General features: G+C 42.8%; 1 protein-coding gene and 1 long non-coding RNA gene across 3 annotated transcripts; both read left to right on the top strand.

The window, feature by feature from the left end:
- The first annotated feature begins 188,201 nt into the window (after nucleotides 1-188,201).
- Nucleotides 188,202-189,725, top strand: LOC146062529 (uncharacterized). The gene is made up of 4 exons (XR_014471373.1): nucleotides 188,202-188,279; nucleotides 188,921-188,975; nucleotides 189,067-189,157; nucleotides 189,582-189,725. It is a non-coding gene; the product is annotated as an uncharacterized LOC146062529 (long non-coding RNA).
- A 301,717-nt stretch (nucleotides 189,726-491,442) lies between these two features.
- CRIM1 (cysteine rich transmembrane BMP regulator 1) lies at nucleotides 491,443-1,131,888 on the top strand. 2 transcript variants are annotated; one of them, XM_083176102.1, is made up of 17 exons: nucleotides 491,443-492,482; nucleotides 584,745-584,918; nucleotides 798,650-798,892; nucleotides 811,909-812,029; nucleotides 829,845-829,966; nucleotides 901,230-901,412; nucleotides 908,321-908,518; nucleotides 994,821-994,949; nucleotides 1,013,692-1,013,848; nucleotides 1,033,118-1,033,239; nucleotides 1,041,022-1,041,231; nucleotides 1,049,731-1,049,946; nucleotides 1,078,543-1,078,764; nucleotides 1,120,143-1,120,337; nucleotides 1,123,300-1,123,419; nucleotides 1,124,515-1,124,722; nucleotides 1,127,300-1,127,461. In XM_083176102.1, exons 1-17 carry the CDS (start codon nucleotides 492,170-492,172, stop codon nucleotides 1,127,310-1,127,312), a joined length of 2,946 nt encoding a protein of 981 aa, XP_083032228.1. In that variant the 5' UTR covers nucleotides 491,443-492,169; the 3' UTR covers nucleotides 1,127,313-1,127,461. The 2 variants fall into 2 exon arrangements, with proteins under 2 accessions (XP_083032228.1, XP_083032227.1); XM_083176101.1 differs by having other exon boundaries at nucleotides 491,445-492,482; nucleotides 1,124,515-1,124,702; nucleotides 1,127,300-1,131,888.
- The last annotated feature ends 21,545 nt before the right edge of the window (nucleotides 1,131,889-1,153,433 follow it).

Below are 1,153,433 nucleotides of genomic sequence, written 5' to 3'. Positions count from 1 at the left end.
GTCCACCTAGCAAATGATGACGTGGGGTTTTGAGCAATAAACTGCTGGGCATATAAATTAGTTTGGTCCACCATTAAATTTATAAAATCATCAGAGAAAAATAATTTGAAAAAGTCAATTTCTCTGAGACCTGTGGAATCAAATTGGATTCCTGGCATGGCCAAAAACTCAGGAACCTGGGGCTCAAAATTGTCTGGTGGTGGGGTCCATACTAGATCAATTATTGGGGGGGGAATCTCAGCTGATCTACGGGGGCGTCTTTGAGGGGGTCCCTCATCACCAGAGGAGGAAGAGGAGCTTAAGACGAATCCTTCAAATTCCCCGCTTGCATCACTGCCTGTGTCAGAGTCAGAGGCAAGCATGGCATATGCCTCCTCCACTGAATACATTCTCCTGGATGACTGGGAGGACATTTGGGAGGACATTTGGGAGGACATTTGGGATGCCATTTTTATTTTTGTGTTACTGGTAGTGAAATGTTTCAACACGTGTATAGTGTAGGGGGGGGTACAAACTTTATTTCAATCCGGGGGGTATGTAGTGTGTATGTGGTGCAGAAAAAAAAAAATACTTTATACCAATAAAAAAAAAAAAAATGAAGGGGTTAAAAATAAAAAATTGAAGGGGTTAAAAAAAAAAAAAAAAGGTCCTGCGCCAAAAATTGAGCACAGATGTTGGTCAGTAACGTCTGTCACTGAACAGCGCTCAAAGGCAACAGGAATCTGATCAAAAAAAAAAAAAAAATTGATCAACCCTGTGCCGAAAAAGCTGATCAGTGATGTACGTCACTGATCGGCGCACAGTGGCCACAGGACACCCACAAAATCAGTGTGTGTAAAAAAAAAATTAAAAAAAGACCCCACAGCACTCACAAAAAAAAAAAAAAGGTGATCAGTGATGCGACACTGATTACCAGTGAGGGACAGCAGGTGCACAACCTTTGGTGCAACTGACAGTGCAACTGGCAGCAACTGACAGGTATATATATAAAAAAAAAACCTCTGCGCCCCCAAAAAGTTGCTGATCAGCACAGATATACTGATCAGCACAAAAGGGGGGGTAGCAGACACAAAATATACACTCTCTATCACTCTCTGTCACTATCTCTCTATCTCTCACTATCTATCACTATCTATCACTCTATGACACTGCAGCAGCAGCACTGACAGTTATATATATAAAATAAAACCCCTGCACCCCCAAAAAGGGGGGGGTAGCAGACACAAAATATACACTCTCTATCACTCTCTGTCACTATCTCTCTCTATCTCTCTATCTCTCACTATCTATCACTATCTATCACTCTATGACACTGCAGCAGCAGCACTGACAGTTATATATATAAAATAAAACCCCTGCACCCCCAAAAAGGGGGGGGTAGCAGACACAAATCTCTCTATCTCTCTACCTCTCACTATCTATCACTATCTATCACTATCTATCACTGTATGACACTGCAGCAGCAGCACTGACAGTTATATATATATAGAAAACCCCTGCACCCCCAAAAAGGGGGGGTAGCAGACACAAAATATAGCTCTCTCTGTCACTATCTCTCTATCTCTCTCTATCTCTCTCTATCTCTCTCTCTATCTCTCTATCTCTCTATCACACTGCAGCAGCAGCAGGAAGTCTCAGGAAGTCAGATCCAGGAAGCGTCCAGCACGCTACAAGCAGTGATAAGGTGATCAGGTAAGGTATTTGCAAGGATCAGGTAAGTATTAGCAAGGATCAGGTCGGTATTCACGGCAGGCAGGCACGGTGACCGTTCTGCACGCTATTCCAGACCGGAATGGCGTCTGCAGCGCAGTCACCGTCAGTTTAAATGTCGCGCCTTGGCTGTGATTGGTCCGTGGGTCCCACGGACCAATCACAGCCTTGGGGGCAGGTGGGGTGAGGGTGGGGTGAGGTGTCATCGTCACCGATGACCCCCTCATGCCCCCTGACGCCCGGCGGTGATTGACACCTGTGTTACCGAGCGTCCGATTCGCTGGTAACACAGGAAAACGCTGTGAATGGCTGTTCACACTGAACAGCCAATCACAGCGATCGCCGACGGGGGGGCGACATCGCAGCCCCCCCTGGGCATGCAGGGACATGTCTGCTGTCAGGGACAGCAGACATCGTCCCTCTGTCACTGCGTCTCGAGACGCAGTGACAGTTTAAACTCATGACGTACATTTATGCCATGTGTCGGGAAGTACCTCCCGGCCATGACGTAAATGTACGTCAAATGTCGGGAAGGGGTTAACCAAGATATTGTAAGAGATTGATCCTCCTGCATATAGAATAAATCTCGAGTCAATCAGGTCCAATTTGTTGAGTCAATCAGGTCCAATTTGTTGAACAATAAGTTGAAGGGGGGCCTTAAGGCTGATCCCCGATAAGTGTATAGGTATGCAGGCAGGAGGAATTCAGGAGCATTTTTCCATAAAAGGCTTAATACATTGCTGCCATAGGAATGAAATTTCCAGATAGAGAGGTCACATCTTATGAGCAGTTTAATATTTAAATTGCCAACCTCCCAATCCTATAGAAGACTATACACAGCTGATAAAAGTGAAACTCAAACTCAATGTAATATTTTATAAAATGCAAGTCCTATCACAAAAAAATCCTGTTTTCAAAATTCTATAGACCCCCTGGCACTGTTGCGGGCACTATTATAGACACTGAGTTTAAATTACTTCGAATGTAAACTGAGTACATTGAAAAGTTGTCAATTCAGCTGAATTCAAAAGCTGACCTAGCCATGTATTCACATGTCTGAAAGCAACCTGAGTGCTTAAAATTCAATTCACATAAATTATAGTTTAAAAGTGTGAATTTTTGGGCTTCATTGAATAGCATATTTAAAAACATTGCCTTTCACTATTGTATAAAATTCCTAATAATAGATACATTTACAAATGAATTGTATGTGTTTTTACTTTTTACATATTAAAAATGTCATCACTGAGTACAAAGGTAGTTGGCACACGTAAAACCTGATTACATATGTATAATGAAGACAGTAGTTCTTCACAGCCATATATTTGTTATTAAACAATGAATGTTTAGTGATAATGTAAAACACAAACTAAGGTGCTTAAAGAAGATCAGTATTTAAAAAAATATGAATATACAGTTGGTGGTATCCACAAGTCTTGGGGAAAGAGCAATTTGTAGAGAAAGACTGCACATATATGCCATGGACATGTGGATAATTAAGGATTAGTTACAATGAAATAATTATGCCATTAAAAGTTTGGTAAAGCATACATAATAATTCCCGAATGAATAAACTAAAACAAATAAAAAGACAGATGGGTGTAAAGCAGTGAATCTGCTATAAAGTTCTGCAGTTGTGGTTGGAGTTAGGTATTGTTAGATCAGTCCATACTAAAAACATAAGTCATTGTGAAAAAATATAAAAATGTATTCACTTAAACTCTCAGTTTTTAATAAACCGTGCCGGTATCAGTGGCGTAACTATAAATTTTGCTCCCCCTGCTAAAAAGTTTGCCCCACCATGGCATTTCATATTTCATATACTGTATATACATACAGAAACCCGGCAAAATTGTTGTTTAATCCAACATGTTTCGAGCTATACTGCTCGTCATCCATCATCAGGGAGGCTGTATAGCTTGAAACATGTTGGATTAAACAACAATTTTTCCAACTAAGACTCCTGAGTGCCACTTTCTCCATCAATATATGCAGCTAATTATCAGTTAGATGAGGCACCGGAGCAACTATTAAGGTGCCCATACACATTACAGGAGTGCTTGTACAATGAAATATGGCATAGCATTGCATGCCAGCAAATTGTACAAGCACCCTGATGGTTGCTTACAATGTAAAATGCACCCCCATTGTCAACGCCACCCCCACTATCAACGGCAACCCGAAGCGTGGTGAGCGCAGTGAGCCCGTGAGGGGCGTCGGTACACATCCTCTGACCTTTTCATACCCCCACTATCCACGTTGGCGTGGTTTTGACTTCAGATAGTGTGGCGAGCGCAGCGAGCCACCGAACCCGAAGCGTGGCGAGGGGACACGGAATACGAGCTCAAAGTGTGGTGAGTGCCACACTATCTAAAGTCAACTCCACACCGACGTGGATAGTGAGGGTATGAAAAGGTCGGAGGACGCGTACCGCCATCCCTCGCGGGCTCGCTGCGCTCGCCACGCTTCGAGTTGGCGGTGATAGTGGGGGTGGCGTTGCCAATGGGGGTGCATTTAACATTGAAAGCACCCATTAGGGTGCTTGTACAATTAAAAATCAAATCGCATCGCATGCATCGCATGCCGCTACATTGCATGCGATGCGATTGTATAAGATGTACTAGGATCAAAATCGTGGGCGCCGTGCTAGGAAACAAGTACCGAGATTTGTGCTAAGCAATTTTGCTAAGCAAAAAAAAAGGCTATGTAGTGGTTCAGAATGAGAGAGCTCGATCAATATCTCTCATTTTGCACACACAAAGAGATTTGCAGTCACTTGCTAAGCAATTTGCCTAGATTTTGACTGCATGCACTGACTTAGGGCCTTATTCTGATCGGAGCGGCCAAACGTGCGTACGTTCGCCATTACCGCACGCTAGCCGTACGCGGCCGTTGAGGTTAAGTCCACCCACAAATCAGCCGCTTACGTACGGGCAGAAATACCGTAGAAGGGGAGTGGTGTACAAATGAGCGTACGGCAACGTACGCGGCCGGCCCAGCCCTTACACTCCGACAACTGGCGTACAACTGAGCGTACGGCGCCGTCTACGGCCGTCTCTCCTCCGTCTCCCCACCGACTTCTTGTGGAGATCTGAGCGTACGCCAGTTTGCACGGACGGGTCCCTATTGTTTTCAATGGAAAACTCAGCTTATGTCACCGCTCGTGAGAGTGAGCGTACGTCCGTGCACGCTGGCATACCCTTCACATATATGGACCTGCAAATCTTGCCTCTCAACTACTAATCTGACAATTGATTAATTAATCTATTTGTTATTCAATTATTGTTTTCTATTAACTCAATTGTCTACCTTAATAAAGACCTAATAAATCTACATTTGAACCCACATTACATGTATATTTGTGATGTTCTAATGTGGCATTTTAATCACTATCTATGTGTCCCCATATTGCTGTTACTTTTAAATCAAGTTATGTTGGTGTTTCTGTATATGTACTAAATTATGTACGTAATTACTTTGTCCAAAATGTGTAACATGTATACCTACCCTGATGTTATGTGTGATGTTTTAATCGAACAACATTAAACATTCATGCATTTTCACTATGTGTTATTTTACTCAAAAACACACACATTCACACATCAATCATTACCCCTCACCTCAAATTACAAGTATAACTTACAGTACACATCTGTATGTACCTACCCTTACACGCCCTCTAACATATTTATTATTAAAAACACAGGCAATTTCGAACAGTAATCCAACTTTTATTTTATAACAAAAAAAAAAGGGGGGGGGATAAATAAAAAATTAAAGGCGGGCCGCCAGAAGCCCAAAAAGGAGCTGGAGGTAGATGAGGGTGAGCATTATTTCCCGCATTATTGCGGCCACCTCCTGCTGCTGTTCAGTGTCTGTAATGAAGGGATAAAACAAAAAATTAATATACACAAATGTTTGTTGTATTTGTACATAATAAAAAGTTCAGAGTTATGTGTGAAGGCCACATACATTTAGAAACTACATTGAAGATGGGTCTGCTGTAAACACAGTACTAAAATAAAATATGTTAACACACACATACTGTACATAGTAAATAACATTAATTCAATTACTCCTTCATCAATGAATGTATGCTGTATCCCAATTGGTACTTTGGTTTTGGTGGACTCTCCTCTAACCTCACAATTAGCCTGTGCTATTTAACCCCTTCCTGACAGAGCTAGTTTTTGCGTTCCTGACAGAGCCATTTTTTTCAAATCTGACATGTCTCACTTAAGTGGGGATAACTTTTTTTTGCTTTTACTTATCCCAGTGATTTTGAGATTGTTTTTTCGTGACACATTGTACTTCAAATTAGTGGTAAATTTGGGTCGATACAGTCTGTGTTTTTTTGTGAAAAATACCAAAATGTCGTGAAAAAATGGAAAATTTAGCGATTTGCAAAATGTTAAATTTTCTGCTTGTGAGACAAATAATCATACCACTCAAAATAGTTAATAACTAACATAGACCATATGTCTACTTTATATTTCCATCATTATTTCAACTTCCTTTTAATTTTTTTGGACACTAGGAGGCTTACAATATGAATAGCAAATTCTCAAATTTTCAAGAAAATTTCAAACACTGATTTTTTTAGGGACCAGTTCAGTTCTGATGTGACTTTGAGGGACTTGTATGTGAGACACCCCCATAAATGATGCCATTTCAAAAACTGCACCCCTCACAGTATTCAAAACAGCATTTTGGAAGTTTGTTAACCCTTTAGGTGTTTCACAGGAATTAAAACAAAGTGTAGGTGAAATTTCAAAATTTCATTTTTTTTTCGGATTTTCAATTTTAATACATTTTTCTAAGGAACACAGTAGATTTTACTAGAGAAATGTGACTAAAAATTGATTCCCCCAATTCTTTGGTTTTCATAAATATCCTATATGTGGCCCTAGTGTGCACGGTGACCAAACCACCGGCTTCATAATAGAAGGAGCACCTACTTGATTTTGGAGCCTCCTTTTTATGAGATTATTTTTTAGGCACCATGTAGGTTTCTAGGCACCATAAGATGCTAAAAGTTAGGAACCCCCCCACAAGTGACCCCATTTTGCAAACTACACCCCTCAGGGAATTCATCTAGGGGTATAGTGTACATTTCAAACCCCCAGGGGTTTCACCAATTGTGGTACAACTGGGCAGTGAAAATGAAAAAAAATAATTTTTCATTTTCACAGCTCAGTTGTATCAAAATTGGTGAAACCCCGGGGGGTTTGAAATGTACTCTATACCCCTAGATGAATTCCCTGAGGGGTGTAGTTTGCAAAATGGGGTCACTTGTGGGGGGGTTCCACTGTATGGGTGTTTCGGGGGTCATTCAACCAGAATCTGTGCTGCAAAATCCAAAAATCACTCCTTCCCTTCTGAGTCCTGCCATGCACCCAACTGGTATTTTTTGGTCACATGTGAGGCATTGCCGTACCCGGGAGAAATTGGGGCACAGATTTTGGGGTGCTTTGTCTCCTTCATTCCTTGTGAAAATGAAAAATTTTGAGCCAGATCTGCATTTTTGTGTAAAAAAAATTATTTTTTTACACAAAAATGCAGTTCTGGCTCAAAATTTTTAATTTTCACAAGGAATGAAGGAGACAAAGCACCCCAAAATCTGTGCCCCAATTTCTCCCGGGTACGGCAATGCCTCACATGTGACCAAAAAATACCAGTTGGGTGCATGGCAGGACTCAGAAGGGAAGGAGTGATTTTTGGTGGTGGAATGAATGGCGGGTGCTATGTCGCATTAGCAAGACCCCCGAAGCACCAATACAGTGGAACCCCCCCACAAGTGACCCCATTTTGGTCACCAGCTTTGGGAGGGGGGCTGGCGCTGCGGCTGGCGGGGGGGTGGGAGGGGTGCTGGCGCTGCGGCAGCCGGGTGGGTGGGAGGGAGGGGGGCTGCCGGGTGGGAGGGGGGGGGGGGCTGGCGATCGTAGGTGATCGGTGCGGTATACGCACACACACACACACACACACACACACACACACACACACATATATATATATATATGTGTGTATATATATATATATATATACATATATATACATATATATACACACACATATATATATATATATGTGTGTGTATATATATATATATATATACACATTTGCACATTTTTTTTTATTTTATTTTATTTTTTAACTTTTCCAGCAGCAGCATGATGCTGCTGCTGCTGCTGCTGCGGGGGGGAGGGGGGAGGAGGGGAGCGCAGCGTGCGCTCCGGACGTAGCGGTGGAGCCGCTGGAGCTGCTGCTGCTGCCGGGTGAGTGCCCGGCGGGTGGGAGGGGGGTGCTGCCGCTCGGTGGTGATCGGTGCTGCACCGATCACCACCGATCCCTGTGTTACCGAGCGGCTTAGCCGCCGGTAACACAGGAAACGCTGTGAATGGCTGTTCAGATTTGAACAGCCAATCACAGCGATCGCCGACCGGGGGGGGCACCCCTGCCCCCCCTGGGCGACGAGGGGGGATGTCTGCTGTCAGGGACAGCAGACATCACCTAACTGTCACTGCGTCTCTAGACGCAGTGACAGTTTGAAGTCATGACGTACATGTACGTCAAATGTCGGGAAGTACTTCCCGACCATGAAGTACATGTACGTCAAATGTCGGGAAGGGGTTAAGGGTTATGACATTGTTGTGGCTTAAGCACTCCTTACTATTTTAAATTTAGTACATTGCTGTACAAATTATAGGCCTACAGCTATGTTTGTAAAGCATGCATCCGCATGGCCTCACACACTATTACCAAAACAATCTCTACATTTAAGTTGCACCAGTGGCAGATTAAGCCTTTGGGGGGCCCGGGGTACTTTAGAGCGGGGGGCCCCCTTGCACTTGTCATTACTGGCCGCCCACTGCATGGGCGAATATTATACTGTCAAAACATAGAGTAAAGGCAGAATAAACTTGGTCAATGGTTACCTGCAGGGGATATATATATATATATATATATATATATATATATATATATATATATATAGACAGGGGGTTGGCGGCACTCGGAATAATAATAGACCCCATATATATATATATATATATACACACACCACATGAAAAGCCTGTGTTTGTCCCTCTGCCCCTTACTCTGGAGGAGACCTCACAGTCCTAGTGCTGCCTCTGATTAAAAACCCTCCTATGACTAAGCTGCTGCTGCTGTTCTCCATGGACCTGAGAAGCATGTAATGAGCTCCACCAATCAGAGCTCAGCACAAACTTCTCAGCCTCTGTCCTCTGGTGCAAAGTGTCATGGGACTTAGTCAACTCCCAGAAATGCACTGCACACTTGTGCAATCAGTGTGCCTTGGCTCCCGATGCTCAGCACCATAAATCATTGTCACATTGGCAGATAGGTGAAGCTGCAGCACTACCCCACCCATGCACAAAACATTTAGCTAAAAAAAACATAACTTAAACATGTTATTTGTAAAAAATACATGACAACCACAGGGGGCCCCTAGCTAGAGGGGGGCCCAGGGGCACTGACCCCTTGCGCCTCCATTATAATCCGGCCCTGTGTTGCACATCATGCTGGGAACTGGAGTTACCCAACATCTGGAGCCACATAACTACCACACCACTAATGTCGGATATCTCATTGGATGTACTGTTATGTCAATTATTCAAGGGGTGAGGCATGGCCACACTCAAAAAAACCACCAAGGGGAGCCTTGTTCCTGGAGAAGGACAGGACACACCTCATGGTCGGCCTGCAGTGATATGTTGCAACTAATGTTGATGTTGGATACACATATGTGGTTGTTGTGATTGTTTATGTGTAGAAATGTGTAGGTCAACATTAGACACATTATTTACTTACGGCTACTTGAGCCATCCTGGTTGCCGTTGGTTGGCTGTGCAGTGGTTGTGGGGGTCAGGAGCAAGGTGGATGGTCCTGTAGTTTGGCCCGAGGTAGTGGGTGTGAGTGGGGAGTGGAGAGGTTTGGGGGTGGGTGGTGGAGAGGTGTAGGGGGGTTGGAAATGGGGTGGGGAGGGGGGGGGTGGGGGTGGGGGTTGTGGAGGGGGGGGGGTTGTGGAGGGGGGGGGGGGTTGTGGAGGGGGAAGGGGATGGGGAAATTGTGTGGGTCCAAACTGCACCCTGGGTCTCCTTTTCTTCCTCCTCCTCTTCTTCCTCCTCCTCTTCTTCTTCCTCCTCCTCTTCCTCCTCCTCCTCTTCCTCCTCCTCTTTCTTCTCCTCCTCCTCCTCCTCCTCTTCCTCCTCCTCCTCTTCCTCTTCCTCTTCTTCCTCCTCCTCTTCCTCCTCCTCCTCGGCTGCCTGGTCCCGGGCTGCCTGCTCCCGGGCTTCAATGCGTGCCCTTGCCCGTGCTGAAATGTTCATGTTGATGGCATAGAAATCGAAGATTGGGTTTCATAAAAAAGGGGGAAAGAAAAATTCACATTAGTCATGCTCATAACCTTCAAAATTATCATTGCTGTGAAATTTCAGACATTTATCATGCAAACTATTTGATATCCTACACCCAAAAACTGATCAACTACTTAAACCCCCCCTATACACCCATATACACCCATATACCCCCCATATACACCCATATACACCCATATACCCCCATATACACCCATATACCCCCATATACACCCATATACACCCATATACACCCATATACCCCCATATACCCCCATATACACCCATATACACCCATATACACCCATATACACCCATATACCCCCCATATACACCCATATACCCCCATATACCCCCATATACACCCATATACACCCATATACACCCATATACACCCATATACCCCCATATACACCCATATACCCCCATATACACCCATATACACCCATATACCCCCATATACACCCATATACACCCATATACACCCATATACCCCCCATATACACCCCCATACTCAGGAACATATTTATAAAAAGTACACAAAACATTGCTAAAAAACGCTGACATACTAGTAATCAAAACTTACATCGGGCAATATGGCGGCGAAGGCTGCTGAGTAAAACCGGCTTCTGCGGACGCCGGTCGTAGAGAAGATGAGGCGGCGGGCAGCAGTATACGCCCGCCGCTTGTCGGCATTACTGACATAAGGGCCCCTGGGCCCCAGGTGACGGTCCATCACTTCCACCAGGGCCAAAAGCTCTGACGTGGAAAAGGGCCTAGCTCTTGGACAAGTCATATTGGCAATGGCGCAGTTATTAATTGCAGGTACATATATCACTTTTGGTGCTTGCTGATTGGTCGAAAAAATTGTTTGTTTGGTATTAACTTTATTAATCCCTCTTACATTAACAAACTGGATGCGAATAGAAACTTACGCGGACCGTTCCGATATACACACACCACAACCAACAGCATGCATTCAATGAACAGAGAAGTACTGTATTTACAGTGTGCGGAAAATAATACACGCAACCCTCTACTTATAACTACGCTGCTTAAAGGGGGCACGATACACCGATATGCATGGAGAGGAGTACTGTATATACAGTAGGCGGAAAATAATACACGCAACCCTCTACTTATAACTACGCTGCCTAAAGGGCCACAATGCAACATGTTGCTGTATGACAATTGCATAGACATTACATATGCAAGGCAAGCATTATAACGTGATGTTTTGAAATGTGACTCACAAAGCATACACGAACTCCAACAGATACCAGCTGACAACACTCATCATTGGAATGACAGGTGCACACATTTCACGATGTAGCCCACATTGCTCCACAACCTGTGTATATACATATACGGGTGATTGATCAGGTGCATTGAGACCTGCGTAATTTAAGCGGCAATTATCGGCGGGAAATATCGGCGTAAATTTGCATCTACATTGCGGGAAAAAATATACGCCCCCTTGTTCATGGCGGGAGATTAACATATAAATATTCAGTCAGATGCAGCCCACAATTGCTGCAAACATGTCTGATTTTGACGATTCAGCAGCAGAGGACGCTCTGCAGAGAGCACAAGCAGAATCCCTGCTTGAAGCATTACAGAAGAGGGAAGAGGAGCGGAGAAGGAGGGCCCAAGAGAGGAGTCGCCTGCAAGATCAAGCGGGCCCCTCAGTAACAGGCCCTGGTGAACCTCCACCAGCTCCACAAGGGCCAAGCAACCAGCCAGAACAAGAGGTTGCATCTCTCCAAACAGGTGTGACCCAGCAGGTGCATGGTGAGAGAACTGGGGCCACCAGAAAACGTGCTGCAACATCTAGGGTGATGACTGAGCAGGATACCACCACCAGAAGGAGAAACCCTGCATTTGTAGAGGCCGAAATGCGAATTCTAGTGCCCAGGGCACGCGAATGGATTGAATTGGCAACCAGGAAGCCGGGTGCCAGTGCAAGGAGAAACCTTTGGGACAAGATCACAGAGGAAGTGAACCAGGTGGCACCAGTGGTCAGAACTTGGGACGCGGTGAAGAAAAGGTTAGTGTGTTTGTCAGGTCAATTTTTCAGCAGTCTCCAGCAGGAACTGAGGCCCTTATTCTAGTTCACTCTTTCTGCCCAAATATTTCTTAGATGGACAAAACCATGTGCACTGCAGGTGAGGTAGGTGTTACTTGTGCAGAGATAATCAGATTTGGGTGGGGTTTTACACCTGCCTCACCTGCAGTGCACATGGTTTTGTCCATCAAAGAAATATTTGGCCACACATGGCAAAAAAACATAAGATCACCCACACTAGGAAATGTCACGTAGCTAGGGGTACCACCTAGTCCCTTTAATTCCGGACACATATTAATTACACAGGTTCTGTGGCTGGCTGACTTCAAGACTCCACTTCACCTAATTTTAAACTGCCACAGAACCTGTGTAAGTAACATGTGTCCGGAATTAAAGGGACTAGGTGGTAACCCTACACGTAGCACAGTGGTGCACATATCTCATGGTGATATTTGTATTTTTAAACTTGTAGGTTGTCTGACTTCAAAAGTGCCCTGAAGAGGAAGATGACTGACCGGTACAACCACAGCATGTCCACCGGGAGCGGTCCTATGCCTGACCATTTGGAGTATACCCCCCTGGAGCTGGACTCCTGTGACGTCATCGATGTGGGGGAGATCAGGGGGATCTCCAATATGGACAGTGAGCTCCCGGCGGAGGTCTTTGCTGCTGCTTTTGATGGTAAGTCACAGTAATGCATTGTATTTAGAAAGATATTTTTTATTGCGTATGTGATGGTGACATTGTTTTCAATTCTTATCCTAGCAGAAGCAGAAAGTCAGGATGTACCGGCAGCATCTTCCTCTGCAGAGCCACAGGTGGAGCAGGTGGTCCAGCCTCCAGCAAGACGTCGCCCCCAGCCCCAGCCACAGGAGACATTGAGTGAGAGCCTGTTGGTGACGCTGGACAGGATCGAGCAGCAAGGGGTGGATGCTGCGATCCGTCAGCAGCAGGTGGCGGATTTTCTGGCGGAGTGGAAGGCCACAAACCAGCTGCAGGTTGAGGCGTTGAACCGCATTAATGAAACTCTGGCGGCTGGCATGCTAAGCATTGGCCAACACCTCAGCCGCCAGAATGAACTTATTGCGGAGCAGCTGTCCACCGCCAGGTCCCTAAGGGACAATCCCCCATCTGCTGCCCCACCCCAAGCTGCTCCCCAACCTTCCACCTCGGCTGACCCTCTTGTGTCGACTAGGGGAAGACGCCGAAAGCCAGCTGACCCAAAGGCCCCTGTCCCCAAGGCCCCATCTAAAAGGGGCAAAAAAGGGCCCAAATGAGACCTGGTTCACTTCCTCTGTGGTTGGAGGCCAAAGGTTTAAATTGCACTGGACATCCGCTTCCTGAGTTGCCCATCGATCCATTTGCGTGCCATGGGCATGAAAGTTCGTATTTTGACCTCTACAAATGCAGGATATTTTTTTTTGGTGGTGTGTATCTTGCTTAGTATTCACCCTGGTTGTTGCAGTACGTATTCTGGTGACCCCATTTCTTTCACCATTGCATTTGCAGGGTAACACATGTTTGGAGATATGCAACCTCTTGTTCTGGCTGTTTTATTATTTGTGTGTCTATTTTATTTGTTTATTTGATTTCTCACATTAAAGTGTCAAGCTGTGATGCTGAACAGCAAATAAATTTATTTTACAAATTAAAACAAAATTGTGGTATGTGTAATTTCTTGTGTGAAACAAATACTAGATTTATGTGTACTTACTGACCAGGGTATTTTTGAACATTTGTTGAAGTGTGGTGGAAGTTTCCCATGTGTAACCCTCTCCATGGCCATTCCCATGTTCCTATCCAACTTTTCCCTGCTAATTAGTTTGTGTCAGCACATGTGCAGAGCAACTTAATAGGTGAGAAAGCAGTTTGTGTGCAGGTGAGGTAGCTCCTACAGTAGTAGGTAAAAGCAGGTCCAGAACAATGCTTTCCTCATGGAGTGGGTGAGGCAGACAAACAAGGGTGAAAAGGTAAATTTCTGTAGGAATGCATATGTGTCCTCCCTAAAAAAAGATGTGTGAATGGGCCAAACATGATAAATTAGCTTGTGAACAAACATGCATAACTTTTTAAATATATATGATTTGACAGTGTCATAATCAGATGTAGGAATCCTTTGTTAGAGAGATGAGAGTGCAATAATGTGATTGGTGGCATCTTACATCCAGAGTGTAGTCAAATCCAAATCATAGCAGATGAGATAGTGGTACAGGTCATTATTTTGGGTACTATACAAAGATTGTGTGGAAAATAGTGGTCATGGGCTTCAAACATTGCTGAAACATCCTTTGTAGGTGTTAGATGTGGTTTATGTTATTGTATCCTAAATACAAAACCTATGTTAGTATTAGAGTGAACACGTTGACACATGTCGACTTGTGTAGATTGAGTGTGCTACTGCGTAAAGTCTATGAAAGCAGGTAGTGAATGTGTCTGTTTAGCAAATACCTACCTTAGCGTATAAAAAGATTCTTACCTTAAATTAAACAAACCTTTAAATGTGGAGAAGTATAGAAACATAAGCTTAAAATGTGTTTGCGTGCTGCATGTGTGGCTTGCAGGCAGTGAAATCATGGTTTGTAGTTAATAGACTGCAGCATTGCTTATTACATTCAGGTGTATGTGTTTGAGTAGTAATCAGCGTTAATTAGCCAACTCAGGCGCACGCTGGCATGCGGTATCTGTAGGGGTGGTTTTAGCTGGCGGTTGGCGGCCGCCTGTTTGGTGTCCGAAACGAACGGTGCCTTAGTCGATCGTGCGGTAGTAGCACCGCTCATTTCTGGTGCACACCCCCGTGTACGCCCATATTTACGCCCATTTTCCCTCATTATTTCGGCCGCTCCCATCAACACGCCCCTATGCCGCCCCATTACCCGTACGCTCGCGTACAGGTTTTTTCGCACGTTGAGACACCGGCCGTAAGCGTTGTGGAGTGTTCGCGCCGGCGCATTAGCGTATCTGCACATGCGCAGATCGTAAAAAACCCCGGAACGTACGCGTACGGCCCGGACGCTCCGATCAGAATAAGGCCCTTAGTTAGCAGGAGATAATTAATCACTCGGGGCATACACACAGATAGATCTGTGCTTACTTTCTAAGCAATCTAGTCAGATTGCTTAGAAAAGAGCACAAAATGGCTCAGTGTGTAAGCCCCTTAACTATATCAAATCCATAACACAGAGTCAGGGAACATAGATAACGTGCTTTTAATTTGCAAAATACATACATGTTGCCTTACTTTAATTTTACAAAGAAATATGGCTAATTATCACAATTCCTGAAATACAAATTCAGAATGAATAGTTGCATTTGCTGATCAATAGAAACATACAAATCTAATATAACAGTTGGAATTACTTACTGTATTTTCTGGAAAACTAAGTATAACACTGTTTCTGTCTTAGCTACAGTATATTCTCTTATGTTTTCAAATATTACATGCATTAGCTTAATTGGAAAATTACAGCAGTATATGAAATTCTCAGGGCTTAAATATTTGGTACATCTCTGTTTAGAAAAAGAGAGCTGTCACTTCATATTCTCACATTTGTGTCAACATTCACTCTGTAGCATCTGCCAGATGCGTCGCTACACTACCTTGTGATGTGGGCACTGCTAACTCCTTCAATTTAGGGTGTTGAAACAGATGCGAAGTTAAATAGTGTAATTTCCTTCTTTGCCCCAAGAGATCACAACAGAGTGTGCTTACCTCGGGTGACTTTCATTTTAATGTAATTTTCTTGACATTGTGTGATATTGCAATTTCTGCAGGACTCTAAAGCCGATTCTCTCGTATTAAAGACGGATTCTTTTGAAATGACAAAACTGTAAATATGGCAGATTTTATTTCTTTGATTATATCTATAGTATGATATGTGTGATTATATTGTTCTTTTTTTTATTTCTCTAGAAATTCAAATGTGGCAATTGAAGGAGCGTGGAAGATAAAAAAATAATCATTAATGTTATATTTTGCTAGTGTTAGTATTTGATCTTGGTTGTCTTTTTTTGCACACTCGACTAATATACCCCTTTTACACCCAAATCCCGGATCCGACCCGGCATTTGGAACCCGGATCCAAGCAAGGTCGGATCTGGGATTTGCACCATTTATATTGTGGTGCCTACCGGGGCCAGGACCGCCAATCACCCCGCCAGGACCACCGATCATTGTGCTGGGGGCAAGCCCAGCACCAAGGTAAGCTGCTGGGCTGCCCCAGCCCCTGTGCAGAGTACAGCAGACAGCAGTAGAGGCTGTGTATTCCCCCATCCAACCTGCGGACGCTGTGGTCCAGAGGTTGGGCTTCCCCCATTGATGTAAACGGGAGCCGTCCGGATGACCCGGCGTACCCGTTTACACTGTCCTCTACCCAGGTCCTGCCTGTGTTCTACCCTGGTCAGGACCTGGGTAGAAGTCCCATGTAATGGGACAAGGGTTAACCCCTTTTACACCACCACTGACCCGGGTCCATAAGGGAAAACCCAGAGTTTTGGCGGCGATGTAAAAGGGGTATTGTAGCATTTCCCTCTCATTTGTTACATTGTCATATAAGAACCCAGTTATTCCTGATGATTACTTAGGGCAAGATGTACTAAGCCTTGAAAAGTGATAAAATGAGAGTAATAAACCACCAATCAATCAGCTCCTACCTGTCATTTTTCAAATATATAATGTTAGAAGCTGATTGACTGGTAGTTTATCACTCTCCATTTTATCATTTTTGAAGCTTAGTACATGTGTCCCTTTATGAGAGGTGGAGAAAAATGATATGGAGATTTGATAGGCCTCTTAATATGTTCTACAAGCACCAATATAACCTGTTGTTTATAACTTCCAGAATGTATTGAAACCGTAGTCCCACAGTCATCTTGTATTTTTGTTTGACCCAACCAGTGGCGGATTCAGGGGGGGGGCACCCGGGCACGTGCCCCCCCTGTCATTTATTTTGTAGCTGAGGACCAGGGCTTTCCAACGAGTCCAGCCCCGTGTCTCTAGCCCCCCGGGAACCGGAGATATCGCCTGGCAAACCTGTAACATTTTTTCCCTATAGGATAATATGGGACACGTCAATTCCGACCCCCACCCGGTTCCGACGGCTGCCAGTTCCCGCCCTGGCATCACAGAAGCTTGTGGTTGATTTCATTCATTAAAAAATGGGGGGTGTTGTGTGAAATAGAGTGGCCCTAGAGGAGGCACCTATGTACACACTTCCTGGCGCTCGGCAATTCCAGCAATTTTAGTTTAGATAGATCAAAAAATGGTGCATAAGGAAATCCTACAGCTGCAGCATACACTCCTGTGAGCCCGTCAGGCGCACAGAAAGAGAAGAAATGGATGGGGGGGTAGGAGTGAGTTGCGCTGCTGATTATAAATAATTATACACTAGGTGACTGTATAAAGATGAATGCAGGACACACTGTAGCCTTTTTTATATATAAATCTTTATCTAGAAAAAACACATAAATTTACAACAAACATATACAGTAATAAATATAAAATATAACATATGAGTGTAATAAGAGTTGGGATCCCAAAACAGCTAATTTGGCTTGGATATCTTCACAGCAAGATATAATTATGGGCTCAGCAAATGAGATATGGCTTGGAGCTGACGGTATTCTGCAGGTAATGGTTGCAGCAAGAAATATATTATATAAATAAGTCCGGTTTTATGTAGGACTGGCCAGTCAAGTATACATACGTTATTAGGCAGTCAAATATATTGTATGCTCACCATAGTAGTAGTAGTTGGTAGGTGCTTAATGCAGGCGGTCCCGATTGATGGAACTAGGGAACCCCTCAGGTGGAAATGACTACTCCTCTCGGCAGCACGCCGGTAAAGCAACCCCGCAGTGTGGGGTGCAAACACCGTTCAATCTGCGGTGGTAAGGAGTGATTTTAGAGGGTGATGCGCCGTCCTGCAGTTGACCCTGGTCTCCTCTGTACGATGTAGTTAGGCTGTGCGCAGCTGATGGCCGGCAGCTCAGGATGGAGATGAGCCGCACTTCAGCTGGGGGAGCACAGTCGGCGGTCAGCCCAGGGGAGGAGGGTGGAAGAATGCACGCTCCAATGAAGCCGGAGGTACGGAGCTTGGAGCAGTTTGAAGCGGCTAAGTGCCGTTGATGTATGCACAGGATTTGTGCTGCTGGCTGGGAACACGCGAGGCGGCTAATTGCCGGTGATTTTGTACGGCTAGCGCTGTCTCCGTGAAGCTCTGCTGCGGTGTAGCTGGTTGGATCACCTTCTCAGGTACAGGGTAGTAACGTGTCAACGCGTTTCGTCCCCTGTTGTATGCTGGGAACTTTTTCAAGACGAATAGCTGTGTTCTGAGGGTGTACTACATTTATAGGTGTGTAATTGCTTCAGGTGTTAATTAATCAATTAGTCACTTCGTTCAGTTTACATACAATTTTGCTCTATAGCACTGAGGCATACAGACTATCATTTAGAGTGCATGCAGTGTGTCCAACAGAATTATATAAAAACATCTAAAATATATAGAGGCATGTAAGCATATAAAAAGAGGGAAAGATCTTACATATTAAGAAATGAGAAGAAAAAGGAAACTCTATTTCAGAGAAATATACAGACATCCAAATCGCTGGGCCTTCAATATGATACCAGGCTGGTCCAAATCGGTCAATCATTTCCAGAGATATTGCGTGTAAACCAATTTTTTTATTTTTGAAATGTAATTTCATGGCTGTTTATGTTCTTTGAGGGCAGATTACTCTGGAACCAAATGTTCCAGTTTCACTGGACCAAAATCATTCAAAGCCCACTCAAAAGTTCTTCAATATAATACTTGTCTCATGTAAATGGGTCAGTTGGTTCCGAAGATATAGCCGGTTAAATGAGATAACTGGTTAAAGGGGGGAGGGGTGGTTTTCTCTACCCCTCACACCAGAAAATGCAGGGACTAGGATGGTGTAAAAGGGGCCAACCTGGGAATGCATTTTCTGGTGTGAAATGGGTATTATTTTAAATAGCCAGGACCTGCAGTGCTCTGATAACAGCCAGGCTCTGCCACTGTCAGTGGCTATCACTTCTGCCTGGCGGCGGCTGTCCCCTATTTACCACGAGCATGTATTCCCCCTTGGCAATGAGCATGTAATCCCACATGGCAACGAGCATGGAACCTCTGGCAATGAGCATAGAACCATTGGCAATGAGCATGTTGAGAAGCAGCACTTATGTAGCATAATTTTTAATAGGCATTATGGTGTTTGGCATAACACATAATGGACATAATCGCGTGTAACTTAATGTGTAATGGACATTATGGTGTAAATGTTTAATGCGAGCCTTTGGTGGTCAATGTCCCTGTTTATGAAGTGTATTGTGAATTTTGGCTTAATCTGTATGGCATTATGTGAATTCTGGCTCAATCCATGTGGCATTATGTGAATTTTGGCTCAATCCATGTGGCATTATGTGAATTTTGACACAATCCATGTGGCATTATGTGAATTTTGGCTCAATCCGTGTGGCATTATGTGAATTTTGGCTCAATCCATGTGGCATTATGTGAATTTTGGCTCAATCCGTATGGCATTTTATGCATTTGGCTCAATCCGTGTGGCATTATGTGAATTTTGACACAATCCATTTGGCATTATGTGAATTTTGGCTCAATTCTGTGTGTGTGTTATTATGTAAATTTTGGCTCAATCTATGTGGCATTATGTGAATTTTGACACAATCCATTTGGCATTATGTGAATTTTGGCTCAATTCTGTGTGTGTTATTATGTAAATTTGGGCTCAATCTATGTGGCATTATGTGAATTTTGACACAATCCATGTGGCATTATTTGAATTTTGGCTCATTCCATTTGGCATCATGTGTAAGGGGCAAGTATAATGGGGTCTAGTATTTTGTTGCATAATGTGTAGAAGTTGTATATGGTGTTGACACGCACGCTGTTGAGGGGCCACACACCCTTTTCCGGAGCGCGCCTTTGGCGCGCGCACAACTACATCCTTCACTTTTGTCGCCATGGTGGGCCTGCGTACTTTAAATGCCAGGGCCTATTTTTAATTCCATTCCCACCCTCTCCTGCCGCTCTCTTAGCATGTACACTGGCACCACTAACACCGCCCCTCCCCCACCCAAACCCTTTTTTATCATGGTGCCCCCCCTGTCATTTTATCCTGGATCCGCCCCTGGACCCAACCACATTTAAAACCAATTTGTCTGAAATAACGCAAATTCCCCTGCAATTTGCATATCATTTGTTTAATGATCAATAGTGGTAATCCTTTCTAAGTCCACCAATAACTACCATGTAGTCAATAATGCTGTTCAGTTACGAGATACACTTGCAGAACATATTGCTGTAGTCCAGTATATACCATATAGTAATGTTTGTTGCACATTTTGTGCATATACAAATGAAGGTTGTGATATGTATGACCACATGGAAAGTGTAACACTTGTGTAATATATTCAATTGAACATGTTTTTCAACTTCCTTGCAGTCTCAAGTCAGAACGTAAGTTGCCACTTCAACCATACAATCTTTTCTATAAGATACATTATACACTGAAGAGCCAAAAGCCTTGGGATAGCAGTAGGAAAATATAATTGTAATAATTCCATAATTTGGAACATCTTAAAATCGCCAGATCTGCATCAAGTGTAATCTGACATGTCATAAATTAGTTTTAGAACCTGCTAATCTGCTCAAGGCAATGTGAATTATTGGAACTTCTATGGGGTAGTCATGCCCGGTGGATAGAAACATAGAAACATAGAATTTGACGGTAGATAAGAACCACTTGCTCCATCTAGTTTGCCCCTTTTTTGATTGGATATTATATTTACAAAGTTGTGTGGACATGCAACATTCCTCGATCAACAGTGTCACATATGATTACTATCCACCATGGACAGTGCAGTGGCCAACCATGGGTGTTTAATGATCGTAACCAGTGGCATCTGGCTAGAATTGCCCATGGAAATAATTGGCATTGGCTCCAATCACTTCAACATTCAATGCAGAAGCTACTAGATACTTATCCAACAGGCTAACGCGAGGTTCTTGAGTTTAAGAAGACACACCAGAGTATACTTGTTAAAATTACAAAAATGTACCCAATGCCTCACCTGGGCTTGTGACATTGGTAATTGGGCCCTGGATGATCGGCAACATGTGGCATAGTCCAATTAGTCACAGTTCCAGATGTTTCAGTCTTCTGGAAGTGTTCAGGTGTGGCAGAGACCTCATGGGGCCATATACAGTATCCCAGTTTTCAACAAGGCACTGTGCAGTCTGGTGGCGGTTCTACAAAAGGATGTGTTTACGCGGCATGGGTTGGGTCCACCTGAACATGTCATTCACTGGTAAGCAATATGTTGCTGTGCTTGATAACCATTTGCAGCCCATCAAGGACTTCATATACCTACAGAATGATGGAAAATACCAACAGAATAATGCACTATGTCATTGGCCCAAGTTGTTTAGAATGGGTTCCTGAAACAATATGGAGAGTTCCCACAAACCTAGTTGAGCAAAGAGCTGATCCAATCTCTTGGCGCAAAAGTCAAGCATGCTTCAGAAATGTATTGCAGGATGAAGGCAGTGTACGGAGAGCATCGTCTCCTATGGTTCACCATATACCAGTGGTGTCAGCCCTATGAGGTGGGACACAAAAGCATCAAGAACACTGCTGCAAGAAGTCACAGTACTGTACGGCCACCTTTTGACTCAGTTATGTGGTAAGAGATAAGATTTTCTTCTGTTTGTCCACATATATGATATAGCACTGGTTTTGCATATTTCATTGACAATAAATAATTCAAATTGGTCCTGGACTTCCAACCCAGGGTACTACTGCAAGTGTCCTGAGGCACCTCAGGAAGCCACGGCACACAGATTGGGAACCACTGCCTTATACAGCAGTTACAAGGTCTGCCCCCCCTCACACACACACACACCAAAAAAAGTTACCCTTTAGAGAAAAACACGTTCTGCATTACTAGAGCTCTTCACACACCTGATTGATGGGTGCTGAATAATAGCTGTTGTAAAAAGATATTATAACATCTATGTTATAACATAAATATGGCATTCTGTACAAAAGCTGTCATTCACCAATTTGTCTGCTAGTTCCTGGGCTGCAGGAGGTTCGCTTCTTCTGTCCTGTTGCCAAGTTTTAAGTTAAAAATAAAAGTTCCTCAGCAACATAGAGTACTCCCTCCATTGGTTGTTACATCAACAATGAGGCCAGTGGCAGATCTTGTGGGTGGTGAGCCCAGGTAGTTTGGATCCCCCTCCTCCACCCCAACCTAAGTTCACACTATGCAACAATGCAGTGGGTTACAGGGGGAGGCAGAGATGGCAGGGAAATATAAACAGTGGGTGACAGGAAGAGGGTGACAGGGGCAGCAGTGGACCCCTCAGTCATCGGGGCTCTGGTGCACTGCACCTGCACTGCAATGGTAGCTCCGACTCTGAATGAGGCTGAAATGGACTATTAGTTCTAAGGCATTTCTTGGTGGACCATATCCTTATAGGGATTTCAGCAGTTTAGAGATGTTTGCATTGTAGCAGGAGGTGCCCACAATGTTGGTTTCCCTGCTATAGTGCCACAGACATGGCTGGCATAGATATGTGCTGGTATCCACCGACCCCCTTATGCCTAAAACATTTTCAATAAAAGATTTGACGATACCAGCCCAGGTATCCAAACTAGAGCTGTTATTATTTTGAGATGAGGGGTCATTATTTTTCCTATTTATTTGAACACACATTTCTCAGACATATGCATATCACAGTGTATGCAGTGTAGCAAATATCTTAAAATACCTGCAGCTCTGCACGTTGCATGCTGTAGGCAATGTATACCTAATCTTTGTCATGTTTTTGTCGAACACTGCATAAACCCTAGAATGATGCAGCCTTGTAAAGATGCAGCTTATTTGTGCAGAGACCTGCCATGCAACATTCATGCATATGGCATGTGAGGCAAATCATTTGCCGTTGTAAAAAGAATATCGTTTCAGTTTAATATGAAAGTAGTTTTATGGATTTTATATCTATTGGCACTCACTGTGGAAATGGGAAGACAGATGGCACATAAGAAACCAGTTTATCGCGCAAGCTGATTTTTGACCTAGACCAATTGAGAACACATCTGGAGCAAAATAATCTCTTTGAGCTTTGGGTGTTTCTGCTTCACTCCTTTGCAATACACTGAACATCAAAATAGTAGCAACAACGATTTAGTAAATTGTGCTTGCAAACTTATAATTATGACTATTAAACTGTTTCATATAGAAATTCATACCTGTCAATCGTGGTTGTACTAGAACAGTTTCCATATGCATTTATACAGCATGTAAACTCTTTCTGGTGTTTATGGTACATACTAGGGGCAGCAACGCCATTGTAATACATACAGCACACATGATAATTACACTGGAAATTCTAAATATATCTTCGTAACATTTGGGATTAGCTGAATGCATTATCATTACTTTGCAATGCAGCTAGAATTTAATGTTTCTCTTCACATTCCTTCATTAACCCCATGGAGTATTTGATGATGGGACAGCAGGAATGGTTCCACCACAGGGAATTTTATTTTAGGACTCTTAGCTGTGGCAGCCAGGTCACCCAAAGAGGAGACATTTTATCTTGTGTGATTAGTTGGTATGAATATCAGCATCCATGGTAACTTTGCAGCAGGGAAGACTCAGATTGTGTTTGTCACTTCTGCACATTAGGGCCAAGCATGATCACAAAGTGTTTAAATATGCAACAAAACAACTCCACACATGCAGTATGAATTTCTTATGTAACTGCAATTCTATAATATAAAACAATGAAGAAAAATAACTCAAATAATGAAAGAGCCACTATGGGGGTATTTGATCACAACAGAAAGAGAATGTTTTCTATAAACCATTCTTGTAAATTGAATGCACATGTTGCACACATTTTTCCATTATAACACCAACTGCAACATTTTGGTTGAAGGAAAAAATGACACAAAAGTTCTATTTTATAGTTACAGTAGGAGTAGCTTAAGCTAAAAATGCAAATGTACACCTGGATACATATTGCATTGACAGAACTCAATTAAATTTAATAGCAAATCAAGCTAGGGTTCCTGGTTGTGAATCACATTCAAATCAAGGCCCTTATTCTGGTTCACTCACAAAGGCAAATTCCTTCACAAATGGATAAAACCATGTGCACTGCAGGTGGGGCAGATGTAACTTGTGCAGAGAGAATTAGATTTGGGTGAGTTATTTTGTTTCTGTGCAGAGAAAATACTGACTGCTTTATTTTTACACTGCAATATAGATCTTTAGATCTCACTTTGAAGTAAAACCCCACCCAAATCTAATTCTCTCTGCACATGTTATATCTGCTCCCCCTGCAGTGCACATGGTTTTGTCCATTTGAGAAGGAATTTGCCTTTGTGACTGAACCAGAATAAGGGCCAGGGCCGGACTGGCCATCTGGCACTTCTGACAAATGCCAGAAGGGTCGATGGCCATGTGGGACGATTTTGTGCATCCATGTGTTCAGGCTTTACTACTTTACTTACAGCACCAGCGCGTTCTGAGCGCCGGGAGGCCACGTCATTAGCTTATTGACATAGCATCGTCATGTAGCAGCATCCTAACGTCATCACGCGATGGACGCACATTCCATTCTGAGCAGCGTGTTTAAGGGAGCTGTGGGGCTGGTGGCTGGCCACGTGATGTGGGAGGAAGAAGGTGAATGGCAAGCAGTGGCGGGAGGCCCGATGGCGTCATCTACATGTGGAGGAGCAGGAGGCCCAGCACCACCTGTGCCGGGGAGAATGGGAGGTCCTGTGGCGCTGTCTATACACAGTGGAGCCCCTGTGCATGGGAGAACAGGAGGCCCAGCAATGTGAATAGGGAATGAGAAGACCCGGCAGAAGCTGCGGTTAGTGGGAGAAGGGATAGATGTCATTTTGGTTTCAATTTTGATCTCTTTCTGGTGATCATAACATCAAGGCACCAGACTGCTCTATGACATCATTAGCACCTACAAGGTTGTTATAATGTCCCTGCAGGTACATAGCTCTTACTGTACAGAAGATGCAGAGATGGTAAATTAGGATGGAAGTACAGCCTGGCTCTCCCTCTCTCCTCCCAGCCACTCCCTCCCTTGTTATCTCTCTTTATCTCTTCCACATTCCCCCTTCCTCTCCTTTGTTCCCCTGCACTCTCCTCTTTTCCTCGTGCTCAACCACCCCCTCCCTTTCTTTATCCCCTCCTTCCCTTTCTTTACTTCCTCCTTTCTCCCCTGCATTCCCTCCAGTGTCGGACTGGTGCATTAAGGGCCCTCCAGGGAAATGTAGCTGCAGGGGCCCACGGAAGGGGTGTTGTCATCAATGTTAGGGGCATGACCATCCCAAAAAGGACACATTATATTATGCATCTGATTTTCTCAGAAACAGGACTGTGCTGAATTTAGCTTAATAAATTTTACCTTTGACCTCTTTCGTTTATTAATGATAACTAGTTGCAGCATTTGTAGAACAATAATAATCTGTCATCTTCACTGTAATAAATATAATCATGTTCTCTTTAGTCTAATACTAATATCAACCTGTATCCACGTTACTCTAAATATAATATATACCCTCTGTGGGGGATACGGTCATTAGGTCAACACCAACTAGGTCGACACTGTAGGAAAGGTGGGCGTTATGTGGTAGGAAAGACGGGCAAGTGGGCGTGATGTGGTAGAGAAGATGGGCAGGTGGGCTAGATGCGGTAGGGAAGACGGGCAGGTGGACATGATACAGTAGGGAAGACGGGCAAGTCTCTGTTCAGTGAAATTGAGCTGCTGCTCTCCTCCGTGACCCCAACTGACATCATCCAGGAAGCTTACCACCGGATCAGTCAGTGAGTACAGTGCAGCCTGGTGTCTGATAAAGTTAATGGCGTTTGGGATGCAGGCCACGCCCCCACATAAAAGAGGGCGTGGCTAAGAATCGGCTGGGGCTACCGGTGGTTTCCCCAGATCCCCGGTGGCCCAGTCCGAGCCTAGCTCTCTCCATTCTTTTACTCCCTCTTGAGCTCCCCCTCCATCTTGTGTAAAACGTTTCCCATATGCTTTACTGTTATTAGACTCTCTCTCTCACCTAGAGCTTTTGAGACTGTTGAACACTTTATACTTTGTCTTATTTTTTCCCAGTGTTTCTCTACCTCTGATGTAGCAAAGAGAGATAATTCAGTGACGTCACAAGCAAGTAGGCCTGTCTGGCCACAGCAGGTGGGTCTGTGTGCTCAAAATGCCAGGGCTGATTTTTGGTCCCAACCCTGGCCCTGACTACATCCTTAAACCAGAACAGGCATATTTATGTAATTTTAATCTCAGAAGATTTTTCGCCAATGTCTGTTTATAAATGTCTTTTTTTCACATTCTAATCCCACTGCTCTTATGCCTTGAACTGTTCTTTTTGTATACCAATGATTTGTGTGTCTACATCTATACGTTGTGCTCATGTGACTAATACTGTTCTTGCAGTTCTAGTGTACATACCTGTTTGTCTCTGGAATGGTATTGGTATCTTTTTTGGAATACCATATTTCCTTTTATAAATTACATCAAATGTTAGAATTCACATCTACTGTAGGAAAATATTAAAATTGTGGGAGATTTCGTAAAACCCCATGTTATACCATATTGTGCGCCTCCTCATGTTCTGGGTCAATACAAGAGGAAACACATTGATTGTTTTTGCTTCCACCTATGTGGGATGCGAGCAACAATGAGTGGATTCCTTCACAAGTTTTACAATAGCAGACGAAGTCTAATAGATCCTCGAAGAGTCTAATCTCCCAAATCGGCTAAAATGTAATAGGAGCTGATTTTAAAGTCTGGGAAAAAGTCGGACTAAGTTAGACTTTATACTGTCACACTTTTTCTCAGAATTCGGCCAATGTAATGATGTGTGTCTTTAACACTTCAAATGTGTGGCGTTTGTATATACTCCTCGTGCTTGCGTGGGTTTTCTTCAGGTACTCCGGTTTCCTCCCACAATCCAAAAATATACTGTTAAGTTACTTGGCTCCCAGCAGAAATTAACCCTAGAATGTCTGTGTGTACATGTACATGTGGTAGGGAATATAGATTGTAAGCTCCAGTGAGGCAGGGACTGATGTGAATGTTCACATTTTCTCTGTAAAGTGCTGCAAAATATGTGAACGCTATAAAAGAAACTGTTAATAAATAAATAAATGCAGATTGGCTCTGACTTCTCCTGGTATTTTAGAGCAGGAAGCATCCAACTTTCTTATTATAGTATAACAGTACATAACCTTTTTTTCAGAGATCAAATTATAACTTTGATTTTTAAGGTTAGAAATCAATTTAAAAATGTCTTTTTTGTTACATATTTCCCACATTTGTGTACTTGTAAGTGATTTTTTACATTGCCCAATAAAACTCACCCAAAAAAACAGCTTTTATTTTGCCCGACTTTATCGAGCTGTTTTGTGTAACTCAGCTCCCATCGGCCAAGTTGTATGTTTAACATGGACAAAACATTGGGCCTCTCTTATTCAGACTAATTGATAACATTTTAAAGCTTTATAATGAATAATAGGTACATTGTTTTGTTACAGTATATTACCATCAATAATTACAAATATTTTATTAAAATGGTGACTTATACACCATTTTAAAATGGTAATTGCTTTAGCTTTAATTTAGTTTTGTGCATGTTGTGGCTACTACTTGGCATCATGATACAAAGGATGCCTTGGTGAATTGTAATGTTGTTTTTAAAACTCTTTATCTTCTGAGATTCCATAAGTGCTACGTTTCCTGCATTTCCTCTCTCAAACCTCTCACAGGCCTGGTTACTGAAATTACAGCAAAAAAATTAGGCTTATTTGCAAATGGTAATACATACGTTTTGTGCATATTTTTTTTCCTTTTAAATATGGTATAGCATTCATGTAAATATTAGCCCTCTAAAATTCACTATTGTAAACCTCAGTAGTGAACACCCATTAGCGATAAGTAAACCACTTTGCATAGTGGAATGTAGAACATTCCAACCCAGTATTTAGGATGAGATGATTTTTCCCATCTCCTTCCAATATAAACAGTGTTTTGTGTGAATCAAAATAGATATCATTCATTAAATATGTGATGAAAAACATACTTTGGAAACAGTAGAATGAAATCGCCCCAAAGAAATAGTTTCCTTTCTTCACAGATCTGTCTGGGACGGATCAGAGCACAACAAAAGGTTTCTTTTTTTTTTTGGGGGGGGGGGGGTTGGGGGGGTGTTCTTCTAGAGACGCCACACAGTGTGATGGAGATGTACTATACTTTTCATATCATACTTGTTTTGTAATTGACACTTGGTTAAGATATTCAATGACATTATACCACAGGGAAAGTGCATGTTAAGAGATTTCCAAAGCACTCCAGATGCCTATAAGAGTCTTTCAGCATACTTCTTGTTATGTGTAATTGCATTTTAAAAATCAGCTGAAAGCAATAATGTTGGAACATTTTGCTTTGCCTAATGTTTTACTTAACGCATAGTGCTTTATTTATTTATTTGCTTCCATACCCATCACATAATCTCACATATTAAATATATAATAAAAGAGAAAAGTGTTTGTACAGTACTTACATGCTGTATCTTGAAATTGAAATTGCTGTTATTTAAGTATAATTTTTTAAAAGTCCCAGATGTATCAAACAATTTTTCCTTTCACAAATGTCTGTTTGTTTTCCAGGTAGTGTTCTTTTACTTGCTCACTCTGGGGAAAAAATACATTTATATACTATATAAACTGTATATTATTCATTAATCATAGTGATAAGAGAAACTATACCTTGATGCTGGAGAACATGCAGGGGAACATCAGCATCAGCCGCAGCAGCAGTACACAGAACCAGGAAGTAACTTGAGCTACCTGGATCATGTGACCCGCAATCAGAACAGGGAAGGCACCTGGAGTCCTCTATTCTGTGTGACACAGGGAATGGCTTGTGAGACAGAGACATCTCGCCAGGGACTGCAGAGTGCGCCAACAGCTGATCTGCGGCGCAGATTACACCAGTGTTCCAGTAAGGGGCTCATGCGAGCAGCATGAGAACTGGGGTTCCTGACACTGTGGCTATGCTGCCTGTCCATAAGGCTTCTCAGAAGCAGTGGCGCAGAGAGATGACACCCGAAAGTAACTATCAGTGCCCAGGCTTTTTGGAGGAACCCAGAAGGGGCCCGGGTCCATGATCCCTCTCCTTCCCTCTAACCTGTTAGCCAGTCGCAGTCACTCTCCCAATATCTAACTAAACTGCAATGAATTAACTGGGATGTACTTTATTTACACTAAAATAGTCCCTGTGTGCGGCGCCGGCATTTTTAGCGGATATTTTGAGGATCTCTCACAGCAATGTTGGCACTCAAAGGGTTAACCAGTGCAGTGATTTTATTGAAGATAAAGCAAAAACACACTGGTAGATGGGACAGAGCTTGGGTGGAGTGAGCTGTCACACAGCCTACAGTCAGTGGGATACAGGAACAGTGGGGCAGATGTATTAAGCTTTAACAAGAGATAAATCCAAGGGTGATAAGGAGAGATAAACGTCCAGCCAATCACCTGCTAACTGCCATGTTACAGCCTGTGTTTGAAAAAAGTCAGTTAGTAGGTGATTGGCTGGACGTTTATCTCTCCTTATCAGCTTTGCATTTATCTCTTGTTAAGGCTTAATACATCTGCCCCTGTATCTGAAACAGCAAAGTGGAAGATCACTATTTTCCACTATGGAACGCTCATACACTCATAAGACAACTCCACAGATGCTTTGTAGCAGCATCGGCCACCATCTTGGGAGAATGAATGAAGCTTCCCCAAAGGAGCAACATCCTGAAGTCTGCATAGTAGCCCTATTTTCAACAGAAAGGAGATGGAAATGTAAGGATGTTTTAAAGATTAATGGGCATAGTTATTACTTATACTGTACCTAATAATTATAAAATGTTTTACCTACAAAGTGTTGTATTAAACAACACCCATGGGAACATAGGCTAAGGATCAATTCACTTCTTCTTCTGGAGCATGTGTGGTTTGTTTACCAGCATGTTCGTGTGGAGAGTTCTGGAGAGGGATGTAATGGGGGATACTTCTCTGGTAAATTTTTCCATAAGTAGCACATAGGCTACAACAGCTAATGCTGTATGTTATTAGGGGGATGCTTTGGGGACAAAAATGACGTATTAAAAAATGGGAGACCACAGCAGATATCGCCAATATCTACTGCAATCCCCATAAATATGTACAGAAAAATGAAAGTGTTGTTACTGGAAAACATTAATGGAGCAGTCAGCCATAATATAAATGATGGGGGTAATGTGGGCTTAAGATAAGAGAAAAATGTGTTGCTAAATTTAGCAGCTTGCTTTTGCTGTATGTACTGTAGTGCATTCATTGTTAATCTATGCAGCAGGCTAGACATATTGGGTGACATTTAATAGAATACGATTTTTAGTAACATTTTGAAATTCGCATTTTTTCCTCCAAAACCGATTATTTAATGGGATGCGAGAATGAGCCCAAAAAGTGCGGTGAAGTGCGAAGAGATGCGATGTGATGCGATTTCCATTGCTGGTCATGTGCAATTTTCTGGCCAACCGAAATGCGAATTACAACACTGCCTCTGCATGCAAAGTAATCCCCTAACTTATTGGCCCACCTAAGTCCCTTACAATATGCATCACACCCCCTATATAAAGGGGCACAGGCGCCATTTTGACCTTTGAATAGTAGTAAGGAGCATGGAGAGGAGGAATGTCTGGGAGAGGAGTGGCAGTGAGCGCAGGTGGCAGAGGGAGCAGTGGGCCAGTCACAGACAGCAGCAGTGCTAGAGGAGCCAGGGGGAGAGGCAGCAGAGGCACACTAAGAACCAGCATGGCCACATCAAGGCCTGGGCCAGGCCAGACCCCAGAAGAGCAGGCACAGCAGGAGGAGGTGGAGGACCCTCTTGCCTCCCCATCTCATGCACTCACACAGGACCTGTTCAGCACACAGTCCGAGGAGGAGCTGCACTAGGCCCACATGTCTGAGGTTGACTGGCCTGAGGTGGAGGAAGATGGAGGTGAGGAGGAGTCTGCCCTGGAGGAGGAGGGGGACATGGCCGCAGAGGAGGTGGAGGAGGAGGCAGAAAGTGGGCGCACCCAAAGTGGCCGTAAGGTGCATTTTTTCTACGAGGAAAATGCGGCCCTTGTCCGCGCTATAGTCCCTGTATTTGACAGCCGGTACTTGTATACTATCACGGCTCCCACGATGGGCATCGTACAGGGAAAAATCGCATGTGATCGCATGCGATGCCATTTTTCACAAAAATCATGGACATGTGTTCAAACCATGTAAAATGCACCCCAAATGGCATTTCACACTGTATCACCCCCACTATCAACGCCAACCCGAAGCGTGGCAAGCGCAGCGAGCCCGCGAGGGGCGGCGGTACGCGTCCTACGACCTTTTCATACCCCCACTATCCACGTCAGCGTGGAGTTGAGAATAGAAAGTGATTTTTGTGAAAAATGGCATCGCATGCGATCGCATGCTATTTTTTCACAAATGCATTAAAAACCCGGTAAAATCGATGGCATGCGATGGGAGCCATGATAGTATACAAGTACCTGACAGCCTGCTGGGGAAGCATCACAACAGGACCCCTGTGCAGCGGAAAAGGGCCATTTGGGACTCTATCACTGACGCAGTCGATGCTGTTAGCACCCACAGAAGAAGCGTAACAAATGTTAAGAAAATTAACCATTTCTGCACTTGACCAAAGTTGCTTTTGTGTCAATTCACCCATCAGGGCCTGGTCTGCATCACTGGCGAGTTTTAGTCACTTTTGAAATGTGAATTCCATTTGCGCATTCCATTAAATAAGCGATTTGTATACTTTTCTATGGGAAAACATCTGGATGCGATAAAAATGCAAATTTAAACCGGCAAGTGAGAAAGTGTGAGTTATCGTAAAAAAAATTGCAAATTACGGGACTTAGTGCACCCTATTAATTAAGCAATTTTGGCAAAAAGTGTGAAAACACCATTTTGTTGCCTAAAAATCGCAAAAAATCAACAAGAGCATCCTGTTAAATGTCACCATACTTGCCTACCTGACCCTCTCCATACAGGAGAAAATGCTCTGTTCCTGGACTTCCCTGGTAATGTATGATTGCCATCACCTGTGGTGAAACACCTTTACCTAGCTCCCCACAGGTGATGACAATCATACATTACCAGATAAATCCACCCATTGTATTGATTACTTTTTACCTGGTTGGCAGATCCTAAAATTGACCTATGTAATAAGCTCTCGCTACCAGCAAGGTTTTTTTTTATTATAATTTTTGTAAGGTGATGTAAAGTATGACTTTTAAGTTGCCACTTTGGGAATTATAATATCTAGACCTGGGGTAGCCAACTCCAGTCCTTGAGAGCTACAGTACCAATAGTTACTGTTTTCCAGATCTCCTCACAGAATCACAAGTGAAGTAATTATCTCCACCTGTGGATCTTTTAAAATGTGTTAGTGAGTAATAATTGCAACTTTGCAGCAGCTAGGTTGTCTGGAAATTGTGAACTATTGGTATCTCTCGAGGAGTTGGCTACCACTGATCTAGACTCAACCTATAAGCCAGTGGTTCTCACACGCGGTCCTAAAGGCACCCGAACAGCCCAGGTGTTGAGGCTATTCCAGCATTTGCACATATGGTATAATCAAACTGACTGCGGTACTAATTAAGTCTCCTGTACCCACATGGATATATAGTACTTATAAGCTGGACTGTTGGGGTGCCTTGTTGACTGCATTTGAGAACTAATGCTATAAGCAAAGGAGCAAAAACTAAATAAAATTATAATGTTGATAACAAAATATTTTATATGATATAGCTCAGATTTTTAGAGTGCAGACATTGCAGGGAAATACTGTCTGAAATCAACATATCTGGACAGAAATGAGTAATTGACATAAAATACTAAACAAAGTAAAATATAGAAACCTACAGGCATCCTGTACTAAATATTAATTACTTTATCACAAAAGAGCGCTTCGCAATTTAGCTATACATCGGTATTAATATTACAGTATGTAATTATATCCATTTACTCTACGATGGTAACAAGCACTGTCCATTGCTTAGTGATATTTTCCATGATGTGTGCAACAAAACGAATGCAAGTTTATTAGCAGCTCTCTGGATACATACTAATCAATCACTGAGTGAATAAACAGATGCAAAGGCTAAACAGATGGTGTTTTTTCACCCAACTGCACCGTCGTAAGGCGGTTTCCCTTCAGATTAAATACAAATAGCCTGACCTTCCATCATGTGGTTTAAAATACACAATCATAAACATTTTAACCTATTACTGCTTACTATATTTCTTCTAAGTTATAATAAGGATGAGGACGTTCAATGGTACTAACAAGGGAGATGTTCTCAGACTTCCTACAAATCACATAGGTGTAGCTTTGCCCTCTAATACATTTTCAGTTTAAGGGGTGTTTTTTTTTAGAACATGAGTCTTTGGAGATTTAACTGTCTATCTTTGCATGGACTAATGCTTCTTGCTGGCGTTTGGCATCCCTCCTGATGTGCTGCTGCCTTAGCAGCTGATAAAAGTCCACAATAGCAAAATGGCTAGGGAGGTGAACTGAGTGACACAATTCAGTGGCCCTGAACAGCGCAGGCCAGCCTGTCACAATAGCCACTAGAAAAGCTAACATTGCGCCTGTCAACATATCAGATTCTGAACGTCTGTTTTCTGTTTGGTTTTATCAAGTTGTCTCCATATTTTATTATGTGCAGATTAGAGCTCAGTCAATGAAATTATGTAAATTGGTGGCAAATAAAATAGGGAAAGAAATGCTAAGGTGATATCTTTAATGACTAACAACAGTGGATATCATTAAAAGATAACATGATTTTCATTGGTTCTTTGACTGTAAGGTTATGGCTAAATCTGTTATTGGGTGCTGTGGATCCCTTGTGGGTGCCAATTCCGGGGCATTTTTTCAATCCTGGAATTCGGGATTGAAAAGTGCCCAATTCCAGGATTCCCGAGATCCCAAGATTGGCTTCCCTAATAAAAAAAAAAACCCACCCTGGCCTCCCCGCATATTAACTTACGTGGGTGGTGTGGCCAGGAGGGTGGGCGGTGAAGCCGGGAGCCGGGCAGGCGAAGCCGGTGAACTGGCAGTGAAGCAAGGAGCCAGTGGGCGGGCGCTCAGTGAAGATGGGTGCCAGATGGGTGGTGTCGGAAGCCGGGCAATGCAGTCAAGGTGAGAGGGCGGGCAGCATGCCCAGGATGGGGCTGTGCAGCTGTGTGGCCTGCGCAGCGTGACCTGTGATCTTGTCACGCTGCGCAGGGCCGTACTGCTGGGACAGGAGAAGCCAAGCAGCATCCCGAAATCCCGGGATTGAAATCCCGGCATTTTAGGGGCCAAATATGCTGCCCTCAGGATTTTGTATCACGTATTACTGTTTGTGGAGCATCTTTAACTAATACATTAATCCATGCCTTTTGAGTGTGGAGTAAGTGAGGCTATTGGAGGATTCCATTGCTAAATAAATCTACCTATATAGTTTCATATGAATTGTACTTTGACCCCATTGTACTTTGAGAAGCAGATAAGACGTACCTCTCATGTACTGTAGATTAAATTCATTTATACCACTTTATTTTGAGTTATAAAGATCTAAAAGATATTAGCCATGAAGCATAATTTTTGAACCAACATAAAACTAGGTGAAGGTTTTATGTTGATAATGTTAATTAAAATGCAAATATTATACATGTAGACATTTACTTATATAGACATTTACACAATGCATATTTTAAATCACATTTTTTTTCATTAATGTAAACAATTGGCATAAAACATTACCTTAAACAACAAAATAAAAAATTAAAGTACAAGAAGAAAAATTAAAGACCCATAATAACTGAATTAGGTGCAGCGCAGGGCCGGATTAAGGCTAGTGGAGGCCCCGGGCAACAAATGTTTGGGGACCAACACCATTAAAAAAAATTGTTGATATTTGAAAAAAAAAAAAAAAAGATATTTTTGCTGCCTGTTCCTTAGGGCCCCCACAGACTGTTTTTAAGAGAATGCTCCAATTTATAAAGCAGTCTATGGGGGCTCCTGGTGTGTGGGGGCCTGGGGGGAATTGCCCCTGTCGCCCTTTGGATTATCCGGTCCTGGTTCAGTGGCATTATTATCATTACCAAGTGATCTCTATAAAAAATGTATAAATAGCTTCCATGGAAACTATTTGAAAGTTTCTGCAAAATACAACATTAAACTAAGGAAAGCTACAATAGGAGAGTTGAATACTTATTAGCATCATAATATCATCTACAAACCTACTTCACAATTACTTATAGAGAGAAATGCACAACATCTGTGACACTGTCCAGCATATCACTCTGGCCAACTGACTATGTAGTTATATTCTGGTTATTTTTACCGCATGCTTTATCTTTAATTATCATTGGTATATGCAAATCAGGATGCAATTATTATGAATAGGCAGTTTTTAGATGGAAACTCCAAGGCCGTTCATAAGCTTTCCATACAAACCTTGGCCAGAGAGAGTTAATTACATATTGCTGGACTGGACTATCCATAAGCCTTCATATGCTGGGTACACCTTATACGATACACTCCACAAGTGATATCATTTACGATATAGGCAGAGCTCCCAGGAAGTTGATACAGTAGTGCATACAAACTGAACGATATTGCTAACGATATCATTCAGTGACATCACCTGGTCCACAAGGAGGTGGGAGTCCGGCTGTGCTGCTGGGTCCCTCCCCTGGCACCAACTTATATCTCTCGCTGCCTGGCCAGAGGAAGGGGAGCGGGGGAGGGAGGAAGGCAGGAGACTGGTGTTGCGGCTGGGAGCACTGTCTTGTGATCGGCTCCTATCTCCCGTTGCCTTGCCAGAGGCCCAAACAAAGTGCCAGATGTAATAAGCCTTGAAAAGTGATAACATGGAGAGTGATAAAAAAAGCTATTCAGCTCGTGCCTGACATCTTTCAAACCCAGCCTATGACATGGCAGGTAGGAGCTGATTGGCTGGCTGTTTATCACTCTCCATTTTATCACTTTTTAAGCTTAGTACATCTCGCCCAGAGTCCTCCCTAAGGGCCAGATTCTATAAGCTTCAAAAGTGATAAAATGGAGAGTGATAAACAGCCAGCCAATCATCTCCTACCTGCCATGCCACAGACTGTGTTTGAAAAATGTCAGGCAGGAGCTGATTGGCTGGCTGTTTATCACTCTCAATTTTATCACTTTTAAAGCTTATAGAATCTGGCCCTAAGTTCACTGTCGCAGCACTTTATGCCTGACAAGCAGTAGCACCTCATGCTGTGGCTATGTGATAGCAGTAGCAACTTTACCCTGTCTTTTGCAGAGTATAGAGAACTCCCCAGTCAGTGTGTCCTGTAGACAAATTACCCCCCTTCCCCTAAATGTAATCTCCAATGCTTGCAGCCAAATGTTCCCCCTACCTCCTGCCATAGGTGCCGTTTTATGTTTTTGCTGGTGGGTGCCCAAGCCAAAAATATAGAGGAGTGGCTTCATGGGGAAGGGGTGTGGCCACAAAATAATACCAATTTATATTACGGAGCACAGTTGTCTCCAATATTCAAATTACGGCAACAGAGTTCCACATACACAAATGCCCCCACAGTGCAGGTACATAAATGCCCCCACAGTGCAGGTACTCCGCGGACAGAATACACTCTTCCCGGCATACTGTTTCCCAGGTGGAGGGTCCGGCAATGTGGGTACTGCAGCCGCAAATTAGCAAGTTAATATGGCGGCCCAGCAGAGGGACTCAGCCCCGTGGGTGCTCATCAATTTCCGTGGGTGCTCGGGCCCATGAGCACCCACAGAATCGCCACCTATGCCTCCTGCCCACTCCACAACCCGAACCTCCTCCCTAACCGTCCGAAGGGGCCCCAGAGCATTGCTTTGCCCGGTGGCCTGCACTTCTGTTCTGGTACATAGAATTATGCTGAGAACAGTTTGAACTCAGGATTCTCATTTACATGGTTTATATATTTTGACCATTGTGTCCCTGTTGATCAAAGCAGTGAAATGTGAAAGTACGTGCTTAGTACCAATTTGTATTCTGCCCACTAGTCTCAGAAGTAACATGTACAATTTATTAGCACCATGTCCACACATTTACAATAGCATAACTTAGAATTTTAACTAACATCTTCATGCTGCACTTCAATTGGATACAAAGGGGTTTTCCTTTTATGGCATCTTTATTCGAACCTAATGTATCCTTTAAAATTAAATATACTGGCAGATGTTCCAGCATATCAGCTGATAACTCTATTGGTCTCTGATTTAAACACACTACTTTGCATTATGTCAAGAGCCGGCCTGACTGTGCAGGCAGTACGTCACTGCATAATCTCATTTTAGAATAGATAATATCTCATAGCTAAATGTAATTTAAATCCAAATTGAATTCTCTATAAAAGCAATTGTAGCCAATTGAACTAATCCTTCACTATCTGGCCAAGCTAGTGTTATCAGTATCAAAATGAATTTATAGCAGTGTGCTGCTACTTAAGTATGTTCATGCAGCAAGTGGGATAAAATGAGACTTGTAAAGGAAAATTATACGCATAAGCGTACTTAGAAAGGACAATGCATTTACTTATAGGAAACAATAAATAGGTGCTGCAAGCTAATCAGGATCATTTTTGTTCTTTGTGATTTAAAATCCCGTAAGCGATTCAGATGGATGACCTGCACTTGTGAAGAGTTACTGGTGTTTCCTGCTGAGGAGACGAATATTACAGGAGTTCTGGTCCTGTGGATACTGGGGATGCAGGTGTTTCCATGGATACATAGAGGGATGTTGTAATTTTTGTGAATAACATAGTGGAAATTCCTTACAAATTCCATTTGTAGATCTTGTTGCTGAATGGAATTGTTTTAAATTGTTCTTATAGGAAAATCTTGTTCTATGTGGGACTGCTATAGAAATCTAGTTTTAGGGGATTTGGACATCTTTTTGTAGAACAGTATATCCACCTAAATGTGACACAGTGTATATACAGTATAGTATGAATCTTATTCTATGCTGATGAATTGCTCTCTTAGGCTCATGCAGAGTTAATCTGCTCATTTGCATACATGTCTTGTGTCAGTGGTTCCCAAACTCTGTCCTCAAGGCAACCCAACAGTCCAGGTTTTAAGGATATCCATTCTTGAGCACAGATGACTTAATTAGTGCGTCATTCAATTTGATTTAATCAGCTATGCTTAATCATGATGATATCTTTGGCTTGATTCAGACCTGATGGTAAGGCTGCAATTTTTGCTGATGGACAAAACCATGCTGCACTGCAGGTGGGGCAGATGTAACATGTGCAGGGAGAGTAAAGGCCCCCATACATTAGGCCAACTTGTCCTAAGGACAAGTCGGATTTATCACATGTAACCCAGGGAGATGCAGGAAGTGGTGTGGAGCAGTATGGCAGGCGATGATCAGCGGGACGGGCAAGCCGGGCAGCGGTGGGTGTTAGAATATTTTTAAATAAGTGTCAAATGAGGATAAGTGTATGGGGGCCTTTAGATTTGGGTGAGTTATTTTGTTTTTGTCCAGTATAGCTCATAATAGATAGAATCTGATTGTTGCTATGGGCAGCATCCTATATTCAATAGAACTCCCATCTTAGTAGATTTACCTCATTGTTGGGTCACATTTGTCTGCACACAAACTGCATAAGCGGTAATTCATCAGGCTGTACCAGTTTAAATCTGTACCGGTAGAAATTTAGAGTTTAATACGGAACCAGAAATTGAAGACAAGGGGCCAGATTCTCTAAGCTTCAAAAGTGATAAAATGGAGAGTGATAAACAGCCAGCCAATCAGCTCCTGTCTGACATTTTTCAAACACAGTCTGGGACATGGCAGGTAGGAGCTGATTGGCTGGCTGTTTATCACTCTCCATTTTATCACTTTTGAAGTTTACAGAATCTAGCCCACTGTGTTAATATTTATATACAATATACTGTAAATGTTTTAATCTAACACAATATTGACTTCCAGGTTTCAATGGTTAGTTATACTATTAACTCTCACATCATTTTGTTTTACTTCTATGCATCATGAAAACTATTTTAGTAAAATGTAAATATAAATGGCAAGGATTCCTTTTTAATTCATGAAAAAAATGCATACAGCCAAAGATACTGCACAGATTACCATGCATTTAGTTGTGACAATTGTTTTAATCTAAATCTAGTGGTACAGTAAGAAATTGCTGCTTAATTACATATTTTGTATCTACAATACCTTTCATTAACATTATGGGGGGTATGCAATGTGCCGCCGCTATTTCCGATGTGGGAAATAGCGGCAGCTCCCTATTCAATGCTGTCATTAACGACAGCATTGATGTGGGATCACGGCAGAACGGGCCCGACTTCAGAAGCTGTCGGGCCCCTTCTGCCGATAACGGCCGTGGATTGTTGTTATCCGGGCCGCAGATCAACAATCCACGGATGTTTTCACAGCCACGCCCCCTTTGCGCCATTGAATTCCATCTGTCGGTATGCGGTCGATCTGACTGCAAACGGGCCAGGATCACGGCTGTCGGCGGGGATCGACAGCCGTGATCCCAGATTGCATGCCCCCCTATATTGGTATTTAGGTACTTGTTTCCTAGCACGGCCACAACGATCATGATCGTGGTCATCGGGTGTAAAATCGTGGGCATCGCGGCCATCGCATGCACTAAAAAATCGGGTGCGATGGGCCAGACGCGATGCCCGCGATTTCCCCATAGAGAACAATGTTAAATGCCTCAATTTACCCGCGATGACCACGATTTCCCATAGGAAACAATGTGAAATGGCTCAATTTAACCAAATTATCATAGGAACAATGGTAAATGGCCCAAAAACACCCCTGAACATTGAAATGTCCCCCCAAAAGTAGTTTACTCCACCCCGCGATCAACGTGAACCCGAAGCGTGGCGAGCGCAGCGAGCCCGCGAGGGGCGGCGGTACGCGTCCTCCGACCTTTTCATACCCCCACTATCCACGTCGGCGTGGAGTTGAGAATAGAATAGTGTGGTGAGCGCAGCGCGCCACCGAGCCTGAAGCGTGGCGAGCGGACGCGGATACCTGTGAAGCCCGCGAAGGGACGCGTTTACCTGTGAAGGTATCCGCGTGCGCTCGCCACGCTTCGGGCTCGGTGGCTCGCTGCGCTCGCCACACTATTCTATTCTCAACTCCACACCGACGTGGATAGTGGGGGTATGAAAAGGTCGGAGGACGCGTACCGCCGCCCCTCGCGGGCTCGCTGCGCTCGCCACGCTTCGGGTTCACGTTGATCGCGGGGTGGCGTGAAATACTTTTGGGGGGACATGTCAATGTTCAGGGGTGTTTTTTGGGGTTTCTGGCCCATTTACCATTGTTCCCTATGATGATTTGGGTAAATTGACCCATTAAACATTGTTTCCTATGGGAAAACGCGGTCATCGCGGGTAAATTGAGGCATTTAACATTGTTCCCTGTGGGGAAATCGCGGCCATCGCGTGTGGACCATTTAAGCATTTTTTGCCGCATACGACCCGACCGACGCGATTTTCACTGTTTTCAATGCATTTCAATGGAAAAATCAGGGGCATCGCGTCGGTCGCGTCGCAGGCCACTAAAAATTACACCCGATGGCCGCGATTGTGGCCGTGCTAGGAAACAAGTACCACTTGTTAGATGTTATTGCATTTTCCACATAACTGTACAATATTTGCAATATTGCTTACAGTGATAGCTCTGGTTTACACATCAATATTCAGTTACAGAGCTTCGTCATTTTGGTTACCTGCAGAGTTTGCAATATATTGTGGTGAAAAAATATATATGGAGCCGCTTGGTATTGACTGCATGAGGAAGATGTTATGGTAGGTCAGCCGTCTTTGCCTAGACTAGATCACTTTAGTAATCCTGAACAGAGATGTGGGTTGTGCAGATAAAATGGGGAAAAATCAACAATGTACAAAATGCACCAAAGGTGAAATGTTGCACGGATGAAGAGATCCAAGAGGAAATAGAATAGTTTGTAATGTATTATAGAAAGTTAAAGCTAACATTGTAGTTTGAAAGGATAATTTACATTACTGTGTTCTACACAATAAATATTGTACTCTAAGCACCCTCTAATGCATTATGTTCCAGTGCTGGCAGCTGATCCAATTGCTTGTTCTCCTGCTTTTCTTGGCCTGCATGTCTCCTCATGGATCAGAATTAAAAAGTGACCATTGGCTTTTTACAGTTGGTTCTTTTGTACTGAAATGGCTTTTCTGTAAAGTAAAGGGAAGCAGATGACAAGAAATACAGGCAAGTCAATTAATGAGATAATGAGAGAGGAGAACATAAGCAATAATGAAGTAGAAGAAAGACTTAGGGGCAGATTTATTAAGCTTGGAGAAGAGATAAACTGGAGATAAAGCGGAGAAAAGGTAAAAGGAGATAAAGCACCAGCCAATCAGCTGTGTTTGAAAAAGACAGTTGGGAGATTATTGGCCGGTGATTTATCTCCTTTTACCTTTTCTCCGCTGCTTTATCTCCAGTTTTTCTCTTCTCCAAGCTTAATATCTGCCCCTATATGGAAGCAAATATAGGGTAGAAAGGGAATAATGCATGGTGGAGTTATCCTTATGGATAGACGCAAGTGGCATAAAAGCAGCAAGGTTTGGAGTTGGGGCAGCAAAAGACACAGGCTGACAGAACTGTTGCCCGACAAGTGACAAGCCCTGTGCCCCCAGCTGCTGCCTGAACTTGTCTGAAGAACCTTCTTGACTTCAGGCACTGGGTGGTAATGAAGGGATGTTATGGCCACATACAGAGGTCATCTGCAGGAGTCACATCATGAAGATATCAAGCACGTAAATGTGGAATCTTTGGGGGAGGACAGCATAATCTGTGAGGGAGGGGGTTGCAGTGTGATGATGATCTGTAAATGCCCTGGGTACAGGCAGTGTGTTTGAGCGGGGGGGGGGGGGCTGTGTTGAGGGGGAGGGCAGTGCTGTATGAATGGGGTCAATGTGATCTGTAAAAGAGGGTCGATGTGAAATGAAATCTGTGAGAAGTCACAAACTGAGTGTGATCTGTGAGGGGGCCTTTGTGATTTGTGAGGGGGGATAGTGTGGAGACAGTGCGATCCATGAGGTGGCTGTCCAAGAGGGCAATTTGATCTGTGAGGAGGGGCTGTGTGCAGGGGTAGTATGATTTGTGAGATGGGGCAGTGTGCTCTGTGAGGGGGACACAGTACAATTTGTGAGGTGCTCCTACTGATATGTGGGTGGGTATGGTGTGCGAAGGAGGGCAATGTGACCTGTAAGGGGGTCCTGTGTTATCTGTGAGTCTGGGCAGTGTGTTCTGTTAATGGGGGGGCATCATGATCTGTGAGGGGAAGCTTTATCAGTGGGGCATGCTGATCTGTAGGGGCAGTGTAATCTTTGAGGGGAAGTTTAAGGGAGGGTGTCTTTGAATGTAGTGTAGCACATTACATACCCCTTTTACTCATCATGCAACACAATAGTAGGCCCCTTATACTTGCCCCTTACATTAGTAATTCCACACACCAGCTCCCCCTTAGTAATGCCACACACCTGCCCCATTAGTAATGCCACACATGCCCCTCACATTTCCACACACCAGCTCCCTCTTAATTATTTCACACACCTGCCCCTCGTTGGCGCTGCGGCTTTAGTGACATGCACGGGACGGGCGGCTCGGCTGTAGGTGTGTCTGATGGTGGCTGTGTGTATGAGCTGCATAGTTCTGGTGCCTGCTATGCACAGGCTGAGCGTCGTCTACACAGGAGCCATTCGCAGACTGCATTTGTGGCCCACGGGCCACCTGTTGCCCACCCCTGGTTTAGGAGCAGGCACTGCAGACTGAGGTCCCAGGACACAGCCCAGTAGCCCTGAATCTCCCAGAGTTATGAAAATGGAGGTGTGTGTTGTGAGGACACACCTTTACCTGTGAGTCCATGCACACACTAGCAATACACTCCACCTTTTCAAACTGCACATGCTATGGATATTCCTGCACAGGGTTGTCACACCAGGTTGTGACAACCTACTACATCAAATTGGGGGATCCCTCTTTTCATTTTATGCCAGGATGGGGGAGATAACCATAACAATCTACAGACTTATTAATGCGTTCTGTAGTATACTGTAGAGTGGATTTGTGTGGTGACCATAAACAATACCTACACATAATATTTGAAAGATGGTGCTCCCCCCTATGAATTACATGTGCCCTCAAGTTTTTAGGTGCCTGGTTGGGGAAGATGGTGCCCTCTCCCAACAGTCTGTTCTACTATGTGATGACCAGATAACTGCTAATGGACACATCATTTGAAAGTGGGATCTTTCTTCTGTCAAATAAGTCTGCCCCTAAATGTATGGAATCCAAGTTAGAGGAGATATTTCTCCATTTCTTGACTATATAATTATTTCTGCAGTGCCGGGCTGTACTCTTTTAATCAAACATGATCATGATCACAGGAGAATAACATTTAAGAAGTGGCAACATTTGAAAGAGAGGACCTCTTTAAACCAATATGCCCTTGAGCAGTGATGCCAAGAGAGGGGGAGTAATAATTATACGGGCCCTGGACTGATGAATTGGCCCAGTGGGGCCCCCATTACCTGGAAGCTGCCTCATCTTATCTCAACCCAACACATGTTGCTGTGTGCTGTGGCCAGTGAGCCACATAAAGTACTACTTTTCTGTATTTTATTCTAAGGGAACATGACCACGCCTCCTATGATTACACCACACCCCCCAAGAAAAGTACCTGGGCTGGGTCAAGCTCTCTAATTTCCCTGCTTTTGAGCATGTGTTTCAGGACAGTGGAGATAGAGTACGTTTGATGCTATCTCTAGAGATGGACGCCGGGGCCAAAGATTTGGATTTGCATTAATTGCCGGGATTTGGATTGGATTTGGCTTTGTCAAGCAGTGGTGAAAGGCTTTGGATTTTTTTTTTTTAAATGGTCAAAAAACGGCCAAATTACGTAATTTTTGCGTTTTTTGTCCCTAGAGCAGTGGTTCCCAAACTGTGTGCCGTGGCTCCCTGTGTGTACAAACAGAAGCAAATCATGCCTTTTAACACATAACTGAACCTAAAAAGCACATATAAACACAATCTACTTACTTTTATATATTTTTTTGTTGGCCTGGGGGTGCCATAGAAAAATTCTGATACTCTGGGATGCCGTGATTCTAAAAAGATTGGGAACCCCTCAGAGGCGTAACTACTTTTTTTGTGCCCCCCCCCGCTGGACATTTCGGGCGCCCCCCCCCCCCGAAATATTAACCCCCTCCTTACCCGTCCCCATTGCCGCCGGCGCTTCTGCGTCTAACCCGACACACAGATCTGTGTCGGGTGACGGGTGGTCCCCGGCTCCGGCTGCAGTGCTAATATAATAACAGACACTCGGAAAATGGCTGCCCCCATACAGCATTATGGGGGCAGTCATTTTCCGAGTGTCTCTTATTATATTAGCACTGCAGCCGGAGCCGGGGACCGCCCGTCACCCGACACAGATCTGCGTGTCGGGTTAGAGGCAGCGCCGCCGGCGGCAATGGGGTAAGGAGGGGGAGGGCAGGAGTCGGGAGCCGGGACCAGGTGGTAACTATAGTCCCGCATACCCCCCAGGCGCCCACACCTGCCTAGCGCCTCTCCGCCACCGCGGGGGCTGCGGGACTATAGTTACGCCACTGGAACCCCTGCCCTAGAGTAATATTAACCTCAATAACATAAATTTCCAGCCCTTTCCAGACAATTTTGACCACTTTACAGCTGCCAATGTTTTTTTCATTCAATTTTGGCCAAGATCTGCAACAAGTTGGCTGGTTATTAATATTATATACTAGGTGACAGAGCCTCAACACAAACAGATGTAAGTTTGTTAGATATCAATGACTCTCAACAGTGTGATTAATGAATGGTGATGCACATCATATAAGATTTAAAAAAAAAAGATGTGCAAGGTGGAATTGTCTCTGGGCCCATCGAACACAAACCAGTCATTTCAGTCAGAGGGACTGCCAAACCTGTGACTGAAATGACAGGTTTGGGGCCTACCCCCACAAAAAGCTACAGATTGACTAATGTCATCATTAGCCATAGTAATCTCCCTCTCGTCAGTGTGTACATCCTTGGAGTCATCATCATCACGCAATATCAGTTCATCACTGCTGGAATCCTCCATGAGCAGTGTCCGTGTTTTGCGATGGCATTGGTGGGAAAGGTCTTCCTCGTGAAATTTGTAGTTCAATTTTATGAACATCATTTTTTTTGACATTTTGAGGAACTAGCCTCTGACGCCACTCTCTCATAAGGTTCCCAGCAGTGCTAAAGACTCTCTGGAGTACACACTGGAGGGTGGACAGCTTAATTAATACAAAGCCAGCCTGTACAAGGCCTCCATATTGCCTTTTTTCATTCCAGTAAATGAAAGGACTCTGACATGCCTACAATTAGGCTGTCCTGAAAATAGTCCTCCACTAACCTTTGCATGGTGACCATATCTGATGAAGTAGTCATGCTAGAGGTGTCACTAATACTGGGCAATTCACTTAGACCCGACCATATGTCAAAAAAAGTTTTTTTTGGGACTGCTTTTCAACCCCACTAGATCTTTTGGGAAAATGCAGTTTTTCACGGGCAGATTCTTGCGAAATTGAAGGAGGAGACCTCACTTCAGCTGCCAACTTGCATGTATTAAGATCTGTGTCAGTTGGAAAGAAAGACACAGCATAGGACTTGAACCTTGGATCAAGCACGGTTGCCAAAATGTAGTGTTCCGCTCTCAACATATTGTCAACCTGTATATCATGTCGAAGAGAAAAAAGGACTTGATCTACAAGTCCAGCATATTTTGCACATGGACCTTGTTTGATCTCCTTCAGTTTCGCAAGTTGATTCTCCAAAAGCCTAATTAAGGGAACCACCGGGCTCAAACTAGCAGTCTCGGCACTCACTTCACAGGTGACTACTTCAAAGGGTTTCAGCACCTTGCACAGCACAGAAATTATTTTCCAATGTGCTGGGCTAAGGTACATTCCCCTTCTCTCCCAAAGTCATGGCTTGTTGTATAGCTGCGAATGGCTTTCTGCTGTTCTTCCATTCGCTGAAGCATATACAGGGTGGAGTTCCACCTTGTTGGCACCTCTTGCTTCAGCAGATGGAAGGGCAGATTAAATTCCTCTTGCAGCTGCTGCAATCTACTGCACGCTGTTGTTTAATGATGGAAATACCCCAACATTTTTCTTGCACACCCTTGTTGTTCCTTAAAAATGCCTGAACCACTAGGTCTATTGTGTGAGCAAAACAGGGGATTTGTTGGAATTCACCCAGCTGTAATGCTTTCACGATATTACTGGAATTATCCAAAATTTTTAAATCCTGAGGAGAGTCCAAGTGGGGTAAGCCATGTCGCTATGCATCGGTGATACATAGAGTAGCATGCATATGAATGAGCTGGTGATGCTTGCTAGATCCTACTGCTGCTGCTGCTGCTGGAGGGGATTCAAACACCCTGTGGGCTGTCACAGTAATGTAATCCTTGGTCTGTCCACTGCCGTTTGTCCACATATCCGTGGTTAAGTGGACACTGGCTCCAATCCCACTTTTCAAGCTATGGATTACTTTGGACTTCATGTCCTGGTACAGCTCAGGAATAACTTTCTGGATTAAATGGAACTGAGATGTAATCTGGTACCGGGGACACGCAGCCTCCATTAATTGTGTGAAACCCACAGAATTGATGGCAGATATTGGACGCGCATCCAATACTAGCATGGCAGTCATGGCTTCAGTGATTCGCTGTGCCACTGGGTGAGAACTGACATACTTGTTTTTCCTCTCCAAGCACTGCTGAACAGTCAGTAGTATAATGGGTTTTCTTGGGCCACTTCTGAGTTGAAGAACTACCCCCAGCATCAGTAACAGAAGACCTCGTGATCAAGGATTCTTCTGCAGAATCCTGGAAAGGGCAGGATTCTTCTAGCACAACAGTATTATCAGAAGAACCATCCCTAGTCATTACTGAGGATACTGAGGTTAAGGGTGAGGGTGTTAGTGCCAGTGGAGATCACAAGTGGTGGGGTCCACTAGAAGGGACACATGGGATGCTGGACTGCTTTTTGATGTTAATTTTTCAGCACCAATTTTGGAACCCTCCCTATACTTCCCATAAGCTTGCTGCAGATGATGCAATAGGGTAGATGTTCTGAGATGCTTAATGTCCTTAGCTCAGCTTATTTTATTTCCACAAAGACTACACATGGCTTGGCAAATGTTTTTTGAATTAGTGTGAAAATAATTCCACACATAAGATGTGCATTTGTTGGTCATATGACCAGGAATGACAATGGCAGTCTTATAATGAACAACAGATGCTTTCACTTGTGCCTCACTTATACACACACACCATCCTCATCCTCAATATCAGATTCCTCAGTAGTGCCATCGTCTGCTACACAAGTCACCCCCTCATCCTTTTGCTGTTACTTGACGGGAGTGGAAAGCGGCTTCTCTGAGAGATTTGGCTCACACGTAGGACTCAAGGACACACTTGGACTCCCCTCAGTGCTCTGTGACATTTCTGTTCCTAGACTCACAGTTTGTTTTTCAGACTTATTGGTTTGGGCTGTTTTCTCACTTAGGAAAGTGGAATGACAAGGTCTTTCATTGTCAGACACATGAGATGCCTCACTGACAGCTGCAGATTCCCAAGTCTGACTCAGAAATAGAGGGCAAGGTCCGGAGTCTTTCCTTGCCACTGCGTTATGTGAATGGCATTCTGGCAATTTTAAGTCTTTCAGCAACTGGAGGAACGAACTTTCTTTATATTCCTATCGGAGTTATATATTTTTTTAAACACTTTTATTTTTTAAACTCTCCTTGCCCGGTTTCAGCATCAGCAATGGCATTAGTAGATAACATTAAATCGTCACCATGAATGATGGCAGCAGCTGGAGCGGGAGTATTTGGTCCTTTAAACTGTTTGTTATCCATTTTTAAATTAAATTTAAACAAGAGCAAAATAGATTTTTTTATTTCTTATTTTGGAGGTAAGGCCATGTCCAACACTGCATGGAGGCCGAACAATCACACAAGGAACTTCTGACAGTATAGTATATGGTGTATTGGGGTGCAGTACACACAAACAATAAAGAAGAACAAAATTGTTCTTTTTTTTTTTAAGGTGCAGCTTGTATAACACTGCGTGGAGGCAGAACAATCACACAGGGAACTTCTGACAGTATAGTATATGGTGTATTGTGGTGCAGTACACACAAACATTAAAGAAAAGTAATTTGTTTTTACTAAGGCACAGCTTTTATAAAACTGTGTGAAGGCAGAACAATCACAGAAGGAACTTCTGACAGTATCAGTATGGTGTATTGGGGTGCAATGCAGCACACCACACACCACAAACAATGAAAAAACATATGAAAAGCTGACTGACAGCCTGCCTGTGTACTGTACCCCACTACACTGACTGACAGCCTCTGCCCTCTGCGCACCTACACACTGATGCAGCCTGCCCACTGACTGATGTGATGAATCTTACTGTCACTGACACAACCCAGGACAAAACCCTGCACATAACCCTGCACAAACCCCCCTGCTTCACAAACCCCCTCTGCTGCACAAACCCCTCTGCACAGCACAAACCCCTCTGAGTCTGCACAAAGTAAAACCCTCTGCACAACAAACCTCTCTGCACAGCTGAACCGTTATCTCTACCATTTCATAGCTATTAAAATCAGGGCTGCTGAGAGGAGACTTTCAGCAGCCGTTCAGGGGGCGAGGCTTGACCGTGACATCATTAAGCCCCACCCCAGGATGTAAAATAGCCTAATTCACGGATCTCCGTGGAGGGGGCGTGGCTAAAATGACGCGATTGTGACATTTTAGCTCCACCCCCTCCTCTGAGACCCGCGGATTGCAGCATTTAAATGCCGCGATCGGGGAACGCAGTGGGGGTCCCCCTGAATCCAGGAGGGTTGCCCACCTTTCCGGGGAGGGGGGGGGGATTTTTGGGAGACTCCCGGCCATTCCGGGAGGGTAGGCAACCCTGATTAAAATGTCAGCAGTATTTTGCCCAGAAGAGCATGATGACATCATCACATTTATGGCATAATGATGTCAACCAAGCCAAGCAACAGTATCTATAAGAAAACGGAGTTTAAGGCAAATTTCCCTCCATCAATGAATGGGATACAGTCACTAGGTCAACCCTATTAAGGTTGACATACTTTAGGTCGACACCTGAAATAAGGTCCAAAGGTCGGCACAAGCATATTAGGTCAACAATTGGAAGGTTGACAGTCAAAAGGTTTACATGAGTATTTTACGCTTTTTTCGAGCCAACATCTACCGACAGGCAGTATTTCATACCGTACCATCTTCTATGGTATGGTGGGAAAATATAATAGTGCCTGAAGCATACTGAACACAGAAAGCCATGCGAGGGGACGTGGTACACTTAAATTGGTGTCCACATTTGGGACAAAAAAGTGAAATACTCATACCCCAATGAACACTTTTAATATTTGGGACAAGTCCCACTTACTCTTAACTGTAAAGGTGATCAGCTGACATTGTAAAATTTTCAAAACAAGCATGGTTACTGTCAGTGTATTTATGAGAAGGTATAATGTAAATAGAACGCAGCATGAACTGGACTTTGCAATTGTCTGATAATATATTACAAGCAGAGTAGATTTATGCATGTGGGTTTGTTCTGCATATGACAACCTGAGAGTAAAATAGTTTATAAAATGAAATTTGTTTTTGTATTACAGTACCTATACATCATTACTCTGGGCAATATTTGATCTAATTTCTCTCCCAAACTTTTAAACTATTTGTACATTGTACAACATGTCTGAAAGAAAACACTAAGACTAATTCTGAGTCAAACACAGTAAAGTTCATCATTGTGCCTTTTACTACAGTTACTCTGCAACTTCAGATGCACAACCAAAGTCCATGCTATAGTAGATGCAGTATCTCCACCAGACACGTCCATGACACAACAATAAGACCATGCATCTTCATTCATTGCATCACAGGCACCACCCAAGAATGCCCAACTACTGTACATTTTTGGACTAATAAACAGGCATTGGAGAAACTCACACTGTTGTCAATGTTGTTGTAGACAGAGGGGGCAAAAGGGACCCCACCAGAGGGTTTGGACCTTACTGTACCCGATAGTTTGTGGCCCTCTGTCTGGGTTCTAAGTTATGGAGGCTTGTATGCACTGGAGGAGACACTGGGATATGCTGGATGGCTTGAAAACACTGGGATGGCAGACTGTAGTTGAGCTGGTCAACAGGGACATGCAATGAAGAACAGAAAGACAAGTACTAGGAATTGCACAGGAACCAATAAATGAGCATGGAAACAGGAATCCTGGAAGTCCAGTGATATTGCTGCATAAGTCCACTCCAGTGACACTGATTTTAAAGTCCATAGGTACTGCTAAATAAGCGCAGTAATACTGCTGTTAAAGTCCAGTGATATTGCTGCATATATCCAGTCCAATGGCACTGACGTTAAAGTCCATTGGTACTGCTGCACAAGTCCAGTAATACTGCAGTTAAAGTCTAGTTATACTGCCATATAAGTCCAGTCCAGTGATATTGCTGCATAAATCCAGTCCAGTGGCACCGACTGATTGCTGCATAAATCCAGACCATTTGTACTGCTACATACTGTAAGTCCAGTAATACTGTCGTTAAAGTCCAGTGATACTGCTGCACAAGCCTAGTCAAGTGATACTGCCTTAAAATATTAAGGAGAACCAAAATTTGGAGGATTAACTAGTGAAAGAACAAGAACTATTTCCTCCTAGTGCTGAAGCGGCTGTCACTAGTCATGATAACATAGAACATGAAATGCCATCAATGTCGTCTGCCAAGGCCGATTCCCAATGTCATCGTAGAGGGCATGTAAAATTCAGTAACTTGAAGAAAAAATATATACAGTATGCAAATCATTTGAGGATAAACTTAAGCTTGCCAATTTTACATTTACGACACGGAGTGGCAAGGAACGGCTAAGGCTCTGGCCTTTGTTCATCATCAATAGTGGTTCAGCTTCACACAATGATCTAAGACCTCCTCCCCCACTAGAAAATTTAAGAGAGTTAAGCTGTCATCAAAAACACAGGAAACAACTGTACCTTCTAAAGACATTGTATCACAAATCCCCAAGGAGACTCCAAGGGTTTTGGTGGTTGCGATGCTTGACCTTCCCATCACTGTACAGGAAGAGGTTGCTCCTTCCACTATTTGCATCATGCCCTCTGCATATGCTGAAAGGATCACCCACAGTCCAGTTTGTGATTCAGAGATTGAAGGTGTCAATGTTGTACACCAGGAGGAGGATATTGATGTAGCTGAGGAGCAAGTTTGACAAGGAGGATGCTGCTGATGGTGATGTGGTTTGGTTAAATGAGGCACTGGGTGAGACAGTTGTTGTCCGTGGGATGCAAAAGGCCGTCACCATGCCTGGGCAGAAGACCAAAAAATTCACCTTTTTGGTCTGGAATTCTTTTTATCCAGATCCTGTCTCATCATATGTAGCTTATGTAAAGCTGTAATAAGCAGGGGTGAGGCCGTTGGCCACCTAAGGACATCCTCGCTTATGTGTCACCTAAAGTTTATTCAAAAGTCACTGTTTAGTTCAGATTCAGTGGCTAGGGTTGTAAGCAGTCCAGGGACACCTAAATCCGTTGAAGCTGTTCAATAACCTGAAAACCACACAAGCAAGTCACTGCTCATCAATTTCCTCCAGGTTGGAGGTAGTCCTGCAGGCCATGTCACCAGCATGACTGACTCCTCTTCTATCCAGGATTCCTCCGGAGGATCCTGCAGCTCTATACCTACTGCTGCCACTGCTGCTGTTGCTGCTGGGAGTTGTAATCCTATGGCCAAGTGGATAATTGTGGCCTTGACAGCTATGTCGGTGTTAGATGTGCGCCTGGTATTTGCCATCAGTGAAGTGGGATTTAGACAATTGATGGAGGTATTGGGGAGCATTTACTAAGATATGTATTCTACTTCACATGTGATGTTGCTATGGGCAACCAATCAGAATCTACTTCTTATTTATTTAGCACCCTCTAGAAGATAGTAGACAGGATCTGATTGTTGCCCAACATCACATGTGAAGTAGAATACACATCTTGGTAAATTTTCCCCATTGTGTCCCCAGTACCAAATCCCATCTAGAGTCACTAGGCAGGCGATACCAGGATGTCCAGAGACATCTGAAAAAGTGTCCTCAGTGCCCTGAAAAATGTGGTTGTACCCACTGTCCACTTAACCATGGACATGTGGACAAGTGGTACAGGACAAACCAAGGACTATTTGAATGTGACAGCCCACTGGGTAGACACATCACCTTCTGCAGCAACAGCAGTGGCATCTCCAAATGCCAGCTCCTTCCAAGGCAGGCTATGCTGTGTATTATGGATTTCAGTAGGAGGCACGCCAACAACCTCTTAAAGAAACTTAGGGAAATCATTGTGCAGTGGCTTACCCCATTTAGACTCTCCTGGGGATTTGTGTTAACGGACAACGCCAGTAACATTGTGCTAGCATTACATATGGGCAATTTCCAACATGTGCCATGTTTTGCCCACACAATAAATTTGGGGGTGCAGCATTTTCTTAAAAGTGACAAGGGCAGCAGGAGATGCTTGAGGTGGCCCTCAAAAATGCATGTCTACTGTCACTGCATATGATGCTGTCAACATTAAAAAATGGTGGAGGATTACTTTGGTGGGAGCATCCAAGTAGACATGTCAGGCAGTCCGTACCTGTACTGGCAGGAAAAAAGACAGTTTGGAGGTCCCTGTACAAATGCTCTATTTTACCTGAGTTGTCCCTCCTGTAGTGTGTACTTTGGAGAGTTTTTGTGCAGCCAAGAGCTTGGTCAGCGAACGGCTTAGGAGGTTGCTTCCATCAAATGTGGAGAAAATGGCGATCATCAATTCTTTAATGAAGACCAGCAATTAGCTCCAAAGACTGAAGAGGGACCTGTATGGTGGATTGCAGCAGGGATGAATTGATAATCTGTGAGGATGATGAGGATATACATACTGAAGGGGGTAAGGAATACTGAAGGAGTATGAAGATGATGACAACATCTTGCCTCTGTAGAGCCAGTTTGTACAAGGAGAGATGATTTGCTTCTTTTTTTGTGGTGGCCCAGACAAACCAATCATTTCAGCAACAGTCGTGTGGCCCCCCCTGTGTCCTATTTCTGCAACGTAAGAGTGGGTGGGAGGGCCCAAGGACAGTTCCATCTTGCACCTCTTTTTTTGGCATTATGTGCTCTTTGGTGTCTAGTTTTTTAAACTGCTATCCTGCCTGCTGCTGCAGTTCCACTCCTAGATTGCCAATTGTTTGCGCCACCCACTTGTGTCGCTTAGCATAGTCATCCAGCTACCTCGGTGCAACCTTTTGGTCTAAAAACAACATTGTGAGCTGTGAGGTATTCAGGATACACTGAAAATGAGTGGAAATCAATGTTATTGAAGTTAATAATAGCATAGGATCCCCCCCCCCCCCCCAAAAAAAAAATAATAATAATTCTGCAATTTTAGTGATTTTTTTTTTTTTTTTTTTAACTACAGATCCAAAACACAAAACCCAGAAGTTTAAAGATATGGGGGTGACTAGCGCTCTGGCTTTAAACTGAAAAAAGGAGTAATGTTGTGTGTATGAGGCTGGGTTTATATTGTAACAATGACGATGTAACCAGTGGATGTGATAAAATAAAATTATTTTATTAGCTGATACACATGGGTGTATAAACACCATATGGGGTGTGGGTGGAGGGGGGGATGGGGGATATGAACAAGGCAAGTGGGGCTCTCTGCAGGGGTGCAGGAGGGCAGGTAGTGGCTATGGTAGCCTGAGTCCGGATAGTAGGGATAAGGAAACAGAGCACACCCTGCTTCACCTCCTGAGGTGAACGCAGTCCGTGTGTTCTGGGGGGAATGAAGCTTGAAGGATAAGTGCTGCTAGCGATAACGCTGTGCTGGTCCTGGATGTAAACAGAGTCTTTCACAGTAGGTCAGTGTAAGTTGCCAGGTGTCGCTCGGGGTAAGAGCGTCCTCTGTGGGATCCCTGGCGGTGCACCTAACACTTACCTGGTGCCCGCTGGAGTCTTCAGTACGTCCGTCCCACGCCGCTTCTCTGTAGCCGGACTGTGTCCTGCTGGTGTCTGCACAGCCGTGCAGTCTACACTACCTGCCCTCCTGCACCCCTGCAGAGAGCCCCACTTGCCTTGTTCATATCCCCCATCCCCCCCTCCACCCACACCCCATATAGTGTTTATACACCCATGTGTATCAGCTAATAGAATAATTTTATTTTATCACATCCACTGGTTACATCGTCATTGTTACAATATAAACCCAGCCTCATACACACAACATTACTCCTTTTTTCAGTTTAAAGCCAGAGCGATAGTCACCCCCATATCTTTAAAGTTTAACCCAGGTTTGGACAAACCAGACTTAGCAGCCGGCAACCCAGGCAGAGCGCCCATCTCCCTCCCTCTCTCTCTTGACAAAACCCAGAAGGGTGGTGTTTTGGGACAGATCCAGATCAAAAACACAGCCGGAAATACAGACCCGAAAACACTAAAATTGGCCAGTACACATCCTTATTTTTGGTGCACCTTGCCCTATCAATGTAGAACAGATAGGTTCTGGCAATTTTGTGACTGAAGGTAGACTTTTTAATGGAATAAAATGAGTGACCATGGAGATTCAGTCTATCACTAATCAGATTGTATTGGAACCTTGGCATGCAGATTTGTAATGAAGTCCATGGTGTCCAAGGATGATCAGGCATCAGTAGTGGATGTAGGACACCCATGGGAGAGTGAGGTGGAATCTTGTGCTGAGCATAGAAAGGACAAGCTGCCAGAAAGTCCTCGACATCTCGATTTGTAGTCAGCCACCATTAATCACTAAGAATTAGATCCAATCACTCACTTGTATACAAATACATACCTCCCAGATTTTGGAAATTGAACTTTGAGAAAGCATCAAATAAGGGTATAGGTGACATGTATTAAACATTTAGGGGGAAATTTACTAAAGGAAATTTGTAAAAAAAAAAATAGGTGTATTTGTATCCAGAAATACATTTATTTTTGACATTTACTATCCCGAAAATACGGCAATTCGTATACGTATTGATAGCACATCAATACGAATACGAATTGCCGTATTTTCGGGATAGTAAATGTCAAAAATAAGTGTATTTCTGGATACAAATACACCTATTTTTTACAAATTTCCTTTAGTAAATTTCCCCCTTAGTGAGCAAAAGTAGGGAAGTGGCCCATGACAACAAATCAGCTTCCAGCTAACATTTATTTAGCATAGTCTAGAAAATAACAGAAGCTCATTAGTTGTTTTAGACAATTTCTTCACTTTGGCCTTCATTCTGGTCATCATTAGTTTTCTGCTTTGTGAGCCTTATAACACCGCCCGCTGGTTGTGGGAATTCCCATCCCCCGCTACACGCTGAATGTGCCCGCAACACTGCGAATGGATGTTTAGTGTTCAGACCCAAAATCATTTGATGGTCGCCGACCATCAAATGATTTTTCTAGTGCTCACAGAAAAATCTTTGCTGATTTAGATCAGTGGCTTCCAGCTCCGAGAACTGGGCATGCAGCTGACATCCGGTGATGTCAGCTGCCTGCCCCTGGATGCCAGGTAACCGCCCACGTTCACAGCCTTTTTGTGGGCACGCGAATTGCAGGACGTTCGCATGTGAACTCCCCTTACCCACATCCTCCTAGATGCCTTAAACTACCCACATTGAAGCCCTGCACATGCGCATAAGTGAATATGCACATGCGCAGAGGTTCAACATTGAACTCCCCTTGCAAATGTTCAAAAACCAGAATAAGGGCCATTATCTCTTTGGAAGGTTTGATACCTTTCCCGGTAGTCACATAAAATTGTAGTATGTTGCATTATGCTTGGACAAGGCACATACCATGGGGGTGTGCATATTGCCTCTGAAGTGCTAGATTAGCGCCAGCCCTTCTGGTTTAAATTTTTGGAAATGGAGCATGATTATAAATAAATAAGAATAACATCTCTGGTGAGTGACAATAAACCTTTGGTAGAAATGTTTGCTTACATGCACCTAATTATCTTAATTATTACAAGTTATATGCTTGCTAAACACATACTGTATACATTGGATAGTAAACTCTTTACCACCTCTTATTGTTCAAGATGAATAATTTTTAAAAAGATTGAAAAATTTCTTAATTAGCAATTAACCCAATGACCTAAATATCCAACCACAATCCTTAGAAGCCAAATACTGAAGCAAAATGCCTAAAATGTAAAAATAAGAAAACCACTAAAACAAATACTAATTAGCCTTGTAAAGAAAGCGTTTAAAAGTGTTAACAGCAAACTAACACCAGAGAGAAATGCAATTCTTTGTTAATCAAGGAAGACAAAAACACAAAGGCAAAACAATCCGTGGATCAATAAATAGATTGTTTACATCTGTCAAGTGTTACAACAGCTTATCATGAAGAAAAAAATTATAGATTGTCTATAATGAATAACTAATAAATATATCCTATACTACAGTATGTCAATCATGAGTCTAAAAAAAAGTTTAAAATTCAAAAATGTTCCTATCAGTTACATTGTGAATTATAATCCATATTGTTTAACAAAAACAATTTGATTTACAGTCACATGCATAATAATTAATGGTACTTATGTAATATCTGGGCGCTCGATTTTTTCATCGCATCGAAAGCAATATAGTGGCATACAATTCATGCAATGCGATTTTTCATTGTAAAGACCCGAGACCCCAAGTACGCATGGAGTTGATATCATATAGGGCCTTATTCTGATCGGTGCGGACTTTTCCGCATTCTTTCGGATGGCGTTTTTTAGCCGTCTGCGCATGCGTGGAGAACGCTACGCGCATGTGCCACGCATGGTCTCCGTACTTGTTCTCACTAATCCCGTACAGAACTGTGCACCGCATACATTCGGGCAATAGGGGTGTGTTATGGGCGTCATGCGGAATGACACAGGGGCGTAGTTTCAAAGTGGGCTAAACTGGGCGGAAACATGGGCGGACACGGGGGAGTACACATATATTGGTAGGCGTGCATTCGGACAGCACGTCGAATGCACGCGAACAAAAAGGGAAGAAATGTGCGGTGTCCAAAAGGTTACTTTTGCTTTGCGGACACCACTCGGTCATGCGCTAGGCAATCGGAACGCCTAATCAGGACGGACGCACCTCAACCAATGTCACCTGAACCCAATACAATCACATACTTTACCCATGACTTGTTAATTACACACTTCTCACTGCTACAATTGGAAGCATTGCAGCTTAAAGGGAACATTACATGCTGCACTTGTCACACACTTTTACACTGCAAATAATGCACACAACTTAATAATATTAATACTAATACACATGCCACTTCTGCATGTCTAAATTAATACAGACATTTGTGGGGCCAAAATGTGGGTCAGTATAGATGAGCATTTAATTGATTGATTGAAATTGCTAACAATCCCTTTTTCAGGAGGTTGCCTAATAGCCTAAGTGGGTCATGTGATCGCTGTGTGTACTCAGTACAAAAGTGTTGGATTGTGCGTAAATACTCCGCATCCGGGCGTACGGACAGCTTTCCGTACGTTCTCACGCGGTAAGACCGTGCTTGTGCGGGAAGACCGTGCAAGAATCTGTACGTTTCCCCCGCACGCGCACGGTTTGTATGTCGTCCGTACACACGCCCTGTTCTTACAGAGTGAGTCCGTCCGAATGCGGAGGACACGTGGGCGTTTCTACGGACGATGCCCGCACGCTGCCGCACAGCGATGCGTGCGGCCCGCACCGTAAGAATTCGGGAATATCCGGACCGATCAGAATAAGGCCCATAGTGTGGCGAGCACAGCGAGCCACCGAGCCCGAAGTGTGGCGAGCGGAGGCAGAATACATGTAAAGTAATCAGCGTCCCCTCGCAGGGCTTGCTGCGCTCGCCATGCTTCGGGCTCGGTAGCTCGCTGCGCTCGCCACACTATATTAAGTCAACTCCATGCATAGTTGGATAGTGGGGGTATGAAATCACCCATGGTTGACTATACAATTAAAAATCGAGTCTTTACACTGAAAAATCGCATCGCATCGCATGCCTTAAGTAGTGGCATGCAATGAAAAAATCGGGCTCCCAGATAATACATAAGTACCTAATTAACCGTACATCAGGTACAACCATAGGTTTAAATAAAGCCCATCACAAGACAAGAATATGGTCTATTAAGCAGGGGTTAAAGTAAGAGGGAATTGGGGGGGGGGGGGGGACTGAGTTCCACCACTTCTAATGGTGATGTGGACATTCTGATCTCCACATCGGTCCTTAGGGTTGCCACCTCACTCATCATTGATTTCTGGAGATCCCCCCTTGTCCTAATGTGCACGGCGAAGGCGCACACACTCCCGGGGAAGTGGGTGGGGCCTCCTAAAGTGGGCATGGTTTATTTAGGGAAAGTGGGTGTGGCCTCTGTAAACTTTGGTTTGAAACAGCAGCGTAACTATAGCACCGCAGCCCCCGCCACCACTGGGAGCGCTGTGCATGTGGGGGCGCCGGGGGCTGCGGTGCTATAGTTACACCCCCCCAATCCCCCGCAGACTTACCTATCTCGCTGGTCCCGGCGGCTCCGTTCTTCTGCTGAGGACCACCACAAAATGGCCGCCCCCATATAGCACACTGTTCTCTGAAACTGTCTGCTGTATGGGGGCAGCCATTTTGTGGTGGTCCTCAGCAGAAGAACGGAGCTGCCGGGACCAGCGCGATAGGTAAGGCTGCGGGGGATTGTGGGGGGTTTGCATGGGCGGTGGGGCGGCGGGGGGAGGGGGTGCTTGGCGGGGCGGCAGCGGCGGGGGGAGGGGGTGCTTGGCGGGGCGGCGGCAGCGGGGGGCGCCCAAAACTTAGCTATGCCACTCGTTTGAAATTAGAAGACTGTTTTCACATTCACCCTGAGTGCCGCTGATTCATTTAACACCATATATATGCACACATTATACATGTATAATATACATAAATACTGTATATATACAGTCCGTATAGGAGCAGCACAACCACGACAGGAACAAGTTAGGGTGCCTTCCACAAACCTCTACGAGGTTCCCAATAGAACAGACCATACGGCGGCACTCCTCCAAATAAAGATTCTTCAAGCAGTAATAGACATCAACGTTTCAAACTTTTAATATGCAGTTCTACTTCCCGAATCCTGAAGAAGAACTGCATATTAAAAGTTCGAAGCGTTGATGTCTATTACTGCTTGAAGAATCTTTATTTGGAGGAGTGCCGTCGTATGGTCTGTTATTTATATATATATATATATATATATATTATACATGTATATGTATATTATACATGTATATTATTCATATATATACATATCACCCATGATCTGTATATACATGTCATCCATATCACCCTTGTGTGGTCACATTACCTGGTAATATTACATTGGTGGCCAGGCTGGCACAGTGTGGCTGGGCAGGGCAGCTGGAAGGTGGCAGTGGTGGCAGGTCGGGCAGGAGGAGTGTCGGGCAGGAGATCGGGCAGCTGGAGGGTGGCAGCAGGTCAGGTAGGAGGAGTTTCGAGCAGGAGGTCGTGCTGCCGGATGTAAGCACCGGTGGGTGTGTCTGACAGTGGCACGCACAGAGGGGGGGAGTGCGGACTTGGAGAGGCTGTGGCGGGCTGGAGGAGCCTGGAGTCATTTCTAGACACCGGGATTCCGGGAGACTGGAAAAGCCTCTGGGAAATCTGGCAGAGGTCGCAACCCTATTGGCCCTGCACAGTAATTCTCACAAGAAAGCATTCTAGTTTGCAGGGGGATACCTCAAACCCTACCACTGGCCCTCTGACTGCCTAATCGGGCAATTTGGCTTTGTCAAACAGCGGTAAAAGGCTTTGGATTTGGATTATTTTTCAAAAATGGTCAAAAACGCCCAATTTTTGTCCTAGAGTAATATTAACCTCAATAATATTAATTGCCAGTCCTTCCCAGACAATTTTGACCACTTTACAGCTCACAATGTTGTTTTAATTTAATTTAGGCCAAGGTCTGCAGCAAGCTGGCTGGTTATTAACACACGGAACTTCTGACAGTAGCAGTATGGTGTATTGGTGTGCAGTACACACAAACAATGAATAAAGAAGAGAAAAATTAATTTGGATTTTTTAACTTTAATTATTTTTAATGCGCAGCTTGTGTAATGCTTCGTGGACGCAGAACAGTCAAACACGGAACTTGTGGTGTATACTATTGGGGTGCAGTATACAGCAAAAAAAAATAAAGAACAGCAAAATTTATTTTTATATTGTATTTTTTTATGGACGGGCCTTGGATAACACTGCGTGGACCGTGGAGGCAGAACAATCACAAACGGAACTACTTCTGCTTCTGACAGTAGTATATGGATGGTGTATTGGATTGCAGTGTAGCACACCACAGTGACCATACACCACAATGAAAAAAAAATTAACAATGAAAAGCTGACTGACAGACTGCCTGTGTACCCCACTGCCTGCCTAACACATGACCAGTACAATTACTACAATGTAATTAAGTATATTATATATATAATATAAAAGCTGACTGATAGCCTGCCTGTGTACTACTGTACCCCACTACACTAACTGATAGCCTGACTAACACATGACCAGTACAATTACTACAATATATTTAAGTATATTTATATATTAATATATAACCCAGCACACAAACCCCTCTAGTAATTAGGTGGCATAGAGAAATGAGTTCCCCCACCTCTGCATGATCACTTTAAGCCCTGCTTATAAGTATAGTCTACGTATTTTACTAAAGCTCTAGAAACTAACTAAAAAGCATAAGTTCAGTACAAAATGTTCCACAATATCTTAGCAACCAGGTTTTTTACCAAGTGCCACAGTAGGAGATTGTAGCACTATTAAATAAAAAAATAAATCATGCTGTATTTTAAGAATAAACTTTAAAATGCAGTATGGGTCTATAAACCATTGGCAAGAATGTATGCTATCGTTTTTTATATCTGTGAATTTTCAATATATAATAAAAGGGATTGTAATTTATTATTGCCAATTTTGCGCCTGCACTCTTGTTTTAAATATAAACATGTATTTCAATATATTTGTTTTTATTCTTATTACTTTGCTTTAGAACTAGAGATTTCAGTTGACATTCTATATTCACTACAATGCAATTCTACAGACAGCAGTGACTACAGGTCGAGTATCCCGTATCCGAGTATCCGTTATCCGAATTATTCCGAAATACGGACATTCCAGAAAGTGAAAAAAAAAAAATTTTTTGCTAAAAACTCACTGGGGACATTTGTAACAGCATCACTGGGGACATGATATGTAACTGGCACTATATATGTGCAAGACAATGATTGCTTGGCATTCAAATTCAGTGCTGAGATAGTACACACATTTTGTTTCACGTTTTGAAACCTTGTTTTTTGAACAATTAAAATATATTTGTGTGTATTTTATGTGGTAATAAAATATATTTGTGTGTATATTATGTGTTTATACAGCATACATGCAAGATACTTCAAAATACATCATTGAAATATTAAAATATTCCGAAATACGGAATAATCCGTTATCCAAAATTCTCCTGGTCCCGAGCATTTTGGATACGGGATACTCTACTGTAAAGTTTTAACTTTGCAGATAAATAATGTAGTTGAAAAAAACAGATATCTCGGGATACATTTACTAAGGTTTTTTTTAAATGAAAAGAGGGAATGTTGCTCATAGCAATCAATCAGATTGTATCTTATTTGTGTATGCAATATTTGACGGCAGATAAGAACCATTCGCCCCATCTAGTCTGCCCCTTTTTTTTACCCTTCAGGTAAACTCAACCCTTTTTAATCCTTATTTCTTTGTAAGGATATTCATATGCCTATCCCAAGCATGTTTAAATTGTTCTACTGTCTTAGCCTCTACCACCTCTGATGGGAGGCTATTCCACTTATCCACCACCCTTTATGTGAAGTAATTATTTCTAACATTTCCCCTGAACCTACCTCCCTCCAGTTTCAATGCATGTCCTCGTGTTTTATTACTTTTCCTTTGAAGAAAATTTCCCTCCTCCTCAACATATTATGTACTGTATCTGGAAGGGTAATGAAATGGATTTGAAATTGTTTTGTCAACATCTCAATTCCAATGATTTAAATATAAGATTAACCTTTGAAGTGAGTCCAGAATCGGTTTATTTTCTAGATTTAACTGTTTATGTTGAAAATGGCTTATTAAAAGCAAAGAACTTTGTTAAGAAAACTACCTGCAATTATTTTATTGGCGCTGACAGCAACCATCACCGCAGTTGGCTGAAGAGTGTGCCGTGTAGTCAGTTCCAGTGAATTAGCAGGAACTGTACAGACCTGGACGTACAGTATATGAAAATCAAGCCATACAATTAGAAAAACTATTTCTCAGTAAGGGATACAAAAAAACAATGATTGAGAAGCGAAAAACAAAGGGAGACATCTTCTGGTAAATAGAGAAGGTGTATAAATAACTGACAAATAAAAATCTGATGTAACTGATGTAATGTTCATTACAAAATATACCAGCCAGCATAAACAACTGGAACAAATGATTAAAAAACATTGGAGTGTTCTTACCAATGGCCCATTACTTGTGAAATACATTAAAACCAACCCTACAGTGAGTTTGTATACAGAAGGGCGCAAAATGTTAAGGACACTATAGTGCAATAAACATACCATAATTAATAGTGCAATAAACATACCATCACCTCTAAACCGCATAAAATCTAAAGGATTTTTTTAGGAGATGCAGACTATTTACACCAGGGGTCTTCAACCTTTAAGACAGCGTGGGCCACCTAAAAAAATCCAGTGAAGCCCGAGGGCCACTAAACTCTACTGCGGTATTTTGGACAGCCCCATAGAATCACAGCTCTCCTATAACGTCAGCACAGTCCTTCATAGATAGTTGGCACAGCCGCCCATACTCAGCACATAAGCCCCCCACACACACATACCCCAATAGTCATCAGCAGCCAATTAGGGTTCCAGTGCAAACAGTAAAATATGTGCCCCATCCCCATATATAATTTGATATTGAATAAATTGCACGCGCCATAGGCGCGCTCCCAAAAGGGGTGTGGCCTAATTATAAGGGGCGTGGTCTAATTATAAGCAGTGTAATCTTGCAGGAAAACAATTACCTGACACCTCTTTTGCAACCAGACATTGGTTACCGCAGGAATGGTCATTGTCCTCACACGCTTAAGTTGACTGAAGGCTGCACAGTGACATATAAACATGAAGGCCCACACAGTGAACTAGTATGCCTCACAGATCAAACCCAAACAATGAAAGGCTACTTAAATCAATATACACTGTTACACTGTTTATCCGTAATGCCCATTACACATTGTGCATCACACCATAGTGTCCATTAGACATTTTGCCACACACCGTAATACCTGTTGTACATTGTCATACACCGTAATGCCCATTACACATTATGCCACACACCATGATGCCCATTACACATTAATCCACACAAAATTATGCCCATTGCACATTATGCCCCACACTGATGCCCATTATGCAACAGACCATAATGCCAGCAGTACTCCTGCTTATACATATGATGCTCCAGCAGTGCCCCTCACCCAATGCCCCAGCAGTGCCCCCACACAATACCCCAGAAGTGCCCCTCACACACAATGCCCCAGCGGTGCCCCTCACACACAATATCCTCAGTAATGCCCCACACACAATGCCCCCAGTAATGGCTGCAGCTTTGCCAGGTCCCCTGCTCCTGCCAGCTGTACCTCCTCATCCTGCAGCTTTGCCGGGTCACCTGCTTCCACCATCCATGCCTCTTCCTGCAGTTTTGCCGGGTCCCCTCCGCCAGCTGTGCCTCCTCCTCCTGCAGTTCCGGCGCCGGGTCCCCTCCTCCCACCAGCTGCGTCTCCTCCTCCCGCTGCTTCGCCGGGTCCCAACTCCTCAGCTCCCACCAGACGCGCCGCCTCCTCCTCCCTCAGCCGCGCTGGATCCACTCCTCTGCCCTGCCTGCAGCCAATGAAAATCGGGTAGGCGGCACCCGGGGTGACTCCATTACGCTGCCTCCCTCGGCAGCGTTTTCTTTTACTTAAAAAAAAAATTCCTGTGCATGGACAGGGGGCCACTGAGATCAGCTCCGCGGGCCACTCGTGGCCCGCGGGCCATGGGTTGAAGACCCCTGATTTACACTTTAAAAACATTGTCTCCATTCGGTCTCAATATGGACTTTTAGTTGTAGTGTTTTTTATGAGTTTTTTAGTAAAACGATATTTTCAGTTTTTTAATATAAAAGTGTGTGTCTAGTCTAGTAAGATTTATATAGATGCTTGGTTAGGTTATGTATGTGTGCATGAATTAATTCCATGCATATATATATATATATATATATATACATATAAACATAAAAAAAGTTTTTAAACTCTTTGTGAAACATCATATGTATTATGTTCAACTAATTAACTGCGGTAACACCCTCATGCATTCTGATTTCTAATACATATTATATTTTTTGCATGTAAAACTCTGAGATAAGGACATCGATCTGCGGTTCACCCAAAGTGGAAGAACAACTTCCGGGAACTGCGTACACTCTGTGGGTTTCAAAGATATTGACACACAGTGATGGTGGAGAACATCCAGGAAGTGCCCGCTGAACAGAACCTCATGCGTTCCACAGACAGACACCTGAAGCACATGTCACTACCGCTTCCACTGCACAATCAGGAAGTGGACACAGCGGGACAGGATCTCGTCTCTCTGGCACAAATCTTGTTTGCGCTGTAAAAAACACGGCTCCCGGAATTTCGGATTGAAAGGACACAGTGTGTGTATATGTACATTGTCTTTTCAATCTGTATGTTTTCTTCACTTTTATCTTTTTATATTCTGATTGTTTATGTATGTAAGCCTTATATGCATTAATGAATGAATGCATATGTGATGTTTATGCACATCGATCCAGAACAATCCGGTTCTGTTTTTCTATGTACACCTAATAGGATTTGTTTAGTGGAGAAGGTATAAATACCTGTTCCAAAGCTATTCCTCCACAACTTGAAAAAGGACCATTACAGGTCCGAAATGCATTGGTGCTGTGGAGCAGTTTTCCAGTATCTTGGATCCCTCTTTCTTTGTCCCTTTTTTTCCACACTTGGGACACTCACTTTCCTCTAGACCCGGGTGAGTGGAGGTTGGAAGAGAGGAGTGGTGAAGCGATACTTGGACAACTTTTTATCTTTTATTTTTTCATTGTATTTTACTGCTGAATGGACTCTGGAATAAAACCTTGTATTATCACTTGGAAACAAGTCTGGAGTGGCGTCCAATCTTTGAGGTCTTGAGTACTCAGAAGGAAAAAGATACCTTTGTGTGAACATAGGGCACTGCCAGAAGGTGAGCATACATTCCATGGGAATGGGGACGTTTGGTGTTTATTAAAGATACCTTTATGGGCTCATAGGGACTGTTATACAGGTCAGTAAACAGAAATAGCACGTTCATGGTCGATCATATACTGGATTGCCTGACTTACCTGCTATTCTTATTTGCTTATTTTCTATATCAGCCTTTACCCTTGGAACAACATCTGACCAAGGAAGGTGGGGTTGGTATCCCAGGGGGGTACACGTTGCAGCAGCCAGGTTTGTCGCGGTTATACCTTTATAAATCTTTTTTTTTTGTATACTGTAGTTCTTTTGTATGTACTTATTATTATATAGGTTATTAAATTCTATATTAATTACTCTGAAATCATGATTATTATGTATATTGTTGTATTTTTATAAATAGGAGAGTGAATTAGATGGGAAATGAAATGGGGCTGCTTTGATGACTGGAGCATGTTAATAGTTCAGGACCCGAGAGCAAACCCTGTGACTCTGATTAAGTCAAATCGAAAACTAATTATTACAATCTCAAAATGAATATTATTTGCATATGAATTATTAAACACTGTTGTCACAGGAGATAGTGTCCTGCTGGAAAGGATTAGACCAATAAACATCAAATGATGGGTAATAACTAATAATAAATGAAGGCTCTCTATCTAAGTTAGCTTGACTTAATCACAAACATATGGATACCTAAGAAGCTTAAAATTCACAATATATATAAAACTAGCATCAAACAGAGCCTCAAGAGCATTAATAAAAAAGACCATTTTAATTTAAAAAGTACATCAACTATAGGAAATAATGTACAGTATGTATCAATGAATATCCTGATTCAGACCTGCTTGCTAGGCTGCGTAAATTCACTGCCTAGCTATTAGGTAAATGCTGCCCCACTGAACGCACACCCACGGGTATACGAATCCCCATGCACATTTGCCTGCACAGAGGAGAAATCATTGAATAAATGCCGTCCTACTAAACGCCCCCCCAACTTAATCGCCACGACATGATGTGAGCAGAGGTGTACGCTTACACATCCTCTCGCATGCATCCGCACAGAGGAGAAATCATTCGATAGTTACTCCCCATCGAATCATTTCTCCTTGTAGATAAATTAAGCTTGGATTTACTTTTATCTTTCCCATTCTTGTGCAAATTCTAGGCGGGCGCTGATATCACGTGAGGTCATCCTCCCGCTCCAAGCAGGCAGGGACACGCCTGCATTCTCAGGTGTCCACCCAGCTTTTCCATGGGCGCGTCCACTGTTTGTGTAGACACGCCCATGAAACGCTGGTCGGACCCCAGCTACCGCTCCCTGCCTGTCAATCATTTTTTGAACGCCCCGGCAAGTGTAAAACTCTCCAAAGGCGTTCGCTCCGCGATTTGCACATGCGCAGGAGAAACTATGCGCATGTGCGGACCCCCACCATCGGGGATGAAGCCAAATTCGGACCTGCGCGAACAAATTTGAATCAGCCCCAAAGTATTTTCTTTGTTTAGATCGGCTGCTGTCAATGAGAAATGCATTCTTGCCATCTTGAGAATAGTTAAGAAATCTTATTTAATTAAATGAAAGCTGTGATCGCAGGATTTGTAAAAACACCGGAGTCATGTTGTGTTATTTCATGTTCAGTGTTAAGTGGATTTGTCACAAGCGCAGTTTCAAGCGTGATTAAAAACAATCAACAATTAGGCTTCTTATTGATTTATTGTTGAATATCTGACAATATATGGGAAAATACATATAGTTGTTAAACCATAACAGAATACCCCCTTTCTCCTGGTGTACCGAAACACACAAGAGTGGTGACAATGGATTTGCTGGGAATTTTGTTCTGGGAACGGAGCAGCAATGATTATTGTCCTGTCATATCTCAATTCAATGTTCTCCATATCCAACCCCTGGTACACGTTTGTGTCCCACTCTGCTTACAATATAATATAATAAGCATGTCAGCATCCCGGTACAAAGTTTCTATACCATTTTTATGGAGACCAAACATCTAGTCTAATACTCAACTGATACACAAATATAGAGTCAATATCAATCAATAATAACATAATAACAATAACCTTACAAAATATTGTTAAGCATTGTTAGATCTGGAGTTCCAAAACAATAACATTTACACCTAAACACGTGTAATGAATTGCCCAGCGTACAATATATCTATAAATGTCCCCATTGTAAGATCTGCAACTTTATCAGTAATGAACCTTCTTCATGTTAAATTCTGTGAATTACACAGTAAGTCTATAAGCTTTATGGAAGCACATAATAAAGATCTAGGATTATTAAAGTTTGTGAGAATAAGAATGTGCCCAGAGGGCATAGCACATTTAATATTCCATACAAAAGCGACTTTGCAAAAAAACATTATATACACTGGGTATTATGTAAAACTGAGGCTTTAAAATTTTCCCATTTGATCAGTAATTTTTATGTTCTATAATATATATATATATATATATATATATATATATATATATAGAGGGGGGTTGGCGGCACTCGGAAATAAAGTGCAGACCACACGGGTATTACCAACGTTTCTGTGCCAATCTGGCACTTTTATCAAGGTGCAGGAACAACATATGGATGAAACATAAACACTTAAATACCCTACATGATCCTCCGTGCCGCCCGCAGCATCCTCCCGAGACGGCGTCTGATGATGACGTCACGCGCCGGGTGTCGCGTCGGGACGCACGGAGAGACCGCATGTGCGTCTGGTTGCCTAGGTGACGCGGCAACAATGCCGGCACCGTAGCAAACATCTGAAAGAAAAAAGAAAGAACAAAGAACATTAATAAACTACATACAAAATCACCAAAAAAACCACGATACTAACATAATGCAAGTTATACTGACAAGAAATTGCAAATATAAACGCCATGACTGCACCTGTGTTATTATATATTATGCATCTAAAACCGGGTACTTAGTTCCTTGGACCCGGACTGCCCTACTAACCACTATTGAGGGCATGAACCCTTGTGGGTTTGAATGCTAAAGTGCACAGTAGCTAATGGATAATGTATACCAACATGCAGATATTAAAATGTTTAAATATTTACTTCATATCACTAATGGTGCACAGTGCTAAATGTTGAAACCAAATTGATCAAAAGGATTTTTTATTTAATTACACTAGGCAAATTGAACATTAGAGGAAACATGACAGTCCCAGCTGGAGTAACCTCAATGATCTGTCACCCCCTCTTCTCAAGGGGGGTACATGATCAATTACTCTATACCTGAGTGAGGAAAGATTGTGTCTTGCCTCGGCAAAATGCCGGGCTACAGGTTGCTCATGATGTCCGGACTGAATGGCTGCCTAGGGTGCAACACTAGATTTGTTATATACCTCATCAGTTGCCCCTGCGGGAAACACTACGTAGGGAAGACGGACATCCCCTTCTGCAAAGTATGGAAGTCCATATTTAACAAGTGCTCGTTTTACCTCATGGTGGCAGTTATAGAGGAGGTCAAGCGAGAACTTGAGGTCATTCGGGGGAAATTGGCCACATTTGAAAGCCTGCATAAGGCGACACTGTCCAACAATCAGGCTTGTAATTGGATAGAGAAATTGGCCACGCAGATGGACAAATATAGAAAAGATCTCCAAGCCTTTAAGAAAAATAAACGGGACAAAGTAAACCAGGACTATGATAAACACCAGGTATACCCCTGGTTGACTGGGGGGGAGCCCCCTCGTAGGGCTTTTAAAAAACGGTTTGGCAAATGTTATACCAAGCCAGGCCTGAATTCAGAGTCCTCCCGCGATGATCAGTCCTCTGCAAGCGATGGAGACCGTAGTATTTCATACACTGGTCTGCCCCCTTTAGGGGCCCGCCCGAGGTCCACCCCAGATCCCGGTGTAGGAGGTACACACGGAGGGGGGGCCAGAACAAAAGATTGCGGTCAAAAGACCAGGTTCCAGCCACCAAGTCTACCCAGGCACTAATATTCAACTTGTCATCCCGAGTAATTTCAGAAACCGAGGCAACCATGCTGTCTAAGGGCCTTAATTTCGTGCCAACAACTAGGCCCGACCCTTTCAACATCAAAGTAGAGCAGTTCAAACTGCAAAGACATCTCAAGTTGAAAGAATATTTTCAAGATAAGGATCCAGCACCACCTAACAGCACGTTACCCAAATCAATTAAGAAAGCTTCAAAGTTCGACCCACAGTCGGCCAATCCGGCCATAAAGACCTTTTCCAGAATGATTGAACAAGACACGTCCAAATTGATCAAGGACTTTAAACCCACGTATTCCAATTTCTCCAAGCCTGAGTGGGCAGCCCTCAAAAGTTTAAGTGAGGACGCTTCCATCACTATAAGGGCAGCGGACAAGGGTGGGGGCATTGTTTTATCAGATTACGTGTCTGAGGTGAACCAACAATTACAGGACACCTCCACCTACTTACCCCTACCTAAAGATCCGACCAACGGCTATAAAATGGAATTAGACGGGATTTTAGAACAGGCTGTGCACAATGGTCTTATAGATATATCCATCAGGGATAGCCTCACGGTGGGGTGCCCAATCGTGCCGGTCCTGTACTCCATCCCGAAAGTCCATAAAAACCCTTTGAAACCCCCGGGGAGACCCATCATCTCTGCCCGGGGGTCTCTGTATCAGATAATTTCACGGTATTTGGATGTTTATCTACAGCCGTGTGTACAGGGTGATTCTTATTACCTTAAAGACACCAGTACCCTGCTTAAAAAACGTATTGATTTACATGATGTTCCAGCAGATTGTGTCATGTGTACCATCGACGTCACAAGCCTGTATACGTGCATACCGCATGCTGCAGGCTTGGACGCAGTCAGGGCTTTCATAACTGACAACCCACTGTACACAGGGCCAGAAATCAATTTTTTCCTTAAATTGTTAGAAATGACATTGACCCGCAATTATTTTACATTCAACGGGAAGTTTTTCTTACAGCAACGGGGGTGTGCAATGGGGTCCTCAGTGGCCCCATCGTTTGCAAACGCCTATATGTTTGTTGTAGAAAGGGCATTGTTTACTGATAACCCCATAACCAGGGGGTCGTTATTATTGTACACACGGTACATTGACGACCTCCTGGTATTCTGGTCGGGGAACATCAGTATATTACATGGCCTTATCAATGTACACAACACCACTAGCTCCCCCATCAAGTTTACTTATGTATCAGACAACTCTTCCATTCACTATCTGGACGTTAAAATCCAGATTTCTAATGGGATGATTGAGACACTTCTGTATAGTAAGCCAACAGACAGGAACAACATCTTACTTAACTCCAGCTTCCACCCAGTCCCACTTAAAAAGGGCCTCCCATTCTCCCAGATGCTCCGGGCTCAGAGGATTACAAGCAATCTGGTAGAATTGGAAAAATCCCTCTCAGACATGATTACCCAATTCAGTGAAAGGGGATATGATATGCCATCTTTGATTGACGCCAAGAATAGAGTACTGAGACTATCCAGGGAAGAGTCCCTGATCCCACGGGCCTCAGCAAAAAAAGTTGACCAAAAAGTAATTTTGTCAACACATTCCATCCAGAAAGCTCCAATATTGGCAAAATCGCTAAAAAACATTGGCCAATTGTAGCCACTGACCCCTCTCTACCGTCACTAAATAACAAGTCCTTGATGCACTCCTACACAAGAGGGAGGAGCCTCAGGGACCATTTGGTAAAAAATGATGTCACTATACCACTGGAGAAAAATGTCCCATTTTGGGGAAATCCCAAAAAGGGGTGTGTTAAGTGCACCGGCTGCACAACATGCAGCTACATGGTGCCTGGTGAATTTTTCTTCCACCCTTATTCAGGGAAGAAATTCTACATACGGCACTGCCTAGGGTGCAACACTAGATTTATTATATACCTCATCAGTTGCCCCTGCGGGAAACACTACGTAGGGAAGACGGACAGGCCCTTCAAAGAAAGGGCTGCAGCTCACCGGTCTGCTATTAAAGCAGCCATTCAGTCCGGACATCATGAGCAACCGGTAGCCCGGCATTTTGCAGAGGCAAGACACAATCTTTCCTCACTCAGGTATAGAGTAATTGATCATGTACCCCCCTTGAGAAGAGGGGGTGACAGATCATTGAGGTTACTCCAGCTCAAATGTCGCTGGATTTTTACATTGGAGACCCACAGTCCCAGAGGTCTTAATGAACATCTGGGACTGTCATGTTTCCTCTAATGTTCAATTTGCCTAGTGTAATTAAATAAAAAATCCTTTTGATCAATTTGGTTTCAACATTTAGCACTGTGCACCATTAGTGATATGAAGTAAATATTTAAACATTTTAATATCTGCATGTTGGTATACATTATCCATTAGCTACTGTGCACTTTAGCATTCAAACCCACGAGGGTTCATGCCCTCAATAGTGGTTAGTAGGGCAGTCCGGGTCCAAGGAACTAAGTACCCGGTTTTAGGTGCATAATATATAATAACACAGGTGCAGTCATGGCGTTTATATTTGCAATTTCTTGTCAGTATAACTTGCATTATGTTAGTATCGTGGGTTTTTTGGTGATTTTGTATGTAGTTTATTAATGTTCTTTGTTCTTTCTTTTTTCTTTCAGATGTTTGCTACGGTGCCGGCAATGTTGCTGCGTCACCTAGGCAACCAGACGCACATGCGGTCTCTCCGTGCGTCCCGACGCGGCACCCGGCGCGTGACGTCATCATCAGACGCCGTCTCGGGAGGACGCTGCGGGCGGCACGGAGGATCAGGTAGGGTATTTAAGTGTTTATGTTTCATCCATATGTTGTTCCTGCACCTTGATAAAAGTGCCCTGTCTTGATAAAGGGCTACCCGCCCAAAACGTTGATTTACACTATTTAGTGTCATCTCAGTTATTTATTGGTAAACTGCCGCCGCGCAGTTTTTGACAATCTCGGAGTGCCTTCACCATTTTCAGTATTATACCTTCCCTTGGGATTGAAGGTCACCTGAATCTTTGCAGATATACTGCTAGAGTGCCGGGATCATTTCCATGTGTATATATATATATATATATATATATATATATATATATATATATATATATATATATATATATATATATTTCTTCTTAAAAGCTTTATTGAATTTTTCTAATCTTATGTAATGAAATGTCAGTTTATTAATATTACATTATTAATTATATATTCAAATTTAATTATAATCATTTTCTTCTAATTAACTACATTGTGCGGCTAACATTGTGGAATGGACACATTCGATTGCTAATCTAGAAGATATCTTGTGTATGTTAGCAAGCATATAAAAGGACTACATATAAAAATAAATGAAATGCTGTTCCTCAAAGACTTTTTATAAATCATTATTCACATTCATAAATAACATTAACATAAAACGATATCACATTATTGAAACTATATTGTAGTCTGAAGCTGCCACGACAACAGTAAAATAAATGATCTCTTTGCAATTCAATTAATGGGTTAATGATGTTGATATAATTAGCATGGAAAAGTTTGGCTGTTAGTAAATAGTTACAAAATCCTAAAACAAATGGCAATCTCTTAGAACTTGTAACTAGGGTGGTCAATCCTGGGATCGGGATCGGCGGGATCCTGGGATTTGGCACTAAAAACACCAGGATTTGGCCCTAAAAACACTGGGATTTGAATCCTGTGATTGAACCTTCCAATCCTGAGATTCCGGGATTAGCCTGCGCATGCACAAATCTAATGCCGGACAGCGTCTGAGCATCTACTCAGACACTACTACTGACCCCGGCCATGCGCAGTGTGACAGGATGTCAGAGGTCATGCTACGCAGCCTGCCTGATGATCACCCCAAGGCCTTCCTCTAATCAATATCACACCGCCTCTGGCCCGGTTCCAGACAGCCGCATGCCTGTGTTGTCTCCCCTGCAGCACATCGCCTCCAGATGGTTAGTCCCATAGAGGGCAGCTGAAAAGTCAGAAACCCTGTATTATTATTACTATTATATTTGCACTAATAGGATTTAATTTTATAAAATTTTAGACATTTATTAATGTTCTTTATTCTTTATCAGTTTGTTTGGTACTTGTTTCCTAGCACGGCGCCCACGATTTTCATCTTATGCCATCGTTTTGATCGCATCACATCGCATGCGACCTGATCGCTCGCCACACTATATAAAATCAACTCCACGCCGACGTGGACAGTGGGGGTATGAAAAGGTCGGAGGGCGTGTACCGCCGGCCCTCGCAGTATCGCTGCGCGCTATCGCTGTGCTTGCCAAGCTTCAGGTTGGCGTTGATAGTGGGGGTGGTGTTAACAATGGGGGTGCATTTAACAAAGTAATTACCCATCAGGGTGCCTGTACAATTAAAAATCACATCGCATTGCATGCCATTGTAATAGCATGCGATGCAACGCAATATTAAAATTGTACAGTTCGGGTCTTAGGACCTGAAAATCTGCACCCATCGAATCCCATCGCATACCTTAATTAGTATGCTAGGAAACAAGTACCGTTTGTTTACCTTTATATCTAATAAATTAATTTAACATAATGAATTATATAATAAAAGGAAGTGTCAGACACACAACCCATAAAACTGTACTACGCATGCAATTATCTAGTGAATAGAGAAATGCTAATTACAGATGGAAACATTTGCCCATGAAATGCATCTACAGTAATAAACAATCACAATTGTATTTGTCTTTCAGGTTACTAATTGAAAGAATTTATATTCCAACAAACAAATATAAAAACTGTATATTCCAACAAATTAAGCATTTTAAGATAGAGCAAAAGACAAGGGTTCATCAGTAATTCAAAGCAATTGCCAACATATGTACTGTATAGTATTTGAGGTTGTAGTGTAAATCTAACTTTTGGTGCCATTAGTTCCAAATGTTTTTTTTCCAAAACTTGAAATGTATACTGTGATATAGCCAGGGTACGAGATACCTTTAAACACACAGCAGCCAGGAAAACAGCACACCAGTCCAGAGTTTCAGCAGAAATCTAGCAGTGGTTAGTTTTATTTGTGCAAACATAAACAAAACATAAAAAAAAAATCCTGGCCCACCTGGGCACTAACTAAACATAAGTTTCCCTCACTCAAAGTGATAGGGACTACTTCCTCTACCACAAACATAGACAAATGCACATTTACTTACAGCCAGTAAGTCACAGGGTCTCACACAGGCTTGCTGCCAGATTCCCTGGGTAGTGAGACACTGAGTTTTCAGCAGGGCCGGTGCTAGGGTGTTCCGTGCCCTCCTGCAAACTTTAAATTCACGCCCTCTCATACTTCACAAAGGGACAGAGCATTGCAACACAATAGTACCCCATTCCAAATGAAACCACACGGTAGCATAATCTTATTCACATTACACAGCACCAGTGCTGTAACTAGCCATTATTTTGCCCTTTGGCAATTGGTGACTGCCCCACCACTACAGTGAAAACTGGTAGAGTGCTCACCTAAGGCGCGCTGCAAAAATTTAGAGCGTGGCTTTATGGGGAAGGGGCGTGGCCATATAAAATGACCAATAACACTGTAGTGCCCATAACACATAATGCCACACACGGTAATGCCTATTACACATTATTCCACCCACAGTAATTCCCATTAAATACGCCCACAGTTACATACAGTTACACATACATTATTGCTGATCTATGTGGGCTGCCTGCTAAATATGTTTTGTAATTATTAATTATTTCATGCTTAGATCAGTCTAACTGGGTTCTACAGTGCAATGTTGGAGCTAGACCCCAGGAAGTCTATGGCAGTGTGACATACTCTATTCTATATCCCCAGGCAACCCCATCCATGGCTGGAGCAGTCCCTACCTGAGACACTGGCGGCCAGCTGGCAGTCACTGCAGCCCAGGGTCTCCTACCTCTTAGGTCTGACCTCCAGTACCTGCTGATCCTTCCTAAGTCTCACCCTCGACCCCCCACAGCTCCCCTTCCCCCCTGTCTGCCCAGCTTCTCCTTCCTGAGTGAGTGCAGAGTCCAAATTCCCGGAAGCGCAGCCTGTTCACTCGTCACCCCCTGCGCGCGATGCAGTGTGTGCTCAGTCCCGTGTACACCACCTCCCTGCACAGAGTGGCAGTCACTGCAGCTCGGCGCCTCCCTGCACTGCAGGAGCTGCTGAGTGGCTAGCGATGGCCCTGGTTCTCAGACAGCATAAATCAGCCTCTGAATGTGTAAGCCTAATTAGCTTGTTCTCAGGCTGCTATCCTAAAGACCTGAACTGAGCCTTGTGGATGGTGAGCAAGTTCGGGTTCCTCTCTTCAACCATCCAACCCCAGGACCCTAATCCAGCTTTTACCGAAAGCCAACAATATACAGTAATCAAGGGATATAAAAAGATGCACCAGCACTGGCTGCATAATGGATACAAAGAGTAAAACAGTTTCTTCTATAAATGATATTTAATTATACAATAAACAATATGTAAATTATTACATATGGAATTCCATAATAAAAAATGAGAATAAAAAATTATTAAAGGTTCATTTTTGACACATTACCACTGGAAACATGTACATATGGTGGACTTAGATTTGATTGACCAGGTAGCCGACATTGTCCCAATAATAGGTGATGAATTTGGGTTGCAAATTCCACAATTAGCATAAAAGGTTGGTAGGTAAACCTGGATGAACTTGCAGTTCAGCAGACACCTAGGATAAGAATAAAGTCCTATGTACTAAGCCTTAAAAAGAGATAAACTGGTGAGAAATAAAGTGCCAGCCAATCAGCTTCTAACCGTCACTTTCCAACCACAGTCTGTAACATGGCAGTTAGGAGCTGATTGGCTAGTACTTTATCATTCTCCACTTTATCACTGTTTTTCAGTTGACCGCAGACCTGCATATACTGTCTATGTATTACAGTGCTACATAGACAGATCTCACCAGTCATTCCATGTGTTTGAGAAAGGGAAGGGGGCCCTGCCTATTTTGTCAGTCCCAGGCCCCACAATTTCTGATGGCAGCCCTGACAGTAATTCAACTATCAGAATCAGTTTATTGCCAGGTGTATCAGTACAAGATGCATAATACACAGGAATTTGTTTCCGATAACTACCGCTCACTGTGACAATACATTACATTACATTAGACCATACAATAAGACAATATGCAACATGCCAGACATGACATAGGGAAGGAACATGAGCTTGACTATGCGATCAGGGATGGGTGAGGGCCAGGCCCGGACTGGCCATCTGGCACTTCGGCCTTCTGGCCGATTTTGTGCAGAAAGTTCTTAGAACTTAGGGGTTCTTTGAACTTTCTGCAGCTGCGCCGTGCCCCCCACCCCCCCAGCTGCCCCCCCCCCCGGTCATCATGCGGTGCCGCCCATCATTATGATGCACTGCAGCCATCCTGACGCCTGAGCCCGCTGCAGTGGTGGGGGGAACCGGCACCAACGGGGTCACAGAGCCAGCAGCAGTGAAATGTAGCGAGCAGCCAGCCGCTGGAGAGAGCACACTGTGCTCCAATAAGCAAGCACTAGGGTCTTATCCCCTTTCAATGTATTTGACAAGTGTCTACATTAAAAGTGTATTTTCAATGCTATATGTATGTATGTATGTGTGTATATGTGTGTATATGTGTGTGTGTGTATATATGTGCGTGTGTGTGTGTATGTATATATATGTGTGTGTGTGTGTGTGTGTGTGTGTATGCATACATGCGTGTGTGTTTATGTGTATATATATATATATATATATGTGTGTGTGTGTGTGTGTGTGTGTGTGTGTGTGTGTGTGTGTGTGATGGGCATTACGGTGTGTGCCATACTGTGTAATGAGCATTACGGTGTCTGTTATAAATAATATGTAATGGGCAATACAGTGTGCATCAATGTGTAATGGGCATTACGGTGTGTTACATAATGTGTAATGCCTCCTTTTTACTGATGCCACGCCTCCTTTCTGGGAGGCCACGCCGCTCAAGAGTCCCGTCTGCTTTAGGTGGGCCTGTGCGCTGAAAATGCCAGGGCCGATTTCTGGTCCCAGTCCTGCCCTGGGGAGGGCTAAGCTAGTGAAGAACTGACTAGGATGGCCGTCTGGGTGAAAAAAACTGTTTCTGTGTGTAGTCCTCCTCGCAGACCTTAAGCTGTACCATCTGCCAGATGGTAGCCTCTGGAACAGGTCATGTGCAGGGTGGGACTTGTCCTCAATGATACTGCCTGTGTGTTTCAGGACCCTGACATGATAGATGTCCTTAACTGCAGGGAGGTTTGTGCCTATGATTTTCTCCGCTGCTTCCACAATGCGTTGTAATCTATATCTGTCTTGAGCTGAGGCCGAGCTCACGACAGAGGCAACAACTAAAGGCATCACATGACAGAGGCAACAATTAAAGACATCTCCCATGAATTGGCGATGAATAATGAATACAATAATACCCCTTTCACATTGCACCTAATTACCGGGTTCATGCTGGTTCATTACAGCTAACCGGTAGCAACACGGCAATACGAACTGGGTAAAAAGAAGGGTTCTTGCCAGTTCATTGCTGTGTCGCTGTGCAGTTTGAACGGGTTAATCAGGTAGAGCGACCCGTTCCCATTCACACTATGATGCTCCACTGCTGAAATGCAGGGTCGTACCAGGACTGAACCGTTTCAAAGTCCCGGTGCAACCATGCATTTGCGGTCTGAAAGCGGTATCAGGGTACCAAGAGCCTAGTCAAAACACACCTTAAAAAATAGTAATCACAATTTATTTTCTAGTTTCTTAAACAAGATTCTTTTGAAAAAGAAAAACTATAAAGCATTGCAATACAGAGCTTTATTTACAGTAAAAATGCTCAAAGTGAAAATTTCCCAGACCTGTACATACATAACTTTGCAAAGTTTTCATATATATTCACAATATAGCGATGTTAGCTGGTAGCAAAACAAGATCAAAATGATCTTTATGTCAATACCTGAACGATCTGGAGTATTCAGGGCTCGCCTTTTACTCTGGTATTTTTCCACAACAGATGCATTATTGCTTATGCTGCAAGTTAAACTTCGTTGTACACAATTAACATATATTGTTCTGATGCAAAACAGTACATTTTTAAATCATTTTTATGTTGCAAACACATTTGTAGCACTTTTATTTCAGAAGCATTAAGCAGATGTCTCCCGTGAGAATAGCAAGAAGCTCAATAATAACTTACTTTTATATTGCACTGTCATCGTATGTTTTGCTTTACATATTAGAATATTAAATTTGCAGTAAACCGTACCCTGAAGAGCATACAGTTGGCGTCATGCTAAACAATACCAAATGTCCTTGCAAACAATTATTATGCAATTCTTATTTACAACTATATATTGTAAAAGAAAATGATTTGGTTTTATGCTAAGTTTTTGCCAAGTGCAGCAAATTAGGTGACGACTATCACCCACATGAGGAAGCTCACACTCTTATGACTCATGGTCCTCTTTGGCACAGTTATTAGAGAAAGGGCGTTTTAGGTTGGAAAAATATTATGTTGCTTTGAGAACACATAAATTCTGCTCACAATTTAAAGTACTGTAGAGGGACAAAATACACAAAGGTCTGCAAATGACCAGCTGCTTTCACCTTCACTGACTAAAGGAGTTATTTGCCTGTGGTCACAAAACATTGTTACGTTCCTGCTATAATTTGTGCAGTTTTTTCATGAGAAAAAGACTGGAGAAGTAAAAACCCCTGTGGTGTGGCATTAAGAGTTCTGGTCTTTATACGTAACAGGTTCCACAAGCCATTGCATTTTTTGTAATTGATTTCTTGATAATAATTAGCGCCAGCATATTCTGTTACGCTTTACAATTGGCCACCAAACAGTAATAAAATAAACCTGGAAGTATCAGTGGCGGCTCTAGAGGTGGGGCTGCAGAGCAGTCCAAAATTCAAATAGGGGAGCCACGCTAACCGCTACCTTTAAGGCTACCAAACATCACAGACTGGGACCAAGTGGCATTTAGTGGGGCTCCCCTGTTTGAATTTTGGGCTGTGCTGCAGCCCCACCTCTGGAGCAGGCTTGCCTACCCTCCCGGAATAACTGAGAGGCTCCAGTGATTGGCTGGCTGTTTATCACTCTCCAATTTATCACTTTTGAAGCTTGATACATCTGTGACTTATGGTTAGGCTGTTGGTGGGGTAAGGCTAGGGTTAAGCTCTGGTGTAAAAGCCTGGTATGCCGTACAGACGTCCGCCTCTATCCTCCTCTCGTAACTAAGGCATTTCAATCCCTCTCTCTATTCTTTTTCAAGGTATTGTAATGTTTGTTTCATCTCGATCCACTTGAAATCTCCCTGTTAACAATCACCACGCACAGCTGGTACTAGACACACAAATATTACAAGTCCCATAGTCCTTAGCTATGTGCGGATGCATGATAATGTCCTTCTATTCAATACTGTAGGTCACAGGGTTTACTCTTCATCCTCCTTTACATCCTTGGGTTGTCATGGATACCGGGAGTAAATATATTCCTACATATATGATATTTCTACATTAATAATTTCACAGTATAATATTTTATTTTACATATAACTTATACTGTGAAATTATTATTGTAGAAATATTATATGTGGAGGTGAGTGGGTTAATAACAGGGAGATTTTAAGTAAATCAGGAAGAAGCAGATGTTAAATTACCTTGAAAAATAATTATAAAAGCGTTGGTTATGGGGGGAGGATAGAGGCGGACAGCTGTACAGCATACCCGCCTTTTCCATCAGAGCAGGAGGAAACAGAGATCCAGGGACACTGTCTTTCATACTCTCTCAGCTAAACTGCCTTGTCAGTTCTTAACTTAACGGTACGTGCAAGATAGCCGCTCCTTCAACCCACCCCCAGAGGTTGTGTTTATTGGATATTAACTGTATTACATGTATTTTGTTGTTGTGTATATGCCGTATTAAAACGGTGCTATAATAAGAACCCATTTTCTATTGCATAAGTGTGTGGTATATGGTCCCGATGTCGGGATCCCGACTGGCCGGACTCAGACAGCGAGACAAGCGCAACAAAGCCCCTTGCGGGCAAGGTGATTCACTACGCTCGCCACCTATTCTATTCTCCCTCTATGGGGGTCGTGGACCACCACAAGGGAGAATAGCCAGTGGCTGTCAGGACCCCGAGTGTCAGGGTTTTGACTGTCGGGATCCCAACTTTGGTGTAATGACTGTCAGGATCCCGACTGTCGGGAAACTGTCCGGCACCCCTTGCATAACACCTGTATGAAATCCATGAGGAGGAAAGAGGAGTGGAAACTGGATACAAACTTTTTGTGCATATATTGATGTAGTCCATAGAAGTCGGGACTTGCACATTCTTGGTTGCATTGGCACCTGCCAGATCCACTGTGCAGGTGCTGGTACTTGGGACTGGTAGCATCAGCCCCCCTACAAAAAGTAAGTATGAGCTGCCGCTGGGTCTAGCAATTGCTCCCTGGAGAAAAGCCTGGGCCAATTATGCCCATACACCCTATTGAAAGTTTGGTTGAGTTTCCACTCCTCCTTCTAGATCACAAGTGGTCGGACGCAAACGGGTAATTTCAACCATTTCTTATACAGTACATCCATAGGATCCAAGCTATTCTATGATGGCATTGTGGAGATTCCAGCACAGATAGAGGACACTTAATCTGCAGAGAAGTTTGCAAACTCATTGTAATAAAATATAATAATAACATCTCATTTGTCAAATCCTGGAGATACTTTAAATAAGTATTTCCTTTACATATTTCATTATCTTGTTTTTCATATTACATATGTTTATATGTAGGAATAGGAGAAGTATACCAAGAGGATTTGTCTACATAATGGGGGAAATTTACTAAGAATACGAATACGAAATTTCGTATTCGTATTCTTAATACGAATGAATACGACTGCACACAGCTGTTTCAGCCGTATGCAAATTCGTGTTCCGGAGGGGAAATTACAAAGCAGTCAAATACGACTGCTTTGTAACCCTCCGATGGCGTAACCATTTGTGTTAGCGGCCGTATATACGGCCGCTAATACGAGATCATACAGGCAGTCTGCACGGATCAGTCAGTGCAGGCTGCAATGTGTAAAAAGAAATGGTAAAATAAATAAATTTAGTTAAAAAATGACATGGGGTCCCCACCCACAGTTGAAACCAGCACCAGGCTGAAAGAGTCGGAGCTGGTAATAAAAAATCAGGAAACCCGGCAAATAGGGGTTCCCTGATTTTGTCTAATACTGTGGAACTATGAGTCCCAGCAAGCCTCCCCCCACAAGCTGGGACTTAGAGAACCACAAATCCCAGCATGTGGGGCATTAATGGGCCCGCTGGCACTTGTAGTTCTTTATTGGGGGGGTCCCCACTCCCCCAGGACCCCTGGCCAGGCTGACTGGTCAGTAGGGTGATGTTTTGGCTGCGGGACCTTATATAATAAGTGTCCCCCCGCTGTTACATTACCCTGCTGGCCGGTATGCCCTGGGGCTGGCTCTTAAAATACGGGGGACCCCTAGTCATTTTGTCACACGTATTTTGGGAACCAGCCCCGGGCCGGGTTTTTTTTAATATTTTTTACACACAGAAGCCTGCACGGATCTGATCTCTGATCTGCACGGATCTGAGTAAATCAGGAATCACCATTCTTTTAAATGGTGATTCCTGTAGTATTCTTTCGATGGTGTAGTCATTCGTATTTGTAAATACATATACGAATGTCCCATCAATACGAATACGAACATTCGTATTTTTGACATAGTAAATGCCAAAAATACGAATACGCCAAAAAGATTTGTGTTTTCCTATGAAAATACAAAAAAAAATTTTACGAATTCATCTTAGTCAATTTCCCCCAATGTGTTAAAAATAAAACTAGCAAACTGCTTCGCCAATGAACATAAAACTGACAATGCCTTCTATGTCGTTGATTTTCCAATTGAAATGTGTTCTTTGTGTCATCTGACAGTAGCTATTGCAGAACCGACTATCAACAAACTAATAGCATATTCATCTGATGCTGCCAGCTGTTGAAAACAGGGCAGCGAGTTGAAGATCAATTGATACTCCAGAGGTGAATCACCATGGTAAAAGTACTAGACAAGCAAATGGAACAAAGTAACATTTCAAATAAAATGTCATAAAACATTATTTTGTGTCTCTGAAGCATTACGGCAACGAAAGCTCAATAATATGGATGTGATTGGCTAGAAAGATGTATGTTTGGTGCAAGCTGCCTTGAAATTAATTAGGATTTGCAAGAGCTGAAAAGGCAAATTCCTTATAATTAACATGTATTTATACTAATGTAGGGAAATTCAATTTCGGCCAGTTAAGTTAATCATTGGTGTAAAACCCTGAAGCAAAAATCTTTGTGAGGTTTGATAAACTCATTAGTTCTGGAAAATATTGAAGTCACAGACATTTTTAAATGATCTATTTTTTTTAAATGTTGCCTACTGTACTTTCCTTTTTTTGTGGCTTTAGTAAAACCATTGCGAATGAGTATATATATATATATGAATAGCAATTGAAATAATAATTGCTTTTTATATGGCTTATTTGATCCAAACCATATTCTGATGTGCTTTCAATTGTAGTCAAGAAAAACATATTCAGTCAGCTGCTCAGATAACGGAAGCCAGGCAAATATTTGGTCTATTTAATTTATCTTCTTATTTCAGTATTCATGTAGCATACTTCTACATTTTGGATTGCTCTGTAATTTGTTGATTATGATTTATTATGCTAAAATTAGAAAAAAATCTGTTTGTTGACATACATTTTACATTGGCTTTCTTAAAGTTGTACAACTTTAATCGAGCTGTAATATATTTTGATTAGCATTCATTAGTAGCTCAATATTATGTCGTTATGGAAAAAATAAAAAGGTTGCCCACAGCAACCAATCAACATATATAATTTTATAAAATGCCCTTGATAAATGCTTCTTAGTCGATTGAAGGGAATAAAATAGCCATATTGCAGTTATAAATCTTGTTGCAAGGGATAGAATTTGTTGCGAATGATAAATGGTGCTCCAGCAAATCAGATCCTAACTATGATGTATTCAGCACTTGTCATTGGTTTAAAAAAATAACAGCTGGGAGCTGATTGGCTGGTTCACCATTTTATATGCAATTCGTTGACAAATGGGCCCCTTTTGTTTCTACAGGCTTTGGATTTGGAGTCATGTATAACAGAAAAAATAGATATGTACTGTACATTATTTAATATACTGTAAAGCAGTACTGTTATACCCGTTTTCCACCAAAATCCTGGGTCATAACCAGGATTTTTGGCCCATGATTTTGATGGGTTTCCACTGACATGTCCCTGTTTCCACTGCCTTGTTTCCCAGGTTGATATCGTTTCCACTGAAACAGAAAACCCAGGAAAGCAGGGCAGAGGACAAGCACTAGTGTACAGGTGGTCATCAGTAGATGTGCACCGGCGTGATTATTTATGCCTGTTTGCAAAATGTTTATTAGGCAGGCGCCTAGGGCATGACCGCTGCCTGGGTAGGAGCAAAGCTGATGAATACTCTTTGCTGGCTAGACCCCTGTATCTGTGCTCCTCCACTCTTGCACTTTGTGCACATGACATGTGGGGAGCAGGGAGACTGGGGCGGATACAACACGTTTTGCCATGATAGGAGTGCTGTCAAATATGTAATAGTTTTTTGTGTAATAAAATAATAAAATTAAATAAGAGTGGAAACGCAAATAAAACAAATTGTACATATTTGACACCAGCGATCCTATCACATAAATTCTAATTGTCAGAGCTGCTTTACCCATACAGAGCATGGTACAAAAATATTCTTTATATGTTATGCCATGCAGAAGTAGATTCAGTGCTAACTCATTAAATTGTACTGTATATAGCTGCCTGTGGTTTGTGAAGAGCCCAGCCGCTGATGTCCTGACTGCTGGGGCAGTGGGGAGTAGGGTAGCTGGCTGCTGATGTTCTAACCACTGGGGATGGGGGTTGTGGGAGCATGGCCACTAATGCCCTGACTATTGGAGGTGAGTGTAGGAGCCCAGCCAATAATGTCCTGACCGCTGGGAGGAGGGGTTGTGGGAACCCGGCCGGCTAATGTCCCCATCTGAGGGGGCAGTGGGGGTTTCTTGGGAGCCAAGGAATGTCCTTGGGGGGGGGGGGGTAATATGTGCAGAAGAGGGAACAGGCTATTAACCTGATGAGGGGATGCAGGACCCAGCTTATGTCCTGTCTGGACCAGGCAGGGGGATGTGGTAGCCCACTTACATCCTCATCTGGATGGAGGGGGTAGTTTGTAAGAATGCTAATGTTCAGGGGGGAGGATGTCCTGTCCCAATCTGGGGAGTGGGAGCCCAATAACGTCCTCATTTTCCAAGGGAGGTGGTTAATGTCCATGGGAGGAAGGGGTTTCTGAAGACAGCTAGCCCTCTGTCCTGATAAGTGGAGGGGGGGGGGCACTCATAAATGTCCTGATCTGGGGGGGCTGGTAAATTCCTGAAGGCTGAGGGGGTGTGGGAATGTCGACTCATAAGCAAGACATAAATTGGTGGTCTAAATATTCCTCTGTTCATGGGTGCTTTTGCTGTACCTGTGCATGTTTGGCACTGTTATTGTGGTAAATGAGCCATGCATATTAGAAAAGGGAGCATACATGAGAAGGGACACATTTTCATGTATATTATTAGTAAATAGTGGGTTTGCGTTTGATACATTACAGTTAGATTATTCCTAGGACATTGGATCCGTTTCCATACTCTTTGACACTGTCTACAGCAGCTGCAGAGATATCTGCAACAACTCTCACACTTGTCAGAAGTCTCAAAACCAAAATGAAACATCACCATCTACATCACAATATGAATTTTTTACAAATATTTATTTGTTCAGTAGGCAAGCACAAGTACGCACTTTTGAAGCATATTTAATCAGTAATAAGCTTTAAGAAATTGGATTAGTTCATCACCCCCAAAAAATTAGCATTTTAATCTCTTTACTACTTTATTTAATGTTGCAATGCAAAATGTCAAGTTAATTTTTATTGTTTAGTTGCACTGGTTTGCAATAATCGATGGTCTCTGTTTCAGGCTCCATTAAGGTTCCAATCATACAGCTTTGCAGCAGAGCCAAACAAACTTTATACTGTTTATAAACCTCTGGAGAATGAGAGTATATCTTCCATCCTAAGTGAATAATGTGTGTAATTGGAATTCAGACTTCTTTTTATCATTGAAAACTTTAGCGATACTTTGCAGCTAATATAAGAAGGACTAGGCCTGAATTAAGAGAATGTTAGGTGCTGTATTCATTTACCTCATGGATGGGGGGGCTGGGGGGGTGCACGTGGGTGGGGGCAGCCCAGCAGCTTACATTGGTGCTGGGCCTGCAGGGTGATCGGCGGTCCTGGCACTTGGAGATGATGCCATCTCCAAGCTCTGCCCCGTTTACACTTTGCGCTGTGGTAGACAGAGCCTCTCAGGGATCCCTTCGCCCTGTCCCTGAATTCTCAAGCCTCTTTGACACCCAGTAACTCCCCCCACAGAATGGTGAGTACCCGAGGATCGCTGTACCCACCAACCCCTCTTGTGTGTGTGTGACCCACCCACTTCCTTTTTATGTGACCTTCTGTACACTACTAACTGTGTATGTTTGTGTGTGACCCTCTTTACCCCAACTCATCCCTGGTGTTTTACCCCCCTGGACCCCCTTTACCTGTGTGACAGCTTGTCACCTGCTATCCCCTTCCTCTGTGACCCCATCTACCCCAACTTCCCTGGTGTCTGATCCCCTCTTACCCCCCTCCTCTATGTGTGTGACTCCCTAGGGTATGACCCCTGTACCCCTACCCCAATGTCTGTGGCACCCTCTACCCCCATTATGTGTGTAACATATGGTACACCCCTACATCGGTGTTTGTTTGTATATGACACTACCCCAGTATTTTTGCGGCACCTTTTATCTGCATATTTCCCATGTCTGTGTGTGGCATAATATGTAACAAGCATTACGGTGTTTGGCATTTTATGTAATGGGCATTACAGCATTTGGTATAATGTGTAATGGACATTATGGTGTTTGGTATAAAATGTGTAATGACATTATGGCGTGTGGCATAATATGTAATGAGCATTATGGTGTGTGGCATTATGTGTAATGGTCATTACAGTGTTTGGTATAATGTGTAATGATCATTACAATGTTTGGTATAATGTGTAATGGGCATTATGGTGTTTGGTATAATGCGTAATGGGTATTACGGAGTGTGGCATAATATGTAATGGGCATTACAGAGCATGATATAATGTATAATGGCCATTATGGTGTCAATTTTTGCCGCGCGCCTTCAGCACACACTGTCCCTGTTTCTAGTGTGTGTATGTGGGGGAAATGACTCATTCATTGATGCCCAGTAGGTGGTGATAGACATGCCCCTCCAATGGTGCCCCCTCCTATTCAAATGGGCTGTGCACACCTATGCCGCTAGCCAATAGGCGCTTGCGATGTAGCAGCTAATCAGAAGCAGCATTGGCTGCTGGACTGCGAGTGCCTATTGGCTAGCGGTCCAGCGAGAGACTTGAGCTTTGGTTCAGCCAGGGAGCTGGGAGTGGGATAGCTGGGCAGGTGGGGGAGCGGGCTGCATTCCCCCTTGGCAATGAGCAATTTAAGTCCCCCTTGGCAACAAGCAATTTAAGTCCCCCTTGGCAACAAGCAATTTAAGTCCCTCTTGGCAACGAGCATGAAGCCCCTTAACACGGAGCATGTAGGTAAGTGGCACTTATGTGTCAAATGTGTAATGGGCATTATGATTTGTTATATAGTATGTAATGGGCACTACGGTTTGTTATATAGCATGTAAAGGGCATCATGTGTGGCCTTATGTGTAATTGGCATTACGGCATGTGACTATGTGTAATGGGTATTACAATGTTCGCTAAAATGTGCAATGGGCATTACTGTGTGGTATAATGTTAGGCCGTGCCCCCTTTTTGCTGCTCAAGAGCCCTGCCTACTACAAATGGGGGAGGGGTGCGAAACATGCCCTTGCTCCGGGGCACCATGGCACCTAGCTACACCACTGGGTATAATTTGCACAGTACTGGTCACAGATCTTTTCATTCACCTTGAACATTCACCTTGAACATTTTCAGCCTAATGGTGCCCATAGACGGTCCGTTCCCGGACCGTCCGTTCTGTACTATGAGATGCGCGCTGCCGCGCATCTCATCGTACGGTACAAAAAGTATGTGCTGCACATACTTTTTGTACTAGGTACACATCGGATCGGATCACAGTGCATGCACACTGCATGCACTAGGGATCCGATCCGATGTGTGCTAATTAAGTCCAAAACGGATCCGTTAAACGGACCGTGTATGGGCTACTTAAGACCCATGTGACCCTCCAGTATTTTTTCACACAAAGTGTGTCCTGTACTGAGTACCGAACATCATAGGCATCAAGATATATAGTCAGTGGCACCGAGGGGGGAAGGGATAACTATCTGGGCCAAGGTTCTATGGAGGGGCCTAGTGGGTGGTTATGCACATCTTAATACCTTTAAGAGAGTGTACAACTGTATATACTATTGTATTGTGGTTTAACGCACAAAACTGGTTTTATCAGCAAAGGGGAGATATAACAGCATGTAAAGAAATGTACAGTATGACTATTTACAACAGATACTTATAGCAATCTAGATAGACTTACAGCAAAGAGATACTTATACTAACAGCCGATAGATGACATATATGAGAATTGCAACCAACAAATATACACCCCCTCCAAGTCATCAATGGCCCATAGGCTGGCTTACATGAAGGTGCCCATACACCCCTTTGGATGTGAGTAAGGGTATGCCAATATATGAGCTTTACCATTCAAGATTCCCTGAGAGTACTTCTTAAAAACTACTGAAAAGGGTCTTTCGAAAGTAACCTCTTTGTGATCATACTATATACTGTTGATGTGAGTAAAGGTATGCCCCTCTGAACCAGTTTGCTGTCTACATAGAAATAAAGAGGATTTTCTTTCACAACATCCTCAATATATTGGTGCTAGTGAGATGCGCCCTCCTCCCCACAGCACAGAGAAAACTCAAAAGAAATGTCACGGACCCACCGGTCGCCTGCTCCGATACGTCAATCTGAGCAGCTCCGGCCGTGACTGGGGTTCACTTAGGACACTCGGGTCCTTTCCTTGAGGTACACTGCCACCAGCCAAAACCTGATTTTAGCGCTTGAAACTACGCAAGGGGCGGCTTGGCTCGCACCTGACCGCACAATACAATATACAAATGGTAACACGCTGGAGCGTTCTCTTCTGAGGCTAATGAGTCTTAAGAACACAGAACCAGAACTGAGAATATGTATTATTTATTCCTAGAAATACTACAGAGCTTTAGAAAATAGTTACAAGATTTTACAATGATTTTAAAAGTACACACGAGTTTTAAATGCAATTTCAGAAATAAAATAAAAGGAAAAAATGACAGAACCTATCTTACACTTAAATACAGATCCTGACGTGGGGGGGTTCTCCACAAGAAATCTCTCGTCCCTTACAGCCTGCTTGCTAGACCCCCAGGTAGTGACACTGACTATAGGGAGAAGGGTCTTAGTTATACCTTGCAGACTCCCTCATCCCTCCCACCCTTGGGATTTTTAACCATTCCCTTGCTGAGCCTAGTGAAAGTCCCTAGATATAGGATCTTTCCCATAAAGAATTTGTCCCTGCTTTGAAGTAGATTTTATACATTCCTTAAGTGATAAGAGGTAATTTAGTGTGGAGGGCCAGAGCACCTTTTGGCCTGTTGGCTGGACACTATTGCTCTCCCCCCCAATCTGGTTTATGAGGGGTCTCAGATCTTATCTTACATCCTAACTCCAGAGGAGTCCACAGATGGCTACACTCCCTGGGTCACCAATAGTCCACACACATAATACATGACATGTTCTGATCTCCCACATAATAATCACAGGCGGCATGAATTTACCAAACATACCAGACATACATTGATTGCACAGATAATCATAACAGGAGGCATACGTTAATTTGATCGATCACCTGATCTGATCGTTACACCTCCCCCTTTTAAAATGGCGCACAGAGGCGGTGACCCACGTCACCGTCTCATCAGTGCGCTATTAACTACATCACCTGGACGGGCAGCAGCGGTCTCTGTGCTGAGACAGACTGCCACTGATTCTGCGGGATCTGTACTAACACTTCCCTATACTTGACGTCTGTCATGGCACCGCCTGACGCCATAGCCGTGGCTAGGGTGGGCAATGGGCATAGTCCCTGTCCCTCTCGCAGGAGATTGCAAACTAAAAGCACACAGGTGTCCTCGAACCCATAGTCTGTGAGCACACTGATATAGTGGGAGCTGTGCCCTTCCCGGCTGGTATTGACACAGCCCACCACAGCTGTGCGTCGGACTCCTGGACACGGATTCTCCCCTGCAGCTTGCAGTTTGGCCTTACTCACTGAGATCAGTACCAGACCATTCCGCCACACCCCAAACGCCCATCCCCCTGGGACTCGTAACTCAGCACGTCTAACTATACCACAGGTGTGGGGCATTCTCCCAGCACTATATACAGACTTAAACATGTCTTCCCAGCACCTCTCCTGAGCTGACTGACCCCCCCTCCCCTTCACTGGGGGGAAGGTCCACTCACTCAACACCTCACACCTCATCCTTTTGTGAGGAGATTCGCTCTCTGTGTCTGTGTGTGTGAATTGTGAAGGGGGGCACGTTTCTGCAAGGGGGAATACCAGCAGGTCATTGTCCCCTGTCTTGGGAACATCCAAGCTCAGCCTTTCTGAGGTTAATGGAGCTGAGTTTACCTGTGCTTCGCGGGCCCTCCCACCCTTCTGGTTGCACACAGCAGCCTCCCTACTAGCCACTGGCTCTATTCCTGAAACAACCCTCTCACTGTACCCAGGGGTATCTTTCCCACTTCCCAGGTATGGGGCAGCCTGTGCAGGGTTGATTCTCAGTTCTGCGTGGAAAGCCAAGCTTTCCATGGCAGTCCAGGACACCTTCCTGAGCCTGACCTTCCCTCCCAGACCCGCAGGTTCTGTGGCTGGGGTGGTGCCACTGAGGTTCTCAGGAGAGGCATCCGTTATCCAGTGATGCTGGAAAAATGCACTCTCTGGAGGGTTCTCAGTGTCTGGAGGTAACCCCTGCTGTGTTCCTGTATCTGTGTTTGTGTGGCTACAGTAAGGAGGGGGGTTTGGGGGGAAAGCTGCAGTAAGGGACACTCTCTCCCTATCTGACAGGTCTACAGTGCACACAGGACCCACCGGGTCACTTATTATACCTGGTACCACATTTCCCACAGTAGCGCAAGACATCACATTATCAACAGTAACATCAATATCATAACCTGGGGAGACATCCTGCAATACCCGCAAATTAGCCTGTGCATCTTCCACAACACATGGGGCCCATCCTGCTGGCTTACAATTGCACCGTGGCAAAAACGCTATATCTGGATCCCATTGTCTCTGAGCAGGAATGGGGTTATCTGAGCATGTTGTCACCAGTAACTTATTGGCAGGTACATGAGCTGCCTGCAACCAACTCAGATCTGTCCCATTTGTGCAGTTAGCGTCCCCTGGCACCATGTCACAACCAGACATCACTGGAGGAACAGGGTTAACGTCTAGCACAGCAACCTTAATGACATCACCAGCAGCACTCCTACCACTGATGAGTGAGGGTGTCTCATTCCCAACTAGATTAGGGCATTCATTTAACCCCACAAACTGGCAAGGATTACCCACTATACCTGTCTCTAACTCACCCTCCACCTCCACCGAAGGTACGGCACTATCACAGATCATCCCAGGGGCTTCACACAAAATAACAACATTGCAATGTTCAGCATGGTTACATACTACCTGAGATGCATCATATGGTTCAGAAGGGTTAGCGACATTGACAGATATGTGTGGAGTTAATAAAAGTCCCACATCAGTAGTCCCACACATACTTGTGTGCATACCGTCAAAAAGTCCCATTCCTAGTTCCGACATAGTCTCTTCCCTGCATACTTTCACTATGCAGTCAGCCTCTCCCGGCAACAAATCTGGAGCAACGGGTGGGAACATGCTGCTCGCACCTTCCAGCAGTTTAAACTGGGCCTTGTGATGTGAGGTCTCTGGAACAGGTTCCACACCGATTGTAGCAGGCCGGGGTACCATGTCCATGAGGTAAACCCCGGTAGGCTGTGTCGTTGGTTCCATAGCTGGTGATAGAAGCTGTTCCAGGTGATTCCTTTCAGCATCTGCCCAGCGGCACTGCTCTTTCCACCATGGAGTATCGAGCTTTTTACAATCATAAGCATATTGCTGCGCTATTTCAAAACAGTCCGTCAGGTCTCTCAGCAGCAACCAAGGAGTATCATCGGGACCCCAGGTTAGAAACTCGCCGCGATACATGCCGAAAACATTGCGCTCATCATTTCGTGCATGGGTGAGCCGCTTGATCATCTCCCAGCGGGAATTGTTGGGGCAGGAGATACCTTGCAGCTGACATTCTGTAGTGAGTTCCTCTGGGCTCATAAGCCTAAACGGATAATCATCACCATATGGGTCAGAATACTCACTGGGCTCTTCTGGTGCTGTAGGGGATTTGTACTCTGCAGTCTCCCTGACTGCCACACATCCTACAGTCTCCCTGGTGCTAGCAGAGATGTCAGCTCTCTGAGCATCGGTTGTAGTGTCCAGGGCCAGCTCATTACTCACAACCAAGCTGACACTCACTTGGCTTCCTCTGTCTGCTTCCGAGACAGGGAACTGTGCATGACGCGGTCCGGTGAAATTCGCGTCAGCGGTGATTTGGGACCTCTGTCCCTTGTTAGGCTCCCCATGATTGATAACAGAGTCCACATCATGATCCAACACATTATTTACTTCCGCAGACAGTAAAAGTTCAGTACGAAGCCCATCTCCTGCTAACTCAGTAGCCACGGCAGATAAAGTCTCACGTAAAGGTTCGCCATCATGATGCTCTGTATCATTCTCCACTGGTTCACCAACAGCGATCAGGCCTCTGAGCCTCCCCAGTTCCAACTGGTACTCACACTCGGCCTGACGCTCTGCAGCCTCACGGACAGCTTTGCGCTCCTCAGCCTCTCGTCTGGCTTTGCACTCCGCAGCCTCTCTGTCCACAGTGGCTTTGCGCTCCACAGCCTCTCTGTCGACAATGGCTTGGCAGAACTGCACCAGCTGCAAAGCGAATACGGGGTTCACATTCTTCATTTGTCTGCTAGCAGCTAGAAGGTCGCTCTGCAGTGTAGACTTGCTGGGTCCAGCAGAAGGGTTTAACCCTGGCGCGGCATCGTTTGTACTGTCCAGTGCTGACTGAGCCCCTGGGGTAGGAGTGTCCATGGACTGGTTTCCTCCAGCAGCTAGAGTCCGATCGGCATCCACGAGTGCCCGAATCAAACGTTTTCTACTCTGGCCAGACCAAGGGATATTCCTCTGCACACACACGACCGCCAGGTCATCTCTCCTCATCTGCTGGTAATCAGCCATCCTGAGTCTCACACTTGTCAAATAAAATGATAGGAAAGAAAAACAAGAGAAGGGAGGGAACAGAAATTGCATCCACTGTGTGACTTTTAAAACTATAGTAAAGCTCTGAGTTCTGATTCTGGTGATGTGGGTGTTTCTCACAAAATTCTACCCACACTCACTTAAGTTCTTAAAGAGAAAAATAAATTCTCCACCCCACCGCTTGCCGCCAAATGTCACGGACCCACCGGTCGCCTGCTCCGATACGTCAATCTGAGCAGCTCCGGCCGTGACTGGGGTTCACTTAGGACACTCGGGTCCTTTCCTTGAGGTACACTGCCACCAGCCAAAACCTGATTTTAGCGCTTGAAACTGCGCAAGGGGCGGCTTGGCTCGCACCTGACCGCACAATACAATATACAAATGGTAACACGCTGGAGCGTTCTCTTCTGAGGCTAATGAGTCTTAAGAACACAGAACCAGAACTGAGAATATGTATTATTTATTCCTAGAAATACTACAGAGCTTTAGAAAATAGTTACAAGATTTTACAATGATTTTAAAAGTACACACGAGTTTTAAATGCAATTTCAGAAATAAAATAAAAGGAAAAAATGACAGAACCTATCTTACACTTAAATACAGATCCTGACGTGGGGGGGTTCTCCACAAGAAATCTCTCGTCGCTTACAGCCTGCTTGCTAGACCCCCAGGTAGTGACACTGACTATAGGGAGAAGGGTCTTAGTTATACCTTGCAGACTCCCTCATCCCTCCCACCCTTGGGATTTTTAACCATTCCCTTGCTGAGCCTAGTGAAAGTCCCTAGATATAGGATCTTTCCCATAAAGAATTTGTCCCTGCTTTGAAGTAGATTTTATACATTCCTTAAGTGATAAGAGGTAATTTAGTGTGGAGGGCCAGAGCACCTTTTGGCCTGTTGGCTGGACACTATTGCTCTCCCCCCCAATCTGGTTTATGAGGGGTCTCAGATCTTATCTTACATCCTAACTCCAGAGGAGTCCACAGATGGCTACACTCCCTGGGTCACCAATAGTCCACACACATAATACATGACATGTTCTGATCTCCCACATAATAATCACAGGCGGCATGAATTTACCAAACATACCAGACATACAATGATTGCACAGATAATCATAACAGGAGGCATACGTTAATTTGATCGATCACCTGATCTGATCGTTACAAGAAAGAAAAGACTTTATTGAATTTACTTCACTTTAAATTTTAAACTGTATTACACATTGCATGTTTTTTCTTTTTCTTATGATCACCTTGGAATTTCCATGAAAAAATGGATCATGCATTCTGAGAAATCCTCTCCTTTCTCTGAAAAGAAATGATGAACTCACTGTTTGTTTGTTTGTTTGTTTGTTTGTTTGTTTGTTTGTTTGTTTGTTGGAACACATAGAAGGAAAGTATCTTCTTGTGATTTCTTCTAGTGCACATCGATTTGGTTTTTCTTTTTCACCATTTTTAATATAAATTTAGGGCTGTGGACTGTTTCTGGAACTCACAACCACTTCTCCATTCATCTTTGAGGACTACTGGTGTGAGTCCTGTCTAGTTCCAGAGACCATCCACAGCTGCTTCAGCGCAAACTTTCAGTGGCACACACTTTTTGTTTTACGGTACAATTATTGTATTCGTTATGGACTAGATTGCATCGCATGTGATGCGATTTGCATGCAATGCGATCTAGTTCAAAAAGTATGTGCAGCACATACTTTTTGAGCTGTGTGACGGGCTGTGCACGGGAGCGCACATCTCATCGCACACAGCAATTGTACTGTGTATGGGCACCTTGAGAATGAGTGCTTTGTCTAATATGCAATTTCAGGGTCCCACCTGCAATTCAGTTGTATTGCTACATCTATATTTGTACATATTTGTACATCACTTCCGCCGATGTCCGGGTAGGGGCTGACGTCACATCCTGCTTCTGGAGTTGCCATATTGCCCGGTGAACGCTACCCCTTCCTGCAGGCAGCTGCGCAGTGTCACTGTCCCATCTCGCCAGACAATTGTGGAGGCTGAAATAAACGTGATAAAGTGTGAACTATGTTGTTTAAGGTGCTGTGAGGCACAGTGTGATATTTAAGAATGTGCAGGTCCCATTTAATGATTTTCATGGAAATGAATACCATTCTTTCAGTAGTGAGACGGCTCTATTTTAATGCACTCTTTAATGCACACTTTAAGACACAAGTTTTACAGCCAATATATTATATCCCTACAATAGTAGATGTTTTTAACACTCTCCATTTTTATTACACCTTCTGCACATTCTTAAATATCACACTGTGCCCCACAGCACCTTAAACAACATAGTTCGACCTTTTTCACGTTTCTTTCAGCCTCCACAATTCCCCTCAGTGCACAGCTTGTCTGGCAAGAGGTCCAGTGGGACAGTGATACTGCGCAGCTGCAGAAGGGGTAGCATCCACCCGGCACTATGGAAACTACAGAAGCAGGATGTGACGTTCGCCCCTACCCAGACATTGGCGGTAGTGAGCCTGAACCACGGAGGAGACACTGTTTTTGGAAGCCTCCGAGTGCCATTGCCTGCTTTCTACTCTTATATATACAATATATATATATTTAAAGTATAGAATGCAGTTCTGTGTGTCTTTATGGCTATTCCCAGTGATAATATATAGTATATCGTAATGCACATGCTCAGCAAAATATATGCAAATAGTACTGTAGTACGCCACGCAAAGCACATGCATACGTAAATTGCATATGAGTGCAATTGCTGAAAAAGGCCATAATGTTATTTACTTTTTTTAAATACTATTTTGAACTTGACATGGGTCACGCGAAAAGGCGGTATGACCTAATTTAAAGGAGGCATAACCTTGCTGTGCTCTCCATCCCATCAGATGGGGCTTGATGTAGCGCCAGCTCTTCATCTGTGGCCTAATGCAGCACTTGACTCCTGTCATTGGAGAAGAGCCAGCGCTTTGGTGACACCCAGCTTGTGATATCAGTAAATACTTATACATATTCCTCTGGTTGCTGTCAACACTATTTTGGGCACTCAATTTTTGCATAATACTCATACTGTGAATTGGTTAATATGACAATGACCAGCTGATGCATCTCTAAATTCTTTGTAATCATGATAATAGTCATGTAATCATCACAATAGTGCTGCTGTAGTAATGCAAAGTCATATACCATTTCATAGTCAATAGACATTTTGCATGTGTGACTAGTTTAATTAATATTTTAATGGTCCCTGCAACTTTATTACAGTGAATTACAGTAACCGGATAAGTAGTGAAATGCATACACATTGTGCACTACCTCAGTGAAGCCACACCTGTTGCTTTCTGGGAGCGTCTGATTCTATTCTCTGCAGAAGTAAAGCTACTGTAGGTGAAGCACATACTTTAAATTCACTCAGCTGAGTTTCAGACTACTGAATGGCCTTTATCTGGATCTTCCCACCAGGGCTGCCATCATAAATCATTGCTCAGGACTGAAGTGCTGATAGTCCCCTTGATGGTGCCTTTGTTGGTCCATTCACCCAATGTATAGGTGTGTAGGAAAACTAACCACATTTTGCTAGGTACAGTGTGGGATATAATGTATTTCAGAGTTTGGAGAGTGATAAAGATGTAACTAATTGACTCAAACTGAGGAGATTTAGCAAAGCTTGGAGTGCGATAAAGTTAAGAGCAATAAACTAATGAACAATCAACTTCTAACAGCATTTTACTGGTTGTGTTTGTAAAATGACAGCTGGAAGCTAATTTGTTGTTACTTTATCTCTTTACACTTTATCGCTTTGCAAGTTTTGATTCATATGCCCCAGTACACTGAGTTGGATGAGTGCTGGCCTGGATTAAAAATGTTGCGTATGGAACTGCAACCCCAGGTCCCCTGCCAAAGTAAGCCTACAGGATCCGTAGTGTTGCTGTTACAGCCTGCCAGCTGAGCAGCCATCTAGCCAAGGTCGTGCCCACTGGCTATAGAGTGAAGCCCACAGACTCACACTACAGCATAATTGCCAACTCTCCTTTATTTTCAGGTAGATGCTGCGGGAGGTTTAGGTGCTGCAGGGGGGATAAAGGCTGCACTAGGGCTTGGTTAGGCTGTGGGGGTGGAGTCAGACTGTGGGAGAGTAAGGTGTAGATAGTGGGGAGTGGGAGGGAAAGATGTTGGGATGCTGCTGTATGTACCACAAAAATGGATAATCCGGCACAGTGCTGGAACTGCGGGTCACCATGTATACGCGTCAACATGTATACAGGGGAGCACTAGTGTCAGGCTGCGGAAGGGAGGTTAGGTTAAAGCAATATGGGGGAGTTAGGGTTAGGCTGGGGAGGAAAGGTTAAAGTTAGGCTGTGGGAAGAATGTGTTAGTGTTAGGCACTTAGAAGGGGGGTTTAGGTGGTGGGATGCTAGGATTATGGTTAGGCACTATCATGGAGGGTTAGGGTCAGACTCTGGGGGTTCGTGTTAGGTTGTGGGGAGGGTTAGGGGACAGGTAAGTATACTTACCTGATGCGAGCATCCCAACCGACAGTCATCCTTATGTATAACCTCAGTAAGAGTCCAGCAATTATTGCCAAATCCAATAAGGAACATTACATTTTGCATTTTGAGTCAGTACTGCATTTGTTATTAAATAAGCCCTTTCCTTTTTATTTAATTGCTATTGTATGATTCTTCCCTATGCTGATGTAACAAAATGAATTGAATGCACCAGATGGAAACTTTGTTTTATGGTAGTACTGTTAGCATTTACAAGGATTATATATCTCTGTATTTTATTGCAGTTTTAAGGCATGTTTTGCAGCGTAATTAAATGAATATAGAAAACATATTTGTGTGCATGTGCTTTTTTCCTTTTTGTGTGATGTTTTTTGCAACATAATAACTATGTTCTGGTGAAACCTCCCGTTCAATGGAATTCCAAGTTGCAAACAAGGACAGGGAAGCAAGTACCATAAGAAATCAGCCTATTTAGTCTGGCCAGGGCTTGACAAAGATTTTATAACTATCGCAGAGAATGGTTTAATCTCACTGTTTTGATCTCTGAAAATGAATTGCATTCTAACTTAATTCAACATTTGCCGGAACTCAGTTTTGCCCCGTTCCGGACCACTTTAACTGCTGAAATGGGCACCTCATCTTCCTTGTTACGGCCACTAAATCTGCTTGAATGACGCAGACACTGTCGTTGGCTCACCTTGAAAATGTGGCCTCCACATGACATTTTCAAAAAAAGCAGCCCTTCACCCTTGTGGCGGCTCACAATAGACCACAGCATGTGAATTATGCTGCGGTTTACTGGGTATTGCTTCCACAGTTTTGCACAGATCATAAAACATCAGAGTTGTGCATAAGATTGCGTTTATGTACATCTATAAATCAGGCCTTGTGTGTCATGCTGTTTTTTACATTGCTAAATGGTTACAGATATCTGTGATTTATGTCTCATTAAGAACAGACCCCGAATGTGGGTGGTTAAAGCAGGTTTATGCATTTTAGATACATTCCCACCAATATTCAGGATTGATGGATGAGCTAACAGACTCCTATTCTCTTGCTATTTTATTGTAATGCATCACCAACCATGTACCTGTATGCCAAAGTGACAAGAGCCCAGCCTTGTTGTCCAGTGGTGGAACTTGTGGGTGGTGGACCCATGTGCAAAATATAATCCCCCCCTCCTCCTCTTCCTCCACCCCAACCCAAGTTCACAATATGCAACACAGCAGTGGGTGACAGGGAGAGACAGTGGGTGACAGGGAGAGGCAGAGGGTGACAGGAAGAGGGTGACAGGGCCAGCAGTGGGCCCCTTAGTCCTCACTGCACCTTCTGCGCCAGTGGTAGATCTGACTCTGTTTTGTCTCTCATGTCAGGATACTGAGGAAGCGGGACCTCTGCGAAACAGCTGTCTATCCTATTCTACAACCAGCTTACACCTTCAGCTATTGGGGAGATACCAGACTCCTCTATCACCTGTTATCAGGCCACAGGATGGATCCGGGGATCTTTTCTGGGCAGACTGACACCTTTTCAGGCAGCAAACAGCAGCACTTTGGGCGGTGGTAAGGCCCCTGTTAAGGGGCTGATTATAACAATAAGTATTTGTGAATACGACCCATATTTCCTGCTTTTTTTGTGCCTTATGCTGGGTATCAGAGAGCCACTGTGATAAATATATTTGAAAAGATCCAGGTGACTCTAGGATATTTTTCCAGCATTCTTCCCAGTGAAGGATAGATCCTATATATCAGAATTCGTGAATAATTTCTGGCTATTGGAATTATAGGTTGTGCATCAAACAGTTACTGGTGAAATGGATATCACACATTTGGTGATGTACTGATTGATAGTACCTATGTATTCTATTTAGAGAGACCTTTTTCTGTACAACCTTCAACGATAATTCCATCCTTATGTAAAAATTATTATATGGTAATTTTGTCCAGAGAGAGAGTATTAACAGTTTTTGTACAGAAATTATTGCGGTACATATCATATGAATTTAAGAGGGTAGAAATTTGATATTCCTACCTAACTGTGATTACTCCCAAAACCGTATATTTACTGACATAGTGCATTTGTATAGCAATATCTTTTTTCAGTCTGTTGCTCCATTTCTTTACCTAATATATCTATCTAGCCTATAATTTTCAAGTCGCACAGAAAGGTAGAGTACACCGCTCATCGCCCACCAATACTGAAAAGCATGTGGGAGAAAGCAGCGTGTACAGACACCTTATATGGCAACTAACTTTTTCTTCAAAACTACACACTTTCTGGGTTAAAATCTCACTGATTGGGGTAGATTTCCCTGCAAGGGCTTTGCCAACCAGGGAGTCACCCACTCTAACACTGAGAGTCTGAACACCCCAACTTTTTTCAAACCCGAATCTGCAACTGTAGCTCGGATAGACCCGCTCAATTGTAAGGTCTGGTTGAGCCAGGCCGGATAGAGCAATCAGCAGCAGTCACCGTTGCAACAAACAAACTGCAGGGGTGTACTGACACAAATTTCCTCTTCTTTCTCTACCTTATATATTTGCACTTACAATTGACTGTACCAACTGGCACTCTCTCAGGCGTATTCCCTGGCTTATCACACCAGAGTGACCTGATAACCATTTATCATATTATGGTGTAATGTAAGAAAAATTAAAAAATATTCACGGTCCACTCCATATAGATTGTGGCACCTCAATTGTGTGAGATTGGCAGCGATTACAGAGAATTCTCCCTAAATAGGTGAGCCCTTACCTTAATATAAACCAATCCACAATTAATATAGAACTCAAAAGCAGAGTATCTAGAGCATTTGTATGTTTTATGTGTGTCTGTACAGTTATGTCCTAAAACAATTTTAAATGAATTTATGATTAAACGTTAAGTTTTAATTCAAAGCGTGCCCCCCAAAAAAGAGAGTACTTTTTTCTTCCCTTCGAATAACCTTTAGATAGCTCTACAACAAATCAAAACAGTTCAGTTATTAAGCCATCTAATCCCATAACAAATTGCAAATAAAAATAAACTTTCAGCACCATTTCTTATTTACATTCATTAATGTTTAAGGCAAAAGTTAAGATAATCTTTCAAAGTATTGTCACATGGCAGGTTTGTGCTTTAATTGCTAAATATTTATGACAAAGAGAAATGGAAGGTTATGCAGTACAACATAAACTGAGTGTACTTTTCAATGGTTAATTGCTTATAATAGAACATTCTGCATAGCTAAACACCTTTCTCTGTTCTAAAAAACAGATTTACCCTGAACATTCACCATCTGAGTCCAGGACTGAGAGGAAACATAAATCAGAGGAACACATTTTTGATGTCTCCTGTTCATCCTTTCCTCTGGCTGTCATCCAATCAAAACATTGCATTCCAGCAAAGTTTACACTAAGTAAATTAACCATCATAAGAATAATAATTTGATTTAATATTTGAAATTTTACATGGAGCCAAATAAAAATAACGAAGGTTCAAAAATGTGTCCTTGAAAACAGCTTGTAACCATCTTATTATGGCCTTGTCCTAGAGTAATATTTCTGTACAAAGCCATTAATGTATATCTAAAGGTGCCCATACACGGTGCGATGAACTCCTTGGTTTTAGTACTAGATTGCATTATAACTACAGTATTACAAACAGTATACATTGTGCTACAGACCCGTGCTCTTTGTACTAAATACGATGCAATCTTGTACTAAAAGCACGGGCAGCACAGACTTTATGTGATGTGGGATGGGATGTGCACGGGAGCGGGCATCTCATCGCACTCCCCTGTCACACCATGTTTGGGCACCTTAACAATTACTTTAAATTTTATTTTTATTTTAAGTTAACGGTTTTACACAAGAAATTGTTGTCCTAATAGCGTTATCCAATTAGCCTTGATGCTTTTTTAGCTCGAAAAAACAGGCTGTTAGCAGGTTATATGTTCAATTGTCATTACCAGGCCAATTAGGGCCTGTTTTATTTGGGGAATGGGTCTTATTTTTGGGCATTAACCCATTTTATCCAGGAAAACTTCCCGGACACACCTGTTATCATGGATCCATGGGCTGTTTATTGGGGATTATGCTTTGGTTCCTGAGGTGATAAGTGACAGGTTATTGGGGTTAATTGGCTAGCCCCAAGCAAATCCATTAAGCAGCCCATACACGGTCCGTTTAACGGATCCGTTTGGGACTTAAATAGTACACATCGGATCGGATCGCATCGCTAGTGCATGCAGTGTGCATGCACTGCGATCCGATCAGATGTGTACCTAGTACAAAAAGTATGTGCAGCACATACTTTTTGTACCGTACTATGTGATGCGCGGGAGCGCGCATCGCATAGTACAGAACGGAGCCGTACACAACGGACCGTGTATGGGCTCCATTAGTCATATAAAATAAAAAAGTGAATATTAGTTAAGTTAAAAAAGTTAAAAGTTAAGTTACCTGTATTATTATCATGTACCAGCAGCAGCAAGGCTCTAGTGCTAAACTGAAGTGTGATGTCAGAAAGCAGCTGATGAGATGGACAGTATTATGAATAATTACAAAATTCAATAGTGTGGCCCAATAAACAGATGGATGAATGGAGAACACTCAATATATTCATGCACAGATGTGATAGACTCCAATAAATCGGGTGTCTATTAGCACTAGTGTTGTGACATATTGCCTTATACTTTCTGTCAATGTATGTATTGTTACACCAAGATACACAGATGTTCTGTGCCAGATATTTTGACCAGGAGAATAACGAATGTGAAGTGATACGAATGTGGATGTGGTTGCTATGGAACACACTTCATGCCAGCTGGATCCTTTCATCTCTAATATGGAAGACGAAATGTAAAAACTGCCTGTGAAGGATCCTCTAATACTAATATGTCTGTGTGTATCTGAGTGCTGTGCTTGTTTTTTATTATATTTGATATTATGGGTGTGAGGCATTTTCACATTGAGAGTGGCCAAATGGAGAGAGGTAAAGTAACAAGCAACCAGCTCCTGTCATTTCTCAAACACAGCATGTCATTTGACAGAGCTGATTGGCTGGTGCTTTATCTCTCCCCACATGATCATTCTCTAAGCATTTATGCATCCCAATGGCTTTTGTCCATTAAAGACTTATATACACTATACTGTAAACACCCCAATATTCCCGTTGATGAACCAATTAACCCCAGTTCCAAACGTAGTTTTTACACATATCCAGTGGATAGGTTCAAAATCACCAGTCACACTAATATACTTGCCAACTTTAAGATCTCCCTCCGGTTAAGTTACTGGGGAGAGGTGTGTCACGCTTTTAGAAGCACCAGCTGCAGAGTAACGTAGGCTGGGTGCTTTAACGTATTGGAGTTGCATCCATGACAGAATGGAGTGAAACAAGTAATATAAAATGAAATTGATTTAATAAAGGTATTGCAAGACAATGATACTGATGGCATAAAATATATATGGCAGATATGAAAATATAAAGTCAATAGTCCAATATATTATTGCAGAAGATGATGATGCTTGGTCTTGAAAGAATATTGCAATATTGTTTGAAGATTTGTAGGAACAATAAAGAATCGGATTGGAAGAATGAAGGATTGGTTGAAGATTGGATTAATGTATTGAAGATTAGATGACTGGATTGAGGATTGGATAATTGGATTGAGAATTGGATGATTAGATTGAGGATTGGATGATTGGTTTGAGGATTGGATGTTTGGATTGAGAATTGGATGATTGGATGGAGGATTGGATGATTGGATTGAGAATTGGATGATTGGATGGAGGATTGGATTGAGAATTGGATGATTGGATGGAGGATTGGATGATTGGTTTGAGAATTGGATGATTGGATGGAGGATTGGATGATTGGATTGAGAATTGAATGATTGGATGATTGGATTGAGAATTGGATGATTGAGTAGAAGCTTGGATGAGCGAATGAAGATTGGAGGTAAATGGATGAAGAAATAAATGAAGAAAACTTGTCCTTGCTGAGTATGGTCGTGGCTGCAGACAGAGGTGACTGTGGAAGTAACCGTCGGGAATGGAAGCAAGGAGAGACCCCTTGGAAGGGCTAACCTTGCTGGATCCTCTTTGGTGGTAGGGAGTCCTTCGCACTTGGAGCAGTAAACGACCAGCAGGAAATCTTCAGAGGGAACGCTCAGGTTTGTAGCGGATAACTACAGAGCCAGGCTGCTCCAGTGTGCTGAGGGATCGACATCATTGTGCTGACTGCCAGTCTAACCCGGCCAGTCAGTACTTAACAGGTGAACTGTGCAGCAATAGGTCAGGCAATCTGACAGGGGAGGCGGAGCCGCACAGGAGAGGCTGAGGTAACCAACAAGATGGCGCCCGCCAGTGAGGGCGACAGATTTCAGCCGGCCTGGATGTTCGCAGCTGCGCAACGCCGGCATTCAGTCAGAGAGCTAACCAGGCACAAACACACATGGCAGCACGCCACTCATACCCTGCATAGGAGCGGAGCACATAGCACCAGTGTCACCATGTGATGACAATGCGGCCACATGTACCCCACCGGAGCCAGGAGCACAAGCAGAGGTGAGCGCCATGGTTCTATAAGTGCAGCTAGAGAGCCTAGGGCTAAGTGCAGCACAGAAGTTTTGGTTAAACGCCATGGTGGATGTGACAAGGTGTAGTTGGTCATTGTGGGAAGTGGGGCACTGGCACTTCTGGTCATTAGGCTGTTGTGGCAAGGATGGTCTGACTCTTAAGGTGCCCATACATGGTACAATTATTGTATACAATATCGCATCTCATCGCATTGCATAGGTTTTGCAATGCAATGAGATGAGATCTAGTACAAAAAGTATGTGGAGCACATAGTTTTTGAGCTGTGCGATGAGATGTGTGTGACGGGAGCGTGCATCTCATCGCACATAACAGTTGTACTGTGTATGGGCATCTTAAGATGATTGCATAATTGCAGCTGAGTATGGCCCATTTTACTTCTAAAGTGGGTATTATAAGGGAGTGTGACCTGTTTTCCTGAGAGTCCATGCGATACCCTAAAAATTTGGGAGCCCCTGAATGTTCAACAAGAGTGGTCTAGACCTATGTTTCTGTATGCCTCTACTTTTTGTTATACAGTATTCTCTAGTCTTTGTTGTTTCTTTAACATTTATATATATATGTGGCTTAGTATAATAAATGTACTTTTAGCATACAGTATGTTACCTACTGATTTCTGACAATGCAAATATCACAACCCACTCCCTGGGCCAGATGTCATGTGGTGCAAGTACGGCGGCAATGCGGGATGTCAGCTGAACTCTAAGGCTTTTTATAGGGGCAGTCATTTATTGCCACTTTAAAAAACCCTCCCAGTATGGACGGCATCCCGCTGGCCCGCCAGACTCGCTCTGCAAAACATCTGGCTCCAAGTCTTATAGACATCTTCTAAATGTGTTGTCATTTGCTTTCTTAAATTCATATATGTCTCAAAAGATATCTTTACAAGTAATATGGTTATTGCTAACTTGCTAACATTCTTTTTTCTTGGTAACATTTTCCATTTGATCTTTGTACTGAATCTATTCAATCTATTCAGATTTTTTTTTTAAATCTAGAGTGTTTATATATCTCGGAAGAGTGTTATACATCCCCTAACACAAAGATCCTTGACTGAGTCACAATAGAGAATGCTCACAACATGATAGGATAAGGCCTCATTAGCTCAGCTTTCTCTCTTCTCTGTATGAACATGAGGTGGCACTTGTAACTCGTGGATTTATAACTAGAGCTAACTTTGAACAATAGAATCAATTACTTTAAAATACATACAACGTCTTCCTGCCATTTTACATGCTTTCCCTCTTATATCATCATAGCTCAAATAGTTCATCTGGAATTTAACTGCTAAACTTTTGATCCAGTAATCCACTTAAAATATGCTGAACTAATCATAGCATTCACATGAGTCCCATTCTTCCTCTGTGGTTGACTCCTATGAACTATTAGTACTTTTCGAAAATTCAAGTATTATCTTGATGCGTGCATGTGCAATAATTAGAAATGCTGATTTTGTTAATCACCATCGCTATGCTCTCCTCTGATGTGTATCTAAGGACTTGCCTGAGTGTTAGTCACGTAACTCTATTAACTAAGTTGTTCCAGATTAATAAGCCTTTTGGGACTCAATGACTTTCTCTTTAAAGTGCTTGTTTTTGCTTTAGATTTGAAATATCATAATTGAATGTTTAATTTTTCTTAGTTTAGGATGATATTCTCCTTATTGGTGAAAGTGGATAATGTAAAGAAGTTAAGGACACACTCACTCTGTCCATAGTGAGATAAGGATTTAAAATTCATACTGTACCCTGACTATGGCTATTGATTTATTATTTATTATCAGTTATTTATATAGCGCACACATAGTCTGCAGCGTTTTACAGAGAATATTTGAACATTTACATCCATCCATGCCCCGGTGGAGCTTACAATCTATATTCCCTACCACATGTACATACACAAACATTCATTGAAGGGTTAATATTCTGTTGGGAGACAGTTAACCTACCAGTATATTTTTTGGATTGTGGGATGGAACCGGAGGAAACCCTTGCAAGCAGAGGAAGGAAGAATATACAAACTCCGCACAGTTAGGGCCATGGTGGGAATTGAAACCATGACCTCGGTGCTATGAGGCAGTAATGTTGACCATTACAATGGATGTGCTGCTATGATTGCAATAACCCATCTGAACCAATCTGAGTTAGCATATATATTTTGAAACCTAAATCTGGCCATTTACTTACTTACTTATTGCAATTTCAACACTTTTCACATAATTCCGACAGATCGGAACAAGAAATCAGGTAAAAAGTGGCCAAATTGCATGTGTTTGACATGCTATTTCGATGTGCGCATGTGATCAGAGACGGAGACCTCGGACTCGGACAGCCTCCTGGCAGCGGGGAATGGGAACGTATATTATATATCGTGTGCAAAAGGTCTGCATACGATATATCATATGTGATCCCAGGCAGTTCATGGGTTATCGCATTTGGCTTTAGATTCCTTTTGGAAAATTTATCAAATCTTGTAAATGCGTATAGCAACCAAACAGCTTCTGTATACCATTTATTAAGTCCATCTAAAATGATAGGTAGAAGCTGATTGGTTACTATGGGCAACCTCTACACATGTCAACTTCTCCACTCTAGAAGGTTTGATATATCTTCTTAAATTTAAAGTATCCAATAATGTTACAATTTTACTAGCTACTGTAGCTAGATTACATTCGCACATGTATTGTTGATTTTGTAAGTTAAAATGTTCATGATACTGTTCAGATAATGCTGGAGCTATCTGATTAGTTTAGCCATCAGTTATATGTTTCTAACAGTGGGGTAAATGTATGAAGCTTGGAGAAGGGGTATCTATCCCCATAAAGAACATTGAATTTCAGCTGCTGTTGTGCCATTTACAGCAGAAACCTGATCACACTAAGGGGTAGATTTATGAAGTAGTGATAAGGGAAGAGAAGTGGCCCATGGCAACCAATCAGCTGCTCTGTATAATTTATATTATGCAAATTACTGAAGGTATTTCTGTGCTGATTGGTTGCCATGGGCCACTACTCCTCCCTTATCACTGCTCATACATCTGCCCTTAAGCACCTCAATGTTTTAGCCAGTGCTGACAACTGATGTTGGTACAATATCAGTTGTATGATTGTTCTACTTGCTCTGGCCTGATGGGAAATTAGAATGGAAAATAGAACATCACACACATGCGATGTCTTGTTGTTACCATAGTTATTGAACCACCCTTGTATATTTGATTCTGACCTCCATACTTAAGGCCCAATCAAAAAGATAATCTAACTTTTTACAAGTACTGATGTAATTTAAATAGTATTTATATATTAACAGTTATTTACATAGTGCACACATATTCTGCATCACTTTACAGAGAATATATAAGTCCCTGCCCCAGTGGCGCTCACAATCTATATTCCATAACACATGTACATGCGCACACCTACCAGTATATTTTTGGATTGTGGGGGGAAAAAGGAGTACCCGAAGGAAACCCACGCAAGCACGGGAGAGTGTACAAACTCTGCACAGTTAGGGTCATGGTGGGAATTGAACACATGACCTCAGCACTGTGAGGCATTAATGCTAACCATTTCACCGTCTGTGCTTCCCATATGTTTCCTTTCATATACAAACTCTAGTTTTACTAATATGGCTTTGACTATTAAATTGACTGTAAATGTGTTTGGTCCTGATTTTAGATTTACCTATTTTTTTGTACAAGTAATCCTTAAAAATCAAGTAGACGAAAGTTAAATGTAAGTCGTTACAATTTGTAATTAACAGAATGAAGGAACCACACTGATTTTCCCAGCATGACCCACTAGATCTGTATAAATTGCCTTAATATTTTGCTTCTATAGCTATGTTACAAATTACACTCAGGTGAAATATTTGTGGAATGAGCTAAACAGCTGCAAACAGCACTATTCAAGGATGATGAGTGACATTTTCAATACAAAAAAAAAAAAAAATTATCATATCATTTCTGTCAGCAGCAATGGTTGATAGAATCCAGCGGTGGAAATCAAATCATTGGCCTTCCTGCATATGCAAACACTTTTATTTTCTAAATAACATATGACTACTTTCAGCCACTATCTGCAATGCAATTACAGTAAGACCTCATCTAATCTTCCAGCTCTGAATTCCAGTGTATGGTATGTATCACGTCTAGCAAAGAGATAAAAATATGCAGAAATAAAGCTTGCACTATCAGCCACAGAATGCAAAGGGGGCAAGCCCGATTCAGTGTCACATGTTGTGGTACATTTATTTCATTGTTCATTCTAAATATTGTATGTTCTCATTACAGTACAAAAGGACCCACATACACTGCATTACACTTAAGCCAGTATTCATTGCTCTGAATTCACTGCTTTTTTTAGCGAATCGGGCTGTTTTCAGGCCCTGCGGTGAATCTTTTCACTGAAAATCTGGTTCACCCTATTCAACGATCACTGTTCTCCGTTTCATGCTCGCTGCAATTCGCTGGTGTATTTCAATGGGGTTTTGACTCCAATTCGCTGAGAGTTTATTCAATGCTAGGATGGAGAACTGCTTTCACTGTGATTTTCGCCGTGTTTCACTGTTTTGCATTCTACGTGCAGTATTCAATGCACATGAACGAAATGTGCAGCGAATCCTGTTTAGGATTCGCTGCACATTTGCAGGGTTCCAGAGAGCTGGAGCATTCGCTGCCAGCCCTCCGTGTCACCCTATTCAACTCGTCAGGGGCAGCGAGCCCCTGGTGGCGAATCCACAGGGAGCTAGGAGACGGCGGCAGGCAGGGAGATGGAAGTCTCCCTGCCTGCGCCTGACACTGAGGAGGGCTGCCAGGACACTGGCAGAGCCCCCCCAGAGATGGCAGGGGGCTGGGATAATCAGCCGCTGCACTCTGGTCCCGATCGTGCATATGTAATGATCGGGACCAGAGTGCAGTGAATAAATGAATATTATTGAGCTGCTCTGAAAGTGCAATGTGCTGTGCAAGTCTCCAACTTGCAAAGTACATTGCACTTTCAAACGCACGTCCTGATGAAAAGAACAGATGGGTCTTGAAACGTAGACGACTTTGTTTGCTTTTCTCTATGTGCACCATCAAAAATCTTTGAAACTCAAGTCGTGAGAGTGCCGCCTTCTTCCAGGGAACCCTGCCAAAGGGCCCAGGATATCTGCCTGTACTTGTTCTATTTGGAAGGCACCTTGATGCATCGCACTATAGATTTGGGAAAAAATGCATTCTTTAAATAATATATATATTTTTTAATGGGAACCCAGTCAAAGAATAGCTGCAAAACACTGTGGAAGTCTAGAATAACTGTTATATATTTAAAACTATTTAACTACAAAGAATGTCCATTTTAGGCGTATTGTAGCAGTATTACTTACATTGGGGCAGATGTGTTAAGTCTGGTGAAGAGATAAAGTGGAAAAAAAGTGAAGATAAATTGGAAGGAGATAATGCACCAACCAATCAGTTGTATTTGAAAATGACAGTTGGGAGTTTATTGGCTGGTGCATTATCTCCTTCCACTTTATCTCTTCACCAGGCTTAATACATCTGCCACAGTGTTCCTAAACTGAGCACTTTTAAAGCCTTTTTTCTCACTGGTTGCTGGTTTGAATCTTCAAAACGCACGCGGACTTGAATAAGGTCCAAAATGTATCTAAATTTGTCTAATTACCATTTATTAATATTACTCAGTATTTTATCAATTGGGATGTTACACTGTTAAGTTTAATTATGCAACACTTAAAACCTTGTTTTCCCCATTTAAGAATAGGCAGGATTTAAAGTCTTTCAACTGCTTTTTGTTACAGTGATTTATGGTCTTTAGTTTTCATACTAATAGTTTAAAAAAAATTGCAGAATGCTGCCAAGTTTATTAACAATCTAAAAGGGGTGATTTACAAGCACAGGTGCAAACGCACGGTAACCCCTGGCAACCAACCAAACACCTTACTATCATTTCGCAAACTTGCATTACACAGATCAAAGCTAATGGCTGATCACTTCCTATGAATTACTGGCTGCACATTCATGATTTTGTACTCTTCTTAATTAAAGTCACAAAATCATATATTACACAACTTCTAATACTTAGCCCTTATCTCTTGAATATATGCAGCTTTACTATTCCAATTCAGTCACAAATAATGTATTACAGGAACTGTTCCTATCTGATCTAAGTACGCAAGTAAGTGGCCAGGCTCTTCTGCTCTCATTAAAAGGTAAGTGGATATCTATTGCTTAAATTGCTACAACATCACGCTTACTCAGGCAATGAATGATTTGCTGATATGTTTTGACTATAGAAAAGAAAAAAAAAAAAACATAAATTGAAAATACTGATAAAAATGATCTTTAAGTTACTGAAGCCTAAATGAATATATAAAATAATGACATTATATAAATAGTATGAATAAATATGTATTTACAATCATGATGGCCTATTTTTGATTCTACAGTATTATTAACCTCAATCAAATTCATTTCCTCTGATTTCCAGTGAATTTTGACGACCTCACAGCCCAGAACAATATTGTTTTCATCCAGAGAGGGTGGCAGTTTAATAAACTATGAAGAATTGTTCCAAATAGGGCATAATGCAAAGGAAGGAGGTGCAAGATGGAATTGCCCGTGGTGATGTTGTATATGTTATACAGGTCATGCACAGTTTAACTAACTAATCATTTAATCGACCACACTTGTGGCTAAAATAATTGGTTTGTTTGGGCCCCCACAAAACAATCTGCCAATGGGCAGTGGACATTGCTTTCAACGATCTCTCCACAAAATGGCTCTGTGTAGGCAAGATGTCGTCATCATCATCTGATTCCTCACCCACATCCTCTTATTCATACAATATTAATTTGTCCTGGTTGGAATCCACCATCACTGACGCCTCACTACTTTTTGGAATTAATTGCATGCAAAGTTCTTCCTCATAAAATTTTAAATTAATATTGATAAACATAATCTTTTCCACATTTTGGGGAAGTAACATCTTACGGTGATCACTGATAAGGGTTTTGGCTGCACTGAAAATTCTTTCTGAGTAAACACTGGAGGGTGGGCGTCTTAAGTAAAGGAAAGCCAGTTTGTGCAATGACCTCCAAATTGTCTTATTTTTCCTGCCAGTAGTTAAATGGACTGTCTGACATCGGATGCAATTAAGGTGATTGTATAACAAGGATGGGCGCTTCCTTATTGATTGGCCTCTGCAACTTAGGGAGGGGTAAGAATAAGGGAAAGAGGAGAGTAGATGAGAAATGAAAGGGGAAACTTTCCTATTTTATTTCCTTTGTGTGGATGTTGGTCTCTCTTCTTATGTGTAGTTATCCTGTTTCTCTTATTCTCCAGTCCACGATGTATATAAAACAAATGAAAAAAAAGCAATGGGTGGGTCTGTTTTCCTCTGAGGGAATAAGTTAAGTACATCTCACTGTAGGCGTACCTAACTTACATATGAGCAAGTTTTTAAACACATATAGCAGTTTCTTTTTAAAGAATCAGGGGATGGGTGTCATATCTGTACTCACGGTGATATGAACAGGATTCCTCACATAAAGGTATCTTTTCCACCGATGTAAGTGTAAAAACAGTATTTTATTATATTTAACTAGGTGATTAATCGTGCCCTATGGGCGCTCTTCACACCGGCGTAAGGGGCTGCGCCCCCTTAATGTGTGAACTTTTGTATTGTGAGAAATATGATTAGAATTGTATGAAAGATGGCCTGTATTGCAACTTGAGTTATAGGTGAGATGTGTTAAATAGAGAGCATATGATTTGGAAGGGGGTGTGTATTGTTTTGTTTAATTAAAAAGCGGTTACAGAGTAAGATGTACATTGATAGTGTGGAGGGTACAGTGACATTTGTGGGTGTGGGGGTGTGTGCGTGTTGTTTAGGTATGTGTGCAATAGTATAGTAGGGTGTTTTTGAGTCAGCGACTACCCATTGGCGGAGGTCACTACACAGGAAAACAGGAGGCTGGGAAGTGATAGGGGTGTGTGGGTATAAGGGGGACTAAAGAGGTGGGTGGGGGACACTATGCAGCTTCTCCCAGTGGGTGAGGGTCCAGCGTGGCAGCACAGGAGTACAGGAAGGTGGCCCTGAGTCAGTGTCTCCTCTTACTGGGTGGGAGTTAGGGTGCATGAGAGCAGGAGGCTGGACGGTAAAGCATGATAGGGGAATGTGGGCAACACAAGGTGAGCGGGTCCCCACTGGCGAAGTTACGGGGCAGGAGAACAGGAGGCAGAGCAGTGATACGGTTGTGTGGGCACGAGGGGTAGTAAAGGTTTTAGGCTGTTGCAGAGTAGGGATGGCCATTGGTGCAGAAGCCATCAATGGTTGGCATTGATAGTGATTTTGCACCCTGCCATCGATAGTAGTAAAATATTACTTGGATAACCATCGATTGTTGTAGCTATCGATGGTCATCCATTATATCTGACTGAATAGGCCGTGGGTCAATCAGAACTCGGTGGGGCCCCATGAATCGCAGGAGGGGGGGTGCGGGGGGGGTGTCCTGAATCGCGGGAGGGGGGGAACGTTATACACACAAAGGATGACTGACAGATCTGGCTAAATATATAAGAAATAGCAAAAAATCACATAGGACAATGAAAAGTAATACAAAAAAGGGGGGAAAAAAGTCAGAGATAGGTGGTGTCCCGGGTGGTCTAGAAAGCACAGGTCTTGGAAAGAAAGGGGGGTGTGAAACCACACTTTTACCTAGTAATATGCAACAGGTAAAGGTAAAAATACATTTATTAAAAATAAACTTATAAAATATACCACATATATAAATATATGAAAAAACTGGTACTAAGTGCTGAATGATGAAAAGTGGAGCCGTGATAGTCACCCAATTTTCTCAGAGATTAGAGTCTCAGTGTCCGTTCCTATGGATGCTTCCTGGTAATGTCCAAATGGAGTTAGAGCTGTTGCATATTACTAGGTAAAAGCGCGGTTTCACACCCCCCTTTCTTTCCATATTTTTTGTTTGGGCTTAACACCCTTACTTACGAAACCGCTGCTCTAGCATAGTTACCCATTTATAGGCGCCCTCACGGGACACTCTGTGCCCCACCCTCTTTTCTTACACCACAGGTCTTACCTTCTTCTCTTTCTTTAGTTCTCCAGAAAAGAGTGTGACACACTTCTAATGCCAACATGTTTCGGGACTGCCTGTCCCCTTTTTCAAGGTGACACCTTGAGTGCTATGGCACTCTTACAGACGTGACATAGCCTTAATAAAACATGTCAAAGGTCTTTTTCTATATTACATTGTGTACAATTAAGGGACATACAGCACGATCGCTCAGCGCACATCGCGCCCACAATGCACACCATGATACTGTGAGTGATCACGCTGAGCATAGCTTTGACTATTTTTAATAGACAAAGTCCCATGTTCTAGCAAGAAAGCCAGCACAAGCACTGGCTTTGCATGTGAGTGATTGCAATGTGCAGGACCGTGCATCACCGTCGCCTGGGGCTAAACACATGGACCGATCAGTGCTCCACTGCTAAGGGATCTAATCACATCGCTTACATATGGTGCTGAAATCGTCACGTGTGTATGGCCCTTTAGAGGGTATCCTTCCCTTGTCAAGTCAAGCAGTGGTTAGTGAATATTCACAGGAGATGAGCGCCTAAGCTATATAACATAAAACATACACTTAGCCTATGTGGCACATGTAATAGCCTCTAAGCTTGCCAGAGGGGCTGGATGCCCATTGAACCTGGACTTCTCTTAAAAATGCCAATCAATGACAAGGCATGGCACTGCTTTAAGTGTGGTCTGTATGTCAGCACTGATATGCAAACCAGACCTGTGCTAGAAACATCACAGCAGGCAGCGACAACCCAGACACGGAAGAGGAACTGCATGGGTTTTCAAAGATGGCAGGTGCTAGAATGAACACTATGTATATAAATATATACTTTGTATGATCAAGCACTCTTACAATAGCACAGAAATGAAGCACCCAGTGCCCTCTTGGTGGTAATTACTCAAGTAATAGAAGTAAGTGACACTCCAAAGGTTTAAGTTTACTATGTATAAACATTTTAGAGTTGAATCTTTCGGCAAGATATTTTATCCAAACAAAATATTAAACTACAAAACGTTGATATTAACTACTGCAGCGGCTAGCAGTTTATTGGATTGTATACAAATCTTTTGAGTTCCGCCTACTTCTATTTTTGTATATTTTTGGAAATCCACCTATACCCCTATGAATCCTACATTTGCTTCCTACCTCCTCTCCTCCCAGCTGCACCTATCAATCTATATGACATAATAACTGTGTGTCATATGTGAATAAGGGACACTACTGTGTGTCATAACATGTAAAGCTGATCTACTGTGTATTGTAATGTGAATAAGGGACACTGCTATGTGGTTTAATATGAATCAGGCATTACGTGCAGTGTAATATGAATAAGATGTGTGGCATAATTTGAATTTGGGGGTACTTTCGTGTTACCACACCCCACCCATTTTTGCCGTGCACTGTCCCTGTATTAAGTGTAGTAGGAGGTAGGCGCAAATCTATAGTTTGCAGGTAGGTGCCGAACACCCTTACACTGGCCCTGGATTATAATTTTCAGAATCAGAACCTTGCTTTCACTATAGTGCATGCATTTACATGCAGCTATCACTCGAGATTTCACCTCCTCCATTCACCTTATATGAACTTGTTCTATAATTATGAATGATTGTCTTTTCTATGACAAGTTGTACTGCTTGTCCATTCATTCTGTGAACTTTAGTGGTGCTTTCAAATAAACAATAAAAAAGATGGTTATCCCTTCAGAATGCCATAATTGTACACTCTCATCTGTCAAGTTTGTTGGAAATAAATCATTGAAAGTACTGTTTCTGTACACTACTGACACCATTAAATAAATATATAGCATTTTAAACAAAACCTACAGTATTGTTGTAGTTCTTCTGTGTTCGTGCCAAGAGTTCAAAAGCTGCTCTTGCTAAGAGATGAGGAGTTACCGCAGAAAGAACCACGAATGCTGAGTAAGCACTGAGTGAGCATAAACCCCTGATGGTTCCCCAGGTTACGCTGGAAGGTCAGCTGATATGTTAATAGGATGGGCACAAGGCCTATCAGAGCTGTGGGAGGAGTATAGACAGGGAAGAAAAGGAACATACTCACAGGAAGTTCTTCCTCTGTCTGAAAAAGCTGCTGCAGGATCAGGCAAGGCTGCTCTGCAGCAATCAAAATTCCGTTTGTCTTTAAAACGTTTTCTTCTCATCTATAATACTGCTCTGTCTCTTCTTTCCCCTCTTAATAGATCTGTCCCTCTTTTCCACCTGTCCCTCTCTGTCAACTGCATTATGGCCTACAGGCCGCGCTGAGCTACCCGCCCGCCCGCCTTGCTGAGGCGGGGGCGGATTGGGAGGCTGCGGGGCCTAGCGGCGCGGTCCCTGGTGGTTCCAGTGGGGACCGGAGGGGATCGCGGCGGGGTCCTGCGGCTCCTGTGCCGCCCGCGCGTCATGGCGCGATGGTCGCGGCGCCGGCTGATGACGCGGCCGGGCGCCGGACCTCGCGTAGTGCTTGCGGAGGCCGCGGCGCGCGCGGCGGTGCTCGCGGCAGCCAAGGGGGGTCGGGCAGGGGTAGCGCCCGTGCAGCAAACACCCGTGCGAGAGGGCTAGGCCCCCGCACGCCGGGCAATACCGCCAGGCCTGGATCGCGGCCTTCTGCCCGGTCCAGCGCCAGCGGCGCTCAGTTACAGGCCCCACAGATCACCCCCACGCAGGCTCAGGGCACAGTTAGGCGCCCGCACAGTACTCGCCCCTCATCCATCCCCATCCTGGCCTCTAGAGTGCCACAGAGGGGTCTCCCTCCAAGGGCCCCCTCTCCCACCGTTAGTAGACCGGGTAGGGGCCGTGGGCGAGCCAGGGGAGGAGGTCAGGGGCCGAATAGGGCCCAGATGGTCCAGCAGCCTCCGCTGACACCCCTAGGGGCCTGAGCATACTGCTGTGCAAAATCTTCTGCTGGGATCTGGGTAGGGTTTCCTCAGCAGCCATGTTATTCAGCTCTCATGCAGTACATAGGTGGCAGTACATAATGGCTACACAGGGGGCAATGCTGAGCTCAGACATGGTCTAGACTCTGTGGACCTACATTGTACTGTTGACTCATGAGTCATGTAAATAGTTCAGTAGTGCAGTTAGTTCCCTTCCTACAGCTCCCAAAACTAATCCCTGACTCATACAGCCATAGCGAGACTGTACAGTGCCTCTGGGCTGCCATGTGGGAACCGCCGTGCTCAGGCACACGTAGGGTGTGTATGGAGCTGAACTATAGTAGGCACTGCCATGCTGCCTTCCTATTAGGTCACGAGCTACACTCCCAATCATGTTTAGGATGTTATATACGGTAGCTCTGTTTACTCCACAGGACAAAGAGGGATATGTATGAACCTCCATGAGACATAAAGTGGAGCAGTTTCCCCTGGCAACCGATCGGCTTAGTTCACATTTGGGCTGTGGAAGATAAATGTCAGAAACTGACGGGATATTTTGCAAACTCTTTACTTTATCTCTCGCTAAAGTCAGTTACATTGGGGGAAAGGGACAGGTTAAATACTGTATTTTAAAAGCAAAATAGTGACAGTATTTTACTCTGAATTTGGGTATTTTAATGGCATATTATGGAATTGAAAATAATAACCAAAATGGGATAAGTTTGGTAGAGCTAAACAAAGAATAGGTCCCTATAGTGCGCTTTCGCACTGCCTAAACGCTTTACAAAGCTGTATTTAAGGCGGTATTCAAGCCAGGTCTGAGCCTTGACATTGCAGTAGATGGCCGCTTTGAATGCCATTTGAATACTATTCACATCAATCAACCCGTTTGATCCCCTCAACACGTTTCAAGGCAGTAGGTAGGGGACGGGTCTGTAGTCTGATGTTTGTTTTGCTAAATCCCGTCTCGAGCCATTCTCACTGCCTAACAGATGGCCCTAAAACGTGTAGGACCGTTTTGGAATATCGGGGATCTTTCACCGGTAAATCAGCTGGCACTTTCTGCTTGCCTTAAACGTGTTTAAATTGTGAAACAACGGCAATATACCGTTCAGTGCAGTGTGAAGGGGGTATAAGGGTGCTGTATATTTTACTCCTTCTAAAATAGGTTTAATAAATCAGATTATTTCCCATCTGATCATCCTAACAAGAATATTACTCCTCCAATGCGCTAATATTAGAAATCCCTGCTCTGCGCGTAATTAGTTAGTCTGGTTCATCTAGTTATAATCACGCCTCTCAGTCTCTGATGGAATAATGAGACGGACAGACTGCCGTATGTAGGCTCGAGTGGAGGTCGTCCAATATAAGCCCAAGCACCTGGGTCTACATTAAATACTGGGAAGGTTATTGACTCAAGTGGGACCCTCACTTGAGTATAGGCCGGGACGGGCATTTTTCAACATAAAATGTTATCGAGATGTGAGCTTATACTCGAGTATATAGATATATGGTAGTCTTCTGAGCTAATTGTTGGGCGAACTAGATCATAATAAAATAGTCACGAAAATTAACTAGATTTCCCATCACTAAGGGGTAGGCCGCGGCAATGGCGCCAGGACCTCCTGGCAGCCTGGGGGGTGGGCAGAGTAGTGCCTATGGCGCATCGACCCCGGGGCGCGGCAGGGCCGCTTGGATGATGCCACTGCCCAGTCCCCGCCATTGGGGAGGTGCGGCATCTTGGCGCCATGGTTAACGCCATGAGGCAGGCCTCAAACCCCTTAAGGGGCACCACCATATTATATAATGGGGCCGTTAGAGGTAAGGGGCGGTGTACTCCTGCCACGAGCGCGGCACGCCCCTCTGGCGTTCCCGGCATTACAGATGGTGTAATGGTTAGCATCACTGCCTCACAGCACTGATGGCATTGGTTTGGTTCCCACCATGGCTCCAGCTGTGAGATGTTTGTATATTCTCCCTTTAGACCGGCCTGCGGGGTGACGAGTGACAGGGAGGTATGGCTGGTAGTGCAGGCTACTGGGGACGGCCACCCCTCCTATTGTGGGACCCCAATCACTCCTGTCCATCCCCGGGGACATGCCTCCTGCAGGACCGGCCAGGCGACGATGGCTGAGGAGGACCAGGCTGCGGAGGACCCCTCTGGTGGTTGTTCCCGGAACTCGGCCATCGGGACCCCTGGCATGTCCACAGAGGTGAGCCTCATGTCGGAGGCAGGCACTTCAGATGCTTGGACTGGATGGAGGAGCTAGTTATGAGGGCTATGCCCGGGACACTGGGGTGCTATCAGGAAGGATGGCACAAGGGGGAACAGTTTAGGCTGTCTGCCCCTCATGCAGGTAAGACACCTGGTGCGGCTAGGGTGGCCGTTGTATGGAGTTGGTACTCCTTGTGGCGTTGTTGCCTCAGTACGCCGGATGCTGGCAGGGGTGCCTTTCTTTTGTCTCGGCTTGGTAGGGCGGACCCGTCCCGGTCCTTTCTGGTGCCCAGGGCGTTGCGTGGATGGCTGCGCGCCTCGCCGGCACTCCCAGACTGCGGGCGACCAATTGAATTGCCGTTGCTCCCAGCCTTGCTGGGTGCCCTGAGGGACATTTTGCGGGCCTGACTATGAGGTCCTGTTCCGAATGGCGTATACAGCGGCGTATCATGGTGCCTTCAGGTTTGGGAGCTGGTGGCGCCGTCAATAGCGAATACCCTCACCATTGACCGTGGATGACCTGGTGGTCCATGTAGATTCGGTGCTATGTCACCTGCGCCGTTCCAAGACTAGCCTGGCTGGAAGGGGGCGGTGGCTGTCTTTGCTCCCATGTGCGGTGGAAGGGGTGTGCCCCGTGGCGTTGGTTACGGCCTTCGCGCAGGTGCACCCAGACCTACCTGGTGCATGGCTGATGCATGATGAGGGGTCACCGCTCACCGAGTATCAGTTTTGCCACGGATTGGGACGGGCGCTGGAGGCCACGGGTCTCGGTCCAGAGGAATTTGGGTCGCATTCCTTTCGGATTGGGGCTGCTACCTCGGCGGCTGCGGAGGGCTGCTCCGATTCAGAGATTCAGTCCCTGGGTCGATGGCGCTCGGCAGCATTCCGAGGTACATTCGGCCAGCCTTATCTGTCACTTTCACCATGGTCGACTGGACGCATAAGCGCTCGTCAACTTCCAGTGGGGGCCTTGAGGTGTGTTTTCACATCCGTCTGGGGGCACAATTCGGCTATAATCACAATCTGGCATGGCGTACTTGTTAGTTTACCCCAGACGGTGTGTTTTGTGCCTCAAGAGCTGGTCGGCCACGGTTTTTCTCATTCCTCTCTCTAACAAGTGTGGTGAATGCTTGGTATGCAAGATTGTCGACAGCCTTCTAACCTCTTATAAATATTTCAGGTCGACAGGACGTTAAGTCCATTTGGATGATTGGACATTCTTTTGTCTATTGGGTAGCATCTGATGTACGCGTGTTTAGTCGAGCTGGGGAGGTTAGGTGGCTGGGTGAGAGAGGTATGCTGTGGAAAGGGCTGCAGGCTGGGCTGATTCGAGCCCTGAGAGATTTTGGGGTCCCGAGGGTCATTATTTTCCACCTGGGTGGTAATGACTTAGGGCGGACGACTGCTCTCGAGCTACGCTCAGTGATTGTGCGGGACCCCTATTTATTTCTTTGTATTTGCCTGCATGTAAGTTGGTGTGGTCCTCCATTACATCAAGGATAGTGTGGAGAAATGCGGTATCCTGCCCCCGCCTGGAGCGTCACGGAAGACGGTGAACGCTGCAGTGAGAAGTATCTGCTGACCAATGGCGGGGGTGTTATTCGCCATGACGCCATCAGCTTTCAGCGGAGTGCGCTGTATAGGAGCGATGGCGTTCATCTGAGCCCGGAGGGCGTGGCTCTGTTTTTGGGCGATGTTTTTAGTTGGTTAGATACACAGTGCTGAGCGTTTTTCCTACTTGGTGGCGGTGCTGCGGCTTAGGGCCTAGCTTTGGCGGTAAAGAACGGTCATCCTTGTAAGATCTTCATGTGTGTGTGTAGATAGTGGGGTGTCGCTCTCTCCTGACATCGATGGTCATCGGCCATGCTCCCGCCCGGGGTGGTGGTCACCACTAGCACGAGTGGATGACCGGGGAGAGCGATCACCAGCGATGGTGTGTATGGTAACATCTTTAACCCCACTTTCCTATAATGACCGTTCTTTGGTGCCGCCACCATTATATATATATAGTTAGTTTAATTGTCAAAATAAATTGACATTCATTTTGAAACGCCAGCACTTGTGTCTGTGTCTTTTTTATTATATAAGTTAGTGTTAAGGTTTAGGTTAATTTTATGGTGAGATGGAAAGGTGTGGACCTGGGGATACCTGATGGGGAGTTTAAGAACCACGAATGCTGAGTAAGCACTGAGTGAGCATAAACCCCTGATGGTTCCCCAGGTTACGCTGGAAGGTCAGCTGATATGTTAATAGGATGGGCACAAGGCCTATCAGAGCTGTGGGAGGAGTATAGACAGGGAAGAAAAGGAACATACTCACAGGAAGTTCTTCCTCTGTCTGAAAAAGCCCCGCCCACCCTTCCCTATTTCTTTTCTCTTCGGCGGCGGTAAAGAACGGTCATCCTTGTAAGATCTTCATGTGTGTGTGTAGATAGTGGGGTGTCGCTCTCTCCTGACATCGATGGTCATCGGCCATGCTCCCGCCCGGGGTGGTGGTCACCACTAGCACGAGTGGATGACCGGGGAGAGCGATCACCAGCGATGGTGTGTATGGTAACATCTTTAACCCCACTTTCCTATAATGACCGTTCTTTGGTGCCGCCACCATTATATATATATAGTTAGTTTAATTGTCAAAATAAATTGACATTCATTTTGAAACGCCAGCACTTGTGTCTGTGTCTTTTTTATTATATAAGTTAGTGTTAAGGTTTAGGTTAATTTTATGGTGAGATGGAAAGGTGTGGACCTGGGGATACCTGATGGGGAGTTTATCAGAGCTTCTCATTTCAGCAGGACTAGTTTCCTACAGTACTTGTTTATTTCATCACTGCTAGATGGATTTGTGTTCCAAAAGCTCACAATACCAGTACAGCTGCAGTATCCTTTTCATTTTTTTTTATATTTTAGTTGATGACTTTGTAGCACCCCACAGGGTTGCTAATAAGCAGTTGAATTGCACCAGCCTCTTCAGATCTGCGATTCAAGCATTGCCTTCCAACATCCTGGATTAAAGACCCTAACCGGGCCGTGACGTTCACAACTTCTCTTAACCCATTGAGTGCCAACATCTCTGTGAGACATGTTCAAAATGTCTGCTAAAAATGCCAGCGTCGCTCACATTTGTTATATAAATTCAAATAAAAAATGTGTTAAAAAAATGATTATATTTCCTATATAAGGTAAACATTATGATGGATAAAAATCTTTGCTTGCCAATTTTCACCTCTATTTTGACAAATTAATTTGGCATTCAAAGGGTTAATAGCTAATATTTTCAGTTTGCATTTATACCACTTTTTCCTCTTGTGGCATTTTATATAATATTATTATTAGTAGGACAAACTGAAGAATGTCAGAGAACAGGGTGCAGAAATTGTGAATAATGACTGTCCTGAATGCACAATTATATAAAACTGTGATAATTATTAAATGTTAGCAAAGGAACAATTCTCAAAATTAATCAATCCATTCATTGGCTACTAGTGGCATATTTATCACAAAATATTTGCTGGATATCACAAAGAATAGGGGTGTTTAGGATTTATGATAATTGGCGCACTAAGCTGCCCAATGCAAAATTTTGGCAAGAATACAGACTTTGTTGAATACAATTTAAAAATCTGTAAGCTTCAGATGCTTGATCTGAGAAGTACCGTAAATAAATGAATGCAGTACAATATGTTCCCTTTTCCACCTGCTGTTACCTCACGCTAAGTATCTAAGGTCTTCTCATGCCTGAGTTTCAAGTTAATTGGATTTTCAATTCCACCCCAATAATTTCACAATATTCTTATTAACCCCTTCCCGCCGCAGCCTGTTTTTGCCTTCCTGACAGAGCCCTTTTTTTCAAATCTGACAGGTATCACTTAAGTGGGGATAACTTTTTTTTGCTTTTACTTATCCCAGTGATTTTGAGATTGTTTTCTCGTGACACATTGTACTTCAAGTTAGTGGTAAATTTGGGTCGATACAGTCTGTGTTTTTTTGTGAAAAATACCAAAATGTCGTAAAAAAATGGAAAATTTAGCAATTTTCAAAATGTTAAATTTTCTGCTTGTGAGACAAATAATCATACCACTCAAAATAGTTAATAACTAATATTTATTTGAAGAAGAGAAGAATGTCACTGGAGTGGTGCACTGAGAGAGAAAAAACAATCACACTTAAAAAGTAACTTTTAATAGGAGTAGCTGATAAAATGTTGCGAAATATAGACTAAAAATGAAACATGTAGGACACGGACAGTGTAGTTAAAAGGATACTAGATCCTCACACAGTGATCCCCTCTGATCAACCGTCCTCTATGTTTATTAATGAAATGGGTGCGATTTGTCAAATAATACACAGGTGTGTTAATTAGTCCTGTTAGAGTCCCACAGATACAGTATATATCAGGGAATTAAATATTTTATCCCATATACAGTGGTGACAGGACAGGTACTAATCAGGCAAGTGCTTCACGTAAGTTAAGTCAGGGAATACAGCTCGGAGCCAGTAGTAGAAGGCAACGTGCATGTGTTCCTCTGACGCCGGCTGGGTTCAACTGCGGCAGCCCGGTCCAAATGCCGGCTACCGAGTCAGCGCTGGAGTCCCCGGCTGTTTGAGATAGAACCCGCCGCCGCTGCTTGCCGTACAGGGGTGTCAGGAGCGAGCCGGAGTGTCAGGTAATGACGCTACCGGTCAGACACTGCCCTGTTAGGAGCTGCGGTGAGTGGCGCCACAACACCGCTTCTCATGCTCTACGGACTCACTGAAAAGTGACGCCCGTTCAAAGGTTCGCACCGATTAAGCTAAACATATACAATATACATTTCAAGAGGGGAAGGGAGACAGGGGGGTTTACACTGCGGATGCAGTCGGTCTGCGTACGCTTCGCAGTTAAGCTTCGTAGGACCAACCTGACACTGGTACGGAAGCCCATTTATACCAAATAGTTCATGCATATTCATGAGGGCATGTCTGGGGGCGTGTGATGGTTTAGGAACGTAATGAGTTCTTGGTATAGAGTTGCGCTACATCGCATCTATATAAAGTAGGTATACTCTAAGATAATATATGGAGTGAGACAGATATATGGTTGTTGGTAATATGTAAGGAGTTATTGCACAATCGAACTTGATCTCCTGTGAGATCGCAAAATGTGGGCACACATGGGTCCCCTTGTATAGTCAGACGTTAGTTCCTGTCACTTTGTAGTTTGAATTATGTGGGCACTGTCACTTGTCTGGTCTACAAAAAATCCATATACATGTAAAGGGTATATAAACTTTGTCTGTGTTGGAGGAGCGGCTGTGGTATCTATCGTGCGGCTTTGAATTGTTCCCTTCCTTGTACGGCTTTGAATTGTTCCCTTCACACAATATCGCATGGTGTGTGCGGGATACAAGTCATCTGAGATAATCGCATACTTATTATAGATGCTTTTTGTTATGCTGCCATTTCGTATGTATTCTACTGATATTTAATCAGTGCTGGAATGTTGGCATTTTATGGTGGGGTTACACCTAAGGCGGAGAGTCCATCAGGGAATAAATTTTGTTCATGTGTGGTACATGATACGATAGGTGAGGGTGTCAATGATTGTATTCTATGTGTGTACCCCCTTAGTTGACACTGTGCCGTGTTGATGATTAGTTACGATATTGGATCTGACTCAAATGTCCATATCTTCCGATTGGCATTTTGTAGGCGTATGGAAATTGAGAGCGCTGGTAACCTGTGACTTAAGTATGACTCTGAGGTATGAAAAAATGCCAAATGGCGCATACGTGCACAGTGGTTTTACTCCTGGAATGATGTACGGGGTAAGGTAAATGGGTTGTCATATATTGCACACAATGCCGTTCTGATACTGTTTGAGTTGATCTCCTGTGAGATCGTGTCGTGTGGACGCAAATGGGTCCTACTCGTGTTCTGGTTCTTGTCATTTTATAGTTTGAATTAATGACAATACTGGGGTTGCCAGGTGCGACAAGCGGTCATGTTAATGTCAGGAATATACGTGCATCATCTCTAGGAGAAACGGCAGATATGATACGCAATAGGTGTGGTTTTGAGTGTCCCCTTCTTGCTCTAATTAATACTGTATGCGAGATGTGGGTCGAATGGAATGAATTTTCGTTGCTGATAGAGGCCTATATTGAGAAAACTCCACACGGACTCCGCTGATATTTATTAAACGATAAAGGAGTATTAATAGGTGCAGGTGGGATAAGGGATTCTATCAGGAAGGGTTGGTATTGCTGCTCACATGAGGCCGTAATTCTGATATTATGTGGAAAGTACAATCTAATAATTTTTCATATTCCTAATAGGTGCTGATTCATGAGACGGGTGCTCTTCAGTGCCAGCCACCGAGGAACCAGTGGAAGGTAAGTCCAATAGGGTTATATGATAGTGTATCCTTTTACAGGATGTGGTGATTAATTCATATTAAATGTTCGTACATAAGAGAGTAAAGATGTGATAAGGTGTCCTACATTGTGAATACAGGTAGGGTGGAAATGTGATGTATTACGTGAATACATTGGTGATGAGTAAAGAGTTGAATTAGTTGGCATAGTGTTCATGAGGTCAACAGCATAAAATATGTGTCTGTCGATGCAGCTGGTGAAATAGGGGGGGGTTTAGACACAGTTGTCTACCGGTCGTGATGCGGGTTCCAAGACAAAGTGGATATATGTGTGAAAAATAATAACACAGTGCTATGAGGTGATTCAAAAAACACAAAAACAAGTGAGGGGGAAGGAGGTGGTTTGTCAGGGATGAGACTAATAGTAAAAAATATATAGATGGTACCACTCTGATGTAAGTGCTCCAGACTCATGGTGCAGAAAGGAGACAAAGTCACAATCGGTATGAATGGAATGTTAGATGACAGAAGAAATGTTTATAAGAAAACGGTATAATTATTTTCTTCATTAAGGCCTCCTGGTGACACAGTGCCCATCAAGAAGATTAATCGGGTTTCTTGTTTGAGGAGTTCCTGATCCCAGTCTCCCCTCCTTATTCCCATCTCAACCCTCTTCATTCCAAAAACTTTTAAACCTGATGGATTGCCTGCATGATGCTTAAGGAAATGCCTGGCTACGGGTGTGAGGGCCTTAAATTTTTCCCGGTCCCTGGCTGCATTCCTAATGCTGAGGTGGTGTTCGGCAAACCGTTTTTTGAGGGGTCTTCGAGTTTTACCAATGTAGTGTTTGCCGCAGGGGCATTCTAGATTATAAATAACCCCTGCGGTTTCACAGTTGATATATTGGTTGATTTTCCACATTTTTTTGTATTTGTCAGTATAACTTTGCATAGGGATCATGTGAGGGCACATTTTGCATGTCCCGCATTTGTATGAGCCTTTTCTTATTATTTTGGTTCTGGTATCCTTGTCCAGATGGCTGTGGACCAGGATGTCCCTAAGATTGTTGCTCCTTCTCCAACTGATTTCAGTTCTGTCTCCTAAGATTTCCTCTAAATCTGAATCTGTTTTAAGAACATGTAAATGTTTGTTGAGTGCCTCTTGCACTCCCCGCCACTCCTGGCAGAAGGTGCCAATGAATCTCACTTTTTCGGGCTGGTCCGTATTTTTGGTTTTGGGAGCAAGCAGAGACTCTCTTTCGTATTTGCATACTTCTTTTCTGGCCCTCCGTATGGACCTTTTACTGTACCCACGGTGCCTTAGCCTGGTGTCAAGTTGGTCGGCTCTTTTGTCATATGTAGTGGGTTTGGAGCAGTTACGTTTGGTCCTTAGAAATTCCCCTTTGGGGAGACCCTTAATAACCGGTGGGAAGTGAGCACTGTTGTTATGCAAAAGTGAATTGGTTGCTGTTTTTTTGCGAAAGACATCAGTAGATATTGACCCATTTGTTTCAATGGTGATGCGAAGATCTAGGTATTCGACTTCTTTCTGACTAGTATGGAACGTGAGTCTGAGATTCAAGTTATTATGGTTTAACTTAGTGATGAATTCATTAAACAGACTGATGTCCCCTTCCCATACTATCAGCAGGTCATCGATATACCTGAGCCATAGTAAAATATGCTCAGTATATCTCTCATGATGGTCGGTGAAAACGTGCTCGCGTTCCCACCACCCCAGGTACAGGTTCGCATACGTGGGGGCACAAGTGCTCCCCATCGCAGTCCCCTGTACCTGGAGGTAGAACTTGTCCTCGCACACAAAATAATTTTTAGTCAAGACAAACCTCAGTAATTGGATAATGAACTCATTCAAAGGTGTAATAAGGTCCATACTCATGAAGTATTTGGAAGCCTGTATACCATAAGTGTGTATAATACTGGTATACAGGCTCTCTACGTCGCAGGTGATTAACCAGGATTCAGAGTTTAAGGTGATATCCTGTATTTTATTTAATACGTCCATGGTGTCGCGTACGTAGGATGGTAGTGTGGGGACGAATTTCCTGAGGTATTGGTCCACAAATTGTGAGGCCTTCTCTGTGAGACCTCCCATCCCGGACACAATTGGTCTGCCCGGGGGGTTTTCCTCACATTTGTGGACCTTCGGTAGAAGGTATAGTGTGGGGATCTTGACTTCTTTTACAGTAAGGAAATCACGTTGGGTTTTGGTGATGACACCATCCTTATATGCTGACTCTAACATCCTCTGATATCCCTCCAGATAATCATTGGTAGGATTAAAATAGAGTTGCTTATAGCAAGAGGTGTCCCCCAGTTGGCGTGCCAGTTCTTTGCGATATTTATCGGCAGCCCAGAGTACCACATTGCCCCCCTTATCCGAGGGTTTGATGATGGTGTCTTTCCACCCCCGGATTTCCCTGAGGGCATGTCTCTCTTGTACATTGAGGTTGTCCTGAGGGTTATGTGATTTTTTGTGGATTTCAATTTTATCCAGTTCCCTACTGACCAACTCCACATATACTTTTACTTGGGGGCATAAAGAGAAGTCAGGTGAGAATGTAGATTTCTTTTTTAGTTTGGTATTGGGGATGTCTGGATTCATTATTAGTGGGTCCGTGGTGTTTACTGGTTCGTTGTCTTCATAGAGTTCACCCAAAATTTCCAATGCACTCAGATCTTGGGTATTAAAGAATTGATCAATGCATGGTTGGGAGAGTTCTCTGTCTGACATATCATTAACCATTGTGTCTCTAGCGGTGTTGTCCTGCCTTTTCTTAAAGAATTTTTTCAGGAGGAGTTTCCTCCCATACAGGTTGAGATCTTTTTCAAATTCGAATCGATCTAGGGATTTGGAGGGGGAGAAGCTGAGACCCTTGTTCAATAGGGAAATTTGAACATCATTAAGGATATGGTCAGTGAGATTAATGATTTTAAGGGTGTCATCGGGGACTATCTCCTGTGTCTCCTGACATCCTGGCGGTCCTCCCGCCAATCCCTGGGTCCTCTTTTTGGTTTTCTTTTTTCCCCTCCTCGTCCTCCTAAATCCCGCCCCAGATTTTCCCTTAGGTCTCTGGGGCTGACCCCTAAAAAATCACGTCTAGTTCTAGTGTTAGGGTTTTGATCTGATTCATAATCGGACGAATCCACATCCGAGGTGGTATATCCCCCATTGCCACTGTGTGTGGGTGCTTTCCTATTGTTAGGGTTCCACCTGTATACCTTGTTGGTCTGGAAATCGTTTTGGTCCCTCAATAATTTGCTCTTTTTTCTACTGACAGTTTCTTTCTCTATATTGTCAAGGTCTAGTTTGATTTTCTGATATGTTTTCTGGAACTTGTCCAGAGATTCAAAGTTCTTCAGTTTTTCACTGAGTACAGTGATCTCTTGTGCATGTTTATTAAGCATGATTTCGTCATGTTTCACCAGTATGTTAATAAGGCTGAGAGAGCAGGTGGTCAGTGTTCTCTCCCACTCGATTTTAAGTGTCTCATGGGCCAATTCAAAGGATGGAAATACTTTGGGTCTTAGACCCCTGGGAGTTATTTGTTGTTTGATATACGTCTCAAACGTAGCTTTGTTCCAGAAAGTGCGTGTCTGCTTAGCCAGAGCTGTTTTTAGGGCATATATATCATTTATCCAGTCTTCCTGGGTAGTGTTAATTTGTGATATATCCCTCTCAAGCATTGTTTCTAGGCTTTTTCTGAAGTTAATTTGCCTATTGTTGAGCTCCTGGCTCAAGCTGAAGGTTGGCACTGCAGGAGTGGTATCGGGGAGTAAAGACATGTTTATTGACAGATCGTCAGGTGGCTATTCGTTAAAATGTCAGGTTTTAATTATTTTTAATACAGGTAAGATATAAACACACTTAGTGCCGTGCTGACCGGCGAGAGGGTGATTTTATTCACCATAAATTTGGAACAAAAAGAGAAAAGGGTTTTGCGCCAGTCGCACAAGATAAATGTTTTAAGGAATTTGAGTATGGACCCCTATTATACAAGAGAGATTTTTACTAGAGAAACATTTCCAAATAGTAATAAGTATATGCGGGGGTGCTACCACAGGACATAGATAGGGACAATATTTATTTGAAGAAGAGAAGAATGTCACTGGAGTGGTGCACTGAGAGAGAAAAAACAATCACACTTAAAAAGTAACTTTTAATAGGAGTAGCTGATAAAATGTTGCGAAATATAGACTAAAAATGAAACATGTAGGACACGGACAGTGTAGTTAAAAGGATACTAGATCCTCACACAGTGATCCCCTCTGATCAACCGTCCTCTATGTTTATTAATGAAATGGGTGCGATTTGTCAAATAATACACAGGTGTGTTAATTAGTCCTGTTAGAGTCCCACAGATACAGTATATATCAGGGAATTAAATATTTTATCCCATATACAGTGGTGACAGGACAGGTACTAATCAGGCAAGTGCTTCACGTAAGTTAAGTCAGGGAATACAGCTCGGAGCCAGTAGTAGAAGGCAACGTGCATGTGTTCCTCTGACGCCGGCTGGGTTCAACTGCGGCAGCCCGGTCCAAATGCCGGCTACCGAGTCAGCGCTGGAGTCCCCGGCTGTTTGAGATAGAACCCGCCGCCGCTGCTTGCCGTACAGGGGTGTCAGGAGCGAGCCGGAGTGTCAGGTAATGACGCTACCGGTCAGACACTGCCCTGTTAGGAGCTGCGGTGAGTGGCGCCACAACACCGCTTCTCATGCTCTACGGACTCACTGAAAAGTGACGCCCGTTCAAAGGTTCGCACCGATTAAGCTAAACATATACAATATACATTTCAAGAGGGGAAGGGAGACAGGGGGGTTTACACTGCGGATGCAGTCGGTCTGCGTACGCTTCGCAGTTAAGCTTCGTAGGACCAACCTGACACTGGTACGGAAGCCCATTTATACCAAATAGTTCATGCATATTCATGAGGGCATGTCTGGGGGCGTGTGATGGTTTAGGAACGTAATGAGTTCTTGGTATAGAGTTGCGCTACATCGCATCTATATAAAGTAGGTATACTCTAAGATAATATATGGAGTGAGACAGATATATGGTTGTTGGTAATATGTAAGGAGTTATTGCACAATCGAACTTGATCTCCTGTGAGATCGCAAAATGTGGGCACACATGGGTCCCCTTGTATAGTCAGACGTTAGTTCCTGTCACTTTGTAGTTTGAATTATGTGGGCACTGTCACTTGTCTGGTCTACAAAAAATCCATATACATGTAAAGGGTATATAAACTTTGTCTGTGTTGGAGGAGCGGCTGTGGTATCTATCGTGCGGCTTTGAATTGTTCCCTTCCTTGTACGGCTTTGAATTGTTCCCTTCACACAATATCGCATGGTGTGTGCGGGATACAAGTCATCTGAGATAATCGCATACTTATTATAGATGCTTTTTGTTATGCTGCCATTTCGTATGTATTCTACTGATATTTAATCAGTGCTGGAATGTTGGCATTTTATGGTGGGGTTACACCTAAGGCGGAGAGTCCATCAGGGAATAAATTTTGTTCATGTGTGGTACATGATACGATAGGTGAGGGTGTCAATGATTGTATTCTATGTGTGTACCCCCTTAGTTGACACTGTGCCGTGTTGATGATTAGTTACGATATTGGATCTGACTCAAATGTCCATATCTTCCGATTGGCATTTTGTAGGCGTATGGAAATTGAGAGCGCTGGTAACCTGTGACTTAAGTATGACTCTGAGGTATGAAAAAATGCCAAATGGCGCATACGTGCACAGTGGTTTTACTCCTGGAATGATGTACGGGGTAAGGTAAATGGGTTGTCATATATTGCACACAATGCCGTTCTGATACTGTTTGAGTTGATCTCCTGTGAGATCGTGTCGTGTGGACGCAAATGGGTCCTACTCGTGTTCTGGTTCTTGTCATTTTATAGTTTGAATTAATGACAATACTGGGGTTGCCAGGTGCGACAAGCGGTCATGTTAATGTCAGGAATATACGTGCATCATCTCTAGGAGAAACGGCAGATATGATACGCAATAGGTGTGGTTTTGAGTGTCCCCTTCTTGCTCTAATTAATACTGTATGCGAGATGTGGGTCGAATGGAATGAATTTTCGTTGCTGATAGAGGCCTATATTGAGAAAACTCCACACGGACTCCGCTGATATTTATTAAACGATAAAGGAGTATTAATAGGTGCAGGTGGGATAAGGGATTCTATCAGGAAGGGTTGGTATTGCTGCTCACATGAGGCCGTAATTCTGATATTATGTGGAAAGTACAATCTAATAATTTTTCATATTCCTAATAGGTGCTGATTCATGAGACGGGTGCTCTTCAGTGCCAGCCACCGAGGAACCAGTGGAAGGTAAGTCCAATAGGGTTATATGATAGTGTATCCTTTTACAGGATGTGGTGATTAATTCATATTAAATGTTCGTACATAAGAGAGTAAAGATGTGATAAGGTGTCCTACATTGTGAATACAGGTAGGGTGGAAATGTGATGTATTACGTGAATACATTGGTGATGAGTAAAGAGTTGAATTAGTTGGCATAGTGTTCATGAGGTCAACAGCATAAAATATGTGTCTGTCGATGCAGCTGGTGAAATAGGGGGGGGTTTAGACACAGTTGTCTACCGGTCGTGATGCGGGTTCCAAGACAAAGTGGATATATGTGTGAAAAATAATAACACAGTGCTATGAGGTGATTCAAAAAACACAAAAACAAGTGAGGGGGAAGGAGGTGGTTTGTCAGGGATGAGACTAATAGTAAAAAATATATAGATGGTACCACTCTGATGTAAGTGCTCCAGACTCATGGTGCAGAAAGGAGACAAAGTCACAATCGGTATGAATGGAATGTTAGATGACAGAAGAAATGTTTATAAGAAAACGGTATAATTATTTTCTTCATTAAGGCCTCCTGGTGACACAGTGCCCATCAAGAAGATTAATCGGGTTTCTTGTTTGAGGAGTTCCTGATCCCAGTCTCCCCTCCTTATTCCCATCTCAACCCTCTTCATTCCAAAAACTTTTAAACCTGATGGATTGCCTGCATGATGCTTAAGGAAATGCCTGGCTACGGGTGTGAGGGCCTTAAATTTTTCCCGGTCCCTGGCTGCATTCCTAATGCTGAGGTGGTGTTCGGCAAACCGTTTTTTGAGGGGTCTTCGAGTTTTACCAATGTAGTGTTTGCCGCAGGGGCATTCTAGATTATAAATAACCCCTGCGGTTTCACAGTTGATATATTGGTTGATTTTCCACATTTTTTTGTATTTGTCAGTATAACTTTGCATAGGGATCATGTGAGGGCACATTTTGCATGTCCCGCATTTGTATGAGCCTTTTCTTATTATTTTGGTTCTGGTATCCTTGTCCAGATGGCTGTGGACCAGGATGTCCCTAAGATTGTTGCTCCTTCTCCAACTGATTTCAGTTCTGTCTCCTAAGATTTCCTCTAAATCTGAATCTGTTTTAAGAACATGTAAATGTTTGTTGAGTGCCTCTTGCACTCCCCGCCACTCCTGGCAGAAGGTGCCAATGAATCTCACTTTTTCGGGCTGGTCCGTATTTTTGGTTTTGGGAGCAAGCAGAGACTCTCTTTCGTATTTGCATACTTCTTTTCTGGCCCTCCGTATGGACCTTTTACTGTACCCACGGTGCCTTAGCCTGGTGTCAAGTTGGTCGGCTCTTTTGTCATATGTAGTGGGTTTGGAGCAGTTACGTTTGGTCCTTAGAAATTCCCCTTTGGGGAGACCCTTAATAACCGGTGGGAAGTGAGCACTGTTGTTATGCAAAAGTGAATTGGTTGCTGTTTTTTTGCGAAAGACATCAGTAGATATTGACCCATTTGTTTCAATGGTGATGCGAAGATCTAGGTATTCGACTTCTTTCTGACTAGTATGGAACGTGAGTCTGAGATTCAAGTTATTATGGTTTAACTTAGTGATGAATTCATTAAACAGACTGATGTCCCCTTCCCATACTATCAGCAGGTCATCGATATACCTGAGCCATAGTAAAATATGCTCAGTATATCTCTCATGATGGTCGGTGAAAACGTGCTCGCGTTCCCACCACCCCAGGTACAGGTTCGCATACGTGGGGGCACAAGTGCTCCCCATCGCAGTCCCCTGTACCTGGAGGTAGAACTTGTCCTCGCACACAAAATAATTTTTAGTCAAGACAAACCTCAGTAATTGGATAATGAACTCATTCAAAGGTGTAATAAGGTCCATACTCATGAAGTATTTGGAATACCATAAGTGTGTATAATACTGGTATACAGGCTCTCTACGTCGCAGGTGATTAACCAGGATTCAGAGTTTAAGGTGATATCCTGTATTTTATTTAATACGTCCATGGTGTCGCGTACGTAGGATGGTAGTGTGGGGACGAATTTCCTGAGGTATTGGTCCACAAATTGTGAGGCCTTCTCTGTGAGACCTCCCATCCCGGACACAATTGGTCTGCCCGGGGGGTTTTCCTCACATTTGTGGACCTTCGGTAGAAGGTATAGTGTGGGGATCTTGACTTCTTTTACAGTAAGGAAATCACGTTGGGTTTTGGTGATGACACCATCCTTATATGCTGACTCTAACATCCTCTGATATCCCTCCAGATAATCATTGGTAGGATTAAAATAGAGTTGCTTATAGCAAGAGGTGTCCCCCAGTTGGCGTGCCAGTTCTTTGCGATATTTATCGGCAGCCCAGAGTACCACATTGCCCCCCTTATCCGAGGGTTTGATGATGGTGTCTTTCCACCCCCGGATTTCCCTGAGGGCATGTCTCTCTTGTACATTGAGGTTGTCCTGAGGGTTATGTGATTTTTTGTGGATTTCAATTTTATCCAGTTCCCTACTGACCAACTCCACATATACTTTTACTTGGGGGCATAAAGAGAAGTCAGGTGAGAATGTAGATTTCTTTTTTAGTTTGGTATTGGGGATGTCTGGATTCATTATTAGTGGGTCCGTGGTGTTTACTGGTTCGTTGTCTTCATAGAGTTCACCCAAAATTTCCAATGCACTCAGATCTTGGGTATTAAAGAATTGATCAATGCATGGTTGGGAGAGTTCTCTGTCTGACATATCATTAACCATTGTGTCTCTAGCGGTGTTGTCCTGCCTTTTCTTAAAGAATTTTTTCAGGAGGAGTTTCCTCCCATACAGGTTGAGATCTTTTTCAAATTCGAATCGATCTAGGGATTTGGAGGGGGAGAAGCTGAGACCCTTGTTCAATAGGGAAATTTGAACATCATTAAGGATATGGTCAGTGAGATTAATGATTTTAAGGGTGTCATCGGGGACTATCTCCTGTGTCTCCTGACATCCTGGCGGTCCTCCCGCCAATCCCTGGGTCCTCTTTTTGGTTTTCTTTTTTCCCCTCCTCGTCCTCCTAAATCCCGCCCCAGATTTTCCCTTAGGTCTCTGGGGCTGACCCCTAAAAAATCACGTCTAGTTCTAGTGTTAGGGTTTTGATCTGATTCATAATCGGACGAATCCACATCCGAGGTGGTATATCCCCCATTGCCACTGTGTGTGGGTGCTTTCCTATTGTTAGGGTTCCACCTGTATACCTTGTTGGTCTGGAAATCGTTTTGGTCCCTCAATAATTTGCTCTTTTTTCTACTGACAGTTTCTTTCTCTATATTGTCAAGGTCTAGTTTGATTTTCTGATATGTTTTCTGGAACTTGTCCAGAGATTCAAAGTTCTTCAGTTTTTCACTGAGTACAGTGATCTCTTGTGCATGTTTATTAAGCATGATTTCGTCATGTTTCACCAGTATGTTAATAAGGCTGAGAGAGCAGGTGGTCAGTGTTCTCTCCCACTCGATTTTAAGTGTCTCATGGGCCAATTCAAAGGATGGAAATACTTTGGGTCTTAGACCCCTGGGAGTTATTTGTTGTTTGATATACGTCTCAAACGTAGCTTTGTTCCAGAAAGTGCGTGTCTGCTTAGCCAGAGCTGTTTTTAGGGCATATATATCATTTATCCAGTCTTCCTGGGTAGTGTTAATTTGTGATATATCCCTCTCAAGCATTGTTTCTAGGCTTTTTCTGAAGTTAATTTGCCTATTGTTGAGCTCCTGGCTCAAGCTGAAGGTTGGCACTGCAGGAGTGGTATCGGGGAGTAAAGACATGTTTATTGACAGATCGTCAGGTGGCTATCCGTTAAAATGTCAGGTTTTAATTATTTTTAATACAGGTAAGATATAAACACACTTAGTGCCGTGCTGACCGGCGAGAGGGTGATTTTATTCACCATAAATTTGGAACAAAAAGAGAAAAGGGTTTTGCGCCAGTCGCACAAGATAAATGTTTTAAGGAATTTGAGTATGGACCCCTATTATACAAGAGAGATTTTTACTAGAGAAACATTTCCAAATAGTAATAAGTATATGCGGGGGTGCTACCACAGGACATAGATAGGGACAATATTTATTTGAAGAAGAGAAGAATGTCACTGGAGTGGTGCACTGAGAGAGAAAAAACAATCACACTTAAAAAGTAACTTTTAATAGGAGTAGCTGATAAAATGTTGCGAAATATAGACTAAAAATGAAACATGTAGGACACGGACAGTGTAGTTAAAAGGATACTAGATCCTCACACAGTGATCCCCTCTGATCAACCGTCCTCTATGTTTATTAATGAAATGGGTGCGATTTGTCAAATAATACACAGGTGTGTTAATTAGTCCTGTTAGAGTCCCACAGATACAGTATATATCAGGGAATTAAATATTTTATCCCATATACAGTGGTGACAGGACAGGTACTAATCAGGCAAGTGCTTCACGTAAGTTAAGTCAGGGAATACAGCTCGGAGCCAGTAGTAGAAGGCAACGTGCATGTGTTCCTCTGACGCCGGCTGGGTTCAACTGCGGCAGCCCGGTCCAAATGCCGGCTACCGAGTCAGCGCTGGAGTCCCCGGCTGTTTGAGATAGAACCCGCCGCCGCTGCTTGCCGTACAGGGGTGTCAGGAGCGAGCCGGAGTGTCAGGTAATGACGCTACCGGTCAGACACTGCCCTGTTAGGAGCTGCGGTGAGTGGCGCCACAACACCGCTTCTCATGCTCTACGGACTCACTGAAAAGTGACGCCCGTTCAAAGGTTCGCACCGATTAAGCTAAACATATACAATATACATTTCAAGAGGGGAAGGGAGACAGGGGGGTTTACACTGCGGATGCAGTCGGTCTGCGTACGCTTCGCAGTTAAGCTTCGTAGGACCAACCTGACACTGGTACGGAAGCCCATTTATACCAAATAGTTCATGCATATTCATGAGGGCATGTCTGGGGGCGTGTGATGGTTTAGGAACGTAATGAGTTCTTGGTATAGAGTTGCGCTACATCGCATCTATATAAAGTAGGTATACTCTAAGATAATATATGGAGTGAGACAGATATATGGTTGTTGGTAATATGTAAGGAGTTATTGCACAATCGAACTTGATCTCCTGTGAGATCGCAAAATGTGGGCACACATGGGTCCCCTTGTATAGTCAGACGTTAGTTCCTGTCACTTTGTAGTTTGAATTATGTGGGCACTGTCACTTGTCTGGTCTACAAAAAATCCATATACATGTAAAGGGTATATAAACTTTGTCTGTGTTGGAGGAGCGGCTGTGGTATCTATCGTGCGGCTTTGAATTGTTCCCTTCCTTGTACGGCTTTGAATTGTTCCCTTCACACAATATCTTAGGGACATCCTGGTCCACAGCCATCTGGACAAGGATACCAGAACCAAAATAATAAGAAAAGGCTCATACAAATGCGGGACATGCAAAATGTGCCCTCACATGATCCCTATGCAAAGTTATACTGACAAATACAAAAAAATGTGGAAAATCAACCAATATATCAACTGTGAAACCGCAGGGGTTATTTATAATCTAGAATGCCCCTGCGGCAAACACTACATTGGTAAAACTCGAAGACCCCTCAAAAAACGGTTTGCCGAACACCACCTCAGCATTAGGAATGCAGCCAGGGACCGGGAAAAATTTAAGGCCCTCACACCCGTAGCCAGGCATTTCCTTAAGCATCATGCAGGCAATCCATCAGGTTTAAAAGTTTTTGGAATGAAGAGGGTTGAGATGGGAATAAGGAGGGGAGACTGGGATCAGGAACTCCTCAAACAAGAAACCCGATTAATCTTCTTGATGGGCACTGTGTCACCAGGAGGCCTTAATGAAGAAAATAATTATACCGTTTTCTTATAAACATTTCTTCTGTCATCTAACATTCCATTCATACCGATTGTGACTTTGTCTCCTTTCTGCACCATGAGTCTGGAGCACTTACATCAGAGTGGTACCATCTATATATTTTTTACTATTAGTCTCATCCCTGACAAACCACCTCCTTCCCCCTCACTTGTTTTTGTGTTTTTTGAATCACCTCATAGCACTGTGTTATTATTTTTCACACATATATCCACTTTGTCTTGGAACCCGCATCACGACCGGTAGACAACTGTGTCTAAACCCCCCCCTATTTCACCAGCTGCATCGACAGACACATATTTTATGCTGTTGACCTCATGAACACTATGCCAACTAATTCAACTCTTTACTCATCACCAATGTATTCACGTAATACATCACATTTCCACCCTACCTGTATTCACAATGTAGGACACCTTATCACATCTTTACTCTCTTATGTACGAACATTTAATATGAATTAATCACCACATCCTGTAAAAGGATACACTATCATATAACCCTATTGGACTTACCTTCCACTGGTTCCTCGGTGGCTGGCACTGAAGAGCACCCGTCTCATGAATCAGCACCTATTAGGAATATGAAAAATTATTATATTGTACTTTCCACATAATATCAGAATTACGGCCTCATGTGAGCAGCAATACCAACCCTTCCTGATAGAATCCCTTATCCCACCTGCACCTATTAATACTCCTTTATCGTTTAATAAATATCAGCGGAGTCCGTGTGGAGTTTTCTCAATATAGGCCTCTATCAGCAACGAAAATTCATTCCATTCGACCCACATCTCGCATACAGTATTAATTAGAGCAAGAAGGGGACACTCAAAACCACACCTATTGCGTATCATATCTGCCGTTTCTCCTAGAGATGATGCACGTATATTCCTGACATTAACATGACCGCTTGTCGCACCTGGCAACCCCAGTATTGTCATTAATTCAAACTATAAAATGACAAGAACCAGAACACGAGTAGGACCCATTTGCGTCCACACGACACGATCTCACAGGAGATCAACTCAAACAGTATCAGAACGGCATTGTGTGCAATATATGACAACCCATTTACCTTACCCCGTACATCATTCCAGGAGTAAAACCACTGTGCACGTATGCGCCATTTGGCATTTTTTCATACCTCAGAGTCATACTTAAGTCACAGGTTACCAGCGCTCTCAATTTCCATACGCCTACAAAATGCCAATCGGAAGATATGGACATTTGAGTCAGATCCAATATCGTAACTAATCATCAACACGGCACAGTGTCAACTAAGGGGGTACACACATAGAATACAATCATTGACACCCTCACCTATCGTATCATGTACCACACATGAACAAAATTTATTCCCTGATGGACTCTCCGCCTTAGGTGTAACCCCACCATAAAATGCCAACATTCCAGCACTGATTAAATATCAGTAGAATACATACGAAATGGCAGCATAACAAAAAGCATCTATAATAAGTATGCGATTATCTCAGATGACTTGTATCCCGCACACACCATGCGATATTGTGTGAAGGGAACAATTCAAAGCCGTACAAGGAAGGGAACAATTCAAAGCCGCACGATAGATACCACAGCCGCTCCTCCAACACAGACAAAGTTTATATACCCTTTACATGTATATGGATTTTTTGTAGACCAGACAAGTGACAGTGCCCACATAATTCAAACTACAAAGTGACAGGAACTAACGTCTGACTATACAAGGGGACCCATGTGTGCCCACATTTTGCGATCTCACAGGAGATCAAGTTCGATTGTGCAATAACTCCTTACATATTACCAACAACCATATATCTGTCTCACTCCATATATTATCTTAGAGTATACCTACTTTATATAGATGCGATGTAGCGCAACTCTATACCAAGAACTCATTACGTTCCTAAACCATCACACGCCCCCAGACATGCCCTCATGAATATGCATGAACTATTTGGTATAAATGGGCTTCCGTACCAGTGTCAGGTTGGTCCTACGAAGCTTAACTGCGAAGCGTACGCAGACCGACTGCATCCGCAGTGTAAACCCCCCTGTCTCCCTTCCCCTCTTGAAATGTATATTGTATATGTTTAGCTTAATCGGTGCGAACCTTTGAACGGGCGTCACTTTTCAGTGAGTCCGTAGAGCATGAGAAGCGGTGTTGTGGCGCCACTCACCGCAGCTCCTAACAGGGCAGTGTCTGACCGGTAGCGTCATTACCTGACACTCCGGCTCGCTCCTGACACCCCTGTACGGCAAGCAGCGGCGGCGGGTTCTATCTCAAACAGCCGGGGACTCCAGCGCTGACTCGGTAGCCGGCATTTGGACCGGGCTGCCGCAGTTGAACCCAGCCGGCGTCAGAGGAACACATGCACGTTGCCTTCTACTACTGGCTCCGAGCTGTATTCCCTGACTTAACTTACGTGAAGCACTTGCCTGATTAGTACCTGTCCTGTCACCACTGTATATGGGATAAAATATTTAATTCCCTGATATATACTGTATCTGTGGGACTCTAACAGGACTAATTAACACACCTGTGTATTATTTGACAAATCGCACCCATTTCATTAATAAACATAGAGGACGGTTGATCAGAGGGGATCACTGTGTGAGGATCTAGTATCCTTTTAACTACACTGTCCGTGTCCTACATGTTTCATTTTTAGTCTATATTTCGCAACATTTTATCAGCTACTCCTATTAAAAGTTACTTTTTAAGTGTGATTGTTTTTTCTCTCTCAGTGCACCACTCCAGTGACATTCTTCTCTTCTTCAAATAAATATTGTCCCTATCTATGTCCTGTGGTAGCACCCCCGCATATACTTATTACTATTTGGAAATGTTTCTCTAGTAAAAATCTCTCTTGTATAATAGGGGTCCATACTCAAATTCCTTAAAACATTTATCTTGTGCGACTGGCGCAAAACCCTTTTCTCTTTTTGTTCCAAATTTATGGTGAATAAAATCACCCTCTCGCCGGTCAGCACGGCACTAAGTGTGTTTATATCTTACCTGTATTAAAAATAATTAAAACCTGACATTTTAACGGATAGCCACCTGACGATCTGTCAATAAACATGTCTTTACTCCCCGATACCACTCCTGCAGTGCCAACCTTCAGCTTGAGCAAGGAGCTCAACAATAGGCAAATTAACTTCAGAAAAAGCCTAGAAACAATGCTTGAGAGGGATATATCACAAATTAACACTACCCAGGAAGACTGGATAAATGATATATATGCCCTAAAAACAGCTCTGGCTAAGCAGACACGCACTTTCTGGAACAAAGCTACGTTTGAGACGTATATCAAACAACAAATAACTCCCAGGGGTCTAAGACCCAAAGTATTTCCATCCTTTGAATTGGCCCATGAGACACTTAAAATCGAGTGGGAGAGAACACTGACCACCTGCTCTCTCAGCCTTATTAACATACTGGTGAAACATGACGAAATCATGCTTAATAAACATGCACAAGAGATCACTGTACTCAGTGAAAAACTGAAGAACTTTGAATCTCTGGACAAGTTCCAGAAAACATATCAGAAAATCAAACTAGACCTTGACAATATAGAGAAAGAAACTGTCAGTAGAAAAAAGAGCAAATTATTGAGGGACCAAAACGATTTCCAGACCAACAAGGTATACAGGTGGAACCCTAACAATAGGAAAGCACCCACACACAGTGGCAATGGGGGATATACCACCTCGGATGTGGATTCGTCCGATTATGAATCAGATCAAAACCCTAACACTAGAACTAGACGTGATTTTTTAGGGGTCAGCCCCAGAGACCTAAGGGAAAATCTGGGGCGGGATTTAGGAGGACAAGGAGGGGAAAAAAGAAAACCAAAAAGAGGACCCAGGGATTGGCGGGAGGACCGCCAGGATGTCAGGAGACACAGGAGATAGTCCCCGATGACACCCTTAAAATCATTAATCTCACTGACCATATCCTTAATGATGTTCAAATTTCCCTATTGAACAAGGGTCTCAGCTTCTCCCCCTCCAAATCCCTAGATCGATTCGAATTTGAAAAAGATCTCAACCTGTATGGGAGGAAACTCCTCCTGAAAAAATTCTTTAAGAAAAGGCAGGACAACACCGCTAGAGACACAATGGTTAATGATATGTCAGACAGAGAACTCTCCCAACCATGCATTGATCAATTCTTTAATACCCAAGATCTGAGTGCATTGGAAATTTTGGGTGAACTCTATGAAGACAACGAACCAGTAAACACCACGGACCCACTAATAATGAATCCAGACATCCCCAATACCAAACTAAAAAAGAAATCTACATTCTCACCTGACTTCTCTTTATGCCCCCAAGTAAAAGTATATGTGGAGTTGGTCAGTAGGGAACTGGATAAAATTGAAATCCACAAAAAATCACATAACCCTCAGGACAACCTCAATGTACAAGAGAGACATGCCCTCAGGGAAATCCGGGGGTGGAAAGACACCATCATCAAACCCTCGGATAAGGGGGGCAATGTGGTACTCTGGGCTGCCGATAAATATCGCAAAGAACTGGCACGCCAACTGGGGGACACCTCTTGCTATAAGCAACTCTATTTTAATCCTACCAATGATTATCTGGAGGGATATCAGAGGATGTTAGAGTCAGCATATAAGGATGGTGTCATCACCAAAACCCAACGTGATTTCCTTACTGTAAAAGAAGTCAAGATCCCCACACTATACCTTCTACCGAAGGTCCACAAATGTGAGGAAAACCCCCCGGGCAGACCAATTGTGTCCGGGATGGGAGGTCTCACAGAGAAGGCCTCACAATTTGTGGACCAATACCTCAGGAAATTCGTCCCCACACTACCATCCTACGTACGCGACACCATGGACGTATTAAATAAAATACAGGATATCACCTTAAACTCTGAATCCTGGTTAATCACCTGCGACGTAGAGAGCCTGTATACCAGTATTATACACACTTATGGTATACAGGCTTCCAAATACTTCATGAGTATGGACCTTATTACACCTTTGAATGAGTTCATTATCCAATTACTGAGGTTTGTCTTGACTAAAAATTATTTTGTGTGCGAGGACAAGTTCTACCTCCAGGTACAGGGGACTGCGATGGGGAGCACTTGTGCCCCCACGTATGCGAACCTGTACCTGGGGTGGTGGGAACGCGAGCACGTTTTCACCGACCATCATGAGAGATATACTGAGCATATTTTACTATGGCTCAGGTATATCGATGACCTGCTGATAGTATGGGAAGGGGACATCAGTCTGTTTAATGAATTCATCACTAAGTTAAACCATAATAACTTGAATCTCAGACTCACGTTCCATACTAGTCAGAAAGAAGTCGAATACCTAGATCTTCGCATCACCATTGAAACAAATGGGTCAATATCTACTGATGTCTTTCGCAAAAAAACAGCAACCAATTCACTTTTGCATAACAACAGTGCTCACTTCCCACCGGTTATTAAGGGTCTCCCCAAAGGGGAATTTCTAAGGACCAAACGTAACTGCTCCAAACCCACTACATATGACAAAAGAGCCGACCAACTTGACACCAGGCTAAGGCACCGTGGGTACAGTAAAAGGTCCATACGGAGGGCCAGAAAAGAAGTATGCAAATACGAAAGAGAGTCTCTGCTTGCTCCCAAAACCAAAAATACGGACCAGCCCGAAAAAGTGAGATTCATTGGCACCTTCTGCCAGGAGTGGCGGGGAGTGCAAGAGGCACTCAACAAACATTTACATGTTCTTAAAACAGATTCAGATTTAGAGGAAATCTTAGGAGACAGAACTGAAATCAGTTGGAGAAGGAGCAACAATCTTAGGGACATCCTGGTCCACAGCCATCTGGACAAGGATACCAGAACCAAAATAATAAGAAAAGGCTCATACAAATGCGGGACATGCAAAATGTGCCCTCACATGATCCCTATGCAAAGTTATACTGACAAATACAAAAAAATGTGGAAAATCAACCAATATATCAACTGTGAAACCGCAGGGGTTATTTATAATCTAGAATGCCCCTGCGGCAAACACTACATTGGTAAAACTCGAAGACCCCTCAAAAAATGGTTTGCCGAACACCACCTCAGCATTAGGAATGCAGCCAGGGACCGGGAAAAATTTAAGGCCCTCACACCCGTAGCCAGGCATTTCCTTAAGCATCATGCAGGCAATCCATCAGGTTTAAAAGTTTTTGGAATGAAGAGGGTTGAGATGGGAATAAGGAGGGGAGACTGGGATCAGGAACTCCTCAAACAAGAAACCCGATTAATCTTCTTGATGGGCACTGTGTCACCAGGAGGCCTTAATGAAGAAAATAATTATACCGTTTTCTTATAAACATTTCTTCTGTCATCTAACATTCCATTCATACCGATTGTGACTTTGTCTCCTTTCTGCACCATGAGTCTGGAGCACTTACATCAGAGTGGTACCATCTATATATTTTTTACTATTAGTCTCATCCCTGACAAACCACCTCCTTCCCCCTCACTTGTTTTTGTGTTTTTTGAATCACCTCATAGCACTGTGTTATTATTTTTCACACATATATCCACTTTGTCTTGGAACCCGCATCACGACCGGTAGACAACTGTGTCTAAACCCCCCCCTATTTCACCAGCTGCATCGACAGACACATATTTTATGCTGTTGACCTCATGAACACTATGCCAACTAATTCAACTCTTTACTCATCACCAATGTATTCACGTAATACATCACATTTCCACCCTACCTGTATTCACAATGTAGGACACCTTATCACATCTTTACTCTCTTATGTACGAACATTTAATATGAATTAATCACCACATCCTGTAAAAGGATACACTATCATATAACCCTATTGGACTTACCTTCCACTGGTTCCTCGGTGGCTGGCACTGAAGAGCACCCGTCTCATGAATCAGCACCTATTAGGAATATGAAAAATTATTAGATTGTACTTTCCACATAATATCAGAATTACGGCCTCATGTGAGCAGCAATACCAACCCTTCCTGATAGAATCCCTTATCCCACCTGCACCTATTAATACTCCTTTATCGTTTAATAAATATCAGCGGAGTCCGTGTGGAGTTTTCTCAATATAGGCCTCTATCAGCAACGAAAATTCATTCCATTCGACCCACATCTCGCATACAGTATTAATTAGAGCAAGAAGGGGACACTCAAAACCACACCTATTGCGTATCATATCTGCCGTTTCTCCTAGAGATGATGCACGTATATTCCTGACATTAACATGACCGCTTGTCGCACCTGGCAACCCCAGTATTGTCATTAATTCAAACTATAAAATGACAAGAACCAGAACACGAGTAGGACCCATTTGCGTCCACACGACACGATCTCACAGGAGATCAACTCAAACAGTATCAGAACGGCATTGTGTGCAATATATGACAACCCATTTACCTTACCCCGTACATCATTCCAGGAGTAAAACCACTGTGCACGTATGCGCCATTTGGCATTTTTTCATACCTCAGAGTCATACTTAAGTCACAGGTTACCAGCGCTCTCAATTTCCATACGCCTACAAAATGCCAATCGGAAGATATGGACATTTGAGTCAGATCCAATATCGTAACTAATCATCAACACGGCACAGTGTCAACTAAGGGGGTACACACATAGAATACAATCATTGACACCCTCACCTATCGTATCATGTACCACACATGAACAAAATTTATTCCCTGATGGACTCTCCGCCTTAGGTGTAACCCCACCATAAAATGCCAACATTCCAGCACTGATTAAATATCAGTAGAATACATATGAAATGGCAGCATAACAAAAAGCATCTATAATAAGTATGCGATTATCTCAGATGACTTGTATCCCGCACACACCATGCGATATTGTGTGAAGGGAACAATTCAAAGCCGTACAAGGAAGGGAACAATTCAAAGCCGCACGATAGATACCACAGCCGCTCCTCCAACACAGACAAAGTTTATATACCCTTTACATGTATATGGATTTTTTGTAGACCAGACAAGTGACAGTGCCCACATAATTCAAACTACAAAGTGACAGGAACTAACGTCTGACTATACAAGGGGACCCATGTGTGCCCACATTTTGCGATCTCACAGGAGATCAAGTTCGATTGTGCAATAACTCCTTACATATTACCAACAACCATATATCTGTCTCACTCCATATATTATCTTAGAGTATACCTACTTTATATAGATGCGATGTAGCGCAACTCTATACCAAGAACTCATTACGTTCCTAAACCATCACACGCCCCCAGACATGCCCTCATGAATATGCATGAACTATTTGGTATAAATGGGCTTCCGTACCAGTGTCAGGTTGGTCCTACGAAGCTTAACTGCGAAGCGTACGCAGACCGACTGCATCCGCAGTGTAAACCCCCCTGTCTCCCTTCCCCTCTTGAAATGTATATTGTATATGTTTAGCTTAATCGGTGCGAACCTTTGAACGGGCGTCACTTTTCAGTGAGTCCGTAGAGCATGAGAAGCGGTGTTGTGGCGCCACTCACCGCAGCTCCTAACAGGGCAGTGTCTGACCGGTAGCGTCATTACCTGACACTCCGGCTCGCTCCTGACACCCCTGTACAGCAAGCAGCGGCGGCGGGTTCTATCTCAAACAGCCGGGGACTCCAGCGCTGACTCGGTAGCCGGCATTTGGACCGGGCTGCCGCAGTTGAACCCAGCCGGCGTCAGAGGAACACATGCACGTTGCCTTCTACTACTGGCTCCGAGCTGTATTCCCTGACTTAACTTACGTGAAGCACTTGCCTGATTAGTACCTGTCCTGTCACCACTGTATATGGGATAAAATATTTAATTCCCTGATATATACTGTATCTGTGGGACTCTAACAGGACTAATTAACACACCTGTGTATTATTTGACAAATCGCACCCATTTCATTAATAAACATAGAGGACGGTTGATCAGAGGGGATCACTGTGTGAGGATCTAGTATCCTTTTAACTACACTGTCCGTGTCCTACATGTTTCATTTTTAGTCTATATTTCGCAACATTTTATCAGCTACTCCTATTAAAAGTTACTTTTTAAGTGTGATTGTTTTTTCTCTCTCAGTGCACCACTCCAGTGACATTCTTCTCTTCTTCAAATAAATATTGTCCCTATCTATGTCCTGTGGTAGCACCCCCGCATATACTTATTACTATTTGGAAATGTTTCTCTAGTAAAAATCTCTCTTGTATAATAGGGGTCCATACTCAAATTCCTTAAAACATTTATCTTGTGCGACTGGCGCAAAACCCTTTTCTCTTTTTGTTCCAAATTTATGGTGAATAAAATCACCCTCTCGCCGGTCAGCACGGCACTAAGTGTGTTTATATCTTACCTGTATTAAAAATAATTAAAACCTGACATTTTAACGGATAGCCACCTGACGATCTGTCAATAAACATGTCTTTACTCCCCGATACCACTCCTGCAGTGCCAACCTTCAGCTTGAGCCAGGAGCTCAACAATAGGCAAATTAACTTCAGAAAAAGCCTAGAAACAATGCTTGAGAGGGATATATCACAAATTAACACTACCCAGGAAGACTGGATAAATGATATATATGCCCTAAAAACAGCTCTGGCTAAGCAGACACGCACTTTCTGGAACAAAGCTACGTTTGAGACGTATATCAAACAACAAATAACTCCCAGGGGTCTAAGACCCAAAGTATTTCCATCCTTTGAATTGGCCCATGAGACACTTAAAATCGAGTGGGAGAGAACACTGACCACCTGCTCTCTCAGCCTTATTAACATACTGGTGAAACATGACGAAATCATGCTTAATAAACATGCACAAGAGATCACTGTACTCAGTGAAAAACTGAAGAACTTTGAATCTCTGGACAAGTTCCAGAAAACATATCAGAAAATCAAACTAGACCTTGACAATATAGAGAAAGAAACTGTCAGTAGAAAAAAGAGCAAATTATTGAGGGACCAAAACGATTTCCAGACCAACAAGGTATACAGGTGGAACCCTAACAATAGGAAAGCACCCACACACAGTGGCAATGGGGGATATACCACCTCGGATGTGGATTCGTCCGATTATGAATCAGATCAAAACCCTAACACTAGAACTAGACGTGATTTTTTAGGGGTCAGCCCCAGAGACCTAAGGGAAAATCTGGGGCGGGATTTAGGAGGACGAGGAGGGGAAAAAAGAAAACCAAAAAGAGGACCCAGGGATTGGCGGGAGGACCGCCAGGATGTCAGGAGACACAGGAGATAGTCCCCGATGACACCCTTAAAATCATTAATCTCACTGACCATATCCTTAATGATGTTCAAATTTCCCTATTGAACAAGGGTCTCAGCTTCTCCCCCTCCAAATCCCTAGATCGATTCGAATTTGAAAAAGATCTCAACCTGTATGGGAGGAAACTCCTCCTGAAAAAAATTCTTTAAGAAAAGGCAGGACAACACCGCTAGAGACACAATGGTTAATGATATGTCAGACAGAGAACTCTCCCAACCATGCATTGATCAATTCTTTAATACCCAAGATCTGAGTGCATTGGAAATTTTGGGTGAACTCTATGAAGACAACGAACCAGTAAACACCACGGACCCACTAATAATGAATCCAGACATCCCCAATACCAAACTAAAAAAGAAATCTACATTCTCACCTGACTTCTCTTTATGCCCCCAAGTAAAAGTATATGTGGAGTTGGTCAGTAGGGAACTGGATAAAATTGAAATCCACAAAAAATCACATAACCCTCAGGACAACCTCAATGTACAAGAGAGACATGCCCTCAGGGAAATCCGGGGGTGGAAAGACACCATCATCAAACCCTCGGATAAGGGGGGCAATGTGGTACTCTGGGCTGCCGATAAATATCGCAAAGAACTGGCACGCCAACTGGGGAACACCTCTTGCTATAAGCAACTCTATTTTAATCCTACCAATGATTATCTGGAGGGATATCAGAGGATGTTAGAGTCAGCATATAAGGATGGTGTCATCACCAAAACCCAACGTGATTTCCTTACTGTAAAAGAAGTCAAGATCCCCACACTATACCTTCTACCGAAGGTCCACAAATGTGAGGAAAACCCCCCGGGCAGACCAATTGTGTCCGGGATGGGAGGTCTCACAGAGAAGGCCTCACAATTTGTGGACCAATACCTCAGGAAATTCGTCCCCACACTACCATCCTACGTACGCGACACCATGGACGTATTAAATAAAATACAGGATATCACCTTAAACTCTGAATCCTGGTTAATCACCTGCGACGTAGAGAGCCTGTATACCAGTATTATACACACTTATGGTATACAGGCTTCCAAATACTTCATGAGTATGGACCTTATTACACCTTTGAATGAGTTCATTATCCAATTACTGAGGTTTGTCTTGACTAAAAATTATTTTGTGTGCGAGGACAAGTTCTACCTCCAGGTACAGGGGACTGCGATGGGGAGCACTTGTGCCCCCACGTATGCGAACCTGTACCTGGGGTGGTGGGAACGCGAGCACGTTTTCACCGACCATCATGAGAGATATACTGAGCATATTTTACTATGGCTCAGGTATATCGATGACCTGCTGATAGTATGGGAAGGGGACATCAGTCTGTTTAATGAATTCATCACTAAGTTAAACCATAATAACTTGAATCTCAGACTCACGTTCCATACTAGTCAGAAAGAAGTCGAATACCTAGATCTTCGCATCACCATTGAAACAAATGGGTCAATATCTACTGATGTCTTTCGCAAAAAAACAGCAACCAATTCACTTTTGCATAACAACAGTGCTCACTTCCCACCGGTTATTAAGGGTCTCCCCAAAGGGGAATTTCTAAGGACCAAACGTAACTGCTCCAAACCCACTACATATGACAAAAGAGCCGACCAACTTGACACCAGGCTAAGGCACCGTGGGTACAGTAAAAGGTCCATACGGAGGGCCAGAAAAGAAGTATGCAAATACGAAAGAGAGTCTCTGCTTGCTCCCAAAACCAAAAATACGGACCAGCCCGAAAAAGTGAGATTCATTGGCACCTTCTGCCAGGAGTGGCGGGGAGTGCAAGAGGCACTCAACAAACATTTACATGTTCTTAAAACAGATTCAGATTTAGAGGAAATCTTAGGAGACAGAACTGAAATCAGTTGGAGAAGGAGCAACAATCTTAGGGACATTCTGGTCCACAGCCATCTGGACAAGGATACCAGAACCAAAATAATAAGAAAAGGCTCATACAAATGCGGGACATGCAAAATGTGCCCTCACATGATCCCTATGCAAAGTTATACTGACAAATACAAAAAAATGTGGAAAATCAACCAATATATCAACTGTGAAACCGCAGGGGTTATTTATAATCTAGAATGCCCCTGCGGCAAACACTACATTGGTAAAACTCGAAGACCCCTCAAAAAACGGTTTGCCGAACACCACCTCAGCATTAGGAATGCAGCCAGGGACCGGGAAAAATTTAAGGCCCTCACACCCGTAGCCAGGCATTTCCTTAAGCATCATGCAGGCAATCCATCAGGTTTAAAAGTTTTTGGAATGAAGAGGGTTGAGATGGGAATAAGGAGGGGAGACTGGGATCAGGAACTCCTCAAACAAGAAACCCATCTTCTTGATGGGCACTGTGTCACCAGGAGGCCTTAATGAAGAAAATAATTATACCGTTTTCTTATAAACATTTCTTCTGTCATCTAACATTCCATTCATACCGATTGTGACTTTGTCTCCTTTCTGCACCATGAGTCTGGAGCACTTACATCAGAGTGGTACCATCTATATATTTTTTACTATTAGTCTCATCCCTGACAAACCACCTCCTTCCCCCTCACTTGTTTTTGTGTTTTTTGAATCACCTCATAGCACTGTGTTATTATTTTTCACACATATATCCACTTTGTCTTGGAACCCGCATCACGACCGGTAGACAACTGTGTCTAAACCCCCCCCTATTTCACCAGCTGCATCGACAGACACATATTTTATGCTGTTGACCTCATGAACACTATGCCAACTAATTCAACTCTTTACTCATCACCAATGTATTCACGTAATACATCACATTTCCACCCTACCTGTATTCACAATGTAGGACACCTTATCACATCTTTACTCTCTTATGTACGAACATTTAATATGAATTAATCACCACATCCTGTAAAAGGATACACTATCATATAACCCTATTGGACTTACCTTCCACTGGTTCCTCGGTGGCTGGCACTGAAGAGCACCCGTCTCATGAATCAGCACCTATTAGGAATATGAAAAATTATTAGATTGTACTTTCCACATAATATCAGAATTACGGCCTCATGTGAGCAGCAATACCAACCCTTCCTGATAGAATCCCTTATCCCACCTGCACCTATTAATACTCCTTTATCGTTTAATAAATATCAGCGGAGTCCGTGTGGAGTTTTCTCAATATAGGCCTCTATCAGCAACGAAAATTCATTCCATTCGACCCACATCTCGCATACAGTATTAATTAGAGCAAGAAGGGGACACTCAAAACCGGGGAGTAAAGACATGTTTCGGGGAGTAAAGACATGTTTATTGACAGATCGTCAGGTGGCTATCCGTTAAAATGTCAGGTTTTAATTATTTTTAATACAGGTAAGATATAAACACACTTAGTGCCGTGCTGACCGGCGAGAGGGTGATTTTATTCACCATAAATTTGGAACAAAAAGAGAAAAGGGTTTTGCGCCAGTCGCACAAGATAAATGTTTTAAGGAATTTGAGTATGGACCCCTATTATACAAGAGAGATTTTTACTAGAGAAACATTTCCAAATAGTAATAAGTATATGCGGGGGTGCTACCACAGGACATAGATAGGGACAATATTTATTTGAAGAAGAGAAGAATGTCACTGGAGTGGTGCACTGAGAGAGAAAAAACAATCACACTTAATTACTAACATAGACCATATGTCTACTTTATGTTTCCATCATTATTTCAACATCCTTTTCATTTTTTTGGACACTAGGAGGCTTAAAATATGAATAGCAAATTCTAAAATTTTCAAAAAAATTTCAAACACTGAATTTTTTAGGGACCAGTTCAGTTCTGATGTGACTTTGAGGGACTTGTATGTGAGACACCCCCATAAATGATGCCATTTCAAAAACTGCACCCCTCACAGTATTCAAAACAGCATTTTGGAAGTTTGTTAACCCTTTAGGTGTTTCACAGGAATTAAAACAAAGTGTAGGTGAAATTTCAAAATTTCATTTTTTTTGCAGATTTTCAATTTTAATACATTTTTCTAAGGAACACAGTAGATTTTACTAGAGAAATGTGACTAAAAATTGATTCCCCCAATTCTTTTGTTTTCATAAATATCCTATATGTGGCCCTAGTGTGCACGTTGACCAAACCACAGGCTTCATAATAGAAGGAGCACCTACTTGATTTTGGAGCCTCCTTTTTATGAGATTATTTTTTAGGCACCATGTAGGTTTCTAGGCACCATAAGATGCTAAAAGTTAGGAACCCCCCCACAAGTGACCCCATTTTGCAAACTACACCCCTCAGGGAATTCATCTAGGGGTATAGTGTACATTTCAAACCCCCAGGGGTTTCACCAATTGTGGTACAACTGGACAGTGAAAATGAAAAATTAATTTTTTTACACAAAAATGCAGTTCTGGCTCCAAATTTTTCATTTTCACAAGGAATGAAGGAGACAAAGCACACCAAAATCTGTGCCCCAATTTCTCCCGAGTACGGCAATGCCTCCCATGTGACCAAAAAATACCATTTGGGTGCATGGCAGGACTCAGAAGGGAAGGAGTGATTTTTGGATTTTGCAGCTCAGATTCTGGTGGAATGTTGGTGGGTGCTATGTCGCATTAGCAAGACCCCCGAAGCACCAATACAGTGGAACCCCCCCACAAGTGACCCCATTTTGCAAACTACACCCCTCAGGGAATTCATCTAGGGGTATAGTGTACATTTCAAACCCCCAGGGGTTTCACCAATTGTGGTACAACTGGGCAGTGAAAATGAAAAATTAATTTTTTTACACAAAAATGCATTTCTGGCTCCAAATTTTTCATTTTCACAAGGAATGAAGGAGACAAAGCACCCCAAAATCTGTGCCCCAATTTCTCCCGAGTACGGCAATGCCTCACATGTGACCAAAAAATACCATTTGGGTGCATGGCAGGACTCAGAAGGGAAGGAGTGATTTTTGGATTTTGCAGCTCAGATTCTGGTGGAATGTTGGTGGGTGCTATGTCGCATTAGCAAGACCCCCGAAGCACCAATACAGTGGAACCCCCCCACAAGTGACCCCATTTTGCAAACTACACCCCTTAGGGAATTCATCTAGGGGTATAGTGTACATTTCAAACCCGGGGAAAAAAGAAATGTTATTCACTAGGAATAGTCAGGCGCCTTGCAATGAGCTGGTTCTCCGAGTAGAGCAGCTGCTTGATTGTGGGGGTAGTCACTCCCCACTCGAGAATGCAAAGGGACGGAAAGACTCACACTAGGTGAGTCAAGCAGCGCTCAAATCAATGAAATGATACCAGAAATTTAAAAAGGTATAACAATTTTTTACTGTTTCTTTAAAAACACATGTAAATACAATACATAAATAAAATCAATTTATAATGACATAATGGATAAAGGGGGGGAATAAAAGTAAATTGGAATGAATGTGAAAAATGCAAATGAATTTAAACAAAAGTCCCGCCTCAATGGACACAAAAGAGTATACTGTGTCGACACTTTTGAAGAAACAATGGGTAAGTGCACGTTACCAACAATGAGTAGTAGATCCCTTGAATGAGGGTGGTACTGGGGGTCCTCTCGATGTTTGCGGAGATGTTAGATGCCGCTGGAGGTTACCGCTTGATGTTAGCAAGACCTTTTTATAGTTGGGGTGAGAGACTGGTGTGTTTGTCTCAATCACCAAGGTTGTCTGGGGCGATTCCACCCAGATAGTATTTCAAATAGTGGGATAAGAAAGAGGCTTCCGTGCCGGGTAGCAGTCCACGCTGGTGTAGATGTTGTTAACCAGGGGTTTGACATGCACGGTGTCCGCCAAATAATAAGTGCCAATTGGAGTGAGCAACAGAAGTGATGTCCAGGTCTGTCAAAGTGTCACAGTGGTGTCCAGAGGTGGGGGGCAATCACCTAACGCGTTTCACTGCGTCCTGCAGCTTTATCAAAGGTGTGGGGGCTGTGAACCTAAACCAGGTATATATACCTTACTTAGGCCCTTATTCTGATCGGTGCGGACTTTTCCGCATTCTTTCGGATGGCGTTTTTTAGCCGTCTGCGCATGCGTGGAGAACGCGACGCGCATGTGCCACGCATGGTCTCCGTACTTGTTCTCACTAATCCCGTACAGAACTGTGCACCGCATACATTCGGCCAATAGGGGTGTGTTATGGGCTTCATGCGGAATGACACAGGGGCGTAGTTTCAAAGTGGGCTAAACTGGGCGGAAACATGGGCGGACACGGGGGAGTACACATATATTGGTAGGCGTGCATTCGGACAGCACGCCGAATGCACGCGAACAAAAAGGGAAGAAATGTGCGGTGTCCAAAAGGTTACTTTTGCTTTGCGGACACCACTCGGTCATGCGCTAGGCAATCGGAACGCCTAATCAGGACGGACGCACCTCAACCAATGTCACCTGAACCCAATACAATCACATACTTTACCCATGACTTGTTAATTACACGCTTCTCACTGCTACAATTGGAAGCATTGCAGCTTAAAGGGAACATTACATGCTGCACTTGTCACACACTTTAACACTGCAAATAATGCACACAACTTAATAATATTAATACTAATACACATGCCACTTCTGCATGTCTAAATTAATACAGACATTTGTGGGTCCAAAATAACATTTATTAAACAAACTTTGGCAATAATTGAAAATACATAACAAAACAAATGGTACCATACCAGGACAAAAATTACATAATAAAGAATAAATAGCCACAGCAGAATCATTGGGAACACATCAGGTGGCTTCACAACAAAAGTACAGCACCAACACTTCAAGTACAGCACACTGAAACAGGGCAACAGAGGAACCAAACATGACATTTTAACCGCGGGCAAAAGTGGTGACCCTGGGCACGGATTTGGACACAGGATGCTGACACACACAGCTCAATGGAAGATTTGGGAAGACATAACGGAGGAGATTAATGGGGACACAAGTTCATTTGCGAGCACGTTTGCCCCTGGCAGGCTCCTTGCCACGTGCAGCAGCTCTTCTGCCTCGTCCACGGCCAGAGTCAGATGGTGGCTCATGTGGAGCACGTGCTGGTGAGGGGGTGGATCTTCTTCCCCCTCTGGCAGCAGGGAGTGATGAGGTTGGTAATGCACCCGAAGCGGGTGACATTAGGGCCCTATTGCTGTTAACTAGCTCCACCATAAGTTCATTATGGCGGAGGAGGAGGTCGTTTTGCCGCAGGGCTTGATCAGCCAGCACCTGCAGGCTACCAGCAATACTCTGCTGGCTGGTGGTCAAACCCTGCAGCACCTCCTCGGCCCTACGCACCCGCTCGAATGCTGACTCTCCCTGCTGCACAATACTATCCAGCACACGGCCCCACATGGACAATTCAGCCGCAGACAATCTTGGCAGCTGCTGCACGGGCCTGCTACTGGGGCCAGGTGGCACAGACTCCACAACCTCCTCAAGAGAATCTTGACCAAGCGGTGGCGATGCTGTTGAACAAGAAAATTCAAATTACCACACATTCCATGCAACATTTAAAACATCTACTTATGGCCTGGCAAATAATTACCTTCAAGAGTAGAAGCCATCACTTCCGCTGGGGACTCGCTGTCTATAGTGCTCACCCCCCGGACCTCCTCCACTGCTATACAGCACTGGGCCATCTCTTCCAGGGGGGTGAGCTCCAGCTTGCCAGGCATGGGGCCAGCCCCAGAGGTCTGGCTGTGTTGCCACCGCTCGGTCAATTTCTTCTTGAGGTTGCCTTTGAAGTCGTGCCACCTGCAATCAAAGTGTACATATTAATACATGTAACTCCTCATGTTTGCTGTAGCACCCATTGCAATATGAAACATAATACAACATGTGCCTACTGACACCAAACGTACTATATTCTTTTTTCAAACCAATCCTTAGAAGATACAAAAACAGTCACCCTCCAATAACTATCAATTCAATGTCATGGCCTACATGTCTGTGCGTCCAAGCAACGTGAACACCCATTGGCCAACTCCATCTAATATTGAATGTAAACATTACTGGACTTGTCCTACTCAAATTTTACACACATGTACTTGCCTCTTCTTAACGTGCTCCGTCTGACGAACTTGTGGAGCCACTGCATTAATCTCCGCCGTTATCTCCTCCCAGATCTTCCATCTCCTTGTGTGTGTCAACTTCACCGCAGGACACTCAATTAAATCTCGTACCCGGGTCACCAGGATGTCAAGCTCCCGCGGTTCAAATGCCATGTTTCGTGTTGTTGGTTCCCGTGTTGCCCCACTGCGGCCACGGGCACGGGCACTGCCACGGCCACGGGCACCGGTTGCTGTACCTGAAGTGCTGGGCTGGCTACTCTGTTCGGAAGCCACCTGCTGGGTTCCCAATGATTCTGCTGAGGATGGCCCAGCTGCTGATTGGCCTGATGTTGATGGGCCAGCTCGGTCCTCTGGGTTGAGGGGTACATATGTGGTGTTGGCCTCCATGCGGGACAACAGATTCTGCACCACCTGCTCTTCCTCAGAGTCTGAGCCTGGCATGTTTGCAACAAGTGTTTGCCTTTCTAGGACCACTTTAAATACTATTTCTGTAATTGGCGTTAATCAGCTGCAAGCTGCGTTCCGTACGGCCGCGTTCCGTACCCCAGCGTCAACCGTGCGGCGCATACGGCCCGCCCCTTGGTGTGGCGAAATATTTCCAGAAAACCTGGCAAACTCAGTAAGTGTGATTTATTTGCTAAATGCAGATTCCAACACCAATGACCAAATACAACTGAGGTCAGACATGACATGTATATTTGAATGTACTTCTGTACTGTGCACTTGTTTGCTATGTAGTACAACTGACACTACCCATTCCATATGTCAATCCAGTCCACCACTTAGCCACAAGTAATCAGTGCTACCATCCAAATCACATGTGAAAGCACTCCACATTCAGGTTAGATGCTAGCTACTTTTCATTCCACCTCTGTAATATGGCCCAGTAGAAGGTAAGTGTACACATGGCTGCATGGGCTCATTTTGGGAAAAGGTCTGCCTTCATTATACATTAGCTGTTTGGTACCTTGTTGAGTTAGGTGTAAGTGTCTAGAGATGCACACTATTTCACCTGTTGCTTATACCCATGTTTGTGGAATGTTAGAGATTAGGTATAATATGTTTCCATCTTATTTTACACTGTTTAGGATGGGTGTGCGATGCAATGGGTTAGCCGTCTGTTCGGGCGCATACACGCTGTTAGTGTAAAAATGAACAATAAAGTTAATACCAAATATCACTCTGATCAACCAATGACAGCACATGATTGTTTGATGTGTGCCATTGCTTAGATGGCGGCTTATGGCAGAGCAGCACCCTTCTCTGCAGCCGAGCTGAAGACACTGGTCTCCGTTATGGAGACCAGGCTGGGTCGTGCGGGCCCATTCATCACCAATAGGCAGAAACGCTCTGCCTATGCGGTGGCCCGCCGGCGGATCTACGCCCGCACCCAAGTGCGGCGGACCATCGCACAGCTTGAGCGGCGGTGGTCCGACCTCTGGCGCAGGGAGCCAGAGAGGCTTCAAAGCATAAGGGCCAGCATTGCTCGATGTGAGTATTTCAACAGTAAATGTGGATTTGTACATGATTGCTTACCTGACATTATTTAATCCACTAAGGTCAGCAGCCTGATCATGAGTTAAACATGCCATACAATATATGAGTGCTACTTCCTGATTGACACCCTGTAATGGTCATAAAATATGTTATTGGGGAGGATTAATGCTTGTGATGCTTACAATGGCCCAAATGTCACAGCATACCTGCCATGTTACAGGCTGTGTTTTGTAAAGGCCACTGAGGAGCTGTTTGCATGTACAAGTATCAGTACCTCTAACCTTTGCATTTATAGGTTGATAAGGCTTATTACAAATTACCACTAATTGGCACTTTTTTCATTTTTCCCAAACACAGCACGTGCACGAGCAAGGCAGGCCCGGGAGGAGGCAGAGGCAGGCCTGGCACAGGAGGAGGCAGAGGCAGGCCTGGCACAGGAGGAGGCAGAGGCAGGCCTGGCACAGGAGGAGGCGGAGCCAGCGATGGCCGAGGAGGAAGAGATTGAGGAAGGGGTGGAGGAGGCTGAGTGGCCAGTGGAGGCAGAGGTGGCAGCCGAGGAGGAGGTCGTGGCGGCCGAGGAGGCCCAGGAAGAGGGGGAGGATGAGGAGGCCTGTGTGGTTGACCAGGCGGCCGAAAGTGGTATGTATACATAAAGATTCGTTCTTCCTTTTGTCATCCACTATTTGATATGTAGCACTGTTGATTCAAATGTGTTTGAAAATACTATGAAGCCAAACAACAAATTGGGTAGCAACAGACACACTTTGGGGTTAGATAGGGTGGCCAAACCATTCCTTTCATCCTGAACACATATTAATGACACAGGTTGTGCGGATGGCTTTCAGGTCGAATTGAAGTGCCACTGAACCTGTGTAGTTAATCTGTATCCAGGAAGAAAGTGATGAGTTGCTCATGTAAGGGTTACATGTCCCTGCTGGTTGCATACAATCTGTAGGCTCATATAGGTGAGTAGAGTTTACTGGCGAATGATCTTTGTTAACTAGATTCAGTATGGCATAAATGGAGTATGGCCAGGCGTGGCTTAGACTGGAGTAACAAGTGGTGAGTGCCCCTGGGCCCTCCTCTAGCTAACCACCCCCTGCGGTCTGCATGTATGTTTTTCACCATAATTGTGTGTTGATTTGGTCTTAGTAATGCTTTTGACCATGGGAGTGGGTTAGTGCTGCAGCTTCCCCTAACTGGCATTCTGACAATGATTTCTGGAGCAGACCATCAGCAGGCAAGCCATGCTTGATTGCACAAATGTACTGAGCATTCCTGAGAGTTGTGTAACTCCCCTGCCAGGCTCCATCATATAACAGACACTGAACTTTGTTTGCCGAATTGTGATTGGTGCAGCGCGTGGCATGCTTCTCAGAGCTTAGTCATGGGTGGGTTTGGATGGAGAAGGAGCAGTATGACTGTGAGGTGTTCTACAGAGTAAAGGGTAGAGGGCCAAAATCAGGCTTTCCATGTAGTATGTATGCATGTATGTATAGGTGTATGTCTCATATATATAGGTAGATATGTGTGTATATATATATATAGTTATATATATATATATATATATATATATACACACACACCTCGCAGAATGCATGTTTAAAATGTAGCTTTGACTATGTTAAATGTATGCATGAATATCATTAGTCATTTTTCATTTTTAATTTCCTCCACAGATGAGCCTGCCCAAGCAGAGGAGGGTCGCCGTGGGGCCCTCCTTAGACTCCGAGGCCTGATGAGGGAAATGTTGGTCCTAATGGACGAAATCATTGAGGGGGAAATTTAAAGTTATTTTTTTTTACGTTCTTTATGAATAAATTGTTATTTAAAGTTGAAAGTTGTCAGTGTTTTTTTCTAACATGCTAAAGTATATGTGTAAGTTGTTTAAAATAAGCAAAATGTACATAGTGTATCTAGATGTATGTTTGGGTCACATGCTGTAAGGGTTAATGTGTGTCATGAATGTAGTAGGAATGTGGGTCAGTATAGATGAGCATTTAATTGATTGCAATTGCTAACAATCCCTTTTTCAGGAGGTTGCCTAATAGCCTAAGTGGGTCATGTGATCGCTGTGTGTACTCAGTACAAAATTGTGTTGGATTGTGCGTAAATACTCCGCATCGGGGCGTACGGACAGCTTTCCGTACGTTCTCACGCGGTAAGACCGTGCTTGTGCGGGAAGACCGTGCAAGAATCTGTACGTTTTCCCCGCACACGCACGGTTTGTATGTCGTCCGTACACACGCCCTGTTCTTAAAGAGTGACTCCGTCCAAATGCGGAGGACACGTGGGCGTTTCTACGGACGATGCCCGCACGCTGCCGCACAGCGTTGCGTGCGGCCCGCACCGTAACAATTCGGGAATATCCGCACCGATCAGAATAAGGGCCTTAATGAGGAAATCATTACACCTGTGAGGTTCAATTAACAATTCTAATTTGGATAATATGCATTTTATAGGTATATTAATAGGGAGGCAGACATATATCATGACCATAGAGGTATTGGGTAAATACAAAACCAGAATTTGGCAATAAATACATGTAAATTTTATTATTACGAAAATTAAGTAAAATAATATATATATAAAAAATTGTTAGCCACATTGCGACAAGTTCTCTTTCTTGTCCCACTGTATCAAAATACTAGACACACCAAAGGGCTTTCCTTTCCTCATATGATTTTGTGATTATATTTATGTATATTTCTTATTTGTACCCATATATAGTATAAATTTCATTTATAACATACTGTCTCTTTAAGACCTCGTAACACTCATGTTGTCACTTTTGAAACTTCTATATAGGTTTCTCTGACTAAATAATAAAAAGCTAAAAAAGATTTATATATCTTTTGTTATTACAAATATGTACTGTAATTGATGCCCGTTTATCTGACTCTCTATCTATATATGTTTCATTTGGGTCTCCCACTAAACTCTGAGATAACTCTGGAGTATTGCGATCACGTGACTCTTTGGAACGCATTATGCGCTCCATTTGCCTACACAATGATTGGTCACGTGACCACATATACACCAGTCTTAACAGCAGGAATGTGTTATCTATACCACGAACTGTGTCCATGTATTTGTCCCCTTAGCTTCTATGATTGGTTAGCCAATTGCATTTCATCTCTGACATCAGATCCCATTTCCGACACGGAAGTGGAAGTATCCTTTGGAGCGCATATGCGTTCCAACTAATAACTAACTCAATTGGCGCTAAACCCTGCTTTCACTTCCGGGGTGGACACGGAAGTGCTTCTATCTAGCCTCCGTCTGGAACGCATATGCGCTCCACATACGTACAGTAGGTGCCTGTTGTGGATATATGCTTATACCTTTGACAATCTTCCCTTTAACAGATCGTTATTCGCTACCCAGGCACCTCCGCTATTAGGAGTAAGAATAAGTCTGGGTTCATTTGATATAAGGGTGTAAGGATATGTTTACCCACACATCCTAATTCCGATCACGTGACTTATCTCCGGTCACGTGACCGCAACAAAAAATCGTAATAATAAAATTTACATGTATTTATTGCCAAATTCTGGTTTTGTATTTACCCAATACCTCTATGGTCATGATATATGTCTGCCTCCCTATTAATATACCTATAAAATGCATATTATCCGAATTAGAATTGTTAATTGAACCTCACAGGTGTAATGATTTCCTCATTAAGTAAGGTATATATACCTGGTTTAGGTTCACAGCCCCCACACCTTTGATAAAGCTGCAGGACGCAGTGAAACGCGTTAGGTGATTGCCCCCCACCTTTGGACACCACTGTGACACTTTGACAGACCTGGACATCACTTCTGTTGCTCACTCCAATTGGCACTTATTATTTGGCGGACACCGTGCATGTCAAACCCCTGGTTAACAACATCTACACCAGCGTGGACTGCTACCCGGCACGGAAGCCTCTTTCTTATCCCACTATTTGAAATACTATCTGGGTGGAATCGCCCCAGACAACCTTGGTGATTGAGACAAACACTCCAGTCTCTCACCCCAACTATAAAAAGGTCTGGCTAACATCAAGCGGTAACCTCCAGCGGCATCTAACATCTCCGCAAACATCGAGAGGACCCCCAGTACCACCCTCATTCAAGGGATCTACTACTCATTGTTGGTAACGTGCACTTACCCATTGTTTCTTCAAAAGTGTCGACACAGTATACTCTTTTGTGTCCATTGAGGTGGGACTTTTGTTTAAATTCATTTGCATTTTTCACATTCATTCCAATTTACTTTTATTCCCCCCCTTTATCCATTATGTCATTATAAATTGATTTTATTTATGTATTGTATTTACATGTGTTTTTAAAGAAACAGTAAAAAATTGTTATACCTTTTTAAATTTCTGGTATCATTTCATTGATTTGTGCGCTGCTTGACTCACCTAGTGTGAGTCTTTCCGTCCCTTTGCATTCTCGAGTGGGGAGTGACTACCCCCACAATCAAGCAGCTGCTCTACTCGGAGAACCAGCTCATTGCAAGGCGCCTGACTATTCCTAGTGAATAACATTTCTTTTTTCCCCTTTTTTGAGAGTCCGTCAGGCCGCCAGCATGAGCTGCTTCTCTAATTTCAATGAAAGACAAAATAGGAGGCAGACATATATCTCCAAATAGGATCAACCCCAGGAGTCTATAATTGGTAAAAATGATGAAGAGTGTATCACTCTCTTTGAGAAATTGGAGGATTTGTTAAGAGACGAAACTAAACAATGGCTCGACAGCACCAATTTACAAAAATATGCCGACAGAAAGATGCTACCTCGTGGCCTACGCCTACACAAACCCTCCATTTTCCAAGAGAACTCTGATTTTCAAACCAAGTGGGACACTATTCTTGACAATTGTTAGTTTTTGTTAATGAATCTGGTGATTGACTATAGAAACAAAAAAGTTAAAGAATTGGAGACAGAAATAGAGAACATCAAAATTAAATTAGAACCATTTAACCAAACGAGAGAATTTAAAGATAAAGATACGAGAGTCATAGAGAGACTAATTAAGTTTGAAGAAGAGGTCATTGACAATAAATGTAAAAAGTTTCAGAGGGATCTAATGGACTATCAATCCAATAACATCAGGAGCTACAGGCTCAAGCATAGAAATCAATCAAGAACCAATAGTTACCCTAATAATAGAAACAGATATAACGATAATAGAAGAACATCTGAAAAAATGGGTGATATCAAAGTGTATGATTCACCCCAACATAGGGGTAAATACCTTAACAAACCCCAAAATACTCCTTCTGACAATAGAAGCACTTATAACAAAAAGACTTACCAAGGATATACCCCTAATAATGAGTATACTAATCAATCATCAGGAGCCAGGCCCAAAGATTCTATAAATAGATTTAAAAAAACACCTCATTCTGATCATTTTTTAGGCCCCCGCCAATACAGAGAAATGGGGAGACATCTAGGAGGGGGCACACCAAAGAAAAGAAGACATTCAAGCATAGAGGAGTTAGAGGAGGAAAGAGGGTCCAACGCAAGAAATTAGTATAAAAAAAACCCATTACTAATGTATTTAATATTTCATCCAGACAATTGAGTGAAGCTGAGTCAAAACTTTTACAAAAAGGACTAAAATTCTCCCCTTCCGCAGATGCCAATATTTTCACATTGTTTATTGAACTCAATCGCTATATCCGTACCTTATGCAGGCAGAGATATTTTTTTTCTCAGAAAACAAAAAAAGATCATGATCCAGGAGCTCCAATCCTATTGGATAGTGGAGATCAAACTTCTTTGGACATATTGGCAGAACTGTGGACTGAGAGTAACAATTCCCCCCAAAAAATCTTCGATATAGACAAGTCTAAATTAAAAAACAAGTCCGACTTTTATCCGATAAAAGCTAAAGGAACAAGCATCGAGTCTTTTTATAAGACCACACTCGATGACTTTAAACATCTTTGCTCTTCCGATGGGCGAAAATCCAGATACAAATATCGAGATAATCTTACCAAATGGGAGAAGAAGGCCCTTGTTGGCCTCACTGGAGACACCTCCATTGTCTTCAGGGAGGCCGACAAGGGAGGAGGCATCGTCATACAGGATCGGGCCTGTTACGTGGATGAGGCACTCCGCCAATTGTCCAATTTGTCCTTCTATACCAAACTAACTGCAAATCCGACACAACCATATATCTTAGAGCTGAAGACACTCCTTGAATCAGCCACCCTGGATAATGTCATCACCAAAGACGAATATTACTTTTTATTTAACCCACACCCATTGGTACCCATTTTCTATCACCTTCCCAAAATTCATAAACACCTCACTTCCCCACCTGGTCGTCCTATTATTTCTGGTGTCCAATCACTTACCTCTAACCTTTCACAATTTGTTGATTCCCATTTACAGTCACGTGTTACCACCCTCAGATCACACATCCGAGACTCAACCCACTTTTTAAATCTAATAAAAAATATTGTCTGGAAGGAGACCTACTACTTCCTAACCCTTGACGTGGAAAGCCTTTATTCAAATATACCACACGAACTAGGCATTAAAACCATTTCTAAACGATTAAAAGAGGATGGTGATCTGACGGTGGAACTACAGCACTTTATCACTAACTCCATTTCATTTATCCTCAAACACAAATATTTTCTTTTCCAGGACACTTTTTATTTACAGGTGATGGGGACGGCCATGGGGACCAGGTTCGCTCCAAGTTATGCCAACCTCTACATGGGGGAGGTGGAGGACCAACTTATTTGGGGGTCCTCCTTTGGGGCGAACCTGGTCCTCTATGGCCGTTATATAGACGATTTATTTTTTATTTGGGATGGGGATGTCACGTCTATCACTTCTTTTGTTGCTCACTTAAATTCTAATTCTTTCAATCTTAAATTTACTCACGATTATCACCTTCACACTATAAATTTCCTTAATCTCACTTTGAGGAGTGTTGACGGCTCTATCCATACCAGCAACTACCAAAAATCAGTAAATACAAATTCCTACTTGAATTTTAAGAGTGCCCACTACCCCCCTTGGGTAAAAAATATCCCAAAGGGACAAATGTTACGACTCAGGCGTAATTGTTCTGACTTAAAAACCTTTGACAATCAAGCTCAAGATCTTATTACCGCATTCCAACATTGCGGATATCCTGATCAATTGGTTGAGAATGCATATAAAAAGAGTAGAGAGAGAGATAGGGAGGCTCTCCTATGTGGTAGACGCCCCACAGATCCCCCCTCAGTTAGAGAGAGTCGTATCGCTTTCATCTCTACCTTCAATAGAGACTATTAAGATATACAAAAAATTATAAGAAAAAAACACTTAATATTAAAACAAGACCCCCTATTATTAGAGATTCTTCCTCCCCAGCCCTCGTTTATTTACAAAAAAAAACAAATCATTGAAAAACTTATTAGCTCCAAGCTGTTTAAAATGTCCAAAGACACCATTGCAAATATCTTCTTCACCATTGGACTGGCTTCCCACAAAACCGTTGGGTTGCTACAAATGTTGTGGCAACCAATGCATTACCTGTGATTTTATCTCTAACAAATTAAATATAATTAATACACCCACTGAAAAAATCAAAATAAAAGGATTCATTAACTGTAATACTACTTTCGTTATTTACCTCCTCACTTGCACCTGTAACTTAAAATATGTGGGGAGGACCACCCGGCCCCTAAGAACCAGGTTCCTTGAACATCGCCGCAATATTATTAAAGGGTCCCTACTCCACAGTGTTTCAAGGCATTTTGCCGAACACCATGACAACAACCCCAAACAGTTGAAATTAACAGGACTAGAACATGTGCCACCCACCAAAAGGGGGGGTGACAGATTTCGCACCCTCTGCAAACAAGAAATATTTTGGACTTTCAAAATGGATTGTCTTTTTCCTAGGGGTCTAAACGAGGCAATGGAACTAAACATTGTCTTGTGATTTCCCTGCCCTCCTTTTCCCTCCTCTTCTGTTCTCTTCTAGCTTTTTTCTTTGAAAAAGTATTGATTTAGTCAGGTTTAGGTTTTCTATGCCTCATTTGAACAGTATATATCATCTATATTTAAATTGACACTAAGAAAAATTAAGTAAAATAATATATATATAAAAAATTGTTAGCCACATTGCGACAAGTTCTCTTTCTTGTCCCACTGTATCAAAATACTAGACACACCAAAGGGCTTTCCTTTCCTCATATGATTTTGTGATTATATTTATGTATATTTTTTATTTGTACCCATATATAGTATAAATTTCATTTATAACATACTGTCTCTTTAAGACCTCGTAACACTCATGTTGTCACTTTTGAAACTTCTATATAGGTTTCTCTGACTAAATAATAAAAAGCTAAAAAAGATTTATATGTCTTTTGTTATTACAAATATGTACTGTAATTGATGCCCGTTTATCTGACTCTCTATCTATATATGTTTCATTTGGGTCTCCCACTAAACTCTGAGATAACTCTGGAGTATTGCGATCACGTGACCCTTTGGAACGCATTATGCGCTCCATTTGCCTACACAATGATTGGTCACGTGACCACATATACACCAGTCTTAACAGCAGGAATGTGTTATCTATACCACGAACTGTGTCCATGTATTTGTCCCCTTAGCTTCTATGATTGGTTAGCCAATTGCATTTCATCTCTGACATCAGATCCCATTTCCGACACGGAAGTGGAAGTATCCTTTGGAGCGCATATGCGTTCCAACTAATAACTAACTCAATTGGCGCTAAACCCTGCTTTCACTTCCGGGGTGGACACGGAAGTGCTTCTATCTAGCCTCCGTCTGGAACGCATATGCGCTCCACATACGTAGGTGCCTGTTGTGGATATATGCTTATACCTTTGACAATCTTCCCTTTAACAGATCGTTATTCGCTACCCAGGCACCTCCGCTATTAGGAGTAAGAATAAGTCTGGGTTCATTTGATATAAGGGTGTAAGGATATGTTTACCCACACATCCTAATTCCGATCACGTGACTTATCTCCGGTCACGTGACCGCAACAAAAAATCGTAATAATAAAATTTACATGTATTTATTGCCAAATTCTGGTTTTGTATTTACCCAATACCTCTATGGTCATGATATATGTCTGCCTCCCTATTAATATACCTATAAAATGCATATTATCCGAATTAGAATTGTTAATTGAACCTCACAGGTGTAATGATTTCCTCATTAAGTAAGGTATATATACCTGGTTTAGGTTCACAGCCCCCACACCTTTGATAAAGCTGCAGGACGCAGTGAAACGCGTTAGGTGATTGCCCCCCACCTCTGGACACCACTGTGACACTTTGACAGACCTGGACATCACTTCTGTTGCTCACTCCAATTGGCACTTATTATTTGGCGGACACCGTGCATGTCAAACCCCTGGTTAACAACATCTACACCAGCGTGGACTGCTACCCGGCACGGAAGCCTCTTTCTTATCCCACTATTTGAAATACTATCTGGGTGGAATCGCCCCAGACAACCTTGGTGATTGAGACAAACACTCCAGTCTCTCACCCCAACTATAAAAAGGTCTGGCTAACATCAAGCGGTAACCTCCAGCGGCATCTAACATCTCCGCAAACATCGAGAGGACCCCCAGTACCACCCTCATTCAAGGGATCTACTACTCATTGTTGGTAACGTGCACTTACCCATTGTTTCTTCAAAAGTGTCGACACAGTATACTCTTTTGTGTCCATTGAGGTGGGACTTTTGTTTAAATTCATTTGCATTTTTCACATTCATTCCAATTTACTTTTATTCCCCCCCTTTATCCATTATGTCATTATAAATTGATTTTATTTATGTATTGTATTTACATGTGTTTTTAAAGAAACAGTAAAAAATTGTTATACCTTTTTAAATTTCTGGTATCATTTCATTGATTTGTGCGCTGCTTGACTCACCTAGTGTGAGTCTTTCCGTCCCTTTACATTTCAAACCCCCAGGGGTTTCACCAATTTTGATACAACTGGGCTGTGCAAATTAAAAATTACATTTTTTACACAAAAATGCAGATTCTGGTGGAATGTTGGTGGGTGCTATGTCGCATTAGCAAGACCCCCGAAGCACCAATACAGTGGAACCCCCCCACAAGTGACCCCATTTTGCAAACTACACCCCTCAGGGAATTCATCTAGGGGTATAGCGTACATTTCAAACCCCCAGGGGTTTCACCAATTTTGATACAACTGGGCTGTGCAAATGAAAAATTACATTTTTTACACAAAAATGCAGTTCTGGCTCCAAATTTGTCATTTTCACAAGGAATGAAGGAGACAAAGCACCCCAAAATCTGTGCCCCAATTTCTCCCGAGTACGGCAATGCCTCACATCTGACCAAAAAATACCATTTGGGTGCATGGCAGGACTCAGAAGGGAAGGAGTGATTTTTGGATTTTGCAGCTCAGATTCTGGTGGAATGTTGGTGGGTGCTATGTCGCATTAGCAAGAACCCCGAAGCACCAATACAGTGGAACCCCCCCACAAGTGACCCCATTTTGCAAACTACACCCCTCAGGGAATTCATCTAGGGGTATAGTGTACATTTCAAACCCCCAGGGGTTTCACCAATTTTGATACAACTGGGCTGTGCAAATGAAAAATTACATTTTTTACACAAAAATGCAGTTCTGGCTCCAAATTTTTCATTTTCACAAGGAATGAAGGAGACAAAGCACCCCAAAATCTGTGCCCCAATTTCTCCCGAGTACGGCAATGCCTCACATGTGACCAAAAAATACCATTTGGGTGCATGGCAGGACTCAGAAGGGAAGGAGTGATTTTTGGATTTTGCAGCTCAGATTCTGGTAGAATGTTGGTGGGTGCTATGTCGCATTAGCAAGACCCCCGAAGCACCAATACAGTGGAACCCCCCCACAAGTGACCCCATTTTGCAAACTACACCCCTCAGGGAATTCATCTAGGGGTATAGTGTACATTTCAAACCCCCAGGGGTTTCACCAATTTTGATACAACTGGGCTGTGCAAATGAAAAATTACATTTTTTACACAAAAATGCAGTTCTGGCTCAAAATTTTTCATTTTCACAAGGAATGAAGGAGACAAAGCACCCCAAAATCTGTGCCCCAATTTCTCCCGAGTACGACAATGCCTCATGTGTGACCAAAAAATGGCAGGACTCAGAAGGGAAGGAGTGATATTTGGATTTTGCAGCACAGATTCTGGTGGAATGTTGGTGGGTGCTATGTCGCATTAGCAAGACCCCCGAAGCACCAATACAGTGGAACCCCCCCACAAGTGACCCCATTTTGCAAACTACACCCCTCAGGGAATTCATCTAGGGGTATAGTGTACATTTCAAATCCCCAGGGGTTTCACCAATTTTGATACAACTGGGCTGTGCAAATGAAAAATTACATTTTTTACACAAAAATGCAGTTCTGGCTCCAAATTTTTCATTTTCACAAGGAATGAAGGAGACAAAGCACCCCAAAATCTGTGCCCCAATTTCTCCCGAGTATGGCAATGCCTCATATGTGACCAAAAAATACCAGTTGGGTGCATGGCAGGACTCAGAAGGGAAGGAGTGATTTTTGGATTTTGCAGCTCAGATTCTGGTGGAATGAATGGTGGGTGCTATGTGGCATTAGCAAGACCCCCGAAGCACGGTGAAATGATGAACCTAATAATCCATAGATGTGTGGTATATTTTAAAACACTCCTTTATACATAGGCCGGGTTTGTCGGGGCAAGTTTCACAGTGGAAAATAGTATCCTTTCTTATTCCCTTTTTATAGCAAACTTTGCACCTTTTTTGTGTCCTGCCCTTTCTTGCAGTGGAGGGGATTTCGTTAGAAAAATGCTGCCCTGGTACAATACGGGGGCCAGTACTAGAAGTACTGGGGCCCTCTGCCTGCTGGTTCCCAAATATTAGGCCCTTTATGACTTCCTTTTGAAAGTGCATAAATGTCCCCCTCTGGCTGGTAGAATGGAATAGCACGTAAGCGTTATACAGTGCCATCTGGATGATATACACGGCCAGCTTCTTGTACCAGATTTTTGTTTTCCGCAGGGGACTGTACGGCTTCAGTACCTGATCTGAAAGATCCACTCCGCCCATGTACTTATTGTAATCTAGGATACAATTAGGTTTTGAGGTGTGGGTACTGGTACCTCGTACAGGGATGGAGGTGGTACTGTCTCCATGAATTGTTGTCAGTATAAGGACATCCCTCTTGTCCTTATATTTGACCAACAACATATTTTCGGTGGATTGTGCCCTGCTTTCACCCCTTCTCAGTACTTGGGCAATGTGCGTTTTTGGGAGGCCTCTTTGGTTCTTGCGCACAGTACCGCAAGCTGCTGTACCTCTTGAACCAAGGGCCTTAAACAGGGGGATGCTAGTGTAAAAGTTATCCACATAGAGGTGATAACCTTTATCCAGGAAGGGGTGCACTAAATCCCAGACAATTTTTCCACTAACACCTACGAGGGAGGGGGGGCATTCTGGCGGTTCAATTCTTGAATCCTTCCCTTCATATACCCTAAACCTGTGGGTGTACCCTGAGGTGCTTTCACACAGTTTATACATTTTTATGCCATACCTTGCCCTCTTACTAGGAAGGTACTGGCGGAATTTAACCCTTCCTTTAAAATGTATAAGGGACTCGTCGATACAAATAAATTTTTCAGGGATGTACATCTCTGCAAATTTGGCACTGAAATGATCAATGACCGGCCTGACTTTGAATAGCCGGTCAAAGGTGGGATCATCTCTGGGTGGGCACTGTGCATTATCGGTGTAATGTAAAAATTTAAGGATTATCTCAAAACGAGTCCGAGTCATGGCCATACGGTAAAGTGGGGTGCTGTACAGAACATCTGTACTCCAATATTGCCTAATTTCTGGCTTTTTTACTATGCCCATATGTAACACCAGACCCCAAAACATCATCATCTCTACTGCATCTACAGGGGTCCACCTAGCAAATGATGACGTGGGGTTTTGAGCAATAAACTGCTGGGCATATAAATTACTTTGGTCCACCATTAAATTTATAAAATCATCAGAGAAAAATAATTTGAAAAAGTCAATTTCTCTGAGACCTGTTGAATCAAATTGGATTCCTGGGATGGCCAAAAACTCAGGAACCTGGGGCTCAAAATTGTCTGGTGGTGGGGTCCATACGGGATCAATCATTTGGGGGGGGTCTCAGCTGCTCTACGGGGGCGTCTTTGAGGGGGTCCCTCATTACTAGAGGAGGAAGAGGAGCTTAAGACGAATCCTTCAAATTCCCCGCTTGCATCACTGGCTGTGTCAGAGTCAGAGGCAAGCATGGTATATGCCTCCTCCGCTGAATACATTCTTCTGGATGACTGGGATGACATTTGGGATGACATTTGGGATGCCATTTTTATTTTTGTGTTTCTGTAAGTGTAATGTTTCAACACGTGTATAGTGTTGGGGGGGTACAAACTTTATTTCAACACGGGGGGTATGTAGTGTGTAGTGTGTATGTAGTGCAGAAAAAAAAATACTTTATACAGGAATTTGATCCCAATAAAAAAAAAAAAAATTGAAGGGGTAAAAAAAAAAAAAAAAAAAAGGTCCTGCGCCAAAAATTGAGCACAGATGTTGGTCAGTAACGTCCGTCACTGAACAGCGCTCAAAGGCAACAGGTGTAAAAACAATAAAAAAAAAAAATATCACAGCACTCTCCAAAAAAAAAAACAATTTAAAAAAACTGCAGAAAAAAAATGATATCAACCCTGTGCCAAAAATGCTGTTCAGTGATGTATGTCACTGATCAGCGGCCACAGGACACCCACAAAAGCACCCACAAAAGCAACGTGGGTGTAAAAACAAAACCCCACTGCAATCCCCCCCCAAAAAAAAAACTGCAGATCAGTGATGCAGTGATGCGACACTGAATAGCAGTGAGGGGCAGCAGGCAGACAACTGTGGGTGCAACCTGACAGGGTATATATATAAAAAAAACCTGGACCCCCAAAAAGTTGCTGATCAGTTAATTAATTTAAACTGATCAGCACAAAAGGGGGGGCAGCAGTCAGTTGCACAGGCAGCACAACCTTTGGTGCAACTGACAGGTATATATATAAAAAAATAAATAAAAAAAAGTTGATGATCAGCACAGATATACTGATCAGCACAAAAGGGGTGCAGCAGACACAAAATATAGCACTCTCTATCACTCTCTATCACTCTCTATCACTCTCTGTCACTATCTCTCACGATCTGTGACTCTATGACACTGCAGCAGCAGGACACAGGAAGTCACAAGATCCAGGAAGCATCCAACTGCTGGCAGCACGCTACCAGCGGTGATCAGCGGTGATCAGGTAAGTATCAGGCAAGGTTCAGGTATGTATATCACGACAGAGTGGCCGGTGACCGCTCTGCACGCAATTCCAGACCGGAATGGCGTCTGCAGCGCAGTCACCGTTAGTTTAAATGGCGCGCCTTGGCTGTGATTGGTCCGTCGGTCCGACGGACTAATCACAGCCTTGGGGGCAGGTGGGGTGAGGTGTCGTCGTCACCGATGACCCCCTCATGCCCCCTCACACCCGGCGGTGATTGACACCTGTGTTACCGAGCGTCTGATTCGCCGGTAACACAGAAAAAACGCTGCGAATGGCTGTTCACATTGAACAGCCAATCACAGCGATCGCCGACGGGGAGGCGGCATCGCCGCCCCCCCCTGGGCATGCAGGGACATGTCTGCTGTCAGGGACAGCAGACATCGTCCCTCTGTCACTGCGTCTCGAGACGCAGTGGCACTTTGAAGTCATGACGTATATATACGTCATGTGTCGGGAAGTACATCCCGGCCATGACGTATATATACGTCAAATGTCGGGAAGGGGTTAAGTGGAGGTTGGTGTACAAAGAATCACACTTTAATGTGTGGTACCTCTTCTATAATGATTTATTTGTAAAGAATCTGGGGTTGGGTGAAGATTATAGATGTCAGGTTAATTAAAAACAGGCAAAGCATACCCCACCCACGGTATCAAACCGTGTCGCTAAGCCTGTAAAGGTATAATATGTTCTCTGCATACCATACTCACTCTTGCAATCACCTACAGGGGAACATAGGTACCAGGATTAGGAACCTACAGTATACCAACAGTTCATGTTTTGCAGGCATCCTGTGGATCTATAGTAGGAATTAATGCTGCATGTTTGAAAATGTGACAGTTAGTGATGACTACAGCTGTGCACCAGCTAGATGATTTAAAAAACGTGGACTGTTGGTAGATCTCGAGGACCAGTTTGGCCAACTCTGCTCTAGATGTATAAGTACTTCCTTATGTACATTTAATCTTGATATTTTATAACTACTAAAATAGCATATTTTTAAATTTAGGACTTTATTTTCTATTTTATTCTTTTGTCTATTTCTCATATTCTCATTTCCTGTATTTTGTTTAGAACCAAATATTTTCCTGAATTTCTGAGCAGGCCAAACTACTGTAAATGAATATTAAGCAATTTATATAAAAACCCAGATATATTTGGGCATTTATCCAAGCTCAGACTCTTGAGAGTTTACATTTAGCCACTGTTACATCAATCCATTTACAGCAAACCTGTTACTGAAGCTCTCCTGAAAGCTGAGCAACATATTGTTCAATATTATATTACCACAATTATGTCAACGATATTAAAATGATTCACATTCCAAAATGCTGGAAAAAAAACCAATTCCAATTTCAAATGTTTTTGTACCAATCTTTGTATTATAATTAGAGATGTGCGGCTCAATTTTGCCAAAAAACAAACACACAAGAATTTGGCATATCTGGGTATTTGTGAGCACACGTTTGGGTTTTCAAGGCAGACTTGGATCTGAAAATAATGCATTGGATCTTGCATGTTTTTGGATTTGATAGAAGTCTCTCCCTCATGGTTCGGGCATCATTTCCCATAGGGTGCCGGAGAGAATGTGGGGAAGGCTGCTGTGCATTAGTGTCTGTGCTTAATGGGTGTCGGCTACTGTGTCACACTAAGTGTCATCAGTGATCTAGGGCTGTGGGCTAAGTGCCATCATGAACATCAGCAGCAAATTAGGTTTGTAGGCTGCGGCACCGTCTGTGACTGTCAGAATGTCAGTGTCATCAGTGAACACTTAATAGCAGTGTAAAGAAAATAAATAAAACAAGTGTGTCGCTCAGGTACTGTATAACACTACTTATTGCAGTGTTAAAAAAAAATGAAAGTGTATTGTACAGACACTGTTAAAACATAACATTCAGTAGGTGCCACCGGTACTAGTAGCACTGGGAATCACAGTGTTAAAAATAAAATAAACCGTGTGTGTGTTGTTCAGACATAACTTCCAGTAGGTGCCACCATTACAATCATAGATTGTGATTTTATTTTATTCTAAATTAATCAATATATTAATCAATACATTCATTAATTTAAATCCGTTTCAATAATCCTTGGCTATAAACATTGTACTCTTTTATGGCCTTTTATTTTCTCGGAGTCTGCAAAACATATTTTTGTAATTTTAAAATGTATTTAATTTTCTAAATTAATTTATTACATGAATCCTTTTTTTAATCATTTAATCAAGTTTAATCAATTATTCAATCAAATTAATCAATGCTTCACCTGCCTTCCACTACATGGTCCATCTCCATTTCATTGTACTGCCATGGGCCTCTTCTTTTTGGCGCACCAACATCCCCTCTGTCGCTGTTCCTTTCCCCACATTGCCGATCCTCCCCTTCGCCGTACCACCCCGTCACTGCTCGGAGAGGATCAGGGCCATGTGAATCTAAACCACTTAATCTTGACTGAGCTAATACCTCATGTATCAAACTTTGAAAAATAAATAAACAAAAAAAACAACGTGGGGTCCCCCCCACAGCCTTAACCAGCACCAGGGCCGGTAATAAAAAATCAGGAAACCCGGCAAATAGTGGTTCCCCGATTTTTTAAAACCAGCCTTAGGCTCCAGGTCCAGGGCTGGTTCCCAAAATACGGGGGACAAAATGACTAGGGGTCCCCTGTATTTTGAGAACCAGCCCCAGGCCAAACCAGCCAGCAGGGTAATGTCACAGCCAGAGGACACTTTTCAGATAAGGTCCCACCACCAAAACATTAACCCTACTGACCAGTCAGCCTGGCCAGGGGCCCTGGGGGAGTGGGGACCCCCCCCCCCAATAAAGGCCCCCCCCCTCCAGGACTTACCTGACCAGGCTGAAGCCTGGTTCTGTCCCCGGTGGCCCTGGAGCGGTGGCCACCGGGCTGATTGAGTGTAAAAAGATAGAATAAACTATTGTTTAATACTGTAGAACTATGAGTCCCAGCAAGCCTCCCCCCGCAAGCTGGGATTTGGAGAACCACAAGTCCCAGCATGTGGGGCATTAAAGGGCCCGCTGGCACTTGTAGTTCCACAGTAGTAAAAATAGTCAAATAAACACACCTACACACAATAAAAATAAAACTTTAATACATCCAAAGCCCACACATACTGATACTTACCTATCTTGAGCCCGTAGGTAGGTCCCTGGGTCTTGGTCCGGTGTCCTGGTCCGGGTCCATGTCGGCTTCCGGGTCCATGTTGGCGTCCGGGTCCATGACGGCGACGTTCGTGTCGGCGTCTGGCTGTTATTACAGCCATGTAAATCTATAAGTGTGAATAAGGCTGCTGTAATTATTCCAAAAATAATTGGCTTTTTTTGCATTTGTTTGCCAATGGACTATTGACCATTTTTTCACAATAAATTTTTGTGTGAACACTTAGTACTTGGGCAAAGCTCAGACCTTTGTGTCACCATGGTAATAATTGCGGAATAAATGCTTACATATCTGCCTGAGGCAAGTGAAACAGAATCCCTGATAAGTGCCAGGATCGGGGCTAACAAAATAGCTCTAGGCAACTCAATTAGCCATGGTGAACTATCGTGTCTGATTGCCTTGTCATAAAAAAAAAATATGTTTAAAATTCACATTGTTAAATTGCCAAAGCTTTTGTTGTGAAACATTTTGCTAGACACCACCAACATTAATTTGGTGAAAACACTATTACTTATTTAATGAACTTTTGACATCAGTATTTTCATTTTTTACGTGAGGAGGTGTGGGGGGGGCTTTCTTTTTAAACTGATTTGTGCCAGGGACAGAATGGGCAGCTATTTCCTGCCTTAACTAAAAGATAACAGCTTCAGCTTCCATTTGTGTTGGTAATCCCAGTTGTATTGTTCTGCTGCTTGGAGAGGAAATGCCCACGAAAGAAAAGCAAATGATCTTATATTGTTTAATAAATAGCTCCAGAGAATGGCATTTCCGAATTGGCTTCAAAAAGCATTCCACCGTGATAATGATGAAGGCACCAAGTTATAGTTTAGAAGCATCTTTCTGTTTAAATGAGCTAATCAAATTTCCAGAGTAAAATGTGTTTTCAGCAATTATTTTAACCCCTTCACGACATTTGACGTATATATACGTCATGGCCGGGAAGTACTTCCCGACCGTTGACGTATATATACGTCATGGCTTCAAACTGTCACTGCGTCTAGAGACGCAGTGACAGTTAGGTGATGTCTGCTGTCCCTGACAGCAGACATCCCCCCTCGCCGCCCGGGGGGGGCAGGGATGCCCCCACCGGTCGGCGATCGCTGTGATTGGCTGTTCAAATGTGAACAGCCAATCACAGCTATTTCTGTGTTACCGGCGGCTAAGCCGCTCGGTAACACAGGGATCGGCGGTGATCGGTGCTGGCACCAATCACCACCGATCCGCAGCTCTCCCTCCCACCCGCCCGGCAGCCGCTCTCCCTCCCTCCCACCCGCCCGGCAGCTGCGCTCCCTCCGGCAGCCGCTCCCCCTCCCTCGCTCCCTGTCACTGTCATCAAGAAGCAGCCGCCCCCCCCCCCTCCCACCCGGCAGCCCCCCCTCCCTCCCACCCGGTAGCCGAAGCGCCAGCACCCCTCCCACCCCCCACCAGTCGCAGCGCCAGCCCCCCTCCCCCACCATTCATTCCACCACCAAATATCACTCCTTCCCTTCTGAGTCCTGCCATGCACCCAACTGGTATTTTTTGGTCACATATGAGGCATTGCCGTACTCGGGAGAAATTGGGGCACAGATTTTGGGGTGCTTTGTCTCCTTCATTCCTTGTGAAAATGAAAACTTTTGAGCCAGATCTGCATTTTTGTGTAAAAAAATTTAATTTTTTACACAAAAATGCAGTACTGGCTCAAAATCTTTCATTTTCACAAGGAATGAAGGAGACAAAGCACCCCAAAATCTGTGCCCCAATTTCTCCCGAGTACGGCAATGCCTCATATGTGACCAAAAAATACCAGTTGGGTGCATGGCAGGACTCAGAAGGGAAGGAGTGATTTTTGGTGGTGGAATGAATGGTGGGTGCTATGTCGCATTAGCAAGACCCCTGAAGCACCCATACAGTGGAACCCCCCCACAAGTGACCCCATTTTGCAAACTACACCCTTTAGGGAATTCATCAAGGGGTATAGTGTACATTTCAAACCCCCAGGGGTTTCACCAATTTTGATACAACTGAGCTGTGAAAATGAAAAATTAAATTTTTACATTTTCACAGCCCAGTTGTATCAAAATTGGTGAAACCCCTGGGGGTTTGAAATGTACACTATACCCCTAGATGAATTCCCTGAGGGGTGTAGTTTGCAAAATGGGGTCACTTGTGGGGGGGTTCCACTGTATTGGTAATGCAACATAGCACCCACCATTCATTCCACCAAAATCTGTGCTCCAAAATCCAAAAATCACTCCTTCCCTTCTGAGTCCTGCCATGCGCCCAACTGGTATTTTTTGGTCACATGTGAGGCATTGCCGTACTCGGGAGAAATTGGGGCACAGACTTTGGGGTGCTTTGTCTCCTTCATTCCTTGTGAAAATGAAAAATTTTGAGCCAGAACTGCATTTTTGTGTAAAAAAATGTAATTTTTCATTTTCACTGCCCAGTTGTATCAAAATTGATGAAACCCCTGTGGGTTTGAAATGTACACTATACCCCTAGATGAATTCCCTGAGGGGTGTACTTTGCAAAATGGGGTGACTTGTGGGGGGGTTCCACTGTATTGGTGCAACATAGCACCCACCATTCATTCCACCAAAATCTGTGCTGCAAAATCCAAAAAACACTCCTTCCCTTCTGAGTCCTGACATGCACCCAACTGGTATTTTTTGGTCACATGTGAGGCATTGCCGTACTCGGGAGAAATTGGGGCACAGATTTTGGGGTGCTTTGTCTCCTTCATTCCTTGTGAAAATGAAAAATGTTGAGCCAGAACTGCATGTTTGTGTAAAAAAATGTAATTTTCCATTTTCACATCCCAGTTGTACCAAAATTGGTGAAACCCCTGGGGGTTTGAAATGTACACTATACCCCTAGATGAATTCCCTGAGGGGTGTAGTTTGCAAAATGGGGTCACTTGTGGGGGGGTTCCACTGTATTGGTGCTTTGGGAGTCTTGCTAATGCAACATAGCACCCACCATTCATTCCACCAAAATCTGTGCTGCAAAATCCAAAAATCACTCCTTCCCTTCTGAGTCCTGCCATGCGCCCAACTGGTATTTTTTGGTCACATGTGAGGCATTGCCGTACTCGGGAGAAATTGGGGCACAGACTTTGGGGTGCTTTGTCTCCTTCATTCCTTGTGAAAATGAAAAATTTTGAGCCAGAACTGCATTTTTGTGTAAAAAAATGTAATTTTTCATTTTCACTGCCCAGTTGTATCAAAATTGGTGAAACCCCTGGGGGTTTGAAATGTACACTATACCCCTAGATGAATTCCCTGAGGGGTGTACTTTGCAAAATGGGGTGACTTGTGGGGGGGTTCCACTGTATTGGTGCAACATAGCACCCACCATTCATTCCACCAAAATCTGTGCTGCAAAATCCAAAAAACACTCCTTCCCTTCTGAGTCCTGCCATCAGGGCCGTTTCTAGACAATTTAGCTCCCAGGGCGAAGAAATAAAAATGCGCCCCCCCCCCCCCCCAATACATAGCATGGTATTATAGTAATTTCGCGCGCCGAAGGCGCGCGCCGAAATAGGGGGTGTGGCTTGATATTAAAAGGGGTGTGGCTTAATGTAAGGCGTGGTCTAGCAGGAAAACAATTACCTTATATCACACTTTTGCAACCTGCAAGACCAGACATTGGTTGCTGCAGGAATTGTTATTGTCCTCCCGCACTTAAGTTGGCTGGCTGAAGGCCACACAATGACCTAGTACGCCTCACAATGACCGGCTACTTAAATCATTATACACTATTTATCTGTGATGCCAATTACACATTACGCCGTACACTGTGATGACGATTACATATTACGCCGCACACCGTGATGACAATTACACATTACACCGCACACCAAGATGCCCATTAGACCACACACTGTGATGGCAATTACACAATACTCCCCACATCGTAATGCCCATTACACATTATGCCCCATGTGCCGCTGCCGCACAACCGATGCTGTTTACTAATATGCCCCCACAGTGCCAGATATGCCCCCACAGCGCCACAAATATATACCCCACAGTGCCACATATATGCCCCCACAGTGCCACACATATGCCCCCACAGTGACACAAATATATGCCCCCACAGTGACACAAATATATGCCCCCACAGTCCCACAAATATATGCCCCCACAGTGCCACACATATGCCCCCAGTGCCACAAATATATGCCCCCACAGTGCCACAATTATGCCCCACAGTGCCACACATATGCCCCACAGTGCCACACATATGCCCCACAGTGCCACAGATATATGCCCCCAGTGCCACAGATATATGCCCCCAGTGCCACAGATATATGCCCCCAGTGCCACAGATATATGCCCCCCAGTGCCACAGATATATGCCCCCCAGTGTCACAAACATATGCCCCCAGTGCCACAGATATATGCCCCCAGTGCCACAGATATATGCCCCCAGTGCCACAGATATATGCCCCCAGTGCCACAGATATATGCCCCCCAGTGCCACAGATATATGCCCCCCAGTGTCACAAACATATGCCCCCAGTGCCACAGATATATGCCCCCAGTGCCACAGATATATGCCCCCAGTGCCACAGATATATGCCCCCCAGTGCCACAGATATATGCCCCACAGTGTCACAAACATATGCCCCCAGTGCCACAGATATATGCCCCCAGTGCCACAGATATATGCCCCCAGTGCCACAGATATATGCCCCCCAGTGCCACAGATATATGCCCCCCAGTGTCACAAACATATGCCCCCAGTAACAAACTTACTTGGAGAGGGGAGGGGAGCGCATCGTGCTTCTCTCCTATCCCGCGCCCGAGCTCCTATTGGCTGACAGCGGCAGCCCAGTGACGTGGGCGAGGGGACGGAGAAACGCACGATGCGTTCCCCTCCCCTCTCCAGCGTGGAGTCGGGCGGCCGGGGAGACAGCGGCAGCGGCTGCGGCTGCGGCTGCGGGCGGGGGGGTTAGACTGCCGGGCGCCCTGGCTGTTTCAGAGGCGGACAAGCCGTGCGGCGCCCCGGGCTGCTGCACGGCTTGTCCGCCTCTAGAAACGGCCCTGCCTGCCATGCACCCAACTGGTATTTTTTGGTCACATGTGAGGCATTGCCGTACTCGGGAGAAATTGGGGCACAGATTTTGGGGTGCTTTGTCTCCTTCATTCCTTGTGAAAATGAAAAATTTTGAGCCAGAACTGCATGTTTGTGTAAAAAAATGTAATTTTCCATTTTCACATCCCAGTTGTACCAAAATTGGTGAAACCCCTGGGGGTTTGAAATGTACACTATACACCTAGATGAATTCCCTGAGGGGTGTAGATTGCAAAATGGGGTGACTTGTGGGGGAGGTTCCTAACTTTTAGCACTTATGGTGCCTAGAAACCTACATGGTGCCTAAAAAAAAATCTCATAAAAAGGAGGCTCCAAAATCAAGTAGGTGCTCCTTCTATTATGAAGCCTGTGGTTTGGTCAACGTGCACACTAGGGCCACATATAGGATATTTTTGAAAACAAAAGAATTGGGGGAATCAATTTTTAGTCACATTTCTCTAGTAAAATCTACTGTATTCGTTAGAAAAATGTATTAAAATTGAAACTCTGCAAAAAAAAAGAAATTTTGAAATTTCACCTACACTTTGTTTTAATTCCTGTGAAACACCTAAAGGGTTAACAAACTTCCAAAATGCTGTTTTGAATACTGTGAGGGGTGCAGTTTTTGAAATGGCATCATTTATGGGGGTGTCTCACATACAAGTCCCTCAAAGTCACATCAGAACTGAACTGGTCCCTAAAAAAATCAGTGTTTGAAATTTTCTTGAAAATTTGAGAATTTGCTATTCATATTGTAAGCCTCCTAGTGTCCAAAAAAATTAAAAGGAAGTTGAAATAATGATGGAAACATAAAGTAGACATATGGTCTATGTTAGTTATTAACTATTTTGAGTGGTATGATTATTTGTCTCACAAGCAGAAAATTTAACATTTTGCATATTGCTAAATTTTCCATTTTTTCACGATATTTTGGTATTTTTCACAAAAAAACACAGACTGTATCGACCCAAATTTACCACTAACTTGAAGTACAATGTGTCACGAGAAAACAATCTCAAAATCACTAGGATAAGTAAAAGCAAAAAAAAGTTATCCCCACTTAAGTGAGACATGTCAGATTTGAAAAAAAGGGCTCTGTCATGAAGGCACAAACTGGCTCTGTCATGAAGGGGTTAAATGTCTTCAATGAGAATAATGTATTTGTTCCATAAAATTTGAAGGTTGTGATATATATTGGACATATTTATACTTAACTAAAATTCAATCCAGACCTATATGATTAAACTGTAGTATTTCCTGAATATTATTAGTAACATACTGTGGGGTGGATTTATCAATGTGTGGCAAATGGTCATTATGGGCTCAGGAATTTTTCGCCGCTTTTGCGCAGCGAAGCGTACCTGTTTCATGCCCTTATTTATTAATATGTGTGCCCACGTTATGGGAGTGCGTTATCACTGACCTGTGGTGATACGCCTCCTCCCATAACGAAGGGTGATTCTCCGTCCGGCGGTGTCTTCTGCGCATGCGCTGGGAACGTTGTTCTCGCGTTGTTTAGCCTGCATAGGCGGGAGGATGCAGTAGTGGGCGCAGTGAGCGGACGGCTCTCTGTTGCCATTAGGTGAAGTGTTTTTTTTTTTAGGTGTAATCCTGTCTGGCTGGCCGCTGCAATGTGCAGTGATAATAGTGACTGGGGGGTGGATTTATCAATGTTACAAAAAAAGGTTACCAAAGCATATAATACACTAATAAGCTTCTGAAATAGTAAATAATCCCTTTATTAAGTTAATCTTGTTGGAGGCTTACAGTTTATACACACACAATGGATATATGATTCAAGTTGTGTGGTAAATCAAATTTGTTACGGTAGGAAAAAAACATGAAGCATTAACTATCAAACTACCTCACATCCCTGCGTGATGGCCCGCCCCCTGCACTGTGTGGAGCATACACTGCCCACCAATTATTTTTCTAAAAGCAGTAATATATACATGACTGACACAGGCCAGCCATGTATATATTACTGTCACCACTGCCTGCCAATGATAATTATAAGGCAGTAATATATACATGGATGGCACAGGCCAGTCATGTATATATTACTGTCACCACTGCCTGCCAATGATAATTATAAGGCAGTAATATATACATGGATGGCACAGGCCAGTCATGTATATATTACTGTCACCACTGCCCACCAATGATATACAGTATATGGCAGTAATATATACATGGATGGCACATGCCAGTCATGTATATATTACTGTCACCACTGCCCACCAATGATAATTATAAGGCATTAATATATGCATGGATGGCACAGGCCAGCCATGTATATATTACTGTCACCACTGCCCACCAACGATAAATATAAGGCAGTAATATATGCATGGATGGCACATGCCAGTCATGTATATATTACTGTCACCACTGCCCACCAATGATAATTATAAGGCAGTAATATATGCATGGATGGCACATGTCAGTCATGTATATATTACTGTCACCACTGGCCGCCAACAATAATTATAAGGCAGTAATATATACATGGATGGCACAGGCCAGTCATGTATATATTACTGTCACCACTGCCCGCCAACGATAAATATAAGGCAGTAATATATGCATGGATGGCACATGCCAGTCATGTATATATTACTGTCACCACTGCCCACCAACGATAAATATAAGGCAGTAATATATGCATGGATGGCACATGCCAGTCATGTATATATTACTGTCACCACTGCCTGCCAATGATAATTATAAGGCAGTAATATATACATGGATGGCACAGGCCAGTCATGTATATATTACTGTCACCACTGGCCGCCAACGATATTTCTAAGGCAGTAATATATACATGGATGGCACATGCCAGTCATGTATATATTACTGTCACCACTGCCCACCAACGAGAATTATAAGGCAGTAATATATGCATGGATGGCACATGCCAGCCATGTATATATTACTGTCACCACTGCCCACCAACGATAAATATAAGGCAGTAATATATGCATGGATGGCACATGCCAGCCATGTATATATTACTGTCACCACTGCCCGCCAACGAGAATTATAAGGCAGTAATATATACATGGATGGCACATGTCAGTCATGTATATATTACTGTCACCTCTGCCCACCAACGATAAATATAAGGCAGTATTATATGCATGGATGACACATGCCAGCCATGTATATATTACTGTCACCACTGCCCACCAACGAGAATTATAAGGCAGTAATATATACATGGATGGCACATGTCAGTCATGTATATATTACTGTCACCACTGCCCACCAACGATAAATATAAGGCATTAATATATGCATGGATGGCACATGCCAGTCATGTATATATTACTGTCACCACTGCCCACCAACGAGAATTATAAGGCAGTAATATATACATGGATGGCACATGTCAGTCATGTATATATTACTGTCACCACTGCCCACCAACGATAAATATAAGGCAGTAATATATGCATGGATGGCACATGTCAGTCATGTATATATTACTGTCACCACTGCCCGCCAACGATAAATATAAGGCAGTAATATATGCATGGATGGCACATGCCAGTCATGTATATATTACTGTCACCACTGCCCACCAATGATAATTATAAGGCAGTAATATATGCATGGATGGCACAGGCCAGTCATGTATATATTACTGTCACCACTGCCCACCAACGATAAATATAAGGCAGTAATATATGCATGGATGGCACATGCCAGTCATGTATATATTACTGTCACCACTGCCTGCCAATGATAATTATAAGGCAGTAATATATACATGGATGGCACAGGCCAGTCATGTATATATTACTGTCACCACTGGCCGCCAACGATATTTCTAAGGCAGTAATATATACATGGATGGCACATGCCAGCCATGTATATATTACTGTCACCACTGCCCACCAATGATATACAGTATATGGCAGTAATATATACATGGATGGCACATGCCAGTCATGTATATATTACTGTCACCACTGCCCACCAATGATAATTATAAGGCAGAAATATATGCATGGATGGCACAGGCCAGCCATGTATATATTACTGTCACCACTGCCCACCAACGATAAATATAAGGCAGTAATATATGCATGGATGGCACATGCCAGTCATGTATATATTACTGTCACCACTGCCCACCAACGAGAATTATAAGGCAGTAATATATACATGGATGGCACATGTCAGTCATGTATATATTACTGTCACCACTGCCCACCAACGATAAATATAAGGCAGTAATATATGCATGGATGGCACATGCCAGTCATGTATATATTACTGTCACCACTGCCTGCCAATGATAATTATAAGGCAGTAATATATACATGGATGGCACAGGCCAGTCATGTATATATTACTGTCACCACTGGCCGCCAACGATATTTCTAAGGCAGTAATATATACATGGATGGCACATGCCAGCCATGTATATATTACTGTCACCACTGCCCACCAATGATATACAGTATATGGCAGTAATATATACATGGATGGCACATGCCAGTCATGTATATATTACTGTCACCACTGCCCACCAATGATAATTATAAGGCAGAAATATATGCATGGATGGCACAGGCCAGCCATGTATATATTACTGTCACCACTGCCCACCAACGATAAATATAAGGCAGTAATATATGCATGGATGGCACATGCCAGTCATGTATATATTACTGTCACCACTGCCCACCAATGATAATTATAAGGCAGTAATATATGCATGGATGGCACAGGCCAGTCATGTATATATTACTGTCACCACTGCCCACCAACGATAAATATAAGGCAGTAATATATGCATGGATGGCACATGTCAGTCATGTATATATTACTGTCACCACTGCCCACCAACGATAAATATAAGGCAGTAATATATGCATGGATGGCACATGCCAGTCATGTATATATTACTGTCACCACTGCCTGTCAATGATAATTATAAGGCAGTAATATATACATGGATGGCACAGGCCAGTCATGTATATATTACTGTCACCACTGGCCGCCAACGATATTTCTAAGGCAGTAATATATACATGGATGGCACATGCCAGCCATGTATATATTACTGTCACCACTGCCCACCAATGATATACAGTATATGGCAGTAATATATACATGGATGGCACATGCCAGTCATGTATATATTACTGTCACCACTGCCCACCAATGATAATTATAAGGCAGAAATATATGCATGGATGGCACAGGCCAGCCATGTATATATTACTGTCACCACTGCCCACCAACGATAAATATAAGGCAGTAATATATGCATGGATGGCACATGCCAGTCATGTATATATTACTGTCACCACTGCCTGCCAATGATAATTATAAGGCAGTAATATATACATGGATGGCACAGGCCAGTCATGTATATATTACTGTCACCACTGGCCGCCAACGATATTTCTAAGGCAGTAATATATACATGGATGGCACATGCCAGCCATGTATATATTACTGTCACCACTGCCCACCAACGATATACAGTATATGGCAGTAATATATACATGGATGGCACATGCCAGTCATGTATATATTACTGTCACCACTGCCCACCAATGATAATTATAAGGCAGAAATATATGCATGGATGGCACAGGCCAGCCATGTATATATTACTGTCACCACTGCCCACCAACGATAAATATAAGGCAGTAATATATGCATGGATGGCACATGCCAGTCATGTATATATTACTGTCACCACTGCCCACCAACGATAAATATAAGGCAGTAATATATGCATGGATGGCACATGTCAGTCATGTATATATTACTGTCACCACTGCCCACCAACGATAAATATAAGGCAGTAATATATGCATGGATGGCACATGCCAGTCATGTATATATTACTGTCACCACTGCCCACCAACGATAAATATAAGGCAGTAATATATGCATGGATGGCACATGCCAGTCATGTATATATTACTGTCACCACTGCCCACCAACGATAAATATAAGGCAGTAATATATGCATGGATGGCACAGGCCAGTCATGTATATATTACTGTCACCACTGCCCGCCAACGATAATTATAAGGCAGTAATATATACATGGATGGCACAGGCCAGTCATGTATATATTACTGTCACCACTGGCCGCCAACGATAATTCTAAGGCAGTAATACAGATGGGGCCATTCTTCCCCTTGCCGCCAGCTTGCCATATTGCTGTAGCTGGCGGGAGATGGCAACGGTGGGACGAGTGTCTCGTTGCTGAGAATGTGGCACGCGAGTGTCTCCTGCGTGCACGCCCCACTCTGGCAGGCAACGTTGGATGGCACATTGGGAGCTGCTCCAATGCAGCGGCCCCATCTGTATATACATTGCTGGCACAGGCCACTGCCCACCAATGTATATTTTTATGGCAGCAATGTATACATTGCCAGCAATGTATACATTGCAGCCGCCACTGCCACCAATATACATTGTGTTTTGGTGGTAACGTATACATTGCTGCCGCAGGCGAATGTATTTCTCCCTATGTACAAGGCTGCAAATAATCGTTGCCATGCACATGGGCGGGATTTTGCCTGACCGAGGAGGCGTTTACCTGATCGCGGGGCTTTGAAAATATGCAGCCCAGCGATCAGTTCTGAATCAGGCCTCAAGAACAGGAATGCACAGAATAATATGGCAGCTGTTCCCACCCTTGGAATTCAAACCCACCCATTATGTAAATAACCTTATACTGAAAGATTTTTAGCAAAGTCTTTCGCCTCCTGAAAATCTGTTGGTCTTTGGGGAAAAGAGCTCAGTGTGTACGAATTACTTTGGTGAAAAATAAATCTATCAGAGATTTTGGCAAAGTCTTTTGAAATGAAAGTCTACAAGTGTGTATGGGCCTTTACTGTATGTTGTTCATAGAAAATAGCAAAAAAACTGTACACACAGTGCAACATAGAACATACTACATTGTTGCTTCGAATAAGCATCAGAACAAAGACGCTGGAGCCAGTGCAACTGCAAATTAATGTTTGAATCACGTCTGCATTTGACAAACCAGCCCCCATCCCCTCCCTCAAATATAAACTACTGTACCTGTCACTCAGTATCTGTGTCCGCTGTAAGTCACTGCACATGTGCAGTGTGACTGACATAGCATTTTAAATAAATAAACTGTGCAAATGTCTGCATCCACAACTGAATCAGGCCCTTTGTAAGGTGCTGTGATTCTGCTTGCTGCATAATAATGAATCAAATGATAGATTGTAAGCTTGCGAGCAGGGCCGTCATACCTTTGACTGACTGTAAATACCCAGTTTGTTGTATCACTGTCTCCTATTGTTAAGCACAAGTGAATATGCTGCACTATAGAAGAAACTATTAATAAATAAATAAATATGAAGGGAGTTCACCACTATGTCACTACTAATGACTATCATATTATACTGTTCACTCTAGCATGCACTATCTATTAAAAACCCATGCAGTTCCTCTTCCATGCCTGGAGTGTCGCTGTCTGCTGTAGTGCTTCTAGCACAGTGTGGTCTGTATATCAGCACTGATATGCAAACCAGACCTGTGCGACAGTGACTCACTAAAAGCACAAGTTGCAGTGAGGCAGGGCTGGGGCTGTCGTGTGTGCTGCTGCTGAATGGCTGGCCAGACTGTCTTTCACTGTCAGCTACCACCCACAGCAGCAGCAGCAGCAGCACACAGCCACACACACATATGAAAGCCCAGCCAGCAGTGATACTGTCTTGTTTGTTAATTGCTTTTTTTTTATCAGTCTCTTAATTTTTTAATGAATATAAATCAAGGAGAGAGTGAGGTGACTGCAAAGCATTGAAAGCAGCACACATTGACACACAAAAGAAAAAACATTGGAATATTGAGAAAAACATCGGGGGGAGAAATCTAGCGATGTTGATGAAACATTGGATCCTCAACATTGCAGGGTTAAACATCGAACATCGGAACCATAAATCCGATGTTTCCGATGAAACATCATATGATTACCCATCCCTATTTGTGAATACAAATGCTACTTTCTGCCCCTTCATTTGAGTGCTGGTCGATTTCTTGCTCTGTCTGCTCAGTAGATTGGGTGAGTGTGTGAACTAGATATAGATATATAGATATACGGTTCTGGATGAGCGTCACTCCGGACTTGGTTAAAGTATTTTCCAAAAAAGTAAACAGCACACATGGTTCCTGCAACGTTTCAACTATATAATTGAGTTTTGTCATAAATCTCAAGTAAATAGTTGAAACATTGCAGAAACCATGTGTGCTGTTTCTTTAATTTGAGAAATATCCAAGTCCGGAGTGACGCTGATCCCGAACCGTGTATGCTAGCGCGTTTAAGATTGTGCTAAAATCAGAGGGCACGCGGCTGTACGCTATTTGGACTTTGTAAGTGCCGATCCTTTCACTACTATATAGATAGATAGAGATATCTTTATCTAACTCGATATCTATTATTTTATATAGATATATATCTGTGTGTGTGTGTGTGCATTTATAGGTAAAATAACATTACTCACCAAATACTGAATGTGTCCATTAAGCTGTTTTTTTTTTTTAACATGTACTTTCTTTTTCCCAGGACTAGGGCAACGACTCATTACAAACCATTCGTTTCGAACTAAGTTTCTGGCGTGTATGCAGAATCACACGGTGATGTGAGTATTATTAACTGTGTTAATGTTCCTACTGTTGTTGATGTGACGGCGATGGAATAGGCCCGTCACTTGGTAGCCCTAGCGGGACCGACTACAACTGCTACAGCTACATCTCTGGAACTGCTGCTTCCTCATAGGGAAAACACCACCCTTCACGAAGACGGACGCATGATACAGGCGTACAATACTACAGTAGTCGATGGCGTCCGCCTAGTGCTTTCAGGCGGCAAAACCCTTCCTGTTTCCATGCTGTACATTCTCTTGTAGTCGTGATCTTCCTTGGCTCACAATACTTTCGTGATGGTGTAATCTCCAGGGTACAAACACAAAAGTTGTGGTTATAATCCTTATGGGCACAGGTTGTCTTACAAAACTATATCATGGGGTCAGGATAACGATGTTGGGTTGAAATTTTTTATGTTGGGATCCACGTTAAGGGAGTGCAATATCCCCTACTTACATTGAAAAGCTGCCTCCATTATCGTTTGCTATGCTCCCTTCTGCCTGTGGTGTAAGCACATTAACACATACGGGCGGGGGGATTGTTTAAGATAGGCATTTTGTGTACTAAATGCAGATGTGCTGTAGCAATGAATTTTTGCGCTGCTGCCTGCCTAATTCAACACCTATCATATTGACAGGCAGCGGGCGCAGTAGAAACCCACCACCTGCTCTTCGTCCTCCTCTGTGCTCCATGTAAGTAAACAGTCAGGCTGTCATCATCAATACCTCTTCTGTGTCCTCCTTAGCTTCCTGATCTAACCAGTATGTTACGTGGTGTACACAGTGTCCACAGGTGGAGCCATATGCAGCATTAAGTAGGAGCGCAAGTGCAGCCAGCAACATAACAGAGACCCACAGGAGCAGAGGCCGGACAGGCATGTTCTTCTGAAGATAATCTTTTTGAGCGTGTTCCTTTCATTTTGGTGGTCTGTGTGTGTGGTTGGGTAAACAAATATTAAGTTTTAGAGAGGGGTTGGTGGTGGTGATTATCCCTTTAAATTTGGGAGGGGGGAGGGATAGTGTCACATTAAGGTTTGGGGGGTGGGCCAGAGTGTCTCATTAAGGTATGAGGAGGGAGTAAGCAGGTGAGAATAGCACAATAAGGTTTGGAAAGGGAGCATGTCACATTAAGGTTTGATTGGTGGGGTAGAAAGAGTCCAAAAAATTTTTTTTGCTTGTGGTTTGAATACAAATAAATTTTTGTGGATAGGTGGCAGGGTGTGTGACAGTAATGGCGTCATGTAAGGGAGTCTCATAGGATTGTGTAATTTCATGTAATATTATCTCTTGCAATTTCAGCAAGTGGCTGTCAATCAAGGAGACGCATCTATTAATATACACCAGAAGAAGAAAGCTGGTCTGCTAGGTGACTGACGTCATAAGCTACTAACACTCCGTCGACATCATTTTCAAAGACAGCACTCTACTAACGTCTTCCACACTAAACTGGTCAGTTAATTATACAATGTCTCTCATGCCATGTAATCTGTTTGCTTGGTTTGTTGTAAGACATGCTCCAAATGCGAAAATTGCTTAATGCAGCATTGAAACATCGTACCATTAGTAGTTATTATTTGAACTGAAATATACCATTAGCTATGACAAACCTCACATTGTGCTTATTAGTAAATGTAAGGTTACAAATTTGTTAAAGATACTTTAAGTACCACTGCGAAACGCAACCTGCTGAAGGAGGTGGAAACGTTAGTGCAGCTCACCGTTCATAAATCGGACATTAGGCATGCACTCTGCACAATATATCGTAGCAGCCAAAACACTAATTCCACCACATTGTTGGTGGTCTGTGCTGGTGACATATGTTATGGTTAAGCACTATCCCTAAGTACAACACACGGGGAAAATACATAATCCCTTGAACATTTTTTTTGAAAGTAGCATTGCATGTCTGGATTGTAAATTTGTATTTTAAAAAATGTTTTGGTCATAAACATAAATTAACATCTGAAATTTCGTCTACTAAATTTGTGATATATGCTTGTTTTTTTGATTACAAATTAATTTGCAAATACAGTCATAATGGAGGAAATGAACGAAGTTTTTCCGGAACAAATTGAACAAGAAACCACTTCCCAGGAGATATGTTCCATAAATTCAAACAACAAGGAGCGGAAAAGATCAAAGAAATTCACCCATGAGGAAAATGAAACTTTGATTGACAAAGTAATATTAAATTACGACAAATTATTTGGAAGGCCAGGTGGTATGCATTATTCTTTTGAAAGCAAAGTGGAGCTATGGAATAACATTGCTAAAGATGTCAGTGCCCTTGGGGTCTGCCGAAGAAACAGTACCGTGTGCAGAAAGAGGTTTAGCGACTGCAAAAGTGGTGTTAAAAAAAAAATGTCGGATCAAAATAAATACCAAAGTGCCACGGGTGGAGGTCCTAGTAAAAATTTTGAATACAATTCCTGGGAAGCGAAATTAACCACCATAATTACACCAACAAGTGTTTTAGGAGTTCAAGGAGGATTGGATACAGGCAAAAATATAGAGATAACAGGTGATTTATATAAATGTTTACGGGTTGAGAAAACAATCTGTATTCTTTTTTTTCATTATATTTTTTTTAGAAATTGTTGTAATTAAGTTTGAATTAAAATTCTATGCTTTCAAGTACTGAAATTAGTGCGTAACACGTTTGTGACTAAGGGGTAGATTTAAGAGCTGCCAAACAGGGGAATCTGCGCTATCCCCGTGCGCTATAGCAGGGGATAGCGCTACCCCTGATCTATCACATCCGCCGGGCGTTTACTCTAACGCCGGCGGTGTGGGGCAGGAAGCATAGCGCAGTGGCGATATTTTGCAATGCTCCCCTGCGACCTGCCAGATTTATGAACGTTCAGCATCGCTGACCGTTCGCCGCCTGCAGCTGTCGACTTTGACAGCTGCAGGCGCCGATGCCCTATACCTAACAGCAGGGACTACACTGCCCCTGCTGTTGGCGCTGAGCTGCGCTGGGATCTCGCGAGACTAGCGCGATCCCGCCCATGCTCATTGAGCAGGCCGGGGGGGAAGGAGACGGCGCATCAGTATTAACTGATGCGCTGTCTCCAGGAGGGACATCGCCAGAGGGGGGAGTTAGCGCTCCCCCGCTCCGGTGCTAAGATCTTAATAGATCTTGTCGGTGTCCCCTCCTGCTTTGCCTCGCTATTGGGGCAAAGCAGGAACTGTTATAGCGGTGCAATAGGCGCCGCTATAATAAATCTACCTGTAAATGTAGAAGATTTAGATTGAAATTGGTTCTACTGTACATCAACTACATCCTATGTGATTACTACTTTGTTTAGATTTTTTGAGATTTTGTCTCTGAAAGTGACTAATCTGACTATTTCAATATTAATGGCATAGCTAATCCAGTTGTACAAATTTATTTAGAAATTTTTTAAAAAGAAAAAAATGTCTCACAGAACAGGTCTATCACTAATCAAATACTTTTTGCTTAAAAAGGTGTATAAAATCTTCTAGGAAGACCCCTTCTCAGTTAGCATGACCGTGAACATGCAGCCGGGATTCAAACATCTGGCTGCAGAGGGACAAGAAGGGGGCATGGACGTGAGTGACGTCAGGGAATGGGCGAGCTGCAGATGGCAGCTCATCATCTCCCGGCTCATTCTGCCGGGAATAATTGTTCAATGTTGACGGGGAGGACAGTATTGAATAGGGCCCATCGGCCATCTCCACTACGGGAGTTGCTCAATGGCAATTGCTTATCCCCCTAAGATAGAAAATATACAGAGTTACAATAGAATATCCATAAATTTGGTGGCATAATTTAAATCCTTAAATGATGTGATTGATGTACAGAATCCAAGCAAATTTAAAATGTTTTATCTTAAATGTTAAATATTATGTATTATTTAAATTCAATTGTGGTTTTAAAGTAAGTGTTTTTTGGGGGGGAGTATGAATTCATTGCAAGGTGTGATAGTTTTTTATCACAATCTTCTCTACTTTTTCACAAAGAACAAATGAAGATGTCCACAGATAATCGAAACAAGAAAAATGGAAAGAAACCAAAAGAGAACAGCACAGTTGGTAAATATCTTTTTAAAACCATTGTATAGATTTAGAATTATGATTTTTCACTCATATCAGTATATCTTCCATTTCAGCGCATGTTCAAAATAGTACCATGGAAGCCTCTACATCGAGAACAAATTGTCCCGAGATAGGTAAGTTCGACCTTAGCGATGACTAAAACTCGACGGGTTATGTTCAATTTTATTAACCTTTTAATTATTATATATATATATATATATCTATATATATAGATATATATATATATATATATATATGTATGTATGTGTATATATATATATATATATATATATATATATAAATATTCTCACCTTTTTTGGAATTTTTACATACATATTTACATCTCACATTTGACCTTAAAAATCCTAGCTTTGACATGCCCTATGCCTTGTGCTATGTCTTTAGGTTTTTCTATAAGTAATTGTAAATATTGAGACACAATTGAAATATTGATTTTGGTTTCAATCCAGAATGAAGATATTTTCAATACATAGCTGTTATTGGATTGAATTAAAAATATAGTTATACGCGAGCCCACAAAGACACCTTTGTAGGATAAAACATTGGAAGCTTAATGATTCCATGGAAGTTAATGAAAACTTATCTAACAACGTCAATCATGCGAATGAGTAACATTCTCCCTGTATAATTTTGATTTATTTAAAATCGTTTAACATCGTAATCTGGAATTGTAAAGTTCATAAAACAAATGCATATGTATATTTAAGGGGTTTTCCAATGTTCAGGGCATAGCAAGCAAGCTTGATCGGCCACCGTGACCCAGTTCCTTTCTCGGTCGGCTCGGCCGAGAACACGCAGGCGGGCTTCAATGTCCCGGTTGCAGTGGGACCAGAAGGGACCGAGGCCGCTAGTTGCAGCCGGGAAGTGTCAGACTGCAGCCCACATTACGTCACTTCATGGCTGTTCTTGTCAAAACGATCACAACAGCTAGAGAAGCCAGGCTCAATCTACAGGGAAACCCTGTTTAAAGCTGTTGGAGAAGACACCATCGAATAAGGCCCGTCGAGAAACTCCCCTACGGGAGATGTTCAACAGCAATTGCACACCCCCCTTAATTGCTAAAGTACATTCTGTTTTCCAAACATCATTATAAATTTTATATATTAAATTTTCACTAATAAATTTCAATTATATTGTTTTTAAGTCATTCAAATTTTATTTTTCACCATAATTTTAGTAAATCTTTAACTTGGTGTTGGTTTTATATAATTCTAACAGTGCAAAGTTCATCTCATCAAGATTATGAACATCAAGATGAAAATTCTGAAAGAGAATACACAGAACTAAGCAATGTTTTCAGTCTTGATGAAAGTATAGTTTCTGAAATTTTAAATTCATCTGTTAGTAGTCAAGAATATTATAGTGGGCAAAATAGAGATGCTTCTTGCATTTCTGTGAACACATCCGTTGAAAACAGTCGTGAACCGAATCTCTTTACAACGGCAGACGTAGCTGACACAAACCCTTTGCTTGATCGGTTTTGCAGAGTGTATGAAAAATCCATTGTGGATTTTGAGGACTTCTTAAAGGTACATTTTTCAAATTTAAATGATCGTATGGATAATGTCAATCATACATTTGCACAATTACTGCACAATATTAATACCACATGTTCAGAAATGAACAATAACTTAACAAGCATTGCAGCAAGTCTGAAGGAATTAGTTGTTGTAAAAAAACAACACATAAATCCACTAGCCTCACAAAGTTCTAATTCACTTCCCGAAAACATTGCTCGGCTTTCTGTACATTCACGAAAACATTGTCAAAAAAAGAAAAACCGAGCACATGTTCCAACAGAAAGTAATTGTACTCCGATCATTCCCCCTAAAAAAAAATCAAAAAACAAATTCAGAAGATTCTACATTTAAAATTCTAGCTTTGAAGCCATAGTCCTTATTGGTGCAACTTTGGCCTGGATGATAACTAAATGTTTGTCTATGTGGCTCTAAACTGTACGTAAAGTACTACCATGTTCTCTGTGCTTGGATCTCCTGAAGTGTCGTACACTCAAGTCCTGTAGACCGTGGAGACATGTAAAAGATGTACCTGACGTGTTTGTATTTTTATTTAAGTAGTTTGAACTGCTTGTGCACAGTCCTCAGTCTACACCTTTTTAGCTGATGTCTGCAATCTCAAACTGAATCCAATTAAGGAGTTGTGTCGATACTCTCCGCTTATTCTAAATGAGAACAAGGGGGTATGCAATGTCAATCGTTCGCCCGCAGCCATCTCCCGACAGGAGACAGCATCGAACAGGGTTTGTACGCAGAACGAGCCCGACATCACAAGCTGTCGGGCTCGTTCTGGCGAGAAAAGACGGAAATAGGTGAGCTCCCGGCCGGAGCCCGTCTATTTCCGTCACCAACTCGCTACCACGCCCCCTTCACGCCACTTGGCGGCATGGACTTTGAATCCCGACTGCTGAGCTCCAGGCGAGCTGAACGAGAATGAGACAGGGGCACGGTTGTCGCGCTAGCTCGACAGCCATGCCCCTGACATTGAATACCCCCCATATAATTTAAATATATTGAACTTGTTAACTAGTGAATGATTGTTCGATTTAAATGTAAGGGTTTCATTGATAGAAATATTGTCTAATGTATTTGTATTAGAAATATGGTTGCAGGCGGATAGTGTTTGGCCGTAAATAACAAGTTGCATTACATATTTTAATATTGAGGTAAACGAAACAAATAGAAGATTAACCTTTCAAATGATATATAAATTCATTTCATGCATAAGTGTATTTTAAAGAAGTTTTAAACATGTTTCTGTTGTGAGTACTTTTCTAGGTTGGTAAGATCTACAGGTCGTAAATTTTATTCGAGATTGTAATATATACGATTTATATGACCTAGAGGTTTATTGAGGCACTAAAATCTAAGTAATACAACATGAGCACATATTGATTTTAATTGATTGGTATCAAAATATCATCTTATTGTTAAAAATGTTACAAATGTACATGTGTAAATGTCTTACCTATGCTGACTATTTCATAAAAAGTAATGATACTTGTGTATTATCTGTGCCGCAGTTGTTAAATAAACCGCATTGGAAATCAGATATGAATGCCGGACGGTTTGGGGCCAATTTTCTTCCGATATATATCTGTTTCTAGGATGATTTTTAATGATGTTCAGCCGGATTGCATGCTAATCCTTCCTTGCACATTCTCAACATTCAAATCAGGCTGTTTATCCACGAATTCAAAACTAACAAATTTATCCGGAAGCGTGGCGATCGCAGCGTGCCCACAATGGTCTCCATTACGCGTCCTCTCGACCTGTTTAGACACCCCCTATCCACGTCGGCGTAGAGTTGATTTCATAAAGTACTGCAAGAATATCAAGTCACCAAACCCTAAGCGTGGCAAGCATCCGCAAAAATGGTCCAAAAAGTATGGTGATCGTAGTGAGACATGCGAAAGTACGCGGAATGCACGTCAAGTATTCCGTGTCCCCTCGCGGTGATCGCTATGCTCGCCACGTCTTAAGATCATTTTCGGGCCCCTCGCGGGGCTTGCCTCACTTCAGCCATGTTGCCTCACTGCGCTTGTCATACTTTATAAAAACAACACAAAGCCGATGTGGAGAGGGGGGGTAGGAATAGGTTGGGAAGACGAGTAAAGCCGGCCATTGTGTGAGCGCTGTGCATGCCACGCTTCAGGCTGACTTGAATAGTGGGGATGTTTAAGGATGGAATAACATGCAATAAGGATGAAAATCAATAAAAATAGGCAAAAAAACGGCCTCCACATTAAATCTGATTTTGGTTTGCGACTTTGTGGTATTGAAATACTGTTATATTTAAAAATAAATAGAATTTGAAATCAAGACGTGAGTTTTTTAATTATTTGCACTGAAAATAAAAATCTGCAATTGCAGATTTGAAAAAATAACATTTTTTAGAAATAAAACAGGTTAGCTAACAATTCAGCATATTGAAAGAAGAACAAATTGCATAATTCATGAAAAATAACTTAACACCACATTATCCCGCACTCGTTGAGACGAAACTGGTAAGTTTGCAACACACTCCACCAATCCCTCTTGCTCAGGATAATTTAAATCACATATTGGAGTGTGAACTTTCAAGCGTGTACAAATATTATTAAGGACACAGCAGGTCAGAAATATCATACAAACTTTGTCCGCACTGTACAGAAGCGTGCCACCTGATTTGTCAAGACAACGGAACCGACTTTTTAGTATCCCAAAGGTCCTTTCAATGACTGCTCGAGTTGATATGTGGGATCTGTTGTATAACTTCTCTGGGTTTGTTCTCGGTTTAGAAATTGGAGTTAACAGCCACGATTTCGCAGGGTATCCTGCATCTCCTGCAGAATATAATAGACCACAGTATAAATAATGCAAACATCTAATTTAATTTTTTTGACATAAACATTTAAAAATTAGGCTAGTTTAAGTTAACCACACATTGCTGGGTCAAATTTTTATCCAACATTATTCACAAAACACCATTCGTTTCACATATGCATTGTAACCAATTATTACATTTTTAATAAATTATAACACTTTTCAAATTTTGCACCAAAACATATAAATTATTTCTCAAGTTTATTTCCATGGAGGCATCACAAGCTTTAATTACGAATGAAATATGGCAGTGTAAAAGATCTTCTTCTGCAACTCTTGTCCATTTGAACATTGATTTTCAACCCTTCAATTATGCCAGTTTGACAACAGCATTACTTCAATAATGGGCAATATCTGCTTTCGACAAGCTCTATGCAATGTGGATGTCTAGTGAACAGCTCGCACACAGCGCTCAAAAATGCCTAATAATCTTTTATTATTGCAACATATAATAATGATATAATATCAATCTAGTTTAGTTTTTTTTGAAATGCAAGGTGAAACAAATTTAGTATACAAACCTAATAGCCAGCCACCACTTATCTTCAAACTTTCAAAATCATCATAAACTGATGAATTGCGTAGGATAAACGAGTCATGCGTAGATCCCGGATATGCAGCACACACATTCATGATGAGTCCTTTCGAATCTGTTATTACTTGCATGTTCATAGAGTAAAAATTTTTCCTGTTTCGGCATTCTTCCTCCATTGCTTGTGATGGTCTAAAAGGGATATGTGTACAATCGATAGTACCTAGCACATTCGGAAATGATGCAATTCGATAAAAATCCTCTTTAACAATTTTCCAATCCAGAACAGTTTTGGGCCAGTATAGAAATAAACTAATATGTTGTAGTATAGAGTACAAAACCTGTGGTAAAAAGCGTGAAAAAGTAGGCTGGGAAAAACCGTTTACAATGCCCACAGTACATTGAAAAGATCCCTTAGCTAAAAAATTCAAAGTTGCTAATAACTTTGTCATGGCTGGTATAGGATGCGACCTTCTGGTTTTTGGCTCCAAAGTATCCTTAATTAATGAGTGAAGATGTATAATTGCTGAGGCAGGCAATCTAAATCTTTTTATAATTTGTTTATCAGATAAACCGCACAAACTTTGCCTTACAGAAAAAATCCTGGCTCTTCGAAAACGTATTCTACGTTGCCTTCTATTTCTAAGTCTTTTTCTTGGATTTTTTTCCTTTGTGGATGACATGTCATGTACAACATAAAACCAGAACAAACCGGTGAAGAAAAACATTTTTAGAAATGATTTCCAATCACTTTTGAGGCAATTAATCTGTAGATTAATTAAAAGCAAAGTATTAATAAAAATGGCACAGCTATGAATTATAGTTCCCTAATTAACATCATTAACATTGCACACACAACAAATGTTCCACAAAAAGACAAACAGGGAAACGCATGTAGTTTCAGTGTCTATCCCCAACCCAGTTTTATTGATAGTCAAAACCAAGCAACATGTTTACAACGGAATAATATAACGACTTTGAACTGTCAAGGTTTCTGTAACTAGCAATGGTTGAACGCAAGTGTCCCGTATCATATACAGGAGAGTACTCTTAAGAGCTAATTTACTTCATTAGAGTGCCCATGTTAGCATTGCAACTTCATAGTCAACATGAGTGCTTTCGTGAATTCCACATAACTGCAGCTATACCAGTCGATACAGTGTGAGTGGTTTCAACATAAGGTGAGCAGCATGTGTGTGTAATTGTGTTGTCTGTTTCTCCTGATGACGAGGGGAGTTCCTTGAAACAATGAGAAAATGAAGACTTCTTAACAGAAGTCTTGTCAGTGCGCTGCTTGAAAAGCCACATGCTGGAGAACCTAACTGCTGTCTATAATCGAGCAAGGGTACAGATATTGAATTCAGAGGCGGGTTTAGATCATTCCTGCATCTGTGTGTATGTCTATATATATATATATATATATATATATATATATATATATATATATATATATATATATATATAGAAAAGAATGGAGAAGGTGCGCCTCATGGTGCATTAAACGAGATATAGTTTAATTGAAACAATACATTCTCCTGGATAGAATAAGTCCAAAAGACTAGTACCATATAAAATAGCACTGTGGACTGGTTATCACACGGCATGTACAAATAGCCACAACAAAACTGCTCACGGTATCCTCGGGGGGGAATGGTCGGATCTATCCACAGATGTCGCAGCCAAACTGGCTTGCTTGTACGGCTGACAGAGGACGTCACTCGTTCCCCCCCGAGGATACCGTGAGCAGTTTTGCTGTGGCTATTTGTACATGCCGTGTGATAACCAGTCCACAGTGCTATTTTATATGGTACTAGTCTTTTGGACTTATTCTATCCAGGAGAATGTATTGTTTCAATTAAACTATATCTCGTTTAATGCACCATGAGGCGCACCTTCTCCATTCTTTTGCCCATCTTTCCCCCTCTGGATTCCAGAGATTGTTTCTGAGAGAAAGGTTGATGCACCACTGTATTAAGTGGATGGTGTCTGGACTTTTGGTAAGAGATCATTAGTGGACTCTCTTACTGGTCTAAGCGGAATTTTATATTCTTTCTACATATAAATATATATATTTATTTATTTATAGTGCCTTATATAGCGCATCAGATTCCGTTGCACTTTACAATAGTAAACATTGATGAAACAAACTGGGTAACAACAGACATACTTGGAGGTAGGAGGGCCCTGCTGCAAGCTTACAATATATATATATATATATATATATATATATATATATATATATATATAAATATACCATTCGCCTCCAACCAAGCAGCGGCACTCTTCAGGATTTAGTAAAAAGTCAAGCCTGTATTGTTAAATTAGCAACCGACGTTACGGGGCCACAAAACCCCTTTTTCAAAGTGTCCACCAGTTGTGTTTTCACAATACGTGCTTGACCTTCTTATAAAATCAAGTAGAGTACCGCTGCTTGCTTGGACCCGTTTGCAACTCCATTGTTCCATGTGGCACCCAGGTTGTTGGCCCCATGTAAGGACAGTGTCGAAATGAACATTTGCTATCGATATATATATATATATACATTTTCCCTCCGTGGGTGTCCACGACACCCATGGAGGGAGAATAAATGAGTGCGCCGTGCATCGGTCCCGCTGCATGACGAGGGCAGCGAGCCCGCAAGGGGGGGTGATCCACGTGCCGCCCTTGTCGGCATTTCAGCTGTTGGGATTCAGTACTGAATACAGCGCTGAGATGGAGTATTCCAGTGCTGAGATGGAGTGTACATGCTCGAAGATGTGGTGTATGACCATTCACCATACTGAGAAACACAGACCCAAATTCTAAATGATTCTGTGACATCATTAGCTCTGTGTAGTTAAAGGGAGAACATTTTAGATAACAGATTCCATTTAAATACAATCAGTTTCACACTTACGGAGCCGTTGATGTCAGGAGCAATAAGATGGAGCTCCTAAGGTTCATGAATTCAGCAGCTACGGCCAGATCTGTCTTCATACCTCGGATCCGGCCTCCTGGAGAAAAAAATGTCTCTTATTCCCCCTGCAACTAAAGTACAGAAAGGAGCGAGGTATAAATGTCTCAGCAATTATATGTATTCATTAGCAAGTGATGGGATCATTATCTCCGTTGCCCCAGAGAAGGTTGAAGGGCCTCCAGGTTAATGCAATATTCCTTTTAATACCCCTTTTACACCAACGAAAAACCCAGGTCGGACCCAGGTCAGTGTTGGTGTAAATGGGACCAATCCAGGTCCATTGACACTGGTCTCCTACCCAGGTCCTGACCAGGGTTGAACACTGGTCGGACCTGGGTCGTGAGTGGTGTAAATGGTCCCAACCCAGGTCGGGACATCTGGTTAGTGCTAAAAGGATACAAGAAGCATGGGACGCCTTTCAGTAAGTCAGTACCATGCGTTCCACAGTGCATTGCCATACCTCCCAACTATCACGATTACAGTGGGACAGTCCCGATTTTCGGGTCCTGTCCCGCTGTCCCACCCACGACAGGCATTGTCCCGCTGCGGGGGGTGGCAGTTGGGAGACCCCCCAATCTAGAAGAATACACACTGTGGGCATGCGCACAGCGTTTATTCTCGTATGAAAATGAGGTTGCGGCTAATTAGAATAAGCTGCACCCTCATTTGCATACGCCCCGTCCCCTTAGTTGGGAGGTATGCATTGCAGCAGCATAAGACAGCAACCCGTGCGGACAGTGCACACAGGCTGCTACCTGGCACTCCACAGGTGGACCTGCCACAAACCTATCTGGCACTAGGAGGCAGCGCTGTCAGGCAGTAGTGGGACCAAGAGCTTAAAGGAGGAGGGTGCATAATGTGCCTCCCACTCGAGTGACTCCATTTTGTAAGGGAAATATACTCTACCTACAGAAATAATTTATGTTTGTTTTGGGGGGCTAGGGAGATGGGTATGGATTGTATGGTCGACCTAAAGATTGTCGACAGTCATAAGGTCGACATACTACAAGGTCGACAGGTGTCTAGCTCGACATGGGATAAGATCGACAGGTCATTTGGTCGACATGGTCGAGGTCGACAGTCAAAAGGTCAACATGGGGTTTTTCACTGTTTTTTTTTTTCCCGTATGTGGACATAGTTTTACGTGTCCATGCACTCGGCACACTATTTTATTCTCCCACAATGCCCCAGTGCAGTGATGGCTAACCTTGACACTCCAGCTGTTGTTGAACTACACATCCCCGCATGCCCTGCATCAGTTTTAGCATGGCCAAATAGTAAAACTGTAGCAGTGCATGCTGGGATGTGTAGTTCAATAACAGCTGGAGTGTCAAGGTTAGCCATCAGTGCCCTAGTGGATATTAGGGCATGAAATACCGCCTATCGGCTCATTAAACAATGAGAAATCCAATGCCGACCTAATGCTTGTGTCGACCTACTGACTTGTTGACCTTGTCCCATGTGGACCTTGCAGTATGTCGACCTAGTGGTGAGGACCTAATGACTGTCGACCATCTTTAGGTCGACCAACTGAATGCTGCTGCAGGGGCAGAGGACTGGGGGGATCACATGGGTGATGCTGCACTTTTATACCGCTACAGTATGTGCGCTTCATCACTGAATATAACTTTTTGACAAAATATTTTGATAAAAATAACTACCAAAATTTTTCAATGCTAACTTTTCATGTCTTTTAATTTTTAATTAAATCATTGAGGGAAGGTTGCCTGGCAGTTTTACAGTCCTAAAATTGACATTTTAATATCATCCATAGGGAAAACCAGGGCTGACCCAGGTTCAGTGTAATTGGTGCAGACCCAGGTGCGACCCAGGTTGAAGTGCTGTGTAAATGGGGTATGAAGCAGGGTCCAACCCTGGAAACTTCCGTGTTCAAAGACCGGGGTCGGACCAGGGTTTTTGTTGTAAAAGGGTTATAAGAGGCCTTTCATGAGCTCTGCCGGAGCAATCACCAGAGTTCACAGAGACATTTGTGTGCAAATGAGGCTGCAAGTGGCTGGTACCCCACAGACATGGAAGCATCAGATTCAGATAGATTCTTCCAGTCCCTGAACTCTCCAAATTACTGCGATGATGAAAATGAAGTCACTTTACTGAAAAAGAATGGGTGGTGCACTTGTGTCCATCAGTGGACCCCGGGACCACCTTACTGCACCTGCAAATGTCTAAATTGCACCATGTCTGTGCTGGGCATAGATAAGCCGCATTGGAACGTTACTCAGATCTGCAAGATGAATCCCTAGCAGCGACACACTGTACGCCCAGCCAGAGCCAAGCACTGCACGCCCAGCCAGGTGCACTCTCCGGAAGATGGCTGCGGCACGAGACCTGGCACTTCTAATCTCGCGCCGCCTGCAGTCAGCGTCACACCACCACTGCTGGTCCTGATTGGTTGCCCGGATCGCAAGCTCCTATTGAATCCTTCTCACACAGCTGCTTCTCCCTCACGGCGCGGATCACGGACAGTGTATAGTCCAGTTTAGAACACCACCCGTCCAGACACCGGGCATAATTACCGGACTGTCTTGATTAAACCCAGACGGGTGGTAAACCTACACCAGCAGCAGGTGGCGATGCCCTATACCTTACAGCTGGGACCACGCTGTCTCTGCTGCTGGCGCAGAGCTGCGCTGGGATCTCGCGAAACTCGCAAGATCCCGCGCATGGCCAGTCAGCGGGCCCTTAGCAGAGGGAGACGGCACATCAGAATTAACTGATGCGCAGTGTCCAAGAGGGGACATCAGCGGAGGGGGTAGTTTGCTCTCCCCCGCTCCGGCGGCAAGATCTCGATAGTTCTTGTCAGTGTCCTCTCCTGCTTCGCCTCCCTAATGAGGCCCAAGCAAGAACTATTATAGTGGTGCCATAGACGCCGCTATAATAAATCCACCCCACACTCATTTGCCGCGTAATGTGCAGTGGTTTGGCCCAGGAGGCATAGCGCAGGGGCTATAATTAGAACTGCTCCCCTGCCTCCAGCCAGATTTATGAAAGGTCAGCTTTGCTACCTCAGCAGGGACAGCACTCTACATACTGCTGCCTCTGAGGTGCGAGGAAGAGGACAGCACATCATTGTAAACTGATGTGCTGTCACATGGGGGGGGACCTCACCGGAGAGGGGATTTTGCACTGCACTTCCTCAGCGTCAAGATCTCATTAGATCTAGGAGGTATCCCCTCCTACTTCGCCTCATTAATGAGGCATAATGGGAACTGTGGGGTAGATTTATTGAGTGGAGATAAGGGGCATATGCGCTATCCCCATGCGCTAAAGCAGAGGATAGCGCTTCCCCTTATCTATGACACCCGCTGAGCGGGTGTCTAGCATGCGGCGGTGTGGGGCAGGAGGCATAGCGCAGATACGATATTTCGTAGTGCTCGCCTGCCTCCTGCCTAATTTAAGAACGGTCAGCATCGCTGACCGTTCCGCCGCCTGCAGCTGTCGACTTCGCCAGCTGCAGGCGGCGATGCACTATACCGAATAGCAGGGACAGCGCTGTCCCTGCTGCTGGAGCTGAGCTGCGCTGGTATCTAACGAGACTAGCGAGATCCCGCGCATGCGCAGTGAGCCGGCCGGGGGGGAAGGAGACGGCGCATCAGTATTAACTGATGCGCTGTCTCCAGGAGGGACATCGCCGGAGGGTGGAGTTAGCGCTCCCCCACTCCGGCGGAAAGATCTTAATAGATCTTGTCGGTGTCCCCTCCTGCTTCGCCTCGCTAATGAGGCGAAGCAGGAACTGTTATAGCGGCGTCAGAGGCGCCGCTATAATAAATCTACCCGTTATTCCAGCGCTCTGAACATCACTACAATAAAACCAAGCCCCAGTTCCACATATTTTTCGACATCTGAATTTATGTATACATAAATATATATATATAAATATATATATATACATACACCTACATATGTATGTATGTATGTATGTATGTGTATATATATATATATAATATATTTTACTTCACAATTACAAATAAATACATACAAATATATATTTGAAAAAAAAATATATATACACACACACATTTATCTATACATTTAGATTAAGTTCCAAATTACAAAAAACTACTAAAAGCCCAGACACAAACTAAAACACAATAATACTTTAATGAAAACATTTCATTTAATCAAATTTATGCAATAAGAAAGTCCAACAAGAACAGCATTAAAAATAAGAAGACACGCACCACAGACACAAGTTCAGACAGGAAACAGTCCCTGCCGTCCGGACTGTGCATTAATAAAGTTTGTTGCATTGAAGTGAAAAAAAAAAAAAACCCTAACAGCGCCGGATAAAACTGGCGAAGTCTGGAGGGCGCAGACTGCATCGCCGAAGCCTTAAAGAAGTTTCTTACATAAGGTAAGGCATAAGCGCCCTGTACAGAAAAATGTACATGCGCTATGCCTGCGCCCCCGCACCGCCGCCGCTAATCCACCCGTCAAACGGGTGTCATAAATAATGGGAAGCGCTATCCCCTGCTATAGCGCAGGAGAATAGCGCACATACCCCTCAGCGCACCGTAATAAATCCACCCCTGTATAACAATTCATTTAGTAATCAGGTAATCAGTTTGCATATCTGGCAGTGTACTTTGCAGAAACCCATGCATTAGTAAAAGAAAAACAACACAGATGTTTGATTGTACATCTCTATAATCCTGCTAATGACAAAAGTTGAATAAACTAAAATGTTGATCACAGCTGTGGCGTCCCACGCTTGGTTTCTTGTCCATTTAAATCCCGTGAGTGCCTCTAATCTCCCTACATATAATTGAACACAGCACAGTGTTCCATGGTAAGCACCAAGGCCAGTTGTACACAGGAGGGTTTAAGTGACAACTTCCCCACAACTATTATATATATATATATTATAAGGGCACGGTAGTGCCCTTATATTAAGGCTGAATCCAACGAACGGATTTTTCCCATAGGGAACTTTTCGGATGGGGGCATGGTGTTTGAGGGACTGCACCTCAAAAGTGACTGGGCGTACTGAGCTGAAATTTGGCATGTACGCGTAGAATCGTCAACCGGTGCTGCATGCCAAATTTCAGGGCGAAATATTAAAAAATGACCAATTGGGAGCGATCTAAACTTCCAACTGTCAGTTTTTTTCTGACACTCCAGAAATGACACTTTGTCACCCATGTTAGTCTATGAGGGGTTTTTTGGGAAGGCATAACTCGGGGTAGGGGAACAATTGAGACTTGGGGTTTGTTTTATTAGGTAGATATTGTCCCAGTGGAGTGCCTTTTGGGGTTGAGGATTTTCAGATAGGTACAGTTTTTTTATAATTTAGTGAAACGTCCCCCATTATAAAGATAGGAGCTCCAACTTGTTGCGCATGCGCAAATGCCACCACCAGGGGGAGTACTCAGAGAGGCTTCACTTGCGTCTACCAAGATGGCCGACTGTAAAGCAATACGAACTGCAGTCAGGTCTAGCAAGTATTTTACCTGAAAATGGGTACATTTTAGAATGGCCAGGTCCCCTGGTTTCCTGGGACACACTCTACCAGCTAGCGCTACTGCACAAGCCCGGCTACCCCGCCATCCATAGTACCACACGCCGCACAATCTCTCCATGGGGGGGGGGGGGGGGGGGGGCGGGGGGGCGTGGCCTCACGAGGACTTGGCATGCGGCGAGTGTCCGCAGTAGTAGATCTCTCTATGTACGCTCTCCTGGTCCTGTCACCCTGCGGCAGTCAGTGTGCTTTCAGCTGCAGGGTGACAGGGCAGCAGGGAGAGCGTACATACAGAGGTCTACTTCACAGTGGGGGGCGGCGACCAGGGGGCGTGGCCATGAGAGGACTGGGCGTGCAGCTACAGTCCATACAATACTGTTCACTGGGGGCTTCCGGAGGCAGCAGAATGTGCAACTATATGTGCACAGTAATGGATCTTTGTATGTATGCTCTCCCTGTCCTGTCATCCTGCAGCAGAGAGTGGCAGACAGTGTGCTTTCAGCTGCAGGGTGACAGGACAGTGAGAGCGTACATACAGAGGTCTACTTCTGCACCCTGCCTGTGCGAGCAGGGGGTGTGGCGATGAGAGGACTGGGCGTGCAGCTACAGTACATACTGTTCACTGGGGGCTTCCAGAGGCAGCAGAATGTGCTACTATAATATGTCCGCACTAGCAGATCTCTCTATGTACGCACTCCCTGTCCTGTCATCCTGCAGCAGAGAGCGGCAGACAGTTTGCTTTCAGCTGCAGGGTGACAGGGCAGCAGGGAGAGCGTACATACAGAGGTCTACTTCACAGTGGGGGGCGGCGACCAGGGGGCGTGGCCATGAGAGGACTGGGCGTGCAGCTACAGTCCATACAATACTGTTCACTGGGGGCTTCCGGAGGCAGCAGAATGTGCAACTATATGTGCACAGTAATGGATCTTTGTATGTATGCTCTCCCTGTCCTGTCATCCTGCAGCAGAGAGTGGCAGACAGTGTGCTTTCAGCTGCAGGGTGACAGGACAGTGAGAGCGTACATACAGAGGTCTACTTCTGCACCCTGCCTGTGCGAGCAGGGGGTGTGGCGATGAGAGGACTGGGCGTGCAGCTACAGTACATACTGTTCACTGGGGGCTTCCAGAGGCAGCAGAATGTGCTACTATAATATGTCCGCACTAGCAGATCTCTCTATGTACGCACTCCCTGTCCTGTCATCCTGCAGCAGAGAGCGGCAGACAGTGTGCTTTCAGCTGCAGGGTGACAGGACAGTGAGAGCGTACATACAGAGATCTACTTCACAGTGTGTGGGCGGGCAGGGGGCATGGCCACGAGATGACTGGCATGCAGCTGCTTTATACACTGGGGGCTTCTGGAGCAGCAGCAGCAGCAGCTGCTGGCTGACTGTCTTATTTAATACTATATGTCTGCAGTAGTTGATCTCTGTATGTTCCCTCTGCCTGTCCTGTCACCCTGCAGCAGAGAGCGGCAGTGTGCTTTCAGCTGCAGCCTGCAGGGTGTCAGGACAGGTAGAGAGTACATATAGAGCTCTACTTCAGAGTAGGAATGTCTGCAGTAGTGGATCTTTGTATGTATGCACTCCCTGTCCTCTCACCCTGCAGCAGTGTGCTTTTAGCTGCAGGGTATCAGGACAGGGAGAGTGTACATACTGAGGTCTACTTCACAGGGGGGGGCATCGATAGTGTAGAGATATTCAATGGATGACCATCGATGTTTTTAAATATCGATGGTCATCCATTTTCTTTGTTTGATTGGTCTGTGGGCCAATCAAAATGTGGGGGCGAGGCTTCGCGGGTGCCGGGGGCGAAGCTATGCTTCGTGTTCCGGCACCTTGGGGAACATGCCAAATCAAAACTACCGTATTTGTTTAAACTTGACATCGAAGGTGGGAAAACATGTGGTTCTCCCCCATCGATGGCAAAACTATTCAACATCGGCCATAAACCATCAATGATTTCTAATCATCCATGGTCGATGGCAATCCCTAGTACCTACATACACTGGGGGCTTCTAGAGGCAGCAGCGGCTGATGGCTGGTTTATTAATACTAGATTATACTGCAAGTGTCCGCAGTAGTGGATCTCTGTATGTACGCACTCCCTGTCCTATCACCCTGCAGCAGACAGGGTGCTTTCAGCTTCAGGGTGACAGGACAGGAAGAGCATACATTCAGAGATCTACTTCACAGTGCAGACACTCACAGTATATTATACAGAGATCTCACCCGCGGCAACCACCCCCCACCCCTCACCCCCTTCTTACCTGTGGGGCAACCCCCCCCCCCCTGTGGCCTGTGGCAACTGTCCCCCCTACTCACCTGCGCCCCCCCTCCCCCATTCAATCGTGGCTCCACCCCCTGTCTCCCACCCCACACTGAGCTCTGGTGCTGACCCTTGTCCCCCCTCCCATTCCAAACTGGGCTCTGGTGCAGGGCCGCCTTCAGGGGGTTGCTATGGGGATAACTGTCCCGGTACTGGCAAAGAGGGTAGGGCCCGGGCCGCTCTATCCCTGCAGCACCCCCCTTCACAAACAGCTAACGTCTGGCCGCCAGTCCCCTCAATAGTGGTGGGCCACTGATCAGCCGCAGCCCACCACACAGAGACAGCCTACTTCCATCCATCATTAGTGACAGCCGCCCCGGCCTGCTTTCTGACAGTGATGAGGCCAGTGCAAGGTGCTCCCTCCTCCCCTCTGCCACACCTCATACCAAATTAGTTAATTTGATGAGGCGAAGCAGGAAAGGACATTGACAAGATGTATTAACATCTTGTCTGCCGAAGCAGGGAAGCGCAAACTCTCCCCTCCTGCGATGTTCCCTTAAGGAGACAGCGCATCAGTGTGTCTCCTTCCCCCCAGCTGACTGGACTGGGCATGCATGGGATATCGCTACTCACGCAAGATCTCCAGTGCAGCCCAGAGCCAGCAGCAGGGACACCGCTGTCCCTGCTGTGGAGATAGGGCTTCACCAGACTGCTGCTGGTGAAGCAGATAGCATCAGCGGGTGCCCTGCATATCGGCCTGCTATCATTTAGATAGCAGCGCTGATATGGACAGGGGCGCATAGTGTCCCTTTCATTCATAGATGGGGAGAAGGGGTATCAGTGCACATAACGTGTGCTGATACCCCTTCTCCCCCATAATGAAACTTCAGACACTCCATTTTATCACTTTTTGAAGTTTGATACATCTGGACCTGAACTGTTTTTCTTTTAACTTAGGGACCCATTTATCATGTAACGCATTTATAATGCGATCTGGGTGGAATGTTACTGCCCAGGATTGCATTGTAAAATGCGATAGTAGTGCTGGGATGTATCCCACAAGTGCAGGGACAGGGCTCTGAAAGGAACCTGTCCCTGCAATGTGCTGATCCAGAAGCCGGGGTCTGCGCATGTGCGGTTAGCGCTGACCCCCAGCTGACACCGCTGATTGCACTGCCCCGGCAGCAGTGCGATCAGTAGCCCATAGGCAACAATGGTCTATCGCCATCTCAGAATGACAATAGCCCAGGGATGCAAAGCACTGCTGCCCAATGTTGATACATGGGGGATGCAGGAGGGATCGGAGATTGGAGTATTGTTTAATAAATGCGGCCCTTAGTCTCTCGATCTCTCATCTCCTTTTTCTGTTAGTCCCTATATTTTCCAGTTCACCTCTCTGTGAGCTCCCCTAATATCTTCTCTTCTTTAGCCCCCTCTGTCTGAATCTTTTTTTTTTCCTCATTCTAATCACCTCTGTCTCAGCCACCTTTCCCTGAGTCCCTATTTTCTTGAACTGTGTCTCCACCTTTCCTCAACCCGTCTTTGTTAGTCCCTATATTTTTCACAGTGTCTCTAAATCTCATAGCTTATTTTCTCGTAATCACTATTTCATACCTCCCAACTTGTAGGGAGACCAAGGAGGGACACAGTGAGGCGCGGCTAAAATTTTGGGGACTTGGCCTAATTAAAGGGGGTGTGGCCTATACTTGCAGCTCTCCTGTGAGGCCACGCCCCGTTTTGACGCTATAGGGGCATGACCCAGAGGCTATGTGAGCCTCTAGCCATACCCCCAGCCCCCTGGCAGCTCAGCAGCCGATAGGGGGAATCCCAAAAGCCCCCCCCCCCTTCGCCGCAGGACACTGCTGGCCGCGAGAGGGATGCGGGAATGTCCCCAAAAACCGGGACATTCCCGCGGTAATCGGGACTGTTCGGAGGTATGCTATTTTTTTCTACTGTGTTTCTCAGCCAACTTTCGCCTTATTTTTCTTCAGTGTGTCCACCTGTCCCTCAGCCCCCACTCTTTCAGTCCCTATTTCTTGCTGTCTTAACCTCTCCCTCAGTTCCCCCACTCTCTCTTAATCTCTATTTTCCCCTCAGTGTCTACACCTCATCCCTCTTTATCCATGAGTCCCTATTTGTCTCAGTATCTCAACCTCTCCCTCACCCCCCTCTCTCACTCCCTATTTTTTTCCTCTGTCCCTTCACCACTCATTCAGACCCACCTCTTTCTGTGTCTAAATCCCTCTTTTTCCATCAGTGTCTCCACCACTCCCTCAGTCCTCTTTATCTAAAGCACTATTTTTCAGTGTCTCCAGGTCTTCCTTAGCCATCCTCTTTCAGTGTCTTCACTTCTTTTTGAGTCCCTTTTTTTCTCAGTGTCTCTTCCTCTCCCTCACCCCTTGGTCTGCGTCCATATTTCCCCCTATGTCTCCTTACTCTTCCTGAATCCCTCTTTGTCCCTCAGTGTCCATCTCTCCTTCTAAGCCCTCTCTATCTCTCTATGTCCCTATTTTTTTCCTCCGTGTTTCTAGCTTTGTCTTAGCCCCCTCTCTCTAAGCCAAATTTTTCCTACAGTGTCTCTACCTTTCCCCCAGCCATCTCTTTCTCTCTCAGAATTGCAGTTTTCCCCTCAGTATCTCCACCTCTCCCTGAGCTCTATGTCTGAGTCCATATTTTTCTTTAGTGTCTCCACCTCTCTTTTATCAGTTTGTTTCAGTCCCTATTTTCCCCTGTTTCCACCTCTCCTTCAGCCTCCCCCCTCTCTCTTTCTCTCTCAATCCCTGTTTGTCCTTCAGTGTCCATCTCTCTTTCTGTCCCCATTTTTTTGTGTCTCCACCTTTGTCCATAGCCCGCTCTCTCTAAAGCTAGGATGATGAATCAGCCTTTTGGTCAATCTGCAGACCTTACCAATCGCCCACTTAATGTGTCGTGCCTGCATATGTCCTGCCAGCACAAATGCTCTCCCTGCATATTTATTAATAAAATTTCTTATATAGCGCACACGTATTCATCAGTCCCTTCCCCAGTGGAGTTTACAATCTATGTTTAATGCATACATTGCTCTCCAACGCTATTCCTCATCCCTAACTGCAAATAATACTCTTTTACTATACCTCTTATGCTGCACCCCTTTCTTGCAGATTGCTTTCCTACACTATTCCTCACCTTGTTACCCCTCCCAGCACACACTGCTTTCTTACTCTCAGCCTCACTCTGCAACCCATCCCATCCCACACTGCTCTCCTTTACTACTACTCACCCTACACCACCTCCCTGCACATACTGCTCTCCTGCTTTACCCCTCACTTTGCAACCCTTCCAGGCACCCACTGCTGTCCAAGATCACCCTTTACCCCCACCCAGCACACATTTGAACTACACTATCCCTTCCCCTGCACACCCTGCTCGCACACACTGCTCTAGTGCATTATCCTTCACCCTGTACACTCTCCTCCCCTTTACCCTAAACCCCCTGCTTGCACGCACTGCCCTTCTAAACTACCCCTCAACCTGCATCCTCTCCCCTCACACACTGCTCCCCATACACTACACCTCACCCAGCACCCGACCCACACACACGCACTGCTCTACAACAATAATCTGCACCTCCTCCTCCCAACAATTACTCCCCCTCCCACCACACACTGCTCTCATTTACTACTCCTCACCCTACACACCTCCCTGTACATACTGCTCTCCTAATCTACCCTTCACTCTGCAACCCCCTAGCTGCACCCACTGCTCTCCTGGGACTCCTAGACTACCCTTAACCATCAACCAGTGCAAATTGCTCTTCTACACTACCACCCACTCTGCATTTCCCTCCCCTCACACCTTGCTTTTCTACACCACTCCTCACCCTGTAACCAATATCCACACAGATACTGCTTTCCTACACTACTTTGCTACACCTCCTCAAAGGCCATCTTGAATTTCACTGGGGGATTTTAAACATGGCACCATAAGCAAGTAGATCACAGCTCATGTTGCCATTTTTAAAATGAGCTATGCATTCTATCCTACACTACCCCATACCCTACACCCCTTCACTGCTCTCTTATACTACCCCTCACCTTGTACCCCCTCCTCTTATACACTGCTCTGCTACACTACCCTTCAACTTGCATCCTCCTTCCGTATATTGCTTTCCTATACTTCCCCTCACCTTGCACCTCCACACCCACACTGCTATCCTATGCTACCCCTTACCCTGCACACACTGGTCTCCAACACTACCTCCCACCATCCCCACCACCTTTTCCCGCAACATGAGGTTTTCTGTTTCATGAGGGGACAGCCCACTCATTGGCTGAGAGTGGAAGGCATAGCTAATTTTAAAAATGGCAACATAAGCTGTGATTGACTTGCTTATGGTGTCATGTTTAAAATCACCCAGTGAAATTCAAGATGGCCATGGGAAGCTAACAGCAGCTCATCATGTCATCATCTTTCCTCCTTGGGCTGGATTAAATTAGCCTGTGCAAGGCAGGGATAGGCTGTCCGACAGTGGAGGAGGAGGTGAGAAGACAACCTGAAGAAAGTAGACAGCGAGGAAGTCCTGGACGGCTGGTTGCTATGCACAACAGCTTAAAGCCCCCCCCCCCCCCCCCAAGGTGAAGATGCGGAGGAACTCATGGATGGGCAGTGGCCATGCTTAATAACTGCAACCCTCAAGGTGAAGATAGAGGAAGAGGGTGCCACAAGCCTTGGGTAGGGGGCAGCCCCTTAGGTGAAGATCACATCAGATGCCACCAGCTGTCTATAAGCATATAAGAGCTTATAGACAGCTGCTTCCCAAGTGAAGGTGTAGTATAATACATTTTTACAATATTCTGAGTCGTGTCTTTATTTTAATATTGTTTTTACAGGCAAAACTCGTGCCAGCAGGACCTTTATGTCTGGACATGCTTGCACTTGTGGATCTGCAAGTGCCAGCATGCCGGGGCTGGCCTTCATTAACCTGTATGCTACCTGTAAATGTACCATGAACTCTGCACCCACTGGCACCAGTGGAGTAGGGTAAAGCTCTGGTGGGGTGAACCTATTTCCTTTTTTTGGGCCCTACTCTCCAAGGAAATCTAGCCCTAGGCTTACCAGTTTTGCGGTTGGTTAATGTGATGGTGGAGACCCCACACAGAGTGTCCCCCTGCTATGGTATTACCCCTCTGGCTGGTTCAGCCGGGTGCTGTTTTTTGGAAAACAGGAGCAATCCAACACTGCCCCCTCCTAATTTCCTTAACCAAATCAGGTAGAGAAGTCTGGGGCTCATTTAGGAATGCATGCTGGGCTGGAAGGGCATGTTCATTGAATCTTGATGGGGCATGGTGTTTGAGGGGCTACACCTCAAAAGTGATTGAACCTACTGAGCAGAAATTTGGAATATAATTGTCACCCAGTACTGCATGCCAAATTTCAGGGCAAAACATTTAAAAAGGAGTAATTGGGAGTAATCTAAAATTTCAACTGTAACCAGCTGCTGCCACCTCTCCCCTTCCTGCATAAGCCACCACTGGAATTCTTTCTTCCTCTCAGCACCATGCACACTGGAGGTTCCTCCAGCTTCAGTCAAAGGCTGCTGCCGCATCGCACCCCATCTCCATCAGCCAGTGCTGGATTTCTCACCTCCTCTCCCAGCACCATGCACACTGGTGGCCTCCCCCCCTCCCTGCATCCGCTGCAGAGGCAGCAAAGTATTTTGACTAAAGTTATAAGTAGAAACAATTCTGCTTGGTAAATAAAAAATATTTAAGCATTTTGCACAGAACAGTGATACGAACATTTTCATTAAACATTTAGAAAATAAAATCTTTATTCTTACAGTGAATTATTTACATTTCTGAATTAAATAATAAATTAAAAAAAGCAATGAAATTCCATAGACAAAAAACCTTACGGTTTCACATGTCCCATTAAGGCTTCTTACACATGATCTGGCATTTCTGAAACCTGTTGTAACTCTTCCACTCAAACGCCAAAAAGCAATGAAATTACGATCATTAAGGCTGACGCCTTAATGGACGTGTTCCTTGCGCAATACAGATATGGTACGCCATCACAGCCTGTGGGTAAGTGCAGATTCAGCACTCTCACAGAGTGAGATTGCTGTCACTCACACAATGGTGGAGCTGCTAATTCACAGATTTGTGTGCTCATTGGAATACACACATGCAGTCTATGCAACTGAAGGTCTGAGCAGTTATGTGGCGCACTCATCCTAATAAGTACCTGCAATCATCTAAAACTGTCTAGCCCACTGAGTTACTATAGTGTTCATTCTAGCACCCGCCATCTTTGAAAACCCATGCAGTTCCGCTTCCCTGCCTGGGGTGTAGCTGTCTGCTGTAGTGCTTCTAGTGTGATCTGTATATCAGCACTGCAAACCAGACCTGTGCTAGAAACACTACAGCAGATAGCAACACCCCAGACAGGGTAGAGGAACCGAGTGCTAGAATAAACACTATTACTAGAACTATCCCACTGAGGGTCCAAGATCTTTCACACTCACTACATATATCCATTTCATTTAGTATTCACATACAGTTACCAGAAACATCTTTCATAATTGCAAAAACTAGAATACTCCCAACTACTATGCATCTACACTTTCTTCTCCTATACGCCTTCAGGCTGCTCTGTCTTCCCCGATACCTACTGCTGTGTGTGTTCCCTCATCTGCAACAATGTGTCTTTTCCCATCTGCCCTGCCCTGTCTTTCCACACAGATGCCACTGTTTCCTTCTATCTGTGTCACTGGCTTCCCCTCTATTAGTGATACTCTGTCTCCCCCTCCATCCAGGCTGCTCTGCCTGCCTCATCCATGACAGTGTCCTTCCATCTGTACTGCTGTCTCCCCTCTCCATCTGTACTGCACTGTTTTCCCTTTATCCCCTTTGCTCCAAACCCCCTCCCCCATCAGTGCTCTTTCCTCCAACTGCTCCTCTGTTTCCCACCCAATCGCATCACTCTGTCTTACCTTCCCCACTCTGTGCCACTCTTTTCCACCCATCTGCTTTGTTAGTCCCCCATCAGTGCTGCTTAGCCTTCCTACCATCTACGCATTTCTATTCCTCCCCATCCGCACCACACTGCCTCCTACCCAATCAACACCACTTTTACCCTATCCTCTGGGCTATGTTTACTGCTCAGACCTTCAGTTGCATAGACTGCATGTGTGTATTCCAATGAGCACACAAATCTGTGAATTAGCAGCTCCACCATTGTGTGAGTGACAGCAATCTCACTCTGTGAGAGTGCTGAATCTGCACTTACCCACAGGCTGTGATGGCGTACCATATCTGTATTGCGCAAGGAACACGTCCATTAAGGCGTCAGCCTTAATGATCGTAATTTCATTGCTTTTTGGCGTTTGAGTGGAAGAGTTACAACAGGTTTCAGAAATGCCAGATCATGTGTAAGAAGCCTTAATGGGACATGTGAAACCGTAAGGTTTTTTGTCTATGGAATATATATATATATATATATATATATATATATATATATATATATATATATATATACATATATATATATATACATACATACATACTGTATACTGTATATACATATATATATATATATATACATATACAAAAAAGACTTCAATGTACAAAAACAATTTGAAAAAAAATGTTATGTGGGATTTTTTTTTAATTGTTTTTGTACATTGAAGTCTTTTTTCTGGAGATAATAAAGGGCCTCATTTTGGTTCATTCTTTCTGACAAAATCCTTCTTAGATGGGCAAAACCATGTGCACTGCAGGGGGGGGCAGATGTAACATGTGCAGAGAGAATTAGATTTGGGTGAGTAATTTTGTTTCTGTGCAGGGAAAATACTGACTGCTTTAATTTTACACTGCAATATAGATCTCACTTTGAAGTAAAACCCCACCCAAATCTAATTCTCTCTGCACATGTTACATCTGCCCCACCTGCAGTGCACATGGTTTTGCCCATCTAAGAAGGATTTTGTCAGAAAGAATGAACCAAAATAAGGCCCAAAATTTGAACTTTCTTCTATGAAAGAGATATTCTGTCTGTTTGCGGGAGAGCAGAGGAAGAATGGCAAAGAGGAGGACATTTATAAATATTTATAAAGGTCTGGTTCACTTTAAAATCCAAAAAATTCAGCGCTGTAAGAAATCCAGAAAATCTTTTAAATTTTTTCCCATTTTTTTAGAAGCTTACAGTTGAACTTCTTTGTCTGGATCAACAGCAGCAGGATTAAAATCCTAGGCGTTTAAGATTATTATTTTATCAGTCTGTGGTGCATATAGATTTTGCCTGTATGTGCTAAAGATCTGAGCCTGCAATGTTGATGCGTGGCCCTATAGCTATGGCGTGTATAAAGGAGCGATTTGTGTTCAATTTCTAAGGGAATTTGCATGGCAGCTGGTTATCGATGCATTGTGCATGCATACGGTTCGCAGTATGAATGCACAAGGCCATCCTGCTACTATTTCTATACGCACACCAAGGTGATTGCAAGGTGATTGGCAGGAAGTAGATGTCTGGGGGTGGAAAATGTCTGTTTAGTGGAAGTGTTAAGAAACATGCTAGGCGTGCCATAAAAAAAAGAATGCTTTTAGGGCATGTGTGGGGGTGTGTGACATTAGCAACAGGCCGAATATGCATGTATTCAATGCAGCCACCAAGAAAGTCCTGTGCTACGCGGTGCCCAGGGTAAAAATCTTTAGATTTTTAGCGAGTCTGTTACAGTGGGTTTGGAACATATTCGCCCAGATGGGTATGGATGTGTAGCCAATTACATCTATTCGCACAGCCAGAGCCGCCCCTAGCCAATTTGATGCCCTAGGCAAAATTTTGTCTGGAGCCCCCTAGCACTGCTTCTAGATCCACCTCTGATTCAACACCCTTCTCCCAGCAAAGGCAGGATTAGGAAGGGTTAAGCACTTAGAGGGGGGGTTAGGGATAGGCTGTGGGGTGGGAGCAGTGCCAGAATAAGGGGGAGCCTGGAGGGTAACTTCCCTGGGGCCCTACTCTTTAAGGGAGCCTACCAGCAAAAGCTTCTGCACAGGAATTATGTATTTAGGCTCCACCAACAGCAGGACTTAAAGTGGTTATGGAAAGGTGGTGGAACTCACTTTTCCTGCCAGCGACCCCCTCCCCCCCCCCCCCCCCCCCCCCCCGGGCTGGTGCTAGTGTGTTCAGTGCCCCCTACAAATTATAAATGGTGCCCTACTGCCAAACTGTTATAAAGGAATAGTGCACGCTGAAGGTGCATGCCAAATAAAAAGGGTGGAGTATCACAAGAAATTAGTGTAGTTACACAGTAGTACCCCCAGTTCAAATTATTATGCTAGAGTAGAACAATCCTATTCGCATTTCACAAGTAGTGACCCATACTTACATTACACAGCAAGTAGTGACCCTTATTCAAATTACACAGCACGTAGTGATCCATATTAACATTACACAGCATGTTGTATTGTTCCCATATGGTGTATTTTGCAGGGCGCCGCACGCTGACCATTTTTTTCTTATTAACATGCCCTGCCCCTTTTAGAAGTAGTTCTCTGCACCCCCTTGTGTTCTTGTGATGACCTCTACCGTGCTGATCATCAGAGGAGGTCAGCGCTGAGCAGCCTGTCAGCACGGCGGAGGGCGGCTGGATGAGCTCACACGCTGCTAAACTCAGAGCAGTGTGTAAGCTCTTCCAGCCACATTCCGCCCCCCGCTGTGCTGATAGGCCTCTTACCTCCTCTGAAGGGAGCGTCTGTCAGCTGTTCCAGCTGCATCCTGCCCCCAACCGTGCTGATATGCCACTTACCTCTACTGAGAGTAGTTCTGTCTCAGTACATTGTAGCCTGAAAGGGGGATGCGTGAGCATCAGAGGCAAGCATGCAAAAAGCAGCCCAATCTGTTTTTAAGTGTTTTAACCAGGAGAACTACTGTATATTTCAAGACTAGCTGCCAAATGTAATAGCCTCACACTAATAAATCTAACATACACATTTCCCCTACCGACAACTCCTGCACAGAGATACCTCACACATCCTCCTCCCCAACCCCCTAACATCAGTGACAACAACTTCACAGCAACCACCCCCCCAACACACACACTTCTCTCACATGTACATATCCTCAAAAAACACTCACACTGGCTTCTCTATCTCCAATCACAAACTGGAGCACTGCACCTGGGATGTGATAATGCTGGGCCTGGACCAGATGCTGAAGCTGGAGGCAGTGGCACGATAACACTGACAGTTGTCAGTGTTATCGGCTGGTGGTCACAGGACAGACAGTGTGTGGGTCAGTGTTAGCACTGAGCTGCCCGTGGGGGGGGGGGGTGCGCTGCAGTTGGCCGGATGGAAGTATAGTACAGTAGCTGTGCCTGTGGCTGCAGTGTCAGGGCAGCGGGCGGCCGTGGCAAGTACGCCCACGCAGAGTAAAGTATGTAAATGTCACAGCCTTCAAAACGCTGTCGCCCAGCAAAGCTGCCGCCCCTAGGCATAGGCTGCCGCCCTAAGCAATTGCCTAATATGCCTATGCCTAGGGCCGGCCCTGCGCACAGCGAGCACATTGATTCATAAGGTGGGATTTCACTCTATAGTGGTGGCATCTTTACTGAACGCTCGCCTTGTGAATTAGCGCCCATGTGATCAGGCCTGAATCAGGCCCTATATCCTGCATTGTATACAACCTGCTCTATACCCCGCACTGTATCCATTCTGAGTTGTACGCAGACCGCACTGTATTCAACTCGCACTATGTGCCTGTTTCAAACCTTCTCGCTGGGCTGCATGTGTTCCGATGAGCGCACCCAGCATTTCTATATGCGTGCCCACTGTTTTCATGGGCACATCCATAAAACGCCGGGGGTCCACCCCAGAACGCCCCCTGCCGGTCAGTCAGGCAGCAAGCTCCTTGGCAACAGTGATATTTTCCAAAGGAGTTCGTAGCCAGGACCTGCACGCGCGCATTATAGACAATACGCATGCTCAGATCCTCACCATTGGAAGAAGGGATGAATTTGAACTGCTGCCAGCAGGTCTATAGCCCCTTCTTCCACATTGTGTCCAACCTGCTCTAAATCCTGCACTGTATTCAGCCCACTGTATCCAACCCTCATGGTATCCCGCACTGTATTCTGCAAGGCATCCCGCACTCTATCCAACCCGCACTGTATCCCAAACTATATCAAATCTGCACTGTGTTCAACCATCATAATATCCCGCAATGTACCCAACCATTATTGTATCCCATAATGTATAAATCCCATACTGTATCCAAGCTGCTCTGTATCCCACACTGTATCCAAACTGCACTGTTTCCAAGCTGCTTTGTATCCTGAATTGTTTGTAACCAACCCACACTATTTCCAAACCACACTACAGTATATCCCACACTGTGTTTGATGTGCACTGTATCTGACCTGCACTGTACCCGACCCACACTATGGAGGTTATTCTGATCGGAGCGGCCAAACGTGCGTACGTCCGCTATTAACGTACGCTATCCGTACGCGGCCGTTGGGGTTAAGTCCACCCACAAATCAGCCGCATACGAACGGCCAGAAACAACGTCGAAGGGGAGTGGCGTACAATTGAGCGTACGCCAACGTACACGGACGGACCAGCCCTTACACTCCGACAACTTGCGTACAATTGAGCGTACACCACCGTTTACGGACGTCTCTCGTCCGTCTTCCCACCGACTTCTTGCGGCTATCTGAGCGTACGCCAGCTTGCACGGACGGGTCCCTATTGTTTTCAATAGAAAACTCAGCTTATGTCACCGCTCGTGAGAGTGAGCGTACGTCCGTGTACGCTGGCATACCCTTTACATATATGGACCTGCAAATCTTGCCTTTCAACTATAATTATGAAAATTAATTAAGTGATTGAATTAATTAATGTGCAAAATAGTGGGCATGGGCTTAAAACATTGCTGAAACATCCTTTGTAGGTGTTAGATGTGGTTTATGTTATTGTATCATAAATACAAAACCTATGTTTGTATTAGAGTGAACACGTTGACACATGTCGACTTGTGTAGATTGAGTGTGCTACTGTGTAAAGTCTATGAAAGCACGTAGTGAATGTGTATAACTGTTTAACAAATACCTACCTTAGCATATATAAGCAGGTCTTAAAAAGATTCTTACCTTAAATTAAACAAACCTTTAAATGTAGAGAAGTATAGAAAGATAAGCTTCCAATGTGTTTGAGTGCTGTGTGTGGCTTGCAGGTAGTGAAATCATGGTTTGGACTTAATAGACTGCAGCATTGGTTATTACATTCAGGTGTATGTGTTTGAATAGTAATCAGCGTAAATTAGCAAACCCAGGCGCACGCAGGCATGCGGTATCTGTAGGGGTGGTCTGAGCTGGCGGTTGGCGGCCGCCTGTTTTGTATCCGAAATGAACGGTGCTTTAGGCGATCGTGCGGTAGTAGCACCGCTCATTTTTGGTGCACACCCCCGTGTACACCCATATTTACGCCCATTTTCCCTCATTATTTCGGCCGCTCCCCTCAACACGCCCCTATGCCGCCCCCAATGCCCGTACACTCGCGTACAGGTTTTTTCGCACGGAGAGACCCGTCCGTAAGCGTTGTGGAGTGTTCGCGCCTGCGCATTAGCGAATGTACGCATGCGCAGATCATGAAAAACCCCGGAACGTACGCGTACGGCCCGGCCGCACCAACCAGAATAAGGCCCTAGATCCCAAACTGTATCAAACCCACACTGTATCCGAGTTGCATTGTAACCCTGTATGTTTGCTGCTTCAGTATGGTGTAACCCAGTGTGTGGGCTAGTGCAATGTGGTGGGTAACCCTAATATAGGCCTACATAAGTAATACGGTTTTAAATATATATATATATATATATATAGCATTCTATTTCTTGTTTATTGTTGTAACTGGTATAAGTATATATACTTATGTATGTGGTATTGGAAACTGTATAGTTATATAGTTATGTTGTCTTTATATACATTAATGAGGCAATTATAGTATAACACTGTGCTTTATATAAATGTAACATTGGTGGCAGTGGAAAATTCCAGAGCCTCTCATGCATCAGCTGTCTACCAAACAGCTGATCACGTGAAAGGCAGTTGAAAAAGGCAGTTGTAGGTACTGTAAAGGTGCCCATACACTAGTAAGATTTATCTTCAGATCTGGCTGGTTGGAACAAAAACATGTTATGGATGAGTAACAGTTTGTCAGTTTTCCAGCATTTCCAAGCAAATGGTCAACTGTCATTTGTTCTCATCTATAGCCAGGTTTTTGATCCAACCAGACAGATCTGAAGATAAATCTGCGTGTGTATGGCCACCTTAGGAGTGCAGGAGATGGGAAGGATAGGAGCTGCCATAGCTTTCTGTCATGGAGAGTGCTGAGTGCTGCTGTGTCATTCTACACTAAAAGAGTGAGCGCTGCTGTGCCACTGAAGCCGCTGACAGGCTAGACAGGCTGAGCACTGCTGTTCCTTTGAAAATACTGTTGCTGACTGGAGAGCTGCTCCACCCGCTGAAGAGCTACTGCAGGAAGCAGTGAGAGGAGGGAGCTGGCCGCTGACATCGCTGTTTGGCTACCTGATGTTGAAGCCTCCTCCTAAGCTCGGCCTAATGATGTAGGTGCCGGCACTGGCTGATCAATGGGGAAGCCGCGCTGGGCAGCAGAGGAAGTCGCTGGTGCAGTGACTGAAAGCGGCAAGAAAGAAAGGGAGCTGCTGGAGCTGATTATAAGGGAAATTGCTAGTACCGTTGATGGAAGATAAGCTTTGCCCCGCCCACCAACTCCACTAAAGCCTCTGCTTGAATATAAGAAAAGCCAGACAGAAAGTGCCTATCTGGAATAGTTATACACATATAGAGAACGACAGGGACAGGGAGTCTACAAGAAAGATAGCTACAGGAGTGGTGAGACAAAACCATTGTATTGTTATACACCTATACATTTCTGGAGAGCCACTGAGAGCTACTATATTAACTATAGGGCTGGGGAAGCAGCCAAATTACATGCAGGTATAAGAAGTAGCTGTCATGCTGGATAGTTACTTGGAACTCAGCCAAACTTTTTTTTTTTTATAATATTTTTATTGAAAAGTTTTTCAATAATACAAGCATATACAATTAAGAACAAGTGTATATATCAATTGGTTATATAGAAACACAGAGAAATCACATTTCCATTCTCAATAGGTCTATCCAACAAATCTATACTAGTTAAAATGAATAAATGAGTCGGAGCTCTACAGATCCAAACTTATAATAACATGTAGAAGTGTATTGAGGAAGGGGTCAACATTCTCAATTTTTACTTTCCAGGTATTCTCTTCTCCTACCATGGATATCTATCTGAGGATCTCATCAATTATAATGTGTTTAGTTCCCTGTGGATGGAACTCAGCCAAACTTTAATGGTTTGCTACTTTGTGGCAAAAGCTACTCAGACTGTTCATCTGATACATTTCAACCTTTCTGCGGGAGATAGTTTGTTCCTGTTACGATCCGCCTCCAGCGGATCGGTGGAATGTGCTGTTCACATTTTCTGTGTGGAGTTTGTTTGTTTTTTTTCACTGGATTCTGCTCCCTGGATTTCTCAGCTTCTGTTGTGTTTACTCTCTGGTGGACTCCAGTGGTCAGCCTGTGCCATTGCAGCTCACTCAATAATGTGTCAGTTAGGCACAGGTGTGTCATGCTAGCTTGGAGTGCACTGCTGCGCTAATTACCAGAAGCCTTGATAAAGGATCTGGACCTGTGTAGCCGGGCCAGTTATACTGTCTCTTCAGCCCTGAGTCAGCCATGTGCAAGCCTGTGGTTCAAAGCTCCCAGCCAGAGTCTTGTGTTCTACTTGTGCTGTTCCAGCTTTGTGGACCCTGCTTAGCAATCCCTTGGTGTTTCTGGTTCCGGAGTCCTCCAGAGTCTCGCAGTGTTGGTTCCTGCATCCTGCCCTGCTGCAGCTAAGTGTCCATTGGACTTTTGCCTTGTATTCCTCCTGTCTCCTGGTTTCCCTAATACTAGCCTGGGTGTCTGCATTATGGGGCTTGTCCCCCCGCAGTGCAGGATAGTACAGTTGAGGTTTATTATTATTGCATACCATCTTCTGAGCACTGTTGCCATTGTTTATTATTGTTTATTCACACCATCGTCTGAGCATTGTTGCCATTGTGTATATATACACCACCGTCACGCATTGTTGCGTCCAGCCATAGGTTACCTTGTCTCATCACCTGTGGGAGCATTCCCAATCTCCCTGTGTAGTCACCCCCTTGGGGGTCCGGGGGCCCCTTGCCTCGTGTGGGCATTAGGTAGCTGGTACCCCTGCTCTCTCCTGGCCTTGGTGGGCGCGTTGTCACTCTTAAGACCAGGTGGCATCGGGGTTGGAGCTAGACTAACTGGCTCCTTCGAACGCGGCTATTATTGGCGAAGTCTAGTTCTGCAAGCGCCCGCCAACTATAGTCTGAGGCAACGGAGTTACACCGCAATGCACATCACACAATATGTGACACACCGCAATTCCCATCACACATTATGTGACACACCGCAATGCCCATCACACATTATGCGACACTCCGCATACCCATTACACATTATGTGACACACCACAATGCCCAGCGGTATTTTGATTGTGCCGCTCTCCTGAAGCAAATCGCAGCTCACAGACCGGCAGCCAATAAAGAGCGACTGCCGATTTGCGAGCAGTGATTAGTTCATAGGCAGTCCTAGGGAGCGGCAGTAGCAGCGGTCTGGTCTCATGCAGCTCCGGAAATTTGTATCTGGGTCCACGCGGAGCTGGTTTCCTCCCCCTGTCATTAGTGGGGAGAATTAGGTAGGTAGGATGGCAGTGGCGACCGCAGTGGGTGCAGGCCGCGGGGAGGGTATCATCGGCAGTTCCTCCCTAGCAGCCTCTCTTCCGGACTTACGGGCCCACCCGGTACGGCGCGGTCCCCTCCCGGCTCCTTACTCTCCCCTTCCACTTCATACAGGTGGCAGAGGTTCCCTTGTGAGGGTGCAGGGAAGTGCTTGCTGTCTGCTGGGCCACATAGCAGCTGCACCCTCCATAGTTCCACCACTGGAGCAGGGGAAGGAGAAGAGGGGTGGGTAAAGGATGAGCAAGGGGGGAAGTAAAGGATGAGAATGGGGGAGTAGAGGAAGCGAGGGGGTGGGAAAAGAGGACGAAAGGGGGAGAGAGTAGAGGATGCCATGATGGGGATAGAGGAAGAGAGGTGGGGGAGGGGATTGAAAGCTTGTGACAGCTATCACTTTGTCCCATCTAATCCATCCCACCTCTCGCAAGTACATGGGGGACTGTGTATCTGCGTGTACCTCTAAGGTTCAAGCGGGCAGCGCAGGCAAGGGCTCCCATTCACAAGCACTCACCATGCCTCCTTCTCTCCAGTGCAGTGTTTCACCTTCCATTCCCCGGCGTGGTGTCTATAGTTCTTCCCGATCGCAGCTTCTCCCTCACCACGCAGCAGTTCTGGTGTCACGTGTCCGCGCCTGGTCTTCCTCTCCCCGGCGCGCCCTTCCTGCTTCATCTCCTGCAGTTTCTCCCACACCACGCCGCAGACTCCTGCTGTCAATCACTGCACACTGCCGGCTCTTTCTCTCTCTGGCACGACCTTTTCTGTTCCATCCCTCTCACGGCGCCTACTACTCTCCACGAGTGGTGCCGCTCACCGCGCTGGGTGTTCCTGTCTTTCGGCACAGTGTCTCCTCCACTGCTCACTGGAGCTGCAGGCATGTTGAATGCGCAGCTGGGGGAGAAATAATCAAAAGGGTGTAGGGGATTGCCTTGTGGCCCCCCAAGCTGCCATGCCCCATAGCAATTGCACCCCCTGCACCCTCCATCGTTACGCCACTGGACAAGGACAAAGACCAGATCATTTCTGGAACAAACTGCTTTGTTTATTTCAGTAAAAGGGAGATATGGGCCCCAACACGCGCCAAGAAGATAGGTTATAAAAGACTCTAAATTATACTTATACTTAAGGTATTTTACTTAATGTGTTTTACTAATACAATTGGCCAGTTAATATAAAAGTGTAAAACTTGTAATATCTATTTTTTGTATTGCATGCACTATATATTGTATAGGATATAATATTGTGAATAGTAATGTGTAATGTTTTGGACTATATTGTCATGATTTACTGTAGTTTATGTGTACATGTAGATTAAACATTATACTTACCGTGTTATAGGTGGGCTGTGTGATTCCTTAGGTTGGGCCGATCCTCCTATATAGGATAAAATAAAAAGAGATAAGTAGGGTTAGAACATATAGGTGACAATTATCCAATCTACCATTTAAAACTTAGTACAAGTATTAGATATTATTGTTTCCCAAGTACACTGATTGGATAAAATCAACTCAACTTGGGTGGAGGCACTTTTAGTGTAACCATTACTTAAACAAAGAGATGTGAGATTACAGGTGTTAGCCTGTGTGTGCTGTTGCAGTGTGGTGTGACCTTATGTAAAGCTGCAGTTGAATGTGTATAAGTGGCACTGTGTGGTGTGAATAACGGACACAGATATGTGGGGTAATGTGAATTACTACTAATGTGGCCACACCCATTCCCCATGGAGCCATGCTCCTAAATTTTGTTAGATGCACCTTCGGCACGCATTGTCTCTTTTTTGTGTGTGTGGGAGAGGCACAGATACCCTTTCTGGCACAGGGCACCAAAATGACTGACACACAAATGCAACAACACAGACAGCCACCGGGTGGGAGAGAGGGGGTTGGAGGTGTGAGAGGTGGGTAGACACACACAGGGTAGGCCACAGCCACTGGGTGGGGAGATCAGGGGGTGCACAGAGGTGAGCCATAGTTGCTGTGTGTGGAGGGGGGACACAGGAGGTACGCCCCACCCACCATATGGTTGAGTGAGTGAGTGTGTGTGTGTGTGTGTGTGTGTGTGTGTCTGACTGTGTGTGAAGGGGGGTTAGAGTGTTAGACACACAGGGTAAGCAACAGCTGCCAGTTGGGAGAAGACACTGGTGGTAAGCAAGTTTTCTGACAGGTCAGGCCAGGCCCCAGTCAAATGGAGGGGGCATGGCCACTGGGTGAGGGTGGGGCATCTGGGAGGGGAAATGGCCATGCCCGTGAAAAAAATAAACGAGTGAAAGAGAGAGGACAGGCTGCCACTGCAGCTGTCTCACTCCCCAGCTCATCACATGGCACTGAGCAGCATGTGCTGAGCTGGGGAGAGAGGCTGTGCTGTGGTGGCAGCCTGTCATCTCTCTCCCCACTGCGTGACTTCTTGCAATGGGGGAGCCCATGTCCAGGTGAAAATGACCCGCTCCCCCACCACCACCACCCTCAACACCACTGGGGGTAAGCCAGAGTTGCTGGTTGGGAGAGTGAATTTAAAAGGGAAAAAAAGACAATACAATAGCTTACTGTGGGTAGCAGTTGCAGGTGTACAGCTGCATGCACTCCTATCAGTAAAAGCACCCCTCTGTCCAAGGCAGCAGCAGTGTTGCTACACAGCTCCTCTTTGTCTTTTGGAGGGAGCTTATCTTGGCATGATGATGACTGAGTGTACAGTGGAAAGGAAGGGGAAGAGGGGTATGTGAACTGCAAGTGTGCTGTCTGCACCCAACAGCCAGCCAGCCAGTGCTCAGCACATGCTAGGCATTTGCGTTCTGCTAAGCCCTGCCCCCTCACAGACCCCCTTCTCTTTCTAGATGGCAGGCACAGGGATCCTGACTTGCAGGGGCTCTTCTCCCCCATGGGGGTCCACGATCCCTATAGAGGGAGAACCTGTGACGAGCTCATCGAGCCACCGAGCCCTCAAGCGGGGCCCTAGTGCTGCATAACTCTACTGGCCTAAAGGGCACATATGGCACCCTGCCCCCACTGTTGTCTGTAATATCCACACATTTATAGAAAATGGTACTAGAATTTATAAAGCAGTATTATTAGGCAAAGCATTTGCAGTCATTTGATTACTTCATTTTATTTCTTGTGTTATTCAAAGAAACAGTACAGAATTACAACATACATTATTTAAACCATGTCATTTTTCATTTGTCTGCTTTACCATGCGCCTAATTAATTAAGATGATCATGCATTGCAGACTGTGCAGTTCATTTTCCAATAGGGTAAATCCATAGGCTGTCTTTTCCCAAGTCAGTCTCCCATATTAGTTTGCAGAAATGACAGTATTACACATTAGCAGCATATTTTCTAACGACAGTTAAACCATAAGTAATATGATCAAATGAGTTAGGATTTCTTTTTATTTCAAATATTTATATTGGCAAAGCTTTTAAAAGCATATCCATCAATATGTTTTCTAAATGTCAAGCAGGGCTCAAATAACTCTCAGAGGTATTTAGAACAGTCTATTATCCCTGTAAAATGTAACTTTTTTCTGTTTATGACACAACATAATGGATGTAAGAAAATGAGTCACTTTACATAATCCAAGTTTTGTTAAATAAAGTTTCCCAAGGTCAATGTCATTAGCCTTGACTGTACATTTTTGTGCAATATATACAGTATGGCTGTGTATATGAATACCATTTCAGACAAATGTCAGTACAGGCACATAGAATAAGCTGTGCTCTACTTTACAGTTTGAGTCTCGGGAGATCAGCTACCAATGCCTAAAAAAATAAAGTAATGTAAACAATCCACAATCATATCAATAACAATCTAAAATGATAATGTTATGGATAACTCAATGTGTTATAGCCCCATACACACGGGGCAATTTCAGCCATAATTGCCAGGAATATGATCGCTGAGCGATCATATCCCCGTGTTTATGGGGAGACGGGTGCGGGGTGCACGCATCTCTGTTCGCTGGTGAAAATGGGACACTAAGCAATATGATCTGTTCAACACAGATGAGGGTAATCAGGAGCAGAGCATTGTGTTCCTCCTTGAGAGGGTCATGTTAAGAGGTATGTGACTGACAGGTAGAACTTCCAATAGGAAGTCTCTGCCAATTGCAGTGAGCCAGTGATATCTGACAAATTGCATCTGGCTTCACTAATGCTGAGAGGGGTGGAAGAAGTTACTGGAAGGCTGCAGTCGTGCAGCCAATAGATAATATACGCTACTGTTATAATCACCAGGGACTTAAAGCATACCTGCCAACTGTCCCATTTACAGTGGGACAGTCCCGCTAATTAGAGGCTGTCCCACTGTCCCTCCCATGGGTTGCAATGTCCTGCAGGTGGCGGGAGTGGGGCAGTTGGGGGGAGCCGGAGATATTGGCAGAGCAGCCGGTGAGCGCTGAAGCGGTGTTGTGTGCAAGCCCACGGCATCTCTTCCATGCAGGGAGGGAGGAAGTGCAAGGAGGGAACAGGGGGATGTCTAGCTGTTAAGAAAGCACTCCCAGAATGCAAAAACCAGGGGGCTGCGGTACCAGGTCACGCCCACCCATCAGGTAGCTATTCCCCCTTTACAGGACGATCAAACGCACAGCAGGTTCCTATTTGAAACTAAGAAAAGTTGAGAGGCATGTTTGAAGAAACAGAAAGAACATGTATCAAGTGTTCTGCCACTAAGGGACAGTTTATAAAATCACTGTTCATGCTCATACTGCACAAAGGGGGTTATTCTGGTTGATTCGCAAGGCTGCGAATTTGCAGCCTTGCAAATCCACCAAACTCCGCCCAGCGAATGAACATCTCCCCGCCCCCCCTTGCAGCGCGGGTTCGCCCGCACAGGCTGCGAATGGATGTTTAGCATAAACATCCATTCGTATGCCTGCGGGTAACCTCCCACATCTTTCGATGGTCGACGACCATCGATAGATGTGGAAGTTACATACATACGGTATATACAGTAAGTGACTTTTAAGTCACTGACATATGTCTGCCCACCCCCCGCTCCTGCGTCATGGCCTCATTACCATGAAAACACCCAGTGTTCTCATGGGAACGCCCATGAAACACTGGGCGTTCTCATATGGTAATGAGTCAGCCCAGCGCCCCCCGCCCTTCTCCACTCTCCACATGCCGACATGGGTGCGTATGTCTGCACATGCATAGAAACCCACCTGTGCATGTACAGACGGGCAACATTGGTACTGCATGCGAATGCACGCAGGACTGAATAAACTGGAATAACCCCCAAAGTTTCAAGAAGAGTCCTTATGATGGAAAGTCAGCCTCCTCCAATGCAGGGTTTCCCTCTATTTACAGATTATGCATCAACCATAGGTGTGCGCGGAACATTTTATTAGGGGGTGCACTGTCAAAACAGTGTGCCTAGCACCACCTACTGGGCACGTCTAACACTGCCATTGGGTCTGTCAAACACCGCCAATCAGGTGTGCACTCACTACAATATAAAATGTCTCTCAACCACACCATTATATCCTGCCTATTATTCTGTGTAACAGTATGTGAAAATAAAGTCAAAATCATGTCTGGATGACACAGATATGTAGTGATATGACAATGGTGTAATACAATTAATAATGCATAGCACACATAATTGATTGATGGGCGCTTATTTTAATGGAATACAGGTCTAAAAAGCAAAAGTCTTTGGTAAAAGGTATTGCTGGTATTACTAGCAGCAATAAATGTGGGGTGGGGGCACAGCATTAGGAGGTGCCTGTGTACCCTTAACACTCAATGGCCCTTATTCAGAATCGTGCGGTACGGCCCGCGTGCGGCCGTACCGCCGATGTTTTTAGTCTGCACATGCGCAGAGGTCAATCTGCGCATGTGCAGCCCAATTCGCCGCAGACGTAGTTCGTCCGCCGCAAAGGGGGCGTATAGGGGCGTGAGGGGCTTCATACCCTCATTTCCCTATGCATACGCCCCGCGTTTCATGGGCGTTCCCATGCAAACGCGGGGCGTATGCATGCTAATGAGGGTATGACGCCAGTGATGGGGGCGGAAAGCTGACGTCGCCGGATGTCAGCTCTCAGCCCCCATACAAGCTATCACACGGACGATTGTCCGTGTGGTCTCAGCTTGCGGGACCTGGTGGGGCGTGCGGCCCTGCCTTCGATGGTCGCCGACCATCGAATGCAGGGGGCAGCTCCCACCATGGTGGAGGCGTACGCCCCACCATTTTCTTGCGGATCGCCCCACCATTTTCTTGCGGATCGCCAGCCGTGGCGATCCGTATAGTAGGCGGGGATTGGTTGGTGCGGCCGGAGCCCCGTATGCGGCTCTGGCCGCACCGACCAGAATAAGGGCCAATGTGAGCACGCCTATGGCTTCAACACATACAAATAAATTAGATTCACAGCATCTCCAAATACATTGGAAAAAGGGTACTTGTTTCCTAGCACAGCGCCACCGATTTTAATTGTATGAAATCGGGTCGCAAAAATCCAGTCCATCGCATGCAACCAAATCGCATGCAATGCGATCGACCAGACCGTCCCGATTTTTTACATTGGAACCAATGTAAAATGGTCCCTGGGACCCGATTTTACATTGGCCCCAATGTTAAATGCCCCCCAGATCCCATTTTTCATTGTATGCCCCCCATTTGTTAACGCCACGATCAACGTCAACCCGAAGCGTGGCGGACGCAGCGAGCCCGCGAGGGGCAGTGGTACGCGTACTCCGACCTTTTCATACCCCCAGTATCCACGTCGACGTGGAGTTGATTTTATATAGTGTGGTGAGCGCAGCGAACCACTGAGCTCGAAGCATCGTGCCCCACGAGGGGACGCGCATTACTTCAGACATATTGCACGTCCCCTCGGGGGGCTTGCTGCGCTCGCCACGCTTTGGGCTCGGTGGCTCGCTGCGCTCGCCACACTATATACAATCAACTCCACACCGACGTGGATAGTGGGGGTATGAAAAGGTCGGAGGACGCGTACCGCTGCCCCTCGCAGGCTCGCTGCGTTCACCGCGCTTCGGGTTGGCGCTCATCGTGGGGTGGCGTTAACAATGGGGGGCATTTGACATACAAATTACCCATCTGGGTGGCTATACAATCAAAAATCGGTATGGGGGGCCATTTAACATTGGTTCCTTTGGTAAACATTGGTAAAACCGGGTCCATCGCATTGTTCGCATCGCATGCCATTATAATGGCATGTGATGGACACGATTTTAAATGGACATTTAACATTACATACAATGTTAAATTGGGTCGGTCGCATCGCATGCCATTATAATGGCATGCGATGGACCCGATTTTTGCATTGTCGGGAAAGCTGTTGAAAAGCCCGAAATCGGGTCAGACGGGTCCCATCGCATACCTTAAGGTAAGGTATGCGATGGGACCCGACGGCCGCCCTGCTAGGAAACAAGTACCGGAAAAAGCAATATGCCATCACATTTATCTGTGGATCAAAAAAACTAAAAGGTGAATAAAAATAGATGAATAACCAAATTTAAAAAAAAGAATGAAAACCACAGGTAAAGTGGCCATGTACCATAACATGCATGGAGCCTGGATTCGCACATAGGTACCAGGCAGCAGTGTTGAGAAAATCCTATTGAGGCTATCAGCAGCAGCAGAATGATACAAATACGGCTAGCTTGCCATGAACTCAGACTCAGGGGTGTGGATCGTATTGTCGACCCGACTTAAGTCAACAGTCATTAGGTCAACACCGCTGTCGACAGGCAGCAAAGTCGACAGGGTTCTAGGTCGACATGGGTGAAGGTCGATAGGTATCCCAGACTTAGTTGTTAGGCTTAGGAAATTGTGGTAGATCAGTCCTGTCAGGACAAACAGCAGGAACAGGATGTGATCCACAGCTTTTGTTACACTGAATGTACAGTAGCCGAGTGTGGTATGGGACTCCGACAGTCCGGATCCCGACAGTCATTATTCTGACGTCAGGATCCCGACTGCCCAGAGTCAGACAGCATGGCGAGCGCAAAAAAGCCCCTTACGGGCACGGTGACTCGCTACGCGAGCCACCTATTCTATTCTCCCTCTATGGGGGTCGTGGACCCCCACGAGGGAAAATAGCGGGTGGCCGTCAGGCACCCGGCTGTCTGCGTTTTGACAGTCGGGATCCGACGTCGGGTAAATGACTGTCGGGAACCCGACTGTCGGGAACCCGTCTGGCACCCCTGTAGCCATAGGAGTGAAATTAATGACCCGCACACACTGGGTGATGTAACTTGCCACAGGGACTTGGAGGCATGCCAATATCAGCAAATACATACACCCTTTCTGAAGCCTTGTTATTTTTACAGAGTTTTGTTCTGGATGCAAACCTTGAGGACTAATTAAATAATTAGAAGTATCCAATTAGCTTAGACAGTATTATGTATGTTCCGAAATCTGGACTCTTTCATTGTGTGTGACCCCCCCCTATGTTTTAACAGCAGTACCACTGGACTTAACAGCAGTACCACTGGACTTAACAGCAGTACCACTGGACTTAACAGCAGTACCACTGGACTTAACGGCGGCACTAGACAGCACAGCACCACTGCATGGACTTATACAGCAGCACAGGACACCAGCACAGGACACTAGCACCGGCAGCAGACAGCACAGTACCACAGGACTGGACTGCACTGGACTGCACAGGACACCACCGCTGCGAGAAAAAGAGAGACACTGAGCCACAACCTCCCTCAACCCTCTCCAATGCTGGAGTGAAGATGGCGGTGGATAGCAGGGGACTTATAGAGTTCGGCTCTCACAGGAATCTGATGCCAGCATGATGACATTTTGCCTCATTCTACTATCTGATCTTGGCGGGAAACACCTAATGGCGCCCGGATCGCACTTCAGATCTTTGCTGTTCGTTAGTGTCTGGAGTTCAGAAATCGGGACACGTTCATCTCTAGTTAAAGAGGATTTTTGATAGAATCATTTGTATAGCATATACAAAGATTAAATTCTAAAAATCTGAACATCACTACTAACTATGACATCAAACGTACTGTATGCAGTCCTTAAGGTGCCCACAGATGCATCAATTATTTAATGCGTTTTGTACTTTTTAAGCACAAATTGCATCTTATGTACAATTATTGGATGGTGTTTATGGGCTTGTGCGATGCGATGCGCGTTCCCGGGAGCCCGATATTGTATGTCTAAAAAAGTACATGCTGCACGTACTTTTTAGACTACATCTGAAATTTAACATTACAAACATGGGTTCATACAATCACATCGCATGCATCCAAGTGCACATTGCATCGCAAGCTGGAAGAAAAATTGTATAGAACCATTGTACAGACAAAAACGCATAGCACAGTACAATTGTAGCGTCTGTGGGCACCTTTATACATTTACAAAGATCATAGGCCTAAAATCCAGTATTGCTAGGGCTCCATTTAGTCTTGGAACATCTCAGTATGTGTCCGTTTGAATGTGAGATGTGCATGTATTTTTACAGCTGTGAAGCGGAAGCCTGTCTTACGATGATGTGTTAAAAGATGATGAGAAAGGTTTCTCCCACACTGGGGACCGTGCAACCTACATGTGTGAATGTAGGACTATGAATTTTTCAGAGCATCGTAATAGTAAGATCCTTAGTAAAGCCATATGGGAACTAGTGGTTTTTATTTTATTCAGAGATAAATAAATACATTTATTTGAATTTAAACAGCATATATAATATTACAATTATTATGTATAGTAACTATGTTTGACTGTTTAAAAAGTTTATTTTAAATAATTTTCTATTCACTGATGCAGATAACTTAAAGTAATACTTGAATATACACTTATATGACACTGGGATGAAGCACATCAAAGCTTACTAATCAAGTTTATTGTTCGTTTCAGGGATAAATGAAGAGTTTAACAAAAAAATTCAAAACATGACAATGTATCCTGCTTATTAATAGGGAGCTACGGGAAATACACATTTTCTATCATTAAAAACTGTTAAACACAATTATTAATTTAACACAGTTCTTTCCACTCCATTCTTACCCAATAGGAAGGCTAGGAGGTGCATGCCCCAGGTGTGATACCCATGCATTTATGCAGGGGAGGGAATGGCGTGAAGCCAAATTACTGCCTGATGAAAATCATAGCTCCAGCCCTGCGTTAATCATAGATGACTTAGTTAATGTCATAGTAAAGCTTTGTACACACTGCGGCGTTTTCAGCACATATTGCTGGCAGTATGGTCATTGAGTGACCATATTGCTAGTGATTTTATCTGCTGTGGGAGATAAATCGCTGGGAGCGCACTCCTGTGGCCAGCCCTTCATGGTCGCTGTACACCAGCGACCAGCGATTTCTAGTCAACATGAGGTAAGGTGCGTACACAGGGGCATTTATCGCTGGCAATATGGTCGCTGAGCAACCATATTGGCAGCGATTGGAGTGTGCCCCGGCAATAAATCGCCGGGTGCGCGCTACCGTTTTTTAAGCCCCTTATGATCGCTGGTCCTGTGACCAGCTGATTCCCTCTGCAACTCCCCTGGCAGAGGTTCCCTTTCATCAGTGACCATCTCTGGTCGCTGATGAAAAGGAGACACTGAGCAATATTTTGCTAAGCAATATATCGCCCCGTGTGTACACAGCTGTAGAGACAAAATAGCTTGCAATTTTCAGCCAAAATCGCTGGTCGCTAATGAAAACAGTACAATGAGCAATATATTGCTGAGAGATATTGCCAGTACACAGCAATATATTGCTGAGCGATTTTAAGATAAAATTGCTCAGTGACCAAATCATACCGTGTTTACACAGCTTTAGTATTAATGTACCATCTGTGTCCAACCAAATAGCCTCAAAATCTGAACTGTAAATGTGCGTACACACAGGCAAAATTTGCTGGCAATATGGTTGCTGAGCGTCCATATTGCCAGTGATTAGAGTGTGCACTGGCGATAAATCGCCAGTCAGCCCCGTTTTCAGCCCCCAGTCTCCCAGCCCCCAGTCTCAGCGCCGCTGAGCACTATGTCAGCCGCCCTGCCCCCGGCAACCCCGTGTGCAGTTACAGTCCCGTCACGGACTGTAACACAAAAGCGGGGGGGGGAGGAGGAGGAGGCCCAGCCGAGCAGAGGGAGCCGGGCAGCGCTGATGCTAGCTGATTTCAGTGCTAAGCAGTGGCAATCCAGAGAATTTTCCAGATTTGCCAGTCTGGCCACTGAAGCATAGCCCGGAAGATTCTCGAGATTACCACTGAAGGAGTTAACAACACAGCCAAAGTGATTTGTCAGTGTAGTCTATACACTTACCAGCCACGGTTAAGTTAGGAGTTGAATGGCTGGTACATTACCAGACACTTTATCACTTCATCAGGCTTAATACATCTTCCCCAGGGTCATAAATTTTATGTGGCCCTCATCTTTCTAGGTTGTTGCTTGTCAAAAGAGAACATTGCTAGCTTAGATTGGCATTGTTACTTTCTCTTAGAGCCGATTTAAGCTTAGCCATTACCCCTGCATCAGCAACCAGCTATGGAATCACAGGTAGATCTGTTACAGTCCCACAGTTAGTCAGCTGACTGCATGAGCACTGGCACAAAAATGCATACAGAATATACATTGACACAAAAATACCTACAAATGCTAAATGTTCACAAATGTGGACATTTCAGAATCAGAATCAACTTTATTGGCCATGTATGCTTGCGCACACTAGGAATTTTTTGCGGATTACAGTGCAGCATCAACCAGGGAGGGAGGGGGTGGGGGGGGGGACATTACATACATTGCATTAAGACATTACATATGTCGAACACATACCTGTTGTGCTTCACAGGGCCTAGGCAGCCATCAGCGGCAAGAGCCAGGTAGGTAACAATACAAATAGAGACAGTAGTTTTCACACAGGGAGCACATACCTGCTGAGCTGCACAGCGCCTAGGCAGCCATCAGCGGCGCCAGTGGTCATTGCAGCAGCCAGGTAGGTAGCGGCATAAGCGGGGACAGTACAGTTATCACACGGGAGACACAGGGTTACTTATGGCTGAGTGCACAGTTCCTAGGCAGCCATTTGCGGCGCCATCTTCCTGTACGGAGGGCCACCGTGGGGGTCAGGGCAGGTTGCAGGGGGGGGGAGAGTCAATGAGGCCAGGAGAGTGTCTCTGCCGCTGAGCTGGTGCCTGCAGGGGGGGGGGGGGGAATCCTGTCCACGGTCGGGAGGGGTGATCCTGCTGGCCTCTGGGTGTCATGCCGGGGCCCCCATGGTCAATGTGCCCCCTGACCTGGCCAGATGATAGCTGGTGTGAAGCAGGTCCTGCCCTTCCCCCACCTGCATTGTTATGGCATTTCCCCAAATGCAGTGTGCAGGGTGATCGTCTGATGGTGCTGCCAGGGGGGGAGGCCACAGTGCTGCCTGATGGTGCTGCCGGGGGGGCCCGCAGTGCTGCCCGATGGTGTTGCCGTGGGGCCCGCAGTGCTGCCCGATGGTGCTGCGGGGGGAGCACAGCGCCGTCCACCTGCGCCAAGGACACAGCGCTCGCTTCCTCACCGTCTCCTCCCTCAGATCGCCTCCTCCGCTCTACTCCCTCCGACCGCCTCCTCTGCCCACCGCCGCCGCTTCCATCGCCACGCTGCTCCTTAGGCCGGGGATGGTGGAGCTCCATGGATGGGAGATCGGAGCTCCACGTGATGCGACCATCCCCTGCCCCACCGGAAGACATTTACTATTTACATTGAATTGAAAAGACAGAAAACACATAAACATATCTAGAGTTCATACCTATTCTTTACTACACAAAATTGTAATTATATTATTTTAAAAAAACTACTACTGCAAATTGCACATAAATTATACAATAGATTTGACATTTTTAGGACAATGTCTGATTTAGTTCTAAATATACTGTATACTGAAATGTTAAAAAGTTTTGTGTAAATTAAAGTGTATTTGCAGGTATGTGCCAATATTACTAAATAGGTTAATCCTAACCCTAATACTAACTACAGCCTGACCCTAATTATATTTTAACCCTACCCTTAACCTTAACTGCAGGTTAACCCTAATTGTAGCTAATTGTATGTGTCAAAATTCATTCTGTTGAAGGCAATGACATGTTCAACATTGACATTATGCATGTCGACTAATTATCTGTTGACACTCTAAACATGTTGACATTTTGAATGTAAACTTTCAGAAAATCTGGTGTGGATATTTTGATTGGCAGCATACTTAATGACAACATATTGATTGGGACTCATCCAGTAGAGGTTTTGCTGATAGTTTATTGGCAACCCCCTTCTCATTGCTAAGCCGGGTGTGATCCCTGGTTCGACCCAAATCCTATACGGGTCCAGCACTATCACCCATTATACAGAGAGCAACTCAAGTTTAACCCTTCTTATAACCTGGGTCCAATTGCCGGGTTGGTGGAACCAAGTTATAAACTTTGGTGCTTTTACACCGCCCCTCAACCCGGGTCCATAGGTCAGCAACCCGACAATTACCCGGGTCCTAGGTGCGGAATGAAAGTGGTATAACTATCACAGAAGAAATGCCTAAAAGTCTATGCACTTTTCTATGTCGACCCAGAGACCGCAGTCCTAATTGATGTGACAAGAAAATCACACTTTTATAAATAATCCATCCTGGACTAAAACTAAATTAAATATAATGCCAAGAAATTTTCGAAATTTTTGTTATATTTGTGTCTTACATCCAATTCCCATTTATTTATTTATTTATTTGCAGTTTCTTATATAGCGCAGCAGATTCCGTTGCGCTTTACAATAGTAGACAGTGATAAAACAAACTGGGTAACAGACAGTCTTGGTGGTTAGAGGGCCCTGCTGCAAGCTTACAATCTATTAGGTATATAGGAGGGAAACACAAGGACAGGCATCAGTAATAGCATAGCAGTCCCACCAAGTTACAAGTCCAGAAGGGAAGCTATATAATACATAAGTGCCTCAGAGGGTTATGCGTGTAGAACTTATATATGATAGGCTTGCCTGAAGAGGTGAGTTTTCAGGGAACGCTTGAAAGTTTGGAGGCTTCCCATGCATCTAAGTTTATGAAAGCAAGAAAGTGTTTTGAAAAAATCCACAGACCAATAAATCTGATTGATGAACTTACAATAAGTTAGGGAAAAATTGTGGCTATTTTAATTTGTGAATTTGAAAAGATATGAAATGGGCACAAAATAGATTGTGTGCCAGGTTACTATTCTACTCTTGAATTTATGAGATTACAGAAGTCCATGTGGCAGCTGTTGTTGAACTACACATCCCAGCATGCCCTGCATCAGTTTTACTATTTGGCTATGCTAAAACTGATGCATGGCATGCTGGGATGTGTAGTTCAATTTTTTTTTTTTTTAGGGTGCTATAAATTTAAACATGCCCATCCAAGCAATTTTCAATTTTTATCTCTGCCCTTGACTCCTTCAGCTGAACTAGGTTATTGTCCATTATTTAAAGTGATGTTCTTGGCTGACCTTTGTTTCACATTTTGATTCGAAGCTCATAATTGCCTTTTTTTCCCAGCAGAAATCAGGTGTATTTTCTTAGAGACCGCGATTGGAATACAATAAACAGCACCTTAGAGGATAAAACCACCGCTTTGAACCCAATAAATTGTTCTTAATACAGAAAGGAGATAAATTTCATTTTTTAGTTTATCAAGTCTGTCTGTGGAATCCTGAAGAGATAAAAAAAAATCATAAAATTATTCACAAAAAAACACCCTAAATGAAAAAAATAGAAACCAAGCCAGATCTTTGGATTTTCCAGGTTCTTACAAGAGTTATTGCAACTATAAATTATTAATGTTTGGTAAGATGTTGTACAGTACTCTGGAGCAAATTAAATGTTTAGGAAAAAAAGGGCAAAATGTTTATCACATCCTTGTAGAGCAAAGAAAAATTTCCAATTATAGAATAAAATAAACATACATTTAACTGATACAGTAGTGGCATATCTGTAATGGGTGTGCTGTGAGTGCATGGGGCCCTCACAGCATGTATGTATGTATGTATGTATGTATATGTATATATATATATATATATATATATATATATATATATATATATATATATATATATATATACAGTATAAACACATAATGTCTGTAATAGCCACATGTGACGACAATTAAGATCAGCCACCTGCAATGTAATGATGATATATGTGATCACATACATAGAACTATTATGACAGCCACATGTGACGGCATGCAATATCAGTTACTTGAAATAAAGGGACTGATGTATGTGATCACATTTATATAATTATTGTGATAGCCGCATGTGACGGCAATTGAGGGCTGACAGCACCTTAGCTCTAACAATAAATCTGAAGCTCCATTGAACTAATAAATAATAAAAGCATAATTATATTCAATGCAACATTGGGTAATTAACAACTGATGAGTCATATCTATTAATAAAGACACCACATCTCCTCACATGTGAGCTAAACATTGTGAATAGGAATTCAAGATGTAATGTCGTCACTGCCCAAAAACCATTCCCACTGATTGTGCTAATCTTCCTTAAATAAATGATTTTTGCCTGTAATAGGAAATACGTTTTCCAGGGATCCGTTTGTTGGTTTAACACCATATACTTTTAGGAAGGAGAATACACGAGCAAAGTAGACTGAACTAGTCACTGCTGGCAGTTTTAAACACATATTAGTTATTAGATGACACCTGATTAGAAGTTGGAGGACACACTAGGTTCAATTGGACGCTGGTGCAAATCCCCCTCTTTTTTCAAGTGCCGTTATCGATATCGGATCTCTATAGAGACACCAAATTTTTTATTAATTTTAAAGAATATATTAGATCGACATACCGCTCATCTTGTGTACCCCTGAGGAAGTCTCTTCAGAGACGAAATGTGTCAGGTTTTGTCCTTGCGGTTATCCACCAATTGAATTCGAATCAAAAGGATGTCTTTTCATTCTTAATAAATGTTATCAAATTGTATACCATTGTATCATTATTCACCTAAACTAATTACTTGAAGGTGGTGGTACTTGTATTAGCGTCCTCTACGCTCCTATTTCTGGTTTACATATTAGTTATAATTTTTTTTAAAAAACACGGTTGCAAAATAGTATCCATTTCATTCTTTACACAACATCATTAGTAAACAGTGTCTCAACATCCTGAAGTAAAAATCTACAGACATAGTATAATAATACAGGGCCGCCACAGCGATGCTATCGCATATGTATTAACATATGCACCTAGCATCACAAAGCAGTGATGGAGTCCGACCGCGATACCTGTGATGTGGTCTGTAGCCAGAAGGACATCTGGATGTGACATACTGCTATGGAGAGGAGGAGTTTGATGGAGGACAGGGAGGGGGTAGGTGATCTGCAGTCTGCGGCGGGTGGCAAAGGTGGTGATACCCTGCCCTGCAAAGACACAGCTGCCGGGTATTAGTACATTTGAAAATGCGGTAAAACCCCCGAAAAGGTGGTTACCGCATTTTTCCCTTAGTATATCCCGCCCATAGGGGTTTTCACTGTGGCAACTATCTGATTGTAGGGCAGCAGCAATCAAGTCTGAATCAGGCCCAGTGTCACTTGTAATTCTTCAGTGTCAAAGTAACACTGCTAGCATTAAGTTTAGTTCTCATATCTACGGTAATTTTCAAAAACAGTATTTACAAACAGTTTTAGATTTAAGGATGTAGCTTTTTTATATTTCAAAATAATAATGTTCTATGTAGAGCACTTTCTACTAACCAGTCAAAGAACATTACATTTGCAGTTAAATATACATAATAAACCAGAAAATAGAGCTAAGCATTTGGGTTGTAATTTTTATAAACTAAAGGGACATTAAATAAAATCTTAAGTAAACAGGTTAGTATTGAGTATGTTTTTGACAGTTTCCATAGTGGAAGTCTGTGCAAGGAAGTGAGTTCTATAGCGTCTGGCTACCAAGTTAAAGACTTGAACCCCAAATTGAATTGCTATTTCTTCTGTTGCGATAGTCTACAAATGTTAATACAGGTCGGGTCTCTCTTATCCATGTATTCCAAAAACTGAAATATTCCGAAAACCGTGTTTTTTCTGACTATTTCGTCTTGGGTTTTTTTTGTCCCCCCGAACCCTTTTTTATACTTGCCTTATGCCCCAATGTCCATGGCGGCCTCCAGGATCCTCTTCAGTGGCATCTCCGGTCCCAGGGGTGCATTGCACGAGTGTGGGACCGTGCCAGTGATGTCACTGGAATGACCGCTCACTTACGCAATTCACCCCTGGGACCAGAGATGCAGCTGAAGAGGATCCTGATGGCAGCTGTGGAGGCTGGGGGACATCCTGGATGTCGGGGGACCATCGGGGCACAATCAGGAGACCAGGTAACTATGGAGGAAAAAATATTCCAAAAACCGAAAAGGTCCCTTATCTAAAATGCCTGTGGCCCCGAGCAGTTCGGATAAGGGATACTCAACCTGTACTGGGCTTTGAATAAGATTTTACAGCATTTATATTAGCTTTAAAAAATTGAACATGTCAGTGGCTATGTGGCCTAAATCCCACCAAAGGAAAACATGGCTCTGGGGGATGGTGTAAATTAAAACAGGCACTAGCTGTAGGAAATGCTGTTTAACCAGCAGATCCATTCACTGATTTGTGAATTCATTGATAACATTATCAAATTCAATGAAACTACCACTGAAAGTATTTTGAATATCACTCATTTCTACTGTGGATTTCATTTGAGGAAAAACAATACTATAATATTGTTTTTGAATCAGAAAAAATATATATTTTTGTTATTGCTATCATCTCGAAATTAAATGTATGGAAAATACTGTAAATTGTATAAATATAAATGATAAAAACTTTTTTTATGAACCTAAAATAACATTTAAACTGTATTAACCCTTTAAGTGCCAAGTGAATTTGGCAAAATAGGTGTGACAATTGCCAAGCAAACATTTTTATTAATCATAATGACCTGTAATGTTCACCTTATATAAGAAAACTTTTACACAACATTTTTTATTTTAATGAATATAACACATTTGAGCGCCGCTGACAAATTTAATTGACATTTTGCACATATTTCACAGAGTTGTTGGCACTAAAACGGTAATAATAAAATAAATGTAATAAAGCTTCTTAAAATTAAAAGAGGTGATGTTGCCAATAGCAACCAATTAAATTCTGTCTATCATTTTGTAGGATGCAATAGAGAAATGATAGACAGATTTGAATTGGTTGTTATGGGCAACTTCATCTGATTTTATTTGTAGAGCTTTAGTATATTTTCCCCTCTGATTCAAAGATAATCCACTTGTTGCCTACACCAGTGGTTCCCAAACTGTGTACCCTGGCTCCCTAAGGTACCTCAGGACACTTGCAGAGGTGTCCCATGGTGGTGGTCCAGGACCAATTCAAATATTTTATGGTTATTTATTTATGGGCAAAACCCATGAAAAAATTCTGATACTCTAGGGTGCCATGATTCAAAAAAGATTGTGAACCCCTGGCCTACCCTTTTAGTGAAATAATTTCTCCTCAATCTTCCCACCTCCCTCCAGTTTCAGTACATGTCAAAGTATTGGGGGTCAGACATCTATGGCCTAATTCCCCATTTGGCTGATCCAATCCACCAGTTGGAGTACACTGACTCATCGATCGTGATAATTATTTGTTTGGAACCATGGAACCAGCTAATCAATGTGTTGAATTCCTCAATTCCCTGACCAAGACAGGGAATTTCCCCTATACCTGCCTGGTAAAGTACTTATTAAGGTAGAAGTAAATTCCATTCGGAATGGAAATTACTTCTGGTGTTATTTTTTTTTTTAATTTTAGTGCTCTCATTTATACGTACATTAGATGTTGATACAATATTTGACTTCATTGTTTTCAAATGTTTCTGAAATAAATCCAGAATCAATACAACATTTACTGCAATTACTAGAGAGCCAGGAGGCTCAGCATAGATTTGTTTGAATCAGAAAACAGTAGATATTCAAATAGCACCATGCACTAACCATTACACTACAGGAGGGAAGACAGAGCAATGACGATTTTATAATCCCTAGAAAACACTTATACAACCATTTTGCATCAATACATTTTCTGTTTTGGAATAAACCATATGCATGCTCGCTAGTAAATATTCCATTTCCTAGTTGAATTAAGAGTAGCATGCAAAGGAGTTTTTGGAGGATATGTTCTGTATATCATTCTGTATGTGCTATTTCCCTGAAGCTGTTGATAAAAGGATTTCTGGTATAATTTAGCCAGGTGATATATTGCACCAATTAATAACGAGAGCTGAAATTTAATTTGCCAGAAAAAGCACTTACATTTTCTGTCATATTTTCGCTGGGTTGTTAGGCAAAAAAATACTAATTTTTCAGATGACTAATCCCTATTGCTTTTCAGATGTGTTATGTGTAAAGCATTAAATCTTATTTTTACTAAAAGGAATATAACTCCCTCAATAAAAAATAGATCAGATGTATTAGGATGTTTGCCAGTGGTGTGCTCACTTTATTTGCTTTTATCACACATTGTTAATTAATTTTGTTCATTTTAAAATGTATGATATATATAAAATATACAGTGAAATGCACACAACAATTCCTTTGACACTCAACTCACTTCCTAGCAAATGTGCCTAAAAAAGTACACTTAAGAGTATATTCAATTAGAGTTGAATCCATTACGACAGGCATTTGTCAGAATGGATCCGACTCATTGCAAACAAATCCGTCTGTCGGATTTGGCTGCTGCTGCAGTTCGGCCGACAGCATTGGGAGGCGAGAGGATAGGAGGTGGGAGGACAGCGGATGGGAGGACGGCACCGGATGGACTGCTGCTGCTCATCCGGCCCGGTGATGGGACCTGGTGAGTGACGAGAGGATGGTACCGGGAGGTAGGAGAATGGCAGACAGGAGGCAGGAGGATGGCGCTGGGTGAGCTGCTGCTGATGCTCACCCGGCGCCATCCTCCCTGCCTCATCTCCTCAATCCAACTTTTTTTAAAGTCAGATTGAGATTGTTAGAAATGGGCCGAAACCTGTCAAATTTGTCCATGTTTCAGACAGAAGCACACAGATTTGCCAGTTATTCCTCCAATCCATGTGGCATTCTGACCTAAAAAGTATTTTAAGGGGTATTTGGCCTACATCTAGGGAACGTATCTGCATGGGCCAATATGTTCATTAGATAGAATAATGTTTAGTGGCATTGTGATGAACTTTTTAAAAAAAGTAAGATGGGCAGGGGATTTTTATCTTTGACTTTATAGATGCTGAAGTTTATCTTATGGTTACTTAGCAGCAGGGGCTGGCTGGCAACTTTTAGCCTAGGGGACAAGTCCAGAGCACTGGCCCATACCCCCCATCTTTCTGGAAGACCGAATGCGCTGGCCGCGGCTTCCAGAACACGGCCACGGCTACAGGAAAATGGCCGCCGGCCTCCTGCACCAGCGGCCATTTTCCTGTAGCCGCGGCCGTGTTCTGGAAGCCGCGGCCAGAGCAGGAGGGCTGCCTGGAGGAGGTGGATGGTGATCTAGCGTGGCCCGCAGCCAGTGACTGGCTAAGCGGCCCGGGGGGCACATGGCACCCTGCCCCCCGGCCCAGCCCGCCCCTGCTTAGCAGTTTAGATTCATTGCAAGCAGCATTTTCTAGTTTGACCAGCTTTTTCTGCGGTGGGTAGATAAAGCAGTATAAACTCAAAATAAGGGGGTGGGGTGTTAGTATCAATGCTCCTGCATGTTGTTCATGGATGACCACCCAGCCAGAGACTGCAGGAAATCCAGAACGGTTTGCATATCAATGTTCTAGTCTATTAAATATACAATAAATAAATAAAAAAATCATACTTTCACTGTGAATATAACCAGATGCTAACTTTTCAAACTTACACTGTAGCAAAAGAAGATATGTATTGTATGTAGTAAAAATATTACTTGCCAAACACACACACAAAATGAAAAGATCCATGGAATAGGGGCACATAAATCCACATCTAAAGTCCCATACAGTAAACAACTAGGGCCTGCGCCAGTATAGTTAACTATATCGCCGGTGCCTCTGGTTAACTAGTGCGTTCACAATGAACTATCACTTTGTGAATTTAAGCAAATTTTGTTAAGCACATCTGTATTATTATTTATTTATTTATTTATTTATTAACAGTTTCTTATATAGCACAGCATATTCTGTTGTGCTTTACAATTGGAAACAACAGTGATTAAACAAACTGGGTAGAAACAAACTGACATAGAGGTAGGCGGGCCCTGCTTGCAAGTTTACAATCTATAGGGATAATAGGAGGGATACATAAGGATGGAATTCCATAGCATGGCAGTCCCACCAGATTACAAAACAGTCCTGATGGGATGCAATTGAATAAGAATGCTACCGGAGGTTGTGTGGGGGTTCCCGAATATGATAAAATTGCCTGAAGAGGTGAGTTTTCAGGGAACGCTTGAAAGTTTGCAGGCTAAAGGAGAGTCTTAATGTGCATGGAAGGGCATTCCATAGGGTGGGTGCAGCCCGACAAAAATCCTGCAAGTGTAAGTGGGAGCGAGTAATGAGTGTGGATAAGAGACGCAGATCTTCTGCAGCGCAGAGAGGTCGGGTGGGGATATATTGTGAGATAAGCGAAGATATATAAGTCGGTGTAGTCAGAGTAATGGCTTTGTATGTCAGTAGAAGTATTTTATATTGAATGCAGAAATATACAAGCAATCAATGGACGGACTGAAAGAGTGGATTAGCAGACGATGAACGTCTAGCCAGGAAGATCAGCCTCACAGCTGCATTCAAAATGGATTGTAGTGGTGAGAGTCTTTTCTTAAGAAAATCGTTAAGGAGGCTATTGCAATAATCAATGCGTGATATAATGAGTACATGGACTTGAGTTTTTGCAGTGTCTTGTGTAAGGTACGGACAAATTTTGGATATGTTTTTAAGATGCATGTAACATGATTTAGAGACAGATTGAATGTGAGGAATGAAGGACAGTTCAGAGTCGAGGATGACCCCTAGGCAGCGAGCTTGTGGAGTAGGATTAATTGTTGTGTTCTCAACAGTGATAGAGATATCATTAGAAGGCTCAATGAAGTTCACTAAGTAATTGATTGATCAGAGACCTAATGCACAAATATAAATGTAAACTCCAAGTAAGCCAAGATTGATAATATGCTAAACTATTTCTTGAGCGTAGTCAGTATCAATTCAAGTGGGTTGGAATAAATACTGACAGTATAAAATACATTTTGACATTGAAAACAATCATTATCAATTAACAAATTTATTGTAGTTACTCTATATACTGTAGAACACATGTCTTATACAGTATTCCAAACTATTTGGCACGATTTTGGCATGATTCACATTTATTTTCTTAGACCACAAAATAAAAAATGATCTACAGTATTCAGGAATTCTTATCACTGACCAATAAAATATTAAATAATGGGAAAGTTATTAATTCAAAAACTTTCCCATACTTAATGAAAATATTTAACTGGTACCGAGAATTTTAACATACTGCCCTTCTTAATTCAATACTGGCATTGAAGAATTCAGTCAAAAACACATATAAATAGTAAATTAAATTGAATAAAATTCAATAATGACTGGTCAATAATAATGCTGAACACTTTGGCACATAAGAAACACATACTGTATAGAAAACAATTGGTTATTCTAAAATACTATACAATTTCTGATCTCCTAGAAAGGTGAATGCTTTAGAAACAGATTAGTCCTCCTTTATAGTGCAAGGAATGTGAAGTATTGTTCATAACCCATTGATATTGTTTGGCAAATATTGAATTTAACTGATGATGACAGACTCTCCCTTATAATGAATAGGCAAATTATGATATTGTATAGTGAGTTCAGAACAGACCTCCCTTTGGAATAGATCCAGTTCTCCCACACATTGCTGTTGATTAAGCCGCTGTATGCCTGGGGGGCTGTGTGCAGTGAAGTGGCCAGTTCCTTGCAGCCAGCACTAACAGCAACACTTACGGTTTGTGCTGACAAGCTGAGAGGCATTCTGCTTTGTGGCAGCAGGTATTAAGTATCTCCTTAATTTTGTCTAAAATAGTGCATTAGATAACCAAACGAATATAGGGGAACTGTTATCATGCAGTTTAGGAACTGCTGGTATCAAAACTGATTGCCGATGATTATGCGAAAATAGCTCTCGGGATTACATACCCCCACCCACCCTAAATCTGAATAATTATTCTAAAGAAAAATATGGCACAACTTAATCTGGAAACAGGCATTCATCGCAAATGTATCTGTTTTGTTGGGCATCTGCTGAAGATGCCAACAAGAGACCTATATCTACACAAAGTTATAAACTTACAAGACAGATATATGGCTATCCATGTGACAACAAGTGTGCACTTTATGGGAAGATGAAAAAATAAATCTTGCATGAAATCCCACATATGTGTCACAAATCATGCTCAAAACCACCCCCATCATTCGATGGTCGTTGACCAAGGAATAATGACGAAGGTGCACGCATATCTAAGTGACTCTCAGGTCACTTAGATATGCGTGCACCCTCTGGAGGAAGTGGGCAGGCAGCTGACATCTGGTGCTGTCAGCTGCCCTTCCCCCCAACTTGCGGCACCGGGCGATTTGCATGGGAGCGCCCAGTGTTCTCATGGGAATGCTCATGAAATGCTGGGCATTCCCATGGGGTGATTGCATGGCCCACCACGGCACGTCCCCCCATGCCCCCCGCCTGCAATCCTGGGTGCTTGTGCCCAGTGAACACATTGTTCACAGTTGCCGCACGCACCCTGCATCTGCACATGCGCAGAAATGAGTCTGTGCATGTGCAGACGCACACCATCGGCCCCCTTGGAAAGGGGTCAGAACGAACAGACCTGAATAAGGTCCATAAAGTAGAAGAAGAGTCTCCAGTATGATTAGACCAATATGTAACTTTATGACTGAATTCTAGACGGTATGTTGCCCTAAATTTTAGGCCTAAAGCTATAAATTATACCAAAACAATCATTACATAAACATAATACAGTAATGCATAGTAGATAAAGAGTTTTGCACTGGGATGCTTCTCTGGTTCATGCGCAAAAATGTAATAATGAAGTGTAACTTGGAGAACTTCTGAAGGAAAATGAATCTGAAGTATGCAAGAGATCTACAGTAGTATGAACAGCTTAATAGAGCAAAAGCCGCATTGCTGTGGCCCAAACAATCTCCAAACCTTCATCTGTGTGGGATTACTTGAAATGTGTTGCTTATCATGTACCCATTATTGTAATTGAACTTTAGCAATATTAAAATCTAGTTACCAGACAGAAAAACATATCAGTAATGTGAGCCCCAATGGCTGTACATGCCTCAATGGAGCAAGACTTGAATAGCTTCATCGGGTGCCATATAGTGGTGTCCGGCACACGTAACACTTGCATAAAGGTGACAAATGGAGCATTTTATTCTCTAGATTGAATACATAAAGAACATAGGGGCAGATTTAATAAGCCTGATGAAGTGATAAAATGGCCAGTACTTTATCTCCAGCCAAGCAGCTCCTAACTGTCAATTTACAGGCTGGATTTGAAAAAAACTTTTCCACCGGTCACCACTCATCACAAGCGCTGGTCTAGCCCTGGACTTTCTTGGTGTCTGCGATGAATACAGGCAAATGCGGCCTGGAGCTTATGTCACACACCTTCCCCCAATACGGTTGGACATGTCTGCATTTTCCCTGACAATCCCAATGTTTCTTATGGCATGCCTAGAATTATTCTTAACATACCCACTTAATGGCTGGTTGCCACCTCCAGATGCCTACTTCCTGTCAATCAACTTGCAAATGGCTAGCGGAGTAAAAAGTACTGTAGAAAGATTACCTTGGCTAGCATGCGTCACACATACACATTGTGGTCTACACATATGCACAGTTTGAATTCACACAGCATCGACCAGGTCTGAATTACCCCCATAATGTCTACATGTACAAACCCGCAGAGTTAAGGTGGACATACATCTACAGATCGATTGTCAGATTGGGCCGGTTGGAACAAAAACCTGGTAATATCTGAATGACAGCTTTTGACAGTTTTCCAGCATTTCAAAGCAAATGGTCAACTGTAATTTGCTCTCATCCATTACCAGTATTTTGTTCCAACCAGCCCAATCTGACAATAGATCTGTAGATTGTGTATTTTGTATTTATCTGTTATACATATTCCTAAACATAGCAATTTATAGTTAATAATTTATGACAATAAAATGTTAACTACAGCATGTCAAGCATTTAAATATATTGCTATAGCTTACAGGGCATGAAAATGATTATATAAGCAGTACCATCATTTTGATTACACCAAAGGTCTTTGGTATCAGAATTAATGCAATAATGAATTTACGAACAATGCTCTTACATTAATTACACCGGCAATGCCTTATAGAGATTGTAATATTACTGTTCACCTCTGCTTCATACTACAGGTTTTGAAGCTCATGTCTGGAACAATAATCTACTGTATGCCCCCAGAACTGAAAAACATAAAAAATTGTATTCAAATGGTATGCTTTGATTTTGCTTTTGTAATATAACTTTTGTTAATTCAGCAATGCCGTAATATTTCAAAAAGTAACATTTACATATTCAAGTACAAAAGTGAAAAGTACATTAAATTATGTATTAGGAGTTTAATATAACTCTGTAATTTTTATGATCACAGTATCATACAAATCCATTTTCTTAAATAAAGTCGTACTTGGGATTTTTTAACCAAAACAATGTTTTTAAACATTTTCCTACTGAGATAATGGGCTCTAGATAAAGACTGGAAAACTGACTTGAAGTGAATGTTCCCCACATAAGTATTTTGAATGTTGAATGTATAACTGGAATAAGGGACTGTGTATAAAGATGCACTGACACTGGTAGCCATGGTGTCTATGTACGCCTCCAATATAGGCAGGTGCAATGTCCAATGGCCAAGCTGATGCTTTTACTGGTGGAATTGCAGCAGAGCCAGTGAACAGCTCAATAGAACATTCATCGGCAACGTCCCTACCAGGTTGCACCAAAAGATGCAGTAACTACTGCAACTGTGCTGGACTCACCCATTGAGTTCAACATACAGTATTAGCACACCAAAAAAGAACTACACCTAGGTTACTTTTCATGATTAATCCCCTAAGAGTGGAAGATTTACTAAGCAATATTTTGTTTATACATGTAGCAAATCTATACAAATTGCATGCTGTTATCAAAGAATAAAATCACCATTGTAACCCATATTTTCCCCTGTTTTCAACCAGTAACACAGACTAACTGGTCAGGAACAGTGAATGACATATTTACATATTTAATCTTTTTGCATGGGATAGCTCTCTAGAGGAATATTTGCTAGATGATCCCCTCTGAAGGAGTGAAATACTGAAGCTGTCTTTTTTGTTGACTTGTTAGTCCTTTGTTTGTAATTCTTGCAGTTTGGTGTCTTTATACTTCAAATTGAGTTGGTTACAGGAGACTGGAGTGGTCAAATGATACATGTGACATGTGTAGGGATTTTGGCAGGATACCTTGTAGATCCCTTCAAATCCTATCTATTATTTGTTCTGTAAGGACCTTATGACTTGTCCTTTAGTTAGTTTTCAGAAATGGTGTGTGTCATGTGTTGGAAGAGGGCTATGAAGAGAAAAGAAGTGGTGGCAGCCAGGGTGGAGCATGAAGAAGTAGGCCAGTTAATGGTAGATTACAGTAGGTGCAGGTCGGTGGTTAGAGGGGCTCATGGCAATAGTTAGACAGCCAAATCTATGTCTGTTTTTACTAATTTACTAAAATATAATTATGTAAAGAGTTGTTTTTGTGAAGTCGGGCAGCAGTGAGCCTTAAGTGTTTAGGCATAAGTTTTGTAATGCTAGCAGAGCATTCAGTCATTGACGCACACTGTGACACTCTGTAAAAAGAGATATGCTTACTGTATATTAAAAGGAGTCATTCAAAAACCATTGCCCTTTTCTGCATGTCCAGGACCTGAGGAATATCTTGCCAGTGGTATTTTTAGAAGGCTTCAATGTGATAGGCCTCCAGCACAACAAAGCCTGGGTTTTAGGGTGTATTTTGAAAACAAATATATTGTAATGTAATATAATATATAATATAATATATAATATAATATAGATAAATGTATGGAAAGCAAACGGGCTGACAACTGTGTATAAGGAAAATGGTTTTACTTCCTACTGATTTCCTACATTAATACTATATTATTTCCACACGATTCAATCATCTTCCAGTTATGGATATCACGGCAACCTGCTACATAACCGGCATAGAATTCATATATATTAGAACATGTTGTTGCACTGTCAGGACTGTATCTGCCCGCAGTACCTCTGTGCTGCTATGCCACTTGGACATTTGTTAGATATTGGAATCTGACTATACTGAAAAGGCTGGAACAGTATATTCTGTCAAATTACATTTCTGCAGACAATCAAGTGCCATTGCTATTAAGCGCAATGTGTGTGTGTGTGTGTGGGGGGGGGGGGGGGGGGGGGGTTGGAAAGCCTATGGTTTGCTCCGCAGTTTCACATCCCATGTGAAACCTGCTGCAAAGTCTTATGGAGATATTGTTCATGTTTTACAAGTGCATTTGTCCCCTAAACCTCTCCTGATTGCAGAACGATTCAGATTTCATAAACAGAACCAAGGGGAGGGGGAGTCAAAGGTTGCATACTGTATGTGGCAGAATTAAAAAGACTGTCAGAGCACTGCCAGTTTACGTGTGGTGAGGTAAATGGCTGAGGAGTACCTGGCAAGTACCAGAGCCAGCTTCGCACACAATATATGAGTCCACGGGTACATGCCGGCATTGTACACATGTGCAGCAGTATATACTGCTGGAGATTCTATGAGTTTTGATAAGAGATGTGCAGAATAGGTAGCTAGGTGAGGCACTGCCTCACCTGCCATAGACTTTTTACTCCAGAGATTTGACAATAAAAATTAGAATTTATTTTATATATACTTTGTATTTTTTCACACTTTCTAAACTCAAAACTCTGGCGTATAGGTTAGTGTGACAGGAAAGGCTCTGTCTCACCTGCCTCACCCCACTGCACACCAGTGATTTGGAGATGGCCTGAATGATGAACTGAGAGACCGTCTGGTTTGCACGTGCAGTACTGTATTAAGGCATACATTTGTTTTTGAAGACCACAAGGTGGACTCAGCCAGCAACAATGATTTGGGCAGTTTGGAACTGTTGACAGTGAAAGGAAATGTAATGCAAGCTTTTTGAGTCACTCAACAAATCAATGGCCACCCTATTAAAATGGAACTGTACACAGGATTAGGAGTCTCCATCTTTGATCAGCAGCCATTTAAAACTGCTAAATTGAACAAAACTTTGGTGCTGCTTAAAACATACACTGGTAAGAAAATCTTTCCATGTGTGGTGTTGCCCGTACTTGTGCAGTATAATGGCCAGCAGGAGAATCTGGACTTATGCATTGTTCACAAAGGCGGCCATACAAATGGAACAGTATGGCTGTGCGGGGATTTTAAGGTCACCATAAATCCAGTTTTGCAAATGGATCATTACCCCTTAGCAAATATGATATCTTTGCGAATTTGGCAGGATAGAGGTTTAGCAAGATTTTCCTAGCTGATGTGTATCTACAAATGAATATAGAGGACGACTTAAAGGTGTTCTTCACCATTAACACAAACAAAGAACTTTACAGGTACAATTGGTTGATTTTTTTGCATTGCCACTGCCCCTGCCCTTTGGGACTGAGTTATGGACAAAGTCTTAGAAGGGGCTACTGGTACCTAGTGGTATCTGATGCAGGACACCTTCAAAAACCTTAAGCTGGTGTTGCAGTGGCTTGAACAATATGGGCCTAGAGTCAAGAGAGACCAGTGTTAGTTTTTCATGGTCTCACAAACTGTGAGCAAACTATTTAGCAAGTGGACTACTATTTATTTATTCATTATTTATTAACAGTTTCTTATATAGCGCAGCATATTCCATTGCGCTTTACAATAGGACTACACAAATGTCAAGAAAATGTGGAAGTGTCAAGAACCTGGGTATTCCATCTTACTTGGTTTGTGATGTTGACCTGTTTTCTTCATCTTTGCCCTGCTTTGCTCCATGCTGCCAACCAGTCCTGTATAGCTCTGAGCATTGCTGACTGATTGTAGCACTTGTGTGAGTTCTGCCTGCAGCAAGAGATCTCCAGCAGTAACCCTTTAGTACCTTGTTCCTGGTTTTCCATTTGGTTAGTTCTGCCTGAAGTCTTCTATATGCGTGTCATAGGTTATGGATTACCCTCCATACTGATAGCCAATCCTTGTAACACAGGAGGGATAAATATCCTACATTCAGGACCAGTGGTTGCTTTTAGCAACTTTGCATCAAGATGCCTGTTGTTGGTCACTCCTGCCTTTCACTCCTTACCTGGTTCCTGTGTGCTGCCAGTGTGTGTTAATCACCTGCCGCTGCATGGCTTCTAAGCCGCATCTGCAATACCTATCCCTGCCTGACCTCCAAGCTGCATCCAGTATCCTGCTACTGTCCATCTCATATATGCTCACCAGACACTTGTCTGGTTATCCAATCACTCACCAGACGCTATTCACCTCCCAGCCCCTCAACAGATGCTACCCTGGCCACTTACCGCCTCCCAGTCACTCGTGCATTCACTAACCTGCCAAAGTCGCCATTAGCAAATGATCATATTCCAGAATCCATCTGCTACTGGTGAGTCACCTGCAAATCTCCACCAGCCACTATCACTGTATCATCTGTCATTTTGTTACAATCACAGCTCAGTTGCCATCTGGACTCATTCATACTCTGCCATTTAGTCTCCAAAGCCTACTCATTTCCTGCTACCTTCCTGTCATAGTGTGCCAGTTATTTAAGTACCCTGCCAAGTTGGCAGTTATTACTTTTGTTTTGTCACCTTGTGTTTACTGCCAAGTTGGCTATATCCTGAGTTCAATAAAGTAATTTTCGTTATCTTCGGATTCTATACCTTATTTATTATTTCGATCAGTAATACTCAGGCATCCCTGGATACTGCCCTATTGTTACATCCGCTATCAGCATATCTCTACAGGACCACTCACTATTCTCCACTGCTCACCATGGTCATAACTGGGTCTGAAAAACCCACAGGTGTGACAGGAAGCTGTGATAAAGGCTCCCCCGCCAAAAGACGTGCCCAGCATCACTCCTTCTTGGGGTTCAATTACTATTACCACAGAGTTTTGCCAAACTTAGCAACAGTTCAGTATCCATTAAATCAGGTGCTCCAGCAGGATCAGAAATGGCTATGGTCTACAGAATGTGAACATGCTTATACAAAGGACTTGATATCATCAGACCCAGTGTTATCCCTCTACAAACGCAAGCTTCCTGTTAGAGTGGCCTATGATGCCTCATCTTACGGCATTGGAGCTGTCATGTCACATATTATGCCAGATGGACAGGAGCATACAATAGCTTTTGCATCTCTGGCATGACCTGGCTATGAAGACCATGAGTAATCCTGACTCCACTCCACCTGTCTACCAGAGTTTACCAGTCATAAATGGGGAACCTGATCAGTGGTCGTGTTTGGTGCAGCAAAGCCCATATCTTGCTTGGAGGGGTCACTGTTAAACACCATAAGCCTGGTAAGATTCCGCACCCCTGCATCAGGTCCAGTCAATCCCCAGCCTGGTATTCGCTATTCTGAGCCTAAGACCGTGATACCTGATCATTGTGACTTGCCTTCATTTAAAGATGCAATGATGATGCTGCTGTGGTCCCCTCCCTGATCCCTTACAAGATATGGGCCAGCCATCGGCAAAATGCTTCATTACAGCCAGGGAAGACGTAACATGGGCTAGCTGTGACAAATGCAGAAGCGGCGGGTGCACTGCCGCTCACTGCAAAAGTTAGCGGTTACCAGCAGATCCCGCAGGCCCCTGCTCCTCTGTGCCCCCATGATGTCTAACACCTGAAGGCTAATGACTCCAATGAGTTACGTCACTGCCTACATGCAAATATGACTTATTTCACTTACAGTTGCAATAGAAAGATAATAAAAAATTAAAAGTTTCACAAATGGCACAATTAATTTTAAGCCACCAATAGGAGACCAGAAGCAAATTGCAGATGCTACAGTTCATTTTAAATGTAAACACCTTTAATATAGAAAACCTGACCAAATATAATTTAATTCTAGCAATGTTCAATAAACATTAACAGTAAACTCTTTGTAGCGTTAATAAAATAATTTGGTGTACAAGATGTGATAGTTGATTAAAGAGTATATCTTTTTACCGATATTTAGAAATAGAATTTTTCATCACTCTTCAAACATAAATTAATCTGTCTTTGCTTAAGGCCATAAATTATAGAGAAAAAAAACACTTTTGCAAACTTTTAATTAGCTGTACTCTGCTCTGATGCTCACGTAGAAGTCATAAATTCTAATATTACAATTATTAAAAGTATCAAATTAAGGCTTTGCATAATTTGGGGGAGCAAACAGGGATGGATTTACTGTTCCTGCTTCTCTGGACACAGCAAAAAAATATGTCCTTAATATGAACTCTGTTTTAAATCAAGCAAGTATTTTCTAGCACAGCGGTAGGGGCAGTCATTTATACAGGGCATGTGATTGTCCCTTACGCAGTCTTGGGAAACCATGCCTATAAATGAGGGGGGGCCACAGACTTCAGTAGAATAACATCAGGACAATATGCATCCTGGCCAGAATTATCAATGGATGGAACTGGAAAAGTTTAAAAAGATCAAATAACCAAGATTGTGAAGATCCACGAGATCACATCATGACAATTTATACAAAACAGATGAGTATGAATCCCTAGGCACTCCTAATGGAGATAGCAAATAACCTCTATTCACTACTAAACGTAGCATACTGTATAATATAACAGAAGAAAAAAATGTATAGGTACACAAGTTGGGCCAACAATTTCTCACAACATAATACAATGTTCAAGTGGTCCGTTTTTCAGATGATGTGTACCAGAGATCATCACAGTTCTTCCAATTTCATAGGAGGACTATACATGGAAAACACATAAAAAAAAAGAGTCAATCAGATATAACTTGATGGTACAAGTACTATATAGAAATAGGTCAGATTTAATCCACACCCTGAACAGTGTAATGTGTAGATAGGGAGCAGAAAGCTGCAATACACCACACAAGATGCCCACAGAATTACTATACTGCACAAATGCTTATATGTGTTTACATGTATGCTGTTATGCTGTCTGTGCCATGCATGTAAAATAATCTTTAGATAATGGGAGGCATAAAAAGTAAGAAAATGCTTGCAAGGTTGTACATCATGGGGGAATCTGCTGACAGTCGGGATTCCTATGATCAGTAGTCCGACATCGGAATCTTGAATGCCAGTACTCTGCTGAGGGGACGAGCGCATCGAAGATCCCACTATCCCCACAAGGAAGAATAGACCCTGTCAGTCGGGCATTTAACAATCAGAGTTCCAATGTCGGTCTACTGCTTGCCGGAATCCTGACTGTCGGGAGGCCATCTGCAATCCTGACTGTCAGGAGACCATCCGGCACTCATGCAGAAGCGTCCCTTGCAATACTGTGACCCAGCACACAGCAGCATGTGCTGGGCTGAGTAGAAGAGATGCAACAGACCAGGGACCCTGCTGGGACCTACCATCAGGCCCAGGTAATTTGTACCATTGTGCCAATGTCTGTGGTGTGGACCCCCAGTACCAGGAACCTACTGGATATGCACTGCGCACCCTGCACCCATTATAGATATGCAAATAGCTATGTTGTTCATTACTTTATCTGTTGGATGATAATGTACTGTATAATGTTGACTTGTTTTTTCTGGGATACTAGCCCCATTGTTTTCTTTGTTTAATTACCAAACAGCATCATCACTTTTTACTTTTTATTTCCCTTCTCACTTATACCCCTTTCGCACTGCACAAACAACCCAGGTCTGACCAATTGCCTGGCCTGTTGCCAGGTCAAGTCGGGTCTCTGTGCTGTGTGAAAGGCCATTTGAAAAAATGCAGGTCCAGCAACCCAGCATTCTGACCCATGTTAAAAGAAGGGTTAATCCTGGGTTGGACCCTGGTTGCTGGGCAGTGTAAACAAGTAACCCAAAAAAAGAGAAAATATGTGTGGTGCGCAAATCAACAGCAGCTGGCACTGGGCGGTCAAGCCCTAAAAGGTACAGTGGTAAAAACAATAGAGTAGTGCCTGCGCTGGCTATTCCAAATAATTGTACCAGACGTTTCTCAAAAAATTATAAACAATTTATTTATACATATAAAACAATTTTAAAAATCACACTTTGCATGCATATGCCCGGACAAATAGTCTGGGGACTTGGATTTCCTTATATCACTGATGTAGTGGTTATAAACAATATGCTGTTGAAGAATTTGCTTTTATGGTGCTGACATAATGATTTTTATATTACCATCCTGGTCGGTCTGGGTGATGTTAAATGGTCCAGACAATGGATCACAGTCCAGAGTATGTCCTGTTTATGCAGGGACTCCACAAAACTCCACTTATTGTAGTGCGTCCTTTCGGGGAGCTGGAAGGATTAGGGATCAGGCAGATATCCCAAAGATGGAACTCCAGATTTCTCCAACAGGGACGTCTATACGTGGAGTGGGCTGTGTACCGTGGTTTTCAGGTGAATCTTGGACCAGTATTGTGGATGGATCCCAATTAGGGAGGATGGAATGGTGTCAGTCGCCAAATCTCAGCAGCACAAGTGAGGATATTTGGAAAAGCTCAACGCGTTTCCCCGGATAAGACCTCCGGCTTCTTCAGGAGTGACACCATTCCATCCTCCCTAATTGGGATCCATCCACAATACTGGTCCAAGATTCACCTGAAAACCACGGTACACAGCCCACTCCACGTATAGACGTCCCTGTTGGAGAAATCTGGAGTTCCATCTTTGGGATATCTGTCTGATCCCTAATCCTTCCAGCTCCCCGAAAGGACGCACTACAATAAGTGGAGTTTTGTGGAGTCCCTGCATAAACAGGACATACTCTGGACTGTGATCCATTGTCTGGACCATTTAACATCACCCAGACCGACCAGGATGGTAATATAAAAATCATTATGTCAGCACCATAAAAGCAAATTCTTCAACAGCATATTGTTTATAACCACTACATCAGTGATATAAGGAAATCCCAGTCCCCAGACTAGTTGTCCGGGCATATGCATGCAAAGTGTGATTTTTAAAATTGTTTTATATGTATAAATAAATTGTTTATAATTTTTTGAGAAACGTCTGGTACAATTATTTGGAATAGCCAGCGCAGGCACTACTCTATTGTTTTAAACAAGTAACCCAGGTTGAGCCAGCCAGGTCCAGTTCACACTATAGGGAGAAGGCAGAATCAGCTCCAAGCGCTGCCTCCTCCCCCACCTCCTGATGATGCACCACCGCTCTGCACTGCCCACTTTTTGACTTCAGCAACCCAGCCTATGTGGACCTGTATCCAAATCCCAGGTGCAATCCGGCATTTGCGATGTGAAAGGGGTATTACTGTAAGTGCCAAGACGGGAATATTTTTCAGCAGGTAGTGGAGCCTGTAAGAGCAGGTGGGAGATTATAACATAGTATGCCTACTGTTCTGATATATGGGACTTCCCTGAGCAGTTCCTGCTGTGTGTCCTGTTCCCAGTTTAATTCAAGATTAGCCTCATAAATATTTGCATGTGCATCATTAATTTGTCTGTAGCTCCCACTCCCACGAAGGATGTCAGGGATGATAAACTGCAGGTGATGATTAAACCTTATGATAACACGCCTGCCCGCTCACAGTTTAGTACACATTAAAATCTATTGCATCTAAATTAACAAAAGGTTTTCAGTGTATCACACACAAATGCTAGACTGTGAACAAGTTCCATTATTGGCAATATCTGCATTTCGCAAACAGCTTTGTGCTGCATTGTCAACAGAGACCTATGAAAAACTCATATCGACCTTTTCACATACTGACCTTTTTCATATGTCAACCTTTTGTCTGTCAATCAAGTTGTTGACCTATTGACTGTCAACCCAGACACTATCGACTTAATGATCTACACCCTTTAAATGTAATTAGTCTGTAACACAGTGCAGAGAAATGAGCATTATAATGGCATCATTTGCCACCTTTGACATCAAAGTAACTTGATACTAAGTAATATTAGTATTTACAGTATTCTGTAAATATATACGACATGACCAAATTGCAATATGGTACCTAGTTTGGTACAAAATGTCTATTTCTATCAAACCCATCTAAGTGGTGGGTGGGGAGAGTCGCCGCATTTCTCTCTTGGGCCCTTATTCTGATTGACGCGGACTTTACCGCATACTTTCGGATCGCGTGTTTACGGCGTCTGCGCATGCGTGGAGAACGCAACGCGCATGTGCCACGCCTTGACTCGGTACCAGTTCGGCCAGATCCCGTCCAGAACTGTTCACCGCTATCATTCGGGAAATAGGGGCGTATTATGGGCGTCATGCGGAATGACACATGGGCGTAGTTTCAAAGTGGGCAAAACGGGGCGGAAACATGGGCGGACACGGGGGAGTACACTTATGTTGGGGGGCGTACATTCGGAAACCACTCCGAATGCACGCGATCAAAAAGGGCAGAAATGTGCGGTGTCCACAAGTGTACTATTGCTTTGCGGACACCACTCGTTCATGCGGTAGGCGAACGTACGCCTAATGACTACAACCATTAACACCTGAACCCAATAGAATCTACTCCTTTACTCATTACTCACTAATAGGCCGCTTGTCAGTGCTTTAATTGAAACCATTGCTGCTTCAAGGAAACCTTACTAGTCCCCCACATATGCTGTACTTGTCAGACACTTTCAAACTGCTAACAATGGACATGACAGAATATTAATACTAGCAATACACATGTGTATTTGACATGTACTCATGAAACCACACATTTTGGGTAAAGTAAACACATTTATTTATATTCATGTCACAGTCAATGCCAGTGTGATGCAATGACCATAAAATAATACATACAAACAATAAACAACATGGCAGGAATGCAGCAAAATAAATAATAATACAAAACAAATATAATTGCACACAGATGGACTCCAGCACCTCCTATGTGCCACTGCACATGCAGCCAGTGGGAAATGAGGAGGCTGCTGGCCCTTCTACAGCAGGGCAAGCTGCACCTGACCATTCAACAGCAGGGCACCCTACACCTGGCCCTTCTGCAGCAGGCCAACCTGCAGCTGGCTCATATGCACCATCAGCAGAATCATTTGGAACACAACCGGGGACTTCACAAGATAGTACCATGGCCATCACTTCAAGTACAGCTGACAGTAATGGCAGGCAAAAGAGGGCAACAGGGGAACCACAAAGGACATATGAAGCAAGGGCTCAGCTGGTTACCCTCAGCACGTGATTGGACACAAGAAGCTGACACACACAGCACAATGGAAGATTTGGGAACACATAACGGCGGAGATTAATGCAGCCACAAGTTCATTTCCGACCACGTTTGGCCTTGGTAGGCTCCTTGGCCTGTGCAGCAGCTCTTCGGGGACGGCCAGATGCTGGGGCAGGTGGAGCAGATGATGTGGAGGGGTTGGCTGGTCTACCCCTCCTGCCAGCAGGGAGTGTTGCCGCTGGTAATGCACCAGAAACGGATGCCATTAGGACCCTGTTGCTGGTAACCAGCTCCACCATAAGCTCATTATGGTGGAGGAGGAGATCATTTTGGCGGGTGGCTTGCTCGGCCAGCACCTGAGCACTTGCAGCCATGGCCTGCATGCTCGCAGCCATGGACTGCTGGGTGCTGACCAAGCTCGCCAGGATCTCCTCGGTCCTACGCACCCGTTCTGATGCCAAGTCTCCCTGCTGGTTGATGTCCCCAAGCACCTCGGCCAAGGCGGCCAAATCGGCTTGGGCCGATGCCTGCTGCTGCACAGGCCTACCTCTGGGGCCAGGTGGCACGGACTCCTCCACCTCCTGAACAGAGTCGTCACCAAGCGGTGGGGTGTCTGTGGGAAAAGATAAACACAATTAGGAGACATTCTACGATAATTACTTGCACAAGTTTATGGCATGACCAATATTTACCTTCCAGAAAAGACGCAAACACTTCAGCTGGGGCCTCGCTATCCATCGTGCTCACCCCCCTGATCTCCTCAACTGATATACAGCTCTCGGCCATCACCTCCAGGGGGGTGAGCTCTAGCCCTGATGGCATGGGGCCGGCCCCAGATCTCTGGCTGTGTTCCCACCGCTTGGTCATCTTCCTCTTCAGGTTGGTTTTGAAGTCCTGCCACCTGCAATGTAAGTTGACATATTAATACATGTCACTCCCAATGTTAGCTGTTGCAGCCATTGCTCTGTGCTACATATTACAACATGTGATTAATGTCCCATATATAATATTACATGCAACTATGATATCAACCGTTACAATACACATTCACAATCACCCTACTCTAACTCTCAACGAAATAACATGGCAATAATGTATGTGTATCGTAACAACCTCACGGCCCATTTGCTAAATGCATCTAAGCATCAATTCAATCATTACTTGGCTATTACTGGCCACATGTATCACAAAACAACTTGCCTCTTCTTCACATGGTCCGTCTCACGAACTTGTGGCGCTACTTCATTAATCTCTGCCGTTATCTGTTCCCAAATCTTCCATCTGCGTGTGTGTGTCAGCTTCTCGGATGGACACTCTATCCAATCACGTGCTCGGGGAACCAGGATGGCCAGCTCCTGTGCTTCATATGCCTTATTTTTTTTGGGTGGTTCCGCTGTTGCACTGGCTCGCCCCTTGCCACGTCCCTGGCCACGCCCCCTGGCACCAGTCGCTGCACTTGAAGTGCTGGCCATGGTACTACCTTGTGAAGTCCCCTGTTGTGTTCCAAACAATTCTGCTGATGGTGGATATGAGCCAGCTGCAGGTTGGCCTGCTGCAGAAGGGCCCGGTGTAGGTTGCCCTGCTGTAGAATGGTCAGGTGCAGGTTCCCCTGCTGTAGAAGGGGCAGCAGCCTCCTCATTACCCACTGCCCGCATGTGCAGTGGCACATAGGTGGTGCTGGAGTCCATCTGGTCAAATAGTTGCTGCAGCACTGGGTCCACCTCTGGTTGGGATCCAGACATGTTAGCAACAACATTGTCACCTTCTAATACACCTTTATATACTGTTTGTGTAATCTGTTTGGCGGACATCAGCGGCAGCTGCGTTCCGTGCGTGAGCGTACGTCGCTGTTTTTTCGCGCCGCATACGGTGGCGGAAATTCCATTGTGTAAAACCTGGCGAAAGTTCTACATGAAATACTGGTCACCAATGCTAACATTGCATAGAATCTTCTGATACACCTGTGACTATTGCACAATACACATGCTATTTGCTAGCATGACATGACATTTCATTCATGACTACTGTGGTATTGTGGCGTTTTAGTGCAAGCTAAAAGTAGCCCAATCCCTTAGAGAATCCAGCCCACAAGTCATGCAATACTCATCTCTACTGTTATAGACCACACATGTGAGAGCCCTATAAATAGTGACTTCCTGCTAGAATCATTTGTCTCCAGATCTGGACTTGTCAGGGTCTAAGGTAAGCTCTTCCATGCTCCTTGTAGATATGATATCCATTAACAATGTAAGTGTATGAATGTATGCACCATTGCCTCACTGACTACAGATTGTTGGGCCAGCAAAGTGCGTGTATCATTATTGCAACATGTCACATGTTCACTATTTCACTCACAGGTCTTAAACATGTGTGGGTTCATCTATTGCAGGACAACATGTCCCAGCAATAGATGAAATGTCTCATAGTACATGATGTCGGCAAAAAATGCTGACACCTTTATATGTGTGTTTTGGACGGTGTGTATTGAGTTCATATTATTGTGTCATCATTAGAGAGTCAAATGGATCTGCGGGATTTCACGGGGCGGCCATCTATTGTACGTATTGAAGGCTACAAATCTATTTGTAGTGGGATATGGCCATTATGTGCATAGGTGCATCAGTATTTATGTTCATTTCTTTATAGGTTGCAGAAGCTATTATGCGCTACATGGAGAGGAGGCTAAGGGCACTTGCGGCTCTCCCCACTCGTCGCCCAAGGAGGCCAGGACGTGCTAGAATCTATCGCACACGGGTGACTCTGTTTGCTATGCCCGATGATGAGGTACTTACTAGGTACCGGTTACCGCCACATGTAATTCTGGATCTGCTCACCTTAATTCAGAGCGATCTGGACCCTCTACACGCGATCACGACAGCAATTCCGCCTCACACACAGCTGCTGGCGGTGTTGCATTTCTGCGCCTCAGGATCATTCCAACAAGTAGTGGCAGTACTTGCTGGAATATCTCAGCCGGCCTTCTGCCGAATCCTGAGGCGTGTGACGTCGGCCATGTTCAGGCGCAAGGGGCACTTCATGGCCATGACATTTGCCACCGAGACCCTGCGCAGAAGCCAGCAGGCCTTCCATCAAATTGCTGGCTTCCCTAATGTGATAGGGGCTGTGGATGGCACCCATGTACCATTTGTGCCTCCATCTCGAAGTGAGAAGATATATAGGAACCGCAAATTGTTCCACTCACTGAACGTGATGGTGGTATGTGGCCCATCCATGGAGATTCTCGCCTTCAACTCGAAGTTTCCCGGAAGTGCCCATGACTCTCATGTCATCCGACAAACCGGGATATGGCAAAGACTCCAAGAGCTGGAAGGCCGTGATGCGTGGGTTCTGGGTGACTCCGGTTACCCATGTACGCCCTGGCTACTTACGCCGTACAGCTACCCAGCACCGGGCCCACAGGAGGCATTCAATCGGGCGCATGTTGCCACCAGGCAAGTGGTGGAGCGCTCAATTGGCCTTTTAAAAGGTCGATTTAGAGTGCTCCACCGCACTGGTGGTGACTTACAATATGCGCCTGAAATGGTGTCGAGGATCGTGGGCCTGTGTATATTTTTCCACAACATTGCTGTGCGGCGTGAGATACCCTTTGATGAGTGGGAGGTACCATCTGAGCCGCAAGATCCGCCCATGCGCCCATCCCGCGCCCCCGAATGCCGGAGGGGATACCAGCTGCGGGACTCTGTGGCGCAAAGATACTTCAGGTACATGTTATCGAGTTGACAGAACACACCAATTATTGTACAAATCACCCCTTCAAATAAGTACAGTGTGTTAGTTGTCAGTGTTACAACACGAAAATTAGCCAGCCTGCCCTCCTAATGGCAAAGAAATAGGAGATATTTATCATATGTGCTTAGTTTTGGGGGAAGTTAAATATTGGTGCTAATTATTATACCTTGTTAAAGGGATCTTATGTGTTTGTTATATCTTCATTATTGTAGTTGATACTATCCCTGATGACTGGTGAGTACATTGATTTATTCTGTAATGTGTTTGGGATTTTTTCATGTGTTGATGTCTGATTTGTTTGCAGATATATATATATATATATATATATATATATATCTATATATATGATATTAGAATTTATTCACATGTTTCAACATTTCAAGGAGCAGGCAGCCAGGCAGCCAGGCAGGCAGGCAGGCAGGCAGGCAGGGCTGTTGTATAATGCTGGTCTCAGGATACCTGCAAGTGTGTGTATGTGTCTTTTACACATAAATGTACGCATACACATAGATGCATAGAGTAAATAATGCTAAGTACAGCTATGCGTTGCTAAGCTATAGCACGCGTTGCTTGGCGGAGCGAGGCGTCATTGGATTTGCTAAGTGCATACACACTGTGTTTTATATATATCAGATTTGTTCATTGCCATACATCAACACTACTGTTTTGAAGGCAAGCGAATTTGTCACCATTTGTGTTGGCGCAGAGACGCTGTTCATGTAAAGATGAACAATAAAGTTATTAACACAAATAACTGTGATCAACCAATGCCACCACCTGATTGGTTGATAGATGCCATTGTCAACATGGCGGAGACACGAAGGGCAGAACCCTTCACACATGCGGAGCTGAGGGTTCTTGTCTCCGTCATGGAGACAAGGCTGGGCCGTGCAGGGCCCTTTATCACAAACCGGCATAAGCGGAGGGCCTATGCTGCGGCAGGGCGCCGAATTTACGCCCGCACTCGGGTGCGGAGGTCCCTCGGGCAGCTGGAGAGGCGGTGGTCGGACCTCCGCAGGCGCCAGCCCCAGCTGCTCCAGCAACTCAGGGGCGAAATTGCTGATTGTGAGTATTTTAGCTATGAAATTTCGCACTTACAACATAGCATATATAAACAATAAAATGTGTCTCATGATAAGTGGGTGTCCATGGGTTTAAAAGTCCATAGACTGTTATGTGTGCTTCTTCCTGGTTAACATGCAGTCATGTGGCTTTTATATGTAATGCCATAGCATTGAGGATTCTGATGCATACAATGTGCCAGATCTAATATGTGTTACACATTGAGAAATGCCTGGGTTGTAATGTGTGAACAAATTACTACCAATCACATAATAATTTAAATGTCACAATTTGGAATCCATTAACAGTAAGGAGCTACTTTCCTGCATCGTTTGCCATCATTATCACCCTTCCATGTATGTCTTGTTATGGATTAATACATGTGCCCCAATGACCCCACATTGACCATGATGTTTTTTTCTACCACACAGCACGAGCCCAAGCACGACAGGCCCGTGAAGAGGCGGAGGCAGCCCTGGGACAGGAGGAGGCCCAAGACCCGGAGGAGGAGGTGGCGGCAAGGGTGGAGGAGGAGGAAGTGGAGGAGGAGGAGATGGTGGTGGAGGAGGAGGAGGTGCGTGAGGAGGTGGTGGAGGAGGATGTGGTTGCGGAGTTGGTTGCGGAGGAGGAGGTGTTGGTGGCGGAGGAGGAGGTGGAGGAGGAGGTGGTGGTGGTGGAGGAGGAGGAGGAGGAGGAGGAGGAGGAGGTGGAGGAGGAGTTGGAGGAGGAGGTTGTTGTGGCAGAGGAGCTGGCGGAGGAGGGGGCTGAGGAGGCCACGGTTGCCCCGGAGGAGTCGGATGACGATGGGGAGGAGGCGTGCCAGGCCCCGGAGTACCAGCAGATCGGTATGTTAACATAATGCATCATTCATGAAGTAGTTGTACTGGTATTTGTTATGTAGCACTGGTGATAAAAAATTTTTGTCCCATACTATTCATATAGACCCCAAAGTGGGTAGCTACAGATACAGGTACGGGTTAGATGGGGTGTCCAAGGCATCCCTTTCATCCAGGACACCTCTGAATTACACAGGTTTGTGGGATGGCTTGGAGCTCCATTTTGACTGCCACATAACCGTTGTAGTTAAACAGGATCCTGGAGTAAAGGGATGAGTGGATCATTTGTGGATTAAATTCACCTGCTGCAAGCGTTGATTATGACCCATCAAATAGTGGAATCTATATTGTTGGTGAATGTTATTTATAAACTATAGGATGTATGCTATAAATGGAGTATGGCCCGGCCTACCTTGGAATGGAGTCAGAAGTTGCCAGTGTCCCAGGAGCCTCCTCTACCTAAACACCCCCTGTAGTTCTGATTGTTTTTTTTGCCCTCACAGAATTGTAGGTTGGTTTAGACAGAATTATGATTTTGAGGATGTGTACTGTGCATTCCTGACATTTGCATAACTCCCATGCCACGAACCATCACTGAACTTAGACTGAGCAGATTGTGACAAGTTCTTATTGACGGAGGCCATGACCTGCTTGTCATTGGTTAGTCATGGGTGGGTTGTGACTGAGAAGAAACAATATGACTGTTATGTCTTCTGCAGAGTAAAGGGTATAGGCCAAAAAAGACAGTATGTAGTCAATAAGTTAGCATGTATGTATATATGTATGTGTCATATCTATTTATCTATGTGTGTCTCTATCTCTCTACATCATGGGTCCTCAAACTGCGGCCCTCCAGATGTTGTGAAACTACAAATCCAGGCATGCCTTGCCACAGTTTTAACACTTCCTTATAGCAAAACTGTGGCAATGCATGCTGGGATTTGTAGTTTCACAACATCTGGAGGGCCGCAGTTTGAGGACCCATGCTCTACATAGATATATATATATTCCATAGACAAAAAACCTTACGGTTTCACATGTCCCATTAAGGCTTCTTACACATGATCTGGCATTTCTGAAACCTGTTGTAACTCTTCCACTCAAACGCCAAAAAGCAATGAAATTACGATCATTAAGGCTGACGCCTTAATGGACGTGTTCCTTGCGCAATACAGATATGGTACGCCATCACAGCCTGTGGGTAAGTGCAGATTCAGCACTCTCACAGAGTGAGATTGCTGTCACTCACACAATGGTGGAGCTGCTAATTCACAGATTTGTGTGCTCATTGGAATACACACATGCAGTCTATGCAACTGAAGGTCTGAGCAGTAAACATAGCCCAGAGGATAGGGTAAAAGTGGTGTTGATTGGGTAGGAGGCAGTGTGGTGCGGATGGGGAGGAATAGAAATGCGTAGATGGTAGGAAGGCTAAGCAGCACTGATGGGGGACTAACAAAGCAGATGGGTGGAAAAGAGTGGCACAGAGTGGGGAAGGTAAGACAGAGTGATGCGATTGGGTGGGAAACAGAGGAGCAGTTGGAGGAAAGAGCACTGATGGGGGAGGGGGTTTGGAGCAAAGGGGATAAAGGGAAAACAGTGCAGTACAGATGGAGAGGGGAGACAGCAGTACAGATGGAAGGACACTGTCATGGATGAGGCAGGCAGAGCAGCCTGGATGGAGGGGGAGACAGAGTATCACTAATAGAGGGGAAGCCAGTGACACAGATAGAAGGAAACAGTGGCATCTGTGTGGAAAGACAGGGCAGGGCAGATGGGAAAAGACACATTGTTGCAGATGAGGGAACACACACAGCAGTAGGTATCGGGGAAGACAGAGCAGCCTGAAGGCGTATAGGAGAAGAAAGTGTAGATGCATAGTAGTTGGGAGTATTCTAGTTTTTGCAATTATGAAAGATGTTTCTGGTAACTGTATGTGAATACTAAATGAAATGGATATATGTAGTGAGTGTGAAAGATCTTGGACCCTCAGTGGGATAGTTCTAGTAATAGTGTTTATTCTAGCACTCGGTTCCTCTACCCTGTCTGGGGTGTTGCTATCTGCTGTAGTGTTTCTAGCACAGGTCTGGTTTGCAGTGCTGATATACAGATCACACTAGAAGCACTACAGCAGACAGCTACACCCCAGGCAGGGAAGCGGAACTGCATGGGTTTTCAAAGATGGCGGGTGCTAGAATGAACACTATAGTAACTCAGTGGGCTAGACAGTTTTAGATGATTGCAGGTACTTATTAGGATGAGTGCGCCACATAACTGCTCAGACCTTCAGTTGCATAGACTGCATGTGTGTATTCCAATGAGCACACAAATCTGTGAATTAGCAGCTCCACCATTGTGTGAGTGACAGCAATCTCACTCTGTGAGAGTGCTGAATCTGCACTTACCCACAGGCTGTGATGGCGTACCATATCTGTATTGCGCAAGGAACACGTCCATTAAGGCGTCAGCCTTAATGATCGTAATTTCATTGCTTTTTGGCGTTTGAGTGGAAGAGTTACAACAGGTTTCAGAAATGCCAGATCATGTGTAAGAAGCCTTAATGGGACATGTGAAACCGTAAGGTTTTTTGTCTATGGAATTTCATTGCTTTTTTTAATTTATTATTTAATTCAGAAATGTAAATAATTCACTGTAAGAATAAAGATTTTATTTTCTAAATGTTTAATGAAAATGTTCGTATCACTGTTCTGTGCAAAATGCTTAAATATTTTTTATTTACCAAGCAGAATTGTTTCTACTTATAACTTTAGTCAAAATACTTTGCTGCCTCTGCAGCGGATGCAGGGAGGGGGGGAGGCCACCAGTGTGCATGGTGCTGGGAGAGGAGGTGAGAAATCCAGCACTGGCTGATGGAGATGGGGTGCGATGCGGCAGCAGCCTTTGACTGAAGCTGGAGGAACCTCCAGTGTGCATGGTGCTGAGAGGAAGAAAGAATTCCAGTGGTGGCTTATGCAGGAAGGGGAGAGGTGGCAGCAGCTGGTTACAGTTGAAATTTTAGATTACTCCCAATTACTCCTTTTTAAATGTTTTGCCCTGAAATTTGGCATGCAGTACTGGGTGACAATTATATTCCAAATTTCTGCTCAGTAGGTTCAATCACTTTTGAGGTGTAGCCCCTCAAACACCATGCCCCATCAAGATTCAATGAACATGCCCTTCCAGCCCAGCATGCATTCCTAAATGAGCCCCAGACTTCTCTACCTGATTTGGTTAAGGAAATTAGGAGGGGGCAGTGTTGGATTGCTCCTGTTTTCCAAAAAACAGCACCCGGCTGAACCAGCCAGAGGGGTAATACCATAGCAGGGGGACACTCTGTGTGGGGTCTCCACCATCACATTAACCAACCGCAAAACTGGTAAGCCTAGGGCTAGATTTCCTTGGAGAGTAGGGCCCAAAAAAAGGAAATAGGTTCACCCCACCAGAGCTTTACCCTACTCCACTGGTGCCAGTGGGTGCAGAGTTCATGGTACATTTACAGGTAGCATACAGGTTAATGAAGGCCAGCCCCGGCATGCTGGCACTTGCAGATCCACAAGTGCAAGCATGTCCAGACATAAAGGTCCTGCTGGCACGAGTTTTGCCTGTAAAAACAATATTAAAATAAAGACACGACTCAGAATATTGTAAAAATGTATTATACTACACCTTCACTTGGGAAGCAGCTGTCTATAAGCTCTTATATGCTTATAGACAGCTGGTGGCATCTGATGTGATCTTCACCTAAGGGGCTGCCCCCTACCCAAGGCTTGTGGCACCCTCTTCCTCTATCTTCACCTTGAGGGTTGCAGTTATTAAGCATGGCCACTGCCCATCCATGAGTTCCTCCGCATCTTCACCTTGGGGGGGGGGGGGGGGGCTTTAAGCTGTTGTGCATAGCAACCAGCCGTCCAGGACTTCCTCGCTGTCTACTTTCTTCAGGTTGTCTTCTCACCTCCTCCTCCACTGTCGGACAGCCTATCCCTGCCTTGCACAGGCTAATTTAATCCAGCCCAAGGAGGAAAGATGATGACATGATGAGCTGCTGTTAGCTTCCCATGGCCATCTTGAATTTCACTGGGTGATTTTAAACATGACACCATAAGCAAGTCAATCACAGCTTATGTTGCCATTTTTAAAATTAGCTATGCCTTCCACTCTCAGCCAATGAGTGGGCTGTCCCCTCATGAAACAGAAAACCTCATGTTGCGGGAAAAGGTGGTGGGGATGGTGGGAGGTAGTGTTGGAGACCAGTGTGTGCAGGGTAAGGGGTAGCATAGGATAGCAGTGTGGGTGTGGAGGTGCAAGGTGAGGGGAAGTATAGGAAAGCAATATACGGAAGGAGGATGCAAGTTGAAGGGTAGTGTAGCAGAGCAGTGTATAAGAGGAGGGGGTACAAGGTGAGGGGTAGTATAAGAGAGCAGTGAAGGGGTGTAGGGTATGGGGTAGTGTAGGATAGAATGCATAGCTCATTTTAAAAATGGCAACATGAGCTGTGATCTACTTGCTTATGGTGCCATGTTTAAAATCCCCCAGTGAAATTCAAGATGGCCTTTGAGGAGGTGTAGCAAAGTAGTGTAGGAAAGCAGTATCTGTGTGGATATTGGTTACAGGGTGAGGAGTGGTGTAGAAAAGCAAGGTGTGAGGGGAGGGAAATGCAGAGTGGGTGGTAGTGTAGAAGAGCAATTTGCACTGGTTGATGGTTAAGGGTAGTCTAGGAGTCCCAGGAGAGCAGTGGGTGCAGCTAGGGGGTTGCAGAGTGAAGGGTAGATTAGGAGAGCAGTATGTACAGGGAGGTGTGTAGGGTGAGGAGTAGTAAATGAGAGCAGTGTGTGGTGGGAGGGGGAGTAATTGTTGGGAGGAGGAGGTGCAGATTATTGTTGTAGAGCAGTGCGTGTGTGTGGGTCGGGTGCTGGGTGAGGTGTAGTGTATGGGGAGCAGTGTGTGAGGGGAGAGGATGCAGGTTGAGGGGTAGTTTAGAAGGGCAGTGCGTGCAAGCAGGGGGTTTAGGGTAAAGGGGAGGAGAGTGTACAGGGTGAAGGATAATGCACTAGAGCAGTGTGTGCGAGCAGGGTGTGCAGGGGAAGGGATAGTGTAGTTCAAATGTGTGCTGGGTGGGGGTAAAGGGTGATCTTGGACAGCAGTGGGTGCCTGGAAGGGTTGCAAAGTGAGGGGTAAAGCAGGAGAGCAGTATGTGCAGGGAGGTGGTGTAGGGTGAGTAGTAGTAAAGGAGAGCAGTGTGGGATGGGATGGGTTGCAGAGTGAGGCTGAGAGTAAGAAAGCAGTGTGTGCTGGGAGGGGTAACAAGGTGAGGAATAGTGTAGGAAAGCAATCTGCAAGAAAGGGGTGCAGCATAAGAGGTATAGTAAAAGAGTATTATTTGCAGTTAGGGATGAGGAATAGCGTTGGAGAGCAATGTATGCATTAAACATAGATTGTAAACTCCACTGGGGAAGGGACTGATGAATACGTGTGCGCTATATAAGAAATTTTATTAATAAATATGCAGGGAGAGCATTTGTGCTGGCAGGACATATGCAGGCACGACACATTAAGTGGGCGATTGGTAAGGTCTGCAGATTGACCAAAAGGCTGATTCATCATCCTAGCTTTAGAGAGAGCGGGCTATGGACAAAGGTGGAGACACAAAAAAATGGGGACAGAAAGAGAGATGGACACTGAAGGACAAACAGGGATTGAGAGAGAAAGAGAGAGGGGGGAGGCTGAAGGAGAGGTGGAAACAGGGGAAAATAGGGACTGAAACAAACTGATAAAAGAGAGGTGGAGACACTAAAGAAAAATATGGACTCAGACATAGAGCTCAGGGAGAGGTGGAGATACTGAGGGGAAAACTGCAATTCTGAGAGAGAAAGAGATGGCTGGGGGAAAGGTAGAGACACTGTAGGAAAAATTTGGCTTAGAGAGAGGGGGCTAAGACAAAGCTAGAAACACGGAGGAAAAAAATAGGGACATAGAGAGATAGAGAGGGCTTAGAAGGAGAGATGGACACTGAGGGACAAAGAGGGATTCAGGAAGAGTAAGGAGACATAGGGGGAAATATGGACGCAGACCAAGGGGTGAGGGAGAGGAAGAGACACTGAGAAAAAAAGGGACTCAAAAAGAAGTGAAGACACTGAAAGAGGATGGCTAAGGAAGACCTGGAGACACTGAAAAATAGTGCTTTAGATAAAGAGGACTGAGGGAGTGGTGGAGACACTGATGGAAAAAGAGGGATTTAGACACAGAAAGAGGTGGGTCTGAATGAGTGGTGAAGGGACAGAGGAAAAAAATAGGGAGTGAGAGAGGGGGGTGAGGGAGAGGTTGAGATACTGAGACAAATAGGGACTCATGGATAAAGAGGGATGAGGTGTAGACACTGAGGGGAAAATAGAGATTAAGAGAGAGTGGGGGAACTGAGGGAGAGGTTAAGACAGCAAGAAATAGGGACTGAAAGAGTGGGGGCTGAGGGACAGGTGGACACACTGAAGAAAAATAAGGCGAAAGTTGGCTGAGAAACACAGTAGAAAAAAATAGCATACCTCCGAACAGTCCCGATTACCGCGGGAATGTCCCGGTTTTTGGGGACATTCCCGCATCCCTCTCGCGGCCAGCAGTGTCCTGCGGCGAAGGGGGGGGGGGCTTTTGGGATTCCCCCTATCGGCTGCTGAGCTGCCAGGGGGCTGGGGGTATGGCTAGAGGCTCACATAGCCTCTGGGTCATGCCCCTATAGCGTCAAAACGGGGCGTGGCCTCACAGGAGAGCTGCAAGTATAGGCCACACCCCCTTTAATTAGGCCAAGTCCCCAAAATTTTAGCCGCGCCTCACTGTGTCCCTCCTTGGTCTCCCTACAAGTTGGGAGGTATGAAATAGTGATTACGAGAAAATAAGCTATGAGATTTAGAGACACTGTGAAAAATATAGGGACTAACAAAGACGGGTTGAGGAAAGGTGGAGACACAGTTCAAGAAAATAGGGACTCAGGGAAAGGTGGCTGAGACAGAGGTGATTAGAATGAGGAAAAAAAAAAGATTCAGACAGAGGGGGCTAAAGAAGAGAAGATATTAGGGGAGCTCACAGAGAGGTGAACTGGAAAATATAGGGACTAACAGAAAAAGGAGATGAGAGATCGAGAGACTAAGGGCCGCATTTATTAAACAATACTCCAATCTCCGATCCCTCCTGCATCCCCCATGTATCAACATTGGGCAGCAGTGCTTTGCATCCCTGGGCTATTGTCATTCTGAGATGGCGATAGACCATTGTTGCCTATGGGCTACTGATCGCACTGCTGCCGGGGCAGTGCAATCAGCGGTGTCAGCTGGGGGTCAGCGCTAACCGCACATGCGCAGACCCCGGCTTCTGGATCAGCACATTGCAGGGACAGGTTCCTTTCAGAGCCCTGTCCCTGCACTTGTGGGATACATCCCAGCACTACTATCGCATTTTACAATGCAATCCTGGGCAGTAACATTCCACCCAGATCGCATTATAAATGCGTTACATGATAAATGGGTCCCTAAGTTAAAAGAAAAACAGTTCAGGTCCAGATGTATCAAACTTCAAAAAGTGATAAAATGGAGTGTCTGAAGTTTCATTATGGGGGAGAAGGGGTATCAGCACACGTTATGTGCACTGATACCCCTTCTCCCCATCTATGAATGAAAGGGACACTATGCGCCCCTGTCCATATCAGCGCTGCTATCTAAATGATAGCAGGCCGATATGCAGGGCACCCGCTGATGCTATCTGCTTCACCAGCAGCAGTCTGGTGAAGCCCTATCTCCACAGCAGGGACAGCGGTGTCCCTGCTGCTGGCTCTGGGCTGCACTGGAGATCTTGCGTGAGTAGCGATATCCCATGCATGCCCAGTCCAGTCAGCTGGGGGGAAGGAGACACACTGATGCGCTGTCTCCTTAAGGGAACATCGCAGGAGGGGAGAGTTTGCGCTTCCCTGCTTCGGCAGACAAGATGTTAATACATCTTGTCAATGTCCTTTCCTGCTTCGCCTCATCAAATTAACTAATTTGGTATGAGGTGTGGCAGAGGGGAGGAGGGAGCACCTTGCACTGGCCTCATCACTGTCAGAAAGCAGGCCGGGGCGGCTGTCACTAATGATGGATGGAAGTAGGCTGTCTCTGTGTGGTGGGCTGCGGCTGATCAGTGGCCCACCACTATTGAGGGGACTGGCGGCCAGACGTTAGCTGTTTGTGAAGGGGGGTGCTGCAGGGATAGAGCGGCCCGGGCCCTACCCTCTTTGCCAGTACCGGGACAGTTATCCCCATAGCAACCCCCTGAAGGCGGCCCTGCACCAGAGCCCAGTTTGGAATGGGAGGGGGGACAAGGGTCAGCACCAGAGCTCAGTGTGGGGTGGGAGACAGGGGGTGGAGCCACGATTGAATGGGGGAGGGGGGGCGCAGGTGAGTAGGGGGGACAGTTGCCACAGGCCACAGGGGGGGGGGGGTTGCCCCACAGGTAAGAAGGGGGTGAGGGGTGGGGGGTGGTTGCCGCGGGTGAGATCTCTGTATAATATACTGTGAGTGTCTGCACTGTGAAGTAGATCTCTGAATGTATGCTCTTCCTGTCCTGTCACCCTGAAGCTGAAAGCACCCTGTCTGCTGCAGGGTGATAGGACAGGGAGTGCGTACATACAGAGATCCACTACTGCGGACACTTGCAGTATAATCTAGTATTAATAAACCAGCCATCAGCCGCTGCTGCCTCTAGAAGCCCCCAGTGTATGTAGGTACTAGGGATTGCCATCGACCATGGATGATTAGAAATCATTGATGGTTTATGGCCGATGTTGAATAGTTTTGCCATCGATGGGGGAGAACCACATGTTTTCCCACCTTCGATGTCAAGTTTAAACAAATACGGTAGTTTTGATTTGGCATGTTCCCCAAGGTGCCGGAACACGAAGCATAGCTTCGCCCCCGGCACCCGCGAAGCCTCGCCCCCACATTTTGATTGGCCCACAGACCAATCAAACAAAGAAAATGGATGACCATCGATATTTAAAAACATCGATGGTCATCCATTGAATATCTCTACACTATCGATGCCCCCCCCTGTGAAGTAGACCTCAGTATGTACACTCTCCCTGTCCTGATACCCTGCAGCTAAAAGCACACTGCTGCAGGGTGAGAGGACAGGGAGTGCATACATACAAAGATCCACTACTGCAGACATTCCTACTCTGAAGTAGAGCTCTATATGTACTCTCTACCTGTCCTGACACCCTGCAGGCTGCAGCTGAAAGCACACTGCCGCTCTCTGCTGCAGGGTGACAGGACAGGCAGAGGGAACATACAGAGATCAACTACTGCAGACATATAGTATTAAATAAGACAGTCAGCCAGCAGCTGCTGCTGCTGCTGCTCCAGAAGCCCCCAGTGTATAAAGCAGCTGCATGCCAGTCATCTCGTGGCCATGCCCCCTGCCCGCCCACACACTGTGAAGTAGATCTCTGTATGTACGCTCTCACTGTCCTGTCACCCTGCAGCTGAAAGCACACTGTCTGCCGCTCTCTGCTGCAGGATGACAGGACAGGGAGTGCGTACATAGAGAGATCTGCTAGTGCGGACATATTATAGTAGCACATTCTGCTGCCTCTGGAAGCCCCCAGTGAACAGTATGTACTGTAGCTGCACGCCCAGTCCTCTCATCGCCACACCCCCTGCTCGCACAGGCAGGGTGCAGAAGTAGACCTCTGTATGTACGCTCTCACTGTCCTGTCACCCTGCAGCTGAAAGCACACTGTCTGCCACTCTCTGCTGCAGGATGACAGGACAGGGAGAGCATACATACAAAGATCCATTACTGTGCACATATAGTTGCACATTCTGCTGCCTCCGGAAGCCCCCAGTGAACAGTATTGTATGGACTGTAGCTGCACGCCCAGTCCTCTCATGGCCACGCCCCCTGGTCGCCGCCCCCCACTGTGAAGTAGACCTCTGTATGTACGCTCTCCCTGCTGCCCTGTCACCCTGCAGCTGAAAGCAAACTGTCTGCCGCTCTCTGCTGCAGGATGACAGGACAGGGAGTGCGTACATAGAGAGATCTGCTAGTGCGGACATATTATAGTAGCACATTCTGCTGCCTCTGGAAGCCCCCAGTGAACAGTATGTACTGTAGCTGCACGCCCAGTCCTCTCATCGCCACACCCCCTGCTCGCACAGGCAGGGTGCAGAAGTAGACCTCTGTATGTACGCTCTCACTGTCCTGTCACCCTGCAGCTGAAAGCACACTGTCTGCCACTCTCTGCTGCAGGATGACAGGACAGGGAGAGCATACATACAAAGATCCATTACTGTGCACATATAGTTGCACATTCTGCTGCCTCCGGAAGCCCCCAGTGAACAGTATTGTATGGACTGTAGCTGCACGCCCAGTCCTCTCATGGCCACGCCCCCTGGTCGCCGCCCCCCACTGTGAAGTAGACCTCTGTATGTACGCTCTCCCTGCTGCCCTGTCACCCTGCAGCTGAAAGCACACTGACTGCCGCAGGGTGACAGGACCAGGAGAGCGTACATAGAGAGATCTACTACTGCGGACACTCGCCGCATGCCAAGTCCTCGTGAGGCCACGCCCCCCCGCCCCCCCCCCCCCCCCCATGGAGAGATTGTGCGGCGTGTGGTACTATGGATGGCGGGGTAGCCGGGCTTGTGCAGTAGCGCTAGCTGGTAGAGTGTGTCCCAGGAAACCAGGGGACCTGGCCATTCTAAAATGTACCCATTTTCAGGTAAAATACTTGCTAGACCTGACTGCAGTTCGTATTGCTTTACAGTCGGCCATCTTGGTAGACGCAAGTGAAGCCTCTCTGAGTACTCCCCCTGGTGGTGGCATTTGCGCATGCGCAACAAGTTGGAGCTCCTATCTTTATAATGGGGGACGTTTCACTAAATTATAAAAAAACTGTACCTATCTGAAAATCCTCAACCCCAAAAGGCACTCCACTGGGACAATATCTACCTAATAAAACAAACCCCAAGTCTCAATTGTTCCCCTACCCCGAGTTATGCCTTCCCAAAAAACCCCTCATAGACTAACATGGGTGACAAAGTGTCATTTCTGGAGTGTCAGAAAAAAACTGACAGTTGGAAGTTTAGATCGCTCCCAATTGGTCATTTTTTAATATTTCGCCCTGAAATTTGGCATGCAGCACCGGTTGACGATTCTACGCGTACATGCCAAATTTCAGCTCAGTACGCCCAGTCACTTTTGAGGTGCAGTCCCTCAAACACCATGCCCCCATCCGAAAAGTTCCCTATGGGAAAAATCCGTTCGTTGGATTCAGCCTTAATATAAGGGCACTACCGTGCCCTTATAATATATATATACACACATGTCACCTAGCATTTGTGCAATTTATGTCGCAGTATGTGAAATGTATGCAAGAATAACATGACTAATTTTTGCCCCTTTGACATGCCCACAGATGACACCACACCGGCAGATGAGGGGGTGCGTGGGGCCCTCCTGCGAGTGGAGCACCATCTGCGGCTCCTTCAAGCAGACCTGCAGGACCTCAAAGACCTGCTTATTTAATTTATAATTTTATATTTTTTTATTTCTGTTAATTGTCTGTTTAAATAAATTCTTTATGCAAGTTCACAGTTGTTGGTTTTATTTGCACTTTAAATAGTATATGTGTAGATTGGTTATAATCTTTTACACAGGGTGTAATACAAACCATTGCACTTACATTGCTGTAAGGGTTAATGTGTGCAATGCATGTGTTAGGCATGCTTGTAAGGATATATTGGAATCTAATTGATTCCAATTCCAAATAAGCAGTTTTTTATGAGGATAGGTAATTGAATAAGTGGGTCATGTGATGTATAGCAGAAGATACTTCATAGTGGGTTGTTTGGCGTAAATACTCCGCTTACGTGCGGTAGCACCGCTTGGCTCCCGTTCGGATGCGGTATTCCCGAGCATACTCTGTAATACTCTGTAATACCGTGCCGAATCGGAGTGTTTCTCCCGCACACGCATGCTTTGTATGTCGTCCGTAAACACGCCCTGTTCTTAAAGAGTGAGTCCGTCCGAATGCGGAGGACACGTGGGCGTTTCTACGGACGATGGCCGCACGCGGCAAAACACCGTGGCGTGCGGACCGCACCGTAAGAATGCGGGAATATCCGCACCGATCAGAATAAGGGCCTTGGTCAGGCTGCAACAATGTCTATTGACGGGCCTGATTGATCAGTGTCAGAACTACCAGATGTGCGGGAGGTGCAGTGCACTGGAGCCCACAGAACTCAAGGGGCCCTGTGCCGGTATTAGTGGTACTAATAATAGGTTCAAATGATGGCTGGGGGCCCTCCCCTCTCAGTTGTGGACAGCGGACAGTTAGCAACTTACATCCCATCCCTGCTGTGCACGTCTCTTGATCTTAGGAGGGGGCAAACAGGCAGTGCCCCCCTCTCCAGTTGGTTCTGGCACTTTTTACGCTGCAGTTGGCTGCAGGCCATAATAGGAGGCTGTCCTGTCGGTCCAGGCCCTCCTCTTCATCTTTTAATGCTCATGCCCGAGCAGGACGGGATTTAGGGCCTTATTCTGGTTGGAGCGGCCGGTCCGTACGCGTACGTCCCAGTGTTTTTCATGATCTGCGCATGTGCAGATACGCTAATGCGCCGGCGCGAACACTCCACAACGCTTACGGCCGGGTCTCAACGTGCGAAAAAACCTGTACGCGAGTGTACGGGTAATGGGGGCGGCATAGGGGCGTGTTGATGGGAGCGGCCGAAATAATGAGGGAAAATGGGCGTAAATATGGGCGTACACGGGGGTGTGCACCAAAAATGAGCGGTGCTACTACCGCACGATCGACTAAGGCACCGTTCATTTCGGACACAAAACAGGCGGCTGCCAGCCGCCATCTCAAACCACCCCTACAGATACCGCATGCCAGCGTGCGCCTGAGTTTGCTAATTAACGCTGATTACTACTCAAACACATACACCTGAATGTAATAAGCAATGCTGCAGTCTATTAAGTCCAAAGCATGATTTCACTACCTGCAAGCCACACACACAGCACGCAAACACATTGGAAGCTTCTCTTTCTATACTTCTCCACATTTAAAGGTTTGTTTAATTTAAGGTAAGAATCTTTTTATACGCTAAGGTAGGTATTTGCTAAACAGACACATTCACTACGTGCTTTCATAGACTTTACGCAGTAGCACACTCAATCTACACAAGTCGACATGTGTCAACGTGTTCACTGTAATACTAACATAGGTTTTGTATTTAGGATACAATAACATAAACCACATCTAACACCTACAAAGGATGTTTCAGCAATGTTTGAAGCCCATGCCCACTATTTTGCACATTAATTAATTCAATCAATTAATTAATTTTCATAATTATAGTTGAAAGGCAAGATTTGCAGGTCCATATATGTGAAGGGTATGCCAGCGTGCACGGACGTACGCTCACTCTCACGAGCGGTGACATAAGCTGAGTTTTCCATTGAAAACAATAGGGACCCGTCCGTGCAAGCTGGCGTACGCTCAGATCTCCGCAAGAAGTCGGTGGGAAGACGGACGAAAGACGTCCGTAAACGGCGCCGTACGCTCAGTTGTACGCCAGTTGTCGGAGTGCAGGGCTGGGCCGTCCGCGTACGTTGCCGTACGCTCATTTGTACGCCACTCCCCTTCTACGGTATTTCTGCCCGTACGTAAGCGGCTGATTTGTGGGTGGACCTAACCCTAACGGCCGCGTACGGCTAGCGTACGTTAATAGCGAACGTACGCACGTTTGGCCGCTCCGATCAGAATAACCTCCTTAGTGACTGCTCTGACAGATAAACACAAAGAAGGAAAGACAGAGAACCCTACTCCTGACAGAGCCAAGGCAAGGACCATGCTGCCACCAGTGCTGAGGCCAAGACCCTACTCCCGCCAGAGTCAAAGATGGGACAATGCTACTACCGGTACTAAGGCTAAGACCCTACTTTTGCCATTGCTGAGGATAGGGGGACCCACTACTGCCCTAGGTACATTGCCTCCCTCTGTGATCATTCTCTCTCTATCCCTTTCTCAACTTCTATGCTCCATCTCTCTCTCTCTTTTTGGAGATGACTTTAGCAAATGGAGAGGAGAAGATGATTTCCAATGAGAAGAGGATTTCCAGTGTTGGGCAGTGGTAGCACAAGCTGAAATTCAGATATGTCAAAGTACATAATATCAGCTCTAAGGACTGCTGGGGAAAGCAGGGCTAATTTACCATCTAGATTGAGAGATAAACTCAATATGTATTTTAGAAGGCCATATACCTTCACTCAAAAAGAGCAAAGGATGTGGCAGTTCCAACAAAATATGTACAATTGTGCCTTCCTGATGGCATAGGCACCAACAGAATTAAAAGCAAGTAGGCCAAATTCTTTCTATTTAGCAGAGATTAAGTTTATGTCCATGTAAGAGTTTTATATGCATTTCAGTGTGGATAGTATAAGAATACATTGAAAAAGAGGTGAGATTGATAGTTTCCCATTGTTTGGGTGTAAACTTGAGTTGGAGATCCTTTTCCCATTGCAGATATTTAGGATCCACATTTACAGTCCAGTTCATGTGTTTCTAATAAAATTACAGATGTTTAATCCTGTTTACAGCATATACAGCAATGGCATATGGAATGGCCTTCTGTTTACTGTTCATTGAGAAGCTATCTGAATTGGTCCCTGATTCAGATTATCTGTCATTTGATTCACTGTTGCCCGGGGGCAAACAAGTCTGTCCTTTCTCTGTGTCTCACAGCATCCAGTAACCATTTACTACCACAGGCCTTGCACTCAGATTCAGTTTTATTTGCTGGTTCACTCTGTGTACAATAGAACAACTGCCATGTTTGTGCAACTCCCCAATGCAGCAGTTTTGCTAATGCTCACACCACTGCTGAAAGTGCCAACAATTCCATGTTTAAGGTCCATCAGATTACTAAATTCACACATTACTTCATGAGTGATATACATTCTTAGCCTCTGCAGATCTTTTCCATTCTTATGCAGATTAAGGAGGCGTTCTGTGTCAGAATTATCTGGGGAATAGCTACATGGCATAGAAGTGCCTGGTGGTCATAATAATTTGGCAACTTGGTGTGTACAGTACCTTTTCTTCACTTTAGCTCCCATAAATAAATGTATGCAATAGCTTCATTCATTTGCAGACTAACTTAGATATATAGCAAACTCATTATTTGGATTATATGTCAACACACATTAAGTTGACAGGCAATAGGCCAACCTAGTAACCATTAGGTCGACAGGTAAAAGGTTGACTGGATCTGTGGTCAAGGAACATTTGAAAAAAAAAATGTAGCTTATTTTCCTCCTCTACCACCTTGATGGACCATGATTGGGAAGGGTAACCTATGCTGAGCACAGTGGTGGTGGACCTTAGGCACTTTGCCCAAAGTGGTGCACTTATTGACACGTTACAGTGTAAACAACAATTGTAAAATAAAATGTTGTGTCAACCATATTTATGTCAGCCTTTTTGGCTTGTCAACCTTTTTTAGCTGTCATTTGTTTACATGTCGACCTAACTACACATTTAGACTGGGGCTGGTTCATGTGAGAATCTGCAGTGGACTGTGAGAAGAAAGCCGCCACCCAGACAGAAAGGAAAAACGCCTGTCAGGTTTCCACCCCCAAAATGCAGATTTCGTTTCAGTCAAAGTCCGGCCACATTGTTTTTTACAACACATGCGTATTTACTGTTGCTATTCACCCTCACGCATGTGCGATGCGAACGGTATGCATGCACAGTCGCTTGATAATTACTAGATTTGCAAGTTCTCTAATTACCAGTCATGTCTGAATCAGGCTATATGTCAGCATAATAGATGGTGACATATTGTTCAGGCTCCTGACAGTTTCCGAAGTCGGAGAACATCAGAAACCCGACTGTTGGTCAGTCATCTGGCACCCAGTCTTGGTGATGGTTTGGGAGGTAAGTATGTAGAGTGAAATGTCTGCCTTTAATCATGTCCATTATGAATAAAAGGCTCAAAGATGGTTTATTATCTCTGCTAAATAATCAAACTCGATTCGCTTGTAAAATGCACCGTACTGTTTTGATATTTTTTAATCTTTGTTCTACAGAAAATTGAGTTGAGAAGTTAAAGGTGTTTTATAACTGTAACAATGCATTATAATTACTACTTAAAATGTTTTGAAGGCATACTGCATAGATAATTAATAAAAAAAATACTGTTAAATCTATAAAATTCTGATAAAGATTTATTCACTGAAACAGTGGCAGCCAAAAAAAATGCATTCAATTTTATTCCAGGTTTTGCCTTAGCTGTGCAGAGCTGAACAATTTTATAGGTGCACGTATTCCAAGAGTACATGCAAAATTCCCAGAAGACGTGGTCTCTGAGACAGTGTTTATTCCTCATAATAAAATGCAAAGGCTAATTTAAATGACACCAGTGAATGTCTTGTAGCCAGATGTGGGTTATATGACTGAAACATCTGTTACACTTGACTATGACTTGTATAAACATTGAGACATTGAGAGAATCAGTTAAGGGAATCTATATTCTTATCGACCACTGTAATAAGCAGGTCAGTTTAATTGCTAAAAAGCAGTTGGCAGTTTAGTGCCTGTTGTAACTATGTATTAATAGGAGTAAAGGTGTTCTCCATTTTTTTGCAAAGGCAAGTTATGTCAGGCTTTATGTTAAAGTGTAGGCTAATGAGAAAAAAGAAGACAAATACATCATGAATTGTATTCATATTTTAAAACTGGGATGTACATACAGTATACTGTGTGTATGTATATATATATATATATATATATATATACACACACAACAGGGACGGTCCCAACCGGGAAACAGATAGCAGGAGACAACAGATGGCACTCTGAAGAATTTGCAATACTGCACGGCGACAGTGGAGTAAATAATGACAATGTTTCGGGTGTGTGGCCCTTTATCAAGAGCATCATGTCTTGATAAAGGGCCACACGCCCGAAACGTTGATGCACTAGACCTGTGTCTTGTTTAAACTTTATTTACTCTACCGTGCAGTATTGCAAAATCTTCAGAGTGCCATCTGTTGTCTCCTGCTATATATATATATATATATATATCCCTGACGAAGTCTGAACCTGTGATGAAATGCGTTGGGCGTGGCTTCTTGTGATCCTGACGTTGTGACGTCCCCTTAGTCCATGTCGATTTGGAGGAGAAGATCCGAGTAAGCAGCTGCTGGGCTGGTTCCTGCCGGTGACTGATCACCGCGTACGGCTGTACCATCGGTGCCTTCCTGCAGTGCTGCCCGACTCCTCTATGGCAAGCTATGCTATTCATACCCCAATGTATGTCAGTATTATATAAGTAAAGTTGTGTTTATTATATTACTGATTGGTGCTCTTCCTTTTATTCTTTTCTACAAGCATACTACTGAGGATTCGTGGTTGATCCTACAAGTGGAGCGGCACACATTGTGGGACTTTTTGGACATTGTTACATGCAAGGACTTTTTTGACTGAGTGCGCTGGGTATACTATTTCTTGCATATATATATATATATATATATATATATATATATATATATAGTCCAAGAATAATGGCACTCCGGAGGCAGTTTCCAGCATATAAAAAGTTTGGGTACTTGTGTACTAGCACGGCGCTCACGATAATTAGTCGCCTGATTTTTTTATCGTATTGCATGCCATACACCCGATGGCATGCGATGGATGCGATTTTGACCCATATACGGTATTAAATTGTATAAGCACCCTAATGGGTGCTTACAATGCTTAAATGCACCCCCATGCCACCCCCCAAGTATAAACGTGAACCCGAAGCGTGGAGAGTGCAGCGAGGGGCGGCGGTACGCATCCTACGACCTTTTCATACCCCCACTATCCACGTCGGCATGGAGTTGATGTTATAAAGTGTGGGGAGCGCAGCGAGCCACAGAGCCCGAAGCGTGGCGAGTGCAGCGAGCCCTGCGCGGGGCCGCGGATACCTGTGAAGCCCACGAGGGGACGCGGATACCTGTGAAGGTATCCGCGTTCGCTCGCCAGACTGTATGTATGACTGTGTCTGGGCATCGGGGCTTGCTGATTACTTTTGATAGGAGTGCCGGCTGATTTGGATTGGTATATATATATATATATATATATATATATATTTATTTAAAGAAGAGAATACAAGTGCGCCACTTTCTCGTTATGAAAGATATAAAAAATTTAAAACTGTTTTTATTTGAATATCAGTACATAAACATTTATTCCTTTTCCAAAGGTTTTTACATATAAATCCAACAAATGATTCACCACCGCCGTCTTACTGATGAAACTCTACTTACAGATGCATTTGATCACTTGAGATCAACTCCGTTATTCATAAAAAATTTCATCAGTGGGAAGGCGATATATAATTGCCCTGAGAACACGAGATTGTTTTTCGGATCACCGGCCATATCCATCCGCTGGTTTTCTTTCCATCTTGGGTCCTTAATCCATGAAATGCTAGTAATATACTGATGCCTTTATACCCCTGAAGAAGTCCCGTAAGGGACGAAACGCGTAGGGTAATTTCAGGAAAATTGGCTCTAAACGAGATCAAGCACAGGACCATTTGTTATGAAAACCTTGTATATGACACTATCAGTTTTTATTGTTGTATGAATTAAATTGTATATACTTTTTATGCTAATGTGAAATTATTCTTGGTGAAACTCCTATCAGCGCACTTCTATACCCCCTTTTCTTCATATATATATATATATATATATTTAAAGAAGAGAATAGAAGTGCGCCACTTTCTCGTTATGAAAGATATGAAAAATTTAAAACTGTTTTTATTTGAATATCAGTACATAAGCATTTCTTCCTTTTACAAAGGTTTTTACATATAAATCCAACAAATGATTCAACACCAGAATGGACTTCTCAAAGACCCAATGGGATTCTCACAGATAAAAACCTATGCATTTCGTCCAATAGGACTTCTTCAGGGGTGATCTGGCTCCAGTCTTGTTTATGAAGATGAGATTATGCTCTTTAAAACAGTTGTAAAAAACTAACAAAACCAGGTTATGAAATAAATCCTCTATCTCACAGAAGAAATGCGCTCCAAAATAACCCAAATCCGACGGGTATCAATTTAAAACAGGGGTTTAGCAGCTCTTTAAACAGGTATGGCTTCCCAACTTGTACTTATTGGTACATTCCATAAGTTTGGAAGTATTCCTATCACCTTTTTTTAAACTGATATAATGTATGTATATATGTTTTTTAAATAAGGAAATAACAATACCTTTCTTTTTTGTCATACCTTATTTTTATAAAATATGATTTACAAATATTGTTAGAGCAAGGACAGTTTTAGTACGACTGTTGGCCAGTTTTAGTAGTAGCACCACTGTGTCTTTGTATTCAACGGCTGTGCTAAAATATGCTAGTACATCAAGAGGTATCTTGTGTAAATAGAGTCCTCGTGCTGGCATTTGTTTGGCCGAACATCCAGCATCTGCGTGAACATCAGTCTGCACTGCCTTCTCTGCACGTTACATCTGCCCCCATGCAGTGCACATGGTTTTGTCCATTAGATATAAAATTATTTTGTAAGTGAACTAGAATCAGGCCTAAAATGTCTGGGAAGTAGATGGTTAGGTGCTAGGTGGCATCTCTAGGAGGGTGCCTTGAGTGTCACAATTCAAGGGAGTAACACAAAAATCATTGTTTATCCTTAGATACCAAATTATGGCTGCTGCTCTGTAAAATTAGTACACTGCAAGGACAGTCTCTGCCAGCAACCCGGCATCTTCAGGAGCATTGGGCAGACTCCCAAAGTGATGAAAACAGGGGAGTGCCGCAAGGCAGTGCCCTCTCCCCTGCAAGGCCACAGACCCTTTTTGAACAAATGGTGACACCAAACCAATTGGCTCCACTGCTTCTGCCAAAACAAATGTGTGGTACAGTATAAAAAAAAAAGTAAGATAAAGACGCATAAGGGAAGCATTTGTTTATAGTACTTCTCAAATAGGGGATACAACAAAACTAGAATATCTTGAGAGGGGACCGATGAAGAGTAAAAACTGGAAATTTAAATTGTAAAAATGACGTATTGTCAGATTTTAGTTGCAACATATTTCAAAACATTTTTTCCACTTTCGTTGATTTTCATCAACATTATTTTGACATTGGAGAAGTTCTTCATAGCAGTACATAACAGGCTCAGCGATGGCAAACACAACTAAAAGTATTAACAAATACATTGATAAATGATACTTTTTAATTTCACGGGTGCTGCACTTTGAGAACCTGAGCATCACATCTGGCACGAAGAATAAGGTGTGCAGGAACCTGCATTTTATCCTCCACCGCTCACTGTTTTTACATTTTTATAATTTTAAGTCAAACCAGGGGTGCAAATTAGTTATTGGACAAAGTATGTTACATAACAAATGTTCCAAAGGAATTTCTTATTTACATACCAAAAGATATGATCCCACAAATAATGAGCAGCTTTATTTTGTCACTGCTGTTTAACGTTGAGCAAAAACTAATCATTCTCTCAACTTTAAGTCTATTTGCACATTTAAAACTTGTCACCACTGCAGTGTAAAATGGTTTTGCAAGGCGTAAAATTCCACAACTTTAGCTGGATTTACTTCTAACCCTTAATGACATATGTTGTTTCCATACTCATTTAGTGGATAGTATCCAGGCAGGTGGTTGACAGTAACAGTAAACAATTGGAAATCCATAATATAGACGCTATTAACATGTTCACAATAGTCCCATGAATTGTCCACATCCCGAAAATACCAATGATTAGCGTCATGCAGCACAGGGGGAATTAGGTTTAGGATACTGGACAAATCAGAGCTAGGCTGCAGGGGGTTTGAGTGGGGGGCTGGAGTTAGGTACTAGGAGAAGAAGTAGGAATTCGGGATAGTTAACATACTTACCAAAGGGCAAAGTCAATGGTCTGTGCCAATACTGCATGGCATCCATGTAGATTCTGAGCGTGTCGACATTCTGTATGCCATATCAACATGTGCATGTGCAACTGATACATGTCGATCAAATGTACAGTACCACACATGTAGTGGGTAATCAAAGCCCTAAAATGAAAGGCTAGCACAGTTTATGTAACCGAAAGCAGGAACCATTACTCCATTGTCACCTGTGTAACAGAGAGACAGGATTTCCCAGCAGTACTCCACTTTAAATCTTTTAAAAAAAGAATAGAATGAGTTATTGGCATATCTTTAATGTACAGTATGCAGAGTATGCAATGCACAATGAGTGAAGGGGAGCAGACATCGCACACATGACGCCAATTGCAATTACATACCCTGATGCTGGTGGCTCCATTATTCCAGTGGTATCTTCAGAAATATGACACTAATGCTGGCCATATAACACAATGACAAACTTCCAATCCGGATCGTGTCAACATTTCCCCGGAAGTTTCCCAGACACACGATAGATCTTATTTGTGTAAAGTCACGTAAATTCTATCGTAAGATCTGCAACTTCCAGCATACTGGTCTTTAGTTAGCAGCATCGTCAGATCTTATGTGCAGCGGTCACAACCCACAGGACCGCGCATCGTACCAAAAATTTCATGATGTGCACAAAAATAAAAATAAGGCATTGCACGACCCATTTAATTCATTAAATGGGTCATGGGCCTGAAATCATTCTGATGTATGGTCAGCTTAACACTATATTTCTTACGATATCATTGGAAATACATATGTAGAACCCGTTTTGTGTAAGTACGTGTATTTTAATACAGTGGACATCAAACAGAATGGTTCAGACTTAAAAAAACAAAGCTTTTCTAATTGTGGTTTAAATCATTAAACAAATGTCAAAAAAGCAATGACAACTCATGTTTTAATACTTAAAACATGGGTTTAATCCAAAGACAAGGTTTTGGGTTATCTTGCAGGACTTCCTATTTGCAATTATTAGTCTCTTAGCTGGTGGAATTTAGTGTGGGAACTCCATAGTAAATCATTTTTAATTGTTAACAATAAAAAAAGTTAGTATTTTATTATATATAAATTGGAGTTTTTGCTAAGCAATTTGTTTTAAACTGACCTTTGGACTGCCCGTGTTCAAAGCTGAATATTTTTAATATTACAATGCACTTAAAAATTGTTTATTTTATACTTTTGTCTTCAAATAATTCATAGTTCATTCACATTTAGCAAGGAAAAATATAAAACAATCTAGATTTTTAGGTAACACATACAGTATTTAACAGTATTTTTAGTTATGGTTAATTCTCCCTGTGCCTAATAATCATAATTAATAGCCTCTTGCCATCAGCAAACCAAACTTTCCAGCCAAGACCAACCAATATCCCATATCTCTTACTTCTCCTTCATGTGTGTGTCAATTGACTATATTTGCTTGACGACATGGGGTTGGTGGGGTGGTGGACAAAGGCGTATGCAGCCCATTTCCTTATGGGGATGCACCATTGGAGCACCATTAGATGACTTATATATGTATTTGGGCTACAGAATAAATCATTCCCATCCACTAGAGGGGAATCAACTATTTCTCTCCTTGATAAAGACCCTAGCAAGTGTTAAAATACATTGGAGCCTGAACACATGCACATCCAGAAAGTGAGGACTTTGTTTTCCAGACCTGGGCAGCGCTTTATTGGAAGTACCAGAATCCGGAACTGTGAATTCCTCTATAAAATGCTATTGGGGAACTGTTATCCATCTCAGTTATCTACCTGCTCTGGTAACTTGCCCCTCCTTTTCTGGACCATTTGTTTTTATCTGTAAATTATCATACTTACCTGTATGTTTTTGTTTTACTTGTGTCCATATTAAATAGTGTTACACTATGTTTGGTATATTTCCTATTAGCTATTGAGACCAGAATGTCTCATGAGAATTACAGAGCCACTAGGCACCCATCAGTTTGTTCAGAGGCGGAGAAGAGGAGTTCCCCATCCCCTGTTAGGGATCTATGGTACCCCTTCCATTTGAGCGCTGGTGAAGGGAACACTTCCAGGTGTATCTTAAAACATTCTCTACATTTGCAAGTTCACAATATGCCATTCAGCAGTGGGTGGCAACAGTGATCACCTTAGTCCTCAAGGGCCCCGGTGCAATGCTCCTTCTACACCAATGGTACAGTAGTTCCGGCTCTGATCTGAGCTAACCACTGCTGCAAAAAGAGTATTCTGTCTGCTGAAGGCTAGTGATCTGTCACAGGACCCAAACACAACAGATCCACTGCATGAACATCTGGAACACTTTGACACCGCTAGTATAAATGTTATATTTCTTTTATTTTTCTGCATGTAGATTTCATATTTCTTTGTTTGTTGTTATTTCTCTGTTACCTATGTAACAGGTAAGCCGCGTCCCCAGCCCGGCACACGGAGCGGCTCAGCTGACATGACAGCTTACGCCTACGTCAGCGGCCTGGTGAGAGCAGGCAGGAGACGGGGCGGAAGGAGGAAAGGTTAGCGTGCAGCACATGAACGGAGATGGAGGGAGGCGGCAGCTGCTGAGAATAAGGTATTTAACTTGCGTTTGTTCACTGTATTTCACTTGTTTGTTTTGGCTTGAGAAAGGTTGCCCGAAACGTTGCCTCTTTTGCAGAATAAACCTTGTATGGTTTGAACACTCATACCGTCTCTGAGTGCCGCCTATTCGGACACATATTTATAGGCTAAACAGGCTTTTGGGAAGGCACCTGGGCATCAGACTACACCACAGCAACCTCCAGTGCCGGCTCCCTCGGATCGTATATATATATATATATATATATATATATATATATATATATATATATATATATATATATATATATATATATATATATATATATATATATATATATATATATATATACAAGACAGAAGTACCCAAAAATCCGCGCCTAATTAAGAGTAGCAGCAACTCTGAGAGTCCCCCGTTAGCTGAGACCCAGAACAGATAGAAATACAAGATAGGAACAGAGTGCGCTCAGAAGGTGCAAGTACACAACTCTTTACACAATATAAAAATTTAATAAAAGCCAACAACACGGCTCGTGAAAAGAATACAGTGATAATACAATCATATATTGGAATCAATCTTGACAGAATGTGTGGTAATTCAATATAACAGCAGGCCCAACGCGTTTCGTCACCCACGTGACTTCCTCAGGGGCAATCGATGACTTGATTAACAAGGCTGTAATTGTTCTAAAAATAACAATATAGTGTATCAGAAACAACACACACAGAGAAAGATACATATATCTCATTTTAGCTGGAGAGAAGTTAAAAAGGAGGAGGAGGACAAATGGAGAAGAAAAGAATTGAAAACCAATATAGCAATACTGCCTAAAAAAATAAATAAAACATAAATATACTTCATTATCACTGCCATATTATATTAACATCATGGGGAATATATCCCCCTTATTCTTAAAAAATTCCACATAATTCATTCATAGGGTCAATTTAAATATTCTAATTACACCCAATTAAAAAAGAGAGTACTACATCAAAGTATAAAATTGACATCTGAACAGAATCGAATATCACTTACACCCAGAACAATAAAAAACAATACCTTATTGCCGTATCTCAAATTGATTGTATACAGATAATTAAAGTGGGTAATGATCTAAATGAAGAAATGCATACAGTCGAAAAATTAGAATTAATTCTCCTTCTTGACTATTGTAACCTTCACCAGCACCATATATATGTGGGTCAAGTGTCAAATGAAAGAAATAACACTTACAATATACCAAAAAGACAGAGCTCTTGTCAATAATTGTGGTACACTTTTCCAATATCTCACTCAATTATGGATGCCAGCAGCACAATTCATTCAAAAATCCACTTAAAAAGGCAAAGTATGAATGTCCAGTCAGAAGTAAATACATACATAAATACAATATAAGGCAATGACTATGGGCAGGAGCTTTCTAACATAAACCATTCCAAAAGAAAATACTCACATATAGCAGGGTCACCGGAAACATGCTACACTGTATCCAACTGCCGAATGACAGCTTGTACTAACAGGCAGCTTTATATAGGACTTAGCTAATTGCGTCACTTCCTGTCTAAGAAAAAAGAGGGGGAAGCCCAAAACGGGGACATAGTCACCTTCTAAGTTATAAAAAATTATAGTGGGCTGTGCACATGTCTATCTATAACGTCCTTAGAGAAGATAATGTCCAGACACCTCTTTTTACCCTAGGAACGAGCGGAAGAACCGCCGTGCGTTCCATACGGGCGCCATCTTGCCTAGGTGGAACGCATAAGCGTCTCCTAGGCACTATTGTTAGACGTCATGAGGAACTAGCTTGTCGGACGCACGGCGCTGACGCCGTGCGTTCCATATCTGCGCCATCTTCTCCCTAGGTGGGACGCATATGCGTCGCCTAGGTGCTCCTGTAAATCATCACTATATACTCTATCAGAGTCGGCCGGGCGACGATAAACATCATGCGTTCCACCTAGACTCCATTTTTAATCATGGTGACACGCATAAGAGAAAAAATAGCTGGCTTTTAATTAATTAACCTTATAACATAATTTACTAATATTTTATGTTATACACCCACGTTTGTACTAGCTCTTTTAAGTTTTATTTGAGACAAGTATGATTGATACCTCAGAGACTTGATAAAATAATCAGAAGGTGAACCCAATATTATAGTTCATCTCCTACAGTCTGATAGAATAACAATGCTAATACAAATTAATACTAAATAATATAAATTAAAAAGAAAAAACCATATTTAATTTTATTATATTAATATACAAAAACTAATGTGCTCCTTGACTATCCCATATCAGGGGATCTGAGTGTGCATCTATCAAAAGTGAAATATTAAAAATTGAATTTATATGCCTTGAAACATTATATCAGGCATTTTCCTCCTATAAAAAAGGACTGTGTTTATTATCAGTGAATGTGATATACTAATTAGATTAAATATCAGTGCCTTGAAATAATACATCAGGCACGGTACTACAATGAAAAGGGGACTGTGTTTGTTATTGATAGTGCATATAAACTTAAGATGGACCTCTATGAGTCCATTAAATAATATAATCAGAATTGGAGTACCCTATAGTATATTTTAACACCCATAAATTATAACGTGTGTGAAACAATTAATTGTCTAACTTTCAATTATTATATTATATATAAAAAAATAATAGAAAAAATATGAAAAAAATGGTGACCTAATGCTGATACTCTAATTTATATATCGTACCATTACATATATCCCAATAAATCTAAACGTTTTTTTAGAGCTGAAATAAATAAATAGAAAAGCTATGAAAAAATATAAAAATAAGGGAGGGGAAAAAAAAAAAAAAAAAAAAAAAAACTTTCTAAAAAAAGAATCTCTTACAAATATAAATTACTCCTGCCCATATATCACCGTCCTATTTCCATCGAAATAGTTACAGCCCAGTTACATATTTATAACATTGTATTCATGTATACATGAATGAAAAAAAAGGGGGGGGGGGGGTTTTGGACAGAGAGACATCGAAGAAAAGAGAGTAAAGAACTATAGGAAGGCCACTATATCTACGCCCTCGTTGAGTCCCTTAGGGGTTAACGAATTTAGAGAATAAATCCAGAAGCTCTCTTTTCTGATTAACTCTCGGCCCCTGTCTCCACCTCTGGGATTTAATGGGACATGTTCTAAAACAGTAAATTTAAAATTCTCTTTTGAAACCAAAGAATTGTGTTTCTCCAGGTAATGCCTGGGTAAGCTGTGTACTTTGACTTTGTTCCTGATGTTGCGCATATGTTCTTGTATTCTCAACTTGACCTGTCTTATGGTCTTCCCGACATACGTTAAATTGCAGCTACAGGTAATTTTGTAAACAACATGGTCAGAGTTGCAAGTTACCGCATCTTTGATTTTATACTCCCTGCCGTTTTCCATAGTGTGGTGAAAGGGGGCTTTCTCCAGAAACGGGCAACAAATACATGTTATAATTTATGGGTGTTAAAATATACTATAGGGTACTCCAATTCTGATTATATTATTTAATGGACTCATAGAGGTCCATCTTAAGTTTATATGCACTATCAATAACAAACACAGTCCCCTTTTCATTGTAGTACCGTGCCTGATGTATTATTTCAAGGCACTGATATTTAATCTAATTAGTATATCACATTCACTGATAATAAACACAGTCCTTTTTTATAGGAGGAAAATGCCTGATATAATGTTTCAAGGCATATAAATTCAATTTTTAATATTTCACTTTTGATAGATGCACACTCAGATCCCCTGATATGGGATAGTCAAGGAGCACATTAGTTTTTGTATATTAATATAATAAAATTAAATATGGTTTTTTCTTTTTAATTTATATTATTTAGTATTAATTTGTATTAGCATTGTTATTCTATCAGACTGTAGGAGATGAACTATAATATTGGGTTCACCTTCTGATTATTTTATCAAGTCTCTGAGGTATCAATCATACTTGTCTCAAATAAAACTTAAAAGAGCTAGTACAAACGTGGGTGTATAACATAAAATATTAGTAAATTATGTTATAAGGTTAATTAATTAAAAGCCAGCTATTTTTTCTCTTATGCGTGTCACCATGATTAAAAATGGAGTCTAGGTGGAACGCATGATGTTTATCGTCGCCCGGCCGACTCTGATAGAGTATATAGTGATGATTTACAGGAGCACCTAGGCGACGCATATGCGTCCCACCTAGGGAGAAGATGGCGCAGATATGGAACGCACGGCGTCAGCGCCGTGCGTCCGACAAGCTAGTTCCTCATGACGTCTAACAATAGTGCCTAGGAGACGCTTATGCGTTCCACCTAGGCAAGATGGCGCCCGTATGGAACGCACGGCGGTTCTTCCGCTCGTTCCTAGGGTAAAAAGAGGTGTCTGGACATTATCTTCTCTAAGGATGTTATAGATAGACATGTGCACAGCCCACTATAATTTTTTATAACTTAGAAGGTGACTATGTCCCCGTTTTGGGCTTCCCCCTCTTTTTTCTTAGACAGGAAGTGACGCAATTAGCTAAGTCCTATATAAAGCTGCCTGTTAGTACAAGCTGTCATTCGGCAGTTGGATACAGTGTAGCATGTTTCCGGTGACCCTGCTATATGTGAGTATTTTCTTTTGGAATGGTTTATGTTAGAAAGCTCCTGCCCATAGTCATTGCCTTATATTGTATTTATGTATGTATTTACTTCTGACTGGACATTCATACTTTGCCTTTTTAAGTGGATTTTTGAATGAATTGTGCTGCTGGCATCCATAATTGAGTGAGATATTGGAAAAGTGTACCACAATTATTGACAAGAGCTCTGTCTTTTTGGTATATTGTAAGTGTTATTTCTTTCATTTGACACTTGACCCACATATATATGGTGCTGGTGAAGGTTACAATAGTCAAGAAGGAGAATTAATTCTAATTTTTCGACTGTATGCATTTCTTCATTTAGATCATTACCCACTTTAATTATCTGTATACAATCAATTTGAGATACGGCAATAAGGTATTGTTTTTTATTGTTCTGGGTGTAAGTGATATTCGATTCTGTTCAGATGTCAATTTTATACTTTGATGTAGTACTCTCTTTTTTAATTGGGTGTAATTAGAATATTTAAATTGACCCTATGAATGAATTATGTGGAATTTTTTAAGAATAAGGGGGATATATTCCCCATGATGTTAATATAATATGGCAGTGATAATGAAGTATATTTATGTTTTATTTATTTTTTTAGGCAGTATTGCTATATTGGTTTTCAATTCTTTTCTTCTCCATTTGTCCTCCTCCTCCTTTTTAACTTCTCTCCAGCTAAAATGAGATATATGTATCTTTCTCTGTGTGTGTTGTTTCTGATACACTATATTGTTATTTTTAGAACAATTACAGCCTTGTTAATCAAGTCATCGATTGCCCCTGAGGAAGTCACGTGGGTGACGAAACGCGTTGGGCCTGCTGTTATATTGAATTACCACACATTCTGTCAAGATTGATTCCAATATATGATTGTATTATCACTGTATTCTTTTCACGAGCCGTGTTGTTGGCTTTTATTAAATTTTTATATTGTGTAAAGAGTTGTGTACTTGCACCTTCTGAGCGCACTCTGTTCCTATCTTGTATATATATATATATATATTAACCATTTCCCTAGATGATTAGTGAAAGGTGTGTTGGTAACTGCTCACATATAAAAGCATAGTGTGCTGTGAGCCTTAGATCAGATAGCAAAAACTTGAACAGAGTTTGATGGAGGGAAAGTAACTCTTCTTTCTTACTTTCCCTCCATCAAACTCTGTTCAAGTTTTTTACAATATCTTATATGAATTGGATTTTTACATATCTAATATGAATTTGATATTTATTTAATATATTTTATATATATAAATTTCCACATATATCATTATTTTTTAATAGATCTATGTACTTTAAAGACTATTCTATGGATGTAAATTGTCAATATTTGTTAATGTATGTAATGTCAATGTTTATATCAATTTATTTTATTTCATAGATCAAAAAAAACCCTGATGAAGTTCCTAACCGGAACGAAACGCGTTGGATATTGATCAAAATAAAAGGAGAATCATTCCAGAAAATTGGAAGCTACAAGCGTTTTTTCTTCATTTATTTTAATTCATAGTTTTAAGAATGGACATTACATATTATATTTAGGGCGCTGAGGACACTACTGTTGGTTGTAAAAATTTGTTGGTTCCTGCTGGTAGGGAATCTAAGTTTCTAACTAGCGACCACAAGGATTTAGAAGCGCAATTTTAGAGATATTGTGTGTGTGTATATATATATATATATATATATATATATATATATATATATATATATAAAGTTCGAATTGAAGAGGCACTCGTCAGACTTCATAAGATGCAATCAAAAGATTTTTATTCCTACATGTTTCGGGACAGATACTCCCGTCGTCAGGGAACTTCTTTTGATTGCATCTTATGAAGTCTGACGAGTGCCTCTTCAATTTGAACTTTATTTGGGAGTCTGACATCCAAAGTAGGCACCGGAGCATTTCACTATATGACCCAGACGAGTGCCGGATCTACCGTCTGTTATATATATATATATATATATATATATATATATATATATATATATATATATAGATGAGGGAATGAAGCGGCACTCTTGAGTCTTGTTGAAAAACGTGAGAAAATCTTTATTAATCCGACATGTTTCGGGGGGTAACCCTCCCGTCGTCAGGGATATACAGACAATGAACAAGCAAGTGGATTTATGCAAGACATCAGGAACATCATAGCCAATCAAGTGAAACAAATAATTAGAGAGACACTCCCATCACACCTGTGGTCTAGGTTCCCCACGGAAACCAAGACCAATCAGGAAAATGACCTGGAGTGACATCGATAGTACATACGTGAAAAACACCATTTTTTAGATGAATATACTTTAAGAAAATAAGATAAATAACAAATTAAATAATGCGTGCAGTAAATGCTATACTAAAGAATTTTTTAATCAAAAGAAATAAATAAAAAAAGAAAGCCATAAAATTACATGCAAAGACGCTGTAACGATGTAATGGGTTACTGCACTGGATTTCAAATATACTGAAACAATATTGTTAGAAAATGAAACTTCAGGTAAAGGCAATAAAAACCATGATAGGATAGAAATGGAAAAATCAACCAAATACTAAACGGCCCATGTTTTAAATGCTGTATAATGAAACTGTCTAAAGTGTGACTAAAGATACATAATATGGACCAAGGCTGCATGGTCATATCAGAGGAAGCAATGTAACCCCAGTTGCTCGTTTAAGCCGCGAGGCGACATAGCCTCCAATTTCATGATCCATCTGCTTTCCAGTCTAAGTAACATTTGACTCCTATTACCGCCCCTCCGGGGTTCTGGTATATGATCAATGATTTTGGTGCGGAGACTAGCTACTGAATGACCTGCCGACAAAAAATGTCGGGGTACAGGTTGGTCGCTAGCTCCTGTGGTTAGGGCTGATCGTATTGCCAGCCTGTGATTGGCCATACGTTCCCTAAATGTGGTTTCAGTTTTCCCTACATATATTAGTCCGCAAGGACAATATATAAGGTACACAATGAACTTAGATAAACAATTTAATACATGCTTAATGGGGTATTTCTTTCCGCTGTAGGGATGCAGGAAAGAATTTCCCGTTAGCATTGAGCTACACGTAGTGCAGCCAACGCACCTATAACAACCATTAGTTTTTGTCAGAAAATGCATCGGGGGTTTGGGTTTTAAAAAATCAGTGATGTCTGTTTTCACTACAAAATCCCGCAGGTTTTTGCCCCGCGAATATGCTGGCATTAAACGTGTGTTGTGTAAAGCAGACAAATCACAATCAGAATTAACCACCGGCCACATGTTCTTAACATATTTAGTAATAGTGTTACTGCTCTCCGAAAATTTATTAATCCAGGGGATGATTTTATCATTCCCTGCATTAATTGTGGCCCCCTTGAGGCACTCCTCCCTCGTAATTGCCAGAACTTTTGCTTTAATGGCTAATAGGTCAGTGAGGTGGTAACCCCTGGCAACGAAACAATCCACCATGTTGTCAAGGGTTTTTATAGTGTCATCCGGATCACTCACAATCCTCCTTACTCGGAGCATTTGTGAGAATGGTAACCCCCGGCGTAATGGCAACGGATGACAACTATCATGCATGAGAAAAGAATTACGGTCTGTCTCTTTAATATGTAAGCCAGTGGATATTTTGCCCTGGCACAGGTTAATTTGAACATCCAAATAGCTTAAAGAGACATGACTGGTAATACATGTAAATTTCACAGGGTGATCAATAGAATTATGGCCATTGAGGACCCCCAGAAGCGTCTCTTCCTCCCCTGACCATATAAACAGCAGGTCATCGATATAACGCACGTACATGGATAAAAATCCACTCTGATGTAGGGGTGCGAAGAGATCCTTCTCAAGGGCCCACATGAAGGCATTGGCATACGATGGGGCCACTGAGGACCCCATCGCACACCCGAGGAGTTGGAGGTAGTAAACCCCGTTAAAAAAGAAATAGTTTTTGGTCAATACTAAATTCAATAAAGACAAGAACAATGACACATCAGGGCCATTGTAAAGAGGGTTGTCAGTGATGAGAAGCTGCACAGCCTGCATCCCCTTGTCATGTGGGATGCAGGTGTACAGGCTTACTACATCAGCTGTACAAAGCATTAACCCTCCATCTGCCACAGGAAAGCTTTTTAACCGTTTTAACAAGTCATTGGTGTCTTGCAGGTAAGCTGGTGTAGCCTGCACGCATGGATTAAGGAGGCAGTCAAGGTACACAGAGATCGGCTGATATAAAGATCCCCTGGCAGATATGATAGGTCTGCCAGGGGGATCAACCAATCTCTTGTGTACCTTGGGCAAGGTGTAAAACAAAGGTACCTTAGGGAAAGGAACAATTAAGGCTTTTAGAATAGATTCTGGTAACTGGCCGTCATGGAAAGCTTTTTGTAATAATGTATCCAATTCGAGTTTAAATGAATTAGTCGGATCTTTATCCAACCTGGCATATACCTCAGAGTCATCAAGTTGTCGTTGACACTCTGCTGCATATGCCAGGGTGGTCTGGACCACAATGGCACCCCCCTTATCAGCCATCCTTATTATAATATCACTACGTTCACTTAAAGCTTTGAGGGCCTTACGCTCACTCATAGATAAATTGCTATGTTTTCTATTTTTAGAAGACACACAGATATTAGGGGCTCCAAGTAGAATGCGTGAAAAGGCTTTAATAGAGTGGGAATTAGTGGGGGGATCAAAAGTGGATTTCTGGGCTATTTTACGTAAAGGTACAGGCACAATATCATTAGCAAGTCCCACATTATTCAAACGGCCAAAGTAGTCTTTTAAACGCAAAGATCTTGTGAAGCGAAAACAGTCAATTTGCCATTGTATAGAGTCATGGAAATTAGTGGGAATGAAAGTCAAACCTTTAGACAGGACTGAAGTCTCAATTGCGGTCAGGGGGGAGTCCGTAAGGTTGATAACCAAATCTTCTATTTGGGTTTTCTTGCGCTGGACCGACCTCTCCCTTTCGTTTTGCTTTCCCCTCCTTGTGCGGCGGATACACCCTTCAGAGTCACCAGCCGCCGTGGACGCCCGCCTAAAGGGACGGCAGCGTCATTGGAATAAGCCTGTGAGGAATCAACGTCGCTCATGGAGGTACTTGAATCGTTGGGTTTTTGACGGGGGGGACGACCCTGTCGATTTCTCTGGGTCTGTGGTCTCGGTACTCTTGAAAATTGTGGATTCAGCCACGCATAAACATATCTGGTATCATAGAACGTATGGCCAATCACAGGCTGGCAATACGATCAGCCCTAACCACAGGAGCTAGCGACCAACCTGTACCCCGACATTTTTTGTCGGCAGGTCATTCAGTAGCTAGTCTCCGCACCAAAATCATTGATCATATACCAGAACCCCGGAGGGGCGGTAATAGGAGTCAAATGTTACTTAGACTGGAAAGCAGATGGATCATGAAATTGGAGGCTATGTCGCCTCGCGGCTTAAACGAGCAACTGGGGTTACATTGCTTCCTCTGATATGACCATGCAGCCTTGGTCCATATTATGTATCTTTAGTCACACTTTAGACAGTTTCATTATACAGCATTTAAAACATGGGCCGTTTAGTATTTGGTTGATTTTTCCATTTCTATCCTATCATGGTTTTTATTGCCTTTACCTGAAGTTTCATTTTCTAACAATATTGTTTCAGTATATTTGAAATCCAGTGCAGTAACCCATTACATCGTTACAGCGTCTTTGCATGTAATTTTATGGCTTTCTTTTTTTATTTATTTCTTTTGATTAAAAAATTCTTTAGTATAGCATTTACTGCACGCATTATTTAATTTGTTATTTATCTTATTTTCTTAAAGTATATTCATCTAAAAAATGGTGTTTTTCACGTATGTACTATCGATGTCACTCCAGGTCATTTTCCTGATTGGTCTTGGTTTCCGTGGGGAACCTAGACCACAGGTGTGATGGGAGTGTCTCTCTAATTATTTGTTTCACTTGATTGGCTATGATGTTCCTGATGTCTTGCATAAATCCACTTGCTTGTTCATTGTCTGTATATCCCTGACGACGGGAGGGTTACCCCCCGAAACATGTCGGATTAATAAAGATTTTCTCACGTTTTTCAACAAGACTCAAGAGTGCCGCTTCATTCCCTCATCTATATGGGAATCACCGCTTCCAAGGAGGGCACCGGAGCAATTCACCCTATACACCCAGTGAGTGCCGGATCTTATTCCGAATATATATATATATATATATATATATATATATATATATATATACATAGGGGGAAATTTACTAAGAATGTGAATATGACATTTTGTAAAATTATTGTATATTGCTGTGGAACTATAAGTAGTCCCAGCAAGCCTCCCCTGCAAGCAGGGACTTGGAGAACCACAAGTCCCAGCATGCGGGGCATTAAAGGGCCCGCTTAAACTTGTAGTTCCACAGCAATAGAAATAGTAAAATAAACACACTGACACCAGAATAATAAAACTTTATTACATACAGAGCCCTTTCATACTGTAGGTAGGTCTCCGTCCATCTGTCCAGTGGTCCTGAAGAAATCCATGGGGTACCTGTGGAAGGAAATTACAGATGGAGCCACTGCCCTCTATCTCTATAATAGGATTAAGTGAGTAATTGGATTACTCTGCTAATGTATTGCAGCTGAGAACAATAGGATAGCCATGGCAAGCCATCCTGAGCCATGGCCTAAGGAAGATAGATGAGATGGGCTCCTACTGTATACTCACGGGGATCCTCCGGCGTAAATTGGACCACTAGGTTCCATGTAGCATCCACGGGTCTTGGCAAAACAAAAAAACCGAGCCACCGGAGTGAGGAGAAGCCGCACGATGACTTTGTTTACAGCGAATGCTACTATTGGCCACCTAGCAGCACCTAGCGGCCAATCAGGAGTCGCTAGGCCACTAGGCAGCTAATAGCAGCATTCAGGAGGAGGAGCCGCAGGATGTAAACACATCCCTGGCTTCTCCTCAGTTCGGTGGCTCGGGTTTACTGTGTGTTTTTTTTTCCAAGTCCCGGGATGCTACTTTGGAACAAAAAGGTTGTGATCTACACTGAGGACCTGGTGAGTATGGTTTCCTTCCCCAGGCACCCAAAGGATTTCTTCAGGACGAGCGGACGGTGTGTCAGTGTGGTTTTTTAACTATTGGTTCTGATGGGGAACTAAGAGTCCCAGCAAGCCCATTAATAGGCCACATGCTGGGACTTGTGGTTCTCCAAGTCCCAGTATGCAGTTCAGGCTTGCTGGGACTCATAGTTCTACAGCAAAACCCAACGGTTTAAATCTAGGTAGGTAAGTAGGTAAATTCTGGAGGGGGGGACCCCTTCATTGGGGGGGGGTCCCCACTCCCCCAGGACCCCTGCCCAAGTTGACCTGTCAGGTGGTTAATGCTTTGGCCACGGGGACTTGTATAAAAAGTCTCCCCCCGGCTGTGACTTTACCCTGCTGGCTGGTTGGGACTGGTGCTGCTTCTTAAAATGCAGGGGAACCCTACTCGTTTTGTCCCCCGTATTTTGGGAACCAGGACTGGCCCTTGGGCCTGGTGCTAGTTTTATAAAATAAGGGGAACCCTATTCAATTTTTTCCCCAGATTTTTTAAAACCAGGACTGCCTCTTTGAGCCTGGGGCCTGGGGCTGGTTACAGTTAATTTTTAAAATTATTTATTTTTCTATTTTCTGCCAAATACGCCTGGATGAATGGTGATTCTTATTCGGATTCGTAAGTATAAATACGAATGTGCCATCAATACGAATACAAATTGGTGTATTTTTGGCATAGTTAATGGCAAAAATACGAATACCTCTAAAAAAAATTGTATGTACTCATACAAATTGATTTCTGAGGCATATTTGCCTTAGTAAATTTCCCCCATAGACTATTAACATTTAAAATAACAGTGTTACCAAGATCCCTATGTCATGACAACTTCAGCCATTAAAAACATTTAAAAAAAAAAACGGTACTCTTTACCTAGAAGGGCGCCCGTCGCGGGCATCGCGGGTACATTTATGTGTGGCCGCGACGCGACCGACGCGATGCCCGCGATTTCCCATTGAAACCCATGTTAAACATTGAAATCGTGTCAGTCGCGTCGCGGCCGGCCATAAATGTACCCGCGATGCCCGCGACGCGATGCTCACGATTTCCCATAGGAATCAATGTTAAAAGGCGCGATGGACCCGATTTTACTGTTAAATAGCTCAATTGACCCGATTTGGCCATAGAAATCAATGTTAAATGGGCCACAGAGCCCATTAACCCTTAAATGTCCCCCCCAATTTTTAACGCCACCCCACGATCCACGCGAACCCGTAGCGTGGCGAGCGCAGCGAGCCCGCGAGGGGCGGCGGTACGCGTCCTCCGACCTTTTCATGCCCTACTATCCACTAGGGCGTGGAGTGAGAATATAATAGTGTGGCGAGCGCAGCGAGCCACCGAGCCCGAAGCGTGGCGAGCGCAGCGAGCCCCGCGAGGGGACGCGGATACCTTCACAGTTATACGCGTCCCCTCGCGGGCTTCACAGGTGTCCGTGGCGACGCCGACACCTGTGAAGCCCGCGAGGGGACGCGTCTACCTGTGAAGGTATCCGCGTCCCCTCGCGGGGCTCGCTGCGCTCGCCACGCTTCGGGCTCGGTGGCTCGCTGCGCTCGCCACACTATTATATTCTCACTCCACGCCCTAGTGGATAGTAGGGCATGAAAAGGTCGGAGGACGCGTACCGCCGCCCCTCGCGGGCTCGCGGCGCTCGCCACGCTTCGGGTTCGCGTGGATCGTGGGGTGGCGTTAAAAATTGGGGGGGACATTTAAGGGTTAATTGTGCTTATTTGGGCTCTGTGGCCCATTTAACATTGATTCCTAGGGCCAAATCGGGTCCATTGAGGCATTTAACATTGAAATCGCGGTCAATCAGCCTTTTTAACATTGTTCCCTATGGGAAAATCGCGGTCATCGCGGTCATCGCGGCCATCCCGATTTACCCGCGATGCCCGCGATGACCGCGATTTTTACCCCCGACGACCGCGATTTCAATCGCTGGCGCCCTTCTAGGTAAAGAGTACCAAAAAAACATTACATAACATCTTCATTCACCTCCTCAATTGTTCTAGATGCACAAAATCTTCCATAAAACACACCACTTAACAGAATAGACCTGTGGGGGTGTTTCATGTCATGTCCTCTTGTAATGCTGAGAGGAGATTATCTCCAGTGCCAACTTTATTAACTACCAGGATGATTTTCAGTTGTGCTGGATTGTTACCTGAAATGCCAATGTTTTATGAAGCATATTGTTAAATAATGTGAGACTGCTGCAGTTTAGTTAATAATAGTTAATTTAACAGCTAGCAGATGTACTATTAAGAGCACTATTGGATTTGCCCAATACAGATTTCTATCACATAAATTTACGTTAAAATTTCAATTCAATTACATTTTTTAGTAGTTATGAATTCTTGCCAGCTGCAATTATGCTTAAACTACATTTTCTGTTAGCCTTACACCAAACTTGCTGAGCCCTTCCACTGAGAGTCCCAGAGGGGCAGCCATGTCTGCTGTTTATACAGTAGCTCCATTTCCATTCTTCTATGGGGTTGAGGGGGGGGGGGGGTACATATTCATGTCCCCATCCTCTGCTATTCTAAGATGTGATTCATAGCTTTTTCCATCAAGTACTGGGAAGATCATAGCCATATAGGGCAGGATGCAGTAAAGTGGAGATGCAGTAGAAACCCAGTTGTCAGGGGTTATACCATACCTCCCAACTTTTGATCTGAAGAAATAGGGACACGTGCCCGAAAAGGGGACGGGGCGTATGCAAATGAGGGCGCGGCTTATGCTAATTAGCCGTGACCTCATTTTCATACGAGAATAGACGCTGTGTGCATGCGCACAGCGTCTATTCTACTAGATTGGGGGTCTCCCAACTGCCACCCCCCGCAGCGGGACAATGCCTGCCGCGGGTGGGACAGCGGGACAGGACCCGAAAATCGGGACTGTCCCTCTAAAATCGTGACAGTTGGGAGGTATGGTTATACTGCATTTCCATATGCACTTAAGCCCCTACGCTGGGGTACCGCTACGGGAAGTATCACCAGAAAAAGCTGGTGATACCCTATAGAAGCCTCTGGGCTTCTCTCCGCAGTGCTGTCTCAGACCCAGAAGTCCAGCGCCGAAGCTACATTGTTATTATCATCAGTCTTATTATCATAGGAGCTGTCCTTTGCGTTAATAATCGCATGTTAGTGCAAAATGCGATTATTAGGAATGTGGTAGTTAGCGATGTTCAGCAAAGTGGGGCAGCAGATATTAGACGTGTTTTGCATCATCATGTTGCTATTCGAAATGTGCGGCGCCCAATTTTTCCGGATTTGGTTTCGGATCTGTATTTATTTTTTTTATCATAAAAACAGCTAAAATCGCCGAATTTATTCCTACACAGGGCCGGTGCAAGGGTTCTCGGCACCCTAGGCAAATCTTCTGCAAACACCCCCCCCCCCCCCCCCCAATACCCAGCCCCTAGAAGAAACAATAAAAACCTGCAACAAACAGTGATTAGAAATCAATAAAAAAGCAAAAAAATTGTAAAAATGTATTCATGATACACCTTTACTGTAAGACCAATAATTTTTGTCACCTGACTTCTGCCTAGATAGAAGACTTGATTATATTGCTTGTAACCCAGAACTCTGCATGGACCATGGCCAATGTTATTTGCTATCTGTTCTGACCTTACACTGGACTCTTTGTGATGGCAGGATGCATGGACCATATTATTGATTATTTGTGGATGGTAAGTGGTGTGTTCAGTTCTTTATCTGGCCATACATCACACTGCGTTACACAATGTTCAAACACTCAGTGCCACGCACAGCATGCACCCACTGTCACACACACACACACACAGTTACACATAGAAGTCACCCACTGCTACCCACACACTGCACTCACTGCGGGTCCCGGCATTGTTTCCCGACATCTCTCCCCATGTCTGACCTGCATGTAAACTGTCGGGCGGCAGGGGAATCTGAGTGCGACTCCGCTCCTCCGTCTGTGCGCCTCCCTGTGTCTGTCAGCCGCAGAGCCGTCACTGCAACAATGGGGGGGATGTCGCGCAGCCAGGTCATAGTGCTGTTGCCGTTGTTGACGTGGGGAGAGGATGGGAAGTATCGTTATACCCTGTCCCACTTCCAGCGCTGCTTCCTTCCGGATCTCTGTCTCTGGTTATGCCACTGGCTGATGCTGCTATTAAGTGGCCGCTGCTCCGTGCCTGGTGCTCCTATTTGCAGTGAGCAGTGCTTTGCAGAGGAGCCGCCGGGCACTCGGAAGCAGCAGCAGGATGAAAAGAGTAAATGGTGGCGGGGGTGGCGAGTGATGCGGGCAATGGCCGCTGGTCACTCTACGGGGTGGGGGGGGATTTGAGAGTTGCTGCAGTTTACCTCTATCTCATCCAGGGGGGTCGGGGGGAGACTACTGATCCTAACTTCCGCCCTCTAGTGGCCGGCGCCCTAGGCAGAAGCCTAACTCTGCCTAGTGGTGGCGCCAGGCCTGTTCCTACAGTATTATTAACCTCAATTACATTAATTTCCACTCATTTCCAGTTATTTGGATCACCTCACAACTCACAACAATAATGTTTTCATCCAGAGAGGGAGGCAGTTTAATAAACTATGAAGCAATTCTTCAAACAGCGCATAATGCAAAGAAAGGAAGTGCAAGAGCATTCCAAAATGGGGTACGACTAGTAGTCACAGTACCGAGTACCACAGTCTCAGTTCAAAGATGGGGTACAGACAGCAGTGATACTACAGAAGTGACAGTGTACAGTTACAGTATGCACACAGTGGGGTTATTCTGATTAACTCAGAAAGGCACAATCACTCTATAATGGACAAAACCATATGTACTGCAGGTGGGGCTGATGTAACATGTGCATAGAGAGTTACATTTGGGTGGGGGGTGTACTTCAAACTGATATCTATATTGCAGTGTAAAAATAAAGCAGCCAGTATTTACCCTGCACAGAAACAACAAAACACCCAAATCTAACTCTCTCTGCACATGTTACATCAGCCCCACCTGCAGTGCACAGGGTTTTGTCCATTTGAGAGTGATTGTGCCTTTCTGAGTGAATCAGAATATCCCCCTAAATGCCTGCCAGCAGTGAGAGGGGACTATGACACAGTGGGGTTAAATCAAATGGCCAGCAGTGACAGTAGTACTATGCACACTGTAGGTTTATGGCCAGCAGTCACTGTAAATGTACATGTAGTTTATTCATTTATAAAAAATGCCCCCCTTTCTAAAAAAAACAACAACAACAGTGCGTGTTATAATTAGAAAACAATATAATAATCTGCAGAGTGCGCCAATTGTAGAATACAAAGTATGAAAAATCATTCTCAGCTCTGCCACCATTCCAGTGCTCTGCCTCTCCTGTCCCACCTACAGGCTGCACTCTCAGTCCCTGGGGCTTCTGAGCTGTAGGATACTTACAGGTACAGCCGCCAGACTTCAGACAGACTCACAGGAGCCAATAAGCAGGACTCTGAATCTGTGAGGAACCTCTTGTAAGAAAGTGCAGCATGGGAGGAGGTGATGGGACTCTGTGAGTAGGGTTGCCACCTCACTCATCTTGGATTCCTGGACTTTTCCCTCCCCCTCATTAATGCGCGCTCCCGGAGAAGTGGGTGTGGTCTAATAAAAGGGCGTGGCCCCTGTAATAGCTAAAAACAACCAATTTTTGCCCATTACATCTACATATATATATAAATATATGCACACACACCCACACACACCCACATATATATATATACTAATATATATATACACATATATATATATATATATATATATATATATATATATATATATATATATATATATATATATACGTGCTGGCTGTTAAAAAATCTACCTAAGGCTGGCTTGCTGGGCTGGCTGGCTTGCCGGTTGGCTGGCTGGGCTGGCTGGCTTGCGGATTGGCTGGCTGGGCTGGCTTGCGGGCTGGCTGGCTTGCGGGCTGGCTGGCTGGCTGGGCTGGCTTGCAGCAGGCAACAGTGTGACACCAGCGGTGAGTGGGGGCGGGGGGCGGATTGCGGCGGGTGGCGGGCCTGCAGACAGGCTCGAGAGATGATGATGACATCAACATCTCGCGCGCAACTGTCTGTACGTGGCGGGCGGCGGAGAGCATGGAGGCTTTTTCAAACACCCAAATTCCGGGAGAATCCCACAAAATGGCCGCCCCCATACAGCAGACAGTTTCAGAGAACTGTGTGCTATATGGGGGCGGCCATTTTGTGATGGTCCTCAGCAGAAGAACGGAGCCGCCGGGACCAGCGAAATAGGTAAGCCTGCGGGGGATTGGGGAGAGGTGTAACTATAGCACCGCAGCCCCCGGCGCCCCCATATGCACAGCGCCCCCCGCGGTGGCGGGGGCTGCGGTGCTATAGTTACGCCAGTGCGCCCCGCATGTAATGTCCCAATGTATTGTATGTAATGTCAACCCCCCCCCCCCCTTCATCCCTGCTTGATGCTGCACTGAAATCCACAATAAAATCCTAGTGTGCGCAAGCACACATGGCCAATAAAGTTGATTCTATTCTATTCTTTCACATGTGTTGTATCGCATGTGCTCCATTTCTACTGGGTATGACAATACCATGACAAATTCTGGATCTGATCCAATGTGCATGGGACCACGCTTTGGAATAGATTGGAATTAGATGTAAAAGACATATGATTTGACACTTTTCACATGATGTTTCAACACGATGCATCTTAAGCACTTGTACACTGAGGGAAGGGTGCAAGTATACATGTGCTCGGGGGACTTTCCGGATGTAAGGATTTGGGATTGTGCCTTGAAAAGACAATAATTGGCATTTAAAAAAGGTACTTGTTTCCTAGCAAGGCACCCCCGATTTTGATCGCAGTGCATCTTATGCAATCGCATCATGCAATATAGCGGCATGGGATGCGATTTTTAATTTTACAAGCACCCTAATGGGTGCTTACAATGTTAAATGCACCCCCATTGTCAACACCACCCCCACTATCAACGCCAACCCAAATCGTGGCGAGCGTAGCGAGCCCGCGAGGAGCGGTGGTACGTGTTCTCTGACCTTTTCATATCCCCACTATCCACGTCGGCGTGGAGTTGATTTTAGATAGTGGGCGAGCGCAGCGAGCCACCGTGCATGAAGTGTGGCGAGAGAACTGAGCCCCGCAAGGGGACTTGGATTACTTCACATGTATTCCGCGACCCCTCGCGGGGCTGGCTGCGCTCGCCACGCTTCGGGCTCGTATTCCGCATCCCCTCGCGGGGATCGCTGCGCTCACCACGCTTCGGGCTCGGTGCGAACCCGAACACTATCTAAGATCAACTCCATGCCGACGTAGATAGTGGGGTTATGAAAAGGTCGGAGGACGCGTCCCGCCGACCGTTGGCATTGATAGTGGGGGTGTTGTTGACAATGGGGGTGCATTTTACATTGTAAGCACCCATCAGGGTGCTTGTACAATTAAAAATCGCATCGCATGCCATTTGGTGGCATGCGATGCTATGCAATATTTCATTGTACAAGCACTCCTGTTAATTTAACGTGAATATCGCATAGCATGCATCACATACCACTAAATACGGTATGCGGTGGGCACTGTGCTAGGAAACAAGTACCAAAAAAAAAAGTATTTGAATGTTTTTATCTGTATTACATTGATCTGTGCAGTTGGACAGCTATAAATATAAACACCTCTCCCATTCCTTACTCTTGGCTGCGCTTCTTCTGTCACTCATGATCTCCAGCATACATCATATAATTAACTCTCCTTCCTCCTTGATTTACTGAATGTTCTTTAGATGGGAGGAATGACAGGAAACATAAAGAGTGATTGATAAAGGTGAGAGGGTCAATGGAAGAAAGACTCCTCAGACCACCATCTAGCAAATGCCTCAAGCCAAAAAACACAGCAATATGTGCAGAATTAATGTCAGTTGTGGGTTTGTCACTCTTTTTTACCTGTTATTTATGGATAAATCTACATATAGAGGACTGAATATCTCTAAGATGCTTTTTGTAAAGTGCCATCATTTGCTCCTATTTAACCAGATGATGGAGGGCATCAAATATGATACCCCACACGGCCAAGAAGCCTTGCCGTGCGCAGAAGTTTACAATGGTCAGGATGGCCACAGCCCGGCAGCCATCCTTTCCAGTGGTGATATCCAGTTGCAACCGGGCAGCCAGGCCGTGACTGTTCTATATACCTTTGAAAAACAGCAGCGTGGCCAGAATTTTGATCTGTAAACTAAAGCTGGCCATACATCTACTGATCGATTGTCATATCTGGCTGGTTGGAAGAAAATCCTGGTAATATCAGAATGACAGATTTTGTCAGTTTTCCAGCATTTCAAAGCAAATGGTCAACTGTCATTTGCTCTCATCCATTACCAGGTTTTTGTTCCAACCAGCCAGATCGGACAATAAATCTGTAGATGTATGGATAGCTTTAGATTCTGAGGATAATTTTTATTAAATTGAAAGCAACTCTCTAATTCAGGCTACTTTAATTTTCCAAAAATCTAACAATATAAAAAAAAAACTATTTATTCATGTAGACATTATGGGATACATTTTCTAAGATGGGAGTTCTATTAAAGATGGGATTCTACCCATAGCAACCAATAAACTAATGCAGCTGGAGGTGGCTAAGGTCAAAAGATGCCCACTGCTGGCTTTGCAGATCTGAGTGCTGCATCCAGATACACACTGATCACCGGTATGACGATTGGTCGCTTTATCAGCCATCTGAGTGAGCCCAAGGTTACGCCCAATGACTGTCTTGGCTCTGACTGTTATGCCTCTGTACAAATCATTGGTTAGACCGCACCTCGAATATGCAGTGCAGTTCTGGGCTCCGCACTAATCATAGAATTAGAAAAAATTCAAAGAAAAGCAACAAAGCTAATTAGGGGAATGGAGAATTTAAGCTATGAGGAAAGATTAAACAATTTGGGACTATTTACACTAGAGAAGAGACGTTTAAGGGGGGACATGCTCAAAATGTATAAATACATTAGGGGCCAATATAAGGACCTGTGAAACACCTTTTTTTTCTGCTAGACAGGAATCTAGGACAATAGGGCACAAGTTTAGATTAGAAGAAAAAAGATTTTGTTCATCTAGAAGGAAAATTTCTTTACAGTCAGAACAGTCAAACTTTGGAACTCTCTTCCTGAAGAAGTGGTGTCGGCAGACACTATACTGTAAATACATTTAAAATAAGGTTGGATAAATATTTATTGGTTAAAAATATCCACGGGTATGAATAAGTAACATAATCTGTCTTTAAAATATCGGAACATACTATACAACAAGGGATAAACTATTATAAACATAGGTTGAACTAGATGGACGCAAGTCTTTATTCAGCCTCACCTACTATGTAACTATGTAACTATGTATAGTCTGGGCAGGAAATTTGCACATGTTCATTGGAAAATGCAGACACTGGCCTCACTACCCCCCAAAAAATACGTGGCAGCACCTGATCTGCACATGCACCTGTGCTTACGCATTACACTAACCTTGGGGATGTATGTAAACAATTGATTTGCAAACATCTATGAATCAGAACCTAAATCCAAATCAGGATTATCCTTAAGCAATATAATGCAGCCTCAAGTTGTGTTTGTCAATGCCAGCCTAGTCACATGGAGTTATGTAAAAATGAAAAGAGGTAATGTTGCCCATAGTAACAGATTCTGTCTATCATTTCACTATTGTATCCTAGAGCATGATAAACTCTGATTATATAGGCAACATCACCTCTTTTCCTTTTTAAATAAATATTTGTTTACTAAATGTACCCCTAAGGGTCTGATTCAGATGTGGGTCCATTAGCAGTATGACTGCCAAGGCTGGACTGGCCATCTGGCACTTCTGGCAAATGCCAGAGGGGCCAATGGCCAGGTGGGTCAGTTGGGAATATAGAGAGCTAGGATGGCGTCATGCAATGCAGCCTTCTAGCTCTCTCTGGGGACGATTTAGGATCGCTCAGTGCAATATGAATTCAGCCTCAGCCCTGATGGTCGTGGTTTTCGCATGTGCAATACCCAGCACCGAATGGTTTCGGCAAATCATTTACAGCGTTTTTTGGGCCAATTTAGACTAACTTTTATTTCCAAAGGGGAGAGAAATCATTTAATAGTCGACGACCATCAAATGATTTCTCTCCTCTTCGGCTACATGCGAGGGGATGTGTTTGCGTACCGTGGGGTGGGTGTTCGCCTGGGCGGCGTTTATGGGCTTGCTAAGCAAATAACTGCTGCTTAGCAAGCCTTGCTGAATCAGGCCCTCTGTGTCCACTTTCCCACCTGAGTTGCATGTATTGAAGCAAGATGCGGGCATACTGCAAGGCCATTCCCCCCGACTCAAAGCATCTCCCGTTATCAGTGGCTGCTGTACCCCCTTCAGTATGTGTGGCACATCCACTATATAGTGCACGCCACAAACACTAAACGCCAGAGCCGAAAAGCAGCCCCAGTTCCTTCCCTGGAGGCAGCTTCTCTTTGTTGACACAGTCGGGCAGCATAGCATTCCTCCATTGAAACCTATGGGGGATGTAGCTGTCAGCAGAAAGCAGGGATCACAAAAGGTTTCTGAGATAACTGATGGGTGTCCCTGGGTATAATATAGTATAAAAGTGTGCCGAGTATAGCAAGCAGATGTGGTACACTTATACGGGGTCCATGTCGACATTGGCACCCAAAAAATTGAAAAACTCATGTAGATCATTGCCATGTCAACCTAATATTTTTGTCGACCTAATGACCACGTCGACCTAATGACCATGTTGAACAATTACATGTGTCGACCTAGTGACTGTTGACCTACAGTGGTCAACTTAATGACTGTGGACTTAAGTGCTGTTGTCCCTATGACCCATACCCAGCTAGAGCTTGAACTACTAGCAACCAACTATGGCAGAGAGAACGCATGGTAAATGAGATCCCTACTGTATTTTTACACTGGTACTTATGTTTTATGCTTATTTGTACTTATTGGGTGTTGACGTTGTCTTTAGGAATTATTTGTGTTCTTTTTAACATCTATCTGTTACTCAAATTCAATTACTACTTCTTGACTTTGCCAGCATGGTGATAGATGCATCTTGTGAAAGACATTCTTTGCAGAAGTCCTAAGTGATATGCCTTGTACTCACGGAGCGAGTCAGTGTAATTTTTTTTTCGATTTGGACTATATAGTACAAATCGAATGAGAAGTAACGCCGAATCGCACAGTGTTAGCTGCATTTGATACAGATTCATCCCGAGGCACGGCCCTGCAGCATCAAGATCGAAAGCGAAATAAACTAGGCAGTAGAGTCTATTTCTGCTTCCATCTGCTGGATCGAAAGCAGTGCCATTCTGCTCAATGCAGCATCCCCCTCTCCCTCCCCCTAAGCGCCATCCCCCCACTGTCCCTCAGTCCCTCCTGGCCAATGCCAGCAACCCACCAGGTCCCAGTGGCTGTCAATATCAAATCGCTATCGGGTCGGCCTGTGTGTGCACCCCTTTACTTTGTTTCCAGCTACAGTGTAAATAATTGATAGTGACATTGACAGGTAAATTGTGTGATTTCTACTTTGTGGCTCTTATACAAACAGTGGAAGTAAAGGTAGAGGAAATAAGAGAAATAGATCATCATAAAGGAAACACCATTCACTGCTCTTGACAACACTTGTTAGTCCTGTCAGACTAATACCTTACATGCAAGTGGACAAAAAAAGAGTAAGCACAAAGACATATACAATATGAAGAGTCTGATATGATAATGTAGGAACTGAAAAAAAAAAACATGTATAAATAATATTGTTCCATATGAAAACGGATAGATTTAGGTGTTTTCATCAGAGCAATGGTACTGGTGAATGAATAAGCCAATAACAGTAGTTCCCGAGGTAAGAAGTATACATTGGAAAACAAACAGTGGGGCAAATGAAGAGGAATATAGGAGATAGGAAATACTAGGTTTAAATAGGTAGGAAGTGAGCCAAGAAAACCAGAACTATGATGGTAGTGATTCCCAGTTCCTCAGTGCATCTGGTCTTATCACCAGGTTCATATCAGGCAAATTAAGTCTTCCCACATAAGTCTACTCCAGGATCTGGCAAGCTAACGGAGCCTGCAGATCTGACATACTGTAGGTCCTTCCCCCTGTTGTTGTCTCCGTCAACCTCTTGGAAACTGGATTTCTTAGATGGGTTCCACTTTTGGAATGGCTGAAATGCTTGCTCATTCACTTTAGGCCTCATCCTGGAGCAGCTCTTCTACTCTAGGCCAGCTTTCCTACATCCCAACCCCTTTAATCTGCTGCCCACTGATGTCTGCTTCCAGATTCCTGGTGCCACCTTTGGACACCCCTTCTAGAACACCCAAAATTGCTGCCCACCAGAACATTGATGTCCATGAAACCTAGCTTGCAGGACATCAAAGGCCCTTAGCTCACCTCAATCGGTAACCTCCCCAGTCCTTGTTCTGCAAGACCTGGGACTCCATCTTCTGATCTTCTCCAGACTCTAATATGCTGGGTCATACACATTATTCGCCAACATTCTTGCCTCTAGTGGAGAAAATCAGCAGTTTTTTCCCAGTCCTAAGCAATGAATACCTTTTAAAGAAATTGGACAGTTTGGTGTGCAATGGTGGGGGTTTAGATAATAGCAACCTATAGGACTGGCGCTGAGTTTTACATACAACTGTTTGCAGAACATATTTTGTATGTTTTCATGCTATGCATGGCAGTGGCGTAAGTTCATCCCAGTTACCCAGAGGCAAGATACATGTTGGTGCCCCCCTCCCCATGCCTGCTTTAAATCTGAATTACTGTTAAGATTACACATACATTATTCAACACTCCATAATGCCTATGTCACATTATGCCACACACATTTTAATACCCATTACATATTATGCCATACTGTAATGCCCATTACCCATATGGCACACACCATCATGCCCATTACCATATGGCACACCATAATGCCCATCAACCATATGGCACACACTGTAATGCCCATTACCCATGTAGCATGCAGCAGAGGGTGTGATGGCAGTCTCAGAGGTTGAGGGTAATAGGGTAAGAGGGCACGCACACATGGTTAGGTGGCAGGCAACCAGTGTGAGGCTAAGGGGGCAGCCATGTGGAGGGTGAGGTGGCAGGCACACAGGTTGAGGTGGTGGGCACATGGGGTGGGGGGCAGACACACATTGTGAAGGTAAGGGGGCACCCAAGGGATAATGTGGCAGGTACACTGGGTAAGAGTAAGAAGGCAGGCATACAGGGTGAGGTGGTAGGCACATGGGGGTGAGGGTAAGGGAGTGAGCACACATTCTGAGGGTAAGGGGGCAGGCAGAGAGGCTAAGGTGGCAGGCACACAGGGTGATGGGGCATGAACATCGGGGTGAAGGTAAAGGGGCAGCAGAGGGGTGAGGTGGCAGCACATAGGATGAGGGGGCAGGCATACAGCGATGAGGTTAAAGGGGCAGCAGAGGGTGTGAGGTGGCAGTACACAGGGGTGAGTGTAAGTGGGCAGCAGAGGGGTGAGGTGGCAGTGCACAGGGGTGAGTGTAAATGGGCAGCAGAGGGGTGAGGTGGCAGCACATAGGGGTGAGTAAGTGGGTAGCAGAGGGGTGAGATGGTAGCACACAGGGGTCAGTTTGGAGGAGAGAAAGTTCATGAGAGAGGTTACCTTTTGAAAGGTGTGGGAAACCAGTATTTCCAAGTGGAAAAAAAATCCAACCTCAGGGGGCATGGACAACGAACGTGAGGCCATGCCCCCATTCCTGACAGCAGCTGAAGGAGATGCCTGGTCTCTCCACTATACTGGTCTGGAAGCTGTTGAACATTCATCTCATGAATACGGCTGTTTTAGCCGTATGCAAATTCATATTCCGGAGGGGAATTTACAAAACAGTCAAATTCGTATCCATTCATATTGTTTTGTATTAGCGGCTGTATATACGGCCGCTAATACGAATTCCTATAGGCAGTCTGCACGGATCAGTCAGATCCATGCAGGCTGCAGTGTGTAAACAGAAATAAAAAAATAATAATAATAATCCCCCACGGCCGTAACCAGCACCAGGCTGAAGAGACGGGGCTGGTATTAAAAAATCATGAAACCAACCAGATAGGGCTTCGCGAATTTTTAAAACCAGCCCCAGGCTCCAGGGCCGGGGCTGGTTCCCAAAATACGGGGGACAAAATGACTAGGGGTCCCCTGTATTTTAAGAACCAGTCCCAGGCCCAACCAGCCAGCAGGGTAATGCCACAGCCGGGGGGAGATTTTTTATACAGGTACCCCCGGCCAAAGCATTAACCCTACCGACCAGTCAGCCTGGCCAAGGCTCCTGGCCCCAGACCCCGGACCCTGTACTCTGGGGCCCCAGACCCTGCAGCCCTGGAGCCCCGGACCCTGCAGCCCTGGAGCCCCGGACCCAGGACCCCGGACCCAGGGACCTACCTATGGGCTCAAGAAAGGTAAGTATCAGTATGTATGTGTAATGTATGTATTTAAGTGTCAGGGTGTTTATTTTACTATTTATTTTACTGTGAAACTACAAGTGCCAGCAGGCCCTTTAATGCCCCGCATGCTGGGACTTGTGGTTCTCCAAGGCCTTGGGGAGACCCCATGCCGTTTTTTTTTAGTTATTTATTTTTTCAATTTTTTACACACTGAAGACTGCACGGATCTGACTGATCCATGCAGGCTGAAGCCAAATATGCCAGGAAAATGAAGTGTATTTTCGTGGCGTATTTGGCCGGCAATTAGTGGGCATATCCGTTCTTTTGAATGGTGATTCCTGTCATATTCATTCAATGGCGTATCCATTCATATTTGTAAATACAAATACGAATGTGCCATTAATTCAAATACAAATAATCAATTCGAATGCCAAAAATACGAATGCGCCCCAAAAAAATTGTATTTTACTATGAAAATACGAATTTATTTTTTTTACGAATTTAGCTTAGTCAATTTCCCCCGATGTGTTGATTTATTAGTCTATATAAAACACACAATAAAATTGTACATAGAATAATACAGCGCCATACTGTTTAATAATATAAAAATAATATCAAATGTATGGGTATAGTGTTAAAATCATTTATCCATGAAAGTATACTGCAATGCTAGAATCCTGTAATTGCACATACAGTGACTGTACGTGTCCGTGTCACTAATCGGGAAAGTATGTAATGTGTTATTTTTCTTTATCAAATAAAATTCCTTTTGAGTTATAAAAAAGGAGATTAAAACCATATGAGCTATAATAAAATGTAAAAAAAAAAATTCTATAAGTCCTGTTCTATGTTTAAGAACCTACTCCCTCCATGTGGCAGACATATGCTGCCGTGAAAAACATACACTGTAAACCAACCTCAAAGGTAGAAACACAAACATATCCGTTTAAACATAGAACACTATTAGGGCCTGGTTCAGCAAAACTGCAACTGCAAAACTGGAAAGGTCACCCAGCATCTAAAGTAACTACCCACAATGCAATCAAAATATAATTGAAATCACATTAATGCAATTGCATTGCAGTTATAAGGACGGGGGTCGATATTTTCACTTTGTGCATTTTTGCACATGTGCATTCGCTGGGTCCGCGCGTACACGGAGAACAAATTGCACGCACGCAGCCTTGCGAATGGAGGGGGGGCAGCGGGTCGACCCATTACCATATGGAAATTGAGTTATGTCAATATGGGTGAGATGTACTATAACGAAAATGCAGTCAAAAATCTGTAATAATTAATAACAGTGCCACTTCCACTCACTTCTGAATAAAGCTGCTGGTTCAAAAAAGTCACAGCTGCTAGGCATGCAGACCTCATAATACAACCACTCAAAGGGCAAAAATGAAGTGCTCTCATTTACAGAAAGGAAAATATTTAGCATTGTAGAAAAAAATAGCAGGGATGATATATTTAGCAGAATCCTCTTATGGCCAGCAATATGTGGGTTGAACTATGAGATCCAAAATAAAGGTTTAAGCAGTTGACAATAAGAATCAATCCCAAGCTCTTGACTTTAAGATGTTGTTTTTTTTTTTTAAATGGAGAGGAGACTATGAAAACAAGAACATTCAAGATTTTAGTAAGCAGGATCTGTTAGGTCTAAGTAAAGAACATTAATAAGCACTTTTTAAAATTAGACTAGATAGGATGCTTGGATATGTTTTATATTTTTAATTTGGAGAGAAAATGTTGTGTTTTAAGGAATACTCAATTCCATTAGGACTTATGGTTTGCATTTCTGCTGTTTAGAGCTGGATCTCATATATAGAATAAGACTAGGGGCAAGATGTAATAGGGTGCATCTCTTCCCAGAGACTGAGGGAAATCCCAGTGACTGATGTCCCCTCAACCAATAAGGGTTGAACACCAGAGGAGTTACCCACCTGATTGGATGTAGCCATCTTAATGGAGAAACATTTGGCACTATGAGGAGGACAATGCTGTTCATTGTGTTTACATCAGGATGGTTGATAAAAAGAAATATTAAAGGCTTTTTCTTTAAGGAGTGTATAAAGCTATGCGAGAATACATACAGAAAAATCCAATGATATGTTTTTGTATTTACAAAAACTGTGGCCAAATAGTTTCCCACCAGCTATCAGATTACATAGACCGCACAGCACACGCCTTTCAGTTGGAATCTGGTGTTTTATATTTTGGTAAACAAGTTGGAGACAAACACATTCTCAAGACAATTATATCACTCATGTACTAATTGAAAGTTGGTGCTTCCTGCAGCCCATATGTTGCATGGCTCCCATATGTTGCCAGCTTACAGCAATGATTAAAAAAATAGTTTGGGGCATAAAAATAATGGATAGTTTAACAAACCGTGTCAATGACACACACCCTGTTTTTGGTGGGAGTTAATGTCTAGTAATAACTTCATTCACTTATTTATTTTAGTTTGTTAGCTCTGTAATGTTTGTGTATGGAAGTTACAGTTGTCTATACTCTGTCACACTCTTTTTCTATAATAATCAACCTGCAAAGAGATTAGCGACAAGTTGCACATCAGGAAATTCAGCAAATGACGATACCGAAAAAGTATATTGGTTCATAATTATGTTATGGTAGCACAGTGGATAACACAGTGGATAACATTGCTTTGTTCCATGAGCTTAATTACTGCCAGGGACCTTGAGGTTTGGATGTACTCCATGTTTATTTTTCTTTTTTGCTAAGATGAGAGTTCAATTGAAGATGGGCTGTTGTCTATAGCAACCAATTAGATTCTACATCTTATTTATTTTGCACCTTTTATAAGATAATATATAGAATATGATTGGTTGCCCATAGCAACATCCCATCTTTAATTGAACTCCCATCTTAGGAACTAAGGGCCTGATTCAGATCTGTTCGGTACTGCGTACATTCGCATGCAGTACCAATGTTGTGCGTCTGCGCAGGCGGGTATCTGCACATGTGCAGGCATATGGTGCGTGCACCCACAGCGACCTTTCGGGGCGCCGGGTGCACGCACCCATGCCGGCATGGGGTGGGGCGGAGATGGGCGGGGGGTGCCACGCTGCACCATTACCATATGGGAACGCCCAGCATTCCATGGGCGGTCCCTTGAGAACGGTGGGCGTTCTCATGGAAATAAGCCAGTGACGCGGGTGTGGGGGCGGGTGGCTGACATCACCGGATGTCAGCTGCCCGGCCGTATCCACGTATCCACGCCAGCTTGCACGCATATATACGCAACTGAAAAGTCACTTATATATGCGTGCACGCTAAACATCATTCGATGGTCGGTGACCATCGAAAGATGTGGGCGGTTAGCCGAGCCATGCGAATGGGTGTTTATGCAAAACATCCATTCGCAGCTGTTCGGGCGAAGCCGCACTTTGAGGGGGCGGCAGGGGGGCGGTCATTCGCCGGGCGGGGTTTGCTGGACTCGCAAGGCTGCGAATTCGCAGCCTTGCGAATCAACCTGAATAACCCCCTAAATCTCATGTGTTTATGAAGATTTACCCCATAGCATAAAATATACTGTAATGTTAATTAGTGATTAACAAAATGAATGTTTATCTATATAAAAGGGAGTTGAGATGCAAGCTTTATTGGAAGACAGACTGGTATCTATGCTTAAATGTTCTTTATAAAGTGCTGCGTAAAATAAAGCTAATAATACTATAGCTATCTGATAAATATAGCAATCTCAGTTAGAAGGGATCAGTGTACCCTTGGTATCACTGCAGCTGCCCGCACTGGATCCTAGGGTGCACGCTACTCGGCATTGCCAGGTGCTCCGTGTGGGCCTGATTTGCGAAGCATACATCGGTACCACTAGTCGTACAGACGCTCTCCATGTGTTAACCTCTAATAATAATTTATGTGATATACCAGTGCTTTTCAGGACTCGAATGTGAAATGTGTGTGTGTCTGTCTAACTAGCCACCCAACTGAGCACCCGGCAATGCTGACCGTTGCCAAGTAACATGCACCCTAGGATCCAGTGCGGGCAGCTGCAGTGATACCAATGGTACCCTTCTAACTGAGATTCCGATACCCTGCACGCTATTTCTGTATAAACCATTGATGCAACAACACTGTATATGCACTATGGCATCAGCACTGAAATTGCTTTAGTAGACACTGGCAGAACAGCAGTGCAATTTATTGTTGTTAGGCGCCGTACCTGGCGTCGCCGCCATCCAGGTCCCTCGGCAGCATCCGCGCTGCTAGGACGGCGGCCATCTTCCGACGCACGTCGTCAGGAGGCTTCGGGGATGTTGCTAGGCAACACCGCGAACTTCCGCTCCGGCCGCTCCTGCACGGGGAAGACTTTGCAGAGCGTACAAGGAAGTGATGTCACCACAGGGGGCGGCTATTTCAAATATAAGCCGGCGTCTTTCTCTCACTGACGCCGGTTATAGCGTTCTGTCAGCTATTGCTTTAGTTCGTGTTCCTGGTTCTGGTCCCTGTCGGAAGTCCCCTTGCTGTTCTCCACCTGCCTTGCCTTGCCTGCTTTGTCCTGCAGTGTTTGGAGTTCTGTCGGTGTGCCCAGCTGTCACTCAGCATTCGCAGAAGTCTGCCGAGGCTTGTCTGGGTCTCTGTCATCTTACCCGATAAGTCAGGGGTTACCCTGTGCTTCTTCTCCTGCTGTTTGGCATCATTTCTTATTGGGCTTATCAGTCAGCATTATTACCATTTCTGTATATAACATCTCACAAGCATTGTTGCCATTTCTGTTTATAACATCTCACAAGCATTGTTGCCATTTTGTGTCTCCTATTGAGCAGTACTGCTCCCCTGGGGTTTCTGGGAGTTCCCCGGTTCTGGGGTCTAGTTAGGCTTTCCCCTTGCTCTCTACTGGCCTCGGCGGATGTGTTGTATTTTCCTAAGACCTGCCTGTAGCGGATTGGGGCGGACCTAATTCGCCCTTCAGCCGAGACGGGCCCAGGTGAAGCCTAGCACCGCACACATCCGTCAAACCCAGCCAGAAGCAACGGAGTTAGGTTGCCGGGGATACTCCCAGAATCCTTACAATTGTGATTTAACCTTGAACTGTTGTCATACTAATATATATTGCACAGTCTTGAAGTATCAGCACTAAAATTGTCATATTAACACTTGCCGACAAACAGTATAGTTCATGCAATCCAGCTCCTGTTAATACATTTGATATAGCTGAGAAGGGCATTAGACCCTTCAATTGTGGGAATCCGCAACGGTCCATAATAAAGGACTACTGGTCCCTTACCACTAAGATCATAGGATTGTGCACTTTTATTCCAATACTTAGCACTCCTAACCTCCTGCAATTATACCATTGTATAATGTAAATACATTACTATTATTAAACAGCGCCTGCAGTTAAGCAGCACAGATTGTCACCATCCATACCTGTGTCAATATCGTATTCCTGCTGAACTATACCTACTGTACACTCTAACGGCTCACGATAGCGGATCACAATAATGGGCCATTGATCCCCTATTATTGAAATTCTGGAATTACATATGCTCCTGTAAACGTCTAGCACAGGGGTGTCCAAACTTTTTGTGACGAGGGCCAGATTTGGTAAAGTGTAAATGTGTGGGGGCCCACCATTCTTCCTGACATTCTTTAAATCATTAATCACATCTGAATAGTCCCCCAGTCTGCCCCATTCACTCTATGTCCCCCAGCCTGCCCCCATTCACTGTATGTCCCCCAGCCTGCCCCTCCCTCACTGTATGTCCCCCATTCACTGTATTCCCTACTCTGCACCCATTCACTCTGTCCCCCAGCCTGCCCCCTTCTCTTAATGTCAATCAGTGCCTCCATTCATTGTATGTCCCCAAGCCTGACCCTCCTTCACTGTATGACTCCCATTCACTATGTAACCCACTCTGCCCCCATTCACTGTATGTCCCCCAGCCTGCCCCTGCTCCCCCTTCTCTGAATGGCCATCACTGCCTCCATTCACTGTATGTCCCCCAGCCTGACCCTCCCTTCTCTGTATGTTTCCCAGCCCCTTGTGTGAGCCAGAGGAAGGAAAGGCAAAGCAGGCACTGCAAGGACAGGAGATGCTTGGGCTCCCACTGCTGCCCTCCTCTGCTCTGCATTTTACGGGAGCAGGCTTCCCCCTAGCTGCCCCCCTCCCCAAACACTGCTGTCACTGTGATTGTGGAGTACGGTGATATATGATTGCAGCAGCAGGGGTAGGAAGCCAAACACATCTGACTGTGGCGGCCGGCACCTCCTCACTGCAGCAGACAGCAAGGTAAAGGCGCGCTTGCCGGGCCACACCTTTAGTGCCCTGTGCTGTGCTTCCCACATCTGATGCTCTGCCCTCTTCCAGCTGGAGGCTGCGGGCCGCTTGAAATGACAGCACGGGCCGCATTTGGCCCCTGGGCCTGACTTTGGACATGCCTGGTCTAGCATCATCTTAAGCTTTAACCACACTAGACCAACTTGTATTGAATAAAATCGTTACTTTGTTGCGGCTGAGTTAGACTTCAATAAAAACTTTGAGACACAATACTATGTTATTACACTATTGAGATCTGTACACATACCAAAATCTCTGATCAGAAAAATAAATTGTACCCTTCTCACACACACAATCTTCACGGACATATTGTCTGAGTATATACCTCTTTCCCCATACACGAAATTGGTTGCATAGTCATTTGCTCTGAGGGTATTAAATAAGCGGACTCACTCTGATTAATTTAATCAATTTATTTAGAAGGACTGACACACATGGAGACTCCGTATGTGCAATTTTAACTTGCACTATATCTTCTTTGTATATGTTTCATGTTTTATGTAGTTTGTCGTATTTCGCAATTTTAACTCATTTCAATTAAAAGGTATATTGGTACTTGTTTCCTAGCATGGCCACACTGATTTGCATCGTGGTGGTCGTGTCGGAAAAATTGCGTCGGTCGCATCGCATGCGACCAAATGGCATGCGATGCGACCGACGCGATCGAACCGATTTTTACATTCAATGAAATGTGAATAGGGTCCCTGGGACCATATTTTACATTGGATTCAATGTAAAATATTCTCCAGACCCCCAATTTTACCCTCTCAACGCAGCCACCCCACGATTGACGGCAACCCGAAGCGTGGTATGAAAAGGTCGGAGGACGCGCACCGCCGCCCCTCGCGGGCTCGCTGCACTCGCCACGCTTTGGGTTGGCTTCAATCGTGGGGTGACGACGGGGCCATATACAATGTGAAATGGGTCATATTGGCCCATTTCACATTGTTTCCTATGTGAGATGGACTTAATCAAGTCCATCTCATCTTGTGCCATTATAATGTAATAATATTTTAACATTGAAGCCTATGGCAAAATCACGGGCATCGCGTCGGTCGCGTTGGGGGCAATGTTAATGGCCGCGACCGACGCGATGCCCCCGATTTTGCCTTTGACGGTAAAATGAACCTGATTTCAAAGGAAATCGGGTCCATAGCGGGCATTGTGTACCTTAACTTTAAGGTACACGATGCCCGCGATTGTGGCCGTTCTAGGAAACAAGTACCGGTATATTTTATTTTATTGAATCAATTTTCTCTCATGTTGCACCTTATTGTGACAAACCAAACCCTGTCCTTTTTTTTTTAGGCTCAGAGCCTTCCAGCTGCCAGTCATGTAATTCCTGGGCTTTGCTGGGCCCATTCACTTTAATCCTGTCGAGTATATCCTTTTTCAGGCTACGGTAGGAGCGTGCCTCAGCCACAGTCATATCCACTTATTAAACAGGAAGCCTGTCAGACCATTCCTCCGCAGGCCATCCCATCCGTGTGGCTGTGCGCTGAAAGGTACACAGAAATGCCTCTATATCATCAGCAGGGGTGAGCTTAAGTAGCCTTCCCCGCTCTGGCTCTAAGAATAAAACGGTCCTTTTGTATGTCTTTTTTATTCTTAGTATAGCTTATTGTGCATTGTTTTAATTTCACTGCGTTAACATGTTATCATTTTCACTTTAGTTTTCACACTGTATTCCGCTGTCTGGACACAGAGACGCTAATGGGAATTACACACACCCACCGGAGGCATGGCTTTCATTACCCACCCCCCGGAAGTCCTTGGTACTGGACACCAGCTGCTGTTTGCATGCTGTCCATAACATGTAAGTCTCTATGTTGTTGAGGTAAGATATTGTTTTTACTTTTCTTGTACATTTATTTACAATGTATCGACCATCGACCTGATGAAAAGGTCAGATAGGCCTTTAAAAACGTTGTCGCCCTGTAAACTGCTGATACAGTATGCACTATTCAGAATATAAAGAAATTATTGAAAGACCAATGAGTGTCGCCTTTCTATCATCCAAGGGGCTGTGTGCTACTACATGGGAGTCTCTGTATACTATTCTGGAGGAAGGCATCCCGGCACTTAATTCAATATCGTCCAGAGTACCGAACAACAAACGCGCTAATATATATATTATATATACAATACACACATGCACACACACATTCAGAATGTTATATTGTATTATATACATTGTGTCAGCCCTGCAGCATGTCTGACTGTGTGTTCATGACAACCTGGTGGGACGGTCACTACTGATCATTGATACCACTGCTGGGTGGGCAAATTCAAATGCCCATCCAGCCTCGAGGTCTGGCCTGACATATCGAGCAGCCATTCGGTAAGTGTGTATGCTTACTAGAATCAGCCACATGGTCAGCACAATATGCAGCCAGAAGCTTTATTATGGTCAGAACCCAACTTTAGAGTTGTTATTCATACTTTGCATCTACATTACTGTAATACAGGGGTTCTCAAACTCGGTCCTCAGGACCCCACACAGTTCACGTTTTCCAGGTCACCTAGCAGGTGCACAGGTGCATTCATTACTCACTGACACATTTTAAAAGAGACACCGGTGGAGCTAATTATTTCACTTGTGATTCTGTGAGTAGACCTGCAAAACATGCACTGTGTGGGGTCCTGAGCAGAGCTGAATTTCCCATTAGGCACGTGAGGCACGTGCCTAGGGGCGGCACAAGTTTGGGGGCGGCAATTGGATGCCTGTGATGGTACTGTCAGCCCAAAATGTACCAATAACTGCAAAATATCCACTGCACTGTACTATATTCCATCTCAAATAGAGTGTAAATGGATAGGACATGCAGATGTTGCCCCTGTAAACTGTCCTACTTAGTAACTATGTATTCATAATAAAAGAACATGTCACAGTTATTGGCTTTTTTTTATAAGTCCGTTATATCGGCTATTATCAAATGAGGAATTATAAGTAATCAATAAAAATAATATACTTAGACAGGGGGTGGGGGGCGGCATTATTGTTGTGCCTAGGGGCACCGTCATCCCTAAATCCGCCCCTGGTCCTGAGGACCGAGTTTGAGAACCTGTGCTGTAATAAATGCTTACAGTGTATGCAATACTTATACAAGCAAGTTGTTAGCATGTCTATCTAGAATTATTTGTATCACGTTTTCAATCTTGTTTATTGTTAGGAGAAGGGGACCCCTGCCGGACCCTAACTCCGTTGCCTCAGACAGGAGTCGGCAGCTGTGTGCAGAGCTAGGCTTCGCCTGGGCCCGTCTCGGCTGGGGAGCGAGTTAGGCCCGCTCCGCTCCGCTACAGGCAGGTCTTAAGGGTGGACAACACCTGCTGCCGAGGCCAGGAGAGCGCAAGGGGATAACCTAACTAACCCTGAGATGGCAAGGGACTCTAATCCCACTGAGAGCAATGGCTCAACTACGGGCGTAACAATACGCAAAGGTGTACCATAAATCCAAAGCAAGTGTAACAATACACAGAGGTGTCTCAGTATAACCAAAAGCACAGTAAAGGAGGTTTGGGGGAATACCCCACTTATCTGTGCGCAGCAGGACAGGTCAGCTGGAACCAAGGAAGGACAGGAGACTGCACACCGACACCGGAATGGCTGGATACTGGATACAGACACTGGGAACAATCTGGAAGCTGCACATGGACACAAGGATGGGCTGGATACTGGATGCGGACTCAGGAACAATCTGGAAGCTGCACATGGACACAAGGATGGGCTGGATACTGGATGCGGACTCAGGAACAAGCTGGAAGCTGCACACGGACACACAGATGGGCTAGATACTGGATGCGGACACTAGGAACAAACTGGAAGCTGCACATGGACACGAGGATAGGCTGGATACTGGACACGGACTCAGGAACAGGATGGGAGCACAGGAACACTTCTAGCAAAGACTGAAGCTATAGCCGGCAGGAAGTAATAGATGAGGAAGGTTTATATAGTGAACACCAGGAAGTGATCAACACACATAGCCTGCAGGTGAACATAGCAAGCCAGCAGTTGATGAGAACACCTGAGCCCTAATCACACACCCACACAGACAGAGTGAGCTGCAATGGCCCAGGCTGACCACCGGAGGTCACCAACGAGCAAATACCAACACAGACAGGAAAATACACAGGGAGCCAACACACAGGGGAATGCGTGAATCTGCGCATAACACCGATCCGCTGGAGGCGGATCGTAACAGTATCCCCCCCTAAAAAAGGTGGACTCCGGACACCTTAGTAGGATACGACAAAGACAGAACAGAGCTAATGTCTCCGACGAGACTTCTTCTTCTTCTTTGGTAAATTGGTACAGGAAGCCGTCCCTGGTTTACAATAGGCTTCTTCGAAGACCACAGGGCCTTTATATACCGGATAACCATCAATCTCCGAATCAGAATCAGATACAGACTCAAGCCTAGACCTCAGTACTCTAGAAGCTAACATTTCAGGGGTATATCTGTTAGACGGAGTCAAGAAAGCACACCCCGCGGTAATAGCTAAGGGCTGGGCTTTCCACGCTGAATGACATGAGTTGTTCACGGGGGTAACATCACCAACGATCTCACTTGAGGTTGTGGCTATAGGGACCCCCCTTGAGGATATGGCCTTATGAGCAGATCTTTTGGCTGAATCTCCCAAATCCGAAGAAGGTTCTGCCGGCCAGGAGGTCGGCCCAGAGACATCTGAATCAACCTTATTGGGGCCAAATCTTTCTAATACAGCATCCTTAAATGCTGAGAAGTTCTTTAACAAGGGATCCTCAGACTGAACCAATTTGGACGCCCATCTGAAAGGCACACCTCTGAAGGAATATATTAGATATAACACCAAATTGTCAGGAGTGATGCCTAAAAACGGTCTGGACTCCATGATGATGACATAATGTTCTAATAATGCAACAAATTGGGCTAAGTCCCCATCAACGACTATAGAGGTAGAAATATTATCCAAGACATCAGACATTTCACTCTCTGTTACCTGACTGGACTGCATATCTGGGACTATGGCCTGTGGGGCTGAGACTTTAAAGTCTGATGGTCCTTCTCGTGTGGCATCACTAAGATGAGTCTCTGGCTGAATACAGTGATGCATTTCTGACTGGGCAGCACAATGGTGAATCTCCGGCTGAGCAGCACTAGGGTGAAACTCTGGCTGCGCAACACTGTGAAGTGCTTCTAAGTGAGCAGCACGATAATGAGTCTCTGGCTGATCCGCACCATGGAGAAACTCTGGCTGTGCAGTGCTACGAAATACTTCGGAATGAGCGGCACGATAGTGAGACTCTGGCTGAACAGCACAAGGTAGACCAACAGCTGTTCTCTCGAAGCCACCGGCAAGGCTGGAACTTAGCTGAGAAGCAGGACAATCAGGATTCCTCTGAGAGATGGGGCAGACAGAGTCCCCTTCTGGGGCAACAGAACAGACAAAGTCCCCTTCTGGGGCAACAGGACAGACAGAGTCCTCTTCTGGGGCGACAAGACAGACAGAGTCCCCTTCTGGGGCGACAGGACAGACAGAGTCCCCTTTTGGGGCGACAAGACAGACAGAGTCCCCTTTTGGGGCGACAAGACAGACAGAGTCCCCTATTGGGGCGACACAGGCTTGAACCCCCTCTGGGGCGACACAGGCTTGAACCCCCTCTGGGGCGACACAGGCTTGAACCCCCTCTGGGGCGACACAGGCTTGAACCCCCTCTGGGGCGACACAGGCTTGAACCCCCTCTGGGGCGACACAGGCTTGAACCCCCTCTGGGGCGACACAGGCTTGAACCCCCTCTGGGGCGACACAGGCTTGAACCCCCTCTGGGGCGACACAGGCTTGTACCCCCTCTGGGGCGACACAGGCTTGAACCCCCTCTGGGGCGACACAGGCTTGAACCCCCTCTGGGGCGACACAGGCTTGAACCCCCTCTGGGGCGACACAGGCTTGAACCCCCTCTGGGGCGACACAGGCTTGAACCCCCTCTGGGGCGACACAGGCTTGAACCCCCTCTGGGGCGACACAGGCTTGAACCCCTTCTGGGGCGACACAGGCTTGAACCCCTTCTGGGGCGACACAGGCTTGAACCCCTTCTGGGGCGACACAGGCTTGAACCCCCTCTGGGGCGACACAGGCTTGAACCCCTTCTGGGGCGACACAGGCTTGAACCCCTTCTGGGGCGACACAGGCTTGAACCCCTTCTGGGGCGACACAGGCTTGAACCCCCTCTGGGGCGACACAGGCCTGAACCCCCTCTGGGGCGACACAGGCCTGAACCCCCTCTGGGGCGACACAGGCTTGAACCCCTTCTGGGGCAACACCAACTTGAACCCCTTCTGGGGCAACACCAACTTGAACCCCTTCTGGGGCAACACCAACTTGAACCCCTTCTGGGGCTGCGGCCTCCGGGCCCCCACTCGGGGCTGCGGCCTCCGGGCCCCCACTCGGGGCTGCGGCCTCCGGGCCCCCACTCGGGGCTGCGGCCTCCGGGCCCCCACTCGGGGCTGCGGCCTCCGGGCCCCCACTCGGGGCTGCGGCCTCCGGGCCCCCACTCGGGGCTGCGGCCTCCGGGCCCCCGGCATCTGACCGGCTCGGCGGGCCCCCGGCATCTGACCGGCTCGGCGGGCCCCCGGCATCTGACCGGCTCGGCGGGCCCCCGGCATCTGACCGGCTCGGCGGGCCCCCGGCATCTGACCGGCTCGGCGGGCCCCCGGCATCTGACCGGCTCGGCGGGCCCCCGGCATCTGACCGGCTCGGCGGGCCCCCGGCATCTGGTTCGCTCGGCGGGCCCCCGGCATCTGACTGGTACGGCGGGCCCCCGGCATCAGACTCGCTCGGCGGGCCCCCGGCATCGGACCGGCACGGCGGGCCTCCGGCAACAGACCGGCACTGCGGGCCCCCGGCATCAGGCTCGCTCGGCGGGCCCCCGGCATCAGACCGGCACTGCGGGCCCCCGGCATCAGGCTCGCTCGGCGGGCCCCCGGCATCAGACTGGCACGGCGGGCCCCCGGCACATGACTCAACCACCTGGGCTTTCCCTTCAAGGGTTTGCAACTCTGACTCCCTGGTCATTAAAACATCAGCACTGGGACCAGTAGAAAAAGGCAGAGTGCTTTTACTGGGAGACTCGGCAGAGAGCTCCTCTGCCACAGTGGAGACAGGCTTAGATCTGACAACCTGCTCAGACCTGGCCAGAGGAGATACCCTGTCGGCACCACCGGAATTACGCAAGCCACACGTCTGCAAGAAGTGGCCAGAATCTCCACAGTATAAGCATAGATTAAGGTTTCTACGCCGCTGACGCTCCTCTAACGGAAGCTTCGGCCGTAGATAACTTCTATGCTTTACCTGACCCTCTGGGTCTGAGGACTTGCTGCCTAATACTTCCGTAGGCAGGGCCTCATTAGGGGTTGAACGAACCCCAGTGACCTCTGGGAGGACCAGAAAAATATCAGTGATGAGTCTTTGCAGCTGCAGAAGAGACTGCTGCAAAATCTCCCACTGTCCAGGTTTTACGGCATTGAATGCCAAATTTAGAGCCGCTAATGATTCTTGCATGGCCTGCATGATATGGTCATGCAAGTTTATACACCAGCAAGAAAAAACTGACACAAGAATAAACTGACACAAGAATAAACTGACACAAGAATAAACTGACACAAGAATAAACTGACACAAGAATAAACTGACACGGGCAAAAAAAACTGACACGGGCAAAAAACTGACACGGGCAAAAAACTGACACGGGCAAAAAACTGACACGAGCAAAAAACTGACACGAGCAAAAAACTGACACAGGCAAAAAACTGACACGGCTGGAAATCTCTGGACTGAGAGGGCAGAACCCAGCTCCAGAGTGCTGTATGGCCGGCTATAATGTTAGGAGAAGGGGACCCCTGCCGGACCCTAACTCCGTTGCCTCAGACAGGAGTCGGCAGCTGTGTGCAGAGCTAGGCTTCGCCTGGGCCCGTCTCGGCTGGGGAGCGAGTTAGGCCCGCTCCGCTCCGCTACAGGCAGGTCTTAAGGGTGGACAACACCTGCTGCCGAGGCCAGGAGAGCGCAAGGGGATAACCTAACTAACCCTGAGATGGCAAGGGACTCTAATCCCACTGAGAGCAATGGCTCAACTACGGGCGTAACAATACGCAAAGGTGTACCATAAATCCAAAGCAAGTGTAACAATACACAGAGGTGTCTCAGTATAACCAAAAGCACAGTAAAGGAGGTTTGGGGGAATACCCCACTTATCTGTGCGCAGCAGGACAGGTCAGCTGGAACCAAGGAAGGACAGGAGACTGCACACCGACACCGGAATGGCTGGATACTGGATACAGACACTGGGAACAATCTGGAAGCTGCACATGGACACAAGGATGGGCTGGATACTGGATGCGGACTCAGGAACAAGCTGGAAGCTGCACACGGACACACAGATGGGCTAGATACTGGATGCGGACACTTGGAACAAACTGGAAGCTGCACATGGACACACAGATGGGCTAGATACTGGATGCGGACACTAGGAACAAACTGGAAGCTGCACATGGACACGAGGATAGGCTGGATACTGGACACGGACTCAGGAACAGGATGGGAGCACAGGAACACTTCTAGCAAAGACTGAAGCTATAGCCGGCAGGAAGTAATAGATGAGGAAGGTTTATATAGTGAACACCAGGAAGTGATCAACACACATAGCCTGCAGGTGAGCATAGCAAGCCAGCAGTTGATGAGAACACCTGAGCCCTAATCACACACCCACACAGACAGAGTGAGCTGCAATGGCCCAGGCTGACCACCGGAGGTCACCAACGAGCAAATACCAACACAGACAGGAAAATACACAGGGAGCCAACACACAGGGGAATGCGTGAATCTGCGCATAACACCGATCCGCTGGAGGCGGATCGTAACATTTATCATTTCTATTATAATTATTTTTATTATTATTAGAGAACTCTAATAGACGCATTCCAGGCCATAGGTGCCTCCCACTCACTCAGAAGCTTGGCATATGGGAGGTGGGGATAGCATCCTCAGCTCCTGAGAGTAGGAGTGTGATCACTGTAACATCATAGCAAAGTGCTTTCACTTCCAAAGTAAGAAGGAATGGAGGAACAGCAGCTGAGTACTTTATATGTTAGAGGTTCTGACTGATTTTCTTTCATGTCAGCAGCCATCACCAGGGGTGCAGAGAGGGGGGGAAGCAGGTACAGTTTACCCAGGCCCGGGCCTGTCAGGGGGGCCCTGATCTGGACACACTGTTTTTTTTACGTTTGGTGGCGAGTGCACCGGGTCTGAGTGGGCCAGAGTCAGCTGTTCAGCGGCGGCATTGGGAGTGCAGATGTAGGCCGGCGTGGGCCAGCAGCATCACAGAGGTCCTTCTGAGCGTCATTCCGCTGTACGACTCCAGGTCCTGCTGAGAGCCAGTCACGTGACTTGGGAGTTTACCACGGCTCGGCGACAGGAGGATACTTAGGGTAGGTAGTTCCTGGGTGTCGGGAGGAACTGGGTCAGAGAGATGCCACCTCCCGTGAGATTACCACCCACTCCGCAGAATCCAGCCCACCCTGCTCCCCACATTCCCATTCCAGCTGCCACCAGCAGCAGCAGGTGCCAGTGCCATGTCTCCAGCCCAGCAGTCCGAGACCTGGTTCACCACCCATGCCCAGGTCACTGTGTTCCAAGGTGGAAGGTGGGTGGCTGGTTGCTCCATGTCTGCTGCCTCCCTGCATGCTGCTGGGGCTTCCAACTCTGGAAGTCAGCATGTAAACCCTGACATAGCATGTACTGTAACCCCAATGACAACGAGCATGTTAACCCCTGGCAAAGCATGTAACCCATGGCAAAAATTGTAAAGGTGCCTATACACGTTACAATTATTGTATACAATATTGTATACAATATCATATCTCATCGCATCTCGGTTTTGTGATGAGATGAGATGAGATCTAGTACAAAAAGTATGTGCAGCACATAGATCTCATCTCATCGCAAAACCGAGATGCAATGAGATGCAATATTGTATACAATATTGTATACAATAATTGTAACGTGTATGGGCACCTTTAATCCATGGCAATGAGCATGTTAACCCCTGGTAGCGCATGTAACTCTTGGCAGAGCAGGTTAATCCCATGGCAATGAACATATTCACCACCTAATATGCACTGAGCATTGTGGTGTGTGGAATAACATGTAATGGGCATTATGGCATGTGGTAAAATATGTAATAGGTATTACGGTGTATGGCATAATGTGTACTGCCCACTACGGTGTGTGGCATAACGTGTAAATGATCATTATGGCATGTGGTATCATATGTAATGGGTGTGTGACATGTGTAATAGGCAATACAGTGTAAATTTTTGTCCCTGTATCCACCTTGGAAGCAGTGGCGTAACAATGGGTCCACAGTGTGTGTGGGGAGCTCTGTCGGTGGGGGCCCAAGGAAGTTGTACTGGGGCCCTGGCCATCACACAATACAGATGCGTTACAAACACTAGAGGACTTATGTCACTATTTCAGTGTTTTGGGCACCCTCTTACCATTGGCACCAAACACTGTTTTTGCTAACTTGTAATTACATATCCAGCAGTTTATTATCAATATGAGTTACACTGATAGCAGCTGCAGTATGCCCTGTGGTGGCACAAGTCCAAATTTTCTACAATCCCTAAATGTAAGTCAATGTCCTTGCCAGAAACAACCACTACTTTTTAGTATTTAAGAAGTGTGTAGAAGTAAATATTAGAGAGCAGTTCAGTTCTTTAGAAATCCAACCCATATGGTATTGTGGTTCCAGTGCAAGTCCCACTTGGTTCAGATCCTTCCACTGTTCAGAATTTCTATTTTGGATTGCAAAAAAATGCATCATTTAAGTGTAAAAACACTTAAATGATGCATTTTTTTTTGCATCTATTTCTATTTCCAAGAAATCCAAATTCCAAGATTTAGATTTTAAATCCGAATTCCAACCCAAAACAGTTGAAGGTGGTTTTGCAAAGCCAGAATACGATGATGAAATTAAAACCAAACTCAAAACTCCTCCCACATCTTTAACAACTATATCATAAGTCATGCATTCGTAACTTATATAAGACAATGATATACTATCTACTGACCTTCAAATCATCGTTAGCAAAACAGTAACGAAGGTCATATTCATTTGAGGGAAACTGAATCCCAATGACTGAGCTAATAATTAACGAGGTGCATATATGTCTGAATTTATGCTACACACAATTTATATCAAGTAATATTTTTAATAAAATATAAAAAGTGTATATACCAAAATACAATAAACACAATAAAAAGACAGAGCCGTGTCTCTCATCCACTGCTCTGCCGTCAGCGGTGCTTCCACAGTCTGTGTCCGTGTGATGAAATGATAAGATTTGAAGGTTTCCATGCCTCTAACAATGTAGACCAGTGATGGAGCGCATAAGTGGAGGTGATGGTGGACTTCAAAGATATCCTTGTCCCCAGGGGTGCCGGATCCCCTAACACGTTTCGCTCTGGTATGAGCTCTTTCAAATTTATTTGAGGGACCTAATATGACAACTCTCTACTGATACTCAGGGGCAAATTTATTAAAGCTTCTCAAAGTATAAAGTGGGGTTGTTATACATAGCAACCAAGCACATTATAGCATTAATTTCTCTATATCATTATATAAAATGACAGCCAGAATCTAACTGTTTGCTATAGGCAACGTCCCCACTTCAGTTGCCTAGTTTCAGTTAGAGGCTTTCGTACAATAACATTAGCCCTCAGTGTCAAGAGCTATTGTTTTTACCTTTAAATCTTAATTACTTACAACTGCTTAGGGGGTGTACACACGGGGCAATGTACTTTCTATTCAATCCCCAATAAATTGGGATCGAGTCACATAGCACTGGGTAGACATTTGATTTATACTATATAGTACAGATCTGTACTAGAAAAATAGACTGTGTAGGCAAGACTTTATATGCGTTCGATTTCCATTTGATTTTTCTTATATAATGTCAACACTGGAGGAATCTGTGTTCTCAGCTGTGACCTTGGTGGGCTCTGGATACTAGAAACGAAGGAGCTATGTGACTGGAGTACTGGTAACCGCAGGATTCGGTCTGGTAACTGAGGGAGTTATCTGGCCTGGGAGTACTGAAGGCCTGGGAGCCCCTGGGTGTGGTGGCCTGGCAGCCAGTAGGTGAGGCGGCCTTAGGAAGCTGAATGATGTGCAGCAACTGAAGATGACTGTAACACAAGGGAGCAGTTGTTGAGCAGGTCACAGCCCGCTGCCCTGGTCCTCTGTGTTCAGCTGTCTTGTGGGTTGATATGGGGATACAGGATACACAGAGGAATGTATACTGGAGGTCTTGAGAGAGGATAATCGATGGTGAAGTTTACTAGTCAGGGTCAGGGAAGTTTACTAGTCAGGGAACCGATATTGATAGGTGATTTGAGTAATGGTGTTACTGTAGGTGTCGATCTGGAACCAAGGTAGGTATTAGGCCTGGACGCCCTAGAGGACTAGAGGTGAGCACTAGAGGTGCAGCCTGGGAGCCAGTAGGCAATGCGGCCTGGGAGCCAGTAGGAGATTCAGCCTGGGAGCTGAGTGATGTTTGACTATTGGTCTGGGAACCAATGTATTTCTCAATCTGGGGGCCGGAAGCGATGTTTGTACTTTGGCCTGGGTACTTTCGCCGGGTACCACATTCTTAATAATTGCATAAGTTCTAACATATGGGATAATTAACACAAGGGACAGCTCTTGCGATGCACCTTCGGCACTGAACTTTCGGTTCTGAGACCCGAGTGTCCATCTGCGTATGTGCAGAGTGCCAGGTCCGGCCATGGGGCATGCTGGGAGGGTTCCGTGATGGATCCCTCACACAACACTGCGGTAAGATGCCCATAGGCTTCTGCTGGGAATTGCCATCTTTTGCTGGCGATTACCTCCGCAGCGCTGACACTGGGGAAGGTGGTTAGAGCATACAGAAATGCAGTAAAAACACAGATAATGGGTTTATACCACATTTCTGGTTTAGATCATCCCACCCTATATCCTGATAAGTTTGGATATTCTTTTTATATTAATATTGACATCAGTGTATCATACCTCCCAACATGACCCATTCCACTGGGGAAACAAAGCTCTGTTCCTGGACTTCCTTCTTAATGTATGATTTCCATCACCTGTTTTGAACAGGTTATGTGATAAGAAAGGTGTTTCACCACATGTGGCAGCAATCATAAATAAAGAGGGAAGTCCAGGAACAGAGCATTGTGTCCCTCTTGGAATGGGTCATGTTGGGAGGTTATTGTATATTACAATGTGTACAGCTGGTTTATTACAAATCTTGTCGCAAGCTGTTTTGTTAATATGCTGCACTTATGGCTGCACATAAGAATTGTGTGGTCAATAACCTATTTTGGTGGGCAAACGAGCATGAAAAACACTTTGTTTAAAATCTAACCATATCATTGAAGCTTTGAAAAAATAGGGATGTAGAAGAAGTAATAAATACAGGACATGTGTTACAACCCTGTTAAAAAATGAAGAGCTAATATCTAGGGAACTACTATAAGGAGCAAAGGGTTGAATGGAAAATTGGGAGTTCCCCGTTTCTATTTGGAGAGGTGACAACTATTGTGTTGAAATCTTAGGAAACCAAAATATTTTTTTTTTCATGCAAGTCATGCCAAGGGGCTTGTCCTGACTTCCATAGGAGAAATAAAAAACTTACACTAAGCATTAGTTAACTGTGCAACATCTGTTCTCCCTCTAACATGCATACTTGTTTTCTTACTAGGGTTTGATGTTTCTTCAGATGGCAAATCAGTTAACAATGGAGAACAAATAACTAAAACATGCATTTAAAGGGGCTGTCATAGCCATATACAGGTCTAGAGATTTATTCATTTCTATTTTAAAAGTAAATGCAGTAGTATGTAGAGATGTGAAGGCTCTGATTTACTCTGATTTCAAAAGCAGGCTCTTATTGGCTATCAACTGTCAACAACTGTCATGTGATTTGGGATAGCCAATAAGATCCTGCTTTGAAATCAGAGTAAATCAGAACCTGCACATCTCTAGTTGTATGAAGGGCTGGACTACTTCCTTAATGCAGTAACTAGCCAGAGAACAGGCTCAAGGGGTGAAAGGTGCCTGCTGCCATAAACAAAGTAAAAACAAATGTACAGTATATTTATAATGTATTCTTGAGCATCTGTGGTATCACTGAAGTAATCCCAGTTTCCCACATCTTTAGCACCATGCTTCTATTGCTTTGTAATGTAAAGTGTTTTTTTTTTTCACTAGCACGGCCATCTTAACAACATAACTATAACACCATATAACACAGGTAACAGAAACCTAATATTGAAGACTTTTATTTAAAAAAAACACCCCCGGCAATAAAGGGGTCATATATACTTTGGTAGTATGTGTCATAAAGGGATAAATTTACTAAAGCTCCTAAAAGTGAAAAGTGGGGATGTTGCCTATAGTAACCAATGAGATTCTAACGACCCCCTCTGTTGTCTGACCATGCAGAGAAATCTGCCTATATCATATTTAATGGGGTCCCGATGACATCACTAAACAATATAGTTAATGTAATCGCTCAGTGTGTACGCCCTATTTCGTTCAACCGAGATTTCCAACAATATTGTTAGCAATATAGAGGCAGATTCGGCATTGCCGCTGTTACCGCACAGTGGTGTGCCATGCATGCGCAAGCTGCACATGAACAGACTCTTTCTTCTTCTTCTTCTCTCTGTCCCACAAATACAGACATACCTATTAGTAGACCCATAAGTGTAGGAGCCACATGAGATGAAACCAAATCCTCTGTTCTGCCACTGCGTACTGGGCCTAATTCAGCATGGCAGGGAATTTGCAGTGGGCTGAGAGCAGAAAGCCGCCACCCGGACACAAGGAAAATAGCGATTCATTTGCAAATCCAGTTGCATAAACCAAACCATCACAAATTTTCTCCATCTGCGCCAGTCTATGGACTCCACTAGTCTGCTCAATAATCAGGCTGGAAGTGGTCATCGCTTGCATCAGAAACCCACCCCAAAAATGCCTTGACACACCTGTGTTTTCACAAACACACCCAGAAAACACCATGTTTCCACCCCTAAATGCCAACTTCCTGTAAATCAAATTGTGACTACCCCCATTACATCTAAGCGTACTGCTATTTTGGGGTCTTTGGTCCCACGCTTGTGTGATGTGAATACTGTACATGCGCAGTCAGTCAGTAATAGCTCAATTTGCAAACAGCATTAGCAATCCATGCTAAAGTTAGGCCCACTATCCTACAGTATATAAAGCTCCCACTGCACCTAAGCTGCATCACAGTGGCACACCACAACACACCCTATATACTCCTGGCTGCAAAGAGCATAACGGCATTCTGTACCTGCTGTTGTACAGTTATCCATGTGTTATTTTGCTACCTGGTTAATAAACCAATCCCCCAACTAGTCATGTGCTGTGTGGACTAGCCTCCATTTGCACACCTCTGCCATTTACCACTGCTATGTCTGCAAATATGCAGTCCCATGCATTCTTTAAGGGCAGTATATGTGGTGCAGGACACATGACAAGCGGGGTGTAGAGGATGACAAGGGGGTGAGCCAGATAATAGGGAGCTGTGCAGACAAGATGGAAGGGCCAGAGAACTTGGGGTAGGCACAGGGGCGGATTGGGATAGAAATCCGACCTGGGAAACGGGGGGGGGGGGGCTGACACTACAGCCCGGGGGGAGGGGTTGCTGATGATACAGCCTGGGGGGGGGGGTGCGGATGCTAGTCACCAGGCACCATCGCGCTTCCGTCGCCATTCCACAGCGACCAGCGGCCGCAGCTGGTCACAAAGTGCAGCATAGCCCAAAACAAATATGGCCGCCGCATATGTGCATATAATATATGCATATATGCGGCGCCCATATTTGTTTTGGACAATGCTGTCGTTTGTGACCAGGCTGCAGCCGCTTGGTTCCGCCAGCCCTGGAACCAAGTTAGGCGGCCCAGCCGGAGGGATATCTGGTCCGGCCCACCGGGAAATGGCCTGGTTTCCCGGTGGGCCAATCTGCCTCTGGGTAGGCACCACTGTCTTAAATGGCCCACTGTAAGCGTAATTCAGTCTTTTTTCCGAGGGTTACATTAACACTGAAAAACAACATTATTCTTATACTATGACTTTGTGCATGAAACAATACATAAATGCTATAACCTTAACTTAAAAAAAAGACACAGAGACTTTATTTCAATAAACTCTAAACTTAAATATCTGAAAAATAAAGGTATTAAATAATAGTGGCAAAGAAAGAATGGCTAAACTCCTACCCCAATCTACAGAACTACATCATTCAAACCAAAGAAGCTAACCCAATAAAATGGTATCCACTCAACCTTCTACCTTGACTACATGCCCGTCTGGGTGGTGTCGCTGCCCCCGTTTAGGTGGTTCAGCAGATATACACAGTCAACGAAGGTGAGCACACCAAACCACAATGAATTAATCAATAAACATCTCTAATTGACCTATAACAGGCAACCTTCCGTTCTTTCCCGTCCAAGCAGATAATGCCGAAATACCCCATCCAACAAATAGGGAGGGTGGGTGATCAGAAAAAGGAAAAAGAGTCTGACTCCACCCCCAGCTATTCCTTATGAACAAAAACTACCCTTTCCATCTTTGTATCCCTATTGGATAATATTTGATGATGCTCACAAGGCCATCTCCAGCCTTAGATGTTTAACCCTCTCCATTCCTATTCAGTCATTATGCTTCTCAGACCATAAAAAGAATTTATTCAAGTTGATGTGTATCCTTCATGTACGTCTACCTACAGCAATTGCAGACCTTCAATATGTACTAAGCCTTGGAAAGCTATAAAGTGGACAGGGATAAAGTAACAGCCAATCAGCTCCATGACAGAGGTTGTGCTTGAAAATTACAATAGTTGGTTGATGGTACTTTGGGCCTGATATGGTTCACTTGAAAAAGCAAATTCTCTCTCTAATAGGCAAACCCATTAGATTTGGTTGGAGTTTGTACTTCAAACTGATATCGTTATTGCAGTATAAAAATAAAGCAGCCAGTATTTACTCTGCACAGAAGCAAAATAGTACCCAAATCTAACTCTCTCTGCATGTTACACCTGCATTGCACATGGTTTTGTCCATGTCCAGCGTCTATTCCTGCAGCCTGATGGGCTGGGGACATCTCCAGCAGCCAGTGGCATAACTAGATACATGTGGGTCCCATATCAAAATGTTGTAAGGGCCCCTATTCATCAACTAATGCTGACAAATGTATATAGCGCATGATACTTTGACAGGCAAAATGGGACCCTCTCAGCTCTGGGCCTCATAGCAGTTGCACCCATAGGTGCCGATTTATGTTTTTGCTGGTGGGTACTCAGGCCAAAAATATAGAGGCGTGGCTTCATGGGGAAGGGGTGTGGCCACAAAATAATACCAATTTATATTATGGAGCACAGTTGTCTCCAATATTCGAATTACGACAACAGAGTTCCACATACATTAATACCCCCACAGTGCAGGTACATAAATTTCCCCCACAGTGCAGATATTCCGCGGACAGAATACACTCTTCCTGGCATACTGTTTCCCAGGTGGCGGGTCCGGCGATGTGGGTGATGCAGCTGCAATTAGCAAGATAATATGGCGGCCCAGCAGCAGGACTGGCGGCCCAGCATCGGGACTCGACCCCATGGGTGCTCATCAATTTCTGTGGGTGCTCGGGCCCTTCAGCACCCACAGAATCGGCACCTATGGTTGCACCCCCTATACCTATGGTAGTTACACCCTTGCCAGCAGCTCCCACAGCCGCTAGCCATTCCCCCATAGCTGCGAAAACAGGGCGTGGCCTCATAGTAATAGGACATGCCCCCTTGCCACATCCCCACATTTCTGACACGCAAAGCGTCCCTCTTCCCAGTTCAATGTTGGCTGGTATGCTGTTGTTTTGAGTACCATTGTACAAAACTTGTGTATATTCATTGACATATGGCATAACAATATGGGCCTAATTCAGAGTTGATCACACAACTAATTTGTTCTCAAAATGGGCAAAACCTTTGGCCTAATACAGACATGTTAGCCAAGCTGTTTCTTTTTTTTTCGCAAATGGAAAAAACCATGAGCACTCGCCAAAATCTAACTCTCTCTGCACAAGGCAAATGTAACTTGTGCAGAGAGAGTTAGATTTTGGTGAGTTATTTTGTTTCACTGCAATTGAGATTTCAGACTGAACACAACCCACCCTAATTGCTCTGTGCATGTTATATTTGCCCCACGTGCAGTGCACATGCTTTGCCCATTTTGAGACCAAATTTGTCCTATGATCAAGTCTGAATTAGGCCCTATGTTTCTTTTATTAACTGATAAAAAATGAAGCCCAGTTATACCAATTCTAGGTTAGCTTATTTATGGATCTGCAATAAATTTTAATGATTTATACAGTGCAGCAAATTTCAGTTGATCTATAGGGTAATGAGATTTTTTTGCTGACCTGTGCATTGTCCTGATCTATGGTAGATCCTGTAGATAATTTGCGTATATCTAATTGTGATTCATGAATAAAGTTGTTTTTAAGGTTCCACACAGAAAGTACATTGTATTAATTATATAATAGAATTTAAATATATTTAAAAAAAATATATGGAAAGAAACACTTGTCTAATTTGTTATCACATTCCCTTGACATGAATATCACTCAGGTTAAAAAAACCTCAACAACGGCAGGTTATATAACACTTCAATATTAGTGTGCAGAGAGAGTAGTACAGCACTAACATGCAATCAATGGTACTAAGCATAATGATAATCACACTTTTACTCATATTGTACATGGTATCAGGTGGATGGAAGTATTAATTTAATTTACTGTATTATTTACTGTATACAAAATATAAATAGTTTTGCTGTAAACACTAATAATAATAAAAATAAAGATATCCTGTAAATCTGTGTGTATTTCGAAAATAAAAACATGGTGATTTTGTTTCTCTAAGTTTGATCAAAACTTTTAAAATGGCAGCCCATCATCAAGGGACCCCTAATTCTCTGCAAGTCCCTACACTAGTATATAGGCCCAACACACCATTACATTGCAGTTACAGTACATGCACTCCCCTATCAGGTATAGAGGGTAATCAACAAAATGGCTCCTCTGATAAAACGTAATTCCCTAACCAAGATGGCCACCATCTTGCCACTATGTATGAGCTCCTGAGACATGTGACTTTACCAAATGTAGGGGGGGGCACCTGATCACGTGCCCCCTGTCATTTCTAACATATCCCCCCCCCCACACCCCCCGGAGACCGCCTGGCATGTAGGAGTTGCTCGCGGCTATGGATATTTTAAAAATGACGCTGCCACCTGCCGGGTCCGGCAGCCAATCAGGAGTCACCACTGCCGCTCCTAAGACCCGGCCACTGCCGCTCCTAAGACCCGGCAGGTTGCAGCTTGAGATTTCAAATAGCTGGGACATGCAGCGCTGTGAATACAGACAGGCAGCCCCCAGCTCTCTGCATGGCTGTCAGTGCTTACAGTTCATCCCGGCTGCGGCTGTCCCCTCGCTACGAGGATCATATATTCCCCTTGGCAATGAGCATTTATTCCCACATAGCAATGACCATGTAACCCCCCATGGCATCAAGCATGTATTCCCTCATGGCAATGAGCATGTAATCCGACATGGAAACAAGCATAGTACCCCCGGCAATAAGCATGTAATCCCACATGGCAATGACCATGTAACCCCCATGGCAACAAGCATGTATTCCCTTTGGCAATGAGCATGTTATCCCACATGGCAATGAGCATGTAATCGCACATGGAAACGAGCATGTAATCCCACATGGCCATGAGCATAGAACCCCTGGCAACGAACATGTAATCCCACATGGCAATTAGCATGGAACCCTGGGAACGAGCATGTAGGTAAGCAGCACTTATGTAGCATAATTTTTAATATGCATTACGGTGTTTGGCATAATACGTAATGGATATTAGGGTGTGTGGCTTAACATGTAATGGGCATTATGGTGTAAATGTCCCTGTTTATGGAATTTATTGTGAATGTTGGCTTAATATCTGTGTAGCATTATGTGAATTGTGGCTCAATTCATGTGGCATTGTGAATTTTGGCTCAATCCGCGTGGCATTATGTGAATTTTGGCTCAATCCGTGTGGCATTATGTGAATATTGGTACATTCCGTTCGGCATCATGTGTAAGGAGCAAGTATAATGGGATCTACTATTTTGTTGCATAATGTGTAGAAGTGATATATGGTGTGATACACTATACTGAAGGACATGCCCCCTTTTTAATGGCCACACCCCCTTCTCCGGAGCGCGGCCAACTACATCCTTCACTTTTGACGCCAAGGTACTTGTACTTTAAATGCCAGGGCCTATTTAAAATCCCATTCCTGTCCTCTCTCTGCTCTCCTCCTCTCCCTCCTCCCCTTCCCCCTCTCCTATCATGGTGTCCCTACTGTCATTTTCTCCTGAATCCACCCCTGGCTGTTTGGTAACCCTTCATCACTACCATAATGGTCTTGTGGCCCTGGGCCTGTTCACTTTTGTTATTGTGCGATTGAAGGTAAACTTGGGAAAAGACAAGATGGGGAGGGGGTCGCACAGGAAATCAACAGAGTTTGAAGTCCAGCTAGTAGTCTGAGGAACAGCGTCCATGAACCATGCAGAGAAATGATGTGAAGGAGTTGCTAGAGGGTTTTTAGTTTCAGAAGCACCTTCATATGAAAGTTCAAGCATCCAACATTTTATCCAAGAGAATCATGGATATATTTTTCATATTGATTGCTGTGACCTAAAAGTCAGCATGGAATGATCATGAAGTACAATGCTGTTAAGAATTATAACTGCAGGGGAGTTATGTATGATCTTTAAATTGCCCTCATTGACAGAGTTTTACTATACATTTATACTATACATTTATTTCTTAAGACTTTTGCAGTGTAATTGGATAACATTAAAAATGATGCATTTTTCCATCTTTAAGACGAACTATACAGGAGATCAAACACTGTGCTTCTAATGTGAGCTGTGCGACGTTTTCATTTCTATATTGTAAAGTTAATTACAAGAAGGGATACTTCATCCAGACATCTGCTTCAGTGAGCTGCATGGGCAAACTAAGGTATGCAAAAGCATGTATTTAACTCCAATGTCACAGTAACCCACTATCACACACAAAATCTTCAATTAGACAGAACGCTACTTTCTATATTAAAATGAGACTCAGAGGAATACAATATCAATTCTATGGTTTTGTGCCCATGAGCTGTAATGCATAAGGATGTAATGCATTTTAAATGACTAATTTAGCTTGCAATTTGCCGTAGCTTTTGACACTAGAATATTTTCACAATTTAGAGCAGTGCATGCATTTGCTGGCTCCCACCACTGCGCACCAGTTCTCAGCAGAGCTGTTTCCGAAATGATCGTTGTAAATCCAGATCCAGAATGAAAATTACAGAGAGATAACAAACAGTAATCTGTTATACGCGGGTAATAATGTAGAAACAAAATAATTTAACTACATTATCAAGATTTTGTTAATTGTTACCAGTCTAGGCGTGAATGCAATCATAAAGTTGTTTCTGAAGTAGTTCTCGTCATAAGAGTTTATTGTCAACAAGTAGAGTAACAATTATACAGTATTTTAATGTGAGTTAATTTATGGCCTTAAAAATATAAAGTATAAAGAAATGTACACCCTCATCTCCCTTTATATTACGTACTGTAGTTTCTAAGGGCATACGGGGGGGTCATTCAGACATGCTCGGTGTGGGCTGAGTTCGCTACCCCAGACGATTGTTTGGGCTTTGGGCATGCCCATGTGGGACTATATGTCTGCAAACCCCTGGAATGAATGACTTAAGATGAGTTTTATACTGGCCATGGTATTCGCTCTAGGATGGGTGGCCGGGGGGGGGGGGGGGGGGAGGGGTGCAGGAGACCTCTGGGTGTGCCCACAAAAATGATGGGTGTACCCCTGTGAACGCAGATGTGTCCATGCGTGCTTGGGGTAGCTGAGGTCACATGGCTATAGAGAAGGTTAGTGCCAGTGGTACTGAAGACAAAAATCTTGGCTGGGGCACTCTTTATGTTATATAATTGTTATTAAGATATCATTTTTATCCCTGTTGCCAGGATGCTGAATGTTGAGTAACCGGGAGTGTTTCATCAGCTTGGGGAAGGGGGTTAGGTTTAGACAAAAGCCTAAACTTAAGGGAACTTAGGCTGCATAGGGGAGGGGGGTGAGCAATCTGTGCATCCCTTTCAGCTCCTCAGTGCATGCCGTTGGTGGGACCGATCCTCCAGTTACTTGTCGGCTTGGAGCAGTATTTTTGGCTCCATACCAAGTGGACACTGCTGCACAGCCATGACTTAAGGTGCCCATACACGGTACAATTGCCGTATGCAATGAGATGCGCACTCCCACGCACATCCTATCGCACAGCTCAAAAATATATGAACTAGATCACATCGAATTGCATGCAAATCGCATCACATGTGATGTGATCTAGTCCGTAATGAATACAATAATTGTACCGTCTATGGGCACCTTAATTCATGGCCATTGCATGGCATGGCCTAGAGCAGGGGTGGGGAACCTCAGGCCCTGGGGCCGTATGCAGCCCCCGTAGCTGATGTGAGTGGCCCTCCCACCCTTTGCCAGGAGTCAAGTACAGGGGAATTCTCGCAAGAAGTTGGTAGTTCTTGCGAGATTCCTCTTAATTAACAGCAGCCGGAGACTGTCAGTCCTATTCAGTGGCAGCCGCCAGAGCGTGAAATGGCTGCAGCAGGACAATTTGTAAGAGAAATTTTTATATATGGCCCCCGAAGGATTTTTCCACATACAAACGGCCCTTGGCACAAAAAAGGTTCCTCACCCCTGGCCTAGAGCATACTGTGATCTGCCCATCGCATTCATGTTGGCACAGGTCCCAAATGCATTCCAGGCTGCCTGGAATTTGTGCCAAGCCTACTAGGACCCTAGGTGTCCAGCCTTTGCCAGAGACCACTGAGGCTGCATTATCAGCTGATGCCATGTCTGCAGGTTTAGCAGAACTAGGGGCCCTTCCAGGTCCTTCGTCCACAAATCATGTGATACTGTACGTTGAACACTGCAGCCATGCTTGTTCATATGGCCAGCGTGCCATAGCTTTCCATCTCAGCACGAGAATGGGATTCGCTTGCGTATGATGGGATGTCCTGGAATAGGTGCACAAAGCAGAACTTGAACACATGGTGAAGTTATGCTGACTTGATCAGGTGGAACCAGGACCATCTTAACAGCAGTGTGGGCCCCTGGGCAAAGCAATGCACTGGGGCCCTTACCCATTCTCCCCTTCTAGGGGTGGGGAGTGCTATCAGCAGCAACTTTGATGTCCCACGGGTGGCAGGGGTTGCTCTATCTTCCATTCAACATGTAGGACCTGGAGCAGTAACTTCTGCTAATTACTCCTTTACTGCACAGGTGGTCGGAGGGAGAACACTAAGGTGTGGAAGGGGGCACTGAGCTGAATGAATGCTCCCTTGTAAATGACTTCCAGGGAGGTAGGGGGTGTTTTATACACAGGGGAGGGTTGGATAATGGAGTGGGCTTAATATTCGTCATTTTCCGGTGGAAGTGCAGCTTGTTTGACTGCAGATATGCCATTATATGGAAATAGATTTCTTAGCCTTCAATAGTATAAAAACCTAGATTCCCAACATTTAGGAGGTGCTGGGAACTTGGGGATCAGAGATCAGGAGCCAGAGCAATCCATTGACAAAAATATAAAACTGTACACCAGACGTTTGGAGCTGGAGCAGGGACCAGCTGCTGGAAGGCTCATATCTCTCGTTCTGGAGATGATAGAGACAAGCCGCTAGTGTCGACAGAAAGGGGAGAGTCCCAGCTTTTGGAAAATACTCTCATAAAAACTCTAATTCAGAGAAAACCTGAGAAATTTGACTGAGAATTGCAATTAACAGGTCGGATGTGGACTGCTGCTTTGAAGTTGGATATCTCCAGTTCCCCAGGGCCGATTTTCAAAATTCTGGTATCCCTGGAAAAAGGCCCTTATACACCTGAGGCCACTGGGCAAGTGCCCTTTAAGCCCATACGAAAAGATGGCCCTGGGTGGAACCACACTGGATACTTACAGTGGAGTTCGTACAATGGTAGGAATCATGCACCTGGATTGTGTGGAACTGAACTGGGTACACACAGCAGAGCTTGAATGCAGGCTGAATTTGTGCAGGCCAGGCCAGATAGAATCAGTATTGATACATATAACAGAGCAGAAGGCCAAGGTTGAAATGCACTGCATAAACATTGTAGACTAATAATATGAGGCAGATATGCAAATGTAGATTAATAGCTAAGGGGTCTATTTACTAACCTTTGGATGGCGCTAAAGTGAATGGAGATAAAGTGCCATCCAATCAGCTTCCGACTGCCATGTCACAAGCTGTGTTTGAAATATGACAGTTAGAAGCTGGTTGGTTGATACTTTATCTCCATGCACTTAATCTCCACCCAAGACTTCATAAACAGACCTCCATATAGAGTGTTTATGTCCTAGACAATTTACAACGGCATCTAGTAGCAGGAAGCCAGGATCCAAAAGCAGGAAACAGGCAGAAAAGGTGGTAACCTGGGGGCACAGCCACAGTGGTTGACGTGATAATCTGGCACAGGAAGGCTAGTGAATAAGAGTGAAGGGTCAGATTGAGCCCTGATCGCACGTCTGTGATATCGCAGGGCTTCCAATTATTGATACATTGCATATGCATACTGTCCACAGTACGCATGCTCAAGGCCATCCTACAATTAAAGCCTTCCATTTTTCTATACGCATGCCGTTTGCAAGGTGAGTGACAGAAACAGGCGTCTGGGGGTGGTAACCAGGGCCAGCGCTACCCGCTCAGCAGAGGATGCAGAGCAGGGAGGCGCCTGGCTGGAGAGGCGCCGCTGTCCCTGCTCAGCATCACCTGCCGCTGTGTGTTTAGTAGATCGTGCTGGCTGCTGCTGCTGCTACTCCTGCCACAGCATAGGACAGGCAGAGCAGAGGCAGTTAGGAGAGCCCTCCCAGGCACCCCTGAAGGCTGAACAGCACCGAACAGCGTGTTCCTAAAAGGGGCGGAGCTACATTGATTAAAGGGGCAGGGCTTAACAGCATAAATGGATGGAGTTACATCTGAGAAGATTTGATGTATTCCCAGGATGAGCATACTTACTGTAGGTAAGTGGAGGCAGAATAAGTGAGTGATTAGTGTGTGTGTGTGGCCATTATGTATGGTAGCAGCATACTGGGGGCATTATAGGTGTAAGAGCAGCACTGTGTTCCATGTGTAAATGGTGCTGTTACTGGAGGCATTATGGGTATAAGGACAGCTGGTACTGTGGGGCATTATGTGTGGAAGCAGTGCTGCTACTGGGTGCATTATGTATGTAAGCGCTGCTGTTACTGCAGGCATTATGTGTAAGCAATGCTGCTACAGGGGGCATTATACTGTACGTGTACAGAGCCAGCAGAACGCAGTAAGAATGGCGGGGAGATGCCAAGTCAGAGAAGCGTTCCCTTCTGCCGGCTATCCCTCTTTGGTTCCCCAGCCATCTGACGCCTGATGTTTAAATGAAACAAATAAACCAGAAGCTGGGATAAGCAGGCAGGGAGCTGCAACTTAGGGGCTCAGAGTCTCTGTCCACACTGAAAATGGCTGCCACCATAGAGGAGACAGACGCTATAGGTCTTTCTGCACCTCAAGAGTCTGTCAGTGCACCCATCGGTACCCAGAAGTGCGGTTTCCAAAAGCACTGGCACGATGAGCGCCTGCATCCCATCACAATGAGCATGTTATCCCACCTGGACAAGGAGTATGTAACTCCCCTGGGCAACTAGCATGTAACTAACTATGGCAACGAGCACGTAATCCCTGTGACAATGAACATGTAATCCCAGTGGCAATGAGCATGTAACCCCCAGTAAGGAGCCAGAAGGAGCCAGAAACCCCCTGACAAAGAGCATGTAACCTCTGGCTTTGAGCATGTATCTCCTGGAAACAAGCATGTATCTCCTGGCAACAAGCATGTAACTCCTGGCAACAAGCATGTAACTCCTGGCAATGTAGCTAAGTGCATTTATGGAATTGGCCTTATGGTGTGTGGCATAATGTGTATTGGGCAATATGGTGTGTGGTATAATATGTAGTGGACATTATGGTGTGTGGCATAGTGTGTAATAGGCATTACAGTGTTTGTAATCTTGGCGCATTGTGTCTAAGGGGCTCTTCATTTTGCAGTGTGTCTAAGAAGCTCTAGCTTGTGCAATACGTATAAGTGGCATTACTATGTGGTAATGTGAAAAACAGCAACTACTGTTTGGTGTAATGTAGATTGGTACTATTATGTGGCCATGCCCCTTCCCCATAAAGCCTTATCCTACATTTTTGCAGTGCGCCTTCGCCGCACACTGTCCCCGTTTTTAGTGTGTGTGTGGGCACCAATTGCTTTTTGGTTCAGAGGACCAAAATGTTTTGTTACAGCACTGCTGCTACTGGGCACATTATGTATATAAAAATTACTACTGCTACCTGCATTATACACCTTTTTTATGGGAGGTGCTATTTTATAGTTTGCAGGGGGGGGCGCCGAACACCCTAGCACTGGCCCTGGTGGTAACCGGCCGTTTAATGGGTGTTCCAAGAAAAACACTAGGGAGCAATGTTTTGGTAATGCGCATTTCTGTGCATGTGCATACACTGGGTGCGAACGGGCGGGGGACGTGGGGTGGCGGCGATGGGATGCGTCCATAAGAGAGTCCAGCATTTCATGGGTGTTCCCATGAAAATGCTGGGCGTTCCCATGGAAATCAGGCAGTGATGTCACCGGATGTCAGCTGCCCACAATGTTCCCGTACAGGGAACATGCAAAACTAAGAGACCTGAGAGTGTCTTCAGTTTTGCGCGCTCGTTTGACGACCACTGAATTATTTGGTCCCCGGACCCAAGGTTGCTAATGGATGGCTGAACGAGGGGGCCCTCGTTCAGCCCTCAATGCAGGCGGCCCTCGGGGCCCTCAATGCAGGCGGCATTGCGAGCGGCGGGTGGCATTAAAACCACATGCAGCGCTGTGACATTCCCAGCACTGTGGGCCTTATTTTGGTTCATTCTTTCTGACAAAATCCTTCTTAGATGGACAAAACCATGTGCACTGCAGGGGGGGGCAGATGTAACATGTGCAGAGAGAATTAGATTTGGGTGAGTAATTTTGTTTCTGTGCAGGAAAAATACTGACTGCTTTATTTTTACACTGCAATATAGATCTCACTTTGAAGTAAAACCCCACCCAAATCTAATTCTCTCTGCACATGTTACATCTGCCCCACCTGCAGTGCACATGGTTTTGCCCATCTAAGAAGGATTTTGTCAGAAAGAATGAACCAAAATAAGGCCCTGTGTGAGGACTAGAATAACTTCCCTGGTGTGCCTAAAAAAACACTAGGATTGCAAGGGAAATGCTAGGAATACATGAACATTTTTGGGGAGGTTGTGTGATGCCAACTTCAGGATGGATATGACTTTTTCCATTGCACCGCTGAGTAAATCCAGCAAAGAGTAATTCCAGTGATGGACAGTGTTAAAATCAGTTCACAGTGAGCCTATTACAATGGATTTTGGACATATTCACATGGCTGCAAATGGATATGCGGGATGGCATCTTAACTGAGCGACGGCAGCTGCAAATTCACGGCCATGCAATCAGGTCTGAATCGGCCCCTAAAATAGGGAGCACAGATGCTGCCCACAGCTTCTGCATCAGCTGTTTACCACAGACTGCAGGGTTACAGACCAGAGTGTGCTTAAGAATTAGAGCAGAGAGTGACACCTAGAAGCAGGGAGGAGAAACTGCAGGGATTGTGACACCGTGAATGGACTCTTAACCCAGCGCTGGAAAAATCATTGAATTTAAAAAAGTTTTTAGTTATTAAAAATTTCACCAATCTGCTGCAAGAGTTGAACACCATAAGCTTTTGCTTACAAAATTACAAATTCAGCAAAGACTCAACTGCGCTGCTTTAAATTCTATCTGCTGTATCAAATGAATACCATTTAAAAAGTTCCAATTAAATCACAATTTATGCAATAGATAGGTTCAACCTTATATGTTAAAATTGAAAATTCAGAGCAACAGTGTTTAAATCCTGGTATCATTAGTTTATCCTAGTAATAGCACTTACTGTAATTGAAGCAGGTGAGTACACAGAGTAAGTAATTGTGAAGCTTATTATTTCAGTAAAATAAGCAAGAATGCTTAGTTGTTAAAAATGAGCACATGTTCTAATTAAAGCACTTAAACAGTCATGGTTAGTACTGGGACTCCTTCCGAGACGCGATAGTTTCCTTTGCTGGCGTCTAGTGTGAGGAATGGACGCATGATGCGTGATGACGATTTCCGCCAGTATCCTGAACTCCTGGCGGACAATAAACATACACAGTGACGCATTTCCGTTGCGGCACCTTCCGTTTCTGGCGGGAAACGGACTTAATCAAATAGGGTATATAAAGCCCATTAAGGGAGCAATACTTCTGATGAAGGTCTTTCATGACCGAAAGCACTTAAGCAATTAGTCATTTTTCATGGACCAAAGAGGACTCTGACTGCGGAGGGGATTTCTAACAAGGAGTGACTGTAGGTGAAAGTTTCCGGGACTGGAACCAACTCACTGCCTTTGCGACAGAATAGGATACCCTCACAACATGTTGGACACCTCAGAGGACCCTTTAACAATTATTTGCTTTTTATGTTTTTATTCTATGTGAGTGCATTTATGGAATAATTTTTTATTAAAATTTCAAACAGTATTGCACTATGTCCTTGTACTTTTGAGCTCTTTTTAGTGCCCTCATATTTGCTGAGCCTGTAAAGGGAAGAAAATCAAGGCTATGCAATCTTGGGTGGATTGATATGCTTTATTATACTGAGGAAATATGAGTGGAATATTGAAAATAAAGAAACTAATGGTGTACAGATAATATTGCACTATTATCTTTCTCTTTGGAGTTATTTTCAGAAATTAAAAAGAACCGACATAACTTGGAGATAACTTACTATATGTTCTAAGGAAAGTTTACTAATAATTTTTATCTGGTTATTGGTGAAAGACAACTACTGGTGGCACTTTTGGAATAACACTATTCTTTTGCATGCTTGCTGGGACTCCTTCCTGTTTAGCTGCTAGTAGGTTATTCCACAGGGACCACAATTGTCACATTAATCATAACAAAAGACAAAGCACAAAATGTTCTGGGGCCAAACGTAAAATCGGGTTCCGAGTTTATAGCTCGGGTCAAGTTTGCACCTTCCTGCACATTTGAAGGTGCATGTTTGTCCGACAACTCAGAAAATGTATTAGCCAGCAATTTTTGGAGTCCAAGGCTTTTACATTACATGAGTCCATGTGAGTTTTTTGCGTACATAGACTCACACCTTGTACTGGGAGTTTAATCACAAGGTGTGAGTTGTACAGAAGCATGCACAGATCAGCGAGATCCTGAATGCTTCTTTTGTTAAAACAAAAATTAAAAGAATAACGTGTGGCCCCCCACCTCCCCAAAGCATAATCAACCCTAGGCTCCGTCAGCTGTTCCTGGTACAAAAAAATCCAAGGGAAAAATGTGTGAGGTCCACTTGTACTTTAGGAACTAGCACCGGGGTCTTGGACTGGTCCTGATTCTAAAAATACAGGGGAAAAACGACATAGGGGTCCCCTGTAATGCTTTACTAGTTGAGAGGTAATGCCAGAGCCAGGGGAACACTTAACCGGGTCCTGCGGCTTGAGCAATACAGACCCTAATATGTCAGCCCAAGACAGAGTTCCTTGGGGGAGTGGACACCTAACATCTGGGCTGAAGCCCAGGGCTATCCCCGGCACCCTTGAGCTGTTGGTGCAAATTTGATAGCATATAAGTTTAGCTTTTGTAAAATGATATTTATTTTGCAGGGGGATTACAGGTCCAAGAAAGAATCCCCACAGACACTCAAGTACCTGCCCACTGGTTCCAATGGTCCATCTGTAAATAAAAAGTAAAAAAAATAAAAATTAAGAAATACCCTTGTATATTCACTCTCTATCCAAGAGATAGAGAGGAAGCCACTGGCATCAACAAAAGGCAGACAAATGCATAACATTTTTAATAAAATGTTATATCAAGCATGCACTACGTACAGTCTGGACCTTATTACATACTAGTAACACCTGTAAAGTTAAGGGGACTCTGGAGAAGGCTGTAAAATGTGTACCAGCACCAGCAGCTGGGAGAGGCCTACAGAGCAAAGGCTGCAAACTTTGGTCAGCATTAGCAGCTGGAAGACATTTACAGCAGAAATGCTACATCAACTGCAGCAATAACTTGAGGTACTGTTTATAATTATTTATCTGGCCAGACTGATTGGAATTAATACCATCTGATAGGTGTGTGTGAGCATTAACACCATTAGATAGGTGTCTATATGAACAGTAGGCCATTTTGAATTAAGAAATACATAATCTAAGCACTAGAACCGTCTTTGGTTGAATCACAGTATGTACCGAACACTAAGCCACTGCACTGTGTAACACCGATGATGGGCTATGAGTGGTAAAACTAATAATAATTAAAGGGGATACAGGAAATAATTTTTATATTAGTAAATATCTGATCAAGTGCTTGTATATATTTTTTTACTAGTGCATTTTAAGAGGTATGTAAGGAAAGTAATGGATTAAAAGACGTGGTGGAATATTTATCAAATAGTATTTTTTAGGGGAGATATAGAAAATGGCAAACGTTGCCATCCATTGCTGGTGATTTTGCCCTATAAGCCATTTGGTTTATTATTACATTTTACCTCCCAACTGTCCCAATTACAGCAGGACAGTCCTGCTATTTGAAGACTCTCTCCTGCATGTGACAATGTCCTGGGGGCGGGGGGGGGGCAGGAGATTACTGCTATGGTGATCATTGAAGAGATGCCATGATCCTTCAGGGAGGGGGCCAGGGGCTGCTAAGTCACTAGGAGAGCGCTGGGCACACCCCAGAAAATGATAAAAAGGTACTTGTGTAGTTTCACGGTGCCAGCATGGCGCCGTGCGTCTGAGTCCCCTTGTGGGGCTCGCTTCGCTCGCCCACGCTGCGGGCTCGGTGGCTTGCTACGCTCGCCACGCTATCTAAGATCAACTCCATGCCAACGTGGATAGTGAGGGTATGAACTATGGTCTCTTTTTGCAAAACTTGGTTACATGTTTAAAACAGGTCTGCTCGTCTAGATACAAGTGGGTCTTTGTCATGGCCTATCATGGCCTATCATGGGGCGTTCAAGGTTGGTGAGCTGGTGGCTGCTTCTAGGTCCACCGCCTTGCCGATGCTGGCCTCCAATATTACCATTCACTTTGATGGCGTATGGTGCAGAGTGGTGTTGGGTTTTGAAAGGATGCATTCTGTGTTTGGGTCTATCTCCAGATAACTATGGCACTCATTTGTTCCTTATTGGGGCTGCTACAGCTGCCTCTTTGGTTTGGTGGTCCATGCATGACATCGGGGCACTGGGTAGGTGGAGGTCTGATGCATATAAACGATACATCAGACTTTCATTCCCCGGCATGCCCCCTTGAGGCATTTTTAGCCGCTGACCACTTATCAGGGGCCTTGAGGAATTGTTGCTTTAACTTCAGTTTAATACGGCTATTGCTGGCTGGAGGTTTTTGAGTTTTTGTCAAACTGGGGACCTCCCACTCCATCAGGTTAGGCAATTTCTCAGTTTATCTCCTTACTTACATTATATGAATAATGTTTTTTGGTCAGAGGGGGCTCCGGTGAGTGTATTTTAGGGATAGTTTGAATCAGGCAGCAGCTGCATTCGGTTATCCTCTTTTTTTGATTGTTCACCTAAGGGGAAATTACTTGACTGCTAGGTCTTCACTGGATTTGAGGTGTGCTATATGCAAGCAGTTGCTTCAATTGATGCAGGATTGGCCAATTTGTGTGATTTTCTGGTCGGATATAGTGCAACGGGAATCCTGGCGGAATGCGATCAGGCTCGGGGCAATCAACCTGGTTCGCAAAAGAGTTAACTCTATGGTGGGCAGGGGTTCTGGCAGCTTTGTCATTCACCATGGTGCGATTTTCTATCGAGACTGGCGGTTGTATAGGGAGGATGGTGTGCACCTGTCAGATGCCGGTTTGGCTGTTTTTCTGGGGGCTATCCTGTGACGGTTGCGATTCCATTGTCTTCTTGTGTAGAGTGGTTTAGCGTGACTGTTAAGTTTCTGGGCATTTTAGTAGACAGTTTAGTTTGTTTAGATGTTGGCAGTGCTGGTTCTGGGAGAACCTGGCAGTTGGCCTGGTTCAGAATGGGCAGTTAATATCAGTTTGGTCTAGTGAATTTTTCCTGAGGGACAGCTCCTTTGAAGAAAGTGGTTATAGTTTTTAGTGCTAGTTTTACCTCTAGGGACATCACCAGACCAGGTGGGTCCTTAATTACGCTTTGGATGAGCTGTCCCTTAAGTTGAGTAAGTAGGACGATTGGTCCAAACTGTGGATTTATAGTTATCCCCATAAGTGCAGGACAAAGAGTTTGGTACTTACGAGTTGCTGATTGAAGTGGGGATGGAGGCAGTACGCCCATCCTGATGCTGAGGGGCAGGAGGCCCTGAAGATATTTTTATTTTTAATTTATTTTTATTTCTTTTTCTATTTTTCATCGATAAGTCTTTTGTTTTTTCACAGTTCTATAATTTCATGCAACTGTTCTTCTCCGCGCCACCATTAGATTAAGGAGGGAAATTTTTAATTCAATTCAGTTTCAAATAGGCCTTCCGCACAGAATAAATAAGCTGACCCCTTTCACTGCAATTACAGTTGTCTGTGTCGTTATTTTAGTGCTAAGAGGATATGAAAGGTGCATGGATGCTATCTGACACAGAGAGTTTATGAATTCATGATAAAAATTCACCATTTTCTGCATATGAAAAGGTGCCACTATCACTTAGTTTGTAAACACTTGTGTTATTTGCAAGTAGGTAGTGGTAGAGCTGGTGTGTGTTATCATATTTTACAGCTAACCATTGGTGGGATAGTAATAAATCCATACAAAGGTTTCTTGTCTAGGTGGTTTCTCAAAGAAATGATCCCTTTATGGAAAACCTAATTGTGGGCACATAAAGATGTACAGGTACTTCCATTTTGATTAGCATTCTGATTTAATAACTAAACCATAGTCATTTAACATGGGGCCACATAAACAACAACCACAAACTTATATCTATATTTGGAAAAAGCACCCACATCACATTAATTGTGACCTCATAATGGGTCTATTTCACCACGCTAATTAGAAAATTTGCAGTCCGACCAATTATGGAACAAATGCATCAGCACAGCATTCACAATGCACATGCTCATATGCATATTGTGAATAAATACCTGTAATCATAGCAGTCGCAGTTTTATTGACAGGAAGCCAGTGTTTAGGGCCAGAAACACCGTATTTTCTGGGTGTGTTTCTGACTTCAGCAATGGCACTTCCAGCTTGTTTTTTTAGCAGATTAGTGGAAGCCTTAGACTTACTGAGATGGAAAATAGTATTCAATGTTTTGTTTTTTGCAAATGGATCTGCAAATGCATCAGTATTTGCGATGTCTAGCATTACCTATAGGGTGTGTCTAGAATGACCTACTCTATATTTGCCCACCTTAATTGACTCCTCTCCTGGAAGAGCCCAGAGAAGAGACTCTGCAGCTTTTCTGAAAGTGGGGGTGGGGCATGCTGTGATTAGGCCCTGCCTACATTCGTGCTAATGCTGAGATTTGTGGCTCTTCAGGGAGGGGGTGAAACTTAATGATGCATTTTTGCTTCAATTTAGCCCCTCCCCAAAGAGCTGCAAATGCCTGTATTTGACTGGCAGGGGGAGGGGTACGGGGGCTGATGTTGGGGCCCTGTTAAGTGTAGGAGGCTTGCCCAGCCTTACGGGGGCCAGGAGGGGAACTCGATTTTCGGGACCCTCCCGGCCATTCTGGGATGGTAGGTAAGTATGATCTATTGGGCATATCTGGGCATGTCTAAATGTTGACTGGTATATATATATCGGTGAGCCTCATGGTGACTACAGTCATACACTTGACAGAGCAGATGACTAGTCATGGCAAGCAGTTTGGGCTGGTTCAAGTGGTCAACTGTTTCAACAGCTGCAAAATAAATGATAAAAATTAAAATTAAAAATTAAAATTATGAAAATTATGCTTCTGAGCTCCTGCAAGAGGACACCAATTCAAAGTCCCTGAATGAGGATGATCACCTAGATTTAATGTAGTCGGATTATTTCCAAGATGAAACAGAGGACAAATTAAAGTTCCTGCTGGAGTCAGAGGATGACATAGAATTCCAAGAGGAGTCAGAGAATAGTTATATGGAGGAGGAAGTTCAGCTTCTCATTATATGGTGCAAAGAAGAAAACACTCATTATTTTGAACTGTCACAAAATAAAGATATGCATGTATTTGTACAGACTTGGTGGTAAATTTAACAAATAGTATTTTTTTTAGAAAAGCCCAAACAAATGTTCCTTATCTGGGTGGTTTCTCAAATAAATGATCCCTTGATGGAAGACCTAATAGTGGGCATATACTGTAAAGATGTTCTTAAATTTTATTTACCTTTCGGTATCTATCTTAAATGGTACCAAAACAAAAGATGAATGTAGCTGTGCTGTGAATAAAGCTGGCCTGGTTTGTTAGGCTGCACACATATTGGCCTATTGTATTTAAGTAAGGTCCATCAAGTTGATGTTGGCGCTACTGTGCTAGGAACTGAGAAATTAAGAATACCATAATCGACTTTTGTTGCTGAACATTTGGCCTACTGGTTTGTAAATGAGTCCATTACTTTGATACAATACCAATCAGCAAAGAGAATAAGGAATTCCAAAACAATTTAGAAGTATATTATCAAATGTATGTTCTTGTCACTGTAACGCTATGGCAGTTTCTCTCCTGAAAATGAAAGTTTATTTTATGTTGCATTCACTTCAAAATTGAATAGATACTTTAAAAAATCCTAAGTAACTGGAGTAATAAAATGACAATTCACACTACAACCTGTATATAACAATCATAGAATAATATTATTAATAAATAAAATATTAAGATATCTGCAAAAAAATGAATTGAATATCATGTTATTAACTTCAAAAGAGATGTACAGGGGAATAATGCTCAATGATAGTTTTTTTTATAGCCCACTGTGGACAGCACTGTCTAAATTTGTCTTAAAGATTTTTGAAAATGTTAATTTTTTCACAATTTTACATCATTTCAAAAATAAACATTTCCCTGTATAATTTGAAATTGGCAGTTTGCATTTGCTGATCATGTTTGAGGAGTGATACAGGAGCAAATTACAATTGAATCACTATTTTTAAAAACATTATTTAAATAATATGTTTAAGTATAAAAAAAAAACATATTTAATTTTTTTTTTATGTTTTTGAATAAAACTTTAAACGCTAGCTTGTTTCCACTTCTCAATTTTCTACATTCAAAATAAAAAAGTAAAAAGTATTATATTTAGGTACAAACTTTGAATAACCATGTGCAAATGACCTCTATTATACCCCTTTCCCACTGCAGCTCTTAAACGGTAAATTGCAGTTTTTCCCCCACAATTTACCATTTAAGGCTGCAGTGGGAAAGTGCCAGAGTTGAAATACCGGTTAAAGTTAACCGGTATTTCAACCCGTTTAAAAAGCAGCGTCCTACACGTTTAAATACCGTTTTTAAGGCAGTGGGAATGCCTCTTAAACGGTATTTAAAATACCACACTACTTCCCCCTCCCCTGGTACCTGCCCTGTGCCCACCCTCCCCTGATACTTACCTGCGTGGGGGATCCGTACAGCGGGGTTCACGCACTTCTGGGGAGGCATCGGGTCTGGCATGGGCACAGTACTTCGGGTCCCTCAGGATGCTGGGCAGTGGGGACGCTCCGGGGTCCATCCCACATGGGCACTGTGCTGTGGATGCTGGTGGTGCAGCAGGGTCATTTCGGGGTCCATACGGCGTCGGGGCAGTCCCTGCAGCTGATGGGAACTAATAGTTCCCACTATGCGCATATCTAATGAGTGCTGTGCATATCAATGTGCCGCTAATTACATATGTGCATATGTAATGAGCGGCTCATTGATATGCACGGCGCTCAGTAGACATGCGCATAGTGGGAACTTTTAGTTCCCATCAGCTGCAGGGACTGCCCCGACGCCGTATGGACCCCGAATGGACCCCGAAATGACCCTGCTGCACCACCAGCATCCACAGCACAGTGCCCATGTGGGATGGACCCCGAAGCGTCCCCACTGCCCAGCATCCAGAGGGACCCCAAGTACTGTGCCCAAGCCAGACCCGATGCCTCCCCAGAAGTGCGTGAACCCCGCTGTACAGATCCCCCACGCAGGTAAGTATCAGGGGAGGGTGGGCACAGGGCAGGTACCAGGGGAGGGGGGTATATTACTGGTTAATTACCGTTTTGTAGCTTTCACAAGGGGTTCAATGTGAAAGGTACAAAAACGGTAATTAACCAGTAATATACCGTTTACTACATGCAGTGTGAAAGGGGTTAAACCTGCTTTGACCCGTTTAAAGAACCGTTTAAAAAAATGGGTCAAAGCAGGTTTGGCAGTGGGAAAACAGCATTACATAAAATAGGCCCAAATGTGGACAAACATTTCTAGATTTCCAGAAATTAGCCTCATTTATTTTATAGGCCACAAATTAATGTGGTGTCCTTAAGTAATTACTTCAGACGTATTACGCGTCCCCTCGCGGGGCTCTCTGCGCTCCCAACGCTTCGGGCTCGGTGGCTCGCTGCGCTCACCACACTATATAAGATCAACTCCACGCCGACGTGGATAGTGGGGGTATGAAAAGGTTGGAGGACGCGTACCAACGCCCCTCACGGGCTCGCTGCGCTTGCCACGCTCCGGGTTGATGTTGATCGTGGCGTTGCATTAACAATGGGGGGCATTTCACATAATTAATCACGAGGGTGGGTTTACAATTAAAAATCGGGTCTGGGGGGCATTTAACATTGGGTCCAATGTAAAATCGGGTCTCAGGGATCATTTTTACATTGGGTCCAATGTAAAAATTGGGTCGGTCGCGTCGCATCGCATGCCATTATAATGGCATGCGATGCGAACGATTTTCAAAGTGCGTTAAAAACCGTCTTTAAAGCCCGAAAATCGGGTCGGTCGGGTCCCATCGCATACCTTAAGTTAAGGTATGCGATGGGACCCGACGGGCGCCGTGCTAGGAAACAAGTACCAATAATAATAATAATAATAATAAAGTGCTGCGGAATATGTGTGCGCATATAAATAATTGGTAATAAATAAATAAAAGTGTTAACATTTGCTGTGATATTTCCTAGTACTATAGCAAGGCATTTGTACTCTCATATACAGTATACATTTTTCTAGTCTACACAATGCTGACAATGTGTCAAATTTATAATAAAGCTGTAAGCACTAAAGGGCAATTAAATCTTAACTATATTTGAAAGCGGTAATTCCTGTCTTTATTCTTTTTCTTCTTTTTTTTTTTCGTTTTGATGAAAAACAATTTATTACCATAGTTACTTTTTGGCACCTTTCCCCTTTTATGCCTCTCTGAAGCCCTGAACACTTCACTAACTTGTTCAGACTTTGCTGAATATGAGCCAACAGAAAGAGCACAGGCACTCTTCGGGATAATACATCTGAAGTTACAGCATGAAGCCACTCTCTAGCCTCACTCCAAGATCTTACATTCTTTTACAAATGAACAAACATTGCTATGAGCCAAAAAATCATGCAAGACTTTGGGGTATACACATGGGTGCAGCTCCTCTTAGTCTTTTTTTTATTTTTTTCCAATGTCATTTTGGTTTGTTTTGTTCTTTTGTGAATGATAAAATACAGAAACAAGGTACTATTCATATCGGGCCACATCCTATATAAATCAGTTAAACGATGAAATAGTTTGTTTACTTGCATTTGGCTTGGTACACTGCAAATAGCTGCCAACTATTCCCGATATGCCTGTCTAGGGCACTGCATGTGACTAGAGATGTTCCTTTGCAGCAGGGAGATGTCCCAGGGGATTGTAATCAAACATTGGCAGCTATGCTTTGTGCAAAGTTCCAAAGAACAATGATAGTAATAGTGTATATTAGGCAAGGGTGGCAGTAAGACTATCAGATATTTGAAAAAGTTCTTAAAAGACAAAAATGTTTAAACAAGCACAAAAATGTCCTTGTAATTTATTATTCATTATTATATTCACTTATAAGCTCATAAAATGTTATTCACCATTATGTTATTATGAATGGTAAAAAGTAATGAAGGGAAGGCATCTAATAGGCAAAAGCCTGCCTGGATTCCACATGTAAATGGTGAGGGGGGGGGGGGGGATCTTGAAATGCACACCCTAATTACACACATGTGTCATGAAGTGCTATCATTGCTGGCAATTGTAGTACTACAAACAAATACACTACACAATATTTAGCTCTGCCAGCTAATATTGAGCAATAATCGAGGTTCTTGGTATATTTATTGCCCAAGAAATATTAACCCACCAATCAGCATGGTGACCTTGTATATCAGGGTTGCCGACTCCCCCGGAATGTCCGTGAGACTCCCGGAATCCTGAACATCTCACGGACTCCGGGGAGAGGACCCTTTTCTCCCGGAGCTGCCTCTTTGCCTGCGCGATGCGTACTGCGCATGCGCAAGATAACGGCGATGACACCGCGTTGGAAGCATCATCGCGCCGGCGGCATCATCGCGATTACGCTGCCAGACAGACACAGAACAGAGACAGAGAACTGCGTGTCTAATAGGCGGGGCAAGTATTCACTCTCCTCTGTATGTTCCGTGTCGCTGCCTATATGACAGTCCTCTGCTTACTCTCCCGGCACTGTCCATACTACAGTACACTACTCCTTCCTTGCCCTCCCCTCTGCCTGCTCTCCTGGCACTATTCCCACTACTCCTTCCCTGCCCTCTCCCCTGACTCATCTCTGCTCTCCTAGCACTGTCCCCACTACTCCTCCCCTGACCCCTCCCCTGACTCCTCTCTGCCTGGCCTGCAGACAGCTGTACATAGACAATAGGGCACCATACCTCTGTCTGTAAAGATGTAAAGAAGCAGCTGAAGGAATGGGCCTGCAGAGAGCGGTGGCTGATGGGCCATGGAACTTTCTGTTTTTTTCTCTTGCATCAAGGCCGCTAAGCACTACATATAGAACTGTTATTAAACTTTTCACAGTAAATATTATTCTGAGCAACTGATGTAGCAGCAGCCATCTTTCTGGAGACCTAAATGTGTACAATAACATGCAATTGTCTACATCAAAATGACTTCTTAACTGAAGACACTTTTTGCATGTATTTAACCACTGTCAGTGCCATTCTCTGGTCATGTTAATAACATGTCATTTTAGAAATAGCATTGCCCCCTGGCAAATTGCGTCACCCCCATGTGCTCGCCAGAGGTAGCCTGACTGCCGTTAGGTACTGAGATGAGATCCTCAGATCTGGCAGATGCATATATATATATATACTCAAGCAAGGAAGGGTGTCACTCCGGGACTTGTTGCGTAGCGAAAGATATTTATTAGGGCGTTATGTCAACGCGTTTCGAGAATAACTCGTCATCAGGACATTAACACATACAATAAAAACAATACATTAAATACATACCAGCGTGTGGGTGTTCCCCCTCCGTCGGCGGTCCTCCGTTCCGGTCATCGCCCTGGCTTCCGGGTTGTAGCCCGGAAGTGACGCTACTCCGGCGGTGGAACGCAAACCGGCAGCCGGGGGGACACTGTGTGAAAAACAAGGGCAACTTTATTAGTACAAGACAATGTAATATAACGCTTAACTTAAGATAGTCATAAACATTGTCAACGTGAGTGTATAAATATTAAATTTGATATAACTACCAAAACAGGTACAGAATCGTGTGATAACCTAAATTAAAGTGATCAGTTGATTTTATGGTCGTGGTTGTGCGATAATATTATAAAGGAATAATGGATATAAGGGCTTTCATACCCCTGTGTATGTTCTCACGACTCAAAAGGGAACTGAGAAAATGTGTAAATATAAGAATAAATCTCCCCAATAGTGGTGATATGTATACTAGGTAAACAAATGAAAAAATATGAAATTTAAAATTTTATGTATGCCATATGGGGCACTTGATGGTCATGGTACCCCATGGCTACATGAAAATGTAAAATAGGGCTAAGTTCATCTTTACCCCAGCTAGCTGGGGGAAGGGAAAACTCAGATAAACAATCTAATTTTCAAAAACACATATATATATATATAAGAAAAATTTTTTACAAAACTATAAGTAAATCACATGAGCCAATTGGCAAAAGGACATGAAAAAATGTGCAGAAAAATTTGAAAACGCAGATATCACGGCAGCAAACAGCCTGTGTTAGAGATGGACCTAGTCACTCAATCATAAAAAGCAACTATAATTGATGGCTTCATTTAAACCCATCGGATTGATGGTTTGCAATTTGAATATCCATTCACATTCGCGTCTCAATAATAGTTTATCCCTATCCCCTTCTCTCACTAGGGGTGGGATATGGTCTATCATGTGGTATTTGAGACCAGCCAAGCTATGGCGTGCCTGGGCAAAGTGCCTGGCCACCGCCTGTTCACTGTTACCTGACACTAGGGCGGCTTTTATGGCCGTCCTGTGTTGGGCCATCCTCTCTTTAAATTGTCTAGCCGTCTTGCCCACGTAGTTTAACCCACATGGGCAAGATAGCAAATAGACAACATAGCGTGAGCTACATGTGAGCGGGAATTTAATTTTGAAAATGGTGCCATCACGCTATGTTGTCTATTTGCTATCTTGCCCATGTGGGTTAAACTACGTGGGCAAGACGGCTAGACAATTTAAAGAGAGGATGGCCCAACACAGGACGGCCATAAAAGCCGCCCTAGTGTCAGGTAACAGTGAACAGGCGGTGGCCAGGCACTTTGCCCAGGCACGCCATAGCTTGGCTGGTCTCAAATACCACATGATAGACCATATCCCACCCCTAGTGAGAGGAGGGGATAGGGATAAACTATTATTGAGACGCGAATGTGAATGGATATTCAAATTGCAAACCATCAATCCGATGGGTTTAAATGAAGCCATCAATTATAGTTGCTTTTTATGATTGAGTGACTAGGTCCATCTCTAACACAGGCTGCTTGCTGCCGTGATATCTGCGTTTTCAAATTTTTCTGCACATTTTTTCATGTCCTTTTGCCAATTGGCTCATGTGATTTACTTATAGTTTTGTAAAAAATGTTTCTTATATATATATATGTGTTTTTGAAAATTAGATTGTTTATCTGAGTTTTCCCTTCCCCCAGCTAGCTGGGGTAAAGATGAACTTAGCCCTATTTTACATTTTCATGTAGCCATGGGGTACCATGACCATCAAGTGCCCCATATGGCATACATAAAATTTTAAATTTCATATTTTTTCATTTGTTTACCTAGTATACATATCACCACTATTGGGGAGATTTATTCTTATATTTACACATTTTCTCAGTTCCCTTTTGAGTCGTGAGAACATACACAGGGGTATGAAAGCCCTTATATCCATTATTCCTTTATAATATTATCGGACAACCACGACCATAAAATCAACTGATCACTTTAATTTAGGTTATCACACGATTCTGTACCTGTTTTGGTAGTTATATCAAATTTAATATTTATACACTCACGTTGACAATGTTTATGACTATCTTAAGTTAAGCGTTATATTACATTGTCTTGTACTAATAAAGTTGCCCTTGTTTTTCACACAGTGTCCCCCCGGCTGCCGGTTTGCGTTCCACCGCCGGAGTAGCGTCACTTCCGGGCTACAACCCGGAAGCCAGGGCGATGACCGGAACGGAGGACCGCCGACGGAGGGGGAACACCCACACGCTGGTATGTATTTAATGTATTGTTTTTATTGTATGTGTTAATGTCCTGATGACGAGTTATTCTCGAAACACGTTGACATAACGCCCTAATAAATATCTTTCGCTACGCAACAAGTCCCGGAGTGACACCCTTCCTTGCTTGAGTATATTTGTGAGCCCCTTGGCTCTCTGAGTGGGCACCCGGGCAGGATTATTAAGGCCATTTTTCCTGGTGGCAGAGGAGTGCCGGGCAACAACACAGCTATATATATATATATATATATATATATATATATATATAAATAGTCCAATAACGGAGGCACACAGGAGGTAAATAGCAAAAACGTGTATTCAGCAAATGATCAAGCGCTTTCGGGGCTCTCCCCCTTCCTCAGGATCACAGCCCTTAACAGTGCAACCAAGTGAACACTTGGTTGCACTGTTAAGGGCTGTGATCCTGAGGAAGGGGGAGAGCCCCGAAAGCGCTTGATCATTTGCTGAATACACGTTTTTGCTATTTACCTCCTGTGTGCCTCCGTTATTGGACTATTTGTATTTATTTACTGGAGTGCACCTAAACTATCGAGGAATTGACTGGGAGTGACGGCATATAGAAGACTTGTATATATATATATATATATATATATATATATATATATATATATATATATATATATATATATATATATACAGAGACTCCCAAATTTGGGAAAACAGCACTCACCAGACTTAGTAGATATGGTCACGGGGATTCCAATCCCAAAAGAAATTTATTCAGTCAAGGTAGAATACTTGCCGACGTTTCGGTCCCTTAGGACCATTCTCAAGGCAGTACAGCTTGTGCAGAGGTAACATCCAAAGTGGCAACAGTGTAACAGGGGCCACAAAAAGTGGACCAAATACACCGGTCCAATTTAAAGCCATGGAATCTGCCACCAGCAACGAAAGAAATAAGTGGGCATTTATCACCAATTTTAATGCCCAACATAAGAAAATTGAAGGTGTGATAAAAAAAACATTGGCACCTGTTAAAGAAAGATCCAGTGGTGGGAAAAGATCTACCCAAGAATCCAGCCTTCATCTATAGGAAGGCCCCTAACCTAGGTGATAAGCTGACCCGCAGTTTACACCCGGCTAATAATTTACGGAGGGGCATCAGAACCAGGGGTTTCCACAGGTGCGGGTCATGTAAGGCCTGTATAAACATTAAAGGAGACAAAAAAGTGGAAACTCTCACCATAAATGGAAGGGAACATAAAATCCAGGAATTTATTACATGTAATGTTAAAAATATTGTTTATGCCATTGGGTGTACCTGCAATTTGTATTATATAGGCAGGACATCACGTCCTTTTAAAGTACGCATGGGCGAACATATTAGGAATATCCAAAAAGGAGTGGAAACCCATTCCTTGTCCCAGCATTTTAAAACCCATCATGCCTGTTCCATTAATCATATTAATTTATTTATGGGCATCAAATATATTGAGGGTAATTCCCGCAGGCGTGATCTCAGCACTCAGCTTGCAAAAGCTGAGGTGCAAATGATTTATGATTTTAACACTCTTAAACCCAATGGCATAAATGCGGATTTTGAACTCAAATGGTTTTTATGATATGTACTTTTAAATATTTATTTTATCTGTCATTTATATATTGTCTTCTCTCTCATTACATACGTGATTGATTATGGACTTTTGAATGGACACAAACTGTCATCCATATGACAATATGTCACATAACAGGACTCCCATAGAGTCACATGATCGGACTCCAGCACAGAAGCAAACAGCACCCATCAAGATATAAAGACCGGAATTATGAGGAACGGGCAGTACACCCGGAAGTGGCTTCATGTACACCCAAGCTGTTAACCTCCGTCCGTACCGGAAATGACGCGAATCGTACTACCAGAAGTGACGTTGCGGCTGACCGCGGACCCGGAAGTCCGGCAATCGGCGTGTAGCCGCGGCGTAATGAGACTTGATTGGGGACATTTACAATAAATATTGGAATCTGTAGGCACCCAAATTACACCTTGAAAAAGGACCCAGGCGGATCCGAAACGCGTCGGTGAGAGCTGCTGTGTGCGGACCTTGGAAGGCACTTACCTGCAGGCCTGGAGACTGTATGAGACCCGGGACCCGGCACCTGTTAAAGAAAGATCCAGTGGTGGGAAAAGATCTGCCCAAGAATCCAGCCTTCATCTATAGGAAGGCCCCTAACCTAGGTGATAAGCTGACCCGCAGTTTACACCCGGCTAATATTTACGGAGGGGCATCAGAACCAGGGGTTTCCACAGGTGCGGGTCATGTAAGGCCTGTATAAACATTAAAGGAGACAAAAAAGTGGAAACTCTCACCATAAATGGAAGGGAACATAAAATCCAGGAATTTATTACATGTAATGTTAAAAATATTGTTTATGCCATTGGGTGTACCTGCAATTTGTATTATATAGGCAGGACATCACGTCCTTTTAAAGTACGCATGGGCGAACATATTAGGAATATCCAAAAAGGAGTGGAAACCCATTCCTTGTCCCAGCATTTTAAAACCCATCATGCCTGTTCCATTAATCATATTAATTTATTTATGGGCATCAAATATATTGAGGGTAATTCCAGCAGGCGTGATCTCAGCACTCAGCTTGCAAAAGCTGAGATGCAAATGATTTATGATTTTAACACTCTTAAACCCAATGGCATAAATGCGGATTTTGAACTCAAATGGTTTTTATGATATGTACTTTTAAATATTTATTTTATCTGTCATTTATATATTGTCTTCTCTCTCATTACATACGTGATTGATTATGGACTTTTGAATGGACACAAACTGTCATCCATATGACAATATGTCACATAACAGGACTCCCATAGAGTCACATGATCGGACTCCAGCACAGAAGCAAACAGCACCCATCAAGATATAAAGACCGGAATTATGAGGAACGGGCAGTACACCCGGAAGTGGCTTCATGTACACCCAAGCTGTTAACCTCCGTCCGTACCGGAAATGACGCGAATCGTACTACCAGAAGTGACGTTGCGGCTGACCGCGGACCCGGAAGTCCGGCAATCGGCGTGTAGCCGCGGCGTAATGAGACTTGATTGGGGACATTTACAATAAATATTGGAATCTGTAGGCACCCAAATTACACCTTGAAAAAGGACCCAGGCGGATCCGAAACGCGTCGGTGAGAGCGGCTGTGTGCGGACCTTGGAAGGCACTTACCTGCAGGCCTGGAGACTGTATGAGACCCGGGACCCATACTGGTTATACCTATGCCTGTTTGAACTGTATTTGCAACACAGTTCAATTACATCTGGTAATTACCCCTTTCAAAGCTGCTGCACAGAGTCACTTTATTTGTGTGCCATTTTATATGTGTCTTGATGTTTTTATTCATTTCTGATGTTTTTACTTGTTGATCCTTATTAAATACAATCTATGCGATGATATTGTATGCAATTGTCTTACATGTGGAAATTGCCCTGACGATGATATAAGGATCCAAGGATACATTGGTTTATGTCAGAAGCTTTTGTGGACCCATACCATAGGGAAGTATAATTATTCCCTCATATAATCTAGCGCTGGTAGAAGGGTTTATATCTCTCTTTTTTTGCACATGTTGGTCTTTCTGGGATACTGAAGAAAATCCCATTTGATATTCACCCTTTCTAGCTGCTTAGAGGTTGCGCACTGTGGTACTCACTATCTATTGTGATCATTGTTACATACAATAAGTGAAAAATGATTTAAAAAAAAAAGTATATTAGTAGAAAATATTGCTAAATAAGTGTTATGGTGTGCCACCCAAAGGCAACCCAGCCACTCCAACCCAAGGGCTAGCCGCACCCAAAATTTATCCCTAAAACTAGAAAATTGTACCAGGGCATATGTATTTGTATCTGAGTTTGCAGGCGATGCTGGATGCTGGACAATCTTGTACCTTTTTATAAAGTGGCAATCATTTCTGTAATGTTTTCTTTTCATTTTTTGGGGGTCAAAAAATCAGTTTTTTTATTCTATGATGGGTCATACTATTTTTAGTTAAAAACATGCAGCACATAAATTTACTTGTAATTTTGAAAAAATTTTTACATGACGTAAGCAGGGGGCGGGGAGCCGCTTATTAATATTCACCGCGCTTGTTCCCACTCTTTACAAATGCATGGAGCAGGACCAGCGCAGCGCTCCCCGCACCTCCCTGCCTGCTCTGTCCCCTCTCTGCCACAGAAGACTCCCCGCCAGCCCCCCCTCCTCCCTTCCATCCCCCCTGCTCTATGTGCAGCACTGGAAGGGAGGCTGCCAGCCTTCCGCCGTCCACCATTCGCCGGAGAGGATGATTTTCGCAGGCAGGGGCAGTGAGCCCCTGATCAGTTGAATAGGGTGGAAGAGGGGCTGGCAGAGAAACGGGGACCCCAGCGAATTATGGCGAGTGCATGGTGAAACCAAAATGCTTGCCGTAGCATTGAATAGACACCTATGTCTGGAGCACTTTGGCTTCTCAAATTTAGCCTTACAACAAAATGTCTTTAATTTTTGCCTCTACTTACATTTTCCTGCTGTACCAATGGGAATCTGTTCTAGACAAGGCTTGGCCAAGTGCAGAAACTAGGGCAGCACAAATTGTGCTCCATATCATCTTTCATGCTCAGTGCTCTTTTCCCGCTTGTTTCAGTTTAACCCAATTAAAAAGAAGTGGATGGCGAATGAAATAAATAATAGCCTGGGACTAAATACTGAACTACTATTATCATCATGAGTTTGTGGTATTCCAGCAGTAGTCAAGAACCTGGTGAGAAACTTCCTAGCAGATGTCCATGCAAATAATAATATTACAGCTTGTTTGCATCACATGTATAGAGCCTGCAGTAATTAGTGATCTCTCATTTGCAAACCTTCAAATTATGTTATAATTAATTGTAGCTTATTCTTTATGGTTTCATAACATGTGTAAAGTAAAATAACAAAATGTGTGAGCATTAATTACCAACAAAATGCAAATGTGACTCCTAATAACCAGACATTTGTTAACACTGCCCTACATTGTATGAGACAAAGACAAAGTCAATTGCTGATTGGTTGCTAAGGGCATTTGCACCTTCACACTTCATTAGGGAACAATTAACTCAGCCATAGAACTACATACTGTGTACAGCTGACACGCAAACAGTAAATTCTCACATTTTACAGCTAAATAATATCTTGCACAAATCACAACAACCGATTCAGGAATAATTGCATTTGGTTCTTTTTCCTATAACAGTATATTGTTTAAACATTATATTTTATAATGACTGTATATGAAATTACCCCATCTGCAAAATACTGCATAACACAACTGATCCCAACATTTCCTAGATATCAACCATTCCAAGAGAGGCCTTTGTTTTTCACGACCTCAAATGGAGTTTTGAAAAATGTTACAATCATTAAACATTAAACAATGTAAAAATACATGAATATAATACTGGATTATGTTTCCGTCCTTCCCCAGATGTGGCTATTGGAGAAGGATGAAGCTAATCTCTCCCAATAGTGTAGAGTTTTACGCTTTGATTTAAATAAAATACAAAAGATGAACAACACTTGGATTGGTGTTAGCAATAATGACCAAGGTCTCAATCTCTTGAGATTTGTTGGGGTTAGAATGAAGCAAATAACCAGTGACAAGGTTTTGGTCTCGACAGAGTAACAAAAAAGCCTTCACAGCTGAACTGCTTAAAACTGGGTCAGTGCTTTGGTCCCAGCTGGGACAATTTCAAGAGCCAGTTGGACTGTAGCGTTAACCCAATATTAAACACTTTAATGAATGGAAGTGCCTGCAATACTTCAGTTTTATGTTTTTTGGCAACCATGATTTGCTTTAACTTTTGATGTTTTCACTCTCAACTAATTTTCCAAAAAGCAAAAACAAAGAAACACTTATTTATATATATGCTAAATGAATACACGTTTTAAATAATGTGGCAAATGCAACCCTAGCGTTCCTGATGTTTGCAAAATCCTTATTCTGTGAAAAGGGATAATGACACCCGGGACAAGGGTTATGTAAGGTCTGCTTGGGTGGAATAAACAGTATCATCTTTAAAGTGCTCATCTTTGTTGTTGGTTATTTCAGCTATTTAATTAGCATTAGCAAAGTTACATAGCACAGGAGACACCTGCTTGCAGTCGCATCAGCGAAAGGTCAGCATGATATAAATAAATAGGATTTAACCTTGTTAATTGCTATATTTGTGCACGGAAAATGGAACATCTCAGCAGTCAGCATTAGAGCAGCATGACAAAGACTGTTAGTACATGTCACATGGGCAGAGGGTCAAAATGGTTCTAATAATGTAATAATACAAATTAGTCCCATTTTTGTTAGTAACAACCAATGCATCAGAAAAAACACAGTGAAAGCCTGGAAACAAGAGACATGAGCTGATATTCAACAACAAATAAATGTCCTTGCCATTGTGTTTTAGATTAAGTTTTACATTATATGTATTTTGTTTTGAGTACACTGAGTGACTGTTGACTAAAAGGTACATACACACTGAGGGTTTTTGCCCAGAATGTATGCACAGCAGTGATGGCGAAAACTGCTGGGCTGAAAACTGCTCAGTGCATACACACTAAGCGATTTTCGCCCATCCAAGTGATTTTCGCCGGGGTGAACGGCTTTCCATAGCTGGTAATAACAGCAGATGAGTGGTGGCCAGTGTTGATGCAGGAGCACCAGCACTCACCACTCATCGCCAGGCCATAAACACAGGGTGGCTTTTGAGCTAAAAGCAGCTTAAACGGTAAAAGTGAGCTGCTTTCAGCTCAAAATCGCCAAGGAAATATGGGTTTTAACTGCTCAACCGACTGCGATGGGACTATAAAGTTTGAGCTAGTGACTAAACTGCAGAAAAGAGCGTTATTGATACTACAGATGTTACCAGCCATATCACTGCCGCTGGCGGGCCATCTGCTATGAAGTGGTGGGTGATGCGCCAGTAACCATGGATGCATGAGTCCTTAAGCGCCCATACACATGTATTTATTTGCCTTACAAGGGGAGCTACATGTTTATTAGTCTGGGGCACCTGGATTATTTAATCAAGCCCTGGTTCCACGTTACAGTGTCCACTTCAGACACTCAATTAGAAAACAGAGCTTCATAATTTTTTATCCAACTTCTATTTATATGACACTAGCTTCGCTACAGGATAAGGATGGTAAAGGACATCCCATGCTTCGTTACGGGATGAGGATGGTAAATTAGAATAGTTGTTCTTTCATTTACATTGGAATGCAGCACATTATGCATCTCCTGATATACTCTGTGCTGCTGGGAGACCCTGCTACTGCCACTATATAACTCTAAGGGGCAGATTTATTAAGCTTGGAGAAAAATAAACTGGAGATAAAGCGGAGAAAAGGTAAAAGGAGATAAAGCACAGCCAATCAGCTCCCAACTGTCTTTTTCAAACACAGCTGATTGGCTGGTGCTTTATCTCCTTTTACCTTTTCTCAGCTTTATCTCCAGTTTATCTCTTCTCCAAGCTTAATAAATCTGCCCCTAAGTGTGTAGGTGTGTGCTATCTTCATTCCCCTCCTCACATCATGTCACTGTCCCTGTCACATTCAGCCCTGTCATGACTGACATATCAAGCATGTCCTGATATAGGGAGTTATTCTGATTTGCACATGTGCAGACACAGGGTGCGAGTGGGCACGGTGAACAGCATGTTTGCCATCCCACTCGCACCTAGCAGTGTGGGTGTCGGGGCGTGGAGTGTTCACATGAAAACATTGGGTGTTCCCAGATATCCAGTGATGACGCGGGTGGGGGGTGGTGAGTTAACGTCAGCAGATCTCAGCTGCGCGCCTGCTTCCTGCACAGTTCACATGCAGATCAGGGACACCATAGAGGTGTCTCTGATCTGCATGCATTGGAGAAATCATTCGATGGTCACTGAACATTGAATGATTTCTCCACCAAATCCAAAGCTGCAGGTAGATGATTATGCAAATAAGGGATCTGTGGGTGGGGGTGGCCGGCACTGAGGGTGGCGGACAGCATTTGGTCCACATGCACTCTGAAAAATTCACAGCAGTGCATGTGGAGCAGAATAAGGTCCATAGTATGTGCTGCTGCCCCACCCCTAGGGGTGCTAGAGGTCTGTTACCCCCACAGTATTTGTTCACAGATTGTAATTGATATGTGTACCAAGTTTGGTGTAAATTGCTCCAGTCATTCCAGATTTATGCTGTCTACTGAAATACTCTGTGCTGCCACCTCAGCCCTGGGGTGTCTTTCCCCCACAGTGTTTGTTCCCAGATAGGAAGTCATATGTGTACCAACTTTGTTTTAAATTGCTCCAGCCATTGCAGAGTTATGCTGTCTGCTGAGACACTTTGTGCTGCTGCCTCACCCCTAGGGGTGCTAGGGGTGTGTTACCCCCACATTGTTTGTTCACAACTTGTAAGTCATATGTGTATCAAGTTTTGTGTAAATTGCTCCAGCCATTCTGGAGTTATGTTGTCTGCTGAAATAATCTGTGCTGCTGTCCCACCCCCTAGTGGTGCTACGGGTGTGTTACCCCCACAGTGATTGTTCCCAGATTATAAGTAATATACAGTATGTAACAAGTTCGGTGTAATTGCTGCAGTCATTCCGGAGTTACAGTATGCTGGAACATTTTATATATAGATAGATAGATAGATAGATAGATAGATAGATAGATAGATAGATAGATAGATAGATAGATAGATAGATAGATAGATAAGCGTACAGCAAAAATTGTGTTTTTTTAATTAATAAAAAATGAACAGTAATTAGTTTTGATTTGGATTTTTTTTGGTTACCTTGGCTGTGTTTAATACGCTTGTATGTATTATGTACGTATGTATGTACAATATTCCCTTGTAAACTGTGGATTTGTATAGTAAGATAGAAATTTTCACTTTTTGATATTATATTTCACAGTATTTAAAATATGCCTTTGTGTATGCTTGGAAAGTTTCTCATTTGTAATGAGTAAAGTGTTGTTTATTTGTATATTTCAACTTTAGTGTGTTTTATTAGTCACAATTTATGGCCTTATAATGTGAATATCAATATATTATACAACATTTTCAACCCTTTTGTTAACTCACAAATGTGTTTTTCTATTACATATTTACAGCACAGAAAACAATCTATGGAGTTCAGGCCTAGTCCATCTACAGCCATGTAAATTTATACCAAAAAAACTCATGTCGATTTTTTCATGTGTCAACCTTTTCATGTACTGTATGTTGTCCTTTTGGGGTCAACCTAGACTTTTTGATGTCAAACCTGCTAAACCACGCCCTTCTTAAGCAAGTTACTCTAACAAGGCCAAATACAACTCACATAGCTGTATCAAAGTAAAGTATGTTACTGCATATGCGATTATTAACACCAAGGCGAAGGCCGGTGATGTGCTGCGGGTCCCCCCTCTCTCCCTGCACCCTCACACGGCTGTGTGAGGGCTCCTTTTCCTTCTCCCTGCACCCGGAAGCGGTGCAGGGAGGAGGAGATCACTGGTCCGGGCAGCACAGCAGGAGGCTGCCCGGACACAGGTGAGGGAGGGCATCGCAGATCGGCGGGGGGCGTGCGGGGTGGCAGGGGACGGAAGGGAAGCCCATAGGCTTCCATGGGGTTACGGTATCTAGAACTGGAGTAACCCCCCCACAGTGAAGCCCCGGTGGTGGGGCTTTGCTGCATATGGAAATGCGGTAAAAAACCCCGAAAACTGGGTTTTTACTGCATTTTTGTGTTTGGTGAATCTCGCCCCTAGAGTTTATGGAGTCTTATGTTAAGAAATTGGCAAAATATCAATATCAATAATACCCAAATTGAATGTGCTTGTTGTACACAGATTGGACCTTATTCAGGTTCTTTCGCATGGCTGCATGAGTTTGCACGGGACCGATGTTTTTGCTGTTCAGAAACTGTTCACTGGGTGCACGCACGGAGGGCAGGGGTCGGTCCATTAGCATATGGGAACGCTGGACATTCTCATGCTTATGGGCCAATGGTGCAGGGAGTGGCCAGCTGACACCACCAGATGTCAGCTGCCCACCAACTTCTCTCAGAATGTGCACGCAGATCTAAGGTTGCTTTGAGCAACCTTAGATCTGCGTGCACGTTCCACATCATTCGATGGTCAGCAAATTATGTGGGTGTTCCCCTGCAGACTGCGAATGGATGTTTATGTAAAACATCCATTGGCAGCCAGTGCGAATGTATGCTCCTTGCAAATGGTGGGCCGGCATACCACCAATTAACAAGGTGGGGATTGGTTGATACGAATTAGCATCCGAGTGAATCAACCAGAATAATCTCCATAGTATAAAAGTGTGTGAAATAATGTCATGAGAACAACATAGGCAAAATAAGATATGTGTTGTCTGTACAGATATTAGTCTTGGTGCAACAAAACAAAAGTAACAAGCATAAGAGATGCTCACAATCCATCATGTAGAATACGCAAACAAGAAGCAAAAAAAAACAAGATACAACTGAACCCTTTGAGTGCCATCATCTCTGTGAGAGATGCACAAAATATCCGCTAAAAATGTCAACCTCTCTGTAAGAGATGTGCAAAAAATTAGTGTGAACATCTCTGTGAGCGATGTGAAAAATATCTGCTAAAAATGCCAGCTTTGCTCACATTTGCTATATAAATTCAAATAAAAAATGTTGTGTAAAAAAAAAACTTATATTTCCTACATAAGGTAACCATTACAGGCCATGATGATGAATAAAAATGTTTGCTTGCCAATTTTCACATCAATTTTGTCAAATTCACATGGCACTCAAAGGGGTAAGCATAAGCAAAGTAACAATAGAAAACACATTAAAAAAATCTTGAATAGTTCTTTACACAAAATCATATATATTAATATGCTTTTTAAATACTTCACAGTAGTGTAAAATATCTATCATTTCAACACTACATTACCACTACATTTCTAGTTTACAAAATTTATCGCACACCAACTCATTACCATGCCAGAATTAATAGCATCCCAGTATGCTCATATAAAAGTAAAGATGTTTTCCAAGTGTCATACTTCACTTGATAAATGGAAACTCATAATGACTGCATAATAATGATACATTGTGACCATGTAGACATATTATTTTTAATATGAAGTATCGTGCAATAAAGAATTTGCAGTACATGGATATTTTTAATTGACTGGCAGGAATATATGGAGTATAAAGCCATAATACATGTAGATATATAGGCAGACACAGCAAACTCCGAAATCCTAGGGCTCTGACATTATTAGAAATGTTCATGGTGAGATCTAAGAATGAAGTACTGTGCTAAGTCAGTACAAGTGCCACTGCAGGCTTACAAAAAGGTTAATGACAACATTATCATTGCAGATACAAAGAGTGGATGTAGAGAAAGCGACCTTTGTGTCGACTTCTAAGTAGTTAAGTGCTCTTCATACACTGACATGGATATTGAAATGTCAAACTACCAGAGTTTAAAACCCATGCATGACCATCGGCTTAGGTTATCGCAGAGTGTTTTTAAAACTGAAAGTGAAAAAATGTTTGCCCCTTTCTCCCTATTCAGAATCAGGTTGGATCTTCTGCTGTGGAGGGGTTAAGCAAATTAAAATGTGCCCCTTTCCTTTACCTACAGTAGCTGATTAATCAAATGTGCTGGCAAGGTCTAGGTAGGGTGGGCAACCTTCCTACTACACCTGAATTGTGGTTATCAGATTACTAAAAAATATTCTGCAGTGTCTTCATAATATAATAGCTGTTTTGCCCGATGTTGCCTGTGGGGTTGTGTTTTTTATTGTATTCTCTCTCTTTGCCTCCATTTTTTTTCTTTCTCTCACCCACTCTCTCACTTGTGGGTCTGTGTCGACGCGAGATCGATTCTGCTCATCTGCAGAATGGGTCTTGAGATATCACTAAGAGCTGTGGTGGTGACTGGCAGTGTTCTTTAAAATAGGGGGTGTTGCCTTCAATTTTGTGGGCCTGCTAGGACCAGGTCCTGTGTTGTTGGACACAGACTTTGTGGACCCGGCATTCTAGATTCTACAGCCAGTCCGAATATGCTTCACCTTATGCAGACTGACAAAGGTCTGCTACCATGACGAGTCAAGACTGTGATCCAGTGGCAAACGCAGGATTTTCATGGCGGGCTTTCCGAATGTGTATGTGTACATATATATATATATATATATGTGAATGATCCGGCGTGATGACAAGCAGCGGCACTCAACAGGGTTTAGTAAATTAACCAAATCTTTTAGTGAATAAACCCACGTTTCGGGACTACAAACCACCCCTTTTTTCAAGGTGTACAAACTAAAAAAAAAAAAAAAGCGGTGGTTTGTAGCCCCGAAACGTTGGTTTCTTCACTAAAAGATTTTGTTAATTTACTAAACCCAGATGAGTGCCGCTGTTTGTCATCATGCGGGATCCTGCATTAATTTCCCAGAAGGCACCCAGGCATACACTCCCCTGTGTGGACGAGTGCCGGGCTCTACAGCAACCTCTCTCTCTCGCTCTCTCTCTCTCTCTATCTATCTATCTATATATAGTACTGGATTCCTTATGTGCCGACAGAACAGCTTCAATAAGGCATGCGGCACTCGGTGAATGTTTAAATCAGATGAATTTTATTTCAATTTGCCATATGCCAACTTTTCGAGGCTCTAAGCCTCTTTATCAGGCTTAGAGACTCCAAATATTGGCATATGGCAAATTGAAATACAATTCACCTGATTTAAACATTCACCGTTGGAGTGCCGCCTGCCTTATTGGAGCTGTTCAGTCGGCACATAAGGAATCCAGTACAGTATTACCTTGAAGGAAGGCACCACGGAATTTCCTCACTTCAGCAGCAGTGCCAAACTACGGCACTCAAAGACAGCTTTCAATAAGAAATGACACAATACACTGTTGTCTATCAACGTTTCAAATCTATATTTAGCTTTTTCATCCTGATGCCGCCAGCAAAAACAGTCTATGTATTTCCTTGCAAGCAAGGTAAGGAAGGCACCGGGCGCAGCTGCTATCTATCTGCAAGGGAGTGCCGTTACCCGATTCTTATATATATTTATATAGATCACCCCTGATGAAGTCCGCTGTGTGACAAAACTAGTTGGGCGTGCCAGTATTGACGTATTGCCATTGTGGGTCCATCTGTTTCCAGCGTGCAGCATCTGATTGTCCAGTGCGGTGGCTCTGATCTACCTGGCGTGGACACCATATCCAGTCCACCCTGAGTATCCTGCCGTCTACCTGCGCTGATGTGATGTTATACCAACTGCTGGCAAGCTGAATATTTTTAACCTCAATGTACGTGAGCTTATATTACTTAGTAAATTTGTTACTTTTTACATACTCGATTTTTCCTTTCTCTTCTTCTGCAAATGTATGTCTGGTGAGGATCTTGGAGGAAAAGCTGCACACATCGTTGGAAATATATTTGGACCTTTATACTTATCGTTAAAGGACATTACGCCTGGTATCCCTTGTTTTTTTGTATATATATATATATATACTGAAAGGAATACCTTACTCCACAGTACGAGTGCGCACCCTGAAGCCACTAAACGTGGATTACCATTTTCTCAGTTTCTGCGAGCGCACAGAATCTGTGACAACATCGCAGAAGCTGAAATAGAGATAAATCTCATGATGAAGAAATTTGTATGTAGAGGATAAGATTGGAATGCGCTACTGCAAGCGAAATCCAAGGCACTGTCCATCCCCAGGCAGCAAACCTTGATACCTAAACCCAAGGTAGTGGTTGAGGATAGGATACCCCTGGTTCAAACATATAATCGCTCCTCAATAGCGATTACCCAAACTGATAAAAATTTATGGCCTATGGTTACTAGAGATCCAGATCTGAAAGGCTTTGCCAGATGCTCACTTCTGCCCAGCTATAGACGCGAGAGGAATTTGAAGGACAAATTGGTACGGAACTACATCTCCTCCTTCAATCCTAGTGTCCCCGCTAACTTTCTATCTAGAAAACCAGGGTGCTATAAATGTATTAACTGCACCCCATGCAGTTATTTAGAAACGGGGCATGACTTCCAACATCCCCATACGAGGGAGAGAATCCCCATCAGACATATCCTGACGTACAGTACCACCCACGTTATCTATTTCATTCGGTGTCCCTGTGGCCTGCTATATGTGGGTAAAACCAAAAGGACGTTCAAAGAACGTATGGCAGGCCACAGGGCTCACATACGTCAAGCTCTATTAGGAAATATTGTCCCATTGGAACAACCAGTTTCGAGACATTTTAGAGAACACAAACATGGTCTTGCGACCTTTCGCTACAAAATTATTGACCATATCCCCAAAGACATACGTGGGGGTAATAGGGATAAAAAGTTACTCCAAAGGGAGTCCATGTGGATCCATAAACTTAATACTGTTTCTCCGGCTGGCCTCAATGAAGCCTGCAGCTACCGCTGCTTTCTTTAATGTTCTCCATGTAGATCCACCCGCTGACAGGAGCTTTACTGTTTTGCCTGATGTACTACAGGATTAATTATCCCTCATTACTGTATTCTTTTGCTGATATGGTGTTGCTTTTTATGTCTTTCTTCACGTCACTTTTATATATACATTTCTTTTGTTGTTACAGGGTTGCCTAGCAACCTGCCTGCAAAATCTGAACGCACCGGCGGGTGCGCGTCGCCGGCTGGTGACGTCACCGGACTCGACAGCCCTCTGCACACGGTGTGGTGAAGGTATTTAGGTAAGTGCTTGTTTTATTTGTATGAGCTTGAAAAAGGTCAATAAATCGACCGAAACGTTGCTACTGTATTATTGGCGTCCAGCCTATTTTTGTTTGAAAAGCTTTGAGTGCCAGCCATCCCCCGCTGCTATATTGCTGTGTTTGGGATTGTCTCACCTTATAAAAGCCATGTTACTTGGCAGTTGAGCATTAACCCAGAGAAAAAACACATGTTCATTTTAGCTATGATGTGTAAGCAGGTGCCAGGTTCCCAAGAAAACCAGTTAGTGTAGGACTTGCAGTGAAATGGGGTCCCTTGGCGATGGGCTGCAAGCTTAAATGCATTGATCAATTCATGAACTAAAACCCCATTATTTATTTATTGATTATTTGAATGTTAAGGTGAGTTAGTTTGTTGTAGTGAGTGCTGGGCCCCCTGTGTTTTTATATATATATATATATATATATATATATATATATATATATATATATATATATATATACACACACACACACAGTATACATCAGTATACATAGGTACACATACACTATACATGCATTCAGTATAGATAGTATAGTAGATACATACAAACACACATTATGCATGCACACTGCAGATAGATACACACATACAGTATACCAGTACACATGAGCACATCGTACATGCATATACACAGATTACATGCTCACAGCATGCATACATACACACACACTATACATGAATATAGCAGATACAGCATACATGCATGTACACAGATTACTGACTGTCAGTCTGCCATATGCAGACAATAAGAGGCACAAACAGCCAGCCCCACCTTCCCTCTCCCCTCCACTGTGTGGAACCAAAGGTATGTCCCAGCACCTTTGTGAACCACTGTTACATTAACATTAATGGCTGGCTGCCCCTGCCCCCACTCACTTTGCAGACAGACAGCGCAGCTCACTGCTCAGTCCTCTCTCCTCTCAGGCTGTAACCGGATGACATCAGGCAGTCTGAGAGGAGCTGCTCCCCCTGCCTGCCAGCGGCTGCAACTTCACATTACAGGAGCCGCAGCAGCAGGGAAGGAGCCGGAATGACACTGCCGATCAGCAGCGGACCCCGGGAACGGTGGACCTTTAAACATGGGGAACATCGGTGGCCAGGGGGGTTTCTAGATACTCGGAACCCCCCCCCCCCCTTGCGTGCGCACCTGTGAACCACTGAGCACGATGGTGATCCAATGCTGTGTCCTCGGGCATAGCACCCAGATCTCGCAGATGCATGCAAGAGGAATCTATCTCCTATGTTAGAGAATTGCCCAGCTGCTTCCCTTCCATACAAGTTGGAATAAGGCCCTCATTAGTCTATATCAACTTGATGTCTCTCTCTCTCTCATTCAGGGGCAGATTTATTAAGCTCGGTGAAGTGATAAAGGGGCAGATGTACTAACCCCCCCTTAGCGCTTCTCAAATAACGGGTCCCGCTTCTCCTGCATAACGAGGAGAAGCAGGCACCCGTTATTTGCTAATGTATTAACCCCCCCCCCCCCCCTCAAGCCGATAAGGAGAGCCGTTATGCCCAGCGTTAACGGCTCTCCTTATCGGCTCCCCCGGCTTCTTGCGCATGCTCAGTGCGCTTCCCCCCCCCCCCCCCCCTGTCCGACTCTAATGGACATGCGCGAGATCTCTCAAAAACCGCGAGATCTCCTGCGCAGCCCGAGCCAGAAGCAGGGCTAGCACAGTGGGGGATAGGACAACGCTAGCCCTGAGCTGGCGAAGCGGCCGGGGAGAATTAACGCCTTAAAGGCTGTTAATACATCGCCCCGGCCATTAATCCCTGGGGGGGGATTGCAGGGGACAGCCCCGCCGAGCATAACTCGGCGGGCTGTCACTAGCGCACGTTAGGTGCGCTAGTAATACATTAGCATAAACGTAATCCCCCAGTTCACCAGCGTTAAGTGCATTTTTGCACTTAACGCTGCTTCGTACATCTGCCCCAAAGTGTCTGGATTTTAACACCGGCCAATCAGCTCCTAACTGTGAAGTTACAGGCTTGGTTTGCAAAATGACAGGTACAGTACATTGGCCGGTGATAAAAACCAGACACTTTATCACTTCACCAAGCTTAATAAATCTACCCCTCAGTTTCTCTATAGATACTCTGGGGCTGATTCTGAGATGGATGTTCCTTTAGCTGTAAATAATTTAATTATTTTCTCAAAATGGCATTAGTCCCACTTAAAAAAAATGTATTGGTAAATCACCAGTGTCAGAGATCTCAAATAGTGTGGTGGCCAATGCAGGTTATTCAAGTGGTGCAGTTTTTTACCCTGTGGTTTTAAGCTGCATTGCTTTTCCTGAGTTTAGTCAACAGCTGTTAGCCCAGATATCAGTTAAAGGATTTAAACATCCACTGGCTCTACACTTCTGCACAATAAGTGGTCCTCAAAAGAGAACAAAACAGTATTGCATCACCTTTTGAAATAAAGGTTCAATTTATTCATAAATTGGCCGGTGCTAAAGTACGAGGCACTTTATCACTTTTCCTCCCTTATCACTGCTTCATACATCTACGCTAGATCCACAGGTCACAACAATACAGTAGGCTGGTACAAGTAAGTCCTAGCAGTCAGTCCATAAGAGGAGCCAATATCACCAGCTTCATTCGTTTTAGCCACTGCACAGAACTGAATTCCCCTCTAAGATTGCTAAATGCTGTATGTGAAATTTACATCATATATACAGTGTGTGTATGTATGTATATATATATATATATATATATATATATATTATGATTAATCACATTCAGCAGCTGCACGCTCTGCTAGAGGCAAAGACTATTGAACGTCATTCATTATTATTTGCTTTTTAAAGAATATTTTGTTGTGTCACTGGATAGATGGAGAAAGCTGACTTATTCATGCCATTTAACAAAACCTAAACAGAGAGAGGAGAAAATTAATTCAATTGCAATAGTGAAGTTTGGAGCAGTGTGAAGCTGCAATGCCTAAGATGACATTTTGTCAGCAATGGATGGGTTTAGTTATGTTTAATTACCTGAAGTCAAAAAACTCAATGGAGCTGCTTTAAATGTCATTGCTTGGTCTGTATATCAAATCAAAATTATTCTGTGTCAGTGGAAACACTCTTGACAGTTTTGGATGCAAAGATATAAAAATGATTAATAATCGTAGAAAAAAACTTGAACTTGACTGCTCAGAAAGCTCAGTGGTGCGCCTGCAGTTCCATTGGTTTTGTGTCAGGGAGTCAGGTGCATAGTTTACAATTAAGGTGTCTGTGTCCGACAAAACCCAATCTTGCCGTGTTTATAAATATGCTGAAAGTAATTACTGATAACAATTGAAATTAATGATAAACAAGAAATGAAAGGCTACTCATGCAGTTTTGGTTATTAATATTGACTTTACATCTACTTCAATAAAATCTTATGCATACATGCTTGTACTCTTGCTATAAAATGGAACAGTCATATTGCTCAGACCATAAAGTTGTATAAAACCAAAAATAAAATTGTATTTTATGGACAATATATTGTACACTGAAGTTTTGTTGCTCTAAATAGGTTTGTGCTTTCTACAGATTGTGATGAAAATAAATGGAAAACAATTTCTTGGTTAATATTGGTCAATATAATCTCATTACTTAAGGTCCGTACACACTGGTTGATTTTGCCCAGCGTGTATAGACAGCGATGATGTGAAAATTGCTGGCCGGATAATCACTCAGTGCCTACACAATGGGCAATTTTCTCCCTACCCAGCAATTTTCACAGGGGGTAGACGACTTTCCATAGCAGGACACTATGGAAAGCGGTCCACGCGGTACCAGCAGATAAGCAGTGGTGGCCGGCGATGATGCGGGAGCATGCATCAGCGCTCACAGCTCATCGATGTGCCTTACACAGCTCAAATGACAAAACATTCAGCTCGAAATCGCCCAGTGTGTGTGTGTGGGCCTTTCGAGCTCTCTGTGGTTTATTTACTAAAATGTGAGTTCCATCCAAGATAGGATGTTGCTCATAGTAACCAATCAGAATTTATTTACCACCTTCTAGAAGGCAATAGATAGAATTGGATTAGTTGCCCATAACAACATCCCAACTTCAATAGAATTCCCATTTTAGTTAATAAACCCCTCTGTGTAGTACATTAATGCAGTTAACAATGGACCCACGTTATGCCATTACAGCTGCTGTTAACTGTGAGAGGGTTTGCTTTGTACTCTTCTTTCTGTTAGGTCAGGGGTAGCAAGTGAAATTAGTATCTTATTATTTATTATTATTATTTATTATTATTATTTTTTTTATTTTATCTGCTCAAGCTGACATGGGAGCTGGGATCAGTTAGACCTACCCAGAGGTGGATTAGCACACAGGCAATGTCTAGGTAGACAGTCAATAGGTTGACACCAAAATGTTGACATGCACAAGGTCAAAGTTGATAAAAGATCAACATTTACCAGATCGACATTGACAAAGATTGACTCAAGCAAAAGGTCAATGTGGTAGGTAAAGGTAGGCACATGGAAATTCATGTGTCGACCATTGCCATGTTGATCACCTGTTTGTGTCAACATGTATGTCAATGCCAACCTAGTGCATGTCAACCTTCTGGTGTTGACCTATTGACTGTCAATGGTAATGTATTTGGAAACCATTACCATCGATATAAAAATACTTTTATGTAGAATAGCCTGTGTTGGTAACTTATTAATTACCAGAAATAACATTTTACTTAATTAAAAATAAAGGCATTGAGACTTGCATGGAAAGGATAAATAAAAGGTGTCCGTTTCTGTGTTTTTATTGAGTACCAATACAGCAGGAATCGGGAACCTTTGGCCCTCCAGCTGTTGCTGAACTACACATCTCATCATGCACTGCTACAGTTTTGCTATTTGGCCATGCTAAAACTGTAGCAAAGCATTCTGGGATGTGTAGTTCAACAACAGTTGGAGGGCCGAAGGTTCCCTATCCCTTCAATACAGGAATAAATAAGAAATGTATAGCAATGACAGTGGTGCAATATCAACATACTGTATACAAAAACACACACAAAAAAATCAGATAGGACAACATAAAGCACAAAGGAAAGTAGGAAGGGATAAGGGGGTACTAAAAAGACCTGATAATGCAAATAATCATCACATCATTTATACTCCAACCAATAGAACCATGTCGACTGAAAACTCTAAAACCATGTAAACTGAAAGGTGACCAGAAGCCAATAGTGATATGTCCTCCATCTCCATATATACATTAGTTCTCCAAAATCATTCCCTGATCAGTGGAGAGATAGATAATGGTCCTGCAGTAGACAGGGATGATTGTTTTTGCTGCATTAAGATGTTTCAGTAGTGATCATCTGTCTAATGTCTGATTGAGTGTGTTTGAAACATTGCCATCTGTTGGCAGTGAGTGAAACTACATATCTTTCTCTCTCACACATGCTTAAACACAGAAGCAATCACAAGGTAGAAAACTAGCTTTCGAACAATTGAAATACTGTATTTAAAATCTGTTCAAGCATTATGGCCTAGCAAAGAGGGAGACACTGTGAAAACAGGAAATAATTCCAGGACACTCCCACCAAACATGGAAAGGAAAGCTAGGAGAGATAACAAACTCCTAACAAATATATAAAAACCAGGGAACATTTTTCTTTAATATAGTAGGGCAGTGTTTTTCAACCACTAGTGTGCCTTGAGCTGTTCTCAAGTGTGCCCCCAGATCTAGAAACCAGTTTACAGCCACCACCAGTTCAACTGCTGTTTACTGGTCTCTTCTTTTCATGTAAAGGGACAATGTATTTTATTTTTGTTACCTGTAGGGATCAGTGTGATTGTTTTTTTTATATGGGGGATAATAGGTTTGTTTGTTTGTTTTCTCCTGTGGGGGACCATGTGTTTTGCCATGTGGGGATCTCATGATGTGCCTTGGCAATTTTAAAATCTTATTTAGTGTTCCGCAAGGTAAACCGTTTGAAAATCACTGCAGTAGGGCATCTTTATTCCATGTATACACATTTATATTGCATTTCAAAAACAGAAATCACATTGGGAACTTGCAAATGTGTACTGGAAGACCCTCGGTTAGTTCGCCTCACTAAAATCAAGATAACATTCTTTCTGCCACTGGAGAACAAAGAAGAGAATACTCACATGATGGTATTCGATCAACAATGTATAAATCAGAGAGATCCAGTGTGCCATTGCAGTCTTGGATGCACCCATGATTCAAAGGGAGATAAAGCTGTTCTTAGGGGCACTTGGCACCAGGTCCACAACTACCAAGCAGACAGGTTCAATATGGCCTGCAGGACTTTGAATGGATAACAAGTCCCAACAGCCACCAGGTAACTGACAGAAAGGGGGCCCTCCCAGTTTCTATCCCATGCTTTCTTCGGCTGCACAGAACATCCAGGAGAGAAATGCAAACTGTGCATCAGTGAGTTTCAAGGGAAGATTATAGAAGAAGCATCAGAGATATTTCAGAGACTCCTCCAACAGTCCAGTGTAGGACATAAAGTCAGATGAGATCTTTGGAGGAGATAACAGAAAGCCAATAAGAAATCAATAAATAATTTCTCGATTTGTGGCTATTGTTTGCCCACCCCATTCTGAGTCCAGATTAAGAGTAAAATCCAGGACAGATAAGCACCATAATTTTAATTTAAAAGGTCAGGTAGTTGAAGACCTCCCTGATCCTTTTGATAAACTTATTGGCCAAGGAAGGGCTTCCATGCACAATATAAAATAAACAGGGATAAAGGGGGCCATCTGGATTTCAAAGGAGCCAGATTAATTAGATTAATCCAAACCTGAGTTAATGTACAATGTTTAAAAGAAAGTATACAAAGAGACACACTCAAATGTTTCAGAAACTTAGGGCCTTATTCTAGTTCACTCTTTCTGACAAAATCCTTCTTAGATGGACAAAACCATGTGCACTGCGGGTGAGGCAGATCTTACTTGTGCAGAGAGAATTAGATTTGGGTTGGGTTTTACTTCAAAGTGAGATCTATATTGCAGTGTAAAAATAAAGCAGCCAGTATTTACCCTGCACAGAAACAAAATAACTCACCCAAATCTAATTCTCTCTGTACATTTTACATCTGCCCCCCTGCAGTGCACATGGTTTTGTCCATCAACTGCGGTTAACCTGCTCGGTAGGCAAAAAATATATTCAGCCTAGCAAGCAGGCCCGAATTGGGCCCTATGATTATGCATTTTATGAGCTCAACGTTTTTTACAAGATATTGAGAATGAATGATATATACATGTTATATCCTAAATTGTGTTCCAGCTGTGGGGTAGCTTTCTGTTCTGTTTGTTTCATTATGAAAGTTCCTATTACTGTAAAACTGTTGGTGTTACAACAATACAGTGTGTGATGAGAAAGAAATAAACAGATTAATGATTTTAATTATGTCTGTGGCACAAAACTGCCGGTCATATTATATTCATAAGATTCTTTAATAAATATACGCTCCCTGTCCTGAAACACATAATAATACACGGCTGTTTACAGTTTAATATGTATTTTATAATATACATTTGTTACATGGTGAATACTAAGCACTCATTGAAATGAACATTTACTATTTGGCCTTGTTAAAGATTTTGGTTGGAGGAGCTAAGTATTTTGTGTCTGGAGTAAGAAAGACTCTGTGGTTGTCAGGGTTATTTTAAAAGTCATACTGATTAAATATTTCTGCATGCATTGATTAATGGGTCTACTATTATCCAGACATTTTGAATAGGAAAGCTATATGCTACTAAATATCACATCAGAAAACCTGTTTTTCATAAAGGTCTGACATTTTTAAAAAGAATCACCTGTATTGATTTGGCAGAGTAGAACAAAATGTCCTTTGGTAACCCATCGGACGTGTTAAAATAGAAGGAAAAATGTATCTTAGGCTACCTGTATTTTACGGTACTGTACAGGATACAGCAGAACGAGAGATATTTTCTGACTAAGGAGCCGATTTATCACAATTCTCATCTCAGACTTGGATGAGGGTCGGGATGTAATAACGAGAAAATACGGTAAAAACCCTGTTTCGGGAATTTATCACATTTTCCATATGTGCTAAGCCCCGTCCACCAGGTTTTCGATACGAAGGGTAAAAGTTGCCTATAAAATCCACATTACCAGCTGCAAGGAAAAATGACAAATTTCATTACAAAACAGAAAAACTATTATTTTCCGGAAAAGTGACTTTATGTCTTGTTTTCAGATGCGAACTTGGTATGATGAACAGAACTATTTATCAATAATATTTAATGAAAATAATTGATTAGACTTAAAGGGGTGGTATTAAGGTGTAAAGCCCAGTGGTGTCGCTTAGGGAGTGTGGGCCACTCCTACGATGAAGGTTGGCCCTTAAGGCCATGCCCTTTATTATGAGGCCACACCCTTTTTGTCAGGAAACACAAACCATATTGGGTGTCACATGGCATAGGGGCACCCTTGGTCAAGTTTGTCAAGTAAACCCAGTTACAGTAGGTGTAATTTAATTGGCAATAAGTTTAATGATCATTAATCTACACAACTTAATTACTTCTATAATAACTGGGGCAGTATTTAAAGCCTTTGACAATCTTTTTTACTAGCCACCCACTTATAGAGCCTTACTGTAAAATTCCTTTACTAAACTTAAGCACCACCACACTGAAGAAAGAAGGACACTACAAATGGGAATGTCATGTTAGTCAGACTGCGGCAGGGGCGTAACTACCATAGGTGCAGGGGGTGCAGCTGCTATGGGGCCCAGAGCTGAGAGGGGCCCACTTTGACTGTCAAAGTATCATGTTCTATATACATTTTTCAGCATTAGTTGATAAATAGGGGCCCTTACAAACTTTTGCTATGGGGCCCACATGTATCTAGTTACGACACTGGACTGCGGATACATATAGGAGGTCATTCTGATTGACTCACAAAGCTGCAAAAGTCACGGCTTTTCGAGTCAAGTAAATGCCGCCCGCATGAACAAACGACCGCCTGCCGCACTCACATTTTACTCGCGCACATGGGAATGAATGCTTTATATAAACATCCATTCGCAGCTTGCGTGCGGGTATGAAATCATTCAATGGTCGCTGGCCATCAAATGATTTCTAAGGTGCTCGCAAATCTAAGACTCTCAGACTTGCAGCTACCTTGCACAGGTCGAGGACGGTCAGCTGCCAACCGGGTCATCAGCGAATTACCATGGGAACGTCCAGCGTTTTCATGGGAACACCCATGAAATGCTGGCCGTTCCTATGGGCACAACCGATGCCCGCCGCACATGTGCATGTGCAGTCTCTAAACATCCCTCCCCTGTGTGTTTGAATTAGAATGACCTCCATAGTCAGTGTGGCTCCTGATTGGACTGGAGCCACTGCCATCCCAACAGTTTCTTTCCACACCCAGTACAGGAGCTATAATCAGTCAATGAGGTGCAGTGTTTACTCCACATGTGCACTGAATACCTATGAAAAAAGGTTTTCCGTATAACATTGCAAAGCAGCTGATGAGTACAGGTTATTGTGACTGTTCATGGGGGATACTGTAAGTCCATAAAGGGCATTATATAGTGAGAGCAAGCTCCAATTGGCTAGCAGCCAGCATTGAGTCTCCATCCATAGTTATCTGCCCCACAAATTCTTGTGGCAGCCCTGTTCTTCTTTCATATACCAAAGGATCCACTGATTTCTTTTGTATTTAATGTAAACTCCTGCTGTAAGGTACGGTAGACAAATGAAATAACAATTACATTGATATACTGTATATCTATAAAAAGGATTTCTTTTAACGTCTTCATTTAAACATTTTCTCATTAGAAACAATGATACAATATGCAAACAGATCAGATCAGTATGGTATCAGTATGGTAGGAAATAAATAAGCACTTACTTACACCGGTTATAGAATAAGCCGGCACTCGGTCCCTGAAGATTCAGCATAATCCTGCTCCAATATATATGCAAGGGTTGGTTATTGATCTGAAATACATTACTGTTTCCAGGGCATGACATACATAATAGCAGCTTGTAGGGATACACAACATCAGGCACCTGACCTTCTCTCATCCACTATTTCATCGATACACAAATAGTTCAAAGCCTCGCCAGTCCTGTCACATATCGCAATTAATAACTATTACATATGCAATATATCCCTTCTGATAAGCTATAGCTGGCCATACACTTATCCAGAGGTGTAGCTAGGTGCCATGGTGCCCGGAGCAATGGTATGTTTCAGTGCCCTCTCCCCTGTACTGAATCAGGGGGGGGTGGCCAACATGTGGGTGCATGTTACATTTGAAAATAACATTTTTTTAAATGATATATACCGTATGACATTTAATATCAAACCAAACACGTATTACCTTCACACTAACAAAACTAACATAAACATTTCCACTACTGGCAACTCCTTCATACTCCTTCACATAGACACCTCACATATCCTCCTCCCCTCCCTCTGACACTAGTGACAAGTAAACAGCCCGCATTAGTTCTACCCCACACACTGACAGCGCACATACAAATCCCCTCCTCCACACTGGCCTCACCATGGTCTCAGCAGACAGCAGGCTCAGCTGACAAGCATCACATGTTCCATGGGCAGAAGTATGCTGCCAGGTCATTGCTCTCTCCTCTGGGGCTCAGTCTAGGAGGAAGCAATGCTACAGAGTTCTCATTTCCGGCAGCTGTTCTCAGAATGCCAAGCACCACCTGAAGCATTCTGGGACACTGGATATACTGTGTACTGCAGTGCTATTGTGCACTGCACACAGGGCCAGCGCTACCCACTCAGCAGCTCCTGCAAAGCAGGGAGGCGCCATGCTGAAAAGGCGCTGTATCCCTCACAGCTCTGCTAAAGCTGCCTCATCCCTCACTGTCACTTCCTCCTGCATGCCGCCCACAGCGCCTGTCTGACAGCGGGCGGGCGGCAGTATAAAGAGCTTCTCCCTGCACTGCGAATGCACACAGCCTGCACACTGCCCGCAGTGCCTGTCTATCAGCGGGCGGCAGTATGGAGAGGCTGAGCAGCTCCCTGCACCGCGCACACACTATCCTCATCATGCGACCTGCCCCCTCTTCCTCACAGACACTTGCGCTGAGGCATGTAACGCTGTCTGTGAATGCCTGGATGACATGTCATGTCCGGATCCGCCCCCTACCCATTGCTCCCTGCGCCTGTCAGCTGTCAATCAAATAACAAATAGGCAGCAGTGCCGCCCTTCCTTCCCTCTTCTCAGTGTGCTGTGCAGTGCCACTGCCAGTCCTCAGCACTCCGCCCCCTCTATCTCCTCCTCCTCTCTTCTTCCATCTACTCCTTAACTCCCCTCCTTTCCATCTCATTCACGAGAGGCGTGTAATGGCGTCCTCAGCGTCCTTTTTATATTAATTTAGACACTTTTTAAATAATGGGCTGGGTTATGTGAGTAAAGGTGGCCATGCACGCTGCAATAGCAGCGTGCGATATGATGTGCGCTTCTATGGGCATTGCATCGCACAGTACAAAAAGTATGTGCTGCACATACCTTTTGTACTGCTTTCGGATCGGATTGCACACACACATTGCATGCATGCCATGTGATGCGATGTAGCCCATAATGTATGCGATTCTCTCAGCGTGTATGGGCACCTTTAGTGCCTGCAACATTTTGCGAACACAGCACTGAGATGGTCTATGCATACATGTACATGCACCCGAGATCCTCAAAAGGATCGCATGTTGCATACGCTCCTAAAATCGGGCTGCAGCTTGTTGCAATGGCAATGTGAATGGGCGCAAAATTTATGGTTTGCAGGAGGGCACCGGACACCCTAGCACCGGCCCTGACTGCACAGTATAGCTGGAGGCAAACAGGAGCCACCGGTGGCAAGTCTCAATTGCTGGAGACGCACTGCTGTGCGGAGCACCCTGCTGCCTTCTGGCTTGCGAACTCTAGAGCCACTCTACCTACGCCTTTGCACTTATCCAAGGTATGACATGCAGCCTTGCATGCAATATCTCGGCAACTGCCCACTGGGGATCCACTGGGCTTTCCGGCAGCTGTACCACATACCATATACGATAGATATGTCGTATACGTATGCCATCCTTTAGCATATGATGTATCATATGCAACCCCCAGCAAGTGCTGCCTGCTTCTCTCGGATCCAATAAATCTTATCGCAGGTTTTAAGGATATCCATGCATGAGCACAGATGGTTAAATTAAAATAACTGAAGCTTTAGTTTATACTTGCCTACCTTTTACTTTTTTTCTCTGGAAGATGGTGATGGAGAGGAAATGCAGGTAGATGGTGAAGGGGGCGGGAAACAAGAGAAGTGGTGTGCTCCCTAGGGTGCACAGACAGGCGCTACCACGGGTTCCTCGCTATAAGCTGCCACTTAGCAACGGGGTTGTCAGCCCCAATAAACCAAGGAAAAAAAGGAGAAAATAAAAGTGGCCCTGGTTTGATGAAAAGTATCACAAATATTTAATAACAATTAAAAATCATACAGTACAAATGCACAGCAATACGAGAAGAAAAATAAAAAATAGGTAAATAAATAAAATATATATTGAATCTGGACCGGAGGCTGAATGATGGAACAGATAATGAAATCGATCCCAATGGATCAGGGTTATAGCAGTGAATGGAATGAATCAACGTGCCCAATGGGCTGATAGTTACCACACTCAGTCACAGTTGGTCCAATCCCAGGTGCAAGGTTGTAAACGTGTCCTTAAGTAAGGTGAAGGGGGCGGGGCCAGGTTAGTCACATCATTAGGCCCCGCCCCATTGGAAAATACCAAATTAAATTGGGACAGGGACAAAATTACATGTTTAAATATGGATGCATTTCATGGGATTTTTACAATGTTTAAAGGAAAAGACAACTCTCTTCCTAATACTAAATCCAATTTTTGTTTTCTTTGAGAGTGAGCAGTTGATGAGCAAAGACTATTATCATGCAGATGCTCTCTATACACAACACATTTAAGGTAGTGAGGGCAATGGGAAGGTAAGAGTAGGCTTACTGGACCCCTTTTGAGATTCCCTCCGGGGTATCTGTATTCTGACTGCCGGCATCCCTATCCTCATCTGTATCTATCCCATTAATCAAATAAATCATATAAATAGATTATCAAATTGTCACTATGGGCCACATTATGATGACACCCGCCGATGGGTGACCCCAAAGTGCCAAATCCCCTCCTCAGTGAACGGGTGATGCACTGTAAGATTATGTGCAGCACCCAGCTCCTAAGCAGGAGTTCGCACTGCACACAACCGCTGGTTCCAGCTGTGGGGCCACACTCCCTACACATGATGCCTCGTCCCATTTGGCGTGCACTATATACTGTATGTACTCTGACTGGGTGTCACCGCATGTAGGGATGCCGCTGTCTCGGTAATTAGGTTTACAAAAATACCAAACTAATAGTGGCCACAGCAGTAATTGCTATTCATACTTTGGTTTTTGGTTTCTGCTAATTATATATTATGATTTATTAAGCAATGAAGAAGTAAATTCACTTTTGCACTTCATGGTTATTGGCAGTCATAGCTTTTGTATTAAAATAAAATGAATGTTCCCTTCATACCTACTACATTGGACAGAAACAACTGGTGGTGTTCACCATGACCATGGGTGGCACTGGATGCTCAAATGAGTAAGCTAGACATGGAAAAGGCCCCTTTTTTTTCAAAAGTTGCCAAGTTTACGTAAGAGCATTATAAAGTGTAGGAAGTTATTATAAGCCTTAAATTGGGATTTCCCACGGAAAGCATTATTTTGTCTGGCTGCTACATTTCTGTAACGCAAGATGTATCTGGAAAGGTACGAAGGGTTAGAGCAACTGTAAGTCAGAATGTACTGACTGAGTAAACAGATTACAGTTTAATATTTAATATTGTTGCATACCAGGTAAAGCCACTAGGGGCTATTGGCTTAAGGAAAAAAAGAAGATATTTTTCAGCTTGTTTTATTTCTCTACGCTTCAGCAACCTTTCCAAAAGACTTCTGTTTACCGCTCACACAAACACAGAATGCAGTCTGTTTTAACTTTATTCTAGTGTACGGTTCTCCAGATGATGTGGCTGGAGCCTTGGGTACTAAAGCATGATTATTAATAGAAAATGAAAAATCGCAACCTATGTATTATCCCCGGATACAGTACAATACTAACAATGGGTCTTATTGACCATTATTAATATGCAATAGAATGCTTTCTATTTTCCCACAACAGCAAACTTAAAAAAACACACAAACATATACAAACAAAATGCTAACTATCTAAAGGCATTGATAGACGTTAGGGTATTATCCCATAGGAAACAATGGTCATTATGTATGTGATCAGAATATCAAACTGTTTGTTCTATCAAGGATAGCAATGTTCTTTTCTGATGGATCTATATAGTTCTCAGCGTGTTTGTGTGAAAAGGACACAGTTTAATAGTGCTGTAACATGGCCATTGTGTTTAGGAATGAAAAAAGAAGCATCAGGATTGCATGACAAGTCAGCGGCCTGCTGGGTGGGTCAAAAGAGCTCAATCCAAGGACATTCCTATTAAGCGTAAGAAATGCAACATCGCCAGTCATTTCCAACAAATTGCAAATTAGATGAATAAAACATATTGGGGCAGATGTATTAAGTCTGGTAAAGAGATAAAGGAGAAGGTGATAACGCACCAGCAAATCTGTATTTGAAATATGACAGTTGGGAGTTGATTGGCTGGTGTGTTATCTCCTTCCACTTTATCTCCAGTTTATCTCTTCTTCAGGCTTAATACATCTGCCCCACTGTTCCATATTGAATCTATCTATAACGGCCATTTCAGTGGTAACATTGGCCCTGATTGAAGATCACTCAGAACAGGGCAAATTCGGCCCCCTTCCCTTGTTTAGGTGTCTGCCCATGCGTAAGCGTCTATTTTCACATGTGCAGATCCCATCAACGAACAGTGTTGGAAGGGGGGCAGACGGTGACAGCGCTGCACCATGGTAACGCACAGCATTTTATGGGCATTGCAATGAAAATGCTGGGCGTTCCTATGGGTACGTGGATGGGCCTATGCCTGCTGGGGAAGGGGGGCTGAGGTCAGAAGACCAAAGCTGCCCACCCCGTCTTCATCGTTGTGCTCATAAATAAAAGTTACTTTAATTTGCAAAGGCAGACGAAATTAATAGATGGTCGACGACCATCGAATGATTTCTCCTGCTGGGAGGCATGTGAGGGGATGTGTTCTTGTACATATCTCCTCACACGGTAGCGAGGGAATTTGGCGACGGTGAGGGGCAAGCGTTCGGCTGGCCGGCAGGTGGCATCACGGGCACTTGCAGGGGCGTAACTTAAAATTTTGCGCCCCCAAGCCAAAAAAATCACTGGTGACCCCACCCCGCCCCCCCCCCCCGATCACACCCCCGGCCACGGCACACGGCCGCCATGGTCCCTGGTCACAGGGCTCCTTCTCCAAGATCCGGCTACAGGCCACTGTGGCGGCTCCATGTCTGGCCCCATCTAGACGGACGCCCGTTGCAGGTGAGCCTAGAGGTCGGTGCTCAGCACTAGAGCGGGCTGTTTGCGTCTCCCTGGCAACGGGTCAGGCGTCTTCTCGAGTAGTGACAGCGAGGTCCTCCGGGAGGGAAGGGTTTCACCCCTGCTTCCTGCTTCTAGCACTGCTGCCTGTCAGTGTGAGAAGTGCAGAGGCGGCCAGCAGCAAGATCAACAAGGTCCCTCTCTGCACCTTGCTGACCTTGCTACCGGCCGCCTCTGCATCTCTCACACTGACCGCCTGTACTGCATCCTGAACCCGGCGCCCTCCGCAGCACTTGCTCCTCCAAGCAGTGGCGGGGGCTGCTGCACGGTGGCTATGCCACTGGGCACTTGGTAAGCTGCGATATAGTGTGGTATATAGCAATAAGGTTATGGTCGATAGTCAAAAGGTCGACATCAAATGGTTGATATGCATTAAGATAACAGGTACAAAAGATCATCAGATACAAAAACTCATGATTTATGAAGGTCGCCAGGAGTTACATTTTCAGGTACAAAAGGTCAATGGGGTCAAACTGTTAACATAACAATGGTCTGCACAGACACACATGTTTTTGGGCCACATCTCATATAGTTTATGTTGTATGACCACATGTATGGAAAAAATAAATTGGGTTGACCATTGTTCTGTCAACCTTCTAAACCTTTCGAACTTTTGTACCTGTTGACCTTAAGCACTGTTGACCTTTCATCTTTCGACCTTTTGTTCCTGTCTACAGAATTTGATTGGTTGCTATGGGCAACATCACCCCTTTTAGAGCCTTTAGTAAATTTAACCATATGACTGAAAACTACAGCAGGACAGGCAAGGGTGAGACCAGGAGAAAGATATACAGTATATTTTAAGGGAAGGAAAGGAAACAGGGCACATAGGGCCTTATTCTAGTTCACTCTTTCTGACAAAATCCTTCTTAGATGGACAAAACCATGTGCACTGCAGGGGGGCAGATGTAACTTGTGCAGAGAGAATTAGATTTGGGTGGGGTTTTACTTCAAATTGAGATCTATATTGCAGTGTAAAAATAAAGCAGCCAGTATTTACCCTGCACATAAACAAAATAACTCACCCAAATCTAATTCTCTCTGCTCATTTTACATCTGCCCCCATTCAGTGCACATGGTTTTGTCCATCTAAGAAGGATTTTGTCAGAAAGAATGAACTAGAATAAGGCCCATACTGTAGATTCCTTTGCCTGATTAACAAAAATCTGATCAATAACAGAAAAGTATACTAGTTTAAATAAGACAATGGGAATAGGTTCTGACTGAAACTGCAGATAGTTATACACAGACAATAAATGTGAGAATATTGTAAAATTAAGATTTGGTTATAAAGACACAAAAACATAAAAGCAAGGATGAAAGCATACTTACCTACACTTCTGGAATGGCCAGGAGGGTCCAGAAAATCAGGTCCGCCTCCTGGCCCCCCAGGAAGATAGGAAGGTCCCCCGGAATCGTATCATCATGGCACCACCCCACTGTGAAATGCCTGCGGGGGTGTGGTCGAGAAAATGAGATCGAAATGTTCACATCCCCAAACACAGTTCATTAGTTTAGTCCCTAGTTTAGTCCCTCCTCCCGTCCACCTCTTTCTTGGCATGGCCATCGGCCCCGCCCCCTTCTTCTTCTAGCTGGCTGTGCTCTGCAGGAATGGACAGCGCTGAAGTAGGCAACCCTCTATAAAGTAAAGTAACAAGCTGGGACCAATGTCACAATATGCTACAGCAATATCCAGCAGATTACAAGAAGGTAAGTGCTGTCTGCACTTACCTTCAATAACAGACAATGTGATCTCAACATAGAGCAGTATACAAAGTATATACTGTATTGTTTGATCCAATAATCAAGGGATAGGTGGTGGAGAGCAGAGGTCCCTAGAGCTCAGAACAGTGGTTTACGAAAGAAGTAGCAAGAATTGCAAAAGCAAAAAAGATGGCTTTGGGAAATAAAAGCAGACACAAAAATATTAAGATAAAAAGAGATGAATCTTGTTATGGTGCCCATACATGGCGGGTTTTTGCCTTGTGATGTAGAGCAAATCACATAGCAAAATACAAAAAATTACATTATGTATATATAAATCAATGGGGCCAGATGTGATACATCCAAGGATACTAAAAGAGCTTAAAAGGGAGCTGGCAAAACCATTAACAGAATTATCCATCCAGTCACTAGCTACTGGAGTATTCTTAGAGGGCTGGAAAATAGTGAATGTAATCCCACTGCACAAAAGTGGAAGCAAGGAAGAGGTAAGCATGGGTTTAATGGGGCGAGATCATGTCAAACAAATCTTATTGACTTTTTTGACTGGGTGACTAAAGTAATAGTTCAAGGGGGACTGTAGATGTACAGTAACTTATCTAGACTTTAGTATGGCTTTTGACATTGGTCCACACTGCAGAATGTTAAATAAACTTGAAAGCTTGGAATTGAATTCTAAAATGGTTGAATGGATAAGATCTTAGTTGCAGGACAGAAACAGAGAGTTGCAGTAAATGGAGTGCAAGTCACAGGAGGGACAGTTTACCAGTGGAGCACACCATGGATCTGTACTTGCACCAATGCTTTTTAATATCTTTATTGGTGCCATTGCAAATGGAATTGAGGGAAAAATACCTTTTTGCAGATGACATAAAAGGTATGCAACAGGGTAGACACATCAAGAGGGGTAAAACAAATGACTGATAATCTATGTAGAGTAATGGTCAAGAACATGGCAACTACAGTTTAATGCCAAAAAATGCAAAATCATGCACTTTGGTCTCACAAATCCAAAGACTAAATATAGTATAAATAATATAATGGAATCTATTGAGGAGGAAAGGGATCTAGGTGTCCCTATTTCAGGGGACTTTAAGGCAGGTAGGCAATGTAACAAAGCAATGAAGAATGCAAGTCAGATGCTTGGTTGCATAGGTAGAAATATCAGCATTAGATATAAAGAAGTAATAATGCCACTGTAGAGGTCTTGGTACGACCTCATCTAGAGTACTATGTTCAGTTCTGGAGGCCATATTTCCAGAAGGATATAAATACATTAGAGACGGTACTTGTGAGTTATCCGGGCTGCCGATTTCTAAATCGGGTCGGATCGGGCACATCGCATCGCATCGCATGCGACCATCGGATGCGATGCGATGCGATGCGATGACCCGATTTTTCCATAGGAATCAATGTTAAAATGGACTGAGTCCATTTTAACATGGAATTCAATGGGAAAAAGGGGTCCTTTTCATACCCCTACTATCCAAGTGGGCATAGAGTTGGATATTAACCTGTGGCGAGCGTAGCGAGCCACCGAGCCCGAAGCGTGGTGAGCGTAGCGAGCCCCGCGAGGGGACACAGAATACCGTCCCCTCGCGGGGCTCGCTTCGCTCGTCACGCTTCGGGCTCGGTGGCTCGCTACGCTCGCCACAGGTTTATATCCAACTCCATGCCCACTTGGATAGTAGGGGTATGAAAAGGACCCCTTTTTCCCATTGAATTCCATGTTAAAATGGACTCAGTCCATTTTAACATTGATTCCTATGGAAAAATCGGGTCATCGCATCCGATGATCGCATGCGATGCGATGCGATGCGAAATCGCATTGCATCGCATCTGATTGTATGCCTTAACTTAAGGCATACAATCAAAAAATCGGCAGCCCAGATAACTCACAAGTACCTTAGAGACTGTACAAAGAAGGGCAACTAAAATGGTGCATGGCCTAAATCACAAAACTTACATCGAAAAACTAAAATATATTAAAATATATTAATATGTATAGTTTAAATCAGAGAAGGGAAAGGAGGGACATGATAGAAACTTTCAAATATATCAAGGGTTTTAACAAGGTACAGGTGGGAGACATTCTTCACAGGAAGAGGAGCAACAGAACACGAGACTATGCAATGAAACTAGAAGGAAGAAGATTCAGGGGAAATTTGAGAAAAATTACTTGACAGAAAGGGTAGTGGATAAGTGGAATAGCCTCCCATCAGAGGTGGTAGAGACAAATAGAGTAGAGCAATTTCAACATGCTTGGGATAGGTATATTGATATCCTTACAAAGAAATAAGGATCAAATATGGTTTGAGGTAACATGTTTAAAAAGGAGGCAGACTATAAGATGGGCCAAGTGGTTCTTATCTGCCGTCAAATGCTATATGCAGCACTTACTTTTTGTATGAGATCGCATCACCTTTTTTTAGGTATATAAGTAAAAGGAGAAAAAAAGAATAATAAGGTTAGAGAGTGAGTGTCTTGTTGAGGGAGACAATGTCTATCTTAATAATAATTTTTGCTTAGTATTCACTTCTGAAAAAGAGGGTAAGGGGCCATAGTTAAGTTGCAGGGATATTCAGAAAAAATAAATAAGTACATTTACAGAGGAGAAGGCCCTAGCAGAACTATCAAAACTCAAAAAGGATAAATAAATGGGGCCAAATAGGATATATCCAAGGGATACTAAAGGAGCTGAAAGGGGTGCTGGTAGCACCATTAACAGAATTATTGAACAAATCACTATTTACAGGAGTAATTCCAGAGGACTGGAAAAGAGTAAATGTTGTACCACTGCACAAAAGTCGAATCAAGGAAGATGCAAGAGCAGAATTCAACATATATATATATATATATATATATATATATATATGTGAGAGAAGTAAACAGATTTGCTCCTCCTGTTGCATGCAGCCTCTTTTATCCATGCAGGATCACACCAGGATCCAATCAAGGTACTAATGGGAAGAAAAGCACATGGAGGGAACACCAGTGGGTAAAAATATAGATGTTTAAATCAAACAACACGAACATATGCTCACCTACATGGGGGATTAAAATCTACAGCTTGCCAGCAAAACACAATATTGTCGCCTCACTGGACTTCTCAGCCTGACTTCAAGTGATCTTTTCTCCTGTTCCTGATATTACGGTAAACTGCAAATGCCACTCAGCTAGATGAGAGTCCCAACATGCAGACGTTCCAGCATCTGGGTGCAGGATCTGTATGGGGGTGAGAGCATCTCACTTGGGAGTCCGTCTGTGGTGCTTGCAGTGAATGGCTGGTAGTAACACATATCAATGTTCTGAGATGCATGTTTGTGATCAGTGGTTGGAGGGTATGCTGATCCTTGTAGTGACATTTTGAAAGTTATCATGTATCATATGGCCACCAGAGCAGATATGTCTTGCTGTGGCTGGTAGCTTACAATATGTTTACAAATACTTGTCATCATTATTATGTAGGATAACATTTTTATTTGCTGGTCCTTTTGCAGAGTGTATGCAAGAAATGTAGCTTTTCAAGGTGGTCTACAGTATGAATATCATGCATTTTGACAGTAATAAGTTGCAAAGCAAGCTACAGCAAACTGATAATGCTGCAGATTAGTAAATAGCATTTTTTCCTACTTACCCCTAATATACATATATAGTCCTTTTAGGGGCATTGTTGCCAAGGATTTTTATCATCATAAATCTGGTACAAAAAAAATGGAAATAAAAATATCAAGAGAGAAAATAAGTACTGAAGGCTGGAGAACTTGTGAAAGTGAAGGATTTAACATTTTCTCCTATTTGTCGAAGCATGAAAGTCAGACTGAGGAATAACTGTTATCAACAAAAGAGAGTGAACTTGACATTAATAAAGTGATTGAGAATGTAACTGTTATTGATGATGATGATGATGACAACGACGATAAGGGTGGTAGTGGTGGTAGATGTCCAAGTAGTATGATAATGTGTACTTCTGGCACAGACTCTACACTAATTTTAGAACCACAGTCAAGTTATGTACCTAAAGCTGATGTCACTAAGGTTTGTTCCACATCAACCCCAAAGATGGCATCTCATGTTGAAGTAGATATCAACAAGAAGCTATTCAATTTGGATATAGACATTTTTCAACTGGGTTTCTCAGTACCTGAATAAGACAACGCGGTACTTGTGTACTATCGCGGCGCCCAACGCATCGCAGACCATATCGCATGCGATGCGATGCGACGCGATATCGGCCGATGTTGTACAATGGCATACAATTTTAAAATTGTATGCCATTGTATATGGCATACAATGCCATACAATTCGATGGGATGCGATTATAAATTGTATAAGCACCCTAATGGGTGCTTACAATGCTTAAATGCACCCCCACGCCACCCCCCCAGTATAAACGTGAACCCAAAGCGTGGCGAGCGCAGCGAGCCCGCGAGGGGCGGCGGTACGCGTCCTACGACCTTTTCATACCCCCACTATCCACGTCTGGGTGGAGTTAATTTTATAAAGTGTGGTGAGCGCAGCGAGACACCGAGCCCGAAGCGTGGCTTCACAGGTATCCGCGTCCCCTCGCGGGGCTCGCTGTGCTCGCCAAGCTTCGGGAGCGGTGGCTCGCTACGCTCGCCACACTTTATAAAATCAACTCCACGCCGACGTGGATAGTGGGGGTATGAAAAGGTAGTAGGATGCGTACCGCGAGGGGCAGCAGGCTTGCTGCGCTCGCCACGCTTCGGGTTCACGTTTATACTGGGGGGTGGCGTGGGGGTGCATTTAAGCTTTGCAAGCACCCATTAGGGTGCTTAAAAGCACACATTAGGGTGCTTATACAATTTAATATCGTATATGCGTTATAATCGCATCGCATGCCATCGGGTGTATGGCATGCGATGCGATTAAAAAATCGGGCGACTAATTATCGGGGCGCCGTGCTAGTACACAAGTACCGACAACGCCATTCAGCGAGGACCAGAACCATACCCAACTGTTTTCCTGCCTGATAAAGATGACATTCAATTTACTACTTATAGTATATACTACATTTTTGTTTACAAAATAAAGAAACAGTTGCTGCTGATTGGTTAGTTTGGAGCAATACTATCAAAGTTTTGTTTTACTTGCTTTTTATTCGGCAAGCTCCCAGATACACATTGTTCAGTTTTGACAACAGAAGTCAGTTGTAAAGGTTAGAACAAACTCTTCCACAAAATAATTGACCATGAAAGTAGTAATAATCACAGAACATGTTATGTAGAGAGGAGAAATTTGGAAAATAATCTTACTAAAAATAACACAGTTGATAGTTTACTATGGCATAAAAAAACTTTATGATTCAAAGCTCTGGAAAGCCGTATTACAAAGATTTCTTGATGTCATTCTGTTCATTGCAACTTAATCAGACATCCCCAAAAAAAAAATTTTAAGGAATTTTTGAAGTTTAGAAGTTGTAAGCTTTGCATAGTGGAGGTATGAACTATCCATGTTGGCATGGCGTTAACTTCGTTTATTTTACTTAGTTTGTGGGGAGCGTAACCCGGAAGTAGCGCGGCGCCATGCTGGCGCCGTGAAAGTAATGAAGTACCGATTGTATTAATCAATCTTTTTGTGATGAGCTAATACACCATAAAGCCATTGTTCATTCAAATTTAGGGGAGGATTCTCTTTCAACTATCAAACTCATAAACCAACTGAAGCTTGACAAACTTGATCACCTGTTTCCAAATATTGTCATTGTTTTAAGGTTTTTCTGCACCATACCTGGAAGAGTGGCTCAAGCTGTATGCTCTGTCAGCTGTATTTTATGTATAAAAGATGTTTTAAGATCAACAATATAGTAACATAGGGCCTTATTCTGGTCGGTGCGTACTTTCGCGCACTCTTTCGGATGGCGTTTTTTAGCCGTCTGCGCATGCGTGGGCAACGCTATGCGCATGTGCCACGCATGGTCTCCGTACTTGTTCTCACTAATACCGTACAGAAATGTGCACCGCAATCACTCGGGAAATATGGGCGTCTTATGGGCGTCATTCGGAACTACACAGGGGCGTAGTTTCAAAGTGGGCTAAACTGGGCATAAACATGGGCGTACACGAGGGAGTGCACTAATTATGGTAGGCGTGCATTCGGACAGCACACCGAATGCACGCAAACCAAAAGGCTCGAAATATGCGGTGTCCATAAGCAAGTATTTCTTTGCGGACACCACTCGGTCATGCGCTAGGCAATCGAAACACTACGGGCGCACCTCAACCAATGTCAGCTGAACACAATACAATCCACTCCTTTACTCATTACTCATTTATTACACGCTTCTCATTGCTTCAATTGGAACCATTGCAGCTTAAATGGACCATTACTAAACACACAAATATATGCTGCAGTTTTGACACACATTTACACTGCAACCAATGGACAGAACTTACTATCACTATTATAAATAGACATGTCACTTCTACATTTACCAATTAAACCACACATTTGGGGATCAAAATATAAATTTATTACAATAACTTCAAAAAGAAAATGGAAAGCATGTTATTTGACACATGCAACAAATTAAAAGGTACCATGGCAGGAATGTACAAAAATAAAACAAAATAAAAAAATGTATTTTTGACATACATAGCCACAGCAGAATCATTAGGAACACATCAGGTGGCTTCACAACAAAAGTATAGCACCAACACTTCAGGTACAGCAGACAGTAATGGTAGCCAAAAGAGGACAACAGGGGAACCAAACAAGACATTCGAACCGAGGGCAAATGTGGGTACCCTCTGCACGGGATTGGACACAGGAAGCTGACACACACAGCTAAATGAAAGATTTGGTAAGACATAAGGGTGGAGATTAATGCGGACACAAGTTCATTTGCGGGCACGTTTGGCCCTGGTAGGCTCCTTGCCACGTGCAGCAGCGCTTCGGCCACGGCCACGTTGGGATGGTGGCCCAGGTGGAGCAGATGCTGGTAAAGGGGGGGATGGTGTTCCCCCTCTGCCAGCAGGGAGTGCTGGTGGTGGAAATGCACCAGAAACGGATGACAATAGGGCCCTATTGCTGGAAACTAGCTCCACCATAAGTTCATTATGGTGGAGGAGGAGGTCATTTTGGCGCAGGGCTTGATCTGCCAGCACCTGCAGGCTTGCAGCTATTGACTGCTGGGTGCCAGCCATGGCCTGCTGGGCCTCAGCAATAGCCTGCAGACTCCCAGCTATTGCCTGCTGGGTGCTGACCAAACCCTGCATGACCTCCTCGGTCCTACGCTTATGCGGCGGCCCACAGGCGCATATTCGCTCGCACGCACCCAGGTGCGGAGGACCATCGCTCAGCTGGAGCGGCGATGGTCAGATCTGAGGCGGCGACAGCCGGATTTGCTCCAGCAAATCAGGGCCAGCATTGCATGATGTGAGTGTTTACACATTAAATGGCCAATTGTACATTATTGCTTACATGACCTTTTTTAAGCCAATAAGGTAACCTGGCTGAACATGAGTTAAACATGGCATACACTATATGTGTGCTACTTCCTGTTTGACATCCTGTAATGTGGATATAATATGTAATTGTGTAGGATTATTGTATGTGATGCTTACAATGGGCCAAATGTCACATCAGAACTGGCATGTTACAGGCTGTGTTTGATGAAAGCCAGTAAGGAGCTGATTGGCTGGACATTTATCTCTACTTATCACCTTTGCATTGATTGCTTGTTAAGGCGTAATACATCTGTCCAAATGTCCCCTAATTGGCACTAATGTTTTTTTTCTCCAAACCAGCACGGGATCTAGCACGCCAGGCAAGGGAGGAGGCAGAGGCGGCCCAGGCACAGGAGGAGGGCACTGCCGAGATGGCCGAGGAGGTGGTGCCACAGGAAGAGGAGCTAGTGGAGGAGGAGGTGGTGCCACAGGAGGAGGAGCTGGTGGAGGAGGAGCTGGTGGCACAGGAAGAGGAGCTGGTGGAGGAGGAGGTGGTGGCACAGGAAGAGGAGGAGGTGGTGCCAGCTGAAGAGAAGGTAGTGCCAGCTGAGGAGGGCCAGGAAGAAGAGGAGGATGAGGAGGCCTGTGAGGTGGTGCAGGCGGACGAAAGTGGTATGTATACATAAAGAATAATTATTCCTTTTGTCATCTACTATTTGCTATGTAGCACTGGTGATTCAATTGTGTTTTAAAATACTATAAAGTCATAAAACAAACTGGGTAGCAACAGACACACTTAGGGGTTAGATAGGGTGGCCAAACCATCCCTTTCATCCTGGACACATATTAATGACACAGGTTGTGGGGATGGCTTTCAGGTCGATTTTAAGTGCCACTGAACCAGTGTAGTTAATCTGTATCCTGGAAGAAAGGGATGACGTGCTCATCTAAGGGTTACATGTCCCTGCTGCAATCGTACAATCTGTAGCCTCATATAGGTGAATTGAGTTTACAGTTGATTGATATTTCTAAACTAGATTAAGTATGGCATAAATGGAGTATGGACAGGCGTGGCTTAGAATGGAGTCACAAGTGGTCAGTGCCCCTGGGCCCTCCTCTAGCTAACCACCCCCTGCGGTCTGCATGTATTGTTGCCACCATAATTGTGTGTTGATTTTGTCTTAATAATGATTTTGTGCATGGGAGTGGGTTAGTGCTGCAGCTTCACCTACCTGGCATTATGACAATGATTTATGGAGCAGACCATCAGCAGGCAAGCCATGCTTGATTGCACAAATGTGCTGTGCATTCCTGAGAGTTGACTAAGTCCCATGGCACGTTGCATCATAGAACAGACACTGAGCGCTTTTTGATGAGTTGCTATTGGTGGAGCTCATGACATGCTTCTCAGAGCTTAGTCATGGGTGGGTTTGGATTCAGAAGGAGCACTATGACTGTGAGGTGTTCTACAGAGTAAAGGGTAGAGGGAAAAAAACAGGCTTTCCATCTAGTATGTATGCATGTATGTATAGATGTATGTGTCATATATATAGTTATATATGTCTCTATATACATATATATATATATATATATATATATATATATATATATATATATACACACCTGTCACCTTGCATTTATTTAAATTATGTATGACTATGTTAAATGTATGCATGAATATCATTACTAATTGTACCCTTTTTAACATGCCCACAGATGAGCCAACCCAAGCAGATGAGGGTGTCCGTGGGGCCCTCCTGAGATTGAGGGCCCACATCCAGCTGGTCGTGGCAGATCTCCAGGACCTGACCGACCTGTTAATGTGAAAAAAAATATTTTTTTTCATTTCATTATTTTATTCATTACAATAATTTTGTTAAATTAAGAATAAATAGTTGTAAACAGTTAGAAGTTGTCTGTGTGTTTTTTTGACATTAAACAGTATATGTGTAAATTGTTTAGAATATTTTTAATTAGCAAAAGGTACATACTGTATATAGATGTATGTTATGTTCACATGATGTAAGGGTTAATGTGTGTAATGAATGTAGTAGTAATGTGTTTAAGTATGTATTAGGATTTAATTGATTCCAATAGGAAACAAGCACTTTTTAATGAGGTTGCCTAATTGCATAAGTGGATCATGTGATCGATTTCTGTGGTCAGATAATAGTGTTGAATTGTGCGTAAATACACCGCATCGGTGCGTACGGCCAGGTTCCCATCCGTTCTGACGCGGTAAGACCGTGCTTACGCTGTAAGACCGTGCAGAATATGTGTGTGGCCACCGCACACGCAAGGTTTGGATGTCGTCCGTAAACACGCCCTGGTCTTCCAGTGTGAGTCGGTCTGTATGCGGAGGTCCGGTGGGCGTTTCTTTGGACGATGTCCGCACAGCGTGGCGTGCGTCCCGCTCCGAAAGATTTCGGGAATGTACGCACCGACCAGAATAACCTCCATAGTAACAGTAATTAAGGCTGAAAAAAGATGTTAGTCCATCGAGTTCAACCTCTGACTTGTAACTACTGACTTGAGTAAGTCATATCTATAGGATTCCCTTAGTGGCCTTATGCATCCAGTTTTGATTTAAATTCATTAAAAGGAGTTGCTGTAATCACCCCCACTGGCAATGAGTTCCAGAATTTTACTGCTCTAATGGTGAAGAATCCTCTTCTTAATTCAGTATGGAATTTATTTTCCTCAAGCTTCAGTACATGACCGCGTGTCCTAAGTATAGGCCTGTTAGTGAACAAATCATCTTCCAGTTCCATATGATTCCCAATTCTGTATGTGAACATACTAATCAAATCACCTCTCAACCACAGTTCCTCTCAACCACAGTTTCTCCAGTGGAAACATATTCAGCCTGGTTAACCTACCTTTGTATTCTAGTGATTCAAGACCTCTTACTATCTTATTCGCCCTTCTATGTACCTGTTCCAATTCATTTATGTCCTTTTTAAGGTGCGGTGCCCAGAACAGAACACAATATTCCAAGTGTGGTCTCATCAATGCCTTGTAAAGAGGTACTATCACATTGGCATCCCTTGAATCCATACCCCTTTTAAGGCAAGCCAGTGTCCGGTTTGCTTTTGCTGCTGCACTTGAGCAGTGTGCACAATTACCCAATTTTTCATCTATGATGACCCCCCGAGTCAAAATATCCTATAATAACTCCATTTAGCCTATAAGTAGCTTGTTCATTTTTGTTACCATAATGAATCACTTTACATTTTTCAATGTTAAACTGCATTTTCCACCTTTCTGCCCACCCTTCTATTTAAGTCATTTTTAGTGTTTCCACATCCTCTCTTGAGTTAATTTCCTTACTCAATTTCTTGTCATCCGCAAATATAGCAATTTTACTCACTATGTCACTTTCAATATCATTAATAAATATATTAAACAAGGTGGGTCCCAATATTGAACCTTGTGGGACTCCACTTTGGAACTTACCCCAACTGGAATGTATGCCATTTACCATCACTCTTTCCCTGATTGTGCAACCAGTTTTTAATCCAATTACAAATTTTATTCTCCTAACCCTAAATTACCTAGTTTCATTAATAACCTTTTATGAGGCACTGTGTCAAAAGCTTTAGCGAAATCAAGCAGTATTACATCAACAGATTTCCTTAAGTCCAGCCCCCTACTGACTTCCTCATAGAAGCTATTTAAATTAGTCTGACATGATCTATTTTTGACGAACCCATGCTGAGCCGTACTTATCACTTTCCCCTGTTCTAAGAAATTTTGGATACTATCTCTTATTATTCCTTCTAATATATATTTTCCCCACAATGGATGTAAGGCTGACCGGTCTATAATTTTTAGGGTTAGTTTTGCTACCTTTCTTTTATATTGGTACTATGTTAGCTATGCACCAGTCCCTTGGTACCGTCCCTGAGTCTATTGATTCCCCGAATATCAGATATAATGGTAGTGCTATGACAGAACTCAATTCTTTTAGTATCCTAGGGAATATTTTGTCCCGGCCAGGAGATTTGTTACTATTTAGGTTCTGTGATTCAAAAATCGGTTTAATTAATTTATGCTTGCTATTATTAGAAGCTAACTTGGCAAGAAATTTAGATTTTTTTTCAAGTGTCATCAAGTCTGAAAGCTCAGACATCTTAAATGTGACACAGTAATTTAGAGCTGGGGAAATTCCAGACACTTACATTTTTGTCGTTATCTGCATTGTGCTATAGTATGAGTCGGAGGTAGTGAAAATGTAAAGATTATTGAAGGTTCATGGCGCTAGAGTTTTGTATGTTATAGTTAATTCTCATTACACATGGCATTTTGGAGGTTTATTTCATTTTGACATATTAAGATAAGCATAAGATGAATTCAAGTTTGCTGAACTGCTGCAACTATTCATTTGCTTGGCTTCTCTTTCACTGCAACCCTTGTCAGAAATTTTCTGTTACTGTATTAACATTGTATTCTTTTCTGGAAAAATGTGTTGCGAATTAGAACTGTATTAGAGCAGCAACCAAAAACAATATTTGTCTATGCAAAAAAGACCAGCCCCCCTAAAAATTACAGTCCATTATAAAAAGAAAAGGCAAAAGATTGAATTGTTCTTATGTTGTACAGTATATTAAAAAGGACATGCACAGTTTAACAAACCAAGCACTTCAGCCACAAGGACTGCTACTTTTGTGGCTGAAGTGTTTGGTTTGTTTGAGGCCCCACAATTGTTTTGGGAGGGACCACATCTGGTAATTAATGAGGAGGTTTATGATGGTGGTATTGGTATTGGAGATTGCACGTGCTTATCTAAACTGATGGTAGCTGGGCTTATTTTTATATTTTTACACTGCAAGTAAGTAAATGGTTGCATGTACTGAACATTATATTTAAATACAGTGATTGAACAACATGCATTTTTTTAATATATAAATATATATATATATATATATATATATATATATATATATATATATATAAATAAAGGGTGAACCCCGGCACTCCGGATGCTGATCAGCTTGCCCTGTGCCTTCCTCCGTTAGCGGACCCACCAGGGAGGGTGGGTGGCAATAGATACAAGGTAAAGATGGCGGCACTCGGGACTTGATGAAATGAATTAACACGTAGACATGTTCAGTTCAGAACTGAACATGTCTGCGTGTTAATTCATTTCATCAAGTCCCGAGTGCCGCCATCTTTACCTTGTATATATATATATATATATATATATATATATATATTTATAATGATGATTTCCCTAAGGGCCGTTTCACACGATCTGGCTCCTGCGTGGCGGCGAAACCCCGCACGGCCAAGAAGCCGTGCTGCACACAGAAGTGAATAATGGACATGATTGTGTCCATTCACACAGGACAGCCACAACCCGGCCGCCCGGTTTCAGCCCGCTGTCACCACTGAAAGGGACGACTGCCAGGCTGTGGCCATCCCCACCATTCCAAACTTCTGTGTGCAGCATGGCTTCCTGCCCGTGAGGGGTTTCACTGCCCAGCAAGAGCGTGTGAAAGGAGCCTAAGAGTGATGCAATCACAGTGCTGTAACCCCCAGCTTTCACTGGTGACACTGCCACAGATACATACAGTACTGCAGTACACAGCCCTAATCCATTGATAACAGAGAGTGTGACACACTAGCCTATAGCAAATAAGAACAGTCACTAACACACTGGAGCACACCCCACACCCTTTTCCTCTGGTGTTTTGTATGAAATGATATCCGAACCATGAGGGAGGGACTTTATATCTCAAACAAGAGCTCCAGCACCTGGAAGATGAAGTTTTGCCTTGTGTTTGGATCTGAGTCTAGTAGGAAATACCAAGCTTAACCTCAAAAGTACTTGCAACAAAGAAGTTCAGGGTTTTTTGTTTCCTTAATACCTGAACCACAAATTTATAATGTAAATAACAACTAATGAGGATGAATATCATTGTAGAGCAAAACAGAAAAGTAGAAAAAAATAATTAGTAAAGTAAGGTGTAAAGTATGATCATACACAATGGGCCTTATATAGATGTGTACAGAGATTATCATCTTTGCACAGACGAACTGTGCACGTGCTGTACTATTCTGCGATGGAGGACGCATTATGGCATCCAACTTCCAGTGATGCTGTTTGCTCATGAAGAAGGGGAAGTGTTGGCCTCCTTTTGCCAAAACAGAGGTAAGTCAGAGGACAGAGATTTCCTGGTCTGTTTGAATCTTCTGCGACGGCCAGCATGTGAGACCCTGTGGGAAACCATCCTGTAAGTCAGTGGTTCACAAACTTTTTGAATCACGGCACCCTAGAGTATCAGAATTTTTTTCAGGGCACCCCTAGAAAGAGTCATAATAAATTAAGTAAAACAATTTATATGTCACCCTGAGGTTCAGTTATGTGAGGAGGGATAGCACTTGCTTCTGTTTGTCCACATATTTAACAACTGGAAACCATGTGCACTGTTTTTTTCTCTAGTTTTTATTGGTCCAGGACCACAACCCATGGCAACCCCTTCAAGTGTCTCAAGGCATCCCAGGGTGTCTAGACACATAGTTTGGGAACTACTCTTGTAGGCAGTGGCTCCTTGTACCTTTTGGGGGAGGGGGCTACCTCTGGCCGCAGACACCCCTCCTTGTCGCCACCGCCTCTCCTCCCGGTCTACGCAGAGTTCCCGACACCTGTGCTATAATGACAAGTGCCGGGACTGGCGCATGCACAGTACAAAAATCTGTACTCTGCATGTGGCCAGCTTCTATGGGCTGCTTCGGCAACAGCCCATAGAAGGGAATCATGGTCCCAGCACCTGTATAATACAAATGACAGACACTAGGACTGCAGAATGCAAGACAAAATAGTTCAAGTCGTCCGCGCCCCAGAACTGCAGCACTGTAGACACCGAGGGATTACCGGTCCCAAAAAGTACAATCCAAATACACAGAATGGTGAGTACACTCGCGCTGTTCTGATTGTGCACTGATCTGTCTGTCCCAGATGGCCCTCTGTTCGCGTCACTCCAATAGTGTAACAGAGTGGAGACAAGACAGAAATGGTCAGTGTCACTTCAAGATATGTGATGAAAAGGGGGAAATCCCCTTACAACTGACCTTTCTGCCGTGCCCTATAGGCATATAAAGGTATCTTTAAATCGAAGCAATTTCAGCCTTATATTTCAACTGGATCAGAGCTCACCTTAAGTCAGTGCCCTATGGTCATCAAAAGGTTTCTTTCAGTCATCCAGAAATAAGTAGATCTCCCAATCAGATGGTAATCAGGGATGGTATGAAAAAAATCATTTTATTCAGGTCACAGAAATTCATATCACAGAAGTAAAAATCGATAAAAAATCCATAAAAAGCACACATAAAAAACCATGCACTCCTGGGGTCCAAAAAGGCAAACAAGTCCTTTCCAACTTCCACTCACCCGGGTTAGAGTAGAAAGTGGGTGTCTATCAGATGGTGAAAAAAGAGACACTGGATCCCCAAGGAGTCTGGATTCAATTCCTCCTACCAACGCGTTTCAAGCCTCTACTTGGGCTCTTTTTCAAGGTATGGAGGAAGTGAAGACAGGACAGGTATATATACCTGTACTAATTAAACTAAAATGGGTAATGCATAAAACCTGTGGTGGATCACACTTAATTTATCCTCACTAATACAAAACGACAGTGCTGTTTCTAACACAAAATAATGTACCCATTCACAGCATGTAGCGGGTAATACATACAGTAAGGTGTAGCAGAAATCATATCATGTTTAACATTCCATAAATAAACAGTCATCCAAGTGCTGGATCACCCAGAATATATGGACATGACTGTTTATGGAATGACTGAACAGCGCGAGCAGACACTAGGACTGGCACGTGCGCAGTACCGATGTAGGTAATGCGCATGTGCACTCATGGAATTTGCTCGGCAGCCCACAGAAAGGCATTCGGTAGGGAGGGAACACCTCCCAATGGGACTGCCTTGGTGACTGGCACATCGGACTTCCAATAGGAGTCACTGCCAATCACAGTGAAGCCAGTGCAGTCTCACAGGCTGCATTTGGCTTCACTACAGTGGCGGATTTTACCTCGGGGGGGGGGGGGATGCAGCCCTGCAGCCCATAGGTAGAAACCGCCACTGGTTGAAGGCAATAAAACTAAAGTAGGTGCCTGTTTTTTGTTTACCATAATGTATTGCCAATCAATTACCAGCTAACCTAGATTTATCAAAAACTTGTACACATGGGTTCATTTTGTAATCATCATTATGCAGTAGATTAAATATATCATTAAAGCCACAAGAAACTTTAATAGATTTACACTGTTGCCTAGGCTTAATACTTCTGGATGTGTCTTTCACCCCAAAAGCTGGCCATTCTTTATACAAGTTCTGTAGCCGCAATCCTATGTCTTCATAAGGAAGGTACATTAAAATATGTTATTTTTGATGGTACGGCGATGAATATTTAATGAGTGTCTTGATTTTCCCTTTTTTCCGTACCAAACAGCTTCTGCGCTGAGAAAACAAAATAAGGATGATACTGTGTCTGATGCTGTTGGATGAAACTTTTATAATTGAAAGACATTACTCTTCAATGACCATAACTTTTTATTAGACCCTAGAAAATGTAGAGTTGTAAAGAAATATATATTTTATTCCACAGACACAGTTTGAGGTTAAGAGTAAACGGTAAATTGTGTAGTTACAGATCAATATAGAAAAATGCATAAAGAAACCGTCATCTTTTGAATCAGCCAGAGCTGTTTGCAGTGAGTAATATTTCTTCTCTGGAAGTCTAGATAAAGGAGGTTAGATTTAGCAATATAGAACACAGCAAGATCTCCTATAGTGGTGCGTTGTAGCACAGGAAGAACTGACTGCAATGTATATCATGGATATCAGGCCGCATATTTCAAGCAGAGAGGATGCAGTTATGGCTATACACTGGTGCATGTAGAGTCGGTTTAACATAAAGCTGGCACTGTTTGTCTAGAACATTTTAAAAAAATATACACAATTATTACAATTTATAACATGCAGTATGTTAAGCTTACTGGTGACCTTTATTATATCTGTAATGAAATTCATTAATAAAAAGCTACCCCATTGAAAACACACAACTAAGAAACATTGATTTATCAGTTAATAGTATATGTTAGCGGATCTAACAAAGTTACTAACAGTCGGAGACATAAACCGTAGTGTGGTTTATTGGGCATTAGTATGTTTGTAGACCAATACTCATAGTTACTGTACATACATTTTGCATCAGGATCAGAGCTTCAGCAAAACATACAGAGCACCAGCCCGTGATGTTTATGAGTGGCGATGTGTATACAAGAAGTAGCGACATGGCTTGGTGGCAGCTATACTTAGGATAGTGCATGGTCTATTAGAGCTAAGTTTCCCACTGTGATGCTCTAACACAGAGAATAAAATGGTGCCGCGCATCAGCAAAAGACCAATCAGTGACAATCTTGGTAAAGGACTAAAGCCTTACTAAAGGAGAACTATGGAGACTTGTGCACAGATAGTATAATAAAACTGATTGCGGTACAAATGAAGTCACCTGTGCCTAACAGTGGCATCTCTAGGGTTGGTGTCAACCGGTGCAGATGCCTCCGGCGTGCCGAAAGAAATTGGGCAATGGCCTATAACAAGGGGGCATGGCCGGCTCCATGATTGTATTGTGTACCTGCAGATTGTGTAAGCGCTCCTATTCCAATCTTACAGTATTATAGCAATGCTGTATATTATAATACAGCATAATTGATTGATCAGTTTAGCTTAGTTCTGCATTTTTGCAGACTACTTCAATCATTAAACAATGCCAATTACACATTATGCTGCACGCCGTGATGCCAATTACACAATAAGCCGCACACCATGATGCCAATTACACCGCACACCATGATGTCCATTACGCCACACACCATGATGCCAATTACACAATACGCCACACACCTTGATGCCCATTACACCCCACACAGTGATGCCAATTACACAATACACAGCACACCATGATGCCAATTACACATTACACCTAACACCATGATGCCCATTACACATATGCCCCCACAGTGCCAGACATGGATATGCCCCACAGTGCCAGATATGCCCCCACAGTGCCAGACATACACCCCCACAGTGCCATGTATGCCCCCCACAGTGCAGACAAAGACAGACTCACAGACCAACAAAATAGATGCACGGTGCATTAGTCCAGCGTCCGGCTCCACACAGAAGCAGGCTCAGCTGATTAAGACTCCACTCAGGTCAGGTCACTCGAACAGGAGGTGGAGGACTCGGAGAAGAACTTGAAAACTGACTGTCTGCACAGTCCGTACCATAAAATGGCGCCAGATTGAATACCCGGCCACCAAGATGATTCCCCCATACCCACCCCTCCTCAGTGAGTGACAGAGCAAGCCTCAGCCTGCACGCTAAAGTCGGGTCCCTCCTCCGTTCCCTGGGGTGGCCAATCCCTACAGCAGGAGGGGGAGGCACCTGCTCCAGACACTGCCAGGCCAGCCCAGCCTCTCTGCACAGTGTGCACATCATCCATGCCAGTCCCCGCCGCCCTGCCCTGCTCTGTGCGCCGCTTGCTGCCTGGCAGTCAGTCATTCTCACTGACAGCCAGGGAGCCCGGCAGCGTCCTCAGTTGCACTGTCAGCCAGTCAGTGCACTGCCCATTTAAAAAGCGGGGGACGAGCCGTGCGGCACCCTTAGCAAAACGGCCCTGAACGCGGCGGCTGTGGTGGCTGATTTTGGTGTCACCCCAGAAACTGGTGACACCAGGTGCAGGCCGCAACATCCCGCACCCGCCTAGTGACGCCACTGGTGCCTAAGCATGTATATCCGTAACTACTTGAGTGCCAATCTGTTTGGGAACCACTACTTCAACGAAAAAATAAACTTTTTTTCAGCTTTCAGTTGAAAAACTCCCCATATTTCACAGTTTGTATCCTATTCCTAACATTATCTATGTACAAATCAATTCACCATAGTATGTTACCAATCTTGCCAAAATAAGAACTTACCGCCCACACATAAAAAAACATTGCTAGGCAGCCTGATCACATCATTATAACCATAGTTAAATAAATGTACTGTAGATAAGGCAGAATAGAATTTAGTAAGTTCTATACACATTATTGCATACATGACTGATAAATGCTACTTATGTTTGCCATAAGGGCATGGAATAAATGAGTAGACTATTCTAGGCAGAGTACAGGGAGAATATGTTTAGGTAATTGCAGACTGACAAAGTAACAAATATAAGCCAGGTTGTAGCCATATTAGTTGTGGGTACCTCAGTGCATGTGAAATGATGGTCACCAAGCACAAGATGTCCAATTTCAATTCCTATTGGCTGATTAAGGCTTCAGCTGCATTTGATTGGCTGATTGCAGATTCAGGTGCTTTCTTGCATTACGTATGCCTATAATATCTGATTTTGTGCGCGTATATTAGCTTTCCTCTTTTTTATGTGATGTGAGAATTGCATCAATAAAGGAATTGAAATGTGAAATAAGAAAATAATTTCTTCATACTGTAGTACTCATTCAGTCAAAAACATGATGTTTGGTGGGATGTGTCATTGTCAGACACTGAGGAAGCTGATTACAGCACTGAACAAAACAGCCTCTGTCTAGTCACACCTGTTCTCATACAGCAAACCTGAAATCAACCTCGCTTGAAGTTTAAAACACTTTTGTTGAAGTAAACAATGTATTCTCTAATTCTCTTTTTCTATTGTTTCCACAATCTTGGAGGACAGGGACTAGGCCCATACACACTAGAAGTTTTTCCGGTACTACTTTCCTAGCACGGCGCCCACGATCTAGATTGTATGTTTGGGGCTGATATCTCAAGCATCTCATGCATCTTATCTGTTTGTGCGGCATAAGATGCATGAGATGATGCAATCGACGCGATCGATGAGATTTTTACATTGGAATCAATGTAAAAAGCCCCCAAAACCCCAATTTTAATTGCTAACCCCCCCTCATGGGTGAAATCCCCCCCCCCCCCATTGTTAACGCCACCCCACTATTGACGCCAACCCGAAGCGTGGTGAGCGCAGCGAGCCCGCGAGGGGCGGCGGTACGTGTCCTCCGACCTTTTCATACCCCCACTATCCACGTCGGCGTGGAGTTGATTTTATATAGTGTGGCGAGCGCAACGAGCCACCGAGCCCGAAGCGTGGTGAGTGCAGCGTGCCCCGCGAGGGGATGCGGAATACATGTAAAGTAGTCCGCGTCCCATCGCCACGCTTCGCAGCGCTGTCAGAACAAGCAGGTCGGGTGAGCATGATGGGGGGCAGGGGGAAGCAGCATGGGGAGAGAGCAGAGGGATCAGAGGCCAGGTCAGCAGCTGTTCATCTTTTAGCTATCGCTCGGCGCATACACACTGAGCGATGATGGTTAAAAAATTAACCACGATCATCAGGAATGCTGGTTTTACCAGCAGATTAACCACTTTCCTAGCAATGATGCGTGGAGCTAGTCGGGAATCGCTGGTCCATATACTCTAAACAAGTGTGTATGGGCCTTAAGGAATATTTATGACATTACCAAAATGCTTGTATTTTCCTACCACAGTTCAAAAACATACATGTAAAATGAAGTATAGTGTGTATGTTTGTACATGTGGGAAGGAATATGTACTGTATGTAAGCTTCAGTTTGTAATATGAATGACTAAATATCCTCTGCAAAGCATTATATAATATGTCATATAAATATTACATAAATAAATTTTCCTTTTTCTGCTCTACAGCTGTGAACAAATCATGTTGTCTGTATTATTTAATGCTGCCATATTACTTACACCAAAAAAGTGAGCAAACATTACACCAAAGTGATTTTTTTTATCACATTGAAAACAATGTGCCCATGTAAGCCAGGACTGACATTCCAAGAATTCCTATGATAGATTAGTTATTAACCACATGACTGGCGAATATTTTCTACAAACCAGGAAATGATGATTTTTTTTCTCTCAATCTATACCACATCTCTTGGCAAATGAATAATCTATTTTGTATTTCAGTATCACCTATCGCAGACTGCTATATAAACTTGCAAGTGTGGGATTGGATTAGAAAACAATTAAATGGATAAGAACCTGGTTGCAGGATAGGAAACAGACCGTTGTAGTAAATGGAGTGCATTCTATGGAGGGACATGTTACCAGTGAAGTACCCCAGGGATCTGTACTTGGACCAGTGCTCTTTAATATCTTTGTTAGTGACATTGCAAATGGTATTGAATGGAAAGTGTGCCTTTTTGCAGATGACACAAAGATATGCAACAGAGTACACACCAGGAGGGGTAAATCAAATGACTGATGATCTAGGTAAACTTGAGAATTGGTCAAGAGCATGGCAACGACAGTTTAATGCTAAAAAATGCAAAATTATGCACTTGGGACTAAAAAAAACCAAAGGCTCAATATAGTATTAATGGTACTATAATGGAATCTATTAAGGAGGAAAGAGATCTAGGAGTCACTATTTCAAGTGACTTAAAGGCAGGAAAGCAATGTAGCAAAGCAATGAGGAAGGCTAGTCAGATACTTGGTTGCATAGGGAGAGGAATCAGTAGCAGAAAAATAATAATAATGCCACTTTATAGGTCATTGGTACGGCCTCATCTGGAATACTGGGGCAGATGTATCATTAAGCTTGTTACGTTTGTGAAATAACGAGTCCCGCTTCTCCTGCATAACGAGGAGAAGCGGGCACTCGTTATGGGGAGAAAGGAGATATTCGCTAGGAATAATCAAGCGCTATGACAATGAGCTGGTTCTATAATGTAAGCTGCTGCCTGGGTGTGGGGGTAGTCACTCCCCACTGATTGAAAAGAAAAAGGTACTTGCACAAGGCAAGTGAGGCAGCGCTTATTTCAATGAATAAACCAAAATGGTGTATAAAGGTATAAATTTTACTGTTTAAAATAGCATATAAATACAATACACATTTACAAGTAAAAAACAATGAATAACATAACTCAATAAAAATGAAAGGTGGGGAAGTAAAAGTAAATTGGAATTAATAATGGCAATAATAAAAAATAGGGTATCCCGCCTCAGTGGACATGCGTGTAGTGGGTAAATAGTATATTTTTGATCACTGAATTGTGGAGGGCAGGTAAGTGCACTTTACCGGCTTAGAGTTGTGGATCCTTTTTGAAGAAAGAAGGGGTAGCTGGAGAGTCCTCACAATTTGTGCAGCCGTGGAATATGCCGCTGGAGGAGTCAGAAGTCGCAGGTGGAATCAGTCCTCTAGTTGAGGTGTGAGACAGATGGTGAATGTCTCAAACACCGGAGGGATGTAGTTATAGCGATTTGACCTGTAATTACCAGCAATGAATTGAGATGTGGCTTCCGTGTCCAAGTTGGAGACCTCGCTTGGTATAGATGTTGTTAACCAGCTGTATCTTGGAGCACGGTGTCCGCCTTTGAGTGGAATCCAATACTGGGATGTAAATGAGTGTCCACAAATTGGTGAGAGTGAGACTGGGAAGTGCTGCTGCTGCTGCTGCTGTGCGAACCCTCCGCGATCCTCCTAGTCTCCTGTCTACGGTCACGTGCGCACACAGGCTGGCAGCGCTAGATCTCGTAGAGTGCAATTGACTTCCGGGTTTCCTTCTCGCGAGAACAAGTCGGCTGTGTGTGCGACTGTTATGGGGAGATGTATTAACATCCCCCAAGCCGATAAGGAGAGCCGTTATGCCCAGCGTTAACGGCTCTCCTTATCAGCTCCCTCGCCACCCCGCACATGTGCACTCCCCGTCGCCCCCCCTGCCCGGCTTACTGGGCATGCGCGAGATCTCGCAAAAAACGCGAGATTGCCAGCGCAGCCCAAGCCAGACGCAGGGCTAGCGTTGTCCCCATAGTGGGGGATAGGACAACGCTAGCCCTGAGCTGGCGAAACGGCCGGGGCGAATTAACGCCTTGAAGGCTGTTAATACATCGCCCCGGCCGTTAATCCCTGGGGGGGATTGCAGGGACAGCCCCGCCGAGCGTAACTCGGCGGGCTGTCACTAGCGCACGTTAGGTGCGCTAGTAATACATTAGGGACAGACGTAATCCCCCCCAGTTAACCAGCGTTAAGTGCATTTTTGCACTTAACGCTGGTTAATACATCTGCCCCACTGTGTCCAGTTCTGGAGGCCATATCTTCAGAAGGATATAACTACATTAGAGACTGTACAAAGAAGGGCAACTAAAATGGTGCATGGCCTACATCACTAAACTTACCTGGAAAGACTAAAAGATCTTAACATGTATAGTTTGGAGCAGAGAAGGGAAAGGGGGGACATGATAGAAACTTTCAAATATATCAAGGGTTTTAACATAGTACAGGAGGCCATATCTTCAGAAGGATATAACTACATTAGAGACTGTACAAAGAAGGGCAACTAAAATGGTGCATGGCCTACATCACTAAACTTACCTGGAAAGACTAAAAGATCTTAACATGTATAGTTTGGAGCAGAGAAGGGAAAGGGGGGACATGATAGAAACTTTCAAATATATCAAGGGTTTTAACATAGTACAGGAGGGAAATTTTCTTCAAATAAAAAGAAATAGAACTTGAGAACATGCACTGAAACTGGTGGGAGATAGGTTCAGGGGAAATGTTAAAAAATGACTTCACAGAAAGGGTAGTGGATAAGTGGAATAGCTTCCCATCAGAGGTGGTAGAGGCTAAGACAGTAGAACAATTGAAACATGCTTGGGATAGGCATATGAATATCCTTACAAAGGAATAAGGATCAAAAAGGGTTGAGATTACCTGAAGGATAAAAAGGGGCAGACTAGATGGGAGAAATGGTTCTTATCTGCTGTCAAATTCTATGTTTCTATGTATGTTTCTGTGGATGATAGTACTCAAATCTACCTATCCTCCGCAGACTTGTCACCATCTGTATCGGTCCAGGTCACTAAATGCTATTTGCTAGATACATTTCTATAATCTTTCTTAATCTGTAACCTCTCTCTCTCTCTCTGTATCTTTTCTTCTCTTTTCAAGCATGCACTTATTAGTCCCATTCTAAAAATAACACAATTTTGATCCAAACTTTCTAACTACCGTCCTATCTCTCAGCTCCCATGCCTCTCCCAGCTACCTGAAAGACTTGCCTACACTCGCCTCACACACTTTCTTAGCTCCTACAATTTATTGGACCCACTTCAGTCAGGCTTTCACTCTCAACACTCCACAGAGACAGCACTGACTAAAGTAGTCAATGATCTGGCCACTGCTAAATCTAAAGGCCATTTCTCAGTTCTTATTCTTCTAGATCTCTCAGCTGTCTTTGACACTGTCAACTACTCTGTTCTCATACACTACAATCCCTACATCTTCAGAGCACATGCCTTTCTTGGTTCTCTTCCTACCTATCTAATCGCTCTTTCAGTGTTCGCTCCTCTGATTCTACCTCCTCCTCACTACCTCTGTCCGTTGGAGTACCACAAGGCTCAGTCTTGTATGCTGATGATACTTAAATCTATCTATCCTCCCCGGAATTGTCACCATCAGTATTGCTCTGTGTCTCTGAATGTCTTTCTGCCTTTTCATCTTGGATGTCATCTCACCACCTCAAACTCAACATTTCCAAAACAGAATTAATTAAATTCCCACCAGCCATGAGTAGTTACTAACCTGATATCTCTATCACTGTTGAGAACACAACTACTCCACAAGCTCACTGCCTAGGGGTCATCCTCGACTCTGAACTGTCCTTCATTCCTCACATTCAATCTGTCTCTAAATCATGTTACATGCATCTGAAAAACATATCCAAAATTCATCCGTACCTTACACAAGACACTGCAAAAACTCTAATCCATGCACTCATATCACGCATTGACTATTGCAATAGCCTCCTTACCGGTCTTCCTAAGAAAAGACTCTCACCGCTACAATCCATTTTGAACGCAGATGCGAGGCTGATCTTCCTGGATAGATGTTCATCATCTGCTGATGCGCTCTGTCAGTCCCACCATTGGTTGCCTGTATATTACTGCATTCAATATAAAATACTTCTACTTACTACTACACTTCGCTTATCTCAAAATATATCCCCACCCAACCTCTCCACTCTGCACAAGATCTGCGTCTCTCATCCACACCCATTACTCTCTCCCACTTACATTTGCAGGATTTTTGTCGGGCAGTACCCACCTTATGGAATGCCCTTCCACCCACACTAAGACTCTCCTCTAGCCCCCAAACTTCCAAGCGTTCCCTAAAAACTCACCTCTTCAGACAAGCTTATCATATTCAGGACCCCCACACAACCTCCAGTAGCATTTATATCTAATTACATCCCATCAGGACTGTCTTGTAATCTGATTAAACTGTCATGCTATGGAATTCTATACTTATGTATCCCTCCTATTATCCCTATAGATTGTAAGCTTGCGAGCAGGGCCCTCCTACCTCCATGCCGATTTGTATCTACCCAGTTTGTTTAATCACTGTTGTTTTCAATTGTAAAGCACAACAGAATATGCTGCGCTATATATGAAACTGTAAATAAATAAATACATTCTATCGTTTAATCTTGGATGTAATTTCTCCAACTTAATATTTCCAAAACAGAATGAACTATGTTTCCACTGGCCAATCATGATATTTCTATCACTGTTGAGAACCTGACAATCAATCCTTCCCCACTAGCTTGCTGCCTAGATGTCACCATTGACTCTGACCTGTCCTTTGTTCTCCACATTCAATCTGTATAAAAACCATTTTACATTACATCTAAAACGAATTTCTTAAATATGACATTTTACACAAGACACTGCAAAAACTCTAATCCATCCTCGCATTCTATCTAGAGATGAGCGGGTCCGGATCTCTGGGATCCGGCAGATCCGAATATGGTGATCCGAGTCAGGATCCGAGACGGCTCGGGAGTTCCCGCATGAATTTCGGACCGAACACGAGGCAAACGTCATCATCACGCTGTCGGATTCTCCCGGGATCTAGATTCTATATAAGACGCACACACGCCCCGCCATCTTTACTCCATTATAGGAGAGGGAAGAGGGTGGTTGGGATCTGTGCTCTGTGCTCCGTGCTCTGTGCTCTGTGTAAACTAGGTGCTGCAGTGCTCACACGCAGGGGCTGCAGTGCTGCTGACTGTACACGCAGTGTTCATAATACAAGGGGCTGTGTCCAGTGTGTCTGGGGCTGGGGCTGTGTCCAGTGTACAGGGGCTGTGTACAGGAGCTGTGTCCAGTGTACAGGGGCTGTGTCCAGTGTCCAGGGTCTGTGTCCAGTGTCCAGGGGCTGTGTCCACTGTCCAGGGGCTGTGTCCAGTGTCCAGGGGCTGTGTCCAGTGTCCAGGGGCTGTGTCCATTGTCCAGGGGCTGTGTCCATTGTCCAGGGGCTGTGTCCATTGTCCAGGGACTGTGTCCAGGGTGACGGGCTGTATCCAGTGTCCAGTGTAATGGGCTGTGTCCAGTGTGACGGCATATATCTAGTGTCCAGTGTGACGGACTATATCCAGTGTCCAGTGTGACGGACTATATCCAGTGTCCAGTGTGACGGACTATATGAAGTGATCAAAATTGACTAGAAATGAGTGGAAATTAATGTTGTTGAGCTTAATAATACTTTAGGGGCAAAAACAGGCCCAAAATCTGTTATCTTAGCAATTTTTAGCATTTTTCCCCAAAAAAAATCCAGATCCAAAACCAAAACCCGCAAGGGTGGTTTTGACAAAACCAATCCAGATCCAAAACACGAAGGGAGATCCAGATCCAAAACCAAAACCCGAAAAAGTGCCCGCCACTCATCTCTAATTCTATCGCATTGTGATTGCCTCTTCATTGGTCTTTCCTAAAACAAACTCTCAACATTACAATATAACAAGAGAAAGAGAGTGCTTATGATGTAAAATACACAGAATAATTTAAATTGTGTGTGTGTGTGTGTGTGTGTGTGTGTGTGTGTGTGTGTGTGTATATATATATATATATATATATATATATATGTATGTGTATATATATATATATATATATATGTATGTGTATGTATATATATATATATATATATATATATATATATATAGGCAGGGCTATTTTTCTGCAGGCTCCAGCAGGAACTGTGGCCCTTATTCTAGTTCACTCTTTCTGACAAAATATTTCTTAGATGGACAAAACAATGTGCACTTCCGGATGCGTGCGTCACGCTGACGTCCGTCCGGCAGCGGGGCAGTCACCATGGTTACCTTCTGGGCGCTACGTTCTGGCATCCTGTTGTCATGGATACTCACCACGCCTGCCACTGACGGATTGGGTGTTCCTGAAACGGACATAAACAAACTTAGATCACATAAACGAAAAGATCAAAAATGTGCAATCGAACAGTGCAATTTAATACAGCTCCTTTCCGTGTATAGTGGGGACAAGGACGATGGCTGAAGCGTGATAACGCTTTGCCGGGTGGCTGTATACGTGAAGCAAGTCAGACTTGCTAACAGGTAATGATATACTGGAAGTGCTGAAAAAATGGTTGGGGTGAAAGATTTGTAAAAGGATGTAGAAAATTTAAATAAAATTTAAAAAACAGCTAGCTGGAGAATGGCCTGGCGTATTCCCTAAGATCTCCAAGTACGGGAGATCTGTCATGCAGCAAAAATTGGATGAGGGGAACTCGGTTGGGGATGTCTGGTGCCCCTGGCACTTTGCTGGACTGTGGCTGCCCCGGGGCTGGATTATGCGGTATCCAGGGTGAGGCACTGGTACCCTAAGGTAAGAGGACTGCTGTGAGGATGGGCATGTCCCGGGGTTGTGTCTGGGGAGGTAGGGGGAAGAAGGGTCCAAGGGGAGTGGTTTGGAAGGAAGGGGAGGGGAAGGAGGGGGGGAATGGGGACTGGAGTGTGGGGAGGGGGGGACTGGCACTGTTGGGGAACGGCTGGGTTTGCTGTGGGGCCCTGTGAAACCTGGGTGGGGTACCAGGGGAGGACATGGGGGGGCGAGGCCTGTATGCTGGCCTGGGTAAGTGATGACGGATGTAATACTGGGTGGGATGCCGTGGAGGACGTGGGGGGAGCGAGGCCTGTGTGCTGGCCTGGGTGAGTGATGGGGGGGTTGGACTAGGTGGTGGCAGTGCATGAATGTGGGAGTGAGAACATGTGTTGGACATGAATCCCAAAAGCGAAGTCTTTTAAACGTCTATCTCATGGTTCTTGTAACAGTTTCTATCTCATAAGTTTGTTTATGTCCGTTTCAGGAACACCCAATCCGTCAGTGGCAGGCGTGGTGAGTATCCATGACGACAGGACGCCAGAACGTAGTGCCCAGAAGGTAACCATGGTGACTGCCCTGCTGCCGGACGGACGTCAGCGTGACGCACGCATCCGGAAGTGACGCACGGGGAGACCCGGAAGCGCCCTCCGGAGTCAGCGGGCGGAAGCAAGACGCTGGGACACCTGAACTGGGGTAAGTAGTGATTGTATTCCTATTTAAACCCACTGTATTCACTTGTTTTGTACACACCTTGAAAAAGAGGCAGAGAAGCCTCACAACGTCGGTTCTTTTGTGACACCCCCACTAAAGTTTTTTGGATTCAAATCCGTGAGTGCCGCCCATCTTTCTACGCTTATATATATATATATATATATATATATATACATATACCAAATTTATTTAAAAGGCAGCTAAAAAAGCCATCCAATAGAAACAAGTAGGTTTATACACATTCTATTCACCTGACCAATTAATTTCTACCAAGTTCATCTATGCAATAAATGTTAACACAGGTATATACTCCTCAGTCCTTAATGGTAGGACCTCTATCCATTAATATTTATATCCTTCAAACTGTATAGTGGACAATCAAGGAGAATTTCAGTTTAAAGCCTCCTTGTAGATAGAATAAATGAGTGTGGTATATGGTCCCGACAGTCATTAGGCCGTACTCAGACAGTGGGGCAAGCGCAACAAAGCCCCTTGCGGGCTCGCTGCACTCGCCAGGCTGCGGGCACAGTGGCTCGCTATGCTCGCCCCCTATTCTATTCTCCCTCTATGGGGGTCATGGACCCCCACGAGGGAGAATAGCCGGTGGCCGTCGGGACCCCGAGTGTTGGGGTTTTGACTGTCGGGATCCCGAATAAATATATCCAAGTTTTAAGTATTAGATGATAACTGAGCCACCAACGTAAAGAGTCTCTTATACGCTCCACAATATTATAGTGTCACAAAGTAGTGGAGGCCACTATCTCATCTATATTGTGCTCTGCTATAGTGTATCTTCTTTAAACCGGCTATGCCGTTTGCACGGCATCGCATCAGCCAGTTATTGAAGCTGGTTATTGAAGTTGTGTTCAGGGGACGCTCACCGATGCCAGGATGAACTCCAGTGGGCTGATATGATACCGTGGCCGTGAGCTGATGTAATTTATTTATTTATTAACAGTTTCTGGTACTTGTTTCCTAGCACGGCCACAATCGTAAGTAATCGTGTCCCTTAATTAAGGGACACGATTACCCCGATGGACCCGATTTCTTTTGAAATCAGGTCCATTTTGCCGGCTAGGAAACAAAAATCGGGGGCATCGCGTCGGTCGGGACCATTAACATTGGTCCCGACGCGACCGACGCGATGCCCCCGATATTTGCATTGACTTCAATGTTAAAAAAAATTTTAACATTGAAATCTTGTCGGGAAGTTAAAATATCGGGGGCATCGCGTCGGTCGGGACCATTAACATTGGTCCCGACGCGATGCGACGCGATGCACCCGATTTTTACATAGGATTCAATGTTAAAAAAAAATTTAACATTGAAATGGTGTAAAAATGTCAAAAAATGTGAAATGGGTCAATATGACCCATTTCACATTATAAATGTCCCCGTCGTCGCCCCACGATACACGCCAACCCGAAGCGTGGCGAGCGCAGCGAGCCCGCGAGGGGCGGCGGTACGCGTCCTCCGACCTTTTCATGCCCTACTATCCACTAGGGCGTGGAGTGAGAATAGAATAGTGTGGCGAGCGCAGCGAGCCACCGAGCCCGAAGCGTGGCGAGCGCAGCGAGCCCCGCGAGGGGACGCGGATACCTTCACAGGTAAACGCGTCCCTTCGCGGGCTTCACAGGTGTCCGTGGCGACGCGGACACCTGTGAAGCCCGCGAAGGGACGCGATTACCTGTGAAGGTATCCGCGTCCCCTCGCGGGGCTCGCTGCGCTCGCCACGCTTCGGGCTCGGTGGCTCGCTGCGCTCGCCACACTATTCTATTCTCACTCCACGCCCTAGTGGATAGTAGGGCATGAAAAGGTCGGAGGACGCGTACCGCCGCCCCTCGCGGGCTCGCTGCGCTCGCCACGCTTCGGGTTGCCGTCTATCGTGGGGCGCTGTGTACGCGCTTCCATTTGGGGGGGTTTGGAATTTTTTTCATTCAATCCAATGTAAAATTGGGTCCCAGGGACCCAATTTACATTGGATTTAATGAAAAAATCGGGTCAAAAATCGGTCGGTCGCGTCGTTCGCATCGCATGCGACCAAATCGCATGCGATGCGATCGACCCGATTTTTTTCAGCACGACCACCCCGATCTTAATCGGTGTGGCCGTGCTAGGAAACAAGTACCCAGTTTCTTATATAGCGCATACTATTTGAACATTCACATCAGTCCTTGCCCCAGTGGAGCTTACAATCTATATTCCCTACCACACATACACATACACAGACATTCTAGGGTTAATTTTTGTTGGGAGCCAATCAGCCTACCAGTATATTTTTGTATTGTGGGAGGGAATAGGAGTACCCAGCGGAAACCTACACAAGTACGGGGAGAATATACAAACTCCACACAGTAATGCCAATATATGGTGCTGTGGCTGGCCGAAACCGGACCCCCAGCCGTACCGATGATTGACGGCTATGCCTTCGGTCCATTCCCCCACCCAAACAAAGCTGCGGGAAGGCAAGTCTGATTTACCAGCAATCAGGCTCCAGTGTCTTTCACAGGTCAAATGGCAGGCTTCGCAGTGTAAGGTGCAATGATAGATGAGTCCACTCTGTGATGGGTCAGGTAAATAGTATATGCGTTTCTCCGCATATGGCAAAAAGGCGGTTTCCTCAGAAGGAAATCTGTATCAAAACCATTTTACATACATCTAAAAAACATTTCTTAAATATGACATTTTACACACTTCCGGTTCCAGCTCCATGCTGTGAGGGCACACACACCAGAGCTCTGCAGACCGGCACCGCTAAACACCTTCTCTAGGCTATAAAAAGCCTCTAAACAGACTGCAGAAAACCCCTGCTGTGCCCTGCTCTCCGATGGATCATTTCATGTCACCGCCGGCTTCACAGGCTTTGCCCGCTCCCCACCAGGAGAAACGTAGCATGCCAGGCAATATGACGCCGGACGCCAACAGTGATGCAGCTTCACCCACTTCCAAAAAGGCAGCCTCTATCACCAAAGACATCTCTGGAATACAGGTACTGCACCCCACTGATGCCCCGGTCACGTATTCTGAAGTTGTTGAGGCAATCCAAGCCACCATGACCCCCCTTCTCCAACAGGCAGTGGTTGACATCTCACTGCAAATACAAGCACTGACTAAGAGAGTCACACAGACGGAAAATGCACTGGGCGCTGTTACCCATGACATTGAGGGGCTGAAACAATCAGTTAAAAGTTTAACTACTGATAATGATCAAGTCTGGACCAAGTTAGACGATGTGGAAAATAGATCCAGGAGGAATAACCTCCGTATTGTGAGGCTACCTTAAGCATGCAGCTTTGGCACACTTTGTAAAAATCACCTTACCCTCACTGCTGGGGATAACACAGGAATGCATTGATTTAGTGATAGAGAGGGTGCATAGAGTGGGATCAACCCCCTCCCCCACAAAACCAAGACCTAGAGTCACACTTTTAAAAAAAACTCAACTTGCTCCACAAACAAGCTATCTGGGCAGCATCACGGAAAGTTAAGTATCTAATGTGGGAAAACCACAAGCTTTACATATTTCAGAACTACTCAGTGGAGTTGACCAGGGCCCGCAAGGCTTTTTCGACCATTTGCTTCCAATTGATCACTGAGGGCCAAAATTTCAGCTTATTATACCTAGCCCACCTCTGCATTTATGACGGTACATCCCACAAAGACTTTATGTCAGCGAAGGACGCCCAGGCCTATCTTCGTGAGAGATCCCAAAATGACAATCAAAATATCAGTGACCAAGCCGCTACACATGCTACCCCCTGAAGTCTTCCTCCCATTCAACGCCTTTCCTGCCAGACTTTGATGTGTCACTCATTTAATGTTCAAGACATTGTTTAAATAAGACTGGTTAGTTAGATACCTCCAGTACAGCCCTTCCATGATTTATTGATTGCTCTTCGGTGACCTGACTCTTCTTGGATATTTCAGACTCTACATTTGGCCTATCACATACTTATATAGATGGGTCATGACCTCCCCGCAAGCGGATGATCTGAACACTATTTCATACTTATCCCCCAGTCTGGCTTCTATATTCGTAAACATGCAAGCATGGGGATTGCTGGTTGAGCAGACTCTGTTACTAGACCCTCCATTATGGTTTCTGGATTAATCACCCACATAATTTAATCCAGCATAATTTGACTATGTTTAATACAGAAGTAGGAGTTCAATATACCATGCTATACTGTATATACTGTTGTTTAGGTTAATGCTTATTGATCTCCTTAACTCTTTAGTAGAGCTTGTTCTTCGTTTATGTTCAATGTTGTCTGTGTCTACCCCGTCAGTCTCTACCCACCCCAGATGCCTTCCCACCCCTCCCCCCTCCTCTTCTCTATTTCTTTTTTGACCAGTTCGCCCATGATCAGAAAATAGACCACCTTGAGCTATGCCATCCTTGATAATTGGTTTGTGGAACGTCGGGGGCATCAACTCTCCCATGAAAAGACCAAAGGTACTCACGTATCTCAAAAAACAAGGTATACACATTGCATGTCTGCAAGAAACACATTAAGTCCCTTCTGAGATGCTCAAATTAAATACACTTGGTTGGCAGGTCGCGGGATCCAGTCTCTTCACATCTAAAGCAAGAGGAGTGTTAACACTTATCCAAAAAAACATAACACATGAAATCTCCAATGTGGTTACTGACGCGAGGGGCAGGTATCTTGTACTCACACTTAAATTAGGCACACACACTGACACCATATGTAATGTGTATGTTCCCACTACATATAACCCAAAAAAAATTCAACACCTCATAGCTAAACTCAGTCCTAAAATCTCGTAACCCCTAATAGTGGCAGGTGATCTCAATTTAGTGTCATCGCTCACTCTAGACAAATCTAGGATTCCTCCCTCTTCCATCTCTCTCCCAAATTTAGGCGTCCCATTATTCGCTGAAAAACTCCAACTAATTAATACTTGGAGGGCTCTGCATCCTGTGGATAAAGAGTTCACGTGCTTATCAGCAGCACACGCCACTATGTCCAGGGTAGACTACATATTAGCCTCCCATTCACTTTTCCCTTCTATTACAGACTCCCAAATTACCCCAATTATCCTTTCATATCATGCATTGATCTCTATTTCAATAGACTCCCCATTTACTCCCCCAGGAAAGAAGATGTGGAGATTCCGTGCTTAACCTTTCCAAAACAGAGGATTTCCAACAATAACTGAAGGCCACTTGGACAGATTACTATATGAACAGTGCTAGCCACCTAGACTCTGAACCTGTCCTCTTTTGGATGACATCCAAGTCAGTGCTGAGAGGTTCTATTATCTCTTATGTCTCTAACTTGAAACGCAAACATGTGGCTAAATATCTGGAACTGCAGACGTCCCTGACTTCAGCCTTTCAGCAATATAAATCTTCTCCTACAGATACTCATAAACAATTATATACTCTGGCCAAAACTAATTTCGATAATGATTTACAATCCTTAGGAGACAGACACTTATTCTCAATAAATTACAGGTACCACAAATTTGGGAATAAGAACGGAAAACCCTTAACAAATCTCCTACAAGGTACTAGATCCCCGGCAATTGTCCAACCTCTTAAAGATCCCTCTGGAACTCTTCACACTTCCAACTCAGACATAGCGGAAATTCTCCGCAACTTCTACACTTAGCTGTACTCTGCCTCCCCCTGCTTCCTCCCCACCTCTTCCAGACCTTCCTTCAGATTTCTGGGAAACCCTGCCGTGCCCACAAATCTCCCAAGCCAATGCCCAGACCCTCCTTTCTCCTGTAAGTCTAGAAGAAGTCGAATCTGCGATAAAGCATTTCAAAATTGATAAAGCCACAGGACCTGACGGCTTCAGTGGCGACTTTTACAAGATACTCTCCACCGTCCTAGTCCCAGTTCTGAATTCTATTATTTAATCTACTTCCCCTCCAAATCATTTTAACACTGCTACACTTAAGGTTCTCCCTGAATGGACCTGATCTCTCATTTCCAAGGAAAGAGTTGCGATATAAGTTTCCCACATGGAAAAAAAAATTTCCCCCTTAATCTCTTTCTCCAAAGAAACCTCCAATCAATCCATGCAAAATAGGTTGAAAAGTTTGGGTTTAAACAAGGATAGAGATGGTATTGTAGTAGAAATCCATTCATGGAGAATAGGTTTTTTTGCAGCAGCATTTATAGCTGTTAATAAGCGTTTGCATCCCCTCGTAACCCTAGCTCCCGCAGGGATAATTCCAAAAATTGCCCAAGCAGCATTAAAAGGCAGGTAATTGACTAAGTGGGTTTCAGCATAACATTTATTTTGAAGCCAAAAACCCCTGACCACCGGGCATGACCATAAACAGTGATATAAATCTGCAGAGTCCTCACCGCATATATAGCATACATGTGACGTAGATCTTCCCAACAGAAAGCTTCGGTGGGTTGATAGGTAAGTTCTATACAGAACATTAAGGAACATCTCTCTATACATAGACGAGGTGATCAACCCACAGGAGACATTATAAGCCCGTTAAAGGTCTTGAGCAGTTAAATCAGGGAAATCTTGAATCCAATGAATCAGTCCACTATTGGCAGACTCATGATTCAAGTTAGTTCTAGAGCAATTATAATAGTATGAAATAGCTCTTTTGGTGATTGGTGACTTTGCCAGTAATGAGTCAATCTTTTTCTGAGAAGGAGTTGATTACCGTGAGAATATAATGTTTTGCTTGCAGGAAGGCCAGAGGGAAACCCGATATGGAGGCATATTTTTCTTGAGCCTGCTCAAATGTCAAAGGTGTGTTTCTATTTTTATCTACCAGACACCCTATATGTGTAATGCCAGCAGCACGCCAGATATTAAATGGGTATCTGGCGTTACCATGCTGAAAGTTTGGGTTGTTAAGAAATGGTAAAAATAAAGTTTTGTATGGGTTTACGCCTACTTGTTTTCTAGCAATGTGCCAAATTTTTCTGGTGTTCCATAACAGTGGATTATTTTTTAGATGATCTAGAATTTCGCAATCCTGTGAGTGAAGAAAGGAAATCAAGTCCCCACTATCAAGGAATCCTCGTTCTAATGAAGTGTTGGTGTAAGTTTCGCTATTTTGGATCCAATCCAACAAATATCGGAACATCGAAGCTCTGTTGTATAGTTGCACGTTTGGAAGTCCCAGCCCTCCTTTCATCTTAATCTGTTGCAATTTAAGCAGGCTGATTTTATATCTTTTTTTCTTCCAAATAAATTGTCTGAAACACTTATTGATGTTTTGCAAATCTTTTGTTGTGATAAATAAAGGGAGGGCCTGGATTAAATACATAAGCCTAGGAAAAGATACCATTTTGATTAAAGCTGTCCTACCCAAATAGGATAAGGGCAGGTTTTTCCAATCCTCTAGATCATCTGTAATCTTTTTTATCGCAGGTGTATAATTTAATCAATAAAGATTTATTAAACGGCGTGGAATGTGTACCCCCAAGTATAGAAAATGTTCTCTCGCCCAGGTTATATTTAGGTTTGTTAAAACATGGGGGAATGTATGTCTAGGACCAAGATAGAATGCTGTTGATTTGGTTTTGTTGACTGTAAATCCTGATATTTCTGCAAATTGAAATAATAGTTTGAATATATGAGGGAGAGACTCTACAGGATTTGGAATAATCTTTGGTACTTGTGTATTTTGGCGGCGCCCCCGATGTCCGTCGTACGACGGACACATCGCATCGCATCGCATGCCATGCACCCGATGCGATGCGATTTTTACCCCTTATACGACCAAAAATCGTATAAGCACCCAAATGGGTGCTTACAATGTTAAATGCACCCCCACGCCACCCCCCCCACTATAAACGTGAACCCGAAGCGTGGCGAGCGCAGCGAGCCCACGAGGGGCGGCGGTACGCGTCCTACGACCTTTTCATACCTCCACTATCCACGTCGGCGTGGAGTTGAGAATAGAATAGTGTGGCGAGCGCAGCGAGCCACCGAGCCCGAAGCGTGGCGAGCGGACGCGGATACCTTCACAGGTAAACGCGTCCCTTCGCGGGCTTCACAGGTATCCGCGTCCCCTCGCCACGCTTCGGGCTCGGTGGCTCGCTGCGCTCGCCATACTATTCTATTCTCAACTCCACGCCAACGTGGATAGTGGGGGTATGAAAAGGTCGTAGGACGCGTACCGCCGCCCCTCGCGGGCTCGCTGCGCTCGCCACGCTTCGGGTTCATGTTTATAGTGGGGGGGTGGCGTGGGGGTGCATTTAACATTGTAAGCACCCATTAGGGTGCTTAACATTGTATAAGCACCCATTACGGTGCTTATACAATGTTTAATCGCATCGCATCGTATGGAATCGTAGGCCATGTACAATGGCATACAATTTCAAAATTGTATGTCATCGTGCACTATCGTACGATATCGCGTCGCATCGCATACCTTCGTATACGTTATGGTATGCGATGCGATGGGCGCCGCCAAAATACACAAGTACCTTATCTTTTTATACAATGGACACACTACCTGCCTTCACTTCAATCTCCAAATATTCTCAGGGAACACTATGAATCAATGAAAACCCTGGCATCTGCATACATGCAAGAGACACACTACTGCACCATTCATATGTCTTACATTTCGCCAGCCAGATGCGCACATTTTTCCAATTCCAACACAGGATATTGCCCCAAATGTAATGTGTCCTCGGCCTCGTATTTCCATTGTTTTTGGGAGTGTAGCTACATTAAAAAATTCTGGAACAAATTCATCTACTATATTAATCGCACATTTGGGTTGAGGGTGGTCCTGGATCCCATTGCCTGCCTCTTTGCCAACTTTACTCATTGGAATTTAGGTCGCATCCCTTCAGTATTTCTTTCTGTACTGATGGTGCTGATGACTGTTGCAAAAAAAAATCATACTCACACATTGCTTGTCAAGATCCTCGCCGACTGTCATGGAAGTACAATCCAAACTACTTCAACTAATGTACTTCGACAGAAAAAACAGCAACCGATCACAACAATAAAGGTATGACCTCCTTCTACAAAAAGTGGGGCCTTTTCATCAACAGTCTTGACCCTGACGTTCAATCACAAATCCACAATATCTTTTCACATAAAAAATGGCGGCTCACTCATACACACACCAATCCTAGATGCACATAGGGAAATGGAATATGTTAGCACCTACAGATATTTAGATGAAGAACTTCTCTTCATAAAGCATCTTAGTTCACTCTGGTCACCCCCCCCCCTTCCTCCTACCCCCTTTGCACTCTTCTTTTTCATTTCCCACTCCATTGTTATTTCAGCCCACTATGTTTTCCCCTTTTGTCTGTTTGTCGGCATGTCTGTGTCTTAATAACTGTTCTTTAATATATGCCAATTAGAATGTTTATTGTGCGATCTGCAATCATTGCAAGATTAGACTACAGTTTCTTCAAGAATGTCTTTACAATGGTTCTGTTCATTATGTCATGACGAGCTATATTACATACACTTTAAAAGGTCAAAGCAGTTTATAACTTGTGTTGTAAAATATAAGCTGAATCCCAGTAGAAATACAGCTACTGCAATCTAAAGGAAGTAATTGACATACACCCCTCATCTACAAATGGGTACATAACTGTCTGTCTTTCACATCAAAAGCTCTTAAAATCTAGCATATATGTTGAGGGGAACTGCCTCATGACAAAGTTTCACTTTAATTTAGAAGGGACCCAGGTTCCCCTACATTTGTTTGGTATAAAATTTAATATTATGTGATATATAATGCTTCGGGTTAATAGTTTGTTGTAAGAAATGTACACTTTATTCTGATACTATTCTTTATCGAAAAATAAAAAAAGAATTTGCAAGAAAAAAAATATAACATTTTACACAAGACACTGCAAAGACTCAAATCCATCCTCTCATTCTATCGCACTGTGATTGCCTCTTCATTGGACTTTCCAAAAACAAACTCTCAACATTACAATCCATCATAAAAGCAGCTGTAAGGGTTAATCCTCCTTCATAAACATTAATCGTTTGCACATCCTCTCAGTCCCCCCATTGGTTAGCAGTATTCTATCATATTTAATACTTTTACTTACGCACAGGGCTATTAAACAAACTACACCAACGTACATATCTTCACTTATTTTCGAATATCTCCCAGCCCGACCTTTCCGCAATGCATTTTTAATCCATACTCATTACTTGCTCCCACTTACAACTGAAGGACTTCCTTCCGGCTGCACCCATTCTGTGGAATGCCCTTACTTGCGAAATAATACTCTCCTTTGGTCTCCAATACAGTCCACCAAGAATCTTTGTACTCTGGCTGGACCAGTATGCAATATAGCACCTATCCTTGTGTATCAATGCCTAGTTTCCTATAGATTTTAAGCTTACAAGAAGGGTCTTCCTACCTATACCTACCTCTACGTCTGTCTGTTGTTAGTCAGTTTTTTTCTGTCATTGCTGTTTCCAAATGTAAAGCATAATGGAATATGATGTGCTATATAAGAAACTGTTAATAAATAAACAATAAATGAATGAATTAGTATAAGAACAGTTATTTTTATTTAAGATGTGCATGGACCCCCGTGTTTGATTTTGGATCTTCATTAAAGGCATATTTTGAATTTTGGTTTTGCAGAAACCTCCCAAGTGTTTTGAAATATTGGCACAAGGTAGTGTCAGAAAAGAAAAGTGGTGCAAGATGGAATTGTTCTTGGATCCACCTACCCAGTTTATTTGGATGTTAAAAAGGAAATGCACAGTTTAACAAACTAAATACATAAGTAATGAGGACTGCCACTTTTGTGGCTGAAGTGCTTGGTTTCTTTTGGGCCCACATAAACCAATTTTTTGGAAGAATTACTTCCAATCACTAATATGGAGGTGGATAATGAGGATGTTAATTACATTATATTATTGTAAAAAAAATGTCATGAACTCCATCAAATTACATAACATGTAGGAGGTGCCTAGATAGGCAACACCTCTACGTCTACTAACTTTGGCCTCACAAATGGAGTTGATGTCTTTGATGAAATAGCATAATTGGGATTATGCGCAGGCATCACACTCACATTATTTTTATCACAGGAAGAACTGCAGCAACTGGTGGTTCAGTTACACAAATCAACACCCTCATCCTTCTCATTAGTGTCAGAAACTGCTAGTACACATTTAAACCCCTCATCCTGTTCCACTTACATTTAAGCATCCTCAGATTCTATTATGTCCTCATCACAATCTTTACTTGACAGATAGGTCAGCTCAGCCAATGGAGTGGATGCACACAGTCTTAACAGATAGGTCAGTTCAAATACTGTAGTGGATGCACACAGTGGACACAGATAAGTCAACTGATCAGCATGCAGTAAGCACAGACAGTCACAGCACAGAGCTTTCTCTGCAGTATGCTGTAAAATGGCACCAAATCACAACTGCAGGCACGTATTTAGAACCCAAAACCCCTGAGAATATGGGCCTTATTCTAGTTCACTCTTAGAGACAAATTCCTTCTCAGATGGACAAAACCATGTGCACTGCAGGTGGGGCAGATGTAACAGGTGCAGATAGAATTAGATTTGGGTGAGTTATTTTTTTTCTGTGCAGGGAAAATACTGACTGCTTTATTTTTACACTGCAATATACAGTAGATCTCACTTTAAAGAAAACGGTTTTGCCCATCTAAGAAGGACTTTGCCAGAAAGAGTGAACTAGAATAAGGCCCATGATGCTGGGATAAAGATGGTTTGCCACAATTTGGAATTTCAAGCAAGGTGGGAAAACCTGAACTGTTGCTCAGAATTACTCGGATCCCTAAATTTAACTCAGTAAAATTTCTTAACATGACATCTGTGATAAGCAGAATAATCTAAAAAATGTAATAAAAGCTATAAAAGATCACATGACCAGGGTATGGCCAAAAATACTGATCACCATACAAATGAAATACTGGAAGAAGTTTCAGGCAGCTCTCTCACCCCACATCCCATGCAGCATCACATTTTCAACCACTGCTTATATTGAGGGTCACCCCACACACACACACACACACACAAACACACACACGCACCTCCCTATGATGTACTAACCTGGCTACTGGCTCTCAGAAGAAGCAGGCACACTAAGATGGGATGTTGCTATGGGCAAATAATCCGATTTTACTTCTTATTTAGCACTTTCTAGAAGATAATAGATAGAATTTGATTGGTTTCCATCATCAATAGAACGCCCATCTTAGTAAATAAACCCCAAAGTTGGCAACTCTGAACTGGAGTGACACTAATTTCTTACACCTGCTCTATATGGATCTCTTTCCAAGTATAGCAAACTCAGCCTCTCTCAATGGCAGAACTCTGGGAGGCAATGGAGTCATCTGCCGCCGGGCTCCTGCTCTAAAGGGGGCACCTCTCCTCCACTGTGAGTTTGAATCAGTTAATTGAAAGCCGTTGATATCACTTCTGTGGCTGACTCCTCCTCCTAGCAGGACCATAGATGTCACACTCTCATTATTCTAAACATAATATCCATAGCATACATACATGCATACATATATTTATATAAGATGGTGTGTGTGTTGGGGGGGCACCAATATGTATCTTGCCTTCGGGCAACTGGGACTTACGCCACTGGCCTCTCTATATACATACTGTAACTCAATCCCTTGCTAAATACATATTTTAATAGAGGAATGTAGCTTCAATTACACGTGATACCTCCCTTCACAGCTCGACACACTGTCAGCCTCCACGGATCCTCTGCAGTCCACAGCACTGCCACACTGTGCAGTTACATGATGTAAGCCATGATAGAAAGGACAGTGTTACTCACAAAGAAAACAAAGGCAAGGTTACATGTCTGACTAACAATAAAGCCAGAATGACCTACAAATAAATGGCACACAATCATTGGGTTGTTGTAATGTATGTGCTGCTTTAACAATGCCTAGTGAAGACTTGATCAATATAGCTCCATAGTTACCCTATACTCTGCTGCTGATGGTCTTTTTCGCTGTTACTGTAGATGTAATCTGCACAAAATAAATGAATAAAGAAACATGCACTCTCTAAGGGCAGTATTCAATGAGAAAATTCTCCGTGCATGGAGAGCGTTTTATGCACTCTCCATGTTTTTGCGGAGATTCTCCATGTTTGGAGATTCTCCGTCACGGCACTTTATCCACTATTCAATGTGGCTGATGCTCGCCGCCACTCGCGGCGAGTCTTAACCCCTGCAGCGGACGAGCGTCCGCGGTAGGGAGCTTTCAGGGAGCCGGGGGACGGAAGCAGCCAGAGAGATTAAAGTCTCCCTGGCTGCTCCAGAGGAGGGACCCAGTATTCACTGTACCCGATCGTGCATATTAACGATCGGGTGCAGTGAATATATGAATATCTAATGAGCGGCTCGAGCGCTCCGGCCCCCTGCTGGCTGCACTGTGTAAAAAAAAAAAAAAAAATATTAAAAAAATATTTTTAAAAAAAATTAAATATATATTCATGTGCTATAAGCACATGAATAAAAATAACATGCCCCTTCACAGAAAAAAAACCTGATTTTTTGACACCAAAATTAAAAAAAAAAACCTTTTAGTTTAAAAGTTCACATTCCAGCTCCCCATCAAAAGATGGAGAATTGCTACACGGAGAGACACGGAGAAAATCACTTAGAAAGACGGAGAATATTTCACATTGAATAGGGTTGCTCGCTTTTGGAGAGCAAAATGCTCCGTCCAAGGCGAAAAAAGCAAAAATTCTCCATAAAACACGGAGAATTTTCTCATTGAACACTGCCCTAAGAGTAGAGGTCTTTTTTAGGTTGTAAGAATGCAAAATGACTGCATATTCTGTGCTCAGCGCTATCGCATATTCCGTCGAATTCTAATGTTTGTAACAGAAAGCTAGACGACATGTATTTGCTGCTTATTGTTTGAACTGCAGATTTCAAAAGTTAAAAATAATCTAATTCATTTGGGAAAACTTTTATTAACAATTTGTGTGTACTGTTTTTTTTTTTCTATGTTGGCACATAGAGAAAGCGCCAGCATGCAATGTCAGCCAAGGCACCTATAGTGCACATGTGAAGGAAACATGAGTCACACACCCAAAAAAAAATTATATTTGACTTTTATTTACTTTTTATTACTGTCTTAAGCAATCCAATGGGATAGGTCCTTGTCAGTACATATCTGCATCCAATAGTACTGAGCATAGCAAGAATAATGCAGCTTATCTGTATGGGAGTCACAGGACTGCATGGGGTCTCTGGGATTTCTCAGAATGCAGCAGTTTTTAAACATTTCTTTTATAGACCCCACTTCCCTACGAATTCAAGCCTTGTGCTACCAGACCTATGGTAACATTATGACCCAACCCGATTGTACCCTACTGTTGTGCCCATAGCCCTGGCCAGTGAGGGCTGGCACTGGTTAGTGAAAAATAATGGGAACCCCAAGCTTTTTGTTCCTCCGGCCTAGACTAGTTATTGTTTGAGGGGAAAACCCCATCTAAATTTTTTATAATAGTTTATTTTCACAATTCTTTATGAATAGACACTGCAGATTTGGGACAGTATAGCGACTTGAGACTGATGGGCATTACCTATGATTTTCAAATTAGTAAAAACCTCTTTCAGCTTAGTAAATACTGTATTTTGAACACCGAAATTGTTGGTCCATTGGTTTAAATATTATGCCACAACCTGTCTCATTTTGCTACTGTTACCCCTGGACCCACAGTATTCCAGATCTTCCCGGCCTCTGTGGGAAGAGAGGCTGCTGCAGCTGGCAATAAGCGAGAGGTAAGGGTGGTGAATCTGAGCGATCACTGATCCCCTCCAGTCAGCCTGGTTAGGATTAGCCAATAGTGGGATAAACATCAATAAGCCAAATCAATTGTACTATTGGTAGTCAGAAGGGCTGTTGTATGTGTGGTAACAGCATGCAAAGACCAAAATTGATTTAATGTGTATCCAGCTTTGGAGAGGACATGCCAAGAAAAGGCCCCCTTTATAAAGGTGGTGACATATCCATAGAAAGAAACCAAGTACCCAAATTTATCCATGATCCTGCTCCATCATGTTTTTGATGGAGGAGGGGGGGCACTCAGACAGTAGAGACCACCGGGAATTTCCCCTGTGCACCTGTGGGCCTGTCTATGCATCCAACTAGAGATTGGTACTTACACCTTCTTATGGTTGGACATATACAGTAAAGTTGGACAAGGGTACGAGCAATATTGACCAATTACAATAAGTGCTTGTTCATGTAAATACAAATTAAAGCAAAGCCACAAATACTCCATTGTGAGTTGCTGAGGATTAGTGGAAATTTATGCTGAAATGCTGATGGTCAACATGAGCTCTCTGCTTCTGATTAGCTCATTCACCTAAGTAGCAAACAGATGAACAGTATTCATTGATCTTGTATATATTATTTTAAATTGGTTATTTTGCTTGTATAAGGAATACTGTATTACAAATGTTCTTTAAGATTTTAGAATATAAGTTATTTTTAAAATATACAGTTTACAACTTATTTTCTGAAAAATACGTTTCCCTTTAATAAAAAGTTCCTCGAATGTGAAATTCCCATTATCTAGGCAGACAAGGATTTACGTAGATCTGCATCTATGTTGGTGCATGTTGTCCTTTGTTCCTCTACACAAAGACTGTACATTTATTGTCTTGCAACCTGTCAATTGAAAGCTTTGGGTGATATCATTTTATATTGTTCATCTCATTTTTGGCGAAGCTGGTAATTAGCTGCCATCCACAGTGATTAGAGCCTGCAGAAGTGTGAAATGATCTTTCTGCTCTTGTCTTACTCTGAAGTAAGTAATAGTTCATATTTTCTTAAGATAAATAGTAGGCTTTCAAGATCAAATCATATACTTGATGTGTATTTTTTACATTCAAAATATCTTTAGAAGGCTTTTGTAGCTTTGCTGATGTCACCTCTAATAGCTCCATTCTGTTCTCTGCAGTAACTGTGTATTTTTATACTGATTAAGTTTTTATTACATTTTTAAAAATCAGTGAAGTACTTAAAGTAAAAACAGACACAAGGGCAGTTATGTAATACCCCTTTCACATCGCATCCCAATCCCAGGTCCGACCCGGCACCTATCCGTGTCCAGCGCTTGCACATTAAACCTGGGTCACCCATTATACAGAGGGTGGCCAAGGTTTAACCCTTCATATAACCCAGGTCGACCCGGGTTATAAGCTTTGATGCTTTCACACCGCACCTAGAACTGGGTTGAAACTTCACCAACCTGGCAATTACTCGGATCCAAGGTGCTGTGTGAAGGGGGTATAAGAGGTATATACTATGTGGAACCTAGTACTGAGAAAAATGACAGCCCCATTCCCTACTAACAGGTTCATAACCACCCCACCATCTTTAATTTAACCATTTAAACATAATTGGAAAAAACAGGAATTCTTTAGTTACATTTTTTTGCCAAAAACAACAAACCTAAGTAATAATTGAATTTCTTTGTCTCCAGAAGTGCGGTGTCTCTATTATCCCAGCAAGTCCAGCTCTGTACCTCCTGCTCTGTTTCATATGCTGGTACCCTAGCCAGCCATGACATGACAATTACCTTCCTCTCTCTTAGGGGTTTATTTACTAAGATTGGCGTTCTATTGAAGATAAGATGTTGCTATGAGCAACCAATCAGATTTTATCTATTATCTTCTAGAAGGTGCTAAATAAATAAGAAGCAGATTCTGATTGGTTGCCCCTAGCAACATCCCATCTTCAATAGTACGCCCATCTTAGTAAATAAACTCCATAGAGGCATGGAACATAATCCAGACATTATGCAAGCCAGGTCGCAAAATCAAATGTTGCATGGTGGAATTCGCAGCTTTGCAGGTCATCTTAACGCTGCCTGCCCCATGCATGAACGCCCGCCACCCGCATGCAGATTCAACCCACACACACATAAACATCCATTTGCAGCTTGCAGGGCAGAAATCATTCGGTCATTGTCCATTGACGGATAACAACCATCAATGGTTAACCACCAATGGTAGATTATTTTGCACTATGATGGAGATCCAATGGTTCTCTGCCATCAATGGCACAAAGGCCCCCCAATAGGATTTGTATTATTCTCATTTGCGCCAGTCTAACCCCACACCCTGATGTGACCCGTGAAGCCCTCTCCAGCCTCTGTTTGGCTCACTGCCCGAGGAGTGATAGAGCAGAGATGACCATCAGTGGGTGAAACCTTAGATGATTCCAATGTCAATGGTTTCATAACATTGAGGGTAACAAAGATCGCTCCCCAATTACAGGGTGCATGAGGGCAGGGATATTGAAGAGGAATTTACAGTGAAGCTAAGGGTAGGGACACTGATGGGTAGCTACAAGACCCTGGAACGCAAGAGGAGTGTCCCGTCCGGTTGTGTCTTGTCTGGGTGCTCCCTGTGATAGCTTTCAACAGGGACATGGGGAAGGGGAAATTACAGACACCTGTGTGGTCTGGATTGTTCCGGTTTTTATTACACCCCGGACCATGCAGGGAGGCTGTATTCTCCCCCTTGTCCTCTCCCTGGTGACAGGTGTCAGCGCAGCCCCACCTAACAGGAAACCCAGGCAATGCACACACCCCCCCCCCCGGACCAGATCCTACAAGCTCCAGAATTACATATATTAATGAATGAAGCCTGTCCGGTCCAGTGTCCCAAGATCCTGTCCGGTCCGGTTTTTACCGATACCCTACAGCAAGCATGTCCAAACTATGGCCCTCCAGCTGTTGGAAACCTACATGTCCCATCATGCCTCGCTATAGTTTTGCTATTAGGGAATACAAAAACTATATCGAGGCATGCTGGGATGTGTAGCTTCACAACAGCTGGAGGGCCACAGTTTGGACATGCCTGACATACAGGGAGGGTGAGGGTAAGGATGCTGAAGAGGAATTAAAGGGAGTGTGAGGGTAGTAAGCTGAAGGGGCAGTTACCTCTCCCTTCTCACTTCATCTCCCCTGCAGCATCAGATTTAATTTATAGTTGTTGTGAATGACTAGCTGGCTGGGTCTTCCTGGTGAGGTACAATATAATTTTAGCCTGTGTGTCCTAAGAGAAGCATTTGTGATCCTAATGTTCATCAATGGCAGGCACAGGAGGAGAAAGATCAGGCTGGTGCATGCTACATGATTTAATATCATTGATTGTGTACATACAATGGCTGAAAAGGTTACCATTAGAAGAGCAGGCCGGGCACAGGAGCTAGAAGGCAGACTAGCAGCCATGATTCTCCCGGTCAGTGACTGTATTGCTGTATGATCAGGGCCGGTGTAAGGCTTCTCAGCACCCAAGGCAAAACTTCACACACACACTGCCACCAATACCAACCCCTTAAGGCATACTTGCCTAACATTTCAAAATGGCAGGGAGGCACCCAAAAAGTGGGTGGTCCACCCAGCACCTCGGAAAAGGGAGCAAGTCCCCTGGAGGCCCCCCTTTGCCATCCACAATAGAGTACAAGGAGGAGGGGGCAGCAAAGTAGGGAAGTATGCCTCAAGGGAATGTATGGAGTTGAAGTTCCACAGCAGCCACTTGCATTAAGTACAACAAAGATCCTCATAGACATCCTTGATTTTTTGCTTTGCAAACTTGGTGGCGCCCCCTCAGATCCTGGTGCCCTAGGCAGCTGCCTAAAGCTGCCTAATGGTAGAGCCGGCCCTGTGTATGATCAGACATTAATCGTGCATTATATACACAATCCTCCCCTGAAGCTAGAAGCCTACAGACCCCTATCCTCCCTTACAGACAATAGCCCTGGGACCCACAATCAGGGCTAGATTTCGGGGGACCCGACAACAGGTCCCTTGGTAGTGGTACCACCGGGTACTAGACGTTCGATTGGAATGCCTACCGGAAACTCCGGCCCTGCCACCAATGGTACTATCAATGGTGACCATTCCTATCCATTCCTACTTTGTTTCTATCAAGTCAGGAAGTGTGATGTGCACAGGAATAAGGAATAAGTATAAGTAAAAAGTTATAAACAAAAATCTATTAATGTTGCAAGTTGATCACATAAAGACATTTGTAATATATATATATATATATATATATATATACATATGTAGTTGAATTATTGTACTCAATTGTTCTTAATGCCAGTCAATGCCAATTTTATTCCCTTTCTAAGCTTTCATTACGCGCTCCAATCAAGTAACCATCAATTCATCAGCAGAAACGGTGTGCTGCTAACTGTATTTTATTTACTCTCATTCTAAATTGCAGCTTGCCGAGAATTTCCATTCTCTGAATACGCCTCTTTCATACACGAATACAAAAAATATTTTTATTATATTTTTGGCATTTATTCCTTCAAAGGTCTCTGCATGATACATTTTGGCACTCCTATGTATTGTACTTTCTATAGCATTCAAAAAAGAACCTTGACAGCTTTCACTTTTTATCTTTTGTTCTGACTGAGCACTGTATATATAAAATATATATATAAGAATTATACTTTTTTTCCATTTTACACTGTTTTCAAGGTCGGTAAAAGTACTGGGGAATAAATGTGCATTTTTTTGTAGCATTGTGTAAGCCAGAACTTCCTGATGTAAATTACCAAGCTATAAAAATGAAGCAACTCGCACAATGACTACAAAAGACAGAAATAGCAGCAGGGATCCTGTATAATAGTCAAGGTGGACTTGTATGTTAGTCATGTGATGTACATGCTAACATTTCTCTGCCAGACTTCGCAGGGAGAATTGTAACTACATCTTCCTATTGTTTTGCTGCAGACACAAGCTAAAAATAAGAAGTCTTGCGCCATGCTGTGTTAGCAAAATGTCATTTCTTTTATTTATTTACTTGTTGAGAATACTGCTCACCTTCATAACTGCTTGATTTTAATTGATATTATCACCAGTTGAATTTTACTAGGAATGCTAATCCCTGGATCTGAATCATCGGGATCGCACTTCAGACGTTGGCCGGAAAACAAGCTGTGTGGCTGTGCAGCATGATGTTAGATGTCATGCTCATGCGGCTCAGCCACATACCTACCTGCCCCTGCACGACATCTGCCGGTCCACGCCTGCCTTTTGGGTCAGGACCATGGCAGCCTGACACTATGCACCAGGTTGCTACTGTCAGGTTCCACTGTTGAGCAGCAGTCATGCAGGGACAGATTGGGGCAGGCCGGTTGGGGAAGGTTATTGTATCTGCTTGGTGTGCTGGGCAGCAGCATCAGCATCAGCAACAGAACATGCCGGGCGGCTATTGTCTGTCTCTTCTCCCGGCTGTGACACTTGCAGCCTTGAGAAGTTGAGATAGCGCCTGTGCTGTGCCTCTGTCTGTGCTGCCCGCCGGTCCCTGAACACCCTGTCTGCCCTATCCCCTGTCAGTAGGCCAATCCTTGGATCCTGGGTATCCCGGGATTGACAGTTTTTCAATCCTGGGTTAGAAAAAATTGGGCTGGGATTGAAAAAATTGGCCCAAGATTGGCCACCCAAAATTATACTTCTTTCAGACATAAAATCATGGCCCGGGACAATGAGTACGCATTGAAGCCAGGGCTACTCTTTTCATGGATTTCCCATGGTCAGGATGCCGGCAGTCAAAATACGGACTCCAGTAGCCTGGAGGATAAAATCCCAACGTGGTTCAGGTAAGTGTACTTGCCCTCCCCTTGCCAACCTAAACCTCTCCCTCGTGCCCTGCAACCTAACTATAACCCTCCTTTCTAAGTGCCTACAACTCCCTCCTCATAGACTAATCCTAAACTTTCCCTCACTCCCCTCTGCCTAATCATAAGTCCTTCCCACTAGTGCATAAACCTGCAGTAACCCTCCCATTCCCCAGCCACACGCTAGCGCTACCAGCATACTTAATGTTTGGTATACTGGCAGTTAAGATTCTGGAGCTGGCCTCCTAATCAATGTTGGGATTTAAACGCCAGTCTCCTGCATTGTTATACTGCTAAACACATCTCTTTTTCACACATGGGTGACAAGCCAGGTTATTTCCAGGTCGACACCATTCACACCACTGCTCTCAACAGTTTACATGGTCACATACATGTAAAATTTTATAAAATAATGCACTTCTCCTAAAAGGCGTTAACCACTAGGACCGCACAGTAGGGTATGGCCATCGACCATTGATGATTCAAAATTATCGATGGGTTATGACCAATGTAGAATAGGTTTGCCAGATGGTTTCCCTCCATTAATGTCTAAGCATTTTCTTAGCCAAGGGACTACAACACGGAGCATAGCTCCACTCCTGACACCCATAAAGCCCTGCCCCCAGGTTCTAATTGGCCCATGGGCCAGTTAGTCAGATAAAAGGGATGGCCATTGATAGTTAAATCCATCAATGGTCATAGATTATAAAGTATACTATCATTGATGGTCATTTGCACTATGGGCATCAATGGCAAGTGCATTGATGGCCATCCCTACCCGACAGTTTGTTGCATTAGAAAGGTTTCATTTCTACAAAGCTCTCTACAATCATCTTCAGCACTGCTTGTTCTGTAGTAGGATAGATCCAACATAACAGCTAGAGTTATGAGCTATTTATACTCTTTAAGAGACAGTCCATAGTGAACAGAACAATCACCATATGCTCTTTTGTTCTCTTATCCATTTTCTCTCAGGCATGCTTCCAAGTTACTGTGACCAGACTTCAGTTGCATTAGATCATGCCCTGTCTGACCTCTTTATATCAGAAGAGTTGAGAGGTTGAGAGTAGGCAGTAGCATCTCTCTCACCATACCAGCACATAGTGCTCACTGGTTGCGCTGAGCATGGGAGAGAGGCAATGGCTGACCTGTCGGCACCTCTGGTTCTTTGGGAAATTCTTTGGGTGTACCTGATAAATTGCCACAGATTAAACAATGCCTAAAGCTACTTGAATTCATTCATCTCTTCCTTCATTTTATTTTCCTCACTCAGAGATCACCATGGCCACAGAAAAGTAGTTTGTACCTGGAACTACCTATCTCCTCACCTCTGCAGCAACCTGTTAGAAACATAGGGTCTGATTCAAAGATGGAGGCAGCTCACATCACTGTTGCATCCAAAAAGAGGCTCCTCCGGCACCACAGATGTGAGGCCTACATCCTAAAACATAGAATCGGATCATGTGCCAAACCATCAGCCATCTGAATAACCCTGAGGTTACTCAGATTAGCCCTTTTAGCTTTGTAACCAAGGCCAGGAAGTCTGTCTTGGAAAACGCAGACTCTTTGAGTGGAACCATCGGTTTAAAGATATAAAGAAATGAGAAGGAAAGAAAAGGTTCATTGGAACCTTTAGCAACAAATGGCAGGCAGTAAATAACATTCTACAAAAACACTGGCCAGTTCTTCAAACTGACACAGATCTGAAAGAAATTCTCCCTGAAAAAGTACAGATAAGCTGAAGACGCTCCAACAATATTAAAGACATCTTAGTCCAAAGCCATCTGCCTGACCTACATAAATCCTCCATTGTAAAGAAGGGCTCTTACTGCTGCCGACAATGCAAGGCATGCTCCTATATGGTGTCCAAATCACATTTCATTGATAAATACAATAACAAGTGGAACATCAATGACTACATAGACTGCACCACAGAAGGAGTAGTCTATCATTTAACCTGTCCATGTAACAAAATCTACATTGGAAAAACGAAGAGAAAACTTAAAGTGAGAATCTTAGAACATGTAGGGAGCATTAGGAAAGCAATACAAGATAAAAGAGACTTCAAAAATCTGACTCCCATAGCTTCCCATTTTCTCTCATGTCATAATGGAAATCCCAAAGGATTGCAAGCTTTTGGAATGAGACATATTCATTTGGGCATTAGAGGCGGTGATGTAGATAAGAAACTCTTACAGTTTGAGACAAAGATGATATTCATGATGGATAGCATGTACCCAAAAGGACTCAATGAATACAACAGTTACGTACACTTCCTCTGATATCATAAAAGTCTTTCCCTAGATCAAGGCAACTAATTTACCATAAACAGCGAAACATACTGTACAAATTTAATGAAAACACGCCCCTACTAATAAATTCTCCCAAAAAATCCTTTTTTTTTTGAGACATATACCTCTTAATTTCACCAATCACAATACAAAGATCAGCCCACAATTTTCGTATCCCGGTATAATAAGTTAAAACACACAATTTCTCACCTTTTTTAAGTTGCTAATTCCTGTCACAAGCATGTATTTTTCACCAATACTCAATATCATATCATCACACCATTTAAGAATACCACTGAATCTTCTTAACAGCAAAAATTCCCTTTATGCATCACAAATAAATCTTTATAATCACCAGTGGATATAAACCAATATCCCTGACTTTTTCACATTCTGCACACCCCTAAACAAAACACACAAGACACAAATATATTATTATAATATACTATCACAAATTAACTATGTCTAAAAATCCTGGATAATCTCTAATTTTAACTCCTATATAAATATAACAACGTGAAAACACATCTCACTCTGCTGATTAATTAACTAATCATAACAACTGAGACAAATAATGTCATTGCCTGTCTCGAAAATACAGCAAGAATAAACCATACAGAATCTGCAATTCCGTATTCCATCATTGCATTATGGAATATACACACCTTGTGAGCCCACAATTTCCTATAGGAACCCCAGCATCAGCATACCTTAAAACTACATCTCCTAGTCGGAGACAGGCTTCAAAAAACATGTGACGTCTCAATAATGGACATGATTGGTGCACTTCAGTTTAAAATCCCTCACAAGGGAGCAATCGGGTTCGCCTTGATAAAACTGTTACCCGTGAAACGCGCATCAGAATTGTAATTTTAATATCTTTTCAAATTACCTCTGTGCGCCAACAAAAAAGACACTTTTTTCTTTCCTTCCCATTTCGTACTATACAGTGTCTCTGGCTGCACCCCCTCCGAGATCCATATATTATATTGTCTCAATTGGGGCCATATCGGGTGCCCTAGCACCAGCCTGTGCAGATTTCTCCCCCTCCCTCTCTCCCTTGATCAAAACATCTAAATATAAAGCCAAGAGTCATCTACAAAAAGACACCTGAGTTCCCTCTAAGATCTCTTTGAAAAGAGAAAACACACAAATCAAGTTGGTAAGTATACCACAATATAAAAGTACACAAATTCCCAAAATTTATTCTTTGTGAAATAAAAGCCAGCAACTACAGTATGTGAATTTCTAGGGGCGCATAACTCTTAATTTACATATATTTCACAGTAGGGTGTACACGTTCATTATATTGTATGTAGGTCAAATTCCTCCCCCACAAATTCAAAACTGAGCGACAAAACCGTTTTGTGAATTGTTCTATAATGACTATATTTTCTACCATATCACTATTCGTACAGAATTGCACACATACTAGCTCTGCCAATTATCGAATGACCGCACATGTGTACGGCCCACAGTACACATGCACAAGCCATCTGTATAAAAGGACCCTGTGATGGCTAGCCATTGCAGGCTGCCTGTAGGGCTACTGACACCCTGCGGCCTAAAATGCAGGCATTTCCCGGTGATTGGAAAGGAGAGCTGCTGACATCATCAGCGGCCTCCTTCTCCAACGGTCATCGCAGCGATGAGTAAGTTTAGACTTACTGCGAGCAGGGGTAAAATAACTCGATGATTGACTGTGAAAGTGTTTTAGGGGTGGGGGGCTTGCAGTCTGTGCAGCAGCGAGGCAGCGTTTACCTGATCGCTGGGCTCTGAAATACCACAGCCCAGCAATCAGGTCTGAAACAGGGTCTTTATGTAGGATAAGAATATTGGAAAGCCCCATCTCAAATATAGGATGTCCACAATTATTTTTATTTTGTAACTTTTTTTATTGAAAATTTTCACATTATGCAAAACAGGGGGGGGGGCAGAAAGGAAAAAGGGGGAGGGCCAATGGTCACCGCAGCAGCAACACAGTCACATAACAGCATGAGATGGCATAAAACAGCTTAGACCCAAATACAGAGTACAATTCATAAACATAGAGGAGGCAAAGAGATAGCGAGTGAGGCCTAGGGGTCTGGGGAGGAGTCGTTCATACTTTGGTTTATAAGATCAGCACCCTCACCAACCTCAACGAACACTCTCCAGGGGTTCCAACGGGCTGATGAAGTCAGTGTAGAAGGGTGGTTGGGGGAACAGTCTGTCTCCATTAAGTGAATTTTACGCACCATTTTGAGATACCAAGGAGGTGCTGCTTGTGTGAGAGCAGCACGGGCCGCAATGCAGATATAGCCTAGGATGTAGTGTAGGTGGGAGGGAACTGAGTTAGGGAAACAATTTAGGAGGGCATTAGGGGCGAAGGCAAGAGCGATAGGGATAGGACTTTGTTTATAAGGTCGAAAATTGCTTTACAAAATGAAGTGATATTAGGGCAGGACCAAAAGACATGGTAAATATGGCGGACCTCACCGCGGAGGCGCCAGCATAATTTTTAACAGGAGGGCCATATCGTATGTAGTTTGTCAGGTGTGACGCACAACCTACAGTATGTAGCAATTTAATATGCATCTCAGAATGGTTTGAGCACCTGGACATTGTATATGAGGAGGCAAAGATTTTCTTCCACTCGGGCTCTTGCAACACTTGTCCGAGATCTGCTTCCCATCGGGATTGAGCCTTGGATTTAGGGAAAGGGATTAGGTCTATAAAGATTTTATACCAAAAAGAGATCTCCCCCTGTATATTTCTCCAAGAAGCCTATTGACTATACTCGCCAAGCTGGGTGTCAGTACAACAGAGTCGATGGATAGGCTATTCCATCAGTGGTTAATTTGATAATATTGTAGTCTATCAGCGTCGGGGAGAGAAAAGTGTTGCTGGAACTCTGGGAAAGAGCTGAGGACAGGGCCATTGAATAAGTCGCCAAGTGAGTTAATTCCCCTTTTGATCCATTTAGTCAGATTGAAATTGGGAATGATACAAGCCACAGTATGTAGGGAAATGAAGGGCAGGTTGTGAAATTTGTCGGTGAGAGTGTGGGTCAATCTATTCCAAATGGCCAGGGAAGCATGGGTAGATGGGAGTAGATTTAAGGTTTTAGGGCGTAGGTTAGGAGGTAGCCAAAATAGGTCCTGCAAAGGAAATTTAGGGCAGGCCAACTCCTCCAGTCCCATCCAAACACCAGCATCAATTCGGACGAAGAAAGGTTTAGTTGAGCCAGGAGAGCTGCCTCCTGGTATAGTGACAGGTTGGGCAGGTTTAGGCCACCATGTATCTTAGGTAAACACAATTTGGTACGAGCCAACCTAGGGGGCCGGGATGCCCATCATATGACATCATAATAAAGTTAGCTTTGTCAAAATACCTTTTTGGAAAGGTGTAGGGGATTGTACGGAAGAGAAACAGTCAGGTTTTCGCTCTCAACACTCCACTGAGACAGCACTGACTAAAGTGGTGAATGATCTGGTAACTGCTAAGTCTAAAGGCCATTACTCACTGCTTATTCTTCTAGATCTTTCTGCTGCATTTGACACTGTGGATCACACTCTCCTTTTACAAACACTACACGCCCTAGGTCTTAATGATACAGCCATTTTCTGGTTCACATCTTACCTATCTGATCGCTCTTTCACTGTTCGCTTCTCTGACTCTACTTCCTCTTCACTACCTCTGTCAGTCGGAGTTCCGCAAGGTTCAGTCTTAGGTCCTCTGCTTTTCTCAATCTATACCTCCTCACTTGGCAAACTAATGAGCTCTTTCGGATTTCAGAATCACTTATATGCAGATGATACTCAAATCTATCTATCAACCCCAGAGTTGTCACCAGTGGTTTTGGGCCGAGTCTGAATGTCTCTCTGCCATCTCATTTTGGATGTCTTCTCGCCAACTCAAACTCAATATTTCCAAAACAGAATTACTTATATTCCCACCAACTAAGAACAGTTACCATCCTGATATCTCCATCACTGTTGACAACTCTACAATCTACCCTACCCCACAAGCTCGTTGCTTAGGGGTCATCCTCGACTCTGACTTATCCTTTCTTCCCCACATTCAATCTGTCTCCAAATCATGTTACATGCATCTAAAAACATGTCCAAAATACGACCGTATCTCACACAAGACACTACTAAATCTCTTATCCATGCACTCATTATATCCCGCATTGATTATTGCAATAGTCTCCTAATTGGTCTTCCCAAGAACAGACTCTCACCACTACAATCCATTTTAAATGCTGCTGCTAGGCTAATCTTCCTTGCAAGACGCTCATCGTCTGCTGATCCGCTCTGCCAGTCCCTCCATTGGTTACCTGTGTTTTACCGTATTCAATATAAATTACTTCTACTCGCATATAAAGCTATTAACCATACTGCACCAGCATATATCTCTGAACTTATCCCAAAATATCTCCCATCTCGACCACTCCGCTCTGCACAAGATCTGCGTCTCTCTTCTGCACGGCTCACTAGCTCCCATTCACTATTACAGGACTTTCATCGGGCTGCTCCCATCCTATGGAATGCCCTTCCACGCACAATAAGACTCTCCACTATTGCAAAAAGAAGGGTTGACTACTGCGCTGTGGGTGGGTGGTAAGGGGGGGGGGGTAGGTTGCTGCTGGGTGTCTGGGGTATAACTACACAAATAATCAAAAGAATATACAATGGTTAGAGTGAATAGGCACTCCTGTGCATACCTTTACCACACAATAATACCAATGAAAACTTCAGACAGTCTGTGTATATAATAAATATAGTGCTTTTATTGCGGAATAAAAACAGGTAAATGAATTACATAGGTGGGTCAGAAAAAATTAATTAAAATATGGACATCCTGACGAAGCCCGCTTGACGGGTGAAACGCGTTGATCTCCAGAGATCTCCTGGACCGCTGCCTTACTTCATTGCAGCCGCGGGAGAAGGACGAGTCTGCCGGCAGACACCACTCTATCTCTTAAAGGGATACACACGGTAATTTCCATCTATACCTGTTAAAGGATAACAGATTGCGGGCAATAGTGTGGAACACTTCCACTAACCCCAGCCTACCTTTGTGCTCATTCAAGACCTCAGAACTTTTGGCAAAAAGACTTTTCTGCCCATCCACATTCGGGACTTTATTTATGTTATATGTCTGTTTGTCATTGTACTTAGAATGTATACCGGTATTAGATCACCCCTTTTTTCCCCCCCATATTTAAATTAATTTTTTCTGACCCACCTATGTAATTCATTTACCTGTTTTTATTCCGCAATAAAAGCACTATATTTATTATATACACAGACTGTCTGAAGTTTTCATTGGTATTATTGTGTGGTAAAGGTATGCGCAGGAGTGCCTATTCACTCTAACCATTGTAAAGACTCTCCACTAGCCTCCAAACCTTTAAGCATTCCCTGAAAACTCACCTCTTCAGGCAAGCCTATCATATTTAAGTTCTACACGCATAACCCTCTGAGGCACTTATGCATTATATAGCTTCCCTTCTGGACCTGTAACTTGGTGGGACTGCTATGCTATTACTGGTGCCTGTCCTTGTGTTTCCTTCCTATATCCCTATAGATTGTAAGCTTGCAGCAGGGCCCTCCTACCTCCAAGTCTGTCTGTTGTTACCCAGTTTGTTTTATCACTGTCTACTATTGTAAAGCGCAACGGAATCTGCTGCGCTATATAAGAAACTGTAAATAAATAAATAAATAAACATAAGTTTGGGAAGTAGTGACATCTTGAAGGCGGCTATCCCGTCCAGCCAGGATATATCGTAATTGAGCCAGGATTTGGATAATGATGAGATCGAGTTAAGGATTTGTATCTGCAACCTGGGAATGCAGTGAGAATGACAGAGGGTTTTTAAATAATATGGCCTCCCCATTCCTTTTAAAGGGAACATTAGCGAAATAGCCAGTAGGATACTGGTGGTCTTTGAGTACAGGGGGGCAAAGGGATGAGAAGTGGGTCTCCTGAAGTGAGACAATATCTGTTTTCTGTTTAGCAAAATAACTCAACGCTAACCTCCGTTTATTGGGGAAGTTCAATCCTTTGACATTAACCCCTTCAGTGGCAATCCCGAGAAGTGCCCAGTCTGGCAAGCCCGGAAAATTCTCGGGATTGCCACTGTTTGGAGTCCGGCAGCGCTGCTGAGTTCACTCTGATCTCAGGCAGCGTCGCACTGCCCGGCTCCCTCCCCTCTGCGGCGTCGCCTCCTCCTCCCTACTCCTCCCCCCTCCCCTCCGGGTTTTCAACAGAAGTCCCCGGCGCCGGCTGCCGGGGACAGCGTTGCGGTACGGGGGGCGCAGGTCCGGGCAGCCGCTGATTGACAGTTCAGCGGCGTTGCCCGGACCCAGGAGGGTAGTGGTGGTTTTTTTTAAAGGGAGCGCTCCCCATAAAAATCTCGCCCAGTGGGGAGCGCTCCCCAAAAAAAAACCCACCACTGAAGGGGTTAAGGGACAGTAACTGAATCAAGGGGAAGGTGTCCATAATTAGTATTATTATAATCATCAATTTGCAAGGCACAACAGTTCTCTGTATCACAACACACTGGAGTAAACGGGGTCATACTACCCTGTAAATATAGACTTGAAATTAAAGATAAGTTAGGGCCTTGCTCATAAGGGAACTGATGATTTAATTAAGAATGCACAGTTGAAGTCTTATAAGCAGGATTAAGAGTTGGTTACTAGAGATGAGATGAAGCTCAGGGGTGAGGAGAATCTTAAAAGTTGGTAATGAAGCCACATTAAGATAAGACATGATATGGTCCTGTCCTGGTCTTTGTGGTTTTTTTTTTTACTTCACATCAACGCACAGCAACTCAGGATATTTGGCCGTGTGAAAGCACACAGTGGAAATAAGCTGGGTCATGCAGCATTTCAACCCGGGTATCAAGCAGGGTTAAACATGAGCAAGAAGAGCCGGTGCTTGATTTAATCTCCATATTTATTCAATCTCCATATGTCGGCTAATGACCCCTCAGTGGTGACATCACCAACCCGGTAAATTGCCAGTTTGAAAGAAGTCTGGGCCCGGACACCCTCGGGATGAACCTGTACAAAAAAAAAACGGTTACAACCTAGCTTTGTGATTTGAAAGTTATGCAACATGAATTGAAGCTATTGTAGATATTTGCAGACATGAAATGGCTAGAGATAGGTTGGGGGATGCCAAGCAGCGATGTAGCTAGGCGCCATGGTGCCCGGAGCAATGGCATATTTCGCGCCCCCCCCGGTAATGAATTGGGGGCGTGGCTAACATGTGTTGGCATGTCACATTTAAAAAGAAATAACTTAAGAAACACAGTAACGTAATCTGCTGCGCTATATAAGACACTGTAACGGAATCTGCTGCGCTATATAAGATGCTGTAACGGAATCTGCTGCGCTATATAAGACACAGTAACGGAATCTGCTGCGCTATATAAGACACTGTAACGTAATCTGCTGCGCTATATAAGACACTGTAACGGAATCTGCTGCGCTATATAAGATGCTTTAACGGCATCTGCTGCGCTATATAAGACACTGTAACGTAATCTGCTGCGCTATATAAGACACTGTAACGGAATCTGCTGCGCTATATAAGATGCTTTAACGGAATCTGCTGCGCTATATAAGACACTGTAACAGAATCTGCTGCGCTATATAAGACGCTGTAACGGAATCTGCTGCGCTATATAAGACGCTGTAACGGAATCTGCTGCGCTATATAAAATGCTTTAACGGATCTGCTGCACTATATAAGACACTGTAACGGAATCTGCTGCGCTATATAAGAGACTGTAACGGAATCTGCTGCGCTATATAAGACACTGTAACGGAATCTGCTGTGCTATAGAAGACGCTGTAACAGAATCTGCTGCGCTATATAACAACCTGTAACGGAATCTGCTGCGCTATATAAGACACTGTAACGGAATCTGCTGCGCTATATAATAAGCTGTAACGGAAGCTGCTGCGCTATATAAGACACTGTAATGGAAGCTGCTGCGCTATATAAGACACTGTAACGGAATCTGCTGCGCTATATAAGACACTGTAACGGAATCTGCTGCGCTATATAACATGCTGACAGCTGTAAATAAAGAAAAATAAATAAAGATAGATATATACAGCATAAATAAAGATATATACAGCACAGCAGGCCAGGGCAGCAGCAGAAGCCAGAGATTCACTCTCCCCCTCTCCCTCCCTCCCCCCCCCCCCCATTTTTAGCTGTAAAATAAATAAATACCTTGAATAACAGGATAAGGCATGGGGCCATGGGCGGCTGCCAGCAAGACACCTTCTCCTCCTCCAGGCTACAGCCAGCGCTTGGGAAGGCTGATGAGTGACGCTGCTGTAGCCAGGGAGGGGGTCAGAGACAGGTGAGACTGGCTGCCGCTGGGACTGGTCTGTACAGTGTGTCACTGTCAGTGCTGCTATGCTGCCTGCCATGCCCGGAAGCCGGACCGAGCAACAGCAGCAGCAGCAATTCAGAAACAGGAGGAGCCGGAGAACATAGCCTAGGTCCCGCCGCCCGGCCTCACCGCCCGTGACGCTTGGCGGCAGGGACTGGGCGAGCAGGGCAGGAGGCAGGCGCCGGGCAGGGCAGCCGCCGGCGCTGTGCACGCTGCCCGGGCACTTCACTTGCAGGGGATCATTTGCGGAGGGGGGGCGGGCTGGCGGCGCCAGTCAACCAATCGCCGCCCGGAGCATGAGCTCCGGTGGCTGCGCCCTCCCTACGCCTCTGATGCCAAGCAATAAAAAGTTACAGTAGTCATGGTGGGAAACTAAGAAAATGTAGTATTCTAGCAAATAATCTAGGGTGGGAGTAACAGAACGGGGAAAGAGTCTGTATGGAAGGATCAAAGCACATGGTAGAGCAAGTGTGGCACCAAGGCAGCAAGCATGAGATACTGAAGAAAATGCAGTATTATGAACAGTGAGGATGAGTTGAGATGAGTTGTAACTTTTAAAGGGAGAAAAATGATAAGAGATAAATTTACTAAAGCTTCAAAAAATGAAAAAACGTCAGATTCTGTCATTCACTTCCCTATTGCATTTGAGAAAATGAGAGACACAATCTGATTGGTTGCTATGGGTAACATCACCCCTTTTCATTTTTAGAATATTTTGTAAAGTTACCTCTAAGCATCTGTTTTGCTTATGCTAAGGTTCAGGTAATGTTGGTACATCTACATTTAGTTGGCAGAGAAACTGTTGGTTACAAAGAACCGGAGACGTCAGAAAAGGAGCGGTAGTCTGAAGGTGGCCATACACTGATATATTGCAGCAGTGTATGGCCATTCCCAGGTGGCAGGATCGTATGCGAAACATTGCATGCGGTTCTTCTGCATGTGATGTATCACATGGGACCCCAGTTCCCCACCGCCAGGAGCGGGGTCCTGCATGCAAGTCCGACCTCCAACTTCGGTCCGATGCACAGAGGGCCACGCATTGGACCCTAGGGGACATCAAAGGCATCCAATCCGTATAGGTGAAATCAGCCCAAATCGTATGGGGGGCCTTTATAGTCATCAGCCTATGCATCCGATTTGTGCCCTTACTTCAATAAGTCCTATAAACAAAATGGATTGTACTTTGAGAAAAAAAAGCTAAAAGTTAAAATTAATGAGATCTAGAATTAAATATTACTTTTGGAGGATAGTAGTTATCATAATATCGGTAAGCATTACATCATCTGTATTAAAAAAAAAAACATTAAATTGTTGATTGGACAATATGGAGTACGTGCAGTTCTAAACAAATGTTTTGCAAATAAAAAAGCTGGATTGCTTTATAAATGAGCCCCAATGGTGGATAAACAGAATTCACATTTCTGTAAAATATCTTCAGCATATAATATCTGTCTTTCCGTGGCCAGGATGGGGCACACAGCAATATAATTAACATTTAGATTACAATAAGGTATTATGTATAATAACTGCTTCCTCCCACAATGTGATTGCACACCACACGGGTACATGCCAGTGAGTTCTGATCATTAGCTTGATTTACTTGAGTTTTCTAAATGAGCGTATTGACCTTATGCAGCAGGGAGGAAGCTTATTCATTAATCTTTGTAAACTTGGGCAAAAAATTTCTTTTAAGTCAATGGGAGATTGTGACCGGTCACAGTGCAATCAACACTTTGGAAATAATATTAAATAAATCCTTTTTGGTGGTTAAATACAAAATCAAAATCATTTAATCAGATCATAAGAGGCTTCATTATTCCTTTTGTTCTTTTTCATAAAGCAATGTTGTACATTTTGTGAATGAATAAATATCTGGATGGAAGGATGGATAGCTGCAGCCTCTAAGATTAAACCACATCGACCTATATATTTCTTGGAAGGTCAAAGTGACACCAGCCACCAGCAATGTTCGGAAAGTTTAAGAGAAGTTTTAAAGAAACCTGGTCAAAAACCATAGCCATGTAGTCGCAGACACAAAGTTATTACACAGATAAACATTTATCTAAAGAAAATGCCATACAATAATATATACTGTATACTTCACTATTGTCAAAACTAGTAATTAGTAACAGACATAGGAATTTAAAAAAATCAGTACACATCCATAAAGTGGGAGATCAGGCATACATGTATCAAGCATTGAGAGATGTTGAGAAATGTACCAGTGAAGCACCAGCCATCCACCAATCAGCAATTGGACAGCCATTCACTGGCTGGCTGCAGGCTGGTGGGCAACATCTCCACTGGTCCACGTCTCCAAATGTTGGATTACTGACCATCGGATTCCCGACAGTCGGCCAATCATCAGGCACCTGCTGCTTTTGTGGGATGCAGAGGCCTTCCAGTACAAATAAAGATTGCAATGGCTAATTCATGCAAACCGAGAAAACACAGACTAAATAGCCATGGCACGCCTGTGTCTACTTGACCAGTCCCTTTTACCAGCCCCAAAGGCTATCTTCCTGTCCCTCACTTTGTAAATAATTCCTTGGTGCAACCGGCTTTGTCTGATATGCGTACAATAACCACTTTGCGACTGCATCTGAATTAGGCCTGATAGTATAGTACAGTGGTTCTCAACCTCAGTCCACAAGTACCCCAACAGTTCATGTTTTTCAGGTCACTCAGGTGCACAAATGTACTCATTACTCACTGACACCTTTAAAAAGATATACAGGTGAAGCTAATTATTTCACTTGCAATTCTGTGTGGAGACCTGGAAAATATGAACTGCTCGGGGTACTTGAGGACTGAATTTGAGAACCACTGTACTTTTCAAATAGTCCCACATCTATGTATAAAAATGTGATAATTTTCTTATCTGGGGTTGCTTTTAATTTCCTCTTCTATCAATTTCAGCAATATTGTAATTTAACCTATGCGTCAAAAGTACCAGGAAAAAGACCAAACAGCTCTTCATTGTACAGTATATCTTGTAAATTACAAATCCTTATATCTTGTATAAATACAATAGTTCAATTCCTGCTGTATGTCACTGGGCCTTTTTACATTTATGTAGTTCACAGATATCCCATCTCACTTTAATTATGTGCAAGCCCTTTGCAGATGCCGACTAAAGGTGCATACACAATATGCAATATTTGAAACTACAGTATATTACTCATTTTGGCCCTTCTGAGTGCCATTTTTTAAAATATCATCCAGTGTGTACATTACATAGCTGCCTACCCTCCTGCATTCTGCAGGAGACTCCCTGAAATAGCAGCAATCTCCCTCTCTCCCTCAGGAGTCTAGCAATCTCCCTCATTTCACCTAGCCCACATTACACTGTTACATTTTGGGGGGGAAAAGGAAAGAGAGATTGAATCATCAGCGCTATTTCCCAGCACTTTACCAAGTATAGTAGCTCCTACTAACTGCTGTTGGGCTCCTCTACATTTGTATATAGTCATTTTACTAGATTCCTCTCAGATGTAGCAGTACACACCCACGCTTCTAGGTGCCACGTTCACAATCTCTTTTCACAATCTCTCCATATATGGAACTAGACACGTCCTTTGGGTGGATTATGACAACTGTAATCTCCCTGAAACTAGTTTTCAAAAGTAAGCAAGTATGGTACATTATGAATGATGAACAGTTTGCGCACCCCTAACATCTCTACAAAACCGCATACATTCTACACAGCTGACTTCAGAATCATCAAAAATAGGACTTACCTTTAACCAGTGGCGGATTCAAGGGGGGGGCACCTGGGCACGTGCCCCCCTGTCATTTATTTTGTAGCTGAGGACCAGGGCTTTCCAACGAGCCCAGCCCCGTGTCTCTAGCCCCCCAGGAACCGGAGATATCGCCTGGCAAACCTGTAACGTTTTTTCCCCATAGGATAATATGGGACCCGTCAATTCCGACCCCCACCCGGTTCCGACGGCTGCCAGTTCCCGCCCTGGCATCACAGAAGCTTGTGGTTGATTTCATTCAATTCTAAATCGCTGGGCCTTCAATATGATACCAGGCTGGTCCATATCGGTCAATCGGTTCCAGAGATATTGCGTGTAAACCGATTTTTTTATTTTTGAAATGTAATTTCATGGCTGTTCATGTTCTTTGAGGGCAGATTACTCTGGAACCAAACGTTCCAGTTTCACTGGACCAAAATCATTCAAAGCCCACTCAAAAGTTCTTTAATATGATACTTGTCTCATGTAAATGGGTCAGTTGGTTCCGAAGATATAGCCGGTTAAATGAGATAACTGGTTAAAGGGGGGAGGGGTGGTTTTCTTTCCCCCTCACACCAGAAAATGCAGGGACTAGGCTGGTGTAAAAGGGGCCAACCTGGGAATGCATTTTCTGGTGTGAAAGGGGTATTATTTCAAATAGCCGGGACCTGCAGTGCTCTGAATACAGCCAGGCTCTGCCACTGTCAGTGGCTATCACTTCTGCCTGGCGGCTGTCCCCCATTTACCACGAGCATGTATTCCCCCTTGGCAATGAGCATGTAATCCCACATGGCAACGAGCATGGAACCTCTGGCAATGAGCATGGAACCCTTGGCAATGAGCATGTAGAGAAGCAGCACTTACGTAGCATAATTTTTAATAGGCATTATGGTGTTTGGCATAACACATAATGGACATAATGGCGTGTAATTTAATGTGTAATGGATATTATGGTGTAAATGTTTAATGCGAGCCTTTGGTGGACAATGTCCCTGTTTATGAAGTGTATTGTGAATTTTGGCTTAATCTGTGTGGCATTATGTGAATTCTGTCTCAATCCATGTGGTATTATGTGAATTTTGTCTCATTCCGTGTGGCATTATGTGAATTTTGTCTCAATCCGTGTGGCATTTTTTGAATTTGGCTCAATCTGTGTGGCATTATGTGAATTCTGTCTCAATCCATGTGGCATTATGTGAATTTTGTCTCATTCCATGTGGCATTATGTGAATTTTGTCTCAATCCGTGTGGCATTTTTTGAATTTGGCTCAATCCATGTGGCATTATGGGAATTTTGGCTCAATCCGTGTTCCATTATTGGAATTTTTTCCCAATCCGTGTGGCATTATGTGAATTTTGGCTCAATCCGTGTGGCATTATGTGAATTTTGGCTCAATCCATGTGGCATTATGTGAATTTTGGCTCAATCCGTATAGCATTTTATGCATTTGGCTCAGTCCGTGTGGCATTATGTGAATTTTGACACAATCCATTTGGCATTATGTGAATTTTGGCTCAATCCGTGTGTGTTATTATGTAAATTTTGGCTTAATCCATGTGGCATTATGTGAATTTTGACACAATCCATGTGGCATTATTTGAATTTTGGCTCAATCTATGTTTAATTATGTCAATTTTGGCTCATTCCATTTGGCATCATGTGTAAGGGGCAAGTATAATGGGGTCTAGTATTTTGTTGCATAATGTGTAGAAGTTGTATATGGTGTTGACACGCCCCCTGTTGAGTGGCCACACACCCTTTTCCGGAGCGCGCCTTTGGCGTGTGCACAACTACATCCTTTACTTTTGTCGCCATGGTGGGCCTGCATACTTTAAATGCCAGGGCCTATTTTTAATTCCATTCCCACCCTCTCCTGCCGCTCTCTTAGCATGTACACTGGCACCACTAACACTGCCCCTCCCCCACCCAAACCCTTTTTTATCATGGTGCCCCCCCTGTCATTTTATCCTGGATCCGCCCCTGCCTTTAACTTGCACTTCACTACATGGACGTGTCTCCAGAACAACGGATTTCACTCCTGCACTGAGATGCACAATGGATTGGATTTAAACCTCTGCCCCTTCTACTAGGACTGGCTTTACATCTTGTGAACATCACATAACAAGGTACTGGAAAAACTAACTATCTCTGACTCTATCAAGGTCCCCCTTTAGACATCAGTTACCCATGCTTTCTGTCCAGTTACATATGTTTCTCTGTTCAGAAAATAACTCTGAATCATTCCATTAAATAGTCTAAAATACAATATACCAAGCCTCTTGATTCTACAATATCTGCTCATGTTGAAACACAGGGCTCCAGCTTATTCCCAAGAGAAATGTTATCTCTACATAGAATATACACTTCAAAAGACTCACATTGGGATTTCACACCTGCATGGAGAATGGCTTCACCTCTCCACAAACCTGCTTTGTTCCGGAATAATTTATGTGATTAAATCACTAAATTAGCAACAAAAAAGAAAATGCATTTGTAGTTTATTTAATTAATACTTGTTCAAAATACATCTTTGTATAAGTTAAGGGGTGTACACACAGGGAGATTTTCACTAATGGACAATTTTGACTAAGCAATTTTGTCTAAAGGTCCATACACACTGGGCGACTATGCCCAGCGTGTATGGACAGCGATGATCACTATCATCGCTGCGGGGAAAGCCGCTCAGTGCATACACACTGAGCGGCTTTCCCCATGCCCGGCCCCGACGGAGGGGGGGGGGGGGGCGGCGTTGCATAGCTGAGCACTATGCAAAGCTGCCCTGAAAGCCATTCATCTTCTGGTATAACCAGCAGATGAACGGCTTTCCCGGCGATGATGCGGGAGCAAGCAGCAGCGCTCACCGCTCATCGCTGGGCCATACACACTGGGCGGCTTTGAGCTGAAAGCCGCTCAAACCTGCTGTTTTGAGCAACTTTCAGCTCAAAGTCACCCAGTGTGTATGGGCCTTAAGCAATGATAGTCTATGATCTAGTCAAAATTGCCTTGCCTGCACAGTCAATCTACAGTATGCTAAGCAATTTTTGCTAGACAATATTGACTAAGCAAGAGAAAAATAGGGAGATTTTGGCTAACCTTCTAGGAGATTTTGACTATCGAGTCAAAATCTCCTGTTAAAAGTTCTCCATGTGTACACCCCTAAAGAAGCAACCGAATACAGCAATAACCTATATCACTCACAGACTTGAGAAAAAGTGTTTTTCACTCCTCTCATACCACAAATATGGCGCAGCAGAAGGCTACCTCGGAGCTGTGCAGCTCAACCAAACTACAGTATATGTCTCCCCTTGTCTCCCACTGTCCTTATCCTTGTACATCCCCTTCTCGAGTGTGGTGACCCTGCCGAGTGCGGTGACCAAGCACAGCCGAGAATCCCTTCTGAAATGGAGCTCACACCTGTAGCAGACCACCTGTATGTGCCTGACAGAGCAGGAGGTGGGCAGATTGGCAGCCCTCACAGCCCACGTTGCCCTTGCTGCCATGTGTGGAAAGGATGCAGCAAAGGTGAATGGTGGTGGTTGGAGAGTGGACCAGCGACCATGGAGAACCATTCACAGAGGTGGCGGAGAAGTAAACCCCCAGGGCATTGTGTCAGTGGTCCCAGGCCGAGCCACAGCCCATCAGCTCCCCGGAACTCCCAGCAGAGGCCAACCTGCCCTGGTCACGAAGGAGAGGCTGTAGTTCCGGTGCCTTAGTGAGCTGGAAGAGGAGGGGGCACCAGTCTGCACTCCCCACGATCCTGCTCTCAAACGTGCACTCCCTGGCAAACAAGTTCGATGAGCGGTCCATCTTCCTTATGGGAAGCACAAGGTTGAGCATTGCAGGATCATCTGTCCTATGCTTCACAGAAACGTGGATGGATGACCATGCTGACTCCCGGTGTCCCTGCCGGGCTTTGGTCTCTACAGAACTGATCACTTCAAAGTTCTCTCAGGGAAAACACAGGATGGCGGAATCTTCAATGATTTGGTGCACAAATCATGCAGCCCTCACCTGGAGATGCTATGTATCAACTGCAAACCCTTCTATTCCCCCCGGGAATTTGTCTCGATTTTCCTATTGGGAGTGTACAGCCCCCCTCCCCTCTTGTCTGCGCAATGGATGCCCGGTACTACCTGGCCACCAGCATATCTGACACAGAGCAAAAACACCCAGACTCTCTGTTCATAGTGCTGGGTGACTTCAACAGAACTGACCTAAGCCAGGAGCTATTCATGTTCAAACAACAAGTCATGTCCCCACCAGGGAAGGGCGTACCCTTGACCACTGCTACACCACCCTTATATCTGCCTTCTGTTCAATCCCCCGTGTTGCACTCAGACTATCTGACCACTGCCTCATCCACCTACTCCCTAGCTATACGCAAAAGCTGAGAGCGGCTAAGCCTTTTGTCAAGACAGTTAAGAAATGGAATTACAAGGCTAAGCTGAAACTCCAGACCTGCTTCAACTGCACAGACTGGAGGGTCTTTGAAGCCTCTGCAACGTACCTGAATGACCTGACTCAATGGCATAACTATAGAGGGTGCAGGGGATGCAGCTGCTATGGAGCCCGGCGGCTTGGGGGGCCCAAGGCCTCAGCAAGCTATCCCCTGCACCCTCTAAAAATGTTTTCCTCATTTATTATTTCTAATAATCACCCGGATTTACGTCGCGCACTGCTGGACTTACATGGAGGGAGAGGGGAGGAGGGAACCGTCTTCTACTGCAGATTCTGTAAGTGTGTGTATCTGAGACTGCAGTAGCGGAGCCAGGGCTGCCACTGTATCAGTCAGTGTCCATCATCCAAGCAGCCCTGGCTCCGCTACTGCAGGCTCAGCTACACTGACAGAATCTGCAGAAGACGTGGCTCCCTCCTCCCGCCTCCATCCCCGTACACTGCTGTGTAGCCAGCCCTGTGCAGCAGTGCAGACAACTGTCTGTATCCCCATTAAACAAAGCAGACGTTCTTGATGCGGCTTCCTCCTTTCTTCTACCATGTAAGTACAATGCGGCTGTGTGGGACATAAATCCGGCGATTATTACAAATAAAAAGTGAGTAAAACATTTATTAGAGGGTACAGAGGATAGCCTGCTGGGGCCTCAGCCCCACCAAGTTGCACCCTCTATTATTATGCCACTGCCCATCACTGCCCCAGTAACTCCTATCATTACCGCATCACTGCTGCTATTACTGCCCCTATCACTAGCCCCGTCACTGCCACTATTACTACCCCCATCACTTCACTTATTACTACCCCCATCACTGCCCCTATTGCTACCCATGTTACTAAAACCACCACTGGCCCTATTACTATCCCCCATCACAGTCACTATCACTGCCACTATCACTACCTCCATCACTTACCCTATCACAGCCGCTATCACTGCTGTCATCACTAACCCTGTCCCTGCCACATGACTGCCCCTATCATTGCTGTCATCACTACCCCCATCACTGCCGCTATTACTACCCCCATTACTGTCACTATCACTGCCACCATCACTACCCCTGTCACAACCCCATCACTGCCACAATCACTTCCGCTATCACTGCCACCATCACTACTGCTATCATTGCTACCATCACTACCTCTGTCACTGCCCCTATTACTACTGCTCTTATTACCCCTATGTAGCCATGTAGTATATATATAGTATATATGCAAACATAAATATTAGTACTGTGTAACTGACACCTCCATGGTCACCCTCCACTGTCACGCCTCGCCCCCTGTATGCTGTTCTGACAACCATCACCTCAATCCCCACTCCTCCCCACTATCGCGAAGCACAGGGGGGCCCCATTCAGAATCTTGCTGTGGGGCCCACAAAGGTATAGTTACACCCCTGACCTGACTGACACGTCACATCCTACATAAGCTACTGTGAGGACATGTGTATACCCACCAAGACCTACCGCATCTTCAACATCAACAAGCCTTGGTTCAACACCCAGCTAATTCCACGGAGCCAAAGAGGAGGCCTACAGCAGCGGTAACAAAGCACAATACAACCGAGCCAGGAACTCCCTAACAAAAGAAATCAGGCTAGCAAAAAGCAGTTCTCGGACAAGCTGACAATTGTCCACTAATGACCCCATATCTGTGTGAAAAGGAATGCAATCGATAACCAGCTACAACAAAACACCCAAACCCACTGCCATGTACCAAGACCTAGCTGATGAGCTGAACATCTTCTATTGCAGGTTTGAAAAAGTAGTCGCCTGCAAACCAAACCCTACCCTCTATGCTGCCCCAAATGTTGTGCCAACTCCAGTCACTTTAGTTCACCCAAGAATAGGTGGAGGAGATGTTCAAGAGGGCCAATCCAAGGAAAGCACCAGGTCTTGACGGGGTGTCACCATCTGCACTGAGAGTATGCACGGGTGAACTTGTCTCCATATTCACCAGGATCTTCAACAAATCACTGGAGCTGGCCTTCAATACAATAATCCCCAACATCCTCCACCCCAAACTACTCCGCCTAGGAGTCCATGAAGCTACCTGTTCATGGATTGTGGACTTCCTGACTGATAGAAAACAAATTGTGAAAGCGGGGAAATTCACCCAAGTGTGGTCCATCAGCACAGGTGCCCCACCAGGGCCGTGTACTCTCCCCCTGCTCTTTGCCCTGTACGACAACGACTGCAGCTCAGAAGCACAATCAGTAAAGATAATCAAATTAACCTACCATCACTAGCCTCATCAAGGACAGGGATGAATTGGCCTACAGATAAGAATTGGACCGATTGGCCCGGTGGTGCAGCAGCAACCATCTAGAGCTCAACACACTCAAAACCGTTGAGATGGTAGTAGACTTTAGAAAAAGTCTGTTGGTGTTCCTCAGCTAACAATTAATGACAGTGTGGTGTCACTAGTTATCTCCTTCAAGTTCCTAGGAACCACAAACTCCTGGGACCTTAAATGGAGGCCCAACACTGATACTATTGTTGGAAAAGTGCGGCAGAGGCTGTTCTTCCTTAGGCAACTGAGAAAGTTCAACATCCCACAGAAACATTTGCTCCTCATCAACTCTGCAATTGTGAAGTATGTACTATGCTCCTCGATACTGGTCTGGTATGGTTACGCCAGCGAGAGAGACAAATGCAGACTCCAAAAGGTAGTCAGAACTGCAGAGAAGATCATCGGGACAGACCTTCCCTCTGTCCAGGACCTGTATCTGTCCAGAGAAAAAAAGTGGGCAACAAAGGACCAACTACATGCTGGCCATGGCTTGTTTAACCTGCTGCCATCAGGCAGATGCCACAAGTCCCCCAGAAGCGTAAAAAGTTTCTTCCCTCGAGGTGGTTGACCTGCTGACACGTGAACTCCTGAACATCTTACTGTCTAGTTGCGCCATAACTCTCGGCACATAATATAAATTTCACTGTGTTCCCTCGGAATATCTATCTGTATGACTGTACATGTTCCCCCACCTGTTTATATTTTTTATTGTTTATACGGATTCAGTACGAAATCCCAGCAGTCGGAATCCCGGCGGTCAGAATCCCGGCGGTCGAAATACCGGCGCCGGAATCCCGACCGGCAAAATACCGGCGCCGGAATCCCGACCGGCAAAATACCGACAAGGGGGGCCGTGGATCGCCCCCCCCCCCCTTTGCCGGCTCACTGCACTCGCCACGCAGCGGGCCCGGTGCCTCGCTACGCTTGGCACACTATTTTATTCTCCCTCTGTGGGAGGCAGAAATTGCCGACATTGCGACCGCCGGCATTCCGGCCACTGGGATTTTGACTCCATCTGGTTTATACTATATACTGTTTATAACTGAAAACAAATTCCTAGTATATGCAAGTATACCTGGCCAATAAAGCTGATTCTGATTATTGACCTAACACCCTACCCCTTTCATCACCTGTACATGTAGCTCAATTTTACATAGCAACAATGACTGCAGGTACGGCGCAGGGACCCCAATAAGGTCACTGAGCAATATCATTAATAATATCATTCAGTCTGTATGCCTGTATCTTTCATCCAGGAGCATCATGATATTGGCAGTGCCGTGAATTGCTAGGTGTGTACGCACCTTTAGAAATTCTTATCAGTAACCACCCAAAATGTTTTGCTGCACCACCAGTTTAATTGGGAATTTGTCTGTAATGTTAAATTGACATGCTTAAACAGTACACCATGATTAGTAATATTCAAACAGTAATCTACAACATAATTAACCCAGCGGTCTCATGAAGGCTATAGAATTATGTATGACTGAATACTGTTAATGTCTAAAGCCTGTACTATAATGGTCTTATTGTTATAAAGTCACAGTTCTAATCAGAATCAGGTATTTTTAATTGTAAACTTTATATGATTTATATAGTGCAAATGGGCTCTGAAAAATCATGTTTGTAAGTAGAGTAAAAAACAAGAAATTGGGCGAAACCATGTTGCACTGCAGGAGAAAGTCTGCAAAGAGAGTTAAGCTGGCCATACATCTACAGACTGATTGGCAGATCGGGCTGGTTGGGACAAAAACCTGGTAATATCTGAATGACAGGTTTTGGCAGTTTTCCAGCATTTCAAAGCAAATGGTCAACTGTCATTTGCTCTCATCCATGACCAGGTGTTTGTTCCAACCAGTCAGATCTGACAATACATCTGTAGATGTATGGCCAGCATTACATTTTGGCTGGGTTGTGTTCAAACGTGATACGGTCGTTAGGTCAACATTATGAAGGTTGACATACAGTAGGTCGACCACTAAAAGTCATCAGGGCTTAGGTTAACAGATGAAATAGGTTGACATGGCTAAGGTTGGTAGGGTCGGAAGATCAACACGAGCATTTGTTCAACAATGGGAAGGTCGACGGTCAAAATGTCAACATGGCGTCAGCACTGATCTGGCGTTTTGGCTTTTCAAGATGATATATCTCACTATATCCTCCTATAAAAAATCTCTGCTAAAGCACTTGAACAGTGCAGCCAAAGCTGTGATTCCTGTACACTGGAGATGTACTTCTCCCCCAACCATAGCGGAATGGTTCATGAGTTTTACATGACCATGGATGACCTGTCATTATCTGTCACTTCTAACTATAAAGTGTTTAGTGCTATCTGGACACCTTGGCTCCTCTTTAAAGACCCCCCCTTCCTACTTAAGGTACACTAGTATGTGAGTCTACTTCGCTAGATATGGATTTAGCTTTTAAATGTATGCCCGGGTGGTACCCCCTTTTCCTTCCCTTCCTCTGTCCTCTTTCTATTTTAATATTCTTCTCTTTATGTGATGCTTTTAAGTCTGTGTGATTGTACTGTATATAGAAGTATTTTTGGTACTTGTTTCCTAGCACGGCGCCCATGATTTTAATCTTGTTACATAGTTTTGATCGCATCGCATGCGACCAGATCGCATGCGATGCGATGAAAACGATGATTTCATTGTACAATCACCCTGATGGGTGATTAGTATGTTATATGCACCCCCATTGTTAACGGCACCACCACTATCAACGCCAACCCAAAGCGTGGCAAGCTTTTCATACCCCCACTATCCACGTCGGCGTGGAGTTGGATAACTTCACATGTATTACGCGTCCCCTCGCGTAATACATGCTTTGGGCTCGGTGGCTCGCTGCGCTCGCATGCGATTTATCATATGCAACCTCCCGGGAGCTGCAGGCAGAGGGAGCAGGGGGGGCAGCGCAGGGAACCAGGAAGCCAGGCAGGGGAAGATGCTGCTGGGCAGCGCCAGCAGCGGGAGCAGAGCACTTTAAAAAAAAAAGGCCATACAAACGAATAGGAAGCCATTGATTGGCTGAGACATCTCTCAGCCAATCAGCGTCTTCCCTGGTCCGGCTCCCTGATTCCCTGTACCGCCCCCTCTGCTCCCTCCGCCTGACTCTCTGGTAGCCGGCATCCCCCACCCACTGCCGCCCCCCGCCCGGCTCCGGGCTGCACATAAGATTTAAAAAATCTTATGTGCAGCCCGTCCGGCAGCCCGTCCGACCTCCCTACTCTGATCCGATGTGCACGGGACCGTGCATCGGGTCAGACGGGATGTCTACATGTGCGATTTGGGCTGATTTCACTGGCCGATTCATCTAAATCGGGTGAAATCGTGCCCAAATCGCATAGTGTATGGGGGCATTAACACCTATTTAAAGTAACATTTGTCTAAGCTTACAACTTTCAAGTTTTGCACAAAGTGAGATTCCATAGAAGATAGGTATCACAAATCCTAAACCATAGGGGATTCCATATCAAGAACTTTATACGTATATAATCTGGACATTTTTTGACATACTACACTAGATGGTTCCCTGTTTTGTTCCTATTTTCTTTGTACAGTATGAGAGTTCTACTCCATCCTGAAAGAGTATCCCATTCCTGATTCCTATTGCATTATTCTCACGTATGTATTCACCTATGTAATGTGTATATAACTGGCACACCCTCGTGGCCTTACTTCCTTTTTTTATCGATTTTCATATGTTTGGCGACACATTGAGTATTAGCGCTGTAGTTGCTGCCTATGCAGTGTTTTCTGTTCTTCCTGTATCTTGATTGGAGAGTTTAGTAATAAGTAAATATTTCGGTGATACTATATAATCAACCATTTGCACAGTAGCTCTGGACTGTAGTTACATGTGTAACATGGATATAATGTAGAGGATCTCTTGGAAAGTTGAATATTCATGGACGCTTAAAGAGTCCATCTGCATTAATATGTTTTTCAGACCTACAGGTAAGGACAAATTAATATATACCCACCTAGCCTGACAAGACTAAGGCCCTAATTTTCACCACCTCCAGTACACATGGTTTTGCCAATTTTAAGAACAAATTTGCCCTGCGATCAGGTCTGAATTACGCCTAAGGACTTTTGCTAAATGCTTTCAAGGAGCAGCACACCTAAGGTTATGTATGGCTTGTGATGGCAGGGAGGTGTCTCATAGTCTAACCTGTACTGCCTTTATGCCCCATGCCACTAATTCCCCATGGACAGCACACAGATACACTTTGCAAACAGACTCAGGCTTGCTATAACATACCTCCCAACTCCATTTTTGGAAGGGAATGTCCTGCATCCTGCTTGGGGCCAGCAGAGTACCAAGGTGGGCTGGTAGCTGGGAGACCCCCTGCCGGCTCAGCAGATCAGCATGGAATAAATTAAGTCTCTTCAGTAAGACAGAAGAGCTGGGGGCATGGCCAGCAGCTCTCACAGCGGTGGCCATGCCACCATAGTGATGAAAATGGGGGCGTGACTTGCAGCCACAGAATCCCCCTGAGGTCACGTCCTCTTCTACATAGGCCCCCCTTTTCAACCACTGCTACACTGCTAGACAGTCCCGATTGTCAAATGGCCAGTGTTGGGTGGTATGCTATAAGGCTCTGGGGATTAATAAAAAGGATTTAAAATTTACTATATTTATACAGCAGCTAAATTCCAGCTTATCTCACACTATAAGACTTGCAGTACACCATCATTTACAGCCTATTCCAGTTTATAGGGTACTTGTTTCCTAGAACGGCGCACACTAAGCTGTTTGCTTAGTGGGCTATTTTGCGTAGAGAAATCACATCGCATGGGCCATTTTTAGTGCCATGCGATGCGATGCCATGGGATTTTTTCATGTAATATTAGGTATACAATAATATGATTGTATGTCCTAAAAAGAGGTTTTACGCCCCCCCCTCACACACACACACACAAACACACACACTTTCCATGCCACCCGAAGCGTGGCGAGCGGCGGCGGAACGCGTCCTCTGACTTTTTCATAACCCCCACTATCCACGTCGGCGTGGAGTTGATTTTATATAGTGTGGCGAGCGGACGCGGAATACATGTAAAGTAATCCGCGTCCCCTCGCGGGGCTCGCTGCACTCGCCACATTTTGGGCTCAGTGACTCGCTGCGCTCGCCACACTATATAGAATCAACTCTACGCCGACGTGGATAGTGGGGGTATGAAAACGTCGGAGGATGCATTCCGCCACCCCTTGCTGTGCTCGTAACGCTTCGGGGTGGCATGGATAGTGGTGGTGGGGGGGGGGGTGCGTTAAACAGCATTGTATGTTATACAATGACATCACTGTACAGCTAATGTAATGGCATCGCACACCCTATAAAATCGAATGCGATCACATGTGATTTTGCGGAGGTGCGATGCGATGCAATCCCCTGGGCCACACAGAGCAGTGCATAAATTAAAAAGAAAGAGATACCAGTGGGCGCCTCTTGCACACAAGTAAACAGTTTATTCAGTACATATATCATACAAACATTAGTTGCGTTAATTAAATTGATGGACACAAAATATACACAGAAAAATGTAATAAAATTAAAAAAATAAAAATAAAAATAGAAATAGGAATAAGAAAGTAAGCATAAAAAGATTAAAAACATGTGCAATATTAGCAGCTGTTAAGGTGCAGTGTATAATTACCAAGTCCTGGTATGTTAGTTTCTTGTCATATGCGCATATGAAGCCAGGTATTAATGTCCCAATTGGAGGGTAAATTGCCAACACTTCGTGGGGATGATAGAAAGCTTTTAGAGTGACCCAGCAGGGTATTTGTAATCCACAAAGCGAATTTTCAAGCAGCTTTATAATAACAGAAGAATGAATGATGCGCCAATGCGGTCAACACTTGTGTCGATGAAGACGGCAGCCTCAGATCTTGTATGTCGGCAGATGCTCTGCAGCGGGTCTCAGTGAGAAAAAATGAACAACGCTAAGTGCCCTGCGTGCTGTGTCAGATGGTATCGGAGCAGCTGTACCGGCCAGACAGCCAAGCACAAGCCGCTAGACACTGACGCGGGCGGAGGCTGTTTGAAGGTAAAAGTCTCGTGCGTACTGCTTGAGACGCGACAGCTGTGTGCCGCAGGGAATTCAGTGGCTGCTATCGTCTTCAGCAACACACCACTGCTGCGCCTGTAGAGAGTTACCAGGGACCGAGGTGAGATGAATAACGTGGGGCTCAATAATTGAGAATTACCTCCAGGTCCACTGGTTCAAATGGCGGCAGCAGGACTCCTATTCAAGACCCGTTTCGCCGCACTACGGCAGCTTTTTCAATTGAGGATAGGAAGTATAGCTAGGTGGGCTGGTCTTATACCTGGATGTTGTGCACAGGTGTGTGTGGCCAGTTATCCACGGCTACACAATTATCAGCTTCATTTTAGTGTTTCACTTTATGAGTCAGCTGGAACAATCATTACAGCCTTCCTATTTGGCTGTTTTCTGCACAATAGCGATATATTCTTTTAGCACATGCATAAATATCAAGAGTATATAGAATGTAAAATAAGATAAAGGAGAGTAAGATGAAATAAAAATAAAAATAAAAATAAAAATGGGAATAAAAATAAAACTAAAGATAAATATAGAAAATGAAAATTAAAAAACATTTTTTATAGTAGTAAATACAATTGCTAATACAAATAGGTCCAAGGTATATAAACATATGCAAGTATTTCAGGGGCGCACATTACGCTTCCCATTGTATTTAGATGTGTCCATAAAATACACACATTAAATAGATTTATTCAAATTAAGATTTAAGAAAAGTTACACTGACAGACTGTTAATGGAATCCTTCATCATATGGAAGACACCCCTTATATAGTGTTGGGTTATTTTATATCCAACTGTATTCAAACCCATAGGTAATCACTACTATAAATAAGAGGTATCTTAAACATATCGATAGGACTAGAGATAAATTATAAAAACTCAAAGAAAAAGGCTAGACATCCCACATAAATGCTACATAGGTAGTGCATGGTAACAAATAGATATCGCAGTTTTCTTTGTTGGAGACGCAGTGTATCGATATAGATTGCGTCACAAAAAATATATATAAAAGGAAATATTTTTTCTATATATATATACCATAACAGGCTACACACATATATGTGCGCAACCTACAGTAATGTTTAGATATAAATACACAAAGGAGATTAAATAATACATAAAAATGCGTCAAAGTACAAAATGTATACACGTATATCTACCTTGATGTAAAGAGGCAGATACATATCAAAGGATATGTGTGGGATACAGTGTTTAATAGTTCACTAAATAAATGGTGGAGCACATGCATCCCACAAATCAGACAGTTATATTATAGATAAAACCCAAGTCCACCCGACATTAAATCAAAAATAAAAACCTACAATATAATGGTACAATGTATGCCGGTGGGGTAGATTTTATAGTGCACACAAGAGAGAGACAGTGGAGAGAGTCCGAAAATCATTCATTCTTTTGATGGAATATTTTTAATTTTGTTCTTTTTATATAATTATATAATAGATAGTTATTTATTCTTTAGTATAGAGACCAATATGATAATTTTGGGTAATTTTAGACGATTTTTTGCAATTTTTAACAATTTTTAACAATTTTTAACAATTTTTAGCGATTTGTAGAGTGAGAAATACAGAGTTTCTTAGGGAGGGTTTTTTTGGACATATATTAAGTTCTCAGAATTTTTTAATTTTGTAATTTTTTAGTTTTATAGTTTTTTAATTATTTAGTTATTTTTTAGAATTTTATCAAAAAGTTTTTTATTAAATTATTTAAATAAATTCCAGATCTATAGTCTCATTCATACCGTGGGGTTTAAGAGTCTGTAACTTCAGGATCCATGCCGCCTCTTGTCGACATAGAGTCCTGAAGCGGTCTCCTCCACGGCTGGTGTGAGCTATATGTTCCAAACCTATCACTTTGAGACCCACAGGATCCCCACCATGGTGTTCTGCAAAGTGGCGGGGGACACTGTGGTTCGTGAGTTTCTTCACGATGTTCCTCCTATGTTCTAAGACTCTAGTCTTAAGAGAGTGGATGGTTCGTCCTACATAGTAGGTATTACATGGACATATTAGTAAATAAATTACGTAATTAGTCGTACAGTTAATAAACGTCTCTATGTTGTAAATTTTTTCATGATTTGAAGCTGTAATTTTTTGAGTTTTGTTCATTACGTGCTTGCAGGTCATACACTGGGCATGATTACACCTAAAGAAGCCTGTTATTTTTGGTCCTGCTATAGTGCTTTGTGTAGCCCCTGTTTTTTTCTCTATAGAGCCCCTAAAGAAGCTTGGTGCTAAGATGTTTTTTAAATTGCGTGCACGTTTGAATATGATAGTTGGTTCTTTTTCTAAAGTGGCACTCAATATCAGGTCAGTGCTGAGGAGTTTATAGTTTTTCTTTATTATGTTAGAAATTTTATTAGCGGCTACATTGTATTTGGAAACAAAGCATAATCTATTTTTGCCTCCATCTTTAAATTTATCCACCTTTTTAGCTCTACTATTGGGGCCTTGTTTGTTGCTATTGGCAATAATCTCATTGCGGTTTAGGGTGCCAGCGTACTCCAGAGCCTCAGTAAGAACAGGTTGGGGATATTCACGTTTTTTGAACTCCTCCAAAAGACTGCTCATTTGTTCCGAAAATTTAATGTCCGAAGTACAATTACGTCTTTTCCTGTGTATTTGGCTTTTTGGGACGTTGTTGAGCCAGCTTTTTTTGTGATTGCTGGTGTAGGGGATAAAGCTACAAACGTCAACCGGCTTTTTATAGCCTGTGACTGCTAAAACTCCCTCTACCACCTCCACCGTGACATCAAGAAAACTCATATGTGTGGGGTGGTGTGAATGGGTGAAGGATAAACCATAAGTGTTGTTATTGAGGTGCATAACAAAATTATTAACTGATTCAGTGCTACCGTGCCAAATGAAGAACAGGTCGTCGATATAGCGACCATAGAGGACCAGGTTCGCATCCCAGTCCCCACTCCAGATATATTGGTCTTCAAATTGCCCCATGTAGATGTTTGCAAAGCTGGGAGCGATACCTTGGACCTATTTGTATTAGCAATTGTATTTACTACTATAAAAAATGTTTTTTAATTTTAATTTTCTATATTTATCTTTAGTTTTATTTTTATTCCCATTTTTATTTTTATTTAATCTTACTCTCCTTTATCTTATTTTACATTCTATATACGCTTGATATTTATGCATGTGCTAAAAGAATATATCGCTATTGTGCAGAAAACAGCCAAATAGGAAGGCTGTAATGATTGTTCCAGCTGACTCATAAAGTGAAACACTAAAATGAAGCTGATAATTGTGTAGCCGTGGATAACTGGCCACACACACCTGTGCACAACATCCAGGTATAAGACCAGACCACCTAGCTATACTTCCTATCCTCAATTGAAAAAGCTGCCGTAGTGCGGCGAAACGGGTCTTGAATAGGAGTCCTGCTGCCGCCATTTGAACCAGTGGACCTGGAGGTAATTCTCAATTATTGAGCCCCACGTTATTCATCTCACCTCGGTCCCTGGTAACTCTCTACAGGCGCAGCAGTGGTGTGTTGCTGAAGACGATAGCAGCCACTGAATTCCCTGCGGCACACAGCTGTCGCGTCTCAAGCAGTACGCACGAGACTTTTACCTTCAAACAGCCTCCGCCCGCGTCAGTGTCTAGCGGCTTGTGCTTGGCTGTCTGGCCGGTACAGCTGCTCCGATACCATCTGACACAGCACGCAGGGCACTTAGCGTTGTTCATTTTTTCTCACTGAGACCCGCTGCAGAGCATCTGCCGACATACAAGATCTGAGGCTGCCGTCTTCATCGACACAAGTGTCGACCGCATTGGCGCATCATTCATTCTTCTGTTATTATAAAGCTGCTTGAAAATTCGCTTTGTGGATTACAAATACCCTGCTGGGTCACTCTAAAAGCTTTCTATCATCCCCACGAAGTGTTGGCAATTTACCCTCCAATTGGGACATTAATACCTGGCTTCATATGCGCATATGACAAGAAACTAACATACCAGGACTTGGTAATTATACACTGCACCTTAACAGCTGCTAATATTGCACATGTTTTTAATCTTTTTATGCTTACTTTCTTATTCCTATTTCTATTTTTATTTTCATTTTCATTTTTTTAATTTTATTACATTTTTCTGTGTATATTTTGTGTCCATCAATTTAATTAACGCAACTAATGTTTGTATGATATATGTACTGAATAAACTGTTTACTTGTGTGCAAGAGGCGCCCACTGGTATCTCTTTCTTTTTGTAAACCCTTGTTTTTGGGGGCGGCAACCCCCTCCTAGAGGGCAGCCATTTGCACACAGCACACACATACTAGCCCATAGCGCTCAGAACCTTCCATTTTCCAATCAGTGCATAAATTACACACAAAAATCGCATCGCACGGTACTAAAATGTCCCATGCAATGGGATGTGATTTCCCCCCCCAGCCCTTTGTTACGGCCCAACTCACTCGTTTAGCCAGAAACAGTGTGCCTTCTGTGTGTCTTATCTTCTTTTTACATGAAAAATAAATTAAGAAAATTATTACAAAAATTGAAAAAAAAGTGAAAGTATTTAATTTTTCAACATTCACAAGCTTGTGCCATAAAGCAACAATAGAGCAAAGGGACTCAAAGAGTTCTGGGAGCATCGTAAGCATTTAAAGGTAATGGTACTACACAATCATTGTTTCATGGTTCTCTTTTACCTTCTTTCCCTGAATGATTTATATTGTTGTCCAGGGGTCCCACATTACACATAATCCTTGCAATCCTCTCAATGAGGAAAGTCAATCAAAGCCATGAAGGTGCTAAATCATTGTGTAGTACCTGCTTACTAAAGCCCCGATATATTGCTCAGTGTCCCCTTTTCATCAGCGACCAGAGATGGTCGCTGATGAAAGGGAACCTCTGCCGGCGGTGCCACAGAGGTAATCAGCTGGTCGCAGGAGCAAGCTCCTGCGACCAGCGATTAGAACGGGGCAGAAAACGGGAGCGCACACCCGGCGATTTATCGCCGGGGCACACTCCCATCACTGGCAATATGGTCGCCAGCGACCATATTCCCAGTGATTTCAGCCCCTATCGCCCCCGTCTGTACACAGCATTAGACTTGTTTTGATATTTTGTACACATTTCATATACATTACATTTTTAAAAGTTTACAAATATAGTAGGAACTTTATTCTTACAGTATTTGGTTACAAAATTGAGTAATATATCATCTCTATATATGTCTAGTGTCTGTGTTTCACCAAAACTCTGCCATCTGTTGGCAGCAAGTGAAACTACATCTCTTTCTCACATTAACTACCTTACTAGCTTTTGAAGTATTTGCTTTGAGCGGGCTTACTAATAATTTATATTTGTATTTACAAAAATGTTTAATATATCAGTACAAGTTCAAATTGGCTTTAGGGCTTATTGGCACTTTTGCCAGTAGGTCGCTGGCATAGTTGAGTTGCTTGGCCGTGTTTCCACATTTAATAGTCTAACCCTAACCCTCCCTCCCTGCAGTCTAACAGTCACACACACACAGCTTAACCTTAACCCTAGCAAGAATCACTGTGGATACGGTCGCTGAGCGACCATTGCTGGTCCCTGATGAAAAAGGGGACACTGAGAGATTTGCTCGATGAGCGATATATATATCGCTCAGTAATAATCACTCAGCGAGCATAATGCACCGTGTGTACGGTGCTTAAACCTAACCCTTCCCTTACTCGGATACATCCTAATGCTGCCCACATACTTACCAGTTGGCATCCTGGCAATTGGGATTCCAGTGCAGTTGGCAGACAAAATATCAACACGTTTAAAATGCCACCATTTAAAATGTCGACATGTCAAAAAGTCAACATGAGTTTTTCATGATTGTTTTCTTTGAAACTGATTTGTTTTTCTTCACGGTCCAAGTGGGCATAGAGTTGAATTAAAATAGTGCCCAAAGCATGGCAAGCGCAGTGAGCCATGCAAGGGGATGCAGGGATGTGGTACTTGGTGGTTACTATGGTATCCTTGTCGATCTATGCCGACATCGACACAATAAAAAAAAAAAACCATTTCAACTTTTTGACATGTTGGCATTTTGAATGTGTCGTCATTTTGACCATATCACCATTTTAAACTTGTTGGTAATTTGATTGTCTGACAATGCTTGTTGGTATTTGGACTGTTTGAATGTCTGAGAAATCATACTGAACCCCCAGCAAGATTGCTAAAGCACACAGTGCTGCACAACATAGTGCCAGCGATGTGTGCGTAGCGATCTGTCAGGGCCAGTGTTCTCTGGTATGAACACTGGTCCAGACTGGTGATCTAAAGGTGCATACACACTGTACAATTTTTTTGTCAAATTTCGTTGAAAGACATTTACCTTGAACCCAGTGTCCTGGACGAAAGATGTTGATGAAAGATATTGACGACAAAAGATCTAGCTACAGTTTATAGGCTCTTTTTGAAAGATTTCCAAATTGAGCTGCATACACAGTTGACAAACAACCTTGATGAACAACTGGCTGGTATGCGTATCATCATTCATCGTTCCTCACATTCACACTGAAAGATGTATTGACCAATTTCGTTCAGAATGGCCGAAATGAGTGAAATTGGTCAAAAAAATTGGTCAGAAAATTGTACAGTGTGTATGCACCTTAAGAGATTTATCCAGCATGCTGGATCTTAATCGCTGGGTGATAGCGATGTGCAAGGACGCGCATTGCTATTGCTATGGCCCCTACACATGGAGCAATGTATGGGCATTTTCTAAGTGATCTAGTCAAATTAAGTCAGATCTCTTTGAAAATGCCCTTAAATTGCCCCATGTGTAGGCCCCATTAGTTAATGACTTGATTTGTGTTTAGTAATGCATGTGAAGTGCCTTGCCATGCAGATGTTAACTAACACCTTTAATGGAGTTTGGACGGCAGAGTCAATCCATTTACTTCAATGCACAATGAACTGAACAAGAAGCGTAAAAAAAATGTGACATACAATTTTCAGAGTAAAACTGGAATTGTGCACGTAACATCTGAATTGCTGCAATTATTATTCTCAATACGAATAATAGAAAACAATTTAGGTTTCTCGTGTTCACGATTATTTCTACTATGAAGACTATGATTGAACATGCAATCAGTCCTTTGTGTCTATTCACCACAGTGAGCAAGAATGTTGTATAATTTGTGACCAGATACAGTGATACAAGAGCTGCACTTTCTGAGGTGGGTTAATGTCAAACAGTTGTTGTTATTTTGTTGTTTGACCTTGGAGGTACAGTGTAAAACAAGGTAAAAACATGCATGATTGCTTTTCCAATTGACTCTCGCTTGCAGCCTATTGAAAGTGTTTTTACAAATCCGTTGAAAGCTGATCATACAGTTCAAAGGAAAATTCACTCATTTATTTTGGAAAAAAAGTGCAATGATAATTGTATTTTTTCTTAGAAATTGCAAAGCTGATATTTTGTACAAGTAAATTATACATGAAAAAGATACATACCGTGTAAAGTGCCATTTCTCTATAGAGAACCTTCTTGGCCATTAAGAGAATAACAATGCATGCCTACAAAAACAGCAAACAAGAGCGCAACACAGAATGTGCAGAAAGTGCTGCTTTTATTACGGGAGAACAATTCTAAAAAATGTTCCTATGTAGTCACAATATGGTTTTATTGTAGCACATTGTTAAGTGATAATAATGTGTGCTGACAACAGACTACAGAGGAGTAAGAAAGCATGAATAAAACATATAACTACATATATATACTTGTATGCAGTGGCGGAACTCCCGGAGGCAATGGAGTCACATGCTGCCGGGCGCCAGGCTTAATGGGGGCACTGGCTCCATTGCCTCCGATGTTCTGCTCATTAATGCTGCTGCTGTCTGCTGCACTTATTCAGCGGCATGCGGCTATGTTATGCAGAACAGCGTGGGCGTAGCCTTGTATGCAGTGGTGCGGACGGGTGCCCCCTTCCCTCCGTAGTCTTGTGCGGCGGGCGGTCCCCCTCCCCCATAGCCTTGTGCGGCATGAAATGGTGCGGGCGGGCGCTCCTCCCCTCCCTGTAGCCTGGTGTGCATTGGTGGGAAGCGGGCTGCCCCCCCTCCCCCATACCCCTATAGTAAAGTGGTGCGGGCGGCCGGCCGGGCAGCCCCTCTCCCCCGTAGTCTTCTGTGTATCGGCAGCTCCTCCCTGTCACCCTGCCGCTGGGGCGGAAGTCGGGGGCCTGAAGCTGAGCAGCCGGCCAACAGTGTCACTGTCAGATAGTGACGAAGATCCAGTCGGGTGGGAGACAGTCCACTCCACACAGCCAGTGTGCGAGTGTGACTGTCACTTAAGCAGGCAGATGGCAGATGGCAACTAAGAGCTGAGAGCTGGGTGAGAGATGCTGCAGCGGCAAACGGTGAGTCTATGAAAGCCTCTCTCCGTCTGACATTCTTTCTTTCTCTCTGACACTTGTTTCTCTCTCTCTCTCTCTCTCTCTCTCTCTCTCGCTATGGGGGAGGGGGGCACCAACTTTTATCTTGCCTCCGGGCTACATGGACTAACTTATGCCACTGCTTATATAATAATAATAATACTATAGGGGGTATTCAATCCCGACTATCGGTACGTCCTGACAGTCGGGACACTGGCCCATTTTCGGTCCGCTCGCCTGGTTATCAGCAGGTGGTATTCCATGTCCCGCCTGCCGATTGGTGAAAAGGGTCGTGTACTGTCGAGATCCGCCTGTGATCTTGACAAGCCACGACCGTTTTTAACAAAACGGACCTGACTGCTTTTAAAGTTGGGTCCATTCTGTTGCACTGCCTCTTCAATGCTGTCGGGAACGATAGCATTGAATAGGAGTCCGCCGCTATTTCCACTGAGGAAATATCGGCGGGGATTGAACACCCCTCTATATATGTAATCAGTTTATGGCTATATCCTGTGTAGCAATTATATTTTGTAGATCACACATGTACAATACAACATGCCAGCAATGTATATATTACTGGCTTAAAAAAGAAAACATTGGTAGATAGTGGTGCTACGTGTGGAGCAGGACGGTGGAAGGCGGAGGGAGCAGGGTGGAGGGGGTGGGGCCTCAGCTGCAAGTGTGGGCGGGCAGCAGAGTTTGAACCCAGGAGGACAAGCACGGCGGACGTCAGGATGAGACACGAGGGGGAACAGGGCTCTGCAGCATCTAGCCGCAGCAGCAGCCTGACAGATGGATGAGGCGACTCTGAGTGGGGCGGCGTGGACCGATCCAGCAGGGTGAGTATGACAGGTGAGGGGGGAGGCAGGGGGAGGCAGCTGAGCTCAAAGTAGTTAATCTTTCAGCCCGGCGGCGTACACACACAGTGATGATGGATGAAAAACCATCCATCAACGTTACATCTGTGGGTAAAACCAGCAGATGAACCACCTTCCTAGCGATGATGCAGGAGCGCGCATCATTGCTAGTCGGCAATCTCTCTGGCATACACACTAGGCAATTCTCAGCTGAAAATTGCCTAGTGTGTATGGGCCTTAAGGTCCATACGCACAGGGCGACTATGCCCAGCGTATATATGGACAGCGATGATCACTGGGGGAAAAGCCGCTCAGTGTGTATGCACTGAGCGGCTTTCCCCCTGTCCAGCGCCGACTGTGGACGGGGAGGACGGCTTTGCATAGCACAGATGAGCGGCTTTCTCGGCGATGATGCGGGAGTGCACAGCAGCGCTGTTTTGAGCGACTTTCAGCTCAAAGTCACCCAGTGTGTATGGGCTTTTAGTGAGGTTCTTAGCTCATGTGGCTAAATATGTGGGTCCATCATTCACTTCAATGTTCTCTATGACTGATAAAAAAAAAACAAATAATTGCTTATGGTAAAGCATACAACGATATTTGGGCATACTAATTACTGAATAAACATGTAAATACTAATATAGTTGATTGTTGTTGTTTTTTTAATGTGTAAAGCTTAATTATGAGAGGCTAAAAATAAACACTTTCACTCTGACTTAAAAGCAGATAAATAAGTGTGTTTTATCCAGATGTGACCTTCTCTCTATTGCTGATATAAATGGTTATGAAGTAACAGCAGGCAATTTAGACTACCTTTGTATATTAAAAGAATGCTAAGATATTTACAGCTGCAACAATATAAAGGTGTCAAGGACATTTTGTTGTTAAATTACATTTGTGGTTTGAAGGTATTATACTGAGGGGAATTTACCAAATAAAATAATAAATCTGTTGGGCACACATATAGAACCATTGCAAATGGTCCAGAAAGTGTACCTGAATTCCAGCAATATGTCTCCAGAAATGCTGGTTGGGTTCAGTAGACATGCAGCAAAGGAGGTGTAAATGTCACTACAACTGCTAGTAAACATAGCACCCGCTGGGATATGTGGGTCCTACTAAACTAGCAGTAGCAGCACAGCATTACAAAACAAAGTATACAGTAAAAAAAATAGAATCCCAGCACAAATCTTGAGAGGCATTGAAGCATGTTATAATTAAACAGACCCATGCCAATGTGGAGAAGTGTTCCTGATGTTCCCACCTGCTGTGTCAGCAGCCAGCATAGGGCCAGGTCACTGGAGTGACAGAGAATTCCATGTTTTGGGTATATGCATTTGCATTCTTTTACCTTAGATGTGTAATCGTAAGATACGTAAGAAACGTAATAAATAATAAATAATAACTTAATAAATAAATAAATAGATAGGAGCATACCTCCCAACTTGATTTTACTGTGACATTCCTGATTCATGGATTGCAAAAGGGAGGAAATGGTTCATTTCTTAATGGAATTGGGTGGTATTTTAGTTTGCTCTGACAGATTTTCTGCTATTCTCCAAATCTCCAAACAATCCAGCAAGTAAAATGTATTAGCTTATTAATACAAGAAAAAATACCAACATAATCCTTGGTAACGTCAACGTCAAGTCACCAAAGTATCCAATTCCACTCAAAGTGTATGCAAAAGAATGAAGCTGGTATAGTGTAATGCCGCTTATTTTATTCACAACACACAATGGCCCTTATTCTAGTTCACACTTAGAGGCAAATTCCTTCTTAGATGGACAAAACCATGTGCACTGCAGGTGGGGCAGATGAAACATGTGCAGAGAGAATTAGATTTGGGTGAGTTATTTTGTTTCTGTGCAGGGTAAATACAAACTGCTTTATTTTTACATGGCAATATAGATCTTGCTTTGAAGTAAAACCCCACCCAAATCTAACTCTCTCTGCACAAGTAACATCTGCCCCACCTGCAGTGCACATGGTTTTGTCCATCTAAGAAGGATTTTGGCAGAAAGAGTGAACTAAAATAACCCCCAATAAAACATAAAAACATAGGTGTATAACAGCAGACTCTCACCGAGTTAAATTGTCCAAAAGAAATTGCAGACAAATAAGGCAGATGTTTTTTTTTTTATCCCAGGCGTCCGCGTTGCCTTTGTCCCAGTGAAGTCCAGTGTTGTTCACCTTCCTCTCCACGACCAACGCGTTTCAAAACCGAAAAAGTTTATTTTTCAAGGTATGTGGAGGTAAAGATCTACTTCCTATATTTATACCCCAAGTGCGGAGATCCTATTTCCAGATTTGGAATTCCTGCCCGCTAATCCTACCTATTACATGCATCAATTCATAAAAAAGTCCAGTCCATATCCTTCTGGGAACCGTTGCTGCAGGTATTTCTCATCGCGGCAACGAGCTCCCTTTCTTCTCCTTCCGCCTCCCGGTTCTCACCGGAAGTGGTAGTGACGTATGCGTTCCACGCAATCGGGTTTCCAGCATTATCACTTCCGCTTTGTGTGTTCCACAGCGTAGGTCCGTCAGTAGCTGTAGTAGTGTGTGAATTTCACAAGATTTGTATCAGTGCCAAGGATTATGTTGGTATTTTTTCTTGTATTTGTCTGTATCATGTATGTAAGGTATCCTAGGCAGCGATAAGCACAAGTCAAGCTTATTAGCCTGCATAACTCTCTCTGACCACCCACCAACCCAGAAAAAGGGGTAAAAAAGTATGTGAGTACTACACCCGGGATTCACCCTTCCAGGAGGTAACAACAAAATGCTGGGTCTTTCACAGCGACAGGGAGTTTGGAGCCGCACTGGGACATTCTTGTGCAGCACGTGACTCCTGTCACTAAAGAGGAGCTGGGAGTGCATTCAGAGTTTTCAGCCATCGCCATGAATGCTGGGGACATGTAGGTCAAATAGGGCTACCAAGACATCAGACAGGCCTCTATGCTAGAAAGGAGGGGGAATCATAGGGTCATGGTCATACCCTGCTTAGTGTAGTGTGCATTAAGAACATCATAATAATAATAATAATAATAATAATAATAATAATAATAATAATAATAACCACTCTTTCCTGCATGGATTATTAGTTCCCATTCACTATTACAGGACTTTCCTCGGGCTGCTCCCACCCTATGGAATGCCCTTCCATGTACAATAAGACTCTCCACTAGCCTTCAAAATTTCAAGTGTTCCCTGAAAACTCACCTCTTCAGGCAAGCCTATCATATTTAAGTTCCATACGCATAACCCTCTGAGGCACTTATGTATCATATAGCTTTTCTTCTGGACTTGCAACTTGGTGGGACTGCTATGCTATTACTGGTGCTCGTCCTTGTGTTTCCCTCCTATGTCCCTATAGATTGTAAGCTTACAGCAGGGCCCTCAAGTTTGTTTGTATCACGGTCAACAATTGGTCAACAATTGGAATTTGCTGCGCTATATAAGAAACTGTACATAAATAATAATAATAATAATAATAATAATTGTATTTCTATAGCGCACTTTCTCCAATAGAACTCAAGGTGCTTGATATATGACATACATCAAAAACAATGCACATAATACAGAGGATTTCGGTAGTACAGCACTAGACAAGCCACACAGACACAAAAAGAAAACCTCAGTGGCAGAACTCTGGGAGGCAATGGAGTCATCTGCCGCCGGGCTCCTGCTCCCAAAGGGGCACCTCTACTCTCCTGTGAGTTTGAATCAGTTAATTGAAAGCCATTGATATCGCTTCTGTGGCTGACTTCTCCTCCCAACAGGACCATAGATGTCACACTCTCATTATTCTAAACATAATATCTATAACATACATACATGCATACATATATCTATATAAGATGATGTGTGTTTGTTAGGGGGGGGGGGGGCACCAATATTTATCTTGCCTCCGGGCAACTGGGACAAACTTACGCCACTGGAAAACCTTATACTCTTAGTAAGGTGCATACACACTGTACGATTTTTTTTACCAATATCGTTCATTTTGGCCCTTCTTAACGATATTGGTCAAAACATCTTTCAGTATGTATGCTACGAACGACGAATAATGTTGCGCGTACCCTCCAGTAATTCATCAAGGTTGTTCTTCAACTGTGCAGGCAGCTCAATTTGTATATCTTTTATAAAAAAAAACTATAGACTGTAGCAAGATTGCTTGTCTTTCATCAAATTGTTCAGTGTGTATGCACCACTTCTTGCATCCAGGACATTAGGGAAGTTCAAGGAAAATTGGTTATCAATGTCTTTCAGTGCATACAACGTCCAGTGTGTAAGCAACTAAAAACCCCATACACACTAAGTGATGCCCCCCCATCAACGATATAAGTGTGCATACACATGTGCCAATGCCAGGTTTGAGGTAAGTGAAGACATGGGGGCAACAGGGGGAGCGACGGCTGTGCTGCAGCTGCAGCATGGCCGTCGGTAACAATGTTCTCCCTCGTCCGAACATGATTAGATGAGGGAGGGGATCGTTAACTATTTGGAGAAGTGTACATCGTTAACAACAGGGAGCGTACACACTAGGCAATATTGTCCACAATATTGCTCAGAAAGCCCTTTCTGAGCGATTTTGTGAACGATATCACCTAGTGTGTATGGGGCTTTAAGCATAATGTAGGATTGGTGCAGGCATTTTGCATAATAACTTAAATTGGTTGTGCATACAGAAATGGGGCATGTTTCATTTCCCTGACTGAAGGTCCCCCATAAAGGCCTGTGCTCAGTAAACTATACACACCTCACCCCCTGTCAACATCCTACTCTCAAATTGAAGTAAACGTGGACTTACCGCTAAGCCACTCTCCCTCTTAGTTCTATTAAATGAACCGAGTGTCTCTCCAATCCCAGAAACACCCCTAAGCCCAGTTCAAACTCATTGTTACACATTTCCCTCTAATACTCCTTTCACACCAGCCATAAATCCCTGGAAAATTAGCCTGGATTTCGACCCTGCTAGCTAGCAGGGTTGCTCCTGTAACCAGCCCGGGTTACTGGCTGGTGTGGCTGGTGTGAAAGCGGGGACCGGGCAGCAGGTGGCAGGCAGCGGAGTCCAGACTTCAGGGATCTGGGCAGTGGCGGCTGGGAGCTGGTAGCGCTATTTGCCGGGCAGTGGGGCAGGAAGTGCTGCTGAACTTGAAAACACCATCTGGCCAGTGCTACAAGCTCCCACAAGCTCCCGTTGCTTCGGTACACATTGAACATGAGCAACTCAGTCCCTACATATTTGGATGTACAGATGTACACCACAGAATGGCATTGTATCAGCAGTTACAATGATTTTGCAGATACAACTGCAGAAAAAGACACATGGAAGGCCGCAACTGCGTACAACTCAGGGGTAGATGTATGAAGCAATGATAAGGGAGGAGAAGTGATAAAGAGCCTGGTACTTTATCACCGGCCAATCTGCTACTAACTGTCCCTTTTTAAAGCCAGCCTGTAACTTAACAGTCAGGAGCTGATTGGCCGGTGATAAAGTACCAGGCACTTTATCACTTCTCCCTTATCACATTGGTACTTCTGGCCCTAGGGCTGCTTCCATTCATTTCATAGGCTAGTTTTCCAAGCCAATCAGCTCCTGACTGTATGTTTATATATGTATTGTATGGTATTTGGGTTTATTTAACAGTACTTGCTTATTTTTGTTTTGCAAAGACAATTTTTATTCAGGGTTTATTCAGGGTTGTAAACACAGATTTTGTCAAGCACTTCCCTTGCCTTGTATTTATAATCAACCTCTATTTTACAACGATCCCTTATTATCGGTGTCATATTTGGTTCATTATCACAGTGATAATAATGAATATACTACTGTTATTTCACAAAACGTACCCCTCCAGGAGAGCCGGCAGTGTCTTCCAGTGATGATTCCTCCTCTCTGCGCGACGATGCGCTTACACATCCACTCGAATGCGCCTGCACAGAGGAGGAATCATTCCATGGTCACTCACCATCAAATGATTTCTCCTCTGTTTGTAAAGAAATAAAGCCTATACTCACTTTCCTGATGGATGCTTCCCAACGTCACGTGACTTCCACTCATCTGCTAAATAAGTGGTTCTCAACCTTGGGCCTCAAGGACCCCAAACGGTACATGTTTTCCAGATCACCAGGCAGGTGCACTCATTCACTGACACATTTTAAAAGATCACAGGTGGAGTTAATTATGTCACCTGTGAGTCTGTGAGGAGACCTGGAAAACATGCACTGTTGGGGGTCCTGAGGACCAAGGTTAAGAACCACTGTGCTAAATAACCAGGCTGAAAGTGGTCATCACTGACGTCAGAGTCCCACTCAAAGGCACCACTTCACAAACACACCCAAAAAACATTGTGTTTCCACCCCCTAAATGCTGGCTTGCTGTCAATCAAACTGTAACTTTTCTACAACTTCTATGCATACAAGGTATTTAACCGCATGCACAATGCAAATGCTTTGCACACGCAGTTGTTCGATCACTCGGATCCATGCTGAATTAATTCACTCATTGAAATCAGAACAACTTTTCTTAGTTGTTTTTATGATCTCCAATCTAAAATTGACAGACTTTATGATTTGTCAAGTAAAGCAGAAATAAAGACCTTTTATCCAAACAATAAAACCCCCTCCACCTCTAATTTTAAAGATCCCAAGAGCTGAAATAAAAGCTCTTACAGGGCCTTTGCCATCTGGAGTTCATTACAAGGTGTTCCCTCTCTTCTGGAGGACTCTGTTCAATCATCCCTTTTTGCCATTTATTAAAGGGAAAAATATGTTTTAAAGACACATTGGGGGAAATTTAGTAAGATGTGTATTCTACTTCACATGTGATGTTGCTGTGGGCAACCAATCAGAATCTACTTATTTATTTAGCACCCTCTAGAACAGGGCTGGGCAACACCGGCCCTCCAGATGTTAATGAACTACACATCCCAGGATGCTTTGCATTAGTTTTGCTATGTGGCCATGCTGAAACTGATGCAAGGCATGCTGAGATGTGTAGTTCATTAACATCTGGAGGGCCGGTGATGGTAGACAGGATCTGATTGGTTGCCCATCTGATTGGTCACATGTGAAGTAGAATACACATCTTTGTACATTTCCCCCAATGTGTCTTATTTTTGACAAGTTAAAGATTAATTAATTGTTATCGCAATGCAATTTTATGCTAATATAGCCCAAACTGTTGTTTTACTGTGGATGCCATTATATAATATATGAAATGGCTCTAGACAGCATACCCTAGCTCAGGCATGGCCAAATTATGCCCCTCCAGCTGTTGTGAAACTACAACTCCCATCATACCGTGCCACAGTTTTGCATGCTGGAATGTGTATTTGTTTCACAACAGCTGCAGGGCCACAGTTTGGACATGTCTGCCCTACTTGCTTGTAATGAGAGGTGCTATCGTGCAGAGATTTTAAATTACATGCAAACTAAACAAAAAAGGGGGGGGGGGGGTGCAGGTGTACTATGCAATCATTACTGCTAACATTATATATTACATAATATAATTAATTATCATATAATTCTGAAAAAAAAATATTAAATGAAGTGCATTGTGTTGTCACAGTTATCTGGTGAGGGACAGGATTTGCTTCTGTTTGTCCACATATGTTATGATTGGCAGCCACCAGCACTGGTTTTGCCTGTTTCATTGACCATAAATAATATGAATTGATCCTGTTCCACCAACCCAAGGCACCCCTGCAAGTGTTCTGAGGCACCCCAGGGTGCATAGGCACACAGTTTGGGAACCACTGCATTAACCCCTTCAGTGGTGGGGGATTTGTTCAGGGTGCGCTCCCCACAGGGCAAGTTTTTATAGGGAGTGCTCCCTAAAAAAGAGGAGGCGTGGTGGAGGAGAGGGAGTCGGGCAGCGCTGAAGCTGCCTGAGTTCAGCGATTAACTCAGCAGCACTGCCCGGCTCTAAATCCCTAGAATTTTTCGGGCTTGCCAGACTGGGCACTGAGGCACAGCCCAAAAAAATCTCGAGATTGCCACTGAAGGGGTTAAAGAAGGCATTTGCTTTTGCCAACCAACCAGAATAACCCCCAAAACGCCCTCAGCACTGTCTCTGCCTGGCTGCCACTCGCTGCTCCAGCTGCAATCAGAAACTACAGTTTCTGCATGTATAGCAGACCCGTACAGCTTGATGGATAGGCCCCCTTACCATTAAAATCTTATTTTCAGATTTATCACTGGAAAACATGATTCAATAAAAACATGTATAAAATAAAATGCATAATGTGTTAATGTATTAATTAAAATTAGATGTACAAACCATTTCAATAAAGTTACATGCAATTCTAAGGTACCAATCAGTTAAATGTATAGTTCGGAGCATATAAAGCAAATGAAAAGCAGCCAACATTGCTCATGTACTTTCCATGAATAAAAAATGCATCAAAAGCAAGTGATCCAAACAGGCAAGATACGATCCACAAACAGGCATACATTTAACCCTACATCAGCCCGTTAATATCCAAAGTTAGCCGTAATGAGTCTGCATGCAATTCATCTGGCAGTTTGCTTCCAAACTAGGTGGAGAAAAACACAATACGGTATATGACAATGAAAGTGTTAAAAATATTGTGTAATAGTCCACAGCCTGCTCTTTCCATACATAGATTTATTTCATCCCACACTGTAAAGCATTCCCTGCTGTAAATTGGTAAACCTCTACCTTTGCTTCAATATATCATGGCAGAACTAACAAATCAATGCCCAGTGTACCTAAAGTAAATCAATCCTAAAATCCATGCAATACCAGATTCCGCCTGTTGGTGGCAGCAGCACAACTCCGATTTTTAAAAAGGCAGAAAGGGAAGTGTGTGTAACAGAAGGTTATACTTTACTCTTCCAATTCGACTAGATTCGGAATTTCTTAACAAAATCAATCCAGGGAAAGCTCAGAAACCTGTCACCTTTATTTTGCAGTCAAAGTTGATCACTTGGCAAATGTGAAAAAAACAGAAGAGGTGTGATAATTTTACTTAGCTAATGTTCCATGCAATTATTGCCACCTGCTAAGTGGTTTACGGATCTAACTATGAAAAACGATGTTGCCTCTAGATTTAATAGCTTTCACATCTGAATGCAATATGTAACATCTGCATATTTTGGTTTTTGAGAGAAGAAACTCTTAATTATATGTACTCTGATTGGTTGGTTGCATATTAATGCGAAATGCCTGGAAATAGCGATCAGTAAAATAATAAAATAGATGGCTGGGAATATACTGTTGGTTCAAGTGTGTAACCCACCCAGGGCCGGCAACAGAAATCTTGGGGCCCGAAACACTGATATCTCTGGGGCCCCCCAACATCGAACACGGATTGTTATCACATTGCATATTTAATTTTTATTATTAGAAATAAACAGATGATTAATATTTATGTAATATAATAGGGAAGGGCAGATGGGATGGCACAGCATTGTGCATTGTGTGGTTTGGTGTGTTGCTTGATGTCACTAAACTAATTAGTACGGGTAGCCAGACAGGGGATTAGGCAGCCATGCTTACAGACCCAAAACCTTGGGGCCCCTCAACTGGCCGGGGCCCGGAACGAGTGTCCCCTTTGACCCCCTGTTGCCTGACCTGAACCCACTTTAGCACAAAAAAAAAAGGCAACTCAGCTTCTGTGGAACTACAAGTCCAAGCTTTTTCCCCCCATCTGCTGAAAGCTATTGTACATTTATAGTAAAGGCAATATGTTGTCCTTTCACTTTTGTATCTGTGAATGTATAGACACCAGCACAGCTCTCACGTGACTCATGCTGACAAGCCTCTAGCCAAGCGATTACCTGGAGTCTTAGCAGCATGACATAGTCACATGGACAACAGGATTTTACATTTACTAAAGTCTGAGTATTTAGAAGTGAGAGAGGTCGCCCATAGCAACCAATCAGATTCTACACGTAAATTTATGAAAGGCTCTAAAAATGAAGAGGTGATGTTGCCAATAGCAACCAGAGTCTGTCTATCCTTTCTCCATGGCATTCTAGTAAATGATAGACAGAATCTGATTGGTTGCTAAGGGCAACATCACATCTTTTCATATTTAGAACCTTCTGTAAATGTACCCTTAGTTGTCATTCACCGGTCCTAGCACCATTTTCAGGATAAAAGACAAATCTAACAGGTTGCTATAGGCAACATCTAAAAACTCGCACTGTAGTAAATGTAACCTTACATGTCATTTATCTAGCACCTTTTAGAAGATTGAAAGCTGATAGGTTGCTATAGGCAACATCTAAAAACTAGCACTTTAGTAAATGTCTCGGAGGTGTGGATCCCCTAAGAATTGGACCATGAAAGAGTGCCTGACGCATATTACAAGTGCAGCGAGCCGAACATGGAAGTCTCCTGGAAGCACTGCCAGCAGTGATGCGCCGATCACCTACGTTCCATATGTGGAATGGCTGGGCGGCGCAGGACAATGGGGAACGTTCCAATTAGGATTTGGAACGCGGCTGGGGGCGTGGCGTGCTCGGTGACGCGGGGACGGGGGAGGAGGCAGCGGGAGCAGCCTGGGCTGCGCTTTCTCCAAGAGCGATAAACAAGAGAGGAGAGAAAAGTAGCCTGAGAGAGAGAGAGAAGAGGAAGGAGCATGACAGCCAGAGCCTGAGTGCGGGATTGGGAAGGAATACAGGCAGACACGGGACGGGGGAAGCGCGATCTGCCCTACTCCATCTGCCCTACTCTAGAATCTGCCCTGCTGCATCTGCTGCCGCCTTTCCATGCTCTTGCATGTCATCTCTGTCTGTTGAGTGTTGTTCCTAGTACTTGCAATGAGCTCTCACTGAGCAGGGGGAGAGCACCGGGGAAAGGAGGGATTCTCTGCACTGGGAGACCCGGGAGAAGGCAGAGAACTCTGATCGCGGATCTCAGGGACAGTGGATTACGTCTGTTCTGTGGCCCCTGACAAAAAGTTTCTGTGGAAGTAATAAACTCGGAGGAAAGTTCTTGGTGAATTCTCGTGGCTGTGTCATTGCGTCGCTGCGATCAGACATGTCCCGTGTAGCCAGCCCCCAGTGTAGCCGGGCTCTCTCCTCTAGGTGTATCTAATGTACCTGCTGTAAATACTCTGCACAGGTGATTGGTGTTTCTCCTGAGCTGTGCGTACCTTGGAATACAAGCGGAGCCGGGTCTGGAACGTTGGTGTAACAATATTGTGACAGTGTCGCATCTGTGTCGCTCTTGCGGCTGTGCGATCCCGAGGAAGGATGTACCTGGCGGATGGGAAGTCGCTGCGTCTCTGGCACCTGGTGGCTGTGCTTCTGACGCTGCTGCCTGCGTCTAGTCGGGCACTGGTTTGTTTACCTTGCGATGAGTCCAAATGCGAGGAGCCCAAGAACTGCCCGGGGAGTATAGTTCTGGGCATCTGCGGCTGCTGCTTCATGTGTGCCCGGCAGAAGAACGAGAGCTGCGGGGGAGTCTATGGGCTGCATGGAGCCTGCGACCGGGGGCTGCGCTGTGTCATCCGCCCCCCACTCAATGGCGACTCTATCACAGAGTATGAAGTGGGGGTTTGTGAAGGTAGGGTACCCATGTTATACAGTAATGTGCCTGCACTACACCCTTTCAATGCCATAGGAGGTGGGCAAGCTTTGTGAAGGTAGAGTTCTTATGTTACACAGTCATGTGCTTGCTCTACACCCTTTCCATGCCATGGGAGGTGGGCATGCTCTGTGAAGGTATGGTAATCATAGAATAATATGACCTCTCTACACCCTTTCCATGCCATGGGAGGTGGGCATGCTCTGTAAAGGTAGGGTACTCATGTAGTAATGTGCCTGTTCTACACCCTTTCCATGCCATGGAAGGTGGGCATGCTCTGAGAAGGTATGGTAATCCTCTAATAATGTGCCCTCTCTATACTCTTTCCATGCCATAGGAGGTTGGCATGCATTGTGAAGGTATAGTACTCTTATAGTAATGTGCCCTCTGCACTCTTTCCGTGCCATGGGAGGTGGGCATGCCTTGTTAATGTATGGTACTCCTGTATTACAAATATGTGCCCTCTCTACACTCACACTTCTGTTGGAGGTGGGCATACTTTATTAGGGTATGACACTCAAGCTATACAGTGGTGTGCCCTCTTACTTCTCTTTCCCTTCCATGGGAGGTGGGCATGCCTTGTTAAGGTAATGTTAATTATTTTGAAAGTAATGTGCCCACTGTACCGTGGGAGATGGGCAAAGCTAGAGTATGTATGTCTTACAGTAATATGCCCTCTGTAAATGGGAAGTGGTCATGCCATGTGAAGGTAGGAGACTAATGTTATTCAGAAATGTGCCCTGTATACACTCTTTCCATGCCATGGGACCTGAACATTGCTTGTGGAGGTAGGGTACTACTCATTGCACTCTTTCCATACCAGGGGTGTTGGGCATGTAGTAATAGTATACAGTCAGGTGCCCTCTCTACATTCTTACCTAGCCATGGGAGCTGGGCATGCATATACAGCTACTTACGTTATACGCCAAGGCACCCTCGTTGCACTCTTTCCTTGCCATTGGAGTTGGGCAAGGCATATACTACTACTAACGTTATACAGTAAGGTGCCCGCTTTACACTATTTCCATGCCATAGGAGTTGGGCAATGCATACTACTAGAATAATGGTTTCTCATATGCAGCTAAAAAAACAACTGCTGAACTTTTCACCGCAGGAAAATATAATGATGCATATGTATTTTATTAAACCCTAAGGCCAAGTATATGTGAGATATGATTTATCACTGTGATTAGTGTTTATTGTGTAGTAGATGAAGACATCAGAATTTGTGACATCATTAATTTCAGGTTTACTATCCAGCATTTTCAGTTTAAATAGCAGAACATGGTGGTTATTAAAGGTGTATATCTGATTGGTGAGGAGAAGAGGTTTTATTGCATAATAATTTATTATTATGTAGAATGCAAGCGCAGCCAGAGATGGCAATTGGAGTGGGATAGTGCAGCTAAGTACAGCACAATTACAATTAATCAGTGGAGGTTGTTACTATAATGCTGAAAGTGTACACACTCACAAGCCGTGTACAATTAATAATAGGGTTGTTTGCTGTGCTGGATTGCTGACAGTGTGCCAAATCAGGCACTCAGTAAAACCTGCTGCCAAATATCTAACAGTTTAGTGTTGTGGTGGCTAATTTAGAAGCAATACTACTAGGCTCCTGCATCCCAGTTGGCCCAAATAGGATGCATCTCTGTGCTTCTGATTACATTGTTCTTGTACCAAAGCAATTGACTTGTTAAGTGAAAAGCTTTCTAATTCAAAGCCAGGGACTTCCCCACTTCTTTGTATAAAGGTGAATGGGTAAACATGCAATAAGTGTGGCTGTCAACAAATGAACACCACTGATCATGTCTGTGGTATAGTACAGGCAAGGGTGATAATGTTAACATATGTTTATTTACATAACACAGGTTGACTTCCCGACTTGTTTTCTTGAGTTGTATAAGAGCTGGTATTGTCGAGATTGTGGAGAGTTTAGTGGGTAATTACGTCAGAATCATGTATGACTTATTGAACAGCAAGGTTACGTCAATCCACAAGAGCTGGGATTGAGACCATACTGTAGGTAGTGCAAGAGTCATCCGGAGAATGCCAAGTGCTTGTTCAGTTCAAAAGCGGTTTTGGACAGGAGGGTTTTCATGAGAATGGAACACGGTCTATTATTTGTGTGTGTGTGTATATAACCACACACACACACCTTTCCCCAATTCTGGACATGAAAATAGTTTGCCTTTTAATGAGAGTATGCAGTGGGAGATTAACAGCCAATCAGTGGCTGCTATCTTCCCAATATCTGCTCTATTAACGCAACAGGTTGCACTGTACCACAGAATCCCATGTGCATCCCACTGCTCGCCTTGACAGCAGCATCCCTTATATAATTGAATTTGCTTCAAGTGTAGCTATCCCTCATTGTACTCTGCTCCGGCCTCCAGTAGATAATCATAACTATCTCTGTACTGGATAAAGGGGTCCAGTACTTGAACAAAAACGCATGCATATAATCTGTGGGCAAGTGTGTTCTATTTTTCAGGGTCAGGACAAGTACTCAAGGACAGTATGTTGCTGTATTAAGATGCACCTTTAAATATACATATTTCATGGCAGGAAAAATAAAGAATAAAAAGTTTCTGTACAATAATGGTCCCTTTTTAACTTGGCTTTTAACACAGCTGGGTGGTAATAACAGAGAGCAGACCACTTGACCAATGAGAATAGAGAACTCTGCGTGTCCCCTATTGCATGAGGTATATAACTATAGGTCTATATGTCAGGCTTTTAGAAATGTGTCCTAACTCACACATCAACACATTGTATTTCTGTGTCCGTGAGACATGGAGTAAATAAGCCTTTCAGTCAGTTTTTCGACATTTGGCATGTTCTGAGTGATTTATATAGATGACATTTCTTCTGAAATACAAAATGGCTCTACAGAAGAAAATAATGAGGTAATAAGGTGTGTCTTAATAGATTTTATTTGGCTTCATGCTGTCATTTCATCTAGATGCTGCCTGATACAAAAGGTGCAAAATAGGGATTAAAAAACCCTAGGATGATATTACTTATAGATTAAGGTTCAAAGGGTATTTCATTTTATTGGAACATACTGGTCTCCCTGCACAGACTGCAAACATTAGCTCTTCCTGAATAAAGGAAGTAGGAATTGCTTGATGCTATCTATCTAAAGTGATTCCATTTCAAGGCCTCTGTGTCTTGTATGTTAGTAGGAAAAGGTCTCCTGAGGCTTCTCTAGTCACCAGCAGATGTTTAATACTGATTTTCACTGCCTTCATCCCAGCTCTCCTGTTAGACTTAAGTCCTTTTCACTGTGCTCTGGACATAACAAGATACGTTCTGAATATCATTTACTGCTCCAAAAACACTGTGCACAAGTACAGCAAGGCTGGCTTACACTGGCTAGGTCCGCTTCCATGTACTCTGCTATTTTGCAGAATGAATCTGTATATTACTGCATACTAACTTAGGGCCATGGTGGGGATCGAACCCATGGTCTGTGCTGCCCATGACTATATAGGTAACATTTGATTTAGCTTACTATTAAAAACCGAGATAATCTGCAATCAGGTGTATGCTTAACCTTTGCATGATCTATGAGACATAGGTATTTATGCTGTGACCTCTTGTCATTTGTACCCGTGTTTATGGGGGTAGTACCTCAAGTCGTCCTGCTACTACTCACTGTATTTCCTTCTTTCTGAAACTGTATTAGTAAAAGAGGCTCAGAAGCATCTGTGAATAGCCTACCTGATTCATCCCTAGATATTTTTAAAATGAACTGCCTGTGTAAGCTGTGCCATGTTTGCAATACATTCTGCTCCACCTGTAAGGCACTATCATCACTCCAAACTGCTGCAAAACACCACAACAGTTTCTTCACCTTTTAGTAACTTTAATACACGTTAATAGAGCAAAGTCATACTGAAATAATCACGGTCATTGCAAGGGGTCGATCCTATTAGCCGCGGGTGATTTGCGAGTGCGGATTATTATGGCATCAGATGCCTAAAAAAAGCGCTCGCTGCTCCATAGGGTTGTGGGCAAACTTGGGCCTGTGAAGGGTGCAAAATCGGGTTAAATTGGGAACCCTTTCCAGCATTTAAATGCCATTGGCACGGCACCTTGCACCCTTCGCAAATAATGGGATTGGCGGATCATATGCAGATCAATTTATTGTCAGATATATCTCTAGAAGGACTGTGTGTTCTGCATACGCGGATCAGCCATTACGGATATCACAACTGGGCAGGCATCTACATGCGCCCACCCAGTAACGCTGTCAATCAGCGCTGGCTTGTGCAGACAGTGGACAAGTGGACAGTGGATCACTCATACCGACAGCACGTTGCGCGGATATAGTTTTAGATATACAGATGGGGCAGCTCTCATTAAAGCTGCTCCTGGCGATCCTATCGCAAATCGCTGCTGTGCGCCATCTGCCAGAAGGGGGTACGAGTGCACAAGATGCTCGCATGCTCCGTTCTGACGGAGCCCGCCGCCACCCTCTGCTGGCTCCTTGCCCCTTCCCCGTCTCGCCTGTAGCCCCCCTGCAGCCCTCATTGGCCCTGCCTATCTCCCTGAAGCCGAGACGGGCAGGGAATCCTCTCCCCACCAAGCGCGTGAGGCGATCGCGTGTCCCCGTCAGATGGAGCACCTCCCCACCAGCCTGCAGTATGTTGGTGGATGACATCGTGCACGCAGAGGCACTCCATCTGTATCAGGAATTGGCTGTGTTGCACAGCTGACGCGATATGTCTATGAACGATGTCATCCACCGGCATATTGCTGTTTCATACTGGCCGATGCACCAACAATATACTATGCAAAAACAAGTGACAGTAGATACGTGGCGCAGTGCTGCCCTGAATCACAATCCCTGAAGGTACACCTTTACTTCGAAATACAAATTTGGAAAAGAATGGGATAAGATATATGTAAAATATTTTTGTATGGATTAAACTTTGTGGAGGATTTTTTATCCAATCCAATCTCTGGCTCTATTCCTGCTAAACCCCATCGATTTGATTATCAATAAGAAAAGAAACCGCTACGGGCTTTTGCCCCCCTCTATAAGGGGTGAGTAAGGTACGCCATTATTGGCTGGCGAATAGACCTGTTGCATAAGACATAATTTGTGATACCCAATTACATTGGCAAAAACCTTTTATGTTTTATATATCTTGAAATATCCGGGCCAACAGACACATCTGGTTTTCACAAGCATCTCACCTGTTACACCAGCATAAAGAAACCTTTATAGGTTTGAAAACCCCAAAACACACCGTGAGTAGGGGTACGCTTTCCCGAAATTCAGTATAAAGAAACCTCTTTATGTGTATTCTATCTGATTAAAATGTAAGTGAGGTACGCTGTCAAGATATACTATTTTTGCACAGCCCCCCACTTACTCAATTAAAGAGTCACTTTGCTATCTGAGACACCATTTCTCCTTCTTTTGAGCACGTGTGAAACTACTTCACAAATGAGAATATGCCCATTGATGCTCCCCGAGATTGTGCCTAAAGAAACCTTTATAAGAGGGATAACATCTAAAATCAACGTAATTTTGGTACGCCTTGCGGAACTCAACTTATCTCAGCATTTATAATACCACTCACTGGAGTGTTTATAATAAAACACATACACGGATTTTAATTATTGTTTATTCTTTTTGTTTTTTCATGAATTAATACGACCGGGTAACCAATATCCACTTGAGAGCAACCTCATCTCACGAAAAGAGGAGTCTGAACAGAATAACTTCAAGTATTTCTTTATTTGCGCCAATGTATCTATATCCCATTCTTTTCCAAACCAGCGATATACTGACTGTTCAATTGAACGGCTGTTATATATAGTCCACTATGTACCCAATATTACAGGAGCTTCACTAACTGAATCAAACCCCTTAAGGTCCATAAACACTAGGCAATATTGAGCTTAAAGTAGTTGACTTTTGGTGTTTTGAGCTACTTTGAGCTCAAAATCTGCCAGTGCCTATGGCTTGGCAATGAGCGGTGACATTGCCATCCGCCGCCATCTCCTATTCTGGAACGTGGTCCCCCCCTCAATGGGCCGGGCCCAGTGTGTACGCAGCTTTATTAGTATAGACTGCTAACTGTAATAACATTTCACTCCAGTTGATGCTGATTATATCATTTACATTTCTAATTTTTATTAGTGTTCACAAAATATAGTTCCAAAACCTGTTTCATAAAAGGTCCTTTAAATCCCATGTACACTTTTATATGAAGTTATTGTATAAGAAGTTTTTGTATTCCTACTCCTAGTCCACGTGTCCCCTCATTTGAACCGTGTGTACATACAGTAGGAATGTTTTATATATTTATCAGAGCTCCATTTGAAATATTGGAGCTCTCCCAAGTGTCACAGAAACACAGGGAAAGTGTCAAATATAGATAAAACTAATAAATAAAATTAACAGCGCACCTGTCCTACAGCTCAATTGAGAATCCACAAATGAGTCTAGTCTACACCTTATAAGTCAACAAGGAAATTCATTGCAAGCGGCTCTCTTTCAGCACCAGGGCAGTTATAGTGACAAGGGTGGTGCAGACCCTGCTGCATGCCACTCACCAGCGGGCAGGGGGTCCCTGCAGCCCTCCGTCCCTCTGCTGTTGCTGCCCTGTCCCCTCCTGCCTTGCTGGTAAGCCATCATGCCTGCCCCGCCGTGTCGCCACTCTGGGTGATTATCGCCATCAGGGGCAGCGAGAGCCGCTGAGGCGTTGAATAGGGTGCATGGTGAGGCAGGCGGCGAATCAAAATGCCAGCGAGCACAGGCAAAAGCGTTACAGCGTACGCTGCCCCTGTGCTTGCTGGAGCATTGAATACTACCCTAACATTTAACCACAACCAAAGAAAACCTAGAACATAAACCCAAGCCCAAACTGAAGTACATTACATGGTTTTGCAATGTGTGACAAATAACAGAAACAGGATATGCAGATTGTTACAGTAGATTCAGCACCAGAATCACAAGATGTGATTTAACATAGACAACTGAGCAGAAGTTTGCCATAAGCAGAAAAGAAGACGGAATAACAAACACATACACTAAGGTTTTTCTATATGTAATGCTGTAATCCCCCAGCCAGGGATGTCCAAATAAAATAGCTAGTCGGGAGGATCAATACAAGATCTGAAGTTCAGCACCATCGTAGCTGTACAGGGTTGGACACCTACAGTACTGAAGTAAATTGTTAACCTCTTCATCAAGGGGACAAAGACATTTCCCATACAAAGACATTTTTGGTAATGATGTGTTGGTAGCGCCATTAACAGATTTATTCAACCAGTCACTAGATACAGGTGCAGTTCCAGAGGACTGGAGAAAAGCAAATGTAGTTCCACTGCACAAAAGCGGAAGCAAAGAAGAAGCAAGTAACTACAGACCAGTGAGCCTTACATCAGTAGTAGGGAAAATAATGGAAACACTATTAAAAGAAAGAATAGTGGAATATCTTAAATTAAACAACTTACAGGATCCAAAACAGCATGGTTTTACTGCAGGGAGATCATGCCAAACAAGTCTCATTGACTTTTTTGACTCCGTGACCAAAATACTAGATGAAGGGGGGGCTGTAGATGTGGCATATCTAGACTTTAGTAAGGCATTTGACACTGTCCCACATCGCAGGCTGCTAAATAAACTTGAAAGTGTGGGATTGGATTATAAAACAATTAAATGGATAAGAACCTGGTTGCAGGATAGGAAACAGACAGTTGTCGTAAATGGAGTGCATTCTATGGAGGGACATGTTACCAGTGGAGTACCCCAGGGATCTGTACTTGGACCAGTGCTCTTTAATATCTTTGTCAGTGACATTGCAAATGGTATTGAAGGGAAAGTATGCCTTTTTGCAGATGATACAAAGATATGCAACAGAGTAGACACACCAGGAGGGGTAAATCAAATGACTGATGATCTAAGTAAACTTGAGAATTGGTCAAGAGAATGGCAACTACAGTTTAATGCTAAAAAATGCAAAATTATGCACTTGGGACTCAAAAACCCAAAGGCTCAATATAGTATCAAGGGTACTATAATGGAAACTACTGAGGAGGAAAGAGATCTAGGAGTCACTATTTCAAGTGACTTAAAGGCAGGGAGGCAATGTAACAAAGCAATGAGGAAGGCTAGTCAGATGCTTGGTTGCATAGGGAGAGGAATCAGTAGCAGAAAAAAAGACGTAATAATGCCACTTTATAGGTCATTGGTACGACCTCATCTGGAATACTGTGTCCAGTTCTGGAGGCCATATCTTCAGAAGGATATAAATACATTGGAGAGTGTACAAAGAAGGGCAACTAAAATGGTTCATGGCCTACATCACAAAACTTACCTGGATAGACTAAAAGATCTTAACATGTATAGTTTGGAGCAGAGAAGGGAAAGGGGGGACATGATAGAAATCTTCAAATATATCAAGGGTTTTAACATAGTACAGGTGGGAAATTTTCTTCAAAGGAAAACAAGTAATAAAACACGAGGACATGCACTGAAACTGGAGGGAGGTAGGTTCAGGGGAAATGTTAGAAAGAATTACTTCACAGAAAGGGTAGTGGATAAGTGGAATAGCCTCCCATCAGAGGTGGTAGAGGCTAAGACAGTAGAACAATTTAAACATGCTTGGGATAGGCATATGAATATCCTTACAAAGAAATAAGGATTAAAAAGGGTTGAGTTTACCTGAAGGGTAAAAAAGGGGCAGACTAGATGGGCCAAATGGTTCTTATCTGCCGTCAAATTCTATGTTTCTATGTTTCTATGATTGTCCCACACAGTAAAGTTTGAGTATCCCTCATCCAAAATGCTGGGGGCCAGAAGAATTTTGGATAACTGAATATTGCGTATTTCAAAATATTTTTATATTTCACTGAGGTATCTTGCATTTATGTTGTGTAAACACATCAGACACATGAAATACACACCAATATATTTCATTTGTGCATGAAACAAGGTTTGTGTACAATCTCAGACACTGAATTTGAATGCCACATATTTAGTGCCAGTTACATATAATTTCCCCAGTAGTGCCAGTTACAGATGTCCCAGTAGTGCCAGTTACATATAATTTCCCCAGTAGTGCCAGTTACAGATGTCCCAGTAGTGCCAGTTACAGGTGTCCCAGTAGTGCCTTTATAAAAAAAAAAAATAAGAAGAATTGACGTTCTCGAAACAATGGATAAGGGATATTTGGATAAGGGATACTCAACCTGTATTACTTCCAGTAGTTCCAAATCCGGGAGAAGTGGGGGACGGTCTGCCTTCCAAAATGTAAGCCTTCTATATTGAGGGCAATCAATGACTATTTACCTCTATTTATGAACTGTACACTATGACTGACATATGACTTTGGGAATGTTCTGAGATGTTGCAAGGCAACTGTATGGATGCTTCTACTGAATTCATGGAAATCCACATTGATGCCTAATATTGTTAAGTGTTAAAGGTACCTTGTAACACTTAAGGTGCCCATACACTGAGGCGATTTGGTCCGATTTCGGCTGATTGCGACCAATCAGCCTGTTAAATCGGACCAAATCGCCTCTCCCTGACATGCAGTCGGGTCTGATGCGCAGTTTCATGCACATTGGACCCGACCAGGTGGTCGGACCGGCTGACCGTCCGACCACCCTTCCTGGGACCTCGCTCCAGGCGGCAAGGCGGGCAGGAAGCAGGGACGCATGCGATCCATCACAACGGATCGCATGCGTCCCTGCCGCCGGGAAGGTCCCGGCGGCTTGCAGGGTATCGGGTGTCCGAACACTGCTGCGAGACGTCGCAGCAGTGTATGTGCACCTTTATATTGGAATAATAAAAGTTGCCTGTATAAGGTGATCTTATCTAGTTGTTGAATGCCTTCAAAATAAGTCACATGATACAGGCGACATCACTAATCCGCAAACTGTCTACATCAGTGGTTCTCAACCGCGGTCCTCAAGGACCCCCAACAGTGCAGGTTTTCCAGGTCACCTGGCATGTGCACAGGTGCACTCATTAGTCACTGACACATTTTAAAAGATCACAGGTGGAGCTAATTATTTCACCTTTGATTGTGTGTGTGTGGAGACCTACAAAATGTGCACTGCTGGGGGTCCTTGAAGACTGAGGTTGAGAACCACTGGTCTACATCACCAATTAAATATAGTGATCTATAATATGACATTTTCATGAGTATGTTAGAGATACAAAATTTGAATTTGTCTCCAATTTTGTTAATGCCACTTGTATCGGCACATATAGCTTCCTAACGAGAGATGATTCTCAATGTATAGTATTTTCTCTGGTACAATACTTTAAAATTAATATATAATATTGTTTTACAATCACAGTATCTAACACAGCCCTCAAGAACTTAACATCTATAAAGCCCCCATTTCCCATGATTCAATAGAATATGCAGATTCTTTATATATCATACTGAATAATAGTGGTATTAATCCATTTGCAAATCACAGAGCAATCTTGTAAAGAACACTGCTCTTTTTACTGTGCAGTGGTTAATTAAACAGTACAGTAGCTAATGCGTAAGTACATAAAGCTAGGAGCTATAGAGTTTTATAGTCACCTATCAGAGGGTGTTTTTAACCTGCGGTGAAAATTATCAGCTGTAGTTGTGCCATTTGTATTTGGTCTAATGCAGCCGGATCTGAAAGCCTCAATCCTCACAACCAGAATGATTACTTGTGCTGTTGATTTATAGCCCTTATTTTCTGAGTCATGCTTTTAAAACTGGAAAACATTATCTTGAAAGTGCATAATGAAGGTGTAATGCTAAGTCTTTATGCACATTATCAATGCACATTGAAATTATTCAGGTTGCACCTATCAATAACTAACCGGGAAAATGATTTTTCAATGGAGGATGTACACCGCACCAATTTGTTATCACAGTGAGTTGAGGGCAAAGCTTACATTAGTGGGGCACATGACTCTTTTGCAGAATATAAGGGGTGACATGCACCTGTATAGTTTTAGAATCTGGAGACAGTTAAACCAGATATTTGTTCGTTTTGGCTTTTGATAGATTTTTGTTCTTTGTCATTTTCAGCTGAAATGGATTGTGGCCAGAGCTGATGTTGTTTTGGCCTAAATGCCTATAAATATCGCACACGTGTGAGCATGAAATAATTTGCCGGCCAATAAGTGAATAGAATCCTGAGAAGTTAATTGGGTTCAAATATGCTGTAAATGGGCAATATGCTGATCTCATATGGAATCATTGGAAAACTGGAGTAGGTGCTCCCCATGTGTTCTGTCTGAGTCATTTTTTTGGGGGGTATTCTATTCCGGACAAGTCTTCTGCAAGGCGAAAAAAAACGGCAAAGATTTGCCTATCGTTATTCAATCACAGGCATTTTCAATCGTTTTGGAGTACGTTTTCGGCCATGTTATTTCACTTTTTATTTTGGAAAATCGGTATGGGCGAAAACTGACTCAAACACAGTATTCGCAGCCATTTTGCCGATTTACTCTGTTTTCGCCGAAGTTGGATTGTTTGTCCAGGCAAAAAATCATCACAAGGTTTGAAGCGGACGATTTGAATTCACCCTAAATACAGGTAAAAACTGCAGATTTTTTGCCTTGCGAAAAATTAGTCCGGGATTGAATACCCCCCTTTATGAACACAAATTGAACCTTTCTTGTGTTTATAAATATTCTGTAGGCAATGCTAGAGTTCCAACACAAGGTATATTTTGAGCGCATGTTCGCATCTGATGGACTGCAGGTCATTGACCCAACAATGTGATGTAATGATACATGGCACTGCTGTACACACTGTATACTAGTGCCAAGGTATCATTATATATTCCATGTAACCACACCAAGTCGACTGCGGAACTGTCTCATTGAACCAGCAATACATCCATTGGGACTATGACACCCAGTTTTTAAAACAATAGCTTGGGTGGACTACAGACTATACGATGGCCATTGCAATCCATCATGGATCGAATCATCCTATGATATATATAATTTAGTGTGTTCAAGATCGTAAGCCTCTAAGGTTTATTTACTAAACTTTACACTAAACCACAGCAACCAATCAAAAATTAAATTGTTTAGGCCAGATGCACTAAGCATCAAAAGTGATAAAATGGAGAGTGATGAACAACCAGCCAATCAGCTCCTATCTGACATTTTTCAAACACAGTCTGTGACATGGTAGGTAGGAGCTGATTGGTTGGTTGTTTGTCACTCTCCATTTTATCACTTTTGAAGCTTAGTGCATCTGGCAGTTTTTGTGGTCTAAAGCAGTGGTTCTCAACCTCTGTCCTCAAGTACCCCCAACAGTTCACATTTCCTAGATCTCCAAACAGAATTGCGAGTAAATAATTAGGCTTTAATGTGGGTCTTTTAAAATGTGTCAGTGAGTAATGAGTACATCTGTGCACCTCCTAAGTGACCTAGCAAACCTGAACTGTTGGGGGTACGTGAGGACTAAAGGTACCCACACATGCACCGATCCCGGCGGTGAGATACTATGCGATGGGGTGCGCGCTCCCGCGGCACCTCATCGCACAGTACAAAAAGTATGTGCTGCACATACTTTTTGTACTAGCTTTTTATCGCATCGCATGCACATCGCATGCACAAGGCATATGATGCGATGCTATGTGTGCTAGTTAAGCACAGAACGCACGCCTGGATCGATGCGTCTGTGGGCACCTTTAGCTTGAGAACCACTGGTCTAAAGCATAGTTAACTAATGCAAGTTTTTTCATTGGTTGCTATGGGTTAGGCACACTTGCCTACCAGAAGGAAGAAAGTGCTCTGTTCCTGGACTTCCCTGGTGATGTATGTTTGCCATCACCTGTGGCAAAACACATTTAGCAATTAACTAGCTCCCCACAGGTGATAATCATACATTACCAGAGAAGTCCAGGAACAGAGCATTATCTTCCTCATGGAGAGGGTCAGGTAGGCAAGTTTTTGGGGTTAGAGCAAATCTGGCCCTTAAATGTAATATTGGTCAATTATTTATACTGTGTTCCTTGTCTCTTATTATGTCATTGTACCACAAATAAAATAATGTATCACAAATATAACATTTTACTTAATTACAACAGACTTCTTATATGCCAATATCTTGAATTGCCATTTAAAAGGAATATTTGTTTATGATGTTGCAAAACATCTCCCTTTCACCACAATAAATACTGAGGATTGTAAATGCTTGGAATGTGTGTTCTTGATTGGAAAGACAGGTGGCAGCACAGAGCACTTGATCATTTCAGTATTGATGTTGCTGACAAATATTTCAAAGCATAAAATGGAAAACAATTATCTCTGTAGTTCTGAAATAAAAACTACTCTGATATAAATAGCACTCTTATCACCTGGGAGATAAGTTTCATGTAATAGATATTACACCATTATTTAAAAATGATGTCTTTATTAGTACTAATTAAAACAAGCATTAAGCTGTCTTTTAAATCCCCAGTGTATTTAAGGCATAACAAGGAAATATCTAACATAGGGGTAGATGTATGAAGCAGTGATAAGGAAGGAGAAGTGAGCCAGAGGAGAAGTGGCCCATGGCAACCAATCAGCACTGAAGTAACATCTGTAATTTGCATAATACTTGTATAACATTTTACAGAGCAGCCACTTCTCCTTTGGCTCACTTCTCCTTCCTTATCACTGCTTTATACTGTACATCTATCCCACAATTTCAAGTTATCTGGTTTGTATTACAGCTCACCATCTAGTGAAGTCCTCCTTCCTGGCGCACTTGTTTCATACATTCCTTTAAAATGCGAAAGGCCCCATTTTGAACATTAAGGCGTGTGTGTGTATGTATGTATGTATGTATGTATGTATGTATATATATTTTGTTATTATGACGATATTTCCTAAGAGAAATGAAATTTTGATAAGACAGCAGATTGAGTCTTTTGCCTTATTTGTACCGCTCTGAGTGCCTCGCTACTATGGACTTGTATGTATTCTGACCGTTTTGGTCTGACGTGGGGCACCGGAGGCAGCTAATTATACTTGTGTGTGTGTGTGTGTGTGTGTGTGTGTATATGTGTGTGTGTGTGTGTGTGTGTATGTATGTATGTATATATGTGTATATATATATATATATATATATATATATATATATACCAGTGGTTCTTTATTCTCAGCAAGTAGACAACATTTCAGAGCAACCGATTGGCATTACTTAAGTTATAGCATGGCAGTTTTCAGGTTACAGCCATGGCAGTTCTCACAATAAGGATACTTTCAGAGAATCCCTAAAGTAATCCAGGACCCCCATAAGCCTATTGCCCAGGCATTAAATGCCATTGGGAACCATGACCTTCTGCCCACGAACACACATTTAACAGGAAGCAACAGGTGCTGCTAATCAGTTATTTACAATAAACCCTAGGAAATCCCGGACTGGATCTCTCTAGTCCTGTCGCTTCTGTTCATGTGTGATGTGAAATATGCGATATGGTTTGATTTTTATTTTATTTTTTCATTTATTTTTTTTTCTTCTTTTTTAGCTTTCTAAATAATTGCACCCTATTATATCTTGCCCTCAGGGTTGTACATGATAGATATCACTGTGGGCCCGATTCAGACCTGAATTCACAGCCGAGTGTCTGCTCTGTTTGTACTGCATGGCAATAGTTGTGTTCATGCATAGAAATATGAATTGTCAGTCAGCTGGCATTACATGGATCTGCTTTAAGAGAAGTGACAGGGCAACATTTTTGGCATTCGTCTTCAGTGTGCATATTGCAGAGCTTGTCCTATGGTGCCTGGTCTGGAAGTGACAGAAATCTAGGGGGAAAGCTCCTGCATCATATCAGTTGTACTGCCTGCACTAAGGAACGTGGTTATTTGTAGTTAAATATTCTCATATGTAACACTTTATTATGTATAATAACTGTATTGAATGTTAAGTCAGTCCTAAGTATAAACATTTGTGACTAACCCCATTTGCTGCAACCTCCTTCTCATTACTATAGTGCTCTGTGGCTTTCACCTACCAGTACTTTCACCTACCAGTACAATCTGCCATTTGTACATCTGACTAGTATGCTTTTGCACCATGGGCCTTATTCTAGTTCACTCTTTCTGATAAAACCCTTCTTAGATGGACAAAACCATGTGCACTGCAGGGGGGCAGATGTAAAATGTACAGAGAGAATTAGATTTGGGTGAGTTATTTTGTTTCTGTGCAGGGTAAATACTGGCTGCTTTATTTTTACACAGCAGTATAGATCTCACTTTGAAGTAAAACCCCACCCAAATCTAATTATCTCTGCACAAGTAACATCTTCCCCCTTGCAGTGCACATGGTTTTGTCCATCCAAGAAGGAATTTGACAGAAAGAGTGAACCAAAATAACCCCCCATGAGAGAACCCCACACATGATAATGCTGTGTGTTTGTATAATAAAGTAAATAAATAAGGTACTTGTTTCCTAGCTCGGCGCCCACGATTTTCATCTTATGCCATAGTTTTGGTCGCATCGATCGCATCGCATGCGACCTGATCACATGAGATGCGATCAAAACGATTTTTTTATTGTACAGGCACCCTGATGGGTGACTACTATGTTAAATGCACCCCCATTGTAACACCACCCCCACTATGAACGCCATCCCGAAGCGTGGCGAGCAGTGGCGGTACGCGTCCTCCGACCTTTTCATACCCCCACTATCCACGTCGGCGTGGAGTTGATTTTATATAGTGTGCTGAGCGCAGCGGATTACTTCACATGTATTCCGCGTCACCTCGTGGGGCTCGCTGCGCTCACCACGCTTCGGGCTCGGTGGCTTGCTGCGCTCGCCACACTGTATAAAATCAACTCCACGCCGACGTTGATAGTGGGGGTATGAAAAGGTTGGAGGATGGGTACCGCCGCCCCTCGCGGGCTCACTGCGCTCGCCAAGCTTCCGGTTGGCGTTGATAGTGTGGGTGGCGTTAACAATGGGGGTGCATTTAACATAGTAATCACCCATCAGGGTGCTTGTACAATTACAAATCGCATGCCATTGTAATGGCATGCGATGTGACGCAATATTAAAATTGTACAGTGTGGCTCTTAGTACCCGAAAATCGGGCCCCATCGCATACCTTAATTAGTGGTACAGTATGTGATGGCATACGATGTGCGCCGTGCTAGGAAACAAGTACCATAAATAATACAATCTCCATGCATGAAGTACCTTGGATGGAAACTGAACCCATAGTATTGCTGCAGCAGGGCTACCTGTTGCACAATAGTGGCAGTGCATGAAGCCAAATTGAGCAACACTTGAATTGCTCCTTCGGACGCCATGTAGTGGCAGTCGGTAGGCAGAACACTTCAATTCCGCTTATACAGGTGCTTTATATTATATATGCCCCAAATCTGTCCGCAATGAAGAATGGCCGTGCTGGTCAATTCGGTGCAGTCACTCAGAAGGCCCTGCACAAAATGTTCTTGTAGTGGGCGATGTGCAGGGCCTTTTGAACGGGCGATGCAATACTCCCCCACCCATTTTTTTTCTATTTTAGACAAAGAAGATGACGCTCCCCCAGGCTTTATTCCAACCCATTATTTAAATTTGAATACTTTTTTTATTCCCCTGAAGTCGCCTAATTTTAAATCTCTCATGCTAAGTCTCCCATCATGAATCTCTGGCACAAATCTCTGTGTGTGTGAACCCATTATCTGAGAGATTCTGTTTAAGGGCAATCTCTCATGCTGAAACTCCCATTATGAATCTCTGGCACAAATCTTAAAAATAAAGCATCCAGTATTTACTCTGAACAGAAACAATGGGCCAAATGTAATAGGGTGAGAGCAATCAGTTACATGGCAAAATGAACCTGGTTTCACTTACTGAAATTCTCACCCTATTACATTTGGCCCAATATTACTCACCCAAATAACATTTGATCTCTGGACTTAGGGAAATCTGTTGATGTAATACTGCTTGATTTCCCTAAAGCTTTTGATACGGTGTCTTATAAAAGGTTATTAATGAAACCAGGTAATTTAGGGTTAAGAGATAAAATTTGTAATTGGATTAAAAACTGGCCGCACAATCTTGGACAGAGAGTGGTGGTAAACAGCATTAATTCCAGCTGGGGGTAAGGTCTAAAGTGGAGTCCCGCAAGGTTTAATATTGGGACCCACCTTGTTTAATATATTCAATAATGATATTGGAAGTGAAACAGTGAGTAAAATTGCAATATTTGCAGACGTCACAAAATTGAATAAGGAAATTAACTCGGGAGAATCACTACAAAGTGACTTAAATACACTGGATAGGTGGGCGGAAAGGTGGAAACTGAAGTTTAACATTGATAAATGTAAAGTAATTCATTATGGGGAAAAAATTAACAAGCTACTTATAGGCTAAATGGAGTTGTTATAGGGAATTCTGTTGTAGAGAAGGACTTTGGGTTCATCATAGATAAAAAATAGGTTAATAGTGCACACTGATCAAGTGAAGCAGCAAAAGCCTCTTTACATCTTTACAAGACATTGGTGAGACCACACTTGGAATATTGTGTTGAGTTCTCGGCACCGCACCTTAAAAAGGGCATAAATTAATTGGAATAGGTACAGAGAAGGGCGACTAAGCTACTAAAAGGTCTTGAATCACTAGAATACAAAGATAGGTTAAAATATGACAGTTGGTGATACACGGTGTACCGGGTTGCCTGGTAAACATGTCCTGTGTGGGGGTCCTGAGGACCACTGGCTGCTTAGGGGGTCATTCTGATTCACTCGGTCCCTGGCTTGTTCGCACCAGGGACCGATGTTTTCGAACTGTTTATGCCATATTCCCATATTTGCATGTGCTGGGCTGCTGTTCTGTGCAGGCTCCTTCAGCCACAAAAATAGAGGTTACGCCCAGGAAAACACTGGGCGTCCCCATGCGAACACAGGCGGGCATTTACCTCTCGGGAACAGGATTTCGCAATACATCAGAATCACCCCCTTAGTGTGTACAGAAGCAACCATTGGATACAGTTATTGATCATGATACAGATATTGTGTCATCGTTCTGTGTGTATGCTAGATATGATGCACTCTGGAATCGCATGATTATATGTAAAATTGGAAACTCTGTTAAACATTTGTTACATTAAAGTGTTATTTACATAGTCATGCAAAGTAATGTTACACAAATATTTATATAATGTTCTTTATACCTATGGCACCCATAGCAGCTTTCTTAAATGAAATCTGCTATGATTTGGATCAGATGCTAGCCTTCACATGAGTTAATTTGTGGAATAATCCATTTGAACTGTATCCCCAACAACAGTGACCTCTAAATTTCCAATGTGTGGTGGTTGTTAAGCTGAAATGTGCTACATGAGCCCATGTGATTGATATTTTCTCCTATACAAGCTTGAGACATTATTACTAGTTGATAGCAGTTTGCACCTTTATCTTTCATGTGTTATTTAAGTAACCTCGTAAATGTCTTGTTAGCTGATAACAAGTGACATCTTTAGCTTTTGTGCATTTATTATTTTCCAGGACTAATGTGGCTGACATGTGATTAAACCTCTGTGTATGTTGCTATTTCATGCTTTGTGTTTGATGGTAGATTTGATGTTGCCTAGCAACTTATAAACTTACAGAGTACTGTAGAAAAAATGGGATAAGAAAAACGTAATCACTCAATCCATAATTTATATGTAGTGTGTTGATGCACATATTGGTACTGTGATTGTGTGTGTGTATAAATAAATAAATAAAATAAATGTCTAATGTCCGTGAGTCTCTGAAACACTGCCATCTGCTGGCAGAGAGTAAAACTACATCTTTTTCTCTTTCACACATACAGAAACATGGAGGCAACCACAAGGTAGCAGACTAGCTTTCGAAGCTATTGCTTCAAGCGGGCTTAGCTAATATATATATATATACAATGATCCTATAATAAGGGTTATCTTAGAAAACCAAGCTGTACTTAGTAACCTTAGAATGTAGTGCATACTTATGCTGTCATCTCTCCATACAACCAGATAAGAAATACAAGATAACCATTTCCAAGGATGCAGGAATCATAGTAACATTGTTATCACTCCGTGCCTGTTTCACTGAGCTCTAGCAACCTGTCTACATTTGGCTATATTCGCATTAGAAAATCAAGTGATAACTGCACTACCATGGGGTTGAAGCATCAAGCCGTGAAATCTGGAGAAGTTGCCCATTATCAACCATCAGCTTTGAGAGGGCTGATATCAAGTGCCTTCCATAAAATAATACGTAGACGCTGATTGGTTGCTATGGGCAGCTTCTCCACTGCTTCACTTTATTCACTGCTTGATACATATTACCCGTTACTTGAATGGTCCCAGCTAGGGATGCCAATTCTGGGGCAATTTTTCAATCCTAGGATTCGGGATCAACAAATACTGAATCCCAGGAATACCAGGATCCCTGGATTGGCCTCCCTAATTAAAAAAAAAAACACCTGCTAACACCAGCCGCCCTGCACATTTACTTACATGGCAGTGTGGCTTGGATGACGGTGGTGCTGGAATGCCCAGTGCAGCTGGGAGTGGGCGGATGGCAGCAGAGTGGGCAGGATGCAGATGTGCGGTACGCTGGAGTTGGGAAAGCCGGCAACTGCCGGCATTAGACTGCACGTGCGCAGTCTAATCCCGAAATACTAGGATTGGCCACCTTAGTCCCAGCATAACAGCACATTGATACCTGCATAGGTAGTTTTTTAGCTCAGTCTGGACTCTGGACAAATAGCTATAAAACTACATCAGTACAGTACAATGAAAGTCTTATTATGAATTCAATTTCGAAGAGGTCTCCAGGTTTTTAGGGCATCTAATCTAATCTAACAAACCTCCAGGTACTTTACATGTATGAAACTCCACTGGAGGCCATATGTACTAAGCTTGAAAAGTGTTAAAGCGGAGAGTGATAACGTAAGCCAATCAATTCCTAACTGCCATGTTACAGGTTGGGTTTGAAAAATGATAGTTAGAAGCTAATTGGAGTAGTATATATCTCGCCCTTAATGTGGGAAAAAGTGATCCTGCTTCACCTGCAATCGCTACGCAGCAGGATCTGACTTTTTACTGCAATTATTTTGTCAGCTGGGTACACCTTAGATGAAAGGGAGGCATGGCTCCATTGTCCTGCATGTACACATGATGGCGTACATGACTAACAACCCAGGGGTGCATTCATTGTAAATTACGGTATATAGTGCACACACATTAGGCGATATGCACAATATCATTAACGATGGTCCTTATTGTACGTTTTTTTTTATTGTCTGATGTATACTCACTTTAATAATCGAACTGCAGCAGAGAGAGGCTATTATGTCACCCCCCCCACAGCTGAGTCTGGCGGTGCAGTGACTGTGGCCTCTCCGTCTCCAGGCTGGCAGTTGCAGCAGTGATATTTTTTAGTATTTTTTTTGTTGTAAAACTTTATTCACAAGAGGCCAAGTGACAGCGCTCAATTCCTGCTTCTACAGTGTGGAGAAGCAGATAACAGCTGGTACAGGAGGCAGATACAGCGGACGGTAAGAGGCCTCTCCTCTTCGCAACACCTGGAACCTGGGATTGATTGCTGGCATATTGGTACTTGTTTCCTAGAATGGCGCCCACGATTTCCATCGTATGGGCTCCTAAAAATCTCATCGCATTGCATCCCCCTGGAATATTGCGACATGCGATACATGCGATGCAATTCGATTTTTCTATTGTACAAGCACCCATGCCATGAGATGTGATAGGTGCTTACAATGAGATGTAACCCCCAGTATCCACGCCATCCCGAAGCACGGCGAGCGCAGCGGTACGTGTCCTCCGAACTTTTCATACCCCCACTATCCACGTCGGCGTGGAGTTGATTTTAGATAGTGTGGCGAGCGGACGCGGAATACGAGCAGTTTTACATATGCACCAGTGTCACCTCCCATTTTTACTCATAGCTCCTCCTACTCACTTTAAACTTGCCTCTGCCACTGCTCACTGGACAGTCTTAAGGTCCATTGAGTTTTGCAGCTCAAGGATAATGGGCCAATGCAGATCCCAGATTTTTGTTTCTGTTCTATGCTGTTTTTATACTACAGATAACACTACAATACACCTTCCCAGTGCTGTGTTTTTTCTTAGCCGTGTCTGATTATCTGCATTTTCATTTTTGGCTCTCAATACCAGGATTTTTACTGATCGCACCGCACACAGTCTTTTTTTCCCTCATTTTTCCCTCTGTACGTTTATGGCTGTCTCAGGCTATGTTATTATGGTAAGACTCGTGGTGCATAACTGAACAATACATCACAGGCTCCTGTAATATGGGCTGACATTGGTGATAGTTACTAAGATGAGGGGGTCATAGGAGCTTATTTTTGTCTATTGTACAAATTATAAGAGAAAAAATGAAGGTTAGTTTAATACTATGGTTTAAGTATGAACTAGAACGATGTTGGGTTTTTCTTCATCTTTTCAGACTGACAGCATCATAAAAGGAGCGATTATGATTTCGTGCTCTACCCAACACTGTGAAAGCAATTCTTTGGTTGCAGATGCATTTGAACAAAAGTGTGAACTGAAGTCCATCCATTAGTTGATAAAAAAAGACAATGATCATAGAATAGGGACTAGAACCTGACATTTTCTCCTCATTCATCATGTGAGTCCTTGTTTGCTTTAGCCTCCATAGGCTTTCTTCTGGGTATAAGCACCACTGATTAATGACAGACTAACCAATTTGAGACAGAGGCGTGGGTCTACAGGAAATGCTGTTTTAATGATATATACAGACACATTCAAAACTACATTTGTTGTCAAGTCGGAAAGATCACTCAATCGTTTATTCTCCAGGTCTCACTAGTAATACACACACACACACACACACACACACACACACACACACACACACACACTATATGGCTTACTGTCTATGATGAAGCTTAGCAATTGTGAAATCAGGTGACCTAGGGATCTATCTATGTACTAAGCCTTATAGGGCATACACGGTTCAATTTTGCCTATTTTTCTATTCGATTTTGCTTATATAATCAAAATTGAACGCATTCAATTTTGATTCGATCCCGATGCGCAGCCCCGAAGCATTAAAATCGAATTTAGAATGATAGACTGTGCAGGCAAGGCTATACAGTACAGATCTGTACTATATAGTCTAAATCAAATGTGGACGGTGCGCCATGCGTTTGGATCCCGATTCGGGATTGAATAGAAAGTTCATCGCACCAAGTGTACGCCCCTTTAGAGAAAGATCAAGTGGATGGGGATAACTTACTGTACCAACCGAGCAACCAGCTCGGATTCAGTACTAATCCCGGTGGTCGGGATCCCGGCGTTCAGAATCCCGACGCCGGAATCCCGACAGCCAAAATCCCGACAAGGGGGGGACGTGGATCGCCCCCCCTTGCCGGCTCGCTGCGCTCGCCACGCAGCGGGCCCGGTGCCTCGCTACGCTCGGCACACTAATTTATTCTCCCTCCAGGGGTGTCGTGGACACCCACGGAGGGAGAATGTGTCTGGATTTCGGCGGTCGGGATTCTGAATGCCGGGATCCCGACCGCCGGGATTTTAACTGCATCCCACCAGCTCATAGCTGTCTGATTGGCTGGCACGTTATCTCCCTCCAAGGCTTAGTACATAGACCTCCAGTTCCTCATTTAGAGGTTGCCCGAGTGGTTGATGTATCAAAGCTGGAGAGGGGAGTATTGTTTATGTTCCAAAGGTGGATACACTACGATTTTTGTTAATATTAATTTATTTACAGTTTCTTATATAGCGCAGAATATTCCTTTGCTCTTCACAATATGCATGACAACGATATTGTTAACAATATCTTGCATATCATTCAGTGTGTACCCTCTAAATTTGTTAACGATGCCCGCTCCAGTGCATCGTTAATGCTAACCCCTATCGTCTAAATATGCTGTCAAATGTGACGATATTATCAGTGATTGCATGTTTTGCGAGGGTCGCTGTAGTATCACTGTATTATGTTGTTTTACCCACAGATCATTCGTTTTGCGGCACCGCCAATATCGTTAAAGATATTGGTGGTACCACATATCGTATAGGTGGTACGGGGCATAAGAGTTGGTGAGAGATAAAGTGGAGAAAGACCAGCTACCAACCAATCAGCTCATGGCTGTCATTTTTGAAACAGCATGTAACATGGCAGTTAGGAGCGGATTTGCTGTTAAAATATCTCCCTCCAATGCTATGTACATAGACCCCAAATAAACATATTGGGTCAGATGCACCAAGCTTCAAAAATTGATAAAGTGGAGAGTGCTAAACAACCAGCCAATCAGCTCATAACTGTCATTTTAAACGCTGGTTTTGAAAAATGTCAGTTCTTTTTATCACTCTCCACTTTATCACTTTTTGACGCTTGGTGCATTTGGCCCAGAGAGGTTTTTCTATGGCAAAATTTATCATGGATGGAGATGGAGTGGAAAAAGACAAGCTACCAACAATCATCGCTCCCTGTGCAAGCCTGTGACTGGATCGATGATTGCATGCCATCTGCAAATCCATTCCCAACTCACTCACCATTGAATGGCTTTCCCAGTCAGTGTAAGTGTGAGTAACTCTGAACCTTCCACAACTCTGCGACAGAGACATTCTAATCGAGGCCGGAGCTGACGTCACACACCCTCCCCGGGAACGCTGCGTTTTTTCTGACATTCCCAGAAAACAGCAGTTGTCCACCCTTAATAACGGTTTCCTGTCAGTCAAATTGCGAGAGGATAGCGATTAGATTCATTGCTGTTTTGTGTCACTGTTTGTCCTGTACACATGCGCAGTCCTAACTGAATAACTCCCATAGGGCCAGATTCTCTAAGCTTCAAAAGTGATAAAATGGAGAGTGATAAACAGCCAGCCAATCTGCCATGTCACAGACTGTGTTTTAAAAAATGTCAGACAGGAGCTGATTGGCTGGCTGTCTATTTTATCACTTTTGAAGCTTAGAGAATCTGGCCCATAGTCAGAGACTTTTTTTAAGATGTGAATGAATGCTTTATTGCATATTTACCCAGCGTTTAAAGTAGGGAGGCAAATCCCGGGATCGGGATCGGCGGGATCCCGGGATTTAGGCCTAAAATCGGCGGGATTTGAATCCCGGGATTGAAGCTTTCAATCCCGGGATTTCGGGATTAGTATCCCAGTGCTAAATGTACTTTTTTTTCCAAAGCCGGGCAGCGCTGAGCACTTTAGAATGGCTCAGATGCTGCCCGGCTGTCTGCTGCGTACCCGTGGCTGATTGGTCCGCTCCGCTGTCAGTGTCATGACGGCGCCCAGGCTGCGCAGCGTGACCCCTGACATCACGCCATGCTGCGAAGCCCGTCCGCCGCCATGCCTGTCAGTGCACTTCAGCACAAGCACAGTCGCTCAGCCGCCCGCCCGGCCGCTGCATGGATGGACGGACGGACATCACTCCTGCTGCTGCCTGTCACCATACCTCTGTAAGTGACAGTGCAGGGCAGGGGGATGGGGAAGAGTGGCGGGCGGGCAGGCGGGGCGAATAAGAGGGCATTTATATTGATATTTGGGGGGGGTGGGTCATTTTTTTATTTATTAGGGAGGCCAATCCCGGGATACCCGGGATCCCGGGATTGAGCATTTTTCAATCCCGAATCCCGGGATTGAAAAAATGTCCCGGGGTTGGCCTCCCTAGTTCAAAGTGAGTTATAGCCATATAATCAGATGTACAATTTATTAATACATACTTATCATCCGTAATTTTCCAATTGGCTGGAAACATTTTTGATAAGAGTTACTTCTTTTCCTAAACAATTAATTAGGTACGGAAAGTATTTATAGGTGAATTGTGTATATCATCATTGTATTTTATCTCTCCACGTATTGTCTCTGGTACAACCTTTATGATCTTATTCTTTACACTAAAGGTCCATACACACTGGGCGACTGTGCCCAGCAGGTATGGACAGCGATGATCGCTATCATCGCTGGGGGTTAAAGCCGCTCAGTGCATACACACTTAGCTGCTTACCCCCTGCTGGCACCATCAGCATGGGGGGGGGACCCCTCAAAGCCGCTCATCTGCTGGTAATACCAGCAGATGAGCGGCTTTTCCTGTGATGATGCAGGAGCGCGCAGCAGCGCTCATCGCCGGGTCACACACACCTAGTGGCTTTGAGCTGAAAGACGCTCAAACTTGCAGTTTTTAGGGGCCTTCAGTTCATAGTCGCTCAGTGTGTATGGGCCTTTAATGTTATTCTGTAATGTTTTTGTTTTTTTTAGAAATATTTTGAAAGGTTATAATGTTTATAAAAAAAAAAAAATCAAGGACATTTTAAACGTTATTATAAAAAAAGCTAAATTCCAATATGATAATAGCAAGTGATATCCTAATGAGTGTTCATATGAGAATTTATTTTTCTATGGTTTATTCAAGCTGCTAATTATTTCTCTCAGCACCCCTGCCAGTAATAGGTGTCCAGTTGTCACTGGAATATATTTATAATAGAATTAATAATTTTCTGGGTATGACGCTTTTCCCTCAATAGGATGACACTGGTCCTGCATGGATTTTGCAATTGTCTTTGAATATATTCATCAATGTTACAGGAAGGGGCGCCGACAGCCAGGCCCTGGTACAATGGAGGGGGGGCGGGGCCTCTGGTAGCTGTCTCTCTCCCCAGCTCAGCACATGGCACTGAGCAGCATGTGCTGAGCTGGGGTGAGAGGCTGTGCTGTGGAGGCAGTCTGTCATCTCTCTCCCCACTGCAGCAGGAGCCGGGTTGGTAGACTAAACATTCTACTCTGACTCTTCTATTTTCTAAAACTGAGTACTGTACATATTATCCGATTATCATTAGTAATATGCATGATAATGATATCAACAATATTTTTATAATAATATTATCAGCTAGTGTGTACACACTGTATCGTAAACGATAGCATCCTCCAGCTGGCTACTTGGTTTGCCACAAAATTTCTGTTTTCCATACAAAATTATGCAATTTTTGTACTTTTTATATATTTAGTGAGACCTTGAGGTTTATAGTGTATGGGTTCTACATACCTACATGACATTGGCCTCATCTCCTCCACTTCTCATAACAGGCTCTTGGACATTCTCAGCTCCAGGCCCATAAGCCCCTTAAGGTGCTTATACACTCTGATGGATCTGGATGAGAAATTGGATGAAATATATAAAGATGACATTCTCCCAACAACTGCCTCACTCTCTGCACATCTCATATTATCCTGCTACCTTTCTCACACCTGCCCTGACTCTACACTCCTCATATCCTCCCACCACCAGCCTCACACCTGCCCTGACCCTGTACACTCCTCATATCCTCCCACCACCAGCCTCACACCTGCCCTGACCCTGTACACTCCATAGCCTCCCACCACCAGCCTCACACCTGCCCTGACCCTGTACACTCCATAGCCTCCCACCACCAGCCTCACACCTGCCCTGACTCTGTACACTCCATATCCTCCCACCACCAGCCTCACACCTGCCCTCACTCTGTACACTCCATATCCTCCCACCACCAGCCTCACACCCGCACTGACTCTCTACACACCATATCCTCCCACCACCAGCCTCACACCTGCCCTGACTCTGTACACTCCATATACTCCCAGCACTAGTCTCACACCTGTCCTGACTCTGTACACTCCATATCCTCCCACCACCAGCCTCACACCTGCCCTGACTCTGTACACTCCATATCCTCCCACCACCAGCCTCACACCTGCCCTGACTCTGTACACTCCATATACTCCCACCACCAGACTCACACCTGCCCTGACTCTGTACACTCCATATCCTCCCACCACCAGCCTCACACCTGCCCTGGCTCTCTACACTCCATATCCTCCCAGCACCAGCCTCACACCTGCCCTGACTCTCTACACTCCTCATATCCTCCCACCTCCAGCCTCACACCTGCCCTGACTCTGTACACTCCATATCCTCCCACCACCAGCCTCACACCTGCCCTGACTCTGTACACTCCATATCCTCCCACCACCAGCCTCACACCTGCCCTGACTCTGTACACTCCATATCCTCCCACCACCAGCCTCACACCTGCCCTGGCTCTGTACACTCCATGTCCTCCCACAACCAGCCTCACACCTGCCCTGGCTCTGTACACTCCATATCCTCCCACCACCAGCCTCACGCCTGCACTGGCTCTGTACACTCCATATCCTCCGACCACCAGTCTCTCACCTGCCCTGATTCTGTTCACTTCTCATTTCCTCCTACCCTCCTCACCACCTGCCCTAACTCTGTATTCTGTGTGGTTTGAAAAAAATTGTGGGACCACTCAAGAAGATGATAGCCGTTAGTTTTTCAAAATGGGATAAAATCTTCGTTGGCCAACCAGCGACTAAAGATTTTGTATGTACGCTACAGGCATGCCCACAGAAAATCACTGCAGAGCAGTAGCTCTTTTTTTTCATACTGTTTTTTTCTGGTATGTAGCAAAATACAATAGCTTTGACTCTTAATACCCACCCTGTTCGCCACATAATGTAGTATATAGTAAGTGTGCTCAACATAGCCATATCATCTAAAATGCAGTAGTAAGGTATACAGTATGTTTCCCTTTTCTTTGTTGCGAACAAATACATGCATACAGCTCTTCATATTGGCACTAACATGCATTTCTCCATGCACACAGGGATCTTGGGTGGCCATGGCTCCCATAAAGACACGCTCAACTCTTCCTGTAATTTAAAGCAACAGGTACATCAAACATAATGTCACGTTTGGCGCTAGGTTTGAATCTCTTTAATATAAATGACCCAAGTTTAAGGCTCCATGCCTCTACTCCTGCATCTGTTCCTGTTTGAGCTCCTAGTGTAATTCCCTACTTTATACAGTTTTTTGTCTGACAACTCTTGCTTGCTCCTAATGATTTCCTGAGTGTTACTTCTCTGACCTGATTTTGTTCCACCCCTGCATTGTTCATCTGGTTCTGATCCATTCTTGTTAATTGTACTCCCAAACGCCCCACGATGACTGATCTCACTCTCAGCCTCAAGTAGTATATACACTGTGTAAATTGAGATCGATTCGCATTGTGCCGTGTACACATTCAATTTAGACCATATAGTACAGATTTATACTATATAGTCTTGCCTGTACAGTCTATTTTTTATTAGTTTTTGATGCCGCGAGGCCGTGCATCTGGATTAAATCTGGATCGAATGTGTTACATGTCCGTTTAATTTCGATCTGTTTTACTTATATAAGCAAAATGGAATAGAAAAATAGACAAAATCGAACCGTGTTTACACTACATCAGTTCCTTCTTAACCACCAGCTGTATAGTGGAACCATGTCAAAGGGCTGCGATCTGAGTAATAGGTGAAGATAAATCCAAACCTTGTGAGGGACCCTGGTGAAGACCTCCAATACATTAGACTCTGTGGATCTGTTACGGGTTACACCAATTCCAAATGTAATGTCAGCACCCACACCATACACCATAGAGTTGTGACAGAATGCAACATACACCTGATTTACTTCTGATCATATCTGTTTGCTCCCAGTTGAATATTCTGCACAATTTACGAGATCTACTAAATAAATCTGACCCGTAATTCCCTAACATGTCTGCTTGGGTTTTCCTCCAAGTGCTCCAGCTGCATTGTTTAGTCTTAAAGTATACTGGTCCTGTAGGTTCGGTGGCTTCTCCATAAATTGACTTGTATGTGAGCATATGAGTTCCCATGGGAGGGAATCATTTCTAAGCTGGGGCAGGGAACGAGCAGTCTGCACATACACACTGTGATTTTAAAACACTGGATAATATGTTGTAACTATACAAATCAAAAGATAATAATTACGTCTCAAATTATTTTATACCCGAGTTCCCAACTCTCCTCCTTCACAGATCCAATTTTCAAATGCCGGCTGAATCCAATAACTTTAACTTTATGCAGTAACTGATTAAAAGTCTGAATTATTATTGTAGAAAGAAAATGACACCTAGTATATAAAGGAGTTAGAGATAAATTGATTCACTGAATTGGATTACTGCAGTTATAAAAGATAAGATACAGCTGTATACTTGGTGTATGCGAAACGGTTTCAGCATTAATAGCTCCTGGCAATTATTAGTAAATTGCAACTTCTTCGAAGCAATTTGACATTTTACATTATCTAAAAATCAATGTAACAGGTATTTTTGCTGTTTTTAACACTGCCAAAATTTTTCTACAGGCGATTGCCAAATTTGTTCTGTCGTTCTGCATAATGAATGTTGATCTTGTGCCGTCTTCTATTTCAATACATCATGTAGACTACAATTATAATGAATGCAATCTTATAGGCATCCTGCATAATTATTGATTAAGACTATAATGCGGTTTATGCTTTGAACAAAGCATCAATTTTTATTTCAACAGAAACACTTTTTTTTTTTTTTTTTTTTAGTTCGTTGCACATACTTTAGTATTCTGACATTTTTGTCCAATTTTCAGCCTAGAACATATTTTCTAGTATTGCGGTGAGAGATTTTAGCAGCTTTATTGGAGCAATTTCTCACCCCTATCTCTAGCATCTAATAGATAAGTCTATGATTTAACAAAAAAAAAAAAAAATAGCCTTAGTATTTCACACACTATCCTCTGCTGCTGTAGAGAGCAAGAATCCAATATATTTTACTTATCAATGAATAAGTCAGAAAGGTAATGAGAACTGCCATTTAAAAGAGCATTACTCAAAAAATAGGCATACAAGATATCATCGAATTAATCTTGGACCGAGAGGAGTAATTTCTCTTTCCACGGAGTCATGTCAGAGGCCAAGAGCAAAGGAATAAAAAAAAAATGCTGGTTGAAGCAATAAGAGATGCGGAATTATGCTAAATGTCTCTACAGCTCTAATTCCTGGCTCTGAAATGTGATTAGTTGTCTCAGCAAACGGTATCCCAAGAAAAAGATACTGTTCGGATGAATCTTGTGTGTAGAACATGGTTTTGCGTGCGTACTAGAAGTAAATAGCAAAATAATTAGCCGCAGGTGAACCTTGCATGTCCTTTATTTGTTTGAAGAGTACTTTAATCAAAGTATTTGCTGTATCTAAGCTCTAAATGGTGATAATGGGCCCGATTCATGTCTGTAAGGAATTGTGTAGTGGCTGTGCATGAAATTTCTAATACAGCAGGAGGCATTTGTAAAAGATAGACGCCTCGTGTTTTGCATTAGCGAGGATACAATTGCTGTGTCTGAGGACACAGCCTCGGGTCACCACTAAAGAGCATCCAACGTGCAGGTGACTACTGTAACTTTCATGAAAATTCCTGAAATACATGAAAGTGCCATGAAAATTCGAATACAGATGGAGGCGCCTACAGAAGGGGATTCGTTCAGGTTTCACAATACCAATTCAGGGATGCAGGAGCGCTCATACCCATGGCAATCTGAATTTGGGCACAAGGTATTTTTTTGGGGAGGTGTTATTTTTGCAAGCTGAACCTTGAGCCCAATTGAATTCCCCTCAGATAACTTTGAGGGCATAGATCACTGTCTATTTGTTTAATTTGCTGCTAATTTTTACACTTTGTTAAATGTGTAAGGTTGTATGGGTGTAAGCAGCGGTGGCTCCTCCCTTATTGTAGGAGGGGAGCTACCACTTCCCGTGCACCGAGGGCAGACCACCAGCCACTATCAGCTAGGTTCCGGCACTTGCAAAAAAGATCTGGAAGGCACCATGGTTGTCGCATGTGCTTAACCAGTGATTGGGACTGAGAATGCACAATTCTATGGCTGCATCAGCAGCAGCCCATAGAAATGGGCTACAGCTGATGATGAGACTAGGAGTTGCTTCCCACAGGAAGCCATCTCTCTGCTTGGCACAGCACGGTCTGGCAGTCCCAGAGTAGGAAACACCTTCCAATGGGACGGTCTTCCTTTTGGGGGACTGGCAGGTAGGACTTCCCAGCGGAATTCACTGACAGTCACAGTGCAGCCAGTGCAGTCACGGATTGCAACTGGGGTACTGAAGTGGTGGATTTTACTGTCTAACATTATATATTTCATGTCTTAGTCCCCTCCCTCATTTAGCATTATGTTATGATTTTATCATAATTTTCCACTTAAAGCATTCATTTTCATGAGTAGCTTTATCTCATGTAGTCTGTGTCAGTCAAAGGCTTGATTTATGCCATGAGCACTTACTAATTCATCTTGGAAAAGCAAATTTCTCAAAATAGTGCAAAGTTCTTGAATCTTCTATCCTTACATTCCACCGCTGGGGTCTACAATTTTAGTGCATACGTTATGTCTACAGTCGGAAGTTCATCTTAGCTATTACTTAAAGAACAAGTAAATACAGTTGAAATGAACGAATAGCAGCGGCTGTATTGAATAAATGAATGGTGTGCCTGTACTAAGTATAGTATGTACAGTATACTCTTCTCGTTCCTGCATCAGGTTGCCATGTCAGGAAGGATGTGCTTCTCTCACTAAAGCCAGCAGTGTTTCATAGACAGGTTTGCATTCTTCCTGTATGGAATTCCTTATGATGATTGATGGATTCATACACATGGGTGGGAACAGAGATGCCACAGTAATTGACCTGTTCCCCTAGGTCACTAGGTCCTAAAGATGTTTCAGGAGTTTTCCAGACATAGGCCAGTATTCAATGAGGAAAATTCTCTGTGCATGGCGAGAGATTTTTTCTCTCGCCATGCACTCTCTGTGTTCCGGAGCCTCCTGTTCCCACTATTCAACGTATTTAAGACTCGCCGCCATTCGCGGCGAGTCTTAACCCCTGCAGCGGACGAGCGTCCGCGGCAGGGAGCTGACAGGGAGCCGTGGGACGGTGGCATCCAGGGAGATTAAAGTCTCCCTGGATGCCCCAGAACATATGTGGAGGGTAGGGGCCCCCCCGGGACCCAGGCAGCACAGGCTGCCCCCCCCTATAGCCAGCGGGGGACCCAGTATTCACTGCACCCGTTCGTGCATATTAACGATCGGGTGCAGTGAATATATGAATATCTAATGAGCGGCTCGAGCGCTCCGGCCCCCTGCTGGCTGCACTGTGTAAAAAAAAAAAAAAATTTAAAAAAATATATATATTTTTTATTAAATATATATTCATGTGCTATAAGCACATGAATAAAAATAACATGCCCCTTCACAGAAAAAAAAAACCTGATTTTTTTTTTACACCAAAATTAAAAAAAACAAAACGGTACTTATGTAATATCTGGGCTCCCGTTTTTCTTATGAGACCGCGTCCCCTCGCGGGGCTCGCTGTGCTCGCCACGCTTCGGGCACGGTGGCTCGCTGCGCTCGCCACACTATATAAAATTAACTCCATGCGTAGTTGGATAGTAGGAGTATGAAAAAATGGGGTGCATTTAACATGGGAGTCCAGATAATACATAAGTACCAAAAAACCTTTTAGATTAAAAGTTCACATTCCAGCTCTCCATCAAAAGATGGAGAATTTCTACACGGAGAGAGACGGCGAAAATCACTTAGAAAGACAGCGAATATTTCACATTGAATAGGGTGGTTCACTTTTGGAGAGCAAAATGCTCCGTCCAAGGCGAAAAAAGCAAAAATTCTCCATAAAACACGGAGAATTTTTCTCATTGAATACTGCCCATAATGGATTAGTTTTTTTTTAAATACATAATCATAATTCCAAAGCGGTGCTGATTTGAGGGGACTGTCATGCTGTCCTGATTTTTGAGGTACTGGGAGCTATTCCCATGCATTCTTTGTAAGTTTGTTTTGTTAAGAATAAACCATCTTGTTTCTGATTTATCCATGTCTCAAATGTAAAATATAAAAACTGATATATTTGAGAAAAGGGCCCGCAGTTCGGGATTGGCAGATTATGAAGGTGTTTATGTGATGTAGATGCTTTTCCAGTAAAATCTTTCTTAGATATATTTTTTTTATTTAAAGGCAAGGCACAAGATTACTGCTTATTACAAAATTAAATTACTATTTAAATAATTCATACTGTATGATGAATTTTTGGCCCCTCACAGAATTATTCTCATGCACACAACCAGCCATAAATGTTGCTTAGAATGTCACAGTTGGGAATATTACCGAAGTAATCAAGGCCTACATTTAACAGGCTTTGTGGAAACACATTCAGCAAAAGCTCTCTAATTTATATGATACAAAATGTAAATGTGTCTAGAGAGCCTTTGTAGTAGTTAATAGCTACCCAGATATACATTGAGCATGCCATTTACTTACTGTGGTTTGCGCCCTAGTTTGATAAATCTTGATGGTTTTGAATGTCAGTGTTCATAAATAAAGGTTTGAGAAACCATATGAGCCACGTACCGTGTTATCTTGAATTTTAATGGTGGTGCTAAACTTTATTTTAGATTTTTGGGATATATTTATATGAATACACAGAATTCTAGATGAGGTTTCTCAATGAATTCTACTACGCTTTGGCCATGTCTGGGATTAATACATTCATAGTTCACTGGTTCTTTAATCATCTCATTATTACTTCTGGGCATAGGTCGTATTACTGTTATTCTGGGCCGGGTGTAGGGCGTATTACTGTTATCCTGGGCCGGGTGTAGGGCGTATTACTGTTATCCTGGGCCGGGTGTAGGGCGTATTACTGTTATCCTGGGCCGGGTGTAGGGCGTATTACTGTTATTCTGGGCTGGGAGTAGGGCGTATTACTGTTATTCTGGGCCAGGTGTAGGGCGTATTACTGTTATTCTGGGCCAGGTGTAGGGCGTATTACTGTTATTCTGGGCCAGGTGTAGGGCGTATTACTGTTATCCTGGGCCGGGTGTAGGGCGTATTACTGTTATTCTGGGCTGGGAGTAGGGCTTATTACTGTTATTCTGGGCCAGGTGTATGGCGTATTATTATTATTTTGGGCAGGGTGTAGGGCGTATTACTGTTATTCTGGGCAGGGTGTAGGGTGTATTACTGTTCTGGGCAGGGTGTAGGGTGTATTACTGTTATTCTGGACTGGGAGTAGGGCGTATTATTGTTCTGGGTTGGGTGTAGGGTGTATTACTGTTATTCTGGGCTGGGTGTAGGGCGTATTACTGTTATTCTGGACTGGGAGTAGGGCGTATTACTGCTAATCTGGGCCAGGTGTAGGGCGTATTACTGTTATCCTGACCTGGGTGGAGGGCGTATTACTGTTATCCTGGCCTGGGTGTAGGGCGTATTACTGTTATTCTGGGCTGGGTGTAGGGCGTATTACTGTTATTCTGGGCTGGGTGTAGGGCGTATTACTGTTATTCTGGGCTGGGTGTAGGGCGTATTACTGTTATCCTGGGATGGGTGTAGGGCGTATTATTGTTATTCTGGGCCGGGTGTAGGGCGTATTACTGTTAGTCTGGGCTGGGTGTAGGGCGTATTATTGTTGTTCTGGGTTGGGTGTAGGGTGTATTACTGTTATTTTGGGCTGGGTGTAGGGCATATTACTGTTATTCTGGGCTGGGAGTAGGGCGTATTATTGTTGTTCTGGGTTGGGTGTAGGGCGTATTACTGTTATCCTAAACCTGGGTGTAGGGCGTATTACTGTTATCCTGGCCTGGGTGTAGGGCGTATTACTGTTATTCTGGGCTGGGTGTAGGGCGTATTACTGTTATCCTGGGATGGGTGTTGGGCGTATTATTGTTATTCTGGGCCGGGTGTAGGGCGTATTACTGTTAGGGCGAGATGTATCAAATGGAAAATGCGGTAAAACCCCGGTTTTATCGCATTTTCCTATGTATCAAAAATGATACCGCAGTGAAGGGTATCGCCACCTTTGGGTGGCGATACCCTATAGAAGCCTATGGGCTTCTTTTCGCCGACGCAAACCCGCCGCCTCGCCGACCCCACCTCTGGCTTACCTTCCTGAAGGGTCCTCCTGGACCCCGGAAGGTAAGCCCTGCCTCCCCCTAGTGAAGCAGCCGGACATCCTTCCGGCTGCAGGGGGGAGGAGGAAGAGCGTGGAGAGGGGAGAGCGTGGCGGCAGGGAGGTGACGGAGACCCCCCGCACACCGGTGTACAGGTATTGCGGGGGGGCCTCCGTCACCGCACCGCGATGCCAGCCGCATATGTTAGTACATATGCGGCAGCATCACGGCAGGGGGGGCGGCGAAGGGCGGCGATGTATTTTAATACATCCCGCCCTTAGTCTGGGCTGGGAGTAGGGCATATTATGGTTATCCTGGGCTGGGAGTAGGGGCGTATTATTGTTATTCTGGGCAGGTAGTAGGGCATATTACTGTTATCCTGGGCTGGGTGTAGGGCGTATTATTGTTATTCTCGGCTGGGTGTAGGGCTTTTTACTGTTAGTCTGGGCTGGGAGCAGGGCATATTACGGTTATCCTGGGCTAGGTCTAGGGCGTATTACTGTTGTCCGGGCTGGGTGTAAGGTGTTGGGTTTGCTACTGTTATCCTGGGCTGGGTGTAGGGTGTGCTACTGTGATTCTGGCCTGGCTGTAGGGTGTATTACTGTAATTCTGGGCTCCCTATAGGGCTTATTACTGTTTTTCTATTCTTACTTCCCTCATGTGTCCACATGTGTAAGGTCTGAGATGCCTCTTTTAGCTTCCATGCATGCTGTATTGCCGAGTGGGTCATCTCTATACACCACCAGCTCTATGGCAGTTGCACTTTCTCCCTCTGACAAAGACTGGCTATGTCTTTGGCTGTGTGTCATCGCATTTGTGTGTGTACAATTTGTTGCAAAACTCTGTTCATTGATTCATTTATACAGACAAATGGAATAAGATTGTTTTCTTTAACATCAGTGTGACATTGTGCTGGATTCAGATATGATTGGAGTTGCTATCACTGCTCATTTCTTGATGGTAAAACTGCAGAAGGCGCCTCTCTGAGCTGGCAACCGAAACTGTTGTGGTCTTAAGCTGGGCACACACTGGGTGATATGGACAATATCGTTAATGATATTGCGTGCTTATCATCCTGTGTCAAATTCATTACCGATGTGTGCGGCTGTGGGTCATCGTCTGTACATGCAGCTCAATCTGACAATCTAATCAGCGACTGCATGTACAGAGCAGAGGGGCTGGTGACATCGCTGACTGATAACAATATCGGTCAGTGTGTATGCACTATACCGTTCTCCTGCCATTATATTTTTAACTATATTAGGGCCTGAGGGAATCTCTAGTGTATACCCAGCATAAGTGTGGTTTTGATTATTGTAAGGGGTAAATTTACTGAAATGTGAGTTATTAGCTATTATCCTCTAGAACAGGCATGTCCAACCTGCGGCCCTCCAGATGTGCTACAACTACACATCCCAGCATGCATTGCCATCATTCTAGCATTCCCTAATAGTCAAATTGTGGCAAGGCATGCTGGGATGTGTAGTTTTAGCACATCTGGAGGGCCGCAGGTTGGACAAGCCTGCTCTAGAAGGTGCTAGATAAATGATAAGTTGAAATGATAAGTTGAATAGATAGAGATGTTGCTAGGGGCAACATCTCTATCTATCTGGGTTAACCATTGATGATACGGTGGTACCCATTGACAGCGTACCTTAAATGGTTTGCACTCATTGGTGGAAATCACTGCTCTGGAGAAAGGGATGCAGCAGGCCAATCAGTGAAGGAACTGGGCTTAGAAGGTGTCAGGGCTAAGATCCATGCCCTTACCAAAATAAAAAAATAAAGAATAGTGAACTACATCCATAGCAAAACCATTGAATATTGGTGGTAAATCATTAAAGCTTGTTAGCCATGAATGCTGTCATTTGCAGACCCAGGTCTACTAGTACCCTGCCTGCAGAATATATTTTGGTTTCACAGTAAAATAATAAAAATACACATTGATTTATTGTCTGTACAGGAAAACAAAATACACACTGGTCCATAATATTTTATGGTCCAACTCAGATTGTAATTTTATCTTGCTGTCTCATACTGCAGGAATAAGTAGTACATAATGTTCCTATCATGAACCCTGCACTACATACAGTATACAGTATATTGTTCTGTAATGAGCAGTGCAGACAATTGGTGTACTAAATGCTACATAATAAACAAAGTGCAGACACTTGGTTTATTGTGTAGCATTTAGTTCATTTTATACTTGCTGTTTTTCACATACGTACTTGCAACATTGAGCTTTTTTTTCTTACAACAATACAATGCCAGTCCTTCATAAAGTGAAAGGGTTAATCCAGTGTTTAGTGAATGCAGGGTAAAGGCCAGGCTGCTACACAAAACCTGTCTACCCTTAGTCTTGCCTGTATAGCTGGCGTAAGCATTTGCACCCAAGCTAACTTTATGTGGACTGCTCACAAAACACAATAATGCATTTGCCTCCTCATACATCATGTATGTCAGCTGTACAATGCCAGCTTACCGCGTGCTCTCCGCTCATATTAGCCTCTTGGTACTGATTAATAGAAGGACTAAAATAGGTGAAAAGTTGTTAAAGTCAAGACCACTATCTAATTTTTTTTTTATACATTTATATATTCTCAGTTTAATTTAGGCCTATTCAGGAAAATGGTCCTAAAGGCCCCTATACACTATGCGACTTCTCCCCTCAGAGAAGACTCATCCAATCCCACTATACCCACAGAGAAGACGCATCCAACCCCACGCATCCAATCCCCCCCAATAAAGGGGTCGCCCCCCCCCAGGACTTACTTGACCAGGCTGAAGCCTGGTGCTGTCCCCGGTGACCCTGTGCGGTGGTCACTGGGCTGATTTCAGTGTAAAAGAAAGATACAACTATTGTTTAATACTGTGGAACAATGAGTCCAAGCAAGCCTCCCCCGCAAGGTGGTACTTGGAGAACCACAAGTTCCAGCATGCGGGGCATTAAAGGGCCCGCTGGCACTTGTGGTTCCACAGTATTAAAAATAGTAAAATAAACACACACTGACAGACAAGAAAAATAAAGCTTTATTACATCCAAAGCCCACACATACTGATACTTGCCTATCTTGAACCCGTCGGTAGGTCCCTGGGTTCGGGGCTCCATGGTCCAAGGGTCTGCAGAAATCCATAGGGGACATGTGAAAGGAAATTCTACTCACAGGTCTCCTCAGGCGTAGATCGCATCCTCTTTTCTCCGCCGTAGTCCTCCGGTATTTAAAAAAAAAAAAAAAACATCGATAACCCGGCACCAGCGAACAGGAGAAGCGCTGAAGGTTCCTAGCGGCCAATCAGAAGCCACAAAGCTCGGCTCCTGATTGGCTGCTAGGCGGCCAATAGAATCATTCGGAGGAGAAGCACTGAAGATGAACCTTCAGCGCTTCTCCTGTTCGCTGATTCCGGGTTATCGATTTTTTTTATTTTTTTAAAATCAGGAACCACCATTCTTTTGAATGGTGATTTCTGTCGTATGGTGTATTCATTCGTATTTGTAAATACAAATACGAATGTCCCATCAATATGAATACGAAAATTCTGATTTTTGGCATAGTAAATGCCAAAAATACGTATACGCCCCAAAAAATACGAAAATACGATTTTTTTCCCACTAATTTTTGTTAGTAAATTTCCCCCATAGTATCATGTAAACATTCACGCTTTTCTTTTTTTTTGTGAGTGCGAGGAATCATAAGCAGTTACTTTAAACAATATTAAGCAAATATATAATAAAAATGTTTCCCCTTTATTCATGGCACCACAACTTACATTAAATATAATTCAAGCAAGGTATAACTTAAAACTTGACCTTGTCCTGAAGGGAAATAAATATATTACAGTTGTTTACATAAATGTCAACTGGTATGTATCAAAATATTTCAAATTTCCCTGGCGCAGCCTATAAGAAAATGAAATGATTAAGAGTACCCCCTGGCGTTTGGTTTAATCGTAAGAGAAAGTGAAACCATATGTCAAACGCAAATGCACTTGAAATGCGATTGTTATCCAACAGTTTTACTTGCATCCGAAAGCTCATTTGAGGTTACTGCATTGACCTTAATGCATTGACCTTGTATGAAATGCGTGAAAGTAGACGAGGCAGCGTCCAGAAACCGCAATGCTTCAGTAACGCATCTACATCTTAGTAATGCTGTGTACACATGGTGAGATTTGACATTAGATTTTGACTATAGTCAAAATCGCATGCAGATCACACAGGTTTTTTACCTTGCGATCCCGATGCGCGCTCCTGTGACAGCACAAATCGAAACCCAGATAGACAGGGCAGCAATGACTATATAGTGCAAATCGAATGTACATTGTATGAATTGTATGCAAATAGTACAGAGATAGCAAGTTAACAGGATTTCATGCCGTATGCTAGGAATAAGAAAATTCTGTATCCGGGTTTAGCTATAGCATTTTATAAAAATATCTCTGAAATAAAGATAGCAGGTTAATGACCGCTGTAGCTAACATTTGAATCATTTCAAATTATGTATCCGGCTTAAAGACCTTGTTAAAATTTAATTTATGAATAATGAGACTGCAATAAAACTTACTTTCATTCTCGCCTTTTAATTATTTATCTTTTTTGTTCCACTGTCTTAAAGAAACGCAACATGACAAATTTTTTTGTTACCGTAAACTCTGTAGACTAATTTCAAAGGCTGGGGAAAACATTTCTGAAAAGAACTGACCCTACAAGTCACAATGCGCTGCATTCTCAAGAGATTATCTCTGCGATACTGAAGGCATCTACAGTACACAGTGAGCTGCAAACCCAGCCATTTACTGAGCTTTCATATATATTCAACCCACCCCTTTCACACATTTTCAGTAGTTCTTAAGGAAAGTGATAGCTCGGAGTCTGCACCTGCACTTGCCAAGGAGATGTATATTTGGAACAAGGCATTATAAACAAGGTGTAAGGCTCTATAATAAGACTTTACAGCCAGGAGCACCATTTAACACTGTAAGATCAGTGTACGGTAACCATTAGGTCGAAATTGGTCCAAGTTGACACAAGCATTAGGTCTTCATGGGCAAGGTTGACAGTCAAAAGGTCGACGTGGGGTTTTTCACTGTGTTTTACCCGAATTTCGACAGTCGATATAGACACTAAAACAAAGCACCGCGTTTCCTCGCGTGGCTCGCTGCGCTCGCCATGCTTCCGGCACGGTGCCTCGCTACGCACAGCACACTACTTTATTCTCCCACCACGCCCTAGTGGATGGTAGTGCATGAAATACTGCCTGTTGGTTAAAAAAAAAACTGTGAAAAACTCCATGTTGACCTAATGCTTGTGTCGACCTAATGACCCGTTGACCTAGACTCATGTTGACCTAGACTCATGTTGACCTAGACACATGTCGACCTTTCTGCATGTCGACCTAATGGTGTTGACCCAATGCTTGTCGACCTAATGACCGTATCCCTTTGCTATATGTTGGATTTGCTGACAATTGCATAATGTTGTTCGTCAATGCTAAATCCACCCAAAACTACATATTTCGTTTTAAGTAGAACTGTCCTGAGATAGACATGCCAAAGATCATGTAATTTAGGTAATTTAAGTCCCCTTATTGCAATTGTTAGAGGCCAGTTAAAGTGGTTATTTAAAAAAAGTACATTTACATCTTATCACATTCCCAGTGGTTATTCACTGGAGTTAGTAAAAATATGTCATGCATTGTGGGGATAGAGAACATTTCAAAAGTGAGTAAACCACATTGCCACACCACTGTTGGAGCATAGAGAAGTGGAAATATAGTCACTGGAAGTTCTCCCTACCTCCACACTAATGCCCATTTCAGACTTCAGTGCCGGTTCACACCCCGGACACGGGCTTAACCGGGTGCAACCAGAAATATAGAATTAGTTGTTTCAGAGATGTAGCTGTAAATAGTGTGGCTATAGATAGAAGTCTACATTCTATCTGCTTATATCAGTGTATGGTTATGTGTATATATGGTACATAAGTACATCTTTTTTTCTATTCCTAGTTATTAACGTGCATTTTACCTATATGTCCCAAAGGCAACACAACATTTTATGCACTGATATTTACATAATTAAGTTAAATTCTTTAAATTGTTGTCCAGATTTTTATTTTCGATGTTGTGCTGCAGATGAGAGTGATAACTATTCACTCTTTAGTAAATGTAGCCCTTAGCAGTCCCCGTTGATGGAGAAAATACTTCTTGGCTTTCATCTTTTATAATGCATGAATTATTTTCATTTTTGCTCGCAGTACCGGAGGCTAATCATATCTCTCTTCTTAATAATGTCTTATGAGAGCAGCTTTTTCCCCCCCTTCCCTTTCTGGCAACTTACAAATAAATCAGAAAGCAGAATTATCCTCTGGGAGCTGGGAGAGGAAGGGAAGTTAAATCATTACGTTAGTCAGTTTGTGTAAATTTTCTAATAAGTAGTTTGGTATCATCCTCAATATGCTGAGTTTGGTTGTATCTGCGGATTTGGCTGTGTGGCTGTATTTCCATTAATAATGTATGAATAATAGTGTCTTTAAATTGTCTGAGGATCTTGCAGTGTATGTTATAATTCATTATGATATAAATGACACAGAACATGTCCTTTAGTGTCACCTTGTTTTACCACATACTTTATGGATGCAGATTGAGGGTCTACCATGTATTAATTGCATGCCATATAATTCAATTGGAATAAAAATATTTAATGTAGAAAATTGTAAAAATAAAATTTTTTAAAAGGAATTTTTTGTCCCCTGGTAATTAAGCTAGCTTGTGCAAAAAGTAAAACAAATGTAAAAAAGAATTGTATTTGGAAATTAAACCGGAACACAGGTGTTCCCCAGCCTACTACGAATGGGAGTATGATGTTATATGACGTCAGTGTCTGCCTCCAATTCGGCAGAAACCATGCAGCAGAAAAGTTAGTCCGGGGCTACTTAAATGCTCCAAACACAGGAGAAGTCATGTAAGGGCGGTGCGGTCGCTGGTGAGCGGACGTGTAAATAAGCGTACACATGCGCTTGCAAGGGAATCCGGCGATATACCCTTGGAGAAGTCGAGATAGGGTGATATATCCTTGGAGAAGTCACCCAAATGTATGGGGACTTAACTCTGCATTGGTACAACCTTACAAATAAGAACAATGATAATTCAAGGCACATGATTCCCATCACAAACAACTAAATTACAATAAAATTCCTTTACCTACTTTGTTGGAGAAATGGGTTGTTTCTGCTCTGCCTACATTGTTTAACAAGAGGGCTGCAGAAATATATGCACAGATTTCTCCTCCATTCCCCTCTATCTTTTTCTGTCATTGCTCCTTTTTGCACGGGAGTGCAAAGCGATTCTATTTATCAAGCTGAGCTTTTGAACACTGGGAAACACCACCTAAAATTGTGAAAAGCCTAGGATCCACTGGGTGATAAATTGATCAAAACCAGCTTTCTGTATCACTGCGATATTCACCTATATGGAATGCACCCAGTGGCCCACCAACAATAAATTCTTTTGAGGGTAATAAAGTATATGGAGCAGATTTTGCTAATTATATTCTTGTTATCGCTTGTTACAATGATAAATTATGCTTCGGTCAATCAGCTCTTAACTTTGAAATATTACAGCAGCTGATTGGCTGGAGCACTTGATATCACTCGAAAATCATTTGTTATCATCAGTTATAAGTAACTGGCAGTACAGCAATAACAGATATGTTTTGATTTTGTATCTATCTCATCTAGGGTAAGTTGTTCTCTACATTGCTTCCGCGATGCGGTACATCCTGCTATGTATTTAAAGATGTGATAAGTAGTGCATAGGACAACATTTCAGATGTGAGCTGTCCTTTGCAATCACTATACTTCCGTCCATCTGCAACTACAAAAAAGTGACGTGGCAGCTGCTGGGGGTGCTAGTAGAGATCAGAGTGGATCCCTCTCAGGACAGAATGTGTAAATACACCCACAGGCTTCTATAGGATGTTATCAACAAAGCTGCTGTTTCCCACCTTGTCAAAGCCCGTGATTGAGGCGCTTGGTACATATGGAATATGCGTCTATCATACAAAGGGCCAGATTCTCTAAGCTTTAAAAGTGATAAAATGGAGAGTGATAAACAGCCAGCCAATTGTCTCCTGTCTGAGATTTTTCAAACACAGTCTGTGACATGGCAGGTAGGAGCTGATTGGCTTTATCACTCTCCATTTTATCACTTTTGAAGCTTAGAGAATCTGGCCCAAAATCTGTTGTTTTGGGGGTTTTGGACACATTTATTACGCCGCTACTCTCTTTTTGATTAAAGGTTTAAGCATGCACTTTATACAGCTGTGACCAGAAAATATACATGCTGCATTGTCAGCCAGTATTGATTTTGACAGCAATCCACCAACCTCTTCTTAGAAAACAAATAGACAACAAAATGTGATCGCTTTCAGTAATGGCTGACCCCCAGTGCTCAGTTATAATACTGGCTTGTCATCAAGGATCATCACATAACTACTTCTGAAAATAAATAGCTTTTATTTAATCATCATGTCATGGTGAATCTCAAGGCTCCTTGAGCTAGAACGTGATGAGTGGTGTTGTCCTACATTGTTGATAAATGTGTTAAGTATTTGTTTCTGTATATTACAAATGTAGCATAGCTTATGGTGTGTACACACGGTAAGATGTGCCTTAAGATCCTATCCACGATCCGATCAGATAGGATCGTGGATAGGATCTTAAGGCACATCCGATTTGCATCCTATCTTGACTATATAGTGGGCAGCCAAGACTTTCAGGCTTCTGATACGTGAACGCGCATCGGGATCGGATCGGGATCGCAAGGGTTAAAACCCTTGCGATCTGCATCCGATTCCGATCCGATGCCGATCCGATGTTGACTATATCATCAACATCGGAAAGGAAATCGGACCGTGTGTACACAGCATTAGACCAAAAATTACCTACTCTACATAAACCATACGGTATGTGTAACCCATTTTATGCACTTTTTATGCATGAACTCCACACAAGCATAGCATTCAACCACACTCACACCACTTATCTAAAAAATGAAAACTCGGACAACTGAGTTGGGCTTAAAGGGGACGGCTTATTTATTTTGAGCAGGGTGGCCGATTCAAACTAACTCAAATTTTACTTCCCTGCTCTATCTAAGGTTGGGTGTAAAGAACGGTTGCAAGAAAAAGTACAATACATTTACTATTAAAATAACAAACTGTTGAAAATAATAAACTTCAACTCTAAGGGCCTAATGCCCTTTAGCCGAGGAACCAGCCAACTGCCAGCGTCCTGGCAACAAACAAATTATGCGGAATCCCAAGGGGCCATCTGCCCCTAAGGTCAGGGGTTGACCATCTGCCTCTGCCCCTGACCTTGCATAACTACCTAAGGCAAAGAACCTCACTCTGCCGAAGCCATAAAAAATTGGACCACCTGCCCTGACACATAAACTTTTCACAATAACCGCCTAAATACAAAATTTGTTAAGGTCAAAATGTGGGCCCACCTGGACCGGTGATGCCCACATCCCGACACCAACTACTAATTAAATGTAAAAGCGGTCAATAACGAAAACTACCATTCTTTCCGCCAGAACAAGCCAACAACAACTATCTAGATTAGTAATAAAACAGTGTATAAGGGGCGGGAGGGTGGTCAACAACTTCCAACAAAAGAGGCAGAAAGTGCAGGTAGCGAGGGAATTCTACCCAGCACGCCACACCTCTGCATATCTATCTACCTATCAAACTGCAGAATGCAAAACAGGCCACCTGTCCATCACAAACAGCCAATCCCCGCCCAGCTCCAAGTGTGTGCAGCTAAGGTTTCCTGCCTGCCTGGTGAGTTTATGCTGCTTTCAGACAGACAAGCTGTCTTCTACAGTCTTTCTCACCTCACAGAAATCTTTATAGATGGTGGACAGGATAGTAGACAATAGTTTCATACTTTGTGGAACCCCCCTCGCTGAAGTGGAGATCCTGTGGGCATCTGTGAGGTGAGATGGGTTGCGGGATAATCCCCCGTTAACGGGTTACAGCATATTCAGATGCACTAAAGCCCCACCACCGGGGCTTCACTGCAGGGGGTTACGCAGCTTATTTTCATGTCGTTCCCCCCCCCCTCACCTGATGTCCAGGCAGCATCCTGCTGTGCTACCCAGACCAGTGACCTCCTCCTCCTTAGCACTGGAGGAGGAGCCCGGCAGTCCCTGCAGCTATCTGAGCAGGAGGCTTCTGGGCACAGCAGGAGGGGGACCTGCAGTAATGAAGTTTCCCTGGGGGATAAAAAGTATGCTTAGTAGTGCACTTTCAACATTAAGATCCTGGCCCAGATGCAATAAGCTTTAAAGTGATGAAATGGAGAGTGATAAACATCCAATCAGCTCCTACCCACGGCAGGCGAGAGGTAAACCAGGCCCTGGTAAACTTTTGGGGGTGTGGCCTAATAATTGGAGGTGTGGCCACCTCTCGCGGTTAGGCCACGTTCCCAAAATGTTGAGGGGGTTGAAAAAAACACGCTATAGTCGAGGGGGGGGGGGTATTGTTCCCCCCCCCCTCAGCAACAGCACACACCTACAGCATGTGCTGTGCTGACTGCAGGCTCAGCATCAGTGAGACTCTCATGCTGAGCCTGCTGTCAGCACACCACATGCCTTAGGGGTGTGTGCTGCTGCCGCTGCCTGGGAGGGACAGAGGAGGTAGGGGGGCTTCGGTTTGGGGCCCCCACCAGGCCCCTCCAGTAAGCCTGGGCCTGGGTAATTAGTACCCCCCCCCCCCCTTCTTGGCTGCCCTGCTCCTACCTGACAATTTACAAACACAGTCTGTGACATGGCTGGTAGGAGCTAATTGGCTGGCAGTTTATCACTCTCCATTGTCTCACTTTTGAAGCTTAGTGCATCCGGTCCAAATCTGTTGCCATTCTGACTCTAAAGGCCCCATACACTATGCGATTTGGGCACGATTTTACCCGATTCGGATGAATCGGGCCGTGAAATCGGCCCAAATCGCACTTGTAGACACCCCATCCGACCCGATGTGTTGTCCCGTACGCTTCAAGTCAGAGTAGGGAGGTCGGACAGGCTGCACATAAAATTTGCGAAATCTTATGTGCAGCCCGGCCCCGGCCGGGGGACGGCAGCAGGCGGGGGATGCCGTCTAATAGAGAGCCAGGCGGAGGGAGCAGGGGGAGGCTGCATAGGGAACTGGGCAGGTGAGGAAGCTGTTGCGCTCAGAAGTGCCAGCGGGAGCAGGGTGCCGGGCAGTAGAAGATGCTGGCTGCCGGGCAGTGGTGGGAGGAGCAGAGAACTTGAAAGAAAAAACGCCCATACAGATGACTAGAAAGCCATTGATTGAGAGATGTCTCAGCCAATCATTGGCTTCCTATTCATCTGTATGGGTGTTATTTTTTTTTTTTTTTTTTCAAGCTCTCTGCTACTCCCGCCCGGCAGCCAGCATGGCGCCCTGCTCCCACTGGCACGGCAACAGCTTCCTCGCCTGCCAGGCTCCCTACGCAGCCTCCCCCTGTTTCCCTCCCTGGCTCTCTATTAGCTGGCATCCCCCGCCCGCTGACAACCCCCGCACGGCTCCCTCCTGCAGCTCCCCGGTGACTGCATATGATAAATCCATGCGATTTATTATATGCTAAATTTGGCACATCAAGTGCCTAATCGTGTGTCCCCCTCCCTAGGACAAGTCGGACTAATGTATGGGGGCCTTAAGCTTGTGTTTATGAGAAGCTTATGGATCTTAAATATGGAAGATGGTTTGAAACCTAAATTTTTTACAGTGAAATTTTTATTCCGATAACATCACTGGCATATTTTTAATGGGCACACCCTGCACCCATTTTCTCAATACTGAGTCCCGCGTCAGCATTTCTTACATGTGCAGTTCTAGGGACCCCTAGTGCCCAGATTCTGCAGCGCTGCAGACGAGAGAAGAGTTTGCCCAGATGCAGTCTGCAGACAGGCCTCCTCCAGAAGCATCCCTATATAACATGTTCATGTTATGGCTCCAAACATTATTATATTTTCAATAAATAGTATAAATTCAATGTATTTGCATCTCAGTGCATGGAAAAAAAAAGTATATCTGACTTACTCAGTGTGAAATTACTCTGGGAATAAAGCAATTGTAAAATGTTGGTGTTCTTTCTACATGAGAGACTCAAGGGCTGCCAATAATACAGCTTCACAAGATTACACTGAGGAATGCTGAATTACAATATTCACCTAGCTCTAATTGACTGTGAGACATTTTCCTTAGGTCTGTCTTTCTTCTAGCAATAAATGGCTGACTGGTAAAACTAGAGAACAGAGAGATCGGATACCTTGGTGTAATGACCGGAAATACTGTTACGTGTAATACTCAATTAACCTTCTTTTATTCTCTTGTAAGTAAGAGCTGCATAACAAAGAGCACAACAAATAAGCCATAAGCAATAAAGAAAGATCATATAGGACTTCTGTACCTTTAGCAGTTATACTTGCTGTTCTTTGCTTATAGTCTGACTTCGGCTTTTCCATCTTCTAAAGACTTCTGAAACAATGGAAAGACGACACCAAAATGAATTTGTTGGGTCTTATTACACAAAACAAGTGATAAAACCTAAACACAGTATTTCGCTGCCATAACCTCATAATGACCATGATATATGGCGGAGGAGGGGTGATAATTTAAGTGCAGTCCTATTACCTGAATGGGTGTCGGATGACCTACCGTCAGTCTGGATTCCGGTCGGTCCTTTCTCCAACATCTAACACAATCGCAAATCTACAGTTGAATTTATGAAAGAGAAAAAAGTCACTGCTCTTTAGTTAATCAATCAGTGTGCAGACCTCATACTATTCAGGATCCTATACTGATGCGGGACTTTGAGAGAGGTGCATTTAAAAAAATGCTTTCAAGCATCATTGAGCCCAAGCATTGTTAATCGGTGAAGTGGTCAACATTTCTCAAGTATGGTGTAAAAGACCAATACACCATGGTTCAGTAGGTTCTTATTGAGTTTGTCATTCCTTTATTACATATGTCTTCTTAATGTTGTCATATATATATATATATATATATATATATATATATATATATATATATATATATATATATATATATATATATATATTAATTAATTAATTAAAGTATGGTATGTGTCCTGTACCAAAGAGGACTTCCTATTGAAAAAACAGGACTGTCCAAGGAAAAATTTGGTCCTCAATTCCTTCAAGATCACCTGCGCACTGCAGTCCTTTTTTATTTTGCTTTTTGGATGCAATTTTTAGCATTACTTATTTTTTCCTATGCTGTAAAAGGTGGAGGATGAGGCGTATTTACATAAAAATGCAAAACTGGCATCAGTATTAAATTCCATAAACACAACACAATTGTAGCCCTCTAAGGTCCACAAAAGTAGTACATCTAAGCACATCCCTCCGCAGGGAAGAGGAAGTTATTCTGAGATGTTGGCAGCAATGCAGAGTCTGCACACTATTTACATTGTGCAAAATGAAGCAACACAGCCAACGGGAAATAGTTTTCAGAACAATATTATAAAAAAATATATATATTTTCATAAACTAAAATAAAAATAATATTTTAGGGAGGTGAGAGTCTGTAAATCAGTAACATTTACTGCGACTCAACAGATTATAAAAATTCGCCATTCTGTTTTTACCCTTGAATAATGTATACTTTTTATCTTTCTTATATTGTTTTACACTTTTGTATGCTGCCTGTGTTTGTTTTGTATTTATGATGTCGCCGCACCAATTAAAACAAAACTGCCAGTTTAAAAAAATAATATTTTTTTTGATCTTTTGTAATGAAGTTAGCCTGGTAGGTTATTGCTTTATCTAGCTTGTACTGCTGAGCTGTTGCTATCACGCTATAAATAACTCCCGCAGACGATGACTGCAGCTGTATTACGGAAGTAGCAGTCTTGTCAATAAAATGTTCCGGCCTGTTTATAGATTGCTTCGGCTGTGTAAGATCCTTTATTGCACTTCAGACACAAACATTTTCAGCGAGCTGCCTGTATTTCCTAATGGATACATGTTTATTAGTGAAAACTTTTATTAATTTAGAGAAGAAATTTATATTATTAATTATTGGCGACCTTGCTTAAATAAAGTGTAATGTGTGTGTGGGTGTGTATATATATATATATATATATATATATATATATATATATATATATATATGTATGTATGTGTGTATATATATATATATATATATGTGTGTATGTATATATATATATGTATGTGTATGTGTATATATATATATATATATATATATATATATATATATATATATATATATATATATATTGATTTTTTTTTTTAAGGAATGTGTTTGGGTAATACATTTAATATTTAGTGATTCTGGTTTACTTTAAACATTAGTATATTAAAAGCACAGTTGATGTCTTTTAACTATAGGTGTGTACATACGGTCCAATTTTGGCTATGTTTGATTTTGTGTACTGTATTTATGCGATTTCCCGGAGTCCAGAACCGCTGATATTGACTATGCACACAGTGATTTTGGCTATGTCGGGTTTTGGTGGGGCGTACTAAGGTCTTTTACATCAGGGATTAGCCCTGATGTATGTGCCCCTGGTTGGGTGGATATACAGAAAATATTATTTGTAAATGAACATTTGTGGTTATTTAAATGATCCTGGAACTGAAAGTATCCAATCAGTACTCATGCAGTTTGCTTATATTGATCATGGTCAAAATGTAATTCATAGTTCATCTTATGTAGCTTTCACATGACAAAAAACATTTTGAAACGTTTTGAAAAACTGTAATTTTAAATGGTATTTTAAACGGGTCTAGTGTTCATATTGCAGCAGATTACCATTTAAAAATACCGTTTAAGTACCATTCACATCACCAGTCAAGCCGTTTAACCTCTGAACACGTTTCTACCCACAGCTTATTTCCTGGTTCAGGGAAGGGACACAAGACAAGGGACAGCCTATCATGCTGCTTTCAGACCGCATAACTGGCTTTGACCCTGTATTTGGAAACGTTTCCAAAAACGGGTCTGCCAGATAAAACCCCTTTCAGACCGCAGCACTTAAACGGTATATTACCGTTTAAGTGCCGATTTTTTGACACTGGCAGACCCGTTTTTGGAAACTTTCCAAATACAGGGTTAAAGCCAGTGCAGCCTTCAGCACTCCCCTCCGTGCAGCTCCCCCCCCCCCCTCGCGTGTCGACCGAGCGCATGTCGACGCCCCCCGCGCATGTCGACGCCCCCCACGCGTGTCGACGGCCCCCCCGTGTCGACTTACCCCGTGCCGGTATCTCCGTTGTGGTTCCCGGCACTGCAGCTCAGTATGCTCGGAAAGCACTTATGAAAAAAGTGTCACAGTGCTCTAACCTTTATTTTTTACTAAATACCATTTCAGTGCCATTCAGACAGCACAAAAAATGGCTCTGAATTGGCTTTAAAACGGGTAGGACTCTGCTTTTTAAACGTGTTGAAATACCAGTTAACTTTAAATGGTATTTCAACTATGACACTTTCACACTGCAGCCTTAAACGTTTTAAAAGGCAAAAAAAGTCAATATACCGTTTTAAAAGTGTGATGTGAAAGCTACATTAAAGAGCGGTGTCTTTATTATTTATTTATTTACAGTTTATTATATAACGCAGCATATTCCGTTGCGCTTTACAACTGGAAACAACAGTGATAGTGACAAACTGGGTAGAAGCACTGACATAGAGGTAGGAGGGCCCTGCTCACAAGCTTACTAGTGCATTGTTCATATTGATGACACTGCGATGTGATATTTTATCTATGTAAATGGTTCATAAAATGCTTGCATTCTACATTGGGTTGCTAGATATAACACATCATTTCACACAATTAAATAGAATTATTGATGTTTTCTGTCACCTAATGATCCTAACACCTCCCAAGATTCCACCTTTGTCTTTTTGTAATGCACCCTAGATATCTCTTTCATATTTCACTTCCACTGTATTTATCACTGGCATTCCTCATCTAGAAAGATGATTCTACTCATGTTTTGATTCACAGCACTTAATCTGCCAGTCACATTGACTATAGCTATAACTGTATTTTTATATCAGTTTACAATATGTTTATAGTTGTAAACTTCAAAAATAAAGAGTCAGCAGATTTTTTTACTGTAGTTAGGAGTTTTATACATTATTGCAGAAGCAGCGAGCACAGTAATAGAAAATAGGATTGATCATTCCGTTTCTGCTTTGTACTTTGGGACCACAGAAAGGTTATTCATTTTAGCATTTTTGTATAGCCCTGCAATACTACACGAGGTATAGCTTATTAGTCACTTTCCAGTAAAACCCAATGAAATACACTTTCTGCATGCATAAGCCACGTAGATGTGCTAAGCTCAGGGAACAGTAAAACATCCTACAATTGCTGTACATACAGGGGCTTATTCCGGTTGATTCGCTCGGATGCGAATTTGCATCCTTGCGAGTCAACCAGATCCCACCTTGTGAATGGTGGTACACTGGCCCACCATTCGCATGGCGTGTACGTGCGCACGGCACGCGAATGGATGTTTTACATAAATATCCAATAGCAGCCTGCGGGGAGACACCCACATCATTCGAATGCTGTGGAACGTGCGCACAGATCTAAGGTTGCTCAGAACAACATTAGATCTGTGTGCACATTCAAAGGGGAGTTGGCAGGCAGCTGACATCAGCTGCTCGCCCTTCACACCCGCGTCATCGGACCATTAGCATGAGAACGTCCAGCTTTCCCATGAATCGCTGGGCGTTCCCATATGCTAATAGACCGCCCTCCGCTCGAAAGGATGGTTGCGTGCACCCAGCGAATAGTTTGTTCACCTTGACCCTGTGCTTGTGCAGTCGCAAAATATCAGACCCCTTGTGAATGAAGGGGTCCGTACGAATGGACCTGAATAAGGTCCATAGTATACATTTCTGGTGGAATCTTGGTTGATGTAGTGGTTAGTATTCCTGTCTCAGGTCCCTGAGGTCATAAGTCCAATCCTTTCCAAGTCAGCATCCGTGTAGAGTCTGTATGTTTTTTTGTGTTTGCATGGGTTTTCTCTGGGTAAATCAGTTGCCCCCACATACTTCAAAACATACTGGTAGGTTAATTGGATTTCATTACATAGGGGGAATTCAATTATGGACGAAGACACCCACCCAGCAAAATTAGTGTAGCAGCATTTGCACTTTACGGCAGCCCAACCTCTCACAGAACTGTATGGTGCCCATAGGGTATCAAGCACTTTTGTGTGTATTTGGAGATCTGCCAGGTGGACGATAGGAGTGAGATACAGTGCCATTTAAACACAGTGGCAATGGCATTTGGCATCCTTCCCCCAGAACTGAATTACTTCCTTAGTCTCCATATGAATCATCATATATATTAGATTGTAAGCTCCGCTGTGGCCGGGACTGGTGTGATAGATTAAAAAATATATCTGTAAAGTTCTGCAAGTTATGTATATGCTATGTAAGTAAACTGTTAATATACAAATACTTGTTATCTTAATATATCAGTCAATTAAGTGTGACATACAGCATGGTGTAGCCTGCTTGTAACCATTCTATGCTTTTCAGTATCTTTGACTTTTTTTTTCCCCCCTTAATGAAAATTGATTTGAACAGAAGATAAAAAATTAGATTGTTTGGTCCTGTCTCTGCTAATACTGAGCCAGGTGGTCATCCCAGCTTTGCTTTACACAGAGTGGTGAAGCATTGTTCGCTGATTGAAGACATTGTAAAAATCAATATTGCGGTCAGCGTTGACTGCACTTGCCACCTGACTCCAAGTCATTAAAAACAGCTGAGCGAAGTTTTCCCCAACCCCAGTAGCTGCATTTTGCTTCATGAAGCTTTCTTTGACTCGATAGAAGAAGAGTTAAGATTAGACATGGCTGGTGCTGTTGTAAGTAGAATGTCCCTAAAGTTAACCCTGAAAAATAACATAGACCATGTGCTTTCTACCTGCCAACAAATTCTATCTACTAGACTGTCGCTTCCACCTAGCCTGCACCTTTATGTCAGCACTGCAAGAGTCTTAATGGACTCTGAACAAAGCCTAAAAGGAAGATAGCCATTTATAACTTGAAACTAACAAATATGTGAAGAAGCTTCGAAGCTGGGCCTGAGATGTTTCACACTTGACAAATTGATATGTGTTAAAAGTTTTCTGCAGTGGTATTATTATCCACATGTAATTATGTGTGTGTGTATATATGTATGAAGGTGTGTGTGTGCGTGTGTGTGTGTGTATATGTATATGTGTGTGTATGTGTGTGTGTGTGTGTATATATATATATATATATATACTTAGTGGCGGATCCACCAAGGGGCGACTAGGGGTGGTCGCCCCGGGGCCCCCACATCCAGGTGGGTAATGGGTGGGTGGCAGGCAGCAGGGTCCGGGCAGTGCGGGGATGGCAGGGGGTCCTTGCAGAGGCAGGACAGTCAGCGGCGGGTGGGAACTAGTTCCCATCGCCGCAGGGACCCTACCACTGCACAACCGCCGCAGCAAGGGAAGAATTGTAGCAGTGCTGGGGGATAGATGCCTTGTTCTCCAACTCACCTGCCAGCCCTGCATCTCCTTACTGCCCTGCTCTCATCACACTGTCTCCGCGGGACCTACCCTGCTCTACCCGCCTGTTTACCCTGTGTCCCAGGCGCCATGAAGAGGCTGTGCTTTTGCACCAGCTCCGACTCCGATGGGCAGCGAGATTACTACCCCGGTGAGTGCTGGGGGAGGGGGGCACAATTTTTGTTGTCTAGGGCCCCCACAGATCTTTATTCGTCCCTGTATGTGTATATATATGTATTTATGTATATATATATATATATATATATATATATATATATATATATATATATATATATATATATCACTGCCATCTGTTGGCAGCGAGTGAAACTACATCTCTTTCTCTCTCACACAGAGGCAATCACAAGGTAGCAGACTGGCTTTCAAAGCATTTGCTTCAAGCATGCTTACAAGTGTACATATGTGTGTGTGTGTGTGTGTGTGTGTGTGTGTGTGCATATAGATATACTGTTTGTGTGTGTGTATTTATGCCCATTTTCCACCAATAAAAACCTCCTCTAATGGATACTGTTATAATGATAATTAATCTGATGAAGATATTGGGATATCTCTCTAAGATGGAAACGTGTGGGGGAAAAGTAGCACATTCTTGTAAATTATACAAATTGTTGAAAACATGCATGTTCTAGGGTAAGCTAGTCAAGACCTACGCATGTTATGCTCAATGCGACTGTATACACTTTACTACAAATATACTAAAGGGATGAGTCAGACCCATTCGATATGGGCCGAATTTGTCCCCGTTGTGGAAGGGGGGCGGCAGAAGGTTAACGCCCAGTATTTTATGGGTGTCTACATAAAATTGCTGGGCGTTCAACCGGCAGATGCATGCATGGCAGTCCCTGCTCGGGGCAGACAGCTGACATCAGCGCCCGCCCAGAAATTTGTATCGTGCTATTGGTCAATCTAGTGCCTCGATTGATGAGGCTACATCTGTAAATAACTTCTGCAATAGAAACAACGGATGCTAACATTGTGTAAATTTCACATATGCATCTTGCTGTAATGTCAGTGTCACGTGTTTCTATGTTCACTAGTTGTCTTCTTCAATTTAGAACTAAAGACCATAGTTCTCTGGCTTTGCACTAAACGAGAATGTTAGTAACCTCCCTCTGTTTAAGTGGAATAGGCTTTTTGGCTGTATCTTCTTCTCAGCCTGCTGCCTAGTAAGTGAGAAAGCAAAGATTCACTGAGCTGTGTTTTTACATCAGCAATCACGTATACAAACGTTGGCCTGGTTGGACACTTCAGGAGACAGCCAGAAACCTAATTTGGAGCTGAATCAACACCATGGCAACCATAATAAATTATGTATGGGGGCAATCTTATTTTCAGGAACTAGATTAGCTGGAACTTATTTTGTAGACTTCATTCACAGAGCTCATTGCAGGTTCCCCATTTGAGCACAAATTGTACATAATAGAAAAACAAAAAAATCTATTAGTCTTTAGTCAGGTGATTATCATACAGTAAGAGAAGCACAATCCTCTAGGCTCTGGGGATACAAGAATCATCTCTATAGCAGGAATATCATACAAAACATATGTGTCTATAAACAAGCTAGGGTATTTACGTAAAGTCCATCTGGTTATGCTATTTTGTCATGTATTATTTGTTACAAAATACCTCTGTTCTTCTGTTATTAACATATTAACAATTAAAATTTTGTTTCATTTCAAATTATGCTACAGTTCAGGGCTGTCCTTGGTGCAGGTTGAGTATCCCTTATCCGAAGTGCTCGGGACCAGAAGAATTTTGGATAACGGATCATTCCATATTTTGAAATATTTTTATATTTGAATGAAGGACATAAAACACATGAAATACACACATATATTTTATTTGTCTATGAGACAAGGTTTTTGTACAATCTCAGACACTGAATTTGAATGCCAAGCAATCATGTCCTTGCACGTATTTAGTGCCGGTTACATATCATTTCCCCAGTAGTGCCAGTTACATGTTATTTCCCCAGTAGTGCCAGTTACATGTTATTTCCCCAGTAGTGGCAGTTACAGATGTAGCCAGTAGGTTTTTACAAAAAAATAAAAGTACATTTTGGAGACTGTGGTTTTCGGAACAATTTGGATAATGGATATTTGGATAAGGGATACTCAACCTGTATATGTATGTTCTCTGGTGATATGTTTATTAAAAAAAAAATATAGGTACTTATGTAGTATCTGGGCTGCCGATTTCTAAATCGGGTCGGATCGGGAGATCGCATCGCATCGCATGCGACCATGCGATTCGATGCGATGCGATGCGAAGCGATGACCCGATTTTTCCATAGGAATCAATGTTAAAATGGACTGAGTCCATTTTAACATGGAATTCAATGGGAAAAATGGGTCCTTTTCATACCCCTACTATCCAAGTGGGCATGGAGTTGGATATAAACCTGTGGCGAGCGTAGCGAGCCACCGAGCCCGACGAGCGAAGCGAGCCCCGCGAGGGGACGAATACCGTCCCCTCGCGGGGCTCGCCACGCTTCGGGCTCGGTGGCTCGCTACGCTCGCCACAGGTTTATATCCAACTCCATGCCCACTTGGATAGTAGGGGTATGAAAAGGACCCATTTTTCCATAGGAATCATTTTAACATTGATTCCTATGGAAAAATCGGGTCATCGCATCCGATATCGGATGCGATGCGATGCGATGCGATGCGATATCGCATCGCATCGCATCTGATTGTATGCCTTAACTTAAGGCATACAATCAAAAAATCGGCAGCCCAGATACTACATAAGTACCAAAATATATATATATATATATATATATATATATATATATATATATATATATATATATCTATCTCAAAAGCCACAAAAAAAGCAAAAAACAAAACATGAAATCGATCAGTAATTCACTTGAAAAAAAAAGCAATACTGAAAGATCTCCATCTCTCCTCCTATGTACTTAATTGTACTATGTAGTCCACTATATAGGCCACAGAATCATCAAAGCCATTGGGATTGTATCTGTCAAATCTTACCACTTTAGTCATCTTCCATAACCATCCTTCATCTGTGGTCAGTTTTCTTTGGCACAGCGGTGACCTTTGGCTCTACTGCATCTATCGGTGAGATGAAGGTAAAAGTTATAGGACTGTGTAGTTCTTTAAATGATTGTACTTTGTCCAAGGACCACAGGTGCTTAAACCACCTTCTACCCAGAAGTATCTTGAGGCTTTACTGACATATGTGCTGCCTTTACCGCATTTGCAAATCCATAATGGGTTCAGGGTATGCAGTGCTCAAGAAGTCACACACCATTTACTCATTGGATGTACTTACCTTCAGGCTGCTGCATAAGAGGAAGGGGGCCAGTGTGCAGTCTTTGCGCATTGTACTCCCTCAGCTCCTAAGTATGTGTGTGCATAGAAACTGCACACGTGACCTCCCTCTCATAAGAGTACTGTACTGTCTCTGCTTAAGTATTACCTACCTGGCTGCTGCAATGACCAGTGGTGCTGCTGATGGCTGCCTCCGCGCTGTGCAGCTTGGCCGGTATGTGTTCCCTGTGTGATAACTGTACTGTCCCTGCTGTATTGTTGCCTGCCTGGCTGTTGCGGTGACCAGTGGTGCTGCTGATGGCTGCCTAGGCGCTGTGCAGCTTAGCGGGTATGTGTTCCCTGTGTGATAACTGTACTGTCCCTGCTTATAATGTTATCTACATGGCTGCTGCAACCACCAGTGGTGCCGCTGATGGCTGCCTAGGCGCTGTGCAGCTTAGCAGGTATGTGTTCCATGTGTGATAACTGTACTGTCCCTGCTTATAATGTTATCTACATGGCTGCTGCAACGACCAGTGGCGCCCCTGATGGCTGCCTAGGCACTGTGCAGCTCAGGGGTTATGTGCCCCCTGCATCTATATCTCCCAGGGTACTTCTAGCGTATACATGTATGTGTTCTGTCACGATCCGAGCTCTCAGACAGACTTTCTTACCGGCTAAGTGCCTCCGCAGGTTCAGCTTGCGGTCCAGACGTCACCTCTGCCGGCGTCCTGTCTGCCGTGCGCCATCACCGCTGCCATCCTCCAGTCTGCTCAGCGCTGCTGAGTCCGCGGCTGCGCGGCGCACCGCTCTCCTTGTCCCCAGTGACAGTACTCAGTGCACGGCAATCCACCTGTCCGCCGCCATTGCTCCCAGTATCCAGCATGGCGTGCACAAACATACTTTCCCGCCATAGCCTGACATGGGGGCTGCCATGTTTTCCCAGTCACATGTCATTCCCATCCAATCCTGTGTGATCTGATCTCCCAGTCATACCTGCCCGGCCAATCCTGGCCACCCAGTGGGTATAAGTATGCTGGGAGCTCTCAGATCAATGCTAGTGCTTCAGTTGTCTCCTGTATATGGTCAGCTGTCCTTGTCTCCGTGCAAGTGTCTCTCTCTGCTGGTGTTGTCTTCCATGCTGCAGTGTATTCCAGGTTATTCCATCTCCTGTTGAAGTCCAGGTTATTCCATCACCTGTGAGCCTGCCTCGTCAGCCCAGCGATCCAGCCTAGCTCCAGGACTCTGGTCCTCCGATGCTCCTGCATCATCCGCTTCCGATGTTCCACCATCGATAGTCCGACACTCCGGACCCACAGTCAAGCTTCCGTCCGTCATTCCGGACCCACAGTCAAGCTCCTATCTTCCGTCCGTCATTCCGGACCCACAGTTTCCATATCCGATATCCATCCGATGTTCCACCATCGATTCCACAATTCATCATACCTGTAAAGTATTGCAATCCGCATGAACTGTCATTACTCCTGCATACTTTACCGTCTGTATCATTACAACCTTCTGCATAATAAATCTGGTTGTACTTTTACCTCTGACTACTCATTGGCTCTGGGTGCACTGTCGCGCAGTTCATGCGCAGGGGTCCTCTCCAACCTCCCCGGTTCAGGTACCGGTCCAGGTCCCCACCAGAGGTCTCAGTCTTGTCGACTGAGTCCCCTGGTGTGACAGTAAGCACTAGCCAAATGGATCCAGCCGCAAACCAAGCTTCTCCACCCAGCCCTGTACAGCAACTGGCTGTTCGCTTGGATCAGCAAGAGGCTGCGCAGAGCCAAGTGATTCATTGCCTGCAAGATCTGTCTTCCCGGCTGGATAAGTTACAGACCACTCTCAGTGGCCCTGAGCCTGTCAGAGAACTTCCAAGTCCCGTTCATCCTCCTGTAATGGCTGCTGCACCTCGCCTTCATCTGTCTGTCCCCACCAAGTATGATGGGAACCCCAAGACCTGTCGAGGCTTTCTCAATCAGTGTGAGATTCACTTCGAGCTGCAACCCAGCAACTTCCCTACTGAAAGGGTCAAGATCGCCTACATCATCTCCCTCCTGTGTGGAGCGGCACTAGAATGGGCGTCTCCCTTATGGGAAAGATCTGATGCCATCCTGTCCAATTACAAGGACTTCGTGTCAACATTCCGGCGTATCTTCGATGAGCCTGGGCGATCAGCATCTGCCTCCACTGAACTCCTCCGTCTCAGACAGGGATCCCGCTCCGTCGGGCAATATCTGGTCCAGTTCCAGATTCTGGCGTCTGAACTCTCCTGGTGTGATGGGGCCTTATACGCAGCTTTCTGGCATGGTCTATCCGATCGTATCAAGGATGAACTTGCTACAAGAGACTTACCCTCAGGTCTAAGTGACCTTATTTCATTGTGTGTTAAAGTAGACCTACGCTTCCGAGAAAGGGCTATAGAACGTCACAAGAGCGCTCCAGTTAAAGTGCCAACTCCTCCGCCTTCTTTACCCACTGCTCCTGCGGTCCACTCCAAAGAAGAACCAATGGAGATAAACCGTTTCCGCTTGTCTCCAGGAGAACGTCGACGTCGACGGTTGGCACAGCTCTGTCTGTATTGTGCCGATCCTGCACATCAAATTTCTGCATGCCCAAAGCGTCAGGAAAACTCCTCCTCCTAGCCCGTCAAGGAGAGGGTAGGCTAGGAGTAATTAAGTCCTCTCCATCAGCAACCGATTGTGTCCTTCCAGTTTCCCTACAAGTTGGTCAGCATTTCAAGACTGTCTCCGCGCTTCTTGATTCCGGTGCCGCTGGCAACTTTGTTACTGCAGAACTGGTCCGCAAGTGGGGGTTGCCCACTGAAAGTCTTTCCAAGACTGTCTTCCTTACTGCTGTGGATGGCAGTAGGATTCCTGATGCGACAGTCTCCCGCAGAACTTTGCCACTTACAGTAAAAGTGGGAGTCCTGCACACTGAACTTTTGTCCTTCCTGGTTTTACCCCGAGCCACTCATTCTCTGGTTCTGGGTTTACCCTGGCTCCGTCTTCACAATCCTCGTCTTGATTGGAAGACATCTGAAATCCTTTCCTGGGATCCTTCCTGCTCCGGTACCTGTCTCCAAAAGGTACTCCCAGCTCGTCATTCTTCAGCCGATGCAGCAGACCTTCCGCCTCTTCCCTACCAAGAGTACTCAGATGTATTCAGCAAGTCTGGCGCTGATGTTCTACCTCCTCACAGACCGTGGGATTGCCCTATTGAACTTATCCCAGGCAAAGAACCACCCAGAGGTAGAACCTATCCTCTCTCTCTTCCAGAGACTCAAGCCATGACCAGTTACATCAAGGAAAATCTGGCAAAGGGATTCATCCGTCCTTCGACTTCTCCTGCTGGCGCAGGATTCTTCTTCGTCAAAAAAAAGGATGGAGGCCTACGTCCCTGCATTGATTATCGCGGCCTCAATGACATTACAGTAAAGAACCGATATCCGTTGCCTCTCATCACCGAGCTGTTTGACCGTGTCAGCGGTGCAACCATCTTTACAAAACTCGATCTGAGAGGTGCATACAATCTCATCCGCATACGAGAGGGCGACGAGTGGAAGACGGCGTTTAATACCAGAGACGGCCACTATGAGTACCTCGTCATGCCCTTTGGGCTCAGCAATGCCCCAGCCGTGTTCCAGCACTATGTCAATGAGATCTTTCGGGACATTCTGTACAGTCATGTAGTTGTATATCTCGATGACATTTTAATCTACGCCAATAACATCACAGAACATCGTTATTGGGTCAAAGAGGTTCTGTCCCGGCTGCGAGCTAATCATCTCTACTGTAAACTGGAGAAGTGTGTCTTCGAGGTGAAGTCTATACCCTTCCTAGGGTACATTGTCTCCGGTTCCGGTCTTCAAATGGATCCAGGAAAACTGCAGGCCATCCAAGATTGGCCAATTCCCTCTTCACTGAAAGGTATTCAACGTTTCCTGGGTTTTGCCAATTATTACAGAAAATTCATTCGTAACTTCTCTTCTATTGTGGCTCCCATCACTGCCTTGACTAAAAAGGGGTCTAATCCAGCGAAGTGGCCGGCAGAAGCCATCGAAGCCTTCCATCTGCTGAAACAGAGGTTCACTTCCGCTCCTGTTTTAAGACAACCTGATACCACCTTACCCTTTATTCTCGAGGTTGATGCCTCCTCCGTGGGTGTTGGGGCAGTCCTCTCGCAGAAAGCGCCCGATGGTCGTCTTCATCCCTGTGGGTTCTACTCCCGTAAGTTCCTGCCTGCAGAGCGTAACTATGCCATCGGTGACCAAGAGCTTCTCGCCATCAAGTTGGCATTAGAAGAGTGGAGATATCTTCTAGAGGGCGCTGTTCATGAGATCACAATTATCACAGACCACAAGAATCTTCTGTATCTCAAGTCTGCTCAATGTTTAAATCCCCGTCAAGCCAGATGGACACTTTTCTTTTCCAGGTTCCGTTTCAAGCTGTCGTTCTGTCCAGGGACACAAAACCGAAAAGCTGATGCCCTTTCCCGCTCATGGGAGCAAGAAAGTGAGTCTAAGTCCACACATCAACACTTTATTATTGATCCAGTGGCATTCTCCGCAACGAGAGTTTCAAATCTCACGCCCCCTACAGGGAAAAGATATGTAAAGCCAGCTCTAAGAAAGAAGTTGCTCTGTTGGGCGCATTCTTCAAAATTCGCTGGCCATGCAGGCATTCAGAAAACTTACGAGTTTATCACCAGGTCCTACTGGTGGCCGTCCCTCAAACAGGATGTACAGGACTTTGTTTCCTCTTGTGCTAAATGTGCGCAGCACAAGACCAGTCGTCAGTCTCCTCCTGGGCAATTGATGCCACTGTCAGTGCCACATCGTCCTTGGACGCATATTTCTATGGACTTTGTAACTGATCTTCCAGAGTCTGACAAATTCACCACCATCTGGGTGATTGTTGATCGGTTCACCAAGATGGCTCACTTCGTTCCCCTCACCGGTCTTCCGTCAGCTTCCAAGCTGTCCCAGCTCTTCATCAAAGAGATATTCAAGCTTCATGGACTGCCTCTTGAAATCATCTCCGATAGAGGAGTCCAATTCGTAGCCAAATTCTGGCGAAGCCTGTGCTCCCTGCTTCAAATCAAGCTAAAGTTTTCCACAGCCTACCACCCTCAAACCAATGGCCAAACGGAGAGGGTGAATCAGGACCTTGAAGCATTTCTCCGCACATATGTCTCTTCTTCCCAAGATGACTGGGCTCAACTCCTTCCATGGGCAGAGTTCTGCCATAATAACCAATATCATTCTTCATCTAATGTCACTCCATTCCTTGCCAACTATGGGTTTCATCCTCGAGTTCCTGACTTCACTCTGCAACCTGTGTCCTCTGTTCCAGCGGTCGACACGACCATCCGGCAATTCGTCAAATCCTGGAAGCTTATTCGTTCTTCACTCCTGAAAGCTTCAAGCAGGTACAAAAAATTTGCCGACAGGAAACGCAGAGCTGTGCCAGCCCTCCGTCCCGGAGATCGTGTCTGGTTGTCAACCAAGAATCTTCGATTGAGAGTGCCATCGATGAAGTTCGCTCCCCGATATATTGGTCCTTTCCCAGTTGAGCGAGTCGTCAATCCAGTAGCTTACAAGCTTAAATTGCCGCCCTATTTGAAAGTACCAGCTACATTCCACATTTCGCTGCTCAAGCCGCTGGTCTTGAATCGCTTCCATTCCAAGCTCCCCAAGGCTCCTAAGGTTTGCACCCAGCGTGGAACTGAATATGAGGTCAGTAAGATCTTGGACTCTCGCATCCGATATGGTCGTCTGCAATATCTGATCGATTGGAAGGGCTACGGCCCCGAAGAACGATCATGGACCAATGCCATCGATGTCCATGCTCCCAGACTCATCCGGGCGTTCCACTCCAAGTTTCCCCGCAAGCCTAAAAGGTGTCCTGGGGCCACCCTTAAAGGGGGGGGTGCTGTCACGATCCGAGCTCTCAGACAGACTTTCTTACCGGCTAAGTGCCTCCGCAGGTTCAGCTTGCGGTCCAGACGTCACCTCTGCCGGCGTCCTGTCTGCCGTGCGCCATCACCGCTGCCATCCTCCAGTCTGCTCAGCGCTGCTGAGTCCGCGGCTGCGCGGCGCACCGCTCTCCTTGTCCCCAGTGACAGTACTCAGTGCACGGCAATCCACCTGTCCGCCGCCATTGCTCCCAGTATCCAGCATGGCGTGCACAAACATACTTTCCCGCCATAGCCTGACATGGGGGCTGCCATGTTTTCCCAGTCACATGTCATTCCCATCCAATCCTGTGTGATCTGATCTCCCAGTCATACCTGCCCGGCCAATCCTGGCCACCCAGTGGGTATAAGTATGCTGGGAGCTCTCAGATCAATGCTAGTGCTTCAGTTGTCTCCTGTATATGGTCAGCTGTCCTTGTCTCCGTGCAAGTGTCTCTCTCTGCTGGTGTTGTCTTCCATGCTGCAGTGTATTCCAGGTTATTCCATCTCCTGTTGAAGTCCAGGTTATTCCATCACCTGTGAGCCTGCCTCGTCAGCCCAGCGATCCAGCCTAGCTCCAGGACTCTGGTCCTCCGATGCTCCTGCATCATCCGCTTCCGATGTTCCACCATCGATAGTCCGACACTCCGGACCCACAGTCAAGCTTCCGTCCGTCATTCCGGACCCACAGTCAAGCTCCTATCTTCCGTCCGTCATTCCGGACCCACAGTTTCCATATCCGATATCCATCCAATGTTCCACCATCGATTCCACAATTCATCATACCTGTAAAGTATTGCAATCCGCATGAACTGTCATTACTCCTGCATACTTTACCGTCTGTATCATTACAACCTTCTGCATAATAAATCTGGTTGTACTTTTACCTCTGACTACTTATTGGCTCTGGGTGCACTGTCGCGCAATTCATGCGCAGGGGTCCTCTCCAACCTCCCCGGTTCAGGTACCGGTCCAGGTCCCCACCAGAGGTCTCAGTCTTGTCGACTGAGTCCCCTGGTGTGACATGTTCGTATATCTGTCACTGTTTAACTGTACCAAACTGGCTGTTGCACAGCAATCCAAGTCTAATTCCTAGTATACGCAAGTATACATGGCCAATAACGTTGATTCTGATTCTGAAAAAAAATGCCTTTAGAAATGCATAAAAATTGTTTTGTGGTATAAGCCATAGCTTTGATCACATTTGTGGGCTCATTTCATAGTCATATCAGAATATGATTGAGGATATTTTGCCATAAAAACCTCTATTTTGTGGACTGAATCAATGATTCCGTGGCTGCAGTCTGTCAGTTCATAAACGTTGGTCCTGCTATAGAACAAAATTGGATCTAGAAGGTAGGTGTGCACCTGCGCTGCTGACAGTTTAATGGATAGATTTAAACACTCTTTTGCAAGACAATTGTGCAGAGAAATGACAAAAGATTGTCTTGCAAAAGAGTGTTTAAATCTATCCATTAAACTGTCAGCAGCGCAGGTGCACACCTACCTTCTAGATCCAATTTTGCTACCTTCTATTGTGGGATAAGGCATCCCCACAGGTGTTGCATGCAGCAGCAGAACAGCTGATTAATTGAACACCACGGTGTGAATTTATTTTATTCTTTATACAGCGCTGGGGACCCTGCTAAACTGAGATCTGGTAGTTTAACCACTCTCAGTAAGTAAGGAACCTCCTATTCTGCTATAGAACAAACATGGTTTAGTCTACAAAAATGACTCTCTCTCTCCTGCTTATTAATATCTGTAGCACTACTAAGGGCCAGATGCACTAACCTTCAAAAAGTGTTAAAATGGAGAGTGATAAACAGCCAGACAATCAAAACTAAAGTAGGGGACCCCTACTATAATACCTATTGGGCCTGATTCAGGTTGACTCATTAGGCAGCAAACACTCACTACCTAGCGAGCCCATAAACGCCACCCACCACCTGACCAAACGTCCAACGCCGAATCCCCACAGTACCAAACACATCCCCTCGCATGCGGCTGAAGGGGGAGTAATCTTTCAATGGTCGCTAACCATCAAATTATTTCTCTCAACTTCGGTAATAAAAAGTCAGTCTACACTGTTTCTGTTTGCCGAAGATGGGGAGGGCGCTGACATGCTGCAAGCAGGCATTGCCATGGGATTGCCCAGCATTTTTATGGGGGACGCCCATAAAACACCACCCACCACCTGGACATTCCCCTGCTGCTGCTGCGCCCTAAACACACCCCCGGCCCTTCCTCCCCGGGGCAAAACCCTGACCATCGAGGCTGGTGCCGAATTCGGATCGCAACGAGCGATCCTGAATCAGCCCCATTGTATTAGGGCTACAGTTTCCATAATATTGTTCCTTCTGTTGTTCACACGAACCAGAATATTCGCAGGGGCTCCGATGGTGGGCGTATGCGCATGCATGGGGTCATTTCTGCACATTGGGCCTTATTCTAGTTCACTCTTTCTGACAAAATCCTTCTTAGATGGACAAAACCATGTGCACTGCAGGGGGGCAGATGTTAATTGTGCAGAGAGAATTAGATTTGGGTGAGTTATTTTGTTTCTTTGCATCGTAAATACTGACTGCTTTATTTTTACAACGCAATATAGATCTCACTTTGAAGTAAAACCCCACCCAAATCTAACTCTCTCTGCACAAGTAACATCTGCCCCACCTGCAGTGCACATGGTTTTGTCCATCTAAGAAGGATTTTGTCAGAAAGAGTGAACTAGAATAAGGCCCATTGTGCATACGCTGGGTGTTTGCTGGGCGCACGCACCTAATTGTGAGGGCGAGAGGCATGGAGGGGCGTGGGCCAGCGGGCCGGTCCATTTACATATGGGAACATCCATTTGCAGGCCCTGCGAGGGAATCATCTGGCGGCCCTATATATAAGAAAAAATTTGGAAATAACATGGTAAACCTGGTAAAGATAAACTAGGAGGGTTATTTGGGTATAAATATTTAACTCATAATACATTTAAATCATAATACCTCTAGTTAACTAATACAAATGTAAAACTTACAATGCTTGACTGTCATAGAAAACATTTGACTTTGATGCCTTTCGTGATCAATTAAAATGTTTTATTCCAGAACCGGAATGTTACATATAATAATAATGTTGTACTCTATGCCATTAGATTAATATGAATGCTGCAATTTATCGTTGAAATGGAACGCTACAATTATGTGTGGTATAAATGACTTATTACACGCTGCTCTTAGCAGTGTGGTAATCATAGTCTGTGTTCTCTACAGTGAAGAACAATGTATCTGTGTATAGTGATTTCACCATGGAAATACTGTCCTACAGCATCTTTATCCCAGAACATATTACATTAGTTCCATGGACGCTCCAAGAAAGTACATTTTATTGCTGCCATCATTTTTTATAAAATGTAAAATGATCTTCCATTGAATCTTGCAGCTGATCAGCTGCTTTATAATGTATGTGTGGAAAATGAATGCCGTGCTTTACAAATACACCCTGTCTGGACATTTTAAACACCATCATGTATTTGTCTGTTTAGTCTGTAAGCGCAGGACTAAGACTAGCTGTGCCTATATTAGAACCGTGGAGAGCTTCAGTCTCTGGCAGACGGATATAAAAGTGATTAATATGATTGCATTACATTTTTTTTAATGTACCACCCAGTAACCTTTAGTTATGAAATATGAGGCACTTAAATGCTCATTGAGCTGGTAAAAGTAGGGTCTGTGTTCCTCGTGTGTTTTTGTTAGTCAGGCCCCTCGCTAAACCATAAAAGCGCTGAGTGTAGGTGCAGTGAAGGGATTTATTTCTCCCACTTATATGATCAGTAGACCTCTTACAAAATCTGATGATAAGCATACAGTACATTTCACCCCCTCGTGCACACATGGGAGCAAGTTCTGGATAACTCAGTCTTTATACCAGAGATATTAGCTTAAATTGTGAGGAGGAAAACACTGGGTGGTATATTTACTAAAGGGTGATGAGAATCAGTCTGTAAATAAATCTCTCAGAATGATGTTGAACTGCCTTCAGTTATAGGGGGTAATTCAGACCTTCTCGCTATGCTGCGTATATCCGCTGGCTAGCGAGCAGGTAAACACCGCCCCCCTCGCCGGCTGAATACCTACACTACCAGGCGTGCGGATGTGTACACTTACACATCTGCTCGCATGCCGCAGCACAGAGAAAAATGAATCGATGTTTACTGAAATGGTTTTTCTCGGAGCGGGCGCTGACGTCATGTGACGTCATCTACCTGACCTGTACGAATAATGCTGAATCGGCTCCATAATCTTGTCCATTGATGTACCTCACAGTGGGGCAGATGTATTAAGCCTGGTGAAGAGATAAACTGGAGATAAAGTGAAAGGAGATAACGCAACAGCCAATCAGATCCCAACTGTCATATTTCAAAGACAGCTGATTGGCTGGTGCGTTAACTCTTCCAAGTTATCTCCACTTTATCTCCAGTTTATCTCTTCTCCAGGCTTAATACATCTGCCCCAGTGTGTCATGCCTACCAGCACCTAGAACACCTTTTCAGCTAGTCTTTCTCCCCTTGATTGTTACCTTGATCCTAGAATCATGTTCTTGTTGCACCCATCTTCAAAAAAAAAAAACACTTCTTCTCCACTCCCTCTCTGACTGCCACAGTCCCACCTCTCCTATTCACATCCAGTATACTTGAATAATTTGTCAATTTCCTCCTTCCTCGACCCACTACAGTCTGTTTTCATCACCGTTACTCCACAAGGTCTGTGCTAACTAAAGTCCGCCAAATGTAGTGGTCAGTTATCCGAGCTAATCCTCACTGTTGCTTTAAACACTGTGAACAATTCTCTCCACCTGCTCTTCCTTCAAAGGAAGAAAGTGAAAATTAGGGCTCACAAGCAGGGGTTAAAGTGTGTGTGTGTGTGTGGGCGGGGGGGGGACGGGGGGAAGACACAGCGTGGAACCACCTCTAATAGTGAGGTGGAAATAGTTCAATGTCCACATTGGCCCTGCAAAGTAATTCTAATAGAGAAGCATTATAGTTTGCAGGTGGAGTGCCAAAAGCCCCACCACAGGCCCTGGCTCTGCCTAATGGGGGAGGGGAGAGTGGTAATTAGGTAGCAGAGGGAACTGAGGGGCAGATTTATTAAGCTCGCTGAAGTGATAAAGTGTCTGTGTTTTATCACCGCCCAATCAGCTCCTACCTGTCATTTTCCAAACCAAGCCTGTAACTTCACAGTTAGGAGCTGATTGGCCGGTGATAAAAACCAGACACTTTATCACTTCACAGCTTAATAAATCTGCCCCTGAGTTCCCCCACCTCTCCAGAGCCACTTTAAGCACTGCTCATAAGTCACTAGTTGTGCACCAGCTTCAAACATTTACTAGAGAAAATTATAGTGGATTCAAACACCGTCTGTCTGACACTACATTACAGAATAAAACACAAATGAAAACTCAATATTTACAGATGCAATGTTATAACTGGGAGACCTACACAAATGACTATGGGCAACATCCAATAGTTCTGGGATAATGGATCGACAATATCTAGGTCAATAGCTTAGAATGGTCGCCACACCGTAGGTCGACTATGACAGAAGTTTGACACATACTCAAAAGGTGGTCACGTTTATTTGACATTTTTTTATGTGCCTCTGCTGACAGTGTTCACAAATCACACAGATCCATCTGTTTAGCGCTCGTTCAAGCAGCCATTGTGTGTGAGATTGGCACATAAGGACTTTTGTCTGCCAATTTTCATAGCGCCATTCTCAGGTATGCTGGCTGGGGTCCACACAATTCTTATTGGGATCTGGATGGCTGACAATGTCTAGGTTGACACAATCAGTAGGTCGACATTGAAAAGTGTCAACACATGAAAAAAAAATTAACATAACTTTTTTGTACTTTTTCACAATGTCCAATCCACGTAGGCTAGCTGATGTCTACAGCCTTAGTTTAGGGAAAAATAGCCCAGTAGATGTACTAAGTATGAATGCTTCATTTATGTCATGTCTTTTACCCAGGATTTAATATATTTAAACAGAGGATGTGTTCTCTCTTTAGAGACCCCTTAATGGCCCACTAGTATCCCTATTAGGTCAAAATATAACTGTCATCTAGACTGGTCATAGTGGATTGGGATTCATTTTTGTTATAGTTAAACAAGTATTCCAGAAAAAAGGCAAAGCTGCTAATGCATGCAGCAGGACTGCTCACTTTCACTGGGGAGAGTCTGTTTCAGGTTAGTGTAGAGCCGCTGTGTCTGAAACAACATAAGGCTCTTCGTCATTCCAGGGGAAATCCTGGCCCTCAATTTACCGACACTGTGACCGCCACCCGACAGGGCCATTCTGCCAGTAACTGGATGATTTGGATGTATGCTTTTGCAGGGAATACATGTACAGAATGCAAAGGTTTTCTTTGCTTAGGTTTTTATACATAGGTTTGTTCCCACAATATCTGTGTTAGGAATTGTAGTTCATTTTAAATTTGTGATTTGATTATCTGTTGCCATGACATTTCTGTGCTAAGAACCCTTGTGGTTAGCCTGTGCCGGCAGTTGCTTTATATGTTATCCAGTGGCTGGTCGGGGACTGGATTCTAATTGGCACCTATAAATAGCAACCATCAGCAGGGTTATACTGTACTCCCATGTTCCTGTTCATCCTCTTGCTTGTGACTCCTACTCAGACTCGCCTTCAGATTGTAACGATCTTTGCATTGAGCCCCATCTGCAGTCACTACTTTGCGTTCTAATTTTAAATTATACTCTTCCTGGGTAGGTCTACAACTACTATAAACCTCATCAAGACCTAATATCATTGGCTTACTGCCTGACACAAACTCTGATGGAGTTTACTAGTCTATCCAACCGCAGGCGTGAGACATCTCACCAAGTACTAGATTTCATGAAAAAAGAGCTGATTTAAATGAAACTACCACGTCCAAGGATATGGGGTATCCAGGATATACAGGGTTGACTGTTTTTTTTTAATCCCTTTATTTCATGCTGGTTTTGTAGAGCCATTATTATTAATAATAATAATAATAATAGTAGTAATAATAATAATAATAAAAAAGTATAATAATAATATATGGTACTTGTGTAATAGCAAGGCGCCCGTTACGTAGTTAGCGTAGCGTCCCTGTCAGGCTAGCGTAGTTAGCGTAGTCAGTCAGAAGTAGCGTAGTGTTCCCGCTAGCGTCGTTAGTGTAGTCAGTCAGAAGTAGCGTAGTGTTCCCGTTAGCGTAGTTAGCGTAGTCAGTCAGAAGTAGCGTATTGTTCCCGCTAGCGTAGTTAGCGTAGTCAGTCAGAAGTAGCGTAGTGTTCCCGCTAGCGTAGTTAGCGTAGTCAGTCAGAAGTAGCGTAGTGTTCCCGTTAGCGTAGTCAGTCAGAAGTAGCGTAATGTTCCCGCTAGCGTAGTTAGCATAGTCAGTCAGAAGTAGCGTAGTGTTCCCGCTAGCGTAGTTAGCGTAGTCAGTCAGAAGTAGCGTAGTGTTCCCGTTAGCGTAGTCAGTCAGAAGTAGCGTAGTGTTCCCGTTAGTCAGAAGTAGCGTAGTGTTCCTGCTAGCGTAGTTAGCGTAGTCAGTCAGAAGTAGCGTAGTGTTCCCGCTAGCGTAGTTAGCGTAGTCAGTCAGAAGTAGCGTAGTGTTCCCGTTAGCGTAGTCAGTCAGAAGTAGCGTAATGTTCCCGCTAGCGTAGTTAGCATAGTCAGTCAGAAGTAGCGTAGTGTTCCCGCTAGCGTAGTTAGCGTAGTCAGTCAGAAGTAGCGTAGTGTTCCCGTTAGCGTAGTCAGTCAGAAGTAGCGTAGTGTTCCCGTTAGCGTAGTTAGCGTAGTCAGTCAGAAGTAGCATAGTGTTCCTGCTAACGTAGTTAGCGTAGTCAGTCAGAAGTAGCGTAGTGTTCCCGCTAGCATAGTTAGCGTAGTCAGTCAGAAGTAGCATAGTGTTCCCGTTAGCGTAGTCAGTCAGAAGTAGCGTAGTGTTCCCGCTAGCGTAGTTAGCATAGTCAGTCAGAAGTAGCGTAGTGTTCCCGCTAGCGTAGTTAGCATAGTCAGTCAGAAGTAGCGTAGTGTTCCCGCTAGTGTAGTCAGTCAGAAGTAGCGTAGTGTTCCCGCTAGCGTAGTTAGCATAGTCAGTCAGAAGTAGCGTAGTGTTCCCGTTAGCGTAGTTAGCGTAGTCAGTCAGAAGTAGCGTAGTGTTCCCGCTAGCGTAGTTAGCGTAGTCAGTCAGAAGTAGCGTAGTGTTCCCGTTAGCGTAGTTAGCGTAGTCAGTCAGAAGTAGCATAGTGTTCCTGCTAACGTAGTTAGCATAGTCAGTCAGAAGTAGCGTAGTGTTCCCGCTAGCATAGTTAGCGTAGTCAGTCAGAAGTAGCGTAGTGTTCCCGTTAGCGTAGTCAGTCAGAAGTAGCGTAGTGTTCCCGCTAGCGTAGTTAGCATAGTCAGTCAGAAGTAGCGTAGTGTTCCCGCTAGCGTAGTTAGCATAGTCAGTCAGAAGTAGCGTAGTGTTCCCGCTAGCGTAGTCAGTCAGAAGTAGCGTAGTGTTCCCGCTAGCGTAGTCAGTCAGAAGTAGCGTAGTGTTCCCGCTAGCGTAGTTAGCATAGTCAGTCAGAAGTAGCGTAGTGTTCCCGTTAGCGTAGTTAGCGTAGTCAGTCAGAAGTAGCGTAGTGTTCCCGCTAGCGTAGTTAGCGTAGTCAGTCAGAAGTAGTGTAGTGTTCCCGCTAGCGTAGTTAGCGTAGTCAGTCAGAAGTAGCGTAGTGTTCCCGCTAGCGTAGTAAGCGTAGTCAGCGTCCCTGTCAGAAGTAGCGTAGTGTTACTGCGTCCAGCGTAGTCAGCGTCCCTGTCAGATATGTGTTCCTGAAACACCCCCAGTATCCACGCCAACCCGAAGCGTGGCGAGCGCACACTTTACGAGTCCCCCCAACCTATTCATACACCCACTATCCACGTCGGCGTGGAGTTGACTTAATAAAGTGTGGCGAGCGCAGTGAGTCACCGAGCACGAAGCGTAGTAAGCGCAGCTAGCCCCGCAAGGGGACGTAGAATACAAGTAAAGTAATCCGTGTCCCCACGCCGACGTGGATAATGGGGGTATGAACAGGTCGGGGGGATGCGTAACTCATCCCCTTGAGGGGCTCGCTGCGCTCGCCATATTTTGGGCTGGCGTGGATAGTGGGGGTTTGAAAAGGAGGCTCTCCCTGAAGCGGACATGGGCATTGTTGCCGTACCCTGCCGCAATAATACTGAGACGCATGAGTGTCTGAAACGCACCTGTGTCTCAGACAGATGGAGCGTCTCTCCTCTGGCGCCCGCATGATCCCCTCTCCGCTGGCGTCCGCCAGCGCAGGGGACCTGGTGGTTACCGGCGCTGTCTGAGAGGCGCTCCTTAGGCTTGCCATGGACGCCGGGGACAGAGCCATGAACGCCGGAGACAGAGCCGGGCTACCGCAGAATCACTGCACTAACTACACTAGGCAGCCGTTGGGCTTCCGCGGAGTCACTACGCTAATTACGCTAGGCAGCCGTTGGGCTATGCTGACAGCGAAGCTTAACCTACGCTGAAAACGTAGCGTAGCCGGGCACCGTATTATTACACAAGTACATAATATATCACTTTTCTTCCAATACAACTGAAAGTGCTTTACAACATCTGCAAGTAAAAACATGAGTTACAAAATTAGCATTACAGAAAATAGATCTAAGCATTTGGTCAGTTGCGCCTCCCACCATCCCTCCCTAATAATGGCGTTACATCTGCTTGTTTTCTTCTTTAAAAAAAATGTCAGTACTAGCAAAACAAAAAAAAGCCAGATTTTGGAAATTTGATATATAATATGCCTTGTTTTGGGAATAATTCTGAGAACACCCCTGTTGTATTTAGTCCTATGTTGTAAACTTTGAGTAATAAGTCTTCTAGTTAGATGAAAGTCAGGAATAGAAACTGTATGAGGTCACACTTTGAAATGTCCTTATAACATAACAATCTGCAGCAGGTCTTTAGGTAGTCCCGCACTTTACATATCCATGTGAGAGGGGGTTTAAAAGACCCTCTGTTATTTCAGTAAAGTTGTTGTTGTTCTCACCATGCCTGTTCTTAACTTATCTCTCATTCAAACACCTTGTTGCATGTTCCTGTTTGTGAATGTAATCAGCTGCAGATAAGTCAAGAAGAGTCGCGTGGGAATATTGTGCTCAATCGGTGTCACACCTTTTTTTATCATATGCTACTCTGTACAGTTGGGTAGATGTAGTTTCTTATATCTGTATACAGAGTTTTTGTATTGTATTAGGATCCTTTCTGGAGCTTGCCCCAGGTTGGGTATGTGGATTATGCTGTCTGTATACAGTGTTGTAGTATTGTATTGGGATCCTTTCTGGAGCTTGTGCCAGGTTGGATATGTGTATTATGCTGTCTGTGTACAGTGTTGTAGTATTGTATTGGGATCCTTTCTGGATCTTGTGCCAGGTTGGGTATGTGGATTATGCTGTCTGTATACAGTGTTGTAGTATTGTATTGGGATCCTTTCTGGAGCTTGTGCCAGGTTGGATATGTGTATTATGCTGTCTGTGTACAGTGTTGTAGTATTGTATTGGGATCCTTTCTGGAGCTTGCCCCAGGTTGGGTATGTGGATTATGCTGTCTGTATACAGTGTTGTAGTATTGTATTGGGATCCTTTCTGGAGCTTGTGCCAGGCTGGGTACGTGTAATATGCTGTCTGTGTACAGTGTTGTAGTATTGTATTAGGATCCTTTCTGGAGCTTGCCCCAGGTTGGGTATGTGTATTATGCTGTCTGTATACAGTGTTGTAGTATTGTATTGGGATCCTTTCTGGAGCTTGTGCCAGGCTGGCTATGTGTAATATGCTGTCTGTGTTACAGTGTTGTAGTATTGTATTAGGATCCTTTCTGGAGCTTGTGCCAGGTTGGGTATGTGTAATATGCTGTTTTTTATTGGGATCATTTACAGGGGATCCAGATGACAATGGCTTGGTCGACAAATAGTAGGTTGATATGACTGGAGCATGATGTGAGTGAAGCAACATTATATCCAGATTATATCCAGACAGTACTCACAAGATGCCTTATGTCTGGACGTAGTGTTGCAGAATTGTATTGGGGTTATTTACAATACTGGTTGTGTAGGTGTAATGTCTTAAGTATATACTGTTGTGGTATTAAATTGGGGTAAATTCACTTGTCATGTTGGGTATGTATATTACCCTATGTCTGTACAAAATGTTGCTGTATTATATTGGATCCATTTCCAGTTGTCAAGCCGCTTAGATGTACAGTGTGTACATAACTACTATGCAATGTGTGTACGCAGCACCTGCTTATCAATACTGTGTGCCTTACAATCATTTTTACTGTCTGTTAGTGTATTAAGTACAGGACCTGCCTACATAGGTGGTTTTACATTATAATTTATTAAGGCAGCTTTCTGCGCAGATGGACATATTTTTCTCTTTCTGCCTGTCAGTGCTTCTATCTCAGCATTAGTTTGAACGATCGCTTTTAGACCCCTGCTCATTTCATTTTCTTTCAGTCTCCCGCTGAGCAGGAGAGATAGAAATCAACTGAATCAGCAGACAGAGATTTAGTAAACAAGGAGTGTTAAAGGAAAAGGAAGATATGTATCAGATTAAATCAATTTTGGGAATGAACCGTCAATGCTGTGCTTGCCGGCTCCATTTTCAAGTGTGATCATTGCAGATATGCTGACATATATTATTTGTTCCTATTACTATTAAGCCAGCCATACATCAGACTGACCTGTATACGACCTGGTAGTGTGAAGATCGTATGTGCTTTAAAATGACCGCAGTGGTAGCGTGTCTGATCTGAGGGCTGATCACTCGACCTGCAGGACCGTGCATTGTGCACATAATCTGTCGCATAACCCGCCAAAATTGTGCAGATCGGGTGCACATCGTTGGGGTGTATGGCCAGCTTTAAAGTTCCTTGTAGCGCCTACATTTTTCTCCATAAATATTTACCTTTTCATCTACTTAAATTTGTTTACTTCATGGGTACTGTGGTTATTCATAATCAATAATCAAAGACATCTTGGAACTTGAAATGGTTCAAAGAAGAGCAACACATTTGATAGAAGGGTTTATAGTCAACGGGTTATGAAGAAAGGCTAGGTTAGGTATGTTTATATTAGAAAAGAGCAGTCTAATGGTGCGTACACACGGTGAGATTTCACTTTCTATTCAACCCATATTCGATCTGGGTCTGTGTCTGATCTGAGTTGATTACAGTGTTCACATTTGATTTTGACTATGTGATGGTGCCCACACACGCACCGATTTCAGTGCTATGCGTTTTTGGCTGTACAATGGTACTTTACAATTTTACTGCCAGAATTAAGCATGACCCGATGTGATGGTTATATTGCTGTCTGCGATGCGATGCTGTGCGATTTAAGCACATTTTTTCAGTGGCTTTTTCTGACCTTTATTTTGTTCGAGTTCACATGTTTTAAACCTGCAATAAAGTTGTTGATAACAATTTGTATGTAATTATTTCCCAAAAAAAAAAAAAAAAACGTCGTATAGCATCGGCTCGTATGCCTGTATAATGCTGAGCCCGATGCTATGCGATAATGTCCAAAAAAGTACCTGCTGCACATACTTTTTTGGACATCTAAAATCGGCCCCCGGGAACGCGCATAGCACAGCATCGCGTCGCACACGCCGCACTAATACACCCCGATAATTGTACGCACGATGCGTTTTGTACTTTAAAAGTACAAAACGCATTCTAAAATCGATGCGTGTGTGGGCTGCATCATACAGATCTGTTCTATATAGTCTTGCCTGTTCTATAAAGTCTTACACTACATGGGAGCGTGAATTGGGATTGGATCTGCATCAAATGTAGAAAAATCATTGGATGCCCATTCAATTTTCAATTCGATTTCGATTTTGCTTCTATAAGCAAAACGAAATAGATAAAAATAGTGCATATCTCACCTTGTGTACCCTCTATAAGAGGGGATATGATTAATATATACAAGTACCTAAATGGACAATAAAGTGAACTATCCTAACTGGGTGTGGTATGGGACTCCGACAGTCGGGATCCCGACAGTCATTATCCCGACGTCGGGATCCCGACTGGCCAGAGTCAGACAGCATGGCGAGTGCAAAAAAGCCCCTTGCGGGCTCGCTGCGGGCACGGTGGCTCGCTATGCGAGCCACCTATTCTATTCTCCCTCTATGGGGGTCGTGGACCCCCACGAGGGAAAATAGCGGGTGGCCGTCGGGCACCCGGCTGTCAGCGTTTTGACAGTCGGGATCCCGACTGTCGGGAACCCGTCCGGCACCCATCCTAACTGTGGTCAGCACTGAGGTCTTGGCTCGACAGCTGTGCCCCTGTCCCATTCTCACTTTGCTCGGCTGGAGCTTGGCAGTCGGGATTCAATGTCCCGGCCGCGAGCAGCGAGAAGGGGACGTGGATGCCAGCTGAGGCCGGAAATAGTCGAGCTCCGGCCGGGATCTCGCCCATTTCTGGCTTTTCTCGGCAGAACGAGCCCGACAGCTTGTGAAGTCAGGCTCGTTTCGGCCGAGAACCCCTGTTCAATGCTATCGGGGAAGACAGCATTGAATAGGGCCCCGCAGCCATCTCCCCCGTCGGGAGATGGCTGCGGGAGCATGACAGACATTGAATACCCCCCTTAATGGATACATTTAAGAAAGGTTTAGACAATTATAAAAAAAAAAATTTTCAGAAAAAAGTATCCAGGGTAATAACAATTAATTATAATGTACTTTCGTGGACTCAGAAGTAAATCTGCGGAATATGTGTGCACTATATAATAAACTGTTAATACATAATAAATAAGTAAATTGGACAGCTATTCTGGTTGATAACAGATAGGTAGTAATATCATCAGGTGCATTTACACAGGGTAATTTATCCCTATAGATCAGTGGTTCTCAAACTTGGTCCTCAGAATCCCACACAGTTCACGTTTTCCAGGTCACCAGACAGGTGCACTCATTGCTGACTGAAGGTGCCCACAGACGCATCAATTATCGAATGCGTTTTGTACTTTTTAAGCACAAATTGCATCTTATGTACAATTATTGGATGGTGTTTATGTTCCCGGGAGCCCGATATTGTATGTCTAAAAAAGTACGTGCTGCACATACTTTTTAGACTACATCTGAAATTTAACATTACAAACATGGGTTCATCACATCGCATCGCATGCATCCAAGTGCACATCTCATAGCAAGCTGGAAGAAAAACTGTATAGAACCATTGTACAGTCAAAAACGCATAGCACAGTACAATTGTAGCGTCTGTGGGCACCTTGAGACATTTTAAAAGATCCATAGGTGGAGCTAATTATTTCGCTTGATTCTGGGAGGAGACATGCAAAACATGCACGGTGTGGGGTCCGGAGGACCGACTTTGAAAGCCTGTATTATAGATTGTAAGCTTGCAAGCAGGGCCCTCCTAAAATCGGTCTGTTATTACCCAGTTTGTTTTATCACTGTTGTCTACAATTGCTAATTGCCATGGTATATGCTGAGCTATATAAGGAACTGTAAATAAATACATACAGTATAAACCACAGGAGATCATATATAGCTTGTATGAAATCTTTCATATGTAGGTTGCATGAAATCTTTCATATATAGGTTGCATGAGATCTTTGCACTGTAGGCAAAGATCTATAGGACTAAAAGTAAAGGGGCATACACACAGAGTGATTTTAGCCCCATTTCTAAGCGATCTGACAAGATCGCTTAGAAATGGAGCACTGATTGCTCCGTGTGTATGCCCATGCAGTGATGGCGTTGCACTGTCCTAATCACCCGCAGGGAAAGCCAGTGCTTAAGTCCGTCACACAGCACGGAGGTTGGTTCGCCCCATGTGTATAGGACTCAACTGCCTGGAGTCACCTCCTTCCTCTACATAAAACGTAATAATCATTGCCTACTAGTTTCTCCAACCTGTCAATCAAATCCATCTGTTAACTTATGTGCCATCTAGCAGCATTGTGTATGGCTGCTGCAAACCCTATGGCACATCTACAACTGTACAGGCAAGACATATATATTGAATTGATTATTTGAATGTTAAGGTGAGTTACATTAGTTTGTTGTAGTGAGTGCTGTTGTAGTGAGTGCAGGGCCCTCTGTGTTTGTATTTACTAGAGTGTGTGGTCACAGGCCACTGCACCCCATCCTGGGAAGTGGGTGCTGTTTGCACCTCATGGTGCAAACCATTCATAGGAATGGTGAGTGTGTTGGTACTTCTGTATCTATCTATCTATCTATCTATCTATCTATCTATCTATCTATCTATATATATATATATATATATATATACACATATATAATGTTAATCATCTTACATTCAATTACAGCAATGAAGTAACTACCTATCAGCTGTCACACATTTTATGCTAGTTGGCAGGAACTGTTTGCCCCACTTCACACCTTTCACTGTTTGTTGTGAGAATTTCACTGCTAGCCATATTTACACATAAAAAATAGACCAAATTGTAACAGGTTTGCTTCCTCTCACAAATGTGTCAGCATAATATATTTTTACCTCACAGATACTACCTTAAGAAGAATGCAGGTGATGCATAGAACCTGTATTATCTGATAACTGTAGTTGGCATCACCAAAAAATAACAAAAAGAAGCCCTCAATTACATTGTCGCTAAGGGGAATGTTTCTTGTTCTGGTGTTTGACAATTGGAGTAAGGCATAGAGGGGTGGATGTATGAAGCAGTGATAAGGAAGGAGAAGGGAGCCAGAGAAGTGGCCGATGGCAACCAATCAGCACTGAAGTTACATCTATGATTTGCATAATATAACATTTTATCAGAGCAGCTGATTGGTTGCCATGGGCCACTTCTACTTCTTGAAACCTGGTTACAAAATTGAACATCATATGCATGTCTGTCAGCCTGCTGAGCACCATGAGGAATAGATAAGCAAGACTCCTCCTGTTTGCATGGTCAATAACACAGTTGTGATGTTATAATATAAACCACTCGGCAATATGAACCTTTTTAATGTTTTTTTCTTCGGGGGGGTGGGGGTGGTGTTGTATTGCGTTGACCATTTGACTGATTCCTGTGGACATGTTGATCCAGTTTTGTGTTTTTAGTCTCCATCACAATAAAAAATTTCCCTAGGGAAACTATTCTCCGACCTAGAAAGAATGATTCTCAAACATTCTCTTTTAATCCCTTTGAAGCTCGTGCAAACCTAAACAGGTTCTTTCAGTACAGAGAAAGACAATAAAAGATTGGAGCTTTATGTAGCTCTGTATGTAATGTAGCCCCGAGTATAAGCAATACACCTCAAACATAGCATTTTGTAGCTGCAGGCCATTTACTAAAGCAGTGTGGCTGCTTTATAAGTTCCTGGTGACTTTAGCATTTTGTATCCATGATATTATTTCACAAAGAACAGGGGGACGCTATTTAAAACATGTCTTTACATAATAAGGCTGTTATTTATTTCCATTGACACAAACTTTATCACAAAAATCTTGCAACAGTAGCTGAGCAACACTTGTGGCAGGGGTTCTCAAACTTGGTCCTCAGGGCCCCACACAGTTCGCGTGTTGTGCATTCGTTACTCATCGACACATTTTTACAAGATCCACAGGTGGAGCTAATTATCTTAATTGTGATTCTGTGAGGAGACCAGCAAAACATGCACTGTGTGGGATCCTGAGGGCCGTGTTTGAGAACCAGTGACTTATGGCAGGGTGTATTAACATACATTGCTGCTCCCGCCGTGATGCTAGCACATATGTACTAACATATGCAGCTAGCATCGCGGTGCAGTGACAGAGGCCCCCCTGCGATACCTGTGATGTGGTACTCGGGGGGGGGGGGGGGGTCTCCGTCACCTCCTGGGCTCTGCGACGGTGCCCAGCATCCCCTCCTCCCCCCTCCCCCCCCCTGCAGCTGGAAGGACATCCCCTGCTGTGACATTCTGCTGGGGGAGGAGGAGCAGCACAGAGGATGGGGAGGGGGGTAGAAGACTGCGGCAGATGGCGGGCAGCGATAGAAGCCCATAGGCTTCTATAGGGTATTGCCACCCAAAGGTGGCGATGCCCTGCCCTACGATGACGCGGCGGCCGGGTATTAATACATTTGAAAATGTGATAAAATGCGTGTTTTACCACATTTTCGTCTTTGTACATCCCGCCCTTAGGGTATATTTAATAAAGGTTCATTTTTACTCAATTTAAAATGATAAAACTTATTACCAAAATCATTGTTCAGTATCAGTGGCTATAACATACATGTACTAACAGATGATTTCTTTTTTATATGAATTTGTGTTGCTAATATGTATGTTTAAGCCCCAAAAAAATCACATGATTTTTTAAATCGATAGAGCAGTAAGGGTTAATAGATCCATTGTCTAAGGTTTTTTCATTTTAATTTATTACAAAAATGTAAAAGATAATAATAAAACATAGAAAAGAAATGTAAAAGGTCAAAATAACTGAAAGCGACATGTGTACTGTTGCTGGTTTTCTTATAGTTAGGACTGGAATTTTACTGTGGCATCAGAGCAATGGTGCTAACATCAAGCTGTCACTGTCTCTCCCTGCTATGTCATAGGAGTCTTTTTGTGGTGACTGGTAACTTGCCCGACGGACATCACATGATGTGTCCTATTTCCATCAAGGGTAAGGTGCTGACATCTCCAATTCCTATCAACAGTTAGGTTCTGCTAAGTGTGGAGCTGTGTGGAAGTGCAATCTAGGAGATTTATAGATGTACCTTTTGTGTTTGTGTTACTTTGTCTTGCTATCAAGCCACCAATAGACTTCAGTTTTGAAAAGAAGGGCAGAAAGGGACATGAAGCTCCTGTGTGTGGATCACAGAGAAAAGACGTACACTGAAGGTGACAATGTGCTGTCAATGCAGGAGCCAAATTTTATAGAGAAATGGCTTTTTACTCTGAGTGGCATGTGATTCATTCTGCAGCTCTAATGGTACTGTAGGTTTATTGATGAAGTATTTATTTTATTTGAAGGATTTTTATGCTTTCTTTCCAAGGTTCCTATATATCACATTAATTATGTCCTTGAAACATCTATTTAAAGCAAAATTAAGTCCAGTCCTATTTAATCAGAATGTAACGCAGCTGCTGTCCCCATATCTGCCTTTGGGTATGGAAACGTTGGGCTGTTCAACAACTTCTGAAAAGTTTGGCTTATGTCTGATTCAGACCTGTTCAATAGACTGCGTACACTCGCAGCTTAGCGAACAGGTCAGCGCCGTCTGCAACACACATTGCCTGATTGTACGCAGTAACTTACACACCTGTCCACTATTAAGGTTTTCAGCCAGTTACTAACAAGAATTGTATCTAATTCACAAACTTCATTTGTATGTACTATTGTTTCTCTTATGCATTATTATAAACCTCCCAACTGTTCTGGGGACTCTGCCGGCTACCGCATCTGTACAAATCACATATGCTTTAACATATGTAATTAGTATTGCAAAGGGCAGCTCTTGTGATGAGAGCTGCCTATTGCCACGCAGGTGGGGAAGGAGGCGGGTCTTGTGATAAGAGCTGCCTATTGCCAAGCAGGTGGGGAAGGAGGCGGGTCTTGTGATAAGATCTGCCTATTGCCAAGCAGGTGGGGAAGGAGGCGGTCTTGTGATAAGATCTGCCTATTGCCAAGCAGGTGGGGAAGGAGGCGGGTCTTGGCTGCTGCTGCAGTGCTCTACTTCTTCTTCTCCCTTCACCCAGAAGGGGAAGTACAGGGCTAGGGAGGAGGAGGTCACTGGTCCAGGTAGCACAGCAGGTGGCTGCCCGGACACAGGTGGGGTGGGGTGGCAGCCCATAGGCTTTTGCTGGCGATACCCCCTACAGCGGTAAACCTGTTTTTGTGATAGAGCATCCCACCCTATGTCCGGCTGTTTTTGCATTGCTTTGCTGTGCCAGGAAGTTGTGAGGTATAGCCTATTCTATTCAAAAGCAGTATTTGGGTGCTGCATGTACCTGTCTGCAGTGCCGATGCAGTGAAGTTACTTGCGGAAGAACAGGAGTGGCAGAAATAACAGCCTAGCACTTTTCATCACTAGGCACATCCCCTTAGTGACATGGCCATTCTCTCAGATACACATTTTGTATATCATGACACGCCTCCTTGTCCTGATGGGATGCAGTTATCATCCCGGCCGTAGGGAATGCCTGCTGCCAGAATCTAGACTGCCGTCAGAACACTGCCAAGAAATGGTATACTGTAGTATGCCAAAGCCAGAATCATGACAGCCAGCATCCTGAACATAAGTATGCCAGGGAGGGTTAGGATCAGGCCAGTGAAGGGGGGGGGGGTTTAGGGGAGGACTTAGGGTTAGGCTGCGGGGAGAGAGTGGTTAGGTTTAGGCACTTACAAAAGGGGTTAAGGTTAAGCTGTAGGTCGGGGGTTAGGTTTAGGCAACAGGGTTCAGTGGTTCTCGAACTTTTTAGAATCACTGAGCCCGACCGTATAAAAAAATGTATGGCACACCCAGGCCAAAAGTTCCTAATTGAGAAATTTAGAAAAAAGAAAAAAAATGTTATTAACTGAATTGTGTTTATATGTCTTCCTTACATTCAGTGATGTGGTGAGGGCCAAGATTGACAAACACCATCTATGAATTTGCCTATTAGACTGACCAGAAATAATTTGAATTGGACCTGAATCACCAATCCAATGCACCCTTGCAAGTGACTCGAGGCACCACAGGGTTCCACGGCACACATTTTAAGAACCACTGGGTTAGGCACTAGGGGAGAGGGTTATAGTTAGGTTAGGATTCTTCGTATCGGTATGCCGGTGTCAGTCTTTTGACCGCCGGCATACCTACCTCTGGGATATCCTGTGAATCCCTTCCTGATTTGTCTTGCCAATGTATTGGGAGGTAGGTTAGATTGATAGAGATGCATTTTGGTGCGTTTGCTCTCTGCATTTGCTGCTAGCGCTGCAGCTGTTTTTAGCTTTGTCTTTTAGCAGACAATTCCATCTGCATGCATGGATGTGAATATATCACAGATTATATTATTTGTAATGTGTTTTGTGACCACTTACAAGAAAATAAAATGCTTATTGATGCGCATATGCTTTCTGTTAACTATACATTAAATATTTTTTTACTGCTGCAATAAAGTAAGAACATTCCTTTTCAGGGATCTGTGTATTTGTCAGATCCGTTCAGTCGCTGCTTTTGGCAGAAGTAAGTTATCTTGTAATGGATTTTTATGCCATTTTCAAAGAGCAAACAATGTATTTATATTGTCATATTTCAATGCACATCTCATAATTCATTTAGTTCTTTGCAGAGTTTTGCATAAGCTCCATATGGTGGGTACTTTTGGTTTTGATTCATGACTTCATTTTGCAGTATTGTTGGACAGCTATCATTCTGTTTAGGATATTGTGATAGTGGTAAGAGTAACGGTGAAATGATTACATTGCTAACAGTGCTTCAGACCTGGTAACCGCTGGCATTTGAGCAATGCAAGAACAAATTCCAGTGACATTGCATATCAAACATGAATGTGTATGACTTGCACCAGTTAACCAATGGTTGTATTTGTTTCTGAGAGTGACTGAAGAACACATTCATGTGCAGTGAACACAATATAAAGAGCAGACAGCGGCCAAACCCCAACAAATAAACAGTCGTTTTAAGCATTTATGTTAAGCATTTATGCATTTAAGTTTTTAGAATAAGATACAAAATGTGGCCACTTAAGTTATAAGTTCCATTTTTTTACCCAATTTACATACGTTTCAATAGTGTCAAAAATACTAATAAATGAATGTATTTTTCATTAATGGATATGAATCAACAGTGATTTGTTCCTGAAACTCTTCAGATCTGATCGCAGTACAAATTTGTTCTCAAAATGGGCAAAACCATGTGAAACTGAAATCTAACTTGCAGTGTAAAAATAATGAAGCCAGTATTTACCCTGCACAGAAACAAAATAACTCATTCAAATGTAACTCTCTCTATACATGTTAGTTGCCCCACCTGCAGTGCACATGGTTTTGCCCATTTTGAGAACAAATTGTACTGTGATCAGATCTGAATAAGGGCCAACATGTATATGCATTGTCACTGTACAGAGGTTATTTAAAAAAAAAAAAAAAAAAAGATAAACATATTGGGGGGGAATATAATAGGATGATAGATTCAGAAAGTGAGAGATTTGGTAAGAAATCTCCAGGTTTTTTAAAAGCGGCAATCATTTATACTACACAATCAAACTGGTTTTGCAGTGTAAGTGATTACCGCTTTAAAAAAACTGGAGATTTTTTTACTAAATCTCTCACTTTCTAAATCTCTCATCCTATTACATTTTCCCCATTGAGTCTCCCATATCCAAAAATCCAACATTTCGCTTTCTGAAGGTTTGCTATATGCAAACTTTGTTTAATGCACACAAATATTACAAATATAATATAAAACGAACTTCAGGCTAATATGTATGTGTAACATCAATGCATTCTGTGTTTACACTTGGGTCCCATTCCCAGCATATCTCATTATGGTTGGCAAATATCCCAAAATATGGAAAAATCTGATATCCAAAACACTTCTGTTCCCAAGCGTTTCAGATACAGGAGACTCAACCTGTGTAGGCAAACTCTCCAACAGGATTTATAAATGACCAGTACTCACCTTAAAGTGAAATAGTCATATATTTTGCTCAAATACAGTAGGTTCAGCTGCTGCAGTGACACATACATATATAGTACATGCATGTGTGTAAGTTTACACAGGTATGCACAAAATATGACTGTATGTGTATGTACAAGTGTGCCTACAGTATGTGTATATGTGTTTGTCATCTCATGAACACAATCAAGGAAAGAGAAAGGAGGCACATCTGCCTGTCTAGAATTAACCAGTGGTGGCTCCTACCTTATTGAAGGAGGGGGGCTGCCGCTGGCTGCGATGCCGGCTCCCCCCTGCCACCGCTGCTCCTCCTGGTCCCTGCTGCATTGTTCCCAGTGCTTGTACAATGATGACAGGCATTGGGACTGGCACATGCCCAGTACCAACCTCTGTACTGCGCATGTAGCCAGCTTCTATGGACTGCTTCCGCAACAGCCCTAGAAGTGAAACCACAGTCCCGGAGCCTGTACAATATAGGGACCAGCACATGGACAGTACTGCAGTAGGTACTGCGCATGTGCAGGCCCTGGATTTTATGGGCTGCCATACAGCAGCCCATAGAGGCATCCCAGAGGGAGGGAACACCTCCCAATGGGACTGCCTTGAGTGACAGATAGGTCGGACTTCCAATTGGAAGTCAGTGCCAGTTACAGTGAAGCCGGTGCAGTCTCACAGACTGCATTTGGCTTCACTACAATGGCAAATTTTACCTGGGGGGGCTAGCCCATACGTAAAAACCGTCACTGGAACTAACCAAGGTGTAATAAATTGTGCTGTGGAGGATACTGTTTCTTTTGCTAAAGAATTTAGTGGTGAGTAATGATGGGGGAGTAGCTGTGATATGCATCCCTTGCTTTGTGCATGCCTTACACTACACTGGAACTACGTAGGTGATTGTTATGTGAAGAGGAAAGTCTGGAGATTGACGTGGGTCTGATGGAGGAAGCAGAGACCTGCAGGGCCTCTCACTTCTATTGCTTTGGGAAGAGAGCCTGGACCTATGCCAGTACTGGTTAGGTAGGATTTTTTTTTACATTCCAGTCATGTGGAAAGACAGGAATTTGACACGGAGATCTTGATTTGGAATGTGTGCTCTGGGTAATGGTGGTTATCAAGGTGCTAAGAATTCATACAAGCATGTCACGCAACTGAGCAGCAGCTGAAAATAAGCTTTCGGAAGACTTGTTAATGAAAGATTAAAAGTGTTTTTATTGCTAGTTTCAAGCAGAGTCAATAGGCCAAGAAGTTTTTTCTTCAGATTCATTGGTAGAAACATTGAAACTTTTAGTAGAGGAAACCATTTTGTGGTGTGAGAACTACTATATGTGTGAATGAGACCTATATAACCACTCGGAATCAGTGACTGCACTGCAGGGATTATTGGTGCTCATGGATATCAGATTTGCATAACGCAAAATAGATGTAAATGACATAAGAAATAATAAAAACAATTCAGATCTATATTTTGCACCAGTATGTGTATACTAGAATTTATTAACCTTTCTGCTGATATTGTAGAAATCACTGGGAAAATGGTAATGATGCTCACATGCTCAACAGAATCTTTACTCAGACACCTGTGAGGACGTCTGGCCCCCACAGAGCTAGCACTTGGGCTTCCTCCTCTCTTAAAACATTCAGGCTGCTTTATATCTACATACCCCCAACTGTCCCATTTTTGGTGGGGATGAGGGGGTACGACGGTCCCATGTCCTAAGAGCATTAAGGGTATGCTATTCATTTATTTATGGTCTATATGCTCAGTCGTCAACAGTGGTCTACAGTCATCAACAAATGGAGAACTCATGTTGTCTTTTTTAATGTGTCAATCTTTTATGTTGCCCTTTTGCTTGTGTCGACTAGTCACTGTCGACTTTGTTCATAATAACTTTTCGGACTCGACCTAATATACAACATCCAAAACAGTCAGGCTGGTGTAATTCTTCATAAATAGGATGTACAGTACTATGAAGGCATAAGCACAATCATTGGCCTCTTTCAGAGAATTGTCATCATAATTGCCCAATATTATGTTAACCCTTTGAGCGCCAAGGGAATTGGCCAAAACAGGTGTGAATATTGCCAAGCAAACTTTTTTTTTTTATTAACCCTTTGAATGCTAACGTTGCTGTGAGAGATCCTCAAAATATTCATAAAAATTTTTTCGGGGTTCAATATTTAACTAAACTTTCGTTAATTGACTTGGCTGAATTTATTTATACTCAAAGAACCGTCGCTGTGAGCAATGCCGGCATTTTTAGCGGATATTTTGAGGATCGCTCACAGCAATGTTGGCACTCAAGGTTAAACCACAGGACATGCAGATTGGGCTTACTTTTTTTTTTTTTGTAGTATGTTCATGTCCCCTTGTGCATCCATTTTGCCTGCCATACATACCCATTCATACCCATTCCGATATCACACGTCTGGTAATAACCTGAACAATCTATTCCATATTCTTTACCCTTTCTTCTTTTTTCTTTTTTTTTGACCACGTGGTAAGGTGCAATTGAATATTCTGGCACAATATAAAGTAGATGTTAATAAAATAAATGTGATTTGCCCTCCAGTTGTCACATGGTTTGTGTACACCTAGGCTCCTGACCAGAGGCGTAACTAGAACTTTGTGGGCCCCATAGCAGAATTTATAATGGGACCCCCCCCCTGCCCCCCTTCCCACATTATGCGACCCACCTCAGTGCCCGCCATTACACAACACAACGCAATGCCCATTACGCAACACAACGCAGTGGCCATTACACATTATGCGACACACCGCAACGCCCTTTACACATTATGCAACACACCGTAATGCCCATTACGCAACACAACGCAGTGGCTATTACACATTATGTGACCCACCACAGTGCCCGGCCCGCCATTACACATTATGCAACCAACTACAGTGCCCACCATTACATATTATGCGACCCACATATGCAGAAAAATACAGTAATAAAATATATTGCCTAGTTCACCAGATATATTAGATGATGTTTTTTCAGGGGTCCTCACTCCGGATGATGGATCTAGACTCCAGATCCCTTTTGCACGTGCGTCCACAGGTCCACTCCAGGCAGCAGGCAAAGGCAGTGTCCCTGACTCCCCCCTCCTGAGTCTCTCCCTAGCGCAGGCGCAGCTGCCAGCTGGGGCGAGGCTAACAGCAGAGCAGGCAGCAGCACAACGTGCACGGGAGAGTTTCTGTCTCTCCCTCAGGCTCACAAGAAGGACAAGTGGCTGGGCCAGGGGCTAGTACTAGCAGCAGCTGCAGACCCGCGGGATGATGACGCTACATCTCGCGGGTCAAAGTGCGCGGCGGCGGCGTCCTCCCCCCTGCCTGGCTTCTCAAGTTCTCCCCCGGCCAGCCCACCATAGAGCACACTGCACAGGCAAGCCCAGGGGGCCTGGCTAATGGCGGAAGCGGCAGCTCTAATGGCGGACGCGGTGGCTCTGTATATTGGCGGTCACGGTGTGCAGGGGAGTGCTTGCTTGCTGTCCATGGGGCCCGGGCCCCCCCACCCGCCGGGCCCCATAGCAGCTGCACCCCCTGCACCCACGGTAGTTCCGCCACTGCTCCTGACCCCTGCAACCCATCCGCTTTTCTGTCTAGAATTCAGTTATGTTTTTTTTTTCTAGGTAAAATATATTCCTCCACATGATCAAACTGAAGTTGTTAGCCTCGGAACTTATTTCTGTCAATCTTGATGAATTGTAATCTTAAATTATGCTGGAACGCAGTAGGGTGCTGTGTACTCACTAATTAGCTGATCGCCCAAAGTCTGGGACGGGCCCTATAAATCATTGAAATGTCAGGTGTCACCTAAGTTGTGTGTGATGTTCTTGGACACACGCAGGCTTCTATAAGTAATACGCCTAAATTATAATTCACTGATTGCTAAATTGCAGAGCTAGAGCCATGTGTTTTAAAAGGAACAAGGGGGAGATGTAGCGTTTGTATATCCTCATGTGCTTTTTGTGAGTTTCCTCCGCGTGCTCCAGTTTCCAAAAAATATGCTGCTATTTCAATTTGCTTTTAGAGATAATGGACCCTAGCTCTTGTGTGGTAGAACCATTACACTGTAAGTTCTACTGAGGCAGTTAGGCAGTCAATAGGTTGAACCCATTTGGTTGACATACAGCATGTTGACATGGTTAAAAAGATCAACCGGTAATAGGTTAACTGTGCTTATTAGTGGTCGACGTGAAAATGGTAAATACACAATTGGTTGACACAAGTTTTTTCTGGATGTTTTTCTTAATTTTTACTCTAATGCTTTATTAACCATCCATGTGGATTATAATTGGGAGACACCTTGCCCATTGCATGGTGAATGAAGCGAGCCTGCATGGGTCAGCATTTGCCCTGATCTTGGTCGTAAACTGGCTGTGGGAACACGACGCTGATACTGACAGGGACTCTGACCACACTAACTACAGGAATACGACGCTGATACCGACAGGGACGCTGTCTACGCTTACTATGATGGCTACGGGAATACGATGCTGATACTGACAGGGACACTGACTATGCTGGCTACGGGAATACGATGCTGATACTGACAGGGACGCTGACTATGCTGGCTATGGGAATACGAAGCTGATACTGACAGGGACTCTGACCACACTATCTACGCTGGCTACAGGAATACGACGCTGATACTGACAGGGACTCTGACTACGCTGACTACAGGAATACGACGATGACATCTCCAAGCGCCGGTCATCGCCGCCGGTAATCTGCTGGGCTGCCCCCATGCACCCCCCCCAGCCCTCGTCCGGGATGTGAATTGATGCCGCACACAGGCATCCATTTCCCTCCTCCGCTGCCGCCGCTGCTGTCTGCAGAGTACAGCAGACAGCAGCGGAGACTATGAGTGCCCCCCCCGTACAACCTGCGGACACTGCGGTCCACAGGTTGTATGTCCCCAATTGATGTAAACGGTAGCTGGGTCGGATGACCCGGCGTACCTTTTTACACCACCCTCTACCCAGGTTCTAGCCGTGTTCTACCCAGGTCAGGACCTGGGTAGAAGTCCTGTGTAAAGGGACAAGGCATGACCCAGTTACACCGCCTCTGACCCGCCGTTGACCCAGGTTTTTGCGGCGGTGTAAAAGGGATATCATTCACATCCCAACAGAGTTGCAGAACAAAACTTTTTTGCAGATGATGACTGGGACCAGTGCCTGACTAGGCGCCAGGTTTAGGGGGGCTGTGTCTTGCAGATGACAGCTGAGGAATAAAATGAATTTATTTCATTCTTGCTAACTATAACCCGTCCCGATTTAAAGGGGTAAAGTTCTTAAGGTGACTGCCAGATGGCTGTGCCAATGTAACTTACTGATGGAACAATTACTTTATGTACATTGTGCTATAGCGCCAACTGGACAACCTAATGCCAAAGTCTTCACACAATACAAGCATTAGATGATACATGTCCTTTGTATAACCTTCGCTACATGCATATGAGCAGTATGACTGGCAAGTCCCTGAGCGCCCATACACATGTAATTAGCAGCATTACAAGGGGAGCTACAGCTTAAGAGGCACAAGACAGTAATGCAGCGTCTATATATGCTGCAAGTAGGCATCACAGTTCTTACACATTAGGACACACAGATGTACACCAGCTAAAGGCTACAGAAGTATAAAGCTGCAGGTGTAGCAGCAGTAGCAAAAGACACAAGGATGGCCGTGACTGTGTCCGAATCCGTCCCTATGTATACAGTCATAATAGATGTTTACTTATTGTAGGACTACAGGGTTGCTATATAAAACTGGGGACAGAGCACTCATGCTGTACTGGAAGGCAATATGTTTGCCTGCCTTCCACAAAGCTTTGATTTATAAGAGACGACAAAGCTAATCCTCCTGCAAACAGGACTGCTCAATTTTTGTAACATATTAGAAAATCAGGACAATTTAGGCTATTTATGACTATTAGCAGATTGAACGAAGCTAGTGACTAAGGAGATAGAATTTTCACAGAATTGTACTAGCACTTTGCAGCATGCAATGTGCAACATTTATCTTAATTCTATTAATATTAAAAGCTGTTCTGAAAGCCACAGAAATTAAGGACAATGATGTCTACCTGATACCCCTTTTAGACATACTACCCGGGATTTTCAACCCAGGTCACTCCCGGGATTTTAGTAACAGACCCCCTTTCACACTACACCTCAGATCCGGGAAAAACCCGGGTATACCCCTTTCACACATAGGCCAGGCTTTTCATGCGTTTCAGTGTTTCATCATTAAAATAGGACACATTGCTGGCTCAAGAATGACCTGTGAGCCTGTGATTTGAGATTTGATCTCCTCTTCTCCACGCACATGTAACAGCTCCCTGACCTCCTCTTCTTCCATTGATGTGCCATGCCACCTGACTTCCCACAAGACTCTGCACTCTGTTTCTGCAAAGGAGCAACATGCAGCCACTGCCTCTGCAAGCCTCCGCACATGTGCCTGAGGCGTCTTCCTCGGCTACAGCTGATGACCTCATCAGAAGACATCTCGGCAGCAAAAAAAAACCCAACATCATATGTTTAAAACTGAAAAACCCGGGTAATACCATTCAGACATAAGCCGGGTATTATACCCGGGAGTAAAATACCGGGAAAAACCCTGGTCGGTCAATTGCAGGTGCTCAGTATCCGGGAGTGAAATCCCTGGATATACCCTTTCAGACATACGGTAGTCCCGGCGCGTTCATGTGAAGAAAAACAGGATTTTCGCGTATGTCTGAAGGGGGTATTAGTTTCTAACACTGTATATATATATATATATATATATATATATATATATATATATATATATATATATATATATATATATATATATATATATACATACACACATATATATATATATATATATGCACGTATAACCTTGACTAAGGGGTGTCACATACCCCGAAACGTTGGAAGCTTATTTTGCTGAAAATATATTTTTTCAAAAAATCCCCAGAGTGCCGCTGTTGTCTCTTCACTATCCTGTACTTCTGTTCCTGAAGGCACCTGGGTTACCTGTACTGCTGGAGGAGTGCCAGGCCTACACCCCTACCTCTCTCTCTCTATATATATATATATATATATATATATATATATATATATATATATATATATATATATATATATATATATATATGGCTAACTACTCCTCACCTCTCTGACGTAAAGAACCGCCACTGACCACTAGAGGCCTCTCAATGGATCAAATTACTCCTTTGTTTGTTAAAGAGGTCATAACACAATGTGAAAGAAATGTTTTTGTAGGGTAACTGATCTGTTTCAAACTTGTTGGATATGGAGAGAGAATTGTCCAGTTGGTAGACCGGGTTATAAGCTGTGGTGCTTTCACACCATACCTCGACCCTTGTCCATACGTCACCAACCCAGCCATAACCCGGGCGGAGATGCGATGTGAAAAGGGTTTGAGTGATTCCTATGACTTCTATTCACACCAAAGTGGTATAAACCACAAGCCAGAGGTTTTTCTCTGGCTCATACATTTGAACAGCAGAGGCATGCAGATATCATGGCTATTGATCTAGAAATTCAGGAGTAGATGTATGAATCAGTGATAAGGGAGTAGTGAGCCAGAGGAGAAGCGGCCTATGACATCCAATCAGCTGCTCTGTATAATTTTATATTTAGCAAATTATAGATGTTACTTCAATGCTGATTGGTTGCCATGGGCCACTTCTCCTCTGGCTTACTTCTCCTTCCTTATCACCTCTTCATAAATCTACCCCACAGACTGCTTAGCTCATGTTTTATATCTTCTAGAAAGCAGCATTGTGACAACAGGCTTATCTTAATGGTGTGCAATATTGGGCGATACAGTGTATGAAAACACACGATGATGATGACATGTATTTATCTTCTAGATGAGAACTGGGATGATGACCAGCTCCATGGATTTGAACCTTGCAATGAAAACTTTGTAACAGGGTGCAACATCATTAATGGAAAATGTGAATGCGACACCATCCGGACCTGTAACAGCCCCTTTGAATTTCCCAACCAGGAGTCGTGTCAGACTGCACTGAAAAGGATTGAAGGTAAACTTCCAAGATTGTTATTTCATTACATTGCTAATGTATGGCATTTTCATCCAGCAAAGCTCCTCCATTTTATGTACTGTGCAAAGGAAATCTTAATTTCAACAAAATGCTGGTGTTTAATTTGTGGTATATTGCGATTTTTTTTTAAATATAATGGTTATCAGTCTTCTGTTATTATTGTATTCAGTGGTATTTTTGTGTTGTTGGTATAGCATCCATACAAGCTAAGAGTAATGGTGTTGCCATGGAAAAATGGTACGGAGGATAAGTTAAATTTAAGGTGATAGCACAATTTTAAATATATATATATATATATTGTTTTGTCTAAGAACAACTCTGCATTGACATTGAATATGGACTAGACAGCTTGATTGGATAGATTTAATTGGCTGCTTATGTCACACAACCAATTAGAAACCACAAAACGGAATTTCTCCAGAACAGTAGGCCTATGTCACTTGATGGGTATCTACTGTATGTAAGCTTTGTTGAATGACAAATGGATGTAATTTGTGGTAATATCCCATAGAAAACCACAGCCATTGATGTTGTAATCAGAGTTATGTTTTTTTGTTGCTTGTTACTACTAATGTTCAAAAAAAATTAGATTTGTTTACATTTTATGGTATTACGGCTATCATTTTCTGCAGATGTTCTTCAAACGTTGGGCCAAAGAAATAAGACCTACTCAAAATAATGTAAATGGTGACCGGGGAAAACTTTGAAGTATAGTTTGGTTTTAGATGTGTCCAACTTTTCCTAGGATGGTCCTGTTTTGGTACCAATGAAATCCTGTACTGTGCAAGGATTAGTTTCTTAAACATTAGTCTACATATAAAGGCAGATTAGTAATGGTAGGAGTTCATGGCTGATTCATTGCACTGTTACCATGATGAGGCTGTTCTGGAATTACACACTTAGGCCCTTATTCTGGTTGGTGCGGTCGAGCCGCATATGCGGCTCCGACCGCACCAGACGAATCCCCGCCCACCCTACGGATCGCCACGGCCGTCCGTACACGGACGGCTGGCGATCCGCATAAAAATGGTGGAGGCTACGCCTCCACCATGGTGGGAGCTGCCCCCTGCATTCGATGGTCGTCGACCATCGAAGGCAGGTCCGCACGCCGCGGCAGCTCCCGCAAGCTGAGACCACACGGACAATCGTCCGTGTGGTAGCTTGTATGGGGGCTGAAAGCTGACATCCGGCGACGTCAGCTTTCCGCCCCCATGAGTTGCGTCATGCCCTCATTAGCATGCGTACGCCCCGCGTTTGCATGGGAACGCCCATGAAACGCGGGGCGTATACATAGGGAAATGAGGGCATGAAGCCCCTCACTCCCCTATACGCCCCCTTTGCGGCGTAGTAACGTTATGTGCGGCGAATTCGCCTGCACATGCGCAGATTGACCTCTGCGCATGTGCAGACGGAAAACATCGGCGGTACGGCCGCACGCGGGCCGTACCGCGCGAATCAGAATAAGGGCCAAAGTCCTAAAAAAATGTCTGATATGATCAGAATGAGTGGGAACTTAGGAATGATGAGTAGAATCTTCTAAGTGAATCTCAGTTGCCATTTTTGGATGTCTCCTGTTTTTGCTCATCTGGTTTTTACATTACTATATATGTCTATGATTTAATTGCTGTAAGTACATATTATTAAGATGACTTTAAATTGTGAAATGCTTGGATATGACTAGGCAGCTCCAATATTTATACGCAAACTGGAAGTTGTCTGAATAATATAATCAGCCTCTAGGTAGTATATATATCAATTGCAGTCTATAATGTCACACATTTAGAGTAGTTTAGAATGTCACACGGCCCTAGGTAAAAGCTGATTGCTTCTACCTAGGGCCAGATGTGCTAAGCTTCATAAAGGGAAAAAATAGGGAGTGATATACTACTAGCCAAACAGCTCCTAACTGCGATGTCACTGGCTGTGTTTGAAAAATGACCGAGTGGAGCTGATTGGCTGGTATTTTATCACTTTTTGAAGCATAGTACATCTGGTGCACAGTCTGCTTCATGCTTACTGGTTTTTCAGGTAGCACCCTGGACACCCCAAGTTGCAGGTTTATGATAAGCCTCCCCATTGTGTCAAGGCGCTTCTCCTATCTGTGGTCTTATAGTTGTAATCCTATTATCTGCTTGCTGAAACAGGAAACCTAACTAATCGTTAGTGGGGCTTAAAGAGCACGTTTCCTACCCCAATAGGAGGCAAACATTTTATGGCATGCTTTATGCCTTAATAACGTGACTAGTTCCCATTGAATCAGCTGGCTGTGTTTGTATGAATATTGGTTTAATACTCTGTATGGCCTATCAAATCCTACACTGTACTGCTGCACACATGAAAGTGATTTTATTCCCAAAGAAATATGTTATTAAAATTCTTATACTCTTCAGTATGCAAGTCCTAAAAACGAAAACGCATGTATTGTTGTTGGCTCTGACAGTCTTTCAGTTTCTGGGAGATATGTTTACACGTAATACCCAAAAACATGTTCAGCTGGAAAAATCTCATTGTTAAATTAAAAGATAAAAGCTGCAGCAGCAGTTTAACATTGGAAAAAGAATGACGGGTTTAATGTGTCAATCAGATTTATTATTTACCTTACTAAGGGCCAGATGTATCAAGCTTCACAAGTGAAAAAGTGGAGAGTGATAAACAACCAGCCAATCAGCTTCTGCCTGTCGTTTTTCAAACCAACTTGTAACATGACAGGTAGGAGCGGATTGGCTGGCTGGTTATCACTTTCCATTTTATCACTATTTGAAGCTTGATACATCTGGCCCTAGAACCTTAATCTCTTTATGAATTATTTACTACCTGTGTTTCTGATGGTTATTACTGTATGCCGTTATGTCCTAACATGATATTTACAGTGCTAGCATATAACCCTTCACATCGCCACTGAAACCTGGGTTATTTCCAGGTTTCTGTCTAGTCAACTTTGGTCCAGGTGCAGTGTGAAAGCACCAAACCTAATTACCCAGGTCGATTTTTCCAGCAATACCACCGGAGTTATAAAAAGGGAACCCAAGTCACCCTTGTATAATGGGCAACCTGGGTTTAATGTGAAAGGGTCTGACCCGGCTTTGTGATGTGAAAGCGGTACTAGTAATCAAAATGTTTTCTTTCTTTCGTGCCATGTGTGATCATTTACCTCCTGTTTACCTTAGCCAACTTATATATTTTTGCTAGCCTACAATAAAAGTAGTTTCATAACTGTGTAACGCTTTGGAACCAAGACAGAATGTCAGAATAGGGCTAGTCCATTTTTAGAATGGTGATTGAGAAACACATTTTCCAAAGGGACAATTCTTATGTAGCCTACAAAGCCATGGGATTAATATATCCCCTTGCATTGTAGGATTTTATCACAGTAATAGCATCTTTCTTTCAGTTTGGCCCGGGCATGTTTTTACATGTTCTCAACACACTTTTGAAAAGCCTACAAATCCCATAAAGGCAACATATTAAGATTGTTGTGTCACTAGTAATACACACTTTTAGTTTGTTTCCAGACAATGATAAGACATAATGTTTGTGTATTTTAGAATTAAAGTTGAGAACTGACAGCTGCCAATATCTATAAGCACAATAATGCTGTAACTTGAAAGGAACAAAACAGTGTGTGGTTTCAGAGCACGTTGTGTTTGAATGTGCATAAATTCTGTGAGACTTCCTTCCTTTGCTGACATATTAGTGCTGGGCCACACAAATCGGCCAAGTGGGTCCCTTTCAACGGGACCTGATTGGCCGCTGGAAGTCTGTGTGGTGTCACACACACAGCAGGGTGGTCGGATCCTGCAGAACAGGATCTGGCCACAGCCACTGGATTTCTAGTGTTATACAGTGCGGCACACCCACACTTTGTAAACACATACTGTAATATATGTGTTCTTCCCAAAATCCTGCTATCCCTCCATCCTGTTTTACCACAGCATGCATCACGGGACCCGCTTGGCTGCTATGTATGGCCCAAGCCTTTACACAAACACTCTAGAGCAGTATTTCTCAACTCGGTCCTCAAGGAACCCCAACAGTGCACGTTTTCCAGGTCACCTGGCAGGTGCACTCATTATTCACTGACACATTTTAAAAGATCACAGGTGGAGCTCATTATGTCCCTTGTGAGTCTGTGAGGAGACCTGGAAAACATTCACTGTAGACCAAGGCTGAGAACCACTGTGCTAAATAACCAGGCTGAAACCAGGCTGAAATTGGTCATCACTGACGTCAGAAGAGGAAGACGTTTTTTATCCCATTTGGTGATATTACTTTACTCACAACATTCAATAGTATCCAATAAGGTTATTAAAGTGCACTAGTCACCTACAACTTGTTTAAAAGCCTGGGTGTTGGCAGGTCCGCAACTGGGGGAGGTGTGGGGGGGGGGGGGGGCTGGGTTGAGTGTTGGATATGATATTTATACGTAAATGAAGGGGGAAACGGAGCAGAGTCAAATGACTGCCTTGCCTCTGGTCAGGAAAATCCTAGTTTCAGCCCTGGTGTTGGAGTAGTACTTGCAGCAAAATGGGGTTCCTCTACGTTGGGCTGCAAGCTTAAATGCATTGATTAATCCATGAACCAAAATCCCCATTATGTATTGAATTATTTGTTGGTTAATGTGAGTGTGTTTATTACTTTACTGAGCTATACTAGTGCTGAGCTCTGATATAGATAGAGCTTCAACAAAATGTGATTTAATAAAACAATAAGTGCTTATTAAGCCACATATGTAGATTCAAAGTTATATAATCTGGAAGCAGAAAAGAATCATACTGCTAGCTTTCCACATTATCATAATACAGGTCGGGTGTATTCCAAAAAATGAAATATTCCTGAAAACCCTGTTTTTGTCCCACCCCCCCCCCCCCTCCCCAACCACGTCCCTATTTTCATATTTGCCTAGTCCCCCGATGTCCACGGCTGCCTCCGGGATCCTCTTCAGCGGCATCTCCGGTCCCAGGGGTGCATTGCGCGAGTGTGCGCCCACGCAATGCACCCCTGTGACTAGAGATGCCGCTGAAGAGGATCCTAAAGGCCGCCATGGATGTCAGGGTGCCATCGGGCCACCACCAGGTAAGTATGAATAAATAAAAATTCCAAAGTCACAAAAAATCCTTATCCAAAATGCTTGTGGTCCGGAGCAGTTAGGATAAGGGATACTCAACCTGTATCTCTAGTTAACAGACAGACATGGAACTACATTTTCTTTAGTGTCATTGGAGTGGGCAGCTGTAAATCTTGGTTTTACAATTATGCAGTAGCCTGTAGAAGTATTTTCTCCTCTTTTGTTTGTGCTGTGCCCACTTTGTTTGATAGATGCCCATAGACGCAGGAAGCTTGAGTGGCTTGTCCAGTGTGACAAAGAAATATGACATAGAGATTACACCAACATCAAAGGCAGTGACATTAAAACCATTTAACTTCCTCTCACTCCGCTGTTATGGGTTTTGCAATCGGCTTTATGGGATTGCTATCAAAACATTTATGACGAGTGTGTTTCGAGATAATCCCTGGATGTTATATCACTCAGAAAATGGAAACAAAATCAAATAAATCTCAAATTAGCTGTTGTTTCCAGTCACCCTCCTCCTTTTGATCAGATTAGGTTACAGCTATAGGGAAAATCCATACTGGCCCAGAAAGCACAATTTTCAGGTTAAGGTTTCATATCTTCTGGCCTCTCCATGAGAAGATTGGAAAATGTCTGCTAGGGGGAACAAGTTGATCGATGGACATTATTTGTTGTGACTGAGGCTGGAAGGGGGACATTTGTATCTAACAGGCTGTGTGACATTGGTATTGCTGAGCAAGTCATTTCGATAACAACATAGGTCTTATTTCATTCCAGATTAATGGCTATTTAAACCTAACAATAAGATAAATTGGTATTAAAGTCAGACACGGCTTATTGTTAGACTTAGAGCCGGCTTGGTCTTTTGGGCGATCATTTCCCCTCTCAGCTTTGTTTTATTTCAACAGAGTAAATGGTTCATCACCTATTGTCTTTAAAAAAAGCTAATTTAATTCTGTAAGTGACCATATAATAGAAAATAAATTTAAAGGGACAGGAGTCCATAATCATTATCAGAAGTCTGCTTAATCTAAACCCTCCTTTACTATATGCAATGGGTAATTCATTGGCAGGCAGTGGTTCTCAAACTCGGTCATCAGGACCCCACACAGTTCACATTTTCCAGGTCACCCAACAGGTGCATTCATTACTGACTGACACATTTTAAAAGATCTACAGATGGAGCTAATTTTTTTACTTGATGCGCTGAGGAAACCTGCAAAACATGCACTGTGTGGGGTCCTGAGGACTGACTTTTCAAACCTGTGCTCTAAGGTGCATGCCAATTATCGTTTTGGAAGCACTCAATGGCAATGTCTCTTTGTTCCTCATAGAGATGCATATAAAAACGAGAGAAGCTTGGTCCTTCTAATAAGTCCTAATGTGACGTCATGGTGGCTCATCAAGGAGAGTTGAACTTGGTTGTAAAGGTAGAGTAAATAAAACTGCTCATTTTGACAGTATTTCATAAAGCCCCCATTGTTTAGCATGTAGTCTATCTCTATTGTCGAATTGCCAATCGGGTGCATTACTGCAATCATCAGTGCAAGTGGCAGCTTTTTATAACTGGAGATTGTAGCTGTGTCTAGGCTTCTTATAATTAGGGGAGGGACAGGACAGAGTTGATAGGATTGATAACTATCATTGCACATCTGCCTTTTCCATTTTGTGTTGGAATGGGTTAAAAAATAAGATAACAGAACTCTGTCCATTTTCATCAGCCTTTCCAATATAAGTGGTAAGTTTGGCCTTCACTCTAAGGTGAGAAACGTGCTGGTGCCGTGTAATTTGCACATGTTTTGATTAACTTCCAATCATTGTAGAGTAAGTGGATTTAAATAATTCATAGAAAGAAATACACAATAGTTGACCTTGAATAGAAATGCGATAGCCGGTTCCCAGAGGAATGTATTTGTGCTATCTCTTGACACGGTGATGCTTATTACAAGTGTTAGTAAAATATTATATTGATTTAGTGTTAGTTTAGTTGGTAATGATTTAGTTCTATTACTATTTTCTTTCTTTTTTTTACTCTTGAAGCAAATATGTGACTTTAGGATTTATATCACAGCCACACGTAATCGCACGTAGTTTGAGTTCTATAGAAGGACTGAGAAGCAACTTAAGCCATCCCCTTAAGTGCGGCACTATCTTGAGGACGTCCGGAACAGCTGGACAGACAGTACCTTTCTATTCAAACAGTGCTGCAGCAGCAACAGTGGCTACAGTACAGGGTGCTAGACAGAAGCAAGGGCCAAAGAGAAAGAGCAGAAAACCCAGTTTGAATAACTTGTTGAATTTTGACTTTTAGTGCGGATATAGTAGATTAGTGTTTCTAAAGCATTACTGTGTGGCCGGTCGCCAAGGACCAATAGCGCTCCACCTTCCCTGTGGTAGGGATGGCCATCGTTGCATTTGCCATCGATGGCAATAGTGCAACTGGCCATCAATAGTGTAATACTATGCAATGGATGACCATCAATGCTTTTATATATCAATAGTCATTCATTTTCTTTAACTGATTGGCCTGTAGGTCAGTCAAAACACTGGGGTGTGGCTTCACAGGTGTTGGGGCAGATCTATGCTCTGTGTCCCGGCCCCTTGGGGGGGGGGAAGAAAAAAACACTGGTTCTCCCCCATCAGTGGCAAAACTATTCTACATTCTCTATAAACCATTGATGATTTTGAATCTTCAATGGTTGATTGCCATCCTTACCTTGCACCAAGCGCTCATCTCACATGCAGAGATCCAGACATTTCTGCCTGCATCCATAGCTGCATGCAAATCTGGGAGGGAGGGTTGTCGCCAGATCCCCTTCAAACTCAGGTGCTTGCTTGGGTCACAAGCAGCAGCAGCAGGAGTCTGGGTGATGATGACTGGAGAGGAAGGAAACTAAGGTGCACCACGGGGAGTCAGTGCTGTATAGTAGCTCTGTGTGGCTGGCTGGTGGCAGAGGCCCACCTTGGGAGATGTGGCCAGCACCCGGTGGCTCTATGGGCATGCTATGTGTGCCAAATAAGGGAGGGAAGGTATGCTGGGAGGGGGAGGGGCCTTCAAAATTTTGGTTCTTGCCCCACAAACATCCAGCTGTGCCTTTGACCGTTACTATGGTAAAAGGTAATACAATGCTGTTTTAGAATGTTTATCAAAAACCATCACAGAAGCCGTTAATCAAGAATATTTTGCTCACAAACAAAATATTTTTGTAGCATTTTCCAGCATAGCAAATCAGGGATGTTCCTTTGTCTAATAAAAGAGTTCATTAAAGCAGTTAGAGTATAGTAAATATACTAATGTTCTAGGGAAATGTTATATTGGCTCTTTTACAGCAACTGACTCATTTTTTTACCAAGATAAACGCGCTTCATATGTCGGCATGTTACATTCCCTGGGAAATTGTGTTTCCGTCATAGGGTGATCCAGCTGTGAACACTCCACATGTAGCGTGATTACTGATGAAGTGCTCTCTGTCGGGAAGTAGAGTTTCCTGACCAATGCAATATGCCACTATGACCGCTGCATTTTTAGGGCAATAGATCACCCAGTAGTAAACAAAAAAAATAAAAAAAGACACACGACTACACATCTTTATCCAAGTGTTCTACTGAATGCTTAAAAATGAAGAATAAACCATTATTATAAATTACACATTAAGCACCTGGCCCTTAGGGGAAAAATGCCTTACACGTAGACTTTAGTTTCTGCACTCCATTTTATTTCCAAAAATTACATTTCAACCACTTGGCATTAAAGTATATTCTATATTTTGCCAGTGATTGTCTAGTAAATCATAGGCTGTCTTCTCTTGCCTCATCTCCCTGTGCTCCAGACCTAGTGGAAGTAAGCTTAATCCGAGGAAAATCATGCATAAGGCATAGTGTGTGCGTGACGCTGCCTGCCGCTTGCTATCAGCAAAAAACACGTGTTGGGATGTGAGATGGAAACTCCCAGGGAACGAAATCGCATTAAGACCTTATGGTTAAGAAAACAACAACAATAGCCTTTTTTAAATTTTACATGTTAAACAGAGTAACTTCGCTGCAGGACATGCTACAGATTACAATCATTTTCACATTTTCTACAGTTTTTGTGTAAACCCCTCAAAACAAACCATGGCATCCAATGAAGGACAAGACAGGACATGTCATTTGCAGACCTGCTGGGGATGCATATTTTACAGAACTGTAAAATCTTTTTCATTTGAGCAATTACATTCTTGTTGTTTTTACATTTAACTTCTTAGTCAAGTTTTTGTGCATTGTAAGAATAAAACGACAGATATGACACGTAAACATTAAAATTCTATGTATGATGACACGCACTGCAAATCATTCCAAATATACTAGCAAATGTCTATATACTAGGAGCAGGAAGTTGTTTTAGGTGATGTCATCATGTTGGTGCATACATGCACATGGAGTAAAAAAGCGTTTGCATACCCGGTCCCTAGGTCGCCACCTCCCGCTCTGTATAGATGAAAAGCACATCACTGATTCTAAAAGTGTCCCTTTGATCCATTGCATGTTACGACAGGACGTAGGATGTGGAATTGTCCCTAAGAACAGATAGCAGCATATCCTATTGCATATTTCAATTAACGATGACCAGGAATTATGGATCAGGGTGTACAATACAATACAATACAATGTGTACAATCTATAGTTCTGATCTAAATCAGGACAATATAGCCCATAATATATCTTATAGCTCAGGGGTTTAAGGTGTAAATTTACTAAGAGGAGGTTCTATTGACAATGGGATATTGCCCATAGCAACCGATCAGGTGCTAAATAAATAAGAAGTAGAATATGATTGGCTGCACTGGACAACATCCATTTTCAATAGAATTCCCATCTTAGTAGGTTTACCTGTAACAGTCCAGGTCATAAGGATAACCATTTTGTAGAACAGGGGTAGCCAAACTGGTCCTCGAGATCTACATCTTCCAAATCACCTAGCTGTTGTGCACAGCTGTAGTCTCTACAAACGGTCACACTTTCATACATGCTGCATTAATCACTGCTAAAGATCTGCATGAAAAACATGAACTGTTGGTAGACCTTGAGGACAGGTTTGGCCACCCCTGCTGTAGAACAAGTGACTTCATTATTGTCATCTGTTATTTTGATTTAACCACCTGTTCTCAAGCATGTATAAAGCTAAAAACCTGCACTATTATGCCTTTTGGACAGAGGTTGGGAATACCTGTTATAGTTTGTACCTTACTTAAAAAAGAGGGTGATAGAAGAAGAGACAGAGGGAGAAGATGATAGAGAAACAGAAAGATGAGAAGAAGAGAAATGTGGCAAATGAGCTGTTGCAGAAAAACTCATTCAATGCCATATATAACAGAAGCTATCAAAAAACAATTGCAACATGCTTCAGATGCACATAGAAGCACACATCTTTGGTGCCATGGGCAGGGGCTTTGCTGTTTGTTGGTAAGAACACAATTGGAGTCATCATGCTTACTAAGTGTGTAATAGAGAATCTATTACTTCAGTTTGATGATAAAGTTTATGCATTAGTAGCTGAGTTACACTTCGCAACCAACAATTGTGGTATGAGGAGTCTTATTGCTTCACCAACTAGTTCTGCTTGCACTTGCCCAGGGGTGACCAGAGTTGTGCATTCGGCAATAAAAAGCAGAACTAAATAGACAGGTCAAGGTGAAGCTGACTTTTTCAGTGCGTGGAGTTTACCTGTAATATACTGACATTGAGTATACTTCATCCTGGAAGCTTAGTGCAGGCTACACAACCATCGATGTCTACAAGACATGCCACCAAGTTCAACTCCTCTGCATATTGCAATCACTACTTTTATTATACAGTAGTTCAAAAGAAAGGTTGTATCATATTACTACTTGGAAGGGTTGAGATAAACTGAGAACAGAATCTTACATGAAGTATTGTCAAAAAGCATACAGAAATTCAGGTTACTTATTGTTACTCTGGCTCTTGTTTCATTGGCATGATCACAGCAATTCAGTGTTCAAGAGAAAGAGTGGAAATGCCTGGATGTTTGTAATATACTTTTTCCTGGAGGTTTAATACAGCTACATTATATTAAGAGCATGTATGTGATCATCCTGTGTAAGACTGCTGTGTGTATATAACAGCACCAAATGTTTATGGTCCATCATCCAATGGTATGTATAAGAAGCATTTTCTCTTGTGGTTTCTCAAATCTGTTGATGCTGTGGTGCCATGACCTGGAAGCAGTGGAGAATGACGTTCCATAAATGGAACACAAGTATTTTGAGAGGAGACATCTGGGATGGATTAGTGGAAAGAATGATGACTTCTTTTTTTTTTCTTAACTTCAAGAGTTCATTCTTAGTAGTTTTTGGATTTATCATTCACTCTCTCTTTTCCTGCAGTTTTTCTGGCATTTACAATAAACCACCGCACCCAAGGGAAGTTGTGCTACTGAAACAAAATTCCAAATATTTTCAGCGGGTGTGGAGAGGAGAAATGTAGGAAAGATGTGAATTAACCAGATTCCTTTTCACTAGCTTGACACGTTTCCAAAAATTGCCAGCAGAATTATGATGGAGGGCCAGTAACTTTAACCCATTTCTGTAATGATGGTAAACTTGGCTCTTTGCCTGTGCTTCTCTTTTTCAGGGAACCCATCTTTGTGGGCTACTTTATTTACCTTCTGAAGCCTATAAAAATGTATAGTATTTAAACTGTACCAATATGAGTACATTATAATATTTAACTGTACATTAGAACACCCATAAAGAACTGTAATAGAGAAAAAACTTATAAGGGCCCATTGTCATTCTATTTACCTATTAATGCTTGTGATTGGCTGCCTATTCCTTCCAAATGGAAACAGGTGCTTTCCGAAAACTAGCTCTTAAAATTAGCAGCAACCCAAAATATCAGTGCAGCCAACCTTTGGCCACATCAAATTGATGAACGGCAGGGTACTTTTGCAGTCCATCAAGAAAATCAAATGTGATTAGAACACTGCAGTATTGAGGCAGGAAAAAGTGAATATATTGATTTAGCACCATCTCTCTGCATCTGCATCTCTCTTCTTACAACAAAGCATTGAAATATCACAGAGATGATTTTTTTTTTAATATTTATTTATTTATTTATTTACAGTTTCTTATATAGCGCAGCAGATTCCGTTGCACTTTACAATAGTAGACAGTGATAAGACAAACTGGGTAACAACAGACAGACTTGGTGGTAGGAGGGCCCTGCTGCAAGCGTACAATCTAATAGACCATTGTTTTTTATACCTTCATTGATTATGAAGCAGTATAGTTCAGAATAAAGACATAGTCTGATTCATCCCATAAAAAAACAAAGGTGTTAGATTTTAGGAATGCTGATTTTGTAGGAATGTGAAAATGAGGAACTTAGAAGGGGTTCAGGAGAGGTGGGAAAAATTCAAAAGTGCATACTGAAGGCAACAGAACTTTGTATCAAAATTGTTAGGAGAAACACATGAAAAAAAGTTAGTGTGGTTTATGAAAGAACACAAGGTAATGAAGACAAAGACCTGTATCTTGTTAAGCAAAAGTTGAAAAAAAGGTAATCAGGTGTGTAAAGGCACAAGCTGAGTATAAAGGCCCAGTCATAGAAACATAGAATTTGACAGCAGATAAGAAGCACTTGGCCCATCTATTCTGCCCCTTTTCTAAACATGTTACCTCAAACCATATCTGATCCTTATTTTTTTTGTAAGGACATCAATATGCCTATCCCAAGCATGTTTAAATTGTACTACTGTATTTGCCTCTTGACAGTCAGTGGGTAAAGGAGGCAAAACTTTGTTTAAGGTAAATAAGAGAAAGGAGAAAAACAAACGTCGGAATAAAAAGACTAAAGGAAGAGACTGGGAGTCTTGTAAAGGGAGACAATGTAATAGCAGATAATTGTAATAATTATTTTTTCTTTGTATCCACTACTAAAAGATAAGGGGGCTACAGTTAGGTTGCAGGCCTATTCAGAAAAATGAAATATGTACATTTATAAAGGAGAAGGTTCCAAAAGAACCATCAAAACTAAAAGTATATAACTCAATGGGGCCAGATGGGATACAACCAAGGATACTAAAAAGACGTTAAATGGATGCTGGTAGCACCATTAACGAAATTATTCAACCAGTCACTAGCTACAGGACTAATTTCAGAGGACTGGAAAAGAACGAACATGGTACCACTGAACAAAAGTGGAAGCAAGGAAGACGCAAGCAACTACCAACTAGTGAGTGAAATAAAAGCAAGTCACCGTATACCAAACAGCATGGATTCACTTGGGGAAGATCATGTCAAACAAACCTTATTGACTTTTTTACTGGGTGACTAAAGTAATGGATGAAGGGGGGCAGTAGATATAGCATATCTAGTCTTTAGTAAGGAGGCCATATCACTAGAAGGATATAAACACATTAGAGTCGGTACTAAGAAGGACAACTTAAATGGTACATGGCCTACACCACAAAACTTACCCGGAAAGATTTAAAAAAATTAAATATGTATAGTTTGGAGCAGAGAAGGGAATGGTGGCATACCTTAGAAAGTATCAAATATATCAAGGTTTTAATAAGCCCCATGATGGAAACTTTCTTCAAATGAAGAGCAGTATTCAAACACAAGGACGGAGGTATGTTCTAGGGAAATTTGAGGAAAGATGACTTCACAGAAAGGGTAGTTGCCAAGTGGAATAGTCTCTCAACAGAGGGGGTAAAGTCTAAAACAGTAGAGAAATATAAACATGCATGGGATAGACCTAAGGATCTGCTTTCAAAAAATAAGGATCAAATAGGTTTTTTTTGTTTGTAAGAATATGGTTTAAACATGGCCGACTATATGGGCCAAAATGGTTCTTATCTGCCAATACATTCTATGTTTCAAAGCAAAGCAAATGCTAGTATTTTCACAGTTTCTTTTTAACCATTGGAATTGACTAGAGTCCCCTTTTAAAACCCACTTGAACAAAGAGAAAACAAACAAATGGAACACTGAGAGCACTTGATCTTATGGCTTTGACACATATATATATGTCACTAAGCTTAGTAAGGTTTATTGGTAAAATTACTGGCACCACATATTTTTCATTCACAGTTTTTTAAATACATTTATTGTATTTTGTATTATGGCTACAAGATGACCAGAAAATTATCGGAAGCTAGATCCTAAAGTGAATGAGACTAGTCACATGTGACAATCAGCTTGTGACAAAGGATTAAAAATAAAGCATTAGTTAAATATATTTGTCACAGGCAAACTTCTTTTTCCAGAAGCAAAATTTCCAACCAGGCCTTAAAAATATCCACCTTTTTTCATTATATTCATTTGACCTTCTCAAAAGGACAGTCGCATAGCAAAGGAAATGCCTCAGATTCCTGCATCTGGGTTTGTATCTTTATATTTTGTTGGCACGGATACAGTAAAGGCCCTTTTCTTTCACTCTTTCCCTGTTCTTGCTCTGAGTTCTGAAAAGTGGACAGAAGAACAGTGGTTATGCCAAAAGCAACATGTTTCTACTCTCTGCTCCTGGGCCGGGCACAGTTATATGGTTTGTTGTTTCAGAGGGCGGCAAATGGAATAGTTAAGGGTGGGTGGGTGTCAGGATAAAGAGTGAAAGACATGCAGTATATACCTCTGCACTTCAAAAGGAATGCTGCATCTATTTGAAGTTATAAAGTAAAGAGGAATTCTTTTTTTTATAGGTATAAACCCCTTTTTTTTTTTTTAAAGATATGTGTTCCCACAGAACTTCAGCGGGTTCTGTGTTCCCACAGTAGGTTGTTATTCTGGGATGCAGTCAATTTACCTACAATCAAAGTCCCGACAACCATTTACCGGCGGTTAAAATACAGACAAGGTCAAAATACCAACATTTAAAATACTGACATTTAACTTGTTCATACTTTACCATCCCAGTGGACATGGAGGGGGAATATAATAGTGTGCCGAGTGCAGCAAGGCACCGTGCCCCAAGCATTGGGAGCGTAGCGAGCCGTGTGAGGGTATTTGGTACTATGTTTGACTGTCCATGTTGCAGCGACTCAGGTAACCTGAATATTTTTATTCATCATAACTAATATATGTTAGCTTTTTTTCCAAATGAAGGTGGACAGAATAAGCAGATTAATTTTTCTATTTTTTTTTCACATTTTGGCAATATCTTGATTTTCTTTGCTTAATTCCTAATATACAACAGCACACAAGTGCTTAATACTGCAGCCAGCTAAAGCTTTAGGGACATGCTAATTGAACAGAATTCCTTTTAACTGACCCACAGCAGAATTCTTTGTACAGCGACATGAACAAGAGGACTGAAAGAAAAGCACACATAGAGGCAGAGCTTGAATGAATCCCCTGGTTGGTTAATTGAAAGAGTCTTCCACATGTAAAATAATTTAGAATTAAGCTGGCCGTACACTAGTGCGATTTGGGCACTTTTAACCCAATTCTGAAGGATCGTGCCGAGAATCGGGTTAAAAGTGGCCAAATCACATGTGTTTGACATTAGATCTGAGCACGGTCCTATGCGAACTGGATCGGAGTCAGAGATTGGACCTGCTTGCACGTCTGACCTCTGACTCGGACAGCCTCCTGGCAGCGGGTAATGGGATCACATGCGATCCTGCCAGCCGGGAATGTCCCAGGCGTTCAATGGGGATAGGCTGAGACTTCTTCCCTCTGGGAAGCCGCAATAATGTGTTGGATGTATTATAGCGGCTTAATACATCTTTAAAAAAATGGGCTAGAAATCTTTAAAAGGAAAAAATGACACACTTATATGTGGTTTCTACTATAATAAATAATATTCAGGTGCATCTTCCCTGTCTTTGAGGAAATATAATTAAATGTGAAGTTGGTAGAACACCTGAAGTACTTTGGTCTGCTAAGGGAGCTGTTAAGCAGACTGTTGTGGTGATTCATTGGTCAGCAATGGTCTCCATGACTGGTGTTATCCAACCTCACACGAGCTCTCCAAGGTACTCAGCAATTAGCTTCCAGATAATCCAACCACAAAGCATTCATCACACCCTATCTCACTGCACTCCAGTTAACCATCTCTTCTATCAAATGTTATGTAGAAGTATTTTTTTTTAATTTTTTTTATTTATTTATTTATTGTTTGTGGAACAGAAGCAATCAAGAAGACCCTAAAATAGGAATGACGGTCTATACGCAGTTTTAATCTTTTGTGCAAACTAAATAAATTGAATGAATGAGACATATTTAAGAAAGTATTACATACGGTAACAGCAGAGGGCTAAAGGGCAGAGAGGAGAGAGAAAAGTGTCTGGTTCTGCAGGTATAGTTAATCAGTCAATTTCTATCATTGAGAATAAGGGTAACTGATTATTCAATTTGGAAGATCTTCAAAAATATGGTGTTTGTCCTTCACTGAAGTGCTCAGTATCTACATATAGATTATCTATCAATCCTTATTTTTAATTTCAGTGAAGTAAAGCACTCTTTTTATTTTTTTCTATACAACGCCAAGAATCCATACAGCTACCTAAAATCAATGTGAAAGTATTGTTTGGATATTTTGTAGAGTAAGGTGAACCAAGGGTGATTAGAGAAAGGAAAGGAGATGATCAAGGAGAAGCTGTCTTTCCATACATACTGTAAAATACAAGTTGTCAAGGCCGTCAAATATGCATGACATCGCCGAAATCAATACATCCTTGACAGCACTGCGCACAATACTTAAATATTGTAAAGCCTTCTTATGCGTTAGGTACCAATCCATGAAGATTTTATAAAAGTTCTCCTTGTCCGTCATGTCTGGTTCCTATTTCATCATTTTATTTGTTTCAGTGTTTGGTTAAATCCATGAATTTTTTTTTTTTTATATATATATATATATATATATCTAAAGCGCAGGTGTGTTTCCTTTAAAGATGGTTAACCAACAGAGTCAAATATAAAAAAAAAAAAAAAAGGGAGGATGAATCACTGCGCTCACTTTGATGTTATGTTTTTAGGCGCTGCTGAGCCTTAAGGGTTTCCCAAACCCTCCTAGTTTTATCTATGATACAAATTGGGTGGGCTACAGCGCTGCCTTCTGTGCTGTGTGAATTCTTGTTTTTGGTGTTTTTGTGTGTGTATAAGAAGTAGAGTGGAACAATTGGTGTAAAGTTGAATGTTTTATTTATAAAATGGTTACGTGGGGGATAATTAATGTTCTTTAACTTGGTGTTTCACGATACACCTATTTGGGGTCCCTCAGGTGGGGATTTTTTCAGTGCCGTGTCACTACAGTGAGATCCCCGACAGGGGTTCAGGCGATCCTCTAGGGATTCCTTTACCTCCGTAGGTCCCTTTTGTGGGATCTACGGTCTCTCTGTGTGATGTGCAGTGAAAAAGATGATCAGAAGTATCTGTTCAATTGTCTGAAGAAACGGGTCAGAAAGGAGCCTTGGTGGGCTTCAGGCAGTTTTGGAGAACTCCTCTACAATCCCATAGGCTTGGTAGCCTATGTCCTTTCTGATTTGCGTTTATGGGGCGCTTAGCCCACCCAATTTGTATCAAATAGTTTTAAGACTGGGCCAATGTCCACATTTTTTTAATTACAACAAATTCCAGAGGTTGCACCAGTCAGAGGTTTCATGGCAAAATTGGGCTGTATGGTCCTAAAACTTGAGTGAGTATTTACAGGACACCTGTATCATCTGAATCATGGTTAATATTTGCCATGGTCCACTGGTTACATTTACAAATGAGTCCTGACCTTTGTGTGAATATGTTGTGGCAAAAATTGGTTTGTTGTTTTGGATGGACAGAATATGTAACTCAATAATGTCGGGGCAGAAAATAGCAATTCAGGGCAACCTGAAAACATGACTGGTGGCACCATTAGATCATTACAGTAAGTTGATCAACTTTTTGGGGCCAATCCATTCCTTCTTCACCGCGGCTGCCACTAGATGGTGCCAAACAGAGCAGTTCAGTAGTTTGCTCCATTGAAACATGCAGGCAGCCATTGGTATATATTTCAACCTGCAGCCTCCTGAACAGTGGTTTGTGCACTCATACGGGACCGGAAAGCAGCTAACCACAGTACTACTGGGCATGCATTTGGGTCATGTGTGCTCAATGGTGGCAATAATCATAGGTGCCAATCTGTGGGTGCTTGAGCACCCACGGAAATTGATAAGCACCCACCCGCTCAGCAGCGGCCCACCCGGCCGTGTCCCACTACACTCCCCCTCCCTTATCGCTGGCATAGGTACTGTGTGGGCATTTATGTATTTGGCACTGTGGGGGCATTTATGTATTTGGCACTGTGGGGGGGGGGGATTTTTGTACCTGCACTGTGTGGGCATTTATGTATTTGGCACTGTTGCCATAATTTGAATATTGGAGACAACTGTGCTGCGTAATATAAATCAGTATTATTTTGTGGTCACGCCCCTTTTCCATGAAGCCAATCCTCTATATTTTTGGCTTGAGCACCCACCAGCAAAATCATAAATCGGCACCTATGGCAACAATTGATTAGCCCAGGTGGGCAACCATTACATTTGGAGGCCCACAAGACCGTTGAGTACACAAAAGCAAAGGGATGTGACCCTTCTTGTTTGGTGTGAGTAAGCTTGTTGGTGTTCAATCTGTTTTCTGATAATTGGTATCAGAAATAAGCCAAGCCACTGCAGAATCCTTCAAAAATAGACTCAATACATTTACTCAAGCATTTCCGTAATTCGTTTAAGTATAGTTTACGAAAAGCTTTTCTGTACTTCATTGTTCCTGTACTGTATTACATTCATTCTATCTGTTATGCGCCTTGAGTCCTATTGGAGAAAGAGCGCGATACTGTATAAATGAAATTATTATTAATTATTATTACATTTAAATCTCAGATTCTCCCTTGCCTGGAAGTACTTGTTTTTGGAAATTCTCTTCACAGAGTTTGTTAATGTGTGAGGTCCTGTATACCCTAGCTAGTGCAGACTGCTGTTCTCCATCCAAACTGAAATTTGAGTTTATAGACATTTTCCAACATAATTAGGAAGGTATACATTTGAAGCTTTTATATCTGAGATATAATCTGTTGTATCGTATTTTAGTAAACTTGATAGATGTCAGGCCAATTTTCTGTTACGTAACAACAAATTACTTACATTGCTCATTGTGTATGGGACCTAGCGATAATGAAGGATGGAACATGACTGTTCCAGCCTTCATTAAACTCTTTCAACTATGTACACTCAACCTTGGCTCTCGGTCGTTCCAGTGTGTACCCAGCTTAACACATCTGGGTAAATTTACTAGGATGGAAGTTCTATTGAAGATTCTACTTCTTCCACTTCTTATTTATTGAGCAACTTCTAGAAGATAAAAGACAGACTCTCATTGGTTTCTATAAGCAACATCCCATATTTAATAGAACTCCTATTTTAGTAAATTGTCCCCATCATCTCCAAATAAGGAAATGTTTAAATCCTCAATCCGCCTACAGAAGAAATGGAATCCATATTTGTTTGTACACACTACATCAAGGGCTCCGTGAATAGGAGAAATAACAAATAATGGTGCCAGGTGCAATAGAATAAAGTGCAATACAGAATGGTTTTAGTAGGTACATGAGATAAAGCAAAATTGCACATAACCATACGCAGTGGACAAAGCTTTCTCTGCATCAAGTAAGTTGTAACATCATGGACTATATAATTATCAATGATTCTGCCGGTAGTATCAGTAGTTCTTGTGGAATGCACAAAGCTCAGTCGCTCCGCATATGTAAGGAATTCTTTAGACTCGATTTGTTCTTAACGCTGGGAATGCTGCTTTCCTCTTTATCTCTATATTGATTAAAGAGATAGGTCGGTAATTGCTGCACAATGTTGCATGGTCGCCTAAGATAGTAATAACTGTTATATTTGCCCTCAGCAAATGCGGTGGTAGTGATACAATATTTGCAGTAGAACATTAATCAGGGAGAGAAGGTGAGGGAGTAATGTGAATCTAAATTGTTTGTAGTAATTTGCAGTAAAACCGTCCGGATTCAATGCTTTGGATGATTTGAAATGAGAAAAAAAAAAACCATGATCAAGAACTTCTACAGCGTTATCAGTGCCCAGATAATCTCATGGAGATGCAGAGAGCTAAAGGAATTTTCGAAGCTGTATAAAAATAGTAATGGCTGAGGCATTAAAGAGTTTATGGTTATTAGAAAAGTAGTTACTGTATAAAAAAACACAACAGGACAATATAATTTCTGTTGTATTCCTTTTATCAGCCTTCTTCATTAAGATCAGGTTTAACTGACCTCTAAATTTAGGAACAAACCTGACAGATCCATGATTTATTTTATTCCTGAGAGCTGATCCTATGAAACTCCGATTTCCAAAGTATGAACTGCTCTTTCCTAGCAGAAGAATATATGTCCCTAAAGATCATTGTGGCAACCTTTTTTAAATGTCATATTATATTTGTACACATTACATTTGTGGTACAATGACAGCTTTTCAGGACAGAAAAATGTTTTGCTGCAGTCCAGATGTTGGGAGTAAATCCGTATTTTGAAATGACTGTTCATGTTGGGTCGCAACCTGGGATTTGACAGTTCAAACTGATTTTTGAACATTGGGCAGTTAAACGTTTTGAAATCTTAGAATCCAAATTAGTCTATTGTCCTTTTTCTTGTTACCAGTGACCCCAATTAACAAGCTACCTCAGATCCATTGGAAGGGAGACTTATTTGTAAAGACTGCAGAGAGATTATTGCTGGAGAGTGTCTTCTAAATTTAGTTTAATGGAGGGACTTGAAGTAAATTGCTGTTCAACTGCCATTGTCTATGCAATCTGGAAAGGGAACTCTCAAAAATCACTTCTAGTTTTGCATGGTCTCACAATGTGATTGGGGTTAATTTGGATGAATATAGTTGAAATTCATTGTTCATTAATAAAAATGTAATCAACCTGATTCTCCATCTTTATGAGGTTGATCAGAGAAAGTTTAGCCCATTTATTAAGGCATGATACTCACTGTAAAGGATTAAACTCATGGTGTATAATAAATGGTGCTCCAGCCAATCAGTTCCTAACTGTTATTTTTCAAAAATACATGACCGTTAAGAGATGAACATATGACAATTAGAAGCTGATTGACTGGAGAACTATTTACCATAAACACCAAGTTGTATCATTCACAACAAGTATTATCTCTATAAGCCCCATAGTTCCGATTTGAGATAAGTAATACAGGTTGAGTATCCCTTATCCAAAATGATCAGGAGCAGAAGCATTTTGCATAACAGATTATTCTGTATTTTGGAATATTTGTGTATTTCAAAGATGTATCTTGAGGTATCTTGCATTTATATTGTACAAACACATTAAACACATAGAAAACACACACACACATATATTATTTGTGCATGAAACAAGGTTTGAAAACATGAAACAAAGTTTGTGTAATTTGATTCCAAGCAATCATTTGCACATATTTAGTGCCAGTTATATATCATGTATCCAATAGTGCCAGTTACTGGTGGCCCCAGTAGTGCCAGTTACAGATGTCCCCATTAGTTAGCAAAAAAAAAAAAAAAAACATTCTGGAAACTATGAGTTTCGGAATAATTTGGATAAGGGATACTCAACCTGTTATTACAGAACAAGAAGATATGGTGCAATTGTTGAATCAGAATTTTGAGTTAGTTAGGCACAAGAGAGAGAAGACGTCACTGAGTAGATGAATTATCCACCAAGTATTAGATGTGGGTTTAAGGTGCTAGCCATACAGTAACAAGTTTGTATGGCCTTCAACAAATGCAATTTAATTTCTGGATGGGGATACACATGTAAAGTTACTATTTGCTGAATAAGAATGCTTGTGACCACTAGACAACTAAAAAAATTGCTTCCTTTGCCCATATTTTTGGAATTCAATTAAAATGTAACAGTTTTCATAGGAAGTATGTTAACTGCTGAAATGCTGGATGACCATCTGGATTTAGGATGCCAGAACTTTGGATTGTTATATGTATTGTGATGGTTTCGTGTACAAAGAAGACATTTGGGATGATTGACTCGCAGTACTGCAATTTGGGCCCCATCCCAATGTTTTTGGGACTGCGCATGGTTTGATATGTAGGCCTCCTTTGTGAATGGATTTGGTGACTTGCAAAGTCACCGAGCCATTCACATACATCGAGGTGGGGACAGGGATCGCCCATAAGAACGGCCAGTGTTTTATGAGCGTTCCCAAGGCAACGCGGACAGGAAGATATCTGCCGGGGATGAGCAGCTGACGTCACAGGATGTCAGCCGTCTGCCTCGTCTTCGTTCCCACTGACTTTTATTTGCGACCCTAGTAGAAATAATTAGATGGTTGGCGTTACACATCCCCTTGCATGTTAACGTAGGATTTCGGCTGCACGTCGTCATCACAGGCACTTGGTAAGCTAACCAGAATTACCCCCATTGTCACACTGGCGTATTTATAATAGATGCACACATGGCACCCATTTTTTTTTTTTAAATACTTACCTCTCTGGAGTGTTGCACCAACATTTCAGAAATCACACAGAAAATGCAGTGACCGCCATTTTCCAGGTGTCTGCACATACCCACGTACTAAAATTGCCAGGAAACCTGAAGCCTCACAATTTTCCTGGAGGAGTGGGGCCAGGTGGAGGAGGCTGCACTTGGGCCTCCTTTCTTAAAAAAGCCCCCACATTGTCATGCCCATTTTTCATTGATTACCTTCAGAAGACCCATATTAAAAAGAGAATGGAAGCTTTCAATGGTGGCCAGACAGTTCACTTGGGAAATGAATATGGTAAGAAAAATGACAAAATGACACAGAGACTAGAAATGCGTCTGTGAGCACCTGTAGAGTAGATCGTAACCAGGTTCTCACTTGGTTAAACAAATCAAGTACAGATATCTTTTAAAAGTGAGGTGAGAGTAAACGAAGTGTCACTGAATGCTGACAAATGGCTGCTTTATTATGCTAAAATATATTAGAAGGAAAATCTATAAACATTATGGAAATCGAAGACTGCTGAGATGAGGGCACATCAGGGAATTATGGATGAAATGCAGTGGAAAATTATAACATATATTATAATAAAAATAATTGATGTGTACACTTGCACGTAACATTAAGTTTCATCAAAACAGTCATCAGATAGATCCTTTATTAGTTCTGGTTACATCAGAATATATTAAAGGGAAAAAGACAATTCAGATTCAAAGGTATAAAGAGAGGAAGACATTTACAGTGATATAAAGCTTAATGCACTGAAGAGTTGATGATTGTGTAATTGCACAGAAAAATGTACAGGTGACAGAAAAACTATGAAAAAGGATTAATAAACGCAGTAGAACATTAATGCAATTTATTGAAATGCTTGCTGAAATCGAAGGACTGGTGGTGATGGTGTGATCCTCTGTGATGCTAGAGGGATAAGGCTATGTGGATAACTAAAACACATGAAAGCAGACTTCTATGCACATACCTGTGTAAAGCTGGCCATACACTACTGTGATATATGGCAGCAGTGTATGGCCTTCTGACGCCCCCAGAGGCAATGTTTGCGACCCTGTTCCCCGCCGCCGGGGGAGGGCGGGCATGTAGAAGATTGGATGGGCAGCATGTCTGGCCTCTGACTACAATCCAATGCACACAGGACTGTGCATCGGACCCAAGGGGGATGTCAAACACATCCAATTTGTGCCAGATTTGGAGTAGTGTATGGAGGCCTTAAGACTTTGCATAATTTTTTCATTGTAAGACTTCAAATATTGAAGTAATCCTAACAAAAGCTTGGATGTACAGAATACAGATGCATGTCCTATTAAGATGGTGACCATAATTATCTACAGTACATTCCCTATGTGCCCTCTGAATCAGGGAAAGGGTAGGTCAAGGTGGGAAGAATGGAACCAGGGGCATAACTACAACTTTATGGGTCCCATAGCAACATTTTTAAGGGGTCCCCCAATTCATACGTCCACCAGACTGTGGGTCAGATGCACTAAGCTTCAAAAGTGATAAAATAGAAAGTGATAAATAACCAACCAATCAGCTCCTGCCTTACATTTTTCAAACACATACTGTGACATGTCAGGCAGGAGCTGATTAACTGGCTGTTTATCACTCTCCATTTTACAACTTTTGAAGCTTAGTGCATCTGGCCCTGTGTGTGGCTACTGGCGATCAAGAGGTGTGTTTAGTGTGACAATATATGAGTGGCCTGTCAGTGTGACAGTGTGTGGTGCTTGGTCAGTGCACCATGAGTGACCCCTGGACAGTGAGACATTGTGATTGTGGCCCCAGAGCCCCATGATGAGGCTATGAGCTCCTCCAGCCATGACCAGGTCACATATTAAGAAACAAAAACACAAAAGAGCAGGTTGTTTGCTGGGCTGGCGGGCACCCAATGCAGCCAGTCCCCATAATAGGCACACCCCTTGCACATCTATAGTTAAACCGCTAAATGGGACACACAAATAACATCATCACAGCACTACCTTTTGTAGCATTCCATGATACACAATATTACGCTGCATAGAGTGCGACTATAGTGTCAGCGGGCAAGCATATTTTTGACAATATTATAGGAAAGAACAGTCATTGTTTTCTCAGCAGGGAATAGACCAAATTGTGTAAACACCACTCTAATATATTAGGATGTCCTCAGTTGCAGAATGGTTAAGAATAGATGCAGTCTACTGAGAAAACACTTGTCATATTGGGTCATTGTCAGTATTGATTAGATGATGGTAAGGCAGTTAGAGAGGATAAAGGCACCAAGAATTGTAAAGATAAAAGAAATAGTGGTTCCAAAAACTATGAAGCAATAAAGTAGTTTGAAAAGTTCTTTTGTTTAGCAGTAATCCAGGAGCACGGTTTGCCATGGATGTGTATGAGCCAATAATCAATGCTTCCTGGGGCTTTTGATATAGATGAGAAATATAAAACAAAAGCCACCAGATAAATCACATAAGTCTGAGCTCCCCTCAAGACAAAATAACAGTGAAACTTTGTCATTGTGCGGCCCATCAGGCCTTAGATTAGAACAAAATGGAGTAACAACTTCATCAAAGTCATTTCTGTGCTGGAAATGAAGTAGCATGATCCCACAGGTGTCTGTAGTGAATGTACTGATGTTCCCAATGATCAGTGAAACCTAGAAGGTTCACATATATTTCACTTGATGGTTCCTTGGTAAAGCCATAGTAAGCGGATGGTGTTCTCTGCATGGTACCCAATTGATCGTGGCAGGACAGTGAGTCTCCGTAAACAAAAACACCTATTTGCAAGATTACAGCTGCATTTTGCCCAAGTCAAAAAGGAGGGGGGTGCGAAGGGGTCATAGGAATTTATGGGCAATGAGAGATAATTACAATTTAACCAGGACTGCAAAACTGTTTCCGAGACAGAAAGACTTGTTTTTGCCAATAACAATAGTGTGCTGCTAATCTGTGTGTATTTACCAAATAAAAGCATGGGGATTTTGTTTATATTTTCACTCAAAACATTTAAGCTAGCAAGCTGTCATCGAGGAACCCTAAACCTCTGCAAGCCCCTACACTGGCATATATTCCCACCACACCATTAAATCACAGTTACAGAAAATTCTTTCTGAGCCTTACTGTACCTAGACTTTTTGGTGCCCTGTGCGAGAAAGGTAATTCGCGCACATCTTCCCAAACCCGCTCCTCGGTCAGGCGATACCAGGTCTTCGGGAGAGGAGGGAGGAAGCGTCAATAATTTGTGATTTTATATCTATAGATTGTAAGCTTGCGAGAAGCGCCCTCCTACCATTTTACTGTCTGTAACTACCCAGTTTGTTTTATCCCTATTTCTATTTGTGAAGCACAATGGAACCTGCTGCACTGTACAAGAAATTGTTAGTAAATAAATACATGGACAGCTTAAGGAGCCACTCCGGTCAATAACAAAGACATGTAAAATGTAATTTTGGAAGTGTTTTCCCATTTTTTTTTTTAAAAGCTGCATTTACACTGAAAAAAAAAAACCGGGTGATTTTGCCATGTAAATGATTGCAGCTTTAAAAAATGGGAAAACTCTTCCAAAATCTCTCACTTTCTGATTCTCACACCCTATTACGTTTGGCCCAGTATATTGTCTTTGTTTTATTGACCGGAGTGCTATCTATAATTCTGTGCATGGTGTGACATTGGGGCGCATTAGGAAGGCGCCTGGCAAGGCTATTGTACGTATTGGATGTTATTGAATGTGTGTATGTTCCAGCATAACTTTGGAAGGCCTGGAGCAATTGACACCAAACTTGGTACACATGTGACTTACAATCTACAGAAAACTACTGTGGGGGTAAGACACCCTTAGCACCCCCGAGGGGCTACCAGGTAGAATACAGGTAACCAATGTACTGACTGACAGAGTAGCTTTGCAGACGATGAACATCTTTACATTACTTTGTATTACATTATTAATTAGACTTTACACAACTTTGCATTACATTATTAATTAACTCCTCGATCCCTTCTCCATCATTACAAATCTGCCATGTGCACTGCACTAGAATCTCTCCATCTCTCTTCCATTCCTTCTCCCTCCTTTACTTCACCTAAGTGGAACAGAGGAGAGCGTTAGATTGAAAGATACCTGAGTTCACAAGCTGTAACTAGTTCAAGCCCTCCGGGGCAATTATTACCAGCCCCCTCCTGTTTCCTATGAAATTACATAAAACATTTTCAGTTCTGATTCCCGAGCATAGCCTTGAGAAGCATAAAACTACATAGACATAGAGGAATCTCATCCGTCAACTTTGTGAGCCAATGCATGTCTGTGTTCATTAATAGCACTGATTTCTCCCAGACACATTACATGCAGATGCTTATCAGGAAAGAGATACACAAAAAAAAGAGAATGTCCACAAGGGAAACTGTACTGCCAACCAAGGAAAGAAGAATTTTTACACGGAAACAAAACTGGAGTTCAACACACCGCTGTTACTTACTGCACTTGAATCTTGCTACATAAATATCGAGGGAACATGTCTTTCAGCTACAAAACGTAACATCATTTCCGTCTACATTTACCGTGAGCACTATGGAAACTGCAGCGGTGTAACGTGTCAGTTTCTTTATTAAAACACGTTTAGAGTGTCAGCACATTCGGATATTAGGCTTACTGTAAAAAGAATAGATTTAGGCTACATCTGTCCAGAATGGAAATGATCTTGCAAGCATATTCGAAAGTTTTGAGGAAACAGACGGTGTTCCCAGAGAGGCATCTAATATGATCACAATGAATACTTAGCAGAGTATTAGACTTCAATATAAGATGATATGAAATATTCATGGCCATAAAAAGCGTGAGTTATGTAGAGCCCCTACATGCAACAATGAAATGAAGCCTTGTAATGAATAACTTAGTAGCTGTGGGGAAGCATTTGAAAGGTCTGCTTGTTTAAAAAGTAAAATGTTGCACAAACTAGGATGAGAAGATATTGCTCTGTTAAATGCGTTCTAGGTCATAGGAATAGCTGTTGGAAACTATTTTCAGGACATCAAAGTGTGCCGTGTTCTGATTGAATCCTTTGAACATAATTTGAAGAAAAAAGGCAATGCCTGGGTATTAATATCATCCTCCTAATTATTACCTTTTCTTTGTGACATAAAATGGCACCTGTGCTATTAGGACGTAGTAAGCAACCTTTGGTTTTCTAGTCGTTGTTCTAGCGTGCCCAGCCAGCTGCTAAACGAAGATGGATCAAAAAGCCCAAACAAAACACAAGGGCCTCGTTTGTGATGCACAAAACATGCAATGTGTTTTAATTGGTGTAGATCCACCTAGATTCCTCCCAAAGCACAGAGCCAGATAAAAACCGGTTTCATTTCGCAGAATGAGATTATTGAAATGAGACACTATAAAAGGCTTTGATTTTTGCTCCAGAGACCAGGTCGCGTCCTACGGTATACTTGTAATGGAACAAATTTACGCCCTCAAGTTGCATTTCATGCAGAGAAGCCCATTTCTAAATACACTTTCCCTTGGGGGAAAACAAGTGTTTGAACACACAAAAGTGCCACACTAGGTTCACAGTGTTCAGCTATTATTTATTCACAGTTGGGTTTTGTTCAGCCCTTTACAACCCATGATTGAGGCATTAGAAAAAAAAAACGTAGCTCGGAAAACATGAGATGGAGGCAGATGAAATGCGGCATGGTCTGATTGACGTCTGCATTATTTTATTCCAGAGATTTACAAGAGTACTTTGTAGAATTAGTCTACATGGTAACTGATTCTGTAAAAGCACTGTAGGGAGACATGAATTCTTGCCCGCTGGCATTTACAATTAGGGTAATGTAGTAAATAGTTTTGTTTCGTCATTGCATACATTGAGTCATTGCAAAGATCACCGAGTGTGTTGCGAAGAAAGAAATGTAATTGACAGTTTTATGGCTCTCATAAACTACAGCTGTGTCCATGATGATGCCTGTTTTCATCATAAACACATTTGGACATTACTCATTTGGTGTTCTTGGTTGAAGTTTTTTTAGGTAAAATTAAGAAAACACAGCATTTAAGTGTATTAAATAGGACATGCTGTATTTAATTTCCAATATATGGATTTTTCCTTAAAAGGGCATTGATTAGAATACACATAAGTGACATTAATAGGCTAATGGGTCATCCTTTTTTCTAATTAGAAAGAAGTGTTATGTACAATCTTGCTGTATTCATTTAAGTTCATCAAAACCATTTTTTTACCACACGCGGTATACTCATTTTTTTAAAACTCATGTTGACCTTTTTATGCGTCAGCCATTTTGTATCATCCCTTTCCTTGTGTAAACCTTTTGTCTGTGTTGACCTTTTGGTTTCAACCTAGTAACTGTTGACCCTATGATCCATGCTCAATATGTCTTGTTTTCTACTTTATTTTAATCATGTGCAGTATAAGTGAATTCATAGATTTTACTGGTTCAATAATTATCCCACCTGCTTTCACAGACAGAAATCCTGATAATATGGGAAATGGTGAGCCCGCCCCAAGTTGGGGAAGGGATCTGGGGGGGCGCTTGGTAGGAGTGGCTTCCAAGCAGCTGCTGAAAAACAGGTTAGTTAGGCCTGTATGTGTAAAACAGAAGAAAAAAAGAAAGGGTGATAGCAGCGCTGAATTGACTATAGAAAAAAGGAAATTGGAATGTTAGATTTGGCCCCATTTTCCACAAAAGCAGGTGGATCTGCGGCTATTCCACCAATCCAGGTGGTTTCCGACAGGTCAGAGCATTCCGACCTGTCGGAAAAAAACCTGCCCTAATTGAATAGGTCAAAACCCCTTCCAACCTATTCAAGTCGGAAACTGCCATCTTTCAGACAAGACGGCGGTTCCGACTACAAAAAATACCCCATAATATGACAAAAAAAAGTGCTTAAACCCTTTATTGTAGAGATATCCTGTCAATTGTGTTTTACTGTCAATGAGAATAAGAAAATAATATGTGATGTAGGCCTCAGGCAAAGACTTCACAGAATGAAAGGGGACTTCCTACATACAAACTTCAAAAAGGTACTTGAACCTTCTTTCAGATTGATTCCATATTACTAATATATGTGCTGGAGATTCTTCACAGTCCAAAGAACAGACCCGAGCGGTGTTCATATTGGTGCAACTGCTTTCTATGCTGAGTGAAAATGTCTTTCTTAGAGAGGTCAACTTTTAACAAAGCCTCTTTATTGATGTGGACCTGATTTCTGAGGACCTTCAAGACCTCTTTAAATAATAGGCAAGCATTCTGCTGAGCTACAGATGGTTGAATTTACTTCCATACTATAAAGTAAAATACATAAATTACTTTCTACTCTACCCCATAAGGGCACTGACATTTTACAGATTTGCAAAAACCTATCTTTTAATCACTTGTGAGATTTATCAAATGGAGAGAGAAAAAATACCAACCAATTAGTTGCTGTCATTCTTCAGACAGATGATTGGTTGGCATTTATCTCTCCCCTTCATTTCTCTCCAAACTTTGATAGATCTCCCCCATATTCTAAACAATAAGATCATATAGGTCATATATCATTATTACTCATGTTACACACTTGCTATAATCCTGTAAAGAAAATAATTATTGAGTGATTTCATTTGAGTTTCATGCAGTCAACAAATTATTGGACTAAAAATCATATGTTTATTTTGGGTCATAGTTAGACATTGGCATATTTATAGTGAGTGCAAGGTGTGCGGTGCAAACAGGCTCCTGGGTCTAGGGGGGCCCCGCACACTGCACTCCATTTTCACAGCGGCAAAAAATTACTGGGAAATTTTCCAGTGATTCGCACATATTCAACAGAGGTGTCTTCAGAAGCGTGAAGCAGGTGCCATATTTCCGGAGACCTGCGCATGTGCAGTAAACTATGGCACAATGCCAGAGTCTAATGCACCACCAGTGAAGAAGGTGCGCATACAGGACCTCTGTAGTTACTCAAATACTTTGATCAATGGTGGCTCCAGAGGTGGTGCTGCAACACAATTCATAATTCAAATAGGGTAGCAACACCAACTGCCATTAAGTCAGTTTGGAGTGGCAGTTGGTGTGACTCCCCTATTTGAATTTTGAACTTTTCTGCAGCCCAAGCTCTGGAGCCACCACTGGCTTTGATTATTTGCTGAACAAGAGTTTAATTTCCCAGCTCTTTTGTAATTGTGCCACAGACAAAGGATTTTATTTGCTAGGTTTGGTTATGAGTGATATCGCTCTAAATAGAAATAAAATGTAGAGGACATAGTTCCCCAAAAAGAATCACTGCTCAACTAATTTAAATTTTTTCATAATAGAATAATGTATTTATCAAGGACAATAAAAAAAATATTCTTACATTTGTTACTAATTATATTAATTTATTGCCACCAGAGGGACTTGTCTTCATACATCTATCTTCCATGAGATACAAGTAATGTTGTACATAACATGAGAGTGCCTTAGCATATTACATAAAATGCTCCTTATTCCCAAAACAGAGTGTATAATACTCACAAGCAGCATATGCTGAATAAAATAATATTCAGCATGCCTTTATTCTGTGTATAACATGGCTGTATTTGCAGACAAAATGCTGTTACTAATGCTACAGTATGTAATTTTCCATTAGTTATGAAGACAGTCGCAGTCACACACACATAGAATATAGGCATGCTATATAAATGTATCATTTTATTTAGCACAGAATATAGGCATGCTGCATATCATTTTATTCAACAGATGCTGCTTGTGTGTCTTAATTGCTCAATTTTGTGAATAATATGCATTTTAATGTAAAATGTCTCAAAAAAGATGCAAGGTTCTACCGAGTACAAGAAGTATGTGGACACATCTCTATGGCCCTTATTCTGATCGGTGCGGCCCGATCAGAATATGCGGCCGCAACCGTGCAGGCGAATCCCCGCCTTCCATACGGATCGCCACCTGCCGTCCGTACGCGGATATGTGGCGATCCGCATGAAATTGGACGGGGATACGCCTCCTCCGTGGTGGGAGCAGCCCCTGCATTCGATGGTCGCCGAACATCGAATGCAGGGCCGCACGCTCCACCAGGTCCCGCAACACAAGACAACACGGACACTTGTCCGTGTGAAATCTTGTATGGGGGCGGGCAGCTGACATCCGGCGATGTCAGATGCCCGCCCCGTACCCACGCGTCACGGCCTCATTACCATGCATACGCCCTGCGTTTGCATGGGAACGCCCATGAAACGCGGGGCGTATGCATAGGGTAATGAGGATAAGTAGCCTCTCACGCCCCTCTACGCCCCCTGTGCGGCATATAGAGAATCCTTGCGGCGAATTCGCCTGCACATGCGCAGAGTGACCTCTGCACATGCGCAGTAGATAAACATCGGCGGCCCGTACGCAAGCGGGAATATCCGCATCGATCAGAATAAGGGCCACTGTGTGAATTATGTAGAGTTGGATGTAAATAAAACCTGTGTAATTTTTTCACCCTGCACAGGTGCACAAAATGTTTAAGAAACTATTACTTATCCAAAGTGATTTTTTGTGATGTTATTAATCACAGATTGTGTAATCAAGCCCAAGGAACGTCCACTTCTCTAAAGTAGTGGATTGATTAAGTAGGGATGGCCTTTATCATATATGACATTGATGGTTACCACTGATAGCTATGGTGACATAAGCCATCAATATTAGATAAATATTCACAATATTGGCATCAATATTTTTATCAGCACTGTATAGCTACTTGCCATTACTAAGAGCCGGAGGAGGCTCAGGGCTGTTGGTTGACAGCCTAGCACTTCTGTGCAGCAAAAAATATTGGGTTTTTGGCTGCCAATGATGGCATCGAACTATCTATTTTTCCTCCCTCAATGGTAAATGTATTAGTCATAGACCATTGACGGCTGCTAGCCATCCCTAGCATTAGGTGGCCAGTCTACTACTAAGGAGTCTGAGAGATCCCGCCAAGAGTGGGTTCTACATCGCATATTGCACATACCTCCCACATCCATAGCAGCTTTTAGCAATACTGTCTGGATGTAGAAATCTGAGTATTTATGCAGGGTAGCTTTTCCTCATGTGTGAGTTGCGGGGAACAGTAGGTGAGATCCTGTTGTTGTTATCTATAAACTGATTTTATCATTTATGTTATATATAATGTCCCAATACTGGGAATTACTTGTAGTTTAGCGTTTTCTTACAGCTGTGTTGTAGTCTCCACACAGTGTTGGTATATAACCTTGCGAAATGGGGTATGGCCACTTTTTGTGCCCGAAGGTAAGATGGCCCCTTTCCTATTCTGAAAGCCCGGTATCTAAACACTGCTCACAAAATGGCTATCTCTACCATACATTTTAAACGGAGGCTATTGAGCAGGGATGATGCTATCCCAAATGTTTTGGGAATGCAAGACTTTCATATTCAATGCAATAACGTATGTAGGGTCCGACTCAGGCCTGATCACTGCTGAATGAATTTGCAGCTAGTACATAGGGAGGTGTTACTCTGCACAGGCTCTGAACAACAAGTAGATACCAGCCTGCTCTAGTGAAATCCCACCTTGCGAATTAATGTGCACGCTGTATGAAGAGATGAAGAATTCTCGGGCCGAGCGAAAATCTCCAAAACCATTCATTAGACCCTCACCATCAAGTGATTTTTCTATTGGTTACCACTCATCATAAGCTAGGAGTAGCCATGATCTTACGCGGCTGCTGCGATAAATACAGGCACATCCGGCCTAGAGCTGGCGTCACAGTCCCTCCCATAAAAGGCTTGGGAATGCCTGTGGTTTCCTAAGCATTTTTTCTGTATAGCATTTTTCTTAGCACTCACCATAGGCATAGCTCTGGGAGGCAATGGAATCATCTGCCGCTGGGCTCCTGCTCCAAATGGGGCACCACTCCTCCCCTTTCAGTCCATTGAAAGCTGTCAATATTGCTTCTGTGGCTTCCTCCCCCTCCTAGCAGGACCATAGACATCACACTCTCTGTATTTTAAACATAATATAGATATCATACATACATACATACATACATACATACATACACACGCATGCTTACATATAATTATATAAGGTGCTGTGGGGGGGGGAGGCACCAATACTTATCTTGCCTCCGGGCAACTGGGATGAACTTAAGCCACTGGCACTGTTACTAATCGGCCGATTACCACCCCCAGACGCCGGCTTCCTGTCAATCACCTTTTGAATGGCTAGAGAAGGAAAAACGTAGCAATATTCCTTAGCTAGCGGGCGTCATGAATTCGCATTGTAGCCCAGACACATGCGCAGTGTATCGATAATCGTGTGCGATTTCGCACATCAACGATCAGGTCTGAATCAGGCCTATAGTGTTCTTTTTTTGGAAGCAAAGTGTTTATTTGAGATCAATGTGTGTTTATTTGAGATCAGTGTGATCAATTATATCTGCGTACATGTAGTATAATTATTGCTGTTTAATTTTAGATGAAGTTTTGTTGTTCACGGAGAGAATTCCTTTCAGTTACAATGACACAAGCAGGTTGAAAAAAAAAATCATTCTTAATTATACTGTAGTATCACATTCTATTTGTTCCTTTTAATGTCATAATATGAGCTGTTCAGCTTTGTTCTAGGTCTCTAGGTACATTTTCCAGACCATGATGAATAATGGTTCTATGCTTCTTGCTTTTTTTGTTCAGGAGGTAACGTTGCTTTATTATGATTGTACTTGCTGCTAGCATATTATTTATGGAAAATTACAATGTTATAATTCTAAACAATACAACATTTGTCTTAATGGCAGACATAATGTTAAAACTGGCATAGTCATCCCCATCAGGATGAGTAAGCAATGTAAAATATTTAGCACTACAATGCCAGTAATGTAATTTGTGTGCAAGAGACGTTTCAGCAAACCTTAAGGCCCATACACACTGGGCGATTTTGAGCTGAATGCATGACTTTTGCCATTTGAGCTCCATTCAGCTCAAAAGCCACCCAGGGCAGCTATGAGCGCTGGTGCGCGCTTTCACATCATCGTTGGCCCCGCCGCTCATCTGCTGGCATCCCTAAAAGAAAAACGTGCAGGGTGGGCGGATTGGGGATGTTGAAAATATGTTGCACTTATTGGCAATAACTTGTCAGATGTTTTACAAGTGCTAGAGAAATGGGGTTGGGATCAATTGGTCTACAGCATGATGGTCGACAGTCATTAGGTCGACATGGGAAAAGGTCGACATGGTTCTAATTCGATGTTGCTATGGACAACATCTCCACTTCTAAATACCCTCACTTACCCTCATGGACTTTGGTTGACTGAGAGGGTAATTCAACTCTGATTGCACAACTGTGAATTCGCAGCAGCCAGCGATCAGTTAAGCCACCGCCCTGCTCCAGTAAAATCCCACCTTGTGAATTAATGTGCTCCATTGCCAATGGATTTGTATGGTTACTCATCCGTTCGCACCCTGGGAAATGTGTCCGAAATCCTCCTTAACATCAGATCTGAATCCGGCCCTGAGAAACATATATTTATGTCAAAATATTGACATAAATCATTGACCTATCATTAGATTGTAGAGAGGACAGAGCCAAAATAACACAAATGTTGGCATATTGGCTGCGTCCTATCCAAACGGCCCTGCGTTCCGGGTAATATTTCATACTTACCTCTAGGCAAGTATGAATCAGATTACCATGGAATTAATATTGCTCATGCATAAAATTGTACTTTCAGAATCAGAATAAAGTGAATGCAAAGAGAAATAACAAGTAACATGACTAAAATTACTTGTACTGTAGAAAGAGAAAAATACACACTTTAAACTGTCTTTCGCTACACAAATATATACAAGATTTCCTTTTAAAAATCATTAAGTACATGACCAGCTGTCACAGAATTGATAAAAGCCCGTGAACAATGGATTCAGATTCTTGTCAACTGCCAGAGACCGTTGCAGTAAAACAGACAGCAACAATTTATTTGTCTTAATCCTAGTTAGATTCCTGTTTGATGCAGAGCACTCTGTGGCTATGGGACAGTCTTACAACATGCCAATGTGATATCATACCTTCTGATATTTTAGTTTCACATGGGCGTGGCTTATGTTGTGGGGGCATGGCCTCACGGGGATGCCCCAGCCCCTCAGCCTCGCTGAATAGATGCTGTGCTATTCCCTGCTCTGCAGCGCTGGGCAGGGGGGACTACCAATTGCCCCCCACCATGGGACACTGCTGGCCCTAGGTGAGACGCAGGACCGTCCCAATAAAATGGGACCACCTTGCGAAAAGGGGGAAAGTTGGGAGGAATGGTGATATACTATGAATGCTGACATTATCTTAACACAACTTGTACATTTCCATAGATATACCCCCAAATCAGGCTAGCTTGGTTTCCACATACTGTATCTCAGACATAGGGTGAGATTCAATAGGAAGAGAGATTCAGAAAGTGAGAGATTTGGTGAGAAAGCTCCAGGTTTTTTAAAGCGGCAATCATTTACACTGAAAAATCAAACTGCTTTTGCAGTGTAAATGATTGCTGTTTTTAAAAAACTGGAGATTTCTCACCAAATCTCCCACTTTCTGAATCTCTCATCCTATTAACTTTCACCCTATGTATCTTCTGATCCGCAGTCATCTTGATGCCCCACATTGTCCCTATAATGTGATGACAGGACTGACTTATTTTGACTTACAGAACTTTATTCGATCGCTCAGTGTATGTTGTGGCTGCCAGCTATGTTGTATTGTTGGAAGCCAAGTCAAGATATCGTTCCTCTATTGTCCCCGTACCTAGCTGAGAGTCATGCTTTTACATATGTTTTTGTGAACTCTAATAAGAACATATAAATGGGTATGGCAGTGTACACTGCTGGTTTTAATGAACTAAAACCTACTGGCACCTGCAATGTTTACTTGTGATTGCACTGGTAAATGGAACGCGCATGACAAGTGTGATCTCAGCTTTAGATATATATGCTGTATATGCCCCTTCTTCTTCTGTTGTGCAATTTTTCATAGATCTACTCTCATTTACTTTGCAATTGTCTAATTAACAGTTACACTACTAGTGTGTCGTACTGTATGGCAGAGGCACATGTATGAAGCTGTCTTGACTGCCTGTTTCATTGTAAATTCTGCTTTTCTTTGTACAAGTAGCCTCGATCTAGCAATAGCAACATCTCAGCCAGACTCTGGCAGCACAATTCAAATGCCTCAGTGTAGGTGAGCAGATGGCTGACAGGTCATGCTGGAAACTATAGTTCTACAACAGCTGGATGGGCACGTGTTGAGTTTTCCTGGCGTGTATAGATTTACACAGTTTTGCGAAATGTTCTGAAGATGCAGCGGAGTCTACAAGTGAACAATGGTTACCACCAAAAAAATACTGGGAGAAAATTCTAAATTATTCATAATTGTTCCTTGATGTATTGTTAAAACATATGCTTTGCTGTACGGGAATTTTTCTGTTAGGATAATAAAAATAACTGTAATTTCAATTGCGAATAATCCTGCACAGCAACAAGAATTCAGTGTCTTCTGATAGTATATTAGCACATCTGCTGTGTTTTACTTTCTCGATGACTGAGATTAGTGAGCAGGGAATCAATATTTTAACTAGGATTTCTCAATAAATGAAATGTAAGCAATTAGTACAATTAAGATGATTATAGTGCATTATTGATTTGTGTTTTGCTCAGATGTGGTTGCTGATGACCACTTTCGTGTTTTACAAGTCTGTATTAGTAAATAGCAGTAAAATCCATGGGTGTACAGACATATCTCCTTACTGTCCTGATTTAGATGGTCAAGTTCGGGTATCTCATTCTGAGCAGTGGTGAACAGGTGCTGTGCTCACCTGACATTAAGGCACTTTACACTGATTGTGTGTCAGGTAAAATACAGTATATGACCAATGTTGAATAGAGACAGGCTTGCCTACCCTCCCGAAAATCGGGGCCCCCTCGGGAAGGTGGGCACTGCTCCCGCATTGGACAGGCAGCCCCCGCACCCCCCCCCTTCCATGCTGCACAAAATGACCGTTTTTTTGCGGGTCCACAGCGAGGGCAGGGCTAAAATGACGCAAATTGCATCATTTCGCTACATTTTAGCCGCTCTTCCAATTCGTAGACCCGCGAATTGCGTTGTCATTTCGTATAATTTTAGCCCCTCCCCCAATTTTCAGACCTGCGAATAGCGTTGTTTGACTGTCATGGGGTGCGGGGCTTGATGACGTCTGCCCTGCCCCCCTGACATGCTACTATTGGGTCTCCTCTCCGGGCTTCTCTCTGAGAGGAGAAAACAAAAGTCGACAAGTATGACTATTGCTTTCCCACCACTGATGATGTACAAGCAATGAATACCATCCGCCCGTGACCCCCTTGTGCTCTTATTGGCCCACAGTCTATTTGTAAATCAGGGGTTACCATCGGCTGTGGAATCACTGATGGTTCCCTTGCAGATGGTTTAGCAATGTTGAGGTTACCGATCAATGGTACCATCGATGGGTAAGGTCAGGGGTGACCCCAGTGTCAGGGGTGAGGAGTCTACAGATGTGCTTAGTATCCCCCTTGTAATGTGAGAGGTATGTATAGCTGTTTCTCCAGTAGACGGGCCTCGTTTAGAGATAAGCTCTTAGCGCAAATTAGAGATTAGCGCAAATCCTGCTAAACAAATGGTTATATTCAGGGTAAAGACTTCCTGAATCCGAGTGTAGCACAGAAATACTGAGCAAATTTCGTTATATACAGGTATATATATACTTTGTTGATGCATAGTTTGTTATTTTTGTTCATTTTGGTAAAGGTCCTGTTGCCAATGTCATATATGGGGGCTCGGCCATCTGTGGGGAACATTATTCTGTATGACAGATCTATTTCTTTCGAAGTCTGATGTTTTCCACATTTGCACTGGATTACAGTCATTGGAAACTCCACTTGGAAAACCATATCAATAATTTTAGGCAACCAAAAAGAATGTGACCACCCTTGCCATCTGGCCAATCAGGCTGAGAGATATCTGGCGACTGTCCAGTCTGTATTTGTGATTGTTTACGCCATATCTTGTATACGGTTATTGTGTGGTTTATGTGTTCATGTAACATGCTTTTGATGCTGTTATTAACTGGCCCAAGCCCAAAAATTGTTGCTTAGGAACGCTGTGTTCAAGTACCCGCTACACCTGCTGGTATAGTTAAGGTAGCTTCTTCTGATTATTTGTGAAATGAAGCATGCTGGTTTGAATAGACCAGTGTCTAGTAGCGTATGCCTACAGATGGGGCACATTGTGTGTAGTTACCGGATATGTATAAATATAATTAGTTTGTATATTTCTGGGGCTTAAACATTTTCAAACACCAACAACAGCAGCTGTTGAAGATGTCTATTAATTTCTGAATAATAACTCTGATAAAGAATTGCACAGATGCCCACATCACGTTAGAGACAGACATTCAGTCTTTTACAGGGCAAAATAAATCCATATATAAAAGACACAAAGAAAAATAAAACATTCATTATACTGTAGGTTCTTATCAGCTTTGTTTTTTTTTGTTTTCTTAAATAAATGGGAGTATTTACAATTTCTGATAAAGACCGCAGATTTCAATTATGTATGAAATTGTTTTTCTATTACAGTGCGCATAAGTACATTCAGTTGTGCTGACACTTTCTGCAAATGTTCACTTGATTGCAGTCATATCTATTGATTGAAAAGAATTAATAGAATTTTGGCTTGTGGTAGTAGGGTGAAGTTAAATCTTTTGTAAAATATAAAAAATCAGATTAGCAATTATAATCTCTTCCTGTTGATAACATACTGTAGTCCATTGAATGTACGCCACTGTGTAGCAGTGCTGTAGGGGGCGGAGCTGATGACACTGCCACTTGCTATATTGCCATGTTATCAGCATTATGGGCCACCGAGAAAAGCAGGGCAGTCAGGGGGCCTACTTACACAACCAATCCCCTTTTTCACACTTTTCCATCCATAATGCAGCTTTGCCCTTCATTTACCTTTCTATTGCCTTCTTCTGATTTCTTCCCTTCCGATTTCTTCTCTTCTTTCTTGTCCATCGCGGTGGTGACTCCTTTTTTGTTGCTCCTCACTTATAACGCCAGACGTGATGAAGTCACGCCCAACATTTAGTGCAACCACTGGAGGAGGAGAACAGGGGGAGAAGGAGGGAAGCTGGCCAGCACTAATGGTGCTTTTGATTTGCCCCCCTTAGACTTCTCTGGGGCCCCCAGACAGTAACTTACCCAGATGGCCCTGACTTGCTATGGTAAGTAGAGTGCTGCCTGCAGCTTCCTAGGACACTGTGGATGACTATGTAGTAGTGACAGTGGCTGTACAGTGCCACATGCAGGAGATACAGGGAAGTGATGGTGCCATCCAGAGGGCCTCTTCTCTATGCAACGGCACTGCTTACACAAGCCTGGGTACACCCCTCTTCTGTAGCATTGGCTGACTAATTACAAGCTACAAAAAGCTTGCCTTATGTTGAATTAGCTGTTTCTTGGTTCATGCCCACAAAAAAAAAAATCTGCGCAATGTCTCCACTTTTGCAGTGGTGTGCCTACAGAAGTGGTTGTGGTTATGTGGGCACATGGTCACATAGGGAATTATGGAGACAATGGGCATCTTTGGCAGGTGCGCGTTGCATCCGGAGCAGGGAGATGACTCCTAATTTTGTACCTGTTGCTTCTTTCTACCATTTATTATTGATATAAATCCATTTATATTTCTTCTACAGAGGAGACATGGAGGTTAGGGTCATGGATCCTTGTGCAATGGATGTAATTGAGCATTAGCAGAAACAGCTCACGAGGTCTGGGCCCAGCGTTCTATAGAAGTTATGTCTTGTTTTTTTCCCTCGGTGTAACTAAACACTGCTCTTCCCCACTCCCAGCATTACTGGATGCTGGGGGAAAATCAGTCATAAAATAACCCCAACACTGTATAAAGTTGCAGAGAGCTCTTAAATTTCTGAGGCTGAGACATTCAAAAGGGGAACTTGGCGGCAAGCACAAGGAACTGTTTGTCCTGTTTCTGTCATCATCTTTCCTTCCTTTCGTGTACAGTAAACAGTACTCCGCAAGCGGGTGAACGAGTCCTAAGCCTCAGGCCCGTGAAGCATCTTTTTACTCCAGTCTCTGAAGTGCAAGCGTGCTGCTTTCAGCCCTGTAACTATAGTGAATCAATAAACAGTCCCAGTGCACACAGGCTATAGAAACACTGCCTGCTATGCAGTGTGCAGCCACCTCTAATTACACGGCATGTCATTAGCTGCTCCACAACCACGGCCGTAGCCAGTCCTGTTGCTTATCATTAGATTCTGACATGTAGCTGAGAATACACATATTATTTCATTGAATATTGACAATATTTGTTCATTATAATTTTGATGTAAGAGATGAGATGCACATACAGAAAATCATCTTGTGTAGACATTGATTGTAGCTCTTATCAGGCTCCAAGGATTATTGACATTTTATTCAAAATGAAGCACAGTACCAGTTCAGCTGTAAATATTAATTTAAAATCAACCTGAATGAGGCCGGAGCTGATGTCACACACCCGCCTTTAAACCGATTGGGCGCGTCATCGTTTTTTTTTTTCAACATGCCAATGAGACGGCGGTTACCACCCCCAAATGCAGGTTTCCTGTCAATCACCTTGCAAACGGCTAGTGATAAAAAAAGTAGCAGGATTTCTTCCCTGGATGGCGTATTGCGGTCCAGGCACATGGGCAGTCTATTGATAACCAATCACTGCGTGAATTCACACAGCAGCGATCAGCTATGAATTACAGCATGTTCTTTATTTCAGTAAACTGATTAATCCTATGCGTTAGAATTTGTATTGTATAATTACTATCTATACATTCTCCTAATTATCTATATGTGTTCTCATTGCTAATGGGTGGTTTGTCAAAGCTTTAGTTAGCCAATAGTTTTAAAATGGCCATTCTGGTCCATTCACAAGGACCGTACGTTCGAATGGGGAGCAATGTTTTGCGTATGCACATGCGCAGCCTCATTTCTGCGCATGTGCATACATCCGGTGCGTGAGGCCACGGCGAACAGACTGTTCGCTGGGTGCACGCACCTAAGGCTGCGGCCTGGGGTCATGGGGCGGCGGCGGGTTGTCGCGCCCATAGGAACAGCCAGCGTTTCTCACAGACAGTGCGTACACATGCGGCGTGCAAGGGGGGGGGGGTTGGGCGTATCGGCATTCGCAGCATGGGGTCTGGTGGACTCGCATGGCTGCAAATTCGTAGCCTTGTGAATCAACCAGAATAAGGTCCAAAGTTCTCCCACAATGCAACCTGAGTTTAAGTGGAATAATAGAAGGTTTTGCCATAAGTATGTCAGATCCGTAACAATATATGTCAGTTTTGCTTTTACTTAAAATCTGTTTGTAAATATTTTACAGTTTTATATAATACATGTCAAACTTGAAAACAATTAGGTTTGATATGCCAAAATCCGCTAACAAATGGGCTATGTAGTAATTGTTAGTCTGTCAGACATTAATTCAGTGCAGTTAATACACAGCCATCTATTTACACAACAGCTATAAGTGAAAATGAATTGCAGGTCACAGGTTGCTAATTGTTTTTCTCGTTTTCTGTGTAGAATATTTTTTGTTGCTTACATGAATAACAGATGTCTTCATCTAATAGTGGCACGAGGGTCTTGGACATGTAATGCGTGTGTGTACATGTGTCTGAGGTTATGGAAACACATGGCGTGCACATAAAATAAGCAAAATAACATGAGCTGTTTGATAAAACATGCAACATCTGAGGTAAAGTGAATGTTTTAAATGCATCGCTAAAAGCAATATCTTTTGTTGGAAAAGGGCTATTTGTTATTCTTGCTTTACATTAACATCACAGCTTTTATGTGGAACTGAAGAATTCTCAAGTGTTTCCTGTTTACATTCCTCTCCCCTAAATTTTCGCCTTTACAGGTGAACTTTTCCTTATCGTTTGTGCAGTCTGATTTTTTTTGTCAGGTCTCGCTTTTAAATTATTGCCATTTTAAATCTACCCCCTTAATCTCACAGATCTCGCAACCGTTTACATATACCGTAGAGTGTCATTTATTTCTTTATTGTAAACTATAATACAGCACCTTGTCTCAAGATTAACCAGGCATGGACACCCAAAAGCCTTGGACTCCCTGGGATGTATTTACTAAGGTGGGAGTTCGATTGAAGATGGAATGTTGCCATGATCAACCAATCAGATTCTATCTATTATCTTCTAGAAGTAGATTCTGATTGGTTGCTATATGCAACATCCTATCTTCAATAGAACTCCCATTTTAAGGCCCCCATACATTAGGCCGACTTGTCCCAATTCTCCTCCGAGCCACCCGGCAGCTCCCTGGGAGGCTCACATACAATTTAGGACTTGAGGTGCCATTTTTTACATGTGATAAATTGCATGCGATTTATCACATCTATAAAAAAAAATGGGGAGCTGCAGGGCAGTGAGGAGTAGGGGGGGTGGGCGGCAGCAGCTCTCAAATGATTGGCTGGCGGGGGGTGCTGGTGAGGAAGTATTGCGGCCGTGGCGTTAATTAGCACAGTGGGGTGGGCGGTGGTGATCATCAGTGTCCAGCGCTGCAGCGGGCGGCGGCTATTACAACTTTAAAATAATGTAGAGTATGAAATGACTCACTGGCTTTTGATTAGCTGAGATAGAGCACTCTCAGCCAATCAGCGGCCTACCTCCACGGCCTGCTGATTGGCTGAGATTGCTTTATCTTAGCCAATCTGAAGCCGAACAGTCATTTGACTCGTTATTTTAATGAGTAATTGTAATTTGTAATTGCCGTTGCTGCCCGCCCGCTGAACACAGCACACTGATGATCACCGCCGCCCACCCCACTGTTCTGATCACTGCCACGGCCGCACTGCTTCCTCACCGGCACCCCCGCTGCACCCGCCAGCCACTCATTTAAGAGCCGCTGCAGGAGGTCAGACGTGATCGTACATGCTGCACGTCCGACCTCCTGATCCGGTCCGGTGTGCACGGGATCGCGCATTGGATCGGATCAAATGGCAGACACATGCTATTTTGGGCCGATTTCACGTGATCTATCGGCCCAAGTGCTGAAATCACGTGGAATCGGTCCAAAATCGCATAGTGTATGAGGGCGTTTAGTTTACACACAGTGGGGTAAATTTACTATCTGAGCACAAGTTGCAATCTGCCTATGTTACCTTTTATCCTGAAAGCTGCCTGTGTCTCATATAGGTACCTGCCCCCTGCATGCGCCATCATTTCACACAAAAGCATTATGGGCAGACTCTGGGCATTTCACCAATGACTGTGCCATCTTTCTGGTGGTATATTTGAAAAGATGGCACGTGCAGAAGGGTAATGACAAAGTCTTTGTTATCTCCTATGTGGTGACACATTTCAAATGATATCACCAGAATGAGGTTAGGGAGAGGTGGTGCCGCACAGGTAGCCACAGTGTGTACCCATAACAGATATGCCACTGGGCAGACGTATGTCCTGGGAGAACCTGTGGAACACAGCCAGCGGTCTTGGAGGACACAATCTGAAGAGCTTTTTCAGCTGCATGGGCTTCTGCAGTACCACCCTACAAACAATGTACTGTGGCTCTTTCTTTAGACTTTTCAGAGCATGTTTGAACACATATTTTCTTGCATCTGATTAGTAAAGCACCTGCTGAGAATTCATAACTGTATATATCTCCTTGTCTTACTGTAGCATCAGAGTGAAGGACACCAGAATTTTTTTCTAACATTTTTTTCGCTTAACATTTGCCTCTTTGAAATCCTGTTTCTTTCAGCGTCAGAAAACAAATTCCCATGCAGATTAAGGTCAGGCGATGTGAATGTGGAGGAAAAACGTGATATCATTCTTATGCACATAAACAATTTCATAGGCTCAGCTGCAGTCATCAGTTCACGTTGCAGATGTTAGGCATCCACTTTTAAGTGCAAAGGGGATTTACAGCAAAACACTAGATAGGCGGAAAGTCTTACTCACAAAAAAGGTTCATTTACAGTCTCTTTAATGCCCTGTGCAAATATTCCTTGAACAAAAAGATTCTTCATTTTTTTCTTGAACATATACAAAACATGTTCATGTATTTCCTCCATCTGATAAGAATCTCTATATTGCAGTTTGTATATCCATTTGTCTGTGGCTTTGTCAATTACATTGAATCGCTATGTGCACCGCACTGCACAGCGAGTCCCGCTGAGCGATCTGTCAGGGACAGTGTTTTCCGAGAACGTTGGTGGTAACTGAGGATTGTAACCACACCAAAAGACATGCCTAAAAAGGAATATACTTGGATATACAACTAAATAAGCAATTCTGAAGGGCTGTGTGCCCTAATGATTAAGACATTACAATACAGAAAGGTTTATTGACATAACAATAACCACATGACCGCCAACATATCTATAATGGGTGCAGGGTGTGTGTATGGTGCACATACTCTCAGTTTGACAGTTCACCTTCATCCTCTCCAATACTTGTGTACAATGTACACATGCCTGATGGGACAGTAATAAGCTGTGCAGTATAGGCCCATACACACTGTGCGATTATGACCTGAAAGCAGCTAATTTTTCCATTTGAGCTGCTTTCAGCGATGATCGCTGATGCGCATTCCCGCATCATCGCCGCCACTGTCCATCGGGACGGCTTTCCTTTGCGTCCTGCTGCGGAAAACTATCTGCCCTGGTGAAAATCGCTGGACCGGGTGTGTAGGCACTAAGTGATTTTCCAGACAGCGATTTCACTACATGGACCTTATGACCCAGTAGTCTGTTGATTGATTTAAGACCCAGAAGCTTTATATTAATCAGCTCTATTTTTAAACATAGGCCATTCTGTTCCATTCCATCCCAAGGATATACCTAAATAATTGGAGATCACGAGTGTATGTAAGTTTAAAAACTTGTGATCGTGCAAATATTCACAAAGACCAGATAATTAAGTAAATAAAATGTGGGGGGGGGGGGGGGGGGAGACAACAACAACTCACAGCGCTCTTATCTATTATTGTGAGAGGCGTATGTATTAAAGAACAGTGGCTGAAAATGACAAAATATATTCTCTATACTAATGTGAATATAAGCCAATTTGTCATAGCCTGCAGTATATCCACACTAGTACATAGCATATCTTTAAATATCCTTTATTATCCACTATAATTAATACATTTTACTGCACACCAACTTCAGGAGAGAAGCTCTATGCATTGTATAGTCTTTGTTGTTTTTGAGCATTGGTCTGTGTTGATGTACAGTATTTGTGTTCTTGTTATGCTTTGCTTACACAGGTCACTTCTTAAGGGGTGTACACACGGGGAGATTTTGACTAATGGGAAATTTTGACTAAGCAATTTTGGGAGAGATTTTGGCTAGATGCACTGGAGATTTTGACTAAGCGATTTTGTCTCAGCAATGATAGTCTATGATCTAGTCAAAATTTTCTTGCCTGCACAGTCATTCTATGCTAAGCAATTTCTGCTAGACAATATTGACTAAGAAGGAGAAAAATAGGGAGATTTTGGCTAACCTTCTAGGAGATTTTGACTATCTAGTCAAAATCTCCTGTTAAAAGTTCTCTGTGTGTACACCCCTTAAGTAGCTAAAGTGCAGGATAGTATTTAAGGCCAAAGGGTGGGATGTATTCACATACATCGCCGCCTCCCACCACACCCCCGCCGCATTGCTAGCGCATATGTACTAATATATGCAGCTAGCATCACGGTGCGGTGACGGAGGCCCCCCCACGATACCTGTGATGTGGTGTGCGGGGGGTCTCCGTCACCTCCTTGGCTCTGCAGCGGTCCCCGGCGTATCCTCCTCCCCCCTGCAGCCGGAAGGACATCCCTGGCTGTGACATACTGCTGGGGGAGGAGCAGCACGGAAGATGGGGAGGGGGGTCTGCATCTGCAGTGGCGATACCCTGCCTTGCAAAGTCGGGCGGACGGATTTCAGTACATTAGAAAATGTGGAAAGCCTCTGAAAACGTTTTTTTTTTCCACATTTTCCCCTTAGTACATCCCGCCCAAAAAGTGCACCTATATATCAGTAAGATATAACTGTAAACTATAAAGCTGGCCATACACTTTTAGCATTTTTCTGGTGCCCACACAAGGGAAGCGCTAGGCTTGGTTTACCACCCTTTTTCTATATTATCTAATTTCGTTTCATAAGTCTCTAAAGGTTAGACTTAACGGTTGACCATACAAGCGGCCTCCCTTAGTAGCGCCCGAGATAAACCCTAGATTCCCAAAAAACTGGACATACACTTGTCCGAATTGGTAACTTTTTTCCTGAATCTGATGGATCAGCCCGAGAAATGAGATGAATAGTGGGCAAAACGGATGTGTTTGACATCTGATTCGATGCGATGCACATACCGTCCTCCGACATGGGCAGCCCCCTGGCAGCAGGGAATGGGATTGGAGAATGGGAATTCTTATGCAACTTCTCCCTCTGAGAAGTTGCATAAATGTATGGGCACCTTAAATAGTGACGCAGCGTTGGTGGTACAGTTAACGAGGCATCACAACCTTGCTGCTGTGTGCAAAGAACAAGAAGTATGAGTTACATGCAATAGTGCCGCAGAGCATTTGTGTGTAACGCTACATCAGGCTCCAGATTGTTATATCTTCCATCTTCTTCCATACTCATATTTACTTAATTTGACAAAATTAAATCAACCTTATCCGGAAGGGGTTGAAAGGAATGTTCCAATATGTTTCATGTTTGTTTGTCTCTTTTTCTTTGTCTGTGCCTTCAGCAATGTTTTGTCATAGCCTTCATGCCGGCGATAATTTATTAGTGTATAACATATCTTACTTACCTTTTCTCATAGTGGGTGGCAATTACTTAGCAAATTGTCTTATGTTTTTCCTCCTTGCACAAGCTATCTGCCGGCTACAGAAGCATACCAATGAAATAACAGTATGTTATGCAAATACATTTTATCTGGTTTTAGGTTTTCAGATTTATACTGTTTTGTGTCTTGTTATAAATCGCAATATGACATTTACAAAAAGTATATATTTATTCATGTATGTATTGTGGTAATATTTGTACATGTGACATACTGTATTGTCATTGTGATATTTATAGACATGCTCTGTGCTAGACAATTTTCCAGCTGGCTCCATGATATTGTTTTTAGAACTGGTGTGTACACGGGTTAGATACGTAATGGGCATACACATGGGGCAATTTCAGCCTGACTAGATCACTTAGAAATGGATCGCTCCATGTGTATAGCCCTGGGCAACGGCAATGCATGGTCCCGCTCAGCACACATTGTGGTGTGCATGCTTAAGCACATCGCTTAGCCTCACTGCACCCATTGTCCTGTGTGTGCTGGGCTTTACACTAACCCCAACCTCCCCTTTCCACAGCCTAACTCTATTCTCCTCCTCTCATAGTCTAACCCTAGTCCCCGCCTCCTGCAGCCTGTCCCTATTTTTCCCTTCGCCTGCAACCATACCATAATACTAACTGGTGGAATGTTGTGTCAGCATTCTGACAGTCAGGATGCTGCTGTCGGTATAGTGAGCATTGGCATCCAGCCTGATTGTCCGGATGCAGACTACATTCCCTTGAACATTAGTTATTTGAAGTATGGCAGCACCCACTTAAGCTGTTTACTTATGTATGTGGCAATTCTGTCATATCATTTGGTAGTTCCACATTCTTGTCTACTGTTTCCTGATTGTGGTCTTTTAGGATGGCTAGGAAATAAATATGATAACATTAGCAGCAACTCACATAGTGCTTTGTTATCCTCCAATAAAATGTAGCCACAGTAGCCTTGGGCTAAACAGCTGGAAATTCAGATGTGCGCTTGGGCCAAACAGTGAGTTCAGCTGAAACGTTTAATCTTACAGTTTCCATTAGGTATATCAGCCAGGACAAAAATAATGATCATTTAATTGGTAGTAGAATACACAGATAAACATTATATAAAGTAGTAATGGGAGCTGTAACCTATGGCCATCATACATTTTCTTTTTTGAACTGTAGTAGAAAATTGGCATGATCTGATTGATTGCCGTTTCTTTTAGATCAGCTTTAATAACTTCTCCCCCATTTACAAATGTAGGGAACCCATGGTGGGCCCCCCAAAACAGTTAATGGAGGCATACAAAATTTTACTACACTAACCTAAACTCAAATAGTAATAAGGTAGATAATAAGTTTTACAATTTAATTGTATCATTGGTAATTTGTAGAATTTATTCACACCTAGATGTATACCTTAATATTTTAAATCTAGAGAAGAAACGATTTGACTCCACCAGCTTTATGAAGGAAACCTCCTTGGCTCTATAAGCTCTGTACTGTCCTACATTGTTGTTACTTATCTACCACAACATTTCTATATTATCTTGCCATAGCTTTCCTAAAAAAAAGAAATGTTTGGTCTCCTGTAAGCTCCTTCATAACACCTCCACATTTTCTTTCTTCTCTACTACCCCAAACTACATGGTCTAGGGTTAGTTAATGATTATACATTTGATTATACATAGATGTTTAAAAAAAAAAAAAAAAAAAAAACCTACTAGACTGTGGGCTCCAGTTAACCATGGGTCTAATGACCAGGTATACTTTGTTTAGTTTTGCAGTGATGGTAACGAATGTGCCTTTGGTATTTTACAACATTATTTACCTCTTTGATGGTCCAGCAAACGTCCTCCTCCTTTGTGGCATCTTCCATGCTGTCGGCATTGGGGTGCTCTGTAAGGAGCATGTGCAATGGCCAGTCTGTGTATTCGCATGAAACTTTACTCTCAGCAATGCCTAGAAGGCTTCGCTAAAGTGGGAAAGGCACTGGGGACCACTATAACTGTTGCCAGCTATAGAGGGCAAAAATGGAACAAAAACAAACAGAAGTAAGCTTAGCTCATTTACCATATATGCTCGAGTATAAGCCTACTTTTTCAGGACATTTTTTATGCTGAAAAAGCCCCCCTCGGCTTATACTCGAGTGAGGGTCCTACTTGAGTCAATTAGGGGCATTCAATGCTGTGGGCGAGTGGTGACAGCGAGCAGAGCTTCCTGCTCGCTGTCACCACTCACCCTGACAGTATTCAACACAGCCCCCTCATACTCCAATTTCCCCTCGCTCCATTTTTTGAGCGAGGGGGAATTGGCGTATGCGGCTCCAGAAGCAGCGAGACTCGCGGCTAAATACAGCGAGTTTCCTGCATTAGCCGCGGGTCTTGCTGTTTTGGGAATTCTCGCCGTCACAGGACGGTGAGGATTTCCCCGGAACGTTGAATAGAGCGTGCGGCCGGCGCGGGGGTTAAACAGCGAGGATCGCTGATTTTCTGCAATCCTCGCTGTTTAACCCCCTCACTGGCCGCTCGCCGCGGCATTGAATACACCCCAATAAGTTTTCCCAGTTTTTTTGTTGTAAAATTAGGTGCCTCGGCTTATATTCGGGTCGACTTATACTCGAGTATATACGGTATATATTAAATACTTCGTTAAGTTCAATACATAATAGAGGCCATAACCCCTTAAGCGATTGCATAGGGTAATTTTGTCTCATTGTTAAATGGGGCCATATATTTATACCATTTATACCAGGCTGATGAAAAGACATTATTTTTTTAAATATATCAAACAATTGTTTTTGATAATTGAGTCGATATATCGCTTCTTTACATTTGTGAGGTAAGCATGAGGAATATAAATTCTTCCCAGAATAAAAGCCATTGCTATTCAGAGCTAAAGGTTCCATGTCAGGAGTAATTAAAGATTCAGAAAGAAACTAATTGCGTGTGGAACAGTTCCTTCAAATAATGAAACAATAGTTTCAAACAGCACAGAGAGCTTTACTTGGCTAATTGTGTTCACTCCAATGCCTCCTCAATATTCCCAGCTAAATGGGGATGTTGCCAGATAAAGAAAAAAGATCAGTCTTTCAAAATGTTCGCAGTGTTTGGAGGATGAAAAAAGGGGGACTTATTCCCTGTCTTCTTTATGCTGGCAAGAATTAATTAGCTGGGTGTACAAGCTTCTTGGTTTCTTAAGTGTGTAATGGACCATTTTGTCATTGTTACAAACCTTTACTTAACTTTTGACCTGATGTTCATATTTTGTGAGCACTTTACTGCTTGGGAAGTGCTGAAGCCATTTTGTGCATAGTGCATGTGAGGGAGATGCGAGAAGAGTAGCCCTTATACTTACAGTCCTTGTAAATTGGCCACCACAGAAGTTTAATGCCATTGTCTGAGGTTGCTGCAAAGCTTCGCTGCTTTGCAGCAAACTGGTGAATGATTATATTTGAAAGGTTGTTTGAGACTACTTCAGACTTTGCTGTTGGCTTTAATTCACTTCAACGATTAAGGTAAATTTCAATTCGACATCTGTTATTGGCATTTGTAGGTTCTTACACTTGGACATCGTTAATATTTAGTGGATATTAAAAGACTTGGATATGGTCATATATATTCAGTGGTTGAAACCTCAACAGTACTATATAACAGCAGTAACTGCTTTTGCAGTTATGACAAAACTGTCGCTGGACATGTTGTGTGGTTCCCAAACTATGTGCCATGGCATCCTGGGGCACCTCATGACACTTGCAGGGGTGCCTTGCACTGGTGGTCCAGGATAAAATTTAAATATGGTAGTTTATAGTTTAGTTATTTTAATTTAATAGGCAAAACCCGCGCTGGTTGCTACCAATTATAAAATATGTATACAAACATCACTGAATATTATCCCTAACCACATAATTAAGCCTAAGGATGAAATAAACACAATTTACTTAATTTAATATTTAACTTCTAAATTTCTTAATAATAATAATAATGTTTTGGCCTGGGGAGCCATGAAAACAATTCTGATACTCAATAGGGCCATTACTGAAAAAAGTTTGGGAACCACTGGCATGCTGGATGTGTAGTTCCACAAGACATAGAGGACCACATGTTGAATAGACTGCCTTAGAACTTACCTCATGAAGTAATGTCATTTTAAAGAAAAACTATTTTCCTAGTAAATAAAGAGTCTGTCTTATCCACTTGGAAAACATCTGGATCTTTGCATATATATGGTATATGGGTATAGTTTTATATAAATGATATATGCTGTAAACTGTAAAAAGAGTGGTAGAGCTACCACTGGGTGTGGTATGGCGCTCCGACAGGGGCTATCCCGACGGTCAGTATCCTGTCGTCGGAATCCCGACTTCCGTTGCTCCGACAGTGGGGCGAGCGAAAAGGTTCTATTCTCGCCACAGGTCCTATTCTCCCTCTGTGGGGGTCGTGGACCCCCACAAGGGAGAATAGCCCCTGAAAGTCAAGATCCCCCCTGTCGGCAGTCCGGATTCCGACATTGGGATACTGACTGTCGGGATCCCCCCTGAACCTGAACACCCAGAATGGTAGTGGGTCTCATGTACTTACACATCAGAGCTGGCATACTGAACCAAGAGTGAGCAATAGCAGGGCTTAGAATATGAAAGCCAACATTTGATTTGCTACTAATGGTTACAGAAAATTGGTGCACATTATACCATGTTAATAATAAGCCCCACTGGGGAGTATCCTATTAGCCCAAATAATTTCTGGGACGTAAAAAAAACAATAGGCTGATATTAAGATTGTAGGCCTATGGTGCAGGTCTAGCTACCCTATTGGAGCCTGTTTTGTTCGTCCAAAAAATGTGCCGCAATAGTCTGATAATACGTGATCCAGGATAAGTTTCCAGAACCATGTGTTATTGGGTAATACGCGATGAGTACTGCATCAATGAATCAGGATGGTGGCGTTGGGTACAGTAGAATAGCACTTGGCAAACCTATTAGTAGCTGTAAAATACCACTGCTAATAGGATATCCCCTATTGTATTGAAATTTATGAATTGACTTTCCAGAGTTGTATGGAAGGAGAACCTTTTCTTCTAAGTGGGAACAGCCCATTGTGTCCATCATTGGGACTAGGTTAGACTTTTTAGCTTAAGTGGGTTGTTTTTATACCACATGTGATCCACTCATATCCATACAGATGTGTAATTCTACATTGTATTTGTTGCTGTTATTATATTTTAGTTATAAGGTGCCACAAGACTTCTACTATGATGTACAAAACTAGCAACAACAAAAAACATATGCACAGTTTTTTGTTTTGTTTTATTTTTTCGTTTTTTGGGTGTCTTGTGTCAACGTAGATATAAATACAGAAATAAAGTTTGTAGACAAAGGGAGGAAGACCATGATCATAGGCATAATGTTTTGGGATTTGCGCTTTAGACCCAAACATAACCCAAATATGTAGCATCCTTACATGGGAGAGGTGCAAATTTATTAGGTCAAGGGCAAAATAAACTGAAAACCGCAAAGCTAAAATTTGTGTTTGCTAATTATTAAAGAACTTGAGCTGGAATTGTATCACATACATTAATGAATACTGAATATCACTGTATTGTGTGCATGCCACCAGTGTACATAAATAAAAGGTCAAAATTGGTATTAAAACTTGTCATAATAAAAAATGTGACACCTGTATGGTATAATATACACTGTACTGTAATTTTATAAGGTTATTGTGATGACCCTTTAAAGTCACACAGGTTTTTAAACAGGTCACGGATCTCCAAGGTGACTTTCGGTGTGCTTAGTAAGAGACAGTAAGGAATGTATTATTACTAATACCAATTTTTTTGGGACTTGTGTATTATCACGGCGCCCACGATGTTCATCGTACTGCATCGCATCGCATGCAATATAGCGGCATGTGATGTGATTTTTAATTGTACAAGCACCCTAATGGGTGTTTACAATGTTAAATGCACCCCCATTGTCAACGCCACCCCCACTATCAACGCCAACCCGAAGGGTGGCGAGTGGCGGCGGTACGAGTCCTCCGACCTTTTCATACTCCCACTATCCACGTCGGCGTGGAGTTGATTTTAGATAGTGTGGCGAGCGGACGCTGAATACATGTAAAGTAATCCACTTCTCCTCGCGGGGCTTGCTGCGCTCGCCACGCTTCGGGCTCGGGGGCTCGGGATCAACTCCACACCGACGTGGGTAGTGGGGGTATGAAAAGGTCGGAGGACGCGTACCTCCGCCCCTCGCAGGCTTGCTGCGCTCCCCACGCTTCGGGTTGGTGTTGATAGTGGGGGTCGCATTGACAATGAGGGTGCATTTAACATTGCAAGCACCCATCAGGGTGCTTGTACAATTAAAAATCGCATCACATGCCATTTGCTGGCATGTGATGCTATGCGATATTGTACATTCCGGGTCATTTAACGCGAATACCGCATCGCATACCACTAAATAAGGTATGCAATGCGATGCGATGGGCGCCGTGATAATACACAAGTACCATTTTTCTTAGTAAACAGTGATGACTGTGATGATATCAGGTTCACCAATTATAAGCAATAACAATAGACCTTCTCATACAAACATATACTATTTAGTTGGCAGACATTTAGTTAATATCCATGTCCAAAATCCCAATGCTCAAAATCCTGATGAATCCTGATGCTAAGGGGTAGATTTACTAAGATGGGTGTTCTATCTCACATGGAATGTGGCAACCAATCATAATCTACTTCCTTTTTATATAGCACCTTCTAGAAGATAAAAGAAAGCATCCTATTGGTTGCCCATAGCAACATCCCATGTGATATAGAACTCTTATCTTTGTAAATGTCCCCATAAGTATTTGGGTTAGTGGTTAGGTGGTGGGAAGGGCTGGTTAGTGTTAGCCTTCGGGAAAATTATTGTTAAAACAGGAACCATCGAGATTCTACTGCCAGGATCCTGACTGTCTAATCCAGGCATGTCCAACGTTGGCCCTCAAGATGTTTTGAAACTACACATCCCAGCATGCTTTGCAATAGTTTTAGCATTCTCTATTAGCAAAACTGTGGCAAAGCATGCTGGGATGTGTAGTTTCAAAACATCTGGAGGGCCAACGTTGGACATGCCTGGTCTAATCCTTGATGGCTAACCTTGGCACTCCAGCTGTTGTTGAACTACACAGCCCAGCATGCTCTGCTTCAGTTTTGCTATTTGGCCATGCTTCATCTAATGCAAAGCATGCTGGGATGTGTAGTTCACCAACAGCTGGATTGTCAAGGTTAGCCATCAAGGGTCTACATGTTGTACCCAATCTATTGGACATGATAGAAATATCATTTACTGGACTTTATGCATATATTGCCATGGAATGCTTGAATATAAATTTGTTCAAAGAATATATTAGGCGGGAAATTAGCATAACTGTATCCGAACACACAACCATATGTTTATTACTTACAGTATGTGTCGCCCCCCTCATACAAGTTTTGAACAATTCTGATCTGTTTAAAAGTGAATTGTACTGTAAGTATGCCTGACCCAAAGGGTGAGAATACTGACTCACTGATGTTAAGGTTACAGAAAAATAACATATGCCAATATGAAGTTCTCATTTACAGGCTCAGAACTGTGTGGGATCAGACATCCACTTACATTAGCAGGGACATGAAAGTGATGCATTTGTTATGACAGTGTAAGGGCATCAGGGATAGCTGGAGCTGAAGTGGACAGTCAGGGTCAGCAAGGTGTATATGGCGAATGCTGAGCTTGATCAAGTTGCTGATGCGTATATTTATATTATTAAAAACATTTTCCTTTCTTGCAACTCTGCAACGCTGCATCCCACGTCTTGTTAGCTCAATGCACGACCTCTGATTATAAATAATTTATGAGCATTGCTTTATATATTTCTTTCCATGTGGAAGACGTCAGGTGCTGCAGTCTTAGCTAGGGCAGATTAATGCCCAGGAAACAGCTGATAATGACGACCGGATCATAATTTCTAATGTAACAATAGCAATAATTCATAGCCTGAAGCCATTGTTTGTAGTTATTCAGTCTGCATTTCTTCTTCCCGTCTCTTGTTGACATATTTACAGATCAGCTGCAGGGCAGTATTCAACCTATCATAGAAAAAAAACGTGCAAAGAAAGTAGTTCCACAGAGTGCTAAGAATAAGCCTTTATTAATTGTTAAAAACTACAAATTGAACCAGGAGTTTAAACAATACCTTTTATGTATATTATGAGGCATAGCCAAGAACATGGTGCATATTGTGTGCCTGATTCAGGTCCCATTGCTGTGGAGCATTCTGCAAAGCACCGATGTTTGGTAGCGTTTGCATGCACTGGACCCCTACCGCGCACATGTAGTACAGGTCTGCGCAGATAGGCAGCAGACTGTCAGTGATTGACAGTCAGCTGCCCTTTGGTGTCCAGCAACAGCCTCCATTTCCCAAAATGGAGGCATGTCGGTGCTGTTGTGGGGGAGAGAAATGGAAAACAGAGATATATATTGACTTGTACTTTCTGAACACTTGCAGTTCTAAGGAAACTCCATTATTGCATTGAATTCCTCACAGAGAGTTGTTTTCTCCACAGTTGTCTCCATTACATTTCTGCCTCTCCCTATATTCTGCCTGTGCATACATGAAAGCCCAGTGCTTGTTATGGAAGCTTTTTGAAAGTTGCTCATATTTCAAAGTTAATGAGTGTCAATTAACATTTTCCTCATGGCTCTAAGCATGCTGGGATGATACGCTCCTCATTAAAGCCTGTGTCACACCTGTATGACATGATTTATTTCTTTATATATTTTTTCCAGTCTTTAAGTTCATTTTCTTTTATATACATTTTGCCAGATTGAAGATTATGTGTACTTTTTCCCCTCAAGATGTGTGTGTGTGTGTGTGTGTATGTGTGTGTGTAAATTATTTTGAGGTGGATGGGTATTATTATTCCAGTAGTACACATACATATTACACAGCACGTTACAAGGAATATATTTTAAGTGGAGACCCTGGAGAACGTTTAGAAAACCCACGTAAACATGGAAATGACAAATAGACACCATACAGATAGGCTCTTGCATGGAATTGAACTGGTGACCCCAGCGCTGTGAGGTGACAGTACTAACCACTGAAAAAATAAGTTGAATAAAACCTCAGCTTTAGTACTTTTACTTTAGGTAACCGTTAGGTATTGAAAGAATTCCCTATAGATTAATGCTTACTCTTCAGTTCAAATATGCAGCAATGTTACCTGCTGTGTCCATCCAGTGAGTAAAAATGATGGGTGCCTTATGGAGTATGTTGGACTGCATTGTAAGGAGCTGCCAAAGCAGGTGCACTTTCCAGGTCCCCTCCACCAAAAAAACCCGAGAAATATGTGTATATTTTGTCAAAGGTAGCCGATGGCCTCCTCATGATTGCTTGCAGTGCCCTTAAACACTGTCTGGGGGCAGCGATGGGAGCCGCTTTTTAATATAAGGGTGTTGCCCCCATTTTTAAGGCATACTGAGGTCAGTATTTGCGTCTTCTAATGCAAATTTATACCTGTCATAGGAGATCAATTGCCCATTCTGAGTAAACCTGGCGATTCAATGCAGCATCTTTGACCACAGCAATAGGATTGCAGAAGGCATCTGTTCAGCTGCCTCCATTTTGCATATGGTGTCAACCTCCGAATAAGGCCCCAAGTCCAGTAACCTTATCTTTTTTTATCTTTAATGAAGGCCTATTTCATGTATAAAATTCATTCCAGGAGCATGTTATTGTTCTGAGATTATTCTAAGAATGAAAAATGAATATACTGCTTAATGTACTGCTAGATCCTATGCTTTGTTCACCTTTGCCACAGAGAGATTGCAACACATACTGAAAACTGAATTTGCCAAAATGTTTGGTTCTCAGTGTATTCACCTGTTGGAATAGCTATGGCCGACATAGTCATATGGGATTTGCTGGCCTAGAGTATGTATACAAAGGCGCTTATTGTGTCCAACTTTAAAATGTAAATGCTGCTTGAGCGCACTTCAGAGAAGGTACCGATGCTCTCTGTAGAGAACACACCCTCAGTACACATGAGCGTTCATATGAACTTTGGATGGACCATGGTGAACACAGCATGTACTCGTTTACCATAGCATTGATGTTGGCAAGGGAAGTGAAAGAACTAACAGCTAAAGCTGCTTCCATTGTGTCGCAATTAGAAAAAATGTGTACTGACTGCAAAAACCACCTTCTGACTTCTGTCTTTCCTATCTGCGTCCATTATGGCTCTGTCTATAATGCTGTGTTGCTGATGGAACACCTTACCTATTACTTCTCGGGGAACAAAACAAACTTCTGCTTTACTGATAGAACCTTTTCTACTCTGAAAATGTCCAACAATTACTTTTTAGTAATAGCAATTTTACATATTTTAGAACACTTTGTAGATGCTTAAATCAACTCCCCCAGGAGTGAGTGAAAAAGTAACTACCCATAATAATAATCTCTAGAACACCAGTCGCTGCTCTGCAGAAATTTGCTCTTGGACTGTGTGTTGCTGGGGGGCTGTGTGAGCATGTGCAGGTTGAGGAAGGGGGTGGGGGGGGGGTGTTTGTGAGAGAAACTTGCAATCTCTACTTTCCTATAATGGATCAACCGCCTGCCAGTTAGTAGTGGTGAGTAGAACCAGCTCCCATGGCTATTGTGGGAATGCAGTGTTTCGTTAATTGTATCAAAAAGGAATTGTATAATAAGTAGTTCATTTACAGCATGAAGTGGCTTCCAAAATTCTCTTAAGACCACCGGTCTGCCATACAAGAAATTAAAGCTAGGTAACACAATAAGAGACTCCAAGACTTTTTGCTAAGCCCTATTGACTTTACAACCCTCATCATACTTCATTTGATGCCATTGTTAGCAGGGTTCTTCTATAAGTGTCTAGGTATCATTTATAAGAACTGACATGAATAGAAATGGAAAGCCGTTATGGAGTTTGTTACTTTAAGAATCATCACTCCCATTAAAATGTAGAAGTTGCCGTAAGATGAGCTTCGGGCATTCCCGGCTGTCTGACTTGCCGGTGCCTACTGCAGTAGAGCGTGGTACGAACCAACTGACAGCCTTTAAGAGAGGAGTTAATGGAAATCATATAAAATGTACATCTTTTCAGGAGAAATACGAAGCCTCAGGCCTATGATGTTCTAACGTCCCAAGCACTGCAAAATTTACATAGATTGGAGTTAAACGCTGCACATATTTCTGTCTGAATGTGGAGCGGAATTGTTGCAGGTAATATGGGGCAAGAGATTGTAGGTAATGAGGTATGTGTACACATAGGAAAGGTTGACTCCTAAATAGAGACTCATGCTGTTTATCATGCACAAATGTGCCCATTTGTCTGCCTGTAGACTATAAAAGTGCATGGTCAATCCCATTGTTCATAGATACACTAGGATAATCAATCTGCATAAACTTTTTGCATAGTCTAACTAATAGTATTAATAGCAGAAATTTTATGAAAATCTAACCTTAACGAACATTGCCCTCTTCACTAATTGGATTTGTTATTTTTGTCAAAAACAAAACCAACATCTGCATTTAAAAAAAAATAATAATAATATATATATATATATATATATTACAGTGCGGAGCTATCGATAAATGTGTTACTTTTGTGTGTTTTGTTGCATTTTTGTTTTTAATAATGTTTTTTTTTCCCTCTGCAAAGTACACATGGGAACATATACCATTGAAAATTTCCCATATGTGTATCAGAGAACGTTAAACATTAATTTGATTTTGAGCTAAGGAAAATCTCCTGGTTCCCGCTGTTCAGGGATCACCAATCAATTTGTTTTTTTTTTCTTCAGCATCTCAGTCTCATTTGGTTAATTTAGGCCTGGAAAATGAACATTTTGTATACCGGTACTCATGTGAGCACATTCAGCTTTTTCTAAATAAGAAACTTACAAATTCACCTGCTTCATCCCATCACAAGCTGCTATATCCTGAACATTGGCAGACGTGTTGCTTCAGTTCAGCTTCAGACTAAGGGGGAGATTCTCTAAGCTAAAAATGCGGTAAAAACCCCGTTATCTGGGTTTTTACCGCATTTTGGGATGCTGTAAGCATCCCCGCCCACCGCAACGACCCCCCGCTGCCCCGCACGAACCCCCATCGCCCCCTCACCTGTGTCCGGGCAGCACAGAGCTGTGCTGCCCGGACCTGTGACCTCCTCCCTGCACTGATCCTCTTCCGGGTGCAGGGAGGCGGAGAGCCCGGCGCAGCAGCAGCACCGGGTGTGTGAGTGAGGGGGGAGCAACCGGGACCTGCTGGGACCCGGCGACTCTCACAGCAAAGGACAGCTCTTAACGCAAGAGCTGTCCTTTGCTATAATTATCGCATATGTTAGAACATATGCGATAATTATAATTGCAAAGGGGGGCGGAGATTCTTAGAGAATCTCCCCCTAAAACTTGCAGTGGGCAGAGCATGTGGGGCACCTTATAAATGACTTTTATTACATTCTAACATTTATAATCATTTAAGTATGAAATTCTTGATGTTCTTGGAAAACACAGTAGCGTAGACTGTTTATTCAGCACACAAGATAGTGATAACTGAAAAACAATAGATTACACATGTGATATGTTATCAGATGACTAGAGATAAATACTAGACTACTTCCATAATGCACACAAGAGAAAGGTGCAAGCTGTTATCAGCAAGCATGATAGATACTAGGTTGCTTCAATAATGCAGAGGAGATAAAGGTGCAAGCTGTTATCGGCTAACAATAACCTCTCAGGCATGTACTGTAGGAAAATCAAGCATATGATCTCATTGCCTCTTAAGTCCCATACACACTAAGCAGTATTTTAAACGATATCCCAAATTTTTCCCCTTTTGAGCAATATTTATATTATTGCTTAGTGGATATGCTTAATATTATCATAGATGCATTCTCCCAGGGTTGTCCTGCATGTACAGATGATTGTCACATCATTAATGCGGGCCAAACTGCAGAATGAAGGACATGAAGAGGAGGTTCAAGTGGCAAGTGCACGGAATGTGGTGATGTCATTTGTGTTTCATGGCCCCACCTCTGCTGTGTAATTCTGCAGTTGTGAGGGCTGTTGCCATGGTGACATGATTTCGCAAAAATCCACGTCATAGGGCCCCCGCCTTGCCCATTTCACTTGAAATGCGGGAGATCCTGGTCATTCTGGGGGAGATGTATTAAGTTTTGGAGACTTCTAAAGTGGACATAAAGTACTAACCAATCAGATTCTGTCATTTTACAGGATGTTTTAGATAACAGTCGAAAGCAGATTTGTTGGTACTTTATCTCTTTCCATTTTATCTCTCCAAGGCTTGGTACATCGCACCCTCTGTGAGAGCAGACCATTATGTCTTGAAGAAGGGTGTTTTGGTTTACATACTTCATTGTTTCTGTACTGTATTACATTCATTCTATCTGTTAAGTGCCTTGAGTCCTATTGAAGAAAGAGCGCTATATAAATAAAATTATTATTATTACTGAAGTCCCAGTCTCTCGGCGGCTGGGCAAGGTTCAGGAACATGGGCAGGGTTAGAGGGGGGGGTCGAGTCAGCAATGGGGACCGTCGGGGGAGGCGGCGGAGACGCGGACACCTGTGAAGCACGCGAGGGGACGCGGATACCTGGGAAGGTATCCGCGTCCCCTCGCCACGCTTCGGGCTCGGTGGCTCTCTGCATTCGCCACACTTTCTATTCTCAACTCCAAGCCGACGTGGATAGTGGGGGTATGAAAAGGTCGTAGGACGCGTACCGCCGCCCATCGCGGGCTCGCTGCGCTCGCCACGCTTCGGGTTGACGTTGATAGTGGGGGTGGTACAGTGTGTAAAATGGCATTTGGTGTGCATTTAACATGTTTCCTATTAATTTAAATGCATTTGGATGCATTTGTGATCAAAATCGCATGCGATCGCATGCGATGTAATTTTTTACTATACGATGCCCATCGTGGGAGCCGTGATACTACACAAGTACCTGGATTTGTCTACATCGGTTAATCTGTCACCAGTCCTTTCATGGGTTAAAAGAAAATCTGGTCTGTAATGTAATTTCAGAGCATTGAAACCTGAAGGCAAAATACCCATATTAATCCTTTCATGAGACTATTACCAGAACGCCTGATATCATTTGTTACGGATCTCAGTGAATCATCTTCACAGCGGTTAAGTTGCAAACTAGAGATCTGGTCAGTGACAGAAGCTAATGTCACAGGGGTAGTCTGCAGCTTAAGTTACTTGACAATAGGCTGAACCGTATTTCCTTTTTCACAGACACCATAACATGATCTCTTGGATACGGTTCATAACGAGTGGTAATGTTCTTTGACACTTCTTTATAAAGACTTAAGACCATCTTCTCTTGTGAAGCTTGTGGTATATTTTAGTCTCTTGCGTTCCTTCAGTGAAGAAAAATTCAAATTGCTGCAGCTCACACTTCTGCGTACCATAATGCTGGGTAACCATACACATGCTGAAGATACGTCACACCAACGTTGCTGTATGTGCAAAATATCTGCTAAAAATGCCAGGAGGGATTCAGTTGTTTTGGTTGTCTAATTTTCTTGTCTAAACCGGATTGTTGTCACAATTAAACTGTTGTTTGGGCGAAGATGTAGATCGTACATGTCGCACCCAGACAGGGTTTAAAATTGCTAAACCAATCTAAAGCCCTGTTTTGTGTGTCCAGACTACTGCTTAAGGCCCCCTCACACTAGGGCGATTTACATACAATTGGACAACATACATGCGATTTCAGTGATAAATCGCATGTACAGTGCCCAGATTGCATGCACATGAGAAGAGGTGCGATGCAATGCGCGTTCCCGTGCGCATTGCATCGCACCTCCTAGGTCGCACCTGCAGCTGGAGCAAGTGTCCCCCGACTGTGGCATGACACCACTGGCTAATTGAGCCTGGTGCTGGTTTCCAAAATACGGGGACCCCTACTCCTTTTGTCCTCCGTATTTTGGGAACCTGGACTGGGCTCAAGAGCCTGGTGCTGGTTATAGAAATACAGGGGGACCCCAGCTTTTTTTCCCCCTGTATTTCTGTAACCAGGACCATCTCGAGCCCAGGGCTGGTTATAGCCGGGTTGGGGGACGCCACGTCGTTTTAAAAATATATATATTTATTTTTTTATTTTATTGCACTGAGAAGCCTGCACAGATCTCACTAATCTGTGCAGGCTTCAGCCAAATACGCCTGGAAAATTAGTATTTTCCAGTTGTATTTTTTGGTGAATTACCGAACGAATTCAGCAGTACTATTTAGGCCAGTCCCCCTAGCACCCTGTAGCACAGCCCATCAGATAAATTGTATGGTACAAGTGTATGCAGTAAGATAAATTGCATGCAATATATCTGATGCGAAATAACACTGAAGTACAGAATCTGACGTGCAGGACTCCCGCAAAGCTGCCGGAGAGTTCAAGGGAAATCTCATGCAATTTCAAGAGTCAGATAAATCACTATGCGATTTGGGCCCGATTCTCACCCGATTCGGATGAGCAGGCGCCCCATCCGACCCGATGCGCGATCCCGTGTGCATCGGGTCGGAGTCAGGAGGTCGGACGGTCTGCACATAAGATTAGTTAAATCTTATGTGCAGCCTGGAGGTGGGCAGGGGATGCAGCGTGTAGGTACCTCACCTGCGGCGGACGGAGCTGGGAGCCAAGCGGGGCAGGAGGGCTCCAAGCAGGGAGCCGGGCGGGAGAGGCAGTGGGCGCACTGTCCTGGGCGGTGAATGCCGCAAGCCGAGAGCCGGGCAGGGGAGGCAGTGGGCGCACTGGTCCGTGCGGTGAACGCCGCGAGGGGACCAGAGTCCGGGTAGCGTAGGGGAAGCCGGTCAGCAGCGGCACACATAGAAATGAATGGACAGCCAGTGATTGGCTGAGAGCTCTGTGACTGCAGGGTAACCAATCAGCAGAACAATTGAATTGCTGTGTTCAGACACCCTATAAAATACCATGCGCATGCACAGAGCCCCAAACAGCGGAACGGGGCCGAATTCACCCCATTCTGCTCAGATCAGAATGCCTAAACTCTGAATGGAAATGGTTGTTTAGGCAACAATATCAGGTGCTGAAAGGGAGGGATCGCGAAGCAGCTAGTAGGAGGGAGGGAGGAATCCTTCAAACAACATGAAAACAGAAAATAGAAAAAAAACAAAGTAGCGCTAACAACAATAAAATTAAAAATGACAAGATATTTAAAGATAAAATAAATCACAATGAACTGTGAAAAGCACAAGGCACCTTTTGACAAATTGCTGCATGAATTACTGAAAGCTGAATGGATCCGTTCCAATGTATACTGCCAGTATAAAGGCCACAATAGTCTCCAGTGGGGAAGTCTCTCTTAGGAAGATGATAAAGGTACAGTTACCACAATTGTTCTCCACTTGAGGAATGAATCCAGTTCAGTAATGCTTACCTGCACTTTTATTTATTTATCCAGATCAGCTGCTATTCAGATCCTCATTATATAGTCATCTTTTACTCCAGATGAAAACTCCATCTCTGTCATCACCAAAATTGCTCGGCCGCCCTCCCCCCGCTCGGCAAGTTCCCCTCATGGCTGCGAATTTATATTTTGCATAAACATCCATTTGCAGCCTTGGGTGCGGGGGTTAAATCATTTGATGGCCGACGACCATCGAATGATTTGGAAGGTACAGGCAGGACTAAGACACTCTCTGGTGTCTTAGATTTACGTGTTCCCTGTACGAGAAGAGGGCTTCCCCACTCCTGGCAGACGCATCACTGCCGAATTTCCATGGGGACGCTCATGCTTTTCATGGGAATACCCATGAAACACTTGGCGTTCCCATGGGAGCAGCCCGTTGCTGCAACCCCATGCCCCCTGCCCGCACTGGTGGTTGCAAACAGGACGGAAAACTAGCAGTTCGCCATGCTCGCTCGCCCCCAGCCTATGCACATGTGCAGAAATGCGCATAAGGAAAACATCGCTCCCCCATGCAAACGCACGGTGGAGTGTGTAAACCAGAATATGGCCCATTGTGCGATTCTGTCCCCTGCTGATATTGTTTTCTATATTTGCGGTACCGGCAAGTGTAGGATGTACCGCATACACACTGAATGATATCATTTAGAGACATATTGGCGGTACCGGCAAGTGTAGGATGTAACGCATACACACTGAATGATATCATTTAGAAACATCGTTCAGTGACGTTACCAGGTTTCCAGCCGGACTTGCAGTCGCTGATGATATTGTGAGATTGAGCTGCATGCACAAACGATGCAGGGGTCGTTAATGATCCACAGGAGCGCGCATCGGTCGTCTTTCATTGAGTGCGCACTGGGCGATATTATGAACAATATCGCTCAGAAGGGCCAAATTGAGCCCTGTGATTTATTATTTTGCCCAGTATGTCTGCACCTTAACACAAGGCTTTCATACACACCAACAATAAATATAATAATAGTAATCGGGGCCTGGATTGTACATGTACGCACCCATCTTAAGTTATGAGGTTGATTTACTGAGTTTACCGCTACAGTTGTTTCTGGTGTTAAATTGATTGTAAAGAATACATTTTCGCTTTGAAGAAGAACAAAACTTCTTGGTGTCAGTGAAGCTATTCTGCTTTAAGTTAAGCTTATCGGTAATGCAGGATTGATGTGGTTTACATATTAAATGATGTATGAAAATCTCCATCCCTCATCTTCATTTGCATGATAAAAGATTCCTGTAAACTGAGCATATGAAACAGACTGACTGCTAAGTGCATTTTTTATTTTTCTTAATTTTTAAGGCTATGGATTTATGCCTGTGTAACAGTACATCTGTTTTATTTCTTGACCAAATATCAATCACTCTGGGATAGAAGCAGCCAGTTGGCTATCAGAATTCAAATGAATATGGAAGGATAAATGTGTCATTCTTTTGTCAAACTTTAAAGTATTCCCATCACCAATATGCAATGGTGGCAGACAGTTATAGCATTCCGAATCCTCCCAGCCATCCAGCTTTTACCCAGTATACTAGTTCTGATATTGACAAATTGCCCCACTGTTCGGCAATAGGGAGTTTGAGCTAGAGTTGCAGGGATTGGAAGGTCTTTTTCTTTTAGAAAACACCCGCCGGGGATTTGGCCATGTGATCCAACACAACACAGAAGGATTTTCTCCACCTCACAATTGTGTACTATGATTTGGTTCCCGGTTATTCCAAATTTGAGATGAAAGCATTCATATGGCCAGTTTCTTATAGGACCTATATACAGTAATACCTATTTCAGTGATGTGCCACAGATTTCCCTGGGGCCTCATACAGATCTGTAATACCCCTATCACACCAAGAAGCAAATGACCGGGTTAAGGCTTTTCAACCCGGTAATTTGCTGAATAACCCGGGTTTTTCTCCGGTTTGAAAGGGTCAACCCAGGTCTTAAATTACGGGTTGTTGAACCTGCTCTTTACCAGGGTCTTTGATCTGGAATTTGAGACCCGTGTTGACCCTTTCACACTGGATAAAAAAAACAGGATATAGCAGCCAACATTGACCTAATGTCAATCACATGAGATTTGGACGCGTTTCTTGTGATTTAACGCCCTCATCAAATGAAAAGTTACCAAATTGCGTGTGAATCACCCTAGTGTATATGCACCGTTAAGCATCTGGCGGTGTTTTAGACTGCATTGACTTTAGAAGTTCTTGTAATCTGATGTTATATACAGGCATATTTCTGAATGATTCAAGTTGTCGGATGAAGGACCCCGAAAAATTATGAATATTGGGCTGATGCCCACATGCATACTAAAAGGAATCCTCATCAATGAGCCTCCATTTGTAATCCGTTTTATCATGTCCGATCTGATTGGTCAGATCTTGATTGAACCAACGAAGCCCTCAAACTTGAAAAGTACTTGCAAGAACTGTGACCTGAAATCTATATCATTTCCTGTACTTTTCCTATTGAATTACAGCTTTTTGGTCTGTAAAAATGTAGGAACATAGCTTCAATTTGAATCTTTTTATTTAAATTGAGCACCACTTTAAATTTAGTTGTTTTGAAGTCATAACTGTTTTCTTTTTTGACTTACAGTTCGGTTAATGTGTTTGTAAAAGGCTTTGCAAGTACGGTATAGAAATGCCTTTTTGGACTGTTTACCAGGTAACAGTCGATTTGTCCCTTTCATGTGTATAAAAATAGAGCAGAAAGCAGCCGAGTTTTCATACTTTATTTTTTTCTCAAAAGGAAGCTTGAAAACTGTTTTAACACCATACATCAGCAAAATGAAGGCAGAGGAAGACAGAGCTACCCATAAAAAATACTGGCTTTTAGATGTGTGCTCTGATGCGTCGGGAATGAAATTACCGATGTGAAGCAGGGCAGTATAACCACAGATACTTTTTGTTCTGTTCAGAATTACTATGCTGCAGCCAACGTGTGGCAGATAACTTTCTGACATTACACCGAGTACATCGTTCTTACTCACTGTGCCTGAGGAAAAGATGGAGAGTGCTGTAACCACCGCACATTGTGACATGTCATAATAGCTGAGAAAACTATTTGCTTTCATTTGACTTATGGAGCATACACATGGTGAGATATGCACTGTTTTTCTATTGGATTTTGCTTCTAGAAGCAAAATCGAATAGTAAATCGAATGGGCATTGAATGGTTTTTCTACATTCGATGCAGATTCGATCCCAGTGTGCGCTGCCATGTAAATCGAATAGAAAAATAGTCTTAGCAGCCAAGACTATATAGTGAAAATCTAATAGAAGTTAGTGCAAATCTAATGTAGGTAGTGCAAATCTAATGTGTTCACTGCAGCATTCGATTCGCTATCCGTCTCCTGCCTGAAGCCAGTGTTGATATAATAGCAAATCTAATGCACACCAAATGGAAAATAGAATAGAAAATAGTGGAAATTGAAAAGGTGTAAAAACTTCTGAGCAGGTCGAATAGTCCATATTTAATTGGAAATCGAATCGAAAACAGAATCGAACAGTGTGTGCGGACCATTACTGTGGATGCAAAACATAAATAAAAGCACTAACCAATTAAATTTAAGTATAAAAAAAATGTAAACAATGACTTTATATAATATAAACAAAACAGTCTTCCAAATACAAATGTGCCGTCATGTATCTGTGTAGTCAGCACATGTATAATAAATACACCTGGCACATATAAAAAATATAATTCCTTAGGCTTTCGAGACATGTTGATGATGACAGATGGGCCTGTGCTGCAGTTTACCCTTTTTTCTGTTCTGCAAATGTGCTGCATTTATCATACTGTGAAGTTGATTATGGCGGCACTTATAATGGGTCTTTCTTTTTTGCATTTGGATAAAAAGCTTTTTCCTTGGTCATAGAGGGGAAGCGCATTATAGATTGTATCCAGAATAGCATCTGCGGCATATTCCCCATTTCTATCCTAGAAGCAGAGCTTCCTAACAGCCCGGCATTATCACTGCTCCACTAATAAATGGACTCTTTTCTGATAACCTGTAATCACGTGTATACAATGCAGCTATGAGTTAAAAACATACTTGCCTACTTTTGAAAACTAGTTTCATGGAGATCATAGTTGATAGTAGAATTCTGTACAGTGCGGCATTGAGGGGGGCGTGTCAAGCCCCACCCAAAGGGCGTGTCTAGCTCCATATATGGCTGCTTAAATGCTTGTTGCAAGAATTTTCTAGATAACATTATTTGGGAAATGTTGATAATAACATTGCTGTCTGCAATATTGGATTTGTTTGTAACTATTTGCTATTTACTTTACTCAGTACTCTTTACCTAGAAGGGCGCCCATCGCGGGCATCGCATGTACCAAAAAATCGCATGCGATGCGACCGACGCGATTACCGCGATTTCCCATAGGGAACAATGTTAAATGTCCCAATTGACCCGATTTTCCATAGGGAACAATGTTAAAAGGCCCACAGAGGCCAAATAGGCATCCTGAAGTGTGAAATGGCCCCCCCAATTGTTAACGCCACCCCACGATCAACGTCAACCCGAAGGGGACGCGTATACCTGTGAAGGTGTCCGCGTACCCTCGCGGGGCTCGCTGCGCTCGCCACGCTTCGGGCTCGGTGGCTCGCTGCGCTCGCCACACTTTCTATTCTCAACTCCACGCCGACGTGGATAGTGGGGGTATGAAAAGGTCGGAGGACGCTTACCGCCGCCCCTCGCGGGCTCGCTGCGCTCGCCACGCTTCGGGTTGACGTTAATCGTGGGGTGGCGTTAACAATTGGGGGGGCCATTTCACACTTCAGGGTGCCTATTTGACCTTTGTGGGCCATTTAACATTGTTCCCTATGGAAAATCGGGTCAATTGGGACATTTAACATTGTTCCCTATTCGAAATCACGGTAATCGCGTCGGTCGCATCGCATGCGATGCGACCGACGCAATTTTTTTCCCTTACGATGCCCAAGATCAAAAACGTGGGCGCCCTTCTAGGTAAAGAGTACCCTTTACTCTAACTCAGCATAATATGCATAATAATAAATGTGGTGTTATGCAATCAATTACAAATGCAATTTAACCATACCTGCCTACTTTTAAAAAATCATGCCAGGGAGATGGTAAAGGTGGCACCTAGAAGCGTGGACGTGTACTGCTACATCTAGGGGCATGTCATAAAATGACTTACATTCACGTGTAGATGAGCCCCAAAGCAGTTAGGAAGATCTACTGTACTGGTGGAAGAAAAGACACTGATACATGTCAATAATTGTTTATGATTTGTGTTTTACACGTGGTTCCATATAAGTGGCCACAAGAAACCTTATTTAATATGCATGTAGCCATAGGCATCATTGGGCTTTATAACCAATGCAGAGAAATTGCACTGATATGGGGGTAAGGTGAAATCAGGGAGATTGCTAGACGCTTCAGGGAGACAGGGAGATTACTTCTATTTTAGGGAGTCTCCTGCAAAATGCAGAAGAGTAGGCAACTATGGTTTCAATCCAAATGACAATGACAATGCATTGCCAAGCTAATATGCAGTCACTAGTATCTATGCAAATAGCATTAAGTTATATCAAAATTGCATTTCAGCATAGAGAGCAAACGACTGGCAAACTATCTGTTAATTCTTGCCCAATAAACTTTATTTATGTCATTATAGTTGGCATGACAGTGTTTAATTTACCTGATTAACATGACAATGCACCTTCTGCTTGGTTATGTTTCTCTGACACTACAGCAAAAAACAAAAGACTGCTGATCTATCATTGAAACGTCACGCGTCTTATTTCAGCTCCGTTAAACGCAGAGTGGTAATAATCCAGAGTAATGGAGCACGGCTTCAAAGGAAGGTGATTCATCATAGGAAGGGATTGATTAATCATTTGATAACAAAATCAAATCGCTAGACTGGCTATTAATATAAAGGAATAAATGATTGTTGCAATACATCTGTATATTGTCTTAATGCTGTTTAGGGTTAGTGTTGTTACTATTTCACATGAAGAGTTAAAACAAAATTGCTGCAAACTCAGCTGGGAAATGAAAAATGTTTTAATCATGTTGCATTTCAGTTTTTAGAACACTCCTGCTTATTATTATTATTATTATTATTAATTACCAGCCAGTCAACAAGACATAACAGAATAACAGTAATGTCGGCGCCGTTGGCTGTGCACGCCCGAACAGGGTAACACTTGAATTGGGGTTGGGATTGTTTGGTTTACAGCAAGTTGGTCGACAGTCATTAGGTCAACACCATTAGGTTGATATGGGACAAGGTCGACATGGGTTTAGGTCGACATGTCAACATGTCGACCGTGTCTAGGTCGACAGTCAAAAGGTCGACATGGGGTTTTTCACAGTTTTTTACCCGGATGTCAAAACAGTCGACATGGGCACAGTTTCCAGTGCACCGCATCCCCTCGCATCGCTCGCAGTGCTTCGGGCACAGTGCCTCGCTGCGCTAGGCACACTGTTTTATTCTCCAGCCACCCCCTAGTGGATGGTATGGCATGAAATACCACCTGTCGGCACATGTTGGCTCAAAACAGTGAAAAACCCTATATCAAACTTTTGACTGTTGACCTAATGACCTGTTGACCAAAACCCACGTCGACCTCGACCCATGTTTACCTAGAACCATGTCGACCTAACGGTGTCGACATAATGATTGTCGACCAACTTGCTGTAGACCCAATGACTGTATCCCCTTGAATTGCTCTGTCAGACGCCATCTAGTGGCCGCAAGTACACAAAACACTTTAATTTCATCCACAGAGGTGAGGAGCAGCGTTAGTTATATAGGATTATTATTATTAATTATAATCTTTATTTTATAAAGCACTGACACGTTATGCTGCACTTTATTGGCATAACACAAATTACACAGAATTACATGAACCAGAAGGTAAAGATCCCACTGCACAGATGAGCTTGCAATTTTAGATGTTGATTGGTGATTTTTATAGGCTAAACAAGGACCGGATTGGCCATATTACACTCCTGTATGGCTGCCCATTTGCCCACCCAGCGCCACCCTTGTCATGTGCATCTGTCACATGCCAGGGCTGATTCATGGCCCCAGGGCTAAACTTTTCCCTGTGAAATATTTGACACCCGGGTTAAGGTGTCAGTATGAAAGGGGTAAGAGGAGACATAACCAGGGGTCTACATTAAAAGTGTTGTATTTATTGGAACACAAAAAAAAAAAATGAAAGGGGAGTCTGAGTGCTCTAGTGCTCAGACTCCACAACACTGCACTGCTGTGAAAATCACAAGAAAAATGGCTGCCATGCCATTTTTCCGGAGATTCGTTCATGCACAGTAAGTTCTGACCAGATGCTACTGCTCCCATCACTGCAAATGGGGATCATGGAAAGTAGTACCAGAGACACTGCCTGGAATCTGCAATTGAGCTATTGGATATAATTTAACTTGCCAACACTAGTGGAAGGCTGGCAGACGTGAGTAAAATAAACATATCATTTATCATTACTGTACTACGTGATGGCTACCTACATGGTGAAAAATTGATGTTGCTTTTTATAGAAACATATTTTTTTTTTTTTTGCTATTTTTTTTTTTTATTAAACGGCGTCTGCAAACTATGCCAGGGGCAGAAGTAACTAAAACTTCTCTGTAGAAAGTGAAATCCCCAGGGAATTCCTTACAAGTGTCCGGAATGTGAGAATCTGCATACATTTGCTTTGTAAAAGGGAACTACTGATTCATTGTCAGAGGGAATACGATCACAAATTGCTGAAAGATGAAAGTTTCCCTCCCTCTAATTATGTTATTTCATTATTTCTCATGCTGTGCAAACACAAAAGTTCCCATTGCCCCTGTCTACACTTTCTGTTACGTGACCTAACTAAAAAAAAGTAAAAAAAAAAAAAATTCTAAAAAAGAAAACACATTGTAAATCCATCAAGACTTAATGACATCAAATGCATGTCTATGAATCCAGCAGCATTACTAGAGTGTTGCAAGCCACACTGAGTGGCACCATCCGATGGGTTGGCAGCAAAATAGCAGAGCTGCTCTGGTATTTTAGTGTCATGGCATGGATCAGTGGGTGTGGCTTATAGACACAAACCCATGCCTACTTTTGCATGTGAGTGTGTGGATTTTCACATGGGGGGTGCCAATGTAAATGCTGCACACCAAAACAAGTACACTGGACCTTATTCTGGTTCACTCGCAAAGGCACATTCCTTCCCAAATGGACAAAACCATGTGCACTGCAGGTGAGGGAGATGTAACATGTGCAGAGAGAATTAGATTTGAGTGTGTTATTTTGTTTCTGTGCAGTGAAAATACTGTCTGCTTTATTTATACACTGCAAAATAGATGTCACTTTGAAGTAAAACCCCACCCAAATCTAATTCTTCTGCACAAGTTACATCTTTGTAAAAATTGTTATTTTTTTCCATTTGAAAAGGAATTTGTCTTTGTGAGTGAACCAGAATGAGGACCAATGGCTTTCATTGCTCCACTCCACTGAAACTGCCCTGGTCAAGGTCACCAACGATCTTCTCTCAGATCAAGAGACCACCTCTCTCTGCTTATCCTACTGGACATTTCTGCAGTTTTTATTACCATGGCACCTGTCTTTCTGTGCACCTTTCAGACCATTGGTATCTTGGACACTTTTTTGGGGGGTTCAACCTCGTACTTTGCAAACAATGCCTTTTTTGTTTCTGCCTCTGGTTCCACCTTTCCCCTCCATCCTCTTTTCTCATGGCCCATACTCTTTTCTCTATACTTCTCCCCCTTGGGTAAACTCATCAGTTCCATCAGCATCTAGTCTTAAGCAGCCCATACACATCCCGATGCGGGCGTGCGTTGTGGGCTGCAATAGCAGGGATCACATTGCATTGCATTGCATATGCATGTGTTGTGCATGCAATTTGATGAAACCTAAGTACAAAAAGTATGTGCAAGCACATACTTTTTGTACTGTGCGGTGAGGTGCGCGGGAGCGCGCACCTCAAAGCACACATCGGCTCAGCACACTTAGCAGCGTGTATGGGCAGCATTACTTTTATGCTGACTATGCTGAAGTCTACCTTTTATCTCTCACACCTCCTGAATGTCCATGCACTTTCTCAAACTCAACATTGGCAAAAACTGAACTCTTTGCCTTCCCTCCCTTAAGAGTCTCCTCCCCTCCCAACCTGTCTGTCACTGTTGACAACACATGGTCACCTCTGTTCTCCGAATTCATTCCTTAAGGTTATTATTGAAAACTCCTTCATGCCCCGCATTCAGGGTGAAATGTGGTAGGATGAGAGAATCATAAAGTGAGAGATTTGGTAAGAAATCTTCAGTTTTTTAAAGCGGTAATCATTCACACTTCAAAATAAAACTGGTTTTGCCGTGTAAATGATTGCCGCTTTAGAAAAAACCTGGGAGATTTCTTACCCAATGTCTCTTACTTAATCATGTAGTTTCACTTGCATCAGACTCTACCTCTTCCAGGATGCCACCAATTTTACAATCATTTGACTACTGAAGCCTTTTCTTATTGCTCCCACCCCTGCTCTCATGTCGCCTCTTTCCAATCTGTACTTCAGCTAGCTGAAATAAATGGACTGAATTGAATAATTGCCTCACAACACTGAGGTCATGGGTTCGATCCCCACCATGGCCCTAACTGTGCAGAGATTGTATATTCTCCCCATGATTGTGTGGGTTTCCTCCCACATTCCAAAAATATACTGGTAGGTTCATTGGCATCATACAAAAAATTAACCCTAGAGCGAATGTTTGTGCATGTACATGTGGTATGGAATATAGATTGTGAGCTCAACTAGAGCAGGGACTGAATGTTCAAATATTCCTAGTAAAGCACTGCAGAATATGTATACACTATAAAATAAATTGTTAATAACTAATATTAAATAAATAATAACCCCCTTTGTCTTTGTTTGCACAGTTTTCAATGGTTCTGTTCATGTTGTCCAAGCCTATGGGCACTGTCTTCGGGTTGCTTTGAACTTTTTTCCTTGAAACTGTAGCAGTGTTGAGAATTTTAGTGTTATTTGTTAATTTTATTCTGTATTGTACTCCTTACTATATTATACTGTGTTACCACATACTGTCTCCTTGTTTGCCTTGTAGACCACATGTTGTGCTTTATAAATAAAGTTTTGTAATACAAAAAACTCTAGTATAATAATATGGTTAACAATTGTGATTTTTCTCGGATTTCCTTTATTGCGGGATGACATGATTTTCTTTTTCTAAGCTGAAAAAATCCAATACATTTTCTGACAATGAGAATGGCATTGGTACAGACTAGAAAATGGTGTATTTTAATGTTCAGTAGGAGAAAGGACAAAAATGAGATTTAATGGTTTACAGTATGTTTACTAAGCTGAGACAGAAGTTTTCATGAATTCAATTACGTTCCTTGCTGTGTAAAATGGAATTCGCAAATTTAGAACAGTCCGAAATGTACAACTTAATGATAAAATGAATACTACCTTAATAGCACTGTAAATCTCAGTTGATGCCAGGGTACCTAGATATTTGCCAATGTGCACAGTTTGGCACCAATTTGCACTGGCTTATTGGAGGCGCTAGTAAAAAAATATTTAAAGTAATGCAAATGATGAATTTACAGTTGGCTTTCATATTGGGCTGAATATTTGACTAAGTACGAACGGCTTATGCCAAACTCATGAGCGCAATAATCGGCAGATATTAGTTTCTGCCTTCCCCATCTGAAAGCCAACTGTAAAGTCATTTGCATTACTTTAAATATTTTTCAGAGTAGGCAACTATATAATGCACATTAGCCTAAAAAAGAGACTCCTTCAGCTTAATCCGTTATTATGATTCAGTAGAGAGCTGCCCTTTAAAACTTCATACAGTATTGTTTACATTTTAAGAATCAAATTGTTTCAATAAAATAAGTAGACCACCAAGACTTCCTAGTACTTTCCTTGACAGTAGCTATGGTACTTTCAGCTCTACCATAGATCTAAGGGGTGCAGCTGCTATGGGGCCCTGAGCTGAAGGGGGCCCATCTTTGCTGTCTAAGTAATATGTTTTACATACATTTATCACCATCAGTTGCTAAATAGGGGCCCTTACAAGTTTTTGCTATAGGGCCTATGAATATCTAGTTACGCCCCTGATCCAAGTCATATGCTTAAGACACATTTATTGTTAGACTGACGTAGGTATGATCATCTTCTACCCAGCTTTTTGCTGCTTTGGGAAATGCACAGTATTAAGCTCGAAAATTAACATGCGTCCCTTTGGTATCACTCTAAATGTGAACAGTGATTTAAATTAGGCCTGAGCCTGCTTCCTTGTGTTAAAAGGCAGGAAGATTAATTATTTCTCAAGTCTATAAATTTGCCTGGGATATCACGCTCGGTGTTGATTTATTTTTTTTGGAGTGCAATTAGCAGCTCACATTGTACAGTTACAAACATAATTGGTGATGTGGCTGTGATTCCACGCCAAATGTAAACTATCGATATTGTACAAGATACAGATACTTTGCTTTTGGAAACAGTATTTGGTGTTCAGTATCGGTAATACTGACCCATCCACTACGCAGACATATCTGAAGCTACAAATCTCTTCAGATTTCCCTAGAACTCTCCCTAGTGTTCATTCTAGCACCTGCCAACTTTGAAGACCCATGCAGTTGCTCTTCCCTGCCTGGGGTTTCGCTGTCTGCTGTAGTGCTTCTAGCACAGTGTGGTCTATATATGCAAACCAGATCTGTGCTAGAAACACCACAGCAGACAGTGAAACCCCAGGTAGGGAAGAGGAACTGCATGGGCTTTCAAAGTTGGCAGGTGCTAGAATGAACACTATCTCCAGAAATCTTATCTGACCCTGGGCTAATTTTTCACTCTATTCACATCCGATACATCTGATCAATTCTATGTTAAACCCCTGACAGCTTCAGATCAGATGGATCTCTGGTGCAGCACTAAGGATGTTTCCGTCAGATGAATCTGAGACTCAGCCGCACATCTGATATGAGGAAGCTCAGATTTGGCCTTTTTTCATCAGATCAATCTGTCAGATCCATCTGAATCTACTGTATATTCATGAATTTATATTCATTTCATGCATATTTTTTTCAGGGATATAGCTAGGCCCCCAATAGTTGCATGGCCCTCTCCAATACTTTTTTTGGCACGAATCAGACCTGCTCACTGGGCTACTTGTTTTTGTAGCCCAACGAGCAGGGGAACCCCGCCCCTCTGACGTCCAAGTCCCTGTGCAAGGCTGCAAATGGATGTGTATGGGTACAAAACCGTGCGCTAGTGTCTGTACAGAGGAGAATTCCTTTGATGATTACTTACCATCAAAGGATTTCTTCTTCTTTCTCCAGTGCTCGCAGCCGACGTGTGACCCAGGAGTCACCTGGCAGCTACTTGTATTTCTGCGAGTACGGGGCGGGTGCTGTCATCATGCGTCCACCCCGAGCAGACAGGTGAACACCGGTTTTTATGTGGGCAGGCCCATGAAATGTTAGGGATCCGCCCCAAAATACCCCCCGCCTGTGAGTCGGGCTGCGCGTGCCTCGTCAAGGGAGAAATGTGCCGAAGGCGCTCGCAGCTGGGGCCTGCACATGTGCATTAAGACAATGTGCATACATGCGCAGTGGCCCACCATCGGAAGATAGGACGAATTCGGGCCGCTGCATGTACGTCTGAATCTGACCTTTTTTTGTCATTTATTTTATTTGAATTTGTTTATTTAATTGATTTTATATAATCTCTTTTTTGCTAAACCTGTTGCACCATTGTATTACCAGTGTATCTAAAATATTTCCTCTTTGACTGCAGATATTGTACAGATTTGTTCATTTGCATGCTGCGGGATTCCGGGGCTGGGGGGGGTTATGCTCAAACCTGTGACCCATGTGCAATGAATGGAAAAATCGTGGGTATCCGCTACGCAGACTGGCGGGCAATAGCCTTGCTCACCGTGGCATCAAAATAGCGACACATCTTAATGGCCCGTTCTCAAGCTTTTGGGAGCTTACAGAGCATCATCCATGGTCTTAGCAAAGAGAGATAGACACAATTTAATGCAAGTGTCAAATGGATATTATAGGACAATGGGCCAGATTCAGTAAATCAAAAAAGCTATTTATTTTGTGTCTGAACAAACCATGGTACTATGCAAGCGGAGCAAATACATTTATATTTTTTCTGTGCAGGGTAAATACTGGCTGCTTTTGCATGTAGAAATCTGTATTTTTTTACACTGCCATTTAGACTTCAGTTTGAACACACCGCACCCAAATCTAATCTTTCTATACATATTACATCTGCTCCACTTGCAGATCTGCTCCACTTGCGTCCTTTTCTTTTGCTTTGATAATAAATCTTAATTAGGCCCTTTGAGCCTTTGTCATGTATGTTAACCAGTTAGTGAAACTATAAATTCCATCAAGTCCTACTGGAGATGCCTTGTTAAATAAAATCAGAAAGTGGGTAAACAAAAACACTGAATGTTATATTATTACTGTTAAGCTGTGTACACACGCTTCGATTTTTCCATGTTTTCGATTAGATTTTGCTTATAGAAGCAAAATCGAAATCCACATCAAATGGTTTTTAGGACACTTTCAATCTGCATTCGATTCGATGCGCACTCCTGTTTTCTCAAAATTAAAAAGAACAATAGACTGTGCAGCCAAGGAAATATCGAATTCGATCCGGCAAATCGAATGTGTACAATGTACCATGAATGTAAATCGAATTCGATATCAAAATCGATATCTAATGCAAAAGTACAGATCTAATGCCAAATTGAATGGGAAGATCTAATGCCAGGTCTAATAGAAAATCAAATCTAACATCGAATTTAAAGAAAAACGAAGTGCGTTTATATAGCTATAAAATGCTGTCATTTTATTATGTACGGCATTCCATTTTATGTAATGTTTTCCTCTGTACAACTGAATCCCAAGGAACCTTGCTTTTTCGCTTTGTTTAAAACTGTGTGCGTTTGTTGCTACTGGCCACCCAGTTTTATCTTATTACTCTCAATCTCCAGTGTGCTTTATTCGGTCACTGTATATTTGCTGTGTGTCTGAGTTGTTTCTAGATAAATAAGGGTGTGCAACTAGAGTATATGCTATGTAACTTCCCAGAGCTGCGTGAAGTGACCTTACATTACCAGAAGTTATATAATATATTATGACACAAAATGATTGTTATGTCAAATAAAACCATGGCGTTACAGCTGTAGTTAGTCATAGCTTGTTTTTAGCTTCCGTCTGCATAGGGTTCTGAAGGAGTCTCCCCCTCTGCTTGTTATTAGGACATGTTCCAATCCAACCAGCTCATGTCCCGCTGGGTCTCCAGAATGACAGTCCAAAAAATGTCAAAGAACACTGTGGTTGGAATGTTTATTAAGAAAATTCTTTCTATGTTCCATAAATCTTAATTTAAGTGAACTAATTGCACGGCCAACATAGTATAATTGACAGGGACATCTCAATAAATAAATAACATATTGTGTATTGCAATTAATGAATGCCTCAATTATGAATTATTTTCTAAAAGCGGAGTAATGTTTTGATTTAGTTTTATTCAGCACAAATGTGCAGGTATTGCGTTTGTTGTAATTACATTTATAAAACCCAAGCACCTTAGGACTTATCAATGTGTAGGTGTATATATAATAGGCGTGAGACCCTCTGAAGAAGCTAGGTGCCTAAAAGTTCTTCAAGTTTTTAGCTGTGCTCAAAATATTTGAGATCTTCTTCACTGCCATATACTGTAGTGGGGGCGGAGTTAGTTGGACCTTTTGTAAAAGGGCAATTACTTAAAATGCATGGACTTGCCTTGTAAGTGTTTGTCCCTTTTAAAAAAAAAAACTTGGTCGTCACTGTATCCAGCCCTATATCTTGGCATACAATTGAGGCTATAGTCCTCTTTAGTGTTGTGATCAGTTTTTCATTTAAGCTTTTAGCTTTTTTTTTTAGCATGTTTGAGGTTGCCCGTGTGTATGCTGCTAAAACTAGGTGCAAATCTGGTCCCCATAACTCTACCAAGGGCATGAAATAGTAACAGTAATCAAATAAAAAAAATATATTGGGAGACAGTATAAAAGAAATTAACACTTCCCTTCTAAGATTGATCTTTAGAAAGACTTGTGTCAACAGTATCAATACTTTTATGATGTAGGATATTTGCAACTGGAAAGTGCTTGAACATCACATGTGACTAAAAAGTATTCAGGAGTCCCACATCAGACTCTCCACTAACTGTAGAAATTCCGTCATACAGAATCATGGCGGTAAGATCTCAGAGAGGAAGCATTTGGCTGTATATAAAATCTACATAGTAGGATAAATTAAGGCCCTTATTCTGGTTGACATGCAAAGCTGCGAAATCCCCCCCCCCCCCCCCCCCCCGCACTGCTAGGTTAATTAAGCAATTTGCCATGTCCACATGCCCAAAGCGGCTGCACATGTGCATAAAAATGTATGCGCATGTCCAGTTGCTTAACATCGCTCCCCTGTGCGAATACGCAGGGGAGCGAATGGATAAGAATAACCTATAATATTTTTTCACGGACATTCAACTACACTTGAAAACGGAGAAAAAAATCCATATCAAGGAAGAAGACGTCAAGTAACTTCTAAGTACCTCTTGCGCCTCAATATTAAAAAGTTCCACCCCCTTTCGTATTTTTGGATAAGAATAACCCCCTAAATGTAAGACCCTTAATAAAAACATAAATAATACTACACCCTGGTGGATTGTGAATTGATAATGTGAGGTGATAATAAATGGGGGTGATAGAGGGGTAAAGAAATTAACCTAATCTCCAGTAAGCCTCTGCATGCAATTTGTAACAGGCCTTGGGTGACATTCTATGGGCTGAGAGAAAAGCGCATATATTTTTCGCACTCCACATCGCCGCTCTTCACACTTTCAGAAATCGCATTTTTAGTCATAATTCGCATATTTAATGAGATGCGCAAAAGTGCGATTGAGTGCGATAATGGGCGAATTTTCAGCATGAAAATGTGCGATTTTTAGGCATGAAATGTGCGAATTTGAGCTTATGTGCGATTTTGGGTTTGTATTAAAAAATATATATATTGCGTGGGGTCCCCCCTCCTGAGTATAACCAGCCCCAGGCTCATTGAGCCGGTCCTGGTTCCAAAAATACGGGGGACAAAAAATCTGGGGGTCCCCGGTATTTTGAAACCAGCACCGGGCTCCAACAGCCCGCAGTGTCATGCCACAGCCGGGGGACACTTTTACATAAGGTCCCCCGCCCGTACCATGAACACCGTGGCTGGTCAGCCTTGGACGGGGTACCTAGAGGAGTGGGGACCCCCCCAATAAAGGGGTCTCCCCCCCAAGGCTTCACCCGTCCAGGGCTGAAGCCCGGGGCTGTCACCGGCGTCCCTGGCCTGTGGACGCCGGCCTGATGGTGTAAAATCTTTCAATCCTAACATTGATTTATACAGGAGAACTACAAGTCCGAGCAGACCTCCCCCGCAGGCTGGGACTTGGAGAACCACAAGTCCCAGCATGCGGGGCATTAGTGGGCCCGCTGGGACTTGTAGTCCACCTGTAAAAAGAATGTTAAAAGAAAACACACACACAGAAAAGTAAAACTTTATTACATACACATCCACACATCTCACTTTTACGACCACATACTCACCGATCCAGGATCCAGCGCTGGTCTCCCTTCTGCTGCAAAGCCGGCTACCCCCGCACTGACAGCGGGGACAACCGGCTGTCTCCGATGCAGCTAACAGCTTCTGTCGCGTTGTCCCAGCGCAACAGAGGCTGAGAGCGTCTTCGGCATATGCGTCTCCATGGAGACGCATCGCCCAATCACGCTCTCAGCCTGTGTCGCGCTGTATACTTTTCTATTGGAAAACATCTAGATGCGATAAAAGTGTGAATTTTTACCGCACTTTCAGTACACATGACTTATCGCAAAAAATATGTGATTTAGGGACCTTTTCGCATCACATTAAGTATGCGAATTCACGGAAAAATGCGAATTAGCCGTTTTTTGGAGTAAAAATCGCCAAAAAACACAACTCTCATTCCATAGAATGTCACCCCTTATTTTTTTGTAGATATTCTAGTGTTGAGTCATGACTCATTGATTATATAGAAGGTTGTGTCTGACAACTAAAGGCCCCAATACACTGGGCGATTCACGTGCAGTGTGGGCTCTTTTCCTGCAATTGCAACAATCAATCGCAGGAAAAGAGCCCAACTTGCAGGTGACTGACATCGGGTCTGATGCAATGAGCGATCCCGTGCACATCGCCCCTGGACGGCACATTACACACAGCCTGACAGCCATTGATGATGATTACCATGTATGGCTGTGTGTGGTACAAGTTTTGTACCACACACAGCCATACATGGTAATCACCATCAGCATCAATTGCTTCCAGGCTGTGTACCGTACTAGCAGGGTATATCATCAATTTCTGGGGATACAGTGTTTATTAGAATTATATGATTTCTTTCCTTTCAAATCAAGGGGGTAAGTTCGGCGTATCTAAATATATTTTGGGTAACAGGTAAAGTTCCCTGACCCCTGGTCAATACCTTCCACCACCATCCCACCTGTCATTTGAAAATACAGTCAGACTCACACGCAGACTGCAACTCGCAAGCTATTACATTTCACCCTTGGTGTGTGATCTAGAATGGCCTATAAACACGGCCGGTTGGAGCAACTAGGGGAGATTGATGGGAAAGTGCTATAGAGTTTAACATTGGTGTCTCTCTAACAGACACCAAGATGACATCTAAAGACGGCCATAAATGTAATGACATAATAAAAGCAGAAAGTTACACCTGTAAAAGTACTAATGGGGTTATTTGCCTTCTGCTTCTCAAGCGTGATGTCCATTAGAACAGCTACAGCTCATTAGTAAATAGTTTTTGTATAGTAAGTGGCAAAACATTAAACAGCTGGTCACTTTTTTTTAAGTAAATATCTGCTTTTACAATATACATTTGCAGAGAAAGAACCGATACATTAGTTTTGTCTAAGCTAGTTTTCACTACATTTTATAGCACTCTAATGGTTTTCTATTCTAATTTCAAACTCGACCCCAGAAATGTTCTTGGATTAACTAAAAAATAAATAAAAAAGAACCTCGAAACATGCAACCTTTTTTATAATTTATTTTAATATCTTATTTTAACCCTTGGAGTGCCAATTGAATTTGTCAAAATTGGTATGAAAATTGCCAAGCAAACATTTTGATTCATCAAATAACCTGTAATGCTTACCATATATTGGAAATATAATCTTTTGTTACACAACATTTTTTGTTTTCATTTATACAACAAATGTGAGCAATGCTGGTGTTGTAAGCACTCATATTTTGTGCAACTCTCACAGAGATGTTGGTACTCAAAGGGTTAAATGTGAGCTACAATTTAGAGGGGTATCCAAAGCCCCTGATGGCAAGCTATGGCGGCGAAAAAGTGCCGATAGCTTGTTGTCAAGTATTGAACTCCCTCCCCTTCACTCACTGTTTCCGCCTCACCTGTTCCCTGAGACGAGGTGGAAACAGCGAGTGGGGCTCGCCACAAAATGCAATGGACTCGCTGCATTTGCGACCAACCTCTGCGTTTAATGGGATCCTCGTCACCTTCTCACAGTGAGGATTTGTTCCTTACATTGAATACGACAAGGGGGTTTGACAGCGAGGATGTCTTGTTTTCGGTCAGGAAAGCCATTAAATTGAATCAAAGAACTGGCACTTGCATGTGGCAAGTAGCGCTTGATTGTAGTAAGCTACAAGTACATTGGGCAGTGGCAAACGCAGGATTTTCAGAAGGGGGTTTCCAGAGGTGCGGAGCAAAGGACAGAGATGGACACTTAGGTGACCCAGTATATGCCGGGTCAGTTAAAGTATTATAGATAGACCAAATGTATATAAATAATAATATATATATATATATATATATATATATATATATATATATATATATATATATATATATATATACACATACACATACACACACACACATATATATATATATATATATATATATATACACACACATACAGGGGCGTCAACAGCAGTGTAGACCCCTGGGCATAGCAATGTATTGGGGCACCTACCGATCCTCCAGCGGTAGGGGTGGGGGAAGCTTTGATGTCCCCAGGTGGTAGGGGGTATTATATCAACCGCACAGCATGTAGGGCCTGGATCAGTAATTTCCACTAATTACACCTTTACTGCACAGATGGTGGGAGATGGGGTGGGAGAAGGGGGCATTGGGCTGAATGAAGGGGCCCTGATACATAACTTCCAGGGTGGTAGAGGATGTTTAATATGCAGAGTAGGGGTGTATAGTGGAGTGGGCTTATTATTCATAATTTTCTGGTGGGAGGACAGCTTGCTTGACTGCAGATATCTCCAGTTTCCAGGAATTAAAAACTAGAGAATCCCACCTACCAAATGATATTGGTGACTAGGGGATCAGAGTTCAGTAGGCAAAGCAATCTGCCAACGAGTATATAAAGCTACATACCAGGTGTGTGGAGCTGGAGCAGTAACCAGCTGCTGGAAGGCTGATATCTCTGGTTTTGGGAACAGTAGAGCCAAGCTACTAGTGTCCATCAAAGGGGGAGAATCCCAGCTTTTGGAATATACCCCCAGAAAAACTCTTAATCAGACAGAACCTGAAATATCTGACTGGGAAGAGCAATTAACAGGCTTGGATGGGGACCACTGCTTTGAAGTCAGATATCTCCGGTTCCCAAGGGCCGATTTTTTAAATTCTTGTACCCATGGAAAGAGGGGACCCTCAGCTTTCAGCCTAGGGCCCTTAGACTCCTGGGGGGGGTTCTGGGTACTCAGAAACCCCCCCTGCGTGCGCTACTGGACCCGTGGATGTGAAGTACATCTCACAATTAAATATTTACACTGATCTTTACGGAGTAGACAATGCAGTTTTTAGTGTAGCTGGTTCTTTTTTTTTATGGACTATTGATGCATATTTATTTCTTTTTTTTGCCCATTTTTTACAACGATACGCCACTTCAATTTGAGATTATGGATTGAAGCAAGAAAATGAATCTGAAGTGCGTGAATAATCTGCATTTCAGTTCTAGTGATCTGCAGCCTCCACTGTGAGACAGAACAGAGGTTTTACTCTCCGGACATCAGTGATTGTCTTTCGCTACATGACTTTTCTTCTAACAAAGAGGAAAAAATGTTGATTTGTCCAAGGTCTTTGTGCTCTGAGTAGAACTTGACCTTTTATATTGTAGCAATTTTTTGCTTCAATGATGTAATCAGTGCATAGGCAGAAACTTTACAACTTCACAAAAGCAGTTAGACACACTGAAAATTTAGCAGTATTCTCAATACCTAGCATAATAATTGACTGCCTGCAATTTGCTATTGTGGCATAGCTTATTACAGGTTGAGTATCCCTTATCCAAAATGCTCGGGACCAGGAGATAACGGATTATTCTGTATTTCAGATAATTTTTACATTTCAAGCATTTATCTTGCGGTATCTTGCATTTATGTTGTATCAAACACCTGAAATACACACACATATATTTTATTTGTGCATAAAACAAGGTTTCAAAACATGAAACAAAGTTTGTGTACTATCCCAGGTACTGAATTTGAATGCTAAGCAATCATTTTCTTGCACATATATAGTGCTAGTTACATATCTTCTCCTCAGTAGTGCTGTTACAGATGTCCCCAGTAGTGCTAGTTACATATCTTCTCCTCAGTAGTGCTGTTACAGATGTCCCCAGTAGTGCCAGTTACATATCATGTCCCCAGTAGTGCTGTTACAGATGTCCCCAGTAGTGCTAGTTACATATCTTCTCCTCAGTAGTGCTGGTACAGATGTCCCCAGTAGTGCCAGTTACATATCATGTCCCCAGTAGTGCCAGTTACATATCATGTCCCCAGTAGTGCTGTTACAGATGTCCCCAGTAGTGCCAGTTACATATCATGTCATCAGTAGTGCTGTTACAGATGTCCACAGTAGTGCCAGTTACATATCATGTCCTCAGTAGTGCTGTTACAGATGTCCCCAGTAGTGCCAGTTACATATCATGTCCCCAGTAGTGCTGTTACAGATGCCCCAGTAATGCCAGTTACATATCATGTCCTCAGTAGTGCTGTTACAGATGTCCTCAGTAGTGCCAGTTACATATCATGTCCCCAGTAGTGGCAGTTACATATCATGTCCCCAGTAGTGCTGTTACAGATGTCCCCAGTAGAGCCAGTTACATATCATGTCCTCAGTAGTGCTGTAACAGATGTCCCCAGTAGTGATTTTAACCGACATTTTTCACTTTCTGGAATGTATGGTTTTCCAGAATAATTTGGATAAAGGATACTCAACCTGTACTTTGTTTTATTCTTAAATAGCTACCCGCCCCTGTTTCGCACGGGTTATTTTTTCTAGTAATGTTGAATTAGTGACTTGATTTGTCATAATCGGGGATACTGTTGCCAGACGCTGGTATGCATGGCCAGGGGAAGCTGTCTCCTCCTGGGTGTGTGACAGTGCAGATCTGTGTGTGGGTGTGCTGATGTGTGTGCATGAGTCATCTGGCCCTCTGTGCGGTGCCCATAATTGCTCTTATTGTTGTAGTCACCTGGTTGTTACCCCTGTGCAGTGAGTGATGGGGAGAGCACCTGCTGCTCTGGGAATCTATGTGGCACAGTGTTTGCTGTCACTTGCTGTCATGGCCACCGAGAGGAGAGGTACTAATTTCCCAGGACACCCATAAAATTCTCGATGTTCCACTGCTGCCGGCCCCTGCCCAGCCCCTCCCCTGCCCATGCAAACCCCTCAGCAAGTGTGATACTCACAAAAGGTGTTCGCACATGGGGTCAGTGCATTCGCATATTTGCGCATTTCCACCATCGGAAATTGGTCCCGTCCGATGGGGCCTGAATTACGTCCATAAGCACGGATCGCTCCGTGTGTATACCCCTCGAGCGATGGTGATGGGGGGTCCCACGTGTCGCCGTTGCCTTACAAAATTTTGACTAAAAAATCTAGACAATCGCTGGTCTATACTAACCAGAACAGCGGTTAGCAAAGATTGCCCATACTCACGCTACACTAGCGATTTAGCCGCTGGGAAACACATGGGTCATGCAGGCTAGGACAAATTGCTCTGTGTGTACGGGACTTAAAGAGAAGTTGTCCTTCATACACAAGATAATAGGAGACTCCTGCAAAGTTATTGCAAGACCATTGTGGTGTTAACTGCACCTCCGCATGAAACAAAGTTCAGGACTTCAACTTGTTTTTGTAATAAATACAGGATTGGCCAAGGATGTGAGGGGAAACGCTGGGATTGTGAGTTAAATAGTAAAGGCTGTGTTAATGTCTACAAAGAAAATATTTACAGAGCCGTCCAGATTTCCACACTCTCATAGTGGGATCTACACATGCTGCAAATGATGCGTTAGGATAAAAAGCAGCGATTGTCTAGACAGGACACAAACACCTGCAAGGTGTCCTGCTGACAGCAACAAAAGCCCTGACTGGATGGTGATTTTAGCGTCTCTGTGTGTTTGTTCATCGCTCCCTTTTCATGTGAAAATCCCACTCCAAAGAGGAGGGGGGGAGGAAAGTGCTGTCGGAAGTACTTTGCCAAATTTACATAATGATTCAGTAGCTCCTGCTAGTCTCTGACTGTGGCCTGAGTGACAAAAGAGATGATTAGATGTGAAAAGGCTCCCCGCACACACACCTTTCCCCTGTCAGGCTTGTAGCTTTTTGAAATGGTAATAAGATAGCCAGTTAGCTGGCCTCTAATAGCGCTAGTGGTAATGTCACTGTCTTTGAACTCTATTCAAATCCCAGTGTCTACTCTCATTTTCACCTTAGGCAAACCGCTTACCTCCCTGCTTATACTTCATCACCTGGCTTTGCCCATGAATGAAACTGTGCATTCTTGTCTGCAAAATGTCACGCGTTGTGGAATCTGCCAATGCAGACTGAAATATTACCTAGACTCTAGAGGATACATGACAGTCATCTCTTCGTAGCAAATCTTATTGTATAGACCTGATCGCTGCTGTGCGAATTGGCAGGGCCATGGGAGCACCCTGCGAATAATTAGCCACCACCCCAAGCCTAGGAACGGGCAGCGAATATGACGCAAGCCGGAGAATGGGCTACATATCCAGCCATCGCTCACTCACATAGGGGGAGATTCTCTAAGAATCTCCGCCCCCCTTCGCCGCGCATCGCATATTTAATTATCGCATATGCTGTAACATATGCGATAATTAAGGCAAAGGACAGCTCTTGCGTTAAGAGATGTCCTTTGCGGTGAGAGTCGCCGGGTCCCAGCAGGTCCCGGCGGCTCCCCCCTCCCTCACACACCCGGCGCTGCTGCTGCTGCGCCGGGCTCTCCTCCTCCCTGCACCCGGAAGAGGATTAGTGCAGGGAGGAGGTCACAGGTCCGGGCAGCACTGCGCTGTGCTGCCCGGACAGAGGTGAGTGGGGAGGGGGCGGCGGGGGGTCGGCGCGGGGCGGCGGAGGGTTGCGATAGAAGCCCATTGGCTTCTATGGGGCATCGCCAGATTTTTCTGGCGATGCCCCCCGCCACGGTAACCCGGCGGGGGATGCTTACAGCATCCCAAAATGCGGTAAAAACCCCGATTACGGGGTTTTTACCGCATTTTTAGCTTAGAGAATCCCGCCCCTAATGATTTCACCCCTGTGTGCATCCCTTGCGTAGCCCTGGACTTACTCAGCGGCTGCGATGGAATCGGCCTGATTGAGGCCGGAGCTGACGTCACACTCCTTCCCTTAAAACGCAACGCTTGGCCACGCCTGCATTTTTCCTAACACGCCCAGAAACGGCAGCTTCCTGTCAATCAACTTGCAAATAGCACGCAATGAGAAAGAAGTAGCAGGATTTTATCACATGGTGGCCTCATGAATGTGTACTATGAGCTGTACCCATGCACAGTCTATTGATAAACGGTCACTGTGTGTTTATCGATAGACTGCTATCAGGCTTTGTTACAGACTCTTTATTCAATTATAGCAACTCTATAATGCAGATACTATCCATTTTGTTGTAACTGTACAATGTTTAAATGTCTGAATGGTATGCTTTAATTTTTCTATGTGCAACTTATCCCTGTATGTGACAAACCCAAAGTATTCAAAGCACCAGTGGGTACTATTTGGTACCAGGGGTTCATTACTAGGGCCACTGACACCTGGTGAGCTGCACAGTCCCCATGCCACTGCCCCAAAAAAGGTGAGGCCTCATGGAAATGGGTGTGGCCTCACAGCCTGACACTTCCTATTCACTCTGAGGGGCCAGATGCACTAAGCTTCAAAAGCGATAAAATGGAGAGTGAAAAACAGCCAGCCACCTACCTGCCATGTCACAGACTGTGTTTGTCAGGCAGGAGCTGATTGGTTGGTTGTTTATCACTTTACATTTTATCACTCTTGAAGCTTAAGGTGGCCATACACACGCAGATTTATCTTCAGATCTGGCTGGTTGGAACAAAAACATGGTTGTGGATGAGAGCAAATGACAGTTGACCATTTGCTTGGAAATGCTGGAAAACTGACAAACTGTCACTCATCCATAACCATGTTTTTGTTCCAACCAGCCAGATCTGAAGATAAATCTTATCTGGCACTGAGAGTGTGTCCGCAATTCCCAGAGATGCTGGGCTGACCCAGGGATCTTGCCTGCCCTCACTGCTGGCTCCTTCTCAGGTGCTTCACTATAATGTTACAATTTAGCACCTGGCTACAGGTCACTTTCAGAACATTTTGTTGTTAGAATGTGAAACAAGGGTGCAGCCTGCATCCCCCTACTAATACCTATGTTTGATGCTATTTGAGGATAGTGGAAGTGGAAATGTATGTTGACATATCTGTACCAGTGTATCATTTTAAACTACTCCCGTTTTTACATATTCAGTACCATTTTATTTTCACTCAGTGCTTCGTTTACTTTATTGCACTTCCAAGGGCTAGATTATATGCACAAACTGTACACTAAAGTTTTTTTCTTCTTCTCTTGCTACATGTTCAACTTGTATCCTGGTAGCACTAATAGATGCTTGTTTTCCTATGAACTAGCATTTAGTTGTACTGTACTGAGCAGCAGAATGACGACATAAGATGGATTCACTCTAGGCATACATCTGACTACTGATGAACTTCTCAACCAGCCAGCTGGTTTATTGAAGCTATTGCATATGCCTTCAAAGTGTTTATCCTATTCGCATCCCAAACATACCTTTCTACACTAGCACTTCAGGACACTGTGGTGCGCACAGATTCCTCCCAGATCAGCCCTTTACTATATTCCCTTACGCCTGCTCAATCTGGTTTACACAGCACACTGAACAATGCTGCTGTTACACACCTGCCAGTCTTTTGTTTTCTCAATCACTGTCAACGTCAATTAGCATTGAGCATTTATAGGACTCTCTTGGTGACTTACCCTGCAGTATATAAGGCCATTTCATTACATTAGAGACTCCACAGGCACCAGAAAGCACTGTCAAGCACACCTTTAAAAAGAAACCTCAATATGCTCACTAAATAGGCCTCGTAAAACCACAGGCTTGTGACTAGGATTATGCTGTGCTTTTATTTGGGCAAACCACAATTTTGGCAGCAGAAGTTTAAAAGAATACTTTAGAGACAGATAATTTGGCTTCCCTGTTTGGTATGGGGTATTTGGAAGCCTGGCCAATGTTTGCTTGTTATTTCACGGGACTCAGCCCTGGCGATTTCGGCTGAGCCCCTTGTGTATCAAGATGTAGTCAAGCCGTCAGATAGACTGCTAACTACATCCTGCCAGCCCCGAGAGCCACGGCCAAATAATCAGCGTAGCAAGAATATTCTTGCCAGCACTGACAATTTGGCCGGGCGATCGCGTCGCTGCTGGGCTGCGCATCACTATCGCTTACTGTGTACACACGGGGCGATTCAGGCAAACCTACTTAGCGATTTTGATGATGTAGTCAAAATCTATTAGAATAATTCCCCCCATGTGTACACCCATTAGGATTGGTCCCCCGATGTTGAAACAGTGGGCTGCATGTTTTCAGCACAGAAGACATACCTCCCAACTGTCCCGCTTTCCATGAAAACATCGTTCCTGCATCCCGCCCTGGGCCGGCAGTGTCCTGTGGTGTCAGTTGAGATTCCTGCAGCCAGTGAGCAGCAGTAAATAGACGCTGTGCGCATGCAGCCAGATGGGGCGAGCTCAGGGAGGACAAAAACCTCATATGGAGCAGAAGGGCAACTGATGTGAATTGTAAGCCACTCCCCTTTCCAGAAGGCCACTCCCCCAAACATGCCTCCGACGCGCGTATGTGTCCCGCTGCAGGGACAGAGAAAGTTGGGAGGTATGCAGACTATATGTTTGCTTGAATGAAGACCAGCGAACATGTGGTCAGTATGCCACCTGTGTTTCCTACCAAGAGTCTACATGCAGTATGATTGTTTAGTGACTGACAGCCCATGGGTCTCAGAACGCCAGGCATGGTGTTGCGTGATTGGATGCAGGGGCCATTGGAACACTGATTGGGTCCCGTAGCAGCCCCTTAACCCACTACACTGTTCTGTTTCAATGAAGTTCACACTTTGAGCTTGGTTTTTCTACTTATTTTCCAGAAGAAGACTGTCATACTGTAGACAGACATTTTTACGTGGTATTTGTCCATGACAAGTTGTCTTTCAATCTACTATTCCCAAAGCTGGCGTGTCCTCAGTTTACCTAAACTCACTGTACATCACGAACTGCAAGACAATAAGACAATGGAAGAAAATAATGGGGACATTTTTCTTGCATTTTCTATAAATTAGGCAGATACACAAATACAACAATATTCAGAAAGATACATTTATCTTACAGTTTGTATGATACTCGAAGCAAGGGAGAGTAATAAAGCATACAAACTTTATTTTGACAATTTGTCACAAATATTTAGGATGCGCTGTCAGATCTATATTGGAATACATTAACTGGATGTGGCTAACAGTGTAGATTTATGAATGGTATGTTCATTTGGAATTGTTTTGTCTTTTGCAATTTTAAAGGTGAATTTTACATCTGTTGCATTTTTTTATAAACATAATATATAAAGTGTCTGTTTCCCCCTGTGGTTAATGAAAGGACAGAACAGATTTAAAATCTGATGGCGTCATGTTTACGTAAAGTTAATACTGAAAAAATAATAATGCAAAAAGTCCTAAAGGACCACTAAACATTATTTTTTCCCCCAGTATTCAAAGGATTTCATTAATGTATATGTAAAATGTTCATGTAATCACAATACCTGGCATGTACAAAGTGCTATTTACAATTGAAGACAAATGGATCCAAGCGTTTAATAAGCCATTTATCAGTTAAAATATGCAAATTAATCCCTGACTCCTTTCAATTGTGTAATATTCCTTTCACATCGCTGAGCCGGGATCTCAATCCCAGCTCCAACCCGGGTCTAGTGCTTTCACATGAAACCTAAGTCACCCATTATACAGAGGGCGACCTGGGTTTATCCGTTCCTATAACTAGGGTCAAATTGACAGGTTATTGACCTGGGTTATAAACTTAGGTGCTTTCTTTCACACCACAGCTCGACCCAGGTCGGTACGTCAGCAACCCAGTAATTACCCTGGTCCTGTAAAAGGGATATTAAGAGAATAAACTGCGCAAGGGAATGGGTGATTATACAATATATGCCCAGCAATAAACAAAACAATACAATTATTTTGGTACTTGTTTCCTAGCACGGCGCCCATCGCATACCGTATTTAGTGGTGTGCGATGCGATCTGATCTTCCCGTTAAACTAACAGGAGTGCTTGTACGATGAAATATTGCATAGCATTGCATGCCAGCAAATGGCATGCGATGCAATGCGATTTTTAATTGTACAAGCACCCTGATGGGTGCTTACAATATTAAATGCACCCCCATTGTCAATGCCACCCCCACTATCAACGCCAACCCGAAGTGTACGCATCCTCCGACCTTTTCATACCCACGCTGCAGGTTGGCGTTGATAGTGGGGGTGGTGTTGACAATGGGGGTGCATTTAACATTGTAAGCACCCATTAGTGGGCTTGTACAATTTAAAAATCGAATCACTTCGCACGCATCGCATGCCGCTATATTGCATGCGATGGGATTGCATAAGAGGCTCTTCAATCAAAATCGTGGGCGCCGTGCTAGGAAACAAGTACCATTTATTTTTTATATAACCACTTATTTTCATTAGAATCAAAACTATTTTTGATATTATATTTTGATTGTAATTGAAGATTTGTTGCATAAATATTCCATGATATCTCAATAAAAATATCATTACTGTCTGTGTGTGTGTGTAATGATAATTATACAATATATTCTAAAACACTGCCATATAACAATAATGATATTTTGCTTTAGTTCGGATTATATAGCCAATCATTTATTTCTTAAAAGTTAGCGCAACCCTTGTGGCGCCATATAAATAACCAATAATAATAATAATAATAACAATAATTGTAAGATGCAGTTTCCTCTGACATCCTGCTATAGTCTTCCAGATTACATATGTGTGTGGAAATTGTTTGTAGTTTTTTTTTATGGTTTATTTTTGCTAGTAAATTTAATATTAAGCTTGCGCAATCCATAATTCTGTTACTGTACTGTATACATTTTTAAATGGAACTCATCCATTTGTGTCACATGACCTGTTGTTCCACTGTGGAATCCAAAGATCCTAACCATATCGGTACAACAAAAAAATCTGGATGGTTGATGCAGGATGTTACATTATGTAATAATAGTGACACATGCTTTAGTGCAATTCTGTGCTGCGGGGCTATAAACTGATGGACGAAGCGAACAGCTTGGGACTGGGATCATTCATCATTAAAATCTATTTATGTGATGTTAAGGGAAATTGATTTCCATGTTAATATTAATCAGGTGGTTTTATGGATTTCAGTAATTAAAACTCATCATTTTATTAGTGTTGACTTACATCAGGCTTTTGCTAATCTCCAACATTGGCCAAACTATTCCACCAGGAATAACTATGGTTTAAGCTCTGTGCTACAAAGAGATATTATTGAATATGTCAGTTATCCTGTCTGAGCTCCATGTTGGCTTTTTTTCTGTTGACTGATCCATGGCATATTAACATATTTGCATACCTCCCAATTTTTACTGAGCTGGAGGCGGGACGCAGCTGTGTGCGCCGTAGGCGTGCCGGAAATTTTGAGGGGCGTGGCCTAATTTCAGGGCGTGGCCTATACTCGCGGCTCTCCCGTGAGGCCACGCCCCCATTTTGCCGCTATGTGAGCCTCTAGCCATGCCCCCAGCCCCCTGGCTGCGGGAATAGACGCTGTGCGCATGCGCACAGCGTTTATTCCCCGCTGCTTAGCAGCCGACAGGGGGGACTCCCAACAGCCCCCCCTCACCGCGGGACACTGACGGCCGCTGGAGGGACAGCGGGACAGTCCCTGATAATCGGGACTGTCCCGCTGTAATCGGGACTGTTGGGAGGTATGTATTTGTGTGTAAGTTGTCCTATGATATTAGAGCTTCTAGAACCGACTCACACCTGCTTGCTAGGCTGCATATATTTGCAGCCTAATGAGCAGATAAACACTGCCAAGCCGAGCACGCTCCCCCCCCCCACTAGCATGTGAGGGGATGTGTACGCAAGCACATCGCCTCACATGCATCCGCATAGGTGAAAAATCATTTGATGGTCTCTCACCATCGAATGATATTTTTTTTAAAAGTCAGTATAGACTTATGTCTGCAGATGGCCAAATTCAGGGTAGATGCTGACGGCATGTGACGTCAGCCGACTGCCCCTAGCAGGGATCGTCACGCATGCATTCACAGGGGTGCGCCAGTGTTTTATGGACATGCCCATAAAACTCTGCACTTTCCCCTGCCCGCCCCTCCTGGAGTAACATGTGCAGTACACAAACATTATATGTAGTCATGTAGTCATTTACCAATGCTGACAGTTAAGGCAAGGAGGACGTGGCCCTGGGTCTGTCTGTCATCTATCACTATGACTTGGGGGAGGAATTGATCAAAGATTGGATAGAGATAAATGATATATGTACTAAGCCTTGGATTCTAATTTTGCAAACACAGTCTGTGAGGCATGGATATAAGAAATGAAAAAACACAGCAAGGAACCAAACGAGACTCTTTTCACTCAAAAATAAGAGACTGCCCACAAAAACAAAAGATAATTACGGTTAACCAATCATCACAGATCCATGTCAGCCAATCAGAAAGTGAGCCAATCTCAAAACTACAATCCTGAAAATCATGGAACACACTGCATCTTCCAAAGGAAGACCCCAAGACGGGCAGAAATGTGTTGGAGCTGAAATAAAAGATCACAAACCTGTATCACACACTGGACCCAGCCAGTAATGTGAATAAATCCACCAAGAACATTAAACAAAGAAAGTAGGATCACCTGACCAAGAAGAAGTAAGAAGAGCACGCAGCAGCACCCAAGGTACGAACTGAGGACAAACGGGTCAAGGCCGATAAGTAAAGCAAGGTCCGTTGGTGGGAGAGGCGCGTAGCGTTCAGCGGTAGAGCTGGGGCCAGGCACATCAAACACTAAGACCTCAAGCAGCGGCAGCAGAACTCGGGCATCACACCTGGGAAGAGCAGCGGCTGTGCTGACCGGGTGGTTGCTAGGTCCGGACCGTCACAGCTTCACATTACCTTCCCCTCCCTGCAGTCTTACCCGGGCAGCTAGGATACAACATCCCAGGTCAAATCTGACTGACCATTTAACAGCATCTGGGTGCATTCAATTAATGATTAATATCTAGATGCAACTGATGGGACGGCGCAGTCTGCACCAGAAACCAACACCAGCCATGTACTTATTTCAATACTTTGCTGGACATATAAACTTTCAAATGTTCAAACTTTTATACTTTTTTCAAAGTGTTATGCTGGCCACACATCAGACCAACTTTCCTCCAACCATCCAACTAGTTGCTTGGATGGAATAAAAATATGGTACTGAATGGTAGCAAAGGACAATCAGAAATGTGCTTACAAATCCAGGAAAATGGACAAAAACATTTAGTCAAATTGTTTAAATCAAACAGGTTCAACTACAGTACCGTGTCTGAGCGACAGTTTTTGTCCCTTTCCAGATTTTGGGAGCAAAAAGGGGGGTGAGTGAGAGCGAGAGAGACACTGGTTAGTACTATCTTTCACTAACGTCCTTGATGGGATACTGGGAATGGTCTTAAGACATTGGGTATTAGAGGGTATCCGCAGGAGACAGGCACATCTATAACTTTGAAGCTGGGTGTACTGGCTCCTCCCCTCTGATTCCCCTCCCAGGAACCAGTTTAGAAAAATGTGCCCTCAGGAGAGGATGCACACTGCTGGAGCTCCAGAGAGTTTGTCTTCAGTTTATTTTCTTTTATTATTTTGGGGTTACTGTGTTGGACTTCACAGTATCCCTGCTTCGAGGGAGTCAGTTGAGGAGGGTTCAGCTGCAGGCCTCTTAAGGTACCGAGCTGTCCCTGCTGCAGGACCACTGTCCTGAGAGGGTGTTTGTACTCACGGGCATTGCGCTGCAGTGATACTCACCCCCAGCATGCCGCACACTCCTGACACAGTCCGAAGACGTCTGTGGTGAGTAGACACCGGGGTCCCCACAGTGGGGTACCCCGGCTCATCAAGCGGCAAGATGGCGGCGGCGGCAGACGCGGTACTCTGCACAGGGGCTGCGCAGACCCCCCGTCACAGACTGGCTGCGGGTGACAGTCCCTGGGCTACCAGGGCAGATCCCACCTTAAAACGCTGTTCAGTGTAAAGGGCGCCATTAAAACTGACAGCCAGCGCCAGTATAAAGATCAGTGAAGCCCCTGCGCCATCACAGGGGGGCGGGGCTTCAGCGGAGCGAGGCCAGAGCTCTGAGCGCGCATACACTACTTGCTGCTTCTCCCTGGGCGCCATTACTGCCTCCAGATCACTCCTCAGCGGTGAGGTGTTGGACAGAGGAAATCTGCAGAAAACAGCAAGTGTATTTAGCGCTAAAATCGCTTAATTGATCACACTGTTCTGTGTTTATGCGTGTTACCAACTCCTAAATAGGAGTTCAGGTTGTACAGGGTGTGCTGGTCTCCTCAGTGTAATCTGAGCGCTCCCCCACGTGCTTGTTAAGCTACACACTTCCAGTGATAGAGCTCACACATATATAGCTGCTATACACTGCACATTGAGTATATATATTTATTTCATTGTGATTGTGGTGTGTTTGTGGAAGAAAGGTTACTTATTCCTTCAACATGGTGAGGAAGTTAACCTGTCTCATTTGCAGCAGCAAGTTTGTGCCTAAGTCCACCTCACAGATTACCTGTGAGGAATGTATGTCCACTCAAACGAGTGGGGCAGGAGTTTCACCCCAGATCAGTGGTACTCCTCAATCAGACTCACAAGAGCCTGAGTGGGCGGCAGGCATTAAAACCATGCTGCAGGCAGTGTCAACTCAGTTGGCTGCAAATACAATGCAGACCAAACAGGTGCAGCAGGACTTAACAGTTCTAGCCGCACGGGTGGATAATATAAACACCACCACGGGCCAGTCACGGAAGCGTGCTGCGGCCGCCATGTTGCCTGATTCAGACGATGATCTGCAGGCGGGTGACGACACAGATGATAACGTGGACGACGGGGCTCTGATCCCTGATTCACAGTCATCTCTTAGAGGCCCAGAACCTCTTATTACAGCAATAAGAGAAGTGTTAGACCTTCCCTTAGCAGACATGCAGGAAGGTGACCCGTTTTTTGGGTCCCAAAGGAAACAGCAAATTGTTTATCCTGAACAAGTTGACCTTGATGAGACGTTTAAGGAGGCTTGGAAACAACCTGAAAAGCGTTTCCAACTGTCTAAAAGGTTTAAGTCCAACTTTCCCTTTGATCCCGCCACTAGAGCGGTGTGGGAAGAGCCTCCGGTTGTGGATGCATCAGTGTCCAGACTGTCCAAGAAGGTGGTTCTCCCCGTTCCAGGAGCAGCAACACTAAAGGATAGTACAGACAAAAAACTGGATACTACCCTTAAGTCCATGTACACAGCGAGTGGGGCGTCTCAGAGACCTGTCCTCGCCAGTTGTTGGATGGCTAAGTCCATTTATACATGGGCTTCTCAAATCCAGGAAGGCATGCTGGCCGATATGTCAATAGCGCAGGTCGGAGAGAGACTTCGCCATATCCAGGATACTGCGAAAATCCTGTGTGACACTCAAAAGGAGCTTGGAGCTATAAATGCTCGCTCTTCCGCAATGGCGGTTTCGGGCCGCAGGGCCCTCTGGTTAAGGCAATGGGTAGCTGATCCAGAGTCCAAACGTAGTGTGGAAAGTTTGCCTTTTAAGGGAGAAAAGTTATTTGGTAGCGAGCTTGACGACCTTATATCCAAGGCTACAGCCGGCAAGTCGACTTTTCTGCCGACGGCTTCCACTCACGTAAAACGGCCCTTTCAGGGCCATACGTCCCAGTCCTTTCAGGCTTCTCAGTCCTTTCGGCCTTCCAGGCCCAGGCAGAGGGCGAGAGGCTCCAGCTCGGCCGCCAGAGGGGGCCGTGGCAGGTTCAGGAAGCCCGCCAGCACAGGATCTCAGGATCGTGCCGCTAATGCCTCCGCCTCAAAACCGGCAGCATGACTCGGGTTCCGACCCTGGAGTCACTTGCGAGGTGGGGGGTCGCCTGTCAGCTTTCAGCCAAGTATGGTCAGTCTCTCACCTGGATTCCTGGGTGAGAGATCTTATTACCAACGGCTACAGGTTGGAATTCGAAAAACCTCCCCCTCACAGGTTCTTCAAATCAGGTCTGCCGGCTCTACAGGCAGATCGAGTGAGCCTGCAGCAGGCAATACAACGCCTGCTGACGTCACAGGTTATCACACCTGTCCCATTGGAGGAACAAGGAAGGGGATACTACTCCAATCTGTTCCTCGTGCCGAAGCCGGACGGCTTGGTACGCCCCATTTTAAATTTAAAGTCACTAAACCCTTTCTTAAGGGTTTACAAATTCAAGATGGAGTCCCTCCGGGCAGTAATAGCAAGCCTGGAGGAGGGAGAGTTCTTAGCATCGCTGGATGTGAAGGACGCCTACCTCCACATACCAATTTGGGGTCCACATCAGGCTTTTCTGAGGTTTGCGCTGAAAGATCTGCACTTTCAGTTCAGAGCGCTGCCATTCGGCCTGTCATCAGCGCCGCGTGTGTTCACGAAGGTAATGGCAGAAATGATGGTTCTGCTCAGGAGGTCGGGTGTCAACATTATCCCCTACCTGGACGACTTGCTGATCAAAGCAAGGTCGGAACAGGTCCTGCTGCAGGATATAGCAAAGACCAGACAGGTTTCATCCGAGCATGGGTGGATCCTAAATATCCCCAAGTCCTCCCTGACGCCGTCGCGTCGTATCCTCTTTCTGGGAATGTTCCTGGACACAGAGTTGAAAAGGATTTTCCTCCCTCGGGAGAAGATGGAAGCCATACAATCCCTGGTGATGGTGATTTTGGCAAAGCATTGGGCAGGATGGTGGCCACCTTCGAGGCCATTCAGTTCGGACGCTTTCACACCAGGGTGTTCCAACTGGATCTGTTGGCAAAATGGTCGGGCTCCCATCTCCTGATGTACAAGAGGATTTCTCTGTCGCATCAGTCCCGGCAGTCCCTTCTATGGTGGACTCAGGAGTCGAACCTACTTGCAGTTAGGAGATTTAGCATCCAGGATTGGGTGCGACTCACGACAGATGCGAGTCTGCAGGGATGGGGTGCTGTGACCATGGACAGAACCTTTCAAGGTCAGTGGACTCGGTGGGAAACGAGACTCCACATCAATATCCTGGAGCTGAGAGCTGTATACTATGCAGTGTTACAAGCCCAGGACCTCCTCCAAGGTCGGGCGCTCCAGATACAGTCCGACAACGCCACAACCGTGGCCTACATAAATCGCCAGGGAGGCACGAAAAGCAGGACTTGCATGAAGGAAGCTACCAAGATCCTGGCTTGGGCGGAAGTGTACGTGGTGGCGCTGTCGGCCATCTTTATCCCGGGCGTGGACAATTGGGAGGCGGACTTTCTGAGCCGTCACGCCCTCCACCCCGGGGAATGGAGCCTACATTCACAGGTTTTTGCAGCAATTGTGGACCGTTGGGGCCAGCCATCGATAGATCTGATGGCATCCCGGTTAAACCACAAGGTCCCCAGGTACTGCACACGGACCAGGGATCCCGGCGCAGTGGCGATAGACGCCCTGACAATTCCATGGGTGTTTCCCTTGGTGTACCTGTTTCCACCCATACCACTACTGACAAGAGTTCTAAAAAGGGTTCGAAGTCAGGGAGTGGAAGCCATTCTTGTGGCTCCGGACTGGCCAAGAAGGGCTTGGTTCTCGGACCTACAGAGCCTGCTGATCGAGGATCCTTGGCCTCTACCTCTAAGGAGAGACCTTCTCACACAGGGCCCTTGCGTCTTCCAAGATTTAGGGCGGCTACGTTTGTCGGCGTGGAGGCTGAGCGGAAAATCTTAGCTCAGAAGGGTCTGCATTCATCAGTTATCACCACGATGATTCAGGCCAGGAAGCCGGTAACAAACACCCACTACTACAAGATCTGGAGAAAGTACGTGGGTTGGTGTGAGGAACAGAAGGTCCCCCCTGCGAAATTTAACCTGAACAGGTTATTGTGTTTCTTACAAGCGGGATTGGATTTGGGTCTCCGTCTGGGCTCACTAAAGGTACAGATTTCGGCCCTGTCCATATTCTTCCAAAAAAAAAAAAATTGGCTGTCATCCCGGAAGTACAAACTTTCCTTCAGGGAGTGCTTCACATCCAGCCTCCCTTTGTACCTCCTACACCTCCTTGGAGTTTGGACGTTGTTCTAAACTTCCTTCAATCCTCCTGGTTTGAACCGTTGGAGTCGATTGAATTGAGGTATATCACCTGGAAGGCGGTGGTCCTTTTGGCCCTAGCCTCGGCTAGGAGAGTGTCTGAATTGGGAGCCCTTTCCTGTAAGAGTCCCTATCTAATTTTCCACTCAGACAGAGCGGAGTTGAGAACAAACCCGCGATTTCTCCCTAAGGTGATCTCTTCCTTTCACCTTAATCAGCCAATTGTAGTCCCGTCTGCGTCCAGTTCGCCGGATATTCCGGTATCCCTGGATGTGGTGCGTGTCTTGCGTGCGTATGTCCAGAGGACGTCAAGAATCAGGAAGACAGATTGTCTATTCATTCTGTATGACGCACAAAAGAAAGGACACCCTGCATCTAAGCAATCCATTGCTAGATGGATTAGGACTACAATCCAACAAGCCTATGTGACGGCAGGCATGCCGACACCTCCGGTTTTAAAGGCTCATTCCACCAGATCGGTGGGCGCATCCTGGGCGGCTGCTCGGGGTGTGTCAGCTCTGCAACTCTGTAGAGCTGCTACATGGTCGGGGCAACACACCTTTGTAAAATTTTACAAGTTTGATGCCTTGGCCAAAGAGGATACCCAGTTTGGGCAGGCAGTACTGCAGCAGTCTCCGCACGTACCCTCCCTTTCTGGAAGCTTTGGGACATCCCCAATGTCTTAAGACCATTCCCAGTATCCCATCAAGGACGTTAGTGAAAATAGGAATTTAATACCTACCGGTAATTCCTTTTCACGTAGTCCTTATGGGATACTGGGCGCCCGCCCGGTGCGGGGGTCTGACTGCAGTTTATTCTGCTGATTAAAGTTCAGAAGTTCACTTTATTGTCTTCTGGTTCTAAGGTCTAGTTCAGTGACCTTTGTTAAAGAAAATCCACCCAGTTGGTGGTATTATAGTTGTTTTTTATTTTTTGATGAATGCGGGTGTGCTGGCATGAATCTCACCACACTATTCACACTTATGTTTACATAGGTGACATATAAAGTATTCCTCTCATATGTACATTCTCCTTCGGGCACAGTTTTTCCATTAACTGGTTCCTGGGAGGGGAATCAGAGGGGAGGAGCCAGTACACCCAGCTTCAAAGTTATAGATGTGCCTGTCTCCTGCGGATACCCTCTAATACCCAATGTCTTAAGACCATTCCCAGTATCCCATAAGGACTACGTGAAAAGGAATTACCGGTAGGTATTAAATTCCTATTTTACAAGCTTTAGTAAATCTTCCCCTAGGTCTAGCTGTTATGTCATCTGTAACACATGCTCTTTCAGGTGGGATGACTAATTGAGTGGGTATCAGCCCACCTCTTGTAGATTGATTGACAATGAGTTATTGATTACAACAAGCAAGCACTGGCATAAGCCATCATTAGCTTTTTGGAGGTATGTGGACAACATTCAGCTTATACTGTACCCATTTTGCACTACAAAGATAACCCGGGTCGATCTGGGTCGCTGTGCAGTGTGAAAGGGCCTTTTGCAATCCGACCTGGGTTAAAAGAAGGGTTTTACCCAGGTCTACCCCGGGTTCCGTTCTGACTGGCTGTCAGGCAGCAACATTAATATATTGATCCCATTCCCTATTATCAGACATTTTTGGGGAAAAGGTGGCTTAAATAAGCTGATCACAATGTTCTACGATTATTAACAAGAGTCTGCTGTGTATAGGGAAATATCTGCCTTCACAATTTGAACTTTTGTACATGCCTTGGAAATAATTATGCCATTATTGCTGTGTCTCTCACACTGGCTTGAACTTGAAATTAACATTTATATGATAATGTATAGTAATCAATGCGTTCCTGTTCTGTGTACTCATTGGCATATATTCAATGCCGTGGGTGAGCGGTGTCTGCGAGCAGGACTTTTTGCTCGCAGTCACCGCTCACCCTGTCAGTATTCAACTGACCCCCCCTCATTCGCAAATTCCCCCTCGCTCCGTTTTTTGAGCGAGGGGGAATTTGCGAATGTGCCTCCAAAAGCTGCGAGAGCCGAGGCTAATTACAGCGAGTTTGCTGCACTAGCCGCGGCTCTCGCAGTTTAGGGGAATCCTCGCAGTTCTGTGACTGCGAGGATTCCCCCGGAACGTTGCATAGTGCGAGCGGCCGTCGCGGGGGTTAAACTGCGAGGATCACTGGTTTTCTGTGATCCTCTCAGTTTAACCCCCTCGCCGGCCGCTCGCACCGGCATTGAATACTGCCTTTTGTATTACTTTTTTAGCAGCCCATTGTTTCATTCAGAGTCAAATGCAATAGAACCACCACTCCATCTTTGTACATAGCAGCTGTGATAATATGTGAAAATGTGATCTGCTGCTGCGTCTGAAGATGCAGCATCAGATCCTTCTTTGTGAACATCGTTCATATGAGTAAGACTCAGAGTACACAGTAAGGCTGGGAAATTCACTCTTCAGGGGCCATCCAAAATGCCATTACCATGTCAATTATGCACAGTTTATAGGGCAGTGCGACCAACAACTCACCTACAGACCTGTGCATGTGAAGAATAAAAATCAGCCGAGATGTGTGTGTGTGTAAGCATCGTAGATCTCTGAATCAGTCCCACAAGCTGCCTTCCTTAGCAGCTCGATACAATATTTAAAGTAACCGAATAGCAACCAAATGTTTGTTTTTTGCTTCATTGGTTTGTCATTAGTTAATGATGTGAGTAGCATTTATTTGCACTGCGTTTGTTAAAATAAGTGAGACTTTCAACTCAGGAATTAGACGAGTCTGTTGTGTGATAATTATTCTTCCTGATCATCAGCTTTGTAAGGTGGTTTCATGTATTTTGTTCTGCTGATGTTACCAAACTGCTGTTTACAGAATTTGGATGTCAATGCTCAAATACTACTACTGCTGCTGCTGCTACTGTTACTACTACTACTACTACTACTACTCTGAATGAATCACTACAGCTGTAATACAGCCTGCATAACCGTTTGTTTCTTTGGATGTTTAGTCCACACAGTGGTACACAGGTCTTTTACACTTTCAAGGGGGCACTAGGCCTATCACCAGGCCTCTGCCGGAAGGGGACAGCTTTTAGTTCTACCGTATTAATAAACTGTTAACGTAATTGAACAATTAGACAATTTCTACAAGTGCCAGGAAAATGTCACCTTAAAACCAGCAGATGTGTTCATCAATCAGGCACTTCTTGCTTATTTATATAGCGCGCACATATTCCGCAGCACTTTACAGAGAGTATTTGAACATTGACATCAGTCCTTGCCCATTTGGCGCTTACACTCTCTACTACATGAATATGCACACACAGACATTCTAGGGTTAGTTTTTGTTGGGAGCAAATTAACCCACCAGTATATTTTTGGATTATGGTAGGAAACCGGAGTAACCGGAGGAAACCCACACAAGCACAGGGAGAATATACAAACTCCACACATTTAAGCCTGCCATACATCTACAGATCGATTGTCAGATTGGGCTTGTTGGAACAAAATCCTGGTAATGGATGAGAGCAAATGACAGTTGACAATTTGCTTTGAATTGCTGGAAAACTGCCAAACTGCCATTCAGATACTACCAGGTTTTTGTTCCAACCAGCCCAATCTGACAATCAATATGTAGATGTGTGGCTGGCTTTAGGTCCATGGTGAGAATCAAACCCATGACCTCAGTGCTGTGAGGCAGTAATGCTAACCATTACACCTTCCGTTCATCCCTAAATATGTTGACATCTTCAGTAATGTCTACTGATCATTGTTAATTATAGATAATTTTCAGCCAAAAATTCATATGGAGATACAGTCCAAGACCGCTATTCATAACAGCTGCCATACCTCACATTGAAGATCACATGAAAATGGGTCCACATTACATGGATCTCCATAGGAGATGTTGGGATCTGTTTTTTTTTTTTTTTTTAACTGTTCACACAGTCCTGCTACTTTGCGTTCCTTAGCACGGCCATCTGGCAGATTATTTGCATCTTCAGACAATTACTATTCTGCCATTCGTGTGCAGTGTTAAAATTTACTTTTAGGTACCGACCTACCTAATACAATGCACATACAAGGCTCAGAGCCATCCGAGCAGAGCACATACTGAATAGATCTGTAGTGCTGACAGTCACACAGCCGCACACATGTGAGTGTGTAGTGATGATGGATGTCTGTTTAGGCATAGCCCTTCTAACTTTGTTCAGATCTTCACAGTAAAAGGTGAAGTACAGTTTTTATTCCGCAGAAAATGACTTTAAATGTCACTCAGATGTCTGCATACAAAATGTCCTTTTAGTTTGTTTCCACTGACGTCTGGTCACGGGTGGTACTATAGCTAGTACAAAATAAATGTAAGTGCATTAATAATAGGTCATTTTATCTTATTTTTAATGTTTTACATATGGTATTATTAATTGGTTTTTAGTGACTATTAAGTATTCCATTATAGACAGGACTCACGTCAGCATTTTAGAGCATCATGATTTTCTGGTGGGAAATACTGTACACAGCATTCTAACCTAAAGATATTCTGACATCTGCTTACGTAGTGGATCGCCTCAGGGGGGGGGGGGGGGGGAGTTTCCACTCCCCCATTTTGGCAAAGGAGATTTTAATACCTCTCATTGGTACTGCTTCCTGCTTTGCCTCAGTAAAGAAGTGAAGCAGGAAGAATCCATCTCCGGCGCAGTCACTTTAATGTTCTAATTCAGTGTTATAATACCTCTCCCCCACAGTCACTAAAGTGTTAACGAGCCTATAACTGCATGCCCCCGCTGTAGAGCACTGTCTTTTCCTAGGTAGAATTTTGTGGCGGAAATTAAAATCTGCGTGACCCTGTCCTTCAGCATACTTTTATAATGCCTGCCTTACCATAAGTGGGAGAACCTAATCATTGGCCGAAAAATATCAATTAACTTTATTTTCAGATGAGCTTCGATTCCACACATTCTACCTATATACCTCCTTGTAGTTGCCGGGTTGTGGATTGTTTACATACAGTAGAACAGGACTTAATAGATAGGTAAGGCTAGTCAACAACTCAACACAGATCTTGTGTTTTGTATCCTGGATGTAATTCACAGCATAAGTATTATGTAAGGATAGTATATACCATACAACAGATAGTACTGGGCCAGATGTACAAAACCTTGACAGGGTGGAGAGTGATAAAGTACCAGCCAATCAGCTCCTAACTGCCACGTCACCGGCCTTTTTAATGATGGTTAGGAGCTGGTTGGTTTGTGGCTTATCGCTTTATTACTGTTTATGGTTTAGTACATCTGGCCCCCTATAACGTTCATTGTTGCAGTCAGGGGTGCTTGTGTTCTTTCTCCACTCATTGGCACTGAAACACTGGTGTATTTTGAATGTGTTCAATGTGTGCAGTGCACCCCACACACTGCGCACCCTGCATCCAATTAATGATACACACCTCACCCCACTGGTTTTGCGACTGCTACGCAGTACAAAAAAAACACTGAGAACATGTACACTGCGGCCATTTTCAGTGATTCATGCAAGCGCAATAGACAATATACATTTTACTTGAACTGTACATTCAAAAAAGTAGGGGTTATCATTTATTCATCTTTATCAATGACAGATAATCTCTTTATACAGGATTACTTGTTTAAATTTGACGTATTTTCTGTTTTTGTGTCTAGTCTATCACTTTTTTTAGGGGAGTCAGTGGCCTCTTCAGAGTACGCAGAGGTAATTTTATGTTTGAGTTTAAAAATGAGTGCCCGTTTTGAAGTTTTGTTTTTTTTTCTTATATATAAAACAGTCCTGTAACTCAGTTTTCTCAAAATAGGATTTTCTGCTGCTGATGAACTGCTGCGACTCCTCTGCTAACGATTGGCTTATTGTGTATCCTTGGAGTTTATGGCAGGACATCATGTCAGAATTCTGCCATTTCAATTAACTGACTCTTCTGTGATGAAATATGCCTTGTGGGAAAGAAAATGTAAGAGAACCAATCAAGAAAGTATTATTGATTTGCAGGTTGGAAAATAATGGAGGTTCTAATGAGCTGACTCATGAAGTTTAAAATGATACAGACTCCTGAGGTTTACATTTCCAATCCAGGGAGGGACTGTAGTAACTTTCCTCGGTAGGCAGTTTGTTTAGATAACATTTCGCAAACACATTGCCATTTTTACTATTTTATTGCTGGAATAAATGCCTCCATATTGTAAAACTACAGCTGTTATGGCTGTCACTTTTTTTTTCGCTGACTCCATAGAACCATTAACATTCTGCTGACAATAAGCATTAGCACCAGCTATCCGACCTGCAGTCACAGCAACATGCAGTTGGTATATGTGTGTAACCCAATCATAACTTGTTGTTCTGTAAGTTTTGGGGTTTTTTGCTGGTCTTTAGGGGTCCTATCAGTGATCTGGAGCAGGTGGCTCACTGACTGACATTGTGCAGTGAAATTTGAATGGATGTTAAAGATTCCAGTGATGGACACGAATCAATTCAGGGGGGGGGGGGGTTAAATGTTTTGCTTGTTTTATTTTGCAGCAAATTATAAATTATGTATGTAAAGTGATCAGTGATCACCACATGCCTCTGGAGAGCTGCAGAAGTGTGTCTTTATTCACTGCATTCATGCTGAATAATGTCTGTGCATTCACTTCCTGTAGAACAGACACTTTGTATATAACAAACATCTCCTTTGAAAAAGTGGATGGCAATGATGATCCAATTACAGTATACATATACAGTGCAGACTAGAGAAAGTTAGGTATTGACCATCCAGTATTGATTATTTATAATCATCGATGATTTATGGCCGAAGTTGAATGCTTTTTGCCATCGATGAGGGAGAACTAGATGTTTTCTCTCCATTGACGGCACAGCATACTATTTTCTTTACATATCTCCGCCTTCTGACATCTGTTAAGCCCTGCCCCAGGTTCTGATTGGCCCAATGATGGCCGCTTAGCATATCGCCATCGATGGTAACTACATTGTTGGCCATCCCTAGAGAAATCCAAGAATGGGTAAGATATACAGTAGTTTTGTTAGAAAGGATTAATGTGGGGGGTTTAACCATACAAATCAGGCAGGATGAGTTGTGGTACAAAAAATGTGACTTAAAGGGAAATCCGGACTTAAAATGTAATATTAAATCTACTTGGATTAATGTAGTAATATGAAGTAATCATATCTGAGGTTGCTGGACTCTGGGGATGGCTTTTTTCAGAAGGTGCCAACTAAAACAGTAGAAGTTACTGGTCAGTGTATAAAGACATCCCATTTCTCAATACTGACTTATGTCATTCAGGGTATGGAACAAAATACCCCCTAGTGGTAATATTAGTCCTTGTACAAAGCTCTCATAGGGTTGTTGTGGTCCAAAATACAAACTGCAGCTAAATCAATTAAATAAGCATTTATTTATTTATTTGGTGATTTACAGCAGTACCTGCCAGAAACAATCACCAGGAATATTTGATACACACACAAATGTATAAATGATAGTATCAAGTTATCCCAGCACTGTTTCATTATGTTGAATTCTAAACTAGTTACCATCTCATGCAGCACTTAGAACAACCTCCTGCATTGTAAATCATGTTAGTCACATATTTTAAAAGGCAAAACCATCATTTAATGTTTACCCAACTTGTTACATGTATCAAAATGTTTATAGAGCATATCACAGCAGCCCAGCTCCGGGTTCCTGCAATTTGTCTTTCACTACAACAAACACAGTTCATTAGTTTATGATTTAAGCAAAGGTCACTCGGCTTTCACATTTACTTGCACAAATCGAGTGGAGAGAATTTCCTTCTCAATTTATGAAAATCTCTTTTAATTAACAATCTACAATCCATTTTTTTTTGTCACACGACCATGTTTTTTGTAGAGGAAATGTATGATGAAATAGTATATTGAAATTATTGAAATGGAATCTCTGTAGGATGGTACCAATGGAGCGCCCTTCATTCTTGCAGGGGCTGGTGGTGGATTCTCGTACATCTCCTTACTAGAGAGCTCCCTGACGGTCCCCACCGCTTTGCCGCCTGCCCCCGCCGCCCAATCCCACCTCCCCGCTCCCCCCCGCCTAACCCTGCCCATCTTTCTGAAGCGGAGACGGGCAGGGTTCGCATCCCCCGCTGCCAGGAAACTGGGACAGGCATGCGTATGGAACGCTCATGTGTCCCAGTCAGACGGAGCGCTGGCTCACCAGCGGGGGAGTTCTGGTGAGCCCCAGCGCTGGCTGAGAGGTGCTCCATCTGTAGCTCTCATAAGCCACAGAACCCACTCTACCCTATGGCCCTTATTCTGGTTCACTCGCAAAGGCAAATTATTTCCCAAATGGACAAAACCATGTGCACTGCAGGTGGGGCAGATGTAACTTGTGCAGAGAGAGTTAGATTTGGGTGGGGTTTTACTTCAAAGCGAGATCTATATCGCAATGTAAAAATAAAGCAGTCAGTATTTTCCCTGCACAGAACAAAATAACTCACCCAAATCGAATGCTCTCTGCACAAGTAACATCTGCCCCACCTGCAGTGCACATGGTTTTGTCCATTTGAGATGGAATTTGCCTTCGCGAGTGAACCAGAATAAGGGCCAATGTTTCTCCTAAAGGCATGTATTATGGTTAACAACGTTCTGTCGCCCCTTGTTGTATCGCTCAATATACAGAAAATTCTGCATTATTGCAGCATGAGCAAATAAGGGCTCATACTATATGTGAACATTTCCATTGACAAATAAAAAATGTAATAGAAAAGTTGGCTGCAACAGAGGTGGGAAGGTTTTCCTTCCACGGTATTCAACGATTAAAGCCCACGTGTGAATACGCATTCTTAGCTCTACATTCCATTTTTACTGTCTGGAAGAAAAGAATGTCCAAAACAATTTGTCAATTGGAGTGAACAGTAAAAAGTTATGAGGCAGGACCATATGCAGAGGCAACCTTACTGAACTTTTGCTTCTCTTCAGACGCTTGTTTAGAAAGAGCATTGAATATGAACAGACATACCAAAAGTTGAACTACACAGCACGAGGTCTGTTTATTATATATACTTATGTGTATTTCCAGTAGGAATACAGCACCCCGGCATGAGGTCTGCAATTAATAGGTTCACACAGCTCCAGGTTTGCTGTGAATTAGTCATAATAATTCTTCTTTTTCTGTCTATAGTGTAAGTTCAGGCAATATATAAAATAAGAGAACCAGCCTGCTGTGTGTGCACTGAACCAGCCGGGAATCAGAGTTGTCAGTCTTCAGTGCCACTACTGTATGGGAGAGAGAGCTACATTCACTAAATTCTGTGGCTCTTATTTACAGACGCTGAAGTGTCAACTCCGTGTGACCTTGGGCAACTTCAGTTTACTAAGCTAGATGCCAGCTATTAGATTGTAAGCTTCATGGAGCATTGTGACACACTGTGGTAGAAATAGTTGATGTTTAATGGTATGGAAGCGGAAACTAGCCATTAAAGACTAGTTGCTTTTAGGAGCTCATTTCGTATAAAACTATGAGGCTGATCACGTGACTTGTTTGATATTGCGCTATAATCTCTTTAGCAGGCTAACAGGAGAATTTAGAATTTAATGATAATTGTAATAATAAAACACATCTAGCTGCAGAACTACAGTATACAGCTGTCTACCTCACAAGGAGCATGATTCAGAGTCACAAGCAATCCAATGCCAAAGCTTGCATAACTGAGTGATATTTTTGCAACTGCACATGTATGAAAATGTATGAAAACTGCAGCTCATGCGTTACCCGGGTTGTACACAGGAAGGCGCTGTTGTGATCAGGACAGATAGTATCAGAAATGTGGAAAAATGATTGTCATTCCTAGGTGTGGCTAGAAATGCATGGAAAAATGGTCTGTTCATTGGTTATAGGAGTGTGGTGGCATGGCAATGCAAGGGTGCCATCGTAGACTCAGAAGTTGCATCTGCCATAGAGCTGGTGCAAGTTTGGATGGTACAATGATGGTGGCATATAAGGATTCACCAATTGGTATTACAGAATGTACCGTTGCTAAAAGTGGGTTTCTCAGGCCTTGCGCATTCTGCCTAATAGATGTAAATAATGGAAAGATATTGTAGTATAATTTGCATAAACTCACACAAGATATTTGACATATATATGTTTACATCTATGCTAGGTAAAATCTGATTGCCATAGACAGTTTATCATATTTCCTCTTTGATACATCTCCTTTTAATGGGTCGATCCTACTAATTGCAAAGGGTGTGAGGTGCAGTTGCCACGGCATTAAAACGCCAGCAACGGCACCTGATATTGCACACTTCGCAGCCTGAATTTGCAGAAAATTGCTCTATGGGGCAGCGAGCACATTTTTGCTAATTCCGTCCACAGTAAAGTGCCGCCGGTGCCGGGATGATACCACCCCTAATTAATCCTTAATGTTGGAGGCATTATACATAATGTAAAGACATTCATGTCAATAAGGACGGTTTTCTCCCTAGCTATATAAGTACTTGATAGTAATAGTATGACATAGGTTACATAGGTTTAGTTGATCAGTTTAATATTATGCACATTTTTCTATTACAAATACCTGCATGTTTAGAAAAAAGGTCTCATGTGGCATGTGTTTTCCAAGGTCTTAAAGGCTAATTTCAAAAATGAAAATCAGTTTTGATTAAAATATGTATTTGAATCGTAAAAGTTGTGTTTCAGCCATTAGGGCAGGGTCCCGTGGTGTGCTGTCGTCAGAGAAAGTTGCATTGATAGCCTGCCAAGATCTCATTAGGATTTAGTGAAATATCCTCAGTTCTGCCAGGGCTACCATTTCTTAATTCAGTGGTCAATTTAACACCAAATTGGGTGAGTTGATGGTATACAGGTAATATTCAGAAAATTGGATGGAATTATCCTCGCCTGTGTATTGTCTTGCACACAATGATTTTGTAAATCCATTCATAATGTTACTTATCATACTGTATATTACTTCCACCTTGCACATCCTATGCGCTGTGTCTAGAGCTGATGCCTGTAACACTGACCCTGCAGACTGGCACAGAACATGCCCTGATGACGACCCAAATCCTTTCACTTTGTGCTTTATTTTCCTAAAGCTGACACAAAGTGACTGTGGAATCCACATTCCTGGTGATCCTCGGACTTGTGACTGCAGACTGTTTCTTCCTGTCATTGTGTCACTGGTTTCCTGCTGGATCAAGTCTCTTTTTTTATTCTCTCCCGTTTGGTAATGTTTTTCCTCTGGTTGTTTTCTGTTATTATTATTGCTCCTGCCGGAGGCTTTTCTTTCATTATTACTGTAATCTCCAGCGTCTATGTAACATGTCTGGTATGCTGGTTGGGGGTGGAGTAGTTGGCACTGCCCTCGTGTAGCCCTCAATTAGCCTGAGGGCAGAGATCACTGGACAGAGAAACCTGTCACATGCGGCTCAGCTTGCCACAATTTCTCCAGCAAGGCACGCTAGAAGTAATGGTAGGATAGCACAGATGATATGAATACTAGTTTTATAAAGTGCAAAAGAGAAAAAAAAAACACCTTCAGCTTTTCTGACTATCATGCCCCTTTCCCACTGCAGGCTTTACACGTGTAAATGCCGTTTTTTTAGCCTTTTTAAACGGCTAGAGCTGCAGTGGGAAAGCTCCAGGTTGCTTTACACGGGTAACAAATACCGGTTTTTGTTACCCGTGTAAAAAGCAGTGTTTTTAACGTGTAACAGCCGTTTTTTCGGCAGTGGGAAAGGGGTAGCCCTTTACACGTTAAAAAAAAAAAACGGCATGGGGTCCCCCCCCACTGCCGTAACCAGCACCAGGCTGAAGGAGCCGGGGCTGGTATTAAAAAAATCAGGAAACCCGACAAATAGGGGTTCCCTGATTTTTTACAACCAGCCCCAGGCTCCAGGTCCGGGGCTGGTTCCCAAAATACGGGGGACAAAATGACTAGGGGTCCCCCGTATTTTAAGAACCAGCCCCAGGCACAACCAGCCAGCAGGGTAATGCCACAGCCGGGGGACACTTATGATATAAGTTCCCGCGGCCAAAGCATTAACCCTACCGACCAGTCAGCCTGGCCAGGGGCCCTGGGGGAGTGGGGACCCCCCCCCAATAAAGGGGTCCCCCCCCTCCAGGACTTACCTGACCAGGCTGAAGCCTGGTGCTGTCCTCGATGCCCCTGGGCGGTGGGCATCGAGCTGATGGTATGGTGTAAAAAATAGAATAAAAACCATTGTCTTTTACTGGTGAACTATGAGTCCCAGCAAGCCTCCCCCGCAAGCTGGGACTTGGAGAACCACAAGTCCCGGCCTGCGGGGCATTAAAGGGCCCGCTGGGTCTTGTAGTTCCACAGTAAAAGAAAGAGTTAAATAAACACACTGACACACGTGAAAAATAAAAGTTTAATACATACATAACACATACATACTGATACTTACCTATCTTGAGCCCGTAGGTAGCCCTGGTCCTGATGTCCTGGTCCGTGTCGGCGTCTGTATCCATGTCGGCATCCCTGTCGGCGACGGCGTCGGCGGTCCGGAGTCCGAAGAAATCCATTTGGGAAGCTGTGGAAGGAAACCATACTCACCTGTCCCAGCGCGACGTAGTCCAGGTAAGGTCTTTGCAAAAAAAACAAACCGACACCCGAACCAAGCGAACAGGCAGAGAGCCGCACGGTGTGTTTACATCGTGCGGCTCCGCCCCCGAATGCCGCTATTGGCCGCCTTGCGGCCTAGCGGCCAATCAGGTGCCGCTAGGCCGCAAGGCGGCCAATAGCGGCATTCGGGAGGCGGAGCCGCACGATGTAAACAAACACACGTGCGTCTCCGTCAGTCCGGTCTGGTTTCGCGTTCTCGGTTTATTTTTTTGCAAAGACCTTACCTGGACTACGTCGCGCTGGGACAGGTGAGTATGGTTTCCTTCCACAGCTTCCCAAATGGATTTCTTCGGACTCCGGACCGCCGACGCCGTCGCCGACAGGGATGCCGACATGGATACAGACGCCGACACGGACCAGGACATCAGGACCAGGGCTACCTACGGGCTCAAGATAGGTAAGTATCAGTATGTATGTGTTATGTATGTATTAAACTTTTATTTTTCACGTGTGTCAGTGTGTTTATTTAACTCTTTCTTTTACTGTGGAACTACAAGACCCAGCGGGCCCTTTAATGCCCCGCAGGCTGGGACTTGTGGTTCTCCAAGTCCCAGCTTGCGGGGGAGGCTTGCTGGGACTCATAGTTCACCAGTAAAAGACAATGGTTTTTATTCTATTTTTTACACCATACCATCAGCTCGATGCCCACCGCCCAGGGGCATCGAGGACAGCACCAGGCTTCAGCCTGGTCAGGTAAGTCCTGGAGGGGGGGGACCCCTTTATTGGGGGGGGTCCCCACTCCCCCAGGGCCCCTGGCCAGGCTGACTGGTCGGTAGGGTTAATGCTTTGGCCGCGGGAACTTATATCATAAGTGTCCCCCGGCTGTGGCATTACCCTGCTGGCTGGTTGTGCCTGGGGCTGGTTCTTAAAATACGGGGGACCCCTAGTCATTTTGTCCCCCGTATTTTGGGAACCAGCCCCGGACCTGGAGCCTGGGGCTGGTTGTAAAAAATCAGGGAACCCCTATTTGTCGGGTTTCCTGATTTTTTATTACCAGCCCCGGCTCTTTCAGTCTGGTGCTGGTTACGGCAGTGGGGGGGACCCCACGCCGTTTTTTTTTTTTAAATTCCCCCCCCCCCCCTATCTTTACACTGCTTAAACGGGTTTTTAAACGGGTAAGTGGGAATGTGACAAAAACAGCTTTTAAACGGTAATTTACCGTTTAAAAGCTGCAGTGGGAAAGAGTCTTTATGGCTCTTACCCGTTTAAAGACCCGTTTAAAAAAAACGTGTCATTACCCGTGTAGGCAGTGGGAAAGCAGCATCAGGCACACATTATGTCAGGTATATGAACTTAAATCCCCTTTACTTTCCAGTTCACTGCATAGTCCTGTCAGCATCTGAACTTGGTTGCTGCTTACCATTTGAATGTTTGTACCTAACCATGCTTTCAAATGGTGCTGTAGTCAGCTGGTAATAATAATGGCAGTACGGATGGTGTAATGGTTAGCATTACTGCCTCACAGCGCTGAGGTCATGGGTTAAATTCCCACCATGGCTCTAACTGTGCAGAGTTTGTATATTCTCCCCGTACTTGCGTGGGTTTCCTCCGGGTACTCCGGTTTCCTCCCACAATTTAAAAATATACTGGTAGGCTAATTGGCTCCAAACAAAATCAACCCTAGAATGTCTGTGTGTGTGTGTGAGTGCATGTACATGTGGTAGGTAATATCGATTGTAAGCTCCACTGGGGCAGGGACTGATGTGAATGTTTAAAAATTCTCTGTAATGCACTGCGGAATATGTATGCGCTATATAAGAAACTCTTAATAAATAAATTAGATTGGCGAGGTAGAATGGTAATGAGGGTATCGCGCAATGTGCTACTCATACCACTTTTCCCATTTGCAAGCCAGGTCACTCCTGGAATTTTGTACCCAGGTGCGACCCAGCTTGCAAACCCATTCCCACTGGTGCCTTGGAAGGTGACGTCATTGGGAGGCGGGATGGGGCGGTGCTGGGAGATGAGAGCAGAGTGGCTCTATATTGCAGTGACCCAGGTTACCTGTCTCCACTGCCCCTTGACCTGGGAACATCCCAGGTCCAACCCAGGTAACTACCCTCATTGGAATCACCCGGGATTTAGCATTTCCACTAGCAATCAACCCGGGTCAAAGCGCAAAAGGGATATGAGGTAACAGCCTACCTATTCCCCTTCTCGCCAATTACTATTCTCCTTCTTTATTCACTTTATTCATTCATTATACTGTAGTCAAATATTTAAAAGCTGGACACCAAGAAAATATGTGCATTGGTAGCAGGAAAACGTAAGCGTTTCACAGGAAAGACTTTTATAACACCGGCTTCCTGACATTGCGGAAAAGCAGCAAATCAAAGTGAAAGTGGTTGACACTAGACTTTGCCCCTGGGCATAACTACATGGTTTGCTAACCAAAAGAATATATTATGAGCATTGGTGTTTTATAATCAGCACAAGTAAAACTGCTATGTAGCCCGTGACTTTTTTTTAAATCGAGGTATCTTGAATTTTATTAGTCTCTTTCAAAAGGAAATATCCACAAAACTTGCAAATATTTTTTGGTTTGTCAAATAAACCCTAACCTTACTAAGCAGAACCATGTGTGTTTAGGGTAGAGACGATTTAATCGCAATGCAAATTCTTGTTATAATGCTTGGAAAAATTTGCAAATCAATCATTCTGCAGATATGTCAGCAGACAGATTGGGCAGCTTTTCTGCATAATCGCTGCCCTATCAATTGGGCAGGGATGTACTGGGCAACAACTAGCAGGCATGTACATGAGCCCGCCCACTTGCGCTGTCAGTCACCATCGGCTTGTGCATCAAGTGTCTGTTCGGCAGCGAGTTGCCTGTACATACAGCAGGATTCACCAATATATTTTTTACCCTTTCAGGTCCAAATATATCAAAGGTTTTAACAAGGTACAGGTGGGAGACATTCTTCACAGGAAGAGGAGCAACAGAACACGAGGACATGCACTGACACTAGAGGGAGGAAGAGTCAGGGGAAAGTTGAGGAAGAATTACTTCACTGAAAGAGTAGTGGATAAGTGGAATAGCCTCCTATGAGGTGGTAGAGGCAAATACAGAATAACAATTTAAACATGCTTGGGATAGGCATATTGATATCCTTACAAAAAAATAAGGATCAAATATGGTTTTGGTAACATATTTAAAAAAGGGGCAGACTAGATGGGCCAAGTGGTTCTGATCTGCCATCAAATTCTATGTTTCTATGTAACGTCTAGTCAGGCTCAGCAGTCCTAGCGTTAGTAGCAGATCCAATGGTGTGCCACTTTAAAATTAATTTTAAAAATGCATTCATTCTCCCCTTCATGTAAATCACAGGATAGGAGTCAACAGCAAGTCCAATTTAAACCAATGCGTTTCGTCTCATGCAAGACTTTTAGATAAATCAGCCATCGGCAGTGCAAAATAGCCGGCACATTCACAGACTTATTGCTCCACCAAGAATTAAATTAATACCCCTTTTACCCTGTTTATATTCCCGGTTGCATCGGCTTGTGACGCCTTTTACACTGATGTCCATTCCTGGCATAATCCTGGATGGGTGATGTCTCTAGAGGAGGGCCCTGAGCTGGAGCTAGGAAATTATATAATCTCCCAGCTCCATCTGTTACATTAGTGTGAATGGGTCCCAGGTAGCATCGACTGAATTGAATCCATGTTCAACCCTGCTCATTGCCCAGGTTGAAATGGTGGGTCCCAAGGCAGTCCCATTTGGAGGTGTTCCCTCCTTCAGGGGGGCTATGGGCTGCAGCAGGCTGCATCTGTAGTGTACATATGCCGGGCCAGTGGCAGGAACCAGGGGGGGGGGGAGCATCGCAGCCAGCAGCAGCCCCCCCCCCCCTCCTACATTGAGATGGTAGCAGCTGATGGATATGTTGTATACGTGAAGTTTTAATCAATAGTCACATATGAAAAATATGAAATCTGTAGCAAAGGAAGCAGACTAACATTAGCATCACATTTCTAGTTCTATTCTCTCAGAAAGTAACATGTCGGTGCAGCCCACAGAGTGGGATACATATGAGAATTATCAATCCATCTATTTATGTTTCCTGTCATAACATTGATTTTCATGTGTAATGATTATGCGGTGTCAGCACACCAGCTTGTTAAATTGACTACTGTGACATTCTTGATTTTAATTTAACTCCCACATAGTGTATGAACAGAATATTTTATATCACATTCATTACTGATTTGTACATGTACACCTCCACGATGTGACCATTGCAGCTACTTTTGTTTAAATAATGTATTATTCATGATCACGATTATTACATTGGTTTGGTCAGGGTATTGTTATTGTTGTTATTTCGGTTTTCTGTAATTCAGTAATAAAGACAAAAGCCTGGTGACCATCAAGTGACTAGATCTACAGGTATGTAAGATCTACCAGGCCCAGAACCTTGGCGTGTATGGCCAAATTTGAAAGATCCACATTTAGGCAGGTCTGAATTAGGCCCTTAGTCACATTCCTTAATGGCATGTCTAGCACCTTTTAAGTGGTAAACAGCCTCATACTTCCAATATAGGTAATACGCCTGGAATTGCTCCACACAGGAGGACTATTGTGCCGACTGTCTGGATGGCGGGACTTTCCCAATGTTTCCCACTGTTTCAATAAAGTTTTTCACAGAGAACTACAATTTTGAAGATACGTCTAAATTTGTCCTACATTAGTGTACTGGGAAACCTCATACATTGCTGTAGGACAGTTTTTAGACGTATCTTCAAAATTGTACTTCTGTGTGAAAAACTTTATTGAAACAGGACGACACTGGGAAACATTGGGACAGTTCTCAAAACTTGTTACAAAATAATTTTCATACTGTATTATGTTTGTAAATTTAGACCGTCTGGGGAACTTCATTGTGTTTCTTTAAAAATAAAAAATAAACTGACATAAGCAGAGAAATTTTTGAAGGGTGCAATGCTTTTTCCACGGGGAGCATGTCGTGATGTGCAATGCAAACAGTAGCTTTGGAAAAACCAACCTGAGGCTGCATAAAACAAACACATTCCGGCCTTTAAGTCTGAAAGATCAAAAACTGCTGAAAGAGCTTTGATGAAATTTCAGTTTGCCGAGCTTGGCTATTGTCTTGCTCCAGGCCTCAGGCCTAGCCGTCTTCTAAAAAGTTTGTCCGTATTCACCCAAGTTCCCACATCGGATCCAATGATGTGTCTGCATCAGCAAAATTCCGCTGTCTGTGTTTACAGTGGGCCAGGATATTGGAATATAAAGCATGTTTGGATAACTGCATTGCCCTTAATCTGGCGTGAGCTTTAAATGATTTTAGACATATTTTTATTGTACTTTTACACACTATGTGGCCTGGGGGAATGTATCCCAGTCTTTGTGGGTGATTAGCATTGTGTGAACAATTCATACAAGAGTAATTTGCTTGAGCAAGGTTATGGCTTTTCCCACAGGGCTTCTCACAGTACATTGACTGGTTCTGATTTATTGGCAATATCGGTTGTTTCCCACAATATGTTCTAGAAGGCAAAAGAAGCACTCAGACTTAATGCAACATATGTTCATTCTTTGGGTGCTGGGTGTTTGTAGCAGGCAGATGGTGTCGTGATGTTTGTTACTCTGTTAAAAAGCAATACACTGCTCCCATTTAATGTGTTAGGAATACTTTTCTCTTACATAAATGGAAAAATTGCAATTTCGTTAAAGTGGGATAAATGTAACCAGTTTTCCTCAAATAATAATTTACATCGTCTTCAAGCAGTTCGTAAACATAACTAGCATTTTTAAAGGCTATGGGTGAAATAATCATTAAAGGAATACTTTGAGCCCATTAAAAATGAAATGTTACAGAATAATGAGAACCTGTTCAGTTATTATATCCGGAAATCGACAATTCAAAGTTTTAAATGCCCCCCAAAAAGAAAAATGCCAGAGAAGACCTATAAAGGACAGAGCAAATGGGCTGTTTTTAAGACATGATCAGAAAAAGAGCAAAGATACCACTATCGGGCCCCTACACTATATCATTAGTAAAACACAGTGCCGAGGCATGGTGAAGTCACACATCGCGTCAGGAGGACCAATCGGAGGCTGCAAACTCTGTGCCTGCGGTGACTATCGGTCTTTGTTGTCAGGCACAGCTGGTGCTGTAAAATGAAGGTCAGAGTCCCAGGGAAGAAACACCGCATGGAACAGCTACTAGACCCAAATGATGGGATGGGATGAGACCCTACCGTGAATGACTCATGTTCTCCTTCCCTAAACTTCCTGTCCTGCTATCTTTTATCTGGTATCTTGGTTCCGAGAATGCTGCAGGGTTTATTGCCTGAGGCATCCCATAAGATGTGGATTGTGCTGGCTGCTGGGATCCTGAAGGGAATCTTTACTCATTTTTATGTTGTGTCTTGGAGATGTTTTCTGGCTCACAGCCGAAGAGGCTTTGACTGTGTATATCAATAGGATGGCTTACTATTAGTCCACACCAGCATCCGCCCCTATTAGTTCACATGGACCACAATTATTTTGTAGAAGTCCTGTCAGCCTATGATTGAGCTATCACCCTTGGCCAATGGACACCCCCCATCCCCACAATACATTGCTGCCTTGGCTCAAATAAACCAACACTTTCCCCATCATTACACCTTTACATTTTGCTTCTGATGGTAATGAAATGATCTATATTGCTCTGACAACTGTGCTGGTTGCCAGACAGGTAATTATTGGATTATGTGGTTGGTTATTGTTTTGGGATGAGCATATCTTGTTGGATGAGTGTGCTGATGGAATGGTCCCGGGAAGTGTCAGAGCTGATTAAAAATTTCAAGGCAAATCATTTCTAGTTTATGTGGCTGATTGGATTGACAAGTCATAGATGAAAGACCACACCTAAGTATGGGATTGTGGGTAGTGGCATATAATTATTCACTCACACATTTATCTGTCTGCCTGTATTCGCATGTTTGTTTTTGACAACCAGCCGGGTAATGAGGCACCTTTCAAGAAACGTGAATCAAAGGCATATGTTTTGACATTCTAAATCTCATAATCATGTTCAATTCAAGTGGTTTATGTTGATTAGTTCAGGAAAAGGCTGTAACACTGGGGATGGAATATGTCAGTACTCATCCTCACCTATATATTGTGTATACAAGCTGCAAAACTGTATAAATGCTCTAGATCCAGATATAACGAATGAACACATTTGTGTTTATATGCAAACTTTTGTAATTGTACCTCAACACCTCACCTTTAATAAATGTCAATGACTTGAACTGGGCAGACACCTTTGCTATCCCCCTGCTGATCAGGTAAAATGTTCCGGTCATCTGAGTGTTGTGTGCCCAACATGTGCTGCCTGTGACCCCAAACATAAGCAAAGGACATAATAACACTATATGGTGGACACCACACCCCCTTCAATTGTGCAATATTCTTTCACTCACCTTGAAACACCTTTTCAGTGGTGGGTGCTTTCAACTCTCCTGGGGGCCCATTTATTATTTAACATTTACGTCTAAATACCGAAAACACTCATTTTTGGGGATTAGCCACAATTATTAAGTATCACATGAATGTATCAAGAGGGAACTCAGCGGGAATTTCAGATTCCTGCTGAAACTCCTCCTGCACCTCCACCAGCCGCATCCCCCGTAGGTTTCTATGGGGGATGCAATTATGCTCGATGTATCAACATCTGGCATCATCACTTCAGGTCCCGGGGCTACTGCCATTCTGAGGGGCTACTGGTCAGCGTGGGGGGGGGGCGCTGACCAGTAGCTCCTGCGCTGACCACACATGTGCAGACCAACCAGCATCCACCTAAGCACATCAAAGGGACGGGTGCCTTTCAGAGCTCTGTCCCTGCGTGTTCACAATGATACATCCCCGTGGTAGGATCGCATATTAAAATGCAATCTGTGCAGGATATATTGCCTATATTGCCCTAGTAGCCAACCCTAGCCCTAGAGAGCTACCAACAGTTCTCATTTTCCAGACAACCTAGCTGCTGCACAGCTGCACTCATTAATCACTGATACATTTTAAAAGATCCACAGATGGAGCTAATTAGCTCACTTGTGATTCTGTGAGGAGACCTGCAAAACATGCACTGTTGGTAGCTCTCGAGGACTAGGGTTGGCTACCCCAGCCCTAGTGTATGAGCACCTTAAGTGTACAGTATCTTGTGTCTTTTTAGTGTTTTTTCAGGGACAACCCCGTGTTCTATACAGTAATAAATTCATTATGCCAGCAATTTCTTACATATATTTATCACACTTCACAGATGTTTAATTGCACTGGTTATTATTGTGCCACTTAATGGCCATTATAATTTAATTACAAGCATAAAATGTTACATCTAGGTGCATGAAGATACAGATATAAATACACAGCATTGCACGAAGCTGTCAGGTGCCCTTAATGTACTGGAGTCCTCATTGGCACTGAGCTGTGTTTATAAAATGTGGGGTAGACTGTGTCTGACATTATTCACTGCTATTTTTGGACGATCAATTTACTGTAACTATATATCTCCTCCTTCTGCAAATTCCCTTAGCAGAACTACTGTACAGAAACAACCTGTGAGTTTCCATGAAGCTGAATTATTAAACATATGAAATTGACATAGACTGCCATTTCAGTTCTTGGAGATTTCCAGCCCTATTGGGACTTTCCAAAAGTAAAATAGTTAAACAAAGTAGTGAACGGTTTTATTTATGCAGTAGAAACAGCTGAGTTTTCTAATTGCAGACTGTACTATCACTAGACTTGCACTGGTGAATTCATTCCCCTGTAATGCTGTTACTCTTTGTCCTTATAGTTAATAGGTATTAAGTGTAAATACACATTTCTGCATGTCATTTACTACCATTGCTATAGAAAATGTAGATTATTTTTAGAATATTTATTATTTTGTTTATACTTAATATCATCTGTAGGCCTGTGTACTTCTAAAGTATGACATTGGGGGGTTTAAATCCCGGCAGATATTTCCATTCTGCCATTTTTCTGTGGAAACGACCGGTAATTTGCAAAATCAGCGGCCTTTTCCATGAATGCAGCATTGAATAGGTCATGGCCGGTATTTCTGATTATTGCAAATACCAACCAGCATTGAATACCCTCTTAACGACTGTAATAGATACATTATACAGCAAATAATAATGTAAACCCATTCTCTTACCTTTCTGTTTTTATATAGTAATTGGCAGCGTCCTGGCTTCTTTCTGTCAGCCCAGTACGGTATTCTGTGTGCTAGGCTTCAGTGTGTGAAGTGCGGCCATGCCCCCATCAGGTACCTGGTCTCAGTCATCCTCTCTCCAGCCATATTCTATTCAGATTTGAGTGTTTTGGTCTCTGATTTTCTTATCATAGCCTTGGAATCTTGCTTGGGATCTAGTGAATATAGCACAGTTGACTCACATCCATGTACATTCTTGTGCTAGTAGGAACCAAAATTCTACCTGCAATTCAGGGGTTTGTGTCACAATCCCTAATCAATGGGCAATGCAAAGCTTCCGAGAGACGCGATTAGGACATTAGACTGACCTCTTCAATGCACTAGACCACTGGCGTAACTATAAGGCCGCAGCCCCCGCGGTGGCGGGGAGGCGCCGGGGGTCTGCGGGCGCTATTTTTTCTCTGCCAGCTCCCCACTGCTTGTGGGTGCAGCGGGGAGCTGGCAGGGGGGTCCGTGCGGCGCGGAGGTACCTGTATTCAGGGAGAGCCTGGAGGTCCCTGTGCCGCTGAGTATGATGTTGCCGCCGCCGGGGTCCCTGCAGTGAAGTGGAAATAACGCGCTATCTCCGCCGGAGATAGCGCGTTATTTCCAATTCACTGCAGGGACCCCGGCAACATCATACTCAGCGCCGCAGGCGCAGGGACCTTCAGACTCTCCCTAAATACAGGTACCTCCGCGCCGCACGGACCCCCCTGCCAGCTCCCCAGGGGGGTCTTTTAACGGGGGCAGCGGCTAAATTGTCCCGGCGGGGGGGAGCAAAATTTTTCGTTACGCCACTGCACTAGACCCTCCTATTTACACACCCCTACCTTTTTAACTATATAATGTAGAATCCTACCCCTCTTTTACCCCCCTCTGGCTTAACATGATATGTTTGGTGCAAAGATGTGCAAGACTTTCAGCCGTAACCTGTACCCTTCAGGAGAAATTTTCAAAGAAGGCAACAATATTAAGGTAATAAGCTAATAAGAATGCATTCTTTAAAAAGTACTTCTCTTGAAATTGAAATAATAAATATAAGCCTATGAGGAATTGCTGCCAAGACAATAGGAAATGTTAAACTGATTAATACACTATATAAAACAAATTAAAAAAAAAAGCTTTTTGAAAGTGCATCTGCCACTGTTTATCCCAACCATTTGGCCGTTCTCCTAATATGGATCTGCATCCAGGCCTTTTTTTTTTATTATTCCCCTTTTCTACCAAAACGCCGGATTTCACCCAGGTTTTTTGGACCCAGCTTCAAGCCGGTTGCGACCCAGCATTTGGTCCCTTTCACACCGGCGCCCCCTTCCCCCTCCCAGTGCAGGCCTTTTCTGAGCTGCCGCTTTTAGAGGACATCATCTCCAAACGCCGATTGTCGCCGCCGGGACCTGGGCCGCTGCGATTGGGGCAAGCCCAGCACTAAGGTAATCTGCTGGGCTGCCCCAGTCCCCGTGCACCCCCCAGCCGTCATCCGGGAGGTGAATGGATGCCGCACACATGCATCCGTTCACCTCCTCCACTGCTGCCTCTGCTGTCGGCATAGTATAGCAGACCGCAGCGCAGGCTGTCTGTGCCCCCCCCCATCCAACCTGCGTCTGCAGGTTGCACGTCTCCCATTGATGTAAATGGGAGCCGGGTCGGACGACCCGGCGTACCCATTTACAACGTCCTCTACCCAGGTCCTAGCCTGTTCTACTCATGTCAGGACCTGGGTAGAAGTCCCGTTTAAAGGGACACAGCATGTCCCATTTACACCGCCGCTGACCCGGGTCTGACCCGCCAAAAACCCAGGGTTTTGCGGCGGTGTAAAAGGGGTATTTGTTTCTGAGACATCAAGAGCGGTGCCTCCCACTGTCAATATTAAAGTACCAGATACAGTGGCGGGCAGTGGGCGGGGCCAAGCACCAGGCTGTAAAACCAGTAAAAAATAAAAGTCTGTAAGCAGCACATATAGAAGTGCCTCAGTGACAGAGAAGTGTTTTCTGCCTATATGAAAGCATGCCTCTCTTACTGAGGCAGATGTGATTGGTCACAGTGGCAGAACAATAGCCTTGAAGGAGCCAGCGACAACGGGGGTTTGCATAGCTACAGTATAAATACTATCTAAAAGTATAATTATTACAATAAATAATACATCAATAACAGGCCCCTTATGTATATCTAGTCAGGGCCACAACTAGGGGTCACGCTCCGGGAGCAGTAGTGTGGGGGCGTGAAATTGACAGGATATATGCTATGTCCGCTGTCAATAGCAGATAGCCTGTTGGGTGTCTGCTATAGCTGGCAATGCGGGGCCACTACAGCCCACGGCTCCTCCATGCACCCCTCACTGGCGGCTCATTAGTTTCGGTCCTGATCTAGTATTGCATTTGTATATAATAAAACCCTCAGGTATTTGTGATTATATGCAGAGAAGTATGTGTAAGTCTGTTGTACGCTGTGATATAAGCAAAGAATGTAATTGGTTTGGAGAGAGCGTATACAGTACCCACTTTTCTGTTTGCATGAATGCAAGGAACGGTTCTACAGAGACTTACTCGCTTCATGACACATAGACAATATAAAGGTGTTTTTTTAATGCTTTTTACATCTATATCGTGCATGCAGCCTTGCTCTATTCATTAGAGTGTTCACATCCACCTGTACTCCATCTGTGCTGCACGTATTCAGTGCATAATACATGCATGTACATGTCTTGCTCTGGTCCTGAAACAAATGTATGGTTGTAACCAGGGCTATTTTTGTGCAGGCTCCAGCAGGAACTGTGGCCCTTATTCTAGTTCACTCTTTCTGACAAAATATTCCTCAGATGGACAAAACCATGTGCACTGCAGGTGAGGCAGGTGTTATGCTGGGTACACACCAGGACGACTAGGGCCCGATCCCATCAATCTAGATCCAATTCCGACCAATTGGATGTAGATTGTGTGCTGATTGGGCCCTTTTCTGTCCTGGTGTGGACCGATACGATCCAATGCGCGGTCCCGCGGGTCGGTCGGTCGTTATTGTGATCCTACCTGCTGCAGGTAGGATCTCAATGACGACCATACAGCCGGGTGCGGGTCGGCATCGGATCGGACCCGCTCACGGTGCACATCGTGAGCGGGTCGTGCCCCCCCCGCATCATCGTGAGCGGGTCGGACGAGACACTGACGACCCGTTTACGATGTGCATCGTGAGCGGGTCATCCTGGTGTGTACCCCACATATCTTGTGCAGAGATAATTAGATTTGGGTGGGGTTTTACACCTGCCACACCTGCAGTGCACATGGTTTTGTCCATCTAAGAAATATTTTGTCATAAAGAGTGAACTAGAATAAGGGCCACAGTTCCTGCTGGAGCCTGCACAAAAATAGCCCTGGTTGTAACATTATATATATATATATATATATATATATATATATATATATATGTGTGTGTGTGTGTATATATACAGGTCGAGTATCCCGTATCCGAATATCCGTTATCCGAATTATTCCGAAAACCAGACATTCCAGAAAGTGAAAAAAAAAATTTTTTTTGCTAAAAACTCACTGGGGACATTTGTAACAGCATCACTGGGGACATGATATGTAACTGGCACTATATATGTGCAAGATAATGATTGCTTGGCATTCAAATTCAGTGCTGATATAGTACACACATTTTGTTTCACGTTTTGAAACCTTGTTTTTTGAACAAATAAAATATATTTGTGTGTATTTTATGTGGTAATAAAATATATTTGTGTGTATATTATGTTTTTATACAGTATAAATGCAAGATACTTCAAAATACATCATTGAAATATTAAAATATTCCGAAATACGGAATAATCCGTTATCCAAAATTCTCCTGGTCCCGAGCATTTTGGATAAGGGATACTCAACCTGTATATATTATAATTTATTACAATACCAAGCATGAACAAGACAGGCAGACAGAGTACAAAAGAAAAGAAACAAACCAATCCGAGCCGCCCACGCAAGGAACAGCGAAATATAATTAAGACAAAAACAGAGAGAAGTATGCAGTGCAGTGCAGTATAACAAGATCACAGTATCACAACTCTTTAAGCAATTTCCAATGTGGGGTATAGAGAAGAGAAAGAGGTAAGAGGATCAAGGGGGAAGAGGAGTTTTTCCTGGCAGGAACCGGTATACATGGAAGTAACAGGACAGAAGTGGGTAATGAGGACCTGAGGAGGAAGATGCACATTAGTGGGAGGGAATTAGTACACACCAATGAGAGGCATATTTATGAACGGCCCAATGGAATACTGGTCATGCTCTCCAATTCACAAACAACCCTAGTGTTAATTTTTACTTTTAACAAATCGTCTATTTTGGGCAGTACGGATGGTGTAAAGGTTCGCATTACTGCCTCACAGCGCCGAGGTCATGGGTTTGATTCCCACCATGGCCCTTACTGTATATTCTCCCCGTGCTTGTGTGGGTTTCCTCCGGGTACTCCATTTTTTCCCACATTCCAAAAATATATTGGCAGGTTAATTGACTCCCAACAAATTAACCCTAGAATGTCTGTCTGTGCGTGTACATGTGGCAGGGAATATAGATTGTAAGCTCCACTGGGGCAGGGACTGATGTGAATGTTCAAATATTCTCTGTAAAAGCGCTGCAGAATATATATACACTATATAATAAATAATAAATAATAATAAATCTATTTGCAGTCACATCACTTACTCATTACAAATGTGGCCAACTACATTACAGAATATGCAATTAGCTATCATTTTAACCACTTTTAAGTTACTGTAACCTATATGCCTTAGGCTCCTTCCAAAAAAACAGAACAGAAAAGAAACCACTGACAAAGCTGTACAAGGCATATAACATTTAACTGAGCTCCAGTGACTCCCCCACCTAAACTAACACTTCTGGCATCCATATAGATTAATGGAAGCTCTGGTTGCATTTCCTGTGCTGTGTCAGTGAGTGTCTTGTAGAACATGATATTAGACACTTCCAGCTCTGCAGTAACTGTACACTTTCAAAATTGAATGAAGGATGAAACCAGTCACTTTCCAAAGACACAAGGTGGAAATATTTCCACAGACTATGTTAACATTTTGTCAGTAATAGCTTTGTGATTTATCACGGTCTGCCCCTGCTGATGAACTTTGGAAAATGCATACCATGGGCCAGCAACTTCCTCTCAACAGGGATATACTGTAGTAGCATGTGCACTTTTTCCACACCATGATCTAGAAGGAATCAAAAATAAATCTTGGAACAAGTGCACTTTAGAAAGTGGCTGACTAATATGAAGCCGCGTTGTATCACATATTCCGGAGACAACAAACTATTTAGCATTCTGTCACACCTAATGTGTTTCATTTGCTTATGGAGAAATGCTGGAGGGCATTATACACAGTGAAAAGATGTGCTGAGCTCAATACTTTCCCAGAGTGTTGCCTCAGTGATTTCATATGAAGTCTATGTACAAGAGATAGATAGTTAGATAGATAGAGATTTATATGTATCTAATATAAGGATATGTTGCATTACATCAGTATAAGCTTATATCCCTTTTAGATTACAAAAGCCGGGTTACATCTGGGATTTTGTACACTGGTTCAAACTGGGTGCTACCCGGGAAAGACCCCTTTCAGGCTGGCGGCAAGGACCTGGAATGATGTCACCATACATTGGTGCAGTGCTGGTGCATGAAGATGACATCATTTACAAGAGCTGTCTCTTGCTATGCTGTTAACTGGTATCGGGTTGCATCTACCTATCTGGGTTACTTGTTCAAACTACACCATGTCCCTGGTTAAACGCGTGTTCAACCCTGGATGCTACACAGGTAGAAAAACTGGGTCACTTGACGTGGGTTTTTTTTTTTGTCCTGTTTTGATCCGCGTGATCCAGTATTATTGATCACACAGTCAGTGCAGCACAGGGTAGGAAGCCGTACAAGATTACATCAAGTGTACTATGGGCTTCTGAATGCAGAGTTCCCCTGAGAGGGATGCCACATGGCTATCACATGCACAGGCCAGTGAATGATTAAGAACATTAGGACACCTGGGTCATCAACCCGGGAGTCCTCACAACACAAAGGGCATCTCTTATTGGAAGAGTTGTCCTTTGCATTTTTAATCACATTTATTCATGCATCCAGTGCTAATAAATACTGCTGTGCATGTGGCAGGATTTGTCACATGCAGTATGCAATATGTGATACTGTTATGTCTCTCCACTGTATTTATATCCAACCTTTGATAAATTTGCCCACTAAGTGCATACAACATCATTCTGAAGGGCAAAAACCGGTACAAATTCGGAAAGGAGAAGTTGCCACTACTACCACCCTTTCCTATACTTACAATTGGGGACCCAAAAAATGTGCAGACCGTAAAAAATGGTACTGTCCTGACAAAAACTGTTGGAGGGTATGTAAGTGCACGTTCATCAGTATTTATTATGCATTTATGACTTTCAGAGAAATGGATAGCTGCCTATTTTATTTTGTTTGCCTAAAATGCTAATAGTGTCAACTCACAACGTTCTATAGAATATTCCAGACTGTAATAATGTAGGCATCAGTGTTGGTTAACAAATTACACTGGTTTATCTATAATGGGCACACTCATTTTTTTGAATAGCTCTCTGCAAATTGGCACTAGACAGGTCTCCAAGAAAATGGTGTAACTTCCATTTCCCCTGCATTTTATGCATGCACAGCAGGGAATTCGGTGCTGTAGCCATTTTCCCGGAGACCTGCTTGCCAAGTAGTGCTCAGAGTCAATGTCGCTGACTGATAGAGAGTAGGGGGCTCCTCTCTTAATACTCATTTGCACTCTTGTATACTGTATTGGTAGACATTGGTGCAAGCTGAAACTTTAGTGAAAACATCCATATGTAATCTTTTATTTATTTCAGTATTTTTTAATGCTGCCAGTACAGCGCTTTTCTCTAATTTAGTATCTTCAGTCATCGTTTCCTTCTGTTTTATTTATTGAAATCTGTGGTAATGCATTAAACTGTAGTATAATGTTAAAACAGGCATAGATGAATTGGTGGCGTTTCAAGGTCACAAATGGGCTCGAACTGCCTGTTTTTGTCAGTCCAAGTGGTACTCCCTATATAATTTATTTCGTGCATTTTTGAACAGATATCAAGTTTGCACATTAGCATTATAAGTGTGTTATTTATCATGAAATGACTAAAGAGCACCAGAGCCAAGTGCAATAAATAAACGTGTTTACCATTTGACCCAGCTGAACCTCATGTGACCTCCCATCAGAGCACTTGGCTTAAACCCCGGTCCTCTGACAGAATATACATTTTGTCTCCTGTCCCACCACGATAACTTCTTTTTTGTAACCGTGTGAATTTCTGCTCTCTGTCTATATCCTGTTTTGTTGCAGGAAAACCTTTGGACTGCGGCTTGGGTGTTGAAATAGGAAGGAAGTATAATTTACAAAGACGCACAAACAGTGTCTCTGTTTTTCTGCATTTGGTCATGCTGGGAGTTTAGAAGAGGTCAAGTTTGTGATGATTAATCCAACTTAGAGGACATGGCTAAAAATCTTCTTGACAGATCATTCCTAGAGTAATCCCGCTAGCCAGAGCAGACTTTTATTATATTTGCCCCCCCCCCCCTTCCCCATAGATTATGTTTCAAGTTAGTTGCAGTTTTTATTATACATACTTTGATTGCATACTTCCTCCTCAAATAGACTTAACTATTTGGAATGTATCCATTTCCCATTAAAAGGACCCATTGTTTAAAGTATTGTTGCACATTCCATAAGATCCTTTATTCATCTGTTACAGTTTAATAAAACATTGAGTGGGACTGAATGGCTTATTAGTCATATATTTAATTGGTTGACATGGCTGTGCTAATATTAACTAAACCGTTATTCCCATCATCGAAGTCATTTCTGTGTGCTGTCAATGTACTTTACTCAGCAGATTGTGTTCAATATGCTTGATTGCTTTTTGGTAATATAGACTAATTGTTTTTATATTGCTTGTTTAGATTGGTTCGGCCACTTGTTTATTAAGATTTTATATTTTTTGCATTTTGATGTTTCTATCTAAAAACTGTGACAGCGACAAATGTAGAAATCATATTGGTGACTTTTTCGTTCCCTTTAGGATTACTTAATATGAATATACCTTTTTGAAATATAAGGAAATGTTCTAAACATGCATAATTAACATTAACTAGAACTGTAACACTGAGAAGAAGTAAAGGCCTGCATTCCTTTTTGGAACTTGCAGCCACATGACTCAATGCTTTCTATGGTCTGCCATGTCCACTAGTTACACTTCTGCTACACAATATATATAGATGTGCTTTCATACGCTGTTGCTCAGGTTATAGCCTGGCGAGCCAGGTCCTGGGTGACCCTGCGGAGACGCGTGGCCATCAACTAAAAGTGTGAGTCTATATGCACTAGAGAGACAATATCACTCCGTGAGCAATACCGTCAACAATTCCTGGTCAAACGGTATAGCGCAAACGCACTGAACAATATTGTTAATGATATCATTCGGGGACATCATCGGTTCCCCCTCCATACATGCAGTCAGTGACCATATAGTCAAGATTACGCTGCATGTATAGATGATGGAGGACATAGTTAACGACCCATGTGAGTATGCAACGGTAATGCTATTGAGCATAACCACTAGATGATATGAATGATATCGCATTAATGATATTGCTATTGTTCACATCGTTAACAATATATTGTCTAATGCAGTGGTTCCCAAACTGTGTGCCGTGGCACCTGGGGGCGCCTCAGAGCACTTACAGGGGTGCCCTAGGTTGGTGATCCTGGACCAAATCAAATCACTTATGGCTAATGTAATAGGCATAACCAGTGCTTTTATATTTCAGTCTTATAATATGTGTACAAACAGAAGCAAATCCTGTCTCCCACCACATAACTGAACATATGGATGACACAAATTACTTAAAGAAATGTTTTTTAATTTACTCAATGAAAAACCTTTGGCCGAGGTTGGCCAAGGTTTCTGATACTCTAGGGTGCAGTGAATTCAAAAAAGTTTGTTTAATGTGTATTAGGCTTTATTCGCATAAATAAAACAACTGGAGGTGACAAACCTGCGTTGCTAGATCATACTGACTTGATGTGCACCATTTGTACATCTGTGGGTCAGATGTATCAAGCTTCAAAAAGTGATGAAGTGAAGAGTGATAAACAACCAGCCAATCAGCCAGAATGTGTCTGAAACTATATACAAGGTGCTATGATGCATGAGCCATGGGGTCTTCTATCTCAACATTTTATTCAGTTTATCTTCGACTGTACATATTCCTATGCGATTAAAGACGAAACACTATGAAATCTTTGATGGTGTATTGCGGTATCTGAGATGCAAATATTGACAGAGAGCACATTACAAATATGTTCTCTCTGACTATAAACAAAGTGGTGACTTTGAATGGGAAGAAATAGTATCTATATCTAATTATTAATATGAATAAATCCCTTACCAGTAATTATACACAAACAGTGCATCCATTCCAATCATGGATCTGCAATTTATGTCAGCAGTCCAAAAAGTCTGCATTCTCTCCCTGGTAATAAAGAAAGTCTCACCTCAAATTTGTGGCAGATTTGTGAGCTGATGCAATATAATACTGGTCTATCCATCGCTCCTGAGATGTGAAAACATTTAAAAATAGCTCAGAGAAAAATTCCTCTCATTCTGCACTTGGCAATAAAATGTTGCACATTTTGCTAGAGGTATTTTGGCCCTAAGTGTTTACAGTCCCTACACCTACCAGGCCACAGAACACATTTTTGTTATTGTGAAACAGCATTCTGTGGTATGGCGAGACAAAAGTGGACAGTGAAAATTGTCTCATTGTGAGTCTGCGCATTTCCATTTACAAGCTGTCATTTAATATTGTATTCTATAATATTTTTTTTTAAATTAATGAATCATATTAATGGTGTAGAATGTGGCATTTAAATGAAGAGTAACTGCATTGAGGTTGCCAATAACAATCAGCTTATACCAGTGGTTCACAAACTGTGTGCCGTGGCTCCCTGGGGTGCCTCGGGACACTTGCAGGGGTGCCCCAGGTTGGTGGTCCAGGACCAATTCAATTTATTTATGGTTAATTATTTATGGGCAAAACCAGTGCTGGTGCCTGCCAATCATAAAATGTGTACAAACAGAAGCAAATCCTGCCCTTTAGCACATAACTGACCCTAAGAATCGCATATAAACCCAATCTAATTCATTGTTTTTGGGCCTAGGGGTGCCGCGAAAAAATTCCGATACACTAGGGTGCCGTGATTCAAAAAAGTTTGGGAACCCCTGGCTTATACACATAACTTTATATGATATACCTGATAACTTCTCATTATGGCAATATTTGTTTACCTTTTAGTATGGAAACAAAGTTCTTTGTATAGATGAGCAATAAAATAGATGGTTACCATTACTGCAGCACTAAGGTCATGGATTGAGGTCATAACGGTGTGGAGTTTGTATATTTTCCCTGTGCTTGCATGGATTTCCTTTGGGTACTCCGGTTTCTTCCCACAAGCAAAAAATATACTGGCAAATATATATATTAATTGGCACCCAACAAAAATCAACCCTAGTGCGTGCATGTAACTCTGTATAGGGCAGACTAGATGGGCCAAGCGGTTCCTATCTGCCATCAAATTCTATGTTTTCCATTTTAAATAGTGATAATGATAATTAATTGACCTGTGATCCACATAGCTGAGCATTGGTTACAGAAATGCTGAGCTAGTTCAATATGCTGTTGTGGTACAATGACAAATAATACATTAGATGGAAACAGGTAAGCAGTCCGTTAATTACTTGAAGGCAGACATCCACTAAAGCAGATTAAACAATAAAGTCAATTAGTGGCTATTCATCGCTGTACAGTTATATGATTAATATGAAAGCATTTACTTGCATTTGTTTTAGTATATTCCACATTCCCTTGGCTTGCATGGTACAGTATTAGCATTCTGAGCCCCAGTGCTTACTGGTTATTCACGTCAAAGGCTTCAAAGTGCTCTGGAATGCAAACACATTCACATTTATGAAAGATATTATTTTGTATGTTAACTGGCACATTACCTTTTTTCTTGCACTAATTTGAATGTCATACAGTTTGAAGTCTGCTCTGCAACCAACGTTTGATCTACAGTAACTGATCAAGTCCCTCTGCACGTTCTTTCAAGACTAGAATGAATCTACGAAACAAGTGGAAGAAAGTTTTAGGCAGCCATTTTTGATGACTCATCCATTATTTATTAGATTGCAGCCTATCAATGCACTAGGGACTAGTGACATCACTGGGTCACTTTGTTCACTGCTCACAGTGGATGGTAAGGCTGAGCAGTCTAGTAAGGACATTAATGCGGTACACATGTCTTTTTTAGCACTCTACTGCCCATGTCTATGACATAGTAGCTACTTACTCTCTGGTCCAGTACACAGATTAAGGACTCATATACACAAACACAGCAAACTTGGTAGAAGAAGCTACTACGAATGCATGATGTGGCTGCAGCACTACTAATTGTATTACATACAGTTTCTATTGTTGTTATAATGTGAGCAATTTGACTGGCGGAGAGGCGTTTCCAGGCAACCAGAACCCCTCCTCGTGTTCATCCCTACTTAACCTATAGTCCTTCAAAACCATGGATTTAAAGCAATTTAAATGGCAAACCTTAGGCAGCTGCATTTACAGTGCTTTTATGCCCTAATTTGTTTGCGCTTGTACTGGTTACTGTTCACTACAAAAGAATAGACGAATGTCGTTGTTTTTAACTAGCCATATATTTGATTTAAGGGTTTTTTCTTTTTCTTTTATTTATTTTCTCTTCAACCACTACTTTTATTGTGTCAGAAAAAAAACTGATTTTTTTTTATTCTACCCTCAGAAAATTAGCACCCAGTAGAATGTAATTTATTAAGCTTTAGCTGTAAAGATGTGCAGAGTGTTCTGTAACTGACAAGTGCCTGGCTATACTAAATTGCTCAGCTCTCTCCTGTAACTAGTATCATTTTTCATGTCAAAGGGAAGTCTGGACTATAAATAATGTCTGTGGATAGAAAGCACTGAGAAGGGCCTGAATGTAGGGGAAAAAACATAGCAATCTCACACAGATGGTTAAGGATCAGTTGAGTAAGTGCAAGTTCCTTTTGCTGTTTACCATTAAATAAATTAGGGTATTTAGAATGATGATATATTTTAGGTGTGACCCTGCTGGTTCAGGAGATGCTGGTAGAATTTTGCAGAGGAATTTTGTTCTGGTAGAACCACATGTGCTGGGAGCTATCAGGATGCAGAAAGATACCAAAAAAAACACAGCGGTTTTTTTTTCCCCTTCTGGAAACCATTCGTGTTTATTCAACATTTCAGATGCAGATGACATCTGCCATTAAGGATAACATAAACAAAGTCTTCAGTTATTAATTATTCTCTTGGGGGCAGCTGGTTAATTAACCTTTACACAGCTAGAAATATTATACAGTGCTATGGTCAGCTAGCTGTAAAGCTGCTCTTTGAATAAGAAAATTACATTGCCATCCTATTTCATTCATTACAAAGGCATCAAACGCTAGGTCCCAATGTGGCCCTTAAAGGCTTCATGTATGCAGCATAAGAATACCTGCTCTCATCTCCCAGCATCGGGCCAGGACCCGCCCTCAGAGAAGTCACCCCCCCCCGGCATGATGCCGGGTTGGGAGTCGAGTCTAAAAGGGGTTACAAGCCGGGTCGGAGCTGGGTCTAAAATCCCGGGTGTGACCCAGCATTTTGCTATTAAATAGTTATTAGATAAGCACACCAAAATTTGAGAGTGAGGAATCAGGATTTTGGTGTGGCTTGCATATTCTAGTTGACATGACCTTCAAACTGGGGCTTTCCAGACAAAGTTGGGACAAGTGGGAGCTTATAGGCATATAAGTCATGTCAAATGCTGGCCATACATCAGACCAACTTTCCTCCAACCATCTCACAAATTGGTTAGATGGAATAATAATTTGGTACTGGTTGGGAGCAAATTAAATTTGTAATTCAGTCCTTTGCTCCTAAAATCTGGAAATGGACTAAAACTGTCACTCAGACACGGTACTGTAGTTGAATATGATTTAAACAATTTGACTGAATGTTTTTGTCCATTTTCCTGGGTTTATGAGCAAATTGCTGCTTTACTCCCATACAGGCCCCTTCTGAGCAATATCTTTTGCAGATGCTCTCAGCAGCACAGTTCCCGTGGCACCAGGAGAAAAGACACAGCATCTTTACACATATTGGGCCAGATGCTGATTGGTTTGTTGTTTATCACTCTCCATTTTATCACTTTTAAAGCTTAGTGCATCTGGCCCACAGTGCGGGAGCTGTAAATCAGAGGAAAGGTTGGCATGCAGCCGAAGGCAGGTATGGTTGTTACCTCCCCCAAACTGTCCCATCCAGTGCAGCCGCAACACCTGCAGACCCCTTCTTACAGTCCAGCCCTGTATAAAAAGGTTAACCATTGCACTGTTAACCTTTTTTATCTGTCAACCTTTTGTAAATGTCGACCTGCATGTTGATCATATGGTGTCAACCTATTGACAATCGTGCAATACATTGCAGATGTATCATCCTGATACCACCAGTGACAGCTCTGAGGCATGAATGCACTCAGCACCTCATCATACAGTGGTGATTACATTTCATAGTGATGTCACTGATAGGTTGCACTCTCATTAGGGCCAGATGTATCAAGCTTCAAAAAGAGATAGAGTGGAGAATTATAAACAACCAGCCAATCAGCTCCTAACTGTCATGTTACAGGCTGGGCTTTAAAAATGACAGGTAGGAACTGATTGGCTGATTGTTTTTACCTCTCAACTGTATCAATTTTTGAAGCTTGATACATCTGGCTCCTGATGAGCCCACACAATTGTTGCCTTTATTTATCAGATATATGCACTTTAATCATATAATTTGCTTTAATATAGAATCAACGTTCTTTCTATCACATTTTTAACTATCACTATAAGAAATGTGGAGTTGATTGTGATTTAATGTTTGTTTTAGCTCTGTGAACTCATGATACTACCTCCATCTGTATGCACTCACATGAACCGAGTTTTATGAATTCTTATGGAAGGCTACACCCGAATTCATAGCATATTACTACACTTCCCAACACAGTTAATAGGGCCCTTGGAAGAGTTCTGACTGCTTATAAATGTAAACACATTTTCCTCTGGGTGGAGGCAATCAGGGTATGCCCTCAAGAGTAAATGTAAATGAAGTTTGACATGATTTAATCTTGCCTTGAGATAAAACATCAGTCACCAGCTTTGAACTGTTAACCTCTTGAGAGCGCGGAGATTTTGTAATTATAGCACATCATACAGTGAGGACCAGCAGTCCATCTGCAACAATACCATTAGAGTATGACTGATTAGCTGGCTTAGCAGTGCATTATTTCTAGCTAGATGTATAAAATAAATAAATATATATATATATATATATATATATATATATACTGTAGCATTACATATTTCATTACAATTATTTGTAACTTGTAATTATAGCTTTTACTAATTATACTTACTAATTGTTTAATGGAAGTAAACTGAATATATTGATATTACTGTCCAATGTTACAACAGGTGTGGTACAAGATATCCACATATAAATAAGCTAGATGTATCAAGCTCCAAAAAATGATAAAATGGAGAGTGATGAACAATCAGCCAATCAGCTCTTAACTGACATATTTCAAACCTAGCCTGCAACATGGCAGTTAGGAGCTGGTTGTTTATCACTCTCCATTTTATCACTTTTTGAAACTTGATACATCTGGCCTCAGAGTTTCCACAGCCTGACTAATCATAATCACAGCCTAACCCAGTGGTTTCCAAACTGTGTACCTTGGCACCCTGGGGTGCCTTGAAAGACTTGCAGCAGTACACCGGATTGGTGGTCCATGACCAATTCAAATTATTTATGACCAGTTTAATAGACAAATTGTGGACAAGCTGCCGTGAATCATGTCCATTACCACATAGCATTCACTAAGGATAAGATATAAACACAATTTACTTAACTCCTATTTTTTCTAATTTTATAAATGAGAAACCTTTGCATTAGGGGTGCCGTGAAAAAAAAAAAATGCTGATACTCAGTTTAACCCTAAACCTAATTACAACCTAACCCTATTCAGTTTAATCACAGCCTAATTCCGAACCACAGCTTAACATGAACTATAGCCTATCACTAACCAGTTTATCCACAGCCCAATCCTGCTTGTAGCGCTATTTGCTGGGCAGAGGGGCGGGAAGTGCTGCTGAATTTGAAATCATTTTTAAAAGACTGTCTCTCAGCCAATCAGCATCCGGGCAGTCTTTTTAATAAGTTTTCAAATCCAGCGCTTCCCGCCCCACTACCTGGCAAATAGCGATACAAGTGCACAGCCGCCGCTGCCCGGATCCCCGTAGTCTGTACTCCGATGCCCGCTGCTTGTGCGCCGCTGCCACCCCCTCACACCAAACAATGCAGGGACAAGGGTGGTGTGAAATGGGCCAACCCGGTAATGTCCCCGCTTGATCAAGGGACCATTCACCCAGGTAAGTCCCTGCATTTTCTGGTGTGAAAGGGGTATTACTTAATTTGCTGACCATACCTTCCAAGCCCTTATCTGTCTGCCCTGTACATTGTCCACCTGTTTCACAGTACTGTAACCCTTATCCTATGGCCAAATACATGATGATCAGTAACCTCCACCAGATATGTTATAGAATTAGAATATAATATAAAAAAAGCTTAAAAATAAATAAACATTTTTATATATGATACCTTTTTTCCTTGGCCATAGTTATCCTTTGTGTATCAACGCTAACACAGTAGATAAAAGCATTGTGAGCTAATGAGGTTAAATATGCAGTGTGTTTATGTTACGTTTACGCACCAGTTTATGCTGTGTGTACTTAAGCCGCAACCGAGATCCAAAGCCTGGGAATGAACAAAGATCCTGTAATAAGCTCTTTTTCTTGCATGCTGATTGTGCAATATAATAGCATGTTTTATAGGGATTGGTTCTAAATCCCGGCGTTCAAAATCCCGACCACCGAAATCCCAACAAGGGGGGGGGGGGGGGGAATGGATAGCCGCCCCCCCCCCCCCCCCCCCGTGCGGTATCGCTGCCATACGCTCGGCACACTCATTTATTCTCCCTCTATGGGTGTCGTGGACACCCTCAGAGGGAGAAAGTGTCGGGATTTCGGCTGTAGGGATTCCGGCGTCGGGATTTTGAACGCCCAGATCCCGACCGCCGGGATTGTAACTGCATCAAGTTTTATTTATATATATATATATATATATATATATATATATATATATATATATATATATATATATATAGTACAATGTGTAATGTTTTACACTTAACAGAAACTCACCTGCATTTAAATAGAACACTCACTTCAATATACATCATAAGCCAATGGCATATACATGCATAACATAAATTATCAAGTGTAAAACATGTCTGTGTTAAATGTCTTATTTTGCATACATTATCTTTAATGAATTATGCTTTCACGTGGAACCAATATGCTTTACTAGTGACGCCACACAGCCGATATTAATTCATAAGAGACATATGTTTTAATTTTCAATGTTCACAGGAAAACCAAAGCTCAGAAATGAAAGTGCACCCCTACATTTTGTAACAGCACTTGTTCCTTACACAAGTAATACAGATATCTGTAGGGTTAGGGCTGTGAAAGATGCAGGACGAAATCCATGTGGTAGGACTGTTAAGTGACGCAGACGTAATAGCACATTTCCATTTATTTTAGTGTTTATTCAGCTTGTGCCCATATTTACCGAACTGTCGTCTAACTCTCAACAATTTATGTGACAATTTACTAAGCTGAGAACATGTGTTTTTGCTTAAATGTTCATGACTTCACAGCTCTGTAACCTGCGAAAGCTTATCTGTACATTTCTTCTTTTCAGGATTTCAGATGCTGAAATAATTATTTCATAGTGTAAAAAAAAACATGAACAAGTGGGTTATGACTTCATTTTTTTTATAATATGCCCTACAGTTTAATGTCGTTTCTAAGAATATTTATAGTAAATGTAGTTTAACTCATTTTTGGATTCTCTTGTTCTTTCAAAATGTTACACCTAAATCTGTTTTTCTAAAACCTTAAAGGACGGTCTGACCTGTTTACAAGTGTTCTGGAAAATATATGCAGCGTTATAAGATGTAATAACAATACAATGTTATTGTGTCAAGTGGCATTAAATCTTATGGTACTTTTTATGGTTGTGACTAGATCTGTAAGTCATGCACATGATCCAACATGCCAAAATCAGTGCGAGTGCCAAATGATTTTGAAGTACCTAATCGTCTTCGTTAAACCTCTTTAATTGTGGGCTTAGCCAACTTATTCATATTTTCTAATTGCCGTGGTCAAACACAAACTTTATCAGGGCTCATTGAGTAATACAGGCCATATGTCTGAACTGACCGGACTTCTATAATCACTAATTTCTTGTGGGATATGAAAAATCAGCATGTTAAAAATCCCAGACTTGCTGATTTCTGATTTTAGATTGCAATCAGCAAATTGAGATTGTACAACATATGGGATTTTCACTCGACCCAGGCATTGAATTGTCTCGATAAATGCCTGATATGTGTGTCCATCTTTACATCTAAAAAAAAGAGTACACATTAGTGTTTGTGTGTTTTGCTGACAGACCATGACTTTTATATACAATTCTGTCCTTTATATCCACTCCATAGGCAAAGTCAAACCGTCTGTGGCAAAAACACTTATATAGAGCTTTCATAACCGGACTCGACTCATATGGCACAATTAAAGGAGGACAACTGCCAATCAGTGTTTATACTGTACCTCACCCACCAAACTCTCCCTTAACTAAAATTCTGCAAAGACTTTTTCAAACTCACCCTTCTCCTACCTAGACCCTCTTTACCCCTCCATTCTCTTCCTCAATCAGCCGCATTCTCTTACATCCCACTTGCTTGTAGCTTCTCTCCACACAAAAGCCCTGATTTGATTCTGATCTGCTCGAAAATTGCCGAATCGATGCCCCCCTTGCATCCATAGCCCCTCGCAACCATGAGTGGGGACGTGTTATGAAAACACATCACCTCGCATGTGCCCGCTGCTCACAAATATAAGTCAATAGAGACTTACTTATATTTGCAGGCTCTGGACCGAAGACCGGGCGGGAGGCGGACGTCATGTGACTTCAGCCACCTGCCCCGGAACACCATGTCACTCCCGCATTTACATGGGAACGATCAGCATTTGCATGGGATCACTGATGAAACGCTGGGCGTTCCCATGTTGGTTGTATAGGTGTATATGCTGTGTCAATGGAGCATTAGCAAATAAGCAGCTTATGATGTTCCTGCAGCGGCTGGGATTGGATGGTCGAATCTTATGTACAGTTTACATTTTAAGGGGCCTACCACCCAATTCCATAGAAACCCACACGCTGTGTTACTGTATGTCTGCCCAGTGTGTATGGTGCTTGCAGGCAGCTGACAGGAGATCATACTGGGGATATATAAAGCATGGCTAATCAGGAGAGTTTACCCAATCAGGGCATGTGTTTAGAATCCCGGCAGTTGTTACTCTGGTATTCATAATACCAACGCCGACATCCCAACTACCTGCAGGAGATGGGCACTAGAATCCTTACATTAGTAAGGATGCCAGTGCTGGAAACCCAACTGCCTGGATGCCAAACTTAACTATGCAGGGGCTGGTTAGGCAAGGGAAGGAGGAGCTTAGGTTTAGGCACTAGGAGGGACTTAGGGTTAGGCTGCGGGGAGGGTGAAGGTTAGGGTTAGGTTGCAGGGAGGTTTAGGATTAGGTTTTGGAGCATCAGGTTTAGGTGGCGGGGTACTGAGGTTAGGGAGGGGGGGATATGCTTACCTGACTCATGTCAGGAATTTTCAGAATGCCGGTAATGTGTAATTTTGTACCCACCTTTTGAAGTTAGTTCTCCTCATCCCTGTCACCTAAAACTCACTGGACAAAAAAAGGTGTGCTTAAAAAGTGCTTTAATCTGTAATTAGTTCATAAAACTTTAGATTATTTCTATTAGAAAATCCAATTGGACATAAGCATTCTCATTATATTCCTTAAAATATTATACTCCAACCTGCAAATTGATATTTTCTTGTATTTATTGTATTTCAAATGCAACACAAAATGATACATTTGCTGCACAATATAAGAATCTGTGGTACTTGTTTCCTAGCACGGCACCCGTCTTGGGTGATCGCATACCTTAAGTTAAGGTAACTTAAGGTATGCTATGGACACGATATTTAGCTATTTTTAGCCTTTATTGCCGGCACTGAGAAAAAATCGCGTTGATCGCGTCCATCGCATGCCATTATAATGGCATGCAATGCGACCGCCGCGATTTTACATAGGGAACAATGTTAAATGGGCCAATGGGCCCAATTTTTTATTGTATAGGCACTCTAATGTGTAATTTGTATGTTAAATGCCCCCCCCCCCCATTGTTAACGGCAACCCACGATTAACGCCAACCCAAAGCGTGGCGAGCGTAGCGTGGCGAGCCCGCGAATGTCGGCGGTACGCGTCCTACGACCTTTTCATACCCCCACTATCCACGTCGGCGTGGAGTTGATTTTATATAGTGTGGCGAGCCCGAAGCGTGGTGAGCCCCACTATATAAAATCACACTATATAAAATCAACTCCACGCCGACGTGGATAGTGGGGGTATGAAAAGGTCAGAGGACGCGTACCGCCGCCCCTCACGGGCACACTGTGCTCGCCACGCTTTGGGTTGGCATTGTTCGTGGGGTGGCGTTAACAATGGGGGGGGGCATTTCACCCATGAGGGTGGGTATACAATGAAAATTGGGGTCTGAGGGGCATTTTACATTGGGGCCAATGTAAAATCGGGTCTCAGGGACCATTTTACATTGATTCCAATGTAAAAAAAATCACATTCGATCGCATCGCATGCGATTTGGTTGCATGCAATGCGATCAACGAGATTTTTTGGGTCCCGATGGATGCAATTAAAATCGCAGGCGCCATGCTAGGAAACAAGTACCGAATCTGTCAATAAATAAAAATAATAAAATGATTTGTATTCTGATTTGAGAACGTACTCAGGTTTTTTTTTTTTTGCTGTATCTTGAATTAAAATCTGTTATTACAGTTATTTGGGGTGAGATTTAATAGGATGAGAGATTCAGAAAGTGAGAGATTTGGTGAGAAATCTCCAGTTTTTTTAAAGCAGCAATTATTTACACTGCAAAATCAAACTGGTTTAACAGTGTAAATGATTGCCGCTTTAAAAAAACCCTGGAGATTTCATACCAAATCTCTCATCCTATTAAATCTCACCCTTGATGTTTTTGTCCTACTTCTTATATTTAGCCACTTAACACTTCATTTTTAATATTGCTATATATGAGGGGAACACAAATGTTTGCTTCATCTGTGCTTGTCCTGCAACAAACAGAGCAGAGCGTGCTCTGATTTGGGCTGAACCATGCATTTAGCTTGGAGTCCACGTGCTGCGACCCTGTGTGTGTGACATAATGTGTTTCTAAAGCTCTGCTGCTTGTTAAATGTACCACGTAATTACAAACATCGAATTTGAAATGGAGAGATTATCTAAGTGGTTTGATTAGTGGGATTTAAAGATAAGACTTGGACAAGAATGAAGGTTAAACTAATTTAGTAGAGGTCACTTTGACACATGCCTTAGGCCTCGTTATATAGAACTAGACGTGGGAGAACATTATGCTAGGAGTATGGATCCTGTTATGTGAGTGTGCGTACTCTGGCCTGGTAAATATTTCATTGATTTAATTCACTTTCAGTATATGAAGTCCTACTTTACATGTTACATATTTCACTCAGGGAAGGTTTTTCATTCATTGCAGATTGCTTGTCAAAAACGACACATTTGTAAATTAGATTTTCATGTATGTTTCATCTAGAAGAGTGGGTAATACACTAAATATCTATGCTGTGTATTAAAATACTGTCATGTACTGATTGGATGTTGGGTTTGCTGTAATTTGCGTAGATATTACAAGTCATTAAAGGACTTCCATGACAACAAAGTATCAAGGCAATTAAGTCTTATATAATATGAAAGTCTAATGCTGGGTTCACACTGGAGAAATTGCCATGGCCGCCGATATAGACAGCAACAGTATATAGTATATACACTGACCGATATCGTTTATGATTTCGGCTAGTGATGTCACCTGTCCCCCACTCCGTACATACAGTGGCTGACAAGATTGTCAGATTGCGCTGCATGTACAGACATCAAGGGGCGGGGGGGTCGTTAATGGCCTGTGGCCGCATGCATCTTTAATGATGCCATACATACTGGGCGATATGTATGCGATATCCTGAACGATGTCGATATTGTCCATATCGTTAATTAAATATCACCCAGTCTGTATCCAGCTTAAGACTACTTTAATATAATTATAATGTTACATTTATAGCTACTATAACAGTATCATATACATGTTTTGTAGTGATTAAAGTATTATCGGATTTATTGCCTACTTTTACTGTTGGCTGATTACTGATAATTGTGCAGTAATGTGTATTTTTTATTTTCAGCTGTTTAGTAACACATTTATACAAACAAAGGTTTAATACAAATCAGAAACCCATAGATGTTTTATATGCCATTAAGTAAAAAAAAAAAAAAAAAAACCCTGCAGCATTTAATGTTCCTGGATAGACGGGTTTATGAACAATTAAATCCTCTCTTCCCTTTGATTTTTGATAACTGAACAGATGAGGAAACAAGAAAAAATGTCTGTTTCCCCTTCTGCCTCACCTTCTGTTCCATCCCTGTTAGATGGAGATGTTCACCAACATCTTACCATTGAGATCAGTGATCTCTGCGCGAACCTAACCTTCTTCTATTCTTATTATAAACAGAAAAGAGGAGAAACATGGGCCCCATAGAAGTATAAAGTCCAAATGATTACAAACTTTATTAAATTGCTTTAGTCATTAAGAGGCAAAGTAGATTGAGGCATCATTAACCTCTGCGACACCCGGTGTGGCAGCAGGAATCAATACTGGAGTCCGGCAGAGATGTTGATGGCCCTACCTGCACAGAAGCATCTCCCGATGCTTCTGTGCAGGTAAGGCCATCAACAGCTCTGCCGGACTCCAGTACTTTGAAGAGGTGTGGCCAGACCCCTTCATACAAATGATAAAAAAAATAGGTTGTGTGCAGCAAAAAAAACAATTGCACAGTGTTTATAGGATGTCATATTTTTTAATGATCTTTATATATAAACGGACATAAACAAACTTGACTTATTTTTGTTATTGAACATTAAAACTGCTGCCAGTCTATAAAAAAGTAACATTTTTGTTTTGACTGACAATATATAATTGTGCATATCCTATATGACAAAGCCCATGCATGTGTACTTCTTACATTGTGTTTTCCATTGGTTCCATCACCTTGTCTAGACCCGGCAAGGGTCAGGTTGCGGTAAAGGTTAGAAATGTCATTGCTTAAAGCAGCAAATTAATGTAAGGGATACAATTAGTTAAAGCCAGTAAAAACATAGTGGAGCATATCATTTCCACAAAATTCTCAGTGACAAGTACACTAACTACTAGCCATATCCATGTTACATGTTCTAATTGTTTTCTGTCACTTACATCTTCACAGGCTGTACTGATTTTATATGTGTGACTTTGCAAGGTCTAGGAATTCGGAAACTAGTATGTGGTCACTTGCAGTTTGCCTGCGTCAGTCAGACACTTGACATCCGGATTCACCAATTTATCTCCTGTGTTCACCTTTTCACGTGAATCCATCTTCTATCTATAAACATCTGTTGCCTCTTATAAGGCAAAATGACATCTACATTCGAGCACATCCTCATACAAATCAGAAATGGAAAATTGTTTCTTCTCTTAGAACACTAAAGGTGCCCATACACTGCTCAGATGTGGCCTGTTTTCATCTGATTCTGATGGATTGGCCCGAAAGATCGCTTGAAAACTGGCCAAATTGGAGATGTTTGACATCAGATCCGATCCAATGTGTGGTCCTGGGCACATATGATCGGATTCTGGAGAAAAAAAATATTAGGACCAGACCATAAGTGCACCTGCGCAATCAGTGCCGTAACTAGGTATGTGCCAGCACTGGCACACACCTATAGATTGCAGAGCGGGGAAGAGGCGCTCTCCCTGCTCTGCATCCTCTGCTGTGGTAGTGGAAACCAGCGGATGTGCAGATTTGAAAACTCTCTTACTAATTAATGAGTAGCCTCTGATTGGCTGAGAGAGCTCTCTCAGCCAATCAGTGGACACTTATTCATTTGGAATGGGTTTTCAAATCTCCTACCTGCCTGCTTGCTACCAAAGCTCCTTTAACTACAATTTATCGTATGCAATAAATTGCATTTAAAAAATGTCAAGTGCCTAATCGCATGAAGAGCTGCCAGGGAGCTGCCATGGAGCTTTCATAAGTTGGACATGTGTATGACCACCCTTTTAAATTGTGTTAAATGCCGCAGAGTGGTTCAATATAAACATTAAATACTCAAGATCACAGGGGGCTGTGCAGACATATTCCCACATTAATATAAATCAGTCACCACCTTCATGTTGGGAGGTACCAGCTATAATCTAAAGGCTCCCATACATTAGTGTGACTTGTCTGAAGGGCAAGTCGCATCCGATTTCCCTTGATCTCCCCTGGCAGCTTTCTGGGTGTCCTTCCTTCTGATTTGACACTTGATCTGCCATTTTTTACATGAGATTTATTTAATGTAAAAGGACTCATGGGGAGCTGCTGGGGGAGTTCAAAGAAAATTGAATGTGATATATAACAGGTGCTAAAAATCATCCATGATTTGCACGGAAGGCTCCACATCCAATTTATCCTTCATGCAGTACATCCCACCCAATGCGATTGGATGGGATCACAAACACATGCAATTTGGCCACTTTTTACCCAATTTCTCTGTCCTATCGGTCGTAATCAGGTGAAAAGTGGCCATATCGCACTTGTTTATGGGTGGTCTTTACTTAGAGCACCAAATTGGTCAGAGACAGGTCTTAATCATGATTTGGGTTCAGATACGTTTTTGTTTCCAGAAGTAGCCGAACATTGCCAAACTAAATGTAAATTCATGCATCTTGTATTCAAGGTAATGGAGAGTATGGTTTTAATAGAACTCCTAACACAATAGTTTTACAATGATTTTGTTTAGCCACAGATAAAAATATGTGATCCAGATTTCAGCTAAAACATTAATACACCCAAACCCTTGGTGGGTTCTTGAAGGGCTGATCTAAAAACCACCAAGGAAGGAAGTGAAAAATACCACTGACTAAAGCTATTCGAAGATAAATTATGTTCATTGGTTAAGAAAGATATAAAACTTTAAACCCACATTTGTATTGGATGTTAATTCTGAGATGCATTTCAGGAATCTTAATGCTCCGCTGAGTGCCCGCTGGTCTACTTCCTGGCTTACAGGCTTATCCACAAACACCGTGGGGCACCTCATTCTTGGCACGGGCTCTTCACACATAAACAACATGTGTATCAATGCGTGGTTGTTCCCCACACCCTATGAGTAAAAGGACATAAAGCATGAGCTGTGTTTTTGGCATAAATTTGCTTTGTATCCCGGTCAGCAGCACTTTGTGGTTAATCTTGAGCAGCATGTCAGACTTCACAAACAAAGCTCAGTTGTTCCTTAACTCCAGTCCTGCGCTGGAATGTTTTTTTTTACCATATAATCAACCATTGAAAGTTGACGTGAATGTATGACTGGGGACTTTAAGGTCATTCAACTTGTCAAACACTTTCACAAGAGAACACAGAAGACTCCATTTTAATAATCTGATCTCTCCTTTAATTTCCCCCCAGCAGCACAACGAGAACATTTGTACTGGTTGTTTTTTTCAGTCAAAACATTTTTAGGGCTGGTAATGCATCCATGTAAATATAGACATCAACGTCTATTCAGGATGGAGTGCTGGTGTGTTTCATGCAATAAAATCATTTTTCTGTGGAACATTACTGTGGTTGTTATAGTTTTATATTTATTTTACCCTGGTTTTTTTTAATGTGTATAATTCTCTAAGGTGGGTATTTATCAAAGCTCGGGCAATGATACAATTGTGAGAGAAAAGTACCAGCCAAATAGCTTCTGCCTTACGTACAGGCTGTATTTTAAAAATAACAGTTAGGAGCTCATTTGTTGGTTCTCCATGTCTCAAGACTTGGTAATTAACCCCCACATTTTTATTTAGATGAAAGTGCTGGTTATGTAAAGCGAAACATTGGCATTAAAATTTGGTGAAAGCTCACACTTGTAATGCTCAATAAATACTTACATAGTGCAATCATTTCTGGCATCAGATATGTTATGACAAGAGTCCAACGTATTAGGAGATTAAAACTACATTACCTCTCCGAACAAAGCCAGTGACTTAAGATGCAGAATTGAAAAGTGATATTACTTACTAACACTGACATTTAATCATTACGACAGAAATATTTTAACTGCCGACGTTGATCAGTATAAACTGGGATGTAATAAAAGTAATATTACTGTATATAAATACTAGTCTTAAGGCCCATCTGAAAGACAGGCAAAAAGGATATGCTTATGCAATTATCAAACGTTTTGTAAAGTGAAAATATTTTTCATTTAATGAACCCTTATAAGCCTTTAACCCAGTGGTATGACCAGAAATTTCTGTGCATGCCACTGTAAAGAAAGGTTGCACCAGTAGTGCCTCCAGCAGTGAGCCACTGGCGCACCACCATCCCCCTGTCACTGATCCTCATTGTTGCCACTCGGGGCCGCTCGGTGAGGATCAGGGCCACTCGGGGAGGTTCGGCCATTTGTGTGTTTGGGCTTCCAAACATGGGTATTCCTGAACGGCTGAGCGCCCGAACACACGAGCGCTCCCGCGCCCCCCCCCAAGCGGCCGCTAACAGCCAAAGCCAGCAGTAGCAGCCCAAGGAGAGCAGGGGCTGCTGCAGAATGTGATTATTCTGTGGTGAGTATTTGTGTGGCAGAACATACCTGCCCTGGTAGGTTTGTCCTGCCCAAGGAAAACCCACCACTCTAGGGGTGAAGGGTCCACTTAACGGAGTCTGTTTACTGTGTGTTGTATTCCGTGCCGTCGAGTGGGGGGGGGGTACTTTTTACCAGGGCTTCTTGGAGGGTCTTGGGTCCTGCAACCCCTACCCCGCTGCAGAGCCAAGGCAGTGGGAGCCGCAGCAGCACAGCCTCCCTCCCCCGCTCAGCACACACTGCTCAGTGCCGTATACAGAGAAGGGGAGAGAGGCAGCTCCAGCAGCAGCCTGTGGGCTGGCAAACAGCCCGCACCCCCTGCAATTTGTATTTCTTACAGGGGTGTAGCCACGCCCCCTTCCGCTGGCCACGCTTCTTTTTTGCCGGGGCCCAGCAGTGTTTTTAGTGGCCCTGGTTATATTCATAAAGTCATAAGCTTTCCAACAACATATCACTATGCATGAAAACAACAGAAATAGCATGGACCCTTATGACAGCACCCATTTAAACCCATCTTAATAGTGCTAAGATAGCAGCAATCTCCCTCTCTCCCTGATTAGTTCAGCAATCTCCCTCATTTCACCTAACCCACATTACACTGTTACATATTGGGGAAATAAATACATTGAATTATCAGCACCATTTCTCAGCGTTAAGTGATAAAACACAATGATCCCTATAGATACATGCATCTCTTGTGGCCATTTATATGGAACCACGTGTAAAACACAATAGAAGAACAATACCTGACACGTATCGGTGACTTTTTTTTTTACCAAGTCCAGTAGCTCTTAATAACGGCTTTGGGGCTTATCTACACTTGGATATAAGTCATTTTAAATGATTCCTCTAAGATGTAGCAGTACACACCCACGCTTCTAGGTGCCACATTCACAATCTCTTTTCACAATCTTTCCATATATGGAACTAGACACGCCCTTTTGGTGGAGCATGACACGCCCCCTCAATTGGCACTGTGCAAAATTCTACTACCAACTATAATCTCCCTGAAACCAATTTTCAAAAGTAGGCAAGTATGATGTGAGAACATTCATAGGGCTCTGGTGCTGTTGTACACTTTAACTACCGTGTTAGCCAAAGTACATATCATTACTCTGCGGTTACTTAGTAATGCTTGAAAACTCTAGACATAATTTGGCTGGAACACACTTGTTTTCTCTGCTATGTGTAGACTGAGCATGATATCTCATACAATCCAGAATCAGTAAACTGTAATCTTGAAGGTACAGTATCACTAATACTAAGGTTTGCTGAATAAAGAGTTACAGTCTGAATAACTGAAGTTGCAGATGTATTTACTATAACAGCTACTGATATTTCCCTTTGTGTGCTCTGTCTGCACTTTGGCAATCATGTAGGGTTGTTATCTTCATGAGTCAACAAATCATTTACTTATTCAGCTACTGTATAATCAATAGTAACAATAATAATGTGGTGGTACACATTGTCTAGCCCAGTGGTGACGGGTTATGTGTTTGACAGTTCTGGGCAATAGGTGGTAAGTGCTTTGTAGAGGTGGAACTACCATTGGTGCAGTGCACTGGGAACCCTTAGGGGTAAGGTGCCTGCTGCTGCCAGTGTCACCCTCTTCCTGTCACCCACTGTTTTCCCCTGTCATATTCTGCCTCCCCTGTCTCCCTCTGCCGCTCCCTGTCACCCACTGCTGTATTACATATTGTGAATTTGGATTGGGATGAAGGAGGGGGGCCCAAATTAAATTTTTGCACCTGGGCTCACAACCCACAAGTTCCGCCACTGGTGCTTTGTGATATATGTGCACATGAGCACACTGAATAGTAGGGACCATTGTAACATTTGTTACACTTTTTAACATTAATAAAAATAAAAAATGGTTTGTGTAATTAGTTTTATGAGCTATTTAATAACAAATGAATGGTTAAACAAGAAATTCAATTCAAGTTCTAAGGTCATGTTGCTTTAATGAGAGGCCACATTTACACAGGTAAGCAGTGACTTTATGCCTTGCACACACAGCATAAGAATCCGGTTCGGTTCACAATATTATCTCTGGTAGGCAGCAAATTTATGTATTTTGTAGATTTGCTGAGGACAAAGGAGGACACACGAAGGCTCGGAAACGGCAAATTAGCACCGTGCCAGCCCAATATAAATGAAAATCACTGTGTCACATTGATGCTTTTTTCAAAATAGTTATAAATATTTAAACATAGTTTAAAGCAACAGTCAAAGATTAAGAAGAGGTTAAATAAAATTGAAAATAAATAAATATGAATATTACTACAGTGCGTGACGTAAGACTCATTAGTTCTACTTTCCCTTTAATCGCTCATTTTTTCCAGCTGTGTACACATGAAAGGGTCCTTTATTGATGCCACACCGTATCACACACAAATCTTTCTATAAATAGTAAAAAAAACATGCAGCTGTGGTCCGTATGGAGATTGCTAATCCATTTGCTGCCAGAATGGTCTGTAAAGGGCTTCAGAAAAAAAGAGCTGATCTGCAGAAATTCCCAGTTGCATAGAGATCTCGGTTGAACCAGTTACCTCAATGTAGAAACTCACAGGAAGAAAAATAAAAGCTTAATGGCAAAGCGATATAGGTAAATAAGAAATAGCAGAGCAATATTATTTACGGTGTAGAGGTTGGGGGGGGAAGGGGGTGCAGAAAATGAGGACATTGCAGTTTTGATTAAAACATTTTAATTTAATACATTGGGGGTCAGTAAAAGAAAGTAATTTATCCATGTATTCAGGTATCTATAACAATATTCATGCAGATCAAAGACCATTTTAAATTAAAAATTCACAACTTTATTGTCTGACGATATACCACACTATTTAGAATGTAGTGGACACTGAGGGAAAATTGTATTAAATCTTCATCAGAGATAAAGTAGGAAGTTACATATAGTATGAAGCCCATAGTCGCCTACCCTTCTGCGTTCTGCAGGAGACTCCCTGAAATAGTAGCAATCTCCCCGTCTCCCTGACTTAACCCATACTATACGGCTACAGTTGTACTTTATTTTTATTGGGGGGGGGGGGGGGAAATCAAACACGCCTACCCACCCTCTCCGCTCCACAAATGCATGTCGCCTCTCCTGACAACTGGTTACTTCCTCCCATTCCCGCCTCCCAAGATTTTGGCCATTGTGCTCCCTATCTCTGGAATTTTCTTCCCCTCCAAATTAGACTTGCCACCTCCCTACAAAACTTTAAAAAGGCTCTCAAGACCCACTTCTTCATTAAATCTAACCTTTTCTCATCCTAACCTTCTGTATATGTTCAATCCTATATCTGCTGTTTTACCCCAGTTTGTCTGTCCCCTCTATTTACAAAGTAAGCTCTAACAAGCAGTGGAACAAGACACGCCCTGTGGGTGGAGCATAACATTTCTCCCCTTAGCAGGGCACCATGCAAAATTATGTTGCCAACTATAATCTCCCTGAGATTAGTTTACAAAAGTAGGTCTGTATGATTAAGTCTAGTGTAGAGATAAAGTGGAAGGTGATAACACACCAGCCAATCAACTCCTAACTGTCATTTTTCAAAGAGCTTATTGGCTGGTGCATTATCACCTTCTACTTTATCTCCACAGGGATTTTTTGTTCTTTGCTTCCACCATGACTAAAAAAAAGAAAACCAACCTCAGTTTAAATTAATATTAACCTAATATATTGAACTGTTTGGGTAAAAGTAACATTTGACATTAATTACCTAAACCAGCGGTGGGGAACCTCCGGCCCGCGGGCCGTATACGGCCCCCGCAGCCGGTCAGTCTGGCCCGCCCACCCGTCCGGAGGCTGCGGAGGGAGTCAAGTACAGGGGAAATATCCTATACTTGACTCCCTGCACAGCCGTTGGACCACACAGACCACCAGTTCTTAAACTGCGGCAGCCGCCGGAGCACGGGACCACTGCCGCAGGTGTGTTTTTTTTTATATATGGCCCACGAGGCATTTTTCGCCAATACAAACGGCCCTTGTCCCCAAAAAGGTTCCCCACCCCTGACCTAAACCCACACACAAATACATATGCAAATTGTTATTAAAGTAGAATTATTACAATTAAATAAGTTATTAAATTCATTATTTGGCTGAATTTTACAGTTAAAGAGAATATTCTTGAAATGTGTCTATTTTTTTCCAATGCATTACCCATAAATACAAATTCCAGGATTTTTATCAGCTTCTAACAACGGATCTCATTGTTATTTTGGTCAAAGGAATTAATACAGATTATATTGCAAATTCTAAACCTATTTATTGGTTTGGTTGCTCCAATCTCATAATACCAAATTATTTTATTGTAGGCATAATAGCTTCAGATGATCCATTGCAACTAAAGCACATTTCCTTGCTTTTCCCTAAACTTTCTAACCATCTAAATACATGTTTTAGACATAGCTTAAGTGCAGCAACCTGTCTGATAGGCAGTTAACAAAAAAATAAGAATCCCCCAACTTTAGCTGCCCTTAGGAAAAAAAATGTCATATATATATGAGATGGAGTATTCTGAGGAGCTCATCTGCTTCTTCCTTTAAAACCTGGGCCATCTGGACTTAATTTAATAACACACGATACAACTTCCACTCTCCAAGCTCAAGGCCACATCACCAGGGAGCTCATGTACAATGTATTGTTGCCTAATCTTGTAGCGTTGTCCGAGAGGTAATCTTCTTACATCACCCACTTCCTCTTCCTGTTTGTCCTCCCTGATTGCCAACCATATTTTCATATATTCAATTGAAATAAATATAGGTTTTTGTTTTGTATTTTTACTGCTTTCTATTGTATTATATTTTTCATATAATACAAAACATTGCACAATAACAAAGTTACTTTTTTGCTGTATGCTGCATTTTTTTGCTCCTAACTTTAATTTTTCAAGAATATTTTCTTATTAGAGCTTCACATGAGAATGAATATGTACACAAATAACAATGGGTTGTAACCAGCATCCAGTGTTCACAACAAGAAAAGCAAAATAAAGTTGGTCTTTATTATATTATGTGGCTATACAGGTATGTCCGCAATTCCCCTGTCTGCCTTTCCTATCTGCCGATTGCTGATCTGATTCACCAACTGATGGCATTGATCGTCGATCTGTTCAGAAATCGGAGAAATTTAACATATTACAATTTTCCAAATCGCTGATCCCAACTGTTTTTGGTTGGAAACAGCGTGACGGGGAAATCTAACAATTTTGTTTTCTCTGATTCCCTAAACCAGCCAGGGAATTGCAACAAATGTTTGGGCTGTATTGCTTACAACTTACAACGTAAATTGTTTTGAACATAAAAAAAAAGGAAAATGTATGTTTCATCAATGGATTCAGCATGTTTATTATAAATGAATGAGACGGTGGTCCAAATCCAAAACATAGAGGTAACACAGACATTGTCATTATTGTACAATAAAAAGCTTTACAATCAAATATACTGTATGTAAAAAATTTTTGTATACTAGCCGATGAGACAAGGATCAGGAGTCTTCTTAAGCTGGGTCCATATTTCATATTGGCCATAATATTTTTAGATAGCATTTTTTTAACAAGCAGGAACCTAGATAGAAATGTCATAAACATCCCTATCCGAAGTCTGCATGTAAGCACGTGCCCTGCTGCTAGGGGGGATGTGGCAGAGAGGATCACTGCTTTATGAAGCATGAAGATATAAGATTGCATTTCTCCATGTGTGTAATAATCATGAAAAACCAAATCCATGTTTACATGTGAGTGGGCACCTTCCAGTTCACTGAAGCTCAAACAGCCTGGCAGGAAATAGCTGTGTGGGATTTACATTGATGGCAAACTATTTGTGGCATAGGTATCTAAGTGCATCTTTTATTGGTGGAGCTGAGGGGGTTAACAGAACAGCCCTCTAATTTATTAATGGCAGAATCTGTGATAGGCTGGTGGATCAAAGCCCTCTGGTCACAACCTAATTGTCAGCAACACATACCATATTTGTAAAAATAATTTGCTAGGTTGTTGTCCTCCTTCTCTTTCACTCATTTCTATTAGCATGTAGTTATAATGCATTTTATTGGATCCAAAAGGTGCATAGTGTAGAGATGGCAGTGAGGGGCCTTGAGAGTAGCAGCTTCCAATGCTTTCACTGCCTCTAGGGGCAGCTTTTTCAAGGATAACTTTCCTTGAAAAAGCTGCCCCTAGAGGCAGTGAAACGTGTTGGAAGCTGCTACTCTCAAGGCCCCTCACTGCCATCGCTGCACTGTGCACCTTTTGGATCCAACCAGCCATCTTTATCTCCTCACTTTTTGGAGAATTGCCTATTTGGGAAAAATATACACCTCTTTCCACAAATCATCGCGATTCCTAAAGCGGAGAAAGTTCCACCTACTTCACCCAACGGAGACCACAGCTTTTCATGCAATCCTAAATGGATACAAGACTTCAAGGGGACCCGCAGTGGTAAATATATCTACCTCTAATAACATATTTTTGAATCCAGTGGAAAGCTAACCTATTCCCTCTTAAGAACTGCATCGTTCCAAATTGGGACATTATTAAGGCGGCATAATAGGAGCGGATCCTAACCAATATTTACTTATAACCACACAGTGGCATACATAAAGGGCTATATATGAGAGATTTTTATTTATTATGTCTATGTAATTTTTATTGTTATATGTATGTACATTAATTGTTTTTTACCTTAATTCCTCATTGGTAAGCGCTACTTTTTTCCTTTATTCCTTTTTCTTTATTTAGGGACCTACTCAGCCTCTCTAAGTAGCAGCTTCCCTTTGACGTTACATCCCATGATAGCGCCCTCTAATCGCCCTAGGGTGGTCCTTTTTCCTGTTCAAAGTAATACAACTTGTTGAATTTTATAAATGGTGCTCCAGCCAATCAGCCTCCAACTGTCAAATGTCCAACAATGACAGTTGGGGGTCGATTGGCCAGAGCAACATTTATCACATACATTGGGTTTTTATCATTCACAGTGAGTTTTTCAATCATTGATGAGTAAGCCCATACTTTTTTTGTAGACTCATAATCATTCAGATCCCACCAGAAGTTGGTACTTCTTGTGTCATCCTTGCCCTTGTACAGAGGGGTGTATATGGAATGACCAATTGGTATTCCCATTTCTGGTAGAGTCTGCAGCTTCTGATAGGTCCTACAGAACTCCTCCCCCTCCCACAAGTCCTCCTGCACTCCCTCCTTCCAGTCTGCTCTCCATAACACTCCCTTTCCCCCATTCTTCTTTTGCCAGTGTGAGCATTTTTGCATATAATATGGACAGTTTTCTCTGTCTTATATATATGATAGATATACGCTAATTGAAAAAAGTATAATTGTTTACATTAAATGATTTTTACCTCCTTTTGAATGTGGATGTATACTGTAGCTTGTATTATAGGCTAATAAAAAAAACCTATAAGTGATAAAAATACCTTGTTTTATTCCTCAAGACCAGATTTACATACATAAATATTTCAAAACAAGTGCTTATTGTTGCCATGTAAAGAGGATGCTGAAATATTGGGCTATAAAAATAAATGACAAAACATAAACCTGTATATGAGCCTTGTGATATATTTCAACTTCTCTACACATATTGAAGTTCTACATTGAATGCAGAGAAGCTATTACATAAAAGCAAAACCTCTGTCCTAGCTGGTCATTACTGTTGACTGTAGAACGTTGTTCAATAAAGTTCTTTGAAAGTGGACAGAGCCAGAATTGATGGAATGGCTATATTTATGTGCGCTCAGGACGCCTGTTAGCTGCAGCGGTAAACCGAGACCCATTAGTAAGCAGGTCTGTGCTGCTCTCGGGACGTATGAGCCTAATCTGGACTGTTTGGAGCCTATTATGCTGCGCTGACATATAAAACATTAGCTACTGCCCTTTTATTGCTGCAACTAATATCACTTACAGTAACAGTTGTGCAATTCCAATATGTTTCCTGGACACTAAATATAAATATGTTTTTTATTTTCATTTTATTTAGGTAAATGTAAAAATCTGTATTGAATCTATTAAAGGAAATGTATATAATAAATAAGGGGCATGTGGTTAACAGGTGCCAGAAATATTACTGTAGATCACAGACAATTGCAGTTACAATATGAAGGGCATTAAAGGAACCTGCTGCATTGCCATTTCACTTCCTGGTTCCCTTTGGTTACCATGGACACACAGAACACTTACTACCTTTGAAGTGTAGTAGGCATTAGGCTGGCTTCTGTGCCGTGCGCATTTGTGGAATGTGCGTAGAGATGGGACATACTGTATGTTTTGCACACGGCATGGATTGGGTGTAAGTACAGACACAGATGATGACCTATGAGGAGGAAAGAGTGGGAAAAAAGCAATGCATATACATAAAGGCAAATGGATACTTCTATTACCATAAGGTAGTTAATCTGGCTGGCATGGATGTATGCATACATAAGCAACTGAAAATCCACTTTGCTTTTCAGTTGCTTAACTCGGGTTGAGATATCAATGTTGCATATTTACTTAGTGTTCATCCTGTAGGTCCAGGTGGGAGATGTGATCCTGTAGGTCAAGGTGGGAGATGTGTTTCCCGCTGTTTATTGCCTACAAATAGCAGGGGGTGTGATGAAACGTGCATATACTATACACGATGCATATACACTGCCAACATCTCTGTGAGCAATGTGCAAAATATCCACTAAAAATGCCAGCGTCACTCATATTTGTTATTTAAATTCAAATTAAAATGATTGTATTTCCTACATATAAGGTAAACATTACAGGTCATCATGATGATTATGGGCAGTACGGATGGTGTAATGGTTAACATTACTGCCTCACAGCGCTGAGGTCATGGGTTCAAATCCCACCATGGCTCTAACTGTGCGGAGTTTGTATATTCTCCCCGTGCTTGTGTGGCTTTCCTCCGGGGACTCCGGTTTGCTCCCACAATCCAAAAATATACTGGTAGGCTAATTGTCTCCAAACAAAATTAACCCTAGAATGTCTGTGTGTGCATGTACATATGGTAGGGAATATAGATTGTAAGCTCCGCTGGGGCAGGGACTGATGTGAATGGTCAGATCTTCTCTGTAAAGCGCTGCGGAATATGTATGCGCTATATAAGAAACTGTTAATAAATAAATTATGATGAATAAAAATGTTTATTTGGCAATTTTCACACCTATTTTGACAAATTCACTTTCACTTGGCACTCAAAGGGTTAAGATGGGAGTTCTATTGAAGATGGTATATTGCCTATAGCAGCCAATGAAATTCTATCTATTATCTTCTAGAAGGTGATAAATAAGAGGTATAATCTGATTGGTTTCTATGGGCAACATCCCATCTTCAGTAGAACTCCTATCTTCGTAAAGTTACTCATAAGTATATTTGGCATGTGTGCGTGATACAGAAGTGCATGCAATAAGCTCTTCCATCTCCACCTGAATTCCTCATAGGCCTGTGTCACATTCTTGTTAATAAGCAGTGAAAGCATGTCAGCATCCCTCATGTATCCAAACTGATTGTATGAGAATCTAAATGTTATTTACTAAAACCTTCTTTTCCATAATAGTTTTTAAAAATGTATATGAGAGCGCCATACAGTCAATGGAAAAAGTTTCAGAAAGTACATTTTTTAAAGATAATTTTTCACTCAATTTTTCTGTGAAAAGCTGTAAAATTAGTTTTGTACATCTTAGAAGTTGCCTAAGAATACCCTAGAATACCACTTGCTCAAATCTCTTAATGAGCCAACGTCAGACTCAGTGAGACATACAGTATATTACATCTTAGCTCCGGCTGCTTATTAGAGAGCGTGATGCCACCTGTTGTGTTGCGACCATTAAAAAGTAACAAGCCAAAGCTAAAGATGAATAGATCTGCACAGGGCTGCATTGGAACTAAGCGACAGCCGTGCCATAAAAAGGGCACAAACCAGCATTCTATTGCTCCTGACCCGGCATAAGTAGGTGAATTTACTGTACACTAGGGGGGGAATTCCATATGTGCCAATGAATATTGGCACTCAGCTATTCAAAGCTTCCATTAACGACAGCATTGAAGGGTGTCAGATCCGATTTTTTTTTCTTTTTTAAAGTCGGATCGGTTTTGTTGGAAAAGGCAGCGGATTGCCGTATTCACAGCTGTTTTCCGACAATCCTCTGTCGTCTCCGACAAGTTGTGCACTTTCAATACATTTAATACCCACTGTTGATATACTGCCTGATTAGATGCAAAAATCATCTGACTGTCGGGATGTTTCGACAGTCGGCATCCCGGATTGGATATCCCTCTAGGTTTGGAGGCCAGGCTAGACCCATTTATACTCTTAAGGTGCTCACACACACATAGATATTGTGTCCAATCCAATATTTATCCAATTTCCCTTGAAATCCAAAACACCCCTGCATTGTAGCATGACTAGCGTCTCACGTGCCTCCATCAAAGCCCGCCTTTCCGGCCACCCACCCTTGATGGACACTGTACTGCCTACCTGCCTGCCATTACCGGTAGCCTCCTGCCGCCGGCTGTGTGTATGTGTCGCTGATATTGTTGTGTTAATGTCACGGGATTCAAAATTTTTAATTTAAATTTTTTTTGAACAAAAGAGTACACTGATCTTCATGTGTTAGCCAATGTATGGAGCATGAGGTAATCCTTTCCTGCAGGACCATGCCCCTTGCTGCAAGGCCATGCCCCTTGCAGTGAGATCATGCCCCTTTTTGCGCTATAGGCGTGCACAATTTTTTTCTTTAAAAAATCTGACATTTGAAACTGGGAATACCCATTACCAACTTGCTAGTTTTGCCTATGATCCTAGATACATCAAATAAACCTCTCAAAATTCAGAATTTACAAACAATAGGACTAATCAGTCTATGCACAGAACTACCCAGGTTATACTTTTTTTTTTTTTATATATAAATTTTATTAGAGATGTCAAAAATATAGAGAATAAGCACCACATGGAAACCTATGCAGATGTATCATTATAAAAACAAAAGTATCAATAGATACATTTAACATTTTACATAGACAACTCTTTTGTTTTTAAGATATTATTACGTAAAAGAGTAATGAAAAGTAGTAAAGTAATAGGAAAAGTCAGAAGAAGAGCAAAGTAGGGAAAGAAAGAAAAATTTAAAGAGGAGAAGGGGAATTGGGGGGGGGGGGGATAGGAAAAGGTATCCAACCTGGCTGGAAATAATAAACACTGGAAGATCAGCACAATAATTACTAGATGTTCAAGATGTTCAAGCAAATTACCCAGGACTTCTAGCGAAAAGCTGGCGGGAAATTGAAGTAAGAGGTCCAGTTTATACTTTTTTTAATTGATCTATCACATTGGTTTTTCAGACAAGCTGCTATTTCAGCCACTATTAACTGGGATTGTTATATGACAATTAGTTGCATTAATACTTCATAGAAGGTGTTAAAAGTCACCATAAATATTTCTAATACAGTATGTATTTTGCCCTTGCTTATATATGAATGCACCTCCTCCTCTTCTTGTTTAGCGTTCTACCTTACTTCTGCAGAATATAAAACATTACCTTGTCTCTAGTTGCTGGTTGTTATGCATTATACAAACCCCTAACACTGCCCTCCCACCTCTACAATATCTCAGAGATTTCTCTAGGTCCTAGTGAAATGCAAAGCTGGTTTCTAATGGATATGTGTTCGGCCCACGCAATGGCTGGACTAATTATGTGCAGAGTGCACTTTAATTAAGAATTTTCCGGTGTGTTTTGCTATTTCAAACTAAGAAATAAGAGGGATAGGAAAGGTATGAGCAGGCGAACAAATCACAAGACACAATGAAAAGATTGCAGCTTGTGATTGGTCATACTGTTCACAGGCCTTTTCATATTTGATGACAAAATAAATGTGCTTGTTTTGTATTACATACTGTAACCATGAGAGCCCAGCTAAACAAAGGTTACAAGTAAAAGTTGCCAGTGCTCCATCTTATGGCAATGATGACCATCGGAAAATAGGTCAAAATGTTATAATGTGGCTTTAAAAGACCAACCTGGTCTAATAGATAAATTCAAAGTTAAGCCTACTTACAGTAGTTCTAAGAATCATCCAATATTAGCAACTTGTCATCCAGGGATTTGTGCTCCTACTGATTTCAGCATGCTCAACACAAGCAAACAGCATACACCGTAACTTCACAATCTACTCAGAGGCGCAGTAAAGATAAAGATTGCTATTGATTTTGTCATAACAGTGTATCGTTAGAACCCAGACATTACTAGGGGATTGCTAATGTGTTTTTGATATGGAATGTTGGGTAAAAGAAGGATATATTACGCCTTTGCTCTCACAGGCTGTACGGTTGCCTTATCAATAATGAATTATTCATATCATCGTTCAACCTATCAACTAGCTTTAGCATATAACATAGCCCGCAGTAGGTCTTATGTTGGCCAAGCATGTCAGTCAGTAAGACTTATGGATTTGTCTCTTAATGTAGTTTATACAGACAGGACCTAAGCAAGTCGTACATCACAAATTTTTTCTAATGAATTCAACGTTGTAAGACCCCTGTTTCTGAACACATCTTGCTTTATATTCAGAGCAACGCATTCCTCTTTACATAATTACAGCAACAATTCATGGCTTCAGGGACTCCAGGAGATTGCGAACCTCATTCAGCTGTTTACCCCTTCGTCGCCCAAGTGGGCCACAAAGCTGTTTCACTGGCTCTCCAGCAGTTCAGAGACACCAATTGCAAAAAAAAAAAAGATTCTTCATTTCAATATTACTCTGAAACTCATTATATCATGTTTCCTCTTAAAGTACTGTATTCAAATCAGCCACAAACTCGTCAGCATTGTGTTAAGGCTGGATCAAATGTTATTTGCTGGACCCCATGCAAATGTTTTTTTCTATTATGAATCACAGTTTTCTCCTTTTTCTTGAAAGATGCTAAATTCATAGTAGTACAGACGGTGTAATGGTTAGCATTACTGCCTCACAGCACTGAGGTCATGGGTTTGATTCCCACCATGGCTCTAACTTTGCATAGTTTGGATATCCTCCCAGTGCCTGCGTGGGTTTCCTCCAGGTACTCCGGTTTCCTCCTGCAATTCAAAAATGTAGGCTCGTTGGCTCCCAACAAAAATAAACCCCAGTATGGATGCGTGGGCATACAGTACATGAGGTAGGGAATAGAGATTGTAAGCTCCACTTGGGCTGGGAATGCAAAGCTTTGGTATATGTGTGCGCTATATAAATAATTATTGTTTGTTAGGGACCGTAATACAGCTGTCCAGAATGCACTGCTATTGTTCTGTTTAAGCTAACATCTTCCCAATGCATTACAACCACTTAAATTTAGCTCCTAAGTGGGAGATTTAGTAGCCTGCGACTTGCAAGCATCAAATAAATACTGGCAAGTTGTCTGATGTTTTAAACTGGCAGTCATTTAATAGGGAACTCCAAACGTTTAAAAAAAAAAAAAAAAAATGTTTGCTATTATTAAACATCATTCAGACCCACCGATATTTCACTAATGGCTGCAAGTCTCAGTTTATTGCTGTGGCCACTTGAAAATATTTTTTTCCCTATTTTTATTTGTGACTACATGTAAAAGACTAGTAAAAGCCAGTGGCATACCTATTTTGGGTCCACTGTCACTCTGTATCCAATTATTTAATACTTACCACTGCGGAATCCTGCTGCATTGTCAGTGACAATGCACCCAGTGACAGAGACATGGACTCCTGGAAAATGGCCTCCATGACTTTTTCCAGGAGTCTCTGTCACTGCCTGCTCCAAAGAAGGGTACCCGGATGGAGACTTCTTTCTTAATCTGCCCTTGGTCTGGTACAAACCTTTGAATGTTCAAGAACTATTATGCCCACTTTGTCTGCCTTCGTACGTGCCATTAAAACTTGCACTTGTCCAATTTCCAGTATAGCCTCCAATTTATGCGATTAGGGGCCTGATTCTGGATGAGTTGTTTCAAAAATTTCAAAACTCCAAATGCTCGATGCTATCATGTAGGGAGCCGTAGCAATATAATTGCTAAGTTTTCATCACAAAAATGCGAAAGTTTTACTTCCTAGTCCCCTGCCTGCGCAGCCCAGCTGTCCTAGACAGAAAAGTCCTGATTACACCAGACTGTGCCCTACTTACAATTACTTGGGTGGTAAGTTTCTCTCATCATGGTAAGTAGTGCTGCCTCTGATTAAAGTGGCACTTGAGATGTCTCCATAGAGCTTGGTGGGGGCAGCATAGCACTTTGAAAGCACTAGAAATGCCATCCTAATAGTGCATGACTGTCACACTTACTACTATTTGATGGTATTGGCATAAATAACCATATTGGAAATCCGAACATAATAACTTCCATCCTGACATGACTGAAACCCTTGCCAACCCACCTGTTTCGATCCTGGCAAATCAGAATTGTCCCTCTAAAATGGGAACAGTTGTGATGTTTGCTCAAATGCCTGTATGTTCATCAGTGCTCAATACCCTGTTCCCCCCACTTCTGATATAACATAATTCAAATGGATGTGTTTAATGGGAAAATGTCTGCACCAGTTAATTACAGCACATCTTGATCAGAACATTATATAAATAACTTGTATACGTTATTGATGTCTATTTTAGTATTACATCCCCTCTTCAATGAACCTGATCTAAGACACCTGCGCTGGGCTCATAATCATGGTAGATGTAGTTCACTAACTAACAGCTGGCAAGCAAAGACTGGCCCTGTACACTCTCATTGTAAATGCAATCAATTTGCAGATGATTGAAGCATTTGGTAATTAAGAATTCAACTAATAGGGCTGTTTTCTGATTATCTAGAAAGAGAGAGAGAATATGAATGAGATAGAATGCATGTGTATAAGTAAAACTGTTACTATAGGAATGTACATCCAGAAAGTATTCATGGCGCTTCTCTTTTTCCACATTATGTTATGTTACAGTCGTATTCCAAAATTGAATAAATTATTTATTTCCCTCAAAATTATACACATAACGGGGCATATGTATTGAGCCTGGCGAAGAGATAAGCTGGAGATAAAGTGGAAGGAGATAACTCACCAGCCAATCAACTCCCAACTGTCATATTTCAAACACAGCTGATTGGCTGGTGTGTTATCTCCTTCCACTTTATCTCCAGTTTATCTCTTTCCCAGGCTTAATACATCTGCCTCATTACCCCATAATGACAATGTGAAAAAGGGTTTTGGGAGATTTTTCACAAATTTATAAAAAAAAAAAAAAGTAGGAAATCATATGTACATAAGTATTCACAGTCTTTGTTCAATACTTTGTTGATGCAGCAATTGCAGCTTCAAGTCTTTTTGAGTATGATGCCACAAGCTTGGCACACCTTTCTTTGGGCAGTTTTTCTTTGCAGCACCTCCCAAGCTTCATCAGGTTGGATTGGAAGCATCGATGCACAGCCATTTTCAGATCTCTTCAATCGGATTTAAGTCTGGGTTCTGACTGGGCCACTCAAGGGCATTCACAGAGTTGTCCTGAAGCCACTCATCATGGGGTATTAGGTGTGGGGTTTTGAGGGGGGGGGATGCATTTGATTTCATTTTGTAACATAACAAAATGTGGAAAAAGTGAAGCGCTGTGAATACTTTCCGGATGCACTGTTTATCCCTTTAGTGCTTATACAACAAGGGGTATTGGCCAGAGTTAATAAACTGTTTTATAATTGGTGTCGCAGATTACTTTTCTAGTATAAAAAGAAATGTACTATAGATGGTTCTATGTTTTTCAGTAACACACAATAGGGCTAGCAGACAGTAATACTTGTCTGGAGGCTGCATAAATAAATGGAAAAAGACCAAAGACTATTATATACATATCTTCCCCGGGGCTAAGGCTTGGTAGTTGTTCACTGTACAGGCTGGGAGGATCTATTTCACAATATGTTACATTTTCTCATGATTGCACATGGGCTCACAATGAAATGATACTTAAGACATGGCACTGCGATATGTAAGAAGTAGTGGGGTGTTGCCATGCTGCCAAATAGAGAGGGAAGAACGAGCATATGTCCTGGGCTCACCAGCCTCTGCTGCTCACGCCCAACTGACAACCACAGGCTACATATTCCTCTATAGTTAGTGTTATTGGAAAATGACTTTACATTCTGTACTGTGATCTGTATTTCAGGATACAGTATAAATAAGGCAATAAGTGGTTGTAAAAAATAGTAGTAGGCAAATAAATGTCTATCTATCTATCTATCTAGGCCATCCCTACCTTGCTTAATTCCTGCCATCAGACCACCTTGCTTGCGCCTCATGTCACCTGTCTTAACCTACCTCTAAACTGAAATCTCCTTGGAGCAGGGCCCTCTTCCTTTCTGTACTCACAGCCCTCTTCTCTCATATTTCAAATACAGCTCTCTCCAACACAGCGACCGTCCATACCGACATCTCTTCCAGCAGCACCTCGCCCCTAGTAGCACACGGACAATGCCATTGCTTTCCTATTCCCTATTGTCATTGGCATCTTAAGAAAGGAGGAGTCCCATGTGCAGCCTCCTCTGGCTGGGCCCCCTCTCTGCTGGGAGCAGTAGGGTCTGAGCACTAGAGCGCTCAGACCCTACTGCAAATGAGCAATCCTCTGGAAAAATGACATGTGGCTATTTTACCTGCGATTTTCATTAAATGAGGTGGTGCGCACATGCAAATCTAAGACACTCTCAGGTGTCTTAGGTTTTCGTGTGTCCTGGAGAGGAACAGGGCGGGCAGCTGAAAGCTGGTGTTGTCAGCTGCCTGCCCCGGCACCCGCGTCATCAGCCCATTAGCATTAGAAGGCTCAGCATGAAACTCTGGGCGTTCCCATGGGGACAACTACCTGCCACCTGCCCCCCGCCCGCACTGGTGGGTGCAAGCACCTGGTGAACACTCTGAATTCGCACTGGGTGTGCATGGACCAGAATAAGGTCCATTGTGTACTAAGAAAATTGATGCTAAATGTTACTTGAATCTATTTTATTTTTTCAGTTACTGTAATGTCAAGTTCTGCGTACATTGTATTGTTCTAAAGTTTGCCTTATGTATGGCGCTGCAAGCCACTTGTGGCACCTTCTAAAAAAGTGTAATAATAATTATAGACTTGTATATTTAGCTTTTTTCTCTTTAAAGTGTGTTGGAGTATTTCAGAACATAGAGTGTTGGGACCAAAATATGGGAATATTGAAAACTTTTCCTGTCCATTTTTTAAAGCAATCCGACATTGGTTACTGTATTGTGTTTTCTTCCGTGTTAAATACACAACCAATCAATCAATCAATCAATCCTATCAATGGATGGCTGCACCATGCATGTAGTACATACATATTTCCTGTGCAGCCTATGAGGGATGCGACCACAGGCACCAATATGAGGCTGCAACAAATGAGTAGTATTCACCTTACATAGCTCTTGGATATCCATAATGTGGTAATTATAGTCATAGGCATTTCTATAATGGGTGCAAGGTGTTCAGTGCACATGGGCCCCTGTGTTCAGAAGGGCACACACCACATACTCTACACCCATATGTTATACTTACCCCTATGGAGTCCCGCTGCAGCGTCTCTGCACTGCAGACACAAATCACCTTGAAAATGGCCGCGTCCATTTCCTAGTGATTTGCACATGCACACTAGTGATGTCCAAGGGAACAAGGTGCAGACTCCATGTTACCGGAGGCCTAGGCATGTGCAGTAGACTCGTGCATAATGTCAGGATCTACTCACAGCCAGAGAGGAGGGGGCCCGCAGATAATGCTGCACATGGGCCCACTTCTCCTTTTGTAAAACGCCCCATACGATTAAGTATGCTCAAATTGAACATGGTACATTGAATAATTAGCCCTGCCATGCTGGAATAGTTCATGTTTATTCCACCTTGGACATATTAGTGTGTGTCATGTAGACCTTAAGCTAGGTTAGCAGCATTGATGGGGAGTGGATGTGTTATTACTCATGTTGTTATTATTGGTTATCTTCTGTTAGGTCAGCCCACAACAAATCTATAATTATTTTTTAATTATTATCATAAAAGGTTTATTTTACACCAAAGGCATCTAGCACAGGATGTAAGGTGGGGTATGAAGATTTGCTACGATGGTAAACTGAAAGGGTGCAATGCGTCAGGAAAATTTTCAGTCATTACCTTGCAATTTGTTTCCAATTCTGCTGTTAAAAAAGGGGGTTAACGGAGCTTTTTTTCAGTGTAAAAGCAATTATAATTTTGTAGGAATAATTGCAGTGATGTATAAGGCTTGTCTCCAAAGTACTTTGATATCCAAGGATGAAACGCATTACATAAGTACAAGGTTTTCATAATTTATTATTTCCAACTGTCTTTTTCGTCTTGGTTTTTTTATTTTTTTGAAAGACAAAAAAAAATTCAATAGTTTCACACTTGGAAAACAAAACTGACTAACTTGATTACTACAAGGAGAGAGTTTTATACGATTTTCTTGTTAACATGTCGGGTCTATTTGTCAATAAATATCATAAGCAGTGGTGAATATCTTAACTAACCGCCCAGTGACTTGTCATCTTCTCAGAGATCTTCCTTTCTTGCTCACTGGCTGTCTAATGGTGCCAACATAGAGTTAAAGTGCATGTGCAGCAGTCGTCAGCACAAGCAAATAATGGTTTAATATGTCAATAAGGATCTTAACACCATAGTCCATATACAGCGGTACATCCGGGGAAGGGGGGTCCTTCATGAGTATTAACATCAACCCTTTCCTCTGTGGTTCAAAGCAAGGACAGAAATCTGTAATGCCAGGTAGATTTATTTAGCTTTTCAGGTTGCCCACTTTACATCTAGCAGTGACATTTATATAAATGAGATAACCAAAATTTTAAAATAAAAAAACTTGGACAATAATATGAATTGAATATTACTTAGGCTAGTGGTCCCAAAACGGTGTGCCACTATGGGTCTCCTGGGACACTTGCAATGGTGTCTCGGGTTGGTGGTCCAAAACTAATTCAAATTGGTCAGTATACAGTAGTAGGCAAAACTAGCACTTGTGGCTTCCCATCATAAAATGTGTGGACACACAGAAGCAAATCATGTCTCTCACCACATAACTAACCCTAAGAATGACATAGAAACACAATTAAATGTATATATATTTAATAACATTTTATCAATAAGAAACTTTTGGCCTGGATTCTGAAACTCTAGGGTGCCATGATTCTAAAAAGTTTGGGAACCACTGATTCAGGCCAAAAAATCCACTCCATGGTTCATTTTAAGGTTGCAAAATAGTATAAGACCTATGACCTGTAATTACTTGTCTCTTAGATTACTTATTAACAGTTTCTTATATAGCGCACACATATTTCGCAGCGCTGTACAGAGAATATTTGAACACTCACATCAGTCCCTGCCCCAGTGGAGCTTACAATCTATATTCCCTACCACATGTACACACACACACACAGACATTCTAGGGTTAATTTTGTTGGGAGTTAATTAACTTACCAGTATATATTTGTATTGTGGGAGGAAACCAGACTACCTGGAGAAAACCCATGCAACCTCGGGAGAATATACAAACTCCACACAGAGCCATGGTGGGAATTGAACCCATGACCTCAGTGCTGTGAGGCAGTAATGCTAACCATTACACCATCTGTACTGCCCCAACTCTTAATGTGGTTTCATCAGGAGTTAAATTATGGGAAAACAAGTATTGTGAGTTATGGAGATACAGTAATGTGGCTAAAAGAAGAATGATCATGGAAAATCAGGATATATGTATACTACTTACCTTACTTTTACCGGTTGAAATGAGCTCATTGTAGCCTCAGCATTGGGTGGCTCTTAGTGATATTGTACAAAAGTTTTATTCCAGGTGTAATTGTGACCAATCCTTGGGTTGGACTTTGCACCGGCTCTAAGATATTTTCAGCCACTCTACTGCTCTTCCAGTGCAGAAAAGTGTAACCTAAACTCCATATTCACAAGCATTATCACATTATGGGGGTTATTCTGATCGATTTGCATACACCAAACATCGGTACATGTATGTACAGTATATGCCACACTGGTACTGATGGAATGAATATTTGCAGATGGTAGTGGTTTATGACAAACATACAGAGAGACATTGGGACAGACAAGGCAGAAGGTTTATGTCTCCAGAGATCCAATCTATGCAACTAAATTGTCTGCCACAGCTTAAGGGACCTACACTTGCTAGATCACTCAGTACACTCCTCAAGATCGCTCAGCACACAGCTGATGTGTCTGTGATGTATGCTCAGCGACCTGTCAAGGCCAGTGTTCTCCGGTAAGAACACTGGCCCTGAGCGGTGATGTAACTAGATTTATCCAGCATGCTGGATCTTAATCACCAGGTAATAGTGACGTACATGGCTGTGTATCGCTATGGCCCCCACACATGGAGCAATGTAGGGTTATTTTCTAAGCAATCTGGTTAGAGCAGAGTGGTAAGTATAACTATATATGCACTGCACACCCTACACCCATTATACTGTACATATACCATTGGTTTCACTTTATATTTAATAGGTAGCACTGCCATGCTGGAATGGGTAATATATTCCATCTTGATCATATTTGCCTGAAATTAGGTGTGATGTGGAGCAGATTTTGTCACCTGTTGGGGTTGGGTTAATATGTTAGGTCATGCCACAACAAATCTAGAAATAGAACGGAGTATTGGGAGTAATCACATTTTGCATCTGTGCGTTTAGCCATTGAGGCTATGTAGTTATCTTACCTGACTGTCACTCACCGCTGGGCTGGGTGGTATGAAGCGGTGTGCATTAGGCATATATATGTTTTGAAATAGCTTTATTTAGTGTTACTATAATAAGTCCCGTGTTTTGTCAAGTGTGTGGATGCATCACTATTGGTATGTTGCTATTATAATTTGCACGGTCTGAATTCAGCTAGTCGTTTTCTAAGACAAATGTGATCGATACAGAACAGGTAACACGGAGGTGATAGGCACACACATTTATTTCTGCTCTGATTTCTTGATCCATGAACATAGGAAGGAATCCATTGCATTATCCAATCCACTCTGGGTATCTCATACCTCTTGCTTTATCATTAGAAAGTGAATCACAGAGCAAGTAGCAGGGGGTATGTGCTCCTCTCTAATCAACGAGCAGTGCACTGCACAAGATATTCCCTATCATTTGTGTGTTTGGGACCAGAGTGATCTTGACATTACTGATTTACTTATCTCTTCCGCTGTTGACCTAACCACATCAGTGGAAGACTTGTCTGTTTTTATCATCTCACCTTCACAAGGTGTTGGCAGCACCACAGTGTGTGCCAGTTCGGCTTGATCTTGTCAGTCTATTAATGCAGAAGCAAGAGTAACTATTTTACATTCATGGAGTATGCTTAGACTGTATTTTCAGGGCTAGCATAAGCCCTAGCACAAGAGTTACCAAGGGTTACCTGCACAATGGGTTAAAGTCCTTGCACATGTGTGCATGTTAGTTGTGGTGTATTTGTTCACGTTAAATAAATGCTCATCTCTTAAAAATTACTCCGGCAACATATATCATATATGGTAAATAAAGATAAACCACAGATAAGACTAGATTTACCTCTTACCTCAGTAAACAACCATTTCTGTCCAGCAGAGCAATGGGGCTTCTATGTCCCATTTTACCTCAGACCACTATTTAGTTATCCCCATGCTCCACTTACTAATGTATTTTCTCATCATAAATTACTACTGTACATTCTATCAATATAAACTACTATGGCTTCCTATTAATGTAAGCTACTACTACTACTACTACTACTACTACTGCTACTGCTATTACATCCTACTGTCCTACTGTATCTATATAAACTGCTTACTATCAATATAAACTACTACATTCTATCTATACAAACTACTACTTATCAGTGTAAACTAATATTACATCCTAGCTATATGCAGTGCTTCCTATCAATGTAACCTACTACTATATACACTGCTTCTTATAAATGTAAGCTACTACTACATCCTATCAATTTAAACTGCTTACCATTAATGTAAACTACTACATCCTAGCTATAAACTACTACTACATCCTAGCTATATAAACTGCATCCTATCAATAATAAACTTAATATTGCAGCCTATCAGTATAAAATAAATGATTCAGACCTATTTTAAAACACGTTAGTCATGTACTAAATAAATTCATGGGCACAATGACAGATCATCAAACTGCTCCAATCCAGGCACTATGTGGATGATGTCTGCCTGTGAGGGTAACTTATACCGCTTTCAGACCGCAAATGTCAGATCGCAACAGGGATTAGGACACAGGTCCGTCCCAGGAGTGACCAGGCATTTGCGGTCTGAAAGCTCCGCGTCCAACCCAGCTTATTGCTTACGTCACACAGGAGCGTGGTTGAGCAACTGCACGTCATCAGGGGACAGGGAGGAGGCAGCGCTTGGAGCTGACAGTGCTGCCTTCTCCATACTGTGAATGGGACCCAAGATGCTTGACCCAGGTTACACGTTCACACTGCACCTCGACCCGGGTCACAGCCGTGTTCAACCCTGGTCGTGACCACGATTGAACAATCGGGTTGCTCGACCCGGGATGGCCCTTTCACACTGCACCTCGACCCGAGTTGGAGACGTAGCGACCCAGCAATAACCCGAGTTGAGAGTGCGGTCTGAAAGGGGAATTACTGAATTCAGTGCATCTGTATTAAGTAAGTGAATATTTCTTCTGTGTGTGATAAGGAGTTTGTCTTACTGTAAGTCTTGTATCAAACTACAATTCCTCTGATCCCCTGCCAACCCTTGACAAACAATTACTATTATGGTGCCCACACACGCACCGATCCCGGCGGTGCGATGCTATGCGATGGGGTGCGCGCTCCCGCGGCACCTCATCGCACAGTACAAAAAGTATGTGCTGCACATACTTTTTGTACTAGCTTTTCTAGCATAGCATCGCATCGCATGCACATCGCATGCACAAGGCATACGATGCGATGCTATGTGTGCTAGTTAAGCCCACAACGACACTTATCTGCAAGATTGTAATCCCTGTTTTTATGTTGAACCATATTTGTAAATACAAATAAAATACAGAATATGAATATTAGCTATATTAAACTTAAAGATAACTGAATATCAGTATAGAGTATGCTGGTGGGTGATGAGGTGCGTGGCAGTTCTTAGTAGTTGCCCATGTTGCATGTTGGTGTGCTCAACATGAACAAATGGCCACTATATTTTTTAGACTTTAAATTTGTAAAAGGAAAACTATATCCCGTACTGTTTATTGTTATGTTCTTTACAATGCAGCCTTCTATAAACTTCAACGCCATTCGCAACACTGCAATACAGGCAGAGAAGTGTTATTTAATGCCACAGTGTCGCCATTAACTTGACTGCTCTGACATAAATGAGCTTTCTTAAAACACTCTTCTTATCATAAATCAAACGGCAGAAACACAGAGAAAAGAAAGCTGTCAAAAGTAATCAAAAAAGACAATCTTTTGAAATAGTTCTCCGATTACATCTCCTCTCTCATACTATAAATGGGCTAAAGGAATTTCCAACTTTTTTTTCTTCAACATATTGTTTCTCTGTTACATTGTACATTGGCCCTTATTCTAGTTGATTCGGATGGATGCGTATTTCGGACAGTAACCGAGTGTTCTTAGCCCCGCCTACACACACCGTCCGAATGCGTTAAGACGTCGAGTGTACGGAACGCAAGTGGATGTTTCATGTGAACACCACCTCCATTTGTGGGAACCTCCCCCATCCTCCGATGGTCGCCAACCATCGAATGATGGACCAAGCGGTCAGGCAGCACAGAGTCCGGACATTTTTCCGTATGAAAGCAGGGATATGGGCAGGAAGCTGACATCCGGCTATGTCAGTTGTCTGCCCCCCAAACGGGCGTTACGGCTGCATTACCATGCGTACGCCCAGCGTTTTCATTGGAACGCCCATGAAATGCGGGGCATGCGCATATGGTAATGAGCCCAAACAGCCCTTCAGGCCCCTCTCCACCCCCTGCTCGGATGGTTCTGTGCGATCGTTTTCTGCACGGCCCTCACTCCGTGTTGGGACGTGCGAGGCATTCGCACATGCGCAGATACGCCTCTGCACATGCGCAAATACCAAACATCGGCAGTTCGACTGCACACAGAGCTGTCCGACTCAATCAGAATAAGGGCCATTATTCGGTTATTTAATTTCTCTTCTTACTGTGTACTGTTTTGTTTTGTTTCATCTGTGAAAAGCATTGAAATCTGATGATTTTTGGCTATATTTATTTTACATTAATTAAGATTTAAAGCGGCACTCTATCTATGGAACCATTTATTTTTTAACCTTTTTTTTTTGTGCTCAAAAGTTAATTTCATCTATCTGGTAGCCCAAGGGCTACTAAAGGCAATTGTTTTCCCCCAGACTCCTCTGTTACTTCAACAGCCTTGGACAAATACCAGAGTTTTTTGTGAGTTGGAAACAACTGGTCCCCACACTCACAACCCCCTTCAATGTCGTTGTAGAGTAACAAACTAAATTGATTTACCAGGACTGTATTGCAGAGACCAGCTGAGCCCCATGAAAGTAAACATTTATGTTAAAATGACTAGGATACAATTTTAATGTTTCTGAAAAGTGTATACTGTATATCATCTACATTTAATTTTTTTTTTCTGGAGTTTTACCCATTAATTAGGCCAGTGTTTTTCAACCACTTTGCCGTGGCACACTAGTGCATCTTGAGCTGTTCTCAAGTATGACCCCAGATCTAGAGATGCCCAAACCAGTTTACAGCCACCACCAGCTCAAATGTTACTTTCTTCTCTCTTCTTTTCATGTAAAGGGCCAATCTATATTATTTTTGTTACTTGTGGGGACCAGTGTGATTGGTTTTTTTTTTTTATATGGGGGCCAATAGTTTTGGTTTTCTGCTCGTGGGGGGAAATGTGTTTTGACCTTTGGGGATCTCATTATGTGCCTTGGCAATTTTAAAATCTTATTTAGTGTGCCGCAAGGTAAAAAGGTTGGAAATCACTGCATTTGTAGGACCATAAGGGTGTCAGAGTTGACACTCCAGTGGTCCCAATATTGTTATTTACAACAGATCTCACAGCTGAGGGTTGGGACGAGCCGTAGTACATTTCAGATGGTAGCCTTAGTGTTATACTGTCCCATGCTGTAACATCAGGGCAGTCAGAATAACAATAGATTGCATACTTTTATTCTGCCCCTAACCATAATCCTACCTCTAACCCTAAAAAAGGCACAGCTCAGTCAGCCAAACCCTAACCCCCCCTCCGCAAACCTAACCATACCCAACTCCTTCCACAGCCTAATCCTCAAACTCCCTCCCCCACAGCCTGTCTTTAAACTTAGTGTCTAACCCTAACCCCAAGGTCAGTGCTTACTGTTGGGATGGAGTGTGATCCCACTGGCTGCCTTTATCGCTTTCATAAAGCTGCACATCTGGACACAGCAAAACGCATGACCACTCTTCTGGTCCTTCTAATCATATTGCCAGGCAAAATAACCAAACATGACCACCATGCTTGCTCGAAATACTTACCGGCAGACTTCACATCCCACTTCCATAAAACCTTCTGGGACCACAGCTCCAAACATTGCCTGGTCCCCATGCATCTTCGGGACCTACCTGCTAACACCACCTACAGAGGTTAATTTCAAACTTTACTTGGGAATGCACATTCTTGGCCATGAACTTTACTCCAGCCAGTTCTGCACTAGTGCAACACAGGAACAGACGCTTGTAGCAATTCTATTGGACTTGACCATATGGGTGAATATTAGATGATTTTTTTATGACCTGCTATTGTCTTTTACATGTGTTTATATTAAATATGTATTTTTCTGCCTTTTGGATATAATTGATTTATGCTGGCGCAGTTACCGTCTTCTTTTTGTATTTTGTCTGGGGAATGACGCCCCTTGTGTATTCGTGTAACGGCATCTTGGCGCACCACCTCATCTTATTAGTACCCTTCTGATATCTCCATATCTTCTTCTTTTACACATATTCCGCAGCGCTTTACTGGGAATATTTGAACATTGACATCAGTCCCTGCCCCAGTGGAGCTTACAATCTATATTCCCTACCACATGTACACGCACACACATTCACTCTAGTTTTTGTTGTTGTTGGTAGCCAATTAACCTACCAGTATATTTTTGGATTGTGGGAGGAAACCGGAGTACCCAGAGGAAACCCAGAAAAGCACAGGGAGCTACTGTAATTAACATATTAGTCTGTTTGATTGCAATATCTTGCCTTATGGATGTAACCTCATTAAATGCTGCTATATGATTGGATGCTATGAATTTCACAGTGCGTCAAACCGATTACCCCAATTCAAATGTGCCACTGCCAGGGTGGTCCAGTTACTTTATACCCCCTCCTATCTATGCACCTGGACGTGTAGAGGTGTCTGTGCCGTTATGCATTTTAGTGTCATATTCCTAGATATACTTTACAGTACAGATGTTATTCGCACAGGAGGTATGCTGATAAGGGAATAGAATTCATTGAAGTTGTTATTGTCCCCTCTCAGCGCATTCCAGCATTTTTGTGACTTTGAGGAAGACTTTCCTCATCTTTTATGCAAATTACTTCATTATGTTTGCTTATTTATTTGAAATGATTAGATACAGTATTCCCTATGTAACATGTTCTTTGAGCTTGTAAGGATCATTCAAGGAGGCTCATTTGAATTAATATGTAGGTGAAGCCGAGGTGGAACCTCTGGCATGTACATGAGTTTCAAAAGTGTCAGCATCACTAAGCTGTAATGGAATATCTAACACGTATCTGTACTCTATAAAGAGCATGAGATGGATGTTTCAGGATGCATACCTTGATGCTGTCACTGACAGATTGTGATTCATGTGCTGTGAGACGGCAGCCATTGTTCATCTGCTACCCGATCTGCAGGACTAAAAATGACACATGACATGAGCAGGTAAACAGAAAGCAGAGCAACTGTTTTCCAGTTTTCATCGCCTACAATTTGACTATCATCTCCCCAAGAAAATAGAGTGGCGGGGTTGCCTTAATTTTCCAAGTATTTATTAATATCTGTATTGCTGTTTATTGAGAATATACAGATTTTATTTATACTGCAATTCACCAATCCAGGGCGGCAATAGAGAAGGTTTCCCTCTTCCTCTGCACCTCACCACTGTTCCTGAAAAGTGAGCATTGAGATTTAACCTGGAAGGAATTTAGCAAAACCTCACAGGCACTGGCATCACTAGGGGGGGAGTAGGGGTGCAAACTGCACCCCAGGGTCACCAAGATGCCAGATTCTCCTCAATGACAGACAGCTGGGTCCCACATTGAGACATTTGGTATTCAATCCTGGCCGATTGGCCATCAATATTCAATCCCGGCTGTCAATCGCTCCTACTTTTCGAAACATTAAATTGGCATTGCTGGAAAAAGCCGCTGGATTGATGAATCCTCTGAAGTTTTCGATAATCTTCGGCCATTTACACCGATCCACGGCAAATTTGACCTATTCTTGTCATAAACGGCATATAGCTGCCTGTTGGAATTATATATTTTTGAAACCATAGTTTAGTGTTCATCTTCTAGTAAGAATCCATGATCAGAAATCCCGGCCATAAAGCAGCAGCAGCAGCATCTGATTGTGGCTGCTTTATGCTGTATGCTCATATTATTCAAGGATAAGCCCTTGAATTAAGATGCTGACCTTAAGCTGTGCAGCCCAAAAAGTAAAGATGAATGCTAAGTAAAAAGAGCAGCTGCAGAGAACAGGTTGTATCTCATTGTATCACTGAAGAAAAACATCTATATGTATCTATAAACCTATTTCTCTAGTGAAACCGGAATTACAAAAAAAATAATAATAATTTTATATTTATATATATATATATATATATATATATATATATATATATATATATATACTTTGACCAGATTCAGGGCCACATGCACTAAGCTTCAAAAGTGATAAAATGGAGAGTGATAAACAACCAACCAATCAGCTCCTACCTGCCATGTCACAGGCTGTGTTCTGTGTTTGAAAAATGTCAGGTATGAGCTGATTGGCTGGTTGTTTATCACTCTCCATTTTATCGCTTTTGAAGCTTAGTGCATCTGGCCCTCAGTGGGTTATTTTATTTTCACTGTCAAATTCTAAGTTCTCTGATAAACCATCTATCTTAATATCCAGCAAATTCTTAAGGGCCTCTGATCGCAGAAACGAGAGTTGCCATTTCCTAGTTTGTATTGGTCATTGATGTTTACTGTAGAGGCACCAGGTTAATGGTACAGTATGTAGATAAGTACAGACTGCCAGCACTGAAGAAGTTAATTTAGCATCACTACCCAGTATAAGAGCAGTCGGCCACATTTAGGAACTTTTCAATATTTTTTTTTTATTTTTTATTTCACATTGTGGCTGGTATATATGTTTTTCATCATGGAGGTCAGTAACCCTGGCTTGGCTTTGTAGCTGTTTGTTTCTCTTAAACACCCCTTGTCATACAATGTGCATTTTTAGCCACTAACTAATAATTTGGATGTCACAGTGGCTGCTTTCCAGCACAGTGCATAATCAGTGCTCGCTGATAAATGACAGCATCTGGTTTCTATACATATGTAGGCATCTTTCCTGACTTTTCATTGCCATCGTGTTGCTGAGATTTTACTGTTAAAAGCAGATGGGGTTATTTGGTCAGACTGCCAGTGTGGTCATAGATCTGCTTAAAAGCTGCAAATGCATGGTGTGTCTGGTATTGTATGTTGTATGACTGTTCAAGATAAACAAAGCTTTCCGACAGGACCCTTGGGTCCTAGAATACTGTATTATTCATGGAATTAGGTAGCAATTTACACATTTACTTTATATAAAAGCTTTCATGTCGGCGTTACTAAGTTAATTCTCCATTCATTGTATTGGCATAATCGAGAGATGTACACATTGATGGTTTGCATGTGGCTTCGATGGTTGTAAGTCCGCACATGATCTGTACTGCACATGTACAGGTGTTTTTCTGTGATAATGTTGCAGTCAATACTCCTTAAATTGCAGCATGATTGACTTGCTGCAGCCATTTTGGGCTGTCGAAAGGGCAGCATTTCAGTAAACCGTGCACTACAGCCAGTGGTGGCTCCAGTGGAGGGGCTGCATCAATGTACAAAATTCAAATAGGGTAGTAACACCAACGCTCAGTTAGGAATGGCAGTTGGTGGGGCTCCTCTATTTCAATTTGGAACTATCCTGCATACTGTACCTACCTCTGGAGCCTCCCCTGATTACAGCTCAGTTTTTTTTTTTTGGCCATGCCCAGTCCAGGGACTACTGTAACTCCTTGGACTCCATTTCACTGGCTACTGCACTGCAAAATCCCCAGACCTCCAGAGTGTCCAGGGTCTCAGATGACAATGTTCACACAGTGATCTAGCGTTATGTCTTCAAACATGGCAGCTTAGTGAAGCCAGGAAGATGCAATTATTTAAACAAGAAATTTCCTGCAGCATTATCATATTTTGCACAGCAGCTGTGTAAAAGTCTCAGCCACTGCATGAACTGCTGCGTCCATTTATGAACCACGTACACACAGTACCATGTAATGTAGTCTTTAATATGTAAGGAAACTTTGTGTATAGCATACCTGTAAATGCTTTAAAATGCCTTTTCTTGCTGGATCTTATATTATTTTGGTCAGCAAACGGCATCTGGGTGGCGCCACTTCTTTCAATTCTCAGAGCTCCGTGATTGAATTTCACCAGTACCTTGTAACTCGGTCAATATTGAAGCTAATAGCTCCAGGCCTCCACCTTTTTAGGGACCTTGTTTCTTCCTACTACTTTCTATTGTAAGCAGGGGCAACCCATCAAAGAATGACATGAGTGTTGTTGGAGGGGAGAAGGACAATGGGTAGGTGATCAAGCCAGATGTCTGATCATGAATCAGAGCGTAGGTTGCCAGGAGTTCCTTACACACATGCATTAAAGAGTACTCACATAAACTTTATATACTCTAGTATTGAGTTCCATATAAGCTCCAAATCATCTTCAAACCTTTGTTGGTGATGTTGCTAGGCACAAGGCATCCACATCTGGTGGTAATTATTTGACCAATTTCATTGAAAGACATTTCCCTTGAACCTAGTGTCCTGGACGAAAGATGCTGACAAAAGATATTGACGACATACGAAAGATCTAGCTACAGTTTATAGACTCTTTTTGAAAGATATCCAAATTGAGGTGTATGCACAGTTGACGGACAACCTTGATGAACAACTGGCGGGTAGGCGCATCGTCATTCGTCGTTCGTCACAAACGCACTGAAAGATAGTTTGACCAATTTCGTTCAGAAGAGCTGAGATGAACGAAATTGGTCAAAAAAATTGTACAGTGTGTATGCACCTTAAGTCTTTCTTCTGTCCAACCTATCCTATATTCAGGGGGTGCAGCAGGGGAACGTCTCACCGGATATCAGTAGCCTGCACTCTTTCTTCCAAATGTCCACGCAGATCTACTGTTATCTGAGAATGATCTTAGATGTGTGTGGGCCTTCCACATCATTCGATGGTCGGCGACCATGAAATGATGTGGGTGTTCCCTGCGAATGTATATTTATGTTAAACATCCATTCGCAGCCCATGCAAGTGTATGCGGCATGCGAGGGGGGGGGGGCAGGGCAGGCGTAACGGTGGAATCAACTAGAATAAACCCCCATAATGTATGCCCTCCATCATTTTGCCTTCCATCATTTTTTTCACTCCTCTACCTCTTTCTGGTTATTAGTTTTCTATAAACTTTAATAAACTCTATAAAAAAAAAAAAACAACAACTTGCACCTGGGTCTGAAAGCTCAGACAAGAGTAGCTGAATAAACTATTATTGATCAGGAGACAAGCATGGTTCTAGAGCAGGAACTGTCAGACATCCTTTGGGGTTCAATCTGTCTATACACAATATATATATATGCATTGACACTCAGCCATCCATGTAATTAAAGATATATTTTAGCTGGAACTTCCATTCCTGATCTTGCTGATCTGTTAGAACTCATACACATGGATGTTGACAAACCATGCTAGGTAAAGTGTAGACAAAATCTTGTACTTCATGCTTCTTTTAACAGAGCATTAGATGCGCTTTAATTAAAGAGTCTCAAAGCGTTCCTGTAGCTCAGTGAGCTATGTATTTAATGAAAGATTCCACATAACTCCATTGTTTTTAATGAGTGTAACACTTCTGAAGGCAATGTAGTAAATGCTGAACATTTGTGTGTACAGATCTAGGACCTGATTCTAGTTGACTTGGTAAGCCCGAGTCCCAGAGTGCCTGCTCAGCCGAGTCCCAGAGTGGCCGCCCTTTCGAAATATTGCCCCCAGCCGCCATGCGTTATGAAAACACATCCCCTCGCATGTCCACAGCAGGAGAAATCATTATTTCTCTTGGCTCTCAAATATAAGTTAGTGGAGACTTACTTTTATTTGCGGTCTCCGGGTCAAAGACATGTGACGTCAGCTGCCTGCCCGCGGCACACAGTGTCACGGCCGCATTTGCCTGGGAACGCCCAGTGTTTGCATGGGGACGCCCATGAAACGCTGGCCGTTCCCATGTTGGAGCGCTGCCACCACTCACACCCTGCCCACGCCTCCCTCCCTCCCCTGTGCGAGTGCCACACCTACAGTACAGGTCGGCGAAGCGCCCGCACAGAAGTTCTGTACATGCACATAACAGATTATGCAAATGTTCAGTGCTTCAACATTGGTCCCCCATGTGAACATGCAGGGGACCAATCAAATTCGATTCAGTTCCCTATTCTCTTGCATTACCTTATGGATCATCAGCACCAAAGCATTTGACAACACATTGTAAAATCTTCAGAATAACACCCATTGGAACAAGGTGTTATATAAATAATACGTGTTTGGTGATATTTTACTAATTTTCACACCTGGCGAATATTATTTTTTTTATTTTTTTCACTAATACAGATTAACTGAAGGCAATAACAAAGAATATTATAGTTTTGATAACAAAAGGTAAAAGTGTATTTTCATGTTTGTATATTTTTGCAAAGTACAACCAAAAAGTGTGAATGTCATAGCAGTTCCACCCTTCTCATTGAATGGCTGCTGTACTATGTACTGTATCCCTCAGTATAAGAAGCTGCTATTATGTTTAATAGATGTACAAGGCTGAAGATGAAAGCCTGCCAACTGAAAAAGCAGCAAAGTAATATATTCGGAGGCAACAGCAATACAAATACTGTACCCTGCAAAACAAATTTCTTCAGTGCTGTGAATTCTCGCTGGGAAATGTTTAGTTGTATAAGTGGCTGACATTGTTCCACGTTGCAAATCTACACTAATGTAATAACAGCCAATAAACCGGCAGCTTTAATCTGTTTGGTGCAAGTCAGTCCTTGTGTTTGATTGTTGCCATAGTGTTTTGATTTGCATCTTTTAGCAATCTTATCGTATTACTGTCTATGCCTCTTACTATACCAGATGTGTGATCCAGTCAGATTTATTATAGACATAAGTGTTATTTGCAGGTGAAATCTATTTTCCTCTTGCCCCTTTTTGGCCAGATGTACTAAGCTTGAAAAGTGATTAATCGAAGAGCGGTAAACCACCAGCCGATCAGCTCCTAACTGCCATGTCACAGGCTGTGTTCCAAAATGACAGGTAGAAGCTGATTGGTTGGTGGTTTATCATGCTTCATTTTATCACTTTTCAAGGCTTAGTTCATCTCAGTCTTTGTCAGGAAAATTACGGTAGTGGCACTTTTTGAGTGTATATTGGTGTGTACTGGTATGATAAAAGTTAATAAAGAATAGTAGCAGGGCCAGTGCCAGACACCGGAGCGCCCCAGGCGGGTGGGGGTGCTCCGGCGCTCACCTGCTCCCCGGGGGTCATGTTATTGCGGCAGACCAGCCGCTCCACACGGGGGGGTGCCGGCTCCCTCACCTGCTCCCCCGCTCCCCTGGGGGTTGTGGTGGGGTTCCGGGCATCGCGGCGGCAGACCAGCCGCTTCACACGGGGGGCGGGGTTGCCAGCACCGGGTCCCGGGTATTTGGTTGCTCCACACAGGGGGGTAGGGGGGGGGTCCAGGTATTGCGGCAGCAGGCCAGCCGCTCCTCACAGGGGGGGTGCCGGGATGCAGCTGCGTCCTTCAAGGGGGGGTTGTCAGGGGTGGGGGGTGACGGGGGATGCAGAACGCCAGGGGTGGGCAGGGGAACGGGTCCACATAGGGAAAGTTGCGGATGCTGCCGCCACTCACCTCCATCCAGGGGGGGACACCTGCTTCAAATTGTGCCATCCAGTGGCCGGCGCCCTAGGCAAATGCCTAAGGCTGCCTAGTGGTGGCGCCGGCCCTGAATAGTAGTGAATCAGTGTGAGTAAAGATTTATAATTAGATGGTCTGTCTAATCTATGTGTACTTATAAAAGCCAATTAAATATATGAGAATTATAATATACTGAAGAGCTTTAATCAAATACAACATATGTCGGCAATCATACTGCAACAGAGAACCTGGTAATGACTTTTGATGATGATACAAATAGCCTCTCTGCTACTATTATACTTCATTGTATCTAAACAGTAAAATATTAATGTACAGATGCAAGGTACTGTATATTTACTAAAATGCTTGTTTATGGCAGTGGAGATATTGCCGATATCAACCAATTAGAGTCTAGGTATTGTCTTCCAGAAGGTGCTAGAGAAAATATAAGTATAATCTGATCAGTCCACGTTTATAAGCCCACAATTTAGTATATTTACCCCTACAATGTTATTGGCTGGGCGTAGGAAGAAGACATCTCCTTCTTTCTCTCCCTGCAATAGAGTCAGAATCCTTACTGTTTTGAGGGAATGACATTTAAGGCACTTAAAGGGATAAATAGATTTACTGCCGGGAGGATACTTCTTGGCTGCCATGGTAGTATACTTACACAAGTCAGTTCTTACTGCTTTCCTCCTGTTACCTGCCATGATATGGGAGTCCCTACCTGATCAGTGGCAGGCTACTTACTACTTACTTACAATACAAACTCTTATACAATTTAAATTTCCTTTTGAGTATGAGAGCTAGCTCCTTCCCTTGCAGTGATGCTTACAAATCTCTGTAGCAGAGTTCTAACATATCATTTGAAGTGCTGTGAACAAATGGAGTCTTCCAGAACGAAACATTGCTTGATGTATCAGATCTTAAGGTGAGCGATAACTCCATGCATTTTGAACTGGATTGCATCACATCTAGTTCAGAACACATGCGATGGGTTAAAGTGGCGAGCCACAGGCTAGTGGCACCAGCAAACAACCTGTGTAAGCTGTTGGCTTAACAAAAAATTGTGCTTTTTCAAAAGACAAAAATAGCAATATGTACTTTACATGCGGTCACATGAAATTTTTGTATACAATCTTCCATACTGTAAAAACCAGGTATTTTTTTGTTTCTCTTATAAAGTTTTGGCTACTTCACATGTGCTATTTAAGAGCTTTTATTTTTTATGTGTGTGTTGTTGTAATAATAGAACAAAAAAGCTCTGTACACTCTAGATAAGTTTGGGTTCTTCTGATAGATATCTTTAAAAAAGAGCATGTATGCTCAATGTCGTTAACGGTGTGCAATAATCAGTTATGCTGCTTTCACACCGCATAAATGGCATTGACCCGGTAATTTAAAACATTTTAAAAAATGGGTCAGACAGCCTTAACCCCTTTCACACCGCATATTTTAAACAGTATATTACCCGTTTGTGCGGTCTGAAAGGGGTATTACATCACATTACACAGGGACACAGAAAGGGTAGGACCCTGCTTTTTAACCGTTTTGAATTACTGGTTTTCTTGAACCAGTAAATTCAAAACGGACCTTTCACACTGCACATATTACCGTTTTGAAGCGGTAAAAAAACTGCATTTTACCCGGTAAAAAGTGCGGTCTGAAAGGGGTACAAGTGGGTGTTTACCAGTATTTGCACTTACCAAATAGTCAAATTTGTCAAATAGGTCATCGGCCTAGTGTATATTGAACCACAAATTCTACCGTGGCCAGTTTATTGCAGAAATGTAGAATCAACATCGGTTTTATGTTTCGAGGTGAAAAACAAGTTTATTTGTTTGTTTTAATTTTGTACAAATACGAGTTTGCAAATATTTTTTTTTAATATACAGTAGCTACACTGTTAGTTTGAATATTAACTTTCCCAGCATGCTCACTGCAAATATCATTTATATTTACGTGAGTATGCATAAACATTTTGATTGCATCAACTTAATGTCTCCTGCCTTTGCTAGCAGTGACAAACCAACATTTTAGCAGTACGTTTTGATGAGTTAATTGCTGATTCTCTCTACTGCTGTTTTCTCACTATTACTGTTAACATCAATTACTGGGGTAAGGGCACACACGGTTCTGTCAACTCACTGAATTGGGCAACTACTAGTTTGTGAATGGTCCTCATCCCCTAGAGCAAAACACCCAAACCAGTCAAATAGAGCAACACCAAGTTTAGGTTTATTAATGAGAAATTAACTTATCAGTCAACATCATTAAAATACACTTTTGTAGACAGCTTAATTGCAAAAAGAAACAAGTTTTTTGTCACAGTCCACAAACTATATAAACCAATAAAATGTAGTTCATTAGTCACTGTATAAAGTCATTTTACAGTCATGGGAAGTGTTTAATATTGGGTTGCTGGGTACTGTCATTTGCAGTACGTGAGGAGAAACTGTGGTACTCATCATTTTCTTATATTGTCTCTGTAATATTCTTCAATAATGGTTACTTGGCGTTATTGTATACATTACATATTCTGTTAGGGTTTAACAATCTATAAGTCATTAAAAGCCATGACTTCGACAAAGCTTTTACTCATTAGATGTCAAAATTCCCAAATTCCTTCTCAGAGGAAGCATCTTAAGTTATTTATATAGCAACAGCATTTTTGGACCTGTCATTCACTGGATTGTAAGTTACTGTACCCGGCGCGGTTTGTTTTATCCTCTATCTTCTACCACCTATCTTCTTACTCTCGTGTCTCTCTCCCATGCCCATGTGCTTCTCTCTCTTCCTCACTCATGTTTCTCTCTTCCCATGCATCTCTCTGTACCCATGTGCCTTTCTCTCTCACCCAAGTTTCTCTCCTTCCTGGTGTCTCTGCTTTGTCTCTTTGTCCCTTAATATTTTTCTTCCTTGACAGTGTTTCTCTCATCCTTGTGCTCTCCTTTCCTTCCTCCCCCTGTGTCTTTCTCATCCTCCTTCTATTTCTCATTCCCCATGAATCTCTCCCCCTCCCCATATCTATCTCTCCTTCCACAGTGTCTCTCGCTTTCTCTCCATGTCTATCGCTCCCTCCACAGTGTCTCTCTCTTAATACCCACTGTCTACCCATATGTCTCTCTATATCCCTCCTTGTGTGTTTTTTTTTCTCTCTCTCTATTTATAGCTAAAGATGTATTATACACTGCTCAAAAAAATAAAGGGAACACTTAATCAATTTCACATGCTGTTGTGCACATAGAATAGACAATAGGTGGAAATTATAGGCAATTAGCTAGACACCCCCAATAAAGGAGTTGTTCTGCAGGTGGTGACCACAGACCACTTCTCAGCTCCTATGCTTTCTGGCTGATGTTTTGATAACTTTTGAAAGCTGGCGGTGCTTTCAGTCTAGTGGTAGCATGAGACGAAGTCTTCAACCCACACAAGTATCTCAGGTAGTGCAGTTCATCCAGGATGGCACATCAATGTGAACTGTGGCAAGATGGTTTGCTGTGTCTGTCAGCGTAGTGTCCAGATCATGGAAGCACTACCAGGAGACAGACCAGTACATCAGGAGATGTGGGGGAGGCAACAACCCAGCAGCAGGACCGCTACATCTGCATTTGTGCAGGGAGGAACAGGAGGAGCACTGCCAGAAACAGAGTCCATGAGGGTGGTATGAGGGCCCGACGTCCACAGGTGAGGGTTGTTCTTACAGCCCAACACCGTGCAGGACGTTTGGCATTTGCCAGAGAACACCAAGATTGGAAAATTCACCACTGGCACACTTTGCTCTTTACAGATGAAAGCAGGTTCATACTGAGCATGTGAAAGACATAACAGAGTCTGGAGACACCAAGGAGAATGTTCTTCTGCCTGCAACATCCTCCTGCATGACCGGTTTGGCAGTGGGTCAGTAATGGTGGGGGGTGGCATTTCTTTGGGTGGCCGCACGACCCTCCATGTGCTCCCAGAGGTAGCCTGACTGCCATTAGGTACCGAGATGAGTTCCTCAGACCCCTTGTGAGACCATATGCTGGTACAGTTGGCCCCGGGTTTCTCTTAATGCAAGACAATGCTAGAACTTATGTGGCTGGAGTGTGTCAGCAGTTCCAGCAAGACGAAGGCATTGATGCTATGGACTGGCCCGCCCGTTCTCCAGACCTGAATCCAATCGAGCACATCTGGGACATCATGTCTCACTCCATCCAGCAATGCCACGTTGCACCACAGACTGTCCAGGAGTTGGCGGATGCCTTAGTCCAGGTTTGGGAGGAGATCCCTCAGGAGTCCATCTGCCACCTCATCAGGAGCATGCCCAGGTGTCATAGAGAGGTCATACAGGCACGTGGAGGCCACTCACACTATTGAGCCTCATTTTGACTTGTTTTAAGGACATTACATCAAAGTTGGATCAGCCTGTAGTGTGTTTTTCCACTTTTCCTCTTTAATTTTGAGTGTGACTCCAAATCCAGACCTACATGGGTTAATAAATTTGATTTCCATTGATCATTTTTGTGTGATTTTGTTGTCAGTACATTCTACTATGTAAAGAACAAAGTATTTAATAAGAATATTTCATTCATTTAGATCTAGGATGTGTTATGTTAGTGTTCCCTTTATTTTTTTGAGCAGTGTCCAGGTTTATTATACCTAAGCCCTATACACACTAGATGAAATGTGAGCAATATCATCAACAATTTCCATAGATCTCCTGGGCGAATGATATAGTGCATACACACTGATCTCATTAATGATATTGTTCAGTGATGTCATCCTGGCCCCGCCCCATACATGCAGTCATTGAAGATATAGTCATATTGAGCTGCATGTACAGACAGCAGAAGAAATTGTTAATGACCTGCAAGAGCACGCATTGATAACGATATTTTGTGCACACACTAAGCGATATTACAAATAATATCGCTCAGAAGGACCACAATGGCTGTTATCATTTGTAATATTGCTAATTGTGTATGGGGCTTAAGATATTGTTCAGGGTGGGTGGTAAAGGGAGTGGGATCCAATGTGCAGCATTCTTCAGTGTGTTTGTTTGAGGCAAGGGCAGGTGTATGTCTCACTTTACAGTTACTTTGAGATCCATAGGAAAGTTATTGGGTATTGAGTGGATTGTTGAGTGGGGCTAAGGAGAGAATATGCTGTGGCTATTGCAGGGACATGTCTCACCACCAGTGTGTCGGTTTCCAATGCACCTGCTCTAGACTTCACAGTTATATAATAGATTTTTTATCTATACACATCTCTGGTGTTAAAGTGTATGCTTCCAAGGCCCACATATTCATGGCTCATGCTTGGGATTTTCAAACCAACAGGTTTGGGATTACAATATTGTCCCATTGGTTAAATGCAGCTATGGCCTGCCATATACTTGCGACATCATTATCATGATTACTGTCTTCTAAAAACAAATGCTAGCAGATATGCAAATTTGCCTATCTATTTAATATAATATAAAATGAAGTCATACTGTATAATCAATAAAAGAGCAGCAGCAAATTCTGTACAGGATACCGCTATAGATTCCTGGTGCCGGTGACCCCGCCCCCTGTGCGTGACATCACATGCAAAGGAGTTGGGCCAACACAGGGCTCCAGGAATGCTCATTACAGCGCCGGTGCTGTGGTTCAGTTTCAATTCTGCACTTCATTCTTTGTTTCTACTGTGAACATGTACATAATGCAAAGTTTGAAGTGTTACATAAATCCAAGAAAGTGCCTTTTAATTCCCTCTTTTCCACGCAGTCTACCTAATTCCCATCTTTACCCATTATTATCCTTTTTGCATTAACAAAAAAAAATGTTACAAACAACATGATACAAGAGTTAAAATGATTGTTAATATCGGTGGATATTGTTATAAATAAAGATTGCATCAAAAATAATTAATCTTCCAGGTCACATGATGCCAAGGCCAATATAGGATTAGACATATGCTGTATTCAGACAAAAAGGGGGCAGTAGTATTAGTATGGTGTCTCTTTCCACCCAGAGACTATTTCCACACAGCGGCCGTGCAGTGCACTGAAGATGTGTGATAAAACCGAAGATTTCATCTGCCTAGTTTATGAGTCATAGACCACACTATAGTATTAGCATTAGGATGAATTACTTAATCTCTATTCTGTGACTATTAAATGAGAGTACTTTCCATAAACATCTAATGCCGTTTTCATGCATCCAGCAGACACAGAATTACTCCTGATCTCTCATTGCATGAGTACAGAAGTATTTTCTATTAGTGCTGTCATTTGCCTGTATATGTTGGGCTGCTATTTGCATATTTCATTTCTCAGCGGCATCAGGATTATCTTTCCTGCTCCTCCGCTTTGTCACTAGAAAAACTTGTCGCAATTGCAGGAGATGATTAATAATGTTCCGAAATGTGATCAAATTCAGCAGCCAGGAATAACAAGTGTGCATGGTCATTGTGTATCGCAAGTTTCTCAAACATAACTCGCTTTATGCATTTTGCATTTGACAAATTCATGGTCATTAAGTATAGGGAAGTGACCCAGTGATTTTAGAGTGTTGTAAGATTGGTGACCAAATTCCCCTAGTACATCGGGTCGGCGGCTAGATCTACTTCTGTTTCTTGACTTTTCCCATCATGCACTGGGTTCATGTATACATGGGGGAGGAATATAAATCTGTGGCGGAAGAAGCGAGCCATCGTGCCTGAAGCATGACAAGCGAAGCAATCCCGCGAGGGTACAATCCAGCTGAAATAAAAGAAAATAACCTACACCTAGGTAAATTACAGTAACATAAAAAGTTGTGAGGGCATCTAACAACTTCTGCCCTCACCTAATGTCACATCCTCATCAAGAAACAGAAGTGGATCTAGACACAATCCTAGTAGATCACAGAACAGCAGTGGAGGAGCAGGAAGCTGGGTGATTGACACATCTTGTGCTTTTCTAGGTTCAGAAGGGTATTGTTGGGGGATTGATACCCAGCCCCTTATTTACCCATGGCCTTGCATCCTGCCCAGTGGCACCAGTTGCATTAACCTCATTACAGCACCAAGAGGAGAAATTACTCTGGAGTAGATGTTGTGAGGAGGCACAAAATAGGGCTTGCCTGCATTTTTAGAAATAAGTTACCCTATGGCCCAAGTTTTGTATTCATAAATTAAAGCCCTCAGTCTGCAGAGGTTACAAACAGGAAGACATTCAGAAGCACACAGTAAGGAAGTGTTCCCTTCCTTCTTCCCCTTTGGAAAGATTGACAGCATGGTCCACCAATCCAGAAGGAAAGATCAATCAAAGGGGGATTGTGGGAGAGAGGAAGTGGAAGAAGAGGTGACTGTGTGAGGTGAGGGGCACAGCTATAGTCACTGGAGGTTGGGGTGCTGTCCCCTCTCTGTGTAATCAGTGAATAGCCATTCTGTGTGCTCTGCTACAGCTGCCAGTGTTGCTCAGGACTGTAGGAGATACATTGATACATTGTATAGCAGCTTGTGGAGACTTTGCAGAACTGTGAGTGGACTTTGTTAGTATAATCCTGCTGCTGCAGCTGCTGCTGGTTACTGGACTTCTTGGTCTCCCTGAATAAAGTACAAGCTGTTTTCATTGTTACCCGCTCTGCTGTGTGATTCCTGAACCCCAGGGTACCCAGGTCACCCGGTATCCTCACATTTGGAGGCAGCGGAGGGACATCACACAGTTTCTGCAGAGATTACAAGGTACTGGATAGAAGCAACAGTAACACTGCAGAATATCAGGATGGAGCGTCAGCCAGAAGTTGTGGTCAGCAATCAAGGGGAGAACACAATGAGAGAGCAGAAAAAGTTTTACCGTACAGCACGGAAACCTCACCTGAAAGGATTTTGCAGGATGAAAGGTATTACTTATGATGGGACTGAGACCCGGGAGACACTGGTGCTGAGGTTGTTGGAGTGGGATCGGGCACACCCAGAGGATCCCAACCACCTGAGTGATGATGAAGAGGTGCCAACAGGCAGTGGTATCAATGCATCCAGTAAGTTACCAGAGTCCACCACTGTTACTCCTGCTGCATTACAGAGCTGGCTGGGGGCACTTGGTGATGGTGCGACCCCACAGGAGAGAGCTGCGGTAATCCAAGCAATACTTGGGGTACAAATTCCTACTGGCGGTGGATCTCCAGAGTCACCCCAAAGTACTGGCCAAAACAAGCGACACTTGGGATTTAAGGATGTTCCCACATTCCGGGAAAATGAAACAGACATTGACACTCACCTCCAGATCTTTGAGAATCTCATGGAGGTGCACGGAATAGAGCCCGCTGAATGGCCAAAGTACTTGGGGCCAAGTCTCACTGGTAGGGCTTTGGAAGCCTATCGGGCCCTAACTCCCCAGGAGTGTAAAGTCTACGCCAGTATAAAGAAGGCATTGCTAGCTAAGTTTCAGATCACTGCAGAATCTTATCGTCTCAAATTCAGAACGCTGAATAAAAGTGGGACTGCTTCCCACCAGGAGTTTACTAGTCAGCTACGGCAAAACTGTGGGAAATGGCTTGAAGGGAGGCAGGCCTCCACTGCGGAGCAGATCATCAACTTAATCGTGGTGGAACAGCTAATGATTAAGATGGCACCAGAGGTACGGGAGTGGGTCATGGACAGGAAGCCCGATACACCTGAGCAAGCTGCGGAATGGGCTGATGAATATATAGCCAATCGTCCCCAATGGAGAGTCTCTGCTGCAAGAATCCCAAGAGTGGAGAAGCCCCCTGACAAAGAACCGTTCATCAATAATATTAACAAAGGAGTCTATGTCAGAAGCACCACCGATCAGCCGCCCAGATTTAGAGTGGCTAACCCAGAACATCGGAAGTGTTACCGCTGCAATCAACCAGGGCACTTGCTGAAAGACTGTCCACGCACACGAGGACCATTTCCTGGGGCTAGACCAGCCCCAGTCTCTGTGGTATCTTACTCCACGGAGGATTATGGTGAAGAGGCCATCCAGTCAGATTCATATGGGATGGCAGATGGGGTGTACATTGTGGATCTGGTACTGGGGGAGGAGAAGGCAACTCCCAGGAATATGCAAGGGCACCTACAGACTGTGGCGGTGGAGGATCAGCCGGTTCAGGGCCTACGAGATTCTGGGGCCTCACTTACTTTGATCGAGCCAGACCTGATTCCCGCATCCAGGGTGATTCCTGGACAGTATGTACGAATTGCCACCGTCGGGGGACAACAGACCAACATCCCCATCGCCAAGATACATCTAGACTGGGGAGCTGATCAAGGAATTGTGAAGGTCGGAGTACTCAAAGGGCTACCAGCCAAGGTCATCCTCGGAAATGATCTGGGACAAGGACTGGTGACACACTTTGTCCAGGCAGTGACAAGAAGCCAAGCCAAAAGAGTTACCCAGGCAACAGATATGAAACAGAAACAGCCTACCCAGACAACCACGGTGAGTGATTCTAGTCCCTTATCTAACACTCTAGAGGTAGACTTGGGGGAGGTGGACCGCACTGAGTTCCGACAGGCCCAAAAGACTGACCCTTCCCTGAGTAAATTGAGGAGTGCAGCTGACCTGGGGCTGGAAACAGCTGATGGAAACAAGATAGTTTGGGAAGAGGAATTACTGTACCGACTGGTCGTTCCTCAGCCTGGACAGGAAGCTGTCATGCCTACTTAACAGTTGGTGGTACCTACACCATATAGAGTGCAATTACTAGCTCTTGCTCATGACATCCCCGCAGCCGGGCATTTCGGCACCCGTAAAACCCTGGCCCGACTGCTACGGAATTTCTTCTGGCCAGGGATTTCTAGAGATGTTAAGCAGTATCGGAGCACATGTGATACCTGCCAAAGACTGGGGAAGCCTCAACGGAAAGTGCCTCTGCATCCATTACCTATTATAGGGGAGCCCTTTGCCCGTGTTGCCATAGACCTAGTTGGACCATTAGCTATTTCAAGTCATACGGGCAAGAAGTACATCTTAACACTAGTTGACTTTGCTACACGTTACCCTGAGGCCATGGCCCTATCATCCATTGACACAGAGCATGTTGCACAAGCACTGACAGACATCTTCAGTCGGGTTGGATACCCACAGGAAGTAGTCACAGATCAAGGACCCCAATTCCAAGGCGAACTTATGCAAACCCTATGGGAAAAGTGGGGGGTTCGGCCTCTTTGGACCTCCCCTTATCACCCGCAGACCAGTGGGCTCTGTGAACGCTTCAATGGAACACTTAAAAGACTCCTACAAGCTTATGTACAGTCCGAGGGGAAGGACTGGGAAAGAGCTCTACAACAACTTCTATTTGCTTATCGGGAAGTACCTCAGGCATCTACCGGATATTCCCCGTTTGAACTCTTATACGGTCGGAAAGTACGGGGGCCTCTAGACCTGGTCAAAGAGAGTTGGGAGGGAACTTTTCAAGAATACCAGCAGCCCATTTTGCAGTATGTAGAGAACATGCGAACACGGATGAGAAGACTGCTGCAGTTAACTGAAGAGCATCTCCGGGAATCACAAGAAAAGCAAAGGGAATGGTACGATGCCCATGCTCAAGACCGGGAGTTATATCCTGGGCAAAAGGTCATGGCGCTTATCCCAGTGCGAAGAAACAAACTGCAGGCCACCTGGGATGGACCCTACACCGTGGTAAGACGCACTGGACCTGTCAATTATGTGGTCTCCCTAGATAAGGGAGGGAAAAACCTACGCACCTTCCATATAAATCGACTGAAAGCTTATAGAGATCGTCAAGTAGCGACCATGGTAGTGTGCTGCCCTCCGATGGAGTCTCCAGAAACTGATCCGTTACCTGACCTTTTGGGAGCTGCTAAACAGAGGAAAGGTGTGGAATCAGTCCAGGTGGGAAAACAATTGAATGCGGCCCAGCAGCAAGAGATGCAGAGGATCTTAGAAGATGAAAGAGACCAGTTTTCTTGTCAGCCCGGTCGAACTCACCTAACCGCTCACCATGTGGACACTGGGACCGCTAAGCCCATTCGACAAGCCGCTTACCGAATGACGCCAGAAGTTATGAGGCAGGTAAAGACTGAGATCGAGGAGATGCTAGCTTTGGGAGTCATCGTACCATCTAAAAGCCCATGAGCTTCTGGGGTCGTGTTGGTTCCCAAGAAAGATGGGACTACACGGTTTTGCGTGGACTATCGCAAATTGAATGAAGTAACCACAACTGATGCTTATCCTATGCCCCGTGTTGATGAACTACTAGACCGGATTGGAGGGGCCAGGTTTGTTTCAACGCTCGACTTAAGCAAGGGTTACTGGCAAATCCCACTTACCAAAGAAGCCCAGGAGCGTTCTGCCTTCATCACACCAATAGGACTCTTTGAGTGGACTACCATGCCTTTTGGGATGAAAAATGCCCCTGCCACATTCCAGCGAACAGTGAATGACCTACTGGAGGGGTGTCAAGACTTTGCCCAAGCCTACCTCGATGATATCGCCATCTTCAGCCATACCTGGGAGGAGCATTTAACTCATGTGTCAGAAGTGCTCAACAGGATCAGAAAGGCCAAACTCACCATACGCCCAGATAAATGCCAGATGGGGATGGCTGAGGTTCAATACTTAGGACATCGGGTTGGAGGAGGAGTTTTTAGACCTGAACCGGCAAAGGTGGAGGCTATTGCCAATTGGCCCCAACCAGTCAACCAGAAGCAAGTGCGGGCATTTCTCGGAGTTGCTGGCTATTACAGAAAATTCATACCACATTACAGCACCGTAGCTAAGGCTCTGACAGACTTAACAAAAAAGAGATATGCTTAACAAAAAAGAGATATGCTTGTTTACACTGAGTGTAAACAAGCCTTCAAAACCCTAAAAGACATGCTGACTAGAGCCCCAGTGTTGGCTGCCCCTGACTACAATAGAAAATTTATTGTGCAAACAGATGCTTCAGGGTGTGGACTTGGGGCAGTGTTAAGCCAGGTAGGAGAAGATGGTAGGGAACACCCAATCGTGTATCTATCTCGTAAACTAGCTGACCGAGAGATAGCTTATGCCACTATCGAGAAGGAGTGTTTAGCGATAGTGTGGGCCTTAAAGAAACTACAACCTTATCTCTATGGGAAGGAGTTCAGTGTTGTGACTGACCATAACCCTTTGAGTTGGCTACAGAGAACTTCAGGGGAAAATGGGAGGTTGTTGGGAGGTTGTTGAGGTGGTGTTTGGCATTGCAAGGTTTCACCTTTTCCATTTCTCACAAAAAGGGACGAGACCATAACAACGCTGATGGGTTATCCAGACGTGAGGAACAAAATGGCAAGCTTCGCAGACCTTCGGGCCAAGTCGACAGTCAGGACATTGAGAACAAAAGCCTGTCTCCTCGATTTAAGAAGGGGGAGGTATGTGAGGAGGCACAAAATAGGGCTTGCCTGCATTTTTAGAAATAAGTTACCCTATGGCCCAAATTAAAGCCCTCAGTCTGCAGAGGTTACAAACAGGAAGACATTCAGAAGCACACAGTAAGGAAGTGTTCCCTTCCTTCTTCCCCTTTGGAAAGATTGACAGCATGGTCCACCAATCCAGAAGGAAAGATCAATCAAAGGGGGATTGTGGGAGAGAGGAAGTGGAAGAAGAGGTGACTGTGTGAGGTGAGGGGCACAGCTATAGTCACTGGAGGTTGTGGTGCTGTCCCCTCTCTGTGTAATCAGTGAATAGCCATTCTGTGTGCTCTGCTACAGCTGCCAGTGTTGCTCAGGACTGTAGGAGATACATTGATACATTGGTACATTGTATAGCAGCTTGTGGAGACTTTGCAGAACTGTGAGTGGACTTTGTTAGTTCTTGGTCTCCCTGAATAAAGTACAAGCTGTTTTCATTGTTACCCGCTCTGCTGTGTGATTCCTGAACCCCAGGGTACCCAGGTCACCCGGTATCCTCACAGATGTATAAAGCAGTGATAAGGGAGGAGACATGATAAAGTGCCTGGTACATTATCACCGCCAGTCAGCTCCTGGCTGTTAAGTTACAGGTTGGGTTTAAAAAGGGGCAGTTAGGTGCTGATTGGCCGGTGATAAAGTAGCGGGCACTTTATCACTCCTCCTCAAGTATCACTGCTTCATACATCTACCCCTGAGTTACATTTGCTGCTTCAAACCAATTAACCAAACACTTTACAGTCACGCTTCCCGTATCACAGACTGAGCACATTGATAAGTAATAGATACAGATGATCTGCTCCCTTTTAAGTGGCTATTTAATGTACAGAAACTGTCAAGACAAACAATCCAATTAGGGGGAGATTTTATTTAAACAGGTCAATCACCCTGTTCTGACACAGCTATCACTTTGCCTTTGGTGCTACGTGAGGTTATGTGTCTTTTATCTGTCTGGTCTTAACAACTTTGGAAGGTAACTTTTATTTTTCAGCCGCTGTCAGTCCATTAAGCAGCGTGTTATGTACATGAAATTTGTCAGAATTGAACAAATAGCTCTGAGCCAAATCTCACCTCACGTTGCAAGGTTATATAAGATGCGTCTGAGGTGGAAACATTTGAAATGCCAGAAGTCAAGTTTGTTTAAGCAGCGTTAGTGAGAATGTGGGGAGGTGAGTCTGCCGTGTGAGTGAGACACCCGTTGCTGCTCTGTATGCAGATCACAGCTGCTACAGTAGCTCCTGGAATTCTAAAGGAATACAAATCTATGGAGATAATCTCCCAGTTTTTAACATCAGGTCAAAAAGAATGCAAAATTACTACACCTGATTTATTGCTTCTCTTTAATAAGTCATTGGCGTTTCTAGTGGTGGAACTTTTACTGTTCAACCTTCTACACAAATATAATATTACAGTTTATTTTTCAGTGGCAGAAATAGTATACGAATAAGCAATTATTTGGAGGCTTAGATTTTTTTGATGTCGCTCTCTCTCTCTCTCTCTCTCTCTCTCTCTTTCTCTCTCTCTCTCTTTCTCTCTCTCTCTCTTTCTCTCTCTCTCTCTGTCTCTCTCTCTCTTATATATATATATATATATATATATATATATATATATATATATTGATGTTCTGAATAGTAGGGGGCTGATGCTGAGTTGCATACAAAGTGGCTGTGGTTGCAGGCAGCTGCGGAACCCTATATTCCATCTTATGGTAATGTTACTATCTGTAGAACTTTTGACACCTGTTGACTTTAACAGGCCTCCACAGCCATCATCAGTGGAGTGAGAGGTGCAAGAGAACAGCCAGAACCAGGCTTTCCATATGCATGAATCAGAATCGTGCAGATATGCTGATGAGACTCCTCCCCTACAATGTTACTTTCACAAGACAGGAAGGTTCCTCTCATTTGTACGGTAAGAAGCCCTTAGAATTCTACAGACAAGGACATCTATAGATGTACTGTGCATATCGGGGAACTGCTATGGAACAAAAGGCTTTCTGGAGATGCAGTGCTGATAAGAAGCAGTGGATATCTCCGATATTTGCTGCATATGGGGATTGCAATAAACCTCAGAGGTATAACGACATTTTTGAGGTAGTACTAGGGAGGCCAAACCTGGGCCATTTTGTCAATCCCAGGATTGGCCTTCTGGTAATGTGCCGCACTGGTAACTGGTAACGGCTTACAAGCAGGCGGGATATGGCCTCTACCATAATGCTATGCAGCCGCACAACATGTTTGCCTGGCAGCACCTGAGCTAAGCGCTGCTTGCTCAGTGCTGCTCAGCAGAAATGGATCAATTGCACAAACTCTTATAGATCTCAAAAATCTGGGATTGGGGGCTCCAATCGTTGGATTGAACTCTCGTCCAAAAATGTCCTAAATCCCAGGATCCCACCTATCCCGATTCCAGCATTGGCATTCTTAGTACATTTCGCTAGAGGTGATAGTAGAGTACATGGAAAATAAGTTGATTTTTTTCCAACTTATTTAGTTGACTCTCCGAGACAATGAAATGCTTCCTTAGTGTCTGTCTGGAAAGCAAAATGGCCTCTGTTGGCATAAGACATCTCTAGCATTGTTCACATCCGTACCTTCACACACTAAACAATACTATTTTCTTGCTTCAATACTAACATGTTATTTAGTACAGTTTTAAGAAGATGAAACTGTTTTCCATATGTATATTATACGAAATCTCTATAGACATTGCCAGTCTGCCTGTGACGGCTGTCCTGGCCACGAACTGAATCGGGCTCCGCAGTAAATGTTGCCACTGTTTTGATTTCTGCATAATAAATCTATACAGCAGTGAGAGGTTTCCCAAACTGGTAGTAATCACAACATTGGAATGCAGTCTGCCAAATTTAATTACATTTTTCCAGCTTCTGCTTTGCTTTCCCCACCTGCGAATCCCAGAGAGGCAGTCTGTTGTTCTCTCCATACCTATAATTATTCTACCCTTGAAGGTGTTTATATTTATTATTTACTCCTTCAATAAATCATGCTAACCTGGCTGTTTTTATAAAATGATAAATGGCAGTAAGGGAAGGGGAACCATTTCTTCTCTGGTTCACAAAATCCACACTGGATATATGTAATTGGATTAAATTGGGGTCCTTGTATCAGTGACAACACCACAAGCTCTTATGAATTTTGGTGGGGTTTTTTTGTCAGTCCAATCAATCAACATTTTAGTAATTCAATACATTTTTCAAGGATTCCATTTGTTTTATTAGTAAAGGCTGAGGAATTTCATTGAGACCCTACCATCATATCCTTTTATTTCCCATTTTAAAGCTAGGATCGTTTCCTGTGAAAACTTGTACAGAAAAGGGATAAGTTGGATTCAAATGGGAAAGATGTATCAAATCTTGAAGAGAGATAAAGTGGTGTTAAACCACATACACACTAGAGGATAAGGTGCAAAGATATCAGAAAGGGCTTTCTGAGCAATATCTTTTTCTATATCTTTTAGTGTGTCTACTATATATTCTAGTGTGTATACCCAATGTCATTAACGAAGCATGCTTCCGCACATCGTTAACGACATCCTCCCTCATCCTGCAGGTAGAGACAAGGGAGGACCTCGTTAATGAAGGCCATGCCTCCGCTCCCCCACCATTGTTGACCTCCCTGCTGGTATCGATAAGTATGTCTGCACTTGCCAATGCCGGTACCCTGTTGCATCCCCGCCGTCACCAATATTGGCATTAGCAGTAGATAAAGTACCAACTAATTATTCTATGATTTTACAATCTGTGTTTGAAAAGTAACAGCAGTTGATTGGTTGGTTCCTCTCTCTCTGTTTACTCTCTCCAAGGTTTGATAATTCTCTCCATAAAGAGCTGACATCTTGTTTTGTTGATGCTATATGTTTTTTGAATGAGGGTCTAGATTTCTGCTACAGCACAAAGGGTTGCAAGACAAGATGTCAGCATTTACAGTGGGAAACGTAGACAAAGAGAAAGAGTCTGCAAAGGACCAGTATTTAAGCACTGGAATTGTCTTAATCAGTTCTGTGCAATTTAATAGAGTATTTTGTCCATCTTCATATATTAGGGGAGTCTCTTTTTCCAATGTTAGGGGAAATATTGCTATTTTAATTGATACATCAGAATGGAAAAAGGCAGGGCCAGATTAAGGAAAAAGGGCATCTGAGGCGTTCATCCTGAGGCCCCCCACACAGCTTCTTTTCTCACTACTCTAAACATCTACTCCTCATTCACCTATGAATGAGACCTGAGACACAGAAATGTCCGATGCACTAAGTTTTTGGTGGACAGAACAGTCAAGAGAAGCTAACACAATTGTTGGAAATGTGAAACAATATAACTTTCTTGGTCAATATGCAGAGATAACTTTTTAGTATAACTCAAGTAACTGTGATATATTTTCCAAGGATTTGGGCCTTGGTCTCCACATTGAGCATGAGAATTGGAAACAGATGGAATGAATAATTGAGAAGCCATTACAGGAGTACACACACCTGTGTTATCACTGCTGTCACATACCTTCGTAAGTGCACCTTTGGCTTAAATAGACCCAAGTCTCAGAAATAATTTTAACAGGACACACGAAGTGTATATGAAATGGCTCCATTACCAACCTGCTCAAGGTCTTCATTGTGCACAATGGGCAGATATAGAAAGCTGATTCATTTCTGGAAGCCCTGGCCCTTGTTTTCCCAGGCATGCTGTGCTCCTGCTCTGTCACTAAAGATGTGAAAAGAAATTATATATAGGTGGGAGGTTTTCAAAAAGGACAGAGGTCCAAGCAATAAAACTTCATTAAATGCACTTACAATAATCTTTCTTTAGGCTTCTTATGCCCTATCGGCAACTGTAGATAACCGTGGGTGGTTACATAGAGCAGAACACTTAAACTGATGGCTTGCGTGCAACATTTTGACCACATAGGTATTTGTATGGTTCCCAGATGCCTTTACAAGGTCCACAACTTCATTAGATACATTTGTTTTGAATGGAAAAATACTTGATTTCTTAAGATTTTACTATTTTGCTAGGCATGTTAAGTATTGTCATACATAAGGCCAGAACAAGTATTTCTACAAAGGGAACATATCAGTCTGGTCTAATTTAGGTGATAAAGTTGTGGTAATGGGGAAGTTTTATTTCTGTGCACAGCAGACTTCCTGTCTGTAAACGTATTAAATATTTCTTGAAATCTGCAAATTATACATTTCAGAGTCTAACGTATTTATGCCAGTGGTCCTTTAAAAACTTTTGGAAAAAGCTGTCTATAGACTTTTAAAGATCTGCCATTGGGGATCTTCTTAGTTCAGGAATCTTCAAGTTTGTACCAATTGGTTAGATACACTATGTGGCATGTGTCCATTTTCAGTCACATGAGGTTAGCTGTGTTATAGTCCTTTTCAATCACACATTACAGTTTTTGTCACCTTTTAATTAAGGGGGTATTCAATGTTTCCCGATATTACAGATTTGTGGAAATATCTGCCTTTTTGGCGGAGAATAGATGGAATTGGAATTCTATTCAATCTTTTTCCCTTTTTAGCAATTTTCGGAAACACTCCAAAAATCGGAAAATACATGGATCCGAGAATCCACAGGTTTTTTTTTTTCAGAATCGGCCGCTAATTCGAAAATTTAGCAGCCGTTTCTACAAATGCAAATTCAACTTTTCAAAGAGCTGGTCAGAAGCTACAAATCCCAGCTGTTTTGTCAGCAAAAAACGGACAAGAATTAATTTTATTTATTTATTAACAGTTTCTTATATAGCGCACACATATTCTGCAGCGCTTTACATAGAATAGTTGAACACTCACATCAGTCCCTGCCCCAGTGGAGCTTACATTATATATTCCCTACCACGTTTACATGCACACACAGACATTCTAGGGTTAATTTTGTTGGGAGCCAATTAGCCTACCAGTATATTTTTGGATTGTGGGAGGAAACCGGAGTACCCGGTGTAAACCCACGCAAGGATGGGGAGAATATACAAACTCTGCACAGTTAGAGCCATGGTGGGTATCGAACCGAGGACCTCAGTGCTGTGAGGCAGTAATGCTAACCATTACACCACCCGTACTCAAATCCCGTTTTTTCCCAAGGATAATAAATAAGGGGAAACATTGAATACCCCCTAATATATTAACATATGTATAAGTATGATTTATGCTCTATTCACATTAAAAACCAACACAATCTCTTTGTTCTAAATATTTCTCTAAACAAAATCAACAGTTAAAAAAAAAAAAAAAATCCAGCGGCCAAGTGTAATAGCCTCGAGTACGGCGGCCATGTGAAATGCTGGCTGAACTCTGTCTCAGTACCAGGATGAGTGGTTTCATCTGAAGCTTTGCCTTCTCCTGGCTAGCATAAAACTTTGCTTTGTTTCGATTTCATAGGCATAAAATGCTTAGCAGTACCAAGCTGATACTACTGTATGCATGAAATAATGAGTGTTTATACTTAGCTCAATATGTCCATCATTTTCTCTTTGACAACCCTTCTTCGTGTTGCTGGGATGTACTTCTCTAAATAAAGACAGACAGTGATGAGCAGATTGGCAAACTCACCTTGCAGAAAATACACTGAGTTGGTTCATTCATAGACATAGGTCAGTAATGTCACAACAACTAAAATGTCTGAGAAATCAGATTATTTTACCTGCAGCGTATCCATCAAGACGCTATTCAAAAGATAGGAGGAGTCTCGGCCGTCTCAAGCATATACTTGGCTGTGCTAGCGGAGTATTATTCTTAATGGCTTTTTTAGCGGTGGCTATTTTATTAGTAACTTATTGAACTAGTTCTTGAACTGCTCAAGCTTCTGAAATGCCACAAAGCAACATCAACATGGTACACTGTATGAAAGCTACAAGACAAATGGCTATGGACAGAATAGATATAAAAGAAGAAAGCAGTTTTCACTCCTTCCCTGAAATGCTCGTTAAATGAAATATTTATTGATCAGGCTTCTTGGCAGATTACACATGAGCTAAGAGAAATGAGAGCTGTAGCCGCTGACCTTTTAGTATACTCTAGTGGGTCTTGTGTTTGTCATTTAATGGTCAAGACTTGCCTTTGAGGGTCTTTCACTCTCTTTTGTTAGCATTGTCATTTTACTAGCAGCATGGACTTTATTGTGTCACTCTGGCGTGAACCCCACCATTTAAATAACAGCAATAAAAAGTTCCTTTCAACTTCTTGCAATGTTTTTAAATATTTATACGTTTCTTCTTCAAACACATCAGTCAGCACACTTTGATTTCTAGCCGGTAGTCATAGGGTATATCAAGTTTTCAGCTATCCACTTTGTATGATAAATCAGAACATCGAAGTGTTGTTTTTTTCCAGAGAGAGTTCGGCTCTTGAGGTCATCAGGCCTTTACTGATGCTGTGCCTCCTTATGGTAGCTTCTATTGACCATTGTCCCCTGTTAATAGACATGCAGGTGTTTCCTCTGCTTCCGCCTGCCAAGACTGAGCATTGATCACATTTTCTTTTCTAGGTCTGATCTAACAAGCTTCTTTCAAAGTACAAGGCCATGTGATGTGCCTCAATACTCTGCTTCCTTTCTTTTCCTTAGCATGGAAGGGTAGGTGAACAAGCCTCCACCTGGAATTCTGCAAATCCTTAAACCTCATACAGTATGTTGTTGAGCTTGGCCATGTCCCCAGCAGCTGCCGTTTGCTAGGATATTAAGCCATTCATCTTCCCGAAGCTAGGACCTGTCAGTAGCATCAAGTAAATTCTTGTTTCCCTGATAATGTAGAACATATTTTTTTTTATATTAGGCCCATTTCCCAGAATAATTTTAATACTTGTTTTTCTTTTATAGTTTTTAAAAATAAAGTGGTTCTGCTTCTATAATATATATTCATTTATTCATAGTAATAAAAAACTTTTCCTGTGTCGCAGATCAGTCACATAGTATTAATAGGTAGACAATGGACAGGTATTTAACTTTTCCTTATCTATGTAAAACATATTTTAAAACATTTCTTAATTTAATTACAGACAGAAATTTGGGTCCTTGATAACTTTTCAGCCAACCTTTTTTAGGACATTTTAAAACCTTCAGTCTTTACTAGGGTGGCCAATCTCTGGATTGGCAGGATCCCAAGATTTGGCCCCAAAATGGCCAGGATTTCAATCCCAGGATAGGAGTTTCCAATCCTGGGATTTTGGAATAAGACTGAGCATGGTGCGCAGTCCGCACAGCTGGTAAGCTGCTCAGACTTTCCCCACCCCCGCCCATATAGCTGTCCCGACACTGATCCCAGCGTTCCGCCCACCTGGCTAAGCGCTGCACTCTCATCACGCTGCACAGCTGCTCAGTGCACCCCCATCCTTGTAGCTGTCTCAGCACTGATCCCAGCATTCCGCCTGCCCAGCTAAGGGCTGCACCCCCACCAGGCTCCATGCTGCAATGCGCCAGTCTCCATGCTGCTACCTTTCAGGCTCCATTCTGCACGGCTGTGCAGGTAATTATGTGGGGCGACTGGGCACTTTTTTCTATTAGGGACGCCAATCCCAGGAATTGAGCATTTTTCAATCCTGAATTCCGGGATTGAAAAAATGCCCCGGGATTTGCATCCCTACTACTGTACATATTTGCAGGTTGTGTAAGTACATCAGAATACATAAAATAGACACCCGTTACTTATTGATAAATTAAATGTTGTTATTTGAATGTGCTTTTTCAAAGTAAAATTTTGGCAAGATTTGTCTCAATTTCTCAAATGTTGTATGTGGAGTATTATTATTAGTTGCAATAGTTGTAGTAGTATCTTATTTCTATTATAGTAGCCTCTACCCAGCTTTAGAGGCATACCTTGAATAATATGTACCGAAACAGAGAGTACACGCTGATAAAAATACTTAATAAATATTCTAAGTCTACAATGATTTGCCATAGTATAGAATTTTATATACATTTGTATAATATTATTCAATATTACATAGCAGTGGCAGGCTCATTAGGAAGAGCTGGGGTGATGAGTTGGATTTTGCCTAACATACTGGTGGGCCAAGGTGTGTGCTAGTGGGTCTAGTTAAAATGGCCGAGAAGATATAACCACACCCACAATGGTCATGCATCATGCTCTAATAATACCTGAGCCAGTAACTTGTCATGACAGCCCTTTTTGTGTGGGTTTGTACTGAATGCCAGGGTTTCTTCCCACTCCAAAAATATAATGGTGGTTTTATTGGCATCTTACTTAATGAACACTAATATGTGTAAGAGTGCTGGAGAACAAAGGTCCTTCAGTAAGACGGGGAATGATTTTGATGATTCAGTATTTTTTTTTTACAGTACTGCATAATATGATATGATATCCATAAAGGATAATAATAATAAAATATTATTATTTATTATTATTATTATTATTATTATTATTATTATTATTATTATTATTATTATTATTATAATGGGGATTTAATGTCCTATAAGACCTCTGAACTCAATTTTAAATTAAACTAATTAGTCTGCCTCTTAAAATTCCATGTAGCCGGTGATAAATGGGTAGTATATACTGACTTGCATCCTTTCTACAGTTGTCATATATTGTTCAGTAGGTGGAACAAGGATTTATAGCTTAATAAGTACAAGTCCCTAGGACAGATCTAGAAAATTAAAATGAAGCCCAGGGCAGCATTGGTTCAATAGAGACTTGCATTGGAACAAATGGACCTCTCATAATCCATTTCTTGCTTATAACAATATTGTTGTTATAAATTTAGAACAGATGTCTACGGTACAACTACAAATAGAAGAAATAAACAAACACAAACGGCATATACAAATAGTGCATAAAAAATGGACTCCAAACATCGAAGACCTCATAGCATACATATGAATAAACATAGCTGAGTCTAATAAGCACAATCTGAAGTGAACGTAATCACACAGAAATAGCTGCGACATAATGTATAAGAACAAATTACTAAGATGAAGAGAAGTAAAGAAAAAAGTACAGAGTTGTGGGATACAGATTAGGAAAGTGGCAGGAAGGGAGGCATGCAACCAACTTTGTACTGTATGTCCTGGATACCAATGAAGATTATGGTTCTGTTTATCAGTCTGAAAGACCTGAAGGCTGCTATAATGGGATATTTTTATCAGGATTTACAGTTTTTTCTATTTATCAAATCTCCCGTGTGGGGGTATTGCAACTGATCACCTTCATGGGAGTCATTTTGTAATGTTTCAGCATGCAAAGATGCCAACTTATTATCACAGGCAGTCCCATTGCATTCCCGCAATTGCAAACTCAGAACTCCATCTCAGGCTGAAGTTAGTCGCATATACTCATAATAAAAAAACAGTTGTCTTTTAAGTATAGTTTTTTCCCACACATTTTAACTTTTCATTATTATACAATCTGGAACTGGATGCCTAAAAAAAAGTTGGCTTTCCAGCTCCAGTGAGCATATGGGAGCTGATAAGCTGGCTGACACATGCATCACTAGCTGGCCTGGCAAGCGATAACACTACTTTCACCGCAGCCGGACGGCATTGCCAGGGAGCTAAGCATCACTCATCTGCCCTGGGGACCCTTTTTTGATAGATCACTGAAAATAATTTTGTATCAAGGTGATAAGTAGCCTTTTTTTTTTTTTTTTGCTGTGGTGCAGTCTACATAAATAGTCACCTATATTCCACATTCTACTTAAGAATCGGTTGTGTTTTCATCAATGATATGATACTTGTGTAGCATATATTTAGGGCCCGATGCACTAAGCTTCAAAAGTGATAAAATGGAGTGATAAACAACCAGCCAATCACCTCTTATGTACCATGTCAGAGGCTGTGTTTGTAAATGTCAGGCAGGAGCTGATTGGTTGGTTGTTTTATCACTCTCCATTTTATCACTTTTGAAACTTAATGCATCTGGCCCTCAATATATTATATAACAGATTCATCATTTCAGTGAATAATCATTGACAGTTGCTAAATATTTACAGGTTTCCATGGGTTGCATTGATAGTCACAAGCTTCAGTATTTGACGCCTGTTAAGATATACAATTCTTGTTGTTTCTTTCTGTCAACATCTGAACCTGTATTGGTATTTACTGGGAATGAATACATTGAAAGACTTCCTGATCTTTAGTCCGGTCCGGCAGTGCTATTTATATACCTTCCCTTGCTGCTCCAGAAAAGATTAAACCCGCTGATTAAGTTACTTCGCTGAGATCACTCTCTGCCAGCCTTGTATTCTTAGATAGGATGTGAACAGCAAACATTAGAATAGTGCAGGGAAACTAAATAGCTGTTTGCTTTGCTAAACACCAAAATGATGTTCTGTATCAGTATAGCCTTCCTTTACAGACTGTTTATCTAGGGATCATTTCAGTTTAGACCAGAGTGTGCCAATGTTCCAAAGCGCAGCAGTAATGGAAGTCAATGGCTGCTAATTGAATGTTTTAGCATAATCCTTAAATAACCACACATTAAATATGACATTTTTTTGTTCGGGGGGAAAAGAAGCTATTTCTGTAAACCTAATAAGGAAAGTATACTTAAATGATGTTTAGGGTTTACTTGTATTTTGTTGCAAAACCACAATGTCCAGAATGACAGACCGCGGGAATGGTATTGCTACTGTGTAACGTGGTCATGTGCAAGTAGTTCCTGTGGAGTCACTATTGGTCCAGTGTGCAATTGGCCCGATATCTGTGGATCAGGTGCAGTGCAGCAGGCGGTCCCTGTTTTACCGGTATTAAAATACATTTCCTATTTGTTAATCTGTGTATCACATGCAAACCCCCTCCCCCTTTCCTTTAATGTTTCACTTTCCACAGAACTCTGATTCACACTTCCAGTATTCTATTGCCCCAATATTGGCATTACTGTCCTGTTAGATGAAACTCGCTGGAGCAGGCATTCATCAGGTGTGAAATGCCATCTTACATACGCCACTTACAAAACAATTTCCTCATCACCTGTCTCTGGGCATTTTAAAAGGTCAAGCTCTGACTGCCTTATGAATTTGCCTAAGCTGCTGCTTTATGATAAAACGATTAGAAATGATAAAGGTGCCAATAATTGCAGTTATTTGTGTAGGGCATTATAAATGCTCCAGGTTTTCTGTACAAATGGGATAAGACACATTTTGACGTAAAGTGGTAGATGTGTCAAAACACAGTTCATAATCCCTGCCCACTACATACGGATCCGATATGATTTCCCGGCGGTCGGGATCCCGGCGGTCGGAATCCCGACACTGGAATCCCGACCGCCGAAATCCCGACAAGGGGGGGACATGGATCGCCCCCCCTTGCGGGCTCGCTGCGCTCGCCACGCAGCGGGCCCGGTGCCTCGCTACGCTCGGCACGCTATTTTATTCTCCCTCTATGGGTGTCGTGGACACCCACGGAGGGAGAAAGTTTCGGGATTTCGGCGGTCGGGATTCCAGTGTCGGGATTCCGACCGCCGGGATCCCGACCGCCGGGAAATTAACCGCATCCCCTACATACTTACTATGTATGCGAAACATGACATTCATCTATCAAATAAGAGGTTATTAGCATGTATTTGGCCAAAGACAAGGGCCTGCCCACCAATGTTGAGGTCATCAAGCAGGTCCTTATTAAAACTATAAGGTTCACATCCGGGGTGTTATATATAGTGTCAGGTGTGTGAAAGCAGCTACTGAGTGAAAGTGTTACATGACTATGACAAATGTGAAAAAATACACAGAGCTACAGTAGTCTGACTCTGATCAGAGCCAAACTGGCTCAGTGGGATGACACAGCTCTGAGAATTGCATGCAGTGGGGCAACTTTTGGGTTTTGGGCCTAGGTGCAAGAATGTTATTTGGGCCTCCATCCTCCACTACAATGTGCAAAACAGCAGTGGGTGACAGGGAGAAGTAGGAGGAGGCAGAGTGTGACAGGGAAAAACAGTGGGTGACCAGAAGAGGGTGAGAGTGGCAGCAGAGGGCCCCTTAGGCCCCAGGGGTCCCACCCACTGCATTGCACCTTCTGCACCAATACTAGTCCTATACAGTGCATAAAGAGCAGGTAAGCTCTCTAGTCCCCTCATAAGCATCATGTGACTTCTGAGGGGACATGGGAACCACTTTCCCTGTATGCACAAAGCCAGAAGGATTCAAGGAGAACCGGCCAGAGGAGGTGTGGTATTCCAGGGCACTGCTTTGGCGATCTCTGGGGCATACCAGGATGTGTGGGTGGGGGTGCCAAATATGTCACTGCATCCAAATGTATTTCAAATGTTATTTACTACATATTATTTATGTATTTCAGTAGTTATTTACTAAGTAAGTCTTTATAGAGATTTGTAGTACCTGGAAAATACTTACAGGATGATTCAGTGTTGCACACAGTTCTGTCTACATATGGTTTTCAAGACCGCATAGGTGGTTACAAGGGTGACTCAAAGTCATACGGATCTGATTCCAATCTCCAGTCATTGTGTAGCAACAAGGTGATTGCTCTCAGGATAATGGTACTATGGGCATGTTGTGAGTGTGCTGACTGATTTGCATGTTGATGATGATGTTGATGACTTCTTTCACCAGGGCTGGAAGGGGACAGAGCAGCATAGGCATATATACCAGGCAGCTCAGGCTTGATAAAGCCAATTCTGATTACACGAAGAAAACTGCATTCATTTCCAAACTTGTTAAGTGGCCCTTACATAGTATGGTAAACAATTATTTGAGACTCGAAAATGCATTTGGTAAGAAAAAAGGGTGAAAATCCTCTCCCTCAGAGCAGCATACAATACAAATAATTGACATTTTTTTCTAACGTAATATAAAAAGGTCACACTTCAATAAAATATTATTGATGTAAGAAATTCATTTAGGACTTATTTCCTTGCAAGGAATGGGTGAATCGCCATCTGTATTGTTTCCCTGCTCATTCTCTCTCTCTCTCTCTCTCTCTCTTTCTATGCGTGCTTTGATAGTACAAAAACATTACTTTCTTTGTCTACAGAATGTAAAATGCTCAGCTATTCTGACAAAAGTAGGACCGATTTATAAATCTAGTGCTCTCCTATAATGTGCTATTGAAAGTTTTCCCTGCAAACTCTAAAAGCAAATGCAGTGCTGCATAGAACCAATGCATTAGCATAGAATGTAGAAAACCTCTACATCTCATTGAGATTTCTGATACATTGCTTGACAGTGCACTGCTGAATACACAAGTACGAACAGTTTGCAATTCATATTTGATTATGTCCCTGATCTATGATGTTCCCCTGTTTCCAACTCATTTGCTGCTTATTTCAAAAAGCATTAGTGAAAAGGTTCAGTGAAGACTGTCTTTTAGTTAGTCCAAGTCTTCAGTGTTCACCTAACATAACATCAGTTAGATTTTTGTGCCTATAAATCATTGTTTAAAAGGAATGGCTTATTTTGCTCTTATGAAGCTTGACTTGTATTTAGGTGATTGGGATCAGTATGAAAATCCGGCGGTCGGAATCCTGACGGTCGAAATACTGATGCCGGAATCCCGTCCGCCGCAATGCCGACAAGGGGGGGCTGTGGATCGCCTCCCTTTATTTAAGATTACCAACAGATCTCCCACCCAACTGCTTCTCCTCCATTTACAAGTCTTCACACTCTTCTTTTCTTCCTCTGCATGCCACTTCCTCCAAAACCTTTACCCCAGTGCTTGCTGACACACAGCTCACCTCTTCAATCTGTCCCCACCAATCTCTCTAGCTTCTACCCTATTGCTCTGCACCTCCTTGTTTCCAAAAAAATGCCCTAACCTAAAGTGACAATTGATTAACTCTTTAGTGTGTTAAAAGGTCTCTTCTTATGGCTCTCCCTTCTGGTCCTATCTGCTGCTATCAACACCATCACCCACCCGCTTCTCCTCAACATCACCTACCCTCGTCTCCTCAACATCATCATCTACCCTCTTGGCCTTCCTACAATTGTCCACTCTTGGTTTGCCTCCTACCTTGGTGATTGTATATTCAGTGTCTCTATTTCTGTCATTGTCCCCTCCTTTCCGACTGACTGTTGGAGTCCCACTGGGCACAAGTGGAGAAGCCGTCCATAACAATGCCATCTCAACTCTGCAGCCAGACTTATTTTCCTCTCCCGCCGCTCTAATTCTGCCACTCCCCTTCAACAAAATCTGCACTGGCTCCCATTCCCCTACAGAATCCACTTCAAACACCTCACACTCACATACAGGGCCATCTCTAATTCCATTGCTCCATATGTCTCTACGGTCGGCCGACGACTGTCGTCTCTCCTCCACCCTGATCACTGCTTCCCATGCTAGAGTACAGGACTTTGCCCGTGCTGCACCCCTTCAGTGGAAAGCGCTCCATTAGACCCTCCCCGACCTTGCAAAGCTTCAAACTGGCACTGAAAACTCATCTATTCATCAAAGCGTACCCAACCACTGCATAAACTAGTCCTGCTATCTGGTTCTTCGACCCCTTGCCTGTTTACATCCTGCTATTTAGCCACCACCCACTTGCTTGCACCTCTTGTAATCTGTCTGTCTTCCCTTTCTACTAGATTGTAAGCTCCTCTGAGCAGGGCCCTCTTCCCTCCTGTTGTTAAAGCCCTCTTCTCTTCACATTTCACTCACAGCTCTCCTATACTTAAACACTCATTGATCATCTTCGTCCGCATACTCATCTCCATCATTGGCATCAAGCCTCTTATAGTATGTTGATTGAGTCCTCACTTCTTATATTTAAGCTGTAATGTGTATTGAACTGTGGCACTCTTTATTTCTACTTTTATTTTTGTTATTTATTCAATGTTATGCCAAGTTTTGTCTCCCTGTACTGTCCATTGTACGGTGCTGCAATACACTTGTGGCACCTTATAAATAAAATTATAATAATAGTAACAATGAATTAGCTTCTAGCTACACTGCAGTATCATTTATCTAACACATTCTATAAAACGGTAGCTAAAAGCTGATTGAATACTATGTACAACTACTGCATCTGTTCTCTTTATAGATTTATAGATCTTGATACATTGGCCCCATTGTGTAATGTCTACCTCCAATTTACTATGTTGCCTTTCACTGCATTATTTGTGGTGTCTTACAAATAAACTGCAATGATCACTATGGTGATAGTAATAGTAAATAAGTTGAAGATGGTAAAGCAAAGCAAAGTGGTGTGTCGTGCTTATTAGTGTACAGTATGTTCGCAGGGATCTGGTAAGAAGTTAGAAAACTTGACACCCATGTGTCCGTAATGATTCCTTGGGAATGCCGCTAACGGTCTTCTGGCCCCTGGCATCTCATGTGCTGGCATCCAGATACCATCCCTATTCACACTTGTCCATATTGATAACATTGAAAAACTAACTTGCAAATGCATTGTGTCCACTAAACTCATTTTCAGAGGGTGAAACACTTAGTACTGGCCCAGCTCAAGCCTGTAGCACAACTGTTGGTGGCTATTGCATTGTCCTGTGGTGTTTCTCTTCAAGATCAGTACCAAGCATTTAATTGTATGAAATTTAAAGTACTGCAGTAGTTTTTTGGTTTTCTTTCCATACCACATTAATTGTACGCTACATTTTTGCCACAATGATTTGGTAAGAGTAACTAATGGAACACAAGAAAGGGTTTTTAATTGGAGCATTAAAGCTCCAATTAAAAACCCTTTATTGTGTTCCATTAGTTACTCTTACCAAATCATTGTGGCAAAATGTAGGGTACAATTAATGTGGTATGGAAAGAAAACAAAAAAAAACTAGAAACAGTCGAGCAGGCCTGTTCTCGGCCTGCTCAACTGATATTCGTCCGACGGGATTCAATGTCTTGCCTGGCAAGTGCCAAAAAGGGGGTGTGGTCTCGAAAAAACGGCCGTGGATCAATGAGATCTGACCATGAGCTTGACAATCCACGCCCGTTCTTGGCAAAATGAGCACGACTGCTTTTAAAGTCAGACTCATTTTTTCAGGAAAGACAGCATTGAATAGGCACCACCGCTATTTCCCCTGTCAAAAATAGCGGTGGGGAATTGAATACCCACCTATGTATGTGCCTTTTCATATTTTCCTAAATATAATGTATGTTTGCATATAATAGAGTATCATCTGGTCTCTGTAGAGTAATGGATAGGTTATATGGAGCAGCAGGTAAAGGGGGCTGACTGCATTATGCCATGTGGCAGGTTGTTCATTTTGTTATGAGGTATAACATCAGGGGTGGCAAGACCTATAGCAATTTAGTGGCTCCAAAATTAGATTATATCTTGCCCCCTCCCCTTCCTAAAAATGTTCTGATGCCCCTGGAGGCAGGTAAAGCAAAATCCACAATAACCAGCCCTATCAGCCCTGTTCTGTGTTTTTTTTATTTGCATATGCACATACAGTTGGTCTGGGAATTTATCCTGTAAGTTATGCGATTTCGCACAAAAATGCGGTATTTTTCGCATAACAATACGGGGTATAATTGAATAGCCTGAAGCAAAACTTTGATAAAAAAATGCAATAATACTGTATCTCATTTGTGTGAAAATTTATCAGGAACAATTGAATACACCCTCATAGTTACATTATTTCTAATAGGAGTGTATCTGATATTCTATACATTGCTATTGTTGTACAGTACCATCTAAGTAAATATCAGATTTAATTGGTATAATAATTAATGTATGGTTGAAGAATATTTCATTCAGAATGATAGTTATTAAAAATGGAATGTATAATTGCAATGCTCTAAAGTAATTTATATATATATATATATATATATATATATATATATTAGGACAAATCGTGAATATCGTTATATATATATATATATATATATAAAACACCAAGTTTATTAGGGTGTGCCAAAAATTGTTGCTATTCAGTATAATTCAATATCTCATATACCCAGTAATGCTCTGTGAATTATGTAATGGAATTTGCAATTCTGTTTATTTAAATGAATGTATATCATGTGTTATTAATGACATAAAATGTGATGGATGTATGAATTGATCAGTTGTGGTGTCTTTACTAGTTAGAAATCAGACAGTAAAATGTAATTAATGAAATATACATACTGTAGGTTGTAATATTCGCATGATTCGATAAGTGATGATTAAAAAAAACAAAATACATTTATATGCAGTTGAACCAAAAGCGGGGCATAATCATTATAATCATTTATGTGGTGTATTGCCCTATAGGCATGAGGCGGGCTGGATTTCAGTGTCTCACCCTGTATGATGGAGCGTATTGTAGCAATTTAGGATTGAGCAGATAACATGAGAATGTCACGGGTCATCAACCTGTCAAATATTTGCAATGTTGGCAAAAGCGACGGCAACGCCACTATCAGAGAGCTTTTTTCAGTGTAGAATAATGGGTCCGGTATTTTATTACCATCGTGTTAGAGAGAGCGCAATATGCCAAGGAAAGAGGTTTTTAGAGGTTATATCATTGTGATGGCGATACCGTCAGCCTTCTCAAATATATTTCTTGTTATGTGAAGGAGGAAAAGAAGCGTTCTTGGTGCATCCCTTCTTATCAGCAGTGTGTTCTGTACAACTAGCAGAAGTGTGTTCTGCTGACATAAGCTGGTTTTCCCTCAAGGGCACAGCATACCCATGTTAAACCGGTTAACCTGTGAGGTAGTCTCTATTAGCATATATATTGCTATGACCATACCATTAATATTAATAACTTTAGGTATGACTCTTTGCACCTGTTGGCTTTATTGCATGTCCAAATTATACTGTGTTCAAGCTGCTTGTCATGGATAACATGATGGAAATATTATTTTGATGCAAGTTTTAAAGTGTGGAGCTAGCACTGCAATGTCCGATGTAGTTTAAATACAGGAAGACTAGCATGTTGGAAAATGTTTACATGTTTAGTACCTTCATTTTAACATTCATACTACGCTGTACTTAAAGAACAGTGTAGTAATTGGTTTATTTGTTCTGTTTCACATTTGTAAAGGTATGGGGGGGGGGGGGGTATTCAATCTGGGCCTCGGCCGTCAGTATTCTATCCCGGCTGGAAATGGCCAGGACTTACCTCCGGCAGATCGGCCTCCTTAAAAAGGCGAATCTGCATTGTCTGAAACTGCTGCTGGATTGTCGAACTCCGCGTCCATTTCCGCCGATGCACTGACTTTCCCATCGTCGGAATCTGTGCCTAAAGTCGAAAGATAGGACCCCACATTGAATAGGTCGCATGTCAATCTTTTGATAGAAATGGCCGATATTTCCACCTCATGATAATTTGAGATGTAGCGACCAAACACATTCAAGCTTGTATATTTTAAGTTTGAAATACACACATCACCCCATTTTTGCATGCATTGCTGACAATATAGTCAACATTGAGCATGCTACTATATTTAGCACTCATTGCTCTGATCATTGCCAGGATAGCTTAAGGCCCCCATACACGGTGCAATAGCACCGTGCAATGCGATGCGCGCTCCCACGGGCATCACATCGCACAGTACAAAAAGTATGTGCTGCACATAGTTTTTGTACTGCCCGCAGCTCGCATTGCACGCAAATTGCTTGCAAAATGCATGCGATGCAATGCAGCCCATAACGGCTGCGATCATCGCACCGTGCATGGGCACTTTAAGTATTTCCTCCTTACATCTCATCAGAAAGTTTTTCAGTACAAAACCATTTTCCTTCTATAGCTGTCATCAGAATCTCATGCTTTTGGTACAGTCATCTCCTTAAAAGTCAAGTGAATTAATTGGTTTTGAGTGATCATTCTTGGTGCTTTTAAGGAGGACTTTGCCCCTATCTACAGAAAACATTAGGTCCCCCAATGTTTTGAAGAAAATTACTTTAATGTTACCCATATTATATAGCCTACTCAGTCACCATACTAAAACACATCATCACAGCCCAGCGCCACACTTTCAGCATATCACCAATATGGAGCAGCAACAGCCAACGGCTTCAGTTGTAAAAAGTTGTGGTCTACTTTTACGGCATCTCAGCGGCTGGCGTTCAGCATAGGATAGGACGGGAGTTGATCTTAGCAATATGAAAATCCTGAATTACATACTGTCACTCTTTAAGTGTTTTAGGGACCCCAAAATCTTGGTGAACTTTATAAATGGCTACTCAAGTTTGCATAGAAGCAGCTCAGTCCCTGGCTTTTTGTTTCATTATACATTTAAAGATATATTTTAGGTAAATGGCTTTCAACTACCAAACTGTAATGAAATAGTAACACATTAGTTTATGAAACAAAACAAAACTGTTCAAATAAGCAGAATTTGTGCCTAAACCACTCACTGTTGTTTCACGTTTTTACTTTAATGGTAAATTTGGTTGGTGGAAATTACTCATAGTTTGCAATCTCTCTATTCTTTTGTTGCAGAAGAAAAACCAGACTGCTCGTCGGCCCGATGTGAAGTGCAATTTTCTCCACGGTGTGCCGAAGATTCTGTCCTCATCGAAGGCTATGCCCCACCTGGTGAATGCTGCCCATTGCCTAGCCGCTGTGTATGCAACCCAGCAGGATGCTTGCGAAAAGTTTGCCAGCCCGGTTATCTAAACATACTTGTGTCCAAAGCATCGGGCAAGCCAGGGGAATGCTGTGACCTGTATGAATGCAAACCAGGTAAAATAGGTCATTTATCATTACTTTTAGTCTCTTAGGGCCTTATTCTAGTTTACTCTTTCTGACAAAATCCTTCTTAGATGGACAAAACCATGTGCACTGCAGGGGGGCAGATGTAACTTGTGCAGAGAGAATTCGATTTGGGTGGGGATTTACTTCAAAGTTAGATCAATATTGCAGTGTAAAAATAAAGCAGCCAGTATTTACCCTGCACAGAAACAAAATAACTCACCCAAATCTAATTGTCTTTGCACATTTTACATCTGCCCCCCTGCAGTGCACATGGTTTTGTCCATCTAAGAAGGATTTTGTCAGAAAGAGTGAACTAGAATAAGGCCCTTAGTGCACTGTAGTTAGGCCTTAATATAACGAGGAACACTCAAAGAATTGCTACATTTACATATTGTTCTCACACAAAAATACTTGTGACTGCTTAAGCTGCAATGTTATGCATACTTCTTAGCACTTTCAATTAACTACCATAAAGGTGTAATCTCTGCTTATGAGAAGTGTTGCAAGTTTACTACACAATCTGTACACACTGTTTGGTTTTAATGCAAATACTGTATGCCTATACAAGCACTGACGATTTTCTAGTAGCATTTGACCGAATATTGAAATGGGTTCTACTAAATTACTTAATACAAAGTTGATTTAGCAGAGTTTACGGCAGAAGCTGATGCTTAAACACAAAATTAATGTTTGTAGAATTCCAAGGTAAAAAGCTTTTCAGTATAGAAAATTAAATTGCATTTAGAGAGCGAGGAATGCACTCTGAATTACACCTTAGACCCCGTTATATAAAGCTGGTAATAGCAAGTGCTTCTGCTCTCATAAACAATGGAATTGTTTAGGTACTCTTTACTTAGAACGACGCCCACGATTTTGATCGTGGGCATCGTTAGTAAAAAATCGCAGGCATTGAATGCACTAAAAAATCGACGCGATGCCCGCGATTTCCCATAGGGAACAATGTTAAATGTCTCAATTGACCCGATTTTCCTGTTCAATGCCTCAATTGACCCGATTTTTCCATAGGAAACAATGTTAAATGGCCCACAGAGGCCAAATAGGCACCCTGAAGTGTGAAATGGCCCCCACAATTGTTAATGCCACCCCACGATCAACGTGAACCCGAAGCGTGGCGCCGCCCCTCGCGGACTCGCTGCGGGTTCACGTTGATCGTGGGGTGGCGTTAACAATTGGGGTGGCCATTTCACACTTCAGGGCGCCTATTTGGCCTCTGTGGCCCATTTAACATTGTTTCCTATGGAAAAATCGGGTCAATTGAGGCATTGAACAGGAAAATCGGGTCAATTGAGACATTTAACATTGTTCCCTATGGGAAATCGCGGGCATCGCGTCGGTGCATTCAATGCCCGAGATGGCCACGATGGGCGCCCTTCTAGGTAAAGAGTAGCATTGTTTATTAAAATAAAAATACATATTACGGCTCTGGCTGCGATGTAAAGCGTGGACATGTATGTCTTTTACACCGAGACATCGACTAGTTTTTACCAATTCATTTTGGACAAATATAAAGAATTGCTTCTAAAATCTTCATATTTTCATCATTTAGTACACGTTAGGGCAGGGCCCTCAATATGTTGATGAACTACACATCCCAGCATGCCTTGCATCAGTTTCAGCATGGCCACATAGAAAAACGAATGCAAAGCATCCTGGGATGTGTAGTTCATTAACATCTGGATGGCTGGTGTTGCCCAGCCCTGCGTTAGGGGATTCAATGAATGGGGCTAAAGGTAGCTACTAAATTATAGTTCTCTCACACACATCCCCTCACACATCCCCTCACACATCCCCTCACACATTCCCTCACACATCCCCTCACACATTCCCTCACATGCAGCCTAACGGGAGAGAAATCATTCGATGGTCAGTGACCATCGAATGATTTTTCTCCCCATCAGTAATAAAAGTCTAGACTGACTTTTATTCCGACCGCTATCCGCCAAATACGTGGCGGGCACTGATGTAATGTCAGCTGCCCGCCATGAGCAGGCATCACTACACCTGTGTTCTCAGGAGAATGCCCAGCTTTTTTATCGGGACGCCCATAAAACACTGGGTGTTCCCCTACTGCCACCCCTTTTCACCCTGGCACTCCCTCCCTGTCGTTTGCTCGTGGGGTTTGCGCATTCTTAATACCCTTCATCAGGGATGGGGATGAATTTGGCCCTTAACAAATCGGCCCCTATATGCAGCTAAACAAAGACTTACTGGCACAAATTAAAAGATCAATTGAATATCAGCCTGTAATCTCCCGTCATTTTGGATGGGCGCAATATAACAATGTAATTTCTCCATAGGGTCTAATTCATGTTTGTACGGAAACGCAGTGGCAATTTAGATTTTCTAGGGAGATGCTAATATTAGCAAGTGCTACTGCCAACCAGAAATATATGGATGCCCACTGGAGACTTACAAACATGAATTTAGGTCCATAATACAGTGAAGCTACAAATCTACTGTATTTTTAAAAATATTTATTTTGTTTTTACTGAGAAACAAACCCACATATTTGATATTGACACAACTTAGCTCAGTGAATATTGTGCCAGCTTGAGATTTATCAGCAGCGAATCAGTTAAGAAATGCAATTAGTTACACAGGATTCCATTTGAATTTTGAATTTGTTTTTACATGTTATTAACAAATTAAAATGAGAAGCCACATCTAGCATGAAGTGTGTGTGCACGGTTCGTAACATCTTATGTTCTAACAGTATTATAATGTATTACACGTTTTGTGTTATGCATAAACTTGTCAGTCAGTGTTTGTTAATGGGTCTAGTGTATCTCCTTGGAGGCCTTTTTCTCTCTCGTGAGGAGAACGCCGGAGAACAGAACGATATTTCCAAGCTAACACTCTGTGGTATCCGTGTATTTATCTTTTGGCAAAACAGACTGTGATTTGCGTATGTCTGTGTTTTTCAGAGTTTTTTTTTAGAATAATTTAAAATGTATTTTCATATTAAGTGACCTATTCAGTCCCATACGAAGTCCTCAAATTGACTGATGTTTTGGGGATTGCCTATGCAGTGCCACAGTATGCCACATGTCCTGCAATGTTTCTCTGACCCTGGTCCCATTGCCCCATCGTCTTCTTTTTGAATCCGTGTGAGGCCAGTGATGCCCAGTTACTAACCTCAACAGTGGAGCTGTGATGGATTTTCTGACTAACCTTGGGGGCACCAAATCTCGGAGAAGTGCTGTTTTTTTTGTGGCACATGGATCCCAAACCTTATCCCGGGATCTATGTGTTTTTCTCATGGAAAGGGATTGTTCAGCATAAAAAAAATATAATGGCATTAATTGAATTGTCCAAGAAAAAACATCAGCCAAAAATTACAAAAAGCAAGGTTTTTTTTCCCCAAGGGAAAACATGAATGTACAGTAACTAACTGAATCCCCAATAAGGCTTTGTTATGTCTAGCAAAATATCTAAGTAGTCGTGTAGTCTGAGGGGCCTATTCAAACCTGATTGCATAGGTCTGAATTTGGCCCCATCTCTGATGGTGGGGGATTGCGCATACGAATAGGCGCGAAGGCCCTTGCAACGAGCAACTGCAACATTTTCATTTGCTGGGGCGCTCACTGCTTGATTGACTGGCAGGGGGTTTTCCTTTGCCTGATCGGGGCAGGATGCTGACATCATCCGCCTGCCCCGAGCACGCAGCTGCTGTGGACAAAAACATGGCCAGCCTACACTTGGTTTTGCAGTAGGAGGGAGCCGGTGATGTGTGAGTGCTTTGCTGTATGTGAAATTTTGCAGCACATTGCTGGGTCAACCTTGGCTTGGGCTGGGTGGCATGCACCAACCTGCCCAGGAGAGTTGTAGTTTTGCAAATCCTCGCAAAACTAAAACTCAACCTAAATCTGGCCCATAGATCCGTAAAATGTAAGACACTTCAATAGAATACAATGAGCCCGTTATTTGACACCGTCTGCTTAAGTTATGGTTGACATTGTCCAGGTCAGCAGTTATTAGGTCAACATTCACAACATGAAAAGGTTGACATGAGTGTTTCTCTTTTTTTGTGTCAGATATTAGAAGTGTCAACTGATGTATCACTCTGCTCTTCTTCCTGCAATACATTATTGTTTGCTGGAGCGAAGACCAAGGTGATCAGACATAGAAGAAGTAATAGGTTGGTGGTCAGTATGCGGGATTCTGCCAATTGATATGAGGTTCTCTTCTTGCCCTATGGAAGAATCAGCCTTCTGAATCCCTAAATCACATTCCAGCATACAGTACTATAGTATAGCTTAGGCTGATAGTATGTAATACAGCATTGCACAATGGAGGAATATCTGTCTTAGACATATGGGCCCTTATTCTGGTTCACTTGCAAAGGCAGATTCTTCTCAAATGGACAAAACCATATGCACTGCAGGTGGGGCAGATGTAACTTGTGCAGAGAGAATTAGATTTGAGTGTTACTTCAAAGGGCAGTATTCAATGACCAAGTTCTCCGTGCATGGAGAGCGTTTTATTTCGCTCTCCATGCACTCTCCGTGTTCCGGAGGGCTTGCTGCCACTCCTGCTCCCTCTATTCAATGTGGTTAAGACTCGCCGCCACTCGCGGCGAGTCTTAACCCCTGCAGGGAGCAGGGAGCTTTCAGGGAGCCGGAAGCAGCCAGAGAGATTAAAGTCTCCCTGGCTGCTCCAGAGGAATGTGGAGAGGAGGGGGGCTCTCCGGGACCCAGGGAGCACAGCCTGCCCCCCCCTATAGCCAGCGGGGGACCCAGTATTCACTGCACCCGTTCGTGCATACTAACGATCGGGTGCAGTGAATATATGAATATGTAATGAGCGGCTCGAGCGCTCCGGCCCCCTGCTGGCTGCACTGTGTAAAAAAAAAAATTAAATTAAATTTTTTTTTTAATTAAATATATATTCATGTGCTATAAGCACATGAATAAAAATAACATGCCCCTTCACAGAAAAAAAAAATGATTTTTTGACACCAAAATTTCTTAAAAAAACTTTTTAGTTTAAAAGTTCACATTCCAGCTCCCCATCAAAAGATGGAGAATTGCTACACGGAGAGACACGGAGAAAATCACTTAGAAAGACGGAGAACATTTCACATTGAATAGGGTTGCTCGCTTTTGGAGAGCAAAATGCTCCGTCCAAGGCGAACAAAGCACAAGTTCTCCACAAAACACGGAGAACTTTTCTCATTGAATACTGCCCAAAGTGAGATCTATATTGCAGTGTAAAAATAAAGCAGCCAGTATTTCCCCTGCACAGAGACAAAACATCTCACCCAAATCTAATTCTCTCTCCACATGTTACATCTGCCCCACCTGCAGTGCACATGTTTTTGTCCATTTTAGAAGGAATTTGGCTTTGCGGGTGAACCAGAATATGAGCCATGGTGTATCCACTGATGGAACAGGGTGACTTTTGTGAAATTGTGAATGCTGTAGTTCCACGCCATAAACAACTGCTTTAAAGTTAACTAGGTGGAGAAAAACTTTTGAAGATTGCCTTTTCTCAGCGTGCCTTCAACTTCACAGTTTCTCTGAAGCGCTGAAATGTGTGATGTTTTTTTAGCTCTCTGATGTTTCTGTATGGATTGCTAGCACATTAATTCACAGCTCTAGATGCTATCACAGTGAATGCCAAATGAATCAATAGAAAGACTAAGCACTTATTCATCAAATTATTAATAAATACAATTCACATATGTGCATCTGTCCTATAGGGCCTTCCATTGTATGCCCAATGTTCCGGCAGCTTATCTATATCAGAAAAATTTGAATGGAATTTACAGTATAAGCCATACACCAGTGAGAGGCGAAGGGAGATTTGCTGCTGAGTTGTATCAAATATATTTGCTCACTTTAACAAGTCTATGTGATCTGTACTGAGAAATAATGTGGGTGCTTAATGATGTATGTTACCAATATAGTTTCAGCATTGGGATGGACAGCACACAATGCTCATTAAGATTATAGTAATTTAGCATTTGCCTTCATCTCTTCCAAACTTTTTTTTTTAATTACAAAAAAAAGACGGTTTTAACAATTTATAAAATAGGGACTATTTAAAGGTAACAAAATGCGCTACACACACAGCTGCATAGAAACACTGTGGCAGTATTAACTGCAGATAGCAAAGGTGTCATAAGAAACCAATAGTGCGTCACATGATCAATCAGGCAAGATGGCTGCAAATGCTGTGGAAAAGGTGTTTTGTGTGCTTGAAGCAGAGGCGTATCTCTGGAAGGCAATGGAGTCATCTGCCACCAGGCTCCTGCTCCTAATTCCACCTCTCCTTCCCTGCTAGTTTGAATCTGTTAATTGAAAGCTGTCGATATAATTTCTGTGGCTGACTTCCACTCCTATTATCATTTTTGCAATTGTCACACCTTGAGAACCCATGACCTAGAGACAGACACATTACTGGTCAAGCTATTTGGGGGGCACCAATATTTATCTTGCCTCCGGGCAACTGGGACAAACTTACGCCACTGGCTTGAAGTTAGTGACATTTTCAGCAACAAGTCAACCTTCTACATCAGCGGGAAAGTTAATAAACCGAACATTCTTATATGGAGAACCGAACATCCAAGTTCAACAGCAGAAAAAGTATGGGATTCTCCGAAGTTTAATGTCTTCTGCCCCTGTAAAAAAGTGCATGGCCCTTGTTTTTTCAAGAAACAATACATAAGTAGAGCTTCTTATCTTGAAAGATTTATGGGTTGATGCCTTAACTGCACAAAGGGAACTTTTTTTTCAACAAGATGTAGCATGGTTAAGCTGGCACGATGAAGCTATACCTAGACAAAAAATATATAGCCGATTGTGTAAGCACAGGATATGCATGGCCAGGAATCAGTCAATCCACATGACTGACTGAATTTTGGCCATGCACACCCAGGTTGTAAATTTACTAAGATGAGCGTTCTAATGAAGATTGTATGTTGTCCATAGCAACCAATAAGACTCTATCTACAGTTTTATCTTCTAGAAGGTGCCCCCCCCCCCCAGACTCCAGTAGATCAGATGAGTCTCCTGCATGGGAGGCTTGCCAACCAAAGTTGGGCAGGGGCTTGCTATAATGGCAGAAATTCCATCATCAAGCACCATTTACTTGAGTGGGCTGGGGTGTGATGATGTCACTTTATACCGTACCCTGTACACTTGATAATATTTGTCCGCGACTTTTCTTTTCTGACCTCCTTTTGGATTTGCCAACAGTGGCCACTTGCTTATGGCCACGTTTGGATCCTTGTACGAACAACATTATTGGCTGACATGTTATCAGCAGGTGAAGCAGTGTGTTACGTTCCACCGCTCTGGTTTTTATTTAATTATTTATTTTGCTGCCACACGAAGGGATGAAGGGTAATATGTCATTGATGGAGAAGTGCACTGCAAAGAAAAATGTTGAGATTGCAAGGCTGTAAGGCTACAAGACTTAGCATTGTTATCCCAAACCATTGATAACCTGACATTCTGGCATCCCTTTCCAAAGCATCTATCATTCTATATTGAAAATGTGTCATACTTTGCAAGCGAGAAATGAGATGTGAGTTTCAAAGGAATCTATACTTAGCAATATTTCTTTATGACTTCCTAAAGTAAAGCGTTTAATACTAATAAATCATTTGCAAGTCAGAAGTTACAGAACAGCTCACTTCAAAAGAATTAAACTGTAAAAATGACCCCAATTGAAAGACCTTGTAGTGGGAGTTAAAAGATAAGGGCCAATTCACTAGATGCAAATAAAGGGATACCATAAAGAAATGTACAAGTCATCATTCTCAAAGAGCTGGATTAAACTAAGGAATAGAAAAAATAAGTAAAAACCCCACACATCCACCCTTTACTGAACTAGGGGCCTAATTCAGACCAGATCGCTGCTGCGCAAATCTGCACATTGGACTATTATTATTATTTATTACCAGTTTATTATATAGCGCACACATATTAAGCAGGGCTTTACAGAGAACATTTGAACATTCACATCAGTCCCTGCCGCAGTGGAGCTTACACTCTATATTCCCTATCACATGTACACGCACACACAGAAATTCTAGGGTTAATTTTGTTGGGAGACAATTAACCTTCCAGTATATTTTGGGATTGTGGGAGGAAACCGGAGTACCCGGAGGAAACCCACGCAAGTACGTGGAGAATATACAAACGCTGCACAGTTAGGGCCAAGGTGGGATTCGAACCCATGACTATACACACACTGGCCCGCGATTAAATCATGCCACTTTTTCCCATTCGCAAGGTGATTGAGAGAAAGTAGGCGCCCCGGGTGTTAAGCAACCGTTTAGTGGGAGACCGCTAGGCATGCTCAAACGTTTTAGGGGAGGATGTGTGACTTCAGCTCTGGCCCCAATAAGCCTGTATTCATCACAGCCCCTGAGTAAGTCCAGAGCTACGTGGTGCTTGTAATCAGTGGTAACCAATGGTAAAATCAGTCAATGGTGAGTGTTTTACGAATGGTTTTGAACTTATACGCTCAGCTGCAAATTCTTCACTAGTCGTACACATCTATTCTCATATATTCAGCACATCATTCGCAAGGCAGGATTTCACTCTAGCGGGGCAGCATCTTCCTGATTGCTGGCCACTGCTAATATTTACAGCAGCAATCAGGTCTGAATTAGGCCCTAGGTGTGAGTGAGTGATAAAAACGGCTCAACTGTTAAAGACAGATACTAATAGGACTAGGACGAGAGGGCACGAGTTTAAATTACAAGAAAAAAGATTTTGTTCATCTATAAAAAAAAATGTCTTTACAGTCAGAGCAGTCAAACTTTGGAACTCTCTTCCTGGAGAAGTGGTGTCGGTAGACACTATAAATACGTTTAAAATAAGGTTGGATAAACATTTATTGGTTAAAAACATCCACAGGTACGAATAAGTAACATATAGGGTGACATTTAATAGAATGAGAGTTTTTCGCACTTTTTAAAATCGCACCATATCGCCGCAAATCGCACTTTTTTTCCGCAGTTTTCATGTGTAAATCGCATATTTAATGGTATGCGCATAAGCGGATAAAAAGTGCGATATGGTGCGATTTGTGGCGATTTTAAGTCATGGAAATGTGCGCATTTTCAGTCATGATTTCTGGTACAAAAAAAAAAAAAAAACTTGAGGTCTCCCCTCCTGAGCATAACCAGCCCCGGGCTCAAAGAGCCGGTCCTGGTTTCATAAAATCACGGGGCAAAACAAATAGGGTTCCCCTTGATTTTATAAAACCAGCACCAGGCTCAAGGGCCTGTTCTGGTTCTCAAAATACGGGGGACAAAATGACTAGGGGTCCCCCGTATTTTAAGAACCAGCACCGGGCCCAACCAGCCAGCAGGGTAATGCCACAGCCGGGGGGAGACTTTTTATACAAGTCCCCCCCGCCAAAGCATTCATCCCCCTGACCGGTCAGCAGGGGTCCTGGGGGAGTGGGGACCCCCCAAAAGAAGGGGTCCCCCCCTCCAGAACTTACCTGCCCATGCTGAAGCCCGGGGCTGTCCACGATGCCCCTGCGCGGTGGGCATCAAGCTTTTTGTTTTACTCTATTTTTACACCAGAAACATGCACAGATCACAATGATCTGTGCATGTCTCTGACCAATTCGCACATCAGACCCTGGTCTGAAAAAAGTGTGAATTATATCGACCAAAAAAAATGCGATTTCCGTTTGCGCATGCTATTAAATAAGCAATTTGTATACTTTTCTGTGCAAAAAAATCTGGATGTGAATTAAGTGCAATTTTTTAACGCACTTTTAGAAAGTGAGATTTATCGCCCAAAAAATGCGGAAAAACGGGCCGTTGCGCACCCTATTAAATGTGCAATTTGGCCAAAAAATGCGGAAAAAATGGAGAAATCGCCGTTTTTATGCGAAAATATTGCAAAAAAAACAGAAATCGACTCCTATTAAATGTCACCCAATATGTCTTTAAAATGTCGGAACATACTATACAACAAGGGATAAACTATTATAAACATAGGTTGAACTAGATGGATGCAAGTCTTTAGTCAGCCTCACCTACTATGTAACTATGTAATAATTTATACAGGTTGAGTACCCCTTATCCAAATATCCGGTATCCAAATTATTCTGAAAACCATTGTCTCCAAAATTTACCTTTGGGTTTTTTTTTAAACGTACTGGGGACATCTGGAACTGGCACTATTGGGTACATGATATGTAACTGGCACTACTGGGTACATGACATGTAACTGGCACTACTGGGTACATGACATGTAACTGGCACTACTGGGTACATGATATGTAACTGGCACTACTGGGTACATGACTTTTGTTGGGCAGCACCTACCATATGGAATGCCCTTCCACGCACACTATGTCTCTCCTTTAGCCTCCAAACTTTCAAGCGTTCCCTGAAAACTCACCTCTTTAGGCAAGCTGATCATATTCAGGAACCCCAACACAACCTCCAGTAGTATTCATATCTATATGCATCCCGTCAGGACTGTCTTGCTGTCATGTACTCTGATGGGACTGCCATGCTATGGAAGTCTATCTTTATGTATCCTTCCTATTATCCCTATATTGTAAGCTTGCGAGTTGGGCCCTCCTACCTCTGTCTGTTTGTTTCTACCCAGTTTGTTTAATCACTGTTGTTTCCAATATTCAATTCTCATATGCTCTTATACATTACCAGATTTTTGTTCCCACCAGGCAGATTGGACAGATAAATCTGTAGGAGTGTATCCAGCTTAACATTCCAGGTTTTAGTGATAGCCATGCTTGTTGACCACAGGTGATTAAATAAGTCCCTAAGTATGTTGATTTAACATCTGCGCTCAAGCATGGATATCACTAAAACCTGGACTGTGCGTAGCTGCACAGTCAAAATATATTTTGTAACATCCTGGGTACACTGACATATGTAATATGGGGTTTCTATATGGCCAATGTGAACTACAAGTACTCAATGTACTTGGTGCTTAGAGTACATAATTTTTCCTATAACGCCACTAACATTTCTTAGTGACAGTTTTACTAGTAGGGGCCCCCATAAATGAGTTGCCCAGGTTCCCCTTCAAACCTTGATCCAGACCTGCCATTATGCAAACCCTCATATTCCTGTATCAGGGTGCTATAACTGCTGGGCACAGTGGTAATCCCCGGAGTGTCCTCTTATGTTTGTACATAATGATCAGTAGACACATTTGCAATTCACCTTCTATTTTCACATTTTTTTTCCAGCTTCCCATAACATTTTATTTATACATGCAGTGCTAAAATAATGATCTACTATTTGCATGTATTGCTAATTAATGTCTTAATTATATTAGCAGAAATATTTTGTAGTAAAGAAATGAAAGGACAACTCCAATTAGTAATTACTAGAGGTTCATCAAACCAACATGGCTGCTTCCCGTGCAGATTGCATATACTGTAGTAGCTGACTTGTGCACTTTGCCAACAGTATAAAAGGTGTCTATTAAAGATGTAGAATCTCAAACATTATTATATATACACGTACGTTTTTAGAATATAAATGAGAGCCAATGCAGCTGTAATGCTTAGGGGTACTCAAATGAACAAAATCACCACAACAAAGCAATAACCGTGCAAAGGATTCTCCAATATATTAGAATTGATTAGTATTTATTATGAAGTGACCAGCTGGACCATGCATAAGCCGCGTCACTATATTCTATATATCAGATCGACCGTATGAAAACTTATACATTTATATAAATTAAATACAATAATGATGACACAAAAATTAATCATACACCAATCAAAGAAAAAAAAACTATTATTAAAGGAGACTGTGAAGTTTGGTAAGAGTTGCCGCTCAGTTTTTTGGCTGGCTTAGTCTTCATTATATGCCGCACTGTCCAAGGACCAAATGTCCATTAATTAGGCCTTCAAATATTTACCTTAAACTCGATTAGTGTAAGTAATAACATTTTGTTAAGTTACACATCCGGTTAGTCCTGTTAGTATGCAGGTGATCCTTGCAGTGTTTCATTTGTAATCACAAATGAGGGGTTAGTAATGTGATATTAATACCAGGTTAAAATCCTGTCTGGCCAGACTTTTAAAAATACCTTAAAGGTTTACATAACCTATTTTAGGACTCCAGCTGTTCTGTGACTCCCAGCTACTGGTGCTTTAAACCTTGAATAGTGCAGCTTTTTCCAGAGTAACATCAGACTGGTTGCTGGGTCCACTTTAAGAAATATGTTTCCTGTACCCCTTACCAGCAGTTCCTTAGTCTTGGTGAATGGACCGAGACCCTGTGCCGAAAAAAGGGCCTCGGTTTTGGAGGAGACAGACACTAGAGGTTCTATAGAATCGATTAGTTATCCTAAATTTGTGAGTTATATGGTAACATTATTATTATTATTATTATTATTATTATTATTATTATTATTAATAACTATTTTGTATAGCACAAATATATACTGCAGCACTGTACTGGGTATACAATGACAAATGGAACATTTGGTGGGGGTCCTAATCACTAGAGTTCTATATAGGATATGTTAAGGGCCTATCTGTAGTTTGGTTCTATGTAGTTTTCTATAACTAACTTACATTATGGATCTACATTACATTATAACTAGGAGCTAATTCAAACTTTGCACTAATGCACTAAAATAGAATATGATTGCTTCTACTACTGTAGAACGGATGTTGAAATAAAGGGAGCAACTACTATTTTTCTAAGCAATGGGCGTCAAGTGCCTCCACAATGGTAGGGCAAATGCTCTTCGCTGCCAGTAACGTCCTGTACCCCATAAGTGAATGTATTGTACTGTAAGTTACCATGATTAGTGCCCTAGTGTAGGCATTGTGTATCATTCAATGTTGTATAAATGAATGTGACATAAGTCAGGATATTGAGGTCAGTTACATGAATGATATATATCTTCAGGTAGGGACACGCCACTAGAATCTTCACCACATGTTCCATTGCTTGCCATTCGGTTAAGTATACAACTATTGGATGTACTCATAACACCCTTGTCCTCTTTCAGTTTTCAGTGTGGATTGCAGTACGGTGGAATGCCCACCAGTCCAGCAGGTTGTGTGCCCATCGGATAGCTATGAGACCCAAGTCCGACTGACAGCTGATGGATGCTGCACGCTGCCAACAAGGTTTGTCACCAACTGCATTGGTACTGGATGTGTCTTATACAGTATATAGGATGGTATATGCAGACCCATCTTCATTGGGCCTTCTGTTTATTTATACTATTTAGTGATTAGAAATCGTTAGAATTGTCAAATGCATTACGGTTTGCTTTCTTATAGAAATCATCTGTTGTTATTAGTAATAGGCCTCGGGGCTGTGGCATTCGGGGATTGATCAGACTTCTGTTGTTTCATTGAATGGGAAATGTGGTCACGCAGCAGCACTTCAGATGTGGACTCTCTGCTTGCTGTCTGTCATAGCTAATGCATTGTTATGTAATAGGAGATTCACCAATCAATGAAAATTCTCCCCATTATTGGTTGAAAAGCGGCAGCTAAAATACGCATAGTTTATAGAGTAAGTTCGTATTATTAACACTGTTAATGGCTTTATGTCCAATAATAGGCATATATGGGACCTCTCAATATAGCCCCTCCCAAGTTTTATCTATTCTGATGCCAGACCTGCCCATTCCCGAAAATGGGGAGGAGCCTCTAGCTGGTGGGGATGTGGTCTGTTGCAATGATCCCTGTTTTTGTAATTTCAGGGGCCTGCCGAGTGCTTCGGGAGCAGCTGGACTGCCCCACTGCTCCAGTCTATTCAATGATCACCGGCTGCTCTGCAGAACAGCAGTGATCACCCGCTCTCCCCAAATGCTCAAACCACCCCCTGCCTGTGGGACACTTGGACCCGTGGGTGGGATAGCAGAACAGTGTCCAATTAGCGGGACTGTTTAGCTGTAAGGGGACAGTTGGGAGATATGCAATTATTAGTCATAATGGAGGATATAAATATGACAGCAATGTAATGAAAGTGAAATCAGTCCGGGGCAGGAATAGAGCTAGGGCCGTAGGAGAGAACGGCTAGTCGGAGTGGCTGAGCTGGAGAATGTCTTTAGTAGGTGGTACTTCTACCACAAGGAATGGCCACTAATATTTCCTACAAGAGAAACAGCAATTATGATTTGGTAAATGCACATTGTTTAAGATACCGCAGGTAGAGCAGTTGCTACATGCTTAGCGGCTACATTGCATTAAACTATGTACTTATACTCATAGCATAAAAATTGCTATGTTGCATTGTTTTACTGGAGGGCATTGTTATGTAGCATTTATTATGCACGTGCAGATCAGCAGAAGCAGCTTGTTTGAATAAGAAGCAGACACGTGCACCCGAGTAACACCACCGTAGCATAGTGTCACTAAAAGGGCTGTTTAATGCTCAGTGAGGTTAGATGTGTGTGGACACATTTGTACATAAAGTGCTACATTATCTATAACTTCATGAAGAATATTATTCAAGTTAAGGTGAGTACACATTTTGCTATGATTGTTAACGATATGCACGATAATGATATTATTGTGCATATCGGCTAATATCTACACACTATATCATTAACAATGGGCCTCCCACAGGTCGTTAATGACCCCCTCTGTCATCTGTACATGCAGTCAAATTCTGATTGTTTCGTTATCGAAAGCAGGCTTCTGGATGTGGCCGCTGTATGATATTGTTAACGATATATTGTTTGTCCTGGTGTACAGGCAGTTCAAGTTCGTTAACTATATCTACATTTTGTAATGTGTATGCACTTGTACAGATCCAAGTTTATGCACTGAATTTGCCATACTGGGTGTTTAGTACTGTCACTTACCTTACGCCATCAGCCAAATAGCTGCCTGTTGGGCACAGTTAGCCCTTCCATAATATACAGGGCACGTTTAGTAACTACAGTATTCTCGGATTGGACATTTAAAGACATTGAAAGTTTATACTTCAGGTACAATGCACTTGGCAAATAACTATAACACCCCTTTTCCTACAACCCAAGCTTATTTGTAGTTCTTGTATGTTTCATTGTCATTTACCTTCATTTGTTATTGTCTGCTATAAGGCGTCCATGATTTCACTCTATTCAAATAGAAAATTTTAGTAATTATTGTGAAGAATCCAAACTGAGTTAATATAAACATTGTAGAAAAGAAAGAAGGGAATTAGCCGTCTAGGTTCAGGAGTTATTTGTCTTTTGGTACGCTGTTATTTTTTTTATTCTAAATCATATTTTGAGCTTATTAAGGGATGTTAATGTAATGAATATTGGCAAACTGCCAGGCTCATGAAGGGCAGGGAACAGTTTGATAATAGAGGAACAAGGAGTTCTACAGATTATTAGCAGCCAGATCTTGATGGGTTAGCAGAAGCTTGTAAGGGGACTAACGAGTAAGTAAATCGCCAGGACTGTTGAGCATGCAAGCCTGCCTTTTCAATCACAAGGTAGAAAAAAACCCTTTCCGCATCACGCAACCCAAGCAAAAATGAGTAACGGGAACAGTCAAGAAACAAATTAGGGATAATTCATTGGCATTGTGTTTTCTGTATAACAGTAAAAAGAAACTGCTTGTAGCTCACATGTAATCCAAAATAATCAAGTTGAGGGATTTTGCAATGCATTAATCATCTCCGAGACAGATTTATAACCTAGCTGTTAATAGCCTAATTTCATAACATGCTGAAACAGAAGCTCCAGGGAGAGTTTAAGATACAACTGGTCGGTAAATCTTAAGCCTCATAGCTAAGAGAAAGAGAATGTGTGTGTAGAGAAAAGAAGGAGGACAGAAAAGGAATACACATAAACTGCAATTAAGTCTCAGCCCCACTTAGTAATGTATATTGGTTTTGCAATAAAGAAGATGACATGTCTTTTCATGTCTGGATATTTTTATAGCTTGTTCTTCGTGCAATAGGTATGTTTAATAACTTTTCAAATGTACCCAACGTGATAAATGTGCATTCAAATATGAATCATACATAATGCTTATTGCAAGGTTCGAGTTCTAATAATGTATCCTAGCATGCAATAAGTAATTATACAGTATAGCCAAATACTTCTGATGGCTAGGGTAATATTTTAATTGACGACTCCCATCGTCCAGTAATATTGGCCATAAGGAAGTGCTCCATACCTGCAGTTATAATATATCAAGTGGTGTATTTTCCTGTATTATACTATAATGTGTTTGCTTACAAGTAGATCACAGGCAACCTTGCTGGAGGACTGTAAATATATGACAGAAAAATTCATACAAATCTGACATATTTTTTCTTAGAGTGATCATTTTGCTTATCTTACTTTGGTGCATGTAGAGTCCTAAAAAATATATATCTTTATTGAGCCACTTTATCAAGGAGTAGCAGGAAAAATGAATTGACGTTACTAAAACTTTTGTCATTACATAGGGCCTGATTCATGTTTGCAAGCAAAATAAAAAAAAGCACGCAACTGAGCAAAGCCATGTTGCACTGCTGTTACACATCCCCGTTTCTGTTACCCCAATGAAGACCATGGGTCAGTAGGTCAGTGGGGGATCATTTCTCTGGTGTGTTTCGCTGGCCTATCCCCTTGTCCAGTAGAAGCCAAGTGTGCTGACCGAAGGAGTTTATACTTACCAAGGCCTCCGGCGAAGCTAGGTCCGCTTCGTTCCATGTCGGCATCCCGGACAGGTTAAAAAAGAAAACGCCAGAATGCGCGGCAAGCGTACCAGGAGTAGTGGAATGTTTGTTTGCATTCTGCGCGCTTCCGCCAAAGTGCACGACTTGTCAATCATCAGCCAATCAGGAGCCGAGTTTTGGGAAACTCGGCTCCTGATTGGCTGATGTGCGGCCAATCGCGCACTTCGGGTGGAGACTCGCAGAATGTAAACATTCTCCACTACTCCCAGTCTGCTTGATCTGTGTACTGGTGTTTTCTTTTTTTTTTACCTGTCGGCAGGGCCGCTGTGAGGTATGCTGGGCCCGGTAAAATTTGGGGGGTGGCCTAATCACAGGAGGCGTGGCCACCTCCCGCAATTAGGCCATGCCCCCTAAAATGTTTAGTAGAGGGTGAAAGAAACACTCTAAAGTCAGGGTGGGAAGTGTTATTGTCACCGCCCCCCCCCCCCCCATCCTCAGCAGTAGTACACACCTACAGCATGTGCTGTGCTGACAGCAGGCTCAGCATGAGCTTTCAGCACAGCACATGCTTAGGTGTGTACTGTTGCTGCTGCCCGAGAGGGATGGAGGGAGAAGGGGGAGGGTCAGACCAGGGTCCCCGCCGGGCCTCTCCAGCAAGCCCAGGTAATTAGTACCCGATCCCCCCCTCTTGTCAGCCCTGCCTGTCGGGGGCTCCTACAGGGAATGAAGCGGACAGATCTACGCCGGAGGTTTTTGGTAACTATAATTTCCTTCCGCAGTTAATTTCCTTCCGCAGTTCCGCACACTTGGATTCTACTGGACAAAGGGATAGGCCAGCAGAGACGGGATGCGGTTAATTTCCCGGCGGTCGGGATCCCGGCGGTCGGAATCCCGACACTGGAATCCCGACCGCCGAAATCCCGAAACTTTCTCCCTCCGTGGGTGTCCACGACACCCATAGAGGGAGAATAAAATAGCGTGCCGAGCGTAGCGAGGCACCGGGCCCGCTGCGTGGCGAGCGCAGCGAGCCCGCAAGGGGGGGCGATCCATGTCCCCCCCTTGTCGGGATTTCGGCGGTCGGGATTCCAGTGTCGGGATTCCGACCGCCGGGATCCCGACCGCCGGGAAATCATATCGGATCCGCAGAGACTAATAGGTGAGTATAGTGTGAATGATTGTAGTGTGTAATAAACCTGTACTTTTCTTATGTGTGTGTGTATTATTTAACTATTTGTTATGTTGTAGAAGTACAAGACCCAGTGGGCCCTTTAATGCCCCGCATGTTGGGACTTGTGGTTCTCCAAGTCCCAGCATGTGGTGCAGGCTTGCTGGGACTAGTAGTTGCACAACATACAATAACAGAATAGTTTTATTCTTAATTTTACACTAAAGCCTTCAGCCCTGTGCCCATCGGGTGCTGGGCTGAACAATCAGGAGGATTAATGCTTTGGCCGGGGTTAACTAGTATAAATAGTGTCCCCCGGCTGTGGCATTACCCTGCTGGCTGTTTGGGCCCGGTGCTGGTTCTTAAAATATGGGGAACCAGGACCGGCCCTTGAGCCTGGTGCTGGTTATAGAAATTACGATCTGACTGATCCATGCAGGCTGCTGATTCGTATTTGTATTTGGTGGCCGTAATACGGCCGGCAAATATGAATATCAAAAAATATGGCTGCCTTCACCATTGGAAAATATGAATCCCGTAAATACAGCAGATTAGAAAATCTGCCCTTTTTGAGACTTGTTATTCCATGAACAATACGGCCAGTGCCGGTTGTATACGGCAATGGTCGTATTCATATATCTTAGTAAATTTTCCCCACAGTGTCCACAGCGACTCCTGCGACATCCAGAACCAAAAAAACATGAAAAACGTATGTCGATGTGGTGACTGTCGACCTTGTCTCCGTAGATCTATCGCTTACGTATAACACCCGCACTGTCACTCTTGGTCTAATTACACACCTTTGACCAAGAGTGGTAGACCCCTTAATTGTCGATTTAGACAGTATCGATTGACTATCCCGTAACCTTCCATAACAATAAGAACTGTTCCCATACAGGAATCAGGCACATAAGTATTCACTTGTAGTGTTATACTTATTTTATCACCTTCAAGGCTAAAATGAACAAATATTTGGTGCTAAAATGTTCTTTATCATGTTGTGAAACAGAGAGCAACAATATTATACAAGAGAACAGAAAACATCCAAGTGCTGAGCAACCTGTATGTGTACAGCTATCTCTAGATATGAACACATTGATTTTGTGAATAATTAATGAAGGGAAATCAAGACTGTCACAGTGCAAGTCACATATATAGAAGCCAATCCTAAATATTAACAAATGTCATGTTTATTGCCTTCTTATTAACACCTCAGACAGTCTAGTGAAAAAGAATGTGCATCATCTTCCAATATGTGTCATTTATTTTCAGACACATTTTCAGGACATAGGTGTAAAAATGCCAAAGGCAAAGATAATCCCTATACACATCACTTCTCAGTTTGTACTAAAGGCACTATTGGCCAAAAAAAAGACTCAGGTAGCATAAAAACGGGATGCAGTTAAAATCCCGGTGGTCGGGATCCCGGCGTTCAGAATCCCGACGCCGGAATCCCGACCGCCGAAATGCCGACACATTCTCCCTCCTGGGGTGTCCACGACACCCCTGGAGGGAGAATAAATTAGTGTGCCGAGCGTAGCGAGGCACCGGGCCCGCTGCGTGGCGAGCGCAGCGAGCCCGCAAGGGGGGGGGGGGGGGGCGATCCACGTCCCCCCCTTGTCGGCATTTCGGCTGTCGGGATTCCGGCGTCGGGATTCTGAACGCCGGGATCCCGACCGCCGGGATTCAATACTGAATCCCATAAAAACACCACCCTCTTTGCCTCCTGTGAATTTTTTCTTTCCTTTACGGGCAGTTAGGTTGCACACACACATAACAGGCTAATAGTGTGTACACATGGTCCGATTTCCTTTCCGATGTTGACGATATAGTCAACATCGGATCGGAATCAGATGCAGATCGCAAGGGTTTTAACCCTTGCATTCCCGATGCGAGTTCACGTATCAGAAGCCAGAAAGTCTTGGCTGCCTTGTCTTGATAGTGCAGATCTGCACTATATAGTCAAGATTGGATGCATATCGGATGTGCCTTAAGATCCTATTCACGATCCTATCTGATCGGATCGTGGATAGGATCTTAAGGCACATCTGACCGTGTGTACACACCATTACCCTCTGGAGTGTGGCCGCCGCTGCGGTTGTCTGACGGGGAACAGGAGGTGTAAGGCCGGCCTCACGGGAATGGGGGAGCAAGTGCCCGGCCTGCAGGTCTGTGCTCATTCATCATTGTGTCTGTATCATTGAGGTTTGCATTAGCATCATGGTAAGGAGACAAGACTTCTTAAATAAACTCATAGGGCAGTATTCAACGAGAATAATTCTCCGTGAATGGTGATAGATTTTTTCTCTCGCCATGCACTCGCCCTGTTCCGGAGGGCTCGCTGCCACTCCTGCTCCCACTATTCAATGTGGTTAAGACTCGCCGCAACTCGCGGCGAGTCTAACCCCTGCAGCGGACGAGCGTCCGTGGCAGGGAGCTGGCAGGGAGCCGGGGGACGGTGGCAGCCAGGGAGATTAAAGTCTCCCTGGCTGCCCCAGAACATATGTGGAGGGGAGGTGGGCTCCCCGGGACCCAGGCAGTACAAGCTGCCCCCCCCCCCCTATAGCCAGCGGGGGACCCAGTATTCACTGCACCCGATCGTGCATATGTAATGATCGGATGCAGTGAATATATGAATATCTAATGAGCGGCTCGAGAGCTCTGGCCCCCTGCTGGCTGCTCTGTGTAAAAAAAATATATATATATTTATTTAAAATTAAATATATATTCATGTGCTATAAGCACATGAATAAAAATAACATGCCCCTTCACAGAAAAAAAATCCTGATTTTTTTACACCAAAATAAAAAAAAAAAAAACCTTTTAGTTTAAAAGTTCACATTCCAGTTCTCCATGAAAAGATGGAGAATTGCTACACGGAGAGACACGGCGAAAATCACTTAAAAAGATGGCGAAAATATCACATTGAATAGGGTGGTTCACTTTTGGAGAGCAAAATGCTCCTTCCAACGCGAAAATAGCACAAACTCGCCATAAAACAAGGCGAATTTTTCTCATTGAATACTGGCCATAGACTCAATTGTTCTGCTCATCAGACTTACAAGGATTTCATTTTATGCTAATTACATTATATAAGCTCTTTAATAATCGAAAGTAAAATTTATTAGTTTTTTTATCACTTGAGTGTCAATTTCAAAATGGATTTGGTGAGGTCTAGATACAGTTATACTGGGTACACACTGAGCAATCAATATCATTAATGACACATCGTGAACATCGGTCAGTGTGTAAAGGTGCCTGCTCCTGTGCATTGTTACTGACTCTTGCGGCGTCTGTACATGCAGCTCAATTGGGTGACATCACTGACCGATATCGTGAATGATATTGGCCAGTGTGTATGATCCATTTTGTTATCCTGCAGCACCGCCGATATAGTTAAATCTATATGCAGCCACCGGAATCTTCTAGTTTGTACTCAGCATTAGCGATAGTTATGACATATTTTAAAAGGCAGGTTTGGAAGAGGGAATGCTTTCTTATTCTTTTACAATAGTGGACAAGGGAAAATGTCTATACTATTATTATAGTGCTACTTTATACTTGCATACATTCTGCAACATTTTTGCCATAAAGCACAATTCTTATCTGAATTAGTCATTAGCGCTCTAGCTAAGTTTACCTTATGATATCAACAAGCAACAAAATGGACACTGAATTTACACCATCATGCAAATTGTGAGTGAATAAGCATTGCTGGTGGAAATATAACAGAAAACTGCAGTCCTTTATTTAAAAAAAATGTATAAACACCATTTGTGAACATAAATCAGCCATAAATAATCAAACACATTACCCTGGAAAGCCGCTCTGGCAGCCCAGTGGTGGGGCTGCATGAGGTCTTGAGGTGGTGAGATGCTGCCATTTTTGTGGCAAGTGGGAAGAGCAGCCGGCAAAATGCTTCTCTCTACAGAACTAGGGCCAGGTGCACTAAGCTTCGGAAGTGATAAAATGAAGAGTGGTAAATAGCCAGCAAATAAGCTCATACCTGCCATGTCACAATGTCAGGCAGGAGCTGATTGGTTGGTTGTTTATCACTCTCTATTTTATCAGCTTAGTGCATATCTGGCCCCTTGTGCTACAGTACTATACATTTAGCTATTTATTACTGTATATATGTGTATATTAACAGCACTGACCCTCTGAACTAACATTTACCTGGGGTGAGGGGAGCTATTTTTAGTAAACTTTTTAAATCCAGCCATCTCTCCATATCTTAGTGACTTCATATGTTTATGGCATTGTTTCCAATAAATACCTGGAAAGAGATTGGATTCCATATATGACCTTATTAATGTCAACATAAAATGAACTCTCTTAGGGGGATGTTCTGGATTACAGGCGACCATATGTGCTGGTTCTTCCTGATGGGAAGCCATTAGATAAACTGTGAATCTGAAAAAATACATCTTGTTTAGCACCTGTCCAGTCACCGGAAAATAAATTGACATTCATCATGTGTTATAGATGGCAGCAACCATGCGTATTACTGTGTTGACGACACAGGGAGATGGGTCTGCTTCTCCAATGCATGTTTAATAGTATATATTTTTCATAGTGACGAAAACCTCAAAGTGGCTGTAAACACAACATCCATCCATTCCTTTCATTCACTGTATTAATGTAAACAGGAAGACGTGTTCTTTTTCTGAGGATTTGTCTGCAAGAGTCAATAAATGCATTATACCTTAAGAGATCACACTATGACGAAGTATTGTGATTGAAAGTCTATGGCTAGCTTAGAGCTATAGCCAACTTGTATTTCCCAGACTGCTTAGCGATAGTAACAGAAAAACACTCCTCATTAAACTGCATGTTCGTTCTATCCCTTTCAGACTGATCAATCACATACTGACTTATGACTCAACAATGACTTTGAGTGTAACGGCAAAGGCTGAATTCATTGCAAAAGTGGAAGTAACATCCCCTATTTGGCTATACAGTGAAGTTAGGGTTTTGATAGCATTTATTTGTAAGGCATATTTTGGTCATTGTAGCCTTGGGTATGGATCATTGGGTCACCAGTAAGTAGGTCGACAAGCATTAGGTCAACACCACTAGGTCGACATGACTTTAGGTCAACATGCAGGAAGGTCAATGTGACGTTAGGTCGATAGGGTCATTGGGTCGACATGGGTAAGGTTGACAGGGTCATTAGGTCGACATAGGTAAGGTCTATGGTGAAAAAGTCGACATGGTTTTTGTTTTCACCCAAATGTCGACATAAACAGTCAAACGTAGCACCGTGCCCCCTCACATGGCTCGCTACTCTCGCCATGCTTTGGGTATTATTTTATTCTCTCACCATGCCCTATTGGATGGTAGGGCATGAAATACCGCCTGTCGGCATATGTCATGTCGACATGGACACCGAAACGTACCACTGCATCCCCTTGCATGGCTCGCTGCTCTCACCATGCTTCGGGCATGGTGCCTCACTATGCTCAGCACACTATTTTATTCTCCCACAACACTCTAGTGGATGGTAGGGCATAAAATACTGTCTGTCGGCACATGTTGGCTCAAAAAAATAGTAAAAAAACCGTGTCGACCTTCCACACGTCAACATAATGACCCTGTTGACCTAACCCTGTGGACCTAATGACCCTGCCAACCTAAAGTCATGTTGACCTTCCTGCATGTCGACCTAGTGGTGTCGACCTAATGCTTTTTGACCTACTTGGTGGTGGTCCAATGACCGTATTCTGTAGCCTTACAGCACAACCTTCCAATGTAAAATATGAAGCACACTTACAGAACTAGCAACTTCAAAAAAACAGTTGTTTTCCTTATACATATGTTCCTTATGGCGGGATGTACTAAAGGGAAAATGCGGTAAAACCCCCGTTTTACCGCATTTTCCTATGTACTATCACCGGTTCGCCCCGTTTTCGCAGGCCAGGGTATCGCCACCCAGAGGGTGGCGATACCCTATAGAAGCCTATGGGCTTCTTTCGCCGCCCGACGTACGCCGTCCGCGCGCCGCCGCCCCCCCCCCCCTCCGTCCTCCTTTAACCTCCTCCTCCCCCTGGTGTCACAGCCGGGAGGACATCCGGCTTCAGGGGGGAGGAGGAGATGCAGGGGGACGCTGGCAGCCGCCGGGAGGTGACGGAGACCCCCGCAGCCCACATCACAGGTATCGCGGGGGTCTCCGTTACCGCAGCCCGATGCTGGCCGCATATGTTAGTACATATGCGGTAGCATCGCGGCGGCTGCCGTGCGAAGGGCGCGGATGTATGTTGATACATCCCGCCATTAGTGTTGGCAATTCACAAATCCAAATTAGGAAAAAAAAAAAAATATTTAGCGTCAGCATTATAGACACACCTGTGGGAGGCCAAAGTACTCTAAATTAGAAAAAGGTCACCCAACACCTCTACTTTTTCCCATCATAATGTTGCTGTTAGGGCAGCGTTCCATAGTAGTTTTTGGACAATATTTAAATCACTTCCCTGAATACAAATACCGTATATATTCAAGTATAAGCCGACCCGAATATAAGCCGAGGCACCTAATTTTACAACAAAAAACTAGGAAAACGCAGGCTGGCTTTTTCAGCATACAAAATGGTCTGAAAAAGTAGGCTTATACTCGAGTATATATGGTAAGTAATATTTTCCCAGTTTTCCTTTGGAATGTGAAATTCATAAAAGAACTGGCAAGTTTTTGTTTTAAGATCCTTTAATATGTAAAGTCATAGCTTGCAGTTTTAAGATCAGTGTGAACCAGTTTGGCAGGTAAAGGATCAGACACAAACACAGTTCCAAATGTCCAAGTGCCATCTGGCATGTTATTAGACAGTCACAGAACTCATCCAATCAGGAACCATCTGTCATTATGTCTGCACATGTGATCGTTCCTGAATCCCTCACATATAAATGTAGATAGCAAGATGTGGAAACATTTCCATTGATTTACTAGTGGGAGCGGAATTCCCTTTTAAAGCTTATTTAAAATTAATTTTGACATTACTTTTATATAAAAATAGTTCACTAAATATTTACAGTTCTGATAATAAAAATATAATATGTTCCTTTCATCTTTTCTGCAGTTTTGTGCATGGCGCTAAAGGATACAATGATAACATAAGCTCTTTAAACGTTTATTAAAAGAAAGCTGTTTTTCATTATTTCCCAGTTTATAAAAAAAAAAAAAAAGTGAGTGAAGTGTAAAATATTGCTCAGTTTCCTTTTAGCTCCGAGACACATGTTATTAAATACATATTGTCAGGGGAAATTTATCCCGAGCACAGTAGCTCCATTCTTTATACCTCACATTTTACTTTCACTTGTTATTACAATTATAATGGCATCCCTGGCACTCAAAATAGGCCTTGGGAGGAAACACATGCTGTCAAAGTGCAGTCATCCATTGCAAGTATGTTTAATAGCAATTGATATCAATTAATATCATGCCAACTATCACTTATATTGAAAGGAAAGCATTTTCATCTTTCAAGCTCAGCTGTCCGCAAGCGTCTGGCAGCGCAGATTCCTGTCAGCGAGCTTGAGCTTAAGAGGAAGCAGACACGGGGAAGTGTCGAGTGCTCTTATTGATGCTGGTTTGATATTGATAGTCAACATAGGGCTGCTTCAGTTTCCTTTAATGGTTTACTTGGCACAGATTTTTGGGGCTATGTAATATGCCCTCTCCCCAAACTATTTGTGCCACCATATCTTCACACCAGGGAGAACTTTGTAGGCTCCATAGCAAAATTCTGAAGGAGACTATAGCTTCTAGAGACAATTCTCCGAGCAACACTCCACTAAAGTGGGCGTGCTTACTGCCACCAATCACCTTCAGCTGGACATGCCTCCTGAAATAACATCATGCCAGTCACATGAGATATGCAGGGACTGTGGGATAGTGATGGTGCAGCCAACAGAGTCCTGCACACTCACCCTCTAGATATGGCTCTGCTCATTGGTGAAATCCTCACCCCTCACATTTGGCAGGGAACACTGCTCTGCTGGGATTGGTGACAAGAAGAGGTGCTTCTTTTTCTTTTACATATTTCTGCAGCGGGTGTGTGGATAATTCTGCACTTTATATATCAGAGATCTGCTCATTCCCCTTTGTGTGCCAGTTCAGGGGGCTCCCATGTCTCTTTATTTACTAGCCAGAAGCCCCTCATGGCTTTTTCTGTGACATTCCAGATCCCATTCATATTTCACATTTTGTGAATGACCTATTTTGCATACAAAGTATTCAAACCACATACTGAATAATAATAATAATAATAATAATAATAACAATAATAATAATAAGCTTATTTATCACAGGAAGAAACGCCCTTGTAATCCCACTAGCCGTGTCACTCATGTCTATAACTCCTGTGACTGGCCCAACGTAGTAACTTAAGCCTGGCCGACTTGCCCTCTATGTTATACTCATACGTGAATTTAGTCTGGATGCCCCTCCATATGATGGCAGCTAAGCATGGCTGCAGAGCCACCCAGCCATCATGTAGTTAGCTCTACATAGACATCATGATAGTGTTACTGTTGGCGCAGGCTCTCCTCCAAGGTCCTGAGGCTGAAGACAGCAATGTCTCCTCCTTTCTCCCCAAGCACAAGGGCAGGACTGCCCAACAGGAGCACAGGGGTAACTGCCGGTGGGCCAGCCTCCTACAATAGAGATCAGGGTCCAGATTGTGCACCTGAATTGTACATTACATGCCTCTCAACTGTCCCTATTTCCACATTACCCTCTGGGTCCATCAATGTCCCACAGTGGGGAGTGGGCCAGTTGGGAGTCCCCCTGTCACAGCAGTGAATAGACACTGTGTGCATGTACACACTGTCTATTCACAGGAGACAGGGGGCATGGCTAGGATCTCTGAGTGCTGGCCAGGCCTCCTGTTCCTGAGGCCACGCCCCTTTTTGGGAACATGCGCGACAGGGCCGTATGGGAGCCCGATTCAAAAAATACGAATGTTAGGAGGTCCACATTATACTTGTTACATTATACTGCACAGTAATATTGTGTATGGGGCACTGACCATGCACTCTCTCATGGTCTGCCATATCACTCGCCTTCTGGAGTCTAGCCACACCCCTATATATGGGCCCCTACCACCCACTACATTTCCCCCCCTATGGGGCCCTTCATGCTCCAGTCAGAGCACTACTATTTTTCTGTGTACACTGCCCTACTAGCAACAATGTCTAGCAACATATCATTTGTATCAGTTTTTAAAGTGTTAGATCCACTTTAATTATAATTTAATGTCAGTTGTGTTTAGTGATACAGAAGACCCTTTAGCTGACCCTTCTAGTAAGTGGAGGTAGAAATGTAGAAATGTCATAGCATCATGCAGAATAATTAGCGAGAGCTAGTCTGGTTACACACTGAGGGCGGGATATATTAAAATACATTGCCGCCCTTCGCGCCCCCCCCCCCCCCCCCCCCGCCACGATGCTGCCGCATATGTACTAACATATGCGGCTGGCATCGCGGTGCGGTGAAGGAGGCCCCCCGCGATACCTGTACACTGGTGTGCGGGAGTCTCCGTCACCTCCCTGCCGCCACGCTCTCCCCTCACGCCGGGGACAGCTATGCATGCTGTCCCCGGCGCGTCCTCCTCCCCCCCTGCAGCTGGAAGGATGTCCGGCTGCTTCACTAGGGGGAGGCAGGGCTTACCTTCCGGGGTCCAGGAGGTAAGCCAGAGGGGGGGTCGGTGAGGCGGCGAATTTGCTTCTGCGTCGACGGGCGGCGAAAAGAAGCCCATAGGCTTCTATAGGGTATCGCCACCCAAAGGTGGCGATACCCTTCAGTGCGGTATCATTTTTGATACATTGGAAAATGCGGTAAAACCGGGGTTTTACCGCATTTTCCATTTGATACATCTCGCCCTGACACTTTGCTAAAGATCTTCAGCTTTACACACATACAGTTATTTTAAAGCTTCTGAATGACATGATGGGAATATATATATATCTATATATATATAGATATATATATATTCCCATCATGTCATTCAGAAGCCCAATCCCAGGCATGCTGCGTCTGTGTGGTATAGCAATTATGGAAATAGTGATCCTCTAGGTGTCTGGTGCTGCTGTCAAAAAGCGGAGTTTGATGGGGGATGTGGTAGACCCTCCCACAGATTCCAAGGTGTATTCTGTCTGATGAATAATTGAGAGTAGCACTCAAGAGTTCTAAAAATCTGCTCGTACAATTCTGATGTACGTTGTATTCTTCTCCAACATAGTTCTGACACAGCTTCTTTTGAATACTTTTTCTGAAAAAAGCAATGTACAGTACGCAATAGATTATTGATACTGTCAGTTCTACCCATAAACTCCTCTTGCCTGGAGCCAATTTTATTACAAAGGTAAGAACAGGATTTTCACAGTGGGGAATCCAGCTTCGCCTTTCACCAAAAGGTTTGTATTCTATTTATATACGTTCTCCTCAGACACTACATACGGTATACAGTAGCTCCCCCAAAGCCTGCTGTACATATATACGCAGTGGGCGTTACCTTCATGCCAGGAGCATATGCAGGTCTCATGCTCTAACGTGAATATAATGCATTGCTGACATTAGCATGCCGATACAACATGTATTGCCGACAGCAGATGGATACTGTGTATACTGCTGACATTAGTTACTGCTAACATTACTTCAGCCATAGGCAACATACTGTTTCTACTACATACTGTACATGATAAATGCTTTCCATATAGTATATGTACAGGGCAGTATTGAGCCTTGCTGGGTCCAGGTTATTTTCAGGGGGCATATTCTAGTTGTGGGAGGCGTGGTCATGGGGTCGCTGCCCCACTGTGCCCATAAGACCTGGGCCCTGTGTAATTAGTACCCCCTCTCTCAGAGCCACTGCATATGCACAGTGCAGACATGAGGAGGTGCAGTGCTATGTATACTGATTGGGAGTCTTACTGTGTATACTGTAATGGGCCCTACTCACATAGCGATGTGGTTTGGGCTTCCTAGCTATGCTAGGTCGGGCAATGCTGTGCAGCTGATGCTCAGCACACAGAGCTACACTGCGAGCTGTCAGTGCTGTGTCCGGTGGAGAACACTGGCGACCAGCGAGATTGATGGTCACTGACCTTCAATCTCGGACAGCGACGTGTGGGGACGCGCATTGCTGTCACTATAGCCCCCACACACACACCGATGTAGGGGCATTTTCTAAGCAACTTAGCCAAACTAAGTAAAAGTCGCTCAGAAAATGCCTTAATATCGGCATGTGTGTAGGCCCTATAAGTCATGCATTGGGGATGCTTGCCAACTCAAATTGACCAGAAGACTTACAAAATATTATTTAAACTCTTGAAGGGTCTGGAAATGTCCCTGAACCCAGTCAAAACAATGGCGGAAGGCACCCAGTGTGGTGACACAATTCACATCATCATGCTTTGCCCACCATAGTGAGATGATGTGATTTGCAACATCGCACTGCAGTGGGCAGGGTGTTATGATGTACTACGCATCATTAAGTCCCATTCGTTTTCCGACTTCTTGGAGCTACCCATTGCATATCCCACATGGGAGGTCTGAAAGATTGAAACATTACATGAGGCTACATATTGTGTGTCTATTGTGTATATGTATAGATACCATAGATACTGCAGGCAGGATGCTATGAAAAGCCATCTTTCCCGTCACTCGTCTGCTGGTAATACTAACAGATGAGGGGCAGCACCGGGAGTGCGCATCAGCAATCATCGCTGGCCCGTACACACTGGTTGGCTTTTGAGCTGAAAGCGGTAAAACCATACCTGCCTACTTTTGTATCACTCCTCTCTGGAGAAGCCAGGAGAGGAGTGAAAGGGGAGTGGGATGAGGCTACGTGTCTCACTGCACAATGAGATGGACCAAACCCCGCCCCCATGACAATCAACCACGGCAATTCGCGGGTCAGCAGATTGGGGTAGGGGTTAAAATGCAGCGAAATGACACAATTTGCAGCATTTTAGACCCGACCCCTACCCGTGGACCAGTGGAATTTGGCATTTGATGCAGCAGGGAAGAGGGGTGCGGTGGCTGGGGGACGATGCGGGAGACTTGCCCACCTTCCCGGGGGGCCAGGAGAGTTACCCAATTTGTGTGAGCCTCCAGGAGGGTAGAACTGAGCTGTTTTTAGCTCAAAATCGCCCAGTGTGTATGGGCCTTAAATATTCTATGCAAACCACTGCAGAATATTTGTGCACTATATAAATAACTGTGAATAAATAAATAAGTTAAGTGATACCTAGATATACATTTTCTGCTGCTATAGGCTACTTTGCTGGCCTAAGCATATCCCTTATGTACAGAAAATAAAATGCTGAATATATTCCAAGCTTGCTTTGTGAGGTGAGAAAATTGGACATCAGTAAGCAATTTTTAAATATGATTTTACTGAAGTGCAATACAGCTGCTCTTAACAGAACAGAGGACAGTGTATTAATGTCCTGCACCAGCAGCCTCAATTGAGAAAACCTAAGTGCGTTATGAGCAGGACTATATATAGCTGCACTTGAACACTCTTAGAGATGCAGTTTGTTTCGTTGGCCTTCATAAATTACTCTAATTACTCAATTTCTGCAATAAGGACATTGCCGCATTCAATTCTAATAAGGACATTGCTGTGTTTGTTTCTTTTGAAGAATAAAAGTGAATAAACCGTATTGATTTTGGTATGCTAGAGTCTACTGCTCCTGTGCGCTGACTGATAATGCAGAACTTGTACAAGTAATAGACTGTTTTGACATCTGCTGGCAATACCCCTTGCATTAGTGTTCCCCAATCAGTTTAATTGATATTTAATTATTAAAAAAATGTCAATGCATCACGGATGGTGTAATGGTCAGCATTACTGCCTCACAGCGCTAAGGTCACGGGTTCGATACCCACCGTGGCTCTAACTGTGCGGAGTTTGTATATTCTCCCCGTGCTTGCGTGGGTTTACTCCGGATACTCCGGTTTCCTCCCACAATCCAAAAATATACTGGTAGGTTATTTGGCTTCCAACAAAATTAACCCTGTGTGGGGCAGGGACTGATGTGAATGTTCATCTATACTCTGTAAAGCGCTGTGGAATATGTGTGCGCTATATAAGAAACTGTTAATAAAGAAATAAATAATACGATTTTTTTTTGCTCACAAATTCTTCACCTTTTGCTTATACACAGATGTGAATGCCTGTCGGGGTTGTGCAGCTTCCCTGTCTGTGAAGCGGGATCGATCCCCCGAATAGTCTTGCGAGGCAATGGGACACCTGGAAAGTGCTGTGACGTCTTTGAGTGTGTTAATGGTAAGTGTATTCCTTTATATTATGGATGGAAGGATTGGATACGAACAATGATAGCTCCTGAAGCGGAGCTGCAGCACAGTTTAAAATTCAAATAGGGGAGCCACACTCGCTCCCACCAACTGCCATTCCAAACAGACTCACTGACAGTTGGTGTGCCTCCCCTACTTGAATTTTGGACTGTTCCGGAGCCTCCACTACATAGGAGACACTTGACTACTACGCAACCAAATTAGAGGTTATGAAAACGACACCTCTCCTCTGTTGTTTAACCTTTTATACTGTTTACAAGTTGGCTGGATCTCTTTAATTAGTATCTTAAACGAAGATTACAGTTTGCTTTCAGACTGCACATCAATGAAAAATGAAGAAATTAAATAAATAAAGGACAGGGGAGATGCATCAAAGGTGATTAAATGACTTGTGGGTGTAGGCTTGTTCATTTATCTGATTTAATCTTCCCTCAGTTGCTCTGTATTTAATTCTAAATGAATTCATTGTTGAGAGCACCATTTTTTTTTTCTCCAGCCCTTTGGTCAAGCTGCGAACTGTCTTATCTGTTCACATTACCCAAATAGGATCAAAAGCTGCAAGTAACTTTCATGCATGTAAAGATTTTTGACGTGGTTGAAGTCCAAAGTAGATAAATCCCATCAAAAGAGATCAGTCAGAGGTGGCATTATGTGATAGGACGTAGATGCTGATGTTTTCCAAATGTAGCTGAATAAATAAAGAAGCTGTGTTCTTAGAGGGGAATTATCAGGAAACAAATCAGGCCTGTAAATTGGTGTTAATGATAATAGTGTCTGTATGCTGCCAAGAACAGGAAAGTGCTGAAAGGTAGTTTGATGAATTTATATATATATTATATATATATATATATATATATATATATATATATATATATATATATACTAGGAAAGTATGCTATAAGACCTGCCCCTGGCAGGGAGATGACCCCTACTCAGGTTAACTGATTGAATGTGCACCTGTTTTCGTAATGGAAAGAACAAATTGTCAGAGCGCAAGTCTGTAATATATAGCACTCTTGGATCTGCAGCTGTCGCTATCAAGGGGATACTCCACCCCTTGAAACACAAGAAAGACAACCAAAGAAAATTAGAGATAGCGCTGATCCAAGTGAATTTTCAATATAGCATATTTTAATTTAAAAGTTAGTACAATTTATTAATTAGACATTAATCACCGGCCGGTAATATACAAATTATAAAACAACCATAAAAAATAAATAAAATAAAATTGAAGGTGAAGTTTAATATGGGACTGTCCCTTTAAGTGTAAACAAATATGTTAGTTATCCCAACGAGGATTAGTAGGCTGAAAGTTCTGTGATAGCCTATATGAGGCAGGTTAGTCCAGTTAGCAACAGGTGGCTCTCTCACAGCCCCTATGGGTTAGTATGTATTAACATGCATTATCCAGTGGGTAATTAGCCAATTTAGCAGTCAGTGATGTTATTGCTTTAAAGGTTTTAATAACTTGCCAAACTCCAGGTATAGCTCTCGGGTTTCAGCTGCAGATTCCTTGCGTGTGCAATGCAGCCAGGCGGACTCGTCCACGCTCCCGGGGTAGTGGCAATGAATCAAAGCTTGTTTATGGCTGTATGGTGGTACCGGCACCAGTGGGTATCCTTTACGCCTTTGAATTCAGCGGCTTCCTCAGAAGGATGAATGAGGAACCTCTTTTATACATGCTAGTTGTTGAGTGGCTGTTAGTAAATATGCAATGCTAGTTTATCTGAAAATGTATGTAAACATGTATGCAAATGACTTAAAAAAGTATATCAATATTCTACAGCATAATATGGCATCCAATATTTTTTTAAATGATGCAATATATATATATATATATATATATATATAAAATTATATATATATATATAGTTTAAAAAAATAATAGTTAGGAGCTGATTGGCTTTTTGTTTATCACTATCAACTTTATCAGTGTTTGAAGCTTGATACATTTGGCCTCAAAATCTTTTTGATACTTTTTACTGGTCTGGAGAGGGGAGGACTTAGTTTTGTCAGTCTGTACAAGTTGACTTTAATTCCTGTACTGTATTAATAACATAGTTTCTGCCATAGTGGGGTAAATTTACTAAGATGGGAGTTCCATATAACTGCCTTATTGTTTAAGATCTTGGGCGGGATGTTGTAACATCCGCGCCCATTATCGCCGGCTACCGCATTATTAGTAACGGCATATGCTATAACATATGCCGTTATTCATGCAAGGGACAGCTCTTGCGGTAAGAGCTGTCCCTTGCGATGCGGTGCCGGCGCTGGACTTCCGGGTCTGTGACCCGGGAGTCCATCTGCGCATGCGCAGACCCCGGCGCCGGCCGCAGGGCACGCTGGGAGGGATCCGTGACGGATCCCTCAAACAGCGCTGCGGTAAGAAGCCCATAGGCTTCTGCAGGGATTCGCCAGCTTTAGCTGGCGATTCCCTCCGCAGCGCTGACACTGCGGAGGCGCCATATAGCATATAGAAATGCGGTAGAAACCCCGAAAACGGGGTTTTTACCGCATTTCTGCTATATAGCATCCCGCCCCTTGTGTTATGATTTATATTTTGATACCAAAACATTATTTCTATGAAATGGTGTAAAATGAATCTGCAGTATATTTGTCATTTCTCTTACAACATTATGGAAGCTTGTATAGAAATAGAACCTTTAACAGCTGGATAGTAGGGCCGTCTTAAAGGCATTGTGAGCCCTAGGCAAAGCAATGGGGCCCCTACTTAAGTTAAAAAGTCATAACCATCGAGCAATTAGCATGCTTTTAGTCATTAACTGTTTGGCTGTAGGTCAGAAGAGAGTGTTTCCCAGCAGCTCTACTAGTCTCACAAAAAACTCTGCAGGCGCCATTAAAACCCAGCTTGAAGGCCCCTAGAATTAAGGGGTCCTAGGGCAGCTGCCCAGTAAGCCCATGTGTTAAGATGGCCCTACTGGATGTTCTTTATAAGTCTTTGAAATGGATGATGTCATTGAATCTGGTTATTTTGCACAAATTTATTCTAGATTCCTATTTAACAGTAGGAGTTGAGGCATCACATAAATCCAGCCAAGACTTCACTCTACTAAATTTGTTTTTAGCAACAAAGGTGGTATTCAATACTGGATTCCGATTGCCGGAACGTTCCGACAGTCAGAATCCTGGACCATTTTCTCCCTGTTCTACAGTTTCCCGACATACGGAATTCAATGTTCCTCCTTACAAGTGTTGAAAAGGGGGCGTGCCGGCGAAAAGGTATCCAATGTGACAAATGTCTTTGCACCTTTTTTTTTTGGGGGGGGGGCGGGGGCAGTATTTCTGGAAAATGTCAATACTGGCTGCAGGGTTATGACTTATATAATGTGTACATGGGTGATGGGAGGGCAGGGAGGTTTTGGAAGTATCTGCACCCAAGTACTTTTCCTCACCTTTGGACACTATATGATCTATGATGCTGGATAAGATACAGCTTTGGCAATTAAAGGAGGAGGATAGCACGGCAGAAGAGGATTTATGGACTAACTAAACAAATTGGAAACTTTTGATTGCTTAATTAGTCATTAACCAAAAGGTTCCACACAACTACCAACAATTTTTTCTTTAAATATGTATTGTAGAAAAAATTGGACTTGGTTTGGATGTGCTCAAAAATCTCGAGCACCACATAAATATTGATTCCAAAAATGTTGCACCTGCAGGAAAAGATTTTAGAAAAAATATGCTCTCAGTTGAATATGCCCCATACTGTAGGATACTTATATTTCACATCGGTCCCTGGCCCTTTGGGGCTTACAATGCCTGTCTCAGCGTGTGTTTATATCTCACACAATATGCTGTGTCCATTACTGTTGTCCGTTCACAAGTCCTTTGTCCTGTATAAGAAAAGCTGCACAGCTATACAGTACATTCTCAGCAACAAGTTCTAACTAGGCATTAAAAGAAAGTGGAGTCAGTTACTTGATGTTCTTTTCAAATCTGACTCTTTGAAATTGACAGATTTAATGCTACAAGTGAAGGATGTGATCAACTCGTTAGCATTTGTAATCAATGGTGATTTGATAAGTATTTATAGAACGTTGATTGTAATTATGGGCTAAAAGCTGTTGCAATTAGTCATCCTACTTACCAGTATGAATTCCAGTTCTGAATAACTTAATACCGAAGCTTAGATATAAATACATTTTACTAGTCAGGAACTGAAGTTTTTGACACAATGACACATGTTTTTAAATATTGTAAAAGTTATATGCTGAAACCTTAAAGTGTATTTTTAAATAGATATTTTTTATTATTTCCATTTTAATAGTTCCACTAGGGGCATACTTGCCTACCTGACCCTCTCCATGAGGGGGGAAATGATCTGTTCCTGGACCTCCCTGGTAATGTATGATTGCCATTACCCTTGGTGAGCTGGTTAATGGATAAGAAAGGTGTTTCACCACAGGTGATGGCAATCCTACATTACCAGGGAAGTACAGGAACGGAGCATTTTCTCCCTCATGGAGAGGGTCAGGTAGGCAAGTATGCTCTAGAGCGGTGGTTCTCAACCTCGGTCCTCAGGGATGGTGAACGTTTTCCAGGTTACCTCACAGGTACACAGGTGCACTAATTACTCACTAGCACATTTTAAAAAATCACAAGTGGAGCTAAGTATGCCGTCTGTGATTCTGTGTGGAGACCTGGAAAATGTGCACTGTTGGGGGTCCCTGAGGACCAAGATTGAGAACCACTACTCTAGAGGACTGTAAAGAAAAATGTTATTACAAAATAAATAACTTGTGAATAGAACGGTGATATTGAGAGTGATTCTGAATGACTCGCTAAGCAGCGAAAATTTGCTGCTTGGCGAGCCTTCTAAAGCCACCCGCGCAAATGGTCCGCACATCCCTGCCGCTTTGCGATTGGATGTTTTGCATATACATCCATTTGCAGGGTAGCGTTGAGGCCAAAATCATTCGATGGTCGCCGACCATTGAATTATTTTTACCCTGTTTGCAAATGTCAGTCTGGACTGACTTAGACTTGGGTCCGAGAACGGGGCGGGCGGCTGACGACTTTTGACCTCAGCTGCCCACCTCCGGAAGGCAGGTGCCCACCTGCATTCTCTTTTGAATGCCCCCTACCGCCTCCATCCTGCCCCCCTTTCCCCTGTGCAAATGCTAAGGTGACTATGCAAGTCGCTGAAGGCGCCCGCACAAAAGCCCAACACATGTGCATATGCTAATATGCGCATGTACGGTAACATCCGCCCCTGTTGCGAATTCGCCGGGGACCGAGCCAACTATAATGAGGGCCATTGTGTATGGTACATTGGTAAAAATTTATATGTGCATTACTTTTAAAATTATTCATTATTAGTAAGTGGGATGGATGCATTTTGTTTCATATAGAATTTTTTGACACTACAACATTTGACTGGAGCCTGTTATCAACTGCCTTTTTCCCCTCCTATGTGGCATTTTTATTAAATAATGTTTGTGGGTGTTTTTCAATGGTTAAGGAGGAGGGATGCTGGCAAAAATATGTATCCAAGTATTTATCATGGAAGGAATTTAACTTGCGAGAAATACAGCAGACGTCTTCAATATCGGCCAAAATACCTCCATTTCCAAATGCAAAGTAATCAGAAAAGTGGTAGAATCTGTGACAGGTTGCATTGTTGAGCAGCCTATGGGGAATAACACATGGGTGGTTACCCTAAACACAAAACAATAGTTAAAAAAATGTGTTGTGTATTTTCCACTGGCGCTCAAATGGCGGACATACTGCACGTCCCTTGTAAGGGAAGGACGCCTCTTCTTCTTCGGTTTCAAAGCGAGGATGAAATAGGGGTGGGTTATCCTATATCTGCCCACTTTGGTAGGAGAGATTTTTTATAGATGTACAGAGAGTGGGAAGAAATACTGCACATCTCTAGATGGGAATCGGTGTCTCCTCTTCTCCGCCTCTCTGGTTAAGGATGTTATGTAGTTTAAACAATAGATAGATATTCACAGACGTTCACTTGAAATTGATCCAGTGTCGTGGAACATACAATAGGTGGATTTGGACCAGAAATAGCTAAATACAATTTAATTTTGCAATACAAGAAATGAAAAGGTAGCAATCAAGTGATAAAAAAACAAGTTCTCCGGGAATCCTCTCCTTTACTGGAGACTGCTCTGTTTTTTATTGTCAGGGATGTGTCGTATTTTCTTCCTTCTCTCGGTACACCTAAAAAAATCCCTCCTACCAAAGTGTGCAGATATAGAATAACCCAAATGCAAAGTAGACTACATTGAGCCTATTTCAGCATTGATTGCTAATCAGCGAATTCACAATCCATTCGATTATCAAAAACTGCACATGCGCAGCATCCACTTCGGAGATGCGCAGCGGTGATTACCGAATGCATTTTTGTAGGCATAGAAGTTGCAGAGTAGCCACAGCTTGATGAACCAGATGCTGGCGTTTAGGATGGGATACACTGCGTTTTCTGGGTGTGTTTGTGAAAACACGGGCATGTCCAGGCATTTTTTAGGTGGGTCTCTCATGTCAGCGATGACCACTTCCAGCCTGGTTCTTGAAAGCCCTAGACTGGTGCAAATGGCTTAAAAAAACTCTTTAACGGTTCAGTTTTTGATCGCCTTGTGGGACTGATATCTTTGTCTGGGAGAAGGCTTTCAGCTCGTAGTCCCCTGCATTTTCTCTAAATCTGCTGAATTAGGCCCAAGGCTGTTTTAGGCATCTGTTGTGCAGTCAGGTTACAAAGTTCCAGAGCTTACATTCTATACCTTGAACCTGAAAGCCTGTGTATTCTTCAGATGTAGTTAGCCTACAGTAGTTTATGGGCTACTGTATTGGGAAGCTTTCAAAAGGCGCATAGATCCTGAACCAGAAAGCAAAGTGACAACAATAAGCACTACACTTTGCTTCCAGCTCTTCGCTGGGTTGGACTTTTATCGGATCCTGACTCCGGGCAAGAGCTTGATGCTAAATTAGCTTGAAAATAACTATTTCATGTTGCACTACAAGCACTTTCTTTTCATTGAGAGAAAACCGTGGCTAAGTGAATATAAAAACAAACAAAAACATTAATAAAAACAATAAGGCACCTAATGAATTATGCTGCTTGGCCTATACCTTTACTTAACTCTTACGCCTAGAAGTAAATCACACAAGCACCTTTATCTATAAATAACGACACGGACAACCACTGCGTAAGTTTAAACAGGTCATGAATATTTATTGTAATGGTATGACCCCTATTTGTCTAAGGGATGGAAAATAAGCACTTGAGACCAGCACCAGTCCCGGGCGTTGCTACATGGTAGCGACCGAAGCGCCCCAATCTGACAACATCCCTTCTTGTGGGGTACAGCCCACGCTGTGACGGACATACCACCCCTTCTATGGCCTGGCGAGTACACTTCCATGAAGTGTCCAATGTTTCACCTCTTGAGTCACCTGACACCACACCTAACTGCTGGTCGAGAGCGCCTTCTCGACGATTTATAATTAAAGCTATATAAGCCTATTTGGTGAATGGCCCGGAGGCCAGGTTGCACAGAAGAAAAGGGATAGGGAGGGTGGGGATCCAGACTCAAAGAGGCAGTACTTCCTGCCAGCATCACCTAATATACCCCTCTATAAGCTGACACCCCTATGCTACCTGATTTGCAGATCTAACTGCCACTCAACCTGAGATTTCCCCTGGGAACTTTGCACTTTCTTCAATAGCTTTATTTACAACCATCAAATTCACAGGCTCTTAAATTCACTCGAGCCTATGCAGCTAGGTATGGCCATTGTTGCAATTGCCATCGATGGGTGCCATCGATGGCAATTCTGCAACTGGCCATCGATAGTGCTAAACTATGCAATATTTTTACATATCAATGGTCAGCCATTGTGTTTGATTGATTGGCCTATGGGCCAATCAAAACACGGGGCGGGGCTTCGCGGGTGTGGGGGGGGCGGAGCTATGCTCCGAGTCCCGTCACTAAAAAAAAAAAGGCAAAACATTGTTTGCTGTTCCATCGATGGAGGGGAACCATCTGGTTCTCCCCCATAGATGGCAAAAGTATTCAACATCGCCCATGAACCAGCAATGATTTCAAATCATCGATGGTCGATGGCCATCCCTATATGCAGCCCTCATTCTATCTAAATCAACTAGAATGTCTTACTCTGATTTAATGAGAGAGCAGAATAAATTTGTGGTAGACTTGGTCTAGCAGGCTAGTTTTAGCTCAAAGAATGCCACAATTGTGATTACAGCTAGAACTTTGTTACTTACAGTAAACACATATTATTACATTACTTTTTATTGTTCAACACTAAATGGATTTGGGGTTGCCCCACTGTACATAATTATGATGGTATAGACAATAGATTGTGATTCAGCACATGCCTGCCCTCCTACAGCACAGAAGATGAAGGTCACCTCGGGACATGAGGAAAATGGAGTTTGCGTGCACCAGTAGGCACATTGACAGCTTCCTAGAAGCTACTGGGTGCTGTATCTCTCTGGTGGGTCATTTGATTTTATTATGGGAACAGTCATCGCTTATGTTTTTCCTGTCTGGGCAGCAGAACAAATCTCTGGGAAATGGAGCCTTACAATGAGATGCTTTATTGCTGATGCAAAGCCTGATCGCACAGCTTTTCTGTCCTTCTATAAGACTCATCCATTCTGCTGCCTTGACCACTATCGTGCTTGGTTGGTTTGATGGACAGGTGCAGAGTCCCATAATAGAGACCCCATGGACATTTTTTTGTACATAGTTCACTTGTTTTCATTAGTGTCACAGTGATCCATTTATTCTTCTCTCCAATGTCAGGGTCCTGTGTTTATCCCTTGTTTGGAACTCAGAAATATTTGTATTGACTACACACTAAGTAACTGCTGCGTAACTGGCCATCCAGAATTATTTGTCTCTGCAAATTCTTGTGACAGCTCTCAATCAATGGGACAGCAATTTCTCAATGTATTTTTAAACTGAAATCAAAATTCTGTCTTTGCATTGTGGCAGCAACAGTTTAGCCTCCTGTGATTTATGATCTGTGCCCATTCTGTCTGTGACTTTGGCCATACATATCAAAGTTTCTCAGACATGAGTAAGATTTGCTTATTTCCCAAACAGGTATTAAACTGGGACACCCCCGTCTTTATAGATCATTCTTTTCTTCTTCTCAGGTACCAAATGTACAGAATCTTTTATACTTGTCCATTCTCACTAATCCCGTAAATATCAATGCTTGAGGAAAATAAGTATTTAACTATTTCTAGTAACAGATGCGATAGCAGAAAATGGAAAATAAATGCTTTAGAATTTGGCATAGGGCCAGATTCAATCACAGGGGATAAGTTACCTCCTCGGGAAAAGGTTGGCAGCCCCAGGCTTTAACACCCAGGACTATTTTGTTACACCCTCTTTTTCTAGCGTAGCGTGTTAATCCATATAATCTGAGATCATTTCTCAGAGCTGGGGATGGATACAGGGAGGGGGGGGGGGGGGGGGTGTGTGTGAAGGGGGCGATCGCTTCCCCTAGAAAAAAAGTCCTCGACTGGGCTGAATAAGGAGGACCAAGTCAGCAGATAGCAGATGACAGAGACCTGCGGGCAGTGGCTATCATTCAGGCATGGGGGAGAGATACCGCTGGTGATGCCGGGGAGCATCAAGGCTTCGGGCTGAGGTGTGCTCTGTGATTTTGGCGGTATTAGGTCCCACTGCTGAGCTACTGCAGACACCCCTGAAGTTGTCTGTAAGTCCGGCGGACTTGCCTGTTGCTACGTTCAGCCGCCGCCACTTCCTCCTCCTTCAGCGGCCACCTGTGGACTCCAGTGGTGGCTGGACCCCGTCCTCCATCTTCAGCCCAGTGCAGGCAGTTCCCCGCCACCATTGATAGCCGCACTGACATTATGCTGGGCATCAACACCCAAGTAAACAAAATTAACTATTCCTGCTAGGTGGTATTCAGGGGTATATTTATTCTTGGGGTTTAAACTTGATAATTATATCATGTATATTTTCTCATCTGCAATGTGTAACAGTATTGTTAACGCTAAGTTTCTGTACATGTAAATTGTGTGATTTGTAGAACATATGTTACATTAGGTAATACCAGGTAAAGCAAGTGCTTGGGGTCGAGCTAGCTTGGTAAATCTCACAGACCTTTATAGAGACCTTGGAGGGCAGTTTGCGATCAAAAATCACATACTTCAGCAGATAACTCTACAGTTAAAAATTGTCAATTTAAAAGAAAAAAGATCAAATTATGTAAAAATGAGCAAATTAATGTTTTTGTTTAATTTGCGGAGTCAGGACTGGGAAGGGAAGGAGTTGGGACTGGAGGGAGGGGGGGGGTCAAGATTAAACAGTAAATAACCCCCCCCCCCCCCTAGAAGAAACGTCTAGATCCACCCCTGCCCGAAGTTTTGAGTTAACAGCCTCACTGCGCCCGCAGTCAGGGCAGTTAACGTAGATTTATTTTTTAGCCTCCTAAGGCTCGAGCTGAAATTTGTGTTAACTTGCAGCCTGCGTCAGAATATCCCTGGCAGATCAATTAGCATTTGGTAATTAACTGTGTCAAATTGAATTCAGACCATAATGTGATTAGTCAACTGATTTAAGGGTAAACTGGGAATACAAAGACCCAAGTGACTCTAAAGCATAAGATATGTATCTTTGCATGGCAATATAGTGTTGTTGTTGTTGTTTTTTTTTTTTTTTATTCAATAATTTATAAATTTTTTAGCTACTTTATTTTTGGGTTGTTTAGGGCATAGTTCTGTGACATCAGGTCTTGTGTCACAATTTTCCTTGAGCACTCTTAAGGGTTCACTCTACTAAATCTCAGTTCCAAGATATTAATTACATACTAAACAAACATACAAATGTGTAGTGGTTGTCAATGCGACAAACATCTTTATAGAGGCATTGATCGGTCTGTCCTCATACTTTATTTCACAAATAAATGAAACTATTCTGTCATTTCTCTTTGGCTGACATTTACCATTCAAATATTGTACTATAGGAATGCATTTCTCCATATATATATATATATTGTGTAAGCTTATTTTCCTTCTATCTGGAAAAACAAATACTGCTCTTTCAGTACATCATCATTAACTCAGGCACTGGAAATTCTCCTTTTCGGAATTGGTATAATTTGTAATAACTATTAATTAGAAATGTTCAGCTTGTCAATGGCAGCTGTTGATCATGTATCTGCATACAAAATGCTATGCTACAGTGTCTTCCAGGCAAACACTGTATCGTAACATTTCATATGTAGATAAAGCCGTGATTGCACACAAAATAAAGGCATACTACAAATAATTTTATTCAGCAGAAGCTGCTTGTGCATCCTTTTCACATGACATGGCACAACTTGAAGGGCTTTTTAATGTGTAAGGAGGCTAGATGTATGTGGTCAAATCCGTAACTGAAGCGTTGTACAGTATGGTTAATTTGCTGTAATAACATACCAGAATGGATACGCACAGTTTGTTGGTAGCATAGTCCAGCCAGAAAAAATTATCTTTTCTTGACTTATTTTCCTGCTAGTAATTGATGAAGCAAGGAATCCAGCAATTATAGCTCCTTGTAATCCCCTTAATTGTGAATAAAACCTCTTTATTTTTAAGTGGGCTTCAAAGACTTTATTTTTTGTTTCTGGGATGGTTTGAGAAAAAGAATACGTATTTTTATTTTTTTGGTAATTACTCATTTTATCTTCAACTATAAAAAGGAAATTGCTTTGTGGTTGGTTTTCTCTATGTTGGGGTCAAGACACATTTGTGGGATTAGCGGTTTAAATGAAAGTGAAATCCGAATCCAAGCCTTCTGCTGATAAGAGTACAAATTGGAGAAGTGTGCCTTTCTTAGACTTCAGCAGCAGTAGCTTTCCATCATCTATCATTTATGAGTTGTATTTATTATTAGGTGAAATATTAGGTGAGCCTATGAGAGCATGCGTGAGTGTGTGTATTATGCTATTATTTTAATCAATTGTTGCAGTATGTAGGGTACACACCAGAATGATTTGGCCCAAAATTACCCAATATAGATAAAATTTCAAAAGATTGTATGTAAATTGGGCATGTTTTGGACCATTTCAGATCATTTCTGATCCGATATGTGACCCCAGGTCGTTAGGTCGTTTCTCAGATCCTACCTGCAGCAGGTAGGATCTGTAAACAACCATTCAAGTGGGTATGGGTCACGATCAGATTGGGCCCAGATTGGATGCAGTTTATGAGCAAGTCGTAACTTCCACCAGATTGTGAGCGATCGTCTTATGACCCGCTCATGATCTGCATCATTCTGGTGTGTACCGGGTATTAGTGTGCTTGTTTGTCTTGGGTTTTTGCCAATATGGGCAGTAGGGGGGACCCGGCATCGGCAAGTGCATACACATACAAAGCAGGGGTACAGTCTGTGTACAGTGTGTACCCGCGGGAGCTCACATAGGCAATTGTGTACAGTGTTATAATGATGATTTAATGAATGAGAATCACGCCACCAAGCCCCTAGGGCACCAACTTCACATGATAAATGACCAGTACGTGAAAGACTGATCGGCTCTCAGGAAATCAAGAGATGATTCCTAAATTCTGAACTCTGACATTTTGATAACATTCCATGAATATAGCATTATATTATAGTTAATAAATAAATACCCTTATAATATAAATTATAAACAGGGTCTCCCGGTCAGGGTTTTTATTTCATAGTTATGAAGCATAAAAGGCATTAGAAACTAAGATTTTTTTAATAAATATTTTTTCCTTTCCATTAGAGATTTTAGGTAAAGATCCAGCATAAATTTCTGCATGATTTTCTTTGTTTTATAGACTTTTTTTATTTAATGAGGAAGCTTAGTACCAGGAGCTTTCGCCGTAGGGGAAAATAAATAGAAGATATAAGGCAAGCCAGGCTTGTAGCACCATAATAAAATAGAAATGCAGGTATTTAGTATTCTGCTGACAGTGCCCAGCTCTGGCCTAGCTCTGATGATGTGCCCGCTCTCACACTTGTTTCTCTGTATCGTGCAAGTCTCAGGCTGCCTCCACGTTCATTTCTAGAAATGTTAGACTCCACAACTACATATGTTAAAGGATTTGTGTTGAAGACCTTTGTTTCAGAATCGCAGTAATGTTTTGTTCACTGACATTAAATAACTCAGCAAAGATATCTATAAAGTTTTCCAGGCACTTGTCTATACCAGTGAACTTTTATTCTCTCTCATTGGGCCTTATTCAGATCTCATTCGCACGCAGTACCGATGTTGCGCATCTGCGCATGCGCAGGCGAGTATCTGCGCATGTGCAGGCGTATGGTGCTTGCACCCACTGCGACCTTTCGGTTCGCCGGGTGCACGCACCCATGGTGGCGTGGGGGGGGGGGGGCGGAGATGGGCGGGGGGCGCTGGGCTGCACCATTACCATATGGGAACGCCCAGCGTTCCATGGGTGTTCCCATGAGAATGCTGGACGTTCTCATGGTAATGAGGCAGTGACGCGCGTGTGGGGGGCGGGTAGCTGACATCACCGGATGTCAACTGCCCGCCCTTATCCACGCCAGCGTGCACGCAAATGTAAGTGACTGAAAAGTCACTTTTATAGGCATGCACGCTAAACATCATTCGATGGTCGGTGACCATCGAAAGATGTGGGCGGGTACCCGAGCCATGCGAATGGATGTTTATGCAAAACATCCATTCGCAGCTGTTCGGGCAAAGCCGCACTTTGATGGGGGGGGGGGGGGTCGTTTGCCGGGCGGGTTTTGGTGGACTCGCAAGGTTGAATAACCCCCATTGTTTCATAAATACTAAATGTGGTTATTGGTTATTCAGCTGAATCCTGAAATGTGGATTTGGTGCATTCCTAGTTGTAACATATTACAGAATATTTATTTGGGAAATTCTTACTATTACCCCCAGGAGAATCTTTCATGGTAAATTTACAATGCAGAACTATTCAAAGCCTTGGCGTCTTTGGCCACTGGATCTGAAAAAGCAATAAAATGAAATACAACAGAATGTATATTTTATACTTAATCTTGTTGCCTTTTTAAATCCAGAATCCCAAGCCACAGATTATTCAACTGCCTTGAACAGTAAATAGCAAATTTAAATGTATTGAGCTATTACAAACTGTAAGAAATGCTTGCATTGTAATTTTTTTAGGGGGTTAGAGCATAGATAGATTTTCCCAGCAGGTCCCAAAGGGGCGCATAAAGATATCTAAATCGTTACCAGAGGAGCATTGCGTGACTACAACGTGGTTGCGACTCCCCAGGAATGATGTGCTTTGACAGAAAAAAATAGCTTGGACACACAAAATGGTTTCATCCACTGTATGTGGAAAGTCAGTTTACTTTAAATGTGGCACTGGTATTAAGCTTACTTCCAAAAGAGGCTGATTCAAATTTGTACCAAATACAGAAGTTCACGCAGCTGAGTATTGATTGGTAGACTGTGCATGTGCCACATTACTATATCGATACCGCAACGAAAAATATTTTGCTATGGGTGGGTTTGAGAAAGGCCCCAAACCAATATCTTGCCAAGGGCCCCAAGAGGTCTAAATGAGCTTCAGGGGGAGTGTAATCTGTTTTTTTAATTTGCAAACTTTGTATGATTTGCATACATCTCTATCTAAACACATAGATTTAGACTTGTATATTATGTTGTATAATGTTGTATATTATATATAGTTCAAAAATAGATTTTAATTTATTAAAATGTAAACCAAAATTGAGAACTGGGTGCCATGCTTAGTGTACAAATCTGAGTGTGGCTTCTAAATGGGAGATTGTTTACCCCTATTGCACCAACCAATATGTAGAAGAAAATAATAAAATTAATAATTAATCATTGATAACTGGATTTCATGCAAATTAAACAGTTGCTAATTACTGTAAATTAGTTTACAAATGAACAGTTTGAGTCTTCTATATCTGAAGCTTCCATATCCAGAATGTTCAGCAATCTGACATGTTTTGAGCATCCTGAGAGAGTGACACATTTGCTTTCTGATGGTTCAGTGTACATGAACTTTGTATTATTTAAAATATTGTATAAAATGACCTTCAGGTTTTGTGTAAGTTCTATCCCCAAGAAATCTCATCATGGCATCCAAATATTCCAAAATACTTCTGGTCCCGAGCATTTTAGATATGGGAGACTCAACCTTCATCCATGTGGAAGTATTTGTTCAACAGTAGAGAGGGACTTGGGGCCATGCCAGCAGCTCATAGAACGCTGGCCATGCCTCCACAGTTACGGTAAATGGAACATGGCTCACGGTCACGGCAATGTCACAATGCCACGCGCTCTTTTTCAGAGACCACTCCCCCTTTTTTGGGAAGGTGCGTTGCGGAGTCCCAGCATCAGTGTTCAAGATATTGGGAGGTTTTTGAAGGATTTGTCCCAATAAACTGTTACTTATGACAACTGCCCTTAGGATCCACTTACTATTGGCAGAAATATGTTTCACCTCCCAGCTACTGGTATAATTCCTATAATGACCATAGACCTACACAGTTAAAACTCCCGGCATGGTTGTTTGGAGTATGATCCTTTACGCATTCCGCTGCCCCTTTGATTCTTCTCTCTGAAGATGCAGTTTAATCAAAGAGGTGGAGAAAGGCATAGAATCACACTGTGCTCTTTATCGGTAACATAATTTGATATGTTTAGTTTATTAAATGAATAATTTCTGACGCCAACCACTTCTTCTTTTTTTCTGTGTTATAATAATAAAAATAAAAATTCAAACAATCAGTAAGTGTTCCCTCCATTGTTTATTTCATGCTGCCGTTTTTGCTGAAAGCACCCGGAATCCGTGTATTCCTTTCCAATATACCAATGCACTTAACATTTCTGCCCATCTTTCTGTAATTTAGGTTCATGCTTCATATATTTTCTTTTTTTGCTCACAAATCATTTGCTAAAATTACAGCAGGAAGAGCTGAAAAGAAATATCGCTGAGGAACTAGCAGTGTGGCAATTTGTGCAGGTGTTTCCAGTACAGATCACCCTGTTATTTTACAGTGAAAATGTATAATAAACGCAGACAGGTTTGAACATTTGGAGGAATCCTTTTGTAACGGAAAATGCTGCTGCTTCTATTATTACATGAATAGAGAATACAAACTTAATTTTTCACAGCATTTCACTCATAAGGCAGTATAGGCAAAGTGATGTACTTTGTATCTTCATGCAAGTGTCTGCTGAAAGCCAGTGTTTATTATAGAAGAATGGGGGCCTGACTTTTTTATGGTACAGATAGTAATTGACAGATAGTAGCAATGACGCATTAACATTTGTTGTTGTTTTGGTGGAGAATCAAGTGAGAAATATCATTACATTAAAGTGTATTCACTCATACAATAGTGGTGCCCTTGCTCTTACCTGCCGAGCTGGAGTAAGGCTTTGGGGGACCCAGGGGCAATAAAGATTTGGGTGCTCAACAGAACATTTGGAATACAGGGATTTATATTTGCCTGCAGTGTTTGGTTTTGGCTTGAGCGGAAAGGCTTTATGACAATTCTCCCTTCATTAATTTAGGAATCAAGAATTGACACCCCCAATACCCCCCCCCCCCTCCAATGCTCTGTGAATAACTACCATTCAAAGGGGGCACTTTAGGCAAGTACTTACTGCAGTCCTGTACACAATGAAGGATAGACTTTATTACTTTATCACACTTGCCATAAACAGAGACGGGATAGATGTATTGTATGAAATGACAGCCATCTCTTCAGTACATGGATGCATTTTTATCCAATTAGAAGACAGTGCCATTTCAAACCAGTGTGTGATCTTTAGACTTGCTTGCCAGAGATATGATACTAGGAACCATGAGGTAAATTGTGGAGATCTCTCTTTTTCCCATGGCAAATGGGAGGGTTTAATATAAAAAAAATGTTTTTTGCTCAGAAGGGACATTTGGAACGCTCAAAAATTTGGCGATTCTAATATTTCAGGCCACATAACTGACTACTCCTTAGCCTTTCCATTCAGGGCTACCGAGAAGAAAATCAGCCATATTGCGTAGGTATCCTCTGCAAAACCTTGCTATATGTACACAAATTCTAGTAGATTGCTTTGCCAAAAGGTGGCCTTGCACCCACAGCCTGGGGTGGGTATAAGCGTATAGGTAATTTTCTCTTGTTTTTCCAGCCAATAATGCACCTTGGATGACTCTGGGCTTGAACTCCACCATTACCCATTATAGTGTGTCATCACCTGTCCTACAAGGCAGGCTTCTTCTCAGCACTCTTTCCATTAAAGTAGCCCTGAGGCTAAAAATCTCCTTTACTCAGCAGACCACCTGATTCCCACACCCACAGTTAACTGAGGCGGAGCACTCACTTCCCCTAGCCACGCCGGCATGCTGCTGCTGTTATGGAAGCAAATGCACAGCTAGCCTATTATTAAAGAAGTGAGAGAGGGAATAATGTATATTACTGTTAATAGAGCTCTATTATCGCCCTGACCAATCAGCCATAAAGGTTCTCCTATCAACTTAGCTTCATGGCAGGCCAGGCACTTCCCGCGTGATGCGATAATTTCCTCCCATTCCTAATAATTCTGTCCATCAAAATGAATGAAGAGTCAGAATTGCTGAAGAACGAGCATGCTGAGTGACAAAAGCCTTAACTGTACCATGCCAATAAGAACACATATGAGCTCCAGGCATAATATGCTCTTAAATGCATTTTATATATCATAGCCACACCACGTATTCATTTATAAAACAGGTGCGCTCACATTGACAGACAGTTGTATGGAAGTACTGTAGAAGCGATCACAGGTTCAATTACTTTAATTGAAAAGAAGTATATACTAGAAAAGTACATCAAATCACTGTTAAATGACTCCAGTTAGGTTGTCTCGGTAATAGCAGGATTCCGCGCTTTAGCCTTTCCTTCTTTCATTTTACAAAGGGCTTTGTGATGTGGCCCAGAAAGATTGTTCTTTTTTTTTTCTCCGGATATTTCACGTGCTAGCAAAGCAGCTGATCCCAGCTTCCAGCTCATCTTCACTAATCATCTCTATCCAGAAGTCACACTTTCCTGCAGACATCAGAAGACATGTCTTCAAGCAGCTGTGTAACCTCAAGGTTATTGCCGCTGAAATGATTGCCATCTCTAATCAGTCTTTCCATCCACAGATAAAATAATTACCAATTACAAGTGGATGATAATAAATGTATTGGGAAATTAATTTGGTCTTTAAGATGCTTAAAGGAGTATTGCCTCCCACCCTAGCATGAAATGTGCATTTGTGTTGTTAAAGTGATGTCTTTGTCAAGCTTGTTTATGGCTTTAAATGAAGATGATGTTTGCTGTTATGGTTTACATAGGCTGCTTGATTAGATTGTTATTATTAAAAAGTCTACAGACCTGATGCTGAATGGGACACATTGCAATCCCTGCATTGGATGTATAAAAGTTATCTTTCCTCTATCTTAAGGGATATATTTACTAAAGGTGCCTACACACTACAACGATCTGTGATCTTAAGATGTATCTTAAGATTTCCCATGAACTTCCTGTCAGTCCCAGACAAAAGATTTTTTGTAAAGAGAACAGTACATTTTGACAAAGAATTATCTTAAGATTTCTGAAAAAATGTAACCCCTTCGTGGTATGCCCATACATTTTCCAGGCTGAGCTGGGCTACCGGCACATGCCACTGACATGTGTGCTGTCATCACTCCCCATCGACTACCCTCCCACCACTGCTCACCTTGTCAATCGCCTAGAAGCCTAAATACTCGAGTGCCCAAATGCCAGAGCACTCGAGCCTGACCGAATATCCAAGTACCCGAATACCTGAGCACCCGAACAACCGAGTGCCTGAATGTGCCCAATTGCCTGAAAACATGAGCATTATAACGCGCCCAAACGCAATCGTACACCAGAATACCTATGCGCCCAAACTCGTCCGAACACCCCAACGCATCCGAGCACACCGAAACTCACCAGAGTGTGCGAACGTGGCCAAACGTGTCAGAGTGCCCGATCTCCCAAATAACCGACTGCGTGAATGCAGTCAATCGCCCAAACTCTTCCAAGCATGCAAGTGCATCCAAACACTTGAGCGCATGAACACACCCGAATCCCTGAGCGACCACCTCGCCCAAGTGCATTAATATGCCCAAACACCAGAGCACGTCCTCTGAATCTATGAGTGCCCCAACTTGCCTGAACGTGCACAGTGCACCCATACACCCAATCACGTGAATGCGGCCGAACACACCCGATTCCCTGAGCATCCGAGTGCACCAACTCCCAAATGCCCAACCGTGGGAATGCGCCCAGAGCACTAATAATACAAGCATTTAAACGTTTATGGACGCATTTAGATGCTCACGGTTGGGTATTTGGGAGTGACTGAGCGCCCCAACCAAATGCTCAAAGACCCAAATCCCACAGATATTTAGCTGCATCTTCTTATCTTACCTGCAGCAAGTAAGATCAAAAGATCCTGCTAAAGATCCACAGGAGTTCGCATCGGATCATGTTCGCTCGCATTTGCAAATGATTTGCAATATAAATTGGCTGATCGGTCGAAAAATCGCTGAAGTGTGGCACCTTAAGATTCGAGTTCTATTGAAGATGAGATGTTGTCCATAGCAACCAATCAGATGCTATTTATTTATTTAGAACTTCTACAATATAATAAATGGAATCTGATTGGTTAATATGGGCAACATCCTTTCTTCAAATAAACTCCTAACTTAGCTAATTTACTTACGCATAAAATGCTATACTTATGTGTGCCATACGTGTGTATGTTTGGTACTGTAAGATGTGCAGTAGGAATAGGGGTGGATTCAGAGAGGAGAGGGTCTGTATGCACGCTGTGTATGGCTCTCTGCTCTCTGACAGCAGTCGCAGCGCTGTGTGCCAGAGTCTACTGCAAAAGCGTAAATCACCAGGAAAATGGTCCCTGGTTCCAGAGATTTTATTTATTTATTTTATTTATTAGCAGTTTCTTATATAGCACAGCATATTCCGTTGCGGTTTACAAAGGAGAAAGTGATACAACAAACAGGGTATTTACAGACAGTCAAAATGTAGAAGGGCCCTGCTTGCAAGCTTACAATCTATATGGAAATAGGCATTGATACATAAGGATAGATACTGTATTCTTTATTGCATCAATTCCACAAGAATGCAAGGTTCTGTGACTGGTTCTGGAATTTGATAAGCTTGCCTGAAGAGATGAGTTTTTAGGGAACGCTTATAGGTTTGGAGACTGGAGGAGAGTCTTATTGTGCTTGGGAAGGCATTCCACAGAGTGGGTGCAGCCCGAAGAAAGTCCTGCAGTTGGGAATGGGAGATCCCACACCTGCCACCACAGAATTATAGTCAATGCCCCGGAGTTCTGCGTCAATTGGCACGTGCAGACATAAATCAAATGACTCCGTAATCTTTTTTCCTGGTGATTTGCGCATATTCTGTAGACACTGCATCCATTATAAATATGCCAATTAGTATGAAAACACACAATATATGCTCTGTAAATAAACCCTATGGTTGATTTTGCCATTAAAGTAAATGAAACTTTGAAACATTGGGGAGACTTGCTGTGAACCATTTATCTTAACCTGTAGATTACAAATAAACAGTTGGTTAACTGTAATCCCAGGGGACACCCATAAAACGCTTGGTGTTCCCCTGATGTCCAGTTCTTCCCACCCCTACCCGTGCATACCTCGGCAAGGGTGATACTCAATGAAGGCATTTTCACAGGGGGGTTTGCACATGTGCAAATACGTGCATGCGCGTGTGCAGACCCGCCACCACCGGAACAGGGCCAAATTCGGACCCTTCCGAGCAAGCCTGAATCAGACTGAAAGTTATTACTCATATTTGCCATGTGAATTTTTGGGATTCCTTTCCTATACATTTTATTTGCAAAAATGTATTAATTGTGCAGAAGTTCCAAATGTATTAAAAACTGAGCCATTAGCCACTATGCTGTTTCTCACCTGTAATTTGGTTATGGCTGGAAAAAGGTTAAGAACTTTAATATCTTTAATCAAATCACAAAATATTTTAAATCAAACTCAAGTGTTGAAAATATTGATTATACAGTCGCTTCCTTTAAGTATATTTCTTCACTTTAGTCCTGGCTCCCTCAAACCTTATTACAACACTGAAAGTCAGCCATTCTTCATTATAGCCAGCGTGGAATAATATGTAGTAACCTTTAATCTTCATGATAGGTCTGACCTTTTCTTAGAGTTTCCTAGTATTAAGAACTTTATGATTGCCACCGCTTATAAAATGAACTTGCCGTCAAAAATATTGATTGCCATTACAGATTTAACTTTACATTCATTATGTCACCTCTTACTTGCTCCTAATGGCATCAGAAGGGTTTTAGCGTCCACCACTTCAGAGATATGTTTAACTCCAGCCTACGCTTGGACTTTAATCATAAAAAGCCTTAATGAATTTGAAGTCAAGTGGTGGGGGAAGTAGAGAACTAAAAGACATATGAGCAGATTAAAAAAACAATTCTGATCTTCTCCATTCTCCATATAATCAATTGTTTGAAAAACCCACTTGCAAGATTCATGTGTATGAACAGTGATTGTCAAAGGTTAGACATTCACAATAAAGTAGGCTTATAATGTTTTATTTACAGGTTCTAAGATTATGTCATTATCAGAGTGCTATAATTACAGGGGATCACCGCTTGAGCCAATAGCCAACGTCTAATGCATGTACGTACTAGCAGAAGTGTTGCCATATAGGCCAATAGGAAGCTGCAAAATATTGCTGCTTGATAATGATCCATTAGGTCACGCAGCTCAACCAATCAGATGAAGAGAAGGAATGCCAACCATCTGGCCAAATATGCTTTTCCTCCCTCCTCTGCAGGCTGTCATTGCTGGTATGGAAGGAGTGCAAAGCATGTTGGCAGTGATGGAGGCAGAGCCAGATTAAGGGCCTCATGGGCCTGAAACTGAAAATGTCCAAGGGCCTATTTTGAGAAGCGGAGGAGGTGATGCAATGCAATGAAGGAATGTAAAACCTATACTCTATATACCCCAATATCTCCCTAAATATCTAAAGGCAGAGCATATATATATATATATATAAATATATATATATATATTTGCAATTTTAATACTTATGATTTATGGCCAACCATGAGGCCAGCTGGTGGTCATCCTGCTGTCATGGTGATGGGCTTATTTTTATATGGTGCCAGGAGCTGCAACTCGATCTGCTCCATTGTTAATCTGGCCCTTGGTGAGGGATGGGGCAAGCTTGGGGCTTGCAGTCCATGCACCTGCAATCAGTACACAACATTACAATTTTTGAGAGAATTAAAACAGGGAAGGGGGGAGAGTGAAGGAAGGTGGACGAGAGAACAGGGTAGATGAAAGAGAGCACGAGGAAGAAGAGAAAGAGAGAACAAGTGTTAGAGAGAAGGGGGAGTCGAGTAGGAGAAAGAGTGAAAAGGGAAGAAAAAAGAGATTGGGCTGGAGACAGAGTTGTATTTTTCTGGAAATCATTCTAAATTGATGTTGTGAAGCATCTTACTTGTGGATCTCCAGTTGTACAGCCTTTCTTCTGACTTAATAAATGTACAATAAACACTAGTATCTAAACCTATTTTTTTTTTTTATTCTACTAAAACTGCAAAAAAAATTTTACAGGTTCCTAAATTTAGGATGTATTTTCTGGTGGATTGATGCTCTTAGCTATTGTGCATAAGTGCAAAAAATACCTATCTTCGAAAAACCTTGTAGCACATCATTAAATTAAGGTGTCTTCCAGCTCAGTCAATATGATGCAGTCAGTTGGGTTTGAAGAGTTCAAATTCTAACTGATCTATGTATAAAATAAAATACTGACTTCATCACAGCCATTTTGCAAATGTTCTATCCAGCTTAATTGCACTTTTTATACTGCCAGGTTTTAGTACCCGTATGCTTCTAAAACAGACATTCTGTCGTCTAGATTGTATCTAGCATACACTTCTTAGTACTGTCTGAAATGCCTGTACTTTTGCCGCTGCCTATACGTCTTGAAAGTTGTTCTTTAGAAATAGTATACAGGCTAATGCTAAATAAACAGACAATAAAGTACTTTTAAAAAAATGATTCTCATCTACCCAGTGTAGTATTATAAAGAAAAAAATATTTTAGTCAAGACCATAATTGCTGGGCATACAAGGTTTTTTTTTTTTTTAATACTGAAATATTTCATAAATGTCTAATTTACTTCTCTAATAAAACCAATGTATGCATTTATTTCTCAGTACTATTATTATTTTTATTATTACTATAATATATTTCTTGAACAAAACACAACTGGAGAAATATAGAATGAAATTTGGCCCGCACGGAAAATAACAGGCCATGTCTTTGTACAGTATAATTATTACTCTAGTACATTTGCCATAATTATGAGATGTAAACTATACATTTGCTGTAAGCTGTGATACCTTTTCAGCAAATCACTATGGGAGCGTAGGAATTACCATGTACAATGCATACAAACGCAGCCTAGAACAAATTATTATTTTGACAAGTTCAGATTCTAGAACCGTTACTGTAGAGAGCCTAAAGCATAGCTACCTACCCTCCTGCATACTGCAGGAGACTCCCTGAAATAACCGCAATCTCCCTCTCTCCCTCATTAGCCTAGAAATCTCCCTCATTTCACCTAGCCCACATTACACTGTTACTGGTGAAAAGAGATAGATCAATATCCTTTGAATCATCAGCACCATTTCCCAGCACTTTAGCAAGTAAAGTAGCTCTTACTAACTGCTCTGGGGCTCATCTACATTTGGATATACTGTAAGTCATTTTAAAAGATTCCTCTGAGATGTAGCAGTGCACACCCATGCTTCTAGGTGCCACATTCACAATCTCTCCATATATATGGCACTAGACCACTCCTTTTGGGTGGACACACCCCCTCAGTGGGGCACTTTGCAAAATGATGTTACCTAATATAATCTCCTGGAAACTAGTTTTCAAAAGTACGCAAGTATGGCCTAAAGTGCAATGTGACTTATACAGTATGCATACCTCCCAACCGTCCCGGATTCGGCGGGACATTCACGATTTACAGCCGATGTCCCGTCGTCCCGGTACTGCTTACCGCAGTCCCGGCTTCCCGAGACGGTTGGGAGATATAAACCACGATAATTGTGCGGTCTCACAGGAGGTAGTGACATATATTACTGTTATTCTTATTATTGCTCGTGTGAAACGGGAACGGCTGTCACTGATCCCTAAGCGTAGCCGCAGCTGTGTGGCCATGTCAGCGGCCGAGGAAGCAGCAGAGATGGAGGATGGATGCGCGAGTGACACATGGGGGCAGGAGGGGGAGGAACCACGGGGCAGGCTTACCCCAACATAAACATTTGTAGCCCAGTCCCCGCCTCCCCCAACACAACTTCCACCAGCATCCCGGGCGTGTGCAGAGGAGGAGGAGGGAGCAGCGCACACGGGGCATCACCATCATCAATAACCTGCCCGCCTGACAGCACCCGCCGCCCATTACATGCCAGTACACCCACACACATGTAGCACCCGCATCAGAGGGCACGCAGTTGTGCCGCAGCCAGAGAACGTGTGTACCGGGCACACACACACACACCGCCCTGCGCCCGCCCCCCGGCGCCACTTACCCATCTTTCCTCGGGTTACTGCCCGCCCACATCGGTGACGTATCGTTTCGGGGGGCGGGGCGTGGACGCGGCATATACGGTTGCAGCAGCAGCTGGAAGAGCGGAGGAGAGTGTGAGCTCTTTGTCCCCGCGTGTGCAGGTGAAAGCGGCGCGCTGAGCGCGCGTATGACATGAATGTGCATAGGCCATAGCTTTATGACTCGCAGGTCAGATATGTCTTTACATGTTTAGGGACACAGAGGAGAGCAGGACCTGCTAGCTGGTGTCTGAATTGAAGCTGCATACAGTAGCTGAAATCAGAAACTTGTAATTACCATACCGTCTGATACATTTCCCAGACAAGGGTGATTTTATATGTCTAGCAGTATATACATCTGCCCCATTATTACGACGAGCGGCGAAAACGGGGGCGTGGCCGGATTTCGCATCACCCTGTGAGGCCACGCCCCCTTCCCTCGAGGCCACGCCCCTTTTCGGGAGCGCGCGCGGCTTCGCCGCGCGAACGTCCCGACCTCCCAACTTCAAAAGTTGGGAGGTATGAGTATGTGTCTTTTTTTATTATTGTAGTTTTAACTGTTTTTCGGAGGATTGACTGCATTATTGTGTAGGGGTTATTTGACATCAGACACAGATATCTGCGGTGGTCCCTGTACTTTCACTTTCAAGTTTTCTATGGAAAGTACAAAACTGACCAAATTAGGCGTGTCCAGGTGCTTCAGGGAGGGTGTGATGTCAGCTCTGGCCTCAGGGTTACGCACAGACTGGATAATATTATTTGATGAGTGAGTTGTTTACAGATTTGCAGCTAGATGCAGATCGACCTGACTTTCGCAATGCATTCTCACACTTGCACAGGGTGGGTTTCACTCTGGTGCAGCGGCTATCTGATTGCAGGGTTCTGCTACATTGCCCCACTGCGATCAAGTCTATGTCATCCGCAAGAGGATTACCTAAGTTCCCACCCGAAACATAAGTAAGGGTGTACCCCCCTGGGCAGTGCTGTGCCCACTGACCAACATTACCAGTCAATCATGTCATAAAGTGTTGCTTAGGGTTCATGAGCAGAAACTGATACTGATTATGTCATAATGGGCTTTTCTGTAACTGCAAAAACTGATCCCACTGAATGACCAAGAGTCAAAGGAGAAGCCCGGCCTAAACATTCCTGTTGCTCATTAATCTCATAGATTTTTCACTGTTATTACCTTTGTTTTCTGTCTTCATTGTAAAATTGACCTTCTTCCCCCTTTTGACTAAGAGGCCTCCCTTTCTCTCATTCTTTTCCTTGTGATTTTGAGAACCGTTAGAAAACCACAATTTCCTTACATTTTATCGTCTTCAGAAATATTTGATTTTAATGTATAATCAACGGGGTAACTATTAATTGTCTTTCGCCCCAATACATACAAAAATATGTGTCTGAAAACTAAAGGTTAGCTATATATGCGGGGCATAGAAAAAAAAAGTTTTTTTTTCTAATTACGGAACAAACTATCACTTCCTAAACACAGACTATAGAAAGCTTCTCAGAAAATCCCATCCACGTGATCCTTTTTTCCTGTGGCTCTTGTGGTTTTGTGAAAACAGAAGATAATATCTAGACAAGTGATTACATCTGACCTATAGTAATCCCCATGTTGCACCCATGAGAAGGGAACTTCACAATCCATGTATTAAGTGTATATGAAGAGTCCAGGCTGGTTGAAGTTGTGAATTGGTTCATGAGCTGTCTGCGCTTGTTACGCCTCAGGAATTCACAACAGACAAGAGAGTGGAAGTCAGGCACAGCAGCCTGCCAGAGACAGCCTATAGTCTCTGCAGCACAGACAGCCCGCATTCTTGTGGTTTCCCAACATGTTCTCCCTAATATGCCACGGTTTGTTCAAACAAGAGGGAAGGAGGAAACTGGCGCAGCTTATCCATACCATCTCACATTACAAATATGAAAAGATTTCACCTTTCATTTCTTGATTTAACTCCTACAAGTCTGTTGCTAGAACGATTTACATTATTCACTGGGTCTTGATAAAAGATGAAACATAAGAAAATAATTAGATGTGTTTATATGATTATAGATGCTGTAGATTTCATTCAGACTTGTCGGAACTGCAAGTGAGACTAGTCAACATGTGCATCTTGTTTTCCTGGTTAGATGCACTTACCACACCCTATAGCAAGTAAGCCAGAATGGGGTATTTAGCCGGTGGCAAAGTACAATAAGGGCTTGCTGACATGACCTGCACACATTTGCTTCTTCTGCAGAGTTGGCCACCATGCACTTTCAGACAAATGTGAATAAATATAATGAAGTTTTTCCCACCTTTAGTAGCACATTACATTTGTGCCATAAGGGGCATATACATCTATTTTGGCAATTCCCTGTTTATTTGATGGCTATGTGGGTGGGATCATTGGCAAAATCCAACATGTTGTAAATCCTCAATTCGATCCTGAGCCAAAGATTATTGTAATTGGCAATTTCAATTTGGGATTTGATTTTCCAATCACCTGATAATTCGCCAATCCCCTGAATGCACCTTTCATTGGATTAAATTGGCATTGGGAAATCGTTGTGTAGCTGTATGACCAGCATAATTCAGAATGAGATGCTTTGTGATGAATGGCCGCTTGGAAACTGCAAGTGTATAAAAGTAAGTTTTTATTTAGGTTATTTGGTTAGTGCCATTAGGTAAGTACCATCGTCCAATACTTTGCACATGGCACTTGTACACACACTGCAGTTTAAGACATCAGTATACTGACAGCCTGCAGCCATTTGGGGGAGGTGGCAACAATGGCTTCCATTTCCCAAAGCGGAGACATATTGCTGCTTCTTTGGGGATATCCATCAGAAATCCTGGCCTCTTTGTTGGACCTGCTGCAGCCTGCTTGTGTATGGGTTACACAGTTGGCAAGTGGTGTTGAGGGGGATCTGATATTTCATTCTTAGAGTAAGTCACTACTTATACAAGATGCCTCTAGCAAGAGTCGTCTACTTATACAAGATGCCTCCTGCTGTATTACCATACCTGTACATCCAAGTGAGCCTTAAACAAGGCATGATATACTAAGATGGGAGTTCTATTGAAGATAGAATGTTGCCCATAACAGCCAATCAGAGTCTACTTACTTATTTAGCACCTTCTAGAAGTCAATAAATAGAATCATATTGGTTGCTATGGGTAACATCCCATCTACAATATAACTCCCATCTTAGTAAATTTACCCTATAAGAGTCATATTCATTCGGACATACATTTGTCGGAATGGATCCGACAAGCCCTATTCAATGACTGCCGAATTTGAGACAAATCTGTCAGATGTGGCCGTTCCCGGTGTCCCATCCTGCTGCTGCTGTCAGAAGCTCCCCTTGTGTGACATCACAGGGAGCTGCTGGAGGGAGCCGCACTCAGCAGTGTAGCTGTGTGCTGGCCAGGGAGTGCTGCCGGGTGAGATGAGCCTGGCCGGGGGGACATCCGTCAGAGAGTGTCTTCCATTGACCATGGCTCCAGCTGCACTCACAGGTAAGCACTCTCTCTCCCTCCTTTGTCCTGCTCCCTCTTCTGATTTCCTCAATCCGACTTTTTTAAAGTCAGATTGAGATTGTAGAACAGGGCCAAAACTGTTTCGCGATCCACGTGTTTTCCAACAAGTTGGAAATAAACAGCCTATATTTAATAGGTCGGAACCCCTTCTGACCTAATTCATTTAGAATTGCCTCTTTCCGACAAAACGGCAGTTTCCTACTCTACTTGAATTTACCCCTAAGACTTCTAGCTGTATAACTTGCATCAGTATAATTGTGTTCTATTTTTGTTAACAATTATAACATTTAAAAACATTCTTAAAAATGCCCCAAAAAACATACTTAAAAATGCCCCATATCCATAATGTTCTTTCACAAATAAAAAAAGGAATACCTTTGCAGAGCTAGCCTGTCAGTTTTTATAGACATTGAAAGTTCACACTTCATTTTTCCCATCCCTCGCTCCCTTTAATAGAAACCTCAGACCAAGGTCGCATTATTTGGGGTTGAAATGCTGTTTTATACTAGCGGATTTACACAGACATTTTTTTTCTAGCTTTGAGCAATTATTAGATTGAGTATGATGTAGTCAGGATGCAAAAAATTATATTCAGTCAGTCAGCGGGATTGGAAAAGTTCTGGAACATTCAGAGGCATAAAAACGATCGAACCAAAGCATGTGTAAAACAGTTCATGTTCTTTACTCCCTATTACAAAAAAAACACAAATTGCATAAAAGTAAAATAGGATAGGGTCCAACAAATAATATATCCAATATGCAACAATGTATTGAAACATGATTGATAGCTGGTCATAAAACAATTGCCACTAGTTATGTGTGGACCTTTTTCTATAAATACATAATAATAATAATCATAATAATAATAACAATAATGTAACGAATAAAGCAAGGGCATAGCCATCCTTTTATGCACCAAATCTCCCCATCAATAAAGGTTGGAATGTGTTTTAGCCCTTTTGCTTCTATTTTATTCACAAATGTAGTCATATGTTATTTACATCCTAGTTTCTAGTATTGGACTATATGGGAGAGATATAGGCCCTTATTCTGGTTGGTGCGGTAATGTCCGCGTGCGTTCGTGCCGCCGATGTTTTGTGTCTGCGCATGTGCAGAGGCGTCTCTGCGCATGTGCGAACGGGACGCACGGCCAAATTCCGCATGAAATGTGTACACTACGAACAGGCGGTGGAGAGGGGCGTGAAGGGCTGTTTGGGCTCATTACCATATGTTTACACCCCACGTTTCATGGGCGTTCCCATGCAAACGCTGGGCGTACGTATGGTAATGCGGCCGTGACGCACGTGTAGGGGCGGACATATGACATTGCCGGATGTCAGCTGCCCGCCCAGATCCCTGCTTTTGCATGGAGAAATGCCCGTGTGGTCTAAGGTTGCGGGAGCTGGCGGACCACTCGGTCCTGCATTCGATGTTCTGCGACCATCGAATGATGGGGGAGGTTCCAAGAGATGGAGGAGGTGTATCCGTAAGAAATTCACTCGTGCTCCATGCGGTCAGCGGATTACCGCATTCGGACGGAGTGAGCGATCCGTACGAAAGGTGGAGTTTAGGACGCACGGTCCTGGCCACATATTCGGCTCCGGCCGCACCGACCAGAAAAAGGCCCATAGTAACCTGAAAAAGTGATAAAACGGAAAGTGATAAACCACCAACCAAGCAGTTCCTACCTGACATTTTTTTTTAAAACACAGACTGTGACCGAAGTGGATTGGCTGGTGTTTTTTCACTCTCCATTTTATCACTTTTCAAGCTTAGTACATCTGGCCCTATATGTGAAAGGTTTTCATATATATATATATATATATATATATATATATATATATATATATATTCAAATTTTCATAGGTGAGCTCAATATAGCTGTTTTTAGTAAAAAGTGATATATTATGCTTTACAATAATTCTCTATCATCCTGATGCACATTACAATCACAGCCAGCAAGGATTTGGCCAAGCTGAACACATGATCTTCTGTAATCACCGTATGTCAACCTACTGTGTGATTATGTCAGTGGCAGGAGTCCGGGATCTCTCAGTATTCTGCTGATTGCCTGTTCAGGTCTAGGGATGGTATCTCGCAGATCTCATTAGTTCTCTGCTACACTGGAAGAGATTTACAGGATAACTAGAACACCAGGTTTATAGACGACTCCTTCTTTGTTAGTTGTCTTGGTAAATGGGAGATTTATGGGCTAAATCAGTTTAAGCTTATTTAGAAATACATGGTATGTTAGTTGCTTTTAATGATGGAGCTTAAAATATATTCCTGTCTGAGTAATAATAGTATAAAATATATTGGTCACATTAAAACTGTATTTATTGTATGCTTTAAAGAAGATATAATGAGGTACAATCTAAGGCGATGATTCAACAAGACTCGCTAGGCAGTGTAGCGTGCCCTGAAACGCCGCCCCCTGACGAAACTCCTTGGTAACATGCGAGGGGATGTACACGAACATATCCTCTCGCATGCGGGTGAAGGGGAGAGAAATTATTCGATGGTCGCCAACCATCAAATGATTTTGCTCCCCTTCGGTCTGAACTTTCTTTTATTTCCTTCGGTATCCACAAAGAGGAGGCGAGCGCTGACATCCTGTGAAGTCAGCCCTCCGCCCCGGGCAGGAATCGGCCCGTCTGCATTCCTAAGGGAACACCCAGCGTTTTCATGGGGAAGCCCATGAAAGGCTGCCGTTACCCTGATGCCGGCCCATGTCCGACACCCTCTTCCCCTACCCGTGCGAACTCCTCGGCAACTGTCATAGTCACAAAAGTGGTTCGTACGACGGCTCTGCACAATACGCGCATGCGCAGAGCCGCACAATCTGTCCCCGGAGCAAATAACCAATTGATCCTGAAGCAGGCCCTAACTACAGATTTCAAACAATCGTCCTTGTAGATTTATGTATCCTCCACAACATTTTATGTCATTTTCCGAAATCGCTCAATATCGCACTTTTTAAAATAACATTTTTATTCAAGGGATGCGCATATTTAATGAGATGCAAATTCCGGGCAAAAAAGTGTGATAAAGTGCGATTTTTAGTCATGAAAATGTGCATTTTTTTTTTATTACGTAAGGCCCCCCCCCCCCTGAGGTCCCAGCAAGCCTCCCCTGCATGCTGGGACTTGGTGAAACACAAGTCCCAGCATGCGGGGCATTAATGGGCCCCCTTGGACTTGTAGTCCACCTGTAAACATCTGGATGCGAGTTCCAGTGTTACTAAAAATCGCCACTTCAAACTGTGCAATTTTGCGTCAAAAATACAAGATTTATGCTGCATTTTTCATCTCATTAACTTGGTGATTTCGGAAAAAAGTGTGAAAACGGACAGTTTTTGACAAAACATCCCCCCCCCCCTCAAAAAAAAAATATATCTTTCTATTAAATGTCACCCTAGGTTTTTTAACAAATACGTTCGAATATGGATTGAGTGGTAGTCTTTTATTCACTGATTAACAAGAATTAAATATTATCCACTGGAGCACTAAAACCATTGGCCAAAAAAATCTCTTAATGTTGTACAGTAATTTTTGGTTCAAATCCAAAATGTATCTCTTCAAGCATGATAAGTGTCATTTGAATTTTGATTGCTGAAACTCACCTAATGTTTAAATATTTAACTGATTGACCCTAATTACATTGTAGGCCAGTGCAATATCTCCAGGAATTTTGCAGCTATTTAAAATAATGAGAAGTTAAATACTAGTGCTACCTTTCAACATTTTATTTTGAAATAAAAGATAATTTTGGATAAATGAGCCCTCATTTAAGGTGCGTACATACTGGGCGATACGTGCCAATGAAATTTGCAGTGCTCCCTGATAAATGATATAGCTATACACACTGACCAATATCATTGACAATATATTTCACTGATGGCATGGGGCCCTCCTGCGCATGCAGTCATTGGGCGGTATTCAATGAGCCTGATTCGCCATGTTTTTATGGCGAATTTGTGCTGTTTGGCGAATTTTTGACAAAAACGGTGAATCACCCTATTCAATGACCACATGGCGAATACATTTGAAGGTTTTTTTCGCCATGATTCACCGAGTAGGAATCGCTATCTTTTTATGGAGAAGTGGAATGTGAACTTTTAAAATAAAGTGTTTTGTTTTTTACATTTGGTGTCAAAAAATCAGGAATTTTATTCTGAGGAGGGGCATGCTACTTTTATTCATGTGCTGTAAGCACATGAATATATATTTAATAAAAAAATTTTTTTTTTTTTTTTTTTTTTACACAGCAGCCAGCAGGGGGCGCCGGAGCCGAGCCGCTCATTACATATTAATATATTCACTGCACCCGATCGTTTCGATCGTGTGTAGTGAATATACGCTCCCCTGCTGGCACCCCCGGGGGGCAGCCTGTGCTGCCTGGCACCCGGGGAGCCCACCTGCCCCCCACAAACGTTCAGGGGCAGGCAGAGAGACTTCCATCTCTCTGCCTGGCACCCTCCTCAGGCTCCCTGCGGCATTCGCCGCAGGAGCTCATATTCGCCTGTCAGGGGGAGCGAGCCCCTGACACGTTGAATACCGGAGCCCGCTGACTCCGGAACGTGGCGAATGTGCAGCGAATCCTAAAAAGGATTCGCTGCACCTCGCAGGTATTCACATTGAATACCGCCCATTGACGTTATGTGAAATTGAGCTTCATGCACAGACAACAGGGGGAGGTAACATCCTGTGGAAGTAGGGTGGCCAATCCCAGGATCTGATTTGGCCTTAAAATCGCTGTGATTTGAATCCAATCCCGAGGTTATGGGATTAGCCTGCACATGCGCAATCTAATGCCAGGTCACATCTGAATCCGTGATTGGGGGGGGGGGGGTATTTAAACCAATGCACAGATACTAGTGTGGCTCAATCCCAGGATTCCTGGGACTGAGCATTCTTCGATCTCGATCCCAGGATTGAAAAAAATGCCCTGGATTGGCCACCCTACGTAAAAGTGTGCATCATTTGTCATCTGTAGCATACACACTGGGCGATATTTTACACAACATCGCTCCAAAATGAGCTTAACGAGTATATTCAATTGATGCCGGATCCATTCCGACATTCTTTTGCCGGAATGGACCCGGAATCCATTATTCAATTCAGAGGCCAAATCTGGATGTCGGATTTGGCCGATTATTGACACTCACCTGGCCAGCGCTCGGACTGGGTGAGCGCGGCTGTGGGAGATAGCGCGAGGCAGTGGGAACCTGAGAGGGAGCCTGGATGGAGCCGGGTGAGCTGCTCTCACCCGACTCGGTGGCGGGTATGTACAGAAGTCGGGAGGGCGCTGGAGGGTGCGGGCTGCAGCATACAGGAGGACAGCGCTGTGTAAACTGCTGCTGTTCACACGGCGCCATCCTCCATGCCTCAATCCGGCATCTTGTTATGCCGGATTGAGAATGACGGAAACAGCCAAAACCTTTCAGTTTTGGCTGTGTTTCCGTCAAAAGCAAGTGAATTAGCGGCTCTTCCGTCAATTCACCTGCTTTTCGGCATGTCGAAACATTTCGACATGCTGGGAAAAAAAGCTATGATTGAATAGATCGGAACCCCTTGCGATGTATTCATGTCGAAAACTGCAGTCTTTTCGGCAAGACGGCAGTTTCGACCTCTATTGAATATACCCCATAGTGTTAAAACGGTGCGTATGTACCTTGTAATTTATTTGTTTGCAATTATGACAGATCACTAAAGAATAATGCCACTCAAAAGTGATTTAGATGCACACTACAGTCATGCTGGGTAGTACAGCCTACTTGTATGACTAATTTAACACGTGTTACATATGAATTACACAGGTTCTTGATGGTTCATTGAATGTTATGACTGTTGCTATGGACTCTGACACTTCCTGACCATACCAACTGTCATTACAATTATACTAATTATTCTATAATAAAGAGCTAGGCTTAACTACTTGTGAAACTGCAAAACCACTACAGTGAAACGCACCTGTGTGAAACCACCCTATCCTTCCACCTGACATTGTCTTGTATTCAGCAAATCAACACGTGAGACATCTTTGGTGCCTTTATTGGCTGTTCCAATGAGAACTTTCCTGGAGCTTTTACTTCTTTATCACCAGGTACAGTTAAGGCCACCAACCAATAAATTGTCATTGCATAGTTTTAAAATAAAAATTGATCAGTGGAAACTGCTAGATTAAAATCGAGCATTCCCTATGCCACAGACTTCTCAAAGCCTGATCAAGTGCAGATTCACAGCTTCTGTTGGGCAGGTCCTCATAACATCTGGAAGTCACACGGTGCATGGAATTATATGCCAGTAAATTTCTCCAGCTTCCCCTCTGTAGAAATTGCTGCTTATGTGACTGAAGAGTAAAAACATGTGTGATGGATCACAATTGTAAGCATGCGTGGGTGGTTCATCAATGAGGTCACTCCTGGCTTCTAGAGTGCTGACTCCCTTGAGACTTCATTCAGAGATATGAGGAGAGAAATTATATATGTACAATCCACAGCATTGGGTCGCTTTTAAATGTCACAATCACCTGCAGGCCTTTAAGGGAGTGTGTTCTAACACAATTTTATATTATGATCAATGCTAGTTACATATCTATAATTACTGACAATAAGGGGACATTAGAAAAACATTTATTTCAAGTGACAGATACACTGGGTTTTTTATTTTTTTAAATAATTTTTTAGCACTTGTTATTTATATAGGGCCTGATTCAGAATATATTATTATATACAGATAAAAATCTGAAGTGCAGCCTCGTAAAGCTGCACAGGGAAAGAGAGGGGGGATGTATCATGCACATTTTATGCAATAAATCCTGTGACTTATTCGATATATAGTATAGTTTATAAATTATGTCTCTGGAGATATCTGAAAATGGCTGTGCACCGACACTTCCCATCCAACCTGGTGGACCTTGAGAGGTGCTGCAAAGAGGAATGGGCAAAATTGCCCAAAGGTAGATGTGCCAAGCTTGTGGCATCATATTCAAAAAAGTTTTCTATTTTTAATAAATTTTCAAAACTTTCCCCAAAACTTTTTTTCGCGGTGTCATTATGGGGTGTTGTGTAAAGAATTTGGAGGGAAAATTAATTTATTCCATTTTGGAATAAGGCTGTAACTTAACAAAATGAGGAAAAAGTGAAGCGTATTGAATACTTTCCGGGTGCACTGTATCAAGCTTGGGGGTTGCTGAAAACCTCTGAAACCAGCAGTTTTTGGCACTTTGACTGCATTTTTACCCTCAGTACATACTACCCTAGATGACCGGGGTAATGGCACGACAAGCCCAAGACTAACTCAGATTATGCCACCCCATATTGTCTGAGGTAACAACTCAATTTGATAGATGACATCCTCTTTACCCAGTGGGCATCACAACTAATAGGGCTGTTGGTGTAAGTGTGTATGGTGGTAGCTGTGCCACCCGTACGCTCTAAAGTAGCAACAAACAGAATTAACAGTTCTGCAAACATTTCGTTTAACTACTGCAATGTAAAATGTTTCTGTCTGCATATGAGAAGTTAATTGTTCCTACACTAGTTACATAATGTTTGCTTCATTTGAGTATTAAATATCCAATTGCAAATTAATTATAAAACAATTGCTGGTTATTTGCATGTATAATTACATACTGTTACAAATTACAGGTGTTCACAATTATTGCAGCTGTAATGACAAATATATACAGTAGCAGAAGGTGCACATTAACTGCAATAAATAATACAACTAATACGTGATTTCAGTAGTGTGTAATTACAAGTTGCCTTTTTAAAATAATGTATTAAGAAGCCATTTATCCTTGTTAAGTCATGTCTCAAATAGGAACAGCATGTTACAATTTCATTTTCATAAGGAACCGTATACAGATCACTGACCCTGTTACAGCAAGCGTTTAAGAATTGCAGGGAGCACAGACTTATCTATGGTGTATGCTTGCTCATAATAGACAACATTAGCGACATATGATGACATCACCTTCTGTGACTTGTGGCATGATAAAAAGGTGTTGAGTGGGGGCCTGAGACTTCCTCTGTAAAATAATAATCTGACAGCATTAAAACTTTGACACACAGCCCACTTTTTTAAACTGCTTTATGATGGTAAAGAAACAAACTGGCACATTTAATCATAAAAAAAATCGGTACTTGTTTCCTAGCACGGCCACAACGATTTCTATCGTGGTGGTCGTGTCGGAAAAAATCGTGTCGGTCGTGTCGGGTGCATACCAAAACGCACACGACGCGACTGACGCGATGTACCCGATTTCTCCATAGGCTTTAATGTTAAAATAATTTAACATTGAAGCCTATGGAGAAATCGGGTCCATTGTGTCCATAGGCTTCAATGTTAAATTATTTAAACATTGAAACTGAGTCGGCGGCGGTACGCGTCCTCCGACCTTTTCATTCCCCTATTATCCACGTCGGCGTGGAGTTGAGAATAGATTAGTGTGGCGAGCGCAGAGAACCCGAAGCGTGGCGAGGGGACGCGGACAGCTGTGAAGCCCGCGAGGGGACGCGGATACCTGTGAAGGTATGCGCGTCCCCTCGCGGGGCTCGCTGCGCTCGCCACGCTTCGGGCTCGGTGGCTCGCTGCGCTCGCCACACTAATCTATTCTCAACTCCACGCCGACGTGGATAGTAGGAGAATGAAAAGGTCGGAGGACGCGCACCGCCGCCCCTCGTGGGCTCGCTGCGCTCGCCACGCTTCGGGTTTGCGTCAATCGTGACGGGGCCATACCCAATGAGAAATGGCCCATATTGGGCCTTTTCCCATTTTTTGCTATGTTAAATGGACTCAGTTTCAATGTTAAAAATATTTTAACATTGAAGCCTATGGACAGATCGGGTCCATCGCATAGGCTTCAATGTTAAATATTTTAACATTGAAGCCTATGGAGAAATCGGGGGCATCGCGTCGGTCGCGTTGTGTGCCTTTTTAAGGCACACGACCGACGCAATGTACCAGAGTTGTGCTTTTTTCAAAGGAAATCGCGGGCATCGTGTGCCTTAAAGTTAAGGCACACGATGCCCGCGATTGTGGCCGTGCTAGGAAACAAGTACCAAAAAATCAATACATTGGGAGCTGGATTAAATAAATGAATGAAGGTTTATAGTAGTGGCTTGGGATGTTGAGTTGCGGTGGTCTTGAAAAGAAGTCCATGGTAAATAGATCTTTAGGCAGGAACTACAGACATGAGCATTTATCCAGGAATCTATGGGTTAACATGCGTCAGCAGCGGATTTGCCACAAGTGGTAAAGGGTTTAGAAATAAGCAGCTCTGGGTGTAAAAGTCTAAAGCTATAATCACTATTCATTGTGCAGTAATTTGTGTATCTAAATGAATCGGGCCCATGGAAGGAATAATACCTTTGATATATCAATAAAACAGTGGCGGAATGAGCTGGGGGGCACTCTTCTACATTTTTTAGGGTTTTTTTGACTGATAGACATCCTATGCAGGGACTAACTGTGGCAATACAATCAGTGGCCAATCAGAAGGTGAGAATGTTTCCAGCACAGATTATTTCAGCACAGTCATTTGTCGGCATCCGTAAAGTGGAAGTGGTTTTGTTGATATTTGGCTAATGTAACAGAAAAAATTATGTGACACTTTGATGCTAGAAAATTGTACTGTTAACCACACCTATATATGAAGTGTTCATAAATCAAGATTTTACATTACTTAAAGCCATACCTGTTCATTTAAACATCCTTATATGGCATGCGCATATGGACCACTTTAGTTACACGTTTTTTTTGTGACTTTTTTGTCTCCTTTGAGTATACTGTTAAGCCATATGCCATATCACTGCTTTTATTGCAAAAACTCCCAAATTCCAGTCAATAGACATTTCTTATATCAGTGCGTGTCCCTCCATTTTGGTCAGCGGCCATGTCCATAGCATTGTAATATAACTGGTATGGCTGTCACTCACCTATATCAATACTCCGGTCTCCAAAACTGGAGATATCTGACACCACAGCTAGGAATATAAGGAATATAATCTGGTTGCTAGCTGGAGGAATAGGAACTATTATGGGGACGCAGTGGTAATTAAACAAATAAAATAACATGTTTTGAACTAAAATCAAAACAGTATTTTGGAAGGAAACGGTAACCAACTTAATTGACAGACATATTTCTTAAAAAGTATTAGAATGTACTAAATTCACTTGTAAATTCAAATGTAAATAACATTTACAAACATTTTATATATCCACAGTGAATGTAGCTAAAAATAGACATAGAAAGGCCACAGTGTGAGGTAACTGTAGAGCAGGCTTTCCTATGATATACAACTACCATGTCAACAAAAATAAGTTAGTAAACAAAACTAGCAGGACCACCGACGGAGGTAACACGAGATAAGAGAACCATAGGTTCATTTAACACTTATACGGGGACGCTGTTTTTTTTAAAGAGCTCTCTGCTTTGCTAGCAAAACTAAGTAACACAATGCCTAATTCTAATTCAGGCGCAGCAGTAATGCCGGGCGCAGTGGAGCAATTGTTTTCTTCTACACATACAACTACATTGCACTGTGCATGCTTCCAGATTGTGCTTTGCTATATGCACAGAGTTGCATTTGAGATGTATGGGAGACGCATGGAATTGAACGTGTATTGGGCATTCCTTTTTGCTGACTAGGGAAGCCAATCTCCGGGCATTTTTACAATCCCGGGATTGGGGATTGAAAAATCCTCAACCCCGGGATTCCTGGGATTGGCTTCCCAGGCTTGGCTTCCTTGGCCACCCCACATATTTACTAACATGTGTTGGTACGGCTGGGTGGGCGTCGCAGCCAGGAGCCACGCGGGCGGGTGAGTGATGTGGCTGGGAGATGGGGCGATGTGACCAAGAGTGGCATCTGTGCCGCCTGCGCAGCGGGACCTCTGACCTCATCATGCTGCGCAGAGATGCACATCTGGGGATGGGAGAAGCCGGGCAGCTTCTGAGCGGGTGCTCAGACGCTGCCCGACATTTGACTAAGGCGCAGTCTAATCCTGAAATCCAGGGATGGATTGAAATCCTGGAAATTTTGGGGCCAATCCAGTGATTGGCCACCCTAGTGCTGACTCAGGGGCTGCTAAACAGATACATGGAGATGGTGTTTCTGATAGTGGTTGCATACAGAGATGCAATATTCACATAGGGATCGTATTCAGACAAATAATCTGCACCTGCCTTAGGTGCAATTTTTGGTGGTGCGACTGATGCTGCATACAGAATCAATGGGAACTGTTTGTATGTATACTATGATCTTGCAGTATATGTCCACCTAACCCCCTCCATTTGAGCGATATCTGTTTCCACACCTACAGTAGCTATTGATTAGTTTGTCTGAAAAACTTGTTTGATTAGTTAACAAACTCACCCCAGGTTAACTGAAGGAAAAAAACTGTTTACATCTAGGAGCAGGCAAATGTCCACATGGAACGGATCAGGATGACTTCTGTGTATGTATCTCTGTACGTGTTCATCAATCGTCCCGAAAGCTGTTAAATGTTTCTCCTACAAAGGACACATATAGGTCAAACTTCTTCTTAATAGGATGGATAGCGGTTTAGCAGGAAAACATACATCACACTTTGTCATCTCATGTCCATGAGAAGCATGTTCAGAAATGAGATCCCTGAGCAACCAAAGAAACATGGTCACACATGGCCAGCTAGCATGTGCCTACTGGATACGTTTCCGGAGGACATACATTGCACATATACATCATGAACTGTCAGATGCAGCCACAGGTAAGAAGATGCCTCGGTGCCATAAATCAGCTCTTTTTCAATTTTACATTTTTGTCCTTTGACAAATTCTGCATCTACCAAATGCCTGTGCTCAGAAAACGAGTAAGCGTTACACATATATTTTAGACCTATGTAATTGCATATTTGTATTTTACAGCTTTTTTGGGCAGCTTGCTTCTACTTTCAAAGTGATATGATTGCATACTGAACCACTTACCACCACAGTCAATTAAACCCCCTCTATTCAGAATAATGCATAAGAAAGTTATGGTCATGCTGCGCTTATAGCCATACATGCCTATCTTTGTAATAAATGACCATGGATAATAAGGTCTGTATTTACAAGTGGCGCAAACACCTACACTGCTGCTTATATTGTTGTTTCTATTTTAGAAAGGCTGTAAAGGGAGAGAAGAGGGATTCAGGGCTTCTGTGTGCCTCCTTCCCCTGCAATTAGTCTCGATAAATAGTCACAGTGTGTTCCCAAGCATGATCTGGGAAGACTTCCAGTACAAACTTGCAGGCAGTGGACAGAACTGAAGGCAACATGAGCGTGCCAGGAAGTAGGGGAAGAATAGCAAGAGCATCTCTGCAGGTCTCTCTCTGTTGCACAGAAAGAGGTTATTTAGCATTTATCAGTTGGTTATTGATTTATTTTTTTCATATTGTTTAAAAATAACTTCTCATTGTGGATTCTAATTCTTATTTATTTTGTGCTGTTCCAAAACTTTCATAAATCTAGAAGGGGTAATTGAGTTGGCTAATGGGACTTCCCCTAACTAGAGCCCCATGGACCTGGGACTGAAAATGTTCAAGCGCCTTCATTGAGAAGGGAGGGGCTTTGACTAGTGCTGTGTGGGTGTGGCCAGAACCTCATAGGTGTTATACTATTAGCTGCTCTATTTCCCTCAATACACAAAAACGGAAATGTCGTAATTGTACTTCTATAGTGTTCATTCTAGCACCCTCTATCTTTGAAAACCCATGCAACTCCTCTTCCCTGCCTGGGGTGTTGCTGTCTGCTGTGGTGCTTCTAGTACAGTGTGGTCTGTATATCAGCACTGATATGCAAACCAGACCTGTGCTAGAAACACCACAGCAGACAGCGACACCCCAGGCAGGGAAGAGGAGCTGCATGGGTTTTCAAAGATAGCGGGTGCTAGAATGAACACGAATTCTAATTTATGGCTGATGTGTGGCCACAATAGGCCTTGAGCTGGCGTTCCATCTGCCCAACATTAATCTGGCCCTTACCCTACCCATTGTAATTGCACACCCTACCCATTGTAATGGGATGGGAACTGTAAATAAAAGTGTTGACCTGAACCTATGGACTTGATTCATAGATGGACACCAGTGCATTTGCAGCTGCAATTCAGTAATGGCTGTGAAAAAATATGCAAATGTCACAGTTGCTGGGATTTGTACTGAGGCACCCATTGAATGTGTCTTAGATCTGCTGCTTGTGTATATAGACACAGCCATCAGACACAAAGGGTGACATTCTATGGGATGCGCTAAATGCGCATGTTTTATTCGCGCACCACATCGCCGCAAATCGCACTTTTACAAATCGCACTTTTCAGTCAAAATGCGCATATTTAATGTGATGCGCATTGGAGGCTGAAAAGTGCGAAGAGGGGCGATTTGCGGCGAAGTGGTGCGCTGTATTTAGTCCTGAAAATGTGCGATTTTCATGTCTGAAAATCGCACATTTGCAGGACAGCGCAAAGTTTAAAAAAAAAACCGAGCGCGGGGTCCCCCGCCCGAGTATAACCAGCCCCGGGCTCACTGAGCCGGTGCTGGTGACATAAAATCAGGGTCCCCGACAAATAGGGGTCCCCTTGATTTCATGAAACCAGCACCAGGCTCAAGGTCCGGCGCTGGTTCCCAAAATACGGGGGACAAAGTGACTAGGGGTCCCCCGTATTTTAAGAACCAGCACCGGACACAACCAGCCAGCAGGGTAATGCCACAGCCGGGGGAAACTTATTATATAAGCTCCCGCGGCCAAAGCGTTAACCCCCTGGCTGGTCAGCATGGGCAGGGGTCCTGGGGAAGTGGGGACCCCCCCAATGAAGGGGTCCCCCCCCCCTCCAGGACTTACCAGCCCATGCTGATAGTCCGGGGCTGTCCCCGATGCCCCTGGGCGGTGGGCATGGGGCTGATGGCTTGTGTAAAAAAAGAAGTAAAACTATTGTTTTATACTGGCGAACTATGAGTCCCAGCAAGCCTACCCCGCATGCTGGGACTTGGAGAACCACAAGTCCCAGCATGCGGGGCATTAAAGGGCCCGCTGGCACTTGTAGTTCAGCAGTACAAAAAATAGTTAACAAAATCACACTGACACACTGTAAAATAAAAGTTTAATACATACAAAACACACACACACTGATACTTACCTACCTTGAGCCCGTAGGTCGGTCCCTGGATCCTGGGTCCGTCCTCCGGGGCTCCAGGGCAAAAGAGTCCGGTTCCGGGGCCTTGGTCCTGGTTCCGGGGCTGGTCCTGGGGTTCCGGGGCTCCTGGGCTGCAGAATCCGGGGTCCGGGATCCGAGGTAGTCCCCAGGGGTACCTAAGGAAGCAAATCCAACTCACCTGGTCCCCGGCGACGACCTCGGAATCCTCTCCGGTGACAGCGCTGCTCCCATCTGGTACCCGGCTCGCAGGACTTTGACAGGCGCAGAGATGTATTGTGATGTTTGCATCTTGTTCATTGGGATGTTTCTATTGCACATGCAAAAATATGGGGAAATGGCTGCCATGCCATTTTCATGATTACTTCTGCGCCAGAACGACGGGTAACCGCAGGATACTTGAGACAATGAGGAGGTGAGTATAAATATATATGGATGCAAGGTGTCTGGTTTGTATGCGACCATTGTAGATACAGTATGCCATTGAACAGACATATAGATATACATCAAGTTTGCAAAAGCTATATATAAAAAATATATATATATATATAATATATATATATATATATTCTATGTGCTTGCTCAAAACCTAAAATAAAAGCATGTGCTGTTAGAGTTGATGTCATTCAGAGAAAAGGAGTCTGGGAGGACTCGAGGGGAATAATCGCTTGGAATGCAAAAAATGATAAATGCATTAATCATTAAAAATAATGAGAAATGCCTTCCCATTCAAGGTATAATTAAACTGCTGTAATGAACAAGCGTGTCTGTATTTGACTGAATTAAGCCACGGTTTGACGGTTTTGTTTCTCAGTTGTTTAACCTGTTTGGTATTCAAGCGACATGCGCACCTCCTCTTGAAAATTAGTTTAATTAGAACTTGCATAACTAGTTTAATCTCAGATTATGGAGTATTTAAAAAAAAAAAAATTAACAGTTGAAATCCCGCTTTTCCTCATGAAACTCATATACCGAGTACACTGTGCTGTTATAATTGGGAGCAAAGTCATGGATTTCAATTTTTTTTATCCCTAGTAAAAGCCAACAAAGATTTTTTTTTCAAAGATATCAAAAAAAGCGGATCCTCGTAATATAAAAAATATTTTATTCTTACTAACATTTGCATTTTATGATAGCTTATGTCACATTTAAGAAAAAGGCTAAAGTCTCTACTATATTCATCTCGTAATCTCTTTGCTCTTCTTGTTTTTTCGTGTTTATGAAACCGAAACAGTGTGTGGCTGCGCAGTGTGATGTGATCTCTAACATCATGCTGCGCAGCCACACAACCTTGCTGGCAGGCAGCGCAGAGGTCATGTAATGTAAGAGGTCACGCTGTGCAACCACACAGTGTTCCCATGCTGCCGCATCTGCCCGGACTTAGTTACCCGCCTCCTCTCCGTCCCGCTCAGCACTACACGGGAGAAGGGGTTTAAATGCGCATTTCGATCCGTAATCCCGGGACTGGATTCAAATGCCCTGAATCCCGGGATCCCGCCGATTGGTATCCCTAGTTGCCACAAAGAGGGAAAATTTTATTATTGTGGCAGTGCTGTGCTCTAAATAACTGGAAGGGATTCATAGCAATTTGGAGGTTTATGATCCTGGTTTAAACCCCACAGATCATCAGTCTCATTTGCTATCTCTCCGTTAGGTTACAAATATTTTAGAAAGAGATCTTAGCAGTGGTGGTTTTTACCTATGGGCTGCAGGGCTGCAGCCCCTCCCAGGTGAATCCGCTGTTCTCTGCCTAAGTGAAGCCAGATGCAGTCTGTGAGACTGCTCTGGCTTCACTGTGATTGGCAGTGACTTCATATTGGAAGTCCGACCTGCCAGTCACTCAAGGCAGTCCCATTGGGAGGTGTTCCCTCCCTCCTGGATGCTTCTTATTCGCAGCTGTGGAGCAGCCCCAAAAACGTGTTCTGCGCATGAGCAGTACCGCGGACAATACTGCACATGAGCCGGACTCGGACCTTGAATATGCCTCTGGAGGCTTCTGCAAAAGCAGCCCATGGAAGCTGGGGCCAGCAACTCCGTAATATGTAAGAATCGACTGCGCATGCGTTGGTTCCGTGCTGGGGAACGGCAGCTGGGACCGGGATTTGCAGCAGCAGGGACCACGAGCACAGCGGCAGCGGAGGGCCCACATCGTAGCAGCCCCCTCCTCCACAGAGGTAAGATTTCAATAAATCTACAATAAATTGCATTAATTCATGGAATTCATATGCTATTATTAACCCTTTGAGTGTCAGCATCTCTGTGAGAGATGTGTAAAATATGAGCTAAAAATTTGAGCGTCGCTCACATTAGTTATACAAATTCAAAAAATGTTGTGTAGAAAAAAAGATATTTCCTCTATAAGCTAAACATTACAGGTCATTAAAAATGTTTGCTTGGCAATTTTCACACTTGATTTGACAAATTCACTTGGCATTCAAAGGGTTGTATTTCAAACTAGGCTAACAAAAAGTAGGACGCTATTTTTCTGAAAGATCCAAGAATGGCAGTATAATATATTTCCTAATAAAGCAATATAAAAAAATAATTTTTATGAAAAAATGGATGGAAATGTCATTGTTTAATCCTAAAGACTTTTTAATACAATATGTGTAGAATTAAATAGTCCCTCAATCAAAGATAGTTTTAACAACATTCTCATATTCCACTACTTGTATAGAACTGACACTACTGACACTCTTCTTCAGAATATACAGTTGGATTATTTTCCAATCTACTGTTCCGCACACTGAAAAATGTCTGTCGTTAATTGATATTGTTTAGCAGACAGTCTCATTATTCTTTCCAGCATTAGCAGCCTAAGGCTTCAATCTTCTTGAAGGCTGGCATCTTGCTATAATGTATTCGGCCTAGCCCTTGTAGTGTATTTGCTCTTATCACTGGAAATTTTTTTTAAGACATTTTGCAGGGAAATAGTCCATGTAATTACCCAAGTACATTATTTGTATAAAAAAATTAGGTAATTTACAGAGTGTCAGCTCAGCAGATCACTTGCCATATGCCTAAATTTCCAAAAATGCTGTTCATTGCCATTCGCATTCCTGCTGTTCTACACCAACTAGAACCTTGGGGTGATACAATTTTAATGAGCTATAAGAGTCAGCATATACGCAGTGCTCTGTATAATAATATTCATAAAAATGGATGATGCTCAATAGCCCCCATTGGTTCCCAGATTTTTTTTCATGGTACCCGTAGGCCAAAAATGTCTCATTGAGAAAAAAAAAACAACAACATATAGTTCCATAGAAGGCTTTAGGGCTTGCTGTGCCACAGGTCTATATCTTCTATATCTGCTGCAGAGATTCACATGTATTGCAGTCAGGGGCGGGCTGAGCCGGGGGCCAAGGTGCCACATGCCCCCCCAGGCCAGTATGACTATGTACTGTCCGGGCCACTGCGTGCATCTTGCACGTGCTGCCGCAGCCGTCACCGCTGCAGCCGCCGGCTGCCTCCATGTGTCCAGCACATCCCCGGCTTCCTGGCCGCATGAATGTAAGGCGATGGCATCTCCAAAAATGGCCGCCGCCTTATAGGAGACAGACACTAGAGGTACTGCCATACCTCTAGTGTCTGTCAGAAGAGAACAGCGTGGCCAGCGCTACCCAGAAGCGCACTATTTAAATGGAACCCCTTGGCAACGAGCATGTGCCCTGGCTCCCCCCTGGCAAAAATTCCCCATGGCAACAGGAATGAAACACCTGGCAAGAAACATGTAACCCCTGGCAACAAGTGATATTCTTCTGTCAATGAGCATATAGGTAAGCAGCAGTTATATGGTATAATATGTAATGGGCATTATGGTATTGGCATTATGTGTAATGGGCATTATGGCGTGTGGCATTATGTTTTATGGGCATTACATTGTTGGTATTATGTGTAATGGGCATTGCGATGTGTGGCATTATATTTAATTGGCATTACAGTGATGGCTTTATGTGTAATGGGCATTACGGTGTGTGGCATTATGTGTAATGGGCATTATGGTGTTGGCATTATGTGTAATGGGCATTACGGTGTGGCATTATGTTTGATGGGCATTACGGTGTGTGGCATTATGTTTAATTGGCAATACAGTGATGGCTTTATGTGTAATGGACATTACAGTGTGGCATTACGTGTAATGGGCATTACAGTGTAAATGTTTGCACTTTCCCCATTTCTGTTATCCTTGCTGAATGCTAGAGGGGAGAGGGTAGGGTGGTGAAATGATGGCGATGATGATGGGCCACTTGCTTGTGTTGCCCCCCAGGCTGAAAGCTGCCAGCCAGCCCCTGTTTGCAGTTAACCTTAGAAAATGACAGTTTTTGGCGGTTTCAGCACAAGTTTTAGTAATGTTATATCCCACCCATTACAGGTTATGTAATCTGTTATTTACACTGTAGGTATGAATTTGACATGTCATTAACTTTTCTGGTCACTTTCTAGGTTATAGGTGTCTGTCCACACTAATTCTGATGATCTACTGTAGATGTATCTGGGGCCATATATAGTAGGGTGTGAGAATCAGAAAGTGAGAGATTTGGGGAGATTTTTCCAATTTTTTTTAAAGCGGCAATCATTTACACTGAAAAACTAGGTTGATCTTTCCATGTAATTAATCACCATTGGCCCCAGGTCTCTATATTTCTGAACAAAAAATAAACCATTATAGGTTGTTGTGCTGGTATATGTTAATAAATTTTATATATTTTATATATATATATTTATAAAGCTGATGATTAATGTTGTAGTAAAAAAATATAAATATAAAGCTCATTTAGAGCGGACAGTCTATTAGCTTCATTTGGGAGAGCCTGGGGTTTAATAGAGCTGTGATAGGAAGGAAGGCATATTTCATTTAATTATTTGGCTCATTCACAGGGAAGAACCTTGCAGATTCTTTTGAAAGGAAAAAAAAAGGGAAAACCTACTGTTTGGTATTGAATCTAGCAAGCAGTGTGTCCTTCAGATTGAGAGAGCTACATTAAGGCTGGTTTTCCAGCTATATTTATATATCTACGGTCCCTGATGAATTTTTCAGTCTTACCATTGTAATTGGGCCATTAGCCACACAAAGGAAACCGCAGCCTCTGGACACTGGGTTCATGACTGAAAGGATACTTGGATGCCAATTCGTTAACTTTCCAGACTTCCAGTGCACGGCTGACAGCTTCTGTCATTCTCAAACTGTCCATATAATTATACTACGTTAAGTTCTTAATTTTATACTATCGTTTTCCTCTTGGTTGTGAGATGGAAATGAGGCTGCACTAGCCAAAATATGTTTTATTTTATTGTTTTATTAACTGCTTAGTTACATACCTGCCTATTCTTGGCAATTTGTCCCTGACCTGACGCTTCCCCATATTGGAACACCAGGAAATGTCTGGGGCTTGTCCGTTATTGTAGTATAGGAGGAAATCACAAATGTCTACAGTTCTCATGTAAAATGGCTAAAGAGGGGACTGGGAGGAACACTAAGAAACAGCAATTTCAGGGGCTTTTATATAGGGTAGCCCCTGGGAGTCTGTACTCTGGTCAGGGCACAGTCTGGGTAGGGTTGATTTTTTTCCCCCTCCTACTGTATCTGGTTCTGTTGCTTTAATTTTAATTACCAAACATATGGGGGTTATTCTAGTTCACTCTTTCTGACAAATTCCTTCTTAGATGGACAAAACCATGTGCACTGCAGGTGGGGCAGATGTAACTTGTGCAGAGAGAATTAGATTTGGGTGGGGTTTTACTTCAAAGTGAGAGCTATATTGCAGTGTAAAAATAAAGCAGCCAGTATTTTCCCTGCACAGAAACAAAATAACTCACCCATATCTAATTATCTCTGCACAAGTTACATCTGCCCCCCCTGCAGTGCACATGGTTTTGGCCATCTAAGAAGGAATCTGTCAGAAAGAGTGAACTAGAATAACCCCCATAGTGGCAGATGTACTAAACTTAGAGAGTGATAAACTACCAACCAATCAGCTCTTAACTCATTTTCAAACACAGCCTTTAACATGGCAGTTAGGAGCTGATTGGCTGGCTGTTTATCACTCTCCATTTTATAACTTATGAAGCTTAGTGCATCTTGCCCTGTGCCTATAGGAATCCATGCTGCTCCTCACTTATGGACTAGGTTGTTCAATGAGTCATAGGAATAGCAGTGGCGTCACAAGGGAGGGGCTGAGAGGTGACACCAAAATGCTAGCTTCTGCTCAGGTACATGAGCTGGGTGCTGCACTCTAACATTATGTGTAACAACTGGTTCCTGTCACTGTGTTGAAGCTGGCACTGCAACCAGCCTTCATTAGGCATATAGATAATAATACTTTTATTTATATAGTGCTTTTTCTCCAGTAGGACGCAAGCTGCTTTACAGATAGAATGATTATTGTGATACAATACAAGAACAAGCATAACAATGATACTTAAGGGATTTACAGAAATTCTTGAGTAAACATTGAGTCTGTTTTTGAAGGATTCTAGAGTAGGGGCCACTCAAACTGTGCGGGAAGTAAGTTCCATAGAGTCGGGGCTGCGTGGCTAAAAGCTCAACTTGCAGATGACTTCTCCAGGAGATTCTGCTGTCCGTACATGGTGTCACTGCTGCCCGCACCTGGTGTCACTGGGGTAAGTGACGCCCCTTAGGGAAAGAACTCCCCCCTACCCCGCCGTACAAACCCATGTACAGGGCTGTGAACAGATGTGTATGGGCACACATCCGATTGCTAGCACCCACACAGAGGAGAAATCATTTGATGGGTACTTCTCCTCTGGCTGGTGTTCACAGCCGCTGCGTGACCCAGGAGTCACTCGAGACAAGGCGCAGAACTCCATCATCGACAGAGGGGCCGAATTTGGAACAGAGTGAGCAGGTTTAAATCAGCCTCTTAAGGTGCCCATACACTGTACAATGGGGCTGTGCGATGTGATCGTGCTCCTGCGGGCATCCCATCGCACAATACATAAAGTCTGTGCAGCCCATGCTTTTTGAACTAGGTCTCCATCGCATCGCACGCAAATTGCATGCATTGTGATCTAGTTCAAAACGCACGGGGAATATTGTACCGTGTATGGGCATCTTTAATGAACTCAGTTCTCATGGAGTGCAACTGGCTCATTGGGGGGGGGGGGGGGGCACAGTCCTTCAGCCCTTAGGCAAAATCTACCATTGGTAGTGACTAATGCATTTGAGATTCATTAGCCAAGTTGGAGTCACTAGATAGGTTTGCGAATTGTTTTTAATTGAGTAACTGTTTTCCTTAAGGGGCTTTTTGGCTCCAGTATTTTGGGGATTTAAGGGCCCCCCATAGCTTTGGGGAAAGAAGAACCCGTGGGGTCCCTTTTTTCTCTTGTCCGGTATTTTGGCTTGGGGTAAATGGGTCTGTTTTCCTTTTGGAGGAAAGTTCAAATTTATCGTTTACAGGGGACCATCAAACACCCCAGCATTGTCCCAGGTTACTACGGGTATGGAAATAATAATATTATGCTCTGAAATTCTCAGTAAAAATCCAATGGGAAGCATGAACCACAAACGCTGTATACAGAACTGTATGGTTGAGATTTCTTTCTGCTTAGTTTAGAAAGAACAAGAACCGCAGAGACAGCAGCCATATTGCTCTCTAACATTAATATAATGGTACTACACAACCTGCTAATGGAGTCATTCTGCATTGTTTATTCATGTATCCCAATAGTGGTAAAAAGGTTTTAATTAAACATGTGCAGTAACCATGATACAAGCAGTCATGCTGACAGATCTAGCAGGTCCTAGTAAGCCTTTCAGCCGTGTCTGAATATGATGTTAAAACTGCGAAAACAAGATGTAAACCCGTAAAAGGCAAGCTCAATAATTGCTGTGAGAGAGGTGAGAAAATAGGGTTATTTATGTACAGTGTGTTTTATTAATGATAAATAGAAATGTGAGAATTAAGGACATTTTCAAAGCAGACATGCACGAGAACAGTGTTAATTAATGAGAACGTTTTATCGTTCTCTATAATACAGCTGCGGCCATATGTTTTAAATATTAGCTGAGTAAACTTTGCAAAGGTCATACTGCTGCCTCTCGCTTGATTCAGTGCCCTGCACATGAGTTGGACTACGTCGAATAATAGAATTGTTGTTGAAATAATGATTAAATAAAGCCTGGGGTTTTTTATTTTTATGCCTGCTGCAAATAGTCAAAAATAGTCTCTGATATATTACTTGATGACCTGCCAGTGAAGTACTCTGCTACAATGAGATGAATAAAGCCTTTCCAATTTTTGGTTTCTGAAAAATGATGAAGATAGTTCTAAACAGGATGTATAACTGTGATAAGCCAAACAATTGTTCTGAATCAAGTAATATGTTTCAATTCTGCTACACTATGCAGACAGTTCTGTTTAGTCCAAGTCTCCTGTTTTATTTTTCTATTCATATTTTTTCAGAAGATTTGGATTTCCTTTTTAGTGTAAGTAGGATCAAAATTTGACATCATAATGAAGACTCAGGGAGTCTGCTACCATTGCATATCTCCCAGGTGTCTTGGTTTGGGAGGGACACTACTGATTTAAGTGACTCTTTCTGTCATCCTGATTATTCGGATCGTTATGAGGTAAAGTATGTCCCACTGTTGAATGCCCCATAAATTATGTGGTTTACCTTTACCCTGGAATGGTCATGCTGGGAGTCAGGACCATAGGAGCGGGTATGTTCTTTACCTTCTCCTGAATGGTGACCCGACTCCTCTTGTGATGTCACATTTGAAGCACATTTGGGTGGTGTGCAATTATGAAAATCTAGAGGTCATCTAGTGTGGCAATGGTTAGAGAGCATCTAAGATACTGAATTATTGACCTAATTGGACTCATCCAATGTTTTATATAGCGCCCACATGGAGATCCACCTTCTAACACGAAGAAGGAGAAAGCTAAATATTACCTATGAAGCTGCCAGTTACTGTTATGCTGATTACCTCCCAACATGGCCCTCTCCAGGAGGGACACAATGCTCTGCTCCTGGACTTTCCTCTCAGTGTAGGATTACCATCACCTGTGTATTCAACAGGTTATTTGCTAACAAAGTATTTTCAACACAGATGATGGCAATATTACAGGAAAGTTCAGTAGCAGAGCAATGTGTCCCTCCTGGAGAGGGTCATGTTGGGAGATATGATGCTGTAGATTTTAGAACCATGGTGAAACTGGCCATCTGGCACTTCTAGCAAATGCCAGCAGGTCCAATATTAATATCCAATAAGCCCATATTGGTTTCCTGTATGCCTGGACAAGAGGTTCCGCCTCCTGGCACTCTGATCGGCTGCCATGATTATATGCAGTGTACCATGAGGCTATGCCCTCATGATGCACCTCGATGCCGCTAAGCAGGCAGAGGATGGATGCCAGGACCTGTTTTAAATCAATATCTGTACTTGGTCACAGGCAAGTGCCACACTCCCAGTCTGAGGAGTAGAGCATGCCATCTCCATATCTACTCCTACTAAGTTAAATAGCAGCCAGGATGTTGGCCAAACTAATGAGGTGCGGAGGAGCACAGGCTAGGGTGTCCACAGTGCTTATTCCAGGCCTGAATACAACTGCTAGCATGTAATACCTCTCCCTCTCCTTTTATATTAACTCTCTGAGAGCCAACCTTGCTGTGAGAGATCCTCAAAATATCTGCTTAAAATGCCAGCTCCACTCCCAGCGACTGTTCTTTTTCTGGGTGCAATATTTAACTAAACGTCAATTATTTGACTCGGCTGTATTTGTATTTATTTATACTAAAGTAGCCGTCGCTGTGACCGAAGTTGGCATTTTTAGCGGATATTTTGAGGATCTCACACAGCAATGTTGGCATTCAAAGGGTTAAGAATATAGTAGAGAAAGAGTTACCCAAAAAAACATGTATCTCCGTAAGTTCCACACATATAACCAGTTACCTATATATATTTTATAAAGTCTCCAGTTATCAAGCATATAATAACTCCTAAATATCCTGCTATTATTCATGACCCTCCAATAGTCCAACACAATTTAGAAGGCAGTTTTCCTGCTCATACTGTAGTGCATTTTGGATTGTTTGCAATCATGCAGGACGAGCCCCATCCATCGGGCACTAGATTTAAGATCGATTCAATTATTTTATTTTTTAGAATTTTATTAAGCATCTGTGGTGATACAAAATGGTGGACATTCAAACTGTCCCAATCAAATATCGATTTTACATATTCCACAAATCACTAATTTTGCATTCTGCAGAATAAAATTGGTATAAACAATCAAATATATTATGACCTACAAAGAAGATAAATCAACAAGAGTGAAAAGGCAGAGCTATACAGCATAACATGCAATCCTCAGACATCATGTGTAAATTCCTCTTTTCCCTCTAATCCCCCCCCCCCCCCCTTTGCAGGAGTCATTCCAGGATATCTCACATTAACGTACGAATCAAGTACCACGTAGTGCCTAAACCAGTGGTAGCCAACCCTAGCCCTCGAGAGCTACCAACAGTTCACATTTTCCAGACAACCTAGCTGCTGCACAGCTGCACTCATTAATCACTGACACATTTTAAAAGATATACAGATGGAGCTAATTAGCTCACTTGTGATTCTGTGAGGAGACCTGCAAAACATGCACTGTTGATAGCTCTCGAGGACTAGGGTTGGCTACCACAGGCCTAAACATCTTGAAGACATGAGTTCTGGTGGCTAGGACCAATGAATCAATATAGACGCCCCATTTCTTATGAAAAAGTTTAACCCCATTCTCAATATCTAGCAACGTTACCCGTCTATCAAAATAAAGCAACTTTGTTAATTTTGCCTTAACAGAGGACAAGAATGGCGCTGAGGGTGACGTCCAGGATCATAACACCACCTTCTTTAAAACTGATCTTTATTGATTCACATACAGATTCATCTTCTATATTAATTTTAAAATGTTAGTTAATGCATGTTCTAGACCTGGAAGCCCAACATCGATTTAAATTTATTCATTGATCTAAACGTGAAAAAAATTGTTGAAAAATTGACCTTCAGTAAATATATGCGCTTGTTGAAATTTAAATCTTGGACGCCCAATTTAAGTGTTTTTTTAAAAAAAAAAACTAATTTCTGGATTTAAGGGTACACATGAAGCTACTTACCTTATCTTTGTTCAGTTTAATGTATGCCGCTGTCCAACATAACTTTTCCGACCAATCCTGTCAAGCAATATAGTTTGATTGCTCTATAATAATGCACTGCTTCCAGGACTGCTGCAAGATGCTGAAATTGTTAAAGGCAAAAACATACATTAATAAATATATATATATATATATATATATATATATATATAGTACTTATGTATTATCTGGGCTCCCATGTTAAATGCACCCCATTTTGTCATACCCCTACTATCCAATTATGCATGGAGTTGATTTTATATAGTGTGGCGAGCGCAGCGAGCCACCGTGCCCGAAGCGTGGCGAGTGCAGCGAGCCCCGCGAGGGGACGCCGTCTCACAAGAAAAACGGGAGCCCAGATATTACATAAGTACCATATATATATATATATATATATATTCATATATATATATATATATATATATATATATATATATATATAAATATAAAGTCTTTTTAGAAAAAACAGCACTCAATGCAAATAGTAAAAAACGGTTGGTGCAGGGTCCAGATAGTATTTTAAACAGCACTTACCCAGCCTAGGTGTGTAGGACAGGAAAAGACCAGCACTCATGGTTAGAAGCAAAAAAAGTGTATTAGAAACAATTAAAGCATGTTAATACACGTACAGTGGCTGACCCAACAGCCGTTTCGACCGGAATCCAACCAGTCTTCAACCCCTGTTGAAGACTGGTTGGATTCCGGTCGAAACGGCTGTTGGGTCAGCCACTGTACATGTATTAACATGCTTTAATACACTTTTTTTGCTTCTAACCATGAGTGCTGGTCTTTTCCTGTCCTACACACCCAGAGCCGGCCTTAGGCATAGGCCAACTAGGCAATTGCCTAGGGCATTTGGAATGCCTAGGGGCATCAGCAGCTTCTGCTGATTAAAATGATATGCAGCATGCCTATATTCTGTGTGTTAGTGAGGCTGTATCTGCATATGAAATAGTGTATTCATGGAAATTACTGTAACATAGCATTCCGTATGCAGGTACAGCCACAGTCGCACACAGAATATAGGCATGCTGCATATCATTTTACTCATCAGAAGCTCCTTGTGTGTGCTGGTCATAACATTGCAAATAAGATGAATTTTCAGCTAAAAAGGCACCGAATGGGTGCGCTGGTTCTATTTAAAATATTGCGGGTAGGGACACCAAAATGATGACTGCTATGATGAGGGTTGATGGTGCTGGGAAAGGGGAGCAGGGTCAGAGATGGAACTAGTGGCGGTGCTAGGGGGCAACAGGCAAAATCTTGCCTAGGGCGTCATTTAGGCTAGGACCTAGGCTGGGTAAGTGCTGTTTTTATATATATATATATATATATATATATATTATACATTTTTTATTCTTCAGGTTGAAAGCTTAGATCAGTAGATCATTGCTAATGGCCCCGTTAAATATACATTTGTGAGTGTAGCTGACAAACATGGCGTAAAAGTTATTGGAATTTCTGGCTCCATAAAAAGGTTACATAAATCAACGTCTTGGCAGCATTTGTTATTACAGCAATGCCAGAATATTTGCATGACACATCCTTGGCATTGCTGGTAAAAGAGGCACATTATTGCAACATTATAAGTCAATCTGATACTTAAATGGCTATTAGACACCTAGAGGGTTTTGGGACCAATCTTGCGACTTTCCAACTAAAGATGTACTATACTTTCTTGGGCTCTCGTGGTAACATTGCTATGAATTTGCCTTTGTCTCTGTTTTATTGAGTTACTTAATAAACCTCTTGTCTTCGTGTGGCTGCATGTTTGCCCTCGTTTACATATATACAAATGGCTGTAATAAAACAAAATCAGTGATAGCAAAATAGTTGTAATTGTTCAGTTTGTCAAAGTTGCCAGTTGAGCCGATATTTTCTAAACCTAAGTAATCTAGCATGTGGCTTGTACTAATACACAATATAAATTTTCTCAGTCTTTCTTCCAGCTATTTAGCATCGGACTTTGCAGGAACGTTGATTGTGTTAACACGATGTTGCTGCAAAGTTCCCAGCGGCATCCTTTCAGACACCCGAATACAAGTAATTCCTGTATTTTTTGCTGAGCATGCCCCTGATGCTGGGGGAAGACACGACACAGGTGCTGTATTTAACCCCCTCCCACTCCAATGGGGTGCACTAACGAAAAGTGGTGGCATAACGGATTCTCTTTTTGAAGCATAATAGTAAGTGTAGCATGACAACATTTTGATCCAAAATTCACCTTTGTTGAGGTTCCTTAATCGAATTGGGAACATTGTGTGTTGGATGTACTGGAGGCATCAGTTTGATCTCCCACGCACACATCTCCACTGCATCCCTGACTTTCTTCACCACCACTACCAAACTCAGGGCCTGGTTCTGGTTGACTTGGTAAGCTGCAAAAGATCACAGCTTACCGAGTGCCAGAGAGCCCGCCCCACCGAAAATATGCCCCCCCCCCCACCTCGACGCTGTTTCTCACGCAACCATGCAAGGGTATGTGTACCGAAATGACATCTAATCACATGCCAGCGCTTCAGGAGAAATCATTCGATGGTTGCCGACCAAATGAATAAGTCAATCTGAATTGATTTTTATCTGCAGGCGCCCTGGACTAAGACAGGGCATCGGCCCAACCGCGTACCCATAGGAACGTCCATTGTTTTCATGGGGACGTCCATACATTTGGAGTTTGCACATGCGCCTAAATACAAAGTATCTGAGCGGCTTGGCATCTGTCATACAAATAAAACTATCTGCTGTACAACTGTGCAGTACTTAGGCCCTCATTCAGCATGGATCGGATATGCTAAGCTGCTGGCAGAAGTAGCAGGACTTCATAGTGTGCATTGCAGCCCAGATACATTGTATAACAGTGTATCGATAATTGGCTGCCGTGTGAATTCCCACAGAAGCAATTTGGTCTGAACCGGCCCATATGCGATATGCAATTTCGGATGATTTGACCTGATTCCGATGGATTGGGTCTAGAAATCGGGTGAAATAGGGCAAAATCTCATGTCTTTGATGCCCCATCCGATCTGATGCGCAGTCCAGTATGCATTGGATTGGAGTCAGAGGTCAGATCTGCCTGCACATCTGACCTTCCTCGAAAGTCCGTGAACGGCTCAAGGGGATTGGGTGGCCATACATTGCTCTGACTTGAACGGCTCAAGGGGATTGGGTGGCCATACATTGCTCTGACTTCTTGCAGTAGTGAATGGCCACCTTAATAGTCGGCAGAAGTGGCTGTGGATTCACATTACATTATGAAGTGTTGCATTCAGTGAATGATTCACGGGAGTATGTGAATGAGCAGGCGGGCATCGTCATTTCTGTTCAGAACCTTGCCTAGAAAGGTGCTGCCACAGAGATAACCTTGTGTCCCTGCTGAAACAAGTAACAAATTATTTATCCACCAGATCACAGGCAGCCCAGGTATTGCTGAATTACACAAATAAACTGGTAAAACAATTTCACAGAAATAAAAAAATGTTCTCATAGTTAACCCTTTGAGTGCAAACGTTGCTGTGAGAGTTGTGTAAAATATCCACTAAAAATGAAGTCGAGGAATATGTATCACTTGCCAGCAAATGATCTGAAGTCAATTAATTAATGTTTCTTTAAATATTGCACGGCAAAAAAAAATCACAGTCTCTGTGAGCGAGGCGGGCATTTTAAGCAGATACTGTGCACATTTCTCACACCAATGTTGGCACGCAAAGGGTTAAAAAAGCAAAATGATTGCGGAAATTTGAAGTTTCTTTACAGATTAACAGTAAATATATGAGAGCTGGAAAAGGATATATACTTCTATATAAAATTCCTTAAAAAAAATTTTTTAATGGAACTTTGGAAGCTCAATCATAAAAGCCAAAGTGGTCACAATTAGGGTAGACACGTAGTACTTACATGTAGGAAAAAAGATAGAATGAGGGAGAAATGAGCTTTAGAGATATAATTTGTCTTTGCTGCATGTATTTTCAGTACTGTATTGCTTTCCTTCCCTCAGTACGGAGCATAGAGGATGCCAACCTGCAGCTTGCCGCTTTTAGTTAATATTACATCCTAGCTGTCATGTAGCAAATTGCAACCGTTTTAATGTACATTTAAAATGTAATTTCACTCAATTTCCACAGGCTGCTGTGAGCTTGGCTTCATCTCCTGATAGTGAAATGGGAACCTATACTTTTAGTTTTTAACCTTTCTGCATGGGATGCAAATGCTGTAAATCCTATATGTATGTATGTATGTATGTATGTATGTATGTATGTATGTATGTATGTGTATATATATATATATATATACTTGTGATTGCCTCTGTGTTTGTGCATATTTAAGAGTGAAAGATAAGTAGTTTCACTAGCTGCCAACAGATGGCAGTGTTTCAGAGACACACAATTATTAGACACTAGACATATATATAGATGCTATATATACAAACTAGGTGATTCATCGCGCCCTACGGGCGCTCTTCACACCGGCGTAAGGGGCTACGCCCCTTAATTTGTGAACATTTGTATTGTGAGAAATATGGTTAGAATTGTATGAAAGATGCCCTGTATTGCAGCTTCTGGCAGTGGGTGAGGGTCCAGCGTGGCAGCACAGGAGTACCGGACGGTGGCCCTGAGTCAGTGTCTCCTCCTACTGGGTGGGAGTTAGGGTGCATGAGAGCAGGAGGCTGGGATATGAGGCATGATAGGGGTATGTGGGCAACACAGCGTCAGCGATTACCCAGTGGTGGAAGTTACGGTTCAGGAGAGCAGGAAGCTGGGTAGTGATAGGGGTGTGTGGGCATACGGGGGACTAAAGAGGGTGGTGGACACTGTGCAGCTTCTGCCAGTGGGTGAGGGTCCAGCGTGGCAGCACAGAAATACAGGAGTCAGTGTCTCCTCCGACTGGGTGGGAGTTAGGGTGCATGAGAGCAGGAGGCTGGGCGGTAAAGCATGATAGGGGAATGTGGGCAACACAGGGTGAGCGGGTCTCCACTGGCGGAAGTTACGGGGCAGGAGAACAGGAGGCAGGGCAGTGTCCTCCCACATTGATGGCAAAAGTATTCAACATCGGCCATAAACCATCGATTATTTGAAAATCATTGATGGTCGATGGGCATCCCTAGAACTGGAGGAGGGTGGGGGACCGTATGCAGCTCCCGGCAGTGGGTGAGCGTCTCCTCCCACTGGGAGGGAGTGAGCGTGCATGAGAGCAGGAGGCTGTATAATAGTGGTATGTGGGCAAGACATTGATAAAAGTTGTGGCGCTGGTGCAGAGGGCAGTGGGGAAACCTGCAGTGCGGCAGCCAGGGCCGGATTTCCCACCTAGGGGCGGTACCTGCTTGTGGTGGTACAGGATCCCCCATTGTCACGGGGGTACGTGAAACGCGGGAGCGGGGGCCGCGGTGATCCGCTGGGGGGTGGAATTGCCGGAAGGGGGTCTGGGGGGTCTGCAAATTGCGGGAGGGGGGGTGGTGTGTGGGGATCCGCGGTTAGCGGGAGGGGGCGGGGGTCCACAAATCGTGGACAGGGGCGCAGGGGGGCTTGAATCGTGGGAAGGGGGGTCCGCAAATTGCGGGAGGGGGGTTGTCGGGGTTAGTGAATTGCGGGAGGGGGGTTGCGGAGGTCCGTGAATTGCGGGAGGGGCGCGTGGGGTGCCGTGAGTCAAGGGGGGGTGGTGCGGGGGTCCGTGAATCACGGGAGGGGTCATGAATCGGGGGAGGGGGGGTCGTGGGGGGTTGCGAATCGCAGGAAGGGGTGTGTGGGGGGGTGCCGTGAATTGCGTGAGGGGGGCATGAATCGCGGGAGGTGGGGTCCCCGAATGTGTGAATTAGGGGGCGGTCGCAAATCGCGAGAAGTGCCGAGGGGGCCCGCAAATCGCGGGAGGGGGGCGCTACGGGGGGTTCTGGAATCGCGGGAGGGGGCGGCGCGAATTGCGGGAGGGGGGTCGCAAATCACAGTAGGGGGGGGGGTGCCGTAAATCGCGGGAGGGGGGGTCGCGGGGGGCCCTTTTAATGCCGGGAGGGGGGGTCGCAGGGGTCCGGCGAATCGCGGGAGGGGAGGATGCAGGGGTCCTGCGAATCGCGGGAGGGGGCTCGCGGGAGGGAGGGGTCGCTGGGGTCCCGCGATTTGCGGGAGGGTCGCGGGGGTCCCGCGTTTCGCGGGAGGGGGTGGTTGCGGAGGTCCAGCGAATCGCGGGAGGGGGTGGTCGGGTCTGGGACGGATATTAGACAGCACTTACATCGACAGCCATTACATCGACACCATTAGTTCGACAGCTCAATAGGTCGACATGGTTTTAGGTCGACATACCATTAGGTCGACATGTCATTATGTCGACAGCTCATTAGGTCGACAGCTCATTAGGTCGACAGCTCATTAGGTCGACATGTTTTTAGGTCGACACTGCCATTAGGTCGACAGAGTCTATGTCGCCAGTCAAAAGGTCGACATGGGTTTTTTCACTGTTTTTTTTGGCCGAAATGTCGACACAGTCGACATGGACACAGTTTGAAGTGTACCGCAGCCGCTCGCTATGCTTCGGGCACGGTGCCTCGCTGCGCTCGGCACACTATTTTATTCTCCCACCACGCCCTAGTGGATAGTAGGGCATGAAATACCGCCTGTCGGCACATGTCGGCTCAATAAACAGTGAAAAAACCCATGTCGACCTTTTGACTGTCGACATAGACACTGTCGACCTAATGGCAGTGTCGACCTAAAAACTTGTCGACCTAATGAGCTGTTGACCTAATGAGCTGTCGACATAATGACATGTCGACCTAATGGTATGTCGACCTAAAACCATGTTGACCTATTGAGCTGTCGAACTAATGGTGTCGATGTAATGGCTGTCGATGTAAGTGCTGTCTAACAATAGTCCGGATACCGGGGTGGTCGCGGGGGTCCCGCGAATCGCGGGAGGGGGGGTTCGCGGGGGTCCCGCGAACCACGGGAGGGGGGGTCGCGGGGGTCCCGCGACTCGCGGGAGGGTGGAAAGCGGGGGTCCCGCGAATGGCGGGAGGGGGGTGCGGGGGTCCATCAAATCGCGGGAGGGGGGGTCGCGGGGGTCCCGCGAATTGCGGGAGGGGGGGTCGCGGGGGTCCCGCGAATCGCGGGAGGGGGGGTCGCGGGGTCCCGCGAATCGTGGGAGGGGGGTCACGGGGGTCCCCCGATTCGCGGGAGGGGGGGCGCGGGGGTCCCGCGATTCGCGGGAGGGGGGGGCGCGGGGGTCCCGCGATTCGCGGGAGGGGGGGTCGCGGGGGGTCCCGCGGATCGTGGGAGGGGGGGTCGCGGGGGGGGCGCAAATCGCGGGGGGTCCCGCGAATCGCGGGAGGGGGGTCGCGGGGGTCCTGGCAGAGGGTAGGGATGTGCAGGAGTAATGGTGGATGGTGGCTGTGGAGTAATGGTGGATGGTGGGCGTGTACTGTAGCCCTGGCTGGGCGGGGGGAGGTGATGTCAAGGGGGTGGAACGTCATACACATGAAAGTGAAACTGTTTTACACAGGAACGTCATACACATGAAAGTGAAACTGTTTTACACAGGAACGTTCTCCACAGGGGTTGAGTGACAGATCTGGCTAAATATATAAGAGATTAAAACAAAATGTTCTGAGAAACAATCATTTTAAATCTGCAAAATTTAGCATAAATGGTTACAACCCCCCCCCCCCCCTAAACTCAATAAACTGCAGACTGAATTGATAGTCCTCAGCCCATCTGACAATGACAAATAAGCACATTATCAAAAATACAGTAGAATGCATTCCACAATGGAGGCGCAAATAGAAACCTAAAAGGGGCAGTGCAGAGTTTCTTCTCTGTCAGCCAATATTGCACTCCTACCACCTGTGCTATATCTGGATATTTGTTCCTATGCCGAATTGTTATAAGTACCTGTATCAAGAGATCCATCTAATATCAAAGTAATCTCTGCGGTCTGCAGTTGTGTCTACACATCCATGACACGCAGTAACTCAACTAGGTGTGTACACACGCATCGATTTATGTAGGGTACACACCAGGACGACCCGCTCACGATGCATATCGTGAGTGGGTCGTCAGTGTCTCGTCCGACCCGCTCACGGTGACGCGGGGGGGCACGACCCGCTCACGATGTGCACCGTGAGCGGGTCCGATCCGATGGCGACCCGCACCCGGCTGTATGGTCGTCATTGAGATCCTACCTGCAGCAGGTAGGATCTCAATAACGACCGACCGACCCGCGGGACCGCGCATCGGATCGGTATCGGTCCACACCAGGTCAGAAAAGGGCCCAATCAGCACACAATCTACATCCAATTGATCGGAATTGGATCTAGATTGTGGGGATCGGGCCCTAGTCGTCCTGGTGTGTACCCAGCATAACTTTCGATTCAATTTGCTTTCCATTTCCCCAATTTCCCCCCCATTGCTTTTCATTTGATCTGCACTTTGCATTCAATATCAATTTCGATGTGCATTCAAGGTGCAGTGTACACATTCGATTTACTGCACAGATTTTCTTTTCGATATAGAGAAAACGGGAGAATTGAATCGAAAGCGTCTTAAATAAAAAGTTCCATTTCAATTTGATTTTGCTTCTATAAGAAACACTGTTAAAATAGAAGCGTGTGTACACCCCTTAAGGAAGATATTGCACTGGAACTGTTTTTATGAAGCCCCAGGAGACAATAACACATGGATTTGGGAAATGGGTAAATTTTAGCCCCATAGTAGTATTGGGCTATACCAGTGGTTCCTAAACTGTGTGCCGTGGCTCCCTTGGGTACCTAGGGACCCTTGCAGGGGTGCCTCTATTTAGTGGTCCAGATCCAATTTAAATGAATTACGATCTATGTAATAGACAAAACTAGTGCTTGTGGCTGACAGTCATAAATTATGGCCCTTATTCAGATCTGATCGCAGTACAAATTTGTTCTCAAAATGGGCAAAACCATGTGCACTGCAGGTGGGGCTCATGTAAGAATTGTTTTCCTGTGTAATACAAGAATCTGCTAAGTAACCATGGAGCGTGTCTTATTGCAATCCATTATTTAGTAAATTATGCAAATATGTAGTTCAATGATAAAATATTATTTCATTAGTCTTGATCACATAATGTGGTGTCACATAATGTAGTGTACTTAATTTATTCAATCATATATAAGATCACCAGCTCCCATTCACTATTACAGGACTTTCATCTGGCTGCTCCCACCCTATTGAATGCTTTTCCACGCACAATAAGACTCTCCACTAGCCTCCAAACTTTTAAGCGTTTCCTGAAAACTCACCTCTTCAGGGAAGCCTATCATATTTAAATTTTATACCCATAACCCTCTGAGGCACTTATGTATTATATAGCTTCCCTTGTGGACCTACAAGCTATGCTATTACTGGTGCCTGTCCTTCTGTTTCCTTCCTATGTCCCTATAGATTGTAAGCTTGCAGCAGGGCCCTCTTACCTCCAAGTCTGTCTGTTGTTACCCAGTTTGTTTATCGCTGTATAAAAAACTGTAATTAAATAAGGTTGCCTTTAATATGATTTTCACTTACTTTGGGACCAGTATTTTTTTTTTAGGAGATGTTTCATGGGCTATACTTTAATGTAGTTTTTGTTATTTATTTATTATGTTCCTTTTTATAGTTTTATAGGTAGTAATCAATAGGTCAACTCCAAATGGTCATCATCGGTAATGGCCCCAGAGGTGGGGCTGCTGCACAGTCCACAATTCAAATATAAGAGCCGCACCAACTACCACTGAGTCAATTTGTAGTGGCAGTTGGTATGCCCCCACCCCCACCCTCATACTGGTGCCGCCACTGGTTTTCACGTACAAGGTTTACATAGACAAAATGTACTGTTGCCACTCTCACTCAAAATTTTTGATCAGAGTTTAACACTCCTCTCATTCCCTGGCCTGTGTTTTTCCACAGTTCACACTGCTCACCTCTCCTTTTAGTGTGCTGGGCACTCTCTCCTCAAGGTCAGCATATCCTTGCTTCCTCTTTTATGACTGTGTGTCCTCCCTCTTTATTGGGTTGCAAGTGTGGCTTACCCTTCCTGTAACTGACCTTCACTTGCCTGTCATGATACACTGAGTTCCCCAACACTCGCTCTTGTCCGCATCCTACTTAGTAGGCCAGTTTGGTTACACTCTATATTTCTAAAGATATATGAACTTAAACTTGCTGTACCATTGAGAGTTCATTTGTGTTACTTGTATCTTCCCTGTAAAATGTTGTGGGAACTCTGTGGTGACCTACAAAGACAAGATGAGCACTATTTTGTCAAAGTGTTCAATCTAAAAGCTTCATGTGCTGTAAAAAGGCTTTTAGTGTTTTTACCAATTTGGGCTTTAGAAATTGTATTTTGGTGACCTGTTTTATTACAAGCACTTGCAGTGTGTGGCCTATATGAGAGCTTGTTGCAAGGATTGTTGCATATTTGTAAAACGCTTGATTCTACGCAGTAAGTAAATAATAATATAGGTTTATCTCTTCAAATAAGTTTTAACTGTGTCATTATCAGTAGTGGTATTTGCACCTGTTAACGTTAGACATCTGTTGTGGTGGTGTCAGTTTGGGTATATACCTTGCTTTAGTAAGCAGTGCTTCTCAGCTCCAGTCCTGAATACCCCCAGCAGGTCATGGTTTGTGGATTTCTTAGATCATGCAAAGGTGAGTTAATCTATTTTACATTTTGTCAGTAATTATCCCACCTGTTTCTACAGACAGCAATTCTGAGAACATGACCCGTTGGGGTGTTCATAGGACGGACATTAAGAACCACTATATTAGTAGTAAATGGAGCACTGTAAATGTTGACCAGGCTTCCTGTCGACCCCTGATCATGTGCATGGACTGCAAAGTGCTGGTCTTGCGCACCTACAAGATGATCCTGGTGGGACTGCTGGGCAAGTTTTATAGGTAGTAGTCAATAGGCCGACACCAAATGGTCATCACCGGTGATGGCTCCAAAGGTGGGGCTGCTGCACAGTTCAAAATTCAAATAGGAGATCCTCACTAACTACCACTGAGTCAGTTTGGGTTGGCAGTTGGCATGGCTAAATTGTTTGACTTTTAGACTGTGCTGCATCCCCCGACCCCATGCGCACACACACACACACACACACACACACACACACACACACACACACACTGGAGCCGCCACTGGTTTTCATGCACAAGTTTTCCATAGACAGTAGAGTCAATAGGTTGAAAGCAAATGGTTGACACATGACACGGTCAACATAAGTTGTTCGTGTTTTTTGTGTCAATTTGTACATTTAACCACGTGGACCACAAATCAGTGTACCGTGAACACTTGCATGGCTTGATTCACTCGGGACAAGTGCCTTGCTGTGTTCGACATATTTTTGCCTCCCAAGTAGAGGCCGTGTGGATGCTTAATAATGCAAAAGTAAAAAAACTATAAAACCTCAGATCGGTCTTTGCATGTGTCGATCACAGTCACGTCAATTTCTTTCAGTTGACCTTTGGTCTAGGTCGACCTCGTTCATATTTACCATTTCATGTTGACTACCTAGACACTGTCTACCTGCATACAGGTAAAATGACTGCTAATATAGGTGCCAATAGTGCTGTTTGTGTTATCAGCTTTAGTCTGTGCTCCTCTGGTTCCTGAAAGTAGCAACATCACATTTACCCAATGTATTATGGTGACTTGTACCTGCACTTATGAAGTGTGTGTATATCTCATTGGGAATCATTACTCTTCTGCTACAGTATTTGGGGAGGTTGGAGGTGTAGTACGGTATATAGTGAGCATACAGACCATCGTCCGTTTGTCTCAATAACAATTACTGTCTTCACTGACCACTTAGTTTGCCAAATGGTTACACTGGCCTTGGCACCAAGGGGTAAACCCGTACACAGCCTGCATGTTAAAAGCTGTTCTGTAATAAAACTGAGTGCTGTTTACAGAAGGACCATTGTCGTGCAGTTTGGTCATTTTTCAGCAACATTAATTTGCAGTCAAGCATGTATAATTTATTGAAGTGCCGTGGAAAGCCTAAGTGACACGGGTAATAGAAAGAACTGAAATTGTGCCCATTTGAAGTCTTTCACCTCATATATGATGATAGATGTTCCCCTGTGATGCCGGATAAATCGGAAAGACTTTTTCCGTCTTCTCAGCACAACTTTAACTGAGTTGCAGCCTTACCGTCATAAGATAGATTGCCCCCATATACGTATTAGTCAAGTATAATGGGTGTCACTTGTGAGCAGCTTGCTTGAGGACAGCACAGTAAATAGTACAATAACTCAAGGGATATGCACCTGCTGTTTTCAGGGCTCGGGACAAGAAAGACATGACTTTTTTTGAAACCTGTGATTAAAAGTTAAAGTTATCTTACATTTATTCAAATGTGAAGACAATAAAATAGGTATTTTTATAATAATTAATGCTGCTACACACAGGTATGATTACAACGTCTGTTCTGGTTATTGTCAATACGGAACGCTGCCTGAGAGAGAGAGTAATAAGGAAGGATATGCCAGGGACAGTGGGAAAAGACAGCTAGTTTGTAAATGTAATTCAGTATAGCTTAGCAACTACTTTAAATTACAGAAAATTCCCTTCTCTGGAAAATTCTCAACACAAGCATTCTGTATAATAGATTCCTTTGGGTCCTGTTATGGAACATTTTTTTTTATGAATTTCATACAGATAGCTAGAGACCATCAACCTGCACTATCCTGAGCTCAGCACCTGCTACGGGAATGGTATAACTCTTCGATAGTTGGGATTCCTTCAGTCGTTTCTCCAACATCGGAATCCTGACTGTCAGGAGCCTGACAGGGGGGCAAGCGCATTTAAGCTCCATGTGAGCTCGTTGGTGAGCTGTGCTCACCACCTATTCGGATCTCCCTCCTATGGGGGTCGTGGACCCCAATGAGGGAAAATAGCCAGTATAAGTCAGGATTCTGACTGTTGGGCTCCTGACGGTTAGGATTCCGGTGTCAGAGAAATGACAGTCAGAATCCCGACTGTCGATAAGTCATCCTGCACCCCCTGCTGGGTATGGTATAACACTTTGACAGTTAGGATTCTGACGGTTGTTTTTCCAATGGGGGGGGGGGTGAGTGCATTCAAGTCTCTGCTACAGTGGTACTTATTGTATGTACCTATATCCAATATATCTCTCATTCAGCCGCCTACCCCTGGAACTGGCTCCCTTGCCATGCTCACTCAAAACTTAACTTTTGATCAGAGTTTAACACTCCTCTCATTCCCTGGCCTGTGATTTCCCCAGTTCACCCTGCTCACCTCTCCTTTTAGTGTGCTGGCTCTCACGGGAAGGGCACTTCCACCTCAAGGTCATCATTATCTTTGCTTCTGCCTTGTCCCTTGTATCCTAGCTCCATAAAATGTCCTCCCATTTTTTATTAGGTAAGTGATCGTTACCCTTTCTGTAACTGACCTTCACTTGCCTGTCATGATACACTGAGTTCCCCAACCCTCGCTCCTGTCTATAGCCTACTTAGTAGTAGAGATGTGCAGGCTCTGATTTACTCTGATTTCAAAGCAGGATCTTATTGGCTATCAACTGTCAACAACTGTCATGTGATTCGGGATAGCCAATAAGATCCTGCTTTGAAATCAGAGTAAATCAGAACCTGCACATCTCTGCTTAGTTGGCCAGTTTTGTTACACTGTATATTGCCAAGGATATATGAACTTAAACTTGCTGCACCAATGATAGTTTGTTCCTCGTATCTTCCCTGTAAAATGTTGTGGGAACTTTGTGGTGACCTACAAAGACAAGATGAGCACTATTTTGTCAAAGCGTTCAATTTAAAAGCTTCATGCGCTGTAAGAAGGCTTTTAGTGTTTTTACCAATTTGGGCCTTTAAAATTGTATTTTGGTTGACCTGTTTTATTACATACAGTATAAGAGCTTGTTGCAAGAATTGTTGCATATTTGTAAAATGCTTGATGTACGCAGTAGAAAATAATAGTAATATAGGTTTATCTCTTCAAGTAAGTTTTAACTGTGCCAATATCGGTAGTAGTACATGCACCTGTGACTGAGCGTTAGACATCTGTATTGTGGTGGTGTCAGTTTGGGTATATATGTTCAGTGAACTAGAGAATGCGATTTATGCTTCAGACTTTAATCTCTAAAGTAGTGATTTCCAAGTATTTCCATGAAGCGGGACTTTCACATGGTAAAACTACAAGCTTATAGGCTGAATTCTATTAACAAATGTCATATAACAGAGCCTTTGAATTTGTAAGGGCAGCTGGAGCATATGTCCTGGAAATAGGAATTATTTTAGCCCTCGGCCCTAATGTGTGTAAATGTAGGAACACAAATAGTTGTCATGAATTCCAAATGGAATTAACTTCATTGGATATTGCACTTCTAATTGCTACAGATGTGTCCTCAAATACCTTTGCTGCAGTTGAGCCAAACAGACCCTCTTGGCGCCCTAGGTCCCATGAGACTCTGCTAGTGTTGGGGGTCTTTTTTGCATCTTAGTCACAATGTGATGCTTTTAGGATGCACCAGGAGAATGTAGTAATAATTTGATATGTGACACTTGTATATCTGTGTACGACTGAGGTCGGACCTGAATAGGAAGTGCTACAATACAGCAACAGTGGCTTTTTCTATGGTAAGTTCCTTTGTGCTTTATATACAGACTCAGTCGCACACAGATATACTGTATAAACAAGTGTTTATCAAATGAATCAGCACAGACTCCACTGGTGCATCCTAGTTGCATCCAATTTTGCCTAAGATGCATTTTAAGCACAAGAAAATACCCAATGCTAACTGAGTTGCAGGGGACCTGGCAGCTCATTCGCCCCAACTATCTCACTATGGGGGGGGGGGGGTATTCAATCATTAACGACAGCATTGATGCAGGATCACGGCAAAACAGGCCCGACTCCAGAAGCTATCGGGACCGTTCTGCCGATAGCGGCCGTGGATTGTCGTTATCTGGGCCGCAGATCGACAATCCACAGCCGTTTTCGCGCCCACGCCCCGTTTGCGCACATCGGCAGGCGGGACATTGAATCCCGCCTGTCGTACTGCGTTCGATCTGACCGCAAACGGGCCTGGATCATGGCTGTCGGCAGGGATCGACAGCCGTGATCCCACATTGAATACCCCCCATTGGGGCAGATGTATTAAGCCTTAACAAGAGATAAATGCAAGTGTGATAAGGAGAGATAAACGTCCAGCCAATCACCTACAGTTTTACAATGTGTTCTAAAATTAAGCACCACCCAACAGTCAATCAGTGTCCAGCCAATCACCTGCCAACTGCCATGTTACAGCATGTGTTTGAAAAAAGTGAGTAAGGAGCTGATTTGCTGGACGTTTATCTCTCCTTCTCACACTTGAATTTATCTCTTGTTAAGGCTTAATACATCTGCCCCAATTGTGTGGTTTTTGAAGACCCATCTGTACTTTTTCTTATAGATGATCTAAGCTTGTTGTTAGGGTCTTTTTTACTTAATTGTTCACTTCTAATATTGTTATCAACATATGGTGCCAACATAATACTCAGCACTTTACGTAGAATGAACATTACTACTAAGGGGCCAATGAAGAGTTAAATGCAAAGAACTCCCAGAAGCAATGGAATCGCTTACCTACAGGCTCTAAGCTCTAAAGGGGCATCTCCATGTACAGCAGCACCTGTGTGGTTCACAGCAGCATCCAAGTGTGACCACAGCTCTTCAAATGAAGCTCTGTGGTGCACCTGCTGCTGCTGCAGAGTTAAGGCTCATACACACTAGACAGTATTGTAAATCATATTGCTCAGAAAGGGGCTTCTGAGCTATATTGTTCACAATATTGTCTAGTGTGTACACTCAATATCGTTAGCGATAATGACCCCCCTCCCTTGTCGGAACAGACCTGTACAGAAAAGGGAGTCCTTGTTAACGACAGCTATGCTGCAGCATACCCATTGCACACAATGTATAACCCAAAATTGCATAAGTCTCTTTACTTTGCCCTGTTACTATCCAAAATAATGGGGTTGATGCTGGGTTCTGCCTCTTGTTAGTATGTTATGATTAGCATCCTATGGAGGGTACCGCTAGTGTGCTGATAATTGACCTATAGTGCATATATCATGCCCACTTTCCTATTAATTATACTGAGAATTATAGGTTTCAATTTTATTGTGTTTACCCCATTATTTTACATGGTTTATCAGAACCTGTCATCCACTAGTGCGGCAGCTCGCCCACCAAGAATTACTTGAACACTTGGGGCCTTATTTTGGTTCACTCCTTCTGGCAAATTCCTTCTTAGATGGACAAAACCATGTGCACTGCAGGTGGGGCAGATGTAACATGTGCAGAGAGAATTAGATTTGGGTGAGTTATTTTGTTTCTGTGCTGGGTAAATACTGGCTGCTTTATTTCTACACTACAATATAGATCTCACTGAAGTAAAACCCCACCCAAATCTAACTCTCTCTGCACAAGTAACATCTGCCCCACCTGCAGTGCACATGGTTTTGTCCATCTAAGAAGGATTTTGCCAGAAGGAGTGAACCAGAAACTCTCCTCAAACCTGTTACTGTCCATGTATGCCCACCTGCTGCTGAGTTGCCTATGACACCCCATTGCCTGTCCTTGTGTGCTCTCAGTTCCTGAGCATGTGCTGTACAAAAAGGTCAGGGTATGCTAGGTTGACAATGTCTAGGTTGACATTCATTAGGTCAACACCCTATGGTCGACAGTCAGTAGGTTGACTCGTGATGACCTTTTGACTGTCGACCATCCCATTGTCAACCTAAAGCTTGTATTCAGCTTCAGTGGTATCGACCTACTGACTGTCGACCATAGGGTATCGACCTAATGAATGTCAACCTAGACCGCAATAGACCTACTGACTGTCGACCATAGGGTATCGACCTAATGAATGTCAACCTAGACCGCAATTGACCTACTGACTGTCGACCATAGGGTATCGACCTAATGAATGTCAACCTAGACCGCAATCGACCTACTGACTGTCGACCATAGGGTATCGACCTAATGAATGTCAACCTAGACCTCAATCGACCTACTGACTGCCGACCATAGGGTATCGACCTAATGAATGTCAACCTAGACCGCAATCGACCTACTGACTGTCGACCATAGGGTATCGACCTAATGAATGTCAACCTAGACCGCAATCGACCTACTGACTGCCGACCATAGGGTATCGACCTAATGAATGTCAACCTAGACCGCAATCGACCTACTGACTGTCGACCATAGGGTATCGACCTAATGAATGTCAACCTAGACCGCAATAGACCTACTGACTGTCGACCATAGGGTATCGACCTAATGAATGCCAACCTAGACCGCAATTGACCTACTGACTGTCGACCATAGGGTACCGACCTAATGAATGTCAACCTAGAGCGCAATCGACCCACTGACTGTCGACCATAGGGTATCGACCTAATGAATGTCAACCTAGACCGCAATCGACCTACTGACTGCCGACCATAGGGTATCGACCTAATGAATGTCAACCTAGACCGCAATCGACCTACTGACTGTCGACCATAGGGTATCGACCTAATGAATGTCAACCTAGACCGCAATTGACCAAGGGTCCGGATACTGTATAAAAACCACACAAAATACATCTAGATTACTGATGTGCGCTCAGCTCTGTATTAGCCCCGTAATACCTATGTATATTGAGCCTATTAGCCATATACGAACAACTAAACACCTATGTTCTTCCTTCCTTTCTACAGAAACAAAACCAGCCTGCATTTTTAATAATGTGGAGTACTATGATGGGGACATGTTTCGCATGGACGCTTGCCGTTTCTGTCGATGTCAAGGAGGTGTTTCCATCTGCTTCTCAGCACAGTGCGGAGAACTGCACTGCGACCGCTATTATGTGCCAGAAGGGGAGTGCTGTCCAGTATGTGAAGGTATGTATGCCATTCATCAACATCAGGAATTGCTCATTTGTAAGGACTGTAAGCAGCCGAATACCTTCCATTGGCAGCATTTGGAATAACTTTCATTGCCAGGATGTTTTAAATTAGGAGACATGAAGATCTCTGAATGTATGCTCACAATTTCCATACACATGTGAGGTGGCTAAACAAAAGCAAAATAGAAGCAGTAGGTAGGAACAGATACAGATCAACAAAATAAAATAATAAGCATGCAGATTGGTTTATGTCCTGTGGAGTTAAATTAATTCTTTCCATAGCCCAGTTTAAACTTGAATAGAATCTCCTTATTCATAACAATCCAACATTTGTTGTTGATCTATAATAGATTGCTTTTGTCTGCAATTATGCAACAACATGAAATGCAGATTTGGGAAAGAGCACATCATTCATAGGTGGCCAATGTTACCATTCATTTAATTTTGGCCTAAAATTGTAATAAATAAAACACAGCACAAACAGGGCCCAAAACCTCCCTAATAAGGGACACGTGAATTACAGTAACCCTGTGATTTATTAAAACCAAATTCAATACAGACTTGATATCAGCCAGTCACAGTATCTGATTAATGAATATGTCCATTATTGGTGGGATGATCTGGCAATCCTACTCCCAACAGTTACCCCAGAAAAAAATAATCCCCACCTGTGATTTCTACAAGACACGCCGCCAGTGGCGGATTACCAAACAGGTGGAGTAGGCACTGGCCGGTGAACCCTGTGCATTTTGGCGGCTTCACAACAACAGATCAAAATAATATTGATTTTATCTTTGAAGAAAATGACAATCAAGCTTTCTGAAATTGTTTCCAAAAATCTGAAAAAATACATTGAAGACGTTATAGAGATAATACTGTATTAATGTAATGTACCCATTTACAAATTAATGTACAGAAACCATAGGCTTCAGATTCACATTACAGTTTCCAGATCATAGACTGTTGGTTGGTACATTAAAAGCATATTACGAGATCATTTTTGAGGGGGCCTTGGTATTTGGACTACCTATGGGCTTCCATAGGGTGTAATCTAGCGCTGCACACCGCCGTCAACATAAAATGCAATCTGATCTGTTTGACCATGTCCACTTAACAATGCCAAACACCAACATATTCCAAACTTAGGGTGAAGTTATGCCACGTGTGTGTGTGTGTGTGTGTGTGTGTGTGTTATACTAATGTTTTTGCATGTGTTTTGTGTTTATGTCTTAGACACCAATTCCAAATGTCTGCAGCCTTTGGAACAAGTGTTCCATAGCACTGGGAAATGGAATTATCTCCATTACTCATTCACCTCAAATGTCTGTCTTCAGTGTGCATCGCTGTCTGATAATATCACTGCTTACTTCTCCTGTAATGCTGAAGATGCTACACATCTGCCTGAGACATCTGCTTCCAGCATCTGATGGACTTGGTGCTGCTTACTGATCCATTCATCCGTTCTAATAGAAAAGTAACAGCCTTGCTTAGGGTCATTACACGTGGGATAGAGTTTGCCTTTCCCTGCACATACAGACTTTGCTGTGAATTTTTTTTTAAATGATTAATACAAAGTTGTTGTTTTTTTTATTAAACTAGTATTACTGTAAGTAGATCACAGAAACATTACTAGAGAGCAGGTCATATGTGAAATGTACCACAGTGATGTTCAGTGGTTGGTGGCAGAAATTTTAGTAGCCAAAGAGCATAATTAGGGGAGCCAAGAATGGGAGAATAAATGTTCCTCAATCTGGCGAGAGTTTAGTTGTCTGATCTTTAGAAATAATTTTTGCTTTAAAATGTCAACCCTGAAAGCATGATAATGTCCCTGCACTGGACTATTAGCACAGTGTGTATTCAATATATTACCGATAATGTTTTGGACATCAGACTGACTAGACTAGTACATTTTAGCTTTGGTGCTATAGTATTATATGTAGCACCAAGGCTAGAATTTAACAACACAAATAAAATGACTCTGGTCTACCCTCATCTTGCTCCTACTATAATATAATTTCAGAGTGCTGAATCGGAATGTCCATTTAGCATCGGTGCAGATACCTCTCTCTTGCCCATGGCACGGTGTGTTAGAACAGTTCTCCTCCAATCATGCCATTAAACCAGGCATGTCCACACTGTGGCCCTCCAGCTGTTGTGAAACTACACATCCCAGCATGCCTTTCCATAGTTTTAGCACTCCCTCATAGCAAAACTGTGGCAAGGCATGATGGGACTTGTAGTTTCACAAGAGCTGGAAGGCCATAGTTTGGACATGCCTGCATTAAACTCTTTGATGCACACTTTTCAAGGATAATATTCTTTCTGGAGTGTAGAAGAAGTTAGAACTTCCCGAAATGCGCTGGTGTTAGGCAAGCATGGTATGAATGTGCAAGGGAAGTTTGCTTAAACTACATGAAATGTTTCATAGGCAACAGACAAAAGATAGATTGTTTCCTCCACTGGCGCTCTAAATAGGATGGTACCTCCCTTAAAATGGAGGCACGGTCCTCTTCTCCCAAATACAAACGATAGCTACAGTATATGTATAAATACCATACATCCCATTGCAATCAGCAACGATCCTCTTCTCCGCCTATGTATAATAAATTTCTGTGTCAATGAATTCAACCCCCTCTGATCGATGGGTAGGCAAAAGAGTGTAGAAGACTCCCCCAAAAAGGAATTCAGAGAAAATGGCAAAAATAGTGTGATACCATTTAATACATAAAACACAAAAAATACAGAAGTGGGACAAATACAATAGGGTAGGTGAATGGAAGTTTGGCCTGTTACCCGTAAGTGTGGAGAACTTGGATGGCGATCCAGTTCTCAATAATGGCACAAGAGGATGACGGTGAACCCGGGATTTCAACCGTCAGACATCCACAACAGCAGGTACAGAGTCTGTACCTGCTGTTGTGGATGTCTGACGGTTGAAATCCCGGGTTCACCGTCATCCTCTTGTGCCATTATTGAGGACTGGATCGCCATCCAAGTTCTCCACACTTACGGGTAACAGGCCAACCTTCCATTCACCTACCCTATTGTATTTGTCCCACTTCTGTATTTTTTGTGTTTTATGTATTAAATGGTATCACACTATTTTTGCCATTTTCTCTGAATTCCTTTTTGGGGGAGTCTTCTACACTCTTTTGCCTACCCATCGATCAGAGGGGGTTGAATTCATTGACACAGAAATTTATTATACAGAGGCGGAGAGGAGGATCGTTGCTGATTGCAATGGGATGTATGGTATTTATACATATACTGTAGCTATCGTTTGTATTTGGGAGAAGAGGACCGTGCCTCCATTTTAAGGGAGGTACCATCCTATTTAGAGCGCCAGTGGAGGAAACAATCTATCTTTTGTCTGTTGCCTATGAAATTTATGGTGTTTGGGTCACCATACTTTAGCTTGAACTCTCCACAGGCTGCTAAGCGCACATAACCATTGACTTTTTTTTCTTTGTCATACATGAAATGTTTGTCCCTGAAATTCTTTGCCTGTTTGAAGCAGAAAGCCATCAATCTGCCTCTATTCTGTAGCTGTGCAACAAGGACATACATTCTTATTGACATCATTCTGCCTTTCCTACTATCAGAACTTGGGAAATGAAGATGTTCCTGTACATCTTCATTAAGATTAATGATAGTAGAAGATAGAATTAGTTGTGCAGATAATTGAATTGAAATTGAATTCTTATAAAATGTTTACTGAAGAGTGCCAATAAGTGACTGGCTAGACAGGGTCTTAGTAAGTTAATCAATGCAGATGAGTTTAAGGTGCTGTGACTGATAGTTTCATGCTGTAAAGGCTTTTTTTGTAATGTTGTGTGGTTGTTATAGCTTATGCATATTACAGGCATGTACAGTATAGATGGAGCCATCCTACTCTAGCCTTCTCTGGATAGCCATGGTGAGCCATGGCTATATAAGGCCTATTGTTCTCAGATGCAATACACTACATAGAACAATACATTAGGGGATTAGCAGAGTTATCCTATTACTCACTTAATCCTATTAAAGTGCTAGATGAGGATGGTTCCATCTGTATATATAGAAGTGGTCAATGCAGTGGAAAAAAAGCTTCCAAACTATTAATATCATATATGTATTGACTACAGTGCGATGCACTGATAAAGACACAAAGATATATTACAGAATTATGTGGATTAACTGTAAACAGTGATCAAACCTAAGATAGTGAAGGGTTAGGGGAGTAGAGCATAGGCTAGAGAGAATCATTATGGCTTGTAGAGGCAACCACTGATGGGTCTCACAGGGGGAGCGGGGAGTAAACAGTACTGAAGGAATCCTTACCCACTCAGGGTACCATGTACTAAGGATCACATACACCATGCTATTTGGGATTCTAGAGATACTGAGATGGTGAAAAAGCAGGCAGCAGACTTGGTGCCTTTTTCAGATATATATGTAAATTCGATGTTAACGCAAACTTTTGCGCATGTGCAAATCTGTTACTTCAATGTTGAACATTATGTCCCAAAAGCGGCAGCATGATTGAAATGCTTCCGGCGTTTGGGGGAGAAGATGGGAAGCATTCCAGAAAACGGGGGGCATTTCTGCCCTTTTTTTCTGGGTATGACAAAGCCAGTCCTGAGACACAAGTTGACTGGCTGCCCGGTACATGAATGTCAGACATGCAGAATTATGCTGGCCATGCATCTACAGATGTATTGTCAGATTGGGCTGGTTGGAACAAAAACCTGGTAATGGATGAGAGTAAATGACAGTTGACCTTTAAAATGCTGGGAAACTGCCAAAAACTGTCACTCATCCATTACCAGGTTTTTATTCCAACCAACCCAATCTGACAATCAATCTGTAGATGTATGGCCACCTTAACTCACATTTCCGATGTCACACATATGATCTTATACTGCATTCTTTGACAAGACAGTGGATCACAGAAGCCTGAAGTTGTCTTGCTTTTACTTGAGACACCTCCTACTTCCTTTGCATTATTCCCCACAGCCACTATGTACAAAGACAAGGTCACTGTGTGAATAGCATGAACCTCTGAATGAGAAGATTGGAGTGACATGGTTGTGTTAACGTTTGGTGAGTTTAGGGGAGGTGATTGGCATTTGGATGGGGTAATATAATTACTTTAGTTCTAAGCACATTATGTTTGAGAGAGTGCAGAGACTCGCAAGAGAGGATGAAGGTGGAGAGGTCAAGGGAGGTAGATTTGGCTGTCAGCAGATAGTTGGTACTGAGGGCCAAAAGAGCTGATTGTATTCCTTAGAAAAATAATATATTTTGTTCATCTCTTCTTATGGAGTGAAACAAGAAATTCATTATCTTCATGGTGCTGAGTGCATAACACTTTATTTGCAATCATTCTGCCAATTAACACAGTCATTTCAGAGGTTTCCTTATGTAATAATGGTTGAAAAATTGGTTAATCCATGATTACAGTATATCATGATGTCTTTCCAGCAGAAGCAGCCACAGAAGGTTACCCTAATACTGTTTGGCTTGCTTGCAAAATTCCTGCTTTCATTATGTGATCTGATACTTCTCTGAAACAAGTATGTGAAGCTTACTTGGAGAACTAAGGGCCACTTGTGAAGCTCCTGAAATAGATAATTGGGCGGTATTCAATTGTTTTTCACCAGCATTTCAGCTCACTTTTCCTGGAGGTAGCGAGTTGAAATTTGCGAATGCGTGGCTAAACCTGACCACTATGAGCGCAATATGCATCAAAAAAATAGATCAGTTGCATATTGCCCTCCAATCTTCTGGCAATTTAGATGGGAGATCGTGCACAATATAACATTTGAATACCACCCATTTTGTATTAGCACTGCTTACTACGCAAATTGTGTGGGCTTATCTTTACTAGAGTATCTTTTTTAGGTGTAGTTATCTGTTCTCATTTTTCTATGCCGTCTTCAGTGGAGTTTTTATACTGTACTGTAGCACTTATCAGTCCTCAAGTTCCACTCATTTCCAGAGGGCCAGCCATTTTGTTAGTGTATTTGAGCAGAGTATAACAAATATATTTATGATGCTGCTGGAAAGGCCGGATATAGCAAGCGGACTCCCTTCCAAAGATAGCAAGCAGGAGCTGCTGTGTACTCCACTAAAGAGTGTATCCAAAAAGAGGTTTATATTTCTAATCAGAACTGCATTGTCTATTATAAAAGGTTTGATTCTGAAATGCATGTAATATTGTTGGAATTCTTAAAATTTTCTGACATTGGAAGTCCTATGCGAAGATCTGCCGGTATTCTTAGTCAGATTCAGCATCATTACTAGGTGCAGAGGAGGTAACTGAAAATAGTGTGGACTCAGAATAGGTTGTAACTCTGGCTGCACACCCGTGGTATGCCATGAAATCACCCTGTTGCCACACAGTAGGCCTCAAGATTGGTTGTAGATGCTCTAAGACCGCGCTGAGCGCAACAACTGTGTATAAGTTCCGTGAGTGGTTGAGGTAGCCATTGTTACTGTTAGTGAGGACATGTTACATGTGCACACTGTTACATGCTCGTGTTTAAGAAACTTATTAGCAAAATGTTATGCTGTTTCTAACTAAGATTAAATTGAACTATTTCTTATATTAAGAATTGGAAGATACACCCCAGTTATGTCCATTTATTTGCAATTTTAGATGTTCAATTCAACACCATGGGTGAGATTTAATAGGATGAGAGATTCAAAAAGTGAGAGATTTGGTAAGAAATCTCCAGGTTTTTTAAAGCGGCAACCATTTACACTGCAAAACCAGATTGATTTTGAAGTGTAAATGATTGCCGCTTTAAAAAAACCTGGAGATTTCTTCCCAAATCTCTCACTTTCTGAATATCTCATCCTATTAAATCTCACCCCATACATCTCACAGAATTAATGAGCCATTTTTTGGTTTCTCTGCAGACCCTGTGTACCCAATGCACGACCCTGCTGGGTGCTATGCAAATGGACAGATCAGAAGCCACGGTGACCGCTGGCGAGAAGATGACTGCACGTTCTGCCAATGCATTAATGGAGAGCCGCATTGTGTGGCAACAGCCTGTGGTCAGAGCTGTCTGAAGCCAGTGAAAGTACCCGGGGAGTGCTGTCCAGTGTGTGAAGGTAGGAACTCTAATAGCAGGACATTATGGACATTACAGGAGAATTAAGGGACATGTTTTTATAAATATTTTAAATTCGTGATAAATTCAGTAAATTCTGGGCAATGTTTGCTGCCAGTCACAGGTCTTTATAGCTAGTGTAGCCTATTACCTATACGCGCCTGTACAAGAGAGTAGTGGCGGCTAAATGGCAACAAACACGGGAAAGTTCCAATTCTGAAGAGGTAGGGCCAAGGGGTGTGGATCATTGAGCTGACCCTATAAATGGTCAACATGTTTAGGTCAACTGGTACAAAATGCCTACAAGGTCAATAAGTTAACATGAAGAAGATAGACAAGGCAAAAGCTCTACAGGTATAAGTCAACACAGTGAAAAGGTCAACATGCGATGGCCGGGGGGGGGGTGTTTCTGTGTATTTTGGAAAATTTCACTACGTGAAAGCCAAATTAGTGTACCGCGTCTCCTCCTGAGGGTCGCATTGCACTTTGAGCAATGTGCCTAACTCTGCTCCTGCCATACTCAGCACAGGTTACTATTGCCTGTTGTCGAACCATTGTCTTGTTGGGTATTTAAACCTGTCAAACTTTTGAACCTATCGACCTCAACTTTTTCCATGGCTACCGTTTGCCCTTGTCAACCAATTGTGCCTGTTGACCTAATGCATGTTTACCATATGGGTCGACCTATTGACTGTCAAACTAATTTCTGTGGACTAATCATCCAGAACCCCAGCACAACCAATACACTGACTGTAACAGGAGCATGTATGCCTGACATTAAATACTCAATACTGCATGCTTTATATCAAACAGTAGGTAATGCTCAAAATATAAAGGATTGATAATTTCATTAATATTAATTTTGAAACTAGAATACCGATATACAGATAGAGCCATCCGCATCTAGCCCTTTAATAAGATTAAGTGAGCCATAGGTGTCGGACTTAATCCCCTGCTAATCCCCTACTGTATAGTTCTATGTATTATATTACAGCTGAGAACAATAGATGATAATAAGCCTTGGCGAGTCATGGCTCACAATGGCTCTCCAGAGAAGACTAGTTGAAGAAGACTCCATCTGTATACACACATCTCTCTCTAGAATAGAATATTTTTTAAAAAGGCAACTTTTTTAATTGTATATAAACAGGGAATTTTCATAAGCAAAGGCTTTTATGTTGTTCAATATTCTCATTATGTGCTAATTTATTATAACATACTGTATCAAGTTTTGAATGAATCGGCTGCTAATCTCCAATCAAAAGGACCTTGGGGAACAAAGTGTCTAGTAAATACTACTGCAATAATGCTAATGTACTTTCATTGTACTTGTGATCAGGTATAAATGGTGGTCAGGGCCGACGGGCCCTAGGGTGTTCGGTGCCTGCAAACTTTAAACTTGTGCTCTCTCTTCCATACGTTATTCAAGACACCACACATCAGACAGAGACATGTGGCACATAAAGGTCTGTGGTCACACAATAGAACCCCCTAATTCAAATTACTACACACAGTAGCACAACATTATGCTGCATCTGATTCATATAACACCACACAGTAGTGTCCTTATTCACATTAATACACACATTAGAGCCCATTTTTCATGTTACTGCATCTGATTCATATAACACCACACAGTAGTGTCCTTATTCACATTAATACACACATTAGAGCCCATTATTCATGTTACTTCAGACATTCCCTGTACCCCTTGTACAGTAGTGACTGTTACACATAATGCCCACAGTAGTGACTCTTACACATAATGCCCACAGTAGTGACTGTTACAAATAATGCTCACAGTAGTGACTGGTACACATAATGCCCACAGTAGTGACTCTTACACATAATGCTCACAGTAGTGACTCTTACACGAAATGCCCACAGTAGTGACTCTTACACATAATGCCCACAGTAGTGACTCTTACACATAATGTCTACAGTAGTGACTCTTACACATAATGCCCACAGTAGTGACTGTTACAAATAATGCTCACAGTAGTGACTGTTACAAATAATGCTCACAGTAGTGACTGGTACACATAATGCCTACAGTAGTGACTGTTACACATAATGCCCACAGTAGTGACTCTTACACATAGTGCCTACAGTAGTGACTGTTACACATAATGCTCACAGTAGTGACTCTTGCACATAATGCCCACAGTAGTGACTCTTACACATAATGCCCACAATAGTGACTCTTACACATAATGCCCACAGTAGTGACTCTTACACATAATGCCCACAGTAGTGACTCTTACACATAATGTCTACAGTAGTGACTCTTAAACATAATGCCCACAGTAGTGACTGTTACAAATAATGCTGACAGTAGTGACTGGTACACATAATGCCTACAGTAGTGACTGTTACACATAATGCTCACAGTAGTGACTCTTACACATAATGCCCACAGTAGTGACTCTTACACATAATGCCCACAGTAGTGACTCTTACACATAATGCCCACAGTAGTGACTCTTACACATAATGCCCACAGTAGTGACTCTTACACATATTGCCCACAGTAGTGACTCTTATACTTAATGAGCCTCATCTACACTAAAATCACCTGGTGAGGCAGTAAAGGAGGGATGGGTTAATGAGGGAGCATGGCAGGCAGAGCTGGCTCATGAACTGTACTAATGAGGGGAAGATGACAGACTGGATGGAGCACGCGGGATGCTGAAGGGGGGTGCCGTCTGGGTGGGAGAAAGGGAGAGGCTGGCACCTGGCCCTTATACCTAAACACCCACTCTAACTTAGCCATGGCATCAGCAGCTAATGCTCTCCATTTCCAAAGACTTCTGTAGTTCCGCCATGCTTAGTCTGTGTGTGCATCATTGTGTTCCCTCCTAATTAGTGTATGCATTAGTTTGTCCCTCTCATTTCCTAGTTTATCTGTGCATATGTAGGAGGAGGAAGAGACCCCTTCTCGTCAGTATATGCATTAGTGTACCCTCTGGCCGCCATGCTCCTGTCTCTGGCACTGACTGACCAGTGACAGGTAACACTTTTTCTCCAACCTCTTCTTGGTAAGGACTGAAGTACCATTGAGTGGCCGCAGGCATACTGTAATGGCAGCAGCTCCGCGGTTCTGCAGCTATTGGAAGCCACATCTGGGAATACAATAGGCTTTCCTCAGGCAGATCCCAGGGCTTCTAATGTGCTGTCACTGCTGCTCTGCCTGGGCAGTGCCCTGTCCCACAGCTGGCACTGCTGGCTGTAATGCAGTTTAACAGATGCATGCTGCAGCAAGAACGTCAGAACAGGAAGATCATCTCTTCTGACTGATTCCAACCTGCTTTGCGTCCCTTTGTTGAGCGGGAAGCATCGGTCTTGATGATGGGAGTTGGGTTATTTTATGGATCAAGGGAAACACTTCAAATATCTTGTTGCAAGTTTCAAGTGAACACTGATTGTTAACCCCTTCCTGACAGAGCCAGTTTTTGCGTTCCTGACAGAGCCATTTTTTTCAAATCTGACATGTTTCACTTAAGTGGGGATAACTTTTTTTTGCTTTTACTTATCCCAGTGATTTTGAGACTGTTTTCTCGTGACACATTGTACTTCAAGTTAGTGGTAAATTTGGGTCGATACAGTCTGTGTTTTTTTGTGAAAAATACCAAAATGTCGTGAAAAAATGGAAAATTTTGCAATTTGCAAAATGTCACATTTTCTGCTTGTGAGACAAATAAACATACCACTCAAAATAGTTAATAACTAACAAAGACCATATGTCTACTTTATGTTGCAATCATTATTTCAACCTCCTTTTCATTTTTTTGGACACTAGGAGGCTTCAAATATGAATAGCAAATTCTCAAATTTTCAAGAAAATTTCAAACACTGATTTTTTTAGGGACCAGTTCAGTTCTGATGTGACTTTGAGGGACTTGTATGTGAGACACCCCCATAAATGATGCCATTTCAAAAACTGCACCCCTCACAGTATTCAAAACAGCATTTTGGAAGTTTGTTAACCCTTTAGGTGTTTCACAGGAATTAAAACAAAGTGTAGGTGAAATTTCAAAATTTCTTTTTTTTTGCAGAGTTTCAATTTTAATACATTTTTCTAAGGAACACAGTAGATTTTACTAGAGAAATGTGACTAAAAATTGATTCCCCCAATTCTTTTGTTTTCATAAATATCCTATATGTGGCCCTAGTGTGCACGTTGACCAAACCACAGGCTTCATAATAGAAGGAGCACCTACTTGATTTTGGAGCCTCCTTTTTATGAGATTTTTTTTTAGGCACCATGTAGGTTTCTAGGCACCATAAGTGCTAAAAGTTAGGAACCTCCCCCACAAGTCACCCCATTTTGCAAACTACACCCTTCAGGGAATTCATTTAGGGGTATAGTGTACATTTCAAACCCCCAGGGGTTTCACCAATTTTGATACAACTGGGCTGTGAAAATGAAAAAATTTAATTTTTCATTTTCACAGCTCAGTTGTATCAAAATTGGTGAAACCCCTGGGGGTTTGAAATGTACACTATACCCCCTGATGAATTCCCTGAAGGGTGTAGTTTGCAAAATGGGGTCACTTGTGGGGGGGTTCCACTGTATGGGTGCTTCAGGGGTCATTCAACCAGAATCTGTGCTGCAAAATCCAAAAATCACTCCTTCCCTTCTGAGTCCTGCCATGCACCCAACTGGTATTTTTTGGTCACATGTGAGGCATTGCCATACTCGGGAGAAATTGGGGCACAGATTTTGGGGTGCTTTGTCTCCTTCATTCCTTGTGAAAATGAAACATTTTGAGCCAGATCTGCATTTTTGTGTAAAAAAATGTAATTTTTTACACAAAAATGCAGTTCTGGCTCAAATTTTTTTTTTTTTGCAAGGAATGAAGGAGACAAAGCACCCCAAAATCTGTGCCCCAATTTCTCCCCAGTACGGCAATGCCTCATATGTGACCCAAAAATACCATTTGGGTGCATGGCAGGACTCAGAAGGGAAGGAGTGATTTTTGGTGGTGGAATGAATGGTGGGTGCTATGTCGCATTAGCAAGACCCCCGAAGCACCAATACAGTGGAACCCCCCCACATGTGACCCCATTTTGGTCACCAGCTTTGGGAGGGGGGCTGGCGCTGCGGCTGGTGGGGGGTTGGGAGGGGTGCTGGCGCTGCGGCAGCCGGGTGGGTGGGAGGGAGGGAGGGGGGCTGCCGGGTGGGAGGGGGGGGGGCTGGCGATCGGTGGTGATCGGTGCTGTACTTAACAGCACCGGTCACCACCGATCACTGTGTTACCGAGCGGCTTAGCCGCCGGTAACACAGAAAACGCTGCAATTGGCTGTTCACATTTGAACAGCCAATCGCAGCGATCGCCGCGAGGGGGGATGTCTGCTGTCAGGGACAGCAGACATCTCCAAACTGTCACCGCGTCTATAGACACGGTGACAGTTTATAAAACCATGACGTATATATACGTCTTCGGTCGGGAAGTACCTCCCGACCATGACGTATATATACGTCATATGTCGGGAATATCTGTCTGGAAGCATATATATATATATATATATACATACATATACATATATATATATACACATATATATATACACATATATATATGTGTATATATATATATACATATATATGTGTATATATATATATATACACATACACACACACATATATATATATATATATATTTATATATATATATATATTTCATTACAACCCATTTTATTATTTGCTGCTGCTGCTGCAGCTTGCGGGGGGGCGGGGTGGGAGGGGGGAAGCGCTGCGTGCGCTGAGGCTGTTGTTGCTGGGGGAGCCGGGTGAGCCTGCTGCCGGGTGAGTGCCGGGTGGGTGGGAGGGGGGTGCTGCCGCTCGGTGGTGATCGGTGCTGCACCGATCACCACCGTTTTCTGTGTTACCGAGCGGCTTAGCCGCCGGTAACACAGGAAACGCTGTGATTGGCTGTTCAGATTTGAACAGCCAATCACAGCGATTGCCGACCGGGGGGGGCACCCCTGCCCCCCCTGGGCGGCGAGGGGGGATGTCTGCTGTCAGGGACAGCAGACATCTCTTAACTGTCACCGCGTCTATAGACGCAGTGACAGTTAGAAGCCATGACGTACATGTACGTCAAATGTCGGGAAGTACTTCCCGACCATGACGTACATGTACGTCAAATGTCGGGAAGGGGTTAACCATAGTTTTAAATGGGAAAAATTATTAAAATAGTCGATATCATAAATTAATAAAAATGGATTGCTCCTCGCCTCTATGGGGGAATTCAAGTGTATTGTTTGTCGACAGCCACTAAATGGTGCCTGTTGGAGCATTTCAAGTGTTTCTCCATTCGAGTGCGCACAGCCGTCCACGCTGACATTAATGTTATGTTGTTCTGTCGTTTTGACAGGCTGATAACTAGTAATACTATAATTATGTTGCTTAACATATTAGAAGAAGCCGAGGGTCAGTGAAGAATTTAACATCAATATCTTTAGAGAACCTTAGTCCATAGACCCGTGCCTGCAAATACTGTAGTATAAGTACTTACACAAAACAATTATTACTTTCCACGCTTCTCTAAACAAGTGATTGACAGCTTGGCAAGGGGAAAGCACCTCTCCTTAACCATAAGTGATAAATGGTTTTTGCACGGTGTGAAATTACTGGCTGCCCTTTGATCTTGTGTTAGATATTTTTTTTAGGCCCGCTGGCTAAGTATAAAAGTCCAACCATGCAGCTAAAATATATGGGTTTTAGTTAATCAATAGAAAATACAATTTAGGTTGTTACATATACAGAACAGATATATTGCTTTTATATTAATTATGACATGGTGATGGAACCCAGTTCTTCTTCCAATCCGTTTGAACCTGTCATTTATCTCATACAGCTTACAGAATGCAAGCAAACCTCTGATGGAGTGTTCTGAACGAGTGCTCATTTGTACAAATAGCATAGTAAAGGAGTCGATCTTTATTTGCACATGCTTCGGTGACACATTTTATAGTGACTGCTCTGTATACAAAATTGCATAATTGACTTTCATAAGTAGAACGACAGTAGATGTGGTGCATCCTTTGATTTCCACAGGAACGTGGCACAGTTTCCAAGGACTTTGAAGAGGGTATATTGAGGTAAATTAGAAGCACAGTAAATTGCCATGCTTATTTTATTCACTGTTGTACAATAATTACAAGGCTCTGATTAGTCAGGCAAATGAACATAAGTAGCTGATTGAAATCAGCAGTCAATAGATGCAAATTAGCAACATTGGAAGAGCAAAGCAAAACAAAACACAGGATTATGTGGAAGAACATTGTTAGCGATATCTGAGGAATCTCCCTGTGGTTACATACCAAGGCAGTACTGCCTTTCCACACCATAGGCTGCTTCCCTCCAGCTGTTCTGATGTCGGGCTGCGAGACGCAGTTTCGCCTGTTCCCTGTCAGTCTGCCTGCATCAATGCGATCATGTCACCTATTTAATATTTATTTCTCATTTTAATATACTGTGGTGTAAAGTATTACCAAGATACATTATACATAAAGGGAAGCAATGCTTTCATAATATTCTGCTGGAGCCGCGATGCTCACAGAGACTAATGATTCCTGGTTTATATTCCAGAGGTCTTTGCTTGCAGAAATGTTAAAATTTGACAAGTTGCTGCATGTTGTATTTTGCACTCTATCTGATGGTCTTTGGGTCACATTTTTGAAGTAAATGGTTAGGTATCAAGAGTGGAAAACATTATAAAAGATGCTGACACATGTATGAGGCGGGATTAAAAAGTAATGCCTCCATGGCTATAAGTTTTTTATTTGTGAACACCTTTGAACACTGTTTTTTGCACATGATAACTCAGTTTATCCTCTATATAATGCACTATTCACTTTTCAGCATAGTCCCAATCCCTTTCCGCGCATGTGTGCCAATGCTTGACGCGTCGGGCAAACCCATCGGAGAAGACAGCTGCTGGTTGTTGTCGACACAGGATCAAACAGCAGCTTTCACCTCGTTGTCAGAGTTAAAGAATTGACCCTTCAGGTGCTCTTTCATCTTTGGGAACGATTGAACGTTGCAGGGTGCAAGATCGGTGCTGTACGACAGGTGCAACTGCAGATGCTGCAACCCTCTTCTCAAAGAAAAAAGTGTTCAAATGCATTCACAAATGAAAAACCTATAGCCATGGAGGCATTGCTTTTCACTCCAGCCTCATATATAGGGCAGATTAAGATTTGTGGGACCCAATGATGCAAATACTCATCTAAGGTGGGCACCCATCTATATCCACTGTGACAGCTGCCAAAGGGACAGGAGCTGGTGCATCTGGGAGTGTAACAATTTCTGGGGTGTTTGGGGGCTCCAATGGGGAAGGGAAGGGGATATTTGTGATACTTAAGGAGGTCATGGTAATGAGTTGTGTGTCTGCTTAGGGTACTATTTGAAATGTGGAGGTTTGTGGTTTGTCACAGCAGCTTAAGTCTGGGGACCACTAGACTGCCAGGCAAATTGAAACCAGTTGCATACACACAGGTGTAGTGATTGTATTTATCCCGCCTTGTTTGATGTTAGTACCGCCTACATTTCATTGTGGGCCGCCCATGGGAGGCCACTTTTAGAAATGTTTCTAGGGCCACTTTTAATTCCTAATCTGCCTCTATCTTAATGGAAAAAAATCCTTAATAAACATTATTTTTTAGGGCCACACTTTACTATATATTTACTATATAGTATGTGCAAAGCCCAGGACCTAACGGCTTCGGACAGGGTGTGAGCAGGGGGTGGTAGCAGGGGAACGGCCAGCGTTTTTATGGGGATGCCCCATACAGATGTGGTGATGCCTGCATGGGGCAGGTGGCTGACATTACATGACATCAGCGCCCGCCCCCCCTTTTTTGCCACCTCCGCCTAGGATAAAAGTAAGTATACAGTAGATGGCCGCATGCGAGAGGATGTGTTCGAGTAGCGAAGGGATGTATTCGGCGGGGAGGCAGGCAACACTTAACCTGTTCTCTGGGCTGTGAGTATAAGCAACCTGTTCTCTGGGCTGTGAGTATAAGCAGCCTATCAAACAGGTCCGAATCAGGTCCTTAGTTATCTGAGTACTATGGGTGAAATTTAATAGGATGAGAGATTCTGAAAGTGAGAGATTTGGTAAGAAATCTCCAGTTTTTAAAAGCCGGAATCATTTACACGGCAAAATCAAACTGGTATTGCAGTGTACATGATTGCCGCTTTAAAACCACCTGGAGATTTCTTAGCAAATCTCCCACTTTCTGAATCTCTAATCCTATTAAATTTCCCCCTTATTATTTTTATACATTACTTCTTGAATTTGGAAAAAAAAAATTGCATATATTTACTTGACTGTAATATAAGAGATATCCATGCTGAATGGGGCCTGCAGTGCAATTTTACTTTCAGTTTAATGGCTTCTGGAGAGCTGCAGAGCATTAATCTAACATGCTTAAAATGACAATACATTATGCTAAAATAGCAATGTTTTTAAACTCTAGACTTTCTCAAATGTTAGTGAGAGATATGAGAGATATCAAGTGTTAGAAGAGTCATTTAACAGTGATTGAAGATGGTACATGTTGCTGAGAGCTATTTATATATTTGACTCAGACTGTATGACGGCTCTAAGATACATCACGCTGTCTGCTGGAATGTGTTTCCTCTCAGTGTACCAAGCGAGGATAATATATTGAGCCCGTAGCACCCATTTACCTTAGATCACCTCGAGATGACCACTGTCATATCACTGCAGACTTGAGAACTATATACGTAGACTGAGCTGCATTGCATTTTAAGTCATTTGAGCTGTTTTGTGGCAAGCTGGCAACAATATTACTTATATCTGGTGTTCCAGCTGGAACATTTGCTAGAATGTTACGGCACTCAGCAGCATGTGCAGTGCGTAGTTCAGTCTGTTTTATGCTTCTCCAATAAATCCAAACCTTCAAGATTTCTATTCTAAATCTAAATCCAGTCTGAAACACTTGAGGGTAGTTTTGCAAAACACAACGATGAGTTAGAACCAAAACACGAGACTATGTGAACATCTACAGCAGTCATGCCCAAACTATGGCACTCCAGCTGTTATGAAACTACAAGTCCCATCATACCTTGCCACAATTTTGCTATTAGGGAATGCTGAAACTATGGTAAGGCATGCTGGGATGTGTAGTTCCACAACAGCTGGAGGGCCACAGTTTGGACATGCCTGATCTACAGTGATTACAAGCATTGTGTAGCAAGGGGCCAGTCCACGATGATGTGAATTGGTGCAAAACATGTCCTCAGCTGGTAGGTGGCCTCCGAGAGACTTGCCCACTCTTCCAAGTGTCTAGTGTCACTACTCGAGATTAGTGAGTCTCCCAAACTATCTGGACGAGCAGGCAAGTATGATGCTATGTGCTGTGAATAACGGGATTGATGGCAGGAAGTGCCAAACCCTCAATTTTGTAGATTCATCCCCTTCCTCATCTAAGGACTTGTCCCTACCCTATTCCCTGGCACTAGGTGCATCGTAATTCAAACGCACTTCCGGTTCTCTACTGCGAACAGGATGCAGAAGAAATGATAACATGACAATGCTTCCCTATATAGTAGTAAGCATGTAGGTGATTGCACTGCACCAATATTTTGTTAGTGGGAGGAGCCATCAGCACTATCATATGCACTTACACTTATCCTATGATAAAGTGTTCATTCTAGCACCCTGCACCTTTCGAGACCCATGTAGTTCCTACCTGGGGTGTCGCTCTCTGCTGTGGTGCTTCAAGCACACACTGGTCTTTCTTTCAATGCTGAGGTATAGTCTAGAGTGTGCTAGAAGCACCACAGCAAAGAGTGATATTACAGGTAGTAAAGAGGAGCTACATGGATTTTGAAAGGAGCAGGGTGCTAGAATGAACACTGATGATAAGAGCAGAAGGTTTGGTCTCCAATTGATAAAGCCACCCGGTGTGCGGAAAAACACGTCTTTTAAGGATCCCACATGTGTAGCACCAATTCAAGGAGCTGCCTTACGCATTGGTGCCTTCCAGCGAGATCGGCACATAGCGGTGAGTTCCCCGCCAGCAGGAACAATAGCCGGCGCCCGGCGTAAGGGCCATGGCAATTGTGCTTGCAGCCGCTTTGCACAGTACGGCAGCACTCTGCCTCCAGCCGCCTGCAGCCTGTAGCCGCTTTGTACAACACGGCAGCACTTTACCTCTAGCCGCCCGACGGACCAACTCTTGGGCGGCCTCTGGCTACATCTGCTCCTCAGCAACTATAGCAGACCCTCACTATGGTATATTACTGCTAGTGGGTTCATGTGGGGAATCAGCAATTTCAGCTATTCAGGAACCTCAAATACATCTAGCTGTTTCAAGAACTGACAGCAAGGAGGACCCTGTGGATACTCATATATACATCTATATACCTCTTGGCCACCAACCTGCCTGAAAGGGGACTACTCACCCACAATACATTAAGTGAGCAGCAGCTGATTGCTATAAACTACCAGGGCCCTTGGACTCCAACCTATGGAGTAAAAGTGCCATTCTGTGGAACTGCACCTTAAAATTAGACCAACGGGTCTGCAGTAACCCTAGGGTCTTATTAATTCTTCGAGATTGATTGTTTTATAAGTAGCATATTTCACCATTTATTAATTGTTGTTTTGTGTAAGTTATTTGGGTTATTAAATATTATTGCTTTTTAATTGTACCGATTGATTATTTATATACTTAGCGCCCAAACTATATATTTTTTTTCATTGGTCTCCAATATGTATACAAACAGCAAATAATAATGCTTACAGATTAGATATGTCAGGTTCGGTTCTTTGGAATAACAAATCCACCTGAATTTTGTGGAACCGAACCAAATCTGGTCTGGCTCTCCCAACGAGATCTGATTAGAATTTTAAATGCAACTTTCGTATTTTGGATTGCAAATATTGCATGATTTTATTTTATAGATTTTTTTTGTCAATGATTATCATTTTTTTTAAATAGCTTTTTATTAAAGCACTGCAATGCAATAAACATTTACAATTGTTTGTATAATACAATAAAATAACTTGATGGTAAAGCATCGATCACAATGAAGTATGAATATTATATATTGACAATTTGTTTTGCCTGTTGTCATTGTTCTCTATAAATATACACTTACAATAAAATAAAGTTAAATAAAGTACTTTTAATCTAATTTAACCAAACCACAATCAGAAACACTTGAGTTTGGTTTTGCCAAAACAAAAACACGATAATGACACGAAACAAAACCACAAAATAAAACCTGTGGGACCATTTACATCTCTAGGACAGATATGTCAACATTCACCGTGCATCTTTACACTATGCGGTGCGAGATGCTGGGCCTGTCTGAGATGCTCCGACACGGATAGCGCAGCGTTTGTTTTCACAGAATATTGTGTGTCAGTTGCATTGTAGCATGCAAATCTGCTCAGTATGCAAGACTGAAAAAGTTGTGACACTTGTGGTAAAGGAATTGGTATAGCCTACAGTATGTACAAAGTAGCAGATTCAGCATCACCGATAGTGGTTAGAGGAATAGCCTTAATATTTAGTATTTATCTTCTTGCAGTTGGTTGATAAAAGAAGGACACTTGCTGCAGCTATATCACAAGGACTAGAGCAGGGGTAGCCAACTCCAGTCCTCGAGAGCTACCAACAGTTCACGTTTTCCAGCTCACCTCACAGGTACACAGGTGCACTCATTACTGACTGACACATTTGAAAAGATCCACAGGTGGAGCTAATTATTCTGTGGAAAACGTTAACTGTTGGAAGCTCTCGAGGACTGGAGTTGGCTACCCCTGGACTAGAGCAAAAGTGGCTGAGGACAGATCTGTGATTCTGGCTACATGTCCACTGAACACCCCACTGGAACAGCTCCCCTATAAATGCCCAGTTCATATCAATTAATACTCATTCAGCTGGCACAAATGGTATATCAGAATCAGACCCTAAGAGTGTGACTGTTACTGTGGCATAATAGCCTAGCACTGGCATGGAGGGCAGCTGCAGACTGCATCTTCTTCATATCCGAGGCCAAAGCTCCATTCAGGTGCCCCAGTGTTGAAGGCTCCATATAGCCAATGTTGCATGTATGTATTGGAGGATTACAGAATGTAATAATAGTTGATTGTGGCAGTCTTCTATTTAAAATAACCCTCCTACATCAGTCTACCAGTTCCCCATACTGACATATTGTGTAACAGCACGGTACTGGAATGCACTCAAGCTTTGTCTTTATTCAGAAAAGGTGAAACAACATGACGTGTGGGGGCGTGGCCCTTCCCTTACTGCTGGGGAACCGTCATGTCGCTTCTTCTTCTCTGAATACAAATACAAGTCCTAAGGGAGTTTTATTGAAGACAGAGCTTGAATGCTTTCCTTGATCCTGTTGATGCAATTGATGACTGATGTGGGAGGAGAGCGTGTCTTGGATTTATGCCAGGTACAAAATGAATGTTCTCATATTTCAGTCTGCATATTGTACATGCTTTTTAATATATAAATTAATTTCATGCCAGTTTGAAAGCTGTGCATTCCCTTTTCCCTACTAGGAGTGTTTTTTTTGGCAAATCATTAGCATAAAGCACTCATCCTGGACATCCGGAATGGAAGTGCCAAGGGCAAATTGTGTGTGTGCATGTGTGTGTGGGGGGTTCCTCCTGTCAAGGCTTTATTCCAATAATAAATGGGCAGTATGGATGGTGTAATGGTTAACATTATTACATCACAGCGCTGAGGTCATGGGTTCGATTCCCACCATGGCCCATACTGTGCAGAGTTTGTATATTCTCCCTGCACTTGCGTGGGTTTCCTCCGGGTATTCCGGTTTCCTACCACAATCTAAACATATACTGGTAGGTTAACTGGCTCCCAACAAATTAACCCTAGAATGTCTGTGTGTATGTACATGTGGTAGGGAATATAGATTGTAAGCTCCACTGGGGCAGGGACTGATGGTAATGTTCATATATTCTCTGAGCGGCTGAATATGTATGCGCTATATAAGAAACCGTTAATAATAAATACATAATAATAATAATAATAAACCACTTTTTCCTGTTCCAAGCCTTTGCTGTTGTCATACTGAAAGAAAGACCGGGGGCACACGATATATAAAAAGGCTATAGGGAATGGGTGCCCCGGAATCAGCAGACAAGGCTATAGGGAATGGGTGCCCCGGAATCAGCAGACGCTGGTTGTAGTATTTGCTGCAGAGTAGCCTCTTCATTCACCAGCTCCAAGATTTTTAGCATTTCACCAAACATAACTGATCTACAGAAGATTCAAGTAAAGATTTAATTGAATGGTTCCTTTGATCAAATATGTTCTGAAGTTAAAGCAAGTTTATGGCATAATGTTCCTTTACACAAGAAGACCACCTTGTTCAATACAATAAAATGAAGCCAGACAGGGTGTAACGTCGCTTTAATTGGAGTGTAATATCAGTCTTTACTTGTATTAAATGTAATTGTACTCCTTCCTCTATGCACAGGGAGTTTGTTGATTGAGTGGCAGAAAAACTGATGGGAGAATAATGAGTATGCAGCCTTGACGACATAGAAAGAATAGCTAAATATCAGAAGAGAGAGAGCGATGGGGATATAAAAATCTATAGGATTTTCCTTTACATCAGATGCCCTTTCATATAGCTGATGTGATTTATTGAAAATATGGAAAATGATGACGTTCTTCTCAAGGTCACTGCTAAACCTTTTTATCCGCAAGTCAGGATGGCACCGGCTTATTGCTACTGATACTACATACTGTACTGTCACCGGCACAGAAATCATGTCGTTGGCTTTGTAGTGATTCATCAAGGTCCTTACGGCTCTTTGTATTTTGTTGCAGTATGAGAATCTCTATTTGTCATCACCAGTCCAAGAATGTGGGTGCAGTTTACACTATAGAAGGGCATAAAAATGTTGGTGGTATTCTCAGTAAGAAGAGATGTATTAAACCTTGGAGAGAGATAATAAACAATATACTGTATATTTATTTATTACCAGTTATTTATATAGCGCACACATATTCCGCAGCGCTTTACAGAGAATATTTGAACATTCACATCAGTCCCTGCCCCAGTGGAGCTTACAATCTATATTCCCTACCACATGTACATAAACACAGACATTCTAGGGTTAATTTGTTGGGAGACAATTCACCTACCATTATATTTTTGGAATGTAGTAGGAAACCGGAGTACCCGGAGTGTGAGTGTGTGTAATGCTGGGGGTGGAGGGGAGTGCAGGGCATATGGATCTCGCTGTGGGTCAGATGATGGGTGGCATTGTGATGAGAAGATGGGGGTACAGATGTTGTGACAGGGTAAGGCCGCCTACCTGCAGCCGCAGTCCAGTTATCACCGAGCCGGATGATCATAGACGGTGAAGAGGAGGAGCGAGCAGGGGGAGGGGGCAGGGAGAGGGGGGATAATAAATGAGAGGAGGCGGGGACTGGAGACTCAGGCAGCGTCAGTCATGGAGGACAATGGCCATGGATCACCACCAAGCAATACTATACTGGGAGCAGGGCATGGTGGGCAGTGTGCATAGGGCGCACCATAGTTATTGCACAGTTGTTTCTCCAGTTGGCATGATGGTGGCATTTGGAGAGTGATGAACAACCAACCAATCAGCTCCTACATGTTAATTTTCAAACACAGCCTGTGACATAACAGGTAGGAGCCGATTGGCTGGTGGCTTTTCACTCTTCACTTTTCATGCTTAGTACATCTGGCCCAGAATCCCAACACATTCCGGATACAAGTACGTTAGTGTTAGGCGATAAGTAGAGGGTTATGGTTAGGCGGAGAGGGTGGGGGCTTTTAAGGTAAGGCTGCAAGGAAAGGGTAGGTATGGTTATGGTGAAAATGTTTACTGGGATGTTTCAGGATTTTGGCTGTTGGGAATCCACTGTCCGTATTATTCTTACGTACAGTAGGAGGCATGGAAACATTACACTATAACTTAGTGCTTCCAAATAACTGGCCTTTCCCCAGGGCCCATTAACGCCCTTTAAGTCCCTTTCAATGTAAGTTGCCCCTGTCATATGGCATGAAGGGATGTCTGATGTCAGTAATGGAATATGCAAAAAGTCATGATGCATTGGATACCTAAATAAGGACAGCTGAGAGTATAAAATGTGTATTTATTGGTACAGCACCTTGTAATACAAGTGTTTATATTGCAGCGACATTAATTAGAATTACGTGCAGCATGTCAGATTTAGTGCTTTGAAGTGCTTGCTGCATTTTGTAATTTTTATCTGAAAGTGTGTAGCAGAGCAGCTATAACGTACCGCAACGTGATATTCTCCAAAGACGTGATAATTTAATAGCGATACAGGACACAGATAAATATTTATGAATGCCAAAGCAGACATTATTTTGTTCCATTTTCTAAAAAGGTTTTTGTGACAAGATCAGTAGTCACTCGCATTAGCATGAACTAGTAGGATTGTGTGTAGAGAACCAGCATTTTCGTGTCTAGTAAACGATGCAGCTGTGATGTATCTTTGTAATATTTATTCTAATATGCGGTATATATATCTATAGATATGCGTGTGTATAAAATAGATAATAATCATTTAAATCACTTTTGCAATGTAATCAAAATGTTCTAAATATTGTTCAAAGTATACTGAATTTTTTTTTCCTTATAGAATGCAAAATTCTGTCATTCTTAAGAAGAAATATCGATCTTATTCCATATTCTACTACACTGTCAGCTCTAGTCACTGAAAATCTGGCCTACTTTTTTAGGTCAAGCACCAGGCTGCATTTCTAGTGCTCCTAGAGAAAGGAAGGAGGAGGTACAGTAGGGGAATGCTGGGAATTATCTTTTCATTGTCTTTGTGGTGAATCTAACTAATTACATCATTTAACAAATAAGACCAAGTATAATCAGAGAAAGTATGTGACACAGAAAGATACAGGTAAACCATGTTTTGGCTAATGTCCTCCACGATGGTAGAACCCATGCTGTAGCACTTTTGAAGGGACACTTTTTTTTTACAGTAAACCTCTTTTTGAGCATCCTTTCAATGTTATATAAAGATATATATACAGATTCAAAGGGGTAAATGTACTAAGATGGGAATTCTATTTCAGATGGGATTTTGCTATGGGAAACCAATCAGAATCTACTTATCTTTTTAAGCACCTTCTAGAACATAATAGATAGAATCTTATTGGTTATCCATAGCAACATCAGAACTGAAATAGGACTCATAGCTTAGAAAATTTACCTCAAAGTATACTGATGTCCTGTATTGCTATAACATAAATAAGACATACAGTAAGTAATAAGGCTAACTTGATCAGTATTTTAGGCGAAAAATGGTTAAATATGGAAATAGATGAAAGGGTGGCCCCAACATTTTAAATAGATGCACTGCTAACATTCCATTTCCTTTGGCAATCCCTGTACCCGACTGAGGCAATACATGCTTTGCGCAAAATTTTGTCCGTCACATTCCTACCACATTTGCTCATCTGTGGCCCATTAGGGACTAATTCTAAGCAGGGTGGAATAGGAGCGGTGACTGTGTAAGACCATAGCCTGTATGGTAACTTTCTGCCCTCCTCCCCAGCATGCACAGCAGAAGCTGCAGTTGGAATGTGGAGTTGGTGGTGTAGAAGGCATGTTTTGGTGTGTGAATAATGAAAAAAGATGTTGCCATTCTAAGCATGAAGAGAAGCAGATGCAATGAAAGAACAGATGCTCATGCATTTTGCTCACTTTCCAGAAAATTGGGGGTGGGAAAACCGAGCCTACTTTATATACGAGAATATCCAGCCTGGATAATGCTGCATTATATAGTAGCGAATGATGTTCAGATGGAACCTCGCAGCTAAAAAAAAGGGTCGATTCTGTAAGGCCTGCTAAGCAGCGGTCATTCGCTGCTTAGCGAGACCTGAAACGGCACCCGGCCAAAATCCCCTCTGTCCCATTCGAGGGGACGCACGTGAACACATCCCCTTGCATGCAGCCGAAGGGGAGAGAAACCATTCGCCGGTCGCCGACCATCAAAGGATTTCTCTCCCCTTCGGAAATTAGTCTAAACTGATTTTTATTCCCTTTAGTGTCCACCAAAGAGGGCTGCGCATTGACGTCCTTTGAAGACAGCCGCCCTCGTCCAGCAGGCATCGGCCCGCCCACGTTCCCAGGTGAATGTCCAACTTTTACATAGGGGCTCCCATAAAATGCAGGGCATTCCCCTGGTCCGACCCGATGTCTGCCCCTCCCACTCCCTCTGGAGTGAATGGCTTTGGGGTCTGCACATGCAAATAAACGCATGCTCATGTGCAAACCCCCCACCATCGGCAGGGCCGCCGAGAGGCAGGGGGGGCGGGTACATTTTACCTGGGCCCGGGCCTGTCAGGGGGGCCCGGGCCAGGCAACAGTCACACTTAAATTTTTTTTTTATAGCAGCGCTGTAGCAGCGTGGGCTGGAGCACCCGCGCGGGGGGGGGGGGGGGAAGAGGGGTTGCGGCTGGCCGGTGAGAGCGGGTCAGCAGCGGCAGGCTGTGTCACTTTCATTAACTGTGTGTGGAGTGCTGCAGACAGTGACAGAGGCCCCATCCAATGCTGAGTGCGGAGCGTCTGCAGAGAAACTCCGTCTCCGTGTGTCTGCACTGCAGACTGCACTAGCTGCTTTCACAACATGTGAGAGGGGAAGGTCAGGTGCACGAAGCGCGGCATGTGACAGGGGAGGCTGGAGCTGGAGGAGCTCCTGAATCTGTCTAAGTCGAGTCCTGCCCTGTAAGTGCATTCTTTTTTCTGCCCTGCCTGTCTTAACTCTCTCTCTCTCTCTCTCTCTCTCTCTCTCTCTCTCTCTCTCTCTCTCTCTCTCTCTCTCTCGTTTCTTCAGACAGTACATATTAGTAGGAATCGCTATCCATCTCAGAACAACTCATATTTCTACTGTATTTCTTATTCCTACTGTTTGGACTGTGAGCCTGACTATATCTTACTAATCACAGTAAAGTATACTTGCAAAAAGCTTGAAAGTCATTTAGTATTGGTAATAACTATACACATAGCTGGGGTGCAGTTAACTTATAATGTTGACAGTTACCATGTTGACTCCACCATGTCGTCAGTTATGATGTCAACTTGTTTTGAAATGTCGACAGTCCTCTGCAGATCATCGCCATGTGAAATGTTGATATTCTGCATGGATTGGAGGATTAGGCTTTGGCAGTTCAGGGTTAGTGTAAAGGTGCCCATACACTTGTCCAATTTGGGCGGATTTCACCCAATTCCGATGGATTGGGCTGAGAAATTAGCCCAAATAGGATGTGTATTGTGTCTCCCTTGAGTCTGATGCACGGTCCTGTGCGCATCAGGTCTGAACCCATCCGACCTCCAACACGGCCTCCTCCTAGCAGCAGGGAGCAGGGTCGCATGTGGTACGTTGTGAAAGGACTGCATGCAATGTATCCCATGCGATTCTGCTGCGTGGGAAGGTCTTGGGTGGCTCAGGGTGGTCAGATTGGTTATACACTGCTGTAATACATCGCAGTTAGTGTATGGGCAACTTAAGGCTTCAGGAGAGGAGGGTTAGGTATTGGGGCGACGGTTAGGCAGTTCTGTATTTATAATGAGTTCAGTGTGTGTGGTCCAGGGGGGCCCACACCACACACACAAGCTGCGCCATTTCTTTAATACTCCAGTGAAGGGTGTGCCAGATGACTGACCGACATACGGTTTTTCAGCAGACATTACTCCAACATCAGAATTGCCACTGTTAAAACCCCAACAGACGGGCAGCGGCTATTCTCCTTTGTGGGGGTCCATGACCTCATAGAGAGAGAATAAAATAGGTGGCGAGTGTAGTGAGCCACTGTGCCCGCAGCGAGCCCGCAAGGGGCTTCATTGTGCTCGCCCCGCTGTCTGAGTCCCAGCAGTTGGGATTCTGATGCCAGGCTAATGACTGTTGGAATCCTGACTGTCGGTGTGCTATACCGTGAAGGCAGCAGCAGTGATGCACAAATTGTGCCAAACCATCTCTCTCTCTCTCTCTCTCTCTCTCTCTCTCTCTCTCTCTCTCTCTCTCTCTCTCTCTCTCTCTCTCTCTCTCCCCCTCTCTCCCCCTCTCTCTCTCCCCCTCTCTCTCTCTCTCTCTCTCCCCCTCTCTCTCTCTCTCTCTCTCCCCCTCTCTCCCCCTCTCTCTCTCTCTCTCTCCATCTCCATCTCCATCATTGGATCATCAATATATAGATATATATATAGATATATATCTATATATATATATATATATATATATATATATAGATATATATATATATCTATATATACACACAGTGTATATATAGATATATATCTATATATAGATATATATAGATATATATTGATAATCCAATGAAGGAAGCACACAAGGAATTATGCAAAAATGACTGTATTAGCACCTAGCACTTGCAGGGTCTCCCCCGTCCTCAGGGCGATACAGCATAAATACTGTATACACTCAAAAAGACATTCACTTTCCCATATAAATACCCCCACTGTGGTCTCCGCTGGGCGCCCGGGTCCATCCTACTAAAAGTACTTGGCACCCTACTTCCCGTATCACGCACAGTAGGAAGTCAGGGCACACTCGCATTCATTCCACTGCTCCCTCTCCACGTTCCACTGGCTGGCAGTACCCAGCTCATGACAGGCGGATCCACGGCACCCAGCTGTAACAGAAGAGGCGATTTTAGACCCCAGTGAATGAGTGCCGTGGATCCGCTTTTATGATGTAGCTTGGTTTCTGCCGGCCTGTGGAACGCGGAGGGGGATCAGTGGAATGCACGTGAGTGTGTCCTTACTTCCTATTGGAAGTACGGTGCAAAGCACTTCCGGTAGGTCGGACCCGGGAGCCCGGCGGGGATGGAGAGATGGGACTACAGTGGGGGTATTTATAGTGGTAGGTGAATATCTTTTTGTGTGTATATTTATGCTGTATCACCCTGAGGACAAGAGAGACCCTGAAAGGCGCTAGGCACTAATACAGTAATTTCTGCATAATTCCTTGTCTGCCTCCTTCATTGGATTACCTGTACAGACTTCTGGAGTACACCAGTATATGATATAAAACAAAGGCAAAGGCCTTTTGTATAGTAAGAAGGATCTGTATATATATACAAATATAAAATATTTTCATCCAAAGACAGCAGCAAAGACATATATATATATATATATATATATATATATGTGTTCTCTAAAGCACCTTGATAAAGGAGCCTTGTGGCTTTGAAACTGTTGGTGGACAAAACTGCCTGCTGCCTTCATTCTGAGTGCTGCCGCATCCCCTTAAGATATATATATATCTATCTATCTATATATATATATATATATATCTTAGAACCCAGCTGCTGGGAGGCAGGAACATGCCGTGGTCACAACCCCCCCCCCCCCCCATGGGGGCCCCTGGAAGTTCATGTACCGGGGCCCAGGATTTCTCTTGGCAGCCCTGACCATCGGAACAGGGCCAAATTGGCCTTGTTCAGAATGGTATTGAATCAGGCCCTAAATCTCCCAGGTCATTTATACATTGTCTTGATAAAATCTGGGTGAGACAGACAGGCATCACAACATCTACTGAAGCGCACCTAGGAGCATTGCATTATTAATTGTCCCCACTGTCTATACTAGGCTTGTATTGAAGCAAGATATATGTATAGCGGGAAGTGATTGAGCTGTCATTTTTGAAATGATATTTATAGAAGCGTTTGTGACAAATCGCACAAAAGCTTAATTGCTGCTGTACAAACAGCGCTCAGTATTACTCAATATGCAGGAACCAGTGACAACAGAAATGTTTGACTTGCACAAGCCAAGGTAGTATTTATACCCCGAGGAGTGAAATTAATCCTGTGGTACAAATGTCACGCCAGCATTTATTAGATTATCATTTGCAAAATGTGGGAATTAAAGGTAATGATGCCAATTTAATATGCTAATTCCAGTTTGCTCCTTTTCCAAGACCAACTCCATCACCTTTAAATACAGCATTACTGGACCAATTTACTAAATAGCACCTTTGGCGATGAAAGGGCCAACATGGTAACAGCATAGTGCTGCTTTAATCCGTCTTCTAGAGCAGCAGATCACAACCTTTTTTCTCTCCCATACCCCTGGATTAGGCTTTTTATTTATGAGTACCCTCTAACCTCAGTCTGACATATCCACAGTACATACGAGTGTCCTTATGCACGACCTTATAGAAAGGGTTAAATGGTGCTGCGCTCACCCTCTATGTGTGCAGGTGGTGTCATGTACTATGATGAAAAAGGTTAATACTCAGTGTTGCTTGCAATCGTGGAAATTTATTTATATACAGGTGCAGAATACAAGCAGGTAAAAAAGGGTGGCCTGTGTGTAAAAACACACCGGATGGGGGTATGGGGGCTGAGGTGTCACACTATCCCAGTGGATCAGCTCTCACTAACTGTGTCTGCTGACCGCTGGTTATGTGACAGGGATTGGAGGTGGGTATGGGATGATGGGCTGGCTGGCTGGCTGTCTGTGAGTGGGCAACAAAGCACAGATGCCTGGGGATGGGAAGCAAGTCTCTTTGAATAAAAAAGTTAGTTCCGAGGGGTCAGAGTGAATGCGTGATGTCACCGGGGGCTGGCGTCCCTAACCCGACCAGTGGTGCACAGCGCATTTACCCGATACCCTGATGGTCAGTCTGTGTAGGTGTCCCTCGCCGCTCTGTACTGGTGTCTTCACCGGCGCCCACGCTGCTGGCAGGTCTGTCGGCAGTAGTTCCACACTGCTGCACCTTGTGCCGCCATCACTTCAGGGTTTGGCTGGGGAGCGTCGGCCCGGAGTGCCAGGGTGGTGGAAGCTGTGTGCGCTCAACTTCCCGGCTGGGTTGGGAGGAGACTTATGCTGTAATGGTGGGTGAACGATGTCCAACGCGTTTCAGCCGCCAATCGGCCTTTTTCAAGGATGCTGATGTTCAGTTAGTGTTCGGTCTATAAGGGGGACTTAGTCCCTCCCCTAATGCAATGATTGGTTGTAAGCTATGTCACTCATGTTATCCATGTTTTCTACAGGTGATTGTGCTTACTGTGGGCAGGAGGTGGATAAGGGGGAGTTGCATTAGTATAATACCCCAGGTTGGGAACCACTGTTCTAGAGACTCCTTTTTAAAATGTCAATAGCAGAAGATATTCAGTGAAAAAAAAACATTATATACATTTTTTTATGAATTATTACAAATTATATACATATGTTATACTTTTTTCTTTAATCCCCACTGAAGTTGTTTAATTGCACATGTGTGAAGTGGCCAACTGGGTCATACACGTAGATATCTATGGAGACATGACCAGCGAAACAGTAAGTTAAACCTTCCAGTTCATTTTGCCACACAGCGATACTCCACTGGTATATTTTCTATATAAATTGCGGCAATAGGAGGCTCATATCAGCGAGAACCATCCTTATAGCATATTTGCAATAGATAGGACGATATGTAAGGTACAGTAAATGATCTGTAGTAAGAGAAAACATTTACATTTGAATTGAAATCCAGTTAATGCTGACTATTATGTTGCAAGTCTATTGACACTCGAACCATTTTTTTACTCCTTAAAATATATTTTCCTATATGATACTATATTCTTTCCGCTTATCACAGTCATGATAGGCAGATAAACGAAGGAATAAATAGTGTGACATACCACATCTCAGTGGTACATGCATGACCGCATTTGTGATTCACTGGTCACCTTCAACCCAGTGGTAATATGTTTGCCCATTCATATGGATGAGTGCATTTGGACTTCTTTGTTATGCCCCATTGATTGATATATTTTCAGATTTGCTTCACTTGTTTTGCACACCTATTAGTGTTTGCCTATGCTGTTCCTCGCAAATCATGAAGCATTTTCACAAATCCAAGAAGTGGTATTGGTGTGCCCTATTTCTAGCCCTTGTGTTTTGTTAAAGTGTACAGATGGTCTATTTTCAACAGCTTTAGTAAATTTAGCCCTTACATTTTTTTTTTTCATGGCACCCCTAGGCCAAAAGCATTCATTTTAGAAATTCAGAAAACAATATTTTATGAAATGAAGAACAATTTGTTTATACAGTGTGTTACCATAAGGTTCAGTAACGTGGTGAGGGTCAGAATGCGCTTCTGATGGAAACCACAAAAACTAGTTTTGACCATTATTTATTTATTATTATTTATTAACAGTTTCTTATATAGCGCACACATATTCCGCAGCGCTTTACAGAGAATATTTGAACATTCACATCAGTCCCTGCCCCAGTGGAGCTTACAATCTATATTCCCTACCACATGTACACGCACACACAGACATTCTAGGGTTAATTTGTTGGGAGCCAAATAACCTTCCAGTATATTTTTGGATTGTGGGAGGAAACCGGTGTACCCGAAGGAAACCCACGCAAGTATGGGGAGAATATACAAACTCCGCACAGTTAGGGCCATGGTGGGAATCGAACCCATGACCTCAGTGCTGTGAGGCAGTAATGCTAACCATTACACCATCCGTACTGCCCGTACTGACTATCACATTAGTCTTGGACCACCAACGCAGGATATCCTTGCAAGAGCAATGACACCAGTTTGGGGAATAAAAAGGGGGAAAGACTGTATCTAGTGCATTATCTTAGCAGCTGTTCTTAAGGGGTGTTATAGACCCTCTGAAAAGTGTAAACCAAATAGAGAATGAACAGCGCTGGGTTTCACTGAGTAAATGTATGCCAGTATTCCATGTAATATTTAATGTTTAGAGTAAACACATATTCATAAATAAAACATAGTGCACACTTAAAAAAAATATATAAAATTATAAGTAAAAAGAGCGCTCAATGGAGTAATGGCTCACTGTGCAAAGAAAAGTGCTCTCCCTCTTGTTTGGCTGGTGGATGGTTGGCTCAGTACTCAGTCAATTGTGTAATCAGACTTTCTGTAGCTGGTACTGTATGCTGCAAGATTGAGAAACAATAGAAAACTCAATGGTAAAATGTTCCGGTCTATTGCCCAGCATGGAAGATGGTAGTTGCCCAATTGGTAGAACAAGTCCTTCTGGATTGGTCCGTGTAATAGCAAGTAGTCCTTGCATATACTGAACAACAGAGATGGCAGGAGAAGATGGCTGTGGTGGTAATTATGCTGGTCCAGAACAATTTCAAATGGAAGCTCAACGCGTTTCGGCGTGTGTCCCTGAAAAAGGCACACACCGAAACGTGTCGAGTTCCATTTCACATTGGCCTCGGCACTCCCAATAAAATCATACTACTTTGAGTCATGGTTTTAACATACATTAAGAGACTAATTTCAAAATTCACGGTGTATATAGCCTTAAGTTGGGTACACACTATACAATATAACAGACAATGTTGCAATCTGCATCAATGTGTGTACTGCGGTGTAATGTTTCATTACGTAGCATTGCTGTGTTGCAGCTTTATCAGGTGTGTATGTAGGTTTTGACCATGGGCGTAACTCCCAGAGGCAATGGAGGCGCAAGCGTCCATGCTCCAAACCCTGAAGGGGCGCCTGCATGTATACTGAATAACCTGTGTAGTTCACAGTGGTGTTCAGCTTCCAACAGAGCTCTCCGGCACACCTGCACAGTTAATTTGTTCTATGGCAGGAGCCCTAATAACATCTGCAATAGTGAAATGGATGAGTCCCCCCTGGTACCACTTGACCTGTGCTGCAACAAGCAATGGTGCACCTGCTGCTGCTGGACTGTAAGATTAGGCTGGGGTCACCAAAGTCCAACTTGTATCCAGGCGATTGGGATGAATTTACGCCTCTGGTTTAGACATCTATACCTTATGTTCCCCAAATGGTATTTCTCCGCATACAGTAAGCTGTGTATTTTTAAGTCTGTCCTTGAACATAGATTACATATTTTATTATTATTTTCTTCCTCACATTTTTCAGTTAATGAACTTGGAGGGAAAAAATCAAAGTATGCAAAGTATGAGCGTGGAAAACATGTAGTCAGTCTTGGAATGATATGAATGTTTTTTCAGGGAGCTTAAGTAAACATGCATTGAATGGCTTGAAGGGCAAGGTTAAGTTTTTTGGACTGCAGACAGAACTTAGACAAGTACTTAAAAGCTAATGCAAAGTTATTAATCCATTTTGCAGCTGGAGGGAATGACAACATATTGCTCAGTAACCTGTTACTGTTGCTTGTTAAGCTTCTCTAAACTGCTGGATTCAGCCACTAAGGGTCTTATTTTAGGATAAAGGCACAAGTATTGGTACTTTGTGATTCAGGCATGAACCTCCGTTATTCTGGTATACAGTGATAAATGCACCATATATATAGCAAGTATTCGCCAGCGGCCTACACAGCCACAAATGGAAGCTTCTGCCGACTTTAAAGGTGCCCATAGACTATGCAATTTTGGGCCGATTTCGGCAATTTTGCCCGATAAATTGGGTGAACTCAGCCCAAAATCGCATGTACGTGACATCCGATCTGATGTGTGGTCTCGTGCGCAGGACCGGATCAGGAGATTGGATGGGCAGCACATAAGATCATGTCCATCCTTGCATCAGGGCGGCAGGTGCTGGTGCTGCAGCGGGTGATGAGGAGCAGCGGGATTGGAGACGGGTGCTGAGTGCTAGCAGGTATCCAGCAGAACGGGCAGCGGCGGGTATTAGAATGTGAAAATAACCTGTGAAATGACTGGCCGGCTCCTATTGGCTGTATTACATATTAAAAATGCTACATCAAGTGCCAAATCGTATGTACAGTAAGCCTCCCGGGGAGCTGTAGGGCGGCTCACAGGAGAATTGGGTCCGACTTGTCCTTAAGACAAGTCAGCCTATTGGATGGGGGCCTCTAGTAGTGTGCGAGGGGTGTGTAAATCATGAACAGTTTGAGTTGCAGCTGCCCCTGTTGTCAGTCAGCATGTGATCAGGAATATCATTCATCATTCTTTGCGCACAAAAGGAGAGAAACCATGTCACAATGGGTTATTGCCGTAACACAGGGGTGTGTCAAGTTCTTTTAGAAGAGCTAACTAAGTTTTGATTTATGGAAAATCACAAGGATCATAGGTTTTAAGTTCTTTTTCAGTTTATATATTCATTCTTGACAATCCACCGCATATACAGTATTGAATAGATATACAGTATCTGTGGTGACATAAGCAACACACTGTCTGGCCAATTTACACTGTGCCATCTCTTTTTAGGACCTAGAATTGGGACATCTGGGAGGTACCGTAAGATGTGCTTACTTTGCAAAATCACATATCTCCACAAATTCAGGTGTTTTTTTCCGGGTTGCTTTCTTGTTCCGGTTCTGTGTTATTTCATGGAATACCATTTATTATACACAGATATTAATGTGAAGAAAAGAGTATATAAAAGAATCAGCAGTAGAAAGAAAGAAGTAATAATACCACTCTATAGGTCATTGGTACAACCTCGTCTAGAGTACTGTGTTCAGTATAGAAAGGATATTAATACATTAGAGACTGTACAAAGAAGGGCAAATAAAATGGTGCATGGCCTACATCACAAAATGTACCAGGAAAGACTAAAATACCTTAATATGTATAGTTTAGAGAAGCGAAAGGGGGGGGGGGTGGGGGCATTATATAAACTTTTAAATATATCAAGGGTTTTAACAAGGTACAGGTGGGAGACATTCTTCACAGGAAGAGGAGCAACAGAACACGAGGACATGCACTAAAACTAGTGGGAGGTAGATTCAGGGGAAAGGTGAGGAAGAATTACTTCACAGAAAGAGTAGTAGATAAGTGGAATAGCCTCCCATCAGAGGTGGTAGAGGCAAATACAGTAGAGCATTTTAAACATGCTTGGGATAGGCACATTGATATCCTTACAAAGAAATAAGGATCAAATATGGTGTGATGTAACATGTTTAAAAAAGGGGCCGACTAGATGGGCCAAGTGGTTCTTATCTGCTGTCAAATTCTATGTTTCTATGTAATTCTATGTTTCTAAGCAGTGGCCGTTTTTACCTATGGGCTGCAGGGCTGCAGCCCACCCAGGTAAAATTTGCCACTGTAGTGAAGCCAGATGCAGTCTGTGAGACTGCTCTGGCTTCACTGTGACTGACAGTGACTTCCTATTGGAAGTCCGACCTGCCAGTCACCAAGGCAGTCCCATTGGGAGGTATTCTCTCCCTCTGAGACGCCTCAGTTTGGGCTGCCGAGCGGCAGCTCATAAAATCCGGGGATTGCACATGTGCAATACCTACATCGGCATTGCATTCAAGCTGTTCTTGGGGACTGTCATGTGTGTTATAGAGATTTTGGGACCATCATATCCCTTCTATGGGCTGTTGCCAAAGCAGCCTATAGAAGCTGGCCACATGCGCAGTACAGAGTTATGTACAGGTGCTGGAAATGCAGCACCTGTGTGGCGGGGACCAGGAGTAGGAGCAGTGGTGACAGAGGGCGAGGTGCCTGCATCATGGCCAGTGGCAGCCCCCCTCCTATCATGAGGTACGAGCCACCACTGTTTCTAAGTATAACAAAACACAAATTGTGTGCAGCATTATATGCAATTTAGAATGAGCACAGTTCTATCAAACCTATTAGAGGGATTGAGGGTTTTAAATTGGAAAGCGGGACTGACCCTACAACATAAGCTGGGAAGTATATATCACCTCCCAAGTGTACCATTAAATGTATGTACCTCTTATAGGTCAGATGTAGCAGTCTGTATGGGTAAGTTTCACCACTGACTCCCAAAAGTGTCTGGTTTGTTGTTCGATTTATAATGGTATTATAGAATGTTCAGGAGACTGTCAGATTTTGATTTATCTGTCCGCCTCTCAGCCCCTGGGGACAGTTCATTGATTTATATATATATATATATATATATATTTTTTTTTTTACAACAAAGAACTGTGTATTCTTATATGTTTTAGAGCTTAGTGGTGTCTGTAGGTTTGTACAGTAAACTGTGTTTTATGATTATTTGTATGCCCAGAAGCATTCCTATGCATGTGAATGCGATCTGATCATAAGGTCTCTTTGGGCTAATTGAGAACCCGAGTAGGAGTACTGTAAGCAATAGTATCTGAAACGTTTTGCAGGATTTCAGATACGGACAGATATGCCTATGCTGGAAATTAGAAATGTGAATTCAAGAAACCTGCCAACTAGTACAATACAGAAACAAGCTCCTTTAATTTAATCTTTATTAAACGGATCTAGTCTCAAAGGCACCGGTGTTCACCTCAAAAATATTCTTTGCTGGAAGGGTAATTCTACCTTCAATCAATATTCGAGGTTATCTAGAAAAAGGAAACCGGACACTCCACAGCTTTATAACCAGCTATAGAATGTTCTTTCCCTAAATACATGTACATTTCATCTGGAGAGAATACATCTGTAGAGATAAGATGGCTACAGTAAGAAAGGGAGGGGTTGGAAAAAGGGAGGGGTTACAAGGTGTGATGGAGTTCCTAGTGATTGGTTGGAGTGTTATGGGAGGAGCTAAGGAGTTCCACTGTAGATACAAAATCATTGGTATTCTACCTAGAGTATCTCGACAGTGTTACCAATGTTTGCAAATAACATGTTTTACTACAGTTGGATATACTGTAGTACTATAATAATATTATACACTCATCTCTAAGTACGGAGTAGCTGTAAAATATTATTTTCCTTTAAAAAGACCAATTAGTCTATACGCAAGTGGTTGTCATTAATTAGTCACTGATATCCACAAATTGGGGCAATCCAGGCTTCCATGCTGATTAGCTTCATAACCAGTAATAAATGTATATCTATTTAGCAAATCTTAATTGAACTTAACTGTGAATTAAATAATACCAGAAAGGACAATCTAAGCAATCTAAATGTCAAGTGATATATAGATCTGTTTGTGAAATGTTAGCACCTGTGTGCAGATTGGAAAAGTATTTTTTTGCAGTTTGCCATCTGGATGAAACATATTGAACAGAAGAGAAAATCGCCTTAGCAACCAGACACTGTTATTTACATGATTTCCAGGATGTGATCAGCAGTAGAATATTAAAAGTATCTGGTGTGGAAAATAAAATATTACAGCATACTGCTCAACATTTCAGATCCGTGAATCAAGACATGGGGCGTCACAAATGCCTACTTTTGCAGAAGCATTTCATGGAGGTGGTAAAAACAGAAACTATGGGGTTATACTGGTTCACTCGCAAAGGCAAATTCCTTCTCAAATGGACAAAACCATGTGCACTGCAGGGGGGGCAGATGTAACATGTGCAGAGAGAATTAGATTTGGGTGGGTTATTTTGTTTCTGTGCAGGGTAAATACTGACTGCTTTATTTTTACGCTGCAATATAGATCTTCCTTTGAAGTAAAACCCCACACAAATCTAATTCTCTCTGCACAAGTAACATCTGCCCCACCTGCAGTGCACATGGTTTTGTCTATTTTAGAAGGAATTTGCCTTTGCGAGTGAACCAGAATAATTGACATACAACTGTAATGCTATGTACACACGGTGCGAATCAGGGTCACTTTCTATTTGATTTGGACTATATAGTCCAAATCGAATAGTTAGTGACGCTGAATTACACATGTACAGCCTCATTCGATCAGGTCCCAGAGGCCACCTATATTGCACGATATCGGCGGATGCCACATCGCACCATGTGTAGGTTGAATTTTTGTTTCCATGTTGTATAACAGCTAGATAATGGGCGTAAGGTGCAAACGTAATAATAGGTGTAAGGTGCAAACGTAATAATAGGTGTAAGGTGCAAACGTAATAATAGGCATAAGGTGCAAATGTAATAATAGGCGTAAGGTGCAAATGTAATAATAGGCGTAAGGTGCAAACGTAATAATAGGCGTAAGGTGCAAACGTAATAATAGGCGTAAGGTGCAAACGTACTAATAGGCGTAAGGTGCAAACGTAATAATAGGCGTAAGGTGCAAACGTAATAATAGGCGTAAGGTGCAAACGTAATAATAGGCTGTGTTTTTACACTTTGCAAATCATGCGCACAAAGAGCCTGTACGGATTTCCCATGTAGGTAAGGCTGGGCATACACTGGGACGATTTCTCAACTTGGAGAAGTAGCCCGCAATCCCCCCTTGAGCCACTCGAGACCTTTCTGGGCATCACGATGACATGTGATTATCCCATGCGGTTCTTTTCCATGCAATATATTGCATTCAATCCAAGCCAAACCTGCACGGCTCATATAAGATTCATCAGATCGCTTCTGCACCCAGTGTGCATTACATCGGACCTGCTGTCAATCACATGAAATGTGGATGCCCAAATTACATGTGAATTGACCTAGTGCCTTAACTGTGCGATACAGCCACTGTATACTATTTTCTAGCATCTTACATTACTCACGCTAAAGCCCCTTAAACAGTAGGCGATATAATAAGCAATGGGGCAGATGTATTAAGCCTTTACAAGAGATAAATGCAAGGGTGATAAAGAGAGATAAACGTCCAGCCAATCACCTGCTAACTGCCATGTCACAGGCTGTGTTTGAAAAAAGTCAGTAAGGAGCTGATTGGCCGGATGTTTATCTCTCTTTATCACCCTTGCATTTATCTCTTGTTAAGGCTTAATACATCTGCCCCAATATCGCTTATTTCCCACTTCTGAGAGATACCATTTATTACAGCACCCAGTGTGTATGCCACCAACGATGCACTATGCCCACTCCTGAGGGTCATTAGCAGCCTGCCCCATCATCTGTGCATGTACAGTCAAGGGAGCGCATTGTCATGCAGCTTTGCTCCTGCCCCCTGGTCGCTCACCCCTGCCCCATGCACTTGCCAAAGCTGCAAGGATCATCCAGTGTGTATTGGCCTTAACTCACTTCCAATACTCATTTCATCACCTACAATATAATGCAACCTCTTTCTTTGGGCACAAATCACTGGTAAGCCATCACACATTCTTCTCAGTAGCCATCAGTGTGCAGAGTGTAGTGCCACTATTGTGTTGCTGGCATGATGCTGCCAAGTGCCTTGCCATTTTTTTATGTTATGTGCTGCCCATTCTCAGCTCCAAGCTCCTATTCATTGCTGTAGGCATCAGTGGTAGGTGTGAGCCTCAGCCATTCACTGTTGCTCTGCTATGTACCGGAGAACTGACGTGAACAGGAGATGTTTCCCAGCTTTACCACCACTGGGGCAGTGGGAAGAGTCTCAAATTGGGACCATCCCTCCAATTGGTGGAATGTAGTAGTATGAACTTGGATAAGTGTACATCCAGCTTACTGTCATTCTGTAAATACCACTCTCTGGGTCAGATGCACTAAGCTTCAAAAGTGATAAAATGGAGAGTGATAAAGGTAGGAGCTGATTGGCTGTTTGTTTATCACTCTCCATTTTATCACTTTTGAAGCTTAGTGCATGTAGCTCTCTGACAATAACACTGAGCAGCATACTACTAACATACTGAAGTTGTCCAGTTGTTTACTGAGTCAAATTCTAAGAATCTACGCTCTGCTTTTGCTAATACTTATGCTGGCAACTAACACAATTAGTGCTCATTAACCCAATATTGCAGTTTGTGTGTGTTTGGGGTGTGTACTTGGTGAGGTTTAATGACCCTTTTGCAAATAACATATAGGCTGGAATTTACTAAGATGGGAGTTCTATTTCACATGGGATGTTGCTATGGGAAAACAATCAGAATCTACAATTTATTTATTTATTTAGCACCTTCTACACGATAATAGATAGATCTGATTGGTTGCCCATAGCAACATCCCATGTGAAATAGAACTCCCATCTTAGTAAATTTCCCCCATAGACATATGACACCAGAACAAAGAGCGATTATATATTCGCTAAAGCAGCCTGGTGGTGGCCAGCACGTTCACCTTTCAATATTTACAATATTTACATAAAAATACTCGGCTATTTACATAAAAATACTCGGCCATCATTGAAGGTCTGAAATTTTGACATACAAAACTTTATTTGTACAGTGGTAATAACATATCAATGTGTTTATCCTACTAGTACAGGGCTTATGACAACCAACCTACAAACAACACCCCTACTCTGCCCCATACTTATAACACAAGTGGGTGAAAGTGACAGAATTACATAATTCTGCATAGTTGTATATTTGTGTGTCTGTTGTCTTGGCAGAACAATTTCACACAAAAGGTACACTATGCTACACAAAGTGACTTGGTGCTCACTGTGCCTCATTACCTATATTGTATTTATTCATATCCAACATGATCCATACTTCTTGGGTTTTTTACTATAAAGTGAGTTTAGCACTTTGACTTTTTAGGTACAGGTATTGATTATTTTTTTGCGTAAAATATGTATTTTCCGAATTTACATTTTTTTGCCGGTACAGTAGAAAGAAAAGTGTGAGATGTGTGCGGAATCATTTCAGCACAATCAACAATTATTACACAAAAGCAGACACTTAGAAAGGCAGTTGAAAGGTTTTCATTGACATTTGTACCAGAGTGCTACAAATTACAATTAAACTCCCCAATTACTTAAAAAGCTTCTAAAGTAGTACCTGGAAAGGGCAATCACTCATATTTCTAATAGTATATTGTATGATATTTCTTACCATTAACATTGATACACTGTTGGATCGATGTAATATCTTGAAGTAACAATCGTACAAACTATTTTGAAATAACACAAAGAAAAACAATTTTAAACAAAACAACATAAATCAAAACAACACAACATTCAGTGCTGAAGAACTGGCTCAAAGTTGCTGAATGTGTATCTTCAATACCAGCAATAACCTGCTGCCCAAAATCCGCACAATGCCCAATATTCCTTTATTCTCACATCTCGACCATAGGCCAAATCTCAGTATCTAAATTTTCTCTTAATTAAAATTAAATACCTGTTTGCTGGACCTCACATGAACAATGTGGTAGTTGGCTAACAGGGAAATTGGACACAGAACCAATAATAGGAATAAAAGACAGGTGCCACTCTCTCTCTCAGTAAATATGGGTAGCCAGGGGTATAACTAGATATTTGTAGGCCCATAGAAAAAGTTACTTGCACAGGGAAGATGTGCCCCACTAGGCTCCGGGCCCCATAGCAGCTGCACTTATATGGTAGTTATACCCTTGCAGCTTAGATTTCAACTGATTCAACAACATCTAGTACTTCCACCACAACAGATGCCTGCCCTAATGCCTTCTGCATGAGCCTGCCTCTGACATAGCACTCTCTACTGTTTCAGAAAGTGGCCACCTTGCTAGAAACCTTGGGCTGAATCGGATTCCCTTGGCCTAGGCCTAAGGAGTGTGGGGGCCTACACCATGCTTTTTGCACGCCAATGGGGTCTGTGTCCCACTGTCCGGAGAAATAAGGTAGGGTTCATGCACTATATCAATAGGCAGCATGGGCCCCTGCTCTCAGAACAGCAATCACCTACACCGCTTTCCAGAATTAAAAAGGGGAGGTATTACATCCAGCACCTTGATAAGTTTGAACTGTCATGGCCCATGCAGAAGCCAGGTATTGGCTGAAAGCATTTAAATTAGGACCAGTGTCAGGGTGGAGGTGCTCTTCTAGTTTGTATTAATCAAGAGCTTTATCAAGTTCTCCACTATTTAGAAGGTTTGATACATTTCTGCCTGAAATACTTAGAGGTATATCATATTACATGCACTCATTGATCGCAGTTATATACACTTGCTCTGGGCTATCTAATTAGACCCAATAAGCTGCTTATCAGGGAAAGAGGAAAATCCCTGAAAACAGACCCATTTTCTATGAAAACGGGGCTGCTACAGGCAAAAACTCACAGGTTTCACTGAACCTGTTTGTTTTCTCATTTAAATGTTGTTTTGGGGGCAATCCAATCGGATAGTCCGATTAGAACATTGGGAAAAAATCAGGAAAAGTAGCGTCAAGTAGCCAATGCCAGTAAAATTATGTGAACAGATATGCTGAACCAACTGGTTAAATTCAAATCCCCACTGCCTTCTACTTACTTTTACTTTGGTTAGAACTGTTTGCATTATGGTTTATTTGTTTCAGACAATGCCTGCTCCATGGCCAAGTGGAGCATCGTAAAGCCTTGTAAATATTGATAATAGTAATTATCCACATTGGTTAACTTCCTCCAGTCATGCTTCATTACTAGCAATGGAGTGAAAGGGCCCTTATAAGCATTGCGATCGTGGCCCAGTTTAACAATAATCACCCAATTGCGTGATAATAGGCCATTGCGTGCAAATAAGAACAAGTCCATTTATGTAGAAGTCTACCATTTCTTCAAGCTTTTTGGGACCTATAGCACAACCTATATACGATTCACTTCTAGAATCTGTTGACCATTATTATTCAAACCCAGGTATTTAAAGGTATACATGTTAACCTGCACAGGCGTGGTTTTATGGAAAAAATACTTGCTTTTCTTTTCTGCATTTATTTGTAAGCCAAGCTTTGCTGCACTTGTGTGGAGCTTATTTTGAATATTTTGGACAACCTGCATGTGTTTGGCTAGGAAGATCATCTTCATAATAAACTAGATCTGTGGGGGCAGTATGTTTGCCAGTAGCACTACCCATTTTATTTAGAAATGTTTTTCCGAGAATCCCGTCCATAGCTATTTTGAAGAGCATGGTCGATACAATACAACCTTGCTTGACCTCAGTTAAGATTGTAGTTGTTCCAGACATTTTTCCTGCATAATGGTTTGCTCCATTCTTGTAGAAGGCTTGAATTACCTTTAGGGTGTTATGTAGAACATTATCTGCCTTGAGAGCCAACCAAAACGTCAACACAAAATATTTGACACAATTAGTTTAAACGTATACCCCGCGGGCTCGCTGCACTCGTCATGGTTTGGACAAGGTTCCTCGCTCCACGACCGATGTGCTTGGCACAGGTTACTTTTCCCTATCATAGTCCATGTAGATGGTAAATCAAGCAAATCTTTTTTACCTGTTACTTATAATTTGTCATTCTAGATACTGTCTACCTATATTTCATAACTACACTATCAACGGCAAATTTACAGTCCACAAAAATGAACAAAAAGTTATTTCTTTGATTGTAGGGTTGATTTAAGTATTTGCTTGATAGCGAATAGGTATTGCTTTCTACAATGTCACTATTTATCTTCTATATGATACACTGCTGCTGCAGTCTCTCTTTGGCACTCAATGTGCTTAATACATTTTTATGTATTTAAATGGTGGTGTGCCGGAATGTTTATACATGAACTGTATTGGCTTATGTATGTGTATATATATGGTTTTAAGAAGGAAGAATAATCCAACTGACACAGGTCCGTTCCGTTCTGAGTTCCGTGAACGGAACAGACCTGTGTCAGGTGTTTTATTCTTCCTTCTTACAACCAAATAGTGCCGCCAAGCAAAACTTTGAAAGCTAGTCTTCTACCTTCTTTGTTTGTGCATGTGTGAGAAAGAGATGTAGTTTCGCCCTCTGCCAGCAGGTGGCAGTATTTCAGAGACTCACTAGACGTATAGACGTTTAGAGAAAGAGAGAGAGGGGAATATATAATGATTGCATTTACTACATTTATTTGCCCATCAAATGAAAGTGTTCACTTCCCCCATTCTGTTGTTGACCAAGAAGAAAATGAGAATTGTAACTGAAGCACCAGTTTTGGATAATAAATCCTGACTGTGAAATGTCAGATTGTATCTCACCTTGGGTTCATATTCTAAGATAATATTTCAATAACACACTAGAACTGACAGCCCCCTCTATAACCCAGTATACCAGAAGCACAGCTGGAACTAATATGCTTGCTTTTTGCAAAATTGTCCTGGAAACGGTGATGTGATTCTCTTGAAAGCATATTACAATGTCTAAAAAAATGCCACATAATAATGTCTCTTGGTGTTTAGTACAGTGGCACTATTTGTCTTTATAGTTATAGACTGACAATTGTATTTATCTACCCATTTGCTTTTTGCCGGGAAACCTCTCCAAGATTTCACTAAATACGATAGCATTGCTTAGACAAATTTGTCATATTAAAGTACTGGATACTGAACAAAGCAGAATGAGGCAAAAAACCCTCCCCGATTTAAAAGTTTAACAAAGAAGGCATGGTAAATGTTATTCAAAATGTTACACTGGAGCAACTTGTGTGTTGTTATTGAATTAGATTTTCTTTTCTCAGTTTTGCCTATTTGCAATTTCTTTTGTCATGTAACTCATTATTCCACATCATGTTTTGAATATCTAAAATGTATTTTTAATACCAATTTAAAATGTAACCGTATATAAGAACCGATGTTTAAAACGGCACTCACAGTTAGTGTAAAGCACGCCGGGCTTTACACTAACTACAAGTGGTGTTATAAATTTCCACCTCCAACCTGCCAGGAAGCAGCGGTTTGGAAAAGCTGCCGCTTCATAAATAAAGCCCTTAATGTCTAAACAAATTCTCTTAAGTATGCCAAAGAGGACTAGACACCCCTGAAAAACACGGAGTAATGTACTGTGGATCCCAGGGACCAAGCAGCCCAATAACGCCTAAAAATATTACTGCTGGCGCTTAATGTTTGAAAGTCGTTTTTCTTTAAGTCTGTGGATTCAGGCTGCATCCACTATGCAGCTGTCCCGTTCATTTTAGATTATCGTGTTAACCCTTTGAGTGCCTTGTGAATTTGTCAAAATAGGTATGAAAATTGGCAAGCAGACATTTTTATTCATCATAATGACCTGTAATGTTTACCTTATATTGGAAATGTAATGTTTTTTGGCACATTTGTTATTTGAATTTATATAACAAATGTGAGCGACGCTGGCATTTTTAGTGGATATTTGGAACATTTCTCACAGAGATGTTGATACTCAAAGGGTTAAGTACAGAGTCTACTGGGATCTGGAGGTTACCGCCTCTTATGCAGTTTCCTTTATTATTCCTATTTTGTCTCATTACATCCTCTGTTTCCTTATTTATTGTACTGCTTGTTCATACTTTTGCATTATAATATATAACATAGCCCATAATCCATTCCATTTAGATTGTGTGGTCCCCATGTGTTGACAAGCAATCCCGTGAACATTGGATCTTCACACAGAGAACTTTGTAAACCATTGCTTGGACACATTTGTAAAGCACAAGGCTTGGATTTCATTTGAACGTCACCTGTACATTTTGAGGACACTGCTATTTACTCACGTTGCTCCATGAGTAATATGCATTTTGTACTAGCCTTGATTTCTCCGTATTTCTCTGCTAGCTACACGGTTCCAGTACATTAACATTAAATCTGAAGCACGTCTGTACTGAACACCTTAAAACCCATAATGATCACCTTGTATCCTGCGTGGTCCTGGCAATATAAAGGGTTAATCACACTTGCTTGCTCTAACTGCCTGCCATCCAGTACTTTAAGATCATTGAAATAATTGAGTTGGTACTAGGACTGTAGGGAACGTGGAGCGTATCTGCAGAAACACTGTGACATTATTCTTATCACAGAGGGAAAAGTAATGGCTCTGTTTGACGTGTGACCTGAAGCCAGCTGCTTTATCTCCCCGTGCTTTTGATACAGAATTAGATTCATTGTGAACAGACAATCTGTGCCCTGAAAAAGTCTTTTCATTTTGGTACCTCTGACACACTGGGATAAATTGAGTCACACAGTGTCAACCGGAACAGGTCTTGAACCGAGATCTGGCCGCTCTCTTTAAAGTGTTTCTTTGTCCCCTTTTATTATTTTTTTTTTGTTAATCAAATCTTGTATTGTGTACAAAGTCAATGTTTTACTGAAAGGATTCAATGGGAAAAATCAACGTAGAATCAATGACATTTTAAAAATTAATTTTGTGAGCTTGTTTTTTTCCCCTGTAAATTAGGGGTTTGGATTAACTAAGTACTAGATTCTAAATCCTGGTGTTTTTGTGATGTTTTTTCAACCTGTTGATTTACTAAGTTCAAAACTGCTGCAGAACCACAAAGGCTAGACACTTTAGAATAGATTAGGATTATCAAAACACCCTCAATGTTTTATACCATTGGTATTGGATAGAAAATAATTGAAATCAAATCAAATAGGCTTGTTTGCTGAAACAGTAGGTAAATTTATTTATTTTGACAGGCAAGAGTGATTGACATAAATATCAATTAATTGGACTATGGAGAATTATTATTCAGTATAGACAGAAAATCTTCTGCTTATTACCTATTAGACCTGAAAACGACATTACTCAGCAGCAGTTTCCAGTGGTTTTGAATTAGCACCAAATCCTTTGCTCACTAAATTTACCCCCAACTCCATTTAAATTTGAACTCTAATTTCCAATCATATTTGACTTGTATTTAAAATCTTATATTTATGTATAAACAGGCTGATGCAAGCTGGTCTACAGTATCAGAAGTATCGGAATCTTGGTTGTTGTTATTGTAGCCTCTGTTATAAATCTCACTCCTTAATAGAACTAGTTAAAAAAAACACATCAAAATGACGGCTTCTGCTATTTACTTTCACTTTGAGCTGTGACAGTTTTTAGCCCACAATCACTTCACCCCACCCCCAGTCCCTATCTGCTCCTCCCTCCAATATCTGTCTTCACAGCTCCCTCTCTCCATTTCCAGAAAGTTTAATACAGATCATGTCCCTGCAAAAATTGCTTTAACTTTGGGCTATCGAGTGGCCTCTAGTGATCACTGGCGGTACTTCACCTCAAAGAGGTGAGGAGAACTTAGTCATATATATATTGTGGAGTGTTCATTCTAGCACCCGTTATCTTTAAAAACCCATGCAGTTCCTCGTCCCTGCCTGGGGTGTCGCTGTCTGCTGTAGTGCTTCTAGCACAGTGTGGTCTGTATATCAGCACTGATATGCAAACCCGACCTGTGCTAGAAACACCACAGCAGACAGCGACACCCCATGCAGGGAAGAGGAGCTGCATGGGTTTTCAAAGATAATCCAGTCGTCTGTATTATCGAATGCCAGTTCCAAACCCTTAACCTCATGGGGGGTAAGTGCCTCTTATGTTTGCCTTTATTAACCTGGCACCAGGACCAACGCCTGTTGTACTGCTGCCCTGAGACCACATCTCTCTCTCATTATGTATTAGAAGTTGCAGCATGATGGAAAACAGGCAGCCATTCTAACTGGAGTCCTTCCATTTTTCATCAGATGTACTCACGGCCCATACGCAGTGGTGATTTACAGTGTGTGCTGTCACTTTTCCATGATAGTTGGCATTTACTTTTTCAGAAATTTTCAGCAATGTTTGCTACTGTACCTCTTCCATGATATAGAACCAGATGTGCTAGTATTCACATTAGTGAGCCTTGGGCATCCTTGACCCAGTTGGTTGTTTCACTGGTTTTATCCACTTTTGTTGGGCATGAACCATTGCATAATGGGAACACACCACAAAGCATCCTTTTTGGACATGGTCTGAGCCAGTCGTCTTGCTATTACAATTTTGCCATTGTCATAGTAACTCAGATCCATTTTCCAGCTTCCAAACATTAGCTTCAAGAGCTGACTGTTCACTTGTGGCACAATATAGCCCAGCCCTTGACAGGTGCCATTGTAACAAGATTATCAATGTTATTAAGTTCACCTGTCAGTAGTTTTAATATTATGATTAGTTGGTCTGACTTAGGGCCTTATTCAGGCCATGAAGGACCTGGGTGCATAGTGCATGTGCCGTATGCCAGGACGGCACTGCGCATGTGCTGTACAGATCTGCAACTGAGAAAGCATGACTGCATCAGTCTATCAGCGAGTGATGGTTTGATACTGTTTGGGGGTGGAGAAGGCGTTGCAATCGCCCCTTTTTCTCAAAATGAAGATGTGTTGCTGCTGTTGAGAGCTAGGGACTACTCTCCGTAAGAGAATGGAGATTTCCTGGAAACTTGATGGCTTCTGCTGTGGCTGGCAAATGTTATCTTAAAAGATCTGATACTGCGTCCTAGGAAGCAGCTCAGATCAGTAATGCAGCAGGAGTTCTACATATAATGTATTACAATTGTTTGTTGACTGGATATTACAATTATTATGTTCAGGGAATGGGTGGGGATGAAGACTGAGCTGTGGTGAGGTGGAACTAGTTTAACCTCCACCAGTCATCCCTTCTACATACATCCCAACATCATGACCTTACAAACTTGGACAACGGTACAGTTCCTTCAAATATGGGCTTTCATACATACAATAAATCAGGGCATGTGGGAAGTATTCTTCTAGCAGGAGTAGATGTACAGTCTTCTATCCACGTGTTGACCAAATTACTTCCCCTTAACCATTATGGAAAGGAAAACTCATTATGTTATTTTAATGTCAAACACCCACTGCAGTCTTGGACTTGGCAGCAGGGTTTATCGCTTAGGTACATTTCTGCTGGTTGAAGAGCTGAGAATTGTGGCATTTCTAGTAAATTGCTTCTACACAGAGGATGCAGGGCCGCTGACCTAAAAAGCAATGCATGAATATTGCCAGATTGTTAGACAAGTACTTCCACAACCTAGGTCAATTTGGGCTGTTTCTTGTTGTTTTGCTTGTTTTTCTTTTCATTTTAAGCTACTATGATTGTTGAGTCCCATTTTTTTTTTTTAGGTGGCAGAGCAGATTGCTCCCTGCTTCCTCCCGATAACGTGTTTAAATTGTCTTTAAGTAACTCATAAATGTGCAATATGAAATCTCTGTGCTAATATGCAATAACTTCTGCTGCTTAGAACAGATGCAGAACTTTCTCTAGAGTATGAAATGTTGAATTACTGTTAAATGAATGTGAGGGATAATGAATTGTAACCAGTTTGTAAAGCCTTTCCCTTGAAGGTACCAATTATATTAATGGCTCGCTATTATTTTTCAGACCTAAGGGACTTGTAGCCAATCTATTAGTATAAGATTAAAATCAAGTGACATTCAAATAGTTTAATGGCTCGTTAAAAGATGACATTGTTTTTTAATAGGTCTAAAGGCCAATAGGGAAAATAAAATAACACATATTTCCGTACACAAAAGTGAAACTGTATTTAATATGGGTATTTCTGCTTATTTGTGTAGCATTAATTCAGTACATGTTATGGCATACACTGAAGAATGCAGTATCCGTTCCGCCGATTAAAAATCAACACACAGCTGAAGCTTAGGCTGGTGCAAATGTAACGGCAACACAGCCGAGGTGCTCACACTTTGGGCCTAAATAATTTCTTCTCAAATAGATAAAACCATTCTGCACTGCAGGTGGGGCAAGAGTAATCTACAGAGAGTTATATTTGGGTGGGGGGTGTTCAAACTGAAATCTAAATTACATTGTAAATATAAAGCAGCCAGTATTTACCCTGCACAGAGACAAAATAACTCACCCACATCTAACTCTGCGCATGTTATTTACATTTGCCCCACCTGCAGTGCAACATGATTCTAGTTGATTTCAAATTGTTATTTAAAGAGGGAAAGGCAGTAATAAGAGAACAGTTCAGGGGCAGACAAGACCTTCCATGCATTAAGCCCCAGGGACATTAGGCAATCCCCGCTGACACTAATATTGGCAACGGTATGGTGCCGGCATAGGCAAGTGAATACATACTTGCTGATGCCAGCGGGGAAGGGAGCGCCGGCGGAGGCCATGCTGCAGGATGGCTGTTATGAACGAGGACTTCCCTCATCTGTACATGCAGGATGAGGGAGGGGATCATTAATGATGCGTTCACACACTAGCCGAGATAGTAAAAGATATCGCTCAGATGGGCCCTTCTGAGCAATACTATCTCGTCTAGTGTGTATGGAGCTTTGTACAGTCCTGTGTAAACATCCACTTTTAATAACTCCAAATTAAAAAAAAAAAGTTTGTAGTTCAGATGTTTCTGAACTGGATCTCAGGTTTTAGATCAGCTAGTGAGGAAGAACACCCAGCAGTATACCAAAGTAGGGCAAGTGGACCACTGGAGAAGTTGCCCATAGCAACCAATCTGGTTTCAGCATATCATTTCCATAAGTGTAGGGCAAAAATATTACAAGGACACAGTGAAGATGTCTTGCTGTAGATACACTATTTAATGCACTTGATTCCAGTGGTGCAGTCTTGCTATTCAAATATTGTGCCCATCGAGGATCGCAGTGTCCCTCAGGGAAGGGGGGATGTATGAGCCTTTGATCATCTGCCACTCTGCTCTGCAAAGCAGCAAGTGATTCCTGAATAGATGCTGTGCAAATTGCATCTATACAGTGCAGTGGTGTGCTGTTGGGGATGCACAACTGCTCGAGGCACGTGGCTATACCAACAAAAGAGCCCATGCCCTCATCCCACCTAAGACCATACCCCTTTCTAGGAGATGCAAAGTGCCCCATGCCGAGGGTACGGATCTATTAGACCTCAGAGTTGGCATGACAGAGGGAGCTATGTGAGAAGATCATAGAGTGGAAATATCATTTTGTATGTTTGGTAAAGGGATGAAATGTGAGTATTTTTTTAATTTGAGATTTTGGTGTCCGTATGTATAAGATTTGAAAAAATTCCCATCCTCTTCTACTCTATCGGGGTATTTATCAAACCTTCTAAATGGTAAAAGTGGAGACTTTGCCAAAGCAACCGATCAGCTCAAACCTGAAGCTATTATTTGTCTAGCTCCTTATATAAAATTGCATTAAGACGCTGATTGGTTGCAATGGGCAAGCTCTCCATTCTTCTTATAAGGTGTGATATTTCTCCCGTTATTCTTGATTTTCTGATGTCAAATCTTAATTACATATACAAATCCTCCATACACTTTACAGTTACTTCCCTTCATCCGCAAGTGGAATAAACACTGAGTTTCATATGACTAGATGCATGCGCTCAATTACGGAGCTTGCTTAATGTAAAAAACATGCACTATACATCCGGAGAATATACTCTGCCTCATTAGGGTCATTCAGATTAATTCCATAAGCCCATTGTACCCATTTTCAGTACTTTGCAAATGCACAGGACTCATTCTGAACATGTATGGCCTGGTCCTGATGCCATTTCAGGGGTGGGAATAGAGGTGACAGGCTTCTTTTGATAAAACAGAGACTTGTCACCGCCAATTAGGAAGTGGTAAGAGCCCAGGGTAGGATGGAGATTTTTACAGCAACTGAGATCACTAGTACGCAGCTCGAATAACTAGTGCAGCAGGAGGTGTCTGGAATGAAAGAGGAGCCTCATGCTGCACTTAACATTTATGTGCCTAATTTATGCTTGCCCATAATGGTCGATGTTCACTGCTGCAATGTAGAGATTATTGGCAAACTGCGCATGTGCTATTATCATAGTGCACGGAGAACTTTGTTGCACAGTGATTGACAGGAAGTGTCCATTTGAAAATGTTAACGAGGAGTTTCAAGGGAGTGGTTTGGAAAAAGCAGGTGTGTCATGGTTGTTTATGGGCTGTGTATCTTCTGAGGGCTGTTGGTTTTTATGTGCAAATACATGGCATCTGATTTGTTTGTGCTGTGGCCAGTATACATACTGTAGCCATAGCCCAACGCTTAGCTCTGATGACCACTGTAATTGTGAGTGCGCTTGCGATGAGTCCAGTGGGTGTCTTTTTTTTAATTCCTGGGCAGCAGCTTCACTTGCTCAGAGTAGCTGAGTAGCCTAAACAGCAATTGCAAAATGCATTTGCATAAAAACATGAATTAGGCCTATGTGCTTGTGTGTGAGAATGTATATGCTGTAACTGTACATTGCTCGGCTTGTTGATGAAAATGGATTTCATCTTAGTCAGGAAGTGGGTACTTTTCCATACAGCAAAGAATTGCGTTGTCACTACAGGGTGAGATGGTGCCCAGGGCACACCACAATCATCTGGCAGGCACTCTGCCCATTTAAACAGTGACAGTTTACTTCATATACTGTTTTACAGCATTATATGCCAAAATTACCCTACTATAAAACATTGTACAATATATCTGTGTAACTCTAGAGCATCTACAGTAAAGCGGAATGAGGTGTGGGTCTGAGCAGAGGTCTGCATGAGCACTTATCACAATGACACCTCTGTGTGTGTGAGGTTACTTGTTCAGTAGAAATGACAGATTCAATACAACGAGCATTATTATTGCTACTCTTTATTTACAGAAAACCAGCACAGGTCTTTTATTTTTAACTTGTGATTGACAGTCAGTCTAGCATTAGGTACACATTTGTGGCAAGTAACTGTAGAAAATATAATGGTGTGTTTGTAAGGCATTCCTGGAAATCGCACAGGACTTCTGGTCATATTACCGCAGTTACTGACAAAGGTGAACTAGAGTGTTATATTTAATCTATAGAATTGGTAAAATTGTCTTATTTTATTTATTTGGTAGTACAGTATATTACACATTGTCATGGGATGTCATTTTACACTTGACTACAATCTGTTATTGTCTCCGATATCCGTACTGCAAAATGTGTTCCGTTGATATATAGTCAAGTCCGAGTGGGTCTGATTGCTAAATGGCGCAAGCGTGAAGGGCAGGGGTGAGACTGAGATTCTGCAGTTGATATCTAAAATGAACATTTTTAGGGCAATGGAAGCAATGATATGGTTTGTGGGGATAACACAGGGCTTTCACGCTGACCAATTTCACTCTTGTACCAATGTTCACATAGCATATTTTTTCAATAAATGTAAAATGCATATATATATATATATATATATATATATATATATATTATAAATAGTATGGTATTTAGACAGGTTGCATTGTACAATGAATACTTTGACCTGTCCTGTCCTGCCGCTTGGAGGTCATGTGTAGTAGTATAATGGATGACCAATTTGGCAAATACCATTGTACATACTCGTCCTCCTGTGTGTACCACATGAAATGGTATTTTCCCCTCTCACAGCCTCCCCTGCTACCTGGCACAAAATGGCTGCCTTCCATGTGTGGTTTCAAAATAATAAACAAATATTGACCTGATAACTGGCAAATCACAGGCATACCTCTCAACTTTAATATTCTTTGCATCGGAACCTGCCGCGCTGGTAGGGGAGGTGTCATGCGAGGATAAGCGTGGCCTCGGGTAGAGGAGGATGGCCCAGCACCATGACATCCATATTGGGGATGTCCAGCGCTCCCTGAGCAGTAGGATAGTCCACAGCTCCCCTACCTGCACTAATACATGTGCACGGCATCTAGTCAGCGGTCTCCCCTGACTTTCCTGTTAACCTGACTGTCCTGTAGTAATCAGGATATTTGGGAGGTATGAACAGATCAGTTTTAAAAGCCACATATAGGACCTTATTCTAATCTCCATGCTCCCCTGCCTGTGAGCGACTGCCCATGAGCATATACCGATATTCGGCATGCGAGGGGGGGGGGGGTCCGGTAGTGTGAGCGGCATTTGAATGACACCCAAAGCTGCAAATTTCTCCGCTTTGCTTGTCAACTAGAATAATCTCCATAATCCAATCCAAATTATAATTAAAGATATTGTAGTTCACAAGTGATTGTTTCCACATAGATTGATCATGGGTGGATCAGTTTTTAGCATTATCATAGCACTTAAATACATTGATATTCTGGACATACCTTGTTTCGGTGGGAAGTTAAAGGTTTAATTAAATTCATTCAAACTTCCTGTTTTGTTTTTTTGCAAATTACCGCTGTGTAATGTGGAAGTGCACCTTTGTCTGTAGAAAGCAATGTCAGTTTAGCTGATGCCCCGACATTAGATTCAGTATGCTGCTCTTATCCTGCCTTCGGAGGAGCATTGCAGGCAGCTACGTGTGCACAGGCCTCTGAAGAGATTGATGTACTTTTGTGAAATGCCTTTAAATGACACCACTGGGCCCCATTCGCGGGCTAATTTTCCAGCCATTACAGTACTCTCGACCATGCAGAATGAACATTATTCCAGCTAATCATTAACTTGCTCTCCTCCTTCTCTCCTCAGAGCTTTGCAGACATACACCCTTTCACAGACAAACAGGATGTGCTTCCATTCTATCATCTCTGGATGAAAGTGGGTCATTTATATTACTGCAAAGTGCTGATTGAAATGAAGGGGTCTATTTAATATTATGCCCTGCGTTTACAGTATCAATATATCAGAGAACAGGGAGAGGTGACTTTCTGATGCGTCAGGATCATCTCTGTGCTTGTGCGCACATTTGGGCATTTAAATTAATGTATTACAATCTAAGGATAGAGAAACAGGAAACACACTTATACATATTATACATAATGCCTGCTTATATATTATTGTTTTATTGCTATATTTATGAACAATATTGATAGGGGCATATTTATCTTTATTTGAGATTTAGTCCTGGTAATTAATATTCCTTAACCGTAATACAAAAAAAAAAAAATGATCATGGTAACGGTATCAAGGACACCTGCAATGTATACAGAGTAACAATGGATTCATATGTTGTTTACTTTTCAACAAGTCTCTGGCCAGTATATATTAGCAACAGACATGGGCCCTTATTCAGATCTGATCACAGTACAAATTGTTCTCAAAATGGGCAAAACCATGTGCACTGCAGGTGGGGCAGATGTAACATGTGCAGAGGGAGTTAGATTTGTGTGAGTTATTTTGTTTCTGTGCAGGGTAAATACTGGCTGCATTATTTTTACGCTGCAATATAGATTTCAGTTTCAACACACCCCACCCAAATTTAACTATCTCTGCACGTTACATCTGCCAAACCTGCAGTGCACATGGTTTTCCCATGGGCGAGTCTCCCGGCCCGCTCCTTACGCCCGCACCCGCAATATTTGCAGCACACACTCAACGTATTCACATGCGCAGCAATGGGCCTGTGCGTGCGCATATGACCACCATCGGTCCCCCGTGCGAACGCACCAGGGATGCCTGAATACCTGAATAAGGTTCATATTCTCTACAGTCTGTATTTGTGCTGTGAGTGTGACTACCATTGCATTATAGAGATAGGTTGCACTTAGCAATTTAGCCTGCATTAGTTCTGCGCCTTTCCATTTTCGTGTGCATTCATACAACATTAAATAATATGTTCTTACGGGACAGGATTATAGCTCTAGCTGGCTGCATTATTCTGCTAGGCAACAATGAAAACATATGTTCATCAGTTGTAGACCACTTGAATATTCATTAGGGTCTATTTATTGTGTGGCATAAAAGCATTGCTAAATCCTATTCTCCAAACTATGTAAGTAATATAGTGTTTCACATTTCAAACACACTTTGTATCTTTTACTTTATTTGTTACATGTTCACTCTTGATCCACATATCCTTAATATATAAAAATACATAATATATTATGAAATAAAAAATAATGTATATGCTGCGTAGAACGTAGAAGGTAAAACATCTGCTCTGTCATCTGAAGGAGGGAACCAAACCTGATCTCTCATTGGTTGCAGCACTGCTCTGCCACGTAGTTGAGGTGAACTGCAGTGCAATCCAGTGTCCAGGGTAATAGATGATATCTGATGCATCATTCACCAGGTCTTCCAAAGCATCCAATGATATGGTGCTGGTCTCCACTGCTAATGGTTGCCTGTTTCAAACAAGTACAGTGGCATTTCTTGCACTATGGGCAGGTCACGCTCATATCGATCTATTTATATAGAGCAGGCATTCCTGGCCTAGGTCCTTGGGGTGCAATGAGAGTGCAGGTTTTTGTGGTATCCAGGCTTCAGCATAGATAGTTCAATCAGAAAAAAATAGGTATTAATTGAGTCACCTGTGCTCAGGCAAGGATAGCATTGTGGCTTAGGCGGTTTGCATGCCCTGAGGTCTGAGTTTGAAAATGCCTGATATAGAGTATATCATATAGTACGTGTCCGTTTTCAGATATATTACTTGGGTCCTTACATGGCTCATTTCCCTCAGTGTAACCTTTGTAGTGCACCCAATAAGACTGCCTGACCTGGTATGGTCATGGTTGGGATGACCAATACATGGGCCTGACTGTTGTCTTAATTTCCCTACTGCGAGCATTAGGATGCTACAACCACCACATTTTGTTCAATCTACTGTAGGCATGACCTATTCTACCCATGGTAATCCTATGTAGTGCGCCCAAGATGGCTGCCTCACCTGGTAACTTCCATGGGAGGAATGGAAAAACTGTGGAACTTATTGCCCAAATTCATTGCACCAGCCCTGCATTTACTTTATATATAGTTTTTTTTTTCTGTGTAGTTTTCTACTTGCTGTAATACAAAATCGTTTGTAAAATGTGTGTGAGTTTGTGTTTTGCCTGTAAAGCGACTTTGAGTCCATATTTATACATTTGACAGTACACAGCATCAGTATCCACAGTCCAACTCCATGTGTAATACAGACCAGTGTAGATATTATTCTGTACAGCTCCAATAGCCCACTTAAACTTGAGAGAATGACACATTCAGAATGTTCCCATGTCACTAGTGAATTCCAAAATGTTGCTTGGGAATTGGAATATGCTTTCTACTTTGGTTTTAGAAATAATACCATGTCACTCTTATTGTACAGGGCAGGGCATTGTATTATATGACATATAATAATAGTACTTTGTTCTGCTAAATAATTGTAGTCAATGAAATGTAAGATATACTTACTTGTAAATGTAGACTACAACCCATAAAGGGCTAATAAACTGAAAGAAAAAAAACAAGGTAATAAAGTAGACAGGAAAGAATATTTTAAAGTGCAGCAGTCCCCCCCACACAGTAATGTTAGCAATATCATTTCACAGGATTATCAGGAAGCACTCAGTGATGTCACATAAATGGCATTGTCACAAATATTAGCTCATCTAACAAAATGGCTGCCTCCACTAAAGTACATAGGTGTACCAAGCAAGGTGGTGTGTATCCAGTAGTCTTTACAGGCTGTGTTTAGGACTTGGGCAGATTGTGTCTGGTCACTGCTAGGTGTATTGTAGCAGCACTGTTCGTTATGTTGTACTTTTGTGAAGACAAATTATTCAAAATAGATAAAGGCGTGAGGAGGATGGATTATTAGGGGAATTCCCATTGTAGTTTTAACTGTAAAAAATGACTTGAATTTTGCACCTATACTTTTAATGTTAAGTATTTTGAAGCTCCATTTTTCACTTTGATAGGGATACACATCCGTTAGATATAACCGCCAACCATGGCAAGTTGTTTCTGTTACAGTAGTCCCTCCATTACATTATAATTGCACCACTATTGGGGCACATATTTATTAATTTATTGAGAGCTAATTTACCTGAAGGCATGCCAAGATCCTCAAAAAGGGCCCAACAAGGATCAGCATACCACCCAGATCCCATACATGCCTCACAAAATATACACAGAATGGAACTTAAAACATAAATACTTGACTGGCTGAGTTGTGTTGGAGGACACACCATTACATACACCAGTTCTGCACTAGCACACATGCTTGTTTAGGAACCAGAGCCAAGAACCGTATCACTATCAACACCAGTACCAACCACTGCAGTTGCAATACCAGATGTTCATTGGCAGTGGTGGCTCCAGAGTTGGGGGTACAGCACAGTCCAAAGTTTAAATAGTGGAGTAACACCAACTGCCATTTCAGACTGGCAGTTGGTGTGACTCCCCTATTTAAACTTTGGACTATATAAATAACTTGATAAATAAAACAAATAATATCCACTAATAAGTACCTCGCTTAAGACATTTCCACATGTCTTACATATGTTAAAGACACAATTCTAGTATGTGGCCAGGCCAAGAACATGGCATTCAGTGCACCTTGCAATGAGGCCTATATGGTGTTGGTGACAGGTGGCCTAAATTTCCTATACTTCCGCATTTGTATACTACGAATATTCCTCAATCACATACAATATTTCTAAAAGCTGTAATAATTAGCCCTTATTGTATTTGAAATGTTTCACAGATTACAGCATATATAAATCCATTTTTTGACATATTTCAGTTGATAAGTGTAATCATTCCACTGTTCATTACAGTGCTGTCTCCAAATAAAAGTATCTGGGGATGCAGATGAATGCTAATATCATAATTACTGTCTTACATTTTATTTTTCTCTAACTACAAACACAGTTTTTATCTCTTTGGAATAATTTTGATTAGTTTTATAGACTAGTTTCTTCGCCTCCCTCAAGAATGCCGTTGGCTGTAAGGACCATCAAACTCTGCACTAATAGTGCAGAAGTTAATTTGATGCAAAGGAAAGAAGATAGTTCATGGGAGCAGTAAAAGCAAGTCTGAAGAATTGGGAGGGAGGACTGTGTCGGCAGAATTCTCACAACCCCTGAGGGTTCTATAAAGCTCACTTGCTGTAGTGTCACAGACCATTTACTAACAGCAGGCAATAGCATACGCCTGGGCTGTCCCTCAAAGGCACTTAGAGAGATCCGAAAATATGCATATGGAAGAAAAATGTCTCTTTTCAAGGTGATAGAGTCCTTTTGCTTTTGTGTGTGTGTGTGTGTTTTAAAAAGAGATGTGAATAAGTTTGTTTGCTTTTTTTTTAAAGACGGTTCACAACAAATGTCAGGCAGGAGACCTGTTATTCTGGCTCAGTATACAGTAAGGCCAAGTCTCCGTGACAAGGATTTTCACTGCATGCAGAAATTAGACCCTCTCAAGAGTATTATGACATGGGGCTCAAATAGAAAAGGAGGCAGGAGGTACTGTATATAGTGTTTTGGTTAGCAGACAGCCTGTCAGCAAGAATACATAATAGATCAGACATTCCGGGCGACTAGACTGAGCATATTCACATCGATGAACAGAATCTGACAAAAGTTAGGTCTTCTTCTGCTGTATGCGCCTACAATGTGAGGCTAATTAGCTGCACAGTACATCACAAGGCTTAGTCCAGTCATGCTCATGATAATTGAAACTAGATCTCGCATTCTGTTGCTCTCGGTCATTTGCTCGCCATACACTGTACGAGATGTTTTTCTGGCTTTGTCTGCAGCAGTGGTACTGACATAACAACCTGCATGACCAGACTGCTAAGCAAGCATTTAGTGTATAATGACATTAATAAAGTGGCTGGTACGGACTTTGTTCTATAACATCAGGCCATTACGTTATTTTATATATCGTGTCAATATTTTCCTAATATTTCATAATATAAAAAAAAAACATCAACAAATAGCAGTGGTGAGCATTTGCTACATGACTGATGCAACTCAATTATATATAGGAGTTTGTTTAACAGTAGAGAATGTGTGATGAAATGTTTCTTGTGTACAGTAGGCTGTTGTTGATGATGATTAGATCTATGGTCTGTGCGCACAGATGATAATGGTGAGCAGACATTATTGACCCTCTACTTGAAACGCTTTGCTGAGCAAGATCATCTGGGAATGAAATATATATGAACAGAGATGGTCTGATGACAGATGACATCGGCACATAATTGCTATATGACAGCAAGGGTAGTCTATACAAATGGCAGCTATTTTACTGCAATATAGCCATAGGTCAGATATCTCTGAAATCTGATACAAGTAATGCACGTTTTCCTACACTTCCAGATAAATGTTATCTTTCAGCTTGTAACAGAGGTATGGGTTGGTTTTTTTTTTTTTTTAAGTACAAATGGCAAAGCATATATAACAACTTAATAGAAAACCATATAATAAAATAATACAGATAAAGAAATAAAAATACAATTAACAATAACTTATCAGACAAAGTAATTCAATCTAATTGTAAAACATTTCCAATTTCTTTATTCCTTTTGGTTTAAATACTGTTTTAAACTCTGTATGACCAGTAGAGAGAGGGATTCCACAACATCATCCTGAACAGTATAGTTACACCTTATCCATCTGTTTCATCCAATGCAGATTACACCGTTGTCCACCCCATTGCCCGTATTTGTGGCTTGCAGTTGCATGGAACAGCACCCTGCAGCCAGTAGTGTGGCAATAGTGCCCCCCACAGTAGCCCCCTATTTTCTCTTCTATAGCAGAGACTAGGGATGACCATTGATTTCAAATCATCGATGGTTTATGGTCAATGTAGAATAGTTTTGCCATCGAGTCAAGCAAAAAAGCAATGTTTTTTTTCCAAAGGGGTGGGGCACAGTGCATAGCTCCACCCCCAACACCCATGAAGCCCCACCCCCATGTTTTGATTTGCCCACAGGCCAATCAAAAAAAGAAAATGGATGACCATTGATAGGTAAAAACATCAATGGTCATCCATGTATGCTACTATCGATGGCCAGCTGCATTATTACCATAGATGGCAATGGCAACAATGGTCACCCCTAGCAGAGACTGCTGTAGTATCTGGGTGCCGGTGACCAGCCTCCTGTGTCCGTATCACATAAAAAGGATACGGGGACAGCACAGGGCAGCAGGAGCTCTGGTTGTAGAGCTGCATTTCAAAATAAATGACGAGGTGTCAGCCACAAGCAAAATGTAAAGAACAGTGCAGTTAAGTTTGCAATTGAGAAAAATAAAGCTCAAGGTAATTATATACAGTACATCGATTGGTGGATTATTTATCTAGCCAGAATGCTGATGATAATGAAGAGTCACAGGTATGATGGAAAACTTGCCGTGATTGCAGGAATGCATGTCATTTTCTGCCATAAATAGATAAATGAGAAGGACCTACTCCCAAATGTACACACAGGATTTTCAGCTGTCCTATAGAAAAATCTGTCTCCAACAAACTTGTACAGCTTGGCAGTGCAATGGCTTCTGTACAGAGCCTCCCCGGTGCTAATTTACAAGGAATTGCTGCAAATGAAAACAAATGCCATGTCTGAACTGTGTTCCAGGGAAAACGTGCACAGGCTTCAAGTGGGAGATGTGCGACTCCCAAAAGCCTTACTGAGGAATTAATGGGCTTCTGTTTTTCATGCATCCTTTATTCACCGTGCAGTGTGAAAATATGTGGTCCCATTATGTAATCTCAGTAAAGGCAGATGACATGTGTGGGTATATACAACTATAGAACTATGTTTACTATGCAGTTAGGAAGGTCATGTCCATTACTATGGATAACGTATAGTTGTGGAGGTCACATATGTGTTGCTGAAATTATTTTCAAAAGGATTTATTTTCTCAGAAGATTTGTAACTGTTACAGCATATTATTATTCTAACAGTTCCATTACATCTTCTCAGAAAGAGTTGACTATTGCCAATTATTATATATAAATGTGATAGACAGGATGGCATGTCCATCTCATACGTAGTAACAGCATGGACTGGTCAAGGCCCACCCCAATTATTCTACTACAAACAGCAGATAGTGATCCTTAGAAGAACTGCATTGGATGTAAGACAGCAGGAGAGAGATGGGGCAGCAGAAGCCTTCCTGGTAAAAGTTGGATGAGTAGGGGTTAAAACCGGAACAGGTAAGAACATCGGAACACCGGACTGGACAGTCTTCATTCACTCCGGAGTTTGTCGTGTCCATTCCGGGGGTGCCTGTGACCCCTGTCACTATCTAGAGGTGTAGGTAGAGAATAAAGTCTGGACCATACAGGAAGGCTGTAATCTCCCCTTTCCCATATCCCCGTGGCAAGTTGTCACAAGCACACTCCCCGGATGGGACACCATCCAGACATGCCCCCCCTGGACCGGACAGTACAAGCTCCAGAATGCAGAGTTTGATGAATGGAGCCTGTCAGTTCAAGGGTCTAGTCTGGTTCCAGTTTTTACTTAGTCTCAAGTTGGATACTACAGAGAGACACTGAATAAAGTTGTTTTTTGGAGCCTTTGGCTAGGTTGCTTGAAAGCTTCATAGCTCTTTACACATACTTGCCTACCTGACCCTCTCCATGAGGGAGAAAATGCTCTGTTCCTGGACTTCCCTGGTAATGTATGATTGCCATCAGCTGTGGTGAAACACCTTTCTTATCAATTACCTAGCTCCACACAGGTGATGGCAATCATACATTACCAGGGAAGTCCGGGAACAGAGCATTTCTCCCTCAAGGAGAGGGTCAGGTAGGCAACTATGTCTTTACTTTGTAATATACAGAATGACTTTATGTCACAGGAACTGCTTTGTATTGATGTTAGGGCTATTTCACCCACTCCGGCTCCTGCCGGGCAGCGAAAACCCGCACGGTCAGGAAGCCGTGCCGCACTCAGTAGTGTAGAATGGTAGGGGTGGACACAGCCCGGCAACCGTCCCTTTCAGTGGTGGGATCCGGCCGGGCCGTGGCCGTCCCCTGTGAATGGACACAAACAATAGTGTCCATTAACAACTAGTGTGCACGGCTTTTGGCTGTGCGGGATGTCGCCGCCCGGCAGGAGCCGGAGCGTGTGAATAGCCCTAAGGCTGTACAATTGGGAAGGGAGTATGAATTATTTCCCCTTGCAGTTATTGTGAGGAAGTTCTATAGGCTGCATATTACCTGATTCTGAATTGGGCTGATTGTGCTTTTTAGATACCAGCTTATGTAAGACAGGAAAACATGGGATCAGGTCAATGGTCCACAGTCAATAGGCTGACCACTATTGGTCTACAAGCCATAAGATGACATATGAAAAAGGTCGACATTGACAAAAGGTCAACACAAGCAACGGTCGACATGTTTTTCACAATTTTTTTTTTAAATTTGACCTGTTCATACGATTCAAAGGGGCATAGAGTTTGATTATAATAGTGTGCCCAGTGCAGCGAAGCATCGGGCCCAAAGCATAGTGAGTGCAGCACCCTTATATGGTGTCCATGTCCAGGGAGCATGGGGCGGCAGCGAATAGTTGCGCCCATGGGAACACCAAGCCTTTCATTTTGGCTTTCCCATGGAAATCGCCCGGTGATGTGAGCGCCGGGGGCGGGCAACTGACATCACCGGATGTCAGCTGCCTGTCCACTTCCTTCTGAATTCCCACGCACATCTAAGGTTACCTCCGAGTAACCTTAGATGTGCGTGTGCATTCCACATCATTCGATGGTCGGCGACCATCAAATTATGTGGGTGTTCCCCACAGCCTGCGAATGGATGTTAATGTTAAACATCCATTCGCAGCCTGTGCGTATGAACGCGGCGTGTAAGGGGGGGTGCGTATCTGCATTCGCAGGGCGGCACCTGGTGGACTCACAAGGCTGTGAATTTGCAGCCTTGCGAATCAACCGGAATAAGGTCCATAGTGTATATAACAGGAACAGCACTGAATAAGTATGTGCATAGTGTATATATCAGTAACAGCACTGAATAAGTATGTGCATAGTGTATATAACAGGAACAGCACTGAATAAGTATGTGCATAGTGTATATATCAGTAACAGCACTGAATAAGTATGTGCATAGTGTATATACCAGTAACAGCACTGAATAAGTATGTGCATAGTGTATATATCAGTAACAGCACTGAATAAGTATGTGCATAGTGTATATACCAGTAACAGCACTGAATAAGTATGTGCATAGTGTATATATCAGTAACAGCACTGAATAAGTATGTGCATAGTGTATATATCAGTAACAGCACTGAATAAGTATGTGCATAGTGTATATATCAGTAACAGCACTGAATAAGTATGTGCATAGTGTATATATCAGTAACAGCACTGAATAAGTATGTGCATAGTGTATATACCAGTAACAGCACTGAATAAGTATGTGCATAGTGTATATATCAGTAACAGCACTGAATAAGTATGTGCATAGTGTATATATCAGTAACAGCACTGAATAAGTATGTGCATAGTGTATATATCAGTAACAGCACTGAATAAGTATGTGCATAGTGTATATAGCAGGAACAGCACTGAATAAGTATGTGCATAGTGTATATAACAGGAACAGCACTGAATAAGTATGTGCATAGTGTATATATCAGTAACAGCACTGAATAAGTATGTGCATAGTGTATATATCAGTAACAGCACTGAATAAGTATGTGCATAGCCATCGATAATATGTTAGAAACAGGTCCATTATTTTTCTCTAAATATTTGCACCTGCTAATGAGCCTCCACCCACAAATCATCTACATGGGAATATTTACTGCATGTGAAATGTTTTTCCTATTGACACAAGTCTGAAAAGTAAGCAAACTTCAATTGTATTCTTCCCCTGACGGAAACAGGTTTTTCCATATTTCCTTTTTGTTTAAAAACCATTGTGATTAATTGTCTTCTTTTCCATAAGAATGGAAGTTGGAGAGTGGCAAAGCAGGGACATGTTAAGTGCACTTGATAGTATGTTCCCAATCAGCACACCGCAGAAGAATGGCTGTGACATCAGTAAGCTGCTGTTGAACTCTGAGGACAAGTGCTGCACTGCCTCCAGGAAGCATTTGTGCTATGCAGCTGTAATGTATGTGTTGTTATTCCAAGGCTATCCACAGCAGTGAAGGCTGACTGAAAAACAGAGTAGGGGGGTGCAGAATGTATGGGAAACCAATTTGCATATGAAATACTGAGAGCATAGCCTGGTTTCTTTGGTCAAGCAAGATTGATGGTGCTTTAGTCATATGCAGAACCATACAGCCAGTTTGTTTCATAGCTTCATTTAGATTCCTTGGCTCCAACATGTTCGCGTGTGACTAATACTAATCACTGATTTGTTAAAACAATTGTGTACTGTATTCTAGCTTGAAACAACACCTTAACCATATTTTCCAGGAACAATCTTTGCATCATTGTCCCTATAGCAAAGTTTATGGAATTTTGTGGGTTTTTTTTGTTTTATTTTAATTTATCCTGTTTCTGGGTTTGTGTTATTTATACGTCTTTGGGTAACGACCCTTATTCTGGTTCACTCGCAAAGGCAAATTTCTTCTCAAATGGACAAAACCATTTGCACTGTAGGGGGGGCAGATGTAACTTGTGCAGAGAGAATTCGATTTGGGTTGGGATTTACTACAAAGTGAGAACTGTATTGCAGTGTAAAAATAAACCAGTCAGTATTTTTCTTGCACAGAAGCAAAATAAGTCACCCAAATCTAAATCTCTCTGCACGTTACGTCTACCCCCCCCCCCCCCTTCCTGCAGTGCACATGGTTTTCCTGCAGTGCACATGGTTTTGTCCATTTGAGAAGGAATTTGCCTTTGCAAATGAACCAGAATAAGGGCCATAGGCTCATGTGAGCTAACAAAGCTTAATTAAAAATACACAGGAAATCATACACATACAGTGTGTTTGTAATGCTTTTTGATCCATATTTAACTCTCTCTATATTACACTTTTCCGAGGACTGTAACTGTGGGTGTAAGTGATAATAACTTACATACCCTCCAACATGACTCATTCTATTAGGTACAAAATGCTCTGTTCTAGGACTTCCCTCTTTCTTATAAATGAACTAGTTCAACACAGGTGATGACAGTCATAAATTAAGAGGAAAGTCCAGGAACAGAGAGCATTTTGCACCTAGTGGAGAGGGTCATGTTGGAGGGTATGGACTTACAGGGCACAATGCTGTGGGCAGAGCACCATCGCTGCGCAGTGGCACTTGTATTTGAAGGGGTGTGAAGCGGCACGTTGCAGCCGGCAGATCTGTCTGGCACATCTTTAACTCAACTTCCTGGTCCCTGTGTATGCCAAAATCTTCATCAAGTGCAGTCACTGGGGCAGTCCATGTGCGTCGTCTCACTGCTGATGCTCTGACGCTCACTATGCAGTTATCCCAAGCTTAGTGTCTTGCAATTCCGTGTTGAATTCCATGATGTGAAATACTTTTCATCTTGATTAATAAACAAATATGCCTCTAAGGCCAACTACACATCAGAACAATGGGGGTTATTCTGATTCACTCGGAAAGGCAAAGTCACTCTCTAATGGACAAAACCATATACACTGCAGGTGGGGCTAATGTAACATGTGCAGAGAGAGATACATTTGGGTGTTTTATTGTTTCTGTGCAGGTTAAATACTGGCTGCTTTATTTTTACACAGCAATATAGATATCAGTTTGAAGTACAAACCCCACCCAAATCTAACTCTTTCTGCACATGGTACATCAGCCCCACCTGCAGTGCATATGGTTTTGTCCCTTAAAGAGTGATTGTGTCTTTGCGAGTGACTCCAAATAACACCCAATCTGAGGGGTGATGGGCCCCTGCATCGGCAAATGCACACACACTTGCACGATGCAGGGGACAGTGGAGCGATATAAAATGCCATGCTGCCTTCGGGTAGTATTTTCTGGTTGGCCATTCAGCACAGCTTACTGGAAGATAACGCCTGCAACGGAGGGAGCCTGCAAATACCATGTATATATTGAACGATCCGACCGATATGTCACTCCAATTTGGCCTGAAATTACATATTGGTTCGAGATCATTCTTGTGTTTTCACTCACTAATAAGACAAATTAGTCTGCCCTAAAATCAAACGTATCGTACACAGCCGGGGAGTGGACTATTAAGCCTAGTGCCAAGCTGACCCTATATTCTGGGGATATTGCCAGGATTTATCAAATTGTCTTTTCTTATAGATATCTTGATTCTTATTCTCTAGTATTGTAACGTTAATAATTATGGTGAAGTTGAATTTAAAAAAATTATAGATATATACAAATTCAGTAAATGTGAAATGATGCAGATATTAGTTCTCCACGTTTTGCACAGGTCGTAATGCAAAAGTATGCCTGCAAATTATTTTTATGTGCAACAATCATAATGGAATAGTCTTTTTTTTTCTGAGGTTTTTTTTTTTTTTGGTTAGAAAAACACCGGTCACTTTGTTAATGTTGGTGCTCTAGTTTTTGTGCACTGGCCCTGTCATTCACATATTTCTTACTACATATAACATCTTATATCCATTCCTAGTCCTTTTATTTCTAGGTAGCACAAATATCTAAAACTGCTTCTTCCTTCACATCCATTCCATTCCTACTATTTTCTGCAGCAAAATCCATAGGATATAGGAAGCTATAATAATTGGTGTCTGTATTCTGCTGGGAATGCTCCTAACTGCATACCTTGTATTGTCATTTTATTCATTACTGTACAGCGCCGAATGCTGATTTTACTAGTGGCATAAAACGTTACAATCCTGAGACATATCTGCATGCATTATCCTAGCGAGCTCAGTTATTAATAGACACATCATCTGCCTAATGTATATAGCAGAATCCTTTACATTTCAAGCTGACACAACCACAGTTGACTTTATAATACTGTATGTGCTGTGAGCATTTATATGCAATACGGGGCAATTCAGACCTGAATTCATCCCCGTCCCCAAATTTTCCATGCATGCAGAAAAATGTGAATATGCACATAGGACCTCGTTCAAAGTTGAGCGTAAATGCAAGTTACACTTTTTTGGCGTCGCAATTGCTCTATTTTTAGTGCATGTTTAAGTCGTTTTACTATTCTCATAATTTTTTGCAGGTAACTTGCACTTGCAACTCCCTACCATGTAGGGATCCAGGTCAACTGTTGGAGGGTTTGTAAGCACAGCCAGTGTAACGTAAAGGTGTGTTGAAGGCTCATTGACATAAATTGCAGTCACCTAAAAGAAGCTTCTCCTCCTGTTTGGTCTGAATGGACTTATGGGAAGTCAAACTTTAGCGGAAGTTGCAAACTGATGATGATGACCACAGGCAGCATCTGATTCATCAAATACATTTAAGTTACTTCCATTAATGTAAATTAAGATAAAGTGCGACCATTGTAATTTAATAGCAAGATGACATTGTTTTAAATAAATAAAGTACTCTGTTGTTGAGTACTCTGCCTAGGTAGGATAAGCCCCCCCCCCCCCCCCCCTATGTTTATTAGTGGTGCCTATTTGATTAGTATTTCAGATGCTCCAATCAAATTGAGTGACTGATATCTCTTAAGGGGCATACACACAGGGAAATTGTAAGCTGTTTTCTAAGCAATCTAACTAGGTTGCTTAAAAATTATGCAAGGATTGTTCCATGTGTATACTCAGCCAATCACTGGCTCCCCATTTATTTTTATTGTTTTTTTTTCCCCTTGCAGAGTCTCTAATCCTCCTGCCCAGCTCCCTCCTTTCCGTTGCCGGTTCACTGGTGGCCCCTGCCAACTGCCTCTGTGTCCGCTTTCCCTGCCCAGCTCTTTGGCTCCCCCCCCCCTCCCGCCGCTGATTATTTGTCAGCTTACCATGCCCGGCTCTACCTCTGCAGCTCCCCAGCATCCCCCACCCGCTGACCCTGCCCGCCTCTCCTTCTAAAGTTCCCAGTGTCCCCCGCCCGCTGACCCTGCCCGGCTCTCTGGCGTCCCCCTCTCGCTGCTACTGCCCGCCTCTCCTCCTGCCCGTCTCTCGCCCTGCCCGTCACTGTCTCGCAGTGTCCCCCGCCCGGAGGCTGCACATAAGATTTAGGAAATCTTATGTGCAGCCGGTCCGACTGCCCGACTCCGATCCGATGCGCACGGGACCGCGCATCGGGTCCAACGGGATGTCTAAACATGCAATTTGGTCCGATTTCATGGCCCGATTCATCCAAATCGTGTGAAATCAGGCCCAAAACGCACTAGTGTAATGGCACCTTAAGCTAGTGTCTTACTGAAAGCTGTCTACATTGGCTTATAGAAAAACAGAATATCCACAACAAAATAATATTTTTAACCAGTTATTGCTACAGTTTTTTTGTATATTGTGTAACTGTAAATTCCAGGTCAACCTTAGACGCTGATACCATTTGTGCTCTAGTAGTCATGTTACTAGATCTAAATTCTAAATTAGCTTCTTAATTTTCCACCACTGTGGAGAGTACAATTAAAAAGCTTAAGTAGGTGTTACATAGACATGGTTAAGTGATTTAATTTCATTGAAACATCAAGTGAATGATACTAAATAAGACTGCAACTTTAATTACAAGCTTGCCTACTTATATGCCCACAGGACTGGAAGCAGCAGCGCTGATTTTATTTATTGAGTTTTACCAACTGAAAAGAGCAGATAGATTTTATGTCTTCAACTATGAATTATGTTTTTATTTTGTTTAGGGGGAGGGGGAGAGTAGATACTGTGTTTTATTCACAATACTGTATCTTATCCTCAAATTCATAATCATAAAGCTGTAGTTAGCTGTCTATATGTGGCAGAGGGGTTAGAAAGATTGTCAGCGTCCTTTGGGTACGCTAATAGATATATGCTTACAACACGCACAAACATTTGTTTACAGAAATGAAATGACTGATATCCACAATTAGAGCATTAGCAGAGTTCTGACTCACTGGAATTTACCAGCACATCAGAGAACTGCACAGAAACTGGAATTCTTAAAGCTGTACTTTAAGATGGTGTCTCCCACGAAACACTGCTATCTGTTGGTAGCGGGTGAAACTAAATCTCTTTCTCTCACACACACATGCACAAACACAAAGGCAATCACAAGGTAGCAGACTAGCATTTGAAGCATTTGCTTTGAGCGGGCTTACTAGTATTTAAATATGTTAGGTTGTGAGGGAGTTAGTGGAAGGGAAAAAAAGAGAAAATGTAGGTGCATATGCCAAATACTAAACACTGCTAATAATTGCAAATCGCCAAATACTAAACACTGCTAATTGCGATAACAGTAAATTTCAGGTGTTTAGCATCATTTGGGTCAAATATATTGGCGCACCAACCGCAACCTGGTGATTTCATTTGATGGGTCACTGAGGCAGGTGTATTAAGCCTGGCAAGGAGATAAAGTGGAAGGAGATAACGCACCAGCCAATCAGCTGTGTTCGAAATATGACAGTTGGGAGTTGATTGACTGGTGCGTTCTTCCACTTTATATCTTCACCATGCTTAGTACATCTACCCCACTAACACTAATATTGAAAGTCCAGTACACGGGACCTCAGGGCAGCACAACCTATCCCAGGGCTGGATAAAGCCTTGGGGGGCACGGGCCACTTAAGACCGGGAGAGCACCCCCCATTAGTCTGGCTATATATCTTTTCAGCACCGTTCCAGCTTGTCATTCTGCCCACCCCCACTATGGAACTGCACAGTGCAGGTTCAGCACTGTGCTCCTGAGGTGGGGGTGTATCGGAAGCCGAGAGGAATGCTGGGCCCCGGTAAAATTTGGGGGGCATCATCCTAAGTGTGGGAGGTGTTTCCACCTCCCGCACTTAGGCCACGCCCCCAAAATGTTTAGAGGAGGGTGACAGAAATCTCTAAAAACTCTAAACTCAGCAGCAGCACATACCTACAGCATGTGCTGTGCTGACAGTAGGCTCAGCATGAGCTCACACGCTGTCAGTGAGATGCTCATGCTGAGCCTGCTATCAGCACAGCACATGCTGTAGAAGTGTGTGCTGCTGTTGCTACCTGGGAACGACGGAGGGGGAAGGGAGGGGTCAGACCAGGGCCCCTGCAAGCCTGGGACCGGGTAATTAGTAGTAATTAGTAATTATATACACAATAGTGTATATAAGTGTTGCAATATGATGCCCCAAAGCAGCGCCAGTACACACTAACTAAGGTGATAACGCTCTAGCCCAGGGGTTCGCAACCCCGGTCCTCAGGACACACACACAATTTTCCAGGTCACCAGCAGCTGCCCTCTGTATCACCAACTGTCACATTTTAAAAATGCACAGGTGACCTGGAAAACATGAACTATGTGGGGGTCCTGAGGACCGAGTTTGAGAACCACTGCTCTAGCCAATCAGCTTTGTTTGAAAATTGACATTTGGGAGTTGTTTGGCTAGATTTGTTTAGATAAATTGTATAGATTTTTTCATGAAAAATACTTTTTTCCCCCCAGAATACAGTCTACAAATCCCGGATTCGCAATTTATTTAAAAGCACCTAGGGACCAGGCTGCTTAGGGGCATCATATTTTAACATTTACTAGAAACTTGTTGCTATTGCCATCTTCTCCATTAGTCCATTTAGACATTCTTTAGAAGTTTTGATGCATCTCTCTCTGTGTAAGGAATTTTTTTTACTTTTTCTCAACCTTTTACTTTTAAACAGCAGCATGTACACTACGGTCCATTCAAAAACATTCAATAATAATATAGTAATAAATATATTTTCTTAACCAGAAAAGAATATCAAACAGAAAACATGTCACTGTGGCAATTTTCGGACTTTATAGACATATTCACTTTATTAACTATTAAGGAAAGCGAGAGCAGGGAAGGAAGGTAAAATAAAGAAAAAGTGTCCAGTTCAAAGATAAGACAAGTTATACATTAAGCCTAGTGATTTATAATATACAGCTTAAGTTGTCGTTATTCATTTCCAAAAGTAAGGCTTGTCATGTACAATATAGTGGGTTTATCTATGAAAATAATCATAAAGAGATACTTATGGTGCTAAGAGGCTTTGGAGAAGTAAAAGTGAGCAAAGGCTATCAGATCTAATTTTATCTGCTTTCGTCATTGTTGAGGTGACAGGTTATTGCCAGTCACATAGGAATGAATGGTGAAAGCACTGATTGGCTGTGAACATTGGAATCAGCTATTGCAGCCAATCAGGTGGAGAACCGAGCCTCGTACTTCTGCAGTCATTTTCTGACTAGAAGCAACACACCAAATGTTATTTTTAACAAAGTTGAGGAGAGGTGACTATTTAGCTATTGATAATTTAACTGCATTTAAAATATGTGAGGCTAATTTACTAGGCTGGAAAACATTTGGTAGGCTATGGAGCAAGTCAACATTATGAATTAGGTTGTGAGGTTTTGAGAGTGTTTGATTAATTGGCCGATTTACGGGTTGAGTATTGTGTAGGGTTTTTTATTCATTGCATGCCAATTGGTCTCTAGAGACGTCCAAGGTTTTCACAGACCATTTAGTCTGACATTAATAGTAATGTCCAATTGATCGCAAAGCATTGGCTGTCCTGGACATCTGTATGTCCAGATAGATGTGAGCAACAAGGAACGCAGAGCCATCAATACAGAGACCTATTAGTAAGTATGTGCAAAGATGCAATTTAATAACCAGGTCAATACTAAGATCTTTTAAGTGCATTCATCTCGCTGTACTACAGTAGAACTTTAACTTGAAATAGAGCCAAACCTAGAGAATACTCATAGTAAATACAAAGGCAACTGTGTTACATGGGGCTTACACAATATCAATCCAAATTATAATGCTAAAATGCAATGCTTACTGCATAACCATATTTACCAACATTTTAAATGAATAGTTAACAACTTTAATATAATTCCCATTGTAACTGTGGGGCAGATTTATTAACCTTGGAGAAGAGATAAACTGGAGATAAAGCGGAGAAAAGGTAAAAGGAGATAAAGCACCAGCCAATCAACTCCCAACTGTCTTTTTCAAACACAGCTGATTGGCTGGTGCTTTATCTCCTTTTACCTTTTCTCCGCTTTATCTCCAGTTTATCTCTTCTCCAAGCTTAATAAATCTGCCCCTCAATCTCTTACAACGCGTGTCTAAGCACAGAACTCAGTGTTCTTTAGCTACACTACCATTTCCCTTGTGACATATTTACTGATCATGTTTAGAATGTAATTTCTTTGTATTTTATTTTATACTTTTTTAATAAACTTTTCAGACTTCTAGTTCAGATGAATACGGTAATGCACTCCTCTTTGATTATAATAATTGTGCAGTTTTTTTATAGTCTTTAATTTCAAAAAATAGTTTTTCATACAGGCGTACAAATGTACAGTAAATAGAGAAAAGACAAATGACATACACAAATGCATAAATATTAGGTTCCAATTCTGGCAGTAAACCGTCTTGTGACCCAAGTGGGGAAGAGAGGGTTACACAAAGTGGAAGTGAGGGGAGATAGCACCAAAGATACCGCACTTTCTAGTCTGGAACTCCTACCACGTTTCTAGTGTAGGGCCCACAGCAGGGTGAGATGTTTGAACTATATTAAAGTACCACAGGGATATGCTTAAATGGAGATTAAATTATGGGGTCTCCAATTCCACAAATTGCTTGTCTACAGACTCAAGTCCAGTCCAGACCCCTGGTAGGAATTTTTTTTTATTTGGAAAAAGTGATAGGTGCTAATGAAAAAAAAATATAGGAAAATTAATTCCCTTCAATGGCAGATTTGGTAATATTTTCCTTGTTTATATTTTTATTATCGCTTTTTCACTTTTTCCACCTTAAAAAAAATACCTACCACAGTTCAGTTCTTTAGGGTCAGTGACCCTTCTTTCGTGTTGAGATTGTGTGGCAGCTTCGCAAGAGGGTGTATTTGTATTCAGTCCAGAACCCTACTTAACACAATGGCCTGATAATACGTTGAAGTCATAGGAAGTTGCTTATCTCCCTGGCATCTTTATCTAAAAAGAACCTCATCCTTTAATCTGGGTTTCCTATATCCACAAAGTTATGGATAAGATTATGGACTGATACAAAAAGTGGGGAAAGACCTATTGGGGTCATCTGTAATACTGTTCTGGGGAGAACATTCATTTTGATAATATCCAAGCTTCCCTACGAGGAAAACCACTATAGAAGCAACTGATCCAATACCTTGCAGAGTGAATGGCGTGTGGCTAAGGGTAAGCAGACATACCTCCCAACATGACCCTCTCCAGGAGGGACAGAACACTCTTTTTCTGGACTTCCCTCTTAATCTAGGATCACCATCACCTGTGGTGAAACACCTTTCTTATCAATGAACCTGTTTAAAACAGGTGATGTTAGCTTTCTCCTTGAAGCAAGGGTTAATTATAGCTCACAACACAGAGAAGGACAATACTAAAAGTTGACCTAAGGTGTTAAAGGCTCAGCTTTTTGTAATATTTATTTTCCAATTTGGCTCCTAATGTAAGTAAAACCCTTGCTGCTAGGCAGGTTTTGGCTTGGGTACTAAATCAGCCGGTGTAGACCATGCAACTGATAAGCAGCAGGTGAGAACTGAGAGGAGAATGATAGACCCAAGTCAGCACTTTGCACAGAGAAACTCTTCTGGTTTTCATCTGTAGTAACTGTTAATTCAAGAGCATAAGGTCAAGTTAGTTATGGAAACCCTGCAGGTAAAATGATGACATACTGTAGTATGTTACATAGTTAGGAAAGCTTGCAAACACATTATATATGCTACACATTGAAACATAGAGAATATTCTTATTATGTATTACTAGTGCTCGCCATAGGGCTAGTGCTTCTTCTGTGTGCAAACAACTACAATAATCTTGCTCATAATTTAAATACAGCGTGCACATGAAATTAAATTGTGCAAGAAAATGACAGATGTATTGCACCTATTAAGGAATAATATTTAATCAGAAAATTAAAATAGTGAAACATTTAAATTGCACAGTCCTTCTATTTGCTATGCTGGCCATACATTGTGAAATCAAACTTGAATTAGAAGAGCAAGCCAAGCTAAATACTGGGGCAGATGTATTAAGCCTGGTGAAAAGATAAAATGGAGATAAAGTACAAGGTGATAATGCACGAGCCAACAAACTCCTGTCATTTTTCAAACATAGCTATCTGGCTGGTGCGTTATCACCTTCGGGTGTGGTACAGGGGTCCAACAGTCTTAGCCCGACGTTGGGATCCCGACTGCATGGTGAGCGCAACTAAGCCCCTTGCGGGTTCGCAACGCTGCGGGCACGGTGGCTACGCGAGCCACCTATTCTATTCTCCCTCTATGGGGGTTGTGGACCCCCACAAGGGAAAATAGCCGGTGGCCGTCGGGAACCCGGCTGTCAGTGTTTTAACAGTCGGGATCCCGACGTCGGGTAAATGCCTGTCAGGATCCCGACTGTCGGGACCCCGTCCGGCACCCATCACCTTCCACGTTATCTCTTCACCAGGCTTAATACATATGCCCCACTTTCAGATAATTGGTCAGTAGCTGTAAAAACACTACAGTATAAGAGTATCAGTCCAATCTTTCTGGTTGGAACGAAAACTGGTAATGTATGGGAGCAAATGACAATTGACCATTTACCCCCAAACACTGAAAAAAAAGGTAAAAGGCAATTTTTTTTACTTTTGAGATTGCCATTCAATACCAGATTATTGCTCTAATCAGAAAGACTGGTTAGATAACCTTACAGGGCCTTATTCTTGTTCACTCTTTCTGACAAAATCCTTCTTAGATGGACAAAACCATGTGCACTGCAGGGGGGCAGATGTAAAATGTGCAGAGAATTAGATTTGGGTGAGTTATTTTGTTTCTGTGAAGGGAAAATACTGACTGCTTTATTTTTACACTGCAATATAGATCTCAATTTGAAGTAAAACCCCACCCAAATCTAATTCTCTCTGCACAAGTAACACCTGCCCCACCTGCAGTGCACATGGTTTTGTCCATCTAAGAAGGATTTTGTCAGAAAGAGTGAACTAGAAAAAGGCCCACAGTGTGTATCCAGCATGTTTGATAGTGAGTTTGTCAACTGTCAGTTCAGACCTAGAATTATGGCATCTGTTGGGTATGCTCAATACTATTTGTCTGGAAAAATAGGTCCAGGAACTCCAGGTCTGGGCGCGGATCAATTAAAAATAAATATATATATATTTTGGACTTATATATTTATATATATATATTTTGGACTTTTTGAAGTCCCATATCTCTGCAGGACAGAGATTTTACTTGAACGCGGTCAGTAACCCCTTATAAAATTACCCTTATTACTGGAAGAAATCTGTCTTCACGATACTATTCAGATTGGATCCTTATTTCACCCCTGATGAAGTCCTAAAGGGACGAAACGCGTAGGGTTCTCGCATTTTAAGAAGCCGCACACATCATGGAGTTGGATCTGATGTTACTTGTCTGAACAAAACTATGATCTAAATTTGAAAAGTGAACCAAACTCTGTACAAACCTTTTTACTGACATACTATCCCTGTGATGAAATTTATAATAAAAAACTTTTTATGTACCAATGTATGATTACTAATGTACTAAAGTGGTGAAATAGACAGAGCGCACATCTATCTCTTTCTCCTTCTATTTGTCCCACCTGGTACCTATATTAACAGCTAGGTACGGTAGAAGTGCTGCTCACTAACCAGCGCAGAAAAAGGACCACACTCCCCCCCACTCTTTATACATACATATATATATATATATATATATATATATATATATATATATATATATATTAGAGAGAGGGAGGGAGAGATATATGTATTTATTGTATTTAGAAACAAAGGCACTTACAGGTGACTTTAAAATAAATCTTACATTATGGAAAGTACATTTTCAGTGCCTAATGATGTCATATTTAATTAGAGGTTCAGGAACTGAGGGGCAGATTTATTAAGCTTGGAGAAGAGATAAACTGGAGATAAAGCGGAGAAAAGGTAAAAGGAGATAAAGCACAGCCAATCAGCTGTGTTTGAAAAAGACAGTTGGGAGCTGATTGGCTGTGCTTTATCTCCTTTTACCTTTTCTCCGCTTTATCTCCAGTTTATCTCTTCTCCAAGCTTAATAAATCTGCCCCTGAGTTCCTGCTGAAAAATAGCACTGGGTATGCTGCAACATTTCTCATGCCCGACAAAGTGAAAATAACTACTCGATAGTTGCAATACTTTACACTGTGCAATTATCGGTCCAGACAGCCAATAATCCCACATTGGTGTAACTTTAATGGAGCACTGTACTCAGGAGTGATTATGGTTTACTCGCTATTTTGCGAGTTCGGCCCCGTCCTATGGCTATGTGCGCATGGTCTATGATGCACGTCTTTGTTACTCATGTTAATGAGGGGATTCGTGGCACGGGGTGGCTATTCAGCCGTGCGGTGTCTCAGGTGCTCGATAAAATGTAAACTTTGCAGCTTACCGAGCAAAGCAGATGGTGGCCGACCATTGAATGATGTGGAATGAGCACGCAAAACTAAGACACTCTCAGGTGTCTTAGCTTTGCGTGCGCCCTTTACAAGGACAGGGCAGGCAGCTGACATTTGGTGAACTCAGCTGCCTGTCCCCACCAGCCGCGTCACTCCCTCATTTTCGTGGGAACGCCCAGCATTTTCATTGGAACACCCATGAAACGCTTGATGTTCCCATGGGCGTGTCCACTCGCCGCAACCCAATTCTCCGCCCGCCCACACTGGTGGTTGGGAATGGGATGACAAACGTGCATTTCGCTGTGCCCGTTCGCACCCAGCGTCTGCACATGCACAGACGCCAATCATCGCTCCCCCGTGCGATCGGACCTGAATAAGGTCCTATACATACAGTATTGTGTTCTAGCTGATAGCATGTACCTTGTTGCCATCACCAATACTATTACAGATAAAACAAGTTGTGCTTCTATGACTGCACAAATAATTACATCGCAGAAGGGGGTGCTATTGGAAGGGGGTGCTCATGACAGAGATAGGACAGATCATCCAAGATTACTATATGGATGAAGAACCTAAACTTACAGTACTCCTGCTGTTTAGCTTTGACCTGTGATCAGTAACATGGTCAAACTAATGGGATTTTGAGGTTCCTTATTTTAATGTTGTCACTATCCCCACTTCATTTTGACAATATGATGAATAATACAAAAACCCTACGGTTCTAACAAAATGTCAGTTTATCAATAAAAAAAGATTTATGATCTTACTGTTACGCCTTGTGGCCAACGCTTCTGGTTAAATAAGTCCTCCAATACATCTACACTGCATTAAAACTGCTGCGCAGTGAAGCAGATCATCAGAGCCTTGGAGTAAACATGTAAAAAGGACAGGTTGACATCTCCTTGATCTTTTGGACATCTCTCTGACATGTTGTTGACTTTGACTGAGGTTTCTGCCAAGATTCTCAAATATCCAAATAGTTCTTATAATTGCAAACATGTTTTTATCAGCATGGTTTAGCAGTAAGCCTGCTGTGCAGTACATCTATCACAGTTGTACAAAGAGGTTTTAAAGTATACGGTAGCTATTGACACTAACTATAGAGGAAATAAAAGATCACTGAGTAGTAAGTCATTCCGTCTTACACCACAGTCTTGTCTTATAACTTCCAACATTTGGTGCAGGCACAAGTACATTTTCATTGTTACATGACATTGCATTCTATTACATTATATAGAGTAGGTTGTTATGGAATGAGTATAACGCGCTGGGGTACATTGTGGGTACATCTGAACCCTTAAAGTGCCAAGTGAATTTGTCAAAATAGGTGTGAAAATTGGCAAGGAAACATTTGTATTCATCATAATGACCTGTAATGTTCACCTTCTATAGGGAATTAATATTTTATTAACATTTAACATTTTTAATTTGAGTTTTTTATAACAAATGTGAGCGGCGCTGCCATTTTTAGTGGCTGTTTTGCACATCTCTCACAGATGTTGCTACTGAAAAGATTAAATACTTATTTCCTCCTACAAAAATTAGATTCATTCTATTCAGAAGTGGGTTTAGAACAGGCATGTCCAACGTTGGCCCTCCAGATGTTGTGAAACTACACATCCCAGCATGCTTTGCCACAGTTTTGCTATTAGAGAATGCTAAAACTATTGCAAAGCATGCTGGGATGTGTAGTTTCACAACATCTGGAGGGCCAACGTTGGACATGCCTGGTTTAGAACATGTTTGCCTTGTGTGAGATACATCCATAACCCTAAGTACCACATATATATTACTGGTAGGGGACTTACATATCTCTGTTCCAACACTCTGATTATTAGAAATGAATGCTGACTGATTTATGAATACCAATAGTCAATGAAGTCAAGGACGTAACTACCATAGGTGCACGGGGTGCAGCTGCTATGGGGCCCAGAGCTGAGAGGGGCCCACTTTGCCTGTCAAAGTATCATATGATGTATACATTTTTCCAAATTAGGTAATAAATAGGGGCCCTTGCACACTTTTGCTATGGGGCCCACATATATCTAGTTACGCCACTGAGTGAAGTCACTTTGTTTCACCATAGTAAACAGGTATGGATCATTAGGTTGACGTGTTTTAGTTTTAGGTTGAACACTATTGGTTGACAGACAGTAGGTCGACACAAGAAAAAGTTTGATATGCACGTCGACATGAGTTTTTTAAAATATTTGGTCGATCTACGAGGGTGGATCAATAAGTACCTGTGTTAAGAATGAAGACAAATTTTTCACAAAATGTATTTATTTTTCAACATAATCTACTTTCAAGGCAATACACAAAAATAATACGATTTGGCAAATTCAAGTACTCTACTGTCGACTATGACCTCCTCGTTTGAGCTAAAAAAAATTCTGTAAGCCACATTTTCATGTTAGGCAACAGAAAGAAGTCGCAGGGAGCCAAGTCAGGCGAGTATGGTGGATGCAGCAACCATTCATAGCACAATTCATGCAATTTGGCTGCAACAATTCCGGATGAGGGTGCTGAGGCATTGTCGTGGTAGGAAAAAAAAACTAACCTATGAATCAATCAGAAATTTGGTATGGCGTTGTTTGAAAGATGGTAGTACACGTTAGTAATACCGACTTTCCCCAGCAATGCCACCTGTCTTCAAACACATGTACTTATTGATCCACCCTCGTATGTTGACCTGGACACCATGTACTGCATCCCATCACATGTCTCCCTACACTAGCAATGCTTTCTGCACAGTGCCTGGCTGCGCTTTAGGGCCGGTAAAGTATGAACAAGTCCTTTAAAAAAATAATAATAATCATGCCCACCTTTTGACCATGTCAGTCTATTACATATCAACCTTTTTTCATGTGTCGACCAACATTGATTGACCTAATGACTGTTGACCTAGACACTTTCGACCTATTGACCGCATACTTAGTCAACTGTAGCTCAGATAAAGATAACATTGAGAGAGGTGCCAGCCAATCAGTTACATTTTACAGGCTGTGTTTCAAACATTTATTTATTTATTTACTGTTTCTTATATAGTTTATTATATAGCGCAGCAGATTCCATTGCACTTTACAATTGTAGACAGTGATAAAACAAACTGGGTAACAACAGACAGATTTGGAGTTAAGAGGACCCTGCTGCAAGCTTACAATCTATAGGACACTATCATGACACTATCTGATTTTTTTGTGGTTTATCGCTCACAATCTTATCTCTCTCTTAATAAATTACCCTGAGTAATATTTCATGTAGTATTTTACTGTGTCACATTTTAGCGAAAATCAGATTTAATCTTATACTGTAATCCCCTGCTCATTTGTAGCCTTCAGACCACAAATAATAAATGTGCATGACTGCAAATGATTGATCACAGTCCAGTTACACACAGCATAAATCTGCTTATGGTAAATCTGCTGCACTACTGATTGTGATGGGGACAGTAAAAGTCATATCATGAGTATATAAGCTTGTGGTGCTATCTCTGGCCCTCAGTAGATAAATACAACTGCCTCAATTAGTTCTTCCATCCAGTAAATTTTGATAACCACAACTATGTTGTAGATTATGGATTTAATTATTTATTTTTATTTATTAACAGTTTCTTATACTGTATAGCACACACACATATTCCACAGCGCTTTACAGAGAAGATTTGAACATTCACATCAGTCCCTGCCCCATCAGTCTCTGCACAGTTAGGGCCATGGTGGGAATCGAACCCATGACCTCAGTGCTGTGAGGCAGTAATGCTCACCATTACACCATCCGTACTGCCCCATGATTTAATGACAAAGGAACTATGTAGTTTAAATAAAAGTGCGAACTATCATATCTGTAGATATCTATTAAATTGGTACAATGTACTGGGTGATTAATAATTATATGATGTATTTTTCAACATAGTCCCCTTTTAGCTCGATACACTTGGCCAAACGATATTGGCCTCCTGCCAGGAGGCTTGGCTGGGCGACTCATCTATAATGAAGCAGGTGAGATCCTTAGGCCCCGATGCAATGTGCATGGGAGCATGCATCGCATTAAACATGATGTCAACAACATGCGATTTGGATACTTTTCATGCAATTTGTCATCACAAATGCATGAAAAGTTACCAAATAGCAGGAGAATCTACTTAGTTTATGGGCACCTTTACACTTGCTGGTCTGTAATGGATATGATGCAATTGTGTCAATTAATATTTGAGATCATTATGAAAAATAGCGTAAAATGCAAAACATTAGTAAGTAGTTGATTTCCATTTGCCGAACCTGTCGACAACTTAACTGCATGACTGGTCCTGTACAATGGGAAGATATGTTTAATGGTGTAAAATTTGTCTATACACGTGGTTGCTGCCATTTTGTAGTCAAACCAATATTTAAATATGTTGCATGTCAGTTCCCTAGAAGGGACTGACATAACCTCATATCACCTGACGGTAATGCCGACCTTTCTGTCTTGTGATTATTCAAATGCCTATAAAATGGCTACCCTGCTGTCCACATTAAACTGGTGGATATTTGGGAACAACTACTGGATCAGAGGTGAAATTAATATAGAGTTCATTCTTAATAATACATGTTTTATACACTTTTATAGTGTTCTTCACTTTACTTTTATTGTGCCATGATAAAAAACTATTCCAGTGTCACCTTTAATCATAAGTCATGAAAGTAAAATAAACCATTAAGGTCGCAGAGTAGCACGCGAGGTAGAATTTGTCTCTTGTTGTCTTGTCATGGCAGACAGTAAATACAGGAGACTTTCTTAGTTATCATTTAATACACTTTTTCTTTCGCACATGAAGACATCAGCTCACGGTGTCTGAAATGATTAAGTCAGACTCAGGCTAGACGTGTTTGTTCAACGTCCAATAGCTTTCATAAAAAGGAGGAATGTAAGCATGGTTAAACCCAGTTAAATCAATACCATCACTAGTGGCGAGTCTTGAATGCCATAAGGCATACCTAATGTCACTAAAGGCCTTGTTCTATTTATTATATTAACCAATATGCTGCTGTCTACAGCTTTATTAAATGCTTGTGTAGTACGTAAGCCATTTTTAAGTCATATTTTATTTAGCATCTGTGGTCTAAACAACAATGCATTGGTTCAGTAACAAAGAAAACAAACTGTGTTTATCAGTAAATTCGATTTTGTCACATAGATAATTATAAAATAATAGTACAAACAAGTTGGAAAAAACAAATGCTAACATTTAAATTGTCCTCAATGGTTGGCAAGACCTAGAGCAATAAAGTTTTCTAGATTTAAGGTATATTTAACTTCATGATTCTGAGAAGAGGATACAAAAAAAAATGTTGTTCTATTTTTTTTAATGTTTTTGTGGGTTTGGTTCCACTGCATATTCACCATTCAGGAGAAGGCTTGAGGATGGGGCTGCTGTGAGTGTTTGGGGGTAGGATGTGAGGGAACTCTTCATTGACAGTAGTTCTGCCACAGGGAACTTTCAGTTCAGATTGGCAACACTTTAATGTGGGCATAGAATGAGGTAAATTCCTTTTCCACTGACGCAATAACCAGCTTTATTTCTGGGTCTGCCCAGACATGGCCAGTGTAAAAGGGTCTCTTAAAAATACAATGGGCCCATTTACCTGGGATTCGGACTTGAATAGCTACCAGGGTTGAGCAAAGGACATGGGTAGCCTGCATTTTAATTGGATGACTCAGATCATGCTGAAAGCCTATGAAGAGCCATCTTGGATTTGATAGGAGCACCCCTCCTGAAATTATGCTGAGGTATCAAATCATTATACCTTGTCCTCTTTGAAAGTAGATGTTACCTTTAAAAGAGACTTCTCCTAAATCCTTATAGTTAAGTCTGATGTAAGACGGCAATTGAATTAAATTAACTAAGATGGGATTTCTATTAAAGATGGGATGTTTCCCATGGCAACCAATCAGATTCTATTTCTTATTTATTTAGCACATTCTATAAGATAATAGATATAATCTGATTGGTTGCTATGGACAACATCCCATCTTTAATGTAAATACCATCTTAGTAAGTTTACCCCATCAAGTACAGATTTGATATTTTTATGCCCTTTATCCAACAACCCAGCTTACATTATTAATTGAGGAAGATACTCAGCTGGTGGCCAATGCCTTGTAGTAGTTTTAATATTTGGCTACTACAGCTTTGACTTGGCATTGTCTTAGAAAGCGTTGTGCAATAAATCATTGTTTTTTGTTTTGTTTGTTTTCCTGTATAACTGAGCACATGTGATAGCCGTTACCTGTGTGCGCTGCTTAGCAGATTGATTTGCTGGGGTACCTCGTGCAGTGAACAGGTTAATAATCTCAGACTTCTACTTTCATTACAAAACCTACAGTACATGTACTGACCTCTTTGCTAATCACCAACTTTCACCTGGGAGATTGTCCATTCATTGAAGTCGGGCCGCGTGTGCTGTGAAATTAGGGCAGTGTTCTCAACAATACAGGAATTACTTCTGTAGAAAAAGAGGGAAAAGGATTACAATCTATAATTGGAAGTGAAGAATTAAATCCAATTTCATTATTGAGGCAGATCTGATTAAAAGTAGGTGGCTTTTTTTCTGGGCTCAGAGAGAAATCCTTTTCTCCTGGTAAATGAGTGCACTGCCACAATTGACATCACATAATTGAAGTAGCCTTGTATTCGGTCTAGCACTAAACAACATGTTATCTTCGTATAGTATTGGCGCACTCCTGTTCCTTGCCAGTGAAAACAGTATCTTATCTCACAAAAAGGGTTGCAATATTCTTCTCTATAAGACTATTTTCAATTAGTCCTTTCCCATCCAATTATGTTCTCACTAGTAAGAGCCTTTACATTGTCCGTGCCTACTCTTCCTTGCTTTCCCCCTGGAAGATGAGTTTGGGTGTGGCTTGATGTTATTTGCGCCATCAAATTGAGGGGCGGTGTTATGACTATATATTTTCGTTAAATCTGTCAAGTTAAAAATCAGGAATTTCTAGGCACAATGAAAGTGGCGTAGTCTCTTCACTTATTAAATGAAACAATTTTTTTACTTGACAGCCTACATTTTCTACTTACAGATTGAGCCATCTTCAACTAGTTGGCTCTGGATATCCATGGTGAGCCATGGCTCACCAAGGCCTTTTGTTTTAAGCTGCAATACAATACATAGAACAATATAGTAGGGGATTAGCATAGGATTAAGATGAATATCTAATGAGCGGCTCGAGAGCTCCGGCCCCTGCTGGCTGCTCTGTGTAAAAAAAAAAAAATTAAATTTTTTTTTTAAATTAAATATATATTCATGTGCTATAAGCACATGAATAAAAATAGCATGCCCCTGATTTTTTGACACCAAAATTAAAAAAAAAAAACCTTTTAGTTTAAAAGTTCACATTCCAGTTCTCCATGAAAAGATGGAGAATTGCTACACGGAGAGACACGGCGAAAATCACTTAGAAAGACGGTGAAAATATTACATTGAATAGGGTGGTTCACTTTTGGAGAGCAAAATGCTCCTTCCAACGCGAAAATAGCCCAAACTCGCCATAAAACACGGCAAATTTTTCTCATTGAATATGGCCTCTCCAGCAAAGTGGCTTGGCAATGTAATGTTCCATTACAGCTCATGCTTACCCACCTTGTGGGAAAATTATCTGGTCTGCCCCCTAGTGGCAATCTCCAGGACATTCCATTAGAAGAGGCATACATGCTTCTAAGCGCCCCAAATTATGTATTGTTTGGAACCAAAACACCATTTCCTGCCTTATAGCTGGTATAGGTGAATTATTTAAAATATATTTATGCTATTGAATTAAAAAATAATTAATTAACCAATGTAATTTAAACTAGCTATGGTAAATTGCATATCTAAAGTTGGAACACCCCACCTCCAGAGTCAAGGGGAGTACACCCTGCACCCATCGACGTTACTTACTGCATCCTGAACCACACATGGAATTATTCCTTTGATTTCTTCAGAATTATAGTGCCGAAGCAGAAAATGCTTCCATAGTGCTAGAGTTTTTGTCATTTTCTACACAGTAGCTGGTGATCAGAAGGTTGGGGTCTTCAGACATCTGAACTTAAAAATACCCTGTATTTAAGAAAGGTTAATGTGTTTTCTGTTAGAGTCTATGTGCATGGGTGATTTTTTTTGTGCTACATTTTGTTCACATAGAGATGAGTGAAGCACTAATGTCCTCATATTGGCCCTTATTCTGATTCGAGCGGTACGGCCCGCGTGCGGCCGTACCGCCGATGTTTTCCGTCTGCACATGCGCAGAGGTCAATCTGCGCATGTGCAGGCGAATTCGCCGCACATAAAGTTACTACGCCGCAAAGGGGGCGTATAGGGGCGTGAGGGGCTTCATACCCTCATTTCCCTATGTATACGCCCCGCGTTTCATGGGCGTTCCCATGCAAACGCGGGGCGTATGCATGCTAATGAGGGTATGACGCCAGTGATGGGGGCGGAAAGCTGACGTCGCCGGATGTCAGCTCTCAGCCCCCATACAAGCTATCACACGGACGATTGTCCGTGTGGTCTCAGCTTGCGGGACCTGGTGGGGCGTGCGGCCCTGCCTTCGATGGTCGCCGACCATCGAATGCAGGGGGCAGCTCCCACCATGGTGGAGGCGTATGCCCCACCATTTTCGTGCGGATCGCCAGCCGTCCGTGTACGGACGGCCGTGGCGATCCGTAGTGTGGGCGGGGATTGGTTTGTGCGGCCGGAGCACCGTGTGCGGCTCTGGCCGCACGAATCAGAATAAGGGCCATTGGGCTTATACTACATCAGTAAGGCAGTGTTTCCCAATGTCAGAGACCTATAAGTGCATGTTTTACAGATCTCTGTATCATAATTGAAATAATTTGTTCCACCCCTTAATTTTTTTAAATGGTCATTAATTGTTTGAAATGTTCAACTAGTATTAAATACTGTAGACCATGGGTCCTCAAACTGCGGCCCTCCAGATGTGGTGAAACTACAAATCCCAGCATGCCTTGACACAGTTTTCCTATAAGGGAGTGTTAAAACTGTGGCAAGGCATGCTGGGAATTGTAGTTTCACAACATCTGGAGGGCCGCAGTTTGAGGACCCATGCTGTAGACCATATTCACCAACATTTGAATACATTCATAAGGGGGTATCTAATTTACCATTATAAAACATATGTTTTGCTATTTTTTCGTGATGATTTGCCAATGGGTTTTTTTGTGGGCTATGCGATTAGATCGCCTAAGAAAATACACATTTTTTTTTTTCACAAAAACACAGTTTCAAGGAAACCTGTGTTTTCTGCCATTGCAACACTGTTTTCACTAAAAAAAAAAAAACTTGTGTGGCTTTCAGGGATTTAGGTTCACCTGCCTGAGGCAAGCAAAACAACATATCCAATAAGAAGCAGCAAATAGCAGCTTATCAGGGCTAATTGAGACAGTTTCCTCTTGGTCCATCTTGTCTGCCCTTTTGAATTGATCTTTTTGGCAACTTAAATCCTATTTGTTCTTTAGTTCTTTGTAAGGAGATCCTCTTGCCTATCCCAAGCATGTTTAAATTGCTCTACTGTCTGAGCCTATAGCACTCAATAGCTTCTGTAAAACTTGAACTGTTGGGAGGTCCTGAGGACTGAGGTTGAGAACCTCCTCTAGATGGATAGATCAACTACCCTTTCTGTGAAGTAATTTTTCCTTAGATTTCCCCTTGGATTACCTCCTTTCAGGGCATTTCCTCATGTTCTAGTACTTCTCTTACTTTGAAGAATATCTCCCTCCTGTGAATTGTTACAACCATTGATATATCTGACAGCTTCTATCATGCCACCCACCTCCAAGATATTTCAGTCTTTCTTGGTAAATTTAGTAAAGTAGATCATGCAACCTTTTTAGTTGCCCTTCTTTGTGCAGTTCCTGGTATGTATGCCTTACCGGAGATATGGCCTTCAGAACTGAACACAGTACTCTAGATGAGGATGTACCAATGACCTATACAGTGGCATTATTATTTTTTTCCTGCTAATGATTCCTCTCCCTATTAAGCATCCTTTTTGCCTTCCTCGTTGCTTTGTTACATTGCTTACTTGCCTTCAAGTCATCTGAAATCTTGACTCCTAAATTTCTTTCCTCCTCCTTAGTTTCCATTGTATTGCTTTTGATACTTCTGTATATCCATCCTTTTGGGTTTTGAGACCCAAGTGCATGATTTACATCTTTGTTTTGTTTACATGAAACTGAAGTTTCAATGTTTTTTTCCCATTCCTCTAGTCTACCTACTGTATATCCTCAATAATTATTTTAGCCCTCCTGGTGTATCTACCCTGTTGCATACTTTTGAGTTATTAGCAAAAAGGCATACTTTGCCTTACTATTTGTCACCAATAAATAAATAATAATAAACATATATATATATATATATATATTTGTTTAATATTTATTTGTTGTTGATAAATGGTAAGGCAAAGTATTCCTTTTTGCTAATAACTCAAAATTATGCAAATAAAGTGGCATTGAAACGTTGCTTAAACCTCAACACAAAACGATTGTTTTTTGGTTGCTTAAACCTGCCTTAAGATGTTTATCATTGATTGCTGAGAGTGCCGCGCTACCCCCGATACATATATATATATATATATATATATATATATATATACATACATACACACACACACACACACACACAATAAAAAAGTACAGGCCCTCGTACAGATCCCTCGTGAATGCCACTGGTAACCTTCCCCTCCTGTGAATACACTCCATTGACTACAATTCTTTGTTTCCTATCCTGCAAACAAGATCTTATCCATTCAAAAGTCATAGAATCCAATCCCAAGCTTTCCAGTTTGTTTAGTAGTCTGCGATGCAGGACCATATCAAAAGCCTTACTAAAGTCTAGATAAGCTATATCTATCCAACCCACCTCTCCGATCTATTACTGCAGTCACCCAGTCAAAGAAAGTCAGTAAGATTTGTTGGCATGAACTCCCCCCCAGTAAATCCATGCTTTTTGCGATCCTATAAATTGCTGGATTTGGGATATTCCACAACGCTTTATTTTAATAGTTTTTCCATTATTTACCTACTGCGTATGTGAGTCTCACTGCTTTGTAGTTACTTGCATCCACTTGTGCAGTGGGATAACATTTGCTCTTTTTGAGTTCCCTGAAATTACTCCTGTAGCTAGCGAATGGCTGTATAATTAAGTTAATGCAGTTACCAGGACCCCTTTTAAGCTCTGGCCCCATTGCTTTCTCCACTTTGCCATCTGAGAGTAGCCCCAATATGAGAAGCAGCCAGGCAATTCACAAGGTGGGGATGGACTTTCACATCATTAGGCCCTTTCCCTATTATAGCAAATCCTGCGAATCACAGGTCCTCAGGGGTGCGCAGGGCTAAAATTATGACTAATTGTATTATTTTACCCCGTCCCTACATAATTACCCACAATTCCTGCCATTATGTCACTATCCTGCCCGCTTCTCTAGTGGACAGGATGTGGATTAAGTTCCAGTTCTTCAGGTGGTGCTCCTCCAACCTCTGGGAGCAGGTAAGTATAGAATATACCTGTGCACCAAGTAGAAAATCTGTAAAACATGAACTCTTTGGGTCCTCCAAGAGCTGGAGTTGGGAATCAATGCTCTAAGGCAGGCATGTCCAAGATATGGCCCTCCAGCTGTTGTAAAACTACAAGTCCCATCATGCCTTACCACAGTTTTGCTATTAGGGAATGCTAAAACTGTGGCAAGGCATGCTGGGATGTGTAGTTTCACAACAGCTTGAGGGCCTCAGTTTGGACATGCCTGCTCCAAGGTGTGCAAGCATCGTTTGCAGAGTTTTGTGGCAATGCAGTAGAATGTACAGTACCCATAAGCAGGTAGGGTGTGATATAGGGCTCCGACAGTGCAGATCCCGACAGTCAGTATTCCGACCTCGGGATCCCTGTCGGAGCACCGGCAGTTGTGATCCCTATTTCGAAGCATCAGCAGTCGGGATCCCGATGTCGGGATCCCCATTTTTGGAACATCATCCGACACCCGTGCAGGTATTCCCTGTCCATAAACTAAAGTAAAATAAACAAGTCAATAACTGCTGTTTGGTAAAAGTATCATGATGTATAATCCCCAAGCATTTGTAACTGCAGCAATCATAAATAAATTACCGCAGAATTAAATGCTGCAGTTCGTTTATAAATATGATTTAAAATAGATGGATAGGTTTTTTGCAGGCCCCATCTTAGGTGTGTCTAAGCAACACTTGGACACTCATGACGCTCTCTCTTAGCAAATTGCAGTCATCAGCTATATTATGAGATGGCACGCGATGGACAGTAGAAATCGTATTAAATTATATACGTGTGGACAGCTTTATAAAACAGAAAATATAGAATGTACATGAAAGCTGGGAGATGCTGTGCATTAGCTGAAAGAACCAGATAAGTGACATGAGCAGTAGATGAGAAGATGGTTGATGTAACTGCTCATCCGTGTCTAAGCGTGTCAGGAGAAATCAGCACTTATATCGCCCTGCATTACTGATAATTACACTTGGTATCAATCTTCATTTCTCAGGAATACATTTCTTTTCTATTTTTTTTTTTAATTCAACTATAGTGTAAATCTTTCCCTTTATACTGTAAGGTGTATAGATGTATGTAAGATATTTTGCAGCTTTTTTATTGTAGTTTACTATTGTCTCATGTACAGACCAATCTCATTAAATTAAATATTAAGTGTTATACCTTCTAATGGTATTCCCCGAACCCCTTCTATAACCAGCAACCTTGCTACAGCACCTGGGGTGATAGCAGGAGATGTGGCCACCCTCCTGAAGGGATAACTATCCTCAAGCTGGTCAGTGTAGATTTGTTATCTCTATGGACAGAGGGAGGTGAAATAAGCAATCACCTTCCATGTCCTGTGACTACCATTACTGTGCTGGAAAGCACTGGTGCTCCTACTGGCTAAGGGGATCTGGAATATAAACAAATATTTGGGTATCATCAGGATAACTGTACTTCCCAAGAACACATAGCTGATTACACCATACAGCAATATAAAACCAAAATCCGATGCACACCCTAAAATTACTACTTAAAATTACTGCTGATGATTCTCCTGCAACCAGGGCTATTTTTGTGCAGGCTCCAGCAGGAACTGAGGCCCTTATTCTAGTTCACTCTTTGTGACAAAATATTTCTTAGATGGACAAAACCATGTGCACTGCAGGTGAGGCAGGTGTAAAACCCCACCCATATCTAATTATCTCTGCACAAGTAACACCTGCCTCACCTGCAGTGCACATGGTTTTGTCCATCTAAGAAATATTTTGTCTGAAAGAGTGAACTAGAATAAGGGCCTCAGTTCCTGCTGCAGCCTGCACAAAAATAGCCCTGCCTGCAACCAATAAAAATATCAATTGACATATATATAGTATATAGGGCCTGATTCAAAGTTGATTCGCAAATCAGGTAATTATCGAAGACTGCGCATTCGTACCAATCGAATTTTGTATGCACAAGGGAAATTAGCTACAGAAAATGCATATGGATCATAATCCTCTGCAGTTTGGGCAACAGGATGCCAGCGTTTGGGGGGGGGGGACCTGCCATTTTCTGGGTGCATCTGAATAAATACAGACGTTCCCAGGCATTTTTGAAGAGGATCTGTGACATCCGCAATGACCATTTTCACCCTGTCTCCGTCCCAAAGGAAGCCTCAGACCTATTCAAATTTGGCCCCATATTTGAGTATTGATTTGAGAGTGGATAACCATTGGCAATACATTCTTTTTTTTGTCAAAAGGCGGTTACTCTTTCTTTCTGAGCGGTGGTTTACTCCTAGCAGTCCACAGCCGATTCTCACATTAGCGATCAACTCTGGTCTAGAGGACAATATTTATCAAAGCTTGTAGAGAAAGATAACATTGTGCGAGAGATACCAATCAGTTAGCTCATAACTGTCATTTTTCAAACACATTTTGCAAATTGTAAGGCAGAAGCTGATTGGCTAGTTATTAATTTACAATTTAAAAAAAATACTCCCATAACACCAAAAATAGGTAAAAATTATATGATTTTAAAACATCCAGTAGAATGTGAATTCACAACTGGCCAGAAATCTTGGTTTGGTAGTGAGTAAGCGTGTAGCCACTATTACGTGTATGTGCACCACCTGTAAGCAGACGTCTTTGTTCCTCACAATTTCTGTTATGGACTAATTTATTGTACTTCAAATTCTGTAACACAAAGAGAATCTACGCCTTGGGACATTTACCTTTCCTCCTAAATTTCCATTTGTTGTTTACAGCTTTATTTTTTATATAAAATAATTTTTAATGCCTTTTTAGTACAAAACCATTTCTCTGCCTCATATCTTTTATCTGCTGTATTAAACATTTAAAGCAAGTTTTATTGCCAGCCCAAACAACTACTGTACAACAGCAGCAGTCAGAACTAGAAATTGATCTAAAACAAAAATGTAAAACACTGAGCGCAGCAGTGGTAGTTGAGTGGTTAACAGAGCCAGCATGTGTATTACAGAATGCATTCAATGAACCATTGTCACAATCATCCACTTGTGCACAAATCTAGGCCTTGAAATTCCAGATTGCTATTCTGAAAAGAGGTTACAGCCTTCCATTAAAGCATAAAATCTGCTCTGTTCACCTGAAGGAATAATTCTCGCTTTATCTTCTTACTATTCCGCTATTTTTGGAGGATTCATGCATTTTCAATTTTATTGTCATTTAAAATAAAATAACATGCCACTAAACTGGGTTGGACTGTGCCACAGGGGTATGAGGAAATCCCTGGTGGACCCCCCCCTCCCCCCCCACAACGCAACACACACACATTGCCTGCAATCAAAATCCAGACTGCGCTCTTGAATTATACATTTGACATATGTTACCTTATACAGCATGAGTATCCCTTATCCAAAATTCTCGGGACCAGAAGCATTTTGGAGAAGGGATTATTCTGGATTTTAGAATATTTTTTATTTGAAGGAGGTATCTTGTATTTATGTTCTATAAGCACGTCAAACACAAAAATATATTTTATTTGTGCATGAAACAAGGTTTTAAAACATGAAACACAGTAGGGGCCTGATTCTGGTTCACTCGCAAAAGCAAATTCTCTCTCTAATGGGCAAAACCATGTGCGCTGCAGGGGGGGCAGATGTAGCATGCACGGAGAGAGTTAGATTTGGGTGGGGTTTGTCCTTCAAACTGATATCTTTATAGCAGTGTAAAAATAAAGCAGCCAGTATTTACCATGCACAGAAACACAGGTCCTCTGTGTACAATCCACTGAATTTGAATGCCAAGCAATCATTTTCTTGCACATATCTTAGCAACCTTAGCAGCCCCCGGCCCCCTCCGTGCCCTCCCTCCCTTGCCCTGCACTGAAGAGATGCCGTGCGCAGGCCCACAGCGGTGATTTCTGTTCCACCCAACTGACCTCCGCACGAGGGACATTGCCATCTGCGGGAGGGACAGCGGGACAATTTCCAAATAGCAAGACTGTTGCGCTATAATCGGGACAATTGGGAGGTATTGCACTAGTATTTACTATATATATTTATCAAGGGGTCCAGCATATTCACTCTCTAATGATTAGTAAAAACAATGTGGTGGACAGCCATAGCCATTTTAGTTACCCATTTTTTTTAGCTTACAAAAAATATGCTGCAACTTGGCATAGTCTACCTGGAGTCAATGCCCTAAATCAGTAGGACAAATTTCTCGTGCACTGTACATAGGTTGTACAAAGACCATGTTTTTCTGAGGCCTGGATTGCTCCTTCAACTTTTTACATTGCATTTTATTTACAATACAGCCCTCAGGTAGTTAATTGTTGTTGTTTTTTTTAATAAGAGATTGGCTAGGGTGACCATTGTGATTAGACCAAGGGAGCAAGGAGGGATTCGGTTGCAGAGTACCCAAGCATAATACATTTACAATTTAGCACAGTCAGACCCAAAAGACGATGTGACCGTACAACCCTGCTTGGAAGCACCCCATGTAATACTGTGGACAGGGGTTAAAGTGAGGAGGAAATGTGTTCCACCACCTCTAATGGTAACTGAGTTCCACCTCTACTACAGCCCTGAACAGGGCTAAATATATTATTTCTTCTGTATTTCTTCTGTATTCTGTATTGCTCAAACAGGGACCATCAGGTAATCATTTAATCATATCTATACAGTATATACATACATACCTCGCAACCTTGGTGGCAGCGAAGGATGGACACAGACACATGCCCGAAAATAGGAGGGTCACCTCATGGTCAGGGAGTGTGGTCTATGATAGTGGTACTCTAATGAGGCCCCGTCCCTGATTCTACCTCTATGGGAGCATGGACAGCGCTCTGGCAGCTGCTGCCAATGCCCCCAGCCCCTCTATTTTTACTAAATAGACACTGTGCACATGTGTACAGCATGTATTCTTTGCTGCTGTGCCTTCCCTGGGTGGGAGGCAGGACTGTCCCATGACAATCGGTACAATCAGGAGATATGATATAAATAAATGGCTAATGCTGCACCTCACCTTTATGATGCAAAGGGAAGCACCCAACCATACAGACACACCCACATTCTAAGCCCCCTCCCAGCAGCAGGTGTTCAAGAATCCTGGCAACTCCTGTGTGAGTAATGAGGCTTTTAACTAGTACAGTATATTCAATATTTAGAAATAGGGTGTAAGAAAGGGCCTGCTCCAGAGTTGTAAAATGCAAAATCTTTGTCAAATGGTACATGTTTACTTATTTGTTTGTATGCAATCAGACTGTAATGTATATTCTCCATCTCTTCCTTTTTTATGCAGAACCTACATACCTCACTATGTCTCCACCGATCTGTGATCTGCTGGTAAACTGCACACTGAGTGAAAAGGAGTGCAGCTATGGATTCCACTTAGACCAGAACGGTTGTCGCACATGTCACTGCAAAACAAGTAAGCAATTTCTCTTTCATATTATGGCAAACTTGTCTAGACGCAGTGGCAGCAGTTGGGGGTGTGGGGATGAGATGATGTCACCAAGCCCCGCTCCACACCATTCAAATGCTGCAATTCACAGTCTTCATAAAGGGGTGGGGCTAAAATGACCCTAATTATGCAATTTGTTTCATTTTAGCCCCCTCCCCTCTCTCTCTCTGAACACCCACAAATTCTGGCATTAACCTTAGCAGGAAGGGGCAAGCAGAGACTCTGGGGAACATGTAGAGACTTGGCTACCATAGATCAAGATTTTTAGGTCTCATCTCTTGAGTGAATCACCAAAGACCATTAACAACCTCATTCCAGGATGGGGTAGGCTCAGGGACACCAAGAGGTGGGAGTTGGGGGTGAGGCTGCTGTGTGACCAAAGAGGTTCTTAAAGTACTATATTTTCTAAATTTTGGTTTTAAGGGTGTGTAACCACCCCCCCTGTAATAAGGCCATGCCCCCAGAGAAATGCCTGGGCCCGGTCATGCTCTCTACTGCCCTGGGTAGGCTTTGCCTATGCTGTCATCTTACAGAATTCCATGTAGAGGCAAAATGTGAGGATTCACAACCTCTGCCATAAACATTAGATTCTAACTTCCAACTTCCTTTCTTCTACATCTTACCTATTGGATAAGTATGATAAATAGCACTGGTTTTACACACATTTGACACTTAACCACCTCATCATACACCTCACCCCCTAAATCAATTCATTTATTCAATACATATAACTGAAATAGTATAGTTATTGATATGTCCAGTAGTAGAGTATTATTTATTTAATAAATTAGATCTTGTTGAAGAAAAAATGTGATGCGCAGGGACTAATAGAAATTGGGGGCACTGTGTGGCAGAGGCAGAACTCTGGGAGGCAATGGAGTCATCGGCCGCCGGGCTCCTGCTCCCAAGGGGGCACCTCTCCTTCCCTTTGAGTTTGAATCAGTTAATTGAAAGCAGTTGATATTGCTAATGTGGCTTACTCCCCCTTCTAACATCATTTTTGCAAGTGTCACACCCTGTATTAGACCCATGACCTTACTGGAGACAGACACCTTACTGAATGAGCTATTTGGGGGGAGGGGGTGGGGGGGCACCAGTACTTACCGTGCCTCTGGGCAACTGGGATGAACTTACGCCACTGCTGTGTGGTAAAATGTGAAGTGGGGGAGTATACTGTGGTATTATGTGGGATAATGTGAACAATGGCACTATTATGTTTGTACATTTTGGTAACTGCATACTGGGAAATATTTATAATTTAAATGTATACTTAATAATGTGTGAACATATCAACCCTTATGTAAAATATAAACAGGATACAAGCCCTTAAAGGGTTGACTGTACCAATAGATAACATGAATAGTGTAGCTGCCTGCTTTCTATGTTGCTGTTGCTAAGAAAAAACAGAAATGCTATTGATTTGCATTCCTTCACACACATGTTCCAGGTTAGAGAAAAGCAGATTAGCAATGCTTTAATAATGGCTGATTTATCTAAGAAAATAGATTCTGTGCTGATATTTTGCTTGTTATCTGGACAGGAAAGCCTAGCCTGCTTTTTCCTGCACCCTGTGGGTGCGAAAGCACACAATGAGCAAGGTTCACCTCCCATTATACAACATCGCCAACCTGGTGCTTCACTGTTTCAGAATTTAATCAAAAGTCTAAACTACTTTCACTTTACGACCGTCCCATTCATCAGTTTCAGCAAATTGTCTTGCTCTAGTTTCATTTATGTCGTTAACGTATCCTAAGAATGAGGGGAATTGAGAGAGACTCAGACCTGAGTACTGTATTTACCCTGCAGTTTTCCACTTTAGCAGTTTCTAAATTACCGTTGGTGATAAAGTTTTGATGAAAGCAACATGACCGGTCATAGCTGCATTGCTTTGTGTGAGCCTGACTTACATTTTCAAGGAAGTAGAACTATCTCTGATGTTTGAGGGATTTGATGTGACTGCAACCAACATGGAGCCCTTCAGAGTAACTATAGTTTTTTTTTTTTTAAAGAACAGCATGACATTTGCAAATATTTCCTTTGTTTGCCAAAGCATAACTCTAGGGAAATTTTAACAAAGAATATATAGAATTAGCAATACAAGCTAACACTTTCTGTTCTCAACCCTGTTACTAGCTGTACCCAAGCTTCATTGCAGCCCTTGTTACTATGACAGTCCATTGCCAAACTGCTGCCATGTTCTAGGGTGTGAAAGAAGAAATATGCTTGTACCTGTTATCTTCCCTGTAGTATTTTCCACTCACCTCTAAAGTGTTCCCGAGCTGACTACACGGTTTAAACTGGTACAGTATATGGTATAAATGATGATATGCATTTTTACAGGAATCCTTGCTCAAATGTCCACCTTGTTTACAGAAAGTTACTATGTCAGTGTTTCCCAAACTGGGTGCTGTGGAACCCTGGGGTGCCCTAAGTTGGTGGTCCAGGACCAATTCAAATTATTTATAGTAAATGTAATATGCAAAACCAGTGCTTGTGGCTTATAATGATAACATGTGTGGACAAACGTCGTCCTTCTCCACATGGTTGAACCTAAAGGATCGGGGCGAGAAATCAGAGGATTGTATGCGACTTCTCCGAGGGGAAAGTTGCATAGTGTATGGGGCTTTAAGGATGACATTTAAACACAATTTACCTAATTTAATATTTATTTAAGAATTTCTCAATAAGTCACAATTGGCATTGGGTTACCATGAACCATAGTTTTATAATCTAGGGTTCTGAGATTCAAAAGAGCTTGGGAACCACAAGACGATGAACAGTAGTATAGACAATCCATTATCAAAACATACAACAGTTTTAAGCAGGTTTAGCACCAGAGCTTTTTCAGGTGATTTGTTTAGCCTCAAACTGTTAAAATGGATTAGGGCCATATTTACATATAGGCACACTGGGCAACACAGGGTCCCACAATTCTAGGAGCCTTCAAGCAGGGACAGATGGTGGTCATACAATCAAAGTGACAAGGCAGCATTCTCTACCTGCCTTCCAACCTGCAGCTATAGAGTGAATGGCTGTCAGTATGTGGATTGTTGGCGCTATCCAACAATCCGAGTGCTGGCAGCCATTTAATGTATGGAAACGTGAAGTGACGGCATAAGACCGCAGGGGGGAAATGTTATGATTTTAGGATTGGTTTCTGTGAATGGTTGTGTACGGGCCCCAATGCCTTGCTTTGGGGTGTGGATCAGTTGGTCACCAGCAAGTTGTTAGACAGTCATTAGGTTGACACCATTAGGTCGACATGTGTCTATGTTGACATGAGTCTAGGTCAACATGGGTTAGGTGGACAGTCGCTGCGCTCGCCATCCTCCGGGCTTAGTGCCTCGCTACACTCGGCTAACTATTTTATTCTCCCACCATGCCCTAGTGGATGGTAGGGCATGAAATACCACCTGTCAGCACATGTCGGCTCAAAAAAACAGTGAAAAACCCCATGTTGACCTAACCCATGTTGACCTAATGACCCTGTTGACCTAACTCATGTCGAACTTCCTGCATGTCAATCTAGACACATGTCGACCTAAGTGTGTCGACCTAATGACAACTTGACATGTCTAACAACTTGCTGGTGACCCAATGACCTTATCCCCTTGCTTTGACCCGGGTCTACAATGCTGTGAAGTTTGCCCTAAAATTTATGTTAACATTTAATATGAATGCATGTGACACTTGACCACATATACTACAAGGTTATATGCAAGTATTTTGTTTATTATAAGCATACTCAAGACCACCAAGAGGGCCCTCTACTAAAGATTTGACCTGCCAAATGGGACACTTCTATGCTAATTTGTGTGCCCAGTTGTCCCTATTTAGCAAGCATGGTGACTTAGCAGGCCTGGGATCCCCCTCCCTTACCCCACCTCAACGCCCCCAGCCCATAATGTACTCGCGCAACATTTTACGTATTTCAAATAAATGATTACACCTCTTTCTCTCACATTAGCTATCTTCCTAGCTTTCGAAGCATTTGCTTTGAGCGGGCTTACTAGTAAAATAATAAAACAGTCATGAGAAAAGAAGAATTAAACAATCTGATTACTGTGCTGAGGCCATTGTCAGAATCCTGGAGCCAGGGTCTGCCAACACCAGCAATGTATCCTGCCCCATGAATTTCTTCTTTCACACCCTAGAACATGGCAGCAGTTTGGCAATGGACTGTCATAGTAACAAGGGCTGCAATGAAGCTTGGGGACAGCTAGTAACAGGGTTGAGAACAGAAAGTGTTAGCTTGTATTGCTAATTCTATATATTCTGTTGTCAAAATTTCCCTAGAGTTATGCTTTGGTAAACAAAGGAAATATTTGCAAATGTCACAGTAATCATTGTGGTCATGTATTCTTAAAGGAGATCAAAGAACACCTTTCACAAGATCTAAATGTGCCCAGGGCACAAGGGACATCTCCGAGCGTTTAAATAGATTTTCTAGAATGCAATTTAAAAGCTTGCTTTATTTTTGTTTAATATGGAGCTGCGAAGGAAGTGCTCCCCAGCCAATTCGTGCCCCTGTTATGTGCTGTTGCATGGAAGCTCCCGTTTATCCTGCCCTCAGAGCAAGCAATCATATTTGCTTGCAGGCAGCCAGCAGCGACACACTCTGGATTTCTCAGGATAATACAATTCAGAGAGATCACTGCAAAAAGCAAAAGCATTGGTCTGAAGCTCACGCTAGAATAGGGCTTTGTGGCAGGAGGAGAATTCTTACAGAGGACTGCAGAGCCACAGTGACTTTTTTTTTTGGCAGTTTTAGTTCTGTATGAAATGCAGCAATATCACCATTAACATCTACTTACCTGGCCATAATACAGTCGGCAGGTGAAACCTGACAGCACGTATGTAAAAGGTATTCCCTCATTCATTTCTAAAGAGCAGAACACTTTTTCTTTGCCTAGTCCGCCTACTGTTATTACTTGTTTTTAGCTTTCATGTAAGATTCCTTTACTTTATTTGCCAGAAAGCTTCATTGTCCACAATACAGACAATCTTTGCATGTATGAATAGCAATGCTATGGGGGAATTCAATCCCCACCTCTTTTTCCGATGGGGAAAATAGCGATAGGCGCCTATTCAATACAGTCTGGCCCGACAGCAGAGAAGAGGCAGATCGACAGAACGGGCCCAACTTTAAAAGGTGTCGGGCCAGTTTTATCGATAACGGCTGTGAATTGTCGCGATCACGGCCGAATCTTGACAATCCACAGCCATTTACGCAGACAGGCCCCCTTTTCACCGATCGCCAAGCAGGACATTGAATCCTGCCTGGCGATATGCTGTAGAAAAACGAAAACGGGCCAAGGTCATGGCTGTCAGAACGGATCGACAGTCGTGACCCGGGATTGAATTTCCCCCTTTTGTGTTAGCTAAAAGCAACGTCAACCAAATTCTGTAGCCTTATGTGTTAAGGGTTTATTCTCTGGAGTTCTCTCTCAAGAATGTCCAAATTCTTTCACTGCTTTAGTTTATTCAATACTTGCCGACTTTACCTATCGCCTCTCCATTAAAAACCCAGAGATGAGACTTTCTGCAGCATTTCCAGGAGCAGGGTCAGAACTTGAGGTCATCAAGCCCCGTCCCCATTACAGTAAATGGCACAATTCAAGGTTTTTCAGGGAGGGAAAGAAAGCGACCTCCCTGAAGAGCCGGGAATGCCGGTATTTGACCGGCAGATAAATGTGGGAGGCTTGACCACTCCTTTGAGGTCTCGCAGTGCTAATTCTACTCATGTGCAGACTAATAACCATCTGAAATGTAAGCAAGCAAGCGAGATTGTGTACATGTCTGAAGCAGGCGCATAGGACCAGATCACACAATAGCTGCCTTTTTTGGATGTCATTTGTGTATTTTATAGTTATCAAATTAAGTTTTTACTTGTGCGTGTGCCAAATACTCTATTAATGCTGCCTGCAAATAGCAGCAAAAATATAGTGCTATGGATTGTTTGATTAGGGCCCCAAACCGGTATCTTGCCTAGGGTCCCATGGCGTCCAAATCCACCTCAGAGGCCATGGTCGGGAAGATAGAGCTGAGGTTTGGCATCCTGGGAACAGTGATCATTATTACTTTGTTCTTCAGCTTACCATTCTATAAGCTGACTCGGGCATTGCGGGGTTCTAGCCTCCCTGTAACCCCACTTGTTGTAATAATGCTGGTTCTATATTAAAACAGGGGTGGATTTAGGGGTGGGGAACCCTTAGGCACAACCGTAATGGCTGCACCCTTTGCCTAATGTTATTATGTTCATTGATTGGACATGAGCCCACATTTGATGATAGTCAATTTACTGAAATAATAAAAAACAATATGACATTTAAAAAAAAAAATACGTATACAATTTATGCTAAGTAGAACAGTTTACAGGGGCAGTATGTGCATGCACTACCCGTTTACACTACAGTCAGACGGCATATTTTACAGTGCAGTGGAAATATTGTGCAGTTACTGGTACATTTCCAGCTAACGATAGCTCCAAATGTACCGCCCCCAAAACATTGCCTCCTGTGGGAAATTCTGTAATCCACAGAGGAATTTACATAGATGGATCTTTAACAGAAATGATAAATATATACATCGCGATCGCAACTGCAATCTGTATCGCTGCAATAAGTGTTCATACAGTTTGTTAATTAGTGCTAATTAGTAATCTCAATGTGGTGGTGTGGAATACATAATCAGCTGCCAATGGTGACACCGATTTAATATCATATAGGTCTAGACAAGACACACATTTCTCTGTTCTAAAGTATTCAAGTAACACATTTCTGTGCCTTTTGCAATATGTGTATATAAACCACAGTGCCATGATACTCGTTACAAATGATACATATAAATAAAATCACAGCATAGAAGGACAACAGCTTCATTGACTATACAATACCACGTCTCATTGACTCTAGCTGGGTTGATGATATGTGACTGCAAAGAGAAAAGGTTTTCATACTAAAATCACAACACCTCCTCGCGCTGTAATCAAATGGTCCTTGTCCTAGACAGGCCTATAAAAGGCTTCATGGAACGTGACAGACAGCCGAGAGGTGCCTTAGCCTTAAAATGGCAGCACACAGAAGAGAATGAGGAGGCTCATTACACAGTAAAATGTCCCTTGATTGTTTTATCAGACTTTTTCCTCAATCCATTAAATTATTATTACTGTTCACAACATTTAACTTTCAGTTTTCCTTTATCATGGAGCATGACGCTATTGAAGCAGAACTAAATACAAAATAATGCAAATACTGATACATTGTCTCATACATATCATAACACATACTGACTTCTACAAGCTCTACTGCTTTACCGGTTTCTAGAGAGCAGCCATGATTAGCTGTCATCCATGTTTCCTTGATATTGACATGGAGGAAGGATAGTCCTGTTTACAAGTTTACAGCCTGTAGAGCAATTGCTACACAAGGAATAGGTTCTATCTGTTGCATAATGATTCAGGGCGGGATGCTCTAAGCCAGAAATGTGGTAAGAACCCTGTTTTCGGGTTTTTACTGCATTTCTGTATGCTCTATTGCCCCTTCGCAGTGTCGTTGCTGCGGAGGAAATCAGCAGCAAAAGCTGGCGAATACCTGCAGAAGCTTATGGGCTTCTTACTGCAGCGATGTGTGAGGGATCCATCATGGTGCCCTCCAAGCATGCCCCGCGACCGGCGCCGGGCTCTCGCATTCGCAGACAGACTCCCGGGTCTCAGACCCGAAAGTTCAGTGCCGGAGCTGCATCACAAGAGCTGTCCCTTGTGTTAATAATCGCATATGTTAGAGCATATGCGGTTATTAAGAATGCGGTACCCAGTGAAGGGGGGGGGGGGATATATGTTAGAGCATCCCGCCCTCGGCCAGATTGCAGTGGTTCTTGTTGGGCTGTATTATATCATACACACACAGCAATGTTGGCCAGGTATCAGGAAGATGTAAAGTGAATAAAGACATAAGGCAATAGCGGTGCTTCATCTTCTAATAGGATTGTCCAGGGTTATGCTATTAGCCCCAATGCCAGCTTCCCTTCGCCCCGATACCCAGTATTATCGGGTATTATGCTTCATGTGCCTCAGGTATAATCCCCAATAAGCAATGGCCGAGACCATTTTTGGAAGATAAAAACAGCCATTACCTGGATATGGTGATAATGACGTCTGTCAGTAGTCGTGATATCTGTCTGTTTTTATCAGCCAAAAATACATTGTGTCTAATATGATATTGTGACTTTATGTGAGGTCGTTTGCAGATTGTAGAGATGTACTTTGGTAGGAAAGCTTATAAAGGTTATGTTGGTAGTCGTTAGGTCGACTTGGTTCTAGGTCGACATGGGTTTAGGTCGACAGGTCATTAGGTCGACTCAAGCATTAGGTCAACAGTGTCTAGGTCGACAGTCAAAAGGACGACATGGGGTTTTTCACCGACAGGCGGTATTTCATGACCTGCCATCCACTAGGGCAGGGCTGGGCAATTGCAGCCCTCCAGATGTTGATGAACTACACATCCCAGCATGCCTTGCATCAGTTTCAGCATAGCCACATAGCAAAACTAATGCAAAGCATCCTGGGATGTGTAGTTCATCAACATCTGGAGGGCCGCAATTGCCCAGCCCTGCACTAGGGTGTGGTGGAAGAATAAAATAGTGTGCCGAGTGCAATGAGGCACCATGCCCGAAGCATAGTGCTCCTATATACAATAAGTGCTCCTATAGTGCTCCTATATACAATAAGATGGCCCATCTGCAAGCCATGTGCAGGTGCCATGGGTCAGGGATGTTACGACAGAAGTGGGCGGGCAGCTGAGATCCGACATCTGCGAGCGCCTGTATGGGAAGTGGGCAGGCAGCTGACATCCGACATCTGCGAGCGACTGTATGGGAAGTGGGCCGGCAGCTGACATCCGACATCTGCGACGCCTGTATGGGAAGTGGGCGGGCAGCTGACATCCGACATCTGCGAGCGCCTGTATGGGAAGTGGGCGGGCAGCTGACATCCGACATCTGCGAGCGCCTGTATGGGAAGTGGGCGGGCAGCTGACATCTGCGAGCGCCTGTATGGAAATTGGGCGGGCAGCTGACATCCGACATCTGCGAGCGCCTGTATGGGAAGTGGGCGGGCAGCTGACATCCGACATCTGCGAGCACCTGTATGGGAAGTGGGCGGGCAGCTGACATCCGACATCTGTGAGCGCCTGTATGGGAAGTGGGCGGGCAGCTGACATCCGACATCTGCGAGCGCCTGTATGGGAAGTGGGCGGGCAGCTGACATCTGCGAGCGCCTGTATGGAAATTGGGCGGGCAGCTGACATCCGACATCTGCGAGCGCCTGTATGGGAAGTGGGCGGGCAGCTGACATCCGACATCTGCGAGCGCCTGTATGGGAAGTGGGCGGGCAGCTGACATCTGCGAGCGCCTGTATGGGAAGTGAGCGGGCAGCTGACATCCGACATCTGCGAGCGCCTGTATGGGAATTGGGCGGGCAGCTGACATCCGACATCTGTGAGCGCCTGTATGGGAAGTGGGCGGGCAGCTGACATCCGACATCTGCGAGCGCCTGTATGGGAAGTGGGCGGGCAGCTGACATCTGCGAGCGCCTGTATGGAAATTGGGCGGGCAGCTGACATCCGACATCTGCGAGCGCCTGTATGGGAAGTAGGCGGGCAGCTGACATCCGACATCTGCGAGCGCCTGTATGGGAAGTGGGCGGGCAGCTGACATCCGACATCTGTGAGCACCTGTATGGGAAGTGGGCGGGCAGCTGACATCCGTTGAAATATAATCACACAGTCACGTTCATAAGATGGATGGAAAAGTTTAAATAGAAAACAAAAGCATGTCCCTTTAAGTTTATATTGCTCATAACTGTTAACAATTGTGTGTTTACTCACCGAATGTCAGCTGATCTCTCTGTTACCTAGGATACTACAAGCCAATACTTCAAGGGAAAAAACCTTTAACAAATATAAAGCTCCCTAGCACACAAGTTCCAGTATATATCTGTGTCCCAATGTGGGTCTACTTGTGCTTTAAATGTGTTCATAGAGGGTCAGCGTAATAAATTAGTTAGAACCAACACTTCATGCCGGTGACACATCATCTGTCACAAGCGCTAAGAGTTTCAACATTCCGGCCAGAGATTAATGTGGAAGAATACCTGAGTGACTCTTAATTGAAGAATACATTTCATGCGGGTAAATTACTTTGAATAAGGGCCTCTCTTGTTGAATCACCAGCATTGAATCTCTGTGATTTGAAACCTCGGGGATCAATACGACCTTGTGAGAATCTGCGGTGGCAAGCATGCATAAACACCTATACCACTCTGACCCAGCAGGGGTCTGTTCTCATTAGATACAGTACAGCAGCGTAGAGCATAAATAAATCCCTCACTGTGACTGCATCCAGCAGGGTGCTATCATCCTTGAAGACATTATATACAATCAGTTAAGTGCCTCTCACTGTGGTCAGATTAGCACAGGCACCAAGAGAGGACCTATTGCAGTACAGGTTAATTGTTCCTCTGATTTTCTGGCCAAATATAACTAGGACGCGTCAAGTTGATACAGGTAGAATACGCTGTAACGTGTCTAAGGGACACTGGCAGATATAACTGCGCATTAATATGCATCATGTTTTTGAACTACATGTTTTGCATAGTACCGAATAAAATTACCTTTAATTAAGCACAAATGTATCACAAATTAGACTTGGTTTCAAGGGACTCCTATTTCTCCTTGCATGCCATAGATAGAAAGTAATCCTTTAATCATTATCAATTACACCTACTGGGCTTTCATCTTGTTACAGGATGTAGGAAAATTGTGTTCTTGCATTTAGCACAGTGATTCCATTATCAGGATATTCACAGTTTTAAAATGATGAGTGTGTTATCTGTGTCCTAAAGCATCTCTTGTGCATCATGTGAAACCAGCATCCAACCTGTTTCTGAAGCTATTAACACTTTCACAGTGCTGAATGTAGTTTCTTCCATCAGAAGTTTGTTCTCCCCGGTATGCATTGTTCTAGCATAATAGGTTCTCTCATCTGTGGAGAGAGGGGGAGTTGCTCAATCCTGTTACTGAGGACAAGTGGAGGTGTTGCCCATAGCAACCAATCAGAAACTAGCTATCTTTTTGTAGAATGTAAGTGGCAAAAATAAGGCATCACAGAAAATATCATTTGTAACACACTTCAGATCTATTATGGGCCCTACACACATGCCGATGTGTGTAGGGCGACCTAGCTGTGCTAGGTTGGGCCGTTCTGTTCCTCTGTTGCTCAGCACACAGAGCTGACAGCCCAAACACAGAGCGAGCTCTGTGTGCTGAGCGAGAGGACAGCGCCAGTGTTCTCCGGTGAGAGAACCCTGGCGATGCCGATATTGATGTTCATCAATTTCGGACAGCGGCGTGCGGGCATGCGCATTGCTGTCGCTATAGCCCCTACACACACACCGATGTGGGGGCATTTTCTAAGCGACTTTGCCACACTAAGCAAAGTCACTTAGAAAATTTCTTAATATCGGCATGTGTGTAGGCCAAATTAGACCACAGAGTGTATAAAATTAATGCTTCACACATTTCTAGAGCATGATTAAAAGGCATGCAGCTGCTCCATAGGACTGGCACAGAAGCTGACCAAGGCAGTATATTAGACTGAAGTGAAATTCCACTGGTCTGTCTGTTCTCATAGGAAAAGCCGCCAGTCAAGTTTTAGCCACCTCCATGGTGCAGTGGACAGCACCTCTTCTTCCCTTAATATTTTGAGATTAGATGCTGGAAAAGCCCTACCTGAGGTGACACTTGTTCTTTGTGCGCTGAATGTGTGCCTGCCAACAGTGTGACCGCAGGAGTAGGTGCGGTCCTGTTGCAGTGCAGCAGCTGACTTAGGTCACTGAGGAAGAGGCCACACTTTGGTATGACCGCTTGCCTTGGCAGGTGACACCACTGAGTAGATGTTCCTAATAACTAACACATCTAGTTAAAAAAAACAGCAAGGAACATACCTCACAACATCAGTTACAGTAAGTCGGATTCTGGAGATGATACAGTATGTGGTGGTGGTGATGCATCATAATATATACTGTACGGCCATGTCTAAAGTGGGCTTTCCCAAGCCTCCAATGTGCATGCTTAACACAGCAATAGTGCTAGACAGCTCCAGGCTCCCATCCCTTCTCCTAAAGGAGATTTTGGTGCATATACATTTAGCTAATTACCAGTGCCGACTGGTTCTATTACCTGCCAATATCCTGCGCATTAAGCTGGAAATGGTTCCTTTAGTACAGGGGTTCTCAAACTATTTTGCTCAGGGACCCCGTCAGACAATAAAAATTATTACAGGACCCAAGCAAGTTACCACAGAATGTCCGCCACATGTGTGGTCAGTGAAGTCAAGTGACCGCTATTGTAATAGGGAGGCAGTGGGTAATAAGGGGGTGTAAAAGGGGGAAAGGGGGATGGAAGAGGGAAGCAGAGGATGTTTGCTTAATGAGTTATCCCCTGACCCCCCCTCCACAGACACATTAATCTGATGGTCATCAACATGGAGTCGTGACCCCATGCTGAGGGGGTCGGGACCCACTTTGTGGTCAGGACCCACAGTTTGAGAACCGCTGCTTTAGTAAATATGACCCAATATACTTTGTGTTAGATGGCATTGAAGTATTTTATGACCATGTTTCTAATATAGTATGGGTTGTGTTGTCTCTATATCAGTAACGTCAAACTGGTTTCTTTTGACAAAAACACAGATACATTACTGCTAAGTAATTATTTTCCAAAACACTTCATTTATAACTACCAATATAAATTGTTATCTCACATTATTATATATTATTATTTTGACAGCACAGAGAAATAAGAAATGACGGAACATCACCAAAAGGTGAATAGTTCAGTTTATTGTCAAGAGTCTCCAGGCAACTTTTTGCTTTTCTCCATCTATCTCACAAGAACGTTATCTCGCAGACACTATGACTTGTCAATACAAGAGGCCAAAACATTTTTTGTGATGCCAGTAGAAGAAATAGAGGTCAACCAGATGTCTTCTTATATAAACAACTCTGTGCGTTACATGCAAGACAAAAGCATTTAGAATAACATTCAATGTCTTAAACAATATGTTTGTGGAAGTACACTTCAGAATATTCTGATTTAGGTGCCAGAGAAACCTTAAACTCACTAGCGGGTATCCCCACAGGCAACACCCCAAGACCATCACATAAACCATAACTTAGCTTAATTTATCTATAACCTTATCTAAAATAAATATACAGACACAAGTGCTGGCGTTTCAAACAGACTGTCAAAATTTATTTTGACAAGCAACTAGGTATACAGTAACTATAAAATGGTGGCGGCACCAAAGAACGGTCATTATAGGAAAGTGGGGTTTAAAGATGTTCATGCATACCATCGCTGGGATTACTCTCCCTACAACCACCCGGGCAGATGGTAACGGCCATACCCCGTGCAGAAGCATGGCCCATGACAATCGTTGTCAAGGGAGAGCGCACCCCACTATCTACATACACACAGATCTATTAGAGATGACCGTTCTTTACCGCCGCCGAAGAAGAGAAAAATAGGGAAGGGTGGGCGGGGCTTCCTGAGACAGAGGGGATCACACTAACTCGTGATCAGTTCTAAGCCTGCTAATCCCTCCCCCTGGCTCTGATAGGCCTTGAGCCCATCCTCCTCAACATAACATGTGACATCTAGCAAGTGCAGCCTGCTGGAACCCTGCGTGGTTTATGTCAGCCTCATTGCTTATACAGCATTCGGTGTCTCTAACCTGCTACATTATATTATTGGAATTCTCACTTCCAGGCTTTCAGGTGTTCCTTGTGTTTTGATGATGTTTACAAAACAGCAGTTTTTAATGTTTAGTAGTGGTCATTTATCAGTTAAAACATTTGACTTCAATGGACAGCTCTTGTTTTTTGAAGGGCAAAGTTGAATTGTCTAGAGAAGCAATGAAAACGATAGATTAGAAATACACGACAAAATCACCCATAAGGCAATCAATAACCTCCCTGAGGCCATCACCAGTGGTCAGCTTAGTTCTTTTGTCTACTAGTAACCAGCAGGTGCTTCACATTACCAGGATACTTGGCGTAGCCCAGGCCTGTCTGGGGCTGATCCCACCACTGCCTTGCTTCCCGATGCTAGTATAGTGCCAGCATTGTTTTATCTGGAACCAAGGCACAAATGTGATTAATGTAGTTTATATAATGAGGTAAGTTTTACCTAGATTTTGGTTGTTATATTGATGGTTGATATGGGAATTTTCAACAAATGTTCACTACTCCAAAAAAGGTATGTACAGTACATACAGTAAGTACAGTACAACGCAGTGGCAAACGCAGGATTTTCAGAAGGGCGTTTCCAGAGGGGCGGAGCAAAGCACGGAGATGGACACTTAGGTGACTCAGTATATGCGGGTCAGTTAAAGTATTTTAGATAGACCAAATGTATATAAATAATAATAATAAAAAAAAAAATATATATATACATATATATATATATATATATATATATATACATACATACATACACACATACATACACACATACACACACACATACACACACACATACACACACACACACACACACACATATATACATATATGTGGTGGAAGCTTTGATGTCAGGGGGTATTATATCAACCGCTCAGCATGTAGGGCCTGGATCAGTTATTTCCACTAATTACCCCTTTACTGCACAGATGGTGGGAAATAGGGTGGGAAAAGGGGGCATTGGGCTGAATGAAGGGGCCCTGATACATAACTTTCAGAGCGGTATAGGATGTTTAATATGCAGAGGAGGGGTGTATAGTGGAGTGGGCTTATTAGTCATAATTTTCTGGTGGGAGGACAGCTTGCTTGACTGCAGATATCTCCAGTTTCCAAAAATAGATTTCTTAGATTTTAATGGAATTAAAAACTAGAGGATCCCACCTACCAAATGGTATTGGGGACGAGGGGATCAGAGTTCAGGAGGCAGAGCAATCTAACAACAAGGATATAAAACTACATACCAGGTGTGTGGAGCTGGAGCAGTAACCAGCTGCTGGAAGGCTGATATCTCTGGTTCTGGGAACAATAGAGACAAGCTTCTAGTGTCCATCAAACGGGGGAAGTCCCAGCTTTTGGAATATATCCTCAGAAAAACTCTAAGGGCCTTATTCTGATCGGTGCGGATTTTACCGCATGCATGTTGATCGTCTGCGCATGTGCAGAGGTCACTCTGCGCATGTGCAGGCGATTTCGCCGCACGTATTCTTTATACGCCGCACAGGGGGCGTAGAGGGGCGTGAGGGGCTACTTAGCCTCATTACCCTATGCATACGCCCCGCGTTTCATGGGCGTTCCCATGCAAACGCGGGGCGTATGCCTGGTAATGAGGCCGTGACGCGTGTGTAGGGGGCGGGCATCTGACATCGCCGGATGTCAGCTGCCCGCCCCCATACATGATTTCACACGGACAAGTGTCCGTGTGGTCTTGTGTGGCGGGACCTGGTGGAGCGTGCGGCCCTGCATTCGATGTTCGGCGACCATCGAATGCAGGGGCTGCTCCCAAGACGGAGGAGGCGTATCCCCGTCCAATTTCATGCGGATCGCCACATATCCGCGTACGGACGGAGGTGGCGATCCGTATGGAAGGCGGGGATTCGCCTGCACGGACATGACCGCATATTTCTGATCGGGCCGCACCGATCAGAATAAGGCCCTAAGTGAGACAGAATCTGAAATATCTGACTGGAAAGAACAATTAACAGGCTTGGATGGGGACCACTGCTTTGAAGTCAGATATCTCCAGTTCCCAAAGGCCGATTTTTAAAATTCTTGTACCCATGGAAAGAGGGGACCCTCAGCTTTCAGCCTATGTCCCTTAGACTCCTGGGGGGGTTTCTGGGTACTCAGAAACCCCCCCTGCGTGCGCTACTGCAACCCTGGTTGAAGGTTAGAAGAAAATGGGTCATTTTATATGGAACATATTCAGAACCCCCCCCCCCACACACACACACACGCACACACACACACACACACAATTGGACTTCAGACTGCCCCCAAAATTTCCACCCACCCACACTTGGACTATAGGCTGCCCCCAATGTTCCCACCAATCACCATACACTGGGACTATAGGCTGTCCCCAACCTTCTAACCTACACACACACTTGTGTTGCAATGTTTGTGATCCTTCACGGGAAAGGGGGTGTTTCTGTGTACCCCCCCCCCTTCTCCCTGTGTGCGCCACTGAATCTTTTAAGTCATGTAAAGACCTTGCAATAAACTAAGAAAGGAAGGTGTCTTTATAGAGCAGGATAATAACTTTAAATATTTAGATAAAGTGGCAAACTTTGCTATGACGTGGCAGATTACATTTTACGTAACAATATTTGGCTGTCATGAAAATAAATTGAATTAGTTAGATAAATTATCTATTGAATGGAATATTTTGTGCATAACCGGATTAACAACAGGGCCCTTCACACATTGGGATTCCTCTACTGGACCCCCAGTTCACATCTGTGCAATAGCAGTGCCAAGTCAGCAAAAGATCACTACCAAAACAGCGGGGATAGAGATTGCGGGGACTGCCGATCTTCAAAGGTTGTTGTATTCCAATAATCATGTGTTTTAGTTATTAAATACATTTAATGTAATTTAGCGTGGATTTCTGTTTTTTTTTTTATTGTGTTTTTATTACTGATGGTTTGTTTTATATACATAAATTACTTTGTTGCTGTTTTATATTGTATCTAATGAACAACGTGAGATGTAAAACCATACTAGCCTTAGAACTTCAATAAAACACAGATTTCACCAGTTTATTATTTTTATATGCATAATATGAAAGATTTTACAGCTAAATGTATTTGCTGAAAGCTTTCACAGTTATCAGCAGGGTTATCAGTTGCAAATGCTTCCCCCATAGCTGTAATAAATACCATTGTAAGTATATAGCTTGCATATGAATTAAATGTTCCACAGCTCTGTAACATAGTTCATACTGTATGTGTGAATGAGAATGGCTTGGCAGTATTACAGACACCAACATACCAGCAGCATAATCTAAACTAATCGGATGCCTTTCTGACAGATCCATTTGTTTATGCTATTGCAGAAATAGCAGGGGTTCCTGAAAATGCTTAAAATATCTAGGAAATCATGAGTCACAAAAAAAAAATTGTACTGAGGATATTAACAGTCTGAAAAAAATGCTAAACTTCTGTGGGAAAAAGATTGTTTGAGAACTGATTACATTAACGTCTTAAGGCTAAAACATACTCTATTTATATGTACAGTTTGTTCAGCCTAGAGAGAAAGTTTGTGGTATATTTACCAAAGGTTGATTTTTATTATTTGAATCGATTTTAAATGGAGCTAAATGGAATTTTACTAAATTTACTCCTTTCTGTGTGTTTACACATCATTTAACATAGGATGTAAATGCTTAGACACAGTAGAGTGGTGATATCATGTAGTAACAGAAATGTGGCTATAAAATCAAAAATAAAGGAAATTAGATTGAAATTTATACTGTTCTACAGTTGTGTGGGTGGAATATAAAATCACACCATAAATATGGCAAAGGTAGGCATTGGACCATCTCAACACTGTTGTCTGGTAGTGGTTGCTCATCGGTGGTGTGTCCTCTCTATATCTGGGTGGTCGGTAGTGGTGGATCCAGAGGTGGGGCTGCAGCACAGTTCAAAATTCAAATAGGGGAGGCATAGCAACTACCACCAACTGACATTCAAAACTCACTCACTGGTTGTTGGTGTGAGTCCCCTATTTAAATTTTGGACTGTGCTGCAGTCCCTCCTCTGGAGCTGCCACTGCTGGTCAGTATTGTGGTTCTAATTATATTCAGGAGGTGGCAGTAAGTGAAATAGCATGGAATAGATCCTCCAAACACATTGATGGATGCAGATTTGTATAGTGGTTGCACTCACTTTCATGAATAATTATGGAGCTTCGGACATTCATTTATCTATCCCGATGTCCGTTGGTGTAATAAGGCATATTTACAATAATCTGCCTACAAATTTTGAACTGTAATAAGCCCCAATAAATAAATAATCCGTTCTGTTACATAAATTAAAATAATTCTTCATTATAACATTATGTACATATCTGACGTTACAAACATGGCTGCTTATGCAGTGTATTACTAATAATCCAACAACCGTCTTCTCAACAGAATTTATGTCTCACGGTTCTCCTGACCACTTCCTCAGGCTGAGTAAGACCGAGAAAGCACGAGGACAAAACTCTTTAGACTACATCCCCTGGAACTGTAGTTGAGCTGTTCTAATGTCCACGTTGCATATCCCTGGTCTTCAAGAATATCAGAAAGTTCTGGTTCAAGTCATCCATAAAACTAGAACAGTAGACTAGTACCAATTAATAGCCACATCCATAGGGAAATTGATACCCCATGTTATTACAGTGTTCCTATTGTACCTTTCCATTTCACGTTAAAGGAATTTTCTGTATATAAATGTTGAGTATTAATTTGGAAAATTAGATCTGCTTATGGCATTTTTTTCATTAGGGAAATAAAGGGTTCATCTGCATGTAAGCATTTAATGATGGGAGAACTACTGTCTGAAAATGAACCATGCAAAAATTCCGTTAATAAAATATGAAATTGTGCAGAAGAGGCTGTTCTGATAAATGTCATTTTTATCTTTACAGGAGAGGAACTTTGTACCGGACTCATATCAGGTTGTGCCTTGGACTGTCCATATGGCTTTCAGACACACCATCATAACTGTGAGATCTGCCAGTGCAGACCGCGGCCCAAAAAGTGCAAGCCTGTGATCTGCGACAAGAACTGTCCTTTCGGCTACCTGTAAGTATTCATAGTGATTTGTCATTGTGGAGGAAATGTTAGTCTCATAAAACCTCGTAAAAATTCTGGGTTATTTCTCCCTGAAGCCCTCCAGCATGAAATAGTATTGCCAACCAGAAACTCACTGCATTTTTAATAAATGTGCTGTCTGACAGAAGTGTCTGCAACGTCTATGTGTGCATATTTTTGCTAGAACAACTTCATTTATTACACGTACATGTCTGCCTCTGCTTAAGCAGGAGCACAAAACAAAAGTGGTTCCCAATTGCTACCTTGTGTACATATGTATTATACTGTCGCTACAGCCTAATGCACACTTATCCAAAACCCTGGAATCCCATTACATTTCAGTTTTGCTTGTCATTCATGCATCCATCCCTCTATCTGCTGCTCTAAATGCTGTTCATTGTGAATTTAAATTGAAATACCTACTAGTACAATATGCTTGTAGCAACATTGCTGTGTTATTTTTAGTAATCTCTCCTCAACTCAAATAATAAAGTGTATTAATGATATGTATGACGTTGGGTGCAAAGAATTGGAACAATAAGCCTGTTATAATGGACAAATAAATTGTATCCAATAGCAACCAATCAGATCATAGGTTGGGTTAGTAGGACTACTGTATAAAGAGCTACTAAATGCTGAGATCAGATCAATTGCTGTACAGTAAGTAATAGTTTATATGGTTAGAGCATCTAGGTCAGTGGTCCAACATCCAGCCAATCAATTTTAGTATACACCATGTTTCTTTATTGTCGAGGTAAGGAGGTAATGATATAAGCAAAAGTGCATTGCTATGTGTTCAGTCTATTATTTCGTTTATGTGGCCTCACTATGTAAGCTTTAGTCTGCATCCTTTACAGAAAAGCATATGTCAATACGCCAGGCTTCGCAAGTTGGCCAGTGTTTTTCACCACACAGACACAGAGAATATTTATCAGAGATGATAAAAGATATAATATGAAGCACAATGGAACTTAGATTGAATCTGCATATTAAATGCTACAATGCCTTTCTTTCACAGATGAATTAAATGTACAAATGTCACACTTAATATTGATCAGCACAATCTAGCAAAGTAGATTTGTTGCATCAAGTTATTTAATTAGTGCAAATAGGACAGTGTGAATAAGTCACCCAGCACAGGGACTGATGTGCTGAGAGGGGTTGTTTGGCGTAACTGTGATGTCATTTTTGCAGTTCACGCTGCCATTTTGAGAGCTGAACAGAAGTTAATTCTTAAAAGTGTACATTTAACGTACAAAATGTTTGCCTCCAAAGTAGTCGACATCTGTATTTAAGGCCAGTTTTAATCTAACTTACAGTACTGTCTCAATATTTTAATGTGCACCAAGGAGATGATGAGGAAGAAGATGACAAATCTTTATTACATCTTGCCAAGTCTACCAGAACACAAGGAAGGCTGGCAAATTTTTATGGAGTCTCATGTATTTATGGAATTTCCTAGTAAAATTTGCAGCACATTGGTCATTATGAGGCAATTGTTGGTAGCCACAAACCCCCACAGTAGTTACTTCCATTTCCTATCTGGGAAGTGTCCTGGAAGTGAAACCTATGAATTTTTTGGCATCTCAACTTTTTCAATTTGGAGTATCGGAACACCATGCGCATTAGAGTAGTCACATGCTACTAGAACATGGGCAAGTCACCATTGGGGCCTGTGCAGGTCTTCCTTCTATACCACCCCTAACCTTAAATATGGTGGGCACCTGCCAGTATACTGTACATAGCATTAGCAGTTACCATGATTACCAACTATGGAGCTAGTGATGAAAACAACTATTCTGATAGGGATGGTTCAACAGAGACTTCAATTGTGACTATGCCGCCTAACTTGGGACACTTCGGAGCTATTCATTATTTGTAGAACATCTGAACATAAAGTAAACACTTTTTTTTCTTACTGCAACTATCACTTTATATATTTGATAACTATTGCCTTTGTAGAAGGATGTTTTAGAACTTCTAAAATGGCTATAATGAGTGGTTTAATGTGTATTGTGTTACTTACATGGAGTCCATTTCTCAGTACTTATTTTCTCAGGTACTGAACAACTTAATTACAGACATAAAACAATTCCATACTCATAGGGCTGTTTATACAGTAAGCACTTCTTACAATGCAGAAGGGATGAAGAGAATATATCATATCCTCAGAAATTGCTGGTGCGTTCCCTCTAATTGGCTGTTGGTATTTGCCAGCACTGTACTATTTTATTATGGTTCTCACTGCCAGATACATAAAGGAAATCAGAGGTTTTACTTATAACTCGAAAGCCATCTGTTTGCATGCTAGGTCCTTGCTGTATCAGGTAGGGATGGACAATATATTGCATCTTTCCTCAGCTACATCTCCTATTGGGCTAATCCAAATGTGGAATGCTTCTGGTACATATTGTGGAAGATGGCAGAAATACTTTGACATTCTGCCACTAACCTACAAATTACATATTTTCTTAAACGCCCTTAACAATTGGTTCAGATGACAGGTTTTTATGTCAGGTAATTTGGCTGCTGAAAAAGAGTGTATTTAAATTCTTGGAAAATAACAAAATAATTGAGTTTTCTGCCTCACTGGCGGGGTCATTACGAAGGAAAGAATTGAGCGAAGTAGATAAGAGAGAAGCAAATGCTTGCAGTATGAGTGAAAAATGAAGACAGATATATTGCTAACATACAGTATACAGTTGTATACAGTTGTATATTGCAAAATGAAGACAGATATATTGCTAACATACAGTATACAGTTAGCATTGCAAACAATAGTCCTTATTTGAACCATTTCCGTGCTGTACTTACATAAATCTGTGATTTCCCTCTGCTCCTAATCTCCGGTTTTTATCTGTGTATGATAAGTTGTCTACAACAGGCTGGGCAGCAAAGGAATCGGACTGATTTTTAGGCATAAAATAAACGTGCTATGGATATGTTATTGGGGGATAATGCTTTCAGCAACGTGTGCCTACTGAATGAAGAACTTTCTGCAGGCGAGGAGACAAAAACTCAAAAGAAAATAGGGTACCATTAGATGTCATTATAGTGGAGAGCATTATGACTTTGCTAGCTGATACAACATATTGTCCCTGCTGTTAAGCGCCTTCTTTACCCAGTCTGGGTCATGTTATTCCCCTGCCAGTTCTCTGAAAATCGGCCTTTTCTGAGAGTTGAGTAATTTAATTTCAGTAGATTGTATGAAGCAGGGAAGATCAGAAACTTTTGAAAAGGATTCTGAAATATTGTTTCACACTTAAAGAAAATGCATTTTTGTTCTTTTATAGTATTCAAGTAACTTATTTCTGAAATGTATCCTGTTTTCCAATTGAGTTGATTATGGTTTAAATTGGTTATTTTCAATTGGGAGGTGGGGAAGCTATAGTTGAATTTAACAAGTAATTATTTATTTAAATAGATTTTTTTATGGCAAATTTATTATTGATGATGGATTTATCACAGGACGACCACCCGTCTGTCTGTAGATCTATCTATCTATCCACACACAACTCTGCTTTTTACTATAAATAAATATATTCAATCATGTTGGTTGTTTTTGGTTATGTAATTGTGATACAGTATAGCCCAGCGGTTCTCAAACTGTGTGCCGTGGCTCCCTGGGGAGCCACAGTGCTGTGACAGGGGTGCCGCGGCCACTGTTCCTGCAGCCTGTCAGCCATCAGCCATGTGAATGTCTGCAGGAGGCAGCGGAGTGAGCGCAGACAGTGTCCCTGCAGTCTGTCAGCGAGCAGCTGTGGGGGGGAGTAAGGGCGGCCAGTGCCATGGCCAGTGTCCCTGCAGCAGCATTTGTGTCTACAGGAGGGAGCGGTGGTTAGCGCCAGGAGGGAGCGGTCGAGTAAAGGCGGCCAGTGTCCATGCAGCCGCAATTGTGTGCACTGGAGGTGAGCTCCAGGAGGGAGTGGGGGTGAGCACCTGGAGGGGTTGGGCAGTGAGCGGGATGAGTCGGAATGAACCAGCAGCAATGAGCAGTGGGCTGCTTACCTGTGACCTGAGTCAGCCGGTGACAGGGGCAGGGGGATTTGAGCAGTTACGGTGGCCCCGGGAGGAGGGGGTGAGCATGGGGCTTACCTCTGTGCCTGTAGTCAGACGGTGGTGTCTTTCTGCAGATATTCTACAGGTATATGAGTGTAATTGAGGTTCTGCATAGTTGGGAACGGTCGGAGGGGGGGGGTGTACTATAAATGATTTATACATGAAAAGAGTGATTTTTTTTTTGCAACCACACATGCGCACGGCACGCTGTCCGTACAGACAGACAGCAAATTAATTGACACCCTGCGGCGATAACCATGCATTTTCTCAGATTTCCCCACAAAACACAGGCATCCCCCAGCCATTGAGAGGGAGGGCCATTGCCATCAGCAGTGGCCTCCTTCTCCTCACCGCCTTACCAGCGCTGAGTAAGTCTAGACTTACTCACGTTTGCTAGAAGGGGGAATATAATTTGATGGTGCGTTATGTTCCCCCTGTGTGCATGGTTGCAAACACGTATGCAGCCATGCACAGGAGTAGGGGATTGAGCTCAGCGGGGTGGCGTTAACCTGCTCACTGGGCTCCGAACACTTGCAGCCCAGTGAGCAGGTCTGAATTGGGCTCTAGGTGCATGACTTTTTTTTTTTTTTTAAATGGGTCCTGTCAATTGTTCTTTTGAAAGAAGTCAAATTAAAAAAAGATATTTTTTCTTGGATTTATGTGTATTATTTTTACTATCCTTGACAAAGTGCCCAGCATGGTACAAAACGCATTGGTTGCTACAGGAAGAGACCAAGACGTCCCCACTGCTGCCCGAACAACCCTCATGCCGGCCGCCTGACATCATTAAGCCGCGTCCCGGGACTGAAGCCGAACGGAGACCATCTGTCAGCGTACAGCATCTTGCTGAGGAATATCGCTGCCTCTTTCGGTTAGGGTAAGACAGGGATACTGTAGCTGGCTCTTCTCTCCACAACGAAATAGTGATTCATTGGGGACTGCCGGAGCTGGATTTGATGGCGTCCAGGCACAATTGTCAAGTATCCAGGTTCTGTGCCAGAACCAGGGATCCTTTGGTGTGGGCGGTGGATTCCATAACAGTGCCCTGGAATTTCAAGATGGCATATGTCTTCCTGCCATTTCCCATGCTTGCCGGGGTCCTCAAGAGAGTGAGGACACAAGGAGCATGCATCATTCTGATAGCTCTGGATTGGCCAAGGAGATTTTGGTATTCCAACATTCTGAGCTTGTCAACACAGTCGTGGCGTCTTCCTCTTCGGCCAGACCTTCTCAGACAAGGGCCATTTTTTCATCAGGCCCTTCCTCGGCTCAGTTTGACAGCCTGGCTCTTGAAACCTCCATTCTAAAGAAGAAAGGTTTCTCGGATGAAGTTATTCGTACCATGGTTAGTGCAAGGAAACCAGTTTCTGCTGCTAATTATTAGAGGTGTGAGAGACAAAAAGTCTACAAGTCTAGGTTCAAAGTTTCAAGAATTTTGGAGTTTTTTCAGGATGGATTCTCGTCTGGACTAAGCCTTCAGTCACTAAAAGTGCAATTATCAGCTTTGTCTATTTTCTTTCAGAAAAAAGTGGCTTTGCTACCAGAAGTGCAGACTTTTCTCCAGGGGGTTACACATTTGAAGCCTCCTTATAGACAATCTGTAGTTCCTTGGGATGTATCCTTGGTGTTATCTGTGCTTCAAAAACCTCCATTTGTACCGTTAAGGTTGGCTGACCTGAAGTTTCTTACTTGAAAACTGACTTTTTTCTTGGCTATCGCCTCTGCTAGGTGTGTTTCAGAGTTAGGAGGTCTCCGTTTTTGGTATTTCATGATGATAGGGCTGTGCTGCGAACAGTCCCTAAGTTTTTGCCTGAGGTTGTTTCCTCATTTCATTTAAACCAGAAAATTGTTCTTCCGGTGTTTTCTTCTCCTGAGGAGGTCAGGAATAGGGACAGACTAAAGAATTTGGATGTGGTTCGCGCATTGCGCATCTATGTAGATAGAGTGAAGGTGTTTCGTAAAACTGACTTATTATTGGTCTTGTATGATGTACACAAAAGGGGCACGCCAGCTTCTATGCAGACCATTGCCCTTTGGTTAAGGTCGGTGATTGCATTTGCCTATACAAAAGTTGGCAGACCAGTGCCCTCCAGAACCAATGCTCATACCACCAGGTCGGTTGCTACCTCTTGGGCTGTGCGCCAGGCGGCCACGGCAGATCAAGTATGCAGGGCTGCCACTTGGACCTCTGTTGACACATTCACAAAATTCTACAGGTTCCATGAGTTCGCGCCGGAGGACGCTTCATTTGGGCAAGCAGTGATGAGAACTGCGGGCCTGAGCGTACCCTCCCAAAGGACCGACTCTTGAACATTCCATGGTTGAGCTGTGTCACCAGGATGGATGAAAGAGAACAGGGGATTTTTGTAAGAACTTACCGTTGACATGTTATCCTGATGACACAGCGATCCCTCCCTTTATGCTCAGTAAGTAATGCCTTTTCATGTGTTGTCATGTTAAAATGGTGATTGTGCATATTAATATGTTCAGGCGTTGTACTGAGTTAATGTATTCTAGTGTGCTCTGGAAGTTGAACTGAAGATTGCTGGGATGCAGAAGCCTGCCTCTCAAAGCTTTGGCATAGGTGCCTGGCTGCTTCGGACCCTCCTACATCCCATACAAAAATCCCCTTTTTGAAAGCAGTCTTCCTTTGCAGCATTTTTTCCACAACTACCTAGAACGGCAAATCATTGGCTTGACATCAATATGGCATGAGCACCATTGCTCCAGGTTATCCGCACATGACTAGCATAGTGCCTACTCCCTTGCACCCCCAGCTAATTAGGAAGGGGCCTACTTACCATTTATCTGTCTGTTATTACCTCTCTGTTCCCAATAGGAAATAGTAAGGTAATATGATGGTGCAATATACATTTCTGTTAATAAATAAATGATAATAATGCATCTACAATAGGGTGTATTCAATGCGGCCAGCGAGGGGGTTAAACGGAGAGGATCGCTGAAAACAAGCGATCATTACTGTTTAACCCCCGCGCCGGCCGCTCACCCTGTTCAACGTGGCAGGGAAATCCTCACTGTCTGAGATGATGAGAATTACCCCAAACAGCGAGGCTCGCAGCCAATGCAGGGACCCCACTGCATATAGCCGTGAGTCTCGCTGTTTCAGCGGCCGCATACACTGTTTCCCCCTGGCTACAAAAACCTAGTGAAGGGGAAACAGCATATGCAGGGGGGCAGTTGAATACTTTCCCTGCGAGCTGTGACCGCAAGCAGGCAGCCCTGCTCGCTGTCACAGCTCGTCCTCAGTGTTGAATACACCCCAATGTCTGATCACAACTTTCTACTGTCACAGTTACTATGATAGAGTCTTTACTGTAATGGATACTCAGCCCTATCTTTTCTCAAACTGTGGTAGAGTAGAATATTAAATTTATTATATGATATTGTGCCTTTAACACAAAAGACGATCATTCAACCCTGTGGTTCCGGTGCATACTGCTTCTTATACAATGCTATCTTATACAGTTAAAGCATAACATTTTTTCCTTTAGAACACACTGACATTCCATGGCCCACTGTAATCATCCGAAATTCTCGTGAAATTATTTACATGCTCAAATGTAGGTGCATCCATAATACTTCTTGAAGGTTGACAAAAAGTTGATTATTATGATTAAGCAATTAATGAATTATTCACTTTAGAACAGACCATTGCCTGGTAATTAATTCCCTTGCCGCCAGGTAATTTCATGTTGTGAGAGGATTATTTTCTATTATAAACTAAAATGTTGCTTTTCCTCATTTCGCAAGAAATATGTTTTTCTTTTATAGCGACTTGTTAAAAGAAACTGTTCTTTTTCTTAAAGGGTTCTTCTACCCTTTGTTCATCTAATCAGGAGTTCATCATGGCTGTCATCATGCTGATTGGTGGATGGCTGGAGCTATCCTCCAATCAGAGTGCTGACAGCCTTTCACTGTATGAAACAAATGGAAAGATGGAATGAGACCACAGGAACGTTGTGTTATGATTTTTTTGTTTACCCTTTCCCGTGAATGGGTTTGGAGGGACCCCAAATGCGTTGCTTTGCCTAGGGCCTATAATGCTGTTAAAGACGGCCCTGGGCTCTGCCATATCTGAAATATAGAAACAGCTACAGTATATATTTTGGATAACCAAGAATGAATGGCGCTACCTACTCTTTTCTATAGTGAGGGCTAACAGATCCCGTACCTGCCTGTTTCTGTGGGCACATCTGCTGACCTATGGTCACGCATGTGCAGCTAACCCGAGCCAGGAGGCACAGAACATGGAAGTGAAATATTTTGCTGGTGGTGAGACATGATACACAACTACAGTATGGATAACCGTTCTTGAAAACTTCTTCCAAAATATTTTCCATGATTTCATTTGCACCTCACATTAGGGCTAAAGCCATCCAATCAGATACTTGGGAAATGGTATAAACCTATTATTTGTAATAGTAATGGGAGGAATCGTAGTGCAGCATTTTGGGTGTCTTGTGCATCCGCAGCATGTACTTTCGGCATGAGATAGTAGCATAGTGTCCTTTAGAAGAAAGTGAGATCCGTAAGAGAGATATGATATTTTAATGTCTGCTAGATGACTTTTATTGAGTGTTCCTTTGGTATTTGAGTATTTATATGAATCAAATGCAGTGTGTACTATATTTCAGTTCTAGCTCTGGCATGGATGATCGAGTTATACTGTCAGCTCAATGCAGTGTAAAATTCTTTATCACTTCTGTAGCTGTCACGTACCGGTAGTTTTATGGAAGTGTCTTTTCCAGGATAGGGCTGCACTGGTGTTTTGATGGTTTAGCGTGACAATGTATTAACCCAAGAAATGCATATTTTTATTTTAAGGGCAGTGCTAAATTAAGAGCCTCATTGACCTGGAGCTGACAATTATTATAAGTGTGCCCTCACTGTGAATGTTTTTTCACGACTAATCTAGATCTTTTCTTTTTTTTTCACAATTGACTGAATGTTTCTAAATATAATTGTTCAGAAATTCTCGGTACTTAGGGCCCTATTCAGGCCTGCTCACTTGGCTGCGTATGTTCGCTGCACCGCCGAACGAACACCCCCCCCCCCCCCCGACCAAATCCCCATGTCATGATGCAAGCGGACATATCCGCTCGCATTAGTCTGCGCAGAGGAGAAATCATTCGATGGTTGCTCACCATCAAATGATTTCTCCTCTCTTCGCAGATAGAAGAAAGCCTGGACTTAATCTTTTTATCCTGGCCGTTCTTGTGCGTATTGGGGGCGGTGCACTGACATCATGTGATGTCATCCACCAACCCTAAGCTGGCAGGGACACACCTGCAATGGGGGAGCCCACCATTTCTATATTTGTGGGCATGCCCATGAAACACTGGGTGGACCCAAGCGACCGCTCCCTGCCTTTCAGTCATTTTGAAAACACCCCGGCGAGTGAAACACTCGCCGAAGGGGTTCGCTCTGGGATGTGCTCATGCGCACAAGCGACTATATGCATGCGCACACCCCCACCATCAGAGACGGGGACGAATTTGCTGCTCAATGAGCAGGTCTGAATCGGCCCCTTAGTAGATTATATTGATACTATATATATATATATATATATATATATATATATATTCAGTATCCATTTAACCCCTTCAGTGGTGGGTTTCTTTTTCTCACTTTTTTGGAGAGCGCTCCCTAAAACAACCTCACCACCATGTCTCCTGGGGCCGGGCAGCGCCGCTGAGCACTACACCAGCCGCTGCTTGGCCCTGCCCCCAGCAACCTGGCTGTGTGCGGCGTGATGTTAGCAAGCCACGTCGCACACACCCGGGGGAAGAAGGCGGGGCTGGGCAGCCGGAGCCGGGCAGCAGCTGAAGCTGGGTTCAGCGCTCAGCTCACCGGCACTAAGAGACAGACAGTGGCATTCTGAGAATTTTCCGGTTTTACAAACCGGGCACTTTAGCATAGCCCGGAAAATTATTGGGAGTGCCAGTAAAGGGGTTAAACCAATTAATTGTCTTGAGAAGGTCAAGCCTTTTGGTTTTCCACAATAGATAAGCATGGCATGTTAATTTTTTCATGTTTAGTCACATATAAAACATAAAACTCAGGATGTGACAGCTCTTGGCCCAACTAGTCTGCGCTAACACATTCACTAGGGTTCATTTTTTAGGTTGCGAGGCAATTAACCAACCAGTATATTTTTACATTGTATTAGATAACCGGAGCTCACAGAGGAAATCCATGAAGTCCAGGGAGAATAGAATATACAAATTCCACACAGTTAGGGACATGTTGGGAATTGAACCAATGACCTCAGTGCTGTGAGGCAGTAATCCTACCCATTACACCATCTGTAATATGATTATACTTTATTGCTGATATCTATGGTAAATGTTTTTGTTTGCTTTATTTGTAAGGACTGTCCATGTTCAACAGAACACAACCATTTATTTTTGTTTTGTCCATATTACAATGTGTGCTTTTATTAATTTTAATGCCCTAATTGTCCCATAGATTGTAGTCCTTTGCATCTCTATACCTCTCACAGTTTGGGAAATCAGGCTCAGGTTGAGGTGTCATGGTCATGGCACACTTGGGGAGTGTCCATGGGGTTCAGTATGACTTATCAACAGTCAATATACAGACAGTTAAAATACCGACCACAAATGATCAACAGTCAAAATACCAACACGTTTCAAAATATTGACACGAGTGGTTTTTTTTTGTGTCTGTCAACATACAGTAGGTCCACATTGACACCGTATAAGTGTGCCGTGTCCCCTCGCGTGGCTTGCTCGGCACGGCACACTACTACATTCTCCCTATATGCCTGCTGGGATGGTAAAGTATGAATAAGTCATTTAAAAAAAATCATGGAAAGCTCATGTTGACTTTTTGACATGTCGACATTGTATTTTGAATGTGGCGTCATATGTGCCATGTTGGTATAATGCATGTTGACATTTTGAAAGTGTTGGTATTTTGACTGTTGGTCATACCTGTCCGTGTCATAGCGGTTGTGGCCACATCTGTGCTCAGTGTGGTAATACGCCACAACCCCTCCCCTCAAATTTGCTCAAATATATTCATCATGGAACAGACCCCTAAAACATACTTACTAACTCCCCCCGGTAGGTGCCGGAGTGGGAGTATCTTCCTCATCCTGCATACTTCCAATTAAATCATGGATACGAATCCTAGGCCCAGATAGATTAAAATGGAATAAACATTACAACCTACTGAATTGATAGATGGTTCAGCCCCCATAAGCGGTAGCTGCCACTCGATTCTGGCCTTCTCCTAGTGACTTCACCGTAGGCAATAATGCCCTAAAATCGGGACTATACTGCTTAAATCAAGATGGTTGCTAGGCTTGTGCCTCTTTAGCTAAAAGATCCTCCAGAATTACATTTTGGGCCTGATTCAGACCTGTTTGCTTGTCTGCGTATACTCACAGTCTAGTGAGCAGGTTTATGCAGGGTTGGGGGGGGGGCTTGATCGTGACATCATTAAGCCTAAAATGACGCGATTGTGACATTTTAGATCCGCCCCCTTTCCTCTGAGACCCGCCGATTGCGGCATTTAAATGCCGCGATTGGGGGGGGGGTGGGCGCAGTGGGAGGGGGAATCCCAGCCATTCCGGGAGGGTAGGCAACCCTGGGTTTCAGTGGGGTTTTTCAGGGCACGCCCATGAAATACTGGCCGGTGCCCTACATCTGCCCGGTGCCCACTCCCTGCCCTTCCATACTGGAGTGAACGCCCTGGCTGGTGTGAAACTCGCCAAAGGCCTTCGCTCTGGGGGTTTGCACATGCGCATATTCACACATGCGCAAAACAGAAACATCAGACGGGGGAGCGAATTCAACTTACAGCGAGCGGGTTGGAATCCCCGTAATACCTTTAAGATCGTTAAACAAAACATATCCATGACCTATTTTTTACCCACGTGATTTTCTAGAGCAAAATCATGTTACAACATAGTAATAGTATATTTAATATATTTCAGAATGAAGTCATTATGTTTCCTGCGTAATTGTACTATTGTGTATGATCCTCTCATTGTGAGTAAAAATTCTGATAGTTATGATTATGTGAGCAGCTTATGTTTCAAAGGTTATTATTGTGCACTGATATCTGTAATTCTGCAGTTACAGCTGCTCATGTCTCACATGGGAAATCAAACATGGCTGCTACAGTGGATCTGAGAGAAACGGATGCTTTTAATATGGTGGAGCCTTTTAATTGGATTCCCAGTTTGCTATTTCCCCCCCATAAATCATATCTCATCTAATAGATAACTGAAACAGATTGCATTGTGGATAAGGACAGGTGTGCATCCATATCTAGCATTTTAACTCTTTATGCATTTAACAAAGCATCAGTTACAAGTTTCCAAATGTAATGTGCAGTTTTTACACCAGTGGAGACCATTTATTATTTAGAAATCTTCATTTACAAAGCTAAAATGATTACCCCAGTGAAGCATAACAAACAGAGGGCTTTATCTATATTCTTTATGACCAATCACATTTTCTGGTAGTTATGTATCATCTGCTGTTCCTGTTATTTTCAGCGATAACATAGATATCATACTTGCCTACTTTTGAAATTTAGTTTCAGGGAGATTATAGTTGGTAATATAATTTGCAGAGCGCCACATTGAGGGGGCGTGCCATGCTCCACCCAAGGGACGTGTCTAGTTCCATATATGGAGATATTATGAAAACAGATTGTGAACGTGGCACCTAGAAGCGTGGGTGTGTACTGCTACATCTGAGAGGAATCTTTTAAAATTACTCCAAATGTAGATGAGCCCCAAAGCAGTTAGTAAGAGATACTATACTTGGTAAAGTGCTGGAAAATGGTGCTGATGATTCAATGTAAATCTGTCATTCCTTTTTTTCCCCAAAAAATGTCACAGTGTAATGTGGGTTAGGTGTAATGAGGGAGATTGATGGGCTAATGAGGGAGAGAGGGAGATTGCTGCTATTTCAGGGAGTCTCCTGCAGAATGCAGGAGGGTAGGCAACTATGATAGATATTTATCAATCAAGTACAGCTAGGACAGGGAATACTGTAAATGGTTGGTTCAGTAAAGTCAGTTACACAGTGCGCTATCTTTTTACTTGCTTATTGTAGCTGCGAAAGACTAATCTTACATATTCTGATCTGGTGTCTTTATTGCACTTGCCACAATGCTGAAGATTTTGAATCATATGCCAACAGATATTTCCTTGAGAATAGGCCCCCATACACTAGGGTAGTTCACATGCAATTTGGGCTCTTTTTTATGCAATTATGGCAATCAATCACATGGTAAAAGTCCAGATCGCATGTACAGGTCCACTGCGAGTCGCCCCAGCTCCAGAATCAATCTGGTGGATTGCTTTCAAGCTGGGCAGGCTTGGTTGGGATGGCATGAGATATATAGCATGTGATCCTGCAGCCAGGTCTCAGACGGCTCAAAGGGGGATCGCATGTGGCTTCTATGAGGGGAGAAGTCTCCCTAGTGTATGCCCAGCTAATCAGGCAAGGTTTGTGGCTGTTATCTTAGCCAGTGCTATGCCGCATTTTAACACATGGTGTTATTCATACTGTCACCTGATCACTGGGCTGCGAATTGGCATGTGTATGGAACCTACCATGCATGCACAACACCATTCTGTGAAAAAATCCAGCACCGTTTTTTTTTTTTCAACATTCAATCTTTATTTCAAATAATCCAGCATCTTTTTTGATCACTAGCTGTAGATTGACAGGAAAACGGGGTTTGGGGGGTGGTAACCGGCTGTTTTCTGGGAGTGTCAGGGAAAATGCAGATGTGACCATGCATTTTCAGGGAAGGGATGTGACTGTCCTTGAAGTCAAGTTGAAGTCGTGGCTGAACTGTACAGTCACCCAAAATGAGTTCCGAATAAAGAGAGTCAGTGTAGCTGGAAGACAGTCATGCTTTCTCCCACCTGTGTTTACTGCTTACACTATTTGCTGCAGCACATGTACTGTATTATACTTACCTAGTTTCCGTTACTCTGGCCTGCAGAGGAAACACTGACATGCACATTGATCTACATACCCCTTTAAAAAACACATTTGTGACTTGCCAAACCTAGGGCAGGAACTCTCAAATTCTACAGCCCTGTGTATAAACCATGATATACGGAAAAATTGCAACCAACTTATAGCTAGAATTACCATGCTTCAGTCACAGGAGCAAATAGCTCCATATGTTAGGTGTCTGACTGTGGTTTTTGAGGTTTCTAGTTCAAGTCCTGGTTATGACGTGCTGAGAAATGTGGCTGAATCTCCGGGTGCTGGACGGGTTCCCGACAGTCGGGATCCCGACAATCATTTACCCGACGTCGGGATCCCGACTGCCAAAACGCCAACAGCCGGGTGCCCGACGGCCACCTGCTATTTTCCCTTGTGGGGGTCCACGACCCCCATAGAGGGAGAATAGAATAGGTAGAGGGAGAATAGAATAGGTGGCTCGCGTAGCGAGCCACCGTGCCCACAGCGTGGCAAGCGCAGCGAGCCCGCAAGGGGCTTTTTTGCACTCGCCATGCTGTCTGACTCTGGACAGTCGGGATCCCGGCGTCGGGATAATGACTGTCGGGATCCCGACTGTCGGAGTCCCATACCACACCCGAATCTCCTACATCCCGCACGCTTCCTAGTGAAATGGGTAGGATGGGAAGACAATGCGATGAATCAGGGACCCGTATGGAAGGGTTGGGGCTGAAGTGGTCATGTTAGTCCTGTCTCCTCCCACCAACTCTTGATTTGCATGACCTTTTGGTATGAGAGGGGAAAAATAAAAGTATGGTTGCTATGTGTAATTCCAACACCTGTCTGTTTTATAAGCTGTAGAAAATACCCATACTCACTCACATCATTTTTGGAATATAAGCATTAAAGGTTGTTAATTTACTTAGACTATGCATTATACACATTAAGCCCCATGCTCTGTATACCAGCCCTGCAGCTCCATACAGTTGAATATTATTAATTGTACATTGCAGAAGCTGATTTGATCTGTTAAGTTGGCAATGGAGTTAAAAAAAAAAACAGAAAAAACCTCACCCCAAACGTTATACTACCTATGAAACGCACACACCATTTGCAGGTGAATTCGTAGTGTTATGGTATGTGCTGCAGTTCAATGGAAGCAGCCTGCTTTATATTCATGCATTTGACAATGCATATCAAGAAGCTACATGAAATGAAATCTATCTGGCATCCGTGTGCATTTTTATATGCTGGTTGCGTCCACGTCTACATAGCCACAGGCAATCCTCGAAGTGGCCCAGGGGATCTGCGTTCCAGTTTTTGAACCGTTACAATTGTATGTTTCTGAGAAACCCAAGTGGCTACAGTGCAGCAAGGTATTCTGGGTAGATACCGCCAAATAAGTAGCTACATTTACCTAAATACTTTATTCTTATCAGTACTGATATGAATAAGAAAAGGAGTGAAGCCTGCATAGTAAATGTACAGACACAAGACCTATTTATAAGGTACTATTAGGCTTTCACTGTTCTTGCCCGTTTTTTTACCTCTCCAGCTTTCATCTGAACTCCTAATGTTAGCAAAGGTAATGAGAATTGCAGTGTAATTGCAGTATTATACGGCGCGCCTGCAATCAATGTATAGTTCAGCAATACAGCTCCACTAAATCTTTGCCCTTGAAATATCAGAACATAATTGGTGCTCAAAGACACTTTTCTCCGACCGCGGTTTGTTATTTCATTGGACCAAGTTCTTTACAAAGTTTATTTAGTCAAAAGGTTTAATCCCAGTGAAATCTGTCCCTTTCTGCTGCTCCCAGGTGGCCAGAGAATCATACAGTTGTATTCATTTTCTACCCCAAGTATGTTTCTCTGCAGGATTAAGAAAACCAAATATGACTCACAGGCTCTATTAATATAATGTTCCCAGCAGCTTATAAAACATTGGCTTAAATGTGTTCTGTGATGATGTATATGGTGGCATTCATTATTGATGTACAACAATAAAATCAAACAATAGACATACGTTTTGCATTTCATACAGGACTTCCCAGCAGACTGCATTTTCCACTATTATGTCACATATATGACGTCTGGGGAATTTTCTTGGTATGGAACATTATCTAGTAAAGTAAAATGTATTACAGTATGGGAGTCAATACCTAGTATGCACACAGTGGTAGTACTCACCGCCTGCCTAGAGGTCACATCATTTGACACATATAGGTTAATTTACTGTGTATGGCGCTGACCCTGGGAGTAATGTAATATATGAGTAGTGTACCCATAGATTTCAGATGAATTACTGTGACACCCAGGAAGATTGCTTAGGACATAAACAATTACAAATGTATTTCCTTTATACGGAAATAAATCTTGTCTTGTCTTTTCTGTTTTTATTTACAGTGATAACATATATTTTCACATCGCAAAGGAAAACCACCACCATCCAACCAACCATCTTTTTCAGATTGTTCTTGCCTTTAAACACAGCAGATTTAGTACAACCAGACTTGCGGTGCAGTCTAAATGGGTAACCTGGGTCCATGTGATCTGAGTCCCGTTAACTGCAATGACATACTGTAGGCGGCGCTGGGAGATGAGTGCCAGTTCAGGACCCACCTTCTCTGACGTCACCCACCCGGCATTATGCCAGGTAGGGACCGCAGTGTAGAAGGGTTACAAGTTGGGTCGCAGCCGTGTTGGAGCCGTGTTCAGAGTAGTTGGGTGCAGTGAAGGCATTCCCTATTGAATTACCAAGTTGGCACACGGTTGTGCCTAGTTTTGCCAATCCAAAACTAGGTTGTATTTTGTGGAGTTATCAGTGTAATGGGCTAAGCTTCAAACATAAACAGTTAGGTGAGATAAGGGTGCCGGATGACTTGACAACCGCTGAGATCCCGGCGGTCACAATTCTGGCCCAAAATCCCGACTGTTCACTGCCTGACAGTTGCAATCCCAACCAACATGGGCTATTCTCCCTTGTAGGGGTCCGCAACCCCCATAGAGGGAGAACAGAACCTGTGGCGTGCGAAGTGAGCCACTGAGCCCGCAGCGTGGCAAGCACAGCAAGCTCTCAAGGGCCTTTTTTGTGCTCCCCCTGTCAGCATACCAGCAGCCGGGTTTCCAATGTCGGTATACTGACCGTCACCAAATCATACCGAACTCTGAGCTATTTTTGGCCATTACCACACCCCTACAGGATTTGATTAGACAGATTTCAGAGCAGGTGGCAATCAGTGCAGCAACAGCACTGCGCTATAGTCCTCATTATAGCCCAGAAAAGTGCATTCAAAATTGGTGATTTAACCATTTTGTCTGTAAGACCATTTTTGTGTTTTCCAGTGTTTAAGGGCAAATGCATACTTTCCTACTTTTGTAAACGAGTTTCAGGGAGATTATAGTTGGTAATAAAATGTTGCAATGCTCCACCTAAAGGGTGGTTCCATATATGTAGAGATTGTGAAAAGAGATTGTGAACGTGGCACCTAGAATCGTGGGTATGTACTGCTACATCTGAGAGGAATCTTTTAAAATTACTTTATATACAAATGTAGATGAGCCCCAGAGCAGTTAGTAAGAGATACTATACTTGGTAAAGTGCTGGGAATGGTTCTGATGATTCAATGTAAATGAATCTGTCTCTCATTCCTTTTTTCCCCAAAAATGTAACAGTGTAATGTGGGCTAGGTCAGGGGTTCCCAATCTTTTTCGAATCACGGCACCCTAGAGTATCATAATTTTTCCACGGCACCCCTAGGCCCAGAAAAATATATTTTAAATTAAGTAGATTGTGTTTATATGTGCTTCTTAGGTTCAGTTATGTGTTAAAGGGCAGGATTTGGTTCTGATTGTACACATATGTTATGATTGGCAGCCACCAGCACTGGTTTTGTCCACAAATAATTGATCACAAATAATTTTTATTGGTCCTGGACCACCAACCCGTGGCACCCCTGCAAGTGTCCCGAGGCACCCCTGGGAGCCACGGCACACAGTTTGGGAACCACTGGGCTAGGTGAAAGGAGGGTGATTGCTAGACTAATGAGGGAGAGAGGGAGATTGCTGATGCAGAATGCAGGAGGGTAGGCAACTATGGGCAAATGGTCGATTGTTATTGGCTTCCATACATTACCAGATTGTTATTCCAGCCAGCCAAATTGGACAAAGCATCTGCATGATAAATGTATAATGTACCTGTATATCCTGAAAATATTCTTTTTTTTTTGTAAAAAAATTGTGCTTAATTTGACTAATTTGAATGTGTAATCATGTATGAATAAATTATAGTTTTAACATACCTCCCAACTTTTGAAGTTGGGAGGTCGGGACGTTCGCGCGGCGAAGCCGCGCGCGCTCCCGAAAAGGGGGTGTGGCCTCGAGAAAAGGGGGCGTGGCCTCACGGGGTGACGCGAAATCCGGCCACGCCCCCGTTTTCGCCGCTCGTCGTAATAATGGGGCAGATGTGAAGGGTCGTTATGGGGGATAAGGGGTATCAGCGCACGTTATGTGCACTGATACCGCTTCTCCCCCATGTATGAAGGAGGTGAGATGCGGTAAAGGACAGGGGCTCTATGCGCCCCTGTCCATATCGGCGCTGCTATCAAAATGATAGCAGGCCGAATGTATGAACGGTCAGCATCGCTGACCGTTCCGCACGAAGCCTGCTTTGGCTTCGCCAGCATCAGGCTGGCGAAGCCCTATCTAAACAGCAGGGACAGCACTGCCCCTGATGTTAGGTCTGGGCTGCGCTGGGGATCTCGTGTGAACAGCGAGATCCCGCGCATGCCCAGTGCGGCCGGCCGGGGGACAGGAGATAGCGCATCAGTATTAACTGATGCGCTATCTCCAGAAAGGGACATCGCCGAAGGGGGGAGTTAACGCTCCCCCGCTTCGGCAGACAAGATGTTAATACATCTTGTCGATGTCCCTTCCTGCTTCGCCTCGCTATTGAGGCGAAGCAGGAAGTATCATAGCGGCACGATAAGCGCTGCTATGATACATCTGCCCCATTATCGTGGTTTATATCTCCCAACCGTCTCGGGAAGCCGGGACTGCGGTAAGCAGTACCGGGACGACGGGACATCGGCCGTAAATCGTGAATGTCCCGCCGAATCCGGGACGGTTGGGAGGTATGGTTTTAAATAAAATGTATTTGATATCTTTGTTTCCGTGATGGGTTTTTTCCTGATGGTCTCTTCCTCCTGTCTTATGTTGTATAGGAAAAACAAACATGGATGTGATATCTGTCGCTGTAAGAAGTGCCTTGATGCCCCATGCAGCAAGATCTGTCCTATGGGTTTTGAGCAAGACAGCCAAGGATGCCTTATCTGCAAGTGTAGAGGTAAGTGTAGGTCCTCACCTCCCCTTCTACAGTGTCCTGCATGTGCCTACAAACCCCCACCACAGACACAGAATATGTACGAAACCTACCTACCGAAGCCTGGAGAAAGATAAAATTGGGAGAGATAAAGCTCTAAAAAATCAACCTCTAACTGTCAGTTTACAGTTGAAAACTTACAGCAGCTGATTGGTTGGTACTTTCTCCAATGAATCACTCTCAGGGGTAGATCTATGAAGCAGTGATAAAGGAGGAGAAGTGAGCCAGAGGAGAAGTAGCCCATTTCAACCAATCAGCTGCTCTGTATAATTTTATATTATGCAAATTACAGATGTTACTTCAGTGTTGATTGGTTGCTATGGGCTATGTCTCCTCTGGCTCACTTCTCCTGCCTTATCACTGCTTCATACTATACATCTACCCCTCCATTATTTGATAATTCTCCTCCTTTCAGTGCTAGTAAATATAATTTGCTGGCAGCATAAAATTACTTATTAGAACTTTGTTTTCTGTTTGTAGTCATTTCATTTTTAATTACTGCAGTCTAAAGAGGTAACCCATCATGGAGTCGACAATGATTTTTTAATGAGTAGATATTGAAGCCAAATGGACTGTGTTTCTGTGCTTTTTCCATTCCATATCATCTTTAATTACTACTAAAATTCTAAATCTTTCTTAGGTTTCGTACATGCTTTAATTTTTTAGATTATCCTGTGAAAACTCTCTGTGATTCTCTGCAATTTCATGTGATTAATTACAAGTGATTAATCTCTTGAAAAATAAAAAATGAAAATACTTCCTTTACCGTATAAAACTCGCAGGTATAATGCACCACTGGTAATATTTATTTATTACTAGTTATTTATATAGCGCACACATATTCTGCAGCGCTTTACAGAGAATATTTGAACATTCACATCAGTCCCTGCCCCAGTGGAGCTTACACTCTATATTCCCTACCACATGTACATACACACAGACATTCTAGGGTTAATATTGTTGGGAGCCAATTAACCTACCAGTATATTTTTGGATTGTGGGAGGAAACCAGAGAAACAGGAGGAAAAACACGCAAGCACGGGGAGAATATATAAACTCTGCACAGTTAGGGCCATGCTGGGAAGCGAACCCATGACCTCAGTGCTGGGAGGCAGTAATGCTATCCATTACACCATCTGTGCTGCCCATAAATCTATGAACAGAACCCCTCCTGGCAAGTATCATTGAGAGGAGATGAATGTGATAGCGGATGTGAGCGGGGCCAGACCATCCTCGTCATTAGACCAAAATGATGTAATTATCATAGAATCATGGTATATTGACCCCTTCAGCACACACACTGCATTTCCCAGCATTGGGCCCTTCCTGCCTACTTCACTAGGAATTGGGTGGGATGTGGGCGGGCCATTCAGTTTTCCGGGAGCCAGGGTGAATTCCCAAAAAGGTGTAGCATACCTACTTACTTTTTATCACTCCTGTCTGGTGTCGGAGGCGAGACAAGGCGGACGTCACCAAGCCCCGTCCCCATAACCGGCAGCCAAATTAATTTGTGGGTCCGTGGATTGGGGGAGGGGCTTAAATGACCCAATACGGGTAATTGTAGCCCCTCCCTGCAGACCTGCAAAATTCTGGATTTTATACAGTGGGGAACGGGGGCTGCGGCGGTGATGCGGGAGCTTGCCCAACTTCCCGGGGACCGGGAGGGGGACCTGATTTGCTGGACCCTCACGGCCATTCCGGGAGGGTAGGCAAGTATAAGATGTAGGTTTCGGGAAAGTAGGCGAGTGTTCTTATACTCCGCAGTTACAGTTTGCAGTTTAAGCTTAGACGGTACTTATGTACTAACTGGGCTGCCGATTTTGAAATCGGGTCCATCGCATCGCATCCCATCGCATCCGACCATATCGCATGCGATGCGATGCAATGGATCCGATTTTTCCATAGGATACAATGTTAAAATGGACTGAGTCCATTTTAACATGGAATTCAATGGGAAAAGGGGTCCTTTTCATACCCCTACTATCCAAGTGGGCATGGAGTTGGATATAAACCTGTGGCGAGCGTAGCGAGCCACCGAGCCCGAAGCGTGGCGAGCGGACACAGAATACCGTTCGCTCGCCACGCTTCGGGCTCGGTGGTTTGCTACGCTCGCCACAGGTTTATATCCAACCCCATGCCCACTTGGATAGTAGGGGTATGAAAAGGACCCCTTTTTCCCATTGAATTCCATGTTAAAATGGACTCAGTCCATTTTAACATTGAATCCTATGGAAAAATCGGGGCATCGCATCGCATCGCATGCGATATGGTCGGATGCGATGTGATGCGATGCGATATCGCATCGCATCTGATTGTATGCCTTAAGTTAAGGCATACAATCAAAAAATCGGCAGCCCAGATAATACATAAGCTCCGCTTAGACATATGACAATCAAAAATGTTAGCCAATAAAAGCAAATGTCTAATTGGTTATTATGCTTTTAGTTCAGTTTGCAACATAAAGCTATGTCAGATAACCCTTGTCATAACAAGACCCAGGAGAATACCCTGTACGCATTAATGAAATAACTTTGTTGCTTAGGTGACACCACATGTCCTTTATAGCTCTCAGATTTGGTCATTAAACAGTACAAACCAGTGTTAATTACTATTTTAAATCTCATACACTAGCGTAGCTTTCCTTCTCTAACATAGTCAAATTATTTTGTTATAAAAATACAAAAATTGACAGTAAATAATAATAATAATAATGTACATGCAGATTATCACACCGTATGCAGGTAATCATAACCTATACAGGGAGTATGTATGAAGCAGCTATAAGGGAGGAGATGTGAGAAGTGATAAAGTGCCAATCAGCTACTAACTGTCCCTTTTTAAACCCAGCCTGTAATTTAACATTCAGGAGCTGATTGGCCTGTGATAGATTACCAGACACTTTATCACTTCTCCTCCCTTATAACTGCTTCATACATCTACCCCTCTGTTATTAGTAGACCTGGTATAAGGCTCTTGCTGGTTTTTCTATACAAAACTGAAGCTCAGAAGTGATCTTTGTGACTGTTCAGATAGTGAGATTTCTATGGGATATTATTAAGCACAAGAACGGTACATGGAATGGGGTCTGTGATCAGAGACAAGGGCTTTGTGTCCAAAAGAGGAACGGTGTGTCCAAACTGGGACAATGGGGTAAACCCTTCATTGCTTTTTTCAAGGGAAATAAATCAAACAGATAAGAATGTGACAAATGACTTTTAACACCACAAAGAGAAAAACAAATGAACACTCAATACACTCAAAACACTATACCAAAAGACTGTTAATTTCCCTTTTAATTGTTCCCAGGGAGAAGTACCACAGTATCAGTCTAGTTTTACAGAGACTGCACAGTTTGCAGATTACATTTAAATCAATTGCACATGGTTTATTAATGAACGGGTTTTCATACAAAGGATGATAAGAATTTTATATACAATAGGGATCAGTTCATTAGTGTGTGCTACCGTCCATTACAAAGAATTAGTTAGGTATTGATTTCTAGAGGAATGACTTATCTTAATGGTTAAAAGATTATTTTTATTAAAGGAAATGACAGAACAAAGTCAGGCTTTCTGGAGAGATGTGTTACAGACATTAACCCATTGCAGGACAATTTAATATCTAAATGAATCTCCTTTTCCTTAGTTTACTTGAAATCAGTGACATCTCATAGCGCCAGATTAATGAGACATAGTAATAATAAACTGTTTTGTGGAAAATGGATAGGCTGCATTCTCACAAATAGTGGCGCCGTTTCAGACTCGTTTGTCAGGGTCCAAATTCGGCCCTGTCCCCGATGTATGGCGTTTGAGCATGCGCAGTTTAATGCCAAAAAATGCAAAATCATGCACTTGGGTCTCAAAGACTAAATATAGTATACTGTAAATGGCACTATAATGGAAACTACTGAGGAAGAGAGGGTTCTAGATGTCACAATTTCAGGTGACTTAAAGGCAGGTAGGTAATGTAAGAAAGCAACGGAGAAGGCAAGTCAGATGCTTGGTTGCATAGGGAGAGGAATCAGCAGTAGAAAGAAAGAATAATAATGCCACTGTATAGATCATTGGTACGACCTCATCTAGAGTACTGTGTTCTCCAGAAGGATATAAATACATTAGAGACTGTACATAGAAGGGCAACTAAAATGGTGCATGGCCTACATCACAAAACGTACCAGGAAAGACTAAAATATCTTAATATGTATAGTTTAGAGCAGAGAAGGGAAAGAGGGGACATTATAGAAACTTTCAAATACACTGTATCAAGGATTTCAACAAGGTACAGGTGGGAGACATTCTTCACAGCAAGAGGAGCAACAGAACATGAGGACATGCACTGAAACTAGAGGGAGAAAATTCAGGTCAAATTTGAGGAAGAATTAGTAGTAGATAAGACTACTGAACAGGTCTGAATTAGACCCCTATGTTTCTTCAGATTAAGGGGTAATTGTATGAAAGACAGCCTGTAAAATGGCAATTAGAAGCAATCTGTACCAATCGTTGAAGAAAGCTAAATTCTTTAGCTTTCTTCAAAGTTTGATACATTTACCCCTTAATATATCAAACTTTGAAGAAAGCTGATAAGATAATTTTATATTCATTAAATCATAAATGAAAGTATTAAAGAACAATCTGATATACATTTAAATAAATGGTACTTGTGTATTATCACGGCGCCCACGTTTCCATCGCATGCCATTGTACAACCAAAAAATCGCGTTGCATCGCATCGCATGCCATATGATCGCATGCGATGCGATGAGACGCGATTATACCCGATTTTAAATTGTACACGCACCCAGACCCAAATTTTCATTGTATACCCACCCTGATGGGTACTGATAATGTTAAATGCCCCCCATTGTTAACGTCACCCCACTATCAACGCCAACCCGAAGCGTGGCGAGCGCAGCGGTACGTGTCCTCCGACCTTTTCATACCCCCACTGTCCACGTCGGCGTGGAGTTGACTTTACATAGTGTGGCGAGAGCAGCGAGCCACTGAGCCCGAAGCGTGGCGAGCGGACGCGTAATACTTGTGAAGTAATGCGCGTCCCCTTGCGGGGCTCGCTGCGCCCGCCACGCTTCGGGCTCGGTGGCTCGCTGCGCTCGCCACACTATCTAAGTTCAACTCCATGCCAACGTGAGTACTGGGGGTATGAAAAGGTCGGAGGACGCGTACCGCCGCCCCTCGCGGGCTCGCTGCGCTCGCCACACTTCGGGTTCACGTTGATAGTGGTGTGGCGTTAACAATGGGGGGACATTTAACATACTTATTATCCATCAGGGTGGGGATACAATTAAACATCGGGTCTGCCTGGGCATTTAACATTGAAATCGCGTTGCATCGCATGCCATTATAATGGCATGCGATGTGACGCGATATTAAAATTGTACACTCTTCCGGGAAAAGCCTCAAATCGGGGCCATCGCATACCTTAATTAGTGGTATGCGATGCGATGCGATGGGCGTCGTGATAATACACAAGTACCAAATAAATATATCTTCCTTTATATCTTAATTTAATTAATTATTCTCAAACCACTTTACTAGTTGACCCAATTGTGTAAGTACAGTAGATTTACACCTGGGAGACATGAACATTTCCCTTGCATTCAGTTACTAGCAGATGATCACACTTTACCATACGATTTGCTGCAACAATGGGGGGGAGGGCACCATTGTCACTTTCACACATATTTAACGCTCACAAATCTGGAAAAGGCTGCAATGTTTCTGGTGCAATAAATTGTCTGTCTTTTTTAGGGCACAACAATGGTAAAAATGTAATTAGTAATAGTCTATCACAATGTGTGAAGCCCACAGGGCCCTTTCAATAAGCAGCACACATAATTACTCTGGTGGCGGTACAGATAGAAAAGGTCAGATTTAACATAGTGCACATGTTGATCATAGTTTGCAGACCAGATTGAGCCTTGTGGTAAATGTTTATCTTGCAGTTTGGTAGCTCACATTAGTAAAAACCATATGTGCAGATTTCAGCGCGGGATTTACATCTGGCATCCTCTGTCCATGTTGTAAACCCTTTTGTTGCAGATGGCCTCATTTAGATTGTCCGATATCGCAGGTGGCTGTGAGGCAGTGTGATGCTGCCAGGCTGGCAGAGCATTTGGGCAGCAATAAAAATTCTAAATATAAACGTGTAATTCCGCCTTCTTAGTGCAGATATAAATTAATAAATATATCCAACTGTTGGTAAAAAAGTAGAAAATATTGTATTATTTTAGTTAAATAACTTTTATACATGTGTACTTCTCACCTCCATATTGTGTATGCCATTTTATGAGCAGCACAAATGCCCGGTCTTCCCCTAATAACTAACAGCTTGTGACACCATTGAGGCCTCTTGCCTTTCTGAGGGTACTGGTACCTACAGTACTGATCTCATAGGACTGCATTTACCAGAAATATGTATGCTCAAAGAATGTCTGCCTGTACATATGTTGAACGCCACCTTTTGCCTAGGGTACCAAAAACCTTTCACCGGCCCTGGGCAATGGAGGCCCATGCCTCCGGCTCCGAGCACCTGGTACAGCAGCACTCGTGTGGTTCACAGCGCCCACTTCCAGGGAGAGTTCTGGGGGAACCTACTGCCCTGACTGCTACCGCCATTTTCAAATAATATGGATGAATCAAGCTACTGTACATCGCATCCCCCATAAAAACCTTTGGGGGATGCAGCTGTGTTATCTCCACTACCCGCTGTGGTACCTCCTTCATACATGCGGGTGGTACTTAATATTGGCTGCATAGACACAAATATACAATTGCGAAGTGACCCCTTAAATCTCTCTCTCTGCCCTTATTCTCTGTTTTTCTCCTCTATCTTTCCGCTCGCCACCTCTTTCCCCACACTTCCTCCTTTCTTTCGTCCCTTCTCTCTCTCTCTACCTGGCACTCCCCCTTTCTCTCCCTGACACTTTCAATATATCTTGATCCCCTCTTTATCTCTCTCCAATACTACCTCCCATTCTCTTTCTCACACCTTCTCCCTTTCTCTCTCTTGCAACTCTCCCGCTCTCTCTCCAGTCTCTTTCTCCCCCACCCTGTCTCTCTCCTCTCTTTTTCTCTCTCCTGTTCTTCTACCAATGGGCGGAATGTAATGTGGCACAATATGACGTGGGGCATTATAGAGTGACATACTATGGCATGTATTCAATGCCAGTGCGAGCGGCCGGCGAGGGGGTTAAACTGCGAGGATCGCAGAAAACCATTGATCCTCGCAGTTTAACCCCCGCGCCGGCCGCTCGCACTATGCAACGTTCCGGGGGAATCCTCGCCGTCACAGAACTGCGAGGATTCCCCTAAACTGCGAGAGCCGCGGCTAGTGCAGCAAACTCGCTGTAATTAGCCTCGATTCTCGCAGCTTTTGGAGGCACATACACCAGTTCTCCCTCGCTCAAAAAACGGAGCGAGGGGGAATTTGCGTATGAGGGGGGTCAGTTGATTTGGGTGAGCGGTGACTGCGAGCAAAAAGTCCTGCTCGCAGTCACCGCTCGCCCACGGCATTGAATATATGCCTATGAATTGGGGTCTTGTAATGTCATAATGTGTACCGGCAGCCCTAAAATGTGGCATAATGTGAACTATGACACTACTGCTGCAGAGAGGTGCCTCTCTAGACATTGGAACAGGAGCCCCTTCAAAATGTTGCTATCGGCCCACAAAAGTTATGGCTACGCCCCTGTAACTAGATGTATAATATCCATTTCTCATGTTCTTACAGAAGCAGCAGAAACTGTTGTGCCGCCGGTCTTAACGGGCACCTGTCTGTCAATGGATGGGAGACGACATGAAAATGAGGAGAGCTGGCATGACGGCTGCCGCGAGTGCTACTGTCACAATGGACGGGAGATGTGTGCACTGATAACGTGTCCTGTCCCTGGTTGCGCTAGTCCCACTATAGTTCCAGGACAGTGCTGCCCTTCATGCCCAGGTAAATGCTTTATACAATTGCTGGTTTATATATGTCTGTCATGGGAGACGAGTATTACCATAACACACTTTGCGCGGAATGTATTAAAATACATTGCCGCCCATCACACTAATGTTGCTCACATATGTACTAACATCGCTGTGTGGTGATGGAGTCCCCCGTGATACCTGTGATGTGGTGTGCGGGGGTCTCCATCATATCCCCGGGCTCTCTCTGGCCGAGAAGCAGAAGTCCTGGGTGCCGCCTCCTCCCCCCTGAAGCCGGAAGTACTTCCGGCTGTGTTTTCTAGGGGGAGGAGGAGGTATGCTCAGGAGTGTGGTCAGTGTCTGCGGCGGGCAGCGTTAAGAAGCCCATAGGCTTCTATAGGGTATCGCCATCCAAGGATAGCGATACCCTATGCGGCAAAAATGCAGCAGCTGGGTCTTTTTAAATTTTTAAATGTAGTAGAACCCCCGAAAATGGGGATTTTATTGCATTTTTCCTTTAGTACATCGCACCCTTCTTCTCCTTAATATCTTAACTACTCCAACTTTTAAGGAGCTTTAACTGCTAAGCCATTCTGTGTTCTGTCTGCAGAAATCTTTTTGATACTTAAATTGTTTTTGGGGGAAGAGGAGCATGTGTGTTCAATCAATTGCTTTTGTATTTCTTTTGAATCATCAAACATATGTTCCAGGTTAGTGATATACACCCCTTTGGCTAATAATTTGTTCTGCTGTTACAAGAAAAATTGATAACAAAGTAATCCTAATCCTTTGTTAAAACAGAACAAGAAAAAAGTGATTGACTTAAGGGAAATCTTTTGATAAACACGGCCTCGAGTTTCTTACCGCTTTTTTCTGTTTATTGATTATGATACATAAAATGATGAGGCTTTAACGAAGATGAAGTTTGAGGAGCTAGATCTTAAACGCAATTGAAACGTGTAAATTCTGTCTGTCCGCTTCTTTTTCTTCCATTTACAGCTTTTACAGACACTTGCACTCTCAGCAGAGAACTAAAGCGATAGGCATATGGAATATCCTTACAAAAAGCTAAGGATCAAATAGGGTTGAGGTAACCTAAGGGCTAAAAGTAAGGGCAGACTAGATGGGTCAAGTGGTTGCTATCTGCTGTCAAATTCTATGTTTCTCAATGGCAACATTTTTGGGTTTAAGGCCCTTAATTAGACTTGCCAAATGTGTTCTCAAAATGGGCAGAACCATGTGCACTGCAGGTGGATCAGATGTAACATGTTTAGATTTGATTTTGGTAATGTGATTTTGTTTCTGTGCAGGGTAAATACTGGCGGCTCTGCTTTTACACTCCAATTTAGATTTCAGTTTGAATACACCCCACCCAAATCTAACTCTTTCTGTACATGTTACATTTGGGTGACGGACGACTTATCAACAGTCGTGATTCCGACTGTCGTTTCTCCGACATTGGAATCCCGACTGTCACGAGCCCAACAGTCTCCGACAGTTTCCGACTTACATTGGCTATATTCTTTCGTGGGGGTCCACGACCCCCATAGAGGGAGAATGGAATAGGTGGCGAGAACCCCCCTGTCGGGCTCCTGACAGGCAGAATTCCGATGTCAGAAAAAATGACCATCGGAATTACGACTATCGGTAAGTTATACCATACCCGTTGCATTTTCCCCACCTGCAGTACACATGCTTTTAATAAATTTGCCCTGTGATCAAGTCTGAATTAGGCCCTTAGTTACTCGGAAGATATACAAACCTATCTAGCATCATGGTTTACTATTAAGACCTCTCAGAGGCAGCAAAGAGGTGCATAGCAATCTCTGCAAGAATGTTCTCCCTTCAGTCAGTGTCCTCTGATAGATTCAGGAATTGGACTTTTCTCAGTTTGATAAATAGAGTCCTAGGGTTTAGGAGCAAATACAATTGGTAACCCCCTATTACTGCATTTTCATATGTACTAAAACCCCTCCGCCGCGTTACCGCAGGGCAGGATAGTGCCACCTTTGGGTGGTGATACCCTATAGAAGCCTATGGGCTTTTTTTCGCCGCAAATCCGCCACCTCTGTTGACCCCCCTCTCCCCCTCACTCCTGCTTACCTTGCTGCAGGTCCTCCTGGACCCGGAAGGTAAACCCCTCCTCCCCCTAGCAAGGCAGCCGGATGTCCTTCGAGCTGCAGGGTGGAGAAGGAAGTGCCGGGGACAGCCAGGCTGACCTGTCCCGGCATGAGGGGAGCAGGAGGCGGCAGGGAGGTGATGGAGACCCCCGCACACCACATTACAGGTATCGCTGGGGGGCCTCCGTCACCGCCAATGCCAGCCGCATATGTTAGTACATATGTGCTGGCATCGCGGCGGCGATGTATATTAATACATCCCGCCCCTAATGAGAGGTGCTAACATGTTTTTAGTTCCATATACAAAATGATTTCCCTTTTAAGCATCAGGTTAAAGTGTTGTAAATAACCCCATGATCTTTATTAAAAGGCAATCAGACAGATAAAGGTGATTAACAAAATCTCATCTTGGACAAGGAACTTATTCCTACTGCTAGATTTCAATTAAAAATCAGTCATTCCTTATTTGAGTAATTCCTTCCTTAAAATAGAATATTTGAGATATGCATATTGAGAAGATTATCAGCAGGGGAAAATGTGTGATTGATATTGTAGCCCAGTGTATTTGCTGTATGCAGCTTCCCTCTTATTGCACAGAAATCATTTGATTGATTTTCCAGTGCATTGAGTTTGACGAATGTAATGAGTTTACTTTCTGCTATGTGTACAGAGCCGAGGTATACAAAATGTGGTTCTACCAGCTCTGTAAGGCACTGACAACGGGTACACTACCAATTTGGCCAGTACATCAGTAAATTTAAAAAATACCTATAGTTAAATTGCTAATAACACTGCAATTAAAGCGATCGTAAAACAAGCAATCCAAGTCCATTTTTATTGTTCATCAGCTAACAAATGTAGGAAAGTGCATGCTGATACTTGTTGTTCCTACTCAGCTTTGCGATAAAAGTCTGCCCAATTCTGATTTAGAATGATCCGCTAGTCTTAAAACCGTGGTTTTTCAGAATATTTTCACCTGTAAATACCGCTGAGGAGGATCCTAAAGGCCGCCGTGGATGCTGGGGTACACCATGGGCACCCCCAGGAAACTAGGCAAGTATGGGAAAAAAAATATTCCAAAATCCGGAAAAATCCCTAATCCAAAATGCTTGTGGTCCTGAGTATTTCGCATAAGGCATACACAACCTACAATATTTCTGTTTATATGCTATTTATGTGATGGTGAAGCAGACCATCTGCAAGTCTTCCAATCATTAGATGATTGCTATATTATCCCAGACGCAGCTAACAGAAGCAGGAAAAGGGGGATGAAAAGTGTCTCCCAGCCACATACATCTTTGTTGGGGATCAGCTGAAATGCGGTTTGACTTTCGGAAGAAACGGCAAGCTTCAGAACAATGATATACTGATTAATGTTACTGCCCTTGCTTATTTAGCATTAGCTATGGCAGTGCGCAGTCTGAGTCTTTGGAGAGCTTGGCTGAATCCTTAAAGTAGTAGAACAAAAGGAATTTAGCCTCTTTTACATTACATCCCCTTATTCAGTCTGAACCTTCTCCGCTAATGATTGTCTTGCGAGGTAGCTGCAGCACTGTAGATAGTGAAATAAGAGGCACTATTAATCAATGCCAATGAAATGCGTAAGACGCAACAGCTTTCTGAGACTCATCCAAGGTCACAGGAAACTGAAAGCCAATGTTTCTCAAGCCCGAGCCACAGAGCCGCTCTGTCAGTTTATTTTCAACAGTTGCAGAAAATAACTTTCTCCGAACGCTGCTTTTAGATTATGTGTCAAATAAGCACCATTTTCTAATCGCACCTTATAAATCAAATGCAGCAAACAAAGGCTGTCAAGTAGCTGTATTTATACAAGAGACCTGTGCCATAATTGTGTAGTTTATGCACAGAGCGCTTCAGCAAATTGCATTCTGACTGTGCCCTCTGCCACCTGTCCTAACGGAGATAAATGAGGACCATCTGCGGCTGCATAATAAAACGAGCAACATAAACGTTTGACCTAATTATTATTAATAAGCTGTTATTATACCACAATTGCGCTGCAAGTGCCCCGTGCTGTTTTGTACACTAGGACCAAATGCTGATGGTTAGCTCACACAGAGGCTTCAGGCTGGCGCAGCAGAAGGTTGTGCTATCTGCTCTGCATGATGTAAACCATTCCAACTGTCCAGAGCAGACTACACAACAAAAATAGAATTTACTGAAGGCAATGTGACAAAATAAATCAAGTACTTGAGACAATTTGGCTTTTAGTTCTCACGCACATTTTTTAAAAGTCTCTTTGTGGCTGATTCTGAGTCAGACCTTTGTGCATGGACGCAATTTATGCAATTGGATGGAACCTGGTCGTACTGTATCTATCTTTCCATGATATTGTCTTTTTGGCCAGTATCTGGGTGGTCATTATGCCCGTGCATTGGGGAAGGAGAGCCTGTTTCTGATGGATCTCTTGAAACAAGCAGGGTGCTGGTGGAAGTGCAGGGGTACTGATCATTGGGTCGACTTAATTTAGGTTGACGTGCATTGGGCCAACCGCCCAAAAACGGCAAGGATTTGTCTATTGGTATTCAGTCACAGGTATTTTCGACCATTTTTGAGTATATTTTCACCCATGCTATTTCACTTTTTGTTTGGGGGGTATCAGTATTGCAAAAACTGGCTGTAAAAACAGGCGAAACTGTCAGCAACTTTGACAAAACCACTTGATTTGCGGTAATTTTGCCGATTTACGCGGTTTTTACTGATACTGGATTTTTCACCCAGGCGAAAATTCGTAACTGGGATTGAATAGGGCAAGTTGTACTCTCCCATAAAAGGGGCAAATGTGCCGACTTTTCACCTGGTAAAAAATGTGGGCGATATTCAATACTACTTAGTAGTGCTACAGTTTATCTTTCTTATTATGCATGTTAGTAGGGCATATGCATCTTATCTTGCATTTTAGTAGAACTTCTGCATCTTACTGCATCTACATCCTGTGTCCTAAGTGTGCTTATCTATCCTGTTTATGTCTTATACCCCTTTCACACCAGCCTAAATTCCCAAGTTGAGTCCGGGAACAACCCAGTACTACGTCTGGTGTGAAAGGTACCCGGGACAAATTACCGGGCTAATTTGCCGGCAATCCAACCCTGCTAGGTAGCAGGGTTGTTCCCAGGTTCAACCCGGGGACCTGGCTGGTGTGAACGGTGTAGGGTATACTTACCCAGGTTGCCGGGTCCTCCGTGTCCTGTCCGACGGGAATTAATGCAGGCGGGCGCAAATGACGGGACAGCCGGTGGATGATGATGACGCAGCTCTCCGGTGGCAGTGAGGGCGCCGGAGAGCTGCGTCATCTTCATCCGCTGCCTGTCCCGTCATTTGCTCCGCCGCCTGTGTGGATCCCTGGCCTGTGCGGAGGACCAGCAACCGGGGTGAGTATTCTCCCCACCTCCTGTCCACCTCCACCGCCGACTGCCCGACGTCATCCCGCCGACTGCCCGCCTCCTCCCCACCTCCTGCCGGCCTCCTTCCCGCCCCCTTCACACACCAGAAAATGCAGGGACATTTCTGGTGTGAATGGGTCCAAACCCGGGAATGTCCCTGATTGTCCAGGGAACTGAATTCAAGGGTTTGTCCCTGCATTTCTGGTGTGAAAGGGGTATTAGTTGTGTTTATTTACATTTTTAGTATGTATAGGTCATATGGTACTAAATAAACACCATATTAATGCAGGTCTATAATGATTATAAATTCAGTCTTATTTCTTAAGCACAGAATTCTGTTTTCTGCGGTATATAGCTATAATAATAATAAAAAATAATATGTGTAGTTTAATAGATATGAGTAAAAGTGCAGCATGTGCACTGCTCCATAAAAATCCTCAATGAATTCTGATGCTAGGTTACCACCATGGCCAACCCTGCCATAGGGTAACAATCCCTTGGCTGTGTCCACATTAAGCTCTATAGTAAAATGCATTGTCTAAAATACTATTTATTTGAAAAGTTTTTTATCTACGGTTCTCTTTAAAAGAACAGGTCGAATGAAATCAGTGAGCAAATAACAGTAGAGCAGACTGTTCTAATGATAGGCTGACACTCCTTTTTAAGTAAGGGGGACCAGGTTATATATGGTGCCTATACATTTGGGCACTTTTGGCCTTTTTTTTCATCTGATTCCGATAATTCGGGCCCAGGAATCAGATGAAAAGTTTCAAAATCGCATGTGTTTGACATCAGGTCCGAGCCGATGTGTGGCTCTGTGAGCATCGGATCAGAGCCTGAAGATCGTACAGGCTGCACTATTGATATTTAATCCTACCACCATTCAATCCTACCACCAGGGAAGCTGCCGGGCAGTTCAAGGAAAATCGCATGTGACTGCTCCTCTCAAAGAGGTTGCCCTAGTGTATAGGTACCTTAAGACAGTCACCCTAGCAAACGTCATGTCATTCCTAATAAGATGTCTCCAGCAAACCTTTAAAGCCCTTGACATTTCAGCAAATAGGCAGATCTCATTGACATTGTGATATTCTCTCTGTTTAATAGAGATTTTGACATTCTGCCATATAAAAATGTAAATGTGTTTCCGTGGCAATACTAAGCATGCTAATTTATTGCAAATTATGGGGTTGTCTAACTGCAAAGTAATCAAGGAATAAATAAAATGTTCTATTTGATCCTTTGCTTACCAAAATATAAATCAGAACATTAGCTTGTTGTGTCTGTAGTATATAGTACCAGTGCTTTCCAGCTATTATTATTATTATTGTTTATTAAGGTGTCACAAAAGACTACATAGAGTAGGCAAGTAGAGCATATTATGAAGGCCCAACAAAGTACTAAACAATAAGGAAGTATAATATAATACATAAAACACAATAATCAAAATATTTAACCAAGTTAGAAATGCAGCTCAGTGTGCTACAAGATAAAAACACCCTAAAAAAAACCCCTCATGTCAACCTTTTAATTCGTGGACCACTATCATGTGACCCTTTTGCGTGTGTCAACATTTTTGTCTATGACAATCTTGTGCATGTTAACCTTATGGGTTCAACCTAGACACTGTCAAGTTTAAAGCTCAGTAGACTAATTCAGCATGTGACTCTGCAAGTGAGGGATTTTCAGAGTATGATGGGCACATCAACCGAAATCTTGGAAGCGGCAGTGAGCACTAGAGGAAGGTGGTGAAAAGGTAGAGTCAATGAGTCCAATGGAGTGTAGAGTATGTAGAAGAAGAGGAGGTTCAACTGTGTTGAAGGCAGCACACAGATCAAGGAGTAGAGAAAAGTGACACTTAGATTTGGCAGTTAGAAGGTCATTTGTGACCTTGGTGAGGGCACTTTGAGTAGAATGAAGCATTCCAGAGGTGGAACTACCATTGGTGCAGCAGGGGTCCATTACCCTTGGAGTCTAAGTGGTCCACTGCTGCCACAAACTGCTGTATGGCATATTGTGAACTTGGGTTGGAGAAGAGGAGGGTGGCCCAAATTATATTTTTGCACCTGGGCCAACCACTCACAAGTTCGGACACTGAAGCATTTGGATGCTTGGTTGAAGTGGTTTGAGAAGTGAGTGGGTGGAAAAAAATGAGGCAGATATACTGTAGACAGTCATCTCAAGGAAGAGCTCATAGGCACAGGGGAGGATCCTGTGTGTGCTCCCTGCCACTTGAGATTTGGTGGCAGCAAAAATACTTTGCTGTCATTGTTTTTTTTTTTTTTTTTTTATAAATGGAGGTACCAAAATGTATTAACACCTGTGATAGCATACACTAAGCTGCAGCTCAACAACATAACATTAATAAGTACGAATTAGGCTGCACCACAGTCACAGACTGTTCTATCAGCCCTGCCCCTGTTTCTTCCCACTGATGATGTGACTGCTTGTCCGTGATAAGTGAGTCTGTACACCGTTATGCACAATGCATGCTACACAGCCTGATGTCTCCCACCCCCTAACCCCTTTGTGGCCCACCTCAGTGCCTGCCCACCTGCTGGCTGTGTTAGCTCTAGCTTAGGCCCCCCTATCATACCTTGGCCCCGGTAAACAGCACCTCCCCCCCCCCCCCTTTCTGCACCACTGGACAAGATAACACATAGGACTAGTGAACAAGTTTTTAAAGGGAATTTCCTTTTCCTTTTTCGTCTTCCTATAAATAAACCAATATGAAATATGAAAAAGGGTCTCTAGCCAAACAGAGTAGATAAGGTATTTTAAAAAAAGACTGGGTTTTAGTTGACTCCAAATAATCAAATAACAGCACATGTGATTCGTGATTCACTGCAATGTGCTAAACAAGCCACTGAATACATTAACACATTAGTTCCTCAGCTGTTGGTGAATTACAATAGGTCTAAAGGGGCAGTTTAATAACCGCCGAAGCATTCTATGCTGTCAATGGCAAATGATACCTATTATTTATATGATGTTACAAATCTCTCATTACAGAGGACTCCAGTGGGAAGAAGCCAGAGTTCACAGACCCATCCATCTGCCATGCTCCAGGAGGGGAGTATTTTGTTGAAGGAGAGACATGGAATATTGATTCCTGTACACAGTGCACTTGTCATAGTGGAAGGGTGCTATGCGAGACTGAAGTCTGCCCTCCCTTGCTTTGTCAGAACCCTACTCGTACTCAGGACTCCTGCTGTCCTCATTGCCAAGGTATGACCAGACATCATATCACTTACATGTTTTGCTGCCCCAGAATGTATTTAAAGGATCTATATGGGAGATACATCTTCAAATTATGCAACCTGCTTTTTCTAATTAGTGTTTTTAGTTAAATGCCCTTCTTAGAGACAGGTGTATTGTTCAGTATTAGTATTTGTATTTTCAACCATGAGTGTGTTAATACATCTAGAAGACTAGACATCATAAAACAATGTTCTAAGAAGTCTCATCCTATTAACAAGTCTATAAAACATTCACAATGTCAACACTGACATACTTATTACATTGTTATGTCAGCATTTTGAATGTTGACTGTGTGGTATTATATACAGTACAATCCTAAAATTCTGTTTTACTATAGACATTTGCAATAACAATGTCCGCTTTCTGTCAGTGTTGATCTGTTGGCCTATTGATTGCCAACATTTTGCCCATGTAGACATTCTGGTGTAGACATTCTGGTGTCAACTTTCCATATTTTGACATCTTGACTGCGTACCGTACTACTAGCCATCACTGCCTACAGGGGGTGGACATCTTTCCATAACAGGACGCTATGGAAAACCGTCCACCCCTTCGCTCATCTGCTGGCAATACCGGCTAACGGCAGATGAGCGATAGCAGCCGGCAATGATGCGGGAGTGCGCATCAGTGCTCATTGCTGGGCCATACACACTGGGCGGCTGTTGGACCGTATTCAGTGTGGCCAGTGAGGGGGTTAAGCGGCGGGGATCGGCGAAAACAAGCGACCCTCGCCGTTTAATCCCCACGCAGGCCGCTCACCTTATTCAACGTTCCGGAGGAACCCTCGCTGTCAGAGGATAGCGAGGATTCCCCCAAACAGCGAGGCTTGCTGCTAATGCAGGGAGCCCGCTGCATTTACCCACAAGTCTTGCTGATTTAGCAGGCTCATACGCCATTTCCCACGTCGCTACAATAACCTAGCAAGGGGGAAACGGCGTGTGCAGGGGGTCAGTTGAATACTGACCCTGCGAGCTATGACAGGGAGCATTCAGCACTGCTTGCTGCCACAGCTTGCAAAAGTCATTGAATACACCCCATTGAGCTGAACGCAGCTCAAACTGCAAAACTGCCGCCCAGTGTGTATGGGCCTTTAGATTGACAGTATACATTTTTTTTTGCAATGTGAAAGCTGTTTCTAGATTTGTTTCTTATGCATATATACAAAATATCATGTTGGTGTGCTTGATTATTTACCTATTTGCATACTAATACTAACCAATCAAAAATCTTGTTTCTTTATTGTTACACTAACTTTACGGAGTAATGATATATATTACAATGTATTGTTCTGCTATTGCTTTGTTGGGCAAAAATGTTCAATCATTTTACAGGTCTCTGACCTAGAAAAGCATCAGAAACACAATAGCCTGGAATAGCTGCCTTGATTTTAGTGACCTTTAGGTGGTGTAGGTAATGTGAAAATGTATAATTTCACTTAACCGAACTTATTCAGTCACAAGAGGAAGTGCTTACGTGACTCGATGCATGAATACAGTTGTAGCAACATAATTAACATGCATTTTGAGACTCAAACAACTTATTATGGAACTAGAAAAGTATAAATGAAATGTATATTTTCTTTTTACTCTGAAAATTCACTTTGTGAAATATAAGTAAAAAAATATAAATGAACCATAATTGTCAGTTTTCAAATTTGGGAATTCCATTATATTTTCATTGTTGTAGAACAGGCAGCAGCTGCTGTAGTGATATTGCTGCATTTACATGTACACAGGAAATTATGTTTAGACACAGCAACACACTAGCTCAGCACAGCGTTGCCTACCCTCCCGGAAATCGAGTCCAACTCCCGGCCCCCTGGAAAGGGGGGCAACCCTCCCACAATTCCCTTCATTTCCCGCAAACCCACCTACCGGCGGGGGGGGGGAGTTCCGCGGGTCAAATGACGCAATCGCGTCATTTTAGCCCCACCCCCCGCAGTGCAATGCCTGAAATACAGACACACCCCTGATCGTGCAGCCGGTCCGTGGCTCCGCCCTCAGGCCACCCCTTTCCCCCTCCCGGTGATGGCACTGCCCCTTCCTGCTTCTGTGAAGCGTGAGCTTGCTGCCCTCTCCCGGCAATGCCTCTTCCCGGTCTCCCGCAAAGGGGAGATGAGAAGTCGGCAAGTATGGCTCAGCATCCAGAATTTAGTGGGACAGTCCCAAATCATTGTGGGCAAAGGGGATATGGCATAATAATGATGGTCCCTAAGCAACTTGAGACATAGATCGAGGACATTTTTAATTTAAATAAATATCTATTTTCCATTATTGACTCATGGTAAAAATGTCTCATGAGTAAAATAATATAAATTTGATTTATTGTTGTTTTGTATGACATGTGCTATTCTGCACAGCTAATATATTGCATTACTGTACATTTAATAAGATGATCGTAAGCTTTTTTGAACACAGACTGTATAGAACAGTTTTAATTATGACCATTTAATATTTACCATCTGTGTGGAATGTATTCTATAGGATTTTTTCACAGACATTTAGATTTGATTTCTCTGCACTACAGTATATATAGCAATAAGACGAGACTGATATTAACAAATGTATATTTATTTATATATATTTATTGCAATAAAATCTCAGTTTCTTTAATAAGCACATAAATCCTTGATGCATCAATAAATCAACATAACTATATACATATTTGTATATATATGTAAGAGGTGATTCAATAATAAAAAAATATATCCCAATAAAACAAAAAGATAACAAAATCTTTGCAATATCATGTAGACCTTTTCGGTGTCAACATATTGCTTGTGTCGACATATTGTATGTCATCATTTTCCATCTGTTGACCTTAAGGCTGTCGACCAATAGCCATCAAGCTATTGACTGTCGTTCTAAGTATGTCGACCCCATGACCCATACCCCTGTTAATGCCTGGGGAGCACCGTGGAGCAGCCTGCCTTGCTCCTCCAGTTAGCGAGCACCCCACCATGGCATTTTCTGTGGGAAACAACGGTGTGAAATGCGCTTCTATATTATTATACATTTTCTTTAGTAGCAGTTATTTATATAAGGCACATATATTATGCATTGCTTTACAGAGAATATTTCATTCGTTTACATTAATCCCCGCCCAGTGGAGCTTGCAATCTGCATTCTCTATAATATAAAATAAACATGCACCGTAGGGTTCACTTTCGTCAAGCTGGAGGTTGGGGCGGGCTGGTGTTTTATTGTAAAACTTAATTTCGGTATATTACGTTATGCCTGAGACTATACAGCTATGACAACAGGAGTGGTATTGGTATTCCTTGTTGTTGGCACCAAGATTTATTGTTTTCCATAGAGAAGCACCAACTTTGTTTCAGCTGTACTGATACATTCTCCCTGGGGTCAATAAATCACTGAACTCACCTTGACAGATGTCAGGAGCCAGAGAGTGGCAATGCATACCTGGAGTTCATTTTCTGATTTGGCTGGAGCCTGTAGTCTTCCATGCCCGGTACGCGTAGAGGTCATCGGAGTGGAATTATTTATTCCTACTAACATGACGGAAAGGAATCAACATGTGCTGAGAGCGAGCTTTGCCTTCTTGTTTCTTCCCTTTGGAAATGAGAAGAAAAGGATAAAATACCTTGAACAACTTCCCATTGATTCTTCCTAGGCTTCTATTTACTTTTTTACCATCTTCATTAAAAAACCAGTAGAAAATCATTTACCACAGAGAATGTATCACTAATTGTATAAATAAAATGAGATGGCCTCTCATGCGAATTAGAGATGGAAATTAAATGTAAGCGATTTTCTAAATCATGAGCTGGCTTAGATGCTAAGCTCTGATAACATGACAGCTCTTTAATGAATCACTTAAGAAGAACTAGATTGCAAGCTCTACGAAACAGTCTCCCATTTTCATGTTGCTTTGTGTCAGTGTCCTATAAATGAATCATTAAAATACAGTGCCTGAGTGACACTGAATAAGGGACTATGTAAAAACCGGATCCGGACAAGACCCTGGCCCGACAGACCGGACATCAAAATCTGCAATCCGGAGCTTGTAGTGTCCGGTCCGTGGGGTGTCCTGTCCTGGGGGGTGTCTTGTCTGGGGGGATGCCTGTGACAGCTGTCACCAGGGATATGGGGAAGGGGAGATTACAGCCTTCCCGTGTGGTCCGGACCGTTACGGTTTTTGCTACATGCCTCGACCATACAGCGAGGCTTTATTCTCCCCCTCCTCCTCTCCCTGGGGACAGCTGTCAGTTAAAGCCCCCCTCCCCGGACAGGACACCCCCCAGGACGGGACACTACAAGCTTCGGACTGTAGATTTTGATGTCCGGTCCAGCGGTCCGGTGTCTTTTCTGGGTCTGGTTTTTACCCATACCGCACTGAATAATGCAACTGACATTACAGCGGGACTGTCTGTTGCTTAGCTAGGAGTCTGGTTATGAGACTGTATGATTCACTCTGCTATTCGTGTTGCTAATCATGTATACTAGCTAAGGGTTTGTTACCTTGCTGTAACGCAAGGTTAAGATTTGCCGTAAAAATGCCATTGTCTCTCATGTATTTGCATCACAAATATAAAGATGACACACAGCACACTGTCAATTACAGTAAATGTTTGCTAAGATGGGCCAGGAAGTATGAATACACGCACAGCATGCCCTTCAAACTTGGAGATACAGAACTGTTCCTGACCCATTCTATGTACTTCACCTAGGAAACCGCAAGCCAATCATTTCCAGGTATGAAGTATTAGGCTTCCCTGTATTGCCCTTCTTTACTGTTTCATTAGTTTTTAATGGCTTTTTATTAAATATACCAGCTTTCAGCAGGAATGGGACAGTACATAGAACCCTTGTATATACTTTAATTCATTCTGATTTAGATCAGCAGTACAGATAACATTGTCGATCTTTTGACTTTATCTCTGGACATGTCGCAACAGCAGTTTAGGTAGCTAGTAATTTTGTATGCAGATACAGCTTGCATGTCACTTTAATCAGGATAAGCTGCTTGTGCATCCTAGTCTTATTGCTTTGCAAATAGATTGCATTTTAAAGGTCACATGCACAGATGCTGGAAGCTAACGAGTTGTGCTACAGCATGACATGACTAGAGGGGCTGTTTTTTCCCCAGTATATATTTCAGTGAACCTCAAATGATGTATACAAAAAGTCAAACATTGTTCAGTTGAGAATACAAATGGTACAAACTGTTTTGTAAATGTTCCCTTCATACCATAAACATATCAGACATAAACATAAACTAAGATAATAAGAGTGGGGGGCCCTAACAGTTACAAACTAAATATATTGGCCCCTAAGTCAAAGAATGGAAAGGGGCATGCCCCATAAAACTGCCCGCAGAGAGACATAAATGATTATTCTCCAAATATTGGTGAACAATAAAAATAACAATAAAAAAAGAAAAAACAACAAAACATAACAATATAACAAAATGATAAAGGAATAAATGCCTACCCTTAACCCAGAGCCACGATCCATCCTGAACAGATCCATCAAAACGACAAAGGAAGAGTAGGAGAGAGCAAGAAGTATAGAGATAAATGTAAAATAGAGAAGAGATCAGAGGTTGACAGGACATTGAATACCTAAAAGTTGATAAGAATACCATGAGGTGAATTGAAAGCAGTTCTTAATCGCCAATTTAGTTTGGAGAGGGAGGGTCTGAATATATTTCCCCAAGCATTGGAATAAAGCAGGGGTTAAAGATTGTTTGTGCAATGTTTTTGTTAGGTGCCACTGCGGTCCTGCTGTCTCCGGTGGCACTGCTGTCACTGACAGCGCCGGATCTGCAGGATACAGCTGTTGGCACCATCTTCCCCGGCAGTAGCCGTACGCCCAGGGCAGAAGTGTCGGGCATTGCTAGGCACAGAGGCTGACGTCATCAGCCAGGGGGTGGCCATTTTGAATAAGTAGCCGGCGTCTGCTGGGAACAGACGCCTGTTTTAGTTCTTGGTGCCCTTGTGGAGTCTAGAGTGTTCCCGGTTCCAAGCCAAGCTTGTCAGCAGCGTCCAGAGTACCACTCCAGCCCTGTGCCTGTGCCTGCACTTGCTCGCAGTGTTACAGCTGTCCTGTTCATCTGCTTGGAGGAACTCCTGTGCTGGTCTCCATTACCATCTTTAGAGATAAGTCAGGAGTTGCTATCCTTGTTATTCTTTGCTCTTGTTGGTGACATCTCTTTGTGCATTGTTGCATCTCAGCCATTATTATCCAATTTATTACTGTATCATCTTGTGCATTGTTACACCTGGTCATTTATACCTGGAGACTCTGGGGGTACCCTGTCCTGTGTGGGTCATTAGTGAGTTTCACCTCTTGCCATCTCTCCGCCTCGACGGACGCATTGTCCTACATAATAGGTGGTGGCATCGGGGGCGGAGACGGCATAACCAGCTCCGTCAAACGCGGCTGTTATAGGTGAAGCCTAGCACCGCACGCGTCCGCCGACCACGGCTAGAGGCAACAGAGTTAGGGTTCTGGTTCGGTGGTATTCCCCAGAGTCGTAACAGTTGACTCTAGCCAATCCATAGAGAATAAAAAGAGTAATCTAGAGTTTGCCATATGGACAGTAGGTGCCGAGTCATGAATCCATTGTTGTTGAAGTATGGCCTTCCTACCCACTGCTGACAGAAGTGTGATACATTTCTTGTCATGTTTACAGATGTCCCAAGTGTAAAAGTTCTCAAGAGACAGTGCAGTTAAAAGGCATGCCTAGACCTGCTGTGTAATAGTGATGTAATTCACGCCAAAATGTATGGATGTGTCAGTAGCTCCAAAAGCAATGTGGAAGGTCAGCCTGTGTAATCGGCCATTTAGAACAACGTGCTCCTTCAGCTATACCCATCATAGCGTTGTTTTGGTGCTAGGTATGCTCTATGTATGTAGTATATGTGCCATTTCTTGGTATGAACTAGCAGGAAAAAGTTTAGAAGGACTGTTTAAAGCGCAAAGAGGCTAGATGTATGTGGACACACCTGTACATGCACTAACAGTATTTAATATATACAGTATATGTAAAAGGATGCCCAGACTATGGTTAGCCAAGCATCTGTGGTGGTTGTCCACACACTCTCTGTTGGCTAACCACACCACTATGCATGGGTCCCTTCCACAGCTTTGCCCCGATGGGCCCTGAATCTGACACTGCGGTGACACACACTGGTGGCAACTCTGATCCTTGGCTTGTGTACAGAGATGCCACATCTATAATCTGAGCAACTCTGTGAATAGTCAGAAATCCTCTTACAAGTAAGCCACCAAAGCCAATACAGCTGTGTATGAATTCACGTGTACTCGATATAACATGCCATCAAAATGCTCACATCTCACCTACATCTGACTAGACACACCCCAGTTTCCTCCAACCAGTTCTTACTACAGATGGAACGCCTCTCATGCTTGTGGGTCCTGGTGATTCTATCACCAACCGACAGGACCCACCATCAGACAAAAGGGGGCATGCGTGCACGAGATGCTTGCGTGCCCTGTTCCGTCTGAGCCCTCCGTCGGCTCCCCTTGATTCCCTGTAGCTCCCCGCACACCTCCCCCCCCCCCCCCCCCCTAACCCTGTCCATCTCCCTGAGAGGAGCAGGGTTTCCCCTATCTGCCATCCGCTGCTGAGAGAAGAGGACGCGCATGCGTGTGAGACGCATCCCCCTCAGATGGAGCGCCTCTCCGCCAGCGGAGGGGATCTGGTGATTTCCAGCCCTGACTGAGAGGCGTTCCTTCTGTACCTGCTTTGCAATAAAACCCTCACTGTGTCCGCTGTCACTGATCTGTCGCCACACATGTGTTGTACAATCAGTATCACTCATTGGCATTGTGTCCACTTGTGAATCAGGCCACGCATCTAATCATTCTCTATTGAAAAATATCAAGATGCATTTACAAGATTATCAAGAAGAAACCAAGTGTCCACAACATGCTATTTTCTAATCATCCCTGTCCTTCTTTAACTATTTATTATAAGACACATTTCTTTCGTTTTATTATTAAGCAATAAACTTAATTGTTTTGCAAGAGGTTCTTAAACTAGAATTGTCAGCATCTGAGTAGATATGAATCTGGCAGCAGGGAGAATTGTAACTACGCTGTGTATGGGGGTATTGTGCAAACAGTAATTATTGTATAACTATTGAAATGTATTCTGCAGCATGCCATGGCTTAATAAGGTGAATATGAACTATAGACTTCACGTAGGGTCTCTTTGAAATCAATCAACTCGCTACACTTCAATGTACCTCTGCTCCCTCATCCAGATATTAACTTGACAAAACATTATACAGTACATCTGTCCTTTCATTTTAAATAATTACATAGGCTCATGTTTTGTTGTAAGTGTACCTGTCGGACAAACGTGAGATTTCTGGAGGGGGGGTTTACAAATGTTTGATTTGAGCAAGGTTGTTGCCAGAATATGAAGTATGCATATTAGCATGTAACACGTTATAGTCTGACCCAAACAAAGTGCAGTTTGTGTAATACAGGGCCAGATGGATCAAGCTTCAAAAAGTGATAAAGTGGAGAGTGACCAGCCAATTATATACAATGTGCACCTGACAAAATAGCCAGGGCTATCCGGCGGGGAGGGTGGAAAGTTGGGCGGAGCTGTGAATTTTGTGGGTGGAGTATCAATTGGTGGATGCACGATGCCCTATTCCCTACGGGAGTCTTTCACAAGTGGGAAATACTCCTACAATATGCCAGGGATGTAATTCAGAGACAGCTGTTATGACTACCACTGTCCCTGCAGGATACATGTGGAGGACCGGCCATAGTCGAAAATGGCCGGGGATTCGACAATCCAGTGGCCGTTTTCAACAATGCAGATTTGACTTTTGTCAAAGTCGAATCTGCATAGGCGAGTTGAATACTGGTGGCCCATGTTTCCACCAGGCGGAAATATCAAGCGAGATTGAATTACCCCCCACCCCCTCACTTTAAAAGTGAGGTCTCTCTTCCCTTCTGCTGATTCTGTTTCTTTCACTGCTGGCTTATCATGTTATCCTAGGCAGCATCTAGTTAGTTGTACAGCAGTTATGTTTGATCCAAACAGTAGTGCTGGCGGCATTTCAAATGTGGTGCTGGCCGGTGGCCAATCAGGAGCCGCCACTGTAGGCACTGATTACCTAGCGGTCCATGAGCTCTGATTTGCTTGCGGGTGGCACCACGTTTAAATGCTGCCAGCACAGCCCAACTGTGCCTGCCAGCTGTAAGTGGGACACGGCTAAGCTCCAGTCCTGTCTGGCCCTGGACTGCAGTCTTGATAGTCCCATTGATGGCGGCCATGGATCTGTTCATATCTGTATTTGCTATGAATCCACAGTGATATAGCCTAATTTAATTTCTTGTAAAGGGGAAGGCAATGGATGTGCCTTGATTTCCACTTAATGGTTGATTATTTTTATATTTTCTTCACATCTTGTTCCATTTGCTGTTTACATGATAAATGTGACTATACAGTATGTGTGAATTATGAACTTTTTGGTTGGCATGGGTGCAGCTAAAATAGGATCAGGCTGTAAATTAGGGGCACAGTGTGGCATACCAAGTGTTTTGGGAACATGATGTGGCATTTAGAGGCACAGTAGGCATATGACATGAATTTAAGGCAATGTGGCAAATGTATTAAGCCTTAACAAGAGATAAATGCAAGGGTGATAAGGAGAGATAAACGTCCAGCCAATCAGCTCCTTACTGACTTTTTTCAAACACAGTCTGTAGCATGGCAGTTGGCAGGTGATTGGCTGGACATTTACAGATGGAGCAGGTCTCATCTTGGCAGGGGATGGCGCTGGCGTCGCCAGCCACCATCCCCCGCCAGCGCCATGGCGATGGCGAGAAGGGGACGCGCGCGCACGAGAGGCGCGCGCGTCCCCTTCCGACGGCGCTTCCATCCGTTCCCCCGGGTCCACGCCGGCTTGCCGGCGGTAACCCGGGGTCCCCGCCGCCTGCCCGCACCCCCCCCCCCTAACCCCCCCTAACCCTGTCCGTCTTCCTGAGGCGGAGACGGACAGGGTTTCCGTCGCGCTGGCGACGGAGACTGAGACGCAGGCGCGTCTCAGTATATTCGCTGGCGAGGCTGCTGGCGGGTCGCCAGCGGGGACGTTCTGGCGATCCGCCAGCCAGGATGGGAAGTGCCCCATCTGTATCTCTCCTTATCACACTTGCATTAATCTCTTGTTAAGGCTTAATACATCTGCCCCATTGTGTGTCATACAATGTAAACTCTTTAAATAGCCTAACATTTTGTTACATTGAGTTGCAGCTAGTGCCTAAAGGGTTAAAACAAAACCCCCATTCTGTCCTGGAGTAAAGCAGATACATATGCTACTGTTCTATCCTTATATAAAGCAATCATGAATACAACTATTCTCGACAAGTAAAAAGCAGGCACATACAATATACCACTATTCTAATCTGGAGGAAAGCAAGTGCATATAGTTCTCAGATACAGTACAGCTGCCCATTGAGTCCATGCATTAAGATGGCCCTGATTTCTCCTAGAGTAAAGTAGGCACATACAGTATACTACTGTGCTCTCCTGGAGTAAAGCAGGGACATACACTACTATCTCTTCTGCACGCGCAGGTGTTCCCCTTTGTCTGCCAGCAAAGTTGGGAGGTATGCATTATGTGTCAGGGGCATTACGATATGTGGCATAATGTGTCAGGGGAAATGGGGTGTGTAGCATAATGTGTTAGGGGCATTTTTTGGTTATTAGACTTTTTTTATCACAAAAACATTTAGTAGCTCTTCTGGAGGTTTATTTTGTCTTGAGTAGCTCACACCCAATTAAGGTTAATGACCATGGCACTACTATCTCTTCTAGAGTAAAACAGGCACATACACTACTATCTCTATTGGAGTAAAGCAGGCACATAAAGATGTGCCTCCTACTCCTTGCCTTAATAAGCCGTGTATCAGGAGATGAGAGAACTGACAGATCCCATGGCACTCTGTTACCGCCTGGTGTTTTTTTTTTTTTTTGGAAAATGCATTTTATGCACAACGCTATATGAATAGGAGACTCAAGCAGACTCTGCTGATTAAAACATGATATACAGCATACCTATATTCTGTGTGTGAAATGGAATGTTTCTAGAAAAACATCCCTTTTAGTGTGGCTTATAGCGTAACCATCCCCTGAGGCTGCCCTCACAAGAAGTGATCAGTGATTTACTTATTAAATACTGATCCCATTAGGATCACAGCTGGGCAGGGTGTCAGAGTATGGGGGCAGCGGGAGTGTGGCAGGATGGTCCCACTGAAGTCACCAATGTGAGCCGGTGGCCTCGCCAATGTCACCAATGTGGGCAGAGGTGCTGGGCTTAACCAAAGCTCCCTGATTGATGTCAATAGACGCTGTGAACATGCTTAAATGCGTTTCCCTCACACCATCTGTATATTTCAGACCTTATGACATTTTCATTATATGCTGTAGCCGTGCTCGTTCTTTACATGTTCCCAATAACATCTGTTTATAAGGGACATGTTCATTCCTTTTTCTTCTAGTTCTATATAGTGTATGTTAATGCACATCCCCACATGTGTTGAAAAGCCTTATCATACTAAGTAGGGTAATCGGATACAGATGTAGCATTGCTCCAGAAATAGAACCGGAACGTAAACCGAGAGTAAGCTGTCATGCTATTACATTGTTAACACCATGCAGTTCCTGAGCATGCTGTCATGTACCTGAATGCTCAGCGGATGTCTGTCATGACCCTGCTCAAGAGCATAGTAATTGTACAGTTGTTTGTTTCCGAAATCAGGGCAAATGTGTCACCGGCAGGTTATAGGTCAATGCACATTTTGTCATTGTAGTTTTTCTATTCGTTTCACAAGTATGTATATAAACATATATAATTGTGTTAATAAATATAACATACACATGATGGAACCTGTATTGGAATATGTGGCACATTTTATTCCCTTGAAGTCTTGATCTTTGCCTCCTGCTTCCTGAGATCAGTTTTTCCCTGGTGTACAGCTCTGCTTTCTGACTGCTGCTAAAGGGCACCTGAAGGAAAGAGCAGATGCTGCTGTTCTGACTCCGAGCTTCAGGAAACAAGACACCCAGCTACATTAACAATGTCCCTTATTCACAGAGAAGCTGATAAACCGGTAGCTGCCTAAAGGAAGATACATCCCTCACTCACTATAGCGCCTTTTGTTTAAGTCACATTGAATATTCAGTAGGAAATCTGTTAGTTCCTTAAAACAACACAGCTGTACAGTTTAATACTTTGTATTTATACATTTATTCAGTAATTACTGGTGGAACTTCAAGTTGATGTAGCGCAAACAATTTTCTTTGAGATTCAATGGACCATGCTCTTTTATCTCTGCAAATGTAAATGAGATTTCTTTTGTTTAAGATTTGTATGTAACGCGGAGGCACCTAACTGCCTGGAAGATGTTTAATTTAACAGCTATTATAGCGCAAAATTGCATATATGTAGTGGTGGTGGGATGGCTGCTCAAATAACTTCCAGAAATATTAATAAATGGCTTATAGGAGCGATAAACCACACTGTAAGCCCCAATGCCCACTGGCATTTGATATGCATATTTAATTGTGTATTTACAAGCTTTTTTGGAATTGACTGCAGGGCTCTGTAAACTAGCTGCCGAGCGATCGGGTCGGAATGGTTCTGGGTCATTTCCTCCAAATAACCCCCATGTTATAAGTAGGTCATAAAATAAATATGTATTTACAGTTACCATTACTGGTGGTATCTTCTGGTTCTGAAGATAACAGAACATACTCTTTGGTGGAATATGAACTATTCCACCTCATAAACTATGTTTATCTTCAGCGTAAAAAGAAATGTATCTTTTTTTCCCCTCTGGAAAAATGTTACCAAAGGTCCATACATACTGGGCGACTATGCCCAGCGTGTATGGACAGCGATAATCGCGTTCATCGCTGGTAGGAAAGCCGCTCAGTGCATACACACTGAGCAGCTTTCCCCCTGCTCGGTGGGGGGTGGACGGCTTTGCAAAGCCGTCCTTAAAGCCGCTCATCTGCTGGTACCAGCACATGAACGGCTTTCCCGGCGATGATGCGGGAGCGCGCAGCAGAGCTCACTGCTCATCACTGGGGCATACAAACTGGGCGGCTTTAAGCTGAAAGCCGCTCAAACAGTGGCGTAACTATGCCTCCGCAGCCCCCGCCGTGGCGGGGAGGCGCAGAGTAACTATGGGCGCCGGGGGGGCTGCGGTGCTATAGTTACGCGCTGCGCTGCTGCCCGGCCGCATCTGCGGTCACTGTCCCGTCACTCGCTCCCGGCGCCGGCTCCTGCTGATAATGAAAACTGACACTTAGAAAATGGCTGCCCCCGTATTGCAGACAGTTTTGGCAGCCATTTTCTAAGAGTCACTTTTCATTATCAGCAGGAGCCGGCGCCGGGAGACTGGACGGGACAGTGACCGCAGATGCGGCTCTGTCAGGTATGGGCATGGGGAGGGGCGCCGAGGGGAGAGAGAGAGGGGGAGGGGGGCGCCGAAAAAGTTTGGCGGGGGGGGGGGGGGGGCGCAAAATATATAGTTACACCACTGCGCTCAAACATGCTGTTTTGAGCGACTTTCAGCTCAAAGTCGCCCAGTGTTTATGGGCCTTTAAAATCTCCCAGTCCACACCACAAGCAGCATTCATTCAATATCCCACCAACTTGGCGAATCAAAAACAGATATCAAATATTGGCATCACTGTAAAATGGCCTACTCCGTGAAATTTGATGTGTGTGATGTTTTGCAGCAACTTTGCTGTTCTCTGCCACAGGCACATTCTCCAAAAAAAGTTTTCTTGTCTTCTGTGTTTTTTCTCGGCGGAGACAAACTTTGAGTTTTTCATTATTTATTAATTATTTATTAATTTGTTCACATTTCTTTGCATAGTGTCAGCGCACTCTGCTTAATATTGGTAACAAAGCATGTCACAAAAACAAGATTGGATCTTAGCCAATAGAAACATTGCTAACTGGTCCATGCTGGCAAGCTTGCTCTCTTCCTAATTACAGTAGATTGATGAAAACCAATCATATTGATTTATATTTACATGTCCCTAATTAGACACTTACATATGTAATCAAGGGGGAGATATATAAAACTTTGCAGATAAAGGGCCTGTTCTCTATGCCATCACTATCACTGGCATATTACAGGCTCCCCCTAATTTACAGCCGGTACCCAGGTATACCAACAGTATGACTCGCCTTTCACCAAGGTCAGGCCTGGCCAACCTGTGGCTCTCCAGGTGTTGTCAAACTACATATCCCATCATGCCTTGCCACAATTTTGCTATAAGGGAGTGTTAAAAATGTGGCAAGGCATGCTGGGATTTGTAGTTTTACAACATCTGGAGAGCCACAGGTTGGCCTGTCCTGTATTAGGTGGTACTTGTTGTAGAACTTTACCTGAAAAGGAAGCGGGGTACTCCTAGGGGGTCTAGCATTTCGCTGCTTGAAGATCAAGCAAATATGTAATATTTCTTATTCATTACTGACTAAAGGTATTATTAAACATAAGACAGCTTAATGATTTATTACAACCTAGACTTAAAGTTTTATTAGATGTAATGGAAATAATATATCAAATTCTTGGCATAAAAAGTAAATTTAATTTTGTGAATGCAATGTCAGAAAATACTGAGAAAAATACTTTTGGGATATTTTATCTTATGCTACAGCACTAGCAAGCAAAAATCCCATAATATACAGTGCTTCAATTGTGTCTATTATACAGACCTAATCATGGAGGTTTGGCCACACCCAATTTAAAAAATACACCACAAAAATGTTTCCCTCAGGCAGAGGAAACTGATGCACTCAGTGACAGCAACCTACCTGCTGGGATAGAGAGTCATAGGGGATTGGGGCCTCTGAATGGCCCCTCCCACCCCCTCTCAGCAATCATCATCATTTGGCACACATTGGGGCTAATTGGTAAATATCAGGACAATCGTTTAGTGGATTTTTTTCTTTTGTGTTTTATTAATGTTACTTAACACTCTCTGCAAGTACTCTTGACACAAGGGCCTGGATCTAAAAAGTATACACAGCCTATAGTGAGTATCACAGGAGCTCTGACCAGATCTGTGTGGGTGCTGCCAGTGCTCTGTGGGTGTGGCCAGTGTTCAGATCCCAATCACCTGCAATATGTTATTTGTACTTTATGGCTTTCCATCTGCAAAAAGATTGACCACTACTAAATCGGGTGGCTAGATTAATTTGTGGTGAGCATAGTTTCTCTATGATGAGCATACAGTATTTCCTGTGTGGTGAGCATAGTTACTGTATAGTGAGCATAGATACTGTATGGCGAGCATAGTTACTGTGTGGCGAGCATAGTTACTGTATGGTGATGATATATACTGTATGGTGAGCATACAGTAATTACTGTATGATAAGCACAGATACTGTATAGTGAGCATAGTTACTGCACAGTATGGTGAGCATGGTTCCTGTGTGGTGAGCATAGTTTCTGTATGGTGATGATATATACTGTATGGTGAGCATACAGTAGTTACTGGATGATAAGTACAGATACTGTATAGTGAGCACAGTTACTGTACAGTATGGTGAGCATGGTTCCTGTATGGTGAGCATAGTTCCTGGGTGGTGAGCATAGTTACTGTATGGGCTATTTCACGTGCTCCGGCTCCTGCTGGGCGGCGAAATCCCGCACGGCCAGGAAGCTGTGCAGCACACAGTAGTTTACAATGAAGGGGGTGGCCACAGCCCGGCAGCCGTCCCTTCCAGTGGTGGGATCCGGCTGCAACCGGGCGGCCGGGCCGTGGCAGTCCCGTGTAAATGGACACATTTGTGTCCATTATTAACTGCCGTGCGGGATTACACCGCCCGGCAGGAGCCGGAGCGTGTGAAATAGTCCTATGGAGATCATAGATACGGTATGGTCAGCATAGTTCCTGTATGGTGATGATATATACTGTATATAGGGGGGACATGCTCAACATGTACAAATATGCCAGGGGCCAATATAAGGAACTATCAAACACCCTATTTTCTGCTAGAAAGGAATCTAGGATGGGAGGGCATGAGTTTAGATTAGAAGAAAAAAGATTTTATTCATCAAACTTTGGAACTCTCTTCCTGGAGAAGTGGTGTCGGCAGACATAATAAACATGTTTAAGATAAGGTTGGATAGGGGGGCGTGGCCTGGCTGTGAAGGACACTGGTCGCATTCCTGCAAGCTCCTGACCTTGTCCTAATAAAGTGCTCCTTTTACAGTGAAACAAGAAAGGGAAAACCCATACCGAGCCACCGCACAGCTAACCGACACCCTACAGTCAGCGGTGACCGGCAGAGCAGAAGCGGAGAAGGGAGCAATCCCCCCCGGCGACCTGCGGCCTTCCCCTCCCTGAAGCCGCGGACTAAATTTGAGCCGGGTACCCGGAGGCCGAGCTCCATACAGCGATCGCCGCATAAAACGGACGCTGGGAGACTCAAATCAACAAGAAGAGACCAGCGGCAGTAAGTAACGAGCCCCCCCTGCCCCACACATACCGTGCCCGTCCTCGTGAGGAGCCCCGGAGCCAGAAGGGGACAGTGAACTCTCCTGCCCCCAGCCGCGGCGGCCATCTTGATTCCAGACGTCCGCGCTGCTCTGTCTCACACAGACAGCGCGGCACACGGAATAGAAGGAAAGGACCTCCGTCCATAAGGAGGGGGAACAGGAGCCCTGTGTGCCCCTAGGATTGAGTAGGGGCTGCCGGACCTCCCCCTCTTCTGTGCCCAGCAGCGGGGGCCTTCTTAATAAAAAAAAAAAAAAAAAAAAAATCCCCTCAGCAAGCACTTGCTGCGACGCAGCTGCTGCCCCTGACACACACTCCCTGCACCTGGGTCAAATATAACCCCTCTGGGGAATCTGCCTCCTGAACTCTAGGCCCTGTGGGAGGTGTGCTCCAGACCAATTGCTTCCCCCGGGATCAGGGTACACCACAGCACCCTGAGGGGGATCTGAATCAGGCCCCTCTCTGTATGATCTGAGTCCTGCAGCTCCTTGAGCCATAATACAAGCCCACTCTGAGGCACTGAAGAGGAAGACTCACACCCCTCTACCCCACTGCCCAACAACGGCAGGCAAAAGCTGAAGCTAATAATCACTTTGTTGGGACTTCCAATCATACACACTTGGCGGAGACACCTGCTGCCTGAAAGTGTCAAACAAGGCAGTACTGACAAGCTAATGCATTGAAAATCTAACCCCAGGGTTCCGACCTAACTAGACGAAATTAGTTCATGAGAATGTGAGACATGCCCAGGCCACGAGGGGGAACCATGCGTAGAACCACCATACACTGAAAACCAGGCTAAGGGGAGGAGCACCAGAATTTATGCTGAACACTTCCACATGACAAAACGCCGCCGAAATAAACCCCCGGTAAAGACCCCTACGAGATCGTCACAGACCGAGGCCTTCTGTTCCCTCTTTGGAACTGCAGCTCCAGAATCTGCTCCACTGGAGACGACGTCGCTTGCTTCCCTTCCCAGAGCGCCTTTGGCCGATCTACAGACACCGTCTCTCCCAGGTCCCATACCCACAATGGAGTCCCCAGATCTTTCCACTATACTCTCTAAACTGGCGGCGATCCCGACTCGTCAAGAAATGCAGCAAGATCTGCTCTCTACAGAAAAAAGACTCCAGGAATCAATGCAAACACACATAGCGGTCATCAAATCGGATATAAAACATGTGACAAATAGAGTGGGCCTACTGGAGGAACAAAATGAAGATGTAGACGTCCGGCTTTCAGACCTCCACGACCTGGTCTCCCGTCAATCAAGGGCGCTACTAGAGATGAACCGTAGACTAGACGACGTCGACAACAGGGGGAGGAGAAACAACCTGAGAGTCAGGGGTATCCCTGAAGATGTCGTGCCTTCAAATATTGAAAATGTTTTGACAAAGATCTTCAATGAACTCACTAATGCCGACCCGAATTACCAGCTGATATTTGACAGAGCACATCGAGCCTTAAGACCCAAAGGGGCACCGTCGGAGAAACCCCGTGACATAATTTGCAGGCTACACTACTTCCAGGAAAAGGAAGACATTCTCAGAGCCGCCAGACGCTCCCCAAATATTGACTTCGACGGCCATAGGATTGAAATATACCAAGACCTCTCTTGGTCGACCTTACAACAAAGACGTCTACTACGCCCAATCACTGAAGAGCTCAAGAGACGTGATATTCGGTTTCGCTGGGGCTTCCCGCTAAGTATTCATGTGAACCACAAGGGGTCATCCGTCATTCTTCAAGACCCGGAAGACGTAGAAAACTTTTGCACAACACTGGGACTAAATACACCAGCAATGCCTAACTGGCTCGACCCAGCAGAACTCTCTACCCAACCTAAGCCCCGGAGAGAGCGGTGGCAAACGGTTCACAGAGCCAAGAAAACTGTCACAGGAAAAGAACAGAATGAAACACCAGCGACCAGCGTCAATACCCAACCTAGGCAACGGCCGTTGTCACCTAGCGTTCCCGTCGCAGACACGTGATTATTACTATCTCTTTCCCCCCTGATTGGTAACACATTTAATGACAATTGTCGCTTTCTATATGTGTAAATGGTAATAGCTTGTATAGGAGGATTTCTTAACTAACAAACACGCTAAGGGTTTACTGGAGTGATAACTAAAATGTGGGGAAATACCATGTATGATAACGATACCATCTAGCACCCCATTACGTTAATCTAAGTAAGTAGATTCGGCATACACCTACCACAGATGCCATTACCTCCTACCAGCCTTAGCCTAACCCGTATCCAAGTCAAAGTTGTTTAAACATCCTGATCAGGTGGTTCGCCCTGGTTCCCCCAAAACCCCCCTGCTCTGCTGTACACTTGTAGAACATGGGACCTCATTGGCTTCCCATGTCTAAAGATGCAGAGATTTTCGCTAACTGCGATAGTGAATGTTATGTTTATACACTACTTTGTTCTTTCCCCTCCCTCCCATCCTTCTGTGTCTCCCCTGATTCCCCCCTCATCGTACCCAGTGAGACAGAGCTCCTTAGAAAAATGATCTTTTGGCAACAGATGCAATGTCCACCCTAAAGATTATATCCCTGAATGTGAAGGGTCTCAATATCCCTGAAAAGAGGTCCAGGGTTCTCCACTCAATGCACACTGAGAGGGCCGATGTAGTGTTTCTACAAGAGACCCATTTTAAAAAAGGAGCAGCCCCGAAGCTATATTCCAGACATTTCCCTGTGAGTTTCTTTAATGATTTTTCTGAGTCCAAATCTAAGGGTGTAGCCATACTATTCTCCAAAAATGTCCCTGTATCTGAAATAACGGAAACACCCATAGGAGATGGTAGGGGCTTATTGGTGAAGGCTACCATAGCCAGTCAAATCTACACATTTATCAATTTATACCTCCCAAATAAAGGCCAAATACGCTTCTTCAAAAGAGCACTTGAAACAGTTGAGCACATGATAGAGGGAGTTTTGGTAACAGGAGGTGACTTCAATTGGGCGATAGAACCCCACCTAGATACGACAAGCTCCGCAACTAAGACACCCCACAGGGAACTAAAACGCTTCACGGCCCTCTTGCATGACTTCCAACTGATAGATACATGGAGATTACTCCATCCTAGAGACAAAGATTATACATTTTACTCACACCCCCATAACTCGTACTCGCGAATTGATTACTTCTGCTTAGGCCATAGATCCCTAGATCTACTTATAGACGCCTCCATTGGACAGATAGTTGGCTCTGACCACGCACCCATTACACTTACCCTGACGCAACTTCACCCCCCGACTAGACATTGGACTTGGCGATTCAACGAGCAGTTCTTGAGAGAGGACGACTGTAGGAAACAGTTGAGTGAGGCAATAGAGGACTACATAGCTACCAATACGACAGGAGATGTCTCCCCTGTCTCCATATGGGAGGCTCATAAATGTGTGATACGTGGAAAATGTATTCAAATAGGCTCATACCTTAAACGGAAAAAAACAGAATGCCAAGAGGCGCTGCTCACCAAAATTAGGAAACTAGAACTGATGCATAAATCTTCATTAACGCCCGACATATTCATAGAACTGCAAGAAGCACGTTTATCCCTGAATAGCTTGCTGAATGATAGTACCCGTAGAGCCTTCCGCCGATGCAGACACAAATTCCATAGATGGGGAAATAAACCAGGGAAACAACTAGCGAGAGCATTACGTGCCCAACGATCTCTAACATACATAAAGGAAATGAAAGACACCACAGATGCACTACATGCCAACAACACCAAAATGGCTGAGATCTTCCATAATTACTACTCAAACCTCTACAACCTCTCCGCCCAGAAGCCCCCTAGGAACATGCAGACCCACGAACAAGATATAAGGACATACCTAAAAGACATACACTTCCCCACTCTTCCCACTGACCTAGCCACGGCACTAAATGACCCCTTCACAGATACAGAAATACAAATAGCCCTGAAAGCCACCCCATCAGGCAAAAGCCCAGGGCCAGACGGCTTCACCACAACATATTATAAAGCATTTCAAGACAAACTCCTGCCCCTTCTTCTGCGAGCCTGTAATGCAATATCTCCTGAGACCCCGTGGTCAGCTCAGTCTTTAGGAGCTCACATCACGGTCATACCAAAAGAGGGTAAGGACCCGACGCTGCCATCAAGCTACCGTCCTATCTCTCTATTAAACGTCGATGTTAAGCTATATGCGAAATTATTGGCAAACCGCCTGTCCTCATTGATACCACTAGTGATACACCCAGACCAGGTGGGCTTTGTGGGTGGGAGGGAAGCGAGAGATAATACCATTAGAGTGTTTGGCCTGATCGCCCACGCACAGTCCACTGGCGTTCCCACCATGCTTCTCTCCACGGATGCTGAAAAAGCCTTTGATAGAGTGGACTGGAAGTTTATGGAAGTGGCCCTGGAGCACCTGGGCCTGAGCGGTGTATTTCTACAGAAAATACTTGCCCTATACAGGTCCCCATCAGCCCAGGTGAGAGTCAATGGCATGCTTTCTGACCCAGTGGTCATATCAAACGGGACAAGACAAGGGTGCCCATTGTCCCCTTTGGTGTATGTCATATGCATGGAGGCACTGGCGAGGGCGATCAGGGGAAACCCGAACATCAATGGCCTCATAATAGGCAAAGTAAACCACCGTCTTGCATTATTCGCAGACGACCTCTTGGCAATAGTAACAAACCCCGTAATATCGCTCCCGAATCTCATGGCAGAGTTCTCCCGCTTTGGGGAACTATCTAACTTCAAAATTAATTATGCAAAGTCCACCGCGTTGAATATCTCCCTTCCGATTAATACCAAGACGATGCTGAGCACACAATTCCCTTTTACCTGGCACCCCACTCACATTAAATACTTAGGTGTCTCCATTCCGGTTTCTTTGCAATCCACGGTGTCTCTCAACCACGTCCCTCTACTGCAAACGGTCCGCAGAGAAATATCTCAGTGGGCCACTCAGAAATTCTCATGGTTAGGGAGGATAAACATTATTAAAATGAATATTCTACCTAGGTTCCTTTACCTATTCCAAACCATACCATTAAAACTACCACCCCAATATATTAGCGAGGCACAGAGGGCAATCAGCCGGTTTATATGGGGAGGTAAGAGACCTCGATTTAAACATTGCTATTTGTATTATAGGAAATCCCAGGGAGGCCAACAGCTTCCTATGCTGCTGGCCTACCACCAAGCCTCAGTTCTGCATAGAATCATGGACTGGTCGAGAGCCGACACATGCCCAAAACAATGGGTGGACCTGGAGGTATGCTCCTCGGGTCTGGGGCTCCAAACGGTCCCCTGGCTTTCAAGGATACCGCGCTGTTCACACCCTACAGTTGAGCCTACATTAGCTATCTGGAGAACCCTCCGATACAAACTAGCCCTTTCCTCAAGAGACACGCTGCTTCTCCCTTTTATTAATAACCCAGATTTCCCCCCGGGGAATGCAGGACGCCTCGCCACCAGCTGGCAAGACAAGGGACTAACGAGAATAATACATTTGCTATCGGGAGGCTCTATTAAGCCTTTCGCAGAATTAAAATCCGATAAAAACCTGCCACAGATAGACACTTGGTTCTATTTGCAAATAAGGCACTACATCCACTCGAAGAGAACCATTATGGCACTTAAAAAAGAACCTACACCATTTGAAGTGTTGTGCTCACAATCCTCTGAGCCCGTACATGTTGTCTCAACTATATATAAAATTGTGTTAAAAAACCACTTCACTGATCTCCCTTCCTTCTGCAAGGCTTGGGACTCAGATCTCTCCCCAAGGGGACTAAGAATAAATTGGGAAAAACACTGTGACAACATGGCTCAATGCTCTACGAGCCTGGAGGTGGTGGAGACACAATACAAATTGCTGACCAGGTGGTATAGATGCCCTCCCATGATTCACAAATTCTTTCCCTCAGTATCTCCATTTTGTTGGAGATGCGGCACACAGAAAGGGACCCTGATACATATATGGTGGGACTGTCCCAAGATCATGGTCTTTTGGAAATCAGTGATTCAACTCTCCTCAGTCATACTGGGTTTCCAAACACCTGAGAGCCCTGACTTCTGGTTGCTCTCACACACCATTATACCCCCTGCAAAATACAAACGTTCACTACTGAAACATCTTAATAACGCGGCAAGGGCAGTCCTCCCAGTACATTGGAGGTCCATAGATCCACCTACTATATGGGAATGGTTCCAGAGGATTGATTTCTATGGTACCATGGAGGACATCTACCACTCTGCCCTGGACAAACAATCCGATTATGTGGCCACATGGTCACCTTGGCTTGAGTTTAAATCATCCACGACATATAAAGATCATGTGCCAGCCAATGTACTTTGAGATTGCATTAAATACAAATGTACTTTTAGATATGGGGAAAAAGGATGTAACAAAGCAAATGTATATATTGGGTTTAAGCCAGTAGATGCCAGTCTCACACACACCCCCTTTCTCCCCCCCCCCTATCCTGACACCTTCCTCTTTCTCTTAAACCCCATGTCTTGTCTCCGTTATGATAATCATTACGATTAATATTTTCTTACTGAATAAAATGTGTTGTTGAATTTGGGGCAATAGGTTGGATTGAATATGTGGACAAAAATCAGTATTTGATGTTCCTTTCCTGGAAAACTAAGCAGAATAGACATCCTGTAGACTCATTGAAATGTAATTACTACTCCTCATGTATTACAATGTCCCGATTCTCTAACTTGTTGTACCTACAAATGTTTGTAATGTTTTCACAATTATTCAAAACCAAAATAAAGAATATATAAAAAAAAAAGATAAGGTTGGATAAACATTTAATGGTTACAAACATTGCATGGGTACGAATAAGTAACATACTCTGTTTTAAAATTATCAGAACATACTACATAACAAGGGATTAGCCATTATAAACATAAGTTGAATTAGATGGACGCACGTCTTTATTCAGCCTCACCTACTATGTAACTGTATGGTGAGCATCGTTACTGTGTGGTGAGCATATATACCGTATGGTGAGCATAGTTTCTGTATGGTGATGATATATACTGTATGGTGAGCATACAGTAGTTACTGTATGATAAGCACAGATACTGCATAGTGAGCATAGTTACTGTATGGTGAGCATAGTTACTGTATGGTGAGCATAGTTACTGTATGGTGAGCATAGTTCCTGTGTTGTGAGCATAGTTCCTGTGTGGTGAGCATAGTTTCTCTATGGTGAGCATAGTTCCTGTATTGAGATCATAGATACTGTATGGCAAGTATAGTTCCTGTATGGTGGTGATATATACTGTATGGTGAGCATAGTTACTGTATGGTGAGCATAGTTACTGTGTGGTGAGCATAGTTCCTGTGTGGTGAGCATACAGTAGTTACTGTGTGGTGAGCATACAGTAGTTACTGTGTGGTGAGCATAGTTGCTGTGTGGTGAGCATAGTTACTGTGTGGTGAGCATAGTTGCTGTGTGGTGAGCATAGTTCCTGTGTGGTGAGCATGGTTCCTGTGTGGTGAGCATAGTTTCTCTATGGTGAGCATAGTTTCTCTATGGTGAGCATAGTTCCTTTATGGTGAGTATAGTTCCTGGGTGGTGAGTATACAGTAGTTACTTTGATTGGGAAAATGAAACAGGTAAATCAGCAAGAAGCAATGGGTTCTTAAGCTTACTTAAAGACCAGTTTATTACACAAATGGTAGAAACTCCAACTCGTGATGAGGCACTCTTGGACTTAGTATTAACAAATAACACAGACTTAGTTTCAAACACAAAAGTAATTGAACAATTAGGGAATAGTGATCACAATATGGTTTCACTGGAAATCAACTTCAGTAAATTACATCAAAAAGGATCTGCAAAAATACTAAACTTCAGAAAAGCGAACTTTGAATTATTCAGGGAAGCCCTAACAGGAATTGGGTGGGAAACGGTTATGGAGGGAAAAAATGCAGAGGAAATGTGGGATACTCTAAAAAAGGTGCTTGATTCACTAACTATTGAATACATTCCTAAAGTAACTAAAGGTAAATTCAACAAAAAAAAGCCACCATGGTTGGACAAAGAAGTAAGGTCAGCTATCAACAATAAAACCAGAGCCTTTAAATTCTATAAAAATAACTTGAATGAGGAGGCATTCGCAAAATACAAAGAATCAAACAAAACTTGTAAAGGGGTAATCAAAGCAGCTAAAATATTATATGAAGAGTGCATAGCCACTGAAAGCAAAAACAACCCAAAGAAATTTTTTAAATACATAAATAGTAAACGTTTAATTAAGGAAAACATAGGCCCACTAACTGATACTAGTGGAAAAAGTGTTACTGAGGACAAGGGAAAAGCAAAACTGTTAAATGAGTTCTTCTCATCAGTATTTACTAAGGGAGAGCAGACTGTGGAACGAACATTTACCACAAACGGGACAAATAAGCCAGATCTCATTGTGGATTTCACGCCGAAATAAATAATACTGAGGCTAAGCAAACTCAAAACAAATAAGTCACCAGGGCCAGATGGGATTCATCCGAGGGTATTAATGGAATTAAGGGATGAACTAGCTACCCCCCTACATTATATCTTTAGCAAGTCACTATTGTCAGGTATAGTACCAAAAGATTGGAGAATAGCAGAGGTAGTGCCAATATTCAAAAAAGGAAAAAAGGAAGATCCAGCTAATTACAGACCCGTTAGTTTAACATCAATTGTGGGTAAACTATTTGAAGGATTTTTAAGGGATGGTATCCAGGAATATTTAGATCATCACCTTCTACTCAGTACTAACCAACATGGGTTTGTGAAAAATCGTTCATGCCAAACTAATCTACTAGGGTTCTATGAAGAGGTTAGCAAAAACCTCGATAATGGAAATGCTGTAGATGTGATTTTCCTAGATTTTGCTAAAGCATTTGATACTGTCCCACACAAGAGATTGATTAATAAAATGGAGAACCTAGGATTGGGTGAAAATATCTGCAGATGGGTAGGGAATTGGCTATGTAATAGAGAACAAAGAGTGGTTGTGAATGGTGCCGTATCAGATATGATACCGGTACTAAGTGGAGTGCCCCAGGGTTCGGTTTTGGGGCCCATTTTGTTTAACATTTTTATTAACGATATTGGGATAGGGTTACTCAGCAATGTATCCATCTTTGCGGACGATACAAAACTTAGCAAAGTCATCAAATCACCAGAAGATGTCACCATGCTTCAAAATGATCTTGCAATTCTAGATGAGTGGGCAAAAAAATGGAAGATGAGGTTCAATGTAGATAAATGTAAGGTTATGCACCTTGGGAGACACAACCAGTGTGCAAGTTACAACCTTAGCGGAGAGGAACTGGGTAATTCCATACTTGAAAAGGATCTAGGAGTCCAAATAGACAGCAATCTAGGATGTAGTGCCCATTGTAATGTAGCTACAAAAAAGGCCAACAAAATTCTGGCATGTATTAAGAGGGGAATGGAAACCAGGGACTCAAGGGTAATTATGCCACTATATAAAGCATTGGTGAGACCTCACCTAGAGTACGGAGTACAGTTCTGGGACCCACACTATAAAAAGGACATCATAGAATTAGAAAAAGTCCAAAGGCGAGCAACAAAGCTTATTAGGGGAATGGAGAATTTAAGCTACGGGGAGAGATTAAGCAATTTGGGACTATTTACATTAGAAAAGAGACGTTTAAGGGGGGACATGCTCAACATGTACAAGTATATCAAGGGCCAATATAAGGAACTGTCACACACCCTCTTTTCTACTAGAAAGGAATCTAGGACGCGAGGGCATGAGTATAGATTAGAAGAAAAAAGATTTCATTCAGCTAGTAGAAAGAATTTCTTTACGGTCAGAACAGTCAAACTCTGGAACTCTCTTCCCAGAGAGGTGGTAACGGCTGGCTCATTAAATGCGTTCAAGGCAAAGTTGGACAAACATTTACTGGAGAAAAACATCCATGGGTACAAATAAGAAATATAATTTGTCTGTAAAATACCAGAACCAACCAAATCAGCAATGGATATCTATACCAGGTTGAACTAGATGGACGCAAGTCTTTTTTCAGCCTTACCTACTATGTAACTATGTAACTATGTAACTGTATGGAGATCATAGATACTGTATGGTGAGCATAGTTCCTGTATAGTGGTGATATATTCTGTATGGTGGGCATTGTTACTGTGTGGTGAGCATTAGTACTGTGTGGTGAGCATATATACTGTATGGTGAGCATAGTTCCTGTATGGTGATGATATATACTGTATGGTGAGCATAGTCCCTTTATGGTGATGATATATTCTGTATGGTGAGCATAGATACTGTGTGGTGAGCATAGTTCCTGTGTGGTGAGCATAGTTCCTGTGTGGTGAGCATAGTTCCTGTGTGGGGAGCATAGTTCCTGTGTGGTGAGCATGGTTCCTGTGTGGTGAGCATAGTTCCTGTGTGGTGAGCATAGTTCATGTGTGGTGAGCATAGTTCCTGTGTGGTGAGCATAGTTACTGTATGGAGATCATATATACAGTATGGTGAGCACAGTTCCAGTATGGTGGTGATATATAGTGTATGGTGAGCATAGTTACTGTATGATAAACACAGATATTGTATATTGAGCATAGTTACTGTATGGTGAGCATAGTTCCTGAGTGGTGAGCATGGTTCCTGTGTGGTGAGCATAGTTTCTCTATGATGAGCATAGTTCCTGGGTGGTGAGCATACCTGTAGTTCCTGGGTGGTGAGCATAGTTCCGGTATGGTGGTGATATATACTGTATGGTGAGCATTGTTACTGTGTGGTGAGCATAGATACTGTGGGCTGAGCATATATACAGTATGGTGAGAATAGTTCCTTTATGGTGATGATATATTCTGTGTGGTGAGCATAGTTACTGTGTGGTGAGCATAGATACTGTGTTGTGAGCATAATTAATTTATTGTGAGCATAGATACTATATGGTGAGCATAGTTACTGTGTAGTACTTATGAGTTTGAAAAAACTCAGGAGCCCGAGGTGTGCGCCCTACCACCAGTGCTGTGCCTAAACACGTGCATAGGGGGTCGTGCGATCGAAATGGGCTTTCTCCCGAAGGAGAAGGGCCCGTTTTTTCCCCTAACCCCTCTCAGCCATAAGGCCGAAGAGGGGAAAATAGGGATCGTGGGTCCTCTTCGCCGAAGCTTAGAGAGACCCTCTTTCCTCAACCCCCGGAAGGGTTAGGACGGTGGGTCCTCCGCACCCGAAGGTTTGGAGAGACCCGCAGTAGACTTCCCTCCGCCTTGCTGCTCGGGGTCGTCCTCGAGGGGACCGAAGCTCTCCCCAAAAGGAAGAGAGCTTCGGCACATTGGGGAAATGGAAGGCCCGTAAGGGTCGACCACACTACCCAAAAAAAGTGACAAACTACGGAAAACAAAGAACGTGAAAAGTGACAAACGTGAGAGGGAAAATAAATAAATAAAGAGATCCCAGCCAGAAGGCCGAGGTGGGGGTGTGAAAAATTGTCCTACCGCATCCAAAAGGACGAGGTAAGGACATGAAGCGCTAGCCTAAAGAGAAGTGCACTTATGACTGTAAGGAGCAGAAAAGAATTGAAACAAGAAAAATAACTAATTTAAACAAATGCCATAGAAGTTTGCTGTACGGGCTTTACCATAGAGCTAACTAGGACACCACAGATTCCTGCTGAAATATGAATCCAATATAAATATTTAGTAGCTAACACATAATTGGCTGTGTCAAGTTGAGCCAGTTAATTGGAACGGCAGCAATACGTTGCAAATGGAAAGGTCTTTGAGAATGAACCACAAAGCATTCTGTGTACTCAGAGCTATCTTTGTTTTGGATGGGAAGGTCACTTTCATGTGTGTCTTTATAAATGGAACATTCAGATGTATTTTCCACCTTGTGCACTAGCCGGAGAGGCAGGACACAGCCAGTAGATAGTGCCAGAGAAAAATAAACTCTGTACCTGATATCCATTTGCTTTGCCCAGTTCAAGAGATCGGAGCTGCCACTTCCTGCCACTAAATGTTTACATTTACTCTTCCAGATGAATCTCTTCAGCCTTCTGTGCCGGGCAATGACAGTCTGCCCAGCTACTGCAAAAATGACGAGGGAGACATTTTCCTGGCAGCTGAGTCTTGGAAACCCAATGTTTGCACGAGCTGTGTCTGCATGGATGGGATGATCAGCTGCTACTCTGAGTCCTGTCCGCCTGTAACCTGTGAGAGGCCAGTCTTGAGAAAGGGTCAGTGCTGTCCTTACTGCATAGGTGAGTACTTGAATGCTACGTGAGTTGGTAAACATTGCACAGTAGCTGAAATCATGTCATATTATATACAGTACCTTGTAAATAAGATCCAGCACACGGTGTCCTTATTAATAATATACAGCCATGATAAATGCCGTCTGCTCTATGATTGACAAGGAACCCAACATCCGCACAGGATCCGTAAGCTACCCAGGGCTCTCTAGGCACCGCCTCATGATTTTCTTTTCAACTAGCTTTATTTGCAAATTAATCATTTTTTTTTAGCCATGACTGCCTTTTGTACATATGACTCCATGCACATCTGTTGTCTTAACGGATACCGCACTCCTCATACACTGTAGACGGGAAGCGCTTGATGGCTTGTCAGTGTGTGACTCATTCATCATTCACATGCTCATAAAGTTTCTCTGTGTTAGTATATATATAAGAATCAAAAACACTTGGTGACTAACACCAAAATGGGAGACGCCTTCAAATTGGATAAAATCCATATAGATCTTTTAAATAAAATACAAAACTTCCCTTTTGCACAGACTAATTGCACCAAGAAAATGATGCATAAGCAATGCTTAATGCAAATATACTTCTACACTCCATGTGCTGCAAAATGCAGACACACACAAATGGTGCAAAGGACAAAACCATGTGCACTGCAGGTGGGGCAGATGTAACATGTGCAAAGAGAGTTAGATTTGGGTGGAGTGTGTTCAAACCGAAATCTAAATTGCAGTGTAAAAGTATGTACCCTGCACAGAAACGAAATAACACCCCCTAATGTAACTCTATCTGCACATGTTACATCTGCCCCACCTGCAGTGCAGCATGGTTTAATCTATCTGCAAAAATGTTAGCCTTGGTACAGGGGCCCTTATTCTGGTTCACTCTGCACAAGTTACATCTGCCCCACCTGCAGTGCAGGTGGTTTTGTCCATTTGAGAAGGAATTTGCCTTTGCAAGTGAACCAGAATAAGGGCCATGGTCTCCAGTGTGAATATAAAAGTGGGATACTAACAAATTAATCTGTTACCATGATACTAGCGTGGAGCTTGTTCTTCCATTTACTCTGAATGTGTACGTTTATGGTGCATCCATTGCATAAAATAATGCTATCATGACGCCAAATACTGTATAAGGATGCCTGTTTTTCCATCCTACAATAGCAAATACCGTACCTTCCTTTTTCTTAACCCCTTCCTGACAGAGCCAGTTTTTGCGTTCCTGACAGAGCCCTTTTTTTCAAATCTGACATGTCTCACTTAAGTGGGGATAACTTTTTTTTGCTTTTACTTATCCCAGTGGTTTTGAGATTGTTTTTTCGTGACACATTGTACTTCAAATTAGTGGTAAATTTGGGTCGATACAGTCTGTGTTTTTTTGTGAAAAATACCAAAATATCGTGAAAAAATGGAAAATTTAGCGATTTGCAAAATGTTAAATTTTCTGCTTGTGAGACAAATAATCTTACCACTCAAAATAGTGAATAACTAACATAGACCATATGTCTACTTTATGTTGACATCATTATTTCAACTTCCTTTTAATTTTTTGGGACACTAGGAGGCTTACAATATGAATAGCAAATTCTCAAATTTTCAAGAAAATTTCAAACACTGATTTTTTTAGGGACCAGTTCAGTTCTGATGTGACTTTGAGGGACTTGTATGTGAGACACCCCCATAAATGATGCCATTTCAAAAACTGCACCCCTCACAGTATTCAAAACAGCATTTTGGAAGTTTGTTAACCCTTTAGGTGTTTCACAGGAATTAAAACAAAGTGTAGGTGAAATTTCAAAATTTCTTTTTTTTTGCAGATTTGCAATTTTAATACATTTTTATAAGGAACACAGTACATTTTACTAGAGAAATGTGACTAAAAATTGATTCCCCCAATTCTTTTGTTTTCATAAATATCCTATATGTGGCCCTAGTGTGCACGGTGACCAAACCACAGGCTTCATAATAGAAGGAGCACCTACTTGATTTTGGAGCCTCCTTTTTATGAGATTATTTTTTAGGCACCATGTAGGTTTCAAGGCACCATAAGATGCTAAAAGTTAGGAACCCCCACACAAGTGACCCCATTTTGCAAACTACACCCCTCAGGGAATTCATCTAGGGGTATAGTGTACATTTCAAACCCCCAGGGGTTTCACCAATTGTGGTACAACTGGGCAGTGAAAATGAAAAATTATTTTTTTTACACAAAAATGCAGTTCTGGCTCCAAATTTGTCATTTTCAGAAGGTATGAAGGAGACAAAGCACCCCAAAATCTGTGCCCCAATTTCTCCCGAGTACGGCAATGCCTCACATGTGACCAAAAAATACCAGTTGGGTGCATGGCAGGACTCAGAAGGGAAGGAGTGATTTTTGGATTTTGCAGCTCAGATTCTGGTGGAATTTTGGTGGGTGCTATGTCGCATTAGCAAGACCCCCCAAGCACCAATACAGTGGAACCCCCCCACAAGTCACCCCATTTTGCAAACTACACCCCTCAGGGAATTCATCTAGGGGTATAGTGTACATTTCAAACCCCCAGGGGTTTCACCAATTTTGATACAAGTGGGCAGTGAAAATGAAAAATTACATTTTTTTACACAAAAATGCAGTTCTGGCTCAAAATTTTTCATTTTCAGAAGGTATGAAGGAGAAAAAGCACCCCAAAATCTGTGCCCCAATTTCTCCCGAGTACGGCAATGCCTCACATGTGACCAAAAAATACCAGTTGGGTGCATGGCAGGACTCAGAAGGGAAGGAGTGATTTTTGGATTTTGCAGCACAGATTCTGGTGGAATGAATGGTGGGTGCTATGTTGCACCAATACAGTGGAACCCCCCCACAAGTCACCCCATTTTGCAAAGTACACCCCTCAGGGAATTCATCTAGGGGTATAGTGTACATTTCAAACCCCCAGGGGTTTCACCAATTTTGATACAAGTGGGCAGTGAAAATGAAAAATTACATTTTTTTACACAAAAATGCAGTTCTGGCTCAAAATTTTTCATTTTCAGAAGGTATGAAGGAGAAAAAGCACCCCAAAATATGTGCCCCAATTTCTCCCGAGTACGGAAATGCCTCACATGTGACCAAAAAATACCAGTTGGGTGCATGGCAGGACTCAGAAGGGAAGGAGTGATTTTTGGATTTTGCAGCTCAGATTCTGGTGGAATTTTGGTGGGTGCTATGTCGCATTAGCAAGACCCCCCAAGCACCAATACAGTGGAACCCCCCCACAAGTCACCCCATTTTGAAAACTACACCCCTCAGGGAATTCATCTAGGGGTATAGTGTACATTTCAAACCCCCAGGGGTTTCACCAATTTTGATACAAGTGGGCAGTGAACATGAAAAATTACATTTTTTACACAAAAATGCAGTTCTGGCTCAAAATTTTTCATTTTCAGAAGGTATGAAGGAGAAAAAGCACCCCAAAATCTGTGCCCCAATTTCTCCCGAGTACGGCAATGCCTCACATGTGACCAAAAAATACCAGTTGGGTGCATGGCAGGATTCAAAAGGGAAGGAGTGATTTTTGGATTTTGCAGCTCAGATTCTGGTGGAATTTTGGTGGGTGCTATGTCGCATTAGCAAGACCCCCCAAGCACCAATACAGTGGAACCCCCCCACAAGTGACCCCATTTTGCAAACTACACCCCTCAGGGAATTCATCTAGGGGTATAGTGTACATTTAAAACCCCCAGGGGTTTCACCAATTTTGATACAAGTGGGCAGTGAAAAAGAAAAATTACATTTTTTACACAAAAATGCAGTTCTGGCTCAAAATTTTTCATTTTCAGAAGGTATGAAGGAGAAAAAGCACCCCAAAATCTGTGCCCCAATTTCTCCCGAGTACGGCAATGCCTCACATGTGACCAAAAAATACCAGTTGGGTGCATGGCAGGACTCAGAAGGGAAGGAGTGATTTTTGGATTTTGCAGCACAGATTCTGGTGGAATGAATGGTGGGTGCTATGTTGCACCAATACAGTGGAACCCCCCCACAAGTCACCCCATTTTGCAAACTACACCCCTCAGGGAATTCATCTAGGGGTATAGTGTACATTTCAAACCCCCAGGGGTTTCACCAATTTTGATACAAGTGGGCAGTGAAAATGAAAAATTACATTTTTTTACACAAAAATGCAGTTCTGGCTCAAAATTTTTCATTTTCAGAAGGAATGAAGGAGACAAAGCACCCCAAAATCTGTGCCCCAATTTCTCCCGAGTACGGCAATGCCTCATGTGTGACCAAAAAGTGGCAGGACTCAGAAGGGAAGGAGTGATATTTGGATTTTGCAGCACAAATTCTGGTGGAATGATGGTGGGTGCTATGTCGCATTAGCAAGACCCCCAAAGCACCAATACAGTGGAACCCCCCCACAAGTGACCCCATTTTGCAAACTACACCCCTCAGGGAATTCATCTAGGGGTATAGTGTACATTTCAAACCCCCAGGGGTTTCACCAATTTTTATACAAGTGGGCAGTGAACATGAAAAATTACATTTTTTTACACAAAAATGCAGTTCTGGCTCAAAATTTTTCATTTTCACAAGGAATGAAGGAGACAAAGCACCCCAAAATCTGTGCCCCAATTTCTCCCGAGTACGGCAATGCCTCACATGTGACCAAAAAAATACCAGTTGGGTGCATGGCAGGACTCAGAAGGGAAGGAGTGATTTTTGGATTTTGCGGCTCAGATTCTGGTGGAATGAATGGTGGGTGCTATGTGGCATTAGCAAGACCCCCGAAGCACGGTGAAATTATGAACCTAATATTCCATAGATGTGTGGTATATTTTAAAACACTCCTTTATACATAGGCCGGGTTTGTCGGGGCAAGTGTCACACTGGAAAATAGTTTGCTTTCTTATTCCCTTTTTATAGCAAACTTTGCACCTTTTTTGTGTCCTGCCCTTTTTTCCAGTGGAGGGGATTTCATCAGGAAAATGCTGCCCTGGTACAATACGGGGGCCAGTACTAGAAGTACTGGGGCCCTCTGCCTGCTGGTTCCCAAATATTAGGCCCTTTATGACTTCCTCTTGAAAGTGCATAAATGTCCCCCTCTGGCCGGTAGAACGGAATAGCACGTAAGCGTTATACAGTGCCATCTGGATGATATACACGGCCACCTTCTTGTACCAGATTTTTGTTTTCCGCAGGGCACTGTACGGCTTCAGTACCTGATCTGAAAGATCCACTCCGCCCATGTACCTATTGTAATCCAGGATACAATTAGGTTTTGAGGTGTGGGTACTGGTACCTCGTACAGGGACGGAGGTGGTACTGTCTCCGTGAATTGTTGTCAGTATAAGGACATCCCTCTTGTCCTTATATTTGACCAACAACATATTTTCGGTGCATATTCCCCTGCTTTCACCCCTTCTCATTACTTGGGCAATGTGCGTTTTTGGGAGGCCTCTTTGGTTCTTGCGCACAGTACCGCAAGCTGCTGTACCTCTTGAACCAAGGGCCTTAAACAGGGGGATGCTGGTGTAAAAGTTATCCACATAGAGGTGATAACCTTTATCCAGGAAGGGGTGCACTAAATCCCAGACAATTTTCCCACTAACACCTACGAAGGAGGGGGGGCATTCTGGCGGTTCAATTCTTGAATCCTTCCCTTCATAAACCCTAAACCTGTGGGTGTACCCTGAGGTGCTTTCACACAGTTTGTACATTTTTATGCCATACCTTGCCCTCTTACTGGGAAGGTACTGGCGGAATTTAACCCTTCCTTTAAAATGTATAAGGGACTCGTCGATACAAATAAATTTTTCAGGGATGTACACCTCTTCAAATTTGGCACTGAAATGATCAATGACCGGCCTGACTTTGAATAGCCGGTCAAAGGTGGGATCATCTCTGGGTGGGCACTGTGCATTATCGGTGTAATGTATAAATTTAAGGATCGTCTCAAATCGAGCCCGGGGCATGGCCATACGGTAAAATGGAGTACTGTACAGAACATCTGTACTCCAATATTGCCTAATTTCTGGCTTTTTTACTATGCCCATATGAAACACCAGACCCCAAAACGTCATCATCTCTACTGCATCTACAGGGGTCCACCTAGCAAATGATGACGTGGGGTTTTGAGCAATAAACTGCTGGGCATATAAATTAGTTTGGTCCACCATTAAATTTATAAAATCATCAGAGAAAAATAATTTGAAAAAGTCAATTTCTCTGAGACCTGTGGAATCAAATTGGATTCCTGGCATGGCCAAAAACTCAGGAACCTGGGGCTCAAAATTGTCTGGTGGTGGGGTCCATACGAGATCAATTATTGGGGGGGGGGGTCTCAGCTGCTCTACGGGGGCGTCTTTGAGGGGGTCCCTCATCACCAGAGGAGGAAGAGGAGCTTAAGGCGAATCCTTCAAATTCCCCGCTTGCATCACTGGCTGTGTCAGAGTCAGAAGCAAGCAGGGCATATGCCTCCTCCGCTGAATACATTCTCCTGGATGACTGGGAGGACATTTGGGAGGACATTTGGGAGGACATTTGGGATGCCATTTTTATTTTTGTGTTACTGGTAGTGAAATGTTTCAACACGTGTATAGTGTAGGGGGGGGTACAAACTTTATTTCAATCCGGGGGGTATGTAGTGTGTAGTGTGTATGTGGTGCAGAAAAAAAAAAATACTTTATACCAATAAAAAAAAAAAAAATGAAGGGGTTAAAAATAAAAAATTTAAGGGGTTAAAAAAAAAAAAAAGGTCCTGCGCCAAAAATTGAGCACAGATGTTGGTCAGTAACGTCTGTCACTGAACAGCGCTCAAAGGCAACAGGAATTTGATCAAAAAAAAAAAATATAGATCAACCCTGTGCCGAAAAAGATGATCAGTGATGTACGTCACTGATCAGCGCACAGCGGCCACAGGACACCCACAAAATCACAGTGTGTGTAAAAAAAAAATTAAAAAAAGACCCCACAGCACACACACAAAAAAAAAAGGTGATCAGTGATGCGACACTGATTACCAGTGAGGTGCAGCAGGTGCACAACCTTTGGTGCAACTGACAGGTATATATAAAAAAAAAAAAACCTCTGTACCCCCAAAAAAGTTGCTGATCACCTCAGATATAGTGATCAGCACAAAAGGCGGGGGCAGCAGACAAAAAATTTAGCACTCTCTATCACTCTCTGTCACTATCTCTCTCTATCTCTCTATCTCTCACTATCTATCACTCTATGACACTGCAGCAGCAGCACTGACAGGTATATCTATATATAAAAAAAAACCTGCGCCCCCAAAAAGTTGCTGATCAGTTAATTTATACTGATCAGCACAAAAGGAGGGGGCAGCAGTCAGTTATATCAAAAATATATAGCACAATCTGTCACTATCTCTCTCTATCTCTCTCTCTCTATCTCTCTCTATCTCTCTATAACTATCACACTGCAGCAGCACAAAATATAGCACTCTGTCACTAGGCCTCTCTATCTATCTCTCTCTCTCTATCTCTCTCTATCTATAACTATATCACACTGCAGCAGCACAAAATATAGCACTCTCTGACACTATGGGGGACATTTACCAAAATGGATTCGTAGAAAAAAGGTGTATTCGTAGGGAGAAATACACCTTTTTTTTACGAATTTGTATTTTCGGGATTTACAATCCCAAAAATACAACAATTCGTATTCCTAAAGATGGAACATTCGTATTTGTAGTTACAAATACGAATGCCCTACACCATCGATAGGATACGACAGAAATCACCATTCAAAAGAATGGTGGTTTCTGATTTACTAAGCAGCCGTACTGACAATACGGCTGCTTAGTGGTGTGAAACACCCACGCAAATACGACAGGAAAATAGAACACCATTTTCCTGTTCTATTTGCGTTTTAGCCTGCACGGATCAGTCAGATCCGTGCAGGCTGCAGTGTAAAAAAATAGAAAAAATAAATAAATAAAAAAAAAAAACGGCGTGGGGTCCCCCCCACAGCCATAACCAGCACCAGGCTGAAGGAGCCGGGGCCGGTAATTAAAAACCAGGGAACCCGACAAATAGGGGTTCCCCGATTTTTAACAACCAGCCCCAGGCTCCAGGTCCGGGGCTGGTTCCCAAAATACGGGGGACAAAATGAGTAGGGGTCCCCCGTATTTTAAGAACCAGCCCCAGGCACAACCAGCCGGCAGGGTAATGTCACAGCCGGGGGACACTTATAATATAAGGTCCCGCGGCCAAAACATTCTCCCTACCGACCAGTCAGCCTGGCCAGGGGCCCTGGGGGAGTGGGGACCCCCCCAATGAAGGGGTCCCCCCCCTCCAGGACTTACCTGACCAGGCTGAAGCCTGGTGCTGTCCTCGATGCCCCTGGGCGGTGGGCATCGAGCTGATAAATGTTGTAAAAAATAGATAAACCATTGTTTTTTACTGTGGCACTACAAGTGCCAGCAAGCCTCCCCAGCAAGCTGGGACTTGGAGAACCACAAGTCCCAGCCTGCTGGGCATTAAAGGGCCCGCTGGCACTTGTAGTTCTACAGTTAAAAAAATAGTGCACAAAACACACTGACACACTTTTAAAATAAAACTTTATTACACACAAAGCCCACACATACTAATACTTACCTATCTTCTTCCCATAGGTCGCCCTGATGTCCTGTGTCGGCGTCTTCTGGTCCTGTGTCGTCTTCTTCCTCCATGTCGACGTCGCTGTCGGCGATGGTGTCCCCGTCCGGATCCGAAGAAATCCATTTGGGAAGCTGTGGAAGGAAACCATACTCACCTGTCCCAGCGCGACGTAGTCCAGGTAAGGTCTTTGCAAAAAAATAAACCGAAAACCCCGAAACCAAACCGGACACGACGGAGACGCACGGTGTGTTTGTTTACATCGTGCGGCTCCGCCTCCCGAATGCCGCTATTGGCCGCCTTGCGGCCTAGCGGCCAATAGCGGCATTCGGGAGGCGGAGCCGCACGATGTAAACAAACACACCGTGCGTCTCCGTCGTGTCCGGTTTGGTTTCGGGGTTTTCGGTTTATTTTTTTGCAAAGACCTTACCTGGACTACGTCGCGCTGGGACAGGTGAGTATGGTTTCCTTCCACAGCTTCCCAAATGGATTTCTTCGGATCCGGACGGGGACACCATCGCCGACAGCGACGTCGACATGGAGGAAGAAGACGACACAGGACCAGAAGACGCCGACACAGGACATCAGGGCGACCTATGGGAAGAAGATAGGTAAGTATTAGTATGTGTGGGCTTTGTGTGTAATAAAGTTTTATTTTAAAAGTGTGTCAGTGTGTTTTGTGCACTATTTTTTTAACTGTAGAACTACAAGTGCCAGCGGGCCCTTTAATGCCCAGCAGGCTGGGACTTGTGGTTCTCCAAGTCCCAGCTTGCTGGGGAGGCTTGCTGGCACTTGTAGTGCCACAGTAAAAAACAATGGTTTATCTATTTTTTACAACATTTATCAGCTCGATGCCCACCGCCCAGGGGCATCGAGGACAGCACCAGGCTTCAGCCTGGTCAGGTAAGTCCTGGAGGGGGGGGACCCCTTCATTGGGGGGGTCCCCACTCCCCCAGGGCCCCTGGCCAGGCTGACTGGTCGGTAGGGAGAATGTTTTGGCCGCGGGACCTTATATTATAAGTGTCCCCCGGCTGTGACATTACCCTGCCGGCTGGTTGTGCCTGGGGCTGGTTCTTAAAATACGGGGGACCCCTACTCATTTTGTCCCCCGTATTTTGGGAACCAGCCCCGGACCTGGAGCCTGGGGCTGGTTGTTAAAAATCGGGGAACCCCTATTTGTCGGGTTCCCTGGTTTTTAATTACCGGCCCCGGCTCCTTCAGCCTGGTGCTGGTTATGGCTGTGGGGGGGACCCCACGCCGTTTTTTTTTTTAATTTATTTATTTTTCTATTTTTTTTTACACCTTGCAGCCTGCACGGATCTGACTTGATCCGTGCAGACTGCTAGAAATAATTCGTATTAGCGGCCGTATATACGGCCGCTAATACGAATCATTACACCATCGGAGGGTTACAAAGCAGTCGTATCTGACTGCTTTGTAAATCCCCCTCCGGAACACGACTTTGCATACGACTTAAACAGTCGTATGCAGTCGTAGGGAAACAACCAATACGAAAAACTAGGTTTTTCATATTGGTAAATTTCCCCCTATCTCTCTCTCTATCTCTCTCTATCTCTCTATAACTATCACACTGCAGCAGCACAAAATATAGCACTCTGTCACTAGGCCTCTCTATCTATCTCTCTCTCTCTATCTCTCTCTCTCTATCTATAACTATATCACACTGCAGCAGCACAAAATATAGCACTCTCTGACACTATCTCTCTCTCTATCTCTCTCTATCTCTCTCTATCTCTCTCTATCTATCTCTATCTATCTATCTCTCTATCTATCTCTCTATCTAGCTAGTACACTGCAGCAGCACAATTTCACAGGAAGGCACAAGTAGCAACAGGATCCAGGAAGCAGTGATGAAGCAGCGATCAGCACTCTCTGACACTATCTCTCTCTCTATATCTCTCTATCTCTCTCTATCTCTCTCTATCTCTCTATCTCTCTATCTCTCTATCTATCTCTCTATCTCTCTATCTATCTAGCTAGTACACTGCAGCAGCACAATTTCACAGGAAGGCACAAAGTGTAACAGGATCCAGGAAGCAGTGATGAAGCAGCGATCAGGTAAGTATGGAGCAAGCTATGGAGCAAGGTTCTGGTCAGTATGGCGGCAGGGAGGTACGGTGACCGCACTGCACGCTATTCCAGACCGGAATGGCGTCTGCAGTGCAGTCACCGTTAGTTTAAATCCCCCTCCTTGGCTGTGATTGGTCCGTCGGTCCGACGAACCAATCACGGCCTTTGGGGGCGGGCGGGGTGCGGTGGGGTGACACCAGTGTCACCCTTACACCCCGCGGTGATTGGTGCTGTACTTTACAGCACCAATCACCTCTGATCCCGTGTCACCGGCGAACGTTATTCGCCGGTGACACAGGAAAACGCTGTAATTGGCTGTTCACACTGAACAGCCAATCACAGCGATCGCCGACGGGGGGGCGGCATCGCAGCCCCCCCTGGGCATGCACGGACATGTCTGCTGTCAGGGACAGCAGACATGTTGAAACTGTCACCGCGTCTATAGACGCGGTGACAGTTAAATGCCATGACGTACATTTACGCCATGTGTCGGGAAGTACTTCCCGACCATGACGTAAATGTACGTCAATTGTCGGGAAGGGGTTAAACATCAAGACAGGTGCAAATCACAAACATACTTTACATTTTTCTCCAGAGTTTTTCTTTCTTACATGTCATTAAATTACATTTTTGATGCCACATACCAGACTGGATTTTCAAGCAAGTTACAACTGGTGCATTCATAGGCATTTTTTTTCTTTTATAATTTACTATTTTTTTCATTCCAGTCTTATTAAAGAGTATTCACAGACAAGACTAAACATAGGGAAATACCACGCTGCTGTGTTTCACACTTTTGCAACATATTTCATGTGCCTTCCAAGTATTTAAGGCATTGTGATCGGATAAAAATGTGCAAGGATTTCAACACAGAATTAAATTAAATACAAATGTATTTTCATCTCTTGCACACAAAACATTCCACAATTTATTTAATTATATAGTTGCCAGCAGAAAATCAGTTTGCAATACACAAGACCACCCGAGACATCCATGGGCCATGGGTCATGCCCACTATGAAAACCATATTCTACGGAAGAGGGCCCTGTTCCACCTTCATTGCAGCTGTGTGCCCCTTCCAGGCTCACCACACAAACCTAGGCTAGAGTGTTTAGGCGCCTCACTCCTCCAGCTCCCCCCCTCCCCCCACACACACACACACAAACACATCCACACTGTGACCATACTTGTCTGTCTTAAGAGTCTCCTCTCCTCCGGGGGTGCTTAATGTGCTTTATGACTGTAAATGCCATGATTGTCGGCTCTTCTGCGAGGGGGTGGTACTGAATGATGCGGTTTGCGTCATTTTAGCCCTGCCCCCTCCCCAAAGAGCCACAAATGCCGGTATTTGACCGGCAGAGGGAGGGAGTGCGGGGGCTGATGCATGGGTCCCCTCTAAAAGCGGGAGGCTTGCCCCTTCCATGGGCCCAAGAGGGGGACCTGATTTTCGGGACCCTCCCTTGCATTCCGGCAAGGTAGGTAAGTATGTCTTCTCTCAATACAGTAGGGAGCATATAATTAACTTAGTTCATGTGTAATTGTATTATCATAGTATCGATACCTTGCTTCTGTTCTAAACAAAACATGGGAGTCTATGTACTAAGCCTTGTAGAGAGATAAAGTGGATGGAGATAAAGTACCAACCAATCAGAACCTAATGCTGGGTACATACTATGCAGTTTAGGCATTAGCAAGTGCATACACACTTAATAACGGAGAGCTGGCGGTGGCCATGCTGCGGAATGCAGCATGCCCTCATTTACAATGTCTTCCGTCACCCCCACATGCAGGGCCAATGGCGGATGTTGCTGACAACATGCGGGAGTGTGCATCATTAGCGACATGTTGCTCCGATCCTCTGGATTGGATATGTTGTCTAGTTTGTACCATACGTGCCTACTTTTGAAAACTAGTTTCAGGGAGATTATAGAATTTTGCACAGCACCCCATAGAGGGGGCGTGTCATGCTCCACTTAAACGATGTGTCTAGTTCCATATACAGTATGGAGAGATTGTGAAAAAAGATTGTGAACGTGGGTGTGTACTGCTACATCTAAGAGGAATCATTTTAAATGACCTATATCCAAATGTAGATGAGCCCCAAAGCAGTCAGTAATAGATACTATACTTGGTAAAGTGCTGGGAAATGGTGCAGATGATTCCATGCAAATCATAGTTGCCTCCCCTCCTGCATTCTGCAGGCGACTCCCTGAAATAACGGCAATCTCCCTCTCTCCCTCATTAGTCTAGCAAGCTCCCTCATTTCACCTAGCCCACAGTACACTGTTACATTTTTTGGGAAAAAGAATGAGAGATAGATACACTTACATTGTAAATGTGTCTATCTCTCATTCCTTTTCCCCAAAAATGTAACAGTGTAATGTGGGCTATGTGAAATGAGGGAGATGGCTAGACTAATGAGGGAGAGAGGGAGATTGCTGTTATTTCAGGGAGTCTCCTGCAGTATGCAGGAAGGTAGGCAACTATGGTTTGTACCCAGCCTAACTGCCATGGTAAAGGTTGTGTTTGAAATATGACAGGAGCTGGTTCATTGGTACTTCATCTCTCTCCAAGCCACCCCAGTTTAGGAACCACGGGCTTAGTACATAGAGCCTATCATTTGAGGAGCAAATGAAAGTCGGCAACCAAGCTCCACTCTTTAGAAGGTTCATAATCTCAGCAACTTTTTAGTGGTTTATTTACTTAGCATCAGGTTAAAAATTTGGTACATCTATTATTGAGTTTTAAATCCATTATTTAAAATGCTAATAATTTTACTTGCTGTATTTTTCTAGTAAAATCGGTGCCCTTTAAATTTAAACATGGTTGTTGAACTCTACACTTAAATAATTAACCTTTTAGTTTCACTTTAAAATGCAGGGATAGGTGAATTTATGAACTCACTAAGAACTAATTAAATGTTATTGCCCATTTAGGAATCAAGATTTTGACTGCCGTGTTGTGCTTTGCCATTTAGCCTTGTTGTCCTATATCAGCACTCTATTAAATGTTTTTGATGCATTTTGTACTATACTGCTTACTATGAGAAAGTGAAGACATATCCATTCACTTTTTGCTTTATAACCAAACTGCGGCAGAAAGACAGATTGACTGACTTTTGACTGAACTATGCATTTTAATTTCATGCTCCATATAAGAAATTTTCAATTTTTGGGTTTAGTTGTCTGTTAAATGGAAAATATGTCATTTTAGAATGGTTTATTTCTACTGTCTAATTTATGTGGAAAGCATGCCTTTATTTTCTAGTTGTCTGTTTTTGGGAAAACATTTCTCTTAGTGGAGATGAGTAACAACACCTATTCAGTGTATACTGATAACAGTCATTTGACAGTTCAATTACCAATGGATAAAAAGGCTACCACCTTTTGTATGGTCATAGCAGTGATTGTGTGGATATTTGAAGGTGTATGTTTAGGAGAACAGTCTTCCCACATGTGGCATTACTGTAGCTTACATTATTTATGCAATATTTTAAAGGGTCAGTGCCACTGCCAACTTAATAATTAGTCTGAATAGTATACTATTCAAAAATTGTACTGTAGAATCTGCAGCATTATCCAAGATTTTTCTTTCCTTTATAGCAGTGCATCCAAACTAAAATATTTCATATGTATATTGATGAAATAAGGTAGAGTCTTGGGTATTACCTTTTCTTGTGTTTGTTGTACAAACACACTTTGTTCTGTTGGTGTACAGTAAGTTTTGTTCTAAGCTGGCTGCAGGCTATATTGTCTTGTATATATACTGTATGAGACAAGACTGTAAAAAACAAATTAAAACAAAAAATATATATTTTTCTTTTCTTGAATTTCTTTATCTTTACGTTGTTCTTAACCTTTTGCATTCATGTTTTGTTGTTTGTATGAAATGTGTGATGGGTAACTTCGCTGCTGGAGAACAAAACAGCAGCAGTGTTAGCTGGGGCTAGCTTTGTTCTGTACACAGCTTATTGTGCACCTATATAGACACGCATGCTGATTCATATGAAAGCATTACTTTCCTATTTCATGTGCGTACAGGCCCTTTGATGCTACAGCTATACAGCTTGAACATGGTTACGGTATAAATGGTAGACAAAGTTGACAGTTACTAGGTTGACCACTATTGGTCGACAGTGAGTAGGTCGACACCTTGAAATAGTTGACATACCCAAAGTCAACATTAACAAAAGGTCAACACAACGACATAGGCGTGGTCAACATTAATAAGGTTGACATAGGTTGTCACGTTTTTGTGTCTATATCAACATATGTCGACATTGACACCGTAGATATCTACACACTATTATGTTCCAACTCTATGCTCACTTGGTGTAAAAGTATAAAACTCGTGTCGACCGTTTTCATTTCAAACATGTCTGTGTTGCCCTTTAGTCAAGGTTGACCTTGGGTATGTCGACCAATTCAAGGCGTTGACCTAGTCACTGTCGACTATTAGTGGTCAACTTAGTGACTGTTGACCTAAACCAGAGGTTCTCAAACTCGGTACACAGTGCATGTTTTGCAGGTCTCCACACAGAACCACAAGTGAGATAATTAGCTCCACCTGTGGATCTTTTAAAATGTGTCAATGAGTAATGAATGCACCTGTGCACCTGCCAGGTGACCTGAAAAACTTGAATTGTGTGGGGTCCTGAGGACCAAGTTTGAGAACCCCTGAGCATTGTCTAACCTGTGACCGCGTACCCTTGCACACATGGGGAGCAGCTGACTATGCAGGAAAATAGTGGCAGGACTTTAAACGCACCCAGGAAACTGCTGAAACATAGGAGTAATTGACAGAAAGAGATGCCTCATTTTTCAGCATATGTATACTGTAAATCTGTGAAATACACTATTATGAAGCTTGAATTTGGATTTTTTGTTAGATTCCATTCTAAACTATTAAAAATGTTTATTTTGAACGGGTCAGTTATCATGTAAGTGTTGACATTTTACAGGTGTTTTTTAAACCGACTTGTTCCTTATTATCCCAGTGGGCATAGAGGGAGAATAACATAATGTTAACATGGCGAGGAATGCAGCGAGCCATGCGAGGGGAGGCAGAACACTTACAATTAGGGATGTGCACCAGACACTTTTTGCGTTTTGGGTTCTTTTTACCTTCAGGTTTTGGGTTCTAATGGGTTTTGCCAAAACAACCATGTCGACCTTATGACAATTTCGACCTATGGTATGTTGACCATTTTCAGGTGTCGACCTAGACATTTTCGACCCCTATACCATAACTTTGCTGAAAGCCATGGACTTTTTTTTATTTACTTAATGCCATAGTATATCATGGTTCATCTAACTAAATTGACATCCATTTGTAGCACATACAGTATCAGTTCATTTTCTTACTTTATGTATATTATGGCTGTTTGAGAACCATGTGGAAATAATTTCACATTACAAAAGTAATGATGACTGCATTGGAGATGGAATGTGTCTGCATCATTACAGTGTCTCACACTTTTTGCACTTTTAATTCTGTAGACTTTATGTATGTATCTCACGGTATGCGTCCTGAGAGGAGAATCTGAACTAAAGTACATTATTCTGCTTCGAAAACATTATAATCATACATAATCACCATCTACAGCTCAGGACCTATCATTGACTCATCCTATAATTATACAGAATTTACCTTTGAGTCTTGGGGCCTAGCAAGTATTAGCCAGTAAAAAAACGGTCTGTGAGGGGAAAACCAGCATGTTGGTGGGGTGAAATTTTGATGTTTTTAAAGTGCTCATAAAAGCAGATTTAATGGAATGTAAGCACTTTCTATAGGCACACTGCCAGTAACTCTATGCAAGGGTTTATTTGCAGTAAATCAGAAAAAAAAAACTGAGGATTTTTTTTCCATCCCTGAATCTATCTATCTCATAGTTGCCTACCCTCCTGCATTCTGCAGGAGACTCCCTGAAATAGCAGCAATCTCCCTCTCTCCCTCATTAGTCTAGCAATCTCCCTCATATCACCTAGCCCACATTACACTGTTATATTTTTGAGGAAAAAAGGAATGAGAGACAGATACATTTACATTGAATCATCAGCACCATTTCCCAGCATGTTACCAAGTATAGTAGCTCTTACTGCTTTGGGGCTCATCTACATTTGGATCTAAGTCATTTTAAAAGATTCCTCTCAGATGTAGCAGTACACACCAACAATTCTGGGTGCCACTTTCACAATCTCTATTCACAATCTCACTAGACACGCCCTTTGGGTGGAGCATGACATGCCCCCTTAATGGGCACTGTGCAAAATGTTTCTACCAACCGTAATCTCCCTGAAACTAGTTTTCAAAAGTAGGCAAGTGTTATCTATCTATCCATCTATCTATCTACTATCTATCTATCTATCTATCTATCTATCTATCTATCTATCTATCTATCTATCTATCTATTAGTATGTATAATGTACTCTAGCCAGATACATGCATTTAGTTGCTACCAACTTTTCAAATTTCTCCCAGTGCCCATCTGTGTTTATATGTATATATATATATATATATATATATATAATTATTATTTTTTTTAAACAATAAAAGTTACATTTAAAAATAAAAAAATAACATCCAAATTTTTTAATATTGGCAAATTGCTTTTAACATGTTGTTTCATAAAATATGTACTAGAATTTGGGGCGAAATATACAAAAAGTATCTTCAATTCTCCAGATTTACTAATGCCAAAGCAAAATCAAAACCCATTAGAGAAGAGTGTTATACACTTAACACAACTTTTATAAATGCTGTCCACTGCAAACACTCCGAAATACAAGTTGTGGCTCCATAAGGCCTGTAGAACACGTTACCCATCACGAAGCCCTGTGTTCTATGGTGCAATCCTGAACAAGCTGAAAGGTTAGGTTGCATTCAACTTTGTCATTACTCACATACACCAGGGCAACAAAATTAAGTTTAGCATCCAACCAGATACAGTATCTAGCAAAATATAAAACTTATTCCCAGATTACATTAAAACGCTAATATAAGACATAAGTAATCAGACTAACACAGCTCTGGGAAAGTCTATTTGTCCTAGATTTGCATCTAAAACAGCTTCCAGAAGGCAAAAGAGTAAATAATGCTTGAGCCGGATAGGTCAGATCCTTAAGACTGCCATGCGTTCGGCACGAGCAACATTCTCCACAGTCGAAAAGGAAGTCCCTAGAATCCATTGAGCTGTTTCCATCACATGCTGTACCGTCTTACTCTTCATAGCTGTTCAGCTCCCATACCAGACTGTAACTCAGCTGGACAAGATAAAAGTTCCTCAGTATACAGTATGTACTGACTGATCATGTATCTTCAAAATTCTTAACCCTTTAAATGCCAAGATCTCTGTGAGAGATGTGCAGAATATCTGCTAAAAATGGCAGCGTCGCTCACATTTGTTATATAAATTCAAACAAAAAATGTTGTGTAAAAATAAAATTCTATTTCCTATAAAAGGTCATTCAGGTCATTCTGATGAATACAAACCTGTGCTTGCCAATTTTCACATCTATTTTGACAAATTCACTTGGCACTCAAAGGGTTAAAAAGGACCATTGGAACTTAACAGTGGGCCAGGGCCCAAATGCAATTATTTTTTTTAGAAACCTATAGCTACAATAATGTTGATTTGTTTGTTGTAGAGGTTTTGAAACTGCCGCACTACCCCGGCTATTATACATTGCATCCTCAGCCGGATCATAAAGCTGGGGTTGAAAATTGCTGGTGAAATGATGGTTTCTACCTGGCCTGAGACTGTAATAAGTGAATGCTTGGTAAATCGCCCCATAGTGTTATTTCATAAAAAATTTGCGCACACATAATTCAATGAAACACGTTGGGTAGTGAAGAGAAACCTCAGACAGAAGAAGATGGTGAAGTGTTAATACTCCTTTCATGCCCAACTTTTATAGAATTTGATGAGAAGAGGCAAAAAATGTGAAATGTCTGCCTAAAATGTCCTTTAGTCATAGAGCTTTTGAGGAGACTGCCACAAGGTGATAGGAAAACCTGACACATTTCACTTTTATCTGCTTTAAAGGTCATGTTCTTACCACTAAGCTACACGTTAAGCTGTGCAGTTTTTGGCAAGATTAGAAACACTTTATAAACCAGTGTTCTGGCAATTAAATGTTCCTGTATAGTGTTTGAACAGATGAGTGACATGGCTTTTGAAATCGTTGTCCTTGATTGTGTTTCTGCTGTGCGATCTGTACCTTAGCATTACCGCTCGCTGCCAGTGCAGGAAGGACAGGTCTAGCATTATGCCTACTTCTAGTATAACATGTAGTGCAGTCCAGCGTGTAATCTAGCATGTAGTGTAGTGCAGCATGTAACATCCTTTTTTCTATATATTTGATCATTTATTTATTTAATTTGTGTTATCGCATATTTGGAACACCCCTCCCCCTCCCCCCATAGAAATCTTGCATTTGCCCCTGGCTTACATGTATAAGAAGTACTACTGTGTAGTGTACCATGAAAAAGAGGCATTACTGAGTGTCATAAAATGAATCAGGGGCGCTACATGAAGTCTTACGTGAATATGTGTGGCATAATTTGAATTTGGGTTATTATTGTGTGACCACGCCCTTTCCTCTTCAATGCTGCCATTAACTACCGCATTGAAGGGTGTCAGTTCCGACTTTTTTTTATCGGACCTGTTTTGTCGGAAACGGCCATGTATTGTCAAATTCACGGCCGTTTAGCAGGATTTTATTGCAGGATGGCCTCGCACATGCTTACTATGGGCCGTACACATACGCAGTCTTTTGAGAATTGCCTGGCCTGCAAATTCCCAGCCGTGGGATCAGGTCTGAATTATGACGCTTAAGTACAGTAAAGATGGCACGTTTTCCCCTGGACATGTGGCAGGGGAATATATTAATATATTCCCTCTAATATGTGGATAAAACCTTTGTAATGCTGTCTGCATGGTGTAACTATAACTCTAATTCAAATACGTTAAGTACTCAACCCAATATTTATATCCAGACACTACCGGGTCTTGATCAAAAGCCTCCTCAACTTGAAAAAGAACATGTACCGGTTTAAACATGTTGGTGGGAAGCGATGTGGCTGGCAACCAGGGTGGGAGAATAAGGGCTGACAATTGGATGGTTGGAGTGCTCGCGTTTTACATCTTAGGACGCTGTTTATGAGACTCTGGCCTCATATCTGTTTGGTGGGAGTTCAGTTTATGTGGAATATTTGTAATATAACGCTATTCTGTTTAGATGGTATCCTTTATTAAAGGAGTTTATGCTATATTTCACTTTATTCCATTTTGGTTTCCATGAAATTGAGACAAAATCTTCCAACGAAAGAGAGTAGTAGGCGTTATGGGAAATTTGGGAGCACAACCATATGGAAGGCCTTAAATAAACAATATACCAGTGATACCCGGATGAGCCCTGGAACTGTGCTGTCACATGATTCAATCGGAATTGAATATCCAGTTGGTTAATTTATAAAGGAATTTATTCTTTTTAACATATAAGTGCCTATATGAATTTCTCATGTCTTTTTTTTTATTATAGTGGGAATTCAATTGCCCCAAAGAATTTCCAGGGGGTGGGGGAATTCTGCAATTGTTTTTATACGACAAATCAATTGTCCCCAGTTTTTTGCACCCACCTTTTTTTTCTCTAATTTTAGGGCAAAAATACATCGGATCCGTGACCGGTTCACAGACTTATGTGGTTTGTGATCACGTTACAATAAATTTATTTACAGGTTCTTATATAGCGCAGCAGATTCCGTTGCGCTTTACAATAGTAGACAGTGATAAAACAAACTGGGTAACAACATACAGACTTGGAGGTAGGAGGGCCCTGCTGCAAGCTTACAATCTATAGGACAATAAATGGGCTAATATTGGAATTATTTGCCTGCATTGGACAGGAAAAAAATTCCCAGATGAGTGCCGGCTTTTGGGACTATTTTGGATAGTCCCCCGGGGATCAATTAGCTGTGGCAAATTATAGAATTCCCCCTGATTTTAATTCCCCCATTTAATTTTATTTATACTTGTTGAACGGTTAGGAGAGACTCTGTGCTGGAAGCTCTTGTGCACAAACTCAGACATCATATTGTATTCATTTTAGATCAATGGTGGGCATGATGCAAACCCCCCAGACCTCAAATGCAGCCTCATCTCCTTTTTAACCCCAAGTACCGTAACTGAGCAATTCCATCAATCATTTGAATGTAAGGTTGTAATTATCATTTTTTTGTTGTTGTTGTTGTTGTTGTCGGGAGAGTCAGAAATGTCATCATGCTTTAAAACTTTGGGTGAAATTTAATAGAATGAGAGATTCAGAAAGTGGTAGATTTGGTAAGAAATCTCAATTTTTTTTTAAAGTGGCAATCATTTACACTGCAAAATCAAACTGGTTTTGCAGTGTAAATGATTGCCGCTTTTAAAAAAAAATGGAGATTTCTTACCAAATCTCTCACTTTCTGAATCTCTCATCCTATTACATTTCACCCTTTCCTTTTATTATTACAGTACGAACTGACGCTTTAACTTACTTACTCTCAAATTTGTGCACCTACATACTCCTAGTAATCCAATACAATGTCAGATTGGGTGCTTGCAACTGCAGCTATGTGCGTGCCGGTGTTGTCATGTTGTTCAGTCTTTCCTGTGTGAGGAATTTACACTTTCAGCACTCTGAAGCAAAACATATTATTAGATTGCTGCTGTGGATGTGAGTCATGTGACCTCTTGTAGCTCCTGTTTTAATCCGTGAGGCCAGATAACCTCTACCTCTGTGGGTGTAAATCTGTTTGCCTTTTACACTATTATTTTACCATTCGTTACAATTTACTTTAATCTTTCCAAAGATGCAATTTCTGTATTTAGCTTCACATTTGAACTTCATTCTCATTTCTGAGGCAAAATAGTGATATCAATTAAAAGTCAAGGATACATCTAGATACAGTAGGAATTGTGCTCTGAAAGTCTGTGTGATTTACCTATGTATTTTCACTCTTATTAATTGGCCAAAACTGCATTAAACCTTAGCAAATAATTTAAAGCACAACTGAATTTGCTGCGCTATATAAGAAACGTAATAAATAAATAAATTATTAGTGACTATGGGTGGGATGTGATGCCGCCCAAGTATGGTTTGGACATTCAAAACCGAGCATTGTCATTGATTGCCCCTTTAAAAAAGTCCTACATATGCATTATGGGCCTGATTCACACTGGATCGTAATGCCGAATTCGCAACGGGGTCTGGTGTTGCGGGTCTTCGCATGCGTATCTGCGATAATACTCATGTGCAGACCCCCTGTACAAATGATTATCGCACACAGCAGTGCGGACAGGGTTTAGTGCATTGGGATGACCACAGACAGGGACAGGGAGTGCATTGGGATGCCCACAAAAACAGTGGGTGCGCCAAGAAAAATGGGGGGCATCCACATGTGAACGAAAGATAAAGTAGCGCTCGCAAATGAGGAATATCAATATAAAAATTTATTACACATGAATAGAACAATAAATAAAACAATATAATGAAAAAATGAACAATAAAATATAAATGAATAAAAGCTCAGGCCCTCAAGAAATGCCACTTTATAGAGATAGTAATAGGATCCGTCCTATTTGTGCCGTGGGGTGAAGGAGTCTCAATATGGACCAATAGAGTTCTTTAGAACTGAGATGGTATTTAATGATTTCCACTTGATTCAAAGTTAGCGAGTTTAGAAGATGAATATAATTACCACTACTTGTCCCTTGGGAGTCTTGTGTCCGTTTAGGACTGCTGAAGGAGCTGTGATCTCCGTGCAGGGTTGTGGGTAAAATCTTCTCCGCTTGATAATGGCCTGTATGATATCCTATCCTTGACAAAGCTGCCCCTAGAGGCAGTGAAACGCGTTGGAAGCTGCTTGCTCATATTGGCCCCTCACTGCCATTGCCACACTGCGTCATCTGGATCCAACCAGCCGTTTACCACCGACTTTTTTCTTGGAGAAATACCACCTTTCTGAGACCTTCCACCTGGCTCCATACAGGCCATTATCAAGCGGAGAAGATTTTACCCACAACCCTGCACGGAGATCACAGCTCCTTCAGCAGTCCTAAACGGACACAAGACTCCCAAGGGACAAGTAGTGGTAATTATATTCATCTTCTAAACTCGCTAACTTTGAATCAAGTGTAAATCATTAAATACCATCTCAGTTCTAAAGAACTCTATTGGTCCATATTGAGACTCCTTCACCCCATGGCACAAATAGGACGGATCCTATTACTATCTCTATAAAGTGGCATTTCTTGAGGGCCTGAGCTTTTATTCATTTATATTTTATTGTTCATTTTTTCATTATATTGTTTTATTTATTGTTCTATTCATGTGTAATAAATTTTTATATTGATATTCCTCATTTGCGAGCGCTACTTTATCTTTCTTTCCCCTAATATTACCTTTTGGGGACCCACTCAGTCCCTTTTAAGTAGCTGCTGCACTTGACTTACATCCCATAAACAGCGCCCTCTGACCGCCTTAGGGCAGTCTCTTTCTTGCATCCACATGTGAACGCAGGCGTGCCGAAGCCTGCTCAGGGCTGGCGGCTGATGTCACAGGATGTCAGTTGCCCGCCCCGTCTGCATCCAGCCGCACATAAATAAATGTCAGTCTATGCTAAGTTGCGAGCGGGTGGCACAATCATTCGATGGTCGGCGACCATCGAATGATTTTTTGACCCGTACACACCTATGCAAATGGATGTCTGAGCATACACATACTTTCGCATGCAAATGCGGCAGTACTTTTGGCGAAGGGGGGCGGCCATTTGCAGTGCCGGCGGGCGATGTTTAAGCAGTGAATTTACACGCTAAGCAGCGCGCTAAGTCAACGTGAATCAGGCCCTACATCCCGTCACATATTTGTAAATATGTCCCACCTCTAATCTGCCCAAATTATACCACCAATTCACCCAAACCTACCCGGATTCATCCAGCAAGGACAAGCTGTCACTTTCTGATAGTTCAGGGGATTTATTGCTGGTTTTCCCTAATGTCAGACTTAAATATCAGGACAGCCCCCGTCCCCTTTACCGTATATACCAACTGTTTGTGGTTATGTATTGTATTCATAAATAAACCCCAGTTTTATTTTACTGTTTTTATTTTATTGTAATCTATGTGATAAGAGGTTGAGTGAACTGAGCTGTTCGGCAGTAGGTTCAGCAAGGCGTGTTGGTTCAGAACTTTGGTCTTGTCATTCAATTTAATCTCTATGTGGTTGTGTATATATTCTTTAAGTCCATGTACAGCAGCGTTTATCGATCGCCGATTGCATTCATTCCATTTTTGAGCTGCCTTAACGTGCATGGACCAATGATTTCACTTGTCTTATCTGATGGGGTTGTGATAAGTGGAATAACATTCAGCCTTTTACCAATAGTCATTTAGTTTGTGCTAAGCATGTCTGGCATCGCTGTAGAGCTGCTCCCCCACCTCTGTAACACTTGCCGTTAATGACAATTTAAAGAAGTAATTGATGCAATTCCAGATCAATATTTCAAAACAAAATCAGGCAGGACTTCTGTATATGTAAATAATTGGAAAGTACTTGCACTTAAAATAATGTGTAACTTTCCAATTAGTTTATTGTCATTTTTATCTTTCTTGCAATACTCATTTTTAATTGGTTTTCAAATGTGAATGCGACATGAATTAATAGAATGTAGAATTCTTCTACAAAGATACTGTGCGGTGATTTACATTTCGGTACTACTATCTATGTCAGGAATGGGGAACCTTTGGCCCTCCAGCTGTTGTTGAACTACACATCCCAGCATGCTCTGCTACAGTGTTGCTATTTGACCATGCTAAAACTGTTGCAAGGCGTGCTGGGATGCATAGTTCAACAACAGCTGGAGGGCCAAAGGATCCCCATCACTGGTCTATGTAAAGGCATAAGCAAAAATATTTGAATCTATAGTATGTATTGAAAAGCTCTACATTCATTTTTATAAAGTAAATGATTATTAGATGATTTTTTTTTAATTATTAACTTATTATTACCCTCCTGCAACTTTTAACAAATGTATTTATTTATTTTATTTATTCTAAGTACATTGTTTACATCATTCAGACAGCATTGTACCTTTTTTATGTCCTTGGATATGACATTGATCTAATGGGGATTTTTAACATAATAAATTTCCCCCATTCCCCAACGGATCACCGACTATCAATGTCAGCCCATGTGCAGTTTTGATTACATGATACACCGTATGCAGTTATTTTGCATACAGTGTATCATATGCAACCCCCCCTCCCCCCCCCCCCCCCCGCTGGGTGGCTTGGCGAGGTGGGGGAAATTTATTAAGATGTGTCTTCTACTTCACATGTGATGTTGCATCAGATCCTGTCTATTATCTTCTAGAGGGTGCTAAATAAATAAGAAGTAGATTCTCATTGGTTGCTCTTAGCAAGATCACATGTGAAGTAGAATACACATCTTAGTAAATTTTCCCCGGGGACTTATCTATAGTGCAGTGCCTCCGATCTTCAGGTTCCAATGCGATGTGCATGAGACTGCCCATCGTATCGGACCTGATGTCAAACCCATGCGATTTGGTCACTTTAAATCCGATCTATCGCCAATCTTAGATGAAAACTGTCCAAAAAAACGGGAAAATTGCCTTAGTGCATGGGCACCTTAGGTGTCGGGAATCACAGTGCTGATGTATAGCCGGCAATATTTGTTCTCTGCAGGAGATATAATTGTGTGAGCAAAGCAGGTCTGTTTTATCCAGGAGCCATGAAAATAAACAACTGCTTGCATGATGTAAAGATATCACTGTAAAATACAGATGTGAAGATTGAATCGTGTTCCTCTTAGGCTGGAAGACTTGTTTAATGTTAAGGAGCAAATTCAAAGAACTATTCACTACAAAGTTACACCACAGTCTCAGAAGACCATCCAGCTAGGCTTTATTACTTTATTATCACTTGGATGTCTACTTGACTGGTTTGTAGAATGATGAATGCCTGGAAGGGTCGGTCTATTTATGTTTTTCACACCAATTAAAATTATATTTTACTGAAAAAGTAATAAAATCTGGTTAAATTAAAAAAAAAAAAAAACATTCTTAATATTGGGTGCTCACTGCCACCAATGATAAATAACCTCCTTAGTCTCATATAAGTACTGTGACTATAGTTGAAGTCACTTTAATTAACTCCTTTGTTGTTCTCGATAAGGACTGGTACAGGGGCAGATTATTATAGTGAATAACAGGCCTGTCCATGAAAATCAAGTGCACTTGCCAACTATGGGGTATGGATCATTTGGTCTACAACAAGTAGGTCGACAAGCATTGGGTCAACACCATTAGGTCGACATAGCTTTAGGTCGACATGTCATTAGGTCTATACAAGCATTAGGTCAACATGGTCAAGGTCAACAGTCAAAAGGTCGTCATGGGGTTTTTCTCAGATTTTTGACCCGAATGTCGACACAGTTGACATGGATGTAGGTTAAAGTGCACCGCGTCCCCTCACATGGCTTCGACCTAATGACCTGTCGACCTAAAGCCATGTCAACCTAGACCCATGCTGACCTAAACCCATGTCGACCCAATGCTTGTCGACCATCATGTTGTAGATCAAATGACTGTATCCCCAACTATGACATACTTACCTACTTTTGAAAACAAGTTTCAGGGAGGTTATAGATGGTATTAGGTAATAGTCGGTGCACCGTTGACGTGGAGTGTCATGCTCTGCCGAAAGAGCGTGCCTAAATCCACTTCTGGGCATATATATTGCCACTCAGGGGTGTGTCCTGCAAAAAAGAAGACATCGCCGTTGACACTTGATAGATCTGTTGGGATCTTAAGTATATACCACACAGATCCCAGGATACACCCTCCCATACCCACACAGTGTTCAGCATACACTCATACCCATTCTGTGCCCCGCATACTCCCGCCATACAGTGCCCAGCATATGCCCCCATACTCATAGTTACAGTCATACACACATACAGAAGTTCAGTACATACTGTACATATACCAGTAGAACAGCCACACAGCATCTAACATATGCCCTCATGTAATTCACCATGGTCACTTCTGCCTCTCCCTGTCACCCTCTGCGGGTCAGCTTCTTCTTATCATACTCTGTCTCTCCACGTCACCCTCTGCTTCTCCCTGTAACCCACTGCTCTTTACTCGGGGGCGTAACTAGATATTCGTAGGCCCCAATGCAAATATTTGTAAGGGCCCCCTATTTAACAATAAATGTGATAAATGTATGTGAAACATATTACTTAGACAGTAAAGATGGGCCCCCTTCAGCTTTGGGCCCCATATCAGCGGCACCTCTTGCACCTATGGTAGTTACACCCTTACCTCTACTTCTCACTTTCACCCACTCTTTGTTACTTTTTGCCTCCCCCTATGACCCACTGCTTTTTTCTGTAAGGTCCCCCTCTCCCTATTACTCTATTATTGTCCTCCACTGCTTGTCAGTCATCTTCTCTCTTGCCCCATCACCCACTGTCTCTCCCTGTCATCACTATTCTGTGACACACCCCTTTTCTGTTAGCACATGCTCCCTGGCATCACTAACCATCCCGTTCCATAGGCCCTTGCCTATGTAAGATGCATGGCTGCAGTAGGTTAGGGGAATCTGGAACTGTTAAGTCACTTTCCAGGGCACTGGGAATCTAAATCCTGAACCCGGAATTTCCAGTAGGATTTAGGAGGGAAGGTACTGTAAAGGTGCCCATACACGTTACAATTATTGCATACAATGGGGCAGATGTATGAAGCCTTAACAAGAGATAAATGCAAGGGTGATAAAGAGAGATAAACGTCCAGCCAATCAGCTCCTTACTGACTTTTTTCAAACACAGCCTGTAACATGGCAGTTGGCAGGTGATTGGCTGGATGTTTATCTCTCCTTATCACCCTTGCATTTATCTCTTGTTAAGGCTTAATACATCTGCCCCAATATTGTATACAATATCGCATCTCATCGATTTTCGGTTTTCCGATGTGATGAGATCTAGTACAAAAAGTATGTGCAGCACATACTTTTTGTACTAGATCTCATCTCATCGCAAAACCGAGATGCGATATTGTATACAATATTGTATGCAATAATTGTAACGTGTATGGGCACCTTAAGTATGCATAACACATTGGTAATTATAATCATTAGGAGATATGGTTGTTTTATGAATTAATTGCATAGGCACCATGACAAATCATGGAGAAATCCAGGCAGCATCTGTTGTGAGACTATAAAAAAAATGTTTTATCTTCTTGGTAATGTCTTTTTCAGATCAGAAAGCTGGTTCTTGCCAAAACCGCTTTACAGTCGATGTGAATAGCATTAATCCTGTTTATCATGATTAGAATAAACAATTTAAATGTGTGCTTTGACGCATATTCAATAAGATGTGCACAAATATGTCCTAATAAAATGCTAGCAATAGTAAAGGAAAACAACTATGTCATTAGCTGCGGTGGGCTATAAATAAGCGTTCTCCTCCATCCGAGGATTTCTGTTCCCTCTTTTATAGAATAAACATGGTAACACAAAGCTGAACTGTTTAAATCTTCCCTCATATTAAATGCTCTCCATGCTGTCATCTGGAGCCTCACTTTATGGTAAGATTTCTGTGAATAATGATATACTGAAACACCAGTCGTAGGCCGTCTACCTTTAGGCGCACCCCGCAGAGCTTCCTGCGCATACCTGTAGCTAACTGAAAGTAACTGGTCAATTGTAAAAGGATTGCATCAATTTCAGAGCCCAGTGTCATTTGTTAACACAATGTGATTGATGCGCCAGTGGTCACAGGCTGTGTCATAGGACATTGCAGAGCAGGAGCAGCATGCAGCCTTCCTCTTTGTGACACAGCCACTCCGAGGGAGACATGAAGGTTGACACTAATTGGGACAGGCACTGAACCAAAATATAAAATAGTCTAAAACCCAAGGAGTGAGAACCGTTTTGATCTATAAACAGCAGCTCCTTTTTATGAAGGCTGAAATGTCTGCAGCTGAAATCACAAGTGACACAATCACATTTATCAATGTCATGTGTTCCTATGCTTAATGCTGAGCCATCATGACAACACTGGTTTCTTATCGAGTTTCAAGTCCATGATGTGTTCTGCTGTTATTGTTTTCCAGTAACGCTTAACAAGACCATTGACTCAAATTACAAAACACACAAGCACGTGTGTGTGTATATATGTATGTATGTATGTATGTATGTATGTACAGATGGAGTGCCTCTCAGCCAGTGCTGGGGCTTGCCAGAATGCCCCCTCTTGCGAGATGGCGCTCCATCTGCCTGGGACACGCACACACAAGCGTGCGCGTTCCAGTCTCCGGGCGGAGGGGGACGCAAACCCTGCCCGTCTCCGCTTCAGGGAGACGGGCAGGGTTAGGGGAGGAACAGAGAGGTGGGATTGAGCAGCGGGGAGCGGTGGCAGGGGCTGGCGGGCAGCTCCGCTGTAAGGGGATGCGGGCGCATCCCCTTCCGGCGGTTGGCGATCCAACCGCCAGACCCCCGCTGAATGACTGGCGCTCCATTTGTATGTGTGTGTACAAATTCAGCGCTAATCAAAACATTTCAGAAAATGGCACTTGCGATCTTGTAATACCATGGAAATATAAATATCACGTAACAAGACACATAGCAACCATATTTCATACATTTCAACAAGAATGTTCTAGGAAACACTTCCCAAATGAGATGACAGGTGTCTGCTTGTCTTTTTCAGAATACGATTCTGGTGGAGCAGCAGGCGGAATCTAGGTTTAGTGAATAGAAGACATGCACCCAGTAGTGCAGTATAATAGAGTATGGAATAACATTAAAGAAAATGCATATACTGTACACTGTATGGAGATTTGCCACATACCAGAAAGATACATAGTGAAGGTTATCTATAAATCCCTTATCCAAAATTGCTGGAATTTCTCTAGATCTCTCTACTAGATTCTCCATCCCATTGCTGTTCTGGTGTACATTACATTGTAGCCTGTGGCTTTGGTTTAAATGAGAACTGATTTTAATTCTGATTTATTGTTATTGTGTTAGATTAGTAGATTATTGTGTGCGTTTATTTCTAAAGAATGTAATGTAAGTGTATTAGTTACACTGATACAACATTTAACTCCATATTAGAAAATCTTGAGGCTGCACAGAGATGATCCAGTATGGATTGCAATGGCAAATCAATACACTTAATAAACTGCTTTGCTTTCTTCAGAAACGTCTCTGCCTATCGATTTTCCATATATTTTTCTGTATCCTTGGTAGAAACAAGGAAAGCATGCTATGCTGCGTGTGGTGGCTCCAGGCTAAAAATCTACATTGTCATCAATAGATGTTTCAAAGAACACCAGGTTGAGAGGCAGATACTGTAATCCCCTTAGACTGGGTTAGATTCAATGCAGAGCAACTCAAGTCTGAGACTTCTAAGCATTACTTATGAATGCACATGTTTGTTTGTTTGTTTGTTTTTGAATACACTTTATGACTTTCAATATTAATTTAGAATAATTTATCCTGTTCATATAGGAATAATTTTTATATATAGCCTTTTAATCATCTATGGTTAAAATAATTACCATGAGTATACTTTGAATCCGTAAGCTTCTCTTCAATGCATCCTTGGTATGAACGGTATGGACTTATATCTTAATGCCAGGTGATGGTAGTACAGGATGTGACCCCTGAGCATGCAGTATAGTAAAGGTTGGGTATCCCTTATCTGGATATCCCAAAACCGAAATATTCTGAAAACTGTAGGTTTCAGAATATTATGGGGTGTTATATGTTTTGTTTTTTTCCCTCCAGCGCACTTTTTTTATACTCACCTTGTTCCCCGGTGTCCACAATGGCCATGCCATCGTATTTGTCTTCAGAGGCATCCCCAGTCCCAAGGATGCATTGCGCGGGTGCAACAGTGACATCACCGGCGCACCCACACACATGTGCAGTGCATCCTTGGGGCAGGGATGCCGCTGAAGACAAACCCAATGGTCGCCGTGGATGCCAGGGGACACCGTGGACATCAGGGGGCCCTCCAGGGGACCTGGAGAGTGTGTGTGTGTGTATATATATATATATATATATATATATGTATATATATAAAGAAAAATATTCCAAAATTCCAAAACACAAATGGTTTCAGTACCTGGCGCTGTTTACAGAAAATTGCTACAAGGCGATTCTCCGTAATCTGCTCATACATGCACACGGCAGGGCACATTTATGAACCCTTAAACTGCGGTTGCATTCAGGAAAATGTGAACGCAGTCTAAGGGCTGACAGGGGGCAGCGACAGGTGTGACACAGCTGTGTAGGGGCGCAGTCTGGACAATACAGACGTGTTGAGCATTTGCAGGGTCTGCCACGGTGGCTGCATTACATCACATTCAGCCATGTGACCCAAATCATGGCAGCCCGGTGACTAGCTTCACAGCTGTGCAGCCAGGGGGCTACTAGGGAACCAGCAAGTACTGGTAATGTTCCCCAAAATTGGCATATAGTCATGATATCATATCATAGCAATCTTTTTATTGGAATTTTTGTTATATCATGTTCTTACACTTTAGCTATTATTTGTCTTGTTATGCTGATGCTTTACATTTGACTTTTTTTTTCTCAGGTATAATTATTTTTAATGATACTATTAAATGTCCAACCTCATACAGGTAAGTGTTGAAATGACATTTAAAGCCATTTAAATTCAACATAATGCCTCCAGATGTATTAATTAAGTGAGCACCTCATATTCTGTTTCCTGAAGATCCCATCATTTCTGTGCAGAAAGCTGTACATGACATTATATCTTTGTTCTAAGCTGTAAAACCGGCTGTACAGCGACTGTATTGTGAATTAGAAGCCATGTTTGTAGCTTTAGGCTCGGATCACTGGGTTTAGTGAAACCTTTTCACTTGTAGGCGCTGATTTATCACCATCTGCATCTGAGGATGTTATGTGAGAAAATTGTCTAAAACCGCAATGCGATAATTGATTACATTGTACATCGCATGTATCAATTATCGCATGTAGGGACAGTGTTTGCCCTCCACAGTCTTTTCGGGGTATTTTTTATGAAAAATACTTCAAGTCTGTGCTGCACATGTACTGCTGCCGACATCGCTGCACCAGGCACACTGCGACACACCCACCGCTGCTCATACCCACCTACACCCAGGGCCCAGTTATCTCAGCTCTGCGAGACTGCTGGTCATTGGATCCTCTTCCTTTGTGACCCCGATGCTGTAAACTGAGCTACTGCTTCAGGTGATACTAAAATACTGTTAAAAGGGTTAAACATCGGGAGGGGGGCGGGTGTATTCAGTGGGGCGGGCTCTCTGGGACTCGATAAGCTGCGATCCGGGAGCATGAGAAAAAGACCTGTAAGACATGCAGTACTGAAACAATACATGTTTTTACTAGTACCACCACATGATCGCATCTTTATAATTAAGGCAATCCCAAAACAAACATTGTGCCAGATGCACTAAGATTCAAAAGTGATAAAATGGAGAGTGATAAACAACCAACCAATCAGCTCCTGTCTGACATTTTCCAAACACAGCCTGTGACATGGCAGGTAGGAGTTTATCACTCTCCATTTTATCACTTTGGAAGCTTTGTGCATCTGGCCCATTATCTGCACTTCTGATGGTAGTAAAACTAAACTCGCATAATTCACACAATGGATATGATCTAGAAAGATAAATGCCCAGAGACCGGGATACAGTGTTTTTCTACTCTGGATCCTCCCTACTTATTGTGTTGAGTTGGACACAGTGGGTTCAGGGATTCTTTAAAATTTTCATCTCTCTCAGGTCTTTGTTAAATCCCCCTGCCCTCCCAAATGGATTAGATTAGGTTAGCTACAGGTTTGGCGCACAGAGCTATTCAATTAGGCTATTTCCCTATGTGGTAAACCCACAACTAATGTGCATTACCTATATATTCCACCAGTGGTAAACTTCACAGGGTACTTTTAACGTGGACTTCTCCCTTCAGCTAATTGAATCTGCCTCTAAGGCGGATTTACTACTCTTTTGTGTATAATGAGCAACTTAGATATGTGGCCTAAAGCAAAGACAAATCTTGCACTTGTGACCACTTGGGGTTCCTTCCAATTGAAGGGGTGAATTTGAGGAAGGTTACATGATGTAAGCCAAACAATAAACCTTACAGCATTGGTGTTAGCAAGTGAGCAAAGATGAATCAGACAAACACACACATGTGTGTGTGCTGAAACAATACATGTTGTGTGTGTACTGAAACAATACATGAAACAATACAATTTGTGTCCCCACAAAAAACAAGCGCAAGATACATGGGATTTGTTTTGAGTCACTGGAAGCTGCAGTAGATACCTTCATCCAGCATGTAGAAGACATACCTGCTTTAGGTTGGTCCAGCTGCTTTACCAAATGGTTTGAGAGCATGCAACCTTGCATGAATTCCTCTGGCAAATACTTTGAAAAAGTGTAATGTTCACTTTGTTTATAAATATAATACTTTTTGTGCATCTGGAAACTTATATACTTAATAGTGAAATTATCTAATTATCTTCCATAGTAATAGATTAGATATTTGTTGAAGGTATTTGAAAGTTAATCAACCATCCGCAAGCCGCACCAGATAATGACAGACAGTCGGGTAAATTTACGGGTGCCGGATGATGCTCTGACAGTGGGGATCCCGACAGTCAGTTTCCCGACGTCAGGATCCCGACTGCTGGTGCTCCGACCGGGGGGATCCCGAATTACAGGGACTATTCTTCCTTGTGGGGGTCCACAACCCCCATAGAGAGAGAACAGAACCTGTGGCGAACGTAGCGATCCACCGGGCCCGCAAGGGGCTTCTTTGTGCCCGCCCCCCCTTTCAGAGCACCGGCAGCCGGGATCCCGATGTCGGGATACTTACTGTCAGGATCCCCACTGTCTGAGGCGCATACCACACCCAAATTTTTACAAATATGGGAGTTCTATTGAAGATAGGATGTTGCCCATAGCATCCAATCAGAGTCTACGTATTTATTTAAAACCTTTTAAAATATAATAGATAGCATCTGATTGGTTGCCCATAGCAACATCCCATCTTCAATAAAACTCCCATCTTAGTAAATAAGCCCCTCGGAGACTGACTGGGGCTGCACATCTACCAGATTCAGAGGGGTATTGGTTCTTTTCTAAAACACCAACACTTATACCCCCTGCCCCATAAACATATTGTATATGGCAACAGACAGCGGTATCCCAACTCCATCTATAAGGAAAATGTGTAAGATGAAGAAAGTATCCCTGGTCTACTGTACATAACATCTACAGTAATAAACATAACATGTTCATTTAAACATTGGTTCTTTAAAACCCCCCAACAAGCCCCCGGAGTGATTTGGAAGCTCCCTTCTTGAATCCATCCACCAAAAGATAATTGCTGTTTGGCTGACATGCGATTCGTTTCCATTCCTGGACTTTGACAGTTGCAAGTTATAATAAGATAGCAGCTATGAAGGAGGAGTAAGATAAACTTAACTATCAGCCTCAAGCAAAGCAAAAAGAACACATTTAATATATTCATGAGGCTGAATAAAATAGTGGAACTTGTGGAGAAGGTTTGTACACGTTGGATAAATGACCAACAATATTGTCAGCCTGAAAATGGTTTGTAAATGAATCATTGTGCAGTATTATAGTCTTTTACACATGTTTACATAGAGAGAGAACAGTCGCATAGGGGTGAGGTAAGCTAAGCAGAAATAAAAGCAGTCCTAATTAACATCTAGAGTAAAGCAAAGGGAGGAAAGTTGCAGCAAATGGTATAGCGACTGTAGAAAATAAGGGGATATTCAAACATCATGGCTGTGCAATCGCTTATTATAAACACCAGGTAGCGCATAATGACTGATTCAATACAAGTTGTAGGTATTTGTGTTGTTGTGCCATATTTGAAAGTTGAATTAATCAGCTATAATTTAGTTATCAAGACACAGGCGATTTGTAGTACCCTACCACCATCTAGTGGTCAATTCAATAGATTGTAAAGGAATAATAAGATAAGGTGCAAGAATTAATTTTTATATATGAGCTATAATATTGCTTTTCTAATATATACGGCACTTTTTTTGACTTACTGTACAGTGCTGCAATTCTAGTTTAATCTTATATTATACTTGCTTTATGGGTTTTTTGGGTGCAAAGGGATACTGCAGTGGGAGGGGGGGTGGGGCGATTCGGCGGGGCGGTGAAGCGGGCACTCCTGGACTCGGTAAGCTTTGAGCTTCGCAGCATACGGAGTCAACCAGAATCAGGAACACTATCTGTAGCTCTTATGTAGAACCAGAACCAGCCAGCCAGAATGTGAGCAAGACAGTATGCAGTGTAGAGACATATAGGGCTGCCACAGGCCCATCCACCCCCCTCCCCTCAAAAAAAGATCATTATATATATGTGAAGGTGGAGGCGCAGAAAGCGTGTGGTGTTTTGTCAACTTTTGCACTTGCAGCGCCTCTCCTCCTCACACCAGTCCACGGGCAGCAGGTTCATGAGGCGCGACAGACAGTCACAACTTAGTGTGTGGCGCCGGCAGCTCCTCGTCTGTCTCGTGCGGCATCCCACTGCGCTATGGGGGCTTCGGGCCGCAGATGGCTGCACTCCGCTGATTAGCAATGAAAGTTGGAGCCACCACGCTCAGGCCACAGAGCTTGCCTCTATATGTGTGGCGGCGCGGGCTGCAGACTAACCGCGGCCCTCCACCGCTGCTGTTTAATGAGGCGTGGTCGACTGCTCTGGGCTTTGTAGTCAGTTAAGTGCAGGGGGTGTTGGCAGACGTGCGGGGAGAGCTGCCCCGGGACAGTTTTCCCCATAATCCCCCCCTGATGGCGGCTCTGGAGACATAGGAGTATTCGTTCTATTTTTTTGCAATTGCTAATTACCCTGAAGCTTTAGAGCTGTTATAGGGGAGATTCATCTACATGAACTGATCCTTATAAATGATTTTAAAGTACCCACCATGGAAAAAAACACTACTAAATGTCCTAACCATATTCGGAGTGACAGATTGGCATCTCAGTGAAATACCTAGTATTGCTTTTAATTAAAATATTTTTTCACATTTAATGTCATTAGGTTTCAGTTTGTTTAAAAATATATTTTAACACCCAGCACATGTCACAGTGCTCTTCATACTCCTAGCTTAGTTTCTGTGCTGAACTGAAGTGGCACAGCGTGAATTATTCATTGTGATATCTGTGATCATGTGACTTTTTCCATTTAAACTTAACCTGTGTCCAAACCTTGGGGAAAGCTTTTCATTTGTTCACAATCCAAATTCATATTAACTTGACTGAATTGGTCCAATCGTCTCTTACCATTGCATTAGAAGAGACACAAGGGCATATGTTAGCATTGTATTTAAATCAGTGAATAACTGGAAGAGGCAGCCACATCTACAGATGCCGCTCACCGCCCCCACCTCCCTTCTCACTGAAGCACCTGGAGATCAGTGCCATCCGACCCAGTGATCTGTGACAGTACCAGAATAGTTTGTTGTGTTTCATATACTGTATAGAGACATTATTTGCCAATAGTGGCTGTATTATAGCCGGCGTCAGACAGAGGTTCGCTGCGGTAAAGTAGGTAGAATCACAGCTGTTTGTTGCAGTAATACAAGGTGCAGTCTGACTATTTACAGCACAATACACTCCACAGTGCGCACAGGACAGCCTGTGAAACCCCAAATCTGCTTGAAGACACCCAGGGGTCCATTAACCATATAATTGCATATGCAATGCAATCCTGGGCAAAATGCAATCTTATTGGTGTGTGGTAGGTCTCTGCAGACGCAGGGACAGGGGCTCCGAAAGGAACCTGTCTCTTAGATTTGCTCCGCCAGGTCCCGGCGCCATCTCGGAATGGTGGTAACCCCGGTACCTGATGCGATGCTGCCCGATATTGATACATCAGGCAGCAACATATGCCCCATAGAAAGCTATGGGGAATGCAGCTGTCGGTGTGGCAGGAGGGATAGCAGCAACGATTGGCGATACCTGCTGCGGTCCCTCCATGACACATTCTGAGGGTACCTAATATTCGCGGCTAACCCCCGAAAATGGGTTGGCGCATTGTGTGCACTGAACCAACCTCCATGATCATAAAATCACTAGGAAGCAATGACATTACTGATGCCATTCATGGCACTGTTTCCTAATAAATAATTGTTGGGGCCTATTCTGTAAGAGCTGGGATTTCCTGTTTTTAGGTTAAATTAAGTTTATCCCAACATCTGTCTGGCCAGCTCTTAATTCATCATTTATATTCTTAGCGGTTTCAGTTTTATACCTGGTTGCTGCTCCTGCAATTTTGAATTATCAGTGGTGACTTTTCAGTCAAAACTGAAAAGTCGCTGGAAAAAACGATATGGTCGCCGAGTGATAATAAGCCAAAATCGCTCAGCGACCATATTGCACCGTGTGTACACACCTTAACCCTTTGAGTGCCAACTGAATTCGTCAAAATAGGTGTGAAATTGCCAAGCAAAGACTTTTCTATCATCATAATAACCTGTAATATTTACCTTACATGGGAAATATAATCTCTTTTTGTACACATTTTTTATTTTAATTCATATAACAAATGTAAGAGACGCTGGCATTTTTTAGCGGATATTTTGAACACCTCTCACAGAGATGCTGGTACTCAAAGGGTTAATAGTTTGCTTTAAGAAATACTACACCCTGATGGTGACAGAAAACCTGTCATGAATGTAGTATAGGCCAGCCCCCAATATACCTGACTCTTATGTAAGGATAGGACAAGTGCCATTTAATGTCACACACACCAAGCAAAGCTGGGTTTAATTCTGCTTTATACTATGTTGCCCTCAGAGCTTTCAGTATTATCATATATTATGTGTTTCAGAGCAGACAGGCAAAAATAATCTCCTCACCATACAAAAAAAAAAAACAGTCACTTTATTAAAATGACAGTACACAGTAGCAGAAGCATTGGCAGTTAAAGGCAAAAGAAAATGTATTCGTTTTCAGATGTTAAAAATATAAATACAGCCATTCCTAAGCGTGCAGGACGCCAGCGTGTTGTGGACTGTATAATGTAGATGTTTGTGACTAGCTGTACCGCTCCGCATGTTCTGTGCCGCCATAGGCATTTCTCACCCGCTGTTCATTTTATTCCAGATAATAAGACACACTGAATGGCTGATGCACTTCATGGCAACTACAATCTAAAGCTGCTACTTCATATTAAAATGACCTTTCAGATCACTAACTTCAATATTTCTTTTAGAGCCACTTGTCCTTCTTTCATGTCTGTGCTTTCTGCCCAATATGGTGCCTGCTGTACAAAGCAAGCAGTGGTGGGTGCGATGCGGACGACCTTGTTATATAACATATTGAATAGTACTTTGTTCCTGTATCAATTCTTTAGAATGTAACTCATTTACTGTAAAGATAACTTTACCTCATTTAAAGAATAGAGTACATCTGCCATTACCCACACATAGGGCCTCATTCAGACCTGCTCACTGGACTGCAAGCCTTTGGAACCCAGCGAGCAGGTAAACGCCACCCAGCGCTGCCCGGCATGAGAGAAATCCCACCCATGCATTCGCAGCCACGCACATGATAGGAAAACCATTCAGAAAACATTGAATGTCTCCTCTGTTCGCAGTGCCGAGTAAGTCCAGTCTAGACTCATTCGGCGCTGCTAAGGCCATGGGAAGAAGGAGGCCATTGATAACGTCAGCGGCCTTCCCTCCCAATGGCCAGGGAATGCCTGTATTTTCTGGGGCACTCCCAGAAAACATCATGTTACCGCCCCCAAATGGCGGCAGGGTGCACATGCGCTGCCGTTCGATAAACGCTCCAGCCCAGCGAACAGGTCTGAATTGGGCCCACAAACACCGTATCTAGCTTGCTTATTCAGTTCATACATTAATATGTGGAAAAATTGTACAGAAGATGAAAGGAAACTTCAGAATATCCTAGGTGGGAGGAGAGTCACATTTAGCACACACTTGCAATGTGTATAACACGACACATTAGCAATGTATGACAGCACAGCCTTTCACATGCAACAAATTGCAGGGAGAAAAGACTGACAGAGAAAGCCTTTCCAAGCCATTAACACAAAGCAGTGCTTTTTTTTAACACAAAGCAGTGCTTTAAGTAGAGATTTTAGTAAGTGTCTTTCTTTTCTAAGCTGCAACCCTCTTAATGTACTCATATGGAGGTTAAGTATTCGCCTGTTATTGATTTCTAGTACTTGGTGACATTATAAATAAATGTAAAGTGGAATACTGAGGTTGCTTCTCTCTATGGGGTGCAATTACTAAAGCTCCTCAAAATTAAAAGTGTGGAGGTTGCCCATAGCAACCAATCAGATTCTGTCTACCATTTTCTAGGATGCAATAGAGAAATGACAGCTAGATTGGTTGCTATGGGCAACATCCCTGCTTATCACTTTAAGAAGCTTCATTAAATTTACCCATTAATATTTAGCATCTGTGCCCGGAAATGTATTTATATTATTTTATTATATTATTATTAAATTTCTTAAACAATAGGAAAAAAAAAAACAATCATTTGTATTATCAATAACCATTGCAGTCTAGAGTTTATGTGATATTTGTTACTTTTCCCTCATTGTTTTGACCTTTGGGTTACCTGATACTTGCGTACAGTTTTTCTATTATTATTTAAAGCAGGGGATTGTGGGATTGTGTATTTCTTCACAGTATGTACTTTATTCATGGAGCTTCAGTGAGGGTTTACATGTAATAACTAGGAATTCATAAAATCAGTGGCAGTAGAAATATATTCATACAACAATTTGTGAAATATTTCCATCTTCTTACCTTTTAGTGAAGCACATTGATAGGAACGGTATTTGCATGAAAAAAAAAATAGACAGATTCTTACGCATTTTGTACATTGATTTTCAATGTTTCATTGTAATGAATATCTGTGAGGCAACTTTTGAGGCCTAAGGTTTTGATGGGCTGCGACATCTATGGAATTGCATTTATGTCTTTGATATATGGGTAATGGTTGCTTAAATGTTAATCTATATTTATACATTTTTAACAGAAGGACAACTTTTATTTCGTATTTCTAAGATGTCGTTGTCATCATATATCAAACTAAAGCTCTTGGTCATTAAAATATTGGCTCATTTACAATGCATCACCAGTGTGACATTTGGAGAACTCTCCCTGTGCACCTACTGGTTGACTTGGAACATGTGACCTGTTGGGTGATCTGGAAACTGTGACAGTTATTTAAAGTAACACGTTACACCATACCTCCCTCCCGTTTTTGGGGGGGACTGTCCTGGGGGGGAGGGGGGGGTGGGCTATGCACCCATAGTGATATAAAGTGGGTTGTGTCGTGTGGTTGCAGCATCCCCAGAAGGCGACTCCCCTTCGGCGTAGGCCACACACCGTTTTAGGGTGCACACGTGGCTCCTTCCCACGGGCGTCCTAAGATTAAAATGTTGGGAGGTATGCACCATGCAGGGATTTTAAGTGGACGAAAAGGGGCCAACCGCCCAGCAATCCTTTGCCCAGTGGAAACCAGTCACATCATCTAGTATTATTATAATGTATAAGACAAATAAAGCCCTCTACCCACTAGTGAGAGAAAATGGTATTTGCAATCACATTTTGCTTGCGTATTGTATCTGCCTTTTATACTCATGGTCAGGGGCAGATTAACAGGAGTAGTAGAACGCTATTGATCCCCAGGTATTCACATGTAGTGAAAGCAAGTAAATACAACACCACTGTTGCACCTCCGCTTGTCCTGAAAGCAGTAGCACTCAGAATTATGTATGGGGTCGTTAGCACCAACAGGCTACACCACCATACACACTTACCTGCTGTTACTTGTAAATAGTGTGGAACTGGCCTTAAACACATAGGAGCCCAATTCTCATATTTTAAATGTAGTACTACGGATATGATATTTTTTTTACTAAATTCACAAAGTGGAAATAAAAAATTTCATGCAACTTTAGAAAAACAACTATGTTGATGGGACACAGACTGTGATAAGGGTCCGTCACAGCAAAAGCTGGAAGCAGGGTGACAAAAATGGGAATTTTGGTGGGAAATACAGCAAATATTCTTTCCTACATCCTGTATGCCCTGTAGGGGGTTGTGTAAACAACATTTATAGGACAGTGGGGTGAGCCAGTACTTAACCCATTGAATTTGAGGAGTTTGACAGATTCAACTGGAAAATGATTTATTTAATCCCAGATTGGTTTTCTTACTTCAGTGCTGGTTGTCCTGGTCTGTAATATAACAAGCTGTAGAAGGAAGATATATTAGGGGGACTTTTAGCAATGCTGTCACTGGCAGAATAAAATTAGGAGACGGTCCTTCTGGAAAACGTATGTAAATGGACTACTTTCTGGAGAGCCTTATTTGAATGGGTTTTTTTTTCCCAGAGAGCATTATCTGAAAGTCTTCCTATTGTGACTCATTTTACTGGTAGATAACACATTGATACAAGATGAATGGTACCATACTGTACTTATGTTCACCTTATACAATGAAGCTATTGTAGGCAGCAGCATGGTGTTAATTACAGCACCCTTACAGGTGGGGAAATATATAATACTCATTTGTGCATAACATGTTTTTCTTCTTCATAGAGGACACAATTCCAAAGAAAGTTGTCTGCCACTTCAACAGCAAGACCTATGCGGATGAGGAGAGGTGGGATATTGACAGCTGCACACACTGCTACTGCCTGCAAGGACAGACCCTCTGCTCCACTGTCAGCTGCCCACCCTTGCCCTGTGTGGAACCAATGAATGTGGAAGGGAGCTGCTGTCCCATGTGTCCAGGTAATCAGCTTCTCTGCATATACAGTATGTATTATCAATAAAATGCACTCATAGTCACATTAAGTGATAGCCAAAGCAAGTGAATGCTTTCACACTGTACAGCATTTTACATGTATTAAGCTTGGCGTACAGATAAACTGGAGATAAAGTGGAAGGACATAACTCACCAGCCAATCAACTCCCAACTGTCATATTTCAAGCACAGCTGATTGGCTGGTGCATTATGTCATTTTACTTTATCTCCACTTTATCTCTTTGCCAGGCATCTGCCCTTTACTTCATCCAATGATGTTTCCGCCATAACTCCTACAATTTCTGCACCATCTTTTCCGCACACCTTCACTAAGCATTTAGGGGCTGTAGTTGGGACTCCAAGACTCTTGGGTCCAGTCACAGTTACGCCCATGGCTACACTTATTCCTATGTCACTGGCTCTGACTAAACAAGGTTTGGGTAAGGTGAATTGTTCCTCAAGTATATATTACTACTGACGGACAATTTTCAGAACTGAAATGGATAAGGCCTTCATAAAAGTAGCCATGCATCACCTTAAGCTCTGCGGCAATTGGTTTAAGCGGAGCTTGTCACTGTTATACTAGATTGGTTGGTGGGGTCCTAGTTTGTCTTAGCTTTTCCTATGGAAATGTTTACAAATATGAACAAATTATGGTCCTTATTCTGGTTGACTCGTAAGGCTGCAACTCTGCCAAGGCAATTCAGTGACGTTATTATTAATAATAAAATAGCTTTGTACCAGGTAGCTAGATAAATTGTGTTGGCCAGCAGAAGTGCCTTTTATTGTCTCTGTATCCCCCAGGCCAATCAATGTATGTCTCGCACAACGTTCCCATAAATACAGACATATTTATATGCTGTGGCGTAACACATTTATGAGAGTGTTTATTTGCATTTTTAGTGTGTCGCGTTGAACTTCAGTGTTTTCCTTCTACCCTTACAGGGCATATAATACACATGAGATTGAGTGTAGTTCTATGGCAGTGCATTGTAAATACAATATCTAGTTAAGAAACATGTATACATGCGTTGTTAGGATGAATTTGGCTTGAGTAAGATAATTTGAACATGAACAAAATGTAGCCAGTAGTGCTCAGAAATCCAACAATCCACACTATTAGATGAGATGATCATGTCTCCAGTCCGTCCATGCATGTATATTATCAGTTACTATGGACAAGATTGCTTTGTCAGTAATACCTTTATCCAAGGCATATACATCCCTGGTTCTTGCACATAAACTCTCACCAACCCAGGATTTGTGGCAGCAGAAAAGGGTCTGACCCGGGTCCCCAACTCTGCTCTTTACCCAGGTAATAGACCCGGCAATTTCCCAGGTCTACAGTGGAAAAGGGGTATAAGTTAATAGATCTCACTCTTTGAAAACCAAATGCCCACCTAACTATCCCCGGATTTTTCTATTTTAGTTGAGTGTAAGTACATCAACAGTCCATCAAACGGGAAAGCCTGGTGTGTAGCATTGCTTATATAGGGCTATCAGATAAAGACACAATAAGCATTGTTACACAGGGTGTGGGTGGTATTACATGTCCACATTCAGAATGCTGACGTGGTCATTAGATCAACATACATGGTCTAAATGTCAACATTGTGCATGCCAACATAACATTTTTCTACTGTTAGAGCCCAAACCATAACAGCAGCCTAACCCTAAACCAGTACTGTCCACATTGTGACTGTGGTAATTCACAATGTTGACATATTCCTTAGTGAAATTAGGTCCATGTCAACATTGTGAATGTAATGACTACATACTGTTACACAATTTGCTCATGCTGCCCTAATGTATCAGTAATATCTTTCATAGCACAGTTTCAACAAAAATTATTACATTAAGTAAATTGGGTCTACCTGTGATCCTTAGGTCCAGTTATGTGGTGCACTTCAGTTTCTCCCATGGTTTATGATTGGAAGCCACCAGCACTAGTTTTGTCTATCACATCAACCATAAATAAATTTATTTGGCCCTGGTCCCCCATCCTGTGGAACCTGTGCAAGTGCCCCGTGGCACCTAGGTTGGGGAATCACAGTTTGTTGGCCTACACCATTATTGCAGCGGTGCAGTGCATCAGGCCCCCTGAGGACTAAGTGGCTCACCTCTGCCACCGTCACCCTCTTCCTGTCAACCACTGCTTTTCGCTGTCACCCTCTGTCTCTCTCTGTGAGCCACTGGCCATGCCCCCAGTCCCTCTGTCTCCATGAATGGATGCTGTGTGAATGCACAGTGCCTATTCACCACAGAACAGTGAGGGCAGAGGAGAATCCCAACTGTCCCACCTCTGCAGGACATGGGCGGTCCCCGGGCGGGACACTGGATCATCCCAAAAAACTGGACATTCCCGCGAAAATCAGTTGGGAGGTTGCTAGATTTTGAGATTTCTTCTTTTGCAATTTGAGAAAGAAAGAAAAATCTTAATGTTTTATGATACTAAACCCCAGGTTCTATGCTGATCCTTTAACGGATTAGGTAATTAATATAAATATACATTCATTTAAACAAAGAAATGTTCAGCTAAAATACATGAAACATGAATACACAGAACTTTATAGGAAGCTGTATAGCATGTCCCGGTCTTTTGTAACAATCACATATAAACCAGAACTATTTGTGCAGATTTTATAGCATATTTTATAGCTTTTAATTAATTTTTGAAAATTATTTTAAGTAGAATTTATATTATATTTTTTATATTTTCTCCATTGATCCAACCAGCGCAGAATAATATTCACTCCTTAGCATTCTCAAAAGGAAGCCCTATCTATAACAGGAATAAAATACCAATATAAATAAATCTGAATAAAACAGCCTGATTTTGTCCAGTCATGAAGTGTTAGAGGTTTAGCTGAAATAGGCTGCTGTGTTTGGAAAATAAAGTCAGTGATGTGAAACACAAATGGATGCATAAATGGAGTCTGTGTTCTGCAGAGATGTATATTCCTGAACCCACGAACATCCCTATTGAGAAGACGAATCACAGAGGGAAAAAGGAACATGATATACTTCACTGGCCAACACCAAGTGAGAATGACATTCACCACCACAGAGGTGAGTACTTTCTCCTGTATGTATATATATATATATATATATATATATATATTACAACGTCAAGGGCATTTGTATAAACTTATTGTACTCAACCTTTGTGTCGCAGGAATTCAAATATAGGGGAAGATTTATCAAATCTTCGAGAGAGAAAAAGTATCAACCAATCAGCTTCTGTCATTTTACAGGTGGAATTTGAAAAATTACATTTAGTAGCTGATTGGTTGGACTTCTCCAAGATTTCATAAATCTCTCCCACGGAATGGAATGGGAATTTCAATTTACTGTAGGACATTTAAGGAATCCATTTTCACAGTTGTTAAAGCTTACTCGTTAGATTGACATATGAAAGGATTTTTTACACTGTACCACTAGTCACCTACTGGAAGGAACTAGGCACCAGGAAGAGGCTGAGCAAATGTTTTTCACAGTAGTGGAAGGGCTTCCTATGATGTGCAAATTCACCCAGGTCTCCTCCTGGTAGGTTTGCAAAGGGACCTCAGAGAATCGGAGCTATCATTTGTGGAACTTCAGGTTCCACTGGAAATATGCTTAGTGGAAGATTAAAACTCCACTACATAGTGGGGGTACCCAATAACCTGCAAATGCCGGAAAAGGAAAATCCCTGAAAACATGGGCCAGAGTGAAACCTGTGTGTTTTTGGGAGGAAATTGGACTTATATCGGGCGAGGTACTTAGATGCATGATGAAAAAAAATTGCCAAAACATTTACATTTTCCACTCCCGATGTTTAATTGGGGTTACTAGGATACCCTGCATTGTCTATCTTACTTTTACTTTACCCTTTACAATTTAATTCCTAAGGAAGTCATCTTGCTTCATTATGTGGGCAATACTTGAATTGCCTCCATAGAGGTGAGGAGCAGCATTAGCATAATATTATTACTATTAAGTAGAATGTCAGTAATCATAACCAGGCAGCGAGTAGCTGAGAACATGTGAGTTGTACAACAGTTCAGTAACTGATGTTGTAAACAATAGTACATCCCGTACTTTATCCAGCACTTTTTGTATTGCTCTTGGAAGACCTTCTGTAGCATATTCTAAGCACTGTTGCTGTTACTATACTTCATACAGAACTGGGTCATCTTAAAGTCAACTACAGAGAAGGAGACAGACCTCGGCCCGGAGAAGACACCCCTCTCCACTCCGTTGCATGGGTGGCAGTCCCGATACTGACAGCTTTGATCATCATCATCACTCTTCTTCTTATCAATCAGAAAAAGCAGTGGATTCCAGTGCCGTGTTACCGGACACCTACCAAGGTACAAGGATCTTGCATTATGTATGTCATAATATATTTACTCTTTATACAGTAAAAAAATGTTATAAGAATACGGTTTATATCTTAAACTATATTTGTAGTGCATGCTACAATATATGCATCTATTATAGAGGCAATATAAATACTAACATCATTTCCAAACACACTGAAGTAGATATTTCAAGGATAATTTCACCCATTACTAAAAATGTTTGCTTTGGGTGTAATTAAATAAGATTGATTACCTCACCATACTTCTAATGGTCATAAGCAGGAACTATAGACATTTTTCAAACTACTGTCGGGGTTGGCGTCTGTTCCCTGTTAGCATCTATGCCTAAGTAGTGATGTTACTGCAGTGTGAGGCATAGGAGAATTGATAGGGAGAGTAGTGTTTAAACCAGAACTTCGCTGACTCTGATGTTGATATGGGACAGCTACATCTCAATGGTCTGTCAGCAAAGCACAATAATGTGACGAACAAGAAAATGGAAGAAACTAAATTACGACTTATGTTACTTTTTAATACATAATGACTCTCTCGTATATTATGTGTTAGTTAATGTGGACATGTTGTTTTGAATTAAAATGCTCTAATTTATTGTGTCACTTCTTCGCAAAATGTCATTTTTTTTTTCTAACAGCCCCTTGGCAGTCTGGATAAATATCACTGATCATATGCAAATACTGTACAAATGCTAGGATAAAATTATTAAATTGCCCTACGCATTTGCAGGTATATATATATATATATATATATATATATATATATATATATATATATATTGGATAGCTGCATATCTGCTTCTGACTTTCCTTGTGGAAGAGGAGCAGGGTAAAGCACTAGAGTAGAAACCTAATATCCTGAATATTTGAATTTCGGCCCAAGGCAATATTGCTTCTCGCTTTGCATGTCTGCTCACACTGTCACATTCAGAACATTCCACAGGGGAACACAAGATTTAGGTGTTTCAAGAGAATGTTAGCATTTTTGCTGTGTGCTTAACCCATTCAACACAGGAACATGCAGGAATGTACAAGGTAGCTCTACCTCAGTGAAGGAATTTATTTTGAAGCCTTTTATTTAGCATATTTTTCAAATTGTAATTTATTGATATAATAAAAATTCTAACTGTAAGTTCCTCTGTTAATAAGTATTGTATGGAGATCAGATGCAACCTGAACAACCAAGGGGTAGGAGAGCACAACCAGGCCTCGGATCCCGTGTCTGGTGGTCTGTTCTGACATGAGTAGTTACAGTAGGAGTAAAAGCAATCTGTGTATCAAAATGTTGCTAGTGAATGCAGCCTAGGGTGATATACAGTGGGTCAGTGTTTAAACAGCAATCCCACACAGGTTTTTTTTATTTCTTTAAAGAGCAAATTACCTTTTAAGCATATATCTTATAGGCATTGTTTGTAGTTATGCTTTATGCAGATCATAATCTACTTTTCAATGTCTGTCTGAATGGCTGTCAAAGGGTCACAGCTCTCAGCATATCATGTGATGGAAGAGAGCATAGATATCACAGTGCAAAAAGTCTGTTACACCAACACAGGCTTTCAGCAGGTCATGATGGAATAAGTTAAAGGGAGATGTCATAGTGAAGACAGAGTTCAGAGACCATTCCAAAGCCTCCCTGCTAACTACATCATGTGCCATTTGGCTTTAGTTGCTATGGTACTGTGGAGATACATTTGTTTTCATGGGTTTGTTGCCTTGAGAGGCCCATACAGCCACTGAGTGATCTGGGAAATCCACAATGTTGAACATCATTGATTTGTCAATTCTAATAATAAATAAATCATTGAAATTTGCAAGCCAGGATTTTTAACATACAGTATTTGTATATTCCTTTCTGAACTATAATACACATACAGATGTGTCCTCATACATCTAGCCCCAGTATACCGTGCAGCAAGATGATAGGTCCTGTGCAGCACTGCCCAAGACGTACGTCTGTTTTGCCTAAAATGTGCTGATTAATTTGCTATAGGTACTTGTTTCCTAGCACTGCGCCCACGATATTAAGTCGTACGACATATAATCTTATCGCATAGCATGCCATAAACCCGATGCAATTTAAAATTGTATAAGCCCCTATACAATTTTTAATTGTATAAGCACCCTAATGGGGGCTTACAATGTTAAATGCACCCCCACGCCACCCCCACTATCAACGCCAACCCGAAGCGTGGTGAGCGGCGGTATGCGTCCTCCGACCTTTTCATACCCCCACTATCCACGTCGGCGTGGAGTTGATTTTATATAGTGTGGCGAGCGCAGCGAGCCACCGAGCCCGAACCTCACATATGGTCACTTTTTAGGGCGCATTTGCCCTAAAAAGTTTTTGGTCATATTTCTGAAAGTTGTCTTATCAAGGCTGGGGAATGCTGTGTTCCCAAATGCTAGTATGAAGCTACCCAGCTCTCAGGGCTCAAATTAATCAATGCAGGCATCATGGCTCTATATGGGAAATGTTCTATAGATCTGTTACTACTATTCAATGAATCGTTTTATACCCGTCATATATAAAAGTCACCACAAACACGTCAATGTTAACCATTAATTTCTTTTCTTTGGTGTTTTTTTAAACAGCCAACCTGCCTGAACAACCAGCTGGTGTATGTGGACTGTAAGAAAGGAACTATGGTACAAGTGGACAGTTCACAGAGGATGCTAAGAATGGCTGATCCAGACTCTAGATACAGTGGCTTCTACAGTATGCAAAAACAGAACAACCTGCAGGCAGATAATTTCTATCAAACTGTGTAAGGAACACCCAGACATGGATTTTCCTTTTGAACGGAAAACAAAACAGACGAGAGGACAAGAAAAAGACTGAAGCCTGCTATATAAAACAAAACAAAAAACTAGAAACGTGCACTTGCTTATTGGATTGTGTGACATGTACCGCCGAGACTTTCTGAGATGGACTCTTGTCTCCTGCAATGTGCCAAAACAAACATTCCCACTTTCCCTTTGTAACAACTGACCAAGTGTTTTCTTAGAACCAAAGTTTGGAGAACTGGCTTATGCGTATCTGCTTGTAACATAGATGTAGAAAAGTTTTCTTTTTTTGGGGTGGATAGGAAAGATATTTTGGGGTACCGACAAAGGAGAGGTCACAAGAGCTTAAATGAAGACAGGAAGGCAATTATGTTTAAGAGGGGGGCACTAAATTTATTTTCACAACGTTAGTAGATGGGCTTATTCTGGTAATGTACACATGTGAAAATTTCAGTGTACCCCAATCTAAGACATTGGCTTCTCCTGCATCTCAGATCCTAAATACATTTAAAACGAGATAAACAATGCTGAAAGTGGAGTGGTCTATACAGTTCCTGGTAGAGACTGTTGCACAGTAACGATGCTACAGTACAAATCACAGCCATGTTTAAGCTGCAAATCATTCTTTCCTTTCTAAGTTGATCCGTACACGTGTACAATACAAATGAAAAACAAAAAATTACAACAAAGAACAGATGATAACTGCAGAAAAGTCGAAATGACGGTTAAAGTTCTGAAACAATGTAGAATGTGCTGCTTTTCAATATTTTTATTTCCTTTTTAGCTGATTGGCCAGTTGGATTAAGACAAAATTACAGAGGGCTTAGTAGGTGTTTTTTCATATATAAATATATATATATCTATATCTGAGCACTGGATTTTTATTTTTTCCTGAGAGCAGTATTTAAAGTAGAACATTTTAAGACCTTCACCATGCTGTTCAAAATATTTCTTTTATAATGGGGTGTTGTTGAATTTTTTTTTTTTTGTGTGTGTGTGAATGTGTGTGTGTGACATTTGTTGCATTTTTTTTGCGCTACCAAAAGAAGGATTGATTATATTATTAAAAATGTTTGTTGTTAGAAAGACAATGGATCTAGGCAATAATGCCGGAAGCCATTGACGTTAGCTTGCTGGGTTAAAAAAAATAAAAACAAAAAAATAAAGAAAAAAGGTCTGCTTCATAGAAAAGAAGACAGTGGGTGGGGGAAGAATTGTTTTATTCTGTTTTTCTTTCATGTTTTTTTTTTCAGTTTGGTTGATGTTTTAAGTTACAGGTTGCGCTAATAAGAAAACTGCTACCCTGTTGGGGAGTTGCTTAATTTTATAGTATTCAAGCACCTTTTTTTCAAAGCTGAGTTTAAATAAAAAAAAAAAAATCAAAACAAAAGTTACAAAAAAAAAGTAAGAAGAGACTATGCTTCTTTGAATTTTAGCGTTATAGAAATATTTATGTAAATGTATATTATGCTAAAACAACAAAATATTTGTGTGTATGTGTGTGTGTATATATATATATATATATATATATATATATATATATATACACACATACACACACACTTCCTATGTTTTTTTTTCTTTTGAATGTATTTTTAACCAAGAAAGAGAAATTTACCCATAAAAGACACATTAAAACCAGCATTCCATGCCAATGCTTAACAGCTTGTCAGTTCCAGAGGGGACGCAGACATTTCTATTCTACCTACTGTTTTATTTTCCTTTTTTTGTTTTGTGTGTGTGTTTTTTTTTTTTTTTTTTTGTCTCTTTACTGGTTCACGTATGTTTGTGTGCATATGCATTAAGTAAATGTGTGTACATGTGCATGTGAACCTAAAATCCTAGTGACTTCAGCAATAAGCAAGAGTCCTGCTATTTGCTATACTGAGTTGGGGAGGGAGGGGCTTTTTAATTTATTATACAGTATATACTTCTGTTGTCTCTGTTTTGCCAAACAAGTCCAGGAACTGAACCTGGTATTTCGGTGTTGTGAGGTGACATTGAGTTGAATAAAACATGGAAGAAATACATTTCAACCACATTACTGGTAAATGTAACTTGCAGAGCTTACAGTGTTGTTCATTCCTTTAGGAAAGGGATGTGCAATGCTTTGTTGACATATACATGGCTGGAATCCATCAAACATCTTGAGATGTTTCCTCATGTATAGAGCTATATATTAAGAAGACGTTTCCGATGATAGAGAAAATAAAGGCACCACCTGCTTATTATGTCATGTGATCTAAACATAACTGTTGTGAAGTACAGGCAATGCCTACATGTATTATTCAGCCCACACTCTGTGTAGGACCCGTGTGCACTGGAAAGAGAGGAAATGGAAAATATAGGAAATATATTCTCATGACACAGTTAACTTATATAACAACAGTACACATATGGAAATATATATTTCTTCAAACTGCACGTTCACTGATTTTTTTGTGAGCTTAATAAATCATATTTCCTTTTGTACACTAATTACTTTGAACTTTGGATAATAAGTACAGTAGCTTTGCTTAGAAATAAAAAATAAAAAAAGGTTGATGAAATATAGATCATACGATTTCAAGCCATGGACATGTTTTAAATATTTCCAAGTGTTACAAATGCTGTTTCAGATAGGAACAAATAGTATTTTTATATGGTTTTCCTTCAAGTGTCATCAAAATAAACATGTATGTTAAATTAAATTCTTTATGGGACATATTTTCATCTATTAAACTCCTTTAAACCCGTTGAAAGCATTAATACCACGAGCATGTTTTTATTAAATGCTGGTAACAACCAACAATTTGAAAAACTGATGTATTTGCTGAGGGGGGGGGGGGGGGGGGTGTATGTGGATTTCATTTCACTTTGCTTTCCCCAAAATCTTATATGTGTTTATGTTGGATCTTGCAGTGTCCTTGATGCCTGTAATGTCTATCTGTTCTGTAATGTAACCACTCAACTGTTTCAGTCAGACCAAAGGCTCGTTGACACCCTTAGGGTGGTTTTGCATGCTCCGGTTGACGCCGGGCGGCGAAATCCCACACGGCCAGGAAGCCATGTCGTACACAGAAGTTTACAATGGTAGGCATGGCCACAGCTTGGCAGCCATCCTTTCCAGTGGTAACATTCGGCTGCAATTCAACGGCCGGGCCGTGACCGTCCCATGCGAATGGATACAATCCATTGTTAACTAATGTGTACGGCATGGCTTCTTGGCCGTACAGGGTTTCTTTCTAATGCAGTGTTTACCCCAAGCAAACACTGCATTAGAAAGAATTGGAAGTACACAGAGAAGGTGTTTCAAGACCTTGTGAGTATATAGAGAGGGTCTGCTTAGCTATGGTCATCAATTAAAGGGAAATTAGCCTAAAAGTTTTTAACCCATTGAATGCATTAGAGGTTCTTCAGCTGTTTGTTTTTTTCTGGCCCAATTTATATCTATGAATCAGCCTCAAAAACCACACTTCTGCTTATAACTTAATGACTTTACAGTAAGAAAGAAAAATATTGTTTAAAACAATATTAGAAATAGTTAATTGTCACTTGTTGAAAGTACTTCTACAGATTAGTTTATAATACTAGATAAATACAGATGACCAGCAGTCCAGATGCCAGTGGTCAGAAAACCGACACTGGCATAGCTAATTAGTGAATCTTACCAGGGGCAAGTTAAGTATACTCACCCTCTCCCACTAACCAGCCTGATCCCAACCCTCCCCTCTAATGGGGATATTGACTGCAGGACTATGAAGATCCATACTAAATGGAACAAATAGTCATGGCCCACAGATTAGGAACCCCTAATACGTTTTCAGCCCATCAGTATACAACAGCCAATTCCTCAGGTGATGCCACTAGTGTCTGGTGTAATTGTTAGTTGTATTACCAAGTGTCCGTCTTATGGCTGCTTCCAATGGGCAGGCAGAGGCTTACTGTCATTTATATGCTACATTATTAACATGCCTAGGGTGTCGGTCTTCTTATATCTCCAAAAATATCTTAATGGTTTCCAGGTTATGGAAGGAGACATTGCTATATGAGGTAATGATGAAAACGTCAGCTTTTGGGTTAAATTGACTACACTTCTGATTTTGTTGGGGCAGATATATTAAGCCTGGTAAAAGGGTGATAAAGAGGTTATAAAGTGGAAGATGATAACGCACCAGCCAATCAGCTGTGTTTGAAAAATTACAGGAGCTGATTTACTGGTGCGTTATTAGCTTCCATTTTATCTCTGCTTTATCACTTTACCAGGCTTGATACATCTGCCCCAATATGCATATCACCATATAATATTCAGAAGGTGCAATTTTATAATAGGGACATAACCCAGCATTTGTTATTTTCATCAATGTATGCAAATTGCTGTACTTTTACTGAGTAAAACCTCCTGCCTATTGTAACTACTTTGTGCCTTATTGTTTATTTTTGGCAAAGGTCTAGTGAGCAACTTTGTCTTACTTCATACCTGGAATAAAAATACACTCAGGGTCATTTAATTGGACAGTTCTTTGTTAGGAGCAATTTTCCATCACTTGACTGCTTCGGAGCCCTTTGAAGCTAGAAATAAACAATGTCTTGATGCAAACATACTGAAAAGAGCATCAAGTGGCAGAGATGAAGCAAGATTGATTGTGGCCCCAATGCACAAAAGGCCTTGGTTCTTATACTGATTTGGAGGTGGCATTAGTCCATGTGGGACAATTTTAACATTCGAGGAGCTCAGAATAAAAAATGCATATGAGATTTGTAGTAAGAACAGACCAAGTAATCTATATAAAGCTAAATTTGAGACAAGCGAGCAGCACATCTGAGGAAAATAAAAGTCAATTTTCTGCTGGAAGATGGGGTACAGTATTTTTACCTTTGGATATTGGGCACTGCCGAAGCTCAGCAATATAGGTGTATTGAGCTTAAGTGTGCACTTAGAAATTACATGCACAGCGAGATGCAGAAACTACTGTATTTCCACACTGTCCAGTTGGACAGTGGCACCATATCCGGTCGACGGATCGACTGTATCTTGATTGACCATGTTATGGTCCACCACGCTTAGTTGGACGCCTCTAGTTAGATGCCTATAGATAGTAGACAACATCTGGATCGACAGTAACGAAAGTTAGATGCAAGCACTGGGTGGACAGGAACATGATCTACAGTCATAAGGTCGTCAGAGTTTTTAAAATTTTTTGCTTTAGACCGACTTGGTTGAAAATTTACGATCCAATTGGCATAGAGTTCCATTATAATAGTGTTTCGGTTATAACCACAAAAAAAGTGAAAAAACTCATCTCGACCTCATGACTGTCAATCATGCTCCAGCCGACCTAACTCTTGCGTCTAACTTTCGTTACTGTTGATCTAGACGTTGTTGACTATCTATAGGCATCTAACTAGACGTGTTCAACTAAGCTTGGTCGACCATAACATGGTCCATCTAGCCACCGTCGATCCACTATACCATAACCAAGTGGCACATCCTGGCTATTTGGACACAGATTCTGGTTATAGTAACTGTTCTTGGGCAGATTTGAAGAGGTTGTCCACACACAAATGACGAATGCTATTGATTAGTTCATACTGTCCGGCAACTTTGAGTATATCATTTTTTTTATGTTTCTTGTGCATTTAATACTGTATGGGTTTTTTTTTTTTTGGGGGGGGGGGGGGGCGGGTTTGTGCGTGCATGTTACAGCACAATTCTGGGCTACTCATTGCCTTATACACAGCTGTAACCAAAAACAGCTCTGTGTTGTATGCCAGGGCCACGTGAATAAACCTGACTGCTGATAAAATAGGGTACTTATTAAAAGTTGCCAGAAAGCTAGTACAAATAAAAATAAAGTCATATGAAGGTGGAAAACCACTTAAGCCCTGTAAGATTGCCCAGTGCCTCTCTCAAATCTCTTCATATTTTTCCCATTTGCAATATGTTTTCAATGAACCGCATCCTTTGCATCTACCGGTAACTGTAATGCAATGTTGTTTTTCCATTGAGGACATTTCCTTTGCTTTGGTGTTTTTAATCTAGATTTCATGAGAACTTGTCTGTGCATTGGTTTTCTAAACATATTCATTTGGAAATAAGGTAGCTCATTTATGAACCAGTGATAAAACCTGTTATGTACGAGCAATGATGCTCCAACCAATCAGCTTTAGTCATGTGTTCAGCTAATATAAATATAGACGTCCGAGGTGTTCAAGAAAAAAAAATGCATGCAAGATTTGAATTAAGGACAGACCCTGTAGTCTGTATAGCTAAACTTAAGTCAAATGAGCAGTGGGAAGTGTTAAACTGGGTACACACTAGACGATTTATCGTTAACAAAGATATCATTAATGATATATCATGCATATTTTCTAGTGTGCTATTAATGATGCGTGCTCCTGTGGGTCAAGAATGGTGTCCTCCATTGTCTGTACTTGCAGCTCACTACATGTTCTGAGCAGTGACTGGGTGACCTCACTGAACAATATCGTTAATGATGTCATTCAGTGTGTATGCATTATATTGTTTACTCGGGAGTTCCACAAAAATCGATGATATCACTCGTGCAGCATATCGCCTAGTGTGTGTCCAACTTAGGAATTCCTCTTTTTGCTGTAAAATGGGGTATTTTTACCTTTTACATGTTGGGCACTGGAGAAGCTCAGCAATGTAAGTACAGTATAATGAGCTTTAAGAGTGCACTGAGCAGAAATTATATGCAGGATTTAGCTCTGTGATTGGAAAATGATAGTTGGGAGTTGATTGGCTGGAGCCCAATTAAATATTCTCAATGAGCTTTATCACTCGTGGATAAAAGGGCTCCAAACTATACTGCATGTGCTGCACTGAGCTGTTTCATCATGGGAGGCTAATGGTGCCCACACACGGTATGTTTGGTACTGGATGCGTCCTGTACTCTGTACGCACCTAGTTCAAATTGTATGCCATGTGCTACAACAGCGTGCGATTTGAACTAGATGTGATGCAATCCAGTACAGAAAGTACGGGTTTGCACATAATTTTTTTGATGGGTGCGCGCATCGCAATCCAATAGAAACGGTGCGATGTGATCTACACGTGATGTATTTGGCCTTAAACGTTCAAAACGCATGCGATCATTGCACCGTGTGTGGGCACCATAAGCTTGACATGATTGTATATACTGTACACACAATTACAAAAGCTGCAATAGAGAATCACTGAACACAGTGTTACTTGACCCATATCAATCAGTAAAGTAGAGACTTCCAAGGAAGCAAATGGCTTGCTAAGTCCTGAAGTGTATCTCCAGCGGATTGCACTGCCATATGCTACATTCAGTACATTTTCTAGAATATTTAATGCAAGTGCATATGAAAAGAATGATGAGATCACTCATCCTGTGTTTGATGAGTAATAATCACCAAAATGGAGATTCTGGATGGGTATAGTCCTTCTGTGTATATTTCTGTTCTAACTGCAGTTGATGTATGATTATGTTACTCTGTATGGAAGCTTATTAAATATAATTGAAATACTCATTTTTTTAATGCTGTCGCAGTGACTTCAAAATCCATAATGATATTATCTTTCCATTTGCTATTTATTTTTACATAGGATGCTGATAATGTCACAATCGATATAAAAGGATGTATTTGTTCATTTGGACAGCCTAAAGATAATCTCTGTTAAATGATTGTTACAATATCTGAATTTGTGTCATTACGTCTTAATGTAAGAATTATCTGTATAAACTACAGCACAGAATCCCGCAGCACCTGTCTTCTCCAACTTCTGCATTAAATCATTAATTATTATATACTACTGAGTCAGAATATGCTGGCAGGTCCTTTTTAATATGGGATTTAAAGGAAGCTCCACCTTCAGAGAAACCAGTCAACTTTTTTTTTTTCTAGTGCTTGAATACAGCAAGAGATTAGCTTAGGTATGTTGTATTTATATACACAGCAGATACATTGTATCTAAAGGATGGTGGAAATAAACTAATAGGGCAAAACAATCTCTGCAGTCGGAGTTCCCCTTTAAATTTGGCAACATTTTAGAACAGAAATAACTTTCTACTTCTCTTTTGTACTCACTTGCATCAATACTATTAACAACAGAGCTATGCAATCTTGCAGTCAGTTCTTGCCAACTTATACAACTTTCAGATCGCAATGCCGGGTCGGACCTGGGATCTTCTGCCATTATACAGAGGGTGACCCGGGTTTAACCCCTCCTTTAACCCAGGTGAAATTGCTGGGTTGTTTAACCCCATGTTATTAGGTGTGGTGCTTTCACACCGCACCTCAACCCGGGGCGACCAGACAGCAACCCAGCAATTAACTGGGTTATTTTTGCAATCTAAAAGAGGTATAAGGAAGCAAATGGGGACTGACAACGATATCACTTACAAAATGAAGGTGTCTAATATCTAATTTATGACAACTACTACTAGGAACTAGTACCATTTCTATATGCCTAACTGCTATATTTTAAAATTCGAAAAAAAAATCAAGTATCCGTTTCATTAAAGTTTTGCTGTGTCGTTTAACAGTGTACCCTTATATACTATACTAGCTCTCTCTGCAGCTGATTGGCTGGTAGCAAGGGATTTAACTAGTATATCTATTACATAAGCAGTGTGAAGTGGGTGCAGTAATGCGATATATCAGGGGTAGCCAACTCCAGTCCTTAAGAGCTACATCTCACATTTTCTAGACCTCCTAGCAGGTGCACAGTTGTATTCATTACTTACCGACACATTTTAAAAGACCCACAGATGAAGCTCTGGTGTCTTACATCTACGAGCGCCCTGTGCGGGAAGTGGGCGGGCAGCTGACATCCATTGACATCGGCCGCCCGACCCCTGCACCCGCGTCATTAGGAAAATCACCATGGGAACACCCAGCGTTTTCATGGGAACGCCCATGAGACACTGGGTATTCCCATGGGCACAGCCCATCGCCCCCGCCCACACTGCTAGGTGTGAAATAGACAGAGATCAAGCAGTTCCCCATGCTCGCTCACAGCAAGCGGCTGCACATATACGCATAACAGTATATGTGCATGTGCAGTCGCTCACCATCGCTTCCCTGCGCGAACATGTAGGGGAGCAAGGCAATTAGAATAAGGGCCATAATTCAGAAATGCAAAAGTAAATGTGTGATGCATAATATAATTTAAAGGATGATCTGATTTCATTGCAATGCTTATCAGGACTAAGTGAAATCTGGGACCCCCCCCAGTGCCACAGCACTGCTTCAGGACATCAACTTGATGACTGGAAAGTCAATAGGACGGACTAATTTAATCTGGAGTACCAATTTAACCAGGACTCCACAAACATAGGAAAAGGGACCCCAGTTGAGTGCTCACCACTATGAAGGTGATGGGGGTGGGTGGGGATTGGATCATTTACCAGTGCCAGTAATTATTACCACTGGAGCCACAAATATCTTCCAAACATCAATTATCAATTGCAAATTAGGATTGAAGCAGCACACTAAAAATAACATTGATATTTACTGGGATTTATAGAAAAAAAGGTTTTGCGATTTTGAATTCATGTCCATTTGTGTATCATTTTCATATTTTTGGAATATTTGGTGACATACATCGCTTGCTGTCATGGGCAGCAATAACTGCTGACATACCTAGTGGTTGCTTGCATTTATTGCTTTGATTGCTAACAATTGCTCACATACTGTACATAGCAAAGATGCCCAAATGCTTAAGGTAAAAAAGAAACAAAAAAAAAATATGAATGAAAAAAATAACTTTGTATTGTAAAAGAGCTTTCAAGTATTGTTGTAGATACTTGGACATTTGTTGAAGAATTAAAAAGATAAAAAAAAATATAAATAACAATAAAAATGCATAAATAATTAAAATAAGTAATTTATTGTACTAATTACCTAATTTATGAATCTGAACATAAAAAAAGTTCCTAAAAAGAAAGTACAAAGGATTTTTTTTTTGCTTTGCGAGAAAGGTTAAAAAAAATGAATGCACATTCAATGTTACTTGGTTACACAATTCAGTCGCAGCGGAAATAAACTGGTGTCATTACAATCTTTTCGCTATTTCCAACCTGTCAAATAAAACAATATCGATTCCTAACAAATGACAAAGAATTCCCAAATTGCAAGTGCTATATATTGTTTACTTCATTTTACTTATTGCAGTCTATGCCATACATTTAAATCATAGGAAAATTGTGTATTATTTTTATATGTGCTGTATCCACTCTTTTACTCCCGTTCCTGGTGTGTTCCTGTAAATGGAAAACCAATCTAATTTCCAGAAGAAACATAAAATAGATGCTTACATGGCACTAGAACTTTATCCGCAGAATCGCAATTTGCTTGTTTACTTAAAAGAACAAAAATGTAAAAGTTTCTTGTAATTTGGCTCTTTGCAGCAAATAATAAAACAAAAAATGTTCGTTTCACTGTTGGACTTATACTTAATTATTTGTTTGTTTGATTATTTTTCAAGTGCCTCTGCAGGAGATCTAAAATATAAGTGGACAAATAAGGTGTCAGGGGAAAGAGAGAAAAAGAGGAGTAAGGGGTGGTCTAAAAAAAAGAGGGATGAAGAACAAGAAAGAGAAAAGGAGAAAAGTGAGAGAGAGAGAAAAGGAAAGAAGCAAGAGAGAAAGAGAGGAATGTGAGCAGTAGTGAGAGAGAATGTTGGCAGGGAGAGAGAAAGAGGGAAGCAAAAAAGTAAAAATGTCAGGAAGAGAAAGGGGTGACAATGAGAAAAAGTGTGTCTCAGGGAGAGAGAGAGAGGGGTTGTCAGGGAAAGAGAGATCATGGAGAAAAAGGAGGAGAGAGATAGTTAGAGAGGGTGTTAGGGATAGAAAAGGGAAGAGACGGAGTGGGAGAGACAGCATTAGGGAGAGCGAGAGACAGTCCCAGGTAGAGAGAGAAGGGGGGGGGGAGATTTAGAAAGAGAGAGGGAGACATGAGAGGGGAAGGAAAGAGATTGAGGAGAAAGAGAGACTAGAGGCAGAGAGAGAGAGGTGAGAAAAAGGGGAGAGAGTGAGCCCAGGCAGGGGGAAAGAGAAAAAGAGGAGAGAGCAGGGGAAAGAAGTGTGGGAAAGAAAGAGCACTGCAGAGGGAAAAAGATGAAACAGAAGGGATGGGCAGAGAGATAAAAAAATAGAGGTGAGACAGGGGAGTGGAAGTGAGAGAGGGGAAGAAAAAGGGTGTGGGAGGGGGGACGTGAGGGGAGGAGGGGAGAGGAGTGAGAGTAGGGGTTTGAAAGGGTTGTCTGTAGAAGCACAGTGTATCAATTGACCCCATGCAATATTACACACATAAATTGCCATAACACAAAGATAAAACAGACACATTTTTTTAGATCAATAGGTGCATTTATTAAAGTGATGTGGTTAACATCGTGGCAGTTAAGATGCCTGTGCCATCATGGCCGTTTAATATCAAATTGGTCATGGCTGGCTCTGGTTGCAATAGGTGAGAATTATAACCATCATGATTACAGCCAGTGCTGATACAGTTGCAATGCTTTAACTAACATTAGTGCTGTGTCAGCATACTGTGCTCAACATTACGCTACCAACAATTACGCTACTACAATAGTAGTAGTACTGTATATAATATGTTTTAACCAGAGCAAGTATAAGGGACAGAGCTGCACGCCTGCCCGGTGGCAATAACTTTTGATATCAAAGGGTCTTTTTTACTAAGCCTTGTAAAGGTTAAAGCAGTGGTTCCCAAACTGTGTGCCTAGGCTCCCCGGGGTGCCTCAGGACACTTGCAGGGGTGCCTTGGGTTGGTGGACCAGGATCAATTCATATTATTTATGGTCAATGTATCAGGCAAAACCAGTGCTGGTGGCTGCCAATCATAACATATGTGGACAAACAGAAGCAAATCCTGTCCCTCACCAGATAAATGTGACATATAAACACAATGCACTTAATTTAATATTTTTTTCCTGAATTTCTCGATAAGAAGTATTTGGCCTAGGGGTGCCTCGAAAATATTTTGATGCTCAAGGGTGTCGTGATTCAAAAAAGTTTGGGAACCACTGGGTTAAAGTACCAATCAATCAACTCTTAACTGTAATTTTTCAAACACAGCCTGTGACATGGCAGCTAGGAGCCGATTGGCTGGAACAGTACTTTACCTCCTGGGCAGAGCAATTTTTTGTTTTCATTTTTGTGTCATGTTATTGGAGTTCAGTAGGGAATTGGGTTTGGAAAGAGGATACGTTAACAGTCTCTTTCTCCGGGCATGCTTCATGGTATTTGTGGATAAGTGCTCCCAAGTCATTCCATCTAATTCCAGACCACACTATTCCCAAGCGCACAATTGATATGTTTATTCTAGTGAATTTCCTGTATACAGTAGATGCAGGAAAATACTGAAAATAATATAGATTGTTATTACAGGCTACAATAAAGACAAACTTTTAACAATGCAAACATCTTAAATGTTCCAATAGGCGCATTGGCATTAATTGTAAATAATTAGCATTGTTATATTACATTGTACATAGAAGGACATTGTACTGTAAAAGTTAATAATCAAAAGTTACTTTTAGAAAATATATACTATAATACAATTCACTGTGTAATATTTACTAGATGAATAATAGGTCAGTAAACTTACATTCTACTGTATTTATCCCATTAAAAATAATTTTAATCTTTTGGGAAGGTGTGAGGTCATTAGGTCGACACATGAAAAAGGTTGACATGCATTAGGTCAACATAGTCAAAAAGTCAATACAAGTAAAAGGTTGACACGAAAAGGTCAACATGGAAAAAGGCCGACATGATTTTCATGATTTTTAGGGTTAGACACAAAAAACTCATACCGATCTATTTCATGTGTCAACCTAATGACTGTCAACCTAAGTTCTGTCGACCCAATGACCCATACGGCACCGAATACACCGTGTGATGTGAGAGAAGCCCCATATTGTCAATCAATTGGGAGAGAGATCAACTCTTCCTCCACCTCCAGCTATGCATGGACTGCACTGCTGTCACTCATGTACTGTGGGTAATGACAGGATGCACTGCAGGCGGTGTTACTGGGGAGGAGAGGAGAAAAGAAAGCGTGGCCTTACCTCCCTCTCAGGAAACAGGACACCTCAGGTAGACTGAATGGCATGGGGAACTAAAGGGGCGGATCAGCTTGAGTGGCAGAAGTGCAAATATCTCTACATGAGCAAAGCTCAAACTGCAGTCACATTTGGAAAGGATTTAATCGCAATTTGTATGTTGGGGGGATAACTGGGCACTCGGAGGGCGGAGTCCAGACCCTCCCAACAAAGGTAATTTGCACAGGGAAGAAATACTGACAGATAGCAGGTTTTCTAAATAGAACAGATTAGTTAAAATATGGAGACATGCTGACAAATCTTACAGATACAGATAGAGCCATCCTCATCTAGCCCTTTAATAGGATTAAGTGAGCCAGAGCTGTCAGACTTAATCCTATACTAATTCCCTACTGTATTGTATTGTAGCTGAGAACAATAGGACTTGGCTCACCATGGCTATCCAGAGTAGGCTAGCTGAACAATTCTCCATCTGTAGCACTGGTAAATGTGTGATGCACAGGCAGGTTCGGATCTTTAATCCCGGGTATTGGAAAGACAACAGTAGATGCGATTTAAAGAACAGATATAGATTTATTGCTCATCATTAGCAACTAGCATCTATATAACCACTATACCCTACTTAACATACTCGGGTCGGAATCAGACTGTTTAACACGCATTACATTACGATAAACAACATCAGGGTTACCCTCCTAATTCACTCTACTACTCTTGCTAAACAGGTATACTACACCTACACTACGTGAACCAATGGTGCCGGTACCGATTCTTGTCCTGAATCAGAGTCTAGGACTCGTCCCGTGCACAGGGATTAACATACCCTTCTCCCGGGAGATGTCCCTGAGGGGCAACCTGGCCTTCCTACGGATCAGTGGCCGGTGTCCTACCCTCCACAGGCTTTCCTACGGATCAGTAGCCCGGTTTGATACTAAGCAGGCTTTCCTACGGATCAGTAGCCCGGTTTGATACTAAGCAGGCTTTCCTACGGATCAGTAGCCTGTTTGCCTTACAACAGAATCCCTCCTTCTATAATGGACGATGGGCTTGAGGAGTAATCCGTGTGGGGTGCAGCTGGCGGGTTGGTAAATTAGTCATGTGGCCCTATCGGAGCTAGGTAGAGGGCATGATGGGCACTGGTCTTTCACTGGTGACCATCGGGGTCTCTCTGCTCCACTTCACTCAGGGCTTAGTCAGTGGGCCTCTCTTCACTGGGCCGGGCCTATACAGTGCCCCCTAACACCTGTTGGACGCTCTTGCGCCGTCCCTTTAAAGCTGCCCCCTGGCCTGTGTGGCCACTAGGGCCTGACTCACGTTTTGTTGGCCACCGGATAGGCGTCGGGTCCATGGCTGGTACTGGTGCTGCTGCTGCCGTGGCCTCTGCCACGGGCACACGGGTCCTGCGGCCTCTTTGTACTGCCCGGTCACACCACGGTGCCGGGTCAAGGTAGCAACTGTGCTAGTTCCTTTAGGGAGGGACTCACCCGCCGCTCCAGATACTGCTGCTGGGGCTGTGGGGGCTGTGCCGCTGCTCCATCCGTCGCATACGGACAGGGAGCAGAGATTTATGTGTGGTGCCTCAGCCGCCGCTGTCACGATCCCCGCTTGCCTGTCAGCCTCCGGCTTCAGAGACACGCTGGATGCCGCTGACTCTGTAGCCCTGCGCCGCCCTCCGCGTCGGCTCCGGTCACCTCTCTCCTTCCTCCTTCCTCCGGCGCCCACTTTACTTCCCCTCGATTCTCGCGCCCATCTCTCCTCCAATCCCCGCCGGGCCTGCTCCCTGTCAGTCATCCGGGTGCATCCCGCCTCCTGCCTCCCGGCGCACGCAGCGATGGGGAGGGTAAGTAACCTCCTCTCTGTGTTGGGGCCAGCGTTGCATGCCCTGTCTAGTGGTACCCACTGCAGGGTGCCACATTTGTACTCCACTTGTCAGAGCTCCCTCAACACATGCATACACCCTGCGGTTATCATTTTGGATGATCTGTTGTTTGCTTCCTTTGAGCAAGCAGCAACATGCCAGCGGAGTTCCCTGGGGGTCTCTTTAATTCAGTGTACAGGACATGCCCGACACTATTGCTGTTCCAATCAGTTGTCTGACGTCAGACTATTACTTACAGTCTTATCCCTAACTACCAGTGAGAGCACTCTGCAAGGGACTTAAAGGTCTGGAAAGTTGCAAGTGCAATGTTAATCACAGCCACATTGTGATAGAGTTATTTGTGCTCCTCTTTGAGTTCTAGTGGAAGTCGATCCAGCCCATCTGGTTGTTCCTTTGCTTCTGTGTTTTCATCTTCAAGCAAGCCAATCCAGTCCATCAGCCTACTACTTTCTTCACAGGCATGCAAATCACAATCTCTGATAAGCAGCGGAAAAAAAGGATATTTTTCTCCGTCCCCAAAAAAAATCTTTATTGGAAAATTGGATAATTACCATTGGTCAAAAATCTCTAATTTTTGGGGGAGGGAGAAAAATGGTAGCAACTAATAGGATATCCCCCTCAGGTGGAAGCACTGTCTTGTGCATTGAGGGCCATCATTCTAATAGGTGCAAGATGCCTTGTTCTTGGACTTCCCTCTTACTGTATGATCACCAGTGATAAACTAGTTAATTGATGAGATGAGTGTTTCAACACAGATGACAGCAATCATACAGTAAGAGGGAAGTCTAGGAACAGAGCATTCCCTAATGGAATGGGTCCTGTTGGAGATTAGTCTGGTTAGTAAATGATGTCTCCAGCTTCTTCCCACCACATGACCAATAAAAAATAATATAATTTAAAAATTAAAAAAAATCACCCATCCAGCAGGCAACCTGAACAGGCCATAAATCCACCAGGAAAATGCCTGGTGTACACTATGGCGATTCTGCCCCTTGTTGTAATCAATAAAGTCTGTCACAGACAGGCAACAAACACAAAAATTGCACTGCACTAGAAATTGAAAACTGCACTAGAAACTGAAAGTACTTACTTTTCCTTTGGATAGTATTACTTTGACTGTTGTATGTTTGTCTAAAATTCAATAAAGATATATTGAAAAAAAAGGCATGGGTATTAATGAGCTCTGGGTACTTGTTTCCTAGCAGGGCGCCCATCGCGGGCATCGCATGTACATCGCATGCCATTATAATGACATGCGATGCGACCGACGCGATTACCGCGATTTTACATAGGGAACAATGTTAAATGTCCCAATTGACCCGATTTCACATAGGGAACAATGTTAAATGTCCCAATTGACCTGATTTCACATAGTGAACAATGTTAAATGGCCCCCCCCCAATTGTTAACGCCACCCCACGATCAACGTCAACCCGAAGCGTGCCCACGAGGGGCGGCGGTACGCGTCCTCCAACCTTTTCATACCCCCACTATCCACGTCGGCATGGAGTTGAGAATAGAAAGTGTGGCGAGCGCAGCGAGCCACCGAGCCCGAAGCGTGGCGAGCGGACACGGATTACTTAACATGTATGTTAAGTAATCCGTGTCCCCTCGCGGGGCTCGCTGCGCTCGCCACGCTTCGGGCTCGGTGGCTCGCTGCGCTCGCCACACTTTCTATTCTCAACTCCATGCCGACGTGGATAGTGGGGGTATGAAAAGGTTGGAGGACGCGTACCGCCGCCCCTCGTGGGCACGCTTCGGGTTGACGTTGATCGTGGGGTGGTGTTAACAATTGGGGGGGGGGGGGCATTTCACACTTCAGGGTGGGTATTTGGGGTCTGTGGGCCATTTAACATTGTTCCCTATGTAAAATCGCGGTAATCGCGTCGGTCGCATCGCATGCGATTTTTGTCAGCATGCGACGCGACCGACGCGATTTTTTTCCTTGCGATGCCTACGATCAAAATCGTGGGCGCCCTTCTAGGAAACAAGTACCGAGCTCTGTTCCAATTATGGTAAGCATGATCTTTATATATATCTCAAAAGTTAACTACATACTGTATGCCACATCTCAAATGTAGGGAAATCAATAAAATAAGGACATAGAATGCTAGTGGTAATAAGATTACAGGTGTTCCGGTACAATAGCTACAAGAAAATAGACAGTAAAGGCAACTCAGTGACAACTGAATGCATGAGAGATATCACACAAATAGGCAAGGATTTGGACTGAAAATGGGAATAACTCTGGTAGGGGATTTCATTTCCCAAAGCTTGTGGCAAACAAATAATTTAACAAGTCAGATCTTAAACCAAGAGACTCGTGGCCCAAAAACAATTACATAATTCCTTGGAGAGAATTGCTACAGGTGAATAAATGCGTCAATAAAACTTAAATGATGTTTTTTGCACATTGGAACTGTTACCCCAAGGGTGACTAAGCACTTCTTCTTATTATTTGCATGGACAGTCTTCATAATAAGAATTAGCCATTTACTGACTGAAGGCACTACAGCACTTTAGAGCCTGTCATTTGGATTACAAGAGTCATTTCTTTGACATCCACTTCAAATACAAATAAATCATGCTACCTCATAGACAGAAGGTCATTTGTAAGGCTAGACGCTGATTTTACTATTTAACAAACAGTGGGGGAAATGTACTAAGATGTGTATTCTACTTCACGTGTGATGTTGCTTTAGGTAACCAATCAGACCCTTTGTACTATTTTCTAGACTCTGAGGATGCTAAATAAATAAGTAGATTCTGATTGGTTGCCCATAGCAACATCACATGTGAAGCAGAATACACATCTTAGTATATTGCACGAAGGACCATGTACCTAGCAAGCAGACATTGTGGTAAATTTACTAGAATGCGATTTCTAATTTTTTTATATGAGATGTTGCTATGGGCAACCAATCACAATTTGCTTGTTATTTATTTAGCACCTTCTAGAAGATAATATCTCATTAGTTACCCATAGCAACATCCAATCTGAAATAGAACTCCCATCTTAGTAAATTTGCCCTCATTGAGTCTGCCTAGGGGTTATCAGCTTTCCAGGAGGAGTATCTGGCCAGTCCACTATCCTTCGTGACTAACAACTATAAATCGGCTTGGTATGGACAGACCTTAGATGTTTGGCTTCAAATAGAATGAAGTAATTAACAGGCATTGGGTGGAATGGCAGAAAAATCCCAAATGTCAATAAAAAAAACCCTTAAGTTATGCTATAAATTCATCACTACAGTATGTGCGCTTGAAAGTTGTCCTGACAAAGGGGATACATCTCCCCAAACGTTGATCAATTAAACTTCAGGTTTCTTTAGCTAAGAGTTATAAACCATAGAATTTTTTATTTAAATACACTTATTTTACATTAAAGAGGTGTATTTTAGAAATCTCATTAGTTTTTTTTTTTTTTGCTGCAAAAAAAGTAAGTGGATAAAGAATGAACCAAGTCCCTTATTCTGGTTCACTCGCAATGAAGATGTAACTTTGATTTGGTGGGGTTTAACTTTAAAGTGAGATCTATATAGCAGTGTAAAAATAAAGCAGTCAGTATTTTCCCTGCACAGAAACAAAATGACCCATCCAAATCTAATTCTCTCTGCACGTTATATCTGCCCCACCTGCAGTGCACATGGTTTTGTCCATTTGAGAAGGAATTTGCCTTTGCGAATGAACCAGAATAAAGGAAAAACCTGCTAATAATCTTTAACACTTATAACTATGACTCATATGCTCACAGTAGATATTAACATTAAGTGCAGCCAGATCACTGCATCACATTGTCTTGTAGCCAACTTACAAAAATCCTAACAAGGATGTGGGATGGGGAAGGTAGGGACCGTGCTGAAAGATCAGTAGTGCAGGTTTCTTTAGGAGACAAGTACACATGTAGGGAGGCTGATATCATCTTATCTTTACCTCTTTATGATCAAAACAGACCGATATTGCCTGCTGTCCGTTCTGCGACATCAGTGATATACCAGGATGTTTTTGAAGTATTCAGTGTCTGAGTTCAGGATCAAATAGAGTCACAGTGTGGTGCCCAGGCAGCTGGCATATTACAGGCCATGTATGACTGAATGCAGATTACAGAGGAGTGTTGGCTGTGCTTCTGAAGAACATGTAAGGCACAATCAATAAAGCCCTTTCAGCAACATACTGTATTATGTCCGCACTCTAGTTGGTATTCATGACCAGGACGCCTCCTAAGATCACTAATTAGTAGTACAGTTGCAGAAGGTACCTTGCTATTCACAGCCAGGATGCCTCCTAAGAACACTCATTAACGGTACAGTTGTACAAGGTACAGAAAACAGACATGTAGTAGTGGGACTGTTCCGTAAATCAAGTCACATTAATAGTGCACAACAAAACTCTGGGTCAGTATCTAATCTTTCCAATCTTTTAACCTCATTCATGTAAACCTGCCATAGATTTTTATCTTTATTTCTTCATTCCATTTTGAAATATATACAGTACAGTAGTGCTAGAACATTGTGATTGCTTTCTAATTTCCTGAGTTTCTTTGTAAATGTGACATTAAATGTGTTTATGAATAATGATAATAATAATAAAGATAACCAAATATTTCAGATAACGCATAAGAATAATATTTTTACTCCGTTCAATTTTCACAATATATAATTTATTTGACACATGCGTGTCAAAAAAGGCAATGATAATCAGTGGTGAGTTTGAGTCTCCCTATCCTCTTAGGGGGTTATTCTGCTTTATTAGCTCGGGTGCGAATTCACATCCTTGCGAGTCTACCAGAACCTGCCCTGCTAATGGCAAGCCGCCTGCCCCCCATTTGCATGCTGTGCACATTCGCACAGCCTACGAATGGATGTTTTACATAAACATTGCAGGCCGGAGAGAACCTCCCACATCTTTCAACGGTCGCATATTATATATGTGTGCACATTCGGGAGAAACTGGGTGGGCAGCTGACATCCGGTGATATCCGCTGCCCACCCCCGGTGCCCAAGTCAACCAACGATTTCCATGGGAATGCCCAGTGTTTTCATGGGTACACCCATGAAGCGCTGGAAATTGCCACAGACGAGTACCCTGACCCGCCGCCCCCCCCTCCCGCCCACAATGTTGCCGTGGCTACACTCATCTGGCGTATCCACATAAGCCAAACATCGGTCCCCGTGTGAAAGAACGGCAGCTGCAAATGGACCAGAATAAGGTCCTTACTGTAATATCAGCAGGAGTCTTCACTACAAGATATGGACTTCATTTCACAGGTCTGTGAATGCTTGCCATGATCAAAGGAAACATCATTAAAATAGTCATCATTAACCTTTGCCAATACATGGCCAGACATATAGGGGTACATTTATTAAGATTGGAGTATTATTGAAGATTGGATGTTGCTTAAAGCAACCAATCAGATACTACTTATTTATTTAGCAACTGATTGATTTATTGTTACACTGCAATATAGATCTCACTTTGAAGAAAAAAACCCACCCAAATCTAATTCTATCTGCACATGTTATATCTGCCCCACCTGCAGTGCACATGGTGTTGTCCATTTGAGAAGGATTTTGCCTCTAAGAGTGAACTAGAATAAGGCCCATAGAGTGTTAGGAGCCATGCTACATGGCTCAGTCCTCATGTCTATGTCATGTCTGTGTTGTTTTCAGCCTGTATTTGGTATTTGACTCTCTGGTGGCCACTGGTGGTTAGTCTGTGCCATTACATCTCAATCTTCTGTGAGCTGATTTCAGTCTGTTTCTGGTATTGGACTCTCTGGTGGCCTCCGGTGGTGAGTCTGTGCATTTACAGCTCATTATTCTGGGAGTAGATTTATGCACAAGGCTGAGAGGTAATGAGCTCATTATCACAGCTTGAGAGCTGTCTGGATATTTCCCAGGTGAATAATCACTTGAGCCATTCATAGGGCATTCTCTCCAGCACTGACCTGCCAGTGATAGTTTCCTGTTCCCTTTGCAGGTAGCTGCAAGTTCCTGTTTCCTGCTGGCCCTCTGTCAGGTACTGCTCTTTTAGGAGCTCACCAGCCATCTGCTGGTCTCTTGTCTGATTCTCTCAGCTCTAACTCAGTGCAGCTTTTCCTGGCCCTGTGCTGGTTCAGCTTGCTTCCATTCTGTTCCAGTGTCCAGTCTGTCCCAGCCTGCTCTTTACTATTCTGAGCTGCTGGATGTCCCTTGGTCCTGCTGTGTCTGTAACAGGTCACGTGGAGCCTGGTTCTTTTTCTTTATCCCTTTTGCTGGCAAGCTGCCAATTCCTTGTGTTGGTTTTTCATTAATTTGTTCCACCTTTGTTCAGGCCTCCCCGGAGTGGCGAGGTGCATAATACTCCTTGGTTTGGTCGTTTTGGGGTATCGGATTATTTGTGCTATCATTTATGTTGTTGGTTAGCTGTGTTACCTGCATAGGTATTGCTGGAGGTATCCCCATTCTCCTGTCTGAGGTATCCGCGACTAGGTCGCATTCCCCATCTTTGGCCTGGTGCCGTTAGGCAGGTTGTTTCCCCAGGCAGACCCAGTAGTTATATTTCCTTTTGACTGTGCCCTTAGAGGATCGCTGATTCCTTGTCTCTCCGTAACACCTGGTTGCACCGTAGCTGTAGCGGGCCTAACTCGCGCCTTCAAATGTGGCGACTACAGCGAAGCCTAGCATTTGCAGGAATCAGCCATCTCCCTTTGGGGGTCAACAGAGTCAGCGTACGTTTCGCCGTGGCCGTTCTAAACAGCGGCCCAGGCTGTGGGTGCACACCCCAAACCGTAAAATAGAGAAAATTTGAAATCACTTATTTTCTTTAAATTTGTTTGTCCAACACAAATGACTGCAAGAGCAAACCATATGATATGCTGCCTGGGCAATTACAGAGAACCATAGGGTAATATCAAAGAATCTGTAGTCCTCTCTTAGGCTAATGCCAGTGCTCATGAGTCTACTGTACACCACTGAGCAAGAATAGTGTGCATCCTGGGATAGCTAGGAAGGCCTACTGTATAGTGTCTGAGAAATAGATTGCTGCTCTTTTAGGGTTTGCTAAAGATCACTTGATTGAATCAGATTGCTCAGCGGGCGGATGAGTCTATTATTGGCTTAGATTAGGAGCATTATGTTAATAGAAAATGACATGATGCATTCCAAAGTAAGGACCTCATCACAATGGAGAAGATGTGATGGTTGCACTATGAGAGGTTGGGGCTGTTTTGCTGCTATAGGACCAGGATGGCTTGCTACGTTAATAGAGCCATCAGTTCTGGACTGTATCCGAAAATGCTATGGAAGAATGTCATGTATTCATCTAAAGCTCACCAGAAGGTGAGCTTTCTAGCAGGACAATTATCATTTAGAAACAAGTCAGAAAAACATTGGTTGAAGTGTTAGAAATAAGGAAGGTGAGATGTAGTCATGCCCTTATCATGCTCCACATGCTCTCATCCACAGGTCGCTATGGTATTGCACTGATGGTCCTTGAATGCGGATTGGATGACAAAGATATGGAAAGGAATATTAACTCTCACACAATATATACAGCATAAAGGGTGGGGTGGAGGCCAACCTAACTATTTTTTTTTAGATTGGGTATGCGTCATAACTAGTGCAAGTTCCGGTACTTGTGTAGTTTCACGGCGCCACTAGATCGCATGCTATATGTGATTTGACATCCGATATCGCATGCGATTTACTATCCATTTCATTACCCCACTATCCAAGTGGGCATAGACTTGATTTTATATAGCCTGGCGAGCACAGCGAGCCCGAAGCGTGGCGAGCGCAGCGTGCCCCGCGAGGGGACACGGAATGTATTTGATGGAATTGCATGCGATATCGTCAGTTTATTTGAAACAACATCCGTGTCCGCTCGCCACGCTTCGGGCTCGGTGGCTCGCTGCGCTCGCCACGCTATATAAAATCAACTCTATGCCCACTTGGATAGTGGGGTAATGAAATGGATAGTAAATCGCATGCGATATCGGATGTCAAATCGCATGCGATCTAGTGGCGCCGTGAAACTACACAAGTACCCAAGTTCCTTAGTTACCCATTTAGGTGCTCTTATGACCAGGAGACTGCTGCCAGTTACACCCTTAGCACACATGTGTGTCAGACAGACTTGGCTTATAAATGAACAGAAAAAAGGGAAACACAGAGGCAGGAAAAAACACATGTTCTGTTTGTCGGACAGACATGGCCTAAGTAAGCACAACACAGAGCAACATCTGCTATAGGTCACTCTAGGTGTGAGCACTATGGTAGATGCACTGACTATAAGTACATACAACATGCTATACAGTTGACACAGGGTACATGACCCTATGGGGGAAATTTACTAAAATATGTATTCTACTTCACATGTGATGCTGCTATGGGCAACCAATCAGATCCTGTCTACTATCTTCTAGAGGGTTCTAAATAAATTAGAAGTAGATTCTGATTGTTTGCCCATAGCAACATCACATGTGAAGTAGAATACACATATTAGTAAATTTCCCCCTATGAGTGTGATTCAGCATCAGACTGGGCCATGAAGTGCCCTCCGTGGGAATGTAGTGGAACGGGCCATATTTAGGGGTGTGGCCAGTGTTCAGAGGGGGTGTGGCCAGCTGCCACAGAGAATTGTTCATAGTCTTGACTCCTTAATAAATATATATACAGTAAATACTGCTACCGCATCATGATAATGTAATGTATTTATAACACATAACAGCAATGCACTGTAGAGAATATACCATAGTCCTATACAGTATAATGTAACATATGTAGAATTCAACTGCACATTTGGGAATCTGATCCCTGGATGAGAAGGTGGGCCACCAGGCAGTGGGACATACCACGGGGTTTCCCTGTCGGCCAGTCCAATACTGCTGTGAGTTTGTGGGAAAAGGCGTGTGGATGTGGCCCATTTACCAAGGTCTCTCCAAGATGTGTCTACTCTAATAAATAGGGATGGCAAGGTGTCTATTGCTACCTATCTTTAGATAGTACAGTTATAGACCAAATTCATATCAATGATCACTAGCTGCTTGTTTTCAACTGGCATCATTCGCTTGGCACTCGCACTCACCAATGCAGGTGGCAGTGTGGGGTGACAGGCCGAGGGATTCACTCATGGGAACGCCCAGCATTTCATGGACATTCCCATGAATACACTGGGTGTTCCCATGATAATAGGCCAGTGACACGGGTGTGGGGGACGGGCAGCTGACATCAACCGATGTCAGCTGCCGGCCTGCTTACCGCACAGGGCGCCCGCAGATCTGAGACACCACTGAGGTGGTTGCCAACCATCAAATGATTTGTCCCACGCACCAAAGGCTGCGAATGGATGTATATGCAAAATATCCACTCACAGCTGTGGGGGGGATCGCGGCGTGCGAGGGGGCGGCGGGTGGCGTCTAGTGGACTCTCAAGCCTGCAAAATTTGCAGCCTCGCAACTCAACCAGAATAACCTCCTGTGTCGGATAACCTAGTTTAAGTTTTGTATGATACAGACAATAACGGTGATGTACTTATTATCTTTTGGCTTCAAAGTGGTACGCATGCATAGAAGGGTGATTATTTCAGTATTACGTTCATTCAAAATAGGAATACGGTATAATAAATAGCCGGCTGTGCCACAGATACGAAGGAGACTAAAAGAACTGACAACAACACAGAATTATTACATTTAATGAGGTTGAGTAGTATGATCTCACCGTGTTCACGGAAGCCATCAGGACCCACTATATTTCCTTCTAAAAGTAATTTGTAACAATTTTAATATTCTTAATAAATTACACTAATCTCTGTGCTACGTTTGCCAAGCCTGTAAAAGAAGTAAGACAGCTAAAATAAAGCTGTTACATCAAGTACAAATTAATATCTCGGTGATAGAGGCTTCATTTTTCCGAAAAGAAAAAAAAACTTAATTGACTTTAATGGCTACACAGTTTATAAAACTCGCCACCCGCTGACGTTTCTCATGCTGGAGCCTTGCAGGTCTCTTATGACTGTTTATGATTTTATTAGTTTAGAAAGATAAATGATTGTTTTCAGTTCCACAGGGATCTCTGATAGTGAAAGGGTTAAAGATAAAAGAACCTATTTATTAATGATGATTAAAATGTAATTGCTTTACAGTTCTTTCGATATTTACTGTTCCAAAAAACTAACAGTCTCATTTCTCTTATTTAAAATATGATAAGGTCATTATGGGGGGTATTCAATCTACTGCCGCTATTTCAAACATGGTAAATAGCGGCAGCTCCCTATTCAATGCTGTCATTAGCGACAGCATTGATAAGGGATCACGGCAGAACGGGCCTGACTTTAGAAGCTGTCTGGCCCATTCTGCCTATAACGGCCGTGGATTGTCGTTATCCACGCCGCAAATCGACAATCCACGGCCGTTTTCGTGGCCACGCCCCTTTGCGCCCATCGGCCGGCGGGACATTGAATCCCGTCTGTCGTTTTGCAGTTGATCTGACTGCAAACGGGCCCGGATCACGGCTGTCGGCGGGGATCGACAGCGTGATCCCAGATTGAATATCCCCCTAAATTGCAAAATGAATAACATTTCTGTGGTGTAGTACGATACAGAGTTCTCAGCTGTGTTGTAGCACGTATTGTTTTGCATCAGAAAATAGTAAAGATCTAAAAGGGGGCAACACTGGAAATCACCCAGCAGGTGGCAGCCCATTTGGAAAGACACAAGCGACATGATGGAGGTATGTTTCCTAAAATGGGAGCACTATGAAGGTTGGGTTGTTGCCCATAGCAACCAATCAGATTCTATCTATTATCTTCTAGAAGGTGCTAAATAAATAAGTAGTAAGTTCTGATTGGTTGCTATGGGCATTATCGCATCTTCAACAGAACTCCCATCTTAATAAATATACTCTGTTGAGCCCATGAAATCAGAGATAACAACAGATCTTCAAAGAATTTCTTTTTGTTATATATAAATGTGAACAGGTCTCCATTGATACATTACACAGCTCTCCCAAAATCTTGGATGAATAAGT

This window comes from Crinia signifera, chromosome 3, assembly GCF_055691185.1.
Source record: "Crinia signifera chromosome 3, ASM5569118v1, whole genome shotgun sequence".
NCBI classification, from domain to species: Eukaryota; Metazoa; Chordata; class Amphibia; order Anura; family Myobatrachidae; genus Crinia; species Crinia signifera.
The sequence above is the reverse complement of the archived record's forward strand: the minus strand, read 5'-3'. Positions and strand labels throughout refer to the sequence as shown.

Bases quoted from the DNA above. Each gene is read 5' to 3' on its own strand.
- CRIM1 (XM_083176101.1), top strand. From the start codon at position 492,170: ATGTACCTGGCGGATGGGAAGTCGCTGCGTCTCTGGCACCTGGTGGCT. The intron at 1,041,232-1,049,730 runs GTAAATGCTTTA...CTCTCATTACAG, and splicing joins GTGCTGCCCTTCATGCCCAG to AGGACTCCAGTGGGAAGAAG. The intron at 1,124,703-1,127,299 runs GTACAAGGATCT...TTTTTTAAACAG, and splicing joins GTTACCGGACACCTACCAAG to CCAACCTGCCTGAACAACCA.